Source organism: Leucopleurus acutus, assembly GCF_964270905.1.
Source record: "Leucopleurus acutus genome assembly, chromosome: 12".
Lineage (NCBI taxonomy): Eukaryota > Metazoa > Chordata > Mammalia > Artiodactyla > Delphinidae > Leucopleurus > Leucopleurus acutus.
In genome coordinates, this window is record NC_139154.1 from 19213598 (window position 1) to 20367030 (window position 1153433).

Sequence of the window (1153433 nt, forward strand, 5' to 3'; positions counted from 1 at the left end):
GAGCAAGGATTGCCGGCCTGGAAGGTTCGATCACTTCTCTTCACTCTCTGCAGGCAAATCCTTTCCTGGTTGAGAGAAACCTGGGAAGGAGTTCCTTCTCTCCCTTCGGCCTCTGTGCCTGCTTTCCTCACTTTGCCCATCTGGGATTCCCAGAGCTGGGAACTCCAGGAAGGCTCCTCTCCCAGTGCGAAGGACTGTCCCAGGAATATCCCGTTCTGAACAAAGATCAGATCTAAGAGACCATGGCCTCTCTTCCATGCAAGACTCCTGAAGCCTTTCTAGCCTTTGACTCTGCCAAGTTTAAGCTGTTAGACTTGTTGGCCTTAGATCTTTCACAGCCTCCAGAGAAGATAGGAGTTCGTTATAGAGGCGTCACTTAAGGTGGGTGGGGTTAACGAAATAGGAGGGAGCCTGAGGGTGGGGGAGAGGTTACATCTGGAAAAACATAAACACCTCTGTCCTTTGGCTTTGAATTCACAAAAAACACATCTCATATGGCCTATAACAGTTCCCATTAAATGCACACATGTTTCTGTTCTCCCATTCTTTCTTTCGCCCGTGCTCACAAATCCAAAAGTAACTATATACTTAAATTAAAAGAAATCTGAACATGTATAAGTGTTATAAATAAAAAATCATTCTATCATCTACATAATCTTTTATAATTTGTGTTTTCCTTGCAAGGTTCTTGAGTTTTCTCTGACTCCAACTTTTCTTATTTACTTAGCAGCAGAGACACAGTGATTATCAGTTGAGCACCATATCCTGGATTTTTCATGCTAAATAGGCCTGAGCAGAGTTCCACCGCTCACCTGTTTTCAGTGAGCTCTTGTCCTTAGAGACCATCGGCCCATCACCCCTTATATAGAGTCCCTGGCCTGCTGCCTCTTTCAAAAAGTGTTGACTTCACCCTCTTACTAAGAGATTGATGACTGTCTTACTGTAGTAAGTAATCATCAATTATAGTAATTATAAATTATAGTTATTATAGTAATTATAAATTATAGTAATTATAAATTAGTCATAAATTATAGTAATCATCAAATAATTATAAAGACTTTGAACTTATATAGGGCCTTTTATTCAAGAACGTCCTGACATTTTGCAAACATTAAGCAATATTGTTTCCTGCCACACCTCAGAGGGCAGATCCTAGTTATATTCATTTTGACATTTTCTAGTCCCACACTTGTTTTTATTTGCACCAGTTTCTGGGAATGGGGCCAGGTAGGAAGGAAGGGAGGGAGGAAGGGAGGGAGGGTGGAAGGAACTGAATCTGGAATGTTAGAAACTCTTATTCTTCGTGTGTATTTCAGGCAAGCAGAGCCACACCTTAGGCTGAATGATGCTCTTTTATACACCCCTAATGCCTACAGTTTGTTCCTAAATGTCTACCCCAATAGATACTTCCAGAGGGTTTATATGAAATTTCCAGGAAGGACTCCTTGCCCCAGATTGCCCAAGGGATGAGTTCCATAATTAAAAGAAGGAGCCTCGTCAACCACCACGCCCTAGGCCGCAGCTCTACTGAATGGCTTGATCTCCCCCAAGCAGCCCCATCATTTGCTCTCTGCCTATGGACAGGCTCCTCCCTCTGGCAGAAATGCCCTCGGGGACATTGTGTGTCCCCCCCCCCGAGGGACTGTGTGTCATTTGTCTTTACAACCCTAGCACCTAACACCCTGCCCAACACATAAGAGATACTCAATAAAACCCATGGAATAGATGGGTTGCGCATTGGCTGACTTGTTGCTAATCTGTCTCCTCTGCAGCCCCTGCCTTCTCCTGGGTCCCCTGCCCTGCCACACCTGGAATGTGTGAGAGCAGTGAACTTGGCGGCTTCATTCATGACTGAGTCCTCAGAGACCAGATCAGAGTCTAGCACGTTGTGCGTGTTCGGTAAATATCTGTTGAATCCGTCAATGCATGAAGAATCTTCAGTCTCACCCAGCAAGGTTCAGATCGGTCCTCCAACCCCGCGTCCCAGGTTGGTTTCCATGCTGCCTGGTGGGTATTTCAGCCTGAAAACAACTTGAGAACAAGGACTGGGTCTTTTTTCCTGTATCCCCTAAATGGCACATAAGAGGTATTCGGTAGATGTTGATAGAATGAATAAATGAACCAAAGGATATGTATGACTTGGGGAAGTCACTGACTCCGTATTTGCAGCTCAGACTTTGGGGACTGGGATTTCCTAGTTCACTCCCCATGGCGTAGATGGTGAGGCTACGAGAAGACAGGGCACTCTGAGCAAGGATCCAGACCCAGAGACCAGGAGTTCCTGAACTTTACATTTGGGGAGAGGGTGTGAGAATGCTGGTCTCCTCTCTGTTGTTGGCAGAGTTGGGATAAAAAGCAGATAAATAATGTACCCCACTAGAAACCATATCCCTACCAAACAATGGAATCCTTTCTCTTTATTTTGTCTACCAAGGTGTAGCACACACCAACGACAACTCAAATTTATTAGTGTGTGAAAACTCGGGAAGGCCCTGGCCCCATCTGCAAAAACACCACGTCACCAGGGCCAATCAAACCCAGTGCCGAGGATGCACATGAGCATCCTGGAAGTTTCTCCCCTGCTTGGCAGCCAGCGTGTTGCCTGGCAACAGCTCCACGGAAATGATGCACACCAGTGCCCTCAGGCTCATTCAGTCCTCAGCTGCTCTGTGTGGACAACCTCCCTTTCAAAGACCTGGCGGACACTCAGTGGGGAAGCTGGGGCGGAGTGGGGGTGAGGGCGGGTATTGAAAAGAAAGCTTGTTGCGCCTGTTCTTAAGTGAGACTAAATATTAGAAACAGCTGAAGATATTCCCTGCCATGCCCCATGCAATTCTGACACCAATTCTGAGGTGTGTGTTTTTTTCCATCCCAAGCAGTTCTGTGAGTCCTATAATTTAACTCAATTCTGACACTGTCTACCTGGAAATCGTATCAGATCCCAAAGATTAAGGTCTCAGTCCTATAAGACTTCCCTCCACCCCCATCTCCAACTTCAGAAGCCAATTGTAAGTCCAGGTTGCGCCTGGGCTTCTGACCTACCAGCTGTAGATCAGAAGTTCCAACGACCTCTCCTTGGGTTCCATTAATTTGCTAGAATGGGTCACAGAACTCAAGAGAACCTTATACTTACAGATTACCTATTTATTTCAAAGGATATAACTCAGGAACAGCCAGATGGAAGAGAGGCTGTAGGGCAAGGGATGGGGAAGGGGTGCAGAGCTCCCATGACCTCTCTGGGACTGCTCTCTCCACATCCCCACATGTTCACCAACTCAGAAGCTCTCTGAACCCTCTCCTTTTGGGTTTTATGGAGGCTTCATTGCAGAGGCAGGATTGATTAAATCATTGGTTATTGGTGACTGAACTCAAGCTTCAGCCCCTCTCCCCTCCCAAGTAGAGGGGTGGGATTGAAAGTTCCAACCCTAAAATCACCAGATTGGCTCCACTGGCAACCAGCCCCCATCCTTAGGGGCTTTCATTAAAATAGCAAAAGACAACTTTATGGTTCTCATCGCTTAGGAAGTTCTGAGGGTTTTAGAAGCTCCGTGCCGGGATGGGGACAAATGGAGGGACCAAGCTAGGAACCCAGGCTTAGGCTAAGAGCCAAACCTGTTTCCCCCTAGATGCTGCTCCAGGTGGTATTTGGTCCTGAAGTTATGGACAGTCTCTTTTAGGCAGGGGCTTCCTGGACTCTTCTGTTCAGTCTCTGCCCTACTCAGTGTTTGACCTTTCCACCACTGTCAGTCCTGAGTGGAGCTCCTGTCTTTGGTTGCTATTCATGTCTCTGGGAAGTGGCTTCTCACGGACCCTGCTGATTCTTCGATGACTTCTAATTCCTCCCATTCTAAGAATCCTCATGACCTAAGAGGGCATTTTCCAAAAAGCCTCCTGGACACTGCAGAAAAAATGACAGATATGTACTTTTGTACACATCAGCGTCCAGGAATGCTCCTTGTGGCATATTATAAGAGGTGGCTGGCTGGATAGGGCAGATGCTGTGTTGTGCTCTGCTAATATTTCCCGGGGGAAAACCTGGCAGCTCTTCTTGCCGTCCCCTGAGGAAGGACACACAGGCTGGTCCCAGACACAGGCTTGAGGTGCAGTCTAACAGAATGTACCCCCACAGATACCAGGTGCAGCCTACACTCACTTAGTGGGCAAGCTGAAGAGGGCTTTCCTGTTTCCACATCCTGGAAAGCTCTCGTTAGTGTTTTTCTAAAAACGAAGGAACTGATCTGATCTGATGTTCACCTATAGAACCTTTATACTCATTTCAAGAGACCCTACAGTCATATAAGCCTTATCACTGCTCTTTATCATAGATTATTCAAAACACCAGGAACAATAAAATCTATGTGATTTTTTTCATACATTGAACACAGAATTTGTGGATGATTTTTTCTATTTATTTTCAGTCTATGATGCCATCCTCAGAAACAGAAGTCTACATGTAGTCAAGCATTCTCATTGCAAAAGACCATATCTTCTAGTTTTCATTAAGGTCAATGAGACAGTGGAAAGATACGATTGAATTTTCAGCATGGCAAAAGTTTGACTACCTAAAACTATCAGATGGAAAAAGGTGCCATGTCTAAATATACTGCTGGTTGCTGAAAGGAAAGCTCAAAGCCTTGCTGCTTTTCTTGTCAGTGATTGCCAGAAGAAGAGGAGTATTTTGATCAATCTTGCTCACAAGACGCCTCCTGCCAGCTCTGGGGTTCAGAAAGAATTGACTTATTCTTAATAGTCAAACCCCAGTTCATTGAGAGGTTCTACCATGTTTGCTTTTTTTTGGGGGGGGAATCTTCTATTTTGCATTCCTCCTTTTTAATCTTTGGCTTGGCACATCCCTAAGTTGTGAAATCTCCTTGTGTGTTAAGAGCAGTGTTTTAATACCAATTTATAAACATGCGAGTACTTACATAAATTTAGACATGTAAATGCATGTCTTTTATTGGCTTTCCTCTTACACCTAATAAAATCTCCAAGAGAAATACTTTTCAATTGTCAAAAACTTCTATTACATGGACCTGAAACTACTTTTGCCTGAAAGTATTAGGGAGATGATCTATGAATGAAGGCTCGATCTTTAATTTGTTTCAGATTACTTCTAGTTTACATGAAGAAAAAGAATAATTGGGGATTTGAATTATGAACCAGACATAGGTACTTTTGTACATTTTCTATTTATATTCACATGATGCCTTTTCTCCAATAAGTGTGAAATAAAATATTGACCCCGTGTAACAAATACAATACAAAAACAAGGCAAATAATAAATGCCTAGGCTGACTATGGAGAAAAGCAATTCCAGGAAGCAATTAACAACCGTATTCCTTTTAAAATATCTCTGTCCGTCCATTAAATAAGTATTTACTTAGTACCCACATTGTGCCAACCACTGGGTTTATGCCAGGAATAAAAAGTTGGATAAGACACAACCTCTGCCCTCAAGAAGCTCACTGCCAAGTATTTACTGATATTTTTCTGACTTCTGTTGGGCCAAGGGGCTAAATTGCTGGTTCCCCCCTGCAGCAAACATCCAACCTCTCATGTACAGACCATAAAACTCCATAGGATCCATTAGCCACCCTGAAACAAACTGATGAAGTAACTCTAAGTAAAGTTCTTTATTGTCCACAGGCATAGAAGTGTGAGGCCAATAAAACTGTCTTATTCAGGAACCAGTAAAATTCGTAGATGCTGTGACTCATGCAGTGTCTCAAATATCCCAAATGTGGAAACCTGCCCAAGGGATCACCCTGTCAGACCTCACAGTGGTGGATCACTCCCCAGGGTATCAGATACTTTCACACATGCTATAGAAGCGTCCTTATGATGTATGAAGCAGGCATAATCATTACCCATATTTTACAGTTGAGGAAACTGTGATCCTCAGTAATGAAATGACTTAGATGACCTAATCAGGTCGGGTTAGGTAGACTTGTTTGCCTACAATTTTATGTCCTGGAACTCCCCAGAGAGGATAGAGTTCCTCTCTTTAATGGGATCTCTGGGAGTACCGTGATTTGGGATTCAGCGTCAGTCAAGGCCACAGAAGTTTACCTATTATGTGGGGAACAATGGCCCACCATGGCTGTATAGAGGTGATTGTCCTCTGGTGGTGGCTGGGATCCCAGGGGTATGATGCTTCCCTGGCAAGGCTGAGGAGATTGCCATTGGTCAGGGAATGCCATTAGTCAGGTGAGGGAATGGACCACTGTGTCCTGTGCCTTCCTTGGGGATTTACATTCAGGAATGGAGGATGTTGGATGCTCTGTACAGTCTCTATAGAAGAGCATGGAGCTCCCAGGGGTTGTTACCCAAAATCAGATCATGGGGGAAGCCTAGGTCATGGAGTCACCAATATCAGGTCCGGGGTGACCCTGGAAAATCTGAGATGGAGGCTTCTCTAAGTAGTAGGATTTGTTGCCTTGAGAAATGAAGACCTGAGTCTTGGGCCCTCCTCATTAGCAGCCAATAATTCCAAGCCATCTAGGGCTTCTGTAATAGTGGCTACATGAGTAACCAAAGGGAATAAGAAGGTCCTATGGTCTGCAGATAATCCCTTGAGAATAACTGCCTTGTGTCTGCATCAAAAGGAGTGTGCTCAAAGCTGGCTAGGGCTTCCCATCCACTGGTTCTGAATTAAGTTTAACTTAGGCTGAGATGCACGGATTGGCTGTTCTATCTTGTGATTCCCCCAAATAATATATTATGGCATCCACTCGACTTGTGGAAATGAGTGTGTAATTGTGTTCAATTCTAAAATTTCTATTTGATTCTTGGTATCTTTTAAGTTTTTTTCTTTTGCTGAGACTTTCTATTTATCTGCTGAGACTCTAATTTTTTGTTTGTTTCAAGTGTGTTCGTAATTGTTTGTTGAAGGATTTAGAAATCTTTGTCAGATAAATCTAACATCTCTCTCTTCTGGGTATGGGCATCTACTGATTGTCTTCTTTCATTCAGTTAGAGATCTTACTGGTTTTGGGTATGAGTGATTTTTAGTTGAAACCTGGACATTTGAGGTATTATGTTATGAGACTCTGGATCTTATTTAAACCTTCTATTTTAGCTAGCTCCCTCTGACACTGGCAACAGGGGAGAGAGAGGTTCCATGTCCTTTTTTTTTTTTCTTTTTGGCCATGCCGTGGCATTCGGGATCTTAGTTCCCCTGACCAGGGATTGAACCCATGCCAACTGCAGTGGAAGCTCGGAGTCTTAACCGCTGGACCGCCAGGGAAGCCCCAGAGAGGTGCCATGTCTTTCCTGCTAGGTGGGAGTGAAAGTTCAGGCTCTCTACTCAGTTCCATTGACACCCAGTGGGTGTCATTACTGCTGTGCGGGGGTGGGGGGTTGGTTCCCAACCAGGCCTCCGTTGACATCTCCCCAGCTGGGCAGATTAAGGGTGCCCTGCTGCTCCCCTGGCATTGGGTGCGGGTGGCCTCATTACCTCTGGGTGGTAAAGTCCTGATTCTCCATTAGACCTGCTCAGAATCATCTCTATTGGAGAGAGGTGCTTATTACTGCCAGGTGGTAGTGGAAGTCCAGGTTCCTCACTTGGTCCCCAGTGACACTGCGGTGAGAGCAGGACATTCATTAGCCGCATTGGGATGAAAGTACCAGCTCCCTTCCTGACACCACAGCATAGGGAGGAATTGGGGCCCGTTGTTACAGCCCGGCGAGGGGGGAAGTCTAAGCTCCCCGTTCAGCCTCTGTTGCTGGGGGTGGGGCCACAGTTTTGCCTCTGGTGTTTGGACAGACTTGAGCGGTGATCGTCTAAAGTTTGTCTGTCCTGCTAGGCTTCTCCTTTCCTGGTCCTTTGGTTAGACACAGCAGGCTTCTGTTGAGGTCTCTTGGGGGAGGGGAGGGACTTTTTCTGGGCCCTTAGGTGTTTCCAGGTTAGTGGCTTCTTCAACTTCAAGTCTGGCATATATGAAGCAAAAAACAAACAAACAAAAGAAAAAAAAAAACCAAAGCAAGAGAAAACAAAACCCAGGGAACTCACTGCCATGTCATTCTTCAGGTCCTGAGCCAGTCTGCCTTCTTCTCTCAAACTTACAGTTTTCTTATGGTTTTTTTTGTTTGTTTTTTTGTTTTTTTAACTGAAGTATAGTTGATTTACAATATTGTGTTAGTTTCAGGTGTACAGCAAAGTGATTCACACGCACACATGCATATATATATATATATATATATATATATTTATATAGCTGAATATATATAAAGATCCTTTTCCCTTAAAGGTTGTTAAGATATTGACTATAGTTCCCTGTGCTATACAGTAGGTCAGTGTTGGTTATCTATTTTATGTATAGTGGTGTGTATATGTTAATCCTAACCTCCTAATTTATCCCTCCCCCCCAACTTTCTCCTTTGATAACCATAGATTGTTTTCTATGTCTGTGAGTCTATCTCTGTTGTGTAGATAATTTCATTTGTATCACTTTTTTAGGTTCCACATGTAAGTGATATCATATGATGGTTGTCTTTGTCTGGCTCACTTCACTTGGTATGATAATCTCTAGTTCCATCCATGTTGCTGCAAAATGTTTTTTAAAATATATAAGGTCCAGGGTTTTTAGTTGTACTTAGAGGGAAAAGTAGGGAGCAGAGTGTCTATTCTACCTTCCCTGAAGCAAAGTCCTTCATTCACTTGCTTTTGAAAGAAAGGAAATTTTTTTCACATTAATATATTTTCCAAAAGGTACTTTATTATTTATTTATTTATTTATTTATTATTTGACCATGCCACGGGGCTTGCAGGATCTTAGTTCCTGACCAGGGATCAAACTCAGGCCCCAGCAGTGGAAGTACTGAGTTCTAACCACTGGACTGCCAGGAAATTCCCAAAAGGTACTTTTTTTAAGCACCTTTTTTTTTTTTTTTTTTTTTTTTTACGTGGGCCTCTCACTGTTGTGGCCTCTCCAGTTGTGGAGCACAGGCTCCAGACGCACAGGCTCAGCGGCCATGGCTCACGGGCCCAGCCACTCCACGGCATGTGGGATCTTCCCGGACCGGGGCACGGACCTGTGTCCCCTGCATCGGCAGGCGGACTCTCAACCACTGCGCCACCAGGGAAGCCCTAAAAGGTACTTTTTTAAAGCTTATTTTCACTCTTAATATTATATTGCTAGGACCCATCCACATTGCGTATAGCTGCATTCCAGGCTTGGATGATTTCCAGTGCAGACTCGTGGTCAGTGCCCTGTACTGCCAGTGTAAGGCTGCCAGGTTCAGTTAACTGGCCACCTTGCCCAGTCCTCGCAGCCATGGGCCCTCCAGAGATGATCCATGACCACACAGCACAAACCCCATTGGTGGTGTTTTCGTGGTCGCTCATTCCCCTTTTCCTTCAAAGATGGAGATGTGGGGAAACTTGGGTGCCCACAGTGTTAAAGATGCAGGGGACATGGGTTCGTGCCCCGGTCCGGGAAGATCCCACGTGCCGCGGAGCAACTAGGCCTGTGAGCCATGGCCGCTGAGCCTGCGCGTCCGGAGCCTGTGCTCCGCAACAGGAGAGGCCACAACAGTGAGAGGCCTACGTGCCAAAAAGAAAAAAAAAAAGAGCAATAAGCCATGAATGTGGCCACTGGGGCGTTTGGAAATGACTTAGAAGGGTCGGGCCTTCCCAGTAAGGCCTGGAGAATCTTCTAAATTCTCCAGAAAAAACTACCAAAAGCTGATAAGTGTTGCTTTACTGGGAAATTAAGCTACAGTTTGGCTGATTTTATGATGTGGATCCCTAACAAAAATCAGGGAGGCTCTATTTTTAAAGGAGTAAATATATGTGTGTATATATATGTTTTCTGTTTGATTTTAAATGCACAAAAATGTAGTTAAGCTCAGTATTGGCTTATAAATCATGAAATGTAACCTGGCCCATCCACACTAAAGACCATTTAAAAGTACCTGGTTATGAACCTATTTCTACTTTTCTAAACACAGACCCCCTGTATCAAGACTCCTCAGGTCATATCTGTAGCTTCTAGAGTTCATCACAGTTTATAGCCCTCCTGGAATTTCGATGTTAAATATCTGAGTAACACCTTTTGCTTGTGAGTCTAAACTCTAAATGCTCTTTTACCTCTATTATCCAGTAGCAAAATGATGCAGATGTCACAACAAGTCAGACAGAACTGGGAGTCACTCCTTGTTCTACTGCTTTCTGCCACATGATCTTGGGCAAATTTCTGAGTCTGTTTCCTTGTCTGTAAAATGGGGCTAAAAACAGTACCTGTTTCCTAGGGTTGTTGTGGGGATTGCTTGAGAGAAAATATCCGTAAAATGTCACCACAGTATTAGCACAATTAATTTATCACAATGCCTGACATATAGATGTTAGTTGTCATAAAGGAAAAATCCAACCATCATAAATTTTGAGAGATCTAATTGGCTTTATTCAACAATTCATGAAGCAATTCACGAATCGGACAGTCTCCAGTCTAGCAGATAGAAAGGAGCTCCGAAGAACCGTACAAGGTGAGAGATTTTTATAGACCAAAGTAAACAGGAACAAGGAAGTTATCCTGGGCATTTGCTGATTGGTAAAAGCAGGGCTGTTCCCTTATATGGAGCAAAGGACAGTCTTGGAGCAGGTTAGCTCACTTGTGCTGAGCAGGCAAGCACTGATTGGGTGACCTGACCTTTCCTTTTACGGGAGAGCAGAACAGAGAAAAGTAGCAGGAACAACTCCATCTTGGGCCCAATCAGGTTACTTTAACGGTTGTTAAGTAAAAACAGGTTGTTGGGAAGGTTACATGGTATATAAATGATAAAAACATCTAGGACAATGCTAGATGCATGTGTATATTCTATTTCTTTAGAGCAGTGGCTTTCCATGGCAGGTCGTTAGAGCCTCTTGGAGAGCTTTAAAAACATCAGGATGCCCGTGCCATATTCCAGGCCAATTACCTCAGAATCTCTGGGGGTGGGGCCCAGGCATCATTACTTTTTGAAGCGCCCCAGGTGTGGTGGGCAGAACAATGGCCTCCCGAAGAAGGCCACGTCTTAATCCCCGGAACCTGTGACCTGTTTTCTGGATGTATGTTACCCAGCCGAAGGGAATCAGGGCAGCAGATGGAATTAAGGTTGCTCATCAACTGACCTTAAAATAGGCAGAATATTCTGGATTATCCAGGTGGATCCAGTATTCACAGGGGTCTTTCAATGTGACAGTGGGAGGCAGACGAGTCAGTGTCAGAGACTCTATCAGGCCTTGACGTTCATGAAGACAGAGAGAAAAAGGCCCCAAGCCAAGGAATGAGGCAGCATCAAGAGGCTGGGAAAGACAAGAAAATGGATTCCCTATAGAGCGTCCAGAAAGACCACAGCCTTGCTGACACTTCAGTCTGAGCACAGTGAGAGCCCCGGGCTTCTGACCTCCAGAACTGTAAGGTAATACATTTCTGTTGTTTTAGGCCACCAAGTGTGTGATAATTTTTACAACAGCAACAAGAAACTGATATATGCAACCAAAGTTAAGAACCACTGCAAAAAGCAAAAAAAAAGCCGCACTGCTGTAGAGTTTCTGTGGGCTCTCAGCCGTCATTTGCCGAAATCTTTCTAGGAGTGTGGCTTTGCCTGAGAGGAAGGGGCTTATCTCGACTGTTTCCGGTTCTTTTTTATTTCTAAATTTTAAAACTTGAGATATGATTTATGTATACTATGGGAATTCCACTCCACGGTGGTCCAGTGGTTAGGACTTTGTGCTTTCCCTGCTGAGGGTGTGGGTTAGGGAACTAAGATCCCGCATGCTACATGACCAAAACAAAACAAACAAACAAAAAATTATGTGTAATATCGTGTAAGTTTAAGGTGTATGTGTCGATTTGATACAATTATATGTATATTATACAATTATTTGATACAATTGCAAGCTGCAATTTCACTCATGCCAGATGTGGATGGCACATGTTCTAGTTCTAGTGTATGTGTCGATTTGATACAATTATATGTATATTATACAATTATTTGATACAATTGCAAGCTGCAATTTCACTCACGCCAGATGTGGATGGCACATGTTCTAGTTCTAGTGTATGTGTCGATTTGATACAATTATATGAGGCAATTTGATTACCACCATAGTTTTAGCTAACATCTGTATCATGTCACATACTTAGTATTTCTTTTTTTGTGCTAAGAACAATTCAGATCTAGTCTCTTAGGAACTTTCATGTAATACGGAATTGTTGACTATAATCCCTGTACTGTGTATTAGATCACCAGGGCTTATTCATCTTCTACTTCCAGGATTATACCCTTTAACATCTCCCAGATTCCCCCACCCACTAGCCCTTGGTAACCACCATTCTACTCTTTTTTTTAAAATAAGTTTGGCTTTTTTAGAGTGCACAGGTAAGTGATATCATATATTATAATATTTGTCTGGCTTATCTCAGCATAATGCCCTCAAGATCTATCCATGTTGTTGAAATGGCAGGATTTCCTTATTTCTCTTGGCTGAATAATATTCCATTGTGTATTTGTATATAGTATATAAGGTATATGTGTATATCTCATCTTCTTTATCCATTGACGGACACTTAGGTTGCTTTCATATCCTGGCTATTGTGAATAATGCTGCAATAAGCATGAGAGCACAGATATGTTTTTGATACCCTGTTTTCATTTCCTTTGGATCTATACCTAGAAGTGGGATTGCTGGATCATATGGTAGTTCTATGTTTATTGTTTTGAGAAAACTCCATACTGTTTTCCATAGTGGCTGCACCAATTTACATTCCTACCAAGAGTGTAAGAGCGTCCCCTTATCTCTACATCTTTGCCAACATTTGTTACCTCTTGTCTCCTTGGTGATAGCCAATTTAACAGGTATAAGGTGATACCTCATTGTGATTTTGATTTGCATTTCCCTGATGATTAGTGATGAGCACCTTTTCATGTGCCTCTTGGCCACTCAGATGTCTTCTTTGGACATTTGGAAAAATGTCTATTCAGTTCCTCTGCCCATTTTTTAAATTGGACTGTTTGTTTTCTTGTTATTGAGTTGTATGATTTTTTAAATATATTTTGGATATTAACCCCTTATCTGATATATGGTTTGTAAATATTTTCTCCTACTCCATAGGTTATTTTTTCATTTTGTTGATGGTTTCTTTTGCTGTGCAGAAGCTTTTTATTTTATTTTATTTTTTAATTTTTTAATTTTTATTTATTTATATATTTTTGGCTGCGTTGGGTCTTCATTGCTGCGCGCAGGCTTTCCTCTGGTTGCGGCAAGCGGGGGCTACTCTTCTTTGTGGTGAGCGGGCTTCTCATTGTGGCAGCTTCTCTTGTTGTGGAGCACAGGCTCTGGGCATGCAGGCTTCAGTAGTTGTGGCACACAGGCTCAGTAGTTGTGACTCGTGGGCTCCAGAGCACAGGCTCAGTAGTTGTGGTGCATGGGCTTAGCTGCTCCACGGCGTGTGGGATCTTCCTGGACCAGGGCTTGAACCCGTGTACCCTGAATTGGCAGGCGGACTCTTAACCACTGTGCCACTAGGGAAGCCCCTATGCAGAAGCTTTTTAATTTGATGTAGTCCCACTTCTTGCCTTTTGCCTTTGTTTTTTGTGCTTTTGGTGTCCTCTCCAAAAAACTTGTTGCCAAGACTAATGTCAAGGACCTTCTGCCCTATGTTTTCTTCTAGGAGTTTTACAGTATCAGATCTTATGTTTAAGTCTTTAATCCTACATACAAACAAATTCCATTCCAGGAGCACGTTCATAAAGTCCAATTTGTAAGTCCAACAAATTAGCCAAAGGTACCCAACTAACACAATTAGCTATATAGTAATGTACTGTAATAGGTTTCTAATACTTTTCACACAAATAATGCACAAACAACAAACACAAAAAATAAAACATTTAAAATCCTACAATGCAGTACCTTGAAAAGTACAGCAGTACAGTACAACAGCTGGCATCCAGGGGCTGGCATCGAGGGAACAGACAAGAGTTACTGACTGAAGGAGGGAGAGGAGGTGGGAGATGGTAGAGCTGAAGGATTGTCAGCAATAGGCGATGGAGGGCAAGCTGCAATTTCACTCACGCCAGATGTGGATGGCACATGTTCTAGTTCCTTGCTGGATTCAAGTCCATCTACCCTCTTGAAAAAACAATCCAGTGATGTCTGAGTGGTAGCTTTTTTTTTCTCGTCATAGATGACATGGTAGCACTGGATTGCATTCTGAACGGCTGCTGCAACCTTCATATACCGTTCTACATTGGAGTCCTGTGCCTCAAAAACAAACAGGGCCTCCTCAAATAAGGAAAATCCCCTTGCCATTTTCTGTGTCATGAATCTCTTCGGTTCTTCAGTTACTTCTTCCTCTTGTCTCTCTTCGTCCTTTCTCTGGGCACATTCCCATCTTTGCCGTACGCGGGCCTCTCACTGCTGTGGCCTCTCCCATTGCGTAGCACAGGCTCCGGACGCGCAGGCTCAGCGGCCATGGCTCACGGGCCCACCCGCTCCGCAGCATGTGGGATCCTCCCAGACTGGGGCACGAACCCGTGTCCCCTGCATCGGCAGGCGGACTCTCAACCACTGCGCCACCAGGGAAGCCCCCACATTCCCATCTTTGAAAGTTCACAACTTGAAGGTTCGTCTGTAGGGGACTTAACAGTATTTCAAGTTTATTTTGGTGAGTTGCGTAAGGTGAGGATCCAATTTCATTTTTTTTTGCATGTTTTTGAAACACCATTTGTAGAAGGGATTATCCTTTCCCCACTCAGTGTTCAGACCCCCTGTCAAGTAGTTGACCGTACATGCAAGGGGGTTATTTCTGAGCTCTCTATTCAATTCCATTGGTCTGTGTGTCTGTTTTTTATGCTAGCACCATACTGATATAATTCTTTTTTTTTTTTTTTTTTTTTTTTTGCGGTACGTGGGCCTCTCACTGTTGTGGCCTCTCCCGTTGTGGAGCACAGGCTTCGGACGCCCAGGCTCAGCGGCCATGGCTCACGGGCCCAGCCGCTCCGCGGCATGTGGGATCTTCCCGGACTGGGGCACGAACCCGTGTCCCCTGCATCGGCAGGCGGACTCTCAACCACTGCGCCACCAGGGAAGCCCGTGATATCATTCTTATAGCTTTGTAGTATAGTTTGAAATAAGGAAGCGTGATACCTCCAGTTTTCTTCTTTCTCAGGGTTGCTTTGGCTGTTCAGAGTCTTATGTGGTTCCATAAAAATTTTAAGATTGTTGTTTGTATTTTTGTGAAATATGTCATTGGAATTTTGATAGAATTGCATTAAATCTATAGATGGTTTTGGGTGGTATGGACACTTTAACAATATTATTTCTTCTGATCCATGAACATAGTATCTCTTTCCATTTTTCACACTGTCTTCCATTTCTTTTATCAAAGTCTTGGGTCTTGCTGTACAGCTCTTTCATTTCCTTAAATTTATTCCTAGGTATTGTTTTTGATACTGTTGTAACTGGGATAATTTTCTTTATTTCTTATTCACATATTTCATTGTTAGTATATAGAAACATAACTGATTTTTAAATATTATTTATTGAAGTATAGTTGATTTACAATATTGTGTTAGTTTCAGGTGTACAGCAAAGTGATTTTATTTATATATAGAGAGATAGATACATATATGTGTGTGTATATTTTTTTCGATTCATTTCCATTCTAGGTTATTACAAGATGTTGAATACAGTTCCCTGTTCTATACAGTAAATACTTGTTTATCGATTTATTTATGGTAGTGTGTATTTGTTAATCCCATCTTCCTAATTTTTCCCTCCCCCCTTCCCCTTTGGTAACCATAAGTTTGTTTTCCATGTCTGTGAGTCTGTTTCTGCTTCATAAATAAGTTCATTTGTACTGTTTTTTTTTTTAGATTCCACATATAAGCGATCTCATATAATATTTGTCTTTCTCTGTCTGAATTCACTTAGTTAATAATCTCTAGGTCCATCCATGTTGCTGCAAATGGCATTATTTCATTTTTTTATGTCTGAGTAATATTCTATTGTATATATATACACCACATCTTCTTTATTCATTCATCTGTTGATGGACATTTAGGTTGCTTCCCTGTCATGGCTATTATAAATAGTGCTGCAGTGAACACTGGGGTGCATGTATCTTTTCAAAGTATAGTTTTCTCCGGATTTATGCACAGGAGTGAGATTCCTGGATCACATGTTAACTCTATTTTTAGTGTTTTACGGAACCTCCATACTGTTTTCCACAGTGGCTGCACCAATTTACATTCCCACCAACAGTGTAGGAGGGTTTCCTTTTCTCTAGCATTTATTATTTGTAGACTTTTTGATGATGGCCATTCTGACTGGTGTGAGGTGATACCTCACTGTCGTATTGATGTGCATTTCTCTAATAATTAGAGATATTAAGCATATTTTTATGTGCTTGTTGGCTATCTGTATGTCTTCTTTGGAGAAATGTCTATTGAGGTCTTCTGCCCATTTTTTGATTGGGTTCTTTGGGTTTTTTTGTTTGTTTGTTTGTTTGTTTTGCGGTATGCGGGCCTCTCACTGTTGCGGCCTCTCCTGTTGCGGGGCACAGGCTCCGGACGCGCAGGCTCAGCGGCCATGTCTCACGGGCCCAGCCGCTCCGCGGCATGTGGGATCTTCCCGGACCGGGGCACAAACCCACGTCCCCTGCATCGGCCGGCGGACTCTCAACCACTGCGCCACCAGGGAAGCCCTGGTTTTTTGATATTGAGTTGTGTGAGCTATTTGTGTATTTTGGAAATTAAGTCCTGGTCAGTTGCATTGTTTGCAAATATTTTCTCCCAGTTCATAGATTATCCTTTTGTTTGTTTCCTTTGCTGTGCAAAAGCTTCTAAGTTTGATTAGGTCCCATTTGTTTATTTTTTCTTTTATTTCTTCTGCCTTGGTAGATGGACCTAAGAATATATTGCTATGATTTATGTCAAAGAATGTTTTGCATATGTTCTCGTCTAGGAGTTTTATGGTGTCACGTCTTATATTTAAGCCATTTTGAGTTTATTTTTGTGTATGGTGTGAGGGAGTATTCTAACTTCATTGATTTACATGTGACTGTCCAGCTTTCCCAACACCACTTGCTGAAGAGACTGTCTTTTCTCCATTGTATATTCTTGCCTCCTTTGTCGAAGATTAATTGACCATAGGTGTTTGGGTTTATTTCTGGGCTCTCTATTCTGTTCCATTGATCTGTATGTCTGCTCTTGTGCCAATGCCATGCTGCCTTGATTACTCTGAAGTCTGGAAGGGTTATGCCTCCAGACTTTATCCTTTTTTCCTCAGGATTCCTTTGGCAATTCTGGGTCTTTTGTGGTTTTATATAAATGCTAGGATTATTTGATCTAGTTCTGTGAAAAATGTCATGGGTAACTTGATAAGGATCACATTAAATCTGTAGATTGCTATGTATAACTGATTCACTTTGTTATAAAGCAGAAACTGACACACCATTGTAAAGCAATTATACCCCAATAAAGATGTTAAAAAAAAAATCTGGGGCTTCCCTGGTGGCACAGTGGTTGAGAGTCCGCCTGCCAATGCAGGAGGCACGGGTTCGTGCCCCAGTTTGGGAGGATCCCACATGCCGCGGAGCGGCTGGGCCCGTGAGCCATGGCCGCTGAGCCTGCGCGTCCGGAGCCTGTGCTCCGCAACGGGAGGGGCCAAAACAGTGAGAGGCCTGCGTACAGCAAAAAAAAAAAAAAAAAAAAAAAAAATCTGTAGATTGCTTTGGGTAGTATACCATTTTAACTATATTAATTCTTCCAATCCAAGAGCATGGGATATCTTTCCATTCTTTGAATAATCTTTGATTTCCTTTATCAGAGGAAACATAACTGATCTCTGTATGTTGGGGTTTTTTTTTTCTTTGTTTTGTATCCTGCAATGTTACTGATTTCATATAGTTCCAACAGTTTTTTGGTTGACTCTTCAGGATTTTTTTTTTTTTTTTTTTGGCGACACTGCAGGATACAGGATCTTGGTTCCCCAACCAGGGATCGAACCAGTGCCCCCTGCAGTGGAAGCATGAATTGTTAACCACTGGACTGCCAGGGAAGTCCCAGAATTTTCTTTATAAGAGGTAATACATATCATCTATAAACATTGACAATTTTTCTTCTTCCTTTTTCTTTTTTTTTAGGAATATTTGAATTTTATTTTTTTTTTTATATAGCAGGTTCTTATTAGTTATCCATTTTATACATGTTAGAGTATATATGTCAATCCCAATATCACAATTCATCCCACTATCACCACCAGCCCCCTGCCCCTGCTTTCTCTCCTTGGTGGCCATATGGTTGTTCTCTACATCTGTGTCTCAATTTCTGCCCTGCAAACCGGTTCATCTGTACCATTTTTCTAGGTTCCGCCTATATGCATTAATATACGATATTTCTTTTCCTCCTTCTGACTTACTTCACTCTGTATGACAGTCTCTAGATTCATCCACATCTCTATAAATGACCCAGTTTCATTCCTTTTTATGGCTGAGTAATATTCCATTGTATATATGTACCACATCTTCTATATCCATTCGTCTCTTGATGGGCATTTAGGTTGCTTCCATGACCTGGCTATTGTAAATGGTGCTGCAATGAACACTGGGGTGCATGTGTCTTTTTGAATTATGGTTTTCTCTGGGTATATGCCCAGTAGGGGGATTGCTGGATCATATGGTAATTCTATTTTTAGTTTTTTAAGGAACCTCCATACTGTTCTCCATAGTGGCTGTATCAATTTACATTCCCACCAACAGTGCAAGAGTGTTCCCTTTTCTCCACACCCTCTACAGCATTTGTTCTTTGTAGATTTTCTGATGATGCCCATTCTAACTGGTGTGAGGTGATACCTCGTTGTAGTTTTGATTTGAATTTCTCTAATAATTAGTGATATTAAGCAGCTTTCCATGTGCTTCTTGGCCATCTGTATGTCCTCTTTGGAGAAATGTCTGTTTAAGTCTTCTGCCCATTTTTGGATTGGGTTGTTTGTTTTTTTAATATTGAGCTGCATGAGCTGTTTATATATTTTGGAGATTAATCCTTTGTCCCTTGATTCATTTGCAAATATTTTCTCCCATTCTGAGGGTTGTCTTTTTGTCTTGTTTATAGTTTTCTTTGCTTTGCAAAAGATTTTAAGTTTCATTAGGTCCCATTTGTTTAGTTTTGTTTGTATTTCCATTCCTCTGGGAGGTGGATCAAAGAAGATCTTGCTGTGATTTATGTCAGAGTGTTCTTCCTATGTTTTCCTCTAAGAGTTTTATAGTATCCGGTCTTACATTTAGGTCTCTAATCCATTTTGAGTTTATTATTATGTATGGTGTTATGGAGTGTTCTAATTTCATTCTTGTACATGGTAGCTGTCCAGTTTTCCCAGCACCACTTATTGAAGAGACTGTCTTCTCTCCATTGTATATCCTTGCCTCCTTTGTCATGGATTAGTTGACCACAGATGCGTGAGGTTACCTCTGGGCTTTCTATCCTGTTCCATTGATCTTTATTTCTGTTTTTGTGCCAGTACCATATCATCTTGATTACTGTAGCTTTGTAGTATAGTCTGAAGTCAGGGAGTCTGATTCCTCCAGCTCCATTTTTCTTTCTCAAAACTGCTTTGGCTCTTCAGGGTCTTTTGTGTCTCCATACAAATTTAAAAATTTTTTGTTCTAGTTCTGTGAAAAATGCCATTGGTAATTTGATAGGGATTGCATTGAATCTGTAGATTACTTTGGGTAGTATAGTCATTTTCACAGTATTGATTCTTCCAAACCAAGAACATGGTATATCTCTCCATCTGTTTGTAACATCTTTGATTTCTTTCATCAGTGTCTTTTCATTTTCTGCAAACAGGTCTTTTGTCTCACAAGGTAGGTTTACTTCTAGGTATTTTATTCTTTTTGTTGCAGTGGTAAATGGGAGTGTTTCCTTAATTTATCTTCCAGATTTTTCGTTGTTGGTGTATAGGAATGCCAGAGATTTCTGTGCATTAATTTTGTATCCTGCAACTTTACCAAATTCATTGATTAGCTCTAGTAGCATCTTTAGGATTCTCTATGTATAATATCATGTCATCTGTGAACAGTGACAGTTTTACTTCTTCCTTTCCAATATGTATTCCTTTTATTTCTTTTTCTTCTCTGATTGCCATGGCTAGGACTTCCAAAACTATGTTGAATAACAGTGGTGAGAGTGGACATCCTCGTCTTGTTCCTGATCTTAGAGAAAATGCTTTCAGTTTTTCACCATTGAGAATGATGTTTGCTGTGGGTTTGTCATATATGGTCTGTATTATGTTGAGGTAGGTTCCCTGTATGCCCACTTTCTGGGGAGTTTTTATCATAAGTCGGTGTTGAATTTTGTCAGAAGCTTTTCTGCATCTATTGAGATGATCATATGGTTTTTATTCTTCAATTTGTTAATATGGTATATCACATTGATTGATTTGTGTATATTGAAGAATGCTTGCATCCTTGGAATAAATCCCACTTGATCATGGTGTATGATCCTTTTAATGTGTTTTTGGATTCTGTTTGCTAGTATTTTATTCAGGATATTTGCATCTATATTCATCAGTGGTATTGGTCTGTAATTTTCTTTTTTTTGTAGTATCTTTGTCTGGTTTTAGTATCGGTGATGGTGGCCTCATGGAATGAGTTTGGGAGTGTTCCTTCCTCTGCAATTTTTTGGAAGAGTTTGAGAAGGATGTGTGTTAGCTCTTCTCTAAATGTTTGATAGAATTCACCTGTGAAGCCATCTGGTCCTGGACTTTTGTTTGTTGGAAGATTTTTTTTTAATTTATGTATTTTATTTATTAGTTTTGGCTGTATTGGGTCTTTGTTGTTCTGTGTGGGCTTTCTCTAGTTGCGGCCAGCTGGGGCTACTCTTCGTTGCAGTGCACGTGCTTCTCACTGCAGTGGCTTCTCTTGTTGTGGAGCATGGGCTCTAGGCACGCAGGCTTCAGTAGTTGTGGCTCGCAGGCTTCAGCATTTGTGGCTCACAGGCTCTAGAGCGCAGGCTCAGTAGTTGCGGTGCACAGGCTTAGCTGTTCCGCGGCATGTGGGATCTTCCCAGACCAGGGCTAGAATCCGTGTCCCCTGCATTGGCAGGAGGATTCTTAACCACAGTGCCACCAGGGAAGACCTGTTGGGAGATTTTTAATCACAGTTTCAATTTCATTACTTGTGATTGGTCTGTATATATTTTCTATTGCTTCCTGGTTCAGTCTTAAAAGGGTATACCTTTCTAAGAATTTGTCCATTTCTTCCAGATTGTTCATTTTATTGGCATACAGTTGCTTGTAGTAGTCTCTTAGGATGCTTTGTATTTCTGCAGTGTCTGTTGTAACTTCTCCTTTTTCATTTCTAATTTTATTGATTTGAGTCCTCTCCCTCTTTTTCTTGATGAGTCTGGCTAATGTTTTATCAATTTTGTTTATTTTCTCAGAGAACCAGCTTTTAGTTTTATCGATCTTTGCTATTGTTTTCTTAGTTTCTATTTCATTTATTTCTGCTCTGATCTTGATCATTTCTTTCCTTCTGCTAACTTTGGGTTTTGTTTGTTCTTCTTTCTCTAGTTGCTTTAGGTGTAAGGTTAGCTTGTTTATTTGAGATTTTTCCTGTTTCTTGATGCAGGCTTGTATTGCTATACACCTCCCTCTTAGAATTGCTTTTGCTGCATCCCATAGGTTTTCGATCGTTGTATTTTCATTGTCATTTGTTTCTAGGTATTTTTTTAACATCTTTATTGGAGTATAATTGCTTTACAATGGTGTGTTAGTTTCTGCTTTATAACAAAGTCTAGGTATTTTTTGATTCCCTCTTTGATTTCTTCAGTGATCTCTTGGTTATTTAGTAATGTATTGTTTAGCCTCCATGTGTTTGTGTTTTTTACGTTTTTTTCCCTGTAATTGTTTTCTAATCTCATAATGTTGTGGTCAGAAAAGATGCTTGATATGATTTCAATCTTCTTAAATTTACTGAGGCTTGATTTGTGACCCAAGATGTGATCTGTCCTGGAGAATGTTCCATGTGCACTTGAGAAGAAAGTGTAATATGCTGTTTTTGGATGGAATGTCCTATAAATGTCAGTTAAATCTCTCTTGTCTATTATGCCATTTAAAGCCTGTGTTTCCTTTTTAATTTTATGTTTGGATGATCTGTCGATTGGTGTGAGGTGTTAAAAGTCCCCCACTATTATTGTGTTACTGTCAATTTCCTCTTTTATAGCTGTTAGCAGTTGCCTTATGTATTGAGGTGCTCCTATGTTGGGTGCATATATATTTATAATTGTTATATCTTCTTCTTGGATTGATCCCTTGATCATTATGTAATGTCCTTCCTTGTCTCTTGTAGCATCCTTTATTTTAAAGTCCCTTTTATCTGATATGCATATTGCTACTCCAGCTTTCTTTTGATTTCCATTTGCATGGAATATCTTTTTCCATCCCCTCACTTTCAGTCTGTATGTGTCCCTAGGTCTGAAGTTGATCTCTTGTAGGCAGCATATATATGGGTCTTGTTTTTGTATCCATTCAGCAAGCCTGTGTCTTTTGGTTGGAGCATTTAATCCATTCACATTTAAGGTAATTATCAATATGTATATTCCTATTACCATTTTCTTAATTGTTTTGTGGTTTTTTTGTTTTGTTTTTTTGTGGTACACGGGCCTCTCACTGTTGTGGCCTCTCCCGTTGCGGAGCACAGGCTCCAGATGCGCAGGCTCAGCAGCCATGGCTCACGGTCCCAGCCGCTCCACCGCATGTGGGATCTTCCTGGACCAGGGCATGAACCCGTCCCCTGCATCAGCAGGTGGACTCTCAACCACTGCACCACCAGGGAAGCCCTGGGGTTTGTTTTTGTAGGTCCTTTTCTTCTCTTGTGTTTCCCACTTAGAGAAGTTCCTTTAGCATTTGTTGTAGAGCTGGTTTGGTGGTGCTGAATTCTCTCAGCTTTTGCTTGTCTGTAAAGCTTTTGATTTCTCCATCAAGTCTGAATGAGATCCTTGCCGGGTAGAGTAATCTTGGTTGTAACAGGTTCTTCCCTTTCATCCCTTTAAATATGTCATGCCTCTCCCTTCTGGCTTGTAGAGTTTCTGCTGAGAAATCAGCTGTTAACCTTATGGAAGTTCCCTTGTATGTTATTTGTTGTTTTTCCCTGCTGCTTTCAATAATTTTTCTTTGTCTTTAATTTTTGCCAATTTGATTACTGTGTGTCTCTGTGTGTTTCTCCTTGGGTTTATCCTGTATGGGACTCTCTGTGCTTCCTGGACTTGGGTGGCTATTTCCTTTCCCATGTTAGGCAAGTTTTTGACTATAATCTCTTCAAATATTTTCTCGGGTCTTTTCTCTCTCTCTTCTCCTTCTGGGACCCCTATAATGCGACTGTTGTTGCGTTTAATGTTGTCTCAGAGGTCTCTTAGGCTGTCTTCGTTTCTTTTCATTGTCTTTTCTTTATTCTGTTCCACAGCAGTGAATTCCACCATTCTGTCTTCCAGGTCACTTATCCGTTCTTCTGCCTCAGTTATTCTGCTATTGATTCCTTCTAGTGTAGTTTTCATTTTATTTATTGTATTGTTCATCTATGTTTGTCTGTTCTTTAATTCTTCTAGGTTTTTGTTAAACATTTCTTGCTTCTTCTCGCTCTTTGCCTCCATTCTTTTTCCAAGGTCCTGAATCATCTTCACTGTCATTATGCTGAATTCTTTTTCTGGAAGGTTGCCTATCTCCACTTCATTTAGTTGTTTTTCTGGGGTTTTATCTTGTTCCTTCATCTGGTACATAGCCCTCTGCCTTTTCATTTTGTCTGTCTTTCTGTGAATGTGGTTTTTGTTTCACAGCCTGCAGGATTGTAGTTCTTCTTGCTTCTTCTGTCTGCCCTCTGGTGGATGAGGGTATCTAAGAGGTTTATGCAAGTTTCCTGATGGCAGGGACTGGTGGTGGGTAGAGCTGGCTGCTGTTCTTGTGGGCAGAGCTCAGTAAAACTTTAATCCGCTTGTCTGCTGATGGGCAGGGCTGAGTTCCCTCCCTGTTTGTTGTTTGGCCTGAAGTGACCCAACACTGGAGCCTACCCAGCTTGTTTGGTGGGGCTAATGGCAGACACTGGGAGGGCTCACGCCAAGGAGTACTTCCCAGAACTTTTGCTGCCAGTGTCCTTGTCCTCACTGTGGGACACAGCCACTTCCCGCCTCTGCAGGAGACCCTCCAACACTAGCAGGCAGGTCTGGCTCAGTCTCTTATGGGGTTACTGCTCCTTCCCCTGGGTCCCGATGCACACACTACTTTGTGTGTGCCCCTCAAGAATGGAATCTCTGTTTCCCCCAGTCCTGTCAAAGTCCTGCAATCAAATCTCACTAGCCTTCAAAGTCTGATTCTCTAGGAATTCCTCCTCCCGTTGCCGGATCCCCAGGTTGGGAAGCCTGATGTGGGGCTCAGAACCTTCACTCCAGTGGGTAGACTTCTGTGGTATAAATTTTCTCCAGTTTGTGAGTCACCCACCCAGCAGTTATGGGATTTGATTTGATTGTGATTGTGCCCCTCCTACCGTCTCATTGTGACTTCTTTGTCTTTGGATGTGGGATATCTTTTTTAGTGAGTTCCAGTGTCTTCCTGTTGATGATTGTTCAGCAGTTAGTTGTGATTCCGGTGCTCTCGCAGGAGGGAATGAGAGCACGTCCTACTCCGCCATCTTGAACCAATCTCGGCACTTCCTTTTTCAATGAATGCCTTTTTATTTCTTGCATAATTGCTTTAGCTGGGACTTCTAGTACTATGTTGAATAAAAGTGGTGAGTGTGGGCATCCTTGTCTTGTTCCTGATCTCACAGGAAAAACTTTCAATCTTCCACCACTGATCATGATGTTGGCTGTTGGCTTGTCATATATGGCCTTTATTATGTTGAGGTACATACCCTCTATAAATAATTTGTGGAGATTTTATCTTGAAAAAAATGTATTTTGTTGAGTGCTTTTTCTGCATCAATTGAGATGATCATGATTTTTATCTTTCATTTTATTAATGTGGTGTATCACATTTATTGATTTACATATGTTGAACCATCCTTGCATCCCAGGGATAAATCCCACTTGGTCATGGTGTATCACCCTTTTAATGTGTTGTTGAATTAGATTTCTTAATATTTTGTTGAGAATTTTTGCATGTATATTTATAAGGGATATTGGTTTGTAGTTTTTTCTTGTAGTGTCCTTATCTGGCTTTGGTATCAGGGTAATGGTAGCTTCATAAAATGAGTTTGGAAGTGATTCTTCTTTGATTTTATTTTTTGAAAGTTTGAGTAGGACTGGCATTAATTCTCCTTTATACGTTTGGTAGAATTCACCAGTAGAGCTATTTGGTCCTATATTTGTCTGTGTTGGACGGCTCTTGATTACTGATTCAATTGCCTTACTTGCATTATTGGTCTGTTCAGATTTTCTATTTCCTGATTGTCTTGGCTGTATGTATCTAGAAATTTATCTGTTTCTTCTAGGTACCCAATTTGTTGGCTTGTAAGTATTCATAATAGTCTCTTAGTCTAGTTAAAAGTTTGTCAGTTTCATTTTTCTTATCAAAAACTGAGTTCTTAGTTTTGTTAATCTTTTCTGTTCTCTATTTCATTATTTTCCACTCTGATCTTTCTTTCCTTCCTTCTGCTAACTTTGGGCTTCCTTGTTCTTTTTCTAGTTCCTTGAAGTGTGAAGTTAGGTTGTTTATTTGAGAGCTTCCTATTTTCTTAATATATGCATTTATTACTATAAAATTCTCTCTCAGAACTGCTTTTGTAACATCCCATAGATTTTGATGTGTTGTGTTGTCATTTTCATTTGTTTTGAGATTTTTTTTTCTTTATGACCCATTTCTTGTTCAGGAATGTGTTGTTTCCACATGCTTATAAACATTCCAGTTGTCCTCTTGTTTTTTATTTCTAGTTTCATCCATTGTGGTTTGAAAAGATGGTATAATTTTAATCTTCTTAAGGTTGCTAGTATTTGTTTTGTAACCTATCATATGATCTATCCTGGAGAATATTTCTTGTGCTCTTTAGTAGAATATGTATTCTGCTACTGTTGGATGGAATGTTCTATAAATGTTTTGTAGGTCCATTTCATCTAATAGATGAGTCCAGTCCAATGTTTTCTTTCTGTCTGGATTATCTTTCCATTGCTGAGTGGGGTATTGAAGTCTGCTGCTATTATTGTATTGTCTGTTTTTCCTGTCTGATCTGTCAGTATTTGATTAATATATTTAGATGCTCCAATGTTGGGTGCATATATATTTATGACCTTCTTGATGAATTGACCCTTTTATCATATATGATCACCTTCTTTATCTCTTATTACCTCTTTTGGCTTAAAGTCTATTTTGTGTGATAGAGGGGTAGATAGCTACCCCTGCTTTCTTTTGGTTTCTGCTTGCATGGAATACTTTTTACTGTCTCTTCATTTTGATCCTATGTGTGTCCTTAACCCTGAAGTGAGTCTCTTATAGGCAGCTTATAGTTGGGTCATATATTTTTTTAAATCCATCCAGCCACTCTGTACCTTTCTGATGGGTGAATTCAATCCACTTACACTTCGAGTAATTATTGATATGTAAGGACTTACTAATGCCATCTTAATAACTTCTCACAGTTTTGTAGTTCCAATGTAATTTTTTTTTCTTGTTTCTGCCTACTATTGTCAACTGGTCATTCCATGGTGATATGCTCTGTTTCCCCTTTCTTTATCTTTTGTGAATCTCCTATAGGTTTTTGCTTTGTGGTTACCATGAGGCTTATGTAAAACATAAATAAAGCAGTTCATTTTAAGCTGATAGCAACTTAACTTCAATCACACACAGGAGTTCCAAAATTTTACTCCCTCTCTTTACATTTTTGACATCACAATTTACCTCTTTCTATATTTTATGTTCGTTAACAAATTATAGTAGATACAGCTACAAAAATATATAACTATATATTTTAAAATAATCTTTTCATATAATCTTTGTACTATAGGTAACTGGTTAACATACCACCTTATTACAGAATTAGAGTTTTCTAAATATGACTGTATATCCACCAGTGTCCTGTATACTTTCATATGTTTTCATGTCACTAATTAGCATCTTTTCATTTCAGCTTGAATAATTCCTTATGGCATTTCTTGCAAGGCAGGTCTAGTGGTGATAACTCCCTCAGTTTTTGTTTATCTAGAAAAGCCTTTATTTTTTCCTTCATGTCTGAAGTGTAACTTTGGATAAATTATCTTGGTTGGAAATTTTTTCTTCCAACATTTTAAATATGCCATTTTCACTCTCTCCTGGTCTGTAGGATTTCTTTTGAGAAATACACTGATAGCCTAATGGGGGGTTCCTTGTAGGTTATAATTTTTTTTTTCCTTCTGGCTGCTTTTAAGATTCTCTTTGATATTTGACATTTTCATTATAGTGTATCTTACAGAAGTACTTTTTTTTTTCATTGAAAAAATAGGGTGATCTATTAGCTTCATGAATTGGATGCCCAAGTCTTTCCAAAGTTTGAGAATTTTTCAGCTATTACTTTAAACTTTTTACCACTTTCTCCCTCTCTTCTCCTTCTGAAATACTAATTATTTTAATATTTGTACATTTGATGGATTCCCATGGATATGTAGGCTTTCTTCATTCTTCTTCATTCTTTTTTCTTTGTTCTCCCCTAACTGCATTATTTCAAAATTCCTATCCTCTAGCTCACTTATTCTACCTTCCATTTGGTCTACTTTGCTGTAGATATTTTATATTGCATTTCTCATTTTATTCATTGAATTCTTCAGCTCCAGAATTTGTTTGGTCCTTTTTTATGATTTCTGTCTCTTTGTTAAATTTCTCATTTTTTCATGTGCTTTCCTCATTTCATTGAGTTGTCTTTCTGCGTTTTTTTGTAGTTCACTTGAGTTTCCTCAAAACTGCTATTTCAAACTCTTTATCAGCTAGATCTCAAAATTCCATGTCATTGAGTTCAGTTTTTGGAGGATTGTTTTCTTTTGGTGATGATATTTCTCATGTTCCTTGGAGGTTTGCATTGTGGCTCTTGCACTGAAGTAGTGGAACCCCTCAAATCTGTACCAGTTGCCTTTGGGTGGGTTCATTGGTCCTGTTGTATCTAGATTTTCTCTGACCTTGTATGGGTACATCTGCTCCACACTCCTTATTCCCTCTTGTGGTGGAATTTTTAAGCTTTCATGCCTTCTCTGGTTCTTACAACTCATCAGGCTGACCTTTGAAAACCTCTTTGTTTGCCAGAAAGTGGCACTACCACTCAAGTTTGTGGTTTCTCTCTTGCCAACAGACCCTGGTATGATTTTTCTGAGAACACTCTGGCCATTGCACTCAGAAACACACACAAAGAGTCACCTGCAGACTTGGGGGTGGGGGGAAGTGTGGGTTTAGCACTCAGGGCATTGGGGGGTGCCTGCAGGCCCAGTGGAAAGATCTTCAGGTGAGCCTCCCAGAGGCTCATGGGCAGACTTCCTGCTGAAGTCCTGAGTGCAGTCAGTGGGAATTTTCATTCCCAGCCTCTGACTTCTCAGTGGGAATGGTATATTCAGTCATGTTTTTTATCAGACAATTAAAAAGTTAAGATAGCTCTCAAGGCTATTTCATAATGTGTAATCTGTGCTTTACATTTTATGAGCTCAGAAAACCTGGTACTTTGCTCAATATTGTTTGTTTTTACTTGGAGATCTCATTTAGAGATTTGGTTTCCTCTTCTTTTATGAAAGAGAAAAAAAAGAACATTGCTGAGGTTGCTGGCCCAGAGCAGTCCACATTTTATTTCTTGTGGAACTGATGACACAGGGCAAGTCCTTCATAAAATAAAGATTTGGGGGGGTGTTAAAAAGAAAGTGGAGTCCACAGGACTTCCCTGGTGGCGCAGTGGTTAAGACTCTGTGTTCCCAATGCGGGGGGCCCGGGTTCAATCCCTGGTCAGGGAACTAGATCCCACATGCATGCTGCAACTAAGAGTTCACATGCCACAACTAAGGAGCCCACAAGCCACAACTAAGGAGCACGCCTGCTGCAACTAAGACCTGGTGCAACCAAATATATAAATAAATATTTTTTAAAAAAAGAGAGAGGGGAGTCCAGAGCGTTTTCTCTTTCACATGTGCCTGATTAGGAAACATTTTCATATGAAACATCTGTACAATAGAATACTTTGCATTCATTAAAGAGAGAGGTAGCTCTGTATGTACTGATATGGGAAAATGTTCAAGCTATGTAGCTAAGTGGTGGGGAAAACAGAGTCCATGTTAGAGGCTGTCCTGACTTCTGCAGGGTACCTCAGATTCTCATCAACGAAAACAGTCCAGCCTGCTACTGACAACCTGAAGAGTGGCTTTCCTGTCCCTTCTAAGTTTTTCTAAAATTATTCATATCCCTTACTTTTCCCCTTCTGTCCCATTTCATTCCTAAAATCCCCTAATATTCAGCTTCTGTTCCAATCACAGTGGGTTTTCCAGTATAGTTCCTTTTCATTATATATATTTTTTGTTCAGTAATGATTCAATTTTTAAAAAGTAAAAAAAAAAAATGTCAAAAAGGATTCAACACAGAGGTTCAAAAGATACAAGAAAAAAAAGGAAAAACAAATGGTAGATAAGGGTCTCTTTTTCGACTATCTCACAACTACCAATCTGCTCTATGGATTTACCTATCCTGGATACTTCATATAAATGGAATCATAAAACATGTAGCTTTTTTTTTTTTTTTAACATCTTTATTGGGGTATAATTGCTTTACAATGGTGTGTTAGTTTCTGCTTTATAACAAAGTGAATCAGTCATACATAAACATATGTTCCCATATGTCTTCCCTGTTGCATCTCCCTCCCTCCCACCCTCCCTATCCCACCCCTCCAGGCTGTCACAAAGCACCGAGCCAATATCCCTGTGCCATGTGGCTGCTTCCCACTAGCTATCTACCTTACTACGTTTGTTAGTGTGTATATGCCCATGACTCTCTCTCGCCCTGTCACAGCTCACCCTTCCCCCTCCCCATTACCTCAAGTCCGTTCTCTAGGAGGTCTGCGTCTTTATTCCTGCTTTACCCCTAGGTTCTTCATGACATTTTTTTTCTTAAATTCCATATATATGTGTTAGCATATGGTATTTGTCTTTTTCTTTCTGACTTACTTCACTCTGTATGACAGACTCTAGGTCTATCAAACATGTAGCTTTGTGTTTGTCTTCTTTCACTTAGAATAATGCTCTTGAGGTTCATCCATGTTGTTTCATGTGTTAGTACTTCATTCTTTTTTTGTGTCTGAGTAAAATTGCATTGTATGCATGTATCACAACTTGTTTATCCATTCATCCAGTGACGGACATTTGGGTTGTTTCCACCTTTTGGCTGTTATGAATAATACTGCTATGAACGTGCATTTACATTTGTTTGCATAGCTGTTTTTAATTATTTGGGGAATATACTTAAGAGTTCAATTGCTGGGTCATATGGTATTTCTATGTTTAATGCTTTGAGGAACCAACAAACTGTTTTCCGTGGCAGCTACACCATTTTACATTTCACCAGTGATTTACAAGGGTTTCAATCCACACATGTCCTAGCACTTGTTCTCTTTTAATTTTAATTATAGTCATTCTAGTGGGTATGGAGTGGTATCTCATTGTGATTTTGATTTACATTTCCCTAATGGCTAATGATGGTGAACATATTTAATGTGCTTGTTGGCTATTTGTGTATCTTCTTTGAGGAAATATCTATTCAAGTCCTTTGCCCATTTATAAATTGGTTGTTTGCCTTTTGTTGTTGAGTTGTAATTTCATGTGAATTTGAATTGGTTTTTTCCATTTTTGCAAAAAAGGTCATTGGAATTTTTATAGGGATTATATTGAATCTCTAGATTGCTTTTGATAGTATTGCCATCTTAACAATATTGTATATTATAATTCATGAACTTGAGAAGTATTTCAATTTTTAAAATAAATATCAATTTACTTCAGTGACGTTGCATAGTTTTCAGTGTACAAGTATTTCATTTCCTTGGATAAATTTATTCCTGGTATTTTATTCTTTGGATGCTATTGTAAATGGCGTTATTTTCTTAATTGCTTTACTGATTGTTCCTTGCTAGTATATTGTCAACACACAACTGAGTTTGTGTGTTTGTTTTGTAAACTGCAACTTGGCTGAATTCATTTATTCTAGTAGTAGGTTTTTTCTGTCTATTTGTGTATTCTTTGGGATATTGCATTTATAGGAGCATATCATCTGTAAAGAGAGGTAGATTGATTCTTCCTTTCCAGTTTGGATGCCTTTCCTTTTTCTTGCCAAATTGCTCTGGCAAGAACATCCGGTACAATGTTGAATAGCAGTGATGAGAAAGTGGACTTCCTTGTCTTGTTCCTGCTATTAGGGGAGAAAATTTTACCGTTGAATATGAAGTTAGCTTTGAGGTTTTACATGAATCATAATGAGGAAGTTCCCTTCTATTCCTAGTTTTCTGAGTGTTATTATCCTGCAAGGATGTTAGATATTTTCAAAAGCTTTTTCAGCATCAAGATGATCGTGTGAGTTTTTTTCCTTTGTTCTATTACTGTGGTGTATTATATTGATTTTCTTATGTTGAACCATCCTTGCATCCTGGAATAAATCCTACTTGGTCATGGTGTATAATCCTTTTGATATGTGGTTCAATTCCATGTGCTAGTATTTTATTGAGGATTTTGCAACTATAAGTGATATTGGTCTGCAGTTTTTTTTGTACTTTAGGTACCTTTGTCTGGCTTTGGTATTAGGGTAATGTGACCTCTAAGAGAATACATTAGAAATTGTTTCCTCCTCTTCTTTTTTTGGAAGAGTTTGTGAAGGACTAGTGTTACTTCTTTAAACGTTTGATAGAATTCACCAGCAAAGCCATATGGTCTTGGGTTTTCTTTCCTGGAAGGCTTTTTATTACTAATTCAACCTCTTTACTCAATAAAGGTATGTTCAGATTTTCTATATCTTATTGAGGTGGTTTGGTAAGTTGTGCATTTTCTAGGAATTTGTCTATTTCTTCCAGGTTATCTAATTTGTTGGCGTATAATTGTTCATAATATCTTACAATCCTTTCTAATTCTGTAAGGTCAGTAGTAATATCCCCACTTTCATTTCTGATATTAGTTATTTTCATCTTTTCTCTCTTTCTCAATCTAGCTAACAGTTTGCCAAATTGGTTAATAGTCTCAAAGAACCATTTTTGGTATCATCAATTCTATTTTAAAAAAATTTCTATTTTATTTGTCTCTGCTTTAATCTTCATTAGTTCCTTCTGCTAGATTTGGGTTTAGCTTGTCTTTCTTTCTGACTTCCTCAAGATGTAAAGTTAGCTTATTAATGTGAGATTTTCCCTTTTTAAAAAAATATACATTTTTAAGAGCAGTTTTAGGTTCACAGGAAAATTGAGTGTAAAGTGCAGAGATTTCTCATATATTCCATGCTCCTACTCATGCAGAGCCCATCCCATTATCAACATTCCCAACCAGAGTGGCATATTTGTTACAATTGATCACCTACCTGCCTTGACACATCATTATCACCCGAAGTCCATCGTTTACATTAGGGTTCATTGTTACTGTTGCTCTTTCTATGGATGTGGACAAATGTATAATGTATACAGGTATAATGACATGTACCACTATTACAGTATCATACAGAACACTGACGTCCCTGGCTTATGATGGTTCAACTTAATGATTTTTTGACTTTATAATGGTGCGAAAGCAAACAAGCATTCAGTAGGAACCGAGCTTTGAATTTTGATCTTTTCCTGGGCTAGTGGTACGTTGGCCAGTACTCTCTGGTGTTGCTGGGCAGCAGGAGTGAGCCACAGCTCCAGTCAGCACACGATTACTAGGGTAAACAACTGATACACTTATAACCATCTGTACCCATACAATCATTCACTTTTTTTCACTTCCAGTACGGTATTCAATAAATTATATGAAAGAGTCAGCACTTTATTTATTTATTTATTTTTTTGCGGTACGCGGGCCTCTCGCTGTTGTGGCCTCTCCCGTTGCGGAGCACAGGCTCCGGACGCGCAGGCTCAGCGGCCATGGCTCACAGGCCTAGCCGCTCCGCGACATGTGGGATCTTCCCAGACCGGGGCACAAACCCGTGTCCCCTGCATCGGCAGGCGGACTCTCAACCACTGCGCCACCAGGGAAGCCCTCAACACTTTATTATACAGTAGGCTTTGTGTTGGATGATTTTGCCCAACTGCAGACTAATGTGTGTCCTGAGTACATTTAAGTTCGGCTAGGCTAAGCTATGGTGTTAAATAGGTTAGGTTCATTAAATGCATTTTCGACTTAAACCCACCATGAACTGAAAATATCAGGATGTAACCCTGTTGTTAAGTCTAGGAAGATCTCTAGTTTCACTGCCCTAAAAATCCTCTGTGGTTCACCTTTTCATACCTCCCTCCCCTTTAATCCCTGGCAACCACTCATCTTTTTATTGCCTCCATATTGCCTTTTCCAGAATGTCATATAAAGTTGAAACCATACAGTATATAACCTTTTCAGATTGGCTTCTTTCACTTTGTCTAACATGCATTTAAGTTTCCTCCACGTCTTTTCATGGCTTAATAGCTCATTTAATTTTAGCACTAAATACTATTCCATTGTCTGAATATACCACAGTTTATTTATCCATTCACCTACTGAAGACATCTTCGTTGCTTCCAAGTTTAGCAATTATGAATAAAGGTGTTATAGCCATTCATGTGCAGGTTTTTGTGTGGAAATAAGTTTTCAACTCATTTGGGTAGATACCAGGAGTGCAGTTTCTGGATCATATGGTAAGAGTATGTTTAGTTTAGTAAGAAACTGCCCAACTGTCTTCCAAACTGGCTGCACCCTTTTTTATTATTACCAGCAATGAAAGAGTGTTCCTCTTGCTCTACATCTTTGCCAGCATTTGGTGCTGTGTTTTGGATTTTGACCATTCTAATAGGTGTGTAATGGTATCTCATTGCTTTAATTTGCGTTTCCCTCATGCCATGTGCTGTGGAACATATTTTTGTGTGCTTATTTACCATCTGTATGTCTTCTTGGGTAAGGTGTCTGTTCAGGTGTTTGACCCATCTTTTAATTGGGTTGTTTGTTTTCTTTTTTTCTTTTCTTTTTTTTAAAATATGGAACGCTTCACGAATTTGCGTGTCATCCTTGCACAGGGGCCATGCTAATCTCTGTATCGTTCCAATTTTCGTATATGTGCTGCCGAAGCGAGCACTTCTTTTTTTTTAAAATAAATTTATTTATTTTTATTTATTTATTTTTGGCTGCATTGGGTCTTCATTGCTGCATGCAGGCTTTCTCTAGTTGCTGCAAGTGGGCTTCATTGTGGTGTGTGGGCTTCTTATTGTGGTGGCTCCTCTTGTTGTGGAGCACAGGCTCTAGGCACACGGGCTTCTGTAGTTGTGGCACGGGGGTTCAGTAGTTGCAGCTCGTGGGCTCTAGAGCGCAGGCTCAGCGGTTGTGGCACACGGGCTTAGTTGCTCTGCAGTATGTGGGATCTTCCCGGACCAGGGATTGAACCCATGTCCCCTGAATTGGCAGGCGGATTCTTAACCACTGCGCCCCAGGAAGTCTCAGGTTTTTGGTTTTCTTATTATTGAGTTTTAAGAGTCATTTGTTTTCACAGAGCAAACATTTTTAATTTTAATGAAGGCCAGCTTATCAATTCTTTCACTTATGGATTGTGCTTTTGGTGTTGCATCATCACCATACCCAGGGTCATCTAGGTTTCCTCCTATATTATCTTCTAGGAGTTTGAGTTTTGTGTTTTACATTTAGTTCTCAAATCCATTTGGAGGTAATCTTTGTGAAAGGTATAATGTCTGTGTCTGGATTTGGGTTTTTTTGGGGGGTGGCATGTGAATGTCTAGTTGTTCTAGCACCATTTGTTGAAAAGATTATCTTTGCTCCATTATATTGTCTCTGCTTTTTTTGTCAAAGATCAGTTAACTATACACACACACACACACACACACACACACACACACACACACACACACACATACATATACATATACGGGTTTATATCTGGGCTCTCTACTCTATTCCATTGATTTGTCTATTCTTCCACCAACACCACACTGTTTTGATTACTGTAGCTTTATCATAAGTCTTGAAGTTGCGTAGTATCAGTCTTCCAACTTTGTTCTCCTTCATTATTGTGTTGGCTATTCTGAGCCTTTTTCCTCTTCATATAAACTTGAGAATTAGTTTGTCAATATCCACAAAATAAGTTTTTGGGATTTTGATTTGGATTGTGTTGAATTTATGAATTAAATTCATGAATCCGTGAATCAAGTTGAACCTATAAATCTATATATCAACTAATATCTTAACAGTATTGAGTCTCCCTATCCTGAACATGGAATATCTCTCCATTTATTTAGTTCTTCTTTGATATCTTTCATCCGTTTTATAGTTTTCCTCAAATCTTGTACATACCTTATTAGATTTGCCTATTTCATTGAGCACTAATGTAAATGGTTATATGTCTTTAATTGCAAATTTTACTTGTTCGTTGCTGGTATATAGGAAGGCAATAGACTTGTGTATTAACCTTGTATCCTGCACTTTGCTATAAATTTTTATTAGTTCCAGGAGGGTTTTTTATTTTGTTCATTTGCTTGTTTGTTTTTGTCAATTCTTCCAGATTTTCTACACAATTATGTCATCTACAGATAAACACAAGTTTACTTCTTCCGTCTCAATCTGTGTATATTTTCTTTTCTTTCTGCATTTGCTAGGACTTCCAATATGATGTTGAAAAGCAAAGGTGAGAGGGGCAGACATCTTTGCCTTGTTCTTGATCTTAATGGGAAAACTTCAAACTTCTTCCCATTAGGTATGATATTAGCTGTAGGTTTTTGTAGATATTTTTTATCAAATTGAGGAAATTTCCCTCTAATCTCAGTTCCCTGAGAGTTTTTATCATGAATGGTGTTGGATTTTGTCAAATGCATTTTCTGCTGTATCCATTGATATCATTATGTGATTTTAATTCTTTAGCCTGTGATTACATTGATTTTTGAATATTGAAACAGTCTTGCATACCTGGGATAAATCTCACTTGGTTGTGCTGTATGATTATTTTAATACACTGCTGCATTGATTTGCTAATATTTTCTTGGGGATTTCTGCATCTATGTTCATGACAGATATTGGTCTGTCGTTTTTTTGTACTGTCTTTTTTTTTTTTTTTTTTTTTTTTGGCGTTAAGGTAATGCTGGTCTCATTGTATGAGTTAGGAAATATTCTGATTCCATCCTCTGAAAAAGATTGTATAGAATTAGTGTAACTTCTTCCTTAAATGTTTGCTGAAATTCACCTGTGAACCCATCTGTGTCTGGTGCTTTCTGTTTTGGAAGATTAGTAGTTGTTGATTTTATAATACAATAGAAAGAGGCCTATTGAGATTTATCTATTTCTTGTGTGAGTTTTAGCAGATTGTGTCTTTCAGGGAATTGGTCCATTTCACCTAGGTTATCAAATTTGCAGGGACAGATTTGTTCATATTTTTTCTTTATTATCCTTTTAATGTCCACAATCTGTAGTGATGTTTCCTCTTCCATTTCTGTAAAATAGTTTGTGTCCTCTCTTTTTTTCTTAGCCTGGCTAGAGGTTTATCAAATTTGTTTTTTTCTAAGAGCCAGCTTTTGGTTTGGTTGATTTCTCTCTATTGATTTCCTACTTCCAGTTTCATTGATTTCTGCTCTAATAATTATTATTTCTTTTTTTCCTGCTTGTTTGGATTTAATTTTCTCTTGTCCAACTTTCCTAAGGTGGATGATTTATTTAGACCTTCTTTTCTAATATATGCATTCAGTACTATAAGTTTCCTTTTAAGCAGTGCCTTTGCTGCATCCCATACATTTTTTTAAATTAATTTTTATTGGCGTATAGTTGATTTACAAAGTTGTGTTAGTTTCTGTTGTACAGCAAAGTGAATCATTTATACTTATACATATCTTCACTCTTTTTTAGATTCTTTTCCCATAGAGGTCATTACAGAGTATTGAGTAGAGTTCCCTGTGCTATACAGTAGGCTCTTATTGGTTATCTATTTTATATATAGTAGTGCATCCCATAAATTTTGATAAATTGTATTTTCATTTTCATTTAGTGAAAATATTTAAACATTTCTCTTGAGACTTCTTTGACTCATGTGTTATTAAGAATGTGTTGTTTAATCTCTGGGGATTTTCCAGCTATCTTTTTGTTATTGATTTCTATTTTGATTCCACTGTAGTCTGAGAGCAGACATTTATATGATCTCTACTTTTTAAATTTGTTAAGGTGTATTTTATGGCCCAGAATGTGTTCTATCTTGGTGAATGTTCCATGTGAGAAGAGTGTGTAATCTGCTGTTGTTCAATCAGGTAGTTTATAGATATCAATGATACTTAATTGATTGATGGTGCTGTTGAGTTCAACTATGTCCTTACTGATTTTTCTGCCTGCTGGATCTCTCCATTTCTGATAGAGGAGTGTTAAAGTCGTCAATGATAATAGTGGATTCACTTATTTCTCCTTGCAGTTCTGTCTGATTTTTTGCCTCACATACTCTGATGTTTCAATGCACATGCAAATTAAATTGTCATGTCTTAGATTATGTAAGTCTCCTTTCTATCTTTGACAACTTTCCTTGCTCTGAAGTCAGCTCTGCCTGAAATTAATATAGCTAGTCTCAGTTTCTTTAGGATTAGTGTTAGAATGGTATATCTTTTTAAAGATTAACATTTAACCTATATGTGTCTTTATAGTTAAAGTGGGTTTCTTGTAGACAACACAGTTGGGTTTTTTGTAAAAATCCAGTCTTACAATCTCTGTTAATCAGCATATGTATACCACTAATCTTTAAAGTGACTATTGATATAGTTGGGTTAATAGTTATAATATTTGTTTTTCTATTTTTTTTGTTCTTTGTCCCTATTTTTGTCTTCCACATTTTTTCTGTCATTTGTGGCTTTAATTGAACATTTTATGATTCCATTTTCTCTTTCCTAGCATATTAGTTATACTATTTTTTTAAGAGTTTGCTGTAGAGTTTGCAATATACGTTTACAGCTAATCCCAAATCCAATTTCAAATAACACTGTACTGCTTCACAGGTACTGTAAATACCTTATAATAACAAAATAATCCTAATTCCTCTCTTCTATCCCTTGCATCATTGCTGTCATTCATTTCACTTACACATAAGCATACACAAGCATATGTGTGTACACACACAAGCATACACAGACGAATAAGGTATTGCTCTTATTAACAAATTGTCATCTTTAGAACAATTAAGAAAAAAAAGTCTGTATTTTACATATTCCTTCTCTGATCTTCTTTCCTTATTGGATCCAATTTTCCGTCCTACATTATTTTCTTTCACTCTAAAGAACTTTTAACATTTACTGCAAGGCAGGTCTACTGGCAACATATTTCCTCAATTCTGTTTGTCCAAAAAGGCCTTTATCTCTCCTTCACTTTTGAAGGGTAATGCCACGGGGTACAGCATTTTAGTTTTGTGGGCTTTTTTCTCCCAACATTTTCATTTCACTATATTCTCTTCTTGTTCACCTGATTACTGAGGAGAAGTCTGTAATTCTTAACTTACCTACAGAAGAGTGAAAGGTATTTTTTCCTTCTGGCTTCCTTCAGGATTTTTTTCTCTATCTTTGATTTTTCTGTAGTTTGAAAATGATAGGCCTCAGTGAAGGTTTTTGTGTTTTGTTTTGTCTAGCATTTTTCCTTCTTGGTGTTCTCTGAGATTTCCTGGATCCATGGTTTGGTATCTGATATCAATTTTTGGGAAAATTTCAGTCATTATTGTTTCAAATATTTCTTCCGTTCCTTTCTCTTTTCTCCTTCTGGTATTCCCACCATGCTTATGCTACACCTTTCATAGGTGTCCCACAGTTCTTGGATTTTCTGCTTATTTTTTTTAGCCCTCCTCCCCTTTTTTCCCTTTCAGTTTCGTGGGTTTCTATTGCAATATCATTAAGCTCAGATATTCTTTCCTCATCCATGTCTACTAGTCTACTAATAAGTCCATCAGAAATATTCTTTACCTGTATTACAGTGTTTTTGATCTCTAGTATCTATTTTGTTCTTTCCTAAACTTTAGGTATCTCTGCTTACATTGCCCACCTGTTCTTGTATGCTGTCTACTTTATCCATTAGAGCCCTTAACATAATAATCATGGTTTTAAAAATCCTAGTTAATAATTCTGACACCCTGTGATATCTGAGTCTGGGTTTTATGCTTGCTCTGTCTCTTAAAATTGTGGGGGTTTTTTTTGTTTTGTTTTTTACTGTTGTCATTTAATTTTTTCTTGATAGCTGAGCATGATGTTCTGGGTAAGAGGAACCGTTGGAAACAGGCCTTTAGTAGTGTTGTGATAAGGTTTGGGAGGAGCAAAAACATTTTATTCCTATGATTATGTCTCCGACTTTTGGTGAGCCTGTGCTTCTGGACGGTGAACTTCACTCATGCTTTTTTTCTCCTCACCTCTTAGGTGGGACAGGATGGTAAATCGGGACTAGGGTTGGGTATTTCCCTTCCCCAGGGCAGTTAGGTTTTGGTCTGAAGGCCAGACCTTATTAAGGAGAACAGAATGCTCTGGCATATTTCTAAATGCTTCCTTTTCCCTTCCCCCCGACAGAACCATGACGGGATTTTTCTTTGACATTCATTTTGAGAATCCGATAGAGATCCCGGAGGTAACACTCACAAGTGTAGGGTCTCCCCTCCCCTGATGAATGAGTTCCCCTGGAGGTTTTAAGTCTGACTTGTCCACACTGAGCCTCCAGAAATTCATCAAACTATAGTTGAGGTGTCCCTACCCTGGCACTGGTTCCCAAGGAGATTGCTGCTCCAGTAAATTGTAATTCTCTATATTATCTGTTGGTCTGTCTAATTTTAGGAACAGTGGTTTTCCCTGTGACCTAACTTCTCTTATGGATAGAAGAAGAGTTGTTGATTTTTTCAGTTTGTTCAGCTTTTTACTTGTTAGGATGGAATGGTGACTTCCAAGCTTCTTACATGCTGGACCAGAAACTGGAAGTCTCCCTCTTTTTAAAATGTGTTTGCTACTATAAATTTCCCATTTACCAGTATTTTAAGGTGGGAGATCATTGACTTGAGATCTTTTTATCTTAATATAGGTGTTTACTGCTATTAATTTCCCTGAAAATGGTGCTTTAGTGGCAGCCCATAAGTTTTGGTTTGTTGCATTTTTATTTTCATATATCTCAAAGGATTTCCTAATTTATCTTGTGAACTTTCCCTTTGACTCATTGGTTATTTAAGAGTTCACTAAATTCTACATATTTTTGAATTTCTCAGTTTTGTCTTTATTTCATTCCATTGTGGTCAGAGAACATGCCTTTTACGACTTTTAATATTTTTTCAATTTATTGAGGCTTTTTTACGGTCTGACATATGGTCTATCTTGGGAGAATGTTCCATGTGATCTTGAGAATTGTCTATTGTGTGAATGTTCTATAGATGTGTTAAGTAGTTGGTTTATAGTGCTGTTCAAGTCTTATTTCCCTGTGGATCTTCTAACTAGTTTTTCTATTCATTATTTAAAGGGGAGGCAGGGTCATGTCTCTGACTAGTATTGCTGAATAGTCTATTTTCCCCTCAATTCTATCAAGTTCTGCTTCAGAATTCTTGCAGCAAAATACAGAACTGTCAAGAACATGAGTTCTGTTGTGAGGTGCAGAGATGTTTATGCTGTTATAGCTTCCTGACAGGTTCTTTTCTATCATAAAATTACCCTCTTTATCTGTAATAAGCTTTTATTTTCAAGTCTATTAGTTTAGCCACTCCAGTTCTCTGACTGGTGCTTGCATGGTATAGCTTTTTCATTGTAGTTTTACCTTTGATTTTAAAGTGTGTCTCCTGTGGACAGAATATAGTTGAGTCTTGTTTTTGTTATCCAGTCTGACAACTTTTGCCTAATCATTGTTAGGCATGAGTAATAATTCACTCACATGTATTGTTACTATGTATATGGTTGGGTTTACATGTCCTTTTACCTTTTTGTCTTCTATACGTTACATCTTCTTTGTTCCTGTGTTCTCCTTTTTCTGGTTTAAGTGAATATTTTCTAGTGTAATATTTTATGTTCTTTAATAATATTTTTCTGTATATTTTGGGAATTATTTTCTTAATGGATACCCTAGGACTTACAGTATACATCTTGTCAGAATCTACTTTAGCTGTATAGCATTTGTTACCCACATTGCATCACTATATGTTAAACATATAATACTTTCTATAATTTTGTTTTAAAGTAGCTGAATATATTTTTAGATTTTTTAAATTAACCTTTTAATTCACAATTTCTTGTTAGCTTTCTGTTGTTTCATTATTGAAGTATGAAATATTTGCTCCCACCTGCTTTATGGTGTTATATGCAAATATACGTTTCCATATGTTATAGGTGCAACACCACAATTATATATATATGTATATTGTTTTATACAATTGCTTTTATATCAGCCGAAAGAAGGGAAAATAAGTTGTTACAATGTCTTTTATAATTTCTTACATTTTAATTGGCATTGACTTTTGGTAAGGGTGTGAATAATTGTGGGGTCTCACTTCCTTTCAGATAGAAAAACATCATTTAGCATTTCTTGTAAGGTGGGTTTCCTGGGAATGAGTTCTTAAAACCTGTGTCATTTTGCCTCCATTTCTGAAAGCCTGTTTCGTTAGACATAAACTCTTTGGTTGAGTTTTTTCCTTTTAGCACCTGGCATGTCCTTCCACTGCCTTAGGTCCTCATTGTTTCTAATAAGTCAACTGTTAATGTGGTTTCCTTGTACATGATTAGTGGTTTTTCTTTCTGTTTTCAAGATTCTTCTGTCTTTAAACATTTTTATTCTGGTATGTCCGGGTGTGGATCCTTTTATTTTCAGAACCTGACCTTCTTGGATTAATGCTTTTCATCAAACTTGAGATTTTTAGGCAGTTTCTTCTAGTAACTTTTCTACTCACTAGTTTCTCCTCTTTGTGGCACTTCCATGACATATATGTTGATGTTCCCTATTTCTCTGAAGCTGTTTTTTTTTTCTTTTTCCTGTTCTTCTGACTGCATTATCTATATTGATTAATCCCCACATTGGCTTTCTACTGCAAAGCTACTGTTGAGTCCCTCTAATGAATCTTTCATTGCAGTTATTATACTTTTTAAGTCCAGAGATCTCCATTTGGTTCTTTAAAAATAATTTCTATCTCCATTAATATTCTTTGAAGGAATATTATACCTTCCTTTACCTTCAGCATGGTTTTAGTATGTGTATGTGTGTAGTATGTATGTATACATATATTGAGATGCTTTGAGGTTTTTGTCTGCTTCCAATACCTGGACCCACTCAAAGGCAATTTTTAAAAAATTTTTTTTTATTGCTTTTCTCCCCACCATGTATGAGTCACACTTTCCTGTTTATTTGTAGATCTTATTTTTTTGGTTCAAAACTGGACATTTTACATAATACAGCAGTTCTGGAGACTCATACTCCCTTCTCCAGGGCTTGTTTGCTTATATGGTTAGTGACTTAGCTGGACCATTTTGGCTAAGTCCACTTACCCTGAATTGTATGGCCTCTGATGTTGCAGTAGGTCGCCTGGGCATAGGCAGTGTCGCTGACACCTCCCCTCAACCCCAAGGACAGTAGTTTTAGCAGGGCTCTCTTGCTGTTTCTTTCCCTGCCGTCCCTGCAAGAGTTCTAGTTGGTCTGTCTCCATTGTTATCACGCTGTGCTGTTAACATCCACTAATTGGTGGTGGACCTCTCTATTATTTGACAATGTCCTGGGACATAAATTGCCACACAGTTCAATCTAATTGAATTTAGGTTTTTGTAGTTGTTGAGGTTTGTTCCAACTGTAGGGCTACTCTGAACTTCCACTTTCATTCTCTGTTGAAATTCTCACTGGCCTTCCTTTCTGCTTGTTTTGCTAACCTGGAGATCCCAGGCTCCTCTTACTTCACCCCCAACCCCACCTGAAATCTCCTTTGTCTGCAGCAGCATCCTTATGCTTCAACTTCTCTCTGTTCTAAATAAAGTCAGTCCCTTTAGGGAATGCTATGGAAGCTGTTTTTACAGCCTGCTTCTCCCACTGGGCAGAACCTCTGTGCTACTCCCCCAGCACTGGGGATGGGGAGAGTAGCTGGCTTTGCTAGGAGTCTGTAAGTAGAGCAGTGGGTGGTAGCCCCTGATCTTCTCTGCTTGCCTCTCCTTCCATGGAACCTCTACCCTAATCACTATTGCTCTAGTTTATGAGTACGCCAGGGCAACAGTGATTAGAAAACAGTATTCCTGGGGTAGATATTCTGTGCTACAAGTGGGGACTGGGTGGAGGAAGGCAGGCTCAGACCTCTTTGCTACTGCTGCTTGCAACAGAGCTTCTGCAACACAGACCTTGGGGGAATGAGAGATGCTAGCAGTCTGCTCCTCCTAGGGATAAACTGTAGGCCAAGACTGGGAGATGAGGGGGAGGAAGGGTGCAGGCTCATGGTTCAAATACCACAGAGACTCACTATTCTTACCAGGATTGAGTATTTTCTTGGATAAATGTTTCTGTTTGCTGTGTGCTCTTATGACAATTTCCAGAGACTTTAATTTCTAAAAAAATATTTACCAGTTATGATTGTTTCACTGAGGGGTCTGTACGTCTCCTCATGTTGCCATTTCGAAAGTGCTTCTTGATTTGTTTAATACATGTCTTAAAATATAAGCAATCAAGACCCTTTAAATAAGGCAGTATGTTCACAACCTGAAAAAGCTTTCTGTTGCCATCAGTTGACTCAACAACACCATGCGGCATACAGAATAAATACAGTTCTTTAAGTTACTTATATTCCAGAAGTAAAGAGTGTTTCTAATCATTTACAAGTGCAGTCTGTTACACCAGTAAATGTTACTTGACCTCTTTATAAAGTAAATAATGCTAGGTAAGAATTAGTCCTGGAATAGTGTGCTGAATTTCTATTTCCAATCCAGTAGATTAAAAACACAATTGTGAATGGTATAAAAATGTAAGAATCATATTGTGATAAAACCAATCTCAAAAATAGAGAATCCAGACCCGACTCAGATAATTTTAGAACTCAGAAGTTTTCCTCAACTTAAACACGAGCTCCACACAGAAAATATCACAGATGTTTTTCAATGTGATGCAACTGCATAAAACTCTAGAATGTGACCATTAGGAGACGAATGTACTGAAATCAACAGAATTTAGAAAACACATCTAATTCTGAAGTCAGGAGACGATTTACAAAGAATTAATCATCATCAGAGTCAGAATCATATTTCTTGCCTCGAATAATTTTCTTTTCCAGTTTTGTGAAGTTTGTTCCAAATTTCTTTTGGCTCTGAAATGGTGGCTCCGTTAAATTTCCACTAAAAAGAAAGCAAATTTGAAAAACACTTATTCTGTATGATTTAGTACAGCTGGTATACTAAACTGCACAAAAATCTATCCTCACTGTAACACAAGGAATAGAGTAAAATTTTCTTTAAAATGTTGGTGTCAAGGAAGAGGTATATTATTTACACTGATAGTTAACAGTTTTAAACCTTACTATGTACTACTAAATGCTTTAGATCAGCATTTTATTTTCTTATCATTAATTACTGATTAACATTTCACGGGGTGCACCAACAAAATTTCTGACTGAAAAAGCATAGAAGGAAATCAGTTATTTTTATCTGTTTTGGGTATGCTGAATCTGTATTAGATTCTTTCCTGAGAATGACACAGGAAAACCATGCTCTATTTTTGATAGCCTGTTATGACTGGTTTGATTCTATTTAACATCTTTTAATGCTTAGATCTCTATAGACATCAACAAAACTCATGGAATTCATTATCATTAACCCAGAATTAGTATGGAACTCTTTTCATGACGCCTGAAAAATATTTCGAAAATATCTGGAAATATTCCTAGCAGCTAGATCTTGGTTCTGAAATATCATTTGCCACTGAAAGGAACCATGGCGGCTCGGAGAAAAAGCCAGTTCCTATGGAGAGTATAACACGAGGCCCCCTAAAAGACCTTACGTGCACCAGAAAGAAAGTGCTCAAAGAATTATGGGGATGTGTCAAAAGGACACGGAAGCCAGTATGAAAGGCTCTCACTGGCCATTTTTGAGGCAATCTGAGCTTCAAAGTAAATAATAACAGCAACAGACTATAACCCACTGAATAAAAGAATCTAATACAGATAAATGAAGAAGTAAGTTAATGTGGGGCCTGGAGAAGTTCTTCCTTAAATCACCAGTTGGCTTGGTGGACAACTGGTTAACCAGTGCACAGTCATCACCACCAGCAATGAGACAAACCATCATATATCTCCTGATATGGTACACTGAGAAGAAAGAATACAACATCACTTCCATAATACACCTGTGGAAAACACGCAGAATCTGAATCTAACTTTGAAACAAACTGGGAAATGCTCTATAAAATAACTAGCTTGTACTCTTCCAAAATGTTAAAGTATTGAAAAACAAAGGAGGGGAACAAGTTGCTACAGGTTAATGGAAACTAAAAATACATAGTAAGTACACAGAACCCATTTTTCCAGTATGGAGGACATTATTGGGACAATGGTGGAATTTGAATAAGGTCTGTGAACTGTATTTTGTGTTTTAATAAATTGTACTGTGGTTATATAAGAATGTTCCTGTTCTTAGGAAATGCACACAGAAACATTTAGGAGTAAAGAGACAATATATCTACAACGTCCAATCAAATGGTTCTGAAAAAAAGTTTATATATATCTAGAAAGAGAACGATAAAGCAAAGATAAAATGTTGAAAATTGAGGGACACGGGTCAATGATATACAAGAATTCAAGAATTCTTTGTACTAGTTTCCAACTTATTTAAAGTTTGAAATCACTTCAAAATAATTCTATTTAATATTAGCATTTTACTTAATATTAAGAAAATAAAACCTAAAACTCCAAAATCAATCACTACAATGTAGGAATGATTTATGCATGTGGAGGAGAGACTCAGAGATAAAGGAGGAAGGGAAGTAAAAAGATGAGCGAGGTTTCTACTTATCAAAAGGCACTCTGACTGGAATAACTGGAAAATTCCACCTGTTATTTTTGCAAATCAAAAACAGGCCCAAAAGATAAGACGATATGCTCCGATTTGTGGAATCAGATAAATTACTTGTCTAGAGAAGTGGACAAAAAGATAAGCGGAAAATGGAAGTTGGATTTTATCAACAGATGGTTTTCTGAGACTGTTTCCCAGAGTAAGTAATTTAAGCTAAGCATAGAGATGAGATTTTATACGTTTTATCAGATTCTACAAGTGATACAGGAATATCTACTTTCAAACATTAGATTTTTCATGTAAGTCATTATCAATTTGATTAAACTCGTTTAAATCAGGAAGGAGTCAATTCTTCTGGAGTGTCATTTGGGTTTCCAGATTAACAGAGAATTAGATTCCATAGGCTCTGTTAGTTTGAAAACTTTTATAGTTAGATGGACTCCAAGATCCAAGATCAATTTTATTTATAACTCTGATTTTGCTGTAAGATCGTGCTAATGTCCACTTTAAGAAATATGCTTTTCGTTTGTGAAAATTTTTCTACATCTCAGCTTAAAGATCTTAGTTCCATAAAATAAATGTTAACATAAAAAAATTCTCTAAAAAATCAACTGGGTATGTGAATTAATACAAATTGATAGTTTACTAAAAGTTACCTGTAATTGAGAATATCAGAACAACCCAGCCTCCATTCTAAAGTTTCTGTGGTGAAGTCATCTGTATTTCCTAGGTCAGAAAATCCAACAACAAAATCTTGTGTTTTCCCATCTTTCACCAGTGCTAGCGTGGGAATTACTTTGATATGCAGTCTCTCACAAAGGAAAGGTGCTTTTTCCACATTCAGCTTCAAAAATTTGGTCTCAAGATGTTTCTTGGACAGTATCACCAAATGTCTGTCTAGTATTTTACACCTATAAGTGACAACACATAGAAAATCAAAAGCTAAAAACAACAGATTTCTTTTTCAAAATAAATATTGAGGCACATCTAAGCTTTTTTTCTGAATCTCATAATCTGGCAGCCAACCTATGCTTCGATCAGATAACCTCATTTCCATTTCACAGGTTAGGTACCTCTTTTTCTACCTCTCATGATATCATATTCTAGAAAGTCAGATCTCCCTTAATGATACTTATAAAAAACGAAGTATTCAACTTATGCCTTAAGTGGTTCACAAAGCTGTCATGTTCATGGTTAAGAAAAAAATTGTCATCTCCCTTATGCATGTTTCCTGGCATCTCATAGGTGACAAATCTGAACTTGACAGAACTGGGAAGACAGTTCTCAGAATTAGAAGTGAACATGTGGGGCCACATTCGGAAGTCACTAAGAAAGACTGAATGGTGTCACTGAGAAGGAACCCTTCCAACTGTGCAACTCTGTTAGTGAGCAGCGTATCAAGGTTAAGGGCTACAAATATGGTCATTACGGTATGAAAAATACCAGCAGTAACCTTTATTAAGCCACCTGAAGAGTTGAAAGCGATCTTTTCTTTAAATTATATTTTAAACCGGCCAACCCTCTAGTGTTTCTGAAAGACTACTGTAATAATCTTTTGAGCAGTAGTTCTTACCCAGAGGTGATTATTACAGTCAACTTTTAAAATATGCAAATGAATCAAAATTCTCTAGGAGTTGAGCTGAGAAACATGCAAGTGATTCTCATGCCCAGCAAAGTTTGAGAACTACTGCTTTCGATGACTAAGACACCGAACGTGTCATAGCTGGTTTTACTGGTAGGCTTTTTGGGTACTTCTTGGTATAGTTTTTCCTGAGTTAGGTTTGCGTCCACGGAGTTTCTTATAACCTTGATGCATCATCGCCTGAGTGATTCTTTTTATATATCACCCATGTACTGCAGCAATGGGATTTCAGTGAAAAATGGTAGGGGAATAAGCTGTTTTTGAATGAAGTTCCAAACAAGTGACAAATCATTTTGAGAAATACGTTCTTGAAGATTTGTACAAAAATCAACTCCATTGTTTTATTGGAGTAATACGGAATCTATTTTAAATAGGTCTGTGTCCCACTTGTCAATTAATCCATTTTTTAAAAATCCAGAAGTAGGAGTTATGGTGTAGTTAAAACAGCATTAGGCTTAAAACCTGGGTTCAAATCCTCTTTTATTATTTAGGAGCTGAGTGACGTTAGGTAGGTCACTTAATCTCTCCAAGTCTTAGTGTCCACGCATGAAGCACAGGAATTATACGTGCTTACCTCCAACGGTGATTGTGAATGCTCCAGGATTTTATACAACACGAAGTATCTAGCGTACTATGTGCTAGAAACTTTGATATCTACCTATCTATATCTCTATCACCTCATTTCAATCTTGACTTTTCAGTTCTGTTTTAAGGTAAGTACTGCTGGTGCTGCACTGTTTATAAATCCATCAAGTATACTTACTGAGTACCTACTATGTGTAGTCAGTGCTGCTCTACGGCTAGGAACCCAGAGCACAGTGGGCCACACGACACAAAGGCAAACCCTCTGCCTTCACAAAACTAACAATCTAGTGGGCAGAGACATCTAATAAGTAAGTGGACAAATAATATCAATCTTCTATTTACCTTCCTAATCCCTTTCCCACTTCCCCTTATAGGAGATTTCATCATCTCAGTTATTTTCTTTCATCTTTATTTTCTTAGTCAATAAATCCCAGGCAATCAGTCCCTGAAAGGTGTTAACTAATAGCCACGTTGTTGGGTGATGAGGTAAAGACAAGGGCCAGGCAGGCTTTGGAAATGCGAGAAGAGGGCAGGGCTGGGATCCCAGGGAATAACAGAGACTCCGCATTGGAGTGTGTGTCTAAGGGGGGCAGGAGCTACTTGGCATCAGTGAATTGCTTTCATACAATTCTAGGTCTGTTATCAAGTTATCTGATACTTAAAAAAAAATTCTAAAATCTGATTAGTTGCCAACATTTAAAAGTTTTTTTGCCAACACTTAACTGTTGGCAAGTATTCAAATTTGGGGGCTAAAAAAAAAAAGGCTTGAGTCCTCTGGTTTAAGATGTAACCTCTTCTGGGGCTATTTTCACTTTGAGGGATCTGCCTCCAAAGAGAGGTTGGCAGACCTGGGTTCGTCTAATAGAAATCACTTTATTGTCCTTCCAGCCATGCCTGGTGCCGCAACTCTGCTTCAGGTGAAAGGCTTGGTCAAGCCACAGTCTCCCGGTGAATTGCAAGTTGAGAAGAAGTGACTGAATTCAAAGCTGGTGTTCAGGTGTTGGCCCCATTTCCAACACTGTGGCTGTATCATAATAGTAGGGACAAAAGTAGAATTCTTTTGGCATTGATAAAAAAATTAAAGTGTTCATTTCTAAGATGTTTTAAAAATTAGCTAGTGAAAATATAGTTCAGGAAATAGCCATTTCTATGGAAATATTGATCTTCTATAGTTTGTACTTTTGTATGACACTGGTTTTTAAGTTAATCTTTAATGACTGCTTAACTTTAATATAATTCTAGTACAAAGAGACAACTTAGGAATTACTTCCTTTTATATTTTTCTTAATTTCTCTATTAAGTCAGTGTATCTCTATTCAACAATCTCATCATGTTCAAGAACAGTCACTGAGGGAAACAAATTACCTCAATGTGGAGTCTCTGTAGAAATGGCAAACCACTTTTTTACTCTCCTTGACTTCTTGAAAAAAGTCTCTCTCACTAGGGATTTCTCTGTATTCCCCATGTCCTTTTGAAAGCCATTCCTGATTTGGAGAAAAGGGAAAATATCACACATTTGAAATATCTCTTTCAGTATCACTTTATATTTTATGTCCAAATCACTATAATATTTTGTAATCAAGCTGACTTTATCTTAGAGAGAAACGAATTCCTTTCGGTGATGTACTTTCCTATGTTGCTAGTGTCAATGCAAATACAGTCTGTGGGCCGTGACTATCTCCACAGCATGGCTCATATTTACGATGATTATCTGTCTTGGTAACTTAAAACATACGTTTTCTTAGAACTTCGAAAGTAAAAATTTAGACTACAAAGAGACTTAGAATGTAACCATCTACTTAATTTCTTTGCACTGAAACTATTAAAGTCAGAAGCATTTGATCTAAGTTACTACATAGCTTTAAAAAATAATGCTTGTGAGATAAAGCCAATCCGTCTTTGGGGAGGGGGCGGGTACTGCAGCTCTGAAGCTCGGGAGCCCTGTTTGCTTTTGATGACTAACCCAGAGACAGCAAACCTCTTCTGTACTGGCCACCAATGGGTAGTGTCCTGGGAAGAAAAAGGTGTTTGTCTTCACGTGGTGTCCAGAAACAAAGATCCCGCAAGTCATCTAATCCAACTCCCCAAATCAATAAATCAACCCTTATCATCCATGTCGGACAGACATTTCAGCTTCTTGAACCTTTCCTGTGGCAGGAAGCTGGTCCCCTCAATTGGAAGCTTGTTTCCTTTCTCATGAGCTGGTTTTAATAAAAGGGAGGACTGGACTTGCAGGCAGAAGGCATGGGCTTGAATCACTGCCCTTTCTGAGTCTCACTTTCCTCATTTGTAATGTGGAGATCATAAAGCAACTATCTCATTAAGTTACTGTGAATGGACAACGTGAAAATAACTACAACAGTGTCTGGCAGGTGTGCTTAAAAAGCATTTGTATATGTACTCCCTGTTCTTAGAAAAGTCTTCTCACACTGAATCACAGTATATCCAGAACAGTGGGCTATGGAGCCCAGCTTGGACCTCAGATGAGAAAGAGAAATTCTAATCTCCTTCATGTCAGCCCTTCAAATATCCTACATCGCCTATGTCCTCCCTGCTTCACATTGAGCATTTCCATTTGCTTTTGACTTTCTCCTATGAAATGACTTCTAGACTTCTTCATCTTCTGGCTGTCCTCCTCTGAACAGTCTTCCAGAAGTGGTCCAACTAGAAAGGGGCAGGAGTGCCATCCCTGGACTTACACTAACAAGGCCGAAACTGCGTCACCAGTTTTGGTATCTATACATTTCATGTTGGCTTACGCTGAGCTGAGACCTACCGGAGGCCCTGATATTTTTCTCCTTATTTCTTTGGTAAAGCTTCCATAAAGAGTTTATAAACTCTCAAATACACTCCTTAATGACGCATTTGCTTTGAGCACAGCTAAGTTATGACAGGCTTTCTCATAACTCCACCTGAAAGGGAACCCACTGACCCCTATTCCTCCCAGGGTTCTTCCTCATCCACTCTCTCCTCAACCACACAAATCTGAACTCAGAAGATTATCCTGGGTGCGTGTTTCCTGTACTTGACTGTGGATTAATACACTGGTCAGGCTAATTCTGAATGTGTCTTTAAAACAAATCTTTTTTCTGGGCAAATTTTTAATGGCGTTAGGTACTTTGAGGTCAAACCACCCTAAGAACTACAAGTGACTACTGCAGCACGGGTATATGTAAGTTGTTAGAAGCATACTGTTAGAGCAATTTCAGAAAGCAGGGCAGAGAGGTTACTTGTTTCTGCTGCTGAGCTCTCCTCAGTGCCTTGAGTCTCTTTTCTTTGAGGTGTTCCAACTCATCCTCATCCATCTGATCCAGTTTCTGAATTTCCGAATCCAAATGTTCTTCCACTTGCTTGGTTGTCTGAAGCAACTGATTCTCTAGGACTTTTGAAAACATTTCAACAGATGCATTCGCTTCCATTCTTCTAAATGGTACACTTCAGCCTTGATGCTGGGGAGAAGGTTTACAAAGTTAGAGAAAAAAAATAAGACAGGGGCTTCCCTGGTGGCGCAGTGGTTGAGAGTCCGCCTGCCGATGAAGGGGACGCGGGTTCGTGCCCCGGTCTGGGAGGATCCCATGTGCCGCGGAGTGGCTGCGCCCGTGAGCCATGGCCGCTGAGCCTGCGCATCCGGAGCCTATGCTCCGCAACGGGAGAGGCCACAAGAGTGAGAGGCCCGCGTACCGCAAAAAAAATAAGTAAATAAGACAGTTTTCTCTTAGTTTCAAAAATGCTAGCAAGTATATAATTTGTAGTCCACAAAGTGTTCTGCTGACAACAAAGCACGTCATGTTAAGAATTTTTATTTAAATGTTTTAAAATTTGATTTTCAATGGATTATAGTTATACTCCTCAAAAATGATTTAGACCAAAGTTTAGGTGCTTTTGATTTAGTTTGTGTTTTACTACCCTAAAGCAAAGACAAATCTTTAAGACCATCGCCAGACCAGAAAGGAATGACAAAATTAAACCTAGTGCTGTATACTGACAGTGTTCTTTACCAAAGGAAAAGGGAAGAAAAGCAGAAATGACTGTGAACAAGATAAAGTTTAACTGCAGTGAGGTTTTACACACACATATACACACCAAACTTTGCTTCAACATAGAGCAGAGTTGAGCAAAAGACATATTTTTCATCTCTGCCTAAATGATTTTCGTTTAACTCCGAAGAGAGCTCATTACAACTTATGTAAAGAACTCTGCCTGATGTTCCCTAAGCTTTAGTTTCCATTCCTGTTCTCCCATTACCTAATAAAGTCTATGAGGCCACAAAGATTGATACTGGTATTGATTCACTGACACTCAGTGTTCTTAACTTTGAGGTCAAACAATATAACACTACAAATATTAAAAAGAATATTGATTTTTCCATCAATCCTCTATGTAAGATAAGAGATTAAAAATAGAATCTAGGGACTTCCCTTGTGGTCCAGTGGTAAAGAAACCAACTCCCAATGCAGGGGACGTGGGTTCGATCCCTGGTCGAGGAACTAAGATCCCACATGCCGTGGGGCAACTAAGCCCTCGAGTCGCAACTACTGAGCCTACACGCCTCAACTACACAGACTGTGTGCCGCACACTACAAAGCCCACATGCTCTGGAGCCTGAGCGCCACAACTAGAGAGAAGCCTGTGCTGCAGTGAAGAGCCTGCATGCCACAACGACAGATCCCGCATGTCGCAACTACTAAGACCTAACACAGCCATAAATAAATAAATGAATATTAAAAAAATCTAATTCAGATTAGAAAGGAAGATCTCTCTCAATTACATATTTATCTTATATTGGCATATAGTGATTTATAATGTTAATTTCAGGTGTACAGCAAAGTTATTCATCTATACATATACACGTATCCTTTTTCAAATTCTTTTCCCATTTAAGTTACTACGAATATTGAATAGAGTTCCCTGTGCTATACAGTAGGTCCTTGTTATCTATTTCAATTACATATTTTAGAAGAAATGTATTATTGTTGCTGGTAGAAAATCAAATGTTTTATGGGTAGCCCTGAATTTCAATTTATAATTTGCCTATCAAACAGGAGGCTGTTGCATCTCAATTAGTTATGTGATACATTTGCAACCACTACTGAAGCACTTTCAAAAATCTGAATAAACTTGTGAGCTTATTCACCCAGCTTCAGACACGCAGCCTGGCCCACCAGACCCTCTATAAATGTCGAAGTGAAGAGAAATAGTCTTCTTGCAAACTTCGCTTCTGATTCCATTTTTCTACACATGAAAAGAAGCTTTTGAAAAGCATACTGGGGACTTCCCTGGTGGCGCAGTGGTTAAGAATCCACCTGCCAATGCAGGGGACATGGATTGGATCCCTGGTCCGGGAAGATCCCACATGCCTCGGAGCAACTAAGCCCGTGCGCCACAACTACTGAGCCTGCGCTCTGGAGCCCACGTGCTACAACTACTGAAGCCTGCGTGCCTAGAGCCCGTGCTCCGCAACAAGAAGCCACCGCAGTGAGAAGCCCATGCCCCGCAACGAAGAGTAGCCCCCGCTCGCCGGGACTAGAGAAACTCTGCATGCAGCAACGAAGATCAAACGCAGCCAAAAATAAATAAATTAAAAAACATACTCGATTTCACCTTGTATTCCTGGAGCTAGCAGTGCTGAGAACACTGCAGATGCACAAAAAATGTTTGTCAACTGTTGAAGGAACGTGCGTAACTTTTGTTCAAATTATCGTTAAGTTTCAAAAGTATTTCCGGTTAAAAAAAAAACAATGTAACTTCCTCATAAACGCTATAAAATTTTAAAGGAGCCGTATTTCAAATGTAGCAAATGAATTTCACACTCTCTACCTCCCGAAAAAAACGTAAGGCTGTGACTCAGGACTGGGGCCAGATGAGGCAGAAAACTCGACATTAAACACTGACTTGCATGTCAGATCCTGTTCTTTACCGGGGGCGTAGCGGTTGCTTATCCCTAGAGGTTTATAGGCTGAGCTCAGAATTCAAGTCTTGGATAACTGGGAGGAGAAACGATTAACAAGGGCTGCTCTGCGGGCAGGTGGTGCTGGTCACCGCATTCAGAAAGGGGGAAAGGAGATGGTGCAGGTATCCTGGGAACTTCATTCCCCAAGCAAGCTTCTTTTTTTCATTTCAACTGAATGGTGAGCAGGGACTTGTCCTCAAATTACCTAACCATTTCCTTGATCCCCCGGCATGCACCCGCCAAAACAACCAGGGGGCCTCACCCTTAACTGCACGCCAGCCGCTTCCCAAAAGTACCCTCGCCACTCCCTGCGCCCCCGGAGACAGATGAGGGCAGAGTTGAGGTGGTCCCGGCTTCAACGCCTCCCGGGGCGCATGCGCCAAAGCTTCCTCCGCGGCGCGGACACCCTCGCCCGAGCCGCGCCCCTCCCCCGCCCAGGCAGGAGGCTGAGCAGTCCCTTAGCACCGAGATGCATGGCCGGCTTTTTCACACCACTCTCTGCCTCACCTGAGCTCTCGGTGATACCTGAGAAGTGAGGAACCAGCTTCTCCAGAAGAGCAATCCACTCCGGCTTCAGCCTCGTAGCAGCTGCGGGGGACTGGGGAGCGGCCGTCACTTCCGCCTCCTCATTGGCCGCGGCTCTCACGCGATACAATCTGCGACGCCCCAGGAAGTGGAGGGGGGGAAGGGAGGGGACGTGCGTGCGGTGAGCGCTTCTGCGCGTGCGCTCCCCCCCACCCTTCCCCACCCCACCGCCCGGAACCGAGGTGGCCCAACCTCTCCCTCCCTCCGTGTAAACAGCCCAGAGAGCGAGGAAGCGATGTATGCTGGAGTTTGTAGTTTCTTAGTGCTCAGCCTGGAGTTGACGTTCTTAGGCTCTGACATAATGTTACATCAGAAATGAAATAGCTACTGTTTTCCTCAGGAGTGACACTCCAATTTCGTTTCCATTCTGTTTATTGAACGTTTCCCCTTTTAAAAAAAAAGTTGAAATATAACTTATACGCCATAGTTTTTACATAGTTAACACTCGTAGTGTCATCGTCCAGATCCGGATATAGAACACTTTCACAACCCTAATAGGTTCCCTCGCGACTTCCCTGACAAACATTTTTAGAACTTGCTCTCGCTTTGAATGTAAAGGTTATGATCTATTTTGCAGAATTAATGGGTGTGTCCTTGTTTTATGATTTCTGGTTTGTTTGGTTTATGTATTTATTTTTTTGGTAAGTCATGGACTCATGTTGTGCTGGATTTCTCTATCTCCCTTGGGAACACCTGGACAGCTAACCAGGGGTTCATTGTGGTTCTTTACTGAACTTCACGCAGCAGAGAGTACAAAGGGACAGAGGTTAAAGGTGGAAGGGAAACCGAAAGTCCACTCCTGAACTGAGATCCGATTCCCCAAGTCTGCGTTCCCCACAGGGAGAAGGCTGACGGTGGAATTTTCAGCCTCATTGTCCACCTCCGGGTTCTAGAATCTGGAAACCGCACAGGCGTCGGTGCACGGCTGACGCTTGCGGAAAGGGGGCGCTCGGGCTCCTGCCTGGCGGGCGGGTCAACTGGAGACGCTCTACCCGAGGCGCAGCTCTCAATGAGCCGCGCCCTGCGTCCACACGCCGAGGCGGTGGGGCGATGCGCTTGCGCACTCGGAGCTCACACCATATGTGCCCTGTCCCAGTGCGCGGGTCTGTGGAGAGCCGGGTGCGAGAGGCGGCACCGCGGTGGGGGACGGAGCCGAGCGGAGACCGAAGTCGGCCGGGGGACACTGGGTCTGTGAGAGACCGAATAGAGGGGCTGGGGCTACGAGCGCCGCTGACACACGATGGGAAAGAAGCAGAAAAACAAGAGCGAAGACAGGTAGCCGGTGTCGGGGTTTCAACGGCGGCGGCCGGCGCGGCTGAGGGGGGCGCGCGGGTCCCGTGGGCGCGCGGCGGACCTGGGTCGAGGCTCGAGAGCGGCCCCGCGGGGCACCGTCCGGGGCCCACAGTGGGTGGCGCGGGCCCGAGACCCCAGTACCGGGCGGGCGCGGAGGGCCTCAGCGGCGGGCGGGTTCCCAGCCGAGACTCCGTCCCTTTGCTGCCCCTCGCCCGGCCCGGGAGAAGGGGTGTCCGGCCTGAGGAGCGGGGCAGTCGTTTGGGGTTCGAGGCCCCGCGGGGCAGGGCTCGCGGCCTCGCGGGGCCGGCTCAGCCAGCGTGGCTCGGAGGTTGGGAGTTGTTTTCGTGGCGCTCCTCTTGCTGGGGGTCAGGAAGAGTTCTTTTTATGTCTTTGTATCTATGAATTCTTGGCGAGAGAGGGAGTTGGGATCCGCTCTGTCTCCAGCCAGGTGTTCCCACTCTCTGAGCCGCTCAGGTGCCTTGGAGTTACCGGGAGGAGCGTAGCAGCAAGCTCCCTTTAACTTCATTTAATTTGGGTACAGCTTTCAATTACTTAAGGGCTGATTGTCCAGACTCCATGCTTTTCGCGTTCCTTCTTCCGGCCTTTTGGTCATTTCTTTGCTCTCTAGCACCTCCCCTAAGAAAGGAGGAGGAGATGAAACAAACCAACCAGGGTCGGTCTTTTCTAAACCATTTAAAAGACTTCTGAGGCGAGGGAGCGTAAGGGTGTATGTAGAGTTGCGTACCCCGAGATTATTATTTCTGGGTGTCATATTCGGTTGAGTTCTTTACCCCTTTTCATTGAAAGGGTTTTACTTCCTGGGAGTGAACATTTGTTACTTTTCACCCTTCTGTACTACTCACCAAACTTAGTTCAAATACTGGGGATAGTAAGAGAAATTCAAAAGACAAAAACAACCTGTGATAGTTCATTTTGACTCAAAACGGATATGTGGTCTTGAAGTTAAAATCAGATTACCAGTTGTGAGTTGGAATCCTGGGTTGTGTCCTCACTGGCCTTCACCTATCTGATGAATGGCGTTAAAAAGACACCAAGGTGAGTCTTGTATTTCAGTTACAGGTCTATTGGAGGAAGTTAATTGGTTTCAAGAATAGAACTTATTGTTAATCAAAGCAGGTAAATAAGAAGAAAGAAGCAGAATTCTGGGGTGATTTAGTGGGAGAGAAATTTCTATGCTTTTGACAGGATGTTTTGGTGCCTAGGATACTTTTTTTCTTCGACCTTATACAAGAAATAGAGATGAGTGTAATAAAGCTTCCTGTACCAGTTACCCAGCTTCGACCATTGTTGTCACATGACTGGCCCTGTTTCATCTCTGCTGGATATGGTAAAGAACTCTCAAAATCCTTTCATGTGTAAATCTTTCAGGTGTATCTGAAAGATAAATACTTGAGGGAAAAAAACAACCACAGGAACACAACATAAGACACAATCACAATGTCATCATTAAGCCTAAGGAATACTAGCAGTGATTTCTTAAATATTATCAATTGTCTAGTCAGTTTTCTGTTTTCACTGATTCTAATTAAAATTATGTTTTGTGGGTTTTTTTTTCATTTTGTGTTTTACAATTGGTTTGTTTGGATCAGAATTACAGAAGTTTGTTCTTTAGATTAAAAAATATTTATGTATATGTTATTTTAGCTACAGTTCTTCTTTTTCAAGCTCTTTCACATTGGACAAAAGCTGTTCAGAGGAGAGATTTATTTTTGTGTGTGTATTTTTATAGAAAAGTGAAAGTCTTTTCCTAATTCATAAAGGTTTTCCTGGATGACATAAAGTTTAAATTGCAAACACTAGAGCCTGTTAAATGATTGGTTTGTTAGTATAGAAGGAACGCTACTGGGTTTTTTTCCTTTCCGACTAAATCTTCAGTGTTTACTTTTTGTCTCGTATTGAAGGAAAAATGGTGGCAGTGTAATGGAAAAACACACTTTCTCATAAGCCAATATCAAATTTTTTTGTTTGTTTTTTAATGCTTCGTGGACTCCTCCCACCTCTCCTTCCCTTCTGAGCTGTCCTAAGCCAGACATGTTTCTGCTCAGGAAGAACTGGGTGAGAAATGAGCACCTGCTTATTAGCTATCAAGTTAAGGCCTTGAGCCACTTTTCAGTTCTTGGAAAAAACATAAAATACTGGAGTGTTTTAATTCTTATATTGTTATTTAAAATTTTTAGCCACTCAGTGTTTATTTAAATTTAGATTTTACTATCTAATCTGAGTAATTTTATTTGGATTACATATGTTTTATCAGTGACTGATCTTTGTTTAAACATTGAGTTCTAGAATCTTGTTTCAGCTTGTGAAATTCTGAGAATGAGATTTTGATAGGTGTTCAGTTTTCCTGCCTTTTTCAGTTGACTGGGGTAGGATTCAATATTCACAGATCATATAGACAAAATATAAGGCCAATATTTTCATTTCTTCCTATAACCTTCCCAGTAATCAGCTTACATAATGGGACCATATCTTATGGAATCTTGTGTGTTGTAGCAATGTCTTACCATTTCCATTTATATAACACGATGAATGTTCTCTTATTGATGTGTGCAGAGAAAAAATGATCCTGATTATCTAGTTTTTCACAATTAGCCTCCAATTCTTCATTCTGATCCTTTTTTTTAATCCCCCAAGTGTGGTAGTTATATTTTTCAGGTTGTAAGGAATGTGGTATATTACCTTAATAAATGGGATTAATACATCTATACCCCCTCACAAAGGATATAGAGGGAAGGAAGATCATTATTTCACCTATCTCACAGTCAGACATGAAGGTGGGGATGTCATTCAGGAATTAGGAGGTCTTTCAGGATTGAGTACAGGTATCTTCAGCTATGATTCTCTATGCTGGTGGTGAGTTAGTATAGTAGCTCTTTGTTTTTAACTACACATAATGCTCCTATTATTCTTGGCAAAATTCCTCCTTTTGGGGGAGTTCTGGCTATCTCTGAGACAGCTGCCTACGTTTTAGATTTTTGTCCTGGTGTCACATATTCATCCTAGCCAGGTATGATCAGGGTATCGGGTCCCTCTTCTGGGATAGAAAGCATGGTGATCTGCTTAAGGAACCTGTCCAGAGGAGCTGTGAGCATAGCAGGTACTCTAAAGCATCCCAGAGAGGAAGTAGTCCAAGTGGCAAACAGTTCAAATAGTCTAGTTCAACAAAGGAATTTATTTCTCATTTGAATATATTTGAATTAATAATAAACTATCTGCATACATTAGATCAAAAAAGAAAAAAAGATGTATAATCTGAGAGTTCTCTTGGTTTACCTTGTTCCTAGATTGATACTTTAGGTAATCAATATGTGGAAGGACGGGAAGAAGTCGTAGTTTGCCATAAATGAATAAGAAAGCAGATGATAAACTTGTTAGCTTATAGAAACCTCTCCTGCCTTCTGTACTGGTGATCTCTGGGGAGCTGATGTAGCTACTTTTTTTTTTTTTTTTTGCGGTATGCTGGCCTCTCACTGTTGTGGCCTCTCCTGCTGCGGACGCGCAGGCTCAGCGGACGCACAGGCTCAGCGGCCATGGCTCGTGGGCCCAGCCGCTCCGCGGCATGTGGGATCTTCCCAGACTGGGGCACGAACACGTGTCCCCTGCATCGGCAGGCGGACTCTCAACCACTGCGCCACCAGGGGATCCCAATGTAGCTACTTTTGATGTTACTTGCCCACTAGTTGTGCTTTACTTAGCCTTCTAAGTTTATTCCAATCTGGCAGTTGATCTATACGTTGGGCAAAGCATTGTTTAACTGAGGAACTGAGTGTCTGCTTAGGTTAGAAAAGCAGTTCTCAAACTTTTTGGTCCTAGGACCCCCTTACTCTCCTAAATTACTAAGGAACCCAAAAGGCTTTTGTTTATGTGGGTTAGGTCAATCAGTACTTACCATATTACAAATTAAAACTGAAAAGTTCTTTAAATATATTGATTTAAAAGTAAAAATAACATCACATTAACATAAATAACACTGTTAAATAATCATTTTCAAAAATTTATGAAGAGAGTGGTGGTAAACATTTTGTAAACGTTTACTATCTGGCTTAGTAGAAGATAGCTTGATTCTTGTCTGCTTGTGATTCAACCTGTAGCAATATCACACATCGTGTGGCCTCTGGAAAACACCACTGTACAGTTATGAGGAAATGAGAATGAAAAAAAGGCTAATAGCCTCGTAGTACTATGTTGAAAATAGTTTTGACCCCTTGAATTAGTTTAGACCCTCTGAATTGTGTTGGGGGGAACTACTCTGAGAACTGTTTATTTAGGAATTCCTAAACCAGATTTAGGCATTTGTGAGACATTTCCCAAGCCTTTTGACTTCCATTCATGTTTGTCCAACAGGTGCTTAGAATGTTTGAGAAGCACTCAGAGGACAACTTAAGACATTTGTGGGTATGTTCATGCTCTTGATATTTTACCCACTTATGATTTTTAAATTTTTTTATGTAATAGGTGAGTTTATCAAGGTCTATTAAAAGTCTGTTGGGACTGATTTTAATTGGGAGTCCCATTAAGTTTTTAGATTATTTGGTACACTTACATCTTTATGGTATTGAATCATTCCCTTCAAGAAATATATTGTCTGTTTAAGCAGTTAAGTGCCAGCTGTTGTTCTAGGTGCTGAAATGTAGTGATGAACAAATTAGTAACATGACATGCTTCTTTATTTGGTTAATTATCAGTAAAACTTTATTTTCTTCAGTTGAACCTTTAGGATATTTCTTGTTTGGTTTATTCCTAGGTGTCTTATAGTTTTGGTTGCTGTTAATGTAGGAAAACATTTTTTCAAGATGGTCTGACCAACTTAACTCTCTCTTATTATTAAAAGTAGCTGTTATTAAAGGATGAGGCCTTAATTGCGATTTGGTTATTAGTTTGTGATAATATATAACAGAGGGGGAGACCAGGGAGAAAAATTAGAGACATTACAGCAGCATTCAAATGTTTTAGTTAGTGACACACAAATGACTCCTTTTTCCCTCCCTTTCTAACTTATGCCTTGTGTCAAATATGTACTGTTAAGAAATTTCAAATCAGGTATTTTGAACTATTGAAATAATCACAGTATACTACTTGCTCTAGCAGTAATCACAGTATTTACATAATTTTAATAATGAAGACACTTAATGTAGAAGAAATAACTATGCTGTAACCAGTTTGAGAATCTGGAGGAAGGGGAAGGTATAAAGATAAAAGAACTACTTTATAACATATAGAAGAGGAAACAGATTTAGCATCATAATGTGCTTGAGGCTTAGAGCCTCTCAACTGTTAAGCCAAACCAGACCTCAGAACCTGTGGTTTTGTTTTTTTTTTAAACTGTGCTGCACTAGCTGATTTAAGAAATCCTGCTACTCCAAAATGTAGACTTCCCAAAGGATCTTTACTGGTGAAGCAACTGTTAAAGAGGAACAGTTTAACAAAGGAGGGAGAATAGGAGAATGACAGCCGTTGTCCATAGGTCAATCAGTGCCAGAATTCCTTTAAAAAAATTTTCTCATTTAACCTTAGTTGAATAACTGCCTGTCTCATAGCCTGTCTGTTTAAAGTGAAAACAGTGATGATTTAATGTTTCATTCCTTCCCATTTCAGACATGGTATATAAAATTTCAGGTATATTTTTTCAGAGGAATCCCTACTTTTCACCCAGGTAGCAGTCATTGTTTAGAATCATTGGTTTTCAAATCTCCCTTTGGTGATAGAAAGATACTTTCTATTGAGATTTAAAATAATGTTTGTTTTTTCTGTTTTTGAAACTACCTTCGTACTGTAAACTTTATATAAACAGTCTCTGAAAATACAATAAGTACTGTGTTAATTAAATTTGTGTCATTAGGTTTCGGGTACTGAGCTCTGATGAAACTAATAGATGTGATTGATGATACTGCAGTAGTTGGAATTTTTTCTAAGTCTAGAATCACATGTTCTAAGAATTCATTGTATGGGTGTGCCACATTTTATTTACCCGTCCATACATCAGTTAATGGATTCAAGGTTGTTCCACTTTTTGGCTGTTACGAATAATACTGCTAAAAAAATCCGTGTATAAGTTCTTGTGTTGACTTGTGTTTTCAATTCTTTGGGGTATATACCTAGGAGTGAAATTGCTGGGTCGTAGAGTAACTCTATGTTTAACTTTTTTAGGAACTGCCAAGTAGTTTTACTTTTTTTCCAGGAACTGCCAAAGCTGCTGCTCCATTTTATAGTCCAACCAACAGTGTGTCAGAGTTTCAGTTTCTCTATATCCTCATCAACACTCGTTATCATCTGACTTTTTGATTATAGCCATTCTAGTAGGTGTGAAGTGGTATCTTATTGTGACTTTTGGTTGGTCTGCACTTCATGATGGCTTAAGATGTTGAGTATTTTTTCATGTGTTTATTGGACATTTGTATGTCTTGTTTGGAGAACTGTCTATTCAGATCCTTTGCCCATTTTAAAATTGAGTTCTTTATTATTGAGGAATAAGTTCTTTATATACTCTAGATACAAATCCTTTATCAGATATGATTTTCAAATATTTTCTCCCATTCTCTGGGCTGTCATTATTTTCTCCCATAGGAGGTTGTTGTTTCACTTTCTTGGTGGTGTCGTTTGTAGAACAAAAGTTTCTAAAAAGCCCGATTTATCTATTTTTTCTTTGGCTGCTTGTGCTTTTGGTGTCAGATCTAAGAAATCATCACCAAATCTAAGGTCATGAAGATTTACTATTTTTCTTCTAGTTTTACAGTTTTAATTCTTACATTTAGACCTTTGAGCCATTTGGGGTTAATTTTTTTATATTGTGTGAGGTAGGGGTCCAACTTCATTCTTCGCGTGTGGATATTCAATCGTCCCAGCACCATTTAAAAAAAAAAGACTATTACTCCTCTAATTCCTTGATCAAATCAATTGACCGTATATGTAGGATTTTATTTCTGGACTCTCAGTTCTGTTCCATTGATCTGTATGTCTATGCTGATGGCAGTATCACACTATCTTGATTACTACAGCTTTGGTATTAAGTTTTGAAATTGGGAAGTGTGATTTCTCTTTGTTCTTTTTTGAGATTGTTTTGGCTATTCTGGGTTCCTTGCATTTCCATACAGATTTTACAATTAGAATCTCTCAATTACTGCAAAAAAAAAAAGGGGGGGCAGCTGGGATTTTGATTGAGATTGGATTTCTTCTGTAGATTAATTTTGGGAGTATTGCCAATGTTATGCCTTGAGATCCATGAACATGGAATGTCTTTCCACTTATTTAGGTTTTCAGGTTTTCTTTCAATGATTTTTTGTAGTTCTCAGAGTACAACATTTGCAACTCTTCTAAAAAATTATTCTGAGGCATTTAATTTTTTTTATGCTATCATAAGTGGAATTATTTTTTAATTTCATTTTCAGATTGTTTATTGCTAGTACACAGTTTAAATACAGTTGATTTTTATATATTGATCTGTTCTGCAATCTTACTGAACTCATATATTAGCTTGAATTTTTTTTGTTGTGTATGTGGATTCCTTAGAATTTTCTATGTACATGGTCCTGCCACTGCAAGTTCAAATAGTTTTCTCCTTCTTTTCCAATCTAAATGGTTTTTATTTCTTTATCTTACCTTAAGCTCTGGCTAGATCCTGCTGTACAGTGTTGTACTGAATGGGGAGAATGGACATTCTTTTCTTGTTTCTGATCATGGGATGGGGGGGAAGCTTTCAGTTTTTCGCATTGTGTTAGGTGTGTCCCCCCCTCCCGCCCCCCGCCCCGTGAATGGGTGTTGGATTTTGTTACATTGCTGTCTCTTCATCTGTGAGATGATTATGTGGTTTTTGTGTCTTATACCATTTATATATGGTGGATTACATTAATCAATTTTCATATGTTGAACCAACTTTGCAATCCTGGGATATATCCCAGTTGGTCATGGTGTGCAATCCTTGTTATATGTTCTTGGATTTGGTTTGCTAGTGTTTTGTTGAGGATTTAATTTTTTTTTTTAAACTTTTAACCTTTCTATGTACTTGTTTGAGGTCTTTGGATAAACTGCATAAAATTGAATTCTTACTAAACCAATTTGATAACACCTTTAAGAGTTTAAAGTTACTTACACATTGCTTGTGATTAATGATATATTTGATCTTATTTCAGCCATCCTGGTTTGTTTTTTATTTGTGCCAATTCTGCAATGCTTTGTTTCTATTTTTCCCCCTTCTTATCTTGGGTTAGAGTTTATACATGCTGTTTCTATTTTTTTTTTAAGTGGTTTGACTTATACCTTGCATATACAAAGTCAATATTTAAAGTCCTGTAAAACAGTACAAGGACAGTAGTACTATTGTCTGGTATTTCGTTTTATAATCCCCCACTTCAGGTCAGTGACCTTTTACTTAAGGTTGGATGTTACTTGAAGGCATTACTTGTCAGGAATGAACCTGGGGGGAAAAAAGACACATACTTACTGGATTATCCATTGTTCTCTTAGGAATTTAAGAGAAGTGATTTTCTCTTTCAGACATATTAGTAGCTAATAAGTCTTAAAAAATGAAATGTTGGGATTAAAGTTTAAAATTTTAACTTTTTATTATAAAAATTTCAAGCACACAGAAAAGTTGAAGGAATAGTATAAGGAACTCTTATATACGCATCACCTAGATTTAATCATTACCAGTATTTTGTCCTCATTTTTGCTTTATGTATTTTATTTTATAGACATCTTGACATTTTCTCTCTAAATGTTTCCTTATGTAACCATAATACCCTTATCCTACCTAGTGCAATTAACACAAATTCTCTTATATTTAATATCCAGTTCATATTTCAGATTTCCAACTCCACAATGGCTTTTCAAACCAGGTTGCAGAGGAGGTTCACCCTGCATTTCATTGTGGTGTAGCTCACAATGTTTAAAAGTCACACTTTCATTATAGGTATCTGCTAAAGTTATTCTTTTTTTTTTTTTTTTCTGTGTAAGTCTTCTTTTCACGTTCTCACTCTGAACTTAGAATTTTCACAACTTGGTCATCTCAGCCTATTGGTAATTAGAATGGAGGGGAGTTATTAGAGAGACTTGTAAGTAGCAGTTGGCATTGTGTTGTTTGGTTTAAGAACAAAATTCTTTTGCAGGCCTACAGACTTGTCACTCCTGAATGATGACTGAAGTGCTAAATTATATTAGTTTACTCCCATTCAGGTTGGTATGAAACACGTAATCAGTTTTGTGAATTTTTTTTTTTTTTTTGCGGTACGCGGGCCTCTCACCGCTGCGGCCTCTCCCGCTGCAGAGCACAGGCTCCGGACGCGCAGGCTCGGGGGCCATGGCCCACGGGCCCAGCTGCTCCAAGGCATGTGGGATCCTCCCGGACCGGGACACGAACCCGCGTCCCCTGCATCGGCAGGCGGACTCCCAACCACTGCGCCACCAGGGAAGCCCTTGTGAAATTTTTTTGAGGCTAAATTCATATAACATAAAAGTAACCATTTTAAATGTACAATTCTGTGAGATTTAGTACATTCACGGTGTTGTTCAGTCTTCTCTGTCTAGTTTCAAAACATTTTCATCACCCCCAAAGGAGTTCCTATATCCATTAAGCAGTTACTTTCCCTTTCTGTCCTCCTCTGAGCCCTTAGCAACCACTAATATACTGTCTTTTGATTTACCTATTCTGGATATTTCATATAAATGGAATCATACCATGTATAACCTTTTGTGTGTGGGTTCTTTCATTTTGCATGTTTTCGAGGTTCATCTATGTGCAGAATATATCAGTACTTCATTTTGTTTTTATGGCTGAATAATATTCCACTGTGTATATATACCACATAATGTTTATCCATTCATCTGATGATGGATGTTTCAGTTGTTTCCACCTTTTGGCTATTGTGAAAAGTGCTGCTATGAACATTTGTGTCTAGATGTTTGAGTACCAGTTTTCAGTTCTTTTGAGTATAGTATATATCTAGGAATGGAAGTGGTAGATCATCCTATGTTTAACTTTTTGAGGAACCACCAAACTTTTCTACAGCAGCTGCACCATTTTACAGCACCACCAGAATGTACAAGGGTTCTGATTTCTTCATATCTTTGCCAACAATTCTGTTCCTTTTTTTTCCATTAATAGCCATCCTAGCGATTGTGAAGTGGTGTCTCATTGTCATTGTGATTGGCATTTCCCTGGTTACTAATGATGTTGAACATCTTTCTATGTATTCATTGGTCATTTGTATATCTTTGGACAAATGTCTGTGCAAGTCCTTTACTCATTTTTAAATTAGCTTGTTTTGCTTGAGTTTTAAGAGTTCTTTATATATTCAGGATACTTGATCCTTATAAGGTACATGATTTGTAAATATTTTCTCCCATTATGTGGGTTGTCTTTTCACTGTCTTGACATAGTATCATTTTTACAAAAGTTTTTAAATTTTGATACAATCCAGGTGACCTAACTTTTGTTATTGTTGCTTGTGCTTTGGGTATTGTATCTAAAAATCTACTGTTAAGTCATGCCAGGGTGTGAAGATTCACCTATGTTTTCTTCCTAAGAGTTTTATTGTTTTAGCTCTAACATTTAGGTTATAACCCATTTTGAGTTAATTTTTGTAGATAGTGTGGGGTAGGGGTCCAAAACTTTATTCTTTTACGTGTGGAGATATAGTCCCAGCACCATTTGTTGAAGAGACTATTTCTTCCCCTATTGATTGGTTATGGCACCACTGTCAAATCAATTGGCCATGGATGAATGGATTTATTTCTGGACAGTTTTATTCTTTTGATGTTTATGTTTATCCTTATACCAGTACCACATTGTTTTGGTTACTATAGTGTAAATTTTCTTAAATAAAAAATGTCAAACGTATATAGAAGTAGAATAGTTTAATGAACACACCTGTCCATCACCCAGTTTCAGATATTACTGATTCACAGATAACCTTGTTTCATCTGCATCCTACCCACTCTCGTCTTCCCTCTCCCCATTGTACTGAAACAACCCCAGACATTGGTAAATATTTCAGGGGGTTACATAATCAGTATAAGAAAGATTTACATTTTAAATATGAATTTTAAAGAATGGTACGTTGCCATTCATTTGGAAAATTCACATACAAAGGATCCTTGTCTGTGTTAGGTAAATAAAATGTAGCTGTAGTTTTCTCTCAGTGGGATTTTTAAACTGGTGTTTGAATTTATTGTTTCAGAAAATTCAATTTGGAAGTTTTACTACGATCAAAATATAGTAATTGTTATGGTGGTAGATGAGGTTTTTATTAAGCCTCAGTGATGAAACTGGTGCGCCTTTCTAATTGTATGAAAATTGTGGTTGCCATTCTAAAATAGGGCTTTTTCTTTAATAGTGCCTGTTAAGAATGTGTTACATTCCCTGCTGGTTGCTAGTTGTAAAAGGTAGGGAGGTGGGGACTTCCCTGATGGCGCAGTCGTTGGGAATCTGCCTGCCAGTGTAGGGGACACGGGTTCAAGCCCTGGTCTGGGAAGTTCCCATATGCTGTGGAGCGACTGGGCCCGTGTGCCACAACTACTGAGCCTGTGTGCCATGACTACTGAGGCCTAGAGCTCGTGCTCCACAGCGGGAGAGGCCACTGCAATAAGAAGCCTGCGCACTGCAGTGAGGAGTAGCCCCCCCCACCCCCACCCCGCTCACCATAACTAGAGAAATCCCATATGCAGCAACGAGGGCCCAGTGCAGCCAAAAATAAATTTATTTTTTAAAATGGGAGGTGAATTGAGCACACAAAAAGGAGTTTTCTGTTCTCAAAGGAGCTTACGTTTTAATATAGCAAATAGGCATATGCACAGATAATACAGTGAGGAGATGAAGGGAGAATGTGAAGTTTAGGTTAAGTATGGGAGTGCTACCCTTGAGATTTCAAATTTGCCTCCTAAAGTTATTACATATGTCTTCCAGATCCCTTTGTAATTAAATCTGCCGTCAGGAGAGCAAGCCAGATTGGAAGGAATGGGAGTGTGCTGTATGTTTCTGTCTCTTGAGAAGCAAGGGTTGATGATGAAGAGTATCCAAGATCTTCAGTTGCTTAGCTAGTGCCTGCACACAGGTGCAGCCAGACCATTCTAATGATGATGTTGTTCAGCAAGTGAGAAGTACCCTCTCCTGAGAGTGGTTACCTGCATCAAAATTTTATTAATATTTGTTTGGTTATGCCAGGTGTTACAAAAGGAAATTAGGTGGGAAGAATCCTTTAACAGTGATTAAGGACCAGAGTTACTTTTACGGAATACAAAGACTATGAGTTCACTATCTGTGAGTGCCGGAAGTGCTCAGTCTAATCAATTAATTTAGAACATAACTTGTGTCCTTAAGGTGTTAATTGAGAATGTTGACTTAAATTGTTAATATTGCTTATATATATATCTTCAGGCCCAAAACTAAGTATAAACTTACCTCTTAGGCAGTTATGAAACCCTAAATACACTTATATCAAACAGTAACAAATATAAAAATTTTTGAAGTTCAAATTTGCAGTATTGATGTGAATGATAGTGTTTTGTTGATTCTAAACCAGTGCTTCTCATATTTTAATGTGCATGTGATTCACCTGTGGGTCTTGTTGAAATGAGGATTTTGATGTAGTAAGTCTTGGGTGGGACCTAAGATTTTGCATTTCTAACAACGTGATACTAATGCTGCTTATCTTGGAATTATTCTTTTGAGTAGCAGGATCTAAATCACTATTTTATTGTGAAAGTATTGCCTCCTATAATGGACTTCTTTTGAGTTCAGCATGCATATACTAGTAAGAACTCAATTTTTCTAATCTTTTTCAGTATGAACTAATGATTTTCACCTTTGTTTTATAGCACCTTCTCTTGGCTAAAATGTTTAATTTACATATTAAGTCTGCTTCTGCTCTTTTTCGTCAATGTGAAACAACTTAGTGGAGGTTTGTAAACAAAAGCTTTAGTTGATATTCTATGACAGTGAACTGTGATAAAGTGTCCATCCATATGATTCATGGAATGTTCATCTTAAATCTTTATTATCATATTAAAATTAAAACAAATTAAACAGATAAAAGTTACTGGGGAGAATTTTCAGTCTTCTGAAATTACCCACAACCCTGCGTTTCCCCCTCCTAACCCATCTCACCTGCCCCCTTTGAGGGTACTCGTTCTGGTTTGACAAAGCTGCCCTGAACTGATTTTATAGTTAAACACATTGGAATCCATAAAAATGTGTGAACTTAGATTATATATATTTGGAGGTCTACAAGATGACGCTTATACTTGCTTTTGTGTTCTTACCGCTTCAACTATGAGGTATTTAGAAAGTGGAGAATTAGGCTGAATTTTGTGGAAGGTAATAAGATACATTCTGTTTGCTTGCATTGTACAATGCAGTATGGTTTCACATGCCTTTTAAAGACGTCAAGACCCAGTTCATAAGGAAGTTTTAAGCTCGGAGGGCTTTTTTTTTTTTTTAAAGACATGATTGGGTACCTCTGAATTTATTAATGGGTTGTGGTGCTTAAGATAGAACTCCATTGAGGGAGTGGGGAGTGAGAACTGTTGGGTTCTGTGGTGCAAATGGTGAGAGCTAGTGAGGAGCAATGACTGCTGGGCTTTTCCCTCTTTGTCTTGTTTTTCCTGTTTGTATATGTAACTGTTGTCAAGGAGTGCTGGGTAAGAAGAGATGGAGGTTGGAGGAAAAGAGATGCCAAAAGGCATCTTATGGAGAAGGCAGGACTAGATTTCCCTGTTTCCTTTATTGCTACTGGCACTGCTGGGATTCTTTAGGAGTAAAGAATGGGATTCCTCCTTACGTTTTTCCTCTTGTTTGTTCTTATTGAGCCTGTTTCAGGGGAGGAGCGGAAACCAAAGTAAAGTGCAAAGAGTTAGATATCACCGTGTCTTCCCTCAGTACTTATAGATTACGAACAATTTTTTTGTTTTTTTTTTTTTTGGTCAAGTTGGGGGTGGGGAGAGAAGAAGGACTGGTGTGGTTTCTACTTCTGTAGGCCCTGGTATCCATTAGGAACAGAAGGAAATATGTGAGTGCTTCAGTTATTATTGTATCATAACAGGTCATCCCAAACTTAGTTCTTTAAAACAACAAAAATCATCGTCTCTCTTGGTTCTGAGGGTTGACTGAGCTCAGATTGGTCTTGCTTGGAGGTCTCCATGTGGTTGCAGGTAAATGATGACTGTGATGGAGTCATCTTAAAGGCTGTCTCACTTGCACATCACTCACTTCTGGTGGTTGATAGTCGCTGTTGGTTGGCACGTCAGCTGGAACACCTATCCTTGGCCTCTCTATGTGGCCTGGACATCCTCATTAGCTTGGCAGTGAATGTCTCAAGAGCCCGGAAGTACAAGGCCTGGGCTTAGAAACTGTAACACCATTTCTGCCATATTCTGTTGAGTAAACAGTCACACAGTCTCATATTAAAGGGGAGGGGCATAGACCCCCACCTCTCAGTGTCAGAGAAATTTTGAGCCAGGATGTAAGACCTCCTCAGAGGGTAAAAATAAAGAGACATTGGAGAAGAGGGGTTGGTAGGAGAGAATCCTAGGAAGCTTGGAGATTTTGAATTGTGGAATAATTTGGGAAAGGGTTGGATTTCCTATGTTCTTGTAGAACTTAAATCAGACAACTTTTTAGTGGAAAATGTCTGTCATTAATAAATAAAATTTGCCAGTTTGGAGTTGAGAGGAGATTTGCAAACAGGTTAATTTTTCTTTTACTTCTTTACAATGAACGTTTTTTTTGGTTATATTATGTGTATTTAAAAGGCTTTAGTGTATTGATCTCAAAGTGAAGTGTCTCATTTTTTATTTTTATGCATGATTTTTGATTATTCCAAAAAGCCAAGCACCAAAGTTGATCACATGCCTTTTACATACAATTAATAAAGAAATACCATGTTTTTAAAAGATTCCTTCACAGTAATGTCATTTTAGTTACATATTACATTGTGTTAATAGAAATTAAGATGTTATAAAAATATTATATGTTGATTCTTATTTTCATAACTTATAAAAATGGGTAAAATGACTTATATTAGGTATATGTCATTTTAACCTTAACTGTTTTCAGTAAACTGATAAATCCATTCTGTAACTTCTCATCCGTTTTTATAGTATCCCTAGAAATTTAAATTCTCTTCTTTGAGGTGTAATTGACATAAAATACACAAAGTTAAAGTGTGGAGTTAATAAACTTTGATAAATTATACAGTTGTGCTTCTTTCACCACAATCATGATACTGAATATTTCCATTAACCCAAAAAGTTCCCTCATGACCCTTTGTAGGCAGTCCTTTCTGGCCAAAAATCACTGTAGCTTTTGTGTTTTGTGTGTGAGGGGGGTCACTGTAGTTTTCACTTTTCTAAAAATTCCTATAACTAGAATCATAGAGAATGTAGCCTTTATTGGCTGGCTGGGTGTCACGTGAAATAATCTCTTGAGATTCATCCATGTTGGTGTGTGTAACATTCTTTACTTTTATCATTGAGTAGTATCCTTTTGTGTGGGTAGATGACAATTTGTTTATGAATTATCTGGTAGTTGGATATTTAGGGTTTTTTTCCCAGCTTCTTGTGATTATGAATAAAGCTGCTGTGAACATTTGAGTACAAGTCTTTGTGTGGACATATGTTTTCGTTTCTCTTAGGTAAATACCTGGGAGTGGGATTGCTGGGTCATATGGTAAGTGTGTATGTTTAACTTGAAGAAACTGCCAAACTGTCTTTTCCAAAGTGGCTGTGCCAGTTTTGCATTCTCTCTTGAGGTGTGTTCCAGTTGCTCCACATCCTCTCTCAACACTTAATATTATCAGCCCTTCATTTTAGTCATTCTGGTGGCTGTGTAGTGGCATCTTATTGTGATTTTGTTTACATTTCCTTATTAGCTAGTGTTACTGACCATCTTGTCATGTGTTTATTTCCCATCATTATATCTCATTTGGTTAAGTGTTGAAATCATTTGCCCATTTAAAAATTGTGTTCTTTAATGTTGGGTCATAGGAATTTTTTTATATATTATAGACAAATCTTTCATCAGATATATGTATTGCAAACGTTTTTTTTCTCAGTTTGAGGTTTGCCTTCTCCTTTAAACAGTGTTCAGTTTTGTTAATTAAACTTTTAAGATTATTATAGATTCACACGCAGTTGTAAGAATTAATACAGAGGGATTCCTGTGTCTTTTATTTGGTTTCCTCTAATGATAACATCTTGTAAAACTGTACAGTATCACAACTTGGATATTGACACTGATATAGTTCACTGATCATATTCAGATTTTCCCAGTTTCACTTGCACTAGCACACGTGTATGTTTGTGTTTAGTGTTATACAGTATTATCACATGTGCAGATTTGTATATTCACTACCACAGTCAAAATACAGACCATCATTGCAAGGATCTCTCATGTTGTTCATTTGTAACCATAATCATCTCCTTTCTGTGCACCTCCTCTCACTAAACCCTAGTAACCATGAATCTTTTCTGTACTTATATGAATTTTTGAAAATAAAAAATTTTATAAGTGGAATCATATATGTATATAACCTCTGGGAATTGGCTTCTTTCCAGTCAGTCTGATTTTCTTGTGATCCATCCAAGTTGTTGCATGTATCAATAGTTCATTCCATTTTATTGCTGAATAGTATTCCATGGAATGGGGATGAACCACAGTTTATTTAACCATTCACCCATTGTGAAGGACATGTGGGTTGTTTCCAGTTTTTGGCTGTTGCAAATGAAGCTGCTACAAGCATTTGTCTACAAGTTTCTGCATGAGATAAATTTTTTGTTACCCTGGGATAAATGTGCATGAGTGCAATTGCTGGGTCATATGGTAAGTACATTTTTAGTTTTCCAGGAAAATGATAGACTGTTTTCCAGAGTGGCTGTACCAGCTTACATTTTCACTAGCAATGTGTGCGTGATCCAGGTCCTCTTCATCTTCAGCAAACACTGGTTATTACCACTGTTGTTTGGGGAGAGGACATTCTGATGGTGTAGTGATATCCCATTGTGATTTTAATTTGCATTTTCCAAATGGCTATTGATGTGGAACATCCTTTATTTGCCATCTGTAAATACTCTTTAGTGAAATGTCTTTTCATGCCTTTTGTCCATTTTCTAATTGGATTGTTTGGGTTTTTTACTGATGTGTTTTGAGAGTTCTTTACATAGTCTAGATACTAGGTTTTTTTTCAGATATGTAGTTTGCAGATATTTTCTTCCACTTTGTGGCTTGTTTTTTTTTTTAAATTCCCTTCATATGGTCTTTTGCACAGCAAATATTCTAAATTTTGATGAAGTCTAGTTTTTTTGGGGGGGTGGGTTGTACTTTTAATTTCAAATCATAACTCCTTGCTTAGTGCAAAGAACTAATAAGTGGGTTCAACAAGGTTGCAGTATACCAGATCAACATAAAAAAATTCAGTCACATTTTGTATATTAGAAATGAGTATGTAGAAACAGAAATTAAAAATACCACTTCAGATTACTTTAAAAATTAAATACGAATTTTGTGAAAATCGCAAAACACTGATGAAAGAAATCAAAGAAGATCTAAATAAATGGAGAAATATGGTGTTCATGGATTGGAAAACTCAACATAATAAAGATGTTGGTTTTCTTTAAATTCACATACAGTTAATGCAGTTACTATTAAAATTACAGCAAGATGGACTTCCCTGGTTGCGCAGTGGTTAAGACTCCACCTGCCAATGCAGGGGACATGGGTTCGAGCCCTGGTCCGGGAAGTTGCCACATGCCGCGGAGCAGCTAAGCCTGTGTGCCACAGCTGCTGAGCCCGTGTGCTGCAACTACTGAAGCCCACGCACCTAGAGCCCGTGCTCTGCAGCAAGAGAAGCCACGGCAATGAGAAGCCCATGGACCACAATGAAGAGTGGCCCCCACTCACCACAACTAGAGAAAGCCCGTGCACAGCAACAAAGACCCAACACAGCCAAAAATTAAAAAAATAATAATATTAAAAAAATTACAGCAAGATTCTTTTTGTAAATTCACACAAGAATATTCCAAATTTTATTTGAAAAGTTTGAAGGAATTAATAATAGATAAAACAATTCTGAAAAAGAAGAATAAAAGCAATCACTCTGATTTCAAGACTTTTTGTGTAGCTACCTTAATCATGACAGTTTATTAGTGTCAGAGGGAAAGACATAAATCAATAGAGCAGAATAGAGGACTTAGAAATAGCCCCATACAAGTATAGCCAAGTGGATTTTGACAAAGGTGCAAAAGCAATTTTATGTATATAGGATGGATAGTTGAAATGTTGCTGGAGCAGTTGGATAACCATAGGCAAAAGATCAAAATACAAAACATTAAAATACCCAACTTTTGGAATATAACATAGTTAAAAATCTTCAGGACCTATGAGTTGGTGCAGAGTTCTTTTTCATGACACCAAAAGCATAAAGAAAAAACTTGATAAATGGTACCTCATGAAAATTCAAAATTTTTGCTCTGGTTAAAAAACCCTGTTAAGTGGATGAAAAGACAAGCTACAAATTGGAAGAAAGTATATGTAAACCACATATCTGACTGATGACTCATAAAGGGCATATAAAGAGTTCTCAAAACTCAACATTAAAAGAAAATCAATCCAATTAGAAAAGGGTAAAAGATATGAAGACACATTTCACGGGATGTATATGTATGGCAAAGTAGACCAAAAAATGTTTAACTTCACTAGCCTTTAAGGAAATGCAAAGCAAGACCTTGATAGCACCACACATCTATAAGAACAGCTTAAAGGAAAAGTAGCCATAATGCTAAGTACCGGCTGGATGTGGAAAAATACTAAATACTGGATGTGGAAAAAATACACATCTCCATTCATTGTTGTTGTGAATATTAAATGGTGAAGCCACTTTAGAAAGTAGTTTGGCTGTTTCTTAAAAAAACTACATATGCAATATTTTTAATAGCTTCATTTAAAAAAAATTAATTTTTATTTCTGGCTGCATTGGGTCTTTGTTGCTGTGCATGGGCTTTCTCAAGTTGCGGCAAGCAGGGGCTACTGTTTGTTGCGGTGCATCGGCTTCTCACTGCGGTGGCTTCTCTTGCTGCGGAGCCACGGGCTCTAGGCGTGTGGGCTTCAGTAGTTGTGATGTGCGGGCTCTAGAGCACAGGCTCAGTAGTTGTGGCACACGGGCTTAGTTGCTCCGTGGCATGTGGGATCTTTTCGGAGCAGGGATCAAACCCATGTCCCCTGCATTGGCAGGCAGATTTTTAACAACTGCGCCACCAGGGAAGTCCCAATAGCTTCACTGTTTAAAGGCCATTAAGTTATAACATTTTTTCTGTCCTGATGATGGAGGAATGTGGCCTGTGAAAACACTGAGTTGAATACCATAGAAAATTGCCTTTTATTTCTGGAAGTCTGCAGTAAGTTTAGAATAAAGGATTGGGGCTGGAAGGGCAAATATTAGTAAGAATACTGTAGCTTTGATAAAGGAAAAATGATCTGCAGAAAGATGTACCTACATAAAAATACTCTTACACATTCCTTAAAGGTTTTAAAGCTTTCATTATCAGCATGACTGGATTGTAGATTTGACTCTTGGTTTACTGAAATCTTTAAGCTGTAGTATGTAATGGGTAGGTAGAAAAGTAGGGCTGAAATGTAGGTAGAGTATAAAAGTCTCAAGTTAAATAACTGATGTTATGTGTCACTTTCATGAACTTTTGTAATATGGTTGACATTTTAGGACATTCTCTTGAATCAGGGGTAGGAAGTTCAGTACACATTGAAAGAACACTTTAGAAACCATGGTAGGTAAGACTGTTAAGCATGTTGTTATATCATTGATATATTTTGTAGCTGTGTCAAATAATTTTCAGAAACTTGATTACTGTATTTCCCATTTTCTAGGAAGTCAGTACAATCTTGGTGTCAGATTTGGGCTTGAGTTCCTGTTATGTAACTTTCTAGCTGGATGCCTTTTACAAAGTATCATCATCTTTAAGCTTAATTTAATAGAGTTGTTTTGAGGATTAAATGACATACAGTATGTCTAATAATTGGTCAGCACAATTTCTGATAAACAGTAGGCACTCAGAAGCTGTTAATTTCTATTACTAGCCAGAAGAGCTTTTCAAACTCAGCAGCATACAGATGTAGTCCAATGTTTTGTTATTCTGGAGATGTTTGTTAATGAATACTGTGGCAGTATAGCAAATCACAGACTATTTTTATGAGGTGAATAGAGTCAGATGAGGACTGGCAAGTTTTTGGAGGTGAGGTGCCAAGCATCGATCATTAACTACCTTCCCTTGTCACCCTGTCTCGGAATCTGCTGTAGTGTGGAATATTGGCAGAGCTGCCTTTGGAGATGGTACTGGTTGATCTCATGCTGCTGGGCCGGATGGTTGATGCTGGGCCAGACTAAGGTTTCTGTTACCTGATGAGACCTGAGAATTATCCTTGATTCTTCCCTCCCCCTTTCTATATACAACCAGTTGGTCATTTGTGTTGCTGATTGATCTCCTTAGTATTTATCTGACTCATATATCTTCATCTTGCCTGCCACTGCTGCAAGTCAGATGTGTGTTTGTCATCCCAATTAGCTAGAAAAGCTTCCTACCTTTTCCTGCTGCTTGACTAGTTGGGATTCTGCCCTATCATTTATACCAGAGGTAGCTTTCTGAAATGCAAATTTGATTATGCCAGCAGGGTTACTGTCTTTGACTTCGGAATCAGAACTTCCTGGGTTCAAATCCCATCTCTGCCTTGTGTGATCCTGGACAAGTTCTCTGTGCCTCAGTTTCTTCATTTATAAAGAAAGAAAAACCATTCAAATCTGACCTGGAAAGATTGCTAAAAATACGCTGCCTAGCTCCGACCCCCAGTGTCTGGTTCCCTAGATCTTGAGTGGGCTCAAGAAATCAGTAACCTACAAAAAGCTTCTCAGTTGATTCAGATACCTTTTAATGAGTCCTCCTGAGGCACCATACATGTATTACCTTTAGGTTTTTGTGCTCATTGTGTCTGATATATGCACTCTCTTTGCCTGGTTAACTCCTTTTTCTCCTTCAGTAACTTGGGTCTAGGTTTCTCCTCTGCTAGGAAGTGTCTGACTTTCTCATTCTGGATTTGGTGCTTTGGGAAGTTACCACCAGTACAGTGGTTCAGTGTTCTATGATCCCCCTTAAATACACTGTCTAAAATGTAGGACAAAAGGGAACACATTTCAATTTTGGTCACCTGTAAAAGCATTAAATTCCTTTAATTCATGGCATTTAGCATTTTGCAATTTCTGGTTTTTTACTCGTTTGCTCTCTCTCTCTCTCTCTCTGTCTCTTCTGTGAAGCTCCTTGAGGATAAATTCTGTGTCCTCCGTGTCTTGTTACATAATCTTTATGTTTATCATATTAGGAATTATCTTTATTGAAGTGAAGCATCTTCACAACAAGGCATCCACCAGTGGAGGCTCTGTTGCGTGAGGTCTTTGTTTTCTGATTGTATCATTTATTTGAATTCATACACCTTTTCTACTTGTACATCTCAGACTGACCTCCTTTGTTTTCTGTAGGTTTTAACTGGAACTTAGTTTGGTTTATTCCTCCAAGTAATATTGGTAGATGGAGGACATTGTGGGATGGAACCAGAAATGAAACCAGGAATGTAAAAGATTGTGACCAGGTTTGGTTCTGGATTTTGGGGTATTTTATTTACTGAATCATTCCTAATTTATTTAGATTTGGATGTGTGGTGATGTTTTGCTGAAAGCATTCAAACTTTGTGCATCTTGTTTTCCCTTTGGTAAAATGAGAGACTAGATGAAAGTCCCTTTCAGCTCTAAAATTTTTGCTATTCCAAGTAAAAATGCAAAGGTTTCCAAAGATTTAGGTGTTATTGATAATCAAATAATAAGAATCTTTTTCTCTTTTAACTTTTCTTCATTTTATAAATAATTCCATTCAGACACTCAACAAAAAAAACTTTGGTATCAACAAAAGTGAATTTCCTTTTCTTTTCCTTTCTTTCTTCTTTTTTAGGGTTACTTGAATACAAGCATGAATTTCCTTTTCTTGATTACGTAGATTTTCTTCCTGGAGCTGTTCATTATAACTCTTTCTGGGTTTGAGTGTAACTCAAACTTTATTGAAGCAGATACAGAGAGGCTTATGAGTAGTTATAACTCAAGTGTTGTCATGAAAGAACTTGCCAAGTGATTTTTCTCAGTGGGCTGCTAATGCATGAAAAAGGCTAAAGTGAAAAAAAAAATTCTCTGTAAGTGAATGTGACAGATTATTTTGCTCTGCAGTAACATTTAGGTCTTCTGTGTTTTCATTTAAGTGCCAAGGATGACATTGATCTCGATGCCTTGGCTGCAGAAATAGAAGGAGCTGGTGCTGCTAAGGAACAGGAACCTCAAAAGGCAAAGGGGAAAAAGAAAAAGGAGAAAAAAAAGCAAGATTTTGAGTAAGTATATTTTAAATATATTTGATTTTTATTAGCTTTCGTACTAGATTTACTTATTAAACTAATTCAGTACCTCAAAATATATTTTAATCCATTTCTAGTGAAGATGATATCCTGAAAGAACTGGAAGAATTGTCTTGGGAAGCTCAAGGCATCAAAGCTGACAGAGAAACTGCTACAGCAAAGGTGAAATACAGATTGTTGTTACCTGTTTATGCTTCTTCGTAGCTCCAGTTTTAGGGACTGCTTTTGGAAACCTTTGAGCAACATATATGTGTTAGTTAAAAGTTTCCATAAAATTTGATGCCAAAGGGGGAAAACAGTTTTTAGGGAATCAATAATGCATTTTAAAACCTTTCACAAATATAAAGATGCTTTATTTGGGAATCTAAAGGTATTTTGTGATATGTTGTCTATTTATAAAATTGGTACATTTGGAAATATAACATTTCCCAACTCTACCCGCAGTTTTCTATATTATTGATACTTCTTTCCATCATTTGAAACTGGATAAGCCTCAGAGTAATGAGAGAGGGATGGATATTTTTTCTTTCAATTTTCCCCTTAGGCTTTTTATGCCATTTGAAGAAGGTAATAAATGTGGACTGGTGATTAGTGTTTGCTTCAGAGTGCCTGGATTCTGAAATTTACAGTGATTATGAGATGTACCTGAGGCCTAGGCTAGCTTCTGGTACTTGCTTGAGTTTTATATTCTTGTAAAAACAACTTTATTTTAAAATTATTTCGATAATTTTTCCATGTGTACTTAACGAAGTACATGACTTTGAGGAGTTTCAATTAATAAAAAAAATAAAGTATAACTCTATTAATATTTCTAACAATGGAAACTTTTTAGCCAACAGAAAATAATGAAGATGAATTCACCTCAAAACAAGATAAAAAAAAGAAAGGACAGAAAGGCAAAAAACAAAGTTTTGAAGATAATGATAGTGAAGAATTGGAAGATAAAGATTCAAAATCAAAAAAGACTGCAAAACCCAAAATGGAAATGTACTCTGGGAGTGATGATGATGATGATTTTAGTAAACTCTCCAAAAAAGCTAAAGGGAAAGCTCAAAAATCGAATAAGAAGCAGGATGGGTCAGAAGAGGATGAGGATAACAGTAAAAGAATTAAAGATTGTATGAGAGTACATTCTTCTGGTGAAAGTGGTGATGAATCAGATGAAGTTTTGCAGTCCAGGAAAGGACAGAAAAAGAATCAGAAAAATAAGCCAGGTCCTAATGTAGAGAGTGGGAATGAAGATGACGACTCCTCCTTCAAAATTAAGACAATGGCTCAAAAGAAGGCAGAAAAGAAAGAGCGTGAGAGAAAAAAGCGGGATGAAGAAAAGGCAAAACTGCGGAAGCTGAAAGAAAAAGAAGAGCTAGAATCTGGTAAAAAGGATCAGAGTAAACCAAAAGAATCTCAAAGGAAATCTGAAGAGGAAGCTGTAAAATCCAAAGTGACTCTTGATTCTGGAGCACCTCCTGCCTCTGAAGAGAAAGGAGAGGCTCCCACGGCTGCAGAAGGTTGGTAATAATATCGAGGAAAGGGCAAAAGGCTTGGATTCATAATCAGCCTAAGTTTTGATTATTATGCCCCAAAGTCATTTTGTTGTTTGTCCTTGCTTATAAAGGTACTAAATTGTAAGAAACTTAAAATTAGGTCTAAGTACTCCTTTAATTGATTTTCACTGTTAAACATTTATGTATGTAGTATAAAATATCTTTCAAATGATTTGTGCACACACTAGGATTTTTACGGAATTTCACCGTGGAAAACAGTTTTTTGCTGCTCATGAAGGCTGGAAGTTGCCTAATGAAAAATTTACTCTTCCTTTTGATGCCTCAGTGTGAGATAATATCTGAATTCTTTCCTGTTTTTAAAAACCTAATTTGGTCTATGAAATGGAAAAGTAACATGCTGAAATTAGTTAACATCTTTTAAGCAATACTGAGGCACTTTTTTGTACCAGAACCAATTAGCAAAAAAGAAGCTTTCTAGTTAAATTTCCCCCTTATTCAGAATGGAAACAAAGATCAAATGACTTATATAATTTTTCTTTAGACTAGAAAACTTTTAATGGGAAAATTGACATAGCTTTTTAACCACTCAAATTTTTACTGTCTGGACATATTTGAGGAGAACCATCAAGAAAGTAGCTTCATAATCTTTAATTCTTTAGTATAATGCTATAGAGTTCTTGGAATATATTTATATTTTTGTATTTTATTCTTCTAATGTCTGTCCCCTTAAGGTAGGCATCATTCTTATCATCCCCATCTTACAGAAGCAAAACTAGCTACAGAATTTATGAATTCAGACACCATGGATTTAGAAGATACGTTAGGTACTGTATATCTTCTCCCTGATGACAGGATCCTCACATCTTCTTGAATCCCTCAGGACAACTCAGAGTAGCACCAGCATTGTAGGCTTCTAAGGAGGCCAGCTGGGTTGTTCGGAGCTCTTCTGGTTACTCAAGTGCTCAGGGGGCCTAGATATCCAAAGCCCTTAGCCTGCTGCTGGCATCAGCCCTGGCCCATTATGGTTCCTGCACTCTGGGGTTTGCTTACCATTGCCGTAGGAAACAACTTCTAAAAATATTCTTTGCCTCTCTTCTTTTTTGGTAGATGACAATGAAGGAGACAAAAAGAAAAAAGATAAGAAGAAAAAGAAAGGAGAAAAGGAAGAAAAAGAAAAAGAGAAGAAAAAAGGACCTAGCAAAGCCACAGTTAAGGCTATGCAGGAAGCTCTGGCTAAGCTTAAAGAAGAAGAGGAAAGACAGAAGAGAGAAGAGGAAGAACGGATAAAACGCCTTGAAGAATTGGAAGCCAAGCGTAAAGAAGAGGTATGTCATTGTGAAGCTGCTGACTTTGACTTGGTGTTTTACTTAAATCCGCTTCTCGTAAAATATCTCTAGCTTTCTAATTCTAAAAATTTCTTAGTTGTATGGTATTTCAGTTACATTATTGTTCAGATATAAATAATAAGATGAAGGGGTAGAGAAAATCCTACCTTATTTCCTCAGGTACAGACAGGAGTTGCTTGTGCATCATTGCCAACACATAGTCGACTCTCATGTGATACTAATTAATACTCATTATGTACAACATTTAAAGTACTTTCATTTGGAAGCTCCTAATGTAATACTTTGCATGTATCTCAAGAGCTTTGTTAGAAATTTGGGTTGTTTATGTTTAAATTTTGTAATTCATTAAGCTAATACAATTTTTGTCTGATGCATATTCTTTTATAGGAAAGATTGGAACAAGAAAAAAGAGAAAGGAAAAAGCAAAAAGAAAAGGAAAGAAAAGAACGCTTGAAAAAAGAAGGGAAACTTTTAACTAAATCCCAGAGAGAAGCCAGAGCCAGAGCCGAAGCTACCCTTAAACTTCTACAAGCTCAGGGTAGGTGGTGTTCTTAATTAACTGAATGCTCTAGAAACTTCTCTCATGCAGTTATATCTCTATAATGGTCAAAAGGAGAATTGAATCAGAAGGAGAATTCTATGAAAATGCTGTGAAAAAGTCCAATAATAATATAAGGAATAGGTGAGATAATTTCATTATTTAGGGAGATGACATCTATACTGTGGTAAAAATTTGTGTGTAAATGATAGTATGTCTGTAAATGAAAATACAAAATAGTAAAATGAGTCCCCGTGTAGACATCACTCAGTTTCAACAATTATCACCATTTACCATTCTTGTTTTGTCCCCCCTCCACCCACTTTTTTCCCCTGGAGTATTTGAAAGTGAATTCCAGATGCCATTATGGGTTTACTCACATTTTACTTTAGTGTGTATACCTAACAGATAAGGACATTTTACTTTTTAATATAAGTGTAGTATGTATTATTATATTAAACAAAGTTCCTTGATATCTTGATGTTGTCCATGTCTAGTTTTTTCCACTTATCTCCAAAATGTCTTTTATAATTGATTTGTTCAAATCAGGATCCAGATTAAATTCATGTGTTGTATTTGGTTGATAATGTCTGTCTCTCATTGATACCAGTACCACCCCTATTTTTGGCATGGATTTATTTGTTGAAGATACTGGATGTTTTCCTAGAATTTCTCCTATCCTGGATTTGTCTATTTGCATTCTCCTGGTGTTGGCTAACTTATTTCTCTATACCTCGTAATTTTTTAGATCTAGCAGTTTGGCTACTTCTTAATGGTGCTTTACCACCTAAAGTGCCTCATGTGAGGAGGCACGTGATCTGCTTGCCTTCTGGTGATGTCAAGATTGATCAGTGAGTTTAGCTATTGGCAGCCTTGTCCATTAGAAAAGTTCTTCATTGACTTTTCATCTAATAATTTTAATTCCAAGTGGTGATCATTGCCTATATCCAGTACTTTGTTAGGAATTAAAGAATTGTGATAGTCTGTCATTCTTTCTGCATTTATTAGCTAGAATCTTTCTCTAAAGAAAAGCTTTCCCTGAAATACAGTTCATGCAGGAAAACCAGGGTATATGCTTAATTCTTTCCCTTTCTTTACTAATTTGTAAAATAATAAGTTGTTGTCCCCTTAACCTCCAAAGGTGACCAGTGGAGGTTTAGTATTAAATTTAGAATTTAATTTTGCTTTGGATGTATATCATTTTATCTTAATGGAGTTTTATATAATTGATATGTTTTCATCTCCTAAAGTCATTTATGGTTTTGTTTTGTTTTGGTTTGGTTTGTTTTGCGGTACACGGGCCTCTCACTGCCGCGGTCTCTCCCGCCGCAGAGCACAGGCTCCGGACGCGCAGGCCCAGCGGCCATAGCTCACGGGCCCAGCCGCTCCACGGCACGCGGGATCCTCCCAGACCGGGGCATGAACCCACGTACCCTGCATCAGCAGGCGGACTCCCAACCACTGCGCCACCAGGGAAGCCCCATTTATGTTTTTGATACTCAAATTATACCATCTTTGGCTAGCAGGAAGTCATTCAGGTTGGTCCCTGTGACTTTTTCACTTGACTACTGTATTCTTGGACCTCTTCCTTGCTTTCTAACACCACGAGATATCCCAGGCTCATCTTGCACATTTTCTCCTCTAGACCTTGAAATCAACTGTTTACGCAGGGAACCTTGGTTCCTTTTAGTTTAGAGACCATAATCTGAGCATTTAATCATTTATGTTTTTGACAGGTAAGATGATTTAAAATAGTGTCTTTGCTCCTTTGAGAAGAATATTTTGGGACCTCTCTTAATGTCCTGTCCTTACGTTCCACAGATTTTTATATTATAGTAATTTTGGTGCTTATGCTATAATTAAAGTAAGAGCTACCATGTATTATGTATTTAGTATATACCTGATGTTACCTTTGACATTATTTCCTCATAAATATCTTCATTCCCATCATATAGATGAAAAAATGGAGACTCAGAAAACTTTAACAGCTTGTCCAAGGACCTAGAACTGAGATTTAATTGATCTGTGTGACCAGCTCTTTGTTATGCATTATATGGTCAGCTGGGAGCAGTAAATGTAGAGAAACACAGTACTTAGATTTCAGAAAGTCTTATTCTCAGTTGGGGATATAGCTTTTTAAAAAACAAAAGTAAAGAACAAATTCGAGTACAACTAGCACCCAAATATCAGATTTGACTTGTGGCTATCTGACAGGCTAGAAGCACTCATGGAGAAATTGGGATAGGACCACGTAGGGAGTAATTTGCCAATCTCAGAAATGCTGTTTTATGGAGTAGCTTGACTTGTATTTACAAGTTTAGATGAAAATTATTTAAAATTGTGAACTTGGCATCAATCTTTAGGACAGGCTTGGAAGAGATGGTCTCTCAAGTAGCATCTCTGGCCCTAGTCTCTTTTCTTATTCTTCATAGTATTGCTCAGTTTTTGCCCTCTTATGGGTTCCCTATTGTCTGTTAATAAAAGTGTCCAAACTTCTTAACCTGACATTAACGGCCCTCCACAAGTGCATTCATTGAAAAGATACTACATGCTACGTCTCACCATATCTTTAAAAGCTGCCTTGTTAGGTAAATATTATTTACCACTTTCATTACCTAGAATAATATAAAACTTATTAATTGAGCTCAAAATGTGTTCTTAGTGTATCTGCAGATATTTTCGGATAATTATGCTGAATTGTGTAGCAGGTTACCTTTTTAGTCTGTTCCATAGCCTTTAGCCTGTAACTACTAAGCATATAGCAAGTACACATTCCCCTAAAAGACACAAACAACCAACATGCAAAGAAATACATAACCTGGGTAGTCCTATACCTGTTTAAAAAATATACTCCTATATCTACTTACATTTTATCTAAGTTAAAAAAAAATTTCCAACAAAGAAAACTCCAGGCCTCTATGATTTCACTTGGGAATTCTAACAAATATTTAGGGAAGAAATATTGCTAGTTATGAACATTATCTTCCAGAACTACCCAACTCATTTTATGAGGACAGCATGCCCTTATATCATAGTGAGACAAAGACATTACGAGAAAGGAAAACTGCAGACCAATATCCCTCATGAACAAAGATGCAGAATTTTTCCACAAAATATTAGCAGTTTGATTCCAGCAGTACAGTTGACCCTTGTACAATCTAGGGGTTAGGGGCAACTCTCCATGCAGGCACAAACCTGTGTATAATTTTCTAGTCGGCCCTCTGTATCCACGGTTCCACGTCCACATATTGAACCAGCAGTGGATCTTCTAGTACTATAATATAATACATATTTAGTGAAAAAAATCTGAGTATAAATATCTGTGTAGTTCAGACCTGTTATTCAAGGGTCAACTATATAAATATTTATGTTTATGTGCGTATATTTATATTTAGGGTTAATCTATCATGACCAAGTGGGTTTTATCCTGGGAATGCAGGGTTGGTTCAGTATTTAAAAATAAATAAATAGTTCACCATATTAATAGACTAAAGAAGAAAATCTACATGATCATCTCAATAGATGGAGAAGAATCATTTGACAAAATTCACCATTCACGTATAATAAAAATTCACAAACTGAGAATAGAAGGGAACTTCCTTCCCTGATATAAGACATTTACAAAAAACATACAACAATTTTCAGTTCCTGGTGAATGACTGAATACTAACAAACACTAATATTGTGATTTAGGCAAGGATATCCACTCTCATCACAATCATTGCCATTGCACTGGAATGTCCTAACTCAGGCAATTAGGCAGAAAGAGAAATAAAGGTATGCAGACTGGAAGGAAGAAGTAAACCTGTCTATTCACAGATGACAGTTGTCTACATAGAAAATCCCATGGAATCTACCCCCCACAAAATCCTACAGCTAATAAGTGAGGTTAACAATATTATAGATAAGACCAGTATGCAAATATCAACTGTATTTCTATATGCTTGCAATTAACAGTAAAAATTAAAAATGGTACCATTTACAGTACCCCCCCCATAAAAGTAATTGAAACACTTAGTATTTGTGGAATCTATATGCTGAAAACTATAAAACACTGACGAAAATAATCGAAGACCTGTGTAAATGGAGAGATGTTGCATTCATGGATTGGAAGATTTGATGTTGTTAAGATATCAGTTCTCCTAAACTGATTTGTAGATTCAGTGCAATCTCAATCAGAATTGCAGCAGAATATTTTGTGGATATCTATAAGCTATTTCTAAAATGTGTATGAAAAGATAAAGGAGTTAGAATGGCCAAAGTATTTTTGAAAAAGAACAAACCTTGGAGGACTCACTATCTGATTTCAAGACTTAACTGTAAAAACAGTAATCAGTATAGTGTGATACTGGCAAAAGGATAGACAAATAGATCAATAGAACAGATAGAGTCTACGTATGGTCAGGGTTTTTTTTTTCTGTCATAGGAAAAGACAATTCAGTAGATAAAATATGATGTTTGCAACAAGTGATAGTGGAACAGTTAGACATTGTGTAAAAAAAAAAACCTCAAAACAAAAAAACTTAGTCCTAAATCTCAATCGTTATATAAAATTTAACTCAAAATGGATTGTAGATCTACATATAAAATATACAACTTAAAAACTTTTAGGGCTTCCCTGGTGGCGCAGTGGTTGAGAGTCCGCCTGCCGATGCAGGGGACACGGGTTCGTGCCCCGGTCCGGGAAGATCCCACGTGCCACGAAGCAGCTGGGCCCGTGAGCCGTGGCCGCTAAGCCTGTGCGTCCGGAGCCTGTGCTCCACAACGGGAGAGGCCACAACAGTGAGAGGCCCGCGTACCACAAAAAAAAAAAAAATTTTTAGAGGAAAATATAGGGGAAAATCTTTGTGAGTTTGTGTTAGGCAGGGAGTGCTTAGTTACAACTTCAAAAGCATAATCCATAAAAGGAAAAAATTATAAAATTGAAGTCCAGTTAAAAACTTTTGCTGTGCAAAAGACACCATTGAGAGAATTCAAAGAAAGTACCTGAAAGTCATACGTGATAACTGTGTGTGTGTGTGTGCATAAAAATATATATAAAGATAACTCAAAACTCAACAATGAGAAAAACAATCCTATTTAAAAATGGGCAAAAGTTTGAAGAGACACTTCACCAAGAAACTATTCAGTATAAGCACATGGAAAGACTGCTCGACATCATTAGGAAATTCAAATTAAGACCACTGTGAGATATCACTACACATTTATTAGAATATGTAAATTTAAAAGAACCCAACATCTGTCTTTACCAAATGCTGGTAAGAGCAGTTGGAACTCTCATATATTACTGGTGGGAATGCAGAATTGTAAAGCCACTTTAGAAAACAGTTGGCAGTTTCTTACAAATTTAAATACAGTTGACCCTTGAACAACACGGGTTTGAACTGTGTGGGTTTACTTAATAGGTGGATTTTTTTCCAATAATACTACAGTAACTGCACAATTTGTGATTGGTTGAATCTGAGGATGCGGAACCATGAATATGGAGGAAACATGGATACGGAGGGCTGACTATAAGGTATATGCAGATTTTCAGCTGCGCGGAGAGTTGGCAGCCCTGATGCCCATGTTGTTCAAGAGTCAACTGTACATATTTATCTTAATGTCCCATCATTCCCACTCCACAGTATTTACCCCAGAGAAATGTTCACAGAAAAATCTGCATGCAAATGTTCCTAACAGCTTTATTCATAATTGTCAAAAACTAGAACTCAAATGTCCTTCAGCTGTCTGTCGAATAAGGGAACTGTGGTACATCCATACAATGGAATGCTGTTCGGCAATAAAAAGAAATGAAGTACTGGTACATATAGTAACGAGGATGACTCAAATCCATTATGATGATAGCCAGACTGTAAAGTGTTATTTCTGTGACTTTCTGGAAAGAGCACATATTTTGGGTTGGAGAACAGATCAGTAGCTGCCAGGGGCATAAGGATGTGAATAGGGTTTAACTTCCCAGAGCAGCACAGGGTGATGGAACTGTTCTGCATCTTCATTATGTTGGTGGTTGCATAACTACATGCATTTGTCAAAAGCCATAGAACTGGACACCAAAAAAATGGAATTTAAACGTATATAAATTTTAAAATACTTTACATTACAAAAGAGGGTTTTCCATGAATGTTCCTTTATATTTTAGGGTATGCATCTCTGAGGTGAATAAAATGTTATCTTCTTAAGTAGTATTTCTTAGGTGACAAGCAAGTAGTATAAACCCTGAAATTTTCCATTTTTATCCCTCAGGTGTTGAAGTGCCATCAAAAGACTCTTTGCCAAAGAAAAGGCCAATTTATGAAGATAAAAAGAAGAAAAAAACACCACAGCAGCTGGAAAATAAAGGTTTGCATACAAAATAGCCTGTGATTTAGAAACAGTTTTGTTTGCCTTTTCGTAAGCACACATTGATAAGTCCAGTGGTTATTGGAGGTGTGTATATTAAAGAAATAGTCTCCCGATGATGAAAGCTGTATGAACATTCCTGGGGATAGAGACCAGTCTTGCTCTCTCCATTGCCATGGTTCCTAAGTCCTCATATGGATCCTGATTTTATTAATAAATGGTTTTTCAGAAAGTCATTTGTAAGATAGTTGCTTAGGCTTTAGAATACATTTTTTCTCAGAAGTCTTAAAAAGAAATCAGCAAATCAGAATTGCATACTGAAACTTACTTCCTGTACCTTGTTTCTTGTTATTATCATTCTCAACGTATTCAAATGACAGGTTAATGGAAAAGTACTTTTGTTTGAAGAATGTGGATCCTATGCTATGAATAACTGTTCTTAACTCTGAAAAGCACAACTATCATTCTTATGTTTTCTGTTCCCTTCTCAACCTTCTGTAATTTTACATTCTATTCTTGAGCAGAAAGAAAAACTAGTTTCCTCTTTAAAAAAACAACAACGCATAGCTGATATTTAAATGTTTTCTAAACTTGCTAAAGAATTTAGGTTGTACTACTGGTTTTTATTCAGTACTTAATAGAGTATCCTAACAAATTATGCACTGAAAAGTATTGTTAACTTGGTTTCTGTTCCTTTTTTCAGTATGTGAACCAATGGAATTAAGTGCTGCTGTAGAAGTTGTGGAACAAGGAGTACCTGAAAAAGAAGAGACACCACCTCCTGTTGAACCAGGTCAGTAGTGTTGACTAATTAATTCCTGTTAAATATCACTGATGTCTCATAAGTTGTCTTGGTTATCGTTAGTTTGGGGAAACCAAATGTCTGGCAGGATGGCCTTCTTCATAGTTCTTTCTTTTCTCTAAATCATTTCATTTCCACTGTAAGAAGTGTAGAGGTGAGACTTGAATCACTTTTGTTCTTTACAATAGTGTTGGTAAAATGGTTTTTAGAGAGGATAGAGAGAGGTATTTGGATTTTTTCTGATGTTTTTATTTATGGGTCAGAATTCTTAAGCGGTACCAAGAAGAACTAAAGTTCTTTATTTAATCCTTCAGAAGCAAATTGGAAGCATTTTTAATTAGAACTTTTATTAAGAGTCATAAAAATTGGCATTTTAAAATCTTTATAGAGGTCAGCTTCTGTTTACTAAATTAGTAAGAGGATTCAACTTACTCATTTTGTGTGTGTGTTTTGAGATTGGAGAAAATCTCTGGATTTTTTTTTTTCTTTAAGATAAACATTGTTCTAATTCATGAGATAGCTGTTGCTAGGAGAGCCAGAGGCTGGCTAAATGTATGTTTTGTAAAATCAGGAGAATCTCCAGTGTTTAAAGACAGGAATGGGAGCAGCTTTAGAGAATGTTAAGACTGACCCACACTGGTGAAAGGTATTACTGATCCTATTTTTCTTCCCCTCCTATTCTCAATATAAAAAGGATCATTTTCCTGGGCACACCTCAGCTTTAACAGGATGAGATTAGAGAAATTCACATTGATAGACTTAACAGCAGTTCCCTATTTTAGGTGATATTTGTAGCACTAGAAAGAATTGCTAATTTAGGAGGAGTTAGGGGTATGTGTTTCTGACTTATTTCCTCCTCAAGAAGGCGTGTCCAAACTTGTTGACAAATAGTAATTATGACAGGGAAACAAATACTACAGTGTCCCAATCTCATCTTCCTTTCATTTGAGAATAATTTTGCTTGATTAGATTTCAGTAAAAAGAATCATTTTTGTTAATGAGAGTTTAAAGTCTATAAATTCAAAATTATACCTTTCTGGCTATTTTTTGGGTTGTAAGCACAACGTACTGTTCTTGTTTTCAACTGGAATAGAAGTGTAGATTTGTACCTCCAACTATGTAATTTAAGTTGTATTTATATGTATTTGTAGAGGTTAAAGCAAAATAAACAGTACATTCTTCTGTATAAAGTATAGGTTGAAGATCAAAAAGAAGATATATGTGAAATTTCTTTTATCCTCAAGAACTGAATGCCATCATTTACCCTTTTCAAGATCTAAAGGAACATTTCAATGAGTTGCTAATATTTTAATTACCTCAAATGTGAAATCTGCGTTAAGTTTAATATAGTGTATTCAAAACACGAGGAAATTGTGAAGCATTTAGTAATAGTAGAGGATTTAACATGTAGGTATATTGAAAACTAGTTCCAAAGGTAATGAAATTGTGTACATACTTTTTGCATAACTAAAACATTTATTTCTTTATGTCAGGATAGTTTTCTACGTAATTTTTTTTTTCTAAAAGCAATCTTATCTGTCTAGATATATTCTGTGTCTTTAATGAAAATTTTATTTACAGAAGAGGAAGAAGAAACTGAGGATGCTGGATTGGATGATTGGGAAGCTATGGCTAGTGATGAGGAGAGAGAAACAGGTGAGTAGCTCGTAAGCACTCATTGATAAGTCCAGTGGTTATTGGAGGTGTGTATATTAAAGAAATAGTCTCCCGATGATGAAAGCTGTATGAACATTCCTGGGGATAGAGACCAGTCTTGCTCTCTCCATTGCCATGGTTCCTAAGTCCTCATATGGATCCTGATTTTATTAATAAATGGTTTTTCAGAAAGTCATTTGTAAGATAGTTGCTTAGGCTTTAGAATACATTTTTTCTCAGAGTGATAATGTTACAAATGGGGATAAGTTATTAAAGCTAGCCTACCAAAAAAACCTCTTGAACTTAAAATATAATACAAAGATAATACAAACGAATTGTTTAGTTCCTAATCACTATGAATAAAAAGTGTTTTTGTCATTTCTTCCTGTCTTTTTTAGGGTTTAATTTGCTGGCTTTTTGCTAACTTTTTGAAATGAATATTTGGCTCTGTTTTTTCAGTCGTTTTTTAAAACTACAGATTTTTCTTTAAGCCTGGCTTTAGCCAAATTCTGTAAGGTCTGATACGTTGATATTTTAAATTTTCTATTTTGATATATTAACTTTTACCTGTGATTTATTTAGAAGTATATATATATATATATATATATATATATTTTTTTTTTTTTTTTTTTTTTTTTTTTTTTGCCGTACGCGGGCCTCTCACTGTTGTGGCCTCTCGCGTTGCGGAGCACAGGCTCCGGACGCGCAGGCTCAGCGGCCATGGCTCACGGGCCCAGCCGCTCCGCGGCATGTGGGATCTTCCCGGACCGGGGCACGAACCCGTGTCCCCTGCATCGGCAGGCGGACTCTCAACCACTGTGCCACCAGGGAAGCCCAGAAGTATATTTCTTAATTTATGAAAATGAGGACTTTACGTATCTTTGTTACTTCATTGTGATCAGAAAAATACATGGTTCTGTCCTTTGAAATACGTCGACTTAACCAACCATTTGTTGGGCTGTAAATTATTATGAATGTTTCATATGTGATTGGAAAGAGTTTATATTCTGCGTTAGTTGGGTGACTTGTTACCTATATTTAGTTAAGTTTGCTGATCATTTTCACCTCTTATGTTCTGTTCTGAGTTTTTTTTCTGGTGTGCTTTTTCTCTCTCACTGAGAGTTGTGTGTTCAAATCTCCCATCGTGCTTGTAGATTGTCTGTTTCTCCATGAGTTATATTAATTTTTGCTTTATATATTTTGGTGCTATATTATTAGATGAATGTAATCTTATATCTTTCTGATGAAATAACTGTTTTATCGTTTTATTTCTAGTGATGTCTTTTGCCTTAAAGTCTACCTTATCTGATATTAATAGCTATGCCAGCTTTAATTTACATGATCTTCTTCTGTCTTTATTACACTTTCTATATCCTTAAACAGCATATAGTTGAGGTTTTAAATCCAGTTTGTCAATTTTTATATTTTACCTAGAGTACTTAGCCCATTACATCTAACATTTGATAGAGTTAATAAAGTATATTGATTATATATTTATCATCTTATTAAGTTGTTCTTAAGTTCTTCTTGTTCTGTTTCTTTTTCTCTTCTTTCTAACCATCTTTTGGATTATTTGAATTTTTTCTCCTTTCATGAGCTTGGAAGTTTTGTACTTTTCTGCTTACTTTTAGTGGTTACTCTAGAGAGTTTTCACGTGGATCTTTTTTTTTTTCCCCTTTCTCTCCATCCTCTCACCCAGTATTCCTCCTCCCAGTCCTTATCTCCTCCTCTCAAATCAGCCCCACTAGAAGATGAGGACTTGATTTCTCTGTTCCCTGCAATGCCTGTGGCAGTGCTTTGCACATTAGACACCTCAAACAAGGATCTGTGCAAGAATAAATGGATGGGTGGGCAACTGCTCTGTGTAATCCCCCCCCCCCCCCCGCTTCCTGATAGATGCCTTTTAAATCCTCACAAAAGCTGAGAGGGGCTGAGGGGGTTAGGAAAGTTGTGAGAGGGCGGGCAGCTGTCCTTAAGTGGTGGAGCTGCATCTGGAGCTGCCTGGGCCTGATTCCAAAGCCTGCCTCATCCCCTCTCCCTCTACGGATTCCATAACAAGATGGCTCCTGCCCTCAAATCTGATGAGAGACAGAAACTAATGCAGAAATTTAAAAACTCTGCCTGGCAAATAACAGGCGCCAATAAACACGTTTCGTTGTTGAAGGAGCGAAGCCCTAACAGTGGTGTGCAGACATTTCTGTGGGGCCCAAAGGAGACACCTAAGTGTGTTGGATGAGGGGTGAGGAAGGGGCTGTAAAAGACTTCTAGAGGGGCACACTTGAGGGGGACCTTGAAAGGTAGGTCCTTGCCAGGGGTGCGGGAACAGCACGGAGGGATGAAAAGAAAGCAATCTGAGAAAATGGAAGACCTTTAAAAGCCACGATAGGGAATACCCTTAGTGTTAAACCTCCCCCAAGCACCCCCATGGCTCCAGCCCGAGATCAGCAGACAGTGCTGGGGCCTGACAGGCTACAGAGCTGGCAGCAGGTTGGGGGACTACGCCGCACAACGGCTGCACCCTGCCTTCCCCCGCTCTGCCCAACCCGGACCAGTGCTCCTTGGCCCTCCGACTGGGCCTAACATGGATCTTTGAACTATCACTGTCTACTATTATCTTCTTTCCAGGCAATGTAATGACCAAAGAATACATAAACAACATTTAACCAATTCTCAATTTATATACCATTGTTCTTATTAATTTTAATTCTCTGTTTTAAACCCCATAATAGCTTTTTTTAAAAAGCAGTCAGTATATATTTAAGTTTACCCACATTCTTAGCTTTTGTTGTGCTTCATTTTATTCCTGCACCTCTGACCTTTATTTGGGATCATTTCTTCCAGCCTGAAGAATACCTTTTAGAATTTCCTTCAGTATGCATCTGTTACTGAGACATTCCATTTTTGCTTTTCTGAAAATATCTTTATCTCATCTTCATTCTTGAAGGTGACAAACTGAATGAGGAATTCTTAGTCGTAATTTTATTAATATTTTGAAGATATTAGTCCCTTGTCTTGGCTTTTATTGTTTCTGTTTAAAAGTCAGGTTACCAGCCTAAATTTTTCATGTGTCTTTCGTTTTCATCAGTTTTATTATGATGTGGCTAGGTTTGTTTTGTTTTTATTTATTCTGCCTATATGTTTTTATTAGTTTCGCAGTGTTATGAGCCAATGTTTCTTCTCAGGGTTATTAGTTAAGCCTATGATAGACCTTCTTACTCTATCACTGTATCTTTTCCTCTTTTCTGTATTTTTTACCTATTGAGTCTCCATGGTTCATTGTAGATTGTTTCTTCTGATCTGTGTTCTGGTTCATTAATTTTCTCCTCAATTGTTTGCAACTGTAGAAATAATTTGATGTCAAGGTTGGTGTTTTCTTCCTCCAGAGAGAATTTATATGTACATCTACCAGGAGTCTGAGTGATCTAGCAATATAGAGTCATCTTATTCCACATGTGGAATTTAGAGGATCTGGAGGTGATATGCCAATAATGGGGAGGCCCTGTTTACTTCTCGTTTATCCTTACTGCTACAGTACAGTTTTTCAGGATTTCACCCCACAATAAGGGTATTACCCAGTGTCCATCTCCCTCGCCCCATGGAAATCCTTGGTAGGCCTGAACTCCCAATGCCTGGACCCCTAAGCTTTGAGGGGCCACTAAGAGCTGCATAGCTTTTCAGCTGCCTCCTCCAGGATCCGCAAATGACCCCAGGGGGAACAAAGTACTAGGCATCGTGTCCACCTCCCTGGGTTTCTGTCCTCTCTTGTATCCTAGCTTAGTAATGTTTTTCTTGTTTATTAGCTGAAGTATGGTTAATGCATTAAGTTTTTACTGTTAAGTGGCAGTCTTCATTGTAGCAATGTAGACAAACACTTTGCATTTATGATGTATGAAAACATTAATTTGGAATTAATGCTGTATTAAAATGTTACTCCCTGGGCTTCCCTGGTAGCACAGTGGTTGAGAGTCTGCCTGCCGATGCAGGGGACACGGGTTCGTGCCCCGGTCCAGGAAGATTCCACGTGCCACGGAGTGGCTGGGCCTGTGAGCCATGGCCGCTGAGCCTGCGCGTCCGGAGCCTGTGCTTCACAATGGGAGCGGCCACAGCAGTGAGAGGCCAGCATACCGCCCCCCAAAAAAAAAAAAATTTTTACTCCCTTATTTAGTACATGTTCAGTATTATTTTCCCTTTAAGGTCTCTATTTTGATAGAAATGTCATTGTTAACTTTCATTTATTTCAAAATCTCTTTTCCTGAAAGTAGGAAACACCGTGCATATAGAAGTAAAAGAAAACCCTGAAGAGGAAGAGGAGGAAGAGGAGGAGGAGGAGGAGGATGACGAAGAGAGTGAAGAAGAAGAGGAAGAAGAAGGAGACAGTGAAGGCAGTGAAGGCGATGAAGAAGATGAAAAGGTGTCAGATGAGAAGGATGTGGGGAAAACATTAGTTAAAAAGCCAAGTAAAGAAGTGAGCTCGGAATCTGAGTATGACTCTGATGATGATCGAACTAAAGAAGAACGGGCTTACGACAAAGCAAAACGGAGGATTGAGGTATTTATTTTTCCTCTTCTCTTTCCTCCTTTCCTCCCCACTCCTCTGTGAACATTAGAACTATACAACTAAAGGCTTTTATTGAGGAGCACTTTTAAAAATACAGTCTCGGAGTGGTATCTTTGTCCGGTTTTTGTGGAGACATAATAGGTCTTTAACAGTGGTCTAACCCAAGGACCTCACTCTTACCTAAGACAGAATGGTGACTGCTTCATCATTTTTTTCTTTTTTCCTCCAAATTTTAATGTGCTCTTTGACAGTTTATCGGTATACAGAGGTATTCTGAGCTTATGCCCTCTAGTTGAGTTTTTGCCTTATGTATTTAGGTTAGTCATTCTGAGGCATCTGATCCCTTTAGTTGTTTAAATCTGGTGGGTTAATGAGGCTTCTATCAATATTTAGTCAAGTTCACATACCTAGCCGGCTTACTGTTTGGCCTACTTAATGAGGTAGACTTCTACTACTACTTCTACTAGGCTTCAAGAGAAAGTTTCCTTTAGTTATTGTCAGCTTAGCATAAATAATACACTAAAAACTACTTTAGTTTGCTTTGAGGATGCTAAACTATTTTAAAGCTAAAAACTTCTTAGCTTTCCTTTTCTTAATCTTTTCATATGTAATTCTAGTTTTTAAATTTTGTTTTAATACCTATATATCAGTATTTGCCTTTCCTTCTGTAAAGTCTAGATAGGAATAGATTTTCTGAATCTCTAAAGGACTAACAAAGTCTATTATTGTAAACTGGGGTTTCTCAACCCCAGCACCGTTGACATTTTTGGGCTGAATAATTCTCTGCTGCGGGGGACTGTCCTCTTCATTTTAGGATGTTGAGCAGTATCTCTGGTCTCCACTCACTAGATCCCCTCCCTTCTCCTGCACGTGTCTCTGCTTCTTCCCCACAGCACCTACTCAGGCCAACTCCCTTGTATACCTGTGTGTAAGAGAGACAGTTTGTGTACTGTGTTTGATGATTTAAAAACAAACAGAATGGGTGTAATCAGAAAGTAAAAGTTCCCCCATTATCTCACTCCCCAGTGAGATAACAAGAACTACCCTTGTTAATGAATCTGTTTATCAGCCTCATGTTAAAAAAATTCATTAATAATTAGATAATAAATTTTGTGGATGCATATTTTTTTCCACATAACAATATGCTATGGGCTTCTTTAGCTCAACAGTTTTTAAACAGCTTGGTTGAGATATGATTTATGTACCACAAAATTGACCCATTTTAAGTGTACAGTTCAGTGACATTTTGTAAATTTACAGAGTTGTGCAACCATCACCACAACTCAACTTTAGAATATTTTCATCACCCCAGACACATTCCTTGTGCCAGTTTGCAGTCATTCCCCATTCCTAGCCCCATGCAACTACTAATCTGTTTTTCTGTCTCTAGAGAGCTGTCTTCTCTGGAAATTTCATTATAAATGCAATCCTATAATATGTAGTCTTTTGTGTCTGGCTTATTTCACTTAAGCCTATTCATCTGTGTTGTTGCTCTATTAGTACTTTGTTCCTTTTTACTGACAAATAGTGTTTTGTTGCACAAATATACCACATTTTATTACTGTCCATTCACCAGTTGAAGGATATTTGACTTTCCACTTTTTTGGCTATTATGATTAGTACTGTTATAAACATTCTCATATGAATCTTTGCATGGAAACATGTTTTTATTTCTTTTGCATATGTTCCTAGGAGTGAAATTGCTGAATCATATGGTAAATTTGTGTTTAACTTTTTCAGAAACTACTAAACTATTTTTCAGAGTGGCTCTGCAACTGAAAATTTTTATCAGTTGAGGGTTCTAGTTTCTCTACATCCTCACTAATACTTGTTACTGTCTGCTTTTCCATTATAACCGTTCTAAAGGATGTGAAGTAGTATATCTTATTGCAGTTTTTAATTTGCATTTCCATGATGTTGAGCATTTCTTTGTATGTTTATTGGCCATTCCTGTAATCTTCATTGTTGAAACATCTATTCAAATTTTTGTCCATTTTTAAATTTTGGAATTTGTCTTTTTATTATTAAGTTGTAAGAGTTCCTTTCATTTTTTAAGTTTCTTTTGAAGTGCATAAATTTTTAATTTTGTTAACATCCAGTTTATTAAATTTTTCTTTTACTAGAGCATGCCTCTGGTGTTGTATTGAAGAAATCTTTGCCTAACCCAAGATCATGAATATTTTGCCCTGTGTTTTCTTCTTAAAAATTTATACTTTTTGTTCTTTTATCTTTAACTCTATGTTAAGATAATTTTTTTGTATGGTGTGATGTAAGGGACTAACATCATTTTTTAATGAATTTAACCAGCATCATTTGTTTAAAAGACTACTCTTCCCCCATTGTGTTGCCTTGTCATTTTCGACAAATCAAGTGAACAGAAATGTGAGAGTTTATTTTTCGACTTTTGAGTTCTGTTTCATTCATTTGTATATCTGTTCTTACATCAGTACCATACTGTTTTTGATTACTATAGTTTTATGGTAAGTTTTGAAATTGGGAAATGTAAGTCTTCCAACATTATTCTTGCTTTTCCAGATAGTTTTGACTATCCTAGGTCACGTGCTTTTCCATACAGATTTTAGGGTCAGCAGTTTCTGCAAAAAGTCTACTCAGACTTTGATAGAGATTGCATTGGATCTGTAGATCAATTTTGTGGAGAATTACCATCTTATTAATATTAAATCTTCCAATCCATGGAAATAGGCTGTCTCTCCATTTATTTATATCTCTTAAAATTTCATCCAGCAGTGTTTTGTAGTTTTCAGAGTATAGGATTTATGATTCTTTTGTTAAATTTATTGCCAAGTATATTTATTGTTTTTGATGCTCTTGTGAATGGAGTCACTTCATTTAATCTTCCATTGTCAGTATAAAGGTGCAGTTGATTTTATAGATTGATTTTGTATCCTGCAACTATACTGAAATTTTTTTATTCCAGTAATTTTTCATGGATTGCTTAGGACTTTCTGTAATCAGTGTCATGTCATCTATCAAAGACAATTTAATTCTTCCTTTCCAAACTTACTGCTGCTTATTTCTCTCTTTTTGCCCTATTTCCCTGGCTAGACCAATACATTGTTGAATAGAAGTGGTAAGAACAGACATACTTGCCTTGTTCCCAGTATTTGGGGGGAAAATGTTCAGATTTTCACCATTAACTATGGTATTAGCAGTGGGTTTTTCACAGATGTCCTTTGTCAGTTTGATGAAATTCCCTTTTTTTCCTAGTTTGTGGTGAGTTTCTGTTGGTGAGTGGATGATAGATGCTTTTTGTATATTTATTGAGATGGGTTTTTCCCTTTTTGTATTGATATATGATGTATTATGTTAATTGGTATTCAACCAACCTTGCATTCCTGGAATAAATCCCACTTGATCATGGTATATAATCCTCTTTATATGGTACTGGATGTCGTTTGTAATATTTTGTTGAGGAATTTGTGATCTATACCTATGAGGATATGGATCAGTAACGTTCTTATCTTAAGATGTGTTTCTCTGGCTTTGATTTCAGATTAATATTAACCTTGTAGGATTAGTTGGGAAGTGTTCCATCCTTCTCTACTTTCTGCAAGAGTTTGTGAAGGATTATATTATTTCCTGTTTTGAATGTTTGTTGGGATTCATCAATAAAGCATTTTGGGGGGGAGGATTTTAAAATTACTAATTCAGTTTATTGTATTGTCATTTTCTTTTGCATCTTGAGTCATTATCAGTAATTTTTGAGTTTCTAATTGTTGTTTTTCATCTAAGTGGTGAGCATAAAGTTGTTCATAGCATCCTTTTACAGTCCTTTAAGTTTCTGTAAGGTCAGTAGTGGTGTCTCCTCTTGATTCTAATTTTGGTGATCTTTGTCTCCTTTTTTTTTTTTTTTTTATTGGTCTGTCTGGCTAAAGGTTTTCCATGTTTTTGAGCATCTCACACCAACTTTTGGTTTCATTGATTTTTCTTTATTTTTGTTTGTTCTCTTTTTAGTTGATTTTTTATTCTGTTCTTTATTATTTTCTTTCTACTTTGGGTTTAGTTTCCTCTTTTGCTAATTTCTTAAGGTGACAACTTAGATAATTGATTTGAGACCATTCTTTTCTTCTCCACATCATATAGGCATTTACAATTACAGATTTCCCCTCTAAGGTACTGCTTTAGCTGCATCCCACAAATTTTGACTTTTTTTGGTTTTCATTCAACTCAGATTTTCTAATCTCACTTTTACTATTTCTTCTTTGATCATGCATTATTTAGAAGTGTATTGTTATAATTTACAAATATTTGTGGATTTTCCTTATTTTCCTTCTGTTAATTCTAAATTCTGACCATTGTGGTCAGAGAACATACTTTGTATAGTTTCTGTCATTTTAAAGTAATTGACCTGTTTTATCTTCTAGCATATGGTCTCTTCTGGAGAATGTTTCTTGTGTACTTAGGAAGAATGTGGATTATGCTGTTGGTGGGTCTGGTGTTAGTTAGGTCAGTTTTGTTGATACTTCTGTTCAAATTTTGTATACATTTGCTCATTTTATGTATAGTTTTTCTATCCATTATTGAGAGTGGGCTATTGAAGTTCCCAAATTTATTGTTGAATTTTATTTCTCCCCTCAATGTTTTCAGTTTTTTCTTTATATATTTTGGGTCTCTGTTAGGTTTGTATGTGGTTATAATTGTTATATCTTCTTGAGGATACAGATATGTCTCTCGTCTCTAATAACATTTTTTGTGTGTTATTAACATAGCCATGAATCTCTCTTATAGTTATCATTTGCATGGTATGTCTTTTTCAGTCTTAATGCTTTCAGTTTATGTCTGTGTCTTTGACTCTAAAGTGTCTCTTGCTGACAGCATGTGCTTTAATCTTGCTGTTTTATCCAGTCACACAATGTGCCTTTAAGAGCATTTAATTGATTCACATTTAAAGTTATTATGGGGAATTCCCCACTGGTCCAGTGGTTAGGACTCTGCACTTTCACTACTGAGGGCCTGGGTTAAATCCCTGGTTGGGGGACTAACATCCCATAAGCCACTTGGTGGGGCAAAAGAAAAAGGAAATGGAAAAAAGTTGTCATAGGTGTGATGGAATTTTCTTCTCTCATTTTGCTATTTGTTTTCTACATATTGCATGTCTCTTGGGTCTTTCTCTTTTTTTAAGTTATTTTCTTCATGGTTACTCTAGGCATTACAATATGTATCTTATTATTTTCTATTATTAGTAGCTTAATTCTAGTTAAAAAAAGATTTTGTTCCAATATAGATCTATTTCTTTCTTCTTCCTTTATGCTATTATTGTTACATATATTATGTATTATTGTTACATATATTATGTTTATAAATGTTACAAACCCAATAAAACAGTGGTGCTATTAATGTCTTATTTGATCTTACATCTTTTAAAGGAATTCAGAGAAGAAAGGAGAAAAATATATTGATAGTCTTTAATATTAGCCTAAATATTAACGTTTCTAGTATTCCTTATTTCTTCCTATGAATTTGAGTTTCTGCTGGTGTCATTTTGTTGCTACAGTATAGCTCCAGTACCTCCCTCGCCTTGCCTTTGATCTTTGTTATATTTGTTACATCTTTATCTGTTATAAGATCAAGCATACAACTTTAGAATTATTTTTGAAGTTATCTTTTAAATCAGCCTTTAAGAGAAGAAAATAGAAAAAGGTAATTTTTACTGTGTTTTATATTTACCTATATAATCATCTTTTACCATCACCCTTTTTTTCTTCATGTGGCTTTTCGTTACCATCTGGTGTCACTTCATTTCACCCTGATAAACTTTCTGTGATATTTCTCATCATGCTAATCTTCTAGCAGTGAATTCCTTAGTCTTTTTAAGTCTGGGAATTCTTTATTTTACCTTCATTTTTAAAGATAATATTGCTGCATGCGGAATTCTTGCATGACAATTTTTTTCTCTTGTTTAGTCCTTTGAATATGTTACTGCATTGCCTCTGGCCTCCATTGCTTATGATTAAAATTAAGCTGTTACTCTTATTTGGGTTCCCTTCTACACAGGGAGTGATTTTTCTCTTGCTGTCAAGATTTTCTTTTTGATCTTGGCTCTTAACAATTTAACTAGGTTGTGTCTTGGTGTGGCTATCTTTTGTATTTATCCTACTTGGAGTTTATTGAGTTTTTTAGATGTGTAGATTGATGTTTTTTGTCAAATTTTGAACATTTTCTGCCATTATTTCTTCAGATATTCTTTCTGCCTATTTCTCTGTCTCCTCTCCTTCTGAAACTCCACTGGTGCACTTGAGAGTATCCTGCAGATCTCTCAGGGTTCTGTCCATTTTTCTTCATTCCGGTTTAATTTCTATTAATCTATCTTTAAGTTCTTTGATTCTTTCTTCTGCCAGGTTATAGCTACTGTTGAGCCCCTTCAGTGACTTTTTAAATTTGTTGCGGAACTTTTTAACTCCAAAATGTTCAAGTTATTTTTTTTAATTATAATTTTTTTCTATTTATTGATGTCCTCTTTTGATGAGTCATCATCACACTTTTTCAACATGGTTCCCTGTTTTTGAGTCTTTGTCTGATAAGTCCAAAATCTGGGTCTCTCAGAGGTAGTTTCTGTTGACCACTCTGAATTCTGTTAGCTCCTACAAATGTGGTAGTTTGGGTTTTTTGGTTTTTTTGCCTAGTGAATCAGGTGGACTAATTCTGTTATGTCTGTTATGTCTCTGTTATGTCTTTGGCTTCTATTGTATGCAACTGCTGATGCCTCTTCTCAGTTTTGTTTTCTTTGTTTTTGTTTGTTTTCATTCTTTAAGTTCTTGTTAGAGGACCAAGGACCTCTTTGGTCTCTTCTGACAACCTTGTAAGGGGCACAGCCTTCTGGACCACCGGAGATTAGTAGTATCTTATCAAAGCCTGGTTTGTCAGTCTTGTTCCACAAGCCTCCCTGTTAAATGTCTGACTGATCTTCCTGGTTATCTCTTGTCTCACCAGTATCAAGGCCTTAGTCTAGTTGTGATTTTAGTTTTATCTTTTTGTTTGCCATTGGGGTCACTCCTGGTTTTGGCAGTGCCCTACAGTGTGAAATCCCCTGTCCCTCTCTCATATCACTTCTGCCCCATGGAGCTGTGGGAGTGAGAGGAGTGTGATGGAGCAACTCCAGTCTGAAACTCCACAGTTGCTCTTACTGATGGTCAGTAGATTTTCTTGAATTAAATGTTTCTCAATTTGTTATATGCTGTTGGCCAACTTCTAGAGTCTTTAAGTGGCTGTTTCAACAATTTTGTCTAGTTTTATCTTTTCTTTTTAGGGAGAGGACTTGCTGAGCCTCCTCATTCCATCCTTTAAGAAGTCCTGCCTCACAACACCTTTTAACAGCTCCATATTGTCTTCCATTTTATAGAAGGATCCTAATTTAACTTTGTATCCGTCTGCTTGGGCTGCCACAACAAAATACTGCAAAAATACTGCAAACTGGGAGGCTTAAATGACAGAAATTTATTTTCTGACAGTTTTTGAGGATAGAAGTTCAAGATTCAAGAGCTAGCAGGGCTGTTTTCTGGTGAGGACTCTTTTCCTTACTTGCAGGTGACTACCTTATTACTGAGTCCTGACATGGCCTTTCCCCTGTAAGTGCTGAGAAAGATTTTTGATTTTCTTTTATAAGGACACCAGCTCTATTGGATTAGGGCCCCACCCTTAGGACCTCATTTAACCTTTCCATTACCTCCTAAAGGCCTTATCTCCAAATAAGTCACATTGGGGGTTTGGACTTCAGTGTATAAATTTGGAAAAGATACAGTTCAGTCCATAACACACTTCATGGTTCTGAAACCTTGCTATATACTATAATTTTCTGACATTCACCACAGACTTCCTAAGTAAGACTCTCCATTGTGGATAGGATACCTATATGATTCTATGCAACCAGATAGGTATCAGCCCTGGGGTTTTGGAAACACTCATTAAGAAATCCTCCACTAAAGATTAAGTGGTTACTGATTCTTGCTATTATAAATACTCCAGTGAGCAAACTGTTGTACACCTGTACATCTCTGTATACTTGTCATTGCTTCAGAGCAAATACTTAGAGGTAGAATTTCTGAGTCGTGGTCTATATATACTACATTGCCCTCCAGAAAATTTCAGCATTTCATCAAGTATGGGAGAGAAAGGCAGTTTTCAACCATATCAAGTTCTAACTAAGGTCCCGTTTGCTTTTGAGTCGTACATGTTGTGACGCTGTTGTGTACTACTCTTCGCTAGTAAATACTTACGTCTCACTTTTGACATTCCAAAATGTCTTTTCATTACAGTTTCTATAGAAAGAATCAGTGTCGTGGTAGAAATGAAAGAGTTCTTAGAAAAACGGTTTTTTAGATGGAAAATAGTGATAGTTTTGTAAATGACATTGCTTCAGACTTTTTGTGAAAAGTGTTATTTCATTTGAATGCCAGCTTTACTGTACTTCAAAGGCTGTCATTTTAAAGAGGAACTGCTAGCTTGTGTTTTGTTTGGTTCTCAGAAAGCTGAAGTATTTAGAAGTAAATGATACAGTAAATACATTGTAGTTCAAGGACAGGCTTTCTCATGCTTAGTGGTTACTTAGGAAGGTAGGAAGTGTCATTTGGATGTGTCAGGCTGAAGCTTGCAGTAACCATGTCCTAATTGAAAAGACATAGCATTTGTACACTGGATACAGCTTTGAAATATATTGCTTTAAAATTTTTAACAATTCTTAAGTTCTAACGAAAGTGTTGGAATGCTAGTGTATACCTCTTTCTATGTAAACCTCCACGTAAGTTAGAGGTTGTACTATATAGTAAGTGTGACAAAATGATCAATTCCTTTTTTCTATTCATTATATTCCATTAAATTAACCATGTGCAAAAGTGTTCAGAAAGTTTGAGCCAACACTTTACACCATTCTTATTCATAATTAGTAGTGCTGCTCAGAAATCTCTTATAAACAGGTGTCTCCTTGTCCAAAGGTTGTAAAGTTTACATTGTAAAATGCAGTTACATGTAGTTAAAGCAGCAAAACAAGCAGCAAAACCTGTATGCAGGTTGTGGCATTCCCTTGCAAAGGCAAAATAATTTAAAGGAAGATGGTACTGAGTGTTTGAAATAGTATTTAATTTTGTGTTTTTTTTTTTATTCCTAGAAACGGAGACTTGAACATAGTAAAAACGTAAATACAGAGAAGCTAAGAGCTCCTGTTATTTGTGTACTTGGACATGTGGACACAGGGAAGACAAAAATTCTAGATAAAGTAAGAAAATGTGTGCATTGATACATAACTTTTTGAATAAGTGAATGATACCTTATAAAAAGCTAATAGAAACCATAGCACACATGGGCAGTTCTGTTTACAAGCTGCTGTTTTCTTATTGCTTTTGCTTCTTTTTGCATTTTGAAATTTGAATCTGAATCTGCCATCTTATCCCAGCTCCGTCACACGCATGTACAAGATGGTGAGGCAGGTGGTATTACGCAGCAGATTGGTGCCACCAATGTTCCTCTTGAAGCTATTAATGAACAAACGAAGATGATTAAAAATGTAAGTACACTGTATTTCATGTGTTTTAATCTCTGACAAAAATTAACGTATAAATTATTTCAAACACAGAAAAAAGAACAGAATAGTATAACAGACCCATATGCTCACCGTTCATAATTAACACACGCCATCTTTAAAGACATAAACCATTAAATGTTGTAGGAGTCCTCCTTCCCTCCTGCTCCAAGAGGCAGTCACTATTATGAAGTGAAGTAATCTCTAAATGTTGATATTCCAGTCCCATCATCTGATTACTTCTATAGAGTCCTCATCTACTATTTGGTCATTGAGTGATGGGATGTGGAGGAAAGGCAGAATAAATGCCTGATCCTTCACCTTTATTAACCAGCTCTTAAAATAAAGAGTGATTGGTTTGGTTTGCTATTATATTATTATAAACTCATGGATTTCAACATATTTACTGTGTTTTTTCTTACCTTTTTATTTTTTTTAATTTTTGGCTGTTGGGTCTTCATTGCTACTCACGGGCTTTCTCTAGTTGCGGCGAGCCGGGGGCTACTCTTTGTTGTGGTGCATGGGCTTCTCATTGCGGTGGCTTCTCTTGTTGCGGAGCACGGGCTCAGTAGTTGTGGCTCGCGGGCTCTAGAGCACAGGCTCAGTAGTTGTGGTGCACAGGCTTAGTTGCTCCACGGCTTGTGGGATCTTCCTGGACCAGGGCTTGAACCTGTGCTCCCTGCATTGGCAGGCGGATTCTTAACCACTGCCCAACCAGGGAAGTCCCTATTTACCGTGTTTTAATCCATTTCAGTTATTGTTGTGCCGAGATAGTTCCATCTTTGCCCAGTGATTGGCTTCTGAGTCTTTTTGATACAGGTTCTAGTAGTCTTATTTGTGTTTGGTTACATCGTGCTGTCTGATGTAACACATAGCACATTATTACATGCTGGTATCTCTCTTCATTCCTTATTTAGTCTCAGTTCTGTGTATAGAAAGGGTCTGTGAGCTTATCACTCAGTTTTTGTTTTGTGTGTTTGAAATTGTTTTATGCAGCTTGTTTTCTGGTAGATTGCTGAAGAAGGAGTAATGGGAATAATATTACTTGAGTTTTTTAAATATTTAAGAGTTACTTTGTGGCCTTCATCCTGGAAAGTTAGTTGGCTACCTGTAAAATCTTTGGTTCACATTTTCTTTCCTTAAGTATCTTGACTGTTACTCCAATTTCTTCTGACATAAAGCATTGCAAGTTTGATTACAAGCTGGTTTTCATCCTCGTATAAGTTATGTAGTCTTTTTGCATCTTGCTTTTGGTTGTTCTGGGTCAGTTTTCCAGTTACATGGTGTTCCATTTCAGTATGTAGTTTAAAATCTTTATTTTAGGACAGTTTTCTTGAATTACAGTTTTCTGAATTTGTAATTTAAATTTTATTTTGGTTGTTTCTATCTGTTACTTTTCTGTGCTAGTCACTGGGGAGTTTATAACAGCTTATTCCACCAGTTTCCAGACTCTAAATCTGGTGTTATTTTAGCACATAGTTAAAAAGCATGATTTTTATTAGGCCTGTATGAAAGTTCTCAGGATAACCTTTATATGGCAATTGTCATTATATTGTTTGTATTCCAGACAGCGAAGTGGAAATAATTATGGTGAATTTTGATCTAAGACCACCAGAATGCAAAATTGAAATGTTTTGCATTTGAATCATTTTGACCTAGATCCCTGGATAAGATTTTGGAAAATCATTTGAAGATTGACAAAAGTATAGATAAGCAAAGAAAAAAGTTTTGTGTGTGTATGTGTGAGAGAGATTTGTTGGTCAGTGCTACTCTTTAGATTAAAGGAGGACGTCCATATCTGGCTTGTTGTAATGTTGTTTCCATTCATTTGTGTGCTTTTGTCCAGAAAATCAAGTGTTGAGGATAGTATTTGAATAAAGCAGGGTATGAACTTATTCTTTAATATTTTAAGTTGATGTGGTAAATTTTCTTTAAAACATGCTTTGAGATATTTTTCAGAGTTTAGAATTGCTTTAAAATTGGACCAGATACATTTTCCAGATACGGAGAACCTCTTCTTCTGTGTCAGCTTTTTATAAATAATCACTCTCGGATGACTACTCTGTCATTTGTCACTTACTATGTCACTTACTAATAATCTGTTCAGATTTAGACTACATCAGTTATATAACTTTAACAAGGGGAATATTTTCTCATTTCAGTTTTTTTTCTGAAAAATTCCTTTTGATATTAATGAAAATATTAACTGTTGTGCTTTGCTGGTTGAAACAGTTTTAAAACAGTTCATTTGGAAAAGGAAGTGATGTTGAAGTTTTCATGGCAGAATAATTGTTTTGTAAAGAAGCTTTCATTGTTTTGGCTTTGTTAAGCTCTCCACTTTCCCCCACCTTTTCTAGTTTAATAGAGAGAATTTACGGATTCCAGGAATGCTGATTATTGACACTCCGGGGCATGAGTCTTTCAGGTAAGAATGATTTGTGTCTTTTGTCATCAGGCAAACTGCTCGAAACCATTAAGTCTCAAAGTTCAGTGAGTGAGGAGTTCTAACTAGTCGCTAGTCTTGGGGTACTGTTTTGAGGTCTGTGCTCCCTGTAACTGCCAATCCTCATCTGTGCCTCACTGATTTAGTAGTACTTTATTTGGATACTTGTTTTTTGTAGAGAGAAGTCTTTTCCACTTTGAAAGAGCAAATCCTAATACATACCTGGTCTATCTCCTATGAAACCCATTACAGGTGGAATTTTGTCCTGTTACCTCTTGGCTATGTTCCTTAGCGCAAAAAACTTGGTCAGTAAAATTGGCAGAAATAATGGAGTAACTTCTGGAACTAAGTCATTCCAACTGATGTCAATTCACTGTCAGATAAGCATTTGGCAAGTTAAGGGCTAATGGCACTTGAATTTAATGCATGTACTTCATTTTGTTCTTTTTTGTTTAGGTTTTACAAAGAAATTAAAATTTTAAGTTTTTAAAATAAAAGTATTAATTGCAAGATTTCTATTTATACATCTTTTTCTTTTCCAACAGTAATCTGAGAAACAGAGGAAGCTCTCTTTGTGATATTGCCATTTTAGTTGTTGATATTATGCACGGTTTGGAGCCCCAGACAATTGAATCTATCAATCTTTTGAAATCTAAAAAATGTCCCTTCATTGTTGCACTCAATAAGGTAAGCTCTCCTTCTGAAAAATTAAGTTGTGAAAATATGCTTCTTATTTTTTTGTGGTTAAAAAAATGTAGTATAACTTTCATGTAAGAAAATGCACTTAACGCTAAGTGTACAGTTCAATGTATGTTGACAAAATTATACGCACATTTAACCACCGTCATTCAGAATATAGACTTACCTCCATATTCCCAGAATGTTCCCTCATGTTCTTTTACAGTCAGTGTGCCCCTTCTGCACCCCGAAACACACCAGCCTTCTTTCTGCTGCCATAGACTAGTTTTGCCTGTTTTATAATTTCATATTAATGGAATTATACAGTGTATAATCTTTTGAGTCTGGCATTTTTCACTACTCATGTTAATATAAATTTATCCGTGTTGTTGCATAGGTCATAGGTTGTTCCTTTTTATTATTCAGTAATATTTCATCATCTGGCTAATACATCTTAACACTTGATCCATTTACCTGTTGAAGGATTCTTGGATGGATTACAATTTTAGGTTATTAGTGAAGCAGCTATAAACATTTTTACACAAGTCTTTGTGTAGACGTTTATTTTCCTTTACTTTTAGTAAATATTTAGGAATAGAATTGCTGGGTCATATGGTAGGTATATGTTCAACTTTATGAGAAAATGACACATTTTCCCAAAGAGATTGTACCATTTTACATTTTTTAACCCACAATTTGGAAGAGTTCCAGTTTCTGCACATTATTGCCAACACTTAACCCTACCTGTAGCCATTCTAATGAGTGTGTAGTGCCAAAGTATACTGGTTTCATTTGCATTCCCATGATGACTAATGGCATCAAACATCTTTTCATGTACTTGTTCCATCTCTGTCTCTCTGAAGTATCTATTCAAAATCCTTTGCTCATTTTTATTCGATTGCTGGTTGTCTTAATTCAGTTTTAAGAGTTCTTTATATTGTCAATAGAAGTCCTTTGTCAGTTATGTGTATTGCGGATATATTCTTATAGTCAAGGACTTAGTTTTTCATTTTCTTAATGAGGTTTTTGGAAGAGCAGCAGAAACTTCTAACTTTAGCAAAATCAATTTATGAGAAATTATTTTTTTTTATAATTTGTCGCTTGTGTTCTATATAAGTAATCTTTTCCCACCCCAAGTTCATGAAAAATTTCTCCAGTGTTTCTAGATATTCAGCATTTAGATCTATGATGTTTTTAAGTTAGTTTTGTGCATGGTGTAAGGTAGGGTCAAGGTTAACTTTTTTCCAAATGTATATCTACTTCAAAAACCCCTTGTGAAAAGATTATTCTTTTCCCCATTGAATTACTTTGCAGTCTTTGTTGAAAATTAATTGACCATGGAGGTACATGTTTGTTCTTAGTATTTCTCTTCTCTTCCATTGACCTATATGTCTGTCCTTGTGCCACTGCTACCCTGTCTTGATTATTGCAGGTTCATAATAACGTCATGAAAGCAGGTGGTGGTTAAGTTCTTCAACTTTTTATTTTTCAAAGTTGTTTTGGTTATTTCAGGGTCCTTGAATTTCCATATAAAGTTTAGAATCAGCTTGTTAGTTTCTTCCCTCTGGGATTTTTATTGGGGTTGTATTTGTAGATAAATTCTGGGAGAATGGACATTTTAACAAAATTGAGCCTTCCAATCAGTGAACATGATGTCTGTCTCTACATTTACTTTACTTTACTTTGTCTTGACAATATGCTCCAGTTTTATTATCTTGTGACCTTTTAAATTCACTGATTAGGCCTAGTAGCTTTTGTAGCTCGGGTGGGAGTTTCTATATACGTGATTATGTTATCTGCAAATAAAAACTGTTACACTTTTTCCCTTATCTGTATCCTTTATCAATTTATCAATTTATAAATGTTTTTCTTCCTTATTGCACTAACTAGACCTTCTAGAACAATGTCGAATAAAAGTGGTGACAGACATCCTTGTTTCTTCTCCATACTTACCATTAAGTATGATGTCAGATGTAAATGCACTTTATTAAACTGAGGAATTTCCCTTCTATTCCTAGGTTGCTTAGTATTGTTTTTTCTTTTAAGTCTGGAATGGTTGTTGATTTTTGTCAGATGCTCATTCTGCATCTCTTGATATGCTTATGTGGTTTTTCTTCTTTATTCGGTAACAGCCTGAATTGCTGTTGCTGTGGGGGTGAGGGGCTTTACTTTTTGTTATCAGGACTTTATTGTTTTTAGAGCACTTTAAGGTTCACAGCAAAACTGAGGGGAAGGTACAGATTTCCGGTATACCCCTGTCTTCACACACGCACAACCCCCTCCGTTCCCAGTGTCCTCCACCAAAGAGGTGCATTTGTTACAACTGATGAACCTCCTTTGGACACATCATTATCACCCAGAGTTCATCGTTTTCATTGGGGTTCACTCTTGGTGTTGTATACTCTGTGGGTTTGGACAAATCTAGAGGAGACTGACCACTAAGCCTTCTTCCCAGCCACAGCTTCACTAGAAGACCTTTGTAAACTGAACCCTTTCTAGGTTTGTCACTTTTTTTTAAAGGAGAGATGACAATTCTCATTAAGCTCTGATCTGTACCAGTTGCAGAGATAGGGTTGTTTTCTCTCTTTTCTAAGTCATGAATCCTGTTAAATAGCAATAACAAGAATTTACTGAGTGCCTAGTAGGTAATGGGCACTTGGCATGTATTACTTCCAACTATTGTATTAACTTTGGAGAGAGAAGATTTCATGGGTTGCTTTAATTCAGTTTGAGCTTATAAGTTTCCGAGTCTTTTATTATACAGTGTACACACCTAGTAGACCATTTCCTTCCACTTCATTTTGTTAATTTTGTTTTCTTCTAGGAGTTTAACTGTTTGTGTTTAATCCAGTTTCTCTAATTTATGAAGGTCATTTTCGAATCTTCATTTATTTTCTAAAGTTATAGTTACTTTGTTCAAATGCAGACACATCCTCCCTTAGGAGTTCTCTACAGGCCTATGCTTTTGACCTCTGACTTGAGTGTGGATTTGCCAGTGGTGGGCAAATCTGGATTAAGCAGGCACGGTGACCCTAAGATTGCAGTCTTCGTTGTATCTTGGAAATCTCCATTTGCTCTTCATTCCTAGAACGTTTCTAGTGAAGATGACAGTCTAACAGGATCTCAGTCTGCTCTTCCTCTGCAGGCACTACCTTAGTCACTTGCTCTTTCTAGTTTCGTTATTGTCTCCAGAGAAACTACATCCTAGGAGCTCTGAGTTAGCAGAGTGGTTAAGAGCTTGGCTTCCAGGGTTTGAATCTTGGGTTCATATCCTGGCTTTGGCACTTCAAACTGTATAAAGAGGGTCCTTAATTAGCCCCTTTTTGCCTGCAAAACAGAGCATTACTGGATTTTTGTAAGAATTAGAGGCGATAAAACATGTCAAGTGTTAAGACTAGTATCTGATCAAAGTAAGGGTTCAAAACAGGTTAATTATTATTACCAGGTGGAAAAGCTGTGACATAAATATTTTTATGCTTTCTGTAAATTTGCTATATCCTTATTTTTAAAATTGAAGTAAAATTTATATACAGTGAAATGCACAGAACTTAAGTGTGAAATTGAGTTTTGATAAATGTATATACATCCTTGTTACACAGCCCAAATTAAGACATCAGACTTTGCATCACCCGAGATGTACCAATATGCCCCATTCCAGTCAATCCCCAGCCCCTCATAGCAACCACTGTTCCAAATTTTGTGCCCATGGGTTAGTTTTGCCTGTTTCTTGAACTTCATGTAAATCAAATTTGACAGAATATGTTCTTTTGTGTCTGGCTTTTTACATTTAACATTATGCTTCTGTGACTTCATCCATGTTGTTGAGGGTGTGAGAAGTTTGTTGCTATTTAAAAAACATGTCATTTTTTAGAGCAGGTTTAAATTCACAGAGAAATTAAGGGGAAAGTACAGAGATTTCTGATATCCCCCACGCCCCCACACTCATAGCTTTTCCCGTTATCAATATACCCACCCACGTGGTACATTTGCTGCAATTGATGAACCCGTAGTTTACCTTAGAATTTACTGTTGGTGTGGTGCATCCTGTGGGTTTGGACAAATGTATCATAATATGTATCCACCATTATAGAATTATACAGCCTTTTCACTGCCCTAAAAATCCTCTGTGCTCTGCCTATTCATCCCCCCACCTCCCACCCACTGGCAACCACTGATTTTTCTACTGTCTCCATAGTTTTGCCCTTTCCAGAGTAGTCATATAGTTGGAATCCTACAGTATGTATGTAGCCTTTTCAGATTATCTTCTTTCACTTAGTAATATGGATTAAAGTTTCTTCCGTGTCTTTTTGTGGCTTGATAGTTCATTTCTTTTAGCACTGAATGATAATCCCATTGTCTAGATGAACCTGTTTATTTATCCATTCACCCACTGAAGGACGTCTTAGTTGTTTCCAAGTCTTGACAATTATGAATAAAGCTGCTGTAGACTTTTGTGTGCACATAAGTTTTCAACTCCTGGGTAAATAACGAGCACGATGGCTGGGCCGTATGGTAAGAATGTTTAGTTTTGTAAGAAACTGCCAAACTGTCTTCCAAAGTGGCTGCACCATGTTGTATTTACTCCGGTCGTGAATGAGGGTTCCCGTCACTCCACATCCTCACCAGCATTTGCTATTGTAAGTGCTTTAGGATTTTGGCCATTCTGATAGGTGTGTAGTGGTATCTTGTTTTAATTCGTATCTTCCTGGTGACAAAAGGTGCGAAACATCTTTTCATGTATGTATTTGCCATCTTTATATCTTTTTTGGTGAGGTGTTTTTTGTTAAGTATTTTGGCCCATTTTCAAATTGGATTCTTAGTTTACTTACTGTTGAATTTTGAGAGTTATTTGTATACTTTACATACCATTCCTTTATCCAGATGTGGTTTTTTGCCAATATTTTCTTCTAGTCTGTGCTTTGTAATGTCACTCTCTTGACTCTCTTTCACAGAAGTTTTTAATTTTAATTAAGTCCAGCTCATCAGTTCTTTCATGGATCATGCCTTTGGTGTTGTATCTCCGTAGTCATCACTGTGGCCAAGGTCATCTGGGTTTTCTCCTGTTATCTTCTAAGAGTTTTAGAGTTTGGTGTTTTACACTTAGGTGATCGATTCTGAGTTAATTTTTTTGTGAAGGGTGTAAGGTCTGTGTCTGTATTCAGTGTTTTGCCTGTGGACGTCTAGTTGTTCCAGTACCATTTGTTCTTTACTGTTGATTTTTTAAATGTTAAACCAACCTTGCGTTACTGGAACAAATCCCACTTGGTCATGATATATTTTTCATATATTGCTGGGTTTGATTTGCTAATTTTGGGGGGGAGATTTTCATGAGTGATTTTGGTATGTAGATTTCTTTTAATATCTTTTGTCTGCTTTTGCTATTAGAGTAATGGCCTCCTAAGATGAGTTGAGAAGTATTTCCTCCTCTGTTTTCTGAAAGGGTTTGTGTAGAAATGATATTATTCTTTAAGTGTTTGATAGGATTCACTAGTAAAGCACCATCAGCATGGAATTTAAGCTAAGTTTAGGTTATTTAGGCTTTTTACTTTTGTCAGTATAGAAATTTGTGTAGAAATTTGTGTCTTTCAAAGAACCAGCTTTTGGTTTTATTGATATTCTCTAGTTTGTTTTGTATTTCATTGATTTCAGGGTTAATTTCTATCATTTCTTTCTACTTACATTTGTCTTCATTGTTCTTTTACCAGTTTCTTAAGATGGAAGCTTAGATGATTTGATTTCAGATATTTTTTTCTTTTCTAATGTAAGCATTTAAAGGTATGCTTAAAAGCACTGCTTAGACATACTGTGTTTTTATTTATCATTTAGGTCAAAATGTTTTCTGAATAGTTTTACTTGATATAGAATTCTAGGTTTAAAAAATATTTTTTTCCTTCATCATCTTCATTTTCTGGCTTTTATCTCTACTCATTCTTTGTTCCCCAGTATGTAATGTGGGATTTTTTGATTGCTTTTAAAAAGACTTTTTCTTTAAGAGTTTTGTCAGTGAGATTATATAATAGTTTTCTTTATATTTATCCCACTTGAGTTTGACTTTCTTAGAAAGTTCTTGGTCATTACTTGTGCAGTTATTTTTCTGCTCTCTTTTCTTACTCTTTCCTTGTTTAAGTGTTTGATAGAATTCTAGGACTTTACTTCTCTTAATATTGTCTCATAGTGACTGAAGGTTTTTCTTTTCTCCATCCTTTTTTCTCTACCTGCTTTGGTTGGGATAGTTTTTATTTGCTTTATCTTCAAGGTTGCTGATCTTTGGCAATATGTAATTTGCTTCAGCTCATCCAGTGATTTATTTTTTTTCATTTCATATTATATATATATATATATATATATTTTAGCTCTACAAGTTACATGTTTTTCCTTTAAAGTCATTGAATATATTTATAATAACTATTTTAAGGCCCTTGTATGCTAATTATATACCATCATTGTCATTTCTGGGTCTATTTCTACTTACTGATTTTCCTTTTTGATAGCAATCAGATTGGTCTGCTTTTTTATATTATCACCCTAGAATGAGCCAATATATTATGCCTTTTTGTTTGTTTTTACTCTTAAATAATCTTCTTTATACCCATTTATCATCTTTTGAAAAGTGAAGGAAAATAGATTATTTTCTATATTTTTCATGTCATTTTCCTGGTGATGGTACTTGGCTGTAATTAATCCTTTTTCCTGCATACTACTTAACATAACCATTTTGGAATTCCAACATATGTTAATGTTCCCAGGATAATTCTAGTTTTTCATCTTTTGCAGGAAATGGCAGCCTCCCATGAACTGGCTGGAGGCTGGTAGGCAGTGTGGCACTTCACATTTAAGAGGGGGTGCGGTTGAGCAGACTGAGGGGCTTTTGGTGCAATGAAAGTAATACTCTTCCAGATATGTGTGATATGCATTTGGAATTTTCTGAAGCTTTTAAATTAACCTTAATTAACTTCCTGAGTGTTGTGAATGCTTTAGAGATGTTTCTTACTAAAAATACTTTTCCAGATTGATAGGTTGTATGATTGGAAAAAGAGCCCCGACTGTGATGTGGCTGCTACTTTAAAGAAGCAGAAAAAGAATACAAGAGATGAATTTGAGGAGCGAGCAAAGGCTATTATTGTGGAATTTGCACAGCAGGTAAGAAAGCTTTCCCTTCTTTATGAAGAGACTATATCATAGAATATTTTTTCTTCTTTTACATTGTCTTTATAATTAAGTCACTATTTTCATTAATACTGGTTCTGTTCCCCTATTAATGGCAATTAGCATTTTCATTCTTTTCCCTTCTCCCTTTTCCTTTTAAAATCTTTATTTCAAGACCTCTCTTTGTAGTCTGAATGTTTAACTTTGAAAAACCAAATTGACTTGGAAAGAAACTACTTTTCTGCGATATGGTTAATACCTCCAGGATATACATGATCTAAGTGTTTTTGAGGATTTTTCAGAATGAAGAGCCATTATTCATCCAGCTTCTAGTTAGTCATTTCTGTTCTGGAGACCTCCCTCCACCACTCGGCCTGTGGGAATGACTTTGCTTTTTATGTCTCTAGGGGTTGAACGCAGCTTTGTTTTATGAGAATAAAGATCCCCGCACTTTTGTGTCCTTGGTACCTACCTCTGCACATACTGGTGATGGCATGGGAAGTCTGATCTACCTTCTTGTCGAGTTAACTCAGACCATGTTGAATAAGAGACTTGCACACTGTGAAGAGCTGAGAGCACAGGTGATGGAGGTACTGTCAGCTTTTCAGTTTATTCCTCCCCCCACCAACCCCCAAATAGGGTTCTTGGATGGGGATGTCTACTAATTTAGATTTAATCTCAACATGGTGCATTGTAGCCTATATTTCACTCCCTTTGCAATAAATGTCTCTTAGGTTAAGGCTCTCCCAGGAATGGGCACCACTATAGATGTAATATTGATCAACGGGCGTTTGAAGGAAGGAGATACAATTATTGTTCCCGGAGTAGAAGGGCCCATTGTCACTCAGATTCGAGGCCTCCTATTACCTCCTCCTATGAAGGAGTTAAGAGTAAAGGTAAGTCAGGGTGGTAAGCGTTGGCACGTGTGGACTTGCACAGTGTTTAAAAATTCTACTGAGGTTGTTTCCTCACTTCAAGAGCCACCTGGCTTAATACACAACACACACCCTTCACTGGTTTTATTTTAGGTGTCTTCATACAGGAGGGACCATCCATCAGAGTAGAGATGTGTGAAAGTCCTTGTTTACCAACTAAGTTTCTCATAAAAATCAAAAGTACATTGTTTTCGTTCTACACTGGTAGCTAGTTACTAGTATGTTACTGGTTTGTATGCACCTTCTGTTCTGTGACTTGTCTTTTTACTCATTCTGTAGTAGCTTGAGAAACAGAATTATTTAACTTTAATGTTGAATTTATCAGTCTTCCATTTGCACTTACTGCTTTTTGTATCTAGTTTAACGAAATCTTGCCCTGTCCCAAGGTCATGACATTATCGTCTTACATCGTCTTCTACCACTAACCACTTTTCAAATAAACGTGATAACAAATGTTTTGATCTCTGTAGAACCAATATGAAAAGCATAAAGAAGTAGAAGCAGCTCAGGGGGTAAAGATTCTTGGAAAAGACCTGGAAAAAACATTGGCTGGTTTACCCCTCCTCGTGGCTTATAAAGAAGATGAAATCCCAGTTCTTAAAGTAAGTTATTTTATTTTTTCCTCCAAAGCTGTTTTGAGTTGTACCTTGTGTCAGTAGAGCACACGCTAAGAATGATGAATAAAATGGGCATCTTTGTCTTTGTGAAGACTTACCTGGTGGTCTCTTAACAAACAGTTGATGCTTTTAAATTATTTCACTTTGTATAATCATGAATTAGCATCTTAAGAAACTGGAAAAAGAACAATGAAGACAAATGTAAGTAGAAAGAAATGATAGAAATTAACCCTGAAATCAATGAATAAATGATAATTTATATATATTCAAGTTAGAACATTTTATTTAAATAAAAAATGAACCAGAAGCTAGAAGAAGTTTATTCCTTTTTTTTTTTTTTTTAAAGATACTCAGCTATATAGATGGAACTAAAATAATCTCTTACTAGGTTTTAGGAGTCATTTTAAAGCCTGTTTGCCTATTTTCAGGAACAGATGGCACACATGAGCCCAGCGGAGTTTCACAAAAGCAAACATTGAGACATATTTATTCTCTTGCCAAAGAGAAGATACCACTGTTCCCAGCACATGGCTCTTGTCCTATGCTGGGACCATTATTCTTTAGGCAGCACCCAGTCACTGTCGCCAGGGAATCGGCCCCCTTAGGGCCTATGAGAACAGGGCAGGCATCCCTGTGGCCAGTCTTGAGTATGGGTGGACTTGTACATCTTTAATGGCATCGACATGGTTGTTTTACTTATTTCTGGTCAAAATCTCTTCACCTTCAAAGGAGTGATGATGGAGTAAAGGGCTGCTGAGATTAGGGTATTTCATCATTAAATACCTTTGGGCTACTGTAACATATTACATTCATGTAGTACTATTTAAATTTAGAAGATTCTTATTTATCACGTCATTTCATTCACCCATCTACTCTGCCAAGTGGTGCAGAGGTTAAACATATTTCGACATTAGTAAACCTAACATATAGACAGAGGTGAAGTGGGATACAGCTCAGTTATGGCCGCCAAATCTCTCCTTCCTTTCCCGTACAGGTTCTGCCATGCCTTGTCCGTCCTAAGCCTTGGTTTCTTATTTTCAGATGAACACCTAATCAAAAACAGGAACAGTTTAATTCTAGGCTGCTGAGATAGAGGTGTATTTATAACCTTGTCAAATGTAATCTTTTTTCAAGGATGAACTGATCCATGAGTTAAAGCAGACACTAAATGCTATCAAATTAGAAGAGAAAGGAGTCTATGTCCAGGCATCTACACTGGGATCTTTGGAAGCTCTACTTGAATTTCTGAAAACATCAGAAGTGCCCGTAAGTAATGGTACCCGACTCCACGAGAGTCAGTGGTCGGCATAGTTTATGGCGCTGTTCCTGTTACCCAACACAGGCAGTTAAACTAGGAAACTCCCTTTTTACAGTATGCAGGAATTAACATTGGTCCAGTCCATAAAAAAGATGTTATGAAGGCTTCGGTGATGTTGGAACATGATCCTCAGTAAGTAATTTCTCTTCTGCTGTAAAGGCTTTTATGTTGCCTATCTATTTTATTTTAGTAGAACTGTTATGACATGGTCTGTGTTTCACTGAATGATCTTTGATGTGTTTTAACCTTTTAGGTATGCAGTAATTTTGGCCTTTGATGTGAGAATTGAACGGGATGCGCAAGAAATGGCTGACGGTTTAGGAGTTAGAATTTTTAGTGCAGAAATTATTTATCATTTATTTGATGCCTTTACGAAATATAGACAAGACTACAAGAAACAGAAACAAGAAGAATTTAAGTAAGTTGGTGATTTTTACCTACTTTGGATCTTTGGTAATAAAGTTGATTATTTGAGGATTTCCAAATACCAGCCAGGTGTGTAGACAACAGAAGCATGGCACTCGCTCGTCTCCCGGAAGCTGCATCCTCAGGTGGTGTGTTATACGCCACAGATTTGGCCCACCTGAGACACTCTAGCAGTGTGTGAACGAATCCTCTCTGTAACATTTCTGCTTAGTTTTTAATTTTCTTTAACTTGGCAGACCTAGGTTGCGTTAATGGGTGAGTCGTTGCTACATCTGGGGACTTCATCTTGCTGGAGTTCCTCATCTGGGGTTGCATGGAATGGAGGTAACACCGTGAGAGTATGGAAAATTAGAAAGAGAAAGGAGGCGAGGCATTCCTTGGCAGGTGTCATTCCTCGAGCAAACCTGACAGAGCCTGTGGTGCTGGGGAGCCCTTGTCAATGGACCTGACCAGGTCCCTGCCTCTCGGAGCTTAGGGGAAGACAAGTGAAGAACACATGAGAAGTTGGGATAAGCGCAGGATGAAGCAGGGCAGGGCCTAGATAAGGCGAGGAGAGCTGTGGTTAATAGTGTGGTGGGGAGGCAGCTCAGCTGGGGAGAGTGAAGCGAGCCGCCCAGACACCCGGGAGGTGTCAGGTGGAAGGACAACGCCGGCCAGCAGGGCCGTGTTCAGAGGTGGAGGCAGCCACAGTGACCCTCGGGGAGGGTGGCAGGAGCTGCGGTAGAGAAGTTGGCAGCACCCATATCCTGTAGGACCCCGTAGGCCACAGGCGGGGTTTAGGGGGCTGCTGGTTAGAGCCTGTCAGGAGGCCCCCGTAGTCCAGGCAGGACGTGGTGGAGGCTCAGACCAGCGTGACCAGAGGGAGGGACGGCTCAGTCTGAGGTGCATTTTAAAAGCAGACTGGTAAATACTGGGATTTAGATTGAGGTGTGCTCACTTTAGATCATGAAACCTGAAGGGGAAAGACTGAAGTTTGATTAAGAAAATGCTACAAACCATTAAAGCATTCTAAGCATATGCTTCATAAGCACAGAAATAGTGTCCTTTTGGATCAACTGATTTGGGAACGTGGTACAGAAAAGGAGGATGTGGTTTGATACCAGTGTGGTCCTCAGAATAGGCCTCACACGGGCCCCAGGACACACCTGATGGTGGATTCCACCGAGGCACTCAAGCTCCATCTTCAGGGGCGGGGCTCAGCCTTTGGTCTGGGCCCAACGTGCTCCTGTGATGCAGCTGCTTTGAGGGGAGGGAGGAGGATGAAGAGAGGATGCAGCACCCTAGGGACCCCTGAGCGCCGATGTGTGGCCTTCCTGCTGCCCTCAGCTGAGGGGAGAAGAAGCCTCATATTCACCTGCATTTGCTTTTTTATGCTTCGAAGTGATTTTGTAAGCTTAAAAATTCTTGGGTTTTCTTTTTTCCTTTTAGACACATAGCAGTATTTCCCTGCAAGATAAAAATTCTGCCTCAGTTTATTTTCAATTCTCGAGATCCGATAGTGATGGGCGTGACTGTGGAAGCAGGCCAGGTGAAGCAGGGGACACCCATGTGCGTGCCTAGCAAAAATGTAAGTTCTGGTTGTACTTTTTAGAAAGTGTGTCATCTCTTAAAGCAGTTCTGGGAGTCAGGAGTGATAAAAAACTGAAATCAAGCAGAGCTTGTCACCTCCTGTAATTTATACAAATTCAGTATCAGTGTTCCTTAATCAGTGTTGATTCTCAAGCACCTGGTGTCAGTGCTTCAGGTAATGAAAGTTGCAGAATTATTGCCCTTCAAAAGTTTTTGGTGTTTTGAGTCTGGGGAAAGCTTAAAAAATAGTATAATGGACACTCATGTCTTTCCTCTAGCATCATAGCCAAGAGAAAATAACATTAATTCCATAAAATCCTGTAGTTCACAGTTCACATTCACTTTTTACCAATTGTCCCAAATGTCTTTAGTAGCGCTGCTTGCTGACCTGGCCCAGGGCTCCTTCGAGGTGCGCTGCATTTGGTTATTAGTGTTTTAGTCTCAATGATGAACGGTCTGCCATTCTTTTTAAAGAAGAGTCCAGAACAGCAGTTCCACAGATGATTTCTCAGCTTGGATTTGTCTGGTTGTTCCCTTGTGACTAGATGCAAGTTAGAGTGATTGGGAAGGATACTGTGCACACAGGTGCTCCTGCGTGCCTCTGAATTGTCACACGGGTTGCCACTGTCGCAGTGCAAACTTGGGTGATCAGAGAAGGTGCTGTCAGCTCAGCATCGCCATCAGAGACAGATCCTCGCCCGCTGTACTGACTCAGTCATCTGGAGCACTGAGAGTCCCTGTGAGCTTCCCAGCGGCTTTAACCACCATTGACAGTCCTCGCCTGAGTAGTTATGACATGGATGGTGGCAGTATTGTGATCCCCCTTCCCACACGCTTCTGTAAAGAACCATCCCCCACCCCGGCCTTTTCATTAGGTATCTGAAACACGCCGGGTTTTTTTTTGAGACCCCCGTTATCCAGCGTTTGGTCACTGGGAGCCCGTTCAAGCTGCCTTGTGTCCTTGCACATAGCACTTGGGGCCCTTTCTTCCTTTGTGGTGCAGTAAGGTGCTCCAGGCTCATCTAGGACTTTCCCTGCCCCAGACTTGGTTCCTTTAGTGGGAGACGGCACCTGACGTCCTCCGAGTGCTGTGACTCACTGCTTCTAGGAGTCATGCTTCTCTGCCAGTGGCTAAGCTAGGACACTTACTGACAGCAGTGATCTCCTGTGTGGCTTCGGCCAAACCAGGTTACCTGTTTTTACTCTCGCTGCCCAGGCAGCAGAGTGGGATGTTGTTGTTGTTGCCTTCCCCAGACTGTGACTGAGGTCAGGTCGCATCCTCAGAATGAGCAGCAGAGTTCTCAGCATGGCCGCCGGGGCCCACACAACGGGTCCCTGCCTCTCTGCCTGCATCCCCATCACCCCAAACTCATTTCTGACTCAGAACTTGTGTGCCTGCTGGCCTCTCTTACTCTGGGAGCTGTCATGTGGAAGGGCAGGGTGGAAACACGTCGGATGGACAGAGCACTTTCCACGTGTCCCAAAGCACACGAGCGACCTCCTTTTGTCCTCACAGCCATCTTGTGAAGGCAGACGGGGTGGGGTGGTATCACCCCCAGTTCTCCAGTGAGAAAAATCACACTGCGGAGAGACCCAGAGACCAAGGTGATAGAGGGGCCCAGGGCCCAGGCCTTGCAGCTGGCTCATTCGCTCCAGTTACAGCAGTTGTCCAGTTTGGGCGCCTGTGACTGCCACGATTCCTCTGCCCACATCGTAGTTTCTGTTATTACTTTACAGTTTGTTGACATTGGAATAGTAACAAGTATTGAAGTAAACCATAAACAAGTGGATGTTGCAAAAAAAGGACAGGAAGTCTGTGTCAAAATAGAACCCATCCCTGGTGAATCTCCCAAAATGTACGGAAGACATTTTGAAGCTACAGATATTATCGTCAGTAAGGTAAGTATCTCACTCAGCAAAAGTGGCCCCTTTTAAGAAAGGGGGCCGTCGGCTCTTCTGATGGCCTTTACTCAGGAGCTGAGGGCTTGGCCTGTAGCCTGGCCTCCTGACAGAGTGCCCACTAGGACTCTAGGTCGGATCCCCAGCAAACAGATGTGCTGGCATTCTGCTCCCAGAAAATGCAGGCAGGCAGGCTCTGCTTTGGCAGTTTCTGCCTGAGCTTTCCATCTGTGATGAGCAGGATCTGGTAACAAACTCCGGGGCCACATGCTCCTCTTTGGCACTTGTTACATTGTTTTGTTCACTGTGTGCCTTGGGCCTTACAGATCAGCAGGCAGTCCATCGACGCCCTCAAAGACTGGTTCAGAGACGAGATGCAGAAGAGTGACTGGCAGCTTATTGTGGAGCTGAAGAAAGTATTTGAAATCATCTAATTTTTCCACACGGGTCAGGAATTGGAATAAATGCAAAATGATGTTGTAATACTACCAAGAAAAACAAGGCAAAAAATGGAATGGACCTATCTGAAAACTGATGAACTAATTAAGCATAGAAGGAAAAAAAATAGGCGTATAAGATGTTTTCCATGAGAAACCAAGAAACTTACACTGGTTTGACAGTGGTCGATTACACGTCCCCACAGCTCCGGCGTGCCTGCGCACTCGTCCACGCCTTTCCCAGTCCTCCTCTACTGGCTGCTGTTTTAAAGGTTGCCCTTCCCCAAATTTGGATTTTTATTACAGATCTAAAGCTCTTTCAATTTTATACTGATTAAATCAGTACTGCAGTATTTGATTAACCAAGCTTCTGCAGATTTTCTGATACTTGGGACTTTTTTGAGGTAAGAAATACTTATTTATGCATACCCTTCCCACAGTGGTGGTTTTTTTTTCTTTCCCCCCATGCGTTCTTCTGCCATATGCCCTTAGGAATTTTTTAAGATAGAAGATTAGGCGTTCTGGTATTTATCTGCTTTGTGTGAAACCACGGTGTAAAGCAAAACTGGCTGCTACTTACTGCTTGTGTGGTCGTGAGAGTCCACTGTAATCAGCACAGTTCTGAACTCCAATAAAGAACCCAGACGTTGACCCGCGAGCTCTGCTAGGCTTCATGTCAGCGTAGCTGCTCTTCTGTGAGTCTCCATCCCCGTGCAGCTCGTTCTCTCAAACTATTTTTATTAACTATCATACCTTGTGTACCAGCACATGTTAACATTAGGAATTCTTATACCTCCATCTTGGTCTGTTTTGTCCTAGCAAATTCCATCACGCATACATTTTCTGATGAGACAATCAATAGGGTGTTGATTACCTGTTTGGACTTAGTGTAAACATTGAGTTGTTACAGAGGCATCATAGTGGTTTCTTCATATTAGTCTGATTGATTGAAGCTAGTTTCTTATGGTTTTCCTGAAGAATGTGGGAAGTGGGTCCCTGAGGTAAGAGATCTATTAGCATCAGAGTAATTCTTCTGGCAGATCCCTAATATCTGACTACCTATTTATAGCACAGTGTTGAATGAAGTCAGTGTGGGGTGTTGGAAGAAAATGTTCCTGAGTATTCACTGGCATAGAATTATAAACTATTTTTAAAGTGTTATGGCGTAACATATAGCATAGAAAAATACTTTTATATACATTTGAAAATCTGGACCATTCTTCATTATGATTGAAGTTTCTCAAGGGCCAGTAGAGGCAAAGACAAAACCTCTAAACAAACAATCTGGGGGACATAATTTTTCCCAGGAAAAACTTAATCTTCAATTGTGTGTGTGTTCTAATTCAAAAATATGTAAATTCCTCCACTTGGAAGAAGTAAAGAAGATTTTCTTAACATGTTCCTGTGTTCATGCTTTGGGTCAGGCGTGATCAGAGTATTTGGAAGCTTTCTTTACCCTTGCTTGGAACAAGTAGAACACCAGTCTGGGCCCCCTCAGGCATTTCAAAGCTTAGCATGAAGCGTGTAACGGTCCAGCCGTAATAGTTCAGGATTTGCTTCCTAAAGGATTCACAAAAAGGAGCCTGTACAAAATATACATACAGTTCTTTATTAAACAACTGTAAACACTTCACTGTAAAAATCCATAAAACTTTATAAACAAACAAACATTTTGTAAACAGAATCTATGCTACAGTGAAAGAATTAACACAGTTATTTACATGCAATACTGACAAATTTGGCACTTATTGAAAAGAAATGTACAAAAACACATGGCTTAAAAAGAAATTTAAAATTATAAAACTCAGAGCGTTACTATCATGCACTTTGCAAATACCTCACAAGCACTTATGGCACAGCTAGCGGAGAGCAGCAGGCTCCCTGGTAATGTTCATGTAACTTTCAATGTGCTTCCGTAGGTTTGCTGTAAAACCACCTGAACATTGTCTAGAATAAAGTCAAATGCCATATTCCAAACCGACTCCACCGACTGCTGCATCAGCCTGCAGGTGAGGAGAGACGAGCGATCAGGAAAGACCGATTCCTTCAAGAATCTGTTTAACATATATACTGATATTTAGGGTTCTAACCTCTGTATATAAATACACTCAAAAACGTACTTCTATGGTTTAAACTCTATAAACCTTGAGAGGAGGAGCAATCTCGTCGTTTTGACCGTTTTATGCTCCCCAGTCAATGTTACGGCACCTCTTTCTCTGGCATTCAAAATACAGGGCTTCCCTTTTCAGTAATGCTGAAGAGCAGTTACCATACCGCAACTGATGGCCAGAAAGGGCACGGCTCGCTCATCACCTCCCTCCAGTAGCTGTGGTGACAGACGTGCTGTCTTTTTTTTCCCTTTGGGTAAAAGCACCGAATAGTTACCTTTTCATGTATTTTATAACTAGGTCCAGTTTTTCCAAATCTTTTTCCTCTATTAGATCAGTGCAGTATTTCACAACTTGCAGAATGTCTTCTTCCATTGGATCTAGAGAGGGGAGAAATCTCAAATGAGGACCAACTTATGCCTTTGAAGGAGAAAGGGCAGCGATCTGCAGGGACCAAGGAAACTATGTGCTACGATAGTGACTCAGAGCTGCCACACGAGTGGGCTGTGGTAAGGAACCTTTCTGAGCCGCCCACAGAGGTCAGAAGGTTGGGGGGGGGGGCTGGTTTACGCTCATTCGATTTAGGAAAATAGTTCCTCTACAGAGCTGAGTTCATGTTCTGTAGTCATAGGACATCACATCTCAGTACCAGCCAGGCCAACCTGAAATGGTAGTTATCCATTCTCTGAGCAAGGTCTTCACATCACTGAATTCCACAGCTCCAGCTAGGTTGGGTGCTGGGGGTCTAACACACGCAGACGGCTCAGGCTGCAAACCAGAAAGGCCAGCAACACCTGAAGTGGAAGCAGAGAGTTCTCCCTGTTAAGAAAACAAATAATAGAAAGTGCTATATTTACAGAACATCGAGTACATAAACATCCGATGGAAGGAGAAGGTCAAAGTTTAAAAAGCATGAAAGAAATTACCAGAGGTTTCTCAGAGGCAGGACCTTCATGTTTCAGAAATCCATCAACTAACTTCTGGGGACTGCCACAGGCCCCTGGCAGAGTTTTTGCAGGACTGTTAAGCAGCATATTTTTCAAAGGGCTCTGAATCTTTCTGGGGGGACTGATGGAGCTTTTTTTCTTGTTTCTTTTCTTTTCTTTCACCGCTGCTGGTTTTAACTGCAGTAGCGGGTTCTTTGGCACTGAAAGAAGATGGACATAAGATCCTCAACACAACATGCCTGGAGAGCAGCACGGGCCCCTTCCTCCTCCCAAGAGCAGCCCTGAACACACGCATGCACACAGCACAGGCCTCCCTGAGGTGGCCCCGCATTTCCTAGGGTTGCTCAGCCACTTACTGGTGACATTTGGGACCTGCTAGTCTATACGGGGCTCGCAGCAGTCAATGAAAACTCACAGGCGAATTCCTTCCAGCAGTTCAGCAGGGCAGTATTCTGTTTTCATTTTAAATGTGGTATTTGTGACGGATGTTCAGAAACCATCTTCACATTCTGGGCTTTAAACCTACATCCTCTGAAGGATTGATCTCAAAGGACAACTGGCTTGACAGATAATCAATTCAAAAGATTCCTGGGTAATGGCTTGTTCAGACTTTTAAGTCAAGAAGCTACAGATACAAATCCACCTAGGACTCTTGACAGCACTTAACCTGTACTGCGTACTAGTTCCGTTCCCCTGATGTGAAGAGCACTGAACATGACTAACAGCTTAAAGACTTGGGCCATCATATATATATACTACAACAATCAAACAACAGTTTCATGTCTCACATCTTCACTTCTGTTACGTGTCACTTGCAAAGCTTACCGGATGTGCTGGCCTGCTGCGGGTGAAGGGTGTTTTCTCCCTGCCTTTGTCTTTGATCGTAGGCTGCTTTCAGCTCCTTCTGAAGCTCTGCTGGAAGGGCCGCAAACACCTCAGGGTCCACCTGGTGGAAAAGAGAAAGTTCAAAGTCAAACCTGAGCTGACTCTATATAGGCGGCTGGTTTATATTTTTCACAAAATAGACTTTATTTCAAATCATACTTTTCTGATCTGTATGAAATAGGTCCTCAGTGTCAAAGCTCATAAATAATCCTCACAAGGTTATAGGGTGAGAATAAGGAATACAGCTTTGAATGTGAATTAATTAAAAAAACAAAACAAAAACACTGTGCAGAACAACCAGGGCAAGAAGCACTAGTAGGAAATGAGAAGCAAAACGCAAGAAAACAGGTGCACATGTCATGTTTTTCTTAAACATCAAACTCTGATTGTGTTACTGTCCCTAGTGTACGGTTACACATCTTCACCCTGGCACTTGAGTGTGGCCCAGGGTCTTCTCAGGCCAATGAAACAGAGTGTTTCTGTCTTTGGGGTGGAAGCTGTGAGCGCCCACACCCCATAGCCTCCCTCTTCTCTGCCCTCTGTTGTCCATACTTGGCTGCTCTGTCAGTTTGTGTCCCGCAGGTGATGCGGAGACAGGCCATCCCTCCTCCCCCAAGGGACGGAGTCAGCCACTGGGAGGTTAAGGGGCAAAGGAGAAAAGGAAAAAGAAGTGCCCTGAGCTGGGAGCCAGATGGCCAAGGATATTCACACTATGGTAGAAGGGCCTCAATTCAATTCACCTGTGAAAATGCTGGAAGGGCTATTACATTAATTCCCCCATCGCTGTTAGATTCTTGAGGTTCCGGTATTTGTAACAACACTGTCCCAGCTGGCTGTGGCAACACCCCCGTGCTGTAGCCGTTTACGGGCTCTCTCCTCCTGTCGCCAGGCGGCTGCCCCTGCTGCGCAGCACACACTTGCTCCACCTGCTCCCGGAGATCAGGTGGAAGCGCTTCCAAGACAGACTGATCTAGCTGTAAGACACCAGACAGATGCTGAGATGATGCATTTCCAGAGTTCATGCCCCACCTTCCTTTCCATTGCAACATCATGGATAGTGAACACAAGGTGCAGATCATCAAGCTAGGAGAGCCACCCCCAAACCAGCACGTTTTTGAAACATCTTGGTCTTTTGCCACTGATGCCTGGCTGGTCATGTGTGGACTCGAGATGACAAGGGCAGGCCCCTGGCCGGTACCCCAGGGTCAGCTCAGCCATGTCTCCTCACTGAACCTCCTGCACAGGAACAGACAGACAGACAGGCGAGCCCTTGTCAAGCTCAAATCTTAAACTTTGCCCAGGGGAAGCGGCCAGTGCCTAAGGTGCATGTCCATTTCTGGGATGAGGTCAAGAGTCCTGGGTCAGAGGCTTGTTTACCGTTCAGACAGGAGGCTGTCTGCCCCCAGATATAAATTATATTCGTCTGAGCAGCAAGCTAGGAAAGAGGGACTCTAGAAGCCCAACTCTCCCGCCTACACACTAGAGTCCCTGCCCACGCATCCCTTTGGAAGCAAGCAATTGCCATACGCCGGTAGGCCAGGCTTACCTCGCTAGGAGCCACCATTTTGGGGTAGCTTGCCAGCACCAGGGACCTAGTGCAAGCATTTCTCAATCGCCCCTTTCCCTGGCCTCACAGCCAGCACATCCCACCACTTAGGGGAACAGAGAAAACTGATTTTCCCAACAGAGCTTAAAGTGCTATGTAAAGTTTCCAAGAAGCAAAAATGCCAACAGCATACCACGTTTACAGACCACACCAATGGGATTAATAGCTGGTGTTAGGAAAATCATTTACCCTATAGAGAGAACTGTTTGCAAATCATGCAAGAGAAACCTTTGACAAAAGGCCTCTACTAATGAGCAGCAAAGCCGTGCTGTTGACCAGAGCTGTGTCCATGTGATCACAACTGTGAGAGGGAGGTCCAGAGGCTGCCGACAGTGGCAGTTCACAGAACGGGCTTTCTCATCCATGTTTTACAACCCGCGAGAGTCGCAAATCTTTGCAAAAGCACAATCTTGCCCTGAACTTGTTTCCCATTTGGAACTAACACCATGATCCACCCTGTCAAGCTGCCCTTTCTCCCTTTCTTGGCTGTACTGATAACTTAAAAACATCATTCCTACTGTAAAACTACTTTTGCACTGACATCATATTTACAACTATAAATACATACCTGGGAAGGTGATGGGACCTCTATACTCAGGTTAAGTCTTGATTTTAAACTGATGGGAGAATGTAGACCATTCCATTTCCCTGAGGACTCGGCTTTGCTAGTAGTAACAGGACTGACACTTGATGTCAGATGTGAAGACAGAGATGGCAAGAAAGTGCAAGTTCTAGAGGCAGATGAAACTTCCAGATCCATAGCAGCCAGAAATACTGAAAACACAGGAAATGATGTAAAATAGCCTCTTCGCTGAGGGGGAGGGAGGGGAGGAAGGGTGCACTTTAATCCATTACAGATAAGGCTTTATTACTGATTCATCATAATTCAGAATGTCAGGGTGTTTCTGAGAGTCACAGGCAGCAAGGCTGGACAACCTGTATACTAACTTCCCACTCCGGACGGTATAAGCTCCAAACGAGAACCACGCTGACGAGCACTGACCTTCCTTGTGCTCCTCTTCCGTAGGCTTCTTAGCTTTCTGAACTTGGAGGAGGTCAAGGACAGAGTGTGACCCACCAGGACAGTGGCTTGACTGAACTGCCGGGCGACTGGGACATGCAGAGGGGTTTGGATTAGTCGGAACCAACTGATTCACATGAATCCCAACCTAGAACCAGAATAAAATAGGTTTCTAGGAAAAAAAGTTAAATTCAAACAGCCTTTTATACAATTTATTACAAAAACAACTTCTATACTACCTATACTAGCTACTCTCAATTTTAGAGTATCTAATCTACCCAAACATTATCTCTTCAAAATCAGGAACTCCAAAAAAGTGGAGTACTGTACCCACTGAAGTTCTCATCAATTGAGTTTTTGTGTTTGTTTATTTTTGGCCACGCCGCGCGGCCTGTGGGCTCTTAGTTCCCTGACCAGGGATTGGACCCGGGCCCACGGCAGTGAGAGCGCCAAGTCCTAACCACTGGACCGCCAGGGAAGTCCCAATTAAGTTTTTAAAATAAAACTTGAACAAAATTTAACCAGGGGACAGTCTACTTGCAACCTTACTTTACCTATCATTTTTGTCAATAAAAACCGGGAGTGGGGGTAGGGTGGGCAGTGGGTACGCGGCAGGTATCCGCACAGATAAGCACCGCCCCCTGCCCATGACAGTACTCCAGGGAGGAGGATCATCACTGTTGGCTTAGTGACTTTTTTTTTTTTTTTTGCGGTACACGGGCCTCTCCCGTTGCGGAGCACAGGCTCCGGACGCACAGGCTCAGCGGCCATGGCCCACGGGCCCAGCCGCCCCGCGGCATGTGGGATCTTCCCAGACCGTGTCCCCTGCAACAGCAGGCGGACTCTCAACCACTGCGCCACCAGGGAAGCCCGGCTTAGTGACTTTTTAATCCTTCCACGACACCCATACCAAGCGAGTAACCATCCTTTACTAACACACAACCTACAAAGGTTAATCTTTAAGAAAATGAAGGCTTTCACATTTTTGATGCCCTCTCACTGATCATGCATCCTCACGTGCCCATGGTAAACTCTCCCTTCTAGATCATCCTTTATCAGACATCAGAAGTTTGTTCTCTGATGAAAAAGAACCTTAAAGGTCAAGAAACATTTGCAGCTTCACACTCCCTCCAGCCCCGTCTCCTTCTGCGGGAACCAGAGCAGGAAGCAAATAACACATGTTAAGATAGGTCTTTGGTTGTTTAAAAGAAAGGCACTATAAAAATTCAAGATATGATACTTACTATTCTAAGCAGAAAACAGATTTCAGAACAAATGTGAATTCTTAAATAAGGAGACCAGCTCAGATGAGAAAGTCGTTTTTCAGTTTCTCTTATATTTCATCAGTGGAGCTGCAAAAGCTGCATATAACCTCCCTAAACGGCACCATGACCACCTCCGATCAACCCTCAAATAAGAAAAACATCACAGAAAATCCTGTTTTAATATGTTACTACTCACCCCTCTCATGTCCGATATGTTGAGTTTCATTGTATGAAACATGTTTAGTGCAGCCCTTCCAATTATTTTTGCACTATCCGTTGCCTGGTCAAGAGTCACAGTCCTGTAAGTGATAGAACTAACTTTTTTAAAGGAACAAAAGCTACATTCCATATGTATTCCCTGGTACCTCAGTAGTATGGAACGGTTTAAAGAGTTAAAGTTGTAAAGCAAGTTATCAAAAAGTTTAAATTTTAAAGTATTAAATATGATCCTTAAAAAAGCAGGAGATAGTCTTCCTTCAAGGAAGCCAATAATGCTAAATTAATTACATTGGCAGCAAGTGGGAAAAGAAAAATCATCAAGAACGTTGGGACTTTCAGAGAGCTGGTCAACCAAAAATAAGTTGAGAAAAATGTTTTAAAGAAATGTATTTCAGTTAATGTATATTCAAATATAAGCATATTATGTTGCAACTAAAGCCTGAGCAGTAAATACGACGTTTTAGATTCCCAGAGATGTTTTAGGTTGCAAGATTATCTTTGTTGAGGTACGGTTAATATTCAGAAGAGAAAGATGAATCTCCCGGATTCTCCTGACTCTGTTTTCAACATGTGAATATGCCCAGTACATGGGCATGCAGATACAGAAATGTGTGGACACCTCTGAGGAAGGAAGTATGGTGGCGCCCTGTCTAATACCCAGAGAGACTACAATATGCAATTTTTACATCTGTAAGAACTCCTCAAGGGGGACCAGAGAACGTGCCAGCAATATCAGGTGCCCAAGACTACATTTACTCTCTTTTCTCAGTACTATGAATACATTATCTATTTATCTATGAAAAGTACCTACTTCTTTAAGGAAATCATTTGCAAAAAATTTCCATTGGTTTGTTACCTAATGATTACCTTAAATTTATTTCACACAGATAAATAGAGAGTAACTTAAAAGCAAGATTTGTAGTGGGCCATAGTGGTTTAAACACGTGTTTATCTTCATTTCTTTCCAAAACAACACTAAATGGACTTGAAATTATTTTTGAAAGGTGTAAACTCTTAAAAGATAGAAAAAGGACAGAAGACAAGAGTAGAGGAAAAATGTCAGCCATAATTTAGAATACTCAAATGCCTGCTAAATGCCTGAAGCAAGGCACCAACTTTGAGATAAGCCAATTTATGCTACAGAACCTCAGAAGAGCTCAGCAATTAGAGGTGTCAGATACGTCTGAAAGGAGGGGGAGAGAATACATGGGAAGCAGGCTCTCACAGCTGGCCATCCTCCTTCCTGGACAGCTTCCCAGAGATGGGAATGTTGACACAGAGAAGCTACAGGGGGGTCAGGCACAGCAGAGGACGAGCAAGGCCCCTCGCTCGGAAGCAGCACAGTACACCTGTATCTCCACCCAGACCCCTCTCCTCCTGAGTAACCAGAACACTAGCTGTCACCGGTCCATCTTCTCACCCACCCCCTGGGTGGAACACGTCACAGGAAGAACCACAGACACTGCCAGCTGGTTGTGGTAACCAAAGACCAAGCCCCTCCAGCTGCCCTCCCAGAGTGAAGCCCCCTGGTCTGCGTGTCCCGCTATGAGTCCAGAGGCTCCCACAACATTTCAGCAGTTCACATACAACAGCCAAGAACTGTGAGACAGATAAATGCTTGAAGAAAATCTCTGATATAAAAGGCAGCAACCAAAACAGGAAAAAAGGAACTCAGAGAAACAGACTGACACTGGGAGTAGAAGAACATTTTAAGAGGTAAGAGATAATTCTGCATCTTCCAAAGAATAAATTCAAAAACTCCAATGTAAAATGTTAGTATTGATAGAAATGGTAAATTTAATACCGGCAAAGTACCTGGCACGAAGACAAACTGATACCATCCCAGAACACCTGTGATAAAGAGAAGATCCTGAAAGTTCCAGAAAGAGCAGATCTCCTATAAAGACCAGGCAATCAGAAGAGCAGTGAACTTCTCAACAGTAACCCTGAAAAGATGATGACAATGGAGCCTTTAAATGAGGAAAAATGATTTCTAAGATATGTTTATAACCTTTAAGTCAGCAAACCACTGGGCATGAGGATAGACAGGTTTACACCCATGAATTCCTTCTCAAGATATGAGACCAGGGATCTAGGAAAACAGGGATCCAACACAGAGAAGGGACACCCCACGACTCCAACTTTTCAGCAAGTCTTAAACAAATTCAGACCGGAGTAGCAGGCTGGGGGCCCCAAGACAAAGGCCTCCAAGAAAAGAGATCAGAGTAACAGACTTGCTGATGTGTTAAAACACAGTCACAGTGGAAGGCAGTCTGGGGATAAACTCAGTGGCAAATTCACAAAAAAGCAAGCAAAACGAGATACTCAGTAACTCCAGGAGAAACATATTCAAGAGGAAAGAAAATGTGATCCTAGTGGACAATATGGACCAGCTATGTACACTATGTACATGTCATAATAATGGGACAGTGGAGGGTGACTGAACCAAAACCCACCGACCTGACTGGGGGCAAAGGAAAGAAACACGTCTGGGGAGAAGAGCAACAGGCAGTGAAGGAGAGAAGGGAGAAGATCCTCTTCTACAGTAGAAAGTCAGGCAAACGTTCTGCAAGACTCAAGACAGAAACAGCAGTTTAAGTATATATCTAGAAATATGGATGTAAATATCAGAAGAAACCACAAAAAGGTTGAAAAGTATGGTGCTCGGAGCTGGGGAGAGGTGCAAAGGACTGGAAGCTGTATTTGACCTTTTCAATTTCGTTTATCACTTTTAAATATATATAATATACATATATATACACACACACAATTCAGATTAAAAGCACATATACAGAAAAGAACTCCAAGAAGGAAGAAGTCTTTTCCCAAAAGGAAAACTTGTAAGAAAAATTTTCCTAAGTGATAATCAAGCCACAGATCTCAATCTACACGTGGCTCTTTGACTTAATGCAACTTAAACTTTGTCGTTTCGATGACAGTATCAAAATGTGCCTGTGAGTCACGTGATTGCCATGCAGCTTTTGATTAAGGCCAATTACAAGAGATTACAGAATAATTATACACTTCTGAGTTTCCTAAACCACACAGGACTTCAGTTTGACTAGAGCACGGGTCCAGACTACTTCTGGGAAGGGCCAGATGGAAAGCAGCTTGTACTCTGTTGTCTCTTTCACCTACTCTTCATTTTTTACAATCTCTTATATAAAAATCATTCTTAGCTCCCATGAATCATGTAAAAACAGGCCACAGGCTGGATGTGGCCCACAGGAAGTAGTTTGCCAACCCCTGAATTAGAGGAAGTACAGGATCAGTATTATAATATTTCATAAGCTCTCACCTAAAGCATTTCTTATGCAGTTACAATACCACCAAAACGTTAGGCTTAAATTAATGGCTTACAATTGATCTACATCTTATTACATTTACAAAATTACACTTGTTTCAATTAATCACGTGCTATTTATGCCTTATGATGTCTCATCCAAAGATATTTATTTTAAGTGCATGGCAAAATGTATACTTTACTGCCAGCAATGCAGGCAGATTTCTGAACTGTCCCGTGTTAGTATCTGTGGAAGAAATGATACTGTATCTGAGATTTGCTTCAAAATAACTAGGGGGAAGGAGAGGAAGGATGGTGCAGGTGCCCACCAGCAATTGTGGAGATCAGGTGAAGGGTACATGGGGTTCATTACACTGTTTTCTCTACTTACATGTTTAAATTTTTCAAAATAAAACTTTTTTAAAAGTTTAGGACAAAAATGAACAAATACCAATAACAGCAAGCAGATATGTGCTTACCGAAAAAGCTGAATATTATCCTTGAATTGGGGGAAATAAAGTACAGTTAAAATCCCAGTTTTTCTTAATGCTATATTTAGATTTTTGGAATACCTAGATTTTCCAAAAAGGATTAAACGAAGGCTGATTTTCTTACTGTGCTTAGACAGAGGGAGCCCCTAGGTACTGCTGAATGCATCACAACATACAGTTCTAAGAAACTGTGAGATATTTTAAAATGCACAGACAGCAAGAAGAAACTACTACACTGTATTTTATCTGTCAATCAACCATAACTTTGAAATCCAGTGTACTGTGTAGTATAAAATGGCATACAAAATTAGGTATTTTCATATTGGCCACAAATCTTACATGCAGTTTTATATTAGTAGCCCTCACATAAAAAAAACAGGGTTTTAAAATGCCTTCTACCAGTTTCCAGAGACTACCATAATCTGATTAATCTTTTCACAAAAAGAAATTATACCTCCCTAAATGAAGTACATGTTTCATTGAAATCATTTTCTGAATTATTACACTGACGTTTCCCTGCAAGACCCTTCCACCAAGTCCACAACCGCCTCCCTTTCTGTCCCTGCACTGAACTCAAGACCCCAAGAACAGTCTGCCCCGGTCAGGGACACACAGACAGGCTGGCCTGGAACCTGGCAAGTCAACGTAGTTCTGACAGCCTTGAGCTGAGACCTGGCTCCGCAGAACGTCCAGGAACATCAGCGTTTTGCAGATTTTTATTCATACTCTTCCTTGTTTTTTTTCATTAATTGTAATAACCTGCACTGAAACATCAGTATCCAATATCCTTTTTAAGATAAGCTTACCTGGTGATGTTATCACAAATTCCATGGCCTCCAAATTTTGCAGTTTCTACAGGGGCCCCCGGCTTTCGTACCATGATTTTGAGAGTCAGGCGTTTACCCTTCATGCCAGCAGCTTCAAGTCGCCGTTGGATTTCTTCTGAAAGACTCAGAAGAAAAGCTTCTGCTTCTTTTGGCTACAGAAAGACAAACATAAAAAAATACCCTCCATGTTATTTTCCTACATGCCTAACAATTCTTCTCAAGTAGATTAACCTTCAACATTAAACATGTATATGATTTAGTGCCCTGCTCTTGTCTACTTAAAAACAAACATTCTGCCAGTTCTGGGAACGGCAAGAGTTTTAAGACTTAATTTCAAGCATCAGGAGTCTACGGTCTAGTTGGAGAGACAGGACTATGTGAAAATATAAAGAATACAAGGTAAAACCCGTGAAGAGAGCAGTACCTGGGTAAACCTTACTCCATAGTTGATCTCAGCTGAAACAGATTTTCTTTCCTTTTCAGTTCGAACTGGTCTATCGTCCAAACCACGGCAGAACCTATAAAGCATCTGACCTGTTTTGGGACCAAATTCTTTCTGGAGTCTTGCCATGGTCATATATTGCAAGTCTCCACAAGTTCTAATTCCCAAAGATGTCAACTTGGATTCCATTGAGCGTCCAACTCCTAGGAAAGGGACAGTTCTTTAATTCTGCATATAAGCTATTAAAAACAATTGAGCATTATGAAATAACTATTCATGCACAAACAACTAATTTAAAATAATCTCCCTTAAAATTCTGAAGTGACATAACTGAAGCATCTCATAGATTAAGAATTTTTTTTTTGGTTGGTGCAAATCATACTAGTAAACTTATTTTTAGAAGCTACTTCTCAATTTGGACTCTACCTATAGGTGAACCAGAACTTTTCAAGTGTGTATGACTAAGTAAGTTCTCCAAAAAAATGTTATTTTTATTTATTACTGAGTAAAAAAGTTTTCTATCTTATTTACAAAATCAAGTAAGTTACAGACTCGTTTAAGCTAGTCTACAGTATGACTTACAGACATACTAGGAGACTCAGGAATGTTAGGGATTCTACTATGACTTTGGTGAGGACCAAACTTCTCAATGGTTCGGCCACATTTTCTCTGAATGGGAACTAGGACAAGAAGTCATGACAGAGGTCCAAGCCCACATGTCGCTTGCTCTCATACTGGACAAAGTGGCACAAGTGACGTGGAGATGAAGCTTCCTGAGCAAAGTAGCAGCGAGGGGAGGACAGACAGATGTCTTTTACCAACAAAGATCATCTCCCTGGAAAGGCAGTCAGTGTCCTGCAGCTGGGCCAGCGTGCAGCAGCCCCTCATCACCGTCTGCAAGATGCAAGGTTAGAGCCTCGCCCAAACGATGCTCATGAGCTCTGTTGCTCTCCATGTGCCCAAAAGCTTAACGAAGGTACACATGTCTGGGAAAGTGATTTAAGAGTAACCTGGGGGAACTAAAACTCTTATTAAAATGGTCTCCACACCATGAGATCAGTATTGTCCATCAGTGAGGAAGACTGCGGTCTGGCCCTCTGTAGGATGTTACCAGGGGGCTCAGAGTGGAGTCTGGGGTCGCCTATCTGTCACCTTTATTGTTACTTCTGGCTCCAGTTCTCTGAGTGGCCCTAGTGGGGGAAGGAGCATTCTCGTCCAGGTTCTGCCAGAAGAACCTCTTGGAGTAGTTATGCAGACACACGGTTAGGAGGGAGGTGGTCAACTTTACAAAAGGTCTATGACCACAGAGGTGGGCGAGACAGGTTTAACCCAAGAAAATCTGTCCCCTAATGGAAGTCAGATGAAAGGTGTTAAGGGTGCTGTATCCCATTTGTGCCATTTTCAAGTTCAATTCAGAACAGAGAACAAGCAAGAATAGCAGAGTCTGAGTTAACAACAAGAGAACCCTCCAGACGAAGACCATTCACAAAAAGACGAAATTCTAAGTGAAACCTATTGGAGTATTTTTCAAGATGGGGAGGAGGAACACAACGAAAGGGACAAATCAGATACGAGGGTGGCCAAAGCCAGAGACACTCTACGCAGCTGTTCGTGTTCAGGGAATGCTTTCTGTCTCTGTTTTTTTCCGTTCCATCATTGCCGCAACTCCCCACCCTCAAGATGTGATCATGTTCTTTCCCCGACAAATCTGGGCAGCCGATCTGTTCTCCCTGATTTGCAAAATCAGCAAGAGGCAATAATCCTGCATTAATTGTGTGTACTGGGATGGGCAGGGGGAAAACCTATGGTTTTTGAGAGTCTCTTGAGTATACCAGAACACAATTATTATTCACTAAGAGGTACAAAAGAAAGACTATTACATTAAATCTCACCAACTTAACCACGATCAACCTAATCTAACTGAACTGCCCTCTAGGGAAGAAGAGAGGTTCCTCTCCATCACAAGCTCACCTAATGGAATGGAATGGCCTGAAGGTGAGTGGGGGACGGAGGCATATGGATGGTCTACCTCTAACCCCTATGACGTCTGCACGGGGGGAAAAGTTAGCTTGGAATCAGCACCAAGACCCCGAATGGGTGCTAGTTTGATTGCTTCATGTGAGCGTTTTTAAGGAAAGGAGGCCCCTCTAAGGAGGAAGTAACAGGGTCTTGAGAGTCACATTGAGTGCAGCCACCTAGAAAGGGAAACATGAAGGAAAATGTACAGCGTAGAACCAAGGTTCTGAGAAGGAGAGAAGAAAACTCTCTTCTCCTTGAAGAAGCTGTGGAAGCTGCCAGTAGAAGCCACTGGACGAAGATGTGGCATCTGTCCTTGAAGGGGAACCATGACCCCAGGCTAAGAACAGCCAGGAATGCCTCCTCCCGGCACCCGGACCTTGACAGTCCAGAGACGCAGAAAAGTCAAGTTCCAAAGAATCAACCTTTGCCATCTAAGTTAGCACCGCTCAACAGAACCTTCTGTGGTGATGGAACCGTTCTCTTCTGTGCTGCCCAATTCAGGAGGCACCCGCCACATGTGGTTAACTGAGCACTGACTGCAGTGTGGGCAGTACAACTGGGAAGATGAATTTTAATTTTATTTAACTTCAATTAATTTAACCTAAAGTGTTCTAGCTTCACTTGGCTAGTGGCTCCCATATCAGGACAGTGTAGATGGTCATGTACACCTACACGGCCGCGGTGCTTATCTGACACGAGAAGGAAGAGCTGGAAACCTCAGAGTGGGTGCACACACCCAGCAAAGGATGGACAAGGGGCCGAAGGTCCTACAAGCCAGGGTGGAAAGCCTTGCGAAGAGCCACAGAACAGTGGAAAGAGCGACCGCATTTAAACGGTTGCTGGGGACAGTCCTTTCTTTCATTAGCTAAACAGATCTCGCTGGTAATTTGTATGCTAGCACAACATGCAGTCACTACTCTGGGGTGCCTTCATAAACTTACTAGCATGTGCTCCCCTTTTACGTGGCTGTAATGATTGTGTGCCAGGCACGCCGTGTGCTCAGTCACCGGGCAGGGCACACAGGGACAGAGGCAGCTGGCGGGGGACAAGCAGGGAGGCGCATTTAACATGGACCCGCTTCTGGTTATTGGTTACAGAGCAGAACTTACTCAAAGCACGTGCCACAAAATGTTAATAGTCACCATGTATTCACTTTCAACTATCTTTGGGAAATGACCAATTTTTAACAAAGATGAACAAGTTTCCTTCTTGTAAGAATTCCCGCATGCGTGTGGAGCCTGCTTTCAGAGGGCAGCTCGTACTTGAGATGCGTTACCATCTCAGGGCAGGAGTAACAACAGAAAAGGCTGACGTTTTACATACTGAAATGTTCTAAATCTTCCTGACAATAAATTTGGGGATTTTTATAAAAGTCAATAGTCTTACACATGAAAATCTCTCCAACAATTCTGGGCGGCCACAGGCTACAAGCTGGTTCTCACGGAGAGAGGAGCAGGGGGATCGCCAGAGGAAGCCCATCCTGGCCGCCCCCATCTCCCCCAGATTTCAAGGTTCTCTTAGGAACTTCAAGGCTGTGCCTAAGAACTCAACCGGGACACATAAACCCACATGTGCCCTTCAAAAAGTAAAGTCCTTCCAGCCAGGAAGCAAATGAAGGTGAAAGGTAAGATGACTAGGTCAAGGAACTAAAACTAAAACCTCTCTGTTTCTGTGTAAAACAAAACAAAACCAAAAAAACTTACAAGAATGATGCAGTATAAAGATGGCGCTGTGGACGGAACTGTGTCTCTTCAAGATACCTATGCTGAAATCTTAACTCCCAGTACCTCAGAATGTGACTGTAACTGGAGAAAGGTCCTTCGTAAAGGTAATTAAGGTAACAAGAGGTCATATAGGTGGGCCCTAATCCAATATCACTGGTGTCCCTATAAGAAGAGATCAGGACACAGACGCACAAAGAGAAAACACCATGTGAAGACACAGGGAGAAGACGGTCACCTACACGCCACGGAGCGAGACCTCAGAGGAAACCCAACACGCTGGCAGCGCATTCATGGACCTCTAGTCCCCAGGATTCTTGAGGGAATAAACTGCTGTTGTTTACGCCACGCAGTCTGTGGTGTTTTGTTATGGCAGAGCCTCAGCAAACTAATAAAGATGCCAAGTAATGGTAACTGTGAACTCAAATTTCACATGCACTTTAAATACCCTGGTTCCTTCTTATATAAAACTGCAATAAGACATGTTATTAAAACTCCTAAATTGTGTTGTCTAATAAGGTAATTTGCTAGCATGATTTTATAAGGTTACTCTTCAAATTTAACCTCAAACTGACCATCAAAATGTCATATTTCACATTTCTGATACTACCACATTCTTGGATGTTATTTACTAGGGAGTCAGGAGGCTTCAGAACTAACCCATCATAAAATGGCATTTGGGTCATTTAATAATTTTGGCCTATAACAGAAATTTCAAAGTTTGTTCCGATATACTTTTCTTAGGCTTAAGAACATGCATCTAAAAATACCACTAAATCCACTGTTAAAACTTTTAACAACAAATGAATAAAAAGAAAACCTTTCACCAAAAGTATACTCTCTTGAACTTTCCCACCACAAACACCTGGGAGCTTTGTGAAGCTAACGCAGGCTGCTTTACAAAAACAGGAGAGGATGATCTGAAATGGTATCCTGGATTACTACATGGCTTAGAGAAATTTCTTAGAAAGAGGTACCTACCATAGAAAGCAAGTCTCGATATTTACTAATTGTGAAATGAACTGCCCTACACACAAAAATTACATCTGTTCAAGGCCCCAAAAGGGCAACCATTTTCCAGTTACAATGAATTATACTTCATTTCTCCAAAGAGAAAGGTTTTTACACGCTAGGTTAGCTAGCCACACTACACAAGAAAGTAAGATAGCTAAGCATCCTGCCCATTAGGTGAGAAAGGTATGCCTTTTTGGGCATTTTACTTCAGCCTGAGTTAACAAAATACAATACTTCATTTTAGGTTTTCTTCTTCCTAATATGGTTTATATATTTTCTACTTTAAAAACTATTTGTTTAGTAAACTCAGAAAAGTATCACTAGTTTGGAAGGACAATTTTGTAAATAGGGGAATCGATTTTCAAAACTTTACCTTGGGTCTAGAAGTACACTATTTCAATTTTGATTTATTTAAAGGACCAAAAGTCAATTTCATCATATTCTTTTAAGTATGACTTCTTAGAATTCCTTGATCTTGGTACTTGAGAAATACTTAAAGTAAAACACATGAGAGGCAAAACTAAAATGTTATATTAAGGTTCTGATAAATCAACTGAAAGGATATTCACTGCGGAGTTCTAAATTTTGCTTCCCATGGCACTCAATAAAAGATGAAAAATTTTTAATTCATTTTTTAAAAAAGAAAGAAACGTTATACATCTATGAAAAGCACTAATGAATACTTACAATAAATAAAAGTTAAAAAGAAACGATTTGTATTTACCTGGTAGATTAGTAACTAGCTGACCTCTGATAAAATCATCTACTTCTTCTGGTTTTAAGTGGTACTGGCCATCCGGTTTTGCTTTCCTAGTTGCCATTCTAGCCAGGAGAATATTAGAACCTATAAATTTTTTTTTAAAAAAAAGGAAAGAAAGAAGTCATTCAAGAAATATTCACAATTACTTTCAAAATTTCTTAACAAAGACATCTAGAGACAGGTTACCTATCAAATTTCTACAGAGAACGAAAATAATGTGCAACTTTGATCATTTCAAACACAGTACAAAACTGGCAGAATTCTGTTAAGTATTACAGATTATAACCAGCATGGTTCCTGGACAGATGTTACCTTCTGTTCCAAAACACGTGACATGTCAACATCTCCTACCCAGGTAAAGGAATAGAGAAAACAGTCCTAATCTAAGATTGGAGGTTTACAGGAACTGTGGGCAATGACCAGCAATCAGTTCATTTTACCAACCAATGTTTATCTGTTTGTTTGTTCTTGGCTGGCGGGGTCTTAGTCCCCTGACCAGGGATCCAACCCGGGCCCCCTGCAGTGGAAGCGCAAAGTCCTAACCACTGGAAAACCAGGGAAGTCCCTCATTTTACCAACCAATGGATCCACGCTGGGTAGAAATAAGGCCAAAGAAATGCCATTGGACTTGGGGAGGAGAAGCCCAAAGAACCAGATGTCTCACTATATGATCAGAACACGTGGAGTAGAAATTGAGGGTATGAGCGTCTTAAAAAAGGAGACAGACAGTGACAGCGAGGTCCAAGGTGTGTGAACGGACACAGACAACTAACGCAGAGCAGAGAGAAGGCTACTGGAGCCCGAGAAGGTATCAGGCATCTGAGAAATACCTAAATGGGGTCAGATGAACTTCTGTGTAAATAATAAAATCTCCACGAATTACAGAAGACTTCTATAAAGCACATATCTTAGTTTTACAGGAGACTTACATTAAAAACAGTGTGTTTTCCTAGGGTAAATGTATAGATATTCATGAAGCGAAAAAGTACTGGAAAGGCACACTAAAATGATAAAAGTGGTGAGTTCTGAAGAAAAGAGGGCTGAGAAGTGGAAACATCATTTGGGATTTTTGTCTTAATTATGTGCTTGAACTTAAAAGGACATATTCATGTCATCCCACTTGTAAATTTAAAATAAATACAATTTACAAGAAAGAACTAAACCTGTGCCTGACAGTGGACTCCAGAAGGCAAGTCCTAAACGAATGCTGAGAAGGGAGTGCAGGCCACACACCGGGGAGCCGAAGGGCAGCCTGCTCGTAACCGGAGGGACGCTGTTAATGTGTTCCTCACGCTCTGTATGTTCTGCAGCTTACGACGTTCTGACATCTTAAAAATCCCTCCGACGGGGAGGGCCTGCCCTCCCAGGGCTGGTTAATCCCTAAAGACAGCAAGCAAGTTCCTGGGGGTGCGCCTCTGACACCCACGCCAGACACCCCCAGACACCCCAAGAGAGGCTCATCAAACTCACACACAGACCCCAAGAGAGGCTCTGGCCGAGGATCTCCCCTCACTCCTGCTTCTGCCTCCAGACCTGCACGTGGCGCTCCTGCACGAGGCCCTGCGTGGGGCTGCACGCCCTGCCCTCCTCTCGGGACAGGTACCCAGTAAAGATCTCCTATGGGTAGAGGCACTGGGCTCGCTCAGACAGGAGGGACACGGGGAAGCTCAGGGTGACAGCGGGGGCTCCAGAGCACACAGCTGCGAGAGTCGACAAGAGGAGGACCAATGATGTGAAGGGCTGAGGAAGCAAACACGGCTTAGAGACAAAACAGAACAGGTGGGGGGAGGGGATAATGGGGGGTGTGTGTGGACGAGTCAATAACAGCAACTTCTGGCCCCGAGAGAGTGAAGACAGGGCTGGCTGAGCGGTCCAGGAAGCTTCAGAAAGTAACTGAGTTACCACAAGACGCAACAGCATGGAACTCCAAACCCCACTCACACCGCACTGCCTTGAATACCGCCTCTGTTCACTTGAAAAAAATACTGCTGACATACATTGCATCCAATATTCCCCATTTTTGAAGAACAAGAAATATTCCAACTTGTTTATTCCAAAGATGTTATCATTTACTTACGTTTCCAACACTTTCATCTCATGCTTTGCCCAACTGTGAGCCATGCTGAGAACTGTTTCAGAAGTGGGAGACCTATGCGGTACGGTGATAAAAACGAAACCTAAAAATCACTCCTAAAAATCAAGCGGTATTCAACGATCCCAGGGCACTGCTTTGAGGAAAATGAGTAGTACAAGATACGCTGGCTACTAACCGATTCCCACAGAGGCAGCACATTTAGTCTGGTCTTTGATTTCCGTGCGGACAGCATTTGCAAATTCGTCAGGAGTGAGCCTGGTCTCTGCGAGGATTTCAGTGATGTCTACCAGAGCTTCATCACAGCTGACAGCTTCGATGCTATGTGTGTAGCTGCCAACACAGAGCAAAGGCAACGAATCACAGCCCCAGCTTAACATCAAGCAGCCACATGTGGCAAAACAGGCTTTCCTATGGTATCTCTCTTCGACACATCCTTACAAGACTTAAAAGGCTAAAAATATTAGCAGTTTACCTGAACTGGCCCAAGTGCCCCTATTTAGTCACTTAACTTTTAACTGCAAAGTTAATCAATGTTTTCTTTTTTTCCATATTAACTACCAAAAATACAACAGAAATGACCATTTCAGTTTCCCTATACTGAGAATACTGTTGTAAACCTCTCAATAGTTGAAAAGTAGTAAGTGAATTGGAATTGTCACAACACTTAATTTCAAAAATGTTCAAACACGATTTACCAGAATCCTTGAGGAACAGAAATATCACACAAATCAAACAAGCAATTGACAGTCTCCTAAACAAAAACGCCCAGAACACAGCAGGATATGATGGTGGCCAGTCACCCAGATGCCTGTCCAGGATGCCAGCAACACCCCCTGCACGTGTAAATGCTCTGGGTTCTGACTGCTGCTGCTGTTTGGTCACGATCTACTCACACAAAGGACTGTTTCAATTCTCCACAGAAGAGGAAAAGGAAGAGAAGAATCACCACGTGGCTCTGATGCTAATTAAATATGTGAACCACAAGGCCAGCAGAGGCCTCAGGACCAGAAATGGATGGTCAATAATCCACCTGGTAAAGTACCAGGAGGGCCAGGCCTCGCCTCTCACTACACCTTACTGTAGGTTACGAATCAGATTAATTACTATCAATAATCATTTAAGAAATGAGTGTTTTGTTAGGCTTAACTCCAGAGAGAAATCTGCAAGAGCAGGCGGCTATTCCTGATATGAAAGCTGCTCTGAGGCGTGGAGAATATGAAGCAGAGGCAGGATTTCCAAAGGTGGAAGGAGAACAAGGAATTTTTTCCCCCAAAGAACAGCCACGTGCCACTAACAATGTCTCCACCCACTAAAATTATATGATAGCGTCCACCAAACCCCCCAATCCGAGGTGCAGGCTGGCTGCCCGCTCCAGGGCCTCCGTAACCAGAACACGCAGCACCCAGCTCAGCCACCTGCTCCCAGCCCACACGCGGCACTGCTACTGACCGCATCTTTGGGACAGGACTTGAAAAGCACTCTCTCCACCTGGTAACACTGACATTCCCACATTGGGGTCTTAAGGACAGCTGTGATTGTAACTGGCTTGTCATTCAGCCCTAAGTCCACAGACTGATGCCAGGTAACTTCACCTGCCCCTCTATGTTTCTCTCTCCTGCTAAAGTAAGCTCCTCAAAGGCAGAGCCTGGATCTGACTCCACTCTCATAGGATTGGCAGCATCAACAGTGGTTTGCACTTGGTAGATACTCCATAAACAGGTGTTCAAAATAACGCGTTAAGAAAGGAGAGGAAGAAGTGAAGATAGAGGCAAGAACCTCCCTTAGAACATCAACACAGCCCAAGTGTTGGCGGACCCTGGTCTGCTGTCTAGAGACCTGTTTTGGTGAATAAAGACTGAAGGAAGCAGAGCCGAACCCGCACCTCGTCTGTGACTGCTGCCACTGTCCACGGCAGGGCTGAGCAGCTGGGACAACGACCTCATACGGCCTTTTATGGAGAAAATATGCCAACTCCAGCTGTAGAGTATACAGGGCCTGACATATACTTATCTAAAATTTTAAGTTTTGAGTTAACATTCAATATACCTACACTGTAAATATTCTAAAAATTAATCTCTTTTTCTCAAGCCAACTAATCACCCACCTTGAAACTACAGCTGACCCTTGAACAACACTGGTTTGGACTGCACGGGACCACGTACACCTGGATTTTGTCAGCAGTAAACACTGGAGCTCTACGCGATCCCCGACATGGAGGAGCCACGGGCGCAGCGGGCAGCTGCCACGACACGTGGCCCTCCACCGCATGGAGGACGGCACCGCACCACCCCAAGCTGTGCAAGCGCCAGCTGTACTGCTAGAACCTTCTATGAAAGCTAACTTCTGGCGTCCTGAATGATCTTAGAGGACACAGGGTTTGACAAGGTCTCTACTTGTTAACGTATAGTTCTCATTTTAAACAAAATCATAATTCAAATGTAATAAAAGAGAATAACCAGGTTAAAAACTCCAATCCTTCAGCTGTCTGGTTCCACGGAGGGAAACCTGGAACCGCTGACGAGAAGTCATGCAGGCACAGAATCAGACTGACATCACCACCAGGGAGCAGCTGAACAATCCCAGCCGTGCAAACACATCCCTGAGGCCTGAGCCCTGCTCCGGGAGGTGCTCGTGGGGAGGAGAGGGGGCCGTGACACCAGAAGGCAGAGGAGCAGGTTCCCGGAAGAGAGGAGCGTCCAGCAAAAGTGACCCCGACAGGCCTGGGGAAACTGTTCTCTCTTCAACATTAGGTAAAAGCAGTAAAGGAACAGACAGGAGCGTGAGCGCAGCACACAGTGTACCTGGCCAGTGTCTCATACATCGTTCGTGCAACTTCCTTATACGCGTGAAAATCATAGGGGACAGCCTGAAGACTGGGACAAAGTTGTTTTGCTTGCCCGAAAAACATTCCATTCCTAATGCCAACTTGTCTAGAGAAAGAACAAAATACAGTGGAGGTTAGACTAGGAATTTTTAAATGCCAAATCAAGTATCAAATACTGATAGTATCTCCCCAAGCCACTGATACACAATTTTCATTTAACTCCATTTTCATGAGGGGTAAAAAACAGGCATTAAGACAACTTACAGGTTTGTTTTCCCCCAAAAGGAAACTGACAAGATTGTCTGATGCGTGTGAGTGACATGTGCAGATGTGCCCAAGTACATTATTCAAAGGCCAGGTTTGGCTCCTGCCTCTGTGAAGACGTCTCCTGAGACTCAGACCTCTGGCGCCTGTGCAGAGATGCCAGCATACCACACGTCGGTGATACCACAACCACCGCAGAGCAGGAGCGTGCTGTCAAAACGGTCTGCTTCCCCTCACACAGGGCCCGGTTTGGCCAGGGCTCAATCCCCCAAAGACAAAGAATATAAACAGCAGAACCACACAGAACAGCGCTATGCGACAGACAGACACAGTGTACTCATCCTATTACCACCCAATTCCCAATTGACCAATTCCAAGCTCCTGCGGTGGCTCCACAGTGGCTGAGATGCCAACAGCATTGGACATGGTGGGACATCACTCTGGGCAGGGGCCAGGGTTCCAGAACTTTGAGGGACCTAATTGAAAATGGTAAATTTCAAATCTTTTGCGTGTCTCCACGCCCCACTTACCTGTGGTAATTTGGAGCATTCAGCACAAACTGTAATCATGGAATTATACATAATGAGTGCAATTCCATGTTACTACTATGCAATGAATCGAAAAAAAATCTTACAGTTAAAAACACAAGCAGATAATAATAAGCAATGCTTCCCCAGATTACATACCCATAGGTGTAAATACATCAAATGGTCTTTATACATCCACCCAATAAATATTTACTCAGTGCTCACTTAGTACGGAGGTGTGCCCTGTGGCACAGAGGCCTGTGGCACCTGCCCATCCCAGACCACCAGAGAGCCAAGAAGGAAAAGACTCCGCCAAGCCATTCAGATGAAAGAAATGCAAAATGACATGCATTTTTAATGTATATAAAAACAATAATAGATCATCAGACTGCAAAGCTCAGAGTAGATGAGAAATATCTAATAAGAGGGAAAAATGACAGTAAAGGAAGAGATGATTAACAAATCATGGTGAAGAAAACAATGCTTTCATTCATTTAACAAAAATTTATGTCTCGGGCACTATGTGAATAAAGCGTATCCCATGACATCCACGAGGATGACCTGCACTGGCCTAGGAGAGGACGGATTCAAGGTGACGGACCTGGTTCATAAGGCAGGGAAGTGTGTGCAAAGGAGTTCACAAGTCTGCAGAGAAGTGCATAAACAAGCTGAAACGTTCCAGTAATGCTAGATACATAGGTTCAGCATGTAAAAAAGCTAAACTTACAAATTAAAGGTAATTATTCATTTTTACAGGAATGTCTTACATAATTCCTGTAAGCACAATACTCTTATATTTACAATAAATTCATTTTCAAAGTTTTCACTTACACAAAAAATTTCAGGGACATATTACTTAGAAAAATGTAATACATCAACTTATGTACTCATGCATACCTACATCTCACGGAGAAATGTTTAGGGATCACTAGACACTGTAAGGGAGTTATGAACAAAAAAAGGGTAAACCTCAGAGGCTTCCCGTAACTAAGGGAAGCAAAAGACCTTGAGTTGGTGGTTGGAAAATTAGACTTGTTTCCTATAAAATAAATGAGTAGGAATTCCCTGGCGGTCCAGTGGTTAGGACTCATCACTCTCACTGCCAAGGGCCCGGGTTCAATCCCTGGTTGGGGAACTAAGATCCCACAAGCCATGCGGCACAGCCAAAAAAATAAAATAAGATAAATAAATAAAACAAAATAAGATAAATGAGTAAAGACAATTACAAAACAGCTTGAAATAACTTCACTACAGTGACATTTATTCCTCTCAAATGAAGTCCCAGGCAGCAAAGACTACCAGTACTTCATAAGCTGCAGAAACAGTTTACTCCCAGGTTTAAAGTGAAGGCAGCACACTCCTTCTTCCACGTGCTGTATGCTCAGACAACGGTATTTGGTGTTGCATTAGACAATATTAAAAAAAAGTAACCAGTAAATCACTGTCACTGTCAATTCAATATACCGAAGGACATCCATACCACTAATTAAGGACTGTAAAGTGTCCTTACAAAAGCACGTGAAAACAGAGGTTTAGAAATGATTTGCTCTTAAAAATTTATGATTCTAGGGTATTTGTCTATAATTACCTGTCCGTCTACATTATTCACCTTCTAACTTACTATGTATAAAGCTAGTTCTCTATGGTAAGTATGAGTACATATTCTGACCTACATATACACATTCTACCTTCCTATGACTTCTACTGTCTCATGTTCACGTTCCATCCTTTGCTGACCCCGTTATTATAAAGTCTATGTCTACTGAAAACTCACCAGTGCCTAAAGCTGGGATGACCACGCCCACAACACAGTCCCCACGCCAAGCCCAGAAACATTTCTCTGATCCAACTGTGAATACACTTATTTAAAAAAAAAACTTCTCACTTAAGGAAAATATAACTATTAGATAGCCACACACACAAAAAAGGGTATTCAAGAGACCTTCATTAGGAATAGCCTTCTAGAAAATGAAAAATTACAATTAAAGGACAAAAACCCCATTGCTGTGGGTTTCACGTTTTTCTTCGCCAACTAAAACAAATTCATTTTCATCACTTTCTGCATCTCCTTAAAATAAACATGTGCCCTCTAAGCGACACTCAAATGGCTTGCTACACAGCATTTGGCCCTCATATATCGTCACCCCAATTATTCTGTGACACATTCAGCCTGACAATCGCCATCTGTGGTACAATACAAAGGCACCATCCAAACACCAACAGAGGCCCGAGCCCAGACATATCTGTGGCTACTGGACTTGAAAGCCACCAGGAGTTGGCAGTGCTTCTAACTTTGAGGTGGCCTTGGTGCTCACTCTCCAGCCAGCGTCCAACCTGGGCCGCCGGGAGAGAAGGGAGATCCTGCAGAGGCAGTATGGAAAGGCGGCGCTTCCATTTCACCAACAGCAAAATCCAAAGACTGAGCATGTGTTTCTGGGTTTCATCACACCCTCCAGATACAGGACACGATGCCCAGTCATCATAAGCGCATTGCCTGTAACTCAGCAGGGGGAAAAGACCAGCCTACTGAGCACAGCGTACAATCAGCTCTAAACCGCCTGTGCTAATAAGAACATAATAATGCAAAATGTATTTAGATCTGACGTATCTCTTTCATTAAAGTAAGGTTCAATTCCTTGGCTACATTATCAACTAACAATGAAAACGATTAAAACATAATTCTGTCAATGAGAAAGGCAAAGTTAGTTCAGGAGTAAAAGTCTGACAAGTCATAAACAGAAAATAATTTAAAATATTTTATGGACTTCCCTGGTGGCGCAGTGGTTAAGAATCTGCCTGCTAATGCAGGGGACAAGGGTTCGAGGCCTGGTCCGGGAAGATCCCACATGCCACGGAGCAACTAAGCCCGTGCACCACAACTACTGAGCCTGTACTCCAGAGCCCACAAGCCACACTACTGAGCCCGTGCGCCACAACTACTGAATTCAGCCCACGCGCCTAGAGCCTGCACTCTGCAACAAGAGAAGCCACTGCAATGAGAAGCCCGTGCACCACAACGAAGAGTAGCCCCCGTTTGCCGCCACTAGAGAAAGCCTGCACACAGCAACAAAGACCCAACACAGCCAAAAATAAATAAATAAATTTATATAAAAAATTTTTTAATAATTATGCATGTTTCAATATAATCCTTTTTTCTTAAATATCCTTTTAATAAAATAATTGGCAAGATTTAAGCAAACTACTCTGGATAGATGATGTTGTGTTGAGATACTTTTTGTTCAGACTGGACTTGCTTGAATAACACCAACTTTAAATCAAGACTGAAAAATGTTATATATATCAAGTCGTTGTATGCGGTTAATGTCACATGTCAATTGTAACTCAATTTTTTAAAAGTATGAATGACTAAGCCATAAAGACACTATCTAAAAAAAAAAGGCTGAAAAATGTAGCTGATGTGACTTGACTCTGTTTCTATAATTAGTAAATACTTTAACACTTGCCAACAATGTGTAAATAAATGCTTGCTGTGCTATAAAGGTAAAAATGTTTGTGTTCAGTTATAAAGAAAGAAAAAATAAAGAATACTCTTTTAAATTAATCACTTCAGGGGGCTTCCCTGGTGGCGCAGTGGTTGAAAGTCCGCCTGCCGATGCAGGGGACACGGGTTCGTGCCCCGGTCCGGGAAGATCCCACATGCCGCGGAGCGGCTGGGCCCGTGAGCCATGGCCGCTGAGCCTGCGTGTCTGGAGCCTGTGCTCCGCAACGGGAGAGGCCGCAACAGTGATAGGCCCGCGTACCCCCAAAAAAAAAAAAAATTAATCACTTCATTATTACTCCATTTTTACAACTATAATAATCGATTTTTAAAAAACGATTAATTTTTTTAAAGTATGAGGAACATATGATATGTATGTCTGTTTCTTCTAGTACTGAAACAGCTGGTTGTAATTAGGATTAGTGCTAACAGGTTGACAACACTGCAACTTTAAGTGAGGAGATGATTAGTCATGCCATTATGGAACTGTTTAGTTATAACTTAACAGGCAATCAAGTTTTAACATAAGTTAAAAAAAAATACTATTAGGATGTTTAAATAACAAGGGATCCTGGTGCTAAAAGGGAACGATCAGAGTAGATGACATTAAGGCCCTCTCCTATTCAAGAATATCTAATTCTTTAATTCTATACTTCAAGAGACAATGGTTTAAAAAACGACAATGTCCAGCTTCTTTTGGTTTCCACCATAGGACCCACTGGTTCATCAGGACACTAAGGTATTTATTTAAAGTTATCTAGCATTTGTGATGGGAAAGAAAAGGAAACTGAAGGGATTAAGGCTAGAAAGATTTCTTTCCATAACATGTTTCTAACATTTAAGTCATAGGCTTGACCAGCATGTCTAAATCCACTTCAAAAGATTATATAAAAATGATTAAGTAAATTAATTATTCATTAAGTATTACAACACCCTTAATTTCTACATACCTGGCTTCATAACTACAAGATGCGATTTCAGCCTTTGACAAAACAGAATCAATTCCATTTGTTTGTGCGGAATCTTGATTCTCCCACATTGATGAATCTGGTATTTCTGCTTTAAAAATAAAATTTAATGATTGTGTGTTAAAAACTGATTTTCCTTAACTTTCATTCAAGAAATTTGTTTACCAGTCCTTTCATATATAAATGTTCAATAAATTCCAAATATAGTTATCTCCATTGACATTTATCCCCTTATTTAATAAAAGAAAATCTATAACTCTAAAATGGTTTGCTTCCAGTACATTCTTCACCAGCAGTAAGACATAAACTTATAATAAATCGAAAGAGTTCTGTTTTAACAATAGTTTTAAAAAACATATACCAAAAGATAAGTATAAAATATCCCTTTAAGTCTGTTGAGACAGACAAGGATGAAAAAAGTGATCAGGAAGATAAACCCCCTCCTACAGCCTCAAAAGGATGACACAGCTCTCTGGAATGGGAAGCAGTTAGTGGGAAATACAGTAAATTTCTCTGAATGTTCTTGCTGTTTCTTAAAAACTATCTGCAAAATTTAAAGCTAATTAACAACATTTTCAACAAACATCAAATTCTTTCCTACAAGTCATTTGATCAAAACATAATTTAAAAGGTCATATACCATAAGAAGTTCCATCCTAAATCTAAGCTTTTTCTTTTGAACACACGTCACGTAAAAGAGCTTCACAGTATCATCCCCCCTTTCAGGAAATTCTGCTTTTGGCTTAACAATGCATGTGCAATTAAAAACATTCAAGTGAGATGAGACTATCACTTGCTCTACAGACTACAACTCTAGCCTAAAGAGTAGAGCTCACAAATAAGTCTTAATACCCAAACCAAACTGACAGATTAACGCAAGAATATTAAGGCACTCAGTCTAGAAAGCCTACTGACCGCACGTCATGTGACATCGCTAGCCAGTGAGAAACAGATGAAAACACAACTTCAGCTATGTCTCTTGGGATACTACTGTTCCAAGAAGAATATGCTTTAAAAACATCAATTCTCAGTCATAGTTCTACTATTCTGAACAAACAATCAGTAAAATAAGACTACGATAGGACTTCAGCTAATTCTAGACAAATCTATTTGGAGTACAGTGTAACAACACGTAACTAACAAACCCAGTATTTATCTATTTATTTCAGAGACATAATGTTCCACAAAAAAATCAGCCAAGTAAAGCACCAGCAGGTAAACACGGCAGGGTGTCCGGCTCTACGAGCTGTAACAACTCTTCCTGGTCTGACCTCAGTAATCACCAGCTTTCACCCAACTAGGAAACCCACACGAGCAATTCTGGATTCTGGCACCCATGCATACGAAGTGTAAGTGCGAATCAAACTCTGAGGATTGGCATGTTAATGGGGTCAAATTCCACTTGCGTCCAAAATAAAATCAGCAGAGTGTACAATCTGAGCCATGATTTCTGATACACTGTGACTAACAGAAGCTGTCCCAGGACAAATTAAAGACAGAACACAGAGCAGACAGCCCAGTGTTCTGAAGGGTTTTGGAAGGCTAAATATCCCATTACTCTAAGCTGAAAATCTGTGAGAATTTTGGGGCTGTCAGTATCACAGTTCAACAGGGGCTGCTACTAAACCAAAAAAGAAGAGCTGAAGCCTGAACGGCCACAACCAGCTGCCTTTCAAAGGTGCACCCATGAGTCATGCCTTGTGAGTTATGGGGAGTCAGGTGACTTACATTCGAAGGGCTAAACAACCTAAGAACTTGTTTTGAAAATCATGGAAAAGTCATGCTTGTGGTGAGAACAGTGTCTGTGGTCCCTGCTCCCAAGGCCCTGCCTGGGGTGGCACCTCGCGTTCTCTCCTCTGGGCGGGCTGACCTGGTCCACAGCGCGGCAGGGTGCGTGGTCCCTCCACGAGCGGAGTGAGTTGCTTCATGGGAGATTCAGGGAAATGCAGGGACACACTGTCCTCACTGGAGGGCAAAGTAGAGAACTGCTCATCAAAACTCGACAAACTAGACGGGCACATGGAGAATGTGGAGGAACGGTTGGAGAAATCAGAGGCCAGGACCCAAGTCTGTGAAAAAGAAATCGCTGAGAATAAATCTATGACTAACACGATTTTAAAAACTGTTGTTCTTTAGAATGAACACTGAAGTTGTTGAAGGGATAGGAGACGTCTGCATTCTGGAATTCAGGAAGGGAGAAAAGGCCCCAACCATGAAATTCTGAGTATAAATGGATTCCAAATTCAAGATCGTCAATGAGAAGGCTCGCTGCTAAGCACTGCTCAGGAAGCGGCTGCCAAAGAAGCCAGGGATGGAGAGCCCTGGTTACGTCGGTCCGATTAGACAAAGAGTCTCTGAATATGACAGGTAAGAAACTAAGTTGCAATAAAGGGCTAAAGATGCTATTTGTTCTAATACTTTGCTTAGACATACAATCCAAAACATCCGAACTGAATTTTTTTAAAAGCTACTGTACAGAAGGCAAAGATTCTAATTCCTAAACTGCTCCTCAATATTTTAAAATTTGGTGTCATATCTAATAATAGGAGCCAGAGAAAGAAAGATCAGAGAATAACAAGGAAAGAGGAACAAAAGCATGGAAAAAACAAGTTCCAAGTATAAGCCTAGCTGCAACCAAACTCTGTAATAGAGGACAATCTATTCATGTTATACGTAGCAAATATTTTGGTAAGATCCTAATGGGTCAAAAGGCTTAGGACGTACATAAAAGTGAATGATATCAAGTTAAAGAGAGAGTATAAAATATGAAGTATCATATTCATTTTTTCTAGTGATAGGAAAATCTATTTTTGACAGTTTTCAATGGCAAGTGAAATTTCAATACTTCTCCTAATATATACCTTCTGGTTTACCACTCACACTTAGAGGCAGAGGGAATGTGAGTTATAAAAGGTCATTACAATGTTATGAAAACCCAGTGGCTACACTGATGAACACAATTAAGTAACCAATGCCAGAATTCTGTTTATAAACTGTTTATGGTCAGATCATTTGTGATGCGAGGAAAGACAGAAGAGGACCAGCTCTCTGCTGCTCTAAGGAATGTGTAGATGTAGACTGTAAAGTAAGGGCACGTGTGCAAACACAAGATTCTACCCATGGGAGGAGCTCTGAGCACCGAGTAACGAGAGATGCTATGAACGGTATACACAGGGTATTATTCTTCCCTCTTTAATGTTCATCCAATATTTTACTGAGTGCCCAATGCGTGACAAGTACTGTGCATTCCCTTAAGCTACTATTTGTTTTCCAGAATTTTAGATTTCATCTTTAAAATGATACCACACAGAAAAGACAAAAAGAAAAACCAACCTGCCCCCAAACCAAACTACTAATACTTAAGAAACTACCCATATTGTCAAATACCATAATATAACTAAATCTCAACAAGCTCAGTATTTCCTAACCTCAACATCTACTCACTTCACACAAAACGCTAGAATCCTAAAAATTCTCTTAAAAGATTTAATTACCGGGAAAAGTTTTAGGAAATCTGCAGAATACAGGTACACGTGAAGCATAATGATGTATCTATAATTATTTTCCTTTGTACCTACAGCATGTAAACAGATGAACACAACCAGCAAGAGGAATGTAATCCCGAAAAGGTTCTCAGAGATGTCTACTGGCTTTCCTTTTGTCTTAATTTCATTAAGAACATTTCTAAAATAAGCCCAAAGTTTTATAACTGAAAACTAGAGACCTGAAATAATTGGGACGAAATTTAACTGCATGCCTTCCATTCTACTGCATATCTAACTTCTGTTTCCTGATTAACATTTTTTTGAAAAACTAATTAAAAAAAAATTTTGGCTTTCCAGACATCCATGCGGAAACTGATCAACGCCAAATAATTTCAATTCTAAGCAAATATTTCTCAGGGAATTTAATGGGGGCGGGGGTGGGGAGAAACATGAAAATCTTAACAGCACTGTGATTAGTATAATTTATGATTTTTGTTTACTAATAGCCAAAATTTGAGAGGCAAGAAAAAAGTTTCTCATATGAAACACGTTCAACAAAGATATGGGGAATGACTGCTGGCACTTATCTTCTTATTCCAGTAAATTAAAGCCTTACTGTTTCTCACTCCACTGGCTCATACACATCTTCGGCAACACAAACTTTAGTGCCCTTACTGGGATCCGTGACCAAACAACAAGTAATTAACTTTCAAGTGGAGAGGCTTCCACAGAACGATGTCCATGATTTTCATCCCCAATCTAAATTTATACAAAGCAAATTAACCACACCTTTTAAAACATTCTTCTCTCTCTTTCCCAGGAAAGTATCGTTATCCAATTCAACAAAGCGTAACTATTAAACCACTCATTTGTACTGCATTCGGATTTTGCTTTAAGATGTCACTGACACCCTTGAAACCCTTGAATGAAAAAGCTAATTATTTCAACTCTGCTTTTATTTCTGTAACAACAATACCAAAGCAAAATCCAGAAGTCTTCAACAGGAGCACTCTGACTTCAAAGAGGGCTCGTTATCTGTACCTGCTTTGCCTGTCAGGATTTTATTCTGGTACCACTGCCACTCCAACTGGGGGTTAGCGCCAGGGCGCAGAGGTGCCCTTCCCGTGCCTCTGTTACTTGTGACAGCCACAGGCCTTCCTGTAAGGAGAGAATAAAAGCTAAGTACAGGAACACTAGCACTTAAGAAATAAGATATCTCTCTTTAGCTTTAACTTAGGCATTAATCCCTAAAAGAGCAAAATCTTTGAAGATTATCAGTCGCTATGCAAAAGTCATCTATTGATGTTTCTCTGCACCCCCCCAAAAGTAAACTATTTATGACAATTTTGATGCATTTATTCAACTTAAAAGCAACACTATCATAGCTTTCTATGGTTTCTATCTGGTTTCTTACAGTAGAAAACAGGCAACTCAGATCCTAGATTCAGACTGGCAGGGTGGGGAGAGAAAGAAAAACTAACTGTATCTAGATTTTTATTATTTCTGGTATCAGAAAAGTAAGGTAACATCTAAACTAATCTTTATTTTTACAGCAAGAAAAAAAACTAATTAAATGTATATGTAGAGGAATCACAATCTGACCTACTATATAATCAAAGGTGAGAACATATAGTCCCCAAATTTTTGGTTTAGTTATAATATCTTTCATGCATCATTTCCTTATATGTGTTTGTGTTAAAAGATAACTCTAACTTTGTAAAGCAACAGCATGGATAATCCATGTGTGTGTGTGTGTGTGTGTGTGTGTGTATATATATAGTATATATATATACATGCATATATTTCATTGAATGCATTTGTTGTGAGGACAAAAAAAAAAAAAAAAGCATTAAAAAGTCACTCATGGGCTGAAATCAACTCTTTACAGTCTAAACACTCCTATCATAGCCGAAGCAGCAACTGCCCGTGATAAAAATAAAGCCCTAGTATTAACCCCGGCAGTTTCTATGCTTTCCTTAAGGGGAAAATTCACTCTCAGAAGACAGTACTAATAGCTGTCTCTTTTGGACACAGAACTCTCAAAAATCGAGAATAAATATTTTCAAAAGTATTGACTAGGTCACAAATACCTAAAATTTCCATTAAAACAAAGACTGCACAGATGACAACATATTCTAGCAATACTCAGTAATACAAAGTTACCCTACAACCAAAAAGTGGGAATGTTCCCTAGCATGAGGACAGTTAATCAAGCTACTCATTCAAGAGAAAGCACAGTGACTCAAGGTGCAAAGACATATGCTACCATAAAATCTCCATTTATTGACAAAGTAATCATAAATATAGATTAAAAATATAGAAAATGCCCAAAGCAGGTCCCTATCTACATTAGTCTTAGATGTTCAGCTGAAGAGGAATATTCTTCCCTAAAGGCCTGGTCTCTACAGGGAGGAAAAAACTTTTCTAATTTCCCTCTCTTTCTTGATAATGGAGTCCAGACCATTTGGAAGTAGGAATTGATTTTGCCAAGGAAAATGAGAATAAATATTTCTTAAAGAATACTTTGTGACCCCTTAGAATAAACGTCTATAACAGTATATCAGTTTTCTTAATACATAAACAAGAATACAGACCTTTGAGATCTGGTCTATTTCGTATACCCACTGACACAAAGAAGCAATCCATATCAACATGCATTATACAGCTCTGAGGTCTGGGTGAACTCAATACTGACATAGTTCCTGGAAGGAAAAACAGAATGTTCAAACCCCAAACTAGTTTTTAATATTTTTAAAAAAATCAGGTCTGGTTAATTTTAGAAATTACATTTTTAAATGCTTACAAGCAGAATAAAGTTTTAAAAAAATACACATTCTATAATAGATTACTTCTATCACCTCAAGAGAAATCAAATTTCAGTTTCTTTGGCTCTAGAAATAATTCAAAGATACAAATTTAGTTTCCAAACAGAATTTAAAATCAATTGTGAAGACATCAAGTTTTCTTAGTCTATATTCTAACAAGTCTCTAATTAAAAGTCTGTCTAAATGCTTATCTCCAAGTTATTTCTGTGGGCTGAATGGTTTATAAAAATGTATGAAGATGTTTTCATATATTTAGTTCCACAGACCTAAGTTACTTTAGATGATTACTATTCTATGCAGTAACAACATTCCTTGGTAAGACAGCAGTAAAAACTGCTACTGTTATTGAGTGCTCTGTAAGTAGGTGTCAGGCACTGTTTTAAGAGGTTTACATGTATTAATTTATTTAAATTCTCACAACAACACTGTGAGAGAAGTAAGCTTATTCTCCCCATTTTGCAGATTAATAACTTGAGTCATACAGCCAGTAAGAGGCTGAGCTGGAATTCAATCCCAGGCAGTCTAATTTCAGAGCCCCATAAGCCACCACACTTGTAAAAAGTGATGATCTCATAAAGGAATTTTCCTCTGCTAGATTTAAGAATAACAGTACTGAGGTTAATCTTCATAACAGGCTTCCAAAAACTTACATTTACTCCCCAAAATGTTGAGACAACTCTATTTACCAAATTGTGACTGTGAAAGAGTTTACCCTGTTCTCACTAGGTGCAGGGCACCGGACCTTTGTTCCTATTTTCTGCCTGTACTATCACTTGTGTGCCGACAGGAAACTGAGACTCAGAGAGGTGAACTCACATGCTCTGCATCGTAAGAGTGGCAGAGCCAGGATGTGGACTCAGGCTATTACCTAACTCCAAAGCCAGGGACTTCCTTGCTACCCTCTATATTCCCTCGAGAAATCATTTATAAAATAAACCTTAACAATTATAAGTCTGCTGTATAAAACTATTATACACACATAATGCAAACAACTCAAAATAATGGTTTTAAAGATTCAAGTCACACAGAATGTATATACTAAATGCCTACTGAATGCTTTCATACAACATAAAAATCTCTCATCTTATTCCCATTCATAGAACTGATCCATAATAGCTCTTTGAAGCTTTCAAAATTAAACGACCTTTAGGTAACAAGGCCAAGGCATGATAAAAGGAAAATCCAATACCTATAACATTATTTTGAAATATCTCATAAATAACAAAAAGCATTTGGAATACATCAAACACAGCAAAACATAACAGAAAAAACCCACATGGAGAGGTTCTATCACATTGTGAGAGGACCATGAGCTTCTCTCTGCACCTCAGTTTCCACAGCTATAAATTAAAGGGTAATACTAGATAATCTCTGAGATCCCGCCCCAGGGGGAACCCATTTAATCCATAAAAAGCAACTAAAACCTCAAACCAGATACCAATTTATAATGACAGGCACAGAAATACAGCCTGTTATTGTTGGTTTTGTTTGTTTTTGATGACAAGAAAACTATTTAAAAAACAAAATGCAATTAACCAACCTACTTATATGTGAAAATACTTAACCTCACTAAAAGCTTACCACTATACTTATAATAGCTATTATGACAGTTATTTAATTATTGATAAATCATTATGACGCAAGCTTTTAAAAATTAACAGTTACTCTTACCAAACCAATTCATTCTTACAGGAGTTTAAGCACTGAATATAAAATATGTTATATTTTACAGTTCAAAACTTCAACAACTGATAAGGTCTACAGGAGGAATGAATGCTCAGAATCCCAACCTCATTACTATTTAAATTACCTAAAAATGTTCACTTAGCCACACTCAAATCTAATTTTGTAGAAAATTTTTAGTAAGAAAGCTTTCTGTCATCTGTTATACTCACTGTTACTTACATAACCTGCTATTCCTAGAGACTTCCATGTTACAAGACCTTAGTATTGACGAGAATACCAGTGACAGATTAAGAACAAAATGATCAAGCATGATTGTTTCTTAAGAAAACAATTTTAGTAAGTATCTACCTGGGTCAGTTACAACAAATGCAGACCTGCCTGCTTTCATTTTTTTTAACTTTTCCCTTCCTGGAAAGATACCACTACTTTGTCTCTGCAGGGTATTGACAAACTCAGTCAATTCGCACTTCCACGTGGAAATGTGGTGCAGTCTCGAGCGAGAGTAGAAGTCCGAGATGAAGCGGCAGGGCCTGGGTGGCACAGAGGGTGCCGCCTTGCTCGGTGAAGGGACTGAAGAAGTGCTCTTTGTGCTTGAAGGCCCCTGAACAGTGGAGTGGTGAGCACCATTGACTCGAGTGTTGCTGTGCAAAGGTGACAGGGAGAAGGAATTAGTTCTGTGCGGATTCCGCAGAGCATCTGTGCTTCTGGTGCTTTGCTGGGACTGTTGCTCAGCGCAGTCTCTGAAGCCGCCGCCGCTCCGCTCGGCTGCTTCCTCCTCATGGGCAGGGTCGGGGGACAGGCTGCTGGCAACACCGCTGCCCCTGGGCACCAAGCAGTCCTGTGTCTTTAAGGCACCGTTAGAGCTATGAGTGTGTCCGTTGCAAACGGCACTGCCATCTCTGGGATGCGGAATTCCGTTCTGTTTCCTTCCTGGGAAGAAGGGCTCCGGCTCCACAAAACCCAAGTCATTATCTGCATCTTCTTCATTCCAACTGTTCACTCCATTGACTCTGACTTCATTTTCCGTCTCAATCTTCTTAATTATGTGATTTCTAGGGCAGGAAAAAAATTTGTTTAAATGAATAATGTCTGACTTTCGGGCTAAAACAATTTTCCATTTAAACGCTATCTTAATGGTACACACTTTAATATTCCCTCCACCAAATCTGAATGATTAAGCCACAAACTTTTTTTTCATTATTGCTCTTCTAATAAAAGATAATTCTTTGCTAAACTGAAGGAGCACGGTAACTAGGAAAATTCTAGCACATTAACAGCCTTTCAGGTTTTTGTTTTTGTTTTTTTAATTTCAGAGACTCACAGAGAAGAAAATAGAATTGGATCTTTTTCAGACTGAAGAAAAATCCAAGAAACTCTTTTCAATTGTTTTTCCCACTATAAATTAACTGTAATCTGTAAGCTTTAAATACCCAGTTTGTAGCACAGTGTCTGGCATTTACTAGGTAGTCAGTAAGTATTTGCTAAATTAATACAATATGAATTAATTCCCGTAAAAATGGGTAAGAAACCTTATCTGAATTCTTACTCCTCTTTTTACTTTCAGTTTTATGTAAGGCACTGTTCAACACATTAAATCCAATACTGCTACAATCCTGAGGCTCCTTACTTTCCCCCAGGAAATGACTGACAGACTATATTCACTAATCCATTAACAGGGTCAAACTGTTGCACAAGTAGATAAAAAGTAAAAAAAAGGTCAATGTGTATGGTTAATTCAATAAAATTCATACCTAGAAAAATGAGGACGTTCGCCCTATTGACAAGGGAATTAGCATTTCATTTCTAAGAAAAGCATTATTTAGATGCCAGGGTGGTAGGTCCAAGGCAATCTGGACCAAGTGTCCTGATGACAGGTTTATAAATGCAGTAACTATGACAAATGTTATGTTAAATTCACATCCTGGCTCTTCTAGATGTCTGCTTGGTAATGCTCTGTAATAAAGACAAGATTCACCTGCATTCAAAAGAATCACCTAAGTAACAAAAACAAAAATCTGAATTACAAAGCAGTAATTCATTCTACTTAGAAAAGTCCACAGCATTAGTCCAAGTACAGTTCAGGCTCCACATGAGGGAGTGCCACATGCAGCACCAAGGCACAGGTGAGATTACCACGGCATTACCAGGTTTAACCTAAAGTTCCTGCTCCTAATACCAACTGGGTACATTAGTCATGACAGCCTGACTGCACAGCAAACCACGCATGAGCTGGATGCGAAACAGCACCAGCCATTCCTGGGTTGGCTCTGGCTCTGGCTGACCAACTCATGGAATCTGACAGCCAAGTCTGAGTAGGTCCTGTCCTCAAAGATGATCCCACCAGTGAAAGAGGAAAAGATGACCAATGGGAAACGATTAAGAGAGGAAGGAAGGAAAACCTCATTTGATATGTGTCAGAGAAAGTCTGGCCCTTGAGACTGAGAGCAAGGGAGCAAAAAGTCACATAAAGGAATTGCAAAGAAATTTATTAAATGCACTGAACATGCCAAAAATAAAGAACACAGGAAGCAACAAAAGTAAAGTCAGAAAAGTCTTAAATCTAGTTTTCTATGTCATAAATATTAAGGTTTTTTTACTAGCAGCACATGCAACAGAAATGCACACATTGGCAGAAAACATACTGCTCATACCCATTCTTTCTGCACTACGGTGTTTCAGCCCAAATGGACATTTATAAAGTAGCTGTACTAGAAATATATCACGAGTGGATATACATTTACTAGGCAACAGCATAAATGGATCAATAATTTAAATCTAATAGGTAAATTCTTCCTAAAATCAACACAAAGAAGAATTTCAAAAAAACACACACATATGTATTTTCTTTTATTAGTGAAGAAAAAAATGAAGTTGTATATTCAGAAGCTTTTCTGATATTACTTGTACACCTTGATGGTACTAAAAAAACAAAATTAAATGTTTTAGGTAACGTGAAAAACAACTGAATACACTTATAAGTGAACCTATAAGTTAAAGAACAAATGACAACAAAACTACAGAAGGTAGTGACACTGGATCATCCCAAGTTAATTAGACTCCTGGTCTTTTAGAAAAAATATTATCAAACTCCCAAAGCAAACAATTTAATAAATAAGGGGAAGGCTAATGATAATGAACCATGATAATGAACTACTACCTGATACACAAGTTAAGGCAACACACCAATTAACTGTGAAGCCAATTTACCCAGGATTACTGCAATTAAAACTTAAGTCAAAATATTTTTTAAAATCAGACACATGGAATAAAGTCTAGATTCACCTCTAACTCTATAACCTTGAGGGTCATCAACTAAATTTTAATTGATATAAAATATTTACCTATTTAGAATTGTTACTGATTTAGAATTTTTCAAAAATAACCTAAAAAGTGTTAACATTTTCATTACCTGTCTTTCTATGCAGTAGCACACAGCAAAACTTTAGCTGGAGTAGTTAGTTCAGTTTTTGAGAAAGCAATAGTCTATGGCAAATTACTTGTGTCAAAAATAGTTACTGCCATGAAAACCCATGGAACATTTTACTTCTAATAATTTAAGATCCATTGGTTTAACATGGGAATCTAATGAGTGGAAAAGCTTTCTTGTTTACATTTTATTTACGAAACTGTCATGATAAAAATAATTTTTAGGTAAGACATGCACGCCTGTACTTCAACAGGATTAATATAGACGAATAGCCAGTTTTTATGTTTGTCTCTATCTTCAGCAGAGCAGGGGCCGTTCTCACTGCTAAAAACCAGCTGTGTAGTCTCCCCCAACCTAGACAAACTTACACCCTGTCGTTGAGCTGTTTGGTGATGCTGCTGGGACCTGGTACAGGGTCCTCAGGTTTGCACACAGGATTAAAGTTGAGACCTTTCTGCGTGGAGGACTGCTTGCTGTACAGCTGATACGGAATGTAGGACAGGAGTCGTCCAGCTTTGATGCTAAAATAAAAAAGTAACACCAATTTAAGAGTTTAATACTTGGGGAAAAGGAGCTTCACAAAAAATGAATGTTCTCAACGACAGGAATATTTCACCAACAACATGCCATCTCTTTTCCTAGTTTATTCCTTTTCTCCTAATACAACCTTACTTATTACACACTTAAGAATGAGACCTTCTGCCCATGAAAAGACAGGTCTGAAATTTTAAAAACTAGTAGCCAACCATCTCATGTTGAGGAAAAGAAAATAGACTATAGAGTAAGATGAGAAAAACTTCAAGCACAGAGTTGGACTAGTCGATATTGTAATCGTCATGACTTTAACATTTAACCACAATCTTCCCCCCTCCCCCCAAAATTCACACAGAATCATCAAGATTTTCTCAAATCCTATCTCACATATTAAATTTTTCCAGAATAAGGGAACTGGATGAGGATTCCCAATTTCCAAGATTCATGTTAGGTCTATTAAATGTGAAAAACTGTAAAATAAAAGGACAAAATAAAGAATCTCAACTGTAAGATTAACAAATAATTTATACTATCTTATGTGTGTAAGAGTGGCAGAGACAAGGCCACTTGAAGACAGAACTCTGAGAGGGCAGAAGCTATCATATATATCTATATATCGTCTTCCAAATGCTCACTATATATGCATCAAACACCACCTGTAAAAACGAGGGGAACAGCAGTATTATAATACTAGATTAACTGACACTCCCTAATGCCTATTATACTTCAGAACTAAAACTGATTCGATGAAACTGAGTTTTGCTTTCTAATAAACTGAGTTACACATACGGTTACTGTATCTTTAAAAATACCATTTTAAACTCAAATTTTAAAACAGCCAACTAATATGCTTAGGCTAACATCCAAATTTTAAAACAGGCTCCTTAAGTATCAGGAAATATTTCAAAGCACATGTGTGGCTTTAAACCTAAAATATATATTAAGAAAGCCATCCTTTAATTATTTAGAAGAAAAATAATACAGTAAAATACTTTTCTTATTACCTGACAAATCCAAGAGTTTTGACATTTTTATTTTCTCAAAGCACACTCCACAGAACTTAAAAACAAAAAGACTGAACTGGCTTAAAACAAACAAAGCCAATCTAGAACATTAAGTCAACAACTGAGTGCAGACAACATGCTGACGGCACACCCTGAAAACGAAACTACACCACAGTGCAGACGATGTCCTTTACGTAATCATATCAATATACAATCCCACCTAAGCTGCCTTCAACTTTAGGCGGAATTACTAAATATGCTAAACCGCTAATTTATGACAGTTGAGAACATACTAGTGACAACACACTTCAATTTTCATTTACCTAAATAAATTTACCATCAGGCTAAAAGTTAGTTTTATCGATTACAGATTACATTCAAATACTAGAATTAAAATCCTAAAATTAGACCGTCTATTAATTTACTTCATTCTTTTTAAAAAATTTTTATTGGAGTGCAGTTGATTTACACACAATGTTGTGTTAGTTTCAGGTGTACAGCACAGTGAATTTTACTTTATTCTTTTATCAAACTAACTTCACTTCCTTTAGCAACTGGTCTTAACTGCCTTGGCTATGGACCTTTGTCTTCTTAGTTATTACCTATCTTGCCTGCTCTCCCACCCTCAGAAGCAGAGGGACTTACCCCTAACATTAGCCTTCTGCCTCCTTCATGACACACAGCACAGCTGTAACTAAGGGGTAAGTGGAGACTGAAACTGTGCTCAATATGTCAGCTGCACATCTGAAGTAAGACCAACGTGCAATGAAGCCAGGACACGCCCCATTATCATGCTGGCTTCCCCTATCCTACTGACAGCTTGCTGGGTGACCCAGACGCTACAGGTGCTCTCTAAACTGATCATACACGACTCCTAACAACAGTCACCCAGAACTTAAGGCTTACATAACTAAGTCCGTGGAGACTGATATAAAATAGGAGCAAATTTAAATACTGCAGTCTCTAATCAGACATCCTCAGAGATGCCCAGTAAAAGAAACTAAAGCCCAGTGCACTATAGTAACGTTAGACAAGAAATTCTTTTAATTTCAAGCCCAAACCACTATACATCTGTGTACATTCTTAATTATCCCTGCTTATCCATTTATCCATCTACAGATATATGGAGAGAAACATTATCTGATGGTATATTTTTAAAAGATCTTCTTTTACAAAGTCTCTCAGGGATTCATTTCTAACGTTTTCTAATTTCACTGTTTATCCTAAGCACAAAGGAGCTCTATTCTATATTTTCTACCATTCTTCTTACAAAAAAAAAAAAACAAACAGAGCCAAACATCAAAACCCATATTTCAAAACCAAATGGAGCTTCACTTTACCAAAATATATTACTACATGGTTTCTTTATATACTGAGCTTTCTTCCCACGTACACTGAAAGTAGATTCTGATATATATGAAAGAGCTTACATTCTATACAATGTATCAGGCACTGAAAGAGCTTACATTCTATACAATGTATCAGGCACATACTCATTGCATGTGAGATATTCACTTCCTTTGAGGAGTTTTAACTCTTGGTTTGTCCTATAGCCCCAGTAAAGTTATCTACAGCAGAACTTTGTTCTTTAAATCATTTCCTATTTCCTATGCTGAAAATGAATTTACACGGCCAGTTATAACCAGAGTCTGGGAGATTTTGCAAAAATTAAGATACAAGAAAAGTCACTAAATTTCTATTCCAAACTTTTTATTGTAACTGTAGCAATAGCATCTTCTTTAGATGAAGCAATTCTGCACATCAAATGTTTGTATGGTTCCAGTCAACATCCCAGTCATTCTCTATTAGAAAAACCATATCTGACACTGTATACCCATCTGCCCATCCATTCACGCATCTATCCTTCTTCCTCATTCAAAAGTGGATTTAAGGCAAGAAAGGATCTAATTACGTGCTAAGGACAAACTGAGCTGTTTTTGCCTATTATTCTACCATTAAGCAAACATTATTCTTTATGCATTCGAAATTAAAATTCGCTTTGCCACCACCTCTCCCATTACCCAAACTTTCCAACCACTCACCAAGATCCCACAAGCTCAGAAAAGGAAATAACAGCTATGAACATATGTATATAACTTTTTGCCCTTTATCCTTCAGGGTCCAGATTGCTTTTTAATTTTTACTACAGATACTGAGAGAGTTAAGCTATTCATATTCATTCTTTAGCTCCTGAAGACCAAGACTCTATTTTCTAATAAATATTACCTACAACAAGTCATGGGGTGGCGGGGAGACTGAAATGTGTACTGGTTAATTGGCCAAGTAAAAATAATTTGAGAATTCTGTAGTGCTGTGAGAGAAAAAAGTAAACGACTCAAGATTAATTTTTTTAAGTCAAATCTATACCAGAAACTAGAATCACACACATTTTCTACGAAGAATAAACTGAGGCAAGACACACAAAAAAATAAGGGGAATGAAAAAAATCATGAGATAAAATTGCAACCAACTTTTGAGTTGAGTAAGCACTAATATTGACACTGAGTGTAATTAGAAACAAAGTTTCAGTCCATAGGAAGTATGAGATCTTCAGAGCATCACGAGTGTGTGACAAACGTGCTAACGTTACAGGTGGGAGCTTAGAAAGAAAGGACACACTCACTGGGAGCCAGTCACCCCCCACGAGAAGAACCGAGTTGGCAACAACTGGACCCTCTCATCTCACAGCAGAGCCCGTGAGAATCCAACCAGAGGAGGCAGGTTCCCACGCCACCGAAGACTCAACACAAAATGAACAACGAGAACAAAATGGACTCGGAATAACTTAGGACCATGTTTTCAACTGTGCTCGGGCCCGATGAGGCAGTGAGGTGAACCACAGCAGCTTCCGTAACTACGTCACACTTCAAATTTCAGTGTAAAATTGTCTGAAGAAAAGGATTAAGAGAAAAATTTGAAAATCACTAACTTATACTATACTGTACTATATACAAACATAAGATTTACAAAGCAAGGCCTTCAGTAACAATCTCAGACCTTAAACTAACGCACACAGGCTTCTCATTAAAGGACTCCCCTGCCTCTCAGAAGTCATGACCCCATAATCATGCCTATATTAACTCAGGTTTAATGGCATCTACACAGACACCAGGGAATTCTAATCAAAGCAAAGTAATCATCCTGCACACTTATAAGTGGTAGTCACTTTTCAAACTGCTCAAACTAAAAACAGGAAAACTAATTATAGAAGAGAATATCATGTATGATCCATTAAACGGCTAATATAATGTTCAAATTTTTAAGTATAATAAAATCTCATTAAAACACTGCTGAGAAGGAGAAAAGATGAAGACGACTGGGATTAGAGTGTGAAAGAAAACAGCACTGTGATTTAACGTGGAGGAGCCCATGCTTATGACATCGTAGACACCGGGCATTTATTTAATGTATTAGGGTACAGCCCAGACTGAACCATTTCCACATGGGCCAACTCACCTATAACAATTTAATTAAATGGCAAAGAGCAGACCCAAATACGAGTCAGAAAATCTGGGTTCTGAATTCTTGGGCAAATCAGTTAACCATATTAGCCCTGCCTTCTCATATACAACATAAAGCAAATAAGCCACATAACCATGATTCCAAAGTCACTTCAGGGGCTTCCCTGGTGGCACAGTGGTTGAGAGTCCGCCTGCTGATGCAGGGGACGCGGGTTCGTGCCCCGGTCCGGGAAGATCCCACATGCTGCAGAGCGGCTGGGCCCGTAAGCCATGGCCGCTGAGCTTGCGCGTCCGGAGCCTGTGCTCTGCAATGGGAGAGGCCACAAGGGTGAGAGGCCCGCGTACCGTCAAAAAAAAAAAAAAAAAAGTAAAGAAAAAAACAAAGTCACTTCAGTTATTTAAAAACAGATAATTAAGCCTGACTTCAAACTAAAATAAAATCCATTAAGGTGTATTTTATAACTTATAACTGTCTCAGGTGCATTTTTTATTGTATTATCTCTCTAGCAGCATTCAGCACAAGAAAGAAGAGCAGGTATAAAGCAAGAGCTGTAATGAAGACCACCATTTTCTAAGCAAGTCAAGTCCCACCCAGCAAGAGCTCTTTTCACCACCGCTTTCCTTACCCATGGATCTCCCCCACCCCCTCCAAAGCCAAAGTAATATCCCCAGATCAAAATCCTTGCCCCGGCACAATGAAAGGATTGTCTTTAAGTGACAACACACAGTTACACTCTGGAATGATACTAACTTCTTATACTGAAAACTTCACAATTTACTTTTAAGAAGACACACAGCTAAAAGCTAGGTTCATTAATCCTATATAATGAATGGACAGTGGCTGGGTCCTGGGAACATAGCACAAAGATGTTCTAGGGATGGACCTTCAACTTAATCTGCCAAGGCTTAAAAAAACCCTAATCTATAAGAATATTTGGCTTTCCGGAAGACAAATGCACTTTGACCTTTTGGAATTTATTTTCTGATACTCGGTGATGTTTATAGAATAAAAATAAAATAACAACAGTAGCTTCTTACATCTTATGCCTCTACAACGCACAAGGCATTGTGCTAGGTAGTTTGCACAAATTATTCCTAGTTGTCACATAACCATAGCGGGTAGATAGCAGCCTTCTTTTACAAATGAGGAAACACGGTTCAGAATGGCTGCGTAACTATTCCCATTACACAAGATCACAGGGACCCTGAATTGCTGAGTTGGGATGTGAACCCAGGTATGTCTCCAGAGCCCAAGCACAGCCTTTCCACTATAATACACTACCTCTCACGAATCTATGCTGCTATATATAGAGGAACAGAACAATTCTATTTAATTATCCTTTTAAAAAATTTTTGGTCGTGCCACGTGGCATGTGGGTTCTTAGTTTCCCAACCAGGGATCGGAACCACACTCCCTGCACTGGGAGCATGGAATCTTAACCACTGGACCGCCAGGGAAGTCCCGAAACCTAACAATTCGAAATCTACTGAATAAATTAATGGAAGGTGTCAGAATTAATGAAATATAGGATAAGAAAAAAGCTCGGCAGTTGACTTAAAAAAACATAATTTCTAAGTTTGTTTCATCAACACTCCATTATACAGTCTGACCATTCTCTCATATACTGATTACAATCTATTCATAAAATTATGATTTAAACACTTTCACTTTTAACTTTCATAAATCTAGCAATCACTCATATGTATTATATATGAATCACTCAAGTTCTGGCTCATCACCAAGGTTCCAGATGACATGTTTAACCTTAGGAAGTTAGTATGAATGGCCAGCACTGATTTACAACACGCCAATTCCAAACCAACAGCCAAGGAGCCACACTAACTGAAAAACAGGTACTAATAATACTGCAAACTGCCGCCCACTCCTAGTGTTCTGGGTGCACGTTATCCTGATCTTCCTTCTTCCCCCACAGCATGTACTGACTTTTAACATATGACATAAATTTACTTATATACTGTTTATTATCTGTTTCCCCTTATAAAATGTAAGCTCCAAGAGGTAGGGGAGGGACTCTGTTTTGCTCACTGATGTATTTCCCAAGTACACAGAACACTGCCTACTCGTAACAGGTGCACAAATATTTGCTGAGTGAACAGCATGCTTTGTCAACCCCTCCCATCGCTGCTTCCGGCCGCTCACTTGAGTCATCTCCCTTAATTCCTGGGAGCTGACGTTGCAAGAACACTAACATCAAACCCCAGGCCACCTGAATTATCACGCGAGGCTAAGGAGCACAGTGGTGTTTCTTAAGACATGGATTACTCTCCACCCTTAAGAGGCAATACAAGTTAGATAAGGGTTTATAACAGAAAAAGTATTACAATTTTTAAAACTCATTAATTTAATTAAAAATTAAACTTACCTTTCCACAATCCATTCTGGTCGAATTACTTTTTCTCCCTTTAACTCTTTAATTTTGGCATTAGGAAGATTTGTGGCAATGATGTGTGTTGTTTTGGATCTGGAATAATACACATGATATTGGCCTCCATGCAACATCATTAGCTTTCTCAATTCCTCAGCAGATGGATCTGTAAAATTAATAATAAAACATGTTAAAAGTTTTACATTAAGAAAGTAGAGCCCTAGCTGAACAATCCCTTAAACAGGATGATTTAAAGAACGTATCACTGGTACACCTTCTCCTTCGCTGTGTTGCCAGTAAGCAAAGTTGGGAGGAAAATCACAAAGTGATAGAGCTATTTTGCCTTAGCACATCCGACTCTCCTGGCTGCTAAAGGCACAGTCAACCAACACAAAAACATCTACTGCCAAGCAATGCCCAGAAAAGCAGATAGGCACCTCGAGTAATGAATTAAATACTGATAATAGAGCAAATATTTAAAAAATTTCAACCACATTTAGCTATATTGACCTTGACATTTTTATCTTATGTTTAAAAATACTATGAGCACACTTACTGTAGAGCTTATTAGACTTTACTCCTGTGAAGCTTAATAACTTAAACTTTTATTTAAAAAATATAAGGGCTTCCCTGGTGGCACAGTTATTAAGAATCTGCCTGACAATGCAGGGGACACGGGTTCGAGCCCTGGTCTGGGAAGATCCCACATGCCGCGGAGCAACTACGCCCGTGCGCCACAACTACTGAGCCTGCGCTCTAGAGCCCGCGAGCCACAACTACTGAGCCCGCGTGCCACAACTACTGAAGCCCACACACCCAGAGCCCGTGCTCCACACAAGAGAAGCCACCGCAATGAGAAGCCCACACATCGCAATGAAGAGTAGCCCCCTCTCGCTGCAACCAGAGAAAGCCCGCATGCAGCAACAAAGACCCAACACAGCCATAAATAAACAAACAAATAAATAAATAAATGTTTCTTTCAAAATGTGTAAAAAGATGATTGGCTTAAAAAAAATTTTTTAATAAATAAAATATAAGAAAAGTTAAAAAAAGTTTACTCCGTTTCCTAATACGAACTTGTATCAAAGCCAAAAAATAAAGTTAACCAAAACAAAATAAGAATTGCAGACCAAGAAGCACTGTTTTTTCCCCCAATTTTGTTTCAGATTACTTTATTCTTAATAAAACTATAGAAAAATATCTTAAACAAGAATCAATGTGGTTTATGCTTTCCCATAAAAAAATGTCTGACTCACTAAAGTTATGTTATGACAGGCATTACTAGTATCACATGAAACTAATTATTTTCAATAGCTTCTCTATTTCTTTCACCTATTAATCTAAGGGAAACTCTGTACCACACTTCTCCTAGCAACAGCTGTACCTGGGGGTGAGGCTGGGGGTGGCCTCCACAGGAGGCTTGTGTATCTACTTTGTTATTCAAGCAACAGATTTTCTTTAAACACAAATGATACAGGTCCAAGTATTTAAATAAGTACTTTTATTATAATAACTATCTAATTCAGTGAATTTTGGTCTTTAGAAGAAGAAATATGTTCCCTCTATACCGATTTTGGTAAGAGTTTTTATCATGAACAGATGTTGAATTTTATCGGACGCTTTTTCTGCATCTATTGAGATGCTCACGTGGTTTTTGACTTTTCTTTTGTTAATGGGGTGTATCACACTGACTGATTTGTGTATGGTGAACCATCCTTGTGACGCTGTGATGAATCCAACTTGGTCATGGTATATGATCTGTTGTGTTGTTGGATTCGGTCTGCTAATATTTTGTTGAGAATTTTTGCATCTATATTCATTAAAGACATTGGCCTGTAGTTTTCATTTCTCCAAAGAAGACATAGAGATGGCCAACAGGCACATGAAAAGATGCTCATCATCACTAATTATTAGAGAAATGAAAATCAAAACTACCATGAGGTACCACCTCACACCAGTCAGAATGGACATCGTCAGAAAATCTACAAACAATAAATGTTGGAGAGGATGTGGAGAAAAGAGAACCCTCTTACACTGCTGGTGGGAATGTAAACTGGTGTAGCCGCTACGGAGAACAGTATGGAGGTTCCTCAAAAAACTAAACATAGAGTTGCCATATGATCCAGCAATCCCACTCCTGGGCATATACCCAGACAAAACTAGAATTCAAAAAGATACATGCACCCCTATGTTCACAGCAGCACTATTTACAAAGCCAAGACATGGAAACAACCTAAATCTCCATCAACAGAGGAATGGATAAAGAGATGTGGTATACACACACACACACACACACACACACACACACACACACACACACAGAGGAATATTACTCAGCCATAAAAAAGAACGAAATAATGCCATCTGCAGCAGCATGGATGGACCCAGAGATTGTCATACTAAGCAAAGTAAATCAGAAAGAGAAAGATAAATATAATATCACTTTATGTGGAATTTAAAACACAACACAAATGAACACATCTTAAAAACAGGAACAAACTCACAGACATAGAGAACAGACTTGTTGTTGCCAAGGGGGAGGGGGGTTGGGGAAGGAAAGATTGGGAGCTTGCAATTGCAAACCAGTATATATAGGATGAATAAACAACAAGGTCCTACTATATAGCACAAGAAACTGTATTCAATATGCTGTGATAAACCAAAATGGAAAAGAATATATATAACTGAGTCACTTTGCTGTATAGGAAAAATTAAAACAACATTGTAAATCAACTATACTTCAATAAAATATATTTACAAAATGAAGAAGCAAGCAAGCTAACGAAGCGCATACAGACATGCCAGGTTTGATTACTTCTTGTTAAATGCTTACAGCGTAGAATCCATCTGTTGTTACTGACTGCACCTACTGGAGATGCTCAGTAAAAATACGTTAACCACATATGCAAGCCACATATATAAGTTTTTCTAATTGCCTCATTAAAAATAGTAAAAAATTAATTTTAATGTTTTTATTTAACTCAATAAGTCCAAAATATTACCATTTCAGCATGTAATCAATATATAAAATTGGGATATCTCACACTCTTTTTCTCATACTAAGTCTCCAGAATACAGTATGTATTTTGCATTTACAACACACCTCTATTTAGACTAGTCATATTTCAAATGCTTATTAACACACATGGCTAGTGGCTACCAAATTGGATAGCGCACTGGAAAGAGAAATGAAAACAACTTTCAAACAAAATTAATTCAAAATTCATAATTGAAGGTTTTCAAGGGCTAGGGATCACAGAAACTAAACTAGAGCATCATAATGACTTCACATACAATAGTGGAAACTGAACATCTGGCCAGTCAGGAATCTACAGTTTACTTACTTTCTCTCCCTAAGATTAAAGCATTTGCTGATAAACAAAACTGATAAACCTCTAGCCAGACTCATCAAGAATGAAAGAGAGAGGGCTTCCCTGGTGGCGCAGTGGTTGAGAGTCTGCCTGCCGATGCAGCGGACACGGGTTCGTGCCCCACTCCGGGCAGATCCCACATGCCGCGGAGCAGCTAGGCCCGTGAGCCATGGCCGCTGAGCCTGCACGTCCGGAGCCTGTGCTCCGCAACGGGAGAGGCCACAACAGTGAGAGGCCCGCGTACCGCAAAAAGAAAGAATAAAAGGGAGAGGGCCCAAATCAATAAAATCAGAAATGAAAAAAGGAGAAGTTACAACCAACACCACAGAAATACAAAGGATCCTAAGAAACTACTGCGAGCAACTATATGCCAATAAATGAACAACCTAGAAAAAATGGACAAATTCTTAGAAAGGAACAATCTCCCAAGACTGAACCAGGAAGAAATAGAAAATATGAACAGACCAATTACTAGTACTGAAATTGAATCAGTAATTTAAAAACTCCCAACAAGCAGAAGTCCAGGACCAGATGGCTTCTCAGGTGAATTCTACCAAACAATTAAAGAAGAGTTAACACCTATCCTTCTGAAACCACACCAAAAAGTTGCAGAAGAAAAAACACTTCTGAACTCATTTTATGAGGCCACCATCATCCTGATACCAAAACCAGACAAAGGGGACTTCCCCGGTGGCTCAGTGGTTAAGAATCGCCTGCCAATGCAGGGGACACAGGTTCAATCCCTGTCCAGGAAGATCCCACATACCGAGGAGCAACTAAGCCTGTGCGCCACAACTACTGAGCCCACGTGCCACAACTACTGAGCCCGTGTGCCACAACTACTGAAGCCCGTGCACCTAGAGCCTGTGCTCTGCAACAAGAGAAGCCAGCGCAATGAGAAGCCCGCACACAGTAACGACGAGTAGTCCCCGCTCGCTGCAACTAGAGAAAGACTGTGCGCAACAACGAAGGCCCAACGCAGCCAAAAAATAGTCAGTAGACACTGTCATTCTAGTAGCACCAATATATATATCAATTTTATTAAAAAACATCCACCTCTTTGTAGAACAAAACTGTCATTTACTGCTTCATAATCATAAGCAGGTAAAAAGAACTGAGGAAAGAAAATTAACATTAACACCTATTTAATTAACATTAATTAATGTTAATTAATTAACATTAGCACCTATTCCAGTCATGTACTTTCCATACTTCATCTCACTTAATGCTCACCACTGGTGATTCCAAGATTGGAATTCAACAACAGAGTCTTGGCATCACAAGTGCTCTGTGAGATGATTATAGTCATTTCAATGTTATCCTTACCAAAAACAAAAAACAAGCATGTTCTCGATAATTTGGATAACCATGATTTCATTGCACAGGTTTTGTTCATGAAGGTACTGGTGCTGTCAGGGACTGCTTTAAATGTCATGTGCTAATGAAAAGAACAGAAACCAACTTAAGGTGCAAATGATGCATCTTCATCAAATGAAGACCAAAAATGTCATGGTACAATGTTCAAATGTTGATTATGTAGTGACAGAACAGAAAACATCAGTGGGGGGAAAAGGTCATTAAAAAACACATTTGCTGGATATCCACATGCAAAAGAATGAAGTTGGGCCTTTATCTTATACCATACACAAAAATTAACTCAATGGACTAAAGACCTAAATGTAAGACCTAAAACTATAAAACTCTTAAAACACAGGGGAAAAGCTTCATGACGTTGGATTTGGAAATGATTTCTTAGATATGACACCAAAAGCACAGGCAACAAAAAGAAAAGCAGATTAAGTTAGACTACATTAAAATTCACAACTTCTGTGCATCAAAGGACACAATAAACAGAAGTAAAAAAGCAACCTGTGGAACTGAAGACAATATTTGCAAATCATCTATCTAATAAGGGGTTAATAGTTAGAATATATAAAGAAGTATTTCAACTCAACAACAACAAAATAACCCAATTTAAAAATGGGCAAAGGACCTGAATACACATTTCTTTAAAGATGATATACATATGGCCAACCAACATATGAAAAGATGCTGGGCTTCCCTGGTGGTGCAGTGGTTGAGGGTCTGCCTGCCGATGCAGGGGACACGGGTTCGTGCCCCGGTCTGGGAGGATCCCATATGCCGCGGAGCGGCTGGGCCCGTGAGTCATGGCTGCTGAGCCTGCGCTCCGCAGCGGGAAAGGCCACAACAGTTAGAGGCCCACGTACCGCAAAAAAAAACAAAAAACAAAAAACAAAAGATGCTCAACATCACTAATCATGAGAGAAATACAAATCAAAATCCCAATGGAACATCCTTTTAAACCAAAATTCTTAGCTCCTCAGCATCCTGAATGAGGATTTTATAAAGGAGACCAACTTCAGATAAAAGAGGACTGTAACACGGCAACATTTTCAAGTTTTAATAGATCTAAAAACAGGTTCTAAAATGCATCTTATAGGCTGAACAACATATACACCTTTCTTTTCTATGTTACATGTATCCTTTCTTGACAAAACACAAGATACATCAAAGAACATTGGATCAACAAGAAAATAATTTTTACTTAAACTGTATTTCTCACTGAATAGGACTGTGCAATTTTAAAAACTTACAGATATCTTGGAAAGAAAGCTTTGCAAATCTGTAACACTCATGGTCCATAATACTCCTACTGTTAATTTTACAGAACATTCTTCGAGAATATTCTGTATGCAATCAAATTTTAGCATTAACTAAAACCAACCACAGAAAGTAAGAGACAGGCAAGCACAGAAAAGGTAAAAGGCACATAATAAACACTGGACCACGATTTAGGCCTAAAGCTCCACATGGGAAATTCCACCACAGCAAACGCCATCACATAACATCGGAACAGCCACTGAAGACCACTGTGACGTCTCTGGACACAGCTTATAAAAGAGTTTTGCTCATGTGGTTAAAACACATTCTATAAACAAAGTTTTAAAATCTTGTGCAAAAGCTTTCCTTGATAGATCTCTATTGAGAAAACAGTCATCATGTGTACGGTTTCATCCTGCATGTCCAAAGAACTTGATTAAATCTTGGCTGTGTCACATACATGCTAGAAAGAAGTAAGCCAATGGCTGCTTATACCTCCTTTGGTCTTACAGTAGTTAATATCTTTCAGTATTTCATTCGAGTCTCACAATCCTATAAATTAGAAAGATAATTTAGCATAGTTTACTGATGAGGAAATAGAGGAAAATTAGAGGACTTGTGCACAATCACCTAGCTATTGTGCAGACCCCTTTGTCTTCTGACCCCTGGCCAATACTCTTTCTCCAGCAGCCATGCCTACTCTCTCTTCCCCTCTCCTCCCTAAGTACAGCAGACTTAAAAAATTCGACTAAAAGCCACATACACTCAACCAAGTAAAAAGCAAAGAAACGTCTCAAAAGCCTAAAGAACACATTTTTGAGTACCTAACAGGTGCAAGTACCTATCAGACACAGGCAAAATTACAGGGGGTGGTAGAAATTAATACAGTAAGTCTCTCCCATGTAGGAGGTTAAATTCCTACATCCCTGGATTCACACCATCAGTCTCACAGGAAACAGGAGGAGATGCTATGTATATATTCGTAGAAAATAATTCCTGGAAGGTATCCATTTCAAAAAATTAGATTAGAGCATTAAATGGACTCTTTTCCTAAATCACCATATTCACATGCTCAGAAAATTATCAATGTTAAGGTTACGTTTTCAAACAAATCCCGACCACTTCAGATATAAGTCTGTTACACTTGTATATCCCCTTGTTTCATTTTGCAAATCATATGCAAGCCTGCCCTGCTTTTCCACAAACTTCAGCAGTGCCAACGTCACCAGACCTGGTCTCTTATCCACCTACTGAAAAAGCAGAAATTACCAGAACACCTCTTTCCATATTGACTGTCCTGATCCAACTCCACAGAAGAGCAATTACCGCTCCCTAGATTTGAAGCACTAGCTCACTCAGAGAGCTTTCATCAAAATAAACATGCCCAGGGCCTATTTCCCAGAGATTACAATTCAGTAAGCCTAGAGTGTGGCCCATTTCTTATTTAAAAACTACCCATTTGGGCTTCCCTGGTGGCGCAGTGGCTGAGAGTCCGCCTGCCGATTCAAGGGACACGGGTTCGTGCCCCGGTCCGGGAGGATCCCACATGCCGCAGAGCGGCTGGGCCCGTGAGCCATGGCCGCTGAGCCTGCGCGTCCGGAGCCTGTGCTCCGCAACGGGAGAGGCCACAACCGTGAGAGGCCCGCGTACCGAAAAAAAAAACAACAAAAAACTACCCATTTAAGAAAACTGAGTTGAATTAGTGTATGAGTGAACACATTTTAACATTCAAACATCAAACACATTTTGTGTTTAATGTACAAACACAGAACTCTGCTATTCATTTGTAGGCTCAACTAACATTTATTGAGAATCTTACAATGTGCCGGGCAGGCTTCTAGGCCCTGGCACTCTCGGCTGTGCTCCACAGCACTTTTATTTCACTGCGCAGACAGAAAGTAAGTCAGATAAATACCAGTTCAGGAGAAAATAAATTCTATGAAGAGAAATGAAGCTGGATAAGGGATTAGAAAACAACTGGGGGGCAAGATCCATGTATTTTACATAAGGCTGGTCAGGGAAAGTCTCCTGGAGAAGGCAACATCTGACAGAGCTCCGAGGGATGAAGCCCTGGAGGAGGAGCTAATGGAGGCCCCACAGTGTTCTCTCTGATCCACATCCGGCCAGTGTCACCACACACAACGGGCTTTCGGACTCCCCCAAACTCAGCACATAAGTAAGACCTGGCAATACTAGACAAAACTCAGGTGTCAAAAGTAAATGTTTCTAGCAATAATGCTATGAAATGTATATTCTGTGGACCAGTTTAAGGAAGGAGGCAAATCTAATTTAACTGGGTCTTAATGGATGAATATGACTCCAGTTCACAGAAGTGAGGGAAGCAAGAGCACAAACAGCAGCACAGGAAAGAGCAAGTACAGAGACAAATCTCAAATATCAGAATAATCCTGTTGACCAAAATTAGAGAATATAAAGGTGAAAATGGAGGTCAGGGTTAGGACAAGAATGCCCTTACCCATTTTCGTCTAAAAAACACCTTATTTATCCAAGACCAGTTCAAAAAGTCAGTTCTTCTATGAAGTAATCACTCTAACCCTCAAAGGTAATTACTTCTATGTTGCCACCCACTTGGCTCTGTTCACGTCTAATGCCCAGAGATTACTTTTTTGTCACAAAATCCACATTCTCCATCACTGTCATCTCTGTTCAAACATAGTACCTAACACGCAAGCAGCATACAAAATATATTCGTTGAATTAATTAACACAGAGTAAAATGGGATGAAAGGTCCAAAGATTGGAAAACTTAACAGAGTAAGGATGTCAATTCTCCCTAAATTGAGATATAGGATTAATTTACTTCCTATCAAAATTTCAGCAAGGTATCTATTTTGTAGACACAGAAAAGCTTCTTCTAAAATTTATGTGGAAAAGCACAGGTCCTAGAAAATAGCTAAAACAACCTTTCCAAAGAAGAATAAAATGGCAATGATCACTGTACCCAGTATTATGGCTTACTATATAGTACAGAGGTACAGTAATCAAGACCATGTGGTACTGGTGAAAAGACAGATACATACGTCAATGGAACAGAACATGGAACCCAGAAACATACCCACCCAAATATGCCCAACTGATTTTTGGGCAAAGTACACAAGTAATCCAATGCAGGAAGAATGGCCTTCTCAACAAATGGTGCTAGCAAATGGATATCCACAGGCCACAAACAACAAACAAAAATACTCTAATGGACCATGAACTTAAAAATTAAACATAAACTTACAAAATTTTTAGAAAAAACAGGAGAAAATCTTTGGGATCTAGTACTAAGCAAAGACTTTTGACTTGAAAGCACAATCCATAAAAGGAAAGGCTGATAAACTGGACCCCAACAAAATTAAAAACTTCTGTTCTGCAAAAGACCATGTGAAGAGGGTGAAAGGCAAACCACAGACTGGGAGATAATATCTGCAAACCACGTATCTGACAAGGAGTAGTATCTAGAATTATATAAAGAACTCTCGAAATTCAACAGTAAAAAAACCAAACAATCCAATTGGAAAACAGGCAAAGGACATGTACAGACATTTCACTGAAGAGGATCTACAGGTGGCAAATAAATACAGGAAAGGATATTCAACATCTTTAGCCATCAGGCAAATGCAAATTAAAACCGCCAGGAGATACCACTACACATGTATTAGAATACCTAAATTAAAACAAACAAAAAGCCCAACCTGTCTGTACAAAATGCTGGTGGGGATGTGGAGCGACTGGAATACAAATTAAAACCACAAAGAGATATTACTACATACCTATTAAATTTTTAAAATAAAAATCACTAAATGCCAGCAAGGACACAGAAACTGGATCACTCATAAATTGCTAGCGGGAATGTAAATAGTACAGCCACTGGGAAACAGTTTTGCAGTTTCTTAGAAAAAAACGAAACATGGAACTACTATATAACCCAGCAATTGCACTCTTTATGTTCACACAAAAACCTGTACACACGTGTTTACAGCCAAAAAGAGGAAATAACCCAGAAGTTCTTAAATGGGTGAACAGTTCAACTGTGGAACATCCATACCATGGAATAAAAATGAAAAAACTACTGATACACACAACAACTTGGATGACTCTCCAGCGTATTATGCTGAGTAAAAAAGCCAATCCCAGAAGGTTATATACTGTATCTTCTATTTACGTAACATTCTTGAAATGAAAAAAGTAGAGGAATGGAGGCCAGACTAGTAGCTGCCAGGCTGAGAGCAGAAGGGGAGTCGGTATGGCTCCACAAGGGAGGCAGGAAGGATCCTTGTGTAAAAAGGTTCTGTGTCTTGACCGTATCAATGTCGGTTTCCTGGTTGATACAGCACCATCTTCTAGAGCAGCGGTCCCCAACCTTTCTGGCATCAGGGACTGGTTTTGTGGAAGACGGTTTTTCCACGAAGGGGTGGGCTGGGGGGTGGTCCGGGCGGTAACGCGAGCAATGGGGAGCGGCAGATGAAGCTTCGCTCGCGCACCAACCACTCACCTCCTGCTGTGCGGCCCGGTTCCTAACAGGCTGCGGACGGGTTATCGGTCTGGGGCCCCGGAAGTTGGGGACCCCCGCTCTACAAGATGTTACATTGGGGGAAACTGGGCAAAGGTTCATGGTCTCTATTTTTTCTGCATGTGGTTCTACAGTCAAAATTTTTTTTTAATTAAAAAAATGAGATAGAAGGCAAAGAAGTTATTAACCTTCGAAAGGAAAAGATGCTGTTTGGGAGAAAAAGAGAGATGAGAGGATGGGTTAACAGAGGCAGAGTAGCCAGAAGATGGGGGAATCTTATCTCTAAACTCAAGTTCAGAGCTAACTGTGTTGGAAGGGATGTGGGTTACCAAAGAGAAGTTCAGATGGCAGAACTCGGAGCTTTAAAGGAATCAAGAAAACTTGGAACATCAGTTAAAGTCTATGGGGAGCACGAGTAAGAACCAACAACAACACAGGATTCCCCACCTGTCTCCCTGCATCTAAAGCACTATTCTTTTCATGCTGATTTATCACAGAGACTGTTAGATTCTGTTTTATCTATAAAGCTTCAAAAGTAGTCACTAAAAGTGAAAATTTTTCTAAAAAATTGTATCACCACAACTTGCATGTCCCTATGAAATTCAACATAAAGGAACTTTACTTAAAGAATTACAATGTAATCCTAACGATAACAAGAATAAAAATTAATATTATCTCTATCTTAAAGAAAAGGATAGGGATAATAATAGGTCCAAGAGAGAAAATGTCTTACAGTCACATAAAAATTAGTGATGAAAGTAAATTAGAATTCCAGATTCTCAACCATGGTAATGATTACTACAATATTCATTTTTTTCTCCCTCACACAAAGAATCTTTTTTTCTTCCTCTTATGTAAATAAGGGTGCCCTTGAAAACTGGGGGCTTCCAAAACTTGCTGATGTAACAAGCAATGTTTATTTCTTAACACCTTTAATCTTCTATAATGCATCTCAGGAAGGTCTGTGGAGCTTGAACGTTCTAAGATGCCTAAGTAGAAAAGGTGCATGTGAATTTTCCCGAAGTTGCACCACCATTCGTTTTGAGATAACATTCTTAGACTAAATTATCAATCACGCCTGCTAAAACTCAACCAGGCAACTGTATCAGCCAAATGAAAACTTAACTTTAATCAACAAGTACCCCCTGAGTGGTTATACCCATCACTGTAGAGGCACCAAGGACACAACAGTAATGAAAATGTGGAAATGAAGCTCTTGCTCTTGTCTAGTAAACAGGCAACTACAATAAGATCTAATAAATGCCAAGATGTGAATAAATACAAGGAGCCAGAGCCCCACAGAACCTTGAGAAGCCACCCCCACCAGTAGCAAGACAATCAGACAACCGAGGGGGAGTGCTAAACGGAGACCCTAAAAACAAGCGGGTATCAGCCGACTGAGAAGTGGGGAGGAAATACCGTTAACCGACCAACACAAATATTTATAGCCATTCACCTCAAAAAACACAAGAAAATGATCTTAAGAGGAGAGGAATCCTCAAGAGAATAAAAAGAAAACTTTGGCAGTAAAATCTGACAGCCAACAGACAAGTGGTAACTGACGGGGCAGATCAGAGAAAGATAAGATCTGAAAGATGAGCTGGCTGTGTGGAGACCCAGAAGACACTGCTTGGTGCCAGTGAAACCAAGAGAAACTCGTGAAAACAGAGGCACTGGGAACCTCCAAGAGTGGGCTTGTGGACAGGTTGTAAAACAGGAAGCTCACGGCTGAAACTGTGAATTAGAATTCCAGAACTCCTCTCCAACTCACAATGAAACACGATCCTGTCCCTTCCAGATACTGGACTCGATGACAACAGGCACAGCAGGAGGGGAGAAGGGATGGAGAGGAGGAAAGAACACAGCAGGGAGATTAAATGGCACTCTACTCCCTAAACAGTGAGATTCCTGGCCCTCTCCTTCCCTCCTGGCAACCAGGATGCCAGCAGCTGGGTTTACACCCTTCTCTAGGCAACAGTCTGGGAAATCTGACACACACACTCCACCCCCTCCTCCACCAGCCCAAAAGGACCTCTGGATAATTACAGCTGAAGATTCACCAGTGAAGTGGCCCTACCAGATCCCCCTCTATTGAAGCTCACAGTTGACAAGCCCCATACGTGTAATGAGTTGTTTAAGCAGAAGGATCCTAATTTTTCATTTTAAACCTCACTTGACTTTAAAAAACTATGTGCTTTGATAAAATTTAAAATAAGACAATGGCAGGCACAGGAGGAGGGAAAGGAAACGTGAAGGAGGGGTATCTAAGCAGAGGGTTTTACTTTTACCTTTTTTATATACAAAATAAATAATTAAAAACAGAATTTAAAACAAATCGCTCCCAATCCTAATAAAAGTACATGCCAAAATGGGGTACCTAAAAGGTAAAGAGTACTCAACCTGTATATCCATTAACATAGATGGCGACGCCACTAAAAATTGTAGATGAAGCTCCGTCCTTCTGTATAGCAGCATCTGATCGAAACTGTTGCTCCAGTTTCTGGACCTTGGCAGCCATATACCCACCCTAGAATTAAAGAAAAGGTAAACTAATCACAAAAGTTTTATTTTTCTTCCCACCCTCCCCTTTTTAGAAAGAAATTTATATTTAAAAAAATAATAATAAAAAGGCCTTACTCTGTGCTAGTAACCAAGGTATAAGGATGACATAAGGTATAATGACAAACATGAACCATAATGCAAGGCAATAAAACAGGCAGGTCAAGGGAGAGTTTTTCCCTCTGTCAACTCAATGTTTAATAATTCTATCACATTGTTACAATGGTAAAAGTTCCGTTAAAAGAGGGAAAAGGTAAGTCAAGGTTAGTAAGTGTAATGCCACAAAATATTGTTCTTATCTACAAATTCAAGCAAAAGTTATACCAAAGCTTAAATCAATTAAAAATTTGACAAGTGGTCAGTAAGAATATATTTTGACTGGCTTCCACTATCTTCTGTGTATGTGAAGCTTAAGATTAATAAATTCAAGTAAAATGAAGCAGTTTGACAAACCAGTAAAGTCTTCCATACATGTAGATAAGAATACAATAAGTGATTCAGTGGCTAAATTCTGGATCTAATCAATCTATCTGGTAGTACTACTAATATTCATAACATCAACCTCAAAAAGAATATAAAAACATTATTATTTTTGCTAAAGACCTTGACAAATCTATGAATTCAGCCACACCTTTCCTGAACGTCGAAATAATTAAGGTTAATCGATTAAGACTATCAATTTTACTTTATCAATAAGGTTTTTAAAATAAAGCTGTAGGTGTCTAGAAGTGGTATATATTTTTTTCCAAAATGGAAATGACTTCATTGTTTCTGATTACTCAAATATTACATGCTGTCAAAATTTTAAGAAAATTTAAATTAGCTATGATCCCATTCATTGCTAACATTTTGGGATCTTACTTTCAAAGTTATTTCTGTGCCTCAGAACACAGAGGTTTTACACAAATAGGATCATATGTAATAACAGTCCTTTATAATACACCCTTTTAGTTAAGGCCATCTTGCCAGCTTAAGAAATATACAGCTAAATGATGGGTGTACACTGTTCCACGGTATAGAGATAATCCCCTATTACTGGATATCTAAGTTTTAATGTTTTTCAGTATTATTAACAATGCTGCAATAAAGTTATCATACAATAAATTCTGTGCACCAGAACATTTATTTCCTCAGGACAAAATTTCTCAAAGTTTAAGCTTTCAATACACTGTGAAAACACAGAGTTGGTGTCTAAAGTGATTTACAATTTAGAAAATGCCTTCAACCACATTATAAACTAAAAGAAGAATGAAAAATACCTAGACAGTTCAATATAATTATTTTTATTCTTTTAAAACACACCCATTTTTCCCAGTCATCCTCAGCTCGCTTCCTCCATCCACCTCGTCTCATGGTGGAGCTTCTGTATTAGGGGAAGAAAGAAATATATCAATTTCATGACAAAAGGTACTACTAATTGATATCTTATTTCAATATCAAGAAAAATGAGAAATTAAAATAAATTCAAATGTTCAATTCATAAAAGTTCAAAATATCATACTGAGGAAACTTTTTCCAAAGCATATCATTCTCTGGCTTCACAAGTGAAATTTGTTCCCCCCAAACCCCAAAACTCCTTACAGCTAAGTATCAGGTTTTAATTATAACTATTTTAAATTTTAATTTTAACAGGAAAAACTTTTATGCATTTCTGGCCATCAATCCTAACACCGTCTTACGTAAAACATCACCAAATCCAACTAACATACTGTGCTTACTTAACATTAATGTTAATGGAACCTAAGAAAACATTTTCCTTCATGCACTGCCCTATAATATGGCTCTTGAATTCTGTCTTTGCTATTACATACTGCACACTTAAGAGTACAGTCATAGTGTAATTCATCTATTATGCAAAAATCCTAAAAGAAGTCAATCAAAGCAACTAGGGGACATGATGCAGAAAGACTATCACCAATAATAAATTGGTAAATCTGGCATTCTCCTTAAGGCAACACATGACCAACTATACCATGAAGCCACCAAAATGGCTCATCTCAAGTGTCAGCTGGCTTAGTGGTGAACAAGGTATAAATCAAAGCAGGCATTATATGAAATTCCTTGTGAAGTCAAATTCTTCTAACCCAAATGGCTACATCTTGGGACATGGCTGCATTATTCTTCACAAAATTAATATGATCTCCAATTAAGTATTTTTCTTCTAATAATTATATAGGTTAATATCAAAGGGTTACCATACACCATTGGAGAAGGCTTATACGTTATCCAAGATAAACTGGCTTTGATATGCTTTAAAAAAATCTTTTATTGAATAACATCTTAAGATAGCCACACTTTATCCACACACATCAGCAGATATTTTCTTTCAAATATTTCTATTCTTAGTATATACAGGATTTATAATTTCTCCTTGCTGACTTTATATTAATTATGAATTTTTACTGTCTACTCTTAATAGGTGACTGAAAGACATGCAGAGAGAGTCAGAGTTGAGTCCAACAGAGAGACAAGGGGCAGGTGGAAAGGGCTGAGAACAGGAGGCAAAGTGATTAACCCTGATCAGGTGCTGTGGATGCTGGCGGAGAGAAGGGCTGCTTTGCTTTGTTTTGCCTTTTTAAGTTTGACGAAGGTAAGGGCATGGCTACCCAATGTGTTCACCCTGAGTCCCAGGACTGCCATCAGTGCTGTTCAATACTTCTTCTGTTTTCAAGAGGCTCACTTTGTCCAGTCCCTCAAGACCTCTCCCTTATCTTAAAGGAGTCTGGGAAATGTGTTAACACACAGTTCTTGACTTCAGTATAAACTATGACTCTGCACATCTGCTCTTACAAGTAAAGAGTGTGGGTGTTCTGGCCACTGTACATTAAGAATGCACACTCACAAAAATTATCTGCAACTATTAATCTGCTAAATGAACATAAATTAAAGAACAAAATACATTTAAAAAGTTTAATTCATCTGGCCATCTACTTAAAAGCCTCATTTATTTAAGATCTACCAGGTACCTATTGCAAAAGGCCAATATGAAAATCTTTATCCATAGTTTAATGAGGGTAGACCAGTATGAAACAAAATCATTTTCTAAAAAAAGTTTTAAAGGTTCTTCCCCCATTCCAAAGTAAAAGAGCTATCCCAGCCAAATGTTTAAAGTTTTGAAAAGTGAAAGGAATGAAGGACTGAAGATGTAATTTCATCCAATTTCAAAGAATATAATTTGACCTATGTACAGCAAACTCCTATTGGTGCAGGATTCAATTAAGATCAAGAAAAGGAAAAAAGAAATAAACATATTTCATTTTATACATTCAAATTCTACTTTTGAGAAAATCCCATAACAAACAGTGAACTAGGTAATTTGGACCTACCCTCCCGCTGAGGAGGAGGAAAGCTAGACAAAACATAGTTTTAAAAAACGGCCTCAAGACACAGAAGGCCTAGCAAACGATGAAAAATCACTGAGCCAAGATTCAGCAGATGACAGAGGAGACCTGCCACCTCACATCATCTCCCCAAACTGGGAGACCCTTTCCCTCTGAGAAATCTGGCAATTCTCAAGGAGTGGCTGAGAACAAACACAGAGCTAAGGCAACAACAGCTAGGGCTCTCTTCCTAGGACACAGCTCTCACACCTGGGCGTAGGACCCCAGGATCAGGGTAAACTGGAGGCAGGCCGACCAGAGTATCCTGCCCCAGGTCATCTCAGTCTCCGAAAGCAGATCCAGGTGACCCCAGGCTGCCCCATAAGTGCCCCATGGCACCTGGCAGAAGGAAATGTGGATCCTCTGAGGATGAGACAACTTCCTAAACTTCATATATTTCTACAAATGAGTTTGCAAATATAGTATCTAGTACACAAATAAAAATCACCAGGCACACAAAGAAAGATCACATGAACCAACAGAAAAAAAAAAACAACAGACAGACCTACAGAGACTCCAGATACGGAATTTAAGATAGACTTTAAATTAATCAAGCTTACCCTGGCTCAAAGAGGGAAAAGACAAATTTCAAATTTCAGTATATCAGTAAAGAACTGGAAAATATTAGAAATAACTAAACGGTGACTCTAGAATTGAAAGATACAATATTAGAAATTAAGAACTTAATAAATAGATAAAACCAAAAAACAAATAAAAGCATAACTGGGGGCTTCCCTGGTTGAGTGGTTGAGAGTCCGCCTGCCGATGCAGGGGACACGGGTTCGTGCCCTGGTCCAGGAAGATCCCACATGCCACAGAGCGGCTGGGCCCATGAGCCATGGCCACTGAGCCTGCACGTCTGGAGCCTGTGCTCCGCAACAGGAGAGGCCACAACAGTGAGAGGTCCACGTACCGCAAAAAAAAAAAAAAAAAAAAGCATAACTGGAATAAGTCAGAAGAAAATGTCCAGATAAAGCACAAAAGGACGGAGAATATGGATGGGAGAAGAGACACCGGGGATACATGACAAAGTCTAATTTAAATAAACTGGAGGGAAAAAGGAGAAAAACAGAAGTTATATTTAAAGAAATAATGACTAAAACAGTCTAAAACTGATTAAAGATATCAAGCCACAAATTCAAGAAGCCCAATGAGCCCCAAACAGGAAAAAATAGAATCTATATCTAGACATATAATAGTAAAACTATGAAAAACTGAAGACAGAAAAAAAAATCTTAAAAGCTGCCATGGGTAGGAAAATCAGAGATTCCATCAAAATACTCAAAGGAGCACCAATTAAACAGATAGCTGTCTTTTCAACAGAAACAACAGAGCCAGAAGACAACAGTGCTGAAAGAATATGATTACTAACTTAGAATTCTAAACCCAGAGAAATATTCAATCAAGAAAGATGAAATAAAGGCACTTTCAGGCAAATAAAAAGAGATTAATGCCACCAGCAAACTTGTCTAAAGGAAATTCTAAAGGATATCCCTTAGATAGAAGGAAAATTCTCTTGGATGAACCATCAAAAATACAGAAAAAAAACCCAACAAGGTAAACAATAAACATCTGGATAAATCAATGTTAAAAACGGACTGAATAAAACTACAATGACAATCAATCTGTTATTGTTTGTAGCATAATACACAGCATACGTGAATCAAAAGATTATGAATAAAAGACTAGGGGTGAGGGATTTATTTCTAATCCAGGTTCTGCCTCTAACTAGCTTCATTAATCTCTGGTAAATCTCCCTCTCTCTGAGTCTCAATTACTATCTTATCCGGCTCTCTCACTATCAGACGTTTGGGTAGTTGACTACTAGAGTTCCCCTTGGTGCTCTACACAAGACATACTGGAGAACTATTTTCAGAAGCTAAACATAAAAAATTAAAACTACTATATTCACATACTTTAGTAATGTACTTCAATTTCAGAAATTTGATTATGTAACAACTTTGATGTCCTACATGTTTAATTTATATTTTTAAAAATGTATCCCAGGGAAGATTTAAGGCAGCTTGTCCTATCAAATCCATTTAAATAATCTATATGTAGATTAAGATGGCCTATGACAATGGATTAGGGGTAAAAACCTAACTGTAAAACTGGTCTTTGCTGAATATTAGGAGTAGCAATTAATCAGCCCTATCACTGCTGGATGACATCAGTTGTGTAACTTTCTTCTGTCCAACAGCAGATGCTAGATAGTTCAGTTAGGGTTAGGGTTACAACCGTAACCCTACACAATGTTCCGAATTACAACGTGTCCTCTTGACTAACCCTGCTCACTAAAAAGAGAATGCCCTTTAACAACAGCCATCCAATTATCAAGCCAGACTTGCAAATAAAAATTGCCTTCTAGTTTTCAGATGAAACTCTTGCAGACTGGGTTCCCAGTCTAGTTCCATAGTGCGAGATGGCCTTGAGGAAAGTGATAAACATTTCAGACATGGTAATTCATAACCTAAAATAACCTACTAACCTCGTCTTATCCAAGCATTAATGTAGAAGCCAATTTCTGGGTTTTTAAAAATTAGTTTAAAAAAATGAATAAAGAATGAATTCATGTATGCAAAAGTACCCTGATTCCTAGTATTTAGGGTAGTCCCTGAATAAACATTAGCTACTACTACACAAATCTACCTTGCTAGGCCACAGAGTGAAAATCAAATGAGACCACCTATGTGGAAACCGTTTGAAGACTACAAAATACAAACGTTGTTATTTTAAATAAGCTATCTCTGGTCTACAACACAATAGATTCAGTGACTCAAGACCTGGGCTCTAATGCCAGCCCAACTGTGCTGCCTGGCTACATGACCTGGGATGAGTCCAAAAGCACCGTGGACTCCTCAGCTACAAAACAAAGTCTGCTTAGTGCTCCTCGGAATCCCACGGGCTGTGAACTGTAGTCCGGGTGGATGTGCGGGAGGAAACAAGAGTTGGGGGTAAAAACAGCAAGCAGGGACGGTTCCACTCCCTAAACCCACTGCAACTTTAGCAACCCTGCTTTTATAAGTTTCAGATTACTTGGGGTCTGATTAAGATAGTCTTAAAAGAAAAAGCTCAAATTGAAAAAGACTGAGGGACTTCCCGGGCGGTCCAGTGGTTAAGAATCGTCTTGTAATGCAGGGGACGCCAGTTCAATCCCTGGTCAGGGAACTAAGATCCCACATGTCGTGGGGCAACTAGAGAGCCCGTGCAACGCAACTACTGAGCCCACGCGCTCTGGAGCCTGCGCATGGCAACAAAGAGCCTGCGCGCTGCAACTAAAGATGCTGTGTGCTGCAACTAAGACCCGATGCAGCCATAAATTAATTAACTAAAAAAAAAAAAAAAGACTGAAACCAAAACTAATTAACTAAAAACTAAGTCTAAAGACTTTGGCTCTGTTCTGTGTTCCTATATGTGACTCTACAAAATGTGCTGGATATGTCCCAGCCCTTGAAAGGTTCTAAGCTAAACGCACCTATACCTATTAGGCCTCAAGTAATGAAATTAGGAAGACACCACATGAGAGGCATCATTGCAGTCCCACCCCGGCCCCCATGTCTACACAGAACAGCAGCTGCCAGAGGAGGCAAGTGCAAGGCAAACAGGAGAGCAGCTCTGTGAGCCCAGGGGCCCTGGGTACCCACAATGCAAAAGATTTCCTGACTCTCTCATGCTCTCCACAGGGATGTTCAAAATGCTATGAAGAGTGCCAGGAAGATCCTGCTTACTAAAAACTATATGGAAATTATTGATGCACACTTTCCCACAACTCAATTTCATATTTGCTGGCACGCACTGTCACCAGTTCACTCTGGACTTCCAATGTGCATCTTAAGAGGTTAGTCAAATCCCACTAAAAAGAACTTCATTCTGTCTTCTTTACTATGATTACTGGTAGATTTTAATATCTCCCCACAGAATGATACTAATCACTAAGAGAAATCATTTTCATGCTAAAGTGCTATTTATCTATTTGTAATAGAATTATTAACATAGTAAGGTTCTGAACAGTTCATCACACACCAGAAAAATTCCCACTACATACCCAGAAAATGCCCAAATACATATTCGTCAGTGTTAATCTGTTGCTTTCATATTCATAACTCTCAAGTATATTGACTATTAATTAAGTAATGAAAGTGAGTGGCTTTTATTCAGTCTCATTAATCTAGCCATATGTACATGTATGGGTTTATCTTATCTTCATTTAACAGTTACTTAAGAAATAGTTGCTGACTGTTGGTGGGAATGTAAATTGATACAGCCGCTATGCAGAAGAGTATGGAGGTTCCTTAAAAAACTGAAAATAGAACTACCATCTGACCCAGCAATCCCACTACTGGGCATATACCCAGAGAAAACCATAACTGAAAAAGATACATGCACCCCAATGTTCACTGCAGCTCTATTTACAATAGCCAGGACATGGAAGCAACCTGAGTGTCCATCGACAGATGAATGGATAAAGAAGATGCGGCACATATATACAATGGAATATTACTCAGCCATAAAAAGAAACGAAATTGAGTTATTTGTAGTGAGGTGGATGGACCTAGAGTCTGTCATACGGAGTGAAGTAAGTCAGAAAGAGAAAAACAAATACCATATGCTAGCAACTATATATGGAATCTAAAAAAAAAAAGGTTCTGAAGAACCTAGGGGCAGGACAGGAATAAAGACGCAGACGTAGAGAATGGACTTGAGGACACGGGGAGGGGGAAGGGCAAGCTGGGACGCAGTGAGAGAGTGGCATGGACATATATACACTACCAAATGTAAAACTGATAGCTAGTGGGAAGCAGCTGCATAGCACAAGGAGATCAGCTCAGTGCTTTGTGACCACCTAGAGGGGTGGGATAGGGAGGGTGGGAGGGAGACGCAAGAGGGAGGAGATATGGGGATATATGTATATGTGTAGCTGATTCACTATGTTATACAGCAGAAACTAACACACCATTGTAAAGCAATTATACTCCAATAAAGATGTTAAAAAATAAATAAATAAATGGGCCACACTTTTCAAAATGTTAAAAAAATAAAAGTAAACAAGAAAAAAAATTTATCAGGAAAAAAAGAAATAGTTGCTGAATGAACTGGAATACAGAAATGAATACACAATGGAAGAATGAATGTGCATATTATGGTAGCATACTCATCCATGAATGCTCCACAAATGCAGAGAAAAGAGCGCACAGCCACACAGACCATCACCAGGCAAGGTCAAAATAAAGCAAGTTTACTTGCAGCTCCCACCACATCGCTGCTCAACACCTCTTTTTTCCTTCTTCAGGGCCTCCTTCTCTACCTTAGTTAGCTGTCAATTCTCTGCTAACAATTAAGAAACTGCTTAATAACTGGCTTAAGGTATGACCCATCCCAGGGACCTGTGTATTTAAAAGGACTTCTCTAGGACCATTCAATGGGGGAAAGCACCGTCTTTTTGACAAATGAAGTTGGGAAAACTGAATATCCACAGGCAAAAGAATAAAGTTGGACCCTTAACGTACACCATATACAAAAATTAACTGAAAATGGATCAAAGACCTAAATGTAAGACCTAAAACTATGAAGCTCTTAGAAGAAAACACAGGAGAAAGCTTCATGACATTGGATTTGGCAATCATTTCTTGGATGACACCAAAGCATAGGCAACAAAAGAAAAAAATAAATTGGACCATACCAAAATTTTAAAATGTGCATCAAAAAGGCACAATCAACTGAGCAAAAGGCAACTCACAGAATGAGAGGAGATATTTTAAAACATCTACCTGAAAAGGGACTAATATCCAGAATATATAAAGAAGTGCTACAACTTAATGAAAAACAAATACACTGATTAAAAAATGGACACAAAATTTAAATAGACATCTCTTTAAAGAAAATATACAAATGGCCATTAAGCCTATGAAAAGATGCTTAGCATCACTAACCATTAGAGAAATGCAAATTGAAACCACGAGATAACATCTCATACCCATTAGGATGGCTACAATCAAAAAAAACCAAAAAAAACCCAAAATAAGTGTTAACGTGCATGTGAAAAAACTGGAACTCTTGTGCACTGTTGGTGGGAATGTAAAATGGTGTAGCCATTATGGAAAATGCTATGGTGGTTCCTCAAAAAATTAGAAATAGCACTGCCGTATGATCCAGCAATTCCACTTCTGGGTACACACCCAAAAGGCTTGAAAGCAAGGTCTCAAGATATTTGTACACCCATGTTCACAGCAGCATTATTCCCAAATGCCAAAAGACAGAAGCAACCCAAGTGTCCACAGATGGATGAATGGATAGACAAAGTGTGGTATATACATAAAGTGGAACACTATTCAGCCTTAAAAAGGAAGGTAGTATTAAACAAAAAATAAAATAAAATTCAAAAAAAAAAAGGAAGGTAAGTCCAACAAATGCTGCAACATGGATGGACCTCGAGGGCATTATGCTAAGTGAAATAAGCCAGTCACAAAAAGACAAGTGCCATATTATTCCGCCTATATAAGGTATCTACAGTGGTAAGATTCACAGAGACAGAAAGCTGAAGGGTGGCTGCCAGGGGCTGGGAGGGCAGGGAGCTACTGTTTAACAGGTACAGTTTCAGTTATGCAAGGTGAAAAGCATTCTGGTAAGACAGATGGTGGTGATGGTTACACAACAGTGTGAACATACTTCATGCCACACTTAAAAATGGTGAAGACGGTAAATTGTATGTTATATGCATTTTACCACAACTAAAACTTTTTAAAATATATTTTTAAAAATAAAGAAAGTTTAAAAAAAGGACTCTGACACTGGCAACTGGGTTCACAGGGACTGGTTAGCTGCAGGGAAGGGGGTAACCGGGATGTCCACTTAGGATACAAAGCTCAGAAGCAGGCTGTTCTTCTCCAGGACACTTGTACAGCACATCTGGGATTTTTTCCTGGGGAGGGCAGTGGGAGGCCATGTGCAAAACTAATTTACTAGGGCCAAGTGTCCTCCTCATGAGTGACAAAGTAAACGAAGTGCTAGGACACAGTCACTGACAAAGTTTAACAAAGCTGCTCCACTGGGCTCTCATCTGTCCTTAAATGCTGAAGGCTTCAATACCAGATAAACAGCTGTTTTGAGGTTTTGTTTTGGTTCAACCTTAGAGACCATCATTGTCTAAGGCTATAGTTCTCAGACCACTGAAGTTATTAGAGCACAATGGAGATTCTTGAATCTCAAAACCCAGGGAAGCAGAACCTTCTTCTAGACCCACCTACATACTAGTCAGGTTTTGACTTTGAAGAGACTTTCACCAAGGTATTAAAAACAACAATCAGACACCTGTGTGAAGAGCATTATTGTGCCTTTGTAACAATCTTTCGTCTTCACCATATACTGGTTTTTAGGGATTCTAAACCGAGCTGACAAGTTTATATCGTAATACAGCATGTATTTCATGTATTTAAAATACCTTTGAAAAACATATAAAAATAAAATGTCAAAATATTTAGACCAAACATTATTCCTAGTGTAATAGAACCCTTAAAAAAATTTTTTTAACCTGGTCTCTTCACCTTCAGTATACTGAAGCATTTTCCTATTATCAATTTTTTATGCACAGTTAAACAATTCCTGTACTATATGATACCATTTTGATCAACACCAAACAAACACAGACTTCAAAGAACTTTAACCCACCAAATAAAAGGGGCTACAACATACACAGCACTCTCTAAACAACAAATTATACATGTGGGTTCTGAAGCCTTTTCTAGAACTGAGTCTGATCTATCTTTTCTTGAGGCATTCTCTATTACCCTCCAAATTCATGATTTGTGTTTATACACTGCTCTGAGTGTTTTCGGTATTCAGTCTTGTTAAGTGTTCCTTTTCAAAAATAGTTTTTCCTTCTCGATTTATAAAAGCACTATATGTTTACTGCAGAAAACTGAGAAAAGGCAGGAAACAGAAAAAGGGAAGGGAAAATTACCATATTCCCACCTTCTTTTAAAAAATTCACCTGTTGACTGGCACTTTACATTTCCTTTTTTTCAGTACTCCTTAAATTTTTAACATTTAAATTTTAAAAATTTCAACACACCACTATATCTTACATTTCCATAGTGCTTTTATTTTTCCAAGGGGTCCTTACATATCCTATTTACCTTGACAACACATGATGGAGTAGGCAGGCCAAATACTAGCTATTTTGCACATAGGCGCCTTCTAGGATAGAAGGGCTAAGATAAAATATCTGATAAGGCTGCACGGCTGGTTTGTGGTACAAAACCACACTTACCTTGTACAAACCTATGTCTCCAAATCTTCAGTGGAGAAACGAACAATGCTATCAGTATAATAAACTCCTGAAAAGAACACTCCTACTGAATTGAACCAGCCTAATACAATTCAACAAAACAGATGCTTTGACCCTAGCACCTGTCTGGGTCAGAACAGTAGCTGCCATACATGTGACAGAAGGACTAAGGAGGAAAACAGGTCCAACAGACAGCTTGCATCTAGACCCCAACTGTACACGTCCATATTCATGAGAAGTAGAGACCCAGAGACACTACCAACTTTAACTGACCTTTTAAGCAGTCAGATCTTAGTTCTTTCATTTGTGGATAGAGGTGGACCTGACAAACCCTAGTCTCTTGCAGTTTTTTAAATGTATGATTCTATATATCTATCCATTTTTTAAAAAGGCTTTTAAGATGAAAGCACACATATTATGCTACTCTGTTAAAAAACTCAAAGGCTATGCACAGATGTGGCTATACAGTAAAGAATTAACCCTGCTCAAAGAGGGGTCTGGCCTTTGCTCTCGGAACGCCCTGCCTGACAAATGTCTGTTTATCTAGGGGCTAAGAGTCACTCCAGATAGTCTAACAATGTGATTTGTGATATACGGTGGAGGCTTCGGACCATGCACTACCAACCTTCTGAGAGGCTGGAGACAGAAGGTCAACCTCATCTATTTGACCAAACTCCAATACAAACCCTGGACACTAAGGCTTAGGTGAGCTCCCCTGGTTGGCAATACTTCATGGGCATTGTCAGTTGTCATTAACAGAAGTCACCTCCATCCCACATTCCTGTGGTGAGGACAACTCAAAGTTCCACACGTGGACCTCTCCTGCGTGCCCCATGCCTCTCTTTGGCTGGTTTTAACCTGTAACCTTTCACTGTAATAAATCATAACCACAAGCACAACAGCTTTCAAGAGTTCTGAGTCCTTCTAGTGAATTACTGAACGTAATTGGGGATCCCCAAACTCTGGAGTGGCAGAATGACAACTGTCCCCTAGTGTTCAGTCTCCCTTTCTTTTAGTAAAAGAACACCTCTCCCACCCCCTCTTAGTGGGGAGCAGGGCTGCCAAGAGGCTACATTTCCTCAGCTCCTTTAAATCAGGAGTGGCCACGTGATTAAGTTCTGGCCAACGAGATGCGAACAGAGTAACGTATACAAAATTCTGCGCCATCTATCCTTAAAGGAAGTTGTTTACTTTTTTTGGAATGCAGCTGTGAGGTAACTTGGCTTCAACCAAGAGAATAAGGACAATACCCTAGCGGATGGCTAAGCAAACAGAAGGAACCTGGGCCCCTGAATGACCCAAAACAAGCAGTAGTTCATCAGCTGTGAACCGCCACCCCCATCACAGCGGAGAGAGCTACTTCACTCTCTGCATCACTGCGCTCTCAAGTCTCTGTCACAGCCTTGCACCCTGGTACCTGGTTAGCCTGCACCCTAATGAACCTAAGTGCATTTCACTGTCTTCATATTATGACTTAGAGTCAGTTATTTCAATAAATGACGCAGAAATAAAAGGAGAGACAAGCAATAAGATACATAAGAAAAATGTCTAGATACACAGGCATCCTCCACTTTTCAAAAGCTTACTTCGCACCACTTCGCTCTTACGGAAGACCTACATTAGTACCCGTTTCCGCTAACCAAAAGAAACCCCAAGAAGATTTTCACTTTTACAAAACAAAAAGGGCAAAGCAAAGCAGCATTCAGCCTGTCTTACAGCAGGCTGCTGCAGAGGGAGCGTCCTCCCCAAGCACCTTGGTACCGCCCAGTCCTTGCCCAGGAACCTTGCTCAGCATCTCAGCATCAAGCCCCCATGGTTTTGGACTGTGTCACTGTCTGTGAGCATCTGTGCTTTATCTTGGTTTATTCTGTGCATCCGTTAGCAAGATGAGTCCTACGGTAATGGTTTCTTTGCTTTTGGCCATTTCGGCTTAAGAAAGGTTTCACAGGAACACTCTACTTCCAGGTAGCAGGGGAAACCTGTATTAAAACTGAAAATGCATAACATCTGTAATGTCCCAGTTTGAGGCTGATCTTATTAAAAGCAAATGTTCTATCCCAAACAATTTAATATAACAAATTTCTCTCTTATCCTCTTGGTTATTCGTAACAATGAAAATACGCACCCCTCCCCCACTGCAAATGACTGATCTAACAAAATCAGTCATTTGAAAACAAGCGGAAGGAGGCGTTCTAAAAGAATCACTAATAATTTTCTTCCCTGTAATTATAGATTTCCATAGATGGGAACGGAAATGAAGACACCATTTTAATAAAGTACAAAGAACCTCCTTCTCTGGCTTTCCAGGGTGCGGCAAGATGAACTGGCTTCCCTCACCTTCATGAACTCCTATCGCTCATTAAGTATCTCCACCAGGATGTCCCACATGCATCTCAAAGTCAGCATGTCCAAAAGTAGGGATCAGGCTACAGAGGAAAAGAAAAGAATATTCTGGAGATGATATGATAAAGAAAAGAACCTATAAGGAGTAAAAAGCCAGTGATCTTCACTAAGGAGAGGCAGCACAGTCTCATAGGAAAGCCAAAGGGTTAACTGAAGAAAAGTTCAAGGTTGCAATAAATCAAAGACTCCAAAGGCCACAGCACAAGTAAACAGGGACAGAACTCAGCTGGAGAATAAAGGAGGTAACATCAAAGAAGAGGGGGCTGTATCCTGAGCAGCGGTTCTCATTCTTGAGTCTTCACCAGTATCACTTAGAGGGCTTGTTAAACTCATTACTGACCAGGGGATTTTTGCAGAATCTAATGCCTGTGCCCGGCAGTTTTTATTTTGGCTGGCCAAAAATTAATTCTGTTATCTCACTAACATTTTGTGCGTTATTACATTCAATAGTTACACCCGACACACCTGTAAAGTCTTCTAATTTTTGTGAAATGTTGTCTTCAATCCACTCTTCTGTGGAAGAAAAGGAGCATTCTCCAGCATCGTGAGCTTCATTTTCACTTTCTGTATCAGAATCAATCACTAAGGTTTTTTTGTCTTTTTGTTGCTCTAATATTCACAGCATCTGAATCAGAACTATATTCTGAAGAACTATCATCTTCTGAGACATTAGTATATACGTTGCTCGGACAATCAGAGAATGTGTCTGCATAAAATTCACTGAAAAATTCTTCACTCAAAATTTTGCAATATGTCATTTTTGAAAATTTTATGTTTATAATATACACAAGGTTGGAACAAAAACCTAAAGGAGCAAAATGTGAATCATAATGACAGTCTTAAGTTGTATAATGAACCTTTGATCAATTTTAAGCTCCAACAACTTCGCATGGTGATGTTAATTGCATCACTCTCTAAAAATGTACTGATACATCTCCGGTCAATAATGTGTTAAAACCGACTGCTGGGCCCCAACTCCAAGTTTCTCATTTTGTAGGTCAGGAGTGGGGCTGGGAATTTGTATTTCTAAAAAGTTCCCAGGTAATGCCGATGCTGCTGGCGTGAGGCACATACTTTGAGAACCACCAATTCTGCCTGTGGTGTACCTAGAGTGGTCACCGAGAACATAGACAAGGACCGGAGAAGTTCAGAGGTAATGAGACAGTATACTATGCAAAAGAATGCTGTTACAATGTGCACTAGTGGAAAGAATTTCACAACAGGCATAAAGGCAACTCCCCAGTTGGTCTGGGAGGGAGATGTCTCCTGTCCTTTGCCTCCCACTCCCTCTCCCCGCAAATCCCAGGTCTGATCTAACAGGTTACTCCATATTCACGGAGTATTTACTGTAATTTTCAGTTTTCAAGATGAGTAAAGTGTAAACCGCAATCCAAAGCTACCTGTTAGAGAAGAAAGATGTGCATAGGACTACAGTCAGGAGCCAACATTAGAGGCACCGACAAAACACAACAGACCCCACAGAAGACAGCAGTAAAGCTCCCCTTGGAGAAGAGATCCAAGAAGGCTTCACTGAAAAGGTGGATCTGGGCTGAGGGCAATAAGTAGGATTTGAACGGGCAGAGGGGAGTGAGGGGGTGAATTCAAGAAGAAGGAAATTCACGAGCAAAAACATAAAAGAGAAAAAGATGTTTAAGGCAACATTCTGGGGCTGACACAGAGACAGTGATAGATGAACTAACAAGGTAGCTGAGGGAATGTCCCGAATATCATACTAAGAAGTTTGAACCCTCCTTTGTGAAAGTCAGGAAAGGAAGTGTGAACTTGTGCATATAAATGATGGGGGGTGGGATGGCTGCACACAGATGGGAAAGGTTCTGGCTCCCCAGCCTCATCTACACCAAGATTTATTAACTTGTCTCGGCAGCAGTCCTCATCACATGTATTGCATCCGCACAATGCATTAGATCTCCAAACTCACAAGGTAAACCGGCATACATGGTGGCATATAACTAAAAACAAATCCTTCTGAGTAACTGCAATTCAAAAAATATGGTCAAACTCACTCTTTTCTAGATCTGCTATCAGTTCCATCTGTCACGCATCTCTTTTCTCACAAATCCTTATGGTAAGTGTAACTGCAAGTGAAAACAGAGTAGAATGTTGAAGAAACTGCCACTGCATTACCTTCTGGCCTCGCTTCCCTCGCTTCATGCCAAGAACCCCCCATCATAGATTAAAAGCAACAACAACAAAAAACCCACTACTTCTTAGGATGATATGACATTCTAAGGAGATGCTACATTCTTCAACAGACACTTATTAATGCACTCTATGCCTGAATTAATAGACGCTAATTCTGAGAAACACTCAGTGAGCTCCAAGAGAATGTAATAACCTTTAAGTGACAATCGGAAGTAAGATTTTCTACTGGGCATAAACGATATGCAAAAAAACATTATTAACCTTCAACACTGTAAACTTGAACAGCTAGTAACTTCAACTCAGGATCTAAAATTCAAAGTGGCAACTAAGTTACTACAACATTTTTACAGCTCTAACAACAAATACATTATCAACACCTCCACCTTAAGTTTAGATTTCCTTTCAGTTAACAGCAGTAATAACCTAAGCCTAAAATTACAAACTCAAAAAGAAATACCAAAATTAAACTTTTTGAGCCGAAATTATTGTGCTTTTAAAAAAATACCAGAAAGTATGTAGTTTATAACCCTACCTACAACACAATTTACACAAATAAAATATTTCACTCAAATGAACATCAACCCAGGTTTCAAATACTATTATACCGATTAAAAAAACGCTATAATTTTCAACAGAAGGCAACCTTTCTACATACATAAATATACTGAAATGCAGCCTGCTCCAATCTTTAGTATACTGGAGATCTCCGAGCTACCACTACAGAGGTGTGTTCTAGTTTGAACTGTAACAATTGTGCATCTGTTCTCACCTCCTCAGCTACTGTTCTCTAATGAACAGGGTGGCTGGCTGGCCTTTGTCCCTGGTTCTTGGGAGACTCTAAACCCTTGGAATTTCACAACTGATAGGAGTCTCCTTGTTATCCACGGTGGACCCCTAGGACACATCTTTTTATTAACAGGTGACTCCCAGTAAGCCCCTCATTTCAAGATGGGGCTAGCCATGCTGGAAAGGCCAACCAAGTGATTAGAGGGTTGGCTTTGAGCCATATGCTATCAGCCTGACCTCCTGGAAAAGGAAGGGGTTTGGAGATGAAATTTGACCTTGTGGCCCATGACTCAATCAATCGTGCCCATGTAATAAAAATCCAATAAAAACTCTGGACCCTGAGGCTTGGGTGAACTTCCCTGGTTGGTAATCATAAACCAATACAGGAGGATGATGTGTCCTGAGCACATGGAAGCATCATGTTTGGGACCCTCCCAGACCTCTCTTTGCATATCTCTTCCTTTGGCAGGTTCTGGTTTGTATCCCTTATAATAAAACGATAATTCTAAGTACAGCCCATTCCTGAGTTCTGTGAGTCACTCTAACAAATTATCAAGTCTGAGGGGGCTGTGGGAACTCCCAATTATGTGGCCAGTTGGTGAGAAGTGCAGTGGCCTGGAAGCCCTGGAGCCTGCAGCTGGCACCTGAAGTAAGGGGAGTCTGGTGGACTGTGCCCTTAACCCGTGATGTCTGTTCTAACACTGGGTGGTTAATGCCAGAATCACACTGTGCCTATAAAATAGGAGATACTGCCCTACCTCTCTTCTCAGGACTCTATGGGAGCTGAATGAGAAAAAGTCAAGCAAAAGCACTTTTTAAGGCATAAAGCATTAGAAAAAGTAAGGGACTTTTTTGGTTATGCTCTCAAAAATGTTAAAGAAGAAATTGTTAAAATATTTTTAAAATTCAGGATCGTCCAGCTTAAATTTTTAAAAAGGCTTAATTTAAAATAGGGATTTTCCTGGTGGCGCAGTGGTTAAGAATCTGCCAATTCAGGGAACACGGGTTTGATCCCTGGTCTCAGAAGATACCACATGCTTCGGAGTAGTTAAGCCCATGCGCCACAACTACTGAGCCTGCACTCTAGAGCCCGCGAGCCACAACTACGGAGCCCGTGTGCCACAACTACTGAAGCCCGCATGCCTAGAGCCTGTGCTCTGCAACAAGAGAAGCCACTGCAACGAGAAGCCCACGCACCACAACAAAGAGTAGTCCCGCTCGCCACAACTAGAGAAGCCTGCGTGCAGTAACGAAGACCCAACGCAGCCAAAAATAAACAAATAAATAAATTTATATTAAAAAGGCTTAAATAGGCAGTAAGTCATCTAGAAATACAGCTTATTGTAAGATAAAATTGAGAAATTTGATGAAAAGCATTTAAGAGTAAGGAATCTAAATCATAATTTCAATTATGTAACTAAGACTAGTGCCTAAATGATAAAAACATATTAGCAATCTCAAGTGTAGAAATGATGGAATTTAGAAAATATAAAATTCAGCTACTATTTTCTGACTAAACTTCCCAAGAGCTCGTTTTAGTCTTGGTTCTGATCAGGCATGACTGAAAGCAATAGACAACATTTTGGTTACTCAAATACTGGGCTCAAGTAAAAACTGTTCACATCACAACCAACTTTTTTGCCCATTCCTAACTAATCTTTTAATTTAAGGATAAAGCCACAAGATCTGATCTTTAAAGATCAGGTCTTTAAAAAGCTTGTCAAACCATCCTATGTGCATAAGACAGTTACCGGCCTACGTGAATGAGAAAGCATAATTTCTAACTACATTACAGAATCGTTTCTATTACTTTAAATCCAATGATTAAAAAAAAACCTCATGACTTTAAATCACAAGTTTACATGAATATATCGCTCAATTCTCTACCCTCTTGAACATAAGATACTAAGCATACGCTGGTCTTACCCTGCATGATGAAGGGGGCAGTTTAGTGTAGCAGAGGAAAAAATGGCTTTAAAGTATTAAAACAAACAAACCCACCCCACAAAACCCTAGATTCTGGTCCTGTTTCTCCTCGATCATCAGATGATTCTCTGGGTCTCATTTTTCCTCAGGGAAAATACAGGGGCATGGCCTACAGAATCTACAGGGTTCATCCTAGCACTGGCATTCTGAATCTACTTAAGTGTTGAGAAGTCAACAACTCATAATTTAGATATTCTTCATATTTTTGAAGTGTCACAAGTAGATGTCAAAAATCATTGAAACTTAACATTGTGTAAAAACGCTCCAAACCAATAAGTCCTTCCTTACTAAAAACAAAAATAATAAAGATTCACTCCATGATCGGCAGAAACACATGTATTTACTTGCTACCTGAAATTTCTTTTAGCCTTAAGCAAATTTAAATACACTCATGTTTTCCTAAATCTGAGGCATCACCTCTATTATATGCAAAACCTTTTCAAACTAATTACAAAGCTGACCTACCACGACACACATGATGCTGACTTATTTTTAATGATTTAATAAGGAAAAAATGATTTTGCATATCATCAACCTATTAAAATGTTTCACACTCATAAAAAATAGACATTTTAGTAGAGATGGTTCCTAACTTACGATGCTTCGATTTACAATTTTTCGGCTTTATGGTGGTGCCAAAGTGATACACGTCCAACAGAAACCGTGCTTTGACTTTTGATCTCTTCTGGAGCCAGAGATATCGGTACAGTACTCTCTTGTGATGCTGGGCAGGAGCAGCACTACAGCTCCCAGTCAGCCACGTGACCCGGAGGAGGAACCACTGATACACTTACAACCATTCCGTTTTTCACTTTCAGTAGAGTATTAAATAAGTTACACGAGATGTTCAACACTTTATTATAAAATAGGCTTTGTCTTACTTGATTTTGCCCAACTATAGGCTAATGTAAGTGTTCTGAGCACGTTTAAGGTAGGCTAGTCTAACCTATGATGTCCAGTAGGTTAAGTGTACTTATTAAATGCATTTTTACTTACAACATTTTTAACTTACGATGGGTTTAATGGAAAGTAATTCCATTCTAAGTTGTGGAAGATCTGTCGTAGTCGGAGCCAAAAAACAAGAAAGAAAAAGAAAAGAAAAAAACAGCCATAAAACTATAAAACTGCCAGTAGTAAAGAAGAACAACACATACAAATAACGTGATGAAACACAACGCAAGTTTCCAAACAGAAACCTTGTTTCGACCTGCCTCATAGCAAAGTGGATGTGACCTTGGGTTATGGAATCAGGTGGAAGCAGACTGAAATCCTGGCTTCCTTCTCACCTGTGTGACCTGCCCAATTAGCATCATCTCTCTAAATCTGTTTCTTTAAAACTGTGTCCACCTGACCCAGTGGTTGTGAAGATTAAATGAGACCCTGCACTAAGCAAAGAGCCTGACACAACAGTAAATATTTAACGATTTAGCAATTATTATTAAACTTTGTAACAAATGTTACACAGAGCAGTATTGTGATTTTTTTTTTTTTTAAGTTTAAGGCCCAAAGTTTAAGATCCTATTGACTAAAGTTCAGACTGAGAAATGAAATAAAACAATGCTCCTACAAAGAGGCATTTTACTAAGGACCAGTGGACTAAGTAAAGATAACTGGTATTATGCAAGGGCAATCACCACAGGCAGCTTAGTTTCTACGAATACAGTTTGGGGGTGGGCAACCCATAATGAAAGAAGGCAGAAATTGAACACGCTAAAGATGGTAAAACATCTTTCCTTTCCCAACTACTACAGGACTCATACTTCAACTGTATCTCAAGGATTTTCCTGTCTTCAGCGTCCAGCAAGTCCTTTCATCACCACAATTACATCTCTAGCTGAACTTCAAAGGGAAATATATAAAAGCCACTCCCGTGGGCAGCTGTTGAGATAATCACTCTTACCATCTTCCACAGATCTAAGAATAAAAAAGCTGACTTAGGGCTTTCTTGGTGGCACAGTGGTTGAGAGTCCGCCTGCTGATGCAGGGGACGCAGGTTCGTGCCCCGGTCCGGGAAGATCCCACATGCCGCGGAGCGGCTAGGCCCGTGAGCCATGGCCGCTGAGCCTGTGCTTCCGGAGCCTGTGCTCCGCAACGGGAGAGGCCACAAAGGTGAGAGGCCTGCGTACCGCAAAAAAAAAAAAAAAAAGCTGACTTACACATTAAGACCGAATACCGGTCACCATTCTTAGCAGTTTATTTTTTAATCCGTTCTAGACATCCACAAAATGTATTTATTTTAAAAAGGAGTTCCATAAATATAACTTTGGTGGCCAGAAAAATTCAGTAAAAGTAGTAAAGATAAAATTCAATGCTTGCATTTTTAATCTCACACAAAAACACAAAAGTCCTAAGTGAATACTCCAAGCTAATTTCAAGTACTGGTTTTCAAAACTGTGAAATAACCCTGTTCTAAGAACTTTATATACATTAACTCAATTATTTCTTACCATAATCGTAAAAAGTAGGTATTACTGTCCCATCTTACAGATGAGCAAACTAAGGCACCAAAAGATATTAACTAGCCCAAGGCCACACAATCAGTAAATGGTAGGAGCCAGGATTCTGACCCTGGCTGTCTGACTCCAGAACTAATGTTTAAATTAACTATACCACTCATTCACTTAATTCACTTAAGTTTTACTGAGAGCCTACTATGTGCCAAGCACCCTTCTAAGCACCAGAGACAGGGTCATGAACAAGTCAGACAAGGCCTCTGCCCTCCAGGGGGGAAGAGGCTTTGGAACAAACAAGTTTTATGGGAGAAATGGGTAAGTAAGTGAAGAGTGTATCTCTGCCTCGTAATAAATGCTGTGAAGAGAAATAAAGCAAAATGAATCAAAAGTGACAGAGAGAGGGGCTGGCTTCTATTGTAGGGATCAGAAAAGAGATCACTCTGATGTGATGACATCTGAGCAAGATAGCCACCAGGAGGAAGGGGTGGCCCAAGTAAAAGAACAGCAAGCGAAACACCCCCAAGAGAGGAACAGTTCGGTTTGTTCGAGAAACAGCAAAAAGTTCTGATTCAATTCTAAGGGTAACAGGAAGCTTTTGGAGGGTTTTCACCAAGAGAGTGACAATATGATTTATTTAAAAAGACTAAAAAAAGTGTTTAAAAAGATCATTCTGTTATGTGAGGATCAGTTGGGAAGGGAGCGACAGAAATAGGGACACCGGGGAAGGCACTGTTGCAACAGTCTAAGGGAGACATACTTGAACTCAGACTAGGATTCTCGTACTGTTCATAAGTAGATGAGATACTAAAAAGGAGAGCATGCAACCTAATTGCCCCTGAAAAAGACTTTTTTAATATTCCTCCTTCCTCATCTCCCATAGATTCTTTTTAATATCCATGTTAATGCTTTAGTGGGAGCTGTTATAGAAGGAAAGTAAGATTAAAAGGTATTTCCTTCATTTATAAATGTTCTATTTAATATACTCCAGGATTTATTACAATATGTCACATACACTCATACATTCTTGAAAAGCAGAAAGAGCTTTACTGCTCCTTAGTTTAGGGCTTGTTCATTTATTTGGAGACAAGAAGAGGTACCTATCACCTCTTGTGATTAGCTTTCTTATGCTTTGTCTCAGCACATCCCAGCTCATTCTAGACTGTGAACTGCAATAAAAAGGTATACCAAAGGGAATTTGTATTTACGGAGCACCACTGTGTACCAGGGACTCACTAGATGCCTTACATTTAAGAGCTCATTTAATCCTCAGTTACCCAAGGTAGGAAATATCTTCGTTATACAAATGAGAAAAAAATCAGAGATATTAGTAACTTAAATTGTCCAAGAACACAGCTAGTAATGGGTAGAGCTAGAATTTAAATCTACATCTAACTTTGAAGTTCTTATCTTCCTACTACAGCAGCTATGAAAGAAAGGACTATAAAATATACATTACATGTAGTCTCTCTTATTAGTGACTAGCTTGTTGCTGGTGGGGACGGGTTTCTTTCTCTTACACAGAAACTGAGTTTTGAAGTTGGGGTTGGAGAAAATGGAGTGATCTTACATATTCAAACACATTATTTTGAAAACATATTTACTACGTGAGGTTTCAAAGAAATTAGTCCTAAAAGAGTGATTCCTGCCTTAAAAAAAAAAAACTTAAATACGTATTGTTTACCATGAAATAGGAGTAATGTTCTATGACAAGTTTGGTACAGATTCTGCCCACAAAAGACCTGGAGATAGAGAAAAAGAGGATACGGATAAAAAGATAATCATCATAACACATGAGAAGTGGCCAAAAAACAGCCTAAGTGAATGGAGATCCTTCTAGACCAGGGAAGGATCGCTGGAAAAAGAGGGACGCTAGGTGCGCTTCCAAGAGTCTAGGAAGTACAGGGAGGGAACTACACGCCCGCAGTACCTGCTCCGGCTAAGACAAGGCTACGTGGGAAAGCTGAGATGGAAGTCTGGAAAGCAGGTAAACGGTATACCCCACAGGACGGGTTACCGCGAAGTCCACAGGAAGAACCAAGGTTATCCTATGTCCTACCCTAAAGCGGAAATGGCTAATTCTGGAAGACGATAGTGGAGAGGCCGGGGAGACAAACAGATTTAAGAATCGCTACATCAAGTCCTTACCAGTTAGTTACAAGCCCTTTGATGATATGTGCTAGTCTTGTTATTTTCATTTAAATGATACCATTTCTACGCTGGACGTGACCTGAAAAGATGTAGAAGATAGAAACAGCAGGCTTACACCACCTGCAATTTTTTTTTTTAAATCAGGTGGGTGGGGGGTCAACTAATGAGTGATACACTAAGGTATTTCTTTACAAACTGGGTTTCGGTAGAAAGAGCAGGGAAACATAAGGAAAGGGCCCTTTCCGTCTGCACAGGTGCTGAATCATTTTCACAAGGAGTGAAGTGGGAAACGGGCACTTGCCAGGACAGTTGGGGAAAGGAGCTCTGCATTATCAGTGAACAGATAAGTAACAAGGAAAAAATAAGTGAGTAAAAATTGCCTTCGGATAGTCCGACACCGATGCCGGGATCCGACGCGGAGCAAGGGGTGGGGGGATGCGGGGTCACGGGGAAGACGCCGCGGCGAGAGGCCGGGCGAAGCATCCAGCGCGTGGCCCCGGCCGGCAGCCCGCGCGCATGAATGAATGGCGCGGTCCGAGCGGGGCCGGCGAGCAGGGCCGCGGGCGCGAGTCGTCGGCGCGGCGCCTCAGCGAGCGGCCGAGCGCGGGCGGCGGGCCGGCTGCGCCATGGCGAAGGGGGAAGGGGAGGTCACGCGTTACATAACCCGGCAGCGGCCGCGCTCCGGGCGCCGCGGGCCGCCCAGGCCGCGAACCAAGGGCCGCGGGAGCCGGGCCGGCGCGCCGCCCCCGCCCCGCCTGAGGCCGCCCGCGCTCGGGCCGCCGCCCGGCGACGCGAGGCCGGTCCCACCCCGCCCCCAACCCCGCCGCCGGCCCGGGGGTCGCTCACCTTTCGCGTTGCCCCAGACCACCATGCCCGGGCACGGCCGCCTCCTCCGGCCTCGCTGGCCCCGGCGCCGCCGCCGCCGCCGCCGCTGCCGCCGCACGGTGCCCTCGCCGGGGGCGGGGAGAAGGGCCGGGTAAGGAGTCACACCGCCGCGCCGCGGTCCACGTTCGCCCCAAGCTCGCGGCGGCCTCCCTGAGCGCGCCCGGTGGCTGCTCTGTCCCTCCCCCTCCAACGGGCGCGCGCGCCGCGGCTCCGCCCCGCCCCTCCCCCTCCGGCGGCCGGCACGCTCCCAGGCTCCTCCCCGCCCTTCCCCGCCCACGGCGGTCCCGGCCCCGGCTCGCGCTGCGCAAGCGCCCACCTCGCTCCTAGCCCCGGGCGACCCCGAACCGCGGGCGCGGCGCCCCTCCCAGGCCCGCCCTCGGGAGTCAGCGCCTCCGCTGCACGTGACCGTCTCGCTCGCGGGGGCGGAGAGGAGCGCGGAGCCGGCCCGGCTTCTGCATCGCGGCGTCCGCTTTGCACCCTGAGAGCTGCGAGCCTTCCGCTAGGGTTGATGCGCTGTCCTCGTCTCTGCGAGTCCCGGCCCCGCGCTGCACTCCCCAGTCCGGGAGGACACTAGTTCAGGGACCCACCATGCTTAATAACCCTGGAAGAGCCGTAAAACACCCAGGTCCCCCGCCACGAGCGGTTGACTTACAGTGACATCTAGTGGAAGAAGGGACACACGTGAACTGACACTTTGCTGTGTCAGGGAGCGACCGGGAATCAAGGCCCACAGAGGTTAGTGGGAATGAACGCTGCGCCGCGGGGTTTAAGCGTTGCCAGCTCTGGGGCGTGAACATCATTCCCTGCGCGATGAGTCCCGCCCTCCATTGCACCTGGATATTCGTAAACCTGCGGCAGGTGTCCCATCTCACATGCAGCACTGGGATAACACGCGAAAGCAATTTGCTACTACTGTAAAAACAAACAAAAAAACATACATTATGTGTGCTTAAATGCAATTTTAATTGAGGGCCTTCTGGCAAAAGACAATTGTTCCCTAAGGACCATTTTCCCCCTCTTGGCAATGTCGGTTTGCCTGGAGATCGCACATCGCTATTATAATAGTCTTTATTGTTGTAATGCACAAACATGAAGCGAACCTCCCTGCAAAGGCTTGACACTTTTTCCCCTTTTTCCCTTACCTGAGAGACTTGAAGAGTTTGCAAGTGCGTAGTAAACAATTAGTACTCGTTTCAAAATTGACTTTGCAGAGCTGAGGCTCGTTTACTGGTAATTTAGAGAATATTCAAATGACTTTGTTTCTTTTTTCGAGCCCCTTCGTTTTTGCCACTTTATAGACTTCTATAAATGCACTTCAACCTCAGTATTCTTGTCTCTAACCCTACAAAATCACGTTGCATGCTTTTCTGAAACGTCATAATTTAATACAAACAGCGTCATTTCAATAGACTCACAAACAGTTGCCAGCTGCAACATCAGGGTATCATCTGCTGAGATGCCACAGAAAAACAGTGGCAGCCCCTTATTAATTATGGGGTTTTTTTTTTTGGTTTGTTTTTGTTTTTTGCGGTACGCGGGCTTCTCACTGTTGTGGCCTCTCCCGTTGCGGAGCACAGGCTCCGGAAGCGCACGCTCAGCGGCCATGGCTCACGGGCCCAGCCGCTCCGCGGCATGTGGGATGTTCGCGGACCGGGGCACGAACCCGTGTCTCCTGCATCGGCAGGCGGACTCTCAACCACTGCGCCACCAGGGAAGCCCTTAATTATGTTTTTTTAATGCATCTCTCTAAATGTCAGTATTTCACTAACATGAAATGGCAAAACTCGATTTTCAAATTGAAGAACGATCTGTGGACTCTACTGGAAAAAATACCGTCGTATTTCAATTTTTTCACACTCCTATTTGAGTCAAAGGTTCTTGTTGTTGTTATTGTTGTTTTCTTTATTTTCTCAAGAAAGAAACACAGACGCTGAGCTAACTGACCTTGGCAACACCTTTACAGAATATAGTAAGACAGTATTAACTGCATTTTAGTGCAAATTAGTAGGCAGGCTCTGATAAGGGAAAAAAAAAATCAGGTTGCTCTCTAGATACAATAGGATAAAAAGAGAGATAAAGAATAAACCCCAGAATCTTTGCTAAAGTTTTCTTTTCACCCATTCTAGAATATTCTGTTATCACCTACATTCATTCACTCATTTATTTACTTCCATTTATTCTCATGAGGACTGTCTTTCCCAGGCTAAGGGGAGTTGGCCTGACCTTTGGGTAAAGCAGCTGAGATGTCTACTCTGGACTCCCACACATGGGGGAGAACTTTGGGGGGCACTGCACCTTATTCCTCTTTTCTGAACTTTATTAAAAATCATTTTTGAAACGTCTAATATTACTGACATCTCAAGATCCTATGAAAGTGCAGACCCGTGACCCTTGCAGGGACAGCCCTGGGTAAGGACATGGATCTGTTATCTTTTAACCTCCGTATCCAGCAGTAAACATTTGTCGGAAAGATCCACATCTAGTCTCTCAAATACCAAAAACAGAAAAAAAAAAGAACATGAAACCACTAAAAAACAAAGATTTGTACTCAAGTCCCTTGGGTGAAATACACACTGTAACTCGTGCTTTGCTCTTAGGAAAGAGTGATCTTGATGATTGTTACAAGGCAATATATGCTTTTACGTTACAAGGCAATTTATGCTGAAAGATGAAATAATGACAAGAATGAGCACAAGCCCACAGAAACTTAGAAAGGAAATTGGAACCAGCATCGGCTTACCAAAACTTAATTCTTCTAAAAACAGTATCTGTCTTTACAGAGTAAAGAAAGTCCACGGACAGGTATATATACTGTCGGCCCTCCATAAGGGCAGGATTCCATCTGGAATTGGCTGAACCCACTGATGCAGAACCCTGGATACATTAGCCTGACTGTACCACACTATTTTATATAAGGGACTTGAGCATCTGGGGATTTGGGTATCCATGGGGGTCCTGGAACAAATCCAACATATTTAAACAACATAGTTCCCATAATTCAGGATGATTAAATAATTGGTTATAATGAGCATTCTGAATGCCAGTCACTGTCACGTCAACAGTGAACAAAATGCACGTCCCACCCTCAAAAAGTTTCCATTGTAGTGAGGGAAGCAAATAAGTACCACGTGCCTGCCAGATAGGCTCAGGGCTGCTTCCAGAGATTGTTCTATGGAGCACATAGGAAGGGTGTCCGGGAGGCTTCCTAGAGAGAATGACATCTCAGTAAGGACTAGGAGACTAGTGGGGTACCACTGCCCATGGAAGGAGCAACATCTGTAAAGGCAGAAAAGGGATGGAGAACAGGGAACATTCCAGAAACTTCGAAGTGTGAAGTACAGAGGGGGATGGGGGGGTGTGCTGAAAAAGGAGGTTGGAGAGGTAAGAAAGGGTCAGAGCATGAAGGGCCCCACAAAGTATTTGAATGGGTTTTGACTCTATCCTAAAGGCAGTGAACAAATTAAAGGGTTTTAAGGGATAAGGTGACTTTAGAAAGTTACTCTGCTGCATGGAAAATAGTTTTGGGAGGCATTCAGGAGGACTTGTAATCGTCCAGGTGCCCAGGGGCAGGCCAAGAGGAGGCAGGGGGTTGGATTTGACCAGGGTAGGGGTTTTGCAAAGCAAGTATAATGAAAGAAGAAAAAGGGAAAGAAGTCGAGGACATATGCAAGGGAGGAATCATACTGATGGATCATGGAACTTAGTGATTTTTTTTTTCACAGCATGAAACACTTAATAGTTTTGTTTATTAAGTAGGTAGAGCCAAACAACTTAGTATTTGTGACATAACAACTTAGTAGCCATTTGAAAAAAAATAATACACATAAAGTGAAAGCAAGAATAGTGTTTTGATTCCATTCTTAAATAACCATTGTTACTTACCAATGGGAACTTTGTGCCCACTGGGCAGTGTAAAACTTCTCAAACTGTGGGATCGGATTTGGTACTGCCACCCTCATTTCCCATTCCACACTGGCAAGAACCATTCATACACATTGCTATGTACCTCATACTCCATTATACCAAGAGGTAGAGGTTGTCCCACTACTAGTGATACGAAGTTAAATCACTTGGCTGGGTGGTGACAGCCAGATCTCTACATTGTAAAACTACATTTTCCCCTATGCATGCCACGGAGTAGTACTTTTTACCAAGTGAGTATTCTCTTCAACCATCTTTTCACCTAGTGGTTTCAGCATCCATTGATGATCCTGAACTGAGTCAACTGGGTTGCAAAGGAGTGACTTTCTACTTCCGTCATTCCTTCCACATTTATTAGCATTTTTCTTCAAAGAAGAACTGTCCCTTATCAACTGGGGATAAACTATCATTTCTCCCTAAAAAGGAGGGCAAATGCTTCATTCTTTCCCTATAATTACTAATTTTCATAGAAAAGTATTGTCTAAATAGTTACCTCTAATGGTGGTAAATGAGCTTTTTCTTCCTGTTTCTCCTCCTCTTCTTGAAAAATTCTAATGAACTAAGTTTTAATTTACTTATTGTAATCTTGAGATTGATTATGTATATATATATATTTTTTGATGCACAAATGGTCCCAGATTTGGCCCCTTCAAGTTCACACCTACCACACCTCCATTAGTTATTTAAAGTTTTTTTTTTTTTAATCTAGTAAGGCTACCACTATTACCCTTCTCCCCCACCCGACGCCCCAGGTTTTCTTAGCTATTCTTGCTTGCTAATTTTTCTATTCTAAGATCAACTTGTGTAGTTCTGGGTGGAAGGACTTGATATTTTTATTAGGATCTCATTAGGCATATATAAACTTGGGGAGAATTTTTGATGGTGAGTCATCCTATCCAAGGACATGGGACATTTTTCAATTTATTCATTGTCATATTTGAATCTTTCAGAAGTTTCCCAAAATTTTATGCACCTTTCTAATGGGCTATTATTACGTTTTTTTTTTTTTTTTTTTGGCTGCATTGCACAGCATGTGGGGATCTTAGTTCCCAGACCAGGGATCAGCATAGAGTCTTAATCACTGGACTGCCAGGGAAGTCTGGGAATTCCCTATTCTTACGTATTTTGTTTTTGTATTTTTATTGCTATAGTAAATAGAGTCTTATTTATTATGTCTTTTTATACTGGTTATTGTTTATATGAAGGCTGTTGATTTTTGTATATTAATTTTATATTCTACCATATTAAAATGGCTATTATCTGTATTGGTGTTTTCCATTGATTTTCTTGTGTTTTTCATAAGAAGAACACATAATATGAAAACAATAAAAAATACATAATATGAAAATAATTTCATAGATATTATTTTAATTCTTCTTTTACAATTTTTATTTCTCTAATAATTTTTCCTTGTTTGATTGCATATATACAATGGAATACTACTCAGCCATAAAAAAGAATGAAATGATGCCATTTGCAGCAACATGAATGGACCTGAGATTATCATACTGAGCGAAGTAAGTCAGACAGAGAAAGGCTAATATCTTATGATATCACTTATATGTGGAATCTAAAAAAAAAAAGATACAAATGAACTTATTTACAAAACAGAAACAGACTCACATAGAAAACAACCAATGGTTACCAAAGGAGAAAGGGCAGGGAGGGATAAGTTAGGAGTTTGAGATTAACAGATACACACCACTATATATAAAATAGATAAACAAGAAGGTCCTACAGTATAGTACAAGAAACTATATTCAATACCATATAATAACCTATGATGGAAAAGAACCTGAAAAACAGTATTTGGATATATAACTGAATCACTTTGCTGTACATCTGAAACTAACACAACATTGTAAATCAACTCTACTTCAATAAAAAAATAAAATTAAAAAAATCTCTTTATGGTCATTTTTCTGAGATTTGGAAAGGGATAATGTGTGCTCAATCCAGAGTTTAACAGGAAGTCTCCTTGTTTGATTATTTTTAAAATTAACAAACGATTATTTTTTTGGTTTGCTCAGGTCAGTTGTTCTTTCCTGATGCTTGTATCAGATGTTTCAGAGCGTGTGTATTCTGACTGAGATCGATCAATAATCTGAGTGATAGGTTTTTCTTCCTGCTCTCCTCCTCTCCCTTTCTCTAAATCTTCTTCTCGTGCATGAGGCAATGTATTTTATTTATGAATTGCCTGGGAACACTCCTAGCAGTCACGAGCCAGGAAAAAGCATGCCCTAACCATTTAAAACTACAAGGAGTGTTTCCTTAGACAATGTGAGCATGTGTGAGTGTGTGGGGTCTGTGTGTATGTTTGAATTTGAGGGTTTGCACTTATGAACATTTATTCTCGGGTTAGAGTAGGAAGTCACAAAGAACCTTACAGATGTAATTGCATTCCACCTCCATTTAGCTTAGGCCTCAGCTGGGTGGGAATTCCGAGGGAATTTGGAATCAGAACAGAGAGGGGGTATCCTCGTGTCACACACCATCTCAGGAGCTCTGGGGAATTTATAGGGTGGAGGCCAGGAAGCCTCTTCTTGTGGATTCTTATAGCTGATTCCTGGAGCCAAGTAGCCACAGGTAGAGAGAACTCTTGCTGGGCTCCCTCTCAGGGCTTTTCCAGGCCTTGTTAGATCAGTCCCATCCCTGCCCTGAGCTCTGTGACATAGGCCTGTGTCCTCGCAGTGGATTTCTCTATCCAGTGTGAGTTGACTCAAATTGGTTTCAGTAACTTACAGCCAAGGATACTTAATAAGATTAAAGATCTGTGTTTCACTGATCTGCAAGGTTGATCCAACTTTCCCTGGAGAGATAAAGCATGGTCATAAAGAACCAAGGCCAGGGCTTAGGACCAACTTAGTTCTCAACTCAACTTTCCTGGGAGGCCAGCAAATTCCCATGACCTCAGACTATTCGTGGGACTTTAGCAGAACGTGATCTCAGGGACTCACCATGTCCCACCATACGGAGAAAGCAGCGTAAGAACATAGGCTCAATCAGCACTCCCCTTTTCCCTTCACTAAAATAGTCAGCACACCCAAGGAACCTTCTAAATTGCTGTGGGTCTTGGGCTTAGTGGGAGAGGATGAGAAATGTACTCTTAAGTAGCATGAGAGACAGGAGGGTCACATTTCTGGATTAAAAGTAAGCGCACTTCCCCAAGTTAATGTCCTAAATGATGCTATATATCTCGTTTTTGGACTGTCTTAGACGAGGTCTTTCTTAGGGTCTGTCTATAACTAGAATCCAACATATTAGGAAAGCCCAAGGGGAAAATACAACCAAAGTTACATACCAAATCAGCAGGAAAACTGAAAATAAAGCACAGAGACTTTTCCTGTCCACTCTGACAACAGTGAGTCCAGGGACCTGCAGGGACCTTGAAGGATGGAGTCTGTTTCTTGATTTTATTGGAAGATTTCCCTTTTGTAGATGTTCCAGATACAAATACTGAAAGAAAAACGATTAATCCACATGTGAAAATGATGACCTAGGCTGTTGGTATTCAAACACAAATGCCACTTTACATGGAGACGCCGTTCTGTTGCAGAAACATCACTGGACAAGCAGTCAGGGACCAGGTTTCACCTGCGCTAGTGAGCTGCTTAATTTTGGACAAATAGTTTAAGTTCTCTAAACCTCAAATTCCTGGTCTGTACAACGAGAGGACTGTAAAAAACAATGTTTTCCCTAGTTCTAACATCCTATAAAAACCTTAATTTTTTGAAAAGTTTTATTTTATAGTGGAGTGTAGTTGATTTACAATGTTGTGTTAGTTTCAGGTGTACAGCAAAGTGATTTAGTTATACATATACACATATCCATTCTTTTTCAGATTCTTTTCCTATATAGGTTATTACAGAATACTGAGTAGAGTTCCTTGTGCTATACAGTAGGTTGTTGTTGATTATTTTAAATATAGTAGTGTATGTATGTTCATCCCTAATTCCCAATTTATCCTTCCCCTCCACCTTTTCCCTTTGGTAACCATAAGTTTGGAAAACCTTAGTTTTAGAGGTTTAAAAATTGAATAAAATGAATGGGAATGATGGTTGCATTATGCGGTCCAAAATATTCACAATAATTCATTTAATTTTAAAAAGCTAAAATGCTTAAGAAATATATTCAATTAAGGATAGAAAGAACAATAGAGAAGGCTTTTGTTTCTGTCTTTTTTTTTAAGACACGAGGAAGTCAGAATAAAGATAAGGGGATTATAAAAGACAAGCAGAATTAATCATTATATGAATTTAATCAGGGAAAGATTAAAAAAATCAAGAGGCTCAATATTGCAAGCAGCATTCATAATCACCAGCTTTTAAATCACATACACAAGACATCAAATATTTTCACATAGGGGGAAAAGGGGGCTCAGAGTACAAAAGGAATAAAGAAAGACTAGATTTTGAAAAGACAATTTCATTACTCACAGAGGGAGAGAGTGAAGAATTGCCAAAATCTAGGAACCACAGCTGATACTCAGGAGACTGAGTGAAAGGGTGGGGATAGTAGAAATGATTAACAGGCAGAATGCGTTTCAGCTAAGCAAAGCACCAAGCTCAGATATTATTGCCTCAAAGGTGTTCAGCAAAGAAGCAGAGATACAGATAAAACTTGAAAAAAAATTATGGGAAAAAAAACCCCCAATCAATGTGAAGAAAGATTCCAAAGTAGGAAGAAGCACAGTTACCTTGAAGGGAAAACAACCAACAACTGAAAGATGAAATCAGAATATACAGTAGTCTAGGCAAATACAAAATCTATTGTGGGGAAATGGCCAAGAAGGAAACTATGGAAAAGGAATTGGAATTTTGAAAAGCGCAATTTGGTCTCATTTTTAGACACAAGCTTAGTCAAACTTTGGGCATTTCTGGAGGTTTATTGCTGTAATGATGACGTAAAGCTGATGCCTGGGCTGTTCTATACACAGTGATTTTTAGTAAGGAGTATTCGAAAATTCCTGCAGGGGAAATAATTTCAAATGCTGAGTCAGAGGCTAGGAAGTTGCCCCACTTACAAGCCAGGAAGAGGTAGGAAGGTGGCTCATCAGTGCCCTGGGACTAGAACACCACTGCTCAGAAAGCCCGGATTCTCAGAAGGAAACTTGGGAAGGGCAGCAGGAAGAAGAAAATTGCGAGGCAAGGGGCTTCTGGGGTGAATAGCATCTGTGCAACTTGGTTCCCTCTCTTCAGCAAAATTCTTATTTTAGCCTCCAAGACCCTGTGCTCACCAATGTCACTTCGTCACACTCTGTCCTTTGCCCACCACTCTGCAACCAAACTTTGTGCCTCTTCCTCGACTTCACCTCTGGCTCTTTCCCTTATCTGTTCCTCTGCCTGAAATGCTCCTTGTACACTCTGTTTGGCCAGCTTCTGCTTGCCGTTCAGGTCCCAGCTCATCACTCACCACCGCAGGGTGACCTTGCATGAACAGCCTGCCCGAGTTGCCGCCACCACTCCTTCTGTCCACTTTCCATCACAACCCCTACTCTGTTGTGTGTCTCCTTTCTTATCACAAGCCCAAATGGTCTCCATCACGCTGCCCTCACTGGAGTATGACCTCTCTGAGAAGAGGGATTAGGTTGTCTGTGTCCTGCAGGCATTGGCTGCCTGCGTAAATGAATGATAATTACTCAGTTCCCACCAACTCTTCTCCCAAGTACCCCTTGTCTCCATCTTTATTCCCATGACTGTAGTCTTAGGACAATCCCTCATCCCTTCCCTCTTAGACAAGCACAACTGCTTCCAAAATAATTACCCCATCCCGTTCTCTGGCCCTTCCCACATGTTAGTTTCAGATGATTCTTCCTAAGACATCATCTTTATGACTCACCCTATGATGAATTTGTCAACACTCTCCAGCCAAAGACCACTGGGGACATACCTGTAGTTAGGAAGCTGGGTTTTATTACTCACTGTGGAGAACACACACTATGGGGGTTGGGGGACTCAGTCAGAGTGTGAGGAAGAATCTACTATAAAACTTGGCTTTCTGGGCTTCCCTGGTGGCGCAGTGGTTGAGAGTCCACCTGCCGATGCACGGGACACGGGTTCGTGCCCCGGTCCGGGAAGATCCCACATGCCGCGGAGCGGCTGGGCCCGTGAGCCATGGCCGCTGAGCCTGTGCGTCCGGAGCCTGTGCTCCGCAACGGGAGAGGCCACAACAATGAAAGGCTCGCGTACCGCAAAACAAACAAACAAAAAAACACTTTGCTTTCAGTGGGTGATTTGGAAGAGGGTTTAAGGAATTAGGGGTATACTCTAGATTGGATGTCAGAAGCAGGGGTAATTCTATGACTGCTTGTCTCAATAAATCTTACCTGTGGGGAGAGGAGACCAGAAGGAAGATAAAGTTGTAATTGGTAAAGAAGCAGCTGTCACTTGTTTGGCTGAGAAAGATGGTGTTTGGTACTTGTTGAGTGGCAGAGTAGCCTTATTTTTTCCATACTTAAGCAAAATTATGAAGTGGCCTTGCTTTGTCTCATTTCATCATGGTCTCAGAGTGACCTTGTCTGAGAATGGGATTCTGTGAGATTGTTTATCTCTACTAGAAGACTAATACTCCTCACTGTGAGAGCCAGGCCAGCTTCTGAATGTCACAGGCTGCTCTGTTTTCTTTATTTCTCATTCCCTTTTGGCCAAGGGCAGATGAACTCAGGCCACCAGACATCAATCATGACATCCACATTTCTACCATTGCCCAGATTTTGTTGATTATGATCAGAAAAGTGTGCTTCGAATGTAGTCTGCGGTTGATCAAAGTTTACTCTTTCCTTCTCCTTCTGTTGTAGGATGAGTTGTTGAAATTCTGATATGACAGTGGCTTCCCTGATGCATTTAGGATTCTGGACAGAATACATCAGCCAATTGCAACACAGGCGATTAGCAGAAGCAGAATGACTATTAGTCTTTGTTATTGGGCTTGAAGCCAAGGGCCTAGATTATGAAACCCAGTCAGTGTGAAAGTGTGTCCTGTAATCCACCAGAGTCTGTTCAAGAGAGCCGGGTGCCTTTTTCCTTTAGTTTACTCAAATTGTTCTATTTACCCTGCAGTGTTTATATAGGTGCAACCAAAGTATATGCTAGGGCGCAAACTCCCCCTTGGTTGGTTAGGAGGAAATCAAGGGCTGTATGATTTTCCAAGATAACTCTAGATACTGAGTTTAGACTAGCTCTTTGGGTTTCTGGATCAGAAGTAGTGTCATTTATGACTTCTGCTAAAGGTAGAGACAAGTTTCAAACCACTTTTCTAACTGTATTATCCCCATTATGGTAATCCCTCTGGAAGTTCTCCCCAGTCATTTGTGCTTGCTTCATTTTGGAGGTTTCTGGGTATCCTTCTCAAGGAAACAGGATCCAGTAGAGGGATGGTGTTCTAAATACCTGGACATCTCCATCAACTACTCTGAATAGACAGGATTGGTGAGTGTGTGGTACAGAGGGATAAGCTTGATGTCCATTTAAGAAGTTGTATCCTAGTGGAGCACAGATAGAATTGGGAGTCTAAGTATCACTCGTTATACCAGGATTGAGCCGCTACTGTGTACCTCAACATGGACACATTCCTTGAGTGAAATTAAATAGTTCCTATAAGGCAGGCTGAAGTATCTCCAAAGAGAACAAACTCTCATGATCAGGATAGCCCTAATATTAGTGCCTATTCCTGGTTGACTAGGCTTTGCTAATAGGACTGTAATGATCTCAGCAGAAACATTTCATTGATGAAAGGTCAAAGTTCAATTTTTGCAAGATTGGAGGTTGGGATTAATGATGCAAGGGAAACTCAAGTGCCAGAAGGGATCTGTTAAAGGGAATTTTCCTTCTGAAAAATGCAAAGGAATAGCTATTACATGTTTGTCAACAGGTCAGTTAAGGGCTTACAGATCCACCAACCCACTGGATTCAGAGTAGCAGCTATGGTCTGGGAAAAACATATAAGAGAGTTTTGCTTTTCTGTAAGGGGGAGGAGACCACAGGGAGTTAGAAATAAAAGAGTGAAGATAAAAGGGATTAAATCAGTGTTTTGGAAGGTGTTAAAGTGGATAACGGGCCACATTGTATAGTAGAGTGAAAGGAAATCAGAAAACTGTTGAAGAATATGAAAATTCACCTTGTTCCATCACCTTGAGTGGAAGCTGTCCATTTCTGAGGTCTATCATTTGTCCCATCCTCTTGAGTGGACACCATCCATCTCTGAAGTTGGCAACTTCTGGACAATTCCCAAGAATCCTCAGTATAAGGTCTCAGATGGAATGGATATCCAGTATTCAGGAGGAAGTGATGTTTATCTCTGGATCCAGGAAACATGAATCCAAAAGCCAACACCCTGGCGTTTTACTCTGGGTTGTAAATGGTAACTGACATGGTCCTTTCCATTGAGGCTCAAGGGCGGTTTTTCTCTGTGCCTTTTCCAGACTAAATCTCCAGGTCACAGACCTTGCAGAGGCTTTTTGGGTGGGGGTGGGGGGTGTGTTGGAGATGCAGCTCTCACTTGTTGATGTTAAATCCTGGAAGTACGTATGAGTCCTTTGCAATAATTAATCATATCTGCTTGTAAGAATACTAGTATATTAGTTTCCTAGGGCCGCCATAACAAGTACCACAACATGAGTGGCCCCAAACAACAGAAATTTATTCTCTACAGTTCTTGAAAGTAGAAGCCTGAAATCAAGTTGTAGGTAGAGCCATGCTCTTTCTGAAGGCTCTAGGGAAGAATCTTTCCTTGCCTCTTCCTAGCTTCTGGTGGTTGCTGACAATCCTTGGTGTCCCTTAGCTTGTAGAAGCACCACTCCAATCTCCGTCTCTATATCATACGACCTTCTCCCTGTGTGTCTCTATGTCCAACTTTTCCTCTTTATAGAAGGACACCTGTGCTTGGATTCGGGCTCACTATAATCTAGCGTGACCTCATCTTTATTTGATCGCATTTATGAAGATTCTTTTTCCAAATAAGGTCACATTTATAGGTATTGGGGGTTAGGACTTGAAGATATATTTTTAGGGAACATAGTTCAATGCACAACAGATAGAATCTAAGATTGGGGGTGAAATTCCCAGGCATATGAGGCAATCTGTTATTCATAAAGAGAGAATCTGTAGGTTTCATTTGCTAGACATTAGAGCTAATGGTAATACTTTAGGCGATGGGAGTTTAAGGTTTCTGAGAGCTCTGCTAACTTTGTTTTGAATTCCACTAGTTCTATCTTTTGTGAGGATTGTGGGTGATTAGTTTCACAGTAGAAGACAAAACTTTATGGAGTTCTTTAGTAAAAATACCAGTAAAATCAATGTCCCTCTCACTAGAGAAGTGGAAACTCCTCAAGTTGGAAAAACAAAAGCAGGCAATTTTCTTTTTTCTTTACTTTTCTTCTTTTCTCTCTCTTTTTTCCTTCCTCCCTCCTTCCTTCCTCCCTTCCTTCCTCCTTCCTTCCTCCCTTCCTTCCTCCTTCCTTCCTCCCTTCCTTCCTCCTTCCTCCCTCCTTCCTTCTTTCCTCCCTCCCTCCCTCCCTCTCTTTGTCTCTCTCCTTCCCTTCTTTCTTTCTTTTTCTTTTTTTACCATAGTTAGAGCAGTAGCTCTCTGAGAAGAAGCTTCAGTCTGCTCTGAGAACAAATAGTCAACAACCAGGATATATTCATAACCCAGGTAGGAGGCATTTATAGAAAGCCTATACGGAGTGTTTAAAGGGTCCCTGAGGTTTGGTTCCTGTCCACACCTGGTCCCCAGAGTTTTGCCAGGATTGTGTCCCTGGCTGGTGTGATGTATTCTGGAAACATCTCAGCATACCTATAAAATTATCCCACTAATGGTAGTCTAACACTCCTAGCAAGTGATTTTTGCTATTATGTATAATATCATAAGCATTTTTGCTAAACTTCATTTAAATTCTTTTTGGCACAACCAGAGAGAGTGCCAATTGTTTTGGCCATCCTGAGAGTGCCAAATATTATCCACATGCAGTGAGCATCCTAATTCCTTCCACTTACTTTTTCTGAATCGGGGCTTGTCTCTGATAGTTAATAATTGTCTTTTTTTTAAAAAAACATCTTTATTGGAGTATAATTGCTTTACATTGTTGTGTTAGTTGCTGCTGTGCAACAAAGTGAATCAGCTACATAATAATTGCCTCTTTGAATTCCTCCAAGGCGCTCTTTTCCGTGTGATTACATGAGCAATTATCTTGGTTAACGTTGCCCCCCCTTTTTTTTAGCATAGTGGTCAGCTAGAGCATTACAGGGAGATTCAAAGTCTTTGCGTTTTGAATGACCTTCCACTTTTATTATAGCTATTTCCTTAAGTAAAAGCAAAGCATTAAAATTTCTTTAATTTGTCATCTAGTTTTTATAGGGGATCCTAGCAATGTATTTCTGAAGCATTCTGAAGTCAGTGACTACTCTTAAAAATATATCCACTATCAGTGTAACTATTTGCTCTTTTATTCTTTTCCAGTTGGTAGAACCAGGTGAGGGCAATTACATCTGAGCTGACTTGATCTTGGGGAGTGGTTTATCTTCCAAAGGTGAATTCGGTTTTGTGGTAGCATAACCTGCTTGATAATTTCAAGTTTCTGTTTTTAAGTAGGAACCATCCACCAATAAAATCAGGTCAGGGTTATCCAGAGAATCTGTAATAAATTGGTAGGAGACATAGGTAATACCCCAAGACACACTTAAATAATCATGAAGTTCTCCTTTAGGTAAAGGAAGGGGAGAGGTTGGGTTTCATGGGTTGCAGCAACAAATAGTGATATTGAAATAGAAAGAATAAATATTCCATTGGATGTCAGGCAACGAGTTGAGAAACGCTGCCTACTTTCCATCCATAAAAGAGTCTGTCCACGGAGAGCCATTAAATTTAGTGGTGACCCAGGAACTAAGCCAGTTGAAACTTCCAAAGCTTTGATGCTGCTGCTATAGTTCTTAGATGAGCTAACTTTGTCTGAGCGGCCAGATCTAAGCAAAGACTGAAATAAGCAATGGGCCTCTGATGCCTCCCAGGTAGTTGAGTCAACATTCCTGGTGTTCAGACCTTCCATGAATGAAAAGGGTTTATGAGAATCAGGCAACCCAGGTTCGGGGGTTCTTGCAGACCGGTTCTTAGGTTTCAGACAGTTTATCTTCCTAGTAGAGGTTCAAGGTCTGAGGATTTAGTTCATGAAAAGGAGATTCAATATTAGACAAGTTTGACATCCAGTGCCTGCAAGATACAGTCATCCTAGGAATCCTCAAAGTTGTACTTTAAATCGTTGGCCTTGGAAAATTCTGAATAGTTTTTCATTTTTAATGTATTGAGAGAGTTGCCTTCTTCTGATATTGTCTGCCATAAATCATGAACTTGTTGTGTTGCAAAACTGTAATTTCTTTGAAGGGTTTACGTCTCCTCTGAACTAAGGTCTTTAAGAAATACACAAAGATCAATCTCAAAGCTTTGCTCATTTTTTGAACATAATAAAAGATCATCTACATATTAGATAAGAACAAAATCACAAGGAAATCTCAAATCTTTAAGGTCCCAATTAAGACTCTGAGAGAGCTAAGAGGAGAGCTTCAGTATATTCCCGAGGCAAAACAGTCCAGGTATATTGTTTATTTTCCCATGAGAAGGGAAATAAATATTGACTGCCTGGATCTAGTAGGATGCTAAAGAACATAAGTCCATCACCGCAAAGTGGGTGGTTTTGAGTAGCACTGAAGACAGAATAGAATTCGGGTTAAGGTCCATTGGGAAAAGAGGAATCACGATCTTATTTACGGTACCACAGTCTTGCATAAATCAGAATCTATGCCCATGAGGCTTTTTACCAGGCAGTCCTGGAGTTTTACAAGAGCTGATGCAAGGAATAATAAATCCCTGTTTTACAAAATCTTTTATACTGGGTCTCAATCCTTCCTTAGCTTCAGGCTTTATAGGGTATTGAGCAAAAGAACAGGGAAGGGTTTAGAAAAGTCGATTTCTACGTTGATGGGTTTGGTCTCCAGAATTCTTCAGGAGAACTGTTGTCCCAGAGAAAATTAGGGACCTCACATAAGTGCTCAAATTGAGATTGGGTTAGATTTTTAGGTACAAGAAAAGTGCCATCTAAATTGCACTATTAAAGGATTATGCGGGGCTTCCCTGGTGGCGCAGTGGTTGGGAGTCCACCTGCCAATGCAGGGGACACGGGTTCGAGCCCTGGTCTGGGAAGATCCCACATGCCGCGGAGCAACTGGGTCCGTGAGCCACAACTACTGAGCCTGCGCGTCTGGAGCCTGTGCTCCGCAACAAGAGAGGCCGCGACAGTGAGACGCCCGCGCATCGCGATGAAGTGTGGCCCCGGCTCGCCGCAACTGGGGAAAGCCCTCATACAGAAACGAAGACCCAACACAGCCATAAATAAATAAATAAATAAATGTTTTTTAAAAAGGATTATGCATGGGACAGTCTTTGGGTGTTTCTAGCAATAGTCCAAGGAACATTTGAGGGTGTAGTTCCATTTACATAAAACATCCTTGCCAGTAAAATTTCCTGGTATGGTATCAAAGAGAAGAAATGCATGTTGCCTACCGAGGGGCCGAGAGCTACAGTCACATGCTGGGTAATGGGAAGTTTGAGCACTGTTTGAAATTCCTAGTTTAATGAATCTGAGGAAGATGGGCAGACGTTGTGGTAGAATTTACAATGACAGAGTAGCACTCATAGCTAAAGGAAAGATTTGCTTTTCTTATTCTATTATTAAAGATAATTCTCCTTGTTGATTTAGAGGAATCATTGGAAATTGGGCACTACAATATCCTTCAGAGTCCCTTCATTGTTCCTGTTTGGAATAACAAAGGGGCAGCGTAGCTCTCTTTCATTTTAGTTCCGATGGGGTAGATATTTTTCCAGTGCCCCCCACCTTTTTTTTTTTTTCCTTACAGTACTGGCAAGTGTCTTTATCAAAGGGTAAGTTTTTATTGTCTCTTGAGGGAGACGAGGGTGGATTTAATTGCTTTAATTGTAACGTGATGTGCTTAGTTTGTTTTTCTTTCGGGTTTCTAGAGCCTCTTCAAAATGTTTAGCCAAATGTTAAAGTACATGTAAGGGGGTAATTTGCAAACCAATTTTTAAATGTACCATATCTGCAATTTCTACCTTTAAATCACCAACAAAGAAGGGTGGACAGGGCATTAGAAATGCTATCAGGAGCTAAAGCAGGATATTGTCTAAATGTGCTGATCAGTCTGCTGATGAAGATTCTTTGGATTTTTTCTTTTGCTATTTGCAAGATTGAATCAAAGTCCAGTTTTTTTGTTTTGTTTTGTTTTGTTTTAGCATGAAAGTCTTGTGTTATAGTTTCCAAAATGTTCTCATCCATTTGCTGTACTTCAAGATGTCCTGATTGAGTAAAATGTATCCCATTATTTTTATTAAAGTTTTTTTTTAATTGAGAAAAGTAGATTCCCATGTTCTTGTAAGAAGTCACATGGAGAGATCCCATGTATCCTTTATCCAGTTTCTCCCAATGGTAGCACCTTGGAAACTGAGGTACAATTTCACAAGGATATTGACAATCCACCAATTTGTTCAGATATCTCCCCTGTATTACCTGTACTCGTTTGAGTGGATGTGTGTACAATTTTATACTTTGTGTAGGTTCATGTATTCACCACCAACAGTCAAGATACAGAACAGTTCCATCATTGCAACAACCCCTCCTGTTGTCCCTTAAATACCACATCCACCTCCCTCCACTCCCTTTCCCCCAAGCTCCTACCCCCTGCAACCAATAATCTGTTCTCTGCTTCTAAAATTGTGTTTTAGGTGTTAGAGAAATGTTATATAAACGGAATCATGCACCCTTTTGAGACTGGTTTTTTTCACTTAGCACAATCCTCTGGAGATTCATTCAGTTGTAGCAGGTATAGATAATTTGTTCATTTTTATTGCTGAATAGTATTCCTTTTTTACTCATTCACCCATTGAAGGACATCTAGGTTGGGCTTCCAGTTTTTTGGCTATTACAAACAAAGCTGGTATGAGCATTCATGTACAGGTTTTTAAAAATTAATTAATCTTTATTTGTTTATTTATTGGGCTGTGTTGGGTCTCTATTGCTGTGCTCCGGCTTTCTCTAGTTGCAGCGAGTGGGGGCTACTCTTCATTGAGATGCGTGGGCTTCTCACTGCAGTGGCTTCTCTTGTTGTGGAGCACAGGCTCTAGGCACGTGGGCTTCAGTAGTTGCTCCGTGGCATCTGGGATCCTCCTGGACCAGGGATCAAACCTGTATCTCCTGAATTGGCAGGCAGATACTTAACCACTGCGCCACCAGGGAAGTCCCGTTGTACAGGTTTTTGTATAAACGTAAGTTTTCATTTACCTGGAATGAACACCCAAATGCAATTGCTGAGACATATGGTAGTTGCACGTTTAGTTTTATAAGAAACTGCCAGACATTTTGCAGAGTGACTGCACCATTTTACATCACCACAAACAACGCATGCGTGATGCACTTTCTCCACATCCTTGCCCACATTTGCTGCTGTCATTATTTAGGTGCTTCTGTTTTGGGTACGATGTTAGCCATTCTGATAGGTGTGTAGTGGTATATTGTTGTGATTTTAATCTGCATTTCTTTGATGGCTAACGATAAACTTCTTTTCATGTTCTTATTTTCTACGCATTTCCCTTCAGTGAAATGTATTTGTGTCTTTTGTCCATTGTTTGACTGGATTTTTTTAACTGTTAAGTTTCAAGATCTTTATATATTCTAGATTCTAATCCATTGTCAGATGTGTCATTTGCAAATATCTTCTCCCATTTTGTAGCTTGTCCTTTTATTCCTCTTAACAGAGCCTTTTGCAGAGCAAAAGTTTTAAATTTGGTGAGGTCCAATTTATCAGTTTTTCCTCTTATGGACTGTATTTTTGGTGTCAAATATAAGAACTCTTTACAAAGCTCTAGATCCCAAAGATTTTCTCCAGTGTTTGCTCCAGAAAGATTTCTAGTTTTTCATTTTACATTTAAGTCCATAATTCATTTCAAATTAATTTTTGTATAAAGAGTAAGGTTTAGGTTGAAGTTTATTTTCTTTATTTTGCCTGTGGATAGCCAATTGCTCCAGTACTGTTGGTTGAAAAGGCTATCCTTCCTCTATGGAATTGCTTTTTCATCTTTGTTAAAAATCGGTTGAGTACGGCTTCCCTGGTGGCACAGTGGTTGAGAATCCACCTGCCAATGCAGCGGACATGGGTTCGAGCCCTGGTCCGAGAAGATCCCACATGCCGCGGAGCAACGATGCCCAGGCGCCACAACTACTGAGTCCACGCTCTAGAGCCCACAAGCCACAACTACTGAAGCCCGCGTGCCTAGAGCCCATGCTCCTCAACAAGAGAAGCCACTGCAATGAGAAGCTCGCGCACCACAATGAAGAGTAGCCCCCGCTCACCGCAACTAAAGAAAGCCCGTGCGCAGCAATAAAGACCAAATGCAGCCAAAAATAAATAAATAAATAAATAAAATTTAAAACATCAGTTGAGCGTATTTGTATGGGTATATTTCCAGGCTCTCAATTTTGATCCATTGTTCCATATGTCTCTCCCTTGCTAGTACCACACTGTGTTGATTGCTCTAGCTATAAAGTAAGCCTTCATATTAGATGTAATGATTCCTCCCACTGCATTCTTCTTTGTCAAGATTATTTTAGCTATTCTATAGTCTGTGCCTTTTCATGTAGATTTTAGAAAACCTGTTTATGTCTACAAAGATCCTTGCTGGGATTTTTGTTGTTGTTGTTTTGGAATTACATGAAACCTATATAGATCAATATGGGGGAAACTAACATCTTTACTATGTTGAGTCTTCTAGTCCATGAATATAGTATGTTCTTCCATGTATTTAGATTGTCCAAGAAGGTTGCTGCAGTGGAATTCTCCCCTATGGGGCCACTGGGATCTCTGGGTAAGTCTTAGGCTAAACAAAGAAGTTTAGCAGGCTGGGTGCTTCCTGGGTAGGATTTTTTTAGTGGGTAGCTCCATATATGGTGGTTTCCTGTCTTCTGGTGGGGAGGGGAGTCTCAGGACCACAGGGAAGGAGAGCACCACCAGGTTAGGCACTTGTGGCAGGACCCCTTGCCATTACTGTGGGCTTATTTGGTGTTGGTGGAGGGATTGCTGTTTCATCATGGAGGAATGAGCCTACTTGAGTCACCATCTGTTGCTAGGTTCAGAGTCGGGAGATACCAGGCCTGAGTGGCCTTCTGTTGGGTGGTTAGTTGGGAGACACCCTACTGCTATGTTGGTCATCCATTCCTGGGTCCCTAAAAAGCTCTCCTTCCTCTTTCTACCTTCCAGACCTCTCCTTTGGTTGCATCTTGCATTGTCTCCAGGGTTTATAGTCGTACTTAGGTTGGGGATCAAGGAGAGATGAGTCTATGGCATCTTGTCCAAACTGGAAGACTGTTCTAACTTAATTTTAAGGCAATTAGAGAGTTAAAATAGAGGAGCCACAATATACCTATCACATTATAAGAAAACGCAACTTTCAGTCGAAAGACTGGAAAAATGGAATTATTTCCATTAAGAATTAATGTAAAATAACTGGATGTGTTTCAGACTTCCAGCATCCAACATTTTATCCATTTACGCTGTTCCCAAATGCATGAAATAAAACCTTAAATGTATTACATAAATAATAAAGAAGGAATAAAAGACTTCGTGTGATCACTCATACATCAGAAATGTTGGTTTTGAGCTTAAGAATATTGGACACATGCAGATGAAGGAGAACGCTGCCGTTGGCTGAACATCTGAAGGTCCTTGCCTTTATCCTTTTCTCGAGGACAGCACTGTCCAGAGGAAATATAACGCAAGCTACATGTATAATTTTTTATGGTGATGGATTTTTTTAAATTAATTAATTAATTTTTGGCTGCGCTGGGTCCCCGTTGCTGCGCGTGGGCCCTCTCTAGTTGTAGCGAGCGGGGGCTACTCTTCATTGCAGTGAGCGGGCCTCTCACCGCGGCAGCCTCCCCCGTTGTGGAGCACGGGCTCTAGGCACGAGGGATCAGTAGTTGTGGCTCGCGGGCTCCAGAGTGCAGACCCAGTAGCTGTGGCACACAGGCCTAGTTGCTCCGTGGCATGTGGGATCCTCCCGGACCAGGGCTTGAACCCGTGTCCCCTGGACTGGCAGGCGGATTCCCAACTGCTGTGCCACCAGGGAAGCCCATGGTGATGGATTTTTAAAAATTATTTAAATTGAAGTATGGTTGATTTACAACGTTGTGATAATTTCTGCTGTATAGCAAAGTGACTCAGCTATACATATATATACATTCTTTTTTAAAATTCTTTTCTATTGTGATTTATCCCAGGAGATTGGATATAGTTCCCCTTGCTATACAGTAGGAGCTTGTTATTTATCCATTCTAAATGTAATAGTTTGCATCTACTAACTCTAAACTCCCAGTCCATCCCTCTCCCTCCCCTCTTCCCCTTGGCAACCACAAGTCTGTTCTCTATGTCTGTGAGTCTGTTTCTGTTTTTTAGATAGGTTCATTTGTGACATTTTAGTTTCCACATATAAGTGATATCATATGGTATTTGTCTTTCTCTTTCTGACTTACTTCACTTAGTATAATCATCTCTAGTTGCATCCATGTTGCTGCAAGTGGCATTATTTTGTTCCTTTTTATGGCTGAGTAGTATCCCATTGTATATATGTACCACATCTTCTCTATCCATTCATCTGTCGATGGACATTTAGGTTCTTTCCATGTCTTGGCTATTGTGAATAGTGCTGCTATGAACATAGGGATGCATGTCTCTTTTTGAATTATAGTTTTGTCCAGGTATATGCCCAGGAGTGGGATTGCTGGATTATATGGTAGTCCTATTTTTTGTTTTTTAACAAACCTCTATACTGTTTTCCATAATGGCTGTATCAACTTACATTCCAACCAACAGTGCAGGATGGTTCCCTTTTCTCCACACCCTCTCCAGCATTTGTTATTTGTAGACTTTTCAGGACATTACATTAAAAAAACCCAGAATACACATTCTTTTCAAGTGCACACAGAACATTCTCTAGGATTGACCACATACTAGGGCACAAGACTAACTTCAACAAATTTAAGAGCACAGAAATTATTTCAAGCATCTTCTCTGACCACAATGGCATGAAACTAGAAATCAACCACAGGAAAAGAAATGAGAAAAAAAAAAGATTACCTTGAGACTAAACAACATTCTGCTAAAAAGCCAATGGGTCAACGAGGAAATTAAAAAGGAAATTTAAAAATACCTTGAGGCAAACGTCAATGAAACCACAACGATACAAAATCTATGGGATGCATCTAAAGCAGTTCTTCTTAGAGGGAAGTTCATAGCGATACAGGCCATCCTCAAAAAACAAGAAAAATCTCAAGTAAACCACCTAACATACCACCTAAAAGAATTTAAAAAAGAACAAACAACACCTAAAGTCAGCAGAAGGAAGGAAATAATAAGGATCAAGGAGGAAATAAATAAAAGAGGTTTAAAAAAAAAGTAGAAAAAAATCAATAAAACCAAGAGCTGGTTCTTTGAAAGGGTAAAGAAAATTGACAAACCTCTAGCCAGGCTCACCAAGAAGAAAACAGAGAGAACCTAAATAAACAAAATAAGAAATGAAAAAGGAGAAATCTCAACAGATACCACAGAAATACAAAAAACCATAAGAGAACACAATGAACAATTATATGCCAACAAATTTGACAACCTAGAAGAAACAGACAACTTTCTAGAAATATACAGTCCATCAAAACTGAATCAAGAAGAAATATAACTTGAACAGACCAATCACTAGAAGTGAAATAGAACCTTTAATAAAAAAAAACTCCCTACAAACAAAAGTCCAGGACCAGATGGCTTCACAGGTGATTTCTAACTAATATACAAAAAATAACTTATACTGATCCTTCTCAAACTCTTCCAAAAGATTGATGAGGAGGGAACACTCCCAAAGACATTCCATGAAGCCACCATCACCCTGATACCAAAACCAAAGACACCACCAAAAAAGAAAATTACAGGCCAATACCTTTGATGAATATAGATGCAAAAATTCTCAATGAAATATTAGCAAACTGAATCCAACAACACATTAAAAGATCATACACCACGACCACGTGGGATTCATCCCAAGTTCACAAGGATGGTTCAACACATGCAAATCAATCAGTGTAATACACCCCATTAACAAAAGAAAAGTCAAAAACCACATGATCATCTCAATAGATGCAGAAAAATCATTTGACAAAATTTAACATCCATTCATGATAAAAACTCTCACATATATAATTTAAATTTTTCTAGAAGCCACATTTAAAAAGTAAAAAGCAGGTCAAATGAGTTTTAATAATATTTTAACCCAATGTTTCAAAAATATTATCATTTCAACATATAATCAATAAAATATTGTTAATGGGATAGGTTTGTTTTTTTTTAATGTTAAATCTTCAAAATCTTGAGGGTATGTTTTACTTACACACATCTCAATCCAGACTAGCCTCATTTCAAGTATTCAGTTCCACCCCTTTCCCCCTCACCTCTCTTTGCTTGACAAATTCTTCCCATAAGACAATGAGCACAGAATAGCCTGAATGCTTGAATTCTTTAAAAATTTTTTTTTACAACAGGTTCTTATTAGTTATCTATTTTATACACATCAGTGTATACATGTGAACCCCAATCTCCCAATTCATCTCACCACCACCACCCACCCCCCCTTCCCCGACCCCACTTTCCCCAGTTGGTGTCCATATGTTTCTTCTCTACATCTCTGTCTCTATTTCTGCCTTGCAAACCTGTTCATCTGTATCATTTTTCTAGATTCCACATATATGTGTTAATATACGATAATTTTTTCGCTCTCTGACTTACTTCACTCTGTATGACAGTCTCTAGATTCATCCATGTCTCTACAAATGACCCAATTTCATCCCTTTTTATGGCTAATATTCCATTGTATACATGTACCACATCTTCATCCATTCATCTGTTGATGGGCATTTAGGTTGCTTCCATGACCTGGCTATTGTAAATAGTGCTGCAATGAACACTGGGGTGCATGTGTCTCTTACAATTATGGCTTTCTCTGGATTTATGCCCAGTAGTGGGATTGCTGGGTAACATGGTAATTCTATTTTTAGTTTTTTAAGGAAGCTCCATACTGTTCTCCACAGTGGCTGTATCAATTTGCATTCCCACCAACAGTGCAAGAGAGTTCCCTTTTCTCCACACCCTCTCCAGCATTTGTTGTTTGTAGATTTTCTGATAATGCCCATTTTAGCCAGTGTGAGGTGATATCTCACTGCAGTTTTGATTTGCATTTCTCTAATAATTAGTGATGCTGAGCAGCTTTTCACGTGCCTCTTGGCCATCTGTGTATCTTCTTTGGAGAAATGTCGTCTATTCAGGTCTTCTGCCCATTTTTGGATTGGGGTGTTTGTTTTTTTAATAGTGAGCTGCATGAGCTGTTTATATATTTTGGAGATTAATCCTTTGTCTACTGATTTGTTTGCAAATATTTTCTCCCATTCTGAGGGTTGTCTTTTCGTCATTTATAGTTTCCTTTGCTGTGCAAAAGCTTTTAAGTTTCATTAGGTCCCATTTTTTTACTTTTGTTTTTATTTCCATTACTCTAGGAGGTGGGTCAAAAAAGATCTGGCTGTGATTTATGTCAAAGAGTGTTCTTCCTATATTTTCCTCTAAGACTTTTATAGTGTCTGGTCTTACATTTAGGTCTTTAATCCATTTTGAGTTTATTTTTGTGTATGGTGTTAGGGAGTGTTCTGATTTCATTCTTTTACATGTAGCTTTTACATGTCCGGTTTTCCCAGCACCACTTATTGAAGAGACTGTCTTTTCTTCATTGTATATCCTTGCCTCCTTTGTCATAGATTACTTGACCATAGGTGCGTGGGTTTATCTCTGGGCTTTCTGTCCTGTTCCATTGATCTATGTTTCTGTTTTTGTGCCAGCACCATATTGTCTTGCTTACTGTAGCTTTGTAGTGTAGTCTGAAGTCAAGGAGTCTGATTCCTCCATCTCTGTTTTTTTTCCCTCAAGACTTTGCCTCCTCTGCTTTGGCTATTTGGGGTCTTTTGTGTCTCCATACAAATTTTAAGATTTTTTGTTCTAGTTCTGTAAAACATGCCACTGGTAATTTGATAGGGATTGCATTGAATCTGCAGATTGCTTTGGGTAGTATAGTCATTTTCACAATATTGATTCTTCCAATCCAAGAACACGGTATACCTCTCCATCTGTTTGTGTCATCTTTGATTTCTTTCATCAGTGTCTTATAGTTTTCTGAGTACAGGTCTTTTACCTCCTTAGGTAGGTTTATTCCTAGGTATTTTATTTTATTTTTTTGTTGCAATGGTGAATGGGGTTGCTTCCTTAATTTCTCTTTCTGATCTTTCATTGTTAGTGCATAGGAATGCAAGAGATTTCCGTGCATTAATTTTGTATCCTGCTACTTTACCAGATTCACTGATTAGCTCTAGTAGTTTTCTGTGGCATCTTTAGGATTCTTTATGTATAGTATCATATCATCTGCAAAACAGTGACAGTTTTACTTCTTCTTTTCCAATTTGGATTCCTTTTATTTATTTTTTCTTCTCTGATTGCTGTGGCTAGGACTTCCAAAACTATGTTGAATAACAGTGGCGAGAGTAGACATCCTTGTCTGTTCTGATCTTGCAGGAAGTGCTTTCAATTTTTCACCATTGAGAATGATGCTTGCTGTGGGTTTGTCGTTTATGGCCTTTATTATGTTGAGGCAGGTTCCCTCTATGCCCACTTTCTGGAGGGTTTTTATCATAAATGGGTATTGAATTTTGTCAAAAGCTTTTTCTGCATCTATTGAGATGATCATATGGTTTTTATTCTTCAATCTGTTAATATGGTGTATCACATTGATTTGCATATATTGAAGAATCCTTACATCCCTGGGATAAATCCCACTCGATCATGGTGTGTGATCCTTTTAATGTGTTGTTGGATTCTGTTTGCTGGTATTTTGTTGAGGATTTTTGCATCTATATTCATCAATGATATTGGTCTGTAATTTTCTTTTCTTGTAGTATCTTTGTCTGGTTTTGGTATCAGGGTGATGGTGGTCTCATAGAATGAATTTGGGAGTATTCCTTCCTCTGCAGGTTTTTGGAAGAGTTTGAGAAGGATGGGTGTTAGCTCTTCTCTAAATGTTTGATAGAATTCACCTGTGAAGCCATCTGGTCCTGGACTTTTGTTTGTTGGAAGATTTTTAATCACAGTTTCAATTTCATTACTTGTGATTGGTCTGTTCATATTTTCTGTTTCTTCCTGGATCAGTCTTGGAATGTAATACCTTTCTAAAAATTTGTCCACTTTTTCCAGGTTGTCCATTTTATTGGCATAGAGTTGCTTGTAGTAGTCTCTTATGATGCTTTGTATTTCTGCGGTGTCTGATGTAACGTCTCCTTTTTCATTTCTAATTTTATTGATTTGAGTGTTATCCCTCTGTTTTTGGATGAGTCTGGCTAAAGGTTTATCAATTTTATCTTCTCAAAGAACCAGCTTTTAGTTTTATTGATCTTTGCTATTGTTTTCTTTGTTTCTATTTCATTTATTTCTGCTCTGATCTTTACGATTTCTGTCCTTCTACTAGCCCTGGGTTTTGTTTGTTCGTCTTTCTCTACTTCCTTTAGGTGTAAGGTTAGATTGCTTATTTGAGATTTTTCTTGTTTCTTGAGGTAGGATTATATTGCTATAAACTTCCCTCTTAGAACTGCTTTTGCTGCATCCCATATGTTTTGGATCATCGTGTTTTTGTTGTCATTTGTCTCTAGGTATTTTTTGATTTCCTCTTTGATTTCTTCAGTGATCTCGTGGTTATTTAGTAATGTATTGTTTAGCCTCCATGTGTTTGTGTTTTTTATGTTTTCTCCCCTGTAATTTATTTCTAATCATAGCTTTGTGGTCAGAAAAGATGCTTGATATGATTTCAATTTTCTTAAATTTACTGAGGCTTGATTTGTGACTCGAGATATGATCTATCCTGGAGAATGTTCCATGTGCACCTGAGAAGAAAGTGTAATATGCTGTTTTCTGATGGAGTGTCCTATAAATATCAATTAAATCTATCTGGTCTATTGTGACTTTTAAAGCCTGTGTTTCCTTATTAATTTTATGTTTGGATGATCTGTCCATTGGTGTAACTGAGGGGTTAAAGTTCCCTACTATTATTGTGTTACTGTCGATTTCCTCTTTGATACCTGTTAGCATTTGCCTTATGTATTGAGGTGCTCCTATGTTGGGTGCATATATATTTATCATTGTTATATCTTCTTCTTGGATTGATCCCTTGATCATTATGTAGTGTCCTTCCTTGTCTCTTGGAACATTCTTTATTTTAAAGTCTATTTTATCTGATGTGAGTATTGCTACTAGAGCTTTCTTTTGGCTTCCATTTGCATGGAATACCTTTTTCCATCCCCTCACTTCCAGTCTGTATGTGTCTCTAGGTCTGAAGTGGGTCTCTTGTAGACAGCATGTATATGGGTCTTGTTTTTGTATCCATTCAGTGAGCCTGTGTCTTTTGCTTGGAGCCGTTAATTTGTTCACATTTAAGGTGATTATCGATATGTATGTTCCTATTACCATTTTCTTAATTGTTTTTTGTTTTTGTACATCATTTTCTTCTCTTCTCTTGTGTTTTCCACTTAGAGAAGTTCCTTTAGCATTTGTTGTAGAGCTGGTTTGGTGGTGCTGAATTCTCTTAGCTTTTGCTTGTGTGTAAAGCTTTTGATTTCTCCCTTGAATCTGAATGAGATCCTTGCCGTGTAGAGTAATTTTGGTTGTAGGTTCTTCCCTTTCATCACTTTAAATATATCATGGCACTCCCTTCTGGCTTGTAGAGTTTCTGCTGAGAAATGAGCTGTAACCTTATGGGACTTCTTCTGTATGTTATTTGTCGTTTTTCCCTTGCTGGTTTTAATACTTTTTCTTCATCTTTAATTTTTGTCAATTTGATTACTATGTGTCTCGGTGCATTTCTCCTTGGGTTTATCCTGCCAGGGACTCTCTGTGCTTCCTGGACTTGGGTGGCTATTTCCTTTCCCATGTTAGGGAAGGGAAGTTTTCGACTATGATCTCTTCAAATATTTTCTCGGGTCCTTTCTGTCTCTCTTCCCCTTCTGGGACCCCTATAATGCTAATGTTGTTGCACTTAATGTTGTCCCAGAGGTCTCTTAGGCTGTCTTCATTTCTTTTCATTCTTTTTTCTTTATTCTGTTCCATGGCAGTGAATTCCACCATTGTGTCTTCCAGGTCACTTATTTGTTCTTCTGCCTCAGTTATTCTGCTACTGATTCCTTCTAGTGTAGTTTTCATTTCAGTTATTGTATTGCTCATCTCTGTTTTTTTGTTCTTTAATTCTTCTAGGTGCTTGTTCTTTAATTCTTCTAGGTCTTTGTTAAACATTTCTTGCATCTTCTTGATCTTTGCCTCCATTCTTTTTCCAAGGTCCTGCATCATCTTCACTATCATTATTCTGAATTCTTTTTCTGGAAGGTTGCCTATCTCCACTTCATGTAGTTGTTTTTCTGAGGTTTTATCTTGTTCCTTCATCTGGTATGTAGTCCTCTGCCTTTTCATTTTGTCTAGCTTTCTGTGAATGTGGTTTTCATTCCACAGGCTGCAGGATTGTAGCTCTTTTTGCTTCGCTGTCTGCCCTCTGGTGGATGAGGCTATTTCAAATGCTTGAATTCTAAGGCACAGGAGGCGATAATTTAGAAAGTGGGAAAACAACTGGCAAATATCTCAAGAAGTATTATTCCAGCAGAAGAGGAAATATTTCATTCATCTGAGGCCCTCAGCTGATTTTCCATATACCCTTTGCTTAATTTTTTAAAAATTGGCTTATTCATGGTGTCTTTTCCATCTAGAATATAGGGCCTGAATATATTTTCATATTATTTTGTACTACACTTCCAATAGGAAAACGACCCCCAACTTCAAGGAAGCTAGGGGATTAAGTGCCTGTTTTCCGCTCAGAAATGCATCAGCTCAGCCACTTCCAGGAGCTTCCTGGGTACTTGCTCCTTCAGGATCTGGTGGGCAGGATAGAGGAAGGGGAACTCTGTTTGCAGCCTTCACAGGGATGTCAATCCCTTCATTGATGGAGCCAGCAGAGTGCTAGAGCAGCTTAGAATGGAATGAGTAAACGTGAATGGTCTGAGAGCAAAGGGTGAATCTACGGACAGAGCGAACTCAACACAGCCAGCAAGGAGGGACCCCCAAGAAAGGCCAGCGTTTGAACAAGGATGATCTGGAATAAGTAGTAATGATCAGAGAAAGGGTAAAGTACTTTGCCTGAGATTAAAAAGAAATAATAGCCCAGCAACTGATGTATGTGCTAAGGGCCTCGCTTTATTGATTATATATATATATATATATATATATATATATATATATATATATATATATATATATATATGGTTTTAATGAGGGACAAGCATTTACTTTTATGGCTGAGTTAGCGGGCTTCTAGAAATAAAAACTGAACACAGAGAGCAACATTTACTACTCCTATAACATTAGAAAAATCTCTAACAGCTTTTCTCCTTTCTCTCCTTCCTTCTCCCCCCTTCCCTGCTTCCCTTCATCTCCCCCTCCAGCCCTCCCTCCTCTCATGCTCATTTACTCAGCTAGCATCTACCCTGTGCTAGGAATTGTGCCAGGTACTGCAGACAAAGAGAGAAAAGACACAGTCCCATCCTGATCTCGCAGACTAGCTCACACTCTGATGCCATAAAAGTCTGCACAGAGGTTTCTACTAGGGAGTGCAGGAAGGTGGGGGTGGAGCTCTGAACAAGGTGCTTCCAGGGTCCAAGGCAGGAGGAAGAAAAGTAAAGGAAGGTTGTATTTGGGGGTGGTGGTGGGTGGTCTGGATGATGCCTGTCTGAGTTTTGAAAGGTAATAAGGGACTGGCTGAGTGAATTTGGAGAAAAGTGGTCTAGGAAGTGGGAAGAAGGTGTACAAAGGCATGGAAGCACTATTGTGGGGCTTAGTCCAAAGACCTCAAGTAGGCTCAGCATGACTGGAGCCCTCTATGGGGACAAGGGAGTAGGCTAAGATAGGAAAAGACCAGATCACTAAGGGCCTTTATATATCAAAGACGCTGGATTTTCTTCCAAAGCAGTAGTTCTCAGTGTGGGGAGACTGTGCCTCTCAGGAGACACCTGGTAACGTCTGGAGACAGTTTTCATTGTCACCACTTGGAGAGGGGTGCTACTGGCATCATCTAGTGGGTAGAGGTCAAACATCCTATAATTCACAAGACAGCTCCCCAGGGCTGACTCTTTACTTTGCAAGGTCCAAACGAGAAGACAGCTTTTGACCTAATGTACACTGATCAGGGTTCCCTTTGATCATAGTATACCAATGCTCAATCATTTGTGTCCTGTTTTGCTTCCCCTCTTTTAATGTTTGGAGCGAATATAAGCTGTTGGAAAGTCTTATTTTTTGTGCTGGGTTCATGAATTAACAAACCAAGAACAACTCATCACAGTAAGAAAGAAATACTATTTTTCTAGATATTAAGAATGTGGAGGGTAGGAATTATCTCCAAATTCATTCATTCATTCAGTCAACAATGAAAGCCAGACTCTCTGCACACTTTGCAGGCCACCTGCACAGCTCACCACAGCCCTTCACATTGATTTGGAGGTCAGGACGGTCCACGGGACTTCCCAAAGTCTGGGAGGGTCCTGGATCACCATTCCTCGTGCAAAAGCCCACATCTGTGAGCTTGTGCTCCTGTGACTCCTCTTCCTGTTCAGAGTCCTCCCTGCATCGTAACTTATACACATTCTGGGTTACAGATATCACCTCTTCTACTTCCCAGTTGTTGACCTCAGATGCAGAATTTTCAATCCACAGCAAATATCTGGAGATTTTCAGACCAAATATGTACATTTTCAGAATGGGTCTCTCGTAGAAAGATAGATATAAAGTGTCAATTCAGTGAGAAAGGATGAATGGGCAAAGATTCAGACCCTGCTCCCTGTCAGACTGTCAGACTGTAAGGCTAGTATAAACTATGGGAGGGGCTTCCTTGAAAGTGGGAAAGGTTTTTTGACCTCTGACAGACACTCATCTGAGTACAGCCTGTGGCCCACTCCCCCTAACCTTAATGAATTCACATGAATTAAAAGACATTAGACAGATATATAGATTATTCAACTCTGGTTCTCTCTTCTTCCCTTCCTCCCACCCTCCCCTCCCTCCATTTCCTTTCCCTCCTTCCTTGCCTTCCCCTCCCCCTCTCCCTCCCTCCCTTCCCCTCCCGCTAGGAATCAGGTGTGTGTGACAGTCAGCAGGTCTCTCCTATTACCCTAAGTAGGAGGGAAGGAGGCTGGTACCACAAAGAGAAGGAAATGGGAATAGAACTGATGAAATCCTCTAGCACCTCCTATTGGGGAGGAGAGTGGCCGACAGCACTGCCCCTTAGCTCTGTAACCATGGAGAAGTTGACAGTTCTGGTTTCAGACAAGGTATGGAGCCCTTAGCACTGTGTCCCACATGTTGGGAGGGCTCAGTCAACGGCAGACACGTGTGCATAGATGTATTACACAAAATGCCAACAAAAGAAGAGAGAAAAGTGATCATCTCGTCCAACTGGTCGACCTCTCAGATGTGGAGACCATGGCTCAGAGAAGTTAGTGTACTTTTTCAAGGTCACAGGCAGTAGGATCCCTGGAACCATCCCCTGGACATCAGATTATTTGGCTGGAATTCTTAAAGCCTCCCACACCCTTGGAGTGAATAAATCAAAACCATTGAAAAACCTGTATTCCGTCCTGCACGTGTTCTTTGGCATGTGTTTTGGCCATCGCTGAACTTAGGGTTTGAAGCTATCATTTTCATACAAAAGCAAAACAGAATAAAACAAAACAACCCATTCAAGATGATTTACAAATCGAAGGCACCTAAAAATACCTCGCACTCCCAGACAGCTTTTTAATCTACAGAGCACTTCCCAGACAATAAGTAATGAATTCTCTAACTCCCCTCGGGAATAGAGACACACATATTCCCACATGCACCAGCAACTTAATTTACATGAAATGAAGGAAAAGACATTCTGAAGCCGTGTTCCACTAAATCATAATTACAACCTCAAGCCCAAGATGAACATGTTGAACTCTCCTAGGAAGGCAGTGACGCTCACCCACTGGGGAGTTTCCTCTTAGATCCCAGCACTTCCTGCATGGGGAGGACAGATCACGAGTGTTCACACAGAATCAGTTTTCCCTGGGATCATGGTCCCCCTGTAAAGGCAAACGACCTCAGGTAAATGACCTGTTAGGCGGCAAGTGCTGGTGCAGTGATCGGATTGGACTGCGGGCCTTCCTCCTCTGCTGGGCATCTCCCCTTTTCTCCACTGGGCCTCTCTGGACCTCCCTGGCACCCCTACCTCTCCATAGTCTCCTCCTGCTAATTAGGGGGAAACAGTGAGATGAGGTGTCATGGATGTGTCAGGGACTTCCTGTGAGATGCCTCACAGGGATATGGGCATTTTACAAAGAAGAGCCTGGAGATGGACATCCAGGAGTTGTCAGTCACCTAGGGAGGTGGAGCAGTCTTCCGAATGCTCCGTGAATCACACTACCTGGCGTTGCCTGCCTCCACCTCCCCGAGGGGAAGGTCCCCTGTCCAGGCTCACGTGTCCACCTGTGCGTTCAGCACCCTGGACCCTTTCCGTGGTCTTGCCTTACTTACCTTGCTTACTTACCTGCTTTGAGATGACATCAGCTACCACTGAGATGTCTCCAAGTCCCACATTAGAAATGTCCTGGGCTAAATGATGGCTCCATAGGGGTACAGTGGCTGAATGTGGAACTGCCCTCCAGGTCAGCAGGCTCTGTAAGAATCATTCTGGTGGAAAGGATGGAACCACTTTACTTGCCTCTACCCCTCACCCTCTTCCTTCCCATGGCTGTGGCCATGTGACCTCCACCTGCAGGCCACCCATCCCAGGCTCTAGACTCTGAGCTACCCTGAGTCAGGAGCCACATCTCAGTGTCTGGGCAACTCATGGTCAAGTCCCCTTGGTGCTGGTCCAACTCTTCCGTCTCAGCACTGATACCTGTTATTTTTCCTGGGCTATGTCCCTGATTTTCACCCAGGCTGGGGAGTGCTGTGTTGACCAGCAGTGGATTAAAACTGCCTGGCTTCTGAGTGTGGCTCTCCGAAGGCCAGAGTAGAAATGGTTTCAACATGGTCTGTGATGGAGAAGACATTTCTACCTCCAGGGAGCATTTTTAAGGTGAAATTAGGGGTGGGTTCCAAGAAGCCACCTTATACTAGCTTATGAGTGTGGCAGAAGCAACAAAAGCCAAAAAGAGCCAGTAGGGAGGAGAGACCTGCCAGGGGTCCCACTGGATATACTGACCAGAGGCATGGAGAAGCAGTAGCAGGACTGAACAGCAAAGGGGTTCTTCAAAGGGCAGAGCAGCAAAGGAACCAGAAAGGCCAGGATAACTAGAGCTGGCTCGCCAAGGATGTGGCCGCCAGTGGGGCTGCAGCCTCAGTGAGATCCCAGCAACGTGGAGTCCAGAAGTCCAAGGCAATCTCAGAAGAACAAGTTAGATAGAAGAGGAAGGAATGCAGACCACCAACATACAGAACCACCAGTAGGGAAGCCTGAGCTGCATCAAGCCCAATCCCAGTATGGAAATGCTCCTGCCCCTGGGAAGCATTAGAACTTGATTTTACTAAAGAAGAGAGGATCAAGGTGGCCAAAGAGATATAATCTTCATCACCATCACCGTCACCACCATCACCATCATCATCAACATCAACATCATCACAGCCATCATCATCAATCATCACCATCATCATCCACAAACTGCACTAAAAAACTGGAAGCGGTGCCTTAAAAGGTCCAGGAACTTTGAGGCATCTGTGAAGGATGGAAGGATCACCATGAAGAGAAAACCACAGTTTTGAGGTTGTGCAAAACTGAAAAGATAGAGGCCTGCTCTAGGATGTGATGAGCTCGGAGGTCGAGAACACTGGGAGGATCCTGGGAGGAGGGAAATCACTTGGGTCACACAGAGGCGCTGCCACCTCTCTATCCTGAAGGTCGAGAAGCAGGCAGTAGGTTCCCCCTGGGAGGGCAGAGGTGTGAAAGGCAGCGACCTGGGCTCAGGAGCTGGAAAGTAATGCCACACCTGGGAAGTTAAAAAGAAACATGGCCGATCTCCACCCCAGGCCCTCAGCCTGCGGAGACCAAGGGAAAGGCACTCCTCCATGCCGGCGGTGGCTGAGGCCTCCCCAAGGAAGGTGACCAGGGGAGCTGAAGGGCTGCCAGCCCGCGTGAGTGCCCCCGGCTGGGCCCTGACTCTGCTCTCTGCCTCGGGGTTGCCTGAAGCAACCCCCAAGGTCTCATTAGACCCTGATCCAAACCACCCAGGTCTTCATTGGAGTCTAACAGGATGTTAAGATAGGACTCATTTTCTCCCTTTTTTGAGGAGTCCCCAAGACAATAGATGCCAACTGCTCCCACATCCCAAAGTGAGGTGAGACCCACTATGCAGGGCTTCCAATGCAGAAGTCAGAGACCCGCGGTCAGACGCACTGCAGGCCCATAATAGAAGGCGGAGAGGCCATGGGAAGGCCTGGGAATTCGGGAAGGAGACACCAGTGTGCTGTGAGTCCCACCCTGATTCCAGGCACCTCTCCATCACCTCAGGTTCAATGAGAGGGCCTCGTAGAAGGCTGAATCCACGTGCCTGCAGTCTGGGGAGTACCTGACTTCTCACACTCACAGGTGTGCGGGTCAAAGCTGCCCACAGCAGCAGGGAAGGGCCACGTGTGGAGGTGGCCTCTGTCTGTCACACTGGGGTCAAAGGGGATGACACGGATCCATCTGCACAAGAGGTCTGGTCTGGGCTTGTCTGAGAGCCTGACCACAGTCCTGCCCAAGACCTGTCCTAGAGGGACGAGCAGGCCTCAGCAGGAGAGGCTGGAGGTCTTGCCAGGTGCCCACACATGAGGAAAGGCCATTTATTAGTCTCCCAGGGCGGCCTTAACAACATACCACAGTCTGAGTGGCTTGAACAACAGAAGTCCATTTTCTCACAGTTCTGGAGGCTGGAAGTCCAAGATTGAGGAGACAGCAGGGTTGTGGCTGGTGGTAGATCTCCATAATGGGAGTGAGGGAGTGGAAAGAACAGAGGGGTTTCCTTCCAAAGACGCCTCAAGGACGCCCAAGACAGAGTCAGCACCAGGCAAGGAAACCAGCATAAGGTACATCACGGCCAGTGAAAGAAGAGCCTCCTCCCCCTGCTTCAGGCTGGAGGAGCTGCAATTGCGAAGGACAGTGAAGAGGCCAAGCATAGCCCTTTGCTAACTGCCCACTTTCCACCAGAAGCTGGGAGGGAAAAGCTTCAGCTTCAGATGGAGTCTGAATAATGCACAGGCCAGGCCCTTTAAGGTCAAAAATGAGATAACTTTTGGATGAGATGACCCCAGGACTTTTTCTTATCTGAGGGTGCCTGGCAAAGTTATGGGCTCAACCCTAGATTTCATGCAAGGGTCTCGGAAGAACTGACCCTCTAGAGGGGGCTGGAGCAGGCAATGGTGGGTGGGTGTTGCAGGTAGGAAGTATAAAGTCGCTTTCTGAGTGTTCCCTCTGGGTTAATTCATTCTGTCTGTTCTATGTTCCCATATACTAGCAATGAAGTAAAATCTATATCCTTGACGGTCACAGGAGAATCTGTTCGACTCCAGGAAGATCAGCAAAAGTGGCCAGAAAGACTTGAAACATGGTGAGACGAAAGTCCCAAAGAGGTGCGGGGGTCAAGCATGCCTGTCAAGCGCTGGGAAATCTGGTGACCTCAGGCAGACTGAGGCAGGTGTTGTCTTTTGAGTGGGACAGAGTGGCCAAGGTGCCAGGTCCACACTGGGCACCGGAGCACCTGAACATACAGCACTGGGGCAGAAAGAGGCTGCTGGACTCTGGAAGCACAGAATATCTGCACCAACTTTATATTTCTATTGTACCCTCAGAAACACATATTACATATATCAAATGCTCCAGCTTGGTGGGGGACACCCAGATACTAGCCCAAGAACCCTGGGATGGGTGGTGTCTCTTGGAGGACAGGGACTGAGAATGTGCAGGGACTTGGCTGGTTCATGAACCCATTCTGCACTTTCCATACAGTTCTTGCAGCCATGCTTCTAGGGCACACATTATTTGTTTTTAAACTGGGCTAGATGTCACCTGCTTGAAACAAGTTCATTTATAGGAAATTTAATACATAATTGATGGTTAATTAAAAAACCACTTTTCGCCCCAAACAACTTGCAAAAGAAGAACAAAGTTGGAGGACTCACACTTTCTCATTTTAAAAATCACTACAAAGTTACAGTAATTAAGACAGTGTGGTGCTGCCATAGGGCACAGTCAATTGTTTTTGGACAAGGGTGACAAGACAATTCAATGGGGGGGGGTGTGAGAATAGTCTTTTTAACGAAGGGTGCTGAGACAATTGTATATCCACATGCAAAAGAATGAAGCTGGACCCCTTTCTCATGCTATACACAAAAATCATCTTAAAGTGGATCCTGCATCTAAATTTTAGAGCTCAAACTTTAAAACTATTTGAGGAAAATATAGGAGGAAATAAATCTTCATGACCTTGGGTTAGGCAAACACTTCTTATATAAGACACGATGAAGGTGCAAGAGACAAATTTCAAATAGATAAATTGGACCTCATCAAAATTAAAAACTTTTGTACTCAAATGGACACTATCAAGAAAATGAAAAAATGACCACAGAATGGAAGAAAATATTTGCAAATCCTATAACTGATAAGGGACTCGTATCCAGTACACACACACACACACACAAAACCCTTACAACTCAACAGGCAAAAGACAAATAACCTTTTAAAAATGGGTAAATGATTCAATAGACGTTTCTCCAAGGAAGATTTTTAAATGGCCAATAAGCACCTCAATATCATTAGTCATTAGGGGAATGCAAATCAAAACCACAATCTAATACCACTCCCACTCAGTAGAATAGTTATCAATAAAAAAAGACAATAACAAGTGTCGACGAGGATGCAGAAATTGGAACTCACATATGTTGCTGGTGGGAATGTACAACAGTGCCGCTCCTGTGGAGAACGGTTTGAAAGTTCCTCAAAAAGGTAAACACAAAAAAAGAAGAGGGGAAAAGAAGTGCAGGCTTACATCAGTCTTAGCATGGACCGTTTTCAATGTTCGTCGGCCGTCTGTGTTCGAACCATGTCATATAACAGCTACCATTTATGCACTGCTTTATAATAAACAAAGCTCTGACATGCAAACAAACAATAAACAACAATCAAAAACTCTCTTAGCAAGATAATTCCAGGTTCTATCACAGGCTGCTTTATTTCTCTTTCACTCCAAAGTGACACTTAACCTCTCCTGCCAAAAGCATTCTGAGACCGGTGCCCCTTCCCTTAAAATGCTGTCATCCATTCTCCTAGCTCAGAGGGAGTCAGACTTTTGTAGAGGAAAAGATAGTTTGTGACTAGTGGATTATATTTAAAACCAAATCGTGTAACCCAAGAGAAAGAACATTTTACTCATAAGAAGTTCTAGCAAGAGACAGTAGGATGTTTTTGAGACAGAGTGATGTTGATTTCAAGGTTTATTAGGACATTAAAAAAGTAATTTCACTGATGCGTTAGACTTACCTTCCAATATAAAAGTGCTTATTCTTATAAATCCTTAAGGCTCGTTCTGTTACAGTACAGTAAGACACTTCCCCAGTCCAGAACTGTGTTGCACGCGTTTCATGTGACTTACAGACACAGCAAAATCTCCAAACAGTCAAATAAATGGTCGATGATTCCACCATCTTCGTACATGTCAATTTAAACTCAGACAAAATATAAGATCCCCCTAGACAAATCCTTAATATTAGTTGTACTTCTCCACTCCTTCCTAATATCTTGCCCAAATAATTCACTCTTGAAATATTCACGATTTGAACGTGGACTTCTGTTTATTTGCAATATGATAAATACAGCTGTGTGGGAGTCATATTTTTTTTTTTCTTAATACAAGAGGGAGACAGAGAAAGGGGAGTTATCATTTGCACTTCCTTAAGCAGATCCGAGCAACCAGGAAAGTAGAGAAACTTTAGGCTCCAGGCAGGCAGACGTCGTAGAAGCAGCCTGGGAGTTGGGGCCCCTCTTCGGGAAGAGCTCTGGGGGACTTAGAGTCCACTGGAATTTCCTTGGAAAAAGCGTTCACGAATTTTGAGAAGAAAAGCCGGAGGAAGTGTTTCTTACTAGAGCCACTGTTCTTTATTAATTCCTTGGGTTAAGATTTTTATCACATCCTTAAAGACACAGGTAAGAGCACACGATTTCATCAGGAGTAGGGTTTGTCATGGTGACGCGTAACAGACCATTACGACTACTTGGATTAAAACAGTGACGATCCACACAGATCCCGGACTTTCTAACCATATCAAATGTTCTCACAAGAAGCCCCAAATGAATATCACATAACAAAAATGAACTTAAACTCTTTTAATAGTGAACAACTAGACAAAAATGGAAATGGTATTGGACCTTAATAAATACAGCACTTTATAATCAATGCTACAATATGTACATTTTTTACAGCGTAAATGACTGTACAGAATGGTCCGACTTAAAATCCTCTTCAATTGTTGAAACAATGGTAAGACCAATTCCTGTAAGAGGAGAAGATGAAGGCCCTTTAGTTTGGTTCAGTGGCTGCTTCATCTGGATTGCTGGCAACGTCTCCAGGGGAACAAGCAGGATTCTAAGTTGCTGGCAGCTTTCCCAAGACCGAGATGCAGAATTTGAAATGGTGTTTGATGTGACACACTAGGCCATTGATATCAGAATATTGAATTAGAGTTGCCAGCTCCATGAATAAACATCCAAGATGACACAGCAAAAGGAAAATGGTGGAATTAAAATTCCTGCTCCAACCGAGGCAAACTACGTGGGAGTGAGTGACTTTGAACTTGATTCCACAGAACCTCAGCAGTAAGCAGCTATTGTGCTGTAGTAGGCGTGTCTGTTCCTTCATATCCTGCCTGAGATCAGGGGAAATCTGAGTATCAGGCTGGAGTATCTCCACCTCCTCATGCTAATACACCTTCTGTTGCCACCCTAGAATTTTTAACGCAAATACCCGGAGTTTACCCCATAAGGTGTTGTGCTCCCCTGGAAAGGGTATTGGTATTGATTCGGGCTTAAATCAGGCTGGATCTTTCAGAACCTTCAGCTGTTGCTCTTTTGTCCTAAAGGAAAGGGAGTTTCCAGTGACTATGAAAAGAGGCCCTTTTGAATGAGTGTTTCGTGATTATTTTGGTTAAGCTCAAAGCACTGATTTAGGGACACAAGGAAGCCCCCGTGTCTAAATAATATAAATATTAAGTAAAAGCTAAAAAACTTCGATCCAACATTTAGGTCGTGACCTCCGTGGTGTGAAACACTCAGGTCAATGGTCAGAATTCCAGTCTCTGTCCTGATGTTTGGGGCTAGAACAGTCACCCTCTAGCTCGGCATCACAAGATCACTCAGTTCTCAGGTTGATTTTCTTTCTCCTGGGACCCTGAGGTTTAGCCTACAATGAAGCAGTCATGTTGAGGCAATTCTCTAACGCACTACAGAAAAAAAATCCATCCCTTCCTCAGGAGGAGTTTCCTCTTTCCCGAAGCTCATCACATACACAAGTCCCTTATGACAGATCTCCTTTCTCAGGGACAGACCTCCCGGAGCTGCTGTCCTCTGTCTCCCGGCCCCAAACAAACACAAAATTACCATCAGAGGCACAGGATTCACATGAAGAGAAGTCAGCTTCCCGGCATTCAAAGGAAATCCAGGAGAGCACAGGTAATGGGACTGTGCTGTGGGCATCTGGCTTGACAAGGATGTCTGAAGCCCGGTGTTCTCGAGGCGGGCTATGTTCTCATGGAAGAGGCACCCATTGGAAGCTTGGACCCAAGGTTCCCTCTTCCGCTTTCCACCTGGATACCCACTGCTTCCATAAGACCAGGACGGGACGAAGAAGAGGACGGTGCGACTGTATCACTGATTGCAGGGTACCTGGCAGCCCTGGTGCTCCTGCCCAGGACAGGACACCCTGCCCCAGCTCCCTCACTGCTGGCGGGATGGACTCAAAGTGGTAATAACGAAGGCTGAGGGGTCCCATGGAGGGGCCTGTGGCGATCCCATTGTCATCCTCTTGGTCCCCTAGAAACGGGTCAGAGCTGGGACAAAGTGTCATCTCCCCCATCACCCACCTTTGCATCATGGTGCCTGCAGAGACAGTGGGTTTCCGGTGCCTCTGTTCTGACAGTGATGCTTAACTCCAGCTGTGGGTGACAACTGGGGATCTCAAAATGCTGCCCCAACAGGGTGGTCCTCACACTCTCTCGGGGGGGCGGGGGGGTGGTCAGTTGATGCTCTGCGTTACATTTCAGATGGACGAAAAGCAAGCGTGGAGAGGGGCTTTATTTAAGAACCGGGGGCAGCAGGCAAAGGAGGAGAGCATCCAGGCAGCCCGCTTATTTCCCAGACTTCTCATCCCCAACGTCGGCGAGTTCTAATATTGAATCTTTGTCTCCCGAAAGCCCCCACTGTCTCTAGTAACTGTTCTTCGAAATAGTCAAGATACAGAATCTGACTTACAGAACTTAGAAGGAAAAACCCCAAAGGAACAAAAAAATCAAGCCAGCTCTCAGAGAAGGACATTTCGGGTTGAGTTGGCAGCCCTGGGAACTTCAGGGGATCAAGAGTCAGTTTGCAAATTATTCAAAGGAAAAGTGTTAACATTGCCATTTCACCCCACAAATAGGCCCCAGAGAGAGCTGGTAATGCTAGGAAAGTGTCTGTCACTAAAGATGAGTGTGTTATGTGCTTAGGATTTTTGACACCTCAACTACGTGGCTATATTTCAGGCTTCGTGATCACTCACGCTGTAGATGAAGGTAACAGAGGAGACTCAGAGAATGTTCTTTAAAACAGGGGTCCCCAACCCCCAGGTCTCAGACTGGTACTGGTCTGTGGCCCGTTAGGAACCGGGCCGCACAGCAGGAGGTGAGCGGCGGGCGAGCGAGGGAAGCTTCATCTGTATTTACAGCCGCTCCCCATCGCTCGCGTTACTCCCTGAACTGTCTCCCCCCATCCCGCCACCATCTGTGGAAGCACTGTCTTCCATGAAACCGGTCCCTGGTGCCAAAAAGGTTGGGGACCGCTGCTTTAAAAATAATACATACGTTTGGCTACTGTGGGTGGATGCTGTACGGTTAAGTAACGCACATTCCTCAGGGGTAAGTATTTTCTTTGCTCATTTGGGCATCTAGAAATAAAGAGATGATAAATACGGGGGAAAAAAATCAGTTCTGTTTTACGAAAAAGCATTGGAAAACAATACGGAAACTAGAAAATGGTGATCATTTTTATAACCAAAGAGCACTGTTTGAAAATCCTAAACATGGGTACTATCTTATATCATAGTTGGATCTAAATATTTTCTGATGAGCTTTTCCTGTGTTAGAAACGCGTGGAAAAACAAGTCCTTGATTCAGCTTTTCAGGTCTCGTCACTACTTCCTGGTGCTTAAAGACAAGCGCTGATCCTTGTGTTGATTGGCAATTAGTAATTCATCCCTTAGATCAATGTGTTTAAAATCGGCTACACGAGGTGGATTTTCAAAGTAACACAGAGGGATTTAATCCCTTGATTCCCATTACTTGAGTCAGAGCTGTGAGTCTAAATCCCCTTGTAGCCGACCCCAGATTCACCCCCTGCTGCCTCAAGAGTGCCAATTAAATAAAATAAAAACCAAAACCATGGTCAGAGGTAATTCGTTTGAGAACAGAGTTTTATCATTTTCCTCATGCCAAGCAAACAAATGGACCCGTCTGATGACATATACAGAAGAATTCGGTTTGGACAAAGAGAACACAAATCTCAAGTCTGAACATTTCTTGTGCTGTCAGGAAGTTGTAATATTGAAAAACTGTGCTCTTCTGGGAATGGGAAGACAAGGAAATAAAACTCTGGCTCCAATTTGTTGGAAATGCAGTTTATGTTGTTGTTTTCTTTTTTTTTTTCACTTTCATAAAAAAAAAAAAAAAGCCTTTCAAGACTCCACTTGATCCAGGTTTCATCGAAAATGGGTTACTTCTTAAAAATAGGATTCTGATGGGAACAGACTTCAGCTGAGTAGTAGGCAAAACTGCATAAGGGAAAGACAGTTCTTGAGAGACTCTTGGGCGTTTCTTAGCCCAAACCACCTCTGAAAGAGTATTAAGCTCAGTGGTCCCTGGAGCAAGCAAAGCCACGGACCCCAGCCAGATCATCTTTGGGATGAGGTGGTCTCCATGGTGACCGGAGCTAGGGTTCTGCTGTCGTATTTGAATCTAAGGATATAGGCTGGGTAAAGTGAAGTAACTGTTTTGTTTCTGTGGCTGTTTCTGCTTCTTCGTTTAGTTTAGTTTGGGGAGAAGGGGAATGAAAAAGGAGGGAGAGAAGAGTAAAAAAATGAGGTTAACAAAAAACCCTCCCACGTCGGGGGGGATACATCACGGAAAGCCACTGGCCTAATATGTCTATCTCTGTTAGTTCAAAATTCTCTCATTTCACTCAACCAAATATTGCCAGCATTATTCCACCATGTTGGTTAGAGTTGGAAAAACCAGGTAGACACAAGTCAGGGAGTTAACTTCTGTCATTATGGAATGATGAGTCAAACAGTGTCCCAGGGCTACTGGTTGGACAGGCATCCGTAAAGTCATCAAAATAAACACCTCAAGCTTCCTATGCAGTGTTTTCTGGGACAATGGGGGTGTGTTCTCACCCATGCGTGTGCGTTTGTATTCTCACACATGCATGTGTGTGTGTAAATATGCTGGGAAATGGGAAAGACAAATAGTAAACTATACTTACAATAAAGAAAAACACACTTTTTACCCCCATGAAAAATATCAGACTTATTAATGATAATCTGTGCAAGCTCCATTTAAAAATTTTATGAAACAAGAAGGTCCATTCTAAAGAGATTATGAAATGGGGACCAGAATGCTTATTTGAATATATTTTTGATTCTGAAGTTTCCTTGTAAAAATATTCACAGAAATTGGTGGACATTTTTTTTTTTTTACGTACAACTCGATGCCTCTCATTTATAACATAAATCATTTAATGTAACATTTGCAACCTTAGAAAGGCAGACATAGTTAATCCAAGTCAGTTTATAAATTCCAATTTCACATGGATTAAAAACTGCAGATAAATTAAGTCACAATAATATCCTGTACATGCATTAAGGCTGGTGACTGCTAGAGTGTCTTGGGTATCTACAGACAGGAAATCACACACAGATTACTGGATCTGAAGAGTGTCTACGTCATTTAAAAAAATCTTGCTTTTTTTTTTTTTTTTTTGGTGATACAGATTTCAACAGTAACTCTGGAAAACTGTGAAAAATGTTATTTAAAAATATATATGTATATACTACTGCACAGTTTCAAAGATGTGGTTCATAAATAAGGTTGGCTGCACTGATCAATTTGATAACAATTACTGCACTTCTGAGGTGATTTGAACACGTAGTGACTTATACTCATTATTAGGCACTAGTCATATCCTTCAGGCGTACTACAGTTTTATGTTAGCTGTATTGTACATATATATTTTTAAACGTATGCATTTATACAAACTGTGTATTACGTATGGGATGTCAGAAATGTACACATCACTGTTATATAATACACACATCATTGTTGCACATACGAGGGTACGTTTTAGTGCAGAAGGCTCATTGCATTGATTCCATGTGTTCAATCTAGTACACAATTTGTCAACTCTTCAGATTTTTTTTTCCAGTACATTCCTCTTTAGACAGTGGGTCCGGGTTTCCCTTTGTGATTTGAAAGTTTCCAGCAATGTGTTTTAACTGAACCTCTCTTTCCAAGCACAGTTCTGCACATTAGTCTGATCTGTGTCGAATGGTAACAAATCCCACATTTTGATCAGGAATATATTTGGGTTCCTCTCTTTCAAAGATAACTCTAACAATTGTGATCCAGGTCCGTTCAGGTCATGGAGGGATAAGGCCAGTTGAACTTGTACTGAACTTCTGATGAAATAATGTCTTCAAATAGAAAAAAACGATGATAGACATTCTACGTTCAAATGGGAGACTCTCTAGAAGGATATACAGGAAAAGGATGAGCAGTGTTGTCTCTGGGGAATGGGACTGAATACTTCCTACTTTATACTTCTCTGTATTGTTCAAGTTTCTACCATGAGCATGTATTACTTTCATAACCAGAAAACACAAGAAAGATATTTCTACTCTGAACAAAGCTAACTAAAAGAAACCAGCAACAATCAGAAGATGCTTCCTTATCAAAAGCATCAATGCCAAAGCAAGGAGAAAACACTGCCACCACTGCCCCCAACATGCTCTACCAATGAAACAAAAGACACTGAGAATGGCATGCTGTGATGGCCCCCAAATGACCAGCTTCACGTTTTGCTGGAAACGCGGCTCACCGAGTACTGATGTGCTGCTGCCTGCACAACTAGCCAGAGGTCACCTGGGTGTTTAAATGGGTTTCACAGGTGAGCACATCACGTGAACACCACCACGAGGCCTGAGACTGAAAGGTGGGGAAGACCAGAAAAGCACCCCAGGCATGCACCATGGACCCTGGGGGCCATCCCTTTTTGTGAGAGTCTGAACATTTCATCAGAATTCAGCAGGAGTGAGTACAACTAAAGCCTCAGTCTTCCAGGAAAAAAAAAAAAATTCAAAATGTCTTAAGTGAGACTCCAGTGGGATTGGGAACTCTAGCAACAATTAGTGAAAGGAATGTCAGAAGCACCTCAGTTGCATAAATGTAAAAAAGAAGTACTGTTAATATTTCCAGAGGCTTGAAGGCCAACGCCAAATGCAAATTGCACAAAGCCTTCACTTGTTCATTTAAATGAATTTCAAATCACCAAAGCTACTCAATCATTTGTAAGGTTTTAAATCAGTGCTTAGAGCTAGGGGATGACAGCAATCTTATTTCCCACCTACAGATCAGGCTGACAAAGACATTAACATTGCAACCAAACCAATAAGACCATCAGTATCTGTTATAAACGTTTTGTGTTCCCATCACCTTGAAAAATGGATTGTTCCACATATCACATCACCTTTCTTAGGCCGTCTTGGGGCAATTTTGTCAAGTGAGAGGCCTCAAGGTCATTGTTTTTGTTTTTAAAGTATAGGAAGTCTATCCTCTTTTCCAGGAGTTTTTCTTTTTTTTTTTAACCAATATTTTTATATCCAAATATATTTAATAAGAAGACCAAATCTAGGGTGTGACGAGAGACAATAAAAGAAATAAATTTCAGACAAAAACTGTAAACAAAGATGTCAAAAAAACTAAAATGTAAACTTAATTAAAAAAAAAAAAAGAAAAGAATCAAGGGCGAGACGGAAACATACCAGACTGGTCGTTGCTGCCCCAGACAGGACTGCGATCCTTGCAGGAATAACTTATTCTGTAGAGTAAGCAGCTTGCTAATCAAAGCCTGAAACACATCGCCCAGATCAAAATGCATTCAAGGCCCGCAGTGGCACTGCCTCCGATCAAAATGCATTCAAGGCCCGCAGTGGCACTGCCTCCGATCAAAATGCATTCAAGGCCCGCAGTGGCACTGCCTCCGAGAGTGAGAGGATTAGATAGAATCATGATAGCAAATAGTTTTCGGCCTGAGAAGCAACAGATACAGACCCGAGTGAACGGACATCCTAGGTAATGTCCCCATCTGGCCAAGAAAACTGGTAAGAAAGCTATCATGGAAAGAAAACACTTGGAAAATATTGGCCGACAGACACCACGTGGCTCCACAGCCCCTGGGTCACAGTGGCAGGAAGAAGAAACCCATGTGCTGGGCGGGCTCCTGGCGTGTGCAGGAGATTTCAATTACTCACTGAGCCCCCCAAAAGCAGTGGTTGCTGCTTTCATGTTGGTGAATTTTCAAAGACACTGAAGTTTTACCAAATCTCAGTGTCATGGTCATACTGTTTTGCGGGGCAGGGCAGGGAAGGCCCGTGGGAGTCAATTCACTTGCTTTCTAACACGTTTAGTTGACAGTAAAGTTGGCTGGAGGGGGCAGGTACTAGACAAAAGGCAGGGTATTTGGTAACATGCAATCTAGTAAACGTCCACAAAAATAACTGACTTATTTTCATTATTCAATTACCCATGAATACACACAGTCAAAAAAATAATAACTGGGGGAGAGTATATTAATACTGAAAGTAATCAAAAGTATAAGAACTAAGATGATCTTAAGTGGCAGTCAAAAAGCTTTTGGTGTGCTGTATTGCACCTGGTTCACTAACCCATGAGATTTTCGTTGAATGTTTTAAGAAGTCATGGTTTAGCTTTGAACTAGAAAGTGTGTGTGTGTATGTGTATGTGTGTGTATGTGTGTGTGTGTGTGTGTGTGTGTAAGCGTGTTTTCTCTAATCAGAAACGTCTGATCACTTTGTCTAGCCTGGGATTATGGAAACCAGACAAAGGAAACGTGTTCTAAAGAGCTGTGTATCTCACACACTTACACAGGCAGCTTTTCTACACCCACACATACAAACACACATGCCCTGGGAGAAAAGACCATTGTTCGATGCTGAGAAAATATTCACCGCCGTTTGAGAAATGCTGTGGCTGGGAACTTCAGGAGCACAGTGTCCAGAAATGTTGAGCCGTCCGTGAAGACAAGAGTGCCCTCCAGCCCGAAGGCGGGGCCCCTATGTCAGGTGGGTGCTGTTCCGCAGCCAGTGCAGGCCCTGCTGGGAGTACTGGACCAGGTGCTCCATGCTGCTGTGCAGGGTGACTGGCCCCATGAGCAGGTCCAGGTCATTGAAGAATTCTAGGGGACAGAGAGGGTCGTTAGAGGGACACGCACTTGGTCCACTTTATAAATCAAGCCTTCTCTGTCCCATCACTTGACATGAGCTCAACCTAACAAAATAAAGCCCCCGAGAGCTCACCTATATCCCAATAGTCCCTCAACTGGCGACTTCTAATTCAAACGAGTGACATTTACAATATTGAATTTAATGGATGCTGTGTGTTTTTCATGTCATTTTTTCACTGTTCTGTAAGTACACTGATTTTAATAGATTTAACTCTTCATGTTTAAAATATATACATGTATATAGACAGAGAGGAAAAATATGTATTTTATCGAAATAATTCTGAATAAACAAAGGAAACATGGCATGGCAAAGCCAAACGAAACCAAACCCAAATGAAGGGCATTTGTTTAGCCAAAGAGCAAAGAAAATGTACTTCCTCAGGCTGCATTCTCCTTGTGCAGTAATGCGTCCCACCCTGAACTTGGCCTGCAGCTCTGTCATCCCTTACACTGTCCTCAGCTGTGCTATGTGCTGAGCCCCTGTCGGGGGAGGGTGGGAGTCCGATGGAGGAGGCTCCAGGCTCCTGGAGACAAATCAGAGACGGGTTTTTCCTTCTTTTTTTTTTTTAATTTTATATTTATTTATCTGGCTGCACCGTGCGGCATGCGGGATCTTAGTTCCCTGACCAGGGATTAAACCCGTGCCCCCTACAGTGGAAGCACGGAGTCTTAACCGCTGGACCTCCAGGGAAGTCCCTCTCTCTCCTTTTTTTTTTTTGGAGCATCCAGCTTGTTTAAATTGTCTTTTATTTTTATTTTACTGAAGTATAGTTGATTGACAATGTCGTGTTAGTTTCAGGATTCAGTTATACATATTCAGTTGTATATCTATTCTTTTTCAGATTCTTTCCCCTTATAGGTTATTACAAAATATTGAGTACAGTTAGTTCCCTGTGCTATACTGTAGGTCCTTGTTCACAGATGGGTTCTGAAACACCTCTACTGAGGTCACCTTCTAGTCCTTGGACATTCTCTGGGTTTGTCCTTTCCTTAAGCATTTATTACTGCCAAGGCACTACACTAGGTGTAGGAGGGCAGAGGCAGGGGGTACACCGAGATGAAGAATGTGTAGGCTCTGCCATCGCAGAGATCACGGTTTGGTGGCTCAGAGACACGAATCAATTCATGTGGCTGCCAGGCTGCCCTAACTGGACCACTGAACAGCACTCCTTGAAAGTAAGAAGCTGGGAGTATTCTTTCAAAGGTGCTCTTGTACGTGCTGAATGAGGTCCTGCTGGGGAGGCTCCGAGAAGGGCCGGGAGGACAGCGTGGCAGGAGGTCAGGAGGAGAACAGGGGAGGAGAGGCAGGTCTGGGGCAGCTGTGCGGACTTTGCACTCGATGTGCAGCTCTGCTGAGGGACGGCTGGCAGCAGCTGGCAGTGCCATCTGGAGCCTGGCCTGCTCAGGCTCTCCCAAACTGGCCGCGGACATTTGTACATTTGTCCCTTCTGTTTCATCCACTTGTGACACATCCACCCCACTCCATCTCAGCCACTCAACTACTGTTTGCTTTTCAAAATCCTGTTCCGTGCCAGCTCCTTTGGCGAGCCTGCTGGCCTCAGCCCCTGGCACTGACCTCCTTGGCACCCCACTGGATTTTCAGGGTGCATCGCCGCCGCACTACTGTTATATCCTGTCTGGTTTCATTATCAATTTCACGTACTCAGGCCTATCTGTGCCACTGGTTCCTCATCTCATCATGGACATCCTGATCTTAGCCGCAGAGGCACATGTTACCATGGGAACAAAATTTGCATTTAATGGCTTGATAGTGAGCTCAGATTCACACTCTCACCCAGCACTGGAGAAAGAGTAGTAAATTGGTATAATCTTATGGGAGAAAGTTAATAATATACCAATACATATCTTAAAAGAATCTATACCTGGTGACCTCCACATTCTACTTCCACAACTCCCTCCTATGACAGGAATCAGAAATATGAACAACGACTGACATGAGGATACTTATCGTAACGTTATTTGTAACAGTGGGAAAAAATTGGAAGTTACACAAATGTCCAACAACAGGGGAATGGTTTGAGAAATCATGATACTTATGATTGCATACCTCTATTTTGAAAGTATTATACAGTCATCATAAAAGGTGTTCCTGAATGAGTTAGTGACATGAGAAAATGCCTGATATAATGTAAAATGAAGAAAAGATAGGATGTAAAACTGTATATATACTATGATCTTATTTTGGTAAAAATCATGCATATTTGGAGAAAATGAGAAGCAATTTCAAAAGGTTTTTTTTTTTCAATAGAATGTTAATAGTAGTTATTCCTTAGTGACAAGATTACGGATGATCAAAAATTTTTTTTCTCTATAGTTTTTTTGTACTTTACAAATTTAGCCACGGTAAACATGCATTCCTTTTGTAATCAGTAAAAACAAACATTATTTAAAAAGAAATACAGCTTACCCATCCAACACGTTTTTTTTCAGTTGTAAGCAGCTATCACTTCAATAGCTAGCAACATTCATACTCATCAGTTAATTAATTCATCCGGTATTTCAGATCCCCAACTGTGTTCTAGGCACTATGCAGGTCTTAGGAATACAGAGTTGAATAAAATGTAATCCCTACCTTTAAGGAGCTCACTGTCCGAAGGAAAAAAACATGTGTGTGTGTTTATCTATATAATTTGTGTCTGTATCATTGGTACCTATATCATCTCCATCTCCATCTCTATCTCTGATCTTTCCCACAGTATAGACAGCTTCTACTATTTCTTCTTTGCCCGCTGATGCCCAAGGATCGGGGTGTCCCCCTGAGCTGTGGCTGAACTACGCACACGCTCCCCAGAGGCACACACACCTCTGTTCTCCTTGGCCAGGTTGTCCGCCATCTCCCAGTAGTCATAGCTGTGGAGAATGCTGTTGGTGATGCTGACGTGGTTGGCTGCCATCTGGTGGATACGCTGTGGGATGCTGACGATGGTTGATGGGGACAGGGCGTTCCCATTGGAGAGGCTCCCCTGAGATCCCACGGAGCTGGTGGGAGAGGGGTTGGGAGACATGGGGGATGGGGTGCCAGTGCTCCTGGAAGGGGAGAGCATAGGAAAACAGGTGGAGAGGTTGGTAGGGCAGCCCCTCAGGGCACTGTAAACAGAGGAGCACCTTACCCAGTGTCATGCAACACCTCATTTATCACCTTCACTTTGGAAAAATGAACTTACTTTCCACTGGCCCCCCATGGAGATGGGGCTTGGGCAGCTTTAGATGAATTCTGCAGGAAAATAAAAACATTGACAGTGAGTACCATCTGCTTGAGTTTAAACATCCCTCAACAACGTGTTCTCAGGTGACCGCTGAGAGAAGTAATGGCTGACGTTGTAGATAAAATGCAGATTCACAGAAATTGGATCTGGGGAGTTTTTAATTACCAGGCTATTGGCTTCCTCTCTGGAAGATAGTGGGAGGCAGCTGCCCCCTCCCACTGACACAATGAGAATGTCTTATTTTTAAACGTAGGGCATATTTGCAGAAATTGTTGACATATATTTAATGCCTGAAAATATATGAGACATCAACTGTTACCTTTTTTTTTTTTTTTTTTTTTTTTGTGGTACGCGGGCCTCTCACTGTTGTGGCCTCTCCCGTTGTGGAGCACAGGCTCCGGACGCACAGGCTCAGCGGCCATGGCTCACGGGCCCAGCCGCTCTGCGGCAAGTGGGATCTTCCCGGACCGGGGCACGAACCCGCGTCCCCTGCATCGGCAGGCGGACTCTCAACCACTGCGCCACCAGGGAAGCCCAACTGTTACCATTTTAACTTATGAAGATTAAAAGTATTTCTCTTAAAGGAAGTTGCTCTTGAATGTTTCCAAAAGAACAGATTAAAATGTATTATTTCCTTAACAACAGTGAATTCAAAAATTCTGATTTATTTAAAATTCTGATATAGGATATGTTGCATGAGCCAGTTGTTTCCATCAGGCATTTAAAAGACATTTTCGCCTTTGGCAAGGAAAGCTTCTAAATGTACAGATAGATTTCCTCCCTGAGAGCCCAATAATGCTTTCTTGGACGTAAGTCTATGAGACTGTTAAGGAGAAAATGGACTTTATAATATTGAATTTTCCCTTCCAGAGACAAGAAAATAACCTCAGCCTGGTTCCCCAGAGACAAAGTGTTTCTTTTGGTTAAAAAGAACTTTAGGAAGTGGTGACTGATTTTTCGTTTTTAGTGGAGGTGTCATCAAAATGGTAAGAAATGGCCTTACATGTGGGAATTTGGCAAAATCACCTTCAGGCCTCTTCCCCTACCACTAAAGTCCTGTGACTGTAAGAAAAACATGGGTGGGGACAAAGGCCTTTTATTCAGAGCCAGCTGTACTGATAAAACTCATTTTTTATGGACCAGTTATCACTGTTTCCTAAAGGTTTCCTAATCTCTGAACTTTAGGTAGTATTTAAATAGCCTTTGATTTAGGGTATCTACCAATACCTTCTGGGGGAAGCTCTGATATTTAATTTGTATTCTCTATTCGTTCTGTACAGTTTCATGGACTGCGTACAGACATTAAGAACATCTTGGATCCCTTAATAGTTCTGCTGTAACCTCTGTGGCTTACAGAGTTCAGATTCCTTCTCTATTCAAGCGTTTTGCTTGACTGTAATAACTCTCTTTAGTATTAGCTCTTAGATTCTAAATTTTTAAAAACTACTTATCTTGACCTTAGGCGCCCAAAGTAAAGGGAAAGGCTTAGTGTCAGTACTTGTCATTATGACTGATGACCGTCAATGGACCAAGACAGTGGATTAGCTCCTGGTCACTGCATGCATGACCAGGAAGGAGACAGTATGCTGGGTGGACATCGCCCACGGAATGCCCAGCACAGCCAGCTCATCAGAGATCATCTCCAAGAAGTGGAGGTTGGGGATTAAAGATCGAAAATGATGGTTGTGTATCTGACAAACAGCCGGTGGAGGTAGAAATGGCGTAATTTCTTGTTTCTACAGTCAAATGGGCAGCGAAGAGGCCCAGAAATCTCAGATGAATTATTCACAACAGTACATCAGAGGTTTTCTGGTCTTTTTTCCCCCCTTTTTTCATTCTCCCAGTGAAAATGACTTCATTCCCTGAGATAGGTAAAAGTTAGCACCGTTTGCAATTCTATCCTTATACGTGCACATTGCTACTGTTCTAGTGCCTCTGGGTTCTAACAAGTCATTTCTTACCATTTAAAATAACACCTTTATGAAAAATTATATTAGCTACTGGAGATAGCTAAGAGGAAGTTCTAAGGAATTACTTCTCAGAGGAAGAAGCTCTAAGTGAACGTGAGCAATTTATGTTAGCTATAAAGACGGATTTGCTAGGACACTGGGACAGGTAACGGGATCTTCTTTCTTTAGAGGCTATAAAAATACTTGGACACAGGCAGAGGGATAAATTAGATGGGCTCTCAAGGCCATCCTCTGAGCCCTGAACACCACGAGTATGTCATAAATGGGGTTCGTGTGGATATCAGCTCCTGTATTATCCCCAAAGCAATGGATTCTACCTTGAAAATGTCCTTGACAGGGAGACAACTGGGTACAACATGTTGCCTGTTAGCCAGACAGTACCTTGAAATAGTCGATAAGTGCTTTTGAATACTTTACAGCGTGGTCCCTTTTGAGTCGAAACATCCGCCAGTACAGGAGAGCCAGGCATCGGTAACTGCAGCAGAAAAAGAGGAATAGCCCCCGAAAGTATGAGTGGGCCCTGTGCTAACAAGACTTAAAAACAATCTTGCTGTTCCAGGTGCACTCCAGGTCCATAGCACAGTAGGCATATGACCTTCCTATCTGTTCAATGTAACTCAAAATGTCAAGGAGTTACTCCACAAGTATATCACTTCATATAAAGAAATATGAATAAAAGAAGAATATACATAATTAAAGAATATAAATATGAAGACAGAAAGCAGCTTTACTGCTTCTTTGTGGGGACTGAGGGGCTTGTCATTTCCTTCTTCCACCACTAGGAGGCAGTCTCTCTCCATGAGAGGAGGGAGGAGGCTCTAGCGCACAGCTCTCACTGCTTGCTGGGTGAATTTCAGGGCACAACTACCTTATTTTGATTTGCCTTGACACCCTGGACTTCGGGCAGCGGCTTTGCTAAAAGAATAGCCAGCCCTTCCACCTGTTTTTGTTCCCTTCACTACCACTGTACTGGACTATAATTAGTTCAAATAAAGTAACGGACATGAATGTATTTTATGAAAACCATACTGGGAGTAGTCACTATTTTATGTTACAGTTTATATATTTGTTATTTACATACTAGTATTCTATTTTATATAATATTAACGAATCATTGTTAATTTATTAATCCTAATAAGGAACTTAAAGTTTGAAAAGAGCACAGAGAGCATTTCCTGCACCATACCCACTTTTTTTTTTAACATCTTTATTGGAGTATAATTGCTTTACAATGTTCTGTTAGTTTCTGCTGTATAACACAGTGAATCAGCTATACTTATACATATATCCCTATATCTCCTCCCTCTCATGTCTCCCTCCCACCCTCCCTATCCCACCCCTCTAGGTGGTCACAAAGCGCCGAGCTGATCTCCCTGTGCTATGCGGCTGCTTCCCACTAGCTAGCTATTTTACGTTTGGTAGCGTATATATGTCCATGCCTCTCTCTCACTTCGTCCCAGCTTCCCCTTCCCCCTCCCCGTGTCCTCACCATATCCACTTTTCCTTGGTGCTTTCCACTCCTAAGTATTTGCTAACTCAGATCTGGTGTTGACATACTAGAATACCAACATACCAAATACAACTTAATAGTCTCTTAAAATTGTTTTTTCAATTTTAATTTTTCAATTTATTTTAATACAAGTTTTAAAGGTTACGTTCCATTTACAGCTATTACAAAATATTGGCTGTATTCCCTGTGTTGTACAATACACCCTTGACCAAGAGTCTCTTCTTAGCACACCAAACTCTAGAGGACGTGATATTGCAAAACTAATGTTTTCTCTTTTGCGTATGTTGCTGTTGTTGCTGTTTTATTATTTTGAGATTCAATTCTCCAACTTGCAGATCCGGTTCTAAAGTGGAGTATGAACCATCAGAGAAAAAGACACTTTGGCCCCCCGTCACAGGAGGAACCAACAGAGAGGTGTCCTGTGATTTGAGGCAGTACTAAGGAGATGTCGAGGGGAAAATTATTATTATTATCATTATAATCGTCATCATTATAGAAAAAAACCTATTACGTGTTGATTAACATTTAAATATTGCTTTTATTATCAAAGTGGGATGAACTGCTCCTCAGTTTAATGTGTTGAGAACTTGAATACATCATCTTGATTCAGTTCTACTAATCCCACATGTAAAGAGACAGATGAATTATCTTGATTGCCTCTAAAATGTTAAACACAAGAGATTCCATTTGGCGCAATTCACATTCAAGTGATTTAAACACAGACTTACCTGATTTTAAGACACACACACACACACACACACACACAGAAAAATGGGTCCTTGTGTCATGGACCTGTTGGTTTTCAATCACTGTGAATTCACCTCATGCCTAGGACAGCAGGGTGCAGGCTCTCCCTGGCCACCATGAGCACTGCCTTTGGTTTGGTGTGTCAGAAGCGCTAGGAAGCCATCGTGCATTTCAGCACCTGGTTTGCCACTGAAGAGGTACGAGGCTGGGGAGGCTATTTTCATCTGATGTGATGCACTTACCATAATGCAGCCAGCTGTTTATCCTCTGGTGTGGCATTGGGGCCTGAGTGGGTTTTTAGTCTCATAGCATATCTTAAAAAAAAAAAGGAAAGAAAAACAAAAAATTAAAGCTTTCTTATTAACAACAGAACATCTTCTAGGATGGAAGTTCTCTCTGCCCAATACTTAGTTTTTCATAGTGCTTGCTGACAGTTCTTTCTTAGAAGCCAGCTGAGGCTGCCCCATTTTCTCTAAGCATGACATGATTGTGATGTGACTAGAACAAAATGGCTTTTATGACCATCTAGCAACTTTCTGCCCTTTAACAATACAAGTCCAAACGCTACAGATGGTCAAGAGTGGTATCAGTTCAAGCATTATCCACGTATGTGGTGACACATCCATTTTTACCAATTCTGATTTATGGCTGAGTGGCTGACAGGATGGGAGTGAAGGTCAATCCTTCCAGGCCAATCTCCAGAAAAATTTTTATTCCTTGTACTCAGATGAATGTTTGGATTTATTTCTTTTTTATTGTTACGGAACTCTTACTTTGACAGTAGTGTAACTGTCCTGGATGCATAACTAGTAGATTTTATGAACTTTATTCAATCTCACTTATTTCTCTGAACCAGAGGTCTATGGCTGTTCCTTTCTCCAATAATATACCAAGTTACTTGCAGACTCTTGGAGAGAGCTGAGGCGGTATATGGAATGGTCAGGGAGACCTGGGTTCAAGTCCTTACAGTCGTGAGAACTTAGACAAATTAACAGCTTTAAGCCTCCATTTCCTTATTTATAAAGTAAGATGAGTACTGCGGATCCCATAGCATTGCTGTGAGGATTAAGTGAGAGAGTGTAAAGTTCTTGGCATAGTGGGCTGGCTTATTGCAAATTGCTCAAGAAGTGATACTGTTATTACACTATCTCCACAGCATGCAGACTTGTAGTGGTTTTTTCTTTTTTTAATTTATTTATTTTGGGTTGTGTTGGATCTTCGTTGCAGTGCGTGGGCTTCTCATCGCGGTGGCTTCTCTTGCTGCGGAGCACGGGCTCTAGGCGTGCGGGCTTCAGTAGTGGTGGCACGTGGGCTCAGTAGTTATGGCTCGCAGGTCTAGAGCGCAGGCTCAGTAGTTGTGGCACACGGGCTTAGCTGCTCTGCTGCATGTGGGATCTTCCCAGACCAGGGCTTGAAGCTGTGTCTCCTGCATTGGCAGGTGGATTCTTAATTACCACGCCACCAGGGAAGTCCCTTGCAGTGTTTCTGAGTGTATCTCTTTGCTTAGTTTTCATAGTGGTTTCTCCGGGTATTACAAGATACATATGTGACTCATCACAATTTATTGGTATCAATATTTTCCACTTTGCTTGAAGAGTTGAAACCTTACTTCCATCTCACTGCTTTTAAATAACACTGTCTTGAGCATCACATGGTGGTATAATTTTTGTTTCAATCATCAACTATGATTTATAAAACTCATGAGGAGGATAGTTTATTGCATGTACCCATAGTTCTGCTCTTATGTTGTTTTTCCTTCCCTCCTGTTGGTCCAAGATTCCTTCTTTTGTCACTTCCTTTCTGTTTGAGAAACTTCCTTTAGCCAACCTTTAAAGGTAGGTCTGTTAGAAACAAAGTCTTTTTCCTTAGTCTGAGAATGTTTTTATTTCCTCTTTATTCCTGAAGAATGAATTCTCACTGAATCTAGAGTTCACAGTTTGACAGTTTTTTTCTTTCAGCATTTAAAAACTGTTGTGCCACTCCCTTCCGGCTTTCATGGTTTCAGATAAGAAGTCAGCTGTTATCTGAATTGGTGTCCCCCTGTGGGTAATGTGTCATTCCTCTCTCATTGCTTTCAGGATTTTTTTTTTCCTTTGTTTTTAGTTTTCAGAAATGTAGTTTTGATGTGTCTTGGCATGCATTGCTTTGGCTGTTTATGCTGTTTGGGTTTTTCTCCACTTCTTGAATCTGTAGGTTTATGTCTTTTGCCAAATTTAGCAAGTTTCAGCCATTACTTCTTCAAAATATCTTTCAGTTCCATTCTCTCCCTCTCCTTCTGGGACTCCAATATTGACATGGAGGTTCTACTGTCATTGTGCTTGAAGCTCTATCCACTTTTTGTTTTTCAGTCTGTTTTCTCTCTGTTGCTCCGATTGGGGGGTAAATTCTATTTTCTGTTCTCAAGTTCATTGATTCTATCCTCTGTCATCTCTACTACTGAGCCCCTCCAGTGAGATTTTTATTTGTTATATTTCTCAGTTCTTTAATTTCCATTTGGTTCTTTTTCAAAACAACTTCTATTTCTTTGATGAGACTTTCATTTTTTGTTTGTTTCAAGAGAATTTGTAATTTTTTGTTGAAGCATTTTTATGATGGCTGCTTTAAAATCCTTGTCAGATAACTCCAACATCTGATTCATCCTGGTTATTGGTGTCAACTGATCGTCTTTTTTCATCTCAGTTGTGGTTTTCTTGTTTCTTGGTATGATGAATGAGTTTCTATTGTATCTTGGACATCTTGGCTATTATGTTAGGAGATACCTGGGTCCTGTTTAAATCTTTTCTTTTAAAAGGAAGTCACCCTGTTTAGGTTTAGCAGGCAAGTCATAACCTACTTCTGTGGGCTGTGGTTCCATGTACAATTTAATTTTCAGAGGTTTTGTGGTGCAATTTTGATCTGTGGTGGCAGGGTTCCACCCGTCAGTGTCCCCCAGTCACTTGGTGTCCTTTGGTGGAGAAAGGAATTCTCTTGCCTACTGGGACAAAGAGCACATCCTAAGCTGGGTACCTGTGGCACGATCCTCCTTGGGGGTGCTCCCAGCTCCCGAGTGTCTCTCAGTGGGGGAGGGGAATCTCAAACCTGGTGGGCAACATGCAGATTCAAGTGGTATATTAATGCTGTTTTCTAACTCAGATAAGAAAAACTCTTTTTTATCTTAGTTTTTGGAGTAGCTTAAGGGATTCTATTCAATCATCTAGAAAATGCATTGTGTTTTCCACCCACGCAAGGTCCCATCTCTGGTGTAGAGCGGGTGTGCACATCAGCACCTCCAGTTTATTTGACATCAGGCTTTTATCATTGTTTGGATTTATTTGTTTGTTTTTTAAAGTTCGAATGCCTTTAGGCAGGCTATGCAGTTCACCAGAGGCCCTGTGACTTGCTTATTTGTTCATTCCTCAAATATTCACTGAGTACATACTGTGTTCTAAGATCTTTTCCAGGGGGTATGACCACATACACGAACAGATCAAACAAAAACCAAAAACATCCCTCTGTTTGAGGCACTCACATTCTAGAACACATTATGGCTTTGTGCCTGTCCACTTCCACCCATATTCTTCCATGCCCTCCTGTGGGCATCTGAGTCTGTGCCTTATTCTGAGGAAGAAATGTGAAGATCTAGGATCTCCTAAAGTAATTTAAAGTTTTTTTTTTTTTTTTTTTTTTACTATGGCAACTTCTTCTCTTCACTGCCCAAGATGCTGTACCACGTAAGAAAACGGCATGAAGGAGTCACCAATACATTGGTGTAATAGAAATATTTTATTTATTTATTTTGTGTGTGTGTGTGTGTGTTTTTTTTTTTTTTTTTTTTTTTTTTTTGCGGTACGCGGGCCTCTCACTGTTGCGGCCTCTCCCGCTGCGGAGCACAGGCTCCGGACGCGCAGGCCCAGCGGCCATGGCTCACGGGCCCAGCCGCTCCGCGGCACGTGGGATCTTCCCGGACCGGGGCACGAACCCGTGTCCCCTGCATCGGCTAGGCGGACTCTCCACCACTGCGCCACCAGGGAAGCCCAATAGAAATCTTTTAATAAGAAAAACGCTTGGAGAGTGTTAACTTTCAAAACATTCTTGAGAAGTACTTTTTGAAGATGATGTGTTCTTGATACTGGGATGACAAAGTCAAAGGCTGTCATCCTTTCCTATTTCCTGAAGGAGAATAGTGTAAAATACCAAGGAGCAAACCTGGGCCAATGCATACCAAGAAGGTTAAATTTAGGATGACTAGAAATCGTCCATCTGGAATGGTGAGACATGGTAAACCACGTTTACTCTTAGGTTGCCTAGAATTCCAGAATTAGAAAAGTCTCTTAAAGTTAGTTTTGGGAAGGATTATTTCACATAATGGGTATTAGACATTATCCCAAGCAGTTGAACCAGCTAAAGACACAAACCATATGACGAAGGTTCCCAGTAGTGTTAATGGATGAAATTCCTTTAATGGTTCATTAAAGAGACATTAAGGATGTGCCTTTCCATGTTGCCATCATGGAAGACAAAGAGTCTCCCACCCAAGTCCTTGCTGTGCCCCAGTCAGAAACCCTGCTTCTGCGCATACTACAGGTCTTAACCCAGGCCGGGGGATGGCGCTCACGTCCAAGTCTTAGACCAGAACAACGCCAGCACCTCTTCAGATAGTGCGTCGTAGGATGGATTTCCTTTCCTAAAATCCCCTTGAATCTTCTTTCCTTTCATTAAGTACTCCTGGATCATTTACTGATGAAGTTAGGATTTAGATTATATGAATCTGGATCAGGTTAAAAAAAAAAAGCAGCATGGAGATGTAGTGAATTCAAATTCCGCCACTTCCCAGCTGGGTGAAGTAGACATCTCACATCTCCCTCAGATTCAGCTTCCTTTCTGCAGCCAGTGGGGTTAGAGGAGCTGCCGCCACCCCCAGCACTCACACAGAGAGCGAAGGAGGCAGCCTCTGCAAATATGTCTTGCAAGATTGTCCACTCTTATTTGGGGGATGAACATTGGTTCTTGGTAGCTCACAGTGCAGGCTGACGTTCTTTTGTGTGTTCACAGCACTTATATACATTCTTCCTTCCACCCCCAACCCCTGCCCCCAAGCAAGAAAACGCAGCGCTTACCTGATGAGCTCAACTGTTTCTGAATACATTGTATAAGGAGATTTGGATTCCATTGGGCCCTGCTCCATTGCATTTCCACACTCAATGAATGACAAGGCTGCTTCAGCATAGTTCAGAGCCTTTCCAAACTTTTCCACCTGATCAAGAGAGTTAATACAGTGTCTTCCTTAGGAATAGTTTTTCAAACAGCATTGTCACATAATCTATACACTTTGAGAAACCCGACTTTGAAGTTCCAAACTCCTGTGAATGGAGCTGAGAGAAGAGAGAAATAGGGTAATACCTTCTCTAGGTATTTTTGCAAATTGCTACTGGTTTAGGGTAAATGAGTAAATGGTTATACAGAATTATACCAAATCCACAACTGCCAATCAGAATTGTGCAGAACTTCACGGTTGCTTTAATTTCTGTTGCCCTCTTTCCAACTCCTAATGGTTTGTCAACTTCGCTCCTTGGTCCTCACTGCTGTGCTAAATATATATCTACGTTCATAGGCCTGACTCCATGCAACAGTTTTCACACTTTTGGGGTATACTCTCACTTTGATGGTTTAAGGCCTTCCTTATTATCTTTTACACTATTTGTGACATTTACATCTCCACGCCTTCCTTTAAGTATGTATTTTTTAGTTGTTTCGTTAGCAGTTAGAACGTCACCCTAAGCGTGAGGGTGAGGAGAGAAAGGGAGAGGAGGTAGAGCTCAAGGCATGATTTCAGCTTGAAGGACACAACGTTGAAAATTAATTTAAAAAAAGACCTTTTGGGATTATAGGAGGTCCCTAAATTTACGTTAATCTTTACCCGTATCAGTGAGGATAACCAAGAATCAGCTTTACGTTCTTAGGTTCTCATAAATCTAAACGCACACGTCAGGTTCGTGCACGGTTCCGTGCATTCTTCCTCTCGGTGGATCGTGACACATTCTAAATTTGAATTGCATCATCTCCGCAGTTTTCAAACATTCCTTCATCAATCAAAACAGAATTACACAGATACTCTTAACTACTGATCTAAGTCTTGCCTCTTAAAAAACCTCTCATTATTCATGACACCTCAGGAAAGGGAAATGTAGAGCAGAATTCTCCCGCATTAGCAAGTCAAAATTTTAAACAGCTTATAACCCTAAGAGGCTATAGAGCAATATTTCTTGGCAGTGCTTTCAGATTAAGGAAGTCATTTCTTTCAATAAGTATTTGCTAAAGCACCTGATTCTGTGTGGTCTGTACTTGACACACAAAAGCTCCTTCCAGGAACATATGTTTGGAGAGAAAAAATGTGCACTCACAAGATAGCTCAAAGTGCAAGGTAGTCTGTGATTAACCGAATGCAAAGCAAGGAGTCCAATGCCAGAGAGAGGGCAGGAAGGGAGCAAGTGATGGGGCTACAGGGAGGCTGGGGAGGAAACTGGGAAGGAACAGTATGATCTGGCTGAATTTGGGGAGGACACTGAAGGTGTGGGTGTGCGTGCGAGTGAGAGTGTGAGTGTGAGGCTCTGCAGGTGCAAAGACCTGCCAGCTGGCACGAGTCAGGTGTGCTTAGAGGCGGCAGGGGGCCAACATGGCTGGAGCAGAGTATCGCTGGGAAAGGCCAGGTTGGGCAAGATGACACTGACTGAGGAAGCCTGGTAAACACTGGATGATTCAGGCAGGAAATTTCATTCTGCTTTAGAATTCAACGTGACCACGCATCGGTTCCTTCGGGTGACCAGAACTCTGCATGAGACTGTGGGACTGTGATGACAGAAACTCTACCTCCTATTTCCCTTCTGTATTTTCTGACACCCCCTGGTTATTTCTCTGTACACCAGTGGACCTAGGCAGTTAGCTTCATATAAATGCATGCTTGGTGGGCAAAATCAGTAGCATTGCGGGGTGGGGTACAGTTATGGCTTAGGCATCTTCAACCCTGGAATAATACTCCGAAGGTCATTTGAAATGCCTTATTCACCTCCAGCACCCTGATTTCACTTATGAGCACTGGAGGGGAGCAGAACTAGAATTACTGGATAGGAAAGACTCCCTTTGGATGAGATCTTCTGACAGAACAACCGTATGATCTCTTTTAGGAAAAAACAGAAGTGTTCTAACTCTTGCCTGAAGGCTTTAAGCTTTCTCAAATAAATTATCCAAGTCAGAAAAGTTACTCTCTGAAAACATCAAATCATACAGCTTCAGGGTCTTATGTGCAGTGAAATAGTTTCTGGATTGTCCAGATTCATAGGAAAAATTCATTCTGGCAGGTACATGTGAAGAATGCAAGTCTTTTTGAAAAGGGATTTGATCCTGGGACCAAGCCAAGCGTTGGCCAGGCTAACAAGGGAGAAATATGCAAACTTGGGTGCTTTCTTTTTAAGGAAAAAAACTATTACCACCCACTGACTCCATTGCCTCTGGTTCCTATTCAAACTTTAGGTCTAAACTGAAATATTAGTTTATCCAGGGCTTCCTCCCAGTCAGACATTATTGGTTGAGGTCATAATTTATTGGGTGACGAGCACTGGATTATATAAACATTTTTGCCTTTAACAGACCCAGCCATCCTTGTAATAGATTTTATAATGACCCTAGCTATGTTGCCCCAGTGATGAAGCTGTGGTACAAACGTCATTTGGAGGAAAGGATCTGGAGAGAAAAGGTCTTACCATTGCATCTGCTTTATGCTTCATTCGCTTAGCTTCTTGCATAAAATAATCTGCACTGCGTGGCCTACGAGGAGAGGGTGATATGAAACGTCATTACCGTGCAAGTGCAAGATCTTTGGAAAATATTCTTTCCTTTGCTCACACTTGAAGCACAATTTCAAGACTCTTCTTAAGACGGAATCAAGTATTTTTCTTTTCTTTTGCATTTCCAAACTATTATAGCCTATATGTAAAAGACTACTATTATATTTCTCTTAAGTTAGCAATCCAAAACACACTCAATATATGCAAATAAATATGTACATTTACAGTGATTTTTAACATGGATCCCCAGTACCTAATTTGCGAATCAGATTTTTTATTGCACGGTTAAGAAAACAAGTGCAAAATCTTATTTCACAGGTTAGTTACACAAAGCAATCCCTTTTTAATGTAAAGATGGCAAAGGTATCTCATAATAATTGTATGGATATGTACAGGTGAGTATATTTCTGTACCCTTATGAAAATCAGTGTTGTTTGTATGCATAAATGGTACCCAAAGTTGCTTGTATCTCTGTATGTAATTATTTTAAAGCTTTGCAATGAAAAATGAAAAGAGATGCTGTTGCATGATTACATTCCAGTTGTAATAAAGTTAATTGTAAAATGACGTCTTCCTTGTCACAATGCAAACATGGCATGTATTCTCTCTAGTTCTGATTAACTGGCTGGTAAACATTAACACCAGACATGGGCATTATTAAAACAATAACCCTGGCCAGCGCTGACTCTGCTGGGAGATGAAGGGAATTCATCCAGAGATGGATCTGAGTGTGTGACATGACCCCAAGTTACACTAAACTACTCATCAGACAGTAACTTTAAATGCTTCATTGGATAGATTTTTTTAAATCTACATACTTTAGGTACCATCAGCATAAACTTGTTTTGCATTATGGGTCTTTATATAATCAGTAAACTTGACCTATTCATGTACACACCATAAGCCAGGACCCCCTGAATGGGAGATAAGATGTAAGTAGCAATATTAATCATGAACTGTTTAACCTATTTAATACACTTATTTTGAACTGCCTTCTTTCAGCTAAGGCATCTTTTCCCCAATGCAGTATTAGGTAGTCAGAGCGTCCTTTTATCCTAAGGGGTCAAAAGGCTTAGAAAAATCACACATACCATGTCAATGACATTACCATCCAAAACTATAATCCTCAGCTGAATGGTTTTAATCAATCAATCAAACAAATAAACAAACCAGGATCAAAGCAAATACTTAATTTTGGGTCACAAATCACAGAAGCAAGAAAAAGACCTTGGTTTTCTGTCTCTTCTTCCGCATAAAATATTGTCAGTACTGTGGAACATGCTGGGAATTTTTAACTTTTCCAACAAAGAAATGAGGAACATGGCTGCAGGATTTCCCTAATGTGTAGAATGAAACTCTGTTTCTCAATCATGAGCCCTTCACCATTTTTCCTGCCATGCAGGCCTGGACTCTTTCATTCATCATGATGGGTCTTCATTGGTGGGTGAGGCCTGAGGTTTCCTTCAAAGGAAGGCCCTGCTCTGACCGGCTCTTCTTGTTCTAGTTTATTTCCTCAACGTTCACGCTTCTTCCATTTGAATGGCGTTTTAGTTGACTTTCACGATGGTTTATTCTTCTCTGTCCACATATTGACCTTTGAACACATACTGGCTATCTGTGGGGTCTTTGATGCCGACTGTGGCAATTTACATTATTTTTGTTCTTGTTTTTGTTGTTTAATGGACTGACTTAATTTTTCTGAGCAGTTGTAGGCTCCGAGCAAAATGAAGTGGAAAGTACGAGAAGTTCCTGTGTACCTCGTGCTTCTGCATGTGCACAACCTCCCTCACTACCAACATCCCCACCAGAGCAGCACATCTGTTACAATCAATAAACTGAAACTGACATATCATCATCACCCAAAGTCCACAGTTTACATCTGGGTTCACTCTTGGCGTTGCACATTCTGTGAGTTTTGAGAAATGTACAATGACACGTATCCACCATTATAGTATCATACAGAAGAGTTTCATGCCTTAAAAATCCTCTGCAATATCTTTCGTTTGTCCTTTTGCTGAATGCCCCAAAGCAGAAGACCAGACCTACCTCTGCCCACACCCAGATCTGACTCCTGAGCTTCAGATGGGGTCCTGGAGCCTATTTGTTCAGGACAAGAGTTCAGGCATCTCCATCCATCTCTCCCCCAGTTATCAAATGGTATGAATGCTCCCTTGTAAACATCCTTTTCTTTCCCCAATGACCATATCCACCAAGTCTAGGCTTTCATCACCTCTCCTGGCCTCTAGTTTCGCACCCATACAATCTATTCTGAGCTTCAAGCCTTGACCAATGTTTGTAAAACGTGGCTTTCATTATATCACCATCCTAGTCATAGATCTAAAATCCATCTCCAGGGCCTATGAATTCCAATCGCAGTTCAGGTCTCCAATCATCTTGCCTAACCCTCTTAACCGTACCACTTACTCACCAAGTCCCTCAACCACAGGCAGAGAGGTGTCCTCACTGTCTGGTTGACACGCCATGGCTGTCTTAGAAGCTCTGCTCATCCTTTCCGTTCTTCCTGGAACACTCACCTCTCTGCTCATTCATTAAGTGCTTATGATGAGCCAGATGTTACCTGTCCCTCAAATTCTTAGGCCATAAGGCCTTCTTGGTAATTTTGGTCCATGATCAGCCATGTCTTTCCTGATCTCAGATACCACCTCTTGTTTACACTTCACTTCCAGGCATTTAATTACCTTCTGCTGTCCTGGGCTACAGTCACTGCATGTATGCAAACTTTGCAGCTGGACCATTTTCAGCGGGGGCCCTGTTGTAGACCTCTTTGATCTTCCCCACCTTGTAGTTTTAGGTACATGGTAGAATAGAAATGACCCCCCCCCCTTGCATTCATATTTTGAGTTTCAAAGAGAGAGAGACAGGGTTGACTTCTGATGGGGTGCAGCCTCGAAGGCAATGAGCCAGAGAACATCTCCATGGCAACCTGAAATTCTCCACATCATTATCTGTCCCACACTCCAGTATAGGAATTTGGTCGTTTTTCTCTTGCCCTGTTTTTTGTAGACCTCGTCACTAACGGATCATCATTTTTTCAAATGCAATTCGTTCTCACGAACGAATTACTTTGGTAATAAGCAAAGGCATCTGTTAGCCTTCTTAGTTACCCCTGGGGTGGCAGTGCCACCTAATTCCTAATACGGGTACCTTAATCAATGCTGTTTTTATCTGCAGCATGTAAGTGTATCCTTTAAACCTGAGATGGAGGCTGAGTCACAAACTCTCACAATGGTGTAGGTGGATAAGTAACACATCTATTTTCTGACTACATCACAGCAGCTACAACATTAACCTGAGATGCTGAAGAAATGTACTATCAGGGCCTGTTTAGGATCGCATAAGAATTCTCATCTCTGCATCTAATGGAGGGCTTATTACACTGAGTCACTGAAGATTGCTTGATGATTGGCCCATTTGTTTTCCTTTCAGGTGATTTCTAGAGCCACACTCCTAGATCAGATCATTATAAAGGCAATGGGATGATGGGATGTCACCCAGATTGTCCGGCAAGGCAGTGGACACGTGCTGTCATGAAGGCATCACTCCGATGGTGACTTTCAAGTCAGCAGGAAAGTAAAACTGCCGTCACCATTGTGGCAGTTACAGAATATAACATGGCACAGGCACTAAAATGAATCTAATGACCGCAGCGTTCAAACTCATTTTTCATTGAATCTTCTTTCTTTTCTTTCACATGGAAAACCTAGAGTTTTGCTTTTCATTGTGATCATAAGGTTCTTCACACCGTTTCTCACAGCGATGGTATTTGATGATGATACGTGAGCAACCCTAAGAAAAGTACAGTTCAACATCATGCATGTAACTCACCGTGTCTCTGGGGCTCTTCAGAAGCTGGGCTTGAGTGATCCAAAAGCCAAAGCCGAGCCCCGTGTATCTTTGTTATAAGAGCTCTCGGCAGCAAAAAAAATGGGAGCACTTGATCCAGAGGGAGTGCGCCCTCCTCACCTCTCATTGCCCCCACCTACACGCGAGCCACCTTAGTTCTAAGCAGCGGCGGGGGCTGAGCTACCCTAAAATTTCTTCTGGCACCAGCGTATTAGAGCAACCTTGCTCTTTGTTCTCCTTTGTGGCTGCGATGGAGTTGAACACCCTCCCACGGAGAGGCTGGCGGGCTGCTTTCTGTGATTCCTACCTCTGTGAAATGCACCTCCTCAGCAAAACCAGCCTGTTTTGTGAAAACTGGCAGAGATGGCGAACTCAACGTGTCTGAACAAACGGGTTCCTTGGCATAGCAGAAGTGGGGATCATTTTCTCAGGGAAGTTGAAATCCAAATCAGACAGCTAGGCAACTGCACACCAAATGAATTCGTCATCTGATAGCCTGTCAGCTTGTCATTTAATAAGTCCCCGAGGTGTTACTGTGGCCCAGGCTGTGAGGTACTTTCTTTACCAAGAAGAACGGGTAAGAAGTGAGGTAATTGTTTTTCACGCACTGAGTAAGTGGGTGCTGCCGATGAGGGCACTGCACAGCCAGGGACCCCGGTGCTGCCGCTGGCTTTATGAGTGCTTTCCGAAGGAAGCAGGAAGACTGCTTTCGGCAGCAAGGATTCAAATGCAGCTTTTGTTTCTACGCCCTTGATGTTGGCTGGGACCCCCGAGTCCCTGGCTTCTCAGAAGCATAAGCAATCACTCATCGTGTCTCCTACAGGCCACAGGCTCTTGCAGGTGACTCCTCTCTCGGCCACACATAGAAAACGGCGTGTGCGTTCCAGGACACACAGGCTAAATGGCAGGTTTTTGTCACGTGAGCATAAGCAACTTTCTATCGAAAGGGAAACGCATCAATTTGATTGTTGTTCTTCTCTGGGTGTGATATTTAACAAACGAATTTATTTACAAAACAGAAACAGACTCACAGACTTAGAAAACAAACTTATGGTTACCAAAGGGGAAAGACGGGGGCAGGGATAAATTAGGAGCTTGGGATTAACATATACACACTCCTATATATACAACAGATAATCGATAAAGACCTACTATATAGCGCAGGGGACTCTACTCATTACTCTGTAATAACCTATATGGGAAAAGAATCTGAAAAAGGATATATGAATATGTATAACTAAATCACTTTGCTGTACACCTGAAACTAACACAACATTGTAAACCAACTATATTCCAACATAAAATCAAAAATTAAAAAAGGGCTTCCCTGGTGGTGCAGTGGTTAAGAATCCGCCTGCCGATACAGGGGACATGGGTTCGAGCCCTGGTCCGGGAAGATGCCACATGCCACAGAGCAGCTAAGCTCGTGCGCCACAACTACTGAGCCTGTGCTCCAGAGCCCGCGAGCCACAACTACTGAAGCCCGCGTGCCTAGAGCCCATGCTCCGCGACAAGAGAAGCCACCGCAATGAGAAGCCCACACACCACAAGGAAGAGTAGCCCCCGTTCGCCGCAACTAGAGGAAGCCCGCACGCAGCAACAAAGACCCAACGCAGCCAAAGATAAATACATAAAGTAAAATAAACCATGATAACTGTAGAAAAACGACTGATAAAAAAAAATTAATCAAAAGAGAAAATCATTTTACAAGCCCTTAAAATGATCAGAGAGCTCAGATTTCAATCAGGGAGATCTAAAAGGCCTTGTCCCCAGCTCCTGCCCTCCCAACACCCCCAGCCAAGTCCTTTTTTTTTCCTTTCTTTCTGTTTTGGTTAGAAAAAAATAAAAACCTGGCTGAGAGGGGTTCATAAGTGAAAAAATTCCATATGAAGAACAGAAAGGCACATGAATGGTGTATCAGGAAAGGTGGGGTCCAGCTTTGAAGCGACTGGGAAGGGGAGCCTCTCGGGAGAGGAAGAACGGCCACAGCAGGTCCACCGTGGGCGCGCCTTGCCTGGATGTAACATCACCTACTCAAGGATTGCAGTTGGTGTCCTCTCACTCCATCATCTGGCCTTTCACATACAGGAATCTTCCACCCTCTATAAAATTAAAACGCTTTTAGCTATGAGGCTGTTGCGCATCATATCACAAATGCCGACTCCCTCTTCCTGCCCTGCCAGCCACAGCTCCCAGGCCAGGGCTTCAGCACCGCGTGGCGAGGGAGTCTCTTCTCGGCGTAGGGAGGTTTAAGTAGTTGGGTTCCTGGTATTGGTGCCACGGGGACAGATGGGACGTTTGGTGGTGTGGCTGAATGTGACGATCATGACTGACTCTTCCTTGTGAAATGTGGGCAAGAGACAGCACATCCTTCTGGAAACAGCAGGCAGGGCTGGCACCCGGGGTTCTCTGGCTCCCCGGCACAGCAATATGGCACGTGGGAAGAGAGGCCAAGCATTTCACCACTCAGCTCTGCTCTGACGTCTGTACTGAGGACTTCGTGACACAATTGTTCCCTGGATTTTCCAGCGCCAAGAACTCCCCTGTCACTAATTATGACACCAAGTAATTTACAGCTCACGGCTCTGCACTAATAAGATCCGTTTCTAGGCTTTGAGTTGAATCAAGTGCTGTCACTCATGGACATAAATCCTTACAGATTTTTTTTTAAACAGAAGTTTGGTAATTACACCAGCGTCACCTTAAAATCAGGGCTCTCGAGGAGAGAAAGTGGCGCACGGCTAAATGTCAGGGGTGATCCTGCAGGACAGGCTGACCTGGATCACAGTTTTAAAACAAATTATTCGGTTCAGTTCCATCTACATCCTGAACGGGTAAGTGACCTAGGAAAAGGGCCTGGAAGCCCGTGAATTTAAATTGACTTGCACGTAGTAGATTCCTTACATCCACGGAAAGAGAAAGAAAAAAAGATGCAGGCATTACCCCCTGGGAATGTTATTCTAATTCAGCTGGGGCCATTCAACGGTTGTTATTTGAGTGCCCACTGGATTCGGGTGGCTGTTGTCTGAATCTCATGTTTATTCAACCGTTAACGAGTATTTGTAATACAAAAGGATGAGTTTACTTTTTTAAAAAAAGCTACAGTGATGTGGCTTTAAAAGTCACGTGACAGGATGGCATCTGTTACTCACTGGAGCGCTATAACTGGATTTCCATCAACTCTAAATCATTCCGCTGCTAATTCTCTAGTTCTTTCTTTCCTTCTGGTGGCCTCTCTTTGGTCATGTCACTGCCTGTTGACACCTCTAGTGAGGAGAAGTCAAGGAAAATGACAGGAGCCAGGTCATGGTCCTTGAAGCTGGTGCAGAGCAGAGAGGTAGCAGGAGGCGGCCAAGGTTGTGGTCCCGGGGAAGCTTCCTGGAGAGGCCACCCATATGTCTCCATCTTCCCTCAATTAATAACTGAGAATGAATCAATCACATACTCTTGTTCCTACCACTGGACCTCAGGACACACCAACTGAACCTGGGAGACACTTTACATACTTTTAGGTGACTTCCTAGTCCAGTGATCTCTTTATTATTATTATTTTTTAAAAATTTACTTATTTATTTGGTTGCACCAGTCTTAGTTGTGGCAGGTGGGCTCCTCAGTTGTGGCATGTGAACTCAAAGTTGCGGCATGCATGTGGGATCTAGTTCCCTGACCAGGGATCAAACCTGGGCCCTCTGCATTGGGAGCATGGAGTCTTAACCACTGTGCCCCCAGGGAAGTCCCCCCAGTGATCTCTTCACGGACATATTTTTATTGTTCCAATGAAGAGACAATGCCTGTTTTTGCTTTTCAAGCCTGAAGAATCTTCCCACGACTTTCTCAGTTCAGCAGTTAAGCGGCTGTTTGAGTTGCATGTTTCTCTTACTGTCATGGATTTCAAATCAATTGGGACACGTGGCAACTGGAAGATGTCTCTCTCTATATATGATGGATATGAAAGAGTGCTTTTTTATTCTATTGTACCTTTATCCATAAAGGGAGAAACACTGTATTGTAGCTGCCAGCCAGAAAAATTACACACATTGCTAATGGGAAGAACGAATGATAACAGCCTCTTGGTTGATACAGATAGGGACAAAATTATATTAGCTGCAGTCCCAGCAGACTGAGAAACATTGCCTCTTGTAAACAGTCCAAGACACTGCAGGTAGAAGTAGGACCATTTAGTTGTTGCTGTTTCAGACTTAGCTTTCTGGTCCATACACTGGGAAATTCCTTACATTTTAATTTCCCATACATGTGTGTGTTTAAACACCATGCCCTTGATACATTTGATGCTTTGGGTACCTTACTGTCAAATGCACGTGTGTTTGTTCATGTTGTAGATTATGACTGCTTCTCCTTTTTTTTTTTTTTTTTTGCTCCCTGAGTCCAGATCTTTTATAATACCTGCAACTTTCTTTTTCCTTTTAAATTTATTTTTTATTGGGCTTCCCTGGTGGCGCAGTGGTTGAGAGTCCGCCTGCTGATGCAGGGGACACGGGTTCGTGTCCCGGTTCGGGAAGATCCCACATGCCGTGGAGTGGCTGGGCCCGTGAGCCATGGCTGCTGAGCCTGCGCGTCCGGAGCCTGTACTCCGCAACGGGAAAGGCCACAACAGTGAGAGGCCCACGTACCACCAAAAAAAAAAAAAAAAAAAATTTTATTGAAGTATAGTGGATTTACAATGTTGTATTAATTTCTGCTGTACAGCAAAGTGACTCAGTTATACACACATATATATATACATATATATATATATACATTCTTATTTATATTCTTTTCCATTATGGTTTATCTCAGGACACTGAATATAGTCCCCTGTGCTATACAGTAGGACCTTCTTGTTTATCCATTCTATACATAATAGTTTGCATCTACTAACCCCAAACCCCCAGTCCATCCCTCCCCATCTGCAAGCTTCTTGAGATGAATAAGGGCAGTTTTGGGACTGTTAAAAATGACAGGTGGGCTTTGAATGATGTCTAAAGCCCCGTTTCCATTCTTATAAAGACTTGATTTGTAAGATAAGTATAATTGTTTTTAATTCCTCAAAGAACTGGGTTGCAACCTAAACGATATGGAGGCTGACCCATCCATATAACTACTTTGTCTTCAATTTGCTTCTTAATATTAGGAAGAGCATCTTTAATTAAGATGAAAATCAAAAGATTCCTATATCTTCTGAATGCAAATTTCCACACTGTCATTAAACACGATTCTAATCTCCTGTTTTTGCAAACGGTTAAAGCTCCCTTGAACAATTTCCACCACCAAACCCTAATCATATATGGAGTTGACTGCCTGATTGTACTCCCATTACACGCCCCTCACCCCGGGGATTAATTACCACCTCCCTTGATGCCCAGGGCAGCGGGCAAGGAGGGGAAGGGGAGGTGCTGAGGGTCAGGAGAGAGCGTGCCTGGGGTTGAGTGCAGCTGCGGCAGCCACGGGAAGAGGAGAAAAACACACGTCCTCCTGGGCCACCCTTACACTTTGGTAAAACCAATTATCTGGGAACGTGCTCAATAAAGAAACAAAATAACGTGGATTTGGCTTTGAACCCTCAAAGTCTGTGCCCTAAGTAGCTTAATGAAGTCCAAGCAGGGCTTGAGGGCTACAACTCGGTATTCTTTTTTTTTTTTGCGGTACGCGGGCCTCTCACTGCTGTGGCCTCTCCCGTTGCGGAGCACAGGCTCCGGACGCGCAGGCTCAGCGGCCATGGCTCACGGGCCCAGCAAGTGGGATCCTCCCGGACCGGGGCATGAACCCGTATCCCCTGCATCGGCAGGCGGACTCCCAACCACTGCACCACCAGGGAAGCCCTAACTCGGTATTCTTGCTTCTTGGAGGTGAACCAACTGATCGTGCCTATACTCTGAGTGAAGATAGGATTGGAAAGTAGGATGGGAGGGAGATGAGGGTGGAAGAGTCATCACCACCGCGCCGAGCTTTCACTTCTCAGGTGGTCACGCTCAGGAGAGACCATCTCACTGGATCTCAGAAGAGCCTGTCATGACAGTCACTTTTTCCAACTAGGAAGCTGGGACTCAGAGACATTTAGCACCATTTTATTTTCTGACTTTGGGTGAGGGTCGTGGCTTACAGTCTGTCCCCTCAGCCAGACTGTCAACAGTCAGAGAGCAGGGTGTTCTCTCACTGTTGCCCGCTGCTCCACGCCGGGATTTAAGGGCGTGCCTCAAACACACACACACTGCACGCTTGGTGAACGGCTCAAATTGAAAGGAGGATTCAAGGCGAACTCTTGAAACCATACCTGCTGCCTTCCAGGCTTGTCCTTGACACATATTTTTTCCCCAAGAGCCTAAATAATTTTCAGTATCATTTTATCATTTCTCATTTGTCATTTTCAGCATCTCCAGAGCATTCCAGGATGTTAATTTATTCCTTTTCTTTTGTTTCTCCTCCTCTTAAATGGATGCCGGGAACGGAACTAATACTTGGGTTTCAGTGTTAGGACTGGGAGATGGATGACAGGATATTTTCTCCTGGATAAGAACTGTTTACACTTTTATAAAGACTACAGCATTTTAGAGAAAAAATAAAAAGCTTTCAGGAGTGAATCACTATTATTCTTTGCCTGTTATAATTTACAAAAACAAAAAATGCTTCTCCTTCTGGCAGCATACAACCCCAAAGGCAGGGGCTTAGAAATATGACTCATTGATGCCATTTAGCTTAGTTTTCTGACATCCTGGAGGCAGCCCTGTTAGCCCTGGTTGTTCTATTCACTCAGAAGTCTCCCAGGACTCAGGGGTACACTTGGAGTGAAGCTGCAATTCCCTTCGAGAGGGTGACATTTAACAGATGAGATCACATGACAGAAATGGCCACCCTGTGAATCAGACGCATATTAAACCATCTCCCTGCTCCCACCGATCTGGCCCTCACCGTACCAACCAAGAGTCCACACTTACATGTCATCGAAGATGAGTTTCTGCCTCTTGCAGTCCCTGTGGCCGTTGGAGCCTGGAGACCATGGCTCTGTCTGTGGCCGTGACTTGTGGAGAATGTTTTCGGAATTGCTGTGAGCCGCTTTCTAAACAACAAACAAACACACCTGTATTTGAGAAACTGGCCACCTGGCTGAAGGAGCAACCTGTTAGAATCGCTTGCGTTCTGTGTTCTAGGTTAGAGCTGATGGTGCTTTCCTTGTTGAAATAAAGAAGAAGAAATACTTGCACTACAGGTCTCAAGCTGGAGGCTTTCACATACGTGGTCAAATGTCATTCCCGGGACATCAAAAGGGCACTCTCTTGGGCTTCCCTGGTGGCGCAGTGGTTGAGAGTCCGCCTGCCGATGCAGGGGACGCGGGTTCGTGCCCCGGTCCGGGAGGATCCCACATGCCGCGGAGCGGCTGGGCCCGTGAGCCATGGCCGCTGAGCCTGCGCGTCCGGAGCCTGTGCTCCGCAACGGGAGAGGCCACGACAGTGAGAGGCCCGCATACCGCAAAAAAAAAAAAAAAAAAAAAAAAGGAATCACAGTGTGCCCACTCCCGCAGATCCAGATCTTGAACTCGCCCAAGCTCGGATGGCTATTGTGGGTGGAGGCTGGGGGCTTAGGATTCAGGCTCCTACGCTTCCCAGTTGGCTAGACCCATGGTTGTCCAAATGGACTGCATCAGAATCACCATTAACACACAGCCAGCTGGGCCTCACCGCCAGCATCTCTGACTCAGTATGTCTGGGGAAGAGCCTGACAACATGCATTGCTAACAAGTTCCAGGTGATGCTGGTCCAGGAGCCAAGCTCTCTGAACCACTGAACTATAATCATCCCTCACAAAAGAGGTCATTCAGGTCACAACTGACGGGTTCTCATCAGCTGTCTGTGAAGAACAGGGAGAGCCAAAGGGAATCACTAGAAATTATTTAAGATGTGTTTTAAGAAGGAACACTCTGGATCTGGGGAAAAATGGAAACACCCTTTGTCCTGGAGATGTGGACATTATAGAGAGCACCTACTGTGTGCTGACGTCTGGATAATAAAACACCCCGGTTTTAGTTAGGAGATTCAAATGGATTCCTCTGAAGTAATTAAGGTGGAGTGTATATCAATGCTTCTTTAAATATGGACGATTTTATGCGTAGATCAAGCCTCTTTGTTACGAGAGCCTCCAGGACTCTGGGCGTTTCCTTTCTGGCATGCAGGGTAGTAAATTACGGATGTGTGTGAGCCCTGCTCTAAGTGGCTCTCCCCAGCTAGTCTGTAAGCTATCCTGCAGGCAGAGACTGAACCCTTTAGATCATCAGTGCGTCTCTGTTATGTAGCAAAGTGCCTGGGACACAATAAATACTTCCTCGATAAACACCCGTTCAGTGAAAGAATGCCTCAGTAAAGTCTATCATTGTTTTACGATTCTCTGCGTATCATAGTTGCTTGTGATTGAAGGATCTAGAGGCAAAGAAAAGTTGTGTTTGGTTTAAAATTGGAATCGTTAGCTTTTTGTTTTTTCTAATATGGTCTCAGATTCGTGTATCCTAGAACCAAAGATAATTGCTCCTAAATGAGGGTGCATGAAGGGGTTAATTTCCTGATGGTTCTGTAAGATTTAGGCTCTTGCTGGACCATCTACCGACTCTTTTTGCCTCTTTAATTCATGGGATAAAGCAGGACATGCTGCCTCCCCCCACTTTCTTTGCAGAGTCCTATCGCCAAGTCTCATTTCTCCCTGCCTCACAAAGCCCCACTGGTTTTGAGAGGCACGGGGCGGGGGGGGGGGGGGGGGGGGGGAGTTTGGAATTAAATAATGTACCTGGAGGATGCACGGTCCAGGGCCGCCCGCTGTTAGATGGAGGGTGGCAGGAAAGAGGAACTTACATGCAGTGTTAGCTGCACAGGTGTCCACAGGGGTTGGGTTCTTTAGGCGGTACTGCCTCATTGAAATCTTACACCACCGTTTTGCAAATGAAAACAGGCTCAAGAGATTAAGCAACCGGCCCAAGGTCACATGGTGACTAAGCTATGAGGCTAGAGGGGAATCCAGGTTCCCAGGGGAATACAGCATGTTGGAATCACCCTTGACAAAGTCACCGGAAGAGGGGTGGTGGCAGCTGTCCCACCCTGGTCACCACATTGGTCACTGAGGGCAGCGGGAAGCCCTGCAACTTGGCCTTGGGCTCCAATCCCGGATTTAGCTCTGCCCCAGGGCAAGAAATCTTTTCCAATAGAAAGATTGGTTGGTCCAAAACTCCAAATTTACTTTGTCCTGGAAGAGTTACGTTAGAGCTAATTCTTTTCAGGATGGGAAATGAAGTCCTCCAAAGAGTGTTCCCAAGCAGACGAGGCTGAAAATGCCTCCTCCGTTTCTTCGGCAGCTGCCTGTGCGAGAGGCGAAGAGCAGCTGCTTTGCCAGGTCTTCCCAGACCAGCCTTTAGGGCTGCTTTGCGGGACCTCACTGGTCACCACGTATCAATGTGATCTTCCTCGACCAGGACAGGCTCCCATCGGTAATCTACCAGTTGGACCAAATGGAGGTATGATGCCACCGCAGCCAGGCATCCCACAGCAACGAGGAATGAGACCCCCAATGCCGCCTCATGGTCAGTACAGCGGCCATCCTCAAGGCGTGCCAGGTTACCTTCCTGGTGCTACGCTGCCATGTGGGCAGGGACTGCCAGTGGGGTCCCCTTACCAAGGTGGGCCTCCTCGACCTCCTGCAATGTTGCAAGGTGGGTGTTACTGATCTTAGGTCATCCAGTCTAATACGTTTGGAGATTAAAACTTTTCTCAGCTTGTGCTGTTTATACAGCAAGCTTTCTGTCAATAAAGGCCTCCTTGTGACTTGAACAAACGTTATCCTCCCACATACCAGAAACTATCGGACATTTATTTTACCTGGGAACATTTATTTGGAATAATAAAGCAGGAGCTTTACCTGAAGTTGCAAGTTAAAAAAAAAAAAAAGCTTGTGTTCGTACTGTGCTGGGCTAGAGGCAGAGTAGAGGGGTGTGCTCATTTTCACTCTGGTTTTATCTGGGGCAGAAGAGCATCAACGTACCGTGAGGTCTCCACCATGGGTCTGCAGCTGGTTCTCAGCCTTATGCTTTTTGCTGGACGAGGCGGAGGTGAACAAACCGTTGCTGTTGGATCTGCTGGGGGAAGTCAGGTCCTCGCCGGGGTATTTGTGTTTAGATGCGTCAGAGAGGGGTGAGGTGGGTGAGCGGAGCATTTTTTCATTTTTATTTATTGGGATTGCCAAGCTGTAAACGGAAATCACAGTAATGGAATGTCACACACTCAGCGCGTGGCAAGGTAACTGTTTTATATGTGACCCTCCCACTTAAAACCTGCTGGTAGGAAGACGTCTATTGGGAATTATCATGCCAGGTAACGATTTTATGGCATTAGGACCGTAACGAACAATAAAGAAATTTCGTTCATGGTTGTATAACTCGTCCTCCCAGAAAAAAATAGTAATCTGGAGTTAAATAACTAAGCATAATAACACCTTCATTTCCCAAGTTCTTCATCCAAGGATCTCAAAATACACGACAAACAACTTACTGTTTTCCTAACAAGTGTAAACGGCAGGTAACAGGAAACTCAAATTATACACGAGATCTCCACTTCCAAAAGGACTTTTGCTAACACCTGAGCTTGTACTAATTATTATATGGAGAATAACAGAATCACAGAATAATCAAGCATGAACCCACCTTCTAATTGTTAGGTGGCCAGGCATGGATCAGAATAAACAAAGAATAGAAAACTGTCATTAGAAATGACATTTTCTGATTCCTAGCTCCTTATTTTACCTTCCAAACTATTGTCTATGCCTGAATATAAATCCCCCCACACCCCGCCAAAGACCACCAGAGAAGGGAGTCACATTTGAGTCTTTGCAATGTACAGTATGTAGATAGGGCTCTCTCCGTTGAAACAAAAATTGGGGGAAGACACATTAGCCTCAAATAAACTCAATCATTGCTAATTTGGGATGCTTCTAGAAGTCACCTGGTAGAGTCAGTTAAAATAAATTCATTTAACAAAGATTTAGTCATTATTCCCGCAGTTGTGACTTCTTAATTGCATGTGTTGACTATCACTGCAAACAAGCCAGTAAAGTCACTTTTTATTTTTAAGCAATTTCCTTAGTTGGTGGTCACAGTGTAGAAATTACAAACACAGGCCTCTAGAACAAACGAGAAGCCAAGGTTCTTAATGTTATACAAACAGATCTGTGTCGGGAGAGAATTTCTGATGACAACTTTCTGGTTCAAAAAGTGCTGTGCATCCAACAACTTAGAAGTGAGAAGGTGTGTTCTCGAAAACTGCCTTGGACGAGTCAAAAGTGGCTCAGCCAGTGAAGATGAAAACACTGATGTTGAAGACGGATATGAACCGTCTGAATATAACTTTCTTGACATGTGAGTGAAAAAGTCTTATTTCTAAGTCTCAATTATTTTACATACTACATGATCTTAAATGTTTGCAGAAAACTAAATTATTACATTAAATAGTGTCACGAACATATGACTATTTCCTCTTCATCATTATAAGTTTATCTATTCAGGTTGACCAAAGTAACTTTGAAACGTTCTTGGGATCGCATCTTTGGATGGGCAATCACCATATGAGAAGGATTGTCTTATTACACAGGTAAAGCTTAACAGTGGTAATCACAATTCCAGAGGTACACAGGCCACCTTTCCAAGAAAAACTCAAAGCACTTTCATATGCGTTGAGTCCTTACTTAACATAAGTGAAACTATCAGAGCCAGGAGGCTCTGCCAGCAAAAACTCTAGAGCAAGAGCTCTTATCCTGGGGTCCCCGCACTTGCATGGGAAAGAAGTTGCATCTTCACTTTCCTTAACCTCTCACTGAAACTGAACATTTCCTTTAATTACGAACAAAGGCAAGAAACCATAGTGGTGGTTTAGCAGGAGTACTACTAGCAAGACCTGGGATTGTGTCACCAGTGGAAATCACAGATATTTTCATGCCTTACCAGTTGTGGCAGACATCCTGAAATATGGTTTACACTCATCACTACTAGAAATTATGGTCATTACTAGATCTGCTAGAAAGGTTATTTAAGGCATGAACAAAGAAGCACATATATAACTCTATCACACATTTCATAAGACATTTTTGAGGGTTTCCCTGGTGGCGCAGTGGTTGAGAGTCCGCCTGCCGATGCAGGGGACGCGGGTTCGTGCCCCGGTCTGGGAGGATCCCACATGCCGCGGAGCGGCTGGGCCCGTGAGCCGTGGCCGCTGAGCCTGCGCATCCGGAGCCTGTGCCCCGCAACGGGAGAGGCCACAGCAGTGAGAGGCCGCGTACGGCAAAAAAAAAAAAAAAAAGAAATTTTTGAGCCGTATTTTCCCCATTCACATTTCCTCAGTATTTTGGGATGCCATCTGCTTGGCCCAGAGGACTGTGGGCTCGGGCAGCTTGTGTGTGTTGCTCTTTCTTGCTCAGACCTTCAAGGGCTCTTGCCCTTCTTCCCAAGGTGATTCTAACACTGCAGTGGGCCTGTGCTCAGGTGCCCTCGCTCTCCAATTTCCTCTCCGGGTTTTAGTACTACTCTACATCTTCTCCTAACCTTTCAGTTTACACTTTTATGTGTTGCGCTGAAACATTAATCTCGCCTTAAAAATTCTATGTACACAGTCAGGGAGAGTGAGGAGTGTCTTAGCAGAGGATAAAGTGGTTTCTGAGCTGTGCTATTTCTAAATGGAGAGGACTTCCATGACTGATGATAAGCTGCTCACTTATAATAAATATCTGGGACCTTGCTTTGCTAGGAAGCCTTTGTCACAGAGGGGATTCAGTGCCATGTGGGTCTCTCTGGAACCCCTTGAGAGGAGGGACTGGGTGGCTGTTTCGCCTTGGAGACCCGGATCCTGTCTGTCACCACAAATTCAGTCTACACCCAACGCCTTTAGGTGTGTCATATGGAGATTCTGCTCAAGTTTATATTTTTCATTGGTGTAATAAGCTTATTCAGCTTGTAAGTTTTCAGAGTGGAGGGTGTGTTTTTGAAAGGATAGAACTGCGTGCAACTAGTAACTGGTCTTTTGTTATAAAGAAGTACTTCCAGCGCACCTGGAGCTGTGACAAGAAGCACACGTCCAGGCATACTGGTTAGTCTTGGGTTAAACCAAGGGAAAGGAGTCTGCATGAGACAGGCTGGGACCTGGGACCCTCTGCTGCAGTGCTTGCACCTGGACAAACATCTCCTTGAGCCACCAAATACAAAGAAACTACAAGGGACCAAAAATAACTGCATGCACAGGGCAGTTGGAACAAATTAGGAACAAGATACAAAAAGACCAAAAACCCAACTGCCACTTCTGAGGAGTCCGGAGCAAAAATGCAGGGTGTCAGGAGCAAAAGTAGGTTACTGCGCACGCCCCCTGCACTCAGCGCCAACAAGGGGGTGAGCAGACCTCCTAAGCCACCCCTCCAGCCTGGCCCCACCCTACCCTCACCCCATTTAAGGAATCAGCTGGCCCCACCCTAGGAAGGAATCAGACCCCGGGCCCCACCCTACCCTCACCCCATTTAAGGAATCAGCTGGCCCCGCCCTAGGAAGGAATCAGACCCCTGGCCCCACCCTACCCTCACCCCATTTAAGGAATCAGCCGGCCCCGCCCTAGGAAGGAATCAGACCCCTGGCCCCACCCTACCCTCACCCCATTTAAGGAATCAGCTGGCCCCCCATCAGACAGCGTGCAAGGGAATCTGTTACTTGTCTTTGTTCCCTCGTGCTACAGCATGAGCCCCAGTAAAGCCTTGTCTGAATTTCTTGTCTGGCCTCTTATCAATTTTTATTGATTAAGGAGCCCAAGAGGCTTGGTAGGCAGCATGGAGACCCAGAGCAGAGCAGTCACTCAAAAATCCGACTCTCCCCCAGTAGGCATGTGCCTCTCAGACCCAGACACGCCTCCAGCTCCCTCTGCCTTCCTGGGAGCGTGAGTACCTGTTGACGTTCACGTTGCAATGGTTTGCGGACAAAGTACTGCTGGCGGAGGCAGTGAGTCGTGAAGAGCTCTCCTTCTCTCCCTGAGCCTTCCTGATCTCCCGGCAGTCATCTTCGCTGTCACACTGCATGGGAAGAAGCAAAAGCCAGTCAGCTTTAGATTTCAAGGGACCACAGCGAGCTCCCATCGCCAACCAGCTCATCCGGGCTTCTCTGGACAACATCCCGAGCACCAATGTGGCTGCAGCACTCTCGGCCCTGGCCTGGGTTCCCCATCAGCGACTCCGTGAACAAGGAAGAAATCTGTCGGCTTACTGAGAGGAAAAAGCGTGACACGAAGATCACCACTGAACACTTCTTTACCCACAGGCAGATTCCACCCTCCAAAGAAGACCTGTTCTGGAGTCCCACGGGAGCTTCAGCACCCCTCCCTTTGGCATTTCTTGGTACCCAAACGAGGCACAGCGACCTATCCTGGGCTTAATGTTGTAAGGGCAGTGACAAGCTCGGACCTTTCTTTTGAAATTCATGGCCTCAAAGGACATTTTTATAAAACAGTAGTTTGACTGGATTCTTGTTTTCCACGATGGTATTTAACCTAGGCGTGTACTAGGGTACGAGGCACATGCACTCAACCCAATTCCATTTTTGGTGAGATCGCAGCAACGCAGTACAGGCACATGTAGGGCTCTCAGCAGAGCTTTCCAGGAGACAAGCACCGGCACCAAAGATAGAGAAATTCTGACCTTCTCTCTCCAGCTGGGATTGTTACACAGCCTCTATTGCAAGGACCCCAGCAGCTCACGCCGAAACTGTGCCCCCGTAAGGGTCCAAGCCAAAGCTCTGAACCCCCAGTTCTGGCTTCCAGGGCTCTGGCAGGGCTCGACTCTGCACCCTGGGCAGCCAGGTCTGCGGTGTCCCACCTCCAGCACCCAAAACTGAGGGCTTCACACCTCAGATACTGAGTAAAGAGTGCTGTGAAAATGTTCTTTCGCTTCTCTGTGTGAGTTTAATGATGATTCAGTAGATTTCATGAGGAGAGCTGAGTGTGAGACTTAGTGTAAATGAAGTTTTGTAAGTTAAAATAAAAAAGCCCATGAATAGTAAAATTATTTAAATACAGAATACTATGGAATATACATGTATATGTTTTGCACATCTCTCTATCTACATATACCTATACAGCTATATATATTTCCAATCTATCTGTATGTTTATCAATTTCTATCTCTGAAATACCTCTCTCTCTCTCTTTCCATCAGCCTGTCCATTTATCCATCCATCTCCAGATGACTGGCTGATTCACTCATTAATCAATTAATCACCTGGGGACTGATGGACAAGCCAATCCAACGAGTAAGGGGGAGGGCAGGGTATGAGAGGAAAACAGAAGGAAAGAGGGTAGGTATGTAGTGAGCTAACCCGCATTACTGCATTATATCATGTGACTCTGACAACACCCCTGCAAAGATGTCACCATTTTACAAACAAAGAAACTGAAGTTCACAGAAGGGAAGGTCACCCAGGAGGCCAGGGCTGACTGCGTGATTTGCGGGATTCAGTGCAAAATGAAAATGCTGGGAGCCTTGTTCCAAAAGCAGGAAAAGATGCTTGATGTCAGTCTTGGTGATGATTTTTTTGGATTTAACACCAAAAACAAAGGCAACAAAAGCAAAAAATAAACAAGTGGGACTACATTAAACTAAAAGGCTTCTGCACAGCAGAGGGAATCATCAACAAAATGAAAAAGCAACCTACTGAATCGGAGAAGATATTTCTAAATCGTATATCTGAGAAGGGATTAATACCCCAAATATATAAAGAACTCATACAATTCAACAGCAAAGAAACAAACAAAAAAATCCAGTTGAAAAATGGGCAGAGGATTTGATTAGACATTTTCTAAAGAAGACATACGGACGGCCAACAGGTACATGAAAAGATGCTCAACATCACTAATCATCAGAGAAATGCACATCAAAACCATAATGAGATAGGACCTCATACCTTTCAGGATGGCTATTATCAAAAAAACTAAAACTAATAAGTCTGTGAGGATGTGGACCAAAGGGAACCCTAGTGCACTGTTGGTGGGAATGTAAATTGCTGCAGCCACTGTGGAAACAGGATGGAGGTTGCTCAAAAAATTCAAATAGAACTACCACATGATCCAGCAAGTGGGCTTCTGGGTATTTATCCAAAGAAAACGAAAACACTCATTTGAAAACATATCTGCACCCCCATGTTCACTGCAGCGTTATTTACAACGGCCAAGACGAGGAAGCCAATGTCCACGGCTAGACAGATGGATAAGGGTACTGCGGCATATATGTGCGTACAACAGAAGAAGGAAGCCTGCCATTTGCAACAACACGGATGGACCTAGAGGGGATTATGATAAGTGAAACAAGTCGGACAGAGAAAGACAAATACCTCACTGACATGCGGAATCTAAAAACAGAAACCAAACCTCCTCCCAGCTTATGCTGTCAGACTGCTGACTGGCTGGGGTTGGGGGGAGTACAAAATGGATGAATGAGGTCAAAAGGTACAAATTTCTGGTTATAAAATGAGGAAGTCATGGGGACGTAATGTAATATACAGCATGGTGACTATAGTTAATAATACTGTAGTGCATATTTGACAGTAGCCAGGAGAGGAGATCCTGAAAGTTCTCACCAGGAGGAAAAGAAATGTGTAACTATGGACAGTGACGGATGTTAACCGGACTTACTGTGGTCATCATTTTGCGATACTTATAAACCAATATCAAATCATTATATTATACCTCAAAAAAAAAAAAAAGCAAGCAGCTAAAGACTAACATTATAAAGTACTAAAGTCGGAAACATTTTCGTGTCTTTCAAAGTCTCTCTCCTGACCTGTCACGCTGTGTTTATTTGCTATTTCATACTGTGCTCCTTGAGGCACAGGGATACCTGGGGGGCATGTGTAGACACTCCCAAGTACTGGGGGCCTGGGCCTGCGACAGGGCGCTTGTGCGCAGCCCACCAGTGAAGGGTTTCCCCCGCCAGCCATTTGTGGAACCCATGGGTCAAGGGGTGAGGAAGTCCAGTTAGGCGTTTCCCCTTCCCCAAGGCCAACTGGCAACCCCTTGCGGATTGGACTGCAATCTCCCCTGGAGGACCCCTGAGTACTGGGATTGGGGGTGGGGAGATGCCCATCCTGACCCCGACCCTCATTAGGCCTGTGCCTTGGCCCCTGGATGGGGATGCTGCACAGGGCTAGGAGTGCAAAGGGGCCACGGGACAGGCAGAACCTGTTCTGGGAAATGGGCAGGAGGTGGGACCGCGCAGGCTCTATCGTCCCACCGCACTTCACTTACTAAACACAAATTCAAAAATAAAATGAAGAATTCCAAGATGGCAACTGCAAGCATTAAACTCCAAGTACAGAGCCCTCTGAGCAGGGGCCCTGTGGGGAAAATACTGCACAAACCTCATGCTGACTTTTTACTGGGAGACCCTGGAGCCACAGACCCAGGCTTCATTCCTGGCTCTGCCCTTTCTCACCTATGTGAACCTGGGGCAAGTCCCTTTAGGCACTCTGAGCCTCAGTTTCCTCATCTGTAAAATGGGCATGACGATAATATTTGCTTCATAAAGTTGTAAGGATTTTATAGACGACTTAATATGTACAAAAACAGCATCCCTCAAGGGGACATATATACGTGTTAACTGTTGTGAATGATTTTGTCCTAAATTTGGGACCATCCACGATGACTACAATCTTTGGCTTGTCACGCATTGTGTTTTCCACTGTGGTCCAAGTTATTTTTGAAGATGTAGTAACAGGAGGGAATAAAAATCCTCAAAATTGGTTTAAAATTATGATTAAATTATTCCTATGCTCAAAAATCTTCAAAAACGGCCAAACGGCCGAGCATTTGGGTCTGCTTCCTGACAAACATCCTGCTCTCCAAGTACTTGAGCTGCTGGTCTCACTTCGTTCAACCCGCCTTTGTTCAGCTTGCTTCCCTCCTTTGGCGCCACCTCATCGCTGACCCTCTGATTACTCAAAAGTCCCCCCTCCTGAGGGCCCTGTTCCCAGCCCGTCTCCACCACAAAGTTCTCTTGATCAATGCCACGGGAGTGCCAGCCGCTGGCTCTCATGCACCAGGCTGGTGTCCCCTCCCAGGGCCCCGTCGTCCACGGTCCCCACTAGGCACTTCCGGATTCACGCCTCACCCCAGTCACAGCCTTACTAAACTCTCTGAGGCTGCTGGCTTCTAAAGTCAATGAACGATCCCACCCCTTCCAGCAAAGAATGGGGTTCACCCGTATTTAGCTTTTCTCACAGGCCCAGCCTCCAGCTTGCCTCTCCACACACACTCAGAGAAGATTTCCCGTTCACCTACTTCCACATGCAGTGAAACGGACCTTAATTATCTATAACATGGCAATAATAAGGATACTTCCCTCATTGGGCAGTGCTAAGGATTTAACTGAGTTAATACATGTCAAGTACTTACAAAGGTATCTGGCATACATAAAGTGCTCTATGAACGTTTGTTGAGGAAAGTCACATAGAACTCCTGCTCCGGGAACATTCTAGACCAGCAGACCTACTGCCCACAAGTTCAGGGAAAGCCCTCCCTCCCGCCGTGCCCTCAGCCCCTCGGGTTTCCAGGCCTACCTTGCGTTTCCTCTTGGATTTTGGCAAAGCCTTTTCTGCGGGCGCATCGGATGCGTGGCTCGGCGGGGCGCTTTCAGTGTCCTTGGCCGCGGGAGCGCTCAGGACCCCCGGCTCCTGGGGCAGGTGTTCTGGGATCCTGGACAGGAGGGTCAGGTCAATTTTGACCCAGAGTGACCTGACCTCGTCACTGTCCTTCAACGGGGAGAGAAGTTCATTGCGGCCGAAGGGGACCAGTGTGTAGAATTGCTCTTCCAGCTCCTTGGCGATGTCGCTGGTGGTCCTGGCGTTGATAGAGCCCACAGGGGCCCGCGGGCCGCCACCGCTGATGCTGCTGGCAGCCTCCTTCAGCCTCGGGTCGTTCCCGGAGGCGGCAGTGGCCTTGGACAGAGGGTAGTCCTCTTGCTCCGACTCCAGGTCCGAGTCCGCGGAGGAGGACGACGAGGACGACTCGGTCTCGATGAACTCCTTGGATTTGGGGACGATCCGGCTCAGCCCCCGCGTGCGGCGCTTCTCGCCGGTTACGGCCGAGCGCAGCTCCTTGCGGTGGCTGGTCCTACTGTTGCCGCAGGGCCGGGGCTTGGGGGGCTCCGGGGGGATCCCCGCGCTCGCCCCCAGCGCGTCCGCGGCTGCGGGCTCCTCGGGCCGGTGGCCATTGTCGCCGGCGGAGGTCCTCTCGGTGCGCCGCGTGGGTTTCTTGCCCGCGGACCTCCGGGCAGGCGCGGGCGCGCTCTCGGCGGGCGCACCGGCCACCGTGGGCGGCGGGGCGGCGGCGGTCACGGCCACGGCCACGGCCGCGGGCGGGGACTTCTGCTTCACCCCTTTGCTCCCCGGGGCCTTGTTAGCGGTCCTCGGCCTCTGCTCCTCCTTGCAGGCGCTCTTGATGTCCTTGTCTCTCAGGCTGGTCGGGCAGACGTTGTCGGGAAGCTTCCCGCCGTCGGGCGCTTCGTCCTTCACCGGGGTGTAGTATTGATTGCTCTCGGGCCCGTGGCTTTCATTGTGGATCAGGATAGGAGGCTTGTGGGGATTAACTTTGTTTAGCCATTTATCCAGCTGCCACTTGTTAGAGGACGCTGGTTCGGCCTAAAAGCAGAAAACCAGCGACAAACAAATATCTTTTATGATGGGCTCACGTAAAAGGGGCCTGGCTGTTTTCCTCTTGACTTAGGGCACACAATGGATGGGCTGGAAACAAGGAACATGGAAGCTGTAGGTGTGTGCAGCATCAGTGGGCACACAAGATGCAGAGATGCTGCCCGCTTCCTGGTCCCCAGCACTGAAATGCCAGTGCAGCAGTTGGAGGCCGATGCACTATGCTTCATTAGGACCCCTTTACAACATTTTTGAGGGTTATACAATGTATATATTTTTATATTTATACAGACATACATAAACGTGAGAGTCCACAAAAGTTAACTGGGGTGTAGTTTGGAGACCCTGAGTGTCAAAGCACTCATTTTTTGTGAGACTTAAAACATGGGGAGGGGGGCGGAATTAGAAAAGGGGACTGAGTGGAAACTAAACTCCCAAAGAACTACCTGTGTGTGCCCAGTGCACTTTGATGGCTGGACTTGGTTTGTCCATCCTCAACCTGCATCCGTCACACTTTGCCCGAAATATTTCAGATGAGGAGGTGACAATGGAAACCTTTCCTGCAAGCAGTTTTGCTACCTTAAAGCAAATCCTGGACATTTCAGGTTTTAAACTCTGGCCCATAGATTGGCTCCGGGGGGGTGGGTGGGTGGGTGGGTGGGGGCGGTGGTGGGGACTTGGGGGGGGGCAGGTCAGTGAATGCCCTGTAACAGAATGTGAAATGTCATGTAGACGCATTTTTCGAGGAGAGGGACATAGCTTTCATTCCTATCTCTAGGCAGCTACGTTTTATTCAAAGGTTAAGAACTGATGCTTTTACAGGGAGTAAGTGTTGTTGATTTCTAATAAAAGTCCATTTATCCAGCATCTGTGATTATTAATAGAAAAGAGGTATATTGATAAGTATAGAACTTTAGCTAGAGTATTATCAATTTGTGAATATAGGTGAAATGGGGAAAATTTTTGAAGTGATTAAGGTGATGTATTTTTCCTTCCCTATGGTCTCTACCCTACGAATTCATGGCTTCTGATGATCCAGGGGAAGACTAAATCCCAGCCTAAAATAAAGAATCAGCTTAGCTTTGCACTTCAAACTTGGTTGGTTAAAGCCCAGAGCAAGTCAGGCAACCTTGTAGGCGAAAACCACTGTTTTCTAACATAATAATTTCCTAAAGCTTCCTTTCGTGTATCAAGATTTGGTTCTCAACAGTGAGGTTGGTATTAAGAGCAGAACTTGGGGCATAGCCACGTGCAGCAAGGATCTTGGGGGAGGGGAGGGAGGGGAGGGCAGTAATATTAGACCCAAGGGTCCTGGCTGAGTCTGGAGGCATCTGGGGCACAGCTTATGGAGATGGGAAGCCTTTAATGGGCCAGCAGGGCCTGGGGCCAAGATGAAGTGGCCACAGAGTGTGGGCACCAGGCACTGGAGCTGTGGCAGGGACCGTGGACATCCTGCTGGTTCCCCCAAAACAGATGAGACTGTCTACACTTCAGGGAACCAGAGCGCAGGGTGTCCAGGGACTAGGAATGACAAGAGACCTTTCAGTGGAGGCCAGCATGGGGATTCCAGGCCCTTTCCTTGGCACCCTGAGGAAGGGGAGCCTCCCCCTGGGATACAGGTGTGGAAGGGGAATCTCTCATGACCCTGATAGGGAGTCTGCTGTGTGACTTAACTTTCTGCTTCGTTTGCTTTCACGCCGTCCAAAGGACCAGGGCTCCCAAAGCAAGAGGCAAAAGAACAAAACGATACGTCTTTTTTTGCACCTCTGAGTTGTCCTGTGTAAATTCTGACCTCGCTTTAATTTGGCTTCTCCAGAGATAGGGGACAATGGAACCTGCAGAGCACACCTGACCTGGTCCATCCTCCGCCAGTGACGCAAGAGAGGAAGCAGGGCAGCAGGACCTCTTCTTCGCCAAGGGGAAGCTCTCGCCTGCCCTGAGATTAGCCGGGTGTGGTTGAAGGCTACTTTGGTGGCAAACACAGCTATGGCTCTGAGGCTGTCTCCTCCCCACCCCATTTCTCTCGGACCACCAGCGAGCCAGTGACTTCTGTGCCTCAGTTTCCCCAGATAAATGGGGCCCAGTAATATGAATGGATGCTGAAGTGGCCTTGCAGAAGGGGACACACACGGGGAGAGGGTGGACCATTTATGGCAGAGCCTGCCACTCACACTGGCCCCAGCACCACGTCTCACGCTAGCTCGCCCTCATCCCCAGCATCCTGGGCCTCCCACACCTCACATCTCTTATGTGGGAGAACACAGACGTGTGCCTGGAGCTAAAACACAGCGGCTCACGGGGAGACTCCCACTAAAACTTCCTGGAGGGAGCATTAACAGTGAAGGGAGAACTGAAGCACTTGAGTGTGGGCCCACTGCCTGATGTGCTCTAGGGACACTTTTTCTCCTCTTCACAGCTGAAGAAATGAGGCTGAAGGACCATTTTCAACACATCACTAAATCACATTCTCTTTCTCAAAGGATCTACAAGGACCTCCTCTTGCCCCTCAAACAAAAATCCAAATTCCTCGGGCATCCATCCTCTAACAGCCATCTCTCCTTGCCAGAACACCTACAATGTGCTCCCACTTTATATGTATCATCTAACTGAATCCATACAGGTAAGAAATACTGTCGCCCCTAGTTTGTAGATGGGGCTCAGAGAGGTTAAGTGAAATGTCCAAAGCTGCAGAGCTACCAGGCACCACCAAGGCTAAACCCACATTTGTCTGGGCTTAAAGACCAGATTCTCTCCCCTGCTGCCTTGCCAGTCTCCCATTACTCTCTGGTGTAGCCTCACGAAAGAGGGACCTCGTTTCTTTTGAGAAATGTCAGTCTTCAACCTAAAATGATAGAATTAGATTGATTTTTGGAGACACCACTAACTCTCCAAATAACACCTGTGGCCTTCTGTTATCCTTAATGCCTCATCTTTTGATGTCCATAGCCATTTCATGTATATAAATCTTGTGTCTTCAACAAAGCCCAACACTGCTTTCCAGTCTCTGCTTCTTTGTATCCCTCGTAGGACCCGTAATAGGTTAGGGGGACGGCACGCTATGACTCTGCTCCTCCTAATAATGACTCACAATGAGCTGTCACTCCATTTGTATCACTTATTCCTCAGAACAACGTCACAGATTAGACGGCATAGGATTATCCGCCATTTCGGGGATGAAACAATTGTGGCCAAGGAAGCTCAAACAGCCAAGAATTAGGTGGCAGGGGAGGAGGGGGAACTCAGGGCTTGGGGTTCCTTTCCTGCCACGCTGCTGGCTCTGGTCCATTTCCTGAGCTGTCCATCAGGGTTTCTGCCCAGTGCATTTGATTGTTTCCTGGCTTGCTGCTTTGTATTTCCATCCAGGACTCTCCTCTCTGATCAATCTTCCCTCTGATCAGTGTATAAGCTCTCCACTGTGTACTTTAGTCTCCACTTCATCTATACCCTTCAGAGCACCCACTGCCACATACCCCACAGATGCCTAATTAAGGAGAAGCCTATTGAATCAATGAATAACTTGTATCGTGTACCTGCTGATTTTCAAGAACAATCTAGGGCAGCATTTTCCAAAATGTGCTTTGAGTTCATATATCCCAATAAAGAAAAGTTTCCGTGGCTTTGAGTTCATATATCCCAATAAAGAAAATTCCGTGGTCAGATACATTTGGGAAATGCCACAATGGAGAACACCGTTTACATGAGCAAAATTAAGGGCTGAATGATGCCCTTCGGTAAAGAAACAGGTGACACCTACTTTATTCTGGATCTCCTCAAAATCCTGTGACCAGGCTCTTTCTTGTCCCTGCAGCATCCTTTACTTGGGGAACACCGGTCTAAGGAGCTCTGTGTGCTGGTGTAAACGTGCTAACTGAAGGGCGAGGCGCTTCCCCCTGTGAAGCTCTGGCGTGAAAGGATGTCCCAGGCCAGGAAAGAAGATACAACTCAAATGAAAACAATTAGGCTGAGGAGAAGCAAGCAAACGTCAGGCCGCAGAGAGGGGATCTGCAGTGATGGGGTCTCTTCCGTGCTAGCTTGCAGACAAGGGGTTAGACTATGGTGATTCATGTGAAATGCAGTGGCTTTCTACAGCCACGGCCATAAACAACAGCTCGTATGAAACTCAGGAGAGCCAAGTGGGTGTCCAGTGCTGGACGTTGAGGGGGAGAATGCAGGTGCCTTGGGATATCATGAGGGTCTCCTGCTTGATAATAGGAGGGCCCCAGGATATTTCCAGGAAGGAAAGGAGGGCCACAAATGTTCTGCTGCAAAGCAGCGTAAACAGGTCTTGACAACGGAATGTGAGGTGTGTGGCTATAAAGAGCTGGATTGTCCTGTGGGGGGGAAGGAAAAGGGGTCTCACTGCTCTCTTTAAGGGGTCCTGGGCTAGCTAGGCCAGAAGAAAGCAGAGATGCCGCGGAGACTCAGCAGGTAATGCTTCCCCTCTTCGCAACTTTCATTCTGCAAACTCACTGTATTTCTTTTCTAATTTTTTTTTTTTTTTTAAATTTTTGGCCATGCCACATGGGTTCTGGGATCTTAGCTCCCTGACCAGGGATCACACCCGCGCCCTTGGCAGTGAAAATGCGGGAGTCCCAACCACTGGACCACCAGGGAATTCCCTCATTGTATTTCTGAAGGGCGTGTCTCTCTAGTCACCTTGGGAAAAATGTTAAAAGAAACCTTGCTTTTATTCCAAGGAATACATTCCTTTCCAGCAGAAAGAAGTCACCTGCAGTGTGGCTACATCTCTTGTCACTCCTGCACTCCCTCTGCATAGAGAAGCCAGGAGTTGAAAGCTACACGCGGCCTCAGGCAACTTAAACTTTGAGGCCTGTGTTACCAGTCTCCCCTCCTTCTCCTCAGCTAGGGGCCTCTGGTAGCTGCTGGAAGAAACAAGGAACGGCAAGTGCTTCCTTTCATCACCCAAGAGTTCAGGTCTTTGTAATCATCTCAGTGACATTTAGAGAGAATCTGCTTAAAGCCGTTTATAGCTGTACTTCTCCAAGGCTGCTTTCAGCCTCACCTAGAAACTCCAGGAGTCACATTTCAGCGTGCAAATGAGACTCAACTTTCCTGAATTTAACCTTCAAAGTCACAAAGAGCCTGGGGTGGAGGTAACGTTCACAGACCCTAAGGCTTTTAATCTACCGCCACTGTCCCCCCTGGCTCTTGCGATGTCCCTGGAACCCAGTTCTTTCTACTAAATATTCTGGAGTTTTTCAACAAATTAGAGCATAAAGCTGGCTCTGAAGAAGCCCGGTTAACGCCTCTGTTTTATTTAACTCCTGTATTTTTGTTTGTTTCAAATTACTCCCATTAGAATATCAGCTCTGTGAAGACAGGAACCTTCTCTGTCAGCTCATTGCTGTCTCTCAGGGCCAAGCATCATATCTGTGGCAGAGACTCAATAGATCTTCGTTGAAGGAACACTAAATGAGTGAATGAATGGATGAATGAATGAAATGATGAAGAAGGAAAAATAATTTAGCTTCTGGGAAAAGTCAGGATTATATCAACATATGGCTTTTATAGGTTAATGTTGTCAAGGGCCTTCCCCTTAAATAGGGAGATAGGGATAGAAAGATAGATAGGGAAAGGGAGAGAGACAGAGAGAGAGAGAGACACAGGTACACAAGCTGGAAACATGGGTCTTGCTGGCCCTTAAAGGTGCTCCTGGGGACTTCCCTGGGGGTCCAGTGGTTAAAACTCCACACTTCCACTTCAGGGGTCACAGGTTCGATCCCTGGTCAGGGAACTAAGATCTGCACGCATTGCCGTGTGGCCCAAAAAAAAAACCAAAAACCTCTCACCGCCAAGGTCTGCATATGTGGGTTTGGCTTCATTTTTTTTTTTTTTTGTGGTATGCAGGCCTCTCACTGTTGTGGTCTCTCCCGTTGCGGAGCACAGGCTCCGGACGCGCAGGCTCAGCGGCCATGGCTCACGGGCCCAGCCGCTCCGCGGCATGTGGGATCTTCCCAGACCGGGGCACGAACCCGTGTCCCCTGCATCGGCAGGCGGACTCTCAACCACTGCGCCACCAGGGAAGCCCTTGGTTTCATTTTAGAGCATATTTAGAAATTTGGGCCCAGAGTGGTACAGAAGGTTGTAGGTAAAAAGCTAAATCCTATGAGCCACCGTAACATCAAATGTTTATACACTCGAGAAGAAGCATATTTTATTCCCTCTTTAGAAATCAAAGTCTACCTTACAGATCCAGGGACTGGAGAAGGGTGCTCTCAGCCCTCTCTCAAGAATCCACGCTCTGAATTGCTATTAAATTTTCCCCTTTTTCCCCTTTAAAGTAGAAGTAGCAATGGCTTTTATTGGGACCTTATAATAGTTTTATACGAGGCACCTAAATCTTCCACACAGATACTCATCATAGCTATAAAAGTTTTCATTAGTATTTGTAAGTTGATGCTAATTTTCCTTTTTATATTTTCACAAAGAAAACAAAGGAGGTTTTATTCATATTTATAGCCCTTGTTCTCCTAATCTGTGATGAACTGAAAAAAGGTAAGATCCTAACCATGTCCAATCCACAAAACTCCTTTCCCCGTGATTTACGGGGGCTCACACTTCCAGGCAGGGAGCTGCCCTCTCTGCTTATTGCCTCGGCTGACCCTTAGGGAGACCCGATCCTCAGGTTATTTCCAGTCAGTGATGTTTACAGCATACTTGGAAAGTTCTGGAAGTCAAGATAGAGAATTTTGGGACCATAAGAGATGAAGTTTCTAGACTTCAAAGGAAGCTCTGTGATTAGGAGCACTGTGAGGAGGGGCTGGGGGAAATGAGCCTAAACCAACCCCGGCAGGCTGCCAGGAGGTGGTGGCCTAGAGAGGTCACGGCGCCTCGCAGGCCAGTGTCATAGCACTGAGGCTGGAGGAGCAGGAGGTGTGAGAACCACACTCGGAGGAAGACTGACCTCGCTCACCGGGTCGGGGAGAAGCAGGCAGGGGAGGCGCTCAGAGGCCGGCGTGTCCTTACCTCAGGGCTGGAGTAGTGGGGGGGTTTGCTGCCCTCACTCTCGCTGGAGCTGCTCTCGGTCTCTGAGTCAGATCCCGAGCTGCTCTCCGAGTCGCTGGAGGAACTGCTGCCGCTGCTGCTGCTGCCGCTGCTGCTGCCCTTGCTGGAGGGCACGGAGGCCCTGCAGTCGGCCTGCGGGAGGCCGGCACTGTCAGCCCACGAGGCCCCGGGAAGGGAAGGGGAGGAAAGCCAAGTGAGCAAACACGCATACACCACCGAGCGAGCTGTTGTTCCACCAGCCTGCACATCTGTCAGCGACACCTGAAGCTCCAGAGACACCATCAAGGTCAAAGCAGCCTCACAGTTAAAACAACGGATGCACAGAAATTAAATTGGGAGTGAAAGTCGGTGCCACTTGGTAATCAGGCACTCGTCAGTGTGACTAGTTTGTGTGATCGTTTTAGAGGGGAAGGTGGTGTAACTGCAGGGGGACTGTTTCTATTTTGCTCCTGTTTCTGGGAATGGCTTTTCAAATGCATTCCCGATTCCAATCACCGACAAAAAGGCAAGGAAATCTAAAATGCTTGAAATGTTTTGTAAAGAACGAAAATGTCTGTTTGCTTTATTTTAGGAAGTGGGCTGTGAGGAAGGGCACAGTGTCCTGCTCTGTGCTCTCACGGCCTGCTGGAAGGTTCCGGAGACAGCGGGACCGACAAAGTTGTCTTGCTTCCCACCTCTTCCTGCCCACAGAGTCGAGTCCTGTAGTCTTTACAGGAGCCGGCTCGCTGTATAAACAGTAATTTTCCTTTGAGCCCTTTATTGAAGAACTGAAGATCCCTCACTCACACATTTGAAAATATTTTAGACTTTAAAATTCAACCCCAGTACAGTGGCTTATAGCAATACTATTTTGAATTATACTCGATGTTCGTATCCCTGCTGAAATTTGCCAGAAAGTTACATACTCAAATTATAGACTCAAAGAGAACAGGAAACATGGACACTTCTCATGGTAATTAATTAACCACAAAAATTCAAATCACACACATCCACCCAAACAGTGAGCCAAAAAGAAAGTTTCAATACTCACATAATAGTCAACATCTTCAAAGTCCTTTATTAATTGCATTGAAACACACCTGACTGTTTTTTTGAGGTCAAACTCTAAACCCAGAAAACGCAGTGACCACTTTTTAAATGTCGAGTCAGCAAATATCTGCTTGCCCCTTCCAGCTGGGACCACTGCTTCAACAGGATGAATGCGAGTGAAGGCCCAGGGCTGAGGGAGCTTGTCAGAGAGTTTATGGTCTCAAGTGCAAATCAGCCAGGACAAGGTAAAGGACCCTTTTCACCCGCCCCTTAAATCTTTGACAAATGCTTTGCTCAAGGACAGAGTCTCATAAATCCTCAGTGCTGGGGCAGGGATGGTGGGGGGGAATGTTTAAAACTCACTGGAACCTTGCTTCTCCCAGAGGAATGATAAGACAAGAAACTATCTTACAGGATGTACCTGAAAGTCAAAGCACTGTTTTGAACTGCAGGCTTAGGGAAAAATGGAGTTTGAACATAACCTTCCCTAGTGGTTTTTATTTCTTCTGCCAATGTCACGGTCCATACCTACTGTCTGACAAAATTCTTCAACGTCAGACAACATCTGCACCTTTACGCCTTGCCTGAGCTGCAACAATTCCTTTTCCAGCCTGCTGTTTGTTCTGGTGTTGAGTGAGGGATCCTGGATCTTTTTACAGAGGCTGGGAAGGGACGGTTAGTGATCAAAGGGTTGTAATATTTCTTTCTTCCCTTATGAACTAAAATCCATCTTTCCTGGCAGCTGAGTCGACATGGCTACTATCAATGGAGTCATTAAAAAAAAAAAAAAAAGGTTATTAGATTGTGACTGAACACGAACGGCTGGGATCCATGTTAACAGTGTGTCAGGAAGTCCCCCAAACACTGGGGGAAAACTCCAAAAACAAACAGACAAAAACCCACCCCAACCCAAACAAACCAACCAAAATGTAAAAACTCCCCAGAGCCAAGCAACACATGGTGGAGGAAAGAGGTCTGTCTCCCCGCCACACCCTGGAATGACATTTCCTGAAGACTAGGAAATTAAGAGAAATAAAGAGCATTTTGATTGGTTTTATATGATGGTCAAAGGCTTTGATCACCAAGCGGTACATTCTCCCACTTTCATTCCGACAACAAAGGACACTGAAGCCACTGCTGTGTGCACCTGGTTGCTGTGTTTGCGGCAGAGGCAGCAACGTGTGTGCAGCTCCCTGGGGCTTGCACCGCAAAGTGACTGTCTTTTGAAAAGCTGCACTTTAATTTCTGGGAAAACGGCCATTAAACAGTTCCTGTGCTGCCTTCCTTTTCTGACTGCTGTCCTATCGTAATGAGACCCACTAGCCCAGCAAGACAGAGTCTCTGATCTGAATTAGATTGGCAGAAAAGCCTCAGAGTTTTATGTTTTCCTTCCTTAAATTAGGAAATTGACTTAAAATGACAGTTTTACTGGCGTAATTATTATTTGTTTTTGAAACCGTCGGGAGAGCCAAGAATTTCAGGTTTTCTTCCTGCTTTGCTTTGAAGCGCTGTGAGGCCCCAGTCCTTCTGGAGTCAGGGCTGAATACATTCATGTTTCAATGGTCCCGGTGGAGACAGTGTCGCTGGAAGCAATCCACGTCAAGGATGGGGGCAGGCTTGTGTGCAAGGGCTCTGGTGGTTCCAGTTGTGGGATCAAGCTAACTACCCCTACCTGCAGAAAGCCTGCTCCATTAACTAGCCTTTTTGTGGGTCTCTGGGGGACAGCTGGTCATTCAGGACTCGGCACAATGACTGCTCTCGCCATGAGCACGTGCAGTTGCTTCGCCTCTGCTGGGGGAGCTGCAGGAGCCAGGGTGGCAGAATAAAGAAGCCGGGGATGGTCATCACTGCAGATGAGAACTAACAGAAGGATGGGCCCAGTTAAGCCAGGAAGGCTCTTTGGAGTCATGGAATCAAGAAGATGGAAAAAGACATATCAGACAGACCCTCCTGAAAGAAGACTTTAAGCTTTATATATTTAAAATTGCCAAGTTTGGTGTGCTTACTAGTTGTCACGTTTCCATACCAAAGACGCTAACAGTTCTTTCAACTTAATTTAAAAAGCAACTTTTTTCTGAAACGATAACATGGATTGACTTGACATGATGACACAGCATTGGACAATTTTTAGGAGAGTTCTTGGACCCTCTGCTATTTGAGGAACATGGTGCCACTGTAAACGTGTGGGCATGAAAACATCACTGAGGTCGTGGAATAAAAGGCTTTGTGTCACCAAACTTAGCACAGTGCCTGGGAATAATAGGTATTCACCTGTGATTACGAAATGAAAGAATCAATAGAAAAAAGTCTATCACTAGGTTAATGAGTTAAAGGAAAAAGGATTTAACCTTTCAAAAAGGTTACAATCTCTCTTTTCCAATAAAAAAACACTTAAGGGGATTTCAGCCCCTCTTGTGCTTTTCCAATGTTAACACCACTTCCTTGCACAGAATGTCTTTAAATGTACTCTAGATTTCATCTGCTATATAATATGAGCCCAGTTCTCCCCTGGATGGTTTATTTACTTCTGGTATTTTGATTTCATGAAATGTTTTGCTGGTTTTGTGAGTGGCCAAGACCAAATCCACGTTTGGGAGAGTCCCAGCTTTATTCTAAATGATCTGCTTCCTGTGTTCCCTCCTTTGGCTGCAGTGACACATTCTTTTCCGAATCTGGCCTGGGCTGAATCTGAATACAGACAGTAAAAGAAGAGATCTGGAACCTAAATGCCTGCATCTTACAGGCATGGGTGCTCCTGCCAAGTATATTGTGGGGTCTGGGTAAATATCCAAAGTTGTTCACGAGCTTTGAACTAACAAGGAACTTGGAGGCAGGCTCTGTGCCTAGTGGGCACTGCGTGGATGGCCGTGATGCCCAACAGCCTGTGGGCAACGCCACTGGGATGGACGAAAGGTTAATAATTTAGAAGAGGTCCCAGCTCCCTCTCATTCAATACTCCGGATGAACTCAACACATGCTTGACTTCTAAACTGTAATCGGTGCCCTGGCAATGGTGTTCCTTTATCGTTGGCATCTCTATTGATATGAACTGATCTAAAATTATAATCACATAATGAGACATGAAAATGGAAAGCTGGCACAAGGAGGTTCGCTGATAGGACTGCTGGTCTTGTACTAAATGTTTTTGTTAGCTCTGTAATACCTCCAGGAACAAGTCTTCTATTAAACACAGCTTTTGAAGCTCTTCATGGTCTGGCCTCAATCAAGTCTTCAGCCACACCTCATAGGGTGCAGCCCCAAAGCTTGTCTATAATAAATTTCTCACCGTTTTGACAACCTGTGTGCCTCTGCATGCGCTATTTTCTATGCTACGAAGCCCTCTCTCCCTTCCTTCTTCTGGGTACCTCCAACTCACTCCTCAGGACTTGGTTGCAAATATTACCCTATTCTGTAAAGTTTTTCTCAATTCCCCCAGGAAGAGTTAATATTTCCTCCCCTAAGCCCCTTAGCACATCACCTATTTTTCTTTTGTAGCCCTTACCATACTAAGGATAGGAATTATCTACTTTATCCTTGTATCCCCAGTGCTAGCAGGCGGTGCGGCATGAATAGGCTGTCAACAACGTTCAGCTGAATGAATGAAAGAAAAATGATTCTTGACACAGTAAGCCAAAGCATTTTATTACACTATGAAATAGCCTATGAGATGTTCATATATTCACATATGTCGTTTTTCTGTTGCCTTGGGGCTGCCAAAGATTTCATAAAACAGATGACTTAGAGAGCTACCATCTATATCACTGGTTGAAAATCCAAAACCTACAGGGGTCAGGAAAGTAGCATAAATGAGTGAAGTGTCCAGTTATAAGAGAAACAAATGCCTAACACACGATGATAAAGACAGTGGACCGTTGGCTCCCCAGTGGGAAAGTGTCAAGCTGGACAGTCCTGACTGGTCTACTTCTTCCCCAGGCCAGCGGATCTCTGCCACGCAGAAATAAGAGCCAGTGTTACCAAATCCTTCAATTTTTTTTTTTTCAGAGGAAGCCCCAAATCCTGATGTTTATATCAAATCTCCTGATTTTAAAATGCTAGTAACTAATTTGAAAATTTTTAACAATGAAAAGTTTCATTTTATTTTTTGCAATGAGACACATCTGTAGGTCAGATGAGGCCTGTGGGGTACCAGTTTGAGACTCGCTAATCTATGTCTTACTCTTAACACTTTCTGAAAGCCCAAGGTGGTTCCATTTAGAAGAGACACAAAGAGACCACAATCAGGAGTTTCGCCTCTCTCAGGGATTCAGGTTCGCAGGGACAAACAAGAGGTTAGCCAAATACACTTATTCTCTCAGCCCGTTTATTTAAACATCTAAAATTTTAAAAAAATTACTGATTCAACAAGAAAGATCTCAAATAAACGACCTAACCGTACACTTAAAGCAACTAGAGAAAGAAGAACAAAACCCAAAGTTAGTAGAAGGAAAGGAATCATAACGATCAGAGCAGAAATAACTGAAATAGAGACAAAGAAAACAATAGCAAAGATCAATGAAACTAAAAGCTGGTTCTTTGAGAAGATAAACAAAATTGATAAGCCTTTAGTCAGACTCATTAAGAAAAAAAGGAAGAGGACTCAAATCAATAAAATTAGAAATTAAAAAGGAGAAGTTACAACGGACACCTCAGAAATACAAAGGATCATCAGAGACTACTACAAGCAACTATATATGCCAATAAAATGGACAACCTAGAAGGAATGGACAAATTCTTAGAAAGTTATGACCTTTCAATACTGAACCAGGAAGAAAGAGAAAATATGAACAAACCAATCACAAGTACTGAAATAGAACTGTGATTAAAACTCTTCCAACAAACAAAAGCCTAGGACCAAATGGCTTCACAGGCAAATTCGATTAAACATTTAGAGAAGAGTTTAACACCTACCCTTCGGAAACTCTTCCAAAAAAACTGCAGAGGAAGGAACACTCCCAAGCTCATTCTACGAGGCCACTATCGCCTGGATACCAAAACCAGACAAAGATATAACACAAAAAGAAAATTACAGGCCAATATCACTGATGAACATAGATGCAAAAATCCTCAACAAAATACTAGCAAACTGAACCCAACAACACATTAAAAAGAATCATATACCATGATCAAGGGGGATTTATCCCAGGGAGGCAAGGATTCTTCAATATACACAAGTCAACTGATGTGATACACCACATCAACAAAAAGAAGAATAAAAACCATAAGATCATCTCAATAGATGCAGAAAACGCTTTTGACAAAATTCAACACCCATTTATGATAAAAACTCTCCAGAAAGAGGGCATAGAGGGAACCTACCTAAACACAATAAAGCCCATATACTATAAACCCACAGCAAACATCATTCTCAATGGTGAAAAACTGAAAGCTTGTCCTCTAAGATCAGGAACAAGACAAGAATGTCCACTCTCACCACTATTATTCAAAATAGTTTTGGAATTCCCGACCTTGGCAATCAGAGAAGAAAAAGAAATAAAAGGAACCCAAATTGGAAAAGAAGTAAAGCTGTCACTGTTTGCAGATAACATGACACTATACATAGAAAATCCTAAAGATGCTACCAGAAAACTGCTAGAGCTCATCAATGAACTTGGTAAAGGTGCAGGATACAAAATTAATACACAGAAATTTCTTGCATTCCTATACACTAACAGTGAAATATCAGAAAGAGAAATTAAGGAAACAATCCATTTACCATTGCATCAAAAAGAATAAAATACCCAGAAATAAACTACCTAAGGAGGCAAAAGACCTGTACTCATAAAACTGTAAGATACTGATGAAAGAAATCAAAGATGTCACAAACAGATGGAGAGATATACCATGTTCTTGGATTGGAAAAATCAATATTGTAAAAATGACTATACTACCCAAAGCAATCTACAGAGTCAATGCAATCCCTATCAAATTACCAATGGCATTTTACACAGAATTAGAACAAAAAATTTTACAATTTGTGTGGAAACACAAAAGACCACAAATAGCCATAGTAATCTTGAGAAAGAAAAATGGAGCTGATTTTAGACTATACTACAAAGCTACAGTAATCAAAACAGTATGGTACGGGCACAAAAACAGAAATATAGAACAATGGAACAGGATAGAAAGCCCAGAGATAAACCCACGCTCCTATGGTCACCTAATCTACGACAAAGGAGGCAAGGATATACAATGGAGAAAAGACAGTCTCTTCAATAAGCAGTTCTGGGAAAACTGGACAGCTACATGTAAACAAATGAAATTAGAACACTCCCAAACATCAAACACAAAAATAAACTCAAAATGGATTAAAGACCTAAATGTAAGGCCAGATACTATAAAACTATTAGAGGGAAACATAGGCAGAACACTCTTTGACATAAATCACAGCAACATCTTTTTGATCCACCTCCTAGAGTAATGACAATAAAAACAAAAATAAAAAATGGGACCTAATGAAACTTAAAAGCTTTTGCACAGCAAAGGAAACTATAAACAAAACAAAAAGACAACCCTCAGAATGGGAGAAAATATTTGCAAATGAAGCAACTGACAAGGGTTTAATCTCCAAAATATATAAACAGCTCATGCAACTCAATATCAACCAACAAAACAACCCATTCAAAAAATGGGTGGAAGATCTAAATAGACATTTCTCCAAAGAAGACATACAGATGGCCAAAAAGCACATGAAAAGATGCTCAACATCACTAATTATTAGAGAAATACAAATGAAAGCTACAATGAGGTTTCACCTCACACCAGTCAGAATGGCCATCATCAAAAAATCTACAAACAATAAATGCTGGAGAGGGTGTGGAGAAAAAGGAACCCTCCTACACTGTGGGTGGGAATGTAAATAGGTACAGCCACTGTGGAGAACAGTATGAAGGTTCCTTAAAAAACTAAAAATAGGGCTTCCCTGGTGGTGCAGTGGATGAGAGTCCGCCTGCCAATGCAGGGGATGTGGGTTCGTGCCCCGGTCCGGGAAGATCCCACATGCAGCGGAGCGGCTGGGCCCGTGAGCCATGGCCGTTGAGCCTGAGCGTCCGGAGCCTGTGCTCCGCAACGGGAGAGGCCACAACAGTGAGAGGCCCACATACCACAAAAAAAAAACCAAACTAAAAATAGAGCTACCATATGATCCAGCAATCCCACTCCTGGGCATATATCTGGAGAAAATCATAATTCGAAAAGATACATGCACCCCAATGTTCATTGCAGCACTATTTACAATAGTCAGGACATGGAAGAAAGCTAAATGTCCATCAACAGAGGAATGGATAAAGAAGATGAGGTACATATATATAATAGAATATTACTCAGCCATAAAAAAGAATGAAATAATGCCATTTGCAGCAACATGGATGGACCTAGAGATTTTCATACTGAGTGAAATAAGTTAGACAGAGAAAGACAAATATCATATGATATTGCTTATATATGGAATCTAAAAAAAATGATACAATGAACTTATTTACAAAACAGAAACAGAGTCACAGATGTAGAAAACAAACCTATGGTTACCAGGGGATAAGGGGGAGGAGAGATAAATTGGGAGACTGGGATGGACATATACACACTACTATATATAAAATAGATAACTAATAAGGACCTACTGTATAGCACAGGAAATTCTACCCAATACTCTGTAATGACCTATATGGGAAAAGAATCTAAAAAAGAGGGGATATATGTATAACTGAATCGATTTACTGTACACTGGGAACTAACACAACATTGTAAAGGAACTATACTCCACTAAAAATTTTTTTTAAATTTATCAAGTGGAAAGGAACCCTCTCTCAGTACTTCCAACCTCCAGCTCTGATTAATTGTATCAAAAGATGATGAATGAAACAACCAAGCAGGTCTCTTCTATAGTCACTGCCCATTTTATCACCCAGTCAAATTAGGCATTACTTAATTTAGTTAAAAACCATTATTGTGGAAATTAAGCCCTGATTTTAAAAGTCTGTGTACCAAAGCTAGAAAGAACAGGTATATAGATAGCCTTGTGAGAAAAATGACTCAAATAAGTGCGGTTCTAAAAATGTTAAGGATTAAAAGGTGGGTGGTTCTTTAAATTTATGTTCAGAGTAAATGGCATGGGGGTGAGGGATGATACTGGTGTGACCTTTGCTGATAATTCACTTGGTGCCAGGTACCGCAGAGCCATAGCATGTGTGTGTGTGCGTGTGTGTGTGTGTGTGTGTGTGAGAGAGAGAGAGAGAGAGAGAGAGAGAGAGAGGTTGAGAGAGAGAGGGAGAGAGAGAGAGAGAGAGAGAGGAGGGACTTGATAGACACTCAGCCAGGCAGAGAGCTTGGAACAGAGGAGTCAGCTTCTCCCAGGAGAAAAGTGTAACTGTCAGAAACCATACAGAATCATAAAAAGTAGATGAAATCAGCTATGAGAAACTGTAATGCGAGTTACAATACCACTTGTTGACAATGCAAAAACTGCACATTTTTCATTAATCTACAAAATCAAACAAAGAAAAGTTCTACAAATAAATCAGAATGGAGCACCCAGACCCCAGGGGAGGACGACAGCCACATCCCAACACAAAATAGCAACTCAGGACAACGGACAATACCTCCCTCGAGACCAGAGACCCTCAAGATTTCTGTAGTTGTTACTTTATGCCTTGGTCTCCTTCTTACAGGGTAGGTATTATTCTGTCTCCTTCTAAGTAGGGACAATAAGGATCCTAATAAGGGACAGAGCTGAGATTCTACTTCTAGAAATTTACCCTATGAAAATAATCAGGTATGTTTAAAAACATTTATCTACAAGGTTATAGGCTCTTACGCTATTTGCAATAGGAAAGGATTTGTAAACAACCAAAATGCCCAACACTAGGGGATTATACACCCTTATGAGAATACTTTTCAGTACTATGTAGTCATTATAAACATATTAGAGTGGGCTTCCCTGGGGGCGCAGTGGTTGAGAGTCCGCCTGCCGATGCAGGGGACACGGGTTCGTGCCCTGGTCCGGGAGGATCCCACATGCCACGGAGCGGCTGGGCCCGTGAGGCGTGGCCGCTGAGCCTGCGCGTCTGGAGCCTGTGCTCCGCAGCGGGAGAGGCCACAACAGTGAGAGGCCCACATACCGCAAAATAAACAAACAAACAAAAAATCCAAAAAAAACCGTATTAGAACAGAATATTTACTGTTGTGAAAAATTCTCACTCTGTATTTGTGAAGCAATGGGCTTTCCAGTCATCTGAGGGCAGAGAAATAGATCAGGACTACTTAAGTGTTAAACCCTGCTTTTTCCCTGGGACAGAGGATGGGGTTTCGCTGACTCAGGGTTTTGCTTAAGAATCAGAGGGTCCCACTGTCTGTAAACAGGCTCTGACATGGGATTATTAAGAACGCAGACTGTGTAAGTCTTCTTGACTGGATATGTGAGGTCCAAGCGTAAAAGGGTTGAGGTGTAAGTACTGTTACAACCTCCAAGGGCACCTGGGGTACACCCGTTCCAGCTTGGTCTCAGCTGTGTTTCTGAATTCTTTGCCAAATTAGGGGAGGACCTCACAGGATATCTGTACATGGTCTTTCCCTGACAGTCTGCTGGCTACAAAGTAGCATGATCGTAATTCCATAAGAAATTTATACAGAGAAAAAAACACTGTAAGGATATATACTCAAATGTTAACTGTGGATACTTCCTGATGGTGGAATTACAAGGATAAATATTTTGTGAACTTTCTTATTTTTTCCAGTTCTTCATTTTTTCACCGACAGAACATATGCTACCTTTTAAATGTCTATTTCATCGTGGAAGGTGATTCGACTACTATATGATTGAATTTAGCTTGCGACTATTTTAGCTAGCATTTGGGGAAGATCTATGTTTATAGGTGAACTTGACATATGTTTACATTGATCTGTTTTATATTTGCGGGCAATTTTTGGCAGGTTTTGCATCACGGTGGTTTTAGCTGAAAGGAATATATTGGAGAGTGTTTTACCTTTCATAGTGTTCTGTCTATAAGAAAAGCTTATCTAGTATGAGAATTATCTGTTCCTTGAAAGTTTAGAACTTATCGCCAGTAATAACACCTTAGAATGGCAGGTCTTTGGTTTATTTTACAATTTATTTCTTGGTTTGTCCATTTCTTGTCAATTCTGTTCATTTGTTTTCAAAAAATTCTATTTAATTTATATTTTCAAGTTTATTCTACAAAATTTATATAATAGTCTCTTAAAATAAAAAATTGTATTTATTCTAAATTTTGTTTTCTCTCCCCTTTTTCTTTATTATATTTTGCCAAGGGTTTGTCTATTTTATATTATTTTCAAAGAAACAGCTCTTGATCTATATAATAATTGGACTATTTTCTGGCCTTGCTTCCTTCTACATTTTTCAGGATTATTTTATACTACTTTTATAAACTTCTTGAGTTGTTCATCTCGGCTATTAAAAAAGCTATTTATTTATTTATTTGGCTGCACTGGGTATTAGTTGTGGCACATGGGATCTTTTAGTTGCGGCATACGAACTCTTAGTGTGGCGTGTGGGATCTAGTTCCCTGACCAGGGATCAAACGTGGGCCCCCTGCACTGGGAGCGTGGAGTCTTAGCCACTGGACCACCAGGGGAGTCGCTATCTTGGCTATTTTTATTCTTTCTTAATAACGGAAGCTTTGGGAACCATCATTTTGCCTTTGAACGTTCCTATGGTTGCAGGCGATCGTCCTCATTATGCTGTGTTTTTCATTTCTTTACTTTCTAAATAGATTGTTGTAGTAGTTTCAAATCTTCCTTTTTTTTTTTTTTTTTTGCAGTACGTGGGCCTCTCACTGTTGTGGCCTCTCCCATTGCAGAGCATAGGCTCAGCGAGCCCGCTCCGCGGCATGTGGGATCTTCCCTGACCGGGGCACGAACCCATGTCCCCTGCATCGGCAGGCAGACTCTCAACCACTGCGCCACCAGGGAAGCCCTCAAATCTTCCTTTAATCAAATAGTTATTTAGAAGATTGCTCTTCAGTACCAGATGACAATGAAGAAGGATAAACATTATGTTTAGGTCCAAAAATAAGCATGGGGGATATAGTTTAGCCTATGTAAAAACTTCAGGCAGGATGGTGGCTTCAGCCTGAAGGGGGACTCCAAGGGCTCAGGTAAGACAATCTGTTAAAGGTAAGAAAAAAGGGGCAGGGAACTAGGATGGGAGTAGGGAATGGCTTGGGGAAGGGATTAAGGTCATAGAGAAGACTTATTCAGCATGGCACATATCCTAAGGTCTCTGAAAATTTCTGCTGGTCTTAGGGGAGGATAAAAGTCAACAGAACTTGCCACATTCAGCAGGAGAGAAATCCAGTAATACAGGAGGTCTATAAACTTGGACATAAATCATGCCTCATATTTCAAAGCTGATCCCGTGGTAGCATACGGAATACTTTGTGTTACAAGCCAAAGAAACCAGAAATCCTCCTGACCAGTCAATGGGGCCATTTACATAGTTCTATCAAGGAATGAAGAACTAATGCCCAAATTCCAATTTTATGAAAGGCTTTGGAACATAAGGCTTGATCATCAATTTCAAACACCAGAGAGCACAGATGTCACCTCATGGGGCCCTTGTCATGTTCCAGATTTCTGACCTTTATGATATCAAATGTTACAAATGACAGTAAGCCATTAATTCTTTTTTTTTAAATTTTATTTATTTTTGGCTGCATTGGGTCTTCGTTGCTGCATGCAGGCCTTCTGTAGTTGCGGTGAGTGGGGGCTACTCTTCGTTGCAATGCACGGGCTTCTCATTGCGGTGGCTTCTCTTGTTACGGAGCACAAGCTCTAGGTGTGTGGGCTTCAGTAGTTGTGGTGCGCTCAGTAGTTGTGGCTCGCAGGTTCTAGAGCTCAGGCTCAGTGGCGCATGGGCTTAATTACTCCACTGCATGTGGGATCTTCCCGGACCAGGGATTGAATCTGTGTCCCCTGCACTGGCAGACAGATTCTTAATCACTGCACCACCAGTGAAGTCCCGCCATTAATTCTTAACCAGCTGTCTGGTGCTCTGCTTCCTTAGCTTAGAGGGCTGCCATGGTTTGGGAAATCTGTTTGAACAGCACCAAAACATTCCTTTAGGATCCCTGAGGTTACAGCATTACTGCCCAACTAATAATACTTGCTAAGGGATGTCAGTTCTTCTGTTCTGGGGTCAGCCCTGCTTTTGGATTTACTTGATTTTCTTTTTAGGGATGGGTGAAGAATTTTCTCTTCCAGATGAACCAAGAGAAAAAAAAGTTATTGCTTGGAGTTCTGGGTCATATTTGGAGCAAAGTTTTACTTTCAGTTGACTAAAGACCTACTAACAGTTGACTAAAGACCAAAGAGGATGACATTTCACAAATAAAGGAAAAATACAATAATGTACAAATATTCATTGGTTCCCAAATAGTCCTGGACCTGTTGATATTTTTTTCTGTTTCTAAAATATTTAATTAGTTTACTTTAAAATAAAGGCCTGTTGGAGAACATTCTCCACCCAGCTATCTTCTCTGGACTGAAGGCTTTGAATGATCAAACCCGGGCCCCCTGCATTGGGAGCACGGAGCCTTACCCACTGGACCACCAGGGAAGTCCCATCTATGTTTAATCTTCTGAGGAACTGTCAGACGGCTTTCCAAAGCAGTTGTTCCATTCTTCATTCCCAGCAGAAGGGTGTGAGGGTTCTAATTTCTCTACATGCCTGCCAACACCTGTGACTGTCCATCTTTATGGTTCTAGCCATGGTGGTAGGTGTGGAGTAGGAACTCATTGTGACTTTGTTGTGCGTCTGTCTCATGATATTGAGCATCTTTTCATGTACTTATTGGCCACGTGTGTGTCTTCTTTGGACAATGTCTATTTAAGTCCTTTGCCCTTCAAAAATTCTTCATTAATGAATTATAATAGTTCTTTATATAATCTAAATAAAAGTCCCTTGTCAGATATACAATTTGAAAATATTTTCTCCTGCATGTGGGTTGTCTTTTCCCTTTCTTGATGATATTGTTTGCAGCAAAAACACTTTAATTTGGATATAGTCCAATTAATCTAATTTCTTGTCCTTACTTGACTACTTTTAATAGTAATAAGTGCTTGAATTTATATGGTTCGTTAACATTTTTCAAAGCATTTTCTTTTCAAGTCCCTCCTCTGAACCTCACGATAAACCTATAAAGTAGCAAAGTCATTATGTCTACTTTTCAGAAGGCAAAACAGAGAGATTAAGTGACCTACTCAAGGCTGCACACCTAGTTAGTGGAGGAGAGAGGCTGCAACCCAGATCTTAGGCTCCTAACGCTAACCTGTACTCTGTGTAGAGCCAGACTTTCCCAGCAAGTGAGATAAATTATCAGCGCTTCTGGCCTCAGCCACATTTAGAGAATTTTTACCACGTGAGGCAGAATGTTGGGTAGGTTTTAGAATCAGATGGACAGACCCAGATGGACATTTGACCTCCCCTGCTTGCTGGCTGTGTGACCTTGGGGAAGTTACTTAACCTCTCTGAGACTCAGCTGCCTCACTGGATTAACGAGGTAATAACAGTGCTGACCTCACAGGGCTGCTAGGTGGACCAAATGAGAACATGCTTGTAATGTTCTTAGCACAGTGCCGAGCATGTCGCAAGTGCTCAATACATAAGGTTAACACTGGTCTTTAATTTTTAAGAACTCTAATACTTCTTCCAACACGGCAGCCCAAACAAACAGGAATTCCTCCAGTTTACTGGCGTTCTTAACTCACTTCACCCATCTGGTCACTCCATGGGGTTATAAAATGTCTGATTAGGAAAAAACCTGGGAGATTAGCTACTCTTGTCTCCCCAGAAAAGGAATGTCCAAAATGACTCAGCAAATGAGCTTTCCAACACTACTTCTTAGAAGTCTCCTATTTCCGTAAACCTGGCTGTTTTAGTGCAGAGCTCCAGACGGCTATGGCCTTGAACGAGGTCAAAGGCAGCTCCCAAGGGAGGCTGGCGGGGCTCAGAGAGCCTGGTGGCTCCGGAATTGTGTCTGGCTCTTGAAAACACTCCTCCTAACCTCATCTCCATCGGAATAAACCAATTCCATTTTGCTCCTGTGTTTAAAGCAAGTAAGGTGAGCTTCTGAATGTCGGCACGATGTGGCGTTTAATTTGCATCTCACCAAGGAATACAAGACTTCAGGACGATGAGCACAAGTTTATGGAAACCAGATGACAGCATCTGAGACACAGACCTGTGGCCGTACCCGCTCAAGCTGTGAGCTTGCGAGCTGTCGTACATCAGGCTGGGTTCGCTCCTCAGATAAGGACTCTCAGGGCAAATGTGTAAAGTATTATTCAGGTGTTTCTGCGGGAAGCGCCGTGCAGAAGGGCCTTCTGAAAGGCTATGTAATAGAGCATAGCTGACAGGCTGTGTGTAGTGACAGGGAACAGGGATGACAACTAAAATAAGCAAAAACATAGTCAGGAAGGACGTGCAGGCCTCGTGTGAGAAGCCCCAGGGAGGCGCGTTTCCAGGATTGGCTAATTCTCAGGCCCCGAGGCCTCATCAAGGACCCAGGTTCTTTCCATCTTCTCTCACCGCCGTCCTTGGCTTGTCTGCAGGCTGACGCCCCTCACGGCCCTCAGAGAGCCGCTACAGTCATCACTCATGGCTGACCATGTCCAGAGAAAGCAATGGTCCTGTCTTATTTCCCTCGTTACACAGACTACCCCTCATGTCTCGCTGGGCTTGCACTGTGTCACGTGACCACGACTAAACCAGCTCCATAGCAAGGGTAGTAAGACCACGAAGACTGGCTTGGACCAATCAGTAGTCCTTTCTTAGGACTGGAGCCTAACCAACCTCCCCTGAACAACGTGCAGCTCAGGGTAGGGTGAACCGAATAGGGCATTCTCTCTGTAAGGAAGTGAAGGGCGCCTCTTGGACAGGCCATCATACAGCCTGCTCCATCCAGGAGGTCCTGGACACATGCCACAAACCCAACTTCCCAGCTACCTGCTATATGATCATCAAGGTGAGCTTGATGACTCATCCCAGCTGAGGTTCAAGGAGAGTGAGGCAGCCTGGAAACCTTCACACTTGGGTTGTAGTCATTCCCTGAAGGTTTCCACCTCTCCATCTATTAAGACATGGGCTTGGACCAGATGACTGCTAAGGTCCCTCTCACTACTAATATTCTTTGTCATTAAAAACCCGGTGACCCTCATTTTAGTTACTTATCCCTAGAAACTTCTAATACCAAAATTTCTAACTAGAAGGTAATGTTCATTTCTATGCAATTCCTTTCCTTTCCCCCATTCAGGGTGATGAGCCGTGGGGAAGCCAAAAGAAAACCAGAGAACACTGGAGCCAAAAGTCACGATGACTTGTTACTGCCAGTTAGTCCGGATTGGACGATAACATGCTGTCCTGTGTTTTCTTCCTGGTTGTGCAGGGAGGTTACTGTGTAACAGCTGAGCATATGCCAAATGCCTAGCTCTGCTCCCTCTACAAGCGCAGGTAATCGCAGACATTCTTCTGACAACCAGGCACTGAGCCTCTGATTCGTCAGGCGCTGTGCTGGGAGCTGGAGATCTCTTATCTTGCCACGTGTTGACTTCACGGATGAGCTGAAGGCAGTATCTGCCTGAAGCCGGTCACATCCAGAGCATCTTCATGTAGTTTTAGGTCAATGGGGGTTTCTCTGCCATTTAGAATTTGCCCGGCTCCTTCCCTTGCACTGTAGCTTTGCACTTCCCCTGCCCGGCACTGTTCTGGGCGTCCTGGGGGAAAGAAGCACCGTGCTAATCCACGCCCTCAAATTCGGAGGGCCTAGAACAAAGTTCCAAAGAGGACAGTGTAAAGTGCTAAATTCTGCGGTAAAGTTCTTAGTCCTAAGAATACAGAGACCGGGAGAATAAGGAGGGCTATAGCGTTTTCAGGTAGGAGTCCATGGAGGAAGTGAGAGCTAAGCTGGGCCCTGACCACAGGCAGGATTTCTCTGGGAGATTAGAAGCAAAGCAAGCCTCAGGGCAAGGGGGTGGGATAATGGCGCGAAGCCAAGGCCGACCAAGAGATGGGGACCCACCAGGGCGGGTGTGTAGGGGGAAGCAAAACAGGCTCAGACCAGCGGGTGGAATCATTTATCCTTCTTTCTAGTTTACAGAGTCGAGTACCAAGTAGCCCTTTAATTTATTTATTTATTTAGGTCCCAGCAGACCGCGCCTGTGATCCAGCCTCTCCCTCGATAGTCTGAACAGCGAACCGGGTCCCGGGAACCCTGGAGCCTGAGGCCCGCGGGCTCGCGCATGCGCAGTTCACGCCCAGCACCCGCCCTCAGGTATCCGAGTTCTCCAGAACCACGTGGACACGATGGCCCCTCCCACGAAGCTGGATTCCGCGGATCTCCGCAGTCTAGCCCTTCTATTTAGGCACACGAGTGATGATGAAAAGAGAGCTGGAAAAATAGACTGGGATTGACTGATTTCCTGGACCAAGTGAAGTAAAGTTCTATAAGCCAACATCCTATGTAATTTAAAAGAGTAGAGACTATTCTGAGTGGGACACTCTTGAGAAAAACACTGGACCAGGAGTCTCGGTGCGGGCGTGGCTAGAGAGGGGGGGCAGATGAGTCAGGGAGGGGCGGTCCCCTCCAAACAGTGTGGCCCCTGCGAACACAGGGGCTGCGCCCCCAAGAGAACACTTAGTGAGACCTCATGGTTGAAAGCAACCCCCATGCACAGCGGCCGGGAATAGCTGACCCCGTGAGAGGGAAATGACCACGAGGACATTCTAGTCAAGGAAAGGCACGTTCGGGCCAAGCCTTTGTTTCTTTACGGTTTGCTGAACGTGGAAAGGTGCTTTCTGGGCAGGCTGAGCAAAGAGGGAGAACAGAAGAGCGGGGGAGGTAAGAAAAGGAAGGGGGAGCAGAATAAACTAGAATGTGGGCAATATCATTTTATTCGCTTTATTATGCCTGAGTATGGTGCCAAGTTAGACTGGGTCCTGTGACTCCCCAGCTCCACCATCGTGGAGAATGTGAGCAATCCTGCTTCACAAATGAGCCGCTTGCTAAAAGGAAAAGAATACCAAGCACCGCACCGTGCCACAGGCCAATCAAACTTTAAGCCCAGGCCCAGCCCGATGTGATGATTTCTCCCGGGAGGGTCTGAACGGTCCTGTGCATCAGCTGGGGACCAGCCGGGCCTGCAGAGCTGCAGCCTGTTCTTTCACTGGACACCAGGATGGAGTCAGGAAATGCAGTCAAGGCCCCAGCAGGCTCTGGGGAAAGGCAGGGGGACTGCACCTTGTCCCGGGGACACTCCCTGCCTGCAGGGAGCTCCCGCTTCAAACCGGTTTGTCTCCTTGATCAGAATCACTCTGCTTCAAAGGTGGTCTCACTTTTCTTTTCCCCGATGAGGAAAAAAGGAGCGAGGGGATTCACGGGAGAGTTTTGGTAACAGGAGGAAGAGAGGGCAGGGGGAAGGTCTGTAGCCAGATGTCAGAGCACGGCTGGCAGTGTGTGCCTCGCATGATTCCAAGGGGCAAAATGCATGTGGGACCTCAGAGTGTCACCTGCGAGAAGGCACTCCATGAGGATCTTAAGACCTTAAAAGACAGACCTTTCCTGATGCCGAATAAGGGCAGTGACCCGGCTTCCCTAAGCCCTGGAGCCAGGACACGACACATAATCTGCAGGGCTCACTGCAAAACGAGTATGTGGACCTCTTATTCAGAAGGCAGGGAAACAAGTGTCCTTACAAGCACTAAGACGTGGAGCCCTTCTTTCTTCCGTGGCCTCTCGTATGCTACCGCATTTTTTATTTGCTATTTCATGCCATGCTCTCTGAGCCCTAGGATACTTGTGGGGTGAGTATAATCCCTCACGGGCATTGGGGGGTCTTATCAGGGGGTGCCCTGGCCGGGGGGGTTGTGAAACTGAGCCAGGCATCTCCCCTTCCTGTAGGCCCACTGCCCCAAATCAACGTGGGCATGGGGTAACCTCCGAGGGTATTGTGACCTTTGCACCAGGACGCATGAGGCACCTGGATCGGGTCGCGGGAGGAGGCTCGCCCCCGAAGAGCTGCCCACTGAAGACCCCGGTGCTGCCAGCTTGGAGCGGCAAGGGCTTTGCGGTGCCCTGGGCGTGCTACCCTACCCTGACCCCAGGTGTGTCCACGCCCTGCTGGGGGCGCAGGAAGGCAGCAGTTACCGTGCAGGTTGGAGAGGGGAGCATGAGATGGGACCAAGGCAGCAGGCAGGGATGCAGACGTCTGAGAACCCGTCGCAGGAAGGAGGGTCTACCCACGAGCCAAGGCTCCAAGCCCCGGCCGCACTCTCTGTCGTCCCACTGGACTTCGCTTACAAAACAGATTCAAGGATCAAACTCTTGAGAATTTCAAGAGGACAACTGCAGAGCATTACACCGAGTGTGGACCCTCTGAGCATGGGGCTGTATGACCACATGGGTCAGCGGCCCATGAAGCTGGTCCTGCCCAGAGTGCAGGTTTCTTCTACCTTTGTCCTCCTCTGAAACAAAATGCCCAACACACAGGCTGTCCTCCTGGCTCCTGGGGTGGGTGGAGGTCCAGTGCCTGCTGATCATCTACCCAGTCACCTATCTGCTTAAATGCCCCTACTTGATCGCTACTGTAAAGGTGGAAGAAAATTTTGCAGACTGTCTTCAGGTAACCAAGGTGGTGACAGCTTTGGAAGCTCAAAGGAGGCTCTGTGGAGACAGGCTTTTCAATAAGTTGGAGTCCCATGTAATTAAAATAATCTCGAATTAAAATTGCCACTTCAGTCATTGCTTTTATGTTATAATATTTACTACCATTGCCATTGTGTAACTTATCTCATTAATTACATTTGGAAAAAAGTTAGGCAATGAATAATTAATGTGATGTGATAACTGAGGGAATAACAGTGCTTATGACACAGAGCTTGAAAGAAAGTGTCACCCACACGCAGTCCCGTTAATGAGAACCTCGCAGCCTGACGGCCACGTGCTGGGAGGTGACGCTCTGCGACCATCACCAGCTATTTTTAGAGGTCAACACAGAAATCTCCTTGGTCTCCTCGCAGGCATGGAAACAGGTCAGGAATTCTCCTCTGTGGCAGCAAAAAAAAAAAGCTTCTACTTTATCGAACCAGACATTCCTTGGTACAAATAACTCAGCAAAATATAAATTATAAATGGCATCAAAAGGTCAGCATGGTACTGAGGAAGCAGCCTGTGCCTCGTAGAAAGTGGAGCCTGATGTCTTCCATCGCGACATGGATGGTGGGTGGGGACGGGGGTGGAGGGGGCAGGAGTTCAGCCAGATGGCTTTGACCTGTAAATGGTACCAACCCTCACTTGAATTTCCAAACAGGGCAACGCTTGCTACAAGGAAGACACACACTCCACATGCACAAAGATACATAATAGGATGAAAAATCAAAAAGAATCCTTGAGCACTGTCCTATTGGGAGTGAGATGCTTATGCTACTGTTGGAAAAGAGAGAAAATTCGTTTTCAAGGAAGCTCTCTAGGAGAGTGAGACAGAATTTTGATTTAAGCTGCATTCACAGTTTATATACAGATGGCCCTCTAAGATCTTGACATTTTCTGATGTAATTTCCAACAAAGATCAAATACTTTCACAGAATACTTTTTTTAATGGTCTTTCAATCAAAATATGGTATCTGTAGGTTTGCCAGATAAAATACAAGGCACCCTGTGAAATTTGAATTTCAGATAAACAATGAATAATTTGCAATATTAGGGACATACTTATACCAAAGTCATTTCTGTATTTTTATTTGCTAAATCTGGCAATCTTAGGTTTGTGATCTTTCCTATCCACCCAATGCAGAAATGTCTGGTGCCAAGCACTGAAGACATGCTCCTGGAATGTCTGCGGATGAATTACTGAAGGAAGATGCATGACATGTGGCAAACAGCATCACCATTAAATAACGTGCAGGGATTTCCTGCCTGAAGTTTTGCAAAGTGCCTTCTGGGTCACTTGACAGGATCCAAGATGGAATGACATGTGATAGGATTAATTACAACTAATCACAGATTGGGAAGTTTGGGGACCTGGGAGTTCATATTTCAGGTTGCCAAAGCTGTATTTTAAGAGCAATGTAATACAGCAGACGTTCTGATGGAGGAACAGTCAGAAGATAAAAGGATGATAAGATATGGTCTGTTTCAAAGTCACAAAATTCAGGGATAGAATGGTGCCTTTTAAAGCTTTTGAACGAGCTGAAAGGGATGAAAAGTGAGCCTTATGTAATCACTTTCCCAGCGAAACAAAACTTGTTTACAACTGCAACACTGCCAGCTAATTTAGAATCTTAAGGTGGCCATACGAATGGATTAGAACTTCTATAAAAAGAAATGTACCAGAGCGGGTGGAGAGGCGGCCCACACCAAAGGGCCTTCAGTGCATCCCCATGGCCAGGCTCCATCCGCCCTGAGCTGTGTGCCGCTGCATTTGGACAACAGACATTGGAAAATTTTATTTTATTAACAGAACAGGCTTGGTGATAATGCTGGAGTTAATAAAGACATGCCCTCCTTGGGCTGTTTCACTGAAAGAAAGTGGGATCTGTAAACCTAGAGCTGACTTCCCAAGCTCCGGCTTTGGAAATTTTCATTCTCATACTACAGACAAGGTAGAAACTTCCCTTGGAAAGCGATTCTATTCCTTTAGACCCTATTAGACCTTCCTACTGCCCTGGATGCAGCTTACCCTGTTTAGAATAGGTAGGGAGGATGGAGAGGTAGGTGAGGTTGATGGTACACACCAAGTTTTACTTGGGGTCTGCTCATGGGGGCAGAAACATGACTCCTCAGAAACATGACCATTGCAAGGGGCGAGCTCATCAAGATACAAGTTTCCTGGAGAAGCTCTGCCTCCATTCTAGACTTCCAACAGATGACCTTCCTCAGAAAGCTCAGAGAGAAAACTAACACCATAGCTACCACGGGGATGCATCGCACGAAGCTCGGAAAGGGGAAGGTTAACACGCCGACACGTTAAACAGTAACTGAAGTCATGACAATGGTGATTGCCAATGGGAAATGGCCTCCAGTAGCTAGCCACTGCTGGTGTTCAAACACCTGTCATGGAACCAAAGAGAAGACTTTAAGACACCATCTTCATACTTCCCTCCAGAAGTTTATCAGCTAATGAAGGATGTGAGGCCAGTGGAAGAAGGATGACGGTCCTGGGGAGAATGGATGGGGATGCTCTAACACGGTGATGACACAGCAGAAGGGCCCGTACCTTGGAGGAAAGGGAGAAGCCTGGTGGGTCCTGGGCTCACCTTGTGGAGGGGCTGACCTGTTAGGGGACCCAGGGTTTCAAAAGGGACAGTGGAGCTGAGATGGAGGAGGGCATTTCAGGAGGAAGCAGTCACGAGCTAAGTCTGGAAGACGGGGAAGGCCTGTGAGCTGTTGCAGGCCGTGGTGGAAGGCTCAGTCCAGGAGTGAAGGCTCCTGGGAAGGGCCTGGACGTGGGAGCCTCTCCCTCGGCCCTCCTACTAGCATTCTAGAAACGCAGGGAGCCTTCTTTCTCAAAGAACTGCAGCCCCGAGTCAGTGAAAGGATGGGAACATATGTATATATATAACTGATTCATTTTGTTGTAAAGCAGAAACTAACACACCACTGTAAAGCAATTATACTCCAATAAAGATGTTAAAAAAAAAAGGATTCAGTTGGGTTCCCCCTCACTGGGGGCCTGATTCTTGTGTGAACTCTTGCCTATCACGCCACCCACTCCAAACAAATGTCCCTTAATCTCTTCCCCATCTGCCTTCGTAACAGGAACTTTTTATTCCATAGTTAGAAATAAATGGCTAAGATTGAAAATGTTTCCTAACACTGACTGACACATATTCAAAATTAGTAATAATTAGGGTGGACATATAAGTTATGGTCTAAACCAGGACATTTTGCTTTTTTAAAAAAATTGTGGTAAAATACACATCAAATAAAATTCGCTATCTTAGCCGTTTTTAGTCGTACAGTTCAGTAGCATTAAGTATATTCACGTTGCTTTGCGACCATCACCACCCTCTATCTCCAAAACTCTTTCCATCTTACAAACCAGAAACTCCATACCCATTACACACTAACTCCCCATTCTCCCCTCCTGCAGCCCCTGACGCCCACCATTCTACTTTCTGTCTGAATGTGCCGGCTCTACATACTTCATATAAGTGGAATTACACAGTTTTAATCTTTTTGGAACTGGCTTATTTCACTTAGCGTAACGTCCCCAAAGTATATTATGCAGCACATGCCAGAATTTCCTTCTTGTTTTAAGGCTGAATAATATCCCACTGTATGCAGAGACCACTTTTTCTTTTATCCATTCATCCATCTATGGGTGCCTGGGTTGCTTCTACTGCTTGGTTACTGTCAATAATGCTGCTATGAAAGTGGGTCTCAAATAACCTCTTGGAGATCCTCCTTTCAATTCTTTGGGATATATACCCAAAAGTGGAACTGCTGGATCATGCGGTAATTCTATTTTTCATTTTTTGAGGAACTGTCATTTTTTTCCTATAATGGCTGCATCATTTTACATTCCCACCAACAGTGCACACGTTGTTCCAGTTTCTCCACATCCTTGCCAAAACTTGATGTTTTCTGGAATTTTTTTTTTTTTTTTTTTTTGGTGGTACGCGGGCCTCTCTCTGCTGTGGCCTCTCCCGTCGCGGAGCACAGGCTCCGGACACGCAGGCTCAGCGGCCATGGCTCACGGGCCCAGCCGCTCCGCGGCACGTGGGATCCTCCCGGACCGGGGCACGAACCCACGTCCCCCGCATCGGCAGGTGGACCCTCAACCACTGCGCCACCAGGGAAGCCCTGGGGTTTTTTTTTGATAGTAGCCATCCTAATGGGTGTGAGGTGGTAACTCCTGGTGGTTTAAATTGGGACACTTTTAAGAGTGAGGGAGGCACGGCCTGTCATTACGCCGGGGCAGAGGCACCTGCTGGGGCCCGTGGCAACTGCCGCTGTACTCAGCCCCGGGAGTCGCGCCGGAAGTGCTGCTCGCGTGCCCTCAGATCTACGGTGGCCGGGGGCGCAGAAGCCCGGTGTGCAGGGCTGTGCAGCAGAGCAGCCTGACAGTCTTTGGAGGGGGCTCAGTTCTTCCCTGTCATCTACCTGCTACCTAGCTGCTGGCATTCCTGAGTTGCAAAGGTGGAAGAAAATTTTGCAGATTATCTCCAGGTAATCAAGGTGGTGACAGTTTTGGAAGCTCAAGGAGGCTCTGTAGAGACAGGATTTTAAATAAGTTGGCGTCCCCAAGCACTGCTGTTTACTGCATAGTAAACACAAAGAAAATTTAGGCTTGTCGAAATTCACATTCTGATTAGGAGAAGAGCGGGCATTTGAACATGGCTGGGCTGATAATAAAGGCAGTGCAGTTAACTACTATGCTATGCTCGTACAGCTAGGTAGCTGTGTGCTTCAAATAATCCACATCTCTAACTGGATCTGTTTTTATACCTGTCATTTTATTTTAGAGTGGGGTATTTTATATGATAAGTTTTGGCTGTGACAAACATTCTCCATTTACGTGTAAAGATTTATTACGTAGGCCAATATGGATTATGAGTAAAGCTTTAGAGACCCAAACAAAAGGCAGATGCATAGAACAGTGAACAAGTTAGTGGTTACCAGTGGGGACAGGGAAGGGGGGAAGGGTAATGTAGGGGCAGGGGGAAGAAAAAAAGGGTTATTATGGGATTATATGAACTCATGTGTGTGAAACTTTTGAAAACTGTAAAGCATTATAGAACTGACAAAAATCTTACATTCAATAAAAAAATTAAAAATAATAAAGGACAGATACTAATGCAGTTACTGAGAAATTAAACAGATGAATCAGTTCTTAATCCTGATAAACTCTTTAACAAGAACAACAAAAATACAGATGCACAGACTGCAGTATGATGATACAGGAAACGACCTCATGGGCAAGTTGGATTTAATGAACATAAGAACGGCTCAAGATTAGGATGGCAACATAGAAACTCAGTTGTTTTTATGCTTGGTGATCCAGGATATTTACAGGAAGAGAGATTATATCAAAGATTGTAAAAAGACTGTTCTTTATCCTGAGTATCTAATATTCCAAGCATCCCATGTCCAGTCTACTAGGTGCCCCAAATAAAGAAACAAAATTACCAATTATACTGTTTTAATATTTCCTAATTTACAGATTTTTTTTTTTTTTTTGGCTGTGTTGGGTCTTTGTTGCTGTGTGTGGGCTTTCTCTAGTTGTGGCAAACGGGGGCTACTCTTCGTTGTGGTGCATGGGCTTCTCATTGCGGTGGCTTCTTTTGTTGCAGAGCACGGGCTCTAGGCGCACGGACTTCAGTAGTTGCAGCACATGGGTTCAGTAGTTGCGGCACGTGGGCCCTAGAGCGTGCGGGCTTCAGCAGTTGTGGCGTGCAGGCTCTACAGTGCAGGCTCAGTAGTTGTGGTGCACGGGCTTAGGTGCTCTGAGGCATGTGGGATTTTCCCACACCAGGTATTGAACCCGTATCCCCTGCATTGGCAGGCAGATTCTTAACCACTGCTCCACCAGGGAAGTCCCTACAGATTTATTATTTTAGAACTTTGACCAAATCTACACGAACTAAAACATTCTCAAGGCTTTACAGTGGGTATTATTCAGGTTCTATTCCAAGTATGGAAAAAGAGGAAACTACTGCTAAGGTATTCTTCAGCCAACACCATCCTGCTGTTAAGAGGCAGTGCTATGAGGAAGGATCCTAGTTGTGAAATATCTAATGGTATTTTAATAACAGATTATAATATAACTATTACTATAATGACTCCATGATTTTAGTAATTGGGACATCTCAATTACTTTTCCAGAAAAGCAACTGGATGTCAACAGCATCTCTATATTGATTTTGGATATATTCAATTTATGATACAACTTTAAAATCATTATATTTAATGTCATGTTTGCTGTAAACCACTTGAAGTAATTCTGTCTTTAGTTCACGTTATAGATTCAACAAACAAGAAAAAAGTAAGTTGGAGTCCTGTGTAAAGTAATTTTGAATTAAGATTGCCACTTCAGTGATTGCTTTTTTATTATAATATTTACCACCATTGCCATTATGTAACTTATTAACTACTATTGGAGAAAAGCCCCTGCCTTCCCTAGGTTGGGGTATAAAGGGTTAAGAGTAAAGGAGGGAATGGGGTGTTTTGAAGTTACCCTTTATTCCTCATCAAAGGTAAGAGCTATTCAAGTTGCTTTTTCTTTTTTTGCAGCAACTCTACTACTAAAAAGTGGGCCATTTGTAATCAGCCTTTTTAAACATAGCTCTCTTGCAAAAATAATCTCCCAGAGCCTGACAACAATGGCTTGAGATGGACAGAGTGAGCACTTCTCTCTCCACTTTACAGAGGAGAAATTAAGCCCTTGTCGGTGTGACATCCCTTCTGAAGGAGCCTGTGTGGTCTCCATTACCAAGGGTCTTCCTCTCACATGACTGAGGCAAGGAACTCGGGAATGATGGATGACCCGTGCCCAAAGGAACAATATATGGGCAGGGTGAGGCAGGCAATTCAGCAGCTCGTTACCATAGTGATGAGGGCCACACAAGAGGCAAGTGGAGGGTGCCCTGGGGGCGGACTACAAAGGCAGGAAGGCCTAATGGGGGACCGGCTGTTTCAGCTGTGACCTGAAGCATGGATAGGGGTAGCCAGGCACGTTGGAGGGGAGGCCAGGGGAGAAAAGACCCTGTTCCAGGTGGAAGGAATAGCATGTGTGCAGGGGTAGGGGAACTAAAACTCCTGCGCCTCGACTCACAAAATTAGTCTGTAACAGCACCTGGGCTTGAAGGGGACCCGAGGAGTGCTGTTAGTTGAGCTCCTGCTGTGACATCTCTTCTTCGCTTTTATTCTTCTCCATTATAGTTTATTACAAGATATTGAATATAGTTCCCTGTGCTATACAAGTAGGACCTTGTGGTTAATCTATTTTATATACAGTACCTTGCATTTGCCAATCCCCAAACTCCTAATTTATCCCTCCCCCACCCACTTTCCTCTTTGGTAACCGCCAATCTGTTCTGTCTGTGAGTCTGTTTCTGTTCTGTGTGTAAGTTCATTTGTGCCATATTTTAGATTCCACATGTAAATGACACCATACGGTACTTGTCTTTCTCCAACTTACTTCACTTAGTATGATCATCTCTAGGTCCATCCATGTTGCTGCAAATAGCATTATTTCATTCTTTTTTATGGCTGAGTAATATTCCAGTGTGTATATATGTGCCACATCTTCTTTATCCACTCATCTGTCGATGGACATTTAGGTTGCTTCCACATCTTGGCTATTGTAAGTAGTGCTGCTGTGAACACAGGGGTGCACGTGTCTTTTCGAATTAAGAGTTTTCTCCGGATATATGCTGAGAAGTAGGATTGCAAGATCATATGGTATGCAAGAACATACTATTTTTATAGTTTTTAAAGGAACTTCCATACTGTTCTCTATAGTGGCTGCACCAGTTTACATTCCCACCAACAGTGTAGGAGAGTTTCCTTTTCTCCTCACCCTCTACAGCGTTTATTATTTGTAAACTTTTATTTTATTTATTTATTTTTCTGTTGGCCGAGCCACGTGGTTTGTGGGATCTTAGTTCCCCCACCAGGGATTGAACCTGGGTCCTCGGCAGTGAAAGCGCCAAGTCCTAACCACTGGATGGCCAGGGAATTCCTGTGTAGACTTTTATTTTTTATTTATTTATTTTTAAAATTTATTTGTTTTTATTTTTGGCTGTGTTGGGTCTTCGTTGCTGCACGTGGGCTTTCTCTAGCTGCAGTGAGCGGGGGCTACTCTTCGTTGCAGTGCACGGGCTTCTCATTGTGGTGGCTTCTCTTGTTGCGGAGCACAGGTTCCAGGTGCGTGGGCTTCAGCAGCTGCGGCATGCAAGCTCAGTAGTTGTGGCTCGCGGGCTCTAGATCGCAGGCTCAGTAGTTGTGGTGCACGGGCTTAGCTGCTCCACAGCATGTGGGATCCTCCAGGACCAGGGCTCGAACCCGTGTCCCCTGCATTGGCAGGGCGATTCTTAACCACTGCGCCACCAGGGAAGCCCCCTGTGTAGACTTTTAAATGATGGCCATTCTGACCAGTGTGAGGTGATACCTCATGGTAGTTTTGATTTGCATTTCTCTAATAATTAGTGATGTTGAGCATCTTTTCATGTGGCTATTAGCCATCTGTATGTCTTCCTTGGAAAACTGTCTATTTAGATCTTCTGCCCAATTTTTGATTGGGTTTGTTTTTTTTTTTGTTATTTATTTGTATGCACTGTTTGTGTATTTTGGAAATTAAGCCCTTGTGGGTGTGACATCCCTTCTGACACCCAGAGAGAGCCCCTGTGGTCTCCACTACCCAGAGGCTTTGCCTCACTTGAATGAGGCAAGGAAGTCAGGATGACCGGTGAGCAAAGGAACAACATATGGGCAGGTTTACATTTTAAAGACTCACAGGGGCACAGAGCTGCTGTAGGGATGTGAGCAAAATTTGGCCTTCATTTTGAAATGTTAGTGAATAGCTAATATTTCTCCAGCCAGTTGGAAGGAAAAAAAATCTTCAAGAAATATGTCTTAGGCAATCATGCTGGCTTGGCTCTCTTTTCCTCATCGTATAAGTCCATCTAAGCACGACCATAGCGCTTCTCAAGTTTTCTGCCATCTTCTATTTTAAGCACAGAGCACAGAAGGATGGCTGAGATGCCTAGAAGTACTTTCTTGGAGAGAACAGACCTGGATGAGGTCTGTCCTAACACGCAAGGCCCCAGCAGGATCCTTCGTGGCTGTGCAGTCATTCCTGTTTTACATTCAAACGTGAAGTGGACAAAGATGAAAGGTGATTAAACGTGCCTCCGCTCTGACACACGGGCACGGGCAAGGGCAGCTCGTGGCCCCACATGCGGTGCTCAGGCCTGAGTTGTGAGTGCAAGGCTGCGGCAGGCTGGGTTTTGTCCTGTTTCAAGGGGATTCCGTAGGCAGAGCAAGGATGGGGCCCTTCGCCACCCGCTCGGTCTGCAAGGCCACACTGCTGCCCAGAAACCTGGGCTCTAGCCACCTTGGGCACATGACTCCATCCTCCAGGCCTCAGTTTCCCAGTGTGGAAAGCAGGGACAATGACACCTACCCCAGACGGCAGTCGGGGGGATGAAGTGGGATTATGACATCAAGTCCCAGCACAGGACAGGGTGTGGTAGCCATGAGACTCTTGGAGGCCTGGGGGTGACCCTGAAGACCATGGGCCCCTGTCAGAGGGCTGGGGTATCATTCAGCTTTGTGCTCATCTTGCAACCACACCAAAGGCCCACTTGGCTGCCCTTCAGAATTCTATCAAATAGTTCAGTGGCTGGGCAATGACTCAAAGAAAATGGGACCTCCTTCACACAGCCCTGCAAAAACTAATAAATACCCCAGTTCTCTGTGCCTGTGTAGCGTCCATGGCCGACAGGGCCTTCACACATTCTATCCGCCTTCCCTCCCACTGGCACCAGGATTGGGCTGGCTGAACAGGGGTTATATCTTCATTTTAAGATGAGGAACCATGGCCTAAAGAGGCTCCCTGGCCATGAACAGGGCAAATGGGGCCACAGGGAGGGCAAGTGGGGTCTCTGGACTCCAGGCCTGGGCTGGGCTTCTGGGGGCCCCATCCAGTTAGCGGAGCAGGGCCAGCAAGCAGGCGGACCTGGTCTGTGAGATGGGAAAAGGGGCCATGGCCTTTCCCTTCCCAAGGAGTTGGTGTGGTTTCAACATTTAACCCAACTGACCTGTAATTAATTAATGAGCGTTGACATCCCCAACGCCGAATCTCAGGATGGCAGGAGCAGTGGGTACCGGGCAGCGTGTGAAACTCAAGGCCACGGAGAATTACAGGGAGGGGAGGCAAGCTTCAGGAATCTGCTCAGGTTAGATGGCAGACCCCGAATAACAGGGGTGCAGATGGCCGGGCTCCCATGACGGCTGATGAGGGCAGAGGTGGGCGCCGTGTTCTGCCGGCCAACGGGAGGATCCGGTATGGCAGCTGGCCCGGTAGCCAGCGCGGGAAAGGTCAGCCTGCTGCCCTCCGGGGGGGGCACGTTAACCTTTCAACACCAGCAGGGGAGCTCATCAGGCTCCAAAACGCAATGGAGCCAGCGGACCAGCCTGCCAATGCTGGCCCAAGGCTGCCTCCGGAGGACGCCAGAGGCCTGAGTCACGGGAGGCAAGTGGTGAAGGGTCGGAGGCGGAGGGCCCGGCCCCATGCCCAGAGTTAGCAGCAGGATGGGCAGCTCGCTCCAGCTGGCTCAGCATCCCCAGAGGAACTGGCCTGGGTGGGACTGTCTGGGAGGGAATAAGGGGGATGGAGAGGTGCTGGCCTGAAAGGCTCTTAACGCAGAGAAAGAAGGCTCCAGGGCTTTGGCCAGTTTTCTCCACTAAAAGGAGATTCAAAACAAAACAAAACAAAAAACAGTTGTGGTGTCGCGATTTGAATAACCTTTCATCAAAAGCAGCTAAGTAGTTTGGTTTTAAACAAAACAAAACAAAAAACACCACTAATCTATTCGTTTTAAAACTACCCACCCCACTAGAAATGTTTCTCCAGCTGCCCTCCGTTTACTAAAGGCACAGACACCAGTGAAAGAGCTACAGACAGTGGCCTCAGTGTGTTAAGAAATATACATGGGTATTAAATATGCACCTTTTGTGAATTTTTTCCTGTAAAATATATGATTGGTTGCTCTTGGGTTTATTTTACGTTCAGTTCAATTTCCCAGATCTGAGTCAGTGTGAATGCAAAGTTTAAAAAGGGGGAACGCGGGGGAGACTGCATTATATCTTCATGTGTAATCAGTTTAAATATTTGAATAGAACTGACCACTAATAACCAATCATCAACACATTCAGTGCAGGACAGCAAGTGCTTAATTCAATCTAAATAGTTATTCAAGAATGTACAGGCATAATTCCACTTCAGATATATAAACAAATATGTTTATATATAAATATGTATATATATATATATATATATATATAAAAATACTGTGTGTGTGTGTGTATATATTTCTTTTTAAGAAAAGGAAAGATTTACTACTTGCAGCAAGTAAGGAGAACACCAGGGATCTTTTCCAAAGTAGTGTCTCCAGCAATATATATTTTTAAAAAGGAATAGGCAGTATTGAGAAATATTGAAAACTGTGCTCATTACACAGTCTTTTATTTCTCTTAACTTTAACTTGGAGATGTCTCATGTATTGGATACATTAAAAATTTTGGGGGGGCTTCCCTGGTGGTGCAGTGGTTGGCAGTCCGCCTGCCGATGCAGGGGACACAGGTTCGTGCCCCGGTCCGGGAAGATCCCACATGCCGCGGAGCAGCTGGGCCCGTGAGCCATGGCCGCTGGGCCTGCGCGTCCGGAGCCTGTGCTCCACAACGGGAGAGGCCACGACAGTGAGAGGCCTGCGTACCGAAGAAAAAAAAAAAAAAAATTGGGGGGGATGCATTAAAACTTAAGTGAACAACAAACATTAGACATACACGGTACCATCGTCCTTGGTCTAGAAGTGATGCAACACAGTGTTCAAAAGGGGTAACACACAGAGACAAAGCCTTCCAGCAAAAACAACTCCAGTTCTGTTATTTAAATATTCTACCACTGGCAGCTCTACCAACTTAGTCTGAAGGAACGAGTCCAGAAGAGAGGAACACCGTGTGCACGGTAACAGGTCCAAGCTAGTAACCTAAGGGGTTACCACCTAAGGCGTGGTCCTAACTGTTAGGTCACTCCATCCATGGGGTGTCTTGTTCCTCTGGTCCCTTTCCTGAGGCTGGTTAAACCAGGTGGTGTGGACAGTGAGCCTGGCTCTTCTGCAGCCGCAGGTCCCTGGCGACAGGAGGGAGGTGGGCTGGGACCTGGGACCCTTGGCTGCAGTGCTTGCACCTGGACAAACATCTCCTCCAGAGCAGAATACAAAGGAACTATGAGGGACTAAAAATAACTGCGCGCATGCACAGGCAGGGCAGTTAGGAACAGTAAGATACCAAGAGGCCACAAACCAAGTGCCACTTCTGAGCTGTCGGAGCAAAAGCACGGTCCTTGCACACGATCCCTGCACATGACACCACCAAGCGGGTGGGCAGACCACCTAAGCCCCGCCTCCGGCCCCCACCCACAGATCCACCCCTACTTTCACCCCACTTAACAGACCAGCTCGTCCCCTCTCCTCGGGGAGCGAGCAAGGGCACCTCTTACTGGTTTTTGCTCCCTTGTGCTGCAGCACGAGTCCCAGTGAAGCCCTGCCTGAATTTCTTGTCTGTCATCTTATCAACTTCTATTGATTAAAGAGTCCAAGGATCTGAGTCAGTAACAAGAGCAGGGGAGGGATGGTGGGTCTCCCCAGCGCAGGATACCAGAGGCACCTCTGCAGGCAGAGAAGGAAGGAAGGAAGAAATCTCCAGGCTGGAACCTAGCACCTCAAACCTGGGAGAGAGACGCCTGCTTCCCACTCCAGACATTTGAGAGAAGGGACCATCCTGAAGACCTGGGGGTATTAGTACGTGCAGAGATGTACTCATTTTTTCTTTTTTATTGTGGCAAATACACATACAAAATTTATGATTTTACCTGTTTTTAAGTGACAAATTCGGTGGCATTAAATATATTCACATCGTTGTGCAGCTGTCACCACTACCATTCCTTAAATTTCTTTTTTAGTGAATGAAAGATTTTTTTGTTTTTTCGGTACGCGGGCCTCTCACTGTTGTGGCCTCTCCCGTTGCGGAGCACAGGCTCCGGACGTGCAGGCCCAGCGGCCATGGCTCACGGGCCCAGCCACTCCGCGGCATGTGGGATCTTCCCGGACCGGGGCACAAACCCGCGTCCCCTGCATCGGCAGGCGGACTCCCAACCACTGCGCCACCAGGGAAGCCCCGGAAGATTCTTTACATTCAATAGTGCTTTACAATTTTCAAAAGTCTCACACAGATGATTTCACATAATCCCATAACAAACCATTTATTTTCATTCTTTTTGAAAGAGGTTAAACCCTGCTAAAGTATGCCCAGCTCGCATCACCCCATCTGCTCCTTTAGGTTCCTGGCAACTGTGGGCATTGACTAAAAGGGTTATTAACACTTCCTTTCACCCAGAGGTCCCTCCGGGCTGCATCCTCCTTGCCCAGACCTCAGGCAGCGGGTCCACAAGAACCTGCAGGCATCACCACTCCACTAAACCATCTTCACAGGTAATTAGTGGCTTCATACAAATTGTTATTCATTTACTCGAAAGACTGTTAACAGTTTCTTCCAGGCTGCTCTGTTCTATTGTGTAAAATACATGTTTGGGACCTTTTAAAAATGTGTGTTATTTACCTGATAGAATTCAATGTCTTCTCTGGAGCCATTAAGTTTTGTGGTGGAAATTAGTACTCACGGGGACTTTTTTTTTAATAAATTTATTTATTTTATTTATTTTTGGCTGCGTTGGGTCTTCACTGTGGTGAGTGGGCTTCTCATTGTGGTGGCTTCTCTTGTTGCAGAGTACGGGCTCTAGGAGCGTGGGCTTCAATAGTTGTGGCTCGCTGGCTCTAGAGCACGCGCTCAGTAGTTGTGGCGCACGGGCTTAGTTGCTCCATGGCATGTGGGATCTTCCGGGACCAGGGATCAAACCCATGTCCCCTGCATTGGCAGGCAGATTCTCAACCACTGTGCCACCAGGGAAGCCCAGTACTTAAGGGAACTTTTTAAAAGCTGAGTTTTAGATTCGATAGCCTACGTTTGCTTACGATGCTAATGCAGTCAGCTGGGCTAACAGTCACCGAAGGGCGGTCGGGGACACTTAGGTGGCAGTTAAGAAGAAGCAGTAAGGAGAGTGTGTCCACTTCTGTAAATGTCCATGGGTACCGCTGGCCCCGTTAGAGAAGAGAGCTCACACAGAGGCTCAGTTAGCGTTCTTCTCTTTTTACAGGGCCCCTAAACAGATCTCTACCAGGGATCTCCCATGTTATCTGAGAGTCATTGCTTGCTTTTGAAATAATGATGATTTACTTTGGAAATAATAAGATGAATCCAATTCTTCAGGGATCAGCTGGAAAAGGTGTCTGGAAATGACCCAGGATGACTTTTCCAGGTGAGTGAAGTAAGATGCTGACATAGGAGGCACGGGTTGCTGCCTCCTCAGGGGTCGAGGTGAACTTACCCAGGACCCAGAGACCCACAGTTAGGCTTTGATGGGAGAACAGGCTAGATTAGAACCTATTACAAAGTAGGGATGGAACGAGCAATAGTAAGGGATAGTTCTTGGGCTTTGTTGATATTCATTTTTCTATAATGTCAAGGTAAAAACACGCTCCATACTATTAGTTATTCATGGTTTCATAAATTAAGTCCACTCTGTCATATTTTCCTCTCTTTGTTTTTAAGCTTCCTGGCAGGACTTAAAGAGTACCTCATGGAACCTTGATGAGTGGATTTTCTTAGTGATGTAATAGAGTAATTACTATCGTATGGATAGATTAACAAAGCACTTTTTCTATTTATCGCCTCATTTAATCTGTCCATAAACCTAACAAGGAGGACATTATCACCATCCTGTTTATGCAATTGTGAGAGTTCAGACTCAGATGTATAAATACTTTGCCCAAAGTAAGTTCCAGCCCAAGCTCAAGGATTCAAAATCCCATGCTTGCTTCATGACGTCTTGTAAAAAAGAGAAGAGATTAGGGAAAGCAGGACCAGAGGTTTGGCATTTTTTCCCCCTCCTTATCATGGCAGCAGAGATGAGTGGCATAATTTGAATTCTTAGTCTTTCATGTTTGAAAGGCATTGAGTAAGTCATTATTGAGCATTCTTTCTTCTTCTTTTTTTTTTTTAGTTGAAGTATAGGTGATTTATAATGTTGTGTTAATTTCTCCTGTACAGCAAAGTGATTCAGTTATACATATACACATGCTTTTTTTTTTAAACATCTTTATTGGAGTATAATTGCTTTACAACGGTGTGTTAGTTTCTGCTGTATAACACAGTGAATCAGCTATACTTATACATATATCCCTATATCTCCTCCCTCTTGCGTCTCCCTCCCACCCTCCCTATCCCACCCCTCTAGGTGGTCACAAAGCACCGAGCTGATCTCCCTGTGCTATGCGGCTGCTTCCCACTAGCTATCTGTTTTACATTTGGTAGTGTATATATGTCCATGCCCCTCGCTCACTTCGTCACAGCTTACCGTTCCCCCTTCCCATGTCCTCAAGTCCATTCTCTCTGTCTGCGTCATTATTCCTGTCCTGCCCCTAGGTTCTTCATGACCTTTTTTTTTTTTTTTAGATTCCATATATATTACACATGCTTTTTTTATACTCTTTTCCACTATGGTTTATAATAGGATATTGAATATATTTCCCTGTGCTATACGGTAGGACCTTGTTATCCATCCTATATACAATAGCTTACATCTGAGCAGTCATTCCGTATACAGTATTACCTAATATTCACGATGAGGCTCCTGTTCTCCACCCACTGATGAGAACACACATAAACACATAAAGTGAGCAGAGGGCGGAAGCAGGTCTATGTCAGCAATTCCACGAGGTAGTGATGGAACAGGACCGTAGGAGTCAGGGTAGTTGTTTAGTTAAGGTTTCCGTGGAAGATGAGGCTTGATCCCACGTTTGAGGGAAGCCGGGCTCCCCTGCCTCCTGCACTGGGGGGGGTGTGTGTGGAGAGCTGGCTCCCAGACCCCTATCCCTCTGGATGCCCACACCCCAGGGGAACGAAGGGCCTGCTGCCCCCGTTGACCCCCAGCCTTCCCTTGCTCAGGGTGCTCGTTCTGTCTGCGGAGAAAGCCGTTCTTCCCCTTTCCACTCTTGGGTCCCCTGATGCTCCCGTCCTTTACACGTTACTCCAAATGCCCCCTCCCCGCGCCCCTTGCTCTGCTCAGAGAGGGCTTCGGGTCTACCTGCATCCCCTCAGGGACAACGATCTCTTTGTAACTTGATGGGATGGGAGGATGTTACTGAAGCTGCTAAGAGCATCTGCTAGAGGCAGACGGGCCATGCGGCAGCTTTACAGCCGTAAGACTGTGGGTCGGTTACATGTCTCTGTAAACCCAGATTCACTAGGATTCTAGGGAGGGTGTTTGGAAAATGAAACGAAATAAATGTTCATCTCTTTAAGGCCCTAATATTGAATTCCTCCTTCCTGGCTGAGTGGGTTATCGTGAGGATTAATGATAAGTGATGCATGTGAAATGCTTGGTGGTGCACCTACACGCCACTGCTGTACTAACAAGGCCCAGGACCACACAAGCACACGTTGACATTTAATGCACGCGGTGATCTGTGCATGTTTCCGCTACCACCTGTAAACTCCTGGAGAGTGGGATGCATGGGTAAAGCATTTTCGTGTCTACCACAGAGACTGATGTAATGCCTTACCCATTGCAGGGGGTCTGTACTATAAATGTGCATCAAATGAAGGAAGAAAAAAAAGAAACATGAATAACTGGTGGAGATAATATGGGAGAGCATCTTAAATCGTGTCCGCAGTGGGAAGCACAGCAATGAGGAGTGGGGAGGGGGACACAGGGAGAAGCCAGTGATCATCTTTGGGCAGGAAACTTCTCTAAGGCATCCTACGGCCATCCTACAGTTCTCTCTGGTTACTGATTTCTAAGAATTTAATTTCACTCGAATTGAATCACATGGGATGCTTTCAATCTTTTGAAGGGTTTTTTTTTTTTAAGTCCCTGACCATCAAACTCTGCCTCCTGAGATGGTCTGCTGCAATGGCGGACAGCCATTGTTTCAGAAATCTATTTTCTATTTTAAGCCCAAATTTGCCATTGCTTAACCACAAAACATGGGTTCTGATTCACGCATTCATTTGTTCATTGTTTTCTTTCATTCATCAAATAACTTATTGCGTCTCCTAACTGCCAGGAACTGTGCTAGGTGCTAGGGATAAAAAGATAGCTAGGCAAGAAATGTACGGATTATTATAATTACTAGTAGAAACAAAGTATTAGTACAGACTAAGCTATTTGTTACAATATAAAACGTGGCCTGAGCCACCTGCCTCTGACCCCATCCAAGCCTGTTTCCTTGCTGCGTGATGGGGATGAGAGAATTCTACTCCACACGAGTCAGAGGACCTGGAGTCTAGTCCCAGCTCTGCCACTTACTACCCTGTGACCTGGGGTGAGTCCATCACCTGTCTCAGGCTCAGTTTTCTTATCTGTAAAATGGGTCCTTTCTATCTCATAGGGTTATTGTGGGATCATAAAATGAGATAGCCAATGAGATAGGGCTTCTAAACTCTAAAGCTCTTTTAAAAAGTTTTACCAAAAAAAAAAAAAAAAAGTTTTACCAAAAAGACTTCATCATCAGAAGCCCCTGCACTGGAGAGACTGGAGACCATCGTGGGTCTCGAAGGTGGGGCTGATACATGTCCTCCTGCTACCTTGTCATCTTCCAAGCTTGAAATTTGAAACTTTCTTAAAAGTCCCCCAAGCCCCCTTTTTGGATCCTTAGAGAAGAGGCCAACCATTACCAGTGCCTGGCAACTGTGACTTTCTTCTTCAGACTTCAGGGACAGTATGTAAAATGTGACCTGGAAAGACAGCCTTCGGTGCTGGTGGCCACGCCCAGCATGTTCCCCTGGCTTGGCTGAAAGTGGTCCACGTGGTGACAGGTCAGGAAGACGAGGCTGAACGCAAAGCCTCCTCCCTGCCATCAGATGCCTACCCTGCCCTCCCCGCTGGTCGTGGGGCCATTCATTTCCAGCCCCGCTTCCAGACACAGGTCACACTCACATGGAGGTGACCACTTCATTTTACATGATTCCTCACTTACTTAATTTCATTATATTCTCCCTAATGGGAAGAGGAGATGTGACGGGCGAGGTTTATTTGAGGAAGGGCGAAATTGAGGTGAGCAGATGCACGAGGCTAACAAGGGCTTTCTCTCCGCAAAGCCGTGGTCAGGGCGGCCATGAGCAGAGGGATGGCTGCTTCCTACCACTGCCCACCTGCACCAGCCCAGTGCCCGCTGTGCACGCAGGACACGTTCAGTAAAGCCTCACGGCACAAATGAATAAATCAATGGCAGTTGTTTGGATTCCAGCATAAATGGATCCTGGACCTGAGATATCGCCAGATGGGCAGACAGGTTACAATCTGGTGATGCATCTCCAAGGCTGTAAAAATGTAGCCATTTCTGGAGTCACAGGCTGACATTTCAGAAGATGATTATACGTACAAGTTAACCACACGGCCATTTGCACCCTCCCAGGGCCATGGCTTCAACAACTGTTTTCATGTTGGCTTTCTTGCTCGTTCCTTTTTTTGTTTGTCTGTTAAAGTCAAGCACAATTTTTTTTTTCCCCCAGCTTCTCATCTTTCTAGCCGAATGTGATTTATTCATATGAAATTATGCTGCATTTTTATAAAACCCATGTTACTGAAAATGATGCTGGAGGGTTCACAGAAAATATTAATTCCTGATCTGTGGCTATAAAGCATCCCTGCTCGCTCTGCAGCAGTTCTGTCGCTCTGAGACAGATGCAAGCGGTCCAAGGGGATGATTAACTTCTTAGACCTGGCAATTGCCTAGTGTTCCCCTTGCTCTGGATTTCAAGACTGACCTCCGGCTCTTCTGCACATGCACAGTCGCTCAGCTTGATAAATCACACGAACCCTTTTTTGATCACAGTTATCTACTATTTACTACTTGGGAAGGGAAGTTACTGGTTTTCAGAGGCACTTCACATGCTGCACACATATCCTGCCTTCTCCTCACGGCACTCTGCATATTCTCCACATCACTTGTGATGCGGCAGTGTCGATACCAAAGACTCACCTTTAGAAATGACCCACAAAGCCCATTTATCCCAATTCTTCTCTGCCTCTCTCTACCCCATCTAGTACAGTAATATGTACAAAGAACAGACACGTGAGAGGCACATCATAAGGTGTGAATAAGAAGGAGAATGGGAGAGACTGGTTCAAGATGGCGGAGTAGAAGGACGTGCGCTAATTCCCTCTTGCGAGAGCAATGGAATCACAACTAACTGCTGAACAATCATCGACAGGAAGACACTGGAACTCACCAAAAGGATACCCCACATCCAAAGACAAAGGAGATGCCGCAATGAGACGGTAGGAGGGGCGCAATCACAATCAAATCAAATCCCATAACTGCTGGGTGGGTGACTCACAAACTGGAGAACACTTATACCACAGAAGTCCTCCCGCTGGAGTGAAGGTTCTGAGCCCCACGTCAGGCTTCCCAACCTGGGGGTCTGGCAACGGGAGGAGGAATTCCCAGAGAAGCAGACTTTGAAGGCTAGCGGGATTTAACTGCAGGACTTCGACAGGACTGGGGGAAACAGAGACTCCACTCCTGGAGGGCACACACAAAGTACTGTGTGCATCGGGACCCAGGGGAAGGAGCAGTGACCCCATAGGAGACTGAACCCGACCTACCTGCTAGTGTTGGAGGGTGTCCTGCAGAGGTGGGGGTGGCTGTGTCTCACCGTGAGGACAAGGACACTGGCAGCAGAAGTTCTGGGCAGCACTTCTTGGCGTGAGCCCTCCCAGAGTCCGCCATTAGCCCCACCAAAGAGCCAGGGTGGGCCCCAGGTTTGGGTCCTCTCAGGCCAAACAACCAACAGGGAGGAAACTCAGCCCCACCCATCAGCAGACAAGCAGATTAAAGTTTTACAGAGCTCTGCCCACCAGAGCAACACCCAGCTCTACCCACCACCAGTCCCTCCCATCAGGAAACTTGCACAAGCCTCTTAGACAGCCTCATCCACCAGAGGGCAGACAGCAGAAGCAAGAAGAACTACAATCCTGCAGCCTATGGAATGAAAAACACATTCACAGAAAGACAGACATGATGAAAAGGCAGAGGACTATGTACCAGATGAAGGAACAAGATAAAACCCCAGAAAAACAACTACATGAAGTGGAGATAGGCAACCTTCCAGAAAAAGAATTCAGAATAATGATAGTGAAGATGATTCAGGACCTTGGAAAAAGAATGGAGGCAAAGATCGAGAAGATGCAAGAAATGTTTAACAAAGACCTAGAAGAATTAAAGGACAAGTAAACAGAGATGAACAATACAATAACTGAAATGAAAAATACACTGGAAGGAATCAACAGCAGAATAATTGAGGCAGAAAAACGGATAAGTGACCTGGAAGACAGAATGGTGGAATTCACTGCTGCAGGACAGAATAAAGAAAAAAGCATGATAAGAAATGAAGACAGCCTAAGAGTCCTCTGGGACAACACTAAACGCAACAACATTCGCATTACAGGGGTCCCAGAAGGAGAAGAGAGAAAGGACCCGAGAAAATATCTGAAGAGATCATAGTTGAAAACACCCTGAACATGGGAAAGGAAATAGCCACCCAAGTCCAGGAAGCACAGAGAGTCCCATACAGGATAAACCCAAGGAGAAACACACTGAGACACATAGTAATCAAATTGGCAAAAATTAAAGACAAAGGAAATTTATTGAAAGCAGCAAGGGAAAAACAACAAATAACATACAAGGGAACTCCCATAGGGTTAACAGCTGATTTCTCAGCAGAAACTCTACAAGCCAGAAGGGAGTGGCAGGACATATTTAAAGTGATGAAAGGGAAGAACCTAAAACCAAGATTACTCTATCGGCTAAGGATCTCATTCAGATTCGACAGAGAAATCAAAAGTTCTCTTGTCTTTACAGACAAGCAAAAGCTGAGAGAATTCAGCACCACCAAACCAGCTCTACAACAAATGCTAAAGGAAATTCTCTAAGTGGGAAACACAAGAGAAGAAAAGAACCTACAAAAACAAACCTAAAACAATTAAGAAAATGGTAATAGGAACATACATATCGATAATCACCTTAAATGTGAATGCATTAAATGCTCCAAACAAAAGACACAGCTTGCTGAATGGATACAAAAACAGGACTCATATATATGCTGTCTACAAGAGACCCACTTCAGACCTAGGGACGCATACAGACTGGAAGTGAGGGGATGGAAAAAGATATTCCATGCAAATGGAAATCAAAAGAAAGCTGGAGTAGCAATTCTCATATCAGACAAAATAGACTTTAAAATAAAGAATGTTCCAAGAGACAAGGAAGGACACTACATAATGATCATGGGATCAAACCAAGAAGGAGATATAACAATTATAAATATATATGCACCCAACATAGGAGCACCTCAATACATAAGGCAACTGCTAACAGCTATAAAAGAGGAAATCGACAGTAACACAATAATAGTAGGAAACTTTAACCCCTCCGTTACACCAATGGACAGATCATCCAAACATAAAATTAATAAGGAAACACAAGCTTTAAATGTCACAATACACCAGATAGATTTAATGGATATTTATAGGACTTTCCATCCAAAAACAGCAGATTACACTTTCTTCTCAAGTGCACACGGAACATTCTCCAGGATAGACCACATCTTGGGTAACAAATCAAGCCTCAGTAAATTTAAGAAAATTGAAATCGTATCAAGCATCTTTTCTGACCACAACATTATGAGATTAGAGATGAATTACAGGGAAAAAAATGTAAAAAACACAAACACATGGAGGCTAAACAATACGTTATTAAATAACCAAGAGATCACTGAAGAAATCAAAGAGGAAATCAAAAACTACCTAGAGACAAATGACAACGAAAACACGACAATCCAATACCTATGGGATGCAATCCAATACCTATGGGATGCACACAATAAAAGCAGTTATTAGAGGGAAATTTATAGCAATACAGGCCTACCTCAAGAAACAACAAACATCTCAAATAAAAAATCTAACCTTACACGTATAGGAACTAGAGAAAGAAGAACAAATAACACCCAGAGTTAGCAGAAGGACAGAAGTCATAAAGATCAGAGCAGAAATAAATGAAATAGAAACAAAGAAAACAATAGCAAAGATCAATAAAACTAAAAGCTGGTTCTTTGAGAAGATAAACAAAATTGATAAACTTCTAGCTAGACTCATCAAGAAAAAGAGAGGACTCAAAGCAATAAAATTAGAAATGAAAAAGGAGAAGTTACAACAGACACTGCAGAAATACAAAGCATCCTAAGAGACTACTACAAGCAACTCTATGCCAATAAAATGGACAACCTGGAAGAAACTGATAAATTCTTAGAAAGGTATAACCTTCCAAGACTGAACCAGGAAAAACCAGAAAATATGAACAGACCAATCGCAAGTAATGAAATTGAAACTGTGATTAAAAATCTTCCAACAAACAAAAGTCCAGGACCAGATGGCTTCACAGGTGAATTCTATCAAACATTTAGAGACGAGCTAACACCCATCCTTCTCAAACTCTTCCAAAAAACTGCAGAGGAAGGAACACTCCCAAACTCATTCTATGTGTAGAGGAAGGAACACTCCCAAACTCATTCTATGAGGCCACCATCACCCTGATACCAAAACCAAACAAAGCTACTACAGAAAAAGAAAATTACAGACCAATATCACTGATGAATATAGACGCAAAAATCCTCAACAAAATACTAGCAAACAGAAGCCAACAACATATTAAAATGATCATACACCATGATCAAGTGGGATTTATCCCAGGGATGCAAGGATTCTTCAATATACGCAAATCAATCAATGTGATACACCATATTAACAAATTGAAGAATAAGAACCATATGATCATCTCAATAGATGCAGAAAAGGTTTTTGACAAAATTCAATACCCATTTATGATAAAAACCCTCCAGAAAGAGGGCATAGAGGGAAACTACCTCAACACAATAAAGCCCATATATGACAAACCCACAGCAAACATCATTCTCAATGGTGAAAAACTGAAAGCATTTCCTCTCAGATCAGGAACAGACAAGGATGTCCACTCTCACCACTACTATTCAACATAGTTTTGGAAGTCCTAGACATGGCAATCAGAGAAGAAAAAAGAAATAAAAGGAATCCAAATTGGAAAAGAAGAAGTAAAGCTGTCACTGTTTGCAGATGACAATGATACTATACATAGAGAATCCTAAAGATGCTACCAGAAAACTACTAGAGCTAATCAATGAATTTGGTAAAGTAGCAGGATACAAACTTAATGCACAGAAATCTCTTGCATTCCTATACACTAATGATGAAAAATCTGAAAGAGAAATTAAGGAAACACCCCCATTTACCACTGCAACAAAAAGAATAAAACACCTAGGAATAAACCTACCTAGGGAGACAAAAGACCTGTATGCAGAAAACTATGACATTGATGAAAGAAATTAAAGATGATACAAACAGATGGAGAGATAAACCATGTTCTTGGATTGGAAGAATCAATATTGTAAAAATGACCATACTATCCAAAGCAATCTACAGATTCAATGCAATCCCTATCAAATTACCAATGGCATTTTTTACAGAAGTAGAACAAAAAAGTCTTAAAATTTGTATGGAGACACAAAAGACCCCGAATAGCCAAAGCAGTCTTGAGGGAAAAAAACGGAGCTGGAGGAATCAGACTCCCTGACTTCAGACTATACTACAAAGCTACAGTAATCAAGACAATATGGTACTGTCACAAAACCAGAAATATATATCAATGGAACAGGATAGAAAGCCCAGAGATAAACCCACGCACCTATGGTCTACTAATCTATGACAAAGGAGGCAACAATGTACAATGGAGAAAAGACAGCCTCTGCAATAAGTGGTGCTGGGAAAACTGGACAGCTACATGTAAAAGAATGAAGTTAGAACACTCCCTAACACCATACACAAAAATAAACTCAAAATGGATTAGAGACCTAAATGTAAGACTGGACACTATAAAACTCTTAGAGGAAAGCATAGGAAGCACACTCTTTAACATAAATCACAGCAAGATCATTTTTGATCCACCTCCTAGAGTAATGGAAATAAAAACAAAAGTAAAAAAAAGGGACCTAATGAAACTTAAAAGCTTTTGCAAAGCAAAGGAAACTACAAACAAGATAAAAAGACAATCCTCAGAATGGGAGAAAATATTTGCAAACAAATCAACAAAGGATTAATCTCCAAAATATATAAACAACTCATGCAGCTCAATATTAAAAAAATAAAGAACCCAATCAAAAAATGGGCAGAAGACCTAAATAGACATTTCTCCAAAGAAGACATACAGATGGCCAAGAAGCACATGAAAAGCTGCTCAACATCACTAATTATTAGAGAAATGCAAATCAAAACTACAATGAGGTATCACCTCACACTGGTTAGAATGGGCATCTTCAGAAAATCTACAAACAACAAATGCTGGAGAGGGTGTGGAGAAAAGGAACCCTCTTGCACTGTTGGTGGGAATGAAACTGATATAGTCACTATGGAGAACAGCATGGAGGTTCCTTAAAAAACTAAAAATAGAATTACCATATGACCCAGCAATCCCACTACTGGGCATACACCCAGAGAAAACCATAATTCAAAAAGACATATGCACCCCAATGTTCACCAAAACACTGTTTACAGTAACCACGTCAGGGAAGCAACCTAAATGCCCATCGACAGATGAATGGATAAAGAAGATGTGGTACATATATACAATGGAATATTACTCAGCCATAAAAGGGATGAAATTGGGTCATTTGTAGAGACATGCATGAATCTAGAGACTGTCATACAGAGTGAAGTTAAGTCAGAAAGAGAAAAACAAATATCGTATATTAACACATATATGTGGAACCTAGAAAAATGGTACAGATGAACGAGTTTGCAGGGCGGCAACTGAGACACAGATGTGGAGAACAAATGTATGGACACCAAGGGGGGGAAGTGGTGGTGGAGGGGGGTGATGGTGGGATGGATTGGGAGATTGGGATTGACATGTATACACTAATGTGTATAAAATGGATAACTAATAAGAACCTGCTGTATAAAAAAATAAAGTAAAATTCAAAGAAAATTACACTGGCAATTTAGAATAAATTAATTTGACAATTGATAAGTCATCTCAAAAGAAAAAAAAGGAATGAAGTACTAGTACATGCCACAACACAGATAAACCTTGAAAACACGCTCAGTGAAAGAAGCCAAACACAAACGAGTGCATTTCGCAGGATTCCATTTATATGAAATACCCCAAAGAGGCAAATTCACAGAGAGAAAGTGGTTTGGCATTTGCCAGGGGAGAGGGCAATGGGGAGTGCAATGAAACAGGACCCTATGGTCCTTCCCCCACCCCCATATCCTCCTGTCTTTTGTCTGCGTAAAAACTTTAGCCAAAGAATACGTTTAATCAGAGAAGTGAGAAAATGTAGAAGCAAAGAAAAGCAGTCAAACAGGACAAAACGATAACAGTTTAGTCAGTAAGCAAAGTCAAGGACATTTAGTTCCCTCTCAAGGGCTCTGGAGAATATTCTGAGCCACATCCTGTGAGCTGTCTTACAGGTACTGAAACCCTCACCAGGTGGAAGAAGTTAACTACACGATGACCAGGTTGCAGCCATGAGACACAGGCTGCCACAACTCCGAGAACTGGCCTCAAGGAAATGGGAACAAACCGACCCGGGAACTGAAGGTTAACTGTACCTAAAACAATCAAGACGGTGCTGGTCAGACCACCAATGACCAATTTCTCGATGACGGTCAGAGCTGACTGTGCCGTTTCTGCGTGTAGCCCGCTCCCTCTGCCTATGAAAGCTCTGGCCCGCTGGTTGTCAGGGGGAGCGAGTCGGCCTTTGGACACGAGTCTGCACCTCCCCCCAGTTGCCGGCATCCATAATAAAGTCAACTTTACTTTCCACCAAAAAAAAAAAAAAAAAAAGGAGTATGCTCCTCCGCAAAGGGAGGTTCTCTTGTGGTTGGTTTACCTTGCTGAGAAGTTTGCCACCTCTTCCGGCCCTGGTGTCTTGTTTTTTCGTTATTTGGGGCACTGGCAGGCCTCTGGTAGGCCAGCTGCCTCTCGATGGCATAAAACAGACGGATAAAAAGTGCTACAGGCAGCAGTAGAAAAGAACAAAACCCAAGCCACCATCCCACCTTCACACACCCTTCCCATTGCTGCAGGTGGCACGGGTTAGTTGGGCCAAAGCCCGCATCTGCCTCGCTGTCGTGATCCCGTTTGGATCTGTGGAGTGTTTGGGCTATTTCGGCTGAACCATCACCTAAGCCCATCACTCAAAGTCCAAGAAGGCAAAAGGTGCTCTATGGGAGTGACCACAGATGCTTTTTAAATTTTAGTAATGGCAATATCAGAGTTTTAGTTGATCAAGGTTGTGTATTGACTACTGAGGACTCACTGAACTTTAAACGATTACAATCGCCAACTGTCAGATGCTAGACTTCTGCTAGAATGCCCCTGGAAACCAGGACGCTGGAGCAATGAAAAGATAGACAAGACTGACCTTCAGAAGATGTCTGGATATCCTCTACCCTCTGACACCCCACGGGGATGAGATTTCTATCTGCCCTCATAGAGGGAAACGACACCCCTTTTCCCTATATCTAGTCCCATTAGGCCAGGTCCCCAAGCCTCGAAGGTCGGCTTTCTTACGGGGAAGCAGAGGACAACTGGCTTCCTACAGTGTAAACTTACATCACCCCTACAATCCCAGTCAAGCGAATCCCATTTCATCATCAAGTTGTACATCTTGAGACAAAACAGCTCTCCTCCTGGATCACACGTCCTGTGTTCACCAGGTACGTAGGCAGTTATAAGGTTAAATGGAAGTGACATGGGCCCAGAGAGGAGCAAACCAGTGGGATACCTCAGTGTCACATGGTAGCCTGACTCAAGCCAGCATGGGCTTTCTGTCCAACTCCAGAATCGCAGAACTCAGGAAGCAGCTTTGAAGGCCTGAGAAGTGCTCTTTCTTTTTCTCGGAGAGAAACAAAACTGCTGCCTAATCATTACGGAATTTTAAATCAAGAGATGATAACGGGCTGAAAAAAGAGTTTAGGAAACCAGTAGAGTCTGCGTTAATGAATGTATGATAGATCACCACCAGACTGTAAGTAGACAGAGATACTGGGGTTAGATCTCTACCTTGGGAAGGGCACAACCTGGAGGGGAATTTCTACTCAAAATTCCCAACTTGAGGTCGTTCTTGGGACAGACAGAATTTTAGGCAAGTCATATGGTGGCTGGACCCAAAGCCGCATCCCTCATTTTCTAGAAAAGACTAGTTTATTCAACAGAATAGGTAATGTGATAGAAAATGACATCTGTCATGTGTTAAGTTAGCGTTCTCTAATTGAAGAAACTAGAAAACATGAATCCAATTAATTCAGTAGGTGTTACAGTCCTCATTTTGAAGAAGGGTTTTTAATTGTATCGCCCAACAATTACAGAGACTTCTCACTCATGGAAATACACAAGTGGTCCTGAATTAATGGAAAACATAAAACAGGAAAAGCACAGAGAAGTAGCTTTACACAATTGCATTGCTAGAATAGTAGGCAAAGTCAGCCCATTACTTTGAAAGGCGCTGAGTTCCTCCCATTGTGAACAGAAAAACTGTTAAGATTTAGAGGGAAATGCTCAGTTACGTTTGAAGACAGGGAAATTCGTTAGAAGAGCAGGGACAATGGGAACCTCTGTTTTTCTGTTTCTAGGGAATGAACTTCTTTTTCCTCACAGTATCTGCACTAAGTGGTTATATAAGAACAAGGGCTAAGATACTAACTTACTAGTCAATTAATTATTGGGCTTCAGGAGGGGTTTTTGAGAGAAGATCAGAAAATGTCAAAGGTAATAGCATTGCTCATCATGAAAATCTATGCACATTTTCTACCCAGGACAAAGTCCTGTATCTTTTGGGGAGAAGCCTTAGAATATACTGGTCCTAGTTTCTGATGACTTGTCTTTGTACCTACAATCATGTCTTCAATGGGAGTCCATGTTTTTAAAAATGGTTCTTGATTCATTCTACCAAAGTCTATAAAGATATTTTGTGTCTAGATATGTAGCATTATTGAAATGTAATTTATATACCATAAAGCTCACCCATTTAAAGCATGCAATTCAGTTGTTTTTAGTATATTTACTGGGTTGTGACGTCTTCACCATAATCTAATTTTACACCATTTTTATCACCCCAAAAAGAAACCTCGTCACCACTGGCAGTGGCATAATATTGTCAACTGAGGGCTTTCTCCTGCTTCTCAATGCATTTTGTTGAAGGAATCACTGAAGAAGAAAAGTCAAAGGGAAAAAAGAAATATGTAGAGGAAAAGAATTAATGTGTCAGATTTTAAGTGTGTTGTGATCCAGAGTCTCTCTTCTTTCTACCAACAGACTCAGAAGCAGTACAGTTATCAGCTTGTGCGAGAATCCCAGAAGCAACCCCAGAAGATCACGTGGCAGCCACTCTTAGAGCCCACAGGCTTGTGTGGTTGTCATGGGGAAGGCTTTGCAATTGAAATCAAAACACTTGGGCTCAGCCTGCCACCGTCGAGAAAACGCTTTTCACCCATGAGCACAGATAATTCGCCTAAGTGACAGGTTTCACCTTGGAGAAGCACTGAACTGAGCTGGTTTACCTAGTCAATTATTGCTCATTCCACAGAAGAGAACTGGGAAGGAAGGGAGGGGGGCGGTGATAGCTAGACAATGCCGAGATGCCTGCCAGCCCGCTGAGGGGAACAGCTCCTCCGGCTGTTTCCAGCCCTGTGAGAACCTCACTTGTGGAGAGAAAACAAAGCTTCATCTTTACCTCCTGATGGTTCTTTAAAACACACACACACACACACACACACACACACACACACACACACACACTTTGGCAAATGAGAAATCAAAAACCAACCCAAGCCAAGAGATGGTCTGCTCTATTCTAGAAAGTAACTTTATATATGCCCATTCAAATACTTTCAAACAGTCTTACAGGCAAAGGAAGATGTGAAATACAGCTGGAGTATGTTTACTGATTAGCTTTACATATCTCATTCAATAACACAAGTTAGGAAAAACAAGCCAGAGCAAGGACTCAAAAGTCAGGCACGCACAGCACCATGAATTGGGTCCCGCGCATAAAGTAAAGTTCGAGAGAGAATCGCATCAGAAGACAGACAGCTCTCGGGGAAATGATGTGGAAGAGAAGTCTGAAGACAACACCCCAGAATAAATGAAGTACTTATTGTTGAAAAATGAGCTTAGATCTCAACCAATTCCAAAGTTCAGAATTTACTGCACCATTCAGGACTTTCCCTCCAAGTTTCCTGTCTCCTGTTTCATTGTACAACAAGGGATTCTTCATACTTTCTATGAAATACAACAAGGCGATTTTTGCAGTAATAAACTCCACACATGCATGACAAATTGAAGCATGCAAAATGTTTAACATCCCAGTTCACAGACACTTTAGGGACAAAATCCGATTATGAATTATATGCCACAGTAAATAGGGCTCAATGTTTCATAAAGCAATTTATAGTTCATAAAAATGACAAAATGTACCTGTCAGACAGAGCGTGGAGAGCCGTTCTCTGGGCTGCCTGCTGGAAGAAAGGGCAGAGATGTTTATTTAATATGCTGACTTTAAAATTATGTGTTCAATCAATACTTAAAAAGAAACCCTGTGTCACCCACACTTCTGACAGGTGGCCAAATATGAAACTACTAATAACACAGTAGAGAATCCTCTTGTGTTAGGAAACGAATATTTCTGAAGAGTTAAGGGAAGCCCCCACGGGTCACACTTGCCACCAGGGGGTGAGCTTGAGGAGACTGGACATACTGCACAGGTGAGGTTGGACAGGTCTCAGGAGACGTGGTACTGATCAGAGCTGTTTCACTTTTACTTCCGGAATTCCCTTTTACCATTTGCTTTATTCTACTTTCCTGTAAGGAAAAGATCTGTCTTGGTTCCTTTGCAGCTTCTTTTCCTACGCAGCTATAATTCTGGACCTGGTTTTCAGATTTATTGATAAAAGCATCACAATTGGATATTGGAACATTGACTCGCTATGTGATGATATTAGGAGATTGCTGCTATGTTTTAGACACAGGAACATAACTGTGGCAATGTTTTTATCAAGAGTCTTTTAGAGATTCATACTGAAATACTTATGAATACAATTACACGATGCTGGGGTTTAAAATAATACAATTGGAGGGAAGAGAGAGTAGGTAGGCATAGAAATGAAATGAGATGGCCTTGGGTTGATAACTGTTGAAGCTAGGTGACAAGAACACTGGGGGAATGGTATAGTATTCTGGGAATTATTGTGTGCTTGAAATTTTCCATAATATAAAAATTAAAAGAAGAAAGGAAATAAGAAGGCCTCCACTGCTCCCTCAGATTCTCCCAGTTTTGCACTCCCTTTCCTTTCGTCGTCTATTTTTTTGTCTGTTTGCCTTATGCCGCCAAGCACTCTGAATCTACGGAAGGCAGAAAAAGACTTCTCTGACTGAGAAGTCGCAATTGGGAGGGGATCAAAGCATGGCCTCGAAGACCAAGGCTTCCTCAGGATGCACGTAGGAAACAAGGAGCGTTCAGAGTCAGTCTTCACCTCGTACATGACATATGTCAAATTTACTGTTTACCAGGGATACCAATGTTTCCCACGCTATTCCTCATTGCAGGTGGGTGGCAGACAAAATAGAAGCTTCAGATTAGAAAAAACGACACATCAGAACCATTATCTCTATTACAGAAAAGAAATATACCCTTGGCGATGGTTGCATATCCTTGGATCACGCAGTCAGACCAACACTTACTGAATTCCTACTACATGAAGATGATTGCTCTGGGGTTTCAGAGGGGAAAAAAGCCAAAGCAGAAGTGGTCACTGTCCTGGACAAGCTGAGTCCCCAGGTAGGGAGTCAGAAGAGAGGTCCAGGGATGACTGGCAGACAGTTATGAAGTAACATGCAAATAAACAGATGAAGATAGGACAGAGCTAGGAAGGGGCAGACGTGAGCGGTGACTAATCTACAGCTCCTCAAACAGGGTGTGGAGCTGTTAGCAGGTGCTCTGGAAATATCTGCAGAGTAAACATCAACGAATGAATCACTTAGGGGATCCTTCCCACTGAAATGTGGTCAGGCGAGAAGAGGCACTGGCGGTCCTGGACTAGACGGCGGAGGAAGGGCCTGTCCAAGCCCCTGGCAGTGGTTCTCACCTGGGCTACCCTCCCCCCAACCCCCGGAGCATCTGGAATTGAGTGTGTTTCTGCGTGTCACACTCACGAGGGGATCACTACTGGCATTTAGTGCCTGGCCCCAGGGATGCTAACACTTTTCAAACGTCGGGAGGGTCCCCTTGTACAATCAGGAACTGTCCCCTTCAAAGAACAAGGGTGTCTCTGTGGAGATGCTGCAGCAAAGTAGCGATGAAAAGCAGATCTGAAAGACAGAACCCAGGGAACATGAGCTCCTGGGCCTGGCACCAGGATTGGAAAATAAATTAGTAAGAGAAACTTAGATAATTCCACAAGGGACGCAATCACAGTGAGTTAGGAAAAAGCATAAAATCTGTTCAACAGGGAATTGAGAGTCTTACATTCTGGGACAGGTTCTGCCTTACATTTATATTATGGACCTGGAGTCTCGTCCTCGACCCAGGTCTCAGTTTCCAAACTACGCTTTCCTTCTCCAAATGGAGGCTGAGGGAGCCAGTCAAGGTCTAGGCTACTGTGGACAATCCAAGGGGCAGGGGTCCCCTCCTTCTTCCCTGGATTCCAGGGAACGACAGCCCAAGTGACCTGGCATTGAACGAACATGATTCGTTCAAGATAGAGAAGAAGAAGAACTACAGTGCTTTCTCTTTGCGGGGACACCTGAGGGAGTCGAATGTGGCAGGGGGAAGAGGTGAGAAGCCAAGGAAGGCCTGGACAGCACTCCCTGCCCTCTCCTCTCTCTCCTTTGTCTGTGCTCTCCCGAGGGCCACCCCAGGAGCAGGTTCACGAAAAGCACCCAGCAGGTGACAGGCAGCTGTCATTGTTCCCAGGTTCATCTCTTAAAGGGTTCTCCCTCACGCAGCAAGATGGCTTTCCACTTTCGGCGGTTATCCTTGAAAAGAACTTCACTCTCTAGTAAATACACAACGTGTTTGGCTAAATATACAAAAAGTATTTGGAACTCCCCAGAGGAAAGATGGCAGGTATTATCAGCACAGCCTCTCATCATCTCAGCAGGAGGCACTGCAGACAGACTCCTCCTGGAATAACAAAAATCAGGAGATGTGACTAAAAGGTCAATAGGAATCTCTCACATGGCACCTGAATTTTCGTCCAGCCCTGGATGTCAATTTTTTTTTAAGTCTATTGATTCTCTTCTCTCCTGCCTGCAAATATACTTCCCGCTGACTTTTGTGATAAGGAAACACAGCGCTTGTTGATGTGCAGTCTATAAGAAGATGATTTAAGAAGCAAAAGCAAAGCAAAACAAACCCCAAACAAGAAACTCCGATGCCCGACCATCACTAGAATGCCTGCAAATTGATGCATCCCAGGTGGTGGTACCTGCTGAGAATAACTCCCTAGGACTGACATCGGTGAGTCCTCTAATGTAAGCTGAGCTGGAAGCTGGGAACAGGGGCTGCTTTCCTTTAGCTGATGGACACGATGCTGGGACCAAAAGGGTCTTCTGGGCTGAGACATCATGCATCTAGCCAGTCACCAAGCAATGTCTTTCTGTGACCCTCACCCTTCAATCTGCCACACGACTGCCTGCACTACTATTTCTAATGCCTGCTTTTGATTGTTCTATTTAATTTGTTGTTATTCTACATCATTCAAAACTTTACAGAGGAGGACTCATCATCCATCAAAAAGGAGATGAGAATATATTAAATGCTTCAAATAACTCCTTGAGGGAAAAAAAAAAACTTAACGGCATTAAAATTGTATGTTATATACCAAAGCAAAGACCACCACCACCAACTTTTTCTTACTGCCTCCTCTCTTAAAATAAACTTTGGCTGTTGCACACTATTTTATTTTACTGTTGGAAAATAATAAAATAAACACTGGAATGAAATAGCAGAGAAAAAAATTACTTAGGTGAGTCATGATTGAAACCTGAAAAACTACTCATAGAAAACTAGATGAATTGCCCAATTTCCTTCTTTCAAGACTTGTGTTTTAGAGCAACCACATTTCTCTTTCTAAATCATCATCTCCTCTTGTGACTTTTTTATTCAGTTCTCAGCAAAACAGATTGAAGCCTTAAGACAATGCGTCACTGATCCTTCCTGAGTTCATTACTCATTCATGAATGACTCTGAAGGGTAAGTCTGTGAGACAAAACAAGTTTTCTGCCAGAAATAATTATTTTCCAGGTTCTCTTTGAGAGATGACATCTTTTCTCTGTCTTTATCACAGCAAGCTGGGCGCTTGGGAACCTAATCAGTAGACTTGCAGGTTTCAACATACGCTAAATGAATTACCAGTCACAATCTGTTATTGAGGGGAAATCAAAGAGGAAGTTAAGTGCCCTTACTGTAACTGGGTCGAGCGTAGAACAAGTTCATGGATATTGGAGGGGGAGAAAGCAAAGGGAAGAGGCTAGAATTCAGAGGGGTCTTAGCATAATCCAGTTTCTTTCTCACTTGATAGAAACAGAAATACCACGTGGACAGCTCCATAAAGCCAACTGCTGTACCTATCAAGTGCAGGGCCTGGGCTCTGCTTGGGTGACAGTCAAAGCGGACAAAGCTTTTGCCACATTGTACTTGGAGTCTACACGTGAGCCAGACATGAAGAGTTAAACACACACAAGCATTCTAGATCCTGGATCTAGACAAGGGCTATGACCAAAGAGGACAGAATGTGAAGGGGCCTCATTTGGAATGAGTGCTCAAGGAAGGTTCACTAAGGAAGGGATGACAAAGCTGCCACAAGGAGGGCAAAGAAGAGTTACTGAATGCGAGAAGTAGGAATGGGGAAGGAAGGAAGGAGAAAGTGTTCGGGAGCAGAGGCCCAAGGCAGGCCTAGATCTCTGGTCAGTGGAGGAACTACAGGAAGGTTGCTGTCGGGGAGGTCAGTGAGCGGTGGGGACAGTGGCAGGTCCCAAGGGCTTTGGAGGTCAAGTTAAGGATTTTGGACATTATCCACAGCAATAAGAAGTCACTGAAAAGTTTACATGAGGGGAAGCTGGGTGAAGGATATATGGCAGCAGTCCCCAGCCTTTTTGACACCAGGGACTGGTTTCATGGAAGACAACTTTTCCAAGGACCGGGGGCAGGGGGGATGGTTCAGGAGGTAATATGAGCAATGGGCAGCGATGGGCAGCAATGGGCAGTGGCAGATGAAGCTTTGCTCGCTTGCCCACCACTCACCTCCTGCTGTGCGGCCTGGTTCATAACAGGCCGTGGACCCGATATACGGGACCTGCCTGTACATTCTTTGCAACTTCCAGTGAATCTATATAATTAAAAAAAAAAGGGCTTCCCTGGTGGCGCAGTGGTTGAGAGTCCGCCTGCTGATGCAGGGGACATGGGTTCGTGCCCCGGTCCGGGAAGATCCCACATGCCATGGATTGGCTGGGCCCGTGAGCCATGGCTGCTGAGCCTGAGCGTCCGGAGCCTGTGTTCCGCAACGGGAGAGGCCACAACAGTGAGAGGCCCGCGTACCGCAAAAAAAAAAAAAAAGAGTAGGCAGTGAGGCAATATGACCCACACTTTTATTTTATTTATTCATTCATTCATTCATTCATTTATGGCTACACTGGGTCTTCCTTGCTGCGCGTGGGCTTTAGTTGCGGCGAGCAGGGGCTACTCTTTATTGCAGTGCACGGGCTTCTCTTGTTGTAGAGCACAGGCTCTAGGTATGCGGGTTTCAGTAGTTGTAGCACGGGGGCTCAGCAGTTGTGGCTCTTGGGTTCTAGAGCGCAGGCTCTGCAGCTGTGGTGCACGGGCCCAGCTGCTCCACGGCATGTGGGATCCTCCCAGACCAGGGCTTGAACCCGTGTCCCCTGCACTGGCAGGTGGATTCTTAACCACTGTGCCACCAGGGAAGCCTCAACTTACACTTTTCAAATTCCCTTCTGGCCTTTGTGAGTTGAATGGATTGGGGCAGGAAGGGGCAAAGTTGAAGGTCATCTGCAGTGATCCAGGAGAGAGAAGGGCACGGTAGCGGTGGAGATGGAGACAGTTCATGCTACATTTTGGAGGTAGGGTTGAGGGAACTGGTGATTGATTGAACGTGGGAAGTGGGGGAGGCGTCAGGAATGAGGCCCAGGTTCCTGGCTTGAGCACCTTGTACAGACCGAGAGTCACTGATGGGCAAGACGGGTGCAGGAGCAGCACAAAGGCAGAGCTTAGGTTTGAGTGTAAAAAACTCTACTTTGAAAAGACACATACACCTCAGTGTTCACAGGTGCATTACTTACAACAGCCAAGACATGGAAACAACCTAAGTGGCCATCAACAGATGAATGGATAGAGAAGATGTGGTGTGTATTTACAATGGAATACTACTCAGCCATAAAAAGAAAAGAATTTTGCCATTGGCAGCAACATGGATGGACTTGGAGGGCATTACGCTTAGCGAAGTAAGTCAGACAGAGAAAGACAAATACTGTATGATCTCACTTATATGTGGAATCTAAAAAATACAAGAAACTAGTGAATATAACAAAAAAGAAACAGACTCAGATATAGAACAACTAGTGGTTACCAGTGGCGGGGGGGGGGGCGCATTACAGGGGTGGGGAAGTGTGAGGTACAAAGTACTGGGTATAAGACAGGCTCAAGGATGTGTTGTATAACATGGGAGGAATATAGCCAATATTTTGTAATAACTGTAAATGGAAAGTAACCTTGAAAAATTGTATTTCCAAAATGCTATGATCTCTCCCCCGTCTCCCAAAAAAGTTTGGGTGTGTGAAGTTCAAGTTGTTTATGGGAAGTCAAGTGCGGATGTTAAACAGACGGTTGGATTTGAGATTAAAGCTGCTAAATGATAATTAAGTACACAACATCCATATGTTTTTGACAAATGACAGTCATAAGAAGACAGATGGCTTGATTTTCTGGATCTACATTTTGCTATTGTTCTAAGAGAAGAAGATCCAGGAGACAGCTGGTTAGAACACATCTCTGTTTCCGCACTCCATGTGGGATTGACCTCCATCTCTGCTACACACGGTATCAGGTTTATGACACTGACAGTCAAGGAGGTATCACTGCAGCAGTGATTGTAATCACATTGCTTCACCTGTGTTAGGACACTGTCTCCACATTTAATTACCTGAATAAATACTATCACAGCTTATCTTACTTCATTTGTGTTTTGCTGGTATTGGAAGAAGGCTGTGAAATTTATATGGACACACCTGTCTTTCTAGGAATTCTGGCTGGTGAGGCCTTACTTTTTTCTTGTCATTCTTCTTCAAGTTAAGACTTGTTATTTATTAACTTATTTCCCTGTTTAATTTCCTTCTACCTCTATTAGCATATTTTATGTTTCGTTAACTTTTATGCTGTTGTTTTTCATTCTGGTCCCCGTTGATGAGTGTCTGAACTTTTCATGTCGTGAGTATCCATTTGGTGCTTTACAACCCATTTAGGAACATTTGTAAGACAAAGGAGAGAGTCTATTTCTGGTCTTTTTTTTTTTTTTTTCTCAGTCATGAGTACTTTGCATTTTCGGATTCCTAGAAATGCTGTCTAGGAAGCATTTTGTTCAGTGGACTTTGACCTTATCCAGTACTCTACAGGAGTCAGGCAGAGTCAGGGAGGACAATATAATTTATCATCCAAATAAGAATAGTTCTATCCAAATAAGAACAGTTCTGAGAGTGAAAGGGGATGCTAACCCAGTGGGAGTCAGGGACAAGGGGAGAAAACCCTGCTTTTTTGGGGCACAATGTATGGTCAGTTCTAATACAGATGACTCTACAAATATAAACAAGATCAGGATTAGAGGACAGAAATTCAGGGGCTGAGGAACCTACCAATAATGAAAGCAAACAGCTGAACGGGGGTCAGCTGCGGACAAATCACTGCGACTCTTGGTGTCTCTTTAAATCAAGCCAGCGCTTCTCCTGTTCTCTCTCCAGTTCGTCCTCTTTCTCTTTTGAGTCTGCCTACAACCCAAGGTCCTTTTCATGAAGCTTGCCTCGACCGCTCAAGCTCTTGTTGACCCTCTGCTCTCAGAGCTCCTGGTCTAGAACATGGCTTAGCGCTGGGTTCTCTTCTTTCCTGGGGAGCTTGCCATCTGCTTCACGGAAATTTTAGTCTTGGCTAAGAATTCAAGTTCCTTGACGATCACTGAAGGCGGAGATCCCAGCTCATCCCCCCTCCGCTGGAAGGAGCTTCCTGCTGACGGACAGCACCTGCCGTGTGATTCGCCAGTAGGACATGAGTAGGTAACTTCCGGTGATAACAAATGTTACTATCTGCCATGGCTCCAATTTCAGAGCTTTGTTGAAATACATTTCTTCCCCCTTAGCTGTATATTCTTTCTCTATTTTACTATCTTGAAAAACTAGGGTACACATTTCTCTTTAGAGAAATTTTGACTGGTTGTTTTATTTTAACTGTGTGGCTTAGATTTGCACGTGTCTACCAGAAATTTGATAAAGACAATAACAGACATTTATTAGTACCTAGTATATCCTATGGGAAGTGCTGATTAAGGTCGATGACACCAGATGGTTTGCTGGATAACATTATCTCATAATTCGGATTCCGGTTCCAATTGACTGATTTGGGGGCATTATTTGAGGTTGGGGGCTGCCCAAATTTGGCAACTCAAATCTCCTGAGAGGGATTATTAAAAGAGGCGCTCTTGTCTTCACTGGGCATTTCCAGGACATTTTATTCTAGAGATAACACTATGAATAATTGGTGACATCTACCACGTGGCCCCTTCTGCTTCCAGGCCCTGGAGGCTTTTGCCATCAAAACAGAAAACTTGGGGGGCAGCCGCTACGAGCTAGGAGAAAGAAGGGAAGGTGTGGGGATGGTGTGAGTACATGCCCCGGGGGCTGTCCCTCACCCACAGTGATTGATGTCAGAGTCCTCCCAGCAGGCCAGGGTCCCACTGAGGGTATGGACAGTATCAGGCACCCTGAGTGATGGGCCATACTGACTGCCATGCAGGCAACATTATGGGTCAGAGGATCCCAGTGGATTCCTGGAGGATGTCTGTGTACCAGGGGTAGCTGGTGTGGAGGTGGTAAGAGGTCAGTCTGAAGTGGGCGGGTGGTGGTAGGAAGATCCATGGCCGTGCATGAGGTTATGAGTGTGGGTGCTGGGAGGGAGAAGTGAGCTGGGTGACATTCAGCCCCAGTAGAGGTCCTGGGGAGCAACTTGTGCTTCAAGAGCTGCGGCATCACTGTCCCATGGCAAGTAGCTTCTTCTACCTGGTCATCTGGACATTTACCCCATAAAGGACTGGACTTAGGGAGGCTAGACACCAGCTCCTTGAGAATAGGAAGTGGGTACCAGTTACGTGACTGAACAATGTTTGGTACAAGGTCTAACCAATAGCACAAGGCACGTAAGTGCTTGACGAATATAATGTCACCAGGTGACCAAGCCATAATGGTGCCCCTCCTGAGCCCCTGAGGGATAACGGATTAGCTTTTTCTCATTCATTCATTCAATTTGGTCTCATTCCAAAAACGATGTGTCAGAGGACGGGACAACCGGGCTTTAGTCTTTAACAGATTTTAAAGTTTATTCGAGCTTCTGTTAGTACAATTACAAATTTTTTTTTTAATTATTATTTTTAAAGAAATGAACAAGGCAGTCTTTTGCTTTTAAACAGGCATCACCCTTCAGCTGCCAATTACCCTTTTAGATGAGAGGATCTGACAAATCTTTGCTGAACTATTATTTTGTTCAAAATCAAAATGGCACTCTCTATGTACCTGCTTCCTTGTAAGAAATTCACTTCTTTCCTTGTGGCATTTTTCAGTAAAAGCTTCTATCCAGGTACTATACAAGGGACCGTTTTACTCTATGTGACCCCTGCTGGGCAGGTGGTAAATTACTAATTTTTCTTCTCTCTCTGCCTCCTTCCCCCCTCCTTACTCTCTCCCCTAGATTACCAGCTCACCATTCTCACTTCCTCCTCTGACTTCTAGATCTATTCTTCTATCATTAGCTCCTTGCCTTTGCTTAGATAAATCAGTTTTCTGGCTTCTTCCTGTACTCCTCTCCTTTTATTACCTAAATAAGCCTAAAAAAAGTTCCAGCAATGTAAATAAAGAACATTTCTGGGGAGAAGGGGAAGAGGAGGGAGGGAGGGGGGGAGATGTTAAGATGTACAGTTTAATGGTTTTACACTAATATCTATTTATAGTAATATAAATTCTTTTTTAAATTGAAGTATAGGTGATTTACAACATTGTGTTAGTTTCAGGTGTACAGCGAAGTGATTCAGCCATATATGTATATATAAATATATACACACATATGTATATGTATTTTTTTCAGATTCCTTTTCATTATAGGTTATTACAAGATATTGAATATAGTTCCCTGTGCTATACAGTATATCCTTGTTGTTCATCTATTTAATTTTATTTTTTTTAAATTAATTTATTTTATTTTTGGCTGTGTTGGGTCTTCGTTGCTGCGCGCGGGCTTTCTCTAGTTGCGGCGAGCGGGGTCTACTCTTCGTTGCAGTGCGCGGCCTTCTCACTGTGGTGGCTTCACTTGTTGCGGAGCATGGGCTCTAGGCATGCGGACTTCACTAGTTGTGGCTCGCGGGTTCTAGAGCACAGGCTCAGTAGTTGTGGCACGTGGGCTTAGTTGCTCCGCGGCATGTGGGATCTTCCTGGACCAGGGCTCGAACCCGTGTCCCCTGCATTGGCAGGTGGATTCTTAACCACTGTGCTACCAGGGGAGCCAATCTATTTTACATATAGTGGTGAGTATCTGTTAATTCCATACTAGTAATTTCTCTTTCCCCCCTTACTCTTTGGTAACCACAGGATTGTTTTCTATGTTTGTGAGTCTGTTTCTGTCTTGTAAATAACTCATTTGTATTATTTTTTAGATTCCACATATAAAAGATATCATATAATATTTGTCTTTGTCTGACTTACTTCACTCAGTATGATAATCTCTAGGTCCATTCATGTTGCTGCAAATGGCGTTATTTCAGTCATTTTTATGTCTGAGTAGTATTCCATTGTATATATGTACCACATCATCTTTATCCATTCATCTACTGATGGACACTTAGGTTGCTTCCATGTCTTGGCTGTTGTAAACAGTGCTGCTATGAACATTGGGGAGAATATATCTTTTCGAATTAGAGTTTTCATCTTTTCCAGATATATGTTCAGGAGTGGGATTGCTGGATATATGGTAACTCTATTTTTAGTTTTTTAAGGAACCTCCATATTGGTTCTCCATAGTGGCTACACCAATTTACATTCCCACCAACAGTGTAGGACGGTTCCCTTTTCTCCACACCCTCTTCAGCATCTATTATTTGTAGACTTTTTAATGATGGTCATTCTGACCAGGGTAAGGTGAGCTGATACCTCATTGTAGTTTTGATTTTCATTTCTCTAATAATGAGCGACGATGAGCATCTTTTCATTGGCTTCTTGGCCATCTGTATGTGTTCTCTGGAGAAATGTCTATGGAGATCTTCTGCCCATTTTTTGATGGGGTGGTTTGTTTTTAAAATATTTTCTATTAGTCCACTTTAGCATTTTTGTCTACTGACATTAAGATATTGGAACAGAGGTTTAGGGAAGTTGGCTTGCTCATGGTCAGAGTCGGTAAGTAAGGGAACCAGGCCAGTGAAGTACCACAGAGCACCCCGGTCCTGCCTCTGCCGGGCTGTGGGCTCTTCAGGGCAGAGATTGAAGGGAAGGGGACCAGATACATTTTGGATTCTGCCAATCCCAGCCAAAGAGGACTGGTGGGATGATGAGCAGATATAAACAGACACGGTTGGGGGGGGGGGCAATCTTCCTCTGGGGATGCTAACGCAGAAGCAGCAAGGAGTTGTCTCTTAGATGTTTGCAAAGAAGACAGGATGGCTGTAGGTTTTCGAGACTAATCTTGATTCTTCCAGCAGTTTATAGGCAGAAGCACATGGGTCATTTAGAGCTTGCCCGAAACTCCCGGGGAAGAATTCTTTTTACCTCCAGGGCTCACTACGACAGGACTACACATGTAAAGGAAGTGCCTGCCTGAGTCAGGTCTGGTGCTGTTGGATGAAGGCGAAAGATCCCAGCTCGGCTGTCAACTCTCAGATCTGTGAGAACGGCAGAAGCTTTTGGATTCTGGGACAGAGCGCTGGCAAGGCAATAACACCTTCCATGTGAATGAGTCCGTGTGTGTGCGTGGGCCCGTGCGTGTGTGTGCGTGCACGTGCTCGTCAACTTCACATTGAAAGCAAACAAGAAGGACTGACGAATGGCAGCTGAGCTGCCTGGAGACAGGCTACAGGTAGTGCATGGATTGCAATTCCTGGTTCTTGGGAATGGGAGGCTAAATTGGGAGCGTGCAGGGTGGTGCAATCCAGGCCCCGCGGGTTCTACGTGGCTGCCTGGCTCTCTGGCCTGCTCCTCGGGGCTTTGGTCAGCCGTACACTCCTGCAACTCTTCTCACAGTGCTATTTCAGTACAGGCCAGACTTTGAGCACAGCCAAGATGACGTGGCCCAGTAATAACTCTCATCTTTGGCAGAGCAGGTGGACACTGGGATTGCTCACTCCCCACTTTGGTGGGTTTGCCCAATGCCTTTTGGAGCTTTTAATAGAATCCTTACTTTACCTTCATACAATGCTTTGGTGGAGTCCCATTTACTTTTTCTTTCTTTCTTTCTTTCTTTCTTTAAATTCCAGCAGTTTATTAGGTTAGCGGTTGGTTTAATTCAGCAGCTAAATAGATGTTATCCAGAGACCCGTTTTGTTCTGTGTTTACATTGTCCACGTCACTGCCTCAGTAGGTGGTTGGTTCTTATGAATGCAACCAGAGCCCAGGTTGTGGAATACAAATGCTACTTTGTTTTTGCATAAAGACAAGACGCAAGTCACATAACTATTTTGATAGTTTTGTTAAAATAATGCAACCTGTGCATGAAGAACAAAAATCTACCAAAATCTAAGTCTGGCTTCCTGTTTTCGCAAAACATCTCCTTTAGTCAGACAAAGTAGCAATATTTGAAGGTAAAAATAGGTTTGTCACGGTTAGGTAAGAGTCTCATCATTGCACTTTGCAAACCAAGTATATAATGTAAGAGAAAAGCTGAAGCAATTCTGATTGCTTTATTATTGGTATTAGGATTTTCACCTTTCAAGTGACCCCTGCTTGATGGTTTATACCTGAAAATGTTTTCACATATAACATGTAATCACACCCTCTTCAACTGCCTTGGACTTCTAAGAATGAAGTCCAGGTAGAAAGGAGAGGCACCCAGAAACGCGTTGCTGAATCAGACCTGCACAGACAGAGATTCTGGCTAACCCACACTCTAGCACTTTTCTGTGTGAAGAGGACCATGTCCGGTGACATTTCAGAAACCATCTGGTCTACTTCTTTGTTTTTTGGTCTTCATGGCTGCACCGTGTGGCATGCAAGGTCTTAGTTCTGTGACCAGGGATCGAACCCATGCCCCTTGCAGTGGAAGTGTGGAGTCTTAACCACTGGACCACCAGGAAAGTCCCTGGTCTGCTTCTTGTTTCACTTGGCACAACTTGTTGGCTACAGATCTGGTCAGGATGGAACTGCAAGTGCCCAGGGGCACTGAATTCCTGCAAGTGATTTTGCTCCAGTAGAAACAAAAGGTTAAGATAGTCTCCTGAGAAAATCTGTGCTTCTGAGATAACCGGCCCCACTTGGAGAAGATTTGGAAAAACACAAACACAAACACAATTTTCCAAGTGCATATCTGGACCAGGTACCTGAATGACTGCAGGTAAATCCTTTCCTATATGAAAGCCCCCAAGCCTGGATACGAGTGATAGCACAGACTCCAAGGAGCATCCAGTCTTGAATGGTTACAATTCTGCAAAAGCTACTGAAGAAAAAAACCCCATAAAAGTCACAGGACAAAGGGCTATTCCTCTGAGTTAAATAGCAGTGTCCTCCGGAGGGAGATTTCCACTTCCTCTGCCAACCAGCAGCCCGGCTGGCAGCTGTATTTGAGAAGAGCATGCCTGTCCAATAATGGTACATGGCCCTTCTTCTGTTTTCTGAATGGAGTCTATTTTGGTGGTACTGATATGCACAGTTAAAAAAGCTTGGCTTAGTTTCCAGAACGTAGCTTCCTCTGAATTCTTCAACTTAACAAAGCCATGATTCTCCGTTTTTGTGTTAATTGCATGTTTGCCCAAATTCAGTGGATCATCTCCTAATTTTTATACAATATTCTCATTTTCCAGAGATCCGCTGAGGGTCCTCAGATTGAAATTAGTCACATCCTATGATCCAAGCTGAGTGGACACAACTAAACCTCCATCAATCTCAGGTCCCCAGAGGAGGTCTGAGAAAAAAAGTGAGGAGATGGGGTTGTGAGCCGTTGTATATCTGTGCTCTGTGACATTTAGGTTTGCTGACCATTTCAGTTTTGGAAATGACAGTTGATTAATATAAAAAAAGACAACTACTTTTTTGTGTATCTCCACCAATGCCTGCGCTTCTCACAAATGTTTATAAAGAGTGGCATGATGTAATAAAACTGGCCTTCTTAAAAGAGTCTTGCATTTGCCTCTGGTGACAGTAAAATTTTATTTATAAAATATTACTTAAGTAAGCTTTAGGGCTGTTAAACAAACAAATAAACGAAGATGCAAAAACCTCCTGTTGAACATTCGTGTTTCACTGACTGTGCCTGAAGGTTTGAATTATGATTACTTCACATACAGATGACAAAGATCTGATAGTTTTCAATGAGCGTTATTGTGCTGTTTCCATATTAGAAAGAAACCAACTTGTCAGTATAATTAAACTGGATAGGTAGCTTAGGTTCAACATTAATGCAGGACAAAAAATTTAAAAAAAACATAAACTACTCTTTTTATTTTTCTGTTTTTGCTGTTAGGTTTAATACACGTAATATATACTTTTTTGTATAGTCATTGAGAACAGGGCATTTCCCAGCATTTAAAAAGTCCTTTAGATTTTTGAGGTTAAATTATCCTAATGAATATTACGAATGTGTAATTCATCAAGACCAACAAAGCCAGCGTCTTGCACAATATTTTACATTTAGTAGGCATACAAGATTCTTCTCAGAATGACTCCTTTGGAAAAGTGTTTCAGCTCTTGTTGGCTACAAATCCCATCTACGATATAGTTCATTTCTAATGTAGGAGAAACTTGATTTTGGAGCTCACCCCTCAAACCTGGTCCTGATTACTGCTTCAACTCCTGTTTATATAATTCTACACAATTTTGGCAGGATTCAAGAGCACATACCAGGGTGTTGGCTTTTATGAATCTCCTGGGATGTGAATGTCAAGCTGACTGGATGAACTCTGGCCACAAATCCCAGACAAGCACAATGACTCTATTTATTCAGACTTGGCCGCCTGAATGCAGATTGACTCTGTGGGTAATAAATTTTCACAGGCCAAGAACTTCAGCATCAACCAAGCTGATTCTGAGAAGAAAAATACACCCAGGGAAGTGGAGCTGGGCTGCAAAAACCTCCTATATTTTTATTTCACATCTGCATATCATTCGGCTAATACATCTGGTGACGGATGGACACGCACTGCTGATGGCTTCAGAGGTTCTGAAAAGCTCTGCTTTCTGTTATGCAATTGTCATATTAAAAAGGAACAAGGAAAAAAATGACCAGCGGCCATTACAATTGGCAATCTGCTTTTAATATTACACCCAGAGCTGATGTTACTTATCCAGTGACCTCTACGGTAAACAGCAGAAAATTGAGATGGGAATGTTCCTTGTGCTTCTTCTTAAGAAACCAACGTTAACAAAAGGCAGTTAAGAACTGCAATTCAGTGCTCAGAGCAATCTCACCACCTATAATCCTGACACCTTGATATGCAAAGCTTTAGAGTCACTCTAAGAGGACCGAGATTCTTTTTGAGGGACATGATTAGTACTCCATGCGTTAAGAATAAGAAAAGAAGTGGCTCTTTAACTTGCAGATTTATGCTAATTACCTGGATATCTATTAAATGAATTGTGTGTTCTCCAAATATTGACTGGGGATTAAAAGGTAACTTTTCTTCATTGTGAGAAGTAAATGATGCCAGTAGGAGAATTTCCCTCTACAGATTATATCCCAGGATCACTGCCTGTAAAATTAAAACTGTCAGTTTAAGTGGATAAACCATGCTCACTTAAAGAGAAAAATGTAGTTATATAATTAAAATGAAAAGACTGCCTAATTCGTACGGATAATGTAATTACTGGAAGCTGCAGGCACATACATAGCCATTTAGTTTGCATCCCCTCTCCTTACTTCCCTGCGCTTATGTATCTGTCATCTCTGAAACACTGTGTGCAGTTGACAACGATCTTAGCTGCTCCTTGTTGAGTGTCTTATTCACGTGGCCCTGCCCTCATGCCTTAGCGGTAATAATTTCATCTAGATATTTGCTGTGTCCAACCTCCCAAGCTTACCCTCCTCACTTGAGAGGCAGAACTCATTTTTTGTTAATAACCTTAAATCTGCCTTTTATTTATTTAATTTTTTTGGCTGCGCCCGGTGGCATGCGGGATCTTAGTACCCCGACCAGGGATCCAACCCGGGCCCCCTGCAGTGGAAGCATGGTGTCTTACCACCGGGCTGCCAGGGAAGTCCCAGAACTCATTTTCTTTTTTTTACTAAATGGGAAGATGGCAATATCATTCATTTCTCCCTTCCAAATCCATTTAAAAAATGGCTTGAGTACTTAGTACCTTCAGGAATCATTTTGTCTTAAATCTTCTAACTCCTTTACTTTCTTCCAAAGAAACACTGGCGTCTAGAATTGTTAAAACCAAGAGCCACAGGTTTTAACTGGAGATCAAACCGACTGCCACACATATCTTGTGTCCTTCCTTCATTTACTCAGACACAACATCTGATTCTCAAATCATTTGTCCTGTTTCTAGTTTGAACCTCATCAAGTATGAAAATTATAGGAGCAAACATGAGATTACGACTCCATTTCCATTAAACCTCCACATTTTGTAAACCTGGTCACGATCCTAGCTCTAGAGGTTAGTCAAAATGCTACAGTTTTTGAAAGGGAAGGCTGTGAAGAAATGCACTCTCTTGGTTTTGGAGGCTTCTGTTTGAGATAACTTCTAGAAAGTTATAACCTCAATATGGCTTGGTATGAAGCACATTTAAGAAGTGACTATTGACATTTCTACAGAGATTGGATAAATGCTTTTCTCCTAAATAGGTAGGTGATTTGTGTATTTATCTACAGACAATTTTTGTCCTTGGGTCTATGTTTTTTTCTTCTTTGTCAATACTTTTGATCTTTGGATAGGACTAATGTGAAAAAAAATCAGTGTTTAATTAAAAAAAAAAAAAGGGAGACCCAAAGTCATCTTTGATACTGGACAACAGACAGAAAGAAATACTCTCAATTCAATAACATTATGCATCATTCATGCATCCATTCAGCAAGTATCCAGCACCTCTGCTGTGCCAGATACAGTTCCTGCCCTCAGGAAACTTCCAGTCTGGTTGGTTGAGATACTTAAAAAAGTAAACGTAATGCACAACTAAAATTATGATGAGACCTAAGAAGAAAGCTTAGGTTATTGTGACACGGACTAACCAGGGGTCCAAGTTAGATAACTGGAGACTCCCTGATGAAGTGAAATTTATGCTGCACTTCCAAGATGAGTAGGTATTAATGGGGCAAAAATCAGGGGGGAGAGGCCTATGGAGGGCCTGAGGCCAGCTGAGTTTGGCTTGTTGGAGGAGCTGAAAGAAGACCCATGGGGTGGAAGTACCATGAACCATCTCAGTGTGAAGTGAAAGGGAAGCGTTGAGTGAAGCCAGCTGTGCAGGGTACTGTCGGCCAACTACGGGCTCTGGATTTTACCCCAAGTGAAGTGCGAACCCAGTTAAGATTTTAGACCAAGGAATGACTTGATCTGATTTTGATGCTTTGACTTGATCTTTTTCAAAAGATCCCTGTGAGGAAGTTGTATTATAGAGGGGGGAGAATGGACTGGTTTAGACTAGCCAGGATGGAAAGAGGTGGATGGACTAATATTTGTGAATTTATAGGGATTAGAGATAAAATTAACATTTGAGTGAGGAATAGGGAGTCGTCAAGGATGAGCCCAATGTTTCTAGACTTAAACAACTGGGTGCCTGGTAGTTCTAGGTTTAGAAATGGTAACAGTCACAAGAGGAACATATTTGTGTGTGGATAGGTAGAGGGGTGGCAAAGACCAGAACTCCAGTTTGGCACAACTTGGATTTGAAATGCTTGTGAGACATCCAAGTGGAAAAGTCAAATAGGTCTGTGGTTAACAAGAGAGTTCTGAGCTGAGGGTATAATTTTAGAAATTGTAAGTATATAAAAAATGGGGCTTCCCTGGTGGCGCAGTCGTTAAGAATCCACCTGCCAATGCAGGGGACACGGGTTTGAGCCCTGGTCCAGGAAGATCCCACATGCCGTGCAGCAACTAAGCCCGTGCGCCACAACTACTGAGCCTGCGCTCTAGAGCCCACAAGCCACAACTACTGAGCCCACGTGCCACAACTACTGAAGCCTGCATGCCTAAAGCCTGTGCTCCGCAACAAGAGAAGCCACAACAATGAGAAGCCCGTGCACAGCAACAAAGACCCAACACAGCCATAAAATAAGCAAATAAATTTATTAAAAAAAAAAATTGAAGGTCATGGGAATTGATGAGATCATCCAGAGAGAGACAGAGAGGATGTGGAGAGGAAAAATCAGAAATGCTAAAAGATTCCAACATTCAAGATTGGCTGCAGGAGGAGCAGTCAGCAAAGGAGTCTGAGAAGACACAGCCAGAGGCCCAAGAAACAAACCAGGAGGGTATGGTATTAGACAACTCAATAAAAGTGGGGTAATTAACAGTTTTCAATGCTGTAACTCTTCTGGTGAGACAAAGGACTGAAAAGAGCCTGGTACATGTGCTCTGCAGACCCACTGCGGTCACTGGTGACCCAGTGAGTGGTTCTGGTGGAGAAGAGGGGCAGAAAAGAGTCAAAGGAGTAAGTCCCCAAGTAACTGAGAGGAAATGGGACAAACTTTTGATAAGAGGAAGGCAGTGTCCTCTTATAGTAGGGGGAAGGGAGACAATGAGTGAAGACAAAGGTAGTTGTGTGCATCTGGTTACAGGAAGATGAGGCTTCCCTGTTAGATGCCAGTCAGCATGGTATGCAATAGGGAAGTAAAGATGAATGAGACACAGCATCAGATTCAGGTCACTCACTCAAGAAATCAGGAAGACAGATAACTAAATCTCATATTGTCAATTCTGTGATGGAGGTAGTTATAGGATACTCAGGGAGAAAACTCATAAAATGCCATCACCAGTGAACTGCTGTGAGTTACGTATATATAATGTAATACCCAGAAATGCCACTAAAAAAAGCTATACAAAGAGATACACTCAAAAATACTATAGATAAACAGGAATGAAATTCTACAAAATGTTCCAGGAAGCTACAGGAGTTCAGGAAAGAGAAAACAGAAAAATGAAAAAACAAAGAGAACAAACAGAAGACGAAAAATAAAGTGGTAGACTTAAGCCCTAACATAATTAATTATCATTAATGTAACATTACATTAATTAATATTAATTAATCAGTTTAATTATCAACTAATAATTACATTAAATGTAAATGGTCCAAGTACATCAATTAAAAGACAGAAATTGGCAAAGTGGATATGCTGTCTGTAAGAAACCCACTTCAAATATAGGTAGGTTGAAAGTAAAAGAATGGAAAAAGTTATATTATGCAAACATTAATCAAAAGAAACTAACAGTGGCTACATTGATATAGGATAAAGTAGACTTCAGGGCAAAGAAGATTACCAGAGTGGAACATACGTAATTATAAAGGGTCAGTCCACCAGGAAGATGTAGCAATCCCAAATGTGTGTGCACAAAATAACAGCTGTAAAATATGTGAAGCAAAAACTGATAGAATGGAAAGGACAAATAGACAAATCCACAATTACAGTTGGAGACTTCAACACTCCTCTCCCAACAATCGATAGAGCAACTAGACAGAAAGTCAGCAAGGATATAGAATATCTCAACAACAACATCAACCAACAGGTTCTAACTGACATTTATAGAACACTCCACCCACCATCAGCAGAATACACATAAAACATATACCAACATAGATCATATCTTGGGCCATAAAAAATACTCAATGCATTTATAAAAATTGAAATCATACAGGATATGTACTTAGACCACAATGGAACCAAACTAGAAATCAATACAAGTAAGATCACAGGGAACCTGGAAACACTTGGAAATAAAACAACACACTTCTAAAAGCATCAAAGAGGATGATGTCTCACTGAACTGACTGACAATGAAAATACAACATACAAAAATTTGTGAGATGTGGCTACAGCAGTGATGAGAGTGAAATGTACAGCACTAAATGTTTATATTATAAAAGAGGACTGGGCACATACCCTGAGAAAACCATAATTCAAAAAGAGTCATGTACCACAATGTTCATTGAAACTCTATTTACAATAACTAGGACATGGAAGCAACCTACGTGTCCATCGACAGATGAATGGATAAAGAAGATGTGGCACATATATACAATGGAATATTACTCAGCCATAAAAGGAAACGAAATTGAGTTATTTGTAGTGAGGTGGATGGAAGAGTCTGTCATACAGAGTGAAGTGAGTCAGAAAGAGAAAAATAAATACTGTATGCTAACACATATATAGGGAATCTAAAAAAAAAAAAAAAAAGGTCATGAAGAACCTAGGGGCAGGATAGAAATAAAGACGCAGATGTAGAGAATGGACTTGAGGACACGGGGAGGGGGAAGGGTAAGCTGGGACAAAGTGAGAGAGTGGCATGGACATATATACACTACGAAATGTAAAATAGATAGCTAGTGGGAAGCAGCTGCATAGCACAGGGAGATCAGCTCGGTGCTTTGTGACCACCTAAAGGGGTGGGATAGGGAAGGGAGGGAGGGAGACACAAGAGGGAAGAGATATGGGGATATATGTATATGTATCGCTGATTCACTTTGTTATAAAGCAGAAACTAACACACCATTGTAAAGCAATTATATTCCAATAGAGATGTTAAAAAAAATCAAAATAAATCAATTTTCAAAAGTAAAAAAAAAAAAATAAAAGAGGACAAATCTCAAATCAATAATCTAAGCTCCCTCAAGAAACTAGAAAAAAAAGAACAAAATGAACCCAAAGCAAGCAGGAGGAGGGGAACAATAAAGATAAGATATCAATGAAATTGAAAAAGAAAAACTGACAGAGACTACCAATGAAACAAAAAGCTAGTTCTTTGAAAAGAGCAATAAAATTGATAAAGCTCTAGTAAGACTGACAAAGAAAAAAAGAAGATCTGTATCAAGAATGAAACAGGGGCTATCACTATAGATCCAGGCATCAAAAGGACAATGAAGGAACACAACTCTACACACATAAATATGACAACGTAAATGACATGATGGATTAATTACTTGAAGAGCATGTACCACCATAACCTACCCAATGTGAAATAATCCGAATGGTCCTTTAACAATTAAGGAAATAGAATTTGTAAGTTTCTAAAAGTCTCCAGGCCCACATGGTTTCCCTGGAAAATTCTGACAAACATTTAAAGAAGAATTAACATTAATGTTATACAATCTCTTCAAGAAAGAGAAGAGCAAGGAACACTTCGCAATTCACATGATAAGCCAGCACTGTCCTAATGTCAAAACCAGACAAAGGCAATACAAAAAAAGAAACCTTCGGAACAATATTCCTCATGAATATAAAAAGACAAGCATGTGAGGAAAATGCAGAGCAATGGGAATTCTCTTATACTGCTGGTGGGAGTGTCAGAAGGTACAACCATTTTGGGAAAATGGTTTGGGATAGTCTACTCAAATTGAACATCCTATAGCACTTCTACTCTTGGGGACAGGCCAATAGGAATGTTCCCATACACTCCCCAAAGACCTGTACAAGAATGTTAGTAACAGCACTATTCCAATAGCCCTAAACGCCCTCGTGTACGTCAGCAGTAGGACAGGTAAGCAAATGACAGTATATGCACATAATGGAATGGGATCCAGCAACGGAAATGAAAAAACTTCACTTACATGCAATATCATGCATGAGTCTCACAAACAAAATGCTGAGCGACAGAAGCCAGACACAGCAGCGTGCACTCACGATCCTACTGATGTAATTGTGCTTCAGAGACAAGCGCAATTACCCTACGGTGTTAGAAGTCAGGAGAGTGGTTATTCTTTTGGAGGCTGCTGCCCCGAAGGGGATGTGGGAGACCCAAGAGGCTGGTCATGTCTGTGTCTTGATCTGGGTGCTGGCTACACGGGGGAGTGTGGTTTATGAATATTCATCAAGTTGTATTCTTAGGTAACGTGTAACTTTCCTCTATGCCTGGTGTATTCCATTGTAAGTTGACTAAAAAAGAAGAAAAAAGCCTACTGGATCTGGTGACATGAAGATTGTGGGTGAGCACAAGTTGTGAGGAAGTGGCAGGCTGCAGGGATCTAAGGTTAATTCCAATTTTACAAATGGCGGCACCAGAGCACCGAGCAGTTCAGTGACTGGGTCTAAGGCTGCAGAGCCACTGGGTAGCAGAGCAGGGACTTGAACCCAGGGAGCTGCTGAGCTGGTGCTCACTCACTAAACTAGCCTGTCTCTTATTTTGAGAGCACAGAGGCAATGATAAAGGAACATCAAGACGGGAATATGCAAATGCATGAGTGTATGAGGCTCCTTTGGAAGAGCAAACAGCTGTAGCAACTCGATGCTCTTGTGGATGTTCCTTTATCACAGTGGCTACACAGGCTGGTGACCGACAGTCACAAAGACAACCAGGTGTCATGTTAGAAAAGGACAAGGATTTTAGTACACTATATTTATTGAGGCAGGGGAACATACAGTACATTTTTGAAAGATTTTGGGTTAAGAGACGGACTCTGATTATATCTGAAAAAATAATTTACGTTAGATGCTTAATTATCTCTCAATGCCAGAGAAATGCAGAGCGTGTATGTGTGCTGTGTATATGCACAGGCTCCGCTCTTTTGGGGTGCAATCATATTTCGGTCTTGAAGAGAAAAAAAATTCTATGTCATTAGTGTTTTTTAAAAGCATGGGATTTACGATTTTGTGATTAGGTCAGGGTATATATAGGATATATAAAGGATAACTTAATATAATCAGTGTTAGAGCAATCGCTAAACTGCCACATACGAAACCACTGTCCGGAGTCTTAATTACAAGGGAGGATTAGGGTATGAAAGTCATTCATTCTGTCAGCTGCTTTCACTGTAAAAGACAGGAAGGTGTACATACGTACGGACCGAAAGCAAGAAGGATGTGACTGGTAGGTTCACAGTACAATATTTTTCACAGCTACAGACTGAAAAGGAGTAGTTAATGAAGCAAAATGAGTAAACGAAAGGTTCTCACTGCCTTAGAGAACGTTTCTAGTTCATCCTTGATAACTAATTTTTTAAAATTGTGTTTTCAGTGGAAACATTTCCTGGAGATAATTCAGGAAATTCTTTCCAAATTAAGAAAGTCTCGCTGAATGAAACAGTCTGTAAATCCCTTTTCCAGTATCAAGTATACACACTCTACATGTTTGCTGTGACTTAATCCACAGCAAACATAGGTCCAATCCTATCTGGACCTCCACTGGGAAAAAAAACACAAGAGATGAAATCATTTGCTTGTAGACACAAAGACGAGGAACCAACATGAGGGGTGAAATCGTTCCCCAGATCTGCCAAGATCGCTGGGTTGTGGATGTCTGACGGGCCTGCTGCTTGCACCTAGAAACAGATCAATAGATCTCTAAAAAAGCCTGAGTGGCCCTCCTTGCTCAAACTTTCTTCACTTGGGCTTTTCTCAGATGGCCAATCTAGTTTCAAACTGCATTGAGTTCCATCTCATACCCAGTCCCTTCTTTGATGCCTCACCTTCTCTTACAAGGCAAGCAAGCTTTTCTGTGATCTCACAGTCATATCTGGCTCACATGCTCTTCCCGGAAATTTCCTTTGATCTCACCTCTGCACACTCTCTCAGTACATTATGTGCATTTGCATGTCTAGAGAGCTGCAACACCTGCACAGCATTCCATGACACCTCTGTATAAAATTCACCATTCCAAGATGACCTGAACAGTGTACGTGTCTTGTATCACGTGTAAAAATGACAGAAAACCTCTCTGAATTGTCTTTATACCTATCACGTTTATCCCACCTTGACACGATACAAAACAGGTATGAGAAAAAGGAAACAGAAGTGGAGGAAAATCTGTCTTTTCATGTTTTCAAACTTGCTTTAAAATACAAACATTTCCTGAAATGCAGAAGTGAGAGTGATGAATGTTAATTGGGTATTTTATCACCTTAACTGACTGATCAGAAGAGTATTTATAAACCCCTGACTGATGTCTCGAGCTGATAAATCAACACCAGGGGAGGACATTTCAAGCACATTTATCAAAGACAAACAGGCTATTCTGAGCGCGATGAGTTTTTATTCATCGTTTTAGCTCACCTCTACCTTTGCTTCCGCTCAATGTTAATGATATCTGTATAAGACTTCTCAATATTTAACGCTAAAGCATGCCTGTTGCATGCTGATGAGGCGAAGCTCACACATTTGATCTCCAGAAAGCCGGTAACCTTTCCAAAAAAGAAGCTCTATCTCACATTGAAGCCTGATCCCAGGCGGCTCCCTTATAAACAGCTGCTGTTGGCTTCGATGCCATGAAGATCCCAGAATTACAGTTTTATGGGAAATTAAAGCCAAGATATTTGAACAGACTGGCCCAATGGCACAGAATCTCATAATCAGCAGAGGATACCCAGCGTCCTAGAGCATCACAATTGAGCATTTGTATGACTCAGTTAATACCCAGGACAGTCTACCAGATTGGCATCGTCGTATCACATTCAGAGAACGGCAACATCAAGGAAAATCTTACCTGTTCATTCTCCTCTTCATCGCTACTTAGCTTAAGGTCATCTTCTAGCATTCTGAAAGAGGGAACAAAGAGGTACAGATACTTAGAAAATTCAAGAGAATTTAGCACCAAAATACCTGTATTAGAGCAATGTTTCAGTAATGAGTGTATTAGATTTACTAATTAAAAAAAAATGTTTCCTTTTGAGCCCTTTTCCTCTGATGCACTTAGGAAATTACAAACTGCCACATCATGAAAGTAAACCCTCACAACAGCCAAAGGACGTGATGACCTGCTTCAGGAATATGAGGTTTTCGGGCTTCCCTGGTGGCGCAGTGGTTGAGAGTCCGCCTGCCGATGCAGGGGACACGGGTTCGTGCCCCGGTCCGGGAAGATCCCACATGCCGCGGAGCGGCTGGGCCCGTGAGCCATGGCCACTGAGGCTGCGCGTCCGGAGCCTGTGCTCCGCAACGGGAGAGGCCACAACAGTGAGAGGCCCGCGTACCGCAAAAAAAAAAAAAAAGAATATGAGGTTTTAAACGAACAGAGTCAAATAGGTGCTTTTCCTTGTGAAGTTGTAATTCCACAATTATTTGTCCAGTGTTTTCCATGTGGCGGGTGCTGAGCTACATCTCCATCACCATTCGTGGGAAGCAGAAGGAGACAGCGGGCAGAACCCTGCCGAGAGCTAGAAAACCACAAACTCAAGTTCTCAGAGCAGCTGCTGGGTCTTCCCCCATCAAAGATCTGGAAAAGACAGCTGCCTGAACATCCTACCGGATGAGGAAAACCAAATAGGAGGAAACTTTCTGGAAAGACTCTGGGGAGGAACTCCCCAGAGCCCCCTAGGTCCCTCAGCTGCGTCATGACAACCGCAGTGGGGAAGCTTACTTTTGGGTCCGTAAGAGTTAAAAGTTAAAAAAAAAAAAAAGAATTTGAGAAAGAATATATGGGTATGTATAACTGAATCACTTTGCTGTACACCTGAAACTAACACAACACTGTAAATCAACTATACTCCAATATGAAATTAAAAAAGAGGATATATTTTAAAAAATTAAATTAAAAAAAGAAAAAATTTCAAACATTATTTCTGACGATGATGAAACTGTATTCTTTTCAGCATTCCTGATTTATTTCTTTGTAGAATAATCGTTTTCAGATGAACTCATTTCATAAGAAGTCTCACTCAGAAGTGTGTTCTACACACAGATGAACGCAGAGCTCTTCTGTCCGGAGTGAGGGGAAGAGTCCGTCTTTGGATGGACCCTGGGGCTCCAGGGATCAGTCTGGAGGCCACTGAGTCCCTGGGCTCGAAGGCCTTGCTCTCCTCTCTGAAATCACCTTCAAAGTCCAAAGACTGACCCCTAAAATGTGTTGTTTCCTATAAAAGCCAATTATAGGCCTATTGTAGATACATTCCTCTGAATATTTTTATAAGTAATTTCAGTGACTTTTGGGGTGAGCTTGGGGTAAAGACCTGCCAGGGCAGGGCGTGGGCCCACTTCTGCCTCTCACGGCTGTGTGTTTGGGGCAAATCAATAAACGGCCCCGCCCCCAGCCCCATTTCCATCTTTGTAAAATGAAGGGTTGTGCTGGACATCTCCAAGGTCCAGTCCTCCTTTAGCGTCCGAGAGTCTGCAAAATAAATGTGCGCCCTATTTCCTAAAATAAAACAACTCCTTTATTTGTTCTAAAGAGCACAGTTATGAAATTTTAAAGCAATTCTTGGTATTAAGAATTTAAGCCATAACCATTAGGACACCAAATCCCCCCTGGCTACAGCTATTCTACTAGTAGCAAGTGGTACCCTTCTTTTATTATTCAAACCAGAAGCCAACAAGCCAAACACTGGCAAGGACTGCACAGCTGCACCTCAACCGCCCTTTACGTCTGAGTGGCACGTCACTCATTTCCCTTGACCTCACAAACTTGAACCTGGGCTTCGAAGAGAAGAGATGCTGGTGATTTATTATATTAGAGTGCTTTTGGGGGCGAATCTAGGAGAGGACGGTGTTTCCTTTGTCCTGGGACACTACTGACCAGCACGGTGACGGCACAGAGTACAGTACCAGTTGGTTGGCTGGGCTGGGCAGCTGCCCCAAGACGATTTTTTTTGTTTTTTTGTTTTGGCTGCGTTGGGTCTTCGTTGCTGTGCATGGGCTTTCTCTAGTTGTGGCGAGCAGGGGCTACTCTTCGTTGCGGTGCGCGGGCTTCTCATTGCAGTGGCTTCTCTTGTTGCGGAGCACGGGCTCTAAGTGCACGGGCTTCAGTAGTTGTGGCACGTGGGCTCAGTAGTTGTGGCTCGTGGGCTTAGCTGCTCTGCGGCATGTGGGATCTTCCCGGACCAGGGCTCGAACCCGTGTCTTCTGCATTGGCAGGCGGATTCTTAACCACTGTGCCACCAGGGAAGTCCCCCCAAGATGAATTTCCTACCCAAAGGCACAAATACATTTCTGATGAAAAGGACCAGAGAAGTCAGGACAGTTTCTTACCCTCCACTCCTCACTCCCTCTTTTGGGGTCAGCTGCCAACTGCGATTCGGTTTAATCTCAAGGACTGCCCTGTAAACACTGGGTGTTCAAAGTGTGGGTGGTTCTGTCGGGGGATGGGAAGGGGAAGGGAAGAACACACAATCGTTGTTAATGTCCCCCGTTAGATGGAAGTCACGTCAAGGGTGACTGAGGAGTTTCATCTGCGTATGGGCGACGGTGTGGACAGATTTGAAGGCCACGGCCAACCACAGCAAGATGCCCCTAAATGCCCCAAAGCAAGGGATCTTAGCTTGGCCGCACACCCGTCCCGTGACTCGGTTACCACGTGAAGCTGGCAGAGCAAAAGCCGTGTGTGGGGTTCCTTTTAAGGTAGGGAGTAGAACTTGTTTTGTTTATTCTAGGTGCACGCTCAATGTGTCAACACATGAACATGTGTCTGGTTGAATCTCAGGCTGCCTTTCACACCCCTGATCCTGGGAGAGTCACACCTCTGGGCCATGGTTTTGTCATTTCTATAGTGAGACTCAGCTCCCTTGTCATCCTTTCCAGAAGAAGAGCAGTCAGAGATCCACCTCACTTTGGGAATAGAAATTATCACTGAATTTACCTCTCTTATGTTAAAAAAAAAAAAAGATTAATTGTGTTTCTGGTCTGAGATCCAAAAACAAAGGATCAAATGTAAAAACATTCTGTATTCAACAGAGGCCTGGAGAGAAGTTAGACTCCAATAAACTTCAGAATGTCTTGGAAAAATGGGAACACCGAGTCTGACAGCTCATTCACATTGCACAGTAATCCTGTGAGCCTGCTGCTACCAGCACGAGGGACCGCATTCCTGGAACAGACGGTCACCACTGCCCGGCACCCCAGACCCCAACAGGCGTGCGCTGAGATGACTCAGTCTCAAGGCCACCCAAGAACACGCCCGGCCCTTCTGCATCATTCTGGTCACAGTGGAGTCCCTGGGACTCAACTTCCAAAGCACAGTGCTGGTCCCTTTTAATGCTGGGAAAACCAGAGTGGCTTCTTAGAGAGCCTGAGGAGGAGCTGAGGAAGATGTGAAGTTAGAGAAGAATACGGAAGAGCTGGGGCCACTTAGGAGCCTGAGAGCTGTCCTCGTTTGGTGAAGGCTGTGTCTGCCTCCATTGAAACACACAAATGGCACCATCGGAGCAGTCTGCCCCCGAATCTGATCCCACCTGCTTGACAACATGTTTATCATCTGTCTGTTTTCAAAAGGAATTACACTGGCGTAAGTAAATTAAACAAGAATAATAATAACAAAAGTTTTAAACCAAGAGTGAAAGAAAATGCAAAATAAGTGTTGGTTAGGACACAGGGCAGAGACGGAGGATACCTGACTCTGTTTTTGAAAAAGCAAGGAAGGCCAAGACTCTGATGCTCTGAAGCGTTGAGGATGGAGACTGGGAAGGGTCATCAGCACATAAGTGCAGGCCCCATGCTTCAGTATCACACTGACTCGCAGGGCCTGACGCACCTCTGCATCCCTACACCCCCCTCATCTGAGCACCACCAGGCCTTCCTCCCGATGGTGACGCCCACCTACCCACAGCCACGCTCCTTCCATGTCCCTTGGTGCCCACCCCCCCTTCGTGTCCCTGCAGCACCCTCCTAGGTGTCCCAGCTCCTGTCCAACCTGACCTCATTCAACCCTACCTCGAGGTGGGTGCTGCCGGGGCAGCAGACCTCGGGGGTCTGAGCACAGACTCTGGAGTCAGACTGCCTAGGAGGAATCCTGGCTCTGCCACTCAGCTTGCTATTAGCACAGAACCTTGCGCGGAACCAACATTCAACACATGTTCATTCTTCATTAGTGTTCCTCTTTTACCTCTGAGGGCCATGCCTTGGAGCGTTTAAGAAACTTGCATGCGTAAGCAGTTTGGGACAGAAGATGTTTCTGTAACAATGCCTTAAAACTAAGCCATTTGCTCTGTTTTCAGGCCATCTTGAGAAGAAAAGATGACGTTTTCTAGAGGTTGTGGAGGGGGATCTATTTTAGGATATAACTGCTGCCATGGTTGATTGATCTGATGTGAGTTCATGCCTGCAGAGGACAGAAAACATGGCCACCAGCCTGAGTGCACCGGGGACATATCCTGGGAGCCTGTGGTCGGCCACACAGCCTGGAGTACCCACAGCCTGATGACAACAGCTGAAATAAAATAGATAATAAAATCAAACTCTGTGAATGAAGGCCAGAGAGCAGAGGTGCAGCCAGAGGTACAGAGAAACCTGGACTTCGTGCCCTGAGCACCTGAGCAGCTGTCACACTGTGTCCAGAGCACTTCCGGTCAGTGCCTGGTGGTAACTTCACAGTGGAGTCTGACCAGACAGCTGACTTCACAGTGGGACCCTGACAGGACCGAGGCAGGATTTTTTTTTCTAAACATGCAATTAGGTGATTCAGATTCTATCCATTTTTCACTGGTGAACTGTGTAGACAACAGTTTCTTAAAATTATTGTCCCAGGAAAATTACAACATGCCCCCTGAACACCTGGTACAAAGGGTCAAAAGGTTTGAGCCACGGGCTGAAGGCTCTTATGCTTTCACGCAGGGACAGAGTGTCCCATGGGAACTGTGTAGAGGAAAGGGTGTGTGGAGGTTTGCCTCTGAGCTCAGATCGGGGAACCCAGTACAAACATTGCCATCTGTGGTTTGCCAAGGACCACCTCAGGTGAACCTCTCTGCTTCTGGAAGTGAAGGATGAAGAAAACACTGCCTCACCACCAACAGTAGAATTGGCATTCAAACACCCAATCACCTACACATTCAATTTTCTACTGCGTTCTTTCAGTGGTGGGCACCTATCTTTGGAAAGCATACTGTCTCCCAGAGCTGGTTCTTCTCACACATTACATTCAAATCAGCATTGCCATTTTAGCCATTTTTAAGTGCCTTAAAATTCTGAAGGTCTGGCATAATGAACTCTCACAGAACCCAGTCACCTCATCTGAAGGTAAGGCCCTCAGAAAAGGGAGGAATTCAATACAACCCTTCCAACTTTACTATCTGATGATGGTAGCTTCCCTGTGTGTACTATTTTTTAATTGAGCAGTAGACAACTTTACGTTGTAGCTAGTGCTTTTATATACATATATATTTTAAAAATAAATTTATTTATTTATTTTTGGCTGTCTTGCATCTTCGTTGCTGCACACAGGCTTTCTCTAGTTGTGCCGAGCAGGGGTAACTCTTCACCGCGGTGCGTGGGCTTCTCACTGCAGCGGTTTCTCTTGTTGCAGAGCACGGGCTCTCGGCACGCGGGCTTCAGTAGTTGTGGCACGCGGGCTCAGCAGCTGTGGCATGTGGGCTCTAGAGCGCAGGCTCAGTAGTTGTGGCACACGGGCTTAGTTACACTGCAGCATATGGGATCTTCCTGGACCGGGGCTCGAAGCCATGTCCCCTGCACTGGCAGGCAGATTCGTAACCACTGTACCACCAGGGAAGTCCCTGGTGCTTATATTTTTGAGGTCCACAATTTCTCAGGAAGCAGAAATAGTAGCCTACCCATAACAGATGGCCAACTGCTTCTAGGGTTCATCTGTATCTTACACAGGTATTGCAAACGGGCACATTAACTACCTTCAAATGTAACGGCAGTCATTTCACAGAGCAGCAGTTTTTAATTAATAGGGTTTCCCTGGAATTACTTGTCATTTGGGGCCCTTATCAGATCTGAATCCTTTAGTCCTTTAAAGTTCATTTCATTTTGCTATGTCTTAATGGCTTCTTGAAAATCTGACTTTTATATGGGCTGTTTGGTTTGCAGATTTGTTTCTATAGCCGGTGCTTCTATGATCTCCACCTACTTGAGATTTAAAGCCAAAGGCAGATGTTTATGAATCCCCATTAAACATATTCATATATGCAAAATGGATAAAGAAGATGTGGCACACACATACAATGGAATATTACTCAGCCATAAAAAGAAATGAAATTGAGTTATTTGTATGGAAATGGATGGACCTAGAGTCTGTCATACAGAGTGAAGTAAGTCAGGAAGAGAAAAACAAATACCGTATGCTAACACATATATATGGAATCTAAAAAAAAAAAAAAGGTCCTGAAGAACCTAGGCGCAGGACAGGAATAAAGATGCAGACATAGAGAATGGACTTAAGGACACGGGGAGGGGGAAGGGTAAGCTGGGAAAAAGTGAGAGTGGTATCGACGTGTATACACTACCAAATGTAAAACAGATAGCTCGTGGGAAGCAGCTGCATAGCACAGGGAAATCAGCTCAGCGCTTTGTGACCACCTAGAAGGGTGGGATAGGGAGGGTGGGAGGGAGACTCAAGAGGGAGGGGATATGGGGATATAAGTATACGTATAGCTGATTCACTTTGTTATACAGCAGAAACTAACACAACAATGTAAAGCAATTATACTCCAATAAAGATGTTAAAAAAAAAAGATATTTTCTATAGTACATCTCATTGAAACCTCACAACAACCCAATGATCAAATGATAGTACTACTAAAAAAACCCCATATTCATATACGCAAATATCTATTCTAACAATTAGCCGTGCATGATAAACCTATCTGTCATGCAAGTCCACCTCTCTGAAGGAATCCAAGCCATCCTCTCCACTGCTTGGAACAGGAGGAGAAGTTATAAAACTCATTTCATTGTTTTTGAAGTCCACTGCTCTGTCAGGGTCAGCACGGCCATCTGCCTGGGCTTATTTTCAAAAACACTTGACCACCTTCCTCTCCACGTTCGTTCAGAAGAATTTAGCTTGCGCCATTCCCCAGTTAACTGGGAACCAGGATGGCCTGGACAGGCTCAGCCTGGGGTTGGTGATGTAGCGCATCCAAGGCACAAAGGAAGGAGCTTAGTCTGGAAGCCAACGTAGAAATCAGGAACGAGACGAAGGGTGGTCTAGATGACCTGAGAGCTTCCAGCTCTGATGCTTTCCTACCTGGGTTTCCTACCTACATCTTTTGAGGCAATGTGGAGCATAGGGAGATGGTTTCTGTTCACACACATCTTCTTCCTGGACCCCCTCTTCCTAGGATTGGTTCTAGCTGTCAATGAAATCACAAATGATCTTCTGATTCTGCCATGTTCACCCTGGGGCGAAGGTGTCCTGTACCTCTTCTGTTTAAGAACAATAGGTTCCAATGGTCCTTTTCTTCCACTTATACGATAAGTCCACCTGCGACCTTGACACAGGCCTGTTTTCCCTGGGGGACAGCATCTCATTTCTTGCTACTTCAGACCCTCGCAAAAGCCAACCTCATTCAGGAGACCTGTCAAACCCTGGTGAGATGCGGGATGAACGTGTGTCTTCAACATCTCAGTCAAGCAAGCGCCTTTCCAAATAGTCCCATATCTAGTATATTAATATAGAATAAATGGAAATCAAAGGAAAGTAAAAATCAACACTTATAAAAGGGCACAGTCTGTGGTACTAGAGTGTGGAGTGGCGGAATGAGGCTGGCCAGCATTGAGTCTGAGTTCTGTCCGTAACCAGCTCTGTAAACTTGGGCAACGTGTGCACTCACTCTGGATATTATTTCCACATCTCTAAAACGAAGCTGGGATAAAAGGACCTCTACAGCCCCTCGTGGCTCTGAATTCTGACTCTGCCTTTACCAATGCGTGGAAAGTCCAGTTAGATCACTGGGGATTTAGAGGGTTCCCTGGATCTGAGCTGATACGACTCATAAAAGTAAAACTGACAGGTTGGAATCTGAGTCAGGATCCACACTGGAGTCAGGAGCCTGGGGTGAAGTCCGGTTACTTCTTTGAGCACTTACTTCCTCATATGTCAGGTAAGACATTTCCCATCGTTGTTCTAAAAATTCAATAGGAAATGGACATGGCAGTGCTTTTAGATGGTAGAGTGCTACATAGAATGTTTGACTACTTCTGGAAACATTTCGCATGTGATATGGTGTGTAGGACAGAGCCTCGCCCTCAGGCAACAGCCTGTGACTCTATAATACCAGAGCAGCTTCTCGTGGACCAGGAACAAAGGCAATAATCAGACTGGACCCCGGAGCTCCTGCACCAGGTGGCCACAAGGACTGGACTGGGAGATGGTGCCAGTTCCCCAACTGGGCTTGAGACCAGGGAAGTGTTCTTTCTTCTGTTACAAACTAATAAACTGTCTCTAGGTATTTTCTAGACGCTTCCTTATAACAGTGAAATGTCTCCCCAAACACACATCCAACAGCTTTTGGGTAGTTAGAAAAACTAGATTCATCTTTTTCTTTTCTCCTAACAGCATCTGCAAATAAAATCAGATGACACGTATGCTAAATGATGAGCAGAGCAACAGAGCATCTGCTGAGCCCCCAAGGAGCCTTCGTCAAGTCCTCTAGGCTCTGGGCCACACGGCACCAGGATATACATCCTCTCAAACGCTCTGTGTCTGCAGGATCCTTCATTCTTTCTAAGGAACAACATGTCCCCGAGCTCCACCACGACGGCACATTTGGAAAAGCATGAAGTCACAAAATATTCTTCCAAGTAACTGCAAACGGGACGCTAGCGGCCAAGTGTACCGAGAAGTTCCTCATCAGATCAGTCCTCTGGGGCAGGTGGACTGCCGTAGGACGCGGAGGTGCTGCGGGAGAATGTTTACAGAGAAAAGCGGCCTTAGCAGGCCACCTGCTCTGACCTCCAGCCCTAGGGAAGCAGGAAGCTCCCTCCACAGGCACCCTGGGAGTCAAAGCTGGGCCAGTGGTTCTCAGACTAGAGCAGAAGCAGCATCACCTGAGGGCTTGTTAAGACACTGGTGTCTGGGCCCACCTCCAGGGGTGGGAAGGGGCCCCCAAATTTGCATTGATAGTAAGTCCCCAGGTGATGCAGAGGCTGCCGGGCAGAGGCCACAGTTTTAGAAGCGCTGGGCTAGGCCGTCACCTCCTGCCCGCAGAGGTTCATCACATGTCTAGTCAGCTACTGAACGTCGAGAGCCTGTGATATGGCCCCTTGAGCCACCTCTGAGGGCATACTGGGGCCTGTGGTCTGGGTGGATGGGTGGGGGGCCTGGGGCCCTGAGGATGGGTACTCCTCCCCAGATCTCTCCCAGTTTGCCCTGGCCCACAGGGTAGGACCCCAGAGAGGACCAGGGACCCCCTCCTCTCACCCCCAAATCTGCTCAGGAAAAGAGCTCGTCCATTCAACCAACTGAGCCTGACTCACTGAATACAAGTTCCAAAGGCTCTGTGCCTGCCCTCAAAGCATCGGGTTATCAGGGGACAGAGACAGGTAATCCAGTGATTGTTACACGGTGGGATGGGCCCTCGAGCAGAGCACTGGAGGAGGAAGGACCTGTGCTGGCTTCAGACTGCTACAGAAGTCAGATGGAGTCGGGGAAGGTGACCGCCGAGCATGGCATGCCTGGGGATGGAGGCAGGTTATATCCTGCACTCCCACGATGTTCTTTTCTTTTGGAAAAGTGATACCCACACAGGGTTCCAATGCCATCCCCCCCCCCAGAAGAAATCCAGGGAAATGTCTACCTCCCCTCCTGTCTCCACCTGCTCACTTCCCACTCTTTCCCCCAAAGTCACCACTGTCTGTAGTTTCTTACAGATGATTTCCGAGTTTCTTTAATGCATTAACCAGCAAATGGGAACACAGCACGTTGGACCCCTTACAGTCAGTACACGGCGCTGGTGGACGGGTGTAAGGTTAACGGGACCCTCGTTATCTAGCTGCAGCAGGCAGCTCTAAGACACTCCCAACGACCCCAGCCTCCTGGTACTGTGTCCTCCCCACCCTGAGTGTGGCTGGACCTAGTGACCTCCTTCTAGGGAACAGAACAGGGCAAAGTGATGGGGTGTCACTCGTGAGACTGGGTGATGTCCACCTGCTGGCATGCATACTCTTTGGCTCTCTGGCTGGTTTGCTCGGATGATGAAAGCTGCCACGTTGGGAGCTGCCGTATGGAGAAATCCCCACGGCCGGGAGCTTAGGGGACCTCTGGTCAACGGCCAAGGAGGGAATGAGGCTCTCAGCCCAACCACTGGAAGGAACTGAGTCTGGCCAACAATCACGCGATGTGAGCTTGGAAATGGATCTTTCCCTAGTCAGGCTTTGAAGTGACTGCAGCCCCGGCTGCAGCCTCTCCAGAGACCCTTAGCCGGGGGACCCAGCTAAGCCATGCTCAGATTCCCGACCTACAGAAACCATGAGATAACAAATGCCACTAAGTTTGGGGGTAATTTGTTGGCATCAACAAGTAACTGGTATGCCACTGGATGGTAGTAAATATTTAGTGTGTCCCTTTTCAAGGTCACTCCCAATTGCTTGCGCTAAAGCATGAACGGCCATCATTCAAACTGTCTCACAGAGGTATAAAGCAAGCCTAACAGGTCATTAAAATGTTCTAATAGCCACATTAAAAAAAAGTAAAAACAGGTAAAATTACAATATAGTCAATATATTTAAGCCAACATAGCATTTCAAGGTGACAACGTACACATTTCAAGGGCCCAGTAGCCATGTGTGGCCAGTGGCTGCTGGACTGGACAACACGGGCTCAGAGCTTCTGCAGAAGGCGAAGGGTGTTGACAACTCCAGAAGGTGTCATGTCCCCGCCTCCCCGCAGCTCTCCTTTGCCTCTTGCAGGGGTCAGTCTTCTCTACAATTCCTGCCTCACAGGGTGCACTGGACAAGCCTGTGAAATTACGTAAAGGCCCTGGTAACTTCGAGTGTGGAGGAGCTGAGCGGGAAAAAGGGAAGGCTCTGGTCAGAACGGATTGCAACCGCACAGCCCCAATGACGACTGCTGGTGGACACAGGGATGCCAGAGGCCTGTTTCTGAGCCAGTTGAACGTGTTAACGACCCACCTTGCTCCCAATTCTGATGATGCTATCTGCTCATGGCATGGCGCGCCGTGATGTCTTACAAAACAGCTGTAAGGCAGAAACCAGCACACAGCTGCAGGTGGCCCACAGAGGGGTACGCTCAGGGCCATGCGTTTAGGAGCCATGGCCTCGGAAAACAGAACAGGGGCAGCCTTGCAAACACACCTTGTAAAACGCTGACCACTTGGCAAGGGAAGTCTGTCCACTGTTTGCTCTCATTTATCACGTCCCCACTTCTGTTGGATGTAGTAAAGACACATCTCGCTAAAGTTATTTGAAATATCCCAGGTTTTTTTTTTAGTTTTGTTTTTTTTTTTTTTAGTTGTGTATTTTAAAAAGTGTGCTCGTTGTTCTTTTTACTTGGAATTACAGTTGCAAGGGGACTAGATAGGGGATCTGAGCAGCCTGGAGGGAACTGTTTGTCTGGGAGAAATGGAATGCTGGGCCCAGTTTCCCTGAACATCTCAGGACTCTTTCCACCCAGAAAGCTGTAAGCACCGCACACAGCTGGTGTGACTGGGAAAATATGAAGATGCTCCATCTTTTCCACTCAGGGCACTGCAGGCCACGGTTGTAAAGTAGCTTTCTCCGAACTGACTTGAAAATTGCTTCCTCCTAAAAGAATTATAGGGAAAGAGGGCTGGACGGACTCGATCATTTCTATCAAAAAACAAGCTGGACTCTAGAAAGGGTACTTTAATAGGGAAGGCTCGCTCCTCAAAGATGGTTTTAAAATTCCTCTCTTTGTTCGGTACAAGGACTTTTAGAAAATTAGCTTCTGAACTAATGTTCTTGGTATTAGAGAATTCCGTTTCTAAGGCGTAATGAATTCAAGTACAGAGTGTGAAAGAACATGGCCCTTTTTCAGCAGAACTGGAAGAGAGGTTGGGGGACCTCGACTGGGAAGCTTTGCACAGACTTGACCATGGGCATTTCTTTCTTTTTTTTTTTTTTTTTGTGGTACGCGGGCCTCTCACTGTTGTGGCCTCTCCCGCTGCAGAGCATAGGCTCAGGACGCGCAGGCTCAGCGGCCATGGCTCACGGGCCCAGCCGCTCCACGGCATGTGGGATCTTCCCAGACCGGGGCACGAACCCGTGTCCCCTGCATCGGCAGGCGGACTCTCAACCACTGCGCCACCAGGGGAGCCCTCATTCATAACTTTTGACAGGAAGAATGTATTGAATCTAGAAGGCTCACACATACGGCGGGCCCAATACCAGTTTTTGCATGTCTGTGGCTATCGTTATTGACAAGTTGATTCCTGAGACAGCCCCTAATTAAGAGATTTAATTGAACAGATAAACTGTTAGGGTCAGGAAAGAGAACCCAGCATAATCTCCAAATAAGCAAATGCACACATGTTGAGCTACGCCCATGCCACATGTTTCCTGAATATGGCCTAACATGGTGGTTTCTAAACTTTACTGCACACTGGAACAACTTGGGAACTCTGAAAAATATTGATGCCTGGCTCCCACCCCACCCCCACATTCTGATGGAATAGATTTGGGGTGTGATCTGGGCATCCAGAGTTTTAAAAGTTCCCTAGGTGATTCTAATTTACAGCAAAGCGTAGGAACCCCCAGACAACACAGAGTGAACTTGGACCGTCTGCAGAGCCGAATGTCTTGAATAGCTCTGTTCCCTGGATCAAGTCCCGAACTCTGAGTTTTAGTTTGTCCGCTAATAAAACGCTACGACAGTAGAGACACAAATGAGACAATAAAAGTGAAAGCACACTGGAAACTGTAAAGCCTCCGAGGGGTTGCTCAATGATGAGGTCAGCATTGCCCGTGGTGCTTAGACGCTGATTTGTGGGCCTCCTTCCCAGAGATGCTAATTTAATTGGTCCTAGATTGGGCACAGGCATCGGCATTTTTGACAAGCATCCCAGATGAATCTACAATTCAGCCAGGGTTGAAAACCACGGCCTGATTCCAAGCGAACTTTCGCCTCTCATTAAAACCATCTGCAATCCACAGAATAGAATTCTCCGCATCTTATCTGCCTTTGTACAGAACTAGTGCATTGTATTAAGACTGTGTATCAACTCAACAGCCTCCACCTTTCCCCCCTCTTCCATTTGAATATGAATGCTTCCAGGGGAGGGGTGTTACCTCCTGAGTACCTAGGGTAAGGCACAAGCCCATCCTTACTAATGAGTTAAGGAGTTATCATTCTGCGTTTCAGAATTCTTCAGGGGTTGTTTTCAGAAATCATAGGCAGTGCTAGGGCATCTGAGATCATTTTCGGGCCTGTTCTTTAGCCTCTGGGAGGAAATACAAAAGATACCATAGGTTATCCTGCCTTCCAAGTTCTCTGGAGAAGTCCCCAAGGTTTCTTCAAGACAGTATGGCACAGTATGCAAGGTTATCTGTGGACATCTCAGCGTCATTTCTCCCTTTGGAGCACTACCCTGTTTCACAGGGGCTAGAGGACTGGGAACTACATTTCCTACATGCCTGCCTGCAGGGTTCTGAGTTAGATGTTGCCAATGAGAGGCACCCCCACAGGGTTTGGAAGGCCGAAGGGTAACAAAGGCCATCGTTGTACCGGGGCAGTGGAAGCAGGTGTATAAGCTTCAGCAGGTGGCAGATGTGAGGTTCTGCCAGAGGCTTCCAGGCATCCTTCTGGGAATAAAACTTGTCGATGCTGAGATGTCTGTTAGCAGTTCTCTGCAATTCTGGCATTTACTGATTTCCTGAACTAATCACTGATTTCCTGTTGGCCCCCTGACCTTAGATTCCCTAGCCCTCCTGATGGACTTGGAAGGCATTCATGCCCTATGTTAAGTGCCCTCCTATTAAAACACCTAGAGTGGTTTCTCTTTTCCAGACTGAATTCTGACTGGTGGGTATAGTAATTAAGAGCCTGAGCTCTGCAGTCAGAAAGCCTGATTGATGGATTCATATCCCGGCTCTGCCACATACTAGCTGTGTGTCCTTGTGCGAAGAACTCAGAGTCGCTCCCTCAGTTTCCTCATCTTTAAAATAGACAAATAAGAGCGTTAACCCCCAAGGAATGTGGGAATTACATGGGGGAAAATGCATACAACATTTTATACGGTGGCTGATACACAGGAATGACTCAATATTCAACATTCGTATTGGAATTTTACTACCCATTCCATCTTGGAACAATCACCAGGCTGTAACTTAAGTCCATTTCACTTTTTCTAACAGAGAACAGAAACTTCTTAATTCATTGACCACCACCAGTGAACCAGGTACATTCTAGATGCTCGAGAGAGAAGGTTGGAAAGCCTTTGCCTTCACATGGCTCACTGTTTATTGAAGGGAAAGACAGATAAGTAAGCCTAGTGAAGCGATAAAAAGTGGAAGTACAGATCCCCATCTTCTTTCCTTGTCAGAAAATCCTGGCCCCTTTTTTTCTTTCCTCATAGGTTTTATTCTCCAGTCTTTGAAACACCTGTATAGTCTTTAAATATTAGTTCCCCAGTGTCCTTCCCAAGGTACAGTCATGTGAAGGACAAAGTCCACTATCCAAGTTAACTCAGTACTAACTGGAGGGGGAGAAGTACCTGTTCTACCTTGGAAGTCAACAGTTCCTAAGTTTCTCTAATTAAAGCTTTCTCCACTTTAGTTCATTGAGTTGTTCCTGCCCCATTAAGTCTTTTTTTTTTTCTTTCTTTCTTAAACATCTTTATTGGAGAATAATTGCTTCACAATGATGTGTTAGTTTCTGCTGTATAACAAAGTGAATCAGCTATACTTATACATACATCCCCATATCCCCTCCCTCTTGCGTCTCCCTCCCACCCTCCCTATCCCACACCTCTAGGTGGTCACAAAGCACCGAGCTGATCTCCCTGTACTATGCAGCTGCTTCCCACGAGCTATCTGTTTTACATTTGGTGGTGTATATATGTCCATGCCACTGTCTCACTTCGTCCCAGTTTACCCTTCCCCCTCCCCGTGTCCTCAAGTCCATTCTCTACATCTGCGTCTTTATTCCTGTCCTACCCCTAGGTTCTTCATAACCATTTTTTTTTCTTTTTAGATTCCATATATATGTGTTAGCATATGGTATTTGTTTTTCTCTTTCTGACTTACTTCACTCTGTATGACAGACTCTAGGTCCATCCACCTCACTACAAATAACTCAATTTCGTTTTTTTTGGTACGCGGGCCTCTCACTGCTGTGGCCTCTCCCGTTGCGGAGCACAGGCTCCGGACGCGCAGGCTCAGTAGTTGTGGCTCACGGGCCCAGCTGCTCCGCGGCATGTGGGATCTTCCCGGACCGGGCCACGAACCCGCGTCTCCCACATCGGCAGGTGGACTCTCAACCACTGCACCACCAGGGAAGCCCTTGCTTTTCTTTTTAAGGCTGAGTAATATTCCATTCCCATTAAGTCTTGAGGGAAAGAAGCCACTGCCTCTCTGTTCAGGGTATCCATAGGTCATTTGAGACTTATGGAATGTTAACCTCCTATGCTGTGTGGACCAAGATGCCCATTCTGGCCCCTGTGATTATGGGCAGAACCAGCTGGAACCGGATACTGCAGGGATCCCGCCGGTGCTGCACCTCCAAGCTGTCCCTCTCTGGAACGTGTGCCTTCGGCTGCCTATGCCTAGACGCAGCCTTCTACATGAATCCACTCACCCTCTCTGCCACAAACGTAGTAAGCGGATCACTTAAATGTAAAGAGAAGGAAAAGCCATTTATGTTCCATGTTAAAGCAAAAGCATCCTGTTAGCTATTCACTGAACTGGGAGACTGGCATTTGATCCTCAAACCAAGGCATTTCCGTGAATTCACTTTTAATGCTACCATTTTTGTAGTACTATGCATGTTATCTCTGATGCTTCTAGAACTATTCACTGTAAAACGAATCCAGGTGGTCAGAATATGTAAGTCAGATAACCTCAATTAAAAAAGAAATCTCAGAGGGGATACATGTGTATGTATAGCTGATTCACTTTGCTGTACAGCAGAAACAAAACATCGTAAAGCAACCATATTCCAATAAAATGTTTTTAAAGATCTCATACATATATGTACACACACACACACACACACACACACACACACCACCAAGACTAGTTCACCACTTTTTCTTTTTTACAGTGAATAGGTTTGAAAATTAGGTCAATATATGAAATGTTCTAATTTTCAGGTGGCATAGGCAAAAAAAAAAAAAGAGAATGAAATAATGCCACTTACAGCAACACAGAAGGACCTAGAGATGATCACACTAAGTGAAGTCAGACAGAGGAAGACAAATACCATATGATGTCACTTATATGTAGAATCTAAAATAGGACACACATGAACTTATTTACAAAACAGAAACAGACTCACAGACATAGAGAACAGACTTGTGGTTGCCAAGGGGACGGAGGCGAGGGAGGGATAAATTAGGAGTTTGGGATTAGCAGATACAAACTATTATATACGGAATGGATAAACAACAAGGTCCTACTGTACAGCACAGGGAACTATATTCAATTTCCTGTAATAAACCATAATGGGAAAGAATATGAAAGAGAATATATATATGTGTAACCGAATCACTTTGCTTTATACCACAAACTAACACCAGCATTGGTCAGGCCACTCTGCAAGAAAGCTTCAGCATGTCCTCATGGTTTTAGATCAGGTATATTTTGGGTTTCTGCCTATCCAACTTTTTATGTATTCATCTACAGCAGACCTCGTTTTACTGCACTTCACTTTACTGTGCTTTGCAGATAATCGTGTTTTTTACAAACTGAATGTTTGTGGCAACCCTGCGTTAAGCAAGTCTATCGGTGCCATTCTTCCAACAGCATTTTCTCACTTCATGTTTCTGTGTCACATTTTGCTAATTCTTGTAATATTTCAAACTTTTTCATTATTATTATATTTGTTATGGTGACCTGTGATTCGTAACCTTTGATGTTTTACTGCTCTGATTCACTGAAGGCTCAGATGATGGTTAGCATTTTTAGCAATAAAGTGTTTTAAAATTAAGGTATGTACATTGTTTTTTAGACATAACGCTATTGCACACTTAATAGACTACAGCATAGCGCCAGCATCATTTTTATATGTACTGTAAAACCAAAAAAATTGTGTGACTCGCTTTACTACGATATTTGCTTTAATGCTGTGGTCTGGAACCCAACCTAGAGTATCTCCGAGGTCCGCCTGCGCTTGATTTTCAGTTGGCAGAAGGGAATCTCAAGTGCAAAGAAAAATGATTCAATGAAAAATTTTAAGTGCGAGTGCAAACTTTTGAGACAGAATTTGACTTCAAAAGAGTGCTTTTCTACTTGCTGCTTAAGAAGATAATCAGTACTAATCTTGATAAATTTAGTTACTATACTGGAACTCATGGCTAAATCCTGCCTAATTGGGTCTATTCTTCGATGGAGGACAGGAGAGGAAGGCTGAAAAGAGATGGGATCCATGACCAACGCAGACTTCTTGATTTTCCAATTTCAGATGAGTCAAGACTCCTGGTACATAGGTTTTCATTAAAATGGCAGAAAATCAATTGATCTCTGGATCAACACTAGACAACACTATGAGGTAGGTGACACTTATCTTTGAAAACCCCTACCTTTTCAGGGGTGCTCCCCCCACTCCAGGGCTATGCTTTCATCCAGATTCCTTTCTTACACGGGCACTGGAGCACCCCCTGCCCCTGCCTGGCCCCTAACCATGGTCTAGAATGGGTCTCCTTTCCTGCCTACCTGCTAAAATAATCTTCCTCTGTAGCCCACACCCTTGGAAGCGGCTGTGACCTAGACACACTGCATGGTGCAGGTTGGCCAGAACACACCCCTTCTAACAGTTTCCCAGGCGCTTGTGATCTGTGATGATTTCTCACAGTTAAAAAGAGAAGAAACGGAAAAATAGAAAACAACAGAAACCTCCCCAAATAACACCAAAAAAGATCCTGAAGGTGTGAAAGTAATAGTAGAAGTTTTCAGGTACAGTGTCAGGCCCTTGGATGGACCATTTTACTTTCAGCCGGCCTTACTGCACAGTTAACACAGAAAAGAGTGGGCATTCTTGACCAGGAGCCCTGGTGAAGGCCCGACAGAGATGAGACAGTGTCTAACCGGGTCCAGGCAGCACTGCCCCTAATGTGCCCCTATAACCAGGAGCCTATCTTGTTCTGGGATAACAGCATAGCGGCAGCCTACATCACCTGTAGTAAGATTAATTATTTAAGTAAAATTTTACTGGTAGCCGACATGTGTCAGGCACTGTGCTAGCAGATGGGTAGACCAGGACAAATAAGAAATGGTCCCCAACCTCACAGAGCTCCAGTCTGATAAAGGAGCTCAGGCTTACAGGATTTTCTTACCCAGACAACAAACTGTCCCGGGATCTCTGAAACAGTGCTCCTAGATTCCCCTGATGCAGTAAGGATGTGACATGAAACTCAGAACAAACAGAAGGAATGTCACTTTCTATATGGCCCAAAGATATCTTCCTACCAGAAATTCACCCCTGGCTTCTGCTGCATTTTCATCACTGAGACTCACGTAGCCGTTTTTAATAGCAAGCTGCTAAATGGGACACAGGAGGTACTTTGTATTTGTTGATTTGAATCGGCTAGTCTCAGGCCAGGGAACACCTTGCTCCCGTACAGCAAGGGGCTGGGTGCGGTAGGAGGCGTACTGGATCCTTGGATTAACTAGGTGGGTGACGGGAGAGACACGTAACTTCAAGTCAGTAAGAACAGACGGAGCGTTCTGTGAATTCAGCGGGGACGAACTTCAAGCCACGGGGCCAGCTCTCACCGGCCTGCAGAAGGGAGAGGTGGCAGTCTCCTCCTGGGTGAGGTCCAGCCAACAGTGCATGAAAGCACGGGGCTCACTGGGAAAACTCAGGCCAGTAATAGTCAGCCATTGCTTTTTTTTTTTTTTTTTGCGGTACGCGGGCCTCTCACTGTTGTGGCCTCTCCCGTTGCGGAGCACAGGCTCTGGACGCGCAGGCTCAGCGGCCATGGCTCACGGGCCCAGCCGCTCCGCGGCATGTGGGATCTTCCCGGACCGGGGCACGAACCCGTGTCTCCTGCATTGGCAGGCGGACTCTCAACCACTGCGCCACCAGGGGAGCCCAGCCATTGTTATTTTTAAACAAACTTTTATACAAGTTTTAGATTTACAGAAATGGTACCAAGATAATACAGGGAGTTCTTGGAAGCTCAGGACCCAGTTTCCCCTGCTGTTAAGATCTTCCATCCGTGTGATCCATTTTTCACAACTCATAAACCGGTATCGAGATGTTATTATTACCCAAAGTCCACACTTCGTCCCAATTTCTTTAGTTTTCACCTGACCTTCTTCTGTCCAGGATGGGATCACTCGGTTGTCATGTCTCCCTAGGTCCCTATTTGTGGCTGTGAGTTTCTCAGACATGCCTTGTTTTTGATGACCTTGACCATTCTGTGGAGTGTTGGCAATGTATTTTGTGGAAGGATCCTTCATGGGGCTGAAGGGGTTGATGTTTTTCTCATGATGAGACTGAGTTTATGGTTTGGGGGAGGAGGTGAAGGGCCCCAGAGCTGAAGGGCCTTCTCATCCCATCATCGCGGGTGCTTGTTACGCACGTGACTTATCACCAGGCTGAGGCTGTACTGGTCTGGTTCCTGTGCTGAGACCTTACCCTTCTTACCCCTTCCAGGCTGCACGTGGAAGCTATTAAGACAGCCCACACTTAAGGATGGGGAGTTATGTTCCACGTCCTTGAGGGGGCAATACGTACATGAATTATTTGGAAAATTCTGTACGGGACATTTGGGGGGACTATGTACGGGGACATAGTGGCCCCCATTTATTTATTTACTCATTTATTTATATCAGTAGGGACTCTTGTGTATTTACTTTCTACATTAGAATCCAATAGCAGTCAGCTGTTTCTTAGTCACCTACAAACTCTTAGGTATAAAATAAGCTACACGAATCCATTGTACAACATGGGGAATATAGCAAATATTTTATAATAACTGTAAATGGAATATAACCTTTCAAAATTGTGAATCACTATATTGTACACCTGTAACATATAATATTGTTCATCAGCTATACTTCAATCAAAAAAAAAGTAACAGAACCAAAGCCCATAAAGGAAGGGGAAGAGTATGTAAAGATTAAAAAAAAAGTACAAGACTGAAGTCTATAGATACAGCTAAGGGGTGGAGTTGCAGTGTGTTGCCAGTGGTAGCAACAGGCACAAATCAAAGGCTTGCATTACCTGTGCAAAGTGGTAAAATTCTGGCCAGACACTGCAAGTCCTAACAGAGCATTCACATTCTTGACCAGCAAGAGTAGAATTTTTTTCCAAGTGGCAGATAACTGCATATGCACACATACCGACTGAGGGTATCGGGGACATTGAATTGCCGAATCAAACGGACATCTTTGTTTCTTTGTCTTTCTTGGTCTCTGATTTATGTGCCATTTATGTGACACTCCTTCCTTGCAATGTTCATTGCATGGCTCTCTGGCCTCTTAAGGGTCTCTTTATCTTTGACTTCAAACTACCCTGGATGAATCCACCTCTTCTGGCCACTGCTCAGAAGCTGATGCTATCCTAGGACCCTACCCTCAGTTCTCTGGTCTTCTGCACCCTCTCATCTCTTCATCTGCTCCCAAGGAGACCACCATGAGTTTGTCCTCCTACTGTCAGCTCTACAGGGCCAAGTGCATCTCTGTACTGTGGTTTCCCGGAGGCTAGAGCCCACATTTTATGTCACTGGGCATCTTGAGAATCTAGTCAAACGCCTGGCACAGAATAACCACACAGTAAATGTTTGTTGAGCAAGTAAGTTCATCTCCACTTGGACGTGCCTCCACCTTGATGTGCCGCCCCAAACCAGGTCCCGCTACCTCCCCACCTAAAATCCAACACTCACTGCTGAATTCTGTATCCACCCGGTCACCTGCACGTGGTTTTTGACTTCCCTTCTCTCCTCCTTATGGACAACAAAACTCCTAGAGGTGTCAGTCCAATTTCTTCAGCTTTCCCTTGAAGGCGTCTTTCTTTATCCCTTATCATACCCTCACCCCTTCCCACACTCCAGTTCTCACTGTAATATCTTATTCACTCCCTCCTCTCTCCAGTCCTGCCTCCAGCTTCTATTTCCCACCTGGCTTCAGCCCATCTAAAATCTAAGTTCATGGTGCCTGCTGCTTCTTAAGGCACACAAGCCTCCTCACGGCCTGGCCTCAGCTCACTGCAGGTGCTTCCCTGTCCTAGCCCTTGAACTCAGTTCTGGAACACTGCAAACTATTTCTGGTTCTGCTTCTCTGAATGTCAGCCAGGGTTTCTCCTCCTGCCTTAAGTGCCCTTCTTTCTGTTCCCTGTTGTCATTTATTACCTTTCAAAGGCCACCCCAGAGGGCACATCTTGATGCTCAGTGACCTTAACTAATTACCCTCTTCTGTACACACGTCTATCAGTGCATTTGCCACCCTATATTGTAAGTATTTGTCTTCAAGTCTGTCTCACCTACCTGAATCATGGGCTCCTTGAGGGAAATGTCTGGCCTCACTCCTTTCTGTGTCACCAGGGCCTGGGGGCACAGGTATTTGTCTAACTGAAAAAACATCAGCACCCACCCCTTCAAAATAAGAGACAAGACCTGTAACTGTGCACAGAAGAACTTGATCCTTGACCCCAAGTGGGGTGGAATACACTTACAATATACCTATATACCTTTAGCGAGCTGAAAACCAATGAGCTCCAATTAAGTTACATAAAAGCTTATTTAAAAGAGCAAACACTTGATAACAATTACACATTTTAAAGCTCACTGGCTTTTACTTCAAAAAGTGCACATCTCTCTGCTCTAGAGTCAGACCAACAACGGGAAGAGCTCACACAGAAACTGCTGAGAACCCCAGGCCTCCTCCGGCTGTGTAGTCGCTTATGCAATAAAAGTTGCAAGACTGGACACCCACATGCTGCTGTCGGAACTCCTGTAGGAGATGACAAGATAGCGTATGCTACTTTTTATCCAGACCTTTTCCAAGTAAGAGTTTGGCATTTGACAAATATATTTTGGTTGAGGTATCTTACTACAATATCCTTTTTTTTCAAAAAAAAAAAATGGAAAATTCATTTGTGTTTCGAATGGTTTCTCCGCAGGTGTGGTGCACTTCCTTTCGGTTTTCTTGGTGGAGAGGCAGGAGCTGGGGGGGCCAGGAGGGGTGATCGGGGAAGGATGCAGACGCTGGCTGCTGTGCGGTGTCAAGCAAACTGGGTGTGTTTCCAGCTGAATGTCCAGGTTGTGGTGCCCAGGAGGCAGGCACAAAGGTGGGTGTTAACAGGACTCACCCCTCCTTTGCCCTGACCTTGTCTGTGGCCTACAGGACCAGGCCCTCAGAAAGCTGAGGCCATGCAGGTGCTACTGAGCCCTGTGAGAGCCCCCTCACTGCCCTTTCTGCCTCCTCACCAGACCATCTTAACCAGATCTTCCTCCCTCCCTCCTGCACTGCACTCCCTGTTTCAGAGAAATCTCAACCTGCTGGATTCCCAAGGCTGATCTCCAACCCAGACTGCGACCCATCACTGCTCCGTCCTCCCAGCTGAGTCTGGGGTCCTGGCAGATTTAGTCTCACGGGTTCTGAGAGCTCCGTGTGGGATCTTTCAATATACCTGCACCCAAATGATCTTCAAGAAAGATACAGACACCATCACAAAGCTCCACCTGGGACGTGTGTGCCCTCGGAACGCCTGTGGCCTGCGGTCCGGGGCGGGGCATTATTTTGGAGCATCTGGTGATGCAACGCTCTTGTGCCCTTGCCCCCAGTCCCCCCACCGTGTCCAAACCAGAGCGTTTCCCTGCTACCTCTGAGCTGCCTTCCCCAAAGACCTCCACCCAAAACCACAGTCAAAGGACTCAGGCCGTGAATGAGCTCGTGCACCAGAGAAACCCTCTGGAAAGGGATTTTAGAGGCTTTGGTGACGACGGAGGCCGGTGGTTGATGAACTGCTATTGTTGCTGGCATCCCAACCCTTTCTGCAGAGGAGAGCCTGTGCAGGAGGGCAGGGGCCTCAAACATCTCACCAGCCACTCAGTCCTCCACAGGGAAATAGCACTGTGACAAGGCACGCGGGACAGTCCTGCAAGGTTAGGAGAAAACGGAACTTAAGGGAAAAGCTCCCCAGGACAAGAGCTGTTAGATAAAAGGTAGAAATTCATTCTCAGAGAGGTCATGTTTCAGGAGGATATTTACTTAGCGATCAGGGCCCAAGGAAGGGCTAAGTTCATGGAATTAACTTAGTAATTAACATGGAATTAACATTATCTAAACCTCAGACTCCTTTAAGGATGTTGTGGAAGAGCCTTCTTGCCTTCTCCTTGGGAGCAGTGACCGGTCACCATCCCCCAAGGCTCTGGCTGAGCTGGCCTGAGAGGCGAGGTCAGAGCAGCTTTGCTGAAGGCCGTGGAGGTTGCGGCTGCTGCTTCCCTGGCCCGTGTCCTCCCAGTCTGGGCTGAGGCCGCCTCCCGCCAAATCCAGAGCACTGCTAACTCTTTCCCCGGCAGGACTGAGGCCCAAGGCACAGAAAAGCCGCAGCAGCTAAATCTGGTGTCGGCCTCTGCCGAGGTCGCCCGTCAGCCCGGGTGGCCCCTGTGGTCAGGGGAACAGGACAGTGAATTCTGCTGGTCCCTTGGTCTTGGTTCCTTCTTCAGCAGCACTGTTTTCGATTCTTGCCCAACTGTCTTATTCACAGCAGCAAGGGTTGGGAAAAGGTTATCAGTTTATGGTGGTTGGAGGTGAGGGCTGTGCCTGGGAGTTGCAGGTAGCAGCAGGAGGATGGGCTGATGAAGGGGCCGGAAGAGTTTTCGATGAGTGGAGAGGAGACGCAGCAAGCCAGATCCTGCAGTGCTGGGCGCTGCGTCCTCACCTGCAGCCTGGCCTCCCTCCTCTGCAATTTGAACCATACACACCTTTGAGTACGTCCATCCCCAGAACCGCTCCTCTAGGAAGCCCACCACACAATCCACCTTCTCTGATCTCCGCTCTTCTCTGAGCCCCATCATGGATCCGATGTCTTGGCTGGGCGCCAGGGGTCTCCTTCCTCCTCTAGACTCTGAAGGACCGAGATGATGCGTGAAAATCCTCTGGCGTCCTTTGGACCAGTCAGGTGGTTGGGTACCAGGTTAAATGCAGCGTGAGGAGACTCAATGTCAAAGCTTCCTGTGGCTGGAGCTGCTGCTGTCACGTGGGGCTCTGAGCCCCTCCGGATACACCCTTCTCCGTTCCACCCCATTCCAGCAGGGTCAATGTCGTTTGAGCAGGGGCCGTGCCATTTTCCCAGATTTATTTGGTCACGTCCAGTGCTGGGGGTGGGGCCCCCAGCAGAGGAGGAACGTAACAAATGAACAGATTCCCAACTGAACCAAATGGAAAGGAACAGACTGCTGTGTGGTTACACAGGAAAGAGCCGGGTGATGGAATAAGAGAAGGGGGATAAAATGATGTCGAGATGAGAATTCCATTCTAACTTCAACTCAAGTCAGTGTTAATTGTTAGGAATGTTAAGATTATTACCCCAAATGGGTATCTTTAAATGTGATTCTGCAAGAAAATTTTATTTTTCTCTGTGTACATTTCAGTCAGATTCTTGGAAACAAACCTTCCTTCTACTCTCAGATATTGCAAAAACCGGCTGTGCCCAAATCTAGTTTTCATAGGGAAAGAGTTTAGGATTTCTTACCTGGGAATTACGGTAATTCTAAATTTCTTCTATTAAAGGAAAACACTTACGCTTTTTTTTTTTTTTGAAGCCAGGGTGACTTCAACCAAAGAAAAACTAAAGAGTGAGTGGATAGTACAGAAACGGCATTGCCTCCTGGACCCTGCAGGTTTACTGTCCTAGGTTTACTGCTCGTTCCTTGATAACAGGGAAATGACTTTTTTTTTTTTTATCCTGTGACACCAAGTACTTCCTTCTACCTTCCCTTTATTCCTCAAAAATAAAGCCACTATTTTTTTTTTAAAGAATGAACATGAAAGCCAGCGATTTTTGGTGCCCTATTTATATTCAGGTTGGTAATAAGTAAAGCACTCAAAACACTTCTTTCCTTTCCCATCATTATTTCCAGTGTTAAGGTATCCTACATCAAATCTCTAGCCTTTTCACTGTGTAAATACATGCCTTTCAGAGCTCTCCAGCCAAGAAATTAGAGATGGGTACTCTAGGCTTTCAAAGGATTTTGTGGCCTCAAGGTCAAGTTCTGAAGGATGACCCATCTGGCTGCTCTTACCACACTGGTCAGGCAGCAGGTGTAAAGAGAGGGGTGCTTGTGGCGTCAGTGTGGGCCCTGGGCAGTCAGTCACCCTGGCAGCCCAGAGGAAGTCAGGGGCTCTGAGTGTGAGTGGGTGAGTTTCCAGCTCTACTTGCTAGTGTTCTTTACCAGCTGGGTGATGTGGTGGCAGTACTGACTGTCCATTTCCTCCTCTGTAAAGGAGAAAATAAAATACTCTCTCAGGAAAAATGCTATGTTGAACTAAGGCTTCTGTACACCCAGGAATAAAACATCATCACGCCATAAAAAGGAACGAAATAGTGCCATTTGCAGAGATGTGGATGGACCTAGAGACTGTCGAGTGAAGTTAGTCAGAAAGAGAAAAACAAATACTGTATAATATCGCTTATTGGCAAAGCAGAAATAGTCACAGATGTAGAAAACAAACTTACGGTTACCAAGGAGGGGGAGGGGGATGAATTGGGAGATTGGGACTGACGTATATACACTACTGATACTATGTATGAAATAGATAAGGAGAACCTACTGGGTAGCACAGGGAACTCTATTCAATGCTCTGTGGTGACCTAAATGGGAAGGAGATCTAAAAAAAGAGGGGATATATGTGTATGTATAGCTGATTCACTTTGTTGTACAGCAGAAGCTAACACAACATTGTAAAGCAACTATATACTCCAATAAAAACTAATAAAAATAAGTTTGTTACTTGGTTATGAGATATACTGCAATTTCTTATCTTGGGGACTTATCTACCAAAGCCTTGCATCCCCCTTTCATATCCCTACAAGACAGCAGCCCTTTTCACTGAGCCAGCACCCTGGATCGTTTCTGAGACCAGTTCTCATAATTTATTTGCTGCCTCCCTGGCTCCATTCTGCCATTTCGCATGGTTGGGTCAACCTTTCCTTCACAAGTCTGGGGTATCATTTAGATTTTTAGCCTAACTGTCAAGATGTATTAGGGAAAGAGGCTGAATGGTGCCAACACTGCTTTGGCAAATAATAAGAAAAGTCACATTTCTGGGCTAGCAGTGGGCAGGCCATCACACCTCCTCAATGACCTTCAAACGTCCAACCCGTGTACTCACAATATGTACGGCATGAACAGGAAGTGGCTGACACCTGCATGGGAAGAAGTGCTGGGTCTGCAGTTAATTTTTGACTCCTAACTTTGTCACTAAGTAGCGCTATGGCCCTGAGTAAATTATTCAGCCTTTTCGGGTCTCCACTTCTCAATGTAAATTGAGAATGAATAGTACATATCCTCTCAACTTTAAAGGACTATTGGGGAATTGAATAAGAAAATGTAGACAAAAGTATTCTGCAAATTTTACAGCACAGAATAAATATGAGGGCTTGTATCGGTGTAGGCTCAGAGCCCTGTACACAGTAGGGCTTCAAGAAATAGGAACCGAATTGCAGGGTACGAAAGAGCCACCACTAATTCTTCTGGCAACTTGACATGGAAACCAGAGGTGAGGGAGGGCAGGCAATCAGGCTGGCGGATTAAACTTGGGCTCAGTACGCTCCAATCAGCTTTCTTAACTGACACAAGGATGGAAGTAATGAACTTCAACATCTGGTGATGTGGATCTAAGGAATCAGTTCACAGGACAAAACACAAGGAACTCATTTAATTCTAGAAGGCGGCATCCTTAGGGTGTCCCTTGGGCCTCCTGGAAAGGCAGGGAACAGGCCAAGCCTCATTAAGTATCTGGAGAGGACAGACATCCAGGTGAGGGACCGGAAAACTGCACCCGCTTTCCTTCCCTCTCCTGCCCCCTCACCTCCATGCTGCACCTGCCCAGCCCCGTCTGCCTCTTCTGCACGCCCCGGACCTGGGAGCCTGTGCTGGCTGCTCTGCTCTCTTCTCTTCTTCTGCCTGCACTTGGAGCCGGTTTCATTCACCTGTGCACTTAACCCTTCTGCTCTTCACCGTGGTTCCTGGGGCTTCACCTCCCCTGCTTTGAGGTCAGAGACTGTATTTCAAGTGTCTTTTGAGTTCCCTCAGTCCCTGTCTGAGGACCAAGCCTGCAGCAGGTGATAAATACCTGCTGATGAGGAACCTGGACACCTGTGAAGGTGCTGGAACCTGGTCCTGGAGGCTGTGGGCATCCTTAAAAGGACTAAAAGCAGGACAATGACCTGCTTAGATCCATCTTTAAGGGAGACTTGATGGAAGACAGGGAGAGCCAAGCCAGGTTTTAAGGGAGGGAAAAACTGCTTCAGGTCCACAGTCCTTACCTGAAACCCTCAGGTCTGGATGTGTTTTGGGATGCAGAACTTTTGTATTTTAGGAAGGCAAACTGATGCCTACACCACACACCATACACCACGCCAGGCAGGGTCTGGGCCGTCTAACGAACAGACAACCACGGGAAGTGGGATCAAAGCTATACATCACTTTCAGTCAGTTCTACCAAATGAGTTCTTAAAAACTTCAGGCGTTCAGAGCTTTCACAATGTATGAATGGAGGGAGAGAGACTGTGGGTTGATATTTTAAGAAAAGCCTTCTCAGGAGGAGGGGTCTGGCTGACCAAAGACTCTTATGTTTTGCTGATCGCCTGGAGAGGAGTCCGGGGACAGGTCAGACAGAGGAACCGCTCAGCTCCATGGAAGGCAGGGTGTCTGGACTGTGGGGCAATCCCAGAGGCGGGCAGAGGGCGAGGAGGGGGCCCAGCAGGCTGGTGCGGGATGGACGCTGAAGCTACGCAACGAAGCCGGGGAGACGCAGCCGGTGGGGCAGCCAAGGGCCTGCGCGAACAGGAACGCCTAGCCATCCAGTCTGAAACTGTTTGCATCGTTTTCTGTAAGTCCCCTCCTTGGCCACCCCACGTGCGGGTCCGTTCTCTATCTACAACAGCGCTGTCTAGTACAAATATCTTGTGAGCCACCTAGGTAATTAAAAGATTTCTAGTAGCTGTGCTAAAAAAGTAAAAAGAAATGGTGTGATGTTAATAATATATTTTATTTGAGCCAATACATCCTAAATATTGTCATGTAATCAATAAAAAGTTACTAATGAGACCTTTTACTTTTTCTCCCCTTGGTATGAAGTGTCTGAAATCCGGTGTGTATCTTACACTAACAGCCATCTCGGTCCAGACTCTCCACACCTCGACAGCCGCCTATGCCTGGTGGCTGCTGGACTGGGCAGTGCAGCCCTAGATTCCCCAGTGGGGCCTTGGGGGGCTCAGGTCCCACCCTCAGCTCTTTGCTGAGTGAGTCTCCCAAGTGGGACCCTTGTAGACTGAACGCTTACAGCTCTGGACAAACTGACTCAGGTAATTCCTTAGCCTCCCAACAACGAGGGGATTTAGACCAGGTGCCTGTATCTATGAGCATAAACATGTTCTTCTCCAGCTAGATCTTTTGAGAGAGGCTGGAAGTCTGTCCTGAGACTGCAAGGGAAAATCTGGGATGTGGGTTTTCCTGTAAAAACTCTGATTTTACATGCCTGCCTGTAGCTACACAGGATGGAGTAGGTAGGGTTACCTCTGCCCCCACTTTTTTTCATTATAAATGAACGTGTTTAGTTCCAACAACCGTAATGAACAGATTTCTCAAACTAACAACGCAGCCCTACATTTTCACTGCTTTTTTTGTTGGTAAGAGATGGGATTTCGTTTGGAATGATTAACCCTGAGACTTTGTGGGCACTTATAAGCGCTTGAATGCCATAAAATAAGGGAGCTGACGGAAGGCGAAATAAAGTATCTGCCAAAATAAAGACCATCACAGAGTCGTTTTTACATGGCTAAAGACCTCTCCAGAATCTGTGAAGAGATGACTCGTGTGTGTGGAGACGCCCCAAACCATGCCCACAGGGCACTTACTAAACAATGAGTCATCCTAATACGTGCTCAGCTTTCCCAAGGAGGCACCCACTCCTCACGGAAGGATGGCCCCCAAAGCAGCTAGCCATCCAAACCCATTCAAACAAAGCTGATTGTTTTTCGGTGAGGGGTGTAGATAAAGTTCCTAGATGAATTGCCTGGGAAGTCAATCTGACATACAATCACCTAAAATCTTGGCTGCTCGGAAGAGCTATAAAAAGTTTCATCAATATCCCTCCATTTTCCTCCAACGCCCTCCCACCGGCGTCCCATCATCTCACAGCATCAAGGCTCGGGTGGTTTACATGCAGGAAGCTAAAATCACTGCATCTCAGCCAAAGACTGTGCAATTTCAAGCCAAGTTTATCCTGTGCTGTTGTTATTTAAACTTTTGGTTGCGTTTCATAGAAAAGGTCTAAGAACCCAGAGTGTCAGCAACCTGCACAGTTATATCCACCTCCACTTTGTTTTCTACAAGAGAAAGAGAATCAAGTCTCGCTTATTACTGTTCCATGTTGTTCCCCCTTCTTCTGCACTGGACACACAGTCTCTGGAAGCCCAGAACTTGGACTAACGAAAAGTCTGCACATCTTATGACACAGCACGTGATCTCTGTGTTCTGGGGGGATTACTGACAGCCGTGGAGAAGGAGCTGGCCAGCCTCTCTGCTACCTTTGTTCTGCTCTTCCACCATCTATTTCTTCCGAGATCCCTGCCATGCCATGAAGATTTGAAAGCATCAGGTCTCTCAACTCAACTTTTCTTCCCATACCAAGGAAATAAAGCCCACCTGGCTCTTCCTAAGCAGAAACTATTTAGAAGAAGGAATGGAAAGCTGGTGAGAGGGCATTTCACAAGAGCTCAGATCAGGTTCCTGCAGATTTGAGAATTCTCAGTGCCGTGTGGGGTCCTGCCACCTACTTAGCTAGGTGGCCCTGCCCGTGGCATGAGATGGCCTTCTGCCCATGCCTGACCTGGATGTGGGGAGTGGTGCGTGCATGTGTGTGTGTGTTTGGGACTGTGGACATTCTACACAGAAAAAGACTTTCCAACTCAAAGACCAACTGTTAAGAGCTCAGAGGTTTTTTTTTTTTTTTCAGAGAAATAAAATATGCAAGTTTCAGGTCTACAGAGAAAATGTAGTAAGAAAGCAGTGACTAAGATGACAAGTTAGGTTTCAGGACATACTTCTACTGTAAAGACTATTTTTGTTTTAAATAAGCAAGGCATTCTCTTCTGGAAGAAAGGCCCTTGGGACGGAAAGAAGAGAAAAATAGGTCCTAGTAAGGACCCAGGTCCCAGTAACTGTTTTCAGGGTCTGACAGCTCTGCCAGGTGTTCAGAGCTGAGGACCGGAAGAGCCGAGGATCTGACTTCTCCTGGCTCTGATGTTAACTATTTAGCCATAAACTTTCCGGTGGCTTCTTTATAATGGGAATAAAGAACCCAATTCTGCCTTCTTTATACCTTTTTTTTTTTTTTTTTTTTTTTTTTGCGGTATGTGGGCCTCTCACTGTTGTGGCCTCTCCCGTTGCGGAGCACAGGCTCCGGACGCGCAGGCTCAGCAGCCATGGCTCACGGGCCCAGCCGCTCCGCGGCACGTGGGATCCTCCCGGACCGGGGCACGAACCCGCGTCCCCTGCATCGGCAGGCGGATTCTCAACCACTGCGCCACCAGAGAAGCCCTATACCTTGTTTTTGAAGACAACGTGATACAGTAGAATGGAAAGTGCTTTGAAAAACATTTTTTTAATGTACATAAATACAGTAGTAAACAAATATCTGACTGAATTTGCACGCTGCTAATATATCTACTGCCTGTATCACAAACTCTCATCTATAATGTTCTATACCTGGGGTTTTTTTTCCTCTAAAACTTCTCTGTATATTCCCAGCCTGTTCAAAATAGAATTCCAAGTGTGTATCATCTGCAGGATTGGGTAATGGCAGAGCGCTAGGCTGTTCCTGTACCTCACCCAAAGTTCCAAGAACCAGACAATCTCTAAACTTCTTTCCAGCTTGAAAACTCATCTAATCTAAGCAACAACAATCTCTAGGCAGGCATCTCTCCTCCTTGCCTTTGGACTACTATTTTAGCAGCTTATTATTTTTTTTTTGGCTCATTTCTCCACCCCATGGCTACGTGTCTTCTGACACCACTAACGATGGAGTGCTGGGGCCAAGCTGGGCATCTCTTCATTGCTGACTGTCCAAGAATCTGCCTGTGACTCATGCCTTGGACTGCCCAGCGTTCGGATGCTGGGTGGCTGTCACCATAATGTTTGTAGGATTTGGAAATTCTACCTCAAGCTCTACTCCAAGGGTGTTGATCCTGGCTAGCTGCATTCGTGCAAAACAATCCAAGCACTCTGACTCACTTTGGGAATCTGGCATTCTTGGGCTTTTGATATTGAGACAGTGGAAAACTTTTATATCAGTATCCATGCTGCCAATAATTTTTATCCATTTAAGCACTTAATCTTTTACATATTTACCCAGCAATTTCCAAGGCTCACTATAGATCAGAGTTAGCACTCTTCTGCTAGGACAGACTTCCCCATGGTGCTGATAGAGACACATTTGTAGATATCTCATGGGAACATTTGAGGCATTTAGGCATCAGCATTTTATAATTTTCATCATAGAGCCCCTGTACATGTTTTGTTAGATTTACACCTCAGTATTTCATTTTCTGTGAAGCAACTGTAAATGGTATTGAAGTTTTAAATTTGGTTTCTACTTGTCAGCATATAGAAATCCAAATGATTTTAGTGTGTTGATCGTGTATCCTATACTATTTCAGAACTTGTTTATTAGTTCTATTTGGTAGATGCTTTGGGATTTTCTACAGAGACAAGCATGTTGTCTTCAATTAGAGAGAGTTTTATTTCTTCTTTTCCAATATGTATGCCTTATATTTCTTTTTCTTGCCATATTGCAGTGGCTAGAACTTCCAGTGTGATACTGAATCAGAGTGGTGACAGTGAACATCCTTATCTTGCTTTCAATCTTAGAGGGAAAGCATCCACTCTTTCACTATTAAGTATGATGTTAGCTGTTAGCTGTGTTTTGCAGATGTTCTTTACAAGGTTGAGGAAGTTCCCCTCTATTCTTAGTGTACTGAGAGTTTTTATAATGCATGTGTGTTAAATTTTGTCAAATGCTTTTTCTTTATCAGTTGATATGATCATATGCCTTTTCTTCTTTAGCCTGTTGCTATAGTAGATTACAGTGGTTGATTTTCAAATACTGAACCAGCCTTGCAAACCTGGAATAAATCTCACTTGGTCATGGTCATGGTCTTTTTATACATTGTAAGATGCAACTCGCTAAAATTTTCTTGGACTTTTTTTTTAAATGTCTAAGTTCATGGGGGATATTGGTCTGTTATTCTGTTTTTGTTTTGTCTTTGTCTGGTTTTGGCATCAGGAAAATGGTCTCATATGATTTGGGAAGTGTTCCCTCCTTTTTTTTTCTGGAAGAGATTGTATAAAATTAATGTTAATTCTTCTTTAAATATATGGTAAAATTCTGCAGTGAAACCATCAGTGCCTAGAGATTTTTTTTTTTGGTGGGGGAAGGAACTTTTAAACTACAAAGTAAACTTCTTTAATAATTACAGGGCTACTCAGGTTAAGCATTTCAACTTGGCTGAGTTTTGGTAATTTGTTGTTTTCAAGGAATTGGTCCATTTCACATAAGTCATCAACTTTATGTGTGTGGAGCTGTTCATAGCATTACCTTATCCTTTTGACATCTGCAGGGTCTATACTGTTATCCCTCGATTCACTCTTTTTTTTTTTTTTTTTTTTTGCAGTACGTGGGCCTCTCACTGTTGTGGCCTCTCCCGTTGCGGAGCACAGGCTCCGGACGCGCAGGCTCAGCGGCCATGGCTCACGGGCCCAGCCGCTCCGCGGCATGTGGGATCTTCCCGGACCGGGGCACGAACCCGTGTCCCCTGCGTCGGCAGGCGGACTCTCAACCACTGCGCCACCAGGGAAGCCCTCCCTCGATTCACTCTTGACCTGTGTTTTCTCTCTTGTTATCTTCAACCTTGCTAGAACTTTATTAATTTCTTCAAAGAATCAGCTTTTGTTTATTAATTTTCTCTATTGTTTTCATGTTTTCAGTTTCATTGATTTGTGCTCTTAGCTGTGTTACTTCCTTTCTTCTGCTTGCCTTGGCTTTGCTTTGCTCTGCTTTTTCTAGTTTCTTGAAGTCGGATTTCGCTAACTGATTTCAGATCTTTACTCAAGTCTACTGTAAGCATTTAGTGCTGTAAGTTTCCATCTTGGTACTGTTAGCTGTATCCCACAAAGTTTGATATGCTGTGCCGTCTCTTTTTTTTTGGTGTGTTGTCATTTTTATTTCTTTCTATGTATATTATAAATTTCCTTTTTGACCTATGGGTTATTTAGAAGTGTGCTGTTTAATTTCCAAGTGTTTGGAAATTTTCATGTTATCTTTCCATTACTGATTTTTAGTTTGATTCTGTTATGGCGAGAGAACATACTGTATATGATTTCAATTCTTTTAAATTTGTTAGGGTTTGTTTTATGTCCCACAATAAGGCTTATCTTGGTGAACGTTTCATGGGAGATTGAAAAGAATGTGTATTCTACTGTTGTTGGGTTAAGTGTTCTATTAATATCGATTAGATCCTGTTTGATGGTATTTTCAGTTCGTCTATATCCTTGCTGATTTCCTGTCTAGTAGTCTATTAATTGCTGAAAGTAGGGTTTTGAAGTCCCTAACTATAATTGTGGATTTGTCTATTTATCTTTTCAGGTCTATCAGTTTTTGATTCATTTATTTTTAAGCGCTGTTGTTTCTCCACACACATTTCTGATTGGTATATCTTCTTGCTGGGTTGATCCTTTTATCTTTATGTAATTTTCCTCTTTGTCCCTAGTAATTTTATTTGCTGTAAAATCTTTTTATATTAATATAGCCACTCTTGATTTTTTTATTACTTTTTGCATGATGTATTTTCTGACATTTTTACTTTTAACCTACCCATGTCATTATGTTTGAAGTGAGTTTCTTGTAGACAGTAAATAGTTGGGTCATTAAACAAAAATCCACTCTACCAATTTCTATGTTTTACTTGCTGTATTTAGACCATTTACATTGAATGTAATTATTGATAACATTAGAGTATAAGTCTGCCCATATTATCCATTGTATACTATTTTTTTCCTTTGGCTTCTTATTCCTTTTTTTTGGCCTTCATATGGCTTACTAGTACCTTTCTCAGAGCTCTGTTTTAATTTATTTATAGTGTTTTTGAGTATGTTGCTTTGTATAGATTCCTTACGGGTTGCTTTAGGTAATGCCATACACATAGATAACTTATCACAGCCTAATGGTATCCACTTTGAAGTATAGAAAAGTTACCTCTGTTAAAGTCCCTTTATCCTCTCCATTATGAAAACTACAACAGTTCACCTGGGATAAGAATAGAGTTTTAGAAGGTTGGGTCCAAAATATAAAGCCCTGTGGTCCCTGAACTTCAGGTATGACCTTGAGGTCTCAAGCCATTCTTGTACTAGTAACACCCTATTTGTACAGGCAACGAGCTTGCAGGTACCCCACATAACATACCCTCCTTTATGCCCATCAATGCAGTTTAAAGAAACATAAGGATATAACCATCCACTATAGTTCAGACCGCAGATGTCTGAACATCTGTCTAAAAGCCCTAGGCAGATGGTCAGTATCAATATACAGGATCACATCTGTGGCTGTAATTGGGTAAAATGAAGTACTTGTCTCAGAAGGTACGGATCCCACCATGGAGAGCTACTCCACTTGCAGAATTTGGTTTCTATACTACCTCTGAATTCTGGAAATTAAAACCAACAAGCAACTAATCATGTTTCTTGCCCTTTATTGCTTTTCTAGCAGTTCTGTATCATGGAATGTATTATGTCCCTAGGTCAGTGTGCTAATACCTGGCTAACTCACATTTTGGCATGATCAGAACTGTACTCTAGATACATTAATCATATAGTTGGAATGAAGAAATGGGTAGCAGGGAGATCAGCCTTCTACAGAGGGCTGGGAATGAAGCAGGGAAGGCATGAACAAAGGTGTGGCCATGGAGATGTAAAGGAATAGAATTAGGTAGGAGAGGCTGCAAAAACAGAACGTGATAGGATACAGCAAGTGATTGGGCTCTGGAGCTAAGGAAGGAGAGAAAGTCCATGGTTTTGAGTCTGTGAGGCAGCACTAAGAAAAGTAGGTGAATAAGAGAAAGAGCTGGGGGGAGGGTGGAAGAGGAATGTGAGATTCTGAACATGTAGGATCTAAGGTCTCAGTGGCTGGCTGTAAAGACTGGTTAGGAGCTCAAGGAAGACATCACAGTTAGGGATCTCAATGCAGTAGGCTCCTGGACAGAGATGAGAGTGAAAGTGGCAGGAGTGGATGAGCTCACCATGAGGAGGATGCAGAGAAAAAGAAACAGACCAAAGATTGAACCCTGGTAAAAAACCAAAACAAAACAACCAAGGGAGTGCAGTCAGATGACAGACAAAGAGTAGATGGTTCAAAGAGGGCATGATTGACAGGTCACAGGCGGCCAAGACATCAGGGAAGTTAAGGACTGGGAAAGGGCCACTGGTTTGGCCCGATGACAAGTAGATCATGGTGGCCCACATGTACAGATGCCCGAAACCAGATGCAGTGGACAGGTGGCCAGAAAGCAGGGCCCACGAGAGGTTCAAGGACTGGGAGAGAGAGAACGACTTCCAGAGCTCAGCAGCTACAATGGTTGATGGGTGTGGGGATTTCATTTAGTTTGGGAAAATATGAGTATGCTGTAGGAGGAAGAGTACCTAAGGAAAGAACAAGCCAGGCCTGGAGAAGGATGGAGGGAGGAGATGAGGTCAGGGAACCAGAGGAGAAAAGGATCAGGCATTTCTTCCTCCGGGATGGGAGAGAAGCAGGGAGGCACGTAGCTAGGGAAAAACTGAAGGTGAAAACAATGAAAGTATAGGATGCTGCTCTAAAGGCTCTGTACACATGATTAATTTTCTTTTTAACCCAAAATGCTTTTCTCAATGGAATTTATGTAATTCAGTTGGGGCAAAGGGGGTTTCCAAATCTGACGAATCAGCAACACTAATTGGGAAAGTTAAAAAAATACAGATTCCTAGGCCTCAACCCAGCCCCACTGAATAAGAATTTCTGGCGGAGGGAGCCCAGGAACCTGAATTTTAAAGCCTCCTCAGTGATTCTGATGGTTAGCTGGGTTTGAGACCTCCTAGTATGTTTCCAACCAAAGACGTGTATCAAAATCATGGCGGGGGCAGACGTTGACTCTGCAGAGCACAGCTATTAATATTTTTAAAAGCTCCCCAGGTGATCTGATGGGCACCCTGGTTAAGAAACACGGTCAAGAAATGGGATTGAAAAAGCCACCTGGTTGGAAAGGATGCTGAAGTCGCCATACAGATTGGTTCTTTGTTGTTGATATCACCTGGCAATTTCCTTTGGACATTTTTCCTATCAAAACAGCACCTGCTCCTAGCCTGGCTGTCACAGGTGGACGATATGATTCCCTGTGGCTTCTCAGTGCATTTCCACAGGCAGCCAGGCTGGTGGGGAGGTCATCTCTGCTATTTGGAGAGACACTGGAATTTTTTGAAGTCTCTTTAAGGGAAAGCATATAGAATAACATTGTTCTTTCTCTGAACTAACCACACACTGTACCTTATGAAAGAAACAGTAAGATGCAGAATGGAGACAAGGTGGTAGAAACAGCAACGATGGTTCATGTTTCATTAATTCGAAAGAAAATCTGATCAAGCAGATTCATAATTAATTTGGTCTGAAAATTCCTTGCCCTCTTCTGTCGATTTTTCTTTTTTTTTTTTTTAAGCAGCAGCAACAATACAACAACAACTACAGAAATGAGAACCTGACACATAATTGTTTGGCTTTGAGGGAGGCTGCAAGCCCAGCTCTTTTAATGCCTCCCAGAGAAATACAACATTTTCTTTTATCCAAAATGGTGGTGTGATCCAATTCCTGCTCCAGCAGCCCCAGTACCTCATCTGTTGGAGTCTTTAAGTTTACGGCACAGACGGAAGCAGTCAGTTTCTCTCTTTTTATAGGACATTCACATTTGCATTCTCAACAGACAGTACAAGCCTCAAAGGCCATATTCCCCCCAATGTAATAATCCTACACTTGAAATACGAACGATATAATAGCAGCATGAAAATATTCTTACCCCGATGAAGGCTGGCTCCAGCTGTGGCTTAGTAAGTCAAAAACTAGTAAACTTGCTTGTAATAACATCCTAAAAATTCCAAACGTTATTTTCCCTCATCCACAGTTAAAAAGCCATCTCCTACAGAACACTGTCACATCTGTGACGTGTCCAGGATTAAGGCAAGAGGGTTCTTGCTTATAGTAATTTGTCTGGTTAGAGATTAAAGAAAAAAACCTGTCTTGAGCTGTCAGTTAATATTTTTTCACTTAAAAAAAAAAATCCATCTTCATGCTTCACAGCAGAACTGTGTGATTTTTAAACAGAGGTAAATTCTCCTATCAGGCATCTGATAGTTTTTTGCATGTCAGCGCAAGGCAAGCAAACAAAACACGACCCGCGAAGTTTCAAATGCATCTTAGTAACATAAACGGAAATTAGCTAGCTTTCTTTGATATCGAATTACCGAAGCATCTCACTGAAAAAAACAAAATCCTCCTTGCAATTAATAAAGAATTGGGGTATTCTAACCAAGTTGAAAGCTAAGAACCTTCAAATTCCAAATCTTTCCATTCCTGGATGAGCTTTGGTATTCAGATGTTAATAGGATGCCTTTTTTTTTTTTTTTTTGGCCAATGTTCAGGCCAAAGAGTCTGTGAAACAGACTTTTTCCATCCTATGACCTGTTTTAGAATTTCTTTCTTGCAAAATGTTAGTTATTTGACTTGGCGGATTGCCCAAATTCATTCTTACTTTCTCTCTTTCTCCTATTACTTTACCTCCTCTCCCTTCTCTTTTCTCTCCCTTCCTCACCCTGTCTCTCTTCTATTCTTTGATAAATTATGGATTTAAATGAAAATCCACTTGGCCCTACAGTCTATGTGAGATTTGGCAGGGTTGCTGGAGTTAGCAAATAAAAATACAGAATCCTGGGGCTCCCTGGTGGCGCAGTGGTTAAGAACCCTCCTGCCAGTGCAGGGGACACAGGTTCAAGCCTTGGTCTGGGAAGATCCCACATGCCGTGGAGCAACTAAGCCCATGTGCCACAACTACTGAGCCTGCACTCTAGAGCCCACAAGCCACAGCTACTGAAGCCCGCGTGCCTAGAGCGCGTGCTCCGCAACAAGAGGAGCCACCACAGTCAGAAGCCCGCGCACCGCGACGAAGAGTAGCCCCCGCTCGCTGCAACTAGAGACAGCCCGCACGCAGCAACGAAGACCCAACAGTCAAAAATAAAAAAAATAATTAATTAATAATAATTAAAAAAAAAATACAGGATCACCAGTGAAATTCAAATTTCTGGTAAAAAACGTTTTTTTTAGTGTATGTCTCAAATACTGCATGAGGCATACTTACACTCAAAAACTATTCCTTGTTCATCTGAAATTCAAATGGAACTGGGTGTCTGGTATTTAATCTGGCAGTCCTAGTTTGGAGGTTAAACAGAGGGACATGAAACAACAAAGACATCTATTTACAACAACTGGAAGAAGAGACATTTCCATTCCCGTCCTCCTGAATGCTTTTGGTCTAGGTGTAACATTTTCTGTGGCATTACTTCAATTTATTTTTGATCAATCAAGTTTTACTAAAAGCTCCACAGAGGATATCACATCTCGATACTGAAGAAGTCCAGCCAGGGTTTCAGGGCTAACCCAGCACCACCCGAATCCAGAACTTGCAAAATCGGTCCCTCAGGAAACATGCAATTTTAGTCCAAGCAACAAAAACCGTACAAATATTCAAGTTTTAATGGCTCACTTTTCTTCAAAATTTGAACCTCAAATTTAGTACTTGCAAAGGCACTGAACTCTCTGCTGTTCTTACTCTGAGGCTGTGTAGCATGATTGGTAACAGTATTATTAGAAAAAACAACAGAATTCAAACGTACTTCAAAATGTAATGAAATGATCACCTCTTGGACATTGTAAGGGGAAGGTAAAAATAATGATATGCTACAGCCATTTATAGATAAGATTAAAACCTTAATTATGCTAATTTTTTTTTTTTTTCCGGTACGCAGGCCTCTCACTGTTGTGGCCTCTCCCATTGTGGAGCACAGGCTCCGGACGCGCAGGCTCAGCGGCCATGGCTCACGGGCCCAGCCGCTCCGTGGCACGTGGGATCTTCCCGGACCGGGGCACGAGCCCGTGTCCCCTGCATTGGCAGGCGGACTCTCAACCACTGCGCCACCAGGGAAGCCCTATGCTAATTATTAATTCAAGTGTATTTTTCAACATCTTGAGTATACCCAGGGGTATCACACAATTCAGAAATGCTGTTCTCTTGTTCAGAGACACATTAATATTCAGTATTTGGAAGTAATTTGAAGTCTAATAGCTGAAATGAAGGCTGTATAGAAGCGCAGTTAAAAGCATGGACTCAGGAGGCAAAATGAGTTCAAATCCCAGCTCTGTCACACACTAGCTGTGTGACTCTGGGCCAGTTACTTACCCTCTCAGTGCATCATTTCCCTTATCAGTAAATGGGGATAACCATCCCAGAGAGCTGTGAGAATAATATGAGTAAAATGCTTAGAATAGTGCCTAGCACATAATAAATGCTCAGTAAACTTAAGGAGCGAGAGTCATACGACCTAGTCAAAACTGTCAATAGGAAAACAAAACTCACAAAATTAGAGAATGTCTCCATTTTTACAATTGGCTCATGAGAAAAAAGAGTTTTTTTCTTGTGGTCAAATGGATAATATCTATTTTTTTCAAAATTAAAAACAATGATATTTTACGTATTTAAGCATTAAAAAATCCTCTGTTTTCAGAGTAATCTGCTTCTGGGGTTGAGTGAAAGTAACATCATCCTGTTTCAAGAAGTGAGGCTATACGATTACCAGTTCTATCCAACTAGTGCTTGTTTTTCTTGTCTCACCCTGCTTATTATTTTCCTTACTTGCCAAAACTACAAAAGCAAATTAATAATACTCTCCCCCCCATCCCTACAAGCCAATTCATCTAACTCAACCCTCTAGCTTTAGTGTTAAACAGACTTTCAAATGAAATAGTCTCCAGTCGCTGGGTTTCCTGCCATCTGGTCACTCGTAACTTTGCCTGTGTTTTGAGCCCAGCACTGCTTAGATCCACACGACGGTGCAGCGCACGTGTCTGCAGTTTAAGGCGGCATCGAAGAAAGGGGGCTTTCAAGTCAGACAACTGTAGGGGAATATCCTGGCTGGGCCACACCACCTGTGTAAGCTCTTGTAGCCTCGGTTTCTTTATCTATAGAAAGGGAGGTTCTAATGCTGTCGACGGTTCCCAGTTGCTATGAGGATTCAAAGAATTGATTCATCTGCAGGGAGATCCTGTGTTCCGTTTACACCGGCTGTCCCTGCATTACTGTTATATTATACAGCTCTCCTATTTTTAGAAAGCATTTAGTACACAGTCTGGCTTATAGTTAGTATTTGCTACCTTTTATCATGATGTACTGACACTGGTACTATTTGAAAGAAATGCTTTAAATCCCACGGAGCCCTCATCTTTCAAGCAGGAATGGCCTGCTTAACACAGGAGGGTGAGTGCGCACGTGTGTGTGAATGCTTGGTCATCTGCCCATTATCCCTACAGTCCCTGTCTCTTTGTATATTTCAGTCACTTAAGAAGCTCAGAGTGGAGATGGAATTCTCTGTGGCAGAGCCCTGAGGGCAGAGGCTTAAATATTTTACATGTTTTTGTGGGGATCATGTGAGCACTGCTTTACCAAAATACACTCTGCCAACAGCAGAAGGCCCTTTGAGGTGAGCAGGTGGGCCGGGGCCGGGGAGCTGTCCTTCGACTTCTGCCAGCTACTCGGACTGTCAGATGAATTCCAGACTCCAGCCTCTACTACTTCCAAGACCTCCATCACCAGGCAGAAATACCGCCCTGACTCATCGCCTGTAACCAGGCTTCCTCCTGTCTCCTTCCGCAAGCTTTCTCACAGGCTCTGTGGGCTGCAATGCTCTCGACACTATGGAAGGAGAGCAGATATTCAGGGCTTGAAGGGAGACGCCAGCCCTCTGCTCAGAAACAGAATTTCTTCCTTAGTATCTCTTCTAGTCCGTGCGCCCTCTGCACCAGACCTAAAGCAGCGGCTCCAAGTGGCTCTGACCCAGCTGGGATCTCAGCTCTGCCACTGCCAACTGTGAGGTCTCACTCACTGAGACTTCGATTATCCCTTCTGTAATATGAGATGTAGTAATGTCACCTCACTGGGCTGTTGTGAGACTGAAATAAGACAACGTGTCCGGCAGAGTGCCTGACACGAGATAGACATTGAATGCTTGGGGAGTAGCATTTTGGTACTAGGCTGCCTGAGAGGGGACCAGCATTACAGGCATAGGGGTGCAAAGAGAATCTGTGATCTGGGGGTGGGAGGGACGGGGGAGAACTCAGTTTGTAAATATACAAGCTCTGCATTTTGCAGATTTATATCTAATTAAAATCCATAGAAAAGAAAGCACAAATCAAGCTAACGGTGTTTCTGAAAGAAGATACACGAAATGCACAGCGGATATATTCCAGACATCTTCTGTGTTATCCTGCATGCGTTCATTTACTCACACTAATAATCTTTTACTGAATAAGTATTATGTTCTAAATGCTGGGCCAGGCTTCAACACAAGCGTGTGAAGCAGCTTTATGAAAGAAAACACTTGGAGGAAGCATAATCAGCCTGTTAGTGTCAGGCAATATTTATTGATTACGCACTGCAATCAATACATATGGTAATATTTATTGACTTACCACGGTCTCCCTTGGCCAGAGTGACTCAGAAAAACACTGCCATCTGCTACAGTCACGCTGAATACCGAGGAGCTCCAGTTTATTAGTGAATGTCTCTTTGGACTGAAAGAGCTCCTTGCAAACGTGCCAAACTCACTTTCAGATACTGTCCACCTGAATCATTAAGTGAAGGAAGCAGTGGCTTCTGTGGTCTAGTTAGGGGTTGGTGAAAACTAACCCTGCCTGCATGGCATACACCCCAAATACCTACTTCTTGAGCCTGTGAATGGGTCCTGAAATTTTCTGAGTTGTCACTCCCTTGAGCTAAAGCTTTCCTTGGCCCTAATAGAATGCCTTGGGTCCTCTGAGGGGAGTCCTACCAGGCACCCTATACACTAGCCTGTCAGGCAGTGTGGGCCAGAGAGATGGCCCGTGGCAGATGGGAGAGGCGACAGACTCACTGGAGGCAAATCTTTGGACAAGCTTCTTACGCTCTTTCAGCCCTGATTTCCTCATCTGTAAAACAGGAAATAAGAACTTCCTTTCCAGGCTATTGGGAGGACAGAAGAAATCATCTTCATCAGGTGACCAAGCCGGGGTCAGAAACACTGCAGGGCCCCTACAGGTGGTTTCCTTTTTGTTCCTGACTCCCGTGGCACAAACTATCCCGTTAGTTGGTCAGTAACCTCTACTGTGCTTCGTGAACATGGGTTGACCAAAAATGAATTTATGTAGTGTGACCTGCACTTAAAAAATATTAACAAAAAAAAGAAAATGTCAGCGTCATGGTGGGTCCTGTTTTGTGACACTGTTGTTTGAAACATACACTCTCGTAGGATGTGACATATGGCGGACTGGGTAGGTTATATTTGAAAATTTGTGATGGGTCTGATCTCCAAAGAGTGAAAGCTGGAACTTGAAGGAATATTTGTATAATCATGTTCCTAGCAGCGTAATTCACAACAGCCAAAAGGTAGAAGCAACTCAAATGTCCATGGATGGATGAATGGATAAAGAAAACGTCTATACACACAATGGAATATTATTCAGTTTTAAAAAGAAAGAAAATGCCTTCTTAAAGAGGAAGGAAATTCTGACACCTGCTACGACGTGGATGAACCTTGAAAACATAATGCTAAGTGAAATAAGCCAGACACGAAAGGACAAATACTGTCTGATTCCACTTATAGGAGGTCCCTAGAGTAGTCAAAATTAGAGAGACAGAAAGCAGAGTAGTGATTGCCAGGGGCTGGAGAGAGGAGGAAATGGAGAGTTACTAGCTATGGCAATCTATTAATTTGGCCTATTAATGGGGACAGAGTTTCAGTTTGAGAAGATGAAGAGTTCTGGGAATACTTCACGGTGATGGGAGACACAACAATGTGAATGTACTTAATGCCCCTGAACTGCACACGTAAAGATGGTCAAGACTATAAATTTTATGCTATGCATATTTTATCACAATTAAAATTAAAACCCTTTAAATTACCCCAAAAAAGCTTGAGAAATGCTGACCTAGATGACATCTTGAGGAGAGGTATGTTTGGATGGAGTCCAGGTGTAGAGGAAAGAGAAAGCATCAGTCTAGGGGAACAGAACAAGAGAGGGGAATAGACTTCCTAGTTTTGCTGAAGAATTTTCTTCTATGACCTCTGGGACCATGGGCCTTCCAGTCTGGTGTACGAACATGAAAGATAAGGTTTGCAGTCTTGTTCTGTGATGCCATAATTTCCAATCTACATTCCTGGATCTGTTTGCTGTTTAATCTGACGGTATAACCAACACAACAGCAACATCTAATTTCCTTTTCAGGTAAAACTGACAGCCTTCTCACCTCTCTTTTCCTTCAGCAATGGTGCCCAGCCCCAGCTGGACTTGTTGGTCTTTGAAGGCTGGGTCAAGGCCTTCCCTCCTTATCCACTGGACAAGCCATACCTCTCAAAGGCCTTCGGTCTAATTTGTTCATCTACATAACAAGGGGGTCCAAGGAGCCCTAGAGACCCTTCCTACGTTATTTTTTATTCTTAGTGTCTAAGCTTTGGAGAAATGGGATCTGGCCAATTTTCTCTAGGCAAAGTGTCTATACTAGATTTCTCATTTTCCTAGCAGACAGGAGCCTGGCAAATTACTTAAACAGATACGGAAAGGAAGTCTCTGGGGAAGGTACCTCGTGGGCTAAAAGAACAGTCACAGTTCATCATTTTAGACACGCATTGCTATGGCCAAAATAAATATCAGGAAGGTTTTAAACTTCTCTGGAAAAAAAAAAAAACATCTTTTGGTAACAGTTCTCAGATCGACTTTGATCTCTCAAATTCCAAAACTATTATATGATCAGTTTGTATAATCTTATTATTAAAAGCACATGCGTAAGTGATAGATTTCTTTATATGTTTAGCACATAATTGTTCCTCTGTATATTTTCCCTCCATATTTAACATTTCCTAAGATAATTCTACAATGGGCAGAAGATATTTTTAATAAATAACTATGGACTCAATGTTTGTGTTCCCCTACCCCCAAACTTATATGTTGAAATTCTAACCCCCATTGTGATGGTATTAGGAGCTGGGCCTTTGGGAGGTAATTAGTCATGAGGGTAGAACCCTCACAAATGGGATTAATGCCTTTATAAGAAGAGACACGAAAGAGCTTGCTTCTCCCCTCTCCGCTCTTTGCCATGTGAGGACACAGCGAGAAGATGGCCATCTGTGAACCAGGAAGTGGGCCAAACACTGAATCTGCCGGCACCTTGATCCTAGACTTCCTGGGCTCCAAAACTGTGAGAGAGAAATTTCTGCCGTTTATCAGCCACCTAGTCTACAGTGGCTTGTTACAGCAGCCTGAACTGATGGAGGTAAATACTTTTCATTGATATAAACACGCTTCACCTTTCACCTTTATAAATGACTCACAGGTGCACATCAGACATCTGGAAAGGAGCTTTGGGCATCACCGTTAGACCCACTCTGTTCCATCAGTCAGTGATATCCAAGTCTTCTAAGACATTTAAAATTAGAAGTCCGTGGTGGAGGTGAATTCTCCAGCCACCTCCTGGCTATGCATTCTCCTTTGGGGAGAGGTAAAGCCATGCACTGCTGGCCTCTGGTTCTATTGTCTGAAGGCTGGGAGAAGAGCTCATTCCGGCTGACATGTCTGGAGAAGACTGACCACTCTGCATTCTTCTTCACAGCTCCGGCTTCGCTAGAAGACCTTTGTAAACTTAACCCTTTCTAAGCATGTCACCTTTTTTAAAGGAGAGATGACAATTCTCATTAAGCTCTGATCTGTACCAACTGCAGAGATAGGGTTGTTTTCTATCTTTTCTAAATCATGAATCCTATTAAATGCAGTAATAAGTATTTACTGAGTGCCTACTAGGTAATGGGCACTTTCCATATATTACTTCCAACTGCTATATTAACCTGGGAGAAATAAGATTTCATGGGCTGCTCTAATTCAGTTTGAGCTTATAGGAGTTTCCAAGTCTTTTACTGTACAATGTACACACCTGGTAGACCATTTCCTTCTGCTTCATTTTGTTAATTTTTTTCTTCTAGAAGTTTAACTATTTGTGTTTAATCCAATTTCCTTAATTCATGAAGGTCATTTTTGAATCCTCATTTATTCTTTAAAGTAATAGGTACTTCGTTCAAATGCAGACAGGTCCTCTGTTAGGAGTTTTCTGCAAGCCTACGCTTTTGACCTCTGACTTAAGCGTGGACTTGCCAGTGGTGGGCAAATCTGGATTAAGCAGGCACGGTGACCCTGTGAAATTGTGGTCTTTGCTGTAGCTTGGAAATCTCCATTTGCTCCTTATTCCTAGAACTTTCCTAGTGAAGATGACAAACTAACAGGATCTCAGTCTGCTCTTCCTCTGCAGGCACTACCTTAGTCACTTGCTCTAAAAAGTCATCACCATAGTCAAGGTCATGTAGGTTTTCTTCTATGTTGTCTTTTAGGAGTTTTATAGTTTTGTGTTTTACATTTAGGTCTGTGATCCATTCTGGGTTAATTTTAGCGAGGGGTGTAAGGTCTGTGTCTAGATTCATTTTTTTTGCATGTGGATATGCAGTGTTCTACCACCATTTGTTTTAAAGACCATCTTTATCCATTGTATTGTCCTTGATCCTTTGTCAAAGACCAGCTGACTATATTCACGTGGGTCTATTTCTGGGCTCTCTATTCTGTTCCACTGATTGACTTATCTATTCTTTCGCCAACACTGTAGATTTATAGTAAGTCTTGAAGTGGGGTAGAGTCAGTTCTCCAACTTTGTTCTTCTCCTTCAATACTGTATTGGCTATTCTATGTCTTTTGCTTTTCCAATGAGACTTTAAAATCAGTTTGTTGATATCCACAAAATATCTTGCTGGAATTTTGATTCAGATTGCATTGAATCTATAGACCAAGTTGGGGAATTTGTTTTTTATTAGAAGTATTCCATTATGTTTCCAATATATTGGAAAGTATTCCAGTATACCAAGATTGTTTATCCATTTACCAGCTGATGTATATTGGGGTTGTTTCCAGTTTTTGACTATCAAGAATAAAGCTGCTATTAAAATTCTTGTACTAATCTTTTTTTTTTTTTTTTTTTTGCAGTACGCGGGCCTCTCACTGTTGTGGCCTCTCCCGTTGTGGACCACAGGCTCCGGACGTGCAGGCTCCATGTGGGATCTTCCCGGACCGTGGCACGAACCCGTGTCCCCTGGATCGGCAGGCGGACTCTCAACCACTGTGCCACCAGCGAAGCCCAAATTCTTGTACTAAGCTTTTAAAGGACATGCGTTTCTTTTTTTTCCCATGCTAATAATTACAAATGGACTTGTTGGATCTAGTACCAAGTGTGTGCCTAATTGCTGGGGAATGCAATAAATGTGTGTAAAAGGAACAGTTTTTAAAAATGGTTATGCCATTTTATGCTCCCATCAGCAATGCACTAGGCTTCCAATGGCTTCATATCTCCTGACTATTTGGCGGTGTTGGTCTTTTCAATTTTAGTCATTCTAGTGGGTGTATACAGCGGTATCTCATTGTGGCTTTAATGTGCATTTCCCTGAAGATGAATATTATTAGTAAAATGCATGTTTTCAGTTCCTTACTGGACATTTGTATATCTTCTTTGTCTGTTCGAGGCTTTGCCCATTTAAAAAATTTGTGTCTTTATCATTTTGTTATTGAATTGTCAGAGTTCCTTATACATTCTGGATACAAACTATTTGTCAGATATACGTATTGCAAGTATATTCTCCCAGTTTGTGTCTTGCCTTGTCATTTTGATGACCAGATGTTTTGAATTTTGATGAAATCCAATTCATCGGGGTTTTCTTTTCTTTTCTGTGGTTTTGTGATTTCTGTAAGAAATCATTGCAGGTTGTGAAGATATTGTCCCATGTTTTCCTTTAGAAGCTTTATAGTTTGGGCCTTTAAATGGAGGTCTGTGATCCATCTCAATTGTGTCTTAAGTGAGATTCAGATTTTCCCCCAGTAGTTCCTCCAGCACCATTTGTTGAAGACTTGTCTTTGTCAAAAATCAGTTGACCATATATGTGTGGGTCTATTTCTAGACTCTGTTTTGTTCCATTGATTTGTCTGTCCATGTCAATGCCACACTACCTTCATTACTTTAGTTTTACAGTAAGTCTTGAAATCAGGTACTGTAAGGCCTCCAACCCTGCTCTTCTTCAAGACTGTTTTGGCTACCTAGGACCCTTGCTTTCCTATAAAAATTTTAGAATCAACTTGTCATTTTCTAGAAAAGTGCCCTGTTGGCCTTCTGATCAACACTGTGTTGTATCTGTATATCATTATGAGAAGAACGGACATATTAACATTAGGAGCCTTCCAATTTATGAACATCTCTCCATTTAAGTCTAAAATTTCTCTCATCAAGGTTTAATAGCTTTCAGTGTACAAGTCTTATATGTCTTTTGTTAAATTTATTAAGTATTTTATATCATTGCAAATGGGACTGCTTTTTAAATTTCATTTTGCAATTGCTTACTGCTATTAGAAACACAACTGATTTTTGTAAACTGACCCTGCTAAATTCTTTTATTGGTTCTAGTAGTTGTTTATTAAATTTCTTAGGATTTTCTCTATAAACAATCATTCATAAAGATTTTTCCAAAAGATTTTTCAATCTTTATGCCTATTATTTCTTTTTCTTGCCTTATTGTACTGACTAGAACTACAACGCTGAATAGAAGTGATAAATGCAGACATTACTGCTATGTTCTTGATCTTAGGAGGAAAGTGTTTGGTATTTCACCATTAAATATGACATTAGCAGTCGGTCTGGGGGTAGATGCCCTTTGTTAGATTAAACAAGTTCCCTTCTTGTACTAGTTTGCTGAGAGTTTTAAAAATCATGGATGGGTGTTGAATCATGTCAAATGCTTTGCCTTCATTTTTTTAGAAGATCATATGGTTTTTCTCCTTCATTCTATTAATACAGTGGATTACGTTAATTTTTCTTCTAACATTAAGCCAACCATTCACTCCTGTGATAAACCCTACTTAGTTATAATGAATTATGTCCTTTTCATATATCACTGGAACATATATGCTAATGTTTTATTAAGGATTTTTTAGTGTTTATAAGAGATATTGGATTACAATTTTCTTTTCTTATAAGGTTTATGTCAGATTTTGGTATCAAGGTTATACTGGCCTTATACAATGAATTGGGTAGTTTTTCTTCCTCTTGTATTTTCTGAAGGAGTTTGTATAAGACTAGCAGTTCATTTGTCGATGTTTCATTGGTAAAAACATTTCTTATTTAAGTTTTGATGGAATTTACCAGTGAAACCACCTGCCTCTGGAGGAATTTTCTTTGTGGAAAAGTTTTGATTACAAATTCAATTTCTTTAATAGCAATAGGGTCATTCAGATATTCTATTTCTTCATGTGGCAGTTATGGTAAGTTACTTATGGTAACTGTATTTTTCAAGGAAATTGACTATTTCATCTAAGTTGTCAAATTAATTAGCAGAAAGTAGTTCATAATATACAGTTACTGTTGTTTAAACTTCTGTAGGCTATATAGTGATACCCACTCTTTCTTCGCTAATGTTAGTGATTTATGTTTCCCTCCTCTCTTCCTTGATTAGACTTGTTAGTGTTTTGTTAATTTTACTAAATTTTTAAAAGAACTAAAGTTTGGTTTTTTAATTTTCTCTATTGTTTAAAAATTTTTATTCCTATCTTTATTATGTACTTCTTCCTAATGATTTGGGTTTAATTTATTCTTCCTTTCTGGCTTCGTAGAGTGGAAACATAAATTACTGATGTTCAACTTTGTTCTTTTCTAGTCATGTAAAGCTATACATTTTTTTGTGTGTATTGTTTTAGCAAAGCCCATAAAGTTTCATAAACTGTATATGCATTTTCATTCAGTTAAAATTTTTTCTAATTTCCTTTGTGATTTATTCTAACTCAAAAACTATTTAGAAATGTTATTTAACTTTCAAATATTAGGCATTTTCTAGAATTTCATTGCTATTGACTTATAATATAACCATGCTGTGATCACAGAACACATTCTGCAAGATTTTAATCATATGGAATTTATCTATATGTCTTTTATTGTGCACAGTAAGGTCTTGCTTCATGTGTACTTGATAAGATTACATATCTTGCACCAGTCGGGTGTAGTGTTTTATAAATGTCAATTAGGTCAAAGTGGTTGATAATGTTCAAATATTCTATATACTTCCTAATATTTTGTTTAATTTTTCTACTGATTACTGAAGAAATGGATGTTAAAAATCTCTATTATTATTGTTCTGTCAGTTTTTGTTTCATATATTTTGATAATCTCTTAGTAAATACGTACATATTTATGACTGGTCTGTTTTCCTCATTAACTGACCTTTTTAGCATGATAAAATGTTCTTTTTACCTCTTCTAATACTCTTTGTCTAGAAGTCTGTTTGGTAGTTTAATAGTGTCACACTAGCTTTCTTATGCTTACGGTTTACACAGTCTATCTTTTCCTCTTCTGGCTTCAACCTACTGTGTTTTTATATTTAAATTGTATATCTTATAGACAGTAGGCAGTCTTTCAAATCTAATTTATTTTGGTATTTTATTTTAATCCCTCCAATGACATTTATGCTTTTTTTGGTATTTTTTTTTTAGTGGTTTTTCTGGTTATTACACTATGCATCCTTAACTTATTGCCAGTCTACTTGGATTTAATATTGTATCACTTCACATAAAATGTAAGAATCTTGGAGTCATGCAATTCCATTTGCCCTCTCTTATCCTTTGTGGTATTTTTGTCATACATTTTACATCTACATACATCATAAGTCCCATAAAAGAGTATCTTGCTTTTTACATTACATAATCTTTTATATTTACATATATATTTATCATTTCCTGTAAATACTTCCTTCGTGTAGGTCTGAACTTCCCCCTGATATTATTCCCCCTCAGCCTGACAAATTTCCTTTATCACTGATTGTAGTGCAGGCCTTCTGGAAATAAATTCTCTCAGATTTTGAAAAACCAAAAATGTCTTTATTTCACCTTGTTTTGAAGGATATTTTTGCTAGATTTAGAATTCTAGCTTGATAAAGTTCTTTATTTTTTTTTAATTTATTGTTTTTATTTTGTCTTCCAGCACTTTAAAGATGTCTTTGAATAATATTCTAGTCTCCGTTGTTCATGGTGGGAATCCTTTGGTTAACTGCGTCACTGTTACCTTTTACATAATATGTCATTTATCTCTGGCAATGTTCAAGATTTTTCTCTTTATCTTTAATATAGGTTTTAGCAATTTTACTGTAACGTTTCAAGGTGTGGTTTTATTTTATTTATCCTGCTTAGGATTTGTTAAGCTTCTTGCATTTGTAAGTTAATGTGTTCAGCCAGTTTGGGATGCCTTCAGCCATTATCTCTTTGAATATTTTTTCTGATCTGTTTTTTCTGTCCTCTCCTTCTCAGACCCCAATTACATGTATATTATACTACTTGATATTGTCCTATAATTCACTGAGGTTCTGTTTATTGTTTTTAATCTTCATTCTCACTGTTCTTCATATTGGATAATGCTTATTGATCTGACTTTAAGTTTACTTACCCTTTATTTGGTCATTTCCATTCTTCATTAAGGCTATCCAGTGAAATTTTTGTTTCAAATATTTTACTTTTCAGTTCCAGAATTTTCACTTGGTTCTTCTTAATCATTTCCACTTCCCTGCTGAGAGTCTTCTTCTTTCAATTATTATGACCATGTTTTCCTTTATATTCGTGAATATATTTTAACACCTGCTTTAAAGTTATTGCCTGAAAATTCCAACATTTAGGTTACTTCAAGTTCTATTATAGCAATTACATTTTTTCTTGATTATGAGTAACAATTTCCTACTTCTATACATATCTGTTAATTTTTGATTAGATAATAAATATTATGAATGACATGTAATAGAGGCTCTAGATCTGTTTTATTCCTTTAAAGAGTGTTAATATTTTTGTTTCAGACAAATTACTAGCTGAACTCGTGAATGCTTAGGATTACACTTTGTTATGATCTACTTTGGTTTTGCCCTTAGTTTTAGGATGAATCCTTTATTCTTAAGGCGAGGCCTTTCTGAGGGTTCAGACAAAAACCTAAGTGTTTGCCAAGTCCCTATAACTTGGGTAAGATTCAAATTCCAAACTCTACAGGCAATCTTTGTAGGCAGTAGGCAGCCATTGAAATGTATGCTCAGCTTTTCAGCTCTCTAGCTATTGTTTTCCACTGGGCTCACTGGCCTTTCTCCCATACCTGTGCAGTTTAGAAGTCAATCAAGCATGGAGGAGAATTTATATACAGAAGTGGAACTCTCTTCTCTATGGCTGCCTCCTTTCTGGAATTTCTTCCCTTAAATCCCAGCCACTCTGGCAGCCTTGAACTCCATCCTCATACACTTCAAGAATATATGATTGTGGCCTTGAGTTGTAGTTACTCTTGGTGGAATGGGGAGTGCCCTCAGGAGAGAAGCTGTAAAAATCTAGGTCTCATGCATTCCAATTCTTTCTCTCAAGGATCAAGTTGCCAACATTTCTGCCTTCTTTTGATCAGCCTCTAGTGTCTTCAAATAGTTTTGTTTTGTAAAAAATATTTCATCCAATTTTTTTTTCTTTGCGGTATGCGGGCCTCTCACCGTTGTGGCCCCTCCCGTTGCGGAGCACAGGCTCCGGACGCGCAGGCTCAGCGGCCATGGCTCACGGGCCCAGCCACTCTGCGACATGCGGGATCTTCCTGGACCAGGGCACGAACCCATGTCCCCTGCATCGGCAGGCGGACTCTCAACCATTGTGCCACCAGGGAAGCCCTTTTTTCTTTTAAGATTTTACATACAAATGAGGTCATATGGTATTTGTTTTTCTCTGTCTGACTTATTTCACTTAGGATGATGCCCTCAAAGTCAATCCATGTTGTTGCAAGTAGCAGGATTTCCCTCTATGGCTGAATAATATTCCATTGCGTACAGATACCACATTTTCTTTAGCCATTCATCCATCAGTGAACACTTAGGTTGCTTCCATGTCTTGGACATTGCAAACAATGCTAATCTCTCGTTTTTAAAAGAGGCTAGTGAGGAAAGATGCTTTTTCAGAAAATGAGCTGTCTGGATACTCTCAATTTTATACTACCGTTTAAAACCAAAAAATGGCTTGAAATGACTCACAGGTCATGGAACTATACAGACAGAGGGATGTAGAGGCATTACTGAAGCCAAGTCTGTCCCACCAAACCACAAATGTAGAAGAGGTATCTTTCCTAGTGCCTGTGTGTATGTTATTTACACTTTTCAGCTCTCCTTCACCTCTTTGGTTTCCATGGAGCTCATAATTTTTGGTCTGTTTTACCACCTTGTTCCATCTTCTGGCGTCTGTATACTCCTGATTCTCCTGACCTGGCTTCTAAATCATTTTGATTGCTCTGACCCTTAATGTTGAGTGTCCTCTCAAAATCCATATGTTGAAGTCCTAACCTCCAGTACTTCAGAATGTGATTTTATTTTGAGATAGCATCTTCACGGGGTAATCAAGTTAAAATGAGAACATTAGGGTGGGCGATAATCCGACATAACTAGTATTTTTATAAAAAGGGGAAATTTGGACACAGAGACATGCAGAGAAGGAAGATGATGTGAAGAAACACAGGGAGAAGATGTTTATCTACAAAACAACGAACAAGGTCTGGAATTGATCCTTCTTTCACAGAAGAAACAAACCCTAATGACTGATCTTGGGCTTCTAGCCTCCAGAACTGAGACAATAAATTTCAGTTGTTTAAGAGACCCAATCTATGCTACTTTGTTACAGCAGCCCTAGCAAACTAATACACTTACCACTTAACAAATAAATGGGTCCCCACTTTTCTCCTTGGTTCTGACTTATGACTTTGTTTTGTCTCCTAAGATCCCCTGACCCCTCAGTATGGTAAATGGCCCAAAAAGCTGAATATCCAAAGATGTGTGTCCCAATTTTTTCACTTAAGTTGAATGACTTTTCTGATCCTTAGATTCCTTATATATGAAATAAGGAGATTGTCTTACCTATCTGTCTGCATAGATAAAGCTCAGATAGGATACCACACAGAGACTGTAAAATGCTACGCAAGTCTAAGGCATCCTGAGTCCCTGCTCTTTATTCATAATGAGCTGCTCCTCTTGCCTAATTATAACAGACCACGGTTAGAAGGTTCTTTGGGAGGATCAAGTTTAGAATTCTCCACTTTTAAGAGGGATACTTGCAGCCTCAGGCTTTATTTCTGCTGTTTTCTAGTTCAAGAGGCAGGATATGAGATGGATGACTAAGTCTGTTTTGCCCAAAGAGACAAGAATGTGGGGTGATGCTTTAAACTCTCACTGTTCACAAATCTCCAGAGGGTTTAAAAATAATTCCTCAGACAACATATTTATTTTGATAAGGTAATGAGTTATGGAAACCAATTCTTTTAGAGAATGGACTTTTCAGAGATGTATAAGGGGCGGAGAACTTTAGCGGCACATCAAACTGTATTAACAAAATCAGAGCCCACTGAATGTGATTTTAAATTTGAAAAAATTAAATGCAGGATGCTAGCAGCTTTCCAAAATATTTTGTATGCTCCTTTGCCTGTTTTTAAGATGATTTGTTAACGAGAATTTGAAAAATTGTTGTTTCTACAGTAATTAACACTTTTATAAAATTATTTATAAAAAAATATAACTTACTCCCAAACAGTTGACATTCTAGTTGCATAAATTCTTATGTAGTCTCAAACACCGCTCAAAAGAACTACATATTTAAATGATTCTACCCATTTCAGTTCTCTAGAATGCCTCCAGATGGCATTAAAACCCTTTTCCTACTATATTTTACAATCAAAAATTTAAAAATTAGTAATATTTTAACCATTTAAAACCAGCCACATTCCTTATATCATTAGAAGTCATGATAATGGAACTATTTTGAACTTTTAGGGTAACATCTTAAGAAACATGTAATCATAACCTTTATGAAACAAACAGCCATCCTATGTAAGCCAAAGGCTCTTCCTAGATTGAGAAACAGATCTTGGACAAATACACTCAATAATGTTATATCATAAGCTGTCATTTCTAATGAATAGCACTTTAAATGCTTAGTAATAAGAGCACTGGTCCAAATATAGATATATGCACAAAACTGTCTTATAATAAGAAAATACATCTAACTCCTCAGAAATGATAAAAAAATAATGATTTTTAAGGAGTAAACCTGTTACTAATTCCTATGGAGCTAAAATAATTTGTTAGCTTGTGAATTATGTAAACTTTGGCATATAAATTTGGCATCGAATTAATCGTCAAAACATTTTTTGGATTGCTTGGCTATCGAGAGGAAAAAGACAAAACGTAGAGTGAAGAATATGTTTTAAAAGCCTTTTCTTATCTTTTCAAAACTGTGTTTGTTAACTCAAAACTACGAACAAACCCTTGAGGGTCCAGAGATATCTATAACTGTATATTTCACATAATTCAGAGGTCAGGTTGCGAAGGGCAGGCTTTAGAATGACACTGGTACTTCCCAGGTGTGCAGGACAGACTATCTCCTAGTATGTGTGAAAAGTCCTCTAATTATTTATGACAGTGATGGAAGTTGCCAAGCAAATTCCAAAAGCTTTCCTCCCCTCCCCCTGCCAAAATAATACCGTCAAATCTCGTTACATTTGTACTTTATGAAGAGGAGCCTTGTGTTTTCAAGATTATTCTTACTGGGCTAAAGCATAAGAAAGACCTCAAAATGCATATGCACCCAAAAGCATTTAAAAACACATTATCATGAGAAAGAGAACCACAGGCTTCTTTCCATTATTACTGTTACTATAACAAGTTATCTGCGCAGTTTCATATTATAAGCATATTAAAGAACAGTCATCTCGGGATAGAAACAGGAAACAGACTTACGATGTATTCGACGTGCCATTGTCTGGACTCCCTGGCTCAGCATCACCTTTCTCTTAAAAAGGAAGAAAATAACCAACATGTGAGCGTTACAGCCTATAAGATTTAAGAGAGGCTCAATATATTTCCACACTCCTACTAACAACCATTCAAAATGTGCAGCAGGAAGCTTTTCAAACATCTTTTTTATTGTCCAAGAACCGGATTTGCAAAATAATTTCTTCTTTGTAATACAATGGCCCAGGCAAGGATCTGTGAATAGGTATTACGGAGCTGTTTGCAAACAAGCAGAGGTTCAGAGTGGAGACCCTGCCAAAAGATGAATACCTTACAGATGGCATCTGTTTCCTTCTACTTCTTTTACAGAAAACTTAAGGAAATAAACCCCATTAGCATTCTAGATGCAAGGCGTTTTGAATTCCGATCCCTTCTGCTAACACAAGCTAAACCAGGTCAGGTGACATCAGAACTTGGAGGAGAGAATTTTACACAACACTGAGGTTGCACCCTAGCTTACAAGATTCCCAAGAATTACACCCCACAGAGAGCCCCAGCAGCAGGTTCTGGGGTCACCCTGTTAATGCAGAATAAGATATAAATCAGAAATCCTTCCTGGCCATCTGAGAGACTAGTTAAAGAAATGTTTCTGCCGTCTGTGGTCACCGAGGATTGAATGGGTTTTAATGAAGGGAGCCTGGAACCAGTTCGTTTCTTGTAGTTTTAAAGGGCAAATTCCTCTTGCAATTGACGTAATGTAAGTCTTAGATCCTCGACCATTGATGGCTTGACACCATACATCCTTGTATTGAAAGGCATTTCTTTTTGTTTTCTTGAGGCTACGGGATGCAGGAAGGTCATGACTGCCATTGTGAGTTAGCTGCAGTTAGTTAGGCTGGTTATGCAGTGCTAATAGTTTAACATACCCAGAGAAGGTTATGAGTTGCAAGAGATGGGCCTGATGGTGGCAACTTGCTTTGCTTTGCTCTTTCAAGTCAGGCCTGGAGACCTCACAGAATCCCCCAGTCTGCTGTTTAGGGCTTCAGGCCTATGTCCTGTACCAAGTCCCTTTTGTCAGCTGTAGCCATTAGCTTATTGTCACCGAGGCTTGGGAATGACCCCCTAAATTACATGATGAACACATTCTGAAGATATCGTCCAAACTGAACTCAAAAGTAAACTTTATAATTTCTTTTCCTTCTAGTTCTTTCAAACAGAACGGTTGTGAGAGAAAGAAGACAGTGACATATAGTGCACACATCTCTCTCAGATGCAACTCTGTGCTAATGTGTGTCTACACACTGCCGGGACATACGTGAGGGACAGTCACCTTGTGAAAAGTCACATCTATTTTAACTGCCTCAATAGCAAACACTGACGGAGTCCCAGTACGTGGGAAAGCATGCTGAAGTAAAAATAGAGGCAGAGAATTAATAACCTTGCTCTAAAGCTTGTACGTTCATAATACATTTTCTCTTCCAGGCCAGGTTTGTTGTAAACTCACTTAGGAGACATGCAAGACCTTGTCAACTGGCTTTGGTGCTAGAAAATAACCTCAGTACTGTCCAAAATCACTTTTCAAATGAGAAACCACAATTCCTGCCAGAATCCTAAAGTACAGAGTTGTAACACCTGCATTACCTAAGATAAAACTAAATGGAGGTTTAATTTTTCTCAAACATAGCGATCTTTTTTCCCCCCTTTAATTTGGAGAAATTGGTTACTTTCCCTGGTCTGGAGCTGCCAGAAGTTACCCCACATCCAATCATCATCAGGAATGTAGGCAGCAGGCTCAGAAGCCCAGGAGTAAACGTTTCTCAACAACTTATGTCATTAAAAAAAAAGGAAATCAATCTGATACATGAAGACAGTGTTTGGATGTCTGAATAAATATGTTTCACCTTGGCCAACAATGCTGCCAGATACCCCGTGGGCTGAGAGGACAGAGGCCTCATTGCACATGGGATCTGGGGGCTGCAGGAATCGGGAGCGGGAGCGGCGCAGGAACAAAGCTGCAGCTGGTTATCTCTGCTCTTAGCAGCACTTATGTTGTGGCAACAGGGAAAACAGAATAGGTTCTGGCAAACAGGAAGGATGCAATGGGGCCACACTGGGCATGTATGAACAGTCGGGGAAGGAGTGCTCTCAGTGGATCATGAATTAACCTTTTTGGAGAAAAGGAAACGCAGGATGGAGTCAGGAAGTAAAACTCCGTTTGCCCTTCAGAACACAAAATTCTCCCCAATATCTGGCAATTTTACGTGATGTAACTTCTGAAGTTAACTTGAAGTGTCTCTGTGCACAAGCCATGGAGAATCATAGGCTCTTTATCAGGACCCAGGGGAAAATGATGAATGGGAGCCGGAAAAAATTCTCAGTAAGGGGTTTTTCAGCTGGGTGCCCAGGAGACGTTTCCTCTCCGCCGCCAGTGAGGACTGTTGGGGCTTCGTCCTGATTATTCCAGCTGTTTTCATGATAGATTCAACACTGCCCTCCTAGGGAAGGAACCTGCATTGATCTTTAAGACACTGGGCATAAGAGGGAGGCTCAGGTGCAGTGTGGTCCTTTTGCAGGCGGACATATAATTAAAGAGAGAAAGAGAAAAAACGAGCCATAGAAAGAAAATGTACACATTCACACTCACATATCAATACATATGTATGTGTACATGTATATTACATGTATACTTTCAACTTGACACTCCATATTTGTCTACCTGAGTCTTCCACAGTACCAAACATATATTACATGCTCAGTGTATGTCTTCTGTCTGATGACCTATCATTAATGCAGTGTCCCACGCTACAGTGGGAAAAGAGGAGAAAGGTACACACACCACTGAGACGGTGTACAAGTTAAGGTATGAAACGGCTTGATGCCTCCAACAGGTCACTTAAAAAAATCACAGTAGCTACATGTTTAATCCAGTAAATCTACCAAGGACTTTTATGTCGAGTAGTCTCTCTGGAAACATAGATAATATCTAATTCACGCCCCTTCAACTGAAAATGACTGCACTGCTGGAGTACCATAATTAGCGCTATGAAAAGGAAATCAAAATAGACCTAGGCTGTATTCTGCTTCGAAGGCAAGTTTTGCTGTGCTACCACTTTATAATAAAAGGAATCTGTGCTCAGCGTAAAGAAAAAAAAACTGAACAGTAGAGAAAAGGTAACGACTCTGCTTGCTTTTGTCATTAGTCCTGTTAGCCCTGCAACTATAACGCTAAGTAATATGCTTATTTCTAGATGAATCAACTTCAGACAGTATGTAATAATTTCTGATATGAAAAATGAGAGATAAGATATTTAATACACTTATACTGCCACCTCCCTTCCGCTTAAAATTTTTGTTAGTTCTGTTAAACCTTAGTGCCTAGTGGGTATTTTAACTTTGAATAAATTTAACCTATGTTTTGATTAAACAACTTCTGACAGTACCTTTTCTTTTATACTATGCAAAGTGAGGCAACTCACATCCCACTATGCACAGCTATACCCTTCCTCCGGCATAGCCAAGATTTAAAATATTTATATTCTGTTCAGTAACTATTAATGAGTCATCCTCATTAATATTAATTTTATCAATAATTTAATTTTGGGAATTGCCCACAGGCCATGAGAAAAATTATACATGAGTAACGGAATTTACAATATTATAACAACATATATATTAGCCTCTAAGGAACAGTAGAGAGACTGGACCTGCATGGAGGGACGGCCACTACACTTGAAAGAAGGCAAGGGTTCCCAGTATTTACATCAAATGGATTCTCATTCTTATATCTCATCATGGCACAGGTTCATTTGTCTCAAGTAAAGGCTATGCTTTTCCTAAAGAGAAATTCAACAGAGCATGCATGTAATGTGTACAAAAATGTTTATATACAGTTTTTAAAAAGTAAAATGAGTTAACTGTAAAAACACCTTCCAGGCCCAGAAAGGGGACACTGACAAGAAATAACCCAGAAGCCTCCTGAGCTTGTGTCCTATTCAAGCCCAGCTAGCTAGCAATGGATTTTTGTGTTAATCATTCTCCCTTTCTTGACAGTTTCTGCCACCATGAATTAATTTGTAAATAAAAGTCTTTAGTTTTTCCTGATTTTAAATTTCGTATGAATGCAATCATAGTGTAGGCATTCTTCTGGGATTACTTCTGTCATTCAATGATATGACTTTAGATTCAGCCAATGTGATGTGCATAGCTTTGGTTCATTCACCCTCACTGCTGTGCAGCATCTCCTTATAAAAATCTGTCATTTTGGGCTTCCCTGGTGGCACAGTGGTTGAGAGTCCACCTGCCGATGCCGGGGACACGGGTTCGTGCCCCGGTCCGGGAAGATCCCACATGCCGCGGAGCGGCTGGGCCGGTGAGCCATGGCCGCTGAGCCTGAGTGTCCGGAGCCTGTGCTCCGCAACAGGAGAGGCCACCACAGTGAGAGGCCCGTGTACAGCCGAAAAAAAAAAAAAAAAAGTCTGCCGTTTTCCTTTATTTGACACTTTTTCGGTGTTCTACTTAAGAAATACATCAGAAAGATGTTCTCTATTACCTTTTGAAAGTGTATAATTTTACTGTTCACATTTAGGTCTTCTACAAATACCTGGAATAGTTTCTGTATATGATGTCTGGTAGGAGATAGCTTCCTTTTTTTCCCTATGGATAACCAGTTATTCTGGTACTATCTATTAAGAAGCCCATTCTTTCCCCATTGATCTACATTGTTAGCTCTGACACGAATCTAGTTTTCATAGATCTGTGGTCTGTTTCTGGGTCCTTTACATCTGTTTCATTGCTCAATTTATTATTATCTTCATTACTTAGCTAAAACATTTATTCATTCATTCACTCATTCATTCATTCGTATAATAATATTAGTAAGGCAAGGCTCCAACCTGGTTCTTCTTAAGGAGTGTCTGAGTTATTTTTGGTCCCTTGTTCTATCAAATAAATTTGAAAATCACCTTGTCAAATTCCAGATACACGGCTGCTGTTGAGAAGTCAACTGGAAGTTTAATTGTTACTTCTTTGAAGTTATTAAGGGCATTTTAAGAATTTTTCCTTTACCTTTGTGGCTTGCAGTTTAACTATAATATGTCTAGGGTGGACTTCTTTTTATTTATCCTGCTTAAGATTCATTGGGAAGATTCATTGGGTTTCTTGAATCTATGGGTTAGTGTCTTTCAATTCTGGAATATTTTCAGCCATCATCTCCTTTAATATTCCCTCTGTTCCCTTATCTTTTTCTGGAATTCTAGTTAAATATATTTAGGCCTTTTCACTTTATACTCCAGGTTTGTTAACTTCCTTTTCATATTTTCCATTTCTGTCTCTCTAGGTTGCATTCTAGATAATTTCTTAAGTTCAGTTTCCTGATTCATTACTTTTTCTTCACCTATGTGTAATCTGCCGTTAAACCTGACCAAAGAAATTTTAATTTCTGTTATTATTTTCTAACTTCTAGAGGTTCTGATTAGTACATTTGCAAATGTTTTTGTTCTTTATCATATTTTCAATTCTCTCATTTCTGTAAATTAAAGCAAGCACTCTTACGTTGTATTCTGGGCTTGGTAATTCCAATATCTGACGTCCTTGGAGGTCTAATTCTCTGCTGTCTGTTCTTTTTCCTTGCTCTTGTTTCATTGTACACAAGTGATTTTGATAATGAGTGCTCATTTCCTGAGGAATTCTATTTCTATTATTATTTATTCTTATCCATTTTCTTTTTCTGGTATTCCTACTAGCTGGATTTGACCTTTCCACCCTGACTAATCTTCCATGTAACTTAACTTCCTTTCATATTTTCCATCTGACTTTTGCTTTATATTCAGAAAAAAAAAAGTTTTCAACCTTATATTCCAGACTTCAGCTATTATCTATTAAATTTTAAAATTTTGTCAACCCTATTTTTAATTCCGGAGTGCTCATTTGTTCTGTAACTGCTTCTTTTTCATACCAATCTGGTCTTTTTATTTGATGCAAATAATTTCAAATCCTTCTGAAGACTGTAATTACATTTGAAATTTTTTTCTTCTGTTCCTTGAATTAAGTAGATTTCCTCTGGGTCATTCCTTCTCTTTGGTGCTCCTGGGTTATGTATTCACATCTTTGAATGATAACAGGCTGGTTAACAAAGGTACTGGCGTGGATTTCCCATATTAGTATATTGATCCATTTTGCTAACATACGTCTCCCTTGTAGGGAAGGGCTGATTTAGGGCTCTTTCTAAGTGGACAGGGTATGTTAACTGGAAGGCTTCATTTAGGGTTCAGGAGAAGAGGCCTCAAGACAAGCTGGGAGCCCTGACTGCTCTCTCACTCCCCAACAAAAATACGAAGTACTTTATTCTGGGTGTATAGCATTTCGGTTTACTTCCTTCTTGAGAAAAGTTAGCTCTTCCTCCGCCCATCAGAGATATCTATGTTTAAGGTCTGGTATTACCTCAGAATCTATTCTGCTTCTCTCTTAGGTACTAGCTCCCAACTAGAAGTTCTAGTTAGCTGTTCATTTTCTTAGCAAATATTACTATGGTTTTTTTTGTATTTTGTTTTTTTGAGGGAGGAAAGCCAGACTGAAAGCTCTGTATGAAAACCCACTAGGATAGTGGTAGAGGAGTAATGGGTGGAAGAATGGCCATGTTCCTATCACTACGCACAGTCCACGTCTCTTCTCTGTTGGGGTTGAGAGGAAATCAAGTCTCTCCTGGAGCTCCCAAGGACATTCCCTCTACCACCACAGCTTGTTCCTGTTTGGTTCATTATTTTCCTTTTTTCTTTTTCTGGGTCATGACCTTCCCTGCCCAGGATTATCTATCTAACAGTAGGGTCCTGTCCAGTCTCCATTTTCCAGACACTCAGCTGAATTTCTGGTTCTCAGTGCTGTTACGGATTTATTTGCATCACTATTGCTTTATGGTTAGTTCAATGGAGACTGTGAAGGCAGGGAAAGAAGCGCTTATGCTCAGGCTGCCACCTGAACAGGACAGTCTTACGCTTTAAAAAAACTGTAGACGTACATCACCTGTTTTAATATTTAAGTTTCTCAATACTTAATTAGCTTCTATTTTATATTAAATTAAATTAATCGGTAATCAGCAAACTGGTTAAAGTAGCTCTCTTTAAAAAGATTTGGATTAAAAAATAATTTTCTGTTTAATTTATACACTCTCTTCTCTTAGTACCTACACAATTTAGTTTTTCTAATTTCAAAAAGATAAAAATGACTGACCTAAAGTGGGGAAGGTCAGTCCATCAATACACATTTTCTCTCTCTGAAGTACAGTTTTTTCCTATTTTCTACATATTTACTGGAGTCATGACTCCCAAAGCTGTAATGATTCCAAACCAAATACAAGAAACAGCACAGGAAATGCTGGTGGGACCAGCTGTCCTAAAATTTCCAATGTGCTGTAATCTACAGAGGACACTGCAATTTGTATCTTTCTTTTTTTATTTTCCATTATGGTTTATTACAAGATATTGAATATAGTTCCCTGTGCAATACAGTAGGACCTAGTTGTTTTAACTATTTTATATATAGTAGTTTGTACCTGCTAATCCCAAACTCCTAATTTATCCCCCCTTCCCCTTTGGTAACCATAAGTTTGTTTTCTATGTCTGTGAGTCTGTTTCTGTTTTGTAAGTAAGTTCATTTGTGTCATATTTTAGATTCCAGACATAAGTGATATCATATGATATTTGTCTGACTTATTTCACTTTGTATGATAATCTCTAGGTCCATCCATGTTGCTGCAAATGGCATTATTTCTTTCTTTTTTATGGCTGAGTAGTATTCCATTGCATATATATACCACATCACTATGATTTTTAAATAGTGATATTACCTTTTTATAGATGTGCTTGGTTTTGAGGGGCGGGGATTTATTTGAAAAAAAAAAATCCCCTTACCCCTAGAAAAGAGAAAACCAATTACAAATGTCCTCAGGTGATGAAATGCCAGAAGGATTTATACCACACCATGCAAGTGCCACTCACAATTCCCCAGAAGATAGGTCTGCTTTGACATAATCTCAATCGTAGCATCAGCGAGTGAAAGTTATGGCATGCTGTAAAAATATGCCAGATGAAAACAGAAATCTTGGACCAGAATTCAATCTCACACTGAAGGGACAGAAGCAACATTTGGGGGGTCAAGGTAATGGGTTAGTTATTAACTGCAGAATCTCATTTTCATCACGTGCAGAATGGAGATGTCATGCCTACTTCACACAGCTATGGTTAGGATTAAATAAAATAGCATACGTAAAGAAAAGACTGAACACAGACGGGACTGAACAGCTGTTTCCTCTGTTTTTCTTTATGTCAAAGACTCCAAGCTGAGAGAAGGTACATTTATTCTATTATATCTATTTTCTCCTCCCTTTACGCCGAGCTGTTTAAATTCAAATAGAAAGAAATGGTGAGGGAAGCAATGGCAATTCTTCCGTATGCTCTAGCCTTCGGCATATGATGCTGATGCCTACGCACCTCGTGGATCTAACCATGCATCTCCTGATTCCTTTCCTTACTATTACATTTATTAGTTTCTATAGATTTCAAGTCCCTTGGCATTTCACCTCTTCCCTGGTGCTAGTACTCACAGCAAATTCCAGCAGAGGATGGGATAACTAAGGGATACTGCCTGTGGCTCATTATGCCGTCATCCTCCTACCCTGGTCTTTCTCTAGCTGTGCATTAAAAGTCTGGGGCTTCCCAATGCATTTGTCTGGATGTCTTTTCTCCATAATCCTCCGGCCCTCACAGATGCTCAGTAGGTGAGCCTCAGTTCCTAAGACACATCTACTGGCTCAGAGTGATTTTCATGTTTAAACATAGCTTTGAAATTTGCAAGGGATGCTCTCAGCCGACTGGCCGATCAGGAGACTAACAGAGCCCAGTCTTCGTGGGTGTGCTTTCACGACATGAATGGGGTAGCCTATGCATATTTAATGCTCAAGAAAACATTGATACCAATTAACAGTGCCAAAGAAGAGAATTAAAACAATACTTCATGGAATGATATTCTCTCTTTGATGATGAAGTCTACATGTTTTATTAGACACTGGGTTCAGTAATGAAATTCCTTCCTGGACCCTTTAGTCTGTTTCTCCCTGGAAGAGGGCATGGTTTCTTCATGGATTCTAAGGACATTTATCATGAGGTCTTCTGATCTCTTTACCCACCTATTTTCTCTCAATTTAGGTAACTCATTAGCTGCCTTTAAAAATTTTTTCCCCTCACACATACCAGAGGCCAACTATAAGAAAGGATGGCGTTCCTTCCTCCTCGGGTTGGTTTGAAATTCACCATTTTATGTTTTGGCCCTCCCTCCCTTGAATAAAAAGACAGAGGAGCATTCATGGTCACCATGCATCTTATCCATTTTGGGTAGCACTTGGACAAATGGCCCTCCTTTCCCCACTTGATTTCGTCTTTTAGTGAAATTCTTTTAAACCTCCTCACCTGTTCCACCCCCTCCAATGCCCACATATGAAGCTATAGAGAGAAACTTTTCTTACTTGGATTACTGTGTCCTGAGGAAGTGAGCTGAGAGTCCTAAAAAAAAAAAAAGAAAGAAAAACAAGAAATATCAATTAATTTTCTTATTTTGACTTTCAAAATGTAACTTGAATATGAGATATATTACTGGTCATTCAGAACCTAATCGCGGATCATAATCTCTACCAGCTACCGTAATGAGAAACATTTACGTGTTTGTTAAGCAGCTCTGGTAACAGAGCTCACAATCACTTCCATGTTGTATTACAGACTTTTTGTTTTATTTATTGAGGTGAAATTCACATAACATAAAATTAACCACTTTGAACTGAACAATTCAGTGGCATTTCATACAGTCACAATGTACTAAACCACCACCCCTATCTAGTTGCAAAATATTTCTATCATTCCAAAGTAAAATTCCTTACCCTTTCGGCAGTGTTTCCCCATTTCCCCCTCTCCTCAGTACCTGGTAAGCACACACACATGCACATGTACTTGTTTGAGTCCTTCTTTTCAATCCTTTTTTTAAGAAATTAATTAATCTATTTTTGGTTGCATTGGGTCTTCGTTGCTGCACACAGGCTTTCTCTAGTTGAGGCGAGCAGGGGCGACTCTTTGTTGCGGTGCGTGGGTTTCTCATTGCAGTGGCTTCTCTTGCTGCGGAGCACGGGCTCTAGGCATGTGGGCTTCAGTAGTTGTGGCACGTGGGCTTCAGTACTTGTGGCACATGGGCTCAGTAGTTGTGGCACGTGGGCTTCAGTAGTTGTGGCTTGCAGGCTCTAGAGCGCAGGCTCAGTAGTTGTGCACAGGCTTAGTTGCTCCGCGGCATGTGGGATCTTCCCAAACCAGGGATTGAACCCGTGTCCCCTGCACTGGCAGACGGATTCTTAACCTCTGCACCACCAGCGAAGTGTCCTATATTATTGACTTTTAATCTAACCCACTTCCCTTTGAATGTACCTTCACTCTCACCACCTTTCTGCAGACGAGGCTGGCAACCATCCCATCAGGGACACTCCACTGAACAACTGCTGTCAATCTCGCATTGGTGGGTAGAAAGATTATTACAGATTTCCACTTATCTGAAATGGCAGAAAGCCAGTACTATGTGGTATTTGAGTTCAGTTATTGATCAGGTAAACAGTGATTGAACCTGATTTTATTTCCATTAAAGTGAAATGCTAAATTTTGTCTTGGGAATTCACATCCTCTTTCCTTGCAGAAGTCCCATTTAATATGAAATATACAGGAGAGTTATAAAAGAATGAATGAATGGAGACAGGGTCCATGAAGGACTACTGCCCTGCCCAGCTGGCTGCAAAACCCTGGGGGCCCCACAGAGTGTGCAGATCCTTCATCCTTCACAGAGCCAGGCTGGGTTCAGAGCAGAGGGCAACAAGCCCCAGGCACTGAAGCCCTTTCTGCTTCTGTGTCTCCTGCTGCCCCATCCAGATAGGCACCCTTACACCTATAGCTTCTGTCTCAAAGGCCTTCTCTCCCTTTGTGAACATCGTCCCTGAGTAGATGCCTGGGGCATGGCTCAACACATCTGCGCACTGTCATTTCAGCCTCCTCTGGGAGCATTCAAGGAGGCCTGCTAGGTTCTCTGTTGGGTCCTCAAGGGTTACAGAAGTGAGGGTACAAAGCCCTTGCCTTCCGGGCCTGGGAGCCCAGTGAGTCAGCAGAGGAGGTGATGTGTATGCAAGTTACGAGAACCCAGGGCTGAAAGGCATTTCACCACTGCTGTGTGGGAGTGCTTCAAGCCTCGAGAGCCTGTCCTCAGCTTTGGGATGCACGTCCTGCCGTTTTCTGTTTTCTGCCTGGAGAACTTCATTCTTCCTTCCAGGCTCAGAACAAAAAAGCTCAAGGGTTGCCTGTTCTTTGAAATATGCCTGAATCTCAGAAGGACCTACTTGCTTTCTTTATGTTTACACTACACTGTGTCAAATTTCCATGACAGGAATTGTATTTTCAACTATGACTCCGTAAAAAAAAAGCTTTATCAAGGTATACATGATATAACGTAAACTGTACATATTAAAGCATACAAAAAGAACGCTACTATTACTAATTGTCTTGACCCAAGGATGGCTCCATCCTATTAAGTATTTGCTATTTAAACAACAAAAAGTAACATTAATTTATTAAAAAATAATTCAGAAAAATAGGAAAGTATAAGAAAAAGTTGCCTGTAATTCCTAACAGGGCATTGCTGAGATTACTCTACTGCTTTTAGTGGTTTTTTTTGGTTTGTTTTGTTTTTTGCGGTACGCGGGCCTCTCACTGCTGTGGCCTCTCCCGTTGCGGAGCACAGGCTCCGGACACGCAGGCTCAGCGGCCATGGCTCACGGGCCCAGCCGCTCCGCGGCATGTGGGATCTTCCCGGACCGGGGCATGAACCCGTGTCCCCTGCATCGGCAGGTGGACTCTCAACCACTGCGCCACCAGGGAAGCCCTACTCTACTGCTTTTAATTTCCCACATTCACTCAGCAAGTGTGTGTCATTCTGACGGTCACGTGCACAAAGAGGAGAACCACTTCTTAGTTACTTAGAAGAATATCTGCAGTTGGAAACTTGTTCTCCTTTTTTAAATCCTGCATTCCCAACACCTAAACTATTGTTGCGTACACAGGAATCCCAAAACTTCTTCAAAGGTGGTATTTAGCTGGGAAGTAAAGTTTTACAAATCACTGTACTGAAGGCAGAAATAACCAAGTGCACTGGCAGCCGAGAAAGCCATTCAAGGAAGCACGATAGTAAGTACCGTATTTCATCACACGTAACCAAACTGTATAAGGCTGCATTGCTTCATGTATTACTATGGAAGAAAATGGCTACCAATTAATTGTAAAATGCCATCAGCTGTAAAACAAATCCTGATTTTGGGGATCTTAAAACGTGAAAAAAATATGCACCTTAAACCGATAAAATATAGTTGTTCTTAAGCCATGTTGCTGATGGAGGGCGGTCTTTATCCTGTGAGAACACTCCTTAAAAATGGCTTTTTGGAACCATCTGAGGACTGCTGTACCCTTATCTCCTCTTGCTTGTCTGTCAATACATCATTAGAATTACAAAAGGCAAGAAATGGAAATATATCTTCTTTGATTTTCAGACCCCCACGTAAAGCTAATTACTACAGGAAAAAGTACCACTTGACGTGGTTTGGTCTTACTGCTTCCCTACCAATCACTTTCTTTTCTCTAAAGCTCAAAACAATTGAAATAATGTAAATGACGGTAAATTTAAATGTTTACTTTGAGGTAATGAAGTAAACATAAAGTTCTAGCCCAAGCATTTTGTGGTCGTTTCTGAAGCATGCTAGGAACCCAAAGAGGGAGATGTATCATAAACTTCCCAACTTCAAAGCACTTTCCTTCACACTTGCTGGCTTTCATTCTCCTTGTACTGTAGAAAGAGGATGGCAATAGGATTCTCATTTCTGTAATCATGCTAGAACTTTTCTGCCTAATGCTTTAGAAACTGATCAGCAAGAATAGTTTCAAACCAGGTCTGATCCCATCAGATCTGGCATTCATTGCCACATGAAATGCTTGTGAAATGCCATTAGATCCGCACAGATGCCTTCTGAGTATGGAAAAAGTTCTACAATTTTAGCTATTTGCATTTCAGAACTTAGGAGACTGCTACAGAAATCGAGGGAAAAGGACAAAGCAAATTCATTTCTTTTTCTTGGTTGAAATACCTCATAATGGCATGCATTCTTTTCTTTACCAAAGTCAATAACTTCTGAGATTTGAAGAATGAGGCAGGCACGTCTGATAGTGTTTGTCTAGGGAATTGTGACTCCCAATTAAGCCTCCAGAGAATAGAAAAAAACATCCAAGTTCAGTATCAATTGACTTTATTATATATTATGTCCTTCAATACCCGGACAAATTGGGAAAATTCTTGGAAGTATGTAGCTAATTAATTTAGTGGTACTGGTAGCTCAGAAAGCACATTTAAATCGACTTTACTTGTGAGGTCAAACTGCCCCTTTAATCTCAATAAGGGCTTAATTTCATTATTTATTAGTCATTTTGGAGATTCTGCCCTGCAAATTCCATGAACAATTCTAGCTCCTACATACTAGCAACTGTGATCATCTCAAACACCAATTAATGAATTGCAAGCCTCCAGCTGTCAGAATACTAAATAGTTGAGACACAGGTTAAAAGAAGTGCACTATGGGTGAGAACTCGTGATGTCTTTGAAGTAGGCACAGTCAGGGCTCCCCCAAAGATGTCTGTATCTTAATTCCCAGGCCCTGTGAATATGTTACCTCTCATGGCAAAAGGGACTTTGCAGATGTGCTTCAGTTACCTATTCTGAGAGGGGAGATTATCCTGGATTATCCAGGTGGGCCCAGTATCATCACCAAGTTCCTTATAAGGAAATGGAGGAGGCAGGAGAGTCAGAGAAGATGTGACAAGGAGGTCAGAGGTCAGCATGATGAGGGCCACAAGCTAAGTAAGCAGGGCAGCCTCTAGAAGCCGAGAAAGACAAGAGAACAAACTCTTCCCTAAAACATTCAGAAGAAACGTAGCCCTGACCACACCTCAATTTTAGCTCCGTGAAACTGATTCCAGACTTCTGTCTTCCAGAGTTGTAAGATAATAAATTTATGTTGTCGTGAGTCACTAAGTTTACGGTGATTCGTCAGAGTAGAAATGACACTAATGAAGTCTTATTTCATTGATACAAGATAAAAATTTTTTTTAATATTTATTTATTTGTCTGTGCCAGGTCTTAGTTGTGGGATCTTTTAGTTGCGGCCTGTGAACTCTTAGTTGCAGCATGTGGGATCTAGTTCCCCGACTAGGGATCAAACCTGGGCCCCCTGCATTGGGAGCACGGAGTCTCAGCCACTGGACTGCCAGGGAAGTCCGATACAAGATACATTACCAGCACTTATTGTGAACTTTTTGAAAGAAAAGCATTATTAAAATCATGTAATGTCCCCACACTCTATAAAGTCACCTATTTTTTTTTTTTTTTTTGCCGCAATGGGTCTTGATTGCTGCGTGCAGGCTTTCTCTAGTTGTGGCGAGCGGGGGCTACTCTTCATTGCGGTGTGCAGGCTTCTTATTGCGGCGGCTTCTCTTATTGTTCAGCACGGGCTCTAGGCAGGTGGCCTTTGGCAGTTGTGGCTCGTGGGCTCCAGAGCACAGTCTCAGTAGTTGTGGCGCATGGGCTTAGTTGCTCCGAGGCAGGTGGGATCTTCCTGGACCAGGGCTTGAACCCATGTCCCCTGCATTGGCACGTGGATTCTTAACCACTGTGCCACCAGGGAAGTGCCTGTTTGTAAATTATACCTTAATTTTTTTAAATGGAAAGAAAATTCAAACCTTTAAGATATTCAGAAAGCTAGAAAAATAGAAGGAAGTACCCTCAGCTGGACACAGAATAAGAAATTATTATATTTAACAATAACACATTGGAATCATTCTTATTAAGGGACTTTGGGACATTTTCAACACTTCAGAAAGAAAGCTTTTATCCTTTAGCTGTCACTCAACCCTCTCTCCCTACCCCTAAGCTGTAAGCGACCACTAATCTATTTCCTGTCTCTCTGTATTTGCCTCTTCTGGACATGTTGTCATTTGTGACTGGTCTTTCACCTTTGCTCAGCATATTTTCAAGGTTCATCCATGTTGAATCATGTATCAATGCTTCATCCCTTTTTATGTGGCATAATATTTCATTATAAAGATATATCACTTTTGTTTATCTATTCATCAGTTGATGCACATTTGTATTGCTTCCACTTTTTGGCTGTTATGAACAATGCTGCTGTGAACATGCGTGTAAAAGATTTTTTGCAGACGTGTGCTTTCAATTCTCTTGGGGATATACCTAGGAGTGGAATTGCTGGGTCATACAATAATGCAATGTTTAACCCTTGAGGAAATGTTGAAACTTTTTCAAAGAGGCTGCACCATTTAAGATCCCACCAGCAACTGACAGCAGGGTTCCAATTTCTCCACACTCGTGTGAACACTGGGTATTGTCTGTCTCTGATTTTAGCCCTTTAAGTAGGTGTGAAGGAGTATCTCATGGTAGTTCTGATCTGCATTTCCTAAATGATAGCAATAGTGTCTTTTCATATGTTTATTATCTGTAGATCACCTTTGGAGAAATGTCTATTTAAATCCTTTGCCTATTCTTAAAACGAGTTCTCCTTCTATTATTGAGTTGTAAGACTTCTTTACTAATTGTGTTTCTGTAAATAAAGTTTTATTTGAACATAGTCACATTCATTCATTCAGATATTGTCTGCAAAGCCTAAACCATTTACTATCTGATCCTTTAAATAAAAAGTTATTTGACCTCTGACTTAAACAATGAGTTATTGGGAAAGAATGAGATGAATATATCAAAAGAACAGAATAGACAGTCCTGAAATAAAACTGTGTATTTATGAGACTTTCAGTTGTTGACGTAGGTGGTATTTCAAACCAGTGGGGGGAAGATGGGCTAATTTGTTGATAGTGTTGCCATAATCTACTCAACCAATGAAAAGAATAAGGCTAGAATCCTATGACACACCAATGCAAACAAAATTTTTAAACCTAAAAACAAAAATTATAAAAGAATTACAATAAAATAGAGAACGTTATTAGAATGTTGGGCCGGGAAAGATCTTTTTTCTCTGACATGAAAATTAAACACTTTGCTAGTATAAAAGGTACATAAGTAAGGTTGCAAGAAAATAGTTGCATCATATAGAACAGGCAAATGAGTAAGATATAAGGAGTTCCTACGAATCATTTTTTTAAAGTGGCAATGGACATGAATGGGCAATTTGCAAAGGAAAAACAGTCAATGCTCAAACTCAGAAATTACTGGAGAAGTGCAAATTAACGAAATAACAGTTTTTCATCCATACTACAGACACGATGATAAAAAACCAGATAATATTAAACACTGGCAAAGATTCATAAAAAAATACTCTTGAAACATAGTCAAGGGTAAATAAGGCTTCTGATGCCTCCAGCACCCCAGCTCCTGTTCTAGGTGTCTGGACAAGAGACACTGAATAAGAGGCACACACAGAGGCACTTACAAAAACTGTGTGTTGTAACAGTGTTTGTGTTAACAGCAAACCATTAACAGTCTCAATGTCCATTAAAGGACAGCAATTACAGCAAATTCACACTATGAGATATTTTGCTGCTGTTAAGAAAAAGTAAGAAAATCTCTACGTATTCACTTGGGAAGATCTCTAAATACGCCTTGTTAAGGGAAATAAAAACTGACACTTAGAATGGAATTTACCATTGTGATAATAATGAACTATTATTTCAATAATTTACTTTAGAACGTTGTGATGTTAATATTTAGCAATGATATGTATGTACTGTGTGTATCTGGAAAAAAGTCTACTCTTAGAAAAAGTACTTTTAGTACCATTTAGGATTTTTAAAAAACTGCATATGCACATATGTGTGTATAACACACAGGGAAAATGACTGAAATGGTACACACCAGACTCTTGATAGTCATCTGTGGGTAGGGAAGTAAAATCTGGACAAGGGCATGAGAAACTTTCATATTTTGCTTCTTCTATGTGCATAATTTCACCTTTGTAATGAATATGTAATTACGTGTTGGATGGTTAATAAAAATCAAAACTTATTAGACTCACGTATAATTTAAATATATTTTGTAGCTGATATTCTGTATATGCTGGTTCTTAGAAAATATGGAAATCATTTTTTTAAGTCCTAGAAAATATTTTCAGCTTTATAAAAGATAACCGAGAAATTATATACTTCATGTCCTCAATTCTAAGACACTGATTTTAAAATACATCATTAATTTAATAATAGCTTTTCAGGAAAAAACAAGACATACAATCACACTGGATGTATAAAATGATCGTAAGATGCATTTCAACTTCACAAGTGTTTTTAGATAACATGATAATTGTAATATTCATCATATTTTGCAGGAAGTATGGAAGTGGAGGTAGGTAGGACTGCAAGTTTGATTTCTTCCCTTGGAATGAACAGATCTATGCTTGCAAACTGTTGAAAATCAGATCTGTGTGCCTGTAGCAGGAATATTTACAGAGGAAAAGACAATCAAGGGAAACCCACTGTCCACTAAAAATCTCTGTGTGAGTAAAAAGCCTATTCTACCTGGGCAACGCAGGATCTCACCTTATTTGGAAATGGAAATTTGCTGGGTTCCACTTTTCCAGGCGCTGGAATAGCTGAAAGTGGTGGAAGCCAGGTCATCTCCTAAAGGGAGGGAAAAACAAACAACATTGTAATACAGAGAGTATTTAAACTCAGTAGCATACAAAGCAGTTTCACAAGTCTGCCTTAATAAGCACAGACGGGATAAGGAATGAACAAGAGATGAATAGAAATGAAAGGGATTTTTTTAAAAAAAGGATTTAAAACCCACTTTTATAATTTCTTTCCCTAATCTGACCAATTCTTGGTTCAGTGGCTATTGCCATCAACCCTTTATACCTTAAAAAGATCTACAAGCCTGTCCCGTTTCCATTTCATTTAAGCTCCTAAGTAAAGGGACAACCCAGTAGTAAAAGTTCTATGTAAAATGCCATACAAAGGGAGCTGCTTCCCACAAAATTTACAGGAAGTTTCTGAAGTAATGAACAAAGTACTTTTACATTAGGGATCATTATTAGCGGGGCTATTTATTTTATTAGAAACTCCTATCAGTGTAAGTTTCCAATAGGTCCCACACAGCATTTTGGTCTTCATAAAAATGTCATTCATGGAGAAGTGAAAAAACCAATTACACATATGAAATAAAGAGAGAGTGCTGTGATTTTTATAACAGTATTAAGAACACAACTTAGGCTCAGCATGTAATATTTCATATACTTTTTGACAGACACTCTCACTAAACTGTGAGAGAGAGCAAGGTGGGGAGAGGTTTGTTGCATTAACATCCAGTATTTTTCTCCAGTTCCTTCTCCTGGAAGATATTTGCATTCACTAAATGAGTGTGGAATTAAAACGAATCCATTTCTGATTACCAGGAAAGTGACTTGGAATTTACAAATCAGGTCTGAACCCTATTTCTTGACTCCTTCCACTTCCAAATCTAAGCAAGTACAGAGGCAGGAGTTGATCCACTTTGAGAAAAGTAAGAAATTCTTTCTTTAGGTAAAGACAATTTCTCACTTCCCTGGGTTGTGGGGCGGGAGGTTGAAAAGGGAATCTGTCAGGTGTCTGAAGGGAGAGCTTCTTGAGGCTGCTCTTGTGCCTTTTTTTCTTGGGTAACTCTCTCCCCCCAGCACCAGAGAGAACGTGGACCCACACGGAGAGCCAGGACAGTGAGCGTGCTCAAACCCACCGGGGAAAGATTTACTGACCCTATATCACCTCTCACCTACTGTGACACATGTGCCATTGGGTGGTCAAACTCCTAGACACTCGAGGTGTCCCTTCTCCATCCTGATGTTACCAAGGTTTCTCCAGTGGAAAGCAAAGGAAGATCCAGTGTCCCTTTATGACCCTCGCTCCTCTGCTCCCCAAGTACCTGCCTGTTCTGTCCTGTATCTGACCCTGTTGTCTCTTTTGAAGAGGATGCTAAGCAGCCCTGCTGAATTTGTGTCCAGGAAGACAGGTGGTGCTCAGTACGTTTTTGAATTAGTATCTCTGCAATGTCTCTACCTTGCTTTCTGGTTACCTGAACTACCACCCTAACCACACCTTCATTATTTTTAACCAGAGGACATTAATGGTTTCTTTTCTTTATTTTTTAAATTTTATTTTATTTATTTATTGTTTTAAACAGCAGGTTCTTATTAGTTATCTATTTTATACATATTAGTGTATATATGTCAATCCCAATTTCCCAATTCTTCTCACCACACCTCACCACCACTTTCCCCCCTTGGTGTCCATACGTTTGTTCTCTACATCTGTGTGTCTATTTCTGCCTTGCAAACCAGTTCACATCTGTACCATTTTTCTAGATTCCACATATATGTGTTAATATACGATATTTGTTTCTCTCTTTCTTATTTCACTCTATATGACAGTCCCTAGGTCCATCCGCGCCTCTACAAATGACCCAATTTCGTTCCTTTTTATGGTTGAGTAATACTCCATTGTATATATGTACCACTTCTTTAACCATTCATCTGTCAATGGGCATTTGGGTTGCTTCTATGACCTGGTTATTGTAAACAGTGCTGCAATGAACATTGGGGTGGATGTGTCTTTTTGAATTATGGTTTTCTCCGGGCATGTGCCCAGTAGTGGGATTGCTGGGTCATATCGTAATTTTAGTTTTTGTTTTTTAAGGAAACTCCATACTGTTCTCCATAGTGGCTGTATCAATTTACATTCCCACCAGCAGTGCAAGAGGATCCCCTCTTCTCCACACCCACTCTAGCATTTGTTGTTTCTAGATTTTCTTATGATGCCCATTCTAGCCAGTGTGAGGTGATACTTCACTGTAGTTTTGATTTGCATTTCTCTATTAATTAGTGATGCTGAGCAGCTTTTCATGTGCCTCTTGGCCATCTGTATGTCTCCTTTGAAGAAATGTCTCTTTAGGTCGTAGGCCCATTTATTGATTGGGTTGTTTTTGTAATACTGAGCTGCATAAGCTGTTTACATATTTTGGAGATTAACCCTTCGTTGATTCATTTGCAAACATTTTCTCCCATTCTGAGGGCTGTCTTTTCGTCTTGTTTATAGTTTCCTTGGCTGTGCAAAAGCTTTTAAGTTTCATTAGGTCCCATTTGTTTATTTTTGTTTTTATTTCCATTACTCTAGGAGGTGGGTCAAAAAAGATCTTGCTGTGATTTATGTCAAAGAGTGTTCTTCCTATGTTTTCCTCTAAGAGTTTTACAGTGTTCGGTCTTACATTTAGGTCTTTAATCCATTTTGAGTTTATTTTCGTGTATGGTGTTAGGGAGTGTTCTAGTTTCATTCTTTTACATGTACCTGTCCAGTTTTCCCAGCACCACTTACTGAAGAGACTGTCTTCTCTCCACTGTGTATCCTTGCCTCCTTTGTCATAGATTACTTGACCACAGGTGGGTGGGTTTATCTCTGGGCTTCCTATCCTGTTCCATTGATCTATATTTCCGTTTTTGTGCCAGTACCATACGGTCTTGATTACTGTAGCTTTGTAGTATAGTGTGAAGTCAGGGAGACTGATTCCCCCAGCTCCATTTTTTTCCCTCAAGACTGCTTTGGCTATTCGGGGTCCTCTGTGTCTCCATACAAATTTTAAGATCTTTTGTTCTAGTTCTGTAAAAAATGTCATTGGTAATTTGATAGTGATTACACTGAATCTGTAGATTGCTTTGGGCAGTACAGTCATTTTCACAATATTGATTCTTCCAATCCAAGAACATGGTATATCTCTCCAGCTGTTTGTGTTATCTTTGATTTCTCTAATCAGTGTTGTATAGTTTTCTGAGTACAGGTCTTTTACCTCCTTAGGTAGGGTTATTCCTAAGTATTTTATTCCTTTTGTTGCAATGGGGAATGGGACTGTTTTCTTAATTTCTCTTTCTGATCTTTCGTAGTTAGTGTATAGGAATACAAGAGATTTCTGAGTATTAATTTTGTATCTTGCAACTTTACCAAATTCATTGTTTAGCTCTAGTAGTTTTCTGGTAGCATCTTTAGGATTATCAATGTATATAGTACCATGTCATCTGCAAACAGTGACAGTTTCACTTCTTCTTTTCCAATTTGTATTCCTTTTATTCCTTTTTCTTCTCTGATTGCTGTGGCTAGGACTTCCAAAACTATGTTGAATAATAGTGGTGAGAGTGGACATCCTTATCTTCTTCCTGATCTGAGAGGAAGTGCTTTCAGTTTTCCACCATTGAGAATGATGTTTGCTGTGGGTTTGTCATATATGGCCTTTATTATGTGGAGGTAGGTTCCCTCTATGCTTACTTTCTGGAGAGTTTTTTATCATAAACTGGTGTTGAATTTTGTCAAAATCTTTTTCTGCGTCTACTGAGATGATCAAATGGTTTTTATTCTTCAATTTGTTAATATGGTGTGTCACATTGATTGATTTGCATATACTGAAGAATCGTTGCATCCCTGGGATAAATCCCAGTTGGTCATGGTGTGTGATCCTTTTAATGTGTTGTTAGATTCTGTCTGCTAGTATTTTCTTGAGGATTTTTGCATGTATATTCATCAGTGATATCGGTCTGTAATTTGCTTTTTTTGTAGTATCATTGTCTGGTTTGGTATCAGGGTGATGGTGGTCTCATAGAATGAGTTTGGGAGTGCTCCTTCCTCTGCAGTTTTTTGGAAGAGTTTGAGAAGGATGGGTGTTAGCTCTTCTCTAAATGTTTGATAGAATTCACCTGTGAAGCCACCTGGTCCTGGACTTTTGTTTGTTGGAAGATTTTTAATCACTGTTTCAACTTCATTACTTGTGATTGGTCTGTTCATATTTTCTATTTCTTCCTGGGTCAGTCTTGGAAGGTTATAACTTTCTAAGAATTTGTCAGTTTCCTCCAGGTTGTCCATTTTATTGGCATAGTGTTGCTTGTAGCAGTCTCTTAGGATGCTTTACATTTCGGCAGTGTCCATTGTAACTTCTCCTTTTTCATTTCTAATTTTATTGATTTGAGTCCTCTCCCTCTTTTTCTTGATGAGTGTAGCTAAAGGTTTATCAATTTTATCTTCTCAAAGAACCAGCTTGTAGTTTTATTGATCTTTGCTATTGTTTTCTTTGTTTCTATTTCATTTATTTCTGCTCTGATCTTTACGATTTCTTTCCTTCTACTAACTTTGGGTTTTGTTTGTTCTTCTTTCTCTAGTTCCTTTAGGTGTAAGGTTAGAATGTTTATATGAGATTTCTCTTGTTTCTTGAGGTAGGATTGCACTGCTATAAACTTTGCTCTCAGAACTGCTTTTGCTGCATCCCATAGGTTTTGGATCATCATGTTTTCATTGTCATTTGTCTCTAGGAATTTTTTTACTTACTCTTTGATTTCTTCAGTGGTCTCTTGGTTATTTAGTAACATATTGTTTAGCCTCCATGTATTTATGTTTTTTACTTTTTTCCCCTGTAACTGATTTTTAATCTTACAGTGCTGTGGATGGAAAAGATGCTTGATGTGATTTCAATTTTCTTAAATTTACCGAGGCTTGATTTGTGACCCAAGATATAATCTATCCTGGAGAATGTTCCATGTGAACTTGAGAAGAAAGTGTAATCTGCTGTTTTCAGATGGAATGTCCTATAAATATCAATTAAATCCATCTGGTCTATTGTATCATTTAAAGCTGTGTTTCCTTATTAATTTTCTGTCTGCATGATCTGTCCATTGGTGTAAGTGAGGTGTTAAAGTCCCCCACTATTATTGTGTTACCATCAATTTCCTCTTTTATAGCTGATAGCATTTGCCTTATGTACTGTGGTGCTCCTATGTTGGGTGCAGATATATTTAACATTGTTATATCTTCTTCTTGGATTGATCCATTGATCATATGTAGTGTCCTTCCTTGTCTCTTGTAACATTCTTTACTTTAAAGTCTATTTTATCTGATATGAGTATTGCTTCTCCAGCTTCCTTTGATTTCCACTGGCATGGAATATCTTTTTCCATCCCCTCACTTTCAGTCTGTATGTGTCCCTAGGTCTGAAATGGGTGTCTTGCAGACAGCATATATACGGTTCTTGTTTCTGTATCCACTCAGTGAGCCTGTGTCTTTTGGCTGGAGCAGTTAATCCATTCATATTTATGGTAATTACCGATATGTATGTTCCTATGACCATTTTCTTAATTGTTTTGGGTTTGTTTTTGTAGGTCCTTTTCTTCTCTTGTGTTTCCCACTTAGAGAAGTTCCTTTAGCATTTGCTGGAGAGCTGGTTTGGTGGTGCTGAATTCTCTTAGCTTTTGCTTGTCTGTTAAGCTTTTAATTTCTCTGTCGAATCTGAATGAGATCCTTACTGGGTAGAGTAATCTTGGTTGTAGGTTTTTCCCTTTCATCACTTTAAATATATCATGCCACTCCCTTCTGGCTTGTAGAGTTTCTGCTGTTAACCTTATGGGACTTCCCTTGTATGTTATTTGTCATTTTTTCCCCTTGCTGCTTTTAATAATTTTCCTTTGTCTTTAATTTTTGTCACTTTGATTACTATGTGTGTCCGTCTGTTTCTCTTTGGGTTTATCCTGCCTGGGACTCTCTGTGCTTCCTAGACTTGGGTGGCTATTTCCTTTCCCATGTTAGGGAAGTTTTCAACTATAATCTCTTCAAATATTTTCTCGGGTCCTTTCTCTCTCTCTTCTCCTTCTGGGACCTCTATAATGAGAATGTTGGTGCATTTAATGTTGTCCCAGAGGTCTCATAGGCTGTCCTCATTTCTTTTCATTCTTTTTTTCTTTATTCTGTCCCACGGCAGTGAATTCCACCATTCTTTCTTCCAGATTGCTTATCCGTTCTTCTGCCTCATTTATTTTGCTATTGATTACTTTTAGTTTATTTTTCATTTCAGTTATTGTATTGTGCATCTCTCTTTGTTTGTTCTCTAATTCTTCTAGGTGTTTGTTCTTTAATTCTTCTACATGTTAAACACTTCTTTTTCTTAAAAATAAATTTATTTATTATTTATTTATTTTTGGCTGCATTGGGTCTTCGTTGCTGTGTGCGGGCTTTCTCTAGTTGTGTTGAAAGGGGGATACTCTTTGCTGCGGTGCACGGTCTTCTCATTGTGGTGGCTTCTCTTGTTGTGGAGCACAGGCTCTAGGCATGTGGGCTTCAGTAGTTGTGGCATTCAGGCTCAGTAGTTGTGGTTTGTGGGCTCTAGAGTGCAGGCTCAGTAGTTGTGGCACACGGGCTTAGTTGCTCCACGGCATGTGGGATCTTCCCTGACCAGAGATCGAACCCATGGCTCCTGCATTGGCAGGTGGATTATTAACCCTTGCACCACCAGGGAAGTCCCTGTTAAACATTTCTTCCCTCTTCTCGATCTTTGCCTCCATTCTTTTTCCAAGGTCCTGAATCATCTTCACTATCATTATTCTAAATTCTTTTTCTGGAAGGTTGCCCATCTCCACTTCATTTAGTTGTTTTTCTGGGGTTTTATCTTGTTCCTTCATCTGGTACATAGTCCTCTGCCTTTTCATTTTGTCTATTTTTCTGTGAATGTGGTTTTCGTTCCACAGGCTGCAGGACTGTAGTTCTTCTTGTTTCTGCTGTCTACCCTCTGGTGGATGAGGCTATCTAAGAGGTTTGTGCAAGCTTCCTGATGGGAGGGACTGGTGGTGCGTAGAGGTGCATAGAGCTGGGTGTTGTTCCGGTGGGCAGAGCTCAGTACAACTTAATCCACTTGTCTGCAGATTGGTGGGGCTGGGTTCCCTCCCTGTTGGTTGTTTGGCTTGAGGCAACCCAGCACTGGCAGCTCCAGGCTCTTTGGTGGGGCTAATGGCAGACTCTGGGGGGGTTCACGCCAAGAAGTACTTCCCAGAACTTCTGCTCCCAGTGTCCTTGTCCCAGTGGTGAGCCACAGCCGCCCCCTGCCTTTGCAGGAGTCCCTCCAACACTAGCAGGTAGGTCCAACACCTGCAGGTATGGGGTCACTGCTCCTTCCTCTGGGATCTGATGTGCACACTACTTTGCGTGTGCCCTCCAAGAGTGGAGGCTCTGTTTCCCACAGTCCTGTCAAAGTCCTGTAATCAAATCCTGCTAGCCTTCAGTCTGATTCTCTGGGCATTCCTCCTCCCGTTGGTGGACCCCCAGGTTGGGAAGCCTGATGTGGGGCTCAGAACCTTCACTCCAGTGGGTTGACTTCTGTGGTGGAACTGTTCTCCAGTCTGTGAGTCACCCACCCAACAGTCATGGGATTTGATTTGATTGTGATTGCGCCCCTCCTACCGTCTCACTGTGGCTTCTCCTTTGTCTTTGGATGTGGGGTATCTCTTTTGGTGAGTTCCAATGTCTTCCTGTCGATGATTGTTCAGCAGTTAGTTGTGCTTCCAGTGCTCTCACAAGTGGGAGTGAGCACACGTCCTTCTACTCTGCCATATTGAATCCATCTCCTCTCATTAATGGTTTCTGATGGTTCTCTTTCTTCCATTATTAATAAATCCTACACATCCCTGACAACTTAATTCTCCTTAAGTGCAGATCCAAACAAAAAGCTCCCCTGCTCTACAATCTTCATATACCATCATGTACACAGCAATAACGATGGTGATGATGCCACTGGTTGCGTTTTATGGTTTTCAGAGTACTAATTCCACACAAGTTTTCTCATTGACATCCAACCCTTAATGTAATTATTATCATCTCCATATTGCAGGTGAGGAAGTCAAAACTCAAAAAGATTAACTGCCACCACTGATACTTGCACAATCTATCGTGTTAGTACCAGTCTGGTATTTGTTTTTTACTCTACTGCATTCGAGACCTTCTACAACAAGGTCCTAGTTTTCAGCCTTGTGCCTTTTGGTTAAACTACACACACTACATGTAAGACAAACTACCGTCTCTGCTTTTACCTACAGCAACCCCTTTGTGTGTGAATGCCCTATTGCCATATGCCTTTTGGATTTCTAGCCATCCATGAAGGGTCATCTCAAATATTACATCTGTCTTGAAGCCTCTGCTGATTCCCCTTCTGTTCCAATATGATATGAGAGCTCCCTTCTCATCCTCCTCCAAGGCACTTTCTTTTCCTTTCTTTTTCACAGTAACTGTTACATTCCTTTTTGTGTTGTAGTTTTATGAGTATATACCTCAATCTGCATTCAACCATTTCCTCCTCTTCTGATACCCTTCCCCCAATGCAGAATGAAAATCATGCTTAGGAATCCTAACAATCTCTTTCAGGAACAGTCCTCTAAAGAAGGACTGAACATTTCCTCCAAGAGGGATACTGTCTGCTCATCTTTGTGTAGACTAAATAAAACACCTTGCCCAAAATTAACTTGTTGAATTGAACCCAACGCCTATATTTCAATGCAAAATTGCTTGCTAACATTACTTTAATTATAGCTAAGTATTTCCAGGTGATTGTTCCATCTAATGAGTACTACTAAATATACGAAGGAATAGTAAAGACAGCTTGCTTAAAACAATTAAATCTGTTAGAATTTCCCAAAACATAAGAATTGTTTATAGTAACCATTTAAATATATTTGTTTTTATTTACTGTGCAATGAGTTTTTAAGACTGATTATTCATCGTATTAAAATTCTCCATTAGGGTTACATGGGAAAATTAAGGGAAAATAGACAATTTTTATTTCCTCTTCCATCACTTACTAGCTCAGTGAGCTTAGGTAAGTCACATCTTCAGCCAATTGTAGTGATTTCAAACCAAAGGCTCCGGAATCAATCAGATCTCAGTTTGGGGCATCATCTCTGAACCAGAGGAAACGTAGGTGTTAACTATATCATGGTTGAATCATGGGGACTAAATGATTAAATGAGAGCTCATATATATGAGCATGGTTCCCTTGTGTTTAATCATTCAATAAAAACCAGCTGATTAATACCAAGCTGACTTTCAGAATTCTCTCTAAAATGAGAAATAGAATTTCTCTCTGTGTTTTAGATGTTGGGAATCTGAGATGACAGAGTATCTGGGAAAGTGTTTTGATAAAAGAATGAAGTATTGTGCAAATGTAATCTGTAATTAAGCTAGTAATAATTAATACAAACTATATATTACTAAAACTGTAAGTTATTTAAAGAGACTATTATGATTCCTAAGTATGACTTGTACTTTATCCTGTAAAAAACGTCCTTAAGTTTTCTCATCAGAGCAGATCTCTGACATAATAATAGCAGTCGGTGAGGGAAGATCTGATTTTTAAAAACGTATTTAATTTGTACCTTATTTCTGGCAGTGATTTAAAATAAAAGCAAAGGTAAAACTTTTCGTAGCTGCTAAAACTTCACTTAGTTTGCTTGGGATTATTTTCTTCACGGGGAAAGGATGCTATGTCATTGCTAGGCCATGGATCCCACACCACTGCATCCACTGGTCCCCACCCCCGGCACTGCTCCTGACCACCTAACCTCAACCATCCCCTCATCACTGCTTTGCTCCTCCTCCCTCCACTCGGCTGTCCTTTACCCACTTCCTGGACCACAGGTAAGACAGGAAGAGAAATACAGTGTTTGAAGCTGATTACTCCCAGGTCTGGGTAGCTACCTTCTGATCTCGTAAACTTCCCTGCCACTGCCAGGATCTGTCTGCCCTTCTCTCTTTTTGATTTTCTTGTCACTTGGAAGCGAGGGCACGTCCTATCTCCCAGCACTGGGAGGTCCTCACTTTTGAGTCTACATTCCTTAGCCAACTGACAGGATTAAGAATGTAAAGACATGATACAAATGAACTTATTTACAAAACAGAAACAGACTCACAGACACAGAAAACAAACTTATGGTTACCAAAGGGGAAAAGACGGGGAGGGACAAATCAGGAACTTGGGATGGGCAGCTACACACTCCTATATATTTATCAAGAAAATAAACAACAGGGACCTACTGTATAGCACAGGGAACTATATTCAATATTTTGTAATAACCTGTAATGGAAAAGACTCTGAGAAAGAATATATATATACGTATGTACAACTGAATCACTTTGTGAATCACACCTGAAACAGAACATTGCAAATCAACTATACTTCGGTTAAAAAAAAAAAGAATCCATATATCTGTCTTAACACAGCCTTATTGTGTTAAGCTCCCTAAGCAAATGTCTAGCTACTCAAGGGACATATTTCAGAGTATCTTATTTCTTAAATAGACTTAAAATGCCAAGTCTTTTTATAGCAAATACACTCACTTTTGTCCTAAATGAAAGAACAGAAGAGGTTAAATGGTTGGGGTATAGAATACTGCCTTTCATTAACTGTCCAGCTTTCTCTCTCCTCCATATACCATCTTCAGAAGGCCATGGGGCACATGGGCTAGTTGCCATTTTCCTGTCTACTGAACAGCAAGACTGACCACAAGCCCCAAGAATCCACAGCTTCAAGGTGAGCAGACTCTCGTGTCCTCATTCTGCACCCCACCTCCACCCTGTGTAGCTACCCACATGCTCTGATGTCACCTGCATCAGCCTGTCTCAGGACAAATGGCTGGAGGATTATGGTATCCATTCACTAAGCACCGTAGCTCTTTGTTATCAAAAAAGAGAAGAAACAAAAATTGAATTTTAGCCTGAAATCTACTCTTGGAGTTCAAAACATTCAGTTATGAAGAGCTGCAAAGTATATTGAATTTGCAAAAAGATGAAATCAGAACAAATTTAAACTGTATGCTAACTTTCCTATTAGATTCAGTGAATAGAAAAACACTTCCCCTGGTCTCTCTCCCTGGCTACCGTTTCCCCAGTGCATTCTACCTTGGTCACAGCCACAGAGGTGTTTTATCTGAAACAGTTACCATTTCACTTGGCTTCCAGCGACCCTGCTCCAAACACTAAGGATGCTCTGTCATAGGGCACCATCAAGGACCACTGCAGGGTTACTGGTCTGTTACGTTCCTATTACATTCCTCCTCCAAAACCAATGGGTTTGCTTCCTGTCCTGCCCGAGATTTTCCTGTCCTGACATCGTTCAGTTTTCCTTTCATGTGATTCCAACTTCACTTACTTCTTCATTTTTTTCTCACCCCCGGCCTCTCTCTGAATCAGGACTGACCAGTGCTGTCCTCAGCGAGGGCTGCCCACCCCCCTCTGCCTTTCCCACGATTTGTGTCACTTTAACGTTTACAGGCTACCTGGGGCTGTGAGTTTTCATTTTATGGGTTACTGGTATTAGATTATAAACTTTTTGACCCCTACTAGATGATAACCTCTTTGAGGGAAGGGATCGTGTCTTATAACTCTCTCGTAACTTCTCAAAGGCCTACACAATGGGTAAAATAATAGGACCATTTAATCATTCATTTAATCTCTCTGGGATTCTCTTTTCTCGCCTGTAGAATGGTGGCGACAATAAATTATACTTGTCCCACCAAACACATACGACTGCTGCCAGGTTTGAGAGAGATTAAATTACTTCCTTCTCTCTCTCAGCAATGTCTTCACACCCACTGCCAACTCAGGGTCCACATCCACAGGCCTGGCCGGTGACCATAGTAAACTCCAGAATGCTCTGTGCTCAGAAACTCTTTTCAAAATAAAACACTGCATTAATCCTGTCAAATGCAAAACGCCAGAGTTGATTATTATGTGTGGCAGTGGTTACTGCAGATCGGAGCATTGTTTTATTTTCGGTTTCCGTCTCAGAACCATCACTCAGCACTGTAGTTCTTTCACACGTATTATTCATGTTATGACACTCCTATCAGATAAATGTCGCCAACCACAGAACGCGGTAATTTTTATTACACTGCATATCCTTTCAATGCTGGAAGCTAACAGGAGCACCGTGTCTGGTGAAAGGAAAACACTCCTGCAGGCCTGTACTTGGGAGGCAGAGTACCGGCCGGGTATTGGGCGAGATAAAGTGGGAGAAACACGCTCCTCCCCTGACAGAACCGGAAAGTACATTCTAATTGTCAATCCGCTCCCGGACTGTAAACACAGACACCAGGTCAGACTTGAAGCCTAGGCAGACTTGGGCTTAGAACAAGGAGGTCACAGTCAAAATCTCTAATTTGGCCCCTAAATCCACAAAAATGCAAAAACATCCTCATTCTGTTACCACAGTAGAGGGACCTATACTTTGAAAAAAATAGCAAGTATAGTGCATTCACAACCACTGATGGAAAGCTTCTGGAAAAACAGTAGCTGCTGAAAAATAAAAATATTTTCTTCACTAAGATCTTTAAAAACCTATTTTTCCTTTGTTAAAAAAATTATTTTATTGAAGTATAGCTGATTTACAGTGTTATGTCAATTTCTGCCATGCAGCCAAGTGATTCAGTTACACATATACATACATTCTTTTTCATATACTTTTCCACTATGGTTTATCACAGGATATTGAATGTAGTTCCCTGTGCTCTACAGTAGGACCCTGTTGTTTATCCACTCTATATATAATAGTTTGCATCTGCTAATCCCAAACTTCCAATCCATCCCTCCCCCTACTCTCCTTCCCCTTTGGCAACCACAAGTCTGTTCTCTATGTCTGTGAGTCTGTAAAAACCTATTTTTCTTAGTAACGCTTAGGCTGCTATAATTAAAAACATGCAAATAACCAATGGAAATCTGTAAAAATAGGGTTACCCAAAATCACAATGAAATCTTGTTTCTTTAAATGAAAAGCCAGGCATATGTCCAATTTGAACTAAAATTGGCCTGAGAAGGGGATTCCCAGTTGCTGTCTGTCTATTTTCTGGTCGCATGCATTCCCCTGGGTGAGAGAATCTCCGATTGAACACTGACTGCTCTAATTCACTGCAACACCCAAGCTGTTTAACTTGTCGCTGTCCTTCCTCTGCTCTCAATGAGGTTAATCACCAATGGATAAAACGGAGGGTGGACCACATAGGTAAAGATAACCGGAATCAAATCGAGAAGCAGCTTTCCAATGAGGTTTCGCAGACTGGAGAACACATGCATGAGACAACAGTATGACTCCAGGGGCTTACAGCAGGAGGGCAAGCACTGGGTGCTGACAAATACAAAGGAAACCTTCAAACCAGAAACTCCAAGGGCTCCTTAATAGCTGTGCTGCCCATTCGCTCCCACAAATCGTCCGCACGATTTCCAGTTCTCACAAAGCTGAGGCCGTGCGGTGTCTGGCCTTTCCTTATTTCCTTCACGTTGTAAAGAGTGTGATTCATAGTAAGGAAATCAGTCCCATTTGCTGGAGACCCGGACCTCCCACCCACCTGACTTCAGTGGCCCCTGCAAACTCTGGACTCTTCATGGAAAGGATAAGAGCCTTGACTGAAGTCGATATAACTGTCACTCTTTTTTTTTTTTTTTTTTCCGGTACGCGGGCCTCTCACTGTTGTGGCCTCTCCCGTTGCGGAGCACAGGCTCCGGACGCGCAGGCTCAGCGGCCATGGCTCACGGGCCCAGCCGCTCCACGGCACGTGTTATCTTCCCGGACTGGGGCACGACCCCGCGTCCCCTGCATCGGCAGGCGGACTCTCAACCACTGCGCCACCAGGGGAGCCCTAACTGTCACTCTTAAAAAATTTATCTCACGCTGGATTTCTTCATTTTGGACTTTTCTGAAGATTTCTTGTTCTGGATGCAGTTGTGTTGTTTTCTTTAGCAGAAGGAAGGTGGACGTGATCTGTCCTATTCTCTTGTCCCTCTGTGTTAAGTGCTTTCCCTCTTCTATCTATGTACTTGGGACCTTTTGGAACAATAAAAACCACACATTTCTAAGATTCATTTTAAATGAAGCCTATTCATTTAAAATGAATATATTTAAAGCGTACTATCATTCCCATGCTTTAATTTGGGGATTTTTTCTAGAACAGAACGTTGTATTAAAATGTTATAAGTAGTGGAATCGGGCTGCCCTGGTGGCGCAGTGGTTGAGAGTCCGCCTGCCGTTGCAGGGGACGCGGGTTCGTGCCCCAGTCCGGGAAGATCCCACATGCTGTGGAGTGGCTGGGCCCGTGAGCCATGGCCGCTAAGCCTGTGCGTCCGGAGCCTGTGCTCCGCAACGGGAGAGGCCACAACAGTGAGAGGCCCGCGTACCGCAAAAAAAAAAAAAAAAAAAAAAGTAGTGGAATCTACGCTGGGTTCTCAGAATGTAAAGGAGATGGTTTTGATGTTGAGTGTACAGCTGCAGGAACTTAACGACTCTTGTTAAACCCAGGTGACAACTTCACCCCTGAATTCCTGCTCCAACGCACAGGCACCTGCTAGTTTCCTACACTCCTACAAACCCTGTGCTCCCGCTAAAAGGCACTCATTGGTCTAATCTGAAATTTAAAAAAATGCTTTAAAGAAAATACTAAAGCATTTGAGGGGCATTAAGAGTTTTCCCCAAATTCTGAATCTTGGGCTGGTATTTTCCCGTATCATTTCTGAGAATAAATCATGCTAAGTCTAGATTTACAAGAAGTGAGTCAAATTTCTGACCAGCTTGTGAGAAAGGTCATGTTATTAATGATGCCACTGTCACCTGACTTCTGATCTACACAACACCTCTTAGTGGTAGTGCAAACGCTCAGAAATGTGCCCTGGTAAAGACATAAAGGTTGTAATTAATCTTTGAACTAGCTGTGGTTTGCAATAATCAAACTGCTCTTTCATAGGCATCTAAGGGGAAAGATGCTATGGTTTGGGACAGAAAGGAAGGCCACGGAGGCTAGAAGGAGAGGAGGGTCATAATTACGTTCTTGGCCATGCTTTCCACTTAACACGTTCCTGAACTTCTTTCCACAGACAGACAATCTGGAAATGTGCATTTGATGAAACCCGTGTCTCAATTACAGGGAAGTAGAATGGTGGAACACAACAGGCTTGGAGTTGGAGTTTAATACTGGCTAAACTTGCCTAATACTGGCCCTGCCATGAACCAGAAGAATGACCCTGGGCAAGTTTCCTTTTTTGACTATTGGTGTCCTCATCTGTAAACTGGTGTTAATAACCCTATCTCACAGGATTACTGAAAGGGTTAGTGATAAATACACAAAGTACCTAGCACTGGGTCTGGCACGAAGTAGGTGCTCTGTAGAAGGTAATTATTGCTGTGTCACTACCTTTATAATTAGTGTTCCAGCTTTTGGCTTGGACCTTGTGAAAAGACGCGATGAATACAGAAGACATTTATGAGTTTGTTTTTTAATCTATTTCACTCAGTGAATTACTTAATATTTAACTGGTTAATTATTCATAGTCAAATAGAAGGCATAATTGAAGTGTGCTTATTAAACAATAATGTGCCTCCCTAATGCTGTTTGCCACTAAAGCATCATGCATACAGAGGGAATGGAGGATGCTATCTCAGCGTCTGGTATTTTTCCTAAATGGGGCAATTACGAGTAAGCAGGAGGCATCCTCTTTCCAAAAGCTGGTTTTGGGTTCCAAAGAGTTTAGATGCTTTGCCTTTGTGCCTAGAGACTTCTCCCGGGGCAACGGCGAGGGCCGTCTAGCTGGTACGCTGGCCTGAGAGCTCATCTCAGACGAGCTGAAGGAGGCAATGGGGAAATGGGACGTAAAGGAGGAAAGCTACTGTGTTAGCATCCAGGCAGGGCACACAGCAAGGGAGGCCAGCCTGGACATAAACAGATCCTGAAAGCAACTGGGGCTGAGACAAAAGTCCCTGGTGTGGCAGGATTTCTGGTTCACCGGAAGGAATGAAAGTCTCAGCTTCTGTGCTGCTGTGGACCCCACCCTGCTGAAGGTACACATCTTTCTCTCCTTCAAGCCCTTTCCCAGCTAACGTCCTTCTGGATACAAGGTTTCTGTCTATTAAGTTTACCCAAATATTTCTTCTCAGTTTGAGAGGTGATTTATAAATCACTGGATGGCATTGCCCAAGTCCAGCCAGATGTTTCCCAGTCTTAAGGATGAATATGAAAAGCAGGATGACGTTACAGGAGACAGAAAATCTCTACTGAAGTACTCTAGATACGGACAGCCAAATCCAGAGGCTAGAGGAAAGCTGGTTAGCCCTGGAGACATTTTATTTTTTTAACCAGGAGGTTAAAATATCCTTAAAGAGGAGAAGCAAAAGACTAAAGTGTTTTCCCTCAAAACTTCACAGGTCTTCAAGAAAAGAGAAGTTAGGTTCAAAATAATATATCCTTTCTAAAGGCTGCATAGACCACTGCATTGCCTGGAAGTACTATAGTTTAATCAAGGGATGGAGAATTAAGATGTGGCTATTTTTTCATTACCACGACCATATGCTTTGGCAAAAATCCTTGTACATTGATTTTCTTTATGGTTCTGAATTTCTTCCATAGGATTAACTCCTGGTATAGAATTTCTAAGTCAAATGGTATTAAGTATTTTAAATTTTAATATGATGTCAAATTGTTCTCCAAAAATGGTCTACTAATTTACATCTCTCCAACAGAATATAAGAGTCCCTGTTCCTAAACACCTTTACTAATACTCTTTTTAAAAATCACATTTGAAGTGGGCTCTGGACCAATATGGCAACACAGGAGGCTCCTGAACTTCTCTCCTCTCATGGACTCACTGAATATACACTACACATGGAGTAATTTCCTCTGAGAGAAATTCAGAAACTAGATGAGTGACTCCTACACATCAGCCAACAGAGAACATGCCCATATCAAAATAGGTGGGAAAGGATGAGACACACTGTTGCCATAAAGCCCACCCCTGGCACAGCACCACAGACTTGGGAAGGAGCTCCCCAACTCCCAGCTCCTCCCTGAGAGTGAACCATTTGGACCACAGACCACACATCTAGCACTCCAACTTTTAAGGATGCCACCTGAGGGGTAGGCCCCCAAATCACTCAGCTCTGATAACCAGTGGGGCTTGTATTCATGAGTCCCACAGGACCACAGAAAATAGGACTACAGAAGCAGTTGTTAAGAAGTACAGGAATACTCCCATGGCTACACACCTGGCTCAGTGCAGAGGGAGCAGGTAAGAACACCCAGTTTCACGTCTCTCCCTGGAAGGGGTTCAACTGCATACTTTCCCAGTTGCTTCCAGAGAGTCCAGTTTCCGATCAGCTTGCATCTAGGTACTAATCTCCCCTTTGGGACACTGACAGGTGTTGGCACACTCCCAACTACTGGGAGCCACTGAAAACAAAGACAGCAGCTTGGACAATCACAAAGATTTGAAAGATAACCAGGAGCTTCACCCAGGCTGATTGATGAGGTTCATCTACACAAGACCAGTCTTTCAAGACTGAGAGAAGTGGCTCTTCTATCTAGTGTGCAGAAATCAACAAAGGATGCATCAGAAAACAAAGAAACACGGGAATACATTCCAAACAAAAGAACAAGCTATTGATAAATTTCTAGAAACCAATGTCAATGAAAGAGGATTTACCCAACAGACACTTCAAAATAACAGTCATAAGGATGCTCACCGAGGTTAGGAGATCAGTGCATGAACAAAGTGAATATTTCAATAGAGAGACAGAAAATATTAAAAAGTATGAAAGAGAAATCAGAGACCTGAAGAATGTAATAACTGAACTGAAAAGTTCAAAAGAGGAATTCAAAAACAGACTACATCAAATGCAAGAAAGGATCAGCGAACTAGAAGAAAGGGCACTGGGGGCTTCCCCGGTGGCGCAGTGGTTGAGAGTCCGCCTGCCGATGCCCCGGTCCGGGAAGATCCCACATGCCGCAGAGCGGCTGGGCCCGTGAGCCACGGCTGCTGAGCCTGCGCGTCCGGAGCCTGTGCTCCACAATGGGAGAGGCCACAATGGTGAGAGGCCCGCGTACCAGAAGAAAAAAAAAGCGCAGTGGAATTCATCCAATAAGAGGAGGAAAAAAAAAAAGACTGGAAAAAAAGTGAAGATAGCTTAAGGAAGTTATGGGACACCACCAAATAGAACAATATGTGCATTGTGGGGGTCCCAAGAGGAGAAGAAAGAGAGAAAGAGGCAGAAAGCTTATGCAGAGATACAGTGGCTGAAAACTTCCCAAACCTGGGGAAAGAAACAGACATCCAGGTCCAGGAATCCCAGAAAGTACCAAATAAGATGAATCTAAAGAGACTCATACTGAGATGCACTATAATTAAATTGTCAAATTAAAAGCAGCAAGAGAAAAGCAACTTGTTATGCACAAGGGAACCCTTACAGGACTATGAGCAGATTTTTTCAGCAGAAACCTTGCAGTCTAGAATGGAGTAGGATGATACCCAAGAATAGTCTACCCAGCCAGGCTGTCCTTCAGAACAGAAGGAAATATAAAAAGTTTTCCAGTCAAACAAAAGCTGAAGGAGTGGGCTTCCCTGGTGGCGCAGTGGTTGAGAGTCCGCCTGCCGATGCAGGGGACACGGGTTCGTGCCCCGGTCCAGGAAGTTCCCACATGCCACGGAGCGGCTGGGCCTGTGAACCATGGCCGCTGAGCCTGCGCGTCCGGAGCCTGTGCTCCGCAACGGGAGAGGCCACAACAGTGAGAGGCCCGTGTAACGCAAAAAAAAAAAAAAAAAAAAAGCTGAAGGAGTTTATTACCACTAGATCAGCCTTACAACAAATGTTAAAGGGACTTCTATGAGCTGAAGTAAAAGAATGCAAATTAAAATAATAACAAAAAACATATGAAAGTATAAAGTCACTGGTAAGGGTAAATATATAGTTAAATTTGCAATTCTCTAATATTATAATGATGGTGGGTATTAAAATGGTGATAAATTACTTATAACTCTAGTACAAAGGTTGAAAAACAAAATTATTTAAAATAACTATAATTAGGTAATGGGTATACAGTATAAAAAGATTTATAAAAAGACTGTGACATCAAAAACATAAAATGTGGGAGAGGGAGTGTAAAAATGTAGAGCTTTTGTATGCGTTCTAAGTTAAGTTGTTATCAGCTTAAAATAGACTGTTATACCTATAAGATGTTCTGTATAAGCCTCATGGTAACCACAAAGCAAAAACCTACAGTAGAAGCAAAACCAATAAAGGAATCAAAGCATATCATTACAGAAACTCTTCAAATCACAAAGGAAGAGAGCAAGAGAGGAAGAAAGGAAAAAAGGAACTAAAAAACAGCCAGAAAACAGTGGAGCAAATTGCAACAGTAAGCCCATACCTATCAATAATTATTTTAAATGTAAATGGATTAAATTCTCAAATCAAAAGACAGAGATGGACTGAATGGATAAAAAAACAAACCCAACTGTATGCTACCTACAAGACACTCACTTCAGCTTTAAGGACACACAGGCTAAAAGTAAAGAGATGGAAAAAGATATTCCACACAAACAAAAACTAAAAGAAAGCAGGGTTAAATACACTTAGGTCAGACAAAATAGATGTTAACCAAAAATGTTAACAAGAGACAAAGAAGCTCATTACATAATGATGAAGGAATCAATTCATCAAGAGGATATGGCTTCACTGGTGAATTCTACCAGATATTTAAAGAAAAATTAGTATCAGTCCTTCTCAAACTTTTCCAAAAACCTGAAGAAGACACACTTCCAGACTCATTTTACGAGGCCAGCATTACCCTGATAACAAAACCAGACACAGACATCACAAGAAAACTACAGGCTGATATCCCTGATTAACACAGATGCAAAAGTTTTAAAAAAAATACTAGCAAACTGAATTCAACAGCACATTAAAAGGATCATACACCATAATCAAGTGGGATTTATTCCAGAGATGCTAGGATGGTTCAACAAACACAAATTAATAAATGTGCTATATGATGTTAACAAAATGAAGGATAAAAACTATATGATCATCTTAATAGATGCAGAGAAAAGCACTGAACAAAATTCAACATCCATTTATGATAAAAACTCTCAATAAATTGGGTATAGAAGATTTTACCTCAACATAATAAAGGCCAGATATAAGAAGCCCACACCTAACATCATGTTCAATGGTGAAAGACTGAAGGCTTTTCTCTAAGATCATGAACAAGAAAATGGTGACTACTCCAGCCACTTTTGTTCAACACATTACTATAAGTCCTACCCAGAGCAGTTAGGCTAGAAAAAGGGGAAAAAAGCAGCTAAATTGCAAAGGAAAAAGTAAAATTATCCCTGTTTGCAGATGACATCGTATTATATATAGAAAACACTCAAGACTCCATCAAAAATATGTTAGAACTAATCAATGAATTCAGTGAAATTGAATACAAAATCAGTATATACAAATCAGTTTGCATTTCCATACACTAACAAACTATTAGAAACAGAAATTAAGAAAATAATTCTATTTACAATGGCATCAAAAAGAATATAGTACTTAGGAATAAATTTAACCAAGGAAGTAAAAGATCTGTATACAGGGCTTCCCTGGTGGCGCAGTGGTTGAGAGACCGCCTGCCGATGCAGGGGACGCGGGTTCGTGCCCCGGTCCGGGAAGATCCCACATGCTGCAGAGCGGCTGGGCCCGTGAGCCATGGCCGCTGAGCCTGCGCGTCCGGGGCCTGTGCTCCACAACGGGAGAGGCCACAGCAGTGAGAGGCCTGCATACCAAAGAATATATATATATATCCATATTACGCTATTGATGCAATCCCTATCAAAATTCCAATGACATTTTTCACAGAGATAGAATAAAGCAATTGCAAGATTTGTATGGAATCAAAAATGACCCTGAATAGCCAAAGCAATTGTAAGAAAGATGATCAAAGGCAGAGGTACCACACTTCCTGATTTCAAACTATATTCCAAAGCTGTGGTAATTAAAACAGTATGGTATTGTCATTAAAAACAGAGAGAGATCATTGGAATAGAATTAGAGCTCAGTATTAAACCCTGAGGCTTATATTGCCAATTAATTTTTGAGAAAGGAGCCAAGAATATACCACGAGAAAAGAATAGTATCTTTAAGAAATGGTGCTGGGAAAACTGAATATCCACTTGCAAACAAATGAAACTGTCCCCTATCTTCATCATATAAAATATCAAGTCAAAATGGATTAAAGATTTGAAGGTAAGATCAGATACTATAAAACTCCTAGAAGAAAATACAGGGCATAAGCTCCTTGACATTGGTGTTGGCAATGATTTTTTGGGTTTGACACCAAAAGCAAAGGCAAATCAAGGAAAGTAAGCAAGTGGGATATCAGACTTAAAAGCTTCTGCACAGCAAAGGGAACATCAACAAAATGAAAAGGCAACCTATGGAATAGGAGATTTGCAAACCGGTATCTGATAAAGGGTTAATATCCAAAACAGACAAGGAACTTATACAACTCAATAGCGAAAAGCCAAATAACCCGAATAAAAAGTGAGCAAAGGACCTGAAAAGACATTTTTCCAAAGAAGACACACAAATGGCCAACAGGTACATGAAAAGGTACTCAATGTCACTAGTCATAAGGGAAATGCAAATCAAAACCATGTACACCGCATTTTTATTCGGATATCTATCATCAAAAAGATAAGAAAAGACAAATGCTGGCAAGGATGTTGGGAATAAAGGAACCCTTGTTCACTTTTGGTGGGAATGTAAACTGGTACAGCTACTATGGAGAACAGTGTGGAAGTTCCTCAAGAAATTAAACATACAACTGTTATCGAACGCAAGTCCGTGTGCCTGACGCACAGTGAGTCCCAACAATACCAAAATGTCGGAGTTTGCAGCAGAGAAAGGTTTACTGCAGGGCCACGCAAGGAGACAGGTGGCTCATGCCTTAAAAACCCTGAACTCCCTGAAAGTTTTCAGCAAAGCCCTTTTGTAGGAAAGGTGAGGGAGGGGCGTGGTTAGTTGTTGCTAACTTCTTGGTGTCTGATCCTTTGTTCTTGAGGCCGGGTCTCGGTCAGGTCATGATGTTCCCCTAAATCTCCACCAAAACAAATGTCTTTCTCTATTCTGACAAGAAAGGGCAAGGGCCCAAGGCTCAACTTCCGCCCTCCGAGGTCCAGGTCCCGCCTAAGAGGAGCCTGTGCAGGTCGCTTACCCTGCCCGGGAGTGTTCATCCAGCGGCCAGTCTGGGTCCTGCGGCCAATGCCCAGGCTCCGCCGAGGAGGCAGATCTCAGCTGGTGGCGCCCTCGGGGCCAGGTCCCCAGACCCCGCCCAGCCGTCATCACTGAGGGAGCCAGGCACGCCGCACCCAGTCGGCCCTCAGCTTTTCATTTAAACTGGAGAGAATCATTTGCAGAGAATGAACAGGAGCACATGTTGTAGCAAATGCCAATCAGGCGAATGCCCAGCTCACCACAGCTGCCCTTCTTTGAGAACAGCCCCACGACAGAGGTGGCCCTGCAGTCACGACGTGCAATGCCCTTGCAATTTAACCCTGACCTCTGGCCACCTCCTAGGGGTGGACAACTGATCTAAGCTGGACCAAGTTTAGAAACTTGAACGGACAGACTGAAGCTGGTTGAAGATGTTACCTTCATGGCTGTGTCCATATACTCCCGTTGCCGAGGCCTCCAAGGACTGCGACCCAGAGACGGCCGCCGCCATGAAGTCGCGGAGGCGGGGATGGGGGAGGGGTTCGCTGCTGCCTCAAGGCCTGGGCCTGGCCAGTGGGTGGCAGTGAAGAGGACTCTGGAGCTCTGGGGGACACAGCCCTCAGCCTGTCCCTGGGCCCCCGCCCCAGCTCACCCACCAGCCCCGAGGCCTGGAGGGCCCCGCGGAGAAGGCCACCATCTGCTCTCACTGTACTCTCTGCTGCGAGGACCACCATCAGGCCGACCATGGGTGGAGCGGGACGTCCTACCACTGCGCACAGGGTCTTGCTCTAACAGCCACGCGCCACCCTGCCCCTATTACAGAACTACCGTATGAGCCAGCAATCCCACTTCTGGGTATATATCCAAAGGAAACTAATCATTATCTCAAAGAAATATCTGCACTCCCAAGTTCACTGCAGCATTCTTCATAATAGCCAAGGTATGCAAGGAACCTAAGTGTCCACTGACAGATAAATGGAAAAACAAAATGTGATATATACGAATATTTTTTTAAATTAATTAATTTATTTATTTTTGGCTGTGTTGGGTCTTCGTTTCTGTGCAAGGGCTTGCTTTAGTTGCGGCGAGCAGGTGCCGCTCTTCATTGCGGTGCGTGGGCCTCTCACCGTCGTGGCCTCTCTTGTTGCGGAGCACAAGCTCCAGACGCGCAGGCTCAGCAGTTGTGGCTCACGGGCCCAGTTGCTCCGCGGCATGTGGGATCTTCCCAGACCAGGGCCCGAACCCGTGCCCCCTGCATTGGCAGGCAGATTCTCAACCACTGAGCCACCAGGGAAGCCTACCAATAGTTTTTAAAAAGAAGAAAATCCTGCCATTTTCAACAACATGGATGGACCCTGAGGACATTCTGCTAAGTGAAATTGGTCAGAAGGTAAAGACAGATACTGTGTGGCATCACTTTATGTGGAGAAACAAAGTAGAACAGTGGTTGCCTGGGACTGGGTGGTGGGGTAAATAGGGAGAGGTTGGTAGAAGGGTACAAACTTTCAGTCATAACATAAATAAAGTCTGAGGATCTAATGTACAGCTGGTAATAATGCACTTATAGTTGTAATAATTATACAACTATAAGTGATTACCAGCTGTACATTAGATCCTCAGACTTTATTGTATGTAAGTATACTGTAATAATTATACTGTATAAAGTATTCAATAATTGAAATTTGCTGAGTAGAACTTAAGTGTTATCACAAAAAGAAAAAGGTAAGTATGTGAGGCAATGGATTTGTTAATTACTTAATTATCTCAATGGTGAGAATCCTTTTACAATGTATACATATATCGAATATCATGTTGTACACTTTAAATGTATTATAATTTTATTTGTTCATTATATCTCAATTAAAAAATCATTTTACCTCATTGCCAATTTTATAGGAAAAATGCTTGAACTGTTGCTTGAACTGCAACTCTAATCATTATAGAGCATATTTATGAGACATATTCTTTTCCTATTCCCAGAACACCTATTTATATCCTGGCCCCCTTTGATATCAGAAGGTACATATTTTTATTGCTGTTTAAAGAGTGCTTTGGGTATTTGGGAAATCAGCTCTCTGTCCCACCTGTTAGGCTGTCCCACAAATATATTTTCCATACCACATCTCTACGGACAGAATTCCTAAAATAAATATGAACAAGAAAACTTGGAAGGAAAAGCAACTCTTGAGAAGAAAAGTTGAGCTACATAATTTTATTCTTGAAAAGTATTCAATATACTCACCAAAGTATGCAGCAGGCAAGTTTTATTGGAGAGCAGCAAACTTTCCTAAATGTTGAAACCAGATTGCTAAAAATCCGTGTTGTAATAAAAGCCTAAATAGGGCAGGATATTAATATTCCAGTTGAACCATCAGATGTGTGAGTGAGTGTGTATGTGGGGGAGTGTTATGTCAGTGAGAGTGTGTGTGTGTGTGTGTGTGTGTGTGTGTGTGTGAATGTCTTCTACACAATGGGTATGAGCGATCCTACCAGGTTGATGAAATCTTCTAAAACTATTTTATGGTGATAGGTGCACATATCTATAAATTTACTCCATATCACTGAATTACACACTTGAAACGAGCGAGTTTTGTGATATGTAAATTATGCCTTGATACAGTTGTCAAAAAAGGAGAGCTAGAGATTGCCCAACTGTGCCTGCAGATGGTGAGTGGCAGAGCAGTACGGGGATGATAAAGACGCTTTGGACTTAAGGAAGGAGTAGCAAGTTTTTGATGAAGGGTCCAGACCCTCGTCAGCATGGCCCTGACAGCACCCAACCCCAGCTAAACGTTCTTGTCACGATTTGACAAACTGAAGGAATACTGAAGGACGCAGAAGCCCCAGTTTCACATTCTAGCCAAGTCCCAGAACGACCGTGTGGCCTTGGGCAGATAACTTCTCTGGGCCGAGTCCTCTCATCGGAAAAACAGGAACATCGCTTGCTACGGTGGCCTTCGCCCCCAGATTCCATGGTTCCCCGCGGCTCTGGGACTAGACTCAATATCTCCTCATTCTGAGTCCAGTGCTATTTCTACTTTTTTACACAGAGCTATTCTATCTATGGGGGCCCAGAAATACTGGGGGAAGCATAAATTTTTAAAATTCCAGGTGCCTCTGGCCTGTCTGACTGCACATGTCCCGATGCCCATCCCAGGAGCCTGGGGTTCAGGCAAGCTGGGTTCCCACTGCTGCCCACAGGAAGGAGGCTCGTGCATCCCCCTTGCAGTCTGCTCAGGTGTCTGACCTCTGCTATCACATCCCTGACCACATGCTACCCTCCCATCACATCTTAGTTCATGACCCAGATGGTTCAGGAATGTCTGCTCACGGCCTCCTTTGCTTAACCTTTCCTTCCTTTGGCTGTCTAGAGCACTAACCGTTTATAACACTCAATCAACACCAACTGAGACCACCGTTAAGCCTTCTGAAGGCAGAGACCCCTCTTTTGTTCCCCGGGGTCTATCTTAGTGCAATGCTCATGGCAGGTACTCAGAGAACGGTTACTTAAGCAAACGAGGTGCGATGCGGTCCTGAGTCCGCTGCTATGACCTCTGCCGAAAGAGGCATCTTGTGTTGTCACTGTTGGGCAGATGAGTCTTTCTTTCCAACAGTGAAAGCTGAAGATCTTTCTGAAATTCCTCTTTGGGAACTAACTGCTCTACATCACAGGCCTTTGAATTCCCGGAGGATGAAGGGTGGGGAGTTTCAGCGTTAAGAGTGGATCTGAATTCACAGAGAGTCAGAAGTCATTCACAGTCAAGCCTCAATGAAGCGAATGAGTAAGCTAAGGAGAGCCGTTGTGAGTCAAAACTCAACTCAGGATGTCGGTCCCTCAGAGCTCATCCACTTCATCCTCAGAAAGAAAGTACAGCTCTAGGAATGCTTCAGAGGTGACATCACTAGAATGAGTATTTGGCTTCTCAAAATAACTTTGTGAGGAACAATGAGTGATCCCTTTGAATGCATTAAAAATACCCCAAGCGGGAATACTTCTTTTAAAAATGAACCTAGCAACTAAACACAAAATAGGAACTAAAGAGACACCGACTGATTGCGCCTTACTTACAGTTGTGGTAGAACACTAGCTTGGTTCTGTGCAAATATGGACTTTGAAATAAATGTGATGCCTAACAAATTCCAAGCATCTCTAGTAGAACAATAAAATAATGTAACGGTAGGAGACACACGAAACTGAATAATGATCTCTCAGGAGGAAGGAAAGTGTGGGGAACTTGCAAATTACAATTCTCAGAGGGGTTTCAAATAACACTGGGCAAAAAAGGAATGCACTAGATGTTTCTGGAGTTCCTTATAATTGTGTCTTTTTGGCTCCTAACAATGAATCAACAGCAGAGTCAGGATTATTTTGGACAAATTTCAAGAAATTAAAACAAAAGTTAAAAAAAGGAGAAGCACAGAGGTCAGTCTGTTTACCTAGTACGGACAGATGGTTGTATTTATGTATGAGTAAGGCAGAGAGACTTCCAGAGTTCCACGAAGTACGTTTGCCAAGAAAATGCTTCAGGTTGGCAGAAGGTAGAAACCTAGTATCGGGTAAATATTTAGCAACACTGACGAATTTTTAACACTAATATCTCATGTGCAGCAGAGTAGGCTTTATGGTCTGAAATCTCTCCATTCTGTTTTATAAGTGATGATACAAATCAAAACATAATAATCACCTGTCGAGGATGAATCCTGCACCTGTGAAGCTATGCTTCAAACAAGCCAACTTCCTAATAACAATGGAGAGGAACTGGCCCGAGGAAGTGTGCTCTCTCCCTGTTCCAGCAGTGGGCTCCAGGCTCTCAGACGGAGGGCTGTTGGTACAACCATGAAAAAAAGACCGCTGAAACATCTTTTATTATTCCTGTCTGCACAGCCAGCAGCTCTCTGTCTGGGGCTCCACGGCAGACTCCAGACCAAACTGGAGAGGCTCAGCTCTGAGGCATCCACAGCAGCCCTGCCTCAGGTAGGAACCAGACTACCAGAAACATCACGAACACCGTCTCTGCAAGTCAAGGGACAGGTGGCCTCGGGGGCTGCGGGGGGAATGGGCTGAACGTGTCAAGGGACACAGAGAATAGGAATCATGGACTCTGCTGTAAGGGAGCTTACAGGGCAGCTGCGGAGACAGGAATCCACAAACACGTGCCATGCAGGAGCAGAATGGTCTCTCAGGCATGGCTGTCAAACTCCAAATTCAGGGCCAGGCAGTGATGCAGTGCTCACCCTAAGCTGGCATGGTCAGGGCTACATGGATCTATTATCCAGAATTTATAACAGAAGGTGAGATTTGGGTGACCCCAGGAACAGGCTGGAGGGACAGTTTGAGCCGGGGTGAGGGAATGAGGTGAGAGCTAAGGAGGGTAATGGGTGTGGTCTACACGGGGCTTTGAATGCCACATCGAGACGCGCAGGGTAGGGGCTGGCAGTGGGTGGGCAGTGAGGGTTTGAACATGGAGGGTCACACGTGCCAGGTGCTGCTTTAGGCAGAGCAACTTGGCAACAGTGTGCCAGACAGTCTGGATGGGGAGACAGTGGAAAAGAAGGCGTCCTTCTAAAGTGATGAGAAATACAATTACAATTGGCTAGGAAGGAGGAAGTGGCAGGCTCTAGGAAACATCAGATGTTTCGGCATCAGAGTGAGGAATTGCTTTTAGAGGACACAGTCTGCTGGGCCCACTTCTGATCTCAGAACAGGTTTCTTCGAAGGCAGTTTGAAGAGCACGCGGTGCCCCAGGCCCGAAAGGATGACTAGATGGGGCACTCCCACCCCAACTCCTGGATCCCTGCCCTGCCCGGGCACCACCAGGACACAGAGAGCCCCCTTCTCTCTCCTGGATTCTCCTTTCGCTACTGCAGGGAGGCGTGGACCTGGTCGGTCTGCATGTGAGTGAATCAAACAAAAACTGCATATCAACCTGCCTGATTTATTCAAATGCACGCAGGGGCTTCATACAGTCTTTCCCTGGCTTCTGACCGTACAGAAGAAATCCAAACCGCAGTCCTTCCCCTCAGGAGAATCGCGGTTAGAAGTGGACACATGATGAACACACATCAGTTAGTGCACAGCACAAAATGGCATGTAATTTAGGGCAACATTATGTATTTTAGATCACAGGGGCTAGAGGAGCTGAGAGACGTTTAGAATCAATGACCAAATAATGTCAAAAAGCGCAAGAGCCTAAAACGGAGCAGAGCAGCCTTGCTTAAAGGGCACGTGCTCTTTCCTTACGGAGGATAAGACTTCAAGACAGAGGACTTGTTGGGCGTCGAGGAAGAGGGAAGGGATCTGAGTCGATGTGTGAAGATTAAACAATAAGGGGGATATCAGTGTAATCACCAAGTCACCTTTAACTGGAAATGTCACATTTAAAATCACAATTCAAAACAAAAAAAATCACAATTCAAAGAAAAAAAAGTCACAATTCAAAAAAAAAAATCACAATTCAAGTGTGAGACTAGCTGATTCAGTTCCTTGGGCTCCCACTGACCAGAGCACGGACACCTAATACGTTCTCAAAGGCACAGAGTACTAGGTGCTCGCGCAGGGCTCCCTCTACACGGCTCCAGCAATCCTCAGAACAACCGCGAGGTAAACGCTACTGGCCAATTTACAGATGAGGAAACTGAGGACTTGAGAGGTTAAAGAACTTGCCCAAGGTCACACAGCCAGGAAGTGAAGGAGCGACACCTCCACCCACCTCTGAGCCACCCTGTCTCTGTGCCCACCTCCGTGGGAAGGCGCAGCCCGGCTCCCACCCACGGGGACTGGCTGCTGAAACTGCTCCCACCGCCCTCAGCAGACGCCTTCTGCTACTGCCCAAGCCCTCGACGCAGCTGCAGAGCAGAACGAGGCTCTCCCAGGTTCCACGATGAACGCCTCCAGACGGGACGCAGGCCCCATGTTGCTCCTCACTCTGAAACAGGGAGACTCTGCAGGGGGAATCTACTTTGCACTAGTACAACCTTATAGGCATAGCTACTTGCAGAGAACTAGGTATTTCCAGAGAGACTGTTGGTAAGGCTGGGGGTGTGATGGTAAAGGGGGAGTCCTGGCCCTAAAATCATCTCTGGTCCCAAGCAAGGGGCCTCTGATAAGGGGTCTATGCGTTTCTGGAAAGAAAAAAAAAATTCAGGCTTTCGAGTCAGCTGTGGCTTAGGTGCTTGGTTTTAAACTAGCATCCATTGAGAGCCTCCTGCCTCCATGCTGAGGTCCTACATAGGTCCTCTCAGGTACCTGCTTCCTTCCCAGGCATGTCTGGGGAAAGTGTCACCAGGCATCTGCAATGCTTTCTGCACCGAGGAAATCTCTATTCCTCCAAAAGCCCTGTCTTGACTCCAGGCCCAAACCCCTGCAGCTCCTCTCTGTGGGCCTTAAACCAGCTGACAGCAGACCAGTGGCTGCGGTGAGTCCGAGGCCGGCTGTGCAGAGCAGCGAGCCCTGGACCGTGGGCGTCTGCAGACTGACCACGCTGGGTCCCCGGCTCGAACGCTGAGTCCTGGGAGTGGTCTGCCAGGGAAGACGCTGCCCTGGATGGCTGTGCCCTTGCTTTGCAGTGCTGGGTTAGGCATCCCACTGCCTGGCCTTCTACGCGTCTCTCCCAGATTTAAGTACAAGGCTCCTCGTGACAATTCTCTTAAACTGCCTCATTATAACTCCTAAGGATGCTAGCTCAACACCTCCAGCACCTGGCAGGCTTTCTACTCTGTTCCTTTCCTTTCTGCGGACACAAAAATGCCCCGGAGAGCCGGTCTCTGCCAGGGAGAAGTCAGCCACCTCCAGAGGCTCCCTGGGCTGCCCAGAGGAGAGGTCCAGCACTCCCGAAGCAGGCCCCAGGGTTACTTTACAAAACCCAAACCCCAAACCTGGGAAAATTAGTTCCGGCACTGGCAGTTCAAATGGGCAGCCTGCATGTGCCTACGGCCTGGTCCCTGCAGGTCTGACTGTGTAGTAAAGACAGGCTTCAGCTGGTTTGTCCCAGGCCTGAGGGCCCGAGGCAGAGAGCGGTCTCTGCAGCACCAAAAGCAGAGTGACGCCGGTACCTGCTTCATGGGTCAGAGCCGCCAGGCGCCCCCTCTGCTCGGATGCGCGGGGAGCGCTTCCCCTTCCCCGGCCTCTAGTCTCCTCATCTCCTTCCTCCCACAAGTCCATGGCCATTCCCTGTGGCTCACCACAGTCCTGGCACTGAGCTCGCCTGTATTTGTTCGGGGATTGAAGGGATGAGACCGTTGATCTAAGGAAGGGGTGAAGCCATGGGTATCTGAGACAGGCAGTTACGGGGATGGAAGGCGGAGGAGACGGGGTGAAGAGCAGATGTAGAAAGCAGGAGAGGTAGCACGTACACATATATACTCCAGCACGATTCCCCCAGCTCTCAGCAATAACCAGCTGGGGCAGGACCGCAGCCTGTCTCTCTCCAGCTCCCACGTCCATCTCGCCTTTTACGTGAACATCCGTGGGGTCCATATGGATGCCCATCTGTCTATGGATCTACGGATCCATCTATCAAGAGTGTTTCGTGAGGGCATCTCTGTGTGTATTAAACATGTGCGTGTCCTCTGCCGCCACCTCCCCCTGCATATAAATATAGAAATAAGGAGCTTAGAAGAGTCATCTCTATTTAAGTGGTTCCTCCTCAAACACTTCAATACAAGGATACCTTTCTGAAGTCAAAATTTTGTGGGCTTGTGGTTTTTAGGATATGTTGACCGTGAAATGACTTAAAAAAATATACTAAGGCCACAACAGTGAGAGGCCTGCGTACCGCAAAGGGAAAAAAAAAAAAAATATATATATATATATATATATATATATATATATATACACTAAATTCAGTAGCACCTTTAAATGAACACATTTCATAATCAGGGAAAAAAATGACATTTAAAAAAGTATAGCCCCTCCTTAGGGATCATCTTAAATTTAGTGATGAGAAAAAGAGGCTCTGAGAAAAATGCTCATTGGACTCTCGTTGATGGAAGGGTACAGGTTGACCTTCAGATGTTCAGCTGTGATGATGTTAAGATCCTCAGTCACTTTCAATTCAAATGGCCACAGACAAACATGTTGATTCATGACTCCCAGAACTTGAAATTTAGATAGGCTTTGGGGAAAGAAAAAGATTATGGGGCTTTAAGACTGCATTGGCCACATATGTTAGCGTAATAGGCCTGCATCACAGAGCTTCACTATATTTCCTATGTGAAGGCTTTTTTTTGTTATTTTTGATCCAAACAGTCTACCTTCACAATGAAGAGAATAGCAGGAAAGGAAAGACACTTGGGTTTGTGTGTGTCAATGTGTGTGGATGAGTGTGTATATGCTAAGGAGATGCCTATCATGGAGAACCTGGCCACTTCCCAATAAAGCAGCGGTCCCCAACCTTTTTGGTACCAGGGACCCGTTTCGTGGAAGACGGTTCTGCCACGCACGGTGGGTGGGGTGGGGGGGATGGTGGGGGATGGTTCAGGCGGTAACGTGAGCGACGGGGGGCCATGGGGAGCGGCAGACGAAGCTTCGCTCGCTCGCCCGCAGCTCACCTCCTGTCGTGCGGCCCGAGGGTTGGGGACCCCTGCAATAAAGCATATTCTACAGTTGGATTTTTCTGACACCTCAGAGCCTAAAATGGCCATTGTGTTATTTGTACTAGGAGCTACAAAATAACTTTCTAAAGACTGAGGTAAAATTCACATACTAGAAACGTCATCATTTTACCCATTTTAAAATGCACAGTTCAGGGGGTGTTTAGTTATTCACCATGTTGTACAATCTTCATCTACCTCTAATTCTAGAACACTTCCATCATCCTCAAAAGAAACCTTGTACCGTCCAGCTTCACTCTCCTCCTGTCCCTTGGCAACGACTCTCTACTTTCTGTCTCTATGGATTTGCCTATCCTGGACACTTCATAGAAATGGAATCATCCAGTGTGTGGCCTTTTGTGTCTGGCTTCTTTCACTTAGCGTAATGTTTCCAAGGTTCATCCATGTTGCAGCCTATGTCAGTTAGTACTTCATTCCTATTTATGGCCAAAAGAGACTTCATTGTACCACAATCTGTTTACCTAGTCATCAGTTGATTAACATTTGGGTTGTTTCAACTTTTTGGCTATTATGGATAATGCTGCTATAAACATTCATGTACGAGTTTTTGTGTGAACGTACGTTTTTAATTTTCTTGGATATATACCTCAGAGTGGAACTGCTGGGTCGCCGGTTACTTTGTGTTTAACTTTTTGAGGAACTGCCAATAGTTCTCCACAACCCCTGCAACATTTTATAGTCCCACCAGCGATGTATAAAGGCTCCAATTTCTATACAACGTCGCCAATACTTGTTTTATTTTTAGTTATCCTAGTGGTGTGAAGTGGTGTCTCATTGAAGTTTTGATCTGCATTCTCCTATTGAAGTTTTGATCTGCATTCTCCTAATGACTAACGATAAGCACCTTTTCATGTGCTTATTGACCAACCATTTGTAATCTTCTTTGGAGAAGTGTCTACTTAAATCCTTTGTCCATTTTTTTTTTCTTCTTTTTTTTTTTTTTTTTTTTTTGCGGTACGCAGGCATCTCACTGCTGTGGCCTCTCCCGTTGCGGAGCACAGGCTCCGGACGCGCAGGCTCAGCGGCCATGGCTCACGGGCTCAGCCGCTCGGCGGCATGTGGGATCTTCCCGGACCGGGGCACGAACCCATGTCCCCTGCATCGGCAGGCGGACTCTCAGCCACCGCGCCACCAGGGAAGCCCCATTTTTTTTAGTTGTTTTTTTATTGTTGAATTCTAAGAGTTCTTTATAAATTCTGGATAATAGATCCTTTTTAGACATACAATTTGCAAATATTTTCTTCCATTCTGTGGGTTGTTTTTTCACTTTCTTGATAGTGTCCTTTGAATTACAAAACGTTTAGATTTCGATAAGGGCTAACATAGCTATTTTTCCTTTTGGTTGCTTTTACTTTTCATGTAATATTTAAGAAATAATTGCCTAATCAGAGATCACAAATATTCAGACCTATGTTTTCTCCTAAGATTTTTATAGTTTTAGTTCTAAAATTCAGGTCTTTAATCCATCGTGAGTTAGTTTTTATATATGGGATGAGGTAACTGACTTCAGTCTTTTGCATGTGGTCATCCAGTTGTCCCAGCACCATTTATTGAAAAGACTCCTCTCTTCCCATTGAATGGGCTTGGCATCCTTGTCAAAGATCAACTGACCATAAAACGATGGGTTTAATTTTGAACTCTTAATTCTATTCCATTGATCTGTATGTCTATCCTAATCCCAGTGCCACAACACCTTGATTACTGTTGCTTTGTAGTAAGTTTTGAAGTCATGTAGTGTGAGTCCTTCAACTTTGTTCTTTTCAAGGTATTTTTTAGGCTTTGGAGGTCTGTGGTATTTCCATATGAATTTTAACATCAGCTTGTCCACTTCTGCAAAAACTGCAGTTGGAATTTTGATGAGGATTGCACTGAATCTGTAGGTCAATTTGGAGGAGTACTGCCATCTTAATATTATTCTTACAATCCATGAACACAGGATATCTTTATATTTATTTAGGCCTTGAATTTCTTTCAACATTGTCTTCTAGTTTTCAGTGTACAAGTATTGCACTTCCTTGGTTAAATTTATTCCTAATTTTATTTTTTTGATGCTATTGCAAATGGACTTTTTTTCTTAATTTCACTTTCAGATTGTCCAATTATTTTTGTATATTGATCTTGTATCCTGCAATGCTGCTCCTTGTTTATTAGTTATAATAGTTTTATGTATGTGTGTGGGGGGGGTTCTTTAGGGCTTTCTATATAAAAGATGATGTTTTCAGTGAATAGAGATAGTTTTACTTATTGCTTTCCAATCTGGATGCCTTTTATTTTCTTTTTTCTTTCCTAATTGCCCTAGATAGTACTTCTAGTACAATGTTGAATGGAGCAGTGAAAGCAGACATCCTTGTCTAGTTCCTGATCTTAGGGGAAAGTTTTCAGTCTCTCACCAGTAAATATGATGTTAGCTGTAGGTTTTCCATAGATGTATTTTTACTGGTTGAAGAAGTTCACCTCTGTTTCTAGTTTGTTGAGTGTTTTTATTTTGTTTTGTTTTGTTTTGTTTTGCGGTACGCGGGCCTCTCACCGTTGTGGCCTCTCCCGTTGCGGAGCACAGGCTCCAGACGCACAGGCTCAGCGGCCATGGCTCACAGGCCCAGCCGCTCTGCAGTTTGTGGGATCCTCCTGGACTGGGGCACAAACCCGTGTCCCCTGCATCGGCAGGTGGACCCCCAACCACTGCGCCACCAGGGAAGCCCTGTTGAGTGTTTTTATCATAAAAGGGTGTTAGCTTTTGTCAAATTTTTTATATCTACTGAGATAACCATAGGTTTTAAAAAGTTATTTATTCTAGTAGTTATGGTGTATTACATTACTTGATTTTCATATGTTGAATCAATATTGAATTCTTGGGATAAATCCTTAAACAATAATTCTTAATAACAGCAGGAAGATGATCATTATGCTTATAGCATGATATACCAGTGTGGTAATTCCATTTTCATGGAATTTTCACAAACAAAACACCCTGGTCAAGTGACCACACAGGTATTATTATTAATCTTCATTTTACAAGTGAAGAAACTGAAACTTAGAAACTTGCCCAAGGATACAACAAAGGCAAATGGTGGAGCTGGGTCCAGGATTCGGATCTTCTCATTTCCAGTCTATATATTCAACCACCAATAAATAGTTTTTAAAATTCTACTGAAAAGATTGCCATAGTATCATTATAAGAAAAGGTAAGGAACACACCTCATTAAAACTAGAATCCCAACATGCGAAGCCGCGGAAGCATTTAAAGGTCATCTGCTCATAATTCCTCTCTATGTATCATCCTATCACTATAGCAACAGCAGGATTTATCTCCCATCTCCAAACACTCTCCCTTGACCTCACAGCACACTTGAACAACGATCCCGTTTTTCTGCTCCCTTTATAACAAAACTCCTTGGAGTTAACTCCTACTCTCTGGCTCCATGCCCGCTCCTTAATCTCCCAATTCCAGTCACACTGAGCTGACACAGTATCCAGCTCTGATTCTCAGTCTCCATCTTACTGGACCTCTCAGCAGTCTTTATTTCAGGTGAGGATTCTCTCCTCCACAAATCGCACTGCACCTGGTCAAGGAATCACCTTCTCTTAGTTTTTCTTCCTTAACAGCCACTCCTTCCAGTTTCCTTTGCAAAAGGATTGTGTGACCCTGGGCTCAGCCCTCAACCACTACTCTTCCAAACAGACTTATGTTCTAGGCGATCTCATCTCAGCCGAGTTTATCCTGATAACCTTCATCTTTACCCGGAATTCCAAATTCACGTATCTAACTGCTTCCCATTTGCCTCCACTTTGGTATCTGAAGAGTACCCCAAACTTAGTACATTGAAAACTGAGCTCTTGATTTCTACCACAGGTCTAACCGTAACCCCAAGCCTAAGAACACAAAACCAATCGTGTCACTCGTCTGCTGAAAACCTTCCAACGGCACCCTGTCTTACAGAGAATAAAACCCAAGGGCTTTACGAAAGTCTGAACGGTCCCATACAATCTGGCCTCTGGTTCCATCTCTAACTCAGTTCCCATTATCCTCCTGTTACTCCCTCCAGTTTACCTGCAATGGCCTCCTTGTTATTTCTCCAAACAAGCTCCTGCCTCAGGACCTTTGTACTTGCTGTTCCCTCAGCCCATCCGCTCCACTCCATGACAGCAACACCACTCACCCCCCTCCTCGGTGAGGTCTCTGCTCAACTGTCACTTCAGTAGAGAGGCCCTCCTGCCCACGTCCTGTCTCAAATAACACTTGCCCACTCACTCTCCGTACTCTCATGCTGCCTAATTTTCCCTCTTAGCATCTATGACCACTTGACATTTATATATTCACTGGTTCATTTGTTTCTTGTTTCCCTCCACTAACATGTAAACTTCAGGAAGACAGAGATCTTTCTCTGTTTAGTTCATCGTTCTATCACGGAACAGGGGTCAGTATACAACGGCCTCCAGACCAATGTGTCCTGTCACCTGATTTTGTAAATAAAGTTTTATTGGGACACGGCTATACCCCATTATTCACTACGGTTCCCTCTGGCTGCTTTTGTACTACTAGAGCAGAGCTGAGTAGTTGCAACAGAGACCATACAACCCACAGAGCCTAAAATATTTACCAACCTGGCCCTTGATGGAGAAAGTTTGTTGACCCCTGTTTTGAGGCCTAGAAGACCATGCTGGCATATGACAGAGGCACTGAGCACACTTGTTCAATGAACGAATGACTGAAAGGGAAAAAGAAAAAAAGCAAAGAAGTCGGGTGAAGAAATATCATATCAAAAGGGTATCTGCATTTGTTAGCAGCTTAACTAAGTATAGCAGAATAGAGAGATTTGAACTGAATAAAATCCAAACATATGTAAAAGATATTTTATAATTCTCTTTTCCATAAACTGGAAATGCAATGCGTTGTCTTTGATGTGAGGATGGAGAAATGCTGAGACGGATGCTGTGAGCCGACGTGTCATTTAAGCTTATGGTGAGCATTACTATCTGGGAGACTCCATTCCAGATAATCAAACACACCGCCCCCCCCCCCCAAAAACTACTGCTTCAGAAACCGAAAAGGAAAGTTCTTTTTCTTGCTCTTCTTTAAATTATTCTGGCCAATGTTTTGATTTTCCGTTTCCCCTTGGGCATGAAGACTGTTGTCTTCGGGATTTAGGGTCCTCACGTTGTAATAACTGTAAACAGGGTGCACTTGAAATGCTTAATGTAGGCGTTACCAAAAGCCCTGTAGCCCAAACATCTGTAAATGCTAGTGAACATTATAAAATAAAGAAACAGGATTCCAGGTTTATGATGTTATTCTTTTTAAAGGCACTAATTCTGCCAGCGAAAGCGTGAGAGACGGAAGGAGGGAGGGGGGAGAGAGAGAGAGAGAGGAAGAAACAGAACTCAAAAGGGGGAAGGTCAGCATTAGAATATTAAAAGGCAGTACAATGTCCCCACCGAACACTCAGGGGACACCCTGCCTGAGCCACGACCTTTGCTGTCGCCGTAGCATGAGGGGCCCACACTGACCCTGCCGAGGTTTTCCAAGTTGATCCATTTGAAGCTGCTCCTGAAACTTTTTAAACCTTGACCTGCAGTGATTGTTCTCAAGAGATCCAGCTTCAAATGCATCCGCTCAATTCCTCCTGGGCTTTACTTTCGGTGTAACATCCAAGGCCTGATCAGGCTTCTCCCGATGTTTGACCGTTCAAACCGGTAGTTGGGTTGTGTGGACAAATACTCCTGCCCCAATGTGCGCGCGCACACACACACACACACACACACACACACACACACATACACACACACACACCCCCCACTGGCGGCGAACTCAGAGATGAGGCTTCTGAAGGTAAAATTAGTGCTCCAAAGCCCTATAAAAGGACCCCAAATATCAATACTTTAATGACATTTAGAGATGCAGAAAGGACAAAAAGACACAAATGCTTATTGTGACCCACAAGTGTGTAGAGAGTCTATTTTCTTAAGTTTGAATATTTGCCAGACAAATCATTTTCAACATCCCAAAGTCCGTCTTGCTTTGCCGTCTTTGGCAAGTGCCTCGAGTTTCAGGGACTTAAGTGGGGGACAGAGAGAGTGAATGGCTGCGTGGAGCCTTGAGCCCAGGTTGGCCTTCTCTTCTCTTGGTATCTCTTTTACAGAAGACAGTGGTGGAGGGACTTCCCTGGTGGCGCAGTGGTTAAGAATCCGCCTGCCAATGCAGGGGAGCTGGGTTCGAGCTCTGGTCCGGGAAGATGCCACGTGCCGCGGAGCAACTAAGCCCGTGTGCTACAACTACTGAGCCTGAGCTCTAGAACCTGCAAGCCACAACTACTGAAGCCCGCGCGCCTAGAGCCCGTGCTCCGCAACAAGAGAAGCCACGGCAATGAGAAGCCCGCGCACTACAACGAAGAGTAGCCCCCGCTCGCCGCAACTAGAGAAAGCCCGCGCGCAGCAACGAAGACTCAACGCAGCCAAAAATAAATAAATAAATACAAGAGGGGGAAAAAAAAGAGAGACAGTAGTGGATAAAATCCATCCCTCACAGGAGGAAAACAGACAATGAGCAGAGATTTCAGTGAGAAAACTTCACTATTTACCCAACTTCAAAACGGCAGGAAAGGGTCATTGCCATGCGTTGCCAACCCGTACCTCCTAAATACTCTTAATATCTTCCTCCAAACTTGAGGGAATGGAAACTCCCTCCACCCTTGGCCCCAGCTGTGGAGATCCTGAAATACTGCTTGTTGCATGACCACTTCCTCCCCTGGAGTCCCTGCGCTCTGAGGGGGCTTTTGTGTTGTCCATGCCTGGGGATACTGGGCAGGCTATAAATGTCAACCCTGCAGTTTTGTGCCAGGAGCCAAGCTGCCCTGCATTGTGAGAGAATCCACCTAAACTCAGGCTTCACGTGTCACGCAGGCCTCTGTTTCTCGAGGGCGCTCAGTATCTACTAAGGAAAGACGCCATGTGACAGCAAGGACGAGACAACCTAAGACGGTTCACTTCAACCCCACGTGGTCCTGAGGACTAAGTTCAGCTTGGTCACTGACAGAATGTGTGCTCTTTTCTCAAACAAACAACACCTTCATTCAAATCACCTGTAACAAAGCGTTTAGCCTATCTTTCTAGAATCCAGGCCCACTTTATGGCGTGGAAGCCGTCATTTGCAGAACCTTTCCTCCAGAAAAGGAAAGAATGGTCAAGAGACCGCTCTGAAGCTCTAAAACCAACCACTTTTCTAAGGTATTCTGTTCTCTGCTCTGATAGACACGGCGCCCTCGTGGAAAGGGAAAGGGAGTCGGGAGGATCTTCTGGGCCTGACTAGAGCAGCCAATCAGAGCTCTCTTTGGAGCACCCACTCTGTGCTAAGCTCAGAGACCGTACTTTGTCAGTCAGACACCATCCGCCGCAAGTACCTTGGGCAGCTGCGTTCACTCTGATCTACTTTTTAAGGTGCACCCAGGCGTCCCCCATAGTACCAAAGAAAATACTCAAGGAAACCTCCTCCTATGCCTGGACTTACCTCGCCAGCTGCTCTGGCCTGAATGACTAGCGAGCGACTTATTTAAGCCCCAGGCCCCTCAGAGAACTGGATCTAGTCCAGAGAAACTGGAGGCGGAGTCTTGATCAGAACCAGGCCCACAGAGCCTAAGTTCCCAGGACCTTGTCCTCTCCGACGCCTCACTGCCTGGAAATAAGTCTTCATCACGGAGCAGCCTCAGGCCTCTAGTCAGGGGCGCTTTTTGGGCTCAGTGTGTGCGTGTCCACATCAGTGTAGTAATACCCTGTCCAGCCTCAGCAGGCTCCGGGTCTGACAGATGCAGGACTCACACCAGGGACCATGGTGCACATCACAGAACAAGAATGACAGATGCGAGGCCTGGGACTTCCCTCCCTACAGGGGCCAGGAACAGACTCAGAGCAAAGGCTGGACGGAAGGCAAATGGGCCGGCCAACAGAGCTGCACACACTAGGAAATTCTATTCATGCACGTGACATACGAGTATGATACTAGGACAGTAGAAAGCTTTGTGCAGAACTAAGATATTCTGTTTCTCAACTTTAAAATCTTAGGCTGTCAGCATGTGGCGAGCAGGCTCTACAAGGCATTAAACACAACAGCAGTTTTCTTCTACTGAATAATTCGAACTTCAATCCTCTTAGCCACTTTTTGTTTCGGGATCTGAAGTGAGACTATGTCCATGTACTTGTACTGCCCTAAAATTTAGTCCATACTCTTTCAATTACCTTTAGAGGCTGTTTCTATCATGAGTACATGCTAAGTTATCAGAGTATAAAAATTCACAATGATCCTATAAGACAGTGTATTAGTTTTCCTCTTTGCAAATGTGTTCTCCGTACTCTCTTTTGCGTGTTTCCTCAATCTTTAACTTTAGCTCTGAAGTTGTTGAGGGAATCCTAACTACAGTATCTTAAACTGTTTGTGTCTTGTTTGGTGTGTGTGCATAGAGGTGATGCTGGGACCCTCTGAGGTTTTCTTCACCTTATCCTCATTTACATCCTTGCTTGTGTCCTTGCAGCCAAGAGGACACACAGGGGGAAAGAAGAAGAAGAATGAGTTAGAGGTGCTGCAGGTCAGCCTTGAATTGGCTTGTCTGTTCCTAATCAAACTCTGCCTAAGCCATCGCAAGCTCTAATCTATGTGGACCTGTATAACAGGAAGAGAGGAAAACAGAGAATAGAGAATTACAGTAATGGAGTCTGTGAGTTATGAGATTATATATCACTACCTTAGCGCTCACTCATAGTAAGGGGCCATTTCGAAATCTAAAATAATAGCATGGAGGTGGATTCTACCTGCCTTTCAAAGGACAGTGCTAGTTCAAAAATTATATCCAAATCTCCAACAATTACCTGGGAAGGTTACAACTGCCAAAGATAGAAAGACTACCTTAAAAAGAATAGAGCTTTTCTCTCTCCTTATTCCTTTTCTCTTTTTACAACTGAATCGTATCAGAAGTTCTCTAAGGGCAATAAAAGGGGGACTTCTCTTTCACTTTGGGTTTCTGATAGATACTTAAGCTAAAAGTTGTGAAAAATATTGTAGATGAAAGGTTTCTCTGCTCTATCTTCTTCCATGATATGGAAGAGTTTAGAATGCTTCAGAAAACTTTCAACTATTTCCATACACTCAAGAAATTCTGGGAGTTGGAGTCAAGTACAAACTTTCCAGTTTTTTAAGAAGCTATTTAAGATGTGGAGTTCACCTAGTGCAATACACCTGTCTACATATTCTCTTCTCTCCATTCCACAGATATTCACTGAGTTCCTGCTCTTTGAATTCCACTGAGTGACATGTGACATTCACCCAACACAATGCCTGGTGTGTTTTGCATACGAACTGCAGGAGGGGAAGAGTCTGAGCTCTATAACGTGACCATGGGTGGGTTTGAATCTTAGCTCTGCTGCGTTTGCTCTGTGCCCTTTGGCAAGTTATCTAACCTCTCAGGTCCAGTTTCCTCATCTGTAAATAGGGACTGATGACAGTACTTGACTCAAGGGCCAATGGGAGACTCAAAAAAGACACGAGCACTAAAGCCACTATTAGCACATGAGCTCCTTGTATGTTTTTAAATATTAGTTGTGGCCATTGACAATTTTTTTTTTCAGGGTGAATGCTTTCTTTAAAAGAATTTTTTTAAAATGTATTGATATATAGTTGATTTACAATGCTGTGTTAGTTTCAGGTGTACAGCAAAGTGATTCAGTTATACATACATGTACATATGTGTACATATATATATTCTTTTTAAGATTCTTTTCCATTATAGGTTATTACAAGATATTGAGTAGTTTCCTGTGCTCTACAGTAAGTCCTTGTTACCTATTTTATATTTAGTAGTGTGTATATGTTAATCCCAACCTCCTAATTTATCCCTCCCCCGCCTTTCCTCTTTGATAACCATAAGTTTGTTTTCTTTTTTTTTTTTTGCGGTACGTGGGCCTCTCACTGCTGTGGCCTCTCCTGTTGCGGAGCACAGGCTCCGGACGCGCAGGCTCAGCGGCCATGGCTCACAGGCCCAGCCGCTCCACGGCATGTGGGATCTTCCTGGACCGGGGCACGAACCCGTGTCCCCTGCGTCGGCAGGCGGACTCTCAACCACTGTGCCCCAGGGAAGCCCAAGTTTGTTTTCTTTGTCTGTGAGTCTATTTGTTTTGTAAACAAGTTCATTTGTATCATTTTTTAGATTCCACATGTAAGCAATATCATACGATATTTGTCTTTCTCTGTCTTACTTCACTTAGTATGATCATCTCTAGATCGATCCATGCAGCTGCAAATAGCATTATTTCAGTCTTTTTTATGGCTGAGTAATATTTCATTGTATATATGTACCACATCTTCTTTATCCATTGAAATTATTATTAAAGATTAAAGTAGTCATAAAGTGAAGGATATAATATTGCATAGTCAGATAAAAAAATAATGTTTCACCTTCAAAACCAATGTTTAAAAAAAAAAAATCAAGATTTCCCACACTCTGTTTAATGGTCCTGTGTGATAAAAACATGAGTGTAACTCCATAATGTGGAAAAGAATCAGGCAGGTGAGCCTCTGACGCTGCCCAGAAATCGGGGGTGCTGGAGTCAGTAAATAGAACAGACACTGGAAAGCATCTGTGGTTTTGATGCTGTAGTGCTATAGAGTAAGACAGTAAACATATAAATGATAACTCCAACTTAATCCTTTTATGCCAACTTGCTATGAAATATTTAAAGGATTCAGGCTGACTTTAGTGATAGGTTCAATGTGCCGTGGAGCTCTGTCCTTTCCCGTACTTTCAGCTCCAATGGCTGGATTCCCACCATGACATCTGTTCCTGACGCTTGGTCTCATTAGCACGACTCTTTTTATTGATACACACAACAATGCTTCTCATACCATCTTAGCTAAGCATTATTTACTGTATCTATATATACAACAATATTAACACAGTCAAGCAGCAAGATCGGCCCTTGAGGGTATCATTAAAACCAGCCAGTGTTCAGCGAGAGATTTAATGATGGATTTAATAGTATTAAATGGGAAAAAATGCCCTTGGCCTTTACATCCTCATTTAAAAACATATAAAAGAGCAGTAATTCAGGCAGTTATACTTCCCTCAAAGATTTTGCTCTAAATCACAGATGGCCATGGGAGGCCATGGCGGTGGCTGGCTCTCACCCACCCACTCCAAGAGGAGCCAGAAGGGCCTCGTTGAGTCATAATTAGCAACCTGCCTGCAAACTCAACTCTTTACATCAGAGGCCAGTGAGGCCAGGCAAAAGCACAGAGGGTAGAAAATAAGAAAAAATGGCAGTCTAGGTATTCTCTGGAAGCTGTTTACTCTGGATACCTGCAACCCCTTCCTTTCAAACTCATGCAGTGCAAAGTGGTGTGTTTTGCTTTCTAAGAAAACCTCATGGTTTGGCTCTTTGCTTTACAGGGCTTCAAGGCAACACGCTTCCCCTGACTAGCTCCGGCCCACCCCCTCCCCAGACAGGCCACAAATTGATGTTTCAGAATCACATCACTTGGCCAACTAATTATGAATTGCCTATGACGGGGTACCCTGGAGAGTTCTGATTGGGGCTGCTGCTCTGAAAGTCTAAACATTTCTGATTGGAGACCATTCGTCTGGGTTTCTAATTTGGATGGAGATAGTTTTGGCAGAGCAGGAAAAAAAAAATCCTGGGTTTTACTCAGAGGATTGGCTTTGAATTCGCTCGGTTCTGAACCAGCTCTGTGAGCTGGCTGGGGCTTTGTTCTAGTCTCTGTAAGATGTCTCCCAGATTTCGTATGATACTTCTCATAGAAAACAACTCTAGGTAAAAAAAAATTAGATAACACCTATGAAATGCTCTGTATAAAGCTTAACGTCCATAGTTTTAATAAGAAACTGTTGAGGACTCAAGCAATGGGTACTGTGCTCTTTTCTAGACCCTGGAAATCATGGAAGTGTGACCATGACTGCCCTCTCCTGGAACTTCCATCAGGCCTCACTGATAACAGCTGGGATTAACAAGCAGTGGGTGGCAGCCATGCCTTTTCTTGCCTCTGGTATCAGGGAAGACTCACTTTGGAAATGCTGCAAATCAGCACTGAGAATGGGTCATGGGGGAGAAGCTGGAGAGGAACTGCCCAAGGACTCAGGCTGCCTCTATGGGAAAGTGACAGTGCTGAGTCCTGCCCACACGTTTTAAAGTCTTGTCAGGAAAAATAAACATCAGTGGCAGAAGCACAAGCTCTGCAAATTAAGATATAGCTACAGAATGATCTTCTTTGCATTTTAAAGCCAATTACAGAATCATTCAACTAATTTCGACAATGAAAGGAACGTAGATCCTGTCAAAATCACACACACACATGGACCCTAGTGATGATACCTAAAATTAGACTTGGTGGCAGCTCCTGCAAAAATAAATGCAAAGCGATTGCTCATCAGAAAATACATACATTCCCATGCGAAGCTCTCTCGCCTGTGATGAATTCTTCCAACAAAATGATTACTCAAGCATTTACCAACCTGCTTTGGAAAATACTGCAAGCTAACGTTTCTTGTCCAAAAATGTGTACACAGCACAGATAAGAGAAGAAATGTGACAGCAACATCAGAGTCTTGAACTGTGTGAAAAGCCAATACAGTAAATGAAGTGTAACAAGAACTGGCTGAAATTGACTAAGAGCCAGGTAAACATGGTAACCATGGTGTCCAACAGTGGTGCCCAAAACAAAACGGCTAAAAGCCTATTAATAAGCACATTAACATATGCTCTTCAATATCCAGACACAATGGGTCTAAGGCTTTGGAATTTTTGAATGAAATGCACTGAACAGGATCTTCTGTGACTGAACGAGACACCTAAGATCTGCTTCTCCCTGGTAAAGGAACTCTGAGAAATACTCATGCATCTGAGGATAAAATGTTTCCTTCACTGAGCACTGTTTGCTTGCAGAAGCTTATTATCCATCTCCACTAAGTGGCTACCAAATTCTAGGGTGGTTTTCAACCAGGGGCAAGGTCTGGAGGTATTTTTTGGTTGTCACAACTGAGGGGATGCTACTGGCATCTAGCGGGTAGGGGCCAGGGGTGCTTCTCAACATCCCACAAGGCACAGAACAGGCCCCCACAACAAAGAATTCTCTGGCCCCAAATGCCAAGAGTGCCAAGGCTGATAAACACACAACCCAGCAATTCTACTCCTAGGTATTTACCCAAGATAAATGAAAACACATGTCCACGAATCAAGAGCCACAAATGAATGGATACAAATGAACAGCCAGGTGAAGATACACAGGGGGAGGTTCAGAAGACGCTGAAGCGAGTTTGCTCTCCCAGCATAGGAATCAGTTCTTGTTCTCCAACCTGGAAGCTCCCTGAACCCCATCCTTTTGGGGTTTTCTGGAGGCTTCATTCTGTAGGCATGATTGATTAAACCATTGGCCATTGGTGATTAATTCAACTTTTAGCCCCTTGCCCCTCCCTGGTGGTCAGGAGGTAAGGCTGAAAGTTCCAACCTTCTAATCACACGGTTGGTTCTACTGGCAACTAGCCTCCATCTTTAGATTACTTCGAGGCTTCAGCAAAAATCACCTCATTAATATAAACACGGGCATGGTTGAAAGAGGTCTGTTATGAAAAACAAAAGAAATCTTTATCTCTTTTATCACCCAGGAAATCCTCAGGGTTTGAGGCGTGGTAGGCCGGCAACAAAGACCCAATATATATTTCTTATTATAAATCACAATATCATAGTGGTCTTTCATGGACTTGCCCAGAATGATGAACAACTGAAATGCTTAATGTGCATGTTCCCGCTGAGGTCCAACAAGGCAACGATGCTTTGCCATCTTCTTTCAGCTCTCATACTATAAACAAGTGTCCTTATCACAGTATATGCAGTGCCATGGTGTTCGCATTTCTGTACTTTTTGTCGGTGATTTCACTGTTTATAGCCCCCAAGCATAGTGCTGAAGTGCTGTCCGGTGCTCCTAAGAAAAGCACATCACAAGAAAGCTGTGATGTGTCTTATGGAGATGAGCTTCAGTCAGGTCTGAGTTAGAGTGCTGACCATGAGTTCAACGCTAGTGAACCAACAATATATATTAAATAAGGTGCCTTTAAAAAGAAACACACATAAATCAAGGTTGTGTATTGATGGGCTGATGAAAATGTTGTGACCAGAGAGGCTTGCGGGAACCTTTTATTGTTATTCCCCCTAGGTTTATATTTTGGAATTCAGAATTCATGGCAACATAGAACATAAATACCATGAGTACTGAGAATTGACTGTATATGTGGGTCCTCTACTAGACTCTATTATGCTTGCATTTCTGTCTATGACAATGTCTGTTTCCCGAAACACTATGGTTTAGCTCCTCATTTAGGCTTTCTTTAATTTCCCTTAGTAATTTTCTATAACTTTCAGAGTATAATTTTGCATGTATTCTGCTAAATTTATCAATACCTACTTTACAATTTTGATGCTGTTGTGAATGGACTATTTTATTTCACTTTTCTATTGGTCATTACTTGTATAAAGACACTGGCAAGAGTGTATATCCTTGCCTTATTCATTATCTTAGAAGGGACGTATCTGTTCCTTTATCAATAAGTATAATGTTTCTCTAAGCTTTTTGAGAATGCCCTTTATCAAGCTGAAGTTCTCTTACATCCCTACTTTGCTGAGAGTTTATATTCAATTTTGTTCAATGCTTTTTTTGCATCTGAAATGATACGGTTTTCTCCTTTGTTAATGTGGAAAGTTACATTTATTGATTTTTGTATGTTAAACCCTTCTTACATTCCTGGGATAATTTACTTGGTCATAGAATAAACTTTCTTATGTATTTCTGGATATAATTTACTAAAATTCTGTGAAGGATTTTTGAGTCTATATAAATGAGGGGTGATAGTCTATAGTTTTCTTTGTCTTATTCTGATATCAGGTAATACTGGTCTCACATAAGTATTTGGGCAAAGTTTCCTCCTCTGTTTTCTGAGTAATTTTGGACATGATTAATATTATTTCTTCTGCAGTGGATTAGTAAAATTTATGAGCAAAGCCTGGAATTTTCTTGGGGGAATTATAAATTGAATTTCTATAACAAAGACAGCTGAGTGCAGAACTCCTGGGTGTAGTATTCTACAAGGTTAACTAATTAATCTATTGGGTGTAGTACTATTGGACACAGTGTCAATTAGGTTAAGTTGGTTGTTAATGTTTTAAGGTCTTCTATAATCGTACTAATTTTCTGTCTACTTGTTCTATCAAATAATGAGAAAAAAGTTTTGAAATTTACAACTAAACTTGTGAATTTGTCAATTTCTCATGGCAGTTCTACCAGTTTTTGCATCATGTAATGTAAGCTGTTTTATTAAACAGATACATGTTTGAGGTTGTTATGCACTTTTTTTTTTTTTTTTTTTTTGCGGTACGCAGGCCTCTCACTGCTGTGGCCTCTCCCGTTGCGGAGCACAGGCTCCGCACGCGCAGGCTCAGCGGCCATGGCCCACGGGCCCAGCCGCTCCACGGCATGTGGGATCCTCCCGGACCGGGACACGAACCGTGTCCCCTGCATCGGCAGGTGGACTCTCAACCACTGCGCCACCAGGGAAGCCCTGTTATGCACTTTGGATAACTTATGTAATCTTTATCACTTTAAAACATACACTACATTCCTGGCAATATTATCTCTTCTGAATTCTACTTTGGCTGATGTTAATATAGACCCTCAGTCTTTCTTTAGATTAATATTTGAATATATTTTTCATCTTTTCCCTTTGTCTATTTCTGTCTTTATATTTAAAGCATGCAGACAGAATATAGTTGATTTCTGCCTTTATTATATCCATTTAAAAATTCTTGGTCTTGGGCTTCCCTGGTGGCGCAGTGGTTGGGGGTCCGCCTGCCGATGCGGGGGACGCGGGTTCGTGCCCCGGTCCGGGAGGATCCCACGTGCCGCGGAGCGGCTGGGCCCGTGGGCTATGGCCGCTGGGTCTGCGCGTCCGGAGCCTGTGCTCCGCAGTGGGAGAGGCCACAGCAGTGAGAGGCCCGCGTACCGCAAACAAAACAAAACAAAACAAAATCTTGGTCTTTTCATTAGAGTATTTAGACCATTTCATTTAATGTAATTTTGAAATTACATTAATTTGTTAAGTGTGCGTTACATTGGGCTTTGGTTTAAGTTTACTACATTGGTAGTTGTTTTCTATGTGCCCTGTCTGTTTTGTTCTTTTTCTGCTCCTTTCCTGCCTTCTTTTGTATTAATTGAATCTTTCTTGTATTTTTTTCCTCCATTATTGGCTTATTTGCTATACTTCTGTTTACTTTTAAGATGCTGCTCTTCAGTTTACACTGTGTATTTTTATTATGGTCTGTCTTAAAGTAGTATACCACTCGATTTCCAACGTAAGAGCTTTACAACGGTAACCTCTATTTCCCTCTTCAGTCCTTTGTACTGTTGTTATCATTCATTCTACTTTTACATATGCTATAAACACTTGAATAAATGTCTATCTTTGGTTTTATTTTTATTTTTTGAATTTTATTTTATTTATTTTTTTATACAGCAGGTTCTTAGTAGTTATCTATTTTATACATATCAGTGTATATATGTCAATCCTAATCTCCCAGTTCATCCCACCCTCCCACCCCCTCCACCTTCCGCCTTGGTGTCCATACATTTGTTCTCTACATCTATGTCTCTACTTCTGCCTTGCAAACTGCTTCATATGTACCATTTATCTAGATTCCACATTTATGCGTTAATATATGATATTTGTCTTTCTCTTTCAGACTTACTTCAGTCTGCATGACAGTCTCTAGGTCCATCCACGTCTCTACAAATGACCCAATTTCGTTCCATTTTATGGCTGAATAATACCCTATTGTATATATGTACCACATCTTCCTTATCCATTCGTCTGTCAGTGGGCATTTAGGTTGCTTCCATTACCTGGCTATTGTAAATAGTGCTGCAATGAACACTGGGGTGCATGTGTCTTTTCGAATTATGATTTTCTCTGGGTATATGCCCAGTAGTAGGATTGCTGGGTCATATGGTAATTCTATTTTTTGTTTAAGGAACATCCACACTATTTTCCATAGTGGCTGCATCAATTTACATTCCCACCAACAGTGCAAGAGGGTTCCCTTTCCCCCACACCCACTCCTGCATTTGTTGTTTGTAGATTTTCTGATGATGCCCATTCTAGCCATTGTGAGGTGATACCTCACTGAAGTTTTGATTGGCACTATTCTAATAATTAGTGATGTTGAGCAGCCTTGCATGTGCCTCTTGGCCATCTGGTATGTATTCTGCACATTTTTCGATTGGATTCTTTGTTATTCTTAATATCGAGCTGCATGAGCTGTTTATAGATTTTGGAGATTAACCCTTTGTTGATTCGTTTGCAAACATTTTCTCCCATTCTGAGGGCTGTCTTTTCGTCTTGTTTATCGTTTCCTTTGCTGTGCAAAAGCTTTTAAGTTTCATTAGGTCACATTTGTTTATTTTTGTTTTTATTTCCATTACTCTAGGAGGTGGGTCAAAAAAGATCTTGGTGTGATTTATGTCAAAGGGTGTTCTTCCTTTGTTTTCTTCGAAAAGTTTTATAGTGTTCGGTCTTACATTTAGGTCTTTAATCCATTTTGAGTTTATTTTCATGTATGGTGTTAGGGAGTGTTCTAGTTTCATTCTTTTACATGTACCTGTCCAGTTTTCCCAGCACCACTTACTGAAGAGACTGTCTTTTCTCCATTGTGTATCCTTGCCGCCTTTGTCATAGATTACTTGACCACAGGTGGGTGGGTTTATCTCTGGGCTTTCTATCCTGTTCCATTGATCTATATTTCTGCTTTTGTGCCAGTACCATACTGTCTTTTGATTACTGTAGCTTTGTAGTATAGTCTGAAGTCAGGGAGACTGATTCCTCCAGCTCCGTTTTTTTCCCTCAAGATTTCTTTGGCTATTCAGGGTCCTCTGTGTCTCCATACAAATTTTAAGATCTTTTGTTCTAGTTCTATAAAAAGTGCCATTGGTAATTTGATAGGAATTGCAGTGTATCTGTAGATTGCTTTGGGTAATATAGTCATTTTCACAATATTGATTCTTCTAATCCAAGAACATGGTATATCTTTCCATCTGTTTGTGTCATCTTTTATTTCTTTCATCAGTGTCTTATAGTTTTCTAAGTACAGGTCTTTTACCTCCTTAGGTAGGTTTACTCCTAGGTATTTTATTTTTTTTGCAATGGTGAATGGGATTGTTTTTTTAATTTCTCTTTCTGATCTTTCATTGTTAGTGTATAGGAATGCAAGAGATTTCTGTACATTAATTTTGTATCCTGGTATTTTACCAAATCCATTGATTAGCTCTAGTAGTTTTCTGCTGGCACCTTTAGCATTATCTATGTATAGTATCATGCCATCTGCAAACAGTGACAGTTTTACTTCTTCTTCTCTAACTTGTATTACTTTTTTTCTTCTCTGATTGCTGTGGCTAGGCCTTCCAAAACTATGCTGAATAATAGTGGTGAGAGCGGACATCCTTCTCTTCTTCCTTATTTTAGGGGAAATGCTTTCAGCTTTTCACCATTGAGAATGATGCTTGCTGTGGGTTTGTCATAAATGGCCTTTATTATGTTAAGGCAGGTTCCCTCTATGCTTACTTTCTGGAGAGTTTTTATCATAAATGGGTGTTGAATTTTGTTGAAAGCTTTTTCTGCATCTATTGAGAAGATCATGTGGTTTTCTTCTTCAGTTTGTTAATATGGTGTATCACATTGATTGATTTGCGTATATTGAAGAAATCTTGCATCCCTGGGATAAATCCCACTTGATCATGGGGTATGATCCTTTTAATGTGTTGCTGGATTCTGTTTCCTAGTATTTTTTTTTGAGCACTTTTGCGTCTATATTCGTCAGTGATATTGGTCTGTAATTTGCTTTTTTTGTAGTATCTTTCTCTGGTTTTGGTATCAGGGTGATGGTGGCCTCATAGAATGAGTTTGGGAGTGTTCCTTCCTCTGCAAGTTTCTGTAAGAGTCTGAGAAGGATGAATGTTAGCGCTTCTCTAAATGTTTGATAGAATTCACCTGTGAAGGCATCTGGTCCTGGACTTTTGTCTATTGGAAGACTTTTAATCACAGTTTTAATTTCATTACTTGAGATTGGTCTGTTCATATTTTCCATTTCTTGCTGGTTCAGTCTTCAAAGGCTATACCTTTCTAAGAATTTGTCTACTTCTTCCAGGTTGTCCATTTTATTGGCATAGAGTTGCTTGTAGTAGACTATGATGATGCTTTGTATTTCTGTGGTGTCCATTGTAACTTCTCCTTTTTCATTTCTAATTTTATTGATTTGACTCCGCTCCCTCTCTTTCTTGATGAATCTATCTGGCTAAAGGTTTATCAATTTTGTTTATCTTCTCAAAGAACCAGCTTTTAGTTTTATTGATATTTGCTATTGTTTTCTTTGTTTCTATTTCACTTATATCTGCTCCGATCTTTATGATTTCTTTTCTTCTACTAACTTTGGGTTTGTTTGTTCTTCTTTCTCTAGTTCCTTTAGGTGTAAGGTTAGATTGTTTGAGATTTTTCTTGTTTCTTGAGGTAGGATTGTATTGTTATAAACTTTGCTCTCAGAACTGGTTTTGCTGCAACCCATAGGTTTTGGATTGTTGTCTTTTCGTTGTCATCTGTCTCTAGGTAGTTTTTGATTTCCTCTTTGATTTCTTCAGTGATCTCTTGGTTATTTAGTAACGTATTGTTTAGCTTCCATGTGTTTGTGCTTTTTACATTTTTTTCTCAGGTAACTGATTTCTAATCTCATAGTGTTTTGGTCGGAAAAGATGCTTGATATGATATCACTTTTCTTAAATTTACCAAGGCTTGCTTTGTGACCCAAGATGTGATCTATCCTGGAGAATGTTAAATGTGCACTTGAGAAGAAAGTGTAACCTGCTGTTTTCAGATGGAATGTCCTATAAATATCAATTAAATCTATCTGGTCTATTGTGTCATTTAAAGCTTGTGTTTCCTTATTAATTTTCTGTCTGCATCATCTGTCCATTGGTGTAAGTGAGGTGTTAAAGTCCCCCACTATTATTGTGTTACCATCGATTTCCTCTTTTATAGCTGTTAGCATTTGCCTTATGTATTCAGGTGCTTCTACGCTGGGTGCATATATATTTATCATTGTTATATCTTCTTCTTGAATTGATCCCTTGATCATTATGTAGCACCTTTCTTTGTCTCTTGTAACATTCTTTATTTTAAAGGCCGTTTTATATGGTACGAGTATTGCCATTCCAGTTTTCTTTTGATTTCCATTTGCATGAAATATGTTTTTCCATCCCCCACTTTCAGTCTGTATGTGTCCCTAGGTCTGAAGTGGGTCTCTTGTATACAGCAAATATATAGGTCTTGTTCCTGTATCCATTCAGTGAGCCCGTGTCTTTTGGCTGGAGTATTTAATCCATTCACATTTAAGGTAATTATCGATATGTATGTTCCAATACCATTTTCTTAATTGTTTTGCATTTGTTTTTGTTGGTTCTTTTCTCCTCTTGTGTTTCCCACTTAGAGAAGTTCCTTTAGCATTTGTTGTAGAGCTGGTTTGGTGGTGCTGAACTCTCTTAGATTTTGCTTGTCTGTAAAGCTTTTGATTTCTCCATCAAATCTGAATGAGATCCTTACTGGGTAGAGTAATCTTGGTTGTAGGTTCTTCCCTTTCATCACTTTAAATATGTCGTGCCACTCCCTTCTGGCTTGCAGAGTTTCTGCTGAGAAACCAGCTGTTAACCTTATGGGACTTCCTTGTATGTTATTTGTCGTTTTTCCCTTGTTGCTTTTCATAAATTTTCTTTGTCTTTAATTTTTGTCAATTTGATTACTATGTGTCTTGGCATGTCTCTCCTTAGGTTTATCCTGCCTGAGACTCTCTGTGCTTCCTGGACTTGGGTGACTATTTCCTTTCCCATGTTTGGGAAGTTTTCCACTATAAACTCTTCAAATATTTTCTCGTGTCCTTTCTCTCTCTCTTCTCCTTCTGGGACCTCTATAATGAGAATGTTGGTGCATTTAATGTTGTCCTAGAGGTCTCTTAGGCTGTCTTTATTTGTTTTCATTCTTTCTTCTTTATTCTGTCCCACGGCAGTAAATTCCACCATTCTTTCTTCCAGGTTGCTTATCCATTCTTCTGCCTCAGTTATTCTGCTATTGATGCCTTCTAGTGTATTCTTCATTTCAGTTATTGTATTGTTCATCTGTTTGTTTATCCTTTAATTCTTCTAGGTCTTTGTTAAACATTTCTTGCATCTTCTCGATCTTTGCCTCCATTGTTTTTCTGAGGTCCTGGATCATCTTTACTATCACTTTTCTGAATTCTTTTTCTGGAAGGTTGCCTATCTCCACTTCATTTAGTTGTTTTTCTGGGGTTTTAGCATGTTCCTTCATCTGGTATGTAGTCCTCTGCCTTTTCATTTTGTCTGTTTTTCTGTGAATGTGATTTTCGTTCCACAGGCTGCAGGACTGTAGTTCTTCTTGTTTCTGCTGTCTACCCTCTGGTGGATGAGGCTATCTAAGAGGTTTGTGCAAGCTTCCTGATGGGAGGGACTGGTGGTTTGTAGAGCTGGGTGTTGTTCCAGTGGGCAGAGCTCAGCAAAACTTTAAACCACTTGTCTGCAGATTGGTGGGGCTGGGTTCCCTCCCTGTTGGTTGTTTGGCTTGAGGCAACCCAGCACTGGCGCCTCCAGGCTCTTTGGTGGGGCTAATGGCAGACTCCGGGGGTGGGGGGGGGGTGCTCACGCCAAGGAGTACTTCCCAGAACTTCTGCTGCCAGTGTCCTTGTCACTGCGGTGAGCCACAGCCACCCCCCGCCTCTGCAGGAGACCCTCCAGCACTAGCAGGCAGGTCTGGTTCAGTCTCCTATGGGGTCACTGCTCCCTTCCCCTGGGATCTGATGTGTACAGTACTTTGTGTGTGCCCTCCAGGAGTGGAGTCTCTGTTTCCCCCAGTCCTGTCGAAGTCCTGCAGTCAAATCCCGCTGGCCTTCAAAGTCTGATTCTCTGGGAATTCCTCCTCCCGTTGCCGGACCCCCAGGTTGGGAAGCGTGACGTGGGGCTCAGAACGTTCACTCCAGTGGGTGGACTTCTGTGGTATACTTGCTCTGCAGTTTGTGAGTCACCCACCCAGCAGTTATGGGATTTGATTTTACTGTGATTGCATGTCTCCTACCATCTCCTTGCAGCTTCTCCTTTGCCTTTTGATGTGGGGTATTTTTTTGGTGAGTTCTAATGTCTTCCTGTCAATGACGGTTCAGCAGTTAGTTGTGATTCCAGTTCTCTCACAAAAGGGAGTGAGCGCACGTCCTTCTACTCCACCATCTTGAACCAATCTCCTCTATCTTTGGTTTTAAATTGCCAGTTATCTTTAACATGAAAGTAAATTAGGAAAAATATTTTATATTTTATATTCAATTATATGTTTACCATTCATGGAGCTCTTCATTCTTTCATGTAACTCCAAGTTTCCCTCTGGCGTTATTTTTCTTAAGCCTGAAGAAATTTCTTTAAAATTTCTTTAGTCCAATATGTCGGTAATGAATTCTCTCACCTTTTGTTTATTTGAAAAAGTCATTTTTGTCTGCATTTCTGAAAGATATTTTCATTGGATATATATTTCTAGGTTGACTTTTTTTTCTTTCAATACTTTAAAAATGCCATTATGTTGTTGTTTGTATTATTTCTGACAATAAGACTGTAGTTATGTTTCTGTTTGTTCCCCTTTGTATAGTGTTCCTTTTTATTCTCTATCTGCTTAAAAATTCTCCATTACTCATTTTTAGCATTTTGAGTATGATCTACTTTGATTGTGTGTTCTTTGTATTTATCCTACATAGGGTTTCTTGAACTTCCTGGATCTGCAGGTTTATAGTTTTCATCATATATGGAAGACTTTAAGCTACTATTTCTTCAATATATTATTTTCTGCATCTTTCTCCTCTTCTCTCCTTCTGGGATTGCCAGGTACACCTACAATAGCCATGCAGATACTGTGACACAGAGCACTGAGGCTCTGTTCTTTTGCTTTTGCAATCCTTTTTCCCCCTTATGCTTCATTTTGGATAGTTTCCATGGTGACGTCTTCAGCTTAACTGATTTTTATTTTCTGAAGCCTCAATGTAATGGTTAAGTCTATTCGGTGAATTTCAAATTTCAAATAGTACACTTTTAGCTTTAGAAGTTCCATTTTCATATCATCAATTTCTTTCCTTATTGTGTGAGTCTTTCCTTTAAATCTTCAAGATCATTTATATTAGCTGTTGGAAAGCCTTCATCTGATAATTTCAAAATTCTTTTCATTTCTGGGGATGTTTCTATTGAGCAATTTTCCTATTATTATAGGTCACATTTTGCAGCTTCTTTTTATGCCTAAAAAATTGGAATGAGTGCTTAACATCATGAATGTTATAATGATAATTGTTTTAACCATTTTTCTTTCTACAAAGATTGGTGAAATTTGCTACTAGTAAATAAGGTTTATCTTTACAAGGCTTAATTTTAAAGTCTGTTAGGGTGTGTCCAAAGTAGCCTTTCCTCTAGGGATATTTTACCCTTATTACTAAGGCATGGCTCTTCTCGTGTCTCTACTAATGGTCTGGTTTTTTTTTTTCCTCCATTATGGCTTGTGAGAATTCAAATATATCTCTGCCTTATGTGAGCTCTGGGAACTTGTTCAGTTTACAGCTCCATGGAAATCTTTATTTGCATGGCCTGTGGAGTTTCACATTATGTATGCAAGGATTAGTATTCAGCCAAAGACTCAAGGGGCTTTCCAGGCAGATTTCTGAAACTCCTTCTCTGAATGCCTCCATTTTTGTATTCTGCCTTGCAAATTCCAGTTCCCTAGGCCTCTCCAAACATTCTTCTCTCCTCTCATCTTGGCGAGACTTATAGGTTCTGCTTGAAGCCACCTCTCCATATTGCAGACTGGAAAGCACTTCTGAGTATGAATCTGAAGTGGTTTCAGGAGGCACCTAATTTGTTTTTCCTTCTAATAGAATCACAAATCTGTACTGACTGTTTTCTGATGTCTGAAAATAGTTATTTCCTGTATTTTGTGCAGTTTTCTAGTTATTTCCGATGGAAGGACAAATTTTATGCCATTATTACTTCACCAGAGGAACCATTCAAAAATACAAGCGTGATGATGCTACTCTCGAGCTTAACACCTTTCAAAGCTGACGATATAACTTATTGTCTACAGTGGGATATTTTGGTAGTGCTAAAATGCTAATCCAAAGTGAGTACTGTAATAACAGAAATAAAGGAGCATGATCACAGGAAAACTGTACCCCTCCGCCAATGTCATATATCTGGCTTAGCTTCTGGGCTTTCATTACATTTACCCACCTCTTTCTCCAACGACTTTTATTCCTTAAGCTTTAATATCTTCACAATGCTCTTTCCTTTGCTTCTGACACCTCTCTTCTCTTGTCCACCGAGTAAACGCCTCTTCTGCCCTCCACATGGTTGAAACGCTATCTTCCTCTATGTCTACGCAGGACTCAACCGTATTTGGCATGTACTTCATGGCACTGCATTAATTTGTTCACAGGTTGCCTCCTCTTATGAGTTAGGCTTTTGAGGAGGTGAGTGCAAACTCAAGAAATATGACTTAGAAAAATTAATCTTAGAAGCGTTATTTGTGAAAAACTGGATAAAGGAGAAGTGATCAAGGCAACTTAGGAGACTGTTGAATATCTACAGTTTTATTTCATATTACCCTTCGAAGCTAAAGGAACTCAAAGGCCTCAACACATATCATTCTACTTAATCTTAGACTCTCAACAATAGTCAACATCTGTTCAGAAAATCAGGATTTTAAAATCTGCAAATCTCAGTATAGAGGTTCTTCATAGTTTATGATCTAAGCAAACCTGCCAAGGTTTGATAAGTTTTAAAGCTGGGAAAATACCAGCAATTTTCCCACTGAGCTATATTTAATATCCTACTGTAGAACCCACTGCAACTGACATATATAAACACATTGTGCCCGCAATCGCATTACTTGATATAAAACTCTCCAGCTTAGGGGGCTTCCCTGGCAGTGCAGTGGTTAAGAATCTGTCTGCCAATGCAAGGGACAAGGGTTCGACTTCTGGTCCGGGAAGATCCCACATGCCACGGAGCAACTAAGCTCATGCGCCACAACTACTGAGCCTGCGCTCTAGAGCCCGTGAGCCACAACTACTGAGCCCACATGCAACAACTACTAAAGCCCATGCAACTAGAGCCTGTGCTCCGCAACAAGAAAAGGCACGGCAATGAGAAGCCCATGCACTGCAATTAAGAGGAGCCCCCGCTTGCCGCAACTAGAGAAAGCCTGAGTGCAGCAACGAAGACCCAACACAGCTAAACAAAACAAAACAGATCAATAACAAAAAACTCTACACTTTAACACTGTCATGATTTTTTTTTCCTTTTATGAAAATTTATTATAATTCAAAGAGTTTCCAAACTGGGACAAATACATAAAAGAAAGATTTTCAAGAACATAAAACAAAGATTTTCGGCCCTCCCTGGTGGCGCAGTGGTGGAGAGTCTGCCTGCCGATGCAGGGGACGCGGCTTCGTGCCCCGGTCTGGGAAGATCCCACATGCCATGGAGCGGCTGGGCCCGTAAGCCATGGCCGCTGAGCCTGCACGTCCGGAGCCTGTGCTCCGCAACGGGAGAGGCCACAACAGTGAGAGGCCCGCGTACCACCAAAAAAAAAAAAACAGATTTTCAAGATACTCGACATTAGGCAATCAACAACACTGATTCCTGGGAGATTGAAAAGAAGTGAGGTAGAGCTGTTCATTACCCCAGCTTCCTGCATTAAGAGAGTTTCCAGACTATGGTATCTAGAGGATAGCCCAGTGACCATCCTGAGATGAGTCTGGGAGGACAAGGTGACTAGAGTTTGTAGGACAGGGTGCCAGAGAGGAGACTGCTGCAATAGAGAGAACCCTGAGATCTGCAGAAGGTCTCCGTAGAGTACTCAGCACAATCCTGAGTAGCCCAAGTGTGTGAGGAAACAACTTGAGGCTGGGGAAAGAATCATCTGAAAGGAGCAGAAAGAAAACACCAGGTGCTCACACAAAGCCAAAAACAGTCATTGTTTTGACTAGCTAGAGTGGAAAACCTCATCATTAATGGGGCACTGGATACAGCACTCAAAAGAATCTTGTCTCAGCTGTGGGCAATAATTAGCCATAGACTCAATGCTGCTCTGTTCTCACCTAACAAATTGCAAAAGCAAGACCCAGAAGGATCACATTGTTTCCAAGTAACTTAACTGCACCCTAGAAGAAAGCTCAAGAAGATTCATAGAAATACAGAAAGGCAGAATTCTCACCATCTGATATCCAACTGAAGATTACTAGACCTACAAGGAAGCAAGAAAATGCAACCCATAAGGAGGAGAACACATGTCAAAATCAACTCAGAACTGACACAGGTGTTAAAGTTAGCAGATAAGGATATTAGTTATTATAATTGTAATCTATATGTCCCCAAAGTTAAAGAGACACAGAAGATATACAGAAGACCCAAATCAAACTTCTGGAGATAAAAACTACAGTGTGTGATGAAAATATACAGTGAATGCAAATAATGGCAGACTAGAGATTGCAGAAGAAAAGATTCATGAACTTGAAGACACAGCAATAGAAACTACACAAAATGAAACACAGAGAAAAAAAATGGTAAAAAAAAAAAATAAGACTATCAGTGAACTACAGGATAACTTCACGTGTGTCCTAATGTACATGAAATTGGAGTCGCTATAGAAGAAAGGGATGAGGGGGATAGAAAATATGTTTGAAGAAATAATGAAAAAAATTCAAATTTGATCAAAATTATAAATTCATACATTCAAGAAACTCAGTGAACTCTAAGCACAGGAAACATGAAGAAAGCTATACCAGGACACAGTAGAGTCAAATTGCTCAAAAATCAGTGATAAGGAGAAAATATTAAAAGCAGCCAGAGTAACATGAAATTCAGATAAGGATTACAGCAGATTTTTTTGTTGCTGTTGGAAACAATGCCAGTGAGACAATGGTAGAGCCACATCTTTAAAATGTGGAAAGAAAATGAATACTAACTTAGTAATACATAACCAGCAAAAATACCTGTGAAAAACTAAGGTAAAATAAAGACATTTTAAGACATACAGAAGCTGAAAGAATTCATAACCAGCAGATCTTCACTTCAAGAAACGTTAAAGAACTCCTGTAGGCAGAAGGAAAATAACAGATGGAAATACGGACATACACAAAGGACTAAAGAGAACTGGAAATGGTAACTTCAGAGGTAATAACATAAAAATATATTTTATTATTAAATGTGTTTAAAATATAATTGATTGTTTAAACAAAAATAATAATTGATGTGGAGTCTATAACATGTATCAGGAAAACATGTAACAACAATAGCATAAAGGTGAGTGGGAAATGAAAGTATCCTATTGAAAAGTTCTTATACTGTACACGAAGTGCCAGGATATCACTTGAAAGTAGACTGTGATATGTTAAAGAAGTCTGCTACAAACCCTAAAGCAACCACTGAAATAACTAAGCAGAGTTATAGTTAGTAAGACAACAAGTAAGATAAAATGCAATAATGAAACAATACAAAAGAAGGCAGAAAAAGAGGGAAGCAAAACAAACAAAAAAGAAAGAATGAGTAGAAAACAGATAGCAAGACAACAGACTTAGTCCTATGCATATCAATAATAACATGTAATGAAAACATCCTCAAATCCCAACTGAGAGACAGAAATGGTGAGAGTGCGTGAACAATCAAGACCTATTATATGCTGCTTACAAGAAACATACTTTAAATATAAAAAAATAGATTTAAACAAAATGATAGAAGTAGATATTACATGCTAACATTAGTCAAAAGAAAGCTAGAGAGGTTATATTAATATCTAAGTGTATCTCAGAGCAACCAGGGAAAAGAGGGTTATATCATAATGTTTAAGGAATCCATCCATCCATAGGACATCACACCTATATGACTACACACCTAATAACAGAGTTTCAAAATGCATGAAGAAAAAATGGATACGATGGCCAGAAGAAATAGACAAACCTATAATTATAGCCATATTTCAATATCCCTCACTTAGTAACAGACAGAATAAGTAGGAAGAAAATCAGAATGCAGCCTTAAACCACTCTATGACATGATGGTCTATATAGAAAATCCAGTGGGATCTACAAAAATTAATAAGTTAGTTTCACAATGTTGCAGGATATAAGATCAATAAACAAAGATCAATATGTACCTACATGCTAGCAACTAATAAACAGAAATTGAAATTAAAAAACAAATGCTATTTACAATAGCAAAATACTTAGGGACAAATCTGATAAAAAATGTTCAAGTCCTATACTAAAAACTGCAAAATACTGCAGAGAGAAGTTAAAAGAGATTTAAATAAATGGAGATGAATACTGTCCTCACGGCTTAGAAGAATCAATACTGTCAAGATATCCATTCTCTCCAGCTTGATCTGTAGATTCAATACAGTCTCAATAAAAATCCCAGCAAGCATTTTATTTTTAATTTTTTTGGTAGAAATTGACAAGCTGATTCTAAAATTGACAAGGAAATGCAAAGGTGTTAAAATAACAAAACTTTGAAAAACAAGAACAAAACAGAAGAACTAACACTATGTGATAGAAAATCTCATTATAAACCTACACTGACAAAGACAGTGTGATATTGGTGTAAAGACTGAGAGACAGGAACCAAATAGAGAATCCAGAAATACACATAGATGGACAACTGATTTTTAGCAAAAGTGCAAAGGCAATTCAATAGAGAAAGGAAAGAATTTTCAATAATTGGGGGCTAGAACAACTGTATACACATGTGCAAAAACTGAACTTCCATCCATACTTTCAAGTGGACCTTAAACCCAAATGTAAAACTGTAAAGTTGTAGAACTTTTCAAAGAAAACATAGGGAACAAAATCTTCTGACCTTGGATTAGGGAAAGATTTTGTAACTATGACACCTAAAACATTATCCATAAAGAAAAAACTGATAAACTTCATCAAAATTATTCTTAAAAAATTAACAATGTCGGGGAGACCTTCAAGATGGCAGACGAGTAAGACATGGAGATCACCTTCCTCCCCACAAATACATCGGAAATACATCTACATGTGGAACAACTCCTACAGAACACCTACTGAACGTTGGCAGAAGACCTTACACTTCCCAAAAGGCAAAAAACTCCCCATGTACCTGGGTAGGGCAAAAGAAAAAAGAAAAAACAGAGACAAAAGAAAAGGGATGGGACCTGCACCTTGGGGAGGGAGCTCTGAAGGAGGAAAAGTTTCCATACGCTAGGAAGGCCCTTCACTGGCAGAGACGGGGGGTGGTGGGGGAAGCTTCGGGTCCACGGAGGAGAGCGCAGCAACAGGGGTGCGAAGGGCAAAGTGGAGAGATTCCTGCATGGAGGATCGGCGCCGACCAGCACTCACCAGCCTGAGAGGCTTGTCTGCTCACCCGCTGGGGTGGGCGGGGGCTGGGAGCTGAGGCTCTAGCTTCGGAGATCAGATCCCAGGGAGAGGACTGGGGTTGGCTGCATGGACACAGCCTGAAGGGGGCTAGTGCACCACAGCTAGCCAGGAAGGAGTCCAGGGAAAAGTCTGGAACTGCCTAAGAGGCAAGAGACCATTGTTTCGCGGTGCGCAAGGAGAAGGGCTTCAGACCACTGCCTAAACAAGCTCCAGAGACAGGCGTGAGCTGCAGCTATCAGCGCGGACCCCAGAGATGGGCATGAGATGCTAAGGATGCTGCTGCAGCCACCAAGAAGCTTGTGTGCGAGCACAGGTCACTATCTACACCTCCCCTCCTGGGAGCCTCTGTAGCCCCGCACTGCCAGGGTCCCGTTATCCAGAGACAACTTCCCTGGGAGAACACATGGTGCGCCTCAGGCTGTTGCAACGTCACACCAGCCTCTACTGCCGCAGGCACGCCCCGCATTCTGTACCCCTCCCTCCCCCACCGGCCTGAGTGAGCCAGAGCCCCCTAATCAGCTGCTCCTTTAACCCCCATCCTGTCTGAGCCGGAACAGATGCCCTCAGGCGACCTACATGCAGAGGCAATGCCAAAAGCAAAGCTGAACCCCAGGAGCTGTGCAAACAAAGAAGAGAAAGGGAACTCTCTCCCAGCAGCCTCAGGAGCAGCAGATTAAATCTCCACAATCAACTTGATGTACCCTGCATCTGTGGAATACCTGAATAGACAACCAATCATCCCAAAACTGAGGTGGCGGACACCGGAAGCAACTGCAGACTTGGGGTTTGCTTTCTGCCTCTAATTTGTTCCTGGTTTTATGTTTATCGTAGTTTAGTATTTAGAGCTTCTGATCACTGGAAGCTTTGTTTACTGACTTGGTTGCTCTCCTCCTTTTTTTATATAGAGATATACATATATTTTTCCTTCTTGTCTTTTTCTTAGTGTCTCCGTGTGTGCTTCTTTGTGGGATTTTGTCTGTATAGCTTTGCTTTTACCATTTGTTCTAGGCTTCTGTCTGTCTGTTTTTTTCTTTTTGTTTTTTAGTAGTTGTTGGCGCTTGTTAGCATTGGTGGATTTGTTTTTTGGTTTGGTTGCTCTCTTCTTTCTTTTTCTTATTGCTTTTTAATTTTTTATATTATTAATAATTTAAAAAATTTTTAAATAACTTTTTATTTTCTTTCTCTTTTTTTCTCCCTTTTCTTCTGAGCCGTGCGGCTGACAGGCTCTTGGTGCTCTGGGCGGGTGTCAGGCCTGTGTCCCTGAGGTGGGAGAGATCCACGGTCAGGACACTGGTCCACCAGAGACCTCCTAGCTCCGCATAATATCAAATGGCTAAAGCTCTCCCAGAGATCTTCATCTCAACGCCAAGACTGAGCTCCACTCAACGACCAGCAAGCTCCAGTGCTGGACACCCTATGCCAAACAACTCGCTAGACAGGAACACAACCCCACTCATTAGCAGAGAGGCTGCCTAAAATCATACTAAGTTCACAGACACCCCGAATCACACCACCGGATGTGGTCCTGCCCACCAGAAAGACAAGATCCAGCCTCATCCGTCAGAACACAGGTACTAGTCCCCTCCACCAGGAAGCCTACACAACCCACTGAACCACCCTTAGCCACTGGGCACAGACACCAAAAACAACAGGAAGTATGAACACGCAGGCTGCAAAAAGCAGACCCCAAACACGGTAAGTTCAGCAAAATGAGAAGACAAAAGGAGCACTTCAGTACATAAGGCAAATGCTAACAGCCATAAAAGGGGAAATCGACAGTAACACAGTCATAGTGGGGGCCTTTAACACCCCACTCTCACCAATGGACAGATCATCCAAAATGAAAATAAATAAGGAAACACAAGCTTTAAATGACACATTAAACAAGATGGACTTAATTGATATTTATAGGGCATTCCATCCAAAAACAACAGAGTACACTTTCTTTTAAAGTGCTCATGGAACATTCTCCAGGATAGATCATATCTTGGGTCATAAATCAAGCCTAGGGAAATTTAAGAAAATTGAAGTCATATCAAGTATCTTTTCCGACCACAATGCTATGAGACTAGATATCAATTACAAGAAAAAATCTGTAAAAAATATAAACACATGGAGGCTAAACAATACACTACTTAATAACCAAGAGATCACTGAAGAAATCAAAGAGGAAATCAAAAAATACCTAGAAACAAATGACAATGAAAACACAACGACTCAAAACCTATGGGATGCAGCAAAAGCAGTTCTAAGAGGGAAGTTTATAGAAATACAATCCTATCACAAGAAACATCTCAAATAAACAACCTAAACTTACACCTAAAGCAATTACAGAAAGAACAGAAAAACCTCAAAGTTAGCAGAAGGAAAGACACCATAAAGATCAGATCAGAAATAAATGAAAAAGAAATGAAGGAAATGATAACAAAGATCAATAAAACTAAAAGCTGGTTCTTTGAGAAGACAAACAAAATTGATAAACCATTAGCCAGACTCATCAAGAAAAAAAGGGAGAACACTCAAATCAATAGAATTAGAAATGAAAAAGGAGAAGTAACAACTGACACTGGAGAAATACAAAAGATCATGAGAGATTACTATAAGCAGCTATATGCCAATAAAATGGACAACCGGGAAGAAATGGACAAATTCTTAGATATGTACAACCTTCCGAGACTAAACCAGGAAGAAATAGAAAATATGAACAGACCAATCACAAAGACTGAAATTGAGACTGTGATTAAAAATCTTCCAACAAACAAAAGCCCAGGACCAGATGGCTTCACACGCAAATTCTATCAAACATTTACAGAAGAGCTAACACCTATCCTTCTCAAACTCTTCCAAAATATAGCAGAGGGAGGAACACTCCCACACTCATTCGACGAAGCCACCATCACCCTGATACCAAAACCAGACAAAGATGTCACAAAAAAAGAAAACTAGAGGCCAATATCACTGATGAACAAAGATGCAAAAATCCTCAACAAAATACTAGCAAACAGAATCCAACAGCACATTAAAAGGATCATATACCATGGTCAAGTGGGGTTTATCCCAGGAATGCAAGGATTCTTCAATATATGCAAATCAATCAATGTGATAAACCATAGTAACAAATTGAAAGAGTAAAACCATATGATCATCTCAATAGATGCAGAAAGAGCTGTCAACAAAATTCAACACCCATTTATGATAAAAACCCTCCAGAAAGTAGGCATAGAGGGAACTTACCTCAACATAATAAAAGGCCATATATGGCAAACCCACAGCCAACACTGTCCTCAATGGTGAAAAACTGAAACCATTTCCTCTAAGATCAGGAACAACACAAGGTTGTCCACTCTCACCACTATTACTCAACATAGTTTTGGAAGTTTTAGCCACAGCAATTAGAGAAGAAAAAGAAATAAAAGGAATCCAAATCAGAAAAGAGGAAGTAAAGCTGTCACTGCTTGCCGATGACATGATACTATACATAGAGAATCCTAAAGATGTTACCAGAAAACTACTAGAACTAACTAATGAAATTGGTAAAGTAGCAGGATACAAAATTAATGCAGATAAATATCTTGTACTCCTATAAACTAATGATGAAAAACCTTGAAGAGAAATTTAGGAAACACTCCTACTTACCACTGCAACAAAAAGAATAAAATACCTAGGAATAAACCTACCAAAGGAGACAAAAGACCTGTATGCAGAAAACTATAAGACACTAATGAAAGAAATTAAATACGATACAAACAGTGGGAGAGGTACCACGTTCTTGGATTGGAAGAATCAACACCGTGAAAATGACTGTACTACCCAAAGCAATCTACAGATTCAATGCAATCCACATCAAACTACAACTGGCATTTTTCACAGAACTAGATTTAAACATTTCACAATTTGTATGGAAACACAGAGGACCTCGAATAGCCAAAGCAATCTTGAGAAAGAAAAACGGAGCTGGAGGAATTGGGCTCCCAGTCTTCAGACTATACTACAAAGCTACAGTAATCAAGACAGTATGGTACTGGCACGAAAAGAGAAATGCAGATCAATGGAACAGGAAAGAAAGCCCAGATATAAACCCACGCACATACAGTTGCCTTATTTTTGATAAAGGATGCAAGAATATACAATGGAGAAAAGACAGCCTCTTCAATAAGTGGTGCTGGGAAAACGCGACAGCTACATGTAAAAGAATGAAATTAGAACACTCCCTAACACCATACACAAAAAGAAACTCAAAATGGATTAAAGACCTAAATGTAAGGCCAGACACTATAAAACTCTTAGTGAAAGAAATAGGCAGAACAGTCTATGACATAAATCACAGCAAGATCCTTTTGAACCCACCTCCTAGAGAAATGGAAGTAAAAACAAAAATCAACAAATGGGACCTAATGAAACTTAAAAGCTTTTGCACAGCAAAGGAAACCATAAACAATATTAAAAGACAACCCTCAGAATGGGAGAAAATATTTGCAAATGAAGCAACTGATAAAGGATTAATCTCCAAAATTTACAAGCAGCTCATGCAGCTCAATATCAAAAAAGGAAACAACCCAGTCCAAAAATAGACAGAAGACCTAAATAGACATTTCTCCAAAGAAGATATACAGATTGCTAACAAACACATGAAAGGATGCTCAACATCACTAATCATTAGAGAAATGCAAATCAAAACTACAATGACATATCACCTCACACCAGTAAGAATGGCTATCATCAAAAAATCTACAAACAATAAATGCTGGAGAAGGTGTGGAGAAAAGGAAACCCTCTTGCACTGTTGATGGGAATGTAAATTGATACAGCCACTATGGAGAACAGTATGGAGGTTCCTTAAAAAACCAAAATTAGAACTACCATACGACCCAGCAATCCCACTACTGGGCACATACCCTAAGAAAACCATAATTCAAAAAGAGACATGTACCACAATGTTCACTGCAGCTCTATTTACAATAGCCAGGACATGGAAGCAACCTAAGTGTCCATTGACAGATGAATGGGTAAAGATGTGGCACATATATACAATGGAATGTTAGCCATAAAAAGAAATGAGATTGAGTTATTTGTGGTGAGGTGGATGGACCTAGAGTCTGTCATACAGAGTGAAGTAAGTCAGAAAGAGAAAAACAAATACTGTATGCTAACACATATATATGGAATCTAAAAAAAGAAAAATCGTTCTGTAGAACCTAGGGGCAGGACAGGAGTAAAGATGCAGACGTAGAGAATGGACTTGAGGACACGGGGGCAGGAAGGGTAAGCTGGGACGAAGTGAGAGGTTGACATGGACTTATGTATACTACCAAATGTACAACAGATAGCTAGCGGGAAGCAGCTGCATAGCACAGGGAGATCAGCTCAGTGCTTTGTGACCAGCTAGAGGGGTGGGATAGGGAGGGTGGGAGGGAGACGCAAGAGGGAGGGGATATGGGGACATATGTATATATACAGCTGATCCACTTTGTTATACAGCAGAAACGAACACACCATTGTAAAGCAATTATACTCCAATAAAAACGTAAAAAATAAAATGAAAAAAAAAAAACCTAACAATGCGAACCTTCGAAAGACACTGTTAAAGAGAATGTAAAGACAAGCCCCATACTGACAGAAAATATTTGCAAAGTATGTATCTTCAAAGTACACAAGACTTGTATGTATATAAAATATATATAAGGAACTTTCAGGCTTCCCTGGTGGCACAGTGGTTAAGAATCCGCCTGCCAATGCAGGGGACAGGGGTTCGATCCCTGGTCCCGGAAGATCCCACTTGCCGCGGAGCAACTAAGCCCGTGCACCACAACTACTGAGCCTGCGCTCCAGAGCCCGCGAGCCATAACTCCAGAAGCCTAGGTGCCTAGAGCCCGTGCTCTGCAACAAGAGAAGCCACCGCAGTGAGAAGCCCGCGCACCACAACGAAGAATAGCCCCTGCTCACTGCAACTAGAGAAAGCACACACACAGCAACAAAGACCCGATGCAGCCAAAAGTAAATAAATGAAATAGATAAATTAAAAAAAAGAACTTTCAAAACATTAATAATAAAACCCAGTGCAATAAAAAAGGGCAAAAGTTTTAAACACTTCAGTAAAGAAGATATATAGACGGAAAATAAGTACCTGAAAAGATGCTCAATGTAATTAGTCATTAAGGCAACGTAAATTAAGACCACAATGAGATACCATTACACACATCAGAATGTTTAGAATTTAAAAAAACCAAGTGTTGGAAAGGATGTGGAGGAACCAAAACACTCATATACTGGTGCTGGGAATAAAAAATGGTAGAAGTGCTTAGGAGGACAGTTGGGTAGGCTTTTTAAAAAGTTAAACCTACTTCTACAATTTGATCCAAACACCCTACTCCTGAATCTTTACTCCAGAGGGAAAAAAATAAAAAGCATAATTCTACAAAAAGACATTTTGTGTGTTGTAAACATGTGCACAAAGGTTTATAACAGATTCATTTGTAACAACCAAGAAACAGAAACAACTCAAATGTCCTTTGAAAGTCAATGAATAAATACAGTACATCCATACACTGGAATACTGCTCAACAATAATTAAAAAAAGAATGAATTACTGATACAAGCAAAAAGATGGCTGAATCTCAAAATAATTATGTAGAGTAAAAGAAGCCAAAGAAGAAAGAGTACATGCTGTTTGATTCCACCTATATAAAACTCTAAAAAGAATGCAAACTCCTCCATAATGACAGAAAGCAGGTCAGTGGTGGCCTGGGGATAGGCAGGGCATGTGGAGAAGGGTAAGAGGGATGAATGACGAAGGGGTCTGAGAAAAATATGGGGATGATGGATATGTTCATTACCTTGATTGTGGTGATGTTTCACAGGTATAAACTGACATGAAGACTTATCAAGCTGCCATTCTAAACACGTGCAGATTATCGTATAACAATTATACCTCAGTGAAGAAATGCGAAAATATTTCCTATTTCCTCCCAGTTCTAAGCAATTTAGCCTTCATACATGTCATCCTTTCTGTAAGCTCCAAGCAGGATCCCTTTCATCAAAACAAGCCAAGTAGTTTTTGAGAAATTTTTCAGAAAATTTTAAAGTTATTTTCAATTACTTCTTGTCATTTTATAAGTTAACTTTCTTCTCCAACCTTCTTCCAAATGTGCTAAAAGGTATTTTCTCATGTTTTCATTAACCTGGTCTTCAGTGTCATAGATTCTGGTGATTGTGGATATTTCAGGTCAAGTAAATGAAGCCAATGGCAGCTAAGTCAGGCGGCCACGGGCCCAGCAGGAGACTCCCATCCCTCCCACCGGAGCACAGAACCTGTGCTTCTTTCCTTCAGGACGCCCTGGATGGAGGAGGCTGCTCTGTTGAAAAGTTTTCACCAACTATCTCCCTATCTTAACACCTCTTTGTGGGATCTCTCATCTTACTCATACCCCTGAGTTCCAGCTCTTCAGTTCATGCATTCCCTCTGACCATAAACGCAGACCTTGTGAACACACACGCTGTAGCATCAGTACTCCCTATAGTATTTCAAGTCATTAATTAGCCAAGTTCCTTTATTTTCTGTAAGTCAATCCTTTCGCGGCTCTTCGCATAACTACCTCCCTCAGAACTATTTCCTTTGTTAAACACATACTTATATAGGTTTTTGCATGTGCATTATGTATCAATTATATAATTACATAATTACTGTAATCGGATTTAACTGCATAATTAGAATGCGTAATTACGTAATTAAAACATGTAATTACCAAGTTTAAAAAGTTATGGAAATTATTTTTTTAAATGAATAATGCATGTATGAGTAGGTGACTCTCCAAGTTCACTATTTAAGTCTTCTAAAAATCATTTTAACTGCAAACTCAATTTAGAATCCAGTAACCAGTTATTTCACTTGACGGGGTGACTACTTTCAAAAATGTTAATAGATTTTAATTTTATTAAAATGGTAAAAACCTTCAAGCGTTCAGCCTTTGGATGCAAGAGAAAGACAGAAAGGCAGTTCTAGAGGTCTGACTCCATTTTTCACCTAGTCCCCTAGACAAACTGAAAGTTTCCTTAATGCAACTAACTGCACATAATAAGTAGTGATGACTAAGTATGCAAGGCATTACCCAGCTGGTGTTTCGGTGAATCCAAGAAACGGTGTTTCCGATTCTGCCCAAAAAGCCTACGCTTGGTCTCAAAGGTACAACGTTACTTTTAAAAATAGATGTTGATTATACATATGCTTCTTAATAAGAAAAAAATCTACCTTTATTCATTTAATTTCAACTTGAATAAAAACTTTTTCAAGTTAGAAGTGTATTGTATCAGTGGTATTATGATGATAATTCAACTATGCTATAGATGCTGGAGATGAAAAGAGGGATCAGATGTGTTCTCCAGATTTATGTTGTTCAGACAGACACATAAGCCAATAAATAAAACACAGAGAGAATATGGGCAGTAAGAGCTTCAATAAAAACTTTAAAAAAATCTAATAAGTCGCAATTTGGCGCCTAAGGCATAATCCTCATAATCTAAACCAGCAATCAATTACTGATTTTTCGGATCCAAATCAACACAGCAGTTGATTGCGTTCTGTGCAGGAAAAAATCCCTAGTCCTCTTCAGGCCCATAACACTTCGTACATACTTAATAATACAGCATGATCCCCTTATCTCATAATTATGTTTATGTCTGCCACTTCTTCAGAAAGTGAGGTCTAGGAAGGCAATCATTCAGTGCAGGAAACACTTCTCACGCACATTGAATGTCCGCAGGAGTCTTCTACACACACGCACACACACACACACGCACGCACACACGATGAAGGAACATGTGCCTGCCCTTTTCACGGGAACACAGAACGTGCGTCTCTTGACAACACACGTAACCAGCACGTCTTTCAAAGCCCAACAGTTTAACTTGCAAATATTCCTAAAGATCATTGTCAAATGACAACTTGTTCTTGGGCAAAAAAAGGAAACACAAGTACGAAATATAAGAATATGCCGCAGAGAGATGGCAGAAAAACATTAGCAGAATGGTTACGGTAAACCATAGGCTAAACCTTGATGTTTTGCATCACATCACATATACGGCCATAATAAATAAGGTCTGCATCTGTCAGATCTGATCAGCCTGGTCTCCAGCGTCCCTGTTTCAGCCAAGTGTTCCATCACTGCTCATCTTGTGAATTCACTGGCAGCAGGTTAATGTTCAACTCATTAGTTAATTACTCCCATCAACATTTCTTGAGCTTCTGTTTACTCTATGAGAAGCGCGCGCTGGGCACGAAAGATGCAACAAACAGCAGGAAACAACAGCCCCTGCCCTCATGGGGTTCATGCTCCAGGAACAGGACAGACACAAGCAAACAGCAGTGCATGTGCTCAGCTCTGTGATGAGAGTGTGTGTCAAGACCCAAGGAGTGTGGAGGAGGACAGGCCTCCCCATGACAAATTCAGTGCACAGCACGAGCGATCCAACTCCGTAGTCTCTAAGCACTGCAGATTTGATGCAGGTAATCCAAGTTGAACTTCACATGATAGAGCAGGTAACTCAGAACAATTCCACTGTCCCAGAACCTAGAATATCAGATCCACTAACCTCAGGAATCCCATTCCCTCTACACACACCCATCCCCAAGCACCCACGCTTATTCCAGGGTAAAAATTTGCAAGCACTGTTCTTAGTGTGTTTTCATTGGGAAACAAATTAGTCGGTCGGGGCCCAGCGTACTGTCTGGTAAATAGTAAAACATTCCATGTTGAATGCTTATGTGGCTGTCTTTTATAATCTGTGGTACAATACGTTTGAGTGGGTTTCTTTTTTTTTTTAATCATCTTTCATCATTTCTGAAGAAAGGGACATGTTAACGGGATGTGAAAATCCATGGAAACCTCCAGGCTTATCACAGATCATGGAGTTGATCGTGGCCTCAGGAATTTATCCAAGTCACGTGTAAGGGCTCAAAGCTCAGCTGAGGCTTTTGGAGAAGGACTGAGAAGGTGGCATAAATCTTAGCCTAAGCCCCAACCATTCCTTGCTTTGTTTGGGTGGGGCTACTGGTACCTCTAGGGCTATTTCTTGCACCATCATCAGTCATAGGAGGAATTAAGATCCTGGGTGGAAGGGGATAGAGCATAGAACAGGTGAGAGAAAATGGCTTGGTGTATGGGTTGCCACCTGGTCTGTTGGTTCTTTCCTATAAGTTCACAGAATCCCAGGTCTTGGAAGGACTAGCCATGAACCTAAGGCAGGAATCCCTGCCAACACACCCAGTTTCTGTTCCTCCTCGGATGGGAAGCTGTGACCTCCGCAAACAGACCCTTTAGTTTTCTGGTATCTCAGCTGGTAGAAAGGTCTTCCTGATCAACCCCACACTGTAAATGCAACTCCTTGGCCCTGTTTTTTTGTTTAGTTTTGGTTTGGGGATTTTTGCCCTGAAGTCTGAAGAACCAATCTGATCATCTGTCTCTGTGATGGAAGGACTACAATTGAGATTCAGTACTATGTGCTTCCCTTGACATCTGGGGAAACCAGGAGGGCCTCGCCTGGCCTAACCACAAGCCCCCACCCACTCCGTCCCCGTGGCTGAGGTCTCCTAGCCAACAACCCCCCTCAGCCAGGGACCAGGTGCAGCTCCAGCTCACCCCTGAGGAAGGTGTCTAGTTCCCCGCCAGCCTGCCGAAACAGCTGAACAAGCCCAGCTCACCCCCGTGGGGTCTCCCGTCCCCTTGTTACTCCAGAGCCTGCCTCCTACAGTCCCTGCTGGTTCACTCTGTGCTCTGGGTGCCCCTCCCCAGGCTGAGGATGAATGGGACCAATAACCTGCTGTCCATCGCCTCTGCCCAGCGTCGGGAGGCCCGCGCTCTGCATCCCCGTCACCGTAGGGCAGGAATCCCTCCCTTACCAACAGGGTGAAGACGAGGCCATCACAGCAGCTGCCAGTTAGCAGGAACCTGGGACGAGTGGGTAAAGAGAGGCCAGAAGAACTCTATTTCATGGGAAATTAATAGTCACATTTCCTTACACTCTCCACCTCCTCTAAATACCACTTCCGGGTTCTGAGATAGCCCAGCAGCAGGAAACAAGACCAAGTAAACAGAGGCGGAAACAAGAGTCACACTTCAGGAGGAAGAAAACAAAGAAATATTCTGGCGCCTCAGGACCATCGGTGACAGGAAGCTTATGCTAGAAAATATCTTAATTATTTCATTCACTGGCAGATTCTGTCCCCGTCGTACTCCCGTTCTTTGAATACCGCATCCCTGGGTACCAGAACGCTACCTGTCTCCGTATGAAAACAAAGCGTGATGAACAAGAGAGCTAATGATTAGTATTAGTATGTATGTGTTCTAGTCACAAACACAAACCTGCCTCTCCCTTCCACCTCCCACCCCGAGCTAATGGACGAGCCTCAGTCAATAAACTCAGGAAAGACCACAGAATCAATAACGGGTCTAATTTAACAGAATTAAGAAGTGGATTTTTTTTTTTAAACAACAAAGCGGACACATTTGCAATAACCACATTCTTATATGTTGCCTGGCAACAAGACATAAAAGATATACAATGTCAGTAACTTATTTTCACGTACAAAAACAGCCCCCTGCCTTGGCAAGGCTATAATGTACTTTTCCCCAACTAGAACACCATGGAGACTATTAACACTGCCATTTTCCATAATATGCTCTGTTAAACAATCATGTGTTTTTGTTAGTGCATTAAAACACTGAATTTACTTAATAACTCCTGGTGAAGGAACAGCTACAGAAAAGGGAGGAGTTTTTCTGTTTCCATTTTAAGCTCATGGGTTCATTGCCTGGGCCGGAGAACTCAATATAGCAAAGGTAATGAATCAAAACACTGGAGTTCACCTATAAAAGGTAAGAGAACAGGGCAAGAAGTGGTCTTGAGGGGTTTTGTTTTTTTTTTTTAATTTATTTTATTTATTTTTGGCTGCTTGGGTCTTCGTTGCTGCGCGCGGGCTTTCTCTAGTTGCAGCGAGCAGGGGCTGCTCTTCATTGCGGTGTGCAGGCATCTCATGGCGGTGGCTTCTCTTGTTGTGGAGCAAGGGCTTCAGTAGTTGTGGCATGCGGGCTCAGTAGTTGTGGCTCGCAGGCTCAGTAGTTGTGGTGCACAGGCTTAGTTGCTCCAGGGCATGTAGGATCTTCCCAGACCAGGGCTCGAACCTGTGTCCCCTGAGCAGATTCTCAACCACTGCGCCACCAGGGAAGCCCTCTTGTGTGGGTTTTAAAGGGAAAATAGACAATGAAGCGAAATACTGGTGTGTCTTGATGTGTTTTAGAATTTTTCTTTGGAATATGAAGGAAGTTTCTGCAAGGTGGAAAACTTCTGAGGTTCCAAGGTCTGTCCCTGGGTATGGGAGTGAAGGTGTGACAGGAAGGGAACATGACAGCAGAGCTTCAGCTGAGGGGCTGGGGGAGAAGAGGAGGCAGTTCCTGAGGTACTGAGCTCTTAGTGGCCACCTGGGATCGCACTCCTAGTGCAGCTGCTGCTCCTGCCGGTGGGATGCGGGGACAGGTCTGCCCCGAGCTGGGGCTTTGCATGTACTGCCTCCTTTCATCCTCCTATGATGTTGAGTCCATTTAATAGAAGCAGAAAATAAGCTCAATGAGATTAGGTAATTTACCCAGAATCACTCAGCTAGTCCGTCGTAAAGCTGGAATTCAAACCAGGATCTAACTTCAGAGCCCCCAAGCACCTTTGCCTCAGTTGGCAGTGACTGATGTCCAGCTGTGGGGAAAGTTCTGGGATTGCTGCTACTTAGTAGCAGGGAGCTAGGGAGGAACCTATTTCCTCAAAAGAAGTAAACGAACAAACAAAACCCAAACCTTCCTGATATGCCTCACATCACACTGCAGTATATTTGCGCACACATTTGTTAACTTGCATGCTTCCATGATTTTTGCAAGTTTCCTATTCACTGTTACGTGGGATCATTAACTCCTTAGTTTAGGGCCATGTGCTACATTAAAAAAATATTTTCTGCTGAACAGGGCATTTCATTCAGGAGACCTCCAGTAGGTATCGATGGACAACTTGTGGGACAAAGGACACTCCGTTTCATGAAACCTTTGGGGGAATGAATCTGTCTGAGTCACAGTGCTAGCTTCAACACTTGTGCTGGAATATTGCAAGTGCTCAATAACTATGTATAAGATGAACTTTATGCACTCATGAATTTCAAGGCTTCCCAAACAGGCCGATTGACCAGTGATGTTTTACTCATGATCCTCTGGAGATTGACTCAGTACTGCTAACTATAAAAAAGCCCAGGGCTTCCCTGGGGGCGCAGTGGTTGAGAGTCCACCTGCCGATGCAGGGGACACGGGCTCGTGCCCCGGTCCGGGAAGATCCCGCGCGGCTGGGCCCGTGAGCCATGGCCGCTGAGCCTGCGCGTCCGGAGCCTGTGCTCCGCAACGGGAGAGGCCACAGCAGTGAGAGGCCCGCGTACCGCAAAAAAAAAAAAAAAAAGCCCAGGATGAGCAAAAAGGTCTGTTATCCCTGGAGCTAATCTGGAGTGGAATGAGTTGTTTAGTGGGAAGGGCAGCGATCGTAGGTGAAGACTACTCCCAGGCAGCTGGGCATCCTCTGGTTACTATGCAATCCCAGCCAATTCCCTCCTCTTACCTGTCCTTTCTCACCTCATCTCCTTCCTCCTCTAGGAAATAATTACAACACTTACACTGTCAGGCAGTCAAGAAGTATTTATGGAATACCCACAGGGCACATAGCAATAAACTTACTGCTTACTTAAGCCAGGAAATAAAGCTAAAGAGAAGGACAGGATTAGTCCAAATACCTGGGCAAACCAGGTTCAAGTAAAAAGCACTAGACTCTTACTTCCTCCAGGCAATTGTGGTCACATGCAGTCTTGGCCTTGGGGTATTTTAAGATCAGTACCTGAAAAATTGCATCTACCTACTTTTGTCAAAATTGGTGCACATGTTACGCGTTGGTTTTTATTATTTATTTTATTGCTGCTGTAACAAATCACCTCAAACTTAGTGGCTTAAAACCACACACATTTATGATCTTGCAGGTCAGAAACTCAGAAGTCCAGAACCGGCTAAAATCAAGATGTCTGCAGGGCTGTGTTCTGTTCGGGACGCTCCAGTGGAGAATCTGGTCCTTGTCCCTCCCACCTTCTAGAGGCTCCCAGCTTTTCTTGGTTCACGGCCCCTCCCTCCATCTTCAAAGCCAGCAAGGTCAGGCAAGCCCTCATTTCCCTAGCTCTTCTCTGGTTCTCTCTCTTCCATTTATAAGGACCTCTGTAATTATGTTGGACCCACTCAGATAGTCTAAAGTAATCTCCACCCCGCCCCCCCCCCCAGGTCAGCTGCCTAGCAACCTAATTCCATTTGTACCCTTAATTCCCCTTTGCCATGTAACCTAACATAGTCACATGTTCTGGGGATTAAGACACGGACATCCTTGGGGGAGGGAATTACTCTCCTACTACAGTGTGCATCTGCATATAGTTAATTTTTTGTCTATCATCATCTTCTGTCTATCAATGGTGGGGTATGAATTCTATGGGTACAGCCCTGGGACCTGTGTAAGACTGTCTTTGGCCGTGAGAACTTTGTATTCTAAGGAAGGTGATACATAAATATTAACTACAATCAGAAACAACCCTGGCCATTTATAACATGACTTATAGCTTGTAAAGCACTTGGACATATATATTTATTAGATCCTCACCACTACTTCGCAGGACAGGTAAGGAAAGTATTGTTACTTCTGATTTATAGATGACTCAACTGAGGCACAGAGGGAGTTTTTTTTTTTTTTTTTTTTTTTAAAAGCCACAGAAACAGCAGATTCAAACCCAGGTAGGCAGAGTTCCAGTCCAGTGTTTTATCTCCCACTCACAACGCAGAACCCTGATGTTATGTGTCGTATCAACATCTACCACCCAAAGAAGCAGTAAGAGACCCTACTTGTATTCTATGAAAGGAAATCCAGGTGTGGGATTGTTCAGAAACTTTATAAGGGACACAAAGTATGCCTCTTGCAGAGCTGAGATTCTCTTCCCCTCACCCCAGGGCTAATTCCTGGTCCCTGCGGTGGACAGTCACGTAATGATGGAGCAAGAGGACAGGAAGGGCTGCTTAAACAGCCAGCGTCACCGCAGGGTTGAGGAGCAGCGGAGCAGTGCATGCGCTTCACACCCAGAGCCGAAAGGAACTGCTTGCTTTATGGTTCAGTGTTCTGTGTGTTAGTAAGAGAACGCAGCGGTAGGACGGCTTCAGCCTGCTGTGCCCACTAACAAGCACACGCATGAACACAGATAACCAGGGAGGTGGAGGAGTTCTGTTAAAAGCTGGCGTTCCCCTTGACATTCTGGGTTATTTGATTCTCCAAAAAGGCACATCGTTTTCATGGAGAATCCAAGATCAGAAACCTGTTCGTTCTAACCACGATCTCACAGATCGGTTCTGATGTCGTACCTTAAAAAAGTAAATAAAGGGACTGATTCTCGCATCCCACCAAAGTAATGTGCTGCTCATCTGTGAAATGTGGCCGCTCCCGCGTCCCACGATCTCCCACTCTCCCTATTTGGAGGCCACCTACAGTGGCCACTAGAAATGAGGCATTTTTCCAGGGATCTTTATTTTATTTTTTTAAAAAAAGAAATAAACAAACAAATAAATTTATTTTTGGCTGCGTCGGGTCTTCGTTGCTGCGCACGGGCTTTCTCTAGTTGCGGCGAGTGGGGGCTACTCTTTGTTGCGGTGCGCGGGCTTCTCATTGAGGTGGCTTCTCTTGTTGCAGAGCACAGGCTCTAGGCGCATGGGCTTCAGTAGTTGTGGCACACGGGCTCGGGAGTTGTGGCACGTGGGCTCAGTAGTTGTGGTGTACGGGCTTAGTTGCTCTGCGACATGGGGGATCTTGCCAGACCAGGTCTCAAACCCGTGTGACCTGCACTGGCAGGCGGATTTTTAACCACTGCACCATCAGGGGAAGTCCCTTCCAGGGAGCTTTAAAGAAACCTCTGAAGGTAAAAAACTAACAGAAGCTTCAAAGTCATGCTTGCCTGCTGGTGATGTCTGACAAAGGCTCAGGGGACATGATGACTGAGTGGTGTCCCAATGCAGCATCCCTTGGAGGTAAGACCTGCCAGGCCCCAGAACCCCCAAATGCTCACTGGCCACCACAAGACGTGACTCTGATGGTTAAGTTGTTGGAGGATGAGAAAAACGAGAGTCACTGGTATAAGAAGATACATAAATATGAATGCATAAAGGAAGCCTAGTGTGACTCCCTTTCTTAATTACCTAATACAATTCCCACTAGATGCACAAATTAGAGTTCCTATTAACAGCCCTATGAATAATAATCAGTTTACTTTCTGACTTGTATCTAAATATACTTTCTATATGATTTCATCTTTTATTCAGCTGTTTAAAAGCAGAACATCTAATTACAGTTCCTATTAGTCAACATTAATTTTTTTTTCCTTTTTGCCATGGAACATGTGTGATGACTGACTTTCTAAAAACAGAATTCCTTAGCATATGGAACAAATCGTGTTATTATTAATGCATCCCCAAATGACTCTGCATTTCAATTCCCTTAATTATTTAGTCATTGCTGATTATGTCTTTTTACAATTCATTATCCCATTTCTTGCAACGTGGGCATTTTATTTATTAAGTGTCAAAACGAAGGGTTGGACCTCATAAAAAAAGACATATTTTTTTAAAGTCTGTGCTTCCCTTCTTTAACATTTTCAGGCTATGTGATAACAGAGCTCTTAACAGCAAGTTTTTCAAGGACACCGTTAGGTACATGCTAATCTGTCTATAGTGACAGCCGTTGTTGGCAGGCTTTGTAAAGGAGGGGGGAAGTGGGCTGTGGAGTTGCCCCCAAGATATCGCTAAAGATCAGCCCAGGATAAATCAGGAGTTTGGGATTAACATATACACATTACCGTATATAAAACATATAACCAACAAGGACCTACTGTATGGCACAGAGAACTCTACTCAATATTTTGTACAACATATACGGGAAAAAAATCTGAAAAAGAACAGATATACGTACATGTATAACTGAATCACTTTGCTGTACACCTGAAACTAACACAACACTGTAAATCAACTATACTGCAATATAAAATAAAATTTTAAAAGAAGATCAGCTGCACTACTTCCAACCCCAATTCAATCACACTGAAATGTGCTCATTTTAAACAAAGATACTGTTTGTGTAAGTAGATTGTTGTACTACTTTTATCCACAAGCTAAAATGATCTTTTAAAAATAGCTCTTCAAGGAGTACTGGGAAACACAGGATAAGAAACATTTACTAAATTGTAAGAGAACTGACTCAATAAGAATTCTGTCCTCTGGCTGATCCTCCTGAACTTATGAAACCAGATTCCGACCTGTGCTATTTAAAAAGGCCTGGGCAGTAGGACCATCGTGCAGATGTTGGCTCATGACTTCAGAGGTTCTTGTCTGAGGCCAAATTCATTGCAAAAATTTTTAAAAAGGCAAAGGGAAAACAGGAAAGGATTAAGAAGGAGGAGAATGTGAGGAAATGAAAGGAAAATAAACATACTTATTTCTACCCAGCTAAAGCCTTGTCTCTGAGATGTGAGGTTTTCTTAACTGTGTTTTTCGTTTTTGTTTTTATATTTATTTATTTATTGAGTAACATCTTTACTGGAGTATAACTGCTTTACAGTGTTGTGTTAGTTTCTGCTGTATAACAAAGTGAATCAGCTATATGCACACGTATATCCCCATATCCCCTCCCTCTTGCATCTCCCTCCCACCCTCCCTATCCCACCACTCTAGCTGGTCAAAAAGCACTGAGCTGATCTCCCTGTGCTATGCAGCTGCTTCCCACTAGCTACCTATTTTACATTTGGTGGTGTATATATGTCAATGCTACTCTCTCACTTTGTCCCAGCTTACCCTTCCCCCCTCCCCGTGTCCTCAAGTCCATTCTCTACGTCTTCAGTCCTGTCCTGCCCCTAGGTTCGTCAGAACCATGGTTTTTTTCTTAGATTCCATACATATGTGTTAGCATACAGTATCTGTTTTTCTCTTTCTGACTTACTTTACTCTGTATGACAGACTCTAGGTCCATCCACCTCACTACAAATAACTCAAATCTGTTTCTTTTTATGGCTGAGTAATATTCCATTGTATATATGTGCCACATCTTCTTTATCCATTCATATGTCAATGCACCCTGAGGTTGCTTCCATGTCCTGGCTATTGTAAATAGTGCTGCAATGAACGTTCTGGTGCATGTATCTTTTTGAATTATGGTTTTCTTAGGGTATGTGCCCAGTAGTGGGATTGTTAGGTCATATGGTAGTCCTATTTTTATTTTTTAAGGAACCTCCATACTGTTCTCCATAGTGGCTGTATCAATTTACATTCCCACCAACAGTGCAAGAGGGTTGCCTTTTCTCCACACCCTCTCCAGCATTTATTGTTTGTAGATTTTTTGATGATGGCCATTCTGACTGGTGTGAGGTGATACCTCATTGTAGTTCTGACTTGCATTTCTCTAATGATTAGTGATGTTGAGCATCTTTTCATGTGTTGTTGGCAATCTGTATATCTTCTTTGGAGAAATGTCTATTTAGGTCTTCTGCCCATTTTTGGATTGGGTTGTTTTTTTGATATTGAAGCTGCATGAGCTGCTTGTATATTTTGGAGATTAATCCTTTGTCAGTTACTTCGTTTGCAAATATTTTCTCCCATGCTGAGGGCTGTCTTTCTGTCTTGTCTATGGTTTCCTTTGCTGTGCAGAAGCTTTGAAGTTTCATTAGGTCCCATTTGTATATTTTTGTTTGTATTTCCATTTCTCTAGGAGGTGGGTCAAAAAGGATCTTGCTGTGATTGGTGTCACAGAGCGTTCTGCCTATGTTTTCCTCTAAGAGTTTTATTTGTAACCTAGATGGTACATATACTACGGTAACGTAGAACAAAATGGCAAACCTTCTACTAAGTGTACCTTCTGTTTAAGCATGTACCTCCTGATCGTGCTAAAACTGAGTACTACTGAACAGGATGTGACAATGGAACTCGTTCTTTGTCTTTTGATTTAGAACAACAGATGCCATATAACCAAAGGAGGCATACCTAGGCAGGGCAGAGCTCTCATCCAGGGGCTCAACAAGTCTTTCATGACCTTTTGCTCGACACTCTGTATGACAGACTCTAGGTCCATCCACCTCACTACAAATAACTCAATTCCGTTTCTTTTTAGAGGCCCCGAAAGTGAATTTCGTTGGAGAAAGTAGCTGTAATACCGCTGCGTTTGCCTCCCCCATCTGAAGTGAGGGAGGGGAAGGGAGACGGTTTTTCCTCACCTCAAGCTCAAGTAAGAAGGCTTTTAAACAGCCCCCATCCCACACCCACACATACCCCAACAGCCCTCGGGGGGCTTTATATTTGCTCTGGGAGTTTGGGAATACCTAACACAAGCCTGAGAAACTCCACAGGGGCGTTGGCTGACTTGAGTGGCCAGGGTGGCAGCACAGAAGACTGTGTTGGCTATGGGCTCCACTCCCATCTACAGAGACTAACTACACCATTGGATGCAGGAGCCAGGTTGGGGTAAAAACAGGCGAAGAAGTGAGGTCGTTTAGACTGGAAGAGGGGCATCACCCTCATCAAAGCAGCTACAGGTGCATGTTTACAGTTAGGAAAATCTACTTGGAACCATTAAAGAACCCTGTGAGAGAAAGAATATTCTTTCTCTCCTAAAGAGAGAGAGAGAGAGAGAGAGAGAGAGACCCACCAACCCAAAAGAGCACCAGTGTCAGCTCACAAGGACCACCAAGTGTGACTTCTTTTGCCCTTCACCTCTCTTTTGTCACCCTAGCTCTAGTGGAACCAGAAACCTCAACTGAAGAAAAGAAAAGCGCAAGCCAGTGAAATAGAGAAGGACGAGCCATGACCCTCATTCCTTCCTAGGACTCCAGCTTGCAGGAAACCCAAGCTGGGGGAAAGAAATCTTTAACTTTAAATGAAGTTCAGAGCTTTGATGATGGCTTGTGACTGGGCATTTTAATTACTGAAGTGAAACATTTTGTCACTAAGAGTGACTAGAGAACTTTAAAATCATCGAGTAGTATCTGGAAAAGCCATGGGAGTTACTGAGATTTCATTCATCAGCAGGGAGAGAAGTAGCTCGTGAAAAGGGTTTCAAGAGGAAATGAGGGACTTCCCTGGGGGCACAGTGATTAAGAATCCGCCTGCCAATGCAGGGGACACGGGTTCGAGTCCTGGTCTGGGAAGATCCCACATGCCGCAGAGCAACTAAGCCCGTGCGCCACAACTACTGAGCCTGCGCTCTAGAGCCCGCGAGCCACAACTGCTGAAGCCCACGTGCCTAGAGCCCGCGCTCCGCAACAAGAGAAGCCATCGCCATGAGAAGCCCGCGCACCGCAACGAAGAGCAGCCCCCGCTCGCCGCAACTAGAGAAAGCCCGCGCGCAGCAACGAAGACCCAACACAGCCAAGAATAAATAAATTAATTAAATTTAATTTAAAAAGAGAGAAAATGAGAGGGAAAACATTGCTGTATGTTTGCATGCTGTGGAGCACCTCCTGGATATAACAGTTGCTCACTGAGTAATACACACGATGTAAGATTTACCATTTTTACGTACATGGTTCAGTGGCCTTACGTATATTTGCATTCTTGTACAACCCTAACCACCACAACTTCTTCATCTTTCCAAGCTCAAACTCCCTACCTGTTAAATAGTACGTAATGGTTGCCTTTTAATCAGTAAATAAAGGAACTCGGTGTAAGGCCAGGCTTTAGCATTTACTACATGCTGTTGGGCCTGTTTTACTTTATCTATTCCGTTTCTGATACTCTTATTTTTGTGTGGGAAGATCTGAGTTTTTGACTACATCATATTCCTTCTGCCTAAAGAACTTCCTTTACCACTTCTTGTCTGGTTGATCTGATAATGAATTCTCACGGTTTTTATTTGCCTGGAAAACTATTTCTCTTTAGCTTTTGAAGAATATTTTTGTTGAGAATTCTGGGTTGAGGTTCCCCCTCACCTCGTTTCACACTTTAAAGATGTATTCTGTTGTCTTATTGCTTGCCTGGTTACCAATGAAAAGTCTGTCATTTTTATCCTGGTCCCTCTGTCGGTAAAGTGTCTTTTTTTCTCTGGTTGACTTCAAGATTGTCTCTGTCTTCGGTTTTCAGCAGTTTGAATATGATATACATTAGGGTGTGTGTGTGATTGTGTGCATGTGTGTGTGTTGGTATTTATCTTGCTAAGTATTCTCTGAGCTTGAGTTTCTGGGATATGTGGTTTGGTGTCTGTCACTAATTTTGGAAAATTCTTGGCCATTATTTCTTCTGCCCTGTTCTCTTTGTTTTTCCTCCTTCTGGAATTTCAGTTACATGTGCTTGACCATTTAATATTATCCAACCAGTCTTGGATGCTCTGTTCTGTTTTTTGTTGTTGTTGTTGTTGTTGTTGTTTTACACTGTTACCTCTTTGTTTTCAGTTTGAGTAATTTCTGTTGACTTATCTTCATGCTCATGGATTCTTTCTTCAACTGTGCCCAGCCTACTGATGAGCCCATTACAGACATTCTTCATCTCTTTTTCATTCATCAATTTTTTTCATGTGGTCATCTCTTACGGTTTCCATCACCCTAGTGAAATTATCAGTGTGATCTTGCATGCTGTCTGCCTTTTCCTTAAGAGCCATTAATATGTTAATTGTAGCCAGTTAAGTTCCGTGTTTGATAGTTCTAATATCTGTGTCTGGTTCTGATGATTGCTTTGTCCCTTCAGATTGTGCTTTTTCTTACCTTTTTATAGGTCTCCTAATTTTCCATTGAACACCAAACATGTTGTATAAGACAGTAGATTCTGAGGGAAGTATGTTCTATTCTTGGAGATGAGAATGCCTTTCCTTCTGTTAGGTCTTCAGTGTGGAGGTTTGTGTTAATCTAATGAGGGGTTGGGCTGGATGTGAATTTGCTCTCTGCTGGGCTTTGAGGCTCCCACTAGGCTTTGGGTCTTCTCTTTGCATAGCTCTCCCAGTTGTATCCCACTGTTCTTTTTACTCAGTGCTAGTCTGTGCAGTGGTTGGAGAGCCGGGAAAAGAAGATGGTCTCTGATGTTTTGCTTAAGCCTTGGTGTTAGCTGGGCACTGTGAACATGAGTCTTGATGGTGTAGCTTTCCTCCAGATGCAATGTAATGTTAGGGAGCACATATTCCTGACCCTTCCCTAGGGGTAGAGCTTTTTTTCTAAAAAAAAAAAAACCCCAGACTCTGCCGATACAGTGGGTTTCCCACAGGGACTTCAGGATGCATTCTGGTTGCCCTAACCCCTGAAGATTAAGGAATGACAGGGGAGAAGGGTGTGCGTTGTTTGGGTGATGGTTGCCATTCCTCTCCTCCAGCTATAGGGGGACCCACCAGGGCTCTCAGGCTGCAGTTTTGTGCCCTTCTTCCTACAGATTAAGGTTTGTGATCAGTAGGAGAGAAAGAGGAGACGGGTCTGGGTGGAGGTTCAGCAGTGGCTGCAATTCCCTTCCCCTAGCCAACACCACAGGTGAGGCCTCCCAGCCTGCTCCCAGGTCTTCCCTAGGAGCACCTGGGGGAAGAAAAGCCTGCAGAAGAGTGCAAACTCCCCTGTGCTTGTGGTGCCCTCCTGTGAGCCCATGTTCACCTTTGCCAATCATACAAGTTTCTTCTAACTGGTTTACATGGCCTTGGGTGGCGTCCCTTACAAGCAGATGCTCAAGTCCTGTTTCTCCCTGAGGGTGCCTGTCTCCCTTCACATTTCAGGTCGTTTGCCTTGCGACCTCAGTTCTTTCATGGGTTTAATACAAGTAGCTAATGTGCTCTTTCTCTGGCTTTTTTTTCCTCTTGTAAGAGTGGAAGGGGTGCTCTCTCCAGCTCTCTACCTTCTGTAGCTCTGAGCTGAAACACTGCTGTTTTTAATAGCACTTTACCAAGCTGTGTGCAATCCTTAATCTCCTTTGAGCCATACAACCAGCCTGGGTCAACCACATGTTATTGCTGCCACAGGAGGAAAAGAAAATCCGTTAAAGGAGACTGGGATTGACACACACACACACATATACATACACATACACTCCTATGTATAAAATAGATAACTAATGAGAACCTACTGTATAGCACAGGGAACTCCACTTAGTGCTCTGTGGTGACCTAAGTGGGAAGGAAATCCAAAAAAGAGGAGATATATGTATACATATGGCTGACTCACTTCGCTGTACGGTAGAAACTAACACAAGACTGTAAAACAAATATACCCCAATTAAAAAAAAAAAAAAGAAAACTCACTACTGACTATGCTGAATGTGCATGCCCAATTCTTCATTTTCAAGTAACCACAGGTATCATTATAAACTCCTAATCCACTCAAGAGTGGATTCCTAACAGATGGAAAAACAGTTTATAATTTTAGATGCCTTTGAGTTCCCATGAAGACCTGAATTTTCTACACGTAAAATTCCAGCTCTAACTCATTTTTGGATGCTAGGGGTCACTGACTTTTTTATAGTAATAACTCAAGGTGTTGAATATAAATAATTAACAAGTAATAAGTCCCATACTTGAAAGGATATATAAGATGTCTTTAAAAATTGAATGAGTCAGTTTTTTCATGAAGTTAGATTTTCAATAAATCATTCAAGTACTTACTGAGAATACTGCTGGGTGCTACAAAATCATACAGAAATGTAGGCAATCACATTCTAATTGAAATTAAATCTGTATGTCAATGAAAAACACAATATTGAAAAGATACAATCCTTCCTACATGGTACAGGAATATCCACCCATTTCCCTTCTTGTGTCTTCTTTTAAGGATCTATGTGGAAGCTGGGGATTTTCTCAACCTACCTCTTTAAAGACTTCCACTATTTTAATTCACTGTCCTTCCAAGCCCAAGCAGATTTCTGAGTCTTACTCTGCTCTCCTCATCAGTTGGATAAGTCTTAACATGGGAAGGATTTATATTTAAGTAGGAGGGTTCTATGTCATTTGCCAATAAGCAAGACAGCTGTTCCAAGCAATCTACCAAGTTTATTTCAATGTGAAAATACTCCTATAAGTTAGAAGCTAGGCATAATTTTTAATCCTTTGTGAGCTCTGAAAAGGAGTCTTTAGAAACACAGTAGACTAGAACATATATTATAAAAACGACTTTGCCTGGGTAATCTGATTCATAATTAGGCATACTTGGTATAACCATATACTTGTAAAAGCAACTAACAGGCATAAATTGACATAAATGAACGTAGTTTACAATAATTAAGAAGGCAAAGAAATTTAAATACGCACTTCAACTCTATTTAAAGAGAGAAAACGCCATCAACCACCTATCAAACAATGTTCCACCAGGGGGTGTAGTCTGCATTTATTCCCTTTGCAGCCGCTTTGCTTATTAGTGTGCGCACCTGAACAGTTGTACAAAAAAAAAAAAGAAAAGATATTTTTGTAAAGTGATTTATAATGTCCCACTGGCTTTCATTTTTATTCCAAGGAAGCATTGTCTTTATATTTTATCGTTTGTCAAATCAAACTCAAAGTGATTCCAACACCCTTGTTTTCTAGTCATGCTAAGTTGTAAAAAAGCTGTAAGCAGATATCTAGATTCTAGATATCTAGGGGAACTTGCTATGAATCCTAGGTTAATCCTTTCCTGTAGGCAGGAGTCCTTTAGCAAAACAATGATTTCTTAGCAATAAAGAGCTAATCTCACAAATATTCTACAACTGGATTTCGTAGACTGAGATTTCCTTAAGTGAACCTCATCTCCAACGAGTTTGAAAATACGTGATTATCCTAATGAGAATAATGGCAGCTAACAGTCATCAGTTCCAAAATAAAAGGCTGATTTCAATCACAGATTTGCAAGACTGGTTTACCTCCAGAACTGCGTTTGATGAATGGAAACGTGTGGTTAGGTATGCTGATTCACGATGATGTTTGTATCCACAAATTTATCTGGCAACAGATGTTACAGCCATATCAAATAAGGAGCAAGAACTATAGCTTTCTTCTTTGCAAACTGTGCACTGTATTGAAATCTCTATTGACTCAATGCTACCAAGCTGGTCAGCGGCAGAGCCGTTGTCAAACAGAGTGTCTGATGCAAGAACTCCCTCCAGCGACAGTGAAAATTCACACCTGTGCAGCCAGGGGTGCGGGCTGCGGCCACCTGGACCTCTCGGTGCCTCTGACTCTACATTTTCACCCACCCCTCTCCTGGGGAGGAGGACAGTGTTGGCTACTGGGGCTCTTACGAAGGGTAATACGAGCAGGTGGTGTCAGTAACGTGAAGCTTTATGGAAGGTAGCAAAACACAGGCTGATGCAGAAGCTGGTACTTCAAGATGTACTACCAGGAACTAGGTTACAGGTGAATACACGCTCAAGACCAATTTGTAAGGAACTATCAAAGGTACTTCTGGGGCTTCCCTGGTGGCGCAGTGGTTGAGAGTCCGCCTGCCGATGCAGGAGACGCGCGTTCGTGTCCCGGTCCGGGAAGATCCCACATGCCGCGGAGCGGCTGGGCCCGTGAGCCATGGCCGCTGAGCCTGCGCGTCCGGAGCCTGTGCTCCGCGACAGGAGAGGCCACAACAGTGAGAGGCCCGCGTACCGCAAAAAAAAAAAAAGGTACTTCTGTGCTCACTGTGCACCCCTTATGCCACACCGCAGGCATCAATGCTCAATCTAACTCCTCAGAAACGCTGTGTGGCTTCGAAAGCAACGACTGCAGCCATGAGCATCCTTTCCTGTCCTCAAGGCCGTGAGAAAGAGGTGATACGAACACAAGAGTCCTGATGCCTCCCCACAAGAAGAATCTGCCTAGTCTTACGTACTGAAAATATTCAGCCTTTTAAAAAAAATCACTCTATCTGGTTTATGAACTTAGGCTCTGGACTCTGGAGTTTAAACCTTAACCATGTCTCTTATTTACTATGTGTTCCCCTCCCCTTATCTCAGTTTCCTGCTCTGGAAGATGAGGATGACATCATCTAGAGTTAGAGTGAGGATTAAAGGAGATAACAGACATCGAGGGCACAGAAAGCCATCAATGCGTGTTAAGCCATGCTATCATTATTGCTTCTGTTGCTTTCATTCATGGAGTTTGCTCTAGTCCAAGGAGACTATTGAGACCCCTGCACCTCAAAGAAAGGGGGGCTATCACACAATATTGCTTTGATGGGCTCTTTATCGTTTTGAGTGATAAAAGGTCCAGCACACATCCTTCTAGGGACCGTGAGTTTTCCCAGGGCTGCTAAGACCTTGGGGGTGGGAGGTTGGGTGGGGCATAAGAATGCATTTAAAAAATGCTCCAATCAAAATTATTGCCAATCTGATCTCGGAAACATTTGTTCTAATGCACTAAGTATTCTGACCACTGCTTTTTCTTTCCATTTTCCTCCATTTGCTCGTGCTTGGCTTTTGATGTGGCATACACTTTAAAAATACATTATTAAGCAGACAGGCCTGTCACCCCTGGAGGTAGCACTCTGTCCCCCGCTTATTCTTAACAAATCTCCTTTTGTGCTCTTTTGTGCTGAAGCGATTAATCATTTCAACTATCCAAGGGTTGCTGACGATCTTTCTAGATGACTCCAGTTACCATGAGTCCCCCCCTCCCCCCATCACCATCTACACTGTTTTGAACCTGCTGGGAATCTGCTCTTGAGTCTGTATTCATGTCACAGTGATCTCCTGATTTCATACAACAATAACCAGCGAACGTCCAAAAGAACTCAGTGTTCATTTCTTGCCTCTTTCCAGAGTCTGGGGTTGGGGTGCGGGTGGAGGGCTGAGTGAGAGACTTCATTGAGAAAACCAAGGAAATAGAAAGCGGAAAGGTCAGAATGATCAATGCTCATGTTGCAGCCCAGAGGGGAGGTTTTACTCTCACTGGAGGGAACCTCTCGCGACACCATCTTCTTCATGCATCATGGCCGGATTTTCTTTCTCCCTTTTCCTCTTTCTCTCTAGTTTATCTGCAGCTGAGTTTTCAAATGGCTTTCCTGTTTGAAGCTGGGTAAAAGACTGTCATTTGGTTTCCAGAGAAGCAGCCTGGGTAGGTTTTGGGGGATTCGGTCATTTTTCAGAAGCTGTACTAACATTTTTAGCTAACTTGAAAGGTTCTATTTTTAAAAGCCTGTCCTGTCAGCATATGCTCAAGGACTTTCATTTTTATAATATTACTCTTTAAAAATACTTTGCGTATTCAAACTCAGATATTAATATATCTTGAATATATTAACTTTTCTCTTGGGCTTATCGTACTAAACTGTTGCCAAGTTGGAAAATAAAAAGTAACCACTTATAATAATCTATATTCTACAAAGGAAAGAGTAGGATTTATTTTAATCAATATTTTATCATATCCTTGATTCATGTTTGCCCTTATCGATTATATTTTATTAAAAATAGTATGTTTACCAAAAAAGTACTCTTTAATTATATAAAATAAAATATCTTCCAAAATTGCAAAAAAATAAGAAAAATAAATGAAAGCCTATCATTCCCTCTCCCCCACCCAGATACACACTGTTAAACTGAATTCAAAAACATGTTTAAAAACTGACCAAAAATACTGTGAGATCACAAGTTATTGCCAGAGAAGGGAAGGCTAAAATGATTCATAAAGTATGCAGATATAAATATATCGATACTGTTAAATTACTATAGAATGCCAGGGTGATTTTTAGAAAATATGTACTTCATATGCAAAAATAAATCTATATTTGAGATTATTAAAAAGATATTTACAAGTAGCTGAGGCACAGAGTTTTAAATTAATGCGTAATATGTCAATAATAAGCATGCTGATCTTAGGATTTTTAATCACGTTTCAGAAGCCTAATCAATGTTCACAGAAAAATACTTTTTTTTTTAAAAAAGGAGAAGAATATAAAATTTTTAGTATTTTTAATTCTACAGAACCACAGACCTCTCATGATTTAGGATTACAATAAAAAATAAGGCATTAAAATGAAAACACTGTAATGAAGAAGTTGTAATAATAAACAGCAAACTGCCCATGGGTTACAATGCCTGTAACTTTTTAGGAAATTCAGGGGAGAGAGAAAGATATACTTTTGCATAAATAGGTACACCTTTTTAGTGGGAGGAAAGAGAGAGGGAGAAGCTGTAAGAAATAAATCAGCTAGTGTCAGGATATGACATTATTTTCCAGCCCAATACTGCAATCCCCCCTTATCCATGGGGTTATGTTCTCAGACCCCCATTGGGTGCCTGAAACCACAAGTAGCACCAAACCCTACACACATTGTTTTTTCCTATATATACATACCTAGGATAAAGTTTAATTTATAAATTAGGCACAGGCAGAGAAGAGCAGAACTGCCAGCATCACTACTCTTGCACTTTGGGGCCATTATTAACTAAAATAAGAGCCACTTGAACACAGTACCGAGAGAGATACCGAGATGCACGGGATACGCCGGACAAAGAGACGGTTCTCATCCCAGGTGGGATGGAGCAAGATGCCACAAGATTTCATCACCTGCCTCCGAACAGCACATGATTTAAAACTGATGAATTATTTCTGGAATTCTCTATTTAACATTTTCAGACCTCAATTGACCATGGGTAACTGCAACCTCGGATAAAAGAGGACTACTGTATCTGGAGAGACAGGAAGAGGTGTACGTTTCCCAGTTCATCAGCAGAACCAAAGGTGTTCAGGAAGCAGGCCAAGCATAGCGATTCTCCAGAACTTCTGGGCTACACGTGGGCCCAGGAATGGAGCCATGTGCAAATGGGAAAATGCCTCAGGTGCAAAAACCAGTTAATTTAGGAGCCTAAAGAATGCCAAAACTAGGGCTTCCCTGGTGGTGCAGTGGTTGGGGGTCCGCCTGCCGATGCGGGGGACATGGGTTCGTGCCCCGGTCCGGGAAGATCCCACATGCTGCGGAGCGGCTGGGCCCGTGAGCCATGGCCGCTGAGCCTGCGAATCCGGAGCCTGTGCTCTGCAACGGGAGAGGCCACAACAGTGAGAGGCCCGCGTACCGCAAAAAAAAAAAAAAAAGAATGCCCAAACTGGATTACCCATTCTGAAATTGTGGGCTGTGTGTGTGGACAGCTTTCAAAATCAGAACAAAACCACCTGTAGATAAATACGGGCACGTGTTCTAAAAGTCATGAAAAACGTCCTGAGTTTCAACCCCTACATTTTTAAAATACTTACATCTCATTGCATCCAACAACCATTAAAAACACACAAACTGCATAACTATAAACCAAATATATCAGAAATCATAAAACAGCACATAAATGAAATGGCAAAAGAATAATCAGGTTTCTAAGTTTTTTCCATTATAATGATCTAAATAATTATGAGTGTAAGAACTACAGGTAATTATGTCTTACTTAAAAGATAGCATTAATATCTAGATAGAGGTTCTAATTTTTCAAGGCCTGTATCTTGTCAATCCTCAAATTATCATTTTCGATCTTAGCAATTATTTTTAACTTTCCTGTGTGTGTACAATAGTAATTTGCAGCAAATCTGTGTAATTTCACAACCCTCCATTTGAAAAAAGAGAACACCGTGTGTGGTTTTCATGGTAATAAGTACAATTTTAAAATGTATGTCTTGAGTTGATAACTTTGGGTAATTGTTCCAAGAACTGCTTTACACGGAGCATATTAGCAGTGGAAATAGCTTTGACTTCCCTCCCTCCATTACACCAGCAGCAATATGGTAATTAACCAAATTATCCCTGCAAATTTATTATCTTGATTTCTTCAACTTGTACATTACATTCATTAGCTATCAAAATGGAAAACTCAGTTTCATGAAAGATAATCAGACTACAAGTGGCAGATACAAAAGGTCTGAGCTTTTCTGGCATGGATACCAGCAGTAGCTGGGGATGCCTTTTCACTTCCAACCCTCAGGAGTTATTAGTTGAACTCTCATCTCTCTTGAATTTGTGCGAAATGTAGAATGTTCTAATGCTCCCAGGTAACCCAACAATCTTGGCCGTCCTTGGAGAGCTTATGTTTCAGGGGGACAGCACCTCAATCTTTTTTTGTTGGAGGACTGGAAGGACAACAGGGTGGAGAGGAAAAACAGACACTGAGCAAAAGGTCAAAGGCATTCATTCATTATTCCTCATCCATTTATTCAGCATTAATTAAACACCCATTACATGCCAGGCAGTTTGATAGCCCCTGGAGATGGATGGTAAGAGCCTAATGGGGCTTAAGAAAGACAATTATGACTCAGTACAATAAGTGCTATGATAAAAGTAAAGGGTACTTGGGGAATATAGAACAAGAGCATCTAACTCAGACTCTGGCAATCAGGAAGGCTTCCTGGAGGGAGTGACATCTTAAGTGAGGCTTGGAAGATAAGCAAGAAACAGTCAGGTGTTCGGGGTCAGGTGTAGACAGAGCGTGCTCTGGGGTTAGAGAAGAGCATGCGTGAAGCCCGGAGGTGAAGGAGAGAGCTGTGGTGCCGCTCCTGCAGAAGCCATGTACAGAGTGAGAGGTGGGCAGGGGTGAGAGATGGGGCCAGAGCACGTGTGGCTCTGCAGAGGACCTCCAAGAATCTGACTCTGTCTTGAGCCCAGTCTCACTATCTCTTTGCTCGGTGGATGTACCTTGCAAGGCTAGAGCAACAGACAACTTTAAAAATCAAGTATATTTAATGCCTCAGTCCTCTAATGTAGTGCTGAAGTTCTCCAAGTTTCTTCACGAGAAATGGGGAAGGTGTGCCTTTGACCTTGCTGGAAACCCCGCCCATGGTGCAGTCTGGCTACTGACATGCTTCCCTTGTCCCAGCCTGGGCACAGCAGGAGGTACACGGCACCGTGAGCTCCGTGACGGCCTGTGGCATCCAGCTGTTGTTAACACTGTGTGTGCACCTCCTCCTGTCTTCCAGTCGGCACCTTCACAGTAAGATAATGACAAACACCCGTGCAAAGATATTGACTGCGGTATCAGAACTCACCCTTGACTATGAGCGCAGAGAGTATATTCCCACAGAATATATGCTGCTTGGGCTGCTAACATCCCCTCGGTCTTCCACACCCCTGGTTCTGTAAATGCCTCTGTGATGTCTAACCGTGTGCATCAGAAGGAGACAGGTAAAAACAGAAAGGCAAAGCCATTCACTCCCAATGGGAGCTTCCAGACCTCCATGGTCCCTTTGGCCATCACCCCAAAGCCTCTGGGCTCGGAACAGATTCTGAATTAGAGTATTCTCGCCCCACCTCTGTTACAAACTGGACACCTCCAGAGTCATCACAAAGCCTACAAAGTGTAGCCAAATGGCCCTGAAACAAGCGGCAGGCTGCTGCACACCCCTTACAGGCACCAGGATGCCCCCGGAAGAGAAATGGAGTCATTTAAGTAGGGCTTTTGGTTTCAGCCAAAAGGACAAATATAATAACATCTAGTAAAAATGCACCTACAGATGTAAAATAAGATATAAATTGTGTTCCTGCTGTCTCTATCCATCCAAGGGGCCAACTGCAAAAAGAAAAATCAAAACAAAACACTACCCAGTGAAACTCATTTATCTGGGATAAAACATGTAGCTTTTGCTTGGTGAATTTCTCTAGACCTCCACCAGGTTTACTTTTGCTTTGATTCGATTTTATTATGACAAGTCATGGGATATATAAACGGGCTCCTCTACATTTATACCCGGATTGATTTTGCCGTTTGTGGGCTTCATTTTGCCATGAATAAAATCTTTACTACTTGAAACAAATGAGATAATTTATAAAATAAAAAAAAAAAAAACAACATGAGGCAGGAAACGCCTGTCTGGTCTGAAACGGGAGATTTGACCTAGGTCCAGCTCTGCAAACGACCCAAACAGATCACTTAAAACAAGTTGTCCCTTTGTTCTCTATTTTCTCCGAGTGGCTAATATATTTTCATGTGGGTTACGGAGCCTGTAGACATTTCAGCACAAGGTTTCTCTTGTCTCACCATCCAGGGTCTGAACACGTGAGGGGGCCATGACGATGTGCGTCCCATGTGATGGTAATCTCAACGCTCTCCTCACTCACAGATCTCCCAGCATCACAACTGGAAATCTTGCCTAGGAGGCTCCTTAGTTTCTAGAAAACCAAGGAAAAGGAGTTCCCTCTGTCTGCTGGAAATCTGTTCAATTATAGTGTCAGGAAATTGGTTTGGGTCTCCAGAATTTAAACAAGTCCCAGTTACTCCTTTCATATCAACAGAAAGGCAACTCTACGTAAACATTCGCCATGAATATTTCACAGGAAATTGGAATTAAATTAGTGACTAAAGATGAAAGCCAAGAAGATAATCTGCTCAGATGCTGCACTGAGATTGTCTCTAAATTCATCCTTTAAATCCAAACCAGATCTCAAAACACTGGTCTCTTATGACAAAGGCTCCCTACGTTATGAGGAATGCTCGGCAATAAACACCATCTAGAGCTGTGCGGCATAAAATCTGTGCATTCTAGATTCCAGCCCTGCACACCCCCATTAAGTTGTAAATGGATTTTATTTGCTGAACAAATGTTAATGCCATTCTACGTTAATGGGTAATGCTAGGGAAAGCACCTAAGTATTACAGCACTGGAGCCTTTAGGGATGAAATACAGTGTAACAGAAAACTGTCCGTTACAAACATATGTCAGCAATAAGGGCTCCCAGCCCTTAGTGCCCATCTCCTAAATGAATTTTGCAGTAATACACAGATTTACTAGGTCCCAGGATTGAAATTCTCTGAGTGACGATAAAAAATAATTATACTGGAGAACATAATGTAATATTCAAATGACTTGAAAACAGTCACCTCAGCAAAAATAAGAGAGGGGGGAGGAAAAAGAAGTTCAAAGGTGAGATTGCTGACGTTGGCCATAAAACCTCCATTAAGTTCAAGTGCACACACGCGTGATCGGGCACTTTCAGATCAAACACACATGGGAACGGGAAACCTCCCTCTTCACAGCAAAATACCTGAGTGGTTTCATGAATGAGCTGGGGTGGGGGGGGGGGGGCTTCTTCCTTTAATAAGACAGCACAGCAGGTAAGAGAGAGGGGGTGCTGGTCCCAGATGGTGGTGCTGGTTAAAATCCCAGCTCTACCATGTGGTAGCTGTTCCCTTGGCGAGCTGTGTTTAACCTCCCCTCGCCTCAGTTTCTTCCTCTGTAAAATGGGGATGATAATAGTTCCCAACTACACAGAAGGCAGTTGTGATGGTCCAATGAGAAAACACATGCAAGAAGCTTGGAAGAGTGTCCCAGATATAGTAAGTGCTCAATAAATGTTAGCCTATCCTCACTGGTGGTCGTGACTGTGTAGGAAATAAATGGAATGGAAATAAATGGAACGGAAACCACTGCCTTTCCTCACAAGAGGTCTCTAAACTCAGGGACTCCATCCTCTCAGTTTTCTCCAGTCTGGACCCTGCCCCCTCTCCTCCACAGAAACAGCTCTCCATGAGGTCACCAACGACCTTTTTGTTGTCCAATCCGTTGGGTGGCTTTCGATCCTCATCTTTTCGTGTCCTCTCAGAAATTCTGCACCCTGTTGGATGGAAACTCTCTTTCCTTGAATTCTGTGGCTTTCCACGGTCCCAGTTTTCTCTAGTCACTCCCTCTCATGTTCGTTTGCCAGTGGCTCTTCCTCCCTCCCCTGCCCCTGAAATGGTGGAATTCAGCCCTCACTGCTTCTCAGCCTCAAGTCCCTCTCCAGGCAAATGTACCCATGTCTGTGGTTTTACTGCCCATGTGCTAATTCATCCAAAATTCTGGCCTGCAGCTCAGACCTCCGTTCTGAGTTCCTCTACATCCTCCTCATCTACTTGAACATCACAAAGGCACCTCAAACTCAGCACGTCTAAAAATTAACAGAGGATGTCCTCTGCTCCCCAACCCAACACAGCATCTCCCTCAATCTTCCCGTGTCTCCACCAAGCATCCCTCGCTTGGAGCCTGCCTCAGCCCCACATTCCTCTTCCATTTTCCCCTCACGCCACTCCTCACAGCAGCCAGAACGGTCCATCTACAATCTGATCACACCGCTCCCAGCCCCAATCCTTCGCCGGTTCCCCTGTGCTCAGAGGCTCTCGAATGTGGCTGAGAAAGCACAGCGCGGCTGGCCGCTCCTGCCTGGCTTTTCCCACCTGCTCTGCGGCCACGCGGGCCTTCTCTCTCCTTCCCGGGTCTCTAACAAGCTGAGCTCTTCACTCCCTCTGCTTGGAAGCTTCACCATTTTCCTTAGGTTGCTTTCCTACTCACCCTCCAGCTCAGTTCAAGGGCCGCTTCCTCAGGGAAGTAGTTCTTGACCCCAAATTCGGTAATATACCCTAGAGTAAGCGCTCATAAAACCCTGAGTATTTACCGCAATTCACATTATACATTTATTTATGAGATTAAAAAAAAAAAAACTTAGTATCTATCTCTTCCAGCACACTGTCGGTTCCCAAAGGGCCAGGGGTCGTGTCTCTCTGACCCACCGCTGTTTCCAGTACCTCCCACATGGAAAGGGCATGCAAACACTTGTCCAATGACCACCTCCATTTTCACAATTTTAAGGTATTTTTCATGACCCTGATCTTCCTCCACAACAAGAGAGAGCCTTTTTACAACGAGATGGCTGCAAGTAGGAAGCACCTCTGGTGACCTTGACGACATCAGGTTTACCTGAGCTGATTCCAAGGGGAGGGATGCTGGTAAGGAAAATTGGGCTCCACAGAGATGAGTCACAGGAACGAGCATTAAAAAGGCCAATACAGCTTGTCTCTGATTTCCAGCGAAGGGAATCTCTGAGCCATCACAACGGTACTCATCACTCTCCTCTGGAGGATTCTTTTACTCACTCATTTATTTATTCATTCCACAAAATCGTGAATTCTAAATTCCAAACATTAGGGCCACCGTGTGGGAAGAATACTGATGTGTGACAGATACACAACAAATCCAACAGGCTGTAACTGAGAAGGCGCCCTGCGCTTGTGTTTGCAGGAGAGGAGATGCTTAGGATAAGAGGGGAAGACGATCCTGGGGCTGCCTGGTGTGAGAGGCAGGTGACAGCCAGAAAAACATTCCAGGCAAAACTGGGAACACAGACATGATCCTCTAGGAGCTCCTGAAGTTAGAGCACTACTAACACCTTAGACTGCCAGGGGAGGGGAGAGAAAGATGCTCACATGACAGCACCAGCACCACCATCACTTCCCAGTCTAGACCATCTCCTCTTTGGAACACTCCTCACAAGCTCTGGGAAGTGTGGAGCTCAGAGCTCAGCTGTCTTCCGATGAAGGAAGCATCCCCCCTACCCTTGACCCTGCGCGTACACATAAATCAATTCTCCCATTGGTCCAGGCTTTTCCTCTTGTTCCACGCCTGATTCAAGGCAGGCAGGGGCGGCACCCGTGGTGTGATGGATTCGGGGTCAGTATCGTGGGAAGGTAGGAGAGTGGGGCCGGGGTGCCAGGCTCTCATCAGCTTTCTTAAGAAAAAAATACATAATGCTTTAAACTCTTGACTACAGCATTCAGTTTTTTGGGGTTTTTTTTGCGGTACGCGGGCCTCTCACTGTTGCGGAGCACAGGCTCTGGACGCGCAGGCTCAGCGGCCATGGCTCACGGGCCCAGCCGCTCCGCGGCACGTGGAAGAGATCTTCCCGGACCGGGGCACAAACCCGTGTCCCCTGCATCGGCAGGCGGACTCTCAACCACTGCGCCACCAGAGAAGCCCCAGCATTCAGTTTTATTTGAAGTGAATTTTGCACTGTCTAAAGCAGGGGTCCCCATACCTCGGGCCACAGACCACTACCGGTCCGTGGCCTGTTAGGAACGGGGCCGCACAGCGGGAGGTGAGCGGCGGTGAGCGAGCGAAGCTTGATCTGTATTTACAGCCGCTCCCCATCGCTCGCGGTACCGCCTGAGCTCTGCCTCCTGTCAGAATTACGGTGAGTTGTATAATTATTTCATTATATATTACTATGTAATAATAATAGAAATAAAGTGCACAATAAATGTAATGCGCTTGAATCATCCCAAAACCATCCCCCCACCCCCGTGGAAAAATGTCTTCCACAAAACCAGTCCCTGGTGCCGAAAAGGTTGTGGACTGCTTCTCTAAAGTATATCGTTATGGTATGAGAAACACTCAAGCTCTTTATAAACTTCAAGCCCTGCTTAGAATATAGGACAGAAAGGTCAAACAACAGAGTTCTTCCATCTCCTCAGAAAAGATAAGAAAGGATGAGAAGGGGTAGGATTTTTTAAACATAAACAGAGAAACCAAAGAGGGGATTGGTGTGTTGTGGTATTATCATTTTGCAGATATAAACACCATAACCAATCAAAGGAAGATGGCTTGAACACTGAATATTGGGACCCCAAACATGAAAGTATGTTAAAAGAGAAAAATAGGAAAAGTACATCTGCATTTTACACTATCTTTTACACTATCTGTGTTTAACCTGAAACAAGGCCCCAAGATAGAGATAATTTAGATGTAAAATACAACACGTATTTTATACAACATATAATTAAATGCCAGAAATGAAGCTACCACACTTTGACAACTGCTTTCTATATAAATCTCTCCCAGAAAAACAAAAATCATTATGAATTCATCAAATCAAACTTCAATGAGTTATTTTAATCCATTCGAGAGTGAAAAAATTTATTTATGAAATAATGCTTTCCAGGAAGAAATAAAAATCCTACCGCTGAAAACAATCTGATGGTTAATGTAAAATTTTAAGCCACATAACCATATTACTGTAATTCACTAGCCATTCAAGAAAAAGTGTGTAGGATGCCCAAAAGTTACAAACATATTAAAATAAAGTTTTTCTTTTTCTTTATAGAGAATTGCCACACCATCTGGTCTGATTTGCCTTGGTGTTTTGCCCAGTGTAATATCAGCTTTCTGAGAGCTATCAATTATTAGGTTATTCCGATGAAAAATATGATTGAAGACAAAATATAGGTTGAAGAGGACATCCTGATTATAAGTTCTGAGTATTCAGGAGAACACTAATACGGCAGAACAGCCCAGCCTAAGTGCATCTGCACATGAAACTAGTTCACAGAGGCTGTGCGCGTGAGATGATGATGATGAAAAGGACAGGCCTACAGAGACTAACAGGCAAAATAATAACACGCATAACAACACAGAAATAAATTTTCAACACGGAGCATCACCTCTTTGTCAGAGTGCTTCTGATTCTAATTAAGTTTGGGAGAAAAATAAGCAGGCAACCCCTGTCTGACTGGAAAGCACAGACTATTGAAAGATGCTTTTAAATAGTAGGGTGATAAATGGGGGCATCCAAATGTGAACACGATCATATTTTTCATCTCAACTCTGTTGTTCTGTCTTCCAGCTGATCCCTTTCATACAGTGTCACCCCAGCCTGTGCAAAGGGACCAGATTAAGGTGTAGCTCCTAGGTTTCTAAAAGAAGCTTTAGAAGTTGTTTTGTAAAGTACTGTTATTTAGGCAACTTAGGTGGTTACCCTCAGAAAGGGTAAAGATCGGACAACACATGAACAACGGGCTCACTTTGACACTGCAGCTGCACCTCCTTCTATTTGGAATCTGTGTCAACCAGTTGGTAAGATTTTTAAAAGAATATCCTTACCCGAATTATTTCTTCAACACAGCTGTTTGTTTCTCCAGATCTACTCTCCTGCAAGCAAAGGGAAAAAACATTAAGCCAGATAGAACAGACTTATGGTTACAGAGAAGAAATGACGCATAAGCCTCCAAATTTAATAGAGTTTGGACAGGGGGCCTTGCCTGAAGTAGGACTTACAGATGAGCTCCCTTCCTTATGGGACAACTCCAATCAAGGCTGTGACCATCCTCCCTTCCCCACTGCTGCACCGTGGACAGGGCGGCCGGGAGCATCGCACACGCCCCAGAGTTGCAGCGCTGGGCCCTCCAACCACGTCAACTCTAAGCAGGGAAGGCTCCTAGGAGTACAGCACATGACTGGCAGGTACGAGCTCCATTCACCTTGGGTTCCATCAAAGTGTGGAAGCAAATGTGGCCTACACCACAAAGATGGATCCGGTCCACCCACCAAATACATGCAATGGTCCTGCCGAATACAAGTGAAACTCTTGGTAGTTCTACCATCCTCAGAGCCTAGATTTACTGGGTGATGGGCCAAAACCCAAAAGACCGAAAGGAGACACATTCTCCCAGCACTCTCAGGGTAGGCTGGGTGTCACACTCCAGAGCCACTGGTTCTGTAACCCACACTGCCCTGTGCTGGGGAGATGGTATAGGCTCCCAGGAACGGTGGCTTCAGGTCACAGCCAACTCTGGGGACCATTTTCAGTTTCAGAGATGCTGTGTGGTTACTGCTGGTAACGTACTCCCAGAGCACAGGAGGTAGTCTTGTGGGGACGAGAAAGCAGCATTTGCTGGTACAAGTGCCTACTGTGGTCTCAGCAAAATACTTCCCTGGTCTTTTAATTCAATGACATTGACCACGACTCAGCATGACCTCCAGCATGAGGCTTTCTTCGCGATGTCTTCCCCAAGCCCACTCTGCTTTCCTTCCCCCTCACGGTTCTCTCTCCCCCAGGAATGCTGGTCTGCACCTTCCTGGTTTTCCTGGTTCATTCCAAGTCATCCTTCAGAGGCAGGTCAACCATGACCCTCAGAGCATCCCTAGCCCTGGAATACTCATCCACGCAGCATTTACTGTTTCTTCAGCACACTCACCACAACTGCAGTTCACAGATGGACTCTGGAATGATCTCTCCTCCCTCTAGGACAGACACTCCACCCACTCAGGGGCTCTGTGTCTTTCAGTGTGGATATCTGCCAGTGGGCAGCATAGGAAGGAAGGAATGAATCTACCTCCTGCCCTTCCCAGGAATGCGAGCGCTATCACCACCAGCTCCAGGACTTCTCAGTATTACAAAGGCGCTACCAGAAAGTGTACTTTCACACTCCCAGACCCCTGTGTGTGTCCCCCACCCGCTCTTCCTGGTAGTAGAGCATTCCATCAGGAATATTCACCCTTCACACTGGGTAAGAGGCCAAGGTGAATGCAAGTGTGTGAGGCTTGAGAAGGTCCCACAAGTGATGGAGATTTTTCCCGCCCAGAAACAGAAGGTTTGTCCAAGGCTCCCAGCTGAGGCTCAGAGAGTTTACATGACTCGCCCCAGGCCACAGAACGGCAAGTCTGGGCCAGGAAACAGGACTCATCCTCAGTCATGGACATTTTCTCTTCCAGAAGCTTTCCCCAGTCCCAAAGGCTGTACTTCAAATATATGCATCTCCTCAGCAAACCTGAGCTCATCTGTTTGTCAAATTACCAGAGTTTCTATGATGTTTATAGAGTCTGGAAATGGTAAAACACACACAACATAATCTTTACTATTTTAACCATTTTAAAGTGTATAATTTCCTGGCCTTAAATACATTCACAATGTCACCACTATCTAGTTCAGGAACGTTTTCGTCACCCTGAATGGAGACCCCATGCCCCTTAAGCAGGAAGTCGCCATTCCTCCCTCTCCCCAGCTCCTGGTAACCACTAATCTACTTTCTGTTACTACGGATTTTTCTATTCTAAATATTTCATATAAATGAATCATATAACACGTGGCCTTTCGTGTCTGGCTGGTTTCACTGAGGATAATGTTTTCAAGGGTCATCCATGTCGTAACCTATGTCTACTTTATTCCTTTTTGTGGCTGAGTAACATTCTATTGTATGGACAAGACCACATTTTGTTTATCCAGTTGATGGACATTTTGGTTTTTCCACTTTGGCCGTTGTGATAGCACTTCTATAAACATCTGTACACAAGTTTTTGTTTGAATACCCAAGTCTTTTGGGTATAGAACTACAAGTTGAATTGGTGGGTCATACGGCAATTCTATGCTTAGCCTTTTGAGGAGCTGCCAAGTTGTTCTCCACACTGGCTGTACCACTTCATATTCCTACGAGCATTGTATGAAGGTTCTACTTCCTCCACATCTTAACCAACACTTGTTATTTTCTGGTTTTGTTGTGTTTTGTATAACAGGCATCCTAATGGGTGTAAAATGGTACTGTGTTGAGACTTTAATCTGCATCTTCCTAAGGACTAATGATGCTGAGCATCTTTTCATGTGCATTTTGGCCATTTGTGTATCTTCTCTGGAGAAATGTCTTTTGCCCACTTTTAAATTGGGCTTGTTAACTTTTTATTGTTTTGTTTTAAGAGTTCTTTATATATTTTGGATACTAGGACCTTATCAGATACATGATCTGTACATATTTTTACCCATTCTTTGGAATGTATTCTCACCCTCTTGATAGTGTTCACGGATGCACAAAATTTTTAATTTGATGAAGTCCAATTTACCTAGTTTTCTCTTTATCGCTTTGCTCTTGGTGTCACGTCTAAGAAGTCATTGCCAAATCCAAGGTTATAAAGATGTACCCATGTGTTCTTTTAAGAGTTTTATAGTTTGGGTTTTTATATTTAGGACTTTAATCCAACAGTTTGAGAACTTTTAGGTGAAGTTTATTTCCTTATGGATTATTTGATGTTTTAGTTAAAACAGGAACATTATCTTTGTATAAATTACTCCTTTCTAGTCTCATCATTAAAAACATCAATAATGAAATGTGCAAAGCACAACTACTGTTGCTAACAGTGCATGAACATAACGTATATGTCTATCCTTATAAAACAAGAAAAACAGTGTTAAATATCGTGATAAGATTAGAAGACCCAAAGCTTTTTACTAATATTTCATTCCTCTTTCCTATATTCATCCCTTCTCCTGTTTTCCCAAAAGTTCCAGTTTGGCAACATACATCTAATACACCCCCAACTTCTGTTCCCAATGCCTTTTCCTGGGACTGCTCTGGAAATTTCACCGCTCTGCTACTCCAATCAAATTAGATCAGAGAGCTCTTTTTGGAACCAGCTCAAACCCTGTTTCCTTTTCAGGGCAGCCAGAGGCAACCATCACAAAGGCTATGTGGTGAAGCCTCAGCCAGGCCAGGGCTCAAGGGTCCTTTGAACTGACCTCCTTCAGAGCTCAGGTGGGAATCAGTGGTCGAACTGGAAAACGAATCTTCAAACCCACAACCATTTCTCTTACCCTGCTTCCAAATCCCAACCCTTTCCTACCATGTAATATACTGGGAGAGCAGATGCTAAATTCTCAATGTACTTTTTATTTTCCACCTTAAAACAATCAATCAAGGAACACTTGACTTCATGCTCTCCTGGTGGACTCACCCAGGCACACAACTTACTACAAAGACTCTTGATATGTTTCGTTCCTTGAAACTAAGCTTCCCCTGAATACCACACTATAATTTCATTTGAAATGATTTATCTCAATAACAGGTGGCCCTTAGTATCTCTCCCCATACTCCTATAAATTTCCACTACCCTACTCTGAAGAGGGAACACACTGAGAGAGGAACAGAATATAAAAGCCCTGCTAAATATTTCCCTCATCAATGTAGATGAAATATGCAGAATTATTACACTGGGTCATCTCGATGGCAACTCCAACCGTGAACTTTGATGGTCTGGCCAGACATCAGGTCATTCCCTCCTGGGAAGGCCCCTTGCCCAGCTGAGCAGGTGCAGAACTGAGGCCAGGACAAAAGACTTCCTACAAAAGTCTCAGGGAGTCCTGGCTTTAAATTACAGAGTGGAGGAGCTTTGGCAGAGGAAAATCTTGGCCCTCGTCTGGAACATTTCTGACTCCTGGGGCCACCTGGGGAAGGGTACCACATTGGGGTTGAATTTCCCAGGCCCCATTTAGATTGGAGTGGATCCATGAGGCATAATATTACAGAAAGGTTGAAATGGAAGGAATCTTACAGCTCAGATGGAGAAACTGTGGCCCAGTGAAGTGAAGATTCTTGTCCAAAATCATGTTTGGCAGCAAAGGACAGTCAAGGTAGAACCCACACACATTTCTTCAACACCACTGCAGTCAGTTTTCTACTATCTAATGCTATTTCTCCAAGCTCAACCTTTAGAACTGGCTCTACTTGAGGTCACTCTCGTGCTTAAAGTATGGAAATAGAAGAATCTGGAGAGTGTTTGGATAAATTTCCTCCTTCACTCCCATGCTGCAAATTATCCAATGCTTAGTCACTGTGGACCGTACTCATGAACCTCAAACATCACACGCATAGACCAAAAGGATTAAGGCAGGAGAGGAAATGGAGAGAAAGGGTTAATACTAACCATCTCTTCTGTGATGTTGACAATTTAAAGACAAGGATTTGTGTCCTCAGAAACTGGAGGGCAGAATTCTATCTCTTCTTTTCCGAATCCACAAAGGTGGGGTGGGGGGGGGGGGATGGGTAGGTAGGGTTGGGATGGGCAGAGTGTGAGGATCGGGGAGACTGCAGGGCCTTTCACCTTCTTTCTTTCTCAAAATCCTTCCCAAATCTGGTTTCAGCTTCAGTTGTGCACTTTGATTCTATTTACATTTTAAAAACTTTCAGTGTTTATGAACAAGATTAAAACATGCATGTAATTTACATCTCCAAATTTGTGTTTATATTTTTCCACAATAAAGTCACTGCTTTCCTTGGAAAGGTACCCACTGAGGAGGGCTGTGCAACGCCAATTTTAATTACTCTGCATTTTGTGAGGGTTCGTAGCTGTTGCTTCACGCTGGGTTGCTGAGCTGTTGCTCTGTATTTACTCCGACTCTGATGAACCCACCCCCTCTTCCTATCATTACATTTTGAAATCTGTCATAACAGCCTCACCTCATTGAACCTCCAACTAAACTTCAATTAAAAGCGAGCAACCCCAGCTGATTCTCCTTCTCCACAAGCCTTGTCGATCACGTTCCTTTTTCCATGGAACTGATTTCCTCAAATCTTACCGCTTAAAAATACACGCCACACGCTCTGCCAGCGCAGTGTGAGGAACGGAGCTGTGGGTAAGTATAGCTCAAGAAATAGCCAGGAGCATCCTACCACTGAGAACCTAAGCCCCTAATTACCATTGCCACGCACACAGCGCTGGAAGAAGCAAGCCAAGCTTAAGGAGAAAAGGCTCGATCCAATCAGTGGGAAATGTCATTTCACTATGGAGGAGATGAAGCTGCACATATCCTGTTTTCAAAAATAGTTTAACTCTTCATCAGACACATTGAAGGCGGAACCTTCATGCTAAAATAATACTGTTTTAAAGTCACAGTACCCTTGTCTGTCTGCAAGCACTCGAAAGGTCCTCAAACATTTAGACATTGTTTATCACACGCACACTCTTGAATACTTCTACAGAAATATTTTTAAATAAGTCTTACTATTTTTGATATAGAGAAAAACTGAGGTACAAAGAAATTAGGTGTCCCATCAGTGCCACCAAAGCACTGGGCAAGGATCTAAGCTTGAATCCAGGGATTATCGCAAGTCTATGTGAAGCTCCATCCACTGACTGTGGCACCAGCCTCACCTGAGGCCAGGGTCACCTGAGGTCAGGAGAGTGTCAGCCAGTTCTCTCTTCAGCAAGTCTTATGCCCACCTAACTCTTCCCCCTTCTTTTCTTTCTTTCTTCCATTTTTTTTTTTTTACAAGTGCTATTTTTTTTAGGAATGATCATGCCTGCATGGCTTCTTTGTTGTTGTTGTTGTTTTTTGCACCACAGTCACTGGCATGTGGGATCTTAGTTCCCCAACCAGGGATTGAACCAGTGCCCCCTGCATTGGAAGTGCAGAGTCTTAACCCCTGGACCGCCAGGGAAGTCCCCACTTCCCCTTTTGAGGCTACACTCTGCTCCTGATCGCCAGAGCTGGAGATGGGTCTCATCCCTCCTGGGTCCCCACTCCTGATCTCCCCAGTGGGCTCAGCCAATTGGTTCACCTGTTGCTCTGCTGCTCACATCCAGTTTTATCCCTCAGAATTACTGTCACCACCGCTTAGACGTTTATACACTGAGAAAAAAAAAATAATAATAATAAAAAAGGAAAGGTGTATAAAGGTATATCATAGGGCTTCCCTGGTGGCGCAGTGGTTGAGAGTCCGCCTGCCGATGCAGGGGATGCGGGTTCGTGCCCCGGTCCAGGAGGATCCCACATGCCGCGGAGCGGCTGGGCCCATAAGCCATGGCCGCTGAGCCTGCGCGTCTGGAGCCTGTGCTCCGCAACGGGAGAGGCCACAATAGTGAGAGGCCCGTGTACCGCAAAAAAAAAAAAAAAAAAAAAAAGTATATCATAAGAATGCAAACATAATGACAGCAAATAGTGGTGATATTATTTTCAACTAAAGAACAGTTCATAGCAAAAAAAAAAAATGAATTGGAGAGTACAACACAGAATGAGGAAAAAATAGGGCATTAATAAATATATTAATTAATAAATATATTTATTAATTTTTATAAATATAAAAATTATTAATATATTAATTAATAAAAATAGACCATCAAAATAAGGTATGCTAAGAAAAAGGAAAAAAATAGAATTATTATGGTTGGACATCTTTAGCCCAGCCCTATTTTTCCTAAGAGACAAAGGATACCAAAACAAGATCCCAACTATATAAGAGAGATAGAGAACTTGAAAATAAAATTAAATAAGGACAAACTGAAAGATATAATGAACTTAGACTATTATGAGGAAACCCCAAGTTTTCAAGCACACATGAAATAGCTACTGAAGTGGTTATATACTGAGCTACAAAAGAGCTTCAAAAAATTCCAAAAAGCAGTTGTTTTATAGCCCAGACTCCTTAGCTACAAGTTATCAAAACACTTAAGCTATGAATTAAAACAGGGTAGATATTAAAATCTCCTAGAACTCTTGGAATAAAAAAAAAAATCACTATAAAAATCAACTATAAATAACTCTTCATATTTACAGGAAAATAATATAAAAATACTGCAAAACAAAATTATGGGATGCTCCCAAAGATATTCTTAGAGGTAAATTCATACACTAATAACTTTCATTATTTTTTTAAAAGAAACCAATGTGCTAAGCAATTGACAATTTAAAATCAAAGAGGCATAGCAGAAAAAGAAAATAACAAAGAGAGAAAACCAATGAAATATTTATAAAGCAAAAAGTCAGAATTTATAAAGCCAAAATAAAATTTCTTAGAAACAAAAGTAAAACATATTACCCAAAACAATAATGGAAAGTCACTTAAAAATCTGTTCAATAAAAAGAAAGCTCGGGCTTCCCTGGTGGCACAGTGGTTGAGAGTCTGCCTGCCGATGCAGGGGGCACGGGTTCGTGTCCCGGTCCGGGAAGATCCCACATGCCTCCAAGCGGCTGGGCCCGTGAGCCATGGCCACTGAGCCTGTGCGTCTGGAGCCTGTGCCGTGCAACGGGAGAGGCCACAGCAGTGAGAGGCCCGCGTGTGGCAAAAAAAAAAAAAAAAGAAAGCTCAAATAAACATAAAATAATTTGATATATGAAGGGGATAAAACATATGAAAGCACTTATAATCATAAGAAAGTATTGAGGTTAACATTAATATAGAACACAATACTAATAAATGAAAAATTTTGATGAACTTGGCAACTTTCTGGAAAAAACTGACATAAGACATAAAGAAAAATGAAATTAGGCCTATAAATCTGAGAATGCAGATTAAATTAAAAATTATCTTCAAATAAGGATTTAAGCCGAATAGTTTTACAGTGAAGTATTTCAAACTTTCAAGGAAGAACTAATTCCCACATATTTTCTCTTCCAGAGTAGAAGGTAATGGGAAGCTATACGATTTATTTTATTAAATTAATATAAAAACCTCACATAAGAGACTAAATCAATCTCCTTATGAAAATAAATGTAAACTCCTCAAAAGATTATTAGTAAATATGATTCAATAAAATGTTATAAGAATTAGTGGGAACTTAGTGGGATTTGTCCCAGGAATGCAAAAATCGTTTAATATTTAATATTAGGGCCTCTTTGAAGTATTGTATCACTAGGGAAATTACGTAAAACTGTGATCATCTCAGTGTTTTTTTGATCTCAGCAGATTTTTTTGATCATATACCTAGAAAAATCCAAAAGACTCCACTGTTACTGTTATTAAAAAGGGAGATTTAAAAAGTGGTTGGCTATGAACAGTCAAAGCTCAATAGCTCTTCTGTGCAGCAGCAATAAACACTTTAAAAATACGAAAAAAATCCCACCCACAATATCAAGAAAAATAAATGAGGAATAACATTAACAAGACATGTTTAAGACCTATAAGAAAAATCTTCAGAATTCTAGTGAAAGATACCAAACAATGCCTGAAAGGGACAGAGCCAGGCTTCTCAAATACCTTCCAACTCTAATATAGAATACAAACTCGAATAAATGTATCAAGAGGAAAACACTGCGAAGTATATTTAAAAAAACTGAGGTGAATGTCATGTAACAGAAAACCAACCATTTTTAAAGTGTACAATTTAGTGGCATTTAGTACACTCACAGTGTTGTGAGTCATAATCACCTCTATCTAGTTCCAAAACACTTCCATCATCCCAAAGTAAAACACTGTACCCATTAAGCGGTTTCTCCCCACTCCCTTCACATTAACTTTATGATTTTACTCTAGTAATAAATACCATACTGAAATGAAAAGAAAAAAATGAGAAAAATGTTCATGAGTATCATTTACTTGTATTAGTAGATTTGACAGTGGATATGGTATTTCTCATTTATGACCACTTCCTAGCGGAGTACTGGTACAACATAGTAAGCGCTTGAAGATGTTTGTTGAATGAATAGTAAATGGCCAATATACTAAAAAAAAATTAAAAGACTATTTAAAAAATTAAAGTCTTACACTTGAATACGGCTGGTCGAACAAACGTCTTTGCTTTATCAAAATAAATTACCAGAGTTATCTTAAAAACAAATTCTTAAAATATCAACATTTATTTACTCCACTGAAGTTAAGCACATACCCATTAACACAGAAACCATTAGGAAATCATTTGGCTTCCCTAATCTGCACATTGGTATTTGTAAATTAGGGAACAGGTATTAGCCTTCTATCAACAGGCAATATTGTTAAAGAGTTAGTAATCGATTTTTTGTCAGATTCCTAGCCATAGGACAAGATCATTTAATCATGTTATTATTTTTAGAATGAAAATTAGTGATCTCAATCAGAGCTTCTAGTTAAAAGTACACTTGGTTTTCAGAACGTTAAGTGGTCTGTCAATGCACTGACCTTGTCAAACATCTATTGATGGCATAAAGAGATTAAAACCAGAGACAGTGTTTTTACATCCTGAGCACTAACTGATATTGAGTGCTTTTCCAGGGGGTCATGTCTCAATAGAGTACCCCGTGCTGTATACCAGGGCCACCTTCCACACTGTCCTGTCAAAGCTGGGTACAGAATCCACATAACAGGAACAACAAACATGCCCATCCCACTTGTAGTCTGAAATTGACAGGAACACTTCAAGATTCCTGTGTTCTTTACTCTGTGTTCTCTCATCTGAAACTGCGGTCATTGCTTTTAACACAGGCTCAGGCAAGAGTGACAATGCTGAAGTTACTTAACCCTCACATGTCAGGCCGACTTCAGGGAGACTTCTAAAATGTACCATTTCCTTTTTAAAAATTTCCTGAATCTCATCCTGCAGCCCACCTGCATATCGCTGACCCTTGAATAACAAGGGTTTGGACCACTTAACGTGTCCGTTTTTTCCAACAAATATAGTACCTGTATTTTCATTTTACAGACCTTTAAGTTAACTAAGTATGGGGGAAAGTTTGTGTTCAATTAGAGATCAGCGTATGTGAATCAAAAGAACTAGGATCTGAGTCTTGATTCTATCCAAACTGTTCCCTGCCCTCGGGTGAGTCATTTATCAATTCATTTGTTTTTGATGCAGAGATGGCAGTATGTGGAGTTTTGACTGGTCAAGGGTCAACCTAATCTAATAACACATAACATGTTATTTGTAGGTAGCAGAAGGCTTACTGATAGGGCATCCCTAGAGTATATCCTTTTTTTCCCCCTTAAATGATGGAGTGAAATGTACAAGAAAAACACATTTGATTATTATTTATAGTCAGAACATGGTTTTCTTTTTTAATCATGAAATTCTGAACACAAAAACTTGCAAGATGGAGAGAGTAATCCAATGGGCCTGAAGAAATTAACCAATTAAAGGTACTTAGGGCTGCTCTGATTTATGTCCCACAGTAGGACAGAAAATCAGTTCTCTTTTAGCCATGATTTGAAATGACTATTGGAAATGGCAAAAGTGGGGCTACATATTGGACAATATTCTATTTGGTACATTCTATTATTTTTCTTTTGCTAAAAGAAAGCAAGCAGCAATTCACAAGTAACCCTTAATATGTTATGTCCTTCATGAGTCTCTCTCCCCATTATCATTTCACCTTTTCAAAAAGGTCTCAGGTCATCTGGCCCCCAGAATATAGTTCATTCTGTGTATGCCTGACATCAACTGTTTCTATGTATGCTCTAGTAGGAGATATGCTATAAATACATGCTGAATAAAGAAATCCAGCTGAAATCAGCCAGGGTGCAGGGCAGAAGGATCACCTGAGAGGTGGGAGCAGGTAGCATGGGAAAACATGAGAAATTGGTACGCATTTTGATTGGCTGGTGAGGTTTTTTTTTTTTTTTTTGCGGTACGCGGACCTCTCACCGCCGCGGCCTCTCCGGTCACGGAGCACAGGCTCCGGACGCGCAGGCCCAGCGGCCATGGCTCACGGGCGCAGCCGCTCCGCGGCATGTGGGATCCTCCCGGACCAGGGCACGAACCCGCGACCCCCGTATCGGCAGGCGGACCCCCAACCACTGCGCCACCAGGGAAGCCTGGCTGGTGAGTTTTTAATACTCGAAGTTTCATATTTTAAAAGAAATCTATCTACAACGCCATCCTTAAAGATTTTCTTCTTTTTTCCTTTTTTTAATGTGTGCACATTTACAGCATTCTCATTCTCGAGTCTGCTGGTGTAGCTTTACTGTTAGTCTTGGAAGACCTTTGCCGTCTGTTGGGAGGAAAGCTGTCATAATGGATTTTATCTTCTACCTCCCATTGCCATAAAATGCTCAGTTGTTTCAAAAACCTGTATGTGTGTTGTGGTGTAAAGCAGAGTGAGCCCATTGGCCTGTGGAACCAGGGTACTTGGGGCCGAACAGGGATATGAATCCACACATGTTCCCTTTCCTCTATCAGGGTAGGTCTCAGAAGGCCCCTGGGAGTGTTGGCTGACGCTTGGATTTCCATGTAAAACATCACCAGACAAAGCCATCCTCTGGTAACTCTTGCTGGGCCACCCAGGAAGAGAAGAGACATGTCAGCTTCTGTGTCCCTACTACAGAGGGGGCTGAGCTGCTTTCTATCCCTACTCCAAGGCCTCCGAGGGGCCCAATGAGAAGACAACCTCTCTATGTCTTCATTCCCTCACTAGATCACAAAACCCCTTGCCGTTATAAGCCAAAGGGAGAAAAACAAAATCTTTACAAAGCAAAAAGTTTAATAATAAACATCCCATTTTAACTAAGCTGCAATTATCATGGCAAGATGCCATCTGCACAGAATGCAGGCATCCCCTCTTCAGTGCCACCTAGCACCATGTGTAAGACCTTCCAAGTACAAAGAAGAGTTGGAGGGCTTCCCTGGTGGCACAGTGGTTAAGAATCCGCCTACCAATGCAGGGGACATGGGTTCAGGCCCTGGTCCGGGAAGATCCCACATGCCGCGGAGCAACTAAGCCCGTGTGACACAACTACTGAGCCTGCACTGTAGAGCCCACAAGCCACAATTACTGAGTCCACGTGCCACAACTACTGAAGCCCGTGCTCTGCAACAAGAGAAGCCACCACAATGAGAAGCCCACACACTGCAATGAAGAGTAGCCCCAACTCGCCGCAAGTAGAGAAAGCCCGCACGCAGCAACGAAGACCCAACACAGCCAAAAATAAATTAATTAATTAATTAAAAAAAAAAGTAAAGGTTGGTGACCACTGGGGTAGATGGTGGGGTGAGAAATGGTACAACGTGAGCGATGACAGAAGAAGGCATGACTCGACTCCTACCGTGCTTCTGACTTCACACCAAGAACCATCCTCAAAGTGAGGAGTAGACATATTAAGAGGGTCTCACACCCTGGTGAGGTGGAAACACTAAGAGAATGCTAAAAGCATTTTATGTTACTTTACGTGGCAGCCCCAGAAAAAAAAAATGCACTAAGAGCACTGAAGGAAATTACATCAGGAAAAGGCTAAAGCTCTAGCTCTTCCTAAGGCAGGATCCCCAAACTACAGACTTCGGTTTGCCCAAGGTTCCAACAGTCACGCCAGAGGCTGTACGGTGCAGTATCCAGAGACATGGACTTTTGAAAATCCAGTTCTGCTTTTGTCATATGTGTCCCCCAGGAGAAGTAACCTAACTTCTCTAGACATCATCTTTCTCATCCATGAAACAGGATAATGATAGTACCTAATAAATTGAGGACGAATGAGGCAACGTGTAAGAGGCGTTCAGGAGGGTGCCTTCCACATGACAGCTGATCAGTAAACAGGCACAGTGATTTTATTTTCGAGTTACATAGAGAATATTTTAGTACTTAGAAAAGAAAGCAATGATTACTAGGGTCCAGCATGAGTTCCCGAAGACCAGATGATCAGATGATGTTCTGTCTCCAATTTCCTCTGGTCTTTTCCTTTTTTTGGCCGCACTGCATGGCAGGCAGGATCTTAGTTCCCTGATGAGGGATCAAACCCCCAGCCCCTGCCATGAAGTCTTAGCCACTGGACCAACAGGGAAGTCCCTCCTCTGGTCTTAAACATAATGTATCTGGATTTCTGTAAGGTATCTGTCAAGGACTTATAAGATCTCCCAGTAGGTGATCTGGAAATGTATGAATTTGTTGTTAATATGGTTAGATGGACGGGTGGCTAACTCTGAATAGTTATATCTAAGGGTAAGTATTGTTCAATAAGTACTTATTGAGCTTACTATGTGCCCAGCATATTCTAGATGCTAGGGATTCACAACTGAATATAACAGACAAAAATTCCTGCCCTTGTGGAGTTTAGATTCTACTGAAAGGAGGCAGTTAAATGATAATCAAATAAATCATACAGTATCCTAGAAGGTAAAATGTTAAGGGGAGAAACTCGAACAGAGCAAGGGGACTGGGAGTGTGGGATGGAGCATTATGTGTGAAATCCGTTCATCTCATGGGCATGCTACCTCTGCAACCAACAGAGAGTTTAAGGCCAGGGCTGGGTTAGCACCCTCCCCAAGCTCCCTCCCTATCATTATACGTGCAGCACTTTTTCCTTCCACTATGAGAACCTCATTACTCTTAGTAATACTTGTGTGTTTAGCGTTTCCATTTGTTGCTGAGCTGAAAGCTCCTGGAGTCTAGAAAAGGATGACAAGACTGATGAAGCATCAGAGCACTTGAGGAAGAGTTGAAGAAAGTGGAGATACAGTGTCATGGGAAGGAGAAGAGTGGAATGGGCCACACTGGACATCTGCCATATTTCAAGGCCATTGTCATGGAAAAGGGTTTAAAGTAATTCTGGGTCACTCCAGACACTGGAGTTTGGACCGATGGGGTCAAGCACAGGAGTCATTTTAGCGTTCTGAAAGTTCTTTTTCGAAGAGCCATTCAAACAGAGAATGGGTATGATTAACTACATGTTCAATCAGAAAATAAGTGACTCTCTGAGTGGTAGTTAGTTATTAACTCACACTACTAAGTGTGAGATTCTTGCTAACTTTAAGACTATAATTTTGGGCATTGCCAACCAATTTTCAATTAATAAAATGTTGCAAGGTAAATTTTTTTTCACTTTAAAAAAATTTTATTGAAGTATAGTTGATTTATAATGTGTTAATTTCTGCTGTACAGCAAGGTGATTCGGTTATACACACACACACACACACATATATATATATATATATATATATATATATATATTCTTTTTCAGATTCTTTTCCATTATGGTTTATCACAGGATATTGAATACAGTTTCCTGTGCTATACAGTAGGACCTTGTTTTTTTTTTTTTTTACTTCTTTTTTTTAATGCACGGTAAATTTCTGTATCTTCTAGTTTAGTTATAGTACTGTAAGTCTATATGAGTGATTTGTGAAGAAAGCCCACAAAGAGAACAAAAAGAATATTTTTAAAGTACTAATCTATGAGTATGGAATAAGAATTCTTACAGTATCCAATAAATTAAGTAGATTAATTGGGTAGAGATTTTAAGGAACAATTAATCAATAAAAGTATTCAACATGAAAATCTATTACAACCCTGTTGACATTATTTAACTTTAAGCACTTGAGTTCTGCATACTTATAATTAGCAAGCTATAAAAGATGCCATCCAGGACTTCCCTGGTGGTGCAGTGGTTGAGAGTCCGCCTGCCGATGCAGGGGACGCGGGTTCGTGCCCCGGTCCGGGAAGATACCACATGCCGCGGAGCGGCTGGGCCCGTGAGCCATGGCCGCTGAGCCTGCGCGCCCGGAGCCTGTGCTCCGCAACGGGAGAGGCCACAGCGGTGAGAGGCCCGCGTACCGCAAAAAAAAAAAGATGCCATCCATAGGAACATGATGAGAATAACTGTTTATAATGATAATTAGTATTCATCTTCACAGAGAGGAAGGTTACATGGTTACAGGTTGCAGCAAACAAAGGGTTAAACTCATTACTGAGGAAAATACTACACTTAGGTAGCATTTATTATACACTTAACCCTATAATGCAAAGCCCTGCCTTAGAAAATACACCATAAATAAAGCTTCATGCTAAGACAGGTGAGATTGTTTTCCAAAGCGAGAAAGGAAGTATAACGAATCCATATACCTTCACTGGACATAACGAATCCTACCGTTGTTGGTAAAGGCTCAAATCTAGCAGCTGACTTTTATATTCTCTTCTTGGTTCCCAAATCTTACCTGCATAAATGTTCCACAAAAAAATACTGTGTGTATTGTGAAGGCCAGGAAAAAAAATTTTTTTTTAATTTTTACTTTATATTGGAGTATAGTTGATTTACAATATTGTGTTAGTTTCAGGTGTACGGCAAAACGACGCAGTTACACATATACATATATCTATTCTTTTTCAAGTTCTTTTCCCATGTAGGTTATTTCCTGCATTGGGGCTGGAGCTGACCTCCTATAGAACTTTATCTTCTACTCTGAGCACCGTTGGAGGCTTCCAGTGGCAAAATCTAGGCTCAGAAGTGGGAAACAGAAACCCAGGGTACAAAGACCCTCACTTTTGTAATTCTGGCTTTAGATAAATCAAAGTTTTCATTCAGCAGAGATGAAGCTCCTGCCCCTTTTCACAGACACTTTAATATCTATAAAGATCTACTTGGTGAAGCCAAAAACACTTTATAGACACATGGTTGAAGCCATCAAAGTGTCTCTTCACCTCTCACTGTACCTCTGAGCTGACAGACAGAATCTGTTACTACACTGACAAAGAACCCGCCAACACCTGGCAATAATTAGAGCTGACGGCCCTTTTCTAGACCCAGCACTGTGTAACTGTCAATATTAAATGTTTCTTCTATTTGTTCTATGTGCAAGGCTCAGACTGAACAAATCTTAGACAGGTTCCTAGCCTGAAGTCACGGAGACATTTAGTGCACGTCATGGGCAGGGCACAGCAATGATCCCGGATCCCCGTGCACAGTAAGCCGGTGGTCAGACAGTGCGGCCCGCTGCATGAGCCCCCTCTGAGCTGCGCAGGTGCCCTAGCAGACCTCATTTAGACTTTTTAAATTTTTATTGTTTTGGCTGCGCCGCACAGCATGCAAGATCTTAGTTCCCCAACCAGGGATTGAACCTGGGCCCCGGCAGTGAAAGTACCGAGTCCTAACTGCTGGACCGCCAGGGAATTCCCACCAGACCTCATTTAAAAAGAGAAAAATCAAACGACCTTAATAGAGATATTGGGGGGCTTACTTTCCATCATCACATGCCTTTAAAAGGAACCAGCTCTGATCAGTACAGCCTCTCCTGCATCCTGTGTCTTTTCAATCTGTGAAGCAGGAAGACAGATGTCTAGATGTTGGCACTAATCTCACTATGCCCTCCAAGTAAAAAAAAAAAAAAAAAAAAGTCTCTTGAGGGACTATTTATATCCACACAGTCATTCTTATTAAAAAGTCATTTATTATTTTTTTAAAAAAATCATAAAAAACAAGGAAGGCTATGAAGACATCACTCCTGGACAAACTCTTTTGCAAACAGACGTGAGTAAAATAAAGGTAAAAAGATGAGAAAAGCAATTATGTTCAGGGCACCCATATTCTGCTGGCGAAAGAATTCTAGTACCTAGAAGGTCCTTTATTTTATTATTATTATTTGTTTTTATTTAAGGCCTTATTTTTTAGAGCAATTTTAGGTGTAAAATAAAATTGAGAGAAAGGTAAAAAGATTTCCCATATATCCCCTTACCCCATACATGGATAGCTTCCACCATTATCAATATCATTCACTAGAATGGTACATTTTTTACCAAGTATGAACCTACATTGACCCGCCATAATCACCCTAAGTCGATAGTTTACCTTACAGTTCACACTTGGTCTTGTACATTCTATGGGTTTGGACAAATGTATAATGACATATATTCATAATTATAATATCATATAGAGTATTTTCATTGCCCTAAAAAATACTCTGTACTCTGCCTATTCACCCCTCAACATGAACCACTGATCTTTTTACTATCTCCATAGTTTTCTTTTTCTAGAATATCACAGAGTTGGAATCATACTGTATATTGCCTAGAAGGTCCCTTATTAATGACTTCATTCACTCATTCATTCGTTCACAGGTGATCATTGGGGAACCAACGAAACAGACAGGGTCCAAGCTCTCACGGAGCTTATTCCATCCTTGGGCAAAACCAGACAAAAAACAAACAGGACCATTTCAGGTAGCAACTAGAAAAGTCAACAGGGTGACGTGAAAAGGTGACATGTAATCATTAAGGTTCCTCTCAGCACTAACACCACCCCATTTTTACTCATATCATAAAGGTATAATGAGGACTTGTAGTTCTCTGAATGAAAGGGCCAGTTTGAAATGACAGAATGTACTAGTAACAGTAGTATAAAACCCCCAAAATATAATCACATAAAATTAAAAAGAAGAAGCAATACGCGATCCCAATTTCCACCATATCCTCGATGCTCTGGGGAAGAATCTATTTACCATTTCATTGCAGCCATACTGAAAAGGTAGAGAAAGAATCACAGGTTTGTGCTAAGAAAATTTGCAAATAACGTGGCAGGATTGCAGAATGCAAATGTACATGCCGCCGCGCCATCTGTTCAATATGATGGCAACACTGGGAAAAGGCCCTGAAAGAAATGATGTTTGAAATCATTAAAAAAATAACATGTCAAGTTCAAAATACTCAGGAATCTTAAAACCAGCATCAACACATTCAGCAACCATATGGCCCTACAGCAGGTTACAGGAAAAAAAAAAAAAAATCACCCTGCCTGCATTTTCTACTTCAACCCAATGGTTTCTAAAACAGGTTTCTTTTCTTCTGTTGAATTCCTTGGTGTTTACAGCTTCTTGAATTATACCTAGAATAATAATATGCATTTCATCCTTTCTGAAACAGCAGATAATGTAGTGAGGAAGATTAAAGGCAGCTGTTCCAGAAAAAGGGACGTGGAGGTGACTACGTATAACTTGACGAACACATCTTGTTTCAGGTCGATTGGTCTATCCATATGGATCTCACAGTCTCAGTAGTAATTGCCAACTTCACTGAGTATCTTAACTTTCCAGGCACTGTGCTGAGTGCTTTACGGTCATCATATAATCCAATCATCAACAATTTTACAAAGTGGATACCGTTTTACCACATTTTGAAAAAGAAAACTTCCTCAACATCATATGGCTAGCCTAGTTCAAAGCCAACTTGGGAGGCCAAGTCTGCGTTCGCAACTACCATTCCATGCAATACGTCAGTATTCAGATGTTGGTGTAGGGCAACCTGAGCTGACTTTTCAAGCTTAAGAAATGACCAATGTATGTTTAGGGTAGAGCTAGCTCCCTTGTCTCATCAAGAAGAGATTCCTGCAGAAGTACCTTTTGAACTCTAAGGAAAAGAGAGAGTGGTCTACAGGAAAATTCGTCCAGAGGCAGCAGAATGACAGTCACAGAGCTGGGGAAACCAGGAGCAAATGGAGGACCCTGAGCGAATACTGCCAGTGACGTTCTTGAGAAAGGAGTTAGAAGATTAACATCAGCAAAACCTAACCTGCCCCCCACAATAAGTCAGAGACTTAAATTTCAACCTAACTTGTAAAGTGACTTCTACAAAACCATCATTTACACTGTCAGTAATAGACGATATGTCCTACTACATAACCCAAAGCAACCACCACCAGAGAACTGACTTTATCTCAATCAGAGAAGCGGAGTTTTAGTTAGAGAAAGCTTTCCAGCACCTGCCCAAGGACACGCCAGTTGCACAGAATACAGTGGTTGACCAGCACTGCAGCGATGTGTGTCGATCAAATCAAGCAAAGGGTTTGTGATAAATAGTTCAACCTGTGAGATGGAAAAGCAGCCTGAAGTCCATTGGTTAGATTATAGTTCATAATTCATCTCACAAGCCAATTCCAATGGTTGGTAAAAATTACAAAATTTATAAAGGCCTAGAGAATTATAAATTTATAACAGAAATCCTTGGGGCTTCAAATGAATTAAAAAATGAGTTTCATTCCACTTAATAGTTTCACACAGTATCTTGGGGACACAGTGGGAGCCCAATTCTTGATGACTGGATAGCAGTGTTAATTCATATGTAAAAATCAGTATAGGCATACCTCGTTTTACTGCACTTCACTTTACTGAGCTTCACCGATAGCGTGGTCTTTTACAAATTGGAGGTTTGTAGCAACCCAGAGTTGAGCAAAGGGACACCATTTTTTTATGGACCCCATTTTTCCAACAGCATTTGCACACTTCGTGTCTCTGCGTCATATTTTGGTAATTCTCACAGTATTTCAAACTTTTTCATTATTATATCTGTTATGTTGATCAGTGATCTTTGATGTTACCATTGCAAATATTACAACTTGCTAAAGGCTCAGATGATGATTAGTATTCTTTAGCAAGAAAGTATTTTTTTTTTGCAGTACGCAGGCCTCTCACTGTTGTGGCCTCTCCCAGTGCGGAGCACAGGCTCCGGACGCGCAGGCTCAGTGGCCATGGTTCACGGGCCCAGCCGCTCCGCGGCATGTGGGATCTTCCCGGACCGGGGCACGAACCTGCGTCCCCTGCATCGGCAGGCGGACTCTCAACCACTGCGCCACCAGGGAAGCCCTAGCAAGAAAGTATTTTTAAATTAAGGTATATACTGGTTTGGTTTTTTTTTAGAAATAATGCTATCACAAACTTAACAGACTACTGAATAGTGTAAATATAACTTTTATACACACTGGCAAACCAAAAAAATCCTATGACTCGCTTTATTGTGATATTTGCTTCATTGCAGGGTCTGGAACCGAACCTGCAGTATCTCTGAGATATGCCGATGTTACCTCAAAAGGTCAGGGTCTGGTGCATACATTTAATTTTATTCATTTATTTATTTTTAATATCTTTATTGGAGCATAATTGCTTTACAGTGGTGTGCTAGTTTCTGCTTTATAACAAAGTGAATCAGCTATATGTATACTTATATCCCCATATCCCCTCCCTCTTGTGTCTCCCTCCCACCCTCCCTATCCTACCCCTCTAGGTAGACACACAGCACCGAGCTGATCTCCCTGTGCTATGCGGCTGCTTCCCACTAGCTATCTATTTTACATCTGGTAGTGTATGTATGTCCATGCCACTCTCTCACTTTGTCACAGCTTATCCTTCCCCATTCCCACGTCCTCAAGTCCATTCTCTACATCTGCATCTTTATTCCTGTCCTGCCCTTAGGTTCTTCAGAACCTTTTTTTTTTTTTCTTTTCAGATTCTATATATATGTGTTAGCACACGGTATTTGTTCTTCTCTCTCTGACTTACTTCACTCTGTATGACAGTCTCTAGGTCCATCCACCTCACTACAAATAATTCAACTTCATTTCTTTTTATGGCTGAGTAATATCCCATTGTATATACGTGCCACATCTTCTTCATCCATTCATCTGTCGATGGACACTTAGGTTGCTTCCGTGTCCTGGCTATTGTAAATAGAGCTACAATGAACACTGTGGTACATGACTCTTTTTGAACTATGGTTTTCTCAGGGTATATGCCCAGTAGTGGAATTGCTGGGTGGTGCATACACTTTAAGTGCTAAAGTTGTTTTTGTATCTATAAGACTCCTAAAAAAAAATCACAAAGCATATTTAAACAAGTTGATGAATAATTTAGGAAGAACTCAAAGGAAGTCAGACAGTAGGAACATCTGTCACTTAAGTTCTCTAAATGTAGTGATAGAAATGAAGTTGTAACTGTAACCTCACCAAATGCAAAAACTGTACAAGAAATAGATGTGCATGTAGTCAGTGATTTCCAAAAATCTGCAAAGGTACATTGCTCTTTAGTTATGTCTACAAATCAGCCAGCAAAGGAGTTATTGATACATATGGCCACAGGCATTAATGTTAGTACAGAAAACCATGTGGTCTCATAAAACTCTTTCCCAAAACTTTTATTTCACATTCATCTGTCTTTTGCTTTTGTCTAATGATTTTATTTCCTGACTTATTAGCAGTCTTGACTGTCTTCAGCAACTCTTTGAATCTCATGTAGCCAAAGGGTAATAAAATAAAGAGAATAAATAACCACAACAACAACTTGGGCAAAACAAGTCAATGATAAGCAGTTGTAGTTACAAACTTATCACAGAAAAAATCCATACACCAAATTCACATAAACACGTATACATTAGTTACAGCTCACAAACTCCTACCACTTTTGCCTTTTGTTCCCTAATTCAGGACACTTGGTAAACCTCTGGCCTAGAGTGGTATTTTATTTTTGCAACAGTTAAAGATTTATGAGTAGAATATAGCTGCTTGTAGAAAGAACTTGTCTTCTTTCCTCTCTACTCAGCAGGGAATCCTTACAATAAGGATGGCAAGGTTTTGCATGCCAGAATTGGAAATATATTTCTTTTTCTTGCCTAACTGCTTTGGCTAAGACTTCCTGTACTACACTGAATAGAAGTGACCTTGTTCCCAATCTTAGAGGAAAAAAGGTAAGCTTTCTACCACGGAGTATGATATTAGCAGTGGGCTAGTCCTATATGGCCTTCATTACCTTGAGGTACAGTCCTTATATACCCAATTTGTTAAAAGCTTTTTTATCATAAAAGGATGTTGAATTTTGTCAAATGCTTTTTTCTACATCTATTGAGATGATATTATTTTTATCCTTCATTTGTCAATGTGGTATATTGTATATGTTGATCTGTGTATGCTGAACCAGGGATAAATCCCAGTTGATCATGGTATTTGATCCTTTTAATGTACTGTTGAATTTGGTTTGCTAATATTTTGTCAAGGACTTGCTTATCATGGGTACTGGTCGGTAATTTCCTTTTCTTGTAGTATCTTTGTCTGGCTTTGGTATTAGGGAAATGCTGCCTTATAAAATGAGTTTGAAAGTGTGCCTCCCTCTTCAATTTTCAGAATTGGAGAAGGATTGGTATTAATTCCTCTTTAATATTTGGTAGAAGTCAAGCCATCTTTTCTTTGTTGGGAGATTTTTGATTACAGATTCAATCTCCCTACTAGTAATTGGTCTGTTCAGACTTATTTCTTCATGATTCAGTCTTAGTGGGTTGTATGTTTCTAGGCATTTTAATAGTTTTAACAAAAATTTTTAATGAAGTTTAAGAAACAGACTTGAATATAAATGGTTAATTTGTTTTTGATGAAGGTATTTTGTCAAAACATAATTCAATAAGGAAAAGATAGTCTTTTCAAAAATGGTGCTAGAACAATTGAATATCTGTATGAAAGTAGGTGAACCTTGAACCTTGCCACATACCACATAATTAAGTTGTCTCAAGATGGATCTTAGACCTAAATATAAGCACTAAAATACAAAATTTCGAGAAGAGAACACAGGTGAAAATCTTAATGACCTTGGGTTAGGCAAATATTTCTTAAATAATACACAAAAATCACAAACCACAAGAGAGAAAAATAAATGTGACTCTGTTAAAATGAAAAGTCTTTCTTCTTCAAGACATTGTAAAAAATGAAGGGATAAAGGGTAGAGGGTTTCTTTTGGGGGTGATGAAATGTTAAAAAAATTGACTGTGATAATGGTTGTATAACTGTGAATATACTAAAAATTACTGAAGGCTTTTAATGAGTGAATTGTATGGTGTCTGAGTTATATCTCCATAAAGCTGTTAGCAAGGAAAAAAAAAAGAGAATCCACAGTCTGGGAAAACAATATTTGCAAAACATATATACGATATACTCATAACCAGAATAAAGAACTCCTACAACTCAATAATAAGAAGACACACAACTCAATAAAACACAGGCAAAAACACAATGATGGAGTATGTCAAAGGGACACAGGAGCCACATGAAAGAGTTACTAATGACCAAAGCTGAAACGATAAAATACAGTAGTATTGGCTTATAACTCAAAGTATAAAATGAATATCCATGATTCCATACTGGTATAAACAAATGACTGAACCAGCAAGAGCCACCACTGTCCCTTACCTCACTGGAATGGATTCCAGTGCCAGGTAGAGTTGCAGGAACATGTAACAGAGCGAGATAAAATCCCAGATTTCTGGCAGGATGTGTAAAAAGAGGAGACCCAGGGAACTAGAAAGTTCTAGGGAGAGCACAGAGAGGGAAAAGGTTGAAAAATCAACCTCATAAAGTTTTTTTATGATCCCCTGGGCTCACCTCCAAGTGGAATATTACATTAGTATTATCTTGGCAATAGGGTGCGATAAATTTAGACCACAGGAGTGGTCTAACCAGCACACAAATGATCTGAAAACAGAACTGATGTTGAAACTAAAACTCACAGAAGGTGCATCAGAGCTTAAAGCCTGAATCTTCCCAGGGGGACTGCCCACTAAAACAAAATATCAACATTCTCCACACAATTTAAACGAGAATAGGGGTCTTAACGGCATATAAGTTTTAACAGGAGGATAGAAATATTACATTAGTATTATTTTGGCAATAGTGCGCAATAAATTGATTCTTGTGGACTATTCTGAAACTAAACCGCTACTCACAACGTTATTTCTTTGAGAAATTACGTTTTAAGTTTCAAACATCAAAAAGTTTTCTGGCACCCAGTCCTTTCTTAAGTTAGTGACCAAACACTTTAGAAAATGTGGTACCATACAGATCTCATCTTAAGCCCAGGAACATGAGACTTTTGATTAATTGGGTATTAAATTATACATAAGCATGCCTTAATGCGATTAATATTTTTCAAAGGATTTTGGAGATAGTACACTAGAGGAAGGGTAGGCTTTTAGGCAAGCCTCAAATGATGACTCAGCTGTTGTGCTGACATGAATATGAACGACAGAACTATTAAACTCTTTCTTCCTCTCGTATTGAAATTCTGCTAGAAATTAATGAGTTCTGCTTTTGTAGAGTCCCTCTCTTTAAATTCTTCAGCCTTTTCCTAGAAAGAACCACAGAGACTAATAGGACTCTAATTTTTATCTTTACTTGTTTTTAAATTATTTGGAGAGGGACGTATATACATAGATTTCAAGAAGATTGCCCAAATGAATATTTATTTTCTCAAAGGGAAAAATCTGTGAAACTCATCTTCTTTGATTCTAAATAAATGAATAATCGTAATTGGTATCTATGTTTGGGAGCTCATTTGCAAACTGTTCCTGTAATTGTGTCACTCATTTACAGGCACAACTGAGCGAATCAGTACATAATACTGCATCTTACTTATTTGCATTAATTGTGATCAATTGTCACAGTTTGTTTATAAGACTGAATAATTTTTAATCCAAAATAACTATGCTGATTATCGAATGATTCTGTATTATTTAGTTTATTTTAACATTTGGAAAATGTTTAATATAATCATTGCATTCTTGGATTTTGAACTACGGAGCTTTTTAATTTTACTGTGCTTGCTTTATTTCCAAGAATTTAGAGGGTTTTCCAAGTCATTCTATCAACCGCTCATTAGCAAAGTAAACTAGGGTGATATTTATATGTTGCGATTTTTAAGTACGATAAACATTAAGATATAGAAATGTAACATTAGAACATTTACAAACATGGATCCCAGCCTGGATCATATCGACTTTGTTTCTGATGGTGTAAGATCCCATCCATCCTACAAACCCTATTCAATACAACCTTCCTGGATGATCCTAAAAATAATTAATCATTCTTTCTTATCTTCCTCTCAAAGCCCTTGCACCTATTGTCACATTTCTGCCAGCACATCTTTAATTTGGGTGAGTTTTCCTCGTAACTCGACCTTGAACCGGTGAGGATCTCAATAATAGCATTTTTCCCCCTGATTTTAAACTAAAGAATAATACCTCCACTGCACAATTTTGGATTATTGTTCAGAAAATATTCACTTCCCTTCCCCTCCCACTGTAGGTGGAATATTCTTCCCTCCCCCTTGATTTTGGGTGGCCAAGTGACTTGCTTTGGCCAGTGGACGTGAGGCAAACCGAGGCTAAAAATATACTCGGTCAGTGTGCCTCGCCCTTCCCCACGAAAAGACACATCCAAGGTAGCATGTGGCTGAAGGAAGATTAATTTGTTGAACAGATCTGAACCCAACTTTCAACATAAAGATCAGTGCAGCCAGTTGTAGCCTAGGCTGGATACAGGAGCAAGAATAAATGATTATTGTTTTAAGTCACTGAATTTTGGGGTGGTTTGTTCCTCAGTAGGATCTGACTGATACACTTGTTAATGTGAGGTGTCATAACACCAACAGGGAACCGTAATGTAAACTATGGACTTTGGGTTTATGGGATTACGATGTGTTCATGTAGGGTTACCAACTGTAACAAATGTTCCACTCTGGTGGGGGATGTTGATAACTGGGTACGTTTTGAATGTGTAGGTGCTGGGATTATATGGTAAATCTCTGTGCTTTCCCCTCAATTTTCCTGTGAACTTTAAACACCTCTGACAAAATAAAGTCAATAAAAATGTTTTAAAATTTAAAAAATGTGAGGTTTCATCCTTTACAAATATGTCTATGTTAAATTACATTCTGGAATAATCTCCAGAATAAAGCAGCTCTGAGTTTCCCACGTTCTAAGTACAGTGTTAAATCAAGATTGGGTTGCTTTCCTCTACTGGCATTACCTTACACTTGCCTACGGTAATGCTAATGTTTCTCTTTTCTGCCCACTCAGTCTTTGAAGATTTTCCTGTGATTTTTCCTTACCATGCTGTTCTTCAGAAGAGTTGGGAGTTATCTGCAAACATGCCACTCTGCACCTTGTCTTCTAAAATCACATCATTTTTAGTATGGGCTTTTTTTTTTTTTTTTTTTTTTTTGAGCCTGGTCAGGAACCATCCACAGCACGATCATCTAGAACTTTTGTTGAAATTACCAATTACTGGGCCAGCTCCAGACTTACTGACTCAGAATTTCTAGGGTAGGATCCAGGAATTTACATTTTGAACAAGCTCCCTGGGAAATTCTTATATTACAGCCAAGTGTGTGAAACACTTGAATACTATGAATATGGTAACTAACCAGACCCCCAGCTAATACTTAGGCTAGTCCTAGAGGATTTAAATGATTATCTATCATCATCCAGAAATATATCTGCTTACCCTTTATTTTTGTTTCCTATATGTTCATTTTCTACCTACTTCAAAACATTGCTTTTTCTTCCCTCCACTTTTAATCCCATGAAAGCTCAGTTTTCTTTTTTTTTTTTAGTAACCTTGGTAGAGAGTATCTTTAACGGCCTTTTGATTATCTAAATTAATTTTTTTCTTTTTCTTAAAATGTATTTATTAATTTATTTATTTTTGGCTGCATTGGGTGTTCATTGCTGTGCATGGGCTTTTCTCTAGTTGTGGTGAGCAGGGGCTACTATTCATTGAGGTGTGCAGGTTTCTCATTGCGGTGGCTTCTCTTTTTGTGGAGCAGAGGCTCTAGGTGTGCGGGCTCAGTAGTTGTGGCTCGCAGGCTCTAGAGCGCAGGCTCAGTAGTTGTGATGCATGGGCTTAGTTGCTCCACAGCATGTGGGATCTTCCCAGACCAGGGCTCGAACCCGTGGTCCCCTGCACTGGCAGGCAGATTCTTAACCACTGTGCCACCAGGGAAGTCCTAAATTAATTTTTCAATGGCTTCTCTCTATTAACAAATTTATATCTTCTCTCAAAACTGTGGTTTTTGGGTTAGTCAGATACTTTCCCTACAGAAAACACACTCCCCATCCCTCAAAGTGTGTTTTGCACTCAGTGACTCTCTCCTTTAATGGAGTGAGTTCACTGGCTGGCCTCGTATGGAAATGACGCACAAATGTTAATTCATTGAGTTTCTGATGGAAAGAACTCAACTGGTAGCCAACCAGGTTTTCAGCAATTTGCCAGTTAAATGATGGATATGGTCAACTGCTCCCAAATCAATGCTGCCGCTGATTTGTTTCATCTGTAGCTTCAAACCAAAAGACAATTTGAGACATACAGATAAAAAGTTGCTCACTGTCACTAATTATTAGAGAAATGCAAACCAAAACTACAATGAGGTACCACCTCACATCGGTCAGAATGACCATCATTTAAAAATTTTTTTAATTAATTTTTATTGGAGTATAGTTGCTTTATAATGATGTATTAGTTTCTGCTGTACAGCAAAGTGAATCAGCTATAGAATAACCATTGTTTAAAAGTTTACAAATTATAGGGCTTCCCTGGTGGCGCAGTGGTTGAGAGTCCACCTGCCGATGCAGGGGACATGGGTTCATGCCCCGGTCCGGGAAGATCCCACATGCCGCGGAGCGGCTAGGCCCATAAGCCATGGCAGCTGAGCCAGCACGTCCGGAGCCTGTGCTCCACAACGAGAGAGGCCACGACAGTGAGAGGCTCACATAACGCAAAAAAAAAAAAAAAAGTTTACAAATTATAAATGTTGGAGAGGGTGTGGAGAAAAGAGAACCCTCATATTGTTGTTGGGAATGTAAACTGATACAGCCACTATGGAGAACAGTATGAAGGTTCCTCAAAAAACTAAAACTAGAACTACCATATGATCCAGCAATCCCTCTCCTGGGCATATACTCAGACAAAACTAATTCGAAAAGATACACGCACCCCTAATGTTCATAGCAGCACTATTTACAATAGCCAAGACATGCAAACAACCTAAATGTCCATCAATGGATGAATAAAGAAGATGTAGTACATACAACAGAATATTACTCAGCCATAAAAAAGAATGAAACAGTGCCATTTGCAGCAACATGGATTGACCTAGAGATTATCATACTAAGTGAAGTCAGAAACAGAAAGATAAATACCATATGATATCACTTATATGTGGAGTCTAAAATATGACACAAATAACCATACCTACGAAACAGAAACAGACTCACAGACGTAGAGAACAGACTTGTGGTTGTCAAGCGGGAGGGTGGGTGGGGGGAGGGATGGATTGGGAGTTTGGGATTAGCAGCTGCAAACTATTACATATAGAATGGGTAAGCGACAAGGTCCTACTGTAGAGCACAGGGAACTATAGTCAACATCCTGTGATAAACCGTAATGGAAGAGAATATGAAAAGAATATATGGTTGTTAACTGAGTCACTTTGCTGTACAGCAGAAATTAATCACAACATTGTAAATCAACTACATGTCAATAAAATTTTTTAAAAAGACAATTTGATCTTTTCTATCTAACAGCCAATGCAAATTTTATTTAGGCTCTTTATTACTATGTAGGTGTTACAGAAAAGAGGCCAAGAGCCTGGGCTTGGGAGCCAACGTGCCTGGATTTGCACCCTGTCACACTGTGTGGTCTCAGTTTCCCTCACTGTATAAATGGCCATGGTAATAACATATTACAGAGGCCTGTGAACAACATGAATTATTACATTTAAAAGTGCTTGAACAGAGCCTGGTTCATCCAAAGTCAAGATGTGAAGTCGTTATTATTACTTCCAAATCCTCACGTGTATTCTTGGCACTGTTAGAAATCTTTAGTTGGGCTCCTTTGTACTTAACCACTCCTTGTTCTGTTTTCTGAAATGTTTTACTTCAAAATGTATCATACGTACAAAAGTGTGTCCATAATGCATATGCATGTTTTAAAGAATAGTAGTAAAATACACATTTGTGTACCCAAACAGCTCCAGATACAGAATTATAATACGTCTTCGGGTCCACTGTGCCCCTCACTTACCTCATAACCCTCCCTTACCACCCCAAATGGTGTGCTTCTCATTCCCTTGCTTTTCCTTAGAGTTTTACTACCTGCTTATTACAATTTTCAAGGAAACTTTGCAAGTTGCTCATAAATTCTTCTATGGCCTATTTTCTTGTCCACACTTCCCATCTGCCGCCTTTTTTTTTTAAGCTCCCCTGTTCTCTTAAAGTGAGGGACTGTCACAGATTCTGAAAGATGTTTTGTTCCTCACAACGGTCCATTTTTTTCTTCACTGCCTAGTTTCTGAAGGCTTCCTCTATCCTCCCCAGGACTCCCTCAGCTAACGTTTCGGCATCGCCAGTCGTGTTTATGGTTAACACCCAGCATCATGAGTCTGGACCAGGGGACCATGGTGTGGTCCTGAGACTGGCCTGAAGTACTTAGGCAGGGAATGTCCACAGCCTCAAATCATTCTTTATGCTCTTTGCCTGGTGTAAGAGCCGAGTAAAAAACTGTATTTTGCAAGCATAAAAGGGATCTTTGAAACCTATCTGGTGTGTCAGTGTGCAAACGGCTAAGGCATCACAAAAGGAACTAAATGAGATTGTGATAAAACTTACTCAGTTTTCTGTTCTAAATTAAATTTCTGTGCCAGATACCAAAGGTTTCCTCTCTCTGTCCTTCTTTTAAGTAGTTCTGATGGCAATTAAAAAGGGCCCTGTGGTCATTACACTGTGCTCTATTCTAACCACTTCTATCATCTAACGATGCTATTTTGGCCAATGAATATTACAAGGATTTTTAAAATTAAAATATAGTTTTAAATGGAAACACTCAATAAAATATCTCAACAGATGTTTTTCCTACAAAGAAAATGGAACCACAGAAATTCAGAACGAATCCATCCACCTTGCTCAATAAAGACTCTGCTGTTCACTTGCTGTGGTCATTGATTTTTGGAGGTAATAACGGAGGTTGAGAAGAAGTAAGGTGTTTAAAAGGGGGATGTTTTTGTCATTCACAAAGGAGCTTTGTGGAGGAGACTCTGAAAAAGTCTGCTCCTTTTTCAGACAAAAAGGTAAAATTGCCTATTTCAGACCAAAAAAAGGTAAAAATTTATCTTGTGTTAAAAGGATAACTATTTCAGAGTAAAAGTGACACTTTTGTGCTATGAAGATGACTATTTCAGCGTTAATATACTCCTTTCTCATGGGCTATGAAGTCAGCTGATGACTGATTTAAACTATAAACATCAGAGTCAGACTGTTCTATTTATTTTGTCTCCACTAGAAAAAAATTTCAGAAAAGAATTCACATCGCCCCAACCCTAATCCGTTAGCTACCAAATAAAGTATCTTAAATAAATATAAGTATGATTTAGAGACACTGGAAAATATGTGAATTCCTCCACTGATTTATGTTTCTTACATGCAATGTTACAGAGATCACTTCTAAAACTCAGCTATTAATGTATGTTATTATGCTTTGATCCCAGGATACAAAAATATTATTTAGTGGAGACTAACTTATCCACACAGCAGACTCTTTCTTAACAAGGTGATCCCGAAGTTATTGGGACGAGTGTGGCCAGAGCGTATGAGTCAGCTGACAGCATCCTAACCGAGCAGCTCCAAGCCAGATGAGCATGGAAGTGCTGTATGAAACAAACACGACAGGTTCATGATCAATTTCCACCTGAAATCCACATGCCACAAAGATGTTGCTTCTTTCAAAAGGGTGGAGCAAACTCTCTGCATTGGAAATGACAGAGAAGGAGATAAAAGAGAGACATCATGAAGAACTTCCAAACCATGAGGGTACCAGGAAGATGCAGTAAACATCACCTATCTACCTGGTACTTCAATTCCTCTGAATCACCTTCCTAAGGCAAGCTGAGGAAGGCGGTTGTTGCCACGGTCCCGACAGACAGTTCACTACTATTATAACATCTGACTAGTCCAGCTACTTCCTCATCTCACCCACTCCCTTTTCCTTGATTGATGATACAAAGAATCTGATGATGGTTGCATAACCCAGACAGAAAACAGAGGATAAGATCAAGGTCTCTACTCTGGGTCTGTCACTTTTACCCAAGACGTGTGATATCACTTGGAGCTGGATTCTGGGGTCTTGACAAGTTTGTCCGCCGACAGAAATCCGCACATGTCTTTAAAAGTCCCCTTGGCCTTTTCCATGATGATGAGGCCAGGACGGGCAAAACTGTCTGAAAAATATTGTCTCCATTGTGGCTGGAGTAAAGCAGAGTTCCACATTAGCTTCTGTTTTGATCACTCTATTTTACACATTTTTAAAAGAACAAACACAGATCTGTAGACTGGTGTAACTATGAATCCAGTCCTTTGAAAGAGCCTCTCAAGTTAATAGGCTACGAATGTCATGAGAACTCCTTGGGATCAGCCATTCGATTAGCTATGTGACTAGCTACCCACAGGCTGCCCACTTTCCAGACACCATGACTGCTCTGCTGGTAACTGACCTCCAAGGGGCAAGGAGAAGCCTGAGTCCCCACGCTGGGCAATGCCAGGGAGACCTGCAAGCAACCAGAGTCTCATCAAAGAAAGGCAACTAGGAAGTTTGCTTGAATTCTGCTTCATGACCCAACGTGTTCATGGAACATGAACCTGAACTTGAGTCAGTGCTGACACGTTCTCTGAGAGCGTGATAGACAGAGTTCAGCACCATCGACACCCCACAAAACCCCAAATCAAACAAAAGGGCAAAGAGTTATGCCTTCTTTGCAGCTGGAGACATGGAGGTGACATGAAGGTCACATATTGCTTCTTAAGCATTTTAACTAGTGTCCTCTAGGAAACTTCTTAGTAGTAAATAGAAAGAAGAGATTCCGAGAGTCAATGTGACAACACTGCTGAGAACACATGGGGGCTGAAGCGGAACCAGACCTCAAGCAACAGCTATGTGACATGCTGAACAGTAGTGACCATGAGCTATGGGTAGATAAAATGCTCTAAGGACACAGTGTCAGAGCTCCGATTGCTGTCGCCTAGCCACCAGGTGCCGAGAGACACAGCAACAGGGACCATCCTAACCAGGGGAAAAGGGACAGCTTCTCTGGGTAGATTCTTCAGAAGCCTTCAAGGAAAAAAAGTGGGCAGCTTGGCCCAAGAGCAATGAACTCTGGAAACAAAGAGAGACTAAAGAGTAAACCAAGAATTATTTACATGAGCACAGAAGGTCCTGGCTGCCACACTGCTTACTTTAGCCGCACATACTCCATATGTTTGATGACAGAATTAGATTCAGAAAGATCTCATTAAGCTGGATGGGCCATTCCAACAGAATGGAATTTAGTAGAGATAAATGAATATTATATTTAGGCCCAAAGATACAACTCCAAGAACATACGAGCTGGAGCTGAAGCAGCCTCATGTGTATATGACTTAGGAGTGACAGGTGGGAATCAACAACGAAGCAAAGCTGACCAAAGGATAATTTCATTAATTAGGCAGAAAAAAAAGGACAACCCTATTATGGACCAAATATAATGCACTGTGCTGTGTGCTGGATGCCATCCATGAGGAACGTGCCCAAAGAAGAGGAACACACGAAGTCATGGAAAACGCTCACTCAGGGGACGTGAAAAGTCAAGGATAGTATAAAGCCCTCACAGTTTTGAAGGGTTATGACATAAATAAGAGACTGGAGTTATTCTATGGGGCTATTATGGGTGAAATTAGAGCCAATGATGGGCCTTACAGTTTAATCATTCACTCAACAAATATTTGTTGAGCTTCTGCTATGTGTCAGGCATTGTGCTAGGCAGCAGAATTGCAAGATAATGGAAATTTTCCCAATACTTGGATCCTTATAGAAATAACCTAGGCTCTACAGTGAGTGCGGAGTCCCTGAAGATCTTAAGGCCAAACCTGGAGGCTACATTTCAGCCTTACACTGTCTGGACATAGGATAGATGAATTGTAAGCTCCCTAATTCAGTGTTTTATAATCAACTACGAGTCACACTATATATTTCTCTTTTTCAGTTCTTCCACATTCTAAGAGACAGGTTAACTAATTCAACATAGTTCTCAGTAGAAAGCCACAGAAACCAACACTGGCAAACTTAATTCGAAATGGCATTTATTAAAGAGAATATTGGGTTTCTCACAGACACTTCAGGAGCCCTGCAAAGCTAGGCTTGAAGATCTTACAGTCAGAGAAGCTGCCCAGCGTGCATGATGGGGCTGGTCTGGGGAAGACGCCTCTCTGTGAGTGATGGACGCCATCCCTATCAGGGGGCACTGGATGGCGGGCACTGGATGGTGCAGCAAGAAAACAGCAGCCTGGAAACCAGGGGAAACTGTCACCATTGCCCTCAACCTCACTGGTATGGATTCCATACATTCCCTAAATCCTTGGACCACAATTCCAATTTTGAATCAAACTGGCAGAGCCTGGATCACGAGCTTAAGCGCCAGCTTCAAAGGAGGCTGGAGTATCTGGCATTCTCAGCTTCTACACATGGGCTCTGCCTCTATCAGGATGTTCAGATGCTGAGAGTCCCCCAAGACTAACACAGATGTAAAAACACTTAATGGAAATGACAGCAATTCTCCTCCTCATAATACTTTAACCAAGCCCGATAACTAAAACAGAAGGCCGAAAGGTGAGAAAATGAAAGTTGACCAAGTAGCTTCCCTAATACTAGAGGGAGTATTTGCTTCTCTGAATCCCTTTTTAGGAAGAATTCTGACAGTCATGGTCACTCCCAAAAGTGGGTCACATTGATTGGCAATTGTCATGGTAGGTCTGAAAGGAACTGATAACAGGAGAAAAACCAAAGAGAAAGTAGGGAGTTCCAGGCTATGTTACAGCAGATGAGGCTGGAGTCACCCTATAGGAAAATTCATCACCACAGCAAGACTAGAGTAACTTACTAGTATCACAGGATGGGGAGAAGCCTCCAGCAGCTAAAGAATCTATCGCACGGTGTCCCCGGGGCCTGCATTTCCAAAGAGATGGCTGGCAGCCCCCTTTTTCAAAGGGCCTCTAGAGAAGGTCATTTGATCACCTCCCTAGATGAGGCAGAATTGCAGATGACTTATATCTCATGCTCAGAATGTCCTCTGATAATGCCTTGCTCTTTCCATCCAAGTGCCCGCCCTGCTCCAACCCCCAGGAGTGAAAACAGAGACGAGGGGCTCACCATCTCTTCCATCCATTTCACTGTGGTTTCCAAGAGGACAGTGCTGGGGGCAAGGCAGAGGAGCAACCTCACACGCAACCCTGGGATGCATCCGCTGGGGTGACACCTCCGAACGCTAGACTCCCCCCCCAGGAAGTGTGAGTTTGCTAATCATGCCCCTGGGACAGGTGGGCACGTGGAGAGAGAGATTCGCTATCCCAACAGCTGTCAAGCTGGGGCTCGCTCATTAACACCCACGTTTCTCTTTCTTTCTTTTTTTTTTAGGTCTTTTGACTGCAGCTTGTATACTTGAAGCATGTCACCAAAAAACGCACAGATGGGATCTACCAGATCATGAGAAGGCTTTCGCGGCTTCTGAAAGAATGCTGGGTTTCTTTCCTTAGGAAGAAAAAAAAAATCCTGTATTCTGATGTCTACACATTTCCCACTCTCTTCCTGCTTCAGAGATAGACTATCACAAAAGCCAGTGTTCCTCCAAGTAGTAATAACCAACAGGGCAATAATTAAAATCGAATCCTTGTGAATTTTTTTTTTTCTTTTGCTCTTAAAGCAGCTGATTGTATCTGCTAATCTTGTCTTCATAGTTCACAGAGAGGGCACAGCATCGGAAATAGACTTGACATTAGCTGGAACCTACCGAAATTCAATGTCAGGCCAGAAGGGGAGACAGCAGGGCAGGCAAGGGGGTGGGGGGGTGGGGGTGTCTGACAGGTGGTACCCTGAGGGCGTGTGCGTCCTGAAGCAGGAGGGTCTTGGAGGAGGGGTCTTTTATCTTGTTAGGAAAGTTCTGGAGAGGGGCTGGGAGTTTTAGTACAGAAGCAGGAATGCAATGAGCGACAGAGGAAGAGTTCTGAGGACGACTCTGTCTGGGATGACCCTGTGACTTGAGCATTTTAATCAGTAGCACCTCTGATCCTCTGAACATCAAAGAGGCAAAGAGGATAAAGTTACTGTTCTCTGGGTGGACGCTGTGTTCTCTTTGTAGGAAGAAGAAAGGGAGCTATGCCAAGATCCAACAGTCTGATCCTGAATACAGATTCCTCGTTCTGGACTTAGAGGTGGCCCCAGCTACCCACCCCTGGCCCCAACCAGCTCAGGAGTCTCACCAAACTGATCCCCAGCAAAGTGCTCCCCTTCCCTGTGGGAGCCAGTACAGAGAGGGCTGCAGTCAATACATTTAATAAATGCCCAGGATTTGGAATGGATGAGATCAGCAATCTTCCCAGAAAATACCCAACAATTTATTTGGCTAATAAAATTATAGGACTTCTTCAGTCTCAGCAAAGCCATTCCATAGAAAGCAGGCACTGGCTCAATAAACATTTACTCAGCACCCACTATGCCCATGTGTCAGGTGCAGGGCTAGAGCATGGGTGTGGGCAGACGGGAGGGAATTAAATACAACTGGGACAGGCTTTCTACTGCAGAGAACCCACAGTTTAAAATATCACTAATACAATCTTGGAAATGATGACATCTGTCCCCAGGAAGTGTTGGGACTGACTTTCCTGAATCATAAGAAATGCTGAACAAGGAGTATTCAAATGTGTCCGTAGTCCCCAGCCCAGCAGGTCCACCACCGTGTGTCCTTTCAAGGGATATCAGAGTAACACAGCTTACCCTGTGTTACCCAGGGGGGCACCACAGTGCAGACAGTGACGTGCCAGACAGCAGTTGAAGCCAATGCATAACGATAGAACCCTGTCACAAAGAGTCACTTCTATGGGAGGATTTAGAAGGGAGAGTTCTACGTTCTTAAAAATTTTGTCACTAGTGGATGAACTCAAAATTCTGCTCTTATCTGTGAGTTACTTTCATGCTGTTCCTGAAAACTCAGAAAGAGCAGGAATGTGTACATTCAGTGAGAGATTGGCTGGATAACAGGGAACCTCCACTAGGGAATTCACTGCATGCAAGTGAGTCAGGCACAGAGGAGCTAGTGTAGGTGACATAGCCAGGACCGTGCACTGGTGATGTCTCAGCATATCCACAGGGACCCCGTTAGAAAGCTTTTAGAAAATGAATTAGACTGTGAGCCCAGTGGCCCTGCAGGTGTCTCTCACTTCAATACCACTGTTTGTACCTAACAGAGCGAACCAGCCTCCAAAACCCCTCCAAGCTCCTCCCCAGTCTCAGCCTCTGGACCACCTTCTTGGGCATCCTCTGCTTCTGGTTGGCATCTTGTCATTGACCAGCCATGAGCTCCCAGATCCAACAGAATCACTCCTCCCAGGGTGAGGTCATGACAAGTCACCTGGTCGATCTGCGTTCATCTCCTATATTATATCTCCTCCCTCTGAACCTAGACCTCCACCCTGATGGCGTGGCCCAAGGGGCGTGGGAACTTCCCCAGCTGCCAGAGGGGAGTGGAAGGATGTGCCTGCTCTCCCCGCACACACGGAGCTGGCCATGATGAGGGGGGCGGCACCCTGGCATCCTGGCCCTTCCAAGAACCTGCACCAGCCCTGCTGGATCTGCCCACACAGAGCCCATCCCTGTGACTTCCAGGAGAGCCACTTCCTAGACGAGGAGAGGGTGACCACCTGACTATCCTCTGCAGCTGGCAGGCCCCCAGGTGGGCCGGGCTAGGACCCCTGAGAAAGTCAGGCCCTCCATGACTAGGAGCCTCCTGGGCCTTTGAGGGAACTTTTTTCTTTTTTTTTTTTTGCGGTGCGCGGGCCTCTCACTGTTGTGGCCTCTCCCGTTGCGGAGCACAGGCTCCGGACGCGCAGGCCCAGCGGCCATGGCTCACTGGGCCCAGCCGCCCCGCGGCATGTGGGATCTTCCCGGACCGGGGCACGAACCCGTGTCCCCTGCATCGGCAGACGGACTCTCAACCACTGCGCCACCAGGGGAGCCCCAACAAATATGATTTTTTGATGTACTATAATGAAATGTGTTAGCATATGGAAGATCTGTGTAACTCAACCAACCAATATTTTCCAAATTACCAGTGCATCATGTTCCATAATAATGCATGTGTAGGAGATTGTTCAAAGTGCCAGATAGACCAATGGATTTTGACGCGGCGGTGTTGCAATGAAAACTTCATTGCTATGATTTCAGAGTTCACGTAACAACTAACCTTTATCATTTCTCAAAACACTGTTGCCATGTGTAATAAAAATATGCACAACATTGCCTTCAATTAATTGTTGAGTGAGAGTCAACCCTGAAGAAAAATCTACAGGGACTTCCCTGGTGGCTCAGTGGTGAAGAATCCGCCTGCCGATGCAGGGGACACGGGTTCGTGCCCCGGTCCGGGAAGATCCCACATGCCGTGGAGCGGCTGGGCCCGTGAGCCATGGCTGCTGAGCCTGCGCGTCCGGAGCCTGTGCTCCGCAACGGAAGAGGCCACAGCAGTGAGAGGCCCGCGTACCACAAAAAAACAAAAAAACAAAATCATATTTGTTTACATCACCACCAGTCTCATCAAAAAAGTCTTTTAAGTGTTTAAGTTAATGTAGTTGTCAAGCTCCTAAGTGGGAGATACAAGTTTTCTAAAATTCTAATTTTTACTCACAAGCTCAAATTTTATCATTAGCAAGAAAACACTGTCAATTGTTTTCCTTGAAGTGACAATTTCACTTCATTCACTTTCAAAAAGGTGTCTGCCAAATGCCCAAGTCTGAGAATCATCGCGTGTCTCTCGGCCATTCTCTAAAGTAAAATCGTGTCCCATTTTACTGTTGTGCCGCTAAGTGGTTTTTCTCGCCAACCATCCTACCCGGGGAGGCACAAGTGTCTTACACATATTTCCCACTTACAGAGTATTAGAAAGACATGCCGTCGGCTGTTGAAATCGAACAAAACTAATAATTTGTGCTTTTTCATCAAGGACATTCTTAAGTGAAACTGGCAGGGTTTGTTGTTTGTTTTTTAACTGTGAGTATGTGGCTGTGAAAAGTATGGGGCACTGCTCTGATTCATGCTAAGGACGCGCAATTTTACTCTCCATTGTTTTTACACCAAGTGAAAATTCAACACAGTGAAAAAAACCCCCAAATAACAGTTCTGTATTAGTATGAAGAGAGTTTTGACCTTGGGGACCCACTGTAAGGGTCTGCGCACCTTCAGAGACCACATGGTAAGAACTTCACCTCTCTCTGACTCAGTTTTCCTATCTATAGAATGGACATATTCATAGGACCTATCCACAGGGTTGTTGTGACAACTACAATGGAATAAACCACCTAAAGAACAAAGCTGGCCGATGGTAGGTGCCATGTAAGGACTGGCGAAAAGGGGAGTAGGGATCACTTGAGAGCCCTGACTCGTGCAGGTACGATCAAAACAACCATCTCAGTGATTTAATAAAGAGGAGAACATTCATCAGTCATTTGCACTGAAAAAGTCCTCGGTTGGGTATTTCCCTGAGATCGTTTTAAAAAGATCAGCGGGTCAGGGACTCCTTCAAACGCCCCAACTATGAGATCTCTGTTTAAAAAGCTCTAATTGCTGCCTTTCCCCTGTGCGGCCTGAGCGCATCCACGGCCCCGCCTCTGCGTATCCCGAACACCTTGCTCAGGGGCTGCCTGGGAATCCCTCAGAGCACCGGGGAAAAAGAGCTGACGTTTACATTCATGTCTTTGCGTGTATCCGGGTTCTCAAAATATTGTGACAGCAAAAGAGATGAGGGATTGCCTGGAACCTGGACCTGATGGGCCATGTCAGCTCTGCAGCTCAGCTCAGCTTTCAAAATGTGACACACACGGGACAAACACATCTGTCCCTGCAGCAAACAAGATAGGAAAATGATTTGGGGTTTTTTTTTCTTCATGGTACTAATGTGATTTTCTTTAAATTAAGGCAGACACAGACACATTATGGAGTAAAATACAAACCTGTATGAATTTTTTATTTTTTTTGCAGTACGCGGGCCTCTCACTGTTGTGGCCTCTCGCGTTGCGGAGCACAGGCTCCAGACACGCAGGCTCAGCGGCCGTGGCTCACGGGCCCAGCCGCTCCGCAGCATGTGGGATCTTCCCGGACCAGGGCACGAACCCGCGTTCCCTGCATCGGCAGGTGGACTCTCAACCACTGCACCACCAGGGAAGCCCTTTTCTTGCTTTTTAATTTTTTTTTTTTTTTAATTTATGGCTGTGTTGGGTCTTCGTTTCTGTGCGTGGGCTTTCTCTAGTTGTGGCGAGTGGGGGCTACTCTTTGTTGCAGTGCGTGGGCTTCTCATTGCCGTGGCTTCTCTTGTTGCGGAGCACAGGCTCTAGGCGTGTGGGCTTCAGTAGTTGCGGCCCGTGGGCTCAGTAGTTGTGGCTCGTGGGCTCTAGAGCGCAGGCTCAGTAGTTGTGGTGCATGGGCTTAGTTGCTCCACGGCACGTGGGATCTTCCCAGACCAGGGCTCAAACCCGTGTCCCCTGCATCGGCAGGTGGACTCTCAACCACTGCGCCACCAGGGGAGCCCAAACCCGTATGAATTTTTAAGACAATACATTTGTGCTTCTGTTGTGAGAGCTTCCAAATGACCTTGCTCCCAGGCTGTCTGCTCCATGTGTGCCTCTCCGGCCTCATCCTGAACCACCACCCTCCTGTCCTGCTCAGAGCACTGCGGCCAGAGCACCTCTTCCCTGACCCTCAAACAGGCCCAGATCTGTCCTGTCTGAGGCCTTTTGCCCGGACGTTCTCCAGGCCTCAAATGCTGCTCCCCTGGGCTGTGCTCCCCGGGCTGTGCTCCCCAGGTCGTGCTCCCCAGGCCGTGCTCCCCCAGGGCTGGTCCTCTGAGAGGCAGGTCTCGGCTCAGTCATCTCAGCCCCAGGGGCCTTGTCTGACCACCTGATTTAAATGAGCTCCCTCTCTCCCAACGCAACTCACTCCCTAAACCCATTCCCCTGTTTTATTTTTAAGTACAATTATTATTACTATTATTGACTGAATGATACTATATGTATGAATGAATGAATGGGAGAGTTTCTGAATCTAAAGAGGTCTAGAATCTGGAAGGCTGAGGACCTCCCTGATCACACCCAGATACTCTCCGCAGCCTGGTGGGATACTTGATGGATACAGTCTCTGTGACATTAACTCGTATCAAATGACTTCAGTCCCGCTCCTGCCCCATCACTGCACAAAAATGGCTCATGCTAAAGCCACTCATGATCTCTACATTGCCAAATTCAATAGGCTTTTTCAGTCTTTATCTTTCTTGTCATTCTAAGCAGGGCAGGCCCCGCCCCCTTCATTGACTCTAGTCCCTGGGCTTCCACGGCTTTGGTGACTTCTGGTTTCTCCCCGACTCTCACTTTGCTTTGCCAGCTCCTCCCCAATCACCTAATTTTCCTGATGGTTACAAAGGGTTCACCAGCGCCTTCTTCACCTCCCTACCACACCCATGCCCTTGGTCATGGCCTGCACCCCTGTGGCTTCAAACATCATTTGTAAGTTAATTCCCAAACGTGTATCTCCAGCCTGGATCTACTGTTGAATTCCAGGCTCACTTATCCAACTGTACCTGGCACGTCCCCTGGACTATCTCACGGAAATCTCAAAGTGTCTAAAACTGAACTCTCGATCTTTGTTCCTAAACTTCTTCCATCCACCTCACCTCCTATGTCCATCCTACAAAGCCACTTGCTGTCTTACTGTCACATCTACTTCAACAATGTCAAGTCTATTCCATCTCCAGGAGGTATTTTCTTTTCTTTTTTCCTTTAATTAATTAATTTATTTTTGGCTGTGTTGGGTCTTCGTTGCTGCACAGGCTTTCTCTAGTTGCGGCGAGCGGGGGCTACTCTTTGTTGCGGTGAGCAGGCTTCTCATTGCGGTGGCCTCTCAGCCTGGTACTCTTTTCCTCCAACTTTTCTGCCAGCTGAATCAGTTACAATGGGAACCTCAGTTATAATGGGCATTTATTGAAAATTTTGCAGGAAATAAAATCAAATTCAGATTTTATAGCGGCAAAAGAATGAAAGATGAATTGGAGTGGTCAGGATAGAAGAGTGACGGCACTGAGATGGCGATGTTTAGGAGGAGATGAAATTGGTACCCAGGGTGGAAAGAAGACAATGAGCTCTGTTTGGGATGTCAGTGAACATCAGGTGGAAATGTCCGTCACCTGCCGTGATGCGGGCATTGGGCAGTCCTAGCAGGTGGGAACTACCGCTATGAGAAATGAGAAAGGGAACTACTGGAAATGTGAAGAAAGACGCTGAGAGCCCATGGGTTGTGGAAGCCATTACAACTGTTGGCACTACAGACAGGGGACCTCTTTTATGATGAGACTGTCCTAGCCACTTTATTAAAGACCAATATTCTGCCGGCTTCTCTGGTAGTGCAGTGGTTGAGAGTCCACCTGCCGATGCGGGGGACGTGGGTTCGTGCCCCGGTCCGGGAAGATCCCACATGCCGCGGAGCGGCTGGGCCCGTGAGCCATGGCCGCTGAGCCTGCACCTCCGGAGCCTGTGCTCCGCGATGGGAGAGGCCACAACTGTGAGAGGCCCGCGTACCGCAAAAAAAAAAAAAAAAAAAAAAAAAAAGACCAATATTCTGTAGCCATATGTTCATGGCCTGTTCATGAAACACATGAAGCCCACATGACTATATCTGGAACTCAACGAAAATATTAAGTGACATAGAAAACTGTTTTTTACAAGCACAATATACTACTTTGTTTAGAAGCCAACTGTAACTTTTGTTTGCCACTAGCATAAATATTGCTAACACAGACACTAGACACCATCATCCAGATATTAGGTATTAATTTCCTTCTATGCAAAAACAGTGTAATTCACAATAGAGTGTGCTCTTCATTCGTTCAACAAATATTCAGAGTCTTACTGTGTGCCAGACACTACCTAGATGCTGGAGATAAAGTGGTAAGAAAGACATAAAGAAGGCACTTACAAGGTGTGTGCTGAATGAATGGATGAGTCACATCAAACCACACTATCACTCTATCACAGCCTCAACACTGCTCAGCTCCACAGACATGAAGCTGTTAGTCAGCTTACCTGGATTATTTAGCAGTAAGCTTTGCGAAAGTACCTAATAGTTAAGTTCTATGTTGAAACAGACATCCAGCAGAATGCCATTTTCTAGTAATATGTAGGAGAAAACAGAAAGCAGGAAGAGGAAGTCTGTGTAACCTCTATGGCAACATTCTCCAGGTCAACAGGAGCTTAGCTTAAGCTGAGAAGAAAAAGCAAGGCAGGGCAATTTGACCTTGGAACAAAATTCTTTTGGTTGAATTTTAAGTGGCTAAATGATAACTTCTAGGAGGAAGAGTTCTTGCCATGGAATGCTCTTCCCTTTGTGATTAGACAATCTCAATATTTTTATGCAAATATATTCTTATTTTTTAACTGAAGTATTGTTGACTTACAATATTATATTAGTTTCATGTATACAACAGAAGGGGCAAGACAGGTGAAAGGGATTAAGATATACAAAGTACTAAGTATACAATAAATAAATTATAAGTACAGCACTGGGAATATAGCCAATTTTTTATAATAACTTTATATGGAATATAATCTATAAAAATCTCAATTGTTATTTATTTACCTTTTTGTACTTCAGAGTCAGGGAAAATCCCATCCTGTAATCATCTATTTATTGGGACACTAAGAGTGCTTTACCCATTCATGATGGATTTTTAAACAGTCAGAGCCTTCCAAATCAATTCAAAGTCTCATGATTTCTTCCTTTAATATGCTACTTTGCTGGGCTTCCCTGGTGGCACAGTGGTTGGGAGTCCGCCTGCCGATGCAGGGGACACGGGTTCGTGTCCCGGTCCGGGAAGATCCCACATGCCGCAGAGCGGCTGGGCCCGTGAGCCATGGCTGCTGAGCCTGCGCGACCGGAGCCTGTGCTCCGCGGCGGGAGAGGCCACAGCAGGGAGAGGTCCGCGTACCGCAAAAAAAAAAAAAAAAAAGGTTACTTTGCAACAGAAAAGAACAAACCTGACTCCAAATTGAACCTCTTCCATTAAACCTCTGTTGCCTGTGCTTAGTCATGCTGGCTCTGCACCTTTTGCAGAATAATGTTGTCTATATCCTGAAATATACAGGATAATCCATTCTCAATGCTCTGACCTTTAGAGGTGTAACACTTTTGCATTCATATAGAGATTAAAAAGTTACAGAACAGAGAATAACAACTGACTTATTGGAGGTTTACAGGAACACTGTGATCAGATGGGCTGTGGACAGCTGCAAGAACAAAGGATTCCTGCACCGAGAAGTATGCAACAACCAGCTACACCCCCGCTACCCTTTTAGTATGAAAGAAGCCTGAATTCTAACTCGGGTAAGATGGTTCTTTGGGACACTAGTCCACCATCTTCACAGTCTGCTGGCTTTATGAATAGTCACTATGCTTTGCCCCAACACCTCATCTCTCGATTTACTATGGTACCGCGAGCAGTACGAGCTTGGACTTGGTAACAACTTTATAATAAGTAGATTTTAGTAGAAACAAAGGAAACAAATTTCTGTTCTGTCAGTAAACACTGACTGTTTCTTCCGATTCTCATGTTCTCTGGGGTCAATGAAAATTGATACAATCTAAAATAGTCGATAATAAGTGTAAATTTAAGAGCATGTAAGACATTTCAATCAATTACTTACGAAAGCTATCACTAAACTCTTGATTTGGTAATGTGAAGTCTCGCAAGTAAAAGATGGGTGATTCCTGATGCTGCTAACAGGTTTTGTTTTTGCACTCCTTTTTTAATAGCATCCTGTCAATATGCCAGTTTTAAGCAGTAATCCTTTTTACACATCTTGATTCTTTAAGTCTATGGAATATCTTGCAAATATCTGAATTAAACATGGGCAGAGGAAGAAAAAAAACTAGACAACTTGAAGTCCAAAAAATCAGCTCACTTTGGAGAAGATATCAGGTTTTCTTTGTTTGCATGAAGTCTGCACTCAGGGCAGCCCAGGAATCTGCTGGGTAGAAGCAATGAAATAATAACTCATAGGGCTGAAAAAAATAATCCCAGAGCTGGTCATGGTGAGGGAAACACAGAGCATGCAGGCCTAAAACTGTTTTCCAGACTGTGTCCTTTAACAAAGATACCTACTATTTATGCTTTTGAAAAAAAGTCAGTGACTTCCCTATGCAGTCGGTAATGAGTTCTGCAGATTCATGGAATTCCTTTCTTGAAATTGTTTCCTTTACCTGAATTTTTATGTTTATACCATCCATCTCCAAGCTATTTAAATTCAGCTTTGTGAACAGGGACCATGTTTATATCTTCTGAGCCAATGCTCGCCAACCTCCTAGTAACTCCATAAATGTCTAGATAACAATATTAACAATACCAATGAAGCATGACATAGAAACTACAGAGTGCGTATCAGTTTTTCTTCCATTTCCTAGAGGTGCACAGAGCCCCCTCTGTAAAATTTCTCTATTATTATTACCCCATGTTAGGAAAACAGTCAGAGGTTCTCTGTGAAGGCAATTCTAGCTTCTGGAAAGTTTGCTCAGAGTCAACTGAGAATAAACAACTGATGTTTATTTTGCAAAAAGAAGCAAAAGAAATTGGTCATTATTTCATATGTGGCCAGGTTCACAAGCAATCTGGTCTTGCCAATGTGCCCATGGCCACATCTGTGTGTCCTTGTCCCAAATATGAAAATGCTGATCTTAAGTTTTCTTGAGTTTTTAGTGCCCTTTTTGAATATTACTAGTGTCAATGGGAATAGATAAAATAGCTACCCTTTTAGGTATTAGCTATCATCAATTATCATTTTAACTTTCATTAAAAAAATTAAAGTAGTTAAGGACCAAAGAGAAATAGTTTCCCTTATTAATATCATTTAAAAATAACAATGACAGTGGTAAGATGGTTGTATGTTCATTCAATTGCTAATGAAGCCAGTTCCACAACTCAAAGCTGGATTCCCTGCAGAACATCGATTTGAAGTATCAACAGCCAAGATAATTGGATAAGAGAGATTTAAAATTAGTATCAGGATTTTACTTTCCAAGAATTCATCTTTGCGCTTTTGTTGCTGGTTGTTTTATCTCCAGTCGACTGGAAAACGTAAGGTCACCTGAAGCAGGCAGGCATGAGTCTAGATGGAGGAATGAGATTACGATGAAGCCCTTGCACATCCTATGACAGTGGATGGGAGTGCCCTGCACACTGCCTGGTTCCGTGTCACACGCCCTGGGAGGGCCCCACGGGGGCTGTCGAGCCACCTCCAAGGACACACTCCCTCCGAGGCTCTGACTCACTGCGTCAGGGCTGTTTTTCCTCTTGGGAAAGACCAGACATTGCCCTTTATAAAAACCTCCAAGATGAGTCACAAGGAAAATGAGTTGGCATTCCGGGGTGGTGTGTGGCAATCAAGGCTTGAAGCGAGGCTGTGCGCGGGTGGAAGGATGCTGCGGCCGCGTCCCAGGCAGTGGGGGAGGGTTCGTGGCCACGCCGCATGGAGAATCCCTCGCTCCAGGGTTCCTGGCGGGGATCTCATCATGCATCTAGGACTCCCACTCAATCTCCAAAGGGTGCTACCCACCCTGGAAACAAACCTAGCCCATGGAGGAGACGGGAAGATACACAGCCCGGGAAACAGATGGCTCGGGAAGAAGCAATCTGGAAGAAGAGTGAGGGTGTGGGAGTCGACGTGGAGGCTGGGAGAGGAGAGAACAGGCATCAGTATGTGGCAACAGATGACAAGAGTGTCGCTGGTGGGGGGAAGCAGTTGGAGGAGGCAGGGGAAATGGAAGTAACGCATTTATGCAGAAGGGCTGTAGCATAATTAGGAAAATTCCCCTTCTGTCGACTCCGCCAGCCCTGCTTGGTTCAGACGGAGGGAGACCTGCCTCCTCAAGGAAGCAAAGGTTACACACTATCCCAACAGGCTTTCTATTTCTGATCGAAACAAATCCAAACTGAGCTAATTTGTGTACAGCTGCAGGCAACAGAAACATGGCTGTGTAGAAGTCTTTATAGAGGAGAGGCCTTTGTACTCCATACTTCACTGAAGTTAATAAGTAGGTGTCAAACTCTGAATTAAAATTCCCCGAAGAGGACACAGAACAAAGGACAATAAAAATGATTTTTAAATAATCATAGGGATAAATAGCACCCAGTTCTGACAAATGTAAGTGCTGGCATAAAATGTTATTAGGCTACAGAGATTGTCTTTTGTTCAGGAAGTGTGTTTTATTCTCCAGCCGTGTCATTCATCATCCTAATGACCCCTCAAAATGTAAATTAAATAGCAAAGACGGATTCATTTGAAAAGCATCTCTGGGCTCGGTGTTAAACCATTTTTCTACTTTTATTCTTACATATTGGTTCATTTTTTCATTGAGGGAAAAAAAAAACCCTCAATTCTTGAACACTTTATGGGGTAAGTTCATGTAATTCGTATTTTCAGTAAACAGTTCATTCATTCTCCAGTACTGTGGAATCTGTGATTTCAAAAAAAACCACAAAAATCCCAAATCTCATTTTAAAATGCTGTGCCCTGTAAATGATGTCTGATCCGGAAAAATCTCAGAAACCTGTGCAAGCATTTGCTTTATTGTTTTATTCATAAGTGATTTGGTCTAGGGAAGCACTCAGTGGGCAAGGATTAGTGAAAATTTCAAACAGCTTGAGTTTACTGAACCGAATGCATTAATGGCTAGGCAAACACCATTTCAACCATTACTGATAAAAGCATAAGGTCATAAGCCAAATTAGTTGCAATTTCTTGTTACGTACTGATGAGAACGTTACCCGTTCCTATGATGAATGGAGAAATCAGGGTTTTTTGTACTTGACCTGAATTTATGCACGAGCACACACACAACAGGAGTGACGGCTCGGGAGGCATCCAGGAAAAAATACACTGGGAAAGGAAAACAGCAGCAAATCATGTCTCATTTTGGCATGATTGGTCCTCATTTGCCTCCCTCTGTCTCTCCCTGTCTGTCTGTCTCTCTCTCCCTGGCTACCCCTCCCCTCCCCCCAGCCTATCCTCTCTTTCCGCAATTTATAAATCATTCTTTGGCTGTCCCTGCTTATGGGAGAGCTCAGCTCGGTCTATCCAGCTCTCAGCTCTGTGTGCGTGAGTGAATGTATCTAAAACGAAGATACAAATAATTGCCCTGCTGAGGTTTACCTGATGTCCAGGGAACAGCCATTAATCTGTGCAAGGGGGTTTCTACAGCCCCGATCTGCAGAATAAATTATCATTAACCAAGCTAGGTATTCTAGAGACTTGCTATTTTATGAGGTCAGAATGCTGAAGAGATAGCCCAGGGGGACGGCTTGAAGCCATCCAGCTGGGAAAGAAGAAAGCTTGTAAGCAGCATCGTAGGAAAGCCTGGGCTCTTGCAGCAGCTAGGAACCAACCGCTTGCCTGGCTTGAGGGACACCCCCAAAGCCTGTCTGGTTCATGGGGACTGCTGCATCTGAGAAGCTTCCATACCTAGTGGCCAGGCCCAGTGATGGCCCCCCTCTGGCTGAGCGCCATCCCCTTCTGAAGGTTTGGCTGATGAAAAAGCGCATCATGACAAGTAGGGGCTCACGGTAAGGGCTGCATATTCCACTGAACAACCTGTGGGTTATTTTTAATGGAGAATTTTCTTTCTTTCTTTTCTTTCTTTCCTTCCTTCCTTTCCTTTCTTTTCTTTTCTTTCCTTCTTTCTTTCTTTTTTTTCTTTTTGCTGCATTGGGTCTTCGTGGCTGTGTGTGGGCTTTCTCCAGTTGCGGCGAGCGGGGGCTACTCTTCATTGCGGTGCACATGCTTCTCATTGCAGTGGCTTCTCTTGTTGCGGAGCATGGGCTCTAGGTGTGTGGGCTCCGTAGTTGTGGCACACGGGCTCAGTAGCTGTGGCTCGCAGGCTCTAGAGCGTGGGCTCAGTAGTTGTGGCGCCCGGGCTTAGTTGCTCCGCGGCACGTTGCATCCTCCCAGACCAGGGATCAAACCCGTGTCCCCTGCATTGGCAGGTGGACTCCCAACTACTGTGCCACCAGGGAAGTCCCAGAGAATTTTCTTTATAACGTGATGGAGCTGAATTCAACGCAAGGCTCAAGACTGTCAACACGACACTTGGCCACACAAAGAGACTCTGTCGTCTGAGCTCAAGCCATGGCCATTTCACTTTTGCCCATCAATTTCCTAATAATGCACGTTTTGACGGGCCCATGGATCGGTTTATGATCTAAGAACCGCACTAATGAGTGAGGGGCAAGTTAATGCCATGTGTCCGTGGGGCCTTAACAAGTCCTGGTGGAAAAGGGACAAGATGGGGAAGGGATACAGTTTGAGCAATAAAGTGAACGCTACTCCCGACAAAGAAAAACAAGGCATGATTCTACACAGACATCTACGTCTAAGGAAGTATACATCGATAGATGTATTTTAAAGTGGGATTTAAGCCTTATCTACAGTCTGGGAAGACAACTGGTTAGGATATCAATAAATTAGTTTATTTTTGACCCCAGGCAGGAAAAACAATGTCCAATCCAGGAACGGGAAGGTTCCCTACTGTGGAGAATGTGCCTTTTAACCTTTGCAACCTTTCAATAACATGAATTCACACCAATATGGTACCTTCTTAAAAACACAGAGCGTGCACACACAAAACCTTTCAAGTGTAAAAGAAAGAAGCTCGTCCATAAATGTCTTCTGAGAAAATTCCCGGTGAAGAAGGATCTCACAGTCTGAATGCACAGAGTTTTAACCAGACCTAAAATTCCGGCAAACAGGCCCCTTTATAAATGACTGACAGTCCCACCAGGAACTCCACAAAATAAAATACATGCTTCATTAGTCCCCCAGCTGAACTCAGAACCCTCTGGCTCAGAATAAATCTCAGCTTTTAAAAATAAATTCTCCTCTGAATTAACATCTCAGAATCATTCATCTTTGGAGTGACCCTTCAATTTCATTTGGAAGAGAACTACTGCATGTCACAAAAGGTCTTTTTTCTTTTGGCAAACCATGATTTCATGGAGAGAAGGAAAATAACGTGCCCTTTCTTTTATCACGTGCCCATCCTCACCCTCAAGGTGGCTGCTTTTTCCTTCTCAACCGAAACATCCTAAATCTAAAATCAAAAGACAGCCATCGACTGAGTCAGGAAGGGACTAAAATTTAGTTTTAGGTATATGGAAAAATAAAAACAGGCTAGAGGGAATGATTATACATTTCAGGAAGAAAGAAGCACTGCACTTAATAAAAGTTTGCTACATTCACAATGGTTGGGATTCTACTCTTCATTGAAGGGGTCTGGTTGATCAAGAAGACACAACTAAGCTTGATTATTCCACGAGGTAATCACCAAACAGGGATTATACTGATTTATTTAACAAGTCCAATGAAGAGATGAGGTCTGTGTGCAGTCAGGATAAATGTTCCCTTTTTTAACCCAATGTGTGGGATATCGGAGGAACAGACGTCGAGTTTTAAATACACGTGGAGGGCTTGGTCTACAAAGTAATTCTTACTACGATTCCTCCTGAAGCGGGGAACCATTTTGACAAAGCAAATAATTGGTCCTTTATTTGCTTGTTCACTAATCTAGGTTTTCAAAGTTAGATGTTTACTGAAAGCAAAGTATGCTATACTGTCTGCCAACAAGCCAGGGCCCAGAGGCGAGCCATTCTGGTATAAGGATGGCTGGGTTCACCGTGTCTGCTTCTCTTACCATCCCTCTAACCCCAGTTCTTCCCTCTGCCAAGGGTATTCCCTGGAACAATCCATGTGTCTTCCCACATCCGGGGATTCTTTAGCCAGAAATGATGCCCTACAAGCTTGTCTGTCACCCACCCCTTCCAAACAACTCTATTCTCTACTATTAGGTTAATCTGAAAACACAGCACTCACCACTTAGCTCTTCATGCTTACCAACTTTGAACGGCTCCCTGACACCCAGAGGATAAATCCAGAGCCCACAGAGCCCACGGCAGCCCCACACTAAGCTTTCCTGTCTGGCTCATTTGGGCATTTCCTTCTGAACAATCTCTCTAATGGCAGGAGTTGTGACAGGTACTGAAAGGCATATAGCCTGCCTATAACCTAGTGCCTCACCCAGAGTAAGGACTAAATGAAAATGTAATCACCTCCAAACTATTTTCCCGTTCCCACCTTCAATTTGAGGAAAAATGAGTCTCAGAGAGATACTCTGTGTTCTGAATTTGTGTTTGTGCCTAGTAGTTGCTGGCTTTCTGGATGAGGGTACAGGGGCCTTTTAAGCCCTAAAAATTTCATCCTTGGCTCCTTGTAATTTTCAGAGGCAGTAAAAGGTACGGAACACTTTGGGGTCCTTTTTCAGTGATCACTGACTTGGTGGTGGTGGACATGCCCTTCCCGGCTGGGAGAGAAATTCACCTACTCACTGGGGCCATTTAGCAAGGTCATGTGGAGGGCAGATCTCACTTCTGGGCAGATCATACTGACAGGGCCAGCCTTGGAATCCGGGTTTCTCCGTATCCCTTCTGTTGCTACGGTATAAGCAAGGGAGGCTCACCTGTTATTAACTAGTTTTACTTCATCCCCTACTGTCTGGAGATGTGCCAGGAGATACTGGAACAGGGGACATGCAGACGGCGAAAGTGTATTGATCCAGTTTACTCTTGGTGATGAATCCGGGTGAGGCGGAACAAGGCCCGAACCAGGTGGGCAGTTCTTTTTTAAATCCTCCAAATACATTAACAAATCTCCTTTAAACATGCCTCTCTGCCTGATGTCCAACCCTGTTCACGTTTTGCTCAGTTCTATTGTGCCTTTCAGATTTATCATCTCTTTCCCACTTCAGAAAGGTTTACGTGATGCTAAGGTGGGTGCCCAGCCTCATGCTAGCTGGGTCTTATCATTAACTTTCCACCCACACATTCCCTAATTGGGAGAACGCTCATCTGACCCCGGGCCAGGTCTTGCTAGGGTACCCTTTCTTCAGATGGGTCTCATCCCACCCTGACCCATGGACGCTCCAAGATCCCCACGGCTAAATGAAAATGAATACACTAGAGTCATTAAAGAAAAATGTTTTTTCCGGAACAAAGGAGGGACAGGCAAGGTCAGACAGCCTCCTTAACACAGGATGGACATGTTCCTATGATGTCAGGCCTGCGGTCCCCTCCCTGACAGGCAAACACAAAGCATGCAAGTTTGCCATCAGGAGAGTTTCTAATTGCTTTTGGACTACTTTAACTTCAAGTCCATTGGATTAAGGTCCTTTAAAAAAGGGTCTGTATACCATGCTCCATGGAAGAAATTTTATTAGCCAAATTGAAAAAAACTCAGTGACAATAAGGCAGACGTATATTACATCAAAATAATGCTGCAGAAGAAACTCCATTATATTATAACATGTGATTTGTCGATTTCTTGACAGGAAAAAGAACAACAGTATTCATGAAGAAATTTTACTATATGAATTTGGGCTGTTTTCTTAAAGATTTTCTTTTTAAAGGGACTCTAATTTAGAAAAATAATCTTTAAAATATAGTGACTTCAACTTTAGGAAATAGTAAATTTCTCTCAATTTCAAGTCCTAATTTGTAAAATGTTGTCACTCATTGTCTCTCAACTTCCTTTAACGGGATGGTTGAACCAGCTCATCTACCGAAACCCCTATCACCTGTTGGTGTTTGAAAGGGTGGAACCATTGGTTTCTCCCCACAGGTGGCAGCCACCTCCTGGCTTCGGTGGGGTGGAGCGCCTAAGAGCAGCAGGTGTGCAGATGGAAGACAGCTGAGCTAATGTGGTCACCTGCCCTCCCCACCCCCGCCCCGGCCATGTCCAATTTAGCCTCCAGCTCTAGAAACACAAGGTAAGAGGTCTAAGCCACTAGCAAACGCAGACCCAAGTCAGAGAACCTGTCTGAGTCCAGAAGGGGTAAAAACACACAGTTTCCTGACAATACGTCCTGGAAACACAAAATTAGAGTGAAGTGTTATTAGGCTCCTCTTTGGGTACGAAAGACAATAAATTCATCCAGGACTCTGAGCCTTTTTGTAACTGATTATTCAGGGTAAGGTAACGCTGAGCTTGTTAATTAAGCATCTGCTTCCTTGATGAAGTTGATTTATTTTAAGCAACACATTATCCCTGCTCACAAATTATCATAGTGTGTATTAACAACAACTCGATTATTATATTACAATTAATAATAAAGCATTAAATATATGTGCTTTCCCCCAAAATATAATCGATTCAATGTTAGGAATTATTCTATCATTTCTTTTTAAGTCCCAGTTCATAATACAGTATCTGGAACATGGTTAGCATTCGCTAAATATACAATTTTTACTACTGTTGTCCTTATTATTAAAGCTATTATACAGCTGTCAAGTATTGAGTAGTAGTAAAAGACACCGTGCTGAACTCTTTCCATACATCAGGGGATTGATTAATCGTTCATCACATCCCTATGAGATAGGTTATTATTTCCCCCCATTCACAGGTGAGTTAATGAGGCCTGACAGGGCAGGTAACTTGGTCCGGATCACCCCACCATGAGGGAAGGAGACAGGCTTCAGCCTGGGTCTGAACAACTCCAAACAGGCAAGTTACTAAATATCCATGAGCACACATGATTCTAAGAGCTGCCTCTCTGCACTTAGTATTTGTAACCAAATTCAGCAATTGTTGTATTAATAACTTCACAAACACTGTGACACACAGCCAAAACTCTGCACGGAATGTTTGAGTAATGAACCTGATATGAATACTTTAGATAATTCCAAAGTATGGGATGAAAAAGTATATCCCCAATAACATACTGGGACGGGAACTCAAAAATTAAATACAGTAAAACGTCACTGATGTTTTGAGAACGAATAAGAGAGTAGATAATGGAAGTATTGGGATAAATTAAAGAGATCTTGTCTACTAAGCACAGACATTGAGGACATTATACAAAATTCCAAGTGAATAAAAACTGTCAATTAAATAGAAGCTTTAGCATATGTATAACGTTTGAACTTTGCCACTTTAAAATAGCATTTCAGTTTCTGCATCATATTCAAAATGACATTCAGGATTTCACAGTTCCACGACTAGGAGTGTTTATTTAAATTAAATGTTATAATTACTCTAGTGCTTGTAGATAAATTTATTAGCTTTTCCGTTATTGCTTCCTACTTTGCCAATTTCTTTTTAAAAACTGTATAAGTGGTGTGAATTTTGAAAATCGCCATCCTGCAATGACTTTTATTCTTAAGTATATCAGATGGACATTTAACTCGATGTAACTTCAGGACACCTCTTCTGTGTGTTGTAATCCATCACTTGTAACTTCTGAAAAGACTAAAGCGTGTACATCCAAACTGTATCTTTTTTGAAGTGTGCAGCTGTCTTTGTCAAAGCATTGCATCTTTTCAAGGAAATGTCAGCAATGCTATTGTTGGGCCTCCCCCTGCCCAAGAGGCCAATGAGGGCCGAACAACGAAGCCAACAAGACAGTTAAATCAATAGCAGTCTCTGCACCAGTTAACCATCCAGAATCTTCATTTTCAATGAGGTTTACATCATTAAAGCAAGAAAATAGGGCTGTCAATCTCTATTGGTTTCAAGTGCTAGATGAAAGAATTAATTTGACTGTCATAAAAATTATAATGCAACTGTGTGCCTCACGCCTTTAAAAATTCATGTTTAGGTTTAAAACCTAGAAGAAGGACAGATGTATTGCCTAGAATGAAAAACACTGATTTATCAATTCTTTCTTTTTCTCATAGTCTACGAAGATTTCAAACAGATCTGAATCTTGCAAAGAAAAGCAAAAGGTTTCAATACAAGTCCTTTAAGATGTTATGAATAACATATTTGAGGTACATTTATTAGCAGCAGTACCGGTGCCATTATTTATGAATGATGTTGACACCTGTCTTAACATGTGCTCTAATCATGACAGATTTATATGAAAGGAGTGAAAACAGCACATAACACCCACATACCCCTTTCTCAGGGGCAGACGTGGGTTTTGTGGGCCCTAGAAGCTATCTCTTAAGAAAAAAAATGCAAAGTTAAGAATACAAAATTAGGTACAGGGCCTTGTAAGAGGACAATGCAATCAGAAGCCCTGAAATTTAAGCTTGATTAATTTAATGGTGAATTCACCCCTGCCTCATCCACTGAAAAACGCAAGTATCCTTCTGCTGGTCCACTGGCAAGTTCTGAATGAGCTGGGCTTCTAGTTTGGACTTATTCTCAGAGCGGCCTCCCTGGACCCCTGCTAGATATTCTGTGTTAGTGTGACGAGAGAAGGCATGGGAACACGGGCTCAGTCCACAGTGTCCTGTGAACATCCTAGAAAACTGCTGGGGCCACTCCCACCCAGAAAGGCAGCAACCAGGCAGTACTTTCCGAGTTCTACACAAGTTAGGGGACTGATAGGTTTGCCATTAGGTATAGGCTCACGGTTTTCCTAACTAGCTTTATACATTTACATGTTTTGCTTCTAATCATTTATTTTTAGTATTGATTTTCAATGGAAAATTAATCAGAAATGCAAAAAAAAGGAATGGAGAGGAAGCAGAAGAGATAAACTTTTAACACTTGATTAAGTTACTTGCATTGGCGCCTCATTTTCAGTTGAGACACAGACAAAGCAAGCCCTGTCTTCGGGCTGTCACCATGCCTGGCCAGGAAGATGAATGTTCACGGTCAGTCAGGGCGGCGGCAGGGCTGGAGCAGGAAGGCACGTGTGACTGCTGTGAATGTGGCGCTTTCCCACAACCACCACGTTCTCACACGCTGACGCCTGCTGCCCCTCCCTCGCACGCCCTTCAAGCAGCAGGGGTGTCCGAGACGGGCTTTGGTGTGTTCCGATTCTGGCTGGGTAGAAGGGACCTCTGCATGCCCTGGGCCTACCAGGTGCAGGATCGAGGGCCTGCTGGCTGCATCTTCCCCACCTCCATCATGGGACCCATGCAGACTGGCAGGACATTTCCTTGCTCACTGGGGCCTGCCTTCCCCCCAGGGCTGGTGTCTTTTCAATGTGGGTTTTATTATTATTCAGGTAGGGTGACAGGAGACAACAGATCAGAAGACAACTGCCATTGAAAATATAGTTTGTTACTCACAGATCCCAAGAGGAGGGGACACAGCACACCATGGGGGCCACACAGGGACTCACCAGGGCTGCTCAGGAGACAGAGAGAGTGATGGGGAAATGTGGGCAAGAGCCTTTAGTGTGGTTTCCAAGGCAAGGAATGGGCGAGAGCAGGATAGGCAGGTTTAGGATTAGCTAATTTGAGTAATTTCAGTGGGCTCGGGCACAGAGGCTGTCCCTAATTGTCTGGTACCTTGGGGTGATTAGGGCAGGTGGACAGTAGCCTGAAAAAGGAGGTAGCTGAGGGTGTGGACCCTGGATTTAGTTAGTTTGTATATGAAAGGTGCATTCCCAGCAATCAGCCAGCCCTGGGAGGGGGCAGTCCCTCCAGGGTCAGCCAGGCCCCAAGATGTCAAAGCATCAGAAACGGAGAATAAAAAGATGTAACTAATACAGGAGGTTACAATTAGTTACAATTAGATTGTAACTAATACAAGAATGTCACAGCCTGCAGCAAAGGCAGCCAAAGGCCCACCCAAAGTCCTACCCAGCTGTTGGGATGCTGAGGCTGGGGAAGAAAGACCTCTCTCACTCCTGCTTCAGGTGTGGGCTGGGAGGGCTACTGAACCTCCCACCCTGATCCCTGGGACAAAAGGAGGACAGTCGGAAGTGAATGTCTCACCCAACACCAAGAAAGCATATGTGACCTCATTGGGGGAGGCATATTAGCCCCATTTTACAGACAAAGACACTGAGGTTCAGAGTTTGAAAGTACCATTCCCAATGTCACACAGCTTGCAGGTGGTGGAGCCAGGATTCCTATCCAGGTCTGGGACCATTCTATCTCTCAGGCACTGGGCTTAAAGTCAACCAGATTTTAAGGTCCCACACAAATATTTGGGAGCTGAAGAAGGAAAATATATGGGCTCCAAAATAAAAAGAGAAAGCTGTCAAAATTAATAAATGTTTAATTAAATGTCCAAAAACATGAGGTCATTTTTATTGTTATACGTATTTAGTATTCATTTTAAAAATCCATTACACTTGAAAATAATTGTATAGCTTAGTGTTTTTTCACTTCCCATGAATTCCTGAGTTTGCCTGATAATTACACAGAAAGCAATTGTAAATTAAATGAATTATATTCAAACTTCAAAAGCAAAATTACAAAGGCTCTTTCAAAATTTTTAAAATAAAAAAACAAAATGTCATATTCAATGTAGGATGTGGGTCTATTTTAATAGGTTTGATAGGACAGGGTGGGGGGGACCTCTAAAAGAAGCAGGCCTGAGGGCTTGGAGTTCTAAAAGGCCCTGCCTGAGTCGGCCTGCTCCCAAATCTGGGCTCCTTCATCTCATATTCCCATGTCCATCACACCAGCTTGGAGGCTGGCTTCAGAGGTCCCTGAAGGAACGGGCCAAGGGCTCTGCTCACTGCCTGTGCAGGACTTGATACCTTCAATGCTGTAGGAGATGCTGCCAACTATTACACAGGAGGAGAGAGTATTCAAATGCAGGGAGGTGCCAAATGCAGTTTCTGGAATGTCTGTCGAGAGCACCGACAAGATCTAGGAGTCAGGAGACCAAGTTCTCCTTTTAGTGCCGTCATTCCCTGACTACCTGGGCAGGTTCCTGTCCTGGGCTGGCCCTTATTCTCCTTACTTCTGAATTCTGTGACTTGAATTAGAGCAGACGGAAAGGTCTCTGACTTTCAAGTCTTTTATTCTATACTAAAAACATACACATCTCTTTGTGAAAGGGCGTGATTCTCAGAATGGAAGGGTGTGATTCTCAGAATGGAAGGGTGTGATTCTCAGAATGGAAGGGTCTACTTTAATAAGCTGCTAATAATAGTATTTATAGGCTCAATTTAAACGGAGGGGATCAGGGCAGCCATTGAGACAGACAGGCTCTGGGGCCAGGTTTGAATCTTGGTAACAGAGACATCGGGTGATTTACTTAACTTCAGTTCTCCCATATGTAAAATGAGGATTACCTCTCCTAACATATAGGGTTGCTGCTATAACTAAATTTAAACACTTACGATAATGCCTGGCGCACAGTAAACGCTCAGTAATTGTTGATGTTGTTTTTAACTTTTAAAATCTGTTTTTAACTATCAGGACTTCAGTTCTCTAGCAAGAAGGGCTGTACCTGTAGAAGTCACTGAAAACAAGATACAGTATAAAGTTTACACACGAAGACCCTTGGAATCTGCAAGTTTTGTATGTGTACTGGTTGCTAGATTTCAAAAACTATAAATTAAAAACTCCGTGGTCAGGTTCAGCACTAAATCAGTGCCTCCAAAAAGCAATCATATTCTCATAAGTTACAGAACATCACCTACTGGGAGTCAGAAAAATAAATGTACCGTTATGGGACAAATCTCACTGTACAGCACACATTATGATGTCTAGCGTGATTTTAAATAGTTATGAGACTAAGAGATTGAAAACACAATGTAACTTCACTCTTTTAACTGGTCTTCTGTATCACAAACTATGATTCACGGGTCAAATCCGGCCCACCACCTGTTGGTACAAATAAAGTTTTACTGGAACACAAGCATACTCATTCATTTATGTACTGTCCATGACCGCTTTCATGCTACTCTACCATGGCAGAGTTGAGTGTCTGCAGCAAAGACCAGATGATCCACAAAGCCTTAAATATTTATTATCTGGCCCTTCACAGAAAAAAGTTTGCCAAGTCCTGTTCTGTTCTGCTCCCCTTTTATTTATAGAATTACCTGAAGAACATTAGAGGATGACATTCACACTTACTGATTTTCATACAGTAGTTATCTTAATTCGATGATCTAGGTTCTTTGGGATCCCTTTCCTTAAGCCACTCTCCTCTCTGTTTGGAATATTCTTTCAACATCGTCTGCCTGCAGAAAATGGTTCCTGCCTTCTCCCTGAGAAGGCTTCTCTAAAGCCATGTCTTGGTAACTCGAAAACATTTTAAATTATTTGCCTATTTCTTATTTCTCTAAGGATCTGGTGTAACTACCAATGTTTTATCACACCTCAGATGTTCACTGCAGCACTTGATACCTATAATGCTGCAGTGCATGATCCCATGGTTATAAAGAAGGTGAGAATATTCAAATACAGGGCAGATTTCATATGGAGTTTCAGGAATATCTGTCAAGAGCACCAACAAGGTCTGGAAGTCAATTCTCCTGAGACTCAGAACAAGTTCTCCTTTTAGGGCTGCCTGGGCAATTTAACACAAATTTCGGGTACAATACATTAGTCTAGACAACTTAAAACTAGGATACTATTACCAAAGTAGACACATTCTCAAATATAAATTGTTTTAGAATGTGGAAAAGGAAATTCTATATTATTTGATGTTATTCACGTAAGTCTCCTTGGAGGGACTCCTAGACTCACAGGTCCTAATAAAACATTATTCGGATGTCACAATAAGGAGACAACAGAGCCTAAGTGCCATGATCGGTCCCCCGTTAGTTTAGTCATCATTTGTCATCCTCTTTTCCCACCCAATTCTTCCTAAGGCCTGTGTGTTCCTTCCATCTGAGACAGGCTGGGACCTGGGACCCGGGACCCTTTGCTGCAGTGCTTGCACCTGGACAAACATCTCCTTGAGGAACAAAACACAAAGAAACTATAAGGGACTAAAAATAACTACAGGCCTGTGCAGTTGGGGCAAATTATGAACAACAAGATACAAAAACACCAAAAACCCAACTGCCGTTTCTGAGTTGTTGGAGCAAAAGCAGGGTCCTGCACACGATCCCTGTACCTGACACCACCAAGCGGGTGGGCAGACCACCTAAGCCACCCCTCCGGCCTGACCCCTGGACCCACCCTAACCCTCACCCCATATAAGGGACCAGCATTCCCTCCCCTCCTCAGGGAGCGAGCAAGGGAATCTGTTACTCGTTTTCATTCCCTCGTGCTGCAGCATAAGTTCCAATAAAGCCTTGCCTGATTTTCTTATCTGGCCTCTTATCAATGACTATTAACTAAGGAGTCCAAGAACCCTGGTCGGTAACACATCCACATCAACAAACTGAGCACGGAAGAGAATCTGTGAGATCAATAACATGGCGAATAACTGTCGGATTACCTCCAATGCTGTGGGGCTCAGCATTCAACACTATGACCTCTCATCCTAGAGCAGCACAGAGGGAAGGTATGGATTTCTGGCGGAGGGCAGGAGGGAGTGATGCTCCATCATGGGCAAGAAAAAGGACATGGTCACCTAATTCTCATCACCCTGAGACTTACACAGACCGTCCTGTGAACCAGGAAGAAGAGAAACGCCACTGTTACCATCTGGACAGACATCATAGAGTGAACCAGCTTTGGCCCTCCCCCTCAATTTTTTTTTTTTTTAAATCCGAGTAAACCATTTTGTTAACCATGGCTGGGCCTGTCTGTTCCCTGGTACAGTCTAGCTTTCTTTTCAGGATGAAGATGATCAGACCTTCTCAACACCTGTCACAACAGGAAAAATTTCTCTTAAGAATATATCTGAAGCACTTCAGAGTATGCTACACAAAGCAAGTATTTAATAAATGTTACTGACTGACTGGACTTTGACAGTCTCTTTTTGGACAGCGCTATGGACTGAATGTTTGTCTCCCCCCAGGTTTATATTTCAAAGCCCTAACCCCTGATGTGATTGTATTTGGAAGTAGAGACTTTGGGAGGTAATTATGGTTAGATGAGGACATGAGGGTGGGGCCCTCGTCATAGGATTAGTGCCCTTTGAAGAAGAGACACCAGAGAGCTTGCTTGCCCTGCCTTCACCACGTGAGGACACAGTGAGAAGGAGACAGTCTACGAGCCAGGAAGAGGGCCCTCACCAAAACCCAACCATGCAAACAAACACCCTAATCTAGGTCTTCCAGCCTCCAGAAACTTGCGGATATAAATGTCTGTGGTTTAAACCACCCGTCTATGTTTCTGGCATTTTGTCACAGCAGCCTGAGCAGAACACTGACAGCTTTATGGGCTGAGGAAGAGCATCAATGAACACTATTTGATTTCATAAATTAAGACAGAGGAATGAGGCAGAAAGATCCAGAAACTGCTAACTACTTTCATCATTATCTTCAGATTTTGACTTGAACTTTTTTATCTATTACTATTTAAGGGACTCAAAACTAAATCTAGGTTTAGACTATCTGAGTTTATACCCTGTTCTGCCACTTTCTCATCTGTAAGCCTCTTCCTCTCTGAACTACAGAGGGCCCTTATCTATAAAAAGGGCTAATAACAGGACTAATTGAGATGTTCCATATAAAGTGCTTAGAAAAGTCATAACCCACCCATACAATGAAACACCATGCAGCTGCATAAGGTGATGAGGAAACTTCTAGAGAGAGATGTCCAAGTCAAAATGGTGAGTGAGAAAAAAGAAAAACAAGGAAGGGAAAATGCACACTGATATGGCATCTTTTGTAAAAAAAAAAAAAAAAACGGGGGGGGGGAAAGGAGGAGGACCAAAACAAATAAGGAGAATATTGATTGAGAATATTTATTCCTATGTGATTGCATCTGCTTAAAGAAAACTGTAGAAGGAGACACAAGATAATAAATGCAGCTATCAGAGTGCTGGGGACAGAGCAGGAGAGATGAGGACAAAGGTGGGAGTGGAAATTTATTGTATAGTTTTTTTTTTTAATATTATTTAAACTTGAAAAATCACTTACTTATGAAGGAAGGAACATAAAAAGGAAAAAAAGAAGGACCATGTCTGGTACTTCGCATTTCCATTGTTTGGCAATTTTTCTGATGAATGCCATGAAAATATTTTTTGGAAGCCTCATTACATAATACATAAAAGCACATGCTTTTAAAAAACTTCACAATGCACGAAAGTACATAGATTTAAAAATGTAAATCCCCTTTACTTTTGCACCAGTCTGCACCTCTCTCCCCAAATAACCAATTATTAATAGTGTTGTGTGTCACTATTTCAAAATAAAAGTAGGATCAGGCTATATATTGGTTTTACAACTGCTTTTTAACATTTCTGAAGTTCTTTCATCGATTACAGATAGATACATAGATGTGCTATACTCAGCATATGGAGATTTGCATCATTTTTGTGTCACTGACATATGATAGTCCACAATATTTTTATACCACAATTTAACGTCTTCCCTACAGGAGGAAGGCATTCAGGTTGCTGACAGTTTTTTCTCGATGACTAGTTCCTGATGCACATGTGTGTGTAGTTCTGCTGGGAATGTTCTTAGGAATGAAACTGCCAGGCTAAAGGGCTTGTACTTGCAAATTCTGGCAGATATTGCCAAACTGCACTCTGAAAAGACAATGCCAATTTACAATCCCACCAACAGAGCACTTCCCCACACTTGAGAAGAAAACTGATCTAAAAATAAATTTAAATGTGTTTTTGAAGCTGAACTGTATTTCAATAACACAGTGTAGAAACACGTCTTTGATTTTAAAAATATGACATGTTGAAATTCAGAAAGGCTAAAGCACAAAGATATTCTTGTGGAATAAGGATCACAGCCTCCACTTATATATGATTTAATTGCACCTATTCACACAACCCTTGAAGTCAGTTTTCCAGAGGACACGCAGCTCACTGCTGAGAGGACCCTCATCCCCAGTAAAGCCTGACCTCTGACACTGGCATGAAGAACCCACTCGCCTTGGTGCCCCCTCTAATAAAGGTCTGGGCTGTGTGCTCTGTCTGTGCTGATGAAAAAGAAAGAGCAGCACATCAGGGACTTGGTGGAAGTGATTTAAAGCAAATTGATTAAAATAATAAACCATATCTGTACACACTTAGTAGCTGTTTCTATACTGTAAAAAGGCTGTCTCTTTTCGTTTTCTTTTTTCTCCACCTCTCCCTCCTCCATTTTTTCCTCCTCATCCTCCCCTTCTTCTTTTTTTTTTTTTCTTTTTAAACTAAATCTAAACATCTATGGCCAGATGAGAAATCATCTGGCCATAGAAAACTCAAGAAAACTGTTCACCTTAAGTTTCTTGAATAAACAGGTAGGAAGGCCCAAGTTGGTTATATAATAAATACAGCACGTATATGATATTATAAGTTTATATGAAACTGTTATTATCAGTTGAGGGAACTTCTCATCAACATCATCTAAAGTGCTCACCTATTATCCCCAAATTTCAGAAACAGACAAAAGCCCATGCTGACCTACTTCCTGCTGTAGCCACCTTCCCAAAATGCCACTCCTGCTACTTTTGCAGGCGTCTCTGGTTCTAGAATAATTTTCCTGGGTCAGTACTTGATGTTTTCTGCACAAAGCTTGACCCGAGAACCTGCCAGAAGTTTCCACCTGAAGTGAATCAGAATTAAGTCAAGGTGCTTTAAATTTGCTAGTCAAGATATTTCATTTGGTCATTTTTTTCCCTGTCAAAAATACATTCTTGGGCTTCCCTGGTGGCGCAGTGGTTGAGAGTCCACCTGCTGATGCAGGGGACACGGATTTGTGCCCCAGTCTGGGAGGATCCCACATGCCGTGGAGCGGCTGGGCCCATGAGCCATGGCCGCTGAGCCTGCGCGTCCGGAGCCTGTGCTCCGCGACGGGAGAGGCCACAACAGTGAGAGGCCCGCGGACCGCAAAAAAAAAAAAAAAAAAAAAAATTATTATTCAATAGTTCTCTACCCCAGGTGTAAATGAACTGTTTTGCAAGTACAACCCAAAAATTTTAAAGAAATGATTTACTTTTATATATATATATATAAATTTATTTGTTTTTGGCTACATTGCTTCATTGCTGCACGTGGGCTTTCTCTATTCGTGTCGAGCGGGGGCTACTCTTCGTTGCGGTGCGCAGCCTTCTCATTGCGGTCATTTCTCTGTTGCAGGGCACAGGCTGCAGGTGTGCAGGCTTCAGTAGTTATGGCATGCGGGCTCAGTACTTGTGGCTTGCGGGCTCTAGAGCGCAGGTTCAGTAGTTGTGGCACACGGGCTTAGCTGCTCCGTGGCATGTGGAATCTTCCCGGACCAGGGCTCGAACCCGTGGTCCCCTGCATTGGCAGGCAGATTCCTAACCACTGCAGCCACCAGGGAAGTCCCAGAAATGATTTACTTTGTTTTTTAATTTTTTTTCATTATTTTTTCAATTGTACTGTGAAGGTTTATTCAAAAATGGAAAAGTGGTTGGTCACTTTATCTGCCAAAGTTAAATGAAACAGATATTTCTTACAAAATCAATAGAAAGGTGGATTCAACTAATTTACCATAGGTATGATCCCCATTTTAGGACAACAAAGACCAACATTTAAACTGCATTTCAGAATTTTTATTTCAGCAACAAATAAAAGACAAACTGGATTGTAAGCATGCATACTTAATATAATTTTTAGTCACGTGCAACTGATTTATTGTGTCTTAAAAAGCAAACTCCACCCCTGCTCCTGCCTCCCTCCCTGCCTGCCCACCCCCACAAGCCATTCCAACAGATTCTCATGAGAAACTCAGGGATGAATGAGTCCCGCTGTCCACACTCACCTGCCTCCTCAGAGTCCACCTTCTTTCCCTTTGTGAAGCCTTTTCTGATGATTCAGGGCCCATTTCTAAGTTCCTTCCACTTCTGGAGTGCTGACTGTCTATACCACTCCCTTTAGTCTTTACTCATTTACTTTGTTATATCACTGTTTTATAGTTTTACACATCTTATGCCTTTTTATTTGTCCAGACTAGGGATGAACACATAGTTGGCAAATTCCAGTAAACACTGAATTGAAATATTTAGTTGAAAAAAAGTGATACAGACATAGCAAATGAATATGACTCATTTAAGAGCCCCTGAACCACAAAGCAGAATGATGATCTGCCAGTTTGATAAAAACACATCAATCGTGAAATGATGAGAAGAAAACGAAGCCTCTCAAATGACTAACTTCTGAAATATCCTGGAGACCTTATCTGATAAGCTGGGTCAACAAGTCTTAAGACTTTTCTATTTCCAACCCTCTCTGCAATTCCCACTGAGGACATTATAAAGTTATAAGCAGAACCCAGACAAAAGTGGATTCTCTCCCATCCTGTTAGCTAAGAAATGTGGTTGCAGAGAGAAATCTGTGCTGTCATCCCCATGTTAAATGTTGATCTCTGTTGTCCTAAAATGGTGGTCATACCTATTACGGTAAATTAGCTGAATTCACCTTTCTATTGATTTTTTTAAGAAATATCTGTTTCACTTAACTTTGGCAGATAAAGTGACCAACCACTTTTCCATTTTTGAATAAACCTTCACAGTACAACTGAAAAAACAGTGACAAATAACAAACAAAAGTAAATCATTTCTTTAAAAATTATCGATTGTATTTGCAAAACAGTTCATCTACACCTGGGGTAGAGACCTACTGAATAAGAATGTATTTCAGCAACGAATAAAAGACAAATTAGATTGTAAGCATATATACTTGATTTAATTTTTAGTCACTTATTTCGTCTTAAAAAGGAATTTCCACCCCCGTTCCCGCCTCCCCTCCCCCCCTTAGCTTTTTTTTCTTTTTAACATCTTTATTGGAATATAATTGCTTTACAATGGTGTGTTAGTTTCTGCTTTATAACAAAGTGAATCAGCTATACATATACATATATCCCCATATCTCCTCCCTCTTGCACGTCTCTCCCAGCCTCCCTATCCCACCCCTCTAGGTGGTCACAAAGCAGCGAGCTGATGTCCCTGTGCTATGCGGCTGCTTCCCACTAGCTACTCCCCTTAGCTTTTGTTTCAGCTTTCCTGAGACGTAATATTTTCCCATATATAATGTCAAAGTAACAACTATTCACATGTATTGAGCATCTACCCTGTGCCCAGCATGGTGCTCAGTGCTGCCACTGAATCATCTCATTTACTCTTCACGCACACAAGGACATGGAGGCACAGAGCGCGGCTCTAGGCCGGCATTGTCGCACCACCCTCAGATTCCAAAGCCCTGGCTTGCGACACACCACAGGGCTCCATGACCCCACGCGGGAGAAACTGTCATCCCCAACCCCAAAAGCAGGCTCATGATCTGGAAGAGCACTTCCGTAAGCAACTGCATCTTGGACACCTTCTGTTTTACTGTCTCCTTTTCTCCCCTGGGGGAATCCTATCGCTTGTCTTACCCTCAGCCCAGCACTTGCTCTTGCCCGCGCCAATACTTTCAACCCCCAAACGTTGCCTCGGACCTGCAGCGTCATTCCCTTGACGCCTCTTTCATGTCTACGCTGCCCATCTCCTACTCCCAGACCGAGCTTTCAATAATACATTTTTGGAATATTAAAAGCAGGGACAATGCATTAATTACCACTACACGTGACAACATGATGAATCTTACATACCTAATGTCAGCTAAAGAAGCAAGATAAAAAGAGAGCACAGTCTGTATTTCCAAATTAGAAAAATAATGAATGGGGACAGAATAATGGTTACCTTTGGGGAGGGCATGAAGGCAGCGTCGAGGTTATCGGTTCTGTCCTATTTTTAGATCTGGGTGCTGATTACATGGGCTTCTTTACTTAGTAAAATTGTATCAAGCTATACAGTCATGATTTATATATTTTTCTGAATTTGCTATATCCATTAAACATGCGGGCCCTCCAAATCATAGTTTTACTTTTAGGAAATGGCAATGACTTCATTATATTTTGAATCCTGGAACAGAGTGTGCAACGTTTCCACGTTTCTTTCCCCAATCTTAATAATAAACAACACGTGTGATGAGAAAAAAAATACATTTTCATCTCAGCTTAAAATTCTACAACAGCTCCCACTGCCTCCAGGCCTAAAATCCAAGGTCCTGCTGACGGGCACCCTCTTGTTGGCCAATGTCACGTCCATTGCTGCCCCTGCTCCAGCAGGGCTGCATCCCTCCCTTCTTGTCCCTAACTCTTCCTTCACCAGTATCCCAGCCCCTTTCCTGCTTCCTGTTCTCAGCGCCTCTCTTCTCTCATGTCTCTCCTCACGCCTTCAAGTCCAAGGCCAGTTCAAATACCATCTCCTCTAGAACCCGTCTCCCAGGGCTCGGCACGAGGTTGTCTTTAAGAAGTCCTGTGGCTTTGGAATGTCTGGGTTTGGCAACACAAAAAAGAACGTAGAAGGTTGAGTACTGAAAACAAAAAAAGCCCTCTTCATGGTTTCTTTTCTGTCTTTCACCCACGTTCCCTAATATACACATGTCCTTCCAACTCCCCTAATCTTGGCAAATTGAAACTGCAGTTTTCTGAAACAAAGGTCACTTGCTCAGCTACAGATAAATAAAAATTCACAAGCGCGCCGGGAAAGTCGATGCTGGTACTGAAAAATCTAAGTCGATAATAAAGTTTAGTTCCCCTTGCGCATTGCTGGTGAATGTCACTATCTACTGGGGCCACTGCAGCATCAAGTATTTCAGAAGGTTATTGATTTTGCCGCTGAAGTGTGACTAAAGGGATAAATAAACTGCTGCTGGGGTCAATCGATCCATTTATCTCCACTGGTATTCTATAAAAAGTCAAAGTAGCATAAACTTTGATAAATAAATGTTAGCACGAAAGAAATATTGCTGACGTAAGGAGTGGAAGGAAGGAAGAACAGACAATTCTGCTTTCTGAAAGACACACAACTGGCTTAACATTTTAGCAGTTTTAATAATGGCTCCCTACATAGAAACGTCAAGTTTTCATCTGCTCTCCATCATCCACGTGGGCCCAAGTGAAAATCTGAGCCCCAGGGCCAGGAAGAATAGTTCCCACAAGTCAAGTCCTCATGGAACAGAAATGCAAGTAACACAAAGTTTTGTTTGGTTTTGTTTTCCCATTTAATCAGAAAGTAGCTACTAGAGTCTCTAAGGTAGAGAAATGTCTCTGGATATTCTGAAGGTATGTTTGGAAATGGCAGAGCTTATTTATATATTAAAAAAAAAAAACAGAATGGGGCACACTCTGAGAGCTTTTTAGGGCTGTACTGTTAAACCAGGCTGTACCAGTAACCACTTAACTGCACCACAATGATCCCATGAAGATTTCAAGGCAAGGCCATGGGGAAACCACACCACGGTGGCTTTAAGAGAATATTAAGGCTCCCAAGGAACTTTAATTCAAGTGCAGGAACAGTGGGATGCTGTGAAGAGGCTATAGCTCACCATGAGAACTTACACTGGCCAGAAGATTCTACTGCAATTGCGCGAAGACAGCATTACCATCTTGTGATGGAACAAAATGATGATGATGAAAGTACACATGTTGATACAGTCATTTCAGCCCCAATGATGACTTCAGTCAAATCCCCATCCCCCAGGGAGACGCACGGCTCTGAGGACGCATAGACTGCTAAATGATCATGAACTTGGTTTAGGTGACCTCGGAAAGGGCTCTCCAACTTTAAAATTTTTCCAATCCAAATCTCTCAAGATTCAAGCCTGCTCTGGTTCTCTCCTCATTAAGAACCAAGACCCCTTCAGGAATGCCTGATTTTTCTCTTTTCCTTCACACAGACCACAGCTGCCTTTAAAGACTCCTGCCTAAAAAGACACTTGTAATGGTCCTGTTGGAGAAAAGCCTGTTCAGCATTTGGTGAGGCAGCTAAAAGGAGCATCTCTCCCGGGGGGCTGGTGCAATGCCCAGCACGACACAGTGGGTACCGCATACAATGCTATTTACTGACAGCAAGTGTCTGGGTGGCCAGACCAGGCCTGGGGTTCTCTGAGGGTCACAGGATGTTGGCAGTGTGGTTCTAACAGCTGCGAAAGCTATCCCGGGCAGGAAAAGAGTGGTAGCCATGGGTACAGTCAAAGGGGGAAAGGCCCTCGATGAGCGGCTGTCTGGAAGCCTTGGACGCTCTCCACGAAATAGGTCTGGCACATTCTCGTGATGGCAGGTCACTAGAAAGAGTCCGCAGAGTGTACAATGCTCTTCAGTTTCCATCTCCTAACAAGCTGAAAGTAGAGGATTAGCCCCAGGCTTACAGAAATGCGTGCCCCCGTCCGATGGCAGCATCCCTCCTTGTCATTTGAAGTAACAGGATGCGTGTGTGCATGCATGTGTGAGTACGCATGCGTGTGTGTGTATGCATGGGCGTGTGCACGCATGCCATCCAGCTATGAATTTACTGTAATAAATCTCCCTGGTGTGATGGCACTAAAGAAATAGGGAAGGTTTTCTTGGATGGGGGCTTTCTTCTCTCTTCTCCGCCCTCCCAACTCTGTCCCCCTAAGTCCTTGTGAGGCATCCTGGACTTGCCTTCCTAATGCATTACGACAAATCGGTGCAGGCTTCTCTTCCTCTCCCAGTATACCATCTACACGTGAGTTATGTAGCCCAGCTGGAGAAAATCTAAACGTAACCCAGCAGAATGGGCTCTGTCCTGATGCATGGGCTGTGAAGCCACCTGTGTTTCTCCATCCAGACTTCTCCCAGTCTCCGACAGGTGCTACAAAACCCTGCTGACTCTATGGCCAATGGAACATCTCCACTGGGTTCATCTTGGTCCCCTGCCCTAACCTGCTTTTCTTCATGTATTCACTTCCTCAAGGAATGGCACCGCCATCCTTCTGGCTGCCCAATCTGGGGACACGGGAGTCAGCCTCAACTTCTGCCCTCATTTTACCCCACAACTGATGCATTACAAACTCTTCCTGAAGACCTCCGATCTCTGCACACTCCTCTCCATCCCTGAAGTATCTAGTCTGCTCCGGCTTCCACTCCTTCTCATCTAACTGCAGCACTCGCCTCCCGGCACGTGTCCCAGCATCCTGTCTGACTCCAGTGGGTTCTCTCACTGCAGCTGTAGTGATCCTTCCAAAGCACCATCTCATCACGTCTTTCCCCTACTGGAGACACTTGGATGGCTGAGCCCTTAGCAGCAAAGGCCAACTACTCCTCACAGCTAAGAGGGCATTTCATGATCTGGCCCAGATGTACCCGCTCAATTCCTTTCACAATTCCTCCTTCCAGCCTCGTTCAGTCTCTCCTACACATCTAGGTTTTGCAAACGTGTTTCCCCTGTCCCTGTGCATCACCTACGTCTCTGCTTGGAGGAAATTTTCTCCTGAAATTTGAAAGGGAGGTCCCTCCTGGGTGCTACTACAAAACTGTATGTGGTGGCCGTTAATATTGTTCATGAAATATCTGGAAGTGTATTTGCTCATGACTGTTTAAACTGTAAACTCATGCACTTAAAAGAGTATAAACTTTAATAAACAGTATAAATAATTTATAGCCCTATAAATTCTTAAAATCTTGAAGTCACATGCTACAATTAGTACTGACTTGTTCTGCATGTACAATGGAGGAAATATTTCTTTTTACAGTCAGAGAAATCGAATATTTATTTAAAATCAATAAGTGATAAATTCTAATTCCCAGGGGGTGACTTTTCTGCATAATGTTTAAATATACACATAGGCAGCATACTATGTGAGTACAGTTAGCTGAATTCTGTTGACTCAGCTCAACAACGCAGGTGTACCTCATCAATGCAGGTGTGTCTCATTTTACATGACAGGCATCCTTTGAAAACTGCATGCAACCTGAATTTCTGTGAATCAAAGTTGATTTTAAATGTCCCTTTTGAGCAAATTCTACGGTAATTCCATGTTCAAAGGGAAGAATCACCTTCTAATTTAACTTTCGTGAATAATCCAGACTTTCATAATTGGATTTACTTATAGCGATATTATAAAGTAATTAAATCGATTTTTGTCACAGAATAAAACATGAAGGAAAAAACCAGTAATGTAAGATATTTAGATACCCATTACCAACATCCTACATAATACAAACACTGAGATGATTAAGCTATCTTAAAAGCCTCTCATGCATAATGAAGGAAGAAATGGAGGAAAGTTTAGTATTTGCATCCTTCTGAATCCCATTTTATCCACTATTTAAAAAAAATTTTTTTCTCTCAATTTACAACTACCAAGAACACACAGAGCATTCTAGAGTAGAGCCATTTTCCCCCCCCAGGGGCACAAAAATGAGTTTCTTGGAAGAATTATCTCAATTTTCTTCATAAATAAATATGAAATAGCTTCTTAGGCACACCAACATATATATGTATAATTGTATCATTACACTCTATTTCGACAATTGTAAGATGCTGTCAATTGTGAGATGGACCACAACGCTGTGTTCCATTGAGAAAGAAAAACTTCTGTCAACCATGTTATGACACATAATAGATTGTGAGACACACGCTAATTTCAGAGATGTTAAAATGTGAGAAAATGTGCATTTTGAAATCAGTGATATACAGGAATCGAGTCCTTTCTGCTTTATCTCCAGCATTTGGAATAGTGCCTGGCAATAGTAAACATTCTATAAATATTTCTTGAGTGAAGGAAAAAGTAATAATATTTAAAACATAGAGAAATAAATATATTGCATAGAGGAAAATTATAGAAATGATGGGCACTGATCAAAGGTTTTAAGGGTTTTAAAGAGTAACAGTTGTTTTATTGTCTCTTAAATTGTAGCTCAGGAAATTAGAATGATAACTCTTTATAAACTTCCATAAATAGATAACAATCAGGTTTAAAATATGCAAATAAAATCATCTATAAATTTGATGAGATTTTTTTTAACTAGATTTTAAAATGATCACCCTGCTATGCCATTCTGACATAGTTTGCAACAGACTGTCCTCTGAATTTCACTTTAAGCTCATTACTTATATCAGACTTATCTCAAAGGTCTGGGTTATCTTAATGTGACCAAACACGCCTTAGATTATGTCTTTTTTTAATATATAAGTTCTTTTATTTATATTTTTGGCTGCGTTGGGTCTTCGTTGCTGCGCACAGGCTTTCTCTAGCTGCGGCGAGTGGGGGCTACTCTTCGTTGCGGTGTGCAGGCTTCTCTTTGCGGTGGCTTCTCTTGTTGCGGAGCATGGGCTCTAGGTGCGCGGGTTTCAGTAGTTGTGGCACACGGGCTCAGTAGTTGTGGCTCACGGGCTCTAGAGTGCCTGCTCAGTAGTTGTGGCGCATGGGCTTACTAGTTGCTCCACGGCATGTGGGATCTTCCCGGACCAGGGCTCGAACCCGTGTCCCCTACATTGGCAGGCGGATTCTTAACCACGGCGCCACCAGGGAAGTCCCTTAGATTATGTCTTGAACCCTGTCAATAAGGATGGGGAAATGCCCTATTTCACAACTGCTGACAACTTGCTGATGCTGCCGATAACAAACGTCCTCAATGTATTTCATGAACAGTTCTTCCTCTAGTATATTTCTTTTACGTTAGCTGACATCCTTTTAAGATATTCCCAGCAGAGAGCACTTTTATAAATGAAGAGAGTTCCATAACTTCTCATTTGTTGCTTAAACTGGCTAAGTTTTAGTTAATCACTTTACACATCCTCTTCACGAGTTTTATCCTTCATCTGAAAACGTCCCTTTTCCTCCCACTTGTTCTGCCTTCATGGGCTCACGAGTATGAAACCAGACATGGGTGATGTCCTCTCTGATAGTTTTGCCATCTGATGGTCCACTGGCAGTGGAAGCGACGGCCTTCCCAAGCCTTGACCTTCACCTATAAATGCCAGGTCCACTAGGTCTGAAGTAACTCTGTCTCCTCTGTGCTCAATACACAATGCAAAACAGGGTCTGGACTCTGGAGAATAACGGAGCAAGGTCACCATGTTCTCTCTTCAGAATAAAATGCACATCTCCCATTAAATGTCAAATCCTTCATTTCTAAAGGTTGAATAGGACAGTATTTCTGAAAGAATTCCTCTTGGTAAAATTGAGAGGGCAGGAAAAAAGTCCTATCCAAAAATACACCCTGGCTTGGGGCCCTTTTCGTTTGATTTTGAATTAACTTATTTTACACACTTTTCTCTCAATATCTTGGCAGGCAAAACACTGGTTGATACAGCAGTCTCAGGCCCTGAAATCTGAAATACTGGGTTGGCCAAAAAGTTCATTTGGGTTTTTCCATACGCTGTTATGGAAAAACCCAAATGAACTTTTTGGCCAACCCAATACTTTCATGCTCCGTTTTAGCGGCCTTGTAGAGTTTTCAGTTACGAGAGGGCTTTCTTTTTTATTGATACATTTTCAATGCAAGCAGTATCAGTAGCAATGTTTCCCTATCTTCTTCATCATTTTGTTTCTTCAGCAATCAACTTTGCCTTGGCCTCCTTCGCTAGACTCCCCAGGTATCCCTCTTTCCGCTTTGGAGGGGGAAAGAAGGTCCCAAATGACCGTGGCCAGTTCTACAAGACTGTCTGGATCACTAACATCATCTGGTTGGTCCTCTTTCCTAGGTGCCTTTTAGGGTCTAGAATTACAGGCCTCCCCACACCCCTAGCGCCTGCATCCCTGCCTGCGGCCATGCTGGTCAGCTGCTCCGGAATGATGCCCAGGTAGCTGGTGCCCCAGCGGCCTGTCTTCCCTTTCCTCCGCCCTCCTCTTTGCTGCTGCCCCCCTGGCTTCTTCCCTTTCCCTCCGCGCCCCCTGGCTTCCTCCTCTGGGCTGTCACTCTCCGGCATCTGCTCCTCCCACTGTCTCTACCGCTTTGGTCTCTACACTGGGGTAGCCCATAAGCCATGCTCCCCCGTGGCCCACATTCGAGGGATGAAACTGTGCCGCCTACAACTCTGCAGGGCATCTGATGATGGCGTGCCACCCAGGAAGCTCCGCTGCTCCTTTTCCCTGCTGGCACCCAAGTCCTCAAGGAGTTGCCCTGAAGACGCTTGCTCAAGTTCCTGCCAGCCTAACTCTGCTCCTTTGGGGAAACGCTTCCACTGAAACTTACATAAGAGCCCTCTTAGTCTTGGAAGCCCTCCACACGTAAGGGCAAAGACGGTGCTCAGCACACCTGCCTCACGTTCATGCACAAAATGCTTCATGCCTGCCCCTCTGCCCTCCCTCCCTCCCTCTCAGAAATGAAGATCATCTCGTCAGTTATTGCTTCCTCTCTTACCATCTCAGATGTCGATTATCGTAAAGTGCCAAGGAGGAATGGCCCCAGTGAACTGTTCCCTTTGCTCTTGGCGTGTTTATTCCTGGCTTCAGACCCACAAGAGAGAGAGGCTTCGTGTACTCCACGGCATTGACACAAACAGCAGTGTAAGGCTTTTGTTGCCATTTTATAGTTTAAAAACTATAACAGATATTCATGAGTTTAATTTAACTGTCTACTTACTACCAGCCATGCTTGTTAAGGGCTGCAATAAACCAACAGAAAAATTAAGCGCTCTACTAATAGATTATGTGAAGAGGGCCACATTACGGATTCAGTCGGTACTCATACCAGTGGCGTAGATCCTGATGACTCCATTTGGTATTCCTGCAGATGTTGTCATGTATCATTGCCTTCCACTGCCATCAGAGGAACAGGCCCATTCACTGTTTTGTTTTGTTTTGTTTTTTCCCCAATTCTCTGTGTTGGATAAATAAGCTGATAATCTTTGTGGTGCACAATAAAAAAATATTAAAACCAGGCCTGACTAACGTGTGTCTGGAGACATAAGAAGAAAAACTTTTTAAAGTCCCAGCCCTAAAATACTCCGACTTCTTCCCTACTACTCCATCCGGTTGATTTTTAGGCATTCTTACATTTCTGGACGCCATTCCAAACAATGTGAATATAAAATGCTCTAATTTGCATCTGAAGCCTTTAACTGTGTTCACATTTATTCATGTGATTGGCCTAAGAGAACTCCACAAACCCCATGCTATAGGTGAGGAAACGAAAGCCAAGAGCGGTTAAGAAGCATGCTGGGCAGGCACACAACCAGGGCATGGCGGAGCTGGGCTGCACCTACACTCTGCGACCACCAAGTGGGTGCTTTACGTCAGCCCCAAACATAACCCTACTCCTGCCTATTTGGGATGGTCAGCTGTATGTGTCAGCCTGGCTAGGCTGCAGGCCCTAGTTTCTCAATCAAACAGTCATCTAGGCATGAAGGTATTCTGTAGATGCTGTTAACATTCACTATCAGGCGACTTTATGCAAAGAACATTAGCCTGGATAATCTAGGTGGGCCTGATCTAATCAGTTGAAAGGCCTTAAGAGCAGAAGTGAGGTTTCCCTGAAGAACAAATGCCACCAGTTCCACTGCGGGGCGGGGGTGGGGGTGGTTACAGCATTAGCACCTGCCCAAGAGTTCCCAGCCTGCTCTTCCTGACGGCCTGTCCTATGAAATTTGTACTTGCCTAGCCATTCCCCAAAACTGCATAAGCCAACTCTTTGCGATACTAATGGTTAAGGGGCTGTTATGTGCCAATACTGTGCAGGGCCCTCAAGTCATATACTACATGCCAGGCACATATTTGATGCACCCTATTCTTGAACATCAACCTCCCCTAACCCCTTCGTTGCAAGCGTTTAATTCTATTTCTCCTTTTGTAATTCAGGGCTCCTTTTTCCTTAATGGAAGCATATCCTTCAAGGATATCCTACTCATATACTTGAAGTCACTCGTGTTTATCATGTCGTTGATAAAAAAGATGTTAAAATTAGGTAAAATCTGTGTAATCTGCCTAACACTAGCCCAGTTCTGTTGCACTGTGTACAATTTTACTATTTTATATAATTAACAAGTTCATGCAAAACTCAGTCATTCTATGTGCAAGATTAGAGTGACGTATTTCTAGTATTACCAAAGTATCACTCCTTAGACACCAGTTTAGAAAAGCCTATTCTTCTCTTCAGGTTAAGTAACCCACACTCCCTGAATGCTTCACTGTGAATCAGGCACCCAGTCCGGCAATTACTTCATCTGCTCGCCTGTGGAGCTTCTACTAGTCATTCTTTTTCATCCTAAGTAGCCAGCACTGCATTCAGCCTTCTAATAAGAGATTCTGAATTGCTGAGGAATGCTGCTCTTACTAGGGAACAAATATTTACCAACCACCTTCAACCTTGGGTTTACTATATCCATCCTTACACTACTACAGCTCAACCGTTCATTCTCCTCCTTCTACGCAGAGAGGGACTTGGTTCCTCCCTCTCCATCTTAAGTCAAACGAATGAGGACTGGACTTATGACCATGTGATGCTTACAGCTTATCTGTCTGCCTACCTGACCCTTGTTTCTATTCATGTGGCCTGTACTTACCCATTTTCTCCCATTTCCCATAATAATTTTGAATCTGTGTTGGCCTCCTGCTTACCAGTCTAAAACCAATAAGAAGTCATCTATGTGCCACTGAACTTAACTCTCAACCCTTCACTTATGTCACTGATCAAAAGATGTTCAAAAATGATCTTTTCATGGACAGCAGCAATATGTTCAATCTGAGATGAACTTCAGAATATAAAATGTGCTGATTTGGATTAGAAGGAACACAAGCCCAATGCTATGCTCTGCCACAGAGACTACTCGCTAAATATTAATTGCATTAAAATGATTATTCAGGAGAAAAGCACTCAATGCTTGATTTGGAAATAAACATACTTCTGTTCAGGCAATGATAAAAAACTATCCTCTCATTATTTACTCACTAAGTATTGTTAGTTAACAATTTTATTGTTCATTTGCTTTCATTCCCAAGCATATTTTTTAAAACTATACTTGATTAATAATTTAAAATACTGTATTATACAGTAGCATGTGGATACTGTAGTAAAGCATTAAAGGAAGATCTAGATAGGGAAGAGATAAAACAGCAATAACTCATCCCCTACCACCACTGTACCACATTTTAGCATTTGGATCACTATATGCACAGAGGGGTGCAACAAAAACATCTAGATGAAAATTTATAGTTATTGCAAGGATGTTATAAACAATCCTGTCGTCTGTATCACTGTCTGCGAGAATATATAGGAATAATGTCTCTTGTCGTCTGTATCAGTGTCTACGAGAATATATAGGAACAATGTCTCTTGGACCACAATGTGAGAAAAGTCTCTGCTTCTCCTAAGTGACTGAGTTCATATTTAAGGTCAAATGATCCTTGAAGCCCCTCAAGTTTCCCTTTTCACTTTGGTTGCTAGGAATCTCAGAGTCAACTTGGGGGCTACTTTTACTCACTAATAATTGTATGAATTTTGGTAAGTTACCTTATATCCATCTCTGAATAAGAGACCTATGAGCAGCACTGCGGTTTGGCAGACTAAGTTAAATATGGTCATTTCAGGAGCTCTGAATGACTTTGCTGTTTGGCAGAGCACACCACTTAATTAGAGCTCACATCACATATGTCTCCAAATAACGATTAGGGACTCTACAATTCCTTCCTCCTCATCCAAGGCTGCTCTGATGACTGGTGAAGTTTCACTGAAAAATCTTAAAAAGGATGCTTTTCCATAAATGTTAAGAAAGGGATATTTTAAAAGCTTTTGATTTGTGTGCACAGTAAAATAACCCAGTGCAGCGTCTGAGTCAGAGCTGCTGGGCTCTGGGCTTCCTGGAGTGGAGCATATTAGTCCATTTATTCCGCCAGCAGTCTGATGCTTTGTCTTTGACAATGGATTGCAGGAGGTGTGGCATCAAGGGTCTAGGTGACTTTGTGTGTGGCCATCACATGCCAATCTCCTTCAACCGTTGAGCTATCATTTCTACGTGTTACTTTTTATAAGCCTGAGAACGTACCAAGATTTAGTACAAAAAAATTTTTTTATAAGAAAAAGAATACTCTCAAAAACTCAGTAGAAATTGGAAATTACAGACTACCTCAAGAGATGAAACTGTTTTCATCAAACGTTTATGCCCATTTCGAGACCTGCTCTTTTTATGTTCACTCAGACAGGCAGGACAAAGGATTTGGGTCTGGAAGCTAGTACTGACATGGCAAAATTCCAAGCAGGAAGGTTGAGTAGTCATTAAGGGTTTCCTGTGCCCCAAGATTCATACTGAAGTTTACAGATCAACACTTAAACTACATATAAAAACAGATCGTAAGTGATGTATTATGTATCAATGCAAAATGTTCCCTAAAAAAAGATAAGCCGCTATACCTGGCAGCAGCTATCATACCTGCCAACATCCACCTGAAAGGATGCTGAGTGGTACCCGAATGGGGTGAACTGAGTTATGGCAGCCAAGGGGCTGGAAGAGGGGATCTGTGTACCTGGGAAATGTGCACCACGAAGGCAAAACCTGGGCTAGGCGGTAAAGAACCCCACACTGTTAGGGCTGGGATGTGAAATTCCAAGAAGCACTGGGTACTTGAAAGCAATTTAACACGTTTAAAGCTCTGGATGGTAAAGGTTAACTTCTCTGCTGATTCACCAGGACTGTCTTGTTGAGTTGCCAGAATTTACAAGCACAAAGTAATGACTGGCAAGGGAATGTGCCCCAAGGAAAGAGAGGAACGGTTCACCTGCATCAAGGGTAGGAGGCTCAGACACAGCATCCTGTGGCACGTGGAAGTAACTCAGAGATCAGTGGGATAAAGTATGGCTCTTCAGCACCAAAGAGGGCAAGGCTGCATTCACGTTGCTAAGGAATAGGGAACCCTGGTTTCTCCAGGCGATTAGCCTGCAAAAGGAAGGCTGCTCTACTTAGTAACGTAAGAACCTAGCATGATGAGAGAGGCTTATGGCAAAAACCTACCGTGACCCATGGGAGAATGTTTGCCCAGGAAACTAACGATCAATAGCTCTGTACTGTATTTAACTACAGTTTTATGCTTGATGACAAACACAGTCCATAAATGTCGCTTGGTAATTTGCATGGGCAAAAATTATTAGCTAAAAGTCACACGTGAGGCATGCGTGCTTGCAAACACCACGTGACTGATTACAACATGTCTTCATATTTATAACTCTGCTGTATGTTCCCATTAAGACCCAGTAAATTACTTCTCTGCACCACTGATTATGAAGATTTTTCTCCATTAGGGTAGCTTCCAATCACACAGACTTTCAAAAGGTCATATTTTTAACCTGAATAAATGTAGTTGTATTTCTCACCAAATGATCCCTTGGAAATCAGAAATCACTAGGGTACGGAAGAGACCTGGGGCTACGCATTTAATCAGGAAGCCATACATTTACTGAAGGGCAGATACTCACAGGGTCATACATCCCCAAATGATAACACAGGGAAACAAATTCCTAGCTTATGGTTTCTGTACTAGGGATTGATTTTTGCTGCGTCAAAATCACACATCCATGAGCAAAATAAATCATTATGGGCATTTTAAGCCACTAAGAAGATTCAAGGTGTTACTTAAATAATTATATTAAACAAATACTAAAATCTTGGTAGTCTTTTTTTCTCACAGTTGTATGTGTTATCCATGTGAATCTTTGTGTGTGTGTGTGTGTGTGTGTGTGTGTGCGCGCGCATTCTAATACTGAACAAAAAGGTAAATATATTGTGGATAATAAGAACAAGGTTTCTCCCCGTCAGAAAAGGGAGCTATGAATACAGGAAGAGAGAAGACTAGAATTACCCCTGTGGAATTGGATTGGAATTAGAGGTATCAGTGTGAACCCTAATTTTTGTTAGACAGAAAGGTAGATAAATAAGATGGATGGATGGATGATAGATGTTAGATAGATAGTGAAGTAGTTACAGATGTGTGTATGTGTATGTATTTTATATACATGTTTTAATATAGCATTATTATACAGATAGATAGATAGATAGATCATCTAGTAGCTTTGTCAAAGGGAAGGGCCTAGTAGCAATGAGTACACACAGTGCCCAGATCTTGGTTTCTAAAAACCATTTCTGCAATAAACAAAACCAGGGCTGCCTGGAGAAATGGCTGATTCCAGGTCTGGGGTTGGAGAATTACAAAATGATCCGTGAACATTGTGCTGTACCAGAAAAAGAAATAATGAGGAATAATGAGGATATGTCAGATGTAAAAAAGTCAGCTTGAAGGGAATCCCACTGCCCAAATCTAGGATAATTTGAGCACTGAAATAATATGAAATAATCAGTTATAAACCATTGAATAAAATAAAAATCCATGAATTCATATTGGTTAAATAAAGTAGAAAGGAAGCTCTTCCTTACAGAGGAAAGCCAACTAATAAATGTAGTGGTAATTATGCAATTAGAAAACCACCATCTGGCAAGCACCACTATAATAACTGATTCAGGCAAGAATTATCAATGGGTGCTAAAGCTATTGAGTGAAAGCTTGATGATAAACAAGGTGTTGACATGGTCTCAAAGATACTTACTGATACTACTCATTAATAATTTCAGTGGAGAAACCTGACAGATACCACCTTAACCAAGTGATGATGTTCACACCACCAGTAACAGGAGAAATTGATATCATGGAACTCTGGACGTGATGTTTTGAAGAAGATTGGCACCCTTACGATGGCATTCCTACCAAAAACCCAAAACTCGAATCTAATCGTTAGAAAACATTAAAGAAACCGAAATTGACGAACAGCCTATAAAATACTGGCCTCTGGTCCTCAAAAATGTCAAGGTCATGAAAGACAAAAGGAACTGAGGAACTGATGCCTATTAAGGGAGCCTAAAAAGACATGTCAACTAAATGATCTTAAAGTGGATCCTGGACCAGAAAAAGAAAGAGAGACATCATTAGGACAATTTGAGAAATTAAAATAAGGTCTAGAAATGATAGCATTGTCTTAATTTTAAATCCCTAATTTTGATCACTGTACTGTGGTTATAATAAGAGAATGTTCTTTCTTTGGGGGGAAATATACACCAAAGTATTTAGGAATAAATTAGCATCATGTCTGCAACTTATCATCAAATGGTTCAAAAAAAATTATATGTACATATGCCAATGGATTTTATATTATACACACATACAGGAAGCAAAGTGAGGAGAAGCAAAGGGAAGGGAAAGGGAGGAGAGAAGAGAAAAAGAGAAAAATAAAGAAATGTGGTTAATGTTTGGGGAATCCGAGGGAAAGGTGTAAAGGAGTTCCTTGACTCTTCTTGCAACTGTTAAGGATGAAATTATTTCAAAGTGAGTGTCTTAAAATTATACAGATGTGGAAAGATGAAAAACATTCACTTAATAATGGAACAGGTTAATTAAAATGCTATATATTAACTTCTAACAGTAGTTAAAGTGAAAAAAAATAGAGAACCACATGGACCAACAGGGATAGATGCTGAAATTATGTCAAACGAAAAAGGCAAGTCAGACAATGTCATGGACAGTTCAGCATCATTTATGCAATTTAAAACACATATGGGAAATATGACCGTTAAGTTATTTAGTGAAATTCTTAATAATATTTTTGACATGGGGTCCTACATTTTCATTTTTACCTGGGCCTCAAATTATGTAGCCCCATAAATTATTATATTTTATTTCTTTCATACCAAAGAATAACCAAAATGAATTAGTTATTTCTGGATAGTACTTATCCAGGTGTTTACTGTATTATTCTATGTACTTTTCAGTATTTCAATATCTTTTTCAAGTTAAAAAGTATCTTAAGTTCATCTTAAGATGCTAATATAGCCTGTGGTGATAAAACTAGAAAAAAGCAGCAAAAGCAACCTGATAGTCAACATTTCAAAGTTTTTTTTAAGGTTTGTTATATTTATTTTTCTATAATTTACATTTAAGGAAAAATAATGTCACTTATATAAAAACATAGCATCATGATAAATCCCTTGATTTCCTCTTCCAACCAAACTGCTCCTCCTACTTTCCTATAAATAAGATCCAGAACCACACTGATAAGAGAATCCTGCTAACTTAGTGTTTTGTATATTTCAGATATATCATAGGCTAAAAACTGGGTAGTTTGGAATACACATGGCTCCATGGATTTGTGTCTCATCCCTGAAGCAGAACCATTAACATCTCTAGCCAGTCACTTCCCTCTACATAAATAGAGCAATTTCACAGCTGGCCTTTCCTGTTTTCCCTGTTCATTTTCCCTGCAACTTAAGTTCTGTCTTTTGCATTCCTCCTTGTTTTTCTTATTGCCAGATGTCTTTGCTACTCAGGATTTAGTTTAATTTGTCTCTCACCTCACACTTTCGCCTGATTTCACTTCTACAGCATCTACTTTTGCTTCATATTTGCAGCCATTCCTCATGTGGTCACCAAACCATCTCTCTCTCTTTACAACAGCTTTTCAAAGTTGAGTTGCCCTAAACTCGAGTTTAGTTTATAAGAAAAATTCTCTGCTTAAGGATGCTCTTCCCTTATCTGAACCCTCTGCATACACTTCTCTGCTGAAACATTACCTCTTCAAAAGTGTTCTTCAACCACCCTATCCACGATCCCTCCCTCCCTTCCTAGCCCATCACTCCATCCCCTCACTTTATTTTTATCACAGTACCCACTACTCTGAAACTCTCTCATTTATTTATGTAGTTAGGCATATTACACTCTCCTTCAATAGAAATAAGCCCTGGGAGGTAAGGGGCTCTACATTCCTTGTCCTCTGCTATATACCCAGCACCTAAAACGGGACTTGGCACACAGCAGCCATCTAATGTCTATTGAAAAAAATGAACTTAGAATGAGAGGTAGAGAGAAAGAGAGAAGGATTTGCAGAGACAAGAGAAGGGAGGTTCAAAAATGTCCATGCTTTTGGAACAAGCTCAGAGCAAGATTTTTGCAAGAGCCTTCAGGATGCCCAGACAGCATAAGCAAAGACTTGCAGGAAGCTAGTGACACCTCGGTCCTTGGAAATCCCACTCTCCAATCATGCCCTTCGCAAACTCACCCTGGCAAGGCTCCCTCAGGGAATGATGAGCTCCATTTCAAATGCAGCAACTCCCTGGGTCATCGATTCCAGTCACCTCAAATCTGCACTTCAGGGGGAGACTGTGAGAGAACCTCGTCCTTCAAGGCCAGAAGGCAAAGATCCCTGCACAAGTGAGTGCCTGACCCTTAACGCCAGGGATTTCCTGATGCCACCTCCTGAAGACCAGAACTGCCAGAGGTCTCTAGAAGATCTGCACCTCTGCATGTCTCTGCTCTGTTCACCCTGCTCCCTGTTTCTCAGACCCCTGACCTCCAAGGCCTGGCATGAGCTTACCTTCATACAACCTGCCCTAACTCCTGGAGCCCACTGTATAGACAGGGTCCTGGCAGACTGGGTAAGCTAGGACCAGGCAGATGAGAGTTTAACAGAGGGACTACTGCCTGCCCCATGGTACTAGATAGGGAACCACAGGCCTGAGGTTAGGAACACAAGGGAGTAGTGACTACTCCTTGGCCTGAAGGGCCGGAGCCCCCCTAGTAAAGAGGAGGTGGCGGGGGAAGGGAGGAGATGGGACCTCACTCTCCTCCCTCCCTCTGATCTCCCCATTGGCTGAGCTCAACTGGAAGCCAAAGGGCAGGAGAGCCTGATGCAGTTCTTAGAGGTGAGCTTCCTTGGCAGTAAGTGGTTGGGGGCAGAGGAGTGGATTTGGGAGAAGCAAACACAAGAACCTCCGAATACTCACAATCCTTGCCCTGCTCGACACACTTACAAGGAGCACACAATTATACCCCATCTTGCTTGAGTTCTACCCTTGTTTCCTGCGTTCCAGCCTTGTCTCTCTTGGCTAGATGCTAAGGTCTTCAGGGGAAGGGACCATATATTATTTTTCCTGCACCCCCTAAAGAGTTTGTCATATAATCATATATCATATCTTGTAATCACAAAAATTCAGTGATTATATGACAAATTACTAAATACACCGTCAGATTTTCTGATATTAAAAAATAACCAAAAAGTGTCAGAATTTACAAGACTCTGATTATATGTGATAGCAATGGGTATCTATCTCATTAATGGTAGCCAAAATTCTGTACCAGCTAATATATATTTCTACACAAGATACAACATTATCTAGTAAGGAAAGTGAATGATGACAGTAGTTTGCTATGTACAAAGAAACTGCATTATCTGCTCCACAAAAAGCATGAAAAAATTTCTGTTGGGTATTTATTACTTGGCCACTATATGAAAATATTACAGAAATAAAAAGTCTAGGAAGAGAAAATATCCTAACAAATTCTTACAGAACTGAATAGTAATATGCTACTGCAAATCAATTCTGATACAAAAAAGGAGGAAAGAAGAAAATCCAGCTTTTCTCTTTCAGTGTAGTTTTCAAAAGGGAATAAGTAATTTACTGTTCCTTCAACCAAGCAATTCTCTTCTATTATTTGAAAAGTATATTCTAATTGCAGTTAACAAACTAAGACATAGAGTCTTGTTCTTTCTTTTTTTTTTTTCCTGGCATGCCCTTCACATTGCTGGGTATCTTCTGATGATGAGCGTGGTAATTCACAAGGCATAAAGTTTTCAAAGCGTCTTCATCTGGCTTTGGAGACAATGAGGAAAAGGCAAAGTCTGAAACATTCTGGGAATATCCTGGGCCATTTAACAAAATTTAAATTAGACTACTACTGCATCGCATTTCATGCTCTTAAAAATCTACTAACGAGGGAGAGACCTTCAAGATGGCAGAAGGAGTAAGACGTGGAGATCACCTTCCTCCCCACAGATACACCAGAAATACATCTACACGTGGAACAACTCCTACAGAACACCTACTGAACGCTGGCAGAAGACCTCAGACCTCCCAAAAGGCAAGAAACCCCCTACGTACCTGGGTAGGCAAAAGAAAAAAGGAAAAACAGAGACAAAAGGATAGGGACGGGACCTGCACCAGTGGGAAGGAGCTGTGAAGGAGGAGAAGTTTCTACACACTAGGAAGCCCTTTCACTGGTGGAGACGAGGGGTGGCGGGGGGAAGCTTCGGAGCGGTGGAGAATGCAGCAACAGGGGTGCGGAGGGCAAAGCGGAGAGATTCCCGCACAGAGGATCGGTGCCGACCAGCACTCACCAGCCCGAGAGGCTTGTCTGCTCACCCGCCAGGACGGGCTGGGGCTGGGAGCTGAGGCCCGGGCTTTGGAGGTCAAATCCCCAGGGAGAGGACTGGGGTTGTCTGCGTGAACACAGCCGGAAAGCGCCTAGTGCACTACAGCTAGCGGGAAAGAAGTCCAGCAAAAAGTCTGGAAATAAGAGGCAAGAGACCATTGTTCCAGGGTGCTCGAGGAGAGGGGGTTCACAGCACCTCCTAAACAAGCTCCAGAGACGGGCACGAGCTACGGCTGTCAGTGCGGAACCCAGACACGGGCATGAGACGCTAAGGCTGCTGCTGCCGCCACCAAGAAGCCTGTGTGCGAGCACAGGTCACCCTCCACACCTCCCCTCCCGGGAGCCTGTGCAGCCCGCCACTGCCAGGGTCTTGTGATCCAGGGTCAACTCCCCCGGGAGAACACACGGCGCGCCTCAGGCTGGTGCAACGTCACGCCGGCCTCTGCCGCCGCAGGCTCGCCCCGCACTCCGTGCCCCTCCCTCCCACCAGCCTGAGTGAGCCAGAGCCCCCGAATCAGCTGCTCCTTTAACCCCGTCCTGTCTGAGCCAACAACAGATGCCCTCAGGTGACCTACATGCAGAGGCGGGTCCAAATCCAAAGCTGAGCCCCTGGAGCTGTGCGAACAAAGAAGAGAAAGGGAAATCTCTCCCAGCAGCCTCAGGAGCAGCGGACTAAATTCCCACAATCAACCTGATGTGCCCTGCATCTGTGGAATACCTGAATAGACAACGAATCATCCCAAACTTGACGTGGCAGACACTGGAAGCAACTGTAGACTTGGGATTTACTTTCTGCATCTAATTTGTTCCTGGTTTTATGTTTATCGTAGTTTAGTATTTAGAGCATATTATCACTGGAAGCTTTGTTTATTGATTTCGTTGCTGCCTTCCTTTCTTTTTATATATATATATTTGTGTGTGTGTGTGTGTGTGTGTGTGTGTGAGTGTGTGAGTGTGTATGTGTGTGCTTCTTTGGGTGGTTTTGTCTGTATAGCTTTGCTTTTACCATTTGTCCTAGGGTTCTGTCTGTACGTTTTTTGTTTTTTGCTTGTTTTTTTTTTTAGCATAGTTGTTGGCACTTGTTATCATTGGTTGATTTGTTTTTTGGTTTGGTTGCTCTCTTCTTTCTTTTTTTTTTATTACTTTTTAATTTAAAATTTTTTAATGATAGATTTTTTTATTTTCATAACTTACTTTTCTCTTTCTTTCCTTCTTTCTTTCTTTATTTTCCTCCATTTTCTTCTGAGCCATGTGGCTGACAGGGTCTTTGTGCTCCAGCCGGGTGTCAAACCTGAGCCTCTGAGGTGGGAGAACCAAGTTCAGGACACTGGACCACCAGAGACCTCCCAGTCCCACATAATATCAAATGGCAAAAACTCTCCCAGAGATGGCTATCCCAACGCTAAGACCCAGCTCTCTTTAACCACCAGCAAGCTACAGTGCTGGACACCCTATGCCAAACAACTAGCAATACAGGAACACAAACCCAACCCAGTAGCAGAGAGGCTGCCTTAAATAAGGTCACAGACACCCCAAAGCACACCACCAGAGGCGGTCCCACCTGCCAGAAGGACAAGATCCATCCTCATCCACCAGAATATAGGCAACTAGTCCCCTCCACCAGGAAGCCTAAACAACCCACTGAACCAACCTTACTCACTGGGGTAGACACCAAAAACAATGGGAACTACAAACCTGCAGCCTGCAAAAAGAAGACCCCAAACACAGTAAGTTAAGCAAAATGAGAAGACAGAGAAATACACAGCAGATGAAGAAGCAAGCTAAAAACCCACCAGACCAAACAAATAAAGAGGAAATAGGCAGTCTACCTGAAAAAGAATTGAGAGTAATGATAGTGAAGATGATCCAAAACCTTGGAAACAGAATAGAAAAAATACAAGAAACGTTTAACAAGGACCTAGAAGAAATAAACAGCACATAAACAATGATGAAAAGCACAATAAATGAAATTAAAAATTCTCTAGAAGGAATCAATCAATAGCAGAATAACTGAGGCAGAAGAATGGATAAGTGACCTGGAAGATAAAATAATGGAAATAACTATCACAGAACAGAATAAAGAAAAAAGACTGAAAAGAATTGAGGACAGTCTCAGACAGCTCTGGGACAACATTAAACACACCAACATTCGAATTACAGAAGAAGAAGAGAAAACAAAAAGGGACTGAGAAAATATTTGAAGAGATTATAGTTGAAAACTTCCCTAATATGGGAAAGGAAATAGTCAATCAAGTCCAGGAAGCACAGAGAGACCCATACAGGATAAATCCAAGGAGAAACACACCAAGACACATATTAATCAAACTATCAAAAATTAAATACAAAGAAAAAATATTAAAACCAGCAAGGGAAAAGCAACAAATAACATACAAGGGAATCCCCATAAGGCTAACAGCTGATCTTTCAGCAGAAACTCTGCAAGCCAGAAGGGAGTGGCAGGACATTTTTAAAGTGATGAAAGGGAAAAACCTACAATCAAGATTACTCTACACAGCAAGGATCTCATTCAGATTCGACAGAGAAATTAAAACCTTTACAGACAAGCAAAAGCTAAGAGAATTCATCACCACCAAACCAGCTTTACAACAAATGCTAAAGGAACTTCTCTAGGCAGTAAACACAAGAGAAGGAAAAGACCTACAATAACAAACCCAAAACAATTAAGAAAATAGTAATCGGAGCATACATATCGGTAACTACCTTAAATGTAAATGGATTAAATGCTCCAACCAAAAGACACAGACTGGCTGAGTGGATACAAAAATAAGACCCGTATATATGCTGTCTACAAGAGACCTACTTCAGACCTAGGGACACATACAGACTGAAAGTGAGGGGATGGAAAAAGTTATTCCATGCAAATGGAAATCCAAAGAAAGCTGGAGTATCAATTCTCACATCAGACAATATAGACTTTAAAATAAAGACTATTACAAGATACAAAAAGGACACTACATAATGATCAAGGGATAGATCCAAGAAGAAGATATAACAATTGTAAATATTTATGCACCCAACATAGGAGCACCTCAATACATAAGGCAAATGCTAAGAGCCATAAAAGGGGAAACTGACAGTAACACAAATATAATAGGGGACTTTAACAACCCACTTTCACCAATGGACAGATCAGCCAAAATGAAAATGAAATAAGGAAACACAAGCTTTAAATGATACGTTAAACAAGGTGGACTTAATTGATATTTATAGGACATTCCATCCAAAAACAACAGAATACACTTGAGAATTCTTCTCAAGTGCTCATGGAACATTCTCCAGAACAGATCATATCCTGGGTGACAAATCAAACTTTGGGAAATTTAAGAAAATTGATATCGTATCTACTATCTTTTCCAACCACAACGCTACGAGACTAGATATCAATTACAGTAAAAAATCTGTAAAAAATACAAACATATGGAGGCTAAACAACATGCTACTTAATAACCAAGAGATCACTGAAGAAATGAAAGAGGAAATCAAAAAATACCTAGAAACAAATGACAATGAAAACTTGATGACCCAATACCTATGGGATGCAGCAAAACCAGTTCTAAGAGGGAAGTTTATAGCAATACAGTCCTACCTCAAGAAACAAGAAAAATCTCAAATAAACAACCTAAACTTACACCTAAAGCAATTAGAGAAAGAAGAACAAAAAACCCCCAAAGTTAGCAGAAGGAAAGAAATCATAAAGATCAGATCAGAAATAAATGAATAAGAAATGAAGGAAACAATAGCAAAGATCAATAAAACAAAAAGCTGGTTCTTTGAGAAGACAAACAAAATTGATAAACCATTAGCCAGACTCATCAAGAAAAAAAGGGAGAAGACACAAATCAACAGAATTAGAAATGAAAAAGGAGAAGTAACAACTAACAATGCAGAAATACAAAGGATCATGAGAGATTACTACAAGCAACTATATGCCAATAAAATGGACAACCTGGAAGAAATGGACAAATTCTTAGAAAAGCACAACCTTCCGAGACTGAACCAGGAAGAAATAGAAAATATAAGCAGACCAATCACAAGCACTGAAACTGAAACTGTGATTAAAAATCTTCCAACAAACAAAAGCCCAGGACCAGATGGCTTCACAGGCGAATTCTACCAAACATTTACAGAAGAGCTAACGTCTATCCTTCTCAAACTCTTCCGAAATATAGCTGAGGGAGGAACACTCCCAAACTCATTCTACAAGGCCGCCATCACCCTGATACCAAAACCAGACTAAGATGTCACACACACAAAAAAAACTACAGGCCAATATCTCTGGTGGACATAGATGCAAAAATCCCCAATGAATTACTAGCAAACAGAATCCGGCAGCACATTAAAAGGATCATACACCATGATCAAGTGGGGTTTATCCCAGGAATGCAAGGATTCTTCAATATACGCAAATCAATCAATGTGATAAACCATATTAACAAACTGAAGGAGAAAAACCATATGATCATCTCAATAGATACTGAAAAAGCTTCTGACAAAATTCAACACCCATTTATAATAAAAACTCTCCAGAAAGTAGGCATAGAGGGAACTTACCTCAACATAATAAAGGCCATATATGACAAACCCACAGCCAACATCGTTCTCAATGGTGAAAAACTGAAACTGTTTCCACTAAGATCAGGAACAAGACAAGGTTGCCCACTCTCACCACTATTACTCAACATAGTTCTGGAAGTTTTCGCCACAGCAGAGAAGAAAAAGAAATAAAAGGAATCCAAATCAGAAAGGAAGAAGCAAAGCTGTCACTGTTTGCAGATGACATGATACTACACGTAGAGAATCCGAAAGATGCTACCAGAAAACTACTAGAGCTAATCAATGAATTTGGAAAAGTAGCAGGATACAAAATTAATGCACAGAAATCTCTTGCATTCCTATACACTAATGATGAATAATCTGAAAGAGAAATTAAGGAAGCTCTACCATTTACCACTGCAACAAAAAGAATAAACTACCTAGGAATAAACCTACCTAAGGAGACAAAAACCTGTGTGCAGAAAACTATAAGACACTGATGACGGAGATTAAAGATGATACAAACAGATGGAGAGATATATTACGTTCCTGGATTGGAAGAATCAACATTGTGAAAATGATTATACTACCCAAAGCAATTTACAGAGTCAGTGCAATCCATATCAAACTACCAATGGCATTTTCCACAGAACTAGAACAAAAAATTTCACACTTTGTATGGAAACACAGAAGACCCAGAATAGCCAAAGCAATCTTGAGAAAGAATAATGGAGCTGGAGGAATCAGGCTCCCAGACTTCAGACTATACTACAAAGCTACAGTAATCAAGACAGTATGGTACTGGCACAAAAACAGAAATATAGATCAATGGAACAGGATAGAAAGCCCAGAGATAAACCCATGCACATATGGTCACTTTATCTTTGATAAAGGAGGCAACAATATACAATGGAGAAAAGAGAGCCTCTTCAATAAGTGGTGCTGGGAAAACTGGACAGCTACATGTAAAAGAATGAAATTGGAACACTTCTTAACACCATACACAAAAAGAAGCTCAAAATGAATTAAAGACCTAAATGTAAGGCCAGAAACTATAAAACTCTTAGAGGAAAACATAAGCAGAACACTCTGTGACATAAATCACAGCAAGATCCTTTTTGACCCTCCTCTTAGAGAAATGGAAATAAAAACAAAAATAAACAAGTGGAACCTAATGAAACTTAAAAGCTTTTGCACAGCAAAGGAAACCATAAACAAGGCAAAAAGACAACCCTCAGAATGGAAGAAAATATTTGCAAATGAAGCAACTGACAACAGATTAATCTCCAAAATATACAAGCAGCTCATGCACCTCAATATCAAAAAAACAAACAACACAATCCAAAAATAGGCAGAAGACCTAAATAGACCTTTCTCCAATGAAGATATACAGTTTGCCAACAACCCATGAAAGTATGCTCAACATCACTAATCATTAGAGAAATGCAAATAAAAACTACAATGAGGTATCACCTCACACCAGTCAGAATGGCTATCATCAAAAAATCTACAAACAATAAATGCTGGAGAGGGTGTGGAGAAAAGGGAACCCTCTTGCACTGTTGGTGGGAATGTAAATTGATACAGCCACTATGGAGAACAGTATGGAGGTTCCTTAAAAAACTAAAAATAGAACTACCACATGACCCAGCAATCCCACTACTGGGCACATACCCTGAGAAAACCATAATTCAAAAAGAGTCATGTACCACAATGTTCACTGCAGCTCTCTTTACAATAGCCAGGACATGGAAACAACCTAAGTGTCCATCATCGGATGAATGGAAAAAGAAGATGTGGCACATATATACAATGGAATATTACTCCGCCATAGAAAGAAACGAAATTGAGTTATTTATAGTTAGGTGGATGGACCTAGAGTCTGTCATACAGAGTGAAGTAAGTCAGAAAGAGAAAAACAAATACCGTATGCTAACACATATATATGGAATCTAAAAAAAAAAGGTTCTTATGGACCTAGGTACAGGTTAGGAATAAAGACGCAGACATAGAAAATGGACTTGAGGATACGGGGAGCGGGAGGGGTAATCTGGGACGAAGTGAGAGAGTTGCATGGACATATATACACTACCAAATGTAAAACAGATAGCTGGTGGGAAGCAGCCGCATAGCACAGGGAGATCAGCTCGGTCCTTTGTGATCACCTTGGAGGTGGGGGGTGGGGATAGGGAAGGGAGATGCAAGAGGAAGGAGATATGTGGATATATGTATATGTATAGCTGATTCACTTTGTTATACAGCAGAAAATAACACACCACTGTAAAGCAATTACACTACAATAAAGATGTTTAAAAAAAAAAAATCTACTAACGAACATCTCCATCAGCTAATTCCTAGTTCTTTAGACACTCTGCGGATCAGGATTACTGATCATGTCACCACACACTGTGTTCCACTCCTGCCTTCCACAAAGATGGTGCCACTATCAGAAAAGCATCTGTGCGAGCATCAGTGCTTATAATATTAAATGCTCCAATCTTTAATTCTTTTTTTTTTTTTTTTTTTTTTTTGCGGTATGTGGACCTCTCACTGCTGTGGCCTCTCCCGTTGCGGAAGCCCAGCCGCTCCGCGGCATGTGGGATCTTCCCAGACCGGGGCACGAACCCGCGTCCCCTGCATCGGCAGGCGGACTCTCAACCACTGCGCCACCAGGGAAGCCCCCATCTTTAATTCTTTTAAGGATAAGTACAAGCATCACTTGAAACCAAAACCTAAGAGAAGCAGCCTCCAAGGGCCAACTTTATATACATTTCAGTCTTGTTTTCAAAGCTTATTATGAAACAGAACAGCAGCAATAACATTTAGTAGCAAAGTTCCACATGAAGTCTAAACTTGGAGGTCTTAGTCCCTTCTCTGTCATCCAAAACCACTTTTGCACAAAACTTCTATATCCCCCCTATGGCCCCATAAAAAAGGTACTTTTGGGCTTCCCTGGTGGTGCAGTGGTTGAGAGTCTGCCTGCCGATGCAGGGGACACGGATTCGTGCCCCGGTCCGGGAGGATCCCACATGGCGCGGAGCGGCTGGGCCCATGAGCCATGGCCGCTGAGCCTGCGCGTCTGGAGCCTGTGCTCCGCAACGGGAGAGACCACGACAGTGAGAGGCCCGCATACCGCAAAAAAAAAAAAAAAAAGGTACTTTTCATCTGGGGCATGAAAAAGCCTGGTTACCATGCTTTGAAAAGCAGGAAGTGTTATTAATCCTAATCATTATTGTTATTGCTTTATGGTATACCTTAAGTTACCATCTGATTTTTATGAATATAGATAATAATCATTCATTCTTAGTGGTCGTCTAGAATCATTTCCCTCCACTGTTAATGTACTTCCCCATAAAGGACATGGATGAAAAACACTGGGGGCACCTAATCCTTTTATGGATGATTCATGAGCATAAAACTATTAATGTTTACCTCTTAAGTGTAATTACCATAATTCTCAGATCAATGCCCACGGTTGAACACATCAATTAAAACTAGATGTATAATTTTCATGTTTCAAACGAATTTAATTGTGTAAAGAAAATCCGTTGTATGCCCTCTTGTATATACCTTTCAGGAGGCATTACTTTGCCAATTCTAGAAAGGGTTGTGGTTCAGTCTATGAACTAATCCAATCCTGTGGGCAGCTGCTATCAAGACCAGGGCAGCCATGCTTGTTCAGAGTATTTTAGTAGACATCTAATAGGTCAACTTTGCTCATAATATATTAAGTTCAACTTACTGTAATATTTTTCATTAAAAAAGTATTCCCTATTAAAAAAGTTTCATACTAATTAATCTTTTTTCTCCTTACTAATTAGTAATTCCATTAAGGAGAATGTTAAAAGTAATACAGTTTCCCAAATTAAACCTGAAGCAAAAGACAGAAAATAAAAAAAAATAAGAGGAAATTAATGAAATGGAAAACTGACAAACAGAAAAAGAATCAACAAAGCCAGAAATCAGTTCTTTAAAAAGATTGATAAAATTGATAACCACCTAGCAATACTGATCAAGATGAAGAAAAGACAGAGAAAACAGAAATTATCAATATTAAGAATAAAACAGTGACCATAACTACAAATTACACAAAAATTAAGAGCCTAATGAGGGTGTATCATTAATAACTTTATACCAATAAATTTGACAACCTGGATGAAATAGAAAAATTCCTTGAAAGATACAACTTACCAGAAGTGACACAAAAGGACATAGAAAATCTGAAGAATGTTGTATCTGTTAAAGAAATTGAATCTGTAATTAACCAACTTCCCAGAAGGAAACTCTAGGACTAAATGTTTCTAGTGTTAAATTCTTTCAAAAATTAATCACAGATAATACCTGTCACACACAATCTTTTAGAAAATAAGGAAGAGAGTGTTTCCCAACTCATCTTATGAAGTCATTATAATCTTGGTATCAAAACCAAAGATAAGGAAAGAACATTACAGATCAAAATCCCTCATGAACAACAATATAAAACATCTTTAACCAAATATTATCAAACCATCTGGAAATATACAAAGAAGGATTATATACTATAACCATGTAGAGTTTACTCCAGGGATTAAAGGTTGGAAATCAATTAATGTAGTTCACTGTATTAACAAATTAAAGGGGAAAATTCATATGATCATTTCAGTAGATGCTGAGAAAGCACATGACACATCCTTTTATGTCCAAAACATAACCCATTTGTGTTACAACACCCATTTATGTGAAAAACTTTCAGCAATCTAGAAAGAGGAGAACTTCCTCAGCCTGTAATGGACACCAAAAAAACAAAACAAAACAAAGAAAGAAACAAACAACTACAGCTAACAACACTAAACAGGGAAATATTAAATGTTTCCCCCTCAGGTTGGGAATAAGAAAAAATGTCTACTCTTTCCGCCTCTATTCAACATTTTACAGAGGTCTTAGCTAGTGCAATCAGACAAGCAAGAGAAATAAAGTCATACAGATTGGAAAGGAAGAAGCAAAACTTTCTTTATTCAGTGATGACATACTGTGTACATAAGTCTGAATAAATCTACAAGAAAACTACTAGACCTGACAAATGCACTCAGCAATGTCACAGGATATAAAGTCAATATATTAGCAATACAAAGCACTAAAAGTACTACTTATAAAAGTACAAGAAATACCGAATACCTAGGAATAAATGTAACAAAAGACATGTCAGATCTTTATACCAAAACTCTAAAACATCGCTGAGAGAAACTAAGGATGACCTAAATAAATGGAAAGACACACCATGAATGCATGAATTGAAAAACTTAACATTGTTAAGATGCCAATTCTTCTCAAGTTGATCTAAAGACTCAAAACAATTCCAGCCAAAATCCCAGCAGGGTTCTCTCAAAAGAAAATACACAAAAATAAAATTTGAGACAATCATAGACCTAAACGTAAGAGCTAAAACCACAGCAACAAAAACTACTGGAAACAATGAGAATGGTACATCACCTCTGTAGCGTTCATTGTCCCAAGTCATCCAAAACCTCAACCTAACCATGAGAAAAACTCAGATAAACCCAAATTGAGGGGTATTTACAAAACTTCTGGAGTAGTCTCCAAAATGTCAAGGTCATAAAATATAAGGAAAGACTGAGGAATTGTCACAAACTAGAGAACGTTAAGGAGTCATGACAACTAAATGCAACATGGTGTCCCGGATGGGATCCTGGAACACCACAAGGACCTTTTACTTAAATTTACTTAATATATTGTACTGATGCCCATTCCTTGGTTTTGATCATTGTACCATGCTCATGTAAGATGTTAACATCAGGGACAGCTGGGTGAAGGGTATGCAGGCACTCAGTGTACTATCTTTTGCAACTCCTCTGTAAATCTAAAATGATTTCAAAATAAGTTTTTCAAAAGCTATTAGAACAAAGTACAGACTAATAATTCATGATGTTGAAGTAAGCAAAGATTTTTAGAGAGAGTACAGAAAAGAATAAAACATAAAAGAAAAAAATTGGATTTCATCACAATTTAAAATGTCTGTTCATCAAAAAGTACCATTGAGAGAATGAACAGGTAAGCCGCAGAATGGGAGAAAACATCTGCAATGCAGATATCCAAAAAATGATTTGTATCTAGTACATAAAAGTACGTTGATCCCTAATAAACAATAATAATAGCAACACACTAGGAGACAGGCAAAAGACCTGAGGAGGTACTTCATAAATGAAGATAAGCGAATGACCAATGAGCATGTGAAAAAGTGTTCATCATTATTATCTCCATCTGGGAAATGCAAATTAAAAACACAGTGAGATACCAACTCACCCACTAGAGTGATTAAATGAAAAAGTCTACCACCACCAAATGTTGAAGAGGATGTGGAATACCAAAACTCTTCAATATCGCTGGTCAAGTATGAAAAGGTACAGTCACTCTGGAAATCTCTTCCAGTTTAAAAAGTTAAACACAATCTTTTCTACAACCCAACAAGTCTACTACTAGGTATTCATACAAAAGAAAGCAAACCATATGCCTACAAAAAGCTCTGAACTACAGTGTCCATAGCTGCTTTATGCATAGTAACCCAAGCCTAGAAAGAGTTCAGATTTCCATCCAGGAATCAATCTACTGTGATACTTCATACAGTGGATTTTTCATGAGCAATGGAAAAAAAAAAACTACTGATACAGGCAACAATATGGATGACTCTCAGAAACATGATGCTGGGTACAAAGCAGCCAGAAATAAAAGGTACATACTGTATGGTCCCATTTCTACAAAATTCTAAAGTGGGTCAGAGTCCACCTGTGGTGACAGACATCAAATCAAGAATCAAGGCTTGCTTCTGGGGACCAGGGAACTGATTGGACAGACGCACGAGGAAGATGCCTTCAGCCTTTGCATTTACCTTAACTGACTGAAAGGTACACTTAATAACTGAACATTTCACTGGGAGCAAATTATACCCCGATTAAGAGAAAGGTAACACAGTTCCTAAGAAGTTAAGAGCCATTGTAAGTTCTCAATTTAACATGCTTTTTCCCTTTATGCCTGGACTCCTTCCTACCTCTGGGGCTGAAATAAGCCTATTTCATAGTTTCCATCCTTTGGCCACTTCTCATGGAATGGTGGTGGTGGTGGTGGTGGTGGTGGTGGTGGTGGTGGTGGTGTGTGTGTGTGTGTGTGTGTGTTTGTGTGTATATATATATATTTTTTTTTGCTCAGCCTTTTGGAGCTCTCAGCGAGGGCTCTGCCGAGCGTCCCTGCGAGGCTTCTCTGATGCTACTATATTGATGGATGTGCCATGCATTCCCAATACGCCCATCCAGAGCATCCGCCTCATCAAGGCTTCACATTTTACAAACGTTGGAAAAGAACAGAGAGCTCCGCCTCTGCAACCCTACCTTTGGGAGAGTTTCAAACCACCATGCCAGACACAATGTATTTTAAGCAAACTCTGTTCCTCACCCCATGGGAGTTAACGTGGCGGTAACTTTGCTCCACACTAGATGCGGTAACACAGGGGAAATTGGAAGATAAGACGGAATGGGGCTCTGTTTAACTTTGATCCACCCATATCTTCTCACAGTTGCCCTCTCTTCAGACCAAATGCCACACTGCTCCAAGTTAAACGTCTTCTTAAGGAGTTACTGGATTGTGTGTACAAAGTATCAGTAAGGACTTTGGTCTGAACTGTATTTGTGACGCTTACCAGAGTTCAGATTGTCAAGTTCTAGATATAAGCTTTCAATACTGAAAAGCATATAGAATAGCAGGAAAGAAATATGCTTTGGGCTTAAGAATCAAAAAGTACTTTATTTCACATTCTACCCAAGTATTCTCAAGAGCTATAATTACAAGTTCTATAGACTTAGAAGCTGATTTGTATTTTTGCAAAAGGAACAATTAAAGATGACGAGGATCTTCTGAATTCTAGCTGAGTGGAGAGTGAGGTCCAACGAATTCATTCAAAAGAGATAAAGCACAAAGTGACAATAGCAGTTCAATGATGTAAAGCATACACCTACGATGCCGTCTGCGTACATCATTTGAATCAGGTGTGTTTTGAAAGGACTTGTCCCATAGCTCTTTTCCAAAAAAAATTCAATTTTGCTTTGGGAAGAACACACTCTCCAAATAGAAAATTTCTGCCTCCTTGGTGTCTGAGATTTACATAGCTAAAAAAAAGAAAAAAAAAGGAAAAAGAGGATGCTCTGATCTACCCCAGTATACATGTACTGTACTAAATATGTTAAATGTGTGTGTTGTGTCTCTGCATTCACAACATACAATACTTTTTTTTTTCCCCCAGTACGCGGGCCTCTCACTGCCGTGGCCTCTCCCGTTGCGGAGCACAGGCTCCGGACGCGCAGGCTCAGCGGCCATGGCTCACGGGCCCAGCCGCTCCGCGGCATGTGGGATCCTCCCGGACCAGGGCACAAACCCGCGTCCCCTGCATCGGCAGGCGGACTCTCCACCACTGCGCCACCAGGGAAGCCCTAGAATACATTTTTAATGTTGCAACTCTTACCATTACAATTAAACCAAGGTCAAGAATAAAATCATATATAAAGGGTAGGAAAGTCCCACTTTAAGAAACCTCTCTGCTTTCTGACTGTGGAATGAGCAGGAGAGAATCAGAGCAGGTGGCTGAGTTGAGGTCTATGGGGAGGGAGCTTACGTGTTAATCAGCCTGCCAGAGAGGGTCCTCAAAAGAGGGAGCATCATCCTTTATCCAACTCAAGCCGCTGCTCCTAGTTTGTTGTAACATGCCTCCCCCCTCCCCGCAAGCTTCCTGGCCCTGTCCCTCCAATAAGTACTACTGAACAAACTTCTGTGCCCTACATCAGATTGGGGATTGAGGGAATTTCTTCGGGGACTGAGAGCTTGTTCCTACCTCAGGGGGTTAAGTGCTTTAGGAAAGAACACACTCGTGCGCGCGCCCACACACACAGATACACACACACAGTCAACAATGCATTTCCTCCCTCTTCAGCTAACGCCATCTCACACAGCCCTCGAGGTTCTACTTGCAGGTCACCTCCTGTGAGTTGCTTTCTTAGAGCCCCCAAAGAAACTGACCTTCCTACTCCCATCCCAGCCCACATCCCTGTCACGGCTCGCCCATGATCCTGCGATGATCTACGGTTTACGGCTAAGGTGCGTGTGGTCTCTGTCTATTCGTCTGTCTGTCCTTCCCACAGCGCTCAGCACAGCACCCTGCGAGCATCAGTGCTCACTCAACAAGAGCTGTATCCCTGCCCTTTTCATCTCAGTCTAGAACACGTGAGAGGACTCTGGTTATCAGGAAGGGGAGGGCGGGAAAATCCCGTTCCTTATTAGTATCACTGTTCTTCCATCTGTCACATTACACGTAAACTCCAACTTCACTTCATCTCTGCTTTTCCTAGAAACTAGCATTGATCTGGCAAAAACAGCAACATTATGAGGACCCTCTATCACATGCTACGTTTCAGATTTAGAAACTTAAGATGATACCTAAAACCTAAATGTCATTTCATCAACTTAATTTTCCCATGCCACATACTCCAAAAGGGAATTTCTATTTTAGAACTACAGCATCAAATGCAAATGACTAAGGTTTTTATTACTATTTTTGTTATTATTATTATCATCATTATTATTATTACAACAATTTTTTTTCCTTTTGCTCCCACTGACTCATTAACATTTACTTCGGTCTTGGCATGGATGATCAATCTTTATTTTTTCAAGCTCGGCAGTGAGATTTTCCTACAGAATGTGCTTATTATTATTGATGAATGCAATCCCTTCCAAGGAATAAATTTCATTGCCACAGAGCAGATCTTGGAATGGACGTCTATTGCTTTGGATCTCCTTGAGGTCAAGGACCACACATTAATGTCAAACGTGTTCTCAGCAGACAGCACAGTGTCGGGCACATAGTAGGTACCCAATCAAAGTCTGTGGAATGGATGCCCTGCAATTAGTCCTGGGCAGATGAAAAGATGACTCAAAAATGAAGAAAGAGCGTGCTGAGATCTCAGCCTTCCACTACCTATGACCTTCCTTTTGGGGCTTCCCCAGGGTGCCTGCCTTTGCTGAGACTGTCCTGGTAGACGGAGCAGGTCAGAGGTCAAGTGCAGGTGGAGGGCACACACAGAACATGGCGGCAGACCCTGACATCAGCTCAGCACGCTAAAGGACACAGTAAATGTTTGTCCAGTTCAACAGCCCATATTGTTCTAAGACCCAGCAGCTGAGCTTCCATTCCCGGGAAGCTGTTTATTAACAGGGTATCATCCAAGATCTCACAACCATGGATCAGGAACTGATAATGCTGGTGGGTAAGCTGATGTCCCTTTTATGCTATAGGCAACTGTGCAGTCTTTGCAGACATTTTAATTAATATCTGCAAAGGCTGCTCATAGGAAAATGAAGTCATCATACACACATTTTGGTAATATTTATTGAGCCCCAATTCAGCTGTGTGAGGAGTTGAGGACACAGAAGTGAATAATTCACAGCCCTTCGTCCTCATGGGGCACCCTGCCGTGGGGTCCCAGTTGTAACATAAACCAGTAAGTTCAATACCAGAATCCAAATATCTACGCCCGGAAAAGAAACAGAGAGCTAGTAAGAGGCAGGGACGAAAGTGCAAACGCATGGGTGCAAGAGCACGACAGTCACTGAAACATCTACTGATTCCACCGGCCGTGTCTCTGCAATGAGCACACGTGCCCAGAGCAAGTCTGAAGTGAGAACAGGGACCTACTGGTCCACGTTCAGGTGCAAGTCCTTTATGCTTCTCATTTCCTTGCACTGAGTTGGGTTTTACTGTTTAAGGATCCATGTTTTTCATACAACAAAGTCCCTACACCCCAACCACACACTTCCCACATTACTCATTTATGCACACGTGTTACACATACACGGGGGAGGTCTGGGTATGTTAGAACAGGCATAAACTCATCTTTAGGGAAGGTTGAGCGTGTCTCAAGGGCAGCTTTGATTAAGTACAATGTTCATCCCACAGACCGACTTTGAGTCTAACGGCTCCAGAGGATGCACAAAGCGCTTCGGACATGCAGGACCTGCACGAATCGGCAAGCCTGACGCCCCTACAGGGTTGCAGAGGATGAAAAACGGCCTGTGCTTTTATTATGCAACAACTTGCTTCAAACACACCATACACACTGAACCACGCTTCCATCGATCTCCTGCTCGAAGCCTGATTTCTTTCCTCTGCTTATATTAACAGGCTAAATACTTTTTCATATAAAATAAAAGCTCTGAAGTCAAACCAATCAGGATGTTGCCCACAAATGTAAATCTCCAAAACCTCTAGAAAAAAGCATCTTAGCGGATATGCCGACCTAGGTCAATTTCTACCGAGTCTCCGACCAGCTCCTGGGGGCTCCCACACTCGGGGTGTAAAGTGATGTGCAAGGCGGTACTGGACTCTCTTGAATGCAGCGGACGCCTGCTTCCTTGAAGGAAAGGGGACGAAAACTGCACCTCTCATCTCCCTACTTCTCATTATGCCTCTACTTGTGCAGACGGACACTGGCTTAGAAGTGAGCAAACGATTTTCCAAAGTTTCCAAATTAGAAACCTTTGAGCTGGATTGAGCTGGAAGCCATCTAGCCCCAGAGCCTCTCCAGGTTCCAAACCTTCAAAATATGAAATGTCCTGATCAGAGAACCATGAAGGTATATGGAGGTAGCACAGAGCACATGAGAGGCTATTTCATGCTTCAGGGTCCATCAGGCTATTGTGGGACAGATGTACTAATACGGGAAAGAAAATGAAAGTTTGAGGCTAAGCAACTTCACAAAAACCTCAAAACGACAGCAGAACAGCATTACGTCAATCTTTTTAATACACACAACAGGAAGCCGGGGATTCTTCCTTAAACACAAGTTCCCTAAAGCTTTGTCCACATGGATATTTGCAAGTGATATTTATAGGTCATCGTCATAGAATGTACTCACCTAATTATATTGACAAAACTAGAACAAACTGGACTTGGTTTGCCAGCATCCAGAGGAACTTCATTAAAAGCCACTGACGGGGGCTTCCCAGGTGGTGCAGTGGTTGGGAGTCCGCCTGCCGATGCAGGGGACACAGGTTCGTGCCCCTGTCCAGGAGGATCCCACATGCCGTGGAGTGGCTGGGCCCGTGAGCCATGGCCGCTGCGCCTGCGTGTCCGGAGCCTGTGCTCCGCAACGGGAGAGGCCACAGCAGTGAGAGGCCCGCGTACCACAAAAAAAAAACAAAAAAAAAGCTTAGTGTATCTGCATAAACTAAGTGAGGTCACTCTTTTTATCATATCACTTCAGGTAAATATGGCCAGTTCTAAGCGTTCTTCAATAGGAAACATAGAAAGAAGCCAGAAAACAAGACACGGGTCCTCGGGCAGGACTTGGTGATTTGCTGGATAATAAAGTAATACCCCTCCGTGGCTTGCGATGGTCCAACCTCAATTCACCTGAAGCAAGAATTTTATCATCCCAACACTAAGGGATCTGTCAAATTAGTTGGGAGTGAGTTCAGACCAACTCTCTCAGGTGCAACAGCCTCTGACTATAAAACTCAGATCACGAAACACATGGCACAGCAGTGTGCTATGCACAGATCACATAAAAACCTTCCTGACATGGATTAAATGCTATAGATTAAAGCCACCTGTTTCAAAAAGTAAAAAATATATTTTAGATCAGTTTAAGATATTTTGGGCTTTCTGACTTACTTCACTCTGTATGACAGACTCTAGGTCCATCCACCTCACTACAAATAACTCAACTTCGTTTCTTTTTATGAGTGAAAAACAAATACCGTATGCTAACACATATACATGGAATCTAAAAAAAAAAAAAATGGTCATGAAGAACCTAGGGGCAAGACGGGAATAATGACGCAGACCTACTAGAGAATGGACCTGAGGACATGGGGAGGGGGAAGGGTAAGCTGGGACAAAGTGAGAGAGTGGCATTGACATATATACACTACCAAATGTAAAATAGATAGCTAGTGGGAAGCAGCCGCATAGCACAGGGAGATCAGCTCGGTGCTTTGTGACCACCTAGAAGGATGGGAGGGAGGGAGACACAAGAGGGAAGAGAGATGGAGATATACGTATATGTACAGCTGATTCACTTTGTAATAAAGCAGAAACTAACACATCACTGTAAAGCAATTATACTCCAAAAAAGATGTTTAAAAAAAAAAGATATTTTGGGCTATGTTTAAGAAATGGCATGGGTAAATGGAAGTAAAAACTCTGCTAAGTATGAGAAAACTCACAACCAATTATGTTACATAATTGAAATTAATTAAGTCCATGGACAGACTCAGTTCAAGAAGAAAGTATATACTCCTTCATTGTATCATTAAGTCTGACTGCCTACCTCCTCTGATATAACTTTAACTTTATGTTGACCTCAGTTATTTTTTCTTAAATGAATCTAGTTTCTTGTTCCCTAGAACTTGTATTAATCATCTGAAAAACCACTTTAATCAAAGCATGCCTTCTTACAGTAAAATGCCCTCTTCAAACAAAGCCCTTTCTGATATCACGTGGCACCGCCCTCACTTGATTTAGATTCAAGTACACAGTGCGATAAAATAAAAAGCAATTCAAAACTTTTAAAACACATGTGTTTTCAGTATAACATTCTACAACCAAAATAGCTTTAAAATAGCATTTCTAAACAACTGAAGAGGCTGGAATGCCAACAAATATCTGAGAATGAGAATCACTTCAAAATAGACTTTGACATGTTCAGTGAAGGAGAACCAGAGGGAAATGTACTATCATACATAGAGAATTTTTATTTTTTTTAATGAGCCTCTGACTGACTCCTTTATATGTTTCAAATTCAAGAAAAGCAGAACATTCTGGGATATTTACGCAGATAAACTATTTTCAGGATTCTACAGTGACTGCCACAGACCTACACACCAGCATCTATGTAAACTTAAAGGAAATGATGACTCTGGGCTGAGAGTGTTCAACGCACAGTTGAGGTTGACAGGATGAGCTCAGTTTACCCAAACCCTGCCAGGAAAGGATAAAAGAATAATTCATATCTGAAGAATGAAATAAAAATCTTTCTTCTTCCAAGGACTGCAATCTGTTAACAAGGCAGAGAAGCAGAGTAAACAAACAGCTGGTCCCCAGGAAGCACACTCAGTCATTTGGGTTCAAAGTTCAAGGTCAGCTGCACTGTCAGCTGTGTCTTCAACAGGGCCCCTGCATGCCAGTCCCCAGTCTCAGGGTCCAGACTGAGCCCTGACCCCAGCCATGGATACCAGGCGGTCACCTGAATGTGCCAGGAACTTGCTTTGAGACAGGAGAAGAAAATTCTGTGGCAGGTTAGCTAGGCTCTCCCCGTCCTTCCATCCCTTCATCTGGCTTTCTCTCCCCCTCCTTCCCTCCCTCTCTCCTGCTTTCTCTCTTTTACTTAACTCCTACATTTGCACACGCTAGGACCAACCAGGCTTCTGATCAAAGGTGATCTGTGACTGGGGTTCAAAAGTGTTGATTAATGCTTGTCCCTGCTACATAGATCCATGGGCAGATCCACGGGGGGTAGGGGAAGACTAGCTGAGAGGCTTCTATGCTTCTTTAAAGCACCAGCCATTAATGGGCTAAGTTTCCCACTGGGACCCTGGAAGTTAGCTTCAAAACACAAGCTCAAATGTATGTATTTTCCAATCTACGTTTCTCAATCTATGTTCTCTCTAGCCTCATGTCTGGGAGGCCTTCATGAGACCTGAGAGGTGCATGCCTGTAACTGCCCTCACAGCACATCTGGGTGGGATTTAGTAACTTGCCTACACTTTTGCATACTCAAGTTCTAACCACCATGAGTTTAAGACTTGGAACTGAAATTCATACAAAACAGGGTTTAAAGTCACTGAATGAGTCTGCTTTTTTTTCTCCTTAAATTTCATAATCTTGGGCTTCCCTGGTGGTGCAGCGGTTGGGAGTCCGCCTGCTGATGCAGGGGACACGGGTTCGTGCCCCAGTCTGGGAACACCCCACATGCCATGGAGCAGCTGGGCCCGTGGGCCATGGCCACTGAGCCTGCGCGTCCGGAGCCTGTGCTCCACAACAGGAGAGGCCACAACAGTGAGAGGCCAGCGTACCGCAAAAAAAAAAAAAAAAAAAAAAAAAAATTCATAATCTTGTCAATGGTTCATAGTTTTAAGACACTGAATAAGCAAGGATTATCATGACCCCAGGATCGGTTTGCTTTATGACAAGTCAACAAAATGATGAAATAAATACAATGGCGTCCTCCCATCTCATTACTTTTGCTTGCTTCATGCCCTGAGTGTGATGGGTCAGGTGTTCAGAGTCTCCATTCACTGAATAGTTGTTGAGCTCAAGCCACTCGCTGGGATGTCAAGCAAAGCTGTCTTCATGCTCTGTCCGCAAAGAACTCTCAGGGTGGCCACCAAGGGAAGCCACAGGGTACAGTTCCTTTTGAAGGGAGGGCAAGGCATTGAATTCACGGCCAAGAATAGACTGGACCTTGCTGGGTGCCAGCCCAGAAGGACTCCAACTCTGAGGGCTGGTTGAGGTGCTCAAAGACCTCCCATGGATCCTTTGCTTTTTTCATTTCACTGAGTGTGTAATTAAAGCCACTGTTATTTATGGGCACTGTTTAGAGCTCACTGTGATACTTTTGTCGTTGTTTGATTTATAGAAACACACTATAAGTAATTTGCATCGTGAGGTTTGCAATGTACCCTCTTCAGTCCACGGGAAACGAGATGTTAAACAGCGCAGTCTTTGTAACTGTAAATTAGGTGCATTTATCTTCCCTAATTCAGCACTACAATCAGTGCATAGATGATACAGCTGACTCTGCTCATTTTTCTCTTTGAGAAAGACCATTTCAGAAGATATTTCTCCTCATTCCAGATTTTATGCTGATTAAAAAAAAGATCTGGTAACAGAGCACTCTCCAGTTTTGTGGGGCGAGTAGCAGCCACTGCTAAGAGAATGTTGCACTCCACAGGCATCCAGGTATTAACAGCCTTTCCCACACCGCATGCGCCAGAGCACTGCCTGCAAACTGTGCAAGGGGCCTGTCGAATGGCGCTGACTTCCCCTGCTCACGGACAGTACTGTACACAGGACACTGTGTCACCTTACAAACTCTGTCTGCCCAGCTGAACTGGAAGAACTAGGAGGGTAGGGACGGCTTCTCGAATTCATCCATGTCTGGCATGTACAAAACACTCTTCAATGTCAGTTCCGTACCTTAGGATCAAAGAATGCATCTTCAAGAGTTTAAAGGGCTACACAGAGAGGCAGCAAGGCAAACAGTCTCCATCGGACCCTGTGGACTTCTGAGTTAATCATATTTTCCAATTAACTTTTCCATCGTGCTACACAGATCTTCTTGTTCTATTCGTGATCATAATATACAGTTTCAATAATGTGGGGTTTTTTTTTTTGACGTAAAATATGCTCCTAAGAGTTGCACTGCAATGAAGTAATTTCATAGAAAGGCAAACCAGATTTGCTTGTCAGATAATAAATATGTATGTTCATAATCAGAACAGATGTATATTTCCAGAAAGAAGTGTAATGGAAAGAAGAAGGTGGTGTGGAAATTCTCAGCCCTGCACCACTAGTGATGCATTTCACCTGAGATCTCTTTTAAGCAAACACAACATTCTAAAAATTAAAGGCTTGGGGATAAGTTGGAGAAAGTTCCTTTGAGGACCCATCAAGAAAGCAACGAGCTTAAACTAGAGGTGGTGGCATTTAGGGGAAGCATTCGAAAGACTCTTAAACATGAGCCTTGAGAGCTGGTAGAGCAGACGACTAAAGACGGCTGGAGGTGTTAGGAATAGGATAGCCCCAGGAGGGAGATGGGCTTTCATACTAGTGTCAACCCAGCTGAGCACCACGACCTTCCTTGAACCTGTGACCTACGCACAATGCCCCGTGGGTACTCCAGGCTTGGGGAGGAAGCACGAGCATCTCTAGGGTAGGCAATCATTCCTCTGGAATGGTTTAGAATGACAGCACGAGGAACCGAAAGGGGCCTTACATGTGACACAACAGAGTGAGGAGCGGAAGGCTTGCATGAAGTCTCCCCATCAGAAGCTGGGCTTCTGGTTCCTGATGCTTCTCCCCACCACTTCACCGGAGGGGACAGTGATGTCTAGATGAAGCCTACGGTTCTCTTTTAGTCCCATGGTTGGACATTTTGACACTGAGCTATCAACTGCACATTTCCAGGTCTAGAAGGTGAACAGAAGTCATGTGAGTTTTCATAAAGTGCTGAACGTCAAAAACGTTTCCGAGAAGGCGCCTCTGTAACCCAGCCCACAAAGAGCTACAAAGGCAATTCCCTAAGACAACAGAGGGACCTACAGGACCTCAGAGGTGCTGCCCATGTGTCCATAAGGGCCTCAGCGGCAGCCTAAGACCATAGAAGCAGATCACCTCTCGGCGGGGCAGAGCAGCAGGGGAAGGTCAGAGGAGGAAAGCCCTGACACCCCTCCACCCGCGGGATGGGGCAGGGCTGCCATGAGCTTAGCCCGACAGCGAGGGCTGCGCTGGTCCAGGGACAGCAAGAGAGCAGATCCTGTTGACTTTCTAGACAACTTGTGTTAACAACAGCTGTTTACATACAAATGGTTACCCTGTTAGACTTCCCCTCTCCTCTCTGACCCAGAGGGGAGCAAGCTTGCACTCCAGTGCTCAGAAAGGACCAGCTGGGAAGCAGCACTTCCAGCCTCAGGCAGGGGAACCTCTTCCTATTACTGCCTAAGGGAGAGGGAGAGCGCCAGGTCCTTCGGGTGCATTCATTCATTCTGCTCTCGCACCGGGCAGGAAGCTTCACCCAGCCTCTCAGGAGAAGCTGCGGTTTCCAGCATCACCTGAGCCCACTGGGACTGGAATGTTTAATTCCAAGGAGAAGAGAGACACATCAAAGACCACCTTCCCTTATCCACTCTATCAGCTGAGATTTCCACCTACATCTGCTGCTTATGTTTTATTCCTCAATTAGTTCTGAATCCAGGACAGGAAGAGAGAGGTGTGTTTACACCCCTCTTAGAAACCTGACATCTTTATGTCTGAAAAGGGGAGGTCACCCAATGTTTAGCTTTGGCACAGGGAAGGCAAACGCCCCCTCCAGCCTGGGTGGCATTCTTTCCTCCAGAACCTTGGAGACACCTCAGAATCCCTCTGAACACAGTGTTCACGGCACCAACCACCACCAATAAGCTGCCACTGCAACATGAAATATAACCTATATGTCATCCCTGACCTTGCGTATTAGAGGTGGGCTGTGTTTTCTGGAAAACTCCTTCTTACTGTACTTAGCAAGAAAGACTTCTCCCACTTGGTCATTCATTCATTCACTGTACAAATATCGAATAAGCAGTTTATAACTCAAATGGGAGAGAAGGAAGCAGACATTTTCTTTAAGGAACTTCTTTAAAAGAATTAAGTACTGAGGATAATAAAGTACCATGAGCCCGACTGAGAAGACATATTCTCACTACCCCCGTGGCTACAATTTAGAAAGAAAGAAGCTCAAACATTTCCAGAGAATGGCAGGCCATCCCGCCTGCACGAGGATGGTGATCTTATGTTCCATTTGATGGCTGAGAACTTTCAGAGATGTTAGCACCACCACAGGGGTGTTTCTAGGACCCTACAAACAGCCCCATATGGAAAAGCCTGCAGTCTGTCCCCAAACTCTCTCACCACTCTATTTTGAATACACTCACGATTTGAATACACTTCAATTTGTTCCATTCCTCTGAAGGTTATCAGAAAGTAAGGTATCAGAGCGTTGAACAACATGGAGGAAGGAGCTGAGAACATGTGCTTGAAACAATCCGACTTCGAATTCACAGCCTTCCTGGTAAATAATCCAGTTACTCATCCTCCATCATCAGAAGCAAAAGGAAGAAAGGGAAGGAGGTGGGAAGTAAGAAAATGAATTCAAACAAAAACAAAAGCAAAAATGGCCTCCAAAATCAGAAGAGGAAAAACACACATACTCATTGGCTGATCTTGGCGCATATATAGATAGATAGGTTGATCGATAGGTGGGTAAACTGATGGATCGATAGATATATAGATGAATGTCCAGGGAGAGAGCTAGAGAGAAAGAGAACTTTCCAAGATGCTTAGAAGGAAAAGGAAGTGTAACCCAACACTCCTGTGGTTTTCTTTTTTGTGTCCCCCCTTCTACTTCTTCCTTGCTATTACTGCTCACAGCCTACAGCCTTCTGGGAAACGAAGTTGGGTATTAGCTGGGTATTAATTAGAGAATGTAAGTTCGCTGGTACAGAAGGATTAATTAGCATGAGCTCACCACACGATGCTCAGCTAATGCCACACCTGAGGCACCGCAGCCACCACGGCCTGGTGTTGCTAATGTGGGCAGGGGTCCCCAGGAAGTCTAGAGGATCACTTCCTGACGGCTTCATACGCTGAGTGCCAGCGCCTGGCCTGCTTTGATGATGGGCTTTACCCTAAAGAGACCACCCAGGAACTGAAGGGACAAGGAAGTCAGCTGAGTTTCTGAGAGATGTCCAGGCAGCTACCAGGAGGGGTTCAGAATCAAGGCATTCCTGTGATCTGTCAAATCCACAAATATTCCCACACAGACCGGAGGAAATACCATTTGGGCCTGTGCTTACGCAGTTTATAGCCGGTAACTTCATGTTCTAATTTTTTTAGAACACTAAGGAGAAGTTCCACAATATTAAAGGAACCAAATCTAACCTCAAATTCAGAAGTCCCAGAGAAGGGAAAAAGAACCAGGGTGCCTTCGTTTTGTTTGCAGATGCTGGCTCATGGGGAGAAATGACTGGACTTACGAAGTGCAAACGCACTTGTCGGAAAGGCAAACACTATTTAAGGTACTAATGACCTTCATCGAGAAAAGAGTTTCTTCCTTCAATAATTATTGGCGCACATTTTCTGCCCTCAGTCCAGACACGAGCCCGAGTTGGACTGGTGTGTGGTATCCTCCACAATCAGAACATCTCAGTAAGTGGAACCCTCAGACACTCAGGTATGGTCCAAGGGCATCTATGACTATTTTATGGGCCACAAACTAAGAAAGTAACATTCGAAAAGGATTATTTATATTCAAGAAGAAAAGAGGAGGAAAGTGCAATGTATTTCATGGTGGACAGACATAAGAACCGCGAAGTGCTGGTCTGACAGGCAGGGAGACAAAGGAAAAAGGTTATTCACAAAGATACACAGCAGCATAAAAAGGAGATGCACGTATAAAAGACGTATAATTTAAGTGAACTGAAGGGTTCTTAACAGAAAAGATTTGAGAACAGTAAGCCCTTATTTAAGGATCCAAAGTCTAGTGACACATGGTCTAACAAACATGAGAGTATTTTTTTTCGCTGTACGCGGGGCTCTCACTGTCGTGGCCTCTCCCGTTGCGGAGCACAGGCTCCGGACGTGCAGGCTCAGCGGCCATGGCTCACGGGCCCAGCCGCTCCGCGGCATGTGGGATCCTCCCAGACCGGGGCACAAACCCGTGTCCCCTGCATCGGCAGGCAGACTCTCAACCACTGCGCCACCAGGGAAGCCCAACATGAAAGTATTTATGAGAGTGTGGTCATAACTGGGGAGACTGTCCTAGAACACCCAGAACACATGGTCCCTGGATTAGATGGAAAAGGTTACAAAAAGAAAGTATCAGTCACTTATGTACTTCCAGAATCATCTATACTTTAATATTGGCTTTAACCTTTCCATACCTGATGAATATTAATAGATGTTTTAAGATCACAACCACCAGAGTGTGGATCCTGGTTCCATCATCCACAGCTCCCTTTGTTCAGGTTCCCAGCTTCTAAGAGCCTCAGTTTCACCATCAGTTAAAATACCGACCCACTTTAATTATCTTGAAGCTTCGAGTGTTTCCCAATACACAGTAACTGCTCCCCAAATGGTCACCATTATCATTCAATCAGCAAACAGTTACTGAGCCCCTACAAAAGGAGAACAGTATCTGCCATGTCTTCAAGGAAAATTTATAGGCAAGACAGATGTGCACAACCAAGTTAGATTAGCTGTAGAACTGTGGGCATGTTATCTGGCCTCACTGACTGCAATTCTGTCATCTGTAAAATGGGTACAGTAAGAGTATGTATCTGATGTGGCTGCAATGAGGATCCAGTGAGTTAATACATGCAAAGTGCTTAAAACAGCAAACGGCATAGAGTAAGTAACGATGATAGTGATGATGATGCTGCTGCTAATTTTATGTGTCAACTTGGCTCAGCCACGGGGTACCTAGATATTTGGTCAAACGTCAAATGGAGTTAGATATTGCTGTGAAGGTACTTTTAGATAAGATTAGCACTTAAATCCAGAGACTCTAAGTAAAGCAAATGACCCTCCATAGTGTGGGTGGGCCTCATTCAATCAGCTGAAGGCCTTAAAAAGACTGAGATCCCTGAGGAAGAAGGAATTCTGCCTCCAGACTGCCTTTAGAATCAGACAGACTGCAACACCCACTCTTCTCTGGGTCTCCAGCCTGTCAGCCTGCCCTGCAAATTTTAGCCTTGTTGTCAGTTCCCACAATCACGGAGTCAATCCCTTAATATGAATCTCAATCTCTCTCTCTGTATATATACTGTGCGTTACTTTGCACAGTACGTGTGTGTGTATACATTCTTATTACATATATACTCTTACTCTTTATATATGTATGTCTATGTATATATACATATACACAAACACATATGCACATACCCTACTGGTTCTGTGTCTCTGGAGGACCCTAATACAAATGTTATTCTTTTATTATTACTTTATGGCCAAGGAAGGTGAGACATGCAAGGGATCAATATCACAAGCAAGATTCCATCCTGATTAACTTTTTCTGCAAGGATCATCCTGTTTGTCTTGGTTCCCTTAAAACACGGGCAGAATGTCAAGAGGACGATTTATTTAACCCACACATGGTTGTTTCTGTTCTGTCAGAAAATAAATACAAATGTTTAATTAAGATGCCCTTAAGTAACATTTAACGTTCCTGATCACACCATGCGCAAAGGCCCTTATATTTAACTCACCTACTCACATAAACACAATGACTGAATTCTTTAATTTAGAAAAGAAGAAGGTCTCTGTTGGCCCTCATTTTCACTTGGTTAAAGAACACCTAAGCCCCTTTCCTACACAGTAGTTCCTTCCTGTTTAGATCAACACTGTATCTAAGTAGCATTTAAATATCTGCAACAAATTGGAACAAATTACCCAGAAACATCCAGCTACATGCAGCTTTGGAAATGCTATGATACATTAAAGTAGAAACTAATAATTTTCTTTAATATTTCTTAACTCCAGTCAGGGACAAATACAGCTATTTGTTAAAACTAAGCTTCCAGAAACATTTGATATTCTGCCTACTTCTGCTAGATTAATGAAACACTTGAAATAGAAAAAGTGAAATCTACATTTCTTTCATTATCTGTTTATGGCATTAATAAGAACAACTTTGCTAATTACTCTACTGTCAATTTTCTATTGAGATAAATTTAAGCTGTTAAGAGTACATAAAAGCTTTATATTTGGGCTTCCCTGGTGGCGCAGTGGTTGAGAGTCCGCCTGCCGATGCAGGGGACACGGGTTCGTGCCCTGGTCCGGGAAGATCCCACATGCCGCGGAGCGGCTGGGTCCGTGAGCCATGCCCACTGAGCCTGCGTGTCCGGAGCCTGTGCTCCGCAACGGGAGAGGCCACAACAGTGAGAGGCCCGCATACCGCAAAAAAAAAAAAAAAAAAAAAAAGCTTTATATTTCGGACTTGTACGATGACGATATTGTTCTGATGGGGCCTGTAGCATTGAGATTACAGTCAGATGTGCTCCACTGTATTGAGCTAAAAAGCTAATTTAGGGAAAAAATACCCCTCCACAAACACTGAGATCTTAGATTTCTCATTAAAGTTTACCTCCAAATGTATATATGTCTGACGTGCCAAATGACTCATGCTATAATCTTAAAATCAGGAGACCTGATGCACCAGAGTTTCTGTGTACGTTTGCACTGACTGCTCATAGGGTATGTGTATGCTATTCCATTTAATCTGTTATATGGGCTTTCCTCTGTGATTATAAAATATTTTTTACCAATTAAGTAATTAGAAAACTATCTCTCTGAAGTTGATAGAATTTTCCAGTTTTCCAAATTATCTTCCCAGATAACTTGCTTTCAGAAAGCAAACTAGAACTAAACCCAGGAGGAAATTCCATTTTGTTATGCTTTCTGTCTGTTGTATTCTCACCTGTTTCCTGACCACCCCCGCTTCTGACTCCCTCTTCACTTTCCAGATTGCTAGGTCCATCGTAAAGGGAATCAGAAAAGGTCTGCAGAGGCTGAAGACCCGGTGGTAGAGAACAAGCGTTCCCAGGATGTCACTGTGAAGCCCTGGATGGGGAGATGAGCTTCTGCTGCCACCAAGCGCAAACCAGGACAGGCAAGCCCCGCCAAGAAGGAGGGTCCTGCTGAGGGCCGGTCCTCAGCGTACGGACAGCAACCATCAGGGGAGTCTCTCCGGCAGTCGGAGCAAAAGAAACCTGCTCAGTGCTGCTCTAAATTCACAGGGACGGCCGGGAATTCCTTAGAAGACTAAGCAGGCATTCCTGCTATGAGAGGCTGTGCCCAAAAGATTTCCGTGGGTAGACGTCTTACGGGCAGTCCAACAAGTTACTATGCTATTGTTATGTCGTATGAGCCGCCTAGCATGCTACGTGCAGTAAACCTCTCGATTTTACATAATTTCCATTATACGTAGTGGCAGAGACTGCTAGCTGCATGTCGCTATCCATTCTCCCCTTCCTCTTTACTAACAGCACCCAAGTTTTGTTGGACAAGGCGATGTACCCACTTTACAAATCGCATTTCCCAACTTCTGCCGAGACTGTTCATGTGACTAAATTCCTTTCAATGACATGTAAGAAGTTATCTGTTAGGGACTCTGAGAAAGTTTCTGAAGTGGAGACTTACTCAGCTGGTAGCCTCCCTTCTGTTCATGCCCCTTCTTCCTCCTTCCTATCAAGAATAGTGACATGATGGCTGGAGCTGCAGTAACGACTACATTGTGACAATGAAGTAACTTTGAGGAAAGAAGCTACATGCTAAGGACAGTAACACAAAGAATGAGCCTCAGGCACTGATGACATCATGGCTAAACAGCCTGTTGAGACCAATCAACCGATCAATCTTTTAAAGATCCACACAGTTTATCTCCCAGGTACCTGGGGTCACTCGTTTTCCTCTAGTCAATCATTCAGCACTTACTGAGTGCCTACGGTGTGCCAAGTGCTGAAGATACAAAGCTGGGTGAGACGCGGTCCATGCCCTCAGGAGCTAATAGTCTACTGGGGGAAACATTCAGGGAAGCAGTGGAGTCCGTGTTATATTACAGTAAGATGCTCGTTATTCATCTATTCAAAAGATGTCTTCTAAGCACTGGCTAAGTGCTAGCTGCTCTCCCAGCATCATAGGACAATGAGTTTATATTCCAGATGGCATGGGAGGAAAACAAAAATAATAAAGAAAAAAAATTAATGAACAAGGCAGTTTCAGAAAATAAGGGTGATGTGATAGAGGGACTGCTGGGGGGCTATTTTAGATATGGTGGCCAGAAGGAGCCTCTCTATGAAGGTAACATATAAACTGAGATCCTGAACAAAGAGGAAAAAAAACAAACAGCCCTGTGAAGAGGTAGGGGAGGAACACTCCCGGCAGAGGCAGAGCAAAGGCCAAGGTCCCGGGGCAGGTATAAGCTTAGCATGCTGGACGATGGTGCTCGTAACTCGCAGAGAAACCCTGAGGCCTGACTGGGGGAACGGAGAAGCCAAGGGAGTTTTCCCAGTTGGCCTTGGCTGCAACCACCACCCCCTGCTCTCCGTAGCAAAGGGATTCCCAGCAGAGAAGGGGCACAGTGACTGAATCCCTGCTCCACACCACCCTCCCTGTCCCGTCCCACCGCTCACCTGGCTCAGGGACACCACCATCTGTGTCTCACTCCCAACATATATTCCTCCCCTGGGCAACAGTCACATGAGACTCGGAGAAAAAAACAGAAGAAACCCATCCTTCCCCTTCTGTGTTGGAGGACGATATTTTTTGGCAGCATCTCCATCGCAAAAGTGGTTGCTGTGAATAAGGCCCAGCCTGTTCCCAGATCAACGGCCATTCGAAAGTTCACTAAAGCCCCATCCCTGTTCAAAGTTTGCCAGGGACTGCTGATCAAAAGGGTCAACTGCATCTTCCCTGACCATATGCCACACCTGTGTGGAAGAGAAACAACCCCCAGGACCTCAAAGCTGCAGACAGCGCACAGCAAGGGAAACGAATACAACTCAGCCCCCTTACGCCAAAACCTTGACCCAGTCCTGGGGGAGGACCCAGGAACAGTCTGCAGTCCCGAGGACCCTTCAGGGGCTCCAGGACAAATACCAAGAAGAGGGTGATAGCCTGATGCTTCTGGTTTAGTTCACCATTATTTGAACCTTGGGAAATGTAAGAAACACAGTAGTCCACTGACTTTAGAAGATTCACAGGTGATATATCTGATTTTCACGGGATGATGATGTTATTATATGTACAATGATTCTCTGATCATTAAGAGAAACTGTGACACTGTCCTCTTCTCAAGCCCCAGAGAGCTCTTTTCCTCTGGGAAAAAAATGAGAGATTATCGAGTGAAAGGGTTTTTCATCATTTTAGTGAAGATCCTTTCTTTCCTTTCACAGATTTACTGCCCTCAATAACTGTCATGTTATTACCTGGTGATCTATTTCTAATGAAATCAACTTGGGTAAGAAAGAAGCCCAATGTGCAATAATAATTTCCCATCAGTTTCCTACCCCCTCCGCTGACTGCTCACAGCCTCCCGTGTAATAACGGAGCTAATGACAGTCTTGAGGAGTCTTCCGGTGCTTGCTTTCTTGTTTCTCTCAGATTAGTACTTTCTTTAAAACCGGGGCCAGTAGATCATCTTTCCCACTGAAGTCTCTATTTGCAATTTTTGCCTAGATGTTCATCAACATTAGACTGAACGCTGGCTTTCAACCTAACCCGCGTTAACTTTTTGCTCTAATGGCCAAGACTAGCCCTGGGGTTGATTATCTTGAGTTGGAGTCGATTATATTCTTTGCATGTTGTCACAATGTGAATATTTATTTCTCATTGAACATTAAAGCTATTAAATGTATTAGCTGTGGCCCTAATCAGGACTAACATCCATATTTAGGGATCTCCTAATAACTGAAGTAGGACTGATTAGACAAAACCTCAACTTAAGGCCAAGCAGACTCATTGGTGGTGGAGAATCTGAATTCCTGCTTCTTCAGAAATGCAGAGGTTGGTGAAAGCTTCCCATCCCCATCAAATTACGCCACCTGCCAGGGGCTCTAGCACCAAAGAAGCCCTTCTTTCACTGCAGGTCAAGAAGTTGACATTCTAGGGAAAAGTCAACACGCTCTATCTACTACTTTTGCTTTTTGCATTTTGCAGTACTAACGTGCTACGAACCACACTTGGCCCTAGCGGGTCAAAGAAGGATAAGATAAGGCAGTGAGCGACAGAACTCCCAAGGAGCTCGGCTCTATCTGGGGTGACATATAGTCAATGGCTCACAGGACCCAAATCCAGAAAGAGATTTCTTTTTCAAGCTAAAATATAATAATCACAGCTTTAAATATATGTTATTTTACATTCAACTAAGAAAAGAAATGGACCTTAAGAGGTTACCTGTTGGGTTATTTTAGACAGACTTAGAGAAAATTGGGTCCTAAGGAGTTTGTGAACCTGTGACATACGCTCATTAATGTGGTTCACCCATTTAGGCATCCCACAGATAACAGACACCCACTACGTGCAGGCACTGCACCAATGCCAGAGGAACAAGGGCAAGACGTGACCCCCTCCTCCCAAGAGGACCTCGTCCTCAGAGATGAGTGAACATACAGAGATAACTCAGAATACAGAACGATGAGGGCTGATGCAGAGATACAAACCAAGCACAGAGGAACCAGCGATCGAAGAATGGCCTTTAGCTGGTTCTGGGAGACAAATGTGATTTCTAAGAGTTGGTATCCTTTCACTGAACATTCCTTTGGCATTTCTACTCTTCCAAATCAAGTGTCTCTTTGTCCCTCTGTTCAGACATCATCAGGATCACATTAATATACGGATGCAGAAGACACAAATGCGGAAGTCTATCTACATGTCTAGTTAGCAAAACAAGCAGCAAGAAAACAGTTCTTTGACCAGATAAAACCACTAGGCTAGTGGAACTCTGAGGAAAGTGTCTACACTCCCCTTGAAGACTGGTGGCAGATACGACCCCCTCTCCGTTTCCCGAGATGGGTGAAGAGCAGAAAACACAAGTCTTCTTGGTTCCCATCACACCTTCTCACCTGTGGGGTCAGACCGCCCACCCAGGCATCCCAGTGGTCCTCAGCACACGGGGTCAGGTCCAGCCCTTCCTCCGCTTCATGAAGGCTACTGGGAATGGTTTCTGTTTTCCATTTGCTCAATTTCTGCCCTATGCTGTCTAGCCGGGAAAAACGAGGACCACGCCATCAGTCTCACCCTCACCAGGGAAACCACTTGGGACCCGGGTTACGCAAACAACGATTCCTTCGATCAGCTTCTTGCTGACTCTAATGCCTAGGTCACACATATATTACAGATGGCTCAGTTCTAAACTCTGGGAGAAGTAATCACTAGAGAAGCCACGTCCCCTGAAAGTAACCCCTGCACCCAGAAGATGCCTGGGGTTCGAAAGCAAAGGCTTTACCAAGCACTCAGCGCTTCTCAGGAAAAGTGTGAGGGGTGTGATAGAGGGCTCTGCCCCACATCAGCACAGGGAACTATATTCAATACCCTGTGATAAACCAGAATGGAAAAGAATAGGAAAGAGAATGTGTGTATGTATAACTGGGTCACTTTGCTGTACAGCAGAAATTAATACAGCATTGTAAATCAACTGTACTTCAGTAAAAGTAAAAAAAAAAACAAAACACGTGCTGGATGATTAGCATAAATGACTACGTCTGTGCAAAGGCAGTTAACCAAAGTTTGGACAGAGAGAAATTCTTCAGTTACCTATTTCAGTGACTTTCTAAATGCGTCATATGTGCGCTTCGTGAAGCCTTCTAGGCGCTGAGAGACACAGCCCTTACCACGCAGAGGAGTTTCTATCCTGCCATACAACAGAGGGAAGGACAGTGAACCCAAAATACAGTGATGGTCCAGAGGGAGGCTCTGACATCCTGCTGAGGGTTCGAGAGGCACCAATGTCTCCAGAGTTTCTCCCTAACACGCCTCAAACTCAGACATGACGCTTCCCTTGCAGATTGATAGTTATCCAGGATTAATGTGGGCAGCCCTAGTTAGAACTCAGTAATAGATGAACAGGAATTAGCTCAAAGTTTACATTTTTTGATACTTGGGTAAAATAGTTTGTTAAAGAAATGACAATACCAAGATTGCGTGTGTGGGAGGGTCATTCATAACCTATTTAGGAGACGGGAGAATCTCACGCAGCTTTAAGCCCTAATTATAATCCAGTGAGTAACTGATCGCCAACCTGTAAGCAGTGACTATGCCTTTTCACTCGTGTATCACCCACAGGGCCTTGGCTGCCTCCTAGAGAAAAGGATCCTTATTAAGACATGTCACTGATGGGCTTCTATTCGGCCACATTTGTTCCCCTCGTGTGAATGAATGTCTTATTTGACTTATTCAGTCATTAGATAAATATTTATTCGATACCTATTATGTGCCAGGCCCTGTATTAAGTACTATAACAGACTGGAAAATCTAATTTGCAGATACAGAATGAATGCTCAAGAAATTAGATAGTAAGAATATACATACCTACATTCAAACATATGTGCCTGTGTGCACAGGCATCCTTATTATCCAACTCTGTGCCAAAAAGGCGCTAAGTAAAATTAAGCCACCAACAATAGACGCTAAGGGTCTACACTAAGCGGTGAAATAAGTTTTTATTTAGTCTAAACACTAAGAGAAAATTTATTTTATAGATCAACATTTTAATATTCTAATTGTAATACCCACTCTGTCTTGAGCAAAGAATGAATCAAGGCATAATTACTCTTTGAAATAATTTTTCTGACAAAAATGGAATGCCCGTCCTTGAGAACATCCTTCTGAGTTTTGATCCATAAAGAGGATTCTTTTGCAGAAATAATTGAGAGTGTCTGTGGTTCTTCCAAGGATTTCTCTCCTTTTCAAAATACCTACCAGGCCATCCGCTTGGTGGATTTTTTTCTCTCATTACTAAACTCCTCTAACTCTGCCAAATGCTCATTCGCCCATGGCTCTGCCTATGATTTGAGTAGTTCTCCATCACTTTCATTGACATGATGAAATCCCAGATTTTGGTAAGATGTGCATGTCCCATTTCCAAACTGCACTGTATTTGCAACTTACTGTCAGGTGTTTACAACCTCTTAGTGACAGACAGATAGGACGGCCAGACCCAAGGTCAGTAAAGAGATATTTGAGGAGGAATTAAGGTTATAAATGGTCAGTTCCTTTGTAAATATTATCATATTACAATGACTTGATTTTCTCTGCACACCTGGAATGACTGAATTCTCTGAGAGTGACCGTCTGGAGGAATTAAAGTGAGATGCTAACTTGCCCTGTTTAGAGACAAGAGGTACCAGCAGAGTTCAGTCTCTCCTCTTCCACTTCAGAAAAGTCCTGGGCTTTCTAAGCACCCAAACCCTCCCCTGGTTCCCTCTGTCCCATTGCCCCCATCCTGAAGATGCTCATCTTGACCTGTCCTCCAATGTCTTGCTTTTCCTCCTTCTCTGATTTTCCAATCCTGTATGTTATTATTTCTAAGTTTTATTAGGAAAATAGCTACCTAACATAAAAACCTTATCTGAACTATATTATTTATGATTGGAAAGGGTGCAGAGACAGAAGTCCTTTCCTTCGACACACTCCCCTTTGCCAGGGCCCTTCTGTTTCTCACTCAAAGGACTGACTAATCCAAGGCCCATGGACCTAGTGGCTGGGAATGTGGGTGTTGGGAACAGCCAGCTCGGTGCAAATCCTGGTTCTCTAACTTACTATGTGACCTCGGGTGAGTGGTTTAACCTCTTTGGGCTTCAGTTTCCTACCTGCAAATGGGCGTAATAACGGTGCTAGAGTCAGTAAGAGGACTAAGTAAGAAAATGTAGGAAACGTGCTGAACACAGTGCCTGGTACCCAGGAAGCACTAGTGTTAGTCGTTACTGGGAACTTCAAGCACCCTCTAGGGCTAAATTAACAGCAGGCCTTAGGATACACAGATCATCGGCATTGCCTGGGCCCTGAAATCGGAAAAGGGGTCTGTACTGTGGGAACTATAAAGGTGCCCTCACATTGACAGGCTGTATGATTTGGTGACAGAGTAGTAGGGACACACATTCAATGCCACCTGTGCCTTCTGGCGGCTCTATGACTCTGGATTGACTATCTAATATCTTTAGACTTTCCTCCACTGTAAAAGATGGACACAATACTCCCTAACTCACAACATTTTTGGAATAATTACATGCAAACTACCTTTGAGAAAGCATCTAAAACAGATTCATACAGCGACTTCTCTTTCCTTCTTTAGAAAAATGACCATCTATTCAATTTGCAAATACCTAGAAGAGGACGTGCCCTTTAAATAAAAACACACTGTGGTTCATTTTAAATCCTTCCATGTCCAAACTACAAACCTTCGAAGACTAAGGACCAAGAACAACTGTAACTTCTCAACTTCACCGAAATGTACTATTCCATTCCGTACAGAAGTGGCTAACCAGTGAACTGAGAAAGTTATTTTATAATATCCTTTCTGGGGCTGTGTTTTATATGGAAGGGAGGGGGAATGCCAGTTGTTGCAAATAGGCAGGAAATTGTGAAAATGAGAGACAAAGTGAGGGATGGCAACAACTGCAGAACCAACACAGTGAGATGAATGCATGCGAGAGAGGGGGACAGACAGCGTGGGAAGGACCCAAGTAAGGAGTCGGCTTCTCTCCCACAGCGCCTGCTTCCACGATCCTCGCTGCCTCTGAAAATGGTCCACAGCGGGAGAGATGCAGCTCTCACCCACATGACCGACGGGGCTGTCAGAGAGATGTAACAAACAATTTGTAAGAACCCAGACTGTGTCTTGTGGGTTTGACTGCACGCCCAAGGTCATGGCTTCACTTGCCTTGTATATTAATTCCAGGGACTTTTTGTGAATGTGTGTGAATGGAGTGATGAAGTGATACAGATTCTTTACCTCTATTGCACACAAACCAAAACCCTCGAAGGAAAAGTCCTTCTGACAGGATCAGTGACATCTTTTCATATACATTTAGCATTATACAAATGCAGGGAAATTAAAATCCCGTGGTACCAAAAAAACCCTACTTAATTAACAATTTGCCATTCTGACAATTACACACAAGGTATTGCTTAAGGATCTTCTCCTATCTTTATTCACATTTCAGGGCGTCTCCAATTTGTAAGTATAGAGAAGATGGATTTCAAGTATTTTCTAGTAAATGGTGAGATACCTATCTATCTATCTATCTCTATCTAGATAAATACCTCCTAAAACTTTTGGACATGTTAACAAGGTAATAGTATACACACGCAAGACACTCTAAGGAACTGCAGTGTTTAGAAATGCTTTGATTATCACCAAGGTGATATAGTAAAGTGAGGATGATAAAATATAATTAAACATTAATTACAGAAACTATCAAAAAATAATTGACTTGTACAAAGCACAGAACTCCCATTAAAAAAGAAACTGATGGATAATAAAATATATACAGTATTCTGTCCTCTGGACATAATTACTTCACGGCAGCAATTAGAAAGTTATTAAAGTTATAGAAAGCTGTTAAGTTTCTTCTGTGACACTTTACCACTGTGAATTCAAGACATTTTCATTGAGAACTGCCTCCAAAAAATACTTACAATGGTGGACCATGCTAATAGGAAACACTGCCATAAATGCAAATATGTGTGTTATAAACAAGTAGAAACGCATTTTGACACAGTTAGGACTCTGCTGCGCTTGTCATATTTCTGGTGCCGACAAGACAGACTTCTGCTCTCATTAGAAATGTCTAATGCTCTGAGAGCCAAGGCTGAGCCTAGTTTAATATTAAGAAAAAATTAAATTTTAATGCAAAAACAATATTCTGAAGGAAGACTGGCAGAAGAATGTATTTTTACTAACGATTATCATGCCAACTCTTTCACACGTTTGTTTCTTTATTATTTAAGGAAGTAGGACAGAATTTCATAAAACCATTCCAGTGTCCTTGTGGGAAGCATTCAGTTTTTAAAAGGGTACAGAGATTCCCCTTTTTGGTCTTTTTTACAGTATATTCAGAGAGTCCAGAGAATTCTCCCTATATATAGGCAGCTGTAAACACAAACTTCTGTACACTATTGCAGGGGATGGTGGGGGGAGGCTAGGATTTCAAATGTTTTTATACTGACAGATTTTGTAACCACTCAAAAATGAAGATGGTTTTAGTAAAAACAGACACAGCAAATTTGAGAATTCTATATGTGTACGTATATGTACATAAAACAGCCTTTAAGAATCCAATTGTATTTAATTTTTCCTCTTCATATACTTTGGGTTATTTTGGGGGGGGGGCACAAAAGATGCTTTTAAGATATATACTGTTTTAGTCCAAAGATACCCTTGGCACAAGCGAAGATAATACTACAGGGACACTAAAGCAGCGGTCCCCAACCTTTTTGGCACCAGGAATTGGTTTCGTGGAAGACAATTTTTTCCATGGACGGGGGGGCCAGGGTGTGAGGGAAGGATGGAGAGAGGTAGATGAAGCTTCATTCACTCGCCCACCACTCACCTCCTGCTGTGAGGCCAGGGGCTTGGGGACCCCTTCATTAAAGGAAGAATTGACTGATGTGTGTCTATTGAGAGAAGAGCTGAGTGTGAGGCCAGGGCCAGAGCAGGAAGACGAGGAAGACAGCGTTAGCAAGCGCCAGGGCCCACCTGCACTAATGTAAGAAGAAGCTGGAGACTGGGAACGAATGTTTCCTGGAGCAAAACTGAAATGGAACCATGACAGACACGGAATGCAAACCGCTGTACCGGAAGCCGCTTCACCGGGGCTTGTTTGTTACTGCTGCAGTTTAGCTTAAGCTGACTGACACGGAGCCTGCACCTAGCTTTTCATAAGCAAGTTGTGGTTTGAGGACCTGTTTTTACATGAGCACAAAAGTTATCCCTCTCCTGCAATGCCTTGTTTTTACGTGAAAATAAACGGAAATGATTTGGCAACAGTCCTTAAAGATGCCTAATTTTGACCACTCATTATTATGCCACTAAAGAAATTTCAGGAGCACTTGTGCCCATTATCCATCCCTATTCATGACAGAACAGTTCAGCATCACTGAACAATAGGTGATAGATTATACCCCGGAGTGTGGTGATAGGCAATCTCAGCAAGGACTTTCTGAGAGGGGAACAGAAAGTAGAATAGGAAATAGGGAACTCACTGATATTACATGATAATTCACCGCCTGCTGCCTTTGAATGAAGAGGAGAGAGGAGCTCCGTGCCCTACGAACCACAATGTAAAAGCAGCTTAAGTATAAAGCAAAATATTATAAGCACCTACCCACCGAAGTCACAACTTATGGAAAGTTCAGCGGAAAGGGCTGAGCACGGTGCTCCTTAATACCAGGGCCCATGTTCGAGCCCTGGGACCAAAAGACAACACGTCTTCCCTTGCCCGTGACATCTGAACGGGGGTCTCCAATGCACCAACTGCACAGGCCCCTCAGGTTCACAGTCCGTGTGTGTGTGCGTGTGTTTGTATTCGTCCCTGCATCACGGGGTAGAGACCTGCTTGATACCTTACTTAATTAAAGGTTGACTCTAAGAATTTGGGAGGGCATTCCAGAGTTGTTTTTTGAATGCATCACTCCTTTACAGGAAGGGAGTCGTGCTAAGCACCTCCGAGTGGCCGGCAGAAAGAGATGAAAATCAAGGGCAACAATCCAGCGTGATGGTTCCCTTACATTTATCTCTGCAGCCTGTCACATCAGAAAATGCACTTATGTATGTGTGTGGGACGTGGAAGGAGGGAGAGAGGAGAAAACAGAAGTGAGCCAATGTTTCTTTACAGAGTGCAAAAGATACAGCCCAGGGTCGCGGAAACACCAGCTCCCCGGTTGTCGGCCCCAACCGTGTGTTCACAAGGCAACACTGTCTCCAAGGATGGAGTGTTAACAGGATGGACTGGATCCTCCAGGTCCGAGAGGTCTTTCAGGTAAAGCATATGTAAGGAGCAGAAAAGAAGCAAACTCTTAAGATTCCTGGAAGATAAAGTGCACATTCAATCTGTTTCAGAGGCAAGTCCGCTCAGTGCATGGAAACAACGGGCTGTGATGCTCTGTTTGCTGTATTCTCAATGTCTAAAGCAAGGGAGGCGGGTGAGCCCTTCCAAAGGTGAATGGCAGCAGGTTAGACGCAGACCTGGGCTGGCCTGGCCACAGGCCCAGGAGTGTGGTTCACGGCCATTAGGCGCTCAAAGAATTCCTGGTTGACTTGATTTGCCCACGATAATTAAAGCAAGATGTCTCTCAGACTGGTGGGTGGTTTCTTTCCCCAGAAAGAGGAAATTGGTTGTCATGCTGTACTTGGCCCCAGGAAGAACAGTTTTCAGTTCTAGACACGCTATAGGGACAATATCCAAACGAGAGCAAACAGAAAGACAAAGGCTTTGGAGACAAGTCTTAAGAACAACTGCAGATGGAGAGCCTGGAAAATTGGTGGAACAGAATAATTATCTTCAAAATATTTGAAGGTTTGCTCTACAATACAAGTCAATCAATATTTACTGAGGAACTTCCATGTGGACGATCCCAGGAGGAATGCATGAATACTGGTCAGAAACAGTCCCTGTCCTCTGGGACAGAGACTTCAATCTAATGCAGGTCGGGGAGGTTAGAAATAACTAGTAACAACACCAGGCAGGTGTGAGGAAGCACCAGTGCCCTTGTAGTGGGGAAAGATGATGTTTCACTAGAGGATGTTCTGGAGGGATGGATGAAGCTGACAGCCCAGTTTTTCTGAGAAGAAGGTAAGAAATCAGGACATTATCAGGAATAGGACGAACAAAGGTTGGACGTGGAGAATAAAACGTATGAGGGTGGAGGGAAGAGTCCATCTTTGCCTGGAAACTATAGTATGATGAGGAAAGTAATGGAAGATTGATGTGTAAATACGTATTTCCCAGGCATATGTGTATTTAAAGAGAATTTTTATCACATTACAAAAGTATTCTTATTAGAGAGTTAGGAAAATGGAGAACAAACATTCTTCCTCACAACCCCTCGGTTCTAGGTAATACTTTTTAGCCCAGCACTTTGTAAATACTCAAGAGTGGAATGCTGAATTGAACAGAAAAATGAAATTATGTTTTTAAAAATAGTGTCCAGGATAAAGGCAAATGAGTTCATTGGCATTTTTCCTCCTAAAATCAGTCCTAGATTTTTTCCCCTTTCTGTTTGCCAACACGGCCCACTCTTGTTGAACACATGCTTATACTGTGAGCCCCGTTTTAAATTCCTATTAGCCTCCTGTCGACACACAAGAGTTCATGGCCTCTCCCTCCCACACCTCAACGCGTCCACACCCCATCACAAGACCACGGATATTTTCCCACGGACGTAGATGGAACAAACACGGCCAGGGGTTCTTGTGCGCTTTGTTCACTAGAACAGTCCCTGGCACATGGTTTGTGATCAACAGTTTATTGTTGAATAAAGGAGACAGACCTTAAACTTGTGCAGAGTAAGCCCAAATAAAATTATGCGTTGTTTATTTGCTTCTTAAAATTATCCATGATACAATGGAGTGGCACAACCCAGATTTTGCACTAAATGAAATGTGAACATGCAGGCTTTACAAGGGCAAACCCTTTTCTTTCCTTGATGGACACCAGAGTGATCATTCCCCCCAGGACCCACGTTTAAATGTTTAACTGCATATAAACAACAACGATAATAATAGTGCAGATTTCTCGGCTGTGATTTTCAGACTCATCTAGAAATTGCTGGCCATGTATATTTTCACACGTTCTTAACTATTACAAGGTAACTAGTCATTCTGACACGGCATCTAATAGCACTATTTACAATCATTTTTTATGTTTACTGAAACAACCGTTGGCACCATACGGACTAAGTCAGAGATATCCTCCTGGAACGTGCCGCTTGATTAACAATATGCTAAATGTGATCATCCTTATAATAACCCCCCCACCAAATATCTTTCCTTCTATCAAGCGCTGAGCTTCATATTGCAAATCTTTGATTTAAAAAAGAAAATCAGGCTTGCCATCTACGTCGCATTATTTTTTTTAATCTCTTCCTTCTCTCTCTCCTCTCCTTTGTGCCTACAGGCTACCTAGTCCGGGGACCCTGCAAACAGGACCAGGGGCTTGGAGCGCCTGGGGAAGGGACACCGGCAGGTTCCAAAGCAGCGTGGGTACCAGCAGCTGCACACATCAAAGCGGTGGGCCTTCCAGGTGCCCCCCGAGCACTCGGATAGGCTAACTCAGGATCCGGCCTCCACCTTCTGCCAGTCACCGTCACGCCGTGCTGTGTGCTCTGAGCTGCACGGATAGGGCTGCCAAGCCCATGACCTACTTTCACACAGCCCCGTGCTTCTGGCTCTCCCCACCGTCACATGCCTGCGCACATGGTGGGCTTGCTACCTGTTTTCTCAAAACTGCAGATCCCACTGAGTCAGCCAGACACCTTTTCAGCCTATGAATCACTGCCTTCAGGGTTCTGGTCACCACGTGCAGGCATTATAAAAGCCATTCTCCCGAAGTTTTCCCCACTGCCCATCTCCCACTGACCTCTCCCTGCCCTGCTTCCCACTCCCTCAGTATATGGTAAAGCAGGGACTGGATGATTCCGGGGGGGAGGTGTCTTGTATTAAGATGTTACTTTCTAGCTGCTGTTTTCACACTACCAGCTAGAAACCTCTTTCATCGGAAGATCATATCCTATGGGCATCGTGACTGCTGAACAACCATGGTTATTAACTGTTCAGATCAGATTAGGAGATCTATTGATCTTCCCTCCCTCGGAGCCCCCAGTGTTTCTTGTCCATATCACTCACTTGGCGATTAATCATGTCTTGCTTTGAGACATCTGTGGTTTCACGTCCGCCATTTTCTTTAGTTCTTTATTCCCAACTGGCCAGTCCACTTGATGCACAGAGCTTATGTGGATTCTATGTCTGTGGGTTTTTCACAGACTATCCAAACTGGGTCTCAAACATTTGTGTGGACTAACCTGTGAACCTCCAAACAGGGATGGTGTCAACTCATTTCTCCCTGTTCCTGCTAAGCACAGCCATGAACCCTGGAAATAACACAAAGGGCAGCCAAAGGAAAAGCCTAAATGGTGTCCAGGGTCAGGTAAGCTGGCTGGGATCCTAGGTCCCGCAGTCCACAGAGTGACGGCACCTTAGGACTGAACAGAAGAAGGTGTCCCAGACCTGGTGTTTCCTAACTCACAACCTGTACGAACAGAAGGCAGCCCAGGTAGACTCATTCCTTTTGCAGACTGAATAAGAGTCTTAACCTACAACACCAGATAAGGCAGAACTGGTAAGGGGAAATGGATCACATGCCCCACCCACAAAAACTGGCCAGGAGAAGTGTTCTACCTGCCAGACCTGAGACTGCCCTCCTTACCCAGACACACCATGAAAGGGGGAAATCAGCACCTGACCAGGGAAACATTCTCCATTCCTGTCCTCCCCACAGGCCAGATACTCCCTTCCCCAACCTAAAGGCATCAGGGGACCCAGCCTGGAGAAACTCCTTCCTTCTCCTCAAGGAGTACTAGGGAGCAAGATAAACCAAGCTGGGCTTCCCTCGGGGCGCAGTGGTTGAGAGGCCGCCTGCCGATGCAGGGGACACGGGTTCGTGCCCCGGTCCGGGAGGATCCCACATGCCACGGAGCGGCTGGGCCCGTGAGCCATGGCCGCTGAGCCTGTGCGTCCGGAGCCTGTGCGCCGCAGCGGGAGAGGCCACAACAGTGAGAGGCCTGCGTACCGCAAAAAAAAAAAAGATAAACCAAGCTGACCAAAATAGCACTGCAAAGGCTCGGAACATCAAATGTCCTTGTAACACAGTCCACAAAAGTAGCCTGGGTGCTAAACCTCAAAAAAGAGACGCTTAATACAATAATCGGAATGTCCAGGATAAAATTTTTAAATGACCCGTCACACCAAGAACCAGGAAAAGCACAAGTTGAATGAGAAAAAAGCAATCAACTGATGCCAACACTGAGATGATCAGATGCTAGAATTATCTGACAAGGACTTTAGGGCAGTTATCATGAAACTGCTTCAACAATCTTATAAACATGCAATAAAATCTCTCGAGATAAATGAAAAACAAAATCTCAACAAAAAATTAGAAGTTATAAAAATGAAATTGTATAATAAAATACTTTTTTGGATATAAACTCACTGAATAAGCTCAATAGTCAAGTGGGGTTGACAGAGGATAAAATCAAGGAACTTGAAGACGTAGGAATAGAATTTACTCAACATGAATAGAGAGAAAATAGGCTGAGAAAAAAATGAACAGAGCCTCAGAGACCTGAGAGCCATAACAAAAGACCTCATATTCTTTAACATCAGAATGCCAGAAGGTGAGGGAAGAATATGGATTTTTAAAAGTGTTAAAAAATAATGGCTGAAAACTTTTTGAATTTGGTGAAAGATATAGCTCGCAGGTTCAAGAAACTGAGAGAATTCTAAATAAAATGAAGTGAAAGAAATCCACAAGACACATCATAATTAAATTTCTGAAAACTAAAGACAAAGAAAAACTCTTGGAAGTGCACAGAGGAAAAGGGTACCCTATTTATAAGGGAATAATGACTCATATGAAAATAGATTTCTCATCTGAAACCTTGGTGACCAGGAGGAAAAAGCACATCATTTTTCAAACAGTGGAAGAAAAAACTGTCAACTGTGAATTCCATATCTGGTGACAATATCCTTCAGAAATGAAAGGGGAAATAAAAACATTCTCAAATGAAGGAAAATGAAGAAATCTGTGCCAGTAAATCTACCCTTAAAAATGGCTTAAGGTATATCTATATGTACAGCTGATTCACTCTGTTGTACAGCAGAAACTAACAGAACATTGTAAAGTAACTATACTCCAATAAAAATTAATTTTTAAAAAATGGCTTAAGGAAGTTCTCTAAACAGAGAAGGAAACAAAAGAAGAAAGTTTGGAACTTCAGAAAAAAAAGAACATCAGAATGGGCAAAATTGATGGTTGAAGCAAAAATTATTACACCATCTGTCATGGTGTGTGACACATATAGAGGAAATACCTAAAACTATATTTAGGGTTGGCCAAAAAGTTCGTTCAGGTTTTTCCGTAAGATATTACAGAAAAACCCCAAAGACCTTTTTGGCCAACCCAATATTTAAAGAGCAGGAAGGCCAAAGATACCCAAATGTAGCATGGTTTCTACATTTTCATCAAAATGGTGTAACACTGATACCGGTAGTTTATTGACACTGGTAGACGATAAGTTTTGTATGTGTATTGTAATGCCTAGAGCTATCACAAAGAAAACTATACAAAGAGGTATACTCCAAAAAAATTATAAATAAATCAACAGAGAATACTTTAAAAATTCTTCACATAACCCACGGAAAACATAAGAGAAATAGAGAAACAGTCAGCGAAAACAAATCAGAAAGCAAATAATAAAATGTGAGACTTAAGCCCAAAAGTGTCAATAATTACTTAAACGTAAATGGTCTAAATAAACCAATTAAAAGAGATTGTCAGAGTGGATAAAATAACATGAGCTAACAATATGCTCTCTACAAAAAACTTCATATACAACACCACAGGTAAACTGAAATAAGAAGATGGAAAAAGATATACCATACAAACATCAATCAAAACAAAAAGGGCAGAAGTGGCTATATTAAACATCAGATAAGGCAGACATAAGACAAAGGATAAAAAAAACAGAGACAAAGAGAAATGTTATATAACTATAAAACAAACACTCCACTGGGAAGGCATAACTATCCGGAAAGTATATGCAACAAACAACCTCAAAATGCATGAAACAAAAACTGATCGAGCTAAAAGGAGAAACAGATGAAAAACACAACTGCAGCTGAGAATTTAAACACCCCACTTCCAGCAATAGTTAGAACTACTAAACAGAACATCAAGAAGAATCTGGAAGAAATGAACAACACAGATCTCATTGACATGTATAGAAAACTCCACTCAGTGACAGCAGAACTCACTTTTCTTCATGCCCATGGAATATTCAGCAAGGTAGAGCATTTCCTGTGCCATAAAACAAACCTCAACCAATTTAAGAGAATTGAAATCATACACAGACCATAATGAAATCATACTACAAATCAATAACAAAAAGACAAGAGGATAATCTCCAAACCCTTGGAAATTACACAGCATAGTTCTCAACAATTCATGGGTCAAAGAAGAAATCTTAAAGGAAATAACAAATCCACAGAACTGAATGTATATGAAAATATAACATATCAAAAGACAGGGCATGCAGCTAAGGCAGTGCTGAGAGGGAAATTTATAGTACTAAAATGCCTACATTAGAAAAGAGGAAAGATCTCAAGTATTAGATACAAAAAGCCTCAATAAAATTTCAGCAAATCAAATCTATCAGTGTATAAAAAGCATTAAGCACCATGACCAAGTGGGCTTTATTTCTGGGATGCAAGACCAACGTGAAGGATCTTTGTGGTGGATTAATTCCTCTGATCTTGACTGTGCCAATGTCAATATCCTGCCTGTGATATTTTACCAGTGTTGCAAGATGTTACCACCTGGAGGCAATAGGTAAAGGGTACATGGGGTCTTTCTGTATTATTTCTTAAAACTGCATGTGAATCTACAATGATCTCAGAATAAAATGTGTAATTAAAACATCTGTGGGTGCCGAATGTAATTCAACTCAATCATTCATCTCTAAGTGATCCCATATTACGGAAGACTGAGTGCCATGGTTGTCGATTCTTAGAGGTTAGATTCCTCCAAAACTAGGGTTGGAGATTGTCCTTTGAGACTTCAACTTCTATTAATGACACAAAGTGAATGCAAGATGAAACAGAAGAATACATTTTCCAAAAATTACTATGAATGCTAGACCTACAAGACTAGACTAGAATCTGACTGAAGCAATCTACCTAAAGAAATGCCATATGGCTCAGGAGGGTGGTTGAAGTGACCATCCCAGCCCTTTCCAGGGAAGCAGCAGCCTTGGTCAAATCTATCACTAATATCCTGTCAGTAAGGCATTCACACCATTGGGATGGAAGCCCAGAATTGTACCTACTGGACTTCAAATATTCCAGTCCTATTCTCCTTCCTAGGGTGCATGGCAGATAAATCAGAATATTTAGAGATCCACAGTAAACCTGTATTTGATGACAACTAGCTGGAAGTTATTCCTGCACACACATGTCTACCTTTTGCTTTTTCTCTTCTAAGCCAGCCAGATCTCAACCCTATATTCCTTCCCAAATCTGTAGTCCTTGTCGCACTTTCGCGACTACACTGACATTCTAGGTTCACACGCCTTGTTTGTTTACTCTGTGTGAGTGCAGGCTTAAGAGTCTGGTGGCACAATCAGCCTTCTGCACCCAAGACGCAGCCCGTGGGCTGTGGCAACTTCACCACTGAAATGGCACCAACCACGAACAGCCTCTTAGAAGCCGGGCTGACTTTCACAGCCATGGTCATTCCCCCTGTTTGTCTTGGGGTCCAGTCTGATCTTTTTGAACCTACTAGCATTCTTCTGCCAACAAAGCCAAATTCGATACAGTGCTTTGTTCTTGGACTATATTAACACACTTGTCACATGGTAAACAGAAATATATGTGAGATTTTTATCACTGTTTTGACTAGCAAGTGAAATAATGTGGTGGTTTTGATTATTTTATTTATTTATTTATTTATTTTGCGGTACGCGGGCCTCTCACTGTTGTGGCCTCTCCTGCTGTGGAGCACAGGCTCCGGATGCACAGGCTCAGTGGCCATGGCTAACGGGCCCAGCCACTCCGCGGCATGTGGGATCTTCCCGGACCGGGGCACGAACCCATGTCCACTGCATCGGCAGGCGGACCCCCAACCACTGCGCCACCAGGGAAGCCCTGTCTTAAAGCACTGTGATTTAAGATTTTACAACTGTTATAATACTAGAGGCAATGAAATTACTATCTGCCAATATCAGACTTTAAGACTTTTTTTATTAATTACCTCTCTTGCGTTTATGATGTGGAAGACTAGACAAAGACCTTTCCAAACCACTTCATCTTTTCCCATTAGGCTTCCACCTGGTCTCCTAATGCCCTGGGCCCAGGTGAACTGGTAAGAGAAAGCAGCTTTTTTAGACGGGCTTACTGGGTTTGTATTTAAAGACAAAGTAAAACATAACACGGCTCTAATGGCCAAAGACGAAAATTTATACTGATGAAATACTGCTTAACAGATCATCTGTTATTAATGGTAAAAAAAAAAAAAAAAAAAGATCCAGGGAAACTGGACTCAGAAATCATGGCCTCAGAAGAAAATAAACGATAAAGGATATCATCAGTAAAATTCAATCGAGATTTTTTAAAGTTATTCATAAATCTTTATCATGTTATTTATGAGGAATATCATCGATCCTGATTTAAATAATTTCATTAAGATAAATATGAAAATGAGAAAAATTGGAAACAGATTAACAGCGCTCTATGGAAAATTGATTATGGGAAGGAATTAAATTGGCTTAATGATGTTCCCTCAGGAACTTCATGAAAATTAATTCATGCTGGGCTGATTCTGATTGAAATGTTATGTTCATAAATTGAAGTCAAAACATCCTATCCTCCTGATGACATCATTCTGCTGCTTGGACCCTCTGCTGTCTTGGATGCCACTCTGCTGCCGTCTCCTGATTCTCCCCCCCTCCGCCCCCACCCCTACTTTCTCTTTCCCAGTCCTTCACTGCCGTTTATGTTTTTCCACATCTCACCCCTTAGACACAGGTGTCCCCTGGGTTCAGTTCTAAGTCCGCTTCCATAAATCCTCCCTCCCTCCCCCCTCGCCCCAGTCACTTTCCCTCCCTTCCTCCCCCGTGACACTGTTGACTTCGATCTCCGTCCCTCCCCTGCCCTTTCTCCTGAGTGCCAGCTATAAGTTTCCAATGCCTGCAAGACTCTTTCCACACGGACGGCCCGCTGATGCATGACATTTGAACCATTCCAAACCGGACCTAGTATCCTTCTCCACAACCTACTGGACACAGCGGTGTGCTGAAGTCGGCTCCAGCCGGCTCCAACCGGCTCGTGCCCTGATTGGCACCCCTCTTCTCAACTCCACATGGTGAGTGACACCATCCCGGTAGGCCCAAATCAGCCTTGGTGGGAGTGCCTACAATGCAGAAATTGGCAAACTGGATCTCTCTGGATTATTCCTCCACATTCCATTCGATGACACTGCCTACCTAGTTCAGGCCATTACCAGTGTGTGCCTGGGCTACTGCAATCCTTTCCTAACTGGTCCCGTTGACTTCTGTATTTGATTATACAATCTGTCCCTCACACAGACGCAGGACTCTACCCCTTATAACAGAGCTTGATACATTCAATGCTGCTTCAGTATCTCACCATTTTCTAAGGAATGAAGTCCAAAACACAGTAGATCGTTCCATGTTCCCTGAACACAACACTATGTGCCTGCACACGTGCGTCTGTGAACTTCCCTCGTATTCCCTTAACTTCACATGTCCTTGTCCTCATCATCTTCTCAAGGCCCACTCAGCTGAGAAGCCCCCATCCTGATCCCCCCAATAAGAACTAAGTCTTCCTTCCTTTGTGCCTACATGACCTTTGTTTGATCACGATTTCTTCTTCCCTCCTAAGTCTCAGTGTCTTGCGTGTGAAACTTGGCAAGCAATCGACTTCATTTCCATCCGTTTTTAAAACCTCCTTTTTCCCTTAACTGATGGAGATTCCATTTTCCTTTCAACCACGGATTTCCTTCATTTTGCTTCTCTAACCCAATTTAATTATCCCCAAACCATAAGCATTTACGGAATTAAGAATGCCTGCTCTGTCTCTCACAATCATGCAAGATGAAAGGATGTTTAACCCCAGGCTGGGTGTTCCAAGTGCCTGCAATTAAAGTGAATCTTTTTTTCCCCCTTTGGTTGACTCTAAGATTAAAAAAAGCAAATGATTTCATTAAAGATAATTTAGTTGACATTTCTGCTTTGGTACAACTTGGAGATGCGATGGCTTCCATGGGCCTGGCAGGATTTAGCGTACGGTGACATCGAGTAACAAGGAGTGGGAACGCCCCCAACGTATCTGAGGGACGGGTAAAATGTGGAGTGAGCAGCGAGAGACAAGAGGCCTAGAGGAGGTTTGGTTTGTCATAAATACCCATGGGGAGCCCCGCTAGCTTCTGGCAGGCTGGAGAGTTTGTACCATTTCCCATTACCCTTCCTTTTTCAACTTTACTTCCCTTTACCTCTTTGTTGCCCACTCCTAAGGCAGCTGACGCAATATCCTCTTAATTATGTACCAGAATTTAGCGCTGCGCTATTGCAAAAGCAGAGATGCATAGACGTAGGGTCACACGTGAGATGAGGTAAAAATGAAGCAAAAGGGAGGTGACACAGGGTCTGGAGTCAGATGGAGCAAACTTGCTGTCTTCCTGAGGCCCACAGAAGGAAGGAAGTGTGGTGGCAGTTTTCGGATCTCTGCTCTCCCCTCTGCTGGGGTACGGAGGTGAGAAGATGCGCTCCTCAGGCGTGCAGGTGGCATCTCCCCTGCAGACTCCCCGGGGAGGCCAGGCCTCGGGGTCACACTCCACTCCCTTTAACACGCTCACACGTGATACTGACATTCATTTTCTCTTTTGGCGACTAGTTACCTCAGTCTACCTTGAACGAAATATACTACTTGGTGGAAAGATCCACGTTTGGACAACTCTACCTTTTACGGGGGAGGGTCCAGCTTAAACTCTAAACCTGAAAAATCCGTACCACTTCTACCAGGTCACCTAGATCCATTTTTAAAAATTAAAATAAAATAATGTTAGTATTTTTAAGCCTGAATATCTATCTGTTGTCATCTTTTATAATTGGGACCTTTGAAATTTTATACAGAATCATCACAATAGCACTATACATTTATATAACATTTTCCCCCCAAGAAATACAGAACATTCACAGGTACTGTCTACCTCGGTCTCAGTTTCTGTACCGCCCTTTGGACCGAGAAGAAACACATTATTACCTAATAGCCTACAAATGGTGCCTCTTCTCTATGAGAGGTAAAGACATTTTCAATAAGGGCTGAAAAGGAAAAAAGTGGCAAAGGCGCAGACATGAAAAGATGTGTCCATAGTTTTTCTTTGGGGCATTTACTCTTAACTGACAATCCTCTTCAGTCACCTTCTCGCAGTCCTGAAGGAAGAAGGGTTTCCACCTTCTCTCGAGTGACCCTCCACCTGTGACCCAGAGAGCATCCCTCCCGTCTCCTGTGCGTCACCTTGACTCTCTCCTCCGCCAACACTTCCTCCTCTCCCCTTCCAACAGCAGTCTTCCACAGCCTGAAAACCCACTGACTGATCCTGTTGCTTTTCTAAAACCTGCCCCCCCACTTCGCCATTCTTCATAACTAAACCTGGCTTGGAATCAAAATCTCTCTTTCATCATCGCCCATCCACTCACTTTGAAACCTTTCACCACCTGGCTAGCTTCTTATCAAACTAGCTTCCTATGTTTACTACTCTCCCAAAAGTCAACAAGGCCCTTCTTCTGCCACAGAAATGAGCCCTCTTCCTAACCTCTCAAGGCATCTACGCTGGTGAGCCCTGTCCCTCCCCTCACCCTCCTGACACGCTGCCCTTCCTACGCCTCCAAGACACTCCACATCCTTCTTCTCGGGCTCCTCCAACTATTCCCTTCAGGGTCGTCGGCTGCGCCCGAAGGATGCAGGGTTCCCAAGGCTGACTTCTGAGCCTTCAACTACTCTTTCTCTACATCTCCTTCCCAAAGAGACTCAATTACTGTTTCATCGACTAAATTATCATTTCTCAGACTTCTGTCTCAAGCACCAACCTGACATCTCCAAATGCTTTCTCAGAATTCCACTTGGATTTTCTGCCATGAACTCAAATTCAACATCTTCAGATGAGAATTTATCACATTCTGGACCAGGTCCCAGAGAACTGAGGCTCCATGCCAGCATCTCCACTTTTATTACCCATGTGCCTTGCATGGTCTAAGCTTTCTGAACATCTGCAAGAGGAGAGACAAAATATCTTTCCTGCCTGGTCCAGAGGGTTGTTGCAATGGTCCAGTGGTTTTTACACCGACAGGATGCTATAAATCCCTAAAGTAGTGTCCTATCAATTCTCCTACCTCCCCTATTGCTCTAAGCAGCCCTTTCTGTTGTTAAGTCACAGGATCAACACCTTCTCTCCTGGGTTCTCCCTTCACCGCATCTCCAGGTGCATCTCTAGGTCCTGCAGCTCCCCTTCGAGGCATCTCGCAGCTTCATTCTTCCCATCCCTGTCCATCCTTCTCACCCTCTCAGCCCAGACCCGCATCCTCTAGCACTTGCTTCCTGCAACAGTTTCCTAGTTAACACTCCCCTTTCTCCCCCTCCCGCCATTCTGATGCCCCCACAATAACCTCCCTAAGGTTTACCTCCCACGATATTTCTTCTCATTTCCTATACTGATAATGGTCCCCACTCTGCTCAGGAAAATATCCAAACTCTTCCGGCTGACTTTCAATCCCTCCACTATCTAACCTTTTCTGTCCAATCAAAATTATCTCCAACGAATCCAAAACCACAACCCACCACTCCTAAACGTAAATGCCATGTCTCCCCCCGAGGCTGAAAGCTCCGTGAAAATATACATACATTAAAAAAAAAATGTCTGAAATTTATTTTGTGTAACCCACACTGTGTAGCCCACTGGTGGCTGAGCATGTGGCGCTGGATCCATCCTGTGCTGAAAACCCTAAGCAGGGTAACATGATCACAAAATCACATTGAAATGAAGGCCATTTCGGTTTCAATAATAACTCATCATCCAGCCCTACACTGGGGAGCCAGGCCCAGGGCCAAACCAACAAATGAGCAGCAAAAGTCAGTGTATTCGTTGGAGGTTTCAGCTCAGTATGATTGATCTGGAAACATATCTTAAGGCCCAGTTAACAAAACTTTATGGTGGGAAAAAAAAAAACAATTTGGATGATTTCCAGTGTCTAAATCATGAGCAGGAAACCAAAAAATGTGACATGTCTATGCATTGTAAAGACAGAAGAATCCCAGATCCATTAGCAGGTGAAACAAGTCATCTCCACTTCAAGCCAATGTCTTTCCCAGGGGGGCACAGAAATCTTCCTGTGTAGGGCCAGCTGACCATCTGCCAGAGGACAGTGGTTCTCATAAATCCACTGTGCACTGAGAGCATGGAACTCTAATACTGGATATCAACCAGCACAGATCCCCAGCCCTGGAGCAGGGGCCAATGAGGGTCTAGTGCAGAGGCCACAGGAGTGTGCCAGGCTCAGGAGACACGGGCTGGCTTCCCAGTCACCCACGTGTCCATCCTCAGTTCCTAGAGGCCTCAGGGAGGCCATAAGATCTGTTCAGCAAGAAGATCTGGGCAGGAGCAGGTCCAAGAGAAGGTTTACGTCCAGAGCTGCTACAGTTGGTTAATTCTGGAGTCAGGGAAGCCTCAGGCAATGTGCTTTCCTATCATTTCACAGAAATCACGTAGGGGAAGGGGGCTCAGATAAAGACCAACAGGACACCAGGCAAGTTTCATGGAATATTCTGGTTAACTTTCTTTTCACGATGGATGGTATTTTCATTAACTCAACAACTAGTTACGGGGCCTTTCTGGATGCGAGGCCCTGCTATAGGAGCCCGCGATATGGCAGTAAACAAGACAGACAGGGTCCTTAATAGATTGAGGAGGAGGGCAGTGAACTGGAAAGTGACGAAGGTAACTGCAGACCGCGAGAAGTGAAAGGAAGAATTCCTAACAGGCTGGAAAGAATGGAGAGTAAGTGCACGTGGTTGGGGACCTGAAGGAGGCAGTCAGTGGAGGCCAGCTGGCAAGGATGTGTTCCCAACTCCTTCTCACCACCCTCCCCCAGCTCCCGAAGGTGGAGGCCACCTTTCAGCCTTAGCTCTGTCTTCACTTCTGCTCAGGAGAAATACTGCATTGCTTCTTCATTCCTTTGTGAAGCCTGGCATCTTCATAACAAAGCAATGCCTCCACACCTATTAAGGGTTAAGTACAGGGACTTCCCTGGTGGTCCAGTGGTTAAGATGCCATGCTCCCACTGCAGGGGACACGGGTTCGATCCCTGGTTGGGGAACTAAGATCCCGCAAGCCACACAATGAGGGCCCCCCAAAAAATAAGAAAGGGTTAAGTACATACGGACACATGAGCTCTTTTCTGGTGATTTCATTTCGTGGAAAAGCACTCTTTTGGACACACTTAACCCGATCAGAAATGGACCTACAACAACACATGATCCCTTTCATTTTTTTCCTGAAGACCTTGTATAATTTCCCATGACCCTTAGCAGCTCTATATGGAGTGCTCGTTGTAGATATGGTTGTTCTTCTTAGCATTCGCTGCTAGCACTTAGCTCTTGCTGACCTGTACATGATCACAGCACAGATGCAGCCCAAGAGCAGGCCACCTGCGCACTAGAAAAATACCTGTTTGTTAAGATTTGATAAGAGGAGGGGGAAACATAGGCCCTCAGGACTTGTGTCTACTGAAACTGCTTTAAGCAAGGTGGAAAATGGGGGCCAACAAGCTCGTCATTCTCCTGGCCTCACTTTCCCATGACCTACATCAATTTAGAAGAGTTCCTGAATAATTTTTACCCATAGATTCAGACTAACACCTAGGACAGGGGTTTTCTCTTATTCAATTTCATGCACAGAGGGGGAAAGATCACTTAAAATGGACCCACACATCTCCCAAGTTTGATACCCCAAGCCTGTGCTGCACGGAATTAGAAGCACGCGTTCGGGTCCATCGAAATAACTCTCACCGTTTGGAAGTGGGTGTAGAAAACCGCACTGTCTCAGGCCTAACTGCCTAACCCTAATCCTCAATGTTTTCCCCTATCTAGGTGGAGTTTTTTAAAAAATGAGACCTTTGGACTTCCCTGGTGGTGCCGTGGTTAAGAATCCACCTGCCAATGCAGAAGACACAGGTTTGATCCCTGGTCCAGGAAGATCCCACGTGCCGTGGAGCAACTAAGCCCACGCGCCACAACTACGGAGCCTGTGTGCTGCAACTACTGAAGCCCGCGTGCCTAGAGCCCGTGCTCCGCAACTAGAGAAACCACGGCAATGAGAAGCCTGCGCAGCGCAACGAAGAGTAGCCCCCCCTCGCTGCAACTAGAGAAAGCCCGTGCGCAGCAATGACCCAACGCAGCCAAAAAAAAAATAAATAAAATTTTTTTTAAAAAATGAGACCTTTAATGGAAAACTATTGCTACAGGTACAGGTCTTCTGTTCCCAGTCTGTCTCTGCAGCTGTTGTTTTAATTACCCTGCCCTTTGGCTCTTGAGCTGGCCCTTTGCTGTGGCCTGCTTGTTGCGGGGGGGGGGGGGGGGGGGGGGGGGGGTGCGGTTCGGTGGCAGGGGAGCTTCCTCTTCTGGAATGCAGGCCTTAATGAGCCATTTCAGAGAGACAAGCCCTACTGAGCCAGGAGCCAGAGCACCGAGAGGCCCCAAGGAGCGGAAAGGCTCATGAATTTCTGAGGCTGCCTTTCTAATTTGCATTTAAACGTAACTCCTGGAAGAACAATTTCACCTGTGATTTTCTAAGCTGAGGCTTAAGGGAGTTTAGATGTTGAATATGTACAATTTATGTTAATACAACAGAGGTAAATGAAAGTCAAGTGCATTGTCATGTTAAACGTATGTATACGTGTTATCTAAAGGCCTACTTTCTACCAAAGGTTGTTTTTTTTTCCCCCTCTTAGGTGAAATGTGATGGAAATTTTTTAAATTAAGTGAATCTTTAAAATTCCTATTTGATTAACACTGTCTGATGATTCCTCATCTTCCTGTAACCCAGACTTCAGAAACCTTAGCAAGAGGAGGATTAGTTGGTGCCTGGCGACTTGGTACAATGCCTTGAAACCAATCTAATTTAACACCTGTGTGCGCGTCAATAAGTGTATTCAAGCACAAAAGTGAGCACGGTGTTGAGAGATTTTGACACTGACTGCATGGCAAACCACTGATTCTGTATTGAAACACTCGCAGACAAGAAACTAATTGCAGTGATGAAAGGCACTCGGCTAAAAGCAGGAGTAATCGCAGCCCTGATCCAGACACAACCTGCTCGCCTTCACTGCCAGGGTGCTGGGACATTTATCTAAAACCTGCCTCTACCAGGTCTGACCACCTTTTGTCTCTCTGACCAATGAAAAAGGAAAATGATTTGTCATCACTGCCCCCGCAACAGGGAAGGGTCTCTTGTTGAGCATAAAATAATGCAAAGGCGGACACTGGTCGTCCCACTGCAGAGCTGAAAAGCTAACGAAGGGCATCTGTTTGAACCCCTTCTCCCCATCCACCCTTTGGTGCCGATGGAGACTATGGACACATAACCTTCCAAGCTGTGATACGACACACGTTAAGAAACCGTACCAGGCAGGGCCAGCGATGGTGCGGGAAATGTATACCATGATGCAGCCCTGTGATGCTGTGGTGACACGAAGGAGTCCTGTCAGCAGGTTGCAATTCAAGGTCATTAATAATGTGCTTCCTGAAATACACAGCTTCAGCCACTAAGGGGATGTGAAGACTGTCTGCTTGGTTTGGAACTTAAAATAACCAGCAGTATGTGAGCCAACAAAGAAGCCTGCCAACCTGGAAGGCATCCTTAACCTGGGACTCACATTCACCTACTTGATTTTCAGTTTTACCAAACTCTTCGGGTATTTTCTCTCGACAGCAATGAGGCCAGGAAGCATGACATGTGGAGTCTGAAGTCCGAATCCACCCAGACCCACTGAATCATTGATTTCTCATTTTAACCCCCACGCATTGGGGTAGAATTGGGTATTCTTCAGTATCACTCAAAGGAGAAAAAAATCAACAATCTATCTAAATTATCCAACTATCTGGACTGAACAATTTTACTTGGATAAGATAAACCTGCTTCTAAAATATGAACGATGACAGCAGAGAAGTCTTCTGATTTCAGATCTACGGGCGCCAACACTGATTGTGGAAATATACGTGTAAACTAATTATCTGTAAACCAAGTCATTTATTTTGGCATTTTGCTAATTAGTGAGACTGAAATGGAGAAAACCGTTGAGGAAATCTGGATTCTCACATACTCTGTGTCCTTAAAGTGTGCTCCTGGGCTGGGGGTGAGACGCATACGCGTTTCCATTTCACTGCACGAAGTCTGGAGCCCAATTGGCTGAGGTGGGATGAGTGACACACGTGCTTTGATGAGCAGCTGTGGCCACGCCCTTTGTGCCAACATCTCATTATACCTTTTCCTTCACTCTTTTTTGCCAAGCCGCCCTACTGGATTATAAAAGTGATGTGTCGGGCTTCCCTGGTGGTGCAGTGGTTGAGAGTCCGCCTGCCGATGCAGGGGACGCGGGTTCGTGCCCTGGAGCGACTGGGTCCGTGAGCCATGGCCGCTGAGCCTGCACGTCCGGAGCTTGTACTCCGCGATGGGAGAGGCCACAACAGTGAGAGGCCCGCGTACCGCAAAAAAAAAAAAAAAAAAAAAAGTGATGGGTCAAGGAACATCTCACTGAACTCTGGAAAAGCACAGCCAGGGAGATGGAAAACTAAAATACAGAAAAATGAGGCCACGAAACAGATACTGAAAGCAGTATTTTACAGGTAAGAAGACCCAGGAAGATGACAGATAGACCCATGTCCATACAACCAGCCAAGGGCAGAAGCAAGAGAAGAACCTGTTATCCTGGTGCCCACCCAGGGTTTCCGTACACAGCTCACACACTGCATTACAAGGAGGAGGTCAACATCGACTCTCATTCAAAATCAAATTCTATTAGGTATTATCGATTTCTGGTGGGAATACCTTAGAAATGAAAAAAGCATTTTCAATTTAAATTAAATTAAATATCCAATTATGTCCCCGAGAACTCATACCGCAATAGGAATCTGTTTTACTTTACCCTTTTATAAAAAGAAAAATTCACTTTTTCCTTTCTGGTCATACATGAAGAGTTTTATGCAAGATGATTCATTTTCACCTCTGATTGAAATGCAGCCTATTAAAATAGGTTTGGTGATGACAATTTGAGGTCCAGGGACTCAACAAAATTGTATGGAATTGTTCCTGTAGGTACACACACATATTTTTCTAGGAAAGGGTTCTCGGCTTTTATCAGATTTTCAGATGGATCTATGACTTTCCCCAAAGATAAATAACTTCTGTTCCAGAGAGAGCTGAGGTTTTGGCAAAAGTACGGAATCCTTACTCCGGCATCTTGTTTCTCTCAATAGCTCCTGAATCTCTTTGATTCGCACAACTGCTTTTAAATTCGCAAAGGAAATCCCCAAGACCTACAAAGAAAAGTCCACTCCAGCTCTCCTTGGAAGGGGAACGGGAAGGAACTGATTCATTCTACAGTGATGAAAATGTAATATACAACTTTTTACTTCATTCCAGGTAGCCTGAATTTCAGATTGGATATTGTCAGCAGAGAAACCATTTATTTTCCTTTTTTCTCCCCTCTCTATCCTAGTTTTTCACCTTTAAAAGAAGGGCTTATATTTATTTGACTTGAATTTTCCTAGCAAGCTTTTTCTTCTGAATTCAAGGGACTGGAACTGAAATTATTCCACCTGGGGAGAAGAGAAAGCTGAAAGCCAATTTAATATTGGTTTTCAAATACATGAAGGGTATTCAGAGGGAGGATGACAGCTGCAGGAAATGGTCTTTGAACTAAACTATGAGGAATCTGAGTTTCGCTCTGAAGTTAAATTTCCTGACATAAAGAGTTCATAACATTAAACTGAGGGATTGAAGGACTGTTTTTGAAGACTTTATAAATAGGGTAGATTCTTAAAAGTCTGGGACGGCTTGGATGTGGTCCTGCCTGAAGTCAGGAGGATGAATTTCACCACCAGTGGTCCCTTCCTGGCCTATAAACCTAAGGATATGGCTGGTGTATCAGAAGTTCGAACACTAGCCCTGGATGTCCAGAGGCACCTCTCTAACCAGGGCTGAGCAGCAGTTAATCAATGAATCCCACACACCGGCCACCTCTCAGCTAGCCACCACTGCCACAATGTAACCTGAGGCCTGCTTCTGTCTGAGGGGGTACCCAACAGTGGGGAGAGCTCTGCTCCCTAATTTCACCCCTAGTCCCCACCAAACACTCGGAGACCCTAAGTTTCAAGAAAAACAAGGAGATCTCAGGTATTGTAGTAGACATTTGCATGAATGCCAGTTTTGTTTACATCCATATTTTAACTTTGCAGCACACATTTTTTTCCTGTCTTGGCAAGAGGTAATGGCCTAGCTCTACTTCTGAAACCACCATCTCTAAGACTGGGCTGGTCTCTGCCTTCCTTTTTGCTGGACAATCCTGTCCCCACTTAGAATGGAGGAGACGTCTACAGCCTTAAACCTTCAGAGTGGCCTCAAACGTCTTCATGTGGATCCCAAAGGGGACATCAAGGGGACACTTAAAGATCTGGAAGCTCAGCTCCCTCCACCTCGGATCGGCCCATCCTCACAGGCTCAGAGATGCTGAGTTGTTCGGGGATCCTGGAAAACATCTGGTCAACCCTCGTCTGCAATGCTTGCCCCTCGGTCACAGCTCCCAGCTGGTCACCCAGCTCCAGCCAGGGTGCCTCCAGAAGAGGGAATCATTAACTCCAATCAAACCATCCAAAAGCTTCCCTGCTCTAAACAAGAGAAAGAGCGGAACTGAAATCTGCCTCCTCCTCTTGTCTGTATGCGCCCCTTCACACAAGTCTGTGAAACGTCACACACAGATCTAAATGCAGGACATTCACCTGGGCAGTAAAGTCCAAAGACAGCTATAATGCATGTGTCTTCAGGTTCAGGGCTGGGGATGGCGAGGGAGGTTTGGGGTTTGTTTTTTTTTTTTGTTTTTTACATTTTGCATGTTTTTTTCTTTGCTTCAGGTGACGTGTGAACTGTCGCTTGCCCGCACTCTGGATTTTTTCTGATCCCACAGCAAGGAGCCCTCAAATCAGCTAACATGAGAAACTGGGAATGAAGACCCCACATCCTGCCATCTTGCCGACAGAGTCTCCTTTTCTAGAAGAAATCAGAAGGTTATTGAGTGAGCCTGGATGGATCCCACTCTCGGCTTTCCACCATCCCGGCCTCCGAATCCCAAGTTCAGGAGCAGCATTCCTAGAAGGCTGGCGCCATCTCCCCTTTTCCAGCAACAAAACAGTCTGAAAAACACGTCTGAGGACACTTTACAAGTGAAGAATCCCCACAGAGCTCTGATCCACGGGAAAATGTCGACAGGGTGAATGCGTGTACCTGTGTGGCTGCCTAGAGTAGAGCTAAATACCCAGCAGAAACCAAAGGAGGCTAACACGTTCAACATGGAAAACATATTTAGAAAATGCTCACATTATGATTTTATTAATATTGGTAATAGGGTGATGCTAACCAACATTCCTTATTGGTTAATAAAAAAGTCAAAGCACGGACGAGAAAAATATGAAGGTGAAAGTGACTGACTCTTCCCCGAGCACACAGGCCCGGCAGCCAACACGGCAGATGGAAATCAACATCCAGGCTATGGGGACATCCTCCTCCTCCTCCTAGAGGAGGCCACTGCGCCATGTGCACCCATGACACGGCAGGAAAGAGATGAACAGCTAATGGGATCAAGAGTGGCCGTATAAGGACCAAGCAAGCGTTCCCCAACTGCAAGAGACGAACTTACGGAGGGAAGGAAGAGGGTTTAAGTCTGTCCAAAATCTGGAAGGGTATAAGTAGGGAATATTTTATTAACAAACACATTTGTCTACCTCACTCGTGTCCTCAAAGACAAAGACTGGTACTAAGTTATCTTCAAGTCACCCCGAGGCCCTGCAGGGCCTTGCACACACTAGGTGCTCCACACGCATGTATACTGAATTGGATTGCATTTTCTCAAGGCCAAAGTCTGTGCCTGAGAACTAGCTCCTTTCAGTAAGCGGTGTTGTGTGGGAGGAGTCTCTGTAGAAAAGGACTATGCTGGCTGGTCACATGCTCAGAACAGCTGTGGAGCTGAGGCTGCGTGAGAACAGATTCCGAGGGCAGTCTCATCGGCCGTGAAAAGGGACCATTCAGAGTACAACAGAGAAAAAAAAAGTCCGTATTTTTTAGGTTTCTGTTTTCTATTCTTTACTTACAAAAATGAATCACCCCCTAGTTCTGCTATCTCTATATTAAACATTTTCTTTCCTGCTGCAAATCCACTATTTGAACTCTGAGCATCACTAGGAATTTGAATTCCATAAAGCAAAGCAATGCAGATACACAAACGCTGTTCTGAGTATCCTACTGTCTACGTTTCTCACTATCTGTGGTTTTCAACTACACTTCTTACCATAATCAGGTGCCCTTAATTACATATGTTTCTGGCCAATCTTTTAATAATATAAAAACTCATGACAACCTCCTTGGGCTTATGGCCCCATTATGGCTACAGCACGCCATTCAACCCTAGCAACTGCTTAACTTAATGGAGGATTGTGAGTTTCATGTTCATGGTTGTAATGTCACTTATGGAAACACATATTGTGCTGTCTGCCTTCCCCTGCTGTTCTGCAATCTCGTTTCAGCCTCGAGGGCTGTCAGGCACACTTGGCCCTTGTGCCAGGACAGAAGACACAAGATAAGCCCTAACAGACATAATGTCAATGTTTTCTTTCCTCTAACTGCAGATATAATGACCTTCAGGCACAAACGTGCATGAGGTGGCAATCAGAGACAGGGCACATCTCGGAAACAACTGTACCAGAAGGACAGGAAGAAAGGCAGTAATTTCTCTTTCCTAATATGTGGCAACTTTTAGATATCAAAGGAATAACAGACACAATCTATGAAAGGATTTGATTTGTGACAATTGCTTTTCTTTTCCTGATTCCATTAAAGCCAGGTTTGTTGACCCATGGGACCAGGTGTTTTCTTATTTAATACTCCCTGGGCAGCAACTACTTGTATCAATTTCCTTTTATCCAGATTATTTCTATAAAAAATATGTCTTTTGGTCATGGTATTTTATTTACCAAAATATGCGCTGGCACAACATGCTTTTAGTCAGTCTGATTAGAGTCAGTTTAAGTAACAGAGTTATTTTAAAAGTCTATGAGTTGTTTCTAATTGTAAAAGTAATTTATATTCATCGTGCAAACAAAGTGGAAAAGGGTAAAAAAAAAAATCTATCATGCCACCAACCAAAGTGATCTCTAGTCATAGACTGTGTATTTATAAAATTGTATGCTGTTTTATACACTTATTTTCAGTTAACATATCATAAAATTCTCTCATGATATAAGTGATCTTCAAAATCGTATTTTAATGCCACATAAGGCATAGGAATTTTTTCCTATTCCTTGATGTGTTAAATGAAACTATGACACACGCTCCTGTAGGTAATATCCTAAATTTCTTCACTCGTGCTCCAAATTGCTCTGCAGAAAATTAACGATTTAAACCTCTATAAGGATATGATAAGAATGCTCCCAGTCCTTCACAGTCTTTAAATTATTGCCAATTTGATAGGTAACATGCTATGGTACTGATATTTTCATTTGCGTTTTTCCATATGGTTTTTTGGACAGCTGCGTACCTTCTTTTGTGAACTGGCTGCTCAGGACCTTTGCCCATTTTTCTTTTACAGCACTGTTTTGTTTCCTAATTGGCATTTAAGAGTCCTTTATGTGCTAGGGATATTAACAGATTGCAAAATTTTCCCAAGTTTGTCATTTGCCTTTAAATCTGAGATCATGTTTTAAAAACTCAAAGGAATAAGAATTTGTATCTGTGTCATTTCTCATATGAACTTCAAGGTGTCATTGGAAATGACTCCATTTATAATAATCAGATGCATTTGATGTTCTGGACTTGTCCACTGGCTGTTAACCACCTAAAATACAAAACCACTTGAGGGACTTCCCTGGTGGCGCAGTGGTTAAGAAACCGCCTGCCAATGCAGGGGACACGGGTTCGAGCCCTGGTCCGGGAAGGTCCCACATGCTGCGGAGCAAGTAAGCCCGTGCGCCACAACTACTAAGCCTGTGCTCTAGAGCCCACGAGCCGCAACTACTGAAGCCCACGTGCCACAACTACTGAAGCCCGCATGCCTAGAGCCCGTGCTCCGCAACAAGAGAAGCCACTGCAATGAGAAGCCCACGCACCGTAAAGAAGAGTAGCCCCCGCTCGCCACAACTAGAGAAAGCCCGAGCACAGCAACGAAGACACAACACAGCCAAAAATAAATAAATTGAATTAATAAATTTAAAGAAAAAACAAAAACCACTTGAACCTTTTGAAAAAGAGAGCCTTCAACTGACAACTATCCGAAGACAAAAACAATGCCAGTAATCTCCATCGGTCTTTTGCCGCTCACGACATCAGGACCCAGAAATGCCCAAAGGTTTTATCCCTACACAGTGCTCTCCCTCAAGCCACGGGAACCACACACCAGCAAGCAAAGGCTGTCTAGGACCAAACTCTCATCCTTCGGAATGCAGGCTAGAGTTCTAAGGAAGCCGAGGAACATAAACAGAACAGAAAGAAGCACCCCAGCTGGAGCAACCACACTCACTGAGCCACCTGAAGTCCTGAGTCTCATCCTGGCAAGTGAACTACGGGAAATACTCCTTAGGACTCTCTGGGTCTGCTGTGTGGACCCAGGATACTAGATTCACTAGAAATGTGCAGAAAACGTTAAACATACAGCATTTAACTCCAAATGCAACTGAAAGCCAGGCCGTCAGGAAGACAGGTAAAAGCAAATATAATACAGAAAATGAGAAAGGACAGGAAAAAATACTTCCTAATTAAAGCACGGGAGGATTTAACAGTGGAGGAAGCAGAACAGACTGGGCCTTAGGAGATCGGTTCACTCACCCACAACCACTCTGGTAATTGCCACATACAGGTCATCTCCCTGCCGGACAGGACCCTGTCTTTGTCACAATATGTTAAGTACTCATTCATACATGGGATAATCCACAAATCCTTCATGAAGACAGAAGTCTCAGCCCCTTAAAGAATTACTCATAGGCCTGTGGCTGATTAGAATTCAACCATAAGAGATTAGAAATACATTAGAGGAAATCTAAGCTCTGCTTAATCAGATGAGCCTGGTACAGGTGTGAGATTAACTCGTGGTGTTCCTTGAACAGGACGCCAAGCCATCCACCCCATGGCGGACGACGCACAGCTTGAATGGAGCCTGCTGTTCACCTGGCCCAGCTCCTCCGTTCTGCTTTGAATGGTTTATAACTTTTCAATCGTTCGTATAAAGGATGATTCCCACAGCTCTGCATCACCTCTCTGGTTTTGCCTTAGTCCGAGATGATACAATGCATTTTTTTGTGGATTACTCGTGAATTATTTTTAAATGTTCTGTTGTGGCTGTACTACTATTAATATATCCTGAAATAACATCAAATGCTTGACAGAATCAAGTGTTTTGACCTTCAAGGGTCTGGTGTGGTTGGCCAGCTGAGGGGAGAGGCTGCAGAGAGCCAGGACCGGAATCTTTTTATCTAATTGACCGCAGAAGGGCCAAAAGGCAGAAACATAATTATCTGGACAATGTGGGTGAGAAAAACTCACTTTTCCCTGAATCCCTTGTTTAAAGAGGCTTTAATGGACTGAATTACAGATAATTGTTCTGCACTGGTTTGTGTTTAATTAAAATCAGAAAGGGAATAGCACTGCCAGGCAGGCAGCTTCCTCTGGTTTAGAATACTGAGTGCTCACTCCAAAGGTTTATGCCATGGTTGTACTTCACGGCTCCAGAAAGGGCCAACTGAGCAGGAACCACATTAGTGTTACTTTCACTAATTTCTGAAAAAATCCACTTCACAGAGCTTGTAAAACCCTGGTTTTCAAGCACGAGAAAGAAAAACTTTCTCCTCTTACATAAAATAATCCAAATTATAAAAGCATGTTCCTCCCAGTTTGTCAAGACTTACCTCTGGTTTCGCACTTTGGCTTTTTTTTTTTTAACTTTATCGTGTATTATAAGTTGCCTTTACTTTTTAAAACATCAGGCTTCGAGTGATTGTGGCAAGAGTTGAAATAACGTGGACAGAGAACAAAACCACATTGTACCGAAGATTCACGTAGGGGATCAATCACTTCCAACTAAACAATTCACTGATTTCTGTACACAAAAGAGACGTATGAAGCTTTTGAATTCAGCCCTGCGTGGAAACTTTTCACAATGGAAGATCCCCTTCACACAGCTTCCACATCCTGTTTCATCCGAAGTCCTTACTTCAGCATGCCATGAAATACCTAGAAAAATTAAATATCGGCCCCTCCTGTGAAGGTCTGGGCCGAGAATTAAGGTTGCTTAGAAAGAACCCGAAAGATTATCTGAATCTGTTTTTGCTTTGTTTTGGTAACCCACAGGATCAGAAATGCTTCAGCCCTATGCATGTAAAAATTAACCGACTAGAAATGGAAAAGGGTATGTTAAGAAATCTACAAACCTAAAAACAAAATAGTTTCTTAGCACCGTATGTTCTGGTTCGGTATCTTCCAGCCCGACCGCCACGCCGCCCCATCAGAAGGACCCGGTTAATTCACAAGAACTGCTGGCTGCCTGAGACTCTTGCCAGAGCACTTAACAGCCCCCTCATTTGCTGGGTGGCTTTATGGGTCTCTGGTGCTGAGCAGAGGTAAGGACAGCTTGCAGGGCATGAGGAAGACAGATAAAACCACCCTGCTGTGCACATTTAGTCCATTCGCAGTGGCTCTCTTACAGAAAACAAATTGCAACCTCTCACAAAGGGGCTCTTTTCTGCACTAGCAACCCCGGAAAGCGCAGGCAAAAAAATGAGTACATCAGGCAACTTCACATCAGGAGGAGAAAAAAAAAATGGCTACCACTGCAGCAGCTGCTCTCATAATTAAGAACAGATTTCATCACTAAACTCTTGCTGGTTCTGTCTGCAGCAAAACAAATACACAGATGTGAGGCACTTACATACTGGAAATTTTGTTCTGGGTAACCAAACCGAATTCACCTTTTCTGCTTTAAAACAGTCTGTTAAAAATACCATCCAAAGAGAAAGCGTAAGCCAACGTTCAAACCTTAGGTACAACTATATTTCTGTCATCATCTTGCAACTAAATTTATTTCGGCGTTCTCCCAAATTCACTTTCTTTTTACATATTCAGAATCGCAGTGGACTGCCATGGACATGACCTCTTTCAAATAATGAAAATGTGCTACCAGCTTCTTTTCCTCATAACATGGGCTCAATTTATGGATGCCTCTTTTATCCATGTTTTAAAAGATTGCACAGCAGGCAGTTAAATGAATAGCATTTGACCTTTTTAAAGGTAAACTGGTGTGCCGTTAAATCAGATAAATAAAATTAATGAAACGATAAAATTATAATAAAAATGGGTAGGTAAGGACCAATTAATGGAATGCCACTCTGCTGCAAAGAGAAATCTACAATTCGCACAACATGAGTGACTCTCACACACAAAAGGCTGAACACATGCAGACAATCATATAAGGTACAAAAACGGGCAAAAATCATTTTGCTGTTAAAGTCAAGAGAGTGGTCAACCCAGGTGGGTAGGGTAGGTCCTGTGAGGGGGCATAAGAGGGCTTCTAGGGGCCTGGTAATGCTCCCTGTCTTCATCTGGGTGAGGGTTACACAGATGCGTGCAATTTGTAAAAATTCTTCAAGCTGTATACTTACGATCACTTTTCCATTATATAAATGGTACTTCCATAAGAAGTAAAAAAAATAATAATGAGATTAAATTAAAAAGATAGTCAAGGCATGCAGTGAAGTTCATGATTCTCGATGAGCTGCTCACCAATTTGAGCCAGGACCTCTTCACATGACCCAGTCTATCCAGTGATCACAAACATCCTGACGCGGTCACAGTAGTATCCTGATTAACAATCTTTATCAAGTCGTAAGTTTTACTTTCTGATTGACTGAGTTGGCCATACTTGGTCACTTAAATGTCCTCGGACAGCTTCTTATTTAATAGGTTAAACCGATTACCACGCCCCCCCCCCCAAAAGGTGTGGATGTTAAATAACTTTCTATTGTGTATTTCATTAGCACTGTTATAATTTAAAGCAAAGAAGCAGTTCTAAACGTGTCATTTTCAGTAAAATGTGGTTCTAAGCGCATTTTTTCAATGACGTGTTATCACACTATTTTGCCCAAGGAACAATAATCCTTACAGAGAGCCACCGATGTAAAGAAGCTAAGAGAAAGGTAGAAAACGTAAGACAATGCCTACACAAGTTGACTTATTTCTAAGAGTCCGAATACTTAGATTTAAAACACTACCACCGCCGAAATATCCAGTAGGTCAGTCACATTTCAAAATATCGTGCAGTTCAGTAATGTTTGGTGGGTTGAAGAGTGGTGGAGTTTTCATTTGGAATTGCAATTTCGGAAGCTGACATTAATGCTGTAAATTAGCATTAAGACAGGAGCGGACCTGGGGAAGCTTACTAAAGAAGTCGTGGTGCCCATAGGGTGGTCGTTTTGCACGTTCTCTCCTCCCAGTTGGGTCTTTGATGAACAAAAAGGCTTATGGTTACAAACATAATCACACACACTTTAAGTGGCTTCACAGCTGCACTTCTCAAATGGTGACCGTCAATGCATGAACCAGGGGTCAAAGGCATAAAGAGGCTTTCTTTACCCTGAGAGGAGGGTCTCACTGACCCCTCTCATTATGTTTGTTCATCTATTTCAACATTGTTGCAAAGGCTGACTTCTCTTCTGATAGCTTGATCCTACCCCGTAATTCATGTCAAACCATTAAACCTAAAAGAAAGGGATATGGGACACTTCATCCATAATCTCTGCGTGAATCTCTCTGGGGTCCACATTGATTAGGGAAAACCCAAGAGAACTTGTACCCAGCACAACGAAACTCTCCACAAACTGCTGTCTGTTGCAATGAACTGAAATAACTCAGCATTTGGTTTTGCCTTCACGTGCAATGATCCCACAGACAGGGACATCTCAGAGCTAATGTTAGTTTAGGTCCATCCACAGACCCTCCCGTGTTCATGCCACTGTGAGATACAGCCAGGGACCCAGGACAAGGACAAGGTTTCATTTTAATTTATTCTCAACTTTAGCTGGGATAAGCGACATTACTTGGACTTTGGCTTATACCAGACTATGGGCACTTACTTGCTTTAAAGAACTCTTTTGTAGCCGAAATTTAAGAAAACTAGATCTGTATCCTTAATGAAATTATAGATTTCAAATTCTTATTTACTCTTAGAGTGGGAACACTTCCCTGCTAACTGTCTGCTGCTCCAAACGAAGGTTTTATACACATGCTTTTAATCCTGAGCTACCCATAGCTTTTGAAAATGTATTCTCTGGTGTTTAAGAATTTAATGTCTGGCCAGAATTCTGACAAGAGGTAAGATATAAAGTATGTTATTTTCTCAATCTCCAGCCTGGGATAACGCTTGCTTACAAAACACTATGAGTCCTTTGTGGGGAAAAAAAAAATCACTATGTTTTTAAGCTTCTTTTTTAACTGGACATTAATTTGTGGAGCACCTGCATGGTAAGCACTGTACTCAGTGCCCAGGATACAAAGATGAATAAGACAGGGTGCCAGCCTGACTGGGAGCTCACAGATTAGTAAAAGAGACAGCTACGTAAATGGACGGGTGGCTGGATGGATGGATGGATGGATAAAAATGGAGGGACAAGAAGTGCTGTGAAGTAACAAAGAAAGTAGCTCATTCCATGAGGAGCAGAGGTTTCACAGAGGAGATGGTAAAGAGGTTTAGTGACGGGTGCCCGATGGGGTAAGGGTGAGTGGATGCAGATTTCAGGTAGGGAACAATTCACCGTAAAACACGGAGGCATGAGAGCAGGTGGTGTGTTGGGGGACAGACTCAAGTTCTGAGTGGCTGAAGAAGAGTGGACCTGGCTCAGGGTCCTGAGGTGTGAGCCAGAGGGGCGGGTGAGGTGAGACGGTGAAGGTCCAAGTATCTGGATTTTTTATCTTCTAGGTTAGTATTTTCTAGCATATGTTTCTCAGAATACGAATTCCATAAGTTGCTCTGCAAGAAACAAAAACAAAACCACCACCAACATAGTGTTGTGGTCACGGGAGCTTAGAAAATGCTGCTTCGAATGGTCTCCTTTCAGAGATTCATAATCCACATTTGGTATAAGAGGCTGAGAAATATGGGAGCAAAAACTAGTGTAACTTGAACATCATTTTCACAGAAGTACTGATAACCCTCCCAATGTGGAAGACACCTGTGGGATGCCGAAAGCTGCCCCAGGCCCGTGAGGAACAAAAGGAGCTGCTGGAGCCAGAATGTAACATGATCAGACTCGGGTTTTCCTTTTCATTTCCTCTTCATTAGAAAAAAAAAAAAAAAAAAAAAATTTTTTTTTTTAATCAGTACACGTCTGGTAGTGATATGGAGGCTAAACTACACTTGGAAGAGATTAATGGCAAAAAGCCAAGAGGTGATAAAACCCAAGGACGAGGGATCCCACTCAAGAGCCTTTCTTACATAAAATTAATAGGAATTAACGGCGGAGTAGAGGTGACTGACGGAAACAGCAAATGACAATGGCTTCAAAGGTTCTAGCTTAGAGCCCAGAGGAAAGGCCCTCTTTTAACCAAGACACAAAATTTCGGATGAAAAGCCCTCTGCGGAAGGCAGTATGAGCAGTGCTGGTCATTTTAAATCCGGGGTGTCTACAAAACCATCCATAAGGGCACATCAAGAAGCAGTTAGAAATAAGGCTCTTCGGCGTAGAAGGAAGGTCGAGACGAGAGATACATGTTATAATCGTATAGATGATATATGAAGTCATCGGATGGATAAACTCCTCCCCCTACCCTCATGGGAAAACTTGTAGGGCGAAAATAGTACAGAATCCAGAATACCAACACTGCAACGTATAAAATACAAAATTAATTAATCAGCTTTATGCAGCTTTTTTTGATATTTTAATCCTAGGGGGTTTTACTGTCATTTATGGTCATCTTAAAGTTTCACTGCAATGTAAAAGGTTCTATTTCACATTATCCAAATCAGAAATATAGTGCAGAGGCTGACAAGGTTGTATAGTATATTTTATTATACCATGTCATTGGTACATCATGAAAAAGGAACCAAAATAGGTTTGGAACAGAATAGGGTCTAATTTAATGCCCCTGAAGCCCAGAGCAATTAAGAGCACTGACCAAAGTCTTGCGCCGGTTAGTCTCGTTGGCGACTAACCCAATCATGATTCAAAAAAGGAAACAGAATGAATCAGGGGCTCAGGCCTGGAAAGGAGATTGATAAGTCCACCTGTGAATTTTAATCAAAACCATGATGTTTTAATCCTATGAAATGAGAAGGTTGAAAATCAGTTCAAAATATGCTGTTCTCTTTCATTTTACTTATTTCTAAAGGCATGTGTGAAAGCAAGTAAAGTCAAATAATGCACTTGAATAAGATTATTCACAGACACTAGAAAGGTATTTTGCTGCTTTCACACGTTCTCTTTTTAGTTTTAATCGCTGATCCTAGCGTGTTAACAATATTAACGAGTTTCTTTCTTGATGTAGCTGAATTGTGTTTCATCATAACATCATGGCATTAGCCTGACTTCTTGGAAGGGTGGTGAAAAAGCAGCAATATCCTACATCGACAGGGGTCTTACCATCCCACACAGCCACTCAACAAACAGTTCCCAAGTACCTAACATGAGTGAGGCACAGTCCTTACTCACCGAGGAGACACCAGGGAAAGGAAGAGGGAGCAGCACGATCGTAACTGAGCTCCAGGAAGATCCCAGTAGCCACCACTTAATTGCGTACAATGATTTCACCTGAATGGCATTAAGTTCTTAAGCATTTAAGTACAGAATACTTTAAATACCTGTGTGAGATATCACAAGATTTACAACTCTCTTCAGAGAGGGGGGGATAAAACCCCTCAAGAGTTATGAGATACCGTTGCACCGCAATGGGAATGCACTTAACACGACTGAGCTGTACACTGAAAGATGGTTAAGATGGTAAATTTTATACTATGTGTTTCGGTTCTTTTTACAATTTTTTGAATTTTGAAAGGAATTATGGAATTAAATTATCTTAAACAACTTAAATTTGTCCATGAAATGCCTGTTCTATAACCCACAGGGAAGAGGGGAGCTTGCCAAGATTTTGAGGTGGGGAAGAAAGAGGTGAAATTGGATCTTTAGGAGATTAATCAGATAATGCTGTTCAGGGCTTATTAAAGAGAGGTTGACCAGTTGAACATTCAAAAGCTGGAAAAGCTAGTATGAAAGTGAAGTAGTTAAATAGGAAGGTAGCACAAAGATTTGGAAGAATATTCGAGTTTTTTGGAAAGATCAACCAACAAGATATGGTATAAATAAAGAAGAACCCTAGATGATTCCAAGACATCAAGTTCCAGTGAGAACACGGTACATGTTGGATGCTGCTTATTTTAACCACCAAGGCCCCAGAGATACCAGCCTGAGATACATGCCAGAAACTCGAACCAGGAACTCAGATGAACCCAACTCACCGCAGCCCTCATGTACTCAGCTGAGCCATCACTTTTTCTCCCGGGGAGGTTACCCTACTCACCTATCCCTACCTAGTCTTCACTTGAAGTTTACTGGGGAGGAGAGGGATTCACAGAGAAAGGAAACAGTCATTTCATTTCCAATCTGATGGAACTGAAGAAATTTCTGGAGGGTGAAAGAGTCTCTTCTAAAACGTCACTGTGCTCTAGGAAACAGACTGAGAAAAATTAATCCCTTTACAGACTTTATGCCTTTAGGCAATCTGACAATTGGTGATCTTCCTTCGGTTTTGGATCTCAGTTCCGCAGGCAACTCAGAAACTCTCTTGCTCTGATCTGTACAAAAGGTCATCTGGTGTTTCCAGATCCATCTCTGTGGTGTTCCATTCACTAAAACAGCAGATTAAATTAATCTTGGCTGTTCAACATTCACAAGGCCTGCAAGGCTCTCCTCTCCATTCCAACGCTTGGGCAGAGGGGAAAAGCTGAGTCAGAATGTCAGTGTATTTGAGTTGAAGAATCTTACCATGGTGTGTGGTACTGAAAAAATAAAACTCAAGTTTTTAATTAAAACCTTCACAACCTTATCACAAAATGTTTCAGCCTTTGCAGATTAAACGGAATTTTCCACTTAATAAAAGCATACTCAATTTCTAGGGGAAAAAACAGTACCTGGAAAAGCAAAATGAATTGTTTTCCCACTGAAATGTACATATTTAGACTATCTTACCTACTTCTATTCTTTAAATTTAAGCTTAAATATTTATTTTCCATTATAAAAGTAGGCATATTTTAATTTTTAACCTAAGGATATTGTGGTCTACTAAATATTTTATGTTATTTTTTTTTTACTTCTGCTAGCTACTTAATCTATAAAATACAGCTCAGGAAAAAAATGCAGTCATAAAACCTGTTGGTATAAAGATAAGCAGTTTATTTAATATCTAATTAAATGTGGTCACCAGAGAAATCACAGCTTATGAAACTTTATCAGAAAAAGATTAATCCATTTCAGGCTTAACCCAAATGTCATAAGAGAACTCATGAATTTAGATAGGAATCCACTTATTATTCCAAGAAATTTTCATATTGAATAAAAAGAACCTATATTACTGGCTATATTTATACTTACTTCAATCAAACTTATATACTTTGTAATATCATTGATTTCAGGGGTAATTATCATATATAATAATATAATAGGGAGCCTTTCTCTATTTGTCAAAAATTTCTATAATGTCCCAAAACACTTTATGAATTTATAGATCCCATTCTTTCAGAAATCCAACAAATTACATAGACTGTGTCATTTTAATTCAAAAACAACAATTCAACAAAAACTACTGAACGAACACCTATTATACCTCGGACTCAGGCACTGGGGAAATCAGAGTGGGGAAATAATTCTTTCCTTTGAAGGGTTCATGGAAACCATGAGAGACAAACCTTTAAACAAGCAACCACCGATATACAGTAATAAGTACTATACGGCAGAGACTGCTTGTTTTTCTCTCAATCTATTCGTGTCTTCTTCCATAATGATAAAAATTTTCTCTGGGCACATGGTGACCCAGCATAAAGACTGGATGCTTTCCTCAGCCTCCTTTGAAGCTAAGAGAGCCGGGTGACTAATTCTGGCCAATGGGATATGAAAGAAAGTGGTTTGTGCTCCTTCCAAGTTGAACCGTGAAAGGGCAGGATGTGCTCCCCTTTCCCTTCTCTCTTCCCAGGCTGGAAAGGAACATGGTCTATCTTGGATCACGTGGATGAGCCTAACACTCCTACTGGTCATAGAACAACAGGAGAAAAGGAGCCCGAGTCCATAAGAGGATATCATAGAACAGAAGCCCCACACCATCTCAGGTTTAAAATGAAAGAAAAATTAACTTCTGTCTTGTTTTTAAGCCACTGTTTTTGGAATCTATCACATGAAGCAGCACTGTGCTCTATTAATTTATAATAGAGACGCTTCTTTTCCTGAGGATTGTGTAACTAGAAAATGCCCATTAAAAGGAAGAATGAAAATTTAATAGCCTAAGTGAAGGAGAGTTTGATTTATAACTTTTTCATGAAAAAATAAAACCCTGAATTATAACAATAAATTAATCTTATAATTAATACAACAGAAATGAGAATTAAAATTTTGTAAATTCTTAGAAAAGTAATCATTGGGGTGTGTGTGTGTATATATATATATATATATATATATATTTTTTTTTTTTTTTTACAAACATAAATGATCTTGTGATACAACTAAGGAAAAAAACTCAGAGGCAGCAAGAAACGGAAGGTACACCCCAAACTGAATCACTGACATGAAGAAAAGGCTTAGGAAAATAATAGTGAGTGCAGGTGAAAAAATACAGATCAAAGCAATTAGAAAGGAACTAACAGGTCTGAAAAAAAAGACCAATATGACTCAACATAAGGATAATTCAATTCAAAGGCAAATCAAAACCAGTATGTGTGAAAAACATGTGCAAACACTTAATATATTAAAAAAAAAAAATTGCCTGAACTAGAAGAGTGAACTAATCTTGAAAGACTGAAAGAGCACTCCATGTTTCCAGAAATGCTCAGTACTGAAACGTTCTCATTAAGCTGCAGAATTTTAAAGAAGAAATTATTCAGGTATTTAAGCAGAAAGAATGAAACATCTACAAGAAATAACAGGATGGGCACATCAGAATGTACATCAAAGCTCAAGAGCAGCTCCACGTTCGATGAATCCAAAGAAATATAAAGACAGAGGAAGAAAGAGAAAGAATGTTATCTGGAGTGAAGTTCATCTTATGTCTGTGATTTTTTCTTCTGGATGGTAGGATTTGAGTTGGCTTTTATTTCTTTTTAAGATTTTTTAATTTACTTATTTATTTCATTTTTCGCTGCGTCGAGTCCTAGCCACGGCACACGGGATCGTCGCTGAGGCATGCAGGATCTTCGTTGGGGTGTGCAGGCTGTTTGTCATGGTGTGCAGGGTTCTCTCTAGTTGTGGTGTGGGCTCCAGAGCGCATGGGCTCTGTAGTTTGTGGCACTCGGGCTCTAGTTGAGGCACGCGAGTTCAGTAGTTGTGGAGCGGGGGCTCAGTTGCCCCGCGGCATGTGGGATCTTAGTTCCCTGACCAGGGATCGAACCTGTGGCCCCTGCATTATAAGGTGAATTCTTTACCACTGGACCACCAGTTAAGTCCCCTGATTTGGTTTTTAAATTTCATTGTTCTTCATTATGTAAATAGTTTAAATGAGCATGTAACTTATTAATAAAAACAATAAGTAACGAAACAGAAAAATATCAAGAATAAGATGGAAAGTAAATATGCCAATATGTCAACAATTCTCAATTCCAGGTGGTGACTTTCTAATTTCCAAGTATTACTGTTGTATTTTATAAGAGGAACTGGCCTTGAAAAAAGGAATTTGGCAGGCAGACTAGGAAAGGATAACACTCCAAGCATAAGCAAAGAGAGAAAAATGTGATAGAAAATGACATGCTTATTAGGACACAGCAAGATCACTGGTAAGCAGATGGAGATAAAGGCTGGGTCGGATTATATGCTATGTTTGAACTTTATTCTAGTCTTTATTTCTGTCACTGAGTTACCAAACATCATTCAAACCAATGAAAGTAGGTGTGTCTCTATCAGGTGCAGAAACAAATTCAATGTCTAGAACTCAGGGACAAAATAATTCTGTACTAGATCAAACAGAATCCTATTCTAGATGTTGAGGCGAAGATAAACAGGAAGGAAGCCTGACCTCAAGGTACTTAAGATATTTTTGAGATCAGATGGACACAAAGAAAAGTAAATAATAATATATGGTAACACAACACATGTGGAAATGATAGGAATTTAGAAGAAAGGAAGTTCTTTGATGGTTGAAGCAGACTGTCAAAGTGGTAGGACTTGAAGAGAGGCTGGACATGTTGACTTAAAATTTCCAGTTTCATAAGAAATTGTATCATAAGATCCCTACCTATAGCTACATCACAATCCCATAAAGATGGACCATTTATATCTCTTTTCTTACTGAAATTATAAAGAAAAGATACACTAATTAATCAGTAATACTGGAATTTGACTATTTGAAAAAATAAGTAAAGTCTTACCTTATAGCAAAATAAATTCCAGATAGGTAACTTTTCATCTAGTTCTTTCATGGTTTCATAGGTTAGATTTAACTCTCCAATATACCTATGGAAATAGCCTTTAAAACATGGGCTGGCCAAAAAGTTCGTTTGGGTTTTTCCAACCCAATACAAAGAAAGCCATCACAGGAAGAAAGATACAAAATGTAATTTCACTACTATAAACAATGTTAATCAAAAGACTAAAAATTGCTTACAATATATTTAGGAAAGGTCAACTTTAAAGAACTCTTTCTCAGTAAGAACAAATACTTCAACAGAAAAATGGGTAAAGGACATGAACAGAAAATTTACAAAGATTATATATGATAAGGTTTTGTTCATTTAGAATTATAAATTAGATGTCTAAGAATTTTTTCTTGGGAAATATTATATCAACACAAAATTTATTTATAAGGCCATTCATTGCAGAAAAATTTACAATAGTGGGGGAAAAAACAACTGAAAAACAGCTTAAATGCCCAACAAAAGGATTATGTAAGTAAATTATGGTACCTCCATAGGATAAAAACACTGAAATCTCTCAACTAAATAAGATGCAAAAACCAGCACTGAATGTTGCCAAAGACTGTTCAATGACATGATAAAGTGGTTATGGTATGTTAGAAAAATGAATGGGATAATGACCATGTAATAGATTCATTCCAATTCCATAAAGAAGCTGGAAGTACAGGAAAAGACCAGAAGGATCTATACCAAAATGTTAATTATGATCACTTCCAGATTGTAGGATTACAAGTGATTTTCTTTTCTCCTTTATGTTTTCAATTTCATCCAAATTTTTACAGTGAAGACATGCTACTTTCAAAATCTCTGCTGACCTTTGCAGCAAAACTTCTGGAAACAGTTGTCTATATGTAATGTGTCAATTCCTCTGCTTGATTCTCTCTTCAACCCAAACAGGCTTTGGCCCCAAAACATTTCCTCCATGTTACTAAATGCAACGTCAGCAAAATTTACACTGGTGATCATTCCCTTCCTGTCTTGACACCCTCTTTCCTTGTGGCTTCTGGACACCGCACCCTAGTGATCCCTTTTTCTCCATCTCCTTTGTGGGTTCCCTCTACCCATCAACCCCTTGACGTAGGACTGCACCAGGGCTCAGCCCTCTTCTTGAGCCACACTCACGCCCTGGGAGACCTCATCCAGCCTCAAGGTGTCAGGTACCATGTGTATGTGGGAAACTCCCAGATCTCCATCTCTGGCCCAGATATAGATTTCCTTCCCTACCAAACTCCGGAATTGTCACTGCAATGTGTGTGCCCACTTACCACCTCCACTGGATGACTAAGAGACACCCCAAACTCAATAAGCCCAATAAACTCCTGCTCTTCCCCCCAAAACCCTGCTTCCCATGTAGCTTTTCCCATCTCAGTTGACAGCAACTTCCTTTCAGTGGCTCAGGGCAAAATCTGACCTCAGTTCCTCTCCACCTGCCATCCGAGCCGTCAGAAAACCTTACCGGCTCTCCTTCAATATAGATCCAGAATCCAATCTTCTCATTAACTTTGCTACCACCTTGGTCCTAACCACTATCAGCTCTCCCCTGGATCAGGGCAGCAATCTGCTGACTGAGCTCCCGCTTCTACCCCTGCCCGGTTACAATCTACTCTTAATATGACAGCCAGACTGATCCTTGTAACACCTAAGTCAGATCACAACACTTGTGCTCAAAACCCGCCAATGGCTCCCCATCCTCACTCATAGTAAAGCCCAAGTCCTTACTGGGCCAAAAACGCTCAGATGGTGGGGCTTCTCCTCCCATCCCCGTCCTCTCCGCAAACTCCACTTCAGCGCACGCCTTGCTGCTATTCCAGGGCGAGGGGCTTGTCCCCACCTGGGCCTTGGCTCAAAACGCCCACCCTACTCTACCTGACACTTTCTCCATCTGTCCTCCTGGCGAACTCCCTCACCTTCCTCTGCTCAAATCTCACTCGCTCAGTGAGGATTACGCTAACCACCCTTTCTAACCCTGCAACCCAATCCCTACCCTCTGAGCATGTGCATCCCCGGCCCCCTTTACTCTGCTCTGCTTTTTCCTTTCCCTCTAATACTTATCACCACTTATAAAAGGTTATAAAGAAGTGATTTAGATGGGCTATGATGAAGCAAGGAAGGCTACCCTGAAAACTCACGCTTAAATGGACTTGAATGTCTATCGGGAAAGGGTGGCATGACCCCACGTGGCGTATTGTCCAGAGGAGCAAAGTGAAGACTTAACCTACAGGAGTTGATAGTAAAACACAACAGAAATAGACAGCGACTTGAAATCCCAGTGGGCACAACTAAAGCTAAGAAGCATGAGGGAATTCCCTGGTGGTCCAGTGGTTAGGACTCTGCGTTTTCGCTGCCGAGGGCGCGGGTTCAATCCCTGGGTCGGGGAACTAAGATCCCACAGGCCACCGTGCAACCAGCATGGAGCGGCAAAACAGACATACAAAAAAAAAACTAGGAAGCATACGTTACAGAGAGGTGGGTTTGCAGGTCAACATAGGAAAGGTGAGAGCAACCAAACGTGGGAAGGCCCCCCAGGGGGCTATGAGCTGCCTCTTGGCTGTGGAGTTTGGACACAGACAGGATGAGCCTGTATAGGGCTGACACAGAGAGGAATCAGACATGCCACAGGGATCTGGGGGAGACCTTCTGTCACCAACGCTCTCTCTGTGAGATTTTCAAGACACCCGAGAAGCAAAGGGAAGGGGAGCGGAGGGGCTGGTAAATAGCTGAATGTGTACACATTTCCTTTTTCCACCGTTTATCCTTCTGTCACACATTTAAACAGGTCAACCATTTACTGCACTGACCAAGGCCTACGTGGACCTGAATGTTACGTAACCGGCAATATTGCCGAAGGATGTGTCTGGAAGACGACAAATAAACAGAGCTCTGGATAACTATGTGTATTACGTTTGTGTAAATTATGAACCAGTGCCTTGCCACGAGTAACTGGAAGAGCGATCGTGACAGAAACAGGATCAGTGAAGCACAGACTGACACGTAGAGGAAAAGGGCCAAGGGACATTCTGGGAATCAGCGCCCCCTGGAATCAAGGGGCCCTCCAAGAAGCCCACGTACTCTAGGCTCTTTCAAGTCCATGAAAACTTAATTCGTGTGGCAGAAAGTTTGAAGATGCAGGCTCTGCCCTACAGCCCCCATCGCCCTGCTCATTCCCACGTCTTTTCACCACAGCTCACATCATGTGGCCGGAAACCAGAAGCATCGCACACACAGCCCGCCACACGTGTCGCCCCCCAGCCAGGGCTTCTGCTCACGGAAACCAAAGAAAGGAGAACAGGGAGAAAGGGGCCCAGCCGGCTTCAGCTTTTGTCTCCGAGGCCAGCATACAGCCCTGTGGTTTATTTCACTCGGGCTGTGTTTACTTACAGCAGTCAGTATGGTTCCCATTTCCCTTCGGAACAGCGGCTATAAATTACTTGTTGGAAGTGTCGGCCTCCTCTCTTCCCATAAAAGGTTGGGCAGACATGACTGAGGCCCCAGCGAGAGGAGGTCAGGGGTTGGAAGGGAGTGACTTCCTTCACCCACGTCCTTAAATTAATCGACTGATTCAACAAATACCTACCGAAGCACAAACTACGCCGGGCACAGTCAGGGATGCTTCCGTAAGCAAAGCAGTCAAAACAAAACAGAAACCCTTGCCCTCACAAGGCGCTCCAATCTTAGTGAACTTCATCCGCACCTCACCTCAATTCCCAGGTTCTGAGCTCTCAGACCACCTAGGGCTGAGCATATCGGAAGGGGAATGGGAGGCAGCCAGAGCTACTATAAATAAGTATAATAATAGTTATAGTCGTTGCCATTAGTGTGGATGTTCTGAGGGTTGACTGTGTGCCCGCCACTGTTCTAAGCACTGTACGTTATTAACTTATCAGATAGTCATAAAAATGCCATCGGTGGGCACCGGCTGCATTGAACTGTGATCCCCCCAATTTTAAATTCTAAATGGAAATAGGGTCTTTACAAAGGTGAGTTAAAAGGAGGTCCTTAGTGTGGGCTCTAATCCAATATAACTGATGACCTTACCAAAAGGGGAAAATGGGACAGACACAGGTAGAGGTTTCACTCCCTGAAAACACAAGGAGGAGATTACCACCTACAAGCCATCTACAAGCCAAGGAAAGAGGCCTGGACTAGATCCTTCCTCATGACCCTCAAAGGAAACCAAGTCTGCTGACACCTTGATTGGGGGTTTCTAGCCTCCAGAACTGTGAGACAATTCATTTCTGCTGTACGAAGCCAACCAATTTGTGAAAGTGTCTGCTGGTCCTGAAGGTTGACCTTGGGTCAAAATAGATAACTGCCACGTCCGGGGGTGGCCAGCAGGCCACTGGTCCCCTGGCGCAGCCCCGGATGGAGCGCGTAAAGAGCAGGACACCCCGTTTACTACAGAGGCATCACGAACGCAGCTTCCTCACGTGGGTAAGCGACGCAGCCGCTCAGCCCAATTAAACACGCTATTTAATACTCTGTGCCTTCAAAGAGATCTATTTCAATGAGTCACTCTAAATACTTGCTACCTGAAAGTGTTAATGTTTTCTTCTCAGCCCCCATCTTGTGGATTTTCTATCTCATTTAACTGGAAATAAAGCTCAAGTATGATGTGGTCCACAGCAGATAATAATAGCTCAGAAAAGCCGAATACGCAGCATGAGAAATTCCATCCCAGGCTTGGCAATAAATAGGAGGGGGCTCACTGTTAAATAAGGGAGAGTCATGTCACTCAGGCTCTGCTGTATTAATCCAGGATAGTCTCAGACTCCAGGACTGCAGTTACTTTTAACAAAACAAACACAAAAGAACTTGCAGAATTTTATTTTTCTTTCTCCTCCCACCTCTCGTCATGGGGCCTCTGTCTCTCCAACTCACACACACACACACACACACACACACACACACACACACACACACACACACACACACCCCGCTAATAATACCCTTATTTGTATATCTTGTTTGCTTTTATTGTTTCAGGGGCATTTCAAATAAGAATAATGTAGCCAGTATTTTCTGAATGCTTACCATGGTATCACTGTGCTAAGCACATTACATACTTTATCTCATCTACTCCTCCCTCCGGTAACTCTGTCAAGCAGATATTATCATTCTCTCCACTTCACAAGGAAGGAAACGGAGGTGAAGTTCAACCCCTGGCTCCTGGCCACACAGCTAACAAATGACAGAACCAGGATGGGAACCCACTCTTTGCAGGCGTCCAGAGCCCCGGCCATTCCACGGAGCTCCGCGCCAGCTTGCGTGTGCCTTCTGACCAAGAAAGGATGCAACTCAAAAGAAGAGGCTTTCCTCGCTGGACTGTGCAGTGGCCCTTTCTCTAGGGCGGGGGAGACGCTGGACCACATCATCTTTTCAAGTGGCTCCCAACTCACAAGCCTCCAGCTCTCAATCAGCCCCAGGTCTGGAATCACACCCACGAGGTTGCAGTTTAAGGGAAAACAGCCCTGTCATCCACCTAGATGCTTTCTGGGACAGGAAGCTTCATGAGAACCGCGAAAATACAAGGGGAAAATAAAGTGGGGCTTGCCAACCCCCTCCATCCGGGTCCTGCCCACAGTGCCTCCACCGCTGGGAGCAGTTTCCCACCCGAAGGCTGGAAGACGCAGCTTTATAATGTGAATCTAAAGGAGCCAGAGGGGAAAGGGGGACGGAAAACGACACCTGCACCTTCTCACCACAGGACAAATTTTAATACGCTTTCTTCATCATTTTCAATAACAGATCATAGCAACCGAAGTTACTTTTAAGTGATTGAGTGCTTTACCTTTTAGGGCCCCAATGACCGAACGTAAGAGTACTAAAAACTACGGAAACATTTCCACTTGCCATCCTTCACTCTGGCCTACAGCATGACCCATGTATGAGATGGAAAACAAGTGCTTTCATCCCATATCTGAGATCAAAATTGTGAGTCTTCACGTCTAAGTCCAAGCGGTACCAGTTCTCCGCATCCTGGCTGAGTGAATGGAGGATGCCCATTTTGTGGAGAGGAAGACTGAGAGAGAGTAACCATCGATGCCATTGCTAAGCCACACTGTGAAGGAGGCCATGGTCATGGTGACGATGAGACAAGAACAGACAGGGACCCTCATTCCATCAGGGAGCAATCAGAGAGCATCCTTGGATTTGAAAACAACAGCTCAAACGTAATTAAGAAATTTAGACTGGCATGAATATGTAATGTACACATTTCTTTGCAGATGCCTTTTTTCTCTGACAGGCTGGTGCCAACTTTCATTTGGAAGAAATCCATTTTCGTACAAAGGTAACCGAGAGTGACAGGACATCGGAAACCTACCTCATTTATCTTCTATGAACTTAAAAAAAAAAAAAAATCAGTTAATTGCTTTTCTAGGAAGCTATTTTATGAAATCACAGTGCTTCATCTTTCTGCTCTTTACTCGTGGTATAAATGGTGATTTTAAAATGCCCATCATGAAAATGCTATGATTAATCAATACATCTTAAACAATATAATGACTTCTTTTAACAAACAGATTTTTGGATCAACCAAAAACGGTCACTGTGTTCCTGTGGATGAATTATCAACCCCTACGAAAACGCCTAACATACAGTCTATTAATTGATATTCAAACGCAGGTGCCTCTTTCCCCTTCACTGACTAACCTACAGGGAGGGGCGGCAGTCACTGGGTTCCTTCCTTCCCTGGCTTTGCAAATGCTACTTTTCCCAGCTGTTCAAGCGCTCTGCAAGAGCAGTTTTAAGTCACTGCCATTTATTAAATTAATAGCAAACAGGAACTAAAACGTGTATCTTTTAGAATGCCACTGCTGAAGCTGTAATGTGCCAAACGAACGGATTTCATGGCTGACACCCATATTTTATCTCCACGGCACTGCGTTATTAGGCGCTTTTTTATAGCATTATCCCATTTCTGCCTTGCCTATAGCACCTGGCATATAAATACGCATTTTTTATTTCTAACAAATTCGAGACTCATATAAAGCACACTTTTCCAATCTAAAATTATCGTTTTAGATCATTTCTTATCCTATTTCAAATAACAATGTCTTACTAGCCCATGAGCCAAAGACAGGCACTGTGAAACTAATGATGCATAAGTTTCAGGGGCTCTGGAACCAAGGTTCCTCCAAGGTCCCAAGAGGGACCCTAAAAATGTGTTTATATATGTTTTTGTAAATATTTCAACTTTGGGGACTTCCCTGGTGGCGCAGTGGTTAAGAATCCGCCTGCCAATGCAGGGGACACGGGTTCGAGCCCTAGTCCAGGAAGATCCCACATGCCGCGGAGCAACTAAGCCCGTGCGCCGCAACTACTAAGCCTGTGCTCTAGAGCCCGTGAGCCGCAACTACTGAGCCCACGTGCCGCAACTACTGAGCCCACGTGCCACAACTACTGAAGCCCATGCGCCTAGAGCCTGTGCTCTGCAACAAGAGAAGCCACCGCAATGAGAAGCCCGTGCAATGCAACAAAGAGTAGCCCCTGCTCGCCACAACCAGAGAAAGCCTGCGCGCGGCAACGAAGACCCAACGCAGCCGAAAATAAATAAATTTACACATATTAAAAAATATATATTTCAAGTGTAAAATATTTCCATATTCTTTATTTCCTAAACAGGACCCCCAAGACAGTATAAATGTTGGGCCCCACAACCTATATCTGCCCCTCTAGGTTAACAGTGAATTATATGCTACACGTTAAGGACAAAATATTAATGGTGTGTGTGTGAGACAAAAAATAACTCACTTCAACTGGAAATAAGATTCAGTGTGCCCTGCCCTGGAACGTTCTAGAATGCCTGCTTCAGCCATTCCTTAAGGCCCCTGTCTCCTACCTAACAGGAGTCACCCTTCCAAGTGGCGGGCCAGGGAAGGCTCACTTAATGAGGGGTGACGTCAGGAATGAAAGACTCAGCTACAAAAACAAAGTTATGTTTTTCATTAACACAAAACTGAGCTGGGCAGAGCCAGCCGAGAGGCAGGTGGGTCAGCCAAGGAATTCCCTTGAGGGTCTTCACCTCCACATCAAATTGCGCTGCATTGCTCTACACTAATTACCTATTATTGAAGATGAAAGAATGATAACAAATGATTCGCCACAGCAGCTGACAGACTGCACGTGTCCGAAAGAATGAAGGATTTACCAAGTGCGAAATCAAATTCTCAATTTAAAAAAACAGCATAGAATCTTTCTCTACTATAAGGACTATGAAAGGTGAGGGAATTTTCTTAGGCCTAGAAGCCCAATTTTAAATTTTGTCTGGACTGTGAGAGAAACTGCAAATTAAAAGTGAAGTGCCGGAGTCTAATTTATTCAATTCACGTAAATTTCTTGGAGGCAGAGATCACATCTTAAATTTTTTTTTTTTAATTCCTCACACCACATTACACCTAGCCATTGATTTGATTTTCTTATGAGGAACATCCCTATCCAGTGTCATACAGCTATATTTTCACTTCCCTTGTCTTCATGTCACTTTTACCCAATGCTTCCTGTTAGCCTCCAAATTCTTCACACTGTCTTAAGTCTTGCTTTCCAGCTAACATCCTGAAAAAGCGTAGTCAAGTAATGTAAGTTCCCTTCAGGTCATCTCCTCTGTCAATTTTCCTAAAATACACATTCCCTCTCTCAGTGGAAATCAATGTCAGTACTAATGAAAGGACATTTTCATAGAGGTGGTATCTGTTTTAAAAATATATAGGCATTAAAAATTTTTTAAACGGTTTGCCACACTGTTTTAAACCCTCCAAAAAATAAAAGCAAATATTCCTTCAAATCCAATTAGTTGTTAAAATTCTTCCATTTCTATTATGATTGTGGCTTTATAGAAACGTCCTATAAATACTGAATGATACATCTGCAAAAGGTTATTTCTTAGTCCCTTGGGTACTGTAAAGAAACCAACCAACCAACCAACAAACCCTTTGAGTCTGAAGGCTAGGAAGCGCAACTTTCAAACTTCCAGGTAGCCCCCCTGTTGCCCACTGAGAAAGAGTCATATTGTTATTATAATTGTGGACTGTTTGAACACACAAGATTTACAAGATTCAAATTACCATAGTGTCCATAATATGCAAAGCTTTTGGCTAAAATAATGACTGTATACCCTCCCCCACAAAAAAAAAAAAAAAACCAAAACACCCCCCCACCACCACCGACTATAACTTTGTTCCACAAACAACACTTCTTCTTATTTCTTTTCTATCAATGTATGATTGGCCTCTGAAATATACCTCGTATTGACAGAATGTTAGGGGAGTTCAATGTCATGGAGGGAAATGAAACACTTCCTGTATAAAAGCTCTCATTTCTCTCAGCGGGACCCTCTATCTCACAGAAAAAGTTCCCTCTTGCTGTGATTACCCAACACCTGTACAGGGTGTCATTCCCAATCGGGGGTCCTGAAAGGGCATCCTGGATGTGTCCACGTGATCAAGGACATACCCAAAAGCCTGATGAAACTGTAGAGTCATCCACATAAGGCTGCCCTGGTTGTCAAAAACAGGCTTTCCGTCAGAGCTTTATCAACTCATCAGGTTCCAAAGTAAATACATTGTTACCTAATAAACTTGGAGTTTCTTTGGTACATGAAAATCATTTTAACAAGGAATCACTGGGGATTAAAATTATAAAGGGAATCCTGGTGGTGAGTCGCCTCTGTTCAAAAATGAGTCATGCTTTACTGGCTGGTACAGGCTCTTTGATGAGGAAAACAAAAATCAAAGAGCTCGACAACTTCAGTTCTGAAAGAGGGTAACTACGTGTGTTTCCCACCAACTTTTAAAAGCATAAATGCTTGCAGAACTTACGTTGTGCTTCCATTAATTCCTAATTAACACTTTTTGGGATCCATCGTAAATGAATAATCAGAAGAAGTTACTGGTATACATGTCACTTAATTTCCTCATGAGAACCTGTGTAAACATCTCAGAGTAATAAATGTGTCTTCTCTAAGGGGAATACATTGACCTCCGGATGGGTGCCGGGCGCTTTCTGAGATGAGAGCTCAGAAATGGGTAAAGCTCAGCCTTGCCGGACAGGCAATGAGAAATGTCAAATCATTTGTTTCGTTTGGTTACTAGATCAAATTAAGATACAAAGAATATTCTGGCCACACTGTTATTCCATCTTTAGAAAAGAATATATCAAAAAAAAAAAAAGGTGAACAGTTCCTAAGTACAGTGTTCTGGAGCTCACGTTGTATTTTAGTTGGTATACCATATCACAGCAAAACAAAACAAAACAAAACCGTGCAGTCATATTTTTTCTTCACATGTTCCGGACAACTGTCATCAATTTGGAATAGAGTACGAGATGTGCTTTTCTCAAACAAAACCTCATTTTCCATCCAGATGTACTGTTCAAGTGACCGCAGCCTCTTTGCTACCTCTGTGATTGTGATTTACTTGTTTTGAAGTCTAACAGTCCTTACATCCATCCTATGTATTTTGTAATGCAGTGAAAAAACACTTTAGAATAAACTCAAAATGTAAACCAGAAGATTCTGAACTAAAATATTTCACTCTCTTCATATAACCTAAGATCATTTTTTCTATGAAAAGGAGAATTCTCACTTGATTAGCAACAACCAACCTGGATCTCAAATATGTTAATATGGATGGGACACCTGAAACATTTGAATAATCACCATATTCAATACTGAATCATCTAACAATTACTTTAAAACTCAGGATGAGGTCCACCCTTGTGATGCTTGTCCTGGAACACTTCAAAACTGACAAAAACGTTGAATTTCTGAACTCTTTTACCCAGAAATCAACCTCTTTACGTACTAAAAGCTTTGACATACTTTTTATTCCAGGATATAAAACCTCTGACAACGCTGGCTCGTGCGCACACACACACACAATTCCCTTGAACTATACGGACAGAGGCATTCCTTCCTGAACTAACACGGACACACCCCAGCAGCATTTGTTGGTACTTAAAAATACTCTGATGATGATCAATTTGAGATTTTAAGAAATCATTACGGATGTGTACATCCTTCCACACTGACGGCTACAAATCCCACATGACATCAGTCACACACTGAAATGAAGACACACGGGAATGGAATTGACACCTAGTCAGCTCGCCCCTTGGAACCACTCGGAAGCGTGTAAGTGGTGCTGAGGAAAGACTCACCTCTCCCTGCTTGGGGATGCTGAACTTGGCGAGCTTGGCCTTGGTTCTGGCGGGCTCCGGCTTGGCGGCTGAGGCGCCCCTGTAGGACGCGCAGTGCACGCTGGTCTCCGTGGACGACTTCAGCTTCGGAGACTCGTTGGGAGCCTGGTCCTGGCCATCCATCGGCCGCACGTAGGCAGTCGGCTTCTGCTGGACGAGGCTAGGCTTTGAAGCCAGGGATGGAGGAAAGTTCTGAACACAGTGGCCACTGCCGCTGTGCTTGGCTCCCATGGCAGGTGGCCTGTCCTGGGTCTGAAGACCCACCTCGACGTTGCACACCTGTTTGGTCCGCGGCTGCTGCCTGCCAACACCATCTCCGAGCAAGGTCCTGAGAGAGCCCTGTTGTGCTGATTTGGAAGAAGAAGAAGAAGAGGCAGATGAGGGTGAGGGGCTCAAGACACAGGGGTTAGGGTTTTTATTATGGTTCTCTGGGTGAGCAGGTCTGTTCAAATCAAGCGTCCTGTGTCCGTGCTTACTTGCTCTCTGTTGGCCATCGGACGGTGGGTGCCCGGCCTTCTGCCAGCCCACGGTGCCCCTCTTACTCTGCTGCCCAGGGACCACTGCTGGGGCGGAGGATGTGGTGCTGCAGACGGATGCAGGCTGGGTCTGGGCTCTCGAATCTGCAACAAAATGCTCGTCAATCTTGTTCACGGGAGCCTGAGGAACCCCAGGTTTGGGAACGCCAACGAGATGACTCTGATTCGATCTATCCGTTAAAAAGTCTTTCATTTCATCGTAATTGCCTAAAGTGTTCTGGAGCCGGTTGGAGAGCTCATCCCCCTTGTTCGTCTGGAAAAAGAAGAACATAACATCCATGCTCCTGTTACAGACAATGGAAACACGGGAAATGATGGAGAGGCGCCTTTACTGCTAGAAGAGCCAGGGTTGCCACATTCAGAATGGGAGCTCAGAGATTCCATCAAGATGGTCAGCGTCTCTGAAGACGTCTGTCAACACTCTGTACCTCACTAGGACTGGACCGCAGCTAATGGCCTCAGAGGGCATGAACGAAGCATCTCTCCTTGGTACCGTGCCACAGCCAAGGAACTCAGGAAAGTTACGACTGCAACTTCACAGCCTGGTCTGGATTAAGTCTTTCCAGGACTAGATTTTCTTTTCCTTTTTCTTTTTTCATCCCACTGCAAGCTTTCCTTGAAAATTCAGATTTGGCTCAAATTATTTTGCTTCCAACTTCTAAATATAGAATTATTCTTGTTAGAAACCCAGAGGGGCAGGCAAAAGAAATCAGAGAGAAGCTTACAACGAGTGTGGGGTTCAGTCTGCAGGAAGCCCTCAGCCTGAACCATCCCCAGTTCCAAGCAGCCTGAAATAGGAATGAAATCTGGGGAGCTACTTCATTTTGCAAGCGAAGGTGTATTTCTGGCCTTTGATATAAAGGAGAAACAATCCAACACTCCCTTTCTTATGAGCCCTATCGAGTACCCTGCTCCTAGCATGATCTGTGGGTGACAAATACGTCACCCAACCCCTTTTCAGTGTCTGTTTCCTAATAGCTAAGAAAACACAACAAATGGCATTGACTTTGCAAACTGATGCAGAGATGAAACCAATTATTGATAAAAGTCATAGCATGCAGATCTCCATCTTAAACGAAAGTTATATTTCATTGAGGGACTAGCCAGTAAAGACATGTGAAAGAGGCACCAAAATTTGTGGGGGAAGACCCCATCCTCAGGGGCTGAGCTGTCTGAAGTTTGGTCGGCCAACTCCTGTAGTCAAGACGGCCGACGGGGTTAGAGGGAGGGCTGAGGGGTGGAGATGAACAAGTGAAAACCATCTACCTTGTAGGGTTCACTAAAGAGGGAGTAACTTGAATTAAACGCGCCGTCATCCTGCTGAGTTTCCTGATTTCTTCTTTCTCGTTCTTTCCTCCGTAACACGTTTCTATCTGGTTCATAGACACTGCATCAGGGAGAGAGAAGAGAGAACAACCACACACGAAAAAGTTAAAGGTAATGCTCAATACAACATTCACCTGAATGCAGAGGTCTGATTCACGGGCAAATGGCAATGGTAACGGGAACACGGATCAGATGAAAGCCAGTCTAATCAAGCAGTATGACTCGGGTGTCCGAGAATTCCATTCTTCGGGAGGAAAAAAAAATCCTTAGGACAAGCTGCAACCAGTACTAGACCTCTCTGCCTGATGTGTGAAAGAGGAAATATCTAAGCAACTTTGACAGGAGAAGACTGAAAATAATCTTCAAGCAGAAGGTAATTACAGAGATGTGTAAATAGAAATTATGAGCGTATTTCCTCTTATGACATGGCCCCAGAGTGTTATATGGAAACGCTCCTACTCTTTTCTTTCTCTCTTTCTTTCTTTTTTTTTTTGCATGGCTGTGCTTCTGTAGTGATGCTTTCATTAATTAGGTCCCAAAAGAGCTGTTAAAACTCCATGCTGCAGTGGTTTTCACTGTTATGAGCCTTCTTCTGATCTCTGCTAATCAGTCAAGTTGTCAAACTCCTACTGAATCCATCCTTCCTTCTGATATATTTCACACGATCACTCTTCCTCACTATGAAAAATGCGCTAAGAGGAAGGGGTGTAGGCAACGAGAGAGAGGACGGAAATTGAAACATGGTTATGTCATCAAGGAACTCAGCCTTTTTGTGCAAGAACATTAATACCTGTTCTCCCAAGATATAATTACAAAGTGACCAGAAACCAAATAAGTAGAAGGACTTAAGGAAAAAACAGTGTTCCTTCCTCCTAGTAAGGAAAAAACTAAAAGGCTAATTCAACTAATAATAAGGAAGTGACTTAAGTGACCGAAGGAAATAGACTTGTCTTTTCAACTCAGTAGACGGAGAAATCTGGCCCCAGTGTAGACAACGGAACTGACACTACCCCTTGTAAGGAACTGCTATGTCCTCCAAATGAGCAACTGTGTGTATTCCAAGCAGACCCATTTGGTTTAAGCGACCTTGTCATCGCTTCGCTTAGAGTTCAAGCTTGATCTAGTGGACAGAGGCTGGAGCTGGGAGCCAGGACAGCCACATCCTGACTGTGGTCCTGCCATAACCAGTGATATGACGACGAAAACGCCATGCCATCTCTCTGCAGCCCAATGTCTTCATGGTGTTGTCACAAGGTTTAAATGCGAAGGAAATCTACAAAAGGGCTTTGGCATAGCTTCAGGTGCCCCAAATCCAATGCACTGCTATTAAATGTTGCTGATAAGAAGAAAATCTGCAGGTTCAAAGAAACTTAAAAAAATAGTGAGGTTTGGGGTTTTGTTTTGTTATGTTTCAGCTAAATTGCTATCTTGAGTAAAAGAGCATACTCGTGACATGTTGCTGTAGAGGACGCAAATAAAATGATCATAAAATAAATATTGCTTATCTTCCCAGCTCTGCCCGTGTGGCCAGGGTATATTTTAAATTCACTGTCTAAGGGGTGATGCTTCTGTCAAGACTGTGAGAGCACCTAAGGCATTTCATTTAAATTTCAGATCAGGGAAGGTTAAAACACCCAGAACATGTAGCCTATTAGCATTTTAATTCAGCCTCAGTACATTACCCAAAGTTACTCAATTTGGAAGTCCAAACAGTGACCTTCACGGAAAGGGAGGCTGCAGCCCCAGCCTCCCAACGGCGAGGCTCACCGCTCCAACCCCACAGTCACTGGAAAGTCTCCGGGGTGGCCGTGGTGACAGTGACAGGCATAAGGGAGGCACGAGATGGGAATGACACTCCATCACAGAACCAGGCTTCAGATTCAGAGGAAGGGGCACGACTGTCCTGCCCTGCTTGCAGGGCAATATGCTTCTGCAATATGAAACCCCAGCTTTCATGAACATTCCATGGATTTCAAATGGAGACTGTTCTGAGGATACACAACTCATGCTGTGGATGGGCATGAAGTGGGCTGCAGCCAGGAGAGGCACTGCAGGTTTTCTAGGAACTGGCTTGATTTCTGGACCCAAAGCAGCATTTGCAACACAAGCTCGCACTGCATGCATCGTACTTCTCCTCCTCTCCGATAGGTACAGCGGTTTGTGAAGCACCTACTGTGTGCAACTCCATGCACAGAGACTCCCCCAGACATGCTTGCTGTCCTCAGCCAGGTCAAGCCAACCAAACACACAAGACTGGTGTGATGCATGAAGTGGCCTGATGTAACATGGAGCAGGTGGTCATTTAGGATGATTTCCAGGCTTCTGAGAAGCCCCCATACCCAATAGAATACCTCCTGCATCTGCTGGCTGACGACTGAAATTCCACAACTAGAGAGTCACTCCTCTGGTTTAAGATGTCTTCACCCCTGTAAGAAATGTAGACACCACAAGAAGGGAAAACACTTTACACCTGATCAGCCCTCAGCACTTTAGTGTGCACGAGTTTGTCAGCTTTTTCCCAAAGGCCAGGGAGAAAGGGCACAAGACATCAGGGTCCAAAGGGCACAGGACGTGTGAAGAGAAGGTCAGGAACAATGCAGAGTGTAGCAATGAAGATACATTTGGAAACCCTACCGATTTTGCAACGTGACTTGGATGTTTAAGACAGAGGCATTAGGATACAAGCCCAAATCAATGAGGCAGGTATCCGACTCACTGCATTTCCAAGGTCAACGATCCCTTCCAAATATGGAGAAGACGGAGGTGAGGGGGAAGCACTCCTTAAGTAAACCTGCCTCATTTCCCAACCCCTTTAAGCTGGAAGATAACCAAAAGCGCTCCCAGATGCAAACCACCGCTGAGTAAAGTTCTCTAATGAGGTCCCGCTGGCACGCCCAGCCTACGGCCTCTGATACGAGGAGGACTGAACGCCCGCAGGACCACCTCCACATGAGCTACTAACAGAAGCGCACTGGCCACCTTTCACAGGACCGCCACGATGCCTGTGCCACGCCGTGCCCTCCACACCATCAGCTGAAACCAGAATGACCGAAGATGACAACCCGTCCCCCTTCTCCGGAGGAGGGCAAAGGAAACCCTGTACCAGAGGCAAGACTTCTTGACTGCCTTTCCTCGGGTTTCTCAGCTCTGCCACTTCCACTGAGCACTCAGCGCCTCCTAACAGGAACCCACCCACTCATCCTGAACTAGAACCACAACCCCCTCCTGTCACGTCAGGCCCAGGAAGCTAAAATGTCATCTGCATAAAGCAAATGTCACTGGAAGAGAAAGCCTGGACTTGCCAGCCCTCATCTCTCCCTAAGCGTCTGAACTCGTACCTCTTCTGACTCGTAAAGACAGTACCTTCTCAACAGTGAGTCCACCGTTCCACTGCCCGCAAGTGAGGCCTGGGCAGGTTGTCACAATCCTGGAGCACGCCTCTCTCTTGAAGTGTCACCATTAAAACTCAGCCCTCTTCCCTCTTCTGCCATCCCAGCAATATGAGGGCCAGGCCATTTGCTCTACAAGCAAAGGAACCTTCTCCCCTGACGTGCTGCACGTCAGGTCAGCCTCCCTGGGGAGGGCTGCAGTAGAGAATTCCAATTCCTGGCATGCTAATACATCCATTAAACTCACTAAGAGCCTCGTGTTGTGAGTTATGTTCCTTTGTTACTCACAGACGGCAAAATCTCTATCGTCTGTGAGGTGCTTCCTTCCTTCTGTGACAATTACAAGAATCACACTCTTCGAATGGATGTCGCCAAATGTATTTACTTATTTTGCATTAGAGGCAGCCAACTGCTACGAGACTATTTATTATTTATTGCAGATGTATAACAGTCCCAGAAAATGTGATTCCACATTTCGAAACCGGAGATTCTGCCTTTTTGTAAAGAAACAAATGGACTCTCGCTGGCTGCAGGCGCCATGGCCATTTTACTCGGGAAAGCTGAGCTGTGGGCAGCTTTTTTTTTTTTTTTTTCTCTCAAAGGCGGGACAGCCACTTCCTCCCCCTGTCACAACGACAGTGCGGCCCGAAAGGACTGGCCAGAACCGTTACTGTGAACGAGTCTGGCGCTGGGGGAAGGGGGCACAGCAGTGCTTCAATGTTAAGATGTGTAAAAAAGACAAAAGAAACCTCAAATTGTTTTAAAGTGGGGGAAACACATCCAAGCACTTTAACTCCACTGCACCAGGTGAACTGATACAGCTCAGAAGTTTTCCTTTACACCAACTGTCAACGCCGGAATTTTGTATTCTGTTTTGTAAGGATTTAATAAAAGTCATAAAAACTAAACCAAAAAAAGAAAAGAAAAGAAAAGGAGGAGCCTTCCCTGACCCCCTGCCCTCCTCGGGCTGTTGCTCTTTATGAGACACTGATTTCTGCAGAGCTGCTCTCCCTCCACTGCCTGGTTCTCTGAAACCCATGTGATCTGCGTTCACAGCAAGGTTCCCCTCCTCGCGGGGCTTCCACGGACACTCCTCACTGCCCAGCCCCCCGCCACAGCCAACACCGCCACCTCCACGAGCTCTCTCCCCGGGCTGTGGGGCTGCGAGCCTGTTTTCCTCCTGCCTCTCGGGCTACTCCCGAGTGTGCCTGCGTGTTTCTCTTCCTGCGCCGCCCCTGTAAAATGTGCTGTTACTCCAGGCTCTAGGCCTGGCCTCTTCCTGGGTGACGCCGTGCATTCCTTGCCTGCAGGTGCCGTTTTCACATTGATGACGCGTGAAGTATTTTGTAGGGCAGTGGCCAAAGCCAATTACGCTGGTTAAGGAGGAAAAGATATCCAAATATGATATTATCATCATTTCCAAAATCACATGATAACAGCATGGAACTAAATAACAGTAATACCTTTGAGCCTCAAGCCTTCTCCCTTCCACTGAGCTCACAACATTTCACATATATGTCTCTTCCTTATCCTTACAATGTCCCTTGAAGAAAGACAAAGCTGGTAGATACTCCTGGGTTAACTTTTTTAAAGATCGAGGAACTTAGGATGAGAGTCTGATCATCCGACATCATGTGGAAAGAACAGCAACGTCCGAAGTATTTTCTTCAGGTCTATCCGGGAGACAGGACCTACCTAAGAGCCAGGAAGTGGCCACACTTCCTACACCCTAGTGCCTACGAGCCCAACGTCCACCAGTTGTGAACGTGAGCCACAGCAAAGCTAAGCAGGGTGAGTGGAACCACGGGAAGTCCTCTCTCCTTCAGAAGGAAGTAAAAGAAGACTTCTGGATCAAAGGCTGGCCTCTTATTTTTATACTCCCAAAACAACGAAAAACAAAAATCAGTCTCTTTCCACAGCACCCATACGAAAAGGATATCCATGTATTACAGAATAGAGGAATGGAGGACGGGTGAGTGAATAAAGAAATTACAGAGTCTAGAGTAAGCCTGCCAGGGCTGACAGTGTCATCACTTTCACCGGATCCGACCCAGGCACCAGCCAACTCCAATCTGTGCCCAAGCTGCCCTCCTGGAGGGAAGGCACTGGAGTTGGCACAGCGGCCTCCGCAACTGAGCCCCAGATTTGACCCAGCAGACCCACTGGCCAGAGAGAGAGACTCTGCCCTCCTCCTTCCTGCACTGATCCACGTGCAGCCCGTTCAAATCTGACCACTCGCTTCAAACAAACTGCATCTCCCATGACAAAGGCTTTCAGCCAAGGGTATATGTGGTTCATTGCACCCCTTGACTAGAATCATCAAAGTGTTTCATCCTTAAGAAAACAAACCAAGAAAACAAACAAAAACCCCCATTACTCTACCTGCTGGTGTATCTCCAGGGTTGGGATCTAGGAAATGAGTGAATTCAAGGAGAAGAGAATGAGATGAACCTACTTACAGGGCAGGAATAGAGATGTAGATGTAGAGAATGGACGCGTGGACACAGCGGGGGAAGGGGAGGGTGGGATGAATCGGGAGGTTAGGATTGACATATATGCACTACCATGTGTAAAATAGCTAGCTAGTGGGAACCTGCTATATAGTGCAGGGAGCTCAGCTTGGTGCTCTGTGGTGACCTAGATGGGTGGGATGGGGGGGAGGGAAGGTCCAAGAGGGAGAGGATATATGTATACATATAGCTGACTCACTTCACTGTACAGCAGAAACTAACACAACACTGTAAAACAACTATACTCCAATGGGAAAAAAAAAAAAAGAGAGAGAGAATGAGAAACGTTTTACCTGTCTTCTGGATAAAGTTATCATGTTCTCCACATTGAAAAAATACTGTCCTCCTCCAATAGCAGAACTACAATTCACTTTAGTCCAAAAGCATTTCTGAATGCCTCCTGAATGCCCTTGTGTCAGATACTGGGAAGACCATTAGGGCTGCTACCAGCCTATCCTGCTGCTGAGAAGCTAGCAGTCTAGGGGACCAGGGGGAGGAGAGGAAGGGGCACTTCTAAGCAGAGAATGTTAACATCCTGTGGTCCGGCATGCAGAAGGAGCCAGGATTGCGTCCTGCAAGAGAGCTGCTTTGAGCTGGGTCTTGAGAAAGGGGCAGGTGGAGGAGAGGGAAGGGAAGAGGGAGGACGCAGAAGTACAAGATACATAAATTACTATTAAGCGGCCTTTGAGAGTATTCAGAGGAGGTGACCTTTGTCCTCACCACACCATCTTCCTTCTTTAGCCACTTGAAATTCCACACTCAAAGTTTCATTGATTTGGTTTGCTCCACTGCTAAACTACCTCGCCCTAAATAAGTTTACCTGATCCCTTCCTGAAAGCAGGCTCGGTTGGGAGTAAGTGAAGGACGGACGCAGGGGAGAATGAAAGGAGACGCCCAGACTCGCTCGCCCTTTCCTTGCAGTTTGCATCAGGGCTGGCCTCGATCAGCTGGACCACAGAGGAGACAGTCTTTTCAGTCCTGGGATGCGGACAGGCCTGGGATGCTGTGCTCACCCGCCCCCGGGGTGGGGGCTGAGGTCACAAGGGCCAACGGGAAGAAGAAGAAGAGGCACCAAAGGAAGAGGGGAAGAATGTTCCAGAGACACGCTCCGCTCTTCGGAGCAGCGACCGTGTATAATTAAGGAAACGTAATCAAGCGCTCCAAAACGATAACAACTGCTTTAAATTGAAAGGGTCAAACCAATTAACGTCTCTTGTTATTTTTAAAGCAAATACTAAAAGATCAGTAATCCCTCCTTAAATCAGGGAAAAGCAAGGTTGTTGAAGTTTACTTGCAAATTCCTTCCTTGGTCTGCAGTCAGAGCCGTGGACTGGAGGGCAGAAAGGTGGTCAGGGAGTGAGCGGGTGATAGAGGCAAGTCAGGCTGAGAAGATGGGGCTGGAGACAGAGACTGGGGAGGAAGCAAGGATGTTCCCCACTGGGGTCCATCAAGGCCCTGAGCTGTTGTTGCTATGGTGCTGGTGACGACGGTGGTGACTGTGCTGAGGGTGACAGTGGTGCTGCTGGTGACCGATGGTGACGGCAGTGATGATGACGGTGGTGACGATGGCGACTGTGGTCGTGGTGACGGTGGTGGTGGTGAGGCTGGTGGTTAAAGACCTGCTGGGGAGTGAGGACTGGCCAACAGCGCATACGACGAACCCTTAAATCCTAAAGAACATTACTAGGACCCTGCTCGCTTACACCAGGCTGTTCGCTGTGAGTCACTGCATTCCAGTTCCCATGCCTGTTCACTCGGTTTTCCCCCAACAGCTTTATGCCTCTGGCTCACCACGAGCTTTGGAAGGATCACCCCCTTGATTACTTCCACCAGGGACATCTTGAAAAGGTCAGCCCAACCTTACTTGTTTGTCTCTGACCACAAAGGCTGTCGCAATCTTAATTCAATTTTGAAACTCAGAGCATTTACAGATCTCTGCCTTAGGGCTGCCGATCTGTTCTACAAGAATGGGAACAGAATTGAGGCTGGTTTGTGCCATAATCACTTCTGTACCACAGCTTTTGTGAAACTAGGAAATGGAAGGGAGTCATAAAGTAACAGACGCCCACAGAAAAATTCAGCCAGTAAATATTCCAATGAAAACTAGCCTTTTGGGATGATCTATACCATCATCTCAGACCCATCAGGCCCATATTAAATTTTGCTAATACCAATTTCCCTTTATTACTATATGCAGCCACTGTAGGAAGGACTTCACGTGCATTATTTCATTTAACAGTCTTTAAAACCCCAACAGACATCTCCCCGTCCACCCATGAAGGAACGAGAGGCTCTGAGGTTAACTAACTTGTCAAATGCCCACAGCCAGTGAGAGACAATGCCTGGGTCTGAAGCCAGGCAGTCTGGCACCAGAGACTGAATTCTTCGACTCTGCTGGCCTGGCTCCCTGGGGAACCTGCTCACTGACGGGCTCTGACAAAAGGTACCCCCATCCTTTGTTTGTAAATGCCAGGCAGAAGGGTGTTAATTTTCAGATCGTGACAATTTCAGTTCATTCTTCTAAGGTCTGCTAAGCCTCCTTGGTGGACATACATGAACCTTAACAATTCTTCTAAAGCCTATAAAATAGAACTGGGACAAGCAATTCAAATGAGTCAGCACCAGCAATTAACTAATACTCCAGTCGCTGAATTCCGTTCAGTGAGCTCCTTGAGAATTACGGAATCCCATGGTAAGTGCATTTTATAACGGAACTAGCAGCGCCAGGCCACTTCTGCAGTGTGGGCCTGGACACTTGACTGTTTGACTCTTTACTGAAGCCCAAATCTATTTCTAATTCAGTGGAAATGATGACTGCTCCAAATCTCTCTCGTAAACACGCCCCAGTGAGTTTTTAGAGAGATGACAGATGAATGACAGCTTTGCATTGCCAAGGGTTAAACGCTTTTCCTGAGGGATCCCAAGTCTTGGTGCCTTGAGAACAAGTGTCAGGTTCTAATGGAATTGTTCCGTGATAAACCGCCAGGCTGTATGACAAGCAGCTTTCAAAGAGGCTCGCCACATAGTATCAACAGCCGAAGTTAATTTGAGTTTCTTAACAGGACCTCTTTGCTTTACAATATAAAAGTGCCTTGGGATGAAGCATTTACCATCTTCTCCTTGGTAGAATACAAAGACACAGCAGAGCCTCACAAAAGCAGTAACATAACCAAATGAGACCCACCTGCGAAGTCCCTACTATGCTCTTCTAAAGAGCCCACTTGCAGCCCGCAGCACAGAGCCGGCATCCATCAGTGGCGTCCGGGGTGAGAAGGACGCCTACTCCCAGGGCTTTTCATGGTAGAGCCAATAAATTACTTTTCCTCCACTAAATGCTCAGTTAAATTTCATTTTCACTTTACAGCGTCAGTTGCTAACCTTCAGCTCCTAGGATTTTAAAGCCGTACACAGGATGGGTCCTATCTTCCAGCGTGCCTATGTTGTAACCAGGATGCTCTCCCAAAGCACCCCTGCGCGGCCCCTCAGGGTCATGGGCGTGGTACCCACATGGGGGGGGCAGAAGGGTGGCCGAGTCCCCTCATATAACTTCCTGACGTTGATGGGTCGGGCTCCTAGAAGAGGAAAGCCCTGCGACCCCGAACACCAACCATGAACACACGGCTCCAGCTTCTCCTGAGCCCGACTCCTCGACTTTGTGTCCTCCCAGAACCACGACCGGGGAATCTCCGAAGGCAGGTAAGAGCTTGGGCTCCTGAGGTACAAAACTAGCCCCAGGCTAGGATGAAAGCAAAGAGAGCTTCCCCTATGGAGAGGGCGTTAAAGGGACAGGCACGGCCTCAAACACCTTCCCACGTCTGCTCAGACGGGCCCACCGCGAGGATCTTCCACGTGGACAGCACCGATAGAAACTAGCGAAACGGACTCAACCGTTCAACTGGGAGGGAAGGAGGCCCTGCTTTGAAGATGAGAATGGCTTCCTTTGGTACAAAGCAGTTTATCCAGCTCAGCCAGAAGTCTCGGTGGGTAAAGGATGCAGCAAAGAGGGAAATAAGACAGTAGTGATCCTATGGACTGAAAGGGAATGAAGACGCCCCCCACCCCCACCCCATGGTCCCCAGGGAGGCAGGACTGGAGTGCGAGGCCCAGGGCTCCCTTCCTGGGTCACAGAGAAACAGAAGCCCCCGGGCAGAGGCCCCCCTCAACGTCCTGTCCTCCACCCGCCTCACCTGGACCTCAGGCCTCCCCTTCTCCTCTCTCAGGGCGAATCCTTCCTCCTTGCCACAAGGACCCGCCCCCCTGGGCTCTGAAGCCCCCTTCCGTTTACTCCCCACCTTCCATCCACCCTCCACCTCCCCACAGATGCACTTCCCCCTATTTGGTCACCATCTGGGTCTCAACTGGCTTTTTCTCCACAGCAAATAAACCCCTTCGAGGCCCTCAGCTTTGAAAAAGAAAAAAGGAAGGAAAGAAAAGGAGGAGCCTCCCCTGACCCCCTGTCCTCCTCGGGCTGTTGCTCTTTATGAGACACAGATTTCTGCAGAGCTGCTCTCCCTCCAAGGCCTGGTTCTCTGAAACCCATGTGATCTGCGTTCACAGCAAGGTCCCCCTCCTCGCGGGGCCTCCACGGACACTCCTCACCGCCCAGCCCCCCACACGGCCAACACCGCCACCTCCACACGCTCTCTCCCCGGGCTGTGGGGCTGCGAGCCTGTTTTCCTCCTGCCTCTCGGGCTACTCCCGAGTGTGCCTGCGTGTTTCTCTTCCTGCGCCGCCCCTGTAAAATGTGCTGTCACTCCAGGCTCTAGGCCTGGCCTCTTCCTGGGTGACGCTGTGCATTCCTTGCCTGCAGGTGCCGTTTTCACGTTGATGACGCGTGCAAGGCTCCAAGGGGCACCCACGTCTCCCTTCTCCGCTCCAGACCCAACTATCCAACCATCCACGTGGTCTCCCCAAGTCAGGCTTCCCACAGACACACAGAGCCGGTCTCCTGAGCGCACCTCCACCTGCCACCCCGGCCTCGGCCTCCGTTGTTTGCCCGCATCAGCACCACTAGCCACTACATCGCTCGGGCCAGAAAGGCGGGAATCAGCTTGGCTCCATCGTTCCCATGCCACTGCCCCTCACCTCCAATCAGTCCCCAGCACTGTCAACGTCACTCAGATTGGTCCAGCTCTCTCCTCCACCGCCCGCTCCTCAGTCCAGGCCACCCTGGGCTCTCTCCAGACCCTGGCAGTGCCTCCCAAAGGGTCTCCCAGCTGTTCTTCCTGCCCCAGTCCAATGGCTTCTCCAGAGTCAAGCCAGAGTGGGGTTTTCTGAAACAGAGATTTGATCATGTCACCACTCTGGTCCCACCCTGCCGCTGGACAGAAGCCAACTCTGGCAGCCACAGCCTGGCAGGACCCGGCCCCTGTTCTCTCCCCACCGTCAGCCCTCAATCGCCCCAATCTCTGAGCCCAGGTGTGTGCTATTCTCTGTGCCTTCAACACCTCTGCTCTCCACCTGGCCCCCTCCTCCCGACCCTGGAGGTCTCAGCTTAGCAGTGTTCCCCTCTCAGAAACATTCCCTGACGCCCCCGAGAGACCAGGGGGCCCTTCATAACTCCTACATAGAAACCTACGGTTTCCACATCACTTTTCTTGTACTGATTATCTGAATCCTCCATTAAATGGTTAGTTCCACAAGCAGAGGGCCTATGCGTACTTTCTGTATTTCCAGCACCTAGAATACCGCCTAGCACAGAGTCGGCAATGAGAACAATGCTTTAAGAATAGATACTCAATGGTTGTTTAATTTTTTTTCTCCTTCCTTATCAAAATGTGGCCTATACATATTCCACAGTCTGAACAAACAGAATGAAAATCCACTCAGATTTGGATCCTCAAATATTCTTTATGGTTATAGAATATGATAATGAGAATCACAATAATGCCAATATTGGCCAACTGTCTGGTGCTGGAGAGTTTATAAAGAAAGTTGTATTTGTTCTCATGTTTATCCCTCTCTACAAACCTGTTATGTACCCCTTATTTATGCAAAACACAACATTTTAGTAAATGAATATATATAACGAAATAAAATCTGTGTGTCATAAACAGCTCCTTATGCTCATTTTACAGATAAAGACCTTTCTTCAATGAAAAAGTAGGACTTAGAAAATTTAAACGTTATTCTGAACAATAACTGTTAGAATCAAAATTCTAAGTTCTGCCTAAGTTCTGCATATTAAAGACAATTTAAGTTTTTAAAATAATATATTTTTATTCAAAAAATGTTCCGTTAACACTCACTATATACAAAGTGCCGGCTAGTCTGTGGCCCACACCTTGACGCAGATGCCTGAGGACGTTCCTCCATCTTCCCAGGGTGAAAATTCTGTAGTCAATTACGCTTGACTTAGAGGAAGATGTTGAGAATTATTGGAACTGTACATTTCTATAATTCGTTCTGTGCTAGTGACACTAAAGACGACTGATTCTAAATATCCATGTAACAGTGTCAGAAAACCAACGGGTCCTCCCACGGCTGCTGTATCACTTACACGTTCCCCCATTTCAACTGGACATGCAATCTATCATAAAACTATTTTATTTGATTCCCTAGAACTTTCAGAATATTATATACTATGGGGCTGCCTACACATGATGATAACTATCACAGTTCTTTAAGAAACGTTTCAAAGAGGACACTAAGTCTGTTCTGACAACACGTTTGCTTCATGTTCCCTTAAAACGTCACCTTCTCCTCTCCTTTCCTCTCCTCCCTCAGCTCTTGCTCTTTCTGTCTCTTTTTATGTTTCCCACATATGCCCGTACACAACAGAGTAAGCCCAATGTCACAGGTGATGTAAGTAGCTCTGTGATATCAGGACAAATTTATTAATGTCCGCACCCCTCAGAATTAGCTGAGAACAAAGCCCGGCTCACGGGAGGCGCTCAATGGCCGCTCGCTGAATGAGTAGCTGAACAGATGGATGAATGGATCGCCAACTTTCTTTTGCACTAACCCCACCTTCACTGAAGCCAGGGAGGAGAAGCAACGCTGGGAGTGGGTTTGCCTGGTCCTCCCGGGACAGTAAAGCACGTGCTTGGACACACAAATGCCTTTCAGGTACAAGGCACTGATGACGCTAGGCTTTACCAAATAATTTTTTCTTTAAGATCTGCACAAAGAGACATGAAGTGTCATGATGTCCTTTCGCCATGAAAAATCTACTTGCATTTATAGAAGATACTGTAACATCTCAGTGAGAAACATCCTAGGAAAATTACTGAACTTGAAGCTTTCTTAAACCAGAAGAAAAGGACTCAGAGTTGGCTTGGAATTATAGAAATGACATAGCAAATCCTCCCATCAGACAAGACTATCTCCTCCCACTGGGCCCATAACTTCCAAGGACTCTCCTCTCCATTCAAAGGCATCACCATTGGGCCAGGAGGGAGAAGACCCAGGGGCCGTAGTTGGGAGCTACTCCGAGCTGCAGGCCTTCAGCTCAGGCACGGCAAACAAAACCAACCCGCACGCTGATCAGTAAGAAGGGAACGGGGTGTTTGGAAATGTGAACATGTTCTGCCAACGGGAAGTACCACGAAGAGCTGGATGGAAGGTGATTAAAACACCCATGATGCAGAAAGAAATACCACCCCTCATCCATCTCAGATAGGTGGCCTGAGCAGGCCGCCACTAAATGCTGACTTTGCCCCAGGCATCTCCTACTTAGGAATATACTGTTCATATTTAGGGTACCTCCGCAAAACAAATTACTAAATGACAAAACAAATACAAACTTAAAACCAGTGGAATATCATTCCTAGGAGACTGGTTAACCAACTACAGTACTCCGTACAGTGGAAGAGTATGTAGCTACTGGACGGTGTGGACCTAAATGTACAGACATGGAAAACATCCAAGACATAAAAAGCGAAAAGAATAAGTTGTAGGGGGAAGGATGATATAATCTCTTTGACATAAAATAACGTGTGTGTGTTTATGGATACATAAAAACGTTTAAATAGTTCTCTCTGAGATGAATGATGGCATGGTGAGGATGGGAAAGAGCTTATACTCTTCTGTCTTCCTTGGTTATTTTATAGCCACATATTACTTTTTGAAGAAAAAGCATTATATTTTAGAAATATTAACAGTTTTAATTTGTTCTTCCCCTTCTGAAGTATCTATAAACGTGCAAAATGTAAAATTAAGGCAATGATTAGTAAGTCATGCGCTACACTGTACCAGGATCCTGGCTCTCCCTACCGGGCCAGGCCTATCTTCTCCACTCTCCTTCTCTCCTACCCACCCCCTCCCTCCCCAAGGATGAAGTAAACCAACTCTCCACACCTCAGCTGCAGACTTTAATCCAGCCGAACTCTACATCGAGCAGGAACTTTCCGAATCGCTCAGTATTTCCCCTGTGCTTAGGCATGCCAGGGGGAAAAGAAATCACTGTATTCCCCTGGAGAGCAGGTACTTTCTCCCTGCACCTGCCCCAGCATCATCTGGGCCTCAGACAAATTACCTGCATGATTCCCGAGGATAATTCAGAAGACACCAGGTCATCTGATAGCAGCTCTGGGAACTTCCCTTTAGGAACTCAACTTGTCTGCTTCTTCCAGGACATACAGAACCTCAAGACTAGGAACCCTAGTGCAGGGGCATCTGGGACTGTCGACTTACAGTGGGATAACAATCGACATCAGAAAGGGTTTGGTGAACTGCCAAGGTCCTCCAGGAACTCTGAACCCTCCTCTCCTGGCTACAGATTTATTAACTGTCCATTGCCCTCCAACTCTCTCCTACCTTATAATTTCCCCAGTACGCTTTCCAGTTTTTGTGTGAAACTGTCTCCTTATCTTTCATCTAATCAAACTTCGTTTGCTGTTTGAGAAATACTATTTATGATATTAATTTCTTTTCAACTTAGAATTTTCGATAAAAATGAATGTTTCCTCAGATTATGTGTGCTTCCTTTGTTTCCAATATTTATGTTTCAAGCAGTTTGTCTCTGACTAGTTTTCACAAGTCTTACAGAGCAACAAAATTATCATCAATAAATGCAACACCATCTCTTAATATTAATATTAGACATATCACATTTTCTTAAACATTAAAGGCTGTGACTAATCGCATCTCTAACAGCATCTATAAAAATATTGGTAGTTCTGCAAATCCAATGCGCCATTCCCTAGCCGTGTCAATTATTTACCAGGCATATTAAATTCACAGAAGAAAAAAGACATATGTGAAAACTGCACATCTTCACTAATAATTAAGGAAATGCAAACTGAATCAAACTGAAATCATTTTTTTATGTACTCAATTGGAAAAGATTTTAAAAAACAAGTTGGAAAGATAATATTCAATCCCGGTAAGTGTTGGGTGTCTCCCACGTGGCTGGAAACAACTGTGCATTTTGTAGTATATATTCAGAAACTTTGAAGAGAACTGTTTACCTTGCTAACCCCCTTCTAGGAATCTGGCCAAACAAAATTGTCAGAAATGCAGAGATACATGTAGATGAAATTTTCATCAGAGAATTGTATATAACAGGGGGAACAAGAAGCAACCTGTGAGCAATAAGCAGCAAATAAGGAAACTATTTTGTGTGTTGCAGCCATTAAACCCCGTGTTTCAATAGTATTTAATGACATAGGAAATGCCCATGATGTAATATTAAATGAAAAGCAGGATAAAAATTATATAAGCAATGTGATTAAAGTTTTGTTAAATTTATACATAAGCATATGTACGTGTGTGCCCATATACACGCATACATATATAAAAAATCTAAGAGAATACCAAGACGCTAACACTGGTTATTTCTGAGAAACAGAAAAAATAAAATTTCCTTTTTCCTTTGCTTTTACTTAGTATGTTTGATGCTGTATATTAAATATTTGTTATTCTTCATACATATTAGGATGGGTATCCTCAAAAAAAACCCAAAATAACAAGTGTTGGCAAGGATATAGAAAAACTGGAACCCTGTACACACTGTTGGTGGGAATATAAAATGGTACAACTGCCATGGAAAAGAGCACGGCGCTTCCTCAGACAATTAAAACTAGAACTACAATATGATCCAACAGTTCTGCTTCTGGGTATACACCTATAAGGTTTGAAAGACGGTCTCAAAGAGCTATCTGTACATCCGTGTTCACAGCAGCACTATTCACAACATCCAAGAGGTGGAAACAACCCAAACAATGAGTTACTGGATAAACAAACTAGTCTATACATACAGTGGAATATTAGTCAGCCTTAACAGGAAGGAAATTCTGACACGTGCTACAACATTATGGGCTCAACTGCGTCCCCCCAAAATGCATATATTGAAGCCTTACCCCCAGTAGCTCAGAATGTAACTGTGTTTGGAGATCAGGCCTTTGAAGAGGTGATTAAGTTAAAATGAGGTCATTAGAATGGGTCCTAATCCAATCTGACTGGTATACTTATTATAGGAAGAGGAAATTTGGACACACAAAGGAGAAATCAGGAAGGCCTGTGCATGAAAAGACCACAGGAAAAGCTAGCAAGAGCTTGTCCTCTGCAAACCAAGGAGAGAGGCCTCAGAAGAAACCAAACCTGCAAACACTTTAACCTTGACTTCCAGCCTCCAGGACCGTGAGGAACTAAATTTCTGTTGTTTAAGCCCCTCAGTCCGTGATATTTTGTCATGCAAACCTAGCAAACTAACACATACAACATGGATGGACCTTGAGAACATTATACTAAGGGAAATAAGCCAAGATCTTGGTTTCTAACACCATTCTTCAATAAAGGAAACCAGGGCTTCCGGGAGAAACAGCTGATTCTCGAACTGAGGCAGGACATATACAAGACAGGTGTGAAGCAACGTGTAGTACCAGAAAGCAAGAAAAGTGCTCAAAACAATAACTACAACAGCACAAGGATGGGCATATGTCAAAAGGATACAGAAGTCAACTGAAAGGGTTTCCAACAGCCAAAGCTGGAGCAATTTCAGCAAAAAAATATAGTACTGGATTATAGCCCAAGGTATAAAAGAGATATCTGTGAGTACATATTTATATAAACAAATAACTGAATGAATAAATAAACCTCCCATGCAGAATGACTACAAGTAATTTACATAGCTACCCTACCTTTAGGGAGGTGACGCCTAACTCTACACTCCTTAAGAACTACAGCTATACGCAACGACATAAATAAATCTCACAAACATAATACTGAGTGAAAGCAGCAATACAGAGAAGACCTACTATATAATTCCACCATATAATTCATTTGTATGATGTACAAAAACAAGTAAACTACAGTGCTGGAGTTCAAAATAGTGGTTATCCCTGGGGAGAAAGGAAAGGATAATGACTAGAAAGATGCCCGAGAGGGATTTCTGATGCTCTGGAGACGTTCTACTAAACTTAATCAATGATCTACGCTCTGTCCATGATCTAATCAACTCAATGCACTGAACTTGAGCCCTATCTCATACTACGTGTGAAACCAAGTTCAGTTCAGAAAACAAACAAAAAACCTGAAATTGATGCTGATGAAATGTATGGATCAAGTTTAATTCTTTTTCATATGGTGATCCAAATGACCCAGCCCTATTAGTTGAAAGGACCGTTATTTTCCCAATGCTCTGCAGTCCCAACCTTTGCCAAAAATTATGTCTTTATATATGTGTAGTTCTGTTCCTGGATTCTCATTTCAATTTCATCTGTCCATCTGCCCACCCCTGAGCCAACAAAATATGCCTTAATTATTACAGCTTTATAATAAAATCTGACTATCCAGTAGAGTTAGTCCTACAATCTTTTTCTTTTTCCAGACTGTCTTGGTATTTTTAACCCTTTGTATTTTTCATACATATTTGGAATCAGCTTGCTGATTTCCACACAATTCCACACGCAATTGTTTGGGAGCTAGTTTGGGAATAGGTATGCATATCCTTGTATACGTCATGTCTGTATTTCCTCCGTTGCCAAATATGGAAGCATAAAAATGGAGTTTCCTTGGGACTTCCCTGCTGGTATAGTGGTTAAGAATCCGCCTGCCAATGCAGGGGACACGGGTTCGATCTCTGGTCTAGGGAGATCCCACATGCCATGGAACAACTAAGCCCGTGAGCCACAACTACTGAGCCCACGTGCCACAACTACTGAAGCCCACATGCCTAGAGCCTGTGCTCCGCAACAAGAGAAGCCACTGTGATGAGAAGCCCGTGCACCACAACGAAGAGTAGCCCCCGCTCCCTGCAACCAGAGAAAGCCCGTGCGCAGCAACAAAGACCCAACGCAGCCCCCCCCCCCGCAAAAAAAAGACAAAGGAGTTTCCCTTCACCTGGGTCCCTGAGTGATGTCAATGTCACCGAGGGCAGCCACTCACACTGACACGTTATGAACATCTACCATGAGCAAGAAATAAAACTTCATTATTAAAAATAATTTTTTCCATGGCCCCAAAACTTCTATGGCCTTGGGGTACGAGGAGAGGTTAGAAGAAAAAGGTTTAAGATTAAATGGATTTATTTTAAACATCTAAGCTATGACTAGCTTACTGCATACACACTCACACACGCAAATGTGAGCTACATGATTCGTCAAATCCGTATGAAACATCTCAGTTACTTGCAACTCTCTAAAATTAACTCAAACCATTTACCAGATGGTAAATTCTGGAAATAAATTTAAAATATGCAAAAAAATACTATCTGACTTTTATATGAAACACAGTGTACCTAATTATAACTTCATATTTTAATTTTGAGAAGAGGAAACAATACAGAATTCTATTTCTAATATCAGCTTTGAACGATAATCAATTCTGATTTGCAAAATGGTCTATGTTTTGTAAGCAACAGTATTTCCCACTTGAGACTTTTATTGGACAATAAAGGCCATATGGCTAAGAATGCGTCTGGATTAATAAAAAAAAGATGCAAATTCTTATAATACAATGTTCCTCTAAAACTTTTTAAGAACCTCTGCAACAGCTTTGTGTGTATCCCAAATTAAGATTTACTATACAATAAAATTATGTAGTAATAATATACAACCTTTATCTGAAGTCGCATGACTCTCCATTATTTATTCTCGCTACACTGCAGCACGTAAATCATGCAAGGGAATTCTCGAGATACGTACTATTTAGAGCACAGAATTATTGTGATTCAATTCTCAATAAGAAGCGAAGCAGTAACTTGTTACTTGAGACTGGCAAATCAATATCAAACGCTTGTTCTAAGATTGCTTATCACTCTAGTCATGCAAGTAGCTTGGAAAGCTGAACTATTCACATTGACAAAGGGGTTGTTTTCCGAAAGCTTTCCGGTATGACTCTATACTTAGTTTTACGATCAAGAAAAAAATCAATTTCCTTCTTCAACTTGTCAATCAGAAAACACATATAGAAACAGTGATTTTATTAGAACACATAAAAGTACACTGAATAACAATGTAAGATGAAATGGAAATATAAAATGGCATCGCATATAAAATATACACATATAAAATAGAATTAACATACACAGAAAACAAAAGAATTAACATACATAGACTGAAATGCAAAAAAAAAAAGAATACAGAAATTAAAGCTAAAGCGACAAAAATCAGTTGAACAGACTTACTCTCATCTTCAGTTTTCAAATACACCCATCTCTTTTCAGTTCAGAATTCAAAACAATAAATAAATAAAATCATGAGAGCAACTAGCTTTTCCCATTACCATGAAAGTCCACCGAAACCTAATTTTCCTTTTTGTTTTTATCTGTGAACACTAAACTTTCCAGAGGGGTGATAATGCTGGCCCATTTATATCAGAGCATCAATGAAAAACACATTTCTCTTTAAAACAAAGAGTCTGAGTGACTCTAAATTACACTTTACACGACAAAGAACCAAGAAATAACAGGTGGCTGGCTTTTGATCTAGTGCCTACAAAGAATCCTAAAAAGGTATATATAGGCAACTAAGGTAGATAGCAACATAATATACTGATCTAATTACTACCCAAGTTCCCTCATTTCATCAAGGTCACTCAAGTTCACCATTCATGACGTATTAAATGTCACCCACACTAACTGCCTCATGGGATTTTTTTTTTTTTTTTCATTTTAACGGACGGTTATTGTCAAGTACCAAGGCCTGGCTCTAAACAGCGAAGTCTGATGCAGGAAAGGAGCCAGGTCCTTCCTTGTCCCAGTGTCCATTCCCCATAAGGATCACCACGTGCCCCACCTGGGCATCCTCAAGGTCGCCGACAAGGCAGCACGCTGTTCCAAGGCATCACATCGTGAGCAATACGTGCCTCGGGGCCAACCACGGTTCTCTTCACTACGGCCAAGGTCAACGTCCTCTATTCAGCTTCCTCCGTTCAAACTTTAGTCATTGGGCACCCACGGAACCACATGCCTACACGAAGTGGAACCTGCTTTGAGGATGCGCACGCCAAGAGCCACCCTTACTTTATAACAACTCTGTCAAAACAATGATGCTGGGCTTCCCTGGTGGCGCAGTGGTTGAGAGTCCGCCTGCCGATGCAGGGGACACGGGTTCCTGCCCCGGTCCGGGAAGATCCCACATGCCGCGGAGCGGCTGTGCCCGTGAGCCATGGCCACTGAGCCTGCGCGTCCGGAGCCTGTTGCTCCGCAACGGGAGAGGCCACAACAGTGAGAGGCCCGCGTACCGCAAAAAAAAAAAAAAAAAAGAAAAAACAATGATGCTTATGAGGCATATTTCACCCGAGTATCAGCACCCCACATCGAGCTATGCTAAAGAAATCCTCACTGAATTAGCCAACCTTCTTCAATCCAATGCTGCTGGTGTGCAGGCGCCTCCAAGTATGAATGAATCACATTTAGTCAAAGCAGTAACCAGACGTACCAATTATGAATGAAATGACTGCTGCAGAGGATGATGGCTCTTCAGTCAACTAAGGATTACCACCAAGTCCCGACAAACGAAGTGAACTAATAAGAAGCACTTTTTTGACCAGTCTCAGTCACAAAGCTTATGGGTCCATGCACCAGAAAATAAGGTGTAGCAGGAAGACCACAGCTTAGAGTCACAGGATCTGGGTTTTAGTTCCAGTGCTGCCTTTTCCTTTCCTTAAGTACCTGAAGAGCAAGACCTCCCTTTCTGAAAGAAATAAATGTCATTTGCAGCAACATGGATGGACCCAGAGATCATCATACTAAGTGAAGGAAGTCAGACACATATCATAGGATATCACCTATATGTGCAATCTAAAATATGACACAGGTAAACTTATCTACAAAACAGAAACAGAATCACAGACAGAGAGAACAGACTTGTGGCTGCCAAGAGGGAGGGGAGGAAGGGAGGGATGGAGTGGGGGTTTGGGATTAGCAGATGCAAACTATTATATATAGGACGGATAAACCACAAGGTCCTACTGTATAGCACAGGGAACTCTCTTCAATATGCTTGATAAACCATAATGGAAGACAATATGAACAAGAATGTATATATATGTATAACTGAATCACTTTTCTGTACAGCAGCAATTAACACAACATTGTAAATCAATTATACGTGAATAAATTTTTTATAAAAAGACCTCCCTTTCATCTATGTATCCTCAGTATCTAACAGTGCCCAGCATACGATGGGCCCCCAATGAGTGTCTGTTCAATGAAAGAACAAGAGAACATATCTTCTTTGTGTGACCTTAAGCCCCTAATGTCCTCGGGCACAAGTTTCCAAATCTTTAAAAACAAGGACATCAAAATACCTGCGGGCCTTCTACATTCGACTGTCGTGAGAGGCCAGGTGAACCAACAGGTACAAAAGTAATCTGTTAACCATAAAGGTAAGTTGTGCAAAGGTCATGAAGTTTATATAGGTAAGTTCTAAGTAAAGAAGTGTTCTTGGAAGGGGTGTGGTGGCAGCAAGGAGGGCATTTCAAGGAGGGAACAATTATGAATAAAAATAAAATGGCCTCCAAAAGCCCAGATTTCTCCTCCATCCCTTGAAACACGTAATCCACCTCTTGGCTTGCAAAGACGTCCAACCTACCGAGAAAGACCGCTGATTACGGTTCTAACCAAAACTGAAAGCGTGTGCCAGGCTCTGAGAAAATAAGGTGCTGAAGAAAATGTGCAAACTCTTTGCTGACAAGCGTCGCCCCTCATGAATTCCCCACTTGACACAGACGGCACCACCATCCTCATGAGGCCCTAGGTTTGAAGTACCTGCCGTTTACCCATCACATTCAGTTCCTTTTATTTAATAACCCTAGGATGGGCCCACACACGGCCGAGGTCATTACTATCTTACCAACTTCTGAAAAACTCAACTTCGTATCATTACAAATCCTTGAAGAAAAGAGGGTGTTTCAGTACACCCGCTTTTGGGTTTTGGGATAGTAGGTAAAGTATTTGGGGAAAAAAATTTTAGCCTACCTCGTAACATGTTTAAAAATAAATCCCAACAGATTAAAGAATAATTTTGTAATGAAGCTATAAAACAAGAAGAAAATATAGGTAAATATTTAACTGATCTTGGAAGGGGCTGGCATTCTTCATCATTAAAGCCATGAAAGGAAAAACATTTGACCATGTAAAAATTATACATTTATATACGTCATAAAAGTCCCACAAAATTAAAAGACTGAAGATAAATTGGGGAAAGGATATAAAACATGTAAGAAAAGGGGTAATAGTATTATTACATGTATATACAAAGAGATGTTAGAAATGAAGAAAATGGTTTTAAAATATCAGATAATGTGAGTTAAGGACAGGAACAGGAAATTCCAAAAATAAAAAATAAAGAGAAATAAAAATAACTGAACATGTTAAAAATGCAGATCACCAGTAATTTTAAAAAAAAGAGAGAGAAAAAGAAAAAAAGAATGGAGAAATACCATTTTTCCCTACCAAACAGGCAAAGAACTAAAAGCATACTCCTCAGTCCAGACGATGGCACAGGGCAGCAGGAGGTCTCACTTGCCCCTGCTGGTAGCTAAACAGGTCAAGCATTTCTGAAGGGAAATTTGGCAATATATCAAAAACTGTATCAAGGCTCATATCCTCCAAACAGGAATTCCATTTTTAAGAATTTTTACTAGAGGAATTATCAGTGATATTTGCAATGACTTCTGTACAAGAATGTTCACCACAGCTGATGTTCATGTAACAGCTAAAATATTAAGAGAAAAAAATCTCAATGTCTAACAGAAGAAGGGTTAAATAAGCTATGGTGCCTTCACGTACCTGAGTGTTATGAACCTGTTTTCAAGCAAAATATCATATTTAACGATAAATCCTCACAATATTAGTGAAAATGCAAGATTCAAAACTATATGGGGTATGATCCAAACACGGGGGGGGAAGAGGCCAACAGGAATACACATGATATACATTTGGCTCTGTGAGAAAATCATGGACGGTAGTCTCAACTTGAACCTTGAGAGCCTTTGTGTTTTTTTGTTTGGTTTTTGTAATTGTTTGTAATTGTTTGATTTGGGTCTCTGCTGACTCTGAAACGGCATGGATAAAAGAAAGACTTTCAAAATCAATATTTCAAATGATAAAACTCTTAGCTTTATTTCTTCTCACCTAAAACATCCCTATCAAGCCATTAAAGGGAGAGAAAACAAAAAAAAAAAAAGGAGAAAACGGCAAAGACAATCCAGGAATCATTCCTCTGCAATGAAGTCCAAGACAGAAGGCTCGGTAGGCCCCTGGGTGGTCCTCCAGAGGACACAGGACACAGCAGAAGCACCCACGGACACTTCCGGTGAGCAAGTGTGTCTGTACCTGCCTGTGTTCCCACCATGCTAAGGGCACTGCATGGTCTCACTCCCCCAGATCTCAGCCTAAAGACCACCCGGCCCCTTATGGCATCCTCTCCAGGATTCCAGCCTTCCAGAAGCCAACTTAAATTTTCCTCAAATTAAAAAACAACCTGGAGATACCAATGAGTCCCCCAAACAGTGAGCAACTGTGCATGTACCAAAAGGAAAAGGGCTGCAGGGAACAAAAAGTGTTTTACAGAAAGACACAGAAAAGAGTGAAGCGTCTCAACCATTTTGTGAAGTAATAATACAAAGAGAGCTTTATTTCTCACATATTTCATAAACACTGGAGAGACAGTGAAAGACATCATGCAGCTTGCAGTTGCAGGGGAAAGAGGCTGGGCACCAGTCCAAACCTTCCCCTGATTTTACCTCTGAAACATAAATGCACAGAAAAGAGGCAATGTAACAAAGCACTCCAACGACAGGATTTTTATCTACAGGTCGTGGGACTATGCAACACGTTTATTTTCTTCTTTTTAGCTCTTCTACTTTTGAACTTTCCTGAAGTTAGTCCATCTTACTTTTATAATGAGAAAAGACTCTTATGAGAGTACTTAAAACTGTAATTAGTTAAATGAAATACTACCTTTGTTATATCAGTTTCCTGCTCAAAATCTACAATGGCTTCTTAGGCGCTAGTAGCTACCCAATCAAATTCACACTATTTCCAGTATTTTCTATCAGACTTGATGATATCCAGCCACCTAAGCATGACATAAAAGCTCTCCCCACCCCCCTGCCCCGCCCATTGACCTACCTGCCTCCTGACCTCTAGCCAAGTTACTCTGCTGCATGTGTCCATGTCCTAGAAAGAGCAGATTGCTCTCCCATGCATTGGGTTCCTTTAGGTGCACACGCCTCTTGTCACTTAGCTTGAAATTCCTCTTCTGTGTCTCCTCCCCACATCCCACTCACAGTGGGCTCTGCTGGAAGTTCCTCCTCTCCTCTAGGGGTCAGTCTCTCCCATAACTAACGGCCTGCTACAGGTGCCTGGGGCTCACATCCAGTACAGATCGCTTTCATCCTCCCCTCCCCGGCCAGACTCTGAGTTCTGGGGCAGGCACTTATCTTTGCTCTCCCCGCACCCAACTCAATGGCTAGTTCAAAAGGGCACTGAATACATGTTGTGAAATTGAGTTTTCCTCTTAACTGTTCTATGTCTTCAAAATCTCCAATACAGCAAGCATCTGCCTCAACACCACTGGCCACTTCAAACCCAACAACCCTACCTGCCACGCTTTCTACCTGAAATTGCAGCCACCCTCATGCCCCATAACCTTCCTCCTTCCTCATGACCTCGTCACTCCTTCACAGGGGGCTTCCACCCCTTTGACCCCACTCTGCTGACCTCCGTATGCCCTTCCATCCTCATCTTCTCTGGGGGACCTTTCTAAACTTGTAGTCGGGGCTTCCCTGGTGGCGCAGTGGTTGAGAGTCCGCCTGCCGATGCAGGGGACGCGGGTTCATGCCCCGGTCCGGGAAGATCCCACATGCCGCGGAGCAGCTGGGCCCATGAGCCATGGCCGCTGAGCCTGCGCGTCCGGAGCCTGTGCTCCACAGCGGGAGAGGCCACAACAGTGAGAGGCCCGCGTACCACAAAAAAATTAAAAATAAAAAATAAACTTGTAGTCATTTGGACCCTGTTTGCCCAGTGTTACGAAGTACTATGGTAATTATTGCTCATAGCCCCCCCATTAGTCTGTAATCTCCCTAAAGAAAGAAAACATGACACATTACTTGGAATTCCATTTGCCCCGAGTCCCTGCTAAGTGCTCCACACAAAGAAAGAGTTCCACCCCAATGACTAACATTCCTTTGCTCCAAGAAAAGTCCAATCCAGCTGAGATGCAATCATTTTACTAATGCAGCCCGTATACAGCACTGAGTTTTTTCAAAGGGTCCAAATGCTGCTGGAGACCTCCCTCCTGTCAGTAAGGGCAGAGGGAAAACAAGGGAAGGGACCCCTTTTCTAGCCATTACATCCTTATCAATCCCATCAGAGGCCCACTATGAACCCCTGATATGAGCAGATGAGATAGTAACAAAAACTGGCGTTAGCATCGCCAGGTCTGTGGCCCCTGCCGGGTGACAGTGTGCAGAGCTGGGGCACCTGCCCCCTTCACCTGACACTTACAGGCCTGCCTTTTCTTTAAAGCATTCTCTCATGGACCATCACAAGTGAAAGCAGTGTTTGAAAACATGGCTTCAGGGCTTACGAAAGTGTTGTTTTGCCAGACTGGCTGGGAAGTCAGACTGAACAATGATGGAAGACGTCCCTGAGCGGACAGAGCCCTCCTTGGCTAAACCCTCGAAGGAGAAAAACAAGGATGTGAGACTAAAGGATGAAAACCTCCATCAATTGGGAGATGTACCTTTGACAACAGTCAAGCAGACCCGTGTTCTGGTGGCAGTCTGTCGCATCCTGCGGCAACGTTCCTAACCTCGTGATTTTTTTCCCTTTTATTAGGATTTTTTAAGTAAAAAGAAAAGTGAGAGCGTTTTCAGTAAAAAATAAGAAATACAGTCATATAAAAAAAAAAAAACCTGTAACTGTCTCTTCACGTTCCCTCTATTACAACCATATTTCCATGTGTCCTTGAATCAACAGAACACAGAAAGAACTAAATCCTACCAAATTCTAGTCTACGAATTCTAAAAAAGATATACTTCAATCTCAACACAAATAGCTCTTAATCCTGAAGAGGACGGTCTCCTTGATCACCCTGACGTTCCTACTAAACCAGCGCAAAAGGAATCTTGAAATGCTCTAGATGAATATTTACTATTCCACATCTCCTTCTACCCTGGAAAGATCTACACTTTGACTTTGAAGAAATTTAGCAATTTCTTCTCAAAAACTGAAAGGCGGCATAGAAAGGCAGGAGAAGCACAGAACTTAAGGTCTGCACATCTGGGGGGGAGGGGAGGACTCAGCTCTACAACTTGCCAGGCATCTACCCTAGAGAAACAATCAGTGTCTTTATCGACAAGGCAAGCTAATAATGCTGATACTCCACATACTCTTTACATTTTTGGAAAGACAAAATAAGAAATTGCTCGTGCCCTGTGAAAGCGTAATTCAAGTAGAAAAGCAGTGTAATAGTTATCAGTGAAAGAAAAACTGGTGCTAATAGCGCAACATTAAAATCTGTAACATAGGTTCTTTGGGGAGTTGAAATTTGTCTCCACTACTACTAAATTTTATTACTGAGCTTCTTGAAAAGTCAGTGGGACTCCCCTGGTGGCACAGTGGTTAAGAATCCACCTGCCAATGCAGGGGTCACAGGTTCAAACCCTGGTCCGGGAAGACCCCACATGCTGCAAAGCAACTAAGCCCGTGCACCACAACTACCGAGCCCTTGCACCACAACTACTGAGCCCATGCGCCTAGAGCCCATGCTTCCCAACAAGAGAATGAGAAGCCCACGCACCGCAAGGAAGAGTAGCCCCTGCTCACTGCAACTAGAGGAAGCCCGCCTGCAGCAACAAAGACCCAACGCAGCCAAAAATAAATAATTTTTAAAAATAAAGTCAGCAACTTTAAGAATTTGAAAGCACATCTGAATTAAATCTGAATGTGTTATGAGTGTTTATGCAGTGGATTCTCTGAATGGTGGTGAAAGGGTCTGGATGACCAGTTGAGGACCTCTCAGTCTTTATTTCTTTTACTCCCCAGAGGTGAGGAGTATATAGGCCCAACACCAGCTCTTCAGGCCAAGGGCCCCATCATCCCGGTAGGTCAGCCCTGTCGTCTGGGTGGCAACCTCCCTCTTCGTCACCTGGAAAGTTGAGCCAATCCAGGTCTCTGGGTCTTCCGAACACAGCCACACTGAGCTAAAAATATATGCAAATGCACTGTCTCAGGACGATGAAAGTCACGTGGGATTGACGGTTTCACCAATATCATGTCCACAGAAAAGTTCCGTACAAGCCTCCTAAGCCCGTGGCACCCTCCAGTTCCACCAGAGCAGCAGACAGGTCCATACAGAAGCTATGAAACAGGCCTTATTGCACATGTATGGCTTTCACCACACCTGGACTTCAGGAAGGAGAGTGTTTCTGAAACACATCTTGGGAAACACCTCACTCGTAAGTAAGGATTATATATGCCAGGCACTGTCAGTGCTTATCTACGAGACAGTGTAATACTAAGCAAAATATTCTGTTAACAGTAAAAGAAGTGCTGCAATTTTCATTATGGAGTGACAAGTCAACTCACCTTCAATGTTGTGTTCAGATGACAGGCAGGCAGCTGAAGCCAGAGTTTAGGCTTCTCCAATTAATCCAATAACCTCCATGCCACTTACCCTTGCAACTGGCATTAGGAAAGCCCCATGTGCCCCCAAATCATATAAATTCCATAGTTTCCTGTTCATTAGGTCCAGGTTGGCCTACGCCGGTATGTCATATTTTGACATGTAGCCACAAGGGACATACAATCACAATTAAGGGGAGACTTTAGCTAAAATTGGCAGGCCCCGCTCGAATGAACAATTTATGCCCACACAGGGGTAAAAACGTATATAGCTTCTCCAAGTGATGAATACTAAACTGTGAGAAACACAAAGAGATATAATTCATTTATTAAGTTTGCATAAGATATCTTTGCACTCCCAACCAAACACACAGAAGGGGTGTTCGCATCACAGCAAGGACACAGGATGTTATTACAGGTAATTGCATACAGACTGTCAATACTACAATCATCATGATGTTTACGGAATAAACCTGCAATGTTAATAAAATCCTCTTCTTCTTCTCCCGCATGTAACCCTCCCCTGGTTTCCCTGTGCATTTAGAATAAATGTCACACTCATCATTGCTTGCAAAGCTCCAGCCTGTGCTCGCTCCTGGATCCCATCTCATGCCACCCCCTCCCCATTCCACAACCTGTCCAGGCCCCTGGCCCAGCCCTACCGTGGCTCACCCTGGCCCTGGCTGGCGGGCCTTCTTTGCTTGTTCTTTGTCCTGTGGTGAGCGAAGAGAAAGGCCGCTGTCCTTGTTGTTTCCCTTGTTTGAAAAGCTTTTCCCCACACCTTTGTGCGGTTAACTTCTCAGATCTCGGGTCAAATGTCACCTCACGAGTAGGGCTTCCCCGGCCACCCTAATGAGCAGTGCCCTACACCTGCAATCACTACCGTGTCCCCTATCGCCCGTTTTACTTTCTGTGTAGTATAAATCGATTTCCAGCTGAAATCTGCTGTTGATTATCGGGCCCACTGAAGTGGAAGCTCCAATAGGAGAGCCGCTTGCTCTCCGTGCAGTTTCTAAGACAGTGCCTGGCGCGCAGTAGGTTCAAAACAGGTGTTTGTGACATAAATAAATGCTGTGCTAGACGATGGGTAAAGCAAGTTACAGACATGACCATCCGCACCCTTGAAGCTACCTGATGATGAAGAAACAAATGGCCCAAGAACAAAAAATATTTTTAAAAAATTTAGCAGTTGCATACTAAATTGTGATTAAACCATCAAAGTGAGCTGAATGTATCCAACTTGAACAAATTATTGAATAAAAATAAGGACGGTCGTACAGAAATGTGAGTGGCCTGGGCTGGGAAGGTGTTCTGAGGTTTGATGATGAAGAACCTGGTGAACTTTCTAACACAGTGTTCTGGACTGAATATTTGTGTCTCCTCCCAGATTTGTGCTTTGAAGTCCAGAACCTCCTTTGATGTGATGTATTTGGAGGTGGAGGCCTTGGGAAGGTAATTAGGTTTAGGTGAGGTCATGAGGGTAGGGCCCCCTGATGGGGTGAGTGTCCTGATAAGAAGAGGAAGAGAAACCAACATCTCTCTCCCTCTCTCTGCTGCATGAGGACACAGCCGGAGGCAGGCTTCTGCGTACCGGGAAGAGAGGGCTTGTATCAGAAACCACATCTGCTGACACCTTCATCTTGGACTTCCAGCCTCCAGAACTGTGGGAAATGAATGTCTGTTGCTTAAGCCACCCGGACTCTGGTGTATTTGTCATAACAGCCTGAGCTAACACACGTGGTGTCTGGTATGGTACCTACGGCCTGGAACATCAGAGTTGCTCAATAAATATCACTGAATTTTGAAATATTTAAACTAAGAAAACCCTGAAATGATACTGTAGCCTTCTCAGCGAAGTTTTAAGGACCACTTCTCTATAATCCCTACTGATCTTTCTAGCATAAATATGGGACACGTGGACACTGAAATTAAGCAGGAGAAAAATCATCTAGGGACGTAGGGATGACAAAACCCAAAAGAGTTTTTTTTTTTTTTTAAAGTAGGGAGGACTTTTTTTCTTTAGCCTCACAAATTTCAAAGAGGCTTCGCACATGCAAACAGACTCCAGCTTTTTCACGCTCCTCGTGCCCAGAAACTGGGACATTAGGATGCCAGGAACCCTTTCAAAATCTAAACCATGTGATAAGTGCAGGAGAAGCTCTCAAACAACCACGAGAACTTCTGTGGAGCTGCCAAAGAAAGCCAGATGCTTCTTTCAAAAGAATAGATGGAGTTGGCTTGGGAAGAAACCTGTGGCCTCAGCCTCCAATGAGAAGGGCAGGTGGCATGGCGTGGTGTGCCGTGCGTGTTCCCGGTCCCCTGGGCCGGCATCTCCTCCCACGGTAACACCGTGTCACCACCGCGCTCGGTGGCCCGTGCAGGACACGGGGTTCTCCTGCACGGGATGACAGGGGTGGGAAGGCTTTGGTCTGGGGCCGTGCAAAACGAATCCCATACAATTATGGGGAGAATGTGATATTGAAAAAGATGTAAAATTGCTTCACTGCACTTGAGGTTTTTATTTTCAGAGAAATTGAACAGAGATGAAGAAAAAAAAAAATCTGCGTTCAAAAAGGGTTTCACGATGCAGGATACCAGGAAATAAAACATTTTTTTTAACCAGTATGTACAACAAAGAGCAGGTGTTTTTACTATTGCCATCTACCAAACCATAAAGTGTGTGACCTTCTGCCTTAAGTACGAGCTTTTAAAAGAGTCTCTTCACGTGTGTTCATTGTCACACCCTCTTGTGAAACTAGCGTGATGATCTGGCTTGAAATAATGATTCCAAAGGGCTTTTGTAGTTGTTATTGAGGGGCTTTGTGTTTTAATTTTTTAAGAAAGCCTAGACTCCTTTTCTATACTTGCAGCTCCTGATGGAGCTTATGCGAGTTTAAATTTGCTGCCAAGATTATTTTTCCGGTATCTGTAACACTGGCGGGCCCCTGGAAAGCCTGTGTGCCCTGGGCTTTCATAACTAGACAGCTCACACCTGAGTTATCTCGCCTCCGGTAATGACATCTCATAGCCCTGCTTCCTTCCCATCCGGCCACGAGGCCACATGAACCCAGCCAGGAGCCGTGACCGTGGGCAGCGTGGCCGCCCTGCCCTTCCTCTCCACCTTACTGCGCCTTGAGACGGCTGGGCTCTCCCTCACTCGGTCAGTGCCTGGAGGGCAGGAACGCATCTTCCACGTCTGCCCTCTCTCCGCACCTGGAAGAATCCTCTCTCATGGAAGACGCCTCGTAAACATTCATTTCCTGGCAGGAACAATATCTGTATATTCATAGACAGTGACACGTTTCCAGTGAAATAGCTTTCTGTTTTCATTTGCCACTGTCCTCCAAGACACAAATATTGGGGATGGTACAAAGAAAATCTCGATGAAAATACTCAATTTATGCAGCATTACCACTTCTCTCTCCTGCTTTACATCTATCTGTATGAGTTACAGAGGGCAGTGAATCTCAATGTCATTTTTCAAGATTTTTTTTCATTCTCAACACACCACAGCAGTGCGCTGTCCTGAGTCAATGCGGTAGCCAACTGCGAAAAGAGTCAAATCCCCAAAGCAATAAATAGAAAGCCATACGATCTCATTCTTCCCTCTGTGGGTTGGCCGGCTGTTTGCTGGTTCACTGGCCGATAGATGTTTATCACAGCATTCAATTTTCGTTGATCCCTGAGATTTAGTTTGGGGGAAGTTGATATGTTTATATTCCTTCAAAAATAACCCATAAATGTGCCAAAGAGGAAAAAGATAACAGTACTGTCCATTCAGAGGTCCGCAGACCCTGCCTATTCCTCTGCTGGTTCACTGTCCCGCAGGTCCCATTACATTAAGCCGTGAAGCAGATCTGAAGAGACTGGTAGGAAGGGTCTGGAGGGAAGGGGGTGACCATCTGCTTTGGGAGAAAGAGCCTCGGCCCAGAGACTCCCAAGCACCTCCCCAGCCTAACCAGCCATCCTCCTAAAACTGAGGGCTGTCAGAGAGCGGGTCGCAAAGGAAGGGGGAGAAACCAGCCAGGGCAATGGGTGGGGGGCGAGCACGGGGGAGGGAGCGGAATTGGCACTCTCCTTTAATCAAGTGGCCAGTGGTAGCCAGAGAAGATGTGAAATGCCCTCAGAAAAGCTGGCCACTGATGAGCTATGCAGCAGCTGAATGGCAGCAGCTCCCATCCACCAGCAGCAGTCACGTTTCCACCAGTGTTTGTGTTCTGCCTCTAAGACAAAGAGAGAACAGCCCAGCAACTGCAGGCAAACTTACTTGCCAATAAGAAGTACAGAGATCATTACTGAGTTCTCACAGTATGTCAGGTATTCTGCTAAGAACTGCCTGAAATCTTCCCCCTAAGGGTACCGATATTTATTATTCTGGGTATATGTGTGTATGTATACGTATTCAAATATAATTTCTAACCTACTCTACAATCCTACATATGTGTGTGTGTATGTATATATCTTCATATGTACTGATAATTTCTAACCTACTCTACAATCCTGCTTTGTTGGTGTATCAGGTTTCTCCAAAGAAACAGAACTAACAGGGTATGTGTGTGTGTGTGTGTGTGTGTGTCTGTATAAAGAGACTATAAGGAACTGGCGTGTGCAATTATGGAGGCCAACAAGTCCTAAGATCTGCAGGGTGAGCTGGCCACCTGGAGCCCCAGAAGAGGTGAGGATGTAGAGCAATTCCACCTCCCAACAAGAATGTAAGCTCCAGAACTTGGTAGAGACTGAGTCTAGAATTCTCCAGGTATTACTGAGTACCTGCTACGTGCCAGGCTTAACAAGGACACAGCACAGATCCCGTCCTTATAAACCTTTCCATCCTCTACCTCTAGGATAAACCCCAAAACAACCTAAATGAAATAAACTGAAAAATTTTAAAACAACTCAAAAATAATCCACGGTACACAACCTTGACAATTTTTTAAAAATTCAGAATGATGAAAACCTTGAGTTAAAAAAAAATCAACTGTAAGATCTAAGCCCATGTTTATCAGGGCCATAACACTTAAGTTCTTCATTCTATCATTAGTGTACTGATGAAATTCTCTGAAAGGAGTAAAACCTCATGTCCTTTGTGACAAATTAAGCTGCAAAGCTGTTTCCTCTTATGCTCTGGTTTCCCCGCTTATATTAACAAGGGGCATAAAAGAAAGCCTTTAAGATAATATTTATTTGCAGAAACAAACATTGATTTGGAGCACTCAGAGGCACGTATGTGCCTGGAGGGGAAACACTTGAGGGAATCTGAATATTTTATCATGCCATGGATATTATTACCCTCCTACCTGCATATCTCCCCCTTCAACCTGCTCTCAATCTTTCGCGTCTGTCTCTACCCCCGACCAGAGCCCTGCCAGGGCGCACCTGCCCATTACCCACAGTAATGACACCAGTAAATATCACATTTCACCCTCCGTCAGAACTAAGATTACATAAACGTGACACATTTTAAGAAGGAGCGCGTCTCTGTTGTTTACAGTTTAACAAAGATAAAGCCATGATAAATACCGTAAGCTGTAAATCAAGACATCTACCGTTGTACACTTCTTATTCCTCTCAGGGCTGAACAAATGTTAATTATAGAGAATTTGAAAATGAGACTTGTTAATGTCATTTTTAATTTAGCATGTTACAGTGTAAATGTTTTCCATTGTGTTAATTTACACCTGTTCTCACAAGCTTCATTATTAGGTTTACAGTGGAGCAGCTCTCTGTGACTCTGGAATTTGCTTAAAATGGCAGAAACAATTACTAATTAGAAGGGCATGTTTACTTTAATGATATTTATTTCCTAGTCTAGTTTTGTATGTAATGTACTATGGAAGTGTATGATTTAATTAGCGAAACCCATTTATCACAAGCAGTTTCTCAAAAGAGAACAGCTTAAAAAATACAACAGATTCATTCAGAGTTTGATAAATTCCTTGGATGAAAAGCCTACAGAGTGACACGTCTCTACAGGGATCTTTCACTCATAATCTCAGGGCATTTCCCCACTTCCGTTCCAACCACTGCAATAATTACCAATGGTAAGACTTCGACTCTAATATTTTTCATGCAAATTTTAAGAGGGGGTGTCCAAAATTTTGAACTTTATAGGCTCAAAAATTCAAAACCTGCGTTCAAAATTAACACAGGCTTCGACTTACTGATATCCACACTCACCAATTTCATCTGTATATTTTAAGTATACAAAAAGCAAATTCCTTTTGTTTTTAATATAAAGGAAATGGCTTTTTCTCCCTAGAGTCATTTCTCTGGCACCCGAAGTATAATTGACATTTTTCCCTCCAAATATTGGGGCACAGTTACTACCAACGGAATAACTGATTCACAAAAAGACCATCCAGTAGATATTACAACTCCTGGGAAAGATTGTTGGAGAACAGGACATTCACCTGGTCTCAAAAGACCACCCCAACGGCTCTTAATCACAGAAGGAATTGCTTTTAGAGTGGAGAAATATGTTCAGGAAGCAGCTCTCCCCAGGTGGCTTTCTTCAATCTTGTAACAGGAAACAACTGAACAGATACAGACTGCAGGACACTCCACAAGAACTAGCCTGGACTTTTCCAAACGGTCAACACCACAAAAGACTTTGAAAAAGCCGAGGGAGTAGTCTAGATTTAAAAGAGGCTAAAGAAATGTGACAACTAAATACAACATGTGATCCTTGATTGGATCATGGATTAAAACAAAAACAAAAAACAGCCGTATAGAAAATTACTGGGACAACTAGGGCCACCCGAATGCGGACTGGGCACTAGATAATATTATCATATCAAGGTTAAATTTCCCTGGTGTTTTAATGGTAACAGATTGTGTAACAGAATAAACCAATTCTTCAGAGACACCCCTGAAGTGGCTCAGGATGAACTGTCATGATGGGCAACCTTCTTGGAAATACACAGAAAACAAAGTGAGAGCTGGGAAGGAAATGTAGCAAAATGGCAGGGGGCGGGGCAGGGGCTAAAGGTCATCACAACATCTTGTCGCTTTTCTATAAACCTGAAATCAAAGGTTGGGAAAGTATAGCTAACCCAATGGGCTGAGTGGGAGGCCAAATTAGAAATATTCTTCCTACAACTTCTTACATGCAGACTTTATTCAAGAACTATTATTGCACGTCTTTGAGGGTAAGCGTTTCAGCATGATTATTAGACCCACTAAAATAGCAGGTACCCTTGGAAGTGGCTTCACAGTCGTGTTTCAATATATAGATTCACAACATTCCTATGAAACACAGTCTAATCACCTTACATTTTCGGACCCCAGAAAGAATCCACGCTACAAAGCAGCTGAGACATGTCCCATGAAGATTCATGCATCCATCCTGAGTGAAGTAAGTCAGAGACAAATATCATAGGATATCGCTTATATGCGGAATCTAAAAAAAGGGTACAAATGAACTTATCTACAAAACAGAAACAGAGTTACAGATGTAGAAAACAAACTTATGGTTACCAGGGGGTAAGGGGGGGTAGGGATAAACGGGGAGTTTGGGACTGACATACACACACTACTATATATAAAATAGATAACTAATAAGGACCTACTGCATAGCACAGGGAGCTCTACTCAATACTTTGTAATGACTTATATAGGAAAAAAAATCTAAAAAAGAGTAGATATATATATATGTATAACTGATCCACTTTGCTGTACACCTGAAACTAATACATCATTGTAAATCAACTATGCTCCAATAAAAATTTAAAAGAGAAGACTCATGCACCCCACAGCCCAAGGAGAGATTCGGTATTTGACTCTGTTAGAAAAGCTGTATCTAAAGAGGGTGTGTTGTTTAATTTCAAGACACTCACTCTAAGTTCCATGACACCATATTCTACCCTTGTATTCTTCATAAGTAAAAGTAAACACTGGTACATGGAGATTTTGCCCAACCAAGAGAACACTAAAGGGCAGAGTGTTGCCCACGCATCCCCAAGCAGTGCCGGGTGAGTATCCGCAACTTGCTCTGGACCACACCCACGAACCCCCATACAGCTGGCGAGGCCGACCATCTCCTCTGGGGGAGGCCCGGGGCACTTGGATTTATGTGGACTCACGGCCAGCGGGGGCCGGTCCCACTGTCGTCGGGCCCACAAGAAGACTCGTCATTCCTCCAGTCCTCCCTGTTCAGACAAAAGAGCGTACACATGCTCTCTGTTACTCCCTGAGAACAGGCCTAACGAGGGAAGTCAAAAGGTGTTTCGATAAAGAGTGGGAAAACCCAAGCTGAGCCCCTGTGATGCATCTGAGGAAGGTGCAGAGGGCTGCCAGTAAAGAGCTAATGAAGTCATGACGCCTGGGTAAATCTGCAGCTGTGCAGCCTTTAACGACAGTCTCCACACCTACAGCACTGGCACATTCCAGAACTGAAAAGTTTCTGGACTCTCCCACCTCCAGAAAAGGAAAGAACTGGAATGAGGCAACGCTTGCAGGAGAGATAAGGGAAGCCAAGAGTGAATCTGATGGGGCGGCAGCATCTTCCCACCCCTCTTTGCCAGGCTGTGCAAAGTTACGAGGAAAAAACTAACCTGGCTCCCATTTTTGACCTGTATATACAGAGTCAAAGTTAAAACCCAGGGTGCTTGACAGGCAGACACCGTGTACGTGTCTGCATGTGTGTTCACCTCCTGGTTCACATATGTACAACACGCACTGGCATGCGTGCTTCAGGAAGGAACAACCCCTTAAGGAGATGGCTGGTGAAGCAGGTAAGTTTCAGCCAAATGTAACCTTCACCTTAGAAACCAGGAACTGGAGTAATTAGATTACAATCTTTCCAACACTGTGGGAGAGATTTGATCAACTGCGGCCAAGATCAGTTACATTATTTGGTTTACCTAAGTAACGGACCCTTAAACGCCATCAACACTTCTCCAGGCTGTGAGTCTTTGAGACCTGAGATGCATTCAACAGAAACGCAAATGCATCTTCAAAGGGCCTTAGGATGTTCAATCGGCGGGGGGGGGGGGGGGGGGGGGGGTGTGTTCAGCGGCGGGAGGTAAACAGACATCTAACATCATCGCTGCATAGAGTCTGCCTTTCCTTCCCTCATTCCTGCGCTATTTTCACGTTTGTCTGTGTAGTTCCCATACGAATTAAATGTGTTTTACTGAAGATCCTTAATCCTGGGATGCGCAGCCATGCCACTCAGTTTCTTTTTAAAATTTCAGTATTAAAACTTCTTTACGGGGTAAAGAATAAGACCAAGATTGCTCTCGAGGCTCAAGGAAATTCAGGAAACTTAAGTAACCTGCGAAGGTCTGAAGAGAAATGGCAGAAGGAGCTCCCCATCTCCTCTCTCCCCTCCACGAATGGATCTAGGGAAGGGCAGTGGGGGAGTCATGCCCCGTTTGTGTGGCGAGAGCACCCAGAGCTCTGTCCTGCCTCCCGAGACTCCACTTGTTTGGCCTGGATCCAGAAGGTCCCCGTGGTAACATCAAACTTCCCGACTGTCTCCGCTTCCTGCCCCACCCTAGTCCAAGTGCAGGAGCTGGGTCTGGCGATTGTCATTCAACTCGGTAGGTCCATTTACCAATTCTTATGGTTTAAACCCGACAAATCCTGTACTTGTACATCCAGACAGAACGCTCCGCAAAGCGTGCTGGGTCCACCCACCAGCATCAGTTCCGTCTCCTGCGGGGGCTGGACAGGGATGCTGGCACCCTCGGGTACCTGGGCCCCTGCAACGCGCAAGCCTCTCACCCGGGATTTGTTCAGCCCACTCGTCATAATGAGCAAGTTTAAGCCGCGAATTCCTGACTTGCCCAAAAGGAGGGCTTCCATTAAAAGGGGTGGGGCAATGTGACAAGGGGGAAATTTATACCAAGAGGCTTCTTTGCGTCGCTTTTAAGTCTCTTGGGTAAGGATGAAGAGAAGCTGCTGTAATTTACAACAGGTAATCAGAGTCACTCGTGTTTACCTCTTTTCATCAATTATCTTCCTCTCGCTGGCAGCTGAAAAATTACATTTCACTCAAAAGTCAGCCTGTTGACTTTATTTCGACAACACCTGAACAGTGCCCGGTGGCGGCATGTTTGTGAGTTTCACATTTTGCTGTGGGACGGTCGCTGAGAGCTGACTGACTGTGTGTGCAGTCTTCCGAATAACTGTATTAGTGGTCCTAAAACCAGATGGGCTCAGGGCCAGCGGAGTGGATGCACGCAGGGGCATTCCATTACAACGCATCTAGGCTTTCGGTTCAAATAACTTTCCTCCAAAATGAAGAGGCACGGACCTCCCTGGTGGTGTAGTGGTTAAGAATCTGCCTGCCAAGGCAAGGGACACGGGTTCGAGCCCTGGTCCGGGAAGATCCCACATGCCGCGGAGCAACTAAGCCCATGCGCCACGACTACTGAGCCTGTGCTCTAAAGCCCGCAAGCCACAACTACTGAGCCCACATGCCACAACGACTGAAGCCCACGCGCCTAGAGCCCGTGGTCCACAACAAGAGAAGCCACCGCAATGAGAAGCCCACATGCCACACTGAAGAGTAGCCCCCGCGCGCCGCAACTAGAGAAAGCCCGTGCGCAGCAAAGAAGACCCAACACAGCCATAAATAAATAGATTTTTTAAAAAAATGAAGCAGCAGCACCCGGAGCTCTGTCCCCTCATCTGTGGAATGGGAAAACCGCACAGCTGGTTTGGGACTAGGAAAAACTAATGCATGTGAAGCACCTAGAAGCGTCTCAGACACAAGGTTAAGTGCCTAGGTACAGGAGCAGAAACCTACAGCAAGTTTCCCTTTGAGGGTCTTGCACATTTCTGGCCATATCATCTGCTGATTCCACAAGAGGAGGCCATGTGCCCAGAACACACAGGGAAGCCCCCAGTGGAGCTCCTGCCGGCGGCCTTGCACTGGCCTAATTCTGCATCCGGCATGAATCCTGCCCGAAGATCCCTCTTCCTCATGCTCTTGACAGCATTAAAGGATTAACTAGCACTTGCAGCTCCGTGAAGAGGCCTGAAGGGTGTTTATGTATGAAATCCAAGTACATGAGCCCGTGGCTGTCACCTGGGTGTACCCTGACTGCCTCCGTATCTAGTTGATGGATTGGTGCCTCAGATCGAGCGCTGTGCTTTCCAGTGGCTGCAGTGCTTTGTCCTGCTGAAGGCCTCTCGTTCCTAAGCACTACTGCTTCCGTGTCTAACAGAGTCAGTCTAACCCTGAGGACTGGAGAGGATGCTAGCGGTCATCAGCATGCCCTCTCCATCCACCGGCCAGTCTGGCAGGAAGAGCGCAGGGCTCCCTTGGCCACTGGGGCGCCTTGGGCACCTCACATCCTCTGAGACTGTCTTCTCATGCATGAAATGAGGATGGTGCCCTAGGTGATCATTGTGATGGTTGATTTTACGTGTCAACCTGATGAGGCCATTGGGCGCCCAGACACGTGGGCAAACATTATTCTGGGCGTGTCTGGGAGGTGTTTCTGGATTGGACCAACATTTGAGCTAACAGCCTGAGTAAAGCAGACTGTTCTCCCCAACGTGGGTGGGCCTCATCCGATCCAATGAAGGCCTGGATAGGACAAAGCAAAGCTTGACCTCCCCAGAGGAAGAGAATTCTTTCTGCCTGACTACCCTCAAGCTGGGACGTGGGCTTCTTCCTGCCTTCGGACTTGAACTGAACTATGGGCCCTTCTTGGGTCTTGAACCTGCAGGCCTTCAGCCTGGAACTTACACCACTGGCCCCTCTGGCTCACTGGCCTTAGGACTCAAACGAGAAATCACTGTCTCCTCTGGGTCTCCAGTTTGCTGACTGGCCCTGCAGAGCTTGGGACTTGCTGGCCCCTGTAATCACGTGAGCCAATCCCTTACAATAAATCTCTTCATATATATAAACACACACATTCTCTTGGTCCTGTTTCTCTGCAGAACCCTGACTACTACAATCACCAAGGGTATCTGCGTTTCTAAACCATGCGTAATGGTCATCCAACCTCTGCTTGCACACCTCCCAGGGAGGAGACTGCCTTGCCTCTCACAGCAGCTCACCCTGCTTTAAGGAGGGTGGTACTTGGGAAGTTCCACCCCTGAGTGAGAATGCAAAGCTGAATCAGCCTTATTCTCAGCATAAGGACCTTGCATCTAACAGGTGTGATCTGACTTGAACAAAGCACATATAGGGAACCTTTTATCCTTTAACACAGGCTGAGACTGCCTTGGTTGTTATTTGTTAGTTTTGTTTCGTTTTGATTTTCCTGGTTATATCATAATGTTAGTAACGTTGAGGCTGTAGTGAACCCTCAGCCCATTTTCACATGAATCACAGTGAGGTGAAATCACCACCCAATATTCTGTTCTGCAGGGGACAGCTAGTGCGGAAGGGCAGGACTTCACACTGATTATGATAACCAACATCATTTTGTTACCTTAGGAGCACAAACTGTGGAATGATTACCTTGTCGTCTAGAGGACTAGCTCATCCCCTCCCCTCCCTGTCATCCAGACACTGGATTAACATCTTTAGCTCCAACAGAAACAGGAGGTGGCTTCAGGCCTCCATAGCACTCCCCATTCCGTCCCCCCTCCTGGCCAGAGGCCACCAGCCCCGACAGCACATTACAGCACTCCCCACTCCGTCCCCCCTCCTGGCCAGAGGCCACCAGCCCCGACAGCACATTACAGCACTCCCCACTCCGTCCCCCCTCCTGGCCAGAGGCCACCAGCCCCGACAGCACATTACAGTCACCTGGGACTCTTCAACATAAATGCCAGGCTCAACCTCAGAGATTCCTATTCAGCTGGGAGGGGAGGGGTTCAGGCATTAATTAGAACTTCTTCTTCAGTGATTCTGATGTGCAGCTGGCCTGAAAACCAGGGTTGTGTCCAGGTCAGGGGTCAGCAATCTTTTTCCGTAAACAGGCAGAAAACAAATACCTTAGGCTGTGTGGGCCATCTGGTCCCTGAGGCAGTTGCTCAGCTCTGCCCTTGCAGCATGAAAGTAGCCGTAGACAACACATAAATGAGTGTTCCGATAAAACTTTATTTACAAAAACAAGCAGTGAGCTATATTTGGCCCACAGGCCACAGAATGTCAATTAATCCATTCCTCACCCAGTTTTTTGTTTTTTGGGTTTTTTTGCGGTACGCGGGCCTCTCCCTGCTGTGGCCTCTCCCGTTGCAGAGCACAGGCTCCAGATGCGCAGGCTCAGCGGCCATGGCTCGCGGGCGCAGCCGCTCTGCAGCATGTGGGATCTTCCCGGAACGGGGCACGAACCCGTGTCCCCTGCATCGGCAGGCGGACTCTCAACCACTGCGCCACCAGGGAAGCCCTCCTCACCCAGTTTTGAAAGGTTTCTTGCACCAAATATAAACTCATCAAATTGTGTTGTCACCCAGCTCACATTTCTCTGAGTTGCCATGTCACGAGGGACTCGCAAACGGCTTGGTGAGGTCAATATTCACTCTTATCTGACATTCCCTTCCTGTAGCAAACTAATAATCCCATCCAAAAAGGAACAAACTTGTTCTTTGAGAATCCTTTTTCTCTGCCAGTAATCACTGCTGTTTTTTAGATGTTCACAAACATCTGTTTAAGATTGCTTCTAGAATTTCATCAGAAACTGACTTAAGCTTACCCATCTGTAGTTTCTAAACTATGCGTTTCCCCCATTGAAAACCAGGACATGTTCACTGAAATCATTTGCAATCTCCAGGCGTCCCTATTCTCCATGATTCACAAAATATTATCTAAAGTGTCTCCACAATCATATCTGCAGGTTCTTTCAGTGCCCAGGAGACCTAAATGCATTTCTAGCAACTCTCATGATCTCTTCTATCCTGGGCTTTAATTTCTCCAAACCATGTTTATTCTACCCTTTCCATTTCAAGATCACTTTTCCTGATAAATATGATAAAGTCAAAACCGGAGTCAAGCAGTTCTGCTCTCTCTGTGATATCTGTTTGCACCACACCATCTGTTCTAAATGAGGCTGTGTGTTCTCTCTCTTGGCTCCAAATACAATTGTTCTAAAACCTCTCTGTCCAGGTGGCCATGCCTCCTGGGCTGCCTAGGGCAGTCAGGTATCTATCTTTGGCCCTGAGGTAAATGGTAATACAGTCCTTCACTCTGAAAAGTATCCAGTCTGAACAGCCGGTTCCTGGGAAAAAGCACAAGAAATGGAGGCAGACCGCGTTTCATAGACTTGCTGGCTTCCCAGTCTCTCACCCACCCAAGAAAAAGAGTGTGAAGTCTCTATAGCCAAGCTGGGTTCACTTCCTGGACCTGCCATTTACTAGCTGTGTGACCTTAGCCTAAGTCATTCAGTCTCTAACTCTCGACTCAATGGAATCTTCGTACCTATTAAATGCCTACCCACCTGATTTCAGCCCTTAGCACAGCACTCATGTCACGGAGGAAATGCTCAGTGTGACCTACTATTAAGAGCATCATTATCAAAGATATTCATTCCCTCAACTCTACCTCCCCACGATCTTGTAAAGTCTCTCCCGTCTCGTTGAAGAAGTCTATGTCTTCCCTGGAAAGCTGGGCTCCTCAGAGGAAGTTTCTCCCCTGGCACAGAAGCAACCTGCATTAATAACCTACCTAACATGAACTGCTCTGGCAGGAATGCAAAAGTATATTCCACGAATCCCTCAGCATCACTATTCCCTGGAATCAGGATAAATGACTCTCCTGCATGGTTCCCTTGGGAACACACCCCCAAAACTTGGGGGATTTCAACTCCCAAGGATGGAGAGTAAATCACACCAACTAGAAAACGCAATGACTACATTGCAACAAAAATGCAACAACACATGTACAAGAGACCAGAGAAAAAAACTGTCGAATATGAAGGCATATTCGAGTAAGGGTATTAGAAAAAGGCCCACACAGGAAAAAAAATGAGTGATACCTGGGGTTTCAGCATCAACTACAGAACTAGCAACCCCTTACTGAGTGAACTACCATATGCCAGGAAATGACATACCAGGCATTTCGTACATGTTACCTCACGTATCCCTCTCAACAATTCTGCTGGAGAGAGAGGCTCAGAGGACTCGATGGGTGCCTAATTGGTAAACGGCAGGAAGAGAGTTCACCTCAGTTCTCCTGTACCCAAAGTTCATGCTCTTCCAGACATACGATGCTATTTTCTTATGAAGACAATCCAAGCCTGGTTTTAGATAGAGTTGAAAAACAAAAAGCCTCCAGGAAAAAAGCGAAAGAGTAAGATTTACTTGCATTTTAGAGAAATCTATGAGCCCTGTTGATTAGGTGGATGGCTGACCTTTAACCGGCAATTTGGATGATCAAAGTCAGATATCCAAGGCTGCTTTTTACACAAGACGTACAAAACAGACACAAGGCAGGTAGCCTGAAGCAGGGAATTACAAGGAATTATATACATCCAGCAAACTCAGGAAATGTATCATTTTTGACACATCCTGTGTACCAGAGAGAAAGTGAGTAAACACCGTGAAGTGGCCCAGAGTTGGTCCTGAAGTTAGAAGACTGGGTCCTGCTATGGACTGAATGTTTGTGCATATGGTGAAACTCTAATCCCCAGTGGGATAGTATTTGGAGGCGGGCCCTTTGGGAGGTGATAAGGATTAGCTGAGGTCATGAGGGTGAGGCTTCTATGATGGGATTAGTGCCCTTATAAGAAGAGGAAGAGACCAGAGCCCTCTCTCTCCCCACCAAGTGAGGATACAGCAAGAAGACATCCATCCACAAACCAGGAAGAGGAATCAGCTGGCGCCTGATCTTGGACTTCCCAGCCTTCAGAACTGTGAGGGATAAACGTCTCTTGTTTAAGCCACTCAGTCTATGGTACTTTTGTTACAGCAGGCTGAACTGACCGACAGGCTATACTAGTCCACACACTTGTCACATATGTGACCTTGTATTAAGACATTTGGCGTCCTTGAGCTTGAGCTTTCAGAAGTTAAATTTCTCTTTGAAACTATATGTCTTCTTTCAACAAATGATGCTAGAACAACTGGATATCCACGTGCAAGAGAATGAAACTGGACCCCGTGTTGGGGAGCCCTAGGACCACCACCAACGTTCAGATATTTGCTGAAAGGACATGGACTCAGTAGAGTTACACTCATAACTAGATGTATTACAGCCGTGCAGGAAGGATACAAAGCTGGATCACAAGGGAAAGATCGAGGGGAGTCTGGAGGAATCCGGGCCAAGGCTTCCTATCCTCTTTCCCTCCCATGAGGGCTCATACAGAACACACTTTTCTCCCAGCAACGAAAATGCAACAACACATGTACAATGTTTCTGCCCACAGAAGCTCATTATAGACTCAGCACCCCAGGCTTTTGATCGAAGCTGGTCTTGTAACTCAAACCAAAACTACAGACAGCCCCCGCCCCCATCTAGAGAGAAAGCAAGAGATCTCTTCCTCATACCAAAATTAGCTCAAAATAGATCACAGACCTAAATGTAAGAGCTACAACTATTTTAAAACTCTTAGAAAATACGGGAGTAACTCTTCATGACCTTGATTAGCAAAGCTTTCTTAGATATGACACCAAAAGTATAAGTAACAACAACAAAAAACAAAGTAGATTTCATCAACATTAAAACCTTGTGTGTTTCAAAGACACGCTGAATTAGAGAAATTATTTGCAAATCATATGTCTGATTAAGGGACTTATATCCAGAATTACAAAGAATTCTGGCAACTCAGAAAAATAACCTATTTTAAAATGGGGAAAGAATCTGTACAGACTTTTCTCCAAAGAAGATATTTAAATGGCCAATAAGCACATGGAAAAAGTGTTCAGCATCCTTAGTCATTAGGGAAATGCCAATCACAACACAGTGAGCTACCACTTCACAAGCACTAGGACACCTATAATGAAAAAGACAGATCATAACAATAGTTGGCAAGCATATGGAGGAATTAGAGCCCTCATACACTACTGGCGGGATATACAATGATGCAGGCACTTTGGAGAACAGTCTGGCAGCTCCTCAACCCGTCAAACATAGCATTACAACATCTGGACCACCAATTCCCCTTTCAGGTACACACCCAAGAAAACTGAGAATACATATTCACACAAAAACCTGTATACAAATGCTCAAAGCAACATTTCTGTAACAGCCAAAAACTGCAAACAACTCAAATGTTCATCAACAGATGAAGGGATAAATAAAATGTGGTCTATACATTCGATGGAATACTACTCAGCAATAAAAAGGAATTAAGTACTGATAAGTGCTACAACTTGGATGAACCCTAAAAATGTTATGCTAAGCAAAATAAATCAAACACAAATAGCCACACATTATGTAATCCCCTTTATATGAAAGGGATAGAACAGGCAAATCTGTAGAGACAAGAAAGTAGTTTCATGATTTTTCTAGGGGTGGGGGTAGTGGGGAATTTGGGGGGTGACAGCTACAGGGTACAGGATTTCCTCTGGGGGGGTCATAAAAATGGTCCAAAATTGACTGTGCTGAGGACTGCACAGTGTGAATACACTTTATGTGGATGAGTTGTATGGTATGTGAGTTATATCTCAATAAAGCTATTTTTTTTTTTTGAAGTGTATGTCTGTTCTTCTAAATCAAGGCAAGTTAACAAAAGGGCAATGAGCAAACGAGAGCTAATTTTGATCCAGAGGCCACGTCAAGGCTCCCCTCTGGCTGAAGAGTCAGCCAACAAGCCAGATGTCAGGACCGCAAGAAGATGGCCCAGGATCTGGCCCTGATGCCCTGCAAGTGTCTCCGAAGAGGACAATGAAAGCTTTTCTGGCAGGAAACGCAGCAGCACCCACAGAACATGCCTTATGACCCCAGCCATACGACATGCTTCCTTAAAACCATAAATAAATTAAGTTCTGCAGGACCACAAACGCGAAACACACACAACTAAACGTGTTCATCTGATCCATTCATCAATATTTAAAGAGCACCCAGAGGGTCCCAACAAAGTGGGAAACACACGCTCCGTCCTTGTTCACTTCAACACTGGCCTCTGAGAACAAATAATGTCATTCTAACCTGCCTGCCATCCTGTTACCCACCCACTTGTCACGGTTATCGTCATTTGATAGGTAGTAAAAATGTTGGATGAAACAGTGAAAGTCCTGGTGGCACACAGGGGCGTGGTACCCACCAGGTAAGCCTTCTGTGTGTTTCCTCATTAGTCCTCACAATCTCCCAGTGTGGGATAGAATCTTACAGATGGGGATACTGAGGCACAGGAGTGTTCATTTGCCTGAGGTCACACAGCTACAAGGAATGAAACTGGGCTTCAAACCCAGCTGGTTTGGCTCCAAAGACTGTGCCCTTAACCGCAGCGCTAAATGCTGTCCACGTAAGGGTGCCACATTTCCTCCACAATTTCCCGTCTCTTCTAGAAGGTGGTCAAAGGTTTGGTTGAAGTACAGATAAAACACATAGAATATTTCTCAGAGCTATTAGGAAAATTGTTTAAATACCTATGTTTGTTTAATTGTATTTATTTTCAATTTTTGATTGAAATACACTTGTTTTACAACAGTTTTAGAGGTAAAAAAGAAAGCTAGACAGTTAGTACAGAGAGTCGCTTGTATTCTCCATCACCCAGATGACCCTACTGTTCACATCTTACATTACTGTGTACACCTGTCACAACACTGGTACACTGCTATTAACTAAATGCCACACTTTTAATTTCATGACGTTTCCCCCCGACATCCTTTTTTCTCTTCCAAGATCCCATCACATTACAGTCTGTGGTCACAGCTCCTTCACCGCCTCTGGTCTGGGAGAGCTTCTCAGACCTTCCTTGTTTTTGATGACCTTGACAGTTTTGAGGCATGCCAGTCAGGCACTTTGTATAATGCCCCTCAGTTTGGGTTTTACGGATGCCTTTCTCATCCTCAGACTGACATGACGGGTTTTTAGGAGAAGACCACAGAGGTGAAGTGCCCTTCTTCTCACGTCTCATCAAGCACATGCGCTGTCACATGACTCACCACTGCTGACACTGACCCCGACTGCCTGGCCGAGGAAGCAACCACCAGGTTTCTCCACCGCAAACTTATTCCCCCCACCCTCACCATAAACTGCTCTTTGGAGTAAGTCACAAAAAGCAGCCCACACTCCAGGCATGGGGAGTTAAACGCCACTTCCTTGGTGGGCGGAGCTATATAAACATAATCGTAGTTTTTAATGGAGTTAATCTGTCATGACACTTAAAAAAAATAAAACATGCCAAATGAGCACGTACTGCCCTGTCCTGTTTGGTAGTGACCCTGTAGGGGTTCTGAGGGCTCACTGCTCAGTCTTCTTGGGTCTCAGAATCTCAGTGGGTAAGAGGTACTTTCTACAAGGTGATCAAAAAGTGAACCAACCAGCTTGCGGAGAAAAGTCGGAAATCCGTTCCACTCTAGAGGATGCTTAACAAACAAAGGGAGGTGAGAGGGAATAGAAAAGCTATCCTGTGCGAGAGGAGGTGACACAGTCTGTATATGTTCATATGGACAGCTATTCAACTGCAAGTTTCCAACGAGCTCCCAAGTCACAACAGGTATAGACATAGTTCCAAAGTGAGGTGTCAGGCTTCTCAGAGGAACTTTTCAAGGTTAATGTATCACAGCTATTTCATGAGTTTTTATACCCTCTGCCTACTCTAAGTACAAAAAACAAAGGAGGTCAGGAGAGAATTTCCTATTTCTTTTGAGGAAAAAAAGCTGTGCTGTGATTATCACCACTGCCGCCACTGGGGTTCGGTTGGGGGTAGCAAGGTCAGGTGGAGCGTCCACTCTCACTTCAAGTCTCATCGGAGAAGCTCTGAGCAGAAAAGCACAGCCGTTGATGAGGTTTCCCTAGAGCCAGGGGGCCTACGGGATGGGAAGCTGACCCCCACCTGAAGGCCAGCTCGAACTGCTCAGCAATACCTGCACCCTCATACCCACTCCAAAGTGGAACAAAGGGGCCTCAACCTGGGGGGCCAAACATGGAATTTATGGTGGGCATGATGGCCGGAGGTCACCCTGAGGCTTTTTCCAGGGGATGAAGTGACCCCCAACAGGGTCTGGACGGAGCAGACCTCCGTAAAAATCAGAATCCGTGCGAGACTTGGGTGCAGCTGAAGGAAAAGGCTGCCCCAGCAGGGATGCTGCCCCAGCAGGGGAGCCAAAAGAACACCCGAGTGAAAGCGGCTTTAAAATCAGCTAAGGCTTCCCAAAGGAGGTAGACCAGCTACTCTGGGAGTCTACCAGTAAAACAATCAGCTCCTGAATAAATAACACTTATAGTCTGTTGGGCTCAGAAGAAACAAGAAAAATTGCCAAGGGGCACAAAGGTAAAAGCAAACAAATGAACAAGAAAACCCTGGGCAGTGAGCACAAAAAAGGGGAAGGTCCTGTGAGGTACAGCGTTGCGTTCTAGGCAGCCTTCGGGAGGGCGTTAAGTCTCGGCTCGGTAGGAAAGCTAAAGGGAAACGGCTGGGTTCCACCGGGGCACTGAGAAGGGGGTGAAATTGGTCTCAGGACAGCAGCACTCACGGCTACCTGCAGAAGCAAAAGCAAACACCCTCCTAGGAAAGCATGCTTTAGGCCCCATGGGCTTTCCTACAGATTAAGATCAACCAAATATAAGCTAGCAATCAAGGCTTCCTACATACACATAGAAACAAAGCAACACCATGAGCGAGAGGCAGAAGAAACGACAGACAACAGACTTAGATGACCGTGCATCTCAGATGTTTCAACTGCCAGGCATAGACTGGAAAGTAACTACATATTACGTATTACAGAAGCAAAAGACAGAATCGCAAAAATAAGTGACAAGTTACTAGCAAAAATGACTGGGCAGTTCCGGTTTTGCAAGATGGAAAGAATTCTGGAGACGGGCTGCACAACAACATGAATGTACTTATAGCACTAACTGAACTGTACACTTGGCACATGTTAAGATGTTTGTAAATTTTATGTGTATTTTATCACAATTTTTAAAAATGATGAGACAGATTTTAAAAGAACCAAGTAAAACATTTAAAAATAAAAACAGTAATTACTGGAATTTTTTAAATCACTAGCGACATTATACAGCATATTAGTCAAAACTGAAAAGAATTAATGAGGAAGGAAGAGCTGAAAAAGATGAGACCTGAAAGGCGATTCAGAGAGACCAGGAGGTGAAAATACAAGAGAGACATCAGCTGATACGGAGAATACGATGAGAAGGGTCTAAAGTAAGTCTAATCGCAGTCCTGAAGAAAAGAATAGAAAGGATGGAGGAAAGCGAATACGTATTCAAGGAGATAACTACTGAGACTTTCCCAGAGGTGATAAGACATGAATCCACAGATATACTAATCGGGGTAAATAAAAAGAAATCCAACCTAGACATATTGTACTAAAATTGAAAAGCACCCAAGATAAAGAGAAGATGGCAGCTTAGCCCAGAAAATACAGAGCCAGCTTTTGACCAGACCGGTCAGGTAAGAAACCCTCTGTATTTCTCACAATTAAAGTACCTTCCTTTCCTCAACTCCTTTTCTTTCCCAACACAAACCCAATGAGAAAGGGCAGTTAGAATACGGGGGGGAAATGAAAAAGGCACCAAACACACCTCCTCTCCCATAACGAGGATGGATGCCCACAACCATGCCTCGGGCAGGAAAAGTCTTACCTTTGGATGAAGGAAGTTCCTCAAGTGTTTATTAACCTATTTTTTTTTAATTGGCGTATAACTGCTTTACAATGTTGTGTTAGTTTCTGCCGTACAACGAAGTGAATCAGCTATACGTATATTTGATCATGCATTCCAACTGCTACCAATTTGAGACAGCGTGTTTTCTACTGACCCAAATGTCCAGTGTAGAAGGGTATAAAAACAGACTCGTGGGCTTCCCTGGTGGCGCAGTGGTTAAGAATCCGCCTGCCAATGCAGGGGGCACGGGTTCAAGTCCTGGTCCGGGAAGATCCCACATGCCGCGGAGCGGCTAGGCCCAACGAGCCACAACTACTGAGCCTGCGCGTCTGGAGCCTGTGCTCTGCAACAAGAGAGGCCGCAACAGTGAGAGGCCCACGCACCGCAATGAAGAGTGGCCCCCACTCGCCACAACTAGACAAAGCCCTCGCACAGAAACGAAGACCCAACACAGCCAAAATTAAATTAATTAAAAAAAAAAAAACAGACTCGTGAGTTAGCCTTCCTCAATGCAAAGTGTGTGTTAAATTCTTGTTACTTCTATAGTGCAAGCGGCAGAAGAAATCAAGACTATCTCCCACCATTTGTTCTCCCATGGATGGAAACCACAGGTGGCTTGATACATGAGGCCTGTGTAAATACAAAAATAATCATTGTGCAGGATAATTTCGATGCCTGCACTCACCTCCACTTCTACTTCTATTCTAATAAGCAACGTATTCACCTGCCAACTCGTTGTGAATAGCATCTACTCTAAAAATCCTACAGATGCATTACGATGAGATGCTCTCCTTATACATCAGCTAGCCAGAAAAGAGGATGAGATAATGAAAAATACCCAAGGGAAGGAAAATCCCCTTTTCAGCTGGTTTAAGTCTTGCCGATAGTGTGCACACAGCATTTCGCATCTACCATAAAGCTCCTCAATTAGTTCATAGACAAGTTAACCTCTTAACTCCCAGAAAATACAATTCATGCACATTTTATACCATGTGGCATCCTGCTGGCTATTATCCATCATTTACAAGTGTTATTTGTCCATAAAAATGACACTAAATTTTTGAAAAATGACACCGCTCTGCCTGCTTCTGGCTGTGTTTTAACAAATGGTACCCCTGCAAAAGGCTTTAAGCTGGATAAGAAGCAATTAGTCAAGATACAATAAATATTTTTTAAAAGGATATAAATGATTGCTTGTCCAGATAGCCAAATGTCTAAAGGCTGATACACAATAAAATAAGGGTTAATGTAAAAGAGTCCACTTCATTATTTATGGTTAATAAAGTTAATCAAATTCACTGCTTCTTACTCATGCATGCGTTTAAACAGAAACACGAGTATGATATGCATATTTATGGAAAGCAGCCCAAAAGATCATTATCTCTAAAAGAAAATCCAGCAAAAAAAGAGATGCCTAAAATGTTGTTGTTTCCTCTTACAACATAAACTGTTTCTGCCTCAAACACAAACATTTATTTTAATTAAAACTATTAAGCCAGGCTTCCCTGGTGGCGCAGTGGTTAAGAATCCGCCTGCCAATGCAGGGGACACAGGTTCAAGCCCTGGTCCAGGAAGATCCCACATGCCGCGGAGCAACTAAGCCCACGTGCCACAACTACTGAAGCCCACGTGCCTGGAGCCCGTGCTCCACAACAAGAGAAGCTGCCGCAATGAGAAGCCCATGGACCTCAATGAAGAGTAGCCCCCGCTCGCCACAACTAGAGAAAGCCCGTGCACGGCAACCAAGACCCAATGCAGCCAAAAATAAATAAAATTTAAAAACAAACCAAAAAAAAACCTATTAATGCAAATAATATTTTCCACAACTGACAACAATGACTAAAACATGAATTCCAGGATTAAATATTAAAATAATTTTTGGAGAGAGAACATATAGTCAGAGCCCTTCAATTTTCCTTTTTCTGGTATCTTATCCACCTATCCTAGAGTATTTTTGTTCTTCCACTCAAAAATCTAGTCTCGAAAGATATACTGAGATCTTTTTAAAACAAAATTAGATAAGCATGAGCTCATCAATCAGCAATTTCTTAATGCGTTATCTTCAAGTGACTTGGTCTTTTATGTCACTTATCTGCTTAAGATTAAGTGTAAAAGAGTTCCCAAGGAAAGAAGATAGAAAATTAACTTCATTTCATAATAAGTTCTCCAATCATGTCAGCAGACAGCTGACATTACTACAGCTCACACTTAGAAATCCGTGATTATATACACTGGTTAAGCAAGAGAAGACATGACAAAGGGAATTATACAGTGGTGAAATTCCCATGCGGCACGTTTGTAGTCAATATTGCTAAACAGGCGTTCACTTGTAGTTAAAAAACAAAAAAACCACACACCTCCAGATATTTTGGGGGTTAGTCACTTTTGAGGGGAAGGAAACAGGAAATCAATGCAATTTGTCTTACAAGAGAAAAAGCCAGCAAGAAATCAACGAATTATAATTATAACTCATTTATTATTTATTTTGAAAGTGAATCCTGAAATTTCCACATATCATAAAATGACAAAATAGTATTGAATCAAACTGAGAGTAGAATATTTGGGGGGAAGGGGTGCTATCCAAATATGTACAGAGGTTTAGTAACGAAGGAGCCAGTGGCAAACAGACACAGGAAATGAGCCCAACTTGGTTTCCACACCCTTTTCTGTCCCGTGCCCCTGAATAAGGTCTAAAATGCCACTTCTAATCTTATTTTCCACTTCTTAGACGTATTTTATTAACTCGTATTGCACAGTTAAATATTCTAATCAGCACATTGTAGACATACAGTTACTAGACGTTGATTAGACTGAAATGTGTTTGTAATGGTCTGTAGTAGAAAGTTCTGGCAGACCCAGTGAGGGCTCATTTATTTCTCCACTTATAATGACTACATGTTAATACATGATGACCTAAGCAGTGCATCACTGCAAGAGGAAGAACATTCCCTCTTCCATCTTCTTAAAATTACTTGGAAGAAATGAGAGATCTTTTCTACTCCAAATGAGGACCAAAAAATGTTTATCATGTCTGAAGTACCATCTGATTTTCAAAGCATGTGCTAGTGACCTATTAACTAATCCCCACAGCATCTCTGCAAGGAAAGCTAGAGAAAATACTGTCTGATATGGATGTCTTACAGAGGGGAAAATGGGGCACAGATCTTCAGAAAACCTGCTGACAGTCTGAGAGCTTTGACAAATGGAACCTGGAGAAAGATAACACTTTTATTCGTATCTTCAACTCCAGGGTGACAGACTCCCTGAAGGCAATACTGCTCATGATGATGGGCAAGTGCAGTTCGTTGACTTGTATCTTCACCTAAACCCTCCTACCCAAACCCTCCTACCCATAATTCTTTCCCTCTCAACCAGGAAACTTGAAGATCTGTTCATACTTTCGCTTAGTTAAAAGTGGCGCTGCTCAAAAAGCCAGACGGATAATCATAAATCCCCCGCCCCCTGGGAGATGTATAAAGAGTTTAGTTCTTAGAGTCCAGTCTACAGCCAAGGAAAGAGCTGGATAATCTGCAGGGGAAGCAGTCTCTTATCTGTTTCCTTCCTGAGTACAAACAGAGCCAGCACACAGACCCGAGTATGCGTGTATGCCTGCACACACGCCCTTCTTCAAGCTCATCTGAGATCAATTAAGAGAGTTGTTTCTGAGTGATCTGTCTGTTCCCTGCAAGGTCAGAATTTTCTGGTAAATATTTCTGACAACTCCACCCTGTTTAAACTAAGAGCCACAGCAAAATAAGAAACAAAATAGTCCGCTAGAAAAAGAGTCTAAACTCCATGGATAAGCCAACAGTGGCATTAAGAACAATGGCAACTAACTATTCACAACAGCATTACATTGTTTGATGTAACCCACTTCTCTAGATATCTCAAGACTCTGGGTAGGCAATATTATTAGCACCCCTCCTCACAAGGCAGGGCAAGGATGCTTATTGACCCTATTTAGCAGAAGAACTTCGGCCCAGAGAATTAAAAGACTTGTCTAAACTCTAAATTGGTAACAAGGTAGAGAGACATGAATTCAGGTCTCCTAACTCCCAGCTAACTAAATGACAGACAGCTCAGAAGAGTTAGAGAAAAGTCAACACGGAGCGCCAGCTGTTATTTACATGGCCTACAATAAATGTTTGTTCCAAAAAAAAAAAATAGTGCAAACAAGATGGGAAAGAGTTTAAACACACAGGGCTGCAGGGTTTAAGGTAGGAGAAAAATATGTTTGCTTTTCCTCCAGTGGAGGAGCTGGTCAGGAACAGTCCACTCTTCTGGAAAGGTTGGCCTGGTGCTGCAGAGGCCACGAGACTGCAGGCCACGTGGACCTGAGATGCCTGCTGCTTCGGCACAGCCACCTTCTCTCTTAATGCCCCCAGTTCCGTTCTTTTAAATCCTGCCTATCTCTGCCCGGGAATGTGAGTGATTGCTTTTGACAAGCCAGGTTCAGATTTGTGTTATAAACAACGACCAAGTGTCCAAATTCTGATACAGAGCTAAGTGATAAAGAAGAGAAGAAAATTAACTGTGGGTCTGGGGAAGCTAAGAGATGAGTGATGTAAGTCAGACAGACAAAGACAAATATCAGATGATATCGCTTATACGTGGAATCTAAAAAAAATGGTATAAATGAACCTATTTACAAAAGAGAAATAGGGTCACAGATGTAGAAAACAAATGTATGGTTACCAAGGGGGAAAGAGGGGGGAGGGATAAATTGGGAGACTGGGATTGACATACACACACTACTGTATGTAAAACAGATAACTAATAAGGACCTACTGTACAGCACAGGGAACTCTATTCAATACTCTGTGATGACCTATATGGGAACAGAATCTAAAAAAGAGTGGATATATGTATAACTGATTCACTTTGCTGTACACCTAAAAGTAACACAACACTGTAAATCAACTATACTCAAATAAAAATTAATTAAAAAAAAAAGAGAGAGAGATGATCCCATCCTGGGGAGAAACAGACACACCACACACCCTTCCCATCAAGCTGGGGAGCTTCTGTGGTTGATACCTTGGTTGTTTGCGGGGGTTATGGTGGGATTTCTTTGGCGGGGGGTTCAGACCTGGCACCGGACACAGTTAGCCCAGAGTAGGAAAGCCTCAGAAGGAAGAAGCTGGGATGATCTGAATAGCACCTGTCGTGCCGAAGGAAGGCTGGATTTACCCTGGATAGCTCTAGAAGGCAAAGCCAGTAACGGACAGACGGGAATATGCATGCCCAGGGCCGAGAGAGCTTGCTAACAATCAGACGCTCTCCACCACAGCAAGGGTCGCCAGCAAACTGGAGGCTCAGATGCCCACCGTCAACGGTGTCCGGAGGACACTCCCACAGGGAGAAAGACGCCAGACACGATCAAAGCGCGGATTCCTTCAAATGCTAGGATTTGATGGTGGTTTTCAAATGTCTCTGCTCAGGCCCCCACGACGGTCACCTCCAGAGGATGAGCCCTGCGGTCACAGAGGCCTGAGTCCAGTCTTGGTGCTACCATCTCTTAACTGTGTGACACGAGGTGGCTCTTCCAACCAAGTGTGGCCTCCAAACCTGGGTGTTTAGTAGAACCAGCTGGGGAAACGGCTTAACCGTAAAGATACTCCCATCCATACTTTAGAACTTCTAAATCCTGCTCTCCAGAAGTAGGTCCAAGAATCTCTGTTTTTAAAAAGCGTCCCAATTTGCAGAGCCAGGGATAAACTTTTTTAGCCTACACCCTCATTTGTGAAATAGGATTAATGTTAGTTTTTGCCTACATGAGTCATAAAGATATTTTAAAAGGATGACAAATGTAAAACACTTAGCATCGCGCCTATATCTAGTCAACACGCACAGTCCCTTAAAAAAATGTGTTCTCTGTAGTACAAGATCAAGCTTAAGAGCATTCATTGACTAAAAATGAGGGCCGTATGGCTTACGTAGAGTGAATGTGTAGCCATCTCCTTTTTTAGCCTGTTTCCCCATCCTTCAGGCACCATGGATGAAATCTGATGCAAGAGTAGTTGAATCAGTTGAAAAAAATGCCTCACCCGCGTGAGTATTACCTTAATTTCACATAGAGATGCATGTAAAAGTCGAATGCAGAACTACATAAAGCCTGTGCATTTTTGCTCTTTTGTAACAATTAGAAGCTTAAGCTATAAATTCTGTACAAAGTTGAAAACTCATATTTATTCCCACATACGCAGGTAAAAGATAAAAGACCCCATCTCTCTTCTTCCCTTTATCAGGCAGTCACACTCACTCCTTTAAAATCCTGCAGGGCATTGAAGTGGAAGAATTATGCCGTCTGTCGTTTCTACTGCCACAAATGGCTCCCATTCTTTAACTGTAAAGTTGCCTCTAGACTCTAGGGTGAGAGTTAAAATACCCCCAGACAGAAAGGAAGAAAGGAGGTCATTGGAGCAATTTATATCGAGTGAAAAAATGTCTCCTGGATTTCTGCATCCCTCGTTGCGAGTTATTAGACTGTTTCTGTTTGGGTGGTTTTATACAAAAAAAAAAAAAAAAAAAGTGGTAAAGCGTGGTCATTTAAGCACACCTAAAGGTTAAACTCCAGGCAGCTGATCTGTACATGAGAACAAGAAACTGTCAATCACTTCACCTTCTGCAGATGAAAACCAGCTGACTAACAGATGTGAAATCATAGTTGCTGGAACTGTTGTTAAGCAGAAATCTGAGTATTTTCAGAAGATACACCACTTTTTACAGCAGTCGTTTGATGCCCTGGGTCCACTTTCCTGTTCGTGACTGAGATAGAATCCCTGCCTCTTTCATCTATGTTTGTCCTCTGCTTCCCCTGAATGACTACACAGTTCATCACTTTACAGCTGTGTTCTTGAAAAGTGATATATTGACTTCTAATCAGCAGTTATATTTTCACCTTGTTCCATACGTGGTAATTTTAGAAATGCATTATCTTCATTTCTGCCTGATCTTCATTGGCCGTGGCCCCTGAGAATCTCTGCGCCCACTTCTGCCACAGCATTGGAAGCACCCGACTCAGTGTAGATGCTCAGTCAAGATTTGTTGAATGAAGTAATTATCCTCAGTGCCCTGAGGACGGTTTTTGGCAAAGTCTTTTCGTATTGCAAATCGCAATCTCTAGTGTACCTGTTCGATCGTTTTTAATTTTAATAAATGAGGTTTTTGGGCTTCCCTGGTGGCGCAGTGGTTGAGAGTCTGCCTGCCGATGCAGGGGACACGGGTTCGTGCCCTGGTCTGGGAAGATCCCACATGCCGCGGAGCGGCTGGGCCCGTGAGCTGTGAGCCATGGCCGCTGAGCCTGCGCGGCCGGAGCCTGTGCTCCGCAACGGGAGAGGCCACAGCAGTGAGAGGCCCGCGTACCACAAAAATAAATAAATAAATAAATAAATAAATGAGGTTTTCCTTAAAATGGAACATATTGTTTCTGACTTTCTGTCTTAAAGTTACTGATAGAAAGGAACATTTTTAACATACAAGAGTACATAATAGAATAAAATTCTAGATATACTCTTGCCCAGCAGAGTGTAGGTGCTCCAATATTTGTTTAAAAGGACTCTACATTTTAGAAGTTATAGCATTGAAACACTGGACTTGAAACATACTGCAATTTACTAATGTAAATTCATTTTTATCGACGGTGGTCTAACAGTATATGACCTTTTTCTAAAAAGAAACAGAAACAGAATGTGGGCAAAAGCTTTTAAATTCCGGAACTGTCATCACAGTTGAAATTGAAAACGTTTTTAAAACCAAAAATGACTGACAGGAGAAAAGTCTGAGATAATCTTTCAATGAAAGTATAAAAGATATAGGAGGGGTTCAAAGCTCTGCATTCCGAGTTTCTATGTGAACAGTGTACAAAACATGCACTGTGAGATGTACACTAGACCATCTATGAATGAAATGACTCCATAAGGCCACACTCTACAAATATGCACTTAGGTTTGAAGGAACAGTCCCAGTGCAATAGAGAACACACATCTATCGATCCTTGAAACATATGTGGAGGGAGGGAGTGTGATTCTGTGAGGCCCCTCCTCTAAAGAAAGGAAGCTCCAGCCTAAGCTGGATCAATGATGTGGTTCCGTATCAGGGTCTTCTTTCAAAGGGGCTGGTGTTTGCATGGGTGTTAGAAGGCGTTCAGCAGAACTAGCCACAAATACCCAATGACGCAGTAAATGGCCTGGGCCTTTCTCTAAGACACCGTGACTGTGACATGATTTTCCTTTTTCTCTCTGCAAATCAGCTGCCTGTTTCCTGTGGAGACACTCTCCCTGTCTCAGAGCCTCAATGAGTACAGATTCAAGGCACCCACTGCCCAGCAGGTGTGCTGTCTGCAGGTAGGACAGTCTGTAAACCCAGTTTGCTCAACTAAACAGCATTTATCGTGTATTTTTATGCCTTCTGATGCCTGTTACTAAGTACAGACCAGAGAAGAGTTGCTAACAATTGGAGCTTTCTAGTCTACGAGATGGGAAGGCTAGAAAATCACCTCTATTTTAACCACAGAATGAGACATTTTGGCTCATTCTCCCCACGTCCATGTGCAGGGGATGTGCTCCAAGTGACCCACTGGCCTTCAAGGGAACACGCTGTGGACCCGAGGAGAGCACGAGCCGTGGAGGGGGCAGTCCTGAGCAGGGCTGGGGCAGGCTGCTGGCTGGGCCACACTGTGAGGGGCCCCTCCTGCCGATAAAGGCTGCAATCCCTGGGACGGTGCCCTTCTCAGACCAGGAGGGGAGGTGTTAACAACGAACTGAAACACCTCCAAAGTCATCCTGAGAGTTGCACCTTTGTTTTTCTTAAGCGTGGGACTCATGCCATGAATGCTAAGAATCCTCCGTATCACAAATATTGACCTGCTGGGTCTTATTACAATAAAGTGTGCTTGGAGCACTTCACAGATTTTCTGCACCCAGAAAATTCCATCTGAAACATGCTCCCCAAATAAACTATCATGGCTGTCTCTCATTTGTGTTTTCTTTATCTTTGCCATTTGATCTTCATTTTCTTCTTTCCTGCCACCACTCTTACTTTAACTGGGTCCTTTTGTTCCCTATGTCTGTTCCCATATCAAATGACTTGGCTGATTTAAATACGAATAAGGTATTGCTGGACTTCAGTGAAATGTCATTTTTCAATGAAGTGCAAGATAACGTCCAACACTTTTAAGTCTGAATGTTGAAGACAGAATCCCCAGTCTTGGAGAACCTTACTCTGCAGTAGTCTGTTATGGATTGAACTGTGTCCCCCAAAATTCATACATTGAAGCCCTAACCCCAAGGACCTCAGAACGTGACCTTATCTGGAAACAGGGTCTTTGCAGATATAATCAGTCAAGATGAGGTCATGCCAGAGTAGGGTGGGGCCCTAATTCATTATGACTGATGTCCTTACAACAAGGGGAAATTTGGACACAGACCTACACGCGGGGAGAACTCCAGGTCAACATAAAAGTAGAGAAGGGGGTGAGGCGTCCACAAGGCAAGTGTTGCCAGCAAACCAGGAGAAACTAGGAGAGAGGCATGAACAGACTGTCCCTCTCAGCCCTAAGAAGCCCTGACCACAAGGTGAGGCCGTAAATTTCTGTGGTTAAAGTCTTCCGGTCTGCAGCACTTTGTCACAGCAGCCCTAGCCGTGCACTGTCTCTGTTCACCCATAAGCTCAACAAAATGTGTTATTTGGTCAAATACTATATACAACCTAGAGCCAGATACACAAGACACTAACCTCTTCTACAGTAAAGGCAAGTTCATGTACCATGGTCAGAAGTTAAAAATTAGAAGAATCATGGTGGCCGTCTACAATTCAAAGGCTGCTGTCAAGAGCTTTCAGATGGCCACTTCACGGAAATCAGGGTTTGTTTTTTCTTTTTTAACACTTAAAGTGTTATATCTAAATTTAAACTTGTAAGTAAGCAGCTTAATGTGCAGAAAGCATTTTACTCCATCTATGATATATATCTAATAAAGAGACAAATGAAATGAGAAATATTTAAATTATATAAAATGAGAACATATATACAATGGGGTACTGTGAACAAGTCGTATCTAAGGAGCCAGTCTTCATGAATACAAAGGAGACTGAGTGGAAAATTCCAGAAGGAGGACCACTACCAGGACCCTCCTGGCTCAGCCACGGATCAGACACTGAATGGCTCTGAGCCCTGGTTTCCACGTGTAGTTCTGTCAGTGTCTCAGGCATGGCCGCGCAATCCAACACCCGCTTTCCAGATCTGAGTAAGCTGATGACTGCTGCCCCTCACCCTTGAAACTTCCCACCTCCTGGGCTTCTGGACTTTTCTGCCTCCTGGCTCTCCTCCTGCACCAGTCAAAGCCCCACCCCACCCCACCCCACCCCCGACCCAGCGCACTTTCACCCTTTACGCTCCCCCCCCATCCTCTCCCCGCGGCACAGGCCCAGCAAGGCCAAGCCTGAATTTCCTTTCCCACCGTCTGGCCTCCCAAGCAGCAATCTCTAGGCAGGCAGCTATGTTAATATCATCATGATAACATGCCTGGTGCTTACATGCACGTATAAGGATAGTTTTGCTAAACAATATTTTTACAGTTGATCCGCAGTGGAGTCAACCCCACATGAAGACAGAGATGACTTGAAAAATGGCTTGTTAGTAGATTTGTCTCTTGACGGAGGTCAACACATCCCAGCAACCTGTTCACAGTGTTCTCTGCTTTAGCAGATGCTTTTATCTCATTTTACCTGGTGCGAAACGAAGTTAAAGCCCGATGTGTCTCTGACTTCTCAATCGGAGGGGTACCAAAGAGGCAACGTGTCTTTAACAGCATCCAATATGAGGCTACAGAGGTCCTTCCCAAGGCTAAACGACCAGGAAGAACTAAAGGACAAACGCCCAGGAGACTGCCTACTGACCTTGTTTATCCTGATCACACCAACTCTGCCCTCAGAGAATGAAGGAATATTTTGCAAACAGTCACTGCAGCTTGGAGACACACTGAAACCCCCCTGTTATCGCTGGTAGAGAAAAAGGTAAGCAGAGGCAGCTGGATGCCTGAATAGGTTAAAAATTTTCTAATTTAAATGTTCAAAAGGACCATTATAGGATCTTAACTCCTGCCAGTAAATAGAGCACTTAATTATATGACAATGAGCTATAAATATAACCCCTCTAGCAAGGAAATGCAGGGCAGAGCTCTTGGCTCTAGGGAGTACACTTTGCTTTCGCAAGAATGACCTGAGCTAACTCCTCATGTTCTTGGCAGGGGGTGAGACTAGTTCAGAGAAGACCCATGTGGCAGGCACACAGAAGCTGGCCTTGGATGAAGTTCAGCGTCAAGGCTCCCAGGTAAACCATGGCAACCAACGCTGTCTCCCCATCCACCTCTTCCAAAACCCTCTTAGGAAACACCACGATCACTTAGGAAACAAGTCCTCAAGAAGCACAACCACCCACGATCACTTAGGAAACAAGTCCTCAAGGAGCACAGCAACCGAGTCTGGGGCCACAGTCACGCCCCTCCAGTGAGGGGGCAGCTCTTCTTTATATTAGAGCCCGGAGACCTGAAGGGAAGCAACATACAGTAAGAGCAGCAGAACACGGTCCGGGTTGTTTGTTTCTCTGTCTCAGGACACCCTGTAAGATGCTTTGCTGGAAACACCCTTCCATGGGGCACAACCAAGACAGAGCTTGGAGAATAAGCAGCTACATTTCCTAGAAATTGTTAGACCAGAATAACCCTATTTCTAGACATGGCAACAAGAGCAGCCAAAAAAAAAAACAGCAAAAAAACAAAACCCCTGTTAATTGGGGAAATAACTAAGGAAGTTTCCCTTTAATTAGGGAAAATCTCCAATTCGGGTATTTTATAAATGTTTCCAGCTTTCACTTTTCCTTATAGGTTCTGGCCAACTTCCCAGCGCGCATCTGTCTGATGATGTTTCAAATGACAGCAAACACAGAAGACCATGTTCTAGTTGACCCACCGCTCGCTTCTCTGGGCGTCCCTCTTCCGTAAGACGTTTTGGGCCTGGGAGGCGCTGGGCTGTCAGAATGCCTTGGGGTCTGGGTTATGGAGCCCCAGTACCAGCTGGCTAACTGGACACACCCACACCACCCAGAATCCTTCTTAAGACCCCAGTCAGTGCTTCCCCACCACTCGTGGTGGGGGTGGGGGGGCATTAGTCTGGTCGGGAGGCCGGTTGGCATGCCTCCAGCAAAGCAAATGAGAAAGTAAGAATGGACTGAAGAAACAGAATTTCTTCTGGAACCAACTGAGTTTCTTCTGATTGACACAGATGCAAAGTGGCTGGAGTTTACGGGGAAAAAGATGTGGCTTCAGGGTCGCTAGCTAGTTCGTTCTCCCGAACTCTGCCTCATCCCCAATTACACCTCTAACTACAAATGGAGATAAGTTCTTATCTAATGCAGTGACAATTAAAACGTCACCCCCGAGACACGAAGAACACAAATTCGCCGTGGCTTCTGCTGCAGGGAACTATCAACACTGTCGGTGTCACCTTCGGACTGAAGACAGGAATTTCTTTCCCATAGAGGATTCGATAATTTCCCAGTGCTTTAAAAAGGAAAAGAAAAGAAAAGCCTCACCACCAGAAAGTAAATACATGTGACCTCAACATGAAGTGCAAGGTGGCCAATGCAGCTGAACTCCCAGAGAACCTAAAACCTCCTATCTCACATCAAATTTCCTAGGAGACAAGCCTCAAAGTACCTGTGGTTCTGGCCCTCGGAACTCATTTGTCCCTTTCTCTGCATGACTGAATCAGAGTATGTAGCAGACGCTCCTTCTGGAGGCCTTGCCTTTGACGCCATGGGAGTTGCTATAACTGCCTCCCGACAGTGTAGTTCTCTTCCCATTTTCTCCCCTTTTTCCTTTTAATAAACTTCCTGCCGTGGCCCAAGAGGCTGGAACAGTGCAGCTGTAGCTCCCTCATGAATGCTAAAGATGATTTAATCTGCTAGCAATATTTCCTTCACAGGAGGGAAGCCTCGTCTCCTGGGCCAGTGCAACGTCATCAACGTCAGGGGTGCGTGGGAGGTGAGATCATGGGCCCCAAAATGCCCACCTCCTAACCCCAGGAACCAGTGAATATGTTACCTCATGGGGCAAAATGGGCTTTGCGGAAGGGATTAAAAAAGGATCTCGAGCTAGGGAGATTTTCCTGGATTATCTCAGAGGACCCAACCTAAACACAAAGGTCCTTAGAAGGAGGAAGAAGGGGGGATGGAGAAGCAGGGGTTGGCATGGGGCGGCTGCTGGCTTTTAAATATTTATTTTATTTATTTTTCTTTATTTTTTTGGCTGCATCGGGTCTTAGTTGCGGCAGGCAGGCTTCTCCAGTTGCAGCGCCCGGGCTTCCCTCTAGCTGTGGCGTGCGGGTTTTCTCTCTCTAGTTGTGGCACACGGGCTCTCTAGTTTGCGGCACGCGGGCTCGCTCGTTGAGGCGCATGAGCTCAGTAGTTGTGGTGCGTGAGCTCAGCAGTTGTGGCGTGTGAGCTCAGTAGCCCCGTGGCACGTGGGATTGTAGTTCCCCGACCAGGGATCAAACCAGCGTCCCCTGCATTGGAAGGCAGATTCTTTACCACCGGACCACCAGGGAAGCCCCCCAGCTCCTGGCTTTGAAGGTGGAGGAAGACACCACGAGTCAAGGACTGTGGAAAGCCTCAAGCAGCTGGAAAAAGCAAGGTGACATATTCTCCCTGAGCCTCCAGAAGGAACACAGTCCTGCCGACACCTTGATCGTAGCCCTGTGAAACCTGTCTCAGCCCTCTGACCTTCAGAACTGTAAACAGATGTGTGCTGTTTCAAGCTGCTCAGTTTGTGGGAATTTGCTCCCCACGCAATAGGGAAACTAATTCAGCATGTTACCACCTCCCTCCTGATCTAATCTGACCTAGGAGTTTGAGGAAGCACGGGGTTAGTCTCCCAGCTCTATTCTCAACCACCTCCACTCCTGAGATTATCTGTTCTATTAACAGAAACCAACGAGGAAACACTTCCTTTCCTTGAAGACTACCCAGCATCGCAGAATTCTTAAAGCTGGATAGACAATTTCAGCCAAACCTCCAATTTTATCCAAGAGGAAAATAAGAACTAGAGAGGCTCAAGGAACGCCCATGGACACCCAGTCAGTTGGTGACTTTTGCTGAGATTCTCACCCAGTTCTCCACATTTCCTGGCTCCTGCTTGTACTGTCAACAACTCTGTCCCTCAGAAACACAGTCTTCCGTCCCTAAGTTATTCCCTGGGAAAATTTCTCTGAAATAACCATTTCAATTAGTAAAATGTACATGTTTTGCACATTCCCACTAGGAAATAGCATAGACTGGCTCAGAGAACTTCAGTGCGCATCACAATGTCAGGTCACGGGCTAGGACGAGGTGCGCTAAGTCACCAAAGCCTTCATCTTAAAGCCAGGTGCGTTCAGCTCCTGCTGGCACGTAGAAGATGTTGTAAATCAATGTACAGGTTTGTCAAGCTGTAGGTTCTACAAATACCATCCAAAATACTCGAAAGAACTTATATGTGGAACCTAAAATATGACACAAATGAACTTATCTACGAAACAGAAATAGACTCAAACATAGAGAACAGAACTGTGGTTGCCAACGGGGAGGAGAGATGGGGGAGGGATGGATTGGGAGTTTGGGATTAGCAGATGCAAAGTATTATATATAAAATGGATAAATGGAAAAGAATATGAAAGAGAATATATATGTATAATGGAATCACTTTGCTGTACAGCAAAAAATTAATACAACATTGTAAACCAACTACACTTCAATAAAATAAATTTTAAAAAAAACATACTGGAGGGCTTCCCTGGTGGCGCAGTGGTTGAGAGTCCGCCTGCTGATGCAGGGAACACGGGTTTGTGCCCCAGACTGGGAAGATCCCACATGCCGCGGAGCAGCTGGGCCTATGAGCCTGCGCGTCCGGAGCCTGTGCTCCGCAACGGGAGAGGCCACAACAGTGAGAGGCCCGCGTACCACAAAAAAAAAAAAAAAAAAAAAACCATACTGGATAGAGTTTTTAGCACCTCAAACTCAAAGCTTTTACAAGGCTTGTTTTTATTATTTTGAACCAAAATCATCTGTTTAGAGCTGGAAGAGACTTCGAGACCATTAGTTCCATCTTTCATTGAGTCAGAGAATTCTCTCGACAGGAGTATGTACATATGACGTGGTCTTGACCCAGAAGCACAAACCAAACAATGTCTCAGAGGGCCCTGCTCCCAGCTGCAGTATCAAGTCTTGTTTTTAATCAGTGGCGTAAATGATGACACAGGGCACAGGCTCACTGTGCTGCAGACTGAACTGGGTTAAGTGGACTTGCAAACATCTCCCAGTGAAAGGATTAAACAATCAAATTAAGAATAATATTATGTCAAATGAAGTTAACTGTTATGTACAGAGAGTATACTTAAATCTCCTGGGCATATATCTGGAGAAAACCATAATTTGAAGAGGTACATGCACCCCAATGTTCACTGCAGCACTGTTTAATACAATACCCAAGACACTGAAGCAACCTAAGTGCCCATCGACAGAGGTATGAGTAAAGAAGATGCGGCACATAAATACAATGGAATATTACTCAGCCATAAAAAAGAACGAAATAATGCCATTTGCAGCAACATGGATGGACACAGAGATTACCATACGAAGTGAAGTCAGTCAGACAGAGAAAGACAAATACCACATGATATCACTCATATGTGGGATCTAATTTTTAAAATGATATAAATGAACTTATTTACAAAACAGAGACAGACTCACAGATTTCAAAAACAAACTTATGGTTACCCAAGGGGACACATGGAGGGAGGGATAAATTAGGAGCTTGGGATTAACATATACACCCGACTATATATAAAATAGATAACCATCAAGGACCTACTGTATAGCAAAGGGAACTCTACTCAGTACTCTGTAATAACCTATAAGGGAAAAGAATCTGAAAAAGAGTGGATATATGGATATGTATAACTGATTCACTTTGCTGAAAACGTGAAACTAGCACAGCACTGTAAGTCAACTATATTCCAATAAATTTTTTTTAAGTAACCAACTAGAAACTAGCCAACTAGCAGATTTCAAGTTTTTCAACCACACTGCTGACTCCTCAGGGCAGACACTGTCTGCCACACTCCACTTCTTGTCTGCCGCCCCTTATTTTGTAACAGGTGCACCATCGGTACAAATTGAATTCCACTGGCACACGTGGTCCCTGCTCAGCCCTCAGGGATGCGGAGACCCTCCAGAACACAAGAGTTTGCAATACAAACTGTGCTTTCCTCTAGCCCTTCAACAGAACTCGAAGACCCCAGCTTCATAAACACTTGCAGATATAATCTAAACTTTTCCTGCTGGTCTAGTTCCTGTACCAGTGTTTGCTCCTTGGTTCGAAGCTTATTTGCAGCTGGGACCGCAGCTTATTTGCCGACGCTGTGTCTGAGCACTGGGTGGACGGGGTGCTACCAGATTCATCGTAAGAAGAGATTAAGAAGTCAGCCTCCCTGAAGTTGGGTGTTCCTTGAGCTCCTGGCTGTGAAGACAGGACATCCTGGTCTCACTTCTCCTTGCTCTTAACTAACCACACGCTTGTTGATGCTACTTACGTAGTATATAAAATACCATGCCCCTCTCCTCCCAGCCCTCCAGCACTCAGACACAGCAGACTGACCAAGAATAAGAACCACAATTTACCAAAAAAAAAAAAAAAGTTTCAGAGCTGTGATATCCTCTAAAAGATAGAGACGGAGAGAGTACATGCTTTGCTTTAAAATCGGAATGGCATTATGTCCAACGTCATAACTGGGTTTTGACCCAACTGTGCCTTGGTTTCCTCATCTGCTGGCTGGGGTAGGTTACTGTGAAGACTAGAGAGAATATGGATGAGATGCTGTTAGTGATGAGTAGCTCTTATTTTATTATTTATTGCTATTTGCATAGTATTACATGGATATTTAGTACAAGTTTGTGTAGCTCTGTCAAAGAATGTATTACTTCTAATTAAAACATGACTATACTTCATATTGAAGGTTTTCTTTTCCTTTACATTTTTATACAGGGCCTTAGCTTTAAAAAGCTCTATGTAGATGGGCCACCCTTCTTGTACATCATTGCCCTGAAGCCCGGAGACAAGAGGCCAACCATCCCAGCTCATAAAGCTCATAAAGAAGGGGAGGTAGGGGAGGGAGGAGGAAAGAAATGAGAGAGGGAAGGTTATATAAGAAAAAAAAGGAGGGAGGGGGAGGGGGAGGGGGAGGGGGAGGGAGAGATAAGACAAGACTCTGGGGATAAAAAGCACAGGCATGTACCAAGTACTAACCAGTTGGCCTCAGATCTTCTTTAAAGGAAAAAAAAATGTGTGGGCTACATGATCAATTACAGATAAAGATTAAGAATCTGTACATTCTGGAGGTTTCTCAGCCAGATCTCTACTTCAGGGCCAAAGGGCACTGTTGTCCTCTTCTGGGGACAAACGGAAGCAAAGTCAAAAGAGAAGGGGGTGAAAACTGGGGATGATGGTCAAGGTAAGGCTGGAAACCAGAGGGGGGACCTTTGCTGGGTCAGGAGCAGAGGTCGGTGGGGAGGTACCCAGAAGCTTTTAATCAAGATTAAGGAGGTGGCTAAAAAGCCATGGAACAGTAGGACCTGGGAGCCACACGAAGGTCATGGAAAAATGGGGCCCGGGGCTTCCCTGGTGGCGCAGTGGTTAAGAATCCGCGTGCCAATGCAGGGGACACGGGTTCAGGCCCTAGTCCGGGAAGATCCCACAAGCCGCGGAGCAACTAAGCCCGTGCACCACAACTACTGAGCCTGCGCACCACAACTACTGAGCCCGCGTGCCACAACTACTGAAGCCCGCATACCTAGAGCCCATGCTCCACGGCAAGGGAGGCCACCGCGATGAGAAGCCCACGCACTGCAACGAAGAGTAGCCCCCGCTCACCGCAACTAAAGAAAGCCCGTGCACAGCAACAGAGACCCAACTCAACCAATAAATAAATAATAAAAATTAAAAAAAAAAAAATGGGGCTCCGAAACCAGCAAAACTGCCTGAACAGCAGTCAGACAGCAACATGGACAAGACCTTATGCTCCTGTTTCTCTGGGGGAGGAGCCAAGCCCACCATCCTCAAGTGCAACCAGGTTAACGACCCTCAGGAAGTAGGGTGATCACAGTGAAGTGTAAGAACACATCTTGATACAGATGAAAACAGAGAACTGTCTTCTCTCTAACCACGAGGTGGTTTCCAAACTTCAGCAAGTGGATTCTTAAAAGTAATTCTCTCCCCTTCGCTCAGATCTGACAACAAGAAAGAAAGTCCCTGGGAGCCTCGTCAAACAGAGCTGGAAGTGCAAGAAACCCCCCACCTGCGCACCCAGTGAGCTCCCCGCACAGACAGGTTCTGGGGGATCCATGCTCTGCTCTGCCTCTCAGACTCTCCACTGCCCTCACTCTCGCACCTCACCTGGCCTAGAAGCTGCGTGCCCACACCCACCCACATTCTAGGTGCCCAGAGGAAAGGAGGGCAGGGGGATCTCTGAATAGGATACAGGGCCACAGCCGACTCTGACTCACCCTCTGTTCCTCTGGAGGCACTGAATCTTTGGGGGAAAAGTTATGATGTACTGAGTGCTGAGTGTAGGGTTCTTTCCTGGGTTAGCTGTCAGCATTCACTCATTTAATTCTCATAAGACAGGACAGTATCAGCATCCCCATTTACAGATACAGAAATAAAAAATCAGATGCTAACCACAGGCATGGCCGGACGTAAGCCCACATTTGGCCTCTCATGGACCAAAAGCTCTCTTGTAACAGTCAACAGGCAGCCTCTGTAAAGAAATTATTTCTACTGGGGGTAAAAATGAGATGGAATCACACAGAAAACTCTTGTGTGTATATGTGGGTTGTTTTGTTGTTTTTTAAAATTACTTTAAAGAAAAGTTCCTATTGACATTTCTTTCCTTAACTTGGTAATTTTTTTTTTTTTTTTTGCGGTACGCGGGCCTCTCCCTGTTGTGGCCTCTCCCGTTGTGGAGCACAGGCTCCGGATGCGCAGGCTCAGTGGCCGTGGCTCACGGGCCTAGCTGCTCCGCGGCATGTGGGATCTTCCCGGACCTGGGCACAAACCCGTGTCCCTGTGTCCCCTGCATCGTCAGGCAGACTCTCAACCACTGCGCCACCAGGGAAGCCCAGCTTGGTAATTTTTAATATCTGGTTCCTTGAAAAGCTCTTTAGGGAAGGTTTAGCCAAAGTATAAAAGCTCTAATGTTTTCTTAACTTTAATTTTTCACTGAGTTTTTCACATCAAAAATTATTCAGATTCTTCTAAAAATGTCCCGTAAGTAAACATAATGTCAGGAAAAATTGAGACATGTTGAAATATGAACCAATGAATGAATGAACAAACACTTCAGGACAGACAGGGCACCACTGTCCTAGATGCCTAAATTATCTCACTTTATCAGGACTGTGACCGGACATCGGCTGGCACCATGACCGTCCCATGGTGGTTTCTGGATTCTAAATATAGACCGGGTCCGAATTCCCGAAGTCTAACCCTGGCTTTATCACACATACTTGGCAAAAGAATGTCATCCTGATAAGGCCCTCCATACTTAACGCCCCCAACATGAACTGTCTTCCACCCAACTGCCGGGAGAGAAATGGATCGCTTCTGTACTCTTGGTGTCCAGCCAGACTATATTAAAAAGTCCTTGATCTCACCACGGCAACAGAAAGTGCATCGCCATCAGTTATGTTAAAGCCCTTGTGTGACAAATCTGCATACTGCATCGTGGAGGAAAACATCGAGGGCCACATTATAGATCTCAAGGTGACACGGGAAGCTATTTGGTCATGATTTTATCTTTAAGTAAGTGACCTTCAGGATAACTCAGGCTACAATTAATACTTGAAAAGCCCTTAGGAAACAGTGCAATATGCAATCTTATAAAATGGCTCTTATAACAATGCATTTGAATTCCTGAGTCCTTAGACACAGCATTGGTCCCCTTAATTTTCTTTTAATCACAGAATGTCAGCATTTTTCTTTAAGGAGTTAGCCCTCACTATGAAAACGTCTAGTAACCAGCTCATTTGCAATTACGGCAAATCGAAGGCACCTGACTCCCATGTGCCCTAAGGAAATGATGGATGACGCAAGGGCCCCATAGGCTCCGGGTTCTTTCTGGCTTACTTTCTATGGCCCGCGTTGTCCCTGTGCCCCAGCTGTATAACTCCAAGCCTCCGGTTTGTTTAGACAGTTCAGAAGAGATTCAACCCTGTCTTCACGATACAATCACTTTTACCCAGCAGGACAGCTTGGCCAAGCCTCCCTCTTAGGGCTCACCCTCTCCTCTGCAGCTGGAAACAGTAACAGGAACGTAGTTCCTCTACCTCTCCGAGCGCCACTCAGCTTCTGCTCACAATGGAAAAGGGCTGCTGCAGAGCCACATCCACCCTGATGGAAGTGGGGTCACGGATGCCTTTGGGAGTCTGATGAAAGCTGTAGGCGCTCTTCTCAGAGAAAAGAAAAGAAAGAAAAATGCACATAAGATAGGAAGGGGTTCCCTAACCTCCAGGTTACAAGGCTAAGAGAGGAAGAATGGGATTGGAGAGAGAGATGGGGGGAGAGTGGGATAAGCATGCAGAGAGAGAGATGGGGCAGGGGAGAGACAGAAAGAGAGAGATGGGGGTGGAGGAGAGGAGGGAGCAGAGGAGGGAGGGAGTCAGACCAAGTGACAGACAATGAAGAGAGTGCTGCAGAGAGAACTCTTTTTTTTTAACATCTTTATTGGACTATAATTGCTTTACAATGGTGTGTTAGTTTCTGCTGTATAACAAAGTGAATCAGCTGTACATATACATACATCCCCATATCTCTTCCCTCTGCGTCTCCCTCCCTCCCACCCTCCCTATTGACTCTTCTTTTCTCTCCTCACCTGGGAATCAGGTGGTCTGGGTTCTGGTCCAGGTTCACTACCTAGCGACCTGAGCAAGCTCTTAGAATAAGCCGCAGATTCTTCGATGTGTACAATGAGGGGCCTTAACTGGATAACCTCAAAGCACTTTACGCATCTTAACTCATTTAACCCTGACAGCAATCCGTTGCGGTGGGTGTAATTCTTTTTAAGAGTTCACGGTTGACAAAATAGTCCTTCATGGCCAGCAAGCAGCAGCACGGGCGGCAGAACTCAGACCACCTGGTCTGCAGCCGCGCTCTCCAGCATCACTATGTGATTCCTGCCCTCCACCAACTCACGCACCAGGGGGAAGTGTTTCAGTACAAAATATATATATATATATATATATATATATATATACTCAACATTTTGACAGTGAAACGAATATGGCTATAAAATATACATAAATATAAACTGGACAGATTTTCTACAAAAGAAGGAAATTGGTTCTTACTATACACACTGGTTAGATACATTAATTTATTATGAAGGATTTGTATAGATATTGTCCAATATCATGCATCTTAGTTAATATTTAAAATGTCATCAAGATGTCTCACTTTCTTGAGGAAATAAAACGATTTTCAAAGGACAGTTTATAAATGCTCATGTTTTCACTGTCCATAGTACACTTCTTTTATGCAGACGTTTATTAGCACACTGCATATCAATTACTTTATTGCCAAGAAATACAGCAACTAAGCACACAAAATTATCAGTGTCAGTCTAAAACCAATTTGGGGAAGGCATCGAAGATACAGGCCACCTTATGTGTCCGCGGGTTCCGCAGACACTCAGTCAACCAACCCGGGATCCGTGGACATGGAACTCACAGATATGGAGGCCGACCTACTATGCCATTTTATAGAAGGATTTGAGCATCCGTGGATTTTGGCATCCTCAGGCGTTCTGGAACCAATCCCCCATGGATACCAAAGGACAACTGTATTAACCATGACACTAATGATAACTGGAAAAAAATTATGCTTAGTCAAATACAATGAATTCAGGTTTGCAGAATTACTTGTAATGCAATCAAATACTTTCTTAAAACCTTACACATACAAAGTTAAAGTGACATCAGAATGTCTTGAGGATATCACAGCTCTTTGTCAGAGCAAATCCCCTTCAGCCCCTTGCTATCCCAGAGGCTCGCGTGACGTAAACATCTTTCTCACCACCTTATTTCACGCCACTCCCAGTCTCCACGCCCTCCCCTTACGGCTCCCCTATCCCAGAAGATTCCAGTCCACGCTTCCCAAACATGCAAGTCCTCCATCAGGCTCTTTGGCCTTTCACTGAGATTTCTATACCCTAAACTCCAAAACCACTCACGGCCTGACTGTTCCCATTCCCAAATCCATTAAGCAAACTGGCTACGCCAGAATCGCCCAAGACTATGGGTCTTTTGTACCCCAGTATAAATCTCTGGTCACCCACCCCAGAGACTCTTGAATCCCTACGTGATTCTGGGAGACAGCAAGACTTGAGAACCCCTGGACTATGCCACAGATATTAACATTTTGTTACAGGTACAGTTCTCTCCGCTGTAAAAAGAGGGAACTGGGCTAGAGAGATGATCTCCAAGTCTCAAGTCGGACAGAGCTCACAGCCTGTGAGTCCAGCTTCTAGAGCTACGTCGTGGATACTGGTTTCTCTCCAACCAGACTTCATGCGTCTTCAGAGCAGAGGCCCCATGACCTCTTCTGAGTGTCTCGTGCCTAGTAGGAGCTTAAAAAACACAACCATGAGCCACGATGACCGTGCCCTGCCGACTGAAGAGACTGACACTGCCGTGGCTGGGCTACTCGGCAAAGCTTGTGCAGATGCCGACCTACGAGTTACACCTTTTGCTCCCGAAGAGCCTCCTACAGAAGCTTCAAGATATCAGCACTCGATTCACTGCTGTCCTAGAACTGTGGAACTCTCTCTCTCAAACACTAGAATACTAAGAAAGCGTAAGTTCTGACTTTCTGTTTATTTGCTAAGGAAACCACAGAAAATCCTTACAGATACCATCTCTGCTTTGTGAGCATCATGAACCATGCTGCTGTACCGTCAAAAGAATCCACGTCTCAGAGAAAGTAATGGTGAGAAAAACAAGACCACAGTTCTTTTTACTGCAACGACAACAGGATAATGCAGGTCAAGTCCAGTAAACATATCGAATGGGCTTTGCATCTATTACACCAATCTCCTGCTATTGAAAGGGGACTTTTCTACCGGGTCTTTTGGAGTTTTCCAATGTCTGGCTATGGCTTCTTCTCAACAAGAAAAGCATCTTCACTGGAAAGCTAAGACTTATAGAGGCAGAGAACCAACAATATTCCTCACTTTTATACAGGCCTGATAGTTTTCTGGTCATTTTCACAAGTTGTGCCGTTTCAGCCTCTCACAACAGCCCTTGGGGCAGGCAAGGCGCACGTTATCTGCATTTTTATAAATGAGCAAATGAAACAGAGAGGTTACGAACCTTCTCCACGGTGGGAGATGCCCAGGATTCACACTCTGTCGCTGACTCCCTATGTCAGGGGTCCCACAGAGGAGGAAGATGTGTGATGTCTGGCCAGGTCAGTGAGGGGGTTGGTTTGTTTTCTCCACGTTATTTTGTTTGTTTTACTTTGAATCTGAAGGCACTGAAACAAGGTGGCAGAGCTTCCAGCTAGCCACAGGCCTCGTCACATCCAACTGTGTGACTGTTTCAGACAATTACTGGGTCTTCTTGGTCCTTAAAGGTATTTGAGTTTGTGAACCCTGTGCTAAATAATTATATTTACATACTTATATAAATATAAGTAATTCTCTCTTAGCATCACATAATATCTTAAGAGCACATTCACATACCATGTTTCACTTGCTCATTTTCCTGTTTCCTGATTAGAAAACTAAGCTTAAACAAAAATTGAGTGATGATGTTCACAAGGTCAGGACCTAAAATTTGAACGTGTCATGTAAGAAATAACATTACGTGGGAATTTCTTAAGCAAGTTTCAAGGTAAAATTCTTCAGATAACCATCACGTAAAAGTTTCTGAACTTGAGTACTCAGGTAGGCGTATTTTGAAATCTGATCATCACTTAAAGGACAGTCATCAAGAGTATGAACAGAAAGGAAGCTTCCATATTTCCACTGGGAAGTCATGTACCTTCATTTTTCTCACCAGTACTCATGAGCTTCTAATAATAAAGAATAAACAGAAAATTTGTTTTTTTAAAAATCATTCAACAAAATACTAGCAAAATGAATCCAGCAATGTACAAAAGAATTATACACCATAACCAAGTGAGATATTCTGGGAATGCAAGGTTGGTTCAACATACAAAAACCAGCCAATGCAATAAATCACATTAACAGAATAAAGGACAAAATTCACAGGATCAGCTCAATAGATGCAGAAAAAGCCTCTGACAAAACCAAACACTCTTTCATGATACTAACACTCAGCAAACTAGGAATAGAAAGGAACTTCCTCAACCTGACAAAAGGCATCTATGAAAACCCACAGACAACATCATACTTAATAGTGTATAACTGAAAGCTTTCCCCTTAAGATTGGGAACAAGTCAAGGATATCCACTCTCACCACTGCTATTCAACATTGTACTGGGGCTTCCAACAGACCAATCAAGCAAGAAAAAGAAATAAAAGGCATCCAGATTGGAAAGGAAAAAGCAAAACTATCTCTATTTGCAGGTGAGCTGATCTTGCATATACAAACTCTGAAGGAACACACACACACACACGTACACACCGTTACACAACTATTAGCATGAATGAATACATTCAGCAAGGTTGCAGAAAAAATATCAACATACAAAAAACATAATAAAGAAAAAATATCAGTGATCCATGTTTCCATCACTAAATAATTTTTAGCAACCAAAAAGGTTGCTCTTTTATTTTCATTAATCTCAGCCTGAGATGTAGACATATAAAATTCAGGATTTACTTTGGCTTTTTAAACGATCTATGATACTTAAGAGAAATGTTTCCTGGTATACACACACTTCTAGAAAATGTGAAGGGATAGATACTTTTGCTCATATAGCCAAGAAGGTTAAGTGATGAGAATTAGAAAAGATTTTGAAGCAACAAAAGATCATGTGCTAGGCCCGCTGAAGAGCACTAATGTGCTCACGTTTTAATTCTCTTCTAATGGGCCTTCTTCAAAGTACTGCATAGCAGTTGCCATCTGTTCAAAATATTGCATCTTGATGCTCATACAAAGTAATGACTACATTTCCACTTGTTAAGTTTATATTTTCACTTTGGCCCAGTCTCCCAGAGATTTTAAATACTATTAAGCACTTCACAATATTGGTGTGGACTTTCTTTCTTTCTTCAATTTCATTAGAATTAACATAGAAGGGGTATCTTATTCTAATAATATTGAGCATGCTCCTTACGTAACATAAACCAAACACACACAGAAAGGAAAACTGTCCTATGTTTCAGAAAGTTCTTCTCTGAAGATTTGAATACAGACCCTGCCTACTCTAAAATCTGTGAGGAATAAACTGGGCTCGGGGTAAGACCAAGCTCTGAGAGGTCCTGCTAAGTTCCAGGAAATTCCTTTCACACCGTCTACCTTAGGACCTCAATAAACACACATTCATTAATTCACATCAATGGTTAATTATCGTTCCCTATGTATGTGTAGGTTCACTCATCTTCTTTTGTTGCTTAAATTTTTTTTAAACATCAAAACGAGGCTCAAGTTATACGTAAGGCTTCAGTTAAAGAAAACATTAATGAGACTTTTTTTTCTGTAAAGCAGATAGTTTATTGCCTGATTCCCTTCCAATGTATATGGATTTTGCCCCTCATTTACAATTTGCTTCTAATCAGTGATAAGCAAAGTCAAGTTATTAATTTAAGAATCAGGACATAATAACTGAATAATAGTATTCTTTTATACATGGCGAAGGCAAATTATTTACAGATGAAATGTTAAATAAACACATACTTTTAAAAACAATTGCTCTAATCTTGTGAGCCTATCACACAGAAGCTTTGGTCCTTTGGATGGAAACATTTCACCAAGGCTCTTCATCTGTCCCTTTTTTTGCAGTGAAAATTCAAGAGGTGATAAATTCCGGTAAAAATAAAACCACAGGCCAAAAGACAGAAATCTTCTATAATATATATTATAAAAGAATATGCGACCAGACAGTTCTGCAAGCTCTTTTTTGAATCTTGTTATATTTCTTTAACCTAAAAACACTGATTAAATGTATATACACACACACACACACACACACACACACACACACACACACACACACGTTAAGTACACAGCAGACTGTATCATCGTTTTCCATTTTTCATTGCCCTCCCTTTAAGAGGATACGCATCCCTGCTGGTTGGCATGTGACTTGTAGTACTGCTTTGGAAAAGAAAGATAGTTTCCCTCCCTACTAATATAAGTCTTGAGCTTATGACTTATTAAGCCAGTGAAATGGGAACCATATGACGTATGCCACACCCAGCAAAAGCTCTTTTGTCCCCTCCACCAAGAGGATGGCATATTTCAAAATAGTGCACTCTGTCAGCCTGGGTCTGACAATGAAAAAGACACTAGAGCACAGCTGACCTTCAACTGCCACATAACATGGACAACTACCCTTTGCAACTGTAAGCCACTGAGATCTGGGGGGTGTTTTGTTACTACAGCATCACCTGACAAAAGCTGGCTATTACAAACTGCGACCATAACGTTTAACCCACTTTGCCATTTTAACTTATCTGTAGGTAGATAAACCTAACAGATGTCATAAACAACCCCTAGGGGAGGCTGATTTCACATTTCAGTATGAAAGAAATATGTGATGACTCAGCTCCAGGTTTGCCAGAATCAAGCAATTTGATGCAAAGCTATCCTATGTTCTGTATCAGCAATTAATGCATAGATGAGAGAAGAAGGGAATCAAGAGAAGAGAAAGCAGCCAAATCAGAAGTCTATAAAAACGATAACTACATGACGTAGGGTCACTGTACCAAGACCACAAGGAGCTGTCATCCCACTGGAGAATCTGGGGTCATTCTATGTCCAGAGACTGGGGAGCAAGCATATGGGTATGGACCAAAGTACAGATATGAGGTCAAGGTATAGTCATCCATCTGAAATAATATAATGACCTCAGTTTGGTTCTGACGGAAAAGAATGAATAGAAAGTTTGCCATTTGGGCTATCAAAACTCATTACTCCTAAGTCCACCTAAACTGAACAATAATATAATTGCTTCACCAATTTTGAAGTTCTGGTTTTAACTGTTTTCTATTTTAATTAAAATACACATAATAAATTTTAAAAATAGGTAATTCTTCACAGCTACAATGCACAGGGCTCATTATATTAGCCCTGTGGAGTCACAAGAAGGAATCCTTGCTCTCAAGACGAGAAAGTATTAGAGACCATCTTCTATACCTGTGTTCTGCAGTCATTAAATAAACACAAGCCCACACCTTTGGGGAAAAAAAGATATCAGCTAAAAAAATTTTTTCAAAAGATACAAACCGAAACACTGACTCATAAATGCTTTTAAATATCTTTTCAGCCACAGAATGGATACAGTCATTGAATACAACTGCTAATCAAAAACATTAAGTAAGCATGAGAAGGGAAAAAAGAATTAATAAAGTTACCGCTTTTTGAGGACCTACTATGTGCTGGGCTATTTATGCATATTATCTCATTTAATCTGCATAGCAAGTCAGTGGCACAGGCATTATTACCTCCATTTTATACATGAAGAAGCTGAGGCTGGGAAACTGAGAGAGGTTAGGTTACTAGTCTAAGGTAGCACACCTAGTATATGGCAGTCAGGACCCATTGCATGCTGGCTCCAAACCCCCTGCCCTTCCCGGTATCAAATGGCATCGTTCTAGAATTTCGTCAGCCAGGCAGATTTTTCTCCTTAACATTTAAATTGTCTTATTCAAGGATTTTTAAAGAAGACATTTAAAGTTATTTTTGTCATCTGTTTCAACATGTCACAATTTCTTAAGCCAAGAATCTATTACTGTTACTTCACCCAAATATCTCGTGACACAAATTAAGCCTCTTTACTCCTTCCATGTCATCAAAGTAACACTTCTTATAGAAGCAGTCACATACCTAGAAGAGACAGTTTGTCTTTATGTAGAAACTAAGAAGAAACTGCAAGAAAATCTGCATGAAAAAGAATCACCTCGCAAACAGTTTCAGATTATTTTCATCTGGTAGTTTTACTAATTTGAGCGCTGCACCATCATTATTGTGATTAATAAAGTTACATTTAGGTGTTGGGGTCGATTGGACCAGCTGTGGTGAACAGTCGCAACCATTTTCTTCATCCATAAAACTTGTCAAATTAGTGGTTTTATGAGTATACAAAATTTTTATACATTTGAAATACTGACAAAAAGAGCAGTACCTAAAATGACAGTGAATTGCAGACAATCCTTGCACAGGAAAGCCTGTTCGAATAGAATTCCACTAGTCTGAAATACACAATAACTTGGACCCAGTGTATTATTCATCCAGGATTAAAAAGCTGACAGTAAACATTGTACCCATTGCACCTGTTGGAGACCACACACACATACGTGCATATATGTATAAATCACAAATATTTTAAGATTGGAAAGGACCTCAGAACCCATGCCCTATAATTCTGTTACTGAGAGACACCAAGATACTTCTGATAGGATGGTGGCCACAGGGAAGGACTCTTGAGCCAGACCGCCTGCGCTAAAACCTCAGCTCTGCCTGCACTGGCTGTGGGACTTTGGGCAAGGTACTCTATACCTTTGTTTCCTTCTCTATAAAATGGGGAATAACAGAACCCGCCTCACAGGTTAGGAAGATTAAATGAGATGTAGTTCATGTAAAGGGCTCGCTACACTTTGTGATATGTAAGAAACACTAAGAAGCTCTGAGGCCAGATGGGCTGAGTGCCCTTCTAAGGAGATCCTGCCATTAAATGTCAGAGCAACATCCTGGGGCACCTGACTCTGTCAGTCTTGTGTGTTTGAAAACGTTTCTAAAAATCCATTTTCAACAGTCCACAATGAGAAAAGTCCACTAATTTTTTCCTGACAATGTAGCCTCATCCAATTCCTTCTGAATCAAAATTACTTCTAAGAACACTCTAATTAAATTACAGACAGAGAATCTGACACAGGTTTACGCTAACTTAGTCAGTTTTTCAAAAATACCTATGAAACACATAATTTACTGTTTTGAGTCTAATATTTGATACTATCCTCTTCTCAGTGGTTCCATTCTCTGAAACTCCCATTTCTCATAGGGATTTTTTAAGTCTCCGCTGCCCCCCACGTTTGGACATCTGGAACCACCTTGCGTTCTTCCTCCCCTCCCAGGCCGGCCGGCCCCTGCCCTTCTCTGAGACCTTCCTCCCTGAGCTCACCCCCTCCCTCCCTCCCCTCCGCAGCAAGAGAATTCAGTCTCCTTCACTCCCACTGCCCTCCTCAAGGAGAGTGCTCTAAAGCAGCTGACCATGGTGGGGAGTGGGTGAGGAAGGACAGACTGGGAGTCTGGGGTCAGCAGGTGCAAACTAGTACATACACAGTGGGGAAAAAAGGAGGTCTTACTGCATAGCCCAGACAACTATATTCAACATGCTGTAATAAACCAGAAGGAAAAAGTATATATATACATACATATACACACACACACACACATCTATATGTATATATATATATATATATAAATACATATGTATTGATATAACTGAATCCCTTTGCTGTACAGCAGGAATTAACACAACACTGGAAATCAACTATACTTCAATAAAATAAAAGATAAAGCAGTCGACTGTGGACCCCTCTCTTCTGGCTCCACCTCTCTGCACGGGCTGCCTTCCCTCCCACTGCCCCTGTGGGTCCTCAGCCCATGTGCTCCCTCCTCACTCTTACTGGATCATCTTGCCCCATCTCATGGCTGTCACTATGTATGCTGACAACTCCCAAATCTTTATTTCTGTCCTCTCCTTCTTCCTAAAGGTCACTACCATACAGCAAACTTCCTGCAGGCAACTCGACCTGCACGGCCCACAGGCGTTCCAAATGGAACCCTGTAAAATCTAAACACTCCATCCTTCCCCAGTCAGCTCGCCCCTCCTCCTATACTCCCTACCTCATCACACAACCTCAACAGCCTGGAAGCACCTTTGGCCCCTCACCCTCCCTCATTCCCCCAACCAGTCAGCAAGTTTTCCAGTGTTGTCTCCTACACCAGGGGTTCCCAAGCCCCGGGCCGCAAACCCCTGTTAGGAATCCGGCCGCACAGCAGGAGGTGAGCAGCGGGCTAGCGAGCGAAGCTTCTTCTGTGTTTACAGCCGCTCCCCATCGCTCGCGTTACCGCCTGAGCTCCGCCTCCTGTCAGCATTACTGTGAGTTGTATACTTATTTCATTATATGCTACAATGTAACAGTAATAGAAATAAAGTGCACAATAAATGTAATGCGCTCGAATCATCCCGAAACCATCACCCCCCACCCCAGGTCCATGGAAAAATTGTCTTCCATGAAACCGGTCCCTGGTGCCCAAAAGGTTGGGGTCCGCTGCCCTACACACTTTTCTAGTCATCCCCTTCCCTCCATCCTCCCTGCCTGACCTGATCCTCCAGACGTGGCCCATCACAGCCACCAGACTCACCCATGTCAAATGCCTTCCAGAAATAATAAAATGCAAGTGTGACCATTTTGTTCCCCTGTTCAAACGGCAGGCCGTCACCTAAGGGACAATGTCCAGGCTCCTCGGAATGCCACGCAAGGCCCTCCACACTCCAAACGCCTCTCCTGCTGCTGCCTACCTGGAATGCTTCAGACCCACAACCTGCCTGAATTTGTCGCCGCTACCATCGCGACATGCTATTTTGCACCTCTTTGCCCTTGCTTACATTGTTGCACCTGGCACACACCCTGCTCCCCGACTCCTAGCCTAACTCCTGCTCACCCTTGAAAACTCAAATCGAATGTCACGTTCCCCAGGAAATCTTCCCTAAAACTCCACAATGGACAGGGTATCCTTTTATGCACTCCGCAGGATTCCCTATTAGGGCAGGTAAAAAACCTACTGAGATTATTTGAAAGAATCTGTCTGAGGCTTGCACACAGACACCGAGGGCTAAAAATGTGGCATTTACTTCTGCGTCTGGCTTAATAAGTAGTTGCTCATCTCAACCCAGAAACCTATAAATCTAGAAAAGGAGGCTTATGAAGAGCAGCTGAAGGCATCCATACTGTGTCACATTATTGTATGTAATATTTCAGGACACTAAAATATTATTTTTGTCCTGCTGAGGGGTAACAGTAAAGAACCGAAATTAACTTACGTAACTAATTTTCTACCTAAATATTAGAAACGGAAATACCATACTCCCTCCCTTTTTCGATGATAAATATTTAATTTCCATACTCAGAACTTGTTAACTCAGCCTTGGCGTTTTAATTCAAGTTGCAGCGGTTGGGGGAAGGGCCAGGTGGTAGGTAAAATTCACCGCTTTCCCAGAAGATACTTTTCTCAGGTATCACTGAGAATAAGTTTACATACTTATTATTTATATATATTATATACATTATTATAATATTAAATATATTATCTATAAGTAATTATTATATATATATAAGTATAGATATACACGTATGCTTTTCTCAGGTATCAATGAGAATAATAAGTTTAATACTCTACTTATCGAAAAACAAACACACACTCTAAAGGAAAGTCACCCCAAAGATTTAGTTCTCAGAAGCCAAGCCATATTCTAGGGAAGGATCTATCTTTAGTGGAAAAAACACAAATGGGAGAGTCCACGTGGTTCCAGCTGAGCGGCCCCCTCCGGCACACGGACAGTTCTTCTGAGAAGGACTCAGCCCTGCAAGCAACACCTGTGCTGAGCTCCAAATAACACGAGCAGCAGATGATCGGGGCGCTCAGGAATAGCATGGGCCTTCCTGCCTCACCCCAACCTGAGCCCGAACAACGGGAGCCAGGTGAAGGCTTCAGCCTGGACTTACACAGCCAGGCTTCCAACTGGTATACCAGGGTAATACAGTAAAGCATTGGACCTTCCACCAAAGACGGAAGGCTGCTGCATTCGGATGTTAGCTGAAGTAGTGTGCTCTCCCCATCAGCAGTACGCTGGTGCTGCAGCCTGCCTCCTCAGGATGACAGGCAGCTTAACACAGTTCGTTCCGCGTGTCTCTAAAGCTACACCCTCTTGTCCAGGGAATCCTCATTTCCACCACTGCTATGGACCAGGAGAGCGGCGAAACAGCACGTTTCAGAAAGTGGAGGAACCAACCCATTCCGGACCCAGAGCCTCTATTTCAGTGAACTGCAGAGTCCATGGCCCGTGGAGACACCTGCCCCTCAGCCTGGAAAGCCCTCAACCTCCAACAGCGCTTTCCTCCTCGGCAACTCTGAGAAATGACACCAAAGGGCTCCCTGCCGTGGAGTATGGCTGGTATGAAAGGGAGCTAGCTGGGCCATGTTGACAGCCTATCTCCTCAGTCAAGCCCCAATTCTGAATAACAAAGTTCAGAATTTAGCTGACGGCCAGCAGTTGCTCTTTTGTTCTGAAGGAACTCTTGGGTGTGCCTTCTTACGCCCCAACAGAAAACCACTAACTCTGAGAGACCCCTGTGGGGGGAAGTTGTGCAAATCACCTGACTATTCCGTTGTCTGTATCATTACTGAGGGTCAATAAACAGTGTTTTCTCCAGTGTGAGAGAAAAAACATTAATTTGATGACACTGACACCAGTACAAACCAAAGCAATAACCAAACACATGCTTTCCTTACAATGGGTCTGATCTATCTCCATGCTTGAGGGCAAGAGTTTCCCTCTCACCTGTTCCCAGTCAGAAAGAAAAGTTACATGGAATGCAACATCGCCTATTGCACGAAATGGTTAAACACAATTAGTCAGATAACATAATGGATTATGAGGTAGAAGGCAATATCACAGCCACTAAAAGCACAAATGCAAAGTATTGCACCAAACAGGCTAAAAACCTATTGCGAACACTTCCTCTGTGGGTTCACATGTGCCCTGAGGCTGCAAGATTTAAAGGAGTCACTATCGTTCCTTAAGAGTCAGCTCTGTTTTCCCAATCTGAAATGGTCACAACTGTGTAAGCCCAACCTATCTTGCTCTTAGCAGCCACAGTCTTCCATGCCTATCTCAGAGAATGGAAATGTGTGTGCGCGCGAGCGCGTGCGCGCACACACACACCCCCCCCATTAAGAAGATAAAGTAAATAAACTTCCCGCCAATCTCACAGCACAAAGTCAACCGCGCTGTATTTACTCACATAATCAGTCCCATCTGCACTTATTCTTCTAATGAAGTAGGAATGGAAATTAAACATGGAAACTGCAGCTAAGTCTGACCACCTGAGGGACTCGGGGCACTCCGTGGTGGGGAAGAGGGAGAGGTGGCCGGCAGCGCTGGGAGAGAAGGTCCCCATCGGAGGCTCTGAGCCCCCCATGGGTTCCACCAGGAGCTGAGCTGCAATTTCTTTTAGGACGCTGGGAAAGTTGCAATTTGCAGCTATGGCCACAGGGTAGTGCAGTAATTCTGCAAAATAGTTACCCCCCTCTCCCACCACTGCCACCTCCCTGCCCCACCCTACCCTCAGTTCCCTGCCAAAGAGAACGGGGACATTTGGTCTGAGTCCTGGGCACCTACAGGAGTGCTTGTGAGATTCCCGACAAATCCAGAGTGTTTCTAAGACTCTGAATCCAGTTACTCTCGGCACTGGCTCCTGAAGAAGGAGGACTCCGTCTCTGAAGGGCTGACAAGAACTGTAAAGCTATAAAAAGTGATTAGCCTATTTATTACAAACTTTGTTTACTTAGGTTTTTATGTTTATTTCCCACTATATCCCCAGTAGGATACAATTAACCACCCCCTCACTCATCAAAATTGTATTAGAAAGACTCACGAAAATAAAATAAATGCTGCATCGAAATGTAACCTCCTGGCACTGTGGAATTATCATGTTATCATACAAAGCCTCCTCAAAATAAAAAGAAGAAGATGAGGAATTTTTAAAGAGCTTCTTTTCAAAGGAATTTTTATCCTTTTAATTCTTGCTACTCAAGGTTTTGTCTATGGACCAGCAGTTATACCTGGGAGCTGGTTAAAAATGCAGAATCATAGCCCTACCCTGGACCTATTAAATCAGAATCTGTATCTTATCAAGATCCCTAAGTTACCTGGATGCACGTTAAAGTTTGAGAAACGCTGGCCTGAGTGCTAGGTAAGCATATGGACCTTTATTTTCAAAACTGTTTTCTAAGCCCTAAGTCTTTTCTTCCTCTCAAAATACATTTTAAAGAAAAACAAATATATTTTGACATTTGAAAACAAAACAGATTATTTCCCAGAATTGGTGACGATCCACTAGAGTAAAGCCTTTTTCTGTCTAAACTGCCAGGTAACTAATTAACATTTCAATGAACATTGACGGAAAATTTGGTCTGTCACCTCATAACTCAGGTAAAAATTGCAGGTACGACAAGAAAAATTTAACTAAGACTAACAGACGCGTATTGCAGCACTCCAGAGGATTTTTGGAAACTAATTTCCTGTCATAAAAAAAAAAAGAAAAAGAAAATTATTTCAGCTCAAGTTAAGCATGTAACTCTAAACTGAGTTGCTGTGATAGCATGGTCTCCAAATTACAGTCACTGTTGTTTACCTCGGCTAACAAGGAGCCTCCTGAGAAGAAATTACGTGAAGAAGCCTAAGTACCCTCCCACGCCTTTCTCCACATGTGAGTGGAGAAATTGCAGAGGGGAAAACACACAAGTGAATACAATTAATGACTCTGGCTCTCTCTGATTCCTGCTCCCCTGTGATGGGCATGATCATAGACTCCTGAAGCTGGAAGGACTCAGGGATAACTTCTTGCTGCTGGCCCACTTACTCTGGAAAGCTCTTTCTACGAAGTCCCTGGCAGGGGGTCTACAGCCTCTACGGACAGGTCATTGTTACCCTCTGAGACAGCCTTGTCACACCGCTGTTAGATAACCTCACACCCACTGACTGACTTATATCCTTGGGCAACCCAGCAAAACACCTGGAAACACTCGGGGGCCTCTGTCACATCCCCAGGTGTTAGTTTCCATAGACTAAACCCATTAAGTTTCTTGGATAGTGTGGTATCCTCTCATCCTGGTATAACTGTGTTATTTTGTTTCTGTTGAAGCTAAATTATGATTAGCCTGACATAATTTAATGAGACCCACAGAGCCAAATGAAGTCATTTGATGCAATGGGTGGTAATTCAATACATTCTTGGTGAAACATCAACGATTATGTAATGGTTAATATATCTACATTTGTTACTAGTACAACCGTAAGTAAGGACACATTTGTCTTCTCAACTATGACGTACAACTAAGAAAAACTACCAGCCTCTACTCAAAAATGTCCCTGGGTCCCATTACCAGGAACAGAACTCAGCACCAGATGGATGACCTGACCCAACGTGACCTTTCTGCATCCTTCCTTGTTTATGATAAAGAGACGTTCTGAAGGAAGCAAAGGGTATAAAAGAACTGCATTTGGCGTTCACAAAGCAACGGACACTTTTATTACTTAACATCACAACCTTATGAGGTAGGCCAGTATAAGTGCTGTTGTTTTATAAGTGATGAAGCCAAGACTGAGAATAGGAAATGAGAGAGATGGTGAGCTGCCCAGGGCCAAACAGAAAGGGAGGCTGCAGCCAACTGAATTCAGAAACCTCAATTAAATTCCCAAACAAAAGAGAACAGGCAACACTGAAAATAAGTTTTATGGATTTCACTTTGAAACAAAACAAGCAAACGTTATGTTACCACTAAATGATATTTAAAATCGTCTTTTATGTCCTTGATTTTGTCCCCAAGACTTTACTCCCAAAATAAAGAAAATTTAAACAGGCAAACTTATTCCAGGTTGAAAATTCCATTTACACAGGAAAAAAAGATCTTGCATTTCATTTTCAGAGGTTTTTCTTCTTAATTTGACTGTTACTTTAACCAATATTATGCCAAAGGGCCTTGTTCAAGGTGCTAAATTTAAAGTGGCATAGATTAGACCCATTCTGGTTCACAGGGACATTCTCCCGAAATAGATTTTCAGCATTTTATAAGCCTCCTACATTTTCACAAGAGACTCTGGAACACAGGAAAGAATTATTTCCCCACACACAATACTCATGTTCATCGTCATCAAAAGGCACTTGGTTAAAACTCATCTGCACAGCCAGCGCGCATCCTCCCTGTTATATCCTGACACCGAGCTTGAGAGCTTGAGCCCTCAACCTCGATGACCTGAATTAACAAATCCCCCGCCAGCTTTTTCCGAAACACACCACCCACGGTACCACAAGTGGAGGCACGCCTCAGCTCCCGGCCCCCAGCACTTCACTGCTCCCCATCCACACCTCCTTACCTCCTCCACGATGGCCATCAGCCCCTTCACGGAGGCAGCCCTCCCGCCCTGGCCCTGGAAGCCACTCTGCTGGAAACATTCTCATCCCTGCACCTGGGGAAGCCCTTTGCCACGCGGTGGGCGTGTTCTGGGGCTCTCGGCCAATGATGGCCACCGCAGCCAACCAGTCCACCACTTCGGGCCAATGAGAACGAGCGGGGCCAACGGGGCTAGACCTATGGGCTCCAGGACGCCCGGCGCTCAGGCCACGCCCAGTGAAGGTGATGGGCCCCAGGTGCGTCTCTCCTAAGCTCCGTGTTCTGGCAAACTTCTTTCACCCCTACGGGCTGATGAAAGGCATAGGGGTGGGCCTTAAAATGTTTGCTTTGTTGGGGATAGAGGGAAGGGCTAATAAGGGTCAAGAATAGGGATCCGGGCAGTTGTCTGACTCTACCCCGGGGAGCCTAAGGAGGCCTGGAAGAAGGCGACTGACTTGCAGAGAACCAGGTGGGTCAGCAGGCACTACTGGAGACGAAGTTGTTAGTGTCTCCACCTGGCTCCCCTTCCCCCCACAGGAGTGCAGTACACCTTCCCCCTGAGTTAGTTAATAACTTCATCTTCACCCAACGAGCTCCACGCTTTATTTCCTCCTTATTTCTAGCCACGGCCTTCGCTCCACATGGACTTTCCTCCTTTCTATTTTCTCTTTCTGAAAGTCCACTTCTCCAAGAGGCGTTTCACAGGCCTCTCAGCCCTAAAGGTCTCTTCCCCTCCCAACAGGATGCGCCCTCCTCCCCCTCAAATGGGCAGCGTCAGCTTTGTACAGCAGATATGGATGTGGACGGCTTATTCTCCTACAAGTTACTCGCAAACGCTCTGTTTCCTATGCGTCGCTACAGTTTCTTTTTTCCCCTAAACTACAGGTTTCAATCCATGGATGGGGAATTTTAAAAAAAATAGAATAGAAAATATCAAAGTACACCTCCCATAATACGGATAAGTGTTATTTCATGACACTTGTTTCAGTTATGAGTCTGTGTGCACACAAATGATGTGGTGGGTTGCAATGTTAAACATACTGGTTACTGTGAGTCATAGTATAAAACGTTCGAAAGCTACCGCTCTCTGGTACCTAACCTAGAGGGATGCCTAACGCTCTATGAATGCTTACTGAATTGAACAAATTGGTGAGTATGATACAATCCACTTATTACAACTTCAAAGGTTCCACTTTGAAAGAATATAAAGTATAATGTCTCCTGGAACAAAAGTAAATGGATTCTGGGCTATGTGAAGCTATGGGGCGATGGGGCGGGGGAGTAGTAGAGAGGGATCTGAATATTTACTATTTTATTTCAACAGACTTTCTCCCCAGTAACTAACATGTGTCTGTATTTAAGGGAGATTAAAAACAATTTTGACCAAGTTCACCATGGAAAGCTTTTCTCATTCACTGAAACCACCTCATGATTACAAAGTTCTGCATCTTTAAAATATTTGGTATAGGTAATTCCACCATGATTCATAAAAGGATCTTTCAGAGACACCATGAAAGCCTTTGTTCCAGTTCTTTCTTTGCCCAAAGATGCCGCTATGTCCTCTCAATACCCCACCCCCACCGTCTGTAAAAATCCCATTCATCTTCCAAGGCTTAGTTCAAAGGCCACCTTTTCCACGGAAGCCCTTTTTTTTTTTTTAACTCGATTTTTCCTCTTTCCCTCCTCCACCACCCACCCCAGTCCCAAATATGGTCCTTTTCACTTCTGAATCACCAGTGCTGAAACATTTTTATACTTGTGTATTTGTCTTATCCCCACTAGACAATAACACGCACAGCCCATGGTTTACTCTTCTCTGTATCCGCTGTGGCAACCAGCATGAGGTCTTGTATTTAAGAGATGATCAATAAAATTTGTTAAGTGAATAAATGAAAGCAACTGTTACCCTGTTCAAAGGGATGGTCATTATTTTAAAGGCCCTGAGGAAGGGCGCACATGCCCAGCAGCTGATCAAAAGCTGGTGGAGAACAGAAAGAGCAGCCAAGGGGATGGAGGAGGAGTTTGAGGAGGGGTCCTGCTCCTCTGGTCACCCGCCCACGTAAACTTACTGAATCCCCAGCTCTTCAGGGATTCGGCTCTACTGAATGAAACTAGGGAGCCGGGTATAGAATGAATACCTCCACCTTGTTCCAAATTCTTCATTCGTACTTCAAACCAGAAATGGGAAGTGGAATTAGAGGTGGGAATTAGGGCAACCCTTCTCAATTTTAAGGCGTGGCTGAAAAGAAAAGTTGAAACAGCCATCTGGATAATTCCGGCTCAAAATCTCCCCCTCCACCTTGAAAAATAAGTATGGGAGTTTCTGGAGGGCAAAGAAGGAGGGGTAAGGGTGTGCAAGGAAGCAGAGGAGATCAAATTCAATACTACTGAGCTTTTCTCTTCGTGTTGTCTATACAGTCATTCGGGGACACTTCCAGTGACCACTAGACTAAGCTAGCTCAGATTCAAAGCCACAGTCACAACTAACAAACTGCAATTTGTTTTTTTGGAAAACGATGCCCACCAATGAGAAAAAATTGTTTGTTAAAATACCATTTTCCTTTGCCATTCATCTGTACCTCCCCCCCCCCCAACAAAGAGAAGTGTTCTTCTAAAAGGAATTAAAGAAAGAAGTTTTTAGTAGTCTCTATTTTAAATTTATATACATTTTAGAAGTTAATTCAAGTAGGGCAGCAGACGTAATTTCCTAAATCATGGTATTGTTTCCAAATCTTTAATTTTAAATTAATATAATTAAGGGCTCTGACCTTCTCTTTCTTTTATATTTTAGCAGAACCTTAATTTCCAGTCCATCAAGGTTTTGTTTTGTAATTAATTTCAAAGCTGCGCTCATAAACTGGGAATACATCTGCAATACTATAGAAAATACGCTGGATTTGAAGTCAGAAAACTGAGTTTTGAAATTAATGCTAGGTTCGAATATGGCTTCTCCACTTCTAGATGTGTGACCTTGGGCAGGTCACCTGATCTTCCCCACACTCAATTTCTGTAAAATGGGAATAACAATAGTTATTGCTTGTTTCCTAAGGTTGCTGTGAAGATTAAATGAACTAAGACACGTAATGTACTAGAACAGAGTTAAAACATTCTAAAGTACATGCATTGTACTTAGAACAGAGTCTGGCTAAGTATTTGGTAAATGTTAGTTTAAAAATTCCACTGTCATTTGTTTTATGGTCTCAGTAAAGTCATTTTGCAGTTCAAAGCCTCCATTTCCTTGTCTGTAAAATGGGACTACTACCACTTACCACTTCTGGGATTGTTATAAGATTCAAATAAGAAAACAATGGATATGAAAATGTTTGACCCACAGAAAGCACTCAAATGTTAGTTATTTGGGGTCACCTATAAGCTTAAAACCAAGCCATAATCTTAAAAACTTATAAAGTCAACCATAAAATTGAGTTAGAAAATACCACCCAAAAACTTCATCCATGACTGAGAAAATGTCCGGGTTAGAAATGCATACTCAAAGAGTTTGGTTTATCTTTAACTGATGAGACATATATAAGCTCTTAGAAGATGTAAATTCTACATCTGCAAACTAGAAACACTCCCTCAGTCAAGCCAAACTGTCCTATTATATTGTAAGCAAGAAATCCTGCACAGTTTCATAAGCCAAAGACAAACTGATGGATTGATCAAAATCTGACTGCATGTACAGTAGCTTCTTAAAAATGCTTTAATTTTTTTTTAAATAACAAAAGTACTGTAGCTAATGTAAATTTCAAGTCAATTCAACAGGCGTTTATTATGTAACTGTGCTCCAGGTAACCCAGCTGGGAACTAAAGATGCAGAGGGAAAGACAGCTCAGGCCTGTGCTGGAAAAGCCACAGATTACAGCTGATAATTTCAAAATATCACTCGTAAAAGTCATGAGGGCTTCAGTTTTGAGTCAGCAAGCAGACAAGCAGCCTAAAAACCTGCTGAAACAAAAAGTTCTTCCTTTTGACTGAAAATGTGACTTTTAAAAGCAAAAGTCAATTTTAAAGCACAGTTTCTACCTGCAAACCTACTGAATTTGTGCCAGAAACCAACATGTCTCAGTCTAAACCTGTAAAGTAATAGGTATCTGTAAATGAAAGGCTGAAATAACCCCAGCAGCAACAACACAGTAATTAGCGACTTTTATAGAGTAATAACGTGTTTCATATTCTTTCTACACTGGCTCTTTGAAGTTTCCAGTGTAATGTATAAAAGTTTTATTACATTAGGGCCCATCCTTGTGTATTTTATAGGCACCAGCATTATGCAGAGCAAGCTGTACTTACTCATCCTGGGATCTTTTCATAAGAAACTGCTCGATAATGCACTAGCTTTGTGTCCAGTTTAGTTAGTTACACCTGGCTTTAGACAGATCAGTCACTGGAAGCCTGCAGCATGGAAAATACACACATTTCCACATATTGTATACGATCTGTAAATCAAAAGGCAGTTTAGCTTTAAAACTGCACACTGCATATTCATGTGCACACCACTTGCAGTTTTAGACACATGTTAACTCTTTACTGAATTAAAGAAAAACGGGGGGGGGGGGGAACCAAACCTCAGCTCTACAATAAGCGATTACCAGGGGAAGAACAGAATGCAGTTAATATGCTTGTTCCACAGATGTTCATTCCCGTAAATATTAAACATAACACAAGTTCATCCAGGAATATGCAGGCGGTAATTTTACCACCTGAATAGGGCTGGTTGGAAACATTTAGGAGATTGGGGAGGGGGGGGGGTGGACGGGGGGCGGGGGGTGGATAAGAGGGATGTGGAAACAGCCAATGGGATTTTTAACACACCCGCAACTAGAATTAAACTGCTTCCAGCGGCGCTTTACCTACAGTAGCTCCTCAATATGAGAACCCCGAGCCACAGAACCCCGAGGGCTCTTCCACAGCCTCCCGCTCCCCAGGCTGCGAGCTTTGAGCGCGGAATAAAGGGATACACGGGGCGTCGGTGAGCTGGAGCGGGGACAGGAGGAGTGTAACTGTGGCCAGGCGGGGTGTGAAGAAAGGGCTCAAAGGGATTGCGAACCTCGAGGAAATGAGTCTCCCAGGGCCAGGGCCTCAGAATTCCCGCACGGAGAAGCACTCGCCCCCTGCCCTCGGGTTCACTTTCCATCTCGGGTGTTGAGAGACAGAAAGGATGCGGCCGCCAAGACCCGGTGCAGACAGGCAGGAGGCTGGAGCATCCTCTAAGGGCACTACGCAGCGGCCACAACTCCAGAGGGTCGCTGGTGTGAACCGGGGGCCCTCGGAGAAGAGGAGGGGGCGCGAATGGAGGGAAGGGAGGTGAGAGGGGCCGGGGGGCCGAGGGGTGGATCCCCCGGCATTAGTGACACGTTCTAGAAATCGGTTCCTTTTCTCTTCACGATTGCGCTCTGCCCCCGGCTCCCCAGATCACCGGCCCCCGGACTGGGGCGGGCAGCACCGGGGGGAGGGGACGGGAAAGGGAGGCGAGAAGACAGGCGGGCGGCCCGGCCACCCCTCGAGGGAGGCGGGAAGGAGCCGGCGCGGCGGCCGCCCCCGACCCACCCCGCCCCCACGGCGGCCGGTCGCCCGAGCCCCCCGCCCAGGTGAGAGCGCGCGGGCCGCCGCGGTCGCCCCCCGCCGCTCGCTCGCTCGCTCGCTGGCTCGCGCCCGCCCGGCCGGCACGGGGACTCACCACAGCGACTCGAGGTCCCATTCCTGGAGCAGGGCTAAGTCGAAGCTGTCCATGGTGGGAGGTGTCAGCGCCGCCGCCGCCGCCGTCGTCGCCGCCGCCGCTGAGGCTCGGGCCGCCCGCGCGCTGCAACGAAAGGCGCCGCTCAAGGTGCATCCCGGCCGCTCCGGCGCGGCCGCCGCCCGCCCGCCCGCCCGCTGCCCGCTCCCGGCTCGAGGCTCCCGGCGCCCCCCTCCCCGCCTCTGGGCCGGCCGGGCTGCTGGCGGCGGCCGGCGCACTCACCCGCTCGCCGACTCGCGCAGGCACACTCAGCAGAGAGCGGCGAGATCGCCGCCGCCGCCGCCGCCTCGGCCCCCCACCCCCCGCGCCCGCCCCTCCTCCCGCCCTCGCGGCGGGCCGGCCCGCTGCAGCCGCCGCCGCCGCCGCCGCCGCCGCGCCGCTCCGCGCCCGCCCGCCTTTCTCCTCGGGGAGGCGCGTGTGCGCGGGCGAGGCCGAGACGCGCGCGCGCCGTGAGCCCCGCGCCGCGCCCGCCCCGCGCGCCCCTGCGCTCACCGCGCCGCTCCCCGGGTCCCGGCCGCTCGCAGGCCTCGCCGCCCAGCTCGCCGCGACCCCAGTGTCCCCCCTCCGCCGACCCTGGCCTCCCGGGGGCGCCCAGCGCGGTCCGGCGAGCGGGGGCGAGGGGCGGGCGGCGGCCCAGAGGGCCGGGATGCGGAGCTCGCCCGTCCTGCCGCATCTTCTGCCCCGGCCCCGCCCGGCCTCTCCCGGGTGTACGCACTTCTTGGGGGCCCCGGGCTGCCCCTGAGCGGCCGGGTGCCCCCGCGGGCCGGGTGATGAGGTGGCTGCTGACCTGGGTGGGTGCTAGGAGATGCCCCTGCCGCCCGCAGCGCGGAGAGAGTTGGCGATGCAGCCTGCAGCAGCGCCGTAAACAAACCGTTTAAAATATCTGGAGCCAGTAAGTTAAGTGAAATCAAGGGGATCAGGGACGAAACCTCTTCTGACGGGACCTCCAGTTTGGCCTGCAGTGGGGGTCCCCCCCCTCCCGTCCTTCAGCTGGCCGGACCCTGGACACCCACCTCCTTTCTGTTTCTTTCAGGGAAGGGTGACAGGCCTCTGGGGGTAGAATGCAAACTTCCAGCCCTATCTGGAAGTCTAGAGAGCGGCGTATTGTCTGCTAGAAGGATGAAGAGTGTCACTGTGGCTCCTAAAAATTAAGTTCTTATTATGACTACTTCCTTGAGTTTAAAGATCATTTCCCCCTCCCTTGCTTGTGTAAGTGCTGAGCCAAAACCCAGAAACCCCTCTTTTGTCCCTGACTCTCTTCTCCTCTTGGCCACAGCTCTGGGAGCGCGGCTCAGGATACCAAGGACTTCCTGGAGAGAGCAGTACAGGGCAGTGCAATATCCCATCCCTTGCACCCAACCCCAAGTCCCTGCCATAGGGAGGCCTTTCTGGTGCTCTCCCCTTTGTTCATTCTAGGCAGGAAGAACCACTGCCTGGGGCTGCCAGAAATCTAGACCCTTGGGTAGAAGTCACAGGATCCCTCCATCTGGGGCAAGCTTACGAGTTACACTCCTCACCTCCCTGACCTCTGAATGAGGATTAACAAACTAAGTCTGGAGCACATGTAGGAGAAGAAAAGACCAACAAGAATTCTTTCCTATTTGGGGTTGGCTTACAAAACAGTACCCCCCTTTCTTCCCCCAGCTCTGAAGCAGTCCTTCCTTTATTAGCATCCATAACTAATGTGCAAAAGATAAAACAGTAAATTAAGGCAGAGTTTGACGGAAGGGAATTTGCCTCAACACCGTTTAAGGGAAAGGAGTTGTTATTTTACAAGCTGGCAACTCCCAACCCCTAAAAACTTCCCTCATTAGTTGAAGGTAGTAACAAGGCTACAGAAGAACAAAGGGAATGTTGATACAGGAGAAGGCACAGGTGTGAAGGACTGTCTTCCCAAATCCCAGTCTACGGTGTTTTTGGAGAGACTGCGGGGGTGGGGAGGAAATCTGTCTTCTTAACGTCTCCTTAGCATAAGCCTTGTTGTAAATTTTTGCTCCAGCAAAAGTGAGACGGCTGAGGCATCCAGACAGTGTTCCCAGGAGCAAAGGATGGGGGGGCGGAGGGTGAAGGAGAGCTAGAGGAACAACCCCTCTCTGGAAAAACTGCAAGTTCCACTTTCCCAACAAGACATGCATCCTATCCCTGTGCTCAGGGCTGCCGGCCGGGAAGCCTCTCCAGAAAGGAGACCTCCCACCCCTCACAGGGATCTGGCTTTCCTTCCCTTTCCACCACATGTTTATACAACGCAGGAAGGCTGAAGAACAAACAGAACCATGTTTACTGGGACTCCCATCCTGGGCCTAAGCTCAGGATACAGCTTTGCCCTCACCGTGGAGGCTGAGGATAAATAGATCATCCTGGAAAAGGAAAGAGAGAAAGCCCTGGGGCTACACAGCTGGCGGAGTGGTTGGCTCATAAGAGGCCTCACCCCCAAAGCCATGTAGGAACGGGTAGATTTCTATTTGAATATAAACATGGTGCCTCTTGTTAATGCGTGAGTATACTCGAGCCTAAAGCAATTTCACTGTGGGTAATAAACATTTTCAGTTTGGGGCGTCTAACGTAGGGGAAGTTACATGAATACTTTTATTTTCAGTTTTTGTGTATGGTCTCCAATTGGAGAATAAGGCCTTTTGAAGAAGTCCAAATAATATTGTAGATGCCATTTTTGCTAAGTTCTCATGGGAAGAAATTTAAATTTACAGGTAAAATGTAGAACAATTAATGAGAGCCTTTATAGGGTGATCTTTTTATTATTATTATTTATCTGGTTTATTAAGATGTTCCCATTATCCTCCAGCCCCTACACATACCAAAACAAGCAGTTAACCTAGATGTCAAAATTTTAAATCCTTAATAAAAAGCACCACCAAAAAAAAAAAAAGGCTTGGACTTCCTGGGATTCAAAGGCCAGAACTAAAAGGGAGGATTTTTTTTTTTTTTTTTTTGCTAAAGGAGTAAGAGACAACCTGAGTTAAAAATAAAAATAAAAACTGGTGTTTCCTGTGAAGCTGATGTAGCTTCTGTGCATAGTACAGGCCTTCAGGCTGGAGGGACTTCTCTCCCTCCGGGGATAAATGAGGCAATACTACAGAAAGCTAAAGGAAAGTGCCCAGCTCTGGAGAGCCTCTGGGGGAGTCAGCTAAACCAGAGGGGCTGCTGGGCTTGCTAGGTCAGGTTTGTTTGTTTAGGCTACATCTATGAAGGAAAGGGACTAAGAAATGAATCCTACTCAGTCTGAGGCAGATATACAAGTGCACGTAGCTAGGGCCCCACTCACATTCTGCCAGCCTGGAATTGGAAACCTCCTAAATAGACCCAGAAGCAAATCTGTGGCATCCAGCTAAGATCTCCCTGTGGATACGAATTGAGAGACGAGAGACCTTACATGGCTTTATTAATTCAGGCCTTATTCTGAAGACCTGGCTGCAACTCAGGTTTTCTGTGACCAAGTGGGAATTTTCCTTTTACAATCCCACCATTCCCCTGGAAGGATATGCCTGGCCAAAAGACAGCTGTGCAGGTGGTCCTGCTGGAAGGTGATGGGAGCCCTGCTCCGCCTCCACCAGCACTGTTTGTCACCACACCCTCCCTCCTGTTCCAGCATGACTGCGGGCAGCATGCAGTCTGCTTTCTCCTTCCTGAGGCTTCTTGGGTGTTCATAATTGTATCTAGGGATTGCAGGATCAGCCCTCTAGGCTTTCTGCTTGCAAATGACATGCTAATATGTCGAGCCCCAGGATAGCACGGGTTTTAATCCACCTAGGAGTTCGACAGTCTTCAGCCCTCTCCTCTCCACTGCTCTCTTAGAGTGGTTCTAGCCGGGGATCTAAGGTGCCTTTCTTTTTCTATTTTTTTTCATCATTCACCAGGTCCTGAGCAGATGGTGTGGCTGTGCTGGCTGTCATCACTCCTCCTATGTTTCCATGGAAACATGGGGCATAGGGACCATCTCTGCCTTGGGCTCTCTGGCAGTATCCTCTGGCAGAGAACTTCAGCACTCTGGCCCTCCCCCTTGCCTGCCCACATTCTGGAGGGTTTGAGAATGTTCCGCCAGGGTCATTTGTGAGATCATCCAAGGACATACTCCCCAAGCACGGTTGTGAACTGGCTTGAAAAGGGAGAGGAGAAGGAGGGGTGCCAACACCCCAGTTGTATGGCTGAGGCCAATTTGCAATGGTGGCATATTTGGACTATCTGTCCCCTCAGCTGGATTCCATAATCGCTGATTATTGCCCAGATGTCAAAAGAGATACTCCTAAGGTTGTATCTGCTCATCAGGTAAGGGATATTTAATGAGTATACAATGTTACTGATGGTTTATGTTTTACTGACATTCCACCCGCTCCATGAGGAGTCTTTTTTTTTTTTCAACAAAACCATGTTTTCCCTAAGGAATGTACCTTCCTCAAAGTTTCCAACATCCTCCTGCCTACATAATTCACTTATATAGCTACTAAGACATTAATTAGATTCAGAAGTCTGTAGAAACAGCAGAGCTGGGCAGGTCAGAGGCCAGACAGGGCAGAGAAAAGAGTGGCGAAAATGACCCTTGGGAGAGGGTAAGGAAGCAGAGGGAAATTTTTCATGCCATTCAACTACCAAACAAGACAAAGATAATTTCAAAATGTGGTCAACTACCATAACATTGTTTAGAGAATTAAAGTATTGTCCAATTAAAGAGTCCTTTTTAAAAAAACAGTTGATTTGGTAGAAGAATTCTATGCATATATGTCTTTGATGTTAGTTGCTCCTTATACATCTGCTACAAAAGACTAGTGTGTGAAGCTCACCACATTTTTAAAAAGGAAAGAAACAAAGCACTTGTACTGAAAATGAAAAAGCAGGCAGAAAAGGCATAGGCGATTCATAAAAATGATCAGAAAAGTGATTCCCATCACAGATCATGTATTTCGTGCCATGCTGACCTACTTGGGGGATAATCCCATTATTTGTGATATGAGAAGAGCCCTTGGTGCTAGTAACAAGAACCAACCATCCTGACTTAAAACTTAATATTCCCACTGGCTCTTTGCTGTGCTTCTTGAGGTGTACGCTGGCCATCATGCAAGACGCAAGGACTCTAAACCTTTGGGGATAGGAGATCACTAATCATAATGATAGCCCACATTTCTACGTGATGATGCACCGGGTACTGCTCTAACTATCAACTTTGTTTATTCCTCATAAAACCACAGGAGGTATGTTACCATTGTTTTCATTTTACAGATGAGTAAACTAAAGAACAGATACGTGTCACAAACCAAAGAACGACAGATCAGAGATTGGATCTAGCCAGCAAGGCTGTGTTGGATATTTTTGTCTCTGTCAGTTTTGGTCTCTGGCAGTTCTAAAATGTTAGAGTTCAGTCTTCAGTTGTTCTTTCCTGAGCACTGCCAGACAGGCATCTCTGGAGGACGTCAGGAGAGCCATAAATCTGTTCTTGTTTAAAGGTATGACCTCCTCCTTGGCTTAAACAAATCTCAAGGTGTTGGTCTGTTCCAAACAGGAGCGCCTGCTGTTTTGTTAGGTGTTTTTTTTTTTTGTTGTTTAACTTTGTATTTTATATTGGAGTATAGTTGATTAACAATGTTGTGATAGTTTCAGGTGTACAGCAAAGTGATTCAGTTAGGTGTTAATAGACAGCAAGACCGACGCGTCCAGTAGGCGGAGATGCAGCGTAGGTCTGAGGGGAAATGAGGGAGGGAAGTCACGACGTGACTGACATGTCAGACTCTTTTCTCTGTGGCATCAGAGAGGTTTCCCGCATGGAGCTAATGATCCCCACAGAGCCCCACAGAGCCCCTGGAGGACACTGAGGTTGCAAGTGGACCAGTTCTGGCTCACTTCCTGAAGACAGAGAAATTTCCAAATTATATCCTGATGGTTAAACACTGATGGGCCACGGACAGCAGTATAAGTTCCTCCCAAAGCCTATCAGGTAACAGCATCTCCAAACCTCAGAGTTCATGGTGGAGGTGCTCCCATCTAGAAATAGAAGACACAGAGAGAGCAGGGTACCTCATCGGGAGCTTGGGACAAACACGTTATGTCAGTCACTACTGGTCGCCTACCCAATATCTATCTGCCCTCTTCTCTACTAACAAAACCTAAGTTTGGGGATGTGATGAGCCCAGCAGAAATAATTATATTTTCTAGTCTCTATTTCAGCAAGAACTGGGCATGGAACACAGCTCAGGCCAATGAGACATAAGCTTAAGTCAACTGGAATTTCTTGGAAAGTTTCACTTTCCTGGAATAGGCAACATTTTTTCCTTTAGGTTACTTCTTTTTTTCCGGAATGCAACTGAAGGCCTGAGGTGGAGCAGCCATCTTGGAGCCTGAGGGCAAAAGCCACAAAATAAAATTGGCAGATGTGAAGTTAAAAGGAGGCTATGTCTTTGATGGTTTCTTCACACAATCGTACCATCTTTGAACCACCTACCTAGCTCAGGACCTTTGGGAGCAAAACAAGACCCTATTTGGCCGAGCCACTATCATCATATTTTGATTATTACACCTAACTCAATGAAGTCATGTTCCCTCCAGTGTGCCCTGCACATGGCCACATATGGTGAGGTCTACCAGATGTCCCAGGCTATGTGCCCCATAGGCAAAGCCTACGTTTTCTCTCTTAAATATCTCGCCTTCTGGGTTCACTCTGGTTGCAAGAAGAGCAATTAACAAGAAACGCACGCTCAATTGTCTGACGGCTGATTAATCCAGCTCCAGCATTTTGTTAATATTCCATATTAATAACTGTTTCTTTATTTTCATGTTATCTGGTTAAGTTATTGTTACATCCTCACAGGGACACTAGAAGGTCTCATTTCTGGAAAATAGTGCAGGAACAATAAGAGTCAGGCTTTCTTTTGTCCTTGCCACATATACAAAAAAATATGCATGTTTCAGGCTCTGCCATTGTTTCTACCAATAAGCTAATTACCACTGTATGAAGCTGATTCACTTCAGAAGGAGTTTTGAAAAAACAACTAATTAAGAACAGTATTCTGAAATATAAACTGTATTACAAGGTTAGAACCCTATGATGAAATAGTAGAAGCTTGAAAGTCGGGAGAAACCATGGAGGCTCTCTCTCACCAACCTCCTCCCCAGGCAGGAATTCCCTCTATATTAGCCCTGGTATGCTCAGCCCACTCATGAACACTTCTAATGATAGGTAGCGCACTCTCTCAAAAGGCTTCCTATTCCATTTTTAATGGAACTTAGCTCTGCCTGGAACAACATCCTTCTTTATATTTATGAATCCCAAATTGATTTCCCTGTAACTTCCTAGCATATCACTAGCTTACAGGAAACACTCAATTACAGCTCAGTTCCCCTGAACTTCTCTTGGTCCTAGAGAATTCCTTGTTGGGTGGGGAATCCTTTACAGAGAAGGGGAGCCAGTCTCTTAAAAGGAGGGCATGGACGGGGGTGAGAGAAACCCCACCTTCTTCCAACTGGTGGTTGGTTTCTTGGAAGCAGGGAGCTTCAAAAAGCAGGTGGAGCCACAAGAAGGTAAATGCCCAGCACGAGATACGGAGGCAGGAACCTCCTCAAAAGAAAGCAGCCTCCCCGCTGGTTCTCCAGGAAGTCGGCGCACAATGAGAGGTGGAAAATGGGGCCCAAGATCATGGGAGAAGGGTGAGAATGAGGCCAGGAAGGAGGCCTGATGAAAGCACCAAGGCCTCAGGGCCAGGCCCACCCTGACATCAAGACAGCAGCTCTTGCAAGAGCTAGTTCCCACCCTGACGTCAAGACAGCAGCTCTTGCAAGAGCTAGTTCCCAGTGTTTTTCCAAAGTTCCAACTCTCCTGTGATGCTTATTATAATTCTATATACTTGGCACAGACACTTACATTTTCATGAATTTAGCACTACTTTCTGTCACTCTCTAGACAACAATATGAGGTTTATTACAACAGAAAGGGAGAATCATCATCTTGGGCCTGAGTGAATGGCAGCCCAGATCCCCACACCCTGTCATCCTCCCCTGAAGAGCACAACCTCAAGTCAAGGATGGGGTTGCTTAACCAAGCCCAGGTCTTGGGCTCAGGACCCAAGACAATACTCTCAATGAGCACATATATCATTTCAGACTTTTTTCTTTAACTGAACAAACATTACTGAGCATCTAGCACATGCCAAGCAGCAGGTTAAGAAATAAGGAGAGATTATAATACAATTATGATACAATTAGTGCTATGACTAGGGAAGAACAAATACCCAGGGAGATCTTTCTAGAAAGAGTGACTGACTTGTAGTCTAAGTCAAGAACTGACTTATCCAGAATAAGGTGGGTGGGAGAGGATGGAAGAGGTCTGTATGCCAGGCCGTGTCACCTGCTATGACAGAGGAGTGTCTTCAAAGCTACAGGAGCAAGAGCCCATGGGTGATGACTTCTGTCTCAGGCTCTCTTAGTACAAAAGCGAACATTTGGGCTGGGCCTAAAGGAATGAAAGCCAAAGTGACTACGGGTGGCAGTGATGGAAAAGCACTCCAGGCAGAAGGAAGAGCACACGATGGGGCACAAAGGGAAGAAGCACATCCTGCTGTGGTGACAGAGCAGGTTCTGTGTGGTCAAAGTATTGCCTTGGGAAGGAGAGCTGAAGCAGTTAGTGAGTCATGTTCAGGGTGGGAGCAGAGGCAGAAGGAGGTGGGGGGGGGGGAGAAAAAGGCACAAGGCCAGGGCAAGAGATTGGGGCCAGGTGGTGAAGAGCCCCGTTCGGCTGCTGTGAAAACATGGGAAGTGGGCAGGAAATGAACATCAGCGATTCAGTGAGGCAGCAAGTGTACACCCAGCTGCTAAACCCAGGGGGATAGCCGAGAGTCGAAAAGAGGAAATGGTTTCTGAGAAGCCAGAGAAAGTATTGCACAGAGCACTCGGCCCAGAGACTTTTCTTTTTTTTTTTTTTTTTTTTTTTTTTGCTGTAAAATTGAACAAGCCCTTTCCTCGGTACAGGGCTGACCGCATTGTCTGCAGGGCCCACAGCAAACTGAGAATGCGGAGCCCCTCGTTCACAAATGATTAAGAATTTCAAGACGATGACAGCAGAGCATTAACCCAAGCGCAGACCCTTCTCCATGCGGGGCCCTGTGTGACTGCCGAGGTCACAGCCCACGAAGCCGGGGCTGCTGAGCTATTGGTGCTATGGGGCACATCTTCACTCACAGGGTGCATGTCAGGCAGCCCGCATCGCAGGGGCTGCTTGAGCAGCACATGGGGAGCACAGCCCCGCGTTCACACAGTCTGCGCCACTACTGAAAATACACACAGAGGAAGACGATCCAAGCCACGCACAGCAATACGCGATGGCGAAAATCTTAAATTAAATGTACCTTCAGTTTCTAAGAGTGAGTCCTCTTAGAGAGTGAGTCACAAAGGCCTTTGCTTGCTAGGCAAGGTGATGATAGAGATGTAGGCTAGGGAAACTGAGGGAAGGGAGGAATTATTCTCCAAAATAAAATAATAATAATAACAGGAGTACAGGAAGGCATAAAGAGTGTGGCTAGAGGGGGAAGGGGTCGCAGCTTAAGGGAGTAGAATTTGGGGGAAAGACAGAAAATCTAAATGGATTTCAAATTTTGGGGGATATGATATAATCGCGTTCTCCATCCTCCTAATGAGTTTTAAATAAAAAATGCCTTTGCTCATCCAAGCTTAGGGAGAAAGACGTGTGCGTCTGCATGTGTCTGTGTGCGCACGCATGTGTTGGGAGTGTTGATTTTCACACCCACCTGCAGATTAGAGTTAACTGGGGGAAAAGTTCCAGTCGCCTACCTGTACCGCCTGCCCCCTTGCCCCAAGCAAGATACTGATGTGATCGGTGTGAAGTGAGTTTGAAGAGCCTCTGACTCAGGGGAAGCCATCCCAAGTGGCCAAGGTTAGGTGTCTCTTCTGGCCCTGGTCCAAGTCTTTTTCTTTGGTAATCCTGTCATTTTCATTGGTCTGTTTGTCTCTTCTTGGGTCAGTTTCACACTTTGCAGTTATTCCCACCTTGTTCTTCCTTCAGATAATCTTCTATTCCTAGTCCTTTGTTTTTCATTATCGCTTTAGAATCAGCTTGTCAAATTACACACACACACACACACACACACACACACACACACACATACACACGTGCACAAAGAAAACCTCTTAGTTTCAATTTCAACAGAAATTGCTTTGAATATATAGATCAGTTTGGAGAACTAATACATCAAAGATATTGTCTTCTGACACCTGAACACGCTATGTTCCCCGATTATTTAGATTTCCCTTTACTTATACCAAGTGTTTCATATTCACCTGCATACAGATCTTGCATATCATTTGTTAGATTTTTTCCCCTCTAGATGTTTGATTAAACTAACCTATTCATTCTAATAATTTGTCTGTAGCTTTATTTTTATTTCCCATGTACACAATAATTCAACAACATCATCACGTGATTAAGGGCTGCTCTTTCCCAGCCTCTGCAATACTTACACCTTTATTTCTTTTCTTAAATTACCAGCTAGAACTTTAACTACAATGTTGAGTAGAAGCAGTAATGGTGGGCATCCTTGTCTGATTCCTGATTTCAAAACTAGGGATTTTTGGTAGATCCTTTATCAGATTAAGGAATTTTCCATCTATCCTAGTTTGTTAACCTAATAGCTATTAATTTTTGTTGTTGAAATTGTGAATTGTAGCGGAATTTTATAACATGTTTTCTGTGGCCTGTTGAGATGATTCTATTACCTGTCTTTTTTCTGTTAATGGTTAATGTAGTGAATTAGATTGATTGATTTTCAAAACTCAAACCAGCCTTCTATTCATGGAATAAACACAACTCAGTTGTAATGCATTACTTGCTATAGATTCAATATGCTATTTTTTTGGGGGGGAGGGGAATTTCTGCACTGATGGTCGTGAATAAGTGAGTAGAATTTTCCTATTTTGAAGTGATCTTGTTAGCTTTTGCTAAGAAAGCCCTGGAAAATGAATTGCGGACATTTACCTCTTCTTCTTTTTATTCTCTGGGAGAGTTTGTGTAATCTTGGAATGGTTTCTTCTTTAAGAATATAGTGGCATTCACCAGTAAAGTTATCTGAGCCTAGACTTTTCTTTGAAGGAAAAATTTTAATTATGGATTTTATTTTTAATAGTTTTAAATCTATTTTCTGTCAATTTTGGTAAGTTGATGGCTTCTACAACGATATCCAAGTCATGAAAAATATCAAGTTGAGTGGCATCAGTCATGATGTTTACTTACTTACTATCTTCTTAGTAGCTGCAGGATCTGTAGTTATTCCCCTTTTCATTCCTTACATTGCATATTTATAGCTTCTCTCCTTCTCTCTCTCTTTTTAAATCAATATCACCAGCACTTTATCAATTTTATTAGTATTTTCAAAGAACTACCTTTTGTCTTTTTTGGTTCCTTCTGTTGCCTGTTTTCTGCTTCGTTCATTTCTGCTCTCATCCTCATCATTTCCTTCATCCTAATTTATTTTATTTTGATTTGCTGTTTTCTTCCTAATTTCTTGAGCTGGGTGCTTGGCTCTGACATTTGGCCTTTCTCTTTTCTAATATATGCATTTAGTGCTACACTTTTTCACGTAAGCACAACTTTAGCTGCATTCTATAAGTTTTGATGTATAGATTTTCATTATCATTTAGTTCAAAGTATTTTCTAATTTCCATTGTGATTCCTTCTTTAACATAGTAGTCATTTAGGAGCATATTTCTTTATTTCCAAACATGTAGGATTATCTAGTTATCCTTTTGAAGTTGGCTTGTAGTTCAATTGCACTGTGATTGCAGAAAATACTCTATCATTTTGATCTTTTGAAATTTTTGAGACTTACTCTCTGGTCCTACATATGCTCAATTTCGTAAATACTTCCCATGTGCTAGAAAAATATGTGTACTCTGCTACTGTTGCTACGGTATTATATATATATGTATAAACACACACACACACATGCATGTGTATATATATGTGTGTGTGTGTGTATATATATATGTATATATATACACACACACCTGTGTGTATATATATATATATATATATATATATATATATATATATATACACACACCTGTATATATGTCATGTTTTCTAATATTATTGTTCAAAGCTCTTTATCCTTACTGATATTTTGTCTGTCGTTCAGTCATATCTAAGAGATATGTTAACATTTCCCTCTATAAGTAAGAAGTTACTTATTTCTTATAATTCAAGTTTTGCTTTACATATTTTGAGGTCATGTTTATTAAGTGCATAAAAATTTAGAATAGATATATCATCCTGGTGAATTGAGCTTATTAAAAGGATGATGTGTCTCTCTTAATCTCTAATGATGATTTTTGCCTGAGGAGACATAGATAGAAAAATATTGCTAAGGCCAGTATCAAAGAGCATACCACCTATGTTTTCTTCTAGGAGTTCTGTGGTTTCAGGTCTTACATTCAAGTCTTTAATCCATGTTCAGTTGATTTTTGTGTATGGTGTGAGATAGTGGTCTAGTTTCTTCTTTGTGCATGTGGCTGTCCAGTTTTCCCAAACATCATTTATTGAAGAAACTATCTCTAATACAGAATATCTCTAAATTCTCTATATTATTTGCTTCCTTGTCATAAATTAATTGTCCATATATGTGTGGATTTATTTCTAGGCTGTAATTTCTGTTCTATTTTTCTGCTAATACCATGCTGTTTTGATTACAATGGCTTTGTAATATAGTTTGAAATCAGGGAGTGTGATATCTCCAGATTTATTTATTTTTTCTCAGGATTGCTTTGGCTATTCAGGGTCTTCTGTGATTCCCTATAAATTTTAGAATTTTTTATTCTATTTCTTTGAAAAAACGTCCTTGGGATTTCAATAGAGATTCCATTGAATCTGTAGATTACTTTAGGTTATATGGACATTTTAACAATGTTAATTCTTCTAGTCCATGAGCAAGTATGTCTTTCCATTTATTGTGTCTTCTTTAATTTCTTTCAACAATGTCTTATAGTTTTCAGTGTATAAGACTTTCAACTCCTTGGTTAAATTTATTCCTAGGTATTTTATTCTTCTGGTTGTGATTCTAAGGGGAATTATTTTCTTAATTTCTCTTTCTGCTAGCTCATGGTTAGCATAAAGAAATGCAAACGAATTTTGTGTGTTGATTTTGTACCCTGCAACTTTTCTACATTTGTTTTTCATTTATAGTAGTTTTTTTGGTAGAGTCCTTAGGGTTTTCTGCATATAGGATCATGCCATCTGCAAACAGAGACTGTTTTACTTCTTTCTTTCCAATTTATATGTCTTTAATTTCTTTCTCTCACCTAATTGCTCCAGCTAGGACTTCCAGTTGAATAAAAGGGGTAAGAGCGGGCATTCTTGTCTTATTCCTGATCTTAGAGGAAAAAGCTTCAGCAGATGGACCCCTTCAGGCAAAGACTGGTAGATGGGTGATTTTCCCTGCTCCACCTGTGCTGAGTCCTTGGGTGATTAGCTACAGTGAGTGCTTGTGTGCCCATTAATAACCTCTTCGTTTGCCATATTCATTTGGGTTCCATGGACACAAGATCAGTTGGTTTTCAGAGCTAGGTGTTTGAGGGATCTGTCCCTTGGGTGGGAGCCTTAAAAGTTGGGGTGCTAAATTTGGGGTTCAAACTGTTTGCTCCTTAGCGAGAAGTCAAGAGTTTGGAGTTCCCACCAGACTGTATGATGCTGTGCCGGGGTGGGGTTTATGGAAAGAGTGTGTCTCGGCATTTCCTACCCACTTCAATGTGGGTATTTCCTCATTTGCCTGATATGTAGGAGTCTCTCAGACAGTTTCTACATTTCCTTCAGAGGTAATTGCTCTGTGTATAGCTGTACATTTGGTGGAGAAGAGTAGCCTCCTATATCACCATCTTGATCAACCTTTATTACTGAAGGATATTTTGCTAGGTTTACAATTCTAGGTTCACAGGTTTTTCCCCATCAATTTAAAGATATTATATCATTATCTTCTGGCTTCTATCTTGTCTGTTTAAAAGTCAGCTGTCAATTATATTATCTATTATTCCTTTGAAGGTAAAGCCTGTATTTCCTCTGGCTGTCTTTTAAGATTTTCTTTTTTGCTTTTGCTTTCAGCAGTTTTACTAGGATGTGCCTAGGATGCAGGTTCCTTTTTCTTTATCCTACTTGAGGTTCTTAGGGCTTCTCATCTGAGTTTGATATCTTTTAGCAGTTTTGGTAAGTTCTTAGCCTTTATCTCAATAGCCTTTAGTTACTGATTTTGACTCATTCTCTCTTTCCTTTTCTTCTGAGATTCCAATTTCATGCACATTAGAATTTCTCACTGTCTTCTGTTTTACTCTGTCTTTTAAATTTTAATGTTTTGTCTTTTAAATCTTCTTTCTGAATATTTTCTTCTAATATACTTTCCAGCTAACCAATTCTTTCTTGAGCTGTATGTAATCTGTTGCTAAAGCCATTTGTTGAGCTCTTAATTTGGAATATCATGTTTTTTGACTCTGGGGTTTCCATCTGATTCATTTTTGTAGTTTCTCATTTTCTAAAATTCTCAATCTTATCTTTTTTTCAATTTAGACATGTAAGCATGGTTATCTTAAAGTTTGTATCTAACTACTTCTTTATCTGGAACCCCTATGAGTATACTTCTACTGTCTATTTTTTCTGCTGACAGCATGTCATTCATATTGTATTACCTCCTTCTATCAAGTTTTTTTTTATATGATGGACACTGTATTTGCAAAATAATTTTCAGAACTAATTTGAGGCCTACGGTGATATTATCTTTCTCCAGAGAAGTACATCATTTCTGCCAGGTTCTTAGGCTCATTCACAATTCATGATTACGTTTATATAATTTCACAGGTTAGGGAAATTTTAAACAATAATGAAAAACCTTTAGGGGCACATCTACTTTCAAGTCCCCATTTCTTTTGGGGCACACTCCTCAAGATTCCAATCCAAATAATGTGGATTCCTTATGCTTAGTTTTTCCTTTGTGGACTTTTGTCATCACCTGAGCCCCAGAGGGCTGCCAACAGCTTGTGTTGGCCTCTTGACCACTGCCTTCAAAACTGATCCCCAGACAAAAGTAGTCCTAGACACCAAACTCACTTCCTTTAATTTCTGTTCTCTTCTGGAGCTTGGCTCTGCAATTCTTCACTTAACTTTTAGATCTCCTAATTATTCAAAAACGTCTTTAGATGCACCAGATAGATGCATATGTGCTATGAAAATCAAAGTTTTGCTTGGATTTGGGTAATTTGCTCTGACAGTGACCTTCACAGGGTGGCTGTGAGTTATCCTGTGTATTAGTTAAGAGCACAGGATTTGGATTCAGCAAATCTGGTTCAAATCTCTGTTTTGCTTCTATTAGCAATGTGATTTTCAGCAATGTAATTAAACTTTCTGATTCTCACTTCTCTCATGGGTAAAATGTGAATGACAATGACAGCTCCTCTGTTGACAAATAAATAGAATAATACTGCAAAGATATAACACAGAGTTGGCATCTACTGTAAGGACCCATCAAATGGCAACTAGTCTTATTCAATATGAATTATTTAAATATTTAGTAACATGAGCCAAACATAACTATTTTAGATTTAAGATGGTTATAGTTATGGGATTTTTTTTTCTGGTGTTGTATTTCAGAAAGGAACTCTTAGGTCATGTCTCTGGGGTCCTGGCAATACTTGCTTTGTAATTTTTCCATACTCAAATCTCAGCAATGTTTATGCTGTAGAACTAAGGGACCCGGTGGAATACTTCCTTGCATTCTGGGGTCAATTACAAACTCCAGTTAAGGCAAATCTGGCTTTGCCTACATGTAGCGTTAAAGCATACCTCCATGCAGAGATGTGTGAGATTCCTGGTTATGTGTCTAATTTTCTACAATTGCTCCAGTTGTTTTAATGTCTCTACTAGCTCCCTCTTCACCCACAGGTAAGACCAAAGGTACATTAGCAAAAGTCCCTATGATTACCCTCAGGGACCCCATTGTTCTAGCCCCGCTTTAAACCACTTGGCCCTGTTTTATATGTCGAGAGATTATCCACTCTTCAGGAGACTATTCCTGCCAATTCTGCCTGTTGGGCACTTGAAAGCAGGTTCATTTAAACATCAATAACTAGGAGTCATCATTGACCTCATGCTGCTTAATTCCTAACCTAGTCTTGACCCCAGAACAAAATCTTGTGAAAAGTCAATAAAAGTAGCAAACAGTGTTATGTTATTCTTGGCAGACTTTGAAAAACAATGAGAGTGTTTAACAATAGTTCATCACATGCTTGATAGTTGCTGACGAGTAATGAGTGTTTACAATGCAGCAGGCAACGTGCACACGTGCTCTCATTGGATGCACAGAACAACTGAGTGAGGTAGGCATTGCCGTTACCCCTGTTTTACAGGGGAGGAAATGTGGTTTACAGGGGGGCAGAGTATTTAACCCGAGGCCACAAACCAGCAACAGGGCTCCTGTCCAAAACTCCTGGAGTCTGTGTGCTATCCATGTAGAATATTAGACTGAGAAACTCAGACTCAGTTTAACATAGAGGAAGCTGTTGTGAAGTTTAGAAGAAATGACCAGAAGATTAATAGGTCTGTAGTTATTCTGCAGAATTGCTGTTAGAATGGGGTAGATGGTGTTTTTATTTTTGGATAAGAAACCTTTATTTTTCAAGTACATATGGAATGTTTCAGACTTTGACTATGAACTTCACCAATGGAATAAAGTTACAAACCAATAACGAGATAAGCAGAATGAAAGCATAGGATGCCCTTGGGGAGAGGACCTTCAGGATGGCAGAGGAATAAGATGTAGAGATCACCTTCCTCCCCACAAATACATCGAAAATACATATACACGTGGAGCAACTCCTACAGAACACCTACTGAATGCTGGCAGAAGACATCAGAGTTCCCAAAAGGCAAGAAACTTACCACGTACCTGGGTAGGGTAAAAGATAAAAGAAAAAAGAGACAAAAGAACAGGGACAGGACCTGCCACTCTGGGAGGGAGCTGTGAAGGAGGAAAAGTCCCCACACACTAGGAAGCCCCTTCACTGGCAGAGACGGGGGATGGCGGGGGGAAGCTTCAGAGCCACGGAGGAGAGCGCAGCAACAGGGGTGCAGAGGGCAAAGTGGAGAGATTCCCCGCGCAGAGGATCGGTGCTGACCAGCAATCACCAGCCCGAGAGGCTTGTCTGCTCACCCACCAGGATGGGTGGGGGCTGGGAGCTGACGCTCGGGCTTCAGAGGTCAGATCCCTGGGAGAGGACTGGGGTTGGCTGCATGAACACAGCTGGAAGGGGGCTAGGACACCACAGCTAGCCGGGAGGGAGTCCGGGAAAAAGTCTGGACCTGCTTAAGAGGCAAGAGACCTCATTGCTTTGGGGTGCACAGGAGAGGGGATTCAGAGCACCTCCTAAACGAGCTCCAGACATGGACATGAGCAACGGTTATCAGCGCAGACACTGGAGACGGGCATGAAATGCTAAGGCTGCTGCTGCAGCCACCAAAAAGCCAGTGTGCGAGCACAGGTCACTGTCCGCACCTCTCTGCATGGGAGCCTGTGCAGCTCGCCACTGCCAGGATCCCGAGACCCAGGGACAACTTCCCTGGGAGAACACACGGTGCCTCAGGCTGTTGCAACGTCATGGCAGCCTCTGTCACCGCAGGCTCGCCCCTCATTCCGAACCCCTCCCTCCCCCTGGCCTGAGTGAGCCAGAGACCCCGAATCAGCTGCTCCTTTAACCCTGTCCTGTCTGGGCAAAGAACAGACTCCAGAGGGCAACCTACACGCAGAGGCGGGGCCAAATCCAAAGCTGAGTCCCGGGAGCTGTGCGAACAAAGAAGAGAAAGGGAAATCTCTCCCAGCAGCCTCAGGAGCAGCGGATTAAATCTCCACAATCAACTTTACGTACCCTGCATCTGTGGAATACCTGAATAGACAACGAATCATCCCAAAACTGAGGTGGTGGACGTGGGAACAACTGTAGACTTGGGGTTCGCTTTCTACATCTGATTTGTTTCTGTTTTTATGTTTATCTTAGTTTAGATCTTTGCGCTTGTTATCATTGGTGGATTTGTTTATTGGTTTGGTTGCTCGCTTCTTTTTTTATTACTTTTTTTATTTTAATAACATTTTAAAAAATTTTTCTATTTTAATAACGTCATTTTATTTATTTATTTTTTCTTTCTTTCTTTCTTTCTTTTTTTTTTCTCCCTTTTGTTCTGAGCCATGTGGCTGACAGTGTCTTTGTGCTCCAGCCAGCTGTCAGATCAGAGCCTCTGAGGTGAGAGAGCCGAGTTCAGGACACTGGACCACCAGAGACCACCCAGCCCCACAAAATATCAATCAGCAAGAGCTGTCGCAGAGATCTCTGTCTCAACGCTAAGACCCAGCTCCACTCAATGACCAGCAAGCTCCAGTGCTGGACACCCCATGCCAAACAACTAGCAAGATGGGAAAACAACCGCACTCATTAGCAGAGAGGCTGCCTAAAATCATAGTAAGTTCACAGACACCACAAAACACATCACCGGACGTGGCGCTGCCCACCAGGAAGACAAGATCCAGCCTCATCCACAAGAACACAGTCACCAGTCCCCTCCACCAGGAAGCCTACACAACGCATTGAACCAACCTTACCCACTGGAGGCAGACAAAAAAAACAATGGGAACTACAAACCTGCAGCCTGCAAAGAGGAGACCCCAAACACAGTAAGTTAAGCAAAGTGAGAAGACAGAGAAACACACAGCAGATGAAAGAGCAAAGTAAAAACCCACCAGACCAAACAAATGAAGAGGAAATAGGCAGCCTACCTGAAAAGGCACTCAGAGTAATGATACTAAAGATGATCGAAAATCTCAGAAATAGAATGGAGAAAATACAAGAAACGTTTAACAAGGAATTAGAAGAACTAAAGAGCAAACAATGATGAACAACACAATAAATGAAATTTAAAATTCTCTAGAAGAAATCAAGAGCAGAATAACTGAGGCAGAAGAACGGATAAGTGACCTGGACGATAAAATAGTGGAAATAACTACCACAGAACAGAATAAAGAAAAAAGAATGAAAAGAACTGAGGACAGTCTCAGACACCTTTGGGACAATATTAACTGCAACAACATTCGAATTATAGGGGTCCAAGAAGAAGAAAAGAAAAGAAAGGGACTGAGAAAATATTTGAAGAGATTATAGTTGAAAACTTCCCTAATATGGGAAAGGAAATAGCCAATCAAGTCCAGGAAGCACAGAGAGTCCCATACAGGATAAATCCAAGGAGAAACACACCAAGACACATATTAATCAAACTATCAAAAATTAACTACAAAGAACAAATATTAAAAGCAGCAAGGGAAAAACAACAAATAACATACAAGGGAACCCCCATAAGGTTAACAGCTGATATTTCAGCAGAAAGTCTGCAAGCCAGAAGTCGGTGGCAGGCTATATTTAAAGTGATGAAAGGGAAAAACCTACAACCAAGATTACTCTACCCAGCAAGGATCGCATTCAGATTTCGTGGAGAAATTAAAAGCTTTACAGACAAGTAAAGCTAAGAGAATTCAGCAACACCAAACCAGCTTTACAACAAATGCTAAAGGAACTTCTCTAGGCAGGAAACACAAGAGAAGGAAAAGACCTACAGTAACAAACCCAAAACAATTAAGAAAATAGTAATAGGAACATACATATTGATAACCACCTTAAACGTAAATGTATTAAATGCTCCAACCAAAAGTCATAGACTGGCTGAATGGATACAAAAACAAGACCCGTATATATGCTGTCTACAAGAGACCCACTTCAGACCTAGGGACACATACAGACTGAAAGTGAGGGGATGGAAGAATATATTCCATGCAAATGGAAATCAGAAGAAAGCTGGAGTAGCAATCCTCATATCAGACAAAAGGGACTTTAAAATAAAGACTATTACAAAAGACAAAGAAGGACACTACATAATGATCAAGGGATCAATCCAAGAAGATATAACAATTGTAAATATTTATGCAACAAACATAGGAGAAACTCAATACATAAGGCAAATGCTAACAGCCATAAAAGAGGAAATTGACAGTAACACAATAATAGTCGGGGACTTTAACACCCCACTTTCACCAATGGACAGATCAAAATGAAAATAAATAAGGAAACACAGCTTTAAATGACAGATTAAACAAGATGGCGTTAATGGATATTTATAGGACATTCCATCCCCAAACAACAGAATACATTTGAGAATTCTTCTCAAGTGCTCATGGAACATTCTCCAGGATAGATCATATCCTGGGTCACAAATCAAGCCTTGGGAAATTTAAGAAAATTGAAATCGTATCAAGTATCTTTTCTGACCACAACGCTATGAGGCTAGATATCAATTACAGGAAAAAAAACTGTAAAAAATACAAACACGTAGAGGCTAAACAATATGCTACTAAATAACCAAGAGATCACTGAAGAAATTAAAGAGGAAATCAAAAAATACCTAAAAACAAATGACAATGAGAGCACAGCTACCCAAAACCTACAGGATGCAGCAAAAGCAGTTCTAAGAGGGAAGTTTAGAGCAATACAATCCTACCTCAAGAAACAAGAAACATTTCAAATAAACAACCTAACCTTACACCTAGAGCAATTAGAGAAAGAAGAACAAAAAAAACCCAAAGTTAGCAGAAGGAAAGTAATCATAAAGATCAGATCAGAAATAAATGAAAAAGAAATGAAGGAAACAAGAGCAAAGATCAATAAAACTAAAATCTGGTTCTTTGAGAAGATAAACAAAATTGATAAAACATTAGCCAGACTCATCAAGAAAAAAAGGGAAAAGACTAAAATCAGTAGAATTAGAAATGAAAAAGGAGAAGTAACAACTGATGCTGCAGAAATACCAAGGATCATGAGAGATTACAACAAGTAAATATATGCCAATAAAAAGGACAACCTGGAAGAAATGGACAACTTCTTAGAAAAGTATAACCTTCCAAGACTGAACCAGGAAGAAATAGAAAATATAAACAGACCAATCACAAGCACTGAAATTGAGACTGTGATTAAAAATCTTCCAACAAACAAAAGCCCAGGACCAGATGGCTTCACAGGCAAATTCTATCAAACATTTAGAGAAGAGCTAACACCTATCCTTCTCAAACTCTTCCAAAATATAGCAGAGGGAGGAACACTCCCTAACTCATTCTACGAGGCCACCATCACCCTGATAACAAAACCAGACAAAGATATCACAAAAAAAGAAAACTAGAGGCCAGCATCACTGATGAACATAGATACAAAAATCCTCAACAAAATACTAGCAAACAGAATCCAACAGCACAATAAAAGGATCATACACCATGACCAAGAGGGGTTTATCCCAGGAATGCAAGGATTCTTCAGTACACCAAATCAATCGATGTGATACACCATATTAATAAATTGAACGTGAAAAACCATATGATCATCTCAATAGATGCAGAAAAACCTTTCGAGAAAATTCAACAAGTTGTGATAAAACCACTCCAGAAAGTAGGCATAGAGGGAACTTACCTCAACATAATAAAGGCCATATATGACAAACCCACAGCCAACATCATTCTCAGTACTGAAAAACTGAAACCATGTCCACTAAGATCAGGAACAAGACAACGTTTTCCACTCCCACCACTATAATTCAACATAGTTTTGGAAGTTTTAGCCACAGCAATCAGAGAAGAAAAAGAAATAAAAGGAACCCAAATTGGAAAAGAGGAAGTAAAACTGTCACTGTTTGCAGATGACGTGATACTATACATAGAGAATCCTAAAGATGCTACCAGAAAACTACTAGAGCTAATCAAGGAATTTGGTAAAGTAGCAGGATACAAAATTAATGCACAGAAATCTCTTGCATTGCTATACACTAATGATGAAAAATCTGTAAGAGAAATTAAGGAAACACTCCTATTTACCATTGCAACAAAAAGAATAAAATACCTAGCAATAAATGTACCTAAGGAGACAAAAACCTGTGTGCAGAAAACTATAAGACACAGATGAAAGAAATTAAAGATAATACAAACAGATGGAGAGATATACCATGTTCTTGGATTGGAAGAATCAACATTGTGAAAATGACTGTACTACCCAAAGCAATCTACAGAGTCAGTGCAAACCCTATCAAACTACCAATGGCATTTTTCACAGAATTGGAACAAAAAATTTCACAATGTGTATGGAAACACAAAAGACCCTGAATAGCTAAAGGAATCTTGAGAAAGAAAAATGGAGCTGGAGGAATCAGGCTCCCAGACTTCAGACTATACTACAAAGCTACAGTAATCGAGACAGTATGGTACTGGCACAAAAACAGAAATATAGATCAATGGAACAGGATAGAAAGCCCAGCGATAAACCCACGCACATATGGTTACCTTATCTTTGATTTAGGAGGCAAGAATATACAATAGAGAAAAGACAGCCTCTTCAATAAGTGGTGCTGGGAAAACTGGACAGCTACATGTAAAAGAATGACATTAGAACACTTCCTAACACCATTCACAAAAATAAACTCAAAATGGATTAAAGATCTAAATGTAAGGCCAGACACTATAAAACTCTTAGAGGAAAACATAGGCAGAACACTCTGTGACATAAATCACAGCAAGATCCTTTTTGACCCACCTCCTAGAGAAATGGAAATAAAAAAAAAAAAATGGGACCTAATGAAACTTAAAAGCTTTTGCACAGCAAAGGAAACCATAAACAAGATGAAAAGACCCTCAGAATGAGAGAAAATATTTGCAAACAAAACAACTGACAAAGGATTAATCTCCAAAATACACAAGGAGCTCATGAAGTTCAATATCAAAAAAACAAACAACCCAATCCAAAAATAGGAAGTAGACCTAAATGGACATTTCTCCAAAGAAGATATACAGATTGCCAACAAACACATGAAAGGATGCTCAATATCACTAATCATTAGAGAAATGCTAATCAAAACTACAATGAATTATCACCTCACACCAGTCAGAATGGCCATCATCACAAAATCTACAAACGATAAATGTTGGAGAGGGTGTGGAGAAAAGGGAACCCTCTTGCACCGATGGTGGGAATGTAAATTGATACAGCCACAGTGGAAAACAGTACGGAGGTTCCTTAAAAAACTAAAAATAGAACTACCATGTGACCCAGCAATCCCACTCCTGGGCATATACCATGAGAAAACCATAACTCAAAAACAGTCATGTACCACATTGTTCATTGTGGCTCTATTTACAGTAGTCAGGACATGGAAGCAACCTACGCGTCCATCAACAGATGAATGGATAAAGAAGATGTGGCACGTATATACAAAGCATATTACTCAGTCATAAAAAGAAACGAAATTGAGTTATTTGTAGTGAGGTGGATGGACCTAAAATCTGTCATATGGAGTGAAGTAAGTCAGAAAGAGAAAAACAAATACCGTATGCTAACACATATATATGGAATCTAAAAAAAAAAAAAGTTCTGAAGAACCTAGGGGCAGGACAGGAATAAAGATGCAGATGTAGAGAATGGACTTGAGGACATGGGGAGGGGGAAGGGTAAGCTGGGACAAAGTGAGAGAGTGGCATAGACATATATACACCATCAAATGTAAAATAGCTAGTGGGAAGCAGCTGCATAGCACAGGGAGATCAGCTCAGTGCTTTGCGATGACATAGAGGGGTGGGATAGGGAGGGTGGGAGGGAGACGCAAGAGGGAGGAGATATAGGGCTATATGTATATGTGTAGCTGATTCACTTTGTTATACTGCAGAAACTAACACAACAATGTAAAGCAATTATACTCCAATAAAGATGTTTAAAAAATTAAAAAAAGAAAGCATAGGAGTACTTTCTAAGCAGTGAGGAAATGAGAAAAAAATCACAATGATATTAGAATGTGTTTACACTGAATGATAATATAAATGTCATGTATTAAAACATGAGGAATATAGTAGTACTTAAGAGGAATGCGTACCCTTAAATACTTGTATTAGGAAAAATGAAATCTCGTAATTTTTTTTATTGAAGCATAGTTGATTTACAATATTTTGTTAGTTTCATGTGTACAGCAAAGTGGTTCAGTTATACATACATATATATGTATGTATAATATATTGTATATATGTATGTGTATGATATATGTATTTTCTTTTTCAGATTCTTTTCCCTTTTAGGTTATTACAACCATATTGAGTATGGTTCCCTGTACTATACTGTAGGTCCACTTTGGTAGATTGTGCTTTTAAAGACTATCCTGATGAGAACAGAGACTGAGGATCTAATTAAAACAAGTAGGTTTGCAAACATCCAAGCCAATCCATCAGAACAGTGTGAGAGGAGTCTGGCAGCAAAGGGAGAGCATCTGGTCATATAAGTGGTCATGTTCAGTAAATAATCCATAAGAGGAGACATTAGCAGATCCTGGGACAAAGCTTCTTAGACAAGCCTCCAATGTGCAAAATGAGAGGTAACACTCCTGAAAGTCCTGTTGACCCTTGAACAACATGGGTTTGAATTGGTGCGTCCACTTAAACGTAGATTATTTTTCAGTGGTGGATACTGCAGTAGTACATGATGGGCGGTTGGCTGACACAGAACTGCAGATACGGAGCACCAATGATAACTTAAACATGGATTTTTTTGTTTGTTTTTGCGGTACGCGGGCCTCTCACTGTTGTGGCCTCTCCCGTGGCGGAACACAGGCTCTGGACGCGCAGGCTCAGCGGCCATGGCTCACGGGCCCAGCCGCTCCGCGGCACGTGGGATCTTCTCGGACCGGGGCACGAACCCGTGTCCCGTGCATTGGCAGGCAGACTCCCAACCACTGCGCCACCAGGGAAGCCCCTTAACATGTATTTTTGACTCCATGGAAGTTGGTATCCCTAACCCTTGCATTGTTCAAGGATCAACTGTATAAGCCTGTGAAACACTAACCCTCTCGGCCCAACTGGAAATTGTGTTTCCACAAGACATCTGACTAGAAACATTTAGTGGGTAACCAGGTTACAGAATTTACCCTCATTAAGGATTCTAACAGCCCACCCAAGGCTTTCCACAGAAATCACTGCACCTGAGGATCCTTTATGGAGGTGAAATGAAATGATAGTAAGGATAAAATTGCTTAGTGGTCCTGCTGCCTTGCCTATTTATACAAGGTTTTGTATTTGCCCTGTGAATACTTATCCAACCAGAAGCCTGAAGCCTGAAGGGTGAGGACCCCATCTACCCAAATAGTTCTGGCTACCCCCATTTACCTGCAGGGAGGAGATAAACTTCCCCCTTAACTTCTTGAGACAATTACGATGTAGCTTCAGAAGATTCTCATGAGATTGAAGAGTCCTTTACTTCACCTCAGCCTTCTAACCTAATCGGACGAATCTAAGTATGGATAGAAACAGACTCAGGAACTTCTAATATCAAGGTGCAGGTATGAAGGTGAAATGGTCTATGACACCTGTTCCAAAGATGGTGGAGATGAGGGAAGGGTGGTCATACAGGCTATAACTCTGGCTTCCCAAGTGAAGATAAATAAATGAAGTTCCCATAGGTTTGCTCTGTATCCTGCCAGTCATCAATCCTGGATAAGGCCTGGACCACTAAATCCTCAAAGAATGCTGGTTGGGTGGATACCTTTGTTTAGAAAGTGCCAGAGCTGGTCCAGGCTTTGAGCTAGATCTTAAAGGATGGATTTGGCCAGGGGGAAAGTGGTTCATTCAACTCAGAGAGGGAAGTCAAGGGGCGAGGATGACTTTGAAGTTCTCACTCAGACAGAAGGTGGGCAGTGCTGCCAAGGGGACAGTTGGAGGAGGAGATGTCAGTCAAAGTCATAACAAACATGGCATCTGGCCACGAACTGGGGAAATCCTTGTTCAAGACACTGGTGGGCCTTGACGAGAGTTACTGGCGCACTCTGCCCTTCTCCGTATTACACAACTGCAATCCTCCTCTAACCTTTCTTGTTGGTACATGTGTGGCTATCCCAGAGCTTGAGTCTTTGTTTATTTTCGATCTTGTTATTTATCACAATAGGATATCGTCTACTAAAGGCTGAGATGATCCATCCTGAGAGAACTCTCCACAAGCAGGAACTTTATTTCAAATGCTTTACTATCACCTTCAGGTCACAGGTAGGCTGTAATCTTTCTTGCTCATGTCTCACTAATGCCTAATATGTTTGTGGGTTAATATTTTGCAGATGAGGAAATTAAGGCATTAACATACGGCATCTTCAAGGATGTGGGGTTGTGAAACTAAGAGGTGGTCATAGCCCAAATGCAAAGAATGAAGGTGAATGTAGGAGCAAGGTTACCCAACCCAAATAAAGACTGAATATGCCTTGGGAATGAAAAGCTACACGGCCAGAGATGTGGCCCAAGATGGAATAATTGAGAACATGTCTCTGCAGAGGAAAGCAAAGCAAAATGGCTCTTTAATAAATTAAGTAAATGTCTCTCAAATTGTGTGTTTTCTAAATTGAGCATTTCCCAAAACGTGCTTTTCCCAATGCCTATTAGCAATGAAAGGCTCTGAGAAGAACAGCTACAAAGGAAAATTAACTTCACTTAACCCAGAGTTGATCAAACTTTTTTGACCTGGGAATGCATTTTTCATGGAGCATCTATTACCACCACCCAGGAAGGTGTGGGGAATGTTGAATTAAAAAAACAATTCAGGGCTTCCCAGGTGGTGCAGTGGTTGGGAACCTGCCTGCCGATACAGGGGACACGGGTTCGTGCCCCGGTTCGGGAAGATCCTGCATGCCGCGGAGCGGCTGGGCCCGTGAGCCATGGCCGCTGAGCCTGCGTGTCCGGAGCCTGTGCTCCGCAACGGGAGAGGCCACAACAGTGAGAGGCCCACATGCCACAAAAAAACAAACAAACAAACAAAAAACAATTCAGGGCTTCCCTGGTGGCGCAGTGGTTGGGAATCCGCCTGCCAATGCAGGGGACACGGTTCGAGCCGTGGTCTGGGAAGATCCCACATGCCGCGGAGCAACAAAGCCCGTGAGCCACAACTACTAAGCCTGCGCATCTGGAGCCTGTGCTCCGCAACGGGAGAGGCCACAACAGTGAGAGGCCTGCGCACTGCGATGAAGAGTGGCCCCCACTCGCCGCAACTGGAGAAAGCCCTCACACAGAAATGAAGACCCAATATAGCCAAAAATAAATAAATTAATTAATTAATTTTAAAAAAACCCAATTCATGTGGTACAGCCACTATGGAGAACAATATGGAGGTTCCTCAAAAAACTAAAAATAGAGTTTCCATATGATCCAGCAATCCCACTCCTGGACATATATCCAAACAAAACTATAATTCTAAAAGATACATGCACCCTTATGTTTATTGCAGCACTATTTACAATAGCCAAGACATGAAAGCAACCTAAATGTCCATCAACAGATGAATGGATAAAGAAGATGTGGTACATGTATACAATGGAATACTACTTAGCCATAAAAAAGAATGAAATAATTCCATTTGCAGCAACATGGATGCAACTAGAGATGATCATACTAAGTGAAGTAAGTCAGAGAAAGACAAATACCATATGATATCACTTATATGTGGAATCTAAAATATGACACAAATGAACTTATCAACAAATCGGAAACAGACTCACAGCCATAGAGAACAGACTTGTGGTTGCCAAGGGGGAGGGTGTATGGGGGAGGGATGGATTGGGAGTTTGGGACTAGCAGATGCCAACTATTATATATAGAATGGATAAACAACAAGATCCTACTGTATAGCACAGGGAACTGTATTCAATATCCTGGGATAAGCCATGATAGAAAAGAATATGAAAAAGAATATACATATGTACAACAGAATCACTTTGCTGTACAGCTGAAATTAACACAGCATTGTAAATCAACTAAACTTCAACAAAATTTTTTTAAAAAGCGTAAGGTGTCATATGTTGTGATTGTCCTCACCCAACATGGGAATCTCTGATGTTTAATAGAAGGATTTTATCTATTAAAAAAATAGAAACAAATTCATGGTTTAATTTCAGGGTGTCTGGTATATCTAGGTGATCCATACATGTTTATTTTTGAATTTTTAGAGTAATTTTTAAAATAACTAAGTCATTATTTGTTGTCAACATATTTTTCCAAAAAGTGGATTTTTAAAAAGTGAAGTAGTAGTGACCTTCAGAATCAGAACAAAAACTCAGAATTAGGAAGAATGTGGCTTTCTTAACATCCACTAAAAATAATTTAAGAAATTTCTACTGTCTCATGGCCTGCCCAACCCAGGAATAAATTATTCCCTCTAGTTCCTCAGCTCATAGTTCCTCTGAAACTGTTAATTCTGCTTAGATGACTTCTGAGTGTGAGTGAAATTTAATTATCTCATTTTCTTTAATAGCAGAGTGTAGATTAATTGCTTAAGAGGAAAAGATGGCTTGTTACATGTGTGGAAAGGTGCACTGTTCCCTGTGCTCAAGATATGACCATCAAGGCGGAAGCTTTAACTATAGAGCATGTGAAAGAGTATACTTACAGAAAAGATAGAGCTTTTAGTCATATAACATGATTTTTCCACTTACATTGAAATTTATTTGGTTTTGTGGAATGAGAATAAAAGTGTTCATCTAGCAAATGGCAGTTCAGATTTTGGCTTTATCACTTACTAGCTATTTAACCACAGGCATGTCTCTGAGCTTCAGTTTCCTCTTTGTAAAGTGGCATTAATAGCTTGGTGTACTAGAATAAAGCCTTCATCATTTCAGCATTTAGAAATTTTCAGGAGGATTGTTGCTCACCATCTTGCTGTCCTCAGCAAAGCTTCCTAGCAGACACACCCTTCCATCCCACTCACAGTTTTAAGGGAGAGAGATCCAGACAGAAAATAGACCTGCTGACAATAAACACATGAAATACACACATTTTTCCTTCTCCCTGAAATGGAAATGCAAAACTAAGAATCAACAGGAATACAAGGAGAACTGTGATATAAAAAAGAAAGACCAAAGGAAACAAAAACTGACCCAGAAAAATTAAAAAAAGGAAAGACAATTAGGGAACAGAAGGCGACATTAAAAATACTCTAATTAATATGCCAAGAAGATTTTGGAGAAAACATAATAATATCCTTAAAATGAGAACAAAATACTAAGAAAAAGAAACAATTAGAGAATAAAAGACAGTATTTGCAGATTAAAAAGATAATACTGGTTGAAAAAAGTTTTAACTAAAGAAAGACTAGAAAATAAGCCCAAAGACTCTCTCTACTCTCTTAGAATGTAGGGAGAAAAAGGCAAAAACTTAAAAACTATGAGAGAGAAGATCAGTCTAGAAGATTTCACATACAGGGTTGGAGGTGAAAAAATTATTTAAAAAATAGTTAAAGAAAACTGTCCAAAGCTTAAGGACCAAATTCTTCAGAATTAAAAGAACTTTCTGAATGCCCAGAACAATGAAAGAAAAGAGAGCTCTACCTAGATACACCTTTGATGTGTCAGAGTACCAAAGATACAAAGAAACTTTACCTAAAGGCTTCTATGCCCAGCCAGGTATCAGTCAAGCATGAAGGCAAAGCAATGATATTTTCAGGCAAAAACATCTCCGAAAGTTTATCTCCTATTCTTTAAAGGTATTTGGAGATATACCTAGAAAAACACAGGGTAGAATAAGAAGGATATTGTGTGGTCTAGGTGTCTGTGGTTCTAATCCAGACCCCTGGTAACAGTGGAAAAAATTTGCAACATGGCAAGTGCATGGCAGGCTTAGAGGGAGGGTAAACAGTGCAGATTTGAGCAGAAGGATGGTGGGGAGATAAGGGATGGAGTTCTCCAGGAGAAAAGGGGGACTGAAGAGAAAAGACAGGCTTGGGAATATTAACCACAAGGGCAACTAATGCAAGAAAAACAACAGCAGCCAGGGATCGGTGGAAACTCCAGGGATCGGTGGAAACTCCAGGGATCGGTGGTAGGGTGAGGAATGTATAATACAGCTGAATGCATAATAAAACCATAATTCACACATGAAGCAAACTAAAGTGTGGCCATATTGGAGGATAAAAACAACGAGAGAGAAGATCCATTAACCCTTGATTCTGGGAACATCCTCTCTTGACTGGCCCAGGGGTTATGATGTTAGACTTATTAAGTGACTTGATCAGTGGGTGGATGAGCCATGGAGACCTGGCTGCAACTACAGGACCAAGGGTACAGTCAATGTTTATCTCACAAAGTGGGACGTGGAAGGTGGAGAAAAGGGCAGGGGCACCTTCATTTTCTAAAGTGAGGAATCAGAGAGATAATATTATCAAAAGTTGATGAAATGAGAAATACAGATTTAGTATAATACTTCAAATTACAAATATAAACACAGGAAGAACAAAGATAATAATATAAATGTCAAACACTGGATATGTCCAGGGTTCTGGGAGAAGAGGGGTGGTATTGAGATAAATCCTCTCCTTTCACATTGAGGAGTCTGTAAATAATATCTTTTATTAATAAATTTTAAACATAGAGGGAATGATACTCAATGTTTTGTAATAACCTGTAAGGGAAAAGAATCTGAAATATATATATGTATATATGACTGAATCACTTTGCTGTACACCTGAAACTAACACAACATTGCAAATCAGCTATACTTCAACTAAAAAATATAGAGTGATAATCATGTTGTCTATACGGAGGCAAAAGCAGAAGAATTGAAAATGGAAACAACCTCTTAGAACCGGGTCCTTGTTTGTCTCATTGGTCTGATGGTGTATCCTTGGTACCTAGTACCTGGCACACCTGTTTGATAAATGGTGAAGGAAAAGAAACTGACTCTGGGAAATGGTGCTGGAAGTGGGGAGAGGAAGAACCAGAGGCTGTCCCTTCCCAACAGTGAATGGTTAGCAGATATTTGATGAACAAAATTATAATTGTAAAAATAATTATCAGAAGAATGGAGCAGGCCGTGCATAGCGGTGGTTTCCTGGGGGACGTGACCAATAAGAGGAACCTGAGCAGGATCCAGTCAGGTGAGGGAAGAGAGCTCCAGGCTGGGAAACACATGCAAGGTTTCAGGCAGAAGGAAGACCCCGGTGGCTGGGGCAGAGTGGGGTGTGGTAGGGAAGCTCTGTGTGAGCCTGGGTAAGAGAAGGGGCCAAGTCTAAGAGGGTTTTGTTGGCCACATTTAGGATGCTGAGGATTTACTCAAGAAATGACATGTGACTTGTCTGTATTTCATTATCACCCGCGAGGCTGGGAACTTCTGGCTCTGGCCATGCACTTGGGACCAGAGTTTCCAAATAGCTCTGTGCTTGACCTATCAGGAAGGGACTCGGCTTGCGGATTTGCTTTTCGGTATCTGATAACTTTGAGCTACCAAAGAAGAAGAAAGTGTTTTCTCTTTTAGATAACTGAATTGAATATGGTCCACTTATTCCAAACATGGTGCGCTTATTGCAGACATCCAACCAGATGACCTGAGGACGCTGAGGGAAATGGCTACATGTCCTCGACACCAAGGTGATGGCGCTTGTCAGGACACTGAGAAACCGTTTCGGCAGGGAGGCAGAGGAACAGTCTCAGGGCCGTCAAGGCATTGATCAGCAGCAAAGCGCACTCCATTCAAGAAGCTGGAGGCGTGTTTACTGGGCTCTCCCGAGCCTGGGGCTGGGCCAGATGCCAAGGAACACTGTGCAGATGTGAGCTCTGCCCTAGAGAAGTGCCTATTCTTGGAAGACAGAAATAGATGTGGATGAACACGGACCCAGATTCTCACAGAGCACAAATGCTGCCCAGGGATTAGGCTTGGTGCATCCCCGTTAGTGCACTGAAGCCGTAATTTACTCAGTCACAAGGCTTCCTGGTGCTTTCTAAGGCACTTAACCTACTCCCAGGATGTTGGTGGCACGTCGGGGGAATCCGGCTCACTAATCTTTAACACTTGGCATAATTATTTCTCCTTGCATAATACTATTTTCCCCCGAGAAACTCAAAATTATTACATAAGAAATGTAGAAATATAAGTCTGTGATTTTTTTTTTTTAATAAGATGTAGTCAGTGGCCCCAGGGAATTTTTGTAGCAAAAGCCTCTCAAATCAATTATATTTTCTCATTTGGGGTTCTAATAATTGAATATTTTATTTTGATATTTATTTAATTTCTCTCCAAATGAAAAGGTGGAGTTCTGTTGACACACCGAGAAAGGAGAGTATTATTAATTAAGGTTGTTTAAAGTCAAAGATGAACACAGTGCTGAGGTGTACCAATTTGTTTCAATGAGCGGTCAGGCTGCTCTGGGAGATTATGTGGACATTGCTGGCAATCCTGGTGGTGGGACAGTAGTGCTGCACCTCCATCCTCTGTAGGAGGTAAGTCTGCAATCACAGTTTCATCAAGTCAGAGAAAAAGTACCTGATGCAACCAGCCAGGTGTTTCGTGATGATGGGTAAGGAATACCAGGTTCAGAAAGGTTGAGGACACTTGCCCAGGGCCACACGGCTGGTTGGTGTGCAGAGCCAGAACCACACTTGGGGTGGGAGGTCTTTGATTCCTGCTGGGCACTTCTTTCTGACTCCCTGACCCTAGGACCCACTTGGCTTGACTCTGAGCTTCAACCGTTGCACTACAATCCCGCTGCACAAATGTTCTGAACGTCTGAATAAACAAGGCCGGACAGGAGCAGCCCCAAGGCGGTCCCTGCTCCCAACTTGATGCTGGTGAGTTACCCAGACATGTAGAGAACTTCCAGGATGGGGTGCAGCTCAGGCAGGAGTCAGCATTGGTCAGCAAACAGTCACGGAGCAGGTAGATCTTTGACCCTCTCTTGCTAGCTCACTTTCTCAGCTGGGGACTCCTTTCTCACAGGTATGAACAATACCACCCTGACTTCTCTCTCTCAGTCATTCTGTCTCTCTCTCTCTCCCCTCCCCTTGCCCACTCTCATGGGAAAAACTCTCCAGAGGCTTCCGATGTTTTTAGTGGTTGGTTAAGGACGGCCGGAGTGACCCACTTATGAACGGTTCATTTCGGAGTTCAAGCAATGAGTTTTCCAGAGCCTGTCTCTTCCGACCCACACCACTGGAGATGAATAAACGATGGTTATTGTTATTGGGCCCAAAGGATGCTCTGAATACAGGGAACTATGATCTGTCTGCCTAAGTCAATCTCATATTCTTTTCTCTATTCCCTGCGACACCAGAAGGCAAAATGGGAAACAAGGGTCAAAATCACCAAGAGGCTGGTTTGGCTTTGAAAGGAAGGATTTTCAAGTAATTGAAACTTTGGGAAAAAAGGAATGGCCGTACCACGGGGCTGTGAGGTTTCCATTGTCAGAGGTAGTTAAAGAGAATGAATGGCTACTTATCAAAATGTGCTGGAAAAGGAGAGTATGGTTAGAAGAGATGACCTCTAAGGTCTCAACACTGAGATATTTAATTTGTTTATCCTTCCTATGGACACATTTCTGGAGTTGGGTCAGAGGTCAGGGGTCAATGGTCAGGCCCCTCCAGTCCATCTGTCGCCTTGGCTAACCCAAGCTGCTCGTCCACTTGGTCCAGCTAGGAATGTGTGAGCTGTGGCAGCAAAGAGAACAGCTGAACAGAAGACAAGCTAAGGGGTCAGAGCTCCCCGATTCCAGCTACAGCGCCACTATGGTCAAACTGAGCCGTGGCAACCACTTAAAAAAAAAAAAAAGATCATTTGGTTTAGTTAACATCTTTATTGGAGTATAATTGCTTTACAATGGTGTGCTAGTTTCTTCTGTATAACAAAGTGAATCAGCTATACATACATCCCCATATTCCCTCCCTCTTGTGTCTCCCTCCCACCCTCCCTATCCCACCCCTCTAGGTGGTCACAAAGCACTGAGCTGATCTCCCTGTGCTACGTGGCTACTCAAAGGATCTATTTTGATGAGATTCTAAAACAAGAATCCCTAATGATTTTCTCCCCTCGAATCACAGGAAAACGTGGCAGGGATATCATCATATCATTTGAATGTGTACCCACTTGCCAATTACTCTGGATTGATGCTTTCTGATGTCAACAATCAGCTGAACATAAAATCTAAATCATATATTTGACACTTTATTCAAGACCAAAAAAGACTGGCTATTTAGGCAAAAACATCAGCTTCGTAGTTTTCCTGGCAAATGTGCTATCACTAAGTGGATGTGTATATTAAAACAGTTGACATTATGAGCAAGTAATGGTCAGGCCATTCCAATGGGCAATTTACTCTCCGGGAAACCAACAAGGCCTGGGCTAGATGCATGCCCTTTTCCATGTTACTCAGAGCCATTCAGAAAATTCCCATTGTTATTCACAAAATGCTCCACCAATCTGAGGAATTAACCCTCTTCCCAACATGTCTCGTTTACTTGTTCTTCAAGTAACAGACATGTTAAAGCTGATGTGGGTCCAGTGTCTAAATAATAAAAAGCTGCTTTTTACTGAGAGCTTGATGTGTTGCACACAACCTCATTAAGTCCTCACAAAAACCCAGATGTGTTAGCATCCCTATTTTAACTGAAGAGTAGACTGAGGCTCAGAAAGGAAAGTCGTTTGCCGGTCAGAATGGCCACCATCAAAAAGTCTACAAAAAATTAATGCTGGAGAGGGTGTGGAGAAAAGGGAACCCCCCTACACTGTGGGTGGGAATGTAAACTGGTACAACCACTATGGAGAACAGTGTGGAGGTTCCTTAAAAAACTAAAAACAGAACTATCATATGATCCAGCAATCCCACTCCTGGACATATATCTGGAGAAAACCATAATCTGAAAAGATACATGCACCCCAGAGTTCACTGCAGCATTACTTACAATAGCCAAGACATGGAAGCAACCTAAATGCCCATGGACAGAGGAATGGATAAAGAAGATGTGGTACATATACACAATGGAATATTACTCAGCCATAAAAAGGAACGAAATTGGGTCATTTGTAGAGACGTGGATGGACCTAGAGACTGTCATACAGAGTGAAGTCAGTCAGAAAGAAAAACAAATATCATATGATATCACCCATATGTGCAATTTTGTTAAATGATACAAATGAGCTTATTTACAAAACAGAAACAGACTCACAGACGTCAAAAACAAACTTATGGTTACCAAAGGGGAAGTGTGGGCGGGAGAGATAAATCAGGAGCTTGGGATGAACACACACACACACTACTATATATGAGATAGATAATCAACAAGGACCTACTGTATAGCAAAGGGAACTCTACTCAATACTCTGTGATAACCTAGATGGGAAAAGAATCTATAAAAATGAATGAATATATGTATAACTGAATCACTTTTTTTCTACACCTGAAACTAACACAACATTGTAAATCAACTATATTCCAATGAAATTAGGAAAAAAAAAAAAGAAAGTAATTTGCCCACGGTCATACAGCAAAGTGTGAGATGAGTGATCATTAATATCCTTTTATATTGGGAGGTACAGCTGGGATTTAACTCGAGGTTGTACACTCATCAAAGCCTTTACACTTGGCCTCTTTGTGGTTCTGCCTCTTACGACTTGTGCTGTCCGTGAGGAGGAGGTGGGTCATGGCCATGTGTCACTGGCTGGAATCTGTGTCCTAAGGGAGCCGTATTGTGGACGTTACACTTTCAGGAGCTCTCTGTCAGTTAAGAGCATGTAGCACGAATGATTAAGATGTAGTCTCCCAACTTGGATAGGGTGCACAAAGAAGTTTCTAGAAGCTCACTGATACATTCAGTGTTAATGGAATCCATGGTCCGACCCTCAGTTTACTTTAGGAAGTAATCCTTCCTAAAACTGATGTGCCCAAGACTGCTGTGTGGGCAAGGCTCCATGCCAGCTCTCTGTTCCCACCTCCCTGGCACCACTGATTGCCACACCAAACACTCCCCTCACCCAGGCCTGGCCTGGGTACATGCGTGAGAGACACCTGCTCCTAAGGGTCCAGCCCCATGGGCACAGGGCTTGGTGAGATGCTGGTGCCACTGTGAGAACTTAAGGAAAGGTGTCCCTTCCTCCAGGCGAACGGAGCGTAGGCTGGACTTTAGCCCCTAATCACACACTCAGCTATGTGCCCCTGTGCAGGTGGCTGCCCACACGAACATTCCTACAGTGCATGGTGTGTTCATTGCCTCAGAAATAAAAGCCTTGTCCATCAATAGTTTCAAATAGTGATTTCTAGGAAGCCTCAGAGTACAGCGTTTTCTGGAGCTCTTTTAGGAGGCGTGTAAGCAAAATCACTGATGCAGTAGGGGTGATGAGATTGCTGGGCTGCTTGCAGCTTCCTGAAGCGTGTGCTGCCCCATCGGACAACCCGACCGAGGCGCCGTCAGGACCGCAGAAGTGTCAAGTGTAGAGGGCAGGAGGGCGTCTGCCCGTCAAGAAGGCTAAGCACTTACTCTTTATTGCCAAACAAAGATTGTCTGGCATCTCCTGAAGTACAAAAATATAACTGCAGGCCAGACAACAATAAAGATCGAATAACAGGCTCATACCATCAATGGCCAGCCATTCCACAGCAACGTTCTCAGTCCAGAGTTTCTCAGACCCCAGATGGTAAACATGCTATTTACAAAACAAAAAGATGGACTCAACAACTCTGTTCCCCAACATCCCTGTTCCTTTAAGAAGAGGGCAGCCTACCACTCCTGTGAAACTCAGACCCCACGGCCACACTTCATTACTGTTTACCAAATGAGGAAGCGTCCTTTCAGTGTGTCCCTGAGTGCTTTCTCTGCCCTTAAACTACTCAAATGAGTATGATTTTGAGGTTGGTATTATTGATGTGATGTAAGAGCAGTTTTTCTGGGAAAGGCTGGCTTTTTAAATAGATTTCTCAAGAATTCAAGGGCTCCTGCAGCACCTTTTCTTCATTATATTTATGAGTCAATGAGGGAAGACGGCAGAGTGCAGCCTGTGAAGTGGTGCAACACTTGCACCCCAGGGAACTAATGAATGGATGGATGGATGGATAGATGAATGGATGGATGAACAAATGGATGAATGCATGAATGGATGAATGGGTAGATGAATGGATGGATGAATGAATGGATGGATGGATGGGTGGATGGATGGATGGATGAAATAATGAATAAACATTTAAAACCCCATCTATGTGTCATGCATGGCATTCGGAGATAATAATATTAAAAGCTAATGTTTATTAAGCAACATTATATGCCAGACACTTTTCTAAGAAAGGTACATATTTGCTCATTGAATCCACATGGTTTCCCCTTTTACAGAACTGGGTAGCTTGACTGCAACCACACAGCTCGTGGAATTTTTATTCTGAAACGCTTATTAGGCTTTTATATATTTTCCTTTTCTGAATTTATTTGACAGAGCTCTCTCTATCTTGAGGATTGTCTGTGCTCATTTTATATTGAAGTATCTGTCCAAGTTTGCTGTTCATCTTTTCATTGTTTGTGTGGTGTTTCTGACAGAGTCAAATCTGTATTTTTATTTCTACTTCATTTATTTAGTATCAGGCTTACGGAAACCCTTCTCACCCCAAGATTATTTAATCTTCACCTGAATTTTCAAGGTTTATTATAATACATTAAAATCTTTCTAGAACTTATTTTGGTTTAATGTATTAGGTATGCATCTAACTTTCCTCTCCTCCCCCCACCCCAGCTGTTAGACAGTGTCCCAATGTCATTTAATGAAAAGTTACTTGTCCAGTCATTCATTTATGCAACAAATATTTATCCGGAACCTTCAATGAATAGACATTTTCTAGGTCCTCATGATACATTACATTCTAATGGGAAGAGGCAGATAATAACAACTAAACATTTGATAGTAAGATGGTGCTAAACACAACCGACAAGAAGGGGTTGGAATGGCTTTCTTAGTCAAGGGTTGTCAAGAAAGGTCTCTCTGAAATGGTAACATTTGGGTAGAGACCTGAAGGAGGTGAGAGGTGACCCGTGCACCCCGGGAAGGGCATGCCAGGCAGAGGGAACCACAGGCACTAGACCACGAGGTGGGATTACACTTGTTTGTTCACATCATAGCAAAGGGGCCATGCTAGGTGAAGCCGTACCACTAATGAGGGGAAAGGGTACTAGAAGTGAGGGGTGGCAGGAGTCAGACCCTGTAGGACCTGACAGGTCATGGTAAGCACTTTGGATTTGGCTAATGGTTGAGTGTAGCGGACTGTGTTTCCCAAAGATGGCCACAGGAACACCCCGTGTGTTTTTCTGCATCATGACATTGCCCTGCCCCCGTCAGGAGACTCTCAACCTCTTCGAATCTGGGCAGGCCTGCTGACTGCTTTGGCCAACAAAATGTGGCAGAAAGGATGCTGTCCCAGCCCCTGCCTCTTGTGGCAGCTTCCTCTTCCTGCCTCTTAGAGACAATCACAATGGAGGAAGTGCACAGACCTCAAGACCGGCATTCTGTCCAAGCCACATGGAGAGCCCTGGGAGATGAGGAGTCACAAGGTGCCAGGATGTGAGGGAAGAAGCCACCTTAGAAGGGGTCCTCCAGCCCCACCAAAACTAAACTGCCCCAAGGGCTGACCCATGGGATCTTGAGCAAAACTGAAAGTTTGTTTTAAGTCACCATATGTTGGGGTACTGGTTATGCAGCAATAAATAACTGGAACACTGAGGTAAGGAGGCCATTGGAGGGTTTTGAGCAAACATATGATTTGATTTCAGTTTTACAAGAATGCCTCTGGGTCTGTGCCAAGAACAGGATGAAGAAGGAGCATGTGGGAAGGAGACCAGTTTGCAGAGCAGGTGAGAGACCCAGGAGGTTGAGTGCTGAGAAGGGATTCAACTCTGGATATATTTCAAATGACATGTGAATGGGATCTACTGATGGATTAGATGTAGGCTGTGAAAGAAAGAAGTGAAGGATGGCTTCAGGGGGCTGGCCTGACCCTGGAAGAATGAAGGGATCTTCTGCTGCCATGTGAGGAAACCACAGGAGGAGCAGGACCGGGGTTGGAGAAATCAGGAATTCTGTTTTGGACATGCTAAGACTGTGAGGCTGAACGCACATTCAAGTGGAGATGCCGAGTGGTGCTGGACAGCGGGGTTTCTGGTCAGAAAACAGGTCTGGGCTAGGAGAAGTCACTTTGGACATTGTTAGTGTTTCAATGGTCATATAGGACCAGATCACCTGGGCAGTGAATGCAGATAGAGCAGAGATGTTGGAGGACTGAGCCCTGGGCACTCTAGCATCTAGACACAGGGAAGAGTTGGAAAAGGAACCTGAACAGAAGACCAGTGAGATAGGATGAGAAGGAAGAGAAGGATGTTCTGGAGGCAGAAAAGAAGGTATTTCAAGAAGGAAGGAAGAGTTTAGTGTGTCAGAGCTGCTGAAGAATCAAGCTAAATGAGGACTGACCATTCATTCTCGATATGACTCCCTCATTCTTGCTATTACTGATTCCAAAAGGTGCTTTTATCACACACTACATTTGCATGTGCATGAATGCGTGTGTGTGTGTACTTTCTCTTCTCTCCCATTGATCCGTTTATCCATCTGGAACGATATGACCACTGAAACTTTCACAGCTGAAAAGGCAAGCACCATGTCTGCCTCCACCTTTTCTTCAAAAATATCCTTGTTATTCTTCAGAATTTTCGATTGGAATTTTATCAAGTTCCCCTCCGCCCAATGCATTGGAAATTTTATTTTACACACTTTTTGCATACAAATCAGGTTGGTGAGAATTCATATTTACTTATCTAGTTTCCATATGCCATGTGTTTCCATTTAAAAAAATTTTTTTAATTAATTTTTATGGGAGTATAGTTTCTTTACATTGTTGTGTTAGTTTCTATCGTATAGCAAAATGAATCAGCTATACATATACATATTTCTCCTCTTTTTTGGTGTGTTTCCATTTACATGCTTTACATCCCTAAGTAGATTTTTTTTTTTTCGTAAAGGTCTCATGTGTTTCCTCTTAAGTTCTTTTCTAGATATTTACATTGCAGTGGCTTTTGTGAATTATATCCCTTCTTCCTGGCTATTTTTGCTGTAAGAAATCTATTCATTTTTGTATGAAGAATTCTCTTATTATTTCTAATGATTTTACAGGTGATGCAAGCAGATTTCAAGACGTTTGCTATTGTCATGGGCATGAGGCCTCCCAGCTTTGGAATCATAGAGCCAATGTATAAGACTGTCCCAATTTCTGTTGATAAAATCATCCCTAGTTTGGAGAATGTATTTCAAGTATTTCAAAGTGTTTCCCAAAGAACTCCATGATTCCCAGGTGCTCTGGGAATGACTGTAGCCACACATCTCAAATTGTCCCAGAGAGTCCCAATTTCAAATATTTTTCCCTTTGTTAACCCTTGAGTCAGACCATATGTCCTTTGATCTTTGCTTCAAAAAATATTGTCACGGTCTTTAGAAACAGGGACAGCCCAGGCAAAGTTATAACATATGGGATGTTTTCCCTCTGAACCCCTAACTTTCCTCTTAGAATTCCTCCTGGTTATGTGGGGGGGGGGGGCGCGCGCACACACACACACACACACACACACACACACACACACACACACACACACACACACACACACACACTGGTGTCCTGGAAGAAAATGATTTCATTCCAATATTAGCACATGTCCTGCTTCTGTGCAGCCTAGACTCAGGGTCGCCCTAAGGCCAGCTGGAGTGGAAGGTTTCAGAGCTGGGGAGCCTGGGTTTGAGCCCCATGTCTAACTGTATGGACTAGGTGAGCAGGTCACTTAACCTCTTGGAGTCTCTGTCCTCCGTATGTAAAAGGAGTGTGTAATATCTACACTGGGGGCCTCAAAAACTGACTGTGAAATGCTTGACACGGGTAGGAGCTACGGAGACAGCACCGATTCCTCTGATTTACAAGGAGGGTCCATCTTCTTGCTCAGGTCCTTAGGAAAATCCCTTGGTCTCCTACTCTACTCCCAGCTGTAGAAGCAAAGCGTCCAGGACAAGGATTCAGGAAGCAGCAGGGGCTCACTTTCCTGATTCTCCCTTGTGTACACCTATCTGTACAAACATCCATCAAAGGCTGATCTCTCCCAGTGATAACCAACCAGCCACCACTTAGAGACTGCTGGGCAGGAACCATGTGGAAGACGCTCGTCGCTTTTCGCTGTCACCTTCCAACCGTCCACCCCTTCCTATTACCGCTCCAGTCTTCCTTTGGGGGAGGCCTCCCTATGCATAGCTTGAAGTCACATGGATGGACCTGACCTTTCCCTGGGGACAGGCACGTGACCTAGATGCAGCTCATCACTCTCTCCCTTCTTTCTGGGATCCTGTATTTTACATAAGTGATGCCCCAACGTGGGAACAGTTGAGGTCATATCTGTTACAGTGGTGGCCACATTACGTGGCCCAGCCTGTGCCCCCATTTCCACTGCTGTGGTACCTAATGGTGTTCTTACCGCTTCTGCTGCCTGGACTTCATATCTCCTTGCTTGTCGCTCTTTAAGCCTGGCCAGCCCCCCAGATTGTTCCAAAAGACGGTCTTTTTATTCAGCACAGCTCCATGTGGTTTCTTTCCCTTGCAACACGAGCACGGTCTGATGAGGCCAAATTCCCAGAGAAAAATAAGAAAAGAATTCTTCCCTTCACAAGCATTCTCTCTTACTGTGGTCAACATCCAGGGCTTGGGAGCAAGGTGAAATCTTAAAACACATCACTAGGGCTTCCCTGGTGGCGCAGTGGTTGAGAGTCCACCTGCCGATGCAGGGGACACGGGTTCGTGCCCCTGTCCGGGAAGATCCCGCATGCCGCAGAACGGCTGGGCCTGCGCGTCCGGAGCCTGTGCTCCGCAACGGGAGAGGCCACGACAATGAGAGGCCCGCGTACCGCAAAAAAAAACAAAAACAAAAAACTGACAAAACGATGGCACTAAAGGATTTGCAGAACAATCACTGCAGTTTAATTTCGACTATTTAAAAATGGAAATAAATTAATTTTCCATATATGAGACTGGTGAAATGAATTATAGGATATCAGTACCAGGCAGTGCAAAGCAGTCATTTGAAAGAATAAGTTAAGTCATACTTAATGACATGCCATGAAGAACCAACATCATTTTTACTTTTCCTTTCCTTTTTAACTTGCCTTTACTGAGAGTCACTTTCAACATTTTTTTCTTACATGAATCAGAAATATATAATAGCTATAGAATTACCATATGATCCAGCAACCCCACTCCTGGGCATATATCCAGAAAAGATGAAAACTCTAATTCGAAAAGATACATGCACCCCAACGTTCAGAGCTGCACTATTTACAATAGCAAGACATGGAAGCAACTTAAGTGTCCATCGACAGATGAATGGATAAAGAAGATGTGGTACATATATACGATGGAATACTACTCAGCCATAAAGAAAATGAAATAATGTCATTTGCAGCAACGTGGATGGACCTAGAGGTTATCATACTAAGTGAAGTAAGTCAGACAGAGAAAGACAGATATCATGATAAGACTTATATGTGGAATCTAAAAAAATGATACAAATGAACTTATTTCCAAAACAGAAACAGACTCACGTACATAGAAAACCACTTATGGTTACCAAAGAGGAAAGGGAGGAGGGATAAATTAGAAGTTTGGGATTAACAGATACACATTACACTATATAAAATAGATAAACAACAAGGATCTACTGTGAACAGTAGTAGCACAGTGAACTATATTCAATATCTTGTGATTATCTATAATAGAAAAGAATCTGAAAAAGAATATAGATAAATAGATAGACAGATAACTGAATCACTTTGCCGTATACCTGAAATATTGTAAGTCAATTGGACTTCAATATAATAGCAGTTTACATATGTAGCCTCACTGAAATCTCATAAAACCTTGTAAACTACATAGGGCAGTTTATTTTACCCACTTTACAGATAAAGAAACCAAAGCGTGGAAGATAAAGTGACTTATTGAAGGAGTCCCACAGCTGTCAACCTCAGGAGGCAGGGTGCAAGCCTAGGGGGTTCTTCCTCTGAACTGCAGAGCAGAATAGAGGGTCTGGAAATCAGGGATCAGCCATTCAGCTCCCCGCCACACCTTTAACTCTCAGTGTGACTTTGAACTTGTTTCTTAATTTCCTGAAACTCAGCTTCCTCATCTGGAACATTCCATCACAACTTAGCTCACATTGTAGAGGCAACACAGGGGCTAGGAGCAGAGTCTGGAGATAGTTAGACCCCAGCTCTGCACGCGTAGACCAGCTCTCAGCTTTCTTCTAAAATAGGCACCATCCCACAAGGGCTCTGATGCAAGACACGAGAGAAGGCATGTAACACGCAAGCACATGCTTTCCACATGAGAGGCACTAAATACAGGCCATTTACCATCACTCGGATGTCATGGTTACACGTATCTGCCTTTGGTTGCTGTGCACATGGACGAACAACATGTATAAGAGCTCAGGGGCACCCCTGCTCCTTTCCCACCTCCTGTTCACGACACCTCTGCAGGGTAAAGGACTGCATATTGGTGTCATGGCTCTGACCTCTTATGTGTCTCCCCAACACCCATCTACATAGCCCCACTTCCCACCTTTAATCTTTGCCTCCTACCATTTCCCTGCAAATCTGACAGCTTAATTGCACAAAAACTGATGACAGCAGTAACAATAATAATGGCCGCTAACACTTATGGGGCCCTTTCAATGTATCACTCTTTTGAGCACTTTACATGTATTAGCTCATCTAACCCTTATTTAAGAGGTAGAGACTGTTGTTGTACCCATTTTACAGATGCTGGAAACCCAGATGCAGGTGTAGTGACTTGCCCAAAGTCACAGGAAGTGTTAGAGTCGGGACTTGAACCTAGAGGTCTAGCCAATAAGCAATGGACGTGTTTTCCATTTTCCAAATGCAAAATAAATAAAAATATGCATGGCATATCTGAACACGAAGCACAGACAATGCCCAGAGCAAGGGAACAGCAGTGACAGAAACAAAACCAAAACCTCAGAATGTTGAGTCTTTGTGCTACTTCTACTCTAATAATCTCACCTTAGTGAGACGGGAAACCTTGACAGCCTCACGTAAGGCAAGGTGCTCTTCCTTAACTTTGCACCAAGAGCCCAATACTTTGGGCAAAAGTGGGGACCATAATTTTTTTTTTTAAACTGAGGATTCAGTGTGTACACTCAGGACTCAAAGAAGGAGCATACTGCTACCTCTTTGCTGATGTGGGTGTGAGTTAACATCTGGCCTTTAGTCAATTCTTGCAGCAATATCAGGTCCCAGACTACCTGAACAGTTCCCCTCCCCTGGGATTTTCACCCCTTTGAATAAAAGGGGTTATAAAACACATATCCAAATATGATTTCACTTTTATATTTGTAAAACTTTAATAGCAAGGAATTCACATTTTAGGAAAAGAAATCTCTTGTCATACCATTAACTCTCTAGTTTCAAAAATACAGTCACTATTGCTATTTCGTACTATATATGGGTCTCTATGTATCACGTGTGTATGCCTGTCTATACACATAATGTAGCATGTATATGTGCATGTGTGCACACACGCACACACACATACAGACATAATGTGCCGTGCAAGGAACAGGAACAGTGCTGTCAGCCCCTGCCGACGAGGAGGCCGTGTGTCCTGAGCCACTTCTGCAGGAGCGGCGGTGGCCTCAGGGTGAGCCCTGCATACTCTCTCCTTCCTGTGCACTCACCGGAGCCATGCACTGGGGTCCAGTCTGTGACCATATATATCATGGGCTCTTTGTGTGCGGTGTAGCCAATGGCCTAAACGGAGTTCAGACACACTCCTCCGGAAGCCTACAGGGCCAGCCACCATCACAACTGTGTGTGCACATGCTCAGACCCAGGGAGTGCATTTTTTACAAGCTATCCCCACGTGAATCCTGTGACCTTTCGGGACCACCTTCCAAATCTGCCTCTCCAATTGGTCCGGCCGCTCACCCGAGCCTGGGTTCTCTCTGTGGAGCAGATTGAGCGTCCCCGCTGCCCGGCCCCGGGGAGCTTGGGTCAGGCTCCTCTGGGTCACCCACTGAAGGCTACAAAGGAAGGGTCACTTCTTTTCCACCCAAGGCAGCCCGAAGGGCCCAGATGATCTTTGGCTTGACCTTACCTCTCAACTCACGGGCTCCTTTTCTCCTTCTCCCAGATAAGTTGTGCAACGTCTTTCTTCGGAAGCTGAGGGTGCAGCTCCCTTCTCTCTGGCAAGCTTTCTGAATGGCACTTTCCGTATAAACAGGAAGAGTGCGTGTGGTCACCACTGAAGTGTGCAGGTGTTGATAGAGGATGTGAAAGTGTGGAGGCGAGTGACTAACCCAGCCAATGGCGTTTCCCCACCAGGCACCCAGCTGGCCGCCTCTCACCCACAGCAGGGCAAGGTCTACCAGAAGGCTGGAAGCAGCAGCCTGCACCCCACTCTGGGGGACCACCTGACACAAATTAGAAGAATGTGGTCAGGGAGGCCAAGGAGAAGTTCTCTGTTGCTCTACTCCTCTCCCTAACTCTATGCAAACTCTTTAAAAGAATCCCAGGAAAGTTTCTGAATCCCTTAAATACATTCTTATCATCAGGTACACTGACTTTGATGGGGTACTTGACTTGTCCCAAACTCTGCTGGTTCTCCCAAAGTGCCTGGAAATCCGAGAGATCAGAACCAAAAACCTCATCCTGCCTCTGGACTGTAATAAGACTTCTAGAACTTTCTAGGGCCAAGCTGCACCGGGAGAGGAGAAAGAGCATCAGATGAGAAGTCAGACAACCCAAGCCTGCTCTGCTTGAAGGGTTTTTACCTTCCCATCTCCATCCACCAGGAGGGCTCCCTGCTCCATGCCCTTGCCTCCCCCCGCCCCACCCCACTCATCTCCGGAATTACTTTCGCTAACGTCACCAGGGAGCGTAGCCAATGGACACTTTTTCAGTTCCTGTCTTTTTTTTTTTTTTTTTGTGGTACGCGGGCCTCTCACTGCTGTGGCCTCTCCCGTTGCGGAGCACAGGCTCCGGATGTGCAGGCTCAGCGGCCATGGCTCACGGGCCCAGCCGCTCCGCGGCATGTGGGATCTTCCCGGACCGGGGCACGAACCCGTGTCCCCTGCATCGGCAGGCGGACTCTCAACCACTGCGCCACCAGGGAAGCACTCCGTTCCTGTCTTATTTGTCCTCCTGTAGTGTCTGACACCTGGGACCACTTCTTTCCTTCTGGAAATTTCCCCTTGGCCCTGTGACCCCGAACTCTCCTGGTGATTTCTCTCATTGTCAGCCTTCCATTCCTCTGCCGGCGTCTTACATTTTGATCTTCCCCAGGGCTCTGTCCTCAGCCCAGTGGCTCATGTTCTCCCAAGCAGCCTCTTCTGCACTCCAGATGCTGCTACCCAAGCCCACATCCATCTCTTCCCAAGTGTCTGCTGCTCCCCGCAGCACCTCCTGGGTATCAGGTTCCATGGTCTGGAATGAAACCCTGGTCGGGAAGACCGCCCCCTCCCCTGGCCTGCATCACTTTCCATGTGGGCTGTGAAACCCTTCCTGCCTAGTTCCCAGCTTGCCCCTGGATTCCCACTCCTGAGTTTGCCTCCTTCTGACCTCTTGTTTGGCCCTTGGCTAATAAGGCTTTTGCAGACTAGACTCTCAGTTTCCTCATCTAAACAGGACCATTTATCTATACCCTCAGGCTGGATTCACTTCTGGACATGCCTAGAAACTCCCCACCCAATCCTATGCCAACCCCTGGGACATGATCCCAGGACTGGCCACACCAAGTCCCCAAAAAAGGGAAAACTTTTTTTTTCCTATATCCAAACCAGAAACGGGGCATCTTCTGCCCTTTCCCACACACTCCTCAACCTCCAAACATCGAGCTCTATCAATTCTACCTCTTAAACCACACCTCAAATCCTCTCTCTCTTTTCCTTTCCCACAGCCATGCCCTTCCTCCAGACCTCGACATCAAAGGGACACGTGCACCCCATGTGCAAGCATTCGCTGTGGTGTGGAAGGGGAAGAATAGAATATCTACTCACACTTACTTGTTTGTTTTTATGAGGTTAAGCCCCACACAACATGAAATTTACCATTAACCATCTTGATGGGTACCAGCGGCATTGAGCACAGTCACGTTTTAATGCACATAATGCATGAGTACCATTGTACTGTGATCATTTGTGAATAATCACACACCTACTGGGAATATGTTGTGATGATTTCTTCACCAAGGAAGGCGTATGATCAGACAGGTGGACACACCTGGCTGCCTGACGCATCTCCCAGGGGACAGGCTCCAGAGTATATTCCCAACTGCCTCCACATTTTCTTTGTCAAGACTGCAAAAATGATAACATGATACTCTCCTCACTCCCCTCCCAGACCTCACACCCTTCAATGGCTCCCCATTCCTTCCAGGAAAATCCCCAGGTCCCATTGCTGGGTGGGCAAGGTTCTTGACGCAGTAGCCTCTGCTCTTTCCGGCAGCATCTCTGCCACTCTCATGACTCACCTCCTTCTTCACTACCCAAGACCATCATACCACTGGTGATTTTCTGAACACCCAGGCTACGCTAGACCACTCTGTCTTTTCCCACGTCATTTCCTCTTTGGGGGATGTCTTTCTTTCCAATAGCTATCTGACGAGACCCCGTGGATGCTAAAAACCCTTCCTCGTTACTCCTCTCTGAGGCAGAATTCATTATGCCTGTGCACTGCCACTGTAGCATTTGCCTCTGTGCTGGATGGTACGATGGGCGATTTGGTGGTTAAGAGGGTGGGATCTGACATCAGAAGGACTTGGGTTCGAATCCTGCCTCTGGCATTTACTGGCCCTGGTCCCTTGGGCACGTAACTTAACTTCAGCTTCCTCATCTATGCAACATCCACGTCACAGAGTTATGGTGTAAATTCAACCACGTCGTGTCTGAACAGGATGTGAAGAGTATTCGGTAAGTGGTGGGGACGATCGTTATGGCTATTTTGTTTGTTTACCTTACTATTCAGAAAACTCCTTATAAAATGCATCAATTTCATACCAAGGAGACCTACTCCTGATAAGGCAGAATCCCTTCATTGAAAACAAAAGCCACAAAAAACAGGTTAATCCTTTAGTGTACACTTGTAACAGGTCAGAGAATGCATTTTCTGCCGGCTGTCGAGGGTGGGTCAGCCTCCTTCATTCCCTTTTCCGTTCACTTCCCACTGCTCGCCCACCCAGCAGTAACCCACCACCGGCAGGTTGCTGAATGCTCTGGGCTGCATCTTGTCACCGTGCTTTTGTATGAGCTCCCCAAGTGCCAGCCCTGGCAGGGGGCACTCGGGGGAGACTGCCTGCCCCTCTCGGCCAGCATCCCTGTGTTCCCCGTACAGACATCCCCATCCCGGGCCTGGGATGTAAGCAGCAACAAGTCCAAACTACTCTATATAAAATAGACCAACAACAAGGACCTACTGTAGAGCACAGGGAACTATACTCACTGTCTTGTAATAAACTATAACGGAAAAGAATATGAAAAAGAATACCATGTATAAATGAATCACTTTGCCATACACCAGAAACTAACACAGCATTGTAAATTAACTAGAAGGAAAAAATAATAAAATAAAAAACTGATAACTATCAATAATAATTATGATTATTTGTTTAAAAACACAGAAAACAAGTCCCTGGAGTTGGGGCTAGTCACAGATGCCTTCATTCAGATTTATTTCCATCCTCTGGTAAAACATCTGGCACGATGTTTGTTTGTTTGTTTTTTCCAGCCGTGCTGTGTGGCTTGCGGGATCTTAGTTCCCCGACCAGGGATTGAACCCAGGCCGTCAGCAGTGAAAGTGCAGAGTCCTAATCGCTGGACGGCCAGGGAGGTCCCTGGCACCATGTTTAATAAAAGTCCTTCTTCTGCTAAAACACCCATTACACTTTGTCAGTTACTTCGTTGTGCATCTTCTCCTGGAGGCTGGAGGCTTTGCAAGGTAGGGGTGGCACCAGCCCTGTCCACCTGTCCAGCCTGTCTCTGCGTGACCTAGGTCCTCAATAAGGATTTGTTGAGGGAGTCCATGAATGAAAAGGTCATTACACTGCAGCTGGGTGAAACCAATTACGAGCCCAAGTTCTGTCATGTGCTAACCTTGTCCTCCTGTGCAACCTGGAGCAAGTTATAATATCTCAGAGCTGCAGTTTCCTCATCTATACATTGGGAAGCACAGGACACATCCTCCCATAGGCACGGGGGCAGTTTCCAAAGCAGGCTGCAAACTGCAAAGCCCTTTGTGAAAGTGATACTGCCGGGTGTGTTTGGAGCTGGGAGCAGGAAGTGATGAGCGAGGATGACGGAAGAGTTGGGGCAAATGCGCTGCACCCAGCGGGTCAGCGGCAGGATGCCCGACCCTACCCACCCACCCACCCCCGCCCCGCTTCTCCAGCAGGAGAAAGTTAGGGCTTTACCTCTGCCCCGGGGAAGGGCTGTGTTTGTGGAGCTGTTGTTCCCCTGAGCCAATTGCCTGTGTACTTGGCGAAGTTCTCGAGCCCTCCCTGCAGGGAAGTGATGCATCCTACATCCTCATGCCCCACAGTGGGGAACGAGAGCACAGGAAACACGGCTGGTCCTCTCTGCTGGGACCAGGAAACAAGCCCATGTGGGCAGCACGCGCTGGACCAAGGGGGGCTGCATGAGGAAGCCTCTCTAGGAAGGTGGGATGGGAAGGTGTGTCTGGGAATCCTGCAATTCCCTGCTGGGCAAATGGAACAGCTTAGGTGGTAAATGGGTGAGGATGGGCTGGTCAGTGCCAGCTGGGGCTTCATCATCATTCCCAACCACACAGTGGGTGTGGGCAGCCTCCTTTGCCAGGTTGCCAGATTAGGTATGGAGACTAGCTACTGAGGGAGGGGGCTCGCCTCAGTCACCCGGTAGGACTGTGCAGGCTCACAGATGCACAGGTGAGAGTTTCCCCATCTCCACACCCCTCTGAGCACTCTAGCGAGGACTCTTGCACTCAGCAGGTGCTGTGAATTCTGGTTGCGTGAACAGAAGGATCTAATCGAATTGATACCTCTTTGTGTCTGTCTATATCTATTGTTTGTCCTGTGTGATAATGAAAAATAGCTGACATTTATTGCATTTATGCTTACAATGCCCCAAGAAGCACTTTGTATGTATTTATTTATTTAATCCTCCCAAAACCCTGTGAAATAGATACTATTCTTATCCTTATTTTACCAGTGTGGCACATGAAGTAGAGAAGTTTAAGAAATTGCCCAAGGTCACACAAATAACCAATGATAGATCTAGGGTTCAAACACAAGTATGACTGTTCCAGGGCACATGTAGACTCTCTATACACACACATACACACTTGATTCACATACCTTTGTACGTATGTGTAAAAACAAGTCTACACACTGTGTTTATATTTATATGTAAGTCTGTAAGCATAATGTTTATTCCTGGCATGACCATCCCACATGAAATTCTCCTGAGCAGCCCCAAACACACACATATATAAAATCATTTTACTGGTAGTAGTAAATTTCGGTAGCACAGAAAGCACACTGAGGGAGGAGAGGGAAGGGGCCAAGACAGTGGAATGACTTATCTCTATTAGAACCAAAGACTTCCAGATTAAAAGGAAATAACAAAGGAAACAATCAAAAGGAAGAAGGGGCAAGTCTCCTGCACTGGGTTTAGAAAGTACAGGTAAATAGGTAACAGATCAAGGGGAGGGAGGTATGCATCCCATCACACACAAGAAAAATTGCTGCGGGAGCTGCTCAGTAATTCATGACTGGAACACGAAGCAGGGACTGTGGCAGGGATAAAAGAAACAAATAGGGTAGATGGGGCTGGAACATAATTACGGAGCCACTCAATCCACTGGCACCGTTTACCAGAGAATAAGTTGCATACACGAGAATTTGCATAGAAATGAGATGCTGAAAGCACAGGAACGGTACAGTGATAAGACTTCATACATGTTATTAAAGCAGGCCAGTGGGAGAAAAAAATCACTCAATTGATACCATGTAGGTTTAACTACATCGCATGACCAAAATAAATTTTAAATGGTGTCCTTGGCTTCAAAACAAGTATGTGGCTTTCAATTCAGAATGCTAACCGATATTCTGTGTAGGTCTATCTCATTCATTTTATTCTTTTTTCTCTTCTTTAAACAATTTTATTTATTTACTTATTTTTTAAATTGAAGTATAGTTGATTTACAATGTCATGTCAGTTTCAGGTGTACAGCACAGTGATTCAGTTATACATACATATATATGTGTATATATATATATATGTATACATATGTATGTATATATATTCTTGACCTCATATATTTGAAGTATTACTTTAGGAACAAATATTTTAGAATAAATACTGAAGTATCAGTTCTCCCACTGGTTAAGTGTAATCATTGCATTTTTTTTAACTTTCATGAAACACTCGTTTTTATTCTCTTGTTCTATGCAGCATATAATTCCTAAACAAGACTTTTAAAGAATAATTTCTGACAGTCTTTCATTGTTACTATTGACACAAGCTTCCTTCATAGGTAAGACAAACTTAAACTTTATAAATAACCACAAAAACTTCTACAACAGTGAAAACGGTATTTAAAGCATCTGACACCTTACATCTGAAAGTTGTATTGGTGAAATAACTTGTGAAAGGCAAATGGATTTTTGTATCAAATGAAACTTTATAGGAATATTTTTAAATAGTGAGGAAACTCTCATTTTCAGTTTGCACATACATTGTCAGACGAGTCACAGTTCTGCTAGCATATCCAAGGCATATCCAAGAAAGGCATATCCAAGACGTGGCGAGGGGTTATATCCAAGACGTGGCGTATCCAAGACGTGGCGAGGGGTTGGGGAGAGGGATAAATTAGGAGTTTGGGACATAAACACACTACTATATACAAAATACATAACCAACAAGGACCTACTGTAGAGCACAGGGAACTCTACTCAATATTTTGTAAAAACCTATAAGGGAAAAAAATCTGAAAAAAATATAGATATATATGTATGTATAACTGAGTCACTTTGCTGTACACCTGAAATTAACATAATATTGTAAATCAGCTATACTCCAATGAAAAATTTTTAAAAAAGAAAGGCACAGCCGCCTGCCACAAAGCACCCAAATCACACGACAGAGATGTAGGCCTGAGGCTTGGCCAGGTACCTGTTCAACCTCCCTAACTCCCAGCCACGTGCTTGCTGTGTAACTTGCCCCTCTGTCCCCCTACCTGGACTCACCTGCCCCAGGACAGTAACTTCTCTGAAGGTGGCTGTCAAATCAGATGCCCAGGTAGCAGACACGTCCTTGCCAAGCTCAGTGTACTGGGCGGCAGCGGCAGAGAGGGATGTCACTTATCCTACTGTCTCTCTCTGGTCTCAGGGACTGCAGGCCATGCGGTCAGACAGTCTGTTTAATCAGTTCTCTGAGAAGTACCGGCAAAAGCTGCTCAAGGCTGGGGGTGACCAAACTGAAGTTTTCAGCATCCCTAAGCTCCTTACACAACTTAAGGACTTAGGAGGTCCTATGGCCCAAGAGTGCTTATTGCTTGGTTGGGAAACTCTGCTCTAAGGTATGGAAGCTAAGAGGGGGTTATTATTTGCATACTCAGTAGGCCACTGGCTGATACGTGTGTGTTGCTATATCCCTGCATTTGGGGTTTGTTAGTTACTCTTTAATTGTCTTAAAATTTTGCTTTCTATATTTTGACGCTATGTTTGCGGGCACATAAATGTTCCTGTTTGTTTTCATTTTGTTATTAATTATACTTTATACGAATTTATTAAGTTATTCCATTTCTCATTATAATTACAGTGCATTTTACATTGAATTTAACTTTGTATGACTATAAGTACTGTCTCCCCTGCATCCTTTATGTTTTGCATATTCCTGAGAGTCTTTATTTATTCTTTTAATTTTTATATTTCTTTGTCATTTTGATTTCTCTATTAGGAGTCTAGTAGCTTAGTTAGAGTTTATGTTTCAGCTGGTATTTGCCCTTAAGAAAAGGATTTTTCCCTATTTACTTTTATTGTCTTAATTAATTTAATTGCCTTTTCTTCTGTTATTTTTCAGGCTTCCCTTTTTTGATATTTCTTGCTACTTCTCTTGTTTTGATATTTCTATATAAATTATGGATTCTTTTCTTTGAAAGGTAGAGATCCTGTTTCAATTCCACTGCCTTTTATTCTCTAAACCTTGTCGTTTTGAAACTGGTGGAAACATAAGCAATATTTACTGTTTTAATTTTAGTAAACTGATATAATGTTAACAGAGAAGCCTATTAAATAGAACTACTAACTGCACAATAATTTCAGTAATTCTGCTGGGAGCTGATGGTAACTGAGTGTTTACCCCATGCTAGAAACCTGGGCTAAGTGCTTCAACGATGTGACTGGGAATGGGATTCCCAAGACTGAGGGCCCGGCCAAGGCCAAAGGGCTAGCAGAGTTGAAGCTGGAATCTGAAACCCAGGCTGTGTGATTCCAGAGGCCAACCCCAAATCCAAAGGGATGCCCTCAGAAATCTCCTAAGGAATAGACAGTCTCTTCTCCCCCAGTGGCCTCTGCAGCTCCTCCAAGGATGTTCAGATGGTCCACTTAGCCAAAGGTCACTGGAAAAAAGCCACTTTGAGTGAATCCACTTCAACTGGGGACCAAAACTTGATACTCAATAGAGAAATAAGAAGTTTGACTATGACTTAATCTTTAAAAATAAAGTGAAAAATTATGAAAGTTTATCTTACATTTATTAAAGTGTAGGTTATAATTGTCATTACATGTTAATTTTTAAGACAAACAAGAAATAAACTGAGTATTCTTTGGGTGGCTTTTGGGTGCAATATTCCTAAAAAAAGAGTAGGATGGCATATAAGGACATCCTTCACTTCAGATACTTTTATGACACAAGCATAAAGAAAGTGTCTCAAAAAAAAAAGAAGCAACGGCAGCAGCAGCAGCAAAGGATTTATATGTTTGCCTAATGCCTCTCTTAATCCTTGACATGAAAATCACTCTCTTTTGAAATGCCTAAGCGTGGATTTTCTCTTCAATTTTTAACTAGAGAAATTCTGCTAAACTGCATTAGATACTAGTTTTACATGTGATTCGAAGAGCTCTCCAACACCATTTTTATCTGCTTCATGAAATCTTACCGTCTTTTGCAAAATGTATAATTTCACTTTGCAATTGACTTGCATCGCAAATCCACGGCATTGCACTGTCTTGCTCTGCTTAACGTCTGACAAATGAGGAGGGACAAACTGTATCAGTCTTGGTCCCTGCAGGAAACAGATGGCATACTCACTCAGACACTATAATTGAGGAGAGTTTAATAAAAAAAAAAAGTGTAAAAATGTTGTTGGACAGGGTTAGGGGAAACCAGTAAAGGATGCTGAAGGCTATCTGGGTTAGCAACATCAGGAAGCCATTACCAGCCACCTCCATTCCTCTAACCGCCTCCTGTGACCCGGGAGCATATCTGTAGCTGGCAGGCAGGGATGCTTCGAAGGAGCGGTGATTTACGTAGAAGGACACAAGCCATTTGCAGTGACCCAGCTGAGAGGGACCTGGAGATTAATTACCCTGACATCACCCTTCTACTGTCTTCTGGTCTCCTACCAGTGACACCCATTGGCCAAACCCAAATGGAATCCCGAGAGCAAGGGAGCCCACTGATTACCTTTATAGAGTTCAGCTTCTCAGGACACAGAGTGGGAAGAGAGAAACTGGACATAAGCGGGACCAATAAAAATACCTGTCATACTGACCGAAAACATGTCGATTTCTTGACTCAGTAGATTCTGACATTAAGTGAAGAGGAATGTTTGAATGATAACAAGCTTTAAAGGTGCTCAATTTGTTATGAATCTTCTAGTTTCACAACTTGTGTTTCCTATATTACGTCATAACTGGAGTGATTTGGGTGATTAATACTGGGTTACTGTGATCTCCTGCCGCTTCCCTTCTAAAGGCATGCGGAAGAACGTTTCCTTCTACTTTGAAGAGAGAAGAAATGGAGTGAGGAGTAAACTGAACACGTGTGTGTATTGGGGACAAATTTGTGTATACATATACACACGCAGAAAAATGCCACCTATACAGCCTGAGTGAATGTATTGAGTCAGCTGGCAGTCATGAACATTTCAACTGCTAGGAAGTGTTTTCTGGTATTTTGAAGCCAAGAGGCCATATCTAAGTTTTCAAGCCTTAACTGAATCACCAGTTTCATAATCTCACTGGATTTACAATGTTTAATGAGCAAAATAGAAGTTTTAGAAAGGGAATTAAGAGGGAAATCACTCCATTTTGTATCATACTTTGAACGACTTAAGACAAATCTGAAAAACAGAATTACTTCTGGCTCCTTTTTGAAAACGTTCAGAAGATCTGAGATGAATGGCATCTAAAACAATCATTAAAATCCATTTACTTCTATACATTCAGGATAATTTCCCTGTTTTTGAACGTTCTGATGGTTGATACAGGGCAAATAAAGGCAAAAGGAACAGAACACCTCATCCTGATAAAAAGCTTAGTCCAGGCTACCCTTGCAGACAGAAGTACTTGTTTTTAGCTGGTGAGCCATTCACTTACTTTCAAAATGTAGCTTGCCACTATCTACCCAACTAGGAAACAGACCGCTCCCTAGTGCAGAAGATTCTTCTTAATTTAATGCTCCCTCAACAAACATTCTGTGAGCCTGACCGTGCCTCCTGGCCCACAGCCCCCCCTGAATCCTCGGCCTTTCATCTCTGGAGTCTTGTTGTCCCCTCTGGCTACTGTCTGGGAACCAGGTCCTGGAGCATCTGCACCAGTCTAAGCCCTGTCTTAGTTAGAGTCCCCCAGAAGCAGGCTCTCGAGATAAGGATTCTAGTGCAAATGGTTTCTTCGGGAGATGAAGAAAACACCAGTAGGAGAGTTGGGGAGAGAGACAGGGAAGGGAAGCAGCCAGAAGAAGGAATTATCAAGCCACTGTGGTTAACTGGGACTTAACCTTCTGGGGAAATGACATGGCAACCCATGTAGAACACACAAGTCGGGTTGGGGACTGGAGAATTTATATACCGACTCCTATCTGTCATTGGTTGAAAGCTGTTTGCTGGAGGGACTAGTCGTCTGATACTTTCAGTCTGCCAAAGATGAAGGCAAAATGAGATTTGGGGGCTCCCCTGGTGGCACAGTGGTTGAGAGTCCACCTGCCGATGCAGGGGACATGGGTTCGTGCCCCGGTCCGGGAAGATCCCACATGTCGCGGAGCAGCTGGGCCTGTGAGCCTGCGAGCCATGGCCGCTGAGCCTGCGCAACCGGAGCCTGTGCTCCACAGTGGGAGAGGCCACAACAGTGAGAGGCCCGTGTACCGCAAAAAAAAAAAAAAGAGATTTGGGAACCAGAGAAAATCCTCAGGCATAAAAGTGTAGGCCGTGGCAGTTGGATGTCAGATGGGCATATTCTAAGGTGGTTAGTTGGGGCCAGAGGGTTAGGGCAGGACACTAATGGCATCTGCTATACCGCGGCTCTCTCTCCCGTCACTTTCTATCACCATCAACTGTGGAGAATTATGTTCTTGTCTTGGAGCAGCGAGACTTCTACTCTCTCTCAAGAGTTTTGCTGAGGCCTCACATTCTCTAAGTTGTCCTAAAGGCCTAGGCTTTTGGAACACCAAAGCCAGAGACTCATAGACCTCTTCACTCTCCATTCTGTCATATTTTCACATGGGACAATGGACACAGAACAAACTCTCTGTAAAAGTGGTAAAAGCAAAAGGTGAAAATATTGGAAAGTTTAACATCTCAAAACTTTGCTCTTCCATAGACACCACCACTGTTATTACCATCGCAATTAGTTACTTCATTACTATGAGCACAACAGAAGATATCATGAGAAGACTCATGAACACTAGTACTAGTAAGTGTGACCAACTAGAGTCAAATGAAAAATAGTATAGAATCTTTGGCATCTGCATGTGCACAATTCAAACTTGTTTTTTGTTAAAATCCTAGAGAGTATTTCTCTCTAGGCTATGATGGAGCGATTTGTAGTAGACACATGCTTCAGCTGAAAAGAAGTAGAAAAGTAAATACACAGTAAATTTGTTTGAGAGCACTAGGGAGGTGCTGGGACAAATGCCAGCATCTGAGGGGCCGAGGCTCTCAAGAAAATGGAAACCCATTGAGAACGCAACCATTTTCATTCCATCCTTCCTCTTAGGACATTTGCTGATACCTGATACAGAGAGAGTAAGGTTGAACTGGGCAGAAGAAGGTTATCAAGAATCAGATAAGCCAGAAGAGCTTTTGCTAATCTCACAGGGATGCAAAGGCAAAAAAGGAGTGTGGGGTTGCCAAGGCGGCCAAGACGTGAAGGGCCCAGGATGTAGAAGGAAGAGAAGTTCAGGAAAGTGAGCCTGACACTCCATAGCAGTTTTCCCCTTGAGGCACTTCCTGATTCTTAATTTGTGCAATACAAAATGCTCAGAAACCTCTACAAAACCAGCTGGAAAATTATGCAGAGGTTTTAGTGGTCTTGTATATCTGGGAAGATAAACATCCATGCTCTCAGCTGAGGGTCTGGAGTACATACTAAATGTAGTCTTGAATTAAATATAGATTCAGTCTTGCAAAGTCTATAACATAGCTTTGAACCAAGGATTAAGGTAAACTGTCCATATTTGAGCTATCTGTCAGAGATAACATTAATCCTCTCTGAAGGAAGAAAAAAAATCCTCAGTCTCCTCAGTTTTCATACATGATGTTTGACATTTAATTAAAACATCAAGTATATATAAAAAAGGTCAAGAGGAAAATAGGCAATAATAATAGAAACAAAGGTGATCAAGATAGTTCAGTTACTATACACATTCACATATAGGATGAATGAGTTTGTAAGAGTAGATGATATGGTGAAGAATTTCAATAGAAAATTCTAATATATTAAAGGGAAATTCTAGAAATTAAAAATATAACTGAAATTTTAGGTAGAACACTCTTTGACAAAAATAACAGCAATTAAAAAAAAATCTGTCTCCTAAAATAAAAGAAAAAAAAAGCAAAACCAAACAAATGGGACCTAATTAAACTAAAAAGCTTTTGCATAGCAAAGGAAATCATCAATAAAATGAAAAGACAACCTACTGAATGGGAGAAAATATCAATATTTGCAAATGATATGACCAATAAGGGATTAATATCCAACATATATAAATAGCTCATACAACTCAGTACCAAGAAAACAAAGAACTCAATTAAAAAATGGGCAGAAGATCAGAACAGACATTTTTCCAGGAAAGGCAGATGGCCAACATAGCTAATCAGCAAGGAAATGCAAATCAAAACCACAATGAGATATCGCCTCACATCTGTGACAGAATATCTGTCAACAAAAAGAAAACAAACAACAAATGTTGGCGAGGATGTGGAGAAAAGGGAACCCTCCTACACTGTTGGTGGGAATGGAAATTGGTGCAGCCACTGTGGAAAACAATATGGAGGGTTCTCAAAAAACTAATAATAGAGCTACCGTGTGACCCATCAATTCCACTGCTGGGTACTTATCCAAAAAAAAACCCCATTAATTTGAACCCAGTGTTCCTAGCAGCATTATTTACAACTGCCAAGGTATGGAAGCAACCCAAGTGTCCATCAACAGATGAATGGATAAAGAAGATGTATGTATACCACCTAAACACCTCAATTAAAAAGGCAAAGATTGTCAAATGGGATTAAAAAAAATCAAGACCCAAGTATATGTTGCGTACAAGAATCCAACTGAAATGTAAAGACATGAAGAGGTTAAAAGTAAAACAATGGAAAAAGATACACCATGCTAACACTAGTCAAAAGAAAGCTTGGATTGTTCTATTAAAATCAGATGGAGTCACTTTCAGAGCAAAAAAACTACCAAGGACCAAGAGGGTCACTTATAATGATAAACAGATAAATTAATCAAAAGGACATACAATTCTAATATTTATGTTTCTGAAACAGACCTTCAAAATATATAAAGTAAAAATTGAAAGAACTGCAAGGAGAAACAGAGAAATTCACAATTATGGAAGACGATTTCACCACCCATCTATCCACAATTGAGAAAACAAGTATACAGAGAATCAGAACTAATACAGAAGATTTGAACAACCCTATCAATGTAGCTGACCTAATTTACATCAAAGAACACTCCACCCAAAAACAGAAGAATGCGTATTTTCTTCAAGAGCACATGGAACGTCTACCAAGATAAGCCAGGTTCTAGGTCATGAAAGTATTCTCAATAATGTAAAAAGGGATGAAGTCATCCAAAGTATGCTCTCTAGAATGGCATTAAATTAGAAATAAATAATAAAAATCCTTAGGAAATCCTCAAGTATTTGGAAATTAATAAGAGATTTCCAAATAACCTACGGATCTCAGAAAAAATACACAAAATAAGAGAGTATTTTGCACTGAATGAAAATGAAAACATAACCTATCAAAAATGTTTGAGATGCAGCTAAAGCTATATTTAAAAGGAAATTTATAGCACTGAACACCTATATTAGAAAAGAAAAAATTTTCAAAGACTAAACCTTAAGAAACAAAAATAAGAGGAGCTAATGAAATCTAAAGTAATCAGAAGAAAGGAAATAATAAAGATCAAAGCAGAAATCAGTGAAATAGAAAAACAATAGGGAAATATTAATAAACAAAAAACTAGTTTTTTGAGAACATCAATAAAACTGATGAGGTTCTAGTTAAATTTTTAAGAAAAATTTTTCCCAGGTTTTCATCCTTTATTATCTGTGTGTTACATACAGTGCTTCCTTTCTCACTCTACTGTCCTCATTTTTGTCCAAATTCTCAATGCCTTTATTAAAAAAGCTTAACTAGTGTTTTGTAAAGATCATAGCTGAGAAATTGACACTGATACAATCTACTGATCTTATTAAGATTTCTTAAGTTTTACAGCACTCGTTTGTGTGTATGTGTGCATGTGTGTGTGTGTTTAGTTCTATGGGATTTCATCACCTGGGTGGATTTCCATGACCACCACCACAATCAAGATACAGAACAGTTCAATTGCAAAGAGCCCTCATGCTACCCTTACATACCCACAGCTGCCTCCTCCTTACTACTAACCCCTGCTCCTATCTCTAACCTCCGGCAACAGCTATTCTCTTCTACTGTATAATTTTGTCATTTCAACAGTGCAAAATCTGCATATAACATATAGTCGGCCCCCTATATCAGCAGTTCCTCCAGATCTGTGGTTCTGCATGAGAGGATTCAACCAACCTCAGACCAAGCAGCACTGTATTATTTACTATTGAAAAGAATCTGCAAATAAGTAGACCCATGCAGTTCAAAGGTCAACTGTAATTCTTCTGCATTGAAAATTACAACTTAGCATACAGAGAAGTTAAAGAGGACCTAAATAAATGGAGGGATATATCATATTTGCTTTTTATACTATAAAAATCTCATTTTTCCTCTTCAATTCAATGAATTTGTATGGGAACGGAAAGGGCCAAGAAGTGTCAAGACACTCTTAAAGGAGGAAGCTGAAGTTCTTACTCATCCATAGATGAATTCCTACAAAACACCTTCATAAGTCCAAACCAGATCTGCACATATACTGCAACTGATTCATGATGAAAGTGACACTGTAGTAGAGGAGAGAAATCATCCTTTTTTTCCCAAAAGCAGTGCTGGACCAATTAGATACTATAGGAGACAAAAATGAATCTTGATATCTACCTCATACCATACAAAGAAACCTATTCTAGATGAACTGTAGATCTAAATGTGAAAGGTAAACAATAACATTTCTAGAAGAAAACATTGGAGAATACCTGTGTGACATGAGGGTAGGCCAAGACTTCTTAAATAGGATATAAAAAGCATTGACCAAAAAGGAAAACTGGTAAGTTAGACTATTAAAATCAAGAATTTCTGTTCATCGAAAGATACCATTGGGGAGTTAAGGTACAAATCACTGAGTAGAACAAGGTATTTGCAATCCTATCTAACAAATAATTTGATACTCTTACCAATCAGTAAGGCAAATACAGACAAACCTTGGACAAAACATGTGAGCAGCTATGTCACAAAAGGAATACGCAAGTGTTCAATAAACACATGAGGCATCAGGTGAATACAAACCAAAACCACAAGGCGATACCACTACACATACACTGAAACGACCAAAATTAAAAAGATGGGTGACACCAAGTATTGGCAAGGATGCGGAACAACTAGAATTCCCAATCACTGCTGATGAGTGTGTAAATCTGTACAACTGTCTGGCAGTATTTACTAACACTGAATATCTTCATACCTTATACTCCAATAATTCTACCTTTGGGTATATCCCCAACAGAAATGTGTACTCATAGACACCAAAACGCACATGCAAGCACTGCACGCTTCATGATAGATAAAAACTGAAAACCACCAAATATCCCTTGGCAGTAGAATAGAACAGTAAACTGTGGTATAGTCACACAACACAATTCTCTATAGCAGGGTTCAGCAAACTTTCTCTGTCAAGGGGTAGTGAGTAAATATTTTAGGTTTTACAGGCCACAGGTTGTCTCTGCTGCATATTGTGTATTTTTTTGACTCTTTACAAATGCAAAAGCCATTCTTAGCTGGTGGGCCATACAAGGACAGGCTGGGCTAACTTGCCTGTCCCTGCTCCAGACCACTAGCAGTGAATGTGTTACTCTGCATGCAATAACATGAATACATTTCACAAACACAATTTTGCGTGAGAGAACCAATTCACAAACGTGTGCATACGTATAATTATAGACAAACCGCTGTGGATAAAAGTCTTGATAGTGGTTATCCTCAGGGGTAATAGTAATAAAATGATGAAAGCAGACAGAAATAGGGCTTCCGAGGGGGCGGCAATATTGTTCCTTGATCCGGGTAGTGGTTACACATGATTCATTTGGGGAAAATTCCCTGAGCTACTTAAGATTTGTATCATATTCTGTATGTATGTTATACTTCCAAAATAATTTTCCTTAGAAATACTACAAAATCATAGAAGTCCAGTTTTTTCCCCACACAATCTACTTTCTTCTCTTTGCCATTTTTTATCAGTTTCTTTTCAGCGATCTTAATTAGTAAGAACCTTAGCCCACCCAAGTTTCCACTTCCATCTAAAAAGCTTGCCAGTGGTCCAGAACACTGTGTTAGTGACTCATGGTCACTGTAATGTTACTACATAAAAGTGCCCCAAATATCGACTTCTGTGTCATGAGTGAGGTGGGAGAGAGAGAGAGAAAATGAGACCGAGTCAGAAAGAAGCAGCATAGTGCTTCGAGGGGAAGTCACCCCAACTACAAAAGGACAACGGTTTCACCATCTGGCCTGCGGTCATTCTCCCTGATCATAACACATTTCAGTAGAAGAGAATTAATAACACGGTTTAGCCCAAACCCAAAAGACTCACTGAACATGTTTTTCTCGTTTGCGCTTTATCTTAAACATTTGTAAAGATTTAACAGCGTACCCCAGCAAGCCTTTTTAATCCACATTCCAGTAAGAGAGATTTCACAAACGCTTCTCAAGGACGTTTTTATTTCCAGGCTTCCACAGAGCCAAGTTACTTCAGTCTCTCAGGTGGCTTGGGGAAACCTTAAGATATGCACCACAAAAGGACACACAAGAAGGTGACTCGTCCGAGTGGGGAGTCCTCACGCCTGTTTCAGTGTTCCACCAGGATGGGGATGTGAGGGCAAAAGCCCCAGCGTCCGGACACCAGCAGAAATACAAGAATGGTCAATGTCATCTTCCACTGTCTCAAGTCTGGTTTGAAAAAGTAATACGTACTGACTTTGCTCTCAATTTGTAGTTGAGCTGATATGCAGTAAAGTTGGGTTTCTGAGGAAAAAATGAGGCTTTAAGAAAAAAGGGAATGACTGTGGGGTATTAAGAGTGGATGGATCAGCCTTGGCGGCAAACTGATTGTGTTAAACCACCTATATCATGAAGTGGCGGGCATCTGTAATTCTAGGGAAAGATTTACCTTCTTCACCTGGAGCACTTCAGGTGTGTGTCACCATCTGTGGCCCTAGAGAATATTTTATCTGCCATTGTGGTATCCCATACAAGATGTCCTACAACTAGAGGACACACTTCAGAGCAAAGAAACTGGGACTATGGGATCACGGCCCAGAATTCACTGGTCTCCCCTATGTCCCATTAGCTAGCTAGAGCTGTCTTGATAGAATGGTGCAACGGCCCACTGAAGGCCCAGACACGTTCAGGATGAAGTATAAGCCATAAACCAGCTGCTAGCATATGGTACCATCACCTCCAGAATTTGGGGAACCAAGGATTGGAGGTAGAAGTGGCTTCTCTCACTGATACACCAGACAACACCTGAAGGAATTTGTACTTTCTGTTCCCACAATTTTGGTTCCAGACGGTTTAGAGTTAATAGTATCCAAGGGAGGCAGACTTCACCTGGGGCCACAGTCATGGTTCTGCTCTGTTGGAAGGTCTTCTGGTCGTTTTGGCCTCCTCTTGTCATTGACCCACTAGAAGAAAGGGGTCACTGTGTTGTCTGGGGTTCTGATCACCAGAAGGGAGGTTGGGTGACCACTACAGAATGGGTGCAAGAAGAATTATGTCTGCAATCCAGGAGATGCCCTGCGATGCCTTGTCATCCTCACTTGCCCAGTAGTTCTGGACAAAAGAGAAACTGTCAACTGATCAAGGCAAGGCCCCCAATGCATCAGATTCTGCAGAAATGAAGATCTTGTTGATGCTGCCCCCCTCCGCTGTCCAGCCAAGATGCTGGCAGAGGGAAGGCGGCACATGGAATGCATGGTGGGGGGAGAAAGCTATGTTACAACTTAGGCCTGTGACCAGCTACGAAAATGGGGACTGTAGCATCTGTGCATCTGTTGATGAATTGCTGTCACCCTTGTTTTCTGTCCTCATATGAAATTTACTAGCTGTGCTAATGCTTTTGATTCTGAAGGGACTATGGCTAAATCGGCCCTGATACCATCACCAAGAGGACTATACGTGCCCTTGGTTGAGGATACCAATTATTTCTCAAATAAAAAACAGTGAGGAACCTAAGACACAAAGAGGGTGAAGTCTTCTGGTTACCTCCCATGGTCCCTCCAGATCTACTCTGCACCCTTCTTCTGCCCACTCTGTGCCCGGGGAGGCTGGCCTGTACAGACTCTACACTAACAGCCATACCTGCCTTCTCCCTTCTGGCTGATGTGGCCAGTGAGAGGTACCAAAAAGGTATCGGAGGTGGGAGAAAGGCGAGGTGGAGGTATTTTCCTGCCATCCCCCTGCGTACCGCATTGCCTTGGCTGGGGTGTACCCCTCCATGGAAGGCCACATATTCTATCAGGCAGCCCTTCCCATGCAACACTGCTTTCCCTGGGTTCTGCTCAGGCTTGAGGGTGGAACTGACTATTTCTAGTACTTCTGCTCTGGCTTTGGTTGATTTCCCTATACTCTGCACAGATCTTTATAAATAGCTCCTTTATTAAATCGTCCAGGTACCCAGTTTGCACGTGCTCTCCATGTCCTGACAGGTCCCTAACTGACGTATAGATTGACAGTTTCCTGCCCCAATCTGGGGATGTTTGGGTCTGAGGTAAGGTAGATGGGACTGCAGCCCCAATGCCATTGCCATCGTTTGCATCTCCCTTCCTTCCAATCAGACAAGGACCTGCAGAACCAGACGTCTCCACCCAACCTGCACATCCCCTACCTCCTATCTGGCCTAGAGCTTCTTTCTGTGGTCCTATCCATCCTTGGTTTCCCTTTATGACTAGTGTCCTGCCCTGAGATGCAGCCCCCCTGGCTCTTAGACTCTGCCTGCCTCTCACCACCTCTGTCTCCAGGTCCTTGGCTCCAGAGGCCCACATCTCCCACTCTAGATGCCGCGGGCAGATGTCTGGGAACTAGGACTCAGCCGCCCTCTGCTTCCTCTCGGCTGCCTGATTGGTCACTTAGAGCTAATTGTTTCTAAAACTAGAACCACTGTACCTAGTCCACCACGGCGCCCGACCACCAGCTGTACTTCCTGAGCCAGGTCAGCCTCTGTCCCTTCCACTTCCGGCCGCTATGTCTTGGCCTCTGCCTGGCCTCAAGTATTTCACGTTGGAGCTTGCCCCTCAGCACACACCCCCAGCCCCTGCCCCCCGACTCTCACTCTCTCTCCAAGGACTGACAATTTCCAGCACCAAATTGCACATAGAAGTTCCTCAATAAATAAAATGATCTGTCAGGAAGCATTCTGTAAACTGTAAAGTCTCAGAGACAAAATGCAATTTTGATTATTTGTTGAATAAATTAACTGACCAGCGTGCACGTAAAAGTTTTGATGTTTGAAATAATCTTCTACATAATTAATATTTGTAATGTGACAGTGAAGAAAACCACATATAATTACCTTTTATACGTGTCATTTTTTTTCCTTCCTAAAGATTCACTAGGAAAATGCCTACCTTTAAATCCATGTGGAAATGGTGGAAACATTCCACCACGCTCCCCAGGATGAGCTGGAGACCACAGCTCACTAGGAGTGTGGTGTATAACATTGTGTGTGTGTGGTGGGGGGGGGGGGGTTTCCCCACCACCACCGCAAAGCAAGCAATTCTCTGAACACCAGCTGGGTATCCTTCAATTCAACTCAATTCTGACACTATCTATGTGGAGACGGCCTCAGGTTCCACAGGCTAAGGGCCCAGTCTCACAGGACCACCCCGACTTCAGACACCCATCCCAGGCCCAGGCTGTCACCTGTGCTTCTGACCGATTGGCTGCAAGTCAGAGGTTCCGACAAACGCCTCCTTGGGAGTGATTAATTTGCTAGAGCAGCTCACAGCACTCAGAGAACCATTTTACTTACTAGATCACCAGTTTATTATAAAAGGATGTAACTCCGGAACAGTCAGAGGGAAGAGATGCCCTAGGGCAAGGGATGCGGAAGGGGTATGGAGCTCTCATGCCCTCTCTGGGACCACTCTCTCCCTCATCTCCACGTGTTCACCAACCCAGAAGCTCTCTAAACCCATCCTTGTGGGTTTTCATGGAGGTTTCATTACACAAGCATGATTGATTAACACACTGGCCATTGGTGACCAAACTCAACCTCCAGCCCCTCTCCCCTCCCCAGAGGTCAGGGAGTGGACTGAAAGTTCCAACATCCGAAGCACAGGGTTGGCTCCCCTGGCAATGAGCCCCCATCCTTAGGTTCAGTCCAAATTGTACCTCATTAACATAACAAAAGACACCTTTATTGTTCGCATCACAAGAAATTCCAAAGGTCTTAGGATCTCTGTGCCAGAAAAAGGACGATGACCAAATAGATATTTCTTCTTATAAATCACAATATCACACATGAATTAGCTCACTGAATTCAGATAACAACCCGTCGAGATATGCTCTACCATCTCCATTTTATAAAGTAACTGAGGCGCAGAGGGAAGGAGTGACAGCTTGCCCAAGTTCATGCAGTCTGTAGGCGGGGTGCCAGGATTCAAGCTCCTGACTCCCGAGTCATTGGGTTTTCTTAATGCTTTTACTTCTGTAGATAAAGCTAAGGGAGTGAATCACCTGTTAGATTTTTGCTATCCAGGTCTCAAACACTTAATAGTTTATCTTTCAATAACCTAAACCAGCTACTGTGATATTAACTAGAAGTAGGGTGACCAACCACCAGTTTGTCCAGGAACTAACCAGGAGGGTTGGTCATCCTTAAAAGTATGCTATCTAAAAGGAATAAATTTACCTCTATGGACTGTGACCAATTTTACTTTGTTTTAACAAAGTCACCAGGATAACTTTTACATGTTGTCTCTGCCATCCATTAATAACTATCAAACAACAGTTACTGATAGGTAGATAGGCCCTCACTTATCTTTTCATTAAGCTGTAGCTTTCCTCCCAGGCACCCTGAGATGGTCTTGCTTTGTTGTTGAGTGGAGGAGAGGGGGTGAAGGGATCCCCTAGCCTACTGAGGGAAATGCAGGCACAGCTGGGTGGAGGGAGAACTCCCCCTGGAAGGGACAGGCCTCCAGGATTGTGGAAATCTTCCAGGAGGTCCAACCTTTCTGACCTAAAGAGTTGCTCTCCAGGTGCAGGCCTGGGAGAGGACAGGTCAAGGCCCAGAAGATGCCCACATGTACCACCTGCATCTGTCAGACGGTACACACTGGGCTGGCCTTTCATTCTGCAAGAGATTCGAAAACTCAGTATGCACAGCCAGTGCCTTTGACGTCTTCGTCGTAATTGGTTGATGGCCATTGGCTCTCCCACCTCTTCACCTTGCGGCCTCAGAGGGTCGTTCCCATCATGCCTTTAGCTTTCTTTGTCCCTTGGCCCCCTGCCATCCGCTGGAATCTTTTCCTTGAGCAACTGGGGAAACACATTTATCCCAGTCTCTCTGGTGAGATCTGGCTGCCTCGGCCCCGTGTGCTGTCTCATTTTCTGTGCGTTCAGTGTCCCGGGCAGGAGAAAAGCACCCCTTGCTTTTGCTCCTTCTGCTGTATCAGACCAGGCAACAGTCACACAGTGAGATGACAAGTGCTGGAGGGGCGCTCATTTCCTGAGCCTCCCTTCACACCCGCTAATGATCTGCCCAATCTGGGCTGAGGCATGTAGGTTGGCAAAAATAAATCCTAATGGGTGATCATTTCAAGTGGCATCAACAAAGCCACACTCAGGCAGAAAGGGGTATGCAGGTGGCACGGACTGTGTGGACGGTCTGTAACCAGGATGCTTCTGAACTCAATTCTTGCTTAAGAGTGAGCCGATAAACAATCGGAAATGAACAGCCTGGGATTTGAGATCATCTGTGTAAAATTCCGTTTGCATCAAAAGAACCTGTGTCCCAGAACCAAGACTGGCTGCTGTGGCTGACTACATCCTCCCAAGCGGTGATCCCTAACACGGAACTCTGCATAATTTCCTGACATTGAACCATCTCTTCTGCATGAGAAATCAGTTCTGAAATCCAAACAGCTCCTCAGGTAAAAAAGATTCTAAATATGAAATGAAATTTTATTTTCTCCCGATCTCTAGAGAGAAAGCAGCACCTCTTCAAGAGAGACACAATTCAATCCTTTAAAACTCCAGTCTTAATCTAGCCTCACGCTGTAACAGTACAATCCTTCCTGGGGGTAAATGGAAGCATGCTTTAAGGTCCCAGCTTATAATTATTTTACCATTAGAAGCATAACCATATTTCAAAAACCTGGTGTTTACCGTTCTGATCTATTTGCTTCACTCCCAACCATCAGCGGGTTCCTAGTTAGAGTGATGAGCCTGGAAGGAAATGAAGGCCTTTCTAAGAACTAATAAAAGACCATCTCTCCCGCAAGTGGTGTTTATATTATGTTTGCCATCGTTTGCTGGAAGACACTCTAGGAAATGGGAAGGAGATTATTACACAAGAACACATCTTGTAGGGAAAAATAAAGATGGGCCCATCGATGCTGTGTCCTATCCCTGAAACTGGGCAACGTGGTTCCAAGATGCTCAGTGATGTTCTTTTATTTTGCTTTGGAGAGAGAGACAGAGAGGAAGCAGCTTGGCCCTGGGAAACCAGCAGTATTGTACTGGGTCTGGCATGGCACTGAGGACAATTGCTTAAGAGCTCACAGTTAACTCAGCATTAAACGTATGATGAAATATGGTATTGCTTGTATGTGGAATCTAAGAAAAAAGGGTACAAATGAACTTACCTACAAAACAGAAATAGAGTTACAGATGTAGAAAACAAACTTATGGTTACCAGGGGGTAAGGGGGCGCCGAGGGATAAATTCGGAGATTGGGAATGACATACACACACTACTATATATAAAATGGATAACTAATAAAGACCTACTGTAGAGCACAGGGAACTCAGTACTCTGTAATGGCCTATACGGGAAGAGAATCTAAAAAAGAGCAGATACATGTATATGTATAACTGATTCACTTTGCGGCACACCTGAAACTAACACAACATCGTAAATCAACTCTACCCCAATAAAAATTAAAAAACAAAAAAACAAAAAACGATGAAAAAGAGTCCTGACATTGCTTGACTAACTCACCAACCTAAAAAGGAGATGGAGGTTTCCTTTTTGTCATTTTGCTTAAGGACCCAAGAGACTACACAAGAATACTCGGTGACCCCGCTGTATTTAAGGAGTCCAAATTTAAGGAGTGTTAAAAGGATATAGTCTAGGGCTTCCCTGGTGGTGCAGTGGTTGAGAGTCCACCTGCTGATGCAGGGGACACAGGTTCGTGCCCCGGTCCGGGATGATCCCACAGTGAGAGGCCCGTGTACCGCAAAAAAAAAGGATATAGTCTAGTGACATTCATCTGTGGGCTTATTTCTTCCCTGCTCGCTCCTCTTTTGTGAACTCTGCATAGCTCTGCTCTGAACCAGCAAGGTGGTGGAACAGCTCTGGGTGACATGAGGATGCCACGGAGACCAGGGGGTGGCAACGGATAGACCAGCCCCTCTGTGTCTCAGGCTTCCTTCCCTGACCCTGGGCAGTTTCTCAAACAAGCCCCGCGTCCCCACGCAGCCTCCTCGTGCCCAGGGCCTCCCCCAGATCTCTGGCTTCCTGCGAGCACAGCCTTCCAGCTCCAGGCTAAACCCCATGACAGCCCCGCTCTGCCCTGACCTGTGTGCCTTGCCAGCTGGAATCTCTTCCCCCACCAGATCTTCACTGTGACATTCATTCCACCCATAAACCCAGATTACTGACTTATCGGCTAATATGTTAGGAAAGTACAAACCCAGCACCGTTTTCAACCCCAATACTAGGCATCAGTGGTGCCAACCTGCCCTCTGGCTCTGCTTCCCCACGCTGGGCAAAACACCAGTCATTGTCGATTACTGTATACTGATGCTCACATCTTTCTCCACACAGTCCTCCCAACGGCCACTAGCTACTGCTGCGAGTTAACAAGCAAGACTGCCCAGCAAGTAAGCATTCGTTGACGCCTGTCATGTCCCAGGTACCTCTCCTGGGCCCTGGGGACACAGCAGAAAACACAACGAAGGATATGCCCTCGTAGGAGACAGATAAATAGATATATAATTTAACATCAGACAGGGAAAATAATAAAATCATAAAATCTTCCTTCAAACACGTGTGGGGAAAGTATTCGAGGCAAAGGGAATGGCGAGTGCAGAGGCCCTGGGCTGGGAGCCAGCGAGGGAGCCGTTCGCCAGCCCCGTTCAACAGCCTGGCCCCAACCGCCCTTATTCCGTTTTCCACTCTCGCCAATCATTGCAAATCATTGCTCACCTGTGCAAGAGTTGTTCCTTCTCACCGGCGTCTCTGCGTCTCTGGGCGTGAGGTTACAATAAAGTGCTCGAAAAGCCTTGCTTCTGTAGCTGAAATCCCTCGCAGAGGCTGCAGGAATTCAGAGGCTTGCATGTAGGATTAAGGGAAACAAACCCCTGTTTTGCTTTCTGGCTGAATGTTGACCCTTTTTATTCATGCAAGGAGCTCAGTTAAGAGGCCAGCTGACCTGTTGGATATTTTCTTCTGAACCCTTAGGGAGATTTTGCCCCTAGGATTCTTAACACGTTTCCCTCTACCAAGTCAGGTCAATTTTTCTTGACTAGCTTTCCCTCCCTCTCCTCCTGCCTCCCTCCCTCTCTGTCTCCTCACCCACATCCTACCTGGTGCCCCGGGATGAACCCAGGGACCCAGCTTTGGGGGGGTGGGACCTCTCAGCAGGGCTTGGTGGGTGTGGCTTCCCCTCCCCGGCACTAATGTGCCCTGTTAACTGCAAAGTGGGGGTCCACGAGTTCGTCCTCACCTCCTTCCTGGGGGGACCCTGCAAGACGCACCTCTGAGACGCCATCCACCCTCGTCGGCTTTGCCTCCTCTTCTAGGGCTGGGTTTGCGGGCTTGTATTATTGAAGATTGATCTCAGGTGAGCGCTGTTAACTCCTGCAAAGTGAATACACCCAGGCTGTGCGTGGCCTTGGCTTCTTTAAGGTGATGACGATTTGTTGCCATGTTGCCAGATCCACTGAGTCATTTGCATATTTTCCGGTGATACTATTGGATGATGGAGGTCTTTGGGGCTGTGTTGGCACAGTAAGACGTGGAGGTGGATTATAACATCGACCGTTCCTCTCCAGCTCTGAGAACGAACTACATCCAAAGCTCCAAATTCTGAGTCCTTAATGCCCCTGCCAGGGCTGGAGTGCCACCCTTTCCCATTTTGTCTGTGCCTTCAGCCATCTCTCCTCTGATCTAAAATTATTATTTTATAATTATTAATAGAGTTTAAATAAGTTTAATGAGATATAGATTTTTATCATGGTAAATATAAATGAATGTTACCACTTTAACCGTTTTTTTGTTTTTTTTTGTTTTTTTGCGGTACGCCGGCCTCTCACTGTTGCGGCCTCTCCCGTTGCGGAGCAACAGGCTCCGGACGCGCAGGCTCAGTGGCCATGGCTCACGGGCCCAGCCGCTCCGCGGCATGTGGGATCCTCCCGGACCGGGGCACGAACCCACAGTCCCCTGCATCAGCAGGCGGACTCTCAACCACTGCGCCACCAGGGAAGCCCCCACTTCAACCATTTTTAAGTATACATTCACACCGTTGTGCAGTGATCACCACCATCCGCCTCCAGAACTTTTTCTTCTTGCCAACCTGAACCTCTGTACCTATTAAACAGTGACTCCCCACTTCCGCCCAACCAGAGGTCCCATGATTCAACTTTCTGTCTCTCTGAGCTTGACTACTCTAGGATCATGTATAAGTGGATTCGTACGGTGTTTGTCCTTCTGTCACTGACTTATTTCACTTAGTGTAATGTCTTCAAAGTTCATCCACATTGTAGCACGTGTCAGAATTTCATTACTGTTTAGGGCTTAATAATAGTCCATCGCGTGTATAGACCACATTTTGTTCGGTCATTCCTCTTTGGAAGGACCCTTTGGTTGCTTTTTGGCTTTTGTGAATAACGATGTTATTTTTTGCACATGGATCGTTTGATATGAAGACTCTGCTGTAGTCTAGCCCCCTCGTTTGGAAATTACCATTTCACAACTCAGTTAGGTGGGCAAGGAATACACAGCCTACCCATCCAATGAGACTAGAGCCCTTTTCATCCTAGACCCTCAGGGCACAAATAATAGTACTGTCCCAACAGCTGGAGGAGGCACAACGGGTTCACACCAGTGGGAGGGAGGTGGGGATGCGCAAACCTGTGGTTAAGATGTCTGCGGATCCTGTTATTCCAGGAGAGGGAGTTCTTCTGGTCTTTCACTGAAAAAAAAAAAGGCCTCTATGGAAGAAACCCTGAGGGTCATTTTTGGCCATGAGGGGGCAGAATGGACATTGCTTGTACGCTGAAGAGATTTGGTTGTGCTCTCTGATGTGTGATACGGTTCATCCTCGGTCTTGACATAACACTTTTGGAAAAGGTTAACCCTTTAATTCATCCCTGAATACTACTCTGGGTTTCCTTATTGTGGGCAGGATCATGAAGAAGTATGCCGTCTGGGACTTAAAAGTCTGAATTACTCCTGAGAAGTGAGAAGGGAATGATAAGGTAGAAACACCCAAAACAATCATGGAAGCAAAGAGAAAGTTCCCAGAAGAGGGGAATTTAGAAAATTCATTAGACTCACAGTGAATTTATCTTCATCATTTACTTAAATTTTTATAATTGGAAAATAGAATACATATAGATGGGTAAAAGTACATAAAAACAAATTTGCTGCAAATGTAATTATAAAGTTGTTTAAGTCAATAATTAGAATCTAGGTAGCCCCCTAGAGACCTACCCCTGGGCTTCACTCCCCATTAGCACCCAGCTCGCCGTGCTGTGAACCTCAGCCTGAGGCCCTGGGCTCCAGGCAGGCCTGCTTCATGGGTGCCAGTGGCGAGGTCTCTTGGAACGCTAATCTCAAATGGATCCCAGGCTTGGGATTTAATGCTCTGCTCTCACCATCTTTAAATTCTTAGTAATTCTTTGAACTCGTGTTTTACAAGCAAAGCCCAATGGAGTATGCACACGAGCCCAGGAGATACATGCAAGAAAGGAGGGGCGTCTCTCCTCTCAACCACATGTTGCCTAGCAGCTAAACAACATAGAGATTCCAGTAGTGAAGAAGGATGGCTAGTGGCAAGGTAATCAGCAGTGCCCACCGCCCCAAGCCTAGGAGACCCTCCATCGTCTGGCCCTGCCTACCCAGCCTCACCCATTGCCATGTCTCTCTCCCATTCTCTTCTTCAGCTGCACTAAATTTCTCAGCCTGCCAGACTCTGCCTATGTTTTGGGTATCTTCTCATGCTGTTCTTTTTACCTGGAACCCTTTTTCCACTGAAGCACCTGCGCGCGTGCGCGCACGCGCCACACACACACACACACACACACACACACACACACACACACACAGACTTTAGCTGGCTAACTCTGGCTCATTCTTTCGAGCAGTAGTTTAGGCCAGGAGTGGGAAGCAGGCAGCATCTGGTTTACTGATACATTTTGTTTGTTTCCCTTAGTGTTTTTATATTTTTGGATTAGTTCTGGACATTTAAAAATAAAAACCCAGCTTTTTAATATTTCTTGAAAATTGGGGACACTGGTCTCCCATGGTCGCAGGACTTAACCCGAGGGCAGTGGCCCACTGGAGGTAAGTAAGGCATGCTCTCTCCAGTTCATTCAGCCCCCACCCGTCTGGATTAACTCACTTTTCTAGGCTGCTTGGCCCTGCAGGCATCTGAGGTGGACAGTCTTGGCCTAGACTTCCCCTGCCAGCCCACTCCTAATTTGGATTGATTTGGGGGGGGATGTTTACAAAGCCCTCTTCCCTGCCCTAGTCAAAGCACTATCACACACTACTGTAACCACCCATCTTCTTGTCGGCTCCCTCAATACTTCCTTAGATTAGAACTGCCTTAAAGGCCATGAGTGTGTCTGTCTTGTTCATGGTTCTGGCCCCATCACCTGGCCCAGGGCCTGGCAAGAGGCAGGTGCTTACTGAATGTACAGATGAAAGTGAAAAGTAAAGAGTCTAGTGTTTGTCTCAGAAGAGCATTTAGACCCTATTTGTTTAACCTGCAATTACATGTTCTTTCAAGCAGTATCAACTGACTGCCCATTTTAGGGCTGACGGTGTGCTCAGGGCTGGGGGTGGGAGGTAAAGGAGTCAGCCTTGAACATCAGTGAGCTCATAGTCTAACAGGGAAACCAACAGAAATATGAAGATTACAGTGGAGGCGATAAATTGTATCAGAGAAGAAGGTAGAGGGGCCCTGGCGTGTAGTTGACTAATTGATCTTCAGTGGTCAAGAGAATCTATGTCTGGGTCCCAGCAGGAAACAGAAATCATGCCAGACGGTTCAACTGAAGAGTTTAGTGAAGGGACCAGTCACAGAGCTGTGGGCAGGGTAAGGAACAAACACGGGTCTGTTGAAACAAAGCAGGACCCTGTGGGGCCCTCCTAGTACAAATCCATTCTGTGTCCCTCTTTTCTTGTTTGTAGGAAATAGGCTTTATTCAGCTTCCTTGACCTTTCCTGAATTCCAAAGGACAGATTCAAAAGTTGCTTACCAGGGAAGGGAGGAAATACAGAAACAAGGGAAAAGCTGTCAAAGGACAATAGTGCAGTGATGGGGCAGGGTCCTGGGTCCTCCTCAAGGAACATACGTAACAATACCTTTGAGTTCTTCTATAGGAACTAAGACCCCCACCCAGGTGGAGGATGGTAACTTCTGACTGAGCACCAGATTCCTGGAGCACTGCCCTGTCACCTCACCACCAGCCAATCAGAAGAAAGTCTGCACAAGGTGGAAGATAAAGAAGACTCTGAGCCCCTCCCCAAATGATTCTCTCTTTAAAAACTTTCATGGTCGAGCAGAATCTTCAGAGTTGGTTTTTGGACGGGAGTCCACCTTCTCCCCAGGTTGCCATCCTGCTGAATAAAGCAGCCTTTCCTTTCTAACCAACACGGTCTCTCGAGTATTGGCTTTCGAGCAGTGAGCAGCCGGACCTGAGTTCAGGAACACTGTTGTTGCAACACTGGAAGCCACTGTTCTCCAAGGGCTGAGGGGCAAGAAGAGGGAATGGTGCCATCGGAGCAAAGAAGAGCTGGAGTTCTGGGGGCCTGTTCAAAAGGAGAAAACTGGCACCAGTGTAAGCAGATAGGGCAGGGGGTCCCCAGAGAAAAAGAACCAGGCACGGCTTTCTTGACATAAGAGAAGCCATTTTGATCTAAGCCATTTTGTGACCTAAGCCTGACTACAATGCTTGCCCTTGGACAGGACTCAGTAATCAATGATCTTAAGGCAAGAGAGGGAACACAGGGACAGAGGGAAAGCAGTCAAGAAACAATAGTTCAGCGATAAAACTGAGTCCTAGTTCCTCCTCAAGGAACATACATAACAATCTGATACAGTCTCTGAGTTCTGCAAGAACTAAGCCCCCCTCCATCCCCTGGTGGAGGATGTAAAGAAGATGTTGACCCTCTTGACTTCAACCAACTAAAGCCTGGACTCTGTCGCCCTTTGCCCTAATTCTATGCTGAGTTCTCCTCTGCTCAAGCCCCTTCATGAATATGCATGTACCTTAGCTTAAAACTTTCCCATTTTTGCTGTTAGTGGAGACACTGCTTGGGGAAAGATCCCCGGTGTTCTCCTTACTTGTCGCAAGTAATAAATGCTTCCTTCTCCCCATCTTTGGCTTCGTTGTGTCTATTGGCTCGACACCTACCAAGAGGTGAAACCAGTTTTCAGGAAACACCAATATATGGAGAAGTAAGGAAGAAATACCCCAACCTCTCTCTCCTTCCTCCTGCCCTCCAACCTCCTGCCAGTCTCTCTCATTGGCTGAATGCCACCAGGAATTGCATGGGCAGGGTGCTAGGTGACCTCTGCAGAGGTCAGCCTCCCAGGGCACAGTACAGGGCAGAGGAGGAGAGAGAAGGGACCTGGACGAGGCACAAACAGAAAACACCTGGTGCAGAGATTGTCCAAGAAGAGGTCCCTTGTGAGCTGAGGATACAGTCAGGAGGGAAAATATTGTTTTCATATTTTGTTTCATTTATTTTAGTTTTTTGTTATTGTTGTTCTTGGTCTCTTTGGTTTGGTTTATTTGTTGATTATTTTTATACGTATGGATGTTTCTGCCTTGTTTGCAGTTATTATCACAGGTAAATGTGTTTGCTGAGTCAGCGACCCTTCATAAACCCCAGTCATTCACTAAGGCAGAGGTTCTCCACTTAAATCCTTGGGAATAAAAATCTATAAACAAAAATACTTAGGAGTTTGGGGGGTTTTGTTTTGTTTCTTCAATTACCAAACACAGCTGGAGTTCAGGCGTTGGCAATGGTGTCTGTAGCGCGTTTTGTTTTCAGTATAATAGGGAAGGTTGGAAACTACTTCTGTGATCAATCTAGATTTCCCTGTAGCTCTGAATTAAACAGAAAACTTGCCTTAGTGTTCTCATCTCAAATTTTAATTCCCTTAAAAAGTGAGATCTGGCTCTGTTTGGTCCTTCTCTTTGCTCATATAAAAGAAGGAACATTTGTGAAGGGTTAGGTTCCTCCATCTATTACAGGAAGAGCAGGCAATCAATTTCTGCCCTTGAGGGAATAAAAATGGTGGTGATTGTGCAAGTTTAGGATGAAATCTTTGGAGCAGACTCTTCCCTGTGATCCAGTTAGAAATTTCTCAAACTCCATATCTGCTCTACGTGGACCAAAACATCTGGCTGAGAAATGAGACCGAGACAGAGTTGTGCATTTTGTTGCCTCCCTAAGGAAGACCCAGAGGCCAGAGGTCATGTGGGTTCCCAGCAATGGCTCCATCGCAGACACACCTGGCGACCAAGTTGGGGGAGCTCAGGGTAGGGCTGCTTATACCTTAAAGCTCAGGGAGAAGACAAAAGGCAGTTAAAGATCTGGAAGGTAGCAAAGGTCCTCTTCCAAAGGCTGTAATGGGAACTTATACAAAGTGTTTTGTCCCAGAAAGCTGATCGATATCCAGCCCTCCACTGATTGGTGCTGTCAATACCGGGCAGCCTCATGGAAAATGTCCTCTGTATGTTGTAACCTTAAACTTTATGGAGATTTAAAAAAAATGAGTTATGTGTCCATTTCAAAAGGATATTTTTTAAATCGTTCCAACAGGATGTCGACATCCCGATGGCTAGGGTGGGCAGAAGGGGAGTTGGGGGCCTGTGCTCTAGTTCAGGGTGTTTGATCCCCGGCAAGTGCTGAGCCTCTTGTGGCTTGATCTCTCAGGGAGTAAACAAAGATGAACACCTCTGCCTCACTGCCTCGTTGAAGGTCGACAGGGAACAAATGAGAACTTGTTCTGGTGCTCGAGGAAGCACAGACCATCATACAAAAGCACAGTACCACTCGCCTGCCTTTCTGGCTCTTTGCCAAGCACTCAGGGCTACAGTCTGATTTGGTCCTTGGAGGGGAGGGGAGGGGAGGGGAAAGGAAGGGAGGGGAGGGAAGGGGAGGGGAGGGGAGGGAAGGGGAGGGGAGGGGAGGGGAGAGGGTGCGGCCGTTCAGCAGCAGCGCATTCACTGCAGTGACGGCAGCAGGTTTGGGTTTGGTGGGTGTCAGAGGAGGTGAGCTGTGGGCACACTCCCTAGACAGTGATGCCTGTACCTCCAGGGTCTGAGATGTTCTGAACATGTTACCCACTAAAGCTGGCACGTGGTAGGGACGGGTGAGTCCTCTGGACTACAGGAACCCGTGCTGGAATGCTGTGCTTCCATTCCAGTGGGATTGCCTGATGGAAGAAGGTGTGGGTGAGGCTCTGAAACCACAGTCCCCAGGGAGGCATGGTTGAGGGGCTGCGGCCCACTGGGTCCTTAGCCGGCCACTCCCGCCTCCCCCCAATGCACATGCACAGTCCCTTCAGAGTCCTGCCAGGGGTGTGCTCCCTCACATGTGTGTCCTCTGGGGACTTCTATCTCCAGAGTCAGGAGCACTACGCTTCCTTGTTCAGTTGTCCCCGCCCCAGTGCCTCTGTCCCCGTGGGACTGGTGATAGCGTGTGTCCCTTGCACGGCTCTAGGTTTTGTGGTCTTGACTTCCCTTGTTAGTGAAGTCCACTCAGTCGCCTTTGATTATCAGTGTCAGGCCTCGCTCCTTCCCTCCACGTAAGCCTGGCCACACCCCTTGGGTCGGGCAGGCACTCGCCATCTAACCGTGACTAACAAAAAAGATTTAAATCCTTAAATAAGGAGACTTAGAGCTTTACAGCGACCCTAGTACTACAGCTTTTCTTCCTCTTCATTTTTTATTTCAGTAGTCACCTCCTCTCCCCTGCCGCTTGGGCCTTCATTTAAATGCCCTAGGGGCCAAGTTCAAAGGCATCCCCTCCCATCTACGCTGACTGGACATCAAAACTGGTGTTCCCAGGCCCGCAGTGGGCACTCTGTCCCCATCCAGTGTGCTCCCAGGAAAGCTGAGGGAAAGCCCTTTCTTTCCCATCCCACGTGAGTTTGAGGGCCCCAGTTCTAGGGTTGCGAGTGAAACCGAGCAGAACCCTGTGGGGCTCCTGGGCAAGGAAGCCTTTCAACCAGCTGCTCATCCAGGAAGGGAGGGGATGCAGAGACAAGGGAGGAGAAGCCAAGAGACAACAGTGCAGACTTGCGGCAGGGTCCTGCTTCCCCTTCAAGGTGTATGCATAACAGTATCTTTAAGCCCTTTTGCAGAACTAAAACCCCCAACAAATGGAAGATGATCCAGAGGGAAGTTCTTCAAGAGACCACCTGAGTCCAGATAAAAGCAGGTCAGGCCCTGCACACACCCTGATCCTTATCTGCAGCCCCGTCCACCCTTGAACCATTGCTGTAAAACTCCTCACCAAATCCTCACGGGTTGGAACACACAGTTTTGAGAGGCACGAGTCCGCTGTGGCCCCCTTTGCCTGGCAAAGCAATAAAGCTCTTCTTTTCTACTTCACCCAGAACTCTGTCTCCGAGCTTCAGTTCGGCACCGGTACACAAGAGGTCGAGTTTGCAGCATCACCATGACACCCAGGGCCCAGGAAACTTCTGCTCCACTTGGGGAGCCCCAATACACAGTGGTGGACAAATATGCTGTCCTTTAAACTTATCCTGTAGATTGCACTTCAGACCAAGACAAATATGGAATTTTGAGCTCAACCGTATTAAAGGGATTTATGCATGACTAAAAATAGAGAAAAATTCATTACATTCTTTTCTTGTAAGAAGCTGGGTTTACTTTGCCAAATGTGTCTCAGAAAGTGCATCTTTTTTTTTTTTTTTTTCCTGTCAATAGTTCTATTTGCTGCCGTTCCCAGCAGGGCAGATTGCCCATTAAATAGTCACAATATAAGGGAATCCTCAATAAAATACAATTCGAGCTCAGGAGGACAGAGGTACGCTCTGCTTTCAAGAATAGAGATGTTCTTCAAAGTGATTTTTCGGTAAAGCAACTAAGAAATACCAGAAATGCACCAGAAGGGAAATGAAAAATGTGGCTGCGACTCCAGACAGGAGGGAGGGGGGCTGGTAGCAGGAGCAGTGGGGGAGGGGCGCAGGGGCTCAGCCTCGGCCCGCTGGGGAAGGAGGCCTGCTGCTCTGTCGCTGGTACCGTCTGTGGCTCCACGAAGCCGGAGACCCTGGCTTCCCAAGGGGGCCACTGCCAGCAGGGCCAGGAGCTCCAGGCTCCCCTCCCCTCTTCCCTTCTGGCCTGCTTTGCACGATTATCAGGCCAAGGCAGAAAGAGCCAGAGATGGGGCCACGCCTTGGAGAGGATTCCAGAGCCAATAGGAAAGAAGCTTCTGCTTCGTGGACAATTTACGGCGGCTGTCTGAAGCACGGTGGCTTCTGTGATGCAAGGTACAGTGGGTACGGCTCTGAGGAAGGCATTTTATGTCCTAGAGATGTTCTGTGCCTGTTTGAGGCGCCGCCTTTTCGGCAAATTGCTGATGTAACCCAGATGTCAGCTGGGGCCTCGTTAACCTTGGAGTTGAGGGAACCTTGGCTTCCCAAGTCCACAGCAGCCTCCTGCGGACTCCTGAACACCCCCAGATTCACTCTCACTCTGGACCCTACCCTCTGTGTCTCCCACGTCCTCTGCCCCGATGGGGGGTCAGACACAGACTCCTCTTGGGTCCCCCATTGGAATCCACTTACACAAAAGCATCGTAATCCAACCCGCCTGGAGGTTGAGGTTGGGACGCGTTTGGGGAGTTCTGTCATGTACTTCCCTGCTCACAACATCAAAACCTTCCTCCACAAGGTCTCCCTTGGGGGTGACGAAGACGCTTTGGAAGTAGAGGGCGGCGATGGTTGCACGCCCCTGTAAAGGCGCTCAGTGCCCCTCTGAAGTAGATCATCTCCTGTTCTATGAATTTCACCTCAAAAAACAAAACCATCTGCAGCAACACGGACGGACCCAGAGATGATCATACTAGTGAAGTCAGTCAGACAGGGAAAGACAAATATCCTAGGGCATCATTTACATGTGGAATCATTTACAAAACAGAAACGAACTCACGGTCGCCGAAAACAAACTTACAGTTACCAAACGGGAAAGGTGGGGAGGGATAAATTAGGAGCTTGGGATTAACATATACACACGACCATACATAAAATAAATAATCAGCAAAGACCTATTGTTTAGCGCAGGGAACTGTAGTCAATATCTTGTAATAACCTATAATGGAAAGAATCTGAAAAAGAATAGATATATATCTGAATCACTTTGCTCTATACCTGAAACATTGTAATCAACTCTACTTCAATTTAAAAATAAATAAATAAAGGAAAAAAACAAACCAAAAAATCCCCAAACCAAACACTGCCCCCTCCAGCCCCCTCTTCCCTCCCCTCCCCTCTCTCGGGCCAGGCCAGCCTTCCCTGTCCACCGGGGCACTGACACTTGCCCTCGCAAATACCTCCAGCGTATCAGCTTTCCAGGGCCTGGTCTGGACCCATCCATCTTCCAGAAAGGTCAGTCAGAGGAAAAGAGTGACACTTCTCTCTGTTCCGCTCACTTGAGTGAGGGCTTGGGAGGAACCCATGAGTGCAGAGGAAGATTTGCTTTTTAATGACCAGTAGCATCTGTGACATTCCAAACCCCCCACGTACCAGGGCCCCATGGGCGGGATACACAGCTCTTCTAGCCCTACAGAACTTCTCAAGCTCTCAGAGAGTAGAGACAGGCCATCCACAGCTGGGTGGTCAGACGCACTGGTCAACAGCCTGCCTCTGCCTCTTCCTTGCTCCTTGACCTTGAGGGACCCTCCAGCCTCTGTGTGCTTTGGTCCTTGCACCACTACATGGGGATGATAGCAGGACTTGCATCATCTGGTCATGAGAAGAGGACAGCACGGGCTGCGTGGCAATGACAGTTAACATTAGAGTCTGTGGTTCCAGCCACCTTGGAGCACAGCCGGCAGAATGACTTGGTTGTGAGGGGCTTTGGGGTGAACTTCCTATATTCCAACTATACCCACCTTTATGCTTACCCTTCCCAGGGCACCTGTCCAACATGGACTCAGAAACTGGGGTCCCTGGGACGGCAAAGACGCCTGGAAAGCCAAGGCATACGTGTGTCACAATTCAACTGGAACTTGCTAAACTGCTTACGTTTGTAGTAATTACAGTTTACAAAACACCTTCACAATAATTTTCTCACTTGTTGTCACAACTGCCACAGGGAGCAGATTTCATCCCTATCTTTGGAGACGAGAAAGCTAAGATTCAAAGAGGTTAGGGGACTTGGCTAACGTCACCTGGCAGAGTATCCAAGGGTCAAAACAGCACGTCCTGACTCCCGTGTGAACTCCCAGGCGGGAGCTCTGTCCCCAAAGCTGGCGTCTTCCTCAGCTGAGTGCTGCCATGTGGCCAGCACCAGGCTGACGGCTGGTGGGCATAATGAACGGAAAAGTCACACAGGTCCTGCCCCCGGGGAGCTTCCAGTCTACACGGAGACAGTTGAAGTCCTGCAGTCCCTGGTCCATAGGGTTGCCAACATGTATTCCTCAAATCTCCAGGGCGTCTTGTAAGGAATTCTTTTCTTTTCTTCAAGGGTGTATCGTGATGGTGAGCTGTGCCCTCTGGCCAGCGTGCCTGTGGCTGCAGTGAGGAAAGGAGTGTGGCTGAGTCTCTACGTGACGAGGGAGGTGGTGCAGTGGAGGGGACCGTCAGCCCAAGGCAGAGTCAGGGGACCAGGCTCTGCTGCTGGGCAAGGTGCCCAGGCTCGCCTAGCCTTGGCTCAACTTTTTATCTGTCAAAAGGGGATCATTAGAGTAGCTGCCTCATAGGGTCATTCTGAAAATTAAATGAGAAGATCTATGCAAGATACTTAGCACGTGTCCAAAATTATCAATATCATCCACTCAAGCAAGCTCTGCTCCACACTGACTATCTTCAGTAATAAGCAAGTTCCATGTTGGCTGATGCCACGTTTTGTGCAATGATTGGGTCCTATGGGATTAACGGCGATTAATTACTCCAAGTTGGATGTCCTTTATTCCTACGTACGCCTCTATACACAGCCTAGAAATCCAGAGACCAGTAAAGGCGTCATCACGATGAATGGCAGGGAGCAAAATTATAGTTTGAGAGTGTTTTACAACCTGAGTCACAAGAGAGATTTTGGGGAGAACACTCAATCGTGAAGACATTTTTTATATCTACTAATTCACTTAAATGTCAGATTAGAGAATAGACTTTAATTAAAGTTTGTAATAAGTATGCTTGACCTCTGTTTCATATACATGTTTAGGAAGTTTTGTAAAAGCTACTAAAATACAGTAGAACAGATTAAGAAGATGGAATGATACGTCCCTCTTAAGAAAGATTTTGAAAGATTTAAGAGAAATGGCAATCTCCCACTCTCATCATTTTGTTCATTAAAAAAAATTTTTTTTAAGATATTCAAAAGAGGATTTTCTCAAGCCAATCCTGAGGGTAACTATTTTCACATGTGAAGGCAACTTGGGTCAGTCATCATTTTTAATAAAACTGATTAATGACTAAGTGTGAACAAAGTAGGGAAGTGAGTAATCAGGTGGAATTTATGTTATTTTAAAGCTGGAATAAAAGTCTATGGGATGGAAAGAAAGCCTTTGAGGGCTTGGCCAAGCTCTTCAATAATCAGGAGGCTGAGGAGAGTGGCTGCTCTCAGGAACTGGCGTCTGGGCGCACAGACAGAACCCATTAAAAATTAACAAAATAGTTTGGAAGACTATTTTAAGCACTGTGAATTGGCAAATGGCAAATACCTAGCTGAACAGATGACTGGTTTGGATTGTTAATAGCCAGTTGTGAAGGAAATGGACCACGACAGGCTTTCAGACACAGAAGTGGCTGCCGGCGCAGAGATGGAGGTGTGGGGTATCCCGACGTGAGGATCAGCAATTCCCTGTGCAGCAAACAGGAAAAGCCAAGTCTAACGTCCCATCAGTTGCTGAGCATTTTCTAGCAAATTAAGAGTAAGTCTGGAACTGGGGGTAGAAATGGATGGAGGGGAGTTCTGCATTGGAGTGGGTCTTAGGAACAGGAACCGCCCAGTAACAGGGGGAGGCTGACAATTCTAGGCATTATGCAATAGTTTAATAATTTGCGGGGCTTCCCGGGTGGCGCAGTGGTTGAGAGTCTGCCTGCCAATGCAGGGGACATGGGTTCGAGACCTGATCCGGGAAGATCACACATGCCGCGGAGCAGCTGGGCCCGTGAGCCACAACTACTGAGCCTGCGCGTCTGGAGCCTGTGCTCCGCAACAAGAGAGGCCGCGACAATGAGAGGCCCGCGCACCGCGATGAAGAGTGGCCCCCGCTCGCCGCAACTAGAGAAAGCCCTCGCGCAGAAACGAGGACCCAACACAGCCAAAAATAAATAAATAAATAAATAATTGGGGGTTCTTTGTTAGACCATTGTATTAATTATGTTTTTTAATTTTCTGTGTTCCTGATGCTCTGACACCTTGGGGAGTGGATAAATCTAGACAGAAGGCCCCTCCCACGGGCTTGCCAATTCCTAAGGCCTGTGAGCTCGCCTTTCATATGCAAACCAACCTATCCAGATCCCACACTCCAACCGCCTCCGCTTCAGGCTCTTACCCTGAGGGCCACGACTCCCCTGCCCTAATCACCCCACGGCAGGGTACCAGACAACTAGGGACAGCCCCCAAGTCCCAGAGCCTGCTGGAATTATTCAAACTCGTCAATCCTAAACTCGCTTCCCAAGCTTTCCCTGCCTGGTCTGTTCCTTCCTGCAGGAACCACAGGAAAGACTGTTACCTGCCCAGCCCACATCCTCCCCTCCCTCCCTCTGCCTCCTGACCCACGCTGGTGCTTCCCCTGTGCCCCTGCCTGGCATGGCGTGCCCCCTCCTCTTGGGAACCGTGAGTCACAAACTATCTTTTCAATGGGGCCTCCCATACCTGAATAGTAATAAAACCTGTATTTTAAAACAGCCATGCCAAATATCCCTGGCTTCAAAGAAGCCCCACCAGAATGTCACGTACCCAGAAAAGGCCAGGCTGAGGAAGTGAGTCTGAGCTTCAGACTGTGCCCGCACGAGCAACCTGGACTTTATTCTGCAGACATCAGGGAACCTCTGCTACCTCCGGAGCAGAGAGGAAGTGATCGCAGCTGTACTGGAGGGAGGTGGATCTGGCCTGGACTGTGGGGTACACTGTGGAGGCAGGGAGGCCTGTAAGGAGGCTGGAGTAGCTAATGAGGCCAGAGGGCCAGACGCAGGGAGGAAATAGAAAGAGCACTGTAGATCAGCAAGGGCCAGATCTGCCAACCAATGGAATGGGATGGGCAGGGGAAAAAGAATGAAAATGACCAGAGCTCCCAAACACCAGCCTCTCCAAAGACAGGGGCAGAAATAAGCGTGATATAAAGAGGAGAAGTTTGGAAGTAGGGGGATAATTGGTTTCCTCACTTCTTTTCAAATCAGGGTGCTAGTGATCATCATATATGCCTTTATCCCACGAGTACTAACTTGCTGAGCACCTCCCAGGCCCCAGAGCTTATATCCTAGTGCAGAAGATGTTTCAAAACATACTGCTCCTTTTTTTTTTTTTTGCGGTACGCGGACCTCTCCCTGCTGTGGCCTCTCCCGCTGCGGAGCACAGGCTCCAGACGCACAGGCTCAGTGGCCATGGCTCACGGGCCCAGCCGCTCCGCGGCATGTGGGATCTTCCCTGACCAGGGCACGAACCCGCGTCCCCTGCATCGGCAGGCGGACTCCCAACCACTGCGCCACCAGGGAAGCCCACTGCTCCTTCTTTAAGGAGCCTCATAAGCCAGGAGCTGCCAGCCAAAGACTCACCCGCATGCCCTTCTCCAGTGACTTGCTGTTCTTTTCATCCTTGAAAACACATTCACGTCTGCCTCATCAACCTCATTCCTGCTGCATGAAGATAGCCATCAGGGCTTTTAGGGGAGAAGCCAGAGTCAGTTACACTAACTTAGAAATCCATATTTATTTATTTTCCCCTTCGGTGTATCCAGTAAGTGCTAATCAAAGAGACGAAGGAGTCACGCGGGTACCAGATGGGTGTGAGTGAGTCACCCGGCCCAGAAAGGGCAATTCCTCCTTGTTGCCCACTCCTGGTTCCTCTCTGGAGGCAGGGAAGCCCTCTCTCCTGGCCAGGACTCTCCCTCCTTCCCAGGGTGCACACCCACCATTGCTTTTGTCTAACTTCTGCCTGTAGAAAGATCATTTCATGTCAGATTCCTTCCCAACACCAAGACTGGGAGTCACAGATTCAACAACAAAACCCACAGATTAGGAACAGAGAGAAAGGCACCAGGTGGGCAAAGCCAAGCAAAGTGTCCCGACAACAGGATGAGAGCTTTTCCACCTGTCCGTCTCCCCTCTGCCCTCCGACATCTCCTCTGGCTGTGGGTAAGAGCTGCTGTCTTTCCTTCTGTCTTAGCTCAGGCAACTGTAACAAACAGCAGCTTAAACAACAGACAATTATTTTTCACATTTCTGGAGGCTGGAAGTCCACCATAAAGGTGCCGGCCAATTCATTTCCTGGTGAGGGCTCTTTCTCTGGCTTGCAGATGGCCACCTTCTTGCTGTGTCCTCACAATGGCAGAAGAGAAGGATATCATCTTTCTCCTGTCTCTCCTTACAAGGGCACCAATCCCATCACAAAGTCTCCATCCTCATGTCCCAATTCCCTACCAAAGGCCCCACTTCTACATACCATCACATTGAGGATTAGGGCTTCAATATATGAATTTGGGCAGGGGTGGGGACACAATCATTCAATCCACAGTACCTTCATTGGCCCAAAGGCCATCAATGGGCCCTTCAGAGTCTCTCATTAGGGATGAATTTGCGTAGAGATTTTTTTTTTAATCCAAGCAGAAGGTAAAAGGTTTTTACTACTTAATAATGCCAATTTTATCATCATTTAGCATAACTTCTTTCTGACGATTTTATCATCACTTACAATAACTTCCATTAGGGTAATAAGGCATTAAGTAGATGTTGATTGCAAATAATCTGCTTATGTTCACTAATTATATGCAGACTGATATTGTTTTCCTGTGTAATATGTAATTTTAAAACACTGTTACTTCCTAAAAACAAGGCCTATCAAAGAAAGGAGACACATAGGCTACAGAGATAGAAAATTCGATTTCTAGATATGTGGCAAGTGCCCAATTAGAAGATGAAAATAAATGGAGAATTCATCCTTAGAAATAAAGAATGTAAACGGCTCACTCTAGTTGATTTGCTCTCACCTTCTCTCCCTTGGGGTCAAATTAATATGTGTACTCCTGACAAGCCATTTTATACAGCAGAAGATATTGATGTCTAGTTGCCATCTCACAGGGGTGGGGGCGTGGGTCTCCCCAACACATGGTCTTTATAGAGATTAAGTATAAACTACCAGGTTCTGAATTTTTTGAGACTTCCATAGCTGGGAAGTACTCGTTTAAGTGAGGTGTAAAGACGCTTTTGATACATTATACTTTTATTTAAGCCTGCTATAAAGTTTTGTAAGGCTGTTCGTTACAACCCTGGCTTTCAGGTGGCTATCCTAACTCAATGGAAATAATGATACGACCATTGCTACTACTACTGGCCAATTGCTACTTGAATATTGGCAAGAACATAGATTCAAATGATTTGTTTCCAATTTGATAAAATATCCTTTGGTTATTTTCATATGTGTAAGATCAGTCATGCCCTGAGCACCCCATCTAGACCTGGGGTGTCAGAGACATCCTTCTGGGTTTTTTGCAATTGGAAATCACTTCCTTTCATCCGTGGACATTTTCTAACCTATTTTTCAGGAATATGTGCAGATTTTTTTGGCTTAGTGGGAATAAAAAGTAACACAGATTTCAGTAGAAAGAAAATAATGACAGTGACAGTTTGCCTGTGTGATGTTTTTAACTATTTAAAAACAATGTTCTTCTCTCACTCTCTTTAGAAGATCCTGAGATTAGTTGAACACATGTTATTTGTTACACTTTACGGATTAGGCAGGTATCTCCCTGTTTTATAGATAAGAAAGCAAGGCTTAGAGAAATCAAGTGACTTGCTTCAGGTCACACGAGTAAATTTCCACATCAAGAACAGAAGGAGCCACGTGTCCTGATCAATAGCCTTTCGGCCATAGGACATGAGACGCCAATGATGAGAAACGCACACACACTCTTTTTAATGTACTTTTATCACAATCTCCCTGAACGTGATTCTCACATAAACCCACAAACTTTCGTGGTAGAACTTGCCAGTCAGGGCCAATGCCAAGGGCCTGGCCCATCGTATGGGGCCTATTTTTTTGCACAGTTACCATGAGATCCACCTGAAGCAGTTTTGAGACAGCCAGCTGCCCTGCCCCAGCACCTGTGGACTGGGGCACACGTGAGTGGCTGCGACGACACCAGTAGCACCACCTCTCTGCTCACTGGCTCTGCACCAAGATGCACCTCTCAAACATCAATCACTCTGATTTCCCCCCCAAGAAAGCAATTAAAGTGGGCATAAGTTCTGTCTCCCAGGAGGTTTCCAAAGAGAAAATTCAAAATTTAGCATAATTCAAATTCTCAAGTCCGCCAAGGTTTGAGCTTATATCTTCCAATTGCAAACTGCTACCCCCAGGATGTACTGACTCCCACTGACACGCTGCTACGACACTTGATATTTTTTGGGGCTGGCGGAATGGTCAGGAAAGTTCAGATTAAGAAGATCCTAGCACTGTAGAGCACAGGGAGCTATATTCAATATCCTGTAATAAACCATAATGGAAAAGAATATGAAAAAGAATATATATATATGCATAACTGTACGTATACTGTATAACTGCTTTGCTGTACAGCAGAAATTAACAACATTGTAAATCAACTAGACTTCAATAAACTAAATTTAAAAGAAACAGACAGACATAGAAAACAAATTTATGGTTACCAGAGGGGGTAGTGGGGGTGGGAGGGGAGATAAATTAGGAGTTTGGGATTAACATATACACCCTACTGTACATAAAATAGGTAAACAACAAGGGCCTACTATATAGTGCAGGGAACTATATTAGATACCTTGTAATAACCTATAATGGAAAAGAATATGAAAAAGAATATATACGTGTGTGTGTGTGTGTATATATATATGTATATAACTGGATCACTTCGCTGTACACCTGAAACTAACACAACATTATAAATTAACCATACTTCAATTTAAAGAATGTTTACCAAAGAAAGAAAGAAAGAAAGAAAAAATCCTAACTCAAGAAGGTCAAGAAACTCCTCAATACAAGCTCTTCTTTTCTTGCCATCTCTCCCATCTGTCTACACACCCACAATGAGAATCAGAGAAGCCTGGGTCCCAGGGCACTTCCAGAGCCACAGGAAGCAAGGTCTGTTTACATATTGCTGGGATGCACACTCCCAACCTGAACTGTATGGTGCTTCGTGCCGTAACGTTCTCCTCCTTTATACGGCAAGTTGTATTTCTTAAAGTATAGAAAGGAACTGCCTGGCTTCCTTCCGTGTAAGATCACCATGGTGAGTTTATTTTTCCTCGCCATGGGTTGTCTTCTGGAGTTTCAGGGTTGTAGCAATGTGTCCACCATCACCACATCATGGTTTGTTTTGTTTTGTTTTTTAGCGGTTCGCGGGCCTCTCACTGTTGTGGCCTCTCCCGTTGCGGAGCACAGGCTCCGGACGCGCAGGCTCAGCGGCCATGGCTCACGGGCCCAGCCAGCGCCGCGGCATGTGGGATCTTCCCGGACCGGGGCAGGAACCTGCGTCCCCTGCATCAGCAGGCGGGCTCTCAACCACTGCGCCACCAGAGAAGCCCCACATCATCGTTTTTACTGAACATCCTTTGTGGGTTCAAGTGAACAGACTCAGGCCCTGCAGTTCCAACGCTGACAATCTTTATATTAACAAGAACATAGGTCTAACGATTCCAAATTCTGCTAAAATTAGACCCAAATGTTCAATTTTCCACGTGTTCCTCTTAATTAAAAATGAAGTGAAGAAACTATCAAAATTACATAAATTAAAGCAGATGGAATGCAGTATGGGAAGCTCTTCTATGATAATGTTCCCTTTAATAAAATTCATTGGTTAATTTGGTTGATAAAAGCAGTGTTAAAATTAAATAAGAATGTACATACACTGGGTAAATATTTTGTGGTTTCCAGCCCGTGCTACCATAATAAAGGTAATTTAGCTTAAAAGCAGTCATCATTTTTCTTCATAACAGATAAAGCATTACTAATTGTGTGTGTTAATATGATACAATATGGAATTGGATAGAGATTTTTATCTTAAAACATCTCTATTAAATTAAAGACAGCATTGGACGACAGCAAAGATAAGTCTGTTTATTTCCAACTAGGACATCAAAAGAACTGTGGGGAGATGGTCCAGTGAGTAATGTTTTCTATACTATTTTAGCTGGTAATGTTACATTTATACTCGCTATTGTAAATGACACTTTTTTGGGGAATAATCTAGATAATGTTTTATGGAGAAAAGCGATACTTTAATTACGATGCATAAGATACCAATCTTTTCCTTTACATGTCTGATAGGATATTTCTATAAACAAGATGCTGGGTGGAAAATGGTTCAACTCGGCTGCAATGAAATAAGCCTTCTTCACAGCTATTTCACCGCCCCTGAGCCTCTGCTAGCATGAGATGGGCAGCCAGGGATTGCCACGGAGAGGACTCCCTCGTTTGTGGGAGTGAATGATAAAGCTTTAACTGCAAGAATGCTGGCACCATGGTTCCCGTTCCTTCCTCCGGCTCCTGAGCTACCTGTCAGTGTGTGACTGAGGTGTGCAGGACCCCTGGCGGCTCTCAGCTGTGTCCCCACCAGGCTGGAGGGGCAGGATCCCCTCTGGGGCGCTGGCCAGCTGGAGGCCCCATGTCTGAGAAACACATCTCCCTTCTCCACCTTGGCCTGGGCAGCCTCACCGGATAACACACATCATTGCCACAGCCCTGGCTGCCCTGGAGGACCAGGAGACGTCTTGAAAGTCAGTTGTTTAGCCTGTTAATGTGTGTGTTTGTTTAGATTTTTTTGGTGTGGACCATTTTTAAAATCTTTATGGAATTTGTTACAATATTGCTTCTGTTTTATGTTTTGGTGGGTTTTTTTTTGTTTTCTTTGGCCTCTAGGCATGTGAGATCTTAGCTCCCTGCCCAGGGATCAAACCTGTACCCGCTGCATTGGAAAGCGAAGTCTTAACTACTGGACCGCGAGGGAAGTCCCAATGTGCTTGTTTTTAAAAGCACACGCCACAGACTGCCTCCTTTGAGGCTGTGCGTTTGCTGTGAACGTGAGACCCCCGCGCTGCCACTCATCTGCATGTGGCCAAGCGCCCATGTCATCTTCTCCCCTCTGGGGGCAGAGAGCCCAGCCCCCCAGCCACGTGTGCAGAGCCTTGGAAGACCTATCTCTTTACTGCTGACTGAGCACATTCGTCACTCAGACGTCTCTGACACGACACAGCACGAGTGCAGACAACCAGAGTAGTCATCAGGTACCAGCTGAGAATGAAAGCAGCTCGGGAATAAATAAATCCAAACCTTCCCTGAAATATGCTGTTCGAAAAATCAGTCTGCAGGAGCGGATGCCAACCCTATTTTTGTACCCACCCGATTGAATTCTTAATACCCGGCAAAAAAGAAAATCAGAGTTTCACATAAAGTGGAAAATGTAATAAATAATAAACAGCACTAACAACTTAGCATCATAAGGAGACAGACGGAAAACTCCTCTCCCGAGATCACTGCTTCCAAAATTAGAGAAAGGGTTTCTGGACGTGTTCAGGGTGGATAGTTCAAGCCTGAATTTCAACAAGGTGGGAATACTTTTTAGCACAAATGCAAGATTTTCCTGTCTCTCTTTTAGAAAACACAGAAAGGATGGCATTCATCTGCTTCACCCAGGACTCAAAGGCAAAACCTTGGGCTCTTCCAGAATGTTGGATTCAATTAAACAAGGGAAGATGCTGCTGGGGCTTTGTTTCCTACAGAAGTGTTATGATGCCATCGTCTGTCCAGGAAAAGAAAGGACCACGTACTGAAAGTTATCAGAACACTGGAGCATCAGGAATAAAGGAATCCTTTCCATGAGAAAAGCACGACCAGCCATAGGCTCATAATGGGCTAAAAGGGCAACGACCCTTTCTCGGGGACCCTGAAGGCCTGCTGTTCTGCAGCCACAGCTGCAGCTGAGGGGACACGGCACCAATCAAAGAGCAGGGGTGAGGCTGGGCCATGTCGCCCGGCTGACTCTGCTCTGAATGACCTGGGAACAGCGCAAACGCCTCGGTCCGTCTTTATTCCCTTTCTAGGAAAGGGGCCCATTTACAGATGGACACGCCAAGGCACAGGTAATCCTGGGGGAGCTCATTTACCACAACTCCTGGCTCCTCTGGCTCTCCAGAGTCCCTCCTTCCCCAGCTGCCATCTTCACGAAGTTATTTGACTATATCACATCCTACTGAGAGGCAGATGTGTGCCTATGACCTTCTGTTCACTGGTCAGGAAACTCCAGGCTGGGTTCCAGCCCCTTCTGCCTCAATTCCAATGATAACAAGGTTCCTCTTCAGACTTTCACTTCGCAGCTGTTTCAAAAGACCTCTGCTGTTATTGTCGTCACCGCACCAATATGGCTTTTTTTTTTTTTTTTTTTTTGCCATGCTGCGTGTCTTGCAGGATCTCAGTTCCCCAACCAGGGACTGAAGCCAGGCCCACGGCAGTGAGAGTGCCAGGTCCTAACCACTGGACCGCCAGGGAATTCCCCAACTTGGCTTTCATATTAGAAGCTGGCAAGAGCAAAATTTGCATGAACAGATGATCCAGAATACTCTGATTGGGGTTGGGGGCCATCCAGAGCAAGTCTGGCAGACGACGGCTTCCCCCCAGGAGACCTGAGCCAGTAGGTGGCCTGATGCGTCCCCGCAATTACAGGTCACGGCACTAAGTAGCCCAATCCCTGCAAAATCTAACTGACTCTTTACAGAAATCATGCGTTTAAAAACAATGAATTGGGGATGCTGCAAATAGTGAGGTGTTCCAGTTTCACCATGATGCCTCGGATGAACTTTTCAACCCACGACCCACATGAACACAAATGGAGAGTCAAGGCAAATCCAAGTTCAAAATGTCAGAAAATAGGAGATCAGGATAAGAGTAACTTCCCTCAACTGCAGGAAAGGATAGGAAATGATTAAGTCAAAAGCATGTTTTTCAAAACCATAGCAGCTTCCTTCTTCAAAACCAACAAGAGGGCTTCCCTGGTGGCACAGTGGTTGAGAGTCCACCTGCCAGTGTAGGGGACACGGGTTCGTGCCCCGGTCTGGGAAGATCCCACATGCCACGGAGCGGCTGGGCCCGTGAGCCATGGCCGCTGAGCCTGCGCGTCCGGAGCCTGTGCTCTGCAACGGGAGAGGCCACAACAGTGAGAGGCCCGCGTACCACACACACACAAAAAAACCAACAAGAGCCTGAGAGACTCCAGTGAGGTGGGACTACAATTTTACATGATGCAATCACATCATGGTGGATGTGTGATCAAGCCCTTCCAGCCACTTTACCATATTCTGTGGGTTAGAAAAAGGCCATAGGTCTTTACATTTTCTAACTCTTTGTTAAGAACTTCTAACTTCTCACTCTGGGCATCCGTTCTTCTCCCAGGTTCTTTGATCATCTTTGCGACTGTTATTTTGAACTTCTTGGGTAGATTGCTTATCTCCACTTCACTTAGTTCCTCTTCTGGGTTTTATCTCGTGCCTTCGTTTGGAGCACGTTCCTCTGTCGCCTCATTTTACCTAATTAACTGTTTTTATTTCTAGGTATCTGGTAGGTTGGTTACATTTCCTGACCTTGGAGAAGCGGCCTTTTGTAGGAGATGTCCTATGTGTCCCCGTAGCACACTCCCCTCTGGTCACTAGAGCTATATGCTCTAGGGGTTCCTCCTATGTGGGCCGCGTGGGTCCTTCTGTTGCGGCGGGCTGACTACTACGTGTGGTCTGTTAGGTGTGGCTGGCACCCAGGTCCAGTTCGTCATTGCCAGGCTCTGCCTTGTAGGAAGGTTGCGGCTGCTGGTGGGTGGAGCCAGGTGGCTGGCTGCAGAGCCCCTGGGGGCCCAGGGGCTAGTGCTGGCTCACTGATGGACAAAGCTGGGTCCCAGGGTGAGTGAATTGAAATTGTAAATCAACTGTACCTCAATTTAAAAAAAAAGAAAGAAAAAGGTCACTGGTCCTGCCCAGTCTCCGAGGGAGAGGATCATATAACGCGAGAAACCCAAGGGGGGTGGGGTTCATGGGGGACACCTTACGTGTCTTCCTGCCATAACACACAGTTACCAAAATCAGGAAACTTAACACATAACTGACCGGGGGGATTTCTGCAGAAACCAACGCCTGTGGCCGGCAATTTGTTATGAAAGTGAATATTTTTGAGTAAATATCAACTTTTTTTGCACTTAATGTATTTATTTGAAACTTTGTACATGTCTTACTAGAGCATTCTAATATTTCGTTAGAGCATGATAGGCAGTATAGCAGACACCTCTGTGCAGGGGAACGGAACATCCATTACAAATATACCGTGTTTCATTGTGCTTTCCCCTGAAAATAGCAGACTCTACACTTTCTGGCAGCACGTCTTTTAGTCCTGTGGGTATTATTTCCTCTAGAATATGTTCTTTTATTTGACCTGATAATCGACAAGGTGGATCTTCATGGGGAGGCTCTTTTAGAAACTCCACAAGAAGGACCAGGTGCAGTACTACCACTACATTCCCCAGGATGGTCCGTTACCCATTCTCTAGCTACTGCTAGCAAAAATTGCTTGTGAGTCATTTTATTCCATGCATTAAGGCTACAATAAATTTTAAACCCATTGAATAAACTGCAATTACTCAAATAGAAACCCACTTTCTTATACCATTTTCAAGTTTTCCAAAGGATATTGAAGTTTGCCAGATATTGATCTCATTGATCAACTCCTTTCATATGTCTGTTACACTCTAATATACATGTGGGCTTCGTTATCTGATGACCAGTCCCTCGTCTTCCTTTCCTGTAGATGTTATGGAGGCGTCATGAATACCTGTCACCATGCGGACTAGCCTCTTGTCTTTCCATATAAGAAGAATCACTTCTCCCTTCCGTAAGAATGTCATTTTTTCCCCTCTGTAGATTTTTAGATTTCTCCTTCAATTGGTTTGGTAGACCACGATCTCTCTTAGAGTCCCACAAACTCTGGTTTTTATTTTTTGACAATATTTCAGATGTGGACACGCTGTTGTAATAATTGTCTTGGTAAATATGGTGCCACGAACCAAGATAAGGTTGTAGGACCAATAATATTGTTTCTTGCGGTTTCTTTCCTTCATCTGTGTAAATCTCAAGGTTGCATAGATATCCAGTTTCACTTTTGCTAACCATACTGACCAAAATTCCATACTTTGTAAGTTTTTCTGGGATTCTAGATTTTGAGTCTGAGTCGTCCTCTCCACTTTATCATTGCCTCATCAAGTGATAGGTCTTGTTTGGGTATATAGATCAATTGAAATTTTGGTAGAAAATAATCCAAAAAAGGTTTAAGTTTTGAAATCTGTCTGCAGGAAGTGGAGTTTCGGAGTTACCGTTAAAGTGAAGGAATGTCATTATTTGTTCGAACCTTCTTGTCATAATCTTTGGAAAGACAGGGGTTTCAAGTCAGGGATCAGTCGACCAATATTCTTTCCAGTGAGACTTTCTTTCTTTTAATACATTTATTTATTTATTTACTTTTGGCTGCGTTGGGTCTTCGTTGCTGCGTGTAGGCTTTCTCTAGATGCGGTGAGTGGGGGCTACTCTTCGTTGCAGTGCGCGGGCTTCTCATTGCGGTGGCTTCTCTTGTTGCAGAGCACGGGCTCTAGAGCACGCAGGCTTCAGTAGCTGCAGCATGTGGGCTCAGTAGTTGTGGCTCGCGGGCTCTAGAATGCAGGCTCAGTAGTTGTGGCGCACAGGCTTAGCTGCTCCGTGTCATGTGGGATCTTTCCAGACCAGGGATCTAACCTGTGTCCCCTGCATTGGCAGGCGGACTCTCAACCACTGCACCACCAGGGAAGTCCCTCCAGTGTGACTTTATTTGTCCCATCAAAATTATTAATCCAAGAAACTTCTCATGTCACTATTGGTTACCTCAGTCCATTTTAAAGCCTTATCATACTTTTTATGACTTTTCATTCTGTGGTGATACAAGTTTGTTTGAGAAGTGACCAACTGGAGAAAGTCATTACCAAAAATTAATTCTGTTATTTCACTAACACTTTGTGGGTTATTACATTCAATAGTTACACCTGACACACCTATAAAGTCTTCTAATTTTCATGAAATGTTGTCTTCACTCTTCTGTAGAAGCAAAGGAGCATTCTCCAGCATCGTGAGTTTCATTTTCACTTTCCGTATCAGAATCAATCACTAAGGTTTTTTTTGTCTTTTTGTTGCTCTAATATTCACATCGTCTGAATCAGAACTATATTCTGAAGAACTATCATCTTCTGAGACACTAGTATATATGTCGCTCGGACAACCATAGAGAGTATCTGCATAAAATTCACCAAAAAATTCTTCACTCAAACTTTTGTGATGCATCATTTCTGAAAATTTTACATATACACAAGGTTGGAACAAAAACCTAACGGAGCAAAATGTGAACGATAACGACAATCATAAGTTGTATAACGAACCCGTGATCGATTTTAAGCTCTAACAACTTCACACGGTGATGTTAATTGTATCAGTCTCTAAAAATGTATTGATACGTCTCCGATCCATAACGTTCAGGTAACAAAAGACCTATTAATACGTCTCCGGTCAATAAGGTGTTAACATTGATGCTGCCCTTCTCAGGGGACCAGTGCCTGATGTCAGCTTGTCCCTTTATTGATGATGTGAACTCTAATCATTTGGTGAAGGTAGAGGCTACTAGGTTTCTCATCTGTAGTAAATTTATCAATTTTCCCTTTGTAATTATTGTTATAACCTGTTCTTCACCAAATCTTCACCCAATAATTTTAGAAAAATTGATGATTTTGCCTGATTCAGCTGTTACCAGGATGTTTGCAAATTGGTGGCTCTGTCAATTCCATCATTCTTTTTACTTTTATTAGCTGGCATTCTGCTTCCCCTCTTCCTGCATGTATGTGGGCATCTAAGTATGTTTGTATGTGGGTTTGCATGTCAGTGTGGACTCAGGGATTCCTATTATTTTAGTGGTTTAAGAGCTATGACTGTCCTTATTTATTTTGATGTTCAAATTGTCCCAGGCTTGGTCAGTGGGAACACTTTCATGCTGGCTCCTAACTTCTGAGTCCTTTTTAACATGTCCCCATCATTCTTTATGCGCTTCCTTGCTTTCTGGTATAACAAAGAGATCCAGGCCCATCTTGTACTTTCCTGCCTCAGACCTGGGATCAGGCATTTTTCCCGGGAGCCCTGGTTCCTTGTATTGGAGAATGGCATTTAGAAACCAAGATCAGTGTGCGTGACAGGCTTTCAGATAAAGATATGGGCAATAGAACTTGGAGAGGCCACTGCAGTGGGTGGAACAATGTCCACTGTAGGGTTACAGGTGCTGTAGGGTTAGAGGCCAAGAGCCCCACTGCAGGCAGCCTGTCTCTTGCCCTGAAGTGCTTAGAGCCACACTAGACCCTTAATGGGTCCTCTATAAATACCTGGTTGATTGACTTATCCATCCATTGACTATATTTATTGTTCAATAATAGAACTGGTTAGTTCATTAGATGCATTTTCCTGGACTTTTGCAATAGGTAAAATTCAGTGCATGAGCAGCCTGGAGATCATCCAGGCCTCCCCTCCATTCAGTTAACGAGGCCTCTGGGACCTCAGTGAGGGGAATGCCATCTTCAGGTCACACGCTTGGCCACCAGCAGAGCCAGGCCTGGACTCCAGCCCTCCCAGCTCCGAGCCCTACAGGTCACACACCTCTCATCAGAACCATCGGTAATGAGGCACCAAAAAGAATCCTTTCCCTTTTTTTTTAATTCTTAAAAAAAATTTTTCCCTCTTTAATTAATTGATTGATTTAGGCTGTGTTGGGTCTTCGTTGCTGCGCGCGGGCTTTCTCTAGTTGCAGAAAGTGGGGACTGCTCTTTGTTGCGGTGCACAGGCTTCTCATTGCGGTGGCTTCTCTTGTTGGGGAGCACGGGCTCTAGGAGCACGGGCTTCACTAGTTGCAGCACTTGGGTTCAGTAGTTGTGGCTCGTGGGCTCAGTAGTTGTGGCACACGGGCTTAGTTGCTCCACGGCATGTGGGATCTTCCAGGACCAGGGCTCGAACCCATGTCCCCTGCATTGGCAGGTGGATTCTTAACCACTGCACCCCCAGGGAAGCCCCAAGAATCCTTTCAACAGAGGAGGTTTCCTCAGGCCTCACCAGTGACTGCTCTAGTGTGACTTGGCCTGGGAGGTGTGCCTTCTGCCCAAGCCCACGCTGGGGGCCACTCCCAGTATCACGGTCACGGGTTTCACTACAAGCCACCAGCAACACATGCTTGGTGAAGTCAGCCCCCACTCCAGGCACTGCAAGTTCTGAGCACGCACACTACTGGCTCCAAGCCAGTCTGTAAACCTTTCTTGACCATTGAGACTACCTTCAGGGCACTCTGCTCTAGGGGCTGCGGGGATTCAGGGAGGGGCAATGTCCCCATCTCTGCCCTGAGGTCCGCAGTGTCTATCTCACTGCAAGAGTAAGCCGTCTTACTCCTTACTCATTAAAAAGTAGTAAATGCCTATCATTTTCTACGGATAAAAAGCTAGTTGCGAGTGTAGCTGCGCGTTCCTGAGACCCTTCTCCACGCCCGGTCTCTTGCATACTTCCTCTGTCATCATCACAAACACCCTGCAAGGAAGCTATAAGCAGCTCCCATTTTTCAGTGGAAGAACCTGGAGCAAAAGAGCTCAGCAGCATCGGTGAAGGTCACACGAAGGGTGTGGAAGTGAGAGGGCTGGGGGCTGCCCTCCTGACACACAGACTCTGAAGCAGGAGCTTCTGCTCCATAGAGACGCAAAGGGTGTCATAGGCTGAAAGGCTGAGGTGTGGGGCTGGGCAGCCTGTGCTCTGAGGAGGGGGCGTCCCCCGGCCCTGCCCCCCACTCCTTGCACTGGACTCCCTCTCTCCCCATCCCCAGCCCGGCGCGGGCTCTTCAGGCGGGGCCTCAGGCTCCCCAGCAGCAGCATCTTCATTGGCTTCTTGCCTCCCAAAAAGGACTTAGTTCCAGTTCTCAGCTTTTTAAATCCCTGAAAATTATCTGGCAGGGCCAGCCCGTAAATGTCCCAGCTTGGCTGAAGGCAGCAGTAAGCCACACTGAGGTTTCCCTCTCACAGTTTGGAGCTTTTCCTGGACCACTCTCTAAGGGAGGGCTTCAGTGTGGAGATGGGGCTTTGCCCTGTGGGGGAAGGTTCCTGGCATCTGTCCTGGGAAACACTTCTGCTTGGGACAGAACCTGGGATGGAAATAGAATCTACTACTCAGGACTCTGCTCGGGGAGCTTCATCTGAAATACTGTGAGCAAGCAATAATTTCCACCGCGGGACCAACACTCAAATAAGAACATTTTTTTTTTGGCTGCGTTGGGTCCTCATTGCTGCGCGCGGGCTTTCTCTAGTTGCGGCGAGCGGGGGCCACTCTTTGTTGCTGTGCGCAGGCTTCTCATTGCGGTGGCTTCTCTTGTTGGGAGCACGGGCTCTAGGCGTGTGGCCTTCAGTAGTTGTGGCACGCGGGCTCAGTAGTTGTGGCTCGTGGGCTCTACAGCGCAGGCTCAGTAGCTGTGGCGCATGGGCCTAGTTGCTCCACGGCATGTGGGATCTTCCCAGACCAGAGCCCGAACCCGTGTCCTCTGCATTGGTAGGCAGATTCTTAACACTGCGCCACCAGGGATACCCTCAGATAAGAATATATTAATGAATCTAGATAGGGCAGACACCAGGGTTTCCAATAGTAGCTAAGAGGTTATGGGGTTAGACCTGGATTCCAATGCTAGTTCTACGGGTTACTAGCCATGGGATCTTGGCCTCAGCTATTTAACCAGATGAGAGACTACACACGTACCCCATCCCAGTGGCCCATCTAGCCTAAAGTTAACAAAGCATAAGACTTTTTTGTAGTTGTAGTTTTAAGTCATTTGTTTGGGAGGGGGAGCCCTCAAACTGTAATAGGGAAGAACCTTTGTATTCTAAGTTAATCTCTAAAGGGACGTTGCCTATAAGTTTAAATTATACACAATGGTCCATCTCTGGGAAGCCTGCCTCCCAGGTAATGAGCATTAAGCTAAAATACCTTTGTTTAGCTTGCAGGAGACATCCTGACCAGGCCCACCTGTGAACCGCTGCAGGAAGGAAGAAAGTAACACATCCCCTCTGGAGGCAGACCAAAACCAGGAAGGGCTTGAGTTTACTCCCTCCCCTTTGAGCATAAAAGAAGCCTGAATTCTAACTCAGGCAAGATGGTTCTTTGGGACACGAGTCTACCACCTTCTCAGTGTGCTGGCTTTCCGAATAAAGGCACTATTCCTTTGCCCCAACAAGTCGTCTCTCAATGTACTGGCCTGTCATTCAGCGAGCAGTACAGGCTTGGACTTGGTAACAGCACTGCACAAGCTCCAAAGACTTGGCTGCACTTCTGCCATTACTATGGGCCACTTACGTGTTTGAAGGGACAATCTTTTCTCTTTAAGGAGTAAGTGCTACGGGGGGAAATGACAGCGTTCAGAGCACGGAGCCCAAGTGCAGCCCCAGGATTCTTTGGGATGGAAACATCACTGTCCTTCTGGCCTTGGCTCTGACTACCCCCTTCCCCACACCTGCCTGGGTCTCTTGAAACCATGTAGGTGAAAGCGCCTAGAACAAAGAAGCGCTGTTCACATGTCTGGGGTGAACATGTCCTGCCCTTTTCAGGCCTTGTTCCCTGGCACAGAGAATCCCCACCTGGCCCACGTTGGAATCAAGGCGAAAATCTCGGCAAGTACAGATGTCTGGATTCTACACCAAGCCAATTAAATCAGAGGCCCTGGGAGCGGGACTCAGGCATGCGCACTTGGTTTCAGTTCCTCAAATGATGCTGCTGTGTAGCTGAGGTTGGGTACCACCATCTTGGAAAGCCATACTGCGCCTCCCAGGTCCTGTACTTGGAACGTTGATCCTGGAATACTCATCTTTGCCATTCATTTGGTGCTTAGCATTTGCTTCCTTGTACTGTCATTCGTCATCTTGTTTCTGCCTCCCAGGCTAAGTGGTGAGTCTCTTCACACCCTCCCCATCCTCCCCCTGCCTTTCTACCCGCCTGCTCTTGGTGTTTAAATATACCTCCAGTTGTGAGCAGGAGATGTAGCCAGCTGCCTGCTGTGCACCCAGGGACAGCTAATCCCCCTGGAAGATAGGAAAATAACCTCCATTTGTGCAGCCCTTTATGTGCTAGGAGCTTCCATGCTAGAAGCCCTGTAAGATGTTAAGACGTCTGCCAGAGAAGGAGTTGGTCTACCCGTATTCTACAGGTGAGGGAGGTGAGGCTCAGAGAGGTACAGCAGCTTGCCCGAGGTCACAGAGCTACCCAGTGCTGGAGCTGGGACGTTCACAATGCTCGGTGTGCTCCAAAGCACGCTCTTTTCTCTGAGGCTGCCCCGACTATGGTCCCGTTGAATGCAAAGGTTGATCAGAGAGAAAGTGTTTGGGTACAAGGCTGGAGGCCGGCCCAAGTGGAGATTAAGAGAACAGTAAAACCGAGATTCGAATTTCACTGCACACATTACTGATATGATTCATACTTACTTTGTGTGGCCAGGCTGAGAACCGAATGACTAACTGGGCTATAAAATCTGGGTGCTTTCCTGACTTCCTGAGGAAATAAATTAATAATAAGGTGACCTATAAACATTTAATCGTTGATTAGAAGTTCTTCCTTTTTTGGATGGGAATCAACATCCTTTGCTAATTGCATTTGAAAGTTGCAAATAATCTCTGACGCCCATGCTTTTTGGTAGAACCTATGTAAATTACCTCTTGGGGGGGGGGGGAATCTATTTGGAGTAAAAGGCCTGGAGGGAAATATGAAAAGCGAAACCGTTCTAACTTGGAGGTCATTTCATTATGAGGGTGTGAGGACAGCATGCTTGCCTGAGAGCAGACGGGCGGTAGGTGCACCTGTGAAAGACTTACTATGTCCAGGCTGGTCTGTGTCCTCTTCCTTTATGCAGAAAAGCATCCACCAAATCCCACACTGGCCTCAGATGACTTGGAACTTTTTTGCCTTATTGTACCTGTTGCTGGAGCCAAGAGGACAAGGCCCACCTTCTAAGGATGCTGTTCTCCCTCAGCGGTTAGCAGGATCATTCTGGAGCTTGTTCTAAATGAAGTCCAGCGGGTCCGGTTTGGTGGGTCCAGCTGGGGCCAAGGGAGAGCGCAGGAACCTGCCATATTAGTGAGCATCCCAGACTCCCTGGGGCTGTGAGGTGCAGGCTTAACATCACAGACCCACGACGCCTCAAAGGTCATGCAGTCCAACCTCCTCTTTTTGTCTGACTCCCTCCCATCCCACCCCCTCAATCAGGGGTCCCCTGTGCTCCTCTGTGGAAGGAAGCAGGACTGAGCCAGGTGAGAAGCCGGGCTGCACTGCAGACTCGGTGAAGGCCTTGGCCAATGCCACGGGGGCCCTGCAGCAGGCAGGACCATTCAGAGGTGTCCCAAGCCAGGTGAGGGGACAGACCTGGGCCTTCTTACCCCCGCACTGAGCAGTTATTCCGGAAGAGGGCTGACAGCCAGGGGCCGTCTTCAGCAGTACTCCAGCATCTGGGGGCGCAAGTCTCGATGGGGATCTGGTTGGTCCCCCACTGTCCACCACGGCTCTCTCGACTACGAGGTCTCCTCCTCCCAGACTTTCCACAACTAAATGCTGTTGATACAACTTCTTCCCCGTGCTGAGCGAACACTCAGCTGAGGAATTCTACAGCCTGGGATCATATCCTTTCTCTGAGGCACACAGGAGGGCTTGCACGGTTCTCCCATGTAACGGGCATGCAGATACGTGAAGGAGTGACCTTCATACAGGGCCAAAGTCAAGATGGGCCAGATGTAGTCCTGTCCCCGTTGTGATCATCATTCATTGCAAAAATTTCTGTACACCAGGCCTGCTGCTTAGAAAGTTCCCATGAATTTAACCATCACCACAAACCCATAAAGTAGGATCTAGAAAATAATCATTGTTCCCGTTTTACCGATAAAGAGATTTTGAGATGCTCAGAGAAATTAAGTGAGTTGCCCAACGTCCCCATACAGCCGGTGGGTGAGTCTGAACGCAAACTCAGGTCCCCCTGACCTGCTCACCAGTGTTAGATATATTCACTTTGAAAGCTGGGTCCCGGGTACTAGCTGGGAAGGGGAATCAGGTCCAGGGAACCAAGCACTCCTTTTGGAGACGGTGTTAGTGAAACACCCTCCTGGCAGCTGGGAGTTCAGAGGCCCCACTTGGAAGCAGAGCCCTCTCTGTGATCACGCACACAAGGTCCTGGCCCTTCTCCCTGTGACCTCCTCACGCCCCAGGCTTTCCTACACAGAAGAGGGTCTTCAGGGAATCCCCCAGATATTCCATCAACCAGCCTAAACCCTCTTCCTTTTACTGGTGAAGAAACTGAGGCCCAGGGAAATGACATCACGTGGCCAAAATCACTTTATACGATTGTTCTTTTCCACTCCTTGGCAGTCTGACTCCTTTAATGTGTACCTTTAAAAACCATCCAGATGCTTCAATGAAAATGTAACACACACACGTTCCTTTCTTTCCCAGGAAGGCTTTTCTCTAACTTGAATGTTTTAATAGAAGCAGGCGGGAAACCCCAAGGTCACAGAAAGACCAGTTAGCAGGCGTAGGGGTGACATCCTTCAGCTCCACTCTGGAGTCCTCATTGCCAGAGTCCTACCTAGGTTGGAGGATTCCAGGTTTCGCCCCAGGGCTCCGAGGTGCAGAGATGCCAAATCACATGGCTGAACAAACACGGTGCTGGGTCACCGCTCAGCAGCACCCCCAAACTCAACGGACACCTCTCTAGGTTCCCTGGGGGCCTGCTCCTGGCCCCAGGAGGCCCCCTACCAGCCAGAGGAAAAGGATGGATGTGACCAAGGCCTCTTGACACGGGGGTGGGGTTCGTGTTTCCTCCTAGAGTCCTGGGAGGTCCCTGTTTTATCAAAGTGCCCCACTTTGGGTTGGCGGGGGCGTCTGTACTTCTCTGAGCATCTCCCAAGACTTCCACTCCCCCAGGGGAGGACCTGGGACAGGTTTGCCCTTCCTTCCTTTCTCTCCCATCTGCCCCCCTCCCCCTGCAACAAATGCAGCCACTTGTCAGCCACCAAACCCCTGTGTGACAGAAACTCTGATTCTCACAGCTTCAATATCAACGGAGAGCCCTTAGGTAGGCAGTGACCTACATAGCGTTTCATGTGGAAATATAAGAATGTTTATCTTCAAAAAAACCCCTGACCCACTTTCAGGCCACTGACACAGGTACTCCTGGGCAAGGCAGATTCCTGTTGACTCCTAGCCTCACGGATGCTAACATCATTAGCATTTCTCCTAGGGTTTAGAGTAATTCAATCAAAGCTTCCCTCCCCCCACCCAGCAAGGGCCAATTCTGAAACGTGCCTTGATTTATTTGTCAGAACACGGCTGCCGCATCAAGGGCCTGAATTAAAACAGGAAATTCTCAAACACAGGCTCGCGGCCCAGCACTTCTATGTATCCTTTACAGGATGGGGTGTTTGGGGGCAAAACATGAGCTGAAGTATCGTAGTGATGAATTTATAAAAGGAGTGCTTGTCATTTTTCTTCCCTTCATGTTTCAGTTGATCTAAGAAACTCTTTTGAAATTATTTGTAAAGAATGATCGTGTCGCTTTAAAGGGTACTAGCTGAGATTTAAACTCTCTGTCTGGAAAAGGGGACAGAAGAGGCTCCGTCCACATTAGCATAGTTGAAAGAACGCATGATTTGGAGTTCAGAGACCTAGGCGGAAATTCTGGCTCTGCCATCTAATAGCAGGGTGGCCTGCGGGGGTCCTTATCTTTAGGTTCTATTTGCTTCTCTTGAAAAATGGGCATCACATTCATGCTTACTTCATGAGTTATTTACTATAAAGACCAAGTAAGATCATGCATGTGCTTTATCAACTATAAAACTTTATCCAAGGATAAGGCATCTTCCTCTACTTTTGCTTCACTAGTAGAAGGGGGAAAGTCCACACTGAGAATCAAGAAAAGTTCTTTTTGGGACTTCCCTGGCGGTCCAGTGGTTAAGACCTTGCCTTCAATGCAGGGGGTGCAGGTTCAATCTCTGGTCACGGAGCTGAGATCCCACATGTGTGCGGCCAAAAAACTTTAAAAAAAAAAAGTAAAGTTCTTTTTTTTTTTTTTATGATTGGCTTCCCAGTTTATCTTCTGGTCCTCAGAGGTATCCAATCTCTGTTTTTATCTCCACATATGGCACGAAATGGATTTTAATTCATTCATACTAAAGTGTAAATGTCTCTTGCAGGAACCAAAACTTTAATCTGAATTGCAAAGTTCTTTGAGTGAGGAAGTGAGGGGCTAATTTGGGGATAGGGAGGTATATTGGATTCCCCAAATTCCACCAACAGGGAATCCTATTTGTCATTAGAAATACTGGTTTTGGGGACTCCAGAGCCTGTCTGCTTGTGGACAGTTAAGGACACCCCATGTGTGGCAGGGGTGTGCTCTGAAATGAGTCGTTTTCCACAAGAACCCAAGGTAACTTTCACCAGTCTCTGAACCTGCGCCTCCACAGACCCGTCAGGAACCATCACCTTCCCGGGCCCACTTGCAGCGATGGTCCTGACCCAGGCTCCTCACGTTGATGTTAACACCCAAGCGCCGAGAAGCCCTCCTTTTCTGCTTTTTAAAAGAGTTTGCAATTCTTCAAGTGTTTGGTAGAATTCACCACGGAAGCCGTTTGGGACTGGGCTTTTCTCAGTGTTTATTATTATTATTACTAATTCAATCTCTCTACTTGTTATAGGTCTATTCAGATTTTCTGGTTTTTTTTTTTTCTCTCTGTCTCAACTGGGGAACGTGATGCTCCAAGGACAAAGAACAAGAAAAACTCAAAGGGCCAACACTGCCGGAGCAAAGAGTTATGGGACTCCTATCACGCCGTCACACTGCGACCATGACAATGTCCCAGAGCCCTCCCAGGCAGCGTGCCCTGTCCCTTTCCCGTCCCATACCAAGAAAGGTATTTGTCCCGCTCTTCTCACGCTCTGCACACTGCAGGTATACATTCCCCGCGCGATCAGCAGATGACTCGCAGGTTCCTTTGTTCCCCGGCTGTAAAAACAGACCAGTAACCCTTGCTCAGGGTCGACTCTCCCTGGCTATCGGGAAGTCGGCCCACTGTTCCGGCAGCGACCCTTCCCTTTAATAAATTCTATCTTCTTTTCATTCTGCCTCGGGTCTGGAAATTCTTTTCCAACCCGCGTTCAGATCGCGACAGGGAGCTCTTAACAGAATCAAGCCACCATAAAGCGAACAACCTCAGAAACGTTACAGAATTGACGCTCGGAGCTGAGTCCTTTTTCTTCTTCCGAGCAAGGAGGTGGTGGCCGCAGCATCTAGAAACTTTTCTTGAGCCAGTTGAATGTCCTGAGCCATTTGGTCCACAATACAGGCTTGTGAGTGAGCAAAAGCGTGATGGAAGTAAACCTCCATCATTCTGCAGTCCAGCAGCAGATGGGGCAGGTGTTAACCGAGATGCCTGTGGCTCTCCTCTAAAGCTAGAGGAGGCTGGCTCCCATTACATGGCCTCTTAGAGTCAGCCCCCAGGAAAGGCGTACAGAAAAAAACCCAACAACTGCTCTTGTTTTCTCTTCCCCTATCTCCTGGATAGCTCAGAGGCCTCTAGAGAGATATTATCAACAACAACCTCCCTCACCCCATAGGACCAGAGCCCTTCAGAGTTGCCACTGTGGACCCAGTTTCCTGTGATTTCTTTTCCACTTCTGCCTGGCTACAAGGAAGTTTAGTTTCCCAGACTTCATTTCTTGCTGTATCTGAGAGGCATTTTCATTGTTATTGGTTATCATTTACCTAGAAATGGAATTAACGTGCAAAAGTAATACATATGGAGAACTGGATGGACTCAAGAAGTCCAACCGAGTTCTCACAGTCATTCCTGGACCATAGTTATTGGCTTCCTTCCTGCATGGAACCCATAGGCTTTTATTTTTCATTTGTTCTCTTATTCCTGAGAGGAGAGCTTGTCAAACTGCTCCCATTAATTAGACTCCCCTTGTCTCTAAGGTATGTTCGAGGTCTCCTCCCCCACGGGGTCTGCAAGGGTTGAATGAGAACCCCACAAGGGGAGTGAACGGCTGTGGGGCTTCCTTCCTGGGCCAGGCCACCATCACCTCTCGCCTAGGTGGCTCCACGACCTCCAGCTGCGCTTTCAGCTTCCACCTCACCCACCATGGTCTACCCTCACCCCAGGGCCAGAGTGTTCTTGTTAACACATGAGTCAGATCATGTCACTTCTCTGCTAAAATTAGTCCAATAGCTTCCAGTCTCACTCAGAATAGAAGCCCGTCTCTACTGTGACCTACAAGGCCCCCCCTGATGTGGCTTCTCACCTGTCTTTCTGCTCTCATATCTGTACTCTGTCTGCCTGTCCACCTGCTTCCGTGTCAGTAGTCTCCTTAAACACGCCTGTGCATTTGCTCTTCCCTCTGTGCCTGGAACGGTCTTCCCCTTGAGAGTCACAGGTTCACATTCAAAGTGAGGTTGCTCTTCAGACCTGTGGTTGCCAGGGGGGAGGGCGGGTGGGGGAGGGATGGATGGGGAGTCTGGAATTAGCAGATGCAATCTAGTATATATGGGATGGATAAACAACAAGGTCCTACTGTAGAGCACAGGGAACTCTATTCAATATCCTGTGATAAACCTTAATGAAAAAGAATATGAAAAAGTATATGTATATGTATAAGTGAATCACTTAGCTGTAATTAACAGCTAATAATTAGCTGTTAATTAGCAGAAATTAACACATTGTAAATAAACTATACTTCAGTTTAAAAAAAAACAAGAAGTGAGGTTGTTCTTGACTACTCTTTAAAATTTAATGTCCATCCCTACCCCCTAAAACCTCTATTTTCTTTGCATTTTATGTGTCAATTCCGTTAGTGTCTTTCTCTCTGCTAGACTGTAAGCTACACAAAGGCAGAAGTTTTCTATTCACTGAAGGGACTGGGGTTGAGTAAGGACACTTTTTACACTGCTTGACATCCCATCACCCAAGCAGCTACCACTTGTACCTAAAGACCTGGTTGACCCTGTAACAGAGTTTCTTCTGGATCAAGTTAACTGGCTGAGTGACGCCAAGGCCACCATGTTCATTAGGCAGCTTCAAGGGAAACTTTTTCTCCTTCTTTTCCCAAGTAGAGAAATAAACAAAATTCAATGTCCAGAGAATGATTACCTTTCCTTTTAAAAAGATCAGTTCATTCCATCCCGAACTTCATTCTAACCACTCCACTGAGAGCTCTAGTTAAGGTCTCTGCTGACGTCCCCACACCAAACCCAGCTCTCAGTTCCCAGCCCTCGTCTTACTCGCCTTGTCTTTCTTGAAACTCTTTCTTTACCTTGTTTCCAGGAACCATCCTCTCTCCTCTCTCCTCCTACCTCAAGGCGCCTCTTCAGATTCTTTGGCTGGTTCCTCTTTACCAACCCAACCTGGAGTGCCCAGAGCTCAGTTCTCAGATCTCTGGTCCTCTCTCTCTACACCCACTCCCTATGAGGTTTCACTACTCCTAATTGCTCATGACCGTGGAATTCATACCTCCAGCCCAGGCCTCTCCCAGGAGAAGCAGATTCATAGTCAACTGCCCACTTGACATCTACCTGCAGATTAAGCATCATCTCAAACTCACTACATCCAAACAGAACCCTGGGGCAGACAGACAGTTTTCCATTCTAAATGAATGGTACTTTAAGCCAAACAACCTCTGAGTCATCCTTGGCTTCCTTTCTCTCACGTGCACAGTCAACCCACCACCCAATTCTTCAGACTACGTCTAAAATCCAACCTTTTTTTTTTTCTTTTTAATCACCTACACTATAACCTTACCAGGAATAGTTAAATGGCCCAACTGGTCTCTCCCTGTTTCCCTTTGTGCCCCTCTATAATCTATCCTCTATGCAGTAGCCAGAGTGGTCCTTTAAAAATATATATAAGCCATAATCATCTGTATCATTCCACTTACATGCCCCAAGTCTTGCACTAACTTTCCATCTCACGTACAGTAACATCTGGTTGCTGGCAATCGCTACGACCTCATATCCCCTCATTTCCTCCTAACTCACTGCATACCAGCCATGCTGGCCTCCTGGTCCTTTCTCTAATACAGGCCTTGGGGCCTTTGCACTTGCTCTACCCTCTGCCCAGAATACTTTCTGCCAGATATCTGCCTGGCTTGCTCCCCTACTTCTTCCTGGCCTTTTATTGGTCTGACCCTCTCTGAACACTCTCTGTCAAATAGCATAGACTCCAGCGACCCACCCCCTCTACTCCCCTCACCCTTCCTAGCACTTCAGTCCTACTAACATATCATATGCTTATCTGTTTAGAGTCTGTCTCCCTTACCTACAGGGGAAAGCAAATCCCTTTGGAAGCAAATTCCTTTGTCTGACTGGTTCACTGCTATATAGACAGTAATTGACACAAATAACACATTTTAACATCTTCTATGTGAATAAAAGAATTAGTTTATAATAGTAGAATTCAGAAACAATGTGTCCAATAGCAAAAAAATGATTTAAGTAAATTACAGTTACTTCTCAATGGAATTTGACATAGTCAGTAAAATTGATGGAATCACTCATAGGTATTACTCAAAGGACATGAACAATTTCCAAAAAGGACTTCAAATTGTTAACAGACCCACAGGGGAAAAGTATTACCACCTAGCAACCAAGGAAAAGCAATTTAAAAGAACTACGGGATACCATTTTCCCGTTATTAAATTAGCACATGTTTCTCTTTAAATGTACATCACCAGATTCTAGAAAGGCTTTCTGGTGGTGAACTCTCTTCTAGGGGATGTAAATTTACACAACACCTTTGGAAAAAAAATTTTTTGGACCAAAATGCATCATATTACATCAAGATGTTCATTCTTTTTCATATGGTAATTCTGCTGGGAATATCAAATAAGACAATAATAAATACCATGGAGATATGTGTGTATATATATGTACCATGATGTGTGTATATATATATATATATCAGATAATTTACATGTCTCATGGTTAAGAAAATGATGATATATCTACCCCACTGAACATTATGAAGTTACTAAAATGATGCTAAGGGTTTTACTGTCTTGGACAAATGTTTATAACATAACATGATACTAATTTTTTTTTAAAAATCAGCCCTGAGGAAGACACCAGGTTATCTACATAAAGAGTGCAAGAGGTCCACAGAGTTCCTTTGGGAACTGGGAGAACTTTGACTTCTGCACAGAATTACTGACTTGATATTTTCTATTTGTATTTCCAAAGATTTAATGAAGCTTCTCATCAGATAATGCTCTGGCTGAGCTCTTTTAAGTTACAAATAACAATACAGTAAGTCCCCTACGTACAAATGAGTTCTGTTCCGAGAGCGCATCTCTAAGTCCTATTTGTTCGTAAGTCCAACAAAGTTAGCCTAGGTACCCAACGAACACAATCAGCTATACAGTACTGTACTGTAATAGGTTTATAATACTTTTCACACAAATAAAATATATAAAGCAAACAAACACAAAAAATAAAGAAAACATCTTTAATCTGACAGTACAGCACCTTGAAAAATACAGTAGTACCAGCTACCTCGCTGCTGTTTTTACACTTGCTTCTGGACATCCTGGGCTTGAAATACAGATACTCTACTACTGTACTGTACTCTATACAGTACTGTACAGTAAAGTAAACATAAGCACAACCACTTGTAGAGGATGCACGCACGTGACAATGTACGCCAGACACGTGAACTAACTTACGTCATGATTAGACATGCGAACACACGTTCACATCTTTGAAAGCTCGCAACTTGAAGGTTCGTATGTAGGGGACTTACCATAAAGATTTCACTATGCCTTCCCTACTGCTAACCTCCATTAGTACCACACATAATTATTCAAGTTTATCATGTTAGAGGTTTTATGCTTAATTTTTAACCATAAAGAATTGTTAGCATTTTTAATAAGTCATAATATTTCACATCTATTAACGAATATCAATATAGAAACTATTTTTTACCACAATGCATCTGTTTTTCTCATCAAAACGAACAACAAGAGAGAAGTATTACCTATAGGAAAACCTCACCTTTAACAAGTTCTCTCCTTTGGGGAAAGGCTCACTAGCACCATAGCTGTGCGTGCGGAGAGCTGGAATCAGTGGTACTTGGAGGAGGAAGAGTGGCCAAGAGGGGCTCCATCTACTGTGCTCATCACCTACCACTCGGAACCCAGGAGGATTCAAGAGGGACAGCAGAGCTGCCGGTCAGGCGCATGGAATTCCCAAACCATAAACGCTAAACCAGAGGCTTTATCCCCGGTTGCACACACGGGCTCCTACACACGCAGAGCCGAGTTTCAGTTCATCCAAAGAAGTGAATGGCTCCCTGGCCCTTTTTAAAAACAATTTGAAACTTCTGAAAGAGCTGTAGATTCAGAATAACTCAGAGAGACAGCTTCACCCAGTGTCCCCTGGCAGTAACGTTTTGCAGTACTATAGTACAACCGCACAACCGGCATATCGACCGAGGTTGACACAATCCACTGATCTTATTCAGATCACCCCAGTTTTACTTGCACTCATGTGTGTGGGTGTTGAGTTCTGTGCAATTTTACTGCCTGGGTAGGTTCATGCTTTCACCACCGCAATCAAGACACAGAAAGGTTCCCTCACCAGGATCCCTCTGTTCACCTTTTATAGACACCCACCTCCTTCTCCTGACCCCGGCTGTCCCTAACCTCTAGCAACCACTAACCTGTTTTCCGTTTCTATATTTTTCATGTCAACAAAATTATATAAATGGAATTATATAGAATGTAAGCTTTGGGGACTGGCTTTTTTTTTCCACTCAGAATAATTCCCTCCAGACCCATCCATCCAAGGGATTCATCGAAATAGCTGCATGTGTCAATTCCTGGACCCTATTTATTGCTGACTAGTATTCCAATGGCGTGGGTGCACCACAGTTCAACCACTGAAGGACATTTGGGTTGTGTTCAGTTCTTGGCTGTTACAAATAAAGCCGCTACCAACATCCATGCAGTTTCTTCTGTGAACTTCAGTTTTCATTTATCTGGGACAAATGCTCAAGAGCACAACTGCTTGGTCGTATGGTAATTGCGTGTTTAGTCTTATAAGGAACTGCCACACTATGTTCCAGAATGGCTGGACCAGTTTACGTCCTCACCAGCAATGTGTGGGTGATCTAGTTTCTCCACATCCATACCAGCACTGGTTGGGTACTGTCACTAGTTTTTCATTTTAGCGATTCTGATCCGCTTGTGATCATTTTAATTTGCATTTTCCCGAAAGTCAATGATGTCAAACATCTTTCCATGTGTTTAGCTGCCCCTTGTATACCTTTCGGTGAAACGTCTGTTCGTGTCTTTTGCCCATTTTCTGATTGAGTTGTTGCTCTTGTTTTACTGTTGAGGTTTTTCTCCAAATAGCCTTTATTTTCAGAGCAGTTTTAGGTTCACAGCAAAACTGAGCAGAAAGTACATATCCCCACGCATGCACAGCCTCCCCACCATCAACTCGCCCCGCCAGAGTGGTCCATTTACTACCACCCGTGAACCTACGCTGATACATCACCAGCCAAAGCCCATAGTTCACGTTAGGGTTCACGCTCGGTGTTGTATATTCTACAGGTTTGGGCACATGTATAATGACAGGTATCCACCACTGTAGTATAATAGAGAAGAATTTTACTGCCCTAAAAATTCTCTATGTTCTGTTTATTGATCCTTATCTCCCCCTTGAGCCCTGGCAATTACTAATCATTCTAGTGTTCCACAGTTTTACCTTTTCCAGAACGTCATGTAATTGGAATCATACATGCAGCCTTTTCAGATTGGCTTCTTTCGCTTAGTAACATGCATTAAGGATCCTTCATGTCTTTTCATGACTTGGGAGCTCATTTCTCTTTTGCACTGAATAACATTCCATCGTCTGGCTGTATCAGTTTATTTGTCCATTCACCTATTGAAGTGTATCTTGGTTGCTTCCAAGTCTGTGTGATTATGAATCAAGCTGCTGTAAACATCCACGTGCAGGTTTTTGTACAGACATAAGTTTCCAATTCATGTGAGTAAATCCCAAGGAGCAAGATTGCTGGAATATAGAGTAAAAGTAGGTTTAGTTTTTTCTAACTGTCTTCCAGGGTGGCTGGACCATTTGCATTCCCACCGGCAATGCATGAATTCTGTCATCCCACCTTTTCCCCAGAATTTGGTGCTGACAGTGATTTGGACTTTGGCCATTCTAATAGGTATGCAGTGGTGTCTCATTGGTGTTTTAATTTGCAATTCCCAGATGATGTACGATGTGGAGCATCTCTCAGTATGCTTTTGTGCCATCTGTATGTGTTCTTTGGTGAGGTGTCTGTTCAGGTCTTTGCCAATTTTTATTTGGGTTGTTTGTTGAGTTTTAAGAGTTACTTGTGGATTTTGAATAACAGTCTTTTCTCAGATGTGACTTTTGCAAATGTTTTCTCCCAGGCTGTGGCTTGTCTTCTCACAATGTTGATACTATTGAGTTTTGAGATACTATTGCTTCACCAGATATGTGCTTTAGAATCTTACTTTTCTTACAGTCTGTAGCTTGTCTTTTCATCCTCTTCACAGGGTCTTTCATAGAACAAAAGCTTTTAATTTTGATGAGGCCCAAATTACCAACTGGACTGTGTTTTTGGTGTCAAGTCTGGCACTAAGTCCCAAATATTTTTGCTTTAATGTAAGAGGCAACCAAGGAGAGCTCTGAGAGCTGGAAAGAGGAAAACAAAGAGGCTGAAACTGGAGAAACAACAAGGCATCATGACTATGTTGTTTTTTCCAACCCTCCACCACGAGATGAAAGTGACACAGTCCCCTTATTTTCCAACCCCCAACTTTGCAATAGAAAATAGCCCAGGTAGGGCTTCCTGTGGCACAGTGGTTAAGAATCCGCCTGTCAATGAAGGGGACACGGGTTCGAGCCCTGGTCCCGGAAGGTCCCACATGCCATGGAGCAGCTAAGCCCGTGCACCACAACTACTGAGCCTGCGCTCTAGAGCCCACGAGCCACAACTACTGAAGCCCGCGTGCCTAGAGCCCGTGCTCCGCAACGAGAAGCCACCACAATGAGAGGCCCACACACCTCAACGAAGAGCAGCCCCCGCTCGCCACAACTAGAGAAAACCTGTGCGCAGCAATGAAGACCCAACGCAGCCAAAAGTAAATAAAATAAAACAATTTTTTTTTTTTTAAATAGCCCAGGTAGGCTCATTCCTCCCCTGGATAGAACAGGAGTCCTGCTCCCAAAAGGGATGGCTCAGGAACCCTGCTGACAAAACATGGCAAAGCAAGTGTTCTCCTTTCCTACTGGCTTCAGACCCTCCTCCACTGAGAGACAGCAGGAGACTGGACAGTCCAGGCAAGGGGGATCTTGCCATAGGAAGTCCCGAGCCCAGGAAGCTTCTTTGTCTCCTGACAAAGGCTTAAGAGACACCAGGTGGCAGGGTGCAATCAGTAAGAGGGAATTGCCACAAAAAGCACCTGTCCCAGGAAGTACTCTCTGCCCCCAAAGGCATGGGGGATCCTGCCCAGGAATCACTCTTTATTTCCAGGCCCTGCAGTGTCCCTTCCCTCATCTAGAGGCAGCAGCCTAGAGGAATTCCCTCCACCTGCTGTGGCAGCACGAGGAAGGACCGGTGGGAGCCTCAGCACCAGATAAAACAAGCAAATCAAAATAGCACCATGAAGTCTGCGAAATGTAGTTGTTTTTGTAACCATAGCTCACCAAAGTAGCCTGGGTGCTAAACCTAAAAAGACAGTCTGCTAACATTATAGCTAAAATGTCCAGGATACCATAAAAAAATCACCAGCCATAGCAAGAACCAGAAAAACCACAACTCAAGTGAAAAAAGGCAATCCACTAATGCCAATACTGAAATGAATCAGACATAGGGATTATTTGACAAGGATTTTAAAGCAGTCATTATAGAAATGTTTCAACAATCAATTACAAATTCTGTTAACACAAATGAAAAAAAAATGTTAAATCTCAGCAAAGAAATACAAGTTATATATTAAAAAACAAAACAAAACAAAAACCAATGGGAAGCTGTAGAACTGAAAAACCCCATACCTGAAATTTTAAAAAAAAGTATTGGATGGGCTCAATAGTAGAGGGGAGATAGAGGAGGACAGAATTTGTAAACTTGAGGAATTATTAATAGATTTTACCCAGTCTGAAGAAGAGAAAGAAAATAAACTGAAAACAAAAGAAAACAAAAAAATAGAGCTTCAAGGACCTGTGTGACAATAACAAAAGATCCAACATTTGTTATATCGAGTCCCAGAGGACACAGAAAGAGACTGTGGCTGAAAGAGGATTCAAAGAAATAGCAGCTGAAAACTTCCCAAATGTGGCAAAGGACATCAACCTACAAATTCAAGAAGCTGCGTGAACCCCAAACATGATAAATCCAAAGAAATCCATGCCAAGACACATCATAATTAACAGACTTCTGAAAATAATGAAAAAGAACAAAATCTTGAAAGCAGTCAGAGGGAACTGATACATTACCTATAGGAGGACACCAATTTGTATGACAGTGGGTTTCTCATCACCTATAACCATAGATATCAGAAGGAAGTGGCATATTCTTCAAGAGCTGAAGGAAAAGAACTGCTAATCCACAAAGTCTATATCTGGCAAAACTATCCTTCAGGAATAAAGGGGAAATAAACATACTGATAGACAACAGACACAAAATCTGCAGTTAGCAGACCTACCCTTAGCAAATGGCTAAAACAAGTTCTTCAGACAGAAAGGTAATAATAAAAGAAAGAATTTTCTGGCTCAGGAAGGAAGAAACAATGGAAAGAGAACATTTATGGGTACATACAATAGACTATCCTTTTCCTTATGAGTTTCACAAATCATGTTTAATTATGGAAACAAAAATTACACCACCATCCGATACTTAAGTCAATGTGGGGAGATGAAGGGACTTCAGTCGAAGTAAGGCCCTTCAAGTGGTAAAATGCTGGTAAGAGTAGACTGTGGTGAGTCACATCTACCAGAGCAATCACTAAAAAGGTTATTCAAAGAGATACACTCAAAAACACTAAAAGCAAATAAAAATGGCATTCTAAAATTTGGGTCTTTCCTGTAGGAAGATAAGGAAAAAGAAACAGACAAATGGGAAATAGAGGAAAGAAACAAATAATAAAATGGCAGACTTAGCTCTAACATATCAATGTTTAAATATAAATAGTAGAATTACATTAAATTTAAAAGGTTTTGTGCAGCAAAGGAAATTATCAACAAAACAAACAAAAAAACTACTGAATGGGAGAAAATATTTGCAAATGATAGGATCAATAAGGGGCTAATACCCAAAATACATAAACAGCTCATACAACTCAATATTTAAAAAAAAATTTAAAAATGGGCAGAATCATTGACAGACAAATGGATAAAGAAGATGTGGTACATATATACAATGGAATATTACTCAGCCATAAAAGGAACAAAATTGGGTCGTTTGTAGAGATGTGGATGGACCTAGAGACTGTCATACAGAGTGAAGTAAGTCAGAAAAAGAAAAACAAATACCATATATTAACGCATATATGTGGAATCTAGAAAAATGGTACAGATGAACTGGTCTGCATGGCAGAAACAGAGACACAGATGTAGAGAACAAACGTATGGACACCAAGGGGGGAAAGTGGGGTTGGTGGGGTGGTGGTGGGATGAACTGGGAGAGATTGGGATGGACACACATACACTAATATGTATAAAATAGATAACTAATAAGAACCTGCTGTATTAAAAAAAAAAATAGGGCTTCCCTGGTGGCGCAGTGGTTGGGAATCCACCTGCTAACGCAGGGGACACGGGTTCGATCCCTGGTCCGGGAAGATCCCACATGCCGCGGAGCAACTAAGCCCGTGCACCACAACTACTGAGCCTGCATTTTAGAGTCCGTGAGCCACAACTACTGAGCCCACGTGCCTACAGCCCATGCTCCACTACAAGAGAAGCCACCACAAGCAGAAGCCCGTGGACTGCAATGAAGAGTAGCCCCCACTCGCCGCAACTAGAGAAAGCCTGCACGCAGCAACGAAGACACAGCACAGCCAAACATAAATAAATAAAATAAACTAATAAAAAATAAATATATAAAATCAAGGTTTTAAAAAATAAGTAAAAATAAATAAATAAAAATGTTCCCTATTTAAAAAAAAAAGGGCAGAAGAGCTGAATAATTATCTTTCCAGATAAGACATACAGATGGCCAATAGGCACGTGAAAAGATGTTCAGCATTGCTAATCACCAGAGAAATGCAAATCAAAACCACAGTGAGATACCACCTCACACCCGTCAGAATCGCTATCATCAAAAAGTCTGCAAATAACAAACGTTGGTGAGGATATGGAGAAAAAGAAACCCTAGTACACTGCTGGTGTGAATGGAAATTGGTACAACTGCTATTCTATTCCAAAAACAGTACCAAGTTTCCTTAAAAAACTAAAAATAGGGCTTCCCTGGTGGTGCAGTGGTTGAGTCCGCCTGCCGATGCAGGGGACACGGGTTGGTGCCCCGGTCTGGGAAGATCCCACATGCCGCGGAGCGGCTGGGCCTGTGAGCCATGGCCACTGAGCCTGCGCGTCCAGAGCCTGTGCTCCGCGATGGGAGAGGCCACAGCAATGAGAGGCCCGCGTACCGCCAAAAAAAAAAAAAAAAAAAACACTAAAAATAGAACTATCATATGATCCAGCAATGCCCCCTCTGGGTACATATCTGAAGAAAATGAAAACACTAATTCAAAAAGATACATGGACCCCAATGTTCTTAGCAGCACTATTTACAACAGCCAAGATATGGAAGCAACCTAAGTGTCCATCAACAGACGAATGGATAAAAAAGATGCGTGTGTGTGTGTGTGTGTATACACACACACAATGGAATATTACTTAGCCATGAAAAAGAATTAAATTCTGCTACTTGCAACAACATGGATGGACCTAGAGGGTATTATGCTTAGTGAAATGTCAGAGAAAGACAAATACTGTATGTTATCACTTATAAGCGGAATCTAAAAAGTAAAACAAATGAATGAATATAACAAAACAGAAACAGACACAGAGAACACACTAACTAGTGGTTATCAGTGGGGAGAGGGAAGCGGGGATGGGCAGGATAGGGGTAGAGGATTAAGAGGTAAAAGCTACTGTGTATAAAATAAATAAGCTACAAAGATATGTTGTACAGCATAGGGAGTATAGCCAATATTTTATAATAACTTTAAATGGAGTATAATCTATAAGAATACTGAATCACTATGTTGTACACCTAAAATATAATATTGTAAGTCAAATATACTTCAATTTTTAAAAAGGCAGAGATTGCTTTAGGGGATTTTAAAAAAGTTTCAACTCCCAGGGAACTGTATTTGATATCCTGTGATAAACCATAATGGAAAATAATTTTTTAAAAAATCAGTGTATGTATACATAACTGAATCACTTTGCTGTACAGCAGAAATTAACACAACATTGTAAATCAACTATACTTCAATATAAAAAAATTTCAACTATATGCAACTTACAAGAAACTCACTAAATTCAGTGACATAGGTAGGTTGAAAGCAAAAGTACTGAGAGAGATATAACATGCAAACATTAATAATACATAAGCAGAAGTAGCTCTATTAATATCTGATAAAGTAGATTTTAGAGCAAAGAACTTCACCAGGGTTCAAGAGGGAATTACATAATAATAAAAGGATCAATCCACCAGGAAAAAATAATGTGCCTAAGTAGGTACACACAAAATAACAGAGCCTAAAAATCCATGAAACAAAACAATAGAGTTGGAAGGGAAAAGAGACAAATCCACAGTTATAACTGGGGACTTCAACACCCTCCTCTCAGCACCTGAGAGAATTTCTAGAAAAAAAATCAGCAAGAATAGATAAGATCTAAACAGTACAGTCCACCAACAGGATCTAACTGACACATACAGATTACTTCACCCCACAAGGGCAGAGTACATTTTTTATAAGTGCTCATGACACATTCATCAAGACCTACCATATCCTAGGCCATAAAACAATCTCAAAAAATGTAAAGGCATTGAAATCATAAAGATTATGTTCTCTGCCCATAATGGAATCAATTTTTCGACCTCAGTAAGATGAAGAATGCAGGAGGGACTTCCCTGGTGGCGCAGTGGTTGAGAGTCCACCTGCCAAAGCAGGGGACACAGGTTAGATCCCTGGTCTGGGAAGATCCCACATGCCGCGGAGCAACTAAGCCCGTGCGCCACAACTACTAAGCCTGTGCTCTAGAGCCTGCGAGCCACAACTACTGAGCCCACGTGCCACAACTACTGAAGCCCGTGTGCCTAGAGCCCGTGCTCCGCAACGAGAAGCCAGCGCAATGAGAAGCCCGCACACCGCAACTAGAGAAAGCCTGCGCGCAGCAACGAAGACACAACGCAGCAAAAATAAATTTTTAAAAATGGTTAACTTTATTAAAAAAAAAAGAATGCAGGAAAATCTCTAAACACTTGGAAATTAAACAAGATACTTCTAAAAAATCCATTTGTCAGAAAGGAAGTTTCAAAGGGAAATTTAAAATATACATAGAACTGCATGGAAATGCTCACCAATTTTTAAAAGTCTGAAAGGTTTACAATGAAGAGAACTTACGTCTCTTTTTCTAAGTCACTCATCAGTGTCTTTCTTCCCCAGGCTGAGTTATTCCAGTGTGCCTGACCATTCCATTTCCTGACCCCTCAATCATTTTTTGGTCATTTGTAACGCAATCTCTCCTCCCAGATCACAGCCCTCTGCAAGTTTTCATTCATATTATAGCCACCATTTTCTTCTGCAGGTAGGAAAATTTAAGGAAAGGAATTTTTCCTTTCATAGAAGGTGTCAGAGAGCAAATGTGTCCAAAAGTGTCAATACAGTCTCGATTTTAGGAATGGCTCCTAAAGAGAGCTGAAAAGGCTCTAACGCGGTTTAAAATGTGGCAATTAACTCCTGAAAGAATGCCTGAGAACCTCTAATGAGCTTTGCATGTTTCCTCCTTTTAGCAGTGGGGTTGAATGAGTTATATTATTCACACCTGGGAGGTGTGATGCTTACCTAAAGCAAGCTTGATGACCTTTAGGCCAAGTACTATGAAAGCAACATGGTACTCAAACACCAATCTTCAGAAATTAAAGAAATATACATAGCGCTGCAAATGGAAGCATTTTTCTTTTTTAAAAAATCAGCTGTGGGTACAGGAGTGGGTATAGCTTTGCCTTCCATCAGGCAGGGACCCTGCTGAGGATGGTGGTGACACGTTAATTTCAGCAGCGTGTGTCTGAGAGGAGAAACATAGCACATGTTTCATGAGAAGTTTCACCTGGGGACAGAGGTCCAGGCTGGCTTTGGCGGTGGTCTGAGGGCCACCTGGACAAGTCAGGTTCCTGGCTACTTCTGGGACTGGCTCACTTCCAGGCCTCATTAGGTGAAGTTAGATTGGAGCCAGGGCGGGGAGGAGGGGTACGGGGAGGGGTCCAACTCCCTGGGGAGTCTGGACAGTACTCGCCGGAGCCCTTCAGACCCAGGGCAGCGCCAGACACATCCATGCCCACCCCGGGTGAGTCTTGCTGGAGTTGAGTGAGCAGCAAAGGAGGATAAGATCTGGTCTCTGCCCCCAAGAATTTTACAATCTTAGTGGGGAGGTAAGGGACAAAGGAAACAATCAACCAGCACATGCCTTGTGCTGAGATGAGAAATCGCTGGAAACGGTGGAAACAGGTTGGAAAGGACGGAGATGGCTGCAGGTAGCAGGGCTGAGGCTCCATGGCCACATCTTTGTCCCCAGAAGCTGACTTTCAGTGGGACATCACCCTCTGAAACCTTGTCGAGAAGGTTGCCTGAGTGGAGAAAAGCCACCTTCCTATGAAACAGAACCACCCTTGAGTGCTGGCATCCCCTTTGCCGTCACTTCTATCAAGACAGCCAGAAAGTGTCTTGGTGATGAGATTTGACGACGGTGCACTGACTCTTTGCTGGAATCGTGTGCTGTTACCTCAGGTCTAAACGTCACAATCTCTGCTCTGAACTTAGGGCATGAATTTGAAGCTGGTTTGTCTTTCTGGTTAGGCTCTGCTGAGGTGCCCACTAAAATTCGTGGGCATTTCCCAATCACATAAACATGAAGGGGTGAGAAAAGAATCGAAAAGTAGACTGGCCAGGAGGAGGAACCAGCCCCAGCCTGGGAAGCCACTGGTACAGCTCTCCTCAGGAGATAAAACACGCACATTAAACTACAACGACATATTGTTTCATTGATCAGATTGGTGAAGCCAAAAATGGGCCACTGAGAATCAGCATTGGCGAGGGTGTAAGAAATAAACGGATGCTCAGGTCCATGGCTGGGGAGCATGTAAATCAGTACACCTTGTTGACTTGCAGTATCTACTGAAATGTTTCAAGGTCATACCTTTTGATCTGGTATTTCTACTTTTAAGATTGAAGGCTCCAAAACTCTTCTATAAGTGCTCAAAGACTCAAGAATGTTCCTTGTGGCTTTGTAATATAGAAGTAACCCAGATGAACTCTGAAGAAGATTAAATAAATGTTGGGACCTTCACACAGTGGAATACTACATGTCTTAAGAATGAGTTAGACCTGTTTGTCCTGATGTGGAAAGTGAAAAATGCAAGCTCAGAGCAGCTTCGATGGTATGAGTCCACATCCGAAATAATCAATAGCAACAATAGTAGAGTTAGTATCAGCGCAAAAAAGGAAGGTGGAGAATTAGGCACCCCTATTTGGCAGTGCACCTCTAGAAGTGAAATAATGTACATTCCTGGAAAGTTTGGAATTTTAAGTAACTTTGGAACTTAAGTAACTGCATCATTTAATCAGAAAAAAAAACAACAACAAGGTCCTACTGTATAGCACAGGGAACTATATTCGATATCCTGTGATAAACCATAATGGAGGGCTTCCCTGGTGGCGCAGTGGTTGAGAGTCCGCCTGCCGATGCAGGGGACACGGGTTCGTGCCCCGGTCCGGGAAGATCCCACATGCCACGGAGCGGCTGGGCCCGTGAGCCATGGCCGCTGAGCCTGTGCGTCCGGAGCCTGTGCTCCGCAACGGGAGAGGCCACAACAGTGAGAGGCTTGCATACCACAAAAAAAAAAAAAAAACTCATAATGGAAAAGAATATGAAGAAGAATATATATATGTATAATTGACATGCTTTGCTGTACAGCAGAAATTAACACAACATTATAAATCAACTATACTTCAATCAACTTTTTAAAAAAAGAAATGAAAACAAAGGTAGGACCCATCCTAGCGTAGTTCTGAAACACATTTCTATCCAGTGAATATTCACAGGAGTTATTCATGATGTTCGTAAACACCTGAGCGGATGAGGAGACACTTCACAGAGGCGTCAGGACACGGATCTCCTCTGTGAATAAACAAGGGGAGGTACGGCCAAGGCCACGTGGCAGGTTCATTCAGAGCCCCACATCACATCCAAGGGTTGCAGTTGGTTGTGGGTTTTGAACGAGGAATTTTTAAGTCTCTTGAAGTCTCTGTTTTCTTATCTGTAACTTGCAGTTGGGTGAGGTGTCCTTTTTAAGGGCTAGTTGAGTTGGGCTCAGCGGGCAGGTCAGCGGAGTACAGGTGAGTGATTTCTGCTGGCCATGGCAGGCACTGTCACATCTGCTAGGACCGGGGCAGTGAGAGCTGGCCACCCAACACTGAGTTAGCCTAGAATAACCTAAGTAGCCTTTCCCACTCCAGTAATTTCATTCATCCCAGGTCTCCGCTTCCCCAACTATACTTGACTGAAGAAAATCAGGAAAAGAGAGACAGACAGACACAGACAGGGAGAAATGTATTAGGAAGAAGAAAATACGAGTGGTGACGGGGACTGTTGGGAGGGAGGGCAATTACAGATGAGTTACTGGACGTGCAAATCACATGAACAAGTGTTGGAAACACAAACCCGGGCCCCAGCAGGCGACGACGGACACCCAGCCACAGAGCCCCGGGGGGCCTTCTCCACAGCGCGGCCATTGATCCAGCCCAGGCGTGCGCAGCCTTGGCCACCCTCATTTTCCCTTCCTGCCCGAGGCCTCCCCGCTGCTCAGGAAGCTGCGAGGTCCCGGCTATGCGTGCAGAACTCAGCAGCTGGTCAGGAGCCCAGGGAGCAAAGAGCGGGCAGGTGGGGGCCAGTTCCAGGCCCATTCTCACCCTGAGAGCAGCTTTTGTGGCAAAGACAAGCCATCGTGTTAACCTGAGACAGTCTTTCAGGGCTTATGCCTTTCCTGCCGGGCGGGGCTGGGCCCAGGAAGAAAGATAAAGTCACCAACGATACTGGAGCCATTACAGTGCATCTTGTGGGCACCCTGACCCTCATGAGAGCTCCCCAAGGCAGGCACTGTGATGTGCACTGAACACATGAGGGGTCAGCAGGTGGTCAGAAAGGTCAGACAGCTTGTCCAAAGTCACCCAGCCAGAAAGAGACGGGGGCAGGGTTCAAACCCAGCTCTGCCCAACTCCCCTCCCTCTGATATCGCTGCCTTGCATTTTTGCCTTTGGTTCTTTCCAGGGATGTCTCCTGTCCCTTCCAGACCGAAAGCCTGACATGCCGAAAGCAGGCTGTCTTCTGTCTCTGTTTGTGATGCCCTTTTGAATACATTAGAAGGTTAACCTCAAAAGATATTCCAAAATCAGTAAGAAACCTCAGCAATAATTGCAAAGCCATCACGCCTACACTGTCATGTTGCCTAAAAGCATCTGCGGTCATTCGGGTCTCGGCTCTGCCTCCCTGTGTGAGTGGACCGTCCCTGCTCCAAGCTCCGACTGCTGCTGTCACGCACTTGGCACTAGAGCGTGCCAGCCTGACCCGACCCGCTGCCTCTTGTCTCTGACTCGCTGCAAGGTACACCGGCTCTCACCCCATCTGTGGTCCCACATATCCAACGTCTCTGAGCACGGGAGGGTGACCGGCCGAAGGCACAGTTCTGTAACGATTCACGCCCTGATCGGAATTTGGCAAAACAGATTTGGGGCACACGGGTGGAGGTCCACGGCGCTAGAGAGTGAACTGAAATCGGTATGTCACTACCCCTCCTGGGCATGACTGCAATCAGGTGAGATCCCTGAAAACCAAGTCATCTCCAAGATGCAAAAGGACAGGTCTCTAAGGGTGTTTCAGTCGCCCCTGGGGACAGGCTTGGGAAGAGGCAGAGGGGGGAATGGGGAGAAGGAGGATGGGGGTGGGGCAGACCCCTCCATAGCTGTTACAGGTTGAAGTGTGTCCCCCTCAAATTTACAGGTTAAAGTCCTAACCACCAGTACCCCAGAACATGAGCTCATTTGGAAGTATGATCATTGCTGATGCAATTCATTAAGATGTTATAGCAGAACAGAGTGCACCTTAATCCAAGATGACTGGTGTCCTTATAAAAAGGGGAAATTTAGACACAGACGCAGGTACAAGGGGAAGGCCATGTGAACATGAAGATGGCCATCTTCAAGCCAAGCAGAGAGGCCTGGAGCAGACCCTTCCCTCACACCCCCCAGAAGGAAGCAACCCTGCGAACACCTTGATCTCGGACCTCCAGCCTCCAGACTGAGAGATAACACATTTCTGTTGTTTAAGCCCCCCTGTTCGTGGTACTTTGTTCCGCCAGTCCTAGCAAACAAATACAACAGCTCATTTTCAACATTCTACAAAGAGAAACCTGGACTGTTTACAACAGTTCTCAGTGTAAGGCTACACATTAAAATACAGCAAAGTCAGAGTGACCTGCTTTCAGCCTAAAATAGGATGATGGACTCTCCGTGATATTTCCCTCACTTCTGAGGAAACCTTCCAAGAACCATCTACATATCAAGGGCAGTGCTGTGTCACCTGCAGGAGATATCTGTGTCTTAATTGACAGATTGTAAATATGTACACACACACAAAAACAGCGAGCGGATACCCTAAGCATAGAGTCCTAAATATTAGATGAGAATTAGATTATATGCATGTTGATTACGTGTTTTAGTCCTCTGTATAATTGTTGACTGGAAATCTGTGCATCTGAAAAATGATGTAAGTTTTCACTTACTATCCTTACATATTTATAACACACTGAAGAAAAAATCCATACAGTATGGGCTTCAAAACAAATGGAATCAAACCAAGATGTTCTTTGTTTAAGGAACGTGTTCTGAATTAGGGCCATGAGAACATTCACAATTTTGTGGCAATTTTGCAAAATAGGATTTACCTTGATGACTTTATAAAACTTTGCACTGTAATTTTACCTACAGACATTCTGATTTTTCTGTCATCTGATATGCATTTTGCTGGGTGAAAGCATAAACATGAATTCCATTTTGGGTTTTTTTCTCATCACTGGTAACTGTCACCCAACACCCACAGACAGGACACGAGCTCACTAAAGGTAGGGGTGGTTTTCAATTTGCCTCATGCAACATGGCACAGTGTCACACGCATGGACTCTGCATAGCTCATTCATTCATTCAACAAACATACACACTTCCCCCGTTACTGTGCCCAGCATCCTGGATGGTGAGGAATCCTGCAGGACAGAATAACACATCCTAGAAGGAAAGCAGTGCAGAGCTATTTTTTTCTATCTACATAGACGTAGTCTATACACATGTAGGTTCACCACCTTGTTTAAGATTATTTGGGTCAAACCCAGCAGGCCAGTTTTCTATTTGTTCTCTGAGGGCCCTGGAAGGTCTGGGTTGGTGGCAACAGGACATAGGTCTCGCTGGCTCTTTCCTAAGGATCGTAGCCCTAGGACGGGGAGGAGAGCTGTAATACAGAATGTCTTCTCTAGTTGACCACTTTTGACTAAAATAACAACATTCACTCTGACATAATGACTGCACCAATTAGACTTAAGCAAAGAAAAAACTCTGGTGGAATAAATTTAGTCGTGGGAATGGAAACCTCTCCAGCAATTATCTGTGTCCTCCCAGGGGTTGTGTGACAGGCATGGTGCAGGCTGGACGTCTACAGGGAGGCCCAAGCTTCTGAGTTAGGGACGGGGGGGACCAACCCGCTACCAGCTTCTCGCTGGGCACTGCACCTTCTCTCCTGCCTTGCATCCCCAGCATAACCTGGAGGGGGCGTTGCAGAGGCAACAGGGGGGGCTGAACAGCGGGGTCTGGGCAGCAGGAACGACGAAAACAATCCTTGGGCTGAAGCTTCCAGACTCTTGCCTTGAATGGAAGACCCCAAGGGCGGGACCTCAGTCCATCCAACCGTGCACAGAGCGAGTAAATACCAAATGAAAGAATGGCTGGATCCAGTTTCAAGAACATTAAAATAAAGCCATTCTTATAACAGCCCACGTCCTTTCTCTGGGTGCCTGCACACGTAGGGGGCTCCTCCAACGCAACCCCATTTGTGTATAGAAGACTCGAGTGGGGTATAGGGCTGTGGTCACGATTTCTTGGGGCACCGAATGGCAAATCAAGAGACTTGAAACTTTAAAAACGAACAAAATAAAACAGAGGCTCCATTAGAAAGTACGTTGGAGTAATCGTTCGAAGGTACAAACGTCACTCTGCTGTGGCCAACAGAAACAGGTGTTTACTCTGTTTCACTTTTTAAATGAAACTGTCAGCCGAGCTGAGAAATCCTTTTCATCCCCGGCTGCCGCCTATGAGGACGCGAGGCTGCGCGTCGGTGCGGACGCTCACTCGGCAAGGCTACAGCCCCTCCCCGGGGAGGCTATTAGTGTCCTGACTTCTCGTAAAGACACAGAGACATGAGAAGCTGATTACTATTCAGATCAGCAGCCAGGCCCAGGCTGTCTGGAACTGACATCGCCAGGTAAATAAAAGGGTGTATTCACTACAGGCGGAGCACGTTGTCCCATCCCACTGCGGAAAGGGGACACACCTGCCCCGTGGCATTTGTGGCCCCCGTATAGAAATGCCTCCAGCCCCCCAAAGGCAGGGATCATGCATTGTGCACAAGGTAATTTCTTATTTGGTGTCGCTTAGCGCTCCGTCATCCCCAACATCCTTAGCCGGCAAGTACCTGGACCACTGGGACGTAGCATCAGGTGGGAACGGATCACAGCCCGGGGTCTGATTCTTGGTCCCTCCACTCATTTCCTGGGTGGTGGCCTCTCTGCATGGGACACTGGCCACTTGTCGATTACGCCCTGTATCAAACAACAACAGCAAAGCCGTTGGCTCCGTGGCTTAAATGGATTAAGGAAATGACCTCATGATAATAGCTAACCTGTATGGACCTCTTTCTCTGTGCCCAGGACTGTGCTTCATAATCATTATCTCACAACAACGCTGTGAGGCTGTTATCACCCTCCTTTTCCAGGTAAGGAAGCTGTGCACAGAGAGGTTAAGTAACCTGCCCCAAGTCACACAGCCAGCAAGGGAGGTAGCCTGGACTCCAGTCTGGTTTGTTTCTGACTCCAAGCCCATGGCTGCCCCTGCACACAGCCTGGGGGCAGACAAAGCATCCCTCTCCCCGCTCCCCTCCCTCAAAAGGGTTAGCACGATCCATCGAGTTGTGGAAGGTGGTTTCTCAATCACATGCAAATTCGATTTGCCTTAAGTATCAATCCCACTTTATCTAAAAACCCATCTTAACGTGAACTTGCAGGGAGCTGAAGGGGGCTGTGGTGATGCAGGAGCTCAGGGCCCCTCCTGGGAATGTCTGTGGTAAGACTACACTCTGCCTTATAAATCTTGTCCAGGAAAAGAAAAGAAGCTGGATTGTGCAGGGGTAGAGTTACTCCAGCTGCTGGGACCCCCGCCTTCCAGACTTGGGGAGGTCGGGGGGCAGCCAAGCCCATCTGATGACTGGCCCAGAGGGCCATGTTTGAAGCAAACGTTCTCAGGTTTCCAAGGAGCGAAGGTTCGCTGGGGAGCTGGGACTGAAGGATGAATCCGTGCTGTGTGTTTCCTTAGATAAGTTGAGGGTGGCAGACAGCATAATGAGTCCGACTCCTTTCGGGCTCAGATAAGATTGAGGCCCCTGTCTCTGAACGTGTTATTAATACTCAGTTTGGTCTGCTGCCTGCCCGGGCGGAAAGGAGAGAGAGCTGTTCTTTTCCTGCAGAGTCAGAAGACGCAGGGGCTTCCCCAAGGCAGGGTGACCCCAGGGTTACAAACCCAAGAGGGCAGAGCCAGGCCAACCACATTGGGTCCCATCCTTGCATCTTGGACACTCAGCGTCAGCTTGGTCACTGAGGCTGTGGCCACGACCTCTCTCTTCCTTGCAGTGTAACCATGTTTACTCAAGCATGGATATGGTACAATAAATATTGCGTTTTCATAAATCTGTTTGTGAGATCCAGCGGTATGCCAGAAACTATGAAATATGCATCAAAATCTATGACAGCCTCCTCCGAGCATTTTAGACAAATCTTTACCTGCGAGAACACTGCAGGGCTATCATCTAGACTCCAGGAAACACTCGAAGCTGCTTCTCCATTGCAGTGAGATATTAGCAAAACACTTTTTTTTTTTAATGCAAGTTTGTTCACCTTTGGGATCCCCACGTCCTGCACCTTCACCCTAGGAAACACGTGTTTCCATTTGCATGAACCGTACCTACCCGTGCCCCCCGCCATCCCCACTCCGTGCTGGTTCCATCTGCCAGGCAGCCACCCAGCCCTCCTGGGTCCACGGCATCCCCTAGTGCAGCGCTGCAGCTGGCTTCCTCACCCTGCCCTGCTTCCTGCTGAGAAGACGGTCAGTATAAGGTGTGTGTGCCTCCCCCGCCACTCCCAGCCTCCCGCCATGGTCCTTCTGTCTTCAAGTATCCAATACAGTAAGTCCCCTACATACGAACCTTCAAGTCGTGAGCTTTCAAAGATGCGAACGTGCGTTCGCATGTCCAGTCACATAAGTTAGTTCATGTGTCTGCTGTACACCGTCACGTGCATGCATCTTCTACAAGCGGTTGTGCTCTTGTGTACTTTACTGTACAGCACTGTACAGAGTACAGCAGTACAGTGTCTTTATTTCAAGCCCAGGATGTCTGGAAGCAACCGTAAAAGCAGCAGTGATGTAGCTGGTACTGTACTGTACTTTTCAAGGTACTGTACTGTAAGATTAAAAATGTTTTCTTTATTTTTGGTTTGTTTTATATGTATTATTTGTGTGAAAAGTATTATAAACCTATTACAGTACAGTGCTATATAGCCGATTGTGTTAGTTGGGTACCTAGGCTAACTTTGTTGGACTTATGAACAAATTAGACTTACAAACGTGCTCTCGGAACAGAACTTGTTTGCATGCCGGGCACTTATGGTAAACATTTACATGTAGAGAATGAGTTAATTCCACTAGAGACACTCTCTCACACACACCCACCCATATTCTCTCTAACTCCTTCCTCTTCCTTATTTTCTTGAAACTCATCGGAGTTTCTCCAGGAAACTCTGTACACACCTCCTAACTCTCTTTCCCTTGCATTTGGGAGCCAAATGTGAACCAGAATTAGGGATGAATGATGTAAAAGTGGTGCTGGGGGGCTTCCCTCATGGCGCAGTGGCTAAGAATCCACCTGCCAATGCAGGGGACATGGGTTCGAGCCCTGGTCCAGGAAGATCCCACATTCCACGGAGCAACTAAGCCCGTGCGCCACAACTACTGAGCCTGCGCTCTAGAGCCCACAAGGCACAACTACTGAGCCCACGTGCCGCAACTACTGAAGCCCATGTGCCTAGAGCCCATGGTCCGCAACAAGAGAAGCCACCGCAGTGAGAAGCCCGTGCACCGCAATGAAAAATAGCTCCCGCTCGCCGCAACTAGAGAAAGCCCGTGAGCAGCAACAAAGACCCAGCGTAGCCAAAAATAAATAAATTAATTAATCAAAGAAAAAAGTGATGCTGGGGATGCAGGTCCACCCAGGAAGAGACACGCCCGCCTTTGCCAGGGAGGTAGGTGCAATGACACTCCAATACTGTTTCGAAAGCTCTGGAAAGTACCCAGAAGTGCCTTTCAATCTCCATGAACCTCTACCTACCCATCCGATTTCTCCAAGGAAACCCGCTTTCCTCAAGCACTAGCATTCAAGGTGAACTTCACAAACACGATTTTCCTCAATGTGATGGTTTTTCTGTTGTCCTCCGCAGAGAGCGCCTTGAAGGTATGGTTATTTTCCCCTGAGCAGTGCATCCAGATGTGGCTTGAGTTGTTTGTGGACTGCTCTACAGGGTAATCTAGTTCCATTTAAGTGCAACGCGCTCTCTACGGAGAAGCGTGGTCTGAGTACCAACCATTTACCCCCCGCCGCTTGGGCCCACACCTGGGTGGGGGGCACTTCTGGGGCATCCCCTCAGCTCCTGTCGGCCTCACCTCTTGTTTCAGCCACTGACCTGGGGACCAGGTCCCTGCAGGTTGCAACCAGCTTCACACAGGTGTGAACAGCTGGATTCCTGTCTCACCACACCCGTTTCTGATGGTGAGATGCGATGCCCGGGGGAAAGGTCTCACACACACATCACCTGAAAGTGCAGAGTTAACACCTGTGAGGACGGCAGGGGAGTCAACGCTCCCCACTTCAACGCTCAGGTACAGGGTTCTGAGTCTTTACTCCAGAAGATTCTTCAGAGCTCCAAGGAGCAACATCTAGCGACCCTTCGCGGTGTCCAGCTGGATAACACATCTCTCCCCTGTCTGCTCCCTCACCCCCGCTCTCTGGGACCACCCAGTTTGTTTATTTGTTTGTTTGTCTGTTTATTTATCCCTGGATAAACCAGTCACATCAGACCTTGTCTCAGGATGTACTTTGTGAGGAAACCAATGGAGACAGGCTGTTTCTCAATGCTTCCAACTACACATGTGGATTAGCTGGAGAACCAGACAGGAAGGCAACTTCCTAACACAATTTCTGTAAGCATGACTGTGGCTCATTTTGGTGCTCTGGGCACCCAAACCAGAAATATATTTGTGACAAACCCAAGAAGACCTTCCATGAACATGAGGGTCCATAAAGACAATCAAAGGAAGAGCTGGTCCTTGCTCTACAATGAGGACAAAAGGCAATTTATCACACAGTTAACTTGAGCATAAACGCATCAAACTATCTCCAGGTAATAGAAACAGATTCTGACATTAATTTCAATTCTCCGCACCGCCAAAAGTGAGACCGTTTTTAACGGCACGTGGAGAAGAGACGGTCTCTGCTCTGTGCTGAGCCAGATCCCTCGGCTTCTGCATTTTCTTTTCTCTGGATTTTGCCTGTTCTGCAAAGTCTGCACTGGGACATCATTTCTAGGATCGGGTTCAGAGCTGAGCCCCAGAGGTTTTACTGGGGGGACTGCAGAGAAGGCTTGGTTCCCCCCCGGGACTCTGCAAAGTGCCTCCCCCCGTGTGGAGTGCCCTGCAGTGGTGCCCCTGTAGCCTGCACAGCCTGGACCCCTGGGTCTCCTGGTCTCAGACCCCTTGCTCCCCAGCTGATCTGTTGCCAAGACTCCAGATTCATCCTCTGCCTCTTTGCAGAGAAGTGGCTTCCCAGCTGGGGTCTGAGCTAAGAGGGATTCCCCCCAGGGAGCAGGGACAATCTGTCCCCTCCCTTCATGTCCTCAGATCACCCCCCTCCAGGCAGCACTGTGGACTCATTGTCTCAGTACCTCCTGCCCAAAGTCCTGTGAGCTACAAAGAGACAGAGGTAGCCCTCCTGCTGGCACGTGGGCCTCTGGGCACCAGGAGAATGTGACCTGTTGGAAACAACGTGAGGTGGGATAAAAGGGAATCCAAAAGCTGGGGATCTGCCAGGTGGTCAGCCACTCCCCTCTGGCTCTGGAGACAGCCTTGTGCAGGCGTTAGCATATGCGACGGGTGGGGATGGAAAGCAAAGCTGGGCAGGCCTGACACTTCTATAAATATTCTAGTTCTGTTGGGTGGGAAGAGCGTAAGATGTGAATTCTGTTACCTCAATAAGAGAAAAACCCAGTCAGGGACCCCGCCTGAAGGAGGCGGGATGCTTTCCTACCCTGGTCTCCCTCTCACTTCTAGAAAGCTCCAGGTGGAGCTTCCTAATTGCCTGGCGAGGGAGGGTCGGGGGAGGGGGTCTCCATAGGGGTTGACTCTCTGAAGGCCTGGGGAGGGGGACGGTCACCGGGCTCTTTCCAAGGCAGAAGAGGGTGGTGGCTACAGAGCGCCAGCTGGAGACCAAGGGGGCTGAGTACTCAGAGGGCCTCAGTCCAAAACCCACCTTCACTCGTTTGCTCCAGGGAGGCTTGGGGGCCTCAACCTCACCCCCCAGGTCCTGGACAGGCTCGTGCACAGCCAGGGCCTTTTAATGCACTCAGGGAGAGGCCAGAGACCCCAGAGTTCTCACAGCTTCCTCTGGATTTGGGGGTTGGTTGGTTCGTTTTCTGGCCACACCATGCGGCCACTTGCAGGATCTTAGTTCCCCAACCAGGGAATGAACCCGTGCCCCCTGCAGTGGAAGCGCAGAGTCCTAACCACTGGACTGCCAGGGAATTCCTAGGTTTTGGTTTTTATTTCACATTTAGTCTTACCAAATGCATTCCAACCCTACAGACTCTTAGAACTCAAGGAGAAGATGCTTATTTTTACGAACTAAGTCAACACAGAAGAAGTGGAAAATCCACACTTCTTAACCCAAATGCTATTGTTTCCCTTGATTCTTTTAAAGAATCTACTTTATACCCAACTAGGGGTGTGTCTTTTTAGTTCTCAGCATAATTATGGTCGGCTTAGAAAACACCATTTTAAAAATCTAAAACACTACCCCAGTTCTTAGAAAGAGTTCTCAGACTCCTGTTAAATCCCAGGAGAAATGTAATGCACCCAAACCCAAGCTAACTTAGCTACAGTCTCAAGGGGTGTATGAATCACCCCTCTCCCCAGTCCGTCCATGGATGGATTCAATATCCCTCCATATCTGTTCAGTGTGTGAGGCCAAGTACTACACCTGGTCCAAAGAGCCTCATTCTCTAAAGAAAGTCTAAGGAAACAGTCTTGGACTTTGCACACGCTGTTCCTCTGCCTGGAACTCTCTGCCACTCCCTGTACCCAGTTATTTTTCAGAATTCTGTGGGCTGACTGGGCTCATACAGGTGGTTCTCACTTAGAGTTTCTCATGCAGTTACAGTCCGATAGTGGCTGGAGCTGGAACCATCAAAAGGAGTCTTTATTCACATGTCTGGAAGCTGCTGGGCTGGCCAGAACAGCGGGGGGCTGACTGTAACTCTAATCCACGAGGCTCACTTGGGCTTCCTCACAGCATGGTGGTCCTGGGGAGGTTGGACTTCTTACTTGGCATCTGCCCTCCTCCTGAACAAGTGTTCCGGAAGGTCTGGGCAAAAATTCAAGGCTTCTGAGGACCTAGGCTCAGAAGACCCAGAGAGTCACTTCTGCCACATTCTATAGGTCAAGTGAGGCCAGCTCAGATTCAAGGGGAGAAGAATTAAATTCCATACTTCAGTGGAAGAGCAAAGAATGTGTGGCCCAGGATCCCACCTATGACACCATGTTATCTTTAGTCATCATGTCTCCTTAGGTTTCTCTAGACTGCCACAGTTTCTCAGATTTGCCTTGTTTCTGCTGACTTTGGCAGGTCTGAGGATTACTGTTCAGGTATTTTTTGGACTGTCTTTCAATTTGGGTTTGTTTGATATTTTTCTCATGGTTAAACTGGGGTAATGGGTTTTGGGGAGGAAGACCCCAGAAGTGGTTACCAATCAAGGGTACATGACTTATTACTGTTGCTATTGACCTCGACCACCTGGCTGAGGCTGGGTTTGTCAGCTTTCTCCACTGTAAAGTTACTCTTTTCCCCCTCTTTTCATACCATACTCTTTGGAAGTCATTATGCGTGGCCCACACTTAAGGACTGGGGAGTTATGTTCTGCCTCCTTGAGAGAGAAGTATCCATATAAATTATTTGGAATTCTTCTGTATGAGACACTTGTCTATAATCCCTCATTTGTTTATTTATCACTTATTCATGTCAGTATGGACTCATGGGTATTTATTTTATACGCTGCTGATACTCCAATATTTTATTGCTCAAATTGTTCCAGCTTTGGCCACTGGAAAGTGCTTGCATTTGTCTCCTCTGTCCCTTTGACCTTTCCCCATCACCGTGTTCTTTGAGCACTCCCTTATTCTCTGACACTGTAAGATGCTCCAGTCTCACCTTGTACCTTTCCTGCCCTGGCCCTGGAATCAACCACTTCTTCAACAAGCCCTGGTTCCTTTTAGTTGAGGTTGGTATTAGAACCCAAGATCTGGGTGCCTGGTTGGGCAACAGGATTTGTAATTCTGGATCTAAACTCACAGTGGTTTCCAACACTGAGCGCACACGAGAAGCACCTTGTACACTGACGGCAGCAGGGCAAGTGGTTCCCCACAGGTTTCTGAGGCTCTGCACCACACATCACCCTCTGCACATCACACATTATTTACCGGATAAGATATGCATTCAGTTGACATTTTTTTCTTTGCAGTTATTTGCAAGTACTGTTTCCACCAACATTTACTGAAGTTGAAGTATCTTAGCAGAATTTACTAAGCCAGGCACTGCTAATGTTCTCTCTGTCGCCCCCTGGAGGTTGGTCCTCCTCTCAAAGCCCAGAGAACGTGGAAGGTGAGGACTTCATTCTCTCAAGGTAATAAGGGGGGCTCAGGACCTAAGCCAAGGCCATCTGAGCCCAAGACACTAACGTGACTACCTTCTTTCTGGAACCAAGAAGAGAGCTCTAATTGGGATTAAAGTGCGTTTGTGCATGTGTGTGTGTTTGTATACAGGAGAGTGTGTGAGCATGTGAGAGCCGTGTGTGTGTGGATTGTGAGTGTGCATGAGACCAGGCGTATGTGTCATTGAGGTGAGTGTGTGTGTGTGAATGAACTGTGAGAATGTGGTGTGTAAACTTGATATTATGTATGGGTGTGTGTGCGAGGATAATATGTGAGCGTGAGTGTGTGTGTGTGTGTGTACATGTGCAAGTGTGTGAAAGTGTGTGAGCTTGGGGTGGGAACAGGCAACACCCAGTCCCTGGGGCAGCCCGGTGACACGAGCCCCCCGGCCGTCCTCCGTCCTCACGCCGCCTTGAACTTGCCAGCCCACCCTGCACTCGCAGGAGGGAGCAGAGTCCCGGGCCCCGGGCTCCGAGCCTGGCTCAGTGCTAAGCCTCACCTCTCGTCTCCTCCAGAGAACCTGGGTGCAGCACCACACAGCCAAATATTTGCCTTCTCTGCCATCACTAACTACAGCTCCACAAGTTCCCACATGGCTATGTTCGCCATCGCCATAATTAGCAATTCTCTGACATCATACGAACACTAGTTATTCCCTTGGAGGCGAAGCAAATTCGCGGGATGCCACTGGTAAGTGGGTAGGTTCTGCTCCGGAGAGAAGCTTGGCACTTGTGTGTTAGTCACACTGCAGCGTGGTCCCCGGAAGGCCTGGGTGACACGGAGTGGAGTCGGGGGTGAGGACGCAGGGGGAGGCCTGGGTCATCACTGCAGGGTCCCTGGTCTTGTTCTCCTCTGCCTCACAAAGCCTGCAGCTTTGGGAAGCTGCCCTCCTGCAGTCCTTCACCGATGCAGCGGCCAGTCCCACAGCATCCCTGGCCAGGGCCCCGGTGGGGAGAGGGCGAGTTTGTCCTCATTCCCCTTGTTCCCCCTCCCAAGCTGCCTGTGCAGCCTGGCAGCAACCCCTCCCTCTGTGCCAGCCCAGTTAACCTGTCTTCACGCCGTATCCTTAGGGCCCTGCTTTGTGTCTGCTTCTCCCCTCAGGGACCAGGTGACTCGTAATCCCCTCCTGCAGGCAGGGCCTCCTGCGGAGGCGGGACAAGGAGTGGGGGGGGGTCTGGGCATGGGCCCCCATCTCCCCCCAGGGCCCCTCCGCTCCCTGGTGAGAATAAGAAGGGGGACTGAGAGTTCTGGGACACGTGGTTACGTGGGACACACCACAAACCCTCTCAAAGGCTGGCTTGGGGAAAAGAAGAAAAACCACCCTCGAGGCTATTTTTGCCCGGGGAATTCTAGTGACTAGAGCAGACGCTGTGTTTTCTTGCCCAAGTTACTCAAATAACAACCCCAGTGGTGTCTTCCTTTCGTGAGCGAGAAAGTCCCTTCTGGGTGGGAAGTTTAAGCATCTTCTCTGTTCCCAGAATGCAGCGGGGGCTGCAGGGTGTGTGGTCCAGGTGCGTCCAGGCAAGTGAGATATTTCCGCCTCTAGCTGGCTCCTCCCCCTGACCCCCCTTCGCACGGGGCTTCGAGGGATGCTCTGCCCTTCACGTTCTGTTTGCTCAGGACGCCTTTACCTGAGCCCTACCACCCAAACCCCCCTGAGCCCAGCCAGGGACCGTGCTGGGCTGGTCGCCTGTGTCCTGAAGGCCCAGGCGGCTGGCTGCTCAGTGACGGCGTGACTGCACGACCCAGTTTGCTGGGACGGCCCTGGCTGACACCTCCTGTCCTGGATGAATGGTTAATAACACCCTAGAGTGTAATGATTTGGACCAGAACTACTGTCACCCTACCTGGTGAAGTAGACTCGAAGGTCAGCAGTGTTTCCCCGGCCCCTGAAGTCCGGCCAGCCTGCAGCGTCTCCACCCCTGCTGGAGAGGGGCCGGCTGCCCTTCCCGAAGCTCTGGACGAGCCACTGTGAGGTGAGGAGAGCAGGCCGCCCCCCTGGGCAGACACCTGAGAAGCCCACGTCTGTTCAAATCCAGCGCAGCCCTTTCAGTGCCACCGGCATCCTGGAGCCCTTCTGCGTTGTTTCCAGCCATAGGTGTCCTCTCTCTGAAGCTGCAAATCCACCCTGAACGCCTTTCCCCTGCCTTGGTACATCCCTTCTGAAAATCTGGAGAGGCAGCATCAAGGCTCAGGAAGATTCTCACCCCAGCAAACCCCAGCTCTGGCTGCGACCTTGGGCAGGTCATTTCCCTGCACTAAGCCTCCCTTTGCCCGTCTGTGAAATGAGAGTGGTGACAGCGCATGCCCCGTAGGGTCGTTAAGAAGATGAAATGAGTAAATACACGTGAGGCGCCTGGAGCCGGGTCTCACACACGTGTTAGCTGTTACTTTAAGTTCTGTGTCTTCCCTTCCTTTCTAGATCGTAAGCACCTTTCCTTTAAAAGGCAAAACTCAAAGGTATTTGTTGAGTAGGAACCACGTGCCAGGTGCTTTCACAACCAACTCTTCACCAGTCCTCAAGCCAACTCTGAGCGCTGGGGGTCATCGACCCATTTCACAGGTGGAGAAGAAGAGGTTCAGAGAGGTTAGCTAAGTGGCCCAGGTCACACAGCTTAACAGTTAAAAGATCAGGGATGATTTCGAACACAGGCCCTTCCTCCAGCTTGTCACACACCCGCCCCATCTCCCTCCACAAAAACCTTACAATGACAAATACACCTTTGTTCTGAAATATACTGCAGGTTAGCCAGGGAGGTTTACAACAGGTGACACTTAAAATCAGTTGTGCTCCTTAAGAAAAGTCATATGGACTCCAGGCATCAATTTAAGAAAAGGACGGTCATTTACACAAGCCAAGAAGCATTAAGAGCTTCGGCCCAAATCAACAGGTTACTGCTCCCTATATGCTGCCCTGAGTAAGTGCCATTGAGTCTACTCATGGCCATGACCTCTGGGTTGAAGAGAAGACATTCAAACAAGGTTTGCTGTTTGCAGAAAGGGTGAGGGGATGTTGTCTCTAGGTACAAGGATTTGTGTCTGAGGAGAGGAAGTCTCACCAGTCTATCTTGGGCTTTGCCACTTCCCCTCTGGGCCTCAGTATTCTCCTCTGTGCAATGGGCCTGGATGAGGTCTGCTCCAGGACCCCTAGGGCCCTTCCTCTGCAGGGGTCTCTGAGCCACACATCTTAGATGCTCAAGGTTTCATCTGCTTTCTAGAAGGTTTGCCTGAGCAAGTAGTAGAGTGCCCCCCCCGAAGGATATGTCCACATTGTAATCCCAGAACCTGTGAATGTGATCTTATTTAGAAAAAGGTTCTTTGCAGATAAATTAATGTCAGGATCTTAAGATGAGATCATCCTGGTTTACCTAAGGGGGCCCTAAATCCAATGTCAAGTGTCTTACAAGAGACGCATAGAGGACAAGGCCCCGTGAAGACGGAGGTACAGCCATGCATCCAGAAACGCCGACAACCCCACCAGAAGCTGGAAGAGGCAAAGAAGAGGTTTTCTCCTATGGCCTCCGGGTGGACCCCGGCCCCGTGACACCTTAGTTGTGGACCTCTGGTTTCCAGAATTATGAGACAATAAATTCCCGTTGTTTCAAGCCATCCATTCAGGAAATGAATACCAGGATTTGATATGAACACAAACTGAGGACATACCTTCTCACTTTCAAAACACAACTATTCAGTGGAATTACTGTGACTCAAGTCAAGATGAGCCGTGGCCTGTTAGAACACCTGAAGATGATTTCCAGTAAAAGGACTAGGTGACTGAACAAATCCCTCTGGCTACTGAGTTAGTTCACAACTTCACCGAAGGTTCCCTTTGCTGGGGTCATTCTGCCAGTGAGACGTTGCCATTTGAAGCTTCCTGAACATCTCTAGACCATGTCAGGGGCAGAGATGCACCTCAGAGCCTAAACCCACCCCATCCCAGTTTGTGGTCACACCCCCGTTTGTTCTGTGTCAGAGCTGGTAGCCCCCAGATCAACCACCCCCATCCAGGGCAGCTGGCACGTGCTCCAGGAGTGCTCGACGGCCAAGGGCTGGTCTAGGCAAACCCTCCACAGGCCCTTCAAAGCCACCTGATCGTTCTCTTACACGGTCTGGTTACTTGTTCCCCAGAGCATCGTTCTCCAGGCCCACGGCCTCCCTCACGTGCCTGCCACCACCCCAGTGGGAAAAACAAAGGCCCTGCGGCATGAGCTTCCTTGACATTCCATCAGCCGCCTCTACCTGATGAATGGTCAGTCCTTCTTCCCTTCCTGTCAGAGGATCCGTCCCCTCTCCAATCTGAGTCTAATTGTTCCCGTGTCTGGGTCCCATCCCCTCTTGCTTCCCCAGGTCCTTTGCATCACCCTCAGCCACTGTCTTTAATCCCTCCTTCCCAGCGGTGGAGGTCCACAGACACTGTCTCACATGAAGAAACGACCCTATCAAGAAAGCAGAATGACTAGTGACATAAGAAAGGATCCTCAGCCTCGCCAGAAGCAGGGGATGCAAATTAAAACCACAACGAGGCATATACGTATATATACGTGTATAACTGAATCACTTTACTGTATACCTGAAACTAACAACATTGCAAATCAACTATATTTCAATAAACATTTTTAAAAACCCCAGGATCGATGGCCAAAAAGCCATCGAAAACATGGCTCAACATCACTAATCGTTAGAGAAATGCAAATCAAAACTACAGTGAGGTATCACCTCACACTGTCAGAATGGCCATCAGCAAAAAATCTAAAAACAATAAATGCTGGAGAGGATGTGAAGAAAAGGGAACCCTCCTACACTGTTGGTGGGGATGTAAATTGGTGCAGCCACTATGGAGAACACTATGGAGGTTCCTTAAAAAACTAAAAACAGAGCTACTGTATAATCCAGCAATCCCACTCCTGGGCATATATCCAGAGGAAACTCTAATTCAAAAAGATACATACACCCCAATGTTCACAGCAGCACTATTTACAATAACCAAGACATGGAAGCAACCTAAATGTCCATCAACAGAGGAATGGATAAAGAACATGTGGTACATATATACAATGGAATATTACTCAGCCATAAAAAGGAATGAAATAATGCCAGCAACATGGATGGACCTAGAGGTTGTCATACTGAGTGAAGTAAGTCAGAGAAGGACAAATATCATATGATATCGCTTACGTGTGGAATCTAAAAAATTGGTACAAATGAACTTATTTACAAAACAGAAACAGTCACAGACGTAGAAAACAATCTATGGTTACTGGGGAGAAAAGGGGGGGGGTGATAAATTGGGAGACTGGGTTTGACATATACACACTACTATATAAATAATGGATAACTAATAAGGACCTACTGTATAGCACAGGGAACTCTACTCAGTACTCTGTAATGACCTATATGGGAAAAGAATCTAAAAAAGAGTGAGTATATGTATATGTATATGTATAACTGATTCACCTTGCTGTACACCTGAAACTAACACAACGTTGTAAATCAACTGTGCTCCAATAAAAATTTTAAAAAATAAAGTAACATAAATTAAAATAAAAAAACTCCAGGACAGAGTTGAAAAAAACCCACAATGAGGCACCATATTTTAATCAATTTCGACTGATGTGTTTCAATGACATCCAACTGCCTGACATGGAAAATGTCCCACAATGCCCAGTGCTGGTAATCGATGTGAACTGGAGCTTGCATTTAGGAAAGAACCTAAATGGACATCAGAGGGGGACAGATCTGTAAACCAAAGCACAGTCACACAATACAGAGTATCTGTGGAGTGAGCACAGCAGCTCAGCATGGACAGGACAGTGGGAAGGGTGGCCCGGGTTTGAGAACGCACACTCGGTTAAGATGACTGTTTTACTGAGGAACAGAGAACGGTGCAAAGGATGTTCCCAAGTTCAAGGATGAAGTGAGTGACTGAGATTCCTTTTTAGCTGTTTAGTTCCTCCAAGGAGCCCCACATTCAATAGTCCTGGGAGGCTGCACGGCGGGGATTCTGCCAGACGAGAGGAGTTGAGATCCCAGCGCTCGCTGCCTGGTGTGTGTGTGCGTGTGCATCTATGTTTGTATGTGTGTGTGCACACACAGGCTTTGGAGGGAGGGTACACCAGCACTTCAAAGTCTACTCTATCTCTTACCATTTCCCATTTCTTAAAAATAAATATGAAAAAAAAAGAAAGAAAAAATAATAAATAAATAAAAAGATAAATAAATATGAATCACACACGGAAACCTGTTAGAATTTGAGACAGTTGCCAGTGAGACCAACGGTGTGGAATATATTCTCGATACTTTTCTGTATTGTGCAACATTTTATTTCAAAAGCCTGGCCCTAGGTCCTGTCACCTTTCCACTTTCCATCCCCAGAAGCAGTTAGGAACTACAAGAACCACAAAAATTAGGAATCTTTGCGAAATGCCCACATTTGTGCTTTCTGTAACCCTGACTCTTGTCACAGGGATTCTCACAGCAGTTTCGGAAGCAGAAGAGACCTGCCATACATGTTTTGGGGTCAGCAGAAGGCAGAGAGTGCCCGGGATCCCACGCCCCACTCCGCAGCCAGGCCTGGAGAAGACAGATCCCAGAGGTGATGGAGGAAAACTGAGTCCCCAAGACCTGCAGAAAGGGGAGACCCAAACCCATCATAGCCGGGGAGCCGGGCCCCAGGCTCACCTCCGACGGATGCACGGTGATGGAACCGGCCTCCGCCTTGCCCCTCCCGTCTTCACGGCTGGCCTGTGCAACCTCCACCCGCTGGCCCCCTCCGCATCCTCGGTCCAGCTTCCATCCGGTGCAGCCGGACCGCCCATCACTCCACAAAGGCTGCTCTGACCCAGGCCTTCAGTGACCTTTGGAGGGTGAGAGCCCAGGGTCCTCTGCAGCCCTGCCTGACCCGGGTTCCCTGACACAGCTAAGCCTCCCTCCTTTCTGAACCCCCCAAGGTTCTGAGGATGCGACCCTTCCCTGGCTTTCAGCTGGTCCGTCTTCAAACTCCTTCCCGGTTTCTATCTTCCCTGCTCCCGGCGTGGTCCTCTCAGGCCTGCCCAGCCTCAGCCCACCTCACCTGGGGTAGGTGAGGGATGATTTTATGCCAGCCTGCCTGGGCCATGGGGTGTGCAGACATTTAGTCAAAACTCCTGATACAGGAGAACCCTGATACAGGGAGTCATTACAATGCAGATTCCTGGTCCCTGCCCCAGACCTAGTGAATCTGAACTTTTGGAGGCGCCCAGGAATCTGCATCTTGCAGACACCACAGTTGGTTCTTACTCTCCTGTGAATGAAAACACCTGCTCTTCTCTCAGCTTCGTGGCCAGCAGAGAGCTTTCAGGGATTGGCAGCCTCTCTTTTTCTCAGTCAGCAGGGTCTAACGTCCGCTGTTCCCCCTGCCCTCCTTCACCCAAAGAGAGCAGGATGGGGTCTCCAGGAAAGCAGCTTCCTGGTCTAGTCCGGGCAGGGCAGCCCCAGCCTGGGGTCTGCAGGGTTGGCTCTCCATTCAAGCGGGGCCTCCCAGTGGAAGGTAACAGATGGCTTACCTCTGAAAATAAGGTATTGCGGCAACTTTCAGAAGGATTGCTTCCTTCCTATTGACTAGAATCTGCGGTAATCAAAACCAGCCTTCCAGGAACGCTTGACCGAGTGGGAACACCTCCAAGCATGAAGACTCTCCTTCCCTGCTGGCTCTGAGTGTCTGGTTGACTGAAGCCAAAGGCTGTCACCCCACTGACTGATTTCACATGCACACAGGTGAGACCACCACCCACAGGTTTACGACGTCCACACCTGGACCAACAGGCCAGGTTCCCCCCAATGTCCGGGACCATGTTTCTTTTGTTTTAAATTTACTTTATTGAAGCATAGTTGATTGGAAACAATATTGTGTTAGTTTCTAGTGTACGGCAAAGTGATTCAGTTATATGTACATATATTCTTTTTCATATCCTTTTCCATTATAGTTTATCTCAGGACATTGAATAGAGTTCCCTGTGCTCTACGGTAGGACCTTGTTGTTTATCCATCCTATATGTAAAATTTTGCATCTGCTAACCCCAAACTCCCACTCCAATCCTCCCCCCTCCCCCCTCCCCCTTGGCAACCACAAGTAGGGCTGTGTTTCTGATGCCTCCTAGAATTCTCCACCTGGATGCCTCAGCCTGCCTTCCACTTGGCATATTCAAACCCGCTTTGTCCAAACCCCTCCTTCTAGTCTATTCCTTGCCTTGGTTAATGGCAACAACAAGCACTCAACTGTTCACGTTAAAAGTTCCATTGAGGGCTTCCCTGGTGGCGCGGTGGTTGAGGGTCCGCCTGCCGATGCAGGGGACACGGGTTCGTGCCCCGGTCCGGGAGGATCCCACATGCCACGGAGCAGCTGGGCCCGTGAGCCATGGCCGCTGGGCCTGCGCGTCCGGAGCCTGTGCTCCGCAACGGGAGAGGCCACAACAGTGAGAGGCCCACGTACCGCAAAAAAAAAAAAAAAAAAAAAGTTCCATTGACATATTTCCCCCACTTCCTCACCTCCCACACCCAGCTGGTTATGGGATCTTGTCCCAGTCTCCACTTTACCACTTCCCTCCTCTCTCTCGCCCCACATAGCCAGCCTTGTCTCAGGTCTTGTCACTTTCTGCCTGGATTTCCATAAGAAAGGAGGGCCCTTTAAGAGGCTGTAGGTAGAGTTCTGGCGTCAGACTAATCTAGGTTCAAATCCCAGCTCTACCATTTACTGTGTGACTTTAGGTGCGTCTTTCAACTGCTCTAAGCCATACGGTTTCCTAATGTGTAAAAGGGGGTAATACAAAGTCCTATTTCATAGGATTCTGAGAAGGATTAAATGAGATGATGCTTAGCTCAGAAACAGGCACAGTGTGTTCATTCAATGAATATCAGCTCTCATTACTGTCAGTTCTCCTGGGTAGACAAAGTCTTCCACGGTCTCACGTGGTCCTTCAGGCTCCACTGGAGCCCCCACGCATTTTCTCATGCTTTTCTCTCTGCCTGGAACATCCCCTCCTTTGGCCATCCAGTTCACCCAGACCTGACCTTCAAACGTGAGCCTAGGTGTCACTTCTTTATGACATGTCGGCTTGAAACAGACTGTGCCGGGAGCATTTACACAAAGGAAATTGGCAAATACTGCAAACCAGGGCCTGACTTATTGTTTGCATGCTCGTCTAGACTTGAGAAAATACCGGCGAACATGTGACTAAGGCAGATTAAATTTAAGAGTGCTATGCTTGTCACAGTTACACTGCAAATAGCTCAGAAACTGAGCAAATACTCTTCCAGTATTTGTAAACTATTATCTAATTTAGCAAAGAACTTGCTTACATCGTTGACAGATGAGTGACTCACATCTTTGTTGGTTCGCTCTGTCTTATGAACAACAGACGTTTATGGTGACGCTGTCATCATTTACAATATGATGCGACTGAGTTCTCTGACAAACGAGAGTGTCACGCCATTTCTTTGCGGTCTGGTTTTGCGACCCTGTTGTTGGGGATAAGATTATAAAGACTGAGAGTACCGATAGGAGATTTTGCAAGAAATAGCAAATCACACTGAAGTTATAGGTATAAACTGAAAAATAAGGTATTTAATTTAAAATCTATGTCATTTCTAAACTTAAATAACAAAATCACAGACAGAAAATTTTGTTAATCCTCAAGCGGTCTCATGAATTTCACGAACAACGTAGATTTGTTTTTCAGATCCTAATTCCCCAAATATCAAATGACAGAGTAATCAGTTAAACTTTGTAAATGCAAGCAAGATGAAAACAGACACAGAAAATAGCAAGAACAAGAATCATGCAAAGCACTGAAACCACTCCATTTCTCAAATCATTGTTGAGATGTGAACATAGGATGGCTAAGGGTACAAGACTTCTAGAAAAACATTTTTAAAAGTCTCTGCGAGGGCTTCCCTGGTGGCACAGGGGTTAAGAATCTGCCTGCCAACGCAGGGGACACGGGTTCGAGCCCTGGTCCAGGAAGATCCCACATGCCGCGGAGCAACTAAGCCCGTGCGCCACAACTACTGAGCCTGTGCTCTAGAGCCCGCATGCCACAACTACTGAAGCCCGTGCCCCTAGAGCCCGTAGTCCACAACAAGAAAAGCCACCGCAATGAGAAGCCCTTGCACCGCAACGAAGAGTAGTCCCCACTCGCCGCCACTAAAGAAAGCCCACGCGCAGCGACAAAGACCCAACGCAGCCAAAAATAAAAACAAAGAAATTAATTAATTTTAAAAAATGTCTGTGCGAATCAATTGGCTATATAGGTTTTACAGTAAAGAGCAGTGTGAGAACTCATTTCAGCTGTGTGCAGCTGCCAGACTTTGTACAGGGTGGTACACATTCCTGGGGTGCGTTTTAAAACTTTTTACACTGAAGGAAAACACAAACACAGTAATTACACAAAGTACATTGGCCTTAAGTATATTCCTCAATGCATATATATATATTCATACAATGGAATACCACCAGCAACTGAAAGGGCAGGAAGCCCTGGGCACAGAACGACATGAAGGAATCGCACGGATTGTAGCGACTGGAAGAACCAGGTACAGAGGCATGTATCCTGCGTGACTACCTGATAGGGTGATTATTTGAACCTCACCTGCCTCTTTCCTGAAGAATATAACACCCTCACCCAGGTCCAGGGTTCCAGGCAGTTTGCAGCTGCTTCCAGGGCTGCCGTGAAGTGAAGATGCCCAGACGTAAGAGGCGGGCATCATGGTGGCAGAGGGTCCACGAAGAAGCAATCAGCAGAGGCGGCTGAGTGGGGGCTCAGGCTTTGTTCACCTGCCCGCAGAGGCTACCTGGGTGAGGGTGTGCTACCTGGACCCTCAGGATCCCACCTCCACTCCTTCCTTCCATCCACATCTCAGAAGGAGATTCCCAGGCCAGGTTTGGGGGGCACAACACGGCCAGGAAAATGACTACTGGACACTCTTGTGTCCCCCTTTTCATATTTCACCTGGGCAGGAGGGTAGAGAACCGTGGGGAGGACGCTGGCCACGTGGTTCCGTGGCTGACCTCATCTGTCCTCCCCGAGTCAGGGCAGGTCCTCAGATGGGAGGGTCCGCCAGGTGGGAGGGCCAAGCAAGCAGAGCCCTTGCTCTCCGGAATGTGGGTCTTGGCGGGCAAGGGGGTGGTTGTCCCACGAGGTCGGATCTCACCTCTAGCTATGAAGGAGACCTGAGGTCACGTGTCATGGCTGCCCGGCGGCTCAGCTGGCTTGGACCCATCTCGGGAAAGTGATGCTCATCCCTATAGAACCTCAACCCCAAGGATCTATTAAAGCCCTCGTTCCAGGGCTTCCCTGGTGGCGCAGTGGTTGAGAGTCCACCTGCCGATGCAGGGGACACGGGTTCGTGCCTCGGTCCGGGAAGATCCCACATGCCGCAGAGCGGCTGGGCCCGTGAGCCATGGCCGCTGAGCCTGCGCGTCCGGAGCCTCTGCTCCGCAGCGGCTGGGCCCGTGAGCCATGGCCGCTGAGCCTGCGCGTCTGGAGCCTGTGCTCTGCAACGGGAGAGGCCACAACAGTGAGAGGCCCGCGTACCGCAAAAATAATAATAATAATAAAGCCCTCGTTCCAGTGCTGACCTTAAGGCCAGTTCCTTTAGCAGAATGAAGCAGTGTGTGATTGAAAATTGGACGGTGCAACCACAGACATAGAGAAGCCGAGAGGCACCTGCTAGCGGCTGAGCCGTTGGTGAGGAAGGCCGGCTCCACAAGACCACCTCCACTGGCCTCCCCCTCTCCCCTCCCGCTCATGCGACTCTGCTGGGAGCAAAAGCCTGCCTTTTGATTATGCACATCGAGATACAGTAGAGAAAGCTCCCCTTCTCTCAGCATTTACTACTCCACCTTAGGAGGCCAGAGTTCTGTTTGTGCTTTTGAAATAAGGAGAATTTGCTCCCCTGGGGACAATGGCCAAGTGTTGTCAATATTTAGAGCTAAATGGCACATGCATGCATCCTATTAAACAAAGCCAAGCACACAAAACATCTAGTGCTAAGGTGTTCTGAGCGGCCACCAGCTTGATTGAGATTCATTCTACCGCTGGGTCAAGGCTATAGGGCTTGTCTGGTTCAGAAGCCACACCACACACGTGGCTATGGGGCCCGGGAAGGGTGGCGGGTCCCAACGGAGATGGGTGCTGCGTTTAAAATCCACACTGGATTTCAAAGACACACACACACACACGCATACACACACACACACACACAAAAGTGAAATAACTTATGCGTAGTTTTCTACAGATTACATATTGAATTAACATATTAGGTTAAATAAAGCACTTTGTTAACATTTATTTTGCTTATTTCTTTCTACTTTTAAAAAAAATATGACCACTGGACTACCCAGGACTTGCACTGGGGCTGACATTCTATTTCAGTCGTTTTAAGGGAACGTTTCCCTACAGCCAAAGGAATCCAGGCTTTAAAAATAACCAAAATAATAACAACCAAACTAGACACTTTGCTTCAATGATCCTGATAGTCTAAGGGTTTCCCACCAAGGGTAGTAGGAGTGGCGGCCCTGGTGCCAGCCATAAAAGGTACATTGCAGAGAATTTAAAAACAATAAGGGGCTTCCCTGGTGGCGCAGTGGTTAAGAATCCGCCTGCCAATGCAGGGGACACAGGTTCGAGCCCTGGTCCTGGAAGATCCCACATGCCACGGAGCAGCTAAGCCCGTGCGCCACAACTACTGAGCCTGCGCTCTAGAGCCCGCGAGCCACAACTACTGAAACCCGCGTGCCTAGATCCCAAGCTCCGCAACAAGAGAAGCCACCACAGTGAGAAGCCTGCGCGCTGCAACGAAGACCCAATGCAGCCAAAAATAAATACATAAAAATACATTTATAAAAAAAAATTACCCTCATCTATGTGAAGCACTTCAAATAGTAAATGCATTAAATCCCTATCACCCCACAAAACATGAGCTATTTTAAAAAAAAATTCCACTTCAAAAAATTTTATTTAATCAACAAATATATATTGAGATTGTGTTATATGCCAGATACTATAGACACTAAAGATAAAAAGATGAACAAGGCTCTCTCTTCTTCACATGGGGTTTCCATTTTAATGGGAATTTATCCTAAGTAGATGACTGGACAAATATACAAAGATATAGGTATGGGGTATTCTTTCATGTAGTTGATGATAGCTAAAAATTAGAACTCGAATGCCACCAATATAGATTAGATAAATTAACTATTGCACATTTCAGAAAAGCACACCCTGCACCCTCCTCCAGGAGCTCTGGCTGTGCTCCCACCCCCTCCTCCACCCCTGGACCCATGCTGACTATGCCTGCAGGGGCCCAGGGGCAGTTCCCCTGCGGGGAGAAGAGGCTGCCCTTCCTTCTCACGCGTCCTTCCACTCACGTGGCCGTGAGGCTGGGGAAACCGGGCAGACAACCAGCACGGCTCTGGTGCAGGTGCAGGGCTAACACCCTCTTCCTTGCTGCCTGCGTGGCCTTTCTCTGGCTCTGGGGTGACTGTTGGCACCCCACATTGTTCTGGTGGGGCACCACTCTGGGCCCTGGGGATGAAAGAGACAGATCCAGAGGGGCAAACAGAGGCCCAGGGGCCTCCACTCCACGTGGGCGGTGCAAACAAAACCAGAGCTTTGTTTCCAGAGTGGAGCTGAGACATTCTGCCCCCGCGAGAAGCTCTGCAGTGGACCAGCTGATCGGATGTCCCCTGCAGTGTCGCCAGGTCAAGGATGCGGCTGGCAGGGAGGGTGCCACACCCAAGGCTGCACAGCCTGGAGCTCAGCGGCCAGGGATGGCCTTTTGGGGATCCCAGATGTCACTGATTTCCACCCACGCTTTCCCCTGGATTGCTGGCAGAATGACATGAAATTGTGGATGGAGGCCCCTGGAGTGTCTCCCTCCCCAAGGCCTGGGATCATGCCGGGTGGTCAGGGCCCGCGCTGCACAGAACCGTGACTCAACTCCCCCCGCCCTTGGCTGCCACTCCCCTCCCCCCTCATCCAGGCTGCCCGGCCCTGAGCTCCCAGGACATGAAGCCAGAAGGATGGCTGTCACTGGACAGAGTCCACATGAGGTACCATGGCCGATGCCTGATTCCTCCTGGGCTTAGCCAAGTAAGGCGACGCTGAGCTGCGAGTGGCGGCCCAGCGCCACATGCCCAGGGACCCACGGCCGACTCGAGCTCAGCCGCAGGGAGAGAAGGGTGGGCTCCAGAAGGATCCACTCCAAGGCCTGCGGAGGCTAGAAACATCCACCCACTATGACTGGCTCGGGGGAGCAGAGGAGCTTTCCTCCCTCGGCCTCTGCTCACAGACAAGGACCCCAAGGGGTGATGAGACTCCGAGCTCGGCCTGGGCTGGGGGCACCCACGGCCCCGAGTGGGGTGCCCGCACGAGGCTGTCCAGGAAGGATGGACGCTCTGGCTTCCTGGTTTCCATGGTAATAGCAGGACGCCTGGTTCTGTGCTGAGCGCTTCATCACTATTTCACAGAAGAAACCAAGAAGCTGTCTGATGCCAAGAGAAACAGCCAAGCCCCTGACCTGACTCGCCACAGCTTCTGCCTCCTGAAGCAACAGGGAAATTCAGAACTTACATGGACTCCCTCCTCAGTCTGAGAATCTGGGGAGGATGCTCACTCCATACGAGTGCCTCGACAATTTAAGGGGTGTAGACCTGATCAGTTCAAACAAGCTGTCCTCAGGGACCCAGCAGCCTGGGGGAAGACAGCTGGGGGGTGGGGTGGGGGGGGTCAGTGTGGGGCAGGGGTCACCTGGTGCAAAGGCTGCTACTGTAATAGGGAAGAACAAATCTGACTCCATATTGGATGTGTTTCTTTTACTTTGACCTTTGTATTTTATTGCTTTTGCTAGAAGTTAATCACTAAAGGGACGTTGCCTAGAAGCTTAAATTATACACAATGGTCCATCTCTGGGAACCCTGCCTCCCAAGTAATGAGCAGTAAGCTAAAATACCTTTGTTTAGCTCACGGGAAACATCCTGATCAGGCCCACCTGTGAATGGCTGCAGGATGGAAGAAAGTAACAGGTCCCCTGTGGAGTCTGACCGGACCCAGGAAATGTTTGACTTTACTGTCTCCCCGTTTAGTATAAAAGAAGACTGAATTCTAACTCAGGCAAGATGGTTCTTAGGGGTAGGAGTCCACCATCTTCCCAGCATGCCAGCTTTCCGAATAAAGTCGCTATTCTTTGCCCCAGCAACTCGTCTGTTGATTTACTGGCCTGTTGTGTGGCGAGCGGTACGAGCTCGGACTCAGTAACACTATTATACTCTCTCCACCAGGGGTGACCGTTGTCATTAGCCATCTGAGGGGTGCCCAAAGGCCACAAAATATCCCAGCATCCCCATCTGGCCCTGGGATTCTTACTTTCTCTTTTTCTTAAGGAAGCATGCATTTTTGCGAGAGGAAATCTGGGCAGGAACTTCATTACCCCCTTTGATGGGACTGGTAGAAGTCAGTGTACTTGGTGAGCCCTTCACTATCTACTGCGAGGTGCCAGCTCAGGGAGCAGAGGGAGGGGCGAGCATCTTTAGACACCTGGAGTCTGTTGAGGGGAGGTGGGAAAGGTAGGGGATGGGGATGCCAAAGAGGAAAGGGCCGCTAAGGAGAAGGATGCTAGGAGCAAATCTGCCAACGGGAGAATGGCCGAAGCCCGAGCACCGGGCCCACACTTCCTTCAGACCAGCCGCTCTCAGGCTTTAAATCACATCACCATCACCTGCAGGGCTTGTTAAACCCCAGCCTGCTGGTTCCCACCCAAGTTTCTGATCCGCAGGTAGGGGGCGGGGCCCAAGACATTGGCTGTGTGACAAGTTCCCAGGTGATGCTGATGTCACAGATCTGGGGAACGTACTTTGAGAACCACTGGTTTAGACCAATGATATTCCAATGTTTGAAAGCCAGGGAACCCTTTGGTCAAATGAAATCTTTGGGGGGCAAAAATAAAGGAACAGGAAGATGGTGTGCCAGACACTTCCTAAGGCACGATTCCAAACCGACCAGAAATTCTGAAGTTCATCCCTGCCTTTAGACCAACCACTGAAAAGCAGCGAATCCAGGCCCCCTGCTGGGGATCCTGAAAGAGCTGGTTACAGCTGCATGGTATTCAGGGTCCGCTGACCCAGCGATCTCTGTTTCAACAGCCTTCCAGTGCTTCCGAGCTTATTAAAGTCTGAGAACCACCGGTCTACACCCCGTGCATCTGCACCACCCGAGAGCCCTCCAGCTCCCCTGAGCTCTAGGCTGCCCATCCACCTGCCTCTCCCGGCCATGTGCAAACACATCCAAGCTCATATTGAAATGGAGCAGGGCCCTGTGGTCCTTGCCCATGTCCTCCTCCTGCCTTTTGTCTGTGGAAAACCTTTAGCCAAAGAAAAAGTTTAACTAGAGAAGTGAGAAAGTGCAGAAACAAAGGAAAACAGTCCAACAAGACAAAACTAATAGTTGAGTCATTAAGCAAAGTCAAGGACCTTTAGTTCCTCCTTAAAAGCTACAGCTAATATTCTGAGCCATCTCCTGTGAGCTGTCTTATAGATACTAAAAGCCCCTCCAGGTGGAAGAAGTTAACTACATGATGACCAGACTGTAGCCATGACACAAGCTGCCACAATTCTGAGAACCAGCCTCAAAGAAATGGAAACAAACCGACCCTGGAACTGAAGACTAACTGTACTTAAAACAATCGAGATGACAACGCTGATCGGACCACCGCATGACCAATTTCAAGATGACGGTCAGAGCTGACTGAGCCGCTTCTGCGTGTAGCACCCTCCCTCTGCCTATGAAAGCTCTGGCCCGCTGATTGTCAGTGGGGGGCATCGGCCTTTGGACACGAGTCTGCCTTCCCCCCAACTCCCCCACACCCCATCCCCAGTTGCCGGCCTCCGCAATAAAGCAAACTTTCCTTTCCACCAACCTTGCCACCTTATTGGCTTTTGCACGTCCAGCTGCTGGACCCCGCTTTTTTTTTTTTTCCTTTTGCGGTACGCAGGCCTCTCACTGTTGTGGCCTCTCCCGTTGCGGAGCACAGGCTCCGGACGCGCAGCCTCAGCGGCCATGGCTCACGGGCCCAGCCGCTCCGCGGCATGTGCGATCCTCCCGGACCGGGGCACGAACCCGCGTCCCCTGCATCGGCAAGCGGACTCTCCACCACTGCGCCACCAGGGAAGCCCCTGGACCCCACTTTTGGTAACAACATCCCAGCCCACCGGCTTCTCCCCAGGCCTCTTCTTCTTGTGCTTCCAACCTGGGAGGCACATGGCCACCTGCTGACGGCTCTCCGTGTGCTGTATCCACATTAACTCCCGACCAAGGCAGAACTCAGAGTTCCCATTTTATAAGTAAGAAAAGCAAGTGTCCAATAAGTAAAGCAGGTCACCCCGCCAGAGTGGGATTCACACCTGTGACTAGGGCAGCCCTGAAGTTCTCTTACCATCCACCCAGCAAGGGGAGCTAGACACTTACTTACCACCAGGACCCCCTGGGCTCCAGGCTTTGGCCTTGATTTGTCGTAGTGGGTATTTGACCTTTTTAGAGAGAGGATCTATAGCTTTCATCATCTGTGAGCCAGAAAAGATTACATGAGAATTCCAAAATCCTATCACAATGAAGACAATAACAGTAATATTCGGCAAGCCTGGTTTCGGGGTCAAAGACGACACTAAGGCTCTTCCCTCTCGGCTGCAGTGGGGGACTCAGCTGTGCAGAAAGGAGATCTTCCATCCCTTCCACGGGCAGCTCCTTCCTCAAATCCGAACCCTCCTAGACAGTCGCCCCTTCCCCGCCGGCTGGCGTCCATCCCTTCATTACTGAGCGCGCAGCGACCCCCTGTGGCCATTTCCCAATACGGCGGCTTGCTGCTCTAGTTCCTCATTTAAGAAATCACGAGACTGATGTCTTTTGTTAGACGTTTTGCTTTCATCCCGCTGAGGAGGAGAGGCAACCGAAGCAGCTCTGACTGGGAAGAGGTCGGCTGAGCTTGTGGGAACAAATATCCTCCTGGTATGCTGACCACGACAACCCTTGAGCTCGGGAAGGGGGCTGAGCGTGCCCCCCTGTAGGCAGTGTTAGGGGGACAGCAACACGGTGATGAGGACCTCAAGGTCTTGATCTAATCTTGAGCTAACCTCAGGTCTACTGCTACCTTCTACTGGCCCCTCCACATGCCCCATTCCTCCCCATCCCCTGCCCCACCTCCAAACCAGGCTGCTGCAACTAAGCAAAAAGATCAAGGCAAAAACTCTGCTTTGGTGTAACCCCCAGACTCAGGAGGTCGAAATAGAAGCCTGTTACGTGAGAGAGGAAAGTCCAGAGGGGTTATCTGAGCCCCTCCTTTATTTCAGAAATGAAAGTGAGGGCCAGAAGTTTTAGGAGGTCTCTCCTTAAAGCCACACAGCAAGGAATTGCACACGGCTGCTACTAACACGCGTCAAGTCATGACGGCTTAGACAAGGTAGGGGGCGTTTTCTCTCACACAACCTAAAGTCCCTCAGAAGTAGGTGGCCCAGGACTGCTATGATCCAGGGCTCCACGATGTCATCTGAGACCCCAACTCCTCTGCCCTCTGCTTCATCAGTCCCGAAGCATGACTTCCATTCACAAAGTTACATGATGATCCCAACAGGGTTGCTAGAGCTCCACTCATGGCTTCTGAGTTCCAGGCAGAAAAAAGAGAGAAGCCTCATCTGTAACTAGTGGTGATGATAACAGCTTCTATTTCTTCAGTGCCTGCTGTGTTTACATGCACTGTCTCATCCATTCTCGTAATAATCCTGCCAGCTAAGAGTTTCTTAGTCCCATTTCACAGGTGAGAAAAATGAAGCTTAGTGAGGTTGTCACCTGCCCTACAACTAGCGAGTGATGGAAACAAAATCTGAACCCAGATCTGACTCCAAATTCCGTGGTCTTAACACTCCAGCACCACTGGAAGGGGAAGAATCACAGGACTCAGCCGTGGATTTTGCCCCAAGGGCTACCTTTCCAACCTGCTCCCTTGGCATAGTTATTAACGATTCTTGATTGTAAATAGAGAGAGACAACACTAAACACTTCTGGAGGACGAGGCTGCTTCTGCTGCTGCCGTTTCCACCGTGGGCAAGGGGTGGGGAAGCATTCAGTAGAAAGGTCTGTTTCAAAATAAGCAAGTTTGCCGGTCGCATTTCATGGAGACCCTTCACCCTTTTTCTGACCTGCTGCTGACTACCTTATAGCCACAGGTGAAACTTCCACGTGACTCTGGGCTGTTTCGGTTTAACATCCCATCAAAGCGTCATCTTCTACTACTTGTACAGTTGGGTCAGAATTTTTCAAAAATCACTTAAACGTGTAAAACAGAAAAATCCTTCTGCTTTGTAAAAAGGCTCTCGGCTTCATAAAAGAACTCGCTCCAGGGTCCCTTTGACTGGAGCTCTCAGTATGTTTAAGTATAAGATAATTCTCAGTATTAACTAGTTGGCAAAATGGCTCAAGGAGAGAGGGATTTAAAACTAGACTGTGTGACAGGCCGCCCAGCGAAGACCAACCAGAAATTACGGCATACGTGACACAGATCAGCGGGAAAAGGGAGCTACATTTACAGCCGGAATTATCCCGCTCGCCCTTCCCATAAACGGAAGTCCACCTCTGCCTAGAATTTTGGATGAGGAGAAGAAATGCCGAGAGTGGGCCTATGGAAGCGCTCTGCTCCACAACCGATGCCCGTGCGAGGGCGATCGTGCTTTGTTCTCCTGCAGCCGTTTGTCCTGGGATCTCAGCTAAGACCTGCTGAGCCCCCGACGGGGCGCCCTGCCCACAGCTCACACCCCTGCGCCTCAGTCCTCTGCAGTACCGCAGACGGCGCCAAACACCCCGTCCTTTAGAAGGAACTTCTCCCCAATACTTGCCCCTCCCACACTCCCCCCATCCGGTCCTCCCCTCCCTCTGCTGTCCTTCCCTTTCTTCCTTTATTCATTGAGACACCAAATATCTATGAGAGCCTAAAGCAGAGCTCTGTGCACATACTGGGGAGATGAATTAAGACTGGGTCCCTGGGCTTCCCTGGTGGCGCAGTGGTTAAGAGTCTGCCTGCAAATTCAGGGGACACAGGTTCGTGCTCCAGTCCGGGAAGATCCCACATGCCGCGGAGCGGCTGGGCCCGTGAGCCATGGCCGCTGAGCCTGCGCGTCTGGAGCCTGTGCTCCGCAACGGGAGAGGCCACAGCAGTGAGAGGCCCGCGTACCGCAAAAAGACTGGGTCCCTGCCTTTGAAGAGCCCAGGGCAGGGAAATAAAAAGTATAGACAATTGGAATCCAGGAGGCTGACACAGGTTGCTGAGGGAGCAGCGTCATGCAAGAGCTCCATCATCTCAGCCTGTGGGTTCTGGAGTTAGACCTGTCTTGACTGTCTTCAGGTCCCAATTCTGTTACCCAAGCAGGTTCGTCTTGCTCCACAGGCAGCCAGCCCAAATGGTGAGACCCGGAGGTTTGCAACGAAGAGAGGGTTTATTCACGAGGCAGCCAAGAGAGGAGAAGGGAGAACAGGCCCCGAAAGCAAGGGGTGTTTATGGGATCAAGTATAAAGCAGTAGGGCAGGTCTGAGACATGAGAGGCGTTGGGGGTATGGGGAAAGGCAATGGAAAAAGGTGCAGTAATCATCCTTCTGCCCAGGTGTGACTACGCTACAGGCCTCTGTACGTTTAGAAAACTGAGGTGTTTAGCACATCTGAGGGTGGGATTTGGGGCCCTCTGACACCAAAAGGTCACTGAGTGGACACTCGCACCTGTCCAGTTGGAGGCTTGGTGGTCCACTCCGGTCTGAACCAGTTCAGCTCAAAATAGACACAGCTGACTCCGAGTTCCTCTAAAACAACTTGGGCAAACATCTTATTGCTTAGGCTACATGCCAGTTAGAGTACATGCAAGGCGTTTTAGGTGGCAAAATTGAGTTTATTTGGGAATAGCAGAGGAATTGCAATTCAGGCCATGCACACTATGGTGAACCATGGGCGAGGCTGGGGGACCCGGGAGAGGAGCATTCTTTTATAGAAGAGAAGGGGGAAGTTGGGAGGAGCTGTTTTGAACGAAAGTTCATTGGAGGAGAGCGAGAGTTAGGTGTTGCTGTGGTTTCTCATTGGCTAGGTTGTTGCTGGGCGAGGAGAAAACCTTCCCTCTTCCTGCTGGGGGATGTAAATTAAGCTGAGATGAGTTATGCTCCCAGATGGCAGTGCTGAAGCTGCTGGTCCAGGCCCACACCTTGAGAACCACTGAATTAGAGAAGGTCCTTGCAGGAGTCCAATCCTCCCCCATCCCTGCCCTTCCACAAGCACCCCCTCACTAACTTGCACAGATACGGCTCAAAATGCCACATGTCAGAGTTAAACAGTCCTGTAATATAACAAGGTACTTGGGTGCTCCATTTTGCTTTGATGTAGCTTTAGTCTCATGTTGGCTTCAGTCTCGGCAGGGGCCTGGGGGCCTCTCAGAGCCCCCTTTCATGTGAACAGCAGCTGGAGTTGAGGGTGTGCCCAGCTGTGTCCAGAGGTGGGCAGCCAGAAAGCACCATACAATCAGCTCTGGTGCAAACTGGGTGTCCCCCCACCTCGTCCCCCTCCCTTCCTCCGGCTCCAAGGCCCTGGCTGCGGCCACAGCATCCACCTGGTGGCCCTCAGCTGTAAGCTGAGCTTATAAGGGTCCTGCTACTTACTGCTGCTTATTGCCAGGGCTGTGTTTATGCCAATTGCTAATTGCTTGTCTTTGCTCCGCAGAGTTTTACTGGATATAAGATCTTTCCTCAGAAGTGCATTTCTGAAACTGTCTTGAAGTGGTTAAGAAACAAACGGGGAGGGATCTGGACACACAGCTCGACCTACTCTCCTGTGCTGCTGCCCGTGTTGTGGGCATCCTAGGGAAGCCACGGCCCAGGCACTCAGCATCTGACCTACAGCTTCACAGTCTGGTCTGACGTTACTGCTGCAAGAGGAATGAATCTATTACTTGCTACCGTTTCCTCCGCTGCCTCTCATTTTCTTCTGCTGTCTGAAACAATGGCCAGTCACTTGCTGTGTTTTCCAAAGTCGGCTTCTGAGGTTTCATGTGAAACAGGGACCCCTGACAGTGTCAAGTCTACTGTGCATCTCCATGGCAACCTTTGGTTTGAAGAACCGGGAGCGGCGGGGGGGGAGTTCCTCTTTCTCATGACAGAGCTGTCACTGCCCCCTCCTGCTGAAGAGGATTGGCAAGGGGGTGGTCCAGGTCCTAGAAAAACAGCCCTTCTGGAGTGTCCAAGTTTCCTATTGTTCTGTCACAAAGTACCACGAATTATCTTTCAGTTCTGAGGTTGTTGGTGGAAATAATCAATAAACCGATCTGTGCCTCTTGGACACATCTCTTCATATATGTTCCGGAAGCAGCTCCTTCAAGATTCCCGGGGGCCTCCTCCTCTTCCTGGGGGACACTTAAAAGGAGGTTAATAGGATGCCTCTGTTGCTGGTTTCAAGGCCACAGCTGATAACACTATCCCCCTTCTGGACCATCTGTTCCAGGCTCCCCTCGCCTCAGCTAGCACCTTTGCTGGTCTCAGTGGCTTAATCCATGTGATGACTCAGAAGCTCACCTCTGCGAAGTATGAACGCTGGTCTACATGCCCTTCTCAGGCTGGAGTTGTTGCTTGTTCATCTACCATCAACACTCAGCAAGAGGACCACGTGGCAGCCTGTGCATCACCTGGGTTCACACATCCCAGTGTGCAGCAGCCCTGCCTCGTCCTTCTGGGCACATACCCCCATCAGGATGGTGCCTCTTCCTGCTTGCCGGTGACTCTGACACGCCCAGATGAAGACGGCAGCTTGTAATTCAATGAGGCTCACATGTTCCCAGGCAGAAGTCTACCTTTGGGAACCAAGACATCTCAACCTGCAGAGCTTAGATTTAAGAGTGTGATTTTTTGCCTTGTTACCATTTCAAGACCACCCCTGGTTGCAGGTGTATACAGCTGCCATCTATTTTCAGCTTCCACATATGTACCAAGCCCACCTGACCATGAACTAGAGTTGGACTTTCTCTTCCTCCTTCGTCTGGTCATACACCATTTCCCAGTCACAGGAAGGAACGGATGAGCTGCCCTGGAGCAAGGACCGTGGGTGATGGAGAGATCTGGGCTACGAGTTGTGTAGTTTGCTGTCCCCCCTGCTCTGGCTTATGTGAGACTGTAGATATACCACTTCCATCTTAAAATGGATCCTGGGGGCCCACCCAGCCTTGTCCTGGGGGTGTGTGTCAGAATCCAGCTCAGCAAGGGCATCTGTGGCTGCACAGCCACTTTACGGCCCATGGTCAAGGGTCCCGTCTCCACCAGGGCCCCGCAGGGTACCAGGAGTGTTTCTTAAAAGTGGAAGAGGCACAGTATTGCTCTGCAGAGGCAAAGGGGTATGTGCTGTGATTGTCCACAGAAGCACACAGCTCCTTTCCCACCAGCGATACACCTGCCAGGTTACACGCTCCAAATGTCAGGGGTCCTTGTACCACAGCCTGGGCTGCCGCCAGTCAGCAGCTTTCTGTTTTATCTCATATGTGGGTTGCAGCAGAATCCCCAGACATGTAACACGCTGCCTCCCAAATCTGAAGAGGCTTACAAGATGCTGTGCTTCTTTCTTCATGGTGGGAGGTGCACGAGGCGATCATCTGTCCTTTCCTTCGGGTGGGATATCCTGTTCCTGCATGCCTCTCGCCACTGGACCCTGAAAAGCTTCACTGAGGCGGCAGGTCCTGAATCTTCGTAGGGTTTATCTCCCGCCCTCTGCAATGCACATTCTACCACCCGGGCCTTCCACGCACTGGCCACTTCTTGCTAATCCAGGTTGGTTAGGATGGTAACCAACCTGGTTAGGATGGTTAGGTGGTGCAGTGGATTAATGAGATGCTCTGCAGAACTTCCAGATGATCCAGGTCCCTTCAGACTATATCGTGACGGTGGGCAGAAGGGTCAACACTGGTCCTGGGACAAAACTTTAAGTGTATGTATGTGTTTCATGTGAATGCAAACTGCCTCTTTTCTCATAGGAAATGCATTTGCTAAATCTATGTCTGTACACCCTTTGCCTCAAATAAGTTAATATATCCTGGCAAAGACATAACATCTGGTGTGGCAGACTGCGACCCGGGTGAATGCTCAGTTGAATTTAGGAGAATCTACTCTCATGTTCCAGGATCCGCTGGGATTTCGCAAGGGCTAGACGAGTAAATGAAACGGAGAAATGGTGGGACCACTACCTCTGCATCCTTCTGATACTTAACACTAACTTCTGCCCTCCCACTGGGAGGCAGTACTGTTTCCGTTCACCATCTGGCTGAGGAAGGGGGACAGTTTCAGAGGCTTCTGCTTGCCCCTCCGCACTATGACAGCTCTTACCTCTCAGGCCAAAGACCCTAGAGTAGGTCTATTCTGTTACACATTCAGGGACCAGGGAAATGACCACGCGGGCTGGCGAGTCTGTGAACCAACGGACCCAGAGGGAGCTAGGTCCTGACCAGGACTGCGTACGCCCCACTGTAACAGGGGTGCCAGGATGATGTTTCACGTGTCTGGATAACAATAGAGACCCGGATCCCATGTCCAAGAGTCTTCGGAATGTGAAATATTCCTCTTCCCCTGCTGCACTGCTGGCTGAAAGACTGGATGAAGGGACCTTTGCCCAAGGCCCAAGAGAAACCTACCATGGTGTGACCGTCCCCTTCCTCTGGGGATCTGGTCTCTTCTTCAGGCAGTGGGTTCTGGGTCTGAAACTGACTCAGATACGGAAACTGGGCAAAGGAACGTGCATTTTCTGTTGGAGTAACTCCCCTTGACGACCTCCTGGTCCCAGCTCCTTGACTTCTTTGAGGGGTACGGACGGAGCAGCTCCCTTGGCGGCTGTGCGTCTGTTCTGCCCAGGGACACTTTGCTGTAATAACCATCCTGGTACCCACGTGTGGGTCAGCAGCATCCCCCCCCCCACTGTGACGCCTCACCTGCCTCTGGCAGTTATGTCTGTCACGTGACCTCTCTTGCTCGGGAATTCTCCAATCCCGAGGGCCATGAGTGGGCTGGGTTCTGTAATGCACTTTCCCACATCAGCTCTGGGCTGGATTTTAGGGTTTCTGGCACCCCTTTCACCAGGGCATTCTCCCATCTCCTGGAGCCCTCCCAGTGTGTTAGACAGATACGGAGTCCCAAGAGACTGCACCCACATCACCCAGCTCTCTCTTACTCAACTTTACGTTCCAATCCCTTTGATGAAGCACCTACAGAATCCCACCCTAGGCACAGTCTTCTGCCTTCTGCTGGTACCCATGGGCGAGGTCTTGTCGCTCCTCTGGGATACAGCACTCTCCCCTACCCCTAATCAGGCTCAGAACGTCTATGCGTGGGTTTTATTGTGATTTAACCCCAGTTATAAGCTTAGTGACCAGGAGGGTAGGTGGGGGTAGATTCTGAAGGGCCCATGGGGTTCGCCCTACAGGAAGGAGCCCTGGCATCATCTCTAAGCTTCAGAAGGTTCAGGGGAACCTGGGTATTCAAAATTTCCCAGGGCTTTTGATTGGTGATAAATTTTTCATAGCTTTTTATCTTTTTCTAGAGCATCGATCAGTCTTAGCAATAGCTACCCAATTCCACTGTCCTTGTAACTATTTACACGCATTTCTCAAAGGCCTGACACCCTGCATGAACCAGTGCCTTTCCTTCTGCTAGTACGCCATCCCAGTTCACCACCAGTGCTAGTTTTAACCATTAGATGGTGACTTCATGCAAGAGGCCCTATGGCCAGTGATGGGGAGTTACTGCCAGAAAGTGGTGAGTAATCCAACTCCAAAACCCCACTTTATCACTGATTTCTTGGCCCACTCCTGGTATTAAACCACTGCAGGTTGGCTCTAGGGAAGCAGACTCTAAGACAAGAGTTCCTCCTGCAGGATATTTATTAAAGCGTGCCCTTAGAAATAACACCTGTGAGAGTCCCACCTCAGGCAGGAAGGGGGAAGTCCAGCCAGACTGCAGGTGCAACAGCAGCCACAGCTGGGCTCACAGGGAACTCAGGAGCTAAAAGGACCCTTCGGAGTTGTCCTATGTTGGGCTGAGATGGCTGCACCCTTTATGCTATCACTTGGATCAACCACTGAATGTGAGTTTCTCTGGGAAGGGATGAGACTTGGTGTGAGGTGTCACCTGAAGGGGCTGACAGCAAAACACTCTACCAGCAGCAGGCCACCAGTCCCGCACTGAAGAGGATCTGGGCCATGCATCCCTGGTGCCCACCATTCATAGATATGTCATGGAAGTAAAAAAAAGAAACCTTTACCATCTGAAAACCAAGAGATTTGGGGGTGTGCTTGTTACTGTAACATCGTGGTCTATCCTGACACATGGGGCCTCATGCTGAAAGAAGCCTCGAGAACATAAAAAGGAGTCTGTTCCAGAACGATAAGCCTTTCCCTTCTTTTTTGTTTTTTTGCGGTACATGGGCCTCTCACTGTCGTGGCCTCTCCCGTTGCGGAGCACAGGCCCCGGACGCACAGGCTCAACGGCCATGGCTCATGGGCCCAGCCGCTCCGCGGCATGTGGGATCTTCCCGGACCGGGTCACGAACCCTGTCCCCTGCATCGGCAGGCGGACTCTCAACCACTGCGCCACCAGGGAAGCCCCGCCTTTCCCTTCTTAAACATGTTGATTCAACAGTCATTCTGAGCACACGCAGGTGAGTGAAGGAGACAGATTTTTTCATACCTCCACATCCTTAGATGGTTTCACCAAATTCATTGGCTCAGGCTCTAGTCTGCTGACATAGTCACTGGGCCTGGAGGGGGGCCCACAAGAGGGCACTGAGGTTGGACCCAGGGCTGGGAGTGGGCAGATTTCTGGATGAAGAGCAAAGGGTTAAAATGGAATTAAATTCCGTTTCCTAGCCACACTCATCACACTTTAAGTGCTCAATAACCACCTTGGTTAGCGGCTACCATCTTAGCTCCTATACATTTGCATCATCACAGAAAATTCTACTGGACAGTGATGAAGGATTTAAGATTAGTCACCACTCTATGAGATATCTTGAAAAATGCCTGAATTTTACAGCTCATATATGAAAGAATCTCAGTTTAGGCTTTCCCAAATTTAGACAACAATCCTAACAATTTAAATGACATCACCAATAACAACTTGTGAAACTGAAACTTCGAAATTACAATTTTTTTCAACAACCATGCGAGAGACAGAATTTAAATATCATTATCTCTTAAGAAACTAATACAGTACAAAACTGTCATAGGAGGAGGTGATTGAAGCATATGCAACCAAAAAAAAAAAGGAAGGAAAAGTATCATAAAGGTGTCAGGCAGTTAATAAAAACGGCTTTCAGTATTCTGTGATGGGTGTGGTATGCCAACTTTAAAACTTTTAATTTACTTCTTTAAAAATTCTAAATAAATACGCATTTTCATACCTAACTCTGTATTTGGAATTTTACATTCCTTTTCTTAAGAAGCATTACCCCCACCCCTAAAAAAAAAAAAAAAAAACGCTATACAAGCTTCAGCTCCTATAAAATCTTATCTGCCTTGGACAGAACTGATTTTAAGAAGTAATTTTTGTTTTTAAGGCAAAGCCGCTGACCTCCCTTATTTTTCTACTCCTGAATTAAGGTGGAATAATTCCACATCTGTACTGGGTTAGATAGTGTTCCTCCAAAGTTCATGTCCAACCAGAACCTGTGAATGTGACCTTCTTTGGAAACTGGGTCTTCGCAGATGTAATCAAGTTAAGATGAGGTCACGCTGGATTAGGGTTGGCCCTAAATCCAACGATTGGCGCACTTATATAAGAAGAGGGAGATTTGGACACACAGATACACGCAGTGAGGGCAGTCATATGATGACAAAGATGGAGTTACGCTGCCACAAGCCAAGGACTGCTGGCTACCACCAGGAGCTAGAAGAGGCAGGAGAGAACTCTTCCATGGGGCCTTTGGAGAAAGCACAGCCCTGCTGACACCTTGATCTCAAGACTTCTAACCCCAAGAACTTCAAAATAGTAAATCTCTATTGTTTAACACCACCAAGTTTGTGGTAACTGGTTGGAGAGCAGCCACAGAAAATTAATACAATATCCTACACAATGATTGGATCTAGTTTCCCGTCACTCTACTCTATTACTTGCGCACAATTATTTATTAACGAACATTTACAACACTTATATTTACTCCAAATACCAAACGTTAGATATACAATTCCAAGGAAAGAAAGCAAACAGTACAAGAATACACGAAGTAAACATCACAACATTGAAGTCTGGGCCTCACTTAAGCAACAAGAAATGCCAAATCTTGTTATTACACCTTTAATCCTGACTTGAATTTAGGAAATAAAAGGAAGGCCGGAGGAATCAACTACATTCTATGAATGTCATGACGTATTGCCTATCTCTACATAGGAAAAAGCATGATTTTTAAGTTTATCTCCATTGACTTATATCCACACCTGCCCTTCTAATTAAATAGAAAAAAAATACACATCAAATTCTTAACTAGTAAAATCATTTCACAACTATAAAATTAAGATGCTATAAAGACACCACCCTCTACACGCATGAAAGAGCAACATACAGATAGAACTCTCTGACCTGTTTTTTTGCCAGAGTTCCGTGGACAGTTGTGTGCATGGGGTGGAGGGGTGGGTAAGCAGCACGAGAGAGAATATACGCCAGTGAAAAACGTGACCAAACCATTCAAATTAGAAGAGTATATTAAATAACGAAGGTCCCAATGCAAGGTTTTAAAATGATCCCTGGAGGTAAAAGGTTAGAGATAATCCAAGTTGCAAACCCCCTTTTTGTCCTGAAGGCCAGCTTAGCCTGACGTCCCAGGCAAACTTCCTCAGTGTTTTCTACTGTGATTAGGCTCGATCTTTCTACCTGGGGACTGTCACATGCCTCTGCAGAGCTGTGCCTTTGCTGCCTGACTGCAGCAGTGTGTCTGTGGCCACAGAGTGCAGGGTGCCCGCAGGCCCACGCCCTGCAGAAAACACCTACTTATTTCCAGAGTACAAACCTCTTACAGAGGCTGTAGCCAGAAAGCTACAATGAGCTTGCTTAATGATGTTTTTTCGTATTTTGTGACATTTTGACATCGTGGGGACCACCCAGACTGGGGAGAGACTGGCCCCTCCTGGGGTAGCAGCCAGTTCTCAGAGACAGCAAAGGGCCCACCAGGGAGCATGACTTGCACATGAAAACCAACCAATCCACAGCCCACACTCTGAGCACCTCCTCTGACGGCTCTTGCCCTCCAAGAGGCAATATTCCCCTGCCCGAATCATCCAGAGCCGGTACCAGACAACTAGAGACCACCCTGCAGCCCAGAGCCCACCGACATTGTCCAAACTAGCCAGTCCTTCGCTGCATCCCCCGCCCTTACAACAGAGGCTCTGTCCCACGCTCTCCCCCCACTCCAGCCTCCTGACTGGGTCTGGTGTTTCTCCCTGCGGCCCAGGGTGGCACGGCATCGGCCTCTCCCTGTCACTCAGTCACCTCCACAAATTAAAATCCTGTGGGTATATTTTAACACAATTGGTACAGCAAGCAGGGTGACGGCGCTCGACAGAGGGGCATGTGTCCGACTGCTCCTGACTTGCTAAACAGAGTCACCAAGTGGCCCACGCTGCCTCTGAAGGCCCAGCTGGCTGTTGGCCCCTCCATGGCCACAACTCAGGCTGTGTCTGCCATGGTTTTCCAGCCTGAATTATAAGTAGACCTCAAAGGCCTGCTACCCTCTGTGGTCCTCACTTACTCTTTTTTTTTTTTCTCCATCAAAATTATTTTAATTCTCCACATGGGAGGCTTGGGGACAAGACAGTCAATCCACTGTGTTTGGGGCAGAAGTGGGACACTAGAAAACCCAGATTGTATGCAGTTTTTTATTTCCTGTCCACTGAGCACAGAAACAAATTGCTCGTTACCCTGTGCTGGGGTATCGTGTTGGTCTGTTTGCTTTAGAAAGCAAGCAAGCTGCACCTCTTAGCCCTTGGAGCCCGCTGCAGGGCTTCAGCGGCCAGAGCAGTGGTTCTCACACGAGCCTACTCCAAGGCAGGTCTGCGTTGGGGCCCCTCCCAGACCTGGCCCTGTGGGTCTCTTCTTCGGACTGGTCCCCTTTCACATCCTGGAGCGTAAACTCTGACCCTAAGTGGAGAGCTTTCCAGAGTTCCCTGAGTTGTGCTAGCACGTGGTTGAACCCGAGGAGGTAACGAGAACCCCCCAGTTTGTAGACAGTCGGTCACAAGTGCGGCGTGGCTGGTGTCTGAAGTGGGGGCAGTCTTGCGTGGTCCTCACTTAACTCTCAGGTGCTGTAGCCCAGGATGATGTTAATCGTCACCCCTCACTGGCACCTTCCGGATTATGGAATAAGATCTATGCGTCCCGTCTGATTCTCCACCCCGAAAGCCTCGTCTCCGGGCTGGTGACCCCGAGGGCGACCAGGATAACCGGCTAACAAGGCAGAGCCGCCTCCCAAAACGGAGCGAGGAATGACTTCCTCCGCCAGTCTGTGCTGGAATCCGAGCCTGATCAGGCGAGCCAACGGCCCCACTGAGTCACCCTCGTCGCCGTCCTGTGAGCGACGGGCCCTGCTGGCCTGCCCTTTCAGAGGCTGTCCCTGGCAGAGGGTCCAGGTGTTGGTCCCCCGTGTGCTAAAGGGTGACACAGTGACGGGTGGCCTCCTGAAGTAAACTGTGGCACCTAAAGGCTTCAGTGTTGCTTCAGGGCAAACCTCTTTGCTGAGGCCTGCCTTGCCGCTGTTGCAACTTGTCCCTGACCCTGCGGGATGTGAGAGACCCCTTCCGTGGAGACCGGCAGCTCAATGTCCAGTGTGCTATGCAAATTATAACTCGATATAAAAAAAGAAAGAAGGAAAGAAAAGGATAAGGGGAAGGAGTACTTTGTCCCCAATCCCCCAAGGCCCAAGGCAGCTGCTCAGCTCGTGGGGGATGGTAAGTCTCCTGGCCGACGTGTCTGGGCACTGTGAGTGTCGCTACCTATGAACAGGCTGCGAGCAACCTCCCACATCAGGATGCCGTCACCACTGCTTTCCTGGATCAAGACCACGCCCCGGGAGGCTGACTGGGACACCCCAGGAAGGAGGCCACTCAAGACCACCAGAAGCTGAGCAGGCTAACCCCAAAGGAGAAAAGGAAAGAAAAGCAAGGGTCATGGACAGACAAGGGACAAAGAAAGAAAAAACAGGGAAAATTTTTAGCAGCCCAGAGATATAAGCCATTCTGAAAAGATTTAAAAGAAGAAGGGGCAAAGGGGACAGGTGATGCTCCAGTCAGCGGCCGTCCTAGGGAGAGGCTGCTGCCTAAGGCACCAGGCTCCTTCGCTACCCCGCTCTCCCTCCCATCAGACAGAAACTAAAAACCTCAGCTGCAGGAGGCTAAAAGGTGGAAACAGAAAACAATTTTTTGAAGAAAAAAAAATCCCTGTAGACACAGGGGAGAAAACAAAAGGTAACTAAATAGATCTATCTATATGTGTGTGTATATATGTGTGTGTACATATATATATATATATATAATTTTAATGCAAATATAATAAAAATATATTTAGTGAAAATTTAAAACGTAAAACCTCACTAAAATGGAGTCGGGAGGCCAGAAGGGCGGCTCATGCAGTACTACTCCAACATCAATCACAGGAAGCACTGTCGGTTACAGACCTCATAAGAACCGTCAAGGAGAAAGAACCATCCATTACAGGCCCCAACAGGGAAAGATGCACGCTGCATCTCCTACCAGAAGTCAACTACTGAATAAACCCGTTTTTGCTGATAAAAATCACTGACTAGTCTACGTTGAAGGTCACCAATACCTATACACGTGTAACTACACTAAAACAAAGGTGCACGACTTGATCCAACTGGAAATCCAAAATTTACACACTAAGAGTTTATATCACAAATTGTACGATTAGTGCATATTTGGTCCTGTCCAGAACATCCATTGAGACAACTGGTCCCCACCAAATGGTCCTTGATGTTTGGCCCTGTCAAAACCCATCCAGGCTTATTAGGAAACGTCCTTGGGTTCAAACAGCCAGTAACATTTCTTTATACTTTTGGTTTCCAGGATTAATACATAAAAATACTCTTGTGTTTTATTGGTCCAATAATGTGTGTTGCTGTATTGCCAACAATAACCCTTCTTTGCCTGGTAGCCTAGCTGGTAACAGCACACGGGGTCAGGACTCGAGTCTTGCAGAAGAGCGGGACCGAGGTCCAGTCCTACAGCTAGAGAAATGCACAGAGGACGACAAGCTGAGGCTGGGATCTCGTGATACACGAGTTAATAAGTTAGTCAGTCACTGGGCATGTGGATGGATGTGGCTGGGTCATTCCGTAACGGTGGAGCTTCAAGGGAGGGGCTTGGTCAAAGTACTATGCAAAATAGGCAGCAAACGCATTGATGTGAACACTTTATAGAGCGTCTCACCTGTTTGGGAGGAGTGAGAACAGGTGTGGCTCTCCTACTACCAAGGGTTTGGGTGTCATAGCCGTCATGGCGGGGGGGATACCAGGCATCTAATCAACCTCCCTACAACCATCCTGTCCCCGGGGTTAATGGACAATGTGTCCCTTGAATCGATGTGCTACAGAGATACCCACGAGAAGCACCCGCCGCTATTTGAAGAGGTGACTCCCAGACTTACCTGCCAATTGGCATGGACCACCACACCCCTGGCTGGTACCTATCGACTGGCTGATCCAGCCCGGCTGAACCCAGATGTCAAATCCCTAAGACGTTCGTAAGGCTTCCCCCTACCAGCAAACCAATGACCGTTGGTCAGACAGCTATAAAAGGGGAAAAAAACCCAAACCTTCTTCTATTGCTTCGTAATATGACATATTTATTTCTCAGGAGAATATGACAGAAATAGCATACTCACAAGAAGAAAAGGCTACATTGTCAACATCTTTGCTATCGTTTCCATTCCTTGAACAGAGATGGGAGTAAAAGGTACCAGCGCTGTGAAGAGAGGAAAATCTGCAATGTCTGTACAACTCCTCAGGATTCAGAAGACACTCCAATCATTCAAGATGGGACAGGAAAACACCAGCACAACGTCGGCGTTGAGGGGAACTAAGGAAAACCCTGAACAGGTTAAAATGACATGCAAAGAAGAACCAAGCGCAACACTACTGCAGGTCCTTAGAAGAACTCCCATGCCATTCACGACGGAGAGGGCCTGTCAGAACAAAACTCATCACCGAGGTAAGCGAACAGAATTCAAAACAGACATCGACTTCCAAACCCAGCTTCGTGGCACGGAATTGAATTTCCAGAGGAATATAACGCAACCAGACGTGGAAAACAATTTCTTGTGCACAATTCCGGGGCCCAAGATGATGGAAGAATTCGTATACAGTTTACGACAATATTCAATACTGAAGTCCCAGTACCACATTATTCAGTGATGGCACTGAAACCACACCCTGTATCTTACAAGGCCCATAAAATGGAAACGGAACGATTTACTGAGCCCCCCAGGCTTGTCCGGCAGCGTGCCGGGGAAACTGCAGGAATGGAAACAACTTGCTAAGGGCCCCTTCAACTGAGCATCGCCCGGGCGAGCAGGCGCACTGAGGAACTAGAATGACCGACAGTGAACGTCAGATGTGACTGGCTGAAAATTCGCCACAGGTAACATATGGACCGCCCCAAAACTGCACACGTGACCCATGAACAGGCAAGAAGGACAGTCGCGCCTGTGTAGCGAACTCTCGACACTTACACCTTACTTCCTGCCAATCATTTTCCGAGCCCCCTCCCCCTCCCGCTCTCTACGTCCACAATAGATACCCCTGAGTAAAACCTGATCAAGGAGACAGATCTGACCTTTGCCTCCTGTCTCCCTGCTTGGATGCCCCGCAGTAAAGCCTGCTCTCTGCAGAAGACTGTTCCCTCAGGATCTGGTCTTTCTGTTGCGCAGCGGGCAAGGAGCCCACTTACTCGGGTACAAATTTTGGCACCCCAGGTGGAACCCTAAATCCTGTCTGGACAATTGCTCATGGCTTCTTGGCCCTGCTTCGGGCGTGGGGTCCAGACACCCTGTCTCAGCAGCTGCCTATGCGACTTTGCCTAGAAGACGCATCCTCAGAACCTCTGCCCTGGCACAGCGTCCACAGCCTCTGGCACATTGCCGGTTCATTTCTGCAGAAAGAAAGGCCCCCGAACAAGGTCTCTTCTGGGTGTCTCAGTACAGGGGTTTGAAACCTGTTTTCTCTCCTCATTATGTTAGCAGAGTTGCCATTAGACCCTGGCTCAAAACCCACCAACTCCTCCCTTGAAGAGGAACCCACTAACCCCTCCCTTGAACAGGAACTAACGTATCTTTAAGTCACAGGGTCTGGGCACAAACAAAGGAAGCTATAGGAAGAGAGAAACAAAACCAGATAGAACCAGCTGAAACCAAGATGGCAACGAATCTGACCTCCAACAGACCGTGAGTCTCACTTTACGCTGACTTTACTACTGATACATTAGTGTACTAAATGACACACCTGCCGGTGGCCAAGATCAGAGGTCACAGACCAGAAAAGAACAAGAAAGGGGTGGCGCCCCATTTCCAGGAGAGCTCTGCCTCTTTCCTAGAAAACTAACACCGTGCTCCCCAGCACTGGTCTCACTTCTCCCCCGACTGCCCTTCCTCCTTAAAAGCAAATCCCACTCACCATTAAAGTGAGAAGCTGAATTGTGAACAAAGTTCCTGCTTCTCCATTCTCTGGCCATTGAACAAAGCTTGTGCTGCTTCAACCTCACGCTGGGTTTCATTTTTGGCTGCACGAACCCAAATGGAAGAAGAACCTTCCCCGCCAAGGCAGAGGGCCTCGATCGGGCTAGGGCCCGAGCAGGGGTCCATACGACTTAATTCGGTAACAGTGAGAGTGCGCTGGTATTGACGCTTGTTGGAGGGCCCTGGTATTAGGGGGAGACCCCACTGGCAGGAGAGAAAGGAAGTGAAAGAATCATTCTCAGAGATGCTCTTGATACTTGGAAACTTGAATGTGGTCTAGAAACTCCTGAAAACTGTTGGCTTAAATGTGGTCTCGAATCTGACTCAGAGCAAATTCGTCTGAAAGTGAGGTCTGTGAATGTGAGTGAGGGATGTGTATTATCGTCTATTACTGTTACTTGTTTGAACTGGCTATGTGGGGACTGAGTTTCTCAGTGATCGTGACAAACTGTTAGTGAGGTAGCAGTAGGGAAAGGATGGGGTTAAACCAAAGTGTGTTTTGTTTTGTAGAAACTAACCTTTAAGTTGCAGAAAGTTCCAGGCACCAGATGTTCCAAAAAGGTTACAGTGCATTCCAGTCAACAAGATACCACAGTGCAAACAACCAACCAAAAAACAACCAACCACCTATTTGCTCACAGTTTTTGGCAAGCTAGAGCAACGTCTGCCTCATTACAATGATCACGCCTACCTTCCACGAATATGCATGCTCCCCAGACTTGAAACTCCCCTGGTCCAGCTCTCCGGGGAGTCAGCACTTTGAGAGCTATCTCCCTGTCTCCTGACTTGTCACAAGCAATTAACTGCTTCTGCTTTCATCAAAAACACTTGATGTGTCCACTGGCTACGCGCCCCATGCGAGCGACGGACTCATTGCATCGGTAACAAAACTCCCTCCAAGAATTCACCTCATGAGGGTTTTCTGATTCCAAGAAAAGAGGCACCATTCCCTCTGATCCTTTGGGATGTTCCCAAGGGACTAAGAAATTTACAGGGGTATTGGAGCACTTGCTCATGACAGGTAATGGCTTCAAAGGGGCCCCCTTTTAAAGAAACAACATCTTTTCAGGCCTTCATTTGCATGGTGAAGCAGTCACCTTGTTTCAAGCCGGTATTTGCCTGAACCCAGGCACCGGTGACACATACTTCCTGCAAACACCACACAGTCAGTGTTCTTAGAGAGCCTCTGTTTGCTGTGGCCAGATGGAAAAAGCCCCTAAAATGGGAAATGCAAATGGTACACCGAAATGCAGCCTGTTGAGATGCATTCTCCAAAACTGGGGCGCTTTCAGTTACGAGCCTATGAAAAGGAAAAAGACGATACTGTTCTGTAACACTACCTGGCTGCAATACTCTCTAGAACTGGGGGAGCAGCGGCCTGAGAACGGATCTCCGAACTACAATGCCAACTTGCAGTTAGACTTATTTTGTAAAAAAGGAAGAAAAACGGCATCAGTTTCCTTACGTATAGTCTTTCACGTTATATCAAGATAAGGTAATTCAAAAGAAATGTACAGTCGTGGTGCAACGGGAGAAACCCTAAAAGACCCCCGTGCTGCTGGAGCGAGACAAGGAAAAAGAGAGGCTTCCCTGCTGGCGCAGCGGTTAAGAACCCGCCTGCCAATGCAGGGGACACGGGTTCGAGCCCTGGTCCGGGAAGATCCCCCATGCCACAGAGCAACTAAGCCTGTGCGCCACAACTACCGAGCCTGCGCTCTAGAGCCCGCGAGCCACAACTACTGAAGCCCACGCGCCTAGAGCCCCTGCTCCGCAACAAGAGAAGCCACCGCAGTGAGAAGCCCGCGCGCCGCAACAAAGAGCAGCCCCCGCTCGACGCAACTAGAGAAAGCCCGCGCGCAACAACGAAGACCCAACGCAGCCAAAAATAAATAAATAAATTTTAAAAAAGAAAAAGAAAAAAATAATAATCACTAACTCACAGGGTCACTGAAGAGATTTTATAAAAAGCAAGTGCCCATAGGAGGAACTGACGCCGCAGGTCAGCCTCAAGGCCTGGTACACCTCCACACCCCCCTGTCAGTACCTGACCTGCACAGCTGGAGGAATAACATGCCTGCACAACAGGACGATCCCAAGAAAACGGAGCATCTTTTCTCCCCCATTTTTGCTACCTACAAGCCAACCTGGGGAGATCTTCAAACCCTCCTTAACACACCCCTCACCTCTGAGGAAGGCAGAATGGTCGTGGGAAAGGCAAGACAGGAGGCCGACAGGACTCACAAGGCCACTCCAGGCCAGCCGGTGAGGGCAGGAGCTGCCCTTGCTGTCCCCCTCGCTGAACCGGGATGGGACCCAAACAAGCCTGGAGACAAATAAGCTTGACCACTACAGAGGCTCATTATCTCAGGACCGCAGACAGGGGTTTCCAAGCAGGGGCGCCTTAACAAAGTTCGGGAACTGAGGCGCAAACCCCACAAAAACCCTTCAGAATTCCTGGGGAGAATCTCTGAGACGTACAGGCAGGTGACTGATATAGATCCAGAAGATCCTAGCAAAGGTAATAAAATATGACTTTTATTACCTAGACTGCTCCAGACATCCAGAAAAAACTGGAAAAAGTGGATGGCGTGGGACTTCCCTGGTGATCCAGTGGTTAAGAATCTGTCTTCCAATGCAGGCGACGCGGGTTCGATCCCTGGTCGGGGAATTAAGATCCCACGTGCCGCAACTATTGAGCCCATGTGCTCTGGAGCCCGAGCGCCACAACTAGAGAGAAGCCCGTGTGCTGCAACGAAGAGCCCACGTGCTGCAACGAAGAGCCCACGTGCCACAACTAAGATCCAACACAGCCAAATAAATAAATAGATAAATAAATATTAAAAAAAAGGGTGAGTGGCGTATGCAGAATGCCTATGTCAGTTATGTCAGATTCAAGAATGCCCCCACCATCTGGGGGGAAGCCTTAGCCAAAGACTGAAGGGATCTACAGTTATAGGGGGAACCTCACTCCAGTATGTAGATAACATTTTGATTACCAGTAAAACCAAAGAAGCTTCAGACAGAAACACAGTTTGGTCTCTTAATTTCCTGGCTGATCGAGGATACAAAATATCAAAGAAAGGGCCCAAATCTCTCAATCCAATGCTAAATATTTGGGATTTGAATGATCTCAAGGACAGAGGATCTTGCTCCTGGACCAAAGGGAAGCCTTGGAAAGGGTGGTAATACCAACAACTCAGAGACAATTACAGGGATTCCTGGGTATGGCAGGATTCTTCTGTGACTGAATTCCTAATCTGGGGCTCATTGCCAAACCTTCGTATGAGACCCTGAAAGGGAGAGAGAGTGATCCTCTAGGTTGGGCTGGAGAATGCCAAAAGGCGTACTTCACCATCAAAAAAGATTGTTAATGGCTCCAGATGGGTCTCCTAGAGCTCAGAAAACGCTTCGGCCTCCTTTACAGAAGTAAAAGGATGTTTGTTTCACTTTCACAATCACGGGGGTGAAAAATACCTTCTTTGGGTCTAACACAGGAATATCAGACAACAGAAAGCAACACCTGTGTTTGGAGACTTCCATTAATGACTCTGGAGGATGTAAATGAACTTTTGAGTACACTGTGGAGAATGCAGATGAAAATGACCGAATGGATTATGTTGAAAGAGTATATGTCTGTGGAAGGTGTGACAGAGGCAGAAGACCACAGCTCCAGGATTTCCACCAGAAACTTGGAATGTTTATACATCAGGACTGAATGGTGATCAAAGGATGAACAGTGCAGTGCAAGGCTGGCAAAGCACATTTCAAAAGCTGATGGTAGAACATCGTCCTTCAATTTGGAGATTTACTGAAGTTTAAAAGATGAACAGCAAAGCAATGAACAAGTCATCACCCAGCTTCTTGGTGGTCACACTCAAATATGGCCACCAACTTCATAATGATACCCACAAAATCAAATTCATATAACCAAAACTGTTAACATATATAACTAATATAAAGCCAATAATCAGGTTGATGTATACGTGAAAGCAGCAAGTGCTCATCCACTTAAGAATAACCCCGCTGAACTTCAGGGCAAGGACAGAACAAGAATAAATGTGAGGGAGAGGGGGAAGATGGCGGAAGAGTAAGACGCGGAGATCACCTTCCTCCCCACAGATACATCAGAAATACATCTACACGTGGAACAACAACTACAGAACACCTACTGAACGCTGGCAGAAGACCTCAGACCTCCCAAAAGGCAAGAAACTCCCCACGTACCTGGGTAGGGAAAAAAAAAAAAAAGAAGAAACAGAGACAAAAGGATAGGGACGGGACCTGCACCAGTGGGAGGGAGCTGTGAAGGAGGAAAGGAAACACACTAGGAAGCCCCTTCGCAGGCGGAGACTGCGGGTGGCGCAGGGGGAAAGCTTCGGGGCCGCGGAGGAGAGCACAGCAACAGGGGTGCGGAGGGCAAAGCGGAGAGACTCCTGCACAGAGGATCAGGGCCGACTGGCACTCACCAGGCCGAGAGGCTTCTCTGCTCCCCCGCCGGGGCGGGCGGGGCTGGGAGCTGAGGCTCGGGCTTCGGCCGGAGCGCAGCGAGAGGACTGGGGTTGGCGGCATGAACACAGCCTGAAGGGGTTAGTGCGCCACGGCTGGCCGGGAGGGAGTCCGGAGAAAAGTCTGGACCTGCCGAAGAGGCAAGAGACTCTTTCTTCCCTCTTTGTTTGCTGCTGCGCGAGGAGAGGGGATTAAGAACGCTGCTTAAAGGAGCTCCAGAGACGGGCGCGAGCCGCGGCTATCAGCGCGGACCCCAGAGACGGGCGTGAGACGCTAAGGCCACTGCTGCCGCCACCAAGAAGCCTGTGTGCGAGTACAGGTCACTCTCCACACCTCCCTTCCGGGGAGCCTGTGCAGCCCTCCACTGCCAGGGTCCCGGGATCCAGGGACAACCTACCCGGGAGAATGCACGGCGCGCCTCAGGCTGGTGCAACGTCACGCTGGCCTCTGCCGCCACAGGCTCACCCCGCACTCAGTGCCCCTCCCTCCCCCCGGCCTGAGTGCGCCAGAGCCCCCGAATCAGCGGCTCCTTTAACCCCGTCCCGTCTGAGCAAAAAACAGACGCCCTCCGGCAACGCAGAGGCGGGGCCAAATCCAAAGCTCAGCCCCTGGAGCTGTGCGAACAAAGAGAAAGGGAAATCCCTCCCAGCAGCCTCAGGAGCAGCGGATTAAAGCTCCACAATCAACTTGATGTACCTGCATCTGTGGAATACATGAATAGACAACGAATCATCCCAAATTGAGGAGGTGGACTTTGGGAGCAAGATGTATTATTTTTCCCCTTTTCCTCTTTTTGTGAGTGTTTATGTGAATGCTTCTGTGTGAGATTTTGTCTGTATAGCTTTGCTTTCAACCATTTGTCCTAGGGTTCTGTCCGTCCGTTTTTTTTTGTTTTTCTTTTTTTTACTTAAAAAAAATTTTTTTTCTTAATAGTTTTTTATTTTAATAACTTTATTTTATTTTATCCTCTTTCTTTCTACTTTTTCTCCCTTTTACTCTGAGCCATGTGGATGAAAGGCTTTTGGTGCTGCAGCCAGGAGTCAGTGCTGTGCCTCTGAGATGGGAGAGCCAACTTCAGGACACTGGACCACAAGAGACCTCCCAGCTCCACGTAATATCAAACGGTGAAAATCTCCCAGAGATCTCTATCTCAACACCAACACCCAGCTTCACTCAACGACCAGCAAGCTACAGTGCTGGACACCCTATGCCATACAACTAGCAAGACAGGAACACAACCCCACCCATTAGCAGAGAGGCTGCCTAAAATCATAGTAAGGCCACAGACACTCCAAAACACACCACCAGACGTGGACCTGCCCACCAGGAAGAAATGATCCAGTCTCATCCAGAACACAGGCACTAGTCCCCTCCACCAGGAAGCCTACACAACCCACTGAACCAACCTTAGCCACTGGGGACAGACACCAAAAACAACAGGAACTACGAACCTGCAGCATGCAAAAAGGAGACCCCAAACACAGTAAGATAAGTAAAATGAGAAGACATAAAAACACACAGCAGATGAAGGAGCAAGATAAAAACCCACCAGACCTAACAAATGAAGAGGAAATAGGCAGTCTACCTGAAAAAGAATTCAGAATAATGATAGTAAGGTTGATCCAAAATCTTGGAAACACAATAAAGACAATTCAAGAAACATTTAACAAGGACCTAGAAGAACTAAAGATGAAACAAGCAACGATGAACAACACAATAAATGAAATTAAAAATACTCTAGATGGGATCAATAGCAGAATAACTGAGGCAGAAGAACGGATAAGTGACCTGGAAGATAAAATAGTGGAAATAACTACTGCAGAGCAGAATGAAGAAAAGAGAATGAAAAGAACTGAGGACAGTCTCAGAGACCTCTGGGACAACATGAAACGCACCAACATTCGAATTATAGGGGTCCCAGAAGAAGAAGAGAAAAAGAAAAGGACTGAGAAAATATGTGAAGAGATTATAGTTGAAAACTTCCCTAATATGGGAAAGGATATAGTTAATCAAGTCCAGGAAGCACAGAGAGTCCCATACAGGATAAATCCAAGGAGAAACACGCCAAGACACATATTAATCAAACTGTCAAAAATTAAATACAAAGAAAACATATTAAAAGCAGCAAGGGAAAAACAACAAATAACACACAAGGGAATCCCCATAAGGTTAACAGCTGATCTTTCAGCAGAAACTCTGCAAGCCAGAGGGGACTGGCAGGACATATTTTAAGTGATGAAGGAGAAAAACCTACAACCAAGATTACTCTATCCAGCAAGGATCTCATTCAGATTTCATGGAGAAATTAAAACCTTTACAGACAAGCAAAAGCTGAGAGAGTTCAGCACCACCAAACCAGCTTTACAACAAATGCTAAAGGAACTTCTCTAGGCAAGAAACACAAAAGAAGGAAAGGACCTACAATAACGAACCCAAAACAATTAAGAAAATGGGAATAGGAACATACATATCGATAATTATCTTAAATGTAAATGGACTAAATGCTCCCACCAAAAGACACAGACTGGCTGAATGGATACAAAAACAAGACCCATATATATGCTGTCCACAAGAGACCCACTTCAGACCTAGGGACACATATAGACTGAAAGTGAGGGGATGGAAAAAGATATTCCATGAAAATGGAAACCACAAGAAAGCTGGAGTAGCAATTCTCATATCAGACAAAATAGACTTTAAAATAAAGACTATTACAAGAGACAAAGAAGGACACTACATAATGATCAAGGGATCGATCCAAGAAGAAGATATAACAATTGTAAATATTTATGCACCCAACATAGGAGCACCTCAATACATAAGGCAAATACTAACAGCCATAAAAGGGGAAATCGACAGTAACACATTCATAGTAGGGGACTTTAACACCCCACTTTCACCAATGGACAGATCATCCAAAATGAAAATAAATAAGGAAACACAAGCTTTAAATGATACATTAAACAAGATGGACTTAATTGATATTTATAGGACATTCCATCCAAAACCAACAGAATACACATTTTTCTCAAGTGCTCATGGAACATTCTCCAGGATAGATATCTTGGGTCACAAATCAATCCTTGCTAAATTTAAGAAAATTGAAATTGTATCAAGTATCTTTTCTGACCACAACGCTATGAGACTAGATATCAATTACAGGAAAAGACCTGTAAAAAATACAAACACATGGAGGCTAAACAATACACTACTTAATAACGAAGTGATCACTGAAGAAAACAAAGAGGAAATCAAAAAATACCTAGAAACAAATGACAATGGAGACACGACGACCCAAAACCTATGGGATGCAGCAAAAGCAGTTCTAAGAGGGAATTTTATAGCAATACAATCCTACCTTAAGAAACAGGAAACATCTCGAATAAACAACCTAACCTTGCACCTAAAGCAATTAGAGAAAGAAGAACAAAAAACCCCAAAGTTAGCAGAAGGAAAGAAATCATAAAGATCAGATCAGAAATAAATGAAAAAGAAATGAAACGATAGCAAAGATCAATAAAACTAAAAGCTGGTTCTTTGAGAAGATAAACAAAATTGATAAACCATTAGCCAGACTCATCAAGAAAAAAAGGGAGAACACTCAAATCAATAGAATTAGAAATGAAAAAGGAGAAGTAACAACTGACACTACAGAAATACAAAAGATCATGAGAGATTACTACAGGCAACTCTATGCCAATAAAATGGACAAACTGGAAGAAATGGACAAATTCTTAGAAATGCACAACCTGCCAAGACTGAATCAGGAAGAAATACAAAATATGAACAGACCAATCACAAGCACTGAAATTGAGACTGTGATTAAAAATCTTCCAACAAACAAAAGCCCAGGACCAGGTGGCTTCACAGGAGAATTCTATCAAACATTTACAGAAGAGCTAACACCTATCCTTCTCAAACTCCTCCAAAATATAGCAGAGGGAGGAACACTCCCAAACTCATTCTACGAGGCCACCATCACCTTGATACCAAAACTAGACAAGGATGTCACAAAGAAAGAAAACTACAGGCCAATATCACTGATGAACATAGATGCAAAAATCCTCAACAAAATACTAGTAAACAGAATCCAACAGCACATTAAAAGGATCATACACCATGATCAAGTGGGGTTTATTCCAGGAGTGCAAGGATTCAATATATGCAAATCAATCAACGTGATACACCATATTAACAAATTGAATGAGAAAAACCATATGATCATCTCAACAGATGCAGAGAAAGCTTTCAACAAAATTCAACACCCATTTATGATAAAAACCCTGCAGAAAGTATGCATAGAGGGAACTTTCCTCAACATAATAAAGGCCATATATGACAAACCCACAGCCAACATCGTCCTCAATGGTGAAAAACTGAAACCATTTCCACTAAGATCAGGAACAAGACAAGGTTGCCCACTCTCACCACTCTTACTCAACACAGTTTTGGAAGTTTTAGCCACAGCAATCAGAGAAGAAAAGGAAATAAAAGGAATCCAAATGAGAAAAGAAGAAGTAAAGCTGTCACTGTTTTCAGATGACATGATACTATACGTAGAGAATCCAAAAGATGCTACCAGAAAACTACTAGAGCTAATCAATGAATTTGGTAAAGTTGCAGGATACAAAATTAATGCACAGAAATCTCTGACATTCCTATACACCAATGATGAAAAATCTGAAAGTGAAATTAAGAAAACACTCCCATTTACCACTGCAACAAAAAGAATAAAATAACTAGGAATGAACCTACCTAAGGAGACAAAAGACCTGTATGCAGAAAATTATAAGACACTGATGAAAGAATTTAAAGATGATACAAATAGATGGAGAGATATACCATGTTCTTGGATTGGAAGAATCAACATTGTGAAAATGACTCTACTACCCAAAGCAATCTACAGATTCAATGCAATCCCTATCAAACTACCACTGGCATTTTTCACAGAACTAGAACAAAGAATTTCACAATTTGTATGGAAACACAAAAGACCCCAAATAGCCAAAGCAATCTTGAGAACGAAAAATGGAGCTGAAGGAATCAGGCTCCCTGACTTCAGACTATACTACAAAGCCACAGTAATCAAGACAGTATGGTACTGGCATAAAAACAGAAAGATAGATCAATGGAACAGGATAGAAAGCCCAGAGATAAACCCACACACATATGGTCACCTTATCTTTGATAAAGAAGGCAGGAATGTACAGTGGAAAAAGGACAGCCTCTTCAATAAGTGGTGCTGGGAAAACTGGACTTGAGGATATGGGGAGGGGGAAGGGTAAGCTGTGACAAAGCGAGAGAGAGGCATGGACATATATACACTACCAAACGTAAGGTAGGTAGCTAGTGGGAAGCAGCCGCATAGCACAGGGAGATCAGCTCGGTGCTTTGTGACCACCTGGAGGGGTGGGATAGGGAGGGTGGGAGGGAGGGAGACACAAGATGGAAGAGATATGGGAACAAATGTATATGTATAACTGATTCACTTTGTTATAAAGCAGAAACTAACACACCACTGTAAAGCAATTATACTCCAATAAAGATGTAAAAAAAAAAAGAAACGAAGACCCAACACATCCATAAATAAATAAAATTTAAAAATAAATAAAATAAAAAAGTAAAAAAAAAAGATGTGGCACATATATACAATGGAATATTACTCAGCCATAAAAAGAAACAAAATTGAATTATCTGTAGCGAGGTGGATGGACCTAGGGTCTGTCATACAGAGTGAAGTAAGTCAGAAAGAGAAAGACAAATACCATATGCTAACACATATATATGAAATCTAAGAAAAAAAAATGTCATGAAGAACCTAGGGGTAAGACAGCAATAAAGACACAGAGCTACTAAAGAATGGACTTGAGGATACGGGGAGGGGGAAGGGTAAGCTGTGACAAAGTGAGAGAGAGGCATGGACATATATACACTACCAAACGTAAAACAGATAGCTAGTGGGAAGCAGCCACATAGCACAGGGAGATCAGCTCGGTGCTCTGTGACCACCTAGAGGGGTGGGATAGGGAGGGTGGGAGATGCAAGAGGGAAGAGATATGGGAACATATGTATATGTATAACTGATTCACTGTTGTGAAGCAGAAACTAACACACCATTGTAAAGCAATTATACTCCAATAAAGATGTAAAAAATAATAATAATAAATGTGAAATCCAAAATTCATCATGAATTACAGTAAAAATAAGTAGAATTTTAACAAAGTTAAATTTTTGTATTATTTAACAAATCATGGACCAGATGTCTCAAGGGATGTTTTGAACAGGACCAAATGTTCTGCAAGGGGTCTCTGTCATTACTGTGAAAAGCCAGGACCTTGGAAGAAACACTGCTCCAAGCTTAAGCACTCCAGGTACCTTTGGCCCTCCAGCCAGCCTTTCCAATGTCCTCCTATGCCCAATGACAGGACTCCCAAGACACTACAGGTGCTTTTCCCAATCCTTCCCACAACTGACTTGGAGAAACCACTCTCCAGGCTGGGAATGAATCTTCCTGTCCTTACTGACACCAGAGCTACACTCTCAGTGCTCAACTCCATCACCACTGAACAGCTCCTGCTTTAGAGTTCTAAAAAGTTCAATTAGTGGGTGTCTTTAATAAATCTCAACAAGTTCCTAGCTCTAAATTCCCTTTTCTTAGTCCCTCTACGAGATACCCGTTCTTTTCTCCTTAGCTCCTCTGCTCTTATTAATTTACAGGACCAAGACTTCGTAGAAAACTATCCTGCTGGAATATCCTTCTCTCAAAAGGTGGAAATAATTCTAGAACTTGACAGAAGCAACCAAAATAGCCAACTAGGTGAATCAAATACCCCTTCAACATCTTTTATTTGCTCTGTCTCTGATGGCACTAGAGCCCATTCCAAGGACACTAATCATATATCCCTATTGGATCAACTACCACCCTCCTTATGGGCAAAATCCTCAACTGATATTGGCAGAATCCACAGTGCAGCTCCTATTAAGATCCAAGTAGATCCCTCAAGACCTCTCCCCAGAATTAATCAGTATCCTGTGAATAAGGCATTAATCCAATATATGAGACTAAGGCCCAGGGCCTCGTTATCCCCTGCACCAGTCCCTGCAACACTCCTACTTTACCTGTGAAGAAACCAAACGGCCACGGATGGAGGCTTGTCCAGGACCTCTGAGCCATAAACAATATTGTCATCCTTTGCCACACTGCTGTCCCCAGTTCCCACACTTTATTAGCCACCATCCCTACTAACAGCAATTTTTTTTTATTATTGATTCATGTAGTGCTTGCTTTATTTTTCTTTAGTATCCCAGTAGATAAAGCTAGTCAGAGGGCTTCCCTGGTGGTGCAGTGGTTAAGATTCTGCCTGCCAATGCAGGGGATGCGGGTTTGAGCCCTAGTCCGGGATGATCCCACATGCTGCGGAGCAAATAAGCCCGTGTGCCACAACTACTGAGCCTGCATGCCCCAACTACTGAAGCCCACGTGCCTAGAGCCCATGCTCCACAACAAGAGAAGGTACCGCAATGAGAAGCCCATGCACTGCAACAAAGAGTAGCCCCCCGCCGCGACTAGAGAAAGCCCACGTGCAGCAACAAAGACCCAGTGCCGCAAAAAATAAATAAATAAATAGTTAAAAAAAATAAAAAGCTACTCAATATCTTTTCACCTTTACTTGGGAGGGACAACAGTACACCGGATAGTAATGTCCCAGAGTTTCACTGAAAGTCCTTCTGATTTCTCACAAACTTTAAAGGCTGATCTAGATGATACCAAGTTCCCTGGAGGCTTCACTTTAAACTTTTTTTTTTTTTTTTTTTTTTTGCGGTACGCGGGCCTCTCTCACCATTGTGGCCTCTCCCGTTGCGAAGCACAGGCTCCGGACGTGCAGGCTCAGCGGCCACGGCTCACGGGCCCAGCCGCCCCGCGGCATGTGGGATCTTCCCAAACCGGGGCACGAACCCGTGTCTCCTGCATTGGCAGGCGGACTCTCAACCACTGCGCCACCAGGGAAGCCCAGCTTCACTTTAATACAACATGTGGATGACTTATCTCTCTGCTCCCCTTCACAAGTCTCCTCACAAGAAGACCTAGCATCTATTGGCTAAACTCCTAGCCTAAAAGTGACCAAGTCTCTAAGGAAAAACTACAATTTGTTCACACAAGTTCAAAATTTAGGACATTTAATCTCAGAACAAGGGCTGCATTTAGATCCAGGCAGGCTTTATGGCACCCTGAACGTCCCAACGCTCAAAACCAAACTCCAACGGCAAGGTTTTCCTGGATTGGCAAGCTATTGTCACAACTGGATCCCAAACTTTTCCCTTATGGCCCAACCTTTATATGCCTTGTTAAAAACTACTAAACCTAACCCTATCTTCTGGGAAGATTCAGATGGCATGACTTTTCAAATCTTAAAGTTTAATAAACCCCCCTGCCCTTGGACATCCCAAGGATCAACTCCCTTTCTTCCTTTTTGTATGAAAAAGAAGGGACTGTCCTTGGGGTACTCACCCCAAAGCAAGGGGATCACCACAAACCCACAGGATATTACAGCCAACAGCTAGATCCCATAGCCTGGGATACCTCCCCTCCCCTGCCTCAGGGCCATACCTGCTGCTGCCCCTCTTGCAAAGGTCCCTGAGGAAACAGTCATGAGATTGCTCTTAACCATTTGGGGCCACATGCTGTCAAAGCTCTTAACTCTCATACTCAACATCTTTCAGTGCACCATCTCACTTCCTAGGAAATTCTCCTGCTTACTGTCCCTTATGTGTCACTCTTACTTGCTGTAATAACTTTAACCCTGCTTTTCTCCCCACCTCTACTGAAAAAACCCTCACAATTGCTTAATATTGACAGATCACCTTCTCACCCCCCATGATGACTTATAGAAAACTCTTTTGGATAATGTTGACACTTCATGGCTCACTGACAGTTCTCACTGGAAAGATGAAAATGGTAGATACTGTGCAGGATACGCAATATCAACTCCTTCTGCGTAACTGAAGCAGCACCTTTGCCTTTGGCTGCTTCGGCCAAACAAGCCAAACCACACACACTCACAGGGGCCTGTATCCTAGCCAAGGGCAAAACTTTCAAAGTTTATTCCAATAGTAGATACAACTTTGCAGTGGCTCACAATTTCGGAATGTTATGGAGACAACATGGCTTCCTTACTTCCAGCAGAGATAAAATTTAAGAAGGCCCTTGCGTTCAGGAATTATTAGATGCCATACTCTTATCTTCTGCTTTGGCTATTATTAAGGTCCCCAGGCATTCTAAGCTTGACTCTGGAAGCCACAGGAAATCACCTTGCTGACATTTCCACACACACACACACACACACACACACACACACACACGCGCGCACAAATGCTGTCTTCAAAGAGTCCAAAAGTCAAACCTCTGTCACAGTCCAAGGGAGCTCATCTCCTGATGACAGTCTGGAGAAACTGACAAGAGACACCCAACAATCAGCACCAGAGAAGGAAAAACATTACTGGCAGTCAAATGACTGTTGGTACGATAAGAAGAAAAACCTCGGGTTTGGACCAAATAAAAACCTGGTCCCACCAGAAATTCTAAAATTCCCACTACTGATCACTGTACATGCATTAAACATGGCATCATCAAAACTCAAGTGGCAATATTTGTGGAAACTCTTCAAGTATCTTGGCCAGAAGTATGGCCATTGGTCCTCCTAAATCTCAGATCCAGCCCCTTTGGAACTCAAACTCTCACCCTTTGAGGTGATAACTGAGCGCCCCATGCATCTACCCTCTGCCTCTTTTGACTTTCAGTTAATAAAAGGAGATACACTTCTGTGTAGCAAGGTCTAATTGAACCCTTTGAAAGAAATCATGCTCTAGTACAGCAATCACTTTACAGTGCTCCCAGGAGATGAAGACCTCAAACACCCTGCAACCTGGGGATTTTGTTTATTGGAAAAGGGATCTCCAACAAGCCTTTAACCAAACTGGAAAGGCCCTTATCAAGTGTTACCGACCAACACGTGTGCCTCCAAACTCCAAGAAGTTGACTCCTGGATCAATGTGTCTCATCTACAGAAAGCCCCCACCCCTGACTGCACCTGCACACCAACCGGTGACCTCAAATTAAAGACTTCTAAGGACTGAAGCACACAACAGCTAAAGCAGACAGCTTTCCCAAGACAATAGGATCAGGCCTATATATTCTCTCCTTTCTGCCTTTTCTCACCTTGTTGTTTCCTTCTCTATCCCGGAGAAACAACGCCCTCATTCCCATTACCCAACCCCCAGCAAAAGGAGGAAACCTTTCTGCCTGTTGCGTCTATCATCAGAAACCCAATTCTGCCCATGATGGCAGTGACCCTTCAGTCTTCCCCGTAGCAAACTTCTCCTTCATCTCCAATGCGACCGTTAACTATACCCACAGCCCTTTGGCTATTTCTTACCAAATCAAACCTCTACAGCCAGGTTTGTACCTTGCTTTGACCCCTCCTCTGCCGTAACATTCAATGCAATTAATTGTATCTATACCACTTATAGTTCCCTGTTCTCACTACCACCTTAGGTCTGCTTGCCATAGCAAAACAATCCCCCTCTGTAGGGCCTTCGAGAACAAAGTCCACAGGACAGGACAGTTTCTCCCTAACTGTTCCCCAAACACCACCGACCCTTGGCCAGAAAGGGTCAACCGAATACTCCCAATTAATGGCACTACTGATAATCAAACCCTAGCAGGGGTCTTGTGTGCACCACCAGGTTCTATCTTTGTCTGTGGCAAATAAGCCTTAAAGGGGCCCATGGGTATTCAGACAGTTGGTGGACTGGAGGCCGACGTTTACTAGAATTTCGAAGTCTCGCCATGAGCAACACAATAAACGAGAAGCCCCCCATTAATCTTCCCAATGAAAACTCCATCGCTACCGCCTTAGGCAGGAAATCCCAGGAGGTCTACATGACGCTGGATTTGCCTCCATCAAAGGGCACTCATCCCTTTGTGGGCTTTCACGCCTATGAACAAATCATTAGAAATCTCTCTCTGGAATTGGGAAAATTTGCCGATTTCACTGCGAACGCAATAGCAACTCCACAATGATCACTTCACTCACTGGCTAAAGTAGTTCTGTCAATCACACAGCCCTTGTTACCACTTATCGAACAAGAAGGCGTGTGTGGGACAGCAAACACCACCTGCTGCACACAGGTAAATTCCTCTGGAGCAGCAGAAACCCAAGCACATAAAATTAGAGAACAAGCACTTTGGCTAAGACAAATTTCACCTGACAATCCATGGTCCTTGTATCTCTTTAGCTGGCTACCTTCAGGTTTGGGCTCCTAGTTTAGCAGTATTATATAACCTGGGGTCATTATTCTGCTCATCTTATTTTGTATAATCCCTTTTAAGCTTTGTACCTGATGCCTGTCAAACCTCTGTAGAAAGGATGTACCCAATAAGGTGATGCTGACTCAATACTTCAAGGTGATCTCCAAAGCTTACAACTCTAGTAAGATAGAGACTTTAGGTGGGAAATGCCTCAGTTCTTCCTCTTCCCCTTCCCTGTGACTTAAATGTGGCCTCAATGGTTTCCAATCTGTGTACGTCCTCTGATGTGGGACTTGGCACCCAGGTGTGAAATTAACAAGGGAAACCTTAACTAAAACTAGTGTTGAGAAGGCCTGCAGAGGGAGCTCTTACACCCGGCCATAGATGGCGGCAGTGGTGGGACTGAAGTGAGCTTCTGACAGCATTTGGGGACATCTAGAAACACAAGCTTGGCATCCATGAACACTTTGAGCTTACTGTCTATCTGTTTCTGGGGACCACTGGTAAGTTCCTCCTGGTTGAGCTCGGTTCTTCTTGCATTCAAGTTCCTGATCTAATTGGCTTTCCTTTACAGGGCGGGTCAGCTTGAACTGGTAGAGGATTCTGCCTGTAGCCGCTTGAGTTGGCAGACGGTTCTGCTCAGGGCCAAGCCCCCAGCCATTCAGACCACAAAACCTTCAGCCCTGTCCCCAGATTCCACATCGGGAACTGCTGGTGGCAGCTACAGGTCCCTGTTTGTTTGGAATCAGTCCACAGTCCCCATTCTTTGGGGCCTGCAAGTTCAGTCCTTTTCCCGCTTTCCAGTTTAGCGTGGCTCCAGGAAACCCAAAGCCCTGGCTAAAAAAAGGGAAGGGGGATCCTTCATATGTAGAGAGTTGAGTATACTACGACCTGATTATTTTATGTTTAACAACTATAATCCTGGAAGTTGCAATTATCTAATAAGCTGGCAAAATTTTACTAAAAACAACCTAGAATGACAATGGCCATTATGGGGAATGCTCCAACTAGACAAGATTGTTCAAAGAAATACAATGGAGAGCAAAGGATCCCAAACTGGACAGACAGAATGGGATACCTATTTTAACTGCTATGCATAAGACTACAAAACACTTCAAGATTCCAAAATAGCTTCATTAACAGACTCGTTACAAAAGGCTAAGGGGGACTTCCCTGGTGGTCCAGTGGTAAAGAATCCGTCCTACGATGCAGGGGACACGGATTCGATCCCTTGTCAGGAAACTAGGATCCCACATGCCACGGGGCAACTGAGCCCGCACATCTCAACTAAAGAGCCCACGTGCCGCAAACTACAGAGCCCACGCGCCCTGGAGCCCACGCGCCACAGAGAAGAGAAAACCTGCATGCCACAACTAGAGAGAAGCCCATGCGCCTCAATGAAAGATCCCACATGCTGCAATGAAGATCCCACATGCCATAATGAAGACCCGACGCAGCCAAAAATAAAAGGCTAAGGAAAAATTAAAGACAAAAAAGGTAGCTAACACAGAAGATGCTAGGACAGACGTCACGACCGATGTGACTCTTACTGCCCCCCATCCTTTTTCACCTGAGTACTCCCATTTTACTAACTTTCCGTCTAAGATACATTTTCACTACAGAGAGACTATCAGACAATTACCATTTAAAATAAAACTACCCAAGGTTGCAGATGAACCCTCTCAGGTGTCCTTCAGCCCTTGGTCTAAGACTGAACAAAGAACTATAAAGAATTTTCTAAACCTAGAGAGGAACCCCAAAAGTTTTTTTGAAGAATTTAGAGTCACCATCTGGGCCTGTGACCTTGGACTGCCAGATCTTTATCAGTTTGTTCACGTGTGGTAGGACCTGGGGTAGCCCCCAAAATGGAGGCCAGAAACAAAACAGTGGGACATCCCTGGTGGTCCAGTGGTTAAGAATCCTCCTTCCAATGCAGGGGATGTGGATTCGATCCCTAGTTGGGGAAATAAGACCCCACATGCTGTGGGGCAACTAAGCCCATGCGCCACAACTACGGAGCCTGCGTGCCACAACTAGAGAACCTGCACATCACAACTAGAGCCCACACGCTACAACTACTGACCCCACACACCACAACTACTGAGCCCGTGTGCCACAACTAGAAAGCCCACACTCTGCAACTAGAGAGCCCATGTGCCACAACTACTGAGCCCACGTGCCACAACTACTGAGCCTGCATGCCACAACTAGAGAGCCCGTGTGCCACAACTAGAGAAGCCCACACACCACAACAAAGACCCAGCGCAGCAAAAAAAAGTAAAGAAACAAAATGGCAAAACCCCAAGAATGATATTCGAGATCCTTAACCAGAAAGGGCTCACAAAACAGCAACTGCCCGTTAACAAGCCATTCCTAGAATTTCCCTGCCTGCACTGATTTTGTCTATTATCCAGTCATGCAAACAAACGAAAGATAAATCTGTGGCAGACATTACAGCCCATCTGGAAGCTCTCATTTTCTGGCATTCAGGGTTCCACACGATAAATAACCCAGACAGCCTGCTCTAGGTGCCCTCTTTGTAAATGGATTATCTCATGAGATTAATGGATTGGCAAGAAGGCAGGAAACAGGATGGGAGGCCACAGGCCTGTCTAAACTCGTGACGACAGCTGAGCATTTTGAAAGGACCCCGGAGCAACACTGCAAACAGAAATCCACCGAACTAACTGCCTTACAGATACAACAGCTCCAGGGCCAGAGACGCAAAACAACACCTGCACTGCAGTCCCCTAAGGGTTCCATTTTTGAAAAATGTTGGTCCGAAGACTGGTGTCACAGCTGTAATCAACTGGGACACTGAAAAACCAGATTGCTCTCAAACTATTACCAGTAGTTCCCATAAACCGCCAAGGGGAAACTAAAATTAAAATTAATGGGAAAACGTGCCAAATTTTAGTTGATACCAGAGTTGCATTTTCTACTTTAAATCCCACCCTCACAGGACAACAAATTCCTCGGAGTAAAAAGGAGGTTCCCATAGTGGGGGTCTCTAATAAAGTCCAGAGAATTTTCATCTCAACTGGTACAAATGACTCTGGGACCTTTGACTGAAGAAACTTCCTTTGTGCTATGCGACCCAGCCCCTGTCATTCTATCAGCTGGAAATCTCCTTTCCAAATGAGAAGGTCTAATATGTTTTGCTTCCAATGGAAAACTCACCTTAGAATTTCCTGACCAACCTGAACCTGATCTTTTATGTTCCTTGTAGTGTTTCCGAGACAGAGAAGAGAGAGTTCAACAAAAGCCCCCTAATTTAACTGACATACCCAAACATTTGTGGGCTGCTTGTGATACTGACATTGGAAGAATAAAAAGTGTGGAACGTAATATAAAGGTTCAGATAGATGTAGCTAAACCTCTCCCTAAGTTACCTCAATATCCATCGAAGCCTGAGACCATACAAGGCCTTACAGCCAAAGCAGAAGACTTAAGCAAGCAGGAGCTAACCGTTCCCTGCACCAGACCTGCAACACGCCCATCTTACTGGTCTGGAAACTTAATGGACGGGGACGGCGATCTGTCCATGCCCTGAGAGCTACTAGTAAGATGCAGGCGACCCTTGAACAACATGGGCATTAGGGGCGCCAACCCCTATGCAGTTGAAATCCGCATATAACTTCACAATCCACCCTCCACATCCGTGGTTTCACTTCCCCAGATGCAACCAACCTTGGAGTGTGTAGCACTGTAGTACTATTTACTGAAAGAAAATCCACACAAAAGTGAACCCACGCAGTTCAGACCATGAAGTTCAAAGGTCAACTGCAGGTAACCCCTTTTCCAGTTGTCCTGAAACCAAAACCCTCTGTCACAGGTTCCACCTGATTTGAAATGCTTCACTGCCGTAGACCTCTGTTCAGCTTTCTTCAACAACCCTTAGACCCCAAAAGCCAGTATCTACCTGCCCTTACTTGGAACAATCAGCAATATACCTGGACACTCACGCCTCGAGGACTCACTGGGGCCCCTTCTTATTTCTCCCAAATGCTCCACCAAGACATAAGCGCCCTATAGTTCCCGGGAAATCAACCCTTTCACAGTATGTAGAAGATCCCCTGCTGTGCTCAGCTACCCAAGAGGCATCCACAAAAGACCCCTTGTATTTGCTCCAACAGTGAGCTGAAAAGGACACAAGTCTCTAAGGAAAAATTACAATTATCTCCAGACACTGTTCACTACCTAGGTCACCATCTAAGCGCTGAAGGATTCCGCTATCTCCAAAAAGAATTCGGCTAACACAGGGTTTCCTAGACCCACTACCAAGCAACAGCTTGGTGAATTCCTAGGTTTGGCTGGTTATTGCACACCTTGGGTTCCTAACTTTTCTCTATTGGCTTCCCCACTCTATGAACTAACTAAAGTTTCAGTCCCTGAACTTGAAATAGTGGGGATCTCTAACATCAATAGGGTCCTGTCTCTGAACCTAGTCCCTTTTGTTTAGGCTCTTTGAGAGACACTCATCCTTTTCGCCTTAGCTCCTCTGCCCCTATTCATTTATTAAGCCTAGACTTCTTAGAAAAGGATCATCCTGAAATTTTTGTCTCCCAAAAGGGGAAAATAATTGTAGAACTTGACACAGTTGAAATCAAACTAGCCCATCAGGTGAATTAAATGACCCTTAGGCATCTTTTATTTGCTCTGTCTCTGATGGCACTGAAGCTGATTCTGAAGACTGATCATCTGAATCAGCTACCACCTTACTTATAGGGAAAATCTCCAACTCATACTGACAAAATCCACAGTGTACCTCCCATTAGGATTCAGACAGATCCCTCAGAACTTTTCCCTAGGGAATTGGTCAATACCCTGTAAGTAAAAAAGCCCTTCGAAGTGTAAAGCCCATAATAGAAAATTACAAAGCTCAGGGCCTCATTATCCTTTGCATTGATCCCTATAACACTCCTGTTTTGCCTGTGAGAAAACCCAAGGGCCAAGGAGAGAGGTTTATCCAGGTCCTCCAAGCAATACACTGTTATCCCTTGAACCCTGTTGTTCCGAACCCTCACACACAACTGACATCCATTTCCCCTGGAAGCAAACTTTTTCACTGTAACTGAATTATACAGTGTGTACTTTGGTATTTCAGTTGAGAAAACTAGCCAATATCTTTTTGCCTTCACCTAGGAAGGACCATAATACACGTGAACAGTAATGCTCCAGGGTTTCACACAAAGTCTCTCTTACTTTCCACAGATCTTGAAACCTGATTTGGGTGAAATAAAGTCGTCTGCAGGCTCTACTCTGTTACAATGTACAGTTGACCCTTGAAAAACGCGGGGGCTAGGGATGCCGACCCCCCCATGCAGTTGAAAATCTGAGTATAACTTTACAGTCAGCCCTTCATATCCACATCGATGGATCCAACCACCTGCAGGTTATGTAGTACTGCAGTGCGTATTTACTAAAAAAAAAAAAAGTCCACATATAAATGGACTCGGGCACTTCAAACCCATGCTGTTCAAGGGTCAACTGTATAGATGATTTGTTTCTATGTTCTCCTTCTCAAACCTCTTCAGAGGAGGACGGCATCCACCTGTGGAAACTTTTGGCTTAAGGGACATAAAGTCTCCAAAGAAAAATTGCAGTCTGCCCAAACTCAAGTTCAGTATTTTGGGCACCCAATCTCAGAACAAGGACTACATTTGTATCCAGGTAGGCGTCGTGGCATCCTGAACTTCCCAAAGCCTAAAACTCTGCCCCAATTACAAGGTATTCTGGAGCTAGCTGGCTGCCGTCAAAACTGGATTTCAAATCTCTCTCTTGTGGCCCAGCCTCTATATGCTGTATTAGAAAGCAGCAAACCTGACCCCACCATTAGAGGAGGTCAACATGCCACAGCTTTGAAGTCTTTAAGAAAAGTTTAATGACACCACCTACCCTTGGACATCCTCAATACCAGCTTCCTGTTCCCTCTTCGCAGGTGAGAAGGAAGAGAACAGCCTTGAAGTACTCGCCCAAAAGCACGGGGACCGTCATCAACCCATAGGGTATTATAGCCAACAGCTGTAACTTACGGCACTGGGATATTCCCTTTTCCTCAGAGCCATTCCTGCCGCTGCCCTTCTGGTTAAGGCCACCAAAGAAAGAATCATGGGATCCCCTTTAACCATCTCTGTACCCATGCAGTGAAGCCCCCCTGAATTCTCATTACACCTATGCAATCTTTCTGCTAACTGCTCCTCACATAACTCTCTCATGTTGTGATAACCTCAATCCTGTTTTTCTTCCCTCTTCACTGACGAAACTCCTCATGACTGTTTAACACTGACAGACCACCATATTTTTTTTTTTTTTTTTTGTGGTACGCGGGCCTCTCACTGTTGTGGCCTCTCCCGTTGCGGAGCACAGGCTCCGGATGCGCAGGCTCAGCGGCCATGGTTCACGGGCCCAGCCGCTCTGCGGCATATGGGATCTTCCCGGACCGGGGCACGAACCCGTGTCCCCTGCATTGGCAGGCGGACTCTCAACCACTGCGCCACGAGGGAAGCCCCCACAGACCACCTTTTGACTCTCCGTATTAACTCAGAGGAGACTCCTCTGACCAGTGCAGGTTCTTCACGGTTTACTGACGGCTCCTATTTAAAAGATGAACATGTGAACATCATGCTGTATTTGCTATTACAGCTTCTCTTGAAGTCACTGAGAGAGCACCTCTACCTTCGGCTACTTCGGCCCAACAGGCTGAATTATACACTCTCACTCTTTGGCCAAAGGCAACACCACAAACATTTTTATCTATAGCCGATAAGCATTCCTTGCCACTGTACATGCATTAAACCACTGGTCCAGTGACAAAGCACTCATGAACTAATATTGGTGGGAAAATAATAAAGCTACAAGACGTACCAACCTTGCTTGTCCCACCTGTCCAAAATACAATCCAGGGAAACGTGTTCACGTTACTCCTGGGCATTCTGAATTGCCTGATGGACCATTCAAGGTTTGTCAAATGGATTTCATACAGCTTCCCCCATCTCATAGGTATAAATGTTTTAATCATGGTCTGTATGTTTTCTCAGAAGAGTGAAGCTTTCCCTTGTAGATATACAACTGCTTCTATGGCTAAAATTTTGTTATAAAAGATTATTCCTTCCTGGGGACCCCCTCTCGAGCTTCATGATAGAAGGAACTCATTTTACAGGTCAAGTGCTACAACAAGTCTGTGCTGTCTGGCCAGTTTTACAACATTTTCACTGGACTCACCATTCTCAATCCTCAGGGTTAGTTGAAAGTGCTAACAGCACTATTAAAACTCATTTGGCAAAATTTGTAGAGACCGTCCAAATACCTTGGCCAAAAGTATCGCCTTTGGTCCTTCTGAATCTCAGATCCACCCCCTTGGTAACTCATAAACTCTCACCCTTTGAGAGAGTCACAGGACATCCAATGTACTGGCCCCTGCCTCTTCTGATCCACAGCTGTTAAAAGGAGATATATGTCAATACTGTAAAGGCCTAATTTCTTCTATTAAAAATAATCATGCTGACAGAAATGCTGAAACTGGGCCATTCCTAAATGACTGGGGGCAGGAGTTAGTGCTTTCCAAAATTTCTCAGTGCCTTAAACAGAGTAGGTGACATAAGGAACTTGGCAAATTATGAGAAGGTAACGTTCTGTCCTGACCTAAGCCATGTGGCTGACAGGGTCTTGGTGCTCCGGCTGGGTGTCAGGCCTGTGCCTCAGAGGTGGGAGAGCCAAGTTCAGAACACTGGTCCACCAGAGACCTCCCAGTTCCACGTAATATCAAACGGTGAAAGCTCTCCCAGAGATCTCTATCTCAACACCAACACCCAGCTTCACTCAACGACCAGCAAGCTACAGTGCTGGACACCCTACGCCAAACAACTAGCAAGGCAGGAACACAACCCCACTCATTAGCAGAGAGGCTGCCTAAAATCATACTAAGTTCACAGACACCCCAAAACACACCACCGGATGCGGTCCTGCCCACCAGAAAGACAAGATCCAGCCTCATCCACCAGAACATAGGCACCAGTCCCCTCCACCAGGAAGCCTACACAACCCATTGAACCAACCCTTAGCCACTGGGGGCAGACACCAAAAACAAAGGTAACTACGAACCTGCAGCCTGCGAAAAGGAGACCCCAAACACAGTAAGTTAAGAAAAATGACAAGACAGAGAAATACACAGCAGATGAAGGACCAAGGTAAAAACCCACCAGACCAAACAAATGAAGAGGAAATAGGCAGTCTACCTGAAAAAGAATACAGAGTAATGATAGTAAAGATGATCCAAAATCCTGGAAATAGAATAGAGAAAATGCAAGAAACATTTAACAAGGACCTAGAAGAACTAAAGAACAAACAATGACAACACCACAATAAATGAAATTAAAAATTCTCTAGAAGGAATCAGTAGCAGAATAACTGAGGCAGAAGAACAGATAAGTGACCTGGAAGATAAAACAGTGGAAATAACTACTGCAGAGCAGAATAAAGAAAAAAGACTGAAAAGAATTGAGGACAGTCTCAGAGACCTCTGGGACAACATGAAATGCACCAACATTCGAATTGTAGGGGTCCCAGAAGAAGAGAAAAAGAAAGGGACTGAGAAAATATTTGAAGAGATTATAGTTGAAAACTTCCCTAATATGGGAAAGGAAATAGTCAATCAAGTCAGTGAAGCCCAGAGAGACCCACACAAGATAAATCCAAGGAGAAACAAGACACATATTAATCAAACTGTCAAAAACTAAATACAAAGAAACAATATTAAAAGCAGCAAGGGAAAAGCAACAAATAAAATACAAGGGAATCCCCACACGGTTAACAGCTGATCTTTCAGCAGAAACTCTGCAAGCCAGAAGGGAGTGGCAGGACATATTTAAAGTGATGAAAGGGAAAAACCTACAATCAAGATTACTCTACCCAGCAAGGATCTCATTCAGATTCGATGGAGAAATTAAAACCTTTACAGACAAGCGAAAGCTGAGAGAGTTCAGCACCACCAAACCAGCTTTACAACAAATGCTAAAGGAACTTCTCTAGGCAGGAAACAAAAGGGAAGGAAAAGACCTACAATAACAAACCCAAAACAATTAAGAAAATGGTAATAGGAACATACATATCAATAATTACCTTAAATGTAGTTTAAGGCATAAACTGGCTGAATGGATACAAAAACAAGACCCACATATATGCTGTCCACAAGAGACTCACTTCAGACCTAGGCACACATACAGACTGAAATTGAGGGGATGGAAAAAGATATTCCATGCAAATGGAAATCAAAAGAAAGCTGGAGTAGCAATTCTCATATCAGACAAAATAGACTTTAAAATAAAGACTATTACAAGAGACAAAGAGGAACACTACATAATGATCAAGGGACCAATCCAAGAAGAGATAACAATTGTAAATATATATGCAACCAACATAGGACCACCTCAATACATAACGCAAATGCTAACAGTCATAAAAGGGGAAATGGATAGTAACACATTCATAGTAGGAGACTTTAACACCCTACTTTCACCAATGGACAGATCATCTAAAATGAAAATAAATAAGGAAACACAAGCTTTAAATGATACATTAAACAAGATGGACTTAATTGATACTTATAGGACATTCCATCCAAAAACAACAGGATTGCTCTCCAAACTTGCCTGTGGTTCACCATAGTTTGCTGGTCCCAAATTGCAATTCCTCTGCTATTTATGAATAAGCTCAATTGTGCGGGCTGAACTGATTATTTTTTTTTTTCCAAAAAGGCTGACACCACTAATCACTAATATACTTTGCTAAATTACCAGATCATACCCTCCAATAGCACAACTGCTCGACCTGCCATCTTGACCCAAGAAATGCACCAAGATATTATTACCAGACTAATACTTTTAACACACTTTACAACTCTCCTAAAATATTATTAAAGAACCCCTCCCCCCCCCCAAATTCCAGATCTGTGATCTTGGCTAATGCCATATAAATGGGAAACTTAATTATGAGCCGGGCTCAAGGACTCCTTATACCTTCACCAGTGCTCCTCTGTGCTTTATTTTACTCTCATAAAAAATGCTTTCTATGCTGTTTAAGGTAACTTATGCCCTATTCTCTAAATGTCTCCATTGTCTCTGTTATCACCCCAAGTTTCCTTAATATGATGTCAAAACATCAGAGGACTAATTGTATTAATCATGTTTTTAAAAAATATTTTTATGATATTTTGACTTCTTGGGGGCCTCCCTGACAGGGGAGAGATGGCCCCTTCTGGGGTAGCCAATACTCAAGAGGCAGCAAAGGGCTCACAAGGGAGCACAACTTTCATACAAAACCCAACAATCCAGCGCTCACACTCTGAGCCACCTCCTCTGACGGCTCTTACCCTCCAAGAGGCAATATTCCTCTGCCCAAATCACCCAGGGCCGGTACCAGACAACTAGAGACCACCCTGCAGCCCACAGCCCACCGACATTATACAAACTAGCCATGCCGTTTCCCCTTTCCTGCCAAAATACAATGCCCCATGCCTTCCCTTCACTGCTGTCTCTGCCTCCAGATGCGGGGTGCTTCCCCAAGTAGCCCCGAGTGCCACGCCTCTCATTTCTAACAGAACTGCGAATAACAGTAAACTCTTCCTTCAATGGCGTGGACCTCTCTGTATTGTTACTCAGTCACCGTTAACACATTAAGACCCGGGCACAAATCAGAGGTACGGTTCCCAACGTGGCCAAGTACAATGGTGGTACTTTAACTTCTCCTTTATTTTATGCTGCTGAAATATCCTAATATTTCAATACGCACTACTAGAATATACACCTAAGATCCACTACTAAAAGCTACTTTATAGGATCCAGCAGATGTTGGTAATTTTTTTTAGCAGTGGGTAAGTGATAGGTGAAGTTAACGGGAGCAACTGTAAGGGTGAAAAGACCTTCTTCTAGGAGACTGAAGTCAACGGCTTAGACTTAAGCATCTAGGCCTAGTAGAGAGGAGGGGATACTTGGCAACATTCAGGGTTCAATTCTTCAATTCAGGGTTCGTTCAGGGTTCTTTCCCGTTGTGGAGCACAGGCTCCGGACGCGCAGGCTCAGCAGCCATGGCTCACGGGCCCAGCCGCTCCGCGGCATGTGGAATCTTCCCGGACCGGGGCACGAACCCGCATCCCCTGCATCAGCAGGTGGACTCTCAACCACTGCGCCACCAGGGAAGCCCCACCACTGCTTTTTAATAGATAACATCTGGTCTGATCAATGTAAAACTTACTAAAAAAGAAAACAAATATAATTTTCAGGTTGGGGTTGGAGAAAAACTTGCTACATGTTTACATCCCATACCTGCCTCCCTCTCCTTGTATACTGTCCTGATGTGTTTTCCTGGAATAGGCAGATACCCATTTCATAGCAGCTTTTTAATGTCTTCATATATTAGTGGATGGATGGTGAACTCAAATTTACTGATGGGCCTAGTTTCTAATGCCAATCTGAGTAGAAAGATGACATTTCCTACATGCTTCACATCCACTGAATTAATGAGACAGGGTTGTTTCCAAGGGGTTCTTTGCACTCCTTTGGTTGTATTCTGAACATCCCAATGCATGTACAGTTTTAGCTCCCTTTATTCATTCTTTGGTGTGTGTGTGTGTGTGTGTGTGTGTAAGTACATACCCTCAAATCAACTATACTGTTTTCAGATTTTTCTATATCCAAGGTACCCTTCTTGTATTTTGATATTCATTAAAACATGCAATTTACAACATCTGAACTACGGCAGGACACAAAACGCAGTTCTAACCGGTTCTGTACTACTCCTCGGGTAAGGACTAACTTCAGCCCTGCCGCTAGACAACTGTTTGATTCCTTCACAGACAACTTCACGGTGACACTCAAAGCCTAAGCGCGTTTTTGGTTAGCCTGTACTCTGAGAAATATGCTTCCAGGTAAAAACGTGATTTCCCTCCAAAGCATGATGGGAACACTTCACTGGGAAGGGAGTCTTCTTTCTTGCAAAACCTAAACCACCTGTCAATCATCTGGGTGGTCCCCTGTTGTGAGTGAACTACACACCGAAAACATCTGGTTCAGAGAGATTTTCTTAGGTTGTTTTCCAACCGTGGGATCCATTCAAATTTCAGGCTAACCTTGTACAGAGTCAGATGCCACCAGGCACAGACTTCCAACTTTTGAGTTAGGGTCAAGGTTTGCTAAGTGTTCCAATCTGTAACCCTATCAACAAGTATTCTACAAAGCACGATGGATGGATGTTACTCGTCCGTGCCTGGAACTCCTCATAAAAACACAAGGGCTTCCAGAAACCCTGAGAGAGAAAATCAATTATTTCTCTCCCGGCTGTTAACCAGCTCTTGCCGACTATTCATCTTACGCGTGATGATGGCTAATATTCGCCGAATGGCGAGCAGACGCTCCTTCAGCGAGATCATGCTGAGTATGGCCAGCTGAGCCTTCCGCTCCAACGGCAGCACTGCCAGGATCCACCAGGACCAGGCAGGACCACGGAGGTTACTCTGCAAAACAAAGGGAAGCACAAAATTAGCACCTACAATACAAGCCTGTTCCCCCCAAATGGTCTTTTGTTTACCCACAGACACGTGAACAAGAATTAAATGCCGTCTTCTCTTTGAGGTCTACCGTGCAATTCATTCAGCCCTCAGAACACAAAGCTTACTGTCATGTCACACACTGAAATGTGGGGAAACTCACAAAAGGGAGAATGTGTCAAGAGAAGCATCTTCCACAGGGAAACGCTACGGATTAGTCACCCTTGTTCTCTCAAAGCTCTAGTTCAGAACACATGACCAGCCAGAAAAGGAGACTATAATTTTTACCTCTACTGTCCAATGTTCTGTTGCTGTTCTTTAAGTTTTAAATATGTTATATACAGCACAATGTTTATAAAGCACACAGTAGGTGTGCAAGTTTGAGTGTTACAGTAAGATAAACCTTATAATACAGTCAGTGACAAATGTACCTCTATATGAAACATCTATATATATGAGTTATTGTTAAATATATATATAAGAAATTACTATCAATTATATATTATTAATAGTTACTATTAATTATACATGTACATATATATGAACTAGTAAGCGACCTGAGAGCCTTTATTTCACATAACCAAGCAGGCACTTCTGGAATGAGCTCTAAGCAAAAGTTGATCACAAAGTTGTTCTCAATAGTCCTGGTACTGGAACCAAGGCGTCCAAGGCGCCCTGCTTCTAATGTCTTGACTTCAGAATCCAGACTGGGAACCAGGGAGGGTGGCTCTAGCCTCACCAGAGCTCAGGAGTAACACAGAGGCCAAAGTGCACAGGGCAGCCCACGTCACTGTGCGGAAGGCACCCGTCTCCTCTCCAAGGGAAGAAGGCCCAAGTGTTGGACAAAACAACCTTCTGTGTGATTCACACCCTCCCTTTCCCTCCTCATCTTACCGAGTGGGGAGAAACTGAGTAGCACGATTAATGGGAAGGGCCTTGGCATAAAACTATCTCCCACAAAGGACCCAAAATCCTCTGTGGCAGGAAGACTAATGGTCTCCCGAAGGCGTTGACCCCCCAGTTCCTGAAGCCCGTGGCTACGGCAGCTTACACGGCAGAAGGGACACTGCGGATGTGAGTGAGTCAGGGACCTGCAGACGGAGAGCTTATGCTGGATCTCCCCACCTCGGTGGGCTCAGCCTCATCGCAAGGGTCTTTCCAGCAGGGAGCTGTTCTGGGCTGTGATCGGGGGCAGATGAGTCTATGGAAGAGGGGTCAGAGGTGCAAGCTGCCGGCCTGGAAGACGGACAAACGGGTGAGAGGCAAGGAACACCGCAAGCCTTTCGGGGCCAGAAAAGGCCAGGAAATGGATTCTCCTTTAGAGCCTCCAAGAAGGAAGAAAGTCTTGCCATCACCTTGGTCATAGCCTGGCGAGAGCCGTGTCGGATCTCTGGCCTCCAGAACTGTACAATCATAAATTTCTGTTGTTTTTAAGCCACTCCCGTCATGCAATGTGTTACAATTAGAGATTAATTGGGCTTAATAAGCAAAAACTCCTAGAAGAAAGAATGATTCATACCTCAATCAAGTTAGTCTAATCACCTTGCTTTCTGAATCCAGGCTACAGAACAGAGGAGGAGGGGTTATAACAGGGTGGAGGGTGAGAAAGGACTCGGAGGTGAGCTGAGGCTGAAAGCACTGTCTTGGGTTTGGAAAAGACAGAACTCAAGTGGGGGTAAAAGACAGAAGCCCCCAAGAGACAGAAAAAGAACATAAAAATGGATGGAAAAGATACAAAAGACATTTCATCTGACCGTAAACCTGCTGAGACCTGGCCCTGCCCCCCTTTCTCCAGGATAGGTTAGCGGGCACAGGACGAACTATACACTCTCAGCCACAAGCGCACACCATCCCCTCCCGGGCCACCCAAATGCGGAGAAGTGGAGTCATCCGCACTTACAAATGCTTCACAGCCCTGAAACCCGTTCATCACTTAAAGAGCCAGTGTCACTGAGAGCAGTCCTGGGAGCAGGGAGAAAGCCCACGATGGTGGGATCGAGGGCGAGGAAAGTTTCCGATTTAACGAGAGCTGGGGATTTTCTCTTCATTTATCCAACGCCTGTTCATTGGGTGCAGGGCAATCTTACATGCAAAACATAAAGTGTTCCTGCCCATATACTAAAATGACTACTAAATCTTCCCATGGTGGTGGGAGAAGTACAAAAGTTGACAGTCATCAGAATAAACTGATTTCTGAGAGAAAAGAAATTACCTTCATGTAGTATTAATCAGAAAGCATGTATCGCTTTGCTCCAAAAGGCACACGCTACTATACCAGGGGCTTCTTTGGGCTGCTGATAAATGAACTGGTTCATGAGCGACCATAAGGGAATCAACAGCATAGCAGGTACTGCCAAGTTTTCCCCAGCATAATGTGTCTTAGCACATTACGGCAGGAAATAACAGCATGATAAAAGAAGAAAGGACAGGATACCTGAGGCTCAGGTTCTCTGTCGGGCATTAACCCAAAGTGGCTTAAGATCTGTTCTTTCATGTGATCCTGAAGTGAAGCAAACCAGGACACAGACTGCTGATAAACTGACTCATGCAGGGCGGTGAGCTCTTCATACGCTGCACCTTCCACCTGACCAAGGAGAAGAGACAACCTTTCAACAGTTCGTTATCACACGCGTGTCCATCACACAGTGACTGCGGCCACGTCCGCTGAGCGGATTCCTGGCATCTAACACTTCAGTAATTCATCAGTGTTTTATAAACAAGATATACGCTCAACATAGAAATCTTCACTTTTTTTACACAGTGGAGCTCTATCTACCCTGTCTGTCTGTCCGTCTGTAACATCCAGATGTTTCTCTTAATATAAGCACGGACCCGACGTTACCATGAATCATTTTTAATGAGTACCTGCAATCCTGTATCGGACATGTGCCATGATTTACTCAACCATTCACGTAAGATACATTTTAAAATAATACAAGTAATATAAGTATTTACGCAAAAGTGGTTTTGCGTGTGTGTGTGAGAGAAGGGGCTGTCATTTCCTCAGGATAGTTTCTCAGCAGCAGAATTACCAAGTCGAAGACTTATAACATTTAAAAAATTATATTCCACGTCACCACATTATATTCCAATAGACATGTTACAGCGACAGTGCATTCACGGCCTGAGCCTGATGCCAGGGGGAGGCCCTTAGGCTTCAGACGGATGCGCCCTGCTGCCCGGGGCCCCTCTCACTGCCCAGCAAGGCTCAGTCCTAGGTAGGGACACCTAGAAACAGGTGAGCAGGAACAGCTCTGGGCTGAGGACCAGGGGACCCAGGTTTGTTCTGGCTCCATCACTGCCTCTTGTGTGGAAGCTTCGGCCAGTTGCTCAGCTGCTTTAGGAGAGAATTTTCCCATCTGTAAAATGGGAATAAAGCACTAAGGTCCTTCCTGATTATAAAACAACAGCATTTATGAAAATTGAGGTAAACTGAGGAATCAGATTATAACACACATGACCATTCTCAATTTGATTTATATAATACAAATCAAATATTCATATGTAGTGGAGAGTTTTCTTTTAAAAAAAACTAAAATTATTTCATGTGGTAGCTATTTAAGCTACCATTTTAAAATATATACATACACCCCCAAAAGTCATCATCCACAATGATAGTCAATAAACCCTCTATCAGCATAGAAGAGGGACCCTGAGAGCCACCGCACTCGGTCTTCTTCACGCTCAGCTCCCTGGGCCTAAGACCTCAGAGCTCACCTCGCTGCACTCTGCCCTCTGCCCCACAAGGCCCGGTGCCCACAGATGACCAGAAACAGCGGCTGGCAAGGGGACAGAGCTGGCACCGTGGGTGTGACTACTCACCTTTTCATCTTCCAGATACTCAATATCTGCCGTGTTGTAGCCGTCTCTGTGACGGTGGCTCAAAACCCGGAAGCGGCTAATCCCGACGGCATCCACGACGGAGCTGCCATCGGGGAACGTCCTGACGCCCTTGATCTCCAGCATGCAGCCGTACTCTGAGATCCTGGCAGGACAGGCGGGAGAAACAACCCTGACTTTAAAAATGCAGGAGGGTCTTCAGTTCTCCCCAGATGCAATCCTGGGTCTTAAAGGAATAAAAAGCCAAATGAAACAAACAGCATCTCCATGCCAGAGCAGCAAGGTTATTTCCTCCAAGAGACCAGCAGCCGATGAGAAACACACTGATGTGCGACGTGGCAAGAGAAGGGCCGGCGGGGACGGGGTACTTGTGCCTCAGCCCTTCTAACCAGTGGGGTGGGGACAGGTGGACCTGAAATGTGGCCCCCCAGCCCCCTTGGCCGGGGCACTAGAGCACTGTCCCCACCCCCCGCCCCTCAGACTCTGCTCCCCTCCCCCATGCTGTTTCCGTCCCCAACAAACTGCCGCAGAAAGGCATCTACAAGCACCGTCTTTGGGACTTCCCTGATGGCGCAGTAGCTGAGAATCCGCCTGCCAATGCAGGGAGCACGGGTTCAGGCCCTGGTCCGGGAAGATCCCACATGCCGCGGAGCAACTAAGCCCGTGCGCCACAACTACTGAGCCTGTGCTCTAGAGCCCGTGAGCCACAACTACTGAGCCCACGTGCCACAACTACTGAAGCCTGTGTGCCACAACTACTGAGCCCACGTACCACAACTACTGAAGCCCGTGTGCCTAGAGCCCACACTCCACAGGAGAAGCCACCGTAATGAGAAGCCCACGCACTGCAACGAAGAGTGGGCCCCACTCTCTGCAACTAGAGAAAGCCCACGTGCAGCAATGAAGACCCAACACAGCCAAAAATAAATAAATAAATAATTTTTTAAAAAAAGCACTGTCTTCATCTCCCTGTCTCCCCATCACACCTCAAGACCCCGCTGTTCTACCGATACGAGCCCAGTGGAGTCACACGTGAAGCTGGCACACCCCAGCTGACCTGTCGCTGACCCAGCACTCTCGCCCTCCCTGACCGGTCCCTCCCTTCACCACCTGCATCCTCCACGTGTCCCCAACACACTGGGGCTGCCCGGGACACTGTATCCTCACTCCAAAGCTCTCCTGCATGACCCTACTCACAGTCACGGTTCCCACTGTCCCCCACATCCTGATGGTATCGATCGTGCCTACGATGTGTCAAGCATTACACAGAGCAATTTATCATACGTATTCATCCAAGCCTCACAGAAACATGGAGGCTCAGAAAAATTAAACTGATCTAGGGCCACAGGAAGATCCAGAGCCGAGATCTGAACCCAAGGGTATCTGATGCTAAAGTGAATGAACAACTGCACTACACACCTCCGAACTAATGCTGAGGGAGGACTCCCAAGTTACACACCTGCATAGAGTTATAACACCTCTGCCTGGATCACCAGTAAAGCGCCCCCCTTCCTAAGGGTCTGTCTTATCCACAGCTGCATGGAGCCGCCTGAAGAGCCTCTTCAAAGGAGGCCTCGGTGCCCCAGCTCACATGTCAGCTCCTCCAAAGTCGGTCTCAGCCACAAAACCTGTTCCTGCGATAAACATCTCACCTGGTCTGTGGCCAGGAACTTGGCTGCCAACTCTGCAGCATCCAGCACATCGAGGCTCTCATGTTTGCCCACATGAGGCCATTAGAAATTTGTCCAAAAAATCAGCTGAATTCTCCCCCTCTCCTGGGCTTGGCCATGGGTGAGCCAGGGCTCCTGTCTGCTCTCTCCCTGGAGGACCTGTCTCTCCTCGGTTACCCTGAGCAACCTGCCCTTTGACGGGTTCAGGAAACAGGTTCAGTAGCTTATCTGTAGTAAATCTTTTCTGAATGTTCCATACTCCCAGTGAAAGTGGAACTTATGAAACTTTTTTCACTCTGCTTATGCTGATTGTGATGAATCAACTCTTAATAATTCAAATGTATTCATCTCTTTCTCTACGCTAATGCTCTCGGCATGCTGTGTAAGAAAAGAATCTCTCCCTGTTGCCAATTGTAAAGATAGTCCCCAATATTCTCTCTTAAATGTTTTAATATTTTGTTTTTCACATTGGGAATGTAAATGTGCTACTTTTTGTGTATAGTATAAGGCAGAGAAAAGATTTTTTTTTCCCATTTGGACTACCCACTAATTGTCTGAGTATCTTTTATTGAGGAGTTTTGCCTTTTCTCACAAAATTACATATAAATTTGGAGTCCAGATATGAGTGGATCTGCTTATCTCTATCGTCTGTTTCAATGGTCTACTTACTTGGACTTGTATGTTTACTGCAGGGATGTTCTCCCATCTTTCTCAGCTGGTTTTTCAAAACTACCAGGTCTTGGTCTTTAACATAATGATTCTAAAATCAGCTTGAGCAATTCCATGAAAAACCCTCCCGTGATGCTGACCGGATCTACTTTGGATTTACAGACCAACTGGGGATAAAGAACATCTCTCAGCCACAAAAAGAAACGAAATTGAGTTATTTGTAGTGAGGTGGATAGACCTAGAGTCTGTCATACAGAGTGAAATAAGTCAGAAAGAGAGAGACAAATACCGTATGCTAACACATGTATATGGAATCTAAAAACAAAAGGTCATGAAGAACCTAGGGGCAGGACAGGAATAAAGACACAGACCTACTAGAGCATGGATTTGAGGATATGGGGAGGGGGAAGGGTAAGCTGTGACAAAGCGAGAGAGAGGCATGGACATATATACACTACCAAACGTAAAACAGATAGCTAGTGGGAAGCAGCCGCATAGCACAGGGAGATCAGCTCGGTGCTTTGTGACCGCCTGGAGGGGTGGGATAGGGAGGGTGGGAGGGAGGGAGACGCAAGAGGGAGGAGATATGGGAACATGTGTATATGTATAACTGATTCACTTTGTTATAAAGCAGAAACTAACACACCATTGTAAAGCAATTATACTCCAATAAAGATTAAAAAAAAATCTCTCTATGACACTGAGTCTATGTACCCATGAACACAGTATCTCTGTCCATTCTTGAATATCTTTCAATAAAGTTGTAGAATTTTCTCCATAAATGTTCTACATACATCTTTAGAAAGATATGTTCCTAGGTACATACGGTGGAAACTAGCAGATAGCCCTAAACATCAATTCTCCCCTAACTCGTGGGCAACTGGATGGACTACATTTCCCAGCCTCCTCTGCTGGAGGTGTGAGCAGCAGTGACTGCTATGGGCCCCTTTGCTCCAGGATCCCCTACAAGCACCAGGGCCTCTTCCACCAGCTAGAACTTGGATGTAATGACCTCATCAGGACCATGCAGTAACGACAAAGCCCTAGAGGATCAGGAAGCCAGGACGTGGGCAGGACCCGGGGTCCCCAGAGCAGTCTTTGGAGGGGAGCTGCCTGCTGATTTGGAACATCTTCCCTAGAAAAATGATGCCAAACAAAAAGAGATAGAAAACCAAGCAGGGCTTCCCTGGTGGCGCAGTGGTTGAGAATCTGCCTGCTAATGCAGGGGACACAGGTTCGAGCCCTGGTCTGGGAGGATCCCACATGCCACAGAGCAACTAGGCCCATGAGCCACAACTACAGAGCCTGCACGTCCGGAGCCTGTGCTCCGCAACAAGAGAGCCCGCGACAGTCAGAGGCCCGCGCACCGAAATGAAGAGTGGCCCCCGCTTGCCACAACTAGAGAAAGGCCTCGCACAGAAACGAAGACCCAACACAGCCAAAATAAATAAATTAAAAAAAAAAAAAAGCACCATGGGTTTTTATAAGACCGAAAGTTTTCTGGCTGTGTGGATAAAGGTTTCGTGGAGGATGTAACAATTTTTTTAGACCTAAAAAGTTGGACCAGATTTGTTTGTATAATGGTGAGCTAGAAGAGAATTACAGACAGAGGGAAGCATGGAGGCATGAAAACATGAACTTTTTTTAGAGGAGGGCGAATAATGTGGCAATGGACTAGTAGGTATGATGTTCCAAAGGAAGGAATAGGAGATGAGGCTAGAAACGAAGGGTGGGGCCACATCATGGATGGCCCTGAACTTATACTTTGTTACGTAATAGGAGACACTAGAGGTTTTCAACATCACCTTAAGCTGTTCTTCAAGAAAAATGACAAATGATACACTTAATTAGAACCCTTTCTTTGAACACTGGTAATTCTTACCCTGCGTGCTCTGCAGATAAACACATGCCAAACCGTTTGGTGCCAGTTTCCACGCATCTTCTTATCATAAGCCGATAGCGGGGCTCAAAGACGTGGAGCGGACAGGACACGGTGGGGAAGGCCATGGCACACACGAAGATGGGCACATCCCTGGTCAGACTGCGGGGTGAGGGAAATGTGAACTTAGAGGTGGAGCTGTTAGAAACAGAAGGGAGTGAGAGTCGCTGAGAAACAGCAGAAGCTAGGCAACCTCAGCTCTCTCACTTACAAACCCCTCAGGTTTGCCTGCCTCAGGCTTAGGTGGGAAAAGAAAGCCAAGGGCCACAGCTTGAGAAAGTTCTCAGCTGAGCCACGTTCCCTGCCAAGCCCTCTTATTTAATCTGATGAGACCACGCTTATGATCACTATAAAAACATTCTGATGACCTTGAAGACACTGTGCTACGTGAAATAAGCCAGACAGAGAAAGACAAATACCACTGTAGGGGCTCATTTATATGTGGAATCTAAAAATAAACAAAACCAAGCTCACAGATACAGAGAACAGACAGGGTTACCAGAGGAGGGGGCAGGTGAAATGGGTGAAGGGGGTCAAACAGCACAAGGTTCCAGTCATGAAATAAATAATTCCTAGGGATGTAAGGTGCAGCATGGTGACTATCGTTAGTAACACTGTGCTGCGTATTTAAAAGTTGCTAAGGGCTTCCCTGGTGGCGCAGGGGTTGAGAGTCCGCCTGCCAAGGCAGGGGACACGGGTTCGTGCCCCGGTCCGGGAAGATCCCACAAGCCGCGGAGCGACTGGGCCCGTGAGCCGTGGCCGCTGAGCCTGCGCATCCAGAGCCTGTGCTCCACAACGGGAGAGGCCACAGCAGTGAGAGACCCGCGTACCGCAAAGAAAAAAAAAAAAAAGTTGCTAAGAGAGTAGATCTTCAAAAGCCCTCATCACAAGAAAAAAATTTTTGTAACTATGTCCGGAGACATGTTAACTAGACGTATTGTGGTGATCATTTCACGATATACACAAATATCAACTCATTATGTTGTACACCTGAAACTAATACAATGTGAGATGTCAACTATATCTCAAGAAAAGTAAATAAGAAAAAAATTCTGATGAAAGCCGTCAAAGGTAATGAGTTCTAAATAAAAAAAGAGTAGAAGAATGACAAGGTCTCAATACTTACGGGTCACTACAACACAACATTTTAATCACTTTAAAAGAGAAAAAATAACTGTCAAGCCTATTTTCCGTGGTAATCCCTTCTTCCCTTCTATGTCCTGTGCCTTTTCAATTCTGAAAAATTCAGCATTGCTTATTTAGATACAAAAAACAACCATATAATATTGTCAAAACACACTTTTGAAATATTTCTTACAAACTTTTTCAATTAAATTCATATAAACTCTTTGCAATTAATTTTTTTGGAGGCTAATTTCTCTGCCAAAGGCAGGGGGGAAAAAAATGAGATAAAGTCGTGAAATTAACAAGGATTTTCTTCTTTAGCCTGAACTCAACACCAAGCACCTGGAGCACAGAGACTTACTTTGAAAGCTCCGTCATTTCTTCATCATAAATTCTCTTTCTGTCAGACAGTTCGTCTGACAAATATCGAAATATTAATTCTTCAGCCAGAGTAGTTATATGAAAATTTCTGCTTGCCAACAACTGGAACAAAAGAAAAAGTTAAATAATACCACATGGTAATTAATTCTTAAGGACAAAGAGCTCTCTTCCTAGTCAAGGGTCAACAAGGAGGTGGGGGGAGGGGAGTCGTCTCAGAAGATGAAAGGGACTGAGGTGAGAGCAGGGGAGTCGGCCCTGAGAGGGAGAGAAGGGGAGGGGGAGGGGAGGGGGAGGGGAAGTACCCGGACGCCCCCCACTCCATGAGAGAAGCAAAGAAAGGGTTCCCTTGGAGCAAGGAAGAGGCAATTCCCATTTTGCTGGTGTATACCCTTTCCATGAGTATCATAATGTCAGGGAGGGTGAGTAGCAGGTGGTGGGAGAGAAGAGAGATGAAAGAACCACCTGGAGAGTGAAAAGCTGAGGCTACCAGAGAAGCACAGTAAGGATGACTAATAAGGACTTCCCTGGTGGCGCAATGTCTAAGAATCCGCCTGCCAATACGGGTTCGAGCCCTGGTCCGGGAAGATCCCACATGCCGCGGAGCAGCTAAGCCCGTGCATCACAACTACTGAAGCCTGTGTGCCTAGAGCCCGTGCTCCGCAACAAGAGACGCCACCGCAATAAGAAGCCCGTGCACCACCACCACAACGAAGAGTAGCCCCCGCTCACCACAACTAGAGAAAGCCTGTGCTCAGCAACAAAGACCCAATGCAGCCCAAAACAAATAAATGAATAAGTAAATTTATAAAAAAAAAAATGACTAATAAGGTTTTGGGTCTCAGATTTAAGATTATGAATTTAAAGTGAAATTTAATCTTCCCTATTTTGTGGGTTTACTCTGGCACTGCGATGCTACTTATACAGACGCACACAAAAGGCAAAGAGTTGACTTGACCTGGACTGGGAAAGGGCATTGAGGATCTGAGGAATTAAAGCTGGATGTGAAGGGGAAGTAGGTTGAGACCGAATAAAAAAGTGCTAGGAATTGTCAGTTCCCAAGAAATACTTACTTCTGAGAGTTTTTCTTTGCACAAAGGACAATGTGGGGCATGGTCCAGGCAGCGCTCGAGGCATTTTAGGCAAAACATGTGTCCACAGGGCGTAGTGACAGGCTCAAAGAGCAACCTGGAGAAGACATCTGGGTTTTCAGCAAGAAATGTCCAGAAGACGTTTCCAAATAACCTTTTTATAAGAATTCTAGAAATCACTTATATCCATTTTCCATTTACAACTTCCTTAATCTTATTTTCAGAAAATAAATCAATTGTTATTGAGATATACGTAATTTCTCTAACAATAAAAAGCCCGTTACGTTTGGGATACAAAATTCAGAAAGGCTGAATTCTTCACAGTTGCGTAGATTCTATGTCATCCTACCTCATGCAAAGGGCACACTCAAAATCAGCCACATCTATCAGGAGCTCTGCACTTTCTCCTACGTTAGAGCTCACGTTCCTTTGGGGTGAGGAATCAGCCTCTGAAAAAGTTAAATGCTATAATTAACACTTGCACATCTGGGTAAGAGCATGTGATAACTGTATTTCCTCTGGGGAAAGTATGTTACACCAATGTAACAAACCATGCTGGATGGGATTAGCAGTCCAGCTGTCCCTCCGTATCCCTGTGGGGACTGGCTCCAGGATCCCCACAGATACCAAGACCCCTGACGCTGCAGTCCCTTATGTAAAATGGTGTGGTATTTGCATATAACCTAAGCACATCTTCCCACATACAGGCATCGCCCAGAGATATTGCAGGGTCAGTTCCAGTACACTGAAATCAAGTGAATATTGCAATAAACTGCATCACACAAATTTATTTTTGGTTTCTCAGTGCATATAAAAGTTATGTTTATGCTATACTGTAGTCCATTAAGTGTGCGACAGCATTATGTCTAAAAAAAATGTACATGCGTTAATTGAAAATAATTTATCACCAAATGTGCTAACCATCTTCTGACAACACAGGTTTGCCACAAACCTTCAATTTGTTAAAAAAAAAAAAAAAAAATCTGCAAAGCACAATAAAACGAGGTGTGTCTGTACGTTAAATCATCTCTAGGTTACTTATAACACTTATAGTAACATATGTAAATGCTATGTGTTGATGACTCATCCCTACACAGGGCAAAAGAAAGTTTTGCTTTTGGCACTTTCTGGAATTTTTTTTTTCTGAATATTTTTGATCCGTGGTTGGTTGAATCCGCAGATACTGAGGGCTGACTGTATACAGCCATAATTTAACTGTAAAGCATGAATAAAAGTGAAAGTTATACCTAAATTTTCTCTGCTATTTTTGACTATGAAGTCCTTGTAGGTGTAAACATTTAAACTGTCCTACAATCTTGAAGGTGATATGTTCATTTCATTATCAATTTTAAACCACCTATATAAAACGTTTCTAAAGTATATTGAGTATCAGCCAACATTCTATCACTCTAGGGTCACACACTCAGTGACAAAATAGCCTTACTGGGCTTTCCTGGTGGCGCAGTGGTTGGGAGTCCGCCTGCCGATGCAGGGGACGCGGGTTCGTGCCCCGGTCTGGGAAGACCCCACATGCCGCGGAGCGGCTGGGCCCGTGAGCCATGGCCGCTCAGCCTGCACGTCCGGAGCCTGTGCTCCACAACGGGAGAGGCCACAAAGGTGAGAGGCCCGCGTACGGCAAAAAAAAAAAAAAAAAAAAGTAGCCTTACTGACCTTTCTTGGGAATTTTTCCAGGGCCGTTCACATCGTGCGCATCCTCCAAATCATTCGGAAACTGTCTCTTTAAACCAGTGCTCAGCGCCGCTGGAAGAAAACTTTCTAACACTTCCTTATCCTCCTCACAGTGTAGGCCCAGTATAAAATATAACACCGAAGGACTGGTATTTCTAAATACATCCTGTTTCTCAGATGGATTCTGGTTAAGTAGGAAAAAAGAATCCTGAATATTAAAGAAATCATAACATCAGAGAAAAAAAAATCATGCAGTAGCCTTTCTTAGAAATCTCTGGAAAAAAAGAGAGCATATACTCTTCCCTCATAACCGGTTTCATCTATTAACTTCTAAGATGAACTTTACACTTTTCATGGTAAAATATAAGGATAATTTCTTCCGGAAACAGATCAACTGAACACTAATCTTCATACATTCAAACCATCCCTCTGCTCTTTTTTCTCCAAGACAAAATAATATCAAGTCTCCTGATGTTGTGGGTTGTTTGGAGATGTTCTAAAAGTTTCTTTCAATCTTCAGTGATTTTCATTACTTGCATCAAATTCCTTTAAAAGTGTCAATTCTCAGGCTGAGAAGCCAGAACTGGTCTTAAGAAGTACTTGTAGCTAACGTAACGCAACTGTGTGAGTAACTTGTAAATGTTCAAAATTACATAAAGCTTAATCAACATAATATTGACAAACACGTGCACTTCCCACCTTAGAACTCCCTGCACTGCCACCTCCCTCCACAGGAGGCTGGCTGTTTATGTGGTTCTGACACTGCGCCGTTAATCTTGTGTTCAACATTCTGCTTTGGATGGAAGATGTTGAATTCTGAGGCACATTTTCTGAAGCAGGGAAAAACACCTCACACATTACCTGTAAAATTGCCAAGATGGAAAAAAATATATTTTAAGACACTTTTGAAAAATACATCACATACCTGAAAGACTCAGAGGAAACTCTGAAGCCAAACAGGCCTAAGACATTGACAAGAATAACTACCCTATTCCAACTGCCAATGTTTTAAAAATTCAAGTGTGTCTGAAACCACAGTCAACATCTTAAGCATCTGAGCCCCCAGTTCCTGTCCATCTTACTCGTACCAATGACAAAATACGAGCATTACAGTCTCTTTGAGTTTGGTCCTTACACACCTGCTACAGAAAATCTCCCCTAAATGTCTCAGGGGTAGGAGAGAAACATGGGGTGTATCGGTTGCAGGGGGTCCCAGACTGAAGCTGAGCTGTGATGACCCACAGGATTAAGATAGTTCTAGAGGGCTGCTTAACTTACAAGAGAACCGGAAGAGTCAACCAGTAAGAACTTTAAAGGAAGAGAAGGTGAAGGGACACAGTTCTGGTTCACCAGCTTTTGGTGGTGGTAGGAAGTGCCGGCCAGTCCCTCGATGGTCCTGCAGAAACTCATGGACTCAGCTGAATCCAAGGGCTTAAGAGAGGCGTAGAGGAGTCACTGAAACCTCAACGAAGAATGCAGCCACTGCGCTGCAGGTGACAGATGAGCGCACCAGAACCCACGACCTCTGCGGCAGTGAGGGGCAGCACCCCAGCAGGGACGGCAGTGTCCTCGGCACTGGCCCTGAGGGGTCAGCAGAGCTGCAGGAGGCTGCCAAGGAGGGTACCACATCTCATGGGCATCAGGAGGCTGGCACTGTTTGGCGCCGTCCGTGACAGAAGATACCTAGCACCCGTACCATGCTGGAGGGAAAACATCATGTCTGCATGCAAAAGCGCCAGACAGGCAAGAATCCACGAGACCTGAATCCTGGTCCTGGGACCTTCCTGAATCTGCTGAACGTCGCTGAGCTCGGGCTCAACTTCTCGTGATGCTGTTGTGAGGATCAGTTGGGGTAACACATGTTTTACGATTCTTGTGAAAGTTGCAGGTGAGACAAAGCAGGCAGGAATCGTTCAAAACAGCCAGCTCAATATTATTTTGACAAGTGGAAACAGTGATCAAAACCAATGAGTGACAACTTAACAGGACCAACAAAGACCAGTCAACTACACAAGAATAGGATAAAAAATAGTGCCAGGAAGTTCTCACTACAAAAGAAGCATCTGGCTCTTCTGGCCAATTACAGTTCTAACAGAAGCCAACAGTGTGATGGGAGGCTAAAAATAAACTCCCAGTGAACACAGGGAAGATACACGTTCACCACCTGCAGCCCCTGCACGTAGGGGCTAAGGTTCGGGGTATACAGCAAGGCAGCCAGAGGAGGAAACCTGACAACCCTGTTCTATGGGGAGAGGATGTTAGGTTCAAAGAACTAGTTAAGGCAAAGATGATAGCTCTTCTCTAATATCTAAGGCGGTTTAAATTAAGGAGGAAAAACTTTTCTCTTGCTCCAGAGACTAAAACTCAACTGTAGAGTGGAAATTACAGGGTAAGTGTACAGTACAAGTTGAAAATAAACAGTGTTAAAATATGGAAACGTTGATGTAAAAGCAAGGAGTCCTTGTCATTGGAAATGCTAAGACTGTGTACCTACTGTCCAGGCCTTTTTATAGGGCAGGTCCCTACGTCAAGTGTGACTCAATGACCTCTAATAAGACTGGGTTAAAGATTTGCATACAAGAGCAGGTGTTTCTGCTCCATGTTGGTGAAGCTTTGCTGAAAATTTCAAGTCAACCTATGTAGCTGAATTGATAACTTTTGCATAAATCATGATGTCTCTTACAGGGCTTCTGCACAAACTACAGTCCTTGAATTACAAACTCTAGGATAATCACTTTGCCTCCCCAGCTGCACACATCTACCCTGCCTCAGTAATACGTGTCACTATTTCAGTAGAATTGAGGTATGTGTACACTGTCTCAGGAAACATGCGGCATCATCAAATGCATGAACTCATCATTATCGCTGTGTGTTTTAAATCACACTGTCATGAATAATTCAGAACTACATTTCTTGTTCATTTTACATATAGCAGCTACTCAGCATGGACACAAAGGCCGAAGATAAGACTTCAAGAGGAAAGTCATTGAAAGGAAATCACACCTTCTGCACTTCTTTCTTCACTGAGTTACATTCAGGATTCAAAGCCAGGCAGCAGAGAAACTCCTTCAACACTTCCTTACTTCTTCCCAGTCCGGAAAGAGCCAGAGCTTTCACATGATGTCCCTGGATTCATCCAAAGATATACATTTGAAAAAACAGTGTGATGATATACTCATGTACAAACAGCCCTGAAATTAAAAATATCACTGGAACTGTTTTATTTGCACATTAAGTAGAATAAACACAAGCCCGCCGAGGATGGCTCTAGCTCTACTGCCTTCGAAACTGGGCAAACCTGAATGTCCCACAAGTGCAACACACAATCAGAACACAGGAGTCCATACCTGGAATGTGAGCCCAAAGCAGTTCCAAGGGACATGCTGAGAGAGAACTGACTGTCTACCACCCTTCACTCACCCAGTAACCACAGGTCACTACCATGTTCCTGTCTTCAAGGAGCTTACAGTCTCGTGGGAGCACACAGACAGGACAGACATAACTAACACAAAGTGTAATATACAAAGTCCCACAACAGAAATGAACAAAACGCAATATGGGTCAGTATTTTCCAACAGCATTTTGTTTTTGCTTTATGGATGCAATGCGGCAACGAAGACCCAATGTAGCCAAAAATAAAAATAAATTGATTTAAGAAAAGGGAGGGCATACTTGTCTTGCTCCTGACCACTGAGAAAAGGCTTTTAACTTTTCACCACTGAACATGATTTTGGCTGTGAGCTTGTCATATATAGCCTTTATCATGCTGAGGTTCATTCCTTCTGTACTTAATTCGTTGAGAGTTTATATCATAAAAGGGGGCTGAATTTTGTCAGATGCCTTTTCTGCATCTATTAAGATGACCAGGGTTTCCCTGGTGGCGCAGTGGTTGAGAGTCCGCCTGCCGATGCAGGGGACACGGGTTCGTGCCCCGGTCCGGGAAGATCCCACATGCCACGGAGCGGCTGGGCCCGTGAGCCATGGCCGCTGCGCCTGCGCGTCCGGAGCCTGTGCTCCGCAACGGGAGAGGCCACAACAGTGAGAGGCCCGCGTACCGCAAAAAAAAAAAAAAAAAAAAAAAGATGACCCTATAATTTTTATCCTCCATTCTGTTAATGTGGGGTATCACACTGACTGATCTGCATATGTTGAACCATCCCTGCATCCTAAGGATAAATCCCACTTGATCCCGTCGTAGTGATCCTTCAGTGTGCTCTTTAATTGGGTTTGCTGGTATTTTGTCGAGAATTTGTGCATCCACATTCATTAGAGATAATTGGCCTATACTTTTCTTCTCTTGCAGTGGCCTTGTCTAGCTTCAGTATCGGGGTAATGCTAACCTCATAAAACGACGTTGGAAGTGCTCCATCCTCCCTCAGTTTTTGGAAGAGTTTGGTGAGGACTGGCATTAATTCTTCTTTAAATTGATAGAATAGATTGATATCAATTTAGATTGATATCAATTTAGATTGATAGAATTCATCAGTGAAGCCACCTGGTTCTGGGATTTTCTGTTCTGGGAGATTTTCCATTACTGGTTCAATCCCCTTGATTGTTATTGGTCTGTCCAGATTTTCTAATTACTTCTTGATTCCAAGACTTGGTAGGCTGTATGTTTCTAGGAATTTACCTATTTCTTCTAAATTATCTAATTTGTTGGTTTATAAATGTTCAAAGTAGTCACTTTGAACCTTTGTATTTTTGTGGTATCAAATGTCTTCTCTTTTACTCATAATTTTATTTATTTGAGTCATCTCTTTCTTCCCTAGTCTAGCTAAGGGTTTGTCAATTTTAACTTTTCAAGAAACCAAATCTTAGCTTTGTTCATCTTTTATGTTATCTTTCTCGTCTCAATTTCATTTATTCCTGCTCTTTTTTACTTCCTTCTGCTAACTTAGTTTGTTCTTTAGGTTCTTGAGATTTAAGGCTGTTGTTTTATTTTTTTAAAGCACCAGTATCTATTTATTTATTTTTATTTATTTATTTTTGGCTGTGTTGGGTCTTAATTGCTGCATGCAGGCTTTCTCTAGTTGAGTGAGTGGGGGCTACTCTTCATTGCGGTGGCTTCTCTTCTTGAGGAGCATGGGCTCTAGGCACGAGGATTTCAGTAGTTGTGGCACGCAGGCTCAGTAGTTGTGGCTCTCGGGCTCTAGAGTGCAGGCTCAGCAGTCCTGGCGCACGGGCTTAGTTGCTCTGTGGCATGTGGGATCTTCCTGGACAAGGGCTCGAACCCGTGTCCCCTGCATTGGCAGGCGGATTCTTAACCACCGCGCCACCAAGGAAGTCCCTGAGATTGTTTATTTTAGATCTTACTTTTTTCTTAATGTAAAAGTTTATTGCTACAACTTCCTTGTTAGAACTGCTTTTGCTGCATCCCATACATTTTGGTATGCTGTGCTTCCACTTTGGTTCGTCTCTGGGTATTTTTCTATTTTCCTTTCGATTTCTTCTTTGACTCAGTGGTTGCTCACAAGCCTGTTGCTTAATTCCTATGTATTTGTGACTTTTCTAGCTTTCCTCCTATTATGTATTTCTAGTTTCATACCATTGTGTCTGGAAAAGATACCGGATAAAATTCCAATCATCTTAAAATTATTAAGACTTGCTTTGTGACCTAGCATGTGATCTATCATGGAGAATGTTGTGTGCCCTTGAAAACATATATTTTGCTGCTGTTTGTTGGAATGTTCTGTATATGTCTATTCGACTCATTTGATCCAGGAGTCCATTATTCCTTATTCAAGTTCAAGTCCATTATTTCCTTATTGATTTTCCATCTGCATGACCTGGCTTCAGGGGATCATCTAAACTCCCCTTCACCTAAAGTTGGCTGTGAGGGTACCAACTGGGCAGGGGTGCACTGGCACCATCTCCATGCAGATCTGCCAGCTGAGTTCAATGCTGGCAAAGACCGTGGGAACACTTAGCAGCCGAGACTGCCAGCATCCCATGGGTACCTGCAATGGCAGCGGCAGCTAGGGCTGCTGGGGTCCTCCTCTTCTTCTCTTCTATGTGTCGGGGGATGTTCCAGCTGAGGGGATCCCTCTGTGGTACCAGGCCTGAGGCACTTGCATTCAGAGCAGAGCAGGAGTCACAAGCTCAGTGGCAGGCAGAACTATCGTGGCCCCTGTGGCCTGGGACACAGGCTCACTTGCTGCGATGATGGAGTCAGTATCTGAGGTGCAAGTGTGGGTACATCACCCATGGAACCGGGGTCTGGGTCCCCCTGCAGTGATTTGTATTTAAGGGGGTCAAGAGGGGGCAAGATGCAGCAGCAGCAAAGCCCAGGGATAACAGGGCACAGAGGTGTCCCAGTTGAGGAGGAAGGGATGGAGCACAGAGCAACAGCTGCACAGTCTGGTGACAGAGAGTCAAAGTCCCAACTGAGGACCCAGGGGGCGGGGCACAGAGCAGCAGCTGCATGGTCCCGTGATGGCAGAGTAGCAGATGCATAGACCCTAACTCACTTAGGCCCCAGGGGGAAGGGCACAGCGCAGAGGCAGCTCTGATTCCCACAGGTGGTGAGGCCCTGTGGCACCCTAATCCTCGTGAGTGGGGCCCAGCAGCAACCTGGGTTCCTGAAAGGTCTCACCACAGTGAGAGCTCCAGCACTGGGAAGGAGACCCTGGGGAAGGACCCTGGGCAGCTCCATCATCTGGGTTCAGGATTGGTGAAGACTGTAAACGTCCTTGGAAGCAAAGGCTGCAGAGGTCCATGGTGGTGACAAGGATTGCTGAGGTCCTCCTGTTCTTCTTTCCCCATGGGGTGAAATCCCTCTGAGGGCATATTTCTACAGACTTTTAAGTCTGTATCTTTGCATTTAAAATTGATTCCTGTAGGCAGACACCATGTAGTTAGTTGGTTCTTGCTTTGGTCTATTTGTGGTGCACTTCATCACTTCCTTTATATTTGAGTTACAATTTACTGTTTTCCTTCAGACTTGAAAAATTCCTTTAGCATTTCTTGTAGTACACATCTGCTGGCAACAAAGACATGTTTCCTAAAAATGTCTTTACTTCAGCTTCATTTTAAAGATATATTTTTACTGGACATAGACTTTTGGTTGAAAGGTTTCTTCTTTGGGCACTTTGAATATGCTATTCCAATGTTAACTGGCTTCCACAGTTTCTGATGATATGTCATTAATAATCTTATTATTTTCCTGTATGTCGTTTTTCTCACTTCATGTCATTTTTCTCTTGGTGCATTCAAGAATTTCTTTTTATCTTTGGATTACTGAGTGGCAGTCATTATGATGTGTCAGGGAGTGTATTTATTTTGCTTTGGGGTCATTAAGCTTCTTAGATCTGAAATTAATATTTTCTATTAAATTTGGAAAGCTTTCAGCCCTTATTTCTTCAAAAATTTTTCTGCCATTTTCTAGCTTCTCCTTCTGGGATTCCAATTACACATATATTGTACCATATGTTTCTAAGATTCATTTTTCTTTAAACTTTTGTGTTTCTGTTCTTTGGATCGTGTAATTTCTATCACTCTATCCTCAGTTTCACAGATTATTTTGCCATGTGTAATGTGCTATTGAGCTTATATAGCGATCTTTTACTTCAGCATTTGTATTTTTCAGCTCTAGTATTTCCATTTTTTATAGTTTCAATTTCTCCCTTGGGACTGTCTATTAATTCCAAGACACCACACTTTCCTTCAATTCTTTGGACATAATTTCATTTAATTCTCTAAACTTACTTATAATAGCTGCTTTGAAGTCTTTCTCTGCTAAATGCAACTTCTGGGCCCACAGGAAGATAATTTTTATTGACTATCTCCCATCCTGAGTAAAGGTCAACAATTCCTCTTTCTTTGCATGTCTAGTATTTTTGGTTAACACTGCATATTTTACATAACATGTTGTATCAACTCTGCATTTTGTTGTATTCGTCTGAGGATTACCGGGTTTTGTTTTAGGAGGAAGTTAACTTTCCTGGATTCAGCTGCATCAACTTATCATTTGCTGGGTTATATTTCTGAATATGGGCAAATCATTTGCTAGTACTGGCCCATCTCTATTTGCACCAAAAGCTTGGACTCAGTATCAGCCATGGCTGCTTGCTTGAAAGGATGGCTTTGCTTGGGTAAAACACCTGCTGCACCAGCCCCGCCTGAAGCTTCCATCTCATCTTAACCACAGTTGGCTGACTTATCCTCCCTTCAGTCCTCTGAACGCACCTTCCAATGGCACTTCCTCTAGCTGCAATGGTAACCTGGAAATAAACTTCTGTCCTTTACTATCTTAAAGTGATTATCAAGGCTGCACTTCTGCTGGAGCTGCTCTTCACTAGACGTATATCAACAACTGAGATTCACAGATTTACAACAAACCCTGAAAATAAAACCAAAATCCCAAAGGCTAGAGATCCATTTGCTGCCTCCCTGACATGTAACTTTGTAGTAATTAAGTCTGTCTTTTGTCAGAGACACACTGCCAGGTTGTTAGCACAAAGATCAATACCGTGGAGAAGAATCTAGCTTCAAAGGGCAACATAGGTCTACTGTCAATCAGAAATACTAGACTTGTAATTCACAGTCCTTAAGGCTCAATCACTACTGATAGAAATTACCTCAGAAGAATAAAAGATCAAGGGATCAGAGAAAAAGTATCAGAAATACGAGTAGGGAATGTATTTAGTGAAGCAAACAAGCAGCAAAATGAATTTCCGGGCTTGGTCCAACAAACGTTGGCTTCCCATTCTTGGACTCATCCCCACACCCATCTTAATACTCAATCTAATATGAAAACATTTTGTTTTAAAGGATGACTGGTTGGATGAATGGATGGATGGAAGGAAGAAAGGAAGAGCAAGCTACATCCATCCTGTCTATTAACCTGGGTTAATGTTTCTTCAGTGTTTCTAAAACAAAGATGATTATAAAGCAATACAGCAGGAGAAAAAAGTATTTTTATTAGATAATAGAGAATGCTATAGGCATTAATCTCATCACAAGTTCTTTAAAACGTTAAAATCTCTTAAGGGGTTTAAAATTCAAAAATTCATGAAAAAAGTTACAACTTTTATTCTTTGACTCCTTAAAGACCTCAAGGACAACTTAAGCTACTGTTATTAGGTTAGCAAACCTTATTTCGTGTCACTAGAGGAAGTAATATCAGACCTTTCCAACCAAGACACAGAGATTAAAATTATTACAAAATAAATACATACAAAACATGCACCCTTTTACTAACACCATTTATATGCACCATGCATATTAGGGCCCAACTGCTAATCACTATTATTATGATTATAATAATAATATAGTATCTTCCTACTTAAACTATAATTTTAAACATTTCCTCTTTATTCACCAATTCATAAAATTCTATTAGTTTGTTTATATATTTGTTCAGTGCCTAAGGCATATTATTCAGCTAATCATCTACTAATAGTAATCTAAATTAGTGTTTCCTATCCAGATCCAGTTGGAAACTTGGTCTTTTAAACTGAATTGGTTTATTATGAAGTGGATTGCTACATTTAGACTATCTACAATTTGAGGGAAAGGTACTCTGTCCGTAGGTACTAATCACAATGATCTTACTTTATTCTTCAGAAAATCCCATACACAGGTAACTATGTTCAATATCCTGTGACAAACCATAATGGAAAAGAATATGAAAAAGAATGTATATACGTGTAACTGAATCACTTTGCCGGATGGCAGAAATTACCACAACACTGTAAATCAACTATACTTCAATAGAATTTTTAAAAATCCCATAAATTTACATTTATTATCTCCAAAGCCAACCTATACAAACAAATACCTTAGGCAGGAGAGGTTCATTCTGACAAACTGCGCTGGCGTCCTGCAGAGCCTGTTCATAGTTCTTCATGGATAAATACAGCTCTGCTCGCAGCAGCAATAACGAATTATCACCAGGAGCTGAAAGGCATGAGGAATGGAAATAAATAAAACTGACCGCATTTTTAAAAAATGATCTTTAAGTCATTAAAAATATTAAATTAGAAAACAAACATCATGGTAAAATAAATAACACCTCCTCTAATCATGGGTAGAGTTCCATAGTTTGATAAGTATATTTTACATAGCTTTTCTCAGGAAATCAGAAAGAGAATGAGTAAGGTTTCAAAATGCCCCAGGAAAAACAGACTGCTACACACACACTAGCTGCAACATCATCTCTATTGCGTGGATGCTGAATCATCTTAATGTTATAACTAGGTATTTAAAAAGAAAAGATTTAGAATAATTTTCTTGAAAGTACACAAGGAAATTCACGCTTAAAGACAGAAAAGTAAAACATAATTTGTTTTTCTATGCAACTGAGCGGGTGCAGATTCGTACCCATGATATGTTCAGGTAACTGGGAAAAGAAGGGAAAACAAGTCTTCCTTTTCCCTAGATTCTTCAAACGGAAGAGATCTTGAGAATTGCAGTGCGCATATGCTACTAAGGACCTAAGAACAGCTTACAGAGAAGCTAACAGTGCTCTCACTGTGAAGTGATGACAGTGTATGAAGTTGTTGATCAGGCAGGGTACCATGGAAACGTGACAAAGCCGGAGCTCAAGAAAGCAGAACCACCATGGCCATGTTTCTAGGCCGCTGGACAGAGTTCACTCTACCCATACTCACTGTAGTCTTTGAAATAGGGCTGAAGTGTGCATTTTAGTTCATCAATAAAATTCTGGGCGCCTAAAATGTGTTCTCATCTCTCCACTGAAGATGCACTTTTGACCTGCTCCAAATCCTTGATCCTGACCTTTTTCTCAAAGTAACCACTTGGTACTTTCCAAAGCCTACCACATCTCCTCTTTGTTCACAGAGTTAACTGGTCAAAGGTGCAGGCAGGGCATGGGGAGCAGGTATTAATTATGTTACTGCTACAAATGTATAATATAGAGAAGGTATGACAAGGAAAAAAGTGGGAAAAGGGAAAAGTAACAGCAGGAATGGAGGAGCCAAACAAGAAAAGCTGAATTTTTTAAAAAGACACTGACAGGCTGGAGCAGAGATTAACAACTTTTTCTGTAAAAGGCCAGACATTAAATATTTTAGGCTTTGCAGGGAAAGAGGTCAACTTGAGGGTATTATGCAGGTATTTGTACAACAAGAGAGAAAACAAATATTTACACCTTTTTTATTGACAAACTGCAAAATATAGTAATTTAGTTCTTTTTTTGTAGTATAGGTCTACTAATTAGAAAAATGGAATTCTCTTAGAGAAGACAACATTTTCCTCAATTCAGGTTCAAAGTTAGTGTTCCCTGTCATCAAAATTGATTGAAAATGTTCACCTATTGATCTGTAATGACATTTTACATATTCACCTTTGAAAAGGCACACAGGTACTATGGAATACTGATGTCAATCCACACGCATATAATTTTAAATTGAGCATTTCACTGCCTGGAAAGTGTTTATAGAATTCTATTAGATTCTTTTTTTTTTTTTTTTCTTTTTTTCGGTATGCGGGCCTCTCACTGTTGTGGCCTCTCCCATTGCAGAGCACAGGCTCCGGACGCGCAGGCTCAGCGGCCGTGGTTCACGGGCCCAGCCACTCCACGGCATGTGGGATCTTCCCGGACCGGGGCACGAACCCGTGTCCCCTGCATCGGCAGGCGGATTCTCAACCACTGCGCCACCAGGGAAGCCCTCTATTAGATTCTTCTCATGATATCTGACCCTTTAGTATGCCAATATACACTAAATATAATCGCAGATTAATCATTTTCAACTGAATATTAGATGAAAGCCCCTCAATTGCATGGTTGAATGCATTTTGAAATACAGAAATCTTCTTTGGAGACTTTTGGAAATCTAAAACAAACAAAACAAAACAAAACCGCTGCTGGAAGTACAGTGTGAGCTTGGGAAACATACCTACGAAGGCATTAAAACAAGCGAGTATTAAATTTCATAGAATGCTCTTTCAGCATCTATTACATGCAGTATATCTCCTCCCTGTTATTACAGTGAACCACGTTGAAAGATTTGTCTAACGTTGAATTATCCTTACATTCCTTGGATAAGCCCTCCTTCCTGACCTTAACTCTTATTACACTGCTGGATTCAAAATATTACTAAGAAGTTTAATTAAGGTTTGCGTATCTATGTACATGTCAGACCAGTCTATAAATTTTTTTCCCGTGCAAGCTTTACCTGATAACAGTAACAAGATTATTCTAACCCTACAAAATGAGATGGAAATCTTTCCAAAATTTTTTATGAGCTATCGATAAAATAAGATAGGAGTTAATCTGCCTTGAAAGTTTGTTAGATCTTGCTTGACAGTAGTGCCTCTGTTCAGAAGAAAATCCCTGAGTTCAATTTCTTTAATGGTTTTTGGTCCATGTCAGTATTTTACTTCTTCCTGGATCAATTCTGGTAATTTATAGTTCCCTTAAAATTGTTCTTTTCGTATTGATTTTAAGATCTGTTGTATTTATATCTGCAGTTATACTTTCCTTCATTCCTGATGCTACTTGTGCTTTGCATTTGTCTTCATCACACTTGCCAAACGTGTTTGTTTTACCAGGTTTATAATAAACCAGCTTCTCACTTGTTAACCGGCTCAATTTTTCCTGTTTCACTAATTTTTCTGTTTTTCCACTATTTTGTTGCTTATACTTTGTGTTAGCTCAATTGATGTTGAGTTTCCTGAGTGAAAAACACATCTCATTTACATTTATTTTTAATCTTTTTCTAATGCGTTTAAGCCTCCACTCCTCAGATTCTAAAGGCTGCTTTTACAGAAGTCCGAGGGCAATAAAATTCACTTCCCATCTAGACGTTGAATGAATCAAACTATTTTCTTTGCTGGCTTCTAGCATTTCACAACCCATTTATGAAGCCAGCACTTCATAATTTAACCTATTAAAACATTTAAAATAGATCTCAACACATTTTCTAAGCATCAAGCCTTAAGCTTAATAATACTCAGAGTTTATTGAGGAATCGCTCAAAAATGAATGGAAGAAGAAAAACAATTTTAAATGTTTTGTGTAGAGAAGGTAAATGGAAGAAAAATGTTTCCTCCAAAAAAACTAACACAAAATTTCAGAGAGTTTACCAATTAACCCCTGTACAGGCAAAAGATTCAGAAGAGGACAGCCTGAGAACAGGCTTTGTGAGAAGAGAAGAGAGACCGTAGTTTGTGTTTAGGGCTGATCAAAGGCTGTTCTCCTCCAACTGCCACCCAGGGCCACTGTGGTGCTGGGAGCTGGGGTTACTGCTGGACAGTCTGTCCAGTGAGTGGGCAGTGGAGAGAAGTAGAGACCTATACAAGTGCTACTTTAAAAGGGTTGAATGAAGTGACACAAAGCAATGACAACTGGGTAGTGTTCCCAATGAATAGAAGGAATGAATAGCAATCTCCTCATAGGTTATTTGTTCAAACTAATGTAGGACTTACAAAGTCAAGTCCATAAATCTTGAGTGTACATCTTGAACTTTACATATGTTACACCCATGTAATCACCACCACGGTCATTTCCAGGATCTACGAAGGTTCCCTTGGGCACTTTCCCAGTTAGGACACCTCTCCAAAGGGTCACCACCAGTCTGACGTCTATCACTACAGATTACTTTAGCCTATTTTTGAACTTCTTATACATGGAGTTATATAGATGGAATGGACCCTTGTATCTTTCACTCAGCATCATTCTGTGAGATTCATCCATATTATTGTAGGTCTCAGTGGTCTTTTTAAAAAATAAACTTTTGTGTAATATTATTTTGTGCATTTTACACAAAATACTCTGAATTGATTTACTTACTCTACTGGAGGGCTGTTTCTCAAATGTTTCTGGCACATATAAATAAAACTGACACATTCTTGCATGTGTCTCCTGGTGGACATGACATTCGTTTCTATTCGGTATATACTCAGAAGTGGAAACACTGTGTCAGAGGTTGTATATATGCTTAGCTTTAGTAGGTACTCCCAAACATTTAACCTCTACCAAGTGACATTTCCACCAGCAACATAAGAGTTCCAATTCCTTCAAATACTTGCCCAAACTATGTAAATGTTTAACCATGTAAATGGTTAAACTTTCATTTTAACCATTCTGGCGGGTATGTAGTAAGACCTTATTTTAGTTTCAATTTGCATTTGATCACCAATTATGTTGGGCACCCTTTCATATGTTTATTGCCCTTTTGAGATCTACTTTTATAAAGCATCTGTTGAAGTCTTTGCCTATTTTTTGGACAGACTTTGTTTTTGAACCATAGGCATTCTATCAATATTCTGGACTTGCATTCTCAGTAAGACACATATGACATATACACACCACCTTTTCACTCTTTTAGGGGGTCTCTAAGGAACAAAAAGTTCTTCATTTTAATCAAATCAAATTTATTTTTTCTTTTATCATCCTTTTAGTGTCTTATTCAAGAAAAAATTGCCTGTCCCAAGTTCATATTCTCCTATGATTTCTTTTAGAAATCTAATTGTAATTTCAATGTATGAGGTAAGTGTCCAGGTTCATTTTTTTCCATATGAATAAGCAACTGACTCAGACTATTTAAAATACTTCTTTCCCCAGTGAATTCCACTGGCATCTTTGTAGTAAATCAAGTGTCAGTTTCTGTGTGTCTATCCTTGGGCCAATACAACTCTTAACCACTGCAACATTATGGTACGTCTTGATACTTTATAAACTCTCCAGCTCTGTTATTTTTCTTCAATACTGCCTTGGTCATTCATCAATTTCCACCAAAACCATTGGCTGAGACTTTGAAATTGCACTGAGTCTACAGTTCAATCTGTAGAGTACAGATATCTTATTGATACCCAGACTTGCAAGTCATGAAAATAAAATCTTTCCATTTATTTAAGTCCACTTTAATTTCCCCCAGAAATGTTTTGTATTTTCAGTGTAGAGGTTGTGAACATCCTTCAGATATTTCAGGATTTATTCCAAGAAATTTTTTGTTCAATGGGTTGTTTCCAAATTCTGTTTTCTATTTGTTCTTTACTAAGTATTTATAATTATCACTGGTCTTTCTATACTGACCCAATATTCAACACTCTTGATAATTCACTTATAATTTGTAATAGTCCAAATATTATTCTGGAGTCTCTAGGTTCTCCCACACATGATCTACAAATAATAACTGTTTTATTTTTCCAGTTTTGGTGCTCTTTTATGTTCACCTCATTACACTCACTAGAATCTTTAGCACAATGTTGAGTGGCAGTGATGACAGTGAACAACCCTGTCACCTAGTGAATGGGGAAACATTCAATATTTAATTAGGATGGTTTCTACAGATATTCTTTAACATATTAAGAATGTTCCCTTTTATTCCTAGTTTCCTGAGAGATTTTAACAGACATACGATTTTTCTCCTTTATTCTGTCCATGTGGCTGATTTACAATGAGCAAACAAAGTAACATTCTACTTGATCAGGATGTATTGTTCTTTAAGTTTATTACTAGATTCAATTTGCTAATATTTTGTTTAGGATTTTTGTACCAATGCTCATAAGAAATATCGGACAGTATTTTTCCTTTCCTATAACTGACGTTTGCGCTCACCTTTCTTTCCTCCTTTCTACTTCCTTGGGATTCGATTTGCTTTTCTTCCTCTAGTATCTTGAAATAGAAGCCTGGAGATCACTGATTTTCAACTTTCCTTTTGTAGTAGAGACATTTAAAGCAATAAATTTCCCTCTAAGCATCGTTGCAATGACATCCCATAGTTTTACATACAGGCATACATGAGCGAGATTGTGGGTTCAGTTCCAGACCATCACAATAAAGCAAGTCACACATTTTGGTTTCCAGAGCACATAAAAGTTTTGTTTACCCTATATTATAGTCTATCAAGTGTGCGATAGCAGTATACCTAAAAAAAAACAATGTGTATACCTTAATTTAAAAATACTTTACTGTTGGGCTTCCCTGGTGGGGCAGTGGTTGAGAGTCTGCCTGCCGATGCAGGGGACGCGGGTTCGTGCCCCGGTCTGGGAAGATCTCACATGCCGCGGAGCGGCTGGGCCCGTGAGCCATGGCCGCTGAGCCTGCGCATCCAGAGCCTGTGCTCTGCAATGGGAGAGGCCACAGCAGTGAGAGGCCTGCGTCCCGCAAAAAAAAAAAAAAAACTTTACTGTTAAAAAACATGCTAACCATCAACTGAGCCTCAAGCAAGCCATCATCTTTTCGCTGGTGGAGGGTCTTGCCTTGATGATAATGGCTGCTGGCTGATGAGGGTGGTTGGTGGTTGCTGGAAGTTGAGGTGTCTGTGGCAGTTTCTTAAAATGAAACAATGGAAGCATATGCCACAGTGACTGACTCCTCCTTTCATAAGCAATTTCTCAGTAGCATGCACTGCTGTTTCACAGCATTTTACCCACGGCAGAATGTCTTTCAAAACTGGCATCAATCTTCTCAAACCCTGCTGCTGCTTCATAAACTAAGTTTACATAATAGTCTAAGTCCTCTGTTATCGTTTCAACAATCTTCACAGCATCTTCACCAGTAGATTCCATATCAAGAAATCACTTTTTATTTTTTTTCTTTTTTTGCAGTACGTGGGCCTCTCTCACTATTGTGGCCTCTCCCGTTGCGGAGCACAGCCTCCGGACACGCAGGCTCAGCGGCCACGGCTCACGGGCCCAGCCGCTCTGCGGCATGTGGGATCTTCTGGGACCAGGGCACGAACCCGCGTCCCCTGCATCGGCAGGCAGATTCTCAACCACTGCGCCACCAGGGAAGGCCAAGAAATCACCTTCTTTGCTCATCCTTAAGAAGCAACTCACCTACTAGTTTTATCCTGAGATGGCAGGAATTCAGTCACATCTTCTGGTTCCACTTCTAATTCTAGTTCTCTTGCTGTCTCCACCACATCTGCAGTGACTTCCTCCATGAAGTCTTGAACCCCTCAAAGTCATCCATGAGGGTTGGAGTCAACTTCTTCCAAACTCCTGTGAATGTTGACATTTGTACCTCTTCTCATGAATCACGAATGTTCTTAACAGCACCTAGAATCGTGCGTCCTTTCCAGAAGATTTTCAATTTCCTTTGCCCAGATCCACCTGAGTCGTCACTTTATCTGGCAGCTATAGCCTTACGAAATGTATTTCTTCAATAGTAAGACTTGAAAGTTGAAATTACTCCTTGATCCTTGGGCTACAGAATGGGTATTGTGTTAGCTGGCATGAAAACAACATTAATCTCTTTGTACATCTCCATCAGAGCTCTTGGGTGACCAGGTGCATTGTCAATGAGCAGTAATAGTTTGAAAGGAATCTTTTTTCTGAGCAGCAGGTACCCACAGTGGGTTTAAGATATTCAGTAAACCATGTTGTAAACAGATGTGTTGTCGTCCAGAGTTTGTTGTTTCACTTATAGATCACAGGCAGAGTAAATGTAGCATAATTCTTAAGGACCCTAGGATTTTCAGAATGGTAAAGGAGCACTGGATTCAACTTAAAATCCCCAGCTGCATTAGCCCTTAACAAGAGAGGCAGCCAGTCCTTTAAAGCTTTGGAGACAGGCATTGACTTCTCCTCTCTAGCTATGAAAGTCCTAAGTGGCATCTCCTTCTAATAGAAGGGTACTTCGTCTACATTGAAAATCTGTTGTTTGGTGTAGCCATCTTCATTAATGATCTTGGCTAGACCTTCTGGATAACTTGCTGCAGCTTCTACATCAGCACTTCACCTTGCACTTTTATGTTATGGAGACAGCTTCTTTCCTTAAACCTCATGAACCAAACTCTGCTAGCTTCAGAGTTTTCTTCTGCAGCTTCCTTACCTCTCAGTCTTCATAAAATTAAAGAGAGTTAGGGCCTTGCTCTCGATTAGGCTTTGGCTTTAGGCAATGTTGAGGCTGGTGTGCTCTATCCAGACCACTATAACGCTCTGCATATCAGCAATAAGGCTGTTTCACTTTATCATTCATGTGTTCACTGTAGTAGCTCTTTTAATATCCTTCAAGAACTCTTCCTTTGCATTCACAGCTTGGCTAGGTGTTTGGCACAAGAGGCCAAGCTTTTGCCCTGTCTCAGCTTTCAACATGCTTTCCTCATTAAGCTTAAATATTTCTAGCTTCTGATTTAAAGTGAGATGCATGACTCTTCCTTTCACTTGAACACTTAGAGGCCATTTTAGGGTTCTTAATTGGCCTAATTTCAATACTGTTATGTGTCAGAGAACAGGAAGTCCCGAAGAGAGGGAAAGAGTTTGAAATAATCAATATTCTCTTATATTTTTTCATGTATTTACTCTGTCTAGTGATCTTCATTCCTTCCTTTAGTTCCATGCTACCATCTGCACCATTTTCCTTTAACCTGAAGAATTACGCTCAGTACTTCACGCAACTGTGATGGCAATAAAAGTCTTTCCTATTATTTACCTGCATTTAAGCATCTTAATTTTGCCTTCATTTCTGACAGACATTTTTCATCGGGGTAAAGAATGCCAGGTAGGTTTTTTTTCCCCCTCTTTCATCACTTTCAAGATGTTACTCCATTATCTTCTAGTTTTAATAATTTTGTTGAAAAGTCAGCTATCAGTCTTATTCTGGCTCCTTTCAAGGAAATATATCCTGCCTTCTCTAAGTGCTTTTAAATGTCTCTTTATGTTTGATTTTCAGTAACTGGGCTGTAAGATACTTAGATACGCTTTGTTTGTTGTGTGAAGTGAACGCTTGTGTTTATCCTGTTGGGCTTACTGAGCCTCTTGGTTCAGTGACTTAAAGTTTCCCATCAGATCTAGAAAATTCTCAGCCATTTTTCCTTCAAATATTTCACTTGCCCCTTCTCCCTCTCTCCTCTTCGGGGGCTCGTATTCCACAGATTTTAGAACTTTTCTCTGTGTCCCCATTTCTCTTATGCTCTGTTTTTTCCTCTGTGATTCAGCTTGGATATTGTCTATTGGCTTGTTCCTGAGTGTTCCCATCCTGATTTCGGATGTGTCCAGCCTATTTCGAATCCATCTAATTCTCAACTTCGGATACCGTATTTTCCAGGTCTAGAATACCCATTTGGTTCTTTTTAATAGACAGTTATCTATTGAGTTATCTTTTCACATGCTTATTTCTGTTTTAACATACAGTTACTTTGAATTCCACTCGCAACTTATTGGCCAAAATTAGTCACATGGCTCTACCCCACCACAAGCAGGCGAGGAAGGCAATCATACTTGTTTGGAGAGGCTATAAAGATACAAACATTCGGGAAACAGCATTAATGATTACCACCCTTGGCTACGGTCACAAAATAACTAAGGGTCAGCCTGGGTCTAAACACAGGCATTTCCAAATCCAAATATTTGTAACCTTTTTACTATAACAAAACCTCTCTTGGGAGCTAATTCATTACTAAGTTAACTTTTTTCTATAAATTTTTAAACTAGGGAAACTTGGCTTTCTTTTCCAATCTTTGAGTGGAAAATGGATACTGAATAAAGTTCTCATGATGAATTGACTGCAATAATCCATGTTTTTAAAACTTTTAAATTGAGGTCTAATATATAAATGGAAAATACAATGAATTGTCACAAAGTGAACACACCTGTGCATCCATCGTCTAGGTCAAGGAACAGAACATTACCACTACCACTCAAGTCCCTCCCATACTTACTCACAATAACATTCCCCTTTTTCTTCCCCAAGGTAATCACTGCCCTTACTTGCTTCTAACATGCCATAGTAATTTTGCCTGTTTGGACTTACAGATAAATATAATCATGTATTAAAAATGCTTTTGAGTCTGGCTTTCAATTAACATTATGTGATTCATCCACACTGTAGTATGTAACTGAAGTTGGCTTATTTTCTTTCTATGTAGCATTCCACAAAGACATCACAATATATTTACTTATTCATTCTGTTCCTTTTGGACATTTGAGTTCCACTTTAGGGCTATCTCTAATGATGTATATACGCTCTTGTACACCCCTGTATACATTTTTTCAGTGCACATATGCCTGTACCTCATTGAAGCTGCTTGGCCAAAGGTCATAATTAACATTTTCAGATACTGCCAAACAACGTACCAGGGGTATAACTATGCAGACCCATCAGCCGCATACAATAGTCCTCATTTTCTAAATCTTCTCCAAGAGTTGGTATTGTGATCTGTTACATTTCCAGCAATTGTTTTTTAAGGTTCTGTACTTGTGCTGTCTACAACAGTAGCTGTTGGACACATGTGGCTAGTGAAAACAAGAGAGAGGTCTAGGGCAACAAAGGAACTGAGTTATTTTTTATTTTAACTAGTAGAATTTTTAAAAACGGATACTCTTCAGTTAGAGGATAACTTTTAAGTTAATTTGGAACGACACCAACATGAGAATCCACTTTTTCAACTCTAAATTTTAAGAAATCTAAACATAGAGGAAGTACTTCTGATGAAAATTTAGTATCCAAATCGGGGTGGGTAGCAAATGTAAAATACACAATAAATTTCGAAGATTTACTGAGAAAGTTAAAAGCTGGATTTTTTTTACATTAAAGATATGTTGAAATAACATTTTGAAGGTATAGGGTTAAAAATATTTTTAAAATGAATTTCACCTGCTACTTTTCACCTTTTTTAAATGGGTTAACAGAAAACGTAAAGTAACACGTGGCTTACACAGTGTTTCTACTGAATAGTGTGGCTCTGCACCATATATACTGATACATAAATAATTGAAAACTAAAAAATACACAGCCTGTTAAAGTACGGATATGTTGGTTTCAAATATGCTACCAATTATTTGTTACATAAAGCAATTTAACTGCCCGATTCCAGCAGAGAATCTCCCAATTTGGAGACAGGTGTGCCTTCTAAAAGAGAAAACCTTAACCCTAGTTTACAATAAAATGCATAATGACTAGAGCACACAATAAGACTCTTAGTAACAAAACATTAAACCAAGTCTTCTTGACTACAGATTTAAGTCATGCACACACAACCCTGTTTCAAAACCAGCGAATTCAGAAAACAAATCACCCTCCATCCACACATTCTCCACCCCAAACAACTGTCAATAGAGCATACTCATTCAGAGTCAAACGCAATGACCAGGACCGAAGTTTGGGCTTCCTTTAAATTATATATTCTTAACAGGTGGTGGCTGGGCGGGAAGCGGCTGGTGCTGGTCACAGACTCTAGTTTAAAAGATAAAATAAAATAAACCAGACTACTAGTTAGTATATAACCGTCTAAAAAGCTAATCACACCATTAGGACATCTAACGGCCTTTGAGAGAGAAGGGAGGTCAGGGCCAAACAGTGGAGTGTAAGAGCACCCTTCCTGAATCCCCAAAGCATTTGCACCAGCAAATCCCCAAATCACAAGGCTATCTTCTTGTGATAGCCCGGGAGTGTTACCTTCTTGTAACACACGAGGGTGTTAGCTATTTGCATTTCCCTGCAAGACGAATTAAAACCCTTGGCCCTCCCCCCACTCCTATACGGCTGAGATAGGGTGAAAAGCAGTGCTGGCCTCACAGGGCGGCTCAGGAAGGCCACGGAGGTCCTGGAAAAGACAGCCCGCAGGTGCAACTGGCCCCTACTCTTCGCCTCACCGCCTCCAGACAGCACAAGAGCCCCGCCGGCCAAACCCAGCTCTCCCGTCCCGGCCCTGCCCCTCAACAGGCGAGCGTGTAGGTGGCCCAGCCCCCGCGCCCGCTTACCGAGGTCCAGGGCCTGGTGGCACCTGAGCAGAGCGGCCTCGGGCTGCTGCTGGCGTTGCAGACTCTGCACCTGGCCCGCCAGCCTGCGCGCCCGGCACTCGGCCGGGAAGCACTTCTCCAGCAGGCCGCTCAGCACCACGTTGACGCGGCGCACCGGCGGCCGGCCCGGCCCCGGCTCAGCGCAGCGCCTGCACACCGTGAGCCCGCACGGCAGCGTCACCGGCTTGTGCAGCAGCCGCTGGCAGCGCGGGCAGTCCAGCAGGTCCCGAGGGGCCGCGGGCACCGAGGCCGACGGCTCCCCGCTCGGCGCCTCCCCGGGGGCGCGGCCCGGCTTCCCCACCGGCGACCGCCGCTCGCGCGGGCCCGGGACGCACGCCAGGCCGCTCGCCAGCTCCCCCAGCTCGTCGGGCCGCAGCGCCCCGAGCCGCGCGGCGCCGCGAAACGCGCCCAGGGCCTCGGGGAGGCGGCCGGCGCGGGCCAGCGCGTCCCCCAGCCGCAGGCATAGGCCGCGGTCGGGCCGCGCCAAGCCGGCCAGCGCGGAGCGGAAGAGCTCGGCCGCCGTCTCGTATTCGCCCGCGCGGAAGGCCTCGTCGCCCTTCTCCACCCGGGGGGCGAGCGGCTCCCCGCAGTCGCAGCCACGACAGGTGGGCGGCGGCGGGACTGGCTCGGGGCTCATCACTGCGGGGCTGCGGCGACTAGGGCCGAAGGGAAGAACGGAGAAGGGAGGATGCTCGCTACCCGTGCCCGGCGACTGCAGCGCGGGCGCCGCCTTCGCCGAGAGCCACGCGCGTCTGTGGGTGGGCGGTGCGCGGCGGGCCGCGCGACCACCGCCGGGGGCGGGCGCGGGGTGGGGCCGCGTCTCCCACGCGGCGTGGGCGGCCGGGGGCGGGGCGGGCGCGGCGGGCACGGTGGGCGCGGCCGAGCCCCGGCCCGCGGGGAACGCCCTCCTAGCTCCCCTGGCTTAGGCAGCCGGGCCGCAGGCGGGAAGGCGGCGACCCCTTCACGTTCGTTCGGCGTCTCCGCAAACCCTCTCCCTCTTCGCCCCGGGCGGCCCCGCGCGCGCGTCTCCGTGCGCGCTCGTCTCCACGCGCCCTCGTCCCGCGCGTTCTCTGCCCGCCCCGCGCAGCTCCTTGGCCGTCCGCTGCCGCCCCCGCGCCTGCAGCAGGTGTCTTCAGCCCGCCGTGCCCCCTTCTCCCCGCACCGAGTGCCAGCCTAGCTCCAAGGCCTGGCCAAGCCCACCTGCGGTTGTGGTTAAAAAGAGAACCGATAAATAAGTACCAGGGATGTAAGGTGCAGCATGATGACTATAGCTAACGCCGCTGTACCATATATGGGAAAGTTGTTAAGAGAGCAAATCCTAAGAGTTCTCATCCAAGGAGAAAATTTGTTTTTTCTTTTTTTCCTTTCTTTCTTGCATCTATATGAAAAGATGGAAGGTAGCTGAACCTATTGTAAACATTTCAACCATATATGTAAATCAAACCATCATGCTGTATGCCTTAAACCTATATAATGATGTATGTCAATTATTTTTTAATATAACTGGAGAAAGAGAAAGAGACAGACAGAACTGAGGGAACGTTACCCAGCACACCACTGTAACCCTAGTTTTGACTTAGGAAATCGTGTTAAATGACCAGGAAGCCTGAAGTGGGCGCTGATCGGATCTCATGAGTAAGCTTTTCTTAACGGAACTCTAGATGTTAGAGACATTTTAGAGCTCTAATTTAGACAGAACTCTAACATAGCATGTGAGGAAATACCAGACTAAGTACTGGAAAGGATTTGAGACATGGAAAATTGTATTATGTCCTTGACAGGAAAGTAGAGATAGAATTTCTAAAACTGTCTCCTACAGTGCAGTACTACAGAGAGAAGTTGCTGAAAGGAGGGAATTAAAAACTACACATAACCTGCTCTTCTCTCCCTAGTGCTCGGCCATCTGTTTCATGCTATGTATTTGAATGCGATAAAATGCATTATAGTATTCCAAAATCCGTACTGTTCATTATTTCAAGTCGAAATGTCTTCATTCTAAATTTGTGAAGTTTTTCTACATCTAAAATTGGCTAAAGAAAATATAAGATACTCCCATCAAATCTGGCTTGGAAGAAGGGAAATGCCTCATTAAGTGAGGTGAGAAAATTTTAGATGAGTCCGTAAAACGGAAACGGAGACAACTTTGGCCAGCCTCCTAGTCCCATGATAAAGAAACATGCAGAGCAAATCCCCCTGCCACCCCCTCCATCTGCCACCTCCCACCTTTCCATGAATGATTTTTCTCCTCAGCTTTCTATTTTGATTGATAATGGTTGTAGTCAAACTAGGTTTTGATCTGTTCCTCATTACTGAATGGGTCCAAACTCTCTTTTACATCACTCTTTGGGTTTTCATCTACTCTCTTTATGTAGTAATTCACTTGGATTTGAAGGTTGCTTATCCAACAAATTCACCACCAACAACCGGGAAGCTGCCGGGGGTTGGAGGGCAGCTTTTGAGTAGTTAAAATTGTTGCAACACTAAGGACTATGAAACCTTATGATCTTGGACTAAGGACTAAGGACTATGAAACCTTGGACTAAGGACTATGAAACCTTATGATCTTGTTGCAACACTAAGGACTATGAAACCTTATGATCTTGGATCTTATTTGTTCTTTTAGACAAATTTCTAGCAAAAGAACAGAAAGGAGATGCTGTTCGGAGGTATGCCTGCTGAGACCAAGAAGTGTGTAAAGTAAAAATATCAATATATTGTGAGATTTATAACATGCAGAAATAAAGTACGTGACAGAAATAGCACAAAGGCCAGTATAGGAAAAGCAGAGGGCTACAAAGTTCTCATACTGCATGTGAGATGGTGTAGTCACTTGAAGGAATATTGTAGTGAGCTAAAGATACTTACTCCAAACCCTAAAGCAGCCACCTAGATAACAATATTTATAGTTGAATGTCCAACAAACGAGATAACTGGAATTATTCTACAAAAATAAAGTCTATTAACCCAAAAGAATGAAGAAAAAGAGGAGAAGGGGGAATAAAAACAGAGGAGTTGAATAGAAAACAAAGAGCAAGATGGTAGACTGAAACTCAACCATATCAATCCATGTTAATTAAATATTAATGGTCGAACCACTATAATTAAAAGGCAACATTGTCAAATTGTATATAAAAGGAAGGTCCAAATATACGCTGCTTCCAAAACAAAGCTACATATAAGTAAAAGGTAAAAGTTAAATAAGAAGATACAAATAAGTTAAAGGTAGAAGGATACAAAAAGTTGTCTCATCTTAACCCTTATCAAAATAAGGGGATAGTGACTACACTGATATCTGACCAAGGAGATTTCATAGCCAAGAATATTACTAGGAGAAAAGATGGCCATTTCATAGTGATAAAGGGGTCAATTGGTCAAGAGGACATAACAATCCTAAACAAGCATGTGCCTAATAATGGAGCTTCAAAATGTACGGGGTGGGCTTCCCTGGTGGCGCAGTGGTTAAGATTCTGCCTGCCAATGCAGGGGACATGGGTTCAATCCACACGTGGATCCAGGAAGATCCCACATGCCGCAGAGCAACTAAGTCCATGCACAACAACTACTGAGCCTGTGCTCTAGAGCCCGTGAGCCACAACTACTGAGCCCATATGCCACAACTACTAAAGCTTGTGCGTTCTAAGGGCCCATGTGCTGCAACTACTGAGCCTGTGTGCTGCAACTACTAAAGGCTGCGCTCCACAACAAGCACTCCAGAGTGGTTATTTTTTGATAGTAATGATGATGAGAATAATGATAATGCTGTATTCAATGAATGCATCCTTCTATTTCTGACAGGCGCACTGAGTAATAGTATTTTGGAAGGTCTCATGGTATTTATTTATCAACCTCAAAGTGAAAAATAAAACCAAAATATTCTACTTCCGTTATTAAATTCTAGAGCTTTATTATTTACTAAAGCATCTAAGATCTTTTAGCTCTTAAGTACATTTTTAGCCTGTATCACCTCCTGGACACTAAGATTTGAGGACACGTCAGTAGGTTTTGTAGCATAACATCCCATCTTGGTACCTTGTACTGGGTGGGCCAAAAGGTTCGTTTTATTCTGTAAGATGGCTCTAGACGCACTTAGCTGTCTTTAACTTCATTCAAAACAATTTTGTTAGATTGAATGTGCCAGCTGTCATATCAGCGTGCATTTTAAAAAGACATCAAAATTGGTGAATTTTTGTGTAGCCATTTTAATATTGAAGATGGAAGAAAAAAGGCAACATTCTCGGCATATTATGCTTTATTATTTCAAGAAAGGTAAAAACGCAACTGAAATGCACAAAAAGACTTGTGCAGTGTATGGAGAAGGTGCTGTGACTGATGGAATGTGTCAAAAGTGGTTTGCAAAACTCGTGCTGGGGATTTCTTGCTGGACAATGCTCCATGGTTGGGTAGAACAGTTGAAGTGGATAGCAATCAGATCAAAACAATAATTGAAAACAATCAACGTTATACCACGCAGGAGATAGCCGACATACTCAAAATGTCCAAACCAAGCATTGAAAATCATTTGCACCAGCTTGTTGTGTGAGTCGCTTTGATGTTTGGGTTCCACATAAGTGAAAAAAACCTTCTTGACCATATTTCTGCAGCAATTCTCTACTGAAATGTAATGAAAACATTCTGTTTTTAAAACAAATTGTGACGGGTGATGAAAAGTGGATACTGTACAACAATGTGGAATGGAAGAGATCACGGGGCAAGCGAAAGGAAGCACCACCAACCACACCAAAGGCCGGTCTTCATCCAAAGGTGATGTTGTGTATATGGTGGGGTTGGAAGGGGGTCCTGTATTATGAGCTCCTTCAGGAAAACCAAACGATTAATTCCAACAAATACTGCTCCCAATTAGACCAACTGAAAGCGGCACTCGATGAAAAGGGTCCAGAATTAGTCAACAGAAAATGCATAATCTTCCATCAGGATAATGCAAGACTGCACGTTTCTTTGATGACCAGGCAAAAACTGTTACAGCTTGGCTGGGAAGTTCTGATTCAACCGCCATATTCACCAGACATTGCACCTTTGGATTTCCGTTTATTTCGGTCTTTACAAAATTCTCTTAATGGAAAAAATTTCAACTTCCTGGAAGACTGTAAAAGGCACCTGGAACAGTTCTTTGCTCAAAAAGATGAAAAGTTTTGGGAAGATGGAATTATGAAGTTGCCTGAAAAATGGCAGAAGGTAGTGGAACAAAAGGGTGAATACGTTGTTCAATGAAGTTCTTGGTGAAAATGAAAAATGTGTTTTCTATTTTTACTTAAAAAACCGAAGGCACTTTTTGGCCCACCCAAAATTATTATTCCTACAGGAAAAAACTAGGGAACACACAAGGATGAAGTAATTAATCATACGCCAAGACAGGGAAGGAACCAAAATGAAATGTTTGGGATTTGGAAACCCCCATACTCACTGATAAACTCTGATGCCAGCCCTTGATGGGCACTGAGGATGCTTGTTCCTTATTTTCAGTTATACTCACACTACACTTATATTGAGAAAACATGGTAATGCTCAAATGAGTAGGACTCTCTAAGCATTATAAATGATGGATGAGGAATTCCTATAGGTGAAGTGAAACTGTAGGAAACATCACTGATCCCTGTGCCTATATACTGGCCTTTGTCAGACAGTTTTTAAAAATCAGGCACAGACTCCTCAGGATTCATGCGGATAAAGATAAACCATGGGAAACATTCCAGCCATCTGTGACATAGATGTACAGTGAGCAGGCGATGGCGTGCATTTCTGCAGAAAATGACCATCAGTCAGTCTACCAGCTTGGAACTTGTTGCCAAAAGCGGAAACAAGCCATCATTAGTGTTAATGGAGGCGCTGGCTGACAGGTAACGAGGCTATCGATCAGACAAAGGCTCTGTGGCCCTTTCTCCCCTTGGAACTCCCTGAACTGGGCATGTGCAGCATTACAGTGGAAATTTCCCTCAACAAATCCTTTCCACCATGTCCTGGTAAATCTTCAACAAGTAGTCCTCAAATATATAACTTAGTTTCATAGATCATCTAGCTGTTGATTTCCACTGTCCAGAATCATCTGGTGAAAAGACAAGCGCGTAGGCTAAAAAGAAACTGGACATAAAACAACCCCATCCATTCTGCATTATCTGCATTCATAGCTCTTCTGGGGCCACTACCCATTTCTTAGGCTCCGCCACTATACACCTTCCTGCTCTTCACGTGTGGCTGTAAAGGACTGTACCCACCAAGGCCTCCCCAGGTGACTGCGTTCACATGGGGATTCCCACCTACATTTTCCATCAATACGGGGAAGGCAGAATCAACAGGATGTTGTGGCTTCCCTGCAGAGGACGATTATCTCGGGCAATAAGGGTTGAAGGCTGTCACTGAAGCGTGTACATGATAACGGGGGGGAGCAAAAACAATCAATGTATAGAGCACAAAGCTCTCAAGGAAGGAGAATGCCAGTGGGTCACATAGAAACAAAGCATACATTTCGTATCTGTTTGCCAAGAATGGAAGCTGTAGGCTTCCTGAAATCAACCTAAGTTACACGTAGATATAGATAAATGGACTGTGTATTGTTACAAAGAAACAACAAAATGGAAATCACTTGTGCTAAGCCCCACATCAGCAAACCAAACTTAATACCTAACCTAATTACAGTTACAGCCTCCCCCAGGAATAGAGTCTTAACCCAGCGGTCCTCAACCTTTTTGGCACCAGGGACCGGTTTCATGGAAGACAATTTTTCCATGGACCTGGGGTGGGGGGGATGGTTTCGGGATGATTCAAGCGCATTATATTTATTGTGCACTTTATTTCTATTACTGTTACATTGTAGCATGTAATGAAATAAGTATACAACTCACTGTAATGCTGACAGGAGGCAGAGCTCAGGCGGTAACACGAGCGATGGGGAGCGGCTGTAAATACAGAAGCAGCTTCGCTCGCTCACCTGCCACTCACCTCCTGCTGTGTGGCCCGGTTCCTAACAGGCCATGGACTGGTACCGTTCCGTGGCCCAGGGGTTGGGGACCCCGTCTTAACCGGTCAGTATGGAAATTTCTTGTCAGCACCACTGAGGCAATCTACCACACAGGTCCCTTCTGTCCCCTATAGGTAGCTGACCTAAGCCTGAAGCAATCTACTCTTTTCCTCCTTTTGCTTATAAAAGCCTTCCATTTTGTACAGCTCCTCAGAACTCCTCTCTACTTGCCAGATGGGATGCTGCCCAGTTCAGGAATCGTTTAATAAAGCCAATTAGACCTTTAAATTTTACTCGGTTAAATTTTTGTTTGTTAACAGTGTGTACAGGTAGACACACAAGCGCATACACAGAAAACTGTCGCACCCAAAGCCTTTTCTGCATATCTTGATTTTACTATATTTTCTGAATATTAAGAAGGAAAACCTTTCTGTAGAGTAATTAACTTACCTGCCAGTTTGAGCAGTTGTGGAATAGAAAACTTGCTAATGAACGCTATTCACCTGGGTTTTGTTGATGCTGGACAGCAATAGAGAAGATTTCTTTTTCTGAAACTCCCACCAGCGTCCCAAGGAGTGTTTTCAGGCTGACAGTTGCTGGTGAGGACAGCCCTTGGCAAACACAACAGCCGCCCTGGGCCCACAGCAGGTCCCCATTCCCCTCAGAACAAGGCATCCAGAGTTGGCTGGATTCGCTCCAACCATCACTGAGGCAAGTTCCAGCAAGAGTAAAATTGGGTGACATCATACAAAGACCTAAGCACGGGGTTCCAGTCTTTTACTAAGAATTATCTCCTGGAAGGGAAGCTGTCCGTTTGTTTTTAGACCTTATGATTTAATAAAATAGACAAAATTTCCATTTCCCTGGCTCAGAGATTTTTGGCAACCTCTCCGTAGACTTAGTTTGATTTCCTATCCTCTACCTGCTCTTCAGCAGAGCAAATCTGACCATGTACATCCTGGGCCTAATTTCAGAAGAGTACTGTTTTGTAACCACCTTCATTGCAGCTTCTAAGACCACCTTGGTGAGCTTCCCTGTGTGCACAAAGGGAGCCTGGGTTTAGCGGGCACTAGAATAGGAGACGGCGCCCCCTGGAGGAAACTGGTGAACAAAGCTGGCAGAGAAACTGCTACAACCTGATGGCTTATGAGTCAGCAGTGGCCCAAGGACCCCCTTAACTTGTGCACCTTTGATGTTCCCAACTGTAAACTGGGTATTCTCACTTCTGCTATCCTGTCCATCTTCTTATGCTTGGAAGTTCAGGTCAGAGGTCGTCCACACTTCCCTCCTCAGAAAGCACTTTCGATTTATCCAAAATTTTATGTGTTTTCATATTTGGCTATTTTTAAGATCAGTGAGAGATACCATCAACGGGAATGCCAAAATTGTGAAACATCAGAAAGTAAATTAAAATGAATCATGAGGTTTCATGCAGATATGCTGGGGGAGAAGGGAACAGGTTGTCAGTTCTTTCTTCCCAGGAAAAAACCCTGATGTCCTGGGGTTTCCCAGCCCTCCTGGCCTGGGCAGGGTAACCACACCTTTTTATGGGGTGGGCCCTGGCTCAGAAGACTACAGCTTTTGGTCATAATTACCTAATATCTAACCAACTGAAGACTAGAGAATATACAGCTGCTATTTTTATTACCATCCTTCTAGTTTCCAAATAATTTTGCAGTGTAATCTGTTTATGGCCAACTCTTTACTTATATTCTCTATGTAACATGGAGGTTGGTTCTAGTTTTTTTGCCTTTTAGAAACTTCCCTAAAGTCGTAGCATTGGTTTTTTCCTTTTCATTAAAAAACGTCTGTGGCCCAGAAATTCTATGCTGAGGTATCTACCTAAGACAACCAAAGGGTTCAAATCTATTTCTTGTACCAACGGTGTAGGAGGAAGGTAAAAGGAATACTCTTCTTCAGCACCTGGATTTTCAGGGTTTTCTGTGAAGGCCTTGAGCAATGGTTTTAAGGGGTCTCCTCGCCAGCCACAAAGCACTACTTTAATGTGAGGCAGCTGGAGCTCATTACCAGGAACGAGGGTAGGAACAGGGGCCCTACTTCCTTTCTCTTTCCTGTTTGTGCCCAGCTCCCCCTGTTCAGCTCAGAGGTGTATCTATCTCTCCTCCTTAAACCTCTGGACCTGCAGGAGCTCATCTGGGCCTCCGGACCCTAAGGTGGAGCGGCCAATCTGCCTGGCTCAAGATGAGATTCTCATATTCTTATTTCCAAAGTGCTGTCGCCTGATCCTAATTGAACTGTCAAATGTTCACAGATCAGTTTTGCTATCATGTACAGAAGGCTCTAAAGTATATCTTACACTCAAGTTATTTTAAGAGATGAAAGAAAGGGCAAATTGTTATTGTTCTTTTCCTAAGGAAAAAGGTAACCAATAGCTGAGAAGAACACGCATGGAGAAATTGGCAGCTTTCTTGTGAGTGCAGACGTTCCTTCTTTAGCATCCCTGTCCTCCAGTTATGGGATGGGGAGGGTGGGAAGGAGAAAAGGCGCTCATGAGTCTTTAGGATGGGGTGGCGTGGAAGCAGCTTAGTTCATGACTGACTCCCAGTGAATGCTGGCAGCTGGGGAGAAGGGAGGTCCGACGCTGCTGCAGTGGTGCTAGGCGTGCAACAGGTGGGTAGCCAAGGGGGTCAGCGAGCGTTCCTGTAGAAAAACGCCATGCTCAGAACGACTGTGCTAAGTCAAGGGAGCATTCATTACGTATTTGTTCAGGCTCAGGAGCTACGGGAATAAATGGAAACAGTCCCTGCCCTTGAGGGTCACTCGGTCGTGGGTGGGAGGAGGGGAGTGAGTGGTAGGGGGTGAAGGAGAGCAGGAGATAGGAGATCGATCCATTTAAAACATTCTTTCCTGTAACAGGTAACTGACCTGAGGCTTCCTTGCAGGGGGAGCAGGAGTTAGGTTTATTTAATCCACTATCCTGTTGGCAATCACAGCAAGTCCTCAAGGGCTTTTCAGGAGAATGAGGGCCTAGTTTATCCCCCTTGACATAAACGTCGGAGGTGTGGGGAGGCTCCGCTTTTCCTAGAAACTGTACTTGCCTCTGTAATTCATCGACGGCATGTGCTGTGGGAAGAAGACAAGTGGATTGAAGTTAAAGCATGAGTCTGCTTGGTTCAGATAGTCGCTAGTTGTATAATCCTTACACTCAAAATGGGTTTATTGTACACAACATGTAGCTGGGTCTTTTTTTATCCACTCTGGCAATCCCTGTCTTTTAATTAGTGTATTTTGACCATTCACATTTATAGTTATTACTTATACAGTTGGATAAATATGTTTGTAGCTTTTCTATTCATTGTGCTTGTTCTTTCTTTTTTTCTTCTGGTTTTGAACATTTTTATGATTCCAATTTCTCTTCTCTTAGAATATCAATTACATTTTCTTTTTATATTGTTTAGCAGTTGCCCTCAAGTTTACAATATACATGTATAACTAATCTGAGTCCACCTTCAAATAACACTATACTGCTTCATATGTAGTGCCCAGTCTACTGGGAAGCCATCAGAGGCATTACACTGTTACACTTCTGTGGATTTCTAGCATTTCCTTTTGATTTTTCTCAGAGTTTCCATCTCTCTGCTTACACTACCTATCTGTTCTTTCATGATGTCTACTTTTTCCATTAGAGCCCTCCACATATTAATTGGTTATTTTAAATTCCCTGCCTGAGAATTCCAACATTTGTGTCGTATCTGAGTCTGGTTCTGATGCTCTTCATATTGTTGTGGGTTTTTAAAAAAAAATTACCTTTTAGCATGCCTTGCAATTTTTTGGTTAAAACCCAGACATAATGTACATCAGGTAATAGGAACCGAGGCAGAAGGCCTTTCATGTTAGGATGTACGGTAACCTGTGAGCAGCTGGGCTGTGTGTAATGTTTGCTGCAGCCATAGGTGCTGGAGGCTCCAGCTTCCTCCAGGGTCCTTGCTGCTACCTCCTCTATTGTCCCTGGGCTTCCCTAGGAGCTACTCCTTAAACAGAGTCTGTGCCTTGCAGCTCTCCCAGTTGTAACTCAGAGTCATTGTATTTGATTTCTGGTGCTGTGGAGGCAGGGCGTGGGGAGGGGGTGGCATTCTACAATTGTAGCTTTAAACCTCAGTCTTTTAGTGGGCCTGTGTCTCCAGGCTGTCACCTTTACAGGTGTTTCTTAGCTGTTTTTTTTTTTTTTTTACCCCTGAGGTGAGACAGGAAGGCTTGAGGGGGCTGGAATTGGGTAAATGCCCATCTCCTATGTGGGATAAGGCTCTGGTGAAGTCTTTCACTCTAGCTAGTAGCCCTTTGTTATGGAGGGTGCTCTGGGCATAGTTCAAAATGGTTACCTTTCTCCTCTATCTGCAGAGCCAGGAGGAGATTTTTCTTGACTCTTCATCATAAGAATGCCTGGTAGCTCACACTCAACCCCCAGCAATTTGTCAGGATTACCATGTAAGTGATCCTACCGGTCCACGGCTCTGGTGGTTTCTGCTACAGGTAAATTGATCTCAGCTGAGAATCTCCGTATTCACCCATCTCATGATTCTCTGACGAGTATTAAGGAAAGGTGTTTATTTTCAGTTTTCTCAGCGTTTTTCTTGTTGTAACAATAGGAGCGACAACTTCCAAGCCCTTTTTACACACTGGGCCTGAAACCGGAAGTCTAGCTGTACAACCTTGAGTAAGTCAACTCCTCTGAAGCTATTTCTCCCTTTATGATATAGTGATAATAAATCTTTCAGGCCTACTTCACGTCATTATTTACATTAAAATGCTTTGTAAATGGTAAAGCACTATACTTCCATACGGATTATTATGGATTTGTCAACATTCACCACGAATTTGGGAGCTGTCACCAGGAAATGTCTGTCAAGGCAGGAATTACATTTCCCAGCTCCCGTGAAATTGCTGTGTGCCAGAAGGACGCAGTGAAAGACATGTGTCCCAATGCCAAAACTGGCTCATAATAATGCCCCAGTGGTCCTCCCTCCTCCTACCCTTCTCCTGCAAGCAGAGGACCCTGTGATCTTTGGGTATAATGGAGCCACAAGATGGAAGATTCCCTGCCTACGAGGAACAGACCACTGGATTGTTATGTGTGCAAGACATAATCATTTTATTGTCTTTAATCACTGAAACCTTGGTTTTTGTTTGTCAGGGCAGCTGATGCTACCCTATCTAACAAAGAAACCGTTATCCTGATAGTGGAGCTGCAGTTACAAAAATCTAAAATTTGTGGTTTTCAAATTTCATATTCACTGGTTAGGAGCTGCGTGGCTAAAAAACAGATATTGTGGGCTGGAAAGATTGAGACTCGTGATGCTGCAGTGCAGTACGGAGTGAAACTTACCTGCGACAATATGAGCGATAACGAGAAAACAGAAAGACTGTTGGGGAAAATGGAGGGCAAGAGGCAAAGTGCAAGCATGGATTGACTGTTCCTCTCTACTTTCTGAGGGAGGGAGGGACAGAGAGAGAGAGAGAGAGAGAGAGAGAGAGAGAGAGAGAGAGAGAGAGAGAGAGAGGTGGAGAGAGAGGATTGGCTAGTTGAAATTGGCAAGCACAAAGGAAAAGTCCAGAATTTTGGGTCCTTGCAGTGTTACAACAATTGAGAGTTTACAGGTTACAGACAACAGGAAATAAGACTGAAAAAGGCCTGTTAAGACTTACCAGGTCAACTCAGTTTTGAGGACAATACAGATGATGGATGTGATGTTGCTGTCCAAGTCTTGTTTTAGACAGCTTCAAGATGACTGCTAATAAACTGACAGGGAGATTGGCTTGAGGGCAAGGAAACAACCATGTAACTCCCCAGTCCTTCCTGTGTACCTGCCACCCCCAGGCCTGGGCGGCCCTGTTCAGCACTTGGCGGCCTCTACTCCGCTGCAAGCTCGCAGCTCTGCTCAGCTCTGAACCCCATAACCCTGATGGATGCAGCGCCTGGCGTGCCTAAGGGGCTTGGAAGAGGTACTGTGAAATAACACATTTTATGGCAAGACAAGAAAAACTTAAATGTAAAAGAATCTTCTCTGCCCTTTGGCCTCTTCCCTACCCTCTACCGTGCATTGTGTCTCTGCATTAGGCATTGACCAAACCTCCCAATCGGCAGAAACACCTGCTCAGCCATAAACAGCAACATTCCCCTAGAACCAAGACAACTCCTTAAAAGATAACGTTCTTTCTTAATCTTCAAAGGGTCACAAGGACCCACCACTTTGTACCTGAAGATCTGGATTGTGTAAACTGTCAACAGTCCATCATTTAATGTATAACCCTCTGTCTCCAAAAATTTACGTTAACTGTGCTCTGACTTCTAATGGGCAGAATAGCTCTCAAAGTTTTCTGAGAGGCTGTTCCCGGGTTATAATCCTCAATTTGTCTCAAATAAAATTTTCCATTTCCTTCTTAGATCGACGGATTTAATCTTTCATCAGCAGTACCTAGAACAATTTACATTTCATCAAAGAGGTGGCGAGGCTCTTTGTCCAAAGTTCGGCTGCATCTCGATCGTTTTCCCCTTCTCGTCCCGCTTTCTGTTCCCTGCTTCTGCAGGTTCCAGTTAAATGCGCTAAGCTGGGGTTGAGTGGGGAAGTGGGGGTGGGGTGTGGTGAGGGGTAGAGGGTGAGCGGTCGGGAAACCAACATCCCCCAGTAACCCTCTGGGACCGTGTCCCCGGTCGGCAATTCTTTCTCCTGGGACCCCTCCCCGCCCTCCCCCGCCCCCCCCAAACAGAGCCACCTGGGCCCCGGCATGTGGGGATCTGCCATCTCTGCGTGCACTCAGCCTCTAGGGAAACCAAATCTCGCCTTGGCTCTGCGCATCTCACTGTTGACAGTTTCCAACATAAGACCCATGAAACTAAAATGTGTGAGAAGAAATCCAGTAAGAGAAAAGCGATCTAAGACACAAGCCTATTAAGTCAACCTAATATTATTAAACTTCCAAATTCAGGAACTGCCCTCCCTGCCTTAAGACCACTTCTTGGAGGCAGAGTTGCTTCTCCTGTTCCTTTTTGAATCAGGCTGATGCTACTTCTGAGTGCTCACCTGCACATTCCCTGCGGGGTCGCCCTCTCTAGCTGCCAACTCCTCCTCCCCCTGCCCCGCCAGGTGTCTCCCCTGGGAATTAGCTTCGCTCCACCCCACAGAGACACTCCTGCATCAGGTGCGGAACGATTTCAACAAGCCTCTGCTAAAACATGATAGAAGAATGACTGATCCCGCAGCCTCTGCGTGTCAGCAGAGGGTGACGGGCCGCCACGCTGGCTGCCCCTCCGCCGGCGTGGCGGGCGGGCACACGACTGCCTCTCTTCCACCGCCGGCTCGCCCGCAGCCATCACGCAGGCCCGCGTGCCCCTCACCGTCGCCAGGCCTCGGGGACATCGCGTCCACACAGCACCTGACCTGGAACCGCGGCCCACGTCAGGTTGGCACGTGTTTTGTTTTAATTTCATGTTACTTTCACATGTACAAACTCAGGAAGCCACACTGAGAAAGGGACGGTGGAGGCTGCCTGGAGGAAAAGCTGGGCTCCTGGGCCCTGTGCAGCCTGGACACTTGGGACTTTTCGCAGGGAAACTCTCCCGTACCTCGAGGGACCTCGCTGTCGGACGGCACCTGAAATGGTAGCCGTGGCCTGCTCCTCAGCGCCTGGAAGGTGCCTTACTGCGGCTGCCTCGGCCCAGGAGTTTATTGCTGGTGAACTTGATTATCCAACTTACAGTCCAGGATGACGGCATCATCAGAAATGGGTCCAGTGGTGCGCATTTTGCTGAGACGAAAGGAGACTGAAATGTGTAAGCTGCACTGACTGGGCAATACTGGCATGTTGCCCGTGTTTGCCGCTGGCCCCCAGGAGGGCCTGGCCTTGGGGGAGGCAGGTGGAGACCCCCCTCCCAGTGCCCATCCACACAGGACCATCAGAGACAAGAGGCAGTCACCAGGGTGGACATGCCCAAGCCCAGGGCAGCCTGAGCTCCAGCACCCGGCCAGCTCTGCCTCTTCCCAGGCTCCCTTTAATGTCCCCAGAGATGTTCCCTTTCTCAGGTGGGAAATGTGTACACTCCCCTCACTTTGCAAAGTTGGATCTCTTGGGCTGAATGAGATCATCACTTGGCAGGCAGAGGTCTGGAAATGTGGCCCAGCAGCACACAGGCATGTATTCTGAATAGATGGACTCCCGGAGAGTGCCCTCGAGTCATCCCTGAACTTCTCAGGAACAGAACAGTCGTGGAAAGAAGGGTCTGCCTCTGTGACTATAGTGGCGCCAAGATGAAACCCAGAGGTGTAATTACTCAGATTTGACCCTATCTCGGCCCCTGGGATGTGTGCAGACCACTGGCTCTTCCATCTCTCCTGAAAGCGCTGGGCCCCATGTCTACAATCCTCTGGGGACAGGCATGACCGCCCCACCGTCTGCGGGAGCTGCAGGTGTCTGACAACCGAGGGAGGTGACTCGAGGCTGTATGATTTTTCCTCCCGTCTGTTCGACTGCAAATGTTTAGTCTCTTTCCCCGCTGAGGAGAGCAAAGGCCCCATGGCACTGGGGCTGGGGTGGAGGAGGGAGGCAGGGCCCGCCGTGCACCTTCTGTCCAAACTAGGTTATAATGGTCAGGGTCCAGCTTCACTGGCCAAGGCACACCCAGGTCCACGGGAACTGAGGAGTGTTCAGGGCGAGTGTGACAGAGCAAAGTGTCATTTCTGTGCCCAGATCTCCACCCGGTTAGCCTCTGGTCTAACAAAGATACTTGAACTCACAGTCCTACACATTAGTTTAGCAAAAAATCTGGCTTCTGATACCCAAAGAGTTTAAAGTCCCCTTCAAAACGTGCATAGAGGCGCCGGATGTCTCGTTTGCTGATACCCAGAAAGTAGTGCTCGACTTTGGTTCTGTTATACGCGGTGATGCCCGGGGGGATGGTGGGGTAAGACACCAGGTGGTCTATGCCAGCCTCTTTCAAGATGTATGGGGCGTCGTCCTCCAGGGTCTCGTGGTGACCGATGACGCTGTACTTGATCTCGCAGGGTGCGCACAGTTCCACGTATGTCACCCAGTGGATGATGTGGTCCCCAAACTGAAGGTCCAGCCACCTATGGTTCGGATCACCCAGGTAGCGCACAAAGTCCTCAAACTGGATGCCCCTGGTCTCCGTTCGGTTCCTCCTGTACTTCCTGATGATGCCAGGGGCAATCTCGTGCCTGTACCAAGGCTCAAAGCGGGGGTTGTGAACAAACTTATCCTTAAACGCAGAAATCAGTCTCTCGAAGGGATCTCTTACGATAAAAAACTTGAAGTATGTCTTCAAGCTAAGGGAAAAAAATGAAGATGAAGAAGTTAACCTGATGCTGCTGGTGGTGCTGGCTGTGGGTTGTGAGGAAGAGTGAAGTATGATGGCTGGAGCAGTGGCAGCCACCAGGCTGAGCCCTGTGCCAAGCACACTGCATGTGGCTCTTACTCAATCCGCACAGCCACCCTTGGAAGCAGATCCTGTTATGAACCCATTTTACAGGCTGAGGAAATGGAGGCTCAGAGACCTTAACTGTCCAAGACCACAGTACTCATCACCCCCGGGGCCGCTGTGAAGACATCTATTTAACCCATGTTTTGTTTCACTTGAGTAGTTTGAAACTTCAGGAATGTTTGAAAGTTTTGTTCCTGTGCAGAAAACCGTTAAGGGCAGGAACCCTGACTGAGTTAGGAACAGCTGAGGCCTGAGAATGACTCTAAGGGTATGTCTTTAAAAACTCAATTCGAAATTTCCAGGGGAAGGAAAATGGGGGGCAGAGTAGGGGGGGAAGAGGAAAGGCAGAGTGAGGCTCCAGTCTCCAGCTGGCGGAAGGGGGTCTGGGGGAGCTGCCAGTGGGGGGGTGGCGGCGCAGGGGTACCGCCATAAAGGGCCTGTACTGACAGTGACAGAGCAACGACGACACTGCTGTGATTCCGTGCGCTCACCCAGGCCAGAGACCTCTCAGCCCTGCAGGTCTCAGCATGTCTACTCTCACAAAAGCCCCGCAGGATCGCTGCTGAGGGAGATGACAGGACCACCCTCCCCCAGGAGGGTCTCTGACCTGGCATTTGACACCTGCCTTCTAAGGCTGTACACGTTGGCAAGGGTGAGTAACCAATACTGGAAGCAATGAAAATCAAGTAGCTGAAAAGCAAGGGAGGTGAAAGATCATTCGGTGCCCTGACGCTGACTAGCGTATTATTATGTACCTGTTCCTTTTAAACCTTGTTCTACGGGGCCATACCACAGCTGTCAAGACAACTGTCCAATCAGCTAAGGAACTTTCCCGATGCCGGTCTCCCTCCTTGCCGTGGTTGGTGAGGCCTGTCTCTCTCCACCTCTGCTGGGTCCAGCCGATCCCGCCACCCCCCCCAGGGGCAGCTGCCGCGAAGGCAGGCATAACACCTTGGGAGAAAATGAAAAACGAAGTGGGGCTTCCCTGTAACCCAAATCCCTTTCTTATGAAATGAAGGTCATGTTCAGTAAGAAATCCATAAAACTTAACAAAATCAGAGCAGAACAAAAACGACCACTCATTTCTATAAGACAGTTACGCAACCTTCATTTTAATAGCCTGCATGAAGGTTAGGGTGGAGAAGACATTCAGAAATTCTCACAAAGACGTGAATTTAAATGCACTGAACGCTGGGCGTATGCCCGGCTGCCTCTCACCAACACAAACCAGTAGCTCTTGGAGCCATCTGGGAAACACGGCAAATACAGAGCCGAGCCTGCGGGGTTTTATCAGCATCCCCCTCCCCTGCTCCTACCGCTTCTGAATTTCTGCATCGCTGAAGGAAGAGAGACGCGGGAGGCCGTTCTTCTCGTGGTCGTGCACCACGCTTTCAGGGATCTCTTCGATGGAAGGAAAGGCTCCTGGGAGGCAAACAGGGAGAGGGCGTGTTGGGGATGCTGCCTTTAAAGACAGATGCCCGTCTCGAAGCCCGGGCCCGCGTTCCCCATGGGCCATCCCAGTATCCACGTTTAGGTCTTTGAATTTCAACTGCTTCTGCGGGCAGGATGAGAGTGAAGAAAAGCTTCTGGTGATCCACAGGCCATCTGGAGGAAACAGACGAGTTAGGAGGAGGGAGAGGGAGGGAGCAACGGCTACAGCAACGAGCACCTAAATCGGGTTCAATCTGCCACAAAAGAAAGATCAGTGCCTGCAAGCAGAATGCCCAAAACCTGCAATACTGACTCTGCTCTGGAACTGGGGGAAACTGCCAGAGAACTGGGACCATGGAACCCACAGCCAGCAGAAATAGAGACACAGAGGTAGAGATCAGATGTATGGACACCAAGGGGGAAAGCGGGGGTGGGTGGGATGAACTGGGAGACTGGGATTGACATACAGACACTATTGATACTAAGTATAAAATAGGTAACTAATGAGAACCTGCTGTAGAGCACAGGGAACTCTACTCAATGCTCTGTGGTGACCTAAATGGGAAGGAAATCCAAAACAGAGGGGATACATGTATACGTACAGCTAATCCATTTTGCTGTACAGTAGAAATGAACACAACATTGTAAAGCAACTGTACTCCAATAAAAATTAATTTAAAAAAAAACAACACAACAACACACTGCTGATCCATGCCCGCAGCTCGGGCCCATCACTCCCAGCATGACACCACCCAGGCCTAAGAGGTTCCTAGGTAACCTCACAGCATCCCAGACTGGCAGTGGCCAAGAAGTGTGGTGCTGGACACGTCAGGCTGATGCTGTGCGAGTGATGTGATAGATTCGAAGCACGGCTCAGAGGAGGACACGGGGTGTCTGAGGAGAAGGCAGGGCAGGGCCGAGAGCCACAGCTCCTGGTCCAGGCTGCACAGTGGAACCTGGGGGCCCATCCTAGGGCTGGAGGGTTGGGCAGGTGCTTCACTCTTTTCTCAACTTAGACAAATGGAAATAAAGCATCATTGTGCTGGGGTGCTAGCCAAGCCTCTGCAACCCTTCGTGTGTATCTTTGTGTTAACCTTGCCATGTTAAACTCAGAGTCTGGCGGGGAAGGATCTCTGCTGGGCCATCTAAGCAGTGATCACAGCCTCCTCAGAATATTTAAGCCCCGATCCAGAACCCTGTGCTAATAAGTACAGTGGACGGATGGCTATGAAACAAGCAAGATGCACATCTGCTCTCACGGGGCCAACAGAGGAACCAGCTCTGGGGATCTGCATCTGGATCTGCTCTGGTACCTGGCGCCACGCAGGTGCCTCTATGGACAGCTGAAGGCAGCCCCTGTCCTTCTCCTATCACATGGCCTGGCAAACCGGTCCCGTTTCTATCCCGCCCGCATCAACGGGTTCTTCTTCTTCAAAGTCTGATGCGTCACACAGTGGTAGCAAATCTGTAAGACTTTTGTACGTTTGTTGCTTTAAATCTGATTTGTAAGCTCATTCTCCGATGTCAAAAATCCAACGTACTGCCTGATTACTCAAGAAGTGCACTGATTATAAGCAGAAGATGAGGCGGGTGTCTCCCTTTTCTTCCCCAATGAACCAGGGAAGAGGCCGAATGACACCCAACTCCGACACCACCTCTGAGAGCAGCGGCAGGCCTGGGGGGCCGCGGGACGGAACCCGGGGCCATGTCCCATGGGGCTCCGAGGTCTGATTCCTGATCCAGGAGTCACACGGCTGTCTACTGGAACTATGTTTCTTTTGAAGCTGCATTTAGCAGAGCCCATAATTATCTTGGGGCAATTCAGAGTAACTGGAGTTTAAACAAACACAGCGTCTGAAAAGAGTGGTGAGGAGTCAAAGCCTGTGGTGCACGAGGGGCACTCTCCAATGATCTAATTTGTTCCTGAGTGAACACCAGACTTCCTGAAGCAGGCGGATTAATCCTCCGAATACGGATGCTCAGTGTAAGATGGGGACGACTGCAGGTGGGGAGGCCCCCAGACCCACCAGTGTCCGGGTGTGGGTCCTTCTCAGCACAGGAGGGCAGCCATGAGGACAGCTGCTGGATGGCCCAGTCAGTGTGGAGCCCTGACCTCCCAGGACAGAGTGAGTGACTCGCAAGGATCAATGCAGGGACTCTGAAGAGAGGTAACGGGACCAACCGGGCAGGCAGAGATAGGGGAGCCAGGAGGCCCTGACCGTGGGTGGGGAGCGCCTGGGTGAACCCCGCCAACTCCTAACGTGGACACGAACAGGAAAAATGCCGGCACGCTGTCTGTGAGTCACCGGCCAGTCCCGGGCTCCTCTCTCGGCCGCCCTCCCCCACTCCCCCGCCCTGGCCCCGGCCACCCTCCCTGCAGACCCTGAGGTCCAGCGAGGACGCACCGTTCAGCACGATCAGCACTTTCTTCCACTGGGTGTTGCCCACTTTGGGCGTCTGGCAGAAGAGAATCTCGTGCTTGTCACAGACGAATATCCGGTCGAGGACAAACTTGGAGACGGCGGTGTGTGAGAGGTTCCTCAGGGTGTCCTCCCTGCACACGTTTCTGACGAGCTCCAGGCGTTGCATATAGACCAAGGGTTGAACGAGCCGCCCTCCCGGCAGCATATTCCCGGTCAGCTGCAGGGAACGGAGATAAAACGGGCACAAGGGCTTCATTAGCAGAACGGAGCATGCCGGGCATTAACTCACGGAGGCCGGAGCCTGGGGGCTGTCGCCACAGAAGCAGCAGGACGGAGGGCGTGAGTCAGCGCTGCGGCCCAGGGTTCAGGCTGCGTGGATGCGCTGGGCCACAGTGCAGCCAGAGACGGCTGACCCTGTCCCCTCATGCTCAACTTGGACAAACCGCGGGGGCGGGTGGGCTGCCTGCCTGTCGCTGTGCTGATGGCATAATGGCAACGGCAGGATATCCTCCGTTCAGCGATCTGAGGGAAGGCCAGCTTCTGCCCCCTCGCTCTCCCTCCATGTGACCTGAGTGTAAGTATGTGGCCTGGACCTAAGAACCTGCTGTCTACACAGGCGGTGGCTGTTTTGAAGATAACCTGGTACGTTGGTGTATCTGGTTTATTAATTTAAGAAAACACCTTAGGTCATTGAGTGTGGGTTTTAAAAAGGCAGGCACCGTTATTCCACTTCCTCAGGGCTGAGCACACCATTACGTTTCTCTGACATGCGGCTTCAGGTGAGGAGAGGGGCTCTGCCTGGCCGTCAGGTCAGTGGTACCAGTGGTTTGGCTGCTGTGAGCAGGTGATGGAGCCCATCAGCACTGGTTCTGCTCTGAGGAGTCACGAGACCAGGTGAGAAGATCCGCGTGAACTGCGGGGTGGAGGCTGTGATGCCAGAAACCCGGGGGTGTGCTGTCCAGACTTTGCTGGATCTTTCTGTTGACATTACGTGCAGCTCATGGGCAGGACTGTCCCTTCTCTGAGTTTAATTCTGGGCTGATAAACATCTTTAGAGCTGGCTCTCCTCACCTCATTTCTTCCTGCACGAGGGCAACCTGAACCTTCCATCCAGACCCGGCACAGGGGCCAGCAGGGGGAGAAGGGGGTCTCAGGAGTGCGCCCCTCCCCTTGGCTGGGGGACGATTAGGAATTTACGTGCAAAAGGAGCCTGGGGAGAAATTGGAGTCAGTGTCAAGGAAGGTGAGCGCGGGGAGAGGTCAGCGGCCCTGGGCCCTGCTGCTAACCCCCTGTGACCCTGGACGATTAGCTTTCTTCCTACTCTCAGTTCTCTCATCCACACCGCCCGGAGGCTGGACTAGCTGCCCCGTAACTCCAAAGTTCCAGGATTCCCAGGATTCGGGGGCAGAGACCTTTTCCCCTGGTTTCCTCCCGACTCGCCCAACATCCCCAATCCACCCATCACAAAGCTCATTCTCGGCTGGGCGGGAACTCAACACAGTCAACACTTCAGAGCACCCACGATGCACAAGGCCCACCGACCGGGACTCCCCCGGCCAGACACTAAAAGCAAGCGGAAAGGTGCAGAAGCAGCGACTCTAAAGCTGAGCGTGACAGTCAGTAAGTGGAAACCAGCTGATGAGGGCAGGGAGGGAGGGGAGGCTGTTCCCCGTGATGGGGGACCCGCTGGGGCCAGAGGGCTGAGCAGGTGAGAGGAAGAATGGGTAGAAGGGTCAGTGCCGCGGCCTGGCTGTGCCCACCTTCAGCTCCTCAGGGAAGTGCGTCTCTCTCAGCGACCTCCCCGCGTCGGGCGCGGCGGTCAGGAACAGAAACTCCTGCTTGGCGCTGTAGGCTAGGAGACAGAGAGAGGTTAAAACGTCTTCCCATGGAGGGGCAGACACTCCGATCAGTGCCACAGCCCAGAGGCCCCAGGAAGAGACCCACACAAACACACCCAAGTGATAGCTGACAAGGCGCAAAAGCAATGCGGTGGGGCAGCATCTTTTCAACAAATGGTACCCGAGCAACTGGACGCCCCCAGACAAAGAAGGAGCCTTTCCCTAAACCTCACCCTTTATTCGGGATTAGCACTTAAATGTGAAACAAAAAACTATACAACTTCTTAAAGAGCATAGGAGTAAACCTTGGAAAAACGGATAAACTGAGTCTCATCAAAATTTAAAACCTTTGCTCGGCAAAGACCCTATGACGAGGATGGAAAGACAAGCTACAGACTGGGAGAAACTATCTGCAAACCACACGCCTGACCAAGGACTGGCATATCTAGAATATGTAAAGAGCTCTTAAATCTCAACAGTAAAAAAAAAAAAAAACGCAAACAATCCCATTAGCAAATGAGCGAAACAGGAACAGACATTTCACCAAAGAGGATCTAGAGGTGGAAAAGGAACATATGAGAAGATGTTCAACGTCATTAGTCATCAGGCAAATGCAAATTAAGACCACAGTGAGATACCACTGCACACCTATCAAAATGCCTGAAACAGACTCCAAAAACTCCAAATGCTAGTGAGGAGGCAGAGAAAGGAATCACTAACACATGGTTGGTGGGAATATAAAATGGTACAGCAGCTCTCAGAAACTCCAGAAGAAGCAGTTTCTTCAAAAATTAAGCATTCAACTACAATATGACCCAGCAATTGCATTCCTGGGCATTTATCCCAGAGAAATGAAAAACTATGTCACAAAAACCTATACATGAATGTTCACAGCAGTTTAATTTATAAGAGCCCCAAACTGAAACAACTCAGCTATCCTTCAACAGGTGAATGGTTATCAAACACTGGTACATCCATACCATGGAATACTACTCAGCACTAAAAAGGAACAAACTATTGATACACACAATAAATTGGATGCATCTCCAGGTGACCATGTTGCACTTAAAAGGCCAATCCCCAAAGGTCATATACCATATAAAACATTCTTGAAAGGACAAAATGGTGGAGAGGAGAACAGATTAGTGGTTGTCAAGGGGGGAGGGGGCAGGGGTTGGGGATGGGGAAAGGGTGGTGGGTGTGGCTACAGAAGGGCAACCGGAGGGATCCTGGTGGTGGTGGAGATGTTGTGCCTCGTGACTGCATCCTTGCCAACACCCTTCTTGTGACTCTGCACTATGGTTTTGCAACGTGTCACACTGGGGCAAAAGAGTAAAGGGTACGTCGGACTCTCTCGTACAACTGCACGTGACTCTACAACGATCTCAAAATTAAAAGTTTAATTAGGAAAAAAAAGCCAAGTCAGCAGTCAAGTCAGTGCTCACCCATTATTTTTGAAATTTATGGGAACTGAAATCAGACTAGAGGAGTCTTACAGAACGCTACACCAGAGTAATCGTTTACAACAAACTGATTTGGGGGAAAACCTTCGGGTAGAATTTGAAGGTAACTGTCAGATCTCTACAATCACAGAAACATTGCTTTCAAAGTTTTGCAAAGCCTGGAAACATAATTTGAATAAAAAAGTAGTTATCAAAGAAAAGCACAGAAATTAGCATAAAAAAGCATAAGCAAAGGCATATTTCACTTTGTTAAAAACATCAAAACCAACTCTTTTTGGGTCATTACTACCTACACTTTGCAGGCTCTCCTGCAGCCTCCCCGCCTTCAGTCTGGCTGTTAAAGACCCCCGCTCCCCAGCCAGCCCCGCCATGAACGAGCCCCACCCTTACGTCCTCCCAGTGCAGAGGGGAGAAACCCATCCTCCCAGAGCCCCGTCAATAATAATAACCCATCTCCCACCTCTCATGCCTCTGAGCTCTCCGACTCCAACAGAAATCTCGGCCACACACCTCTATGAATCCCACGGAAATCTTTTCTCCTTTTCCCTGTGTTTGAGTTGAAATGCAGCCCTAACCACAGGTGCGCACAGGAGCTGCTCTGCACCTGCCGTGAGGACAGGAGGCACCACGGACCGCGTGAAGACAGACAGGGCAGCAGCACCCCTGGCCCCAAGGCTCCGGAATGCACCCCGAGGGCCACGAGACCAGCATCCTACCTCCTCCTCCTCCGCAGCCTCACCTGCGAGCACCAACATGCTCAGGGAAATGGTACCTTCCACTCCTATCTGGTCACCTCATGTGCCAACATCTCTGACCAGCACAGCGATGCTCAGCACTTCCACCGGCCGCACGGGTTCCCAGAAACCTAAGCTTCCTTAATGACATATTAGATGGACAACGTAGCGTGAATTCCAAACAACTGACTTAACAGTGAATTTTTGAAAAGCGCCTATTCCACACACTCAGAAGCATCCAGAACGGGCTCTGGTAGCTGTGGGACAGCTCACCTTCCAGCCACACACGTCGGCTATTCGTCCGCCAATTTTTAACTGTTTTTTTTTTACCTTGAACATCCTGGTATTTGCTCCCCAACTCCCCTCGAACCCAATCCAACTAGATTCAGATAAAACCGACAGCACACCTTATGTTTGGTTCTGCTTTCCCACTGCTTTGCTGACAACCATGTATTTTCAGTGGGTGCTGCTGTCGCCACTGTGACCAAAGGGCAGATCCCTACCCCACCCTGAACCCCAGGGGCGAGACGCCAGCTTCAGGCCCAAGGATCCTGATCAATAGGTACCATCAGCTGTCTTCATAACGTGAGCCGCTTTCCTTAGAGACATCATTATATTTGTTTTACAAAATGTCTTTAAATTTGCCACGTGCAGTACTGCTTTGTTTTTCTAGACAGGCTAGCATCCCCTCAGCTCCCTGACCTCTCTGTGTGTCCAGCTGCCCGGGGTCACCACTGCATCACACGCTGGGCAGGGGGCGTGCAGACATCGCATCACAGGTTTTGACCTTAAGGGGCTGGCAGCTGAGCTGAGGCACAAGATTAGGAAGAAAATCAGTGTCTGTGCATACACACCAGATTCACATGGATGTCAATTCTGTGTTCAAGTCTCAACACACCATGCCATCAAACTCCCACCACTGAATGGGATTTATTTCCCTATGACAAAGTCTAGTTCAAAACGACACTAAAATCTGTTAAAGAAGGATTCACTGTGGCTTCACTGCTGAGCCAAAGAGAGACCACTCACACACACGCACACACACACGCACACACACACGGCTTTAAACAGCAGCTCAAGACAAATGTGCTCTTCCTACCCACTGGGTGGTAGGGAACTCATTAAGAACACGTAGGTGAGGGCTTCCCTGGTGGCGCAGTGATTGGGGGTCCGCCTGCCGATGCAGGGGACACGGGTTCGTGCCCCGGTGCGGGAAGATCCCACATGCCGCGGAGCGGCTGGGCCCATGAGCCACGGCCACTGGGCCTGCGCGTGCGGAGCCTGTGCTCCGCAACGGGAGAGGCCACAACAGTGAGAGGCCCGTGTACCGCAAAAAAAAAAAAAAAAAAAAAAAAAAGAACAGGTAGGTGAGAACTGGATGCTGGAACACAGCCCACTTCCCAGGGGACAGAGCTGGAAAGAGCTGCCCATAGACACTGAGGGCACCCAGCTCCCTGAACACTGTAGCGACGCCTCGTTTATCAGATGCCCCTGAGATGCGAGGTGCTCTTCAGAGGCCTTACTGCTAGATCATATTCAAACTCAGAGACACACGTCTTATTTAATTATTTTGGGTGGAATATAAAATATATTACATACACTCCTCATTTTTAAATAAAATAAACCACAAACAATTCAACCTCATGGCTCGCCTTTCAAGTGCCTCCCTTACCAGGAGGTGACACTAAAGGAATCACAAGTGAAATGTGTAGACTCAGTGACACCATTTCATGTTCTCTGCAGCTTTGTTTCTTGTGCAGTTTCCCAGCCACGTTCCCACTGGCGGTCCTCACCTGGGCCCCCCGCCTAGAGATTCTGCCCCCTGGTCTCTGCTGGGCCTGGGCAGCAGGAGGTATACACAGTCCCCATGCGATTTTAAAGTGCCCTGGGGACCAGAACCACTGCTCTAACTCTTAACAAGGGGTCTCCACTATCGGTGACGTTAACTGTTGGGGGGAGCAGCCCCGCAGCAAATGGCTGGGCTGAGATCCACAGCTCAGATTCCAACCACCTTCCCAGACTTGGTCTGTGCTGTCCTGACAGTGGCCCTGGTTCCCAGTGTGACCGTGATTAGCCGTGATACCCCGTGATGCTCTTGGCCACCCCAGATGCCTGCAGCTGTGACTCCACCTTCCCCGGGCTCTGAAAGCCTCTCGGGCTCCTGGAAGATGAGGGTAGGATTGAGATGACAGCCAGTTGGGCCCCGATAACGTTACTGACCTGAAACTGCGGAGCTGAGAACCACCCTGGGGGCTTATTTCAGCACCTCCCTCTTCTGCCTGCAGATCTGCCTTCCTACCTTGCCCCTCGACAGGGAAGATGGAAGCAGGGGGTGTGGGGCATTGGGCGGCCTCAGCCTAGCCGGGGACACCCCCGGGGGCTCTCCAGGATAAGCAGGGCCCGGAGCCCGCTGGCCACACAAATGGCATGGGCTGTGCACCCCCGGGCGTAAATCAGCAAAAGACTGGTGTGATCCTTTTCTACTTCCCTTCCTCAAGGGCCACCGCCTGCAGGCGGACATGCCAAGCCTCGTGCAGGATAAAGGTGCTGTGCGCTTCCTCCCTATCAGGATGGCGGCGCCAGGACACTCTAAGGCTGCTCACGAGCCTTTTCAGCATCTCCCGTGCGCCCTGCCTCATGCTGCCCCTGAAGGAGTGGCCTCAGGGCTCAAGATGACCGTCCCCACAGCTCCTCACTCGTGCCCAGCACCTCACAGGTCACTCACAGGGCCTCATGGTGCCCAGGTCGGGCTTAGAGCTGTCAGAGCAGGGAGCATGCCCATTCCACAGAAAAAATACTAAGGCCCTGGTAAGCAAAGGGCATGGGCATGAACTAGACGCAGCTCTTCTGAGGCTGGGTTGCATGCTCTTAATATGTCCTCACCTGAACGCCTACATCAGGTCAAGGGGAGTTAAAAGAAATCCTCGAGGACAACCCAACACACATATATTTAGACCACCTTCCTTCCGGGGTGCTGAAGGTGACCTTCAAACACATGGCCACCAGCAGGCAGCATCACCGGGCACATACGCAGCATCTCTCAACGACACCAAGCAGGGCTGGTACCCAAACCCACAGACTGCGAGGGGAAAGACCCCTTCATCCCCGTCCACCTCCTCTCCCGAACCTCTGCAACATCAAGGATTTGGACGCCATGACCTCCAAGGCCCTTCTGGGTCAGAGTCACTCATCCAAGCAGGTACCCAGGAACAGTACCAAAGCAAGGTCTGAATTTGCCAAAATCCATTCCATGAGGAGGTGTACCTACCATCAGGGTCCTTAAAGGTCAGTGTGATGAACTTGCTGGCCACCATGAACATGAAAATCACCCAAAAGCATGTGGCCAACAGGAGCCACTGGTGGTGCATGTTGTCAAATGTCAGCCATTCAGTGCTTCTTCCTGGAAAACACAAGCAAAATGCTGCTTACAAATAAATCAATTAAACAAGGTAATAAAAGAATGGGCCATTTCAGTTAATAGCCTCAATACAAACATTCCTGAAAAATTTTCTATTGATACCAAGGGTGTTTTGACTTATTATTTAACTTAGCATCATATTTTTAATTAATAGCAACTTATCAAGTTGATAATTAAGTAAAATTTAAAACACTTTACCGGAAAGGAGCCATTTCTGTTTGGTCTTGGAACACGTGATAAGACTTCACTTCTGCAGATGTGCCTGTTGACTCTTTCTGGCCCAGGCTACTGTGTCCCTGGCATCTGGCACCTGCCAGGGCCTGGAAGCCGGGGCAGGAGGGGGCCTGCCGCGGGCCGGACCTTTGGGTAATCCTCAGAGGGCAGACGCCACCCTGAGGCGATTCCAAGCAGGCTGGGTTTAAAATCCTGACTCGCTGACAAGCTGCGGCCACGCCCACTGAGCTGTAGAGAATCTCTGAAACCCGAGAAACGAACCCTGGAGCGTCCCGGCTCCGCCCACTTGCCCGCCAGAGCCTGTGCGGAACCTCCGGGGTGGGCGTTTCTCAGGCTATCGCTGCCCTGGAGTGACGTGGGGCACCTGGGTCCTCAGCGGGTCACACGGTTACACTCTGCTGCAGGGGACACAGAAGAACCGGAAGTCGCACTCGATTCTTTGCAAGAGAGACAAAAAAGTGCTTCGTGTCACCTTTAACACGGGGCTTCCTGAAGCCAAACCAAGCCACCTGGAGAGAGAGACCGCGCTGGGCTGGGTTGGTGTCATCCGGCTGTCGGGCGTCCATCACCCCCGGGCAGCAGGGAGCTGGTCTGTTGCACGTGCGCTGACGGAGCCTGAGTGCACCTGGTGGACAGGGCTCACGAGGGCCCGGGCGTCGGCCTTCCTCCTGCCTCAACGACAGATCCTTGCCTCTGAGGCCCTCACTGCGACCTGGATTCCCTCCCGCAAGGGGTTCTCCCCCCGCAGTCCAGCCCACACCTGCACCTGCATTCTCAGGTCTCCACGCAGCAGGCGCACCATGTTTCCCGGGGTCCCCTGGTAGGGCTGCCACATTAAACACATGAAAACACAGGGTGCCCCGTGAAGTTCGAATTTCAGGTAAGCAAATCATTTTTTAGTACTTAGTATAACTATGTCCCCAGTACTGCGTGGGACACATTTATGCTTTAAAAAGCTATTTGCTGTTTCTCTGAATTCCCAATTTACCTGGGTGTCCTGCATTCTATCTGGCAACACTACCCAATGAGGGGAACACCGCTCCCGCTCTAACTGCCTGAAGCAGCTGGCCTGTCTCCCTGTCCCCTTCTGCCACGCCTCGTCTGGGGCCACGTGGCACAAAGCAGAGCCCTGAAGTGCCTGCCCCACCGCTCGCTAGCTCTGGGACTCAGCAAGTCACTTACCCTCCCTAAGCTGTGGCTTTCAGTCCCTGAGACAAGGCCCTCCTCCCTCCAGGATGGTCACGAGGATTAAATGAGAGACTGCACCAAAAGGACCACTGGCCTGGAGCAGACCCTCTATAAACAGAAATCGGTCGGTCCCTCGGCACCCTTGGTGACTTTCCTATTTGACTGACACATACCTAGAAATTAACCTAACAGTGTGAACTGCCCAAGAGGAGAAGAAAAGAAAGGCCAGACCCTCAGCCCAGGCTACTAGCTTTTCTCTTCTAGAGACAAGGGAGGCACAGATGGCCCAGAGGGCACAGGGTCCCTCAGGGCTGAGTCCGCTGAGCTGGGCCCTCCGAGACGGGGATACTTGGCGGGGTCCATCCTCACCAGTCACTGAGGAAGCCCGGCTTCAGGCCTTTTCTAACAGAGGGGCGGAGGGACCAGTGTGGGCTGGAGAGTGGGTAAAGAGAAAGCGGATAAGCACACGGCAGGTGGTCCACAACGTGCCCAGAGGCATCTGTGTCTGTGCACCAGTTCTCGGGAAGATTGAGGCTAAGGAAGAGGCCCTGGTGCCGAGTGGCCCGGGGCTTGTGGTTCACACTGTGCCGTGGCAGAGTGAGCACAGACACAGGGGAGTCACTGGGCTCTGCCCCGCTTACACAGACACCTCACCCTGCAGGGCAGGGCACAGAACAGCCCCGGGCACTGGCACTCAGCTTTGCCCCGGCTCAACCTGCCGACCTCCGGGCTTCCTGCCCCTGGGCGCCACCCAGGCATCACGCCGGTGCTGGGCACTGCACTTGGGAGGTTTTGTGATTTAAGGATCCGATCTTTCCAATGCGAGCTAGTCACCTGAAGGGATCTAATTCGAGTCCACCCGCCGAGCTGGTTCACCTCCAGATAAAGGTAGGAAGACAAAGAATAAACAGCCTGACATGAAAATGCGGCTCCCACCATCTGCCCTCCGGGAAGCCGGGCGGCTCAGGGGCAGGATTTCTACCTCTGGGCTGCTTGGAAAGTGAGACCTGCACTGTCGTGAAACTCCGCCTGCCTTCCTAACCCCGGGTTTTCACGTAAAGTCAGAAGCAACAGCTACTTTCACCCAGAAGCGGGGGTGGGGCAGGGGCAGGATTTGGTCCCTTCTTCTCCGTGTTGGTGTCTGGGGATTAGTCACAGAATAGCTCTCTGGGCCCCCTACTAGATTAGGACAGAACAGCCGCCTGCATACCCACCAGCGCGTTGGGAGGGCCCTGTGAGACAGAGGCTGCCAGATCACCTCGACTGCAACGTACAATGATTCAGCCCGCTGCTTCTTCCAGGCAGCAATTTTATTTCCAGAAAGTTCCACTTCTAAAGTGACTTCTGCTAAACTCCTACTGCACTAAGACATCCAGAGAGCCCTCTCCCCTTCCAAGCCCGGCCACGGCATCGGCATCAGGAGAGGGGGGCATCTGCAAGGCACCCACCCGCCTCTCACCCTCTTCACGGCCCGCCTGGGCCGGGCAGGGACGGTGCCCAGGACACGTGGGGATTGTGATGCGGCTGCAGATTTGGGAAGCTCCGCGTGCATAAACCCCAGCCCCTGCCAACATCTCTTGGGAAGCAGAGCATACGGCCAGCACTTAGAATGCAGACCAGACCCAGGCCTGCCAGTGACCCCGGTGCCCTGCTGCGGTCCCTGCCCAGGCCACACAGCCTGTGGTGGTCACTGCGGGGGCCTGCGCTCGGGTAGCAGGGGGTGGGGAGTGGGTGAAGCGCTCTCCCAGCCACTGGGCCCCGGAGGGAATTCCCTGGCGGTCCAGTGGTTAGGACTCGGCGCTTTCACTGCCGGGGTCCGGGTTCATTCCCTGGTCGAGGAACTAAGATCCCGCAAGCCGTGCGGTGCAGCTAAACCAACCAACCAGCCAACCAACCAACCAACCACCGGGCCCCTGTAAACGCCAGGCAGGGCCTGCTCCCCCCGCTGCACAGCACAAGGCAGGCTCAGCCCTCCCTGCTGGCCACCCTGATTTGCCCTCCATCCTCACCTAGTTTCACTTCCTTCCCGGCACCCACCACAGCCTGAATCTTCTGCTTCCCCTGGTGGCATGTGAGCTCGTGCTGGAGCACCCCGGCCAGCACAGTGCCCAGCGCACCGCAAGATGACCTTCGCTATTGCTGGATGATGACATCAACCAAGAAATGACCTGGAAGACTTAGGAGAGCTGGCAGGTGCTTTAGAAGACACCTGGCTCAACCCTCCACCCCAAGGTCCAAACTCTTTAAAGTATGAGGCCCCCGTTCAACCTCAAAATACTTTTCCAGTCTCCACGTGAGTGCTTATATATTTAACATGCGATAACTGAGACTAGAAAACAACCCAAAGCTACTAGGACCTCACTATTACTTGAAAATAAAGTTCTATTTTATAAGTCACGCACTCACACGCATTTGATAGACATACAACTACTGTTCTATGTCTACAACCTACTGACCAGGGGATACAGAAAGAATGCTGCAGTCCAAAAAAAATTTTTTCTAAAATTTAAATAAAACAATGCTGAAAGGTGGTAAGCCAATTACATAGCTCCAAAGTATCAAGATACATCAGTAAACAAAAAAGGGCAAGTTGCAGAATCGAATTATGATCCTATTAGTTAAAAAGAATTATATATATATACATGTGAACGTATGTGATTATATATACACGCAAACACACACACATACACGTGTGTGATGCACAGAATAAAATCTTGAGGATGAGTGGAGTCATTTTTTACTTCGTACAATTCTGTATTTTAAAAACATTATTGCAAAAAGCATATATCCATTTTATAATAAAAACCAATAAAATACAGAAAATACCACCTACATGTGCGGACCCGGGTGTTTTTACTTCTGCTGTTTAATTTTTTTCCTACCTGACCACCACCAACAGCAGTTTCCTTACCACTTTGTAAAATGGGGCAAAGGATGGTAAATACTTTTCCAGCCAGGAAAGAATGTGGTGCATGGACAGGCAATATGTATCTGAGTGTTTACGAAATACATCTCTGTCTTCACTAGTTTTTAATTCAGTTTTTAAAATGATTTAATATTTAAAACATAGAATAATATAACGAATACTTGTTTTCAGATGCTCAGTTCTAATAGTTCTGCTGTACGTACTTGAGTCTTTTAAAGGAAATAAAGGGTGACAAATGAGCTGGAGCCCCTGCCTGGCCCCCTCCCCTCCCTCCCCAGATACCCTCCATCTGGGTGATGACACTTTCACTACATCAAATACGGCTCCTCTCACAGACGCAGCAAGGTTTGGGAGGCTGGTCCTCCCAGTCCAGATGAAGGCAGGGCGGACTGGGGGGAGGGGAGGCGAGCTTCCCCCGGGCTGCGAGGAAACACTGCATTACTTATTATGTTTTTCAGGGGGCACATGCGGTGGTACAGCCGGGTGGAGAGATGGACCGTTTTTAAGCACTTAACTTTTTTTTCTCGTGGTCTGTAATGAGAAAATTCACAAATCACACACAGACTCAAGTGAAGAAGCTGTCAAGGTAGAAGCTGGTTAAAAATTTAGACGAACCAGGACTTGCTCTCCAAGTCCCATGCTGACCAGAACCAGTGAGACTGAAGCCCGGGCCCCCGCCACGTGCCCCACCCCTCAGGGCCACTATCTCTACACTTACGACATCCCACACACACACACACACACACACACGAGGAGACGTGCACCTGCACACATTCACACACACGCGAGGAGACGTGCACCTGCATACATTCACACACACACACACACACACACACACACGAGGAGACGTGCACCTGCACACATTCACACACACGCGAGGAGATGTGCACCTGCATACATTCACACACACACACACACACACACGAGGAGACGTGCACCTGCACACATTCACACACACGCGAGGAGATGTGCACCTGCATACATTCACACACACACACACACACACACACACACACACGAGGAGACATGCACCTGCACACATTCACACACACGCGAGGAGATGTGCACCTGCATACATTCACACACACACACACACACACACACACACACACACACACACGAGGAGACATGCACCTGCACACATTCACACACACGCGAGGAGATGTGCACCTGCATACATTCACACACACACACACACACACACACGAGGAGACATGCACCTGCACACATTCACACACACGCGAGGAGATGTGCACCTGCATACATTCACACACACACACACACACACACACACACACACGAGGAGACATGCACCTGCACACATTCACACACACGCGAGGAGATGTGCACCTGCATACATTCACACACACACACACACACACACACACGAGGAGACATGCACCTGCACACATTCACACACACGCGAGGAGATGTGCACCTGCATACATTCACACACACACACACACACACACACACACACACACACGAGGAGACATGCACCTGCACACATTCACACACACGCGAGGAGATGTGCACCTGCATACATTCACACACACACACACACACACACACACACACACACACACACGAGGAGACATGCACCTGCACACATTCACACACACGCAAGGAGATGTGCACCTGCATACATTCACACACACACACACACACACACACGAGGAGACATGCACCTGCACACATTCACACACACGCGAGGAGATGTGCACCTGCATACATTCATACACACACACACACACACACACACACGAGGAGACATGCACCTGCACACATTCACACACACGCGAGGAGATGTGCACCTGCATACATTCACACACACACACACACACACACACGAGGAGACGTGCACCTGCACACATTCACACACACGCGAGGAGACGTGCACCTGCATACATTCACACACGCGCGAGGAGACGTGCACCTGCATACATTTTGAAGGACACACTAACCGAGAAATGATCAATTACCAAGCTCATCATGAAAAGGCGTCCTCATTCATCCCACAAAACAGGCGCAGGGACACAGCACCGAGCCCCAAAGCACCCCCCAACACGCACACGCTCCTCGTCCTGTGGAGCTGGCAGGCTGCTGGGGGGACCGGCAGCCACCAAAGACTCTACCTAAGACGTGAGATGAGGCAGACGACGCGGTGCCGTGAGAGGAAAGCACAAGGGCCGCGACCTGGCAGACGGAGGGCAGGGGCGGCACAGAGACCTACAGGGTGAGGGGCGGAGACCCAGGCACCGGGCTGCAGAGCAGCACAAACGGAGGCCCAGGCGCAGGCACGGGCTTCCCGAGCTCGGCCAGAGAGGCGCCCCGGCAGACGTGGTCAGACAAGGCTGGGCCCTGGGGAGCGGTCGCCTTGTGGGTGAGAGCGGATGGGGTACAGTGACCTGACTTACATCTTGGAACTATTTCTCTGGCAGCCAAGCACAGCGATCCGCTCAGCCATGCCCCAGCCCCGGGGTCACTTCCACAGGCCGCAGGTGGTGCTCCTAAATGCTCCCCATCACATCACCTTCTCGATCTCTGAAAACCAGCCAATGAACCAGTAAGAGCCACGGTACCTGAGGGGCTAGGCTTTGACGAATCCTACGGAGGGGTGTGTCCACTTGGCCAGGCAGCGTTTCTGCTCTGCGATCATCTGCTAAGGTGTCCGACCTTACGTTTAGGGCAGTGGCTCCCAGTCCTGGCTGTGTACTGGACCCACCTGGGGAGCTTCTGAAAACTACAGCAACACCCTGGGCCCCAAGAACACCTGAGTAGAGACGATGCAGACCTGTGGAGGAGGATCTAGGCAAACCTGCGAGGCTGAATCTGGGCGAGTTTTAAAGCTCCGCTCAGGATGCCAGTGAGCAGCCAGGCTGAGCTGCTTGCTGGTCCAGCCCCCAGGCCTCCTCAGCTTCTACTGCCCCCGCTGCCCCCTGGGGAACTCATTAAAATGCAGATTCCAGGCCTTTTAGCGTAACAGCTGTCTTCCCACCACCTCTTTACAGTATGAGAAGGAAAACCGTAGCAAAAGGGTGTGTCAACTGAGACTGTCTACTGAGGACCTGAATTACCTGTGCTCTGAATAAACAGCTTAAAGAGACCTGATTAGAATAAAGACCTCCATCACTGTTCCCATTTACTCTCCTTTCCAGCCCTCCCATCTATAGGTAACCAGCCCCTGTAGAATTTCGGGCTGACCTTGGAAAACTCAGGAAGATTTGCCCCATTTTTTTTTCAACAAAAAGAAAGTCATTCCAAATTCCTGTAGCCCCAGCTCCTCCCGGCCTGCCCGCCATCTGCCATCTGCAGTGTTTCCTTGAGCACACGAATTCCCCACGGGTCTGCCTCCTTTCCACGGGCAACAGCCTTGAGGCTCATTGTTTCCGTCTGCAGAGAGTCTGGGGCCCGACACCCACGGTCCTCCCTCCTCGGCTCTGGAAGGGCCACTGCTCTCCCTGCAGCCAGGTGACAAACAGCCCTTAAAGAGCCTGACATTTTCTGTAATTAACTCTCCCTTGTTCAAGGAGCCAAGACAACTCCCAACGTGCCTCTTGCAGCTAACAGGGATGAACCTGAGCGCGCACCCTGGCCGTCTGCAGAGCTTCCCTACTCCTGATCATTACGTGGGATTTGCACCTCTCAAGATGTCAGGCTCTGAAACTAAGCCAGAAGGTTGGCTCTTTGAAAACTCACAAGGCAGAAGCGGTGGTTAAAGAACTGACGGACATATGGGGAAAGCAGGGTCAGGTATGCAGGAAGACCACTAACCACGCACAAAATCCTAAGCTGCTTCTCTCTCTCTAAACCGTAAGGAAGACGGCACACATTTGACACGTTTGTAATGACAACAGTGACTCTGGTACTATTATCAACTTTTGGTGCAAATTCGGCCTCCCTTGCACTTTCAAAATGATGCTTTTTGAAAGCATCCATTTTGCTCAGCTGCCAGTGGCTTCTCCGCCGTGTTCGAGTTGTCACGCAAAAGCACAATCCTTCTGAATTTGTGCAGAAGAGTTTGACTCCCACCTGCCTAGTTCCACTTGTTTTTCTCCTAGTTCTATTTTTTTTTTTTTTTTTTTTTTTTTGCGGTACGCGGGCCTCTCACTGTTGTGGCCTCTCCCGTTGCGGAGCACAGGCTCCGGACGCGCAGGCTCAGCGGCCATGGCTCACGGGTCCAGCCGCTCCGCGGCATGTGGGATCTTCCCAGACCGGGGCACGAACCCGCGTCCCCTGCATTGGCAGGTGGACTCTCAACCACTGCGCCAGCTGGGAAGCCCTCTCCTAGTTCTACTTTTACTATGCACATTCACTCCTCCTGTGGTAAATAAGCCCATTTAACTGTTCCAAACAGAGTTAAAAAATTTTTAAAAGCAATTGGCCTAGACGTGCACACAAGCACACAGATAAATCTCACAACCGTGGTGCAAAGGAAATACAGCAAAAATAGAATGAGATATATGACACAGTGCCATTTACGTAAATTAAAAACGCAGGCACTGAAACCAAAAATACACGTTCTACAAAAACACAGAGAAAGAAGAGGATGACCTTTCCAGTGATTTCTTATGTGGGTGGACGAGAGGAAATGAGACTGAGGAAAGGGAATTAAAAAGGCATCCACAAGTAAACAAAACGAGGGGCCCTGCAGACATCAGGGATGGTAACCGAGGAGTTAACCTCCATTCAACTCCTTGAATGTGAAGGAGACAGAGGGACAGACAACTAGACAGAGAAAGGAGAGGAGATTTAAAAAACCAAAAAACAGCTTTTCCCCAAATGTTATTCATCCATTCAGCCATATTTACCAAGGGCTTATTCTGAGCCAGGAGCTGTTCCTGGCTCTGGGGATACAGCAACCTACCCGCTCTGCTCTCATAGTGCTTACTTCTAATAGAAGCAGACAGGCCATAAACAGAGAGAGCCATTAACGCCTAGGATCACACCAGGCAGGCGCTAAGTGACACAGTTAACACAGAAGGGTAAGGGAGGAAGGGGCACCTCGGTGGAGATGATGTTGAGAAGATGTTCAAACAGGGAGGGGACTCATCACGCAGCACCTGGCAAAGAGCTTGGTCTGGGTCCCAGAATCCCCAAAGCAGCAAGGAGGCTGGCATCTCCTGTGCAGAGTGAGCAGGATGGTGGGGGAGTGGCCCAAATGAAGAGCCTTGTCAAGGGCCCTTTACTGAGTTGGAAACTCCTGGACCCCCGCCCCCCATCACCCATGTACCCCGGGGAAAGGATCTCCTGCCCAGCGTTCAGTTTTTAAAACATTCATTCAAAACCTATCCAGACAGCAAGGGAAACTTCACAAAAAGAATCTGGTCGTGCACAAGGACCCGGTAACCCCGGGAGGACAGACAGGGAGAAGGGAAACAAGAGACAGCTGAGGCTGGAGCAGCGGGGACCCTCTACCACCAGCCCTTTCGATTTTGAACTAAAATGTGTTCTCTAATCAACAAAATTATTAAATCACCACTTAAGAAAATAAAATGCTGCGTATGAATTTATAAAATATATAAAGTCTAGGGCCTCCCTGGTGGTGCAGTGGTTGAGAGTCCGCCTGCCGATGCAGGGGACACGGGTTTGTGCCCGGGTCTGGGAAGATCCCACGTGCCACGGAGCGGCTGGGCCCGTGAGCCATGGCCGCTGATCCTGTGCGTCCGGAGCCTGTGCTCTGCAACGGGAGAGGTCACAACAGTGAGAGGCCCGCGTACCACACACAAAGAAAATAATAATAAATAAATAAATAAATGTATATAAAGTCTTATTACAATCACTGTGAGCTTTAAATTCATAGTAAGCGTTTCTCTCAATCTAAGTTCAGAAATTTCCTTTGTCTACTTGGCCATCGTCATTACAATTTACCACCTCAGAACGACTGACTGCTCATCCTTTAGTGACCAGAATGGAAACCTACTCCTCACTCTAGCCAGCTGGAGAATGAACTGGAGGTGAAGACAGATTCTCAGGAGTGATGATGACGAACAGCAAACACGTCTTCGGGGGTCGCTGCAAGCCAGGCACTGCACTCGGCAGGTACCCAGCTCACCTAACCCCCTGCCTAAGCGGGTGCTCCTATTATGATCATGGTTAAGAAAACATTTCTAAGAATCCGTGTACATACTCCTATTTACGAGTTTAAGCTTCCGGAAATCTCCATATGAGCAAGAAAGGAGAATGCTATGTGACGTGGATCTCAGATAACCAGTGAGGTGTCCACAGCCTCCCTTCCATACCTTCTTAGGCCTGGTCCACATCTCCTTGCAGTATCTGCTTTGCCTTGGAGGTTCCTGGCTCCTCCTGTCTCTGTACGGGACGATTAAAAGAACAAATAAGCACCATTAAAGGTTATGAGATCAACTTACCGAACACAACTTGCTTTATACTTGGGAAACAGTTAACCACTTTGATTTTTCAAGTATATTTCGCACGCCAGGTCTCTTACAGAGGGGGGTTATCTTTGGATGGCCTGGCAGATGAATAAACATTCTAAACGTACCAAAAGAGCTAGCTGTTTAAAAGATCCTTCCCTGTCACTTAGTATGAAAAAATGAAATATTTTTTGGAGCAAAAATAATCAGATCCTATTATACCTGTTTTATATGTTTGATATTGTGTAAAGGATTCCTGTATAAGGTGATCAAATCTTTCAATGCAAGATGTTCACAGGGTTTTGTATTTCTTCAAGCTATAACACCCTGGTAAATTCTAGCCAAACGTCATATCGTGAATGAATAAATGGAAACAAGCCAAACTCATGGAATTAGAGAGATTACAGATTTCACAGAGCTACCTGGCAAAATAAACATCCAACTGATTTAAAACACAATAGAGCCCGAGCTGCCTGGGATGCTTGGAGCAGTCTAGCTATGCTTCCCTTTACTCTTATGAACTCAATATTAAAAGGAAAAGCAATTTTATGTTACAAAGACGGAAAGATTAAGATGCAGATTCTTCCATACCTGTATCAGGACAAAACACTCTCTTGGCTTCTATGATCTCTCAGGTCCTGCATTCACCTCTCTCCCCCGTTTCTATTCTTCTGTATAACCTCAAGCATTTGAAAAATGATCTGAACATAATGGCAAATTGCCCAGGATAGTAACTAATTCTTCCCTTTCTTTGTTCAGTTTTGCAAGAACTCCAGTTTCCATTCCAGGGAAGGAGAGAATTTTTCTCTTAGGTATTTCTTGGAGACTCTATCCTTGAGGGTCAAAAGCAAAGATGGAAAGATTTTTCTTTCCATCTTGAAATTCCCATTTGGACCCAAGATGGACTTTGCCCTAATTATAATGGGAAAAAAGAGAGAAGACCATTTCCCTCTTCGTGTCTCTTCCTCTTAACCCAGTCAATGAAAAGAATGAATAAGCCTGGAGCTAAAGGGAGCTCTGCCCGGTTTTAAGAATACCTGAGACATTTCTCACTCTGGCAGTGAAAACTGACCAATAACCAACTCTTTATGGTCCAAGGCCCCAGACTTGGGGTGTCTGAGACTAAAAAAACCCTTTATGACAGTCCTGCCTCTCAGCTAACCAGAACCTGACTGCGCTGCTTTGCACTCAGTGCCCGGCCCTTTCCTGCCTTTTGCAGACGTGGAAAATAACAAGGCAGCTTTTGGAAGATCTGGTTCATCTTCCCAGCCAGAAGTGCAGAAATTTATGCCTCCACCTCCAACTTCTGACAGGCCTCTCTTCTGTCCAAATCTGAGCTGAGGGCACCCGGGAGCCTACCTGGCAGCACACACGCATTTCCAACCATCCTTTCCCCTCTCACCCGCCAGAGACGTGCCTAATTGTGCACTTAGGGAAGCTGCACATGGCCCTTCTTCCCTGGCCTCTCTCTTCCTCTGTCTGCCTGCTCCCTGCACCCAAGTGGAACATTTTCTTCCTCTTTCCGCCTCCAATTACAAATGCAAATTCTCAGGCAAGGATGAAAGAAGTAAACTATGGATCACCGAGTATCAATGATGCCACGATCACAGCATCCCCAGCAAGGACGCCGCCTCATTGCATAATTAACGTGATGAAGGTTCTCCTCTTTAACCCCACGAACTAGGGAGGCCCTCAAGTCGCCAAAACACACTGGGATATCGCTAGCAAACAGAAGCCGGTTTTCCCCCCGTTTTCCCGTCCACCCGGCGTGTTGTGGGAGTCGGGGTCCGGGAGTATATGACGCTCATCCCCCCGCCCCCCGCCCTTCCCCGAGCTCACCCTCTGTGGAGCCGGAGCCTGTCGCGGCCCTCGGGCCCTTCCGCGGCCCCAGGGGCGAAGCTCGGCTCGGGCCTCGCGGGCCTGGGGGCAAGGCGCGCGGGGTCCCGGCGTCCGGGGAGCGCTGGAGGCCCGCCCGCCCGGAGGCCTCGGCGCCGCCGCCCGCCCGGCCCGGGATGTGGCGGCGGCAGCGGCTGCGGCGGCGGCGGCGCCGGAAGAAGGAAAGCGAGCGCGCGACGCCCTCTCGGGGGGCGAGGCCGCCGCCGCCCCACGCGGCCCTAGCGCCCGTCCGCGCCGTGCGCGCCCCTGCGCGGCTGTGCGCGTCCCCGCCCCACCCCCGGCGTGTGCGTGCCGCCGGGACCGAGGGGAGGTGGGAGGGGGCGGAGCCAAAGGACCCCAGGAACCCGATCACCCGGTGCTTGAGCCTCCCTTCCACCCCCTCCCCCCCAAAAAAACACCCACCAAATTATATCCCGGGAAGTGACAGAGAGACTTGTGGCCAAACCTAATCCCACTAGGTCTCCATCCAGGAAACAGGTTGGGTGTTTGAGAACGAAAAAAAATCCCAAACTTGGAAAAATGAAAAATAGAAAAATCCAAGCTTGGAAAAAGGCAAAATTGCTTGGGTTTGGGGCACCTCGCAGCATTCTGGTAAGAACAGCTTTCAACAGGGCCCTTTCCGCAGACCCACCCTTGGCTGACAGATGTAACCCCCTTGTCAAGGTAGAGTGGGTGGAGTCAGTCCCAACGGTGAGGGGGATTTTATTGCCCTAGAAAACGTCAACTAGTTTTGTTTTGATCTAACCTACATGTCTGTTAACTACCTAAATATATATCTACTTAGCAAACACGGTAATATAGATACGTGTGTACACACACGTATGCACTTGAACACATATAATTTTTGTCAAGCTTTCAAGAAACCAGCTTTTTTTTTTTCTTCTTTGGTCTACCCTGTTGGTTTCCTCTTTAATGACTTAAATGTAATACCGGTGGGGCTCAACATTTCAGAATTTCACTTTTAACGTGGTTACTGACCACCATGACTTAAAGATGGCAAGGCAGTTTAAGGGCGGTTTGCTCGGTCTTTTGATCACACATTCAGATATTTATTAAGCCCTTTCTTGGGGGCACTATGGTTGACAAGAGACCTTTGCTTTCTCCTTGAGGGTTTGAATGGACACACGTACATGAGAGGAGCACAACAAGTAAATTTGGAACTTAGATGTGACACTGAATAATATGCAGAGTTTAAATAAGAGTCCAAGCTCTGGGAATTAGACCTTGTTGGTTCAAATCTTTATTCCACCCCAGAAGGCTCGTGACCCTGTCAAGTTCTTTTGTCTCTCTGTGCTCCCATTTCCTCATCTATAAAATAGGGATATTATATAGTATTTACCCCAGAGTTTGATACTAAAGAATAAAGGAGATAATGCATTTGAAGTACATAGCACAGTTCTCCCCCAGTAGTTAAAATCACAGTAAACATAAACTACTTTCATTATTATTTATTGCATTCCTAATATGCTGTTCAAATATTAAAAGGTACAGTTCTTTCAAGAGGTTTACACGTTGGTGACTAAGGTAGCTGAATATTTTTGTTGGGGTTTTTCCGAATTATTCTAGTTCTTTTTGTTTCTATAAATGAACTTTTCATTCAGTCTTTATAACAGCAGAATAGTTTCTAAAATAGCAGTTCTCAAAACGTGATCTGTGGACCCCTGAAAATCTCCAAGATCCTTTTAGGGGATCTGCAATATCAAAACCACTTTCGCAATAACACGAGAACATTAGTTGTCTGCACTATTTTTTTAAACATTTTAAAAATTGAAGTATAGTTAATTTACCAGTTTGTGTTAGTTTCAGTTGTACAGCAAAGTGATTCAGTTATATATGTATACCTGAATATATATATTCTTTTTCAGATTCTTTCCCATTACAGATTATTATAAGATACTGAATATAGTTCCCTGTGCTATACAGTAGGTTCTTGTTGTTTATCTATTTTATATATAGTAGTTTGTTAATCCCAAATTCCTAATTTATGCCTCTGCTGCTATCCCCTTTGATAACCAGAAGTTTTTCTTTTTTTTAACATTTTTATTTTTATTTATTTAGTTTTTAAATTAATTTATTTATTTTTGGCTTTCACCTTAAGAAACTAGAAAAAGAACAGCAAACTAAACTTAAAGCAAGAATAAAAGAAGTAAATAAAAAAGATTAGCGTGGTAATAAATGAAAGAAAAAATAGAAAAGCAAAAGAGAAAATAACAAAACAAAAAATTGGCTCTTTGAAAAAACCAGCAAAATCGATACATCTTTTTCTAGATTGACCAAGAAAAAAAGAGAGGAGTCAAATTATTAGAATGAAAAGGGGGATACTACTTACAAACTTAAAAAATTAAAAAGGATTATAAATGAATACTATGAACAATTGTATGCCAACAAATTAGATAACCTGGACAAGTGGACAAATTCCTAGGAAACACAAACTACCTAAAATTGACTCAAGAAGAAACAGAAAATCTGAACAGACCTATAACAAACAAGGAAGAGATTGAATTAGTAACTTTAAAACTTCCTACAAAGAAAAGACTAGGCCCAGGTGACTTCACTGTTGAACCCTACATTTAAAGAAGAATTAATGCGAATCCTTCACAAACTCTTCCAAAATATAGAAGAGGATGGAACACATCTCAACTCATTCAAGAGTCCAATATTACCCTGATACCAAAGCTAGACATAGACATCACAAGAAAACTACATACCCATATCTTGTATACAAAAGACACAAAATCCCTCGACAAAATACATGCAAATTGAATCCAGTAATATATATAAAGGATTATACAACATGACCAAGTGGGATGTATCCCAGGGATGAAGGTTGCTTTAACACCTGAAAATCAATTAATGTATTACACTATATCAATAGAATACAAAGGACAAATCACATGAGTAAATAGAAGCAGAAAAAGCATTTGACAAAATTCAACTCCCCTTATTGATAAATACATGCAATAAACTAGGAATAGAAGGAAACTTCCTCGACCTGATAAATATCATCTACAAAACTCTACAAATAATATCATACTTGATGGTAAAAGACTGGAAGCTTTCCCCAGAGATCAGGACAGAGACAAGGATGTCCACTTTCATCACTTCTAACGTTTTGCTGGAGGTTCTAGGTAGGATAGTTAGGCAAGAAAACAAATGAATTATCCATATTGGAAAGGAAGAAGTAAAACTATCTCTATTTTCAGATGACATGATATTGCATACAGAAAATCCTACAGATTCTACTAAAAAGAGCTAATAAATTAGTTGAGCAGAATTACAGGATATAATACAAAAATCATTGTATTTTTATAAACTAGCAATGAACAATCCAAAAATGGAATTAAGAAAACAATTCTATTTATAATAGCATCTAAAGGAATAAAATTCTTAGAGATAAATTTAACAAAAGAGGTACAAAACTTATGCTCTGAAAAATAAACATTTTTGAAAGAAATTAAAGAACACCTAAATAAATGTAGAGACATCCCATGTTCACGTATCTGAAGACTTAATATTAAGATAGCAGTACTCTCCAAATTGATCTACAAATTCATTGCAATCCTCATCAAAATTCCATCTTGTTTCTTTGAAGAAATTGCCAATGCGACCCTAAAATTCACAGGGAACTTCAAGAAACTCAAAACTTATTGAAAAATAAGATCAAAGAGGGAGGAATAACACTTCTCAATCTTAGAACTTACTACAAAGCTACAGTAATGAAGAGAGTGTGGTACAGCATAAGAATAGACATATGGATCAATGGAATAGAATTGAGAGTCCAAAAATAAACCTTCACGTTTATGATCAATTGATTTCCAACAAGTGTAACAGGGGAGAACAACCCTGACTCCATATTGGACGTGTTTCTTTAACCTTTGTATTCTGTTGCTTTTGCTACAAGTTATTCACTAAAGGGATGTTGCCTATAGCTTAAGGTATGCATAATGGCCCATCTCCAGGAAGCCTGTCTCCCATGTCTTAAGGTTAAGCTAAAATATCTTTGTTTTCCTTTGTTCACAGGAAACATCCTGACCAGGCCCACCTGTGGAAAAGAAGAAATTAACACACCCCCTCTGGAGTCTGGCCAGAGCCAGGAAATATTTGCAACAACTTATTGCCTTTTTTACTTTACCTCCTCACCTTCCCCTCTTTCTTTTATAAAAGAAACTAGCATCCAAACCTGAGCGAGATGTTTCTTTGGGACACTAGCTCACCATCCTCTTGGTCTATTGGCTTTCCGAATAAAGTCGCCATTCCTTGCCTCAACAACTGGTCTCTCAATCGATTGGCCTGTCATGCAGTGAGCAGTACAAGCCTGGACTCAGTAACACAAGGTTGCTAAGATAATTAAATGAAAGCAGAAGAGTCCTTTCAAAAAATGGTGTTGAGATGACTGATATCCATGTGCAAAAGAATGAATTTACACACTCTGTCACATCATATTGAAAAATTAACTCAAAATGGATTGTAGATCTAACTGCAAGAGCTAAAACTAAAACTAGCAGAAAAATAGGCATAAATCTTTGTAACCTTCAGTGAGACTATGGTTTCTTAGATATGACACCAAGAGCACAAGCAACAAAAGAAAAAAATAGATAAATTGGACTTCATCAAAAACTTTAAATGTTGTGCTTCAAAGGATACTATCAAAAAAGTGAAAAGACAACCCACAATATGGGAAAAAACTTTTGCAAATCCTATATCTAATAAGGGACTAGTATCTAGAATATATACAGAACCCTTACAATTCCATAACAAAAAGGCAAATAACCCAGTTTAAAAATGGGCAAAGGATCTGAATAGACATTTCTCCAAAGAAGATATGCAAATGGACAGTAAGCACATGAAAAGATGCTTAACATCATTTAATCACTAGGGAAGTGAACATCAAAAATCACAATGAAATACCACCTCACATCAACTAGAATGGCTAGAATCAAAAAGACAATAACAAGTGTTGGCAATCATGGAGAAATGCAACAATCACACATTGCTGGTGAGAATATACAATTGTACAATCGTTTTGGAAAACTTCTTGCCAGTTCCTCAAAATGTCAACCTAGCAGGTATATATTCCAAGAGAAATAAAAACATACATCTGTGCAAAAACTTGTATGTGAATGTTCACAACATCGCTGTTTATAATAGCCAAAGAGTAGAAACAACACAAATGTCCATCAAATGATGAATGAATAACCAAATACAGCATACCCATACAGTGGAATATGATTTGGCAAAAAAAAAAAAAAAAAGGAATGAAGTACTGATACATGCTACAACATGGAGAGCTCCACAGTATCACTGGTAATGGCTTCATGCTATTTCATTTTATAGGCGTACCATAGTATACGAAACAGATCCCCTTCGCTGGACATTTAGGCTACCTCTAGCTCTTTATGTCATAAACAGATTCTAGGAATATGGAGGTGGCAGTGGCAGCACAGTTTTTCAGTTTCTCAAAATATCGGCATAAAAGCAGAGCAACTAGATAGCAAAACCCATGGACAACACTGACAACAGAACCAGATGATGAGCCATTGCCACAAACCTCAAAAATACAAGTAAGCAGGGAAAAACCACAGACCCATAGGTTAACAGCATCTGTACAGGAACAGACAGATAACCAGGCAGCATCTGAAAAACTGGAGAACAGGAGAAACCGGAAGTTGTACAGAGGACCAGTTTGAAAGCAGCCACTGAAATGGGGGAGGGTCTTGCCCAATCCAATAGCAGGTGAGAGGGGTCCCACAGTAAAAATTGAGGGGCTGTAGCAGTCTAGTCTTTAGGAACCATCAAAACCGACTCCCTGGGGCTCCCAACTCCAAGCATCTTCACTAGGTATTCCAAATTGCTTGCAAAGGGGTTGTGCTAATTTACTTGCCCACCACTTCTTGGCCACATTAGTATTGTCAGACTTTTAGATTTCCGACAATCTTATGTGTGTGAATGGTATGTAATTGTTTTAATACATACTTCTCTAATACTAGTCCACTGGTCACTATGAGACATGGGACCTGGGACACTTTGCTGCAGTGTTGCAATGCTTGCACCTGGACACACCTCTCCTTGAGCAACAAAATGCAAAGAAACTCTATGGGACTAAAAATAACTGCATGCATGGGCACTCTGCACAAATTTTGAACAAAACATACAAAGAGACCAAAAAACCCAGCTGCCACTTTTGAAGAGCCTGGAGCAAAAGCAGGGTATTACGCATGCCCCCTGCACACACCACCACCTAAGGGGTGGGCAAAACACCTAAGCCAACCCTCTGGCACGACCCCTGGACACACCCCTACCCTCACCCCATATGAGGAATAATCTCACCCCCTATCAGGGAACCTGCTGTTTGTTCCCACTGCCCCCCGCTGCAGCAGGGGCCCGGATAAAGCCTTGCCTGAATTTCTTGTCTAGCCTCTGATCAATTTCTATTGATTAGGGAGGCCAAGAACCCTGGTGGGTAACAACTATATTTCTTCTTCTCTGAATTGCTTGCTCATATCCTTTGCTGAGTCCTGACTCAGATCCTTACCAGCTGTGTAATGTTGAGTAAGCTGTTTAAATTCTATGGTTCCCCATCTGTAGAATGAAAAATGAATAATAGGATTACTTTATAGCTGTAGGGTGATTATTGGGATAATGTGCCTTTATATATGTTTAGAACTGTGCCCAGCACATAGTAAACACTGTCTAATTGTTAACTATTATTAATTCATAGCATATATATGAATTTATATTTGTATATAAATTCTTCATCTGCCATAAAAATGTTCTCTCTGATTGTGGCTTGTCTTTAACCTTAGTTTGTAGCATTTTTTTTTTTTTTTGTGCAGTACGCGGGCCCCTCACTGTTGTGGCCTCTTCCGTTGCGGAGCACAGGCTCCGGACGCGCAGGCTCAGCGGCCATGGCTCACGGGCCCAGCCGCTCCGCGGCATGTGGGATCCTCCTGGACCGGGGCACGAACCCGTGTCCCCTGCATCGGCAGGCAGACTCTCAACCACTGCGCCACCAGGGAAGACCTGTAGCATATTTTATCGTATAGAAGTTGAACACTTTTATAATAATACATCAATATCTTCTCTAGTGATTTCTGCTGTCTTTATAAAGAAATCACCTTTCCCCCAATAATAAAATAGTATTGCGTACTTTCTTCCAGTTGTTCTAAAATTTCTAAATTTTAAAATTTATCTAATTTCACATTTATCTAATCTCACTCCCATCTGGAATTTATTTTTATATGGTGTGAAGAAGTATAAATCTAATTTGTTTCCATGTAGAAAGCTGAGCTAGACTACAGGTGCTGGTTATGGCCGTGAGGACTGGTAAGGATGATGACCTGCACTTAGCTTGAGTTACTTTCTCTATCACTTACTTGTGAGCCAACCAATGACCAGGGCAAAGATCACAGGAAGCTAAGGAAATATTTCTCCAAAATTTCCTCTGTTGTCATGGAAGTACATCTGAATATTTGGTGGTCTCAGCAGCCCTGTGGGGAAAGAAAAGTGCCTGAGGCTGCAGAACCAAGACAGCCTGCCTTTTATATCATCTTGGAGGTTGAAAGTGTAGGTGGAGTCACATCAACCTTTAAAGATCCCTTAAAAATGTCGGTACAATGTGTACCTTCCATTCGGCCTCCCTGAGATTTCGATGTCACGAGATAACACAGTTGTCCCAGCTCCATTTGTTGATTAGTCTTTCCCCATGATTGGTAACATCTCCCACACCGAGGACCCTCTAAAGACCAAGGTCTCCATGAACATGATAACTAATAGCGTCCACGTAAAACATACAATGTCAAACACTGGCCATCTTGATCTTGGTTTGTCCAAAGTCTGAAAGCTTCAGAGCTGAAGTGAAAAAAAAGATCCTTATTTTTTGTTGACACATTCCAGGTTTTAGAGATTCGTAACACAACCCAGAGCCTTTTTATACAATTGCCTAATGGGATGACACCAGCTTAGGACTTGGATGTGTGCCTTCTGATAAATATGGTGGTGTCAGATATTACAGCTGGGTAGTTATAATTGTAATAATTCTGTAGTTGTCTCCTGTAGAAAACTGAGTCACTCCATGAATTGGTCAGCAAACTTTCCAAAAAGAAAGTTACTCAAATGAGAAGAGGAGGAATAAATGTGTAGTTACAGCCCTGTTCTATTTCCTGTGCACCAATTGCTTCCTCAGTAGTGTACCTATGCCTCAGCGCTCTCATGGTGTCATTATGGGTAATAAAAACACAGAATCTGGAGGAGGAGCATTGCTACATTGAATTAAAATATGGCCTTGGGATGAAAATAAATGAGCTTGTGATGTCTGAGTAATAGGGAGGTGAAACATTGTAAGAATTATTCATAGTGGGTCATAAAATGGAAAGGCCAGGTTGCCTTTCCCAGAGCAGGGCAGCCAGCAATGCTCAGGGGTTGTTTGCATTCTGTTTCTCTAAATGACAAATTCTAGTCATCAGAGCTTTCTCGAAACTTCCTATCCACCAGGGCTGCTTAGGTTAGTGCACAAATGATATTTTTACAATGCAGATAGCTGTGCATAGATCATGTGGACGCTAGCAGCTGTGATGGAGCCGGGCTGGGGCACAGATCACTCCAGACATTCCACGCAGCTTCTGGGGAGTCCTCTATTATCTATTTATTTTCTGCATAAGATTTGTCTTTGTCAGTGTTCTTCCAGAACCAATATAAAAATACCTTTGTGTGCTCTGAACCCAAAATTGGCGGGGAATGAGCTATTGAGTACACAAGAGAAATCATCTATTTTTTAAAAATATTTACTTATTTATTTATTTTGTTGCACCAGGTCTTAGTTGCGGCAGGCAGGTGGGCTCCTTAGTTGCGGCAACTGGGCTCCTTAGTTGTGGCATGCAAACTCTTAGTTGTGGCATGCATGTGGGATCTAGTTCCCTGACCAGGATCAAACCTGGGCCCCCTGCATTGGGAGCGCGGAGCCTTAACCACTGTGTCACCAGGGAAGTCCCAGAAATCATCTACTTTTGTTTGAACTGAGGTTCTTAACCCAGGGCCCCTGAATCCATAGGCAGAGCTTCTCAAACTCAGAAGGCAGTGGAGCCCTTTGTGAAGTGTGTTTTCAGTGCATAGTCTTGTGTGCCACACCCAGCAATCCTGATTCTGGGAGTCTAGAAGGGGACCCATGAACCTGTATTTTTCATGCACACCCTGGGTGTTTCTCAAGCACATGGTCTGGGGGTTACATTCAGAGGAACCCTCTCCTGAGGGTGGGTGGTTGTTTGTGGTAGGGGTTCAAGAAAAAGGACTGTGGAAGACAGAGAAAACAAACTTATAATTACCAAAGGGAGAAGGTGGGGAGGGATAAATTGGGAATTGGGGATTAACAGATACAAAGTACTACATATAAAATAGGTAGACAAGGACCTACTGTATAGCACAGGGAACTATAATCAATACCTTGTAATAGCCTATAATGGAAAAGAATCTGAAAAAGAATATATGTACATCTATACACGTATAACTGAATCACTTTGCTGTACACCTGAAACATTGTAAATCAACTGTACTTCAATTAAAAAAATAATAAAATAGACACACACACACACACACACACACACGGTAAATGGATAAACAAACCCTGCTAGATCCACACAAAAGAATACTGTTCAGGAATAAAAAGGAATGAACCACTGGTACATGCAACATGGATAATGCTTAGCAGAAGAAGCCAGACACAATAGTACCTAATGTACGATTCCATTTATATGAAATTCTAGATTAGGCAAAACTAACTACAGTGATTGACAGATCAGTGCTTGCCTAGGGCTGGGACTCGGTGTGGGAACCAACTGCAAAGTCACATGAGGAAACTTTTGGGGGTGATGAAAATGTTCCAGATTTTGATTTTTTTTAACTGTTTGTTTTTTTTTTTTTTGGCCATGCTGTGCAACACGTGGAATCTTAGTTCCGTGACCAGGGATCAAACCCGTGCCCCCTGCAGTGGAAACTTGGAGCCTTAACCACTGAACTGCCAGGGAAGTCCCCCCGATTTTGATTTTGACGGTGGCTATTTGGGTGTATATATTTATTAAAATTCCTTCAAGGATATACTTCATATGGGTGTATTTTATTATATGTAAATTATACTTTGACAATAGAAAAACAGGACTGTGGAAAGAATGATGTGCCTGAACCCCTGAAATGGTATGAAAATTGGGCATCCAGATGTGCCTGTGAATTTTTCAGAGATGAGGATGTATGGCTTCCCTCACATACCTGGAGAGACCCATGTGCCCTCAGAAGTTACAAACCACGATAGCCCTTAGTCTCCATGGAGCTAATGATCACATCTGTTTCCAAGGAGGGTGTTTAACTTCTCTCAACTATGGGAAAGTGACTCAAAAGGGACAACTTATCGAGGTGGATAGGCAGCTGGTCTCTGCAAACAAAGGTGGCAGCAGTGCAGTCTGTGCACCAGGCAGCCTTGCTAAAGGCTCCCAAAGACAGTCAGGGGGGCAGGAATCTCCCCTGGGGCTGGTTTTCCTCAGTTGGTGTCCAGGAAATGTATCTTGGAGGTGGCCTGACTCTCCAGCAAAGGTTTGAGGTCCTTCAGTTCCAGAACCCCCTCATCTCCTTGAGTTTCCAGAACCTTCCTCTCCTGCTTCTTGGCCTGTGCAGAACCATGAAGAACAGCCCACAATCATGAAGACTGTCCACAATGACCATTCGAACCTTCCCTCTGACCGTAGCCATTTTTTTTTCATTTCCTACCTGGCTTCTCAAGCGTCTATTACCATTAACTTACATGAATTATTCTTTCAAATTCTTTGTTTACGATAACAAAAAAAATCATAGGGTTGGGTTCATTGTTATTATTTTCCCTTCACACAGATGGAAGATGAGCAAAGTGCCCCTGGCCCTCTTTTGACTTAAAGACTCACAAATATATATGCCTTTCAGAAAACAGATCTCAAATGGGGTGAAACAGAGCAACACATTTTTAAATGAGACCAATGAGGATCACCGCCTTCACGGAAGCTACAGTGATTTGCAGAAGCCGTAGCAACGATCTCTGAAGTTCCGATGTTTTATGATGCTTGTGTTAGAAACAACATGGACGAGCATGATTACATGATGTAGAAGAACATTTGTCTGAGTTTTTTCATCTTGTTTAGTTTGTTTCCGTTAGAGAGGGATACACTTTCTTCTTTAGCTGAGATTTCTCTTACGAGCAATTAGAAGGATCTATTACGTCAGGGCTTGGATTCCATTACTTAGCACTGTGAAGAATAAAGCAGGCCTGTCTTATGAAAGTATTTAAAAATTTAAAATATAGAGCAGGAAAAAGTGGAAAGAGAATTTAACAGAGAGAATATGGACCGTGTGAGGTTTTGCCTCGAAATTGCCCTAACTTCCCGCTTCTTCCCACCAGCCTCCAGCTAGGTACCTTAGCCTCTTCTTTACATAACCTGGCTCAAATTCCTTCTCCAGCCCTGTGTGTGCCTTTATCTCCTTCCCTCCTGTTTCAGAGCGGAGGGACTGATCCCTCCTCCTGGCTTGTGACTCTGTCCTCTTGGATAACTCCATGACTTTGGCTTCTCAGTTTCCTTTCATCTCCCTGTCTCTACCAATTCCTCTGCTCTGCCGACCTGCGTGTCCCCATCTCCTTCACCCTTCATTTATTACGGAGCTTCTCTTGTGCGCAGCCCTCTCACCTTCTGTGCTTGGAAGGCTGGTCTGCACGTGCTCCTCTGCGGTCTCAGCGTCTGCGCATGCTCACGCCAGCCCCTGTCGACACCGCTCACCCACGGCATCCTAGATGCTAAATGCACCGTCCCTCTCTCCCTGACAGTTCCCTCTGGATCCCCTTTTGGCTTCTGTTCCGCCCCTGCGCTTGAGCCCTGATATTCCCGATGTCTCACCGCTGCTCTCAGGTTCCTTTACTCCATACGTTCTCCCAAAAAGACGTCTTTTCTAGTGATTGCAGCCGCTACATCTGTGCTCCCGATGATTAAATCCACACAGTTCAGTCTCTTTCTAAAGCACAAGGCACTCGTTTCCAGCTACATCCTGGAACCTCCTGTTTGTATCCTCTGCAGGCACATAACAAGCACAGCAACCCACCGCCCTCCCTCCAAGCCTGCCTCAGTCAAGGCTGCCGCCCTGCTCTGCGTTGAAGACCTCACTCCTTGGAAGCCTCTCCAGCTTCTTCTTTTCCTCCAGCCTCCAATCATCCCCAACTCCTGCCAATTCTCCAGTTCAAACGTCTGAATCCACCGCCTCTTCTCTGTTCTCGGTAAGACTCTGGGGTCTGGCCCTCACTATTTTACACCTGAGGATGCCTGCATCTTCAGATCCCACCATCCCTGCTTTCAAACCTCAAACCTCGAGGTCCTGATTCTGACACAATACATCCAACTCCTGATGGGCATAGCAGGCTCTTCAAGGGCAGCTTTCCGCGCCAGCCCAGCCGCTAACCAATGTGTTCCTCTCCCTTCTCTCCCTTCCCGCAGGAGGAGGCCAAGTTCTAACATCAGAGGATTGCCGTCTGTTGGTGGGCAGCTGCGTTTGCAGATGGGGAGAGTAAGTGGATAAAAATGACTCATTGACTACTCTCACTACAAGTCTGCAGACTGACAACCTGCTTCCATCGAGCCCTTCATTCTGCTTCCCCATCATCTTTGTGGTAGTCCCAACGACCTCCCAAAAGATGCCACACCTATCTCTCCTCCCATTCCAGCTACCAGCCACACTTCTGTCCCCAATCTCTGGAAGCACCAAACTTCACTTTTCTCTGATACTTTCTCACCTTTGTACCTTTCATACTGCCCTTACCTACCTGCTCTGCTCCGCAAACTCCACTTGTCTTTTAAATCCCGGTCAAATCCAGCTCCACTGTAGAGCCTCCCCTATTCCGGGTTTTGCTCAAGAGCAAATTCCAATCAATTATTTACTCTCTTTTTTTTCCTAATATAGCATTTTATATAAGTGTGTGTGCCTGTGCCTGTGTGTGTGTGTGTGTTAGATTTAATTCATTAATCCTCTGGAATTTATTTTAACGTATAGTGTGAAATAGGGAATTTTTTCCAGATAGATAGCCAATTGCCCTAACCACCATTTATTGAGTTGTTCATTATTTTTGCACTGATTTGAAATACCACCTTGACTCTGTATTAAACTGGTCTGCTTCAAGACTCTATTCCTTTCCATTGACCTATTTGCCTGTAGGTGGATCAATAACAAAATGACTGCTACAACATAATTACTATTGCTTTATAGTACATTTTTACATTAACAAAGTATCATTCTTTTTTAAAGAAATTTCTTGCATATTCTAGAATATTTTCTCTCCCAAATTAATTTCAGAATCAGTCTTAAAATTCTATGAAAAGTCATTTTGGAAGTTTAGTAAGGATTATCCTGACTTTATAGGTGAATTTGCCATTAGTTGAAACTTTAACAACAGTGAATGTTGTCTAGATTCATGATGTGCCTTTTCATTTATTCACATATTCTTTTATGTCCTTTGGTAAAGTTCTGTACTTTTATTTTTTAATATAGTCCATATTTATCATTTGGTTTAGTTCTCAATATTTCATAGTTTTTTAAGCTATTTACATTTTCTAATAAACATTTTTCAATTTGTTTTTGCTTGTGTCTAAGAAAATTATTCCTGAAAATAGTTTTCTTTAAATCCGGCTGTTTCGTAACTCTTATTCATTCTGATAATTTGTCAGTTGATTCCTTTGGATATTCGGGGGTAGATAATTGTATCATTTTAAACAATGAGAGTTTCCACCTTTTACTTTGTATTTCTTTTTTTTTTTTTTTTTTTGTATTGAACTAGCTAAGAATCCCTGTGTTTGTGTTAGTCTGGTTGGGCTGTCATAACAAAAGACCACAGGCTGGGTGGCTTGAACAACAGAAATTTCTTTTCTCCTAGTTTGGATTCTGGAAGTCTGAGATCAAGGTCCCAGTAAGATTGTTTCTGGTGAGACCTCTCCCCTCTGTTTGCAGACAGTACCTTCTCGCTGTGTCCTCTTCTGGCCTTTTCTCTGTGCGTGCATGGGGTGGGGGAGTGGGGAAGAATTGGTGTCTCTACCTCTTCTTATAAAGACACCAGTCCTGTTGGCTTAGGGCCCCATCCTTATGCCATTTAACCTGAATTATCGGCTTAAAAGCTCTATTTCTGGGCTTCCCTGGTGGCGCAGTGGTTGAGAGTCCGCCTGCCAATGCAGGGGATACGGGTTCGTGGCCCGGTCCAGGAAGATCCCACATGCCACGGAGCGGCTGGGCCCGTGAGCCATGGTCGCTGACCCTGCACATCTGGAGCCTGTGCTCTGCAACGGGAGAGGCCACAACAGTGAGAGGCCCGCGTACTGCAAAAAAAAAAAAAAGCTCCATTTCCAAATACAGTCACATTGGGGGTCAGGGTTTCAGCACAATTCAGTCTATACCAATGTTGTTGAATAGTATCAATGCAGATTTTTTTCTTGGTTTTTCCTTTTCCCATTTCTGAATTATTATTAAAAATAATTTATTTTTTTATCCTGAATATCTGAGAAATAATGAGCGCAAAATATGCAAAGGAAACAAAATAAATTTGATAAAGTCAGTTATCCTATAGGTTTATTTGAAAAATGTATGTTTGTGTATAGAGCACCTAGTTCATTGGTAGACACAGACCAGATGTTCAAAAAGTACTTGTTGATTGACATTTTGTAGAACTGCCACAAATCTTTGCTATTATGTGTGTGTTTTGTGTCTAGAATGTCCATTTGTGTCCATAATGTCCATTCAATAAGACAGACATAAAAGGTTTATGTTCAAAAAGCAATCATTCACTTTTTTTCTTTCATTCAGTAGAGACTTGCTGTTAGGCAGTGGGTGTATTTTAATACAAAAGACATCATCTCTCTGTGGTGTTTAAAGGCCTTGGTGATTCTCCTTGAACCAAAGTAGTAAATACTGTAATAAATAGAAATCTATACTTCTTGCTGGCTCAAAGAAGTAGGCTAAAATTATGGCTATAGTTTATAATTCCTGCTCTGTTATGAATTAGAAATTTTTTGGCAAAATACCACATTTTAAGTCATAAATAAATAGCCCATGCTGAGCAACTTCCACCAAAAATTATTCTCCTAATCCTTAAAGGCAAAAATTAAAGATATGCATGGTGGAAAAAATCCTAAAGCTATTTCGTATATGCTGTATATGTTACATTTTTTGCAAGACAGCTCACTTCATTCTTTTTCTTTCTTCCTTCTAGCTCATATCCAATCTTAAGGAGGCTCTTTTTAGAAAAAATTAACATATCAACTAGAATCCCACACTCTTACTGAGGCGACCTTGGGTCCAAATCCCTTCTCTGCATCCTTGATGGCTTGGTGGCTTTCGCAAGTTCCTTAATCTCTCCCAGCCTCAATTTCTCCATTCATAGAATTAGGAAAGAAATACATTCCTTATAGGTTTTCTGCAAAATTACATGAAATAACCCAGGTGAAATGCTAAATAGGACCTCAGTAGATGGAGTAATTTTGTTATTACTATTAAACACTGTCATATTTTCTTGAATACTGATTAAATTTGAAATATTTAACTTGTTCATAGAAATGAATCTGGAGAAACCATAGGAAGTCTAATTCCTAACCATAATTAATTTTTTAAAAACCTTAACTGAACTTCTGAATTTCTTCTAATGTTATATCCAGGGCTCCAAATTTTGTTCTCAGGTGCACCAAAGACTATAAAACATCCTTTGTTAAGGGTGGAGAATAAACAGCTTCTTATAAAACAAGACTTCATCATCCAAGAATTTACAGATTTATATCCAGTGATTTAATTTAGAAAAGAAAAAAGCCTTTTTTTGAGTCAAAAAAATGTTTCTCAAACTACTATAGAATAACAATTATGACTCTCCAGTTTTTACTTTTATTGCTGGGTTGAAAAAGGTGACTCTACAATGCCTACACCAGGAGGATATAATTCTACAAATAAGGGCCCAGCACGACATTTATGAGAAAAGCCGAGTCCTCCTGCGCAAAGCTGATTGGTGCTCAGCCAATGGGCTTCAGGGCGTCGCAAATAAAGGCACCTTCTCCACTGGGCTGTCCAGACGCAGTGTTGTCTCTGCCTGTGGAACTTCGGAAAATGCTCAACTCCTATCCCAGCGGAACACATCTGTGGTCAGCAAAGAGAAACCGCACTTTGAAGATGAAGCATCTTCTTGCCCAATTCCCATCCATTTTGGCCATTTATTGCTTCTGCCTACTACAGATTCCCTCCTCAGGTAAGGGGACCCCTTCAAAAGACCCCAGCTGGCCTGAGCTCTAAGGAAGACTGGGACAGACCTTGACCTTTCAGGGCACTTCTGGAGGGAGTCTAGCTTGGTTCCCTCACCTACCCTCATTTCTACCCTTTGGAAATGGCTTCCATCAGAGAGGATGGACAGAGCTAGATGCCGCAGCCTTTTACCAAAGGAGGTTACTTTCCCCTGTGGAACTGCCTTTAAACAGCTCCTGTCCCAGGGCTGGCCCCAGGATGTGCCGCTGAAATTGTGAGGGATATGAGTCGGGGGACGACTCCAACGTATTAACCATTTGTGCTCTTGGAATTCTGAAGAGATGAGAGCAGAGACGAGCTTACAGTGCCAAAGACTGAGGATTGAGGAACAGTTGGAGAAGGGCGGTGTGGGAGCGAGCACAGAGAAAGGGAATCTCCTCCTAGCTTCTCCTGTGGGCCTGGCGGGGAAGGTGAGGGGGTTGGGCGGGGGGAGAGGCCCTGGGAGCGCAGCTGAGGCCCCATGTCTTCCAAGACTTGGGCGCTGTCCGAGGTGCTGACCGGACGCGGGCGTCTCTTCACCAAATTCTGAGAACCAGTGCTTTTGCAGGGAAAAGGGGTTCCCTGTAGGGAACAGGAATTGGGTATGGGGTCCCTAGTCGAAATTTGTTACCCATCTCCAGGTAACTCGCTATATGATGCAGGATGTGGTGGAAGCTCCAGTTGGAAACACAGATTATTTCAAAATTTTAGAATTTTCCATTAGAATTTTGGTTTCAGAGAGTAGAAAATCTTTGAAAATATATTCAAACAGAAAATATATTTGAAATAGCATGCTTGTTTTGCCAGGTCCTGTAGTGTAATCACAAAGCCTAGGCATTGCAAGGAACCGTGGAGGTCATCTAGTTTAAACTCTCAGGAGAGCAGGTCGCCTTTATGATTTCCCTAGTTGATTACTTTCAGTGACACCCAACTCACTACCAGCCAAAGTCATCCAGTAGCTGCCTCCCCTGGTTTCCAATAGAAACTTGTTTTGGAAATTTCTTACTACCTTTTATTTATCTGTCTATATATTTATATCCACCTCCCTCTTTTTCCGATTTAATTTTCTGTTCCCTGAGGATAAGGTCCCTATGGTATTTATCATTGTATTGTTAGCACAGAACCTCTTAATCATTCCTTATAAGATTGGTTTGAATTTCTTTTCATTTTTGAATAGCTCCAATCATCACAAACTTCTTTACACTGAGCTGAAATCTGATCACATGCAACTTCTAACCACTAGCCCTAGTTCTGCCCTTTGGGGATATACAGAATAAGACTAATATTTCTTTTTTTTTTTTTTTTTCCGGTACACGGGCCTCTCACTGTTGTGGCCTCTCCCGTTGCGGAGCACAGGCTCTGGACACGCAGGCTCAGCGGCCATGGCTCACGGGCCCAGCCGCTCCGCGGCATGTGGGATCTTCCCGGACCGGGGCACGAACCCGTGTCCCCTGCATCAGCAGGCGGACTCTCAACCGCTGCGCCACCAGGGAAGCCCAGGACTAATATTTCTTATGACAGGTTCTCAGAACAGTTGATAGCAGTTAACACACACTTCCTAATTTTTCCCTTTGCCAAAGAAAACTGTGCTCAGTTCCTTTAACTCACAACAAATCCTATCATTTCAAGTAGGACTATTACCTTTCAAGGTTGGGACACTATCTTTTGAATCCAGCACAAGATTGCCTCAGCTTTTTCTTGGCTTATAGTGAGACGGCAGGGAGCAATATATCACTCAGTATTTTTTAAAAAAAAAATACTACTCTTGAGCCAGATATTCCCTGTCTCAGATTTTTTAAATCTAAATTCAGGGTCTTATATTTATCCCATTTAATCTCATCCTCTTAGTTTTGACATATCCCGTTGATTCTTTCAGTTGCAGTATTAGCTTTTCCTCCAAGTGTTGTGTTACATGCAAATGAGATGAAGACTTCATCTAGGTCAGATAAAAGTTGACCAGTATAGGGTTCAGCTGCATTACTTACTCAGCTGCATTACCAGTAGCAACCTTCCCCATATCCCTATTCCTGAAGTGTCTGATGAAGCAGAGAGACAGGTATCTGTATTTCTTAAAAGTTCCAAGAGTGACTCTGATGCACATACTTATTGACACCATCTCTTGATATCCTGTCCTTATATAGTCCATCAAAATATTACCAAAAGTGGGGTCCAGCTGCTCGCCACTCAAAAGCCAATAAAGAGGCAAGGTTGGTGGAAAGGAAAGCTTCCTTTACGTCAGGTGCTGGCAATAAAGCGGGGAGGGTGGACAAAGGCCTGTCCAAAGGCCGACTCCCCAGCCATGCCCCCCCCCCCCCGACAATCAGTGGGCAAGAGCTTTTATAGATGGAGGGAGGAGGCTACTTGCAGAAACAGCACAGTCAGCTCTGACGGTAATCTTGAAATTGGTCATGTGGTGGTCTGACCAGCATCATCTTGATTGTTTTAAGTATAGTTAATCTTCAGTTCTCGGGTTGGGTTGTTCCCATTTCCTTGAGGCCAGTTCTCAGAACTGTGGCAACTTATGTCATGGCTACAGCCTGGTCAGCGTGTAGTTAACTTCTTCCACCTGATGGAGGTTTTAGTATCTACAAGACAGCTCACAGGATATGGCTCAGAATATTATCTATAGCCCTTGAGAAGGAACTAAAGGTCCTTGACTTTGCTTACTGACTAAACTATTTTTATTTAGTCTTTTGGGAATGTTTTCTTTTGTTTCTGCATTTTCTCACTTCTTGGATTAAACTTATCTTTTGGCTAAAGTTTTTCTACAGACAAAAGGCAGGAGGAGGACATGAGGGGGCAAGGACCATAGGGCTCTGCTCCATTTCAAAAATACAAATTAAGTTGTTAACTAGGTAATTTTTTCCCTCTCCCCTAACTTGCTAACTCTTGTGCTGCTAACTCCTGGTAAATAAAAAACCATGCAATTTTTAATTAACTTTGGTACAAATCTCAGATTTGCTAGTGGTAGGTAGAAGTGTGTTTTCTTTAACAATCCTTTTAACAACATGGTATTAATAGAATCGCTGTGTGCTCTTCATGGTAAAGATTTAAAAGTTAATGCTGGACTTTCCTGGTGGTCCAGTGGTTAAGAATCCATCTTGCAATGCAGGGGACGCCGGTTTGATCCCTGGTCGGGGAACTAAGATCCCACCTGCTGCAGGGCAACTAGGCCCACACACCACAACTAGAGAGGAGCCCATGTGCTGCAACTAAGACCCGATGCAGCCAATAAATAAATAAATATGTTTTTAAAAAGTTAACGCTACAACCTCTTTTCTCCTAATAGAGATTTTTATGATTTCTCACAATAGGGTTTCCTCGACCTTTAGCTGATCCTCCAGATGGCTTGGATATCGTGAAGCTTGAGGTACACCACTGTTCAGTAATGTGAGATTTTTATTTAGCCTTAGCCTTGAAACTATCAAGTGGATAATGTTCACTTAAAACTATGTTAAGATCAGATTCTTGGCTGCAGCAGAAACTCACTGTTTTCATTTTCATGGCTTCATTTAAGTCATCTTGGGAGTTGTGTTGAAATTTATGGCCACTGTGTGAGAAGATAATGCAACGTTCATAAATGAGGCAACTCTAGGATTTAATTTTACTTCTATTGATTAAGGAATTTGTACTTATCTTTGATTCATTTTCCTCATTTTTTAGCAGCTGGCATATTGGGCAACTCTTTCTAGACAACCTAAGGTAAAACAATGAATATACATATGGTAATTCTTTTATTTATAACAGCGCACCTGCTTATACCATAATTGATATCTGTAAATAAGCACACTCTTTTGCTACCTATAGGAGAATTCTGCATGTACGTGTAAGTGTGTGTGTAAGAATACAGTTTTAGGAAATAACGAGTGCATCTTCCAAATATAAATGACCATAAAATGTTGGTAGTTCATCTGCATTCTTATAAGGATCATAATCACATATACATATAATATACATAATCACATATATACATAAAATTACATGTCAGGTGGGGATACAGTAGTGATCCAAACAGACCAAATTACCTGCTCTCATGGAATTTATATTCTAGTTGGGGAAGCAGTCTCCAAGATAGATAGATAAAATTTTAAAAATATTTTTTTCTCTAAAAAGAAAAGAAAATAAAGGAAGGAAGGTGCATATGAAATCTTGAGAGTTGGTGTTCGTCACCTGGAAAATCATCTTCAAATTCCTTGGTTATTTTGTGGGGGGGCTTGAAAAGTAATGGTATAAAGTTGATGAACATGATAACAAAAATATATTGCCTATTGGGCAAAAATATTCGCCCAATAGGTGTCCAGAACACACACACAAACACACACACACACACACACTTCTGTGAACAGATGCTGACAAAGAGACCGGAAGTTGTAAAAATAGTAAATACTTTCTGCTGATTTAGAAATGGTGATCATAAAGAAACAGAAAGTTAATGTCCACTGAGCCTCTGCTATGAGTAATTTTGGTTCATTATTTTGTGTGTCTGTGTGTGTGTGTGTGTGCCCATATTCATGTGGGTACATGTACACACATAACAAAGAGAGAAAGAGAGAATATGTAAGTATTGGTTACTGCAGGAACCCTCCACGAAGTTTGTAGGAAGTTGTACTCACAGCAACAAAATTAGACACGTTACTAACAACTTTCATTTCTGTCTTGATTGGAGTTTGAGCTGTTTCAACAATGTTTAGATGTAAATGAGATGAGATCAATAGTAACGAGATATTTACAACATCATTCACAGTACCTCTCTGAGTAGGATACGCTGCCAGTACAGCTTTTCCTGGGCTGTCATCCATGCAGAGAGAACAGGGTGGTGCTCTAACAAGGATTTAGAAATTAAAAGCTGGACTTTCTGCAAGAACAGTGAAGATTCATGTAGAAAGCTTTTAGGGAAAAAATTTGGTCAATATGAACCAACCCTAAGAAACCTGAATTATAGGGTATGCCCAGCAGCAAATTAAAAGTTGCAATCGTTATTTTATCCCACCTCTTAGTTAGATGGCTATCTGGGAACTGATTAGGGTATTGCTTCAATGCATCATAGAGTATGTTTTTCCCCTGAAGATTGAAAAGGTAAAATAAGATTAAGTTTTAAAATAATGATGTCGCTGGCAACTTTCCTTTTGGCAAGATTCTGCATCAACTATAGTCTTATTAAGTTTGTATAATGGATTTCTTTTTAGAATGCCAATTTATTTCATAATATTCAGGTAAATCAGGAAGGTCCCCGGTGTAATTTCTCCTGGAAACCTGCCCCAGTAAAATTCCATGTGACTTACCCTCATCATTTTCTTTCCAGGATAATCAAGACATATACAAAAGGGTGAGTACCACCAGCCTAGTAACAAGAGCATGCAACTACCACATTTACAGCAAGTGATGCTTAGAATTAAAATCAAACTATTTTTCCTCTTATTTAGTTTTTATTTCATTACTCCAGAACTCAGAAGCCGACGCATCCAGTTAAAACCGGGGTCAGTATTTTATCGTAATCATCTCTCTGTAAAAGTCACTCTCCTCTGCACGCCTTTGTCCTTTCCCATTTAATATATGCAGATAAGTAGAAAATCAGGGACCTTCCAGAAACTTTGGGTAATAGCTTTCTAGGTGCTTTTTCCTGGGGCTGCAGGGATTCTCTCTCTCCCTCTCTGGGGAAGGGGTTGGGGGAGGTTGACAGACCTGAAAAGCTAGAGAATAATTACAGAAAAGGAAAAATTAGTAAGAAATAACTTTTTATTATGCACTTAAACAGATGTACAAGAAGCCTGGTAAAGACTGAGCTCTATTTACATTGCTCCATGTTACCTTCTGTGTTTTAAATTCTGTAAAGCGCTTTGTGAAGTGTGAAGTACCACATTCTCAATAGTGACCTGTGGGTGTGTATCTTTCATCACTGTCACAGTGTGTATGTGCTGTGGGAATAAAAAGCATCGCCTCTAACTCTCTTATTATAAATTGGAGTTACCCTCAGGAACAGATTGTTGAAGTGAATTTCTGCAGGGTATGATTTGGAGAATATTGGGAAGGTCATAGAATCCATCCAGTCAGAGTGATTGAAATTCTACTATTAGAAAGTCACTTGTTTATATAGTCAAGGCTTTCCAAGTCTTCAGAAAGATCCTTAAAATAAACAAGTACCAAGCAAAATGTTTTTCCCTTTGAGGCAAAGACACAAGAGTAGCATAGATTATAGATTTAGTACTGGGGATCAGGTAAGGATGGGAATAGTATCAGGACAGGCCATGGGCACTGCAAGTTGAGAAGGGTCAAAAATGGAAGGGAAAAGAGAAAGACAAACACCATATGATATCACTTATATGTGGAGTCTAAAATATGGCACAAATGAACCCATCTACAAAACAGAAGCTGACTCACAGACATAGAGAACAGACTTGTGGTTGCCAAGGGGTGTGGGGAGTGGGGAAGAATGGAGTGGGAGTTTGGGGTTGGTAGATGCAAACTATTACATTTAATAGAATGGATAAACAACAAGGTCCTACTGTAGAGCACAGGGAACTATTTTCAATATCCTGTGATAAACCACAGTGGAAAAGAATATGAAAAAAAGAATATATATATGTGTATAATTGTCACTTTGCTGTACAGCAGAAATTAACACAACATTGTAAATCAAATATAGTTCAATAAAAAAAGATTCTTTCTAGCCTAAAAAAGAAAAAAAAAAAAAAGAAAATGGAAGGGAAAAGATAAACTCCGTGTCTGTGAAACGAATTAACGTTTACTCTGAGCTGAAATACTCCAGGAGGATTCACAGGACTAGATAAGACAGGGTATGTATGTCTGAGTGTGTGCGGGCAGTCACAGATGAGACATACAGGAGAATAAAATGAATGGGGCCGGTGGTTATGCATGCTGCCCTTCCACCTCGTCCCTTAGATAAGGAGAGCACACCTGGGGAGCCAGAGAGGATCTTCATGGAGATGCTTATCTGGGACGATGCACTCCACACTAGAAGGACAGAATGTTTGGGATTAATGCAGATACAAGTCTGTTTTACCCTAAGGGAATATTTTTGAGCGATGTGTTGGAATGAAATGTGCTAGCAAGGCAAGCGGTTCTTTATTGAAATCATAAAATTTCAGGCTTAGGCTTGGAAATGGATTTTACTCTGAAAATTAAACCCATTTGTAAGGGGGTGAGCAGACAGGAATGCACATAGCCCTGGGCCTGGGCCCAGTGCTGTCTGACCCTCACCGCCTCTTTGCCGCAGTTTCCTCCTGTGAATTCTCTAATGCGTCTGGCTGCTAAGCCCGCCAACCAAAGGATGAAAAGATTTCGGCAGCGCGTACGTACTTTTTCCTTCCACCATATTTTTATGCCACTAGAAGTTCACTTACCCGTGGGGAATGCCTCTTGTCCCCTTTGGGCTCACTGGTGTTTTCTCCTTGTACGAGCTCCACACGGTGGCTGCAGGGCAGGGAATGGGGGAGAGGGGCTGTGGTCCAGCTCCGTGACCATGGGCTCCTCCTCTGCGGTCTTCATCTTTTCCCATTCTAGTTTTCGTGTTGTTTTTTCACTTTCCCTGCCCCTTCCTCTTCCTCCCCATGACATGGACACTTGCCTTGATCATATACTCTGCTTCCCATTGCCCCACCTGCCCTTTTATTCTTATGGCAGGGCTTCGTTTCTTAAAAAAAAAAAAGCTCTGAAACTAACACAACATTGTAAATCAACTATACTCTAATATAAAATTAAATTTTAAAAAATTTAATTAAAAAAATTTAAGTTTAGAAATGACTAGTTTCAATACTAGCTGAACCTGTTCAAAATGTCCATCAAGGTTTTGTTGCGTGGTAGCAGAACAAAGAAACAAACACAAATTTTTGGACCCTGTGAGTCCAAGTAGCGTGAACGACTCATTCCAGTTTGCCCAGGACGTTCCTGTTCCTGGGTTTAGCTCTGAAAATGCCAAGACCCCAGAAAAATCGCTCACTTCCTGAGAAACCCATTGGTCATTCTAAGCACAGGCCACAGTTTGCTTGGATACTGGTGTCAGACTTCCAGGTTGAGTCTGCCTCCACCATTGGGCCAGACCCACAAGGAAAGATGAGCTGAAGAAGCTGAAATGGCATATCCTTGAAAATCTGCCTAAACCAGGAGCCAGTTTCAAGTCGAGGCTATTGGGAAGAACAAGCAAGTTTAACATTGTCCTGGACCCTAAGGGTAACCCGACCAAGAAAACACACTTGCCTTCCTGAACAGAAAATTGTGATTGGCTCCACGGTTAGCTGTTTTCTTGAAAGGCATTTTGCATCTGACTTCCGGCTACCTTAGAATGGAATCAGGGAGGGGCAGGATCACAGTACACTGCAAGCCTCGGGGATGCGTTTCCTATTAAATGAACCTGGGCCTCATTCCTTCACAGGATTCCGGAGCTGCTGCAGAGCATCTTACCAAGAAGGTATGTAAGCCCTGAGCATGAACCACCCCCAAAAAAGACCTACTTCTCAAAGAGAGAAGGACGGGGGAGTGCTTGAAGCCAGGCCACCTTGCAGCCCCTTTAGATCACTTCTGGAAAGAACTGGTCTCACACTATGCCCTAAAATTCTCTGAGGCTGAGCATCTAATTTTGGGTTTCCCTGGGCTTGTCCTGCAGCAGAAAGGAATCATGGAGCGATGCCCTTGGACGGCACTATTTCATCTCCGTTCTTACAGATGCGTCACCTGGGGCCATCTGCCCCTGGAGGTTTGCTTTCTGCCTCAGGGGCCCACAGGCCAGTTGTGCAAACTTGGGGAGGGGTGCAGCATCTGTGCTTCTCCAAGTTGACCGTGCACCGTAAACACTTGGGACTTGTTAAAATTCAGATGGCTGGGCCCCAACCCGAGATTCAGCGGGCACCTGAGATTTTGCATTTCTAACAAGTTCCCAAGTGTTGTTAATGTTTTGGGTCTGGGGACCACACCTTGAAAACCACTACCGTAGACATCTTTGAAAGACCTTCGGCACAGCGTGGTTGCATAATGGTTTGTGTTTTTATGTTGCAGGATCACACTGCCACCTTGGAAAGACCATTTTTCCTTTTCAGGGTAAAGCATATTTCCTCTTCTCTGTTTTTCACCCCAATTCTCTCCTACCGCCCCAATTATGGAGTTACTGCAGAATGAGCCCAGACAGGCCCCCATGGCGAACTGGTGAATCATTAGGGGAACTTTCTCACCCTTCCTTAGGGGATGACTCGATGCTTGGAAAGGAAAGGGTCCAACGGACACGGGCTGCGCGCACCAGGGCTCTGGGAGGAGCTCTGGGGCGGGAGGCGGGAGTTCTGCTGATGGACAGACGCGCGGGCCAACCAAAGTCGGAGTCCGTGTTCCAGAGCCTGAAGGTCCGGGACGCACGGCCCCATCACAGTGGAGATAGAAGTCTAGGCGTCCTTTTCCCCAGGGAACTTGGAGCTTCTTGCAAAGGTCACAGAGTCACAGATGGTCTTTTAGTTCTAGACCTACCACTCCCTAGCTGTTTCACCCCCTAGATCTTCAGTGTTTGCATCAGAAAAACGTGCGAATCCGACTACATGTGCGCTCCTCCATCTGCATTCTGTGGTCATTGGTGCTAAGAGATGCTCTGCAAAGATCAAATACGATCGAAAACACTGTACCTGACACTCTCCGAGGTTTACAGAGAATACCATGTCCTGCAGGAAGCAACCTGTTTAACTTGGCTCAGTCATACTTTTCCCAAACCCCCATGACATCCCAAGTACACATTTTGAATCTGCATGCCCTACTAGTGGTTGTTTTCTGGAAAGTACTTGCAGAAACAGTGGGTCTCCATGATGTCTTTAGGATGAGAAGTCCTGTGATGCGTTGTTTAGGGATCGTCCTGCTACATAAACAGAGGCTAAGGGGTGGAGTGGTGGGGTGAGGGACAGTGTCAGGGCCATAGGAGCAGCAAGGGTCCTGGAGCACTGCCCCAGAGGATCCACAGAGTAGCAGTGACTGGGGCTCCCCAGGTGAGCCCCCAGGGAAGCTGCTAATGCCTCAGTTAGGAGAACAGAGCCTTAGGGCGTAGAGAAAGGATCTGGAACCAAGACAGAGATTCCAGGCAGTATGGTCTCAGTACTGTAAGCTGCTCCTTTTTTTTTTTCAGCCAAGGAATGGAAGAAACCTTGACCTTAGCACCTGGTAGGATCGTCCAAGGTCAGCCTCATTGCAGCTCTTCTCCTCCAAACAAATCTTATCTGTCTGACGCGGGGCAGTGAGAGGCAACCAGAGGGGTGATAGTTCCAAGAAAGGGAGGCCATGTGAAACCCCTAAGGGGCTCCTCTGCCCCCTCCCTTTCCTGCTCTCAGCATCACAGAGACCCCACTGCAGCCTGGCACTGTCCCAAACAATGCAGCCTTTGCTTCATGCCAGCTCTTCGCAGGTGTGTTGTCTCCAGCAGTGGCTGTGAGAGGACAGAACCTCCACAGCTTTCGTGACTCCTCACCTGGCCCTTGTGACGAGGCAAAATCCGCCCTGGCGTGCTTGGTGGGGAGAAGTTCTCTATAGTGGGAACATTTCCGATGAGAACCAGGCCAGGCTGTTCCCTCCATTCAGTGATGCTCTGAGACCTGGAGGTGAAATCTGGCGAGATTTCCTGGCTTCTGGCCTGTGGCAGTTCGAGTCCCTGCACACGAACAGCTCTGGGCCACCACTGTCTCTCATGTTGATGTGGTCCCAGGGACATGAGGCCACTGTCTTTCAGAGGCAACCCAGCCTCCCTCCTGGAGCCCCTGGACCAACTGACAGTGACTGGGGCCCTGGCAGCCCAAGGTGCCTGAGAGAGCTGTCCAGATGCTGGGGAGCACAGCCGCCCTGGCCAAACTGGGAAAGATGTTCCCTGAGGCCACAGCTCTCACACTGACCTAATGGCCTGATCAGTTACAGCAACAAACCTTATGAGTACCAATTATGGGCATTTATGACGTGCCAAATTGAGGTATTTAAAAATATGTTATATAATAACATGACCCTGGGCCTCATCTCCATCCTGATAATGATTCAATCTGACCTGTACATTTTTCTTTTTTCTTTTCCGAATTCAGCGGCAAAGGGAGACTGGAACAGATGAGGCAACTGAGCATTTGTTTTGAACAAACATCAAATTTCTTTCTGTGAACAGTATTTAAAGAGAATTCTCTTGCTCTCTCTTCACTAGGATATTCAGTTGTGTAAAAAATAAAGTAGCATTGACACAACATTTTCATTTCTTATTTCTTATCGGGTATATTTTTTAAGTAATAGGGTACGTATGATTAAAATGTGCTGGTTTTGGTGTTGTTTTATCGTGTTCCGACAATCTCGTTATCGTCGAGCGTTGAGAGCACAAGCCCGGGAGAGCCTGGCTGGCTTCAGATACTGACTCCGCTTTTTAGCTGGGGGACAGTGGGCTGGTCACTTCCATGAAAAACTAACAGCACCTTCACATCGTTTTAGAGATGACTGAGGAGATGGTCCACGTGAGGGGCTTAGCATGATGGTACCTAGTGAGCACTCAGGGAGTGTTGGCTCTAATTACATTTCAAAGATGAGTTTTGTTACACAAATGGTACCAAAGGGACTTGCCCTATGGGAGCTGCTTCTATATTGCTGACCAAGGGCTCGAAGTTACAGCATTAAGTTAACGTATACCAACTCCAATATGATCCAGCAATCCCACTCCTGGGCATAGATCCAGACAAAACTATAATCTGAAAAGATACACACACCCCTATGTCCATGGCAGCACTATTTACAATAGCCAAGACATGGAAACAACCTAAATATCCACCAACAGATGAATGGATAAAGAAGATGTGGTATATATATATATATATATATATATATATATATATATATATATATACAATGGAATATTACTCAGCCAGAAAAAGACTGAAATAATGCCATTTGCAGCAACATGGATGGACCTAGAGATTATCATACTAAGCTAAGTAAGTCAGAAAGAGAAAGACAAATACCATATGATATCACATATGTGTGGAATCTAAAATAGGACACAAATGAATATATCTATGAAACAGAAACAGGGTCACAGACATAGAGAAAAGACTTGTGGTTGCCAAGGGGGAGAGGGGGTGGGGGAGGGATAGACTGGGAGTTTGGGATTAGCAGATGCAAACTAGTATATATGGGATGGATAAACAACAAGGTCCTACTGTAGAGCACAGGGAACTCTATTCAATATCCTGTGATATTCCATGATGGAAAAGAATATGAAAAAGCATGTATATATATATATGTATATATACCCACATATATGTATAGCTGAATCACTTTGCTGTATGGCAGAAGTTAACATAACATTGTAAATCAACTATACTTCACTAAAATTAAAAAACTAACAAACAAAAAAAATTCCACATACCAACTCCAGACTCCTCAAGAAACTGTGAGGCTCAGGCCCTTACCTTCTCAGGTGCCTCCTCTATAAATGATACTTGAGGGGCATGGATGTATGGAGGGGCCCCGACGATGCATGCCGTGAACCTACACTGCACTCAGCCTTCTTTCTTTGAAGTCTCTCAAGCTTCTCATCCAATTTAAGCGTCCTCCTTTTAAAACGTCACTTAGACATCACACTTCTAGGATTCGGTTTTTATTTTCACCTTTATAAGCCTTTGCAATAAGTCTCAAGCCTATTTTCTGAAATGGAATATTTTAAGACCCCTCTGTAGACCCCGTCACAAAAGATGAGATGAGCCAGCCCACTTCCATGAGACCCTGGGCTGCGCGCAGGTCCGGTGGGTGAGATAGAGGTGCTGGCCCGTAGGTCTTTCACTAAATGCCGGAGTCAGAATTCAAACCCAGGTTTAACTGGCTCCAGTGTCTACAGTTCTTCACCACAGTGGGCTGTCTCCCAGGGACACGGAATCAGCCCTTGGCTGAGGTCAAGAGTGAGACTGTTTTCCTCACTGTATATTTTAAAGGCATTGGGTCTTCACAGTACGAGTTGCCCAACCCCACGTGAAATTGTTTACATCAGTCCTTTAGTTTGAAACTTTGGGCCTTTAGGAGAATATGGTTAAAATAAGAAGGAAGAAAACAACTCCAAGTCAATGATGAAAGACAAACAGTGAATGTACTAAATAAGTTAGACACCTAAGTAAAGTGATTTTTAGATCTATTATGAAGAGTATCGTAGCTGCCTTTAAAATGTCCTGAGTAGGATTTATTTTTATAATTAAAAAGTCACACTTTAACATACATTTGAAGTGATTAAAAGCATCAGATCATAATGCAATATCAAGGCATTATTTATACATGATTTAATTAATAAAATATTTCCCTTTAGACCTCATTACATGCCTTCCATACATTGACGGTACCATTTATGATTTGATCACACCTTCTACCCAGGGTCCCTCCGTCTAGACTAGCTTGTCATCATTATGTTTTCCTCTAGTGCTGGGACAGTTAATGTTTGTGAATGTTGTTAAAGGACTGATGGTTTTAAACTAAAGTTAGACTGAACCGGAAAAAAAAAAAAAAAGAGTGAGATGGGATGAGGGTACAAAGTTGAGCTGCACATGAAGTTGCAAAGCTACAACTGCTACCCTCTCAGCCCTTGACTTATTAGGTAGAGATGGTATACCTAGTGCAAGGTCAGAGTGGAGCAGGAGTTTATCATGGCCAAGGAATGCCAGAGCTATTCCTGATTTGGGGCCAAGGAGGGATCTGGATGAATTGGGGGAGGCTAAGCCGGGACCCTACCCAACCTCTGCTTGGAGTTTCAGATTCTTTTCCAATTCAACACGTTTAGGGAATTCCCTGGTGGTCCAGTGGTTAGCGTTCTGCACTTCCACTGCAGGGAACTAAGATCCTGCATGCCACGCAACATGGCCAAAAAAACAAAAGAAAAACAACCCCAACCATGTTTAGACTCTTTGGCTTTCTTAGTCTTTATAAAGGTATTTATCTTGTCTACCTCAATACCTGAAAGAAACAAATTTTCCTGGCCCAAACAAACCCCATCCAAAGAGCTGGAAAAATACGCCTTCTGGAAAGGTTTATTTTTTTTGTTCAATTCTATGATCTCTTTGTTGACTCTTGGTATTTCAGTTTCATATTAAACCCATCAATTTGCCTCAAGAGATTAAGTCACAACCAATAGAAACCCTGAAGAAGAGGCAGTAGGACCTATTTTATTTATAGCCTTAGTCTTTGCCTTCCAGACATTGGTGAAACGGAACTTAGAGGGTTGCTGTAATAAAGCAGAGTCCAGAAGAAGAGGCTTCACTGCACAGCAGCTGCAGAGATGCTAGGGCTCTGGGCAGCCGGCTGGTAGACCATATGTCTGCAGGCTCGGAGGAGGGGTGGTTGAGGGAAGAGCTACCATTTGTCACCTTCCCAGGGAAAACTCACCTTGACCTGAAGCAGGTGAAGAAGAGTGAGGAGTGTTTGTGGGAAGGAAATCCACAGGGGAGTAATTTGCTTTTTTTAAGTTTTTTTTTTTGATGTGGACCATTTTTAAAGTCTGTATTGAATTTGTTACATTATTGCTTCTGTTTTATGTTTTGTTTTTTTGGCTGTGAGGCATGTGGGATCTTAGCTCCCTGATCAAAGGTTGAACCCGCACCCCCTGCATTGGAAGGTGAAGTCTTAACCACTGGACCACCAGGGAAGTCCCCACAGGGCAGTAATTTTATGCTCAATTGGCACTTAAAGAGATGGACAACATTGTAAAATGTATCTTCTTACAGGGGGAGGGTCCTTCCCACTCAACTACCAGACAAAAAGAGACATTTTGGTAATGAAACTTGTATTACTTACAGTAGGAGACCAAACAATACTGTGGTTTGAAGAATAAATACGTTTTTCCCTCTAGCTTACAGTTCTGACATGGATGACCCAGATCAGTGGAGCGGCTCTGTTCTTTGAGCTGTTGAGAGGCACAGGATGGTGAAAATCATTGCCCCTCCCCCAGACCCTGCATCATCAAAGCACGGTTGCCAGGAGTCTGTGCTCCAGCTTGGTGGGTGCACGTGCATTGTTTTAAGGTCCAGGCCTGGAAACGGCGAACATCGTTCCCCTCCCTTGGAGAGAAATCAGCGACAGGCCCACACTCAGGGAATGTGGCCTCGGGGGCCACATCGCACTAAAACCCTGCTGCTTTAGATTTAGAAGAAGAGAAGAAGGATTCTTGGTGGGTAACTAGCTGACTAACACAGAACTCAACTTTGAGGAAGCGGAAAGGATTCTTCTAGCAAGGTACTAATGCTGTGATATGCCAGGGGGAGAAGGCTGTTGGCTGTGCAAAAGCCTGCCAGGGGCTGGTAGACGCGCTACCAGCAGGATCCAATATACCCCCTTCCCCATTTCATCTGAGCGGAACATGATAAACTGAATGGCTGAAACTGGAGGTTACGGAAAAGAGGCGGAATGCTGTGGACCAGATTACCCAGAAGAGGAAAGGGAGAGGGTCTAAAGAGGAGGGGTTAGGGTTGGGGACTGCAGGAAGGGGTGGATGTGTGGAGCTGCCCCGGAAAGCTGAAGTGAAGGTCCATATTGGGTGAGAAGACGAGGCAAATGGTAAAGAGACTCCATTCCTGAACATGCCTGTGGATATTCTCTGAAAGGATGAGAAGGTGTGGCTGGAACCCAAAGTAAAGCACTGCTTTGAAATTCTTCTGAATCCGGAGCATGCGATCGACTTATCTAAGGATGAGCTGGTCCACCTTCCTCCACCGTGGGGGCTGGGGAAGCGGCCTGGGGGCTGCTGTGGGACTACCCTTCTCTAATCCCGTCTAGTGAGGAGCTTCTCCCCAGGGGCTCTGTTGACCCACACAGGCAGATTTCCCTTGACCTTCTCCCCCGGTAACCTGTACTTGACCCTCGTACCCCTCATTATTCTTTTAACTCCCGATTCGACGTCTGTCTTCTCTTGCAGACATTAAAACACCACGAGGGCAAGAGGGTGTGGATCCCAACTGTCTAGGACAGTGCTATACCTACAATTCTTTTTTTTTTTTTTTTTTTTTGCGGTACGCGGGCCTCTCACTGTTGTGGCCTCTCCCGTTGCGGAGCACAGGCTCCGGACGCGCAGGCTCAGCGGCCATGGCTCACGGGCCCAGCCGCTCCGCGGCATGTGGGATCTTCCCGGACCGGGGCACGAACCCGTGTCCCCTGCATCGGCAGGCGGACTCTCAACCACTGCGCCACCAGGGAAGCCCTACCTACAATCCTTAATGCATGCTCAACACACAGTAGGTGCTCAATTAATAACTGTAAATTGAATTCCTGGGAGGCCCTAGGCTTGTGGAGATGCTGAGTCGAGATCCCTACCAGGGCAGCCAGAACACTCCTGGGGGTTCAGAGCCACCTCTGGCCTCTCTGCATCAACCTCAGGACTTTACACAGGGCGCCTGATCTACCGAGGCCGTGGGTACCTCCCACCCCGGCCAATCACTCTTAGCCGCTGGACGCCGAGCAGCCTCCCTGCCCCTTCCCCCAACCCCTTCCCAGCTTCTCGGGGAAGACGAGGGAAGAGGGGGTACAGCGTTCAGGGAAGAGATTGTGGATAAAGAGGGGTTTTTATCCTGATTCAAAGGTCCAGCGAGCAGAAAGGGAGGGGTGCGTCAGAGGAGAGGGGAGGCTATGGCAGGAAGCTAGACAGGTAGGGTTCCAGGGCAGGAGGTGCTCGTTGCCTCTTCAGCAGAGACTGTGGCAGCTGGCAGCGTGTGCAGCGTGTTCGGAGGCCAAGTCCAGACGGTCTTTGATGGACAATCCCTTCCCAGCAGCCTCCTCCAGAGGAACACATGGTTAACCACCACCATTACCCCAGTTTGAATAACCAGAACGAATAATCATGACTTAATAGGACATGACATCCTTATATCCTTGGTCTTGCATGCACGCAGTGATCTTCCTGCTGTTTTTATTAGCTCACAGGATGTGCCTAATAAGTAACCACTTAGGTTCAATCTAAACATACCTGTAACTAAAATACGTTCTAAAATGCAGTGATGCTCACCGGCAACACAGCATACACCCTACACTGAGACAGGGGCTGTATGACACCGAACATGGCCAAGAGTGTGATCACCCCCGAATCAGAACTCCTAGGTCCGGACCTTTGATTTCTCCACCAGGTTGTGGGGAATGAGCTGGGGAAGGAGGACACCGTCCTGGTGATGGACGTGAAGGCCCACATCCTGCTGAGCTCCTTCTTGCTGCGCTCAGCCCGCTGGAAGGGATTGGACTTGATCTTGGGCACCGGTCGCCCTGCTCTTCTTGGCTTGCAGAGCCCTGTTGCTGGCCAGCTCCGGCATGAGGGCCGAGGGGTAGGGCAGTTTGGTGGCCATGTAGCCAGGCGCCACCACGTCCATTCTGAGTATCCTGCCCCTCTCCAGGTGGCCATGGATGCGGCCGTGGGAAATACCGACCTGCTTGGGAGGCTCTGTTCCTCTGGGCTCCTGGCTCCTTCTGGACACAAAGGGACATGACTCGTAGAAAGTGACTAGAGGAAAGAGATCGACAAACTCAGGCAAGAGTCCTTCAAAAACATTGAAGCTGACAGGGAACAAAATGATAAACAATCCTGTCATCAGGGAGCTACCAGCCTAAGGAGATAGGCTCAGGGAGATGCCATAACATGACATGGGCTTCACTGCTTCTCCCTGAGGGGAGTGATTCAGGTCACTGCCGACGGCAGGGCTTTCGGGAGTAGTGGCGCCAGTAGTTTGTAAAAACCAGGTCTCCTGGGACTTCCCCGGTGGTCCAGTGGTTTACACTCCGTGTTTCCAAAGTCAGGGAACTAAGGTCCCACATGCCACACAGTATGGCCAAAAAAAAAAAAAAAAAAAAAATCCAGGCCTCCAGCTCAGCCGGTTTCTTCCTCTGTCTGCCAGGGAATGGATAACAGACACTGGTAGCCCTCCCCAGCAACGGGACACATCTGAATTCCCTCCCTTCTGCTGCCTCCACCAATGAAGCAAACTAGAGAGGTGCTCTGGGGCCCATCGGGACCCTCACTTGCCTCTGAGATGCTGCTTGACACAGCATTTTGCTGTCACCACTTCCCCTCCATCAGGATCTCAATGGACTTCGGATCTCTGGTCTCCTTATTCCAGGGTGAGCCACAAGCAGGCAGCCTTGTTAGAAACACGGAGCAGACTCCAGTCTCTTCTGTCAGGAGTGTTTTCACATCCTCCGGCGCTGAGGGGTTGCAGAGCATAGAGCTGGTTCCCAGAGACAGGGCCACCCCTGTCAGTCTCAGGGGGCAGGGCCCTGGGGGGTTGGCAGGTGGGATGGCTGTACCCGCAGGCAGAGGCGAAGGTGAGGGTTTTAGAAAACACTCCGTCTTTTAAAGGAAGTGCAGTGGAGGGTGCCTGGGGCAGTATTTGCCCACTTTGATTCAAGTTCTTGGCAAAATCCAGTCACCACTCACAGCCTTGGGAGTTGACTTAGCTGAAAAAGACGTATTAATGCAACAGGGTTCTCAAGTGTGTCGCCTTGATGCTTCTAGAACTGTGGGCGAACACTATGAGAATACCTTAGGGAAGATGACCTCCAGGTGCTCAGTCCACAGACGGAGACGCCTCTTGGGCTTGATGGTCCCTGACGGTCCACCAGTAATGTACCTCCTACTGGCATCTTCAACTTGTCATACGTCACTTCTCACTATGAGAACAGTATGTGTTCATTACATGAAAAGTACAAAAAGTACAAAGTACAGAAACGTAAATAGTTTCCTGTTTGCCTACCACCCAAGGAAACTGTTAATATTGTCACGCATTGCTTTGAAATCTTCTATTTTTAATTTTCAAATTGACGTTTGTACCAACTAAAAGCGTATCTGTTACCAGAACTAAGGAAGCCACAGACTTGGTTCCCAAAGGAAAACATTTCAACCAGGACACAATTTCATCACCTGGAGCCTCCTGCTTGAACTGACTGAGTGAAAAGCAGACAACCTTTGTGCACTGAGACCCAGTAGGGCTGCTCCAGGCAAAGATTCTCATTTATTTACTTACTTTGGCCACGTCAAGCAGCAGGCAGGATCTTAGTTCCCTGACAGGGATCGAACCTGTGCCCCCTGCAGTGGGAGTCTTAACCACTGGGCCGCCAGGGAAGTCCCAAAGATTCTTATTTCTAACCCCTGGGATCATTGCCTCTGTTAGCACCTCTGCCGGGATGCTTCAAGAGGCTAAGGTGACACACCTGGGCATCAGTTAGCATCCTCTTGAACACACACTTCACATTCACTCATCATCTCACATGCGTGATGCCAGGATCCTGGGACCTTGGTCATGAATGGGACAGGTAAGACAGTGGGGAAGAATCCTCTCCAGACCATAATCATTGATGGCGACACCACAAAAGGGTGTAGCAACCTTCCTAGCGAGAAGAGGATTGCAACAAGATTTGAATCACAATTCAATTATTTTTCAAAGAACAGAAAAGCTGTGCATCAAGACCCTTGGCTTCAGTCACTTGCTAACTGTGTAACTGGATCAGGTCACTTAAACTCTGGGAATCTCAGTTTTTCATCTGGAAAACTGGAGCTAATAATATCTGTTCTACTGAGTTGCTATGAAGATCAAACAAGAAATGAAGTGAAAATGCCTGCTGTATAGTAACCACTCAAATGCTAGTTTTGTTTTTTCTAAGTGTTGTCACATAGAAGGGAGTGAAAGTAGAGACTCTGATCATATGATGTGTCTAAAGCAGTGGTTCTCACCCTGGTGTGCGTCAGAATCCCCTGGTGGGCTTGTGAAAATAATTTCTGATTCGGTGGGCGTGGAATTTGCATTTCGAACAAGTTCCCAGATGGCACTGATGCTGCTGGTTGGGGACCGCTCTTTGAAAGCCTGCAGCCATATATATCCCTACAGGATTTGGGAGCTGCTGCAGTGGACTTTACCAGCAAGGTGTGTAAGTTCTGAGGCAAACACCGCCCCCCCCCGCCCCCCCCCCCCCCCCCCCCCCCGCCAAAGAAAGATCTAAAAGGGAAGGGCAGGGAAGTGCTTGGAGCCAGGCCACCCTGCAGCCCTTTAGATCACCTCTGGTCTCTTCTGGAAAGAACTGGTCTCTTCTGGAAAGAACTGGTCTCTCAGCATGACCCTGAAAAATCTTCTCTGAGGCTGAATATTCAATTTCAGTTTTCCCTGGACTTGTCCTGGGGAAGAAAAGAATCCCAGGCGCTGCCTCTGGCCGTTACTGTTTCATCTCCTGTCTCATAAACGAGCTTCCTGGGGCCATCTGCTGCTGGAGATTTACATTCTGGCTCAGGGGCCCACAGGTCAGTTGTGCAAATTTGGGGAGAAGTATCATGGGTGGCACAAACCCTATATACCAGTGCTTCTCCAAGTTGACCATGTACCAAAAACACCTGGGGACCTTGTTAAACTCCAGATTACTGAGCTCCACCCCAGAAAGTTTGATTCAGCAGGTCTGGAGCAGGGGCCAAGATTTTGCATTTCTGGGCTTCCCTGGTGGTGCAGTGGTTGAGAGTCCGCCTGCCGATGCAGGGGACACGGGTTCGCGCCCCGGTCCGGGAAGATCCCACATGCCGCGGAGCGGCTGCGCCCGTGAGCCATGGCCGCTGAGCCTGTGCGTCCGGAGCCTGTGCTCCGCAACGGGAGAGGCCACGACAGTGAGAGGCCCGCGTACCGCAAAAAAAAAAACAATTGACATACATCACTGTATAAGTTTAAGTTGTGCAGCCTGATGGTTTGATTTGCATGTATTGTGAAATGATCACCACAATAGGTCCAGCTAACATATGTCATCTTGTACAGATTCCAAAAAAGAAGAGAGAAGAAAAAAGGGAAAAAGAAAATTTCTCCCTGTGATGAGAACTCTAGGATTTACTTTCTTAAAGACTTTCCCATAGATCATACAGCAACGTCAGCTGTAGTCCTCCTTGTTGTACATTACATCCCTGCTACTTATTTATCTGATAACTAGAAGTCTGTATCTTTTGACCACCTTCATCCATTCTCTTCTCCCCCTACCCTCCACTTCTGATACCCACAAGTCTTGTCTCTTTTTCTGTGAGTTTTATTGTTTGCTTTTTTAGATTCCACATATAAGTGCCTTAAAGAGAGACTCCAAGATCAAATGTGTTTCAGGCCTCACAAAACTTATCTGCCCCTAAATAAAAGTTTATCAGAGGATTCTCACTCCCAACTTTCTGTTGCTACCACTTGATCTCCATACCCCCTTATCCTACAACAAGTTAACCACTTCATGAATTTCTGATTTCTTCTTTCTGTGAGTATTTTTGCAAAGTTAAGCATATTTGAATATACATACACGTATTCTTATTTAACCTTTTATTTTACACCAAAGGTGGCATGTATGTATTCACTATTTTTATGCAAATTTTTAAAATTTAATTTTTATATTATAGTTGATTTACAATGTTGTATTAGTTTCAGGTGTACAGCACAGTGAATCAGTTATACATATACATATATCCATTCTTTTTCAGATTCCTTTCCCATATAGGTTACTATAGACTATGGAGTAGAGTTCCCTGTGCTATGCAGTAGGTCCTTGTTAACTATCTATGTTATATATAGTAGTGTGTATATGTTAATCCCAAACTCCTGATTTATCCCTCCCCCCACCTTTCCTCTTTGGTAATCATAAGTTTGTTTTCAAAGTCTGTGAGTCTGTTTCGTAAATAAGTTCATTTGTGTCATTTTCTTTATATTCCACGTATAAGTGATATAATATGATATTTGTCTTTCTCTGTTTGATTTGCTTCACTTAGTATGATGATCTCTAGGTCCATCCATGTTGCTGCAAATGGCATTATGTCATTCATTTTTATGGCTGAGTAGTATTCCATTGTATATATGTACCACATCTCCTTTATCCATTCCTCTGTCAATGGACATTTAGGTTGCTTCCACGTCTTGACTAATGTAAATAGTGCTGTCAAATCTGTCATTTTCTAAAATTTGATTTTCTGGATTTTGAGTAATAGTTATCAAAGCCTCTTTCCATTTTTAGGTTATAAAGAAATCATCCCATGTTTTAATCTAGTACTCTTCGCTTTTAATTTTTAATCTAACATACACTGGGAAGTACATATCCAATTTTATCTATTTTCAAATGGCTATCCAATTGCCCCAACACCATTTATTAAAGAGCCCATCCCTTACCCCAACAGACTGAGATGCCATCTGAAGCAAACAGTAATGTTTGTATGCACTTGGCTCTATTTTCAGACTTGTTCTGAACTTCCTGCTCCATTGATCTATTTGTCTATTCCTGCATCAATACCACATTGTTTTAATATCTAGTTGGGCTAGTTGTCCCCTCAGTCTCCCATTCTTATTGTTTATCATAAAATCTTTAGAATCAACCTGTCTACCCTCAGAAAGTAATTTGTTAGGTTTTTAAAGTGAGATTGTGTTAAATTTTACACTTTGACTTGGAGAAAATTGACATCTCTGTGATGTTGAGTCATTCCACCCAAAAATGAGGGATTTCTTTCCATTCATTCAAGTCTACTTTCGTTATCTTCAGGAATGTTTTATAATTTTCTCACGTAGGTTTTTGTGTACTTCTTGAGTTTATTCGTAGGTGCTTATTTTTCTTTTCTGGTGTTACTGTAATTAGGGTCCATTTTATCTTCTAGTTTGTTATTATAAATACAGACTAAGGTGATTTTTGTATGTTAATTTACTATCCTGCTCCTATACCGAATTCTCAGATTGTTAGTATGAATTTAAGACTTGATACTCCCAGGGTTTTCCAAGTATGCTATCATATCATATCACTCACAGATAGAAATCTTTTTTTCCAATTCTTTTCTTTTTCCATTCTTACAGTTCCAATTTTTTCTCCTGAGCCTTAATTATTTTCTTCAGAGCTAAGAGTGATGGAATGATGGACAGAAGTTTCTGGGGAGGTGGGAGGGACGGCAGTCTGGAGCACGGGAGGATAGAGTCTTTGACCAAAGTGGGAGAGGCACCTTTCTCAGAGAGGAGAAGGCAGTAGAGTTTGAGCCTTTGGCTTGTTAATCTCCTCTGGAGAGAGGGATCACGGGGTGGGGGTGGAGGTGAGTGTTGGCCACCGGAAGTAACAGGGCTTGGAAAGAGAAAAGGGTAAAATAGCGCCCCCTCTAGTGCTGTGGAGGACACTAAGCTTAGCACTGGGCCAAACCCACTCTAAACTAGCCTGGGTCCTGACTTTTCTGGTGAAACCAGGAAAATTCATTCACAGTTTGCTGCCAAATAAATGAATAACCAAATGTTTTAAGTGACCTATAATTCTGTGGGAAGGAGTTAGCTAATCTTAAGAATCCTTATAAATGATTAAATCAAAGCTCCTTGCCTTCAAGAAGTCATTTGATTCACTTTATATCAATGGTTGTGTATATTAGCAACACCTGAGGATCTTTAAGAAAATAATCAGTTCCAGGTCCCATTGCTAGAGATTTAATTTGGGGATGGAGCCCCAGGGTAGCTGCAGTTTTTGGAAGGCCCCCAGGTGGTTCTAATGTAGCCAAAGTTGAGCGTCCTAGCCTACCCCATAGATGTGTGGGTCTGTGTTACCTGTGTCTGCTTAAGCTGCCAGGAGGCGGCCACCTAGCTCAGATGTGCAGGGAGCAGTATTGCTTTCTTAACTCAAATTCCAAGTGCTGCATACACAGAAGCCTGGGGCCCAGCCCCTGTATCTTACAATTCAGTTTGCTGAGTTCTACTCGGTACCTCCAGTGTGCCCCGCAAAGGGCTAAGCACTTCTGCAAATATAAAACGCCTGAGGCTCAACCAGGTGAAGAGACTGTCACCTTTCTGTTTTAGGTAACCCTGCATCATTTTTAGTTGTAACACTGAATCACTGAAACGCGTTTCTAATTCTAACTTCTTGGGCACAGACCTCAGACACCTTCGGCCCGCGGCGGAAGGCCCCTCGGTCCCGCAGCGGACGGCACCTCGACCTCAGGGCTCGGAGGCCGAAGACCTGCCCTAATTAGGTAGCGCCCGGGGATTGGCTCAGAGTCGCACTTGTAGGCGCGTCCTGCCTCGCGCACGCGCACAGCTTTCGCGCCAGTCTCTTGAGAAGCGGGCGCAGGCTCAGAGGAGAGAGTTCGCTTTACGCTGGCTCCGCCCAGCTCGCTCCCGGGGGGCGGGGCGAAGGCCGGGCTGGGAGAAGAATGGGGCGGCGGCTGCGCGCGTGCGCGGAAGAGAGCTGAGGGGTGGTTAGGCCGTCGCCGGCCGGGCTCGAGGGAGTTGTGAGAAAATGCAGGTGAGCAAGCCGGGGGGCGCGACGTCTGGAGGCTGCGGCCGTTCGTTTGTCCCGCTGGGTCTGCGCCGGCGGCGGGCTGTCCTTGCCAGACCTATGGGAAGCGCCGGGCCCCGCAGGCACGGGGAGGCCACGCGAGGCTAGGCTGGCGCAGGCGCGGTGCGGACGGGCGGGCGTGGTGCCGCGGGTCCGCGGGCTGGGCGTCCCCACGCCGTGTGTCCCACTCTGGAATCTCAGCCCTGGGGGCTGCCTCTGCTTGAGCTCGTCTCCCGTCTCTCCGGGTCTTAACTGAGAGTTACTTCCTACTTGTTAACTCTCTTAGCGAGCACCTGAGCAGGTGCGTTGTGGACCCCTTCGCGGATGGAAGCTGAGGCTTGCACGAGTGGAGGGTCCCGCCTGGGGGGTGGGGTGTCCCATAACATAACCCGTGTTCTGACTCCACCTAGAGCAGGGTGAGGGGTTATTACACCCTCCCCGCCACGTTGGTGTTCAGGTTGACAGGTGCGCCCCCTCTGGCCTCCCTGGCTTCCAGAGCTCAGCCCGAGGGTCCCGCAGCCCAGTTACTTTCCATCTTAAAATGGATAAAACCACATCCCCCAGTTTTGTTCTTTCATTGTATCAGGAATTTGCTAATGGAATTTGACTAAAACCCACGGAAAAGTGGGAAAAAATGACACCGTGGAAATGGATGCTTTTATGAGAAAATCTCTGACAACTCAGTTTGGTCACTGTTGAAGGACCCTTCTCCAGAGGTCGTTCTGCTGCCTCCCGGATCTCGCTGGGGTCAGGAATCCTGAGGGACTCATCTCTGACTCGGCGGCAAAAGGGAGATGGAGTTAGTATGGGTTTGATTAGGGGCTGGAGAGGACGATCATCTCCAAATCCAGCGCGTCTGGTGAAGAGGAAACTCAGGGCCGCCCTGGCCTCCTTTGCATCCTCTGTCCTTCAGGTCTCGGCTTAAAAACATCTCCTCCTTCCTGACCACCCTGTGTGGAAAGGATTCTGTTAGGTTTTTTTTTTTTTTTTTTTTTTTTTTTGCGGTACGCGGGCCTCTCACTGCTGTGGCCTCTCCCGTTGCGGAGCACAGGCTCCGGACGCGCAGGCCCAGCGGCCATGGCTCACGGGCCCAGCTGCTCCGCGGCATGTGGGATCTTCCCGGACCGGGGCACGAACCCGTGTCCGCTGCACCGGCAGGCGGACTCTCCACCACTGCGCCACCAGGGAAGCCCCTAGTTTTTCTTTTGACATATTTCAGCAGGACTGGGACAAGGAGCTGGGGCTGAGGCCTGGTTATCCCTGTGCCCTTTCCACAGCTCCCTGGTTTCATATTCCAGACCAGGTCCGTGAGCAGTGTTCCCGCCAAGCAGTGCCAAACCAGGGTTTGGGCCGCTGGGTTCTGGAGCTAAGAGCCCACTTCGACATTTATCCTTCTGACATTTGATCCTGGTGGATTTGACGTGTTCCAGCCTGGCGCTGTGGCTGTCCCAGGCTTGTGAGGATTAACTAGGTAGATACAGGTAAAGGGCTTCGCAGGGTCCCAGCACCTAGGACTCAATAAGCAGCAGCCGCTGTGAGCTCTTCCACGGGATCTCAGCTCTTCCTCTCAGGTTTGGGCGTTAGAGAGTCAATCAGGCTCTTTTCCCTCTGATTTTCCTGCAGCCACTCAGGGCTTTAGGATGCTTGATCTCCGCACTCAGGCCCTTTGCACAGGCTGGTCCCTCTGCCTGGAAAGTAATTTCCTAAGTTTTCACTCCTCTTTGTGGTTTCGTCTCACCCTCCAGTCATGGTTAAACGTCACCTCTTCTGAAAGAACGTCCTTGGCCATCCTGTGGAATGCAGGCCCCCTGGAACTCTCTAGCTCAGCAGCCTGTTGGTCATTGCATTTGCCATAATTTGTAATATATCTCTTTGTATATTTAATTATTCATTGCCTATCTCTTCCTCTCACCTGTAAAGTAGATGACTTTGGCGTTCACCGTGCTTCCCTACCATCTAGTACAATAATTTACATATAGTAGGTATTTAATAAATACCTGCCGAGCGAATCCCTCCAAGTCATGAATGAAAATACCAGAAGCCAGGTCAGAGCCTTGCTGTTAGCACTGATGCCGATCTGCACATCATAGCCCGATTTTTACCCCAGGACAGGAAGATTGGAACAGGGGTTGTGGGTCTTTTGACACTTTCTCAGAAATAGGCCACAGAATAGTTTGGTGTGAATTCCCCTTCCCACCACTTTCCCATTTTTTTTTCTTTCTTTTGCGGTACGCGGGCCTCTCACTGTTGTGGCCTCTCCCGTTGCGGAGCACAGTCTCCGGACGCGCAGGCTCAGCGGCCATGGCTCACGGGCCCAGCCGCTCCGCGGCATGTGGGATCCTCCCGGACCGGGGCACGAACCCGCATCCCCTGCATCGGCAGGGGGACTCTCATCCACTGCGCCACCAGGGAAGCCCCACTTTCCCATTTGACCCCTCCTTACCCATGGCGCCCTCCACAGTGGACTTGGCACTCATGGTATCCTTGGTCCACCTGCTCTAGGACCCCAATGCAGACACCGAGTGGAATGACATCTTACGCAGAAAGGGCATCTTGCCCTCAAAGGAGAGTTTGAAAGATGTGGAGAAGCAGGCAGAAGAGGAGGAGCAGCGGGTCCTTCAGCAGTCCATTGGTGAGCGTGCCGCTGCTCGTTACTGCGCGTCTGTCTGCTCAGGAGACAACTCGCCAGGCCTCTCACTGCTTTGGTGGAAGGATCCTCTGAGCAAGAGCTGGGAGCCAGGGCTTGGAGTGCTGAGCTGGATGCTGCCTCTGGGGTCTCAGGCGGGTCGCAGGGCGTCTCTGGCTTCAGCTTGCTGGGCCACAGAATTAGGGGGACTTCAGAGGCCCCCTCCGTTTCCACAGTTCCTCGTCTGTTTCGGATGAGCACGTGATAACCCCGAGGAAAGTATTTCCAAGTCTTGACTCTCCTGGTCTGTGATTCACTTTGGATAATGTCATGGAAATCTGCTCAAAAGTTTTTAGTGTTTGTATTCTCGTGAGGGTATACTTTATCTTTGTGGTTTGATTACGGATATTAAAATAGCTTGATTTGGGGAAGCATAAGATGTTTGCAGTGTACAGGGTCTAGGAGAGGGGCTTTCTCACATGTAGCGTATCACCTGAATCGGAATCCCTTGGGGTGCTTGTCCCCCCCCCCAAGAAAAACACACACACACAACAACACACAGAACCTACTGGAACAGAATCTCTGGGGGTAAGGCCCAGGACTCTGCATATTAAACCAGTGCTTCAAAGAGTTTCTGATTTACGCCAAAGTTTGAGAACCATTGACCACAGGGGCTAGGCCTTTTGTCCCCTGTTGACATGTTAGAGCTAACTTAGAGAAGGATTTATTACAAAGCGTTTATCCTGCAAATGTTTACTGAAGGATTGCTGTGTGCTGGGTGTTGTTCCTAGGCAGTGGGGCCTTAGCTGTGCACGGGTCGGACAAAACCCCCTGTCCTCTTGGAGCTTACATTCTAGCGGGAGAGACAGACAGTAAATGATACGTGAGTGAAATGTAGGAAGATAAGACAGGAAGGGGTCGGAGGAGGGGTGGGTATAATCGCAGAAAGGGTCGGAGAGGGCCCCCTGGCAGTTGAGTAGGCCTGAGGGAGGTGAGTGAGAAGTGGAAAGCATGTTGGAGAATCCGCCGGGGAGCCAGCAGGGCTGGGAGACAGTAGTAGGAGCTTCAAAGAGGCAACCAGGGTTCGGACCATTTAGGACCTTGTAGCTTCTAGTACGGACCTTGGCTTTGCTGCCAAATGAGGTGGATGTCACTGGAGGTTTGAACAGAGGAGTGCCGTGTCCTCTGTGTTGACAGCACCGTCCTGTTGTTGCCTTACTGAGTGCAGACTGTGGGGAGGCAAGGCAGGAAGGGGGGAGACCAGTCTGGAAAAGGCTGCAGTGGTACCTTCGGCAAATGGTACCATTGGCTTGGAGCAGCGCGGTGGGTGGGAGTGGCCAGACCTGGGTGTGTTGTGAAGGTAGGACTGACAGGAGTTGCTTATGGATCCTATGATGGTGTGAGGGAAGGTAAGTCAAGGATGACTGCAGGGCTCTGGACTCCAGCGGCCAGAAGGATGGAGTTACCACCAGCTGAGATGCGGAAGGCTCGGGGAGGAGCAGGTTTGGAGGTAAGATCAGGAGCTCTGTTTGTGACATGGTCACTTTGAGATTTTTGTTAGACGAATAGAGATGGTAAGAGAGCAGCTGGGGATGCTGTCCCAAGCCAGAGAAGTACGGGCTGGAGGCATAACTTCGGGAGTTGTCAGCACGTTGCTAGTATTTAAAGCTGTGAGATGCGGTCAACCAAGGGAGTGAGTATCAATAAGGAAGAAAACGAGTCCAGTCAGCAAAGGGCCTGAGGGAGGGGCAGCCATAGAGGGAGGGAGAGAGGGGGCCAGAGGAAGATAGGCTTTTGGGGAGGAGGTGGTGATGGGTTGGGTCAGATGTGCTCATCCGTTGAGAAAACAGAGGTCATTATTGACCTTGATAAGAGCAGTTTCGGGTAGTGATGGGGTGGGGGTCTGGGGACAAAGGCCTGACGTGATGTCAAGAAGCAAGGGTGTTTATGGCAATAAAACAAAATACAGATTTTATAGCAGTTGATTAAAAGAAAAGGTAGAGCTGCCTAGCACTCACAAGAGAAGACCAGGGGATAGCCCTTTCACTCTAGGAAGGGTGTGCTGGGGAGGACCTCAGTGGGTATCCTCCATCTCCTCAGAGGCATGAGAGCTGTTATGCACCTGTCCGTGAATGTCTGTGCTTGAAGATCCGGCCAGGTTAGCTCAGGCAAATACAGCTCTCCTCTTTTATAAACTTGGGAAACTTCCCGTTTGTATCCTTATTGTGTGGAGGTAAGAGAGCCAGGCCGGCAGCTGTCTTTTAAATACACCCTCCCCTTCTTATTTACTAGTGTAACACCTTAAGTACTTTTTATTTGGGTTTTGGTGGGCTGGGGATCTTTTGGTGTTGCATGCACTCCTTTAGGAAAAGAGTGAAGCGAAGAAAACCAAAATGTGTTTGTTCATCTTTCACATTTCTGGTTTCTTGCCAACTCAATGACATCCAGTGAAAACTTATGAAGACATGACTTTGGAAGAACTGGAGGATAATGAAGACGAATTTAATGAGGAAGACGAACGTGCAGTTGCAATGTACAGGTTAGTGCCACCCAGAGGGACTGCTTGGCTTTTTGTGTGGCACTAAAATGTGTGTCCTTTGAAACATTAATAAATCTGGCAAATCAATAAATAAACCTGGACCTTTACAAAGGTTGCCGTGTGAAAGGGGTGGTGTGTGTGTGTGTGTGTTTGTAAGATGTCTCTCTCTTCCTTCTGTTGTGCAGGCAGCAAAGACTGGCGGAGTGGAAAGCAACCCAACTGAAGAATAAATTTGGAGAAGTTTTGGAAATCTCAGGAAAGGATTATGTTCAAGAAGTTACCAAAGCCGGTGAGGGCTTGTGGGTCATCTTGCACCTTTACAGACAAGGGTGAGCTGATCTCATGACTGTATTTAAATGTTAATTTGAATTTATATCTTGAACATCTCAGGCTTAATCCACCCAGGAGGTTTTTTTGTTTTTTGGGGTTTTTTTTTTGCGGTACGCGGACCTCTCACTGTTGTGGCCTCTCCCGTTGTGGAGCACAGGCTCCAGATGCGCAGGCTCCCCTGCATTGGCAGGCGGATTCTCAACCACTGAGCCACCAGGGAAGCCCTGTTTTTTGTTTTTTTAACTCGTGTTTTTGTTGCTGATTTGCCCAAACCTTATAGCCTAATTTTTGTCTTAAGACTTTCAAATTAATATGTGACTAATAGGAATGCTTTTGTTACAGTGTAGCAGAGGAGACTCTTTTTTTTATTTTTTCAATTGTAAATGAATTCCTCAGTCACTTGTCCCTCTGGAGAAGCTCAAGCATTTCACAATTCCACGTAGTGAATCACTCTCGTCGATGGTGAGGGCAACCTTTGTGAGAATTGTCCATGGCAAGTGAGGCAGTGGCCCCCCGGCGCTTCTCACCTCCAATTTTATTCCCATCCTGTGGAGTCTAATGCTTGTGTAGGGAGTTTCTTTGAAGCAGGAAATGCTTTCTGAATCACACATTTTAAGCCTTGAATGCTCTCGCCTATAGAAGAGCAAGACAGTTACCTTTTACATTGGAGCTGTGTTTCTAACTTATTCTTCGGTCAAATTAAGTTGGGCTTTGGATTTTGAGTTCCTCCCTTTGCCTAAACATGTTAGAAAGTTTTTTCTAAATGTTAGTTCATCTTGGCTGGAGTAGCAGAATCACTTGTGAAGTCATTATGAGGTTTTATGTAGGGCAGAAGGGTAGTTGAGATTTATTATGTACAAATGCAGAATCACAGTTGGCTTCTGTTTCTCTTTTTATAGGATTCCCCTGTGTGCCCTGATAAATCAGCACTTTATTGGACTTGCCAGGAAGTTTCCTGATGTCAAATTTATCAAAGCCATATCAACCACCTGCATACCCAACTATCCTGATAGGAATCTGCCCACAATATTTGTGTACCTTGAAGGTGATATCAAGGCTCAATTTATTGGACCTCTGGTGTTCGGTGGCATGAACCTGACAATGGATGGTAAGGGCCTCTTTGAGGTGCGCGTGGGAGATGGGGAGGAGGTGCTTCTGTTGACGAGGGTGCCTGTTTCCTAGACACACATTAGGATGACTTGTCAGATTCACCTTTGCCCCCATGTGAGTGGTTGTAAAAAGGGAAGAAGCACGTTGAATCTGTCATCTTAGACAAGTCATTGGGGGCAGTTACAACTGGGCTCTAGTAATTCTCAGTTAAAAGAGGGCACAATGCACTTTAAAATATTTAATATTAATGTCTGATGTGTTTTATTTGTCCCTACAGTTGAATATGTTCGTTTTTACTGGTAGCTCAAGATCACATCGTTCATTTCTTGTTTAATTCACATGAACGTTATTAGTGACACATGCTTATATGTATCTGCATATGTACAAATGTACATATATATAAATCTATAGATATTTTTTCTCAGTTGAATAGTAGCTTTTAAATTAAAAGTTTAGGGCTTCCCTGGTGGTGCAGTGGTTGAGAGTCTGCCTGCCGATGCAGGGGACACGGGTTCGTGCCCCGGTCCGGGAGGATCCCACATGCTGCGGAGCAGCTGGGCCCGTGAGCCATGGCCGCTGAGCCTGCGCGTCCGGAGCCTGTGCTCCGCAACGGGAGAGGCCACAACAGTGAGAAGCCTGCGTACCACCAAAAAAAAAAAAAAAAAAGTTTATTCTCCCTCTTAACTCCTGAAGGATATGTTTTTTTTTTCCTGCCTGTTACACAGGAGGTGTTAAAATACATATGCACACATAACATGAGAGAGAGAAGCTGAGGCCTGCAGGTTTCTTGATAAGTCGAATTCTTTATCTGTTTAGTGAAATAGTATGTCCAACTGTGCTTTAGTTAGTAGTCTTTAGAAATGTGTGTTAAAATATGACTTTATATTCTACTTTATGTAACTCTTTATGTAAGATATTCAACCGGGAAAAGTATAAACATATACATACATACATAGACACACATATGTTACATATGTGTGTCTAAAAGTATAAACATATACATACATAGACACACATATGTTACATCAGTTATGCATTATTCCAGTGTTCAGAGGCATATGGAGTTTCAAACTAAATATGGGTTTGCTTCTTATTTTGGTCTTTTCGCACACCATGAGGGAAGAGAGATAGGTATACAATAATAATTATAGTTTTTATTTCTAGGAAAATTTCATTTGAGGATTAGTGAACATATAAAATAGTGATTACTGCATATAAATGAACAGTAACATTAAATACATTCATTTATACATATGTGTGAATTTAAATATATTCTTAAGAATCAGAAATCTTTAAAAAAATCATTTTTAAGAAATTTGTTGAATTTTTATCACACTGAACCAAGGTACCTAGAGCTGAAAATACTGGTGGAGCACTTTGAATTAACACGACTCAGTAAAATTGGTGTTCAGATTTTAACAGAAGTTTCTAGTTGGTAGAGCATCACTTAACCAGGCTATTTGTAGTAGAATCTCTCAGCTGTCCCTCAGTCCTGCCTGGGGTCTTTTCTGCAGTGGAAAAATACATCACTTGATTGTGCTTCACAAGGTCTCACACCCATGTGGAGTTTCACTGATTACAAGAGCAAAAAATACAGGAGCTGAGCCTTTAGTCACTAATTCTTTATTTTCTGGTACTTTTAAAAATTATTATTACTTGGAACAAATGTATCAGACCTAGGATGTCATCATACATTGAGCCTTTGACTCTTAATAGGTTGAGATATTGGACATGAGGTTTAAGAATTTCCTTTTGTTAACCAAATTTAGAGTTAATGATTAGAGTGCCAGCAGGACTGTGAAAAGTATTTCCTTTACATGTTTCATGCTGATTTCTTTCCTGGGAAATTGTGCAAGCCGAGAAACTAGCTGTTAGAAGATAGATTTAGTCTCTGTTTTTTATTTTAGTTATCATAGAGGTTCAAATGTATGTAATATCCCATTTGACCTCATCTTCTGGAAAAGTGTTTGCAGGTATTTTTTTCCTTAAGGGTCTGATTTTTCCCTTTCTTCCAGGCACCTTATAAATATGGCCCTCAAATTAAATTGTCATCAAATGTTGATGATCGTAGCTTCTGCTTAGAAAAACACTGTGGCTTGAGGGCCCCTTGCAGACTGTGTCTTAGGTGATTTGCTTTTTCTTTATCCTGTAGAGTTGGAGTGGAAATTGTCTGAGTCTGGAGCAGTCAAGACAAGCCTGGAGGAAAACCCTAAGAAACCCATAGAAGATGTGCTGCTTTCGTCCGTGCTGTGCTCCGTCCCCGCCAGGAGGGCCAGTGATTCCGAGGATGACTAAGGCTGCGGCCCTGGTAACCTGATGAGCTTGCTTGATGTGACACATCATCTGAATTGTTTTTAAAAGGAACAAGTAGGAACGTATAGTTTGGTTTTAGCCTTTTATAACTATGTTTCAAATCTCATAGATCTCAGAAGCAATCATTGCTGGGAATCCTTTTAAATTTCTTGGAACTCTCTTTTTAAATTAACAGTATTTCCTTAAGGAAAAAATAAAAGCCAGATATTAGTATGGCAGGTGTCTATGTTTTCCTCACTTGTATTTTAGGTAAGCTGTAAAGCTATTCACTATTTGTTCACATAAAACTATAAAAGAAGAAATATGGAGGGTGTTTTTTTTTTTTAGTAATGTGAGTAAATTATACAGTGGAAAATGGCAAGGTAAGCTTTGCATTTATATTATTATTTGTTTTTATTCTTTTATAGAGGTAGCAACAGGATGATTAACTCAAATAAAATAAAGGTGTAATTGGTAGGAAGAAGTCTTAGTATTTATCCTATTTAGAAGAAATAGACAATAATTTTGGGGAAACAAATACTGCCTTATCAAAGCAGTAACTAAAAGATTCCAATTTACCGCCATTTAGGGTAAAATATTTTTTCTGGTTAAAGTAATTTTTTGTCTCAGGCTGTTGAGATGTCAGTCTCAGTTACTGTAAAAGGTCACCTTACATTCTTCTTTGGAAATAGATATAAGCACACACATTAATAGATAACGAGTATCTCAATCAGTCAGTAAAATATATAGCAAGATGTTTTCTGAACCAGAATCCTCTTAGCATTTACCACTTCTTGCCAAATTGACATTGACAGAATATTTAGGGGAACCGTTATTCCTTCATGCTTGTGTTGAGTGATGTAGTACTCAGTGCTGGTTTGACTCTTAAAAGTATGAATCAGAGAGGGCACAAAGTTCCTTCAGATTATTGTCCTTTATTTTTGCCGTAATTTGGAAAATAACAAGCAGCTGTGACCCATTTGATCTGTCCGAACGATCTGTGTTAGTGACTTTGTTTCTCTACATGTGAGAGCCAGCACTGCTGATGAAAACATACTCTGTGTCATAGTCTTCCTTGAAGGGTTTCTCATGAAATTTTAGTTGCAGGGTCGAAATAAGCTTGGTCAGTTCTGTCACTCGTCTACTGGTCCCATGGGTTAGTTTTTCTGTTGTCAGCTGCCATCAGAGTGAAGTGCGGTGGTGCAAGCGTGGCTGCTGCATTGGCCTGAGAGCTGCGGTGCACATAACTCCCGGGGGAGAGAGCTGTGCCCGAGTGTGGTCGGGGGCTGCGTCCACCGTGACAGGGCAGCAGACTTCATTCCACTGCGGAGCCCGTACAGGGCGTGATTCTCAACATATGCTGTGCCACTTTGATCTATGTTCCTGTGAAATCTTGCCTCCATGCAGACTCGGGCACTTGGTTTGCACTCAGAAGCTCAGGTGTCCATGGACTTGGTCGATGAGCTCTGTCTGACCACACTGCTCCCAGGCCCCAGGAAGCTGTTCAGTCGTTCTGACTGAACTTGATTTAAAAAGGGGGAGAGAGCAACATGTCTGTCCTAGAATTAGTGTCGTGATTTCGAACCTGTTGTGCAGACTTCTGCAGGTTAGTTAATTCTAGGAGACTTTGCTGTGTTACTACCATTAACTTCTTTCTGTTTCATTTGGAGCATTTGTGATGTGCTAGAGGTGATACAGCTTGGCTCTTAAGCATTGAGTTTGTCTCATTCCACAGCAGAAACACACAGCGACCAGGGAACACCAGCAAGATCCTGAGATTCTGAGATTCTGTCTCCTGGTGTTGGCAGGAAAGGTGTATGGGGAAGGCTGTGGAACAGGTGCTAGGAAACCCTTTCTAGTATTGGTGAGAAGTGGTTCCAGGAAGTTGTGATAGTAAGTAATTGGGAGAAGTGAGATGGAATAAGACCCTTGCCCCTCAGCATCAGTGGGTGTTGGTTCCAGGAGCCCCATGGGGTATCCTTGGATGTTCAGGCCCCTCGCAGCTCACTCTCCAGTCCTCAGAGTGTTTTCAGTCCGTGGTTGCTTGAATCCGCAGATGCGGAACCTGCAGATACAGAGGGCTGATTATAATCAAATACAGTTGATTCTTCTTTATTTTCCTTATTTTGTAGAGGAGGAAAAGGATACGGTTAGGTTGTATACACCCACCTCATTGCAGACCTGAATTTACACCCTCTTGTGCTGAGGTTGCAGACAGAACGGCTTCCTGGGGCATCTTCTTCCCGAAGTGCCTCAGAGAAGTCGTCCTGGATGCAAAAGACACTTTATGAGAGATGCGAAAGGGATGCTTAGAAGGGGGTCCTCTGTCACTAATGCCTCAGTTTTTCATCATTTATTACTTCCAGCTTTAAATTCTGTTTTCTTATATAACAAGCCCAGATTTTGCCAAAGTGCTTTTCAAGTGTGACAGGCCAAATGTGTTTTGACTGTGTCGCCTACTTTTTTTTGTTCAATTAATTAATTTATTTATTTTTGGCCTTCTTGGGTCTTTGTTGCTGCGCATGGCCTTTCTCTAGTTGGCAGAGAGTGAGGGCTACTCTTCGCTGTGGTGCGTGGGCTTCCCATTGTGGTGGCTTCTCTTGTTGCGGAGCATGGGCTCTAGGCGCACGGGCTTCAGTAGTGCGGCGCGTGGGCTCTAGAGCGCAGGCTCAGTAGTTGTGGCACATGGGCTTAGTTGCTCCGTGGCATGTGGGATCTTCCTGGACCAGGGCTCGAACCCATGTCCCTGGTGTTGGCAGGCGGATTCTTAACCACTGCACCACCAGGGAAGTCCCCTGTGTCGCCTACTTTAGAAGCGTGTTCCTATGGAAGTGGTTTTGTCCTGTTTATGGAAACCAGTTGTTCCTCATAAATAAACGCAGCCTTTTCGACAGGTGTTTGTGATGTTTACGTTCACACAGCCAATGGTCCGGGCTTTCCACACTCTGCAGACTGCCCCCGCTCGGTGACTCCACAGGGGAACTGTCACTCATGTGCTACCAGGAGTTCCCTGGGGCCAGTCTCACCACCCATCCCTGCAGTAGCCTCGTCTTCTCTGTGTTCAGTGTCCAGTCAAGATGGGTCTGCTCTCCACGGCTAAGCCATACCTTTATACTTTTGACCCCATTCTCCTCCACATTCTTTAGGACTTTGTTCTAGTAAGTCATCGTCTATCTCAGCCTCTCCCTTGATGTGGGGCCTCAGGCAGTAAGTGTTTGGGTCCAGTGTCAGGGACTGCTAGTTGCCTAACAAGGGCCAGGATTCCCCAGCTCTGCTCGAGCAGCAGTGGGATCAGCTAAGGATTAAACTCCCAGCCTCCCTTGGAGTTACGGGTTACCAGAGGGAGGTGGGCGGAAGTTGGCTGGGAGTTCTGGGCAAGCTTCTTAAGAAGGACAGACATTGTAGATGTGATTGCAGCCTCCTTGGGCGGTGGGGTGTGCTTACAGAGCCAGAGCAGAGAGGGTGGTATTTTTGATGCCACTGTGACCCAGCTCTTGACTGCCTTCTCTGGACTTCTCTTATTGGGAAAGAAGTAACGTCCGTCTCGGCTCTCTTAGAAGCAGCTTATGCATCTCCCGTTAAAGGCTCCTGCCCTTCAACAGTCAAAACCACAACCGATCTAAGCTTTCTACTCCCCGCTTTCAAACTACTCGGCGAAGCAGAGCAGGGTCTGTTCCCTACCTCTGCTTCCTCATCATTGCCCTTCAGTAACTTTATGAACCAGACCAGGACTTCCATTTCCATCTGTGAAAGACCAGATACTCTGAACAGCCCACCTGATGGTAACTCAAAATGTTGGATGGAACTTTTAAAAAATGTTCTTAAATGTGCCACTGAGCTGTCAAGAAAGGAATTCATCCTCTGAGGCCAGAAACAAAGTGAAAGCAGAACTGCGGAAAGATGGGCGAGCCTGTTTACCCCCCAGGGGCACGTACTCTTGGTGACACCGAGCTCCTGTGAGGATGGATTGTGGGGGACAGGTGGCAGGAGACGAGCCTTCAGGGAGATTCCCTTGCAAACAGCTGGACTCCCAAAGGACTGCCTTCAGTCTTGGGGGGAGCCAGCACTGGTTGGAAAGGAGAGCTCAAGCATCCCTAAGAATTCAGTTACAAGCCTTCCCTCATGTGGGTGTAAATTCTCGTGGTACATGTGATCTAAACATTTTCCCTGTGAAGTTCTTAAGGAGGTCTTAAGTTGTAATGCCCCTGGGCTCTGGACCAAAGCAACTGCATATCCACACGAGAAGAGCTCAGCTTTAATTTAGCCTTCAAACACTTTCCACAGGGACATGAGCTCAGAGTCATAAATCACAGACCCCCAAATCACAGGATGCCTTGACTTCTGAATGAAAGCCAGCAGAAAAAGAGTGCATATAGATTGCAAAGATCGAGGGTGGTGGAATTTTCAAGACCGAAAATAAGAGCACATTTAACATGTTTAAATAAATAAAAGAGTAAAGAACAAGAGTTGCTTGTATAAGTCCCTTATAAAAATAAGCATTGGAGGACTTCCCTGGTGGTCCATTGGTTAAGACTTTGCCTTGCAATGCACGGGGTGTGGGTTCGATCCCTGGTCCGGGAGCTAAGGTCCCACATGACTTGGGGCCAGAAACCAAAACAAAACAGAAGCAGTATTGTAACAGATTCAATAAAGACTTAAAAAATGGTCCATATAAAAAAAATCTTTAAAAAAATTAAATCTTAAAAATAAAAGTAAGCATTGGAAGAATGAATTGGTAAACTGGAGAGTAGAGGCAAATAATTACCCCGTAGGTAGCACACAGAGACAAGTAGGTGGAAATATAGGAGTTAGGTGAAGAGATGTGGAGGAGAGGCTGAGAAGGTCTAACGTGTATCTCTTAATATCTTAAAAGGAGAGTATTGGAAATAGGTAATATTTGGAAAGATGAAGGTAGATTTTCCAGAACTGATGAAAGACATCAATCCTCAGAAAGGTATACAAATTTCAAGTGAGTTAAATGAAGTAAATCCACACCTTCATGTATACAGTGAAACTGCAGAATATCAGAGAAATTTGTAAGTGCAGTCAGGAAAGTCAGATTACCTACAACACGGTAACGGTACGGCGCACTGCCTTCTCAGCAGTGGCAGTGAAAGCCAGGAGACTGTCATAGTATCTATGGGCTAAGAAGAGGCATCAACAAAACAGAAGCTATCAACCAGGACTTAACACCCAGTGAAGCTCTGTTTTAGGAATGGGGGTGAAATGGACATTTCAGACGTAGAAGAAGTACGTTTATCATCAAAAGACTCTCCCTAAGGAAATTTAGAGGATTTACTTCGTGCGGAAGGACAAGGATGAAAGCTCTGAGATTCAAGAAAGCATAGTGGCCAAAAAATTTGTGGGTAAATCTGAACATTGACTTTACAAAAGAATACAAATAGTGTCTTATTTATGACACTAAGATGAAATAGAACTGTGAAAAATAGGACAAAGTAGCACACAAATTGAAGGGGACTTAATTGGAGTTTAAATGTTCTTAGACCCTTAAAAAGTATTCAAGAGGTTGGCAAAAATATGGTTTAAAAAATTCAAGTAACAGTAAAATAAAAGCATATAACTTTTAAAATAGTGTGTGTGAGGGTGCTCAGTTAATTCAATAAAAGACTACATTGAAGAATAAAAAGAAACAGAAGAGGCAGAACCATAGAAAATAAGATGCTAGGAATAAATCTAAACAGCGAGCACAATAAGTGGATAATACTCTTAATACTTTTCACCGTATGACTCTGCAGTCATGCTCCTAGGTACTGGAAACCAACGTCCGCACAAAAACCTGCACACAAATGTTTATAGCAGCTTTGTTCATAATGACCAAAACCCAAACAACCAAAATGTCTGTCAGTAGATAAATATATAAACAAATTGTAATTTCATACAACGGAATGTAATTCAGCGATCAAAAGAAATGAGCTACGAAGCCACAAAAAGCATGGGTGCTGAGTAAAATAAGCCAGTCTGAAAAGACGGTCTACTAGATATATGCTTCAAGTTACAGGACATCCTGGAGAAGGCAAAACTGTGGAGATGTTCAGAAGATCAGTGGTTTCCAGGGGTTCAAGGGGGAGGGTGGGAGGGTTGAAGAGGTAAAGCACAGAGGATTTTTAGAACAATGAAACTATTCGGAATGATACGATGAAAGTGGAGGTATGACAATATGCATTTGTCAAAACCATAGAACTTTACAGCACAAAAATGGAATCTTAATGTATGCACATTTAAAAAAATCACTTAGAGAATCGGGATACATGGATGGAACACAGACCGACACAACAATTAACTGTATTACAAATGTATGAAACAACCTCGCGGAAGGGGCTGGGGGGGATGGTGCTGACCTAAGTAACCTTGGAAATGAGTGGAGTCTGTAAGATGAAGCGCCAAAGAAACTGCGGAAGGACTACACCGCAGCTCATAAAGTAATTTCTCACATTGGTATCGTTAGCAATTCTGATACTGCTGTGATATTCTAGATTTAAACAAGTAAATGGCTGGCGGATGGTGGGAGCCAGGGTTCTCACGGTTAGAGTGTAAGGTTACATACAGAGAAGCTGGGGGAAGAGCCTAGAGTGATCCACGAGTCATGGATTAGAGTTGGAGCCATCAGTATGAACTCATGCAGACCCCGGTGGTTACAAATTTAGATAGTGCAATATACACAGGTTAGTAAACACATTTCCTTGCTCTGTCAGTCGAAGGGGCTTAAAAGCAGCGACACCCCTGTTGCAAAGACCGCACCTACCATTCAGATATTGGTTTCTAATAACCATTCCCTAAAAAAGGAACCAGAGCTCTTTAGAAAAGTAGCTGATTATAAAACCGGAGCAGGAAATGGACGAGATTTGCCTGGATCATCTTGTGGTGCCAGAAAGTAAAGACGTGCTCAAAACAAACCCAAAAATCACAATGATAGCAGTGAGTCACAGGGATGCAGGAGTTTTCTAATGGCTGGACGGTTTGAGCAACAAAGTGAATACTGGATAACAACCCGAAGTGTAAAGTAAATATCCAGGAGTCCATACAGACAGGTGATGAGATTAGATAACCGAGTGGGGAGAAGAGACCATCTCTGGCACAGAATTCGGAATAATTTATGTGGATGCTTCACACTTAAGATGCATGGGCTGCACATGGTGACCTCCTTCCAAAGTGACCAGTGTGGAAAGAGAGGAGTAGCTTTACAGTGCAGAAAGCTGGCAGGCTCTGTCAGCCAGGTGGCCAAGGTCAAAGTCACCGGCAATAAGGCATGTTGCTAGTTTGGCCCCTGGATGTGATGGGATGAAAATGATACAAGGTAAACTCTTTGGTCTTCCTCCCCCAAGCCCATAATCGTGCACAAACATCTGACAAATCCCAGTTGAGGAACATTCTACAAAACAGCTGATCACAACTCCTCAAAACTGTCAAGTTTACCAAAAACAAGGGAAATCAGAAAACTGAACCCCCCCTGCCAAGAGGTGCCTAAGGAGACGTGACTACCTCATGTAATGAGGTGTCCTGATGGGATTCTGAAAGAGAAGAATGAAAGAGTTATGAAGTGTGGACGTTATTAGCCAATAGCCATGTATCAATATTGATTCATTAACTGTAACCCATGAGCCGTATTAATGTAAGATGTAAGAGTAGAGGAATTGGGTGCAGGATGTATGGGTACCCTCTCTACTATCTTGTTAGTTTTTCTGGAAGTTGAACACCATACTACAAAACAAAGTTGATTTTTTAAAAATATGGTGGTTCATGAGTCACATCAAATCGGAAGTTGTAACTAGTGTAAAAAGGTGGTGCTTGGTTCTTGACTTTCTTCTGTGATAAAGTGCCAGGATTAAAGGGCACAGGTCTTAGTTTGCATCTGCCCCAGTGTAGAGCCTGAGCCAAGGGCTTGGGTGCAGAGTGAGAGGGGGTCCAGGAGGCAGGAGTGAGGGAGCTGAGAGGGAGGCTGGAAGGGGGAGAGGCCAGCATAAGGGTGAGAATCTGTGGTCACTGCTGCGGGCGGTGGGAAGTCCATCGCTTAGGGCCGTCTGGGAAGTGTGCAGCGTTGCCCACCCACAGAGGGGAGGCTGGGTCACATACCCCTCAGTCCTGACCCCCACTGCCTGAAGCCTGCTCCCAGGGGGGTAAACTCTCGTGCACTTCTGGGCTGCGCCTACACAAGGGCCGGGCAGGTGTCGACCTGGGAGAAGGACCTCGACAGACAGACATGGGGGTGGGATGCTGGTGGTGCAAAGCCAGTCTGAGCTTGCCCGGAAGTTCATTCTACTTTATATTTTTAAAGAGCTCGCTTAGACGTATTCTAACATAGATTTTTGTCACGTATCACTCTTGTGCATACATAAAACGGCAAGCAGAAGCAAAATAAATCCGTTAATTAATCTTAAAATGTCCTTCCATTAGGAGTCCAGCTCTGATGCCCTGTGCTGCTAGATTTGATGCTGGTACTTCCTCGCTTCTACCAGAAGGTGGCGAGCAAAGCCAACTTGATCCCTGCAGCTGCCTGGCCAACAGACCCTGCAGGATGCACCCGGCCCTCGGAAACGTCAAAAATGAGGGGGAACGGTGCTTAGAATTGATGAAATGAGTTAGTTATATCCTATAGTGGATGAAGAAGCCTATTTTAACTTGACCATTCTAGCTTTTAATTTTGAAAGCAGATCATAAACTCTGAAGCCGTTCACTGACATTTAAAATGTTGAAAATACCAGCTTCCTGATAGGAAAAATGCTGCTATTATCCTTTGTATACCTGTTAAAGCAGATACCGTATTTTTTTAAAAAATTAAAGACGAGTACTTCTTTTTTTGTAGGTAACTTTCTCTGAGATGGTGATTTTAACAAAACTTCAAGAGTAATTACAAAACATATATGTATAGTTCATAAAAGTTGTAGTTAGTAAAAAGTTGACTCACACATCATCCTTTGCCTTTCTGCAAATGTTACAGAAAACAGTAAAAAAAACTTGCAACTGGTTGTTCTATCCCTTGGATTTGAGAAGATCCCCAAATAAAATAGTGTAATGAACACACGCACACATACACACACACACACACACACACACACACATACACACACACGCAGGCACGCAAACTGGACTGGACTGGGCTATAGTACTGTAACCACGGTAACTAGATCAAAGTTGGGACAGATCTGTCAGCCCCTTGTTACCAGCCCTTACTGACTTTGAGTCCCAAAGGTTTTCTCATTCTGTTTTGGTTTCCCAATGCTACTGGGAAGAAAATGGGTGAAGTCCAGTACACTTGGCATTTGTATTTCTTCCTATAAATTAATGCAGTTCCCAAACTGTGTGCCGAGGCACCCAGATTCCTGCAGCAGGTTAATGGGGGTGAGGTATCCTAAGTTGTGAAGGGAGGCACAGCATTAGTGCTCATTTAACAAACACGGCAGCACCTGCTACCTGCAGGGAGTTCACAGCTTTGACACAAGCTTGCACTTGCCCTCTTTGGACGATGTCGTATCTTTCCTAAGCAGGGTTTTTGGCAGTTGCTTTGCTAAAAGCAGATACAGCTCAAAATTCAACCTGAAGCAGGAAGTGAAGGTGACAGTGTCAGATTCCAAGGTAGGGAAAGTGCGCAGCGCCCGACAGGCACTCATGTCCTGTTAATAAATAATAAACTTATTTTTTCTTTCAATTTCCTCATATATATATATTTTCAAACAGCTAAAAGTTTTTAGGACCTGAGTGCTTCTTAAGTTGTTTGGCCCTGACTACTTAATAAAAGAAACTGGTACGTGGATTTTTTTGGCTTAGGGGCACAGTGAAAAATTTACTGAGCTGTGAACTAGTGGACGTTTGGGAACCTCTCGTAAATGGGTATCCTGGTTTATAATTAAAGCTGGATTATAGTGGTTTGTACAAATCCATCCCTGAGACTTGATTAGCTCTAACTTAAAGGATAATCTTGAATACGTCAGGCTGAGGACTACACCCCGAAGCCTGGGATGACTCCAGATTATCCAAGGGACCAACCTTCGTGGAGCAAATGGCTTCATCCTTATCACTACCTGCAGCACCTACAGTGGCTTCTCATGGTGCCATTAAAACGTGTTTAACCTCCCTGTGCCTCAGTTTTCTCATCTGTAAAAAGGATCCAACCCAGATGGTTATTGTGAGGGCTAAATGAACTGAGATTTGTAAAGTGTTTAGAACACTTTGCTGATGTCTCATTGTTGTCGAGGCTGTAATAATAGTAGTCGCCATTGCCAGCAGCAGCAACCTGTTGTTTGAAAGCACAGAGCCTTTGGCATCATGGTGGATTCGCTCATTTGAGATGAATTGCTTGGTCCTAGTACTTGTGATTATAAACGGGGCCTCATATGACCCAGAAACTCATACAGTAAGTTTGTCAGTACAATTTGGGAAGAATCTTCAATTCTTATTTGGGGAACTTCATGTAGTTTTCTTTCCTTTTTTATTGCCACCATTACATAGTCCTTCTGTGTGATCTATTTTTTCCTCTGGTTTTTTAAATTTTGCTTAGAATGTTAGGAAATAACATCTCTTTCTAGATTACCCCTGACTGTCTTGGTGTCCTGGTGAGTAAGATTCTCAGTCAGAAGCATATGAGGCTTTTATGTCCTCACACTGTTTCATTTATCACTTTCCAGGACGCCTCTCCTCCACATGGATTAAATGCTGGGATTTTTTTCCTTAATTTTTCTCTATTTGAGGTCTCTACTGCATAACAGTTGATTGTGTGATCTCAGACTGTTCATCAGCCCTCTTAATGGATGAATTACAGAAGCAATTACAGGAATGGCATCATCATGGAAAGAGGGCCCCGTGCTGGGCTGTGCAGCATCCTGGCCATTCCTGTCCTCTTCCGGGATCCTACATGTGAATTCTTTGGGAATAATGTACAGCTCATAGAGGGCAGTGACCACATTCACAGACAGTAGGATGAAAGTCACTGGGCTTCAAGGCACGTTTTTCATTTTACATTGTGTTAGAATGAGTCTGAGAGAGATGGCATCAGCCAGCAGGGCAGGAAGCAGAATGAAAGTTCCCCGGACTTGAGAATTCCCTCCGAGGCTTTTTGTTCAATCTCCCCTCACTGTTCCTCGGCAGATCCTACTACTGATATTCAGCCAGATATGTCCTTGGCAGTGAGAGGTCTTGGGAGAATGAACTTTCAGTGTTACTGGATACACTTTTATGCTTCAATCAGTGAACAGTGGATTGGGGTTGGCGGGTGGCGAATCTCTTCAAAATGAATTCTGAGTCATGTTTGATCTGCTCTTCTAGCAATTTTGTAACACGTTACAACATATCAGACAGGTACAATTCTTCCCACACTCTCCCAGCATCCACCTGTGTTTGTGACCTCTCGTGGTTCTCACCCTAAACCCAGTAAGCGCATCATTTAAAGAAAGAAAAAAGGAAGGGGGGAGGGAGAGAGGGAAAGAAAGTTGGAAAGGGGGTGGGAGGGAAGAATCAATGTTATTTGGAGGCCCTGTGTTGGCAACTCTTTTAAGTTAGTGAGTTTGTCCTTCTCTTTGCAGACAGGGCATTAGGTGGGTCAGGAGCTTTGCTGTTTTTGTTCAGGACTCTTAATTGTTTGGGAAGGACCACAGGGAAGGTTTTGTTCATTTTCAGTTGGTACCTAGAGCCGGCGAGACCTTCTGCAGCAGATTTTTGCATGACCTAATGGCGCCACTATCAGGGTCTGATTCCATGGTTCTAGGAAAAACTCTTAAAAAGCAGAAGTGGAGTTTAAGAAAGTTTTTGCTAAAAGTCCACAGAGCGTTATCCTTTATTGACCAGGGTTTGCTCGTGGGTGTGTATAAATGTTTGCAGAAGCAAAGAAATTCAACACCTAAGAGCTCCCGAAGGCCTTCCAAGGCCACTACCATTCAGGGTCCTCTTTTGGAGACAGCAGGCCTGCTGAGTTAGCACACAAGAACCCAGGGAACTCAACGTGTACCCAAATAAAATGACTGTTAAGCAGGGTCTTGCAGCTCAGGAAGCAATCTCTGGTTGCACGTGTGGCTGCGACAAAATGAATTAGCCCCTGCCTGGGCTTGCGGAAGAATCAGGTCAGGGCCAGGAGTCATTGTGAGGCTGGTCTGAACGGTACCTAATGAACTTGCCCATTCCTAGGGAGAAAGTGTCTTTCCATTAGATTTTTCTTGAGGTGTGCAGAACAGGTGAGTTTCCCGGGAGCATCTGATCACAGTTTAGCAAGGCCAGGCAGAAAGAAGCAAAGGATGCTGGGGCCTGTTGGTGGAGTGGATACATGAAGTTTAGGCTACAGAGATTTGGGCAGAACCAGCATACCTACCGAGTGGTTGAGGAGTGTGTTTTCCAGAGTTAGATCAACCCCAGTCTGGAAGCTACCTTTCCTGCTTGATAGCTGTGTGACTTTGGGCAAGTTACTTAACTTTTCTGAGCTTCAGTTTCCTCAACTGTAAAATATAGATGGAAATGATACGGACCTCACAGTGCCGTTACAAAGGTCAATATTATAATCATAATACAAATTAATGTCTGTATCTTGCTTAGTAGAGGGCCTTGCTCTGGTAAGTACCAGGTGAGCGTTTATTACCTGAATTCATTCATCAGACCTTTAGTTCCAGCTGTGATTACCGCCCCACAGCCCACCACAAACCTAGTGGCAGGAACAACCACCTTTGTGTTACACTCAGGAATTCTGTGAATCAAGACCCAGTGGGCATGGCTTTCCTTTGCTCCACAATGTTGCGAGTAAGACTCACGCCAGGAGTAACTCAGGTGGCCAGGGCTGTGTCACCCCGAGGCTCCTTCACTCACGTGTGGGGCTGGGTCATGCTGGCTTGAGGGCTGGGCTCACTGGGACCATCGGCCAGAGCCCACTCATGCCTTGGTCACGGCCCTGGCTTTGCCCATCCTGGAAGCTGGGTTCCGAGAGGGAGTGTCCCCAGGGCATGTGAAGAGAGCCAGCAGGAAGCTGGTGGCCTGTTGTGACTGAGCCCCAGACATCACAGGGAGTCACTCCCACTACATTCTGCTGGGTGAAGATGTCCCCCGCAGGCTGAGATACAAGGGGAGGTGACATGCCCTCCACGTCTCCATGGAATTTGATCTGACAGGAGAGCCTCACCAGCCCCATCGTCTGTGGAAGTCCCATGTGCATTGCTTGAGTGGGCAGAACTGATGCCCCGGCTTCTTCCAGAGGAGCAAAAGCCTCTGGCTGACGTTGGTTCACCCTGCTGGGTGGGCCTGACTGAGAGGAACCTCAGGATCAGTGTCCCTTTTCGTAGGGACTGAGGGCAGGACCTTGGAGTGGCTTCCGAGGCCACAAAGCCAGGGTCAGACCCTTGTTCCCCACTTCCTGCTTCTGGCACAGTGGCTGATGGACCCCATTACCTGAACTCAGTGCTGGATCGCTATCCTTATTCCAGGAGGTTGCCTGTGCTCCGTTGTTTTAATTACAGGCTGTTACTTCATTTAAAAAATCAGCACTAGGATTAAGGGAACTGTCATTTAAAAAGCCAGACTCCTGGCCTAAAAACTCATCAGTGAATCAGAGGACAAATGTTCCCATTGTGCTGGTTAAAAATAGGAGCTATGGAAAAAGTGACAGAATGAGATGAATGCCATTAAAGTGTAATTACATTTACTGTAAATGTGAGCCTTGGGAGGAGTATTCCAGGCAGAGAAGCTCTACCGGAGCCTGTGACACGGAAAACCCAAGGTCTCAGCTGAATGCTGCCTTTATGTTCTGAATCGTAATCAATATTATAGTGTATTATTGTGGCTTGTTCTTAGCGCCTGTTAGCCTTATTGGGGGTATTTGAAAGAACGGTGTTACTCCGGAGGGAAGTAAGAACCGTGCAGTTCACCTTGAACCTCAGAATGTAGCTTTTCTGTTCTCTCAAGGCAATGTTTCCAAGCATCTGTATTCGATGTATCTATATATATCTATATGTTTCCATCTATCTCTGTATCTCCTACCTCAGTGCTTAAGTGTGGTCACTGGATTGGATGTATTTGAAAGGCAGGGCTTGTGTGTATGTTTGGGTGTGTTTTTTTTTCATGAAAATAGCTTGTATTTTTCTGATTTTAAAACAATACCTTCTTGCCATATAAGAATCTTTTTATTTTTATTTTATTTATTTATTTTTGCTGTACGCAGGCCTCTCACTGCTGTGGCCTCTCCCGTTGCGGAGCACAGGCTCCGGACACACAGGCTCAGCGGCCATGGCTCACGGGCCCAGCCGCTCCGCGGCATGTGGGATCTTCCCGGACGGGGTCACGAACCCGTGTCCCCTGCATCGGCAGGCGGACTCTCAACCGCTGCGCCACCAGGGAAGCCCTAAGAATCTTTTTAAGTGTTCGAAGAAAGTAGCCTATCCTGAATCCAGCCACACACAGATAAAGCACTGTTAACATCCTGATGAACATCCTGTCAGCTCACAATCTCTTTATGGATTGAGAGATAGTTCTCACTTTTCTGTTGCTGTTGTTAAAGCTTAGAAATATATTCTGGTCCTATTTTATGATAGTATAGAGTTACATTATCCTGTCTAGTGGCTAATAGGATAGGATGATATAGGGTTGGTATACCATAATTTATTTAATGAAGACACTATAATGTCATAATGAGCCAATTAAAACTTTGGCTCACAGCTAAAAATTATTCTTTTCCATTATTGAAAGACAAACGATTTCAAGTTTATACCACGTATATACCATGATTCAATGAACATGTTGCTTATGCAGTTGGCCAGTTATTTTCTTGTTTTCCTAGGAGTGAGATTGCTGGGTAAAAGACATACACATTTACCATTTTGTTTACTCTATTCCAGAGATTTCCCTCTGGACACATGCCAAATTTATACTCCCGCAAACACCTTTGTCAGCATTAGGTATTATAAATCCTACCAATCAAGAAAACAATTTCATTTTCATATTTATATAATTGGACATTTGTATGTCTTTGAAAAATTACCAGTTCTCTACCCATTTTTATTGAGGTATTCCTTTTTTATTGATATGTGACTGCTCTTTGCATATTAAGGATACTAGCACTTTGTCGTGTTTCTTGTTTTTTCTCAGTTTATCTTTGTTTTTAACTTGTTTATTTTTGTTTTGTTTTAGTCCATTTTTGCCATATAGAAGTGTTACCATGTTCAGCATTTCATTGTTTACAACTTCTGGTAGCACACAGACCTGCCCTAGGCCCAGGTAAAAAACATCACTTATGCTTGTTTCTGGTATTTTAATGTTTTCATTTTGTTTGATATAATTTTAGTATAAGAAACCCACTTCTATTTTTGCTTCCCAAATGGTTATCCAATTAGGATTTCTTTAAAAGCTTGTTTGGAGAGGTAGAAGCCAAAGAGAGCATAGAAAATAGAGGCTAAAAAGCAGGACTGGGTTCTCTCTCTGACCTCTTGTCTTCAGCATCCTTTCCCCGCATAGTAGGACTAAGGGAAGCCAGTGTGGCTTTAGGCGTTGACTTTCCAGGAATGTTGGCTGAAGCCAGGAATAAAATTGGGACAATACCCCGAAACTTGGAATGCAAGTTAGCTTTAAAGGGAATAATAGACAGGATGATGATAAGAGGTAGTTTGTGGGATGGAGTTTCCAGTTCCCTGAGAGGCTGCCTTCTCCACACTGAGTCCATGACCATCAGAGACCAAGTGTCCTTCCCCTTTCCCTACAGTGGTGTGACGTTAACAGCAGTGCTGACGCTCTGGTGAGCAGCAGTTGGTGCCTCTGGCCCAAAACCCCTTGAGGATAGGTGCTGACACCCACCCGTGTGTCCCTTGCACCTACGTGGTCCCTGGCACACAGCTGGCGCTTTGAGGGCCTTTACCGGAACGAAAGGAAAGGCACTATGGTAGTTTCCCAAAATTTGTTGGGTCCACAGTGGAGATGAGTCATCACCCGGAGTCATGATGAGTCGAGCAGCGTTTGGGTTCAGAGCTAAAGGTTATGCTCTTACTGAATTCATTTTCATGGCTGCGTTCACTTTTCCAGCAGGCATGGGCTGAGTGTCTGCTACATGCCGGGCCTGTGCTGGGTACCGGGAACCTGCCCTCGCCGAGCTCCCGGACGCAATGAGGAGAGAACCACATGGGTGTGGGGACCAGAGGCAGACCCCAGAGAAGTCAGGAGCGGCTTCCGAGGGAGGTGGCTTCTAGAACGAGCCTTGAAGGATAAGGGCAGGTAAGAAATTCCCTTCATTATAAACACTTTCTCCCAGGAAGCACAGGGAGGAAGGGCAGCCTGTAAAGCTGGTCCAGGTTTTGTTCTTGTTGAGGATGAGCTTCTAAACCTGCCAGGAAGCTTTGGCAGAGGTTGGCTTCTAGTTCCTTTACCGCCTGGACATGTGTTGCAGTTCGTACGTTTTCATACTGTCCATCAGACTACCCTGACGGTTCCCTCGTGGGCTCTGACCACTGTCGGGGAGCAGGGGCAGGAGGTGGGGCTGGAGGCAGCTGTGTAGTCCACCTGGCTCAGACTGGGGCCTGGGGGACAGCGCTGGGCTGGGCCAGAATCCTGGTGATCTGGTCCCCACAGAGTGATGGAGAGCAGGCTCCTTTGTCCTGGACACTTGGCTTGCGTACTTGGCTTATGTTTCCACGAAGTTTACAGTTTTGCCAGCAGTCTGGCACGTTCATAGAGAGCTGTATCAGTTCAGATGTGCAGTCTTTTTAAACAGGAGCTGCTGTTAGAGCAGAAACTCCCCAAGTCACTTACACAGTTTGATTCCTTTTACGTTATTAAGTTAGCATTTGACACAGACGCAGGTACCTATGTAACAGATGTTACATTCATGTAAATTATGAGACATAGTAATCAAACCAATGTTCATGAACTTGCCGTGAACACCAGAACTCGAATGTTGTCAGTGTATCTGAAACTACCCTGTGCCCACCACCCCATCCCATCCCCATCTCACCCCCAGAGGTCACCACTCTCCTGGATGTTATTTTCTCATTATTTTGCTCATCTGGAAGTAGCTTCATCATCCATGTATGTACAGGTAAACAATACACCATGTCTTTTTGCTTGATTGTAAGCTTTATAAGTATTTTGTCGTCTGCAACTTCTTTTCCCACTCAACTTATGTTTCTAAGACTCAGCCATGTGGCTGACACCCAGAAACACTCATTTTCACTGCAGCATACTATTCCTTAAGTGTCTCTGCCACGCTTTATTTATCCTTTTGTTTATTATTAATTTTTATTAGAGTAGAGTTGCTTTACAATGTTGTGTTAGTTTCTGCTGTACAGCAAAGCGAATCAGCTGTACGTATCCATATATCCCCTCTTTTTTGGATTTCCTTCCCATTTAGGTCACCGCAGAGCACTGAGTAGAGTTCCCTGTGCTATACAGTAGGTTCTCATTAGTTGTCTGTTTTATACATAGTAGTGTGTATATGTCCATCCCACTCTCCCAATTCATCCCACCCCAACCTTCCCCCGCTGGTATGCATACATCTGTTTCCTATGTCTGTGTCTCTGTTTCTGCTTTGCAAATAAGTTCATCTGTATCATTTTTCTAGATTCCACATATAAGCAATATTATGTGATATTTGTTTTTCTCTTTCTGACTTACTTCACTCTGTATGACAGTCTCTGGGTCCATCCATTCTCTGCAAATTGCACAATTTTGTTCCTTTTTATGGCTGAGTAGTAGTCCATTGTATATATGTACCACATCTTCTTTATCCTTCTTTATAGATGAGCATTTGGGGCTAGGTATCCGTGTACTGTTTTTCTACTGCAGACCCAGGCTTCTCTGCCCTGCTTTGTAATATTGGAGTTGGAGCCTGTAAACATTCTTCTTTTGCTAGAGTTGTCACTAGAAGGTTCTGGATGGACATTGCAGAAGTAATGTTCTGGGTGCTCTCCCCACTTCTGGCTTGTGTGATGTGGCTGCTGGTAGTGTGTGTGACACCAGGGACTCTCACCCTCTAACAAGCTTCACGTCACCCTGGGCTTCCTGCTCGCCACCCTCCGCATTGGCTGCGGACCAGAGGGGGCCCAGAAAACCCTGTGAACACTCTGTCCGTGAGGTCCGAGTCCCAGCCAAGTCTGCTCCCTCCTCGGACCGCTCCCTCAGCTCTCGGGAATTCTTCAGAGCTCGTATCCCTTCTCCGTAGAGAAGCCCCTGGTACTAGTTAATACGGCTCTATGTTCACGTTACATTTTCCCTGTTCAAATTGCTGGTGTGGTTTTCGTCTCCCATCTGCACCCCAGGTGACGTAATCGTATGCAGGTCCTTTGGTGCCCTGTCGGTCAGGCAGGGCCGAGGCAGGTGGCGGGTACAGTGGCCCCAGCGCACATGGTGTTAGGTCTCCCCGACTCTGGGCCGTTAGAGCCGGTGGCTGGCACCCTCAGGCTGACTCTGAGCTCCAGACTCTCAAGAGGTACATGTTTACTGTTGCCCTTTAACTTCAGTCATTACTGCAAAAATGAAATCATTCTTGTGATCATTTTCGAATTTCAAATTCCCAGTTTTAAAAAATAACTTCCTTTGTAATAGCTAATACCTGAGACTCACAGCTCACTGGGTTTTGATCAGTTGGCAGTGGTGTGATTCACCATGTGAGGTTGAATTCTGGAATCATCAGCAAGGGGGAGTGGGGGTGGGGCAGCCATGCTCAGGTCCCATCATCTTCTGGAAGATGTTGTACTCCTTCCCACTTCCTGCCGGGCGGGGAGAGGAGAGGATTCCCAAACAGACTCTTCTCTCAGGAGGGCCAGGGAGATGCTCTTCTGGACAGAAATCTCCTCTTACTTTGCTTGTAAGAGTGGAGTTCTGCGGTCACCAGCTGCCCTTGAAATCTTTCATCCAGAGTTTTTGTTCCTTGTCGGCTTAAGCACCTGGATGTCTTACGTGTAGCCCAGCATCCTTTTAGAAATAACCTGTGGTACCCAGGCTCTGCTGTCTGACAGACATTTACACCTGAACAAGTCGAGTTGGTCTCTGAGCCCCCGTTTCCCCAGAGCAGAGACCATAATGGGATGAGCCTTCTTGGAAACTGAGCACATGACACAGTGGAGAGTGTAAAGGGCTTGGGGAGCCTGGTGTCTGACTCAGCACTGGCTTGATTATGGGGGCAGGTGAATGTGCCCAGTGGCCAGCATCAAGGGACAGAATTCAACCAGTTGGGAAATTCTGCCTGCAGGTACCACTCCATTAATGAATTCATTTTACATGAAAATTTTCATTGAAAAAAGAGAAAGGAAGAAAGAAGGAAGGAAAGAAAGGAAGGAAGGGAGATAGATGTGTACCAAAATGCCATTTTATATCATTATTCTAGGAATCTATCCTTCTGCATATAGGTTTGGGGAGCCTTTGGAATAACATTCACAAAAAATTATTTTTAAGTTATTTCTAGGTGGTGGGCTGTAGGGTAATTTTAACTTTTCTATTTTGTATTTTTCCATTTTTTGAATAGTTTTACAGAAATAAAGTTAAATTCAGTAACCAGAGAGAGAAATAAAAAAGGCTTTTCCTCCTGGAGGCCAAGCTAGCTGGGGCACCAGAGTTTGCGGGGCAGCGGGGGCCAGGGGCCAGCGGGAGGAGGGGCATGGGGAGCTTCAGGACGGCGCGAGATGCACGCTGGCTCCTGGGAGCCTCAGGTCGCTCACCCGGTGGACCCGGGGCTGCATCCGCTGCACTAACTCCCCGCCCCACCCCACCCCACCCCCGACCCCGCGGGCGCAGCTGTCATGCGAGAAGCGGCCACGCGAGGGCGCGATCCCCCAGGAAACCGCGCCGGCCCTTAGTGCCACGTGTCCTCTGCTCACCGGCTGAAGAAGGGCTGTGGGGAGCTTGGGGAAGCTTGTGACACTCGCGGAGCCGGGGCAGCATCATTTTCAGGCATCCTCTCTATGCGGTTCTTGATACCCTGGGTGTGTTTCACACAGATTGCTCGTAACTGATAGTGACCCATAAACTTAACCTCACAATGACACCCTGCGCTCAGGTGGTGCCCTGACCCCTGAACATGCCCTCATGGCTGTACCACGTTTATCACAGGTCCCTCTGGCCCTGCAAGGAAACCCCATTTTACAAGGGAGGGAATTATTGATACATTTCAGGGATGAAGCATGTCGTGGAGTCTTAGAGCAGAAGCATCTGGAGCATAAACTACCTGATGGCTCAAGCAAACAACAAAATGTGTTTCATGATGAATTTTGTTCTTTAAATCTTTTCTTTGCTCGGTTCTCTCTGCTCAGCACACCCCCCTCTCATTCCTGCTCTCAGTTCTGTCTGTTCAGAGCCCACCTCTATAGGCCAGTCTCTCACGTCCCATCCCTCTTGGGTTCAGTACTGTGATGATGCGCTCTGTGAATCTGGGCTCTGCCCCTCTGCTGTATGGGATCCGTAACTGCTCTGAGCTTCCCATTTCCCCTCCAAGTCCTAAGGACTAAACTTGGAACCGAGGCCGCAGTGAAGCCTATTTGGGAGTGAAAGGGCCGTTCTTTCCTCCCACGCGCTGCTGGAGCAGAATGCAGCGGGGTGTGCCCGGAGCGCCCGCCAGCATTAGCAGCGCATCCGTCTAAATGCTGGTGGTTCTTCCAGCACAGGCTGCTCTCCCGATTCCCCTTTACCATGGCAACGTCTCTGCGGCCATCACCGGCGTGGGAGGGCTTCGTTTGTCCTGATAGTCAGGGTGGACTCTGAGCCTTGCTACCTTGGCAAGTGGAGGGAAGCAGGCGCCCACCCTGACTGTGGCACCCGTGCGCCCAGAGGAGGACCCAGCTGAGGCCCACAGCACCAAGGCCTGCGGTCTTGCTTAGAAAGTAATACTGGCCCATGAGCTCTGGACAGAGGGACTGGGGAGGCTCGTCTCCATTCCACAGAGGCTCCTGGGAGCCAGAATCACTTGATGGGCAAGGAAAGGTGGCAGAGGGGTGGATTCTGCACCTCTCCAGGCATCTGGAGGCACTGGGCTCCCCGGGGCCACCTGCTCCTCTGGGCCTGCAGGGGCTCTCCAGGGATGGAGCGCTGGGTGGGAGCACGGCTGCCCCGCCTGCAGAGGGAGCGTCTGCCTGAAGCCGAGACCAGTTGAGACTGTTTTCTGCTCGGGGCGAGCTGCTCAGGAGAGTGTGAGGTGCGTTAGGGAAACGTTCACCCCACAGCTGGAAGCTAGGGTCACACCGTGCCGGGGAGCCCATGCGGGGGGACACAGACACGTGCGAGAGCCGGGGATTGCCCACGGACCCGTCTTATGAGTTCCTGGACTCATAGTGTAATGAGAAAATCAGCAGGACAGTCTTCCCTCTGGCGTTTGAGGACAGAGGCTCAGAAAGGTGCAGTGACTTGCCCAAGGCCACTCAGGCTTAGCCAGAGACCAGGTCTCCTGATGTCCCACCCACTCCCCTTTCTGCACAGCTCTCTGCCCGCTCACCCCACCCTGCTTCCTTCCCACCCTCATCCTCCACTCCCTCTACGGTACCAAGGCTCAGCGCTTTTCAGCGTGGGAGCAGGTGGCCACTGGGAGCAGTGTGGGGCTGAGGCCTGGGCAGCTGGTGCCAGGCAGCAGCCAGGTGGGCAGTGGCACCGCTGTCCCAAGGGCAGCAGCCTGTTGCTGTCCCCCAGTGATCCTTAGAATCTCAGACTCCCTGTGGAGGGGCCCAGGAAGGCTTTCTATGCAAACTCCCTCTCAAGATGTGGGGAAGGCAGTCAGTTCCCAGAGCTCAGAGCATCCCTCTGGTTGCCTTCAGCAAGGACAGGAACAGGTAGGCTCATCAGACCAGAGCCTTCCCTCGAGGAAACTGCTCCCCTCTGGCCTGGACTGTCTGCCAGGTGTCCAAGCGCCCTGAAGACCAGATGCTTCTCAGCGCCCACACACCACCCCTCCCCCTCCTCCCTGCCGATGCCACATCCTCCCAATGGCCTGGGGCCTGAGCTCCCCACCACCCGGGGAGCTCTCACGGCTTCACCGTCTCTGACTCTCTGACGTCTGCTTGACTGCTCTCCACCCCCCAGGCCTCCAGATGACTCAGACCCACATCCTTCTTCCCTGCCTTACCGCCACTTCCTTAATTGCTTTCCTGCTTCCCGTTTTGTCCCCTTGCAGTTGCTTCTCCGCAGGCCACAGAGTGAGTGTCTAACATACACTAAAATCCACCTTTCACCAGGGGCCCCAGG

The 1153433-nt window shown here is 43.2% G+C and overlaps 8 protein-coding genes across 15 annotated transcripts in view; 2 read left to right on the plus strand and 6 right to left on the minus strand.

Moving 5' to 3' along the window:
• The window catches only part of LYG1 (lysozyme g1), a gene marked incomplete at both ends in the record, with an annotated part of 7313 nt that extends 6467 nt beyond the window's left edge, over window positions 1–846 (minus strand). Inside the window, one exon of the mRNA XM_082851238.1 lies at window positions 813–846. Coding sequence (XP_082707364.1) covers window positions 813–846 — 34 coding nt within the window. The remainder of the gene's footprint in view (window positions 1–812) is intronic.
• Window positions 847–42400: 41554 nt separating this feature from the next.
• Window positions 42401–54893, minus strand: TXNDC9 (thioredoxin domain containing 9). Of its 2 annotated transcripts, none has more exons than XM_082851822.1 (5): window positions 54779–54893; window positions 51552–51770; window positions 49687–49805; window positions 46751–47005; window positions 42401–44423 (listed from the first exon to the last, which is right to left on the minus strand). In XM_082851822.1, exons 2-5 carry the CDS (start codon window positions 51738–51740, stop codon window positions 44306–44308), a joined length of 681 nt encoding a protein of 226 aa, XP_082707948.1. In that variant the 5' UTR covers window positions 51741–51770; window positions 54779–54893; the 3' UTR covers window positions 42401–44305. The 2 variants fall into 2 exon arrangements, with proteins under 2 accessions (XP_082707948.1, XP_082707949.1); XM_082851823.1 differs by having other exon boundaries at window positions 54797–54889.
• A 1056-nt stretch (window positions 54894–55949) lies between these two features.
• On the plus strand, window positions 55950–122661 carry EIF5B (eukaryotic translation initiation factor 5B). 2 transcript variants are annotated; one of them, XM_082851310.1, is made up of 24 exons: window positions 55950–56131; window positions 78462–78587; window positions 78689–78773; window positions 79444–80119; window positions 81224–81441; window positions 81850–82000; window positions 88247–88342; window positions 89046–89135; window positions 90726–90800; window positions 95060–95349; window positions 104480–104587; window positions 104765–104875; window positions 107248–107315; window positions 107879–108020; window positions 115020–115151; window positions 115565–115747; window positions 115892–116053; window positions 116563–116694; window positions 117844–117975; window positions 118083–118159; window positions 118281–118445; window positions 119882–120020; window positions 121760–121921; window positions 122248–122661. In XM_082851310.1, exons 1-24 carry the CDS (start codon window positions 56097–56099, stop codon window positions 122353–122355), a joined length of 3663 nt encoding a protein of 1220 aa, XP_082707436.1. In that variant the 5' UTR covers window positions 55950–56096; the 3' UTR covers window positions 122356–122661. The 2 variants fall into 2 exon arrangements, with proteins under 2 accessions (XP_082707436.1, XP_082707437.1); XM_082851311.1 differs by having other exon boundaries at window positions 95063–95349.
• A 167-nt stretch (window positions 122662–122828) lies between these two features.
• REV1 (REV1 DNA directed polymerase) lies at window positions 122829–207658 on the minus strand. 4 transcript variants are annotated; one of them, XM_082851306.1, is made up of 24 exons: window positions 207469–207530; window positions 199111–199182; window positions 184322–184382; window positions 182861–182987; window positions 169950–170118; window positions 162935–163087; window positions 159488–160191; window positions 157223–157330; window positions 155670–155786; window positions 151126–151234; window positions 145863–145991; window positions 143237–143391; window positions 140931–141050; window positions 135435–135655; window positions 134990–135162; window positions 130387–130489; window positions 128908–129073; window positions 128473–128678; window positions 127039–127272; window positions 126239–126359; window positions 125393–125613; window positions 125129–125285; window positions 124744–124846; window positions 122829–124361 (listed from the first exon to the last, which is right to left on the minus strand). In XM_082851306.1, the coding sequence occupies exons 3-24, from the start codon at window positions 184370–184372 to the stop codon at window positions 124250–124252; spliced, it is 3759 nt and encodes a 1252-aa protein (XP_082707432.1). In that variant the 5' UTR covers window positions 184373–184382; window positions 199111–199182; window positions 207469–207530; the 3' UTR covers window positions 122829–124249. The 4 variants fall into 4 exon arrangements, with proteins under 4 accessions (XP_082707432.1, XP_082707435.1, XP_082707433.1 ...); XM_082851309.1 differs by lacking the exon at window positions 199111–199182 and having other exon boundaries at window positions 207469–207658; XM_082851307.1 differs by lacking the exon at window positions 199111–199182 and having other exon boundaries at window positions 151126–151231; window positions 207469–207572.
• Window positions 207659–254284: 46626 nt separating this feature from the next.
• On the minus strand, window positions 254285–809871 carry AFF3 (ALF transcription elongation factor 3; the record flags this gene model as incomplete). The annotated part of the gene is made up of 23 exons (XM_082851313.1): window positions 254285–254406; window positions 257279–257502; window positions 257640–257689; window positions 260033–260126; window positions 262151–262222; window positions 267005–267141; window positions 269645–269708; window positions 280525–280646; window positions 283607–283808; window positions 287535–287659; window positions 292191–293270; window positions 300267–300453; window positions 349774–349814; window positions 374383–374434; window positions 414451–414504; window positions 430148–430199; window positions 439656–439692; window positions 447808–447888; window positions 546914–546961; window positions 716236–716621; window positions 716751–717063; window positions 718077–718197; window positions 809819–809871. The coding sequence occupies 23 exons, from the start codon at window positions 809869–809871 to the stop codon at window positions 254285–254287; spliced, it is 3717 nt and encodes a 1238-aa protein (XP_082707439.1).
• Window positions 809872–971094: 161223 nt separating this feature from the next.
• On the minus strand, window positions 971095–1042145 carry LONRF2 (LON peptidase N-terminal domain and ring finger 2; the record flags this gene model as incomplete). Of its 2 annotated transcripts, XM_082851314.1 has the most annotated exons (12): window positions 1006033–1007423; window positions 1009891–1010040; window positions 1011279–1011441; window positions 1015518–1015676; window positions 1017061–1017182; window positions 1018151–1018265; window positions 1018518–1018617; window positions 1019840–1020041; window positions 1020557–1020718; window positions 1022861–1022983; window positions 1029636–1029754; window positions 1041470–1042145. In XM_082851314.1, 12 exons carry the CDS (start codon window positions 1042143–1042145, stop codon window positions 1007229–1007231), a joined length of 2286 nt encoding a protein of 761 aa, XP_082707440.1. In that variant the 3' UTR covers window positions 1006033–1007228. The 2 variants fall into 2 exon arrangements, with proteins under 2 accessions (XP_082707441.1, XP_082707440.1); XM_082851315.1 differs by lacking the exons at window positions 1006033–1007423; window positions 1009891–1010040; window positions 1011279–1011441 and adding an exon at window positions 971095–971186.
• Window positions 1042146–1055896: 13751 nt separating this feature from the next.
• CHST10 (carbohydrate sulfotransferase 10) lies at window positions 1055897–1081907 on the minus strand. Of its 2 annotated transcripts, XM_082851317.1 has the most exons (7): window positions 1081807–1081907; window positions 1079833–1079902; window positions 1069093–1069224; window positions 1063550–1063641; window positions 1061772–1062006; window positions 1059252–1059357; window positions 1055897–1057780 (listed from the first exon to the last, which is right to left on the minus strand). In XM_082851317.1, the coding sequence occupies exons 3-7, from the start codon at window positions 1069190–1069192 to the stop codon at window positions 1057243–1057245; spliced, it is 1071 nt and encodes a 356-aa protein (XP_082707443.1). In that variant the 5' UTR covers window positions 1069193–1069224; window positions 1079833–1079902; window positions 1081807–1081907; the 3' UTR covers window positions 1055897–1057242. The 2 variants fall into 2 exon arrangements, with proteins under 2 accessions (XP_082707443.1, XP_082707444.1); XM_082851318.1 differs by lacking the exons at window positions 1079833–1079902; window positions 1081807–1081907 and adding an exon at window positions 1069441–1069477.
• Window positions 1081908–1122305: 40398 nt separating this feature from the next.
• On the plus strand, window positions 1122306–1132554 carry PDCL3 (phosducin like 3). The gene is made up of 6 exons (XM_082851319.1): window positions 1122306–1122372; window positions 1124908–1125037; window positions 1127480–1127570; window positions 1127756–1127899; window positions 1128800–1129008; window positions 1131163–1132554. The coding sequence occupies exons 1-6, from the start codon at window positions 1122367–1122369 to the stop codon at window positions 1131303–1131305; spliced, it is 723 nt and encodes a 240-aa protein (XP_082707445.1). The 5' UTR covers window positions 1122306–1122366; the 3' UTR covers window positions 1131306–1132554.
• Window positions 1132555–1153433: the final 20879 nt, after the last annotated feature.

Bases quoted from the DNA above. Each gene is read 5' to 3' on its own strand.
- TXNDC9 (XM_082851822.1), bottom strand. From the start codon at position 51,740: ATGGAAGCGAATGCATCTGTTGAAATGTTTTCAAAAGTCCTAGAGAAT. The intron at 47,006-49,686 runs GTAATTTGTTTC...TGTCACTTATAG, and splicing joins TACAGAGACTCCACATTGAG to GTGTAAAATACTAGACAGAC. The intron at 44,424-46,750 runs GTAACTTTTAGT...CTTTCTTTTTAG, and splicing joins TCTGATATTCTCAATTACAG to TGGAAATTTAACGGAGCCAC.
- EIF5B (XM_082851310.1), top strand. From the start codon at position 56,097: ATGGGAAAGAAGCAGAAAAACAAGAGCGAAGACAG. The intron at 80,120-81,223 runs GTTGGTAATAAT...CTTTTTTGGTAG, and splicing joins GGCTCCCACGGCTGCAGAAG to ATGACAATGAAGGAGACAAA. The intron at 116,695-117,843 runs GTAAGTTATTTT...TCTTTTTTCAAG, and splicing joins ATGAAATCCCAGTTCTTAAA to GATGAACTGATCCATGAGTT.
- REV1 (XM_082851309.1), bottom strand. From the start codon at position 184,372: ATGAGACGAGGTGGATGGAGGAAGCGAGCTGAGGATGACTGGGAAAAA. The intron at 135,163-135,434 runs GTACTGCTCTCT...GTCTTTCTGTAG, and splicing joins ATGGAGTAAGGTTTACCCAG to CCAAAAGAAGCAGAAGCTTT. The intron at 125,286-125,392 runs GTAATTTCTTTC...TTTTCTTAACAG, and splicing joins CTGCCTCTGAGAAACCTCTG to GGAGAACTCTCTGCTTCCAC.
- CHST10 (XM_082851317.1), bottom strand. From the start codon at position 1,069,192: ATGCACCACCAGTGGCTCCTGTTGGCCACATGCTTTTGGGTGATTTTC. The intron at 1,063,642-1,069,092 runs GTAGGTACACCT...TCTGTCTCCTAG, and splicing joins GACCTTTAAGGACCCTGATG to CCTACAGCGCCAAGCAGGAG. The intron at 1,062,007-1,063,549 runs GTGGGCACAGCC...CGTTCCCTGCAG, and splicing joins ACTTCCCTGAGGAGCTGAAG to CTGACCGGGAATATGCTGCC.
- PDCL3 (XM_082851319.1), top strand. The intron at 1,125,038-1,127,479 runs GTGAGCGTGCCG...AATGACATCCAG, and splicing joins GGTCCTTCAGCAGTCCATTG to TGAAAACTTATGAAGACATG. The intron at 1,127,571-1,127,755 runs GTTAGTGCCACC...TCTGTTGTGCAG, and splicing joins CGTGCAGTTGCAATGTACAG to GCAGCAAAGACTGGCGGAGT.